The sequence below is a fragment of the Doryrhamphus excisus genome, linkage group LG1, assembly GCF_037039965.1.
Source record: "Doryrhamphus excisus strain RoL-2023G ecotype Guam linkage group LG1, RoL_Dexc_Guam_v1.1, whole genome shotgun sequence".
Taxonomy (NCBI): Eukaryota; Metazoa; Chordata; class Actinopteri; order Syngnathiformes; family Syngnathidae; genus Doryrhamphus; species Doryrhamphus excisus.
Genome location: NC_136357.1, coordinates 12,221,225 through 13,048,933, shown reverse-complemented (window position 1 = coordinate 13,048,933; position 827,709 = coordinate 12,221,225). Strand labels below are relative to the sequence as shown.

The 827,709-nt window shown below is 41.1% G+C and overlaps 33 protein-coding genes and 2 long non-coding RNA genes across 68 annotated transcripts; 21 read left to right on the top strand and 14 right to left on the bottom strand.

Moving 5' to 3' along the window:
* The first annotated feature begins 59,300 nt into the window (after positions 1–59,300).
* On the top strand, positions 59,301–103,660 carry LOC131131539 (transcription factor Maf-like). Of its 2 annotated transcripts, none has more exons than XM_058076320.2 (3): positions 59,301–60,698; positions 64,901–64,970; positions 66,442–66,705. In XM_058076320.2, exons 1-2 carry the CDS (start codon positions 59,689–59,691, stop codon positions 64,926–64,928), a joined length of 1,038 nt encoding a protein of 345 aa, XP_057932303.1. In that variant the 5' UTR covers positions 59,301–59,688; the 3' UTR covers positions 64,929–64,970; positions 66,442–66,705. The 2 variants fall into 2 exon arrangements, with proteins under 2 accessions (XP_057932303.1, XP_057932301.1); XM_058076318.2 differs by lacking the exon at positions 66,442–66,705 and adding an exon at positions 103,013–103,660 and having other exon boundaries at positions 59,304–60,698.
* A 302-nt stretch (positions 103,661–103,962) lies between these two features.
* Positions 103,963–294,526, bottom strand: wwox (WW domain containing oxidoreductase). Of its 3 annotated transcripts, none has more exons than XM_058076314.2 (9): positions 294,286–294,526; positions 294,022–294,086; positions 293,202–293,259; positions 292,114–292,283; positions 274,313–274,419; positions 232,862–232,950; positions 227,038–227,223; positions 222,900–223,164; positions 103,963–104,903 (listed from the first exon to the last, which is right to left on the bottom strand). In XM_058076314.2, exons 1-9 carry the CDS (start codon positions 294,390–294,392, stop codon positions 104,712–104,714), a joined length of 1,239 nt encoding a protein of 412 aa, XP_057932297.2. In that variant the 5' UTR covers positions 294,393–294,526; the 3' UTR covers positions 103,963–104,711. The 3 variants fall into 3 exon arrangements, with proteins under 3 accessions (XP_057932297.2, XP_078646530.1, XP_057932299.2); XM_078790404.1 differs by lacking the exon at positions 103,963–104,903 and adding an exon at positions 187,055–187,240; XM_058076316.2 differs by lacking the exon at positions 103,963–104,903 and adding an exon at positions 203,901–204,100.
* A 2,169-nt stretch (positions 294,527–296,695) lies between these two features.
* nfat5a (nuclear factor of activated T cells 5a) lies at positions 296,696–320,773 on the top strand. Of its 6 annotated transcripts, XM_078790322.1 has the most exons (13): positions 306,689–307,729; positions 308,252–308,380; positions 309,845–309,907; positions 310,462–311,098; positions 311,185–311,368; positions 311,689–311,879; positions 311,966–312,138; positions 312,510–312,644; positions 312,739–312,791; positions 312,861–312,993; positions 313,072–313,250; positions 313,327–315,382; positions 315,571–320,773. In XM_078790322.1, the coding sequence occupies exons 4-13, from the start codon at positions 310,506–310,508 to the stop codon at positions 315,969–315,971; spliced, it is 4,098 nt and encodes a 1,365-aa protein (XP_078646448.1). In that variant the 5' UTR covers positions 306,689–307,729; positions 308,252–308,380; positions 309,845–309,907; positions 310,462–310,505; the 3' UTR covers positions 315,972–320,773. The 6 variants fall into 6 exon arrangements, with proteins under 6 accessions (XP_078646446.1, XP_057930543.2, XP_078646436.1 ...); XM_058074560.2 differs by lacking the exons at positions 306,689–307,729; positions 309,845–309,907 and adding an exon at positions 296,697–297,035; XM_078790314.1 differs by lacking the exon at positions 309,845–309,907 and having other exon boundaries at positions 306,681–307,729.
* A 310-nt stretch (positions 320,774–321,083) lies between these two features.
* On the bottom strand, positions 321,084–322,510 carry nudt7 (nudix (nucleoside diphosphate linked moiety X)-type motif 7). The gene is made up of 3 exons (XM_058074566.2): positions 321,969–322,510; positions 321,746–321,904; positions 321,084–321,655 (listed from the first exon to the last, which is right to left on the bottom strand). Exons 1-3 carry the CDS (start codon positions 322,125–322,127, stop codon positions 321,308–321,310), a joined length of 666 nt encoding a protein of 221 aa, XP_057930549.2. The 5' UTR covers positions 322,128–322,510; the 3' UTR covers positions 321,084–321,307.
* A 143-nt stretch (positions 322,511–322,653) lies between these two features.
* On the bottom strand, positions 322,654–332,111 carry hprt1l (hypoxanthine phosphoribosyltransferase 1, like). 2 transcript variants are annotated; one of them, XM_058074567.2, is made up of 9 exons: positions 331,968–332,111; positions 331,141–331,247; positions 327,775–327,958; positions 327,100–327,165; positions 326,978–326,995; positions 326,818–326,900; positions 324,979–325,025; positions 324,544–324,620; positions 322,654–323,297 (listed from the first exon to the last, which is right to left on the bottom strand). In XM_058074567.2, exons 1-9 carry the CDS (start codon positions 331,983–331,985, stop codon positions 323,250–323,252), a joined length of 648 nt encoding a protein of 215 aa, XP_057930550.1. In that variant the 5' UTR covers positions 331,986–332,111; the 3' UTR covers positions 322,654–323,249. The 2 variants fall into 2 exon arrangements, with proteins under 2 accessions (XP_057930550.1, XP_057930551.1); XM_058074568.2 differs by lacking the exon at positions 324,544–324,620.
* An 868-nt stretch (positions 332,112–332,979) lies between these two features.
* On the bottom strand, positions 332,980–336,937 carry psmd7 (proteasome 26S subunit, non-ATPase 7). Its single transcript, XM_058074565.2, has 8 exons — positions 336,768–336,937; positions 336,294–336,385; positions 335,542–335,634; positions 335,367–335,464; positions 335,206–335,286; positions 334,905–334,996; positions 334,569–334,767; positions 332,980–333,531 (listed from the first exon to the last, which is right to left on the bottom strand). The coding sequence occupies exons 1-8, from the start codon at positions 336,839–336,841 to the stop codon at positions 333,271–333,273; spliced, it is 990 nt and encodes a 329-aa protein (XP_057930548.1). The 5' UTR covers positions 336,842–336,937; the 3' UTR covers positions 332,980–333,270.
* LOC131130717 (dynein light chain roadblock-type 2-like) lies at positions 336,774–338,417 on the top strand. 3 transcript variants are annotated; one of them, XR_009130073.2, is made up of 5 exons: positions 336,774–336,972; positions 337,053–337,128; positions 337,459–337,626; positions 337,783–337,940; positions 338,048–338,417. XR_009130073.2 is itself a non-coding variant. In XM_078790301.1 (5 exons), the coding sequence occupies exons 1-5, from the start codon at positions 336,970–336,972 to the stop codon at positions 338,124–338,126; spliced, it is 357 nt and encodes a 118-aa protein (XP_078646427.1). In that variant the 5' UTR covers positions 336,774–336,969; the 3' UTR covers positions 338,127–338,417. The 3 variants fall into 3 exon arrangements, 2 of the variants coding, with proteins under 2 accessions (XP_078646427.1, XP_057930552.2); XM_078790301.1 differs by having other exon boundaries at positions 337,783–337,813; XM_058074569.2 differs by having other exon boundaries at positions 337,783–338,417.
* Positions 338,418–338,663: 246 nt separating this feature from the next.
* LOC131131257 (dynein light chain roadblock-type 2-like) lies at positions 338,664–339,557 on the top strand. Its single transcript, XM_058075785.2, has 4 exons — positions 338,664–338,871; positions 338,941–339,016; positions 339,089–339,256; positions 339,410–339,557. Exons 1-4 carry the CDS (start codon positions 338,869–338,871, stop codon positions 339,463–339,465), a joined length of 303 nt encoding a protein of 100 aa, XP_057931768.2. The 5' UTR covers positions 338,664–338,868; the 3' UTR covers positions 339,466–339,557.
* A 256-nt stretch (positions 339,558–339,813) lies between these two features.
* Positions 339,814–406,005, bottom strand: LOC131131266 (genetic suppressor element 1-like). 3 transcript variants are annotated; one of them, XM_078790347.1, is made up of 18 exons: positions 405,830–406,005; positions 404,907–405,014; positions 402,063–402,200; positions 392,571–393,023; positions 357,264–357,443; positions 355,633–355,835; positions 351,179–351,351; positions 349,878–350,090; positions 349,619–349,774; positions 348,813–349,090; positions 347,136–347,412; positions 346,431–347,067; positions 344,552–344,810; positions 344,347–344,469; positions 343,859–344,212; positions 342,831–343,127; positions 341,464–341,567; positions 339,814–341,391 (listed from the first exon to the last, which is right to left on the bottom strand). In XM_078790347.1, the coding sequence occupies exons 4-18, from the start codon at positions 392,605–392,607 to the stop codon at positions 341,254–341,256; spliced, it is 3,429 nt and encodes a 1,142-aa protein (XP_078646473.1). In that variant the 5' UTR covers positions 392,608–393,023; positions 402,063–402,200; positions 404,907–405,014; positions 405,830–406,005; the 3' UTR covers positions 339,814–341,253. The 3 variants fall into 3 exon arrangements, with proteins under 3 accessions (XP_078646473.1, XP_078646476.1, XP_078646479.1); XM_078790350.1 differs by lacking the exons at positions 392,571–393,023; positions 402,063–402,200; positions 404,907–405,014; positions 405,830–406,005 and adding an exon at positions 368,979–369,088; XM_078790353.1 differs by lacking the exons at positions 392,571–393,023; positions 402,063–402,200; positions 404,907–405,014; positions 405,830–406,005 and adding an exon at positions 361,676–361,780.
* A 406-nt stretch (positions 406,006–406,411) lies between these two features.
* LOC131131267 (F-box/LRR-repeat protein 14-like) lies at positions 406,412–408,780 on the top strand. The gene has a single exon (XM_058075823.2). It carries the CDS (start codon positions 406,980–406,982, stop codon positions 408,189–408,191), a length of 1,212 nt encoding a protein of 403 aa, XP_057931806.1. The 5' UTR covers positions 406,412–406,979; the 3' UTR covers positions 408,192–408,780.
* A 1,832-nt stretch (positions 408,781–410,612) lies between these two features.
* LOC131131379 (ELKS/Rab6-interacting/CAST family member 1-like) lies at positions 410,613–434,727 on the bottom strand. 6 transcript variants are annotated; one of them, XM_058076051.2, is made up of 22 exons: positions 434,410–434,727; positions 431,916–432,707; positions 430,286–430,474; positions 426,400–426,691; positions 425,984–426,111; positions 425,051–425,125; positions 424,815–424,970; positions 424,556–424,723; positions 423,455–423,622; positions 423,239–423,376; positions 422,298–422,438; positions 422,016–422,156; positions 421,713–421,906; positions 421,045–421,056; positions 420,415–420,550; positions 420,212–420,343; positions 419,982–420,038; positions 418,080–418,240; positions 417,802–417,949; positions 417,384–417,479; positions 416,606–416,791; positions 410,613–414,937 (listed from the first exon to the last, which is right to left on the bottom strand). In XM_058076051.2, exons 2-22 carry the CDS (start codon positions 432,468–432,470, stop codon positions 414,800–414,802), a joined length of 3,411 nt encoding a protein of 1,136 aa, XP_057932034.2. In that variant the 5' UTR covers positions 432,471–432,707; positions 434,410–434,727; the 3' UTR covers positions 410,613–414,799. The 6 variants fall into 6 exon arrangements, 4 of the variants coding, with proteins under 4 accessions (XP_057932034.2, XP_057932036.2, XP_057932035.2 ...); XM_058076053.2 differs by lacking the exon at positions 419,982–420,038; XM_058076052.2 differs by lacking the exon at positions 421,045–421,056.
* Positions 434,728–437,840: 3,113 nt separating this feature from the next.
* LOC131109102 (uncharacterized) lies at positions 437,841–443,774 on the bottom strand. The gene is made up of 3 exons (XR_013629092.1): positions 443,411–443,774; positions 438,721–438,830; positions 437,841–438,376 (listed from the first exon to the last, which is right to left on the bottom strand). It is a non-coding gene; the product is annotated as an uncharacterized LOC131109102 (long non-coding RNA).
* Positions 443,775–445,232: 1,458 nt separating this feature from the next.
* Positions 445,233–477,656, top strand: LOC131131043 (serine/threonine-protein kinase WNK1-like). 6 transcript variants are annotated; one of them, XM_058075336.2, is made up of 29 exons: positions 445,233–445,479; positions 448,002–449,176; positions 459,079–459,251; positions 459,390–459,610; positions 461,123–461,280; positions 462,215–462,303; positions 462,404–462,623; positions 462,706–462,807; positions 463,385–463,766; positions 463,853–464,007; positions 464,230–464,313; positions 464,702–464,737; positions 465,045–465,191; positions 465,346–465,444; positions 465,626–465,705; positions 465,775–465,937; positions 466,022–466,138; positions 466,224–466,337; positions 466,408–466,456; positions 470,764–470,907; positions 471,047–471,960; positions 472,062–472,136; positions 472,325–472,444; positions 472,542–472,851; positions 473,282–473,450; positions 473,541–473,734; positions 473,859–474,017; positions 474,092–474,321; positions 474,748–477,656. In XM_058075336.2, exons 2-29 carry the CDS (start codon positions 448,400–448,402, stop codon positions 475,138–475,140), a joined length of 5,874 nt encoding a protein of 1,957 aa, XP_057931319.2. In that variant the 5' UTR covers positions 445,233–445,479; positions 448,002–448,399; the 3' UTR covers positions 475,141–477,656. The 6 variants fall into 6 exon arrangements, with proteins under 6 accessions (XP_057931319.2, XP_057931318.2, XP_057931323.2 ...); XM_058075335.2 differs by having other exon boundaries at positions 445,233–445,487; XM_058075337.2 differs by lacking the exon at positions 445,233–445,479 and adding an exon at positions 445,664–445,820.
* A 107-nt stretch (positions 477,657–477,763) lies between these two features.
* rad52 (RAD52 homolog, DNA repair protein) lies at positions 477,764–482,038 on the bottom strand. Its single transcript, XM_058076144.2, has 11 exons — positions 481,897–482,038; positions 481,665–481,766; positions 481,029–481,122; positions 480,865–480,932; positions 480,673–480,791; positions 480,530–480,605; positions 480,224–480,447; positions 479,972–480,159; positions 478,290–478,355; positions 477,974–478,216; positions 477,764–477,903 (listed from the first exon to the last, which is right to left on the bottom strand). The coding sequence occupies exons 1-11, from the start codon at positions 481,939–481,941 to the stop codon at positions 477,842–477,844; spliced, it is 1,287 nt and encodes a 428-aa protein (XP_057932127.2). The 5' UTR covers positions 481,942–482,038; the 3' UTR covers positions 477,764–477,841.
* Positions 482,039–485,090: 3,052 nt separating this feature from the next.
* On the top strand, positions 485,091–501,040 carry prr5a (proline rich 5a (renal)). 2 transcript variants are annotated; one of them, XM_058076143.2, is made up of 11 exons: positions 485,091–485,351; positions 490,116–490,246; positions 494,372–494,497; positions 495,928–496,008; positions 496,326–496,374; positions 496,454–496,511; positions 496,586–496,677; positions 496,757–496,897; positions 497,725–497,860; positions 497,927–498,205; positions 499,969–501,040. In XM_058076143.2, exons 2-11 carry the CDS (start codon positions 490,116–490,118, stop codon positions 500,247–500,249), a joined length of 1,374 nt encoding a protein of 457 aa, XP_057932126.2. In that variant the 5' UTR covers positions 485,091–485,351; the 3' UTR covers positions 500,250–501,040. The 2 variants fall into 2 exon arrangements, with proteins under 2 accessions (XP_057932126.2, XP_057932125.2); XM_058076142.2 differs by having other exon boundaries at positions 485,093–485,351; positions 499,954–501,040.
* A 2,231-nt stretch (positions 501,041–503,271) lies between these two features.
* Positions 503,272–505,489, top strand: LOC131131420 (transmembrane protein 60-like). 2 transcript variants are annotated; one of them, XM_078790269.1, is made up of 2 exons: positions 503,272–503,416; positions 503,716–505,489. In XM_078790269.1, exon 2 carries the CDS (start codon positions 503,732–503,734, stop codon positions 504,071–504,073), a length of 342 nt encoding a protein of 113 aa, XP_078646395.1. In that variant the 5' UTR covers positions 503,272–503,416; positions 503,716–503,731; the 3' UTR covers positions 504,074–505,489. The 2 variants fall into 2 exon arrangements, with proteins under 2 accessions (XP_078646395.1, XP_057932108.2); XM_058076125.2 differs by having other exon boundaries at positions 503,655–505,489.
* A 1,354-nt stretch (positions 505,490–506,843) lies between these two features.
* On the bottom strand, positions 506,844–523,274 carry LOC131131412 (lysine-specific demethylase RSBN1L-like). Its single transcript, XM_058076106.2, has 8 exons — positions 522,735–523,274; positions 522,344–522,454; positions 520,626–521,275; positions 509,576–509,713; positions 509,352–509,494; positions 509,100–509,267; positions 508,379–508,490; positions 506,844–508,279 (listed from the first exon to the last, which is right to left on the bottom strand). Exons 1-8 carry the CDS (start codon positions 523,225–523,227, stop codon positions 506,876–506,878), a joined length of 3,219 nt encoding a protein of 1,072 aa, XP_057932089.2. The 5' UTR covers positions 523,228–523,274; the 3' UTR covers positions 506,844–506,875.
* Positions 523,275–529,487: 6,213 nt separating this feature from the next.
* Positions 529,488–535,553, top strand: LOC131131413 (uncharacterized). The gene is made up of 2 exons (XM_058076112.2): positions 529,488–532,185; positions 534,175–535,553. The coding sequence occupies exons 1-2, from the start codon at positions 529,722–529,724 to the stop codon at positions 534,900–534,902; spliced, it is 3,192 nt and encodes a 1,063-aa protein (XP_057932095.2). The 5' UTR covers positions 529,488–529,721; the 3' UTR covers positions 534,903–535,553.
* Positions 535,554–535,701: 148 nt separating this feature from the next.
* On the top strand, positions 535,702–542,649 carry fam185a (family with sequence similarity 185 member A). Its single transcript, XM_058076122.2, has 8 exons — positions 535,702–536,358; positions 536,427–536,536; positions 537,684–537,773; positions 537,855–537,993; positions 539,641–539,682; positions 539,771–539,866; positions 539,924–540,058; positions 541,080–542,649. The coding sequence occupies exons 1-8, from the start codon at positions 535,938–535,940 to the stop codon at positions 541,190–541,192; spliced, it is 1,146 nt and encodes a 381-aa protein (XP_057932105.2). The 5' UTR covers positions 535,702–535,937; the 3' UTR covers positions 541,193–542,649.
* fbxl13 (F-box and leucine-rich repeat protein 13) lies at positions 541,358–568,001 on the bottom strand. 2 transcript variants are annotated; one of them, XM_058076113.2, is made up of 21 exons: positions 567,729–568,001; positions 567,538–567,644; positions 567,082–567,172; positions 566,933–567,000; positions 563,202–563,356; positions 562,939–563,048; positions 562,766–562,861; positions 560,759–560,854; positions 560,326–560,461; positions 548,272–548,324; positions 547,991–548,091; positions 546,872–547,001; positions 546,422–546,520; positions 545,423–545,543; positions 545,184–545,346; positions 544,990–545,109; positions 544,055–544,178; positions 543,117–543,197; positions 542,899–543,033; positions 542,660–542,820; positions 541,358–541,913 (listed from the first exon to the last, which is right to left on the bottom strand). In XM_058076113.2, exons 1-21 carry the CDS (start codon positions 567,795–567,797, stop codon positions 541,835–541,837), a joined length of 2,295 nt encoding a protein of 764 aa, XP_057932096.1. In that variant the 5' UTR covers positions 567,798–568,001; the 3' UTR covers positions 541,358–541,834. The 2 variants fall into 2 exon arrangements, with proteins under 2 accessions (XP_057932096.1, XP_057932097.1); XM_058076114.2 differs by having other exon boundaries at positions 567,538–567,616.
* On the top strand, positions 546,615–560,182 carry LOC131131416 (leucine-rich repeat-containing protein 17-like). The gene is made up of 8 exons (XM_078790389.1): positions 546,615–546,685; positions 546,780–546,931; positions 549,817–549,953; positions 554,996–555,466; positions 556,640–556,854; positions 557,415–557,570; positions 559,200–559,341; positions 559,408–560,182. The coding sequence occupies exons 3-8, from the start codon at positions 549,835–549,837 to the stop codon at positions 559,688–559,690; spliced, it is 1,386 nt and encodes a 461-aa protein (XP_078646515.1). The 5' UTR covers positions 546,615–546,685; positions 546,780–546,931; positions 549,817–549,834; the 3' UTR covers positions 559,691–560,182.
* On the top strand, positions 564,426–565,807 carry LOC131131415 (uncharacterized). Its single transcript, XM_078790664.1, has 4 exons — positions 564,426–564,624; positions 564,708–564,757; positions 564,827–565,728; positions 565,790–565,807. Exons 1-4 carry the CDS (start codon positions 564,608–564,610, stop codon positions 565,805–565,807), a joined length of 987 nt encoding a protein of 328 aa, XP_078646790.1. The 5' UTR covers positions 564,426–564,607.
* LOC144898380 (uncharacterized) lies at positions 565,813–567,217 on the top strand. Its single transcript, XR_013627322.1, has 3 exons — positions 565,813–566,417; positions 566,739–566,781; positions 567,127–567,217. It is a non-coding gene; the product is annotated as an uncharacterized LOC144898380 (long non-coding RNA).
* Positions 568,002–568,424: 423 nt separating the features above from the next.
* armc10 (armadillo repeat containing 10) lies at positions 568,425–573,431 on the top strand. Its single transcript, XM_058076123.2, has 6 exons — positions 568,425–569,245; positions 569,401–569,546; positions 569,617–569,751; positions 569,826–570,002; positions 570,093–570,164; positions 572,588–573,431. Exons 1-6 carry the CDS (start codon positions 568,981–568,983, stop codon positions 572,837–572,839), a joined length of 1,047 nt encoding a protein of 348 aa, XP_057932106.2. The 5' UTR covers positions 568,425–568,980; the 3' UTR covers positions 572,840–573,431.
* A 2,592-nt stretch (positions 573,432–576,023) lies between these two features.
* On the top strand, positions 576,024–600,188 carry LOC131131411 (DENN domain-containing protein 5B-like). The gene is made up of 21 exons (XM_058076105.2): positions 576,024–576,346; positions 581,987–582,096; positions 583,174–583,906; positions 584,142–584,329; positions 587,211–587,696; positions 588,231–588,462; positions 590,275–590,425; positions 591,049–591,130; positions 591,207–591,326; positions 592,167–592,313; positions 592,433–592,511; positions 592,744–592,810; positions 593,934–594,062; positions 594,151–594,272; positions 594,357–594,502; positions 594,588–594,706; positions 595,852–596,042; positions 596,231–596,313; positions 597,096–597,222; positions 597,322–597,496; positions 597,968–600,188. The coding sequence occupies exons 1-21, from the start codon at positions 576,238–576,240 to the stop codon at positions 598,149–598,151; spliced, it is 3,780 nt and encodes a 1,259-aa protein (XP_057932088.2). The 5' UTR covers positions 576,024–576,237; the 3' UTR covers positions 598,152–600,188.
* A 1,599-nt stretch (positions 600,189–601,787) lies between these two features.
* sinhcaf (SIN3-HDAC complex associated factor) lies at positions 601,788–611,078 on the top strand. Its single transcript, XM_058076124.2, has 6 exons — positions 601,788–601,969; positions 605,557–605,684; positions 605,761–605,860; positions 605,948–606,071; positions 607,198–607,348; positions 608,082–611,078. Exons 2-6 carry the CDS (start codon positions 605,557–605,559, stop codon positions 608,377–608,379), a joined length of 801 nt encoding a protein of 266 aa, XP_057932107.2. The 5' UTR covers positions 601,788–601,969; the 3' UTR covers positions 608,380–611,078.
* A 328-nt stretch (positions 611,079–611,406) lies between these two features.
* Positions 611,407–614,503, top strand: kxd1 (KxDL motif containing 1). Its single transcript, XM_058075709.2, has 5 exons — positions 611,407–611,553; positions 611,846–611,974; positions 612,046–612,198; positions 612,287–612,333; positions 612,464–614,503. Exons 2-5 carry the CDS (start codon positions 611,877–611,879, stop codon positions 612,718–612,720), a joined length of 555 nt encoding a protein of 184 aa, XP_057931692.2. The 5' UTR covers positions 611,407–611,553; positions 611,846–611,876; the 3' UTR covers positions 612,721–614,503.
* A 556-nt stretch (positions 614,504–615,059) lies between these two features.
* ergic2 (ERGIC and golgi 2) lies at positions 615,060–622,598 on the top strand. Its single transcript, XM_058076588.2, has 13 exons — positions 615,060–615,495; positions 615,566–615,674; positions 615,754–615,800; positions 616,358–616,425; positions 616,798–616,838; positions 617,217–617,318; positions 617,640–617,732; positions 618,735–618,790; positions 618,867–618,965; positions 619,039–619,136; positions 619,225–619,387; positions 619,601–619,680; positions 621,012–622,598. Exons 1-13 carry the CDS (start codon positions 615,390–615,392, stop codon positions 621,105–621,107), a joined length of 1,158 nt encoding a protein of 385 aa, XP_057932571.1. The 5' UTR covers positions 615,060–615,389; the 3' UTR covers positions 621,108–622,598.
* magi2b (membrane associated guanylate kinase, WW and PDZ domain containing 2b) lies at positions 621,205–729,321 on the bottom strand. Of its 6 annotated transcripts, none has more exons than XM_058076586.2 (23): positions 728,701–729,320; positions 705,902–706,018; positions 680,621–680,740; positions 678,057–678,281; positions 675,711–675,939; positions 671,334–671,413; positions 659,822–659,879; positions 658,333–658,454; positions 654,213–654,395; positions 647,897–648,423; positions 646,790–646,958; positions 637,234–637,265; positions 634,942–635,134; positions 634,705–634,820; positions 633,120–633,312; positions 632,804–633,037; positions 632,524–632,709; positions 630,966–631,281; positions 627,758–627,977; positions 626,319–626,462; positions 625,556–625,694; positions 625,279–625,367; positions 624,079–624,277 (listed from the first exon to the last, which is right to left on the bottom strand). In XM_058076586.2, the coding sequence occupies exons 1-23, from the start codon at positions 728,996–728,998 to the stop codon at positions 624,221–624,223; spliced, it is 4,047 nt and encodes a 1,348-aa protein (XP_057932569.2). In that variant the 5' UTR covers positions 728,999–729,320; the 3' UTR covers positions 624,079–624,220. The 6 variants fall into 6 exon arrangements, with proteins under 6 accessions (XP_057932567.2, XP_057932565.2, XP_057932566.2 ...); XM_058076587.2 differs by having other exon boundaries at positions 634,729–634,820; positions 728,701–729,319; XM_058076584.2 differs by lacking the exon at positions 625,279–625,367 and having other exon boundaries at positions 621,205–624,277; positions 627,758–627,911; positions 728,701–729,321.
* Positions 729,322–740,761: 11,440 nt separating this feature from the next.
* Positions 740,762–752,100, bottom strand: LOC131130809 (guanine nucleotide-binding protein G(i) subunit alpha-1). The gene is made up of 9 exons (XM_058074826.2): positions 751,612–752,100; positions 746,174–746,216; positions 745,893–746,034; positions 745,389–745,546; positions 745,149–745,277; positions 743,547–743,676; positions 743,304–743,457; positions 742,960–743,152; positions 740,762–741,800 (listed from the first exon to the last, which is right to left on the bottom strand). Exons 1-8 carry the CDS (start codon positions 751,727–751,729, stop codon positions 742,962–742,964), a joined length of 1,065 nt encoding a protein of 354 aa, XP_057930809.1. The 5' UTR covers positions 751,730–752,100; the 3' UTR covers positions 740,762–741,800; positions 742,960–742,961.
* Positions 752,101–761,610: 9,510 nt separating this feature from the next.
* Positions 761,611–772,923, top strand: LOC131130807 (muscarinic acetylcholine receptor M2-like). Its single transcript, XM_058074823.2, has 4 exons — positions 761,611–761,742; positions 767,372–767,573; positions 769,114–769,986; positions 772,198–772,923. Exons 2-4 carry the CDS (start codon positions 767,421–767,423, stop codon positions 772,507–772,509), a joined length of 1,338 nt encoding a protein of 445 aa, XP_057930806.2. The 5' UTR covers positions 761,611–761,742; positions 767,372–767,420; the 3' UTR covers positions 772,510–772,923.
* A 4,666-nt stretch (positions 772,924–777,589) lies between these two features.
* On the top strand, positions 777,590–791,812 carry LOC131130806 (S-adenosylhomocysteine hydrolase-like protein 1). 2 transcript variants are annotated; one of them, XM_058074821.2, is made up of 17 exons: positions 777,592–778,071; positions 780,799–780,910; positions 782,346–782,483; positions 782,579–782,679; positions 782,763–782,865; positions 782,943–783,037; positions 785,647–785,753; positions 785,829–785,945; positions 786,030–786,093; positions 787,166–787,254; positions 787,969–788,039; positions 788,098–788,192; positions 788,257–788,355; positions 788,429–788,497; positions 788,983–789,061; positions 789,141–789,261; positions 790,942–791,812. In XM_058074821.2, exons 1-17 carry the CDS (start codon positions 777,835–777,837, stop codon positions 790,946–790,948), a joined length of 1,704 nt encoding a protein of 567 aa, XP_057930804.2. In that variant the 5' UTR covers positions 777,592–777,834; the 3' UTR covers positions 790,949–791,812. The 2 variants fall into 2 exon arrangements, with proteins under 2 accessions (XP_057930805.2, XP_057930804.2); XM_058074822.2 differs by lacking the exon at positions 790,942–791,812 and having other exon boundaries at positions 777,590–778,071; positions 789,141–789,265.
* Positions 791,813–797,987: 6,175 nt separating this feature from the next.
* Positions 797,988–806,739, bottom strand: LOC131131585 (ubiquitin-conjugating enzyme E2 H-like). The gene is made up of 7 exons (XM_058076414.2): positions 806,442–806,739; positions 803,421–803,497; positions 802,763–802,837; positions 802,627–802,666; positions 801,566–801,618; positions 800,459–800,587; positions 797,988–800,008 (listed from the first exon to the last, which is right to left on the bottom strand). The coding sequence occupies exons 1-7, from the start codon at positions 806,492–806,494 to the stop codon at positions 799,884–799,886; spliced, it is 552 nt and encodes a 183-aa protein (XP_057932397.1). The 5' UTR covers positions 806,495–806,739; the 3' UTR covers positions 797,988–799,883.
* Positions 806,740–809,009: 2,270 nt separating this feature from the next.
* LOC131131729 (kelch domain-containing protein 10-like) lies at positions 809,010–814,583 on the top strand. The gene is made up of 10 exons (XM_058076693.2): positions 809,010–809,249; positions 810,152–810,244; positions 810,321–810,542; positions 811,324–811,478; positions 811,556–811,704; positions 811,766–811,850; positions 812,879–812,945; positions 813,027–813,074; positions 813,149–813,288; positions 813,361–814,583. Exons 1-10 carry the CDS (start codon positions 809,159–809,161, stop codon positions 813,568–813,570), a joined length of 1,260 nt encoding a protein of 419 aa, XP_057932676.2. The 5' UTR covers positions 809,010–809,158; the 3' UTR covers positions 813,571–814,583.
* Positions 812,234–827,091, bottom strand: cax2 (cation/H+ exchanger protein 2). 2 transcript variants are annotated; one of them, XM_078790201.1, is made up of 20 exons: positions 826,957–827,091; positions 823,264–823,425; positions 823,088–823,194; positions 822,902–823,016; positions 822,059–822,175; positions 821,668–821,729; positions 821,342–821,491; positions 821,057–821,248; positions 820,863–820,962; positions 820,260–820,401; positions 819,993–820,176; positions 819,822–819,921; positions 819,614–819,738; positions 819,493–819,524; positions 816,575–816,687; positions 816,372–816,517; positions 816,209–816,266; positions 816,065–816,143; positions 815,862–815,970; positions 812,234–815,200 (listed from the first exon to the last, which is right to left on the bottom strand). In XM_078790201.1, the coding sequence occupies exons 1-19, from the start codon at positions 827,024–827,026 to the stop codon at positions 815,910–815,912; spliced, it is 2,115 nt and encodes a 704-aa protein (XP_078646327.1). In that variant the 5' UTR covers positions 827,027–827,091; the 3' UTR covers positions 812,234–815,200; positions 815,862–815,909. The 2 variants fall into 2 exon arrangements, with proteins under 2 accessions (XP_078646327.1, XP_057932672.2); XM_058076689.2 differs by having other exon boundaries at positions 812,238–815,200; positions 816,209–816,303.
* Positions 827,092–827,709: the final 618 nt, after the last annotated feature.

Sequence of the window (827,709 nt, the reverse complement as noted above, 5' to 3'; positions counted from 1 at the left end):
GAGTGATGACACAATGTGGACACAATGATAATATTTAGCTTTTCTTCATATCTTAGTGGGCTTTTTGATAGGTTTCATTGTTCAAAGTCATGCAACTGGACTCTAACTTTAACACTAAGCCCCACCCAAACATTCTCCATTTATCAATATATACTTCCCTTGTTCTGAAAAGGAGTTTTAGGTCTACCCTGAAGAGAAAACAGTATAAAGTCACAACAATAACGTATCGAGACAACATCAACAAATCATATTAAATCATGTTAGAATATAGAAAACATGTCATGTAAGAAAAGCTGTGGTTCTAACTTGTAACATTAGAACCTTTCCTGGTAATATTGCAACTTCCAATATCATTTTTGATAAAATTACAATAATTGATGAGTGTTTAGCACAGGGGTCTCAAACTCAATTTACCTGGGGGCCACTGGAGATAGCGACCTAAACGCAAACGAGAGAGCTAGCGACCTAAACGGTAGCCTCCAAGTTATTTCCTTTAAACTTAAAAAGCCAAAAACTTACCACTTCCACACGGATAGGGAGGATAACTATTAACAGTTATTTAACCTTTAACATGAACATTAAAATGTAATATTTTTTTCTGGGTACATGATACCATACAGCATCCATATCAAACTTGCACGGGCCGCACTAACATTAAACTTTCATATCAAGGCGGGGGCCTCAAACTAGTGTCCTGCGGGCCACATTTGGCCCATGGGCTGCGTGTTTGAGACCCCTGGTTTAGCATGTAGGCCACACAGTCAAGAGACCTGGGTTCGATTCCTTGCTTGGGCATCTCTGTGTGTACTTTGCATGTTCTCCCCATGCATGCGTGGGTTTTCTCTGGGTACTCCGGTTTCCTCCCACATTCCAAAAACATGCTAGGTTAATTGGTGACTCCAAATTGTCCATAGGTATGAATGTGAGTGTGAATGGTTGTTTGTCTATATGTGCCCTGTGATTGGCTGGCGACACCACCTCTCGCCCGAGCGCGACCATAGTGAGGATAAGCGGCGTAGAAAATGAATGAATGAATTAGGAGGACTTTTACTTCACAAGTTCTACCTTTTCTTGTGTCATAGTTGTAAACAATGCAACTTTATTGCTGTAAAATGATTTTTTTTTTGGTAACATAACAGTCCAAATCGTCTCTCGAGGTTAAACACAGAAGCCGCCACCTCCTCTTTCACCCTGGATCTCCTTTTCCTCCTCACCCAAGTGTGTGTGTGCTTTTGTGTGCATGTATGTGTGTGTATGGGGGGGGGGACTGCACGCTGTGTGTCAGTGGTAGCCTGGGGGCCAGGTTGCTGTTGACAGGAACGAGGGTCTCTGATTTGAGGAGAGCCGTCACACCAGCGACTGCAGCTGCCTCCTCGAGTGACACCTCCCAGTTAGTGGGGGAGACGTGTGTGTGTGCGTGTGGGTGTGTGTGTGTTGCCAGGACAAACTTTTCGCCTGATGAGGTGGCAGACCTTCATGTTGCACACCTAAGTGGACTCCTGCTGGTGTTTGGACAAAGTGAGCACACAAGTCAAGCAGGTCAGCGCTTACAAAAAGGAGGTGGCAAACAACCTCATGTCAGTCCTACACACACACACACACACACATGCACACACACATGCATGTATGCGCAGTGTGTGTGTCTCCAGAGATTCTCCAGTGGCGGATCGCCATTCCACCTTATCTAATTTCATTAATGTGATCCCCTGTCCATCCAGTGACGGCTTAATAGCCATTATTTGTGGCTGCCTTCAAATAAAGGCCCAGCAGTAAATTGCAGTCTGTGGAAATCGAGATATAAACGCCACCCTGCATTACTGTATAATATCTTTCCCTTTAATTAACTGAAAGCCATGCTGACATTTATTGGATTGCAAGTTACTTGTTAATGGCTATAAATTGCGAAACAAAAAAAAAAAGCAAAAGAATCATTGCTTATTTTACATCAATAATTTGTGGACCTTTCGCTAATGATTATTCATTACTTGCCTACGGCGACTGTCGTGTTTGGTGAGCTAAAGTGAATGAAGAATGTAAAGATTTAAGTGGGCAGCATCTACTTAGTGTTATGGCTTTTGGTGCCATGCATTAACTAAGTCGCCCTGTTGCCGGCCCGCCAGCATCTGGCTTCCTCCCTTGAAAAATGTGTCGTGAAGGAATTTATTGCATGGATTTCATTCCATCAGCACCAACTACTTTCATGCAGAAAGTTTTTTTTTTTTTTAAGACTGCATTCTGACAGAGGAAATAAATTCTCAAAGAAAAAGTCGAATAAAAAAATGAAAAAATGTGCTCGTGGAGAGATAAATTGTTCTGGTCGACTTGATAAGGCATCATTGCTTAAACGTGTACGGAAAAGAGCAATATAAGAGTTATATACAAAAAAATAATCCATGTTAGTTGAAATTTGACATTTGAGGTTGTGAGTGCGAATGGTTGTTTGTCTATATGTGCCCTGTGATTGGCTGGAGAACAGTCCAGGGTGTACCCCGCCTCTCGCCTGAAGACAGCTGGGATAGGCTCCAGCACCCCCGTGACCCTCGTGAGGAAAATGAATGAATGAATGAAATAATGTCAATCCAAATAATCTGTTCTGGACACCAATAACATTTAAAAAGCAATGCAAAATATTAACAAATGATGACTGAAATTGACAAATATTACTTTTTTCATATTTTTTTCCTTTGTTAATAACTCTTTTTTAGCAAACACTTGTGAGGATAAGCGGTAGAAAATAAATGAATGAATGAATACTGAGGCAGATAAAGATCACAGCACATCTTACCACTTATACTCAATCCATACAAATCTAAATAAATTCACCCAACACAAGACAAAACTACCAGGAAATACGTATATCACCCCTCTAAAACCCTCTCTGTGATAAAAAATTGTATTTTTTAACAATATGACTTCCAGTCAGATGTCTGTCTGTGGAAACCACTATTATAGAGCAACAAAGTGACTTTCAGGCTTTGCGACTTCCTGTTTGTAGTTTATGATCAGTCAACAAAAATACAGTTTGGCTGCAAAGGAGCCACCATCCTGCTCAAGTGCCACTGTGAGTGTCCGTCACTCAGATGCTACCAGCTTGCTCCTCGGAAGAACATATTCCCCGTTGTGGCGGGCACCCGTCAAAAGGGGTGGGTGGTTCTCATCACACGCCGCCACTTGCTCGGCGCTGGCATTGATCTCTTGTGGAGGAAAGAGAGATCTGACAGCCCTGCCACAAAAATCAGACCCCTTGCTAGCTGGCGACAAAGGCACACACTGGCCCGTTTGTCTCTTGGACACACACACACACACACACACACACACACACACACACAAACATCCCCAAAGTCAAAAAGAGCAGTCAGTCAGTCAGCGTGTGTACAGTACGTGCACGCAGCTCGGGCCTGTCAGTCCGCATTGGCTGGACGAGGCCCAACGTGCACAGAGTGAGTGGCGAGGAAGAGAATGGCAAGTGAAGTGAAAGGAGGGGAGCGGGGGGGTTAAAAAAAAGTGCACGTTAAATGATGGGACATGAGAGCCCACTCACTCTCGGCTTCAACCCCCGCTGACCTCTTGCCCTCAGTGCACGCTCGATCTACTGCAATCTCTTCCCACGTTTTCCCCGCTGCCCTCGGGTGTTCGGCACAGGCCGACCGCTCCTTCCTTGCGACGTAGGTTCGTCGTCCCTCACAAGCTTGTCTCAAACGCCTCATCCCTTCTGATGCAACCTGCGAATGAGCAGCTCTGACAGGGACGGCGGGGTTGGGGGGGGAGATGAGATGAGATGGATGGAGGGGCTGGCCATGTTACTCCGATAGACGTTACAGATGTTTATTTTTGCAAGGCGGACAGAAAAAGTCACCAAAATGCTGAGTGGAAACGCCTGAACGTCGTGACTGACATGGATTGTGACTTTTTAAGGGGGAAACAACGGGCTTTGGTCAACTTGGAGTGACTTTGGGTGTACAGTGGAGCCTTCACCTCATATTGTGCACAACAGCACTTTTACAGTCTCACAACAACCGCTTTCGAATATTCCTTCATTCACTTGACATCTGTCGCCATTCATAAAGATAAGATAAGATAAGATATGCTTTTATTCGTCCCTCAGTGGGGAAATTTGCATTGCACAGCAGCAAGAATACAGAATCAGTTAAGCAGTACAAAATACACAATATAGAACAACAGACAATATAAACAACCCAAGTATTAACAAAATCAACAGTTTTACCCAGAGTTACAGTGAAGAAAATAAGTATTTGAACACCCTGCTATTTTGCTATTTCTCCCACTTAGAAATCATGGAGGGGTCTGAAATTTTCATCGTAGGTGCATGTCCACTGTGAGAGAGATAAACTAAAAAGAAAAATCCAGAAATCACAATGCATGATTTTTTAACAATTTATTTGTGTGATACAGCTGCAAATAAGTATTTGAACACCTGTGTATCATCTAGAATTCTGACCCTGAAAGACCTGTTAGTCTGCCCATTAGAAGTCCACCTGCACTCCATGTATCATCCTGAATCAGATGCACCTGTTTGAGGTCGTTAGCTGCATAAAGACACCTGTCCACCCCATACAATCAGTAAGACTTTAACTTGTAACATGGCGAAGACCAAAGAGCTGTCCAAAGACACCAGAGACAAAATTGTACACCTCCACAAGGCTGGAAAGGGCTACGGAGCAATTACCAAGCAGCTTGGTGAAAAAAGGTCCACTGTTGGAGCTATCATTAGAAAATGGAAGAAGCTAAACATGACGGTCAATCTCAATCGGAGTGGAGCCCCATGCAAGATATCACCTCGTGGGGTCTCAATGATTCTAAGAAAGGTGAGGAATCAGCCCAGAACTACACGACAGGACTTGGTCAATGACCTGAAAAGAGCTGGGACCACCGTTTCCAAGGTTACTGTAGGTAATACACTAAGACGTCATGATGTGAAATCATGCATGGCACGAAAGGTTCCCCTGCTTAAACCAGCACATGTCAAGGCCCGTCTTAAGTTTGCATATGACCATTTGGATGATACAGAGGAGTCATGGGAGAAAGTTTTATGGTCAGATGAGACCAAAATAGAACTTTTTGGTCATAATTCCAATAAGCGTGTTTGGAGGAAGAAGAATGAAGAGTACAATCCGAAGAACACCATCCCTACTGTGAAGCATGGGGGTGGTAGCATCATGCTTTGGGGGTGTTTTTCTGCACATGGGACAGGACGAGTGCACTGCATTAAAGAGAGGATGACTGGGGCCGTGTATTGTGAGATTTTGGGGAACAACCTCCTTCCCTCTGTCAGAGCATTGAAGATGGGTCGTGGCTGGGTCTTCCAACACGACAACGACCCGAAGCACACAGCCAGGAAAACCAAGGAGTGGCTCCGTAAGAAGCATATCAAGGTTCTAGCATGGCCCAGCCAGTCTCCAGACCTGAACCCAATCGAAAATCTTTGGAGGGAGCTCAAACTCTGTGTTTCTCAGCGACAGCCCAGAAACCTGACTGATCTAGAGAAGATCTGTGTGGAGGAGTGGGCCAAGATCCCTCCTGCAGTGTGTGCAAACCTGGTGAAAAACTACAGGAAACGTTTGACCTCTGTAATAGCAAACAAAGGCTACTGTACCAAATATTAACATTCATTTTCTCAGGTGTTCAAATACTTATTAGCAGCTGTATCACACAAATAAATTGTTAAAAAATCATGCATTGTGATTTCTGGATTTTTCTTTTTAGTTTATCTCTCTCACAGTGGACATGCACCTACGATGAAAATTTCAGACCCCTCCATGATTTCTAAGTGGGAGAAATAGCAAAATAGCAGGGTGTTCAAATACTTATTTTCTTCACTGTATATACGAATACAGTATGTAGATAATATGGAATGAGATGAAATATATGACCAGTCTATACACGGAGATCTTGCTAGTGAGTTAATATGAGGCCAACAAATAAATGTCCAACATTTAGAGACACAAATGCACAAAAATTACTGGTGGATAATAAATATTAGTTTCTATATTATTATTATTGTTAATGGATTATTTATGTATGTATACATGTATGTATTATATGACCAATATCTACTCTCCACAAGGGTGTTTTCCTTTTCTGTGTGTATGTGTGTGTTTGTGTGATGCTACCACAGGAAGGCACCAATAATGGACGAGACAAAAAGTGTTATCGACAACCACAGAACTGGAAATGGAACGTCTTATTGTAAAGTAAAGAACATGGTACAAATGTCTGTGTTTGTCCTGGCTGCCCAGTACAATATGGCCAATCACAAAATGCTGGAAAGTGAAAGGAATAAAGTCTTGTTCCTAACGTTGTGTGGGTGAGTACACATTATATACATAATTTTGATGTTTTGCAATACGGGCTGCACTGGTGGTTAGCGTGTAGGCCACACAGCTAGGAGACCCATGTTCGATTACCTGCTCTGGCATCTCTGTGTGGAGTTTGCATGTTCTCTCCGTGCATGCGTGGGTTTTCTCCGGGTACTCCGGTTTCCTCCCACATTCCAAAAACATGCTAGGTTAATTGGCGACTCCAAATTGTCCATAGGTATGAATGTGAGTGTGAATGGTTGTTTGACTTATATGTGCCCTGTGTGTATATATGGATATAGGATGAACTTAACCTAAAGAACTGGTATATTTACTTATTTTTACACTTGTATGATGAGGGGGGTTATGTTATAAATTAAATGACGATAAAAAAACAAAAAGGAAACAAAGAACTAAATAACAACCTTGTGGCTCGATGCAACACAATATTCTGGAAGCAGTGTAACATACAGAATTAATACGTTTCCCTATATGACCCTTCTCAAATATGCAAATGTGGATTAGACAGGCAAGTTTAAATCAGACAAACTACTCAATCATGGTTAGCGCGCAGACCTCACAGCTAGGAGGACCAGGGTTCGATTCCACCCTCGGCCATCTCTGTGTGGAGTTTGCATGTTCTCCCCGTGCATGCGTGGGTTTTCTCCGGGTACTCCGGTTTCCTCCCACATTCCAAAAACATGCTAGGTTAATTGGCGACTCCAAATTGTCCATAGGTATGAATGTGAGTGTGAATGGTTGTTTGTCTATATGTGCCCTGTGATTGGCTGGCAACCAGTCCAGGGTGTACCCCGCCTCTCGTCCGAAGACAGCTGGGATAGGCTCCAGCAGCCCCGTGACCCTTGTGAGGAAAAAGCGGTAGAAAATTAATAAATGAATGAATGAATGAAACTACTTAATCACATTGTTTGGGTTAAATGAATGCAGTCAGCCATATTTATGTGTTATTTCACCTGAGTTAGAGTCATGTTAAAAAAAAAAAACAACAACCCAAAGGTGGACGTTGCCACTTGTTTTCTTTATCTTTGTTACCCGCTGTGACTGTGTTTGTGTGTAAGAGAAACTCCTGTGAAATGTCATTATTAACAAAGACTGAACCAGGTGCTAAACTTCCCTACTTCCCATTCATTATTGCTCTTTAATTTTCACAGCCACACACACACATAAACACACACACACACACAGTTGTGTAGCTATAAAGCTCTTTCTGCCACCAGCTGATGCATGGCAGCCTGTTGACACACACTAACAGTGATATATAAGAGTGGATGAATCTCTAATTAAGCTTTGGCAGGGTCTGCTATACACTTACTTAGTGGCACACTTCATTATCAGACCAAAGCAAACTGCCGGGCTGCGTATACATCCCTGATTTAAACTAACGCTGAAAATCCCCTCATACTACATAAATTGCATTGCATGTTTGCTCTCTTCTGCTGTTCCTCTATCAGCAGCTCGAGTGGAACTTGGTTCAAATTAAAGATGCAATCTGGGCTTTATTTAACACACGTATGCACTGTGTAAAGAATGATGCATGGATGATAACCTGGCTTTAAAAAGAAACACTTCCTTATAGATTCTTTTTTCACACCTAGATTTATTTTTTTCCCTCACATGTTATATTTTATGTTTTTCATATTAAGCCATTTTATACAAGAAAATACAATTGTTTTTTTTTTTTTACAGTCAACAATCAACAGTCTGCCCCTCACTAACTTCACAAGAGTCATCAATAAAGGTAATTGTGGTGTTTATTTATCAGTTTCATTTATCCATTTCATTCGCATTTATTCTGCATGTAAAACTATATTTATTGTCTTTATATCTCATCTGATGCACTGAGATGTCAGGTGGGGGGGGAGGGGGCAAGGAAACTCAACCAGGAAATTGTTATAGTTGTTGCTGGTGTATCTCAGCACATATTATTCATTTATTTCTAATGCTGGTGCCGGCAAATTGCACAGTGGTTTGTACAAATAAATAAATAAATAAATAAATAAATAAATAAATAGATAATATGAGGTTCTTGCTAGTGTTTCAATGCAGGCAAGCCCTAAAAAATTATGACAGAAAAGAATTGACAATCACATGGTAAATGTAACAAAGTAAATAATAAAAATGTCACCTTAATTAAAAACAATAGGTATTAGTAAAGATAATACCAATATTAATAGTAATAAAAATAGTAAAATAATTTAACATTTGTACATACTTTTTTACATATTGTAATTGTATTAATGTATTATGTATTATTATTTTATTCACATATACAATGTAGTTCATTTGAAATGCATTTTCTTTCCCATTTCCTGTACATGTAGTTATTTATATGTCTAGCTACTACATTAGAGTCTCTATCAGTATATACTATGTATCAGTCTCACTTACTCCAATATGTTTATAATTGACACAGCATTGACTGTATATATGGTCTATAACATGCAGTATATAATAGTTTATACGGCTTCCTATTTAAGGAACAAAACGGTTCCTCATGCGATCATTGAGCAGCATATTCTCTTATGGCTGCATGCACCCCGACAAGTGGGGGGAGGAGGGTTAGGGGGAGGTCAAGAGTCCCGACCTGTGATGATGGTCTTGGTGACAGATGTCATGTCAAGTTTGTAATGGCGATGTTTTAATGAGCCACTGAGTCAGTGGGTGCTCACTGTAGAACACACACTGGATCACTGTCACTCTCTTTGACTTTCTACCTCTCTGACGCAACACATCTCACAGCCGCCTGTCACTCAACACACACACACACACACACACACACAAGAGACACGACTATACTGACTATGTTGACGTTCTACACTAGATCTTCATGAGAAACTCGTAATATGACATTATGTATAGCAATGTAGCCATACATAGATTGTGATACTTGCTCTGTTGGGGGGGATAATGATCTCATTATATACACCATATAACTGAAGAGGTTTGTTGAAACCTTTAAGCATAAACAATGAACGTAGACTAGACACCATGGAATAACATATATGACAATATTGATATTTGGTTTCAACCAATCATTCCATCTATGTTTAGGTACAGTTAATGCAGAATTTTTGGCATTCAAAAGCATTTGGACATTCAAAAAGGTTCATCATTTTGAATATAATAATCATTTTGAGTTACAAGTAAACATCAGTTATCAAACAACCCAGTTTTTGATAAAGGTCAAACTTTTGTTTTGGTATTTGCAGTCTCCATTTTTGTACAATTTTGCATAACATACTAATCCATTTGCCCTGACTGTATCATTCTGCAGAATCAAGTGCCCAAGCAGCATGACTGTCGAGTGCGACTGACAAATAACCCACCATGGGGCCAAAGAAAGTTGTGAGAGCCAACAATCTGTTAAAGAAGGTGAGAAACACGATTTAAATCACATAACTCATCGCAAAGTACGAAGATTGATTGCCTCCTCCCTCTCGGCTCTGTGCCTTCTTTGCTAAAAAAGAGTTATTAACAAAGGAAAAAAATATGAAAAAAGTAATATTTGTCAATTTCAGTTATCATTTGTTAATATTTTGCATTGCTTTTTAAATGTTATTGGTGTCCAGAACATATTATTTGGATTGACATTATTTCATTCATTCATTCATTCATTTTCTACCGCTTTTTCCTCACGAGGGTCGCGAGGGGAGCTGGAGCCTATCCCAGCTGTCTTTGGGCGATTCGCCAGCCAATCACAGGGCACATATAGACAAACAACCATTCACACTCACATTCATACCTATGGACAATTTGGAGTCACCAATTAACCTAGCATGTTTTTGGAATGTGGGAAGAAACCGGAGTACCCGGAGAAAACCCACGCATGCACGGGGAGAACATGCAAAGTCCACACACAGATGGTGGAGGGTGGAATTGAACCCTAGTCTCCTAGCTGTGAGGTCTGTGCGCTAACTACTAGACTGCTGTGCTGCCCATTGACTTACTTACATTTTGGTTGTCGTCAGACCTTTTTGGAACAATCGAACAAAATAAAAACAAGGTACTACTGAAGGTACTACTCAAATAAATTGTGAGTTTCCTGCTTGAATGTACTTAGTTTGACAGGCCTTCACTGCAGCCACCTTCACCTGGTGCTGCTTTGAGGGTCTTGCTGCCTTCACTTTATGTCATGACTGTCAAAAACAAGCATATTGGCTTGAGATCATGTGACTTACTTGAAAACAGAGGAAAAGTAAATGTCTGTGCCTTTAAAAAGGCCTGATTTTTTTTCATATCATTTTTTTTCATATCATATCATTATCTCTTTACTTACCCAGATCAAAAAAAGTTGCCAGATATGCAATTTATCCTGCTTTAAAATGTCATTGTTCAAGTCCTCCATTTATTTCCTTTAACACCGATCCATGCTAATGCACTCAATTCTCTCCTGTTCTCTTTTTTTTTGGGGGGGGGGGGGGGGGGGTCTCCAGGCTCTATTCTCCCTCAACCATGGTGTATTTTACATCATTGTTTGACCACCCATACTGTATCAACAACATACAAGTGAGTCGCAGGGTCGAATGGGGGCTGGGGGGGTGAAATTCTTTAAGAAGTATTAAATGCTGAGTCGTCTTAAATTCAAACCAAACAAAGAAAGAAAGCAAGAGACTCTCCAAAGAATTAGAGCTTAATTAGGTCTTAATTAGCATAATTATGCGTGCTAACAGTGTCTCGACAGAATTAGCGGTTGTCAGGAGGGTTGAGCCATCTGTAAGGGCAGAGGATTAATACATCATCTTTTTACACGCTATCACAAAGTGCTCTTCATTAATCAATGTTGCCTTTTGTACAGAGGAAAGTTGGCATTTTGCGTTAAACGCCATTAGAACGCATGCTTTGAAGATGTAATTGGGCCTCGTGTGAGACTTGACGGGAACATGAACACACACACATACACACACATACACACACATACACAATTACAGCAGCGGCAGCGTTACGTTGACCACAATTAACATGGGTGACATGAACAGGAGGAAAAGGGGCGGGGATTGGTAATCAATGAAAAGTCTTGAACTTAGGGGAACCTCTTCATGTTTTGTAATCAGCTACGTGGAGATGACAACCTAAAGGAGAAAGGAGGAGTCTGCTGAAAGAGGACAAAAGGTTCTCCTCGACCATTCCTTTGAACTTTGGAAAAGCAGAATGAATTACTGCTGTGGCATCATGGAAGAAGGGTAATATTTTGCGGGTGCTTTAGTGGGGTAGTGTTAAGGGGCGGTCTTAGTGAAGGAGTCTGAGTGTCCCAATGATCCTAGGAGCTAAGTTGAGCAAGGGGCTTTTTATTCCTTTTTGTCCCTGGTGTGGTCAAAGTAAACAGGGGAGTGACCAGTCAAAAAGTAGCTTAAAAGACCCTAATGATATGAGACACCTTTGGACTTAGTTTTCCCTCATCTGGATGTGAGTCTCCGGAGGTCCCCTCAAGAGCCAGTTTCAGGTGGCCGGGCCCACATTCATGGGACCAGCAGGCCAAGTGGTATATCACCCATGGAAAACTGCTTTGAAGAGAGTCAGATTTGTTTCCAGTGAGGGTTGGACTCTGGGGCTTTGTCATGGATTCTGTCAATTACCTTCATGGACAGAGTTTGTTGGTGCAGCCAGGTCATTAAGAGGATCCGGCTTGGTGGCTTTAGGATTAAGTCTGCTTTTTTTGGGTGATGTGGTTCTGCGGCTGGGATCAGCACCTCAGAGTCATTGGTTGTCGCTCGAAAAAATGCGGAGTGCCATCTCCGGTTGGAGGACGAGATCCTGCCCCAAGTGGAGGTGTTCAAGTACCTTGGGATCTTGTTTACGAGTGAGGAAACAATGGCGGCACGGTGGTTTAGTGGTTAGTGCGCAGACCTCACAGCTAGGAGACCAGGGTTCAATTCCACCCTCGGCCATATGTGTGTGGAGTTTGCATGTTCTCCCTGTGCATGAGTTGGCTTTCTCGGGGTACTCCGGTTTCCTCCCACATTCCAAAAACATGCTAGGTTAATTGGCAACTCCAAATTGTCCATAGGTATGAATGTGAGTGTGAATGGTTGTTTGTCTATATGTGCCCTGTGATTGGCTGGCGACCAGTCCAGGGTGTATCCCGCCTCACGCCCAAGACAGCTGGGATAGGCTCCAGCACTCCCGCGACCCTTGTGAGCAAAAGCGGTAGAAAATGAATGAATGAATGAAACGATGGCGTGTGAGATCGATAGGATGATTGGTGCAAAACTGATGATACCGACTCTTATGTTAAAGAGGAGGCTGAGCTGAAAGGCAAATTTCTCAATTCACCAGTCAACCTACGTTCCTTCCCTCACCGATGGTCATAAATTTTGGCTAATGACCGATAGGACAAGATCATGTGTGTGTACAAGCGGCCAAAATGAATTTCATCTATAGGAGGGGTCTCAAACTCGCGGCCCACGGGCCAAATGCGGCCCGCGAGATGCTAGTTTGAGGCCCCCACCTTGATACCAAAGTTTAATGTTGGAATGACAGCTTAAAGCTGTGTGCACACCGGACACAATTAACATGATTTTGCCCCGCCCATACTGTTACCCTACCCTGTTACCCCGCCCTGTTTTGCTTTGGATTAGCAATGAAGCTAAAGGCTTATGACGCTGGGTACAAATAAATGCAGGAAATGATTTGGAATAAAACAGAAAATACACGTCAAGATAAAGCATCTCATCAAACATGTTGTTAAAGTTACGACGCTGCTCCCAGATGGAACTGAGTACGATGCTAACTTGCTAATTGGGTAAAATTATTAAGTTTCATTAATGTTCATGTTAATGGTTAAATAACTGTTAATACTGTACATTTGAATCTGAAAACAATAATTTCTCTACCAACTGTATGTGGTTTCTTACATTTTTCTTATTTGCTGTTTTATTATTATTTTACTTATTTATTACTGATTGATTAATTTATTGTCTTTATTCTTAATTTGTTTATTTATTTATTTTTATCTTATTTTGTGTAACGAAAAATAAAAATTAAGATATTTGAGAACAGTGGAATGTTTTATCAGATATTTTGGTGTGGAAAACCGGAACCAAAGTACTGAAAAAGTGTAGGGTATAGCTGAAGCAAAAGCATTGAAGATAGTTTTTTTTATTGTTTTTTTTTTCCAGTTTTTAATAAATGCGTTTTGGTTTTTTTTTTGAAAACCTGATGCGGCCTGGCTTCACCCAGAACCTAGCTCCGGTGGCCCCCAGGTAAATTGAGTTTGAGACCCCTGATCTATAGGGTGGCTAGGCTCTCACTTAGAGATAGAGTGAAAAACTCTGTCTTCTGGAAGGATCTTGGAATAAAGCCACTGCTCCTCCACAATGATAGGAGGTCACTCAGGCATCTGGTCAGGCTTCCTCCAAGACACCTTGCTGGGCAGTTGTTCCAGCCATGTCTAACTGGTAGGAGGCCTCTGGGAAGACGCAGGACATTTTGGAGACGATACATTTGTTAGCTGATCTGGGAACACTGGATGAAGTAACTTGGGAGAAAAAAGTCAGTGTTTCTCTGCTAATATGCCTTCCCTGCAACCGGATCCCATATAACTGAGGCGTTTAGTTATATTGTTGACCCCGCCACTTTTTGACAGTTAAAGTTGTTGTGTATCCATACCGCATGAATCTGAATCTTTAAATGTCCTTGAATTAACTTTTTAATGTGTTAAGTTTTCAGGTTGTAACAGGAAAACTTAAAAATTTCCAAGATGTATGATTAATACTACGGGCCATCAACACTGCAATACTTTGTATTACATATGACAGAAAGAAACAATGAAGGTTTAATTGTCACTTCCTCTCTTTGTACCTTCATTTCATGTGAACAATCGATGTCTTGACGGATAACAAGCATGGCACATCTCACCTTCCTCTTTAGGAAAGGCTGACACAATCGTTTGCGGTGCTGCCATTTCCAGCAACACACACACACATATTGGTACACACACACACACACACACACTGAGGTGTCGTTGGGGCACATACACACCGTTTCTACAATCTATAAGAGCCCTGAGCCTTCAGGCGACCTTGAGACACGCCACTCTGGCCTTGCCAATAGCTTGTTGTCGTGTGTGTGTGTGTGTGAGTGTGTGTCTGTGTGTGTTTGTACACCGCTTTCATTTAAATCATGTTAATTGCAAAAGTCCTCTAAAGATACATCATCCTAAAACTACATATATTTTTTGGAAGTAGAGCACTTGAACATGCACATACACACACACACACTTACTTACTTTCAGGCCTACGGGGGCATTAGCATTATCGATGAGCTCACCCCGTCACCCCAGACACAAGCTCTTAAAAGAGAATAATTTCATGTAAATGAGATATTGATGAGTTAATGATTAATTGGCTGGCCCGCTGTGTTAATATGCAATAGCTGTCGTGTAATATGCATTTCTAATGACTTGTCTCGCTGTGTTCAAACAAATGGGCCACTTTGATCATCTGTGGTACTTGGAGGCTTTTCAGTGCTTCGGGATGAGGCCTCAGCCTGGGGGGGCTATCGTGGGGGTGCATGCATTTTCTCTTATGATGTGCATATGTGCCTATTAGCTGTGTGTTGAATGATAAAACACTATTTGTACAGTTACAGTGTTGCACATGCATTGGGCTCATGCTGGAAGGTGTTAGGTTGTTGTACATTTTAAAGTAACAATAACTGAATTAACGCTGTGCGTATGTTTATCTGAATATGTTTGTCTGCGTATGTGCGTGTGTGCGTGTGTTTGGAGTTATGGATGTAAATAATCAGGCCCTTAGGGGTAGTTTGTGTCATTTAGAAGTAGGTTTTAATGTGTAAGGTCTCCATAAGCAGGATGGGACGGGACAGGACTGGACAGGCAGACCTGTGAGTGGACCTGTCAAGCAGAGTTGGCCCACGCTGACACCTGTGTGGATGACGGTTGATGCCTGACACTTGGGTGACGAATGTGTTGTGTTGTGGCTGAGTGACGGAGGACACGGTGTTGTTCTTGACCTCACCTCATTTAATCAGGGTGTTTAACAGCGTTGTTATTTGTAAACACCTTTTCAACAAAATGTCTATGATAAATGTGGCTTAGAAATGTCATTATATCTAAAGATGTCTTTGCAGTGTGACAAAAAAAATTGTGGTAAACGACTCCTAACCTAAACCCTAACCCCCAACACGCAACCCTATCCTTCTGGCCGGGATTACCTGAGTTGGCATGCATTCTTCCACTGCTCTGTTGCTTGTATTTCCCTTTAGGCCCAGCCTTTTTGCTCAGGCTTACCAATGCATCTCAGTTGCCTTCTGGCATGCCCCCCTGATTTGAAATAGTATGGAGAATATTATTGATCCTTAATATTTAGTTATCTGTCAAACAGATCCGTTTGACACATTTGTCAACACATTACCCCTGTCCTCCAAAACCTCCACTGGCTTCCCGTTCCCCAACGCATTCACTTCAAAGTTCTTCTCATAACCTACAAAGCCCTTCACAATCTGACCCCCCCATATCTCACAGACCTGCTCCATCCACACAATCCCCCGCATCCCCTTCCCTCCTCAGACTCCAACCTCCTGGCACTCCGCTGGGGAACCTGGGGAGACAAAGCCTTCTCCATCGCTGCCCCCACCCTCTGGAACTCTTTGCCCCATTCACTCCGTGCTTGCCCTGACCTTCCCACCTTCAAAAAACAACTAAAAACCCACCTCTTTAAATCTGTTTTTAATGTCTAACTTTTTATATCTGACTGCTGTGCCCCGCCCCGCTTCTACTCGTGTTTTAACTGTGTATTAACCAATGAATGTTGTATTTTAATGTATCTTTTACTCTGTTTACTTGCTTTTATTCAACTCCATTCTTCTGTAAAGCGTCTTTGAGTATTTTAAAAAGCGCTATACAAATAAAATGTATTATTATTATTATTTATCTGTACAAACCACTCTATCAGTTTCTGGCAATAGCAATCGTTCAAGCATGAATAATAAAGATATGCCAACCTTGACGAACCTTCCTCTCATGCCCCCTAACATCCCCAGGCACTGATATAGCCACTTAACCTCACTTTGGCTGGGGGAGGGACAACTGGGCACTCCTGCTGATGATTGGCTGTTTGGCTACTTAAAAGCAATTGTTTGTAGGGAGACCTGGGCGCAGTTTCTTTCTTCCATTCACAGAAGCTTCTGCTTTTTGGACATTAAATTGTTGTTGCTTGTCTTAATATTATGCCCAGTAGTTCCCCTGCCATCCAGCCTCTCTGCTTTTCTTTGTTTTAAAACAGGAGGTTTTGTAGGCCTGCTCTCTCCTTTGTTAGGTTTGGGGCATCAACTGTTGTCATGCCTTTGCATCTGGGATAGACAGCATGTAACACCTTTTTCCACTTTTCTGACCTATAAATGCAGTTAAAGTGTTGTATTCTAGTGTTAAACGATGCCAAAGTTTCAGATAATGTGGTTAGTGCATTTGGAAGTGAGCCCTGAAAGAAGTTTGGGATGGCTCGATTTGCTTGATTGCAAAAGGCGGAGTAAAACTGCTCCTTTGTGATGTCACAGAAGAGCGGACTTCTATATATGGGCATGGCTGTAAGCCAGATAAGCTCTGCTCCTTTGTTTATGTTGCTAGGAACGGCTCGTACGGGAAAGCCACATATGTTTACAATTCCTAAAGACGACACCATCAGGCACAAGTGGTTCCTGTTCCTGATTTCCTGATTCTTGGGTTCCTGATTCCCTATCAGCAAAAGAAAGGTATTTTAATCTGTCAACTGTTCACATTTGACTGTTTTGTGAACATGGTATATAGTATGCAGCTGGACTAGCCGACAAACTTGCTGAAGCCTGACACCTTAGACCAAGTTACTTGGTCATGGAGCAAAAGCGAAGTCCTTCCAAGCACTCACGAGTGTGACCACAGTGGAGTAGGCATTGCCTGGATGTGGGCCGTGGGTGGAATACATTAAAACAGACGTTTTTGTAGAAAGCCAAATAAATACAGCTGGATAGGTGCAGATTTTGGAAGAACTTGAAAGCTTTCTGCGCTGATTATTGTGTGTAAGTGCTCTATAGGAGTCCACAACTCAATACAAAGGGCTGAAAAATGAGCAATAAAAGGTCCCCTTTAAGTAAATTAACAGACAATGGGGATAATACCAATATAAGACGACTTTTTACATATTTGACAGAGAATCAGTGTGTGTGTGTGTGTGTGTGTGTGTGTGTGTAGGTGTGTGTGTGCTCACTAAGATTTGTTGAAGTGGAGATTTTTTGCCATCAGAGTCCATAGGACAAAGCATTTCAATATGTTGCAAAGCTGTGGTAAATGCTCGGCTTACAAAACACACCTTTTCCTTATACAGGCTTTTTTAAACGTATTTCAGTGTATTCTTAGATGTACTCTTGGCAGGCTTTTAGTCTGCAGGCTCTTTCTTGCTATTGTTATTTGGTTCAGCTACAAGACAGGCAGATGTATATTGAGAAATATGGGAGACAGAATAGCACTGTTAAATTCTCAAAATGTATGTGGAAACAATCTCGAAAAGCATTTCAAACACTTCTACGGGGGGTGCAGAAAACCCAACATTAATGGAAAGTGGAGACCATTTTCAGTGGTAACTAGAAAATGATGTGATGGATGGAAAGCTAGACTAAAAGAAACAGACGTAAAAGGACAGTTGTAGTGCACTCCTTCAACAAAAGTGCCTATTGGACAGTCAAACAACTTTGCTTTGTTGTCTTCTGTGATACATCCTTTTGCAAGGAATTAGGGCTAATTTTATGACATTGTATGAAAAGCACCGTCAACCTATCGGCTTAGCATGCATAATACAGCGGACGCAATTGTCTGTACAAATACACTTAAATAAAATATTCAATAAGATTGTGATATGTAACAAGGACATCATTCTTTCCTGAGCTCGCTTAAGTGCAGCGTTTGTGTGCTGGTCAGGTTTGATCAAGCTAAAGATCCATTAGGTTAGTATGCAAATGTATGTATGCAAGGACCATTGATTGGGGTGAACGGGCTGTTTTTAAGGCACACTGATGCTGATGAGCAGGGAAGGGTTGGCGTGACCTGTCTGGGTCTAAGTCAATATAGTGTCACATTACAGCACAACTCAATCACTTACAATCTGGAGTGGAGCAGGTAATAATGTCATTTCCTGTTGGGAGCAGAGAGAATCACAAGACGAATGTGACCTCTACAGGCCAATGGTAAAGTAGCGGTGATGTCACAGCTTAGATTTAGTTGGATTTTGCACAAAAAGTCATGTGGTTTGAAAAAACTTCTGCATTTGTTATGAAAAACAATATACCCTTTCAGCAAATGTTGAAGTAATGCAGATACATTGCTAACCTAGGCTAACTTGTGTGCTAACTTCACTTGCTTAGGTAAACGCATCTGCTAACTTCGCTAGTCAGTGTGCTTACTGCGCTAACCTGGACAAATTAATGTACTAACTTTACTAGTGTGTGAGCTAACTCTGCTAGCCTTGGTAAGCTCATGAGCTAAATCACTAGCCCATGTGTGAACTGTGCTAGACTGGGTACAATCATGCGCTATACTTCACTAGCTTGTGTGTTTACTGTGCTAGCATGGGTAAACTCATATGCTAACTTCGCTAGTCAGTGTGCTTACTGTGCTAACCTGGACAAATTAATGTACTAACTTTGCTAGTGTGTGAGCGAACTCTGCTAGCCTTGTAAGCTCATGAGCTAAATCACTAGCCAATGTGTGAACTGTGCTAGACTGGGTATAATCATGCGCTATTCTTCACTAGCTTGTGTGCTTACTGTGCTAGCATGGGTAAACTCATATGCTAACTTCGCTAGTCAGTGTGCTTACTGTGCTAACATGGACAAATTAATGTACTAACTTTGCTAGTTTGTGTGCTAAATTTCCTAGCCTGGGTAATCTCATGTGCTAAATCTACTAGCTGTGATAGCCTGTGCAATCTCACGTGCTAATTTAGCCTCTTTTAAACTCACAAGATAAATCACCAACCTGTGTGCTATTTTTGCTAGTTTTATAAACTCATGAGCCATATTGTTATCTTATCAGAAATTTGACTATACAGTAGCACTAAACGTATCTGTTTTCATACTCTCTGAGGAAAAGAAAAACATATAAGAGCCATATAGTAAGTACAGTATGCATATTGTGTCAGAGTGCATTATGGGTAAAGGGTCTTTATGTATGTGAATTTAAAGGATCTTCTTTGACAGGACCTGACAGCTCCCACACCCCCCAGTGCAGCGTGTGTATGTCTATGTGGTTTCATTCACGGTGACAGTGTAGATTAAGCGTGTAATCTGAGCGAGCGACATGGGTTCTACTGGTAGTACACTCTACTCTGAATTCACACACACACACACTAGCGCTGTCACACTGGGGATTTACTAAAACATTCAAAGAGATTATATTTTTAATTGGCTGATTGTAGTGACAATGTGCCAACAGAGAGCACTGGGGGACACATGTAAACACCCAAATGAGGCCTGAGTCGCATTTGTAACAATCTGGATTGTACTGTCCACACTGACATTAAAAAAAATCAGATACACATCGGAGTTCACCTGCAGTTTTGAACATAGCCCTAGACCAGGGGTGGGCAAACTACGGCCCGGGGGCCACATCCGGCCCGCCAAGTGTTTGAATACGGCCCGCCCAATCTTTCCAAAGTATTTAATTTAAACTCAACATACAACCTGGCATCATGGCCTGAGCCAACCTTTTGATGGTTTTATCAATTTCGTTTTTTTAACATGGTCTGTTGTTTACAAAGTGCTCCTGAAAAAAGGGACACAAGCACATAATAATAATAATAATAATTATTATTAGATTATTATTCGATTATTAGATTATTATGATTATTATTAGAACTATTATGATTATTATAATTATTATATTAATGCTAATATTATATTAATTATATATAATATTATTGTTATAGTTGCATATTTTACATAATAATAATATAATAATTATTATTTTAATTTTATTGTAATTATTATAATATGTTATTATTTTTAAAATATTTAAATATAAATATAAAATAATAAATAATAATAGCAGATTGCATGACAATTTTACAGATACAATAATACCAGGTGGACTGTTACGTGTAAAATATGTGGTCTGCCCCCCCCCCCCCCCCCCCCCCGTAAATTTTGTCATATCAATGCGGCCCGCAAGTCAAAAAGTTTGCCCACCCCTGCCCTAGACCCATACCCAGGCTTGATTGTGTGTGTGAGTGTGTGTCAAAAATAACAATATTTTTGGTGTTTGGCCACCCCACGGCTTGGGGCCGAGGCACACCCGCTCCAGGGATTTGCTGCCCGACGGGTGTCAGCTTGCTTGCTCGTGTGCCGGCTTTGCCCTTTGCCTGCTCTTTTGTCTGCCTCACGGTTCTCGTCCTGCTGTTGGGGTGGGGGTGGGGAGCCTGGGGTTTTCTTGTTCCCTGTTCTCTCTGCAGCTCAGGGTCTGGGTTGTGGTTCTGCCACCTTGTGCTCGAGCGCTCTGCTTGGGGTGTTGTGGGGTCCGGCCTTGTTTTTGCTCGGCCCCGTGGGGCTTTCCGGTGGTGGGGGCATGACCTGGATGTGTAGGGTGGGGCTTGCTGAGTGGTAGGAGATACCACTCGCTCTCCTTTCATACATTCTCAGTGCATGACAATTACACATTCACGCACAGGCTGACATTTATACACGTAAAACATGCACACACACACAACTACCTACCTGTAACTGCCTACCTGTATATGCATACATATACACATTCCCAGTGCATAAGTACTTCCCCACATAATTCATTGACTTATACACGGTGTTATTATACTGTTGTTTTTATTACAGTGATGGTGATGTCAGAAATAAGATTATAGTTATTACAATTGTGGGCATTACAGTTACTCATTCTGTTCACTCTCATGGTTAATATTTTCATCACTGCTATTAAAACTAATATTGCATGTTTCATGTTTCATTTCAGTAATATCGCTGTGGCTGTTGATAATACTTTGTCCTCTCCATTGTGATCCTTCATAACCATTCTTTATAACCATAACCATACATCTGCTGATGTAGTCCTGTCTGTTTTTGTTGTTTTGTGATTATTGTTGCAATTGTGGTTGTTGCTGTTATTCTTGTCTCTCTTTGTATTGTCCCCCTCTTGTTGCCGCACTCTCACCCTCTGTTTACTTTTTTCTCCTTTTCTATCCCCTCCTGTTCCGGTCCGGCCACTACAAATTTGCATAACAGCAAAACATCAAATAAAGTAAAATAAAAATCTATAAAACAGGGAAATTGTAGCTTTTCCCTGGTATAGCAAATCAGTTGATGCCCCGATGGCTGGACAGCACAAAATAATAAAATATAATACAAAATATATTTTAAGGGTGCCTCAATTACTTTTGGTTTTTATCATTAGCGGGTGGTCTCAGATTGTAACCTCTGCTAATCGTGCAGATTTACTGTATTCCCCTGCTACAACATCCGATGAAAACAGAAGGATCAAAGTAATAATAAGCGCACATGGAGAAAATACTCCATGTTTTCCTACAGTGTCAACATTAATTATGTCTATATGGTCATTTACAATATAATATGCTGGAATCATCTTAAAGCCATTGAGATGTGTGAATGGCTGGAGAGAAGGATATGGTTGTATACGATTTATGGAAGTGTGTATTTTATTGATTGCATATTTTTTTATTTTAGTGCTATTGACTGTATTTTATTATTTTAACTTACCTGCTCGAGGACTGTAGATGGAAAGTAGCTTTAGTTAAATATTGTGTAATCTCTTCTTTTCATAAAAATTTATGTGTTTGCACATTGACCCTGTTTAATAAATAATAAACTAAACTAAACTATGTCCTTCAAGTCAAAAGTAAATTATATATATAATTTGTTTATTAATTTGTTAGTTATGTAATTAGTAAGCTAAAAAAGGTTGCGGGTCAAGATCCTTTTATGTAAGAAATAAGTGAAGGAAAAAAAAAAGAGTCATTTTTGTCCAAGTATCGCGAGTCGTGTATATTTTAAGTACCACTGATATTTATTTAGATAGTGTAGATACTATAGATGATATTTTCTTAGCAATGAAGTGTTTTTGTTCCCTAAGTAACAACAGATATTGACACCAGTGATATTTTGTGTGTGTGAGTTTTAAGGTTTTAAGCCATCTGATGAATTGGTTAACAATATGTACTCAAAGAAAGTTAACTGTATTTGCATTTGTGTTTTTTTTGTTTTACACCAACAGAAATATCTGAGGTGGCAGAAAAATAATAGCAGTGTTTTGAGTTTTCCCGGATGTGTCGAGGAAAAACACTTAGAGGTAGGCTTTGATCTGGCTTTTAATTAGCTCTCATTCCCCTCTAGTATTCCTCTTTTCTGTATTTGCAAGAAAGCGTACGAACAATGCACAGAGTGAGGCCTCTTCTGCCGATATCAGCGATTTACTTAACTTTCCCTCACAAGTTGCTTTTTTTCTTTTAAATGTTACTCCTTTAGTGTCGCATAACTTTCCTCGGTCTCCTTTTCGCCGTTGTGATAAACTCATCATTGTTTGACAATCACTATTAATTTCACAGCTTTTCCCGGTGCATATCAATGCTCCTTTGCATGCGGAGCTTCACGTCTCTGCCAGCCAATGTGATGAGAGGTGACGGCAACATCTACGGTTGTGCCAGCGGGGAGGCTCGCTTGCTCATTAGCTCGCCTCACTTGGAACCTCTCACTTTGGCACCACAGCCCCCTTGTCTATTGCTCAGTGAGGAACTGATTCTAAAGGGTGGTTTGGAGAATATTCAGTAAAATATCTCACTGATCATTATGGCACCATTGGACAGAGCTTTGGTGTCACTTTTTATTTGTGAGTATTGAGCATTGCTAAGCTTATTGGCATTGTTTTACTGCTATTACTACTACTATTGTACTAACAAGACCTTAACTAAACCTTTTCAACATGTGGAATCATCATATTCGTCTTTTTATTATTTTATTCGCCACCCGGCAATTTGTTTATGTTGCCTTTTTATGCCTAAATTCCTGGGGTTAGACTCTTATTTTGTAATTTCCTGCCATGCCCTGTTTTACATTTAGTCACTTCCCTCTGTGATTCAGGTGTGTTGTCATTTGTTTGTGGAAGCATTTTGTTTGTTTGCTCGTTGTGTTGGTGTCCACTGCTGCGTGGCAGCATTTAATAAAAGAAAATAGACTTTTAGCTGCAGTTGGTGCTGCTCTCTGTTGGTTGAGCCACAATGTGAAAGCCAACACATGACCATTTTAACTTATTGCCCATTATAGGAATTTTTAAAAATGCATTATTTGTTAGGGGTGTCACTGGACACTCAACTCATGAGAAGATAGGGTCCGCAAGAATGAGACGAGATTTTAACATTACAATGAAAGAAAAAATAGGACTGGACAAACAAACTTTATTCAAAAAGTCACAAAACAACGCAGGCATGTTTAGAAAACGGTAAATGATATTGTCACCATTTTTTGTGAACAAATAAACCACTAATATAATGATGACATATAATAAAAAAATACATCCATCCATTTTCTACACCGCTTATCCTCATTAGGGTCGCGGGGGTATGCTGGACCCTATACCAGCACAGGTCACATATAGACAAACAACCATTCACACTCACATTCATACCTATGGACAATTTGGAGTCGACAATTTACCCTTACATGTTTTTGGAATGTGGGAGGAAACCCACGCATGCACCGGGAGAACATGCAAACTCCACACAGAGATGCCTGATCTCCTGACTGTGTGGCCTACATGCTAACCACCCCTATAATACAAAATAATAATCACATACATACAATATATGTATATATATATATATACAATAATGCAATGTTTCCTTTAATCTCATCTTTCACTCTAAAGTTAGAATTGTAGCATGTATTTTCTTACAGGTAATTGGCACTGTCTGTCAAACATTTTGCAGCATTTCTTGAAATGCTGGCTTGTCAACTACATTAAAGAGCAATGGCGTTGACAATGACTTTACAATGACACATAATTTTTGTACTATTCCCTTTCACTTTGCCGACCAAATGTGTCTATCATTATGTTGACATGCAGTCAATATTCCAGATAACGTCAATATTCCGGTTTCTGAAACATTCAGAATAACTCCTATACATGTCTGAGCAATATATGGCAATTGGAAACAATTGTGACATCCCGATCAAAACAGCGACACACAGACGTCATGACGCTTCTTCTTCCTGTATACAAAAACAACACCAGCTGGGCGTATCATGAACAACCCAGGACATTTCACCACATTAATGAGATGGTTAGTTTCCTTCTTTATCCAAAAATGTGCAGTTTTGCACACTACCATGTTTTTTAAATTTAATACTTCCTGTCAAAGCAGGAACATAGTTGTTGTTGTGGTGAAGAAGTCACTAAGAAAAAAGGCAAAACTCTCAATTTTCCGGTTGATCTATGTTCCTATACCCTCACCTATGGTCATGAACTTTGGGTAGTGAGGAGATCACTGGTAAAAGCAGCTGAAATGAGTTATCTCCATTGGGTTGGTGGGCTGCTCCTTAGAGATAAGGAGATACGAGACAAATACTGCTTCTTCCTACTCTTTTTCAAACATATTGACTTGTGCGACTGTAACCATGTGATGTTTCTAATTATAACTTTTTCAGCATGTTTTGAATTATACGATACCAAATAGAATACAAATGAAATAAAATAAATGTTTGAAGTAGACATTTTGACTGAATTGGAATTTCTGGATACCGATTAAGCGATAACTTATTGGCTTCTGATTTATGAATGAAATGTATGTTCACCAAACACAAGCAGCAGATACATGCAAACCTTGTGAAGAGTCTCATAGTGTGTCTGTTGGTATTTCTGTGCAGAGAGAAGAGAAAGTAGAGCATGCAGGCCAATTTGTGGGACAGACAGTTTTACAAAAAAGCAGTAAGAGAGCACGAGGAGGCAGACAGGTGCAGAAAAAGTACACTAAAAAGTGCAAAAACGAGTTAAGTGGGACAGAGCTGCAGAAGTTTGGACTCTCCAACTCCAGCCTAGTTTTTGTCCCCTTGGGGCGCCATTCTTCACCCCCCAGAGGGCTTGTTGTTTGGGGTCTGCCACCTCTGCCTTGGTGAGTATCAATCCGTCAATAAATTAAGAGTTATTGTTGCTGTGACAACAAGGCGCGGCAGTCGCCATGGGAGAACACCGTGGAGAGCGCTGACAGAACTCCAGAATTCTCCTAATCATCGGCGGCTGTCAGGAAGTACCTGGCCCTGACACCTCTGCTTAAAACTTGTCTCCCAGGCATAAGATAATTACAAGTGCCAGTAGAGGAGAAGAGCTATGGCGAGGAGAAGAGAGGAAATTCTCTGTGTGAGAGGAGTATTTTTTTTTTTTTTGGACAAGTTTCCATTGAAGAGAGGAGAGTGTTCAAGGGCAGGAATGGAGTGCAAGGAGATGTCTGGGGTGTCCCCCCTTTTTCTCCCCACTGAAAGGGGCCAAGGAAGGAGAGAGGAAAAGGGGTAGAGACTGAGGGGGGTGGTGGTCCCCAGATAGCGCTGCGGGGGACAGGTGAGGGACTGAGCTGTCACTGGGCCCACATCCACACAAACCCACAATATACACACTGTTTGACTGCTCCATGCAGTGCAAATGCTTCATGGAATACATTACATGTTAGGGTGGGGGGTAATGTTTTCATTTATTTGCTGTTGTTGTTTGAATAGTTATGGTAAGTTTTTAGGACTGGTTTGCTGAGTAGAATGGACATTTGATGCATATACTGATTAATATATTTGATATATGGACAGACTGACTGTTATAGTGTTATAGTAGTGATTGCTATAGCGAGAGATAGATTTAAAATGCTTAAATCTGCAGAACACCCATTCTCAGAAAATGTCTGACTATGGTGATCACTAACATGATCATCTGGCAGGCAGTGGCTAAAGCCGCAGTCCCAACTCGCTGTATTTGTACATGTGACATACAGTAATAATGATAAATCCGAATGAAGTCATAATTACAAGAATATTTACAAAAAAGACAGTGGTGTGAAAAAATGGTTTGCGCCCTTCCTGATTCAAACTAATGTAAATATTAGTAAAATGACATCACAACAATAAGTTTTGAAATGAAACTGTATTATTAAGAGAAAAAAAATCCAAACCTGCATGGATTTGTGTGAAAAAGTGATGCCCCCTAAACCCAATAACTATTTAGGCCACACTTTGAGCAACAACTGCAGTCTGAGTCTCTTACAGTGCAGTGAAGGAAATTTGTCCCACTCAACTTTGCAGAATTGTTGTAATTCAGCCACATTGGAGGGTTGTCCAGCACGAAACGCCCTTTTAAGGTCATGGAACCGCATCTCAAAGGGATTCAGGTCAGGACTTTGACGAGTTCACTCCAAAGTCATCAAAGTCATTTTGTTTTTCTTCAGCCATTCAGAGGTGGACTTGCTGGTGTGTTTTGGATCATTATCCTGCCGAAGAACCCAAGTTAGTTTCAGCTTGAGGTCACAAACACAGGGCTGGACATTCTCTTTCAGGATTTTTTGGCGGACAGCAGGATTCATGGTTCCATTTATCACAACAAGTCTTCAGGGTCTTGAAGCAGCAATACCGCCCCAGACCATCAAACTACTACCACTATATTTTACTGCTGGTATGATGATCTCTCAGCTAGGAGACCAGGGTTCAATTCCACCCTCGGCCATCTCTGTGTGGAGTTTGCATGTTCTCCCTGTGCATGCGTGGGTTTTCTCCCACATTGCAAAAATATGCTAGGTTAATTGGCGACTCCAAATTGTCCATAGGTATGAATGTGAGTGTGAATGGTTGTTTGTCTATATGTGCCCTGTGATTGGCTGGCGACCAGTCCAGGGTGTACCCCGCCTCTCGCCCAAAGATAGCTTGGACAGGCTCCAGCAGCCCCTGCGACCCTCGTGAGGAAAAAGCGGTAGAAAATGAATGAATGAATGAATGATGATCTCTTTTTTAAATTAGGTGAACTTTTATGCCAGATGTAACAAACCTTTCAAAAAGTTCTGCTTTTGTCTTGTCAGACCATAGATTATTTTGCCAAAGGTCTTTTGGTATCATGAAGTTTTCTATCATGGGGTATCATGTTTTCTGTTCTATTTGTTCAACAGTGGTTTTAGTCTTGGAAGTTTGGGCAAGGAAGTGCGAAAAAAGTATCTATCTACCTATCTATAGGGGAGCTAAAGCGCAAACATGTCTTCCTTACTGTCACGTAAAAGACGCACAGCTTGTGTTATGTTAACTTACCTGTATATCAGTGTACACCCCAGTGAATACTTAACAAAGCAATGAACTAAGCCGTTGGACACAGACTAACACGTAACGACGCACATGCTTACGTTCCATTACAGCTTCTCATTTCCCAAGCAGTGGGCCTTCTTTCAGACTAACACTCCTGTCACAGCAACCATGGGGGGCTAAATTATTCAAATAGTCTTAATTCTCCGCTCTTCCTTTGCCGCTTTGCAGCTCCTCTGCCACTCATAATTTGTCTTTTCATTGTTGCCAATTTAGAGGCAATCCCTGCCGTTAATGATGCCAACTGCTCTAAACAGAAATGAGTGAGCAGGGGTTTTGGGGGTGTTGTCATGGAGGAGGGACAATGCTGTGTATTTTACAAGCTTCTGTTGTGGATATAAATGCCTGATTTACCGACTTTCAGCCGCACGCTCTGATTGTTAAACAGGCTTTGTTTTATGAACTTTATAAATGTACATATGTGGCTTTATTTGCCTGTCACAAGTAAGCATATTTGGGGAGAAGGTGTGAGGGAGGAGGTGGGTTATGAAATATATCTACATCTGCTTCCTGTGCAGGGGTCTGCTCGGATGCATAAAAGCCTGAAATTTACTTTACTATCGACCAATTATATCATTTCTTTTATGCTTTCCAGTCACCTAAAACAAACACTTATTTTTTGGTAAGAAAAGAACTATAAAGATTGTCAAGATGGTGATGACACAGCAGAATAGAACTTGCGCTTTTATGTATGCAGTGCATTCATGTACATTTTGAAAGTTGAAATCGATTAATTTTCATGCATCAGTTGCCGTAACAAACACAGGAAACTTGTATTGAGTTGTAGATTCCTGTAGAGCAGCTACACACAGTAACCAGTACAAAAAGCTTTCTCGATATTAGAGAATCTGCACCTATTCCAGCTGTATTTCTTTGGATTTCGTCCTTCCCACAAAAATGGTCTGTTTTAATTCATGCAACTAATGGCCTGCCTCCAGGCACCCCCACGCCGCTGTGGTTGGTCACACTCCCGAGTGCTTAGCCGCTAGCTGCATACCCAACTTTGATAATAAATGGCGATTTATTTATTTTTTAATATTTTTTTGGCTTTTAACATATGTGGAGACTGGAAGTTTCTTAAGAAACTGGCACTCACAACTTTCTTTGGCCCCGTGGCAGATTATTCAGCAGTCGGACTCACTAAAACAATGCACGGTCAATGAGTCAGTAACGCATAGGGTGCTTTGTTCGGACACTTAATTTCACGGATCCATACAGGACAGGGCAAATGGACTAGTTTGTTACATAAAATACAGTATAAGGAAACATTTTTGTAAAAATTGAAATCGATCAATTTTTATGCATCAGTTGCCGTAACAAACACAGGAAACTTGTATTGAGTTGTGGACTCCTGTAGAGAAGCTACATACAATAACCAGCACAGAAAGCTTTCTAGATAATTAGAGAATCTGCACCTATTCCAGCTGTATTTCTTTAGATTCCGTCCTTGCTTGGCCGCTAGCTGCATACCCAACTTTGATAATAAATGGCGATTTATGTTTTTTGGCTTTTAACATACAGCCATATGTGTTGGAACCCGAATCCGATCCTGGAAGCGGAGACTGGAAGTTTCTCAAGAAACTTCAAGATGTCTTTGTCAAATTCCTGGCACTCACAACTTTCTTTGGCCCCGTGGCAGGTTATTCAGCAGTCGCACTCACTAAAACAATGCACGGCCAATGAGTCAGTAACGCACAGGGTGCTTTGTTAGGACACTTAATTTCACGGATCCATACAGGACAGGGCAAATGGACTAGTTTGTTACATGTAATACAGTATAAGGAAACATTTTTGTTAACACGGAATCGAACTGGGGTGTATGAAAACCAGGGTTTGACTGTATAAAAAATGTAGGCCGTCTTACCCATTTATATTCTGCTTCACTATAATACTGTACATTTGCATTACAAATACCCCTATTTCAGACCTTATTGATCAGCGATGCAGGTACAATATGTGGAAACAATAGCACAAGTGAGAGAGAGACAATTATTGATCAATATAAGCGAGAAAGAGAGGGAGAGTGAGTGCAAGAGTCTTAGTGGAGCTGAGTGATGGAACTGTGGCACTATCTTAAATGAGGAATCCCATATGAAGGTCTGGATTAACCATATTTAATCCCTCATCAAACAGACAATAACAGAGCAGCCTAATCCCCGCCTTCCTTTCCCCCACCCACCAACCCCTCGTCTCAGATTAGCTCCTTCTTTCTAGCGTCTTGGCTGAGCAGCGTGGTGCCTGTGGCGGCCCACTGGGTTCTCCTCCACAATGACCTCTGCTTGAGTTTACAAGCTGCTCCATCGCATCAACAAAGTTGGAGGAGATGAACTATTATTGGAAGGGGACACTATTGCATTGATTCCCAACACTGGACAACTTTTAATATCTTTTTACGCTACAGAAGTTGCTCATTTCATGTGGTGAAGAGGTCTTTCACTTTAATAACGAACTGTGACAAAATGACAAAATCAATGCATGCATAAATAAACTTGCAATCATAGCGCTGTGCTATATTTGGATTCCAGCAGACCTTCCCTGTCCTTTCTCTGTTCTGTATCTCAGATGGGTTTGTATTCTTGTGTTGTGTTATTATGTTCCATTTTTAGAATTTTTTTTTCACTTTGAGTTAACCGTTTGGCCTTAGAGGTCTACACTCAACTAAGGTGAGTGCGCACTTGTCATGTTTGGTTGGTTTAAAACAACCTATAATGCATTTGCTCTGCTTTTACGGCCTGTTTAGATAGAAAGGTCGTGTAATCAGTGGTTGTCAACTGTTTTGGCTCCCCTCAATGACAAGCTGCAATCCACACCACAGAATTTTGCATGTGGCTGCCTGGTAGGGTTGGATATTGTTTGAATTCGAACAATTCCAGTTCAGATTCCTTGCTTTGATTCCGGTTTATGATGATTTCATTTCGTTTTTAAAAGGCACGGTAATTAAAGTTTGCATGGTGTATTTGAAGGCGCTAACCAAAATTCCTTTTGAATGAAATGTCTGAGTTTCTCAATAGATTGTTTCATGATATGAACTTTAAATCATTCATTAATTCATTTTCTACTGTTTTTTCCTCACGAGAGTCGTGGGGGTGCTGGAGCCTATCCCAGTTGTCTTGGGGCGAGAGGCGGGGTACACCCTGGACTGGTCGCCAGCCATTCACAGGGCACATATAGACAAACAACCATTCACACTCACATTCATACCTATGGACAATTTGGAGTCGCCAATTAACCTAGCATGTTTTTGGAATGTGGGAGGAAACCGGAGTACCCGGAGAAAACCCATGCATGCATGGGGAGAACATGCAAACTTCACACAGAGATGACCGAGGGTGGAATTGAACCCTGATCTCCTAGCTTTGAGGTCTGCGCTCGACCGCCGTGCCGCCAACTTTTAATCAACTTTAATATAAGTTTCTTACAGGGCTATTTTACCCAGTATATCAATATCAAACCATTCAATTTTATTTTTACAGGAGTACACTTTCACTAAAGATGTTTTCCTTTGAAAAGTAGTATACTTTGTTGTCTGCTATTTTTTCTGACACCCATAGTTTGTTAACAGGATGTAGCCCATAGTGCTCTTATTTTGAAGGCCGGAAGTGTGTTGCTAACAGAGACAAACGGTGTAGCCATTTACACCAAACTTCCACATCGGCGAGAATGTTGAAATCCTGAGTTACATTGGCTACATTACATGTATTCACTTCCCTGATCTTGATTGCTTAAAGGAAGTCCAACATAACTAATCAATGCTATTTTTACACCATGTCTGTGTACCCTTATTCGAATGATATACGTAATTGTCGACTGCTGGTTTTTAATGAAGTTAAGCCAAACATTTTAGTCGCATCTTCTTCCTTAGTGCTTGATGAATCGAAAGAACAACATTTGCTCCTGGGAGAATTGCAATGTTAGTCCCAGTTCCCATCAACGTTCGAGACTTGATGCCTAGCTCTACTGTCTAGAGGGCAGTAACTTTTGAATATGTTGCAAACATTTTTATCCTGCACTTTACTGTACTGAGCTTGTAACCTCAGTCAATGACAACACAACTGAACACAAAATGTTGGTCATACCACAGTATCTCAATAGGATTCAGATCAGAACTTTGACTAGGTCATTGTTTTTCTGTAATTATGAGGTAAAGTTGCTTCTGGTGGGTTGTGGATTATTGTCCTGCTGCAGAGCTTAAGTTTGTTTCAGCTTGAGGCCATGAACAAATGGCAACAAATTTTCTTTCAGGATTTTTTGGTACACAGCAGAATTCACAGAAAATCTTTCAGGTTGTGAAGTGGAAAAACAGCAATAAGTCTGCTTTATGTGTTTGTATTCAACAAACAAATAAACACATAAATTCAGAAATTCAGTCGGAATCGGTCAAACCCTGATGTGGACCAAATAAGTGGACCAAGACCGCTTGAGATGTGGGTCTAAGCTTCAGAGATTCCTCCAGCTTTTCTGCTATCAAATGTCCCCTAAAAGTACCTGAAAGTACCGGGTGCATTGATTTTGCAAAGCAACACAGAAATGATTACCTACAACTACTATTATCTTTTCCAAACTCAAAAACAGAAACATGTAGTGTTACCTTTCTTTTAGTGGTAACATTCTCACCTACTGTGAGCGACGGTGTGGTGAAGCTCGTCGTAACGAGCCGGTGTGGTGCGGCAAGGTGTCACTACGCCAGTAACATAGTTCTTCGGCCTAAGAATGTCAACAACAATAATAATAACAACAACGTCACTGTCGTTTGGTTAATATCCATGTTGTATTCCATCCATCCATTTTCTATTTTGCTTATCCTCACAAGGGTTGCGTGGTATGCTGGAGCCTATCCCAGCTGTCTTTGAGTGAGAGGAGGGGTACACCCTGGACTGGTCGGCAGGGCGCATATAGACATCTTTGTGTGGAGTTTCCGTGGTTGCATGGGTTTTTTTTTTCGGGTACTCCGGGTACCTTGTACTCCCACATTATAGGTTAACAGTTATTAATAATAATAATCACCACTGCCTGGGGACTTTCACCTGAACGATAAGAACTGGATTGAAAGACTTGGGTTGTAACATTTGAGGCACTTGAGCACTTTGAGTAAGTCAACCTCACAGTGAACGTCAAAATGAAAGACTGTCATATTGAAACAAAGAAACACTTGACTTTGAGGCCCTGGTTTGTACTACAAACCCGTTAATTAGTGTGTGAGATAGGGCGATGTAATTACTGCTAAGTGTGAGCACCCGGGACTAAACAAATATGTTCATCCAGCAAATAAGGGATTACCGTGTATGTGCTCACTTTGCTCCTTAACCTGTCTGATTCACCTGGGGAACCAGCCGCACCACATGAGGCGAGCGAGACCAAGAGAAACAGAACTTTAAAAAAATGCTCGAGTGAGGCTAGCTAGATAGAGTGAGTCGAGCCAGTATTGCTGACACCCACTTTTTCATGTATGTGAGTTCTCTTCTCAGATAAAACATGAATAGGCAAACCCAACATGGGAATAGCAGTGAAATATTTAGTATTTTTGTGTTTACTTTGGTAAACAAGCAGGTCTAAATTCTGAGAACATTGAAATTTAATTTTGTGTACAATGACATTTAACTCGGTAAACAAGCAGGTCTAAATTCTGAGAACATTAAAATTTAATTTTGTGTACAAGGACATTTAACTCGGTAAACAAGCAGGTCTAAATTCTGAGAACATTAAAATTTAATTTTGTGTACAATGACATTTAACTCGGTAAACAAGCAGGTCTAAATTCTGAGAACATTGAAATTTAATTTTGTGTACAATGACATCGGCACAGCGGTCTAGTGGCTAGCGCGCAGACCTCACAGCTAGGAGACCAGGATTCAATTCCACCCTCGGCCATCTCTGTGTGGAGTTTGCATGTTCTCCCCGTGCATGCGTGGGTTTTCCACGGGTACTCTGGTTTCCTCCCACATTCCAAAAACATGCTAGGTTGGTTGGCGACTCGAAATTGTCCGTGGGTGTGAATGTGAGTGGTTGTCTATATGTGCCCTGTGATTGGCTGGTGACCAGTCCAGGGTGTACCCCACCTCACGCCCGAAGACAGCTGGGATAGGCTCCAGCCCCCCCACGACCCTTGTGAGGGAAATCGGTAGAAAATGAATGAATGAATGACATTTAACTCATTCTGTCCCAACATTTTTCAAAAGGCAACCCCTTCAGTATATGATTTTTGATGGATTTTTCTGTACACACAGAAGTGTGGTGTGGTGGCAGTGGTGCTGGAGCCTATCCCAGCTGTTTTCGAGCGAGAGGTTGGGTACACCCTGGACTGGTCGCCAGCCAATCACAGGGCACAAATAGACAAACAACCATTCACACTCACATTCATACCTATGGACAATTTGGAGTCGTCAGTTAACCTTGCAACTTGAAAACACATCAACATTTTAAACAAAAGTCTAAAGTCTGTGTCCTGTGATTGGCTGGCAACCAGTCCAGGTTGTACCCCGCCTCTTGCCGGAAGACAGCTGGGATAGGCTCCAGCACCCCTGCGACACTTGTGAGGATAAATGGCAGAAAATGAATGAATGAAGTCTAAAGTCTAGTTAGTTGCAAATGTAGGATATTACCCTTGAGGCCACTAAAGCAGTGTCTTGGGAAAACAACTTTGATTTTGCTGATGAAGTGACGCACTTTAAATTTGGGCCATCCAGCTTTTATTTTGATCCAAACCTCGGCTGACGATCCCCACCATTGTTTGTTGCTTGTACGTGTGAATGCTGAGCTCTAATTTCTCTCCTAATTAAGGCAAATGTGATTGAAGACTGACCTGTTTTAGCACAGCCTTGGGGCACAGAAAGGTTTTGTAGTTTTTTTTCTGCAGCGCCAGGATAAGAGTTTAGCTGGGTGATCAAACCTGTGACCCTCAGGCCACTAGCCGACAGTCTGCTGACCTTTGGGGAAAAAAGAAAGTTGAAGAGTAGATATGCAGAGACAGTGATGTCATACCTGACCATATGCGATATGACAGTCACCTCAATGTCAGTTTTTTTTAAAATAATACGCAACCTGAATATGTTTTATTTTTTTAACACAGGGTGGACAGTATTTAATGCGTCAGCCTGGTGATGTCATAATATGCATATTAGGTGAATGAATTTACTCCCATCACAAACTTGGGGTCATACTGATATTTTTTTGTCGTTTCCAGTATGCCTTCATCACTAACTGTGATTGGCTGGCGACCAGTCCAGGGTGTACCCCGCCTCTCGCCCGAAGACAGCTGGGATAGGCTCCAGCAAGCTCGCAACCCTTGTGGGGATAAGCTGCAGAAAATGAATGAATATCAAAACAATATTTTCTTGAAAAAAAAACCTCTAGTGCCTATAAGGTTAAATCAGATGTACAATTTGCTACATTTAAGTATGCTGGAAATTGTACAGAAAAAAATTAATTTCCCTTAAATGAAGTGATGTCTAACACAATCCCTCATTGCTCATAATTACACGATTTAAAGTGTGATTCAAAAGTTCTACGCTATTGAAGGGACTACTAAACTTGTGTGGTCTATTTTAGCTTGATCGACATATTCAGTTCATTTGGAGCTCTTAATACATATATATAATACGTATATATCATCATTTATGTATCTTTCTTTTCATTAAATACAGTAAAAATGGGCATATTTCAGACATAGTTGCTAATGGGGATTTAATCATTTGACAGCCCTAGATAAAATAGTATTAATAATAGTATTTCTTTTGTATTTTTTTGTATTAATAATAATAATAGTATTATAGTATAATATATATTTTTTGTCATCACATGTCTATAGAGTTGTTTTTTCAAGATGCAGCATTTTGTAATCTTCCAATAAAGTAAAGTAGTAATTTAAAAAGCCAAATAATACACCACGGTTAAGATAAGGAGTATTGAGAATGTTGTCAAGGAAGACTTTACTATGAATTTATAATTTTTTTTCCGTGTGGCCCACTGCACTTCTTCCTACAATGCAACTGTAAATTAACATATGATGAGTAATTCAGTATGTTACCCCACGTGACCACTCCAATCTTTTCTTGTGACTTGCCGTATGCCTCAGAACAAAACCATCTATATTTAATTTCATTCTCTTGTATAATGCGGCGCAAAACTTCTAGCGTAAAGACCGTTTTTCTTCAATATATCAATGTAATATTATGCCACATCTGATTATTTTGGTCTTTTGTAAGTTGTTTAAATGTTCTTCTTTAGTATCTATTTTTGAGCTTGTGGCTATTGTAGGTGTGTGCGTGTGCCATAGTTATGGTTCTGGAGCAAACTAATGTTGTACTACTGCCAAAAACAGTAAAGCAGCCCCCGCTGATATCAGTTATTAATATTTAACAGTGCACTATTAAAGTTTAAGGAGGTTGAGATGGAGCTGGGGGGGAGAAGAGGCTACTTCATGATCACTGGCCATGCAGCACTCTAAAACATGTGCACTAAAGCCCCCCTGACAGTATTACAGTGTGGATTTAGGGTGCGGGAGGCAATAGTGCATGAGACTGCACTTGCTGTGTGTGTGTGTGTGTGTAGTAAGGACAATGTAGCTTCTAAATGGCCAACCTGCATGCATGCACGATTCCGGTATTGACCATTGACAAGCTGCTGATTGTCACATTTAGAGTTTGGGAGCCATCAGGGTCCAGTGAAAAGTCTTGTGTCATTTACTTTGTCGTCAAACTGCTGCACATTCATTTTTAGTTGCCGCTGTAAAAGTGCAATGCAAAACATATAAAAACACCATATGCTTTGCTGTATTTTACATTCAATACAAAGCTATAAATGCACACAGTGATATGGGAGTACATGTAAAAATATAGTCCTCACCGTGTAGGCTGTAAATATTGTATTTCATCATATAGTGAGTGGGAATTTTTACTTAACTTTTTTACTCAACAAGTTTACTGCATTGCTGCCAGTTAGTGCCATTGATTGGGGATAAATCTATGGATGTGTCTCATAGTTAAACTTGCAATTCAGAATAAAGTCAGTGTACAGAAAGTTCAATATTGATATGTTTAGCCAATTTTATTCACAATTATTCTCAATTATTCACTACTAATGAGAAATCTGCATGATTAAGCAAATTTTACACATGCGTTTGCCTAAATTAAAAATTTTCAAGTATAAAAATGGCTAAATGATTTAAAATACTAATGTAAGGCATTCACAACACATTGAAAGACATATAGTCATATGTTGTGTTCTATACTGGTCACTAGGTGACAGTAATGTTCCATTATGTTACACTGATGTGACAATGGCCACTGCTGACAATGCTAACATGCTAACAACTTATTTCTATAAGTCGTATTTTCTATATTGGATAATATGAGTGTAAGGGTGGTGTTATTTCATGTCTAAAGAGCTTTAAAAAATGTATTTAGAAAGTCTCAAATAGTTTTTTTTTCGTTAACTATGAAAATATTAAGTTCATAAATAAGGAATCCTACTCTGTGGAAATTCACTTATCATGGTGGCGGTCTGGAACCAATTCACCGGGATAAATAAAAGGGGTGACTGCATCAGGAGTGTCCAAACGTTTCCAGTAAGGGACTTATATGTAAAAAAAAACAAACAAAAAAAAATCGGGGGCGTTTTGGTACATTCTATTGTTGCTGTTGTTGTTATTTCTTTAATTTAGTTTCTAAAATGTGCCAATAAAAAAATAGCAGTGTGCCGCAAATGGGCCCCGGACTGTAGTTTGGACTCTCAGTAAATTGTAAAATGACATTAATCTAGTTTGTTCCAATTCTACACATTACTCCAGTCTGTAATGTTAGCAATAACACAACACACAAGGTGTCCTGGCTGGTCCACTAGTATTATAGCCCACCAAAATAGGTCATCTAGGGTCACCATGGCAACAACAGAAATGTTATTGTCATTTTTACAAGCAAGTGCACCATCCAAATTGTTTTTTAATCAGTTATTTTAAGGTACATTTATCGCATAGCCCTCCATTCATCCATTTTCTGGGTCGCAGGTATGCTGGAGCCTATCCCAGCCGTCTTTGGGCTAGAGGTATTGAATAGCATTGCTCAAGCTTGCCATTAAAAACACACACATTTGGCAGATTGGGGTTTTAAGCCCAGTTTACACTGCTGAGCAATGTGAAAACAATGTTGTAAAGCTCGTAGCTCCTGTCAGAACGTGTGTGTGTGTTTTGTACACGCTGACATTTTGGGGTAAACAAGTCAAAGCAAGGTTAAGAGAGAAAGAAACACAGCGTGAGAATGTTTTACTTCAAGTCATGCCACCAGAAAAGAATAAAAAGAATCGGCGGGCCGGCTGAAAGTGAGCATGAAAAATACTCCACCTCCCCTGTTGACCCATATCATCCATTATGTGTGGTGATTATAAGAATAGATCTGCCTTATGGCTAGCCACGGGAAAAGGAAACAATAGCTCACTGTCAAGACATGTTTTAACTGTAGGCTGACCGGCTTTATTACGCTATTTTTATTTGATTATTGAAGCCTGGCTCACCTGCCACCCGTACTCTGGCTGCTTCACTGAACTGCTGTATTAGTCAATGACCTGCATCCATTTTTTTAGTCAGATAAATGAACCAACAATTGTGCATTGCCAAAGAGGTCACGACTCCGGCTGACAAGCTTTGTAATAGATGTGGCCCCGGTGCATGATACAGGATCATGCACGCACTCTTTTCTCTGCCATATAAATAAAAAAAAGGGTGTGTCTTTTCTGTAACTGCTTCATGTCACAGTGCTTCTCATGCATAATGCATTCATGCAAATCACAATACCCTGCCTTCAGTAATACAGGAGAACCCAAATCTTTTACCAAAATGAGTCTTTTAATGAAATTTCCCCCCCGAATGCAAAAACGGGGCGGCGTATGAATGTAATTCTGTCGAGGAATTAAAGTAAGTTGAACTGCTTTATCTTAATAGCTGATCTCGGGCCAGTGGGGCTGCTATTAAGTCTATCAGTCGCAGCGAGGTGCTTCAACGCAATTGCGGCTTTGCTTCCTCGAGTGACCAGTAGGGAATTAACACATGCACACACACACTCACACATTGCAATGTGATGTTTCGCCATTGATATTTCAAATGTAATTAGACTTATTAGGGATGATGTTTCTTTTGAATCTCAAATTTTCATATCCAAATACACGAACTGATTTATATGAAATTGATTACACAGCTGTTTTACACTTTGTGCACTTATTTTAAGTGTGTGTGTGTGTGTGTGCATTTTCTTATCGCTGCATTTGAATAACAGATAGACATGTAAATGCTTCACTAATGAAGGAATCATTATATCCATATGTATCCTGACTAGTCCGCCCCCTACACTCGCCCTCCCCTCCAACCAGGGTCCTCAGATGAGAGTTGAGCAGCGCCTGAGCTGCCTTTAACGCAGATAGTATCCGTTACATGTGTGTGTACATTTTTAACTACACAGTGCAGGACAGTAGCCTAGCAGTGTCCCAGGTTTTTGCACCAAGGCCCGTTACAGAAAAAATTGACATTTTTTACATTTAAAAGTAATACAAATATAAAATAGATTTGAAAACATGTGTGGTATCTTTGGTACGTATTTGTATACACAATATAACAATATATATATATATATATATATATATATATATATATATATATATATATATATATATATATATATATATATATATATAACAATATGGACATTTCCAGCTGCCACCTGCTGAGTGCAAGGTTTTCCTACGTGCATGCAGAAAATAATTTATCTTTGGGTTTGAAAATGCAGGCCGTCCATGTGCATCTTTTGTGATTTTCCCCATTTTTGCACCTATGCGCTATGTATATCGGGATGTAACTCACCATTAGAGTGTGCTGACAAAGTTAAACGTGAATTTATGGTCTTGCTCAAAGTGACTCATATCAAATACATTCATATTAATTGCTGTACAAAATGAATGAATTGTTTATTGAACTGTGAGTGTGAATGGTTGTTTGTCTATATGTGCCCTGTGATTGGCTGGCGACCAGTCCAGGGTGTACCCTGCCTCTCGCCCGAAGACAGCTGGGATAGGCTCCAGCACCTTCCGCATCCCTAGTGAGGAAAAAGTGGTAGAAAATGAATGAATGAATGAATGAATGAACTTATTTGATACCACTAAACAAAATGTCTTTGTAATAATATTTACTCGCCAGGGCTGTACAGAGTGGTTAGCGCGCAGACCTCACAGCTAGGAGACCAGGGTTCAAGTCCACCCTTGGCTATCTCTGTGTGGAGTTTGCATGTTCTCCCTGTGCATGCGTGGGTTTTCTCCCACATTCCAAAAAATTGGCGACTTAAAATTTTCCATAGGTATGAATGTGAGTGTGAATGGTTGTTTGTCTATATGTGCCCTGTGATTGGCTAGCGACCAGTCCAGGGTGTACCTCGCCTCTCGCCCGAAGACAGCTGGGATAGTCTCCATCCCCTCCCACGACTCTCGTGAGGAAAAGCGGTAGAAAATGAATGAATGAATTTACTCACCTGCCAAGAATGCACCACCTGGATCTCCATCAGATACATTTGTTCTTTTATTCATTCATTTTCTACCGCTTATCCTCACTAGGGTCGTGGGGGTGCTGGAGCCTATCCCAGCTGTCTTCGGGTGAGAGACGGGATACACCCTCGACTGGTCACCAGCCAATCACAGAGCACATATAGACAAACAACCATTCACACTCACATTCATACCTATGGACAATTTGGAGTTGCCAATTAACCTAGCATGTTTTTGGAATGTGAGAGAAAACCGGAGTCCCTGGAGAAAACCCACGCATGCACGGGGAGAACATGCAACCTCCATGAAAAGGGTAGAAAAATATTTGCAATTACAATAAAATGTATGGAATAAAACCACGTATTTTGTGTATCCTTGCACTCTTTAACATCATTGGAAAATGGGTGGGTGGTGACTAGTCCAGGGTGCAGCCCGTCTCTCGTCCGAAGTCAGCTGAAGTCAGTGAGGATAAGTGTCGTAGAATATGACAGTGTTATTAGTAAAAGTGTGAAATTTTATGTTGTGAAATCTTGTGTATCTTCAAAATATGCTGCATTGGAACTGCGCTGAATTACACTGTGAGCTGTTACAAAAATATCAGTACAAGCATAATAATAAAAACACTGTCACATGTGACAGATATCTTGGATGATATCATATATGGCAGGTTGCATTAGATACAGGTGTGCCTAATGTTGTGGACAGTGGGAAACCACTGGTCCTTTCATTTCATTCCAGCTCCAAGTGACTGGAGGTAACCGCCAGTGATAACTAGTAATTACATCCATTTAAAATGTGCATTATTTTACCTCTGCATTAAATAAACTAGTGAGGCAGAAAATTGTCCAGTTTTATCCTCTCCTTTATAAACACACATTTCCTCCAGAAGGAGATCCACTTATTATTTTTTTTTTATCCTTCAGTGCGGCTAAACATTCCCAAAGAGTTTTCCATGTTAATCGTGACGGCGGCGGACGGACAGAAGAAAAAAAGACAAACTGGACGGAAGTCAGAGTGCGGTACTCCCGTGTAGAATTAATCTCCCCTCTTCATTGCAGCGGACCCTGAGCCATTTATGGAGGATTCATCTTTTGAACTTAAAAAATATTATTTTCACCGTTCCACAAAAAGGACATGATTTGCCCGTTGAAAATATATTTGAATGGACATCTGGTGTCTATTCACCAAGGGAACTTTCGCCTAATACGAGTCGGGGCCCTGTCCCTGTACCCTAGGTGTGCTCTCATTGTATGCATGTGACACAAAGGGTGATAGGAGTCTTTAGAAAAGAGCAAAGCTCTCCACAGATTAGACTCCATTAGCATTTAAGGTACTGTCATAAATGCCTCCCCAAAGTGGAGGGGCGAGGCAGGACAAATGAAGTAGGATTAATAGGGGCCCCCGAGTCGAACTGATAGAGGGGATTGGGAAGCAGGGTCACCTTGGGGGGAGACTGGTGCTAAAGAAGGGTTAAGAAAAAGGTAAGATGGACTCAGACACGCAAAGACAGACATATGAAAATATCCCTGGAGTTGGAATTTGATCGACGTAGTAACACGTGTCAAAGTTAAAAGGTGAGTGAAGCTTACAGGAAGACAGTGGGTTAGGTCCTCGAAAAGGTTCCTCAAAGCTGACCTCCAGCCAGGCAATGGGGTCAGGAGACGAGTAGATCCTATGTGGGGCGATGTGGCAAACTTGTAGCACAATGGAAAATTAACAGGATGTGTTGTATGGTAGTATCAAGTCAATCTGACACACAGCCTGTACAGTAAGAGGATGCTTCGCACTGGGCTTATGTGTCTCAAAGGTCCTTCAAGATGAGTACAAAGCTGGTGGTACCATAGGTACAATGATGCTGAAACAGTGATAGAACGATACTAGCTTGATGAGACAAATAGTTTTTCAGTTGTCTTTTGTGTTTATTCTCACAAATCCATCCATCTATTTTCTATGCCGCTTATCCTCACTAGGGTCATAGGGGAATGCTGGAGCCTATCCCATCTCCCGTATCTCTTTGGGCGAGAGGTGGGGTACACCCTGGACTGGTCGCCAGCCAATCACAGGGCACATATAGGCAAACAACCATTCACACTCACATTCATACCTATGGATAATTTGGAGTGGCCAATTAACCTAGCATGTTTTTGGAATGTGGGAGGAAACCGGAGTACCTGGAGAAACCAGAGCACACAGAGATATCTGTGAATCAAACCCTTCCCGAGCTCCTGACTGTGTGACTTACATGCAACATGCTAACCACTCTCCACCGTGCAGATGATATTGTTATATTATTTGCAAACAAACACTTGTCTCATGGAAGAACACAGGAGGGTTTTGGGAGCAAAAAGGCAAAGGATTTAAATGAGAGCCAATACTAGTTATTGCTTTTATGTTTTAATTGTGCAATTGTAAAATAAAAACAGTATCCTGTTGCCATCCAGCATCCTGTGACTTTAAAAAGGGTGCCAAATTGTCATATGTAATATGTAATCGGCTTCAATATGTCATATATAAACTGGAAAAACAGACACAGACGTTTTTTAAACCAACCCAAGATGAGAAGTCACGTTAAAGTAACTGACTCAACTGCATGTTTGCATGCCAAAATATTTACTTACCAAAGGACTATACCAGAGGTAGGGAACCTATGGCTCGGGAGCCAGGTAGGGCTCTTTTGATGACTGTATCTGGCTCTCAAGCATTTCTTACCACAATAAAAATGTATTTTTGCTAACATTTTAAAGTAAACATCACAGAAATGACTGTTAAAAATAATATTCAAAATCAACAACTTTCTTATGCATTTTAATTCGTCCATCTATATTCTGCTGCAATACGGCCGACCATATCTATCTTTCCTGATGATATTTTCCAGGTCAAACACCAAAACTTGATTATTACTGGGTAATGCTGTAGTCTACCTCGGTCATTGAGATGTCAAAAAAACATGTAAATGTAAACTTTCTTCCTTTAGTCAAATAGCTAAAGCTGCAGAACCAAGCCTTCTGACGAAGATGGCCAAAAGAATGAAATACGTCTACGGAGTACGGTGCAAAACTATGCAGCAGCAGAAGTTGTATTAATGGCAACAAGTATTTGATTTATTATTAGACACTGCGCTGCTCACGAAAGTGTGCTGGCCACACCCCATTGGCGTGGGGTAGTGTGCCTGGTCTACGTAATTAGAGCCCATTATCTAAAACTGTTGGTCTTACATAAAAATGCACACATTTTATTGCATTCAATGTTTAAAAAAATGTATATGGCTCTCACAGATACACATTTTAAAATATCTGGCCTTCATGGCTCTCTTCGCCAAAAAGGTTCCCGACCCCTAGACTATACTAACTGGACGAGTAACTGACATTAAAGTGTACTTTTCCGTGTGAATTAATCAGTCGTCAATACTATGGGTTGTATTTATTTACAACATTATTCACCGTCTGTGTGTTTATGGCATTTATCAGGCACAAAATTAGACACAGATGAACAATTGCATCCTCTGAAAATCAGTAATGGAGAAGTAATGCTGAATATGTAATGATATAGTATGGTGATAGCGTTCCAGTGTGTGTATTAGTTCAACTGTGAATTCACTTTCACATGTGCATTAGAGAAGTCAAGTTCTCGTTAAATCTCGATTGTGCAGGAGTACCTCAGGGTCAAACTTGTGAAGTATTTCCATGATGCCTCATATTAACTCACTTTAAACTCACTTTAACTCAAAATCTCAGTGTATAGGTCATATATATCATCTTGTTTCATATTATCTGCATACTGTATTTGTATATAACTCTGGGAAAAACTGTTGATTTTGTTAATACTTGGGTTGTTTATATTTTTCTATATTGTGTATTTTGTACTGCTTAACTGATTCTGTACTCTTGCTGCTGTGCAATACAAATTTCCCCACTGAGGGACAAATAAAGGCATATCTTATCTTATCTTATCTTAACTGCAGCCATCACTAAACCCAACATTAACTGTCCAGGCCATTTTTGAAGCTACATTTTAACATTGCCAACTGTTTACAAGTGTAAAAGTGCAGTTGATGGCCTGAATCATTAACCTGCAGCAGCTCCGTAACATGGTTGATCCCACTCCCCCACAATTCCAAATACTGATCTAAGGTCTACTGTGATGTTCAGCCAAGCGAGGAGGTCTGGGTGAATGTCTGCCTTCTTGAAGCTTAACTCCCATCCCTTACTGTTGTAGCGACAAGGTGACTTACAAGTAATCTATAGGAATAAGGAGCCATACATTCCACCTGACCTTCCATTAGGTCTCCAATACTCCGTGCTCCTGACTTGAGTTTTGCCCAGTTTGTGGTCATCTGGAGAAGGTCTACATTGCAAATGAGTCCAGACAGCCATGATGAAAACCACTGAAAATCCACCTGTCTGCAAAGCATAGAGGATGTTAGAGGCTCCTTGTATTGCACTGTGTAGAGAATTGGAGTAAAGGGATCCATCTGTCAGAGCTTAAGGAGTTTTCTAACACTACATTGACCTTGAGTGCTCACCATTGATTTCCAGTAGTGCCTCCCAAACAGCGTCGCAAACCCCATCGAGCACCGTGGGACCCCTGATTGTGGACGCATTTCCCAAATTCCGATAGCGTGCCACCTGCCTGGGATGATGGATAGTCCCTCCTGTAGCCCATCAATCCTCACCTGCCGCCAAGGAGGTGACACCTGGGCCAGATTTATCATCATATACAACATCAGGTTGGGTGGGCCAATTAGAAAGCGGCATACTAAACTCACGCCCCTCCCCCTCTGGAGTGTTCCAACATATTTGGAGGGAAGTGTATGTGCGCGATGGAGGCAAAGCATGTAAGGGGGTGGGATGGTTAGATGCTTAAACTGAAAGATGCTTGTGAGATCAACACAGACAGCAAGATAAACTGTTTTTGCTTCCCCTTCATTGTACAGTTTGGAAAGTTTACAATATTCACAAATGTATATTTAGTTACAGGACGAGCACTCCCACTTAATTTTATTTTTTTATTAGCACCAGAGCACAATATAAGTTGATTCATCCATTTTCTATGCCGCTTATCCTCACTATGATTTGCTGGAGCCTATCTCAACTGTCTTTTGGCAAAAGGCGGGGTACACCCTGGACTGGTTGCCAGCCAATCACAGGGCACATATAGACAAACAACCATTCACACTCACATTCATACCTATGGACAATTTGGAGTCGCCAATTAACCTAGCATGTTTTTGGAATGTGGGAGGAAACCCAGAAGAACACGCTAACTCCACACATAGATACCCAAGCCGAGAATCAACCCAGGTATTCCCGATATCCTGACTGTGTGTCCTATGTGCTAACCACTTGACCACGGTGCGGCCCACAATATAAGCCATTTAAGGCTAACTCTTCTATTGAACAGGTCTAAACCTTTGTGCTTAATTCAACCAGCTAAATAAATCACATTTACATGACAGCCTGTTATTTCTGTCGCTACATGGTCACACGTTCACAATTTTCCTTGACTGTGTGGATTATTTTGAAGTATTGATTTGTTTCTTGACCTCATCTAGGAGATCAGGGTTCAATTCCACCCTCAGCCATCTCTGTGTGGAGTTTGCATGTTCTCCCCGTGCATGCGTGTGTTTTCTCCGGGTACTCCGGTTTCCTCCCACATTCCACAAACATGCTAGGTTAATTGGCCACTCCAAATTGTGAGTGTGAATGGTTGTTTGTCTATATGTGCCCTGTGATTGGCTGGCGACCAGTCTAGGGTCTACCCCGCCTCTCGCCCGAAGACAGCTGGGATAGGCTTCAGCACCCCCCGCGACCCTCGTGAGGAAAAGCGATAGAAAATGAATGAATGAATGAATGAATGATTTGTTTCTTAAAAAGTGACGTTATCATGTGTAACTGGTGGGGAGTGATCACATTACCGTTAACATCCTCTCTCCCCTACTTCAGCACTCAAAGCTGTAAACCACTGCCGATGATAAACGGAACCAATTTTATCCCGCAAAATCCGAATCAGAGTAATCAGAAGAGCATGAATACACCAATCTAATTAATATCAGTCTGTTCCTGCTAGTGATTTTATGACCAGCTGAAAACCTTCTGTTACTTTTATGGTTATTTGAAGCCGAGTATGCGGCATTTTGCACATGTCTATTACTGCTTATTACCATTGGTTAGCCACCCTAAAAATTAAAAGTGTAGGGTTCATCAGTCCAGAAGGCTAGCAAGTTGTGGGTCATGCAACACAGAGACAGCATGTATAGTACATAGCCATCACTTGCTACAAAATTCCAAGCATTTCAATGAGTCCTTTCATTGCCCTTTTCCACTCTGCAAACCCTCCTCCCTTTTTTTTAAATATTTTCTAGCCTTTCACTTGGCGTAGCGACAGCGGTTTCTCCAAGGCTCACCAGGCACAGTACTTTAGCCCTGTGTAATCCAGCCAACCCTATTTCATTAGCCACGCGGACTAAAGAGCTTAACGACACAGCCCCATCGCAGTAGAGGGAGTAAAGGCACAACACAAATTCTTCAGAATACACGACCGCTCATCCAGCATTTATGATTCCTCCCTCTTCCCCCCAAGCCTTGCCTCTCCATCTTTGCAAAGTAGCCCAGAATGGATTAGAGATGGCATCAATGGGATGAGACGTATTACCAATCGATTTAGACGGAGCGAAGCATTGGTCTTCTGAGTGGAAAACTTTGGATCTGGCACCAAATGCAGCTGATTTGGAGATGAAGTTGTGAGGAGGACTGAGTCCCATTCTCCCTCGCTCTCTTTTTCTCCCGTGCCTCATTTCATCCAAGACTACTCCTCGTGTTTAATCACTAAAGTCATTGAGGCCTGTTTCACAGTCTGTCTGTATTGTCTTGGATAAACATGTCGGATTTAAGAGGCTGTGAGGTAGCTTTGTTGTGATCTGGGTGAAAGGAGGATAAACAGGCAGATTGAGAGAAACCTGATCAGTCTTAATGGTGATGGTTTCAGCTTTTGTCTTTCACTGACAGCCGAAAACACCATTCTACTGATTAGACAGTGCTCCAGAAACACAAACCAGGCCCGGACCATTCCAGTCCTCCTTTACTGGCTACGGTGAAGAAGTCACCTTATCTCTGCTGTCAAATCATGCATAAACCAAATAGGAAAAACCACAACCTTCGAGCAGGAGGTTGATTGTACTGGGATGAGGGTCTGAACCTGAGGTTTTGTAGAAATGAGGTGCTCTAACAGAAGCTGAGAAGGTCTAAAGGTGTCGCGGCGTCTTGTACGCAAAGAGCACAGAGTGCATGGAACGTGCCGCCATATTTCTTCATGAGGGCCGACAGTGACAGAGGAGAGACAAAATGAATGACCTGTCAGAAGAAATGAGAACGAATAGTTCCTGTGTAGCGGGGAACATGCAGAACCTTCAAGCATCAAGAGACAGTTTTGTTTGGAGACAGAGACCAGGATCGGGACGAGCTCTAGCAGACCCTGGTGGTGGATAAGGGAATACTTCATCAAAATCTCTATTGTGAGAGATAAATATTGTTTCTAGTATGAGTCTCATTGGTACGTGTGTATTGCTCAACTCAGTTTGCCCACAGGATATTGCCATTGTTAGGATTCAGGAAGTAGCTATTGCCATTGGAACGAGTCATTTTGCTGGACAATAATTGTCTTGCCGATAAACAATATTATTGTCATTGTTATTTTGTTTCCATTTTTTCTTTAACTTAATGATAAATGTCATAAAAAGGCGAGTACACCATATCAAAAGCAATAAACCTAAATTTCTCAAGATTATTTAACATAGTAATTGCAATGTCAAGAGCTTTAAATACAAAAAAAACTTAAAAAAATAAAATAAAATGATCAAATATTGCACTTAAATAAAAATCACAATACTTCTGATTTTGAATCAGTATCACTTCTAATTATCTGAATACTGCCAAAACAAATGGACAAATAACCGGAAATAGTCAGAAGTTAATATTGTATGTCAATGCAGATGTCAGCTCATTTGCATATTCACTTCCTTGAGTCACTTTTAATAACATTGTGTATGGAATACACAATATGTATGTAGTCTATGCATACAGTGCATCCGGAAAGTATTCACAGCGCTTCACTTTTTCTACATTTTGTCATGTTACAGCCTCATTCCAAACTGTATTAAATTAATCTCTTACCTCAAAATTCTACACAAAATACTCCATTATGACAATGTGAAAAAAGGTTTTTTTTGACATGTTTTGAATTGATTAAAAATAGAAAACAAAAAAATCACATTTACATAAGTATTCACAGCCTTTGCCATGAAGCTCAAAATTGAGCTCAGGTGCATCTTTTTTCCACTGATCATCCTTGAGATCTTTCTACAGCTTAATTGGAGTCCACCTGCAGTAAATTCAGTTGATTGGACATGATTTGGAAATATAATAACTGTCTATATAAGGTCCCACAGTTGACTGTGCATGTCAGAGCACAAACACCAAGCATGAAGTCAAAAGAACTGTCTGTAGACCTGCGAGACAGGATTGTCTTGAGGCACAAATCTGGGGAAGGATACAGAAAAAATTATGCTGCTTTGAAGGTCCCAATGAGCACAGTGGCCTCCATTATTTGACTAGTCAGGATAGAAGGAAAAATGAATGCAGCAATATTTTCATCCAGGATATCTCTATATATTGCTGCATTCATTTTTCCTTCTATCCTGACTAGTCTACCAGTTCCTGCTGCTGAAAAACATCCCCACAGCATGATGCTGCCACCACCATGCTTCACTGTAGGGATGGTATTGGCCTGGTGATGAGCAGTGCCTGGTTTCCTCCAAACATGGCGCCTGGCATTCACACCAAAGAGTTCAATCTTTGTCTCATCAGACCAGAGAATTTTGTTTCTCATGGTCTGAGAGTCATTCAGGTGCTTTTTGGCCAATTCCAGACGGGCTGCCATGTTCCTTTTACTAAGGAGTGGCTTTCGTCTGGCCACTCTACCATACAGGCCTGATTGGTGGATTGCTGCAGAGATGGTTGTCCTTCTGGAAGGCTCTCCTCTCTCCACAGAGGAACGCTGGACCTCTGACAGAGTGACCATCGGGGCCTTGGTCACCTCCCTGACTAAGGCCCTTCTTCCCCGATCGCTCAGTTTAGAAGGCCGGCCAGCTCTAGGAAGAGTCCTGGTGGTTCCAAACGTCTTCCATTTACGAATAATGGAGGCCACTGTGCTCATTGGGACCTTCAAAGCAGCAGAAATTTTTCTGTATCCTTCCCTAGATTTGTGCCTCAAGACAATCCTGTCTCGCAGGTCTACAGACAGTTCTTTTGACTTCATGCTTGGTGTTTGTGCTCTGACATGCACAGTCAACTGTGGGACCTTATATAGACAGTTATTATATTTCCAAATCATGTCCAATCAACTGAATTTACTGCAGGTGGACTCCAATTAAGCTGTAGAAAGATCTCAAGGATGATCAGAGGAAAAAAGATGCACCTGAGCTCAATTTTGAGCTTCATGGCAAAGGCTGTGAATACTTATGTAAATGTGATTTTTTTGTTTTCTATTTTTAATAAATTCAAAACATGTCAAAAAAAACCTTTTTCACATTGTCATAATGGAGTATTTTGTGTAGAATTTTGAGGTAAGAGATTAATTTAATACAGTTTGGAATGAGGCTGTAACATGACAAAATGTAGAAAAAGTGAAGCGCTGTGAATACTTTCCGGATGCACTGTGCAGGAGTCTGTGCGTGCTAGCGCCTGGCCTCCTCCCCCACTGGGACAAAGAGGCTGAATGACTGACTCTCTGTTTATTCTGATATAGAACCAACACGCCCAGGTGTTGAGACAGATGCACAAAGTGGATTGTCTTGCATCCTGGTGCAAAAATAAGAAAACAATCACGTACGGCCAAGTCACAATATCGAAGCTGGCGAAATTATCATGTTGGTTTTTATTTATCGTGCGGTTAGTTGTATTATTGATTATTGTGATAAGATCAATGTGTCAGTCCTGTCTCTTGTAGAGTCGTAGAAAATGTATGTCAGGCTTATTACACATCATCTGTTTAACTGAGTTGTTCGATATCACCATGTAAATAGCTAGAGCTGATCGCTTGCACGATTGTGGGATTCCCAATGTAAATTTGCATTGAGCTTCCGCATTTGTATTAATGCATTTTGTTTATGTTGAATATCACAGAGAAATGATTTGCATTTATTTAGGTCATAATTGGCATGCTTTATTTCTGTGTGTTTTTATAACACTTCAAAATAAAAGCTCTGAAATAGAACTGAACTGAAGTCTTTATTGGGAACCTGTTATCTCTCTGCTGAGCTAGCAAGTAGAGGGAGTAGAACATTATTGGGAGCAGAGCAACACTGGTTAAAGTCCCCCCCCGTCTCCCCCCGCCCCTAACACCTTGCCCCACACCCCTGTGGGTGCACACCCCATTTAAGAAGCACTGCTGTCAGCATTTTATCATTTAGAATTTGACCTCTTTCAAAGTTCAAAAGCTGAGGAAAGAAAGGCCTGTTTGTCAGGAATGACTTGAAGACTCAAGTCATGGGTGAAATCACATTTTTATTACTAATACTTTTCCACTCAGACCAATCGCTTTTCAGAAATTGTCTTAATACTGTTGATTTTTAAATCATCTATGACTCAGAATGATAGATTGGGTTAGAACAGTGCTTCTCAAATAGTGGGGCGGGCCCCCTTGGGGGTATGGGAACTGTCTGGGGGTACACAAAAGGCTTTTATTTCAATGCAAACCTACCAGTATGTACGAATTGAAATTTAATATTGAGTACTATCCATTTTCCTGGATTCAGTTTCAAGTTCAGTCTGTACAGTACAGATAAATGAATAAATATGATCAGTTTTATTTAGGATTTCAAATTGTGTGTTTGGGGGGCGGGGGGGGGATTTCTGTCCCTTAGGGGGGGCCTGACAGAAAATAATCGAGAAGCACTGGGTTCGAATGACATATGGAGACAGATCTTTTTCAATTTTATTCACATACCCCTATGGAACTGGATGTACCCCTTGGGGTACGCGTCCCCCACTTTGGGAACCACTGCGATACATTATAAGAATGATGATGAAGTGGTCAATCAAAATCACTTTATTGAACAAAACCAGTAACTCTTGGTCGCAACCACGGCAAAAGACTATCAGCAAATGATATATTAAAGCACAGAATCATGGCTCATTGTTGCCATTAAAATATGCTGGTATCGATACCCGATAACAATAATGGATCAACCGCATCCCTAGCTCTGATTGGTACTTTGATAACCCCGATGTAGGACTAAATATTATTCTAGCTACAATTATATACTCTATAGTCTGGAGCATTCAGAGTCAGATTCTGCCATTTCTTCTAATAAATCATCAATGCATATTTCATCAAGGAATTGAATCAACTGCCCATCTCTTGCCATCATCCTGGAACTGCAGTCATTCTGCCCCTCCCCACACACTTTCCTCTAACTTGTTCTATCCACTTGTTCTTTCTCTTCCTCATCATTAGCGGCCGTCCCGTGTTGAGAAGAGAGTAATCTGAACTATGTGTCCCAGGGGCCCATTCTTTTACTCCCTCCTGTAGAAATAAGCGGCCTATTGATTAGTTATCAGGCCGTAATTGGGCTGCGATCTCCCTCGCCCTTAGATATCCCCCAGATATATGACACTCCTGACAGCCCGAGAGGCGGGGGTTTGAGCGGTGGCATCAGACCGCCTGCCAACACTTTACTCAACAAAATGTCTTGAATGCAGCCTGTGCCCACATTTCTCTCCCTGGGAAGGGATTTCCAACGTTATGCCAGGGAGAGATTAATCAATCTTTCAAATTAAAGAGCCAACAAGAGGTCTGAAGGGACTTTAGGCTGTGTGTAAAGTTTGAGTGGCCACGTTTTCCTCATTGCAATAAACTCTGAAATTGTAATTAGAGTTTTAAGATGGAAACGGTACGGCTTACTGAGAAAGAAACTTATATAAGCTGAGAGTAAGTACACCATTTGCGTGTGGATAATTGCCTGTGAGGGATTTCAATACAAATTGAGGCTCAGGAAGCGGATAAGCAACAGGAAGGGTGTCTCTGCTCCTTGTGTAAGCATCCAAAGCTACTGTGAGTGTGCAAAGAAGCATGACTAACTCTTACTAAGTCTGTTTGTGCATTTTTTTTTTTTTTTCGGAAAAAGCTGCAAGATCCTTTGCTCTACTGTGCATCTATCCAGCATTTGGTTTACCCCCTTCAGGACGCATCTTTCCATGGTAAGTAACTGTGGAAATATTCACCACTGAGGTGTTTTATTTGTATGCCGACTCCATCAAATGGGGATGTCCCGCTGGGTTCTCCAGTCAGACCCAACATGTCAAACCCTCCATTTAACAGCCGGATTAGCACTTATCCCTGGCGTCCTCCTGCCAACCCCTTGCTCGCCCACCAAACCACATTTGATAAACATCTAATTTCCGAGCTCAATATTGCTGTAATCAAATGCAAACCCGTCGGCCACCATCCCTGTAGTGGCACTTGTCTGCGTGTGTTAATCTAGAAGAGAAGGAGGCTGTTCTGCCTCTGTGACAAAGTGTAAAATAACCCAGAGAGATGTGGCTTTAGTTGTCCCGCTCTGCTCACAAAACAGCGACAAATGACTCCGAGTAACAGATTGAGGGTATTATCACAAGGAGGAAGAATTTATTATTTAATGTCTGCAGATGAAGGTTTTTTTTTTGTTTCCTATTTTCGTCATTCCTCTTTTCTAATACAGCGGGTTTTCCAAATTCCCGCATATTTCAGGTTACGCCTCCTGCCAAGTGGACCCTGTATCATCTCTTCTGCATTGATAGTGTTGGCATGCTGTGTTGATGCATGTTGGGGATGGTTAATGGGGCCAATAATGAAGCCAGACAAAGATTAGCTCAGCTTCCTCTCGCTTAATTGATCTTTTCTTGTGCTTGTTTGTATTCATAAACCTGTGATTTCTTGCTCACAGAAAGTATGCTGCATTAAATTAAATATTTTCAGGCATGAAAAATATTAATGAGCCACATCACATTACCAATTTTGCAATTTCAACCAATTTCCTGTATATACGTTGAGGTTGATAATGTTTTTTTTGTCTTATAATGTAAAGGATGACTCAGTTGAGATGTTTGAGAAGGCCACCTGCTGCGTGAGGGAATAAGCAGATGTGGAGAGGAAAGGTTGACACATTCAAGTCTGCTCATTGTGGCCAATTATCAGGTTGAAGCCTACTTTGTGGCAGGCACACAGCCAGACTTTGTGTTTGTGTCACAGCATGGATTTTCTATCAATTTTTATCACGTACTGTACATTATCTAAGTGTATATCAGGGATCCTCAATAGGCGGACCATGGGCTACATCCAGCCTGCAAAAGACTTTCAATTGGCCAGCCAAAATATCACCGAAGTCATGTAAAATGATGAACAGATGTTTCAAAAGCTGTGTCAGTGTCTGAGAAAGTTTGCCTTACGGAACTACGGTGTGTTCAAAACTGCAGCCTATAAGGGCCGATTGTCCCAAATAAATACATATTCATAAATTATTATTGACGTGTGGTGAATAAGATGTGTTTTTTGTGGGAAAATTGTTTCGTTTCAGAGAAAAAAGCTAAAATAAACATTAACTGACATAAAGCCACGAGGATCCAGTATTCAGTATATAATTTGTTTTAACGATACTAGCCCTCACAGTATCCCTAAGAAAAATTCTGTTCTCCAACAAATATGACTATTTGTATATACATCCCTGCATTTGATGTTTAATAATATTTAGTAAGGCTTCCATCAGAAAGCCTCCATTAACTGTGTAAGACATGTCTTAACTGTAATATACTGTAAGTGTATATATAAGAGTAAAAAGCACTAAATGGCGTACTTAAAAACCAAGCGCACAAAGTGAGAAAGTGCATGATTATTATTTAACACTTTCAAGTTCCACAGTGGACGAGTGGTTAGCGTGCAGGCCTCAGAGCTACGAGACCCGAGTTCAATTCCACCCTCGGACATCTCTGTGTAGAGTTTGCATGTTCTCCCCGTGCATGCGTGGGTTTTCTCCGGGTACTCCGGTTTCCTCCCACATTCCAAAAACATGTTAGGTTAATTGCCGACTCCAAATTGTCCATAGGTATGAATGTGAGTGTGAATGGTTGTTTGTCTATATGTGCCCTGTGATTGGCTGGCGACCAGTGTACCCTGCCTCTCGCCCGAAGACATGAATGAAGTTCCAGGACTCTGTAAGGTGGCCACGTGGTTAGCATGTTGGCCACATAATGGGTTCTAATGTCCGCTGGGCATCTCTGTGTGGAGTTTGCATGTTCTCCCCGTGCATGCGTGGGTTTTCTCCAGGTACTCCGGTTTCCTCCCACATTCCAAAAACATGCTAGGTTAATTGGTGACTCCAAATTGTCCATAGGTATGAATGTGAGTGTGAATGGTTGTTTGTCTATATGTGCCCTGTGATTGGCTGACGGCCAGTCACAGCTGGGATAGGCTCCAGCATACCCCCATGATAGTGAGGATAAGTGCCATAGAAAATGGATGTATGGATGTTCCAGGACACAGCACACATGTCACCCACCTAATTCTTGTGAGCAATTTCAAAATCACGGAAATCAAAATCATCACCATTGCAAAATGTTTATGTTGCCAGTCAGTTTGAATAGAACTGGAAAAGTGTAAAAATAAGTTAACAGTTATTGTTGTAACACATGACAACAATAACAGACTCTAAATTATTGGTGAGTTAGCTGTTGTGTACTGAGCAGGCTGATGTGAGACGTGAGTAGCAATGAACTGTAACCGCATTATCTTAGCATGTTGTTCTCTTAAACCCCCCCCTGTAAAACAGCAGTGTTCTTCATACTTGTAATTCTAACAACCTCCTGCATACGTCCTCATTCTATTACAAAAAGACACAGTCAGTTAAGACCCTCGCTCATTTTGTGCGCTGCTAATTAAATGTGTCTCAGATGAGCCTGCTGAGCCCACTTGTCTGCTTGTCCCCCTTCCCCTCCACATTTGGAGTGCCACCAGAGTTTAATATACAGCATTAAGCGGGGGATTGAGAATTAATATGGAGCCAACCTCCCAGTCGTAGCGCAATGAACGATTAGAAGACTTAATCTACGTAGTGCAGAAATCCTTTAGTTTAGTATGTGTCACATTAAAAGTGTATTTTTAATTGTGCAGGAGGACGGGGAGGAGTTGTAAAAAATGCACACCGTGCGAAAAAGTCCGGCCTAAACCAACACTTTATTTTCACAAAACGTTCAATATTTCATACAACATTACGTGTTTACATTGACACATTTTTCTTTAATGAATACATTTTTTTCATTTTAACAGAGTGATAAACTCTCACAAACAACATGGACGTCCGAGGTAAGTGTGCACCTTCAGGGGGAGCCCACAAGCAAACAGAAAATGAGCAAACTCACAATAAAAGTGAGGACTACAGCAATGTGGCACTTACAAGCAGGGGAGGCTTTTAATGGATGTAACAATTAGGGATGTCACTGCACCACTAAATCACAAGGAGGTCCAGGAGCCTGGGTCATCATTATCAGTGTTCTCCTAGAAGGTCACACATAGTCTCATTAACACACATACACTCTTCAGCGGGGTCAAAGTCCTACAACAGAATAGTTTTAAAACTATATCCAATGTCAGTGACATACTTGCTATTCCATCTGGTCAATAGCTTATAGCAATAGACTTTTATTCAGATTCAATGCATCCACAGCAATAATAAATCAACCGGGACATTTTATGGTACTTCTAATGTTATGATACTTCATCTTTTAATGTGTTGACAGTCCACTGGCGCCAAATATCGATCAGGCGTTGTCAAAGTCTTGACAACAATTCAGTGAATAAACACATCTTGTGCTTTTTTTTCTGTGTTAGGAGTCATAAATATTGGAACACATCCTTTCTAGAATATGTTGAAATGCATTATTGCGCAATTATTATACAATGGGTAAAGCATTATAATGGTGAAGTCGTGTGAGTTAGTGTAAACGGTCCATCCAGTGTACAATCACCAGTCACTTCAGAAAAGGCCGTCAATTCATTCATTCATTCATTCATTCATTTTCTACTGCTTATCCTCACGAGGGTCGCGGGGGTGCTGGAGCGAGAGGCGGGGTACTCCCTAGACTGGTCGCCAGCCAATTACAGGGCACATATAGACAAACAACCATTCACACTCACATTCATACCTATGGACAATTTGGAGTCACCAATTAACCTAGCATGTTTTTGGAATGTGGGAGGAAACCGGAGTACCCGGAGAAAACCCACGCATGCACGGGGAGAACATGCAAACTCCACACAGAGATGGCCGAGGGTGGAATTGAACCCTGGTCTCCTAGCTGTGAGGTCTGCACGCTAACAACTCACCCAAAAGGCCGTCCAATGAGATCTAATTCAAGAGTCTGCCTTTAATACTAGTTGCCACTCATGAAGGGGACAGTTTGTTATTGTGATTGTCATTTATTGTGGTGTACAAATTTTTTTTCTCTCAAGTTTTTCTCAAGTTAAGGCTGCCAATAGCTAATGCCGATCGACATCCCATTTTTAGGGATTTAGACACAGATTCTCCCCTTAGGAAATAATATGTTGTGGACTGGTTGCCAGTCAGTTTTGGGGCATTGAGCATTGCTTGAATTTTGAGTAACATCTAACATTCCTCAGAGTCATACAAGTGCAAAAATAGGTTAGCCAAGGTTAATAGTAAAAGATGAAAACAATAACAAAGTCCATCTTTTAATGGACAAAAGCACGATGCAAAGTTGACTCGTGTTACAGATGTGCATCTCACACATGAGGACAACGTTTAACAGTTAATTGTAATAAGTAAAAAACAACTAAACGTGGATACATGTATGATGATGCTGAGTCTTTTGTTGTCAATAACATTGGTGTATAGTCTTCCTTTCATTACTTCATTACTCAATTCTACATTCACAACATAAATCTTGGTCTGTTGTCTCATAAGAAAGTACACAGCAGATGCATGAATTCAAAGCTGGTCCTGACCCCAATTTCCCCAGGTCACTTCATCAGACCTGTACAAATCCGCAACTAAACCTTCTTGTCTATTCCATTGGTAATGTAAACATTTCAAAAACAATCACTGTGTAGGTAAACCTGCTTCAGAGAGCTGAAAAGAATTACATACAAGGATCACTCACCTTTATGGCACATTAATAAACGCTAGAGCAGGACATCACGTTGTGCCATTAGGATCTAGTGACTAAATATCAACACATATAAATACAGTCTCGTATTTATTACCAATCTCAATTTACAGTGCAACATCAAGCGGGGGGGACACCTTATCTGTTAAATATTTATTCCAAAGAGTCCAAGGGCCCTCTGTCGTATGCTCTAATGAATAAAACACAATGTTTATCCACCCTGTTTAATGTTAAATCCTCATGAACAGTCGCAGGGACCAAGAGAATATTTACTTGTGCGGGGACACCGGGGAGTTGGATTATCTGCAGGCGGCTTTGTAGTTTTCTGATGCTCTCCCCCACACTTCCCCGTGTGACATGTTCCACAGAGAGTGTTCTTATTTACTCTCCGCTCCTCTGTGTATAGTCCTCCTTATTGTTTACTCTCATGTGCCGCCACTACCGAGGAATGTACTGCTTTGGGAGACGGATCACTGCACGGCTTTTAAAGCACAAGGGGAAGACTTGTTGTCGTAGTGCATGTTTACATTAAACAATAGGGACACAAGTGGACTTAGCGACATCTAATATGTCATCTAATTTGAATCTTTTAAACGGTAGATGACATTTTTGGCACTTTCAAACTTATGTTCTTCAGATATGGATGCAGTTGATGAGTTATCAATATTTGCATAGCATTTTTTTCTTAGAATTTAGAACAAATGAACATGAGCACTCCCTAACTACAACATTAGATACCCCAACACAAATTATTCCAGTTCAAATTGTTGATTGATTTAACAGTATTTATCCTATGTACAATGTACAGTGAAATTCATCTCTGCATTTGACTCATCCTTTCGGGGACCGGTCCAGGTCGTAGGTCAGCATCTTGTTTAGTGAAGCATCCCTGTGTGGATGAAATGAAATGTCTTGCCCAAGGACAACAGGGATTCAAATGGAAGAAGCAAGATTTGAACCAACCTCTAAGTGTTAACTGACACGTTTAATGTCATGGTTGTAGTTTGCAGTGTGCACTTTTCGAATAGTTTTTTGTGCTATATATCTACATGAAAATATTAAAAATATCTCACTTTGATGCCATGCACCAGTTCATATGTCGATAATCCTTGTATTGTTAAATGAAACCTACAAGTGTGCATTATGATCTTTGCAAATGCATTAAATGCATTTTATTTTCAACATGACATCATGAGTTATAGTGCAGGTGTACCTAATCAAGTGTCTGTGGATTTGTTTGACTTTTTCCACACGCACTCATAAGTTAATGTGACTAAAAGGTGAATTAAATCTTCCACTAGGCTCTTTGACTCCTTCAAGCGCCTTCATGAGTTACTGCTTTTCACCGAAAGGGGGCAACATTGGGTTTCTACAAGCAGCCATACAATCACGCTTCATGTTCACCTCGGTGCCTTTTGTTTGGCAATCTGTCTTTATTACTATATTAACATTATTTACATGCATGACAATACACAGGGGCATTAACGCAATGCTTTATGAACATGTTTGTAATGAGCGAGTGTAATGTTGACAGATTCATTGGACTTTTAACTGTTGTCAGTTTATGTGACGGAATAACAAATGACAATAAACACAGCATGTTATCGTCACTTAAACCATAACATCATTTAGTGTCATTTCATGATTTTAACCAACATTCCTTATCAAAACGTGTTTAAAAGTGTTTTAACCTTCCGTTGATGTACTGTTTTTTTTTATAAAAGTTTACCTTCAATTATGGTAATTCGGTCCTGCGTCGCCCTGCTCATTGGCGGTCAATTTGATAGTTCAGCTTTATGACGTCACGGCAACGATGAAATAAGCAATGCTTTTTAACTCATGAGAAAAAAAAATCTATCAATCCTTGGGTGGAGTTTTTTTTTCTCCAGCCTTCCACCCTCTTTCTCCTCCTACTCCTCCACCAGGCAACTATTTGCCCGGGACACATACGTGAGCCTCCTCAAATTGGCGCACTAATCCTAAAAGGAGCCATGAAGTGTTAAATGGCAGAAAGCGGGAGAGCGGCGCTCAGACTCAAGCACACCGGGAGAGAGGCAGGGAACACCGCTGCTCCACTGCGTCACACTGAAGGGGAAAAATAAAAAAAGAAAAACTTATCGACTTCTCCTCCCGAAGCGAACCTGCGCTGCGCAATTAGTGCGAGGAGCCCACTACTTTTTTTTATTTCCTCCGCTTGTGAAGCAAAAATAAATAAAGAAATCAAGCTGGCTCAGTGCGTGTCTCAACAGCCCACTTTGACAGGTGCTCCTCACCCCCTTTGGAGGACTGTCAACAGCAAGAGGATGGCATCAGAGCTGGCAATGAGCAACTCCGACCTGCCCACCAGTCCCCTGGCCATGGAATATGTTAATGACTTCGATCTGATGAAGTTTGAAGTGAAAAAGGAGCCGCTGGAGCCCGATCGCAGCATCAGCCAGTGCAGCCGCCTGGTCGCCGGGGGATCCCTGTCTTCCACCCCGATGAGCACGCCCTGCAGCTCGGTTCCCCCCTCTCCAAGCTTCTCGGCGCCCAGTCCGGGATCAGGAAGCGAGCAGAAGGCGCACTTGGAGGATTTCTACTGGATGACCGGCTACCAACAGCAGCTCAACCCCGAGGCTCTGGGCTTCAGCCCGGAGGACGCCGTAGAGGCGCTGATCAGCAGCAGCCACCCGCTCCAGAGCTTCGACGGCTATGCCAGGGGGCAACAGTTCGCAGGGGGGGCGGCACCGGCGGGCGCCATGGCCGGGGAGGAGATGGGCTCTGCGGCCGCGGTGGTGTCCGCTGTCATCGCTGCAGCCGCGGCTCAAACCGGAGCTCCCCACCATCACCACCACCACCACCACCACGCAGGGGCACATCACCCGTCTTCCGGGTCCCAGTCAGGCGGCGGCGGAGGCGGCGGCGGAGGAGGCGGCGCGGGGGGTAACCACCATCACCACCACCACCCGCACATGCGCCTGGATGAGCGCTTCTCTGACGAGCAGCTGGTGACCATGTCGGTGCGGGAGCTCAACCGGCAACTCCGCGGGGTCAGCAAGGAAGAAGTGATCCGTCTCAAGCAGAAGAGGAGGACGCTAAAGAACCGCGGCTATGCCCAGTCGTGCCGCTACAAGCGGGTCCAGCAGAGGCACGTCCTGGAGGGCGAGAAGACGCAGCTCATCCAGCAGGTGGACCATCTCAAGCAGGAGATCTCCCGGCTGGCCAGGGAGAGGGACGCCTACAAGGAGAAGTACGAGAAGCTCATCACCACCGGCTTCAGAGAAAACGGGGGCTCCGGCAGCGACAACAACCCTTCGTCTCCGGAGTTTTTCATGTGAGTCTCGGCGTAAAACAAAACCAAAAAAGTTTTAAGTCGCACCACAAACTCTTCATTTTACGCGCAGCTTTAAGTTGTTTGTGCGTAAAAAGCGTGCAAGTTGGGGATTGATTTAGTTTGATCACTCAGAGGAGACTTTGTTTTAGTAACTTATCATCTCAGTCACTCGTCATTTATTTGTCATCAGCTGTTATTTGCAGACACAGCAGTTTTTTTTTAATTTTTATGCTTTGTTTTGTCATGTGTTCAATTTCATTTGGTCACACATTCCCTCCGTGAAAAAAACATCCAAAGTTCAAAAGTTTGGATAATTTATATAAAAAAAAAGACTGTAATCCATGCATGCTGGTCATGTTTCCCCCTGTTTATTTTTATGCTTTTGGACTGACCTTTTTATGGGATTTGGACACGCAACACTTGGACCCTGACACACTTTAGAAGCTTCTTTTTGGAGCCCATTTGGGGTCGAGGTGACACTGAAATTAACCAGCTATTGTATTCCTCATTGACAATGATTATTTTAGTTTTTATTCACTTATTCCACTAAATTGATCAACGCATCAACAAGTGGGCTTGGAGCTAAATTGTTGCAAAAATGATCAATTTAGACACTGAACTGTTTAGAAAATCCTAATGTCAAGCATCATGCAGCAGTGATGTCCTCATGCGCTCTTTTAAAATGGACTTTAATAAATATACCATTCATCAATAAACATGAATGGGAAAAACAACATATTTTTTTGCCTGATTTTTTTTCCCGTTTGTTTGTTTTTTCGCACAGTGCTTTGGTGCCCGTCTGCCTTGAATGTGTTGACACCACAAACTTGTGTTTTGTGTTGTTTGCCTCTGCTAAAAATAAAACAAAAACACAAGTTAGACGCATTGGAAGAAGTGTTAAACTGTGAAAAATATCTGCTTTCATAAATGGTAGAGCGATGCGCACTTTACGCACGAAATTAACATAGCAATCAGGAATGCCGTCATTGTTCATTTTCTTTCCATTTATCTTGTAATTATGGTTGATTTACTCCGGAATTAATGTATTTAAAAACAAATAAAATGTGTGTTTTTTATATTTTAAAAAAAGTGGCCTTCACCTGTTGCGTGGCTTTCCAGAATTCAGAAATACTTCCGGAATATGAAAGAAAAATGACTCTCCATTGCATGTAATAACTATCGAATGGTCAGCTTTGTAGCTTCTGCCAAGGCCTCGGGTGTAGATGAGTACAACATATTCGGTCAATGATTGATTTGCGTGTAAACTTGCACTTTTTTTTACTTGACATGCATCCACTTGTTGGATTCGCTGTGCATGTACAAAGTTTGAAAACATGGAAAACAACAATAAAAATACTATTAAAATGTATGGTAACATTTAATAAGGTCCAGTACAAAATTAATATTTTTGATAAAGGTAATCTTTTTAAAAATGACCAATAATTTGGACAAATGCACTGCGTCTTATAGAATGTGTTTTCCAAATACAGCATTTGGATTAAAATCAGACATCACCCAAACCAAAACGGACTTAACAGAAAAGCAACACACATGAGGTGTTCAAAGTCACTCGGACCTGCGCTGACTGACTGTCTTCCTGCAGCCTAACATGGCTCTAAAGAACAAAGCTGCTGTGCAAGGTCACCAAGCATGCATCCCATCACATGCTGTGTGTGTGTGTGTGTTGCTTATGGAATGTTGGATGCACATCTGCTGCTGTTCTTATTCAGTACTTGCCGTCAGACATAACAGTGACCTGCCACCTGGTCTGCTGTGCTCCCCTGTGAGCTGAGGTGATGCTCTTGTATAACCTGGATGATGATGATGATGATGATTATTTTCTGCGAGAGAGACCTAGATATAGCATAGTGCCTCCCTGCAGCTCCCTTCCACATGATAAACGAGGAGATATGTGTCCTGGCTTGAAAGAGGGGGTGCCTTTTTACTGACTGTGTGTCCACTAATTTATGGCCCTTCTATATCTGATTAGGTCAATATAGCATGCTGATTAATTACATTTGTGGTGTAGTTTATACCGGAGATTTCTGTACTTGTGTCTCTCAGGATGACCTGGCTCATGCATCTTCCTGATCATTGTGCAGGTGTGTGCTCACTTCCTGAAACATTTTGCTACCTGCTCTCCTATTTCTCTGAATGATGTGTGTGCACAGACACACACACGCCGCGTTATTAATTTTATCAATACAAACTGTAATTCTATTCTCGGTCTTGGTTTGTATTGACTCGTGTACCGTTTGTTCACTCGCAGTCCACCCTGTGATTAAGTTATTAAAGATAATGTAGTTGTCCCCTGTCACAATATTGGACTTGCACGCTTTTCGGGTCAACTATGGGAAATCACTTTGAAATGTATCAGTATTGACATTTGAATCATCATCATGTAGCTTGCTTTAATGCCTCAGAATTAGCAGCACTGAAGGATGGCATGCTCCCTTAGTGTCTATTTGCTGGAGTGCTCGCTGACCACCACCACCGCCGCCGTCTTTTATTTGACCTTCCGTGTGCATTAAGTGCATTAAATCTGTGGGAATAAGTCATTTTATCATGACATTGTGATCGCTTGCGTTGTACTTTGCTTCGATCAACCACAAAGAAACTCTTAATAAATGTCTGTATTTGGTATAAAATGTTTTGCATTACAAAATCATATTCCGTAAATCGCTCGCTTCTCATTCTGCCGCCCAACATTTTTCTCCATGTTCTTGTCTCCTCTGCACGAACAGAGGCATGCATTCACATTCCAATCTCCTCCACCTGATCTGCATCTGCATCACTCAGCACAATAAACATTTACATTTAAAGCGATTTAAATCAGTGGCGTTCATGTTGCGGTGCGTCCATCACCTGCACCTGCACTGGCAGAGTGTCATGGCCTCGCCGTGTTCCTGAGTTATGTGCCATTTATTTTAGACACTAATAATTCAACTTGTCCTGTCGTGCACTAAGAAATATGTGTGTGTGGCGAAGGGGAGGCATTGTGATGGTCTGAATCCAATCCAGTGATCACTATAGGGAGGGCGGGTACAACATTAGCTATCCCTGCACTATTGAATGAGATCCAATACAATATAAACTGAAACTGCAATAATATAAAAAGTGAGGCCAAAATCTTTGATGCACGATACATTTCCACTATTGGGCCTTGAGTCTAAGTCAGGTTGTGGACGGGTGGTGTTTTTGTTGCTTAGTGTACATGAAAGCTAATTAGTATTTAATGATGCATGATCACAATATTCCAACTGGGCTGTGTGCTGACTTCCAGGCCGCAGAACTACTCTGTGTGTTAATGCACATGCAGTGAACAGAAAGGTAGTGTGAAGTGGTGTGTGGGGGTGCAACATGCAAATGCGTATATGTGCGTCTTGCGGGTGCTGGAGGCGAGCCCTCGTCTTGTAGCTGCATCTCAATGAAGCCAAAAGAAGTGATTCATCCGCTTTGTGTGTGTGTGTTTCTGCCACTCAAACAGACATTGATCTCAAAGCGAGGCAAGGTGACCCGCAACTGTTGTGTATTCCAAACTCTCACTCTCCAACTCGCTTTCTGTTGCACCTGGGAAAGGCCTTGACCCGACAAACTGCTGCCATGTAGCAGCCCGCTGACACGTGGGCCTAGCGCCACACATACCGTATCAATCTGTGTGTGTGTGTGTTTGCAGCAAACGCACACAGAGTGGATGCACGTGTCTGGAAGTCTGTGTGAGTAACAGTGCACATGTTTCTGTGTACTACTTTGCAGTCCTGGTGTGATAGATGGACACATTATCAATGTTCAGTTATTAAACATCACAGTAACTGTGTTGCAAACCCACGCAGAAATGCGCTCCAAAGATTTTACAAAATCAAACAAAAACATATAAGTGTGTCTTGCCACAACATATTGATGTACTGTAAATCACCTGTGGTTTGGCCTTGTTGCTAAGTCCGCAAGCTTCTCTTCCTGGGCCCTCCAGTGCAGCTGAATGGGTCAGAGTCCATTTGGCTCGCTGTTGAGTCGGATTACAGGAATATGAACGGTTCTCATTGTTTGTTGTAGTCTCATTTCTCACCCACACACACACACACACATTTTTATTTGTATTTACTGACGCTTGTCTTTTAATGCTTGTATCAAAACCCACATTCTAATGTGTACTTTCTAACATCATTGAATGCATGTAATTGTTTGTCTTTTCTACTTTTTAGGACGTCAAGAAAATTCCTGCATCTGTGATAGCAAGCTTGGTCTTCTATGTCCCTTCATCCTCAGACAGAGGTAAACGCCTCCTTTATCACAAGTATTCCTGCACCAGGAGCCTTGAAGTGACAATTCATACCACATATCACTATAGTGTATATAATTTTAATCATCTTATACAATCAAAAGGACAAAAGGTAAGCTTGAGTACACACCTCGCAAGGTTAGAAATCATCCAATTCTAGTTTAGTGTAAAAAATTAGATTTGAAAGCAAATGCTGAAACCAATTTATTGGTACTAACATTTGACATGAGCCGACACAAGAGGAGCTTCACATTTATCTCCATCGCGACCACACCTCTTTCTCTCTCAACTTGCTATGTTTGGGGAGTCTAAACAAGAACAGTTTGATGGACAGGAAAGGGGGTGCTGACATTCAGTGTGCTCATGGGAGATGGGGCCAAAAACCTTTTCACTTCATGCGCTGACCCTGTGAACCTCCTTCACCCACTGTGCTCCCTTTGAGGAGCCAGACACTGTAAATATTTATTTTTTTTACTTTATTTATAGTTTATTTCTGTCTGACACGCAGATGGATGGCTGCGAACATGGATGGGGATAAGAGGGACGGCAACACAATGCGAAGCAAGTTTTGCTCTGTTCGCAGCCGTATAAAGAGACGTTAACTACTGTATAGCAAAACTAAATCAAATTGTAATACCTATTAGGGTGCCTGACAAACAAATTTAGCTTATTTTGTACTGAGCAGTCTCATCTTTTTCTATGTTGCAGTATTTTTTTTTCATCATCACACTTTGCTCACTTGGCCATCACTGCCAACCTCCCGAAGCATAACAAGACAACCCCACAAACCCCCCCCCCCAAAACACCTATTAGGATGCCTGACAAATTTTGCTTATGTTGTACTGAGCAGTCTCATTTTTTTCCATGTTGCAGTAATTTTTTTTACATTTTTTAAAAATCCTATGATCATCATCACACTTTGCTCATTTGGCCATTACTGCCAACCTCCTGAAGCACAACAAGACAACCCCACAAAAGCCCCAAAAAATACCTATTAGGATGCCTGACAAACTTTGCTTATGTTGTACTGAGCAGTCTCATTTTTTTCTATGTTGCAGTAATTTTTTTTACATTTTTTAAAAATCCCATGATCGTCATCACACTTTGCTCATTTGGCCATCACTGCCAACCTCCCGAAGCATAACAAGACAAGCCCACAAAAGCCCCCCCAAAAAAGCAAAAACAGACATTTTTTACAAGTCTCACAAGATTCGCTGACATCAAAGACTACGATGGTCTGTGTTTTGTTCTGTGACATTTTTGTGTCAAGGGAGGTTTCTTGCAGTTGCAAAAAAAGCATCATTGATTTCCACAAAAACTTGTAGAAGTGTGATGCATGAGGCAGGGAAACAGCCATTACATCGGGGTACAGATGGGGGATTTTATTGTCACTATTTGTCAGTGACCCACCACATTCAGTAACTGGAGCTGTGGTGGATAAAAAAAGTGTGTTGTGTGTTGCAGTTGGCACCCACTTTGCATTACAGCCAGGAGGACAGGAGGCTGGAGTCCAGGGGCTTTATGCAGGCGGCTGGCCGTGCATGCAGACAGACAGGCAGGGTAACCAGAAGCAGGTGTTGACCTGTGCCGCTGGAAGATCGAAGGCTTTATTTAAAGGCCTGGTCAATGCTGGTGTGCTGCTGAGGTAGTGTATCAGCCTTGCAACTGGCCGACTCATCAGCAGCACTGTAATACAACTCTGACTCTAACCCCCAATATGCACACACACACACAGCGGACACATCAGGTTTTACAGTGCAGCTGAGAGGCTGGACAGAAGAATCGACAAGATCAGCATCAGCTAAGTTTACTGTGCTGCGGGAAAGGATACTTTCCCTACAGATAAATATACTAATAATGCCGTCATTTTAGAATAGGTTTTATATTGTATATTATACTGGCGTTAACATCTGTGGTTGTATAGGAGACCTCCTGATGGACTGTTTTTATTCATGTAATGTGCTTATACCATTGTTTTGAAAACCCACAGTACATGTTTTCCACTGTTGCACTGGTGATAAATGTGCATTTGCACAGTTAAGTTATGCTTTTAAGGCACTGGCTATAAATTCCTGGAGATGATTTATGTCTTGTATATTCACCTGATGCACTATGGCCTTCAAGTGCTGTTGTCGTCAGATACCCAGAGGTATCTGAAACATAAAAAAAGACTAAAATATACATGATATAGTTTCCTATGTATGGAAACGTCTGACCCACTCTGTAGTCTTTTATTAACTCCTCCTTTTCTATGTACACAATACATTTTTCTCAAATATTGTTCAGCAATTTGTCAAATGTGTGTAAGCAATCCCTTCTCTTTTGCTGAGATAATCCATCCAACTCACAGGTATGGCATATCAAGATGTTAATAATACAGAATGGTTATGGCACAGGTGTGGTTGGCCACAATAAAGGGCCACTCCAAACTCTGCAGTTTATCACACAGCACAATGCCACAGATGTTGCAATGCTGACTGCAGGAATGTCCACCAGAGATGTCCACCCTGTGAATTGAATGTTCATTTCACGACCATAAGCTGTCTCCAAAGGCTTCTCAGAGAATTGGTCAGTTCATCCAACCAGCCTCTTAACCACAGACCACATGTAACCTAACCAGCCAAGGACCTTAATTCACATCCAGTATCTCCAAGATTATCTAAGCTAGCCAGCTAGAAAGCTGCTGCAACAGTTGGTTTGCATGAACAAATATTTTCTGCAAGTAGTCTTTCAGGGAATTTCATCTGCATGTTGTTCAGCTCTTGCATGGCAAGTATACTCACACGTGTGAGGTGGATGGATTATATCAGCAAGAATGCAATAATTAGACAGCTTTGAGAGCAATATTTGCGAGAAACAAGCCTTTTGTGGATATAAAAATGTTTCCGCTCTTAAAAGACGGGAGCAAAATCTACAGTGTTGTGTTTGTATTTTGTTAAGTGTTGGTGGCCGTACTCAGCTGTTGGTGTGAAACCCATACTTGTCATACTGTTGTTTACAATCCACTAATTTTCTCCTTGCCGCTATTCCAACATTGGTTCTGTTGCTATTGTGTTGTGCAATACTTCATAAATGAGCACGTGGCCAAAGAGAGCTATGTTTTTCTTATCATTATTATTATAATTATTAATCATTATTTTTGCCATATTCCAATTAATACCCTGTCCTCTTTGTGGTTTAGGTAAATAAATACCACTGCTATAATTAGAGCGTTTACAGTATTCATTGTTTCCGTATTGCATGGGGAATGTGTCATGTGACAGCACGGTCAAGACACGGACAATGAAGCAGCAAGGGACTGAATGCAGGATACTGAGTGTGTGTGTGTGTGTGTGTGTGTGGACACCTGCCTGCTTCAGCACTTTCCTGCTGACAGGGGCTGTGAGGTCACAGACAGGGCACATTAGAGGAGGATTCGCAGCAACACCACACCTACTACAAGAGCTCTATCCCTCGCTCTCTCTCGCTCACCAGGCCTGCTTCCCCTTTTTACCCCCCCCCCCCCACCTCTGTCTCCCCCATCATGGTGACGAGGTGAGTCAGCCACTTGGATGCAGGGTGGGAAGGACAGGGAGGCATCTGTGGTTGACAATGGGTGGGACAGACTGTTGTAGAGGCATACATATTTCAACATAATGGAAGATTAAGACAAAGGTGGAATAGGTGGAAAACTGTATAGAAATGTAGCCAAACAAGCGTGGATTTATGTTCAAAAAGTACAATTCTAATGGGCTATCCACAGGTAAATGGTGTCAGGTCAAAATCTAAAAGTATTTAAAATAAATATTGACCTTGACTCGCAGAAGTACTTCCACTTCATAATAAGTCTAGATGATCCTTGATAAGGACTTATGTGCATGTATTCTTTATTGTTTATAGTCTTGTGGTTCTGTCTGTGTGTTGACAGCGCCACATGTCGATGTGCCCGGTGTATTACATAGTTTTCACTCCGTGATCTGTTGTTGTATGGATACAACTATTTAATAATTTGGCATAGTGTGGATGCAAGTATGTTTTTAAAGGAGACCTATTATGCTCATTTTTCCACCCTTTGTATTGAGTTGTGGTCTCCTATAGAGCAGTTACACACAATAACCCGCACAGACTTTTTTTTTTAGATTTTGCAGAATCTGCACCTATTGCAGCTGTATTTCCTTGGATTTGTGCTTCCTGCCAAAACCGTTTTAATTTATTCCACCCACGGCCCGAATCTGGGCATGCCCATTCTACTGTGATTGGTCACATGCCCAAAGTGCTTCCACTTGACAGTTATCCTCACAAGGGTCACAAGTATGCTGGAGCCTATCACTGACTTCGAGCGTATACTCTGGACTGGTCGCCAGCCAATCACAGGGCACATATAGACAAACAACCATTCACACTCACATTCATACCTATGGACAATTTGGAGTCACCAATTAACCTAGCATGTTTTTGGAATGTGGGAGGAAACCGGAGTACCTGTAGAAAACCCACACATGCACGGGGAGAACATGCAAACTCCACACAGAGATGTCTAAGTGGAGAATCAAACCTAGGTCTTCTCGATTTCCTGGTTTTGTAGCCAACCGTACTAACTCACATTTACAATAAGTAATGTAATATGATTCCACTTTGCACAATTCAATTCAATGCCCCAAAAGAAGTATGAAGTAGTACAATCACAATGATAAATGTATTGGTAAATCAACTTCCCTGGTAGTGTCAGTCAAAACTGCACACTACATAAAGTATACCTCATGAAGTATAGGCCTCCAGCAATTGTTAATGAATGGGCTTCTTCTGCGTTGGGTGCTTGTTCGTGTTCAACATTAAAAAGGAAATTTATTTTATCATCAGCAGTTTTAAAGATACACACGCCGAAACACAGAACAACTGTGTGTATTATGTATAGAATCATTTTTTTAAAAGTGTGTTATGTATTTTTTTGCTTTCTGCTAAATCTCAAAGTAGCATAAACCCCGGAGTCATACCTCCAAACATCAGCTCCTCTTTTCAACTTATATTAATATACAATCATATCTCTGAGGCTTTTCACTTGTTTGCCTGGATTGTGTTGTTTTATTCAAATATAATTAGTTGTAAAGATGTTACCACCCTGTATGTGTGTGTGTGTGCGTGTGTGTGTGTGTGTGTGCGCGCACCTCTAAGCCACCGTTGTCCTCAGGGTGCAAGTTGGTGTTCACAGCATAACTGAGAGAGGAACTAGTATGATCTCATGTTTTCTTCACATATGGCCCACAGCTTCAAGCCTGGAGCCTTCCTGCCGCCTGCAGTGCACTCCTACAAACACACACACCTCTCTTGCTTGCTCCCCTTGCGTCACCGCGCCATCTACCCTGCAGTCGCTCGTCAGGGTTGGCCTCCGTGTGTTGCACCTCGCGTCTAATTGAATTCCAACACTGTGATGTTAACACGGGACAATGCTAACAGTCCTCGGGACATGTTCCAGCAGATCGGTCCCAAAGAGAAAATGAGTGCCAAGCTCGTTGTGGCAACGTGATTTATTCAAGGCACCAAACTGTGTCTTGTGTAGCCCCTAAAGGATCCTATTTTTATAGCCGTCAGCACCACCTCTCATAGACACACACACACACACACACACACACACACACACACACATGCAGATTATGTATCAAAGCGGCACCTTCAGTGGACACAATGCATTTCCTCTCACATCTTAGCCGTCTCTATTGCTGTCCGTCCCCTTTCCCTGACACCCCCCACTTGGAAACGAGCTTTAATGGCACATATTTCTAGTCCCGGGCTGAAACGGGATGCATCTCCTCCTTGTTAGCTTGATAAATAACGGGGCTGCTGGGAAAGTGCTGAATTTTAGCTTTCTGCCTCTATTTTCTGCTGGATGACATTAATTTTAAGTGGCGGGAAGGAGCGAGCTAATACAGACAAATAAATAAAGAGAAGGGGAGCAGAGGTGCTGGATAACTGTGCGATGACCTGCTTGTACAGACTCGCGCTATACAGAAGCTTCATACGATTATTAGTCCTGTATAGACCGAATTAGCTAAAAGATTACACTTTTCTAATTAGCACCCCCAGCATACACCCGCAACCCTAGTGAGGATAAGCGGTATAGAAAATGGATGGATGGATGTCTTTATGCTTTTTCATCAAGTGTTGAGATGTCACACTCGGCCAAGCATGAATGTACCAGAGCTATGTCCTGTGAGATGCAAATTTGAATGAAGCACTTCGACCTTTTTTTTAAAAAAAATGGAATTACAATAGACATGCAGTGTGGACCATGTAGACATGACTGGGAGGAATGTCCTTTTGAGCCTGATAGCCTCTAGCACTAGCCTGACAACCAGGCTTGAGGCTTGACTGTGCCTTTGATTCCATCTGTCCATTGATCAGCTTACATTATCATTCATTCATGTTGAGTACCTACGTATATACATACATATACCTTCATATTTTAAAATGCACGTAATGAGTGTGTGTGGCATATTTAGCGCTTAAACCTGGATTGTGTCACAAGTGAACAATAGCAATTGAAGTAGAATTAGAGGGTTCTGGGATTGCAGTAGTCACTCTTATTGCAAATGTTGATCCAAAATCAGAGTAAAACACAACTTAGCAGGAGGGTTCATACTGTAAACCTTTCAAAGGGTGTAAATGAGATGCTATATTATCTTTGATCTATATTATTATTGTTTTGTTTTAGATATCCTATAGACATAGGCAAAGACACATGTTGCAAAGGGCTGCTCATACATGATTTTTATCCTGTATATGCGATAGTATCAAAAAAGGTACGCACACTGCAGAAACTGTTGGAGCTTCAGAGGCTGATAAATAGCCAAATAGCCAAAATGTGATTATTCTAACCAATGTTTTACCCTTTACCTAATTTTGATTAAAAAAAACATCACTGGCTTTAGCTTTTGATTCTATGAAACCAAATTCTATTGTCCTCACTATCCCAACACACTCATGTGACGCTAGCAATGCGTCTTTGCAGGCTTTAATTTTCCGCCCGTATTTATCACAAGCTGTCATTTGGCGGTCACATGACCACGTGAACTACTTGCCTAGTGGCAATTAAGGCTGATAAATCACTCATTTACAGCAAGAGGATGAGGAGGAGCAGAAACGAGAGAGGAGTGTGATACCAAGGAAGGAGAAGATTAATGAACAGCTTGTAGTCCTTCACAGATATTTTATTTGCTCGTTTACTTGAAACCACAGTGTTATGTTGTGTGTGGCGGGCGTAGAGGCAGATGCACAAAGAGAAGGATGCAGGTAGTGGCTGTGTTTTACTGCTACACTCTGATTGGGACTGCTTGTGCATATATGTGCCTGCAAAGGTATTAAAAATACAGCGAGACACTTCTCTGATGGATTTCCTCTGACTATAAACAGGAGAGTAAACACACTGATGGCTCAGCATGCAGCCATTCCACGTAGAGGAATTTAATTGCACTATCCTTTATTTTTGTCAGCATATAGGCAGACATGCTGCTCAATCCATTTTTATTCCAGGTGACTGTTGACCTCCCCCAGACGCGCAGTGCAGCGATGGTATAAGTTACATCCAAAACTGTGTTTCAGCAGTCCTGCAGGTCACTGCCCACTCACTGGAAAAAAGGCTGATTAAACATTCATGACAAAGGGGAGCAAAACAAAAATCAGGACCAAGAAAGACGGCAGGTAGTAGTGAGGAGCGAGACAAGTGGGTTTAGTTTCACCTGCTCACAGAAAACCACTGAGAATGCTTCCTATAGCCCAATATCATGGGTGGGATCATAATGTTATGTTAAAGGACAACTTATTGTATTTTCTCGGGATGTAACGTTATGGCAACATGCCTTTTGGGTACATACTTCAGTTTAAAGGACATAATTCGGTTTGTTTTTGGTCCAGTGTGGCAGCAAAATTTTAAAAAGCTTTACTTTAAACAGTGTTAACAAGGAAGTAATTTTTCAATAAATTACCTATTTCTTTTTCTTTTTAGGAAAGAACAGTTTGAACCGTCTGAATGATTATTTTTATTCTTATTTTAGTCAAGCAAAACTCCAGCATTAATATTTCTTAATTTCCCATCACTAATGAACAATAGAGACCAACTGCTGTCATCTTATTCATTCATTCATTCATTCATTTTTTACCGCTTTTTTCTCAAGAGGCACATATAGACAAACAACCATTCACACTCACATTCATACCTATGGACAATTTGGAGTCACCAATTAACCTAGCATGTTTTTGGAATGTGGGAGGAAACCGGAGTACCCGGAGAAAACCCACGCATGCACGGGAAGAGCATGCAAACTCCACACAGAGATGGCCGAGGGTGGAATCGAACCCTGGTCCCTCATCTTATCCAATTGTCTTTTATTTGTCATTTATTGTAGTTCACCCAAAGACAAAATGACAACAAAATAGTGTTTTCAGGGCTGTATACAGCTCAATTGAATCATTCATTCATTTTCTACCGCTTATCCTCACGAGGGTTGAGGGCATGCTGGAGCCTATCCCAGCTGTCTTCGAGCGAGAGGCAGGGTACACCCTGGACTGGTGGCCAGCCAATCACAGGGCACATATAGACAAACACCAAACCCATGCATGCAAACTCCACACAGAGATAGCTGAGGGTGGAATCGAACTCCAGTGTCTTAGCTCTGCGGCCTGCGTGCAGCCTGAATTGAATTATTGAATTGAATTGAATTATGTAGACATAATTATTCAACCTTTCAAAATCAATCCAATGGAAGTGAAGGATGTCCTAAGCGGTTAAATATGTTGAAAGAAAAAAAAAAACTGTCCAAATGTCAGTTTTGTGTGTGAGTGAAATAATAAGTGAAATGGAAACAAATAATATGAGTTCAATATCTGGTAGAATTCAATGTTTCAACTTTTTTAGGTGCAACATGCAGCAGCTCCTTCTTTTCCCGCTTCTCTCAAGGTTGACAGGAGTGGGGTCTAATAGTGGGAGGAGGAGATGCAATAAGGGGGGGGGAGCAAAATAGAGGCGAGTGTTTACATCATGTCCTGTTCACATCAACTTAGCTTTCAAGGCGGCAAATTACTTACTTTAGTCATTTATTTTAACTAGTAGTCAACTTATTTGAATTGAATTCAGCAGAAATTTCCACGGGAAGCCTGAGCACCTTCTGTTTTTTGTTTTTTTTAGAATGGAATTGAATTTGCAGCACGGCGGTCGAGTGGTTAGCGCGCAGACCTCACAGCTAGGAGACCAGGGTTCAATTCCACCCTCGGCCATCTCTGTGTGGTGTTTGCATGTTCTCCCCGTGCATGCGTGGGTTTTCTCCGGGTACTCCGGTTTCCTCCCACATTCCAAAAACATGCTAGGTTAATTGGTGACTCCAAATTGTCCATAGGTATGAATGTGAGTGTGAATGGTTGTTTGTCTATATATGCCCTGTGATTGGCTGGCGACCAGTCCAGGGTGTACCCCACCCGAAGACAGCTGGGATAGGCTCCAGGACCCCCGCGACCCTTGTGAGGAAAAGTGGTAGAAAATGAATGAATGAATGGAATTGAATTTCTCCCTCCAGAAAACATTCCAAACACGCACATCCAGCACATTATAAAGCACATTTGTGCCGTACATTAGACTCTTATTGCATAAAGTCAGCAGTAATTTCACCAATTTACTGCATTTGAATCATGAGATTAACGAGCATGAACTGAAATTAAAATAAATGAGTTATGCAGTAGTTTTTAAAATATTACAAGAGAAATATGCTTCACTGTCTTCTAATGGAAAATTATCTGGAGGGAATGAAAGTCCCCTGCAAAAGTGGGAATGTTAAGAGAATTTGATCACCTGGGGTGAACATCTGCAACCTCATGCTGTAGCTAGACTGTACACACACACACACACACACACACACACGTCCTTATTGACATATGCACGGCTCCTGCAGGAGTGGGGCAAAGTGCTTATTAAAGATGCACAGTCCATAGGTCAAGTATAGGTTCCGCTCCTCTAGTCAGCCTGAGGTCAAAGGTCAGCAGGTCAGAGTTAGAGGTCAGTGTGATCACTTCTGATCGTTTTATCACAGCACAGGTCACTGGCAAAACTACCAGCGCTTCAGAAATCAAAGATCATTTACATATGGTCACATGACATGCCCGCTGCGTTCCACCACGCGGCCTTTTTTTTTTTTTTTTTTTTACATTTGTTTACTCCTCTACTGCAATAACGACTCTCCTTTGAATAATTACATGATCTTTTCATGTTCTATTAGGACTCTTTTTCCTTATGTCTCTGCTCCAGCGTTATTTTTTTTCATCTTCAAAGTGAAAGCTAAAATAGGGCGATCATTGCAATTTAATTACTACATATTCCTTTGTGAATTTGTGTTTGTTTGCATGCATAGATTTGCTGGCCTCTGCATTTTTCCTCTTCCTCTTTTTTTTTTATTTGTGTGTCTGCGGCTCTTGTTGTGTCCTTGCGTCGTACCCCAGTATTTTTAGTGAGGTGCGATAGAGTTTATTTAAATAGATGAGAATTGCAATTCCCAAATTAGGGGAACCTCCTGTCGCATCTTCAGTCTCTTCATAATAACCCCCAGCATTGCACCGCAGCCCCTTGACACACACACAAACACACACACACAATATTGCAGACGCGGCATTTTTCACTCTCAGGGGTAAAAGGCTTTCATAAATGAAAATAAATACTTTTCTTCACATGGAGAAGAGAGAAAAGGTGGATATAGTGGAAGAATTGACTGTTTGATGCAAGTAAATATGACTAAGAGACAGCTTTACTTGTGTGTGTGTGTAGTTTAATTTAGTGCTAACACACAGGTGCAGAAAAAAGGATGATCCTTTAATAGGAAACTTATTTTACTCTTATAAATACATATATATCATCACTGCATCATCTACATTCTCATTTATCTTATCTCTGCTAGAAAATGGTAACATTTAAACACAAATTAAAACAATCATTAAATAAGCTGTGCTTCTTTCAACTCCTTTTCGGACATGTGCAAGTGTAAACATGATGTTTCTCGACTTGTTGAAACAAAACATGGCAAGCAGACATGGCTCTTTTATATATGTGATATATATTAAAGCAGTGAATATACAGCCTGCAGTCTTTTGTTAAATGTATTTTATTTCCTCCAACTTCCTGCCTAATCTTTGTATTTTTTGACTAGAACGTTTTGTCTAAGTCGTTCCCTCATTCTCGCTGCACTGCTTTGTTTCCCCCCCGACAACATTTCATTCAACATCCCCAAAGCTCAGACAGATCCATAACTATAACTCTCTCCTCTTCCTCCTCCTCTTCTCTTGGTCTGCCACTAAACGACTCTGTCAGAAATAAAGAGCACTTATCTTATCTGCCGCCTCCACTCGCAGCCTCTCAACTGATGTACACACACACGTCCTTTGGTGTGCTTTTGTGCAGTGAACACAAACACACACATGGATGTCCAATTAGCTTCTTAACCAAAACATTCATTTGCCCTGTCTGTGTTTTAGAGTGGACAATTCAGATCTAATGTAACAAAAGTCTCTTTTAGGCTGTTTACATTGCTGGTTTGGACCCAAAAAGGCTGCATACTTGGTGTGGTTTGCTTAAAGTCCACATTGAGATTTTTGTCCTAGGACCAAAGGCTATGCAGTAAAGAACACATGAATGCATCAAGTCAGGACTTGATTGGGTAGCTGTTGTGACATATGTGATGCAACTGTACCAACAACAAAATAATCCAAACAAAGCACTTTATTTTTTAAAAAGTTTTTTATATACATATTTGCTAGTTCAGATTTGCTGAAAACTTTTGTCACACGCAAAGGAAAGAGACTTCCAATGCATTTCCTCTTACATATTTGATATTTCTGCATGCCTTTTGCTGTCATTTTGACCCAACACATTGTTGTAGCAAAGCAATATTGGCAATTGTTTTCATCAGAGTTCCAGGTGTTAAACTTCAAAGTCCTGTACCGGAATTGCAGAATTCTTTTCCACACAGTCGCCACCCTGCCTCTGATATTACCTCAGAAGGTGGAAAATTGCCAGGACGTGCATTTGCGCTCGTTCAAAAATGCTCCTTTGTGTAGAAGAGAGAAGAAAAGCGCATAGCTCCGAGTAGAGAGGATGCGTGCAAACATGGATGAGATGTAGACGCAGACATGAAAAGAGTGATAATTCTCCTGCCACCCTAAGGCCTCTCACAGCCTGCAGGCCCCCTACAGGTCCCCTGGCACATGCCTGAGCAGAAATCCAGGGCCTGCTAATTGGCCCCTGTGATAACACCAACAGAGAAAACTAAGGGGGTAAAAGCGTGAATGTTTGTGTTTCGGAATTGCAGCATCGTCGGAAAGCTTTTATTTCATATTTTCCAACAGTAATAATTTATAGGTTTGTAATTCTCCTTTGAAGGGTGTTTGACTTGCAAGTGGTGATGAGGTTTCTTACGATCTGTTCGTTCATTGAAGTCAGAAGCCACTGAAAAGACAATTAAAGCGTGCATGCACGCTAGTTCAAAGCGCTGCTTCAGTCTGTAAACAGCTTGTTTCTCTCTAATTGTTTCATTATCTCAGTGTGCTTATTAAATGTAGCGTAATTGTTAATTACCTCATGAGCTTTTGTAAAGGATTTGTCTTGAGTATCAAAACAAATTAATTAAACCAAATGTGTGTGAAACAACAGCCATGATAACAGCAGGTGAACTGCGAGTGTGCGTGTGTTTCTCAAACTTGCGGGTTTCCAGCGATGAGCCTGATTTTTTTTAAATCATTTAAATTAAATCAGATCCATAGAATCTATTGCAGCACAGGTAATATGAAGATAGTTTTAATCATGATGCCATAGCACCAACACTGACTGCCATCATTAATGTGCATTGAAAGAAGAGCAGCAATAGTATTTTAAAGGGGACCATGTCATTATGCTTTTTCCACTTTTCTGACCTATAAATGTCGTTAGAATGTTGTATCCTCCTGTTAAACGATACCAAAGTTTCAGATAATGAGGTTTGCACATTTGGAAGCGAGCCCTGAAAGAAGTTTGGGATGGCTTGAAACGCTGCTAGAGGCACAAACCGTAAGTCCTTTTAAACATTTGCGAGTGTGACCAACCACAGGGGAGTAGGCGTGCCTGGAGGAGGGCCGTGGGTGGAGTACATAAAAACAGATCATTTTCACAGGAACCACGAAATCCAAAGAAATACAGTTGAATAGGTGCAGATTCTGAAAGAACTAGAAAGCTTTCTGTGCAGGTTATTGTGTGTAGCTGCTCTATAGGAGTCCACAACTTGATACAAAGGGCTGTTGAGCATAATAGGTCCCCTTTAAAGCGTTATTCTATTCCATTCCATTTTCTTCGGCTTATCCGGGTCCCGGTAATGGGGGTAACAGTCTCAATAGGGATGTCCAGACATCCCAGCCAACTCTTCCAGTTCCACTGGTATGACCCCAAGGTGTTTCCAGGCCAGGTGTGAAACATAATCCCTCCAGCGTGTCCTAGGTCTGCCCTGGGGTCTTCTCCTGGCTGGTCATTCAAGGACACCTCACTAGGGAGGTGTTGCTGGAGGCATGCGAACGAGATGCCTGAGCTCGATTCTGAGCTCCTCCTGAATGACCAAGCTCCTCACTCTATCTCCTAGGGTGAACCCAGCCACCGTACGGAGGAAACTCATTTTAGCCGCTTTCGGTCACGACCCAAACCTTGTGGCCATAGGTGAGGGTGGGAACATAGATAAACATAGCCCGGTAAATTGAGAGCTATTTAAAGCTAAACATCTACTCTCAGTACAGGTGACCTCCACCAAGGCCAGTCTGGATATCATATGCACCTCCTGCATATTCAAATTTTTTATAAAGCTCGTACCACAGTTTTGTAGCTTGTGGTGACACATGCAAGAATGCAAACACCAGAAGGCTGCTTGCAAAACCTTTTTATCTTAATTACTTGAAACCATAATGAACACAATTATACAATAAAGTAAATAAAGTAAACATTCTGCGCTATTACTTTAAAGAATGACGGCAAACACAAGGATATAGTATGTGCTGTACTATTGATAGATGATGCAAGTGGAACACTTCATTTCAATTAGCCCACAGGAAGCAGGAAATAACCTGCAAATCAATTGTCATTTCTATACGGCGGCCTCTCTTAGACTGGAGGTCGGGATCCACTTTGTCCACCCATAAAGGATGATGGCGCTGAGACTAAGATGAAGGAGGAAGTCACACATACTCACGCACACCTTGAGTGTATGTCTATAGTGTGAGATGGCTTGTGATGGAATGCGCCATTTTCATGGTTCCGCACTGGTGGTGAGGATCTTTGACAAACACCACAATACGCAGTTTCTGCAACTCTAGCTTGCTTGATTTAAAGGTACCACAGGTACCACAGGTTGGCGCACTACTATTATTATTATTATTATAGGCCACTAAAACAAGCAACCCGTATCTGCTATGACAGTAGGATAAATTCGATTTTACACGTCAGATATCCGTGAATGGTTGTTTGTCTATATGTGCCCTGTGATTGGCCGGCGACCAGTCCAGGGTGTACCCCGCCTCTCGCCCGAAGACAGCTGGGATAGGCTCCAGCACCCCCGCTACCCTCGTGAGGAAAAGCAGTAGAAAATGAATGAATGAATGAATGTCAGATATCCGACCGGTCCAGGGTGTACCCCGCCTCTCGCCCGAAGACAGCTGGGATAGGCTCCAGCACCCCCGCTACCCTTGTGAGGAAAAGCAGTAGAAAATGAATGAATGAATGAATGTCAGATATCCGACCGGTCCAGGGTGTACCCCGCCTCTCGCCCGAAGACAGCTGGGATAGGCTCCAGCATGCCTGCGACCCTCGTGAGGATAAGTGGTACAAAAAATGGATGGCTGTATAGATGTTTGATATAATCACACAAACCATGACTTTAAGTTTAATTACATATTTTTATTTTTAAGTGCTTATTTTCACATTTGTAGGGGATAATACAAATAAAACAGTGTCAGACACATGCAAATTTTGTATTTGTATTTTTTTTCTTTGATAAGAAACACAAGTGTATCAGGCACCAGTATCCAGAACGCAATAATTTTATTGATATTGTCGCTGCTATAAGCCAGTGTAGCTGAATAATACTTCCAAGGAACATCATAGTTGCTTTAAAATCCCCAAAATTTGTATACTGTCGTCGTGATTCACGGGTGACATTTTAAAGTAATAAAGACAGTGATGAAAACACAGGGGTAAGCTTTAGGCAAGGGGAATAAAAAGGCAAGGTGAGTGCAGCCGAGCAGGACACACAAGGTAACGCGGTATGTATGATGATATCAGAAAAACAGAAGCGTGTGTGTGCGTGTGCACTCTCGCTTCGCACTACATCACACACGCACGCACCTTAAAATGCGTTGCTGTGATTTGTTTGTGATGTTGGTGCAGCGGACCGAGCCTCAAGAGGTAGTAACAGTTTGATGGTGGGCTTTATGGAGACACTATATAACACCTGTGACAGTCTATTCAGTGCATGTCAGGTTTGGGTTTAGTGATGGTGTGGAGGAGAGGGAAGCGGGGGGGGGTTGAGCCTTGTGCTTGTGTGAGAAGGAAAGATGAGGACAGGTCTTGAGGAAGTCTATGTTGTCAGTGCCAAATCTCACAAGATTGTTAGATTTTTTTTCAACATAAGATAAATTCAACCTTACCTCCTTGAGATCCATTTACTGACTTCTCATTGGTTCCCCTCCTGGCAGAGTTCTATTTGCACTGTGATTGGGTATTGAATTAGCCTGCTGATTGGATATTGAAATTTGGAAGACTGATGAGAAGATTTGGGGAAGCTTTCTTCTCCAAACCTCATTACTCACACTTAAAGACAAACACACACACACACACAGACATGTCTGTACATGCACACACACTTTTATTCTGTATATATGGGGTCACTTAAAACGTCTCTCCTTTTTCCACTTTTCTGACCTATAAATGTTGTTACAATGCTGTGTTCTTGTGTCAGATAATGTGGTTTGCAAATTAGGAAGTGATCCCTGATATTTTGTATGGATCTACAAAAAACCTCAAAAAACTACAAAAAACTCAACACGCTGAGTTGAGTTTTTTTTCCAACATCTAGTTCTAGTTCTACTGACATCAATGCTATCCGGACTTGCTTATATGGCCTGCAGATTGCCTGAACTCTGCAAAAGCGGCCATACACCCGGAAATCCTTGGGAGCGCTTGGGAATGTGGCCAATCACAGTGTAGTGGCCATACCTAGAGGAGGGCTGAGGGTGGACTAAATTAAATAGACTGTTTGGGTCGGAAACAGGAAGTCCATGGAAACACTGCAGAAAGAGGTGCAGAGTCTGGAAGATCTAGAAAGCTTTCTGTGAGAGTTATTGTATGCCACAACTCAAGACAAAGGAATGTAAATTTGCATAATTGATCCCCTTTATCAAATGCTTAATAGAAAATATTACATTTGAGTTGCCCAAACTTTTCCCATGTCATTATTCAACTTATAAATTGGTCAGAATAAATTATGAGACATATGCCATGGAACTGTGCAAATAAATTGATGCCAATTTAAGGCAATAAACATGATTAAAATATGTGAACTGCTTACATTATGAATATTATAAACTCAGCAGTGAGAGTTTCGAAGTTTCCAGAAACTGTGGACACACAGGATGAGCTGATTGTCCCAGTAAAAATCTTTTTGGTTGATCATCAAACAGTAATGCATTTTCATTAGACTTTTTGTTCATGTTAGTGGTAGTATTGTGTTCTTTACCGAGTGTCATAGATGCACATAGGAGAGAGAGAGAGAACGAGAGAGAGAATAAACACCTGGTGCCGTAGGAGCATGTAGTGGCGTACCGCAGAGGAAGCGTTGTCGGCCCAGGAGAGTGCCGCATGCAATTTTGAAGCGGATGTGAAAAGCTTTGGCGCTGATTTATGCCGTGTTTCATCCCCACAATAAAGATTATGGATGATGTTATTGATTTAGCCGGGGCAGTGGCCATGACTTGACCGGTTGGGAGAAAAGACAATTTGGCTCATTACCATTCACAGACCCAGGGAGGAAGCCTCTCATCTGTTGTGTGTTTGTGTATCGAAATGTGTGTCTTTGTGTGACTGTGCCAGCGACTTAGATCATCGTCTGTATTAGCGGCACAACTCTTCCCCTCCTTTTGAGTTTGTGGAGGTGTTGAAGTCCCTTTTCCACATTTGACATAAGCAGTTGGTTTTACGGGAGGGAGGGATGAAAATATTGATGACTGCTTTGATTTCACTTACAAAGATGTTGTTCTAGAATTGACTATACACTCACTGGACAGTTAATTAGGTACACTTGCACAGCCTGGTGAGATGATAATGAGTTGTGTTGTTATTATTATGAACAATATGTTTAATATTGGTGTTCTACTGAGAGACATTTTTAATATCTGGGTTACCTTATTTAGAGGATCAAAATATTTTTCATAGACATTTAGTCACATTTGGTAATGGCTGTCATGTGGAATTAAGGATATTACCCCTATCCCTTTTCCTGCTTTCCCCCCTAAAAAGTGTGTGTAAAAAATATATGATCATCTGTGTATGTTATATTTTATTGTTGTTGATATGAAATGTTGTTTGTGACTAAAAAAGTAATAGTATACGTAGATAAGACGTAGATACAGTGTGTGTAGATACAGTTCTGTCACTAGTAATAATAATAATTTAATTTATTATCTATAAAAATAAAACACTTTTTACAAATTAATGAAATATTTTTGAAGCGGCATTTAAAAATATATATTTAATATATATATATATTTAATATATATATATATATATATATATATATATATATATATATATATATTCACAGTTTTGATATTGCAGGAAAATAGTCTAGTTTGAACATATTTTAGTACTTAATTTTTTTTAGATTCTTGCTATATATATATATATATATATATATATATATATATGCTATATATTTTTTGAAGGGGCATTTAAAAATATATATTTAATTATATATATATATATTCGCAGTTTTGATATTGCAGGAAAATAGTCTCGTTTGAACATATTTTAGTACTTAATTTCTTTTAGATTCTTGCTATATTTGCTATATATATGCTATATATTTTTTGAAGGGGCATTTAAATATATATATTTAATTATATATATATATATATATATATATATATTCGCAGTTTTGATTTTGCAGGAAAATAGTCTAGTTTGAACATATTTTAGTACTTAATTTCTTTTAGATTCTTGCTATATTTGCTATATATATGCTATATATTTTTTGAAGGGGCATTTAAAAATATATATTTAATTATATATATATATATATATTTGATATCGCAGGAAAATAGTCTCGGTTGAACACATTTTAGTACTTAATTTCTTTTAGATTCTTGTTTCTGGTAACATTACTGAAAGCAGTGACAATGATTATGATACAATTTAAACAAAGTGAATAACAAATAATGAGGCTAATGTTTGCCGCCAGACTTTTCCACCATAAACACTAAACAAGTAACTTTAATGTGTATGCTAAAGTCTAGATGATCACTTGTCAGTTGTCCATTATTTCCCCAACACTGATCCTTATATTGTAATCATTGGTTCATTAACACAGATGCAGCTAAAGGCAATCACCGCACAGTAGTAAGTAAACACATTTAATTACTGACATTAACATTTTTCTGTTGATCTTCCAAAATGCATCCACACAATGCTTGGCTAATACTTTTCTCAATTTTAGAGTATGGCAGACTAAAACAACAGCTATTATTAGTCATAATATCACTGAATGCTGTTTTGCTGACTGCTAATAGTGTTGTTGGAAGGGGACAATGAAGCCAAAGTGCACTTGTCTTTAATTAATTAGCTTGCATTTGTTTCTGGAGGCCATACACAACATCATCAACACGCACACACACACACACACACACACACAGATAATCATATACTTTTTACACACAAGAGTTTTTAGGGGGTAAAGCAGGAAGTGCGGGGGAAAGGGAAAGGGGGTAATATCAGCAGGCTATCTATCCTCTATTCCACTGGTGCATCCCAATCCTCTTTGGAAATAACAAATGCATAAAGGAGCCACAACACAAATATATCTGCCTGGCTCAGATAGATAGGGCTATGCTGGAGTTTAATACCCTTATGTAAACCAGTAACAATCAAGCCCTAACACACACCCCCACATCACCACTAAGGGGACAATAAGGAACACGCTCTATTCTCTCTCTCCAGATATGAACAGTAATGACTGATTGTGTGTGTGTGTGTGTGTGTGTGGAAGAGACTGAGCATTTTTCTTCAGATACTGAACAATGTACTAGCTCTGACTGTTGAGCTCCCTGGCGCTTGTTGTGCTTGTTTGTTGCGTTTAGGAGTCGTACGCAGGCTGACTTCCGAGAGCGTAGTCCAAGTATCCAGGGGACTCTAGTGTGCTCGCTCCTGACCCTCATTTGATACCTCACTCAACTATATTGGTTGTTGCAATTTGCGTGTGTAGAGGTTGCCTCGTATCTCACTAAAGTGAGTACACCCCTCACATTTACCATTTACCATTTATACCTGTGCCATAATCATGTTGTCTAACCAGCATCATGACATGTCACACCTGTGATGGTAGTGGTTTTATTTCATTTGAACATGCATCAGATTACAATTGAGTGCATCCCATAATAAGTTCACAGTTCCACATGTCCAAAAGGAGTCGGAAGAAGCAAAGCTTATTAAATCCTACCCCTCCATCTGGAACTTTTACAATCACTAACTGTTACATTTGTTCACTTCCTGCTTTCCATAATACAGTTTAAGGTTTTTTGTTGTTGTTTTTTTTAATAATGCACCTCGTACCAAAGTACGAGGTGATATGACCATACAATGACATAATGGTTACCATAGTAACTGTCAATGTAGTGATATATATAGCACATCATGACTGGTTCAAGACTCTTCAACCATCGTATTTAGCAAACATCTTGGCAAAAGAGAAGTGCTCACACTAACAAAACAAACTCATTAAACCGTTAATTGTAGTAGTACAAATAGGATATAATATGACTTTCTAAATATATTTTTTTACCATTATTAGCCATGCAGACATGAAATAACACCCTCGTAGTCACCTTTACACAACTATACCCTCTGGTTGATTTATATTAAATATAAGAAAGTGTGTCAAACAGAGTGGGGAAGTCAAAAACATACTCATTTCCACATGGACTGGGAGGAGAATCTTTATGTTTACCTAACATGCAGTGTTAAGCTAATGTAATCTAATGTCATGTTTTATCAATGTTGTGGGTCTGTACTGAGGCCTAGTGACCAGAATACTAATCAATAGAAACTTTGAGGTAGAAATGTATGCATATTTTTACTTGTAGGAGGATTGGAATTATACCTTTTAGATTTATTGTTGACTTAGTGCTTGGGTAGTTGAGTTGTCATGTTGTTGGTTCATTGCACATGGGTTGGTCTTTGTGCAAAAGTGGAACATATACACACTGTGCAATACTGAATTATTTGAGGATTGGTAATGGAGGCCAGCATTGTTAGTCCAGTGAACGGCATCATGTTTTATTTTATTTTATTTTATTTTATTTTATTTTATTTTATTTTATTTTATTTTATTTTATTTTATTTTATTTTATTTTATTTTATTTTATTTTATTTTATTTTTTTATTGATTGACTGCATTTGATTTGTACTAGTAGAAAAAAAAATGCTGGCTTTCCTCTGTGGAAGGATGTCAGTGGCAAGCACCTTCCAGCTCAACCCCCCCATTTAGGTTGTAGTGGTACGGCAAGGGCCTCCTGTATAACATTTTAATGTATTTTACTGTCTGATAAGCAAGAATAATGATGTCAGATACACATAATCAGGAAATCAGATTTTTTTTTTTACTTAATTAAAAAAATGTTTGATTATTATTTGTTTTTGTACTTCCCTCACCTGCCTCCATGGACCGCACGCCACTGTGCACTTTGTTCAATTTATTGACCTTCTTCTGATTGCAAACCTGAGGATGTTATTGTTGCCCCAAAAATCTCACGTAAAAAGCCGATGCAGTACTTAATTTCCTATATAAACCTAGTAGCCCACATTGGCAGAATGTTAAGGTCTGTTGTCAAATGTATTCAAATAAAACACCTTCCCAGTGTAGTAGTACATTGTCTCCTTTTTTACAGTTTATTACAAAAGCCGCATGAGATGTACATATCGGCTACAAAACTAGAATGAAAATACAAATTACCACGTTCCTTTAAAAGATGTCTAAATGTCCTGGTCTAACTCCAAAACAAAATTGTGGCCCTGGAAGCCATCCAGGTTAGTCACCGGATGGCACCCATCCAGGATATGATACAGTATATAGATACAGTTCTGTCACTAAGCAGCAGTCAGATGAGGTTATGTCCTCCCGTGGTTGCGACTGTATCTGGCTATGATAGCATGCGTGGCTTCCTTGTGTTGTCAACATTATCTCCTCCCCTCAAGCGCTCCCATTTATCTCCCTGTGTGGGTTTTCGTTGCCTTATTCTGCCGTCGCATCTGCCAGTCTCTTACTGCTGTGGGACGGCTGAGGCTGTGAGTTTTATCCTCCCAACATTCCAGTAAATACTCAAACAAAACGCAGCGCGCTCCGAACAGCCCCGGGCCGGAGCAATCAATCAGGGAGAAAACAACACCCGCAGCCGGCTGTTTCTGCTCCATAAAACAGCCTTCAGAACAACAGCAGCCATTCAAGTGTCTGCCATGTAGAATTAACACTTACTCTCTGTACTTTCCCGCCATCCTTCCCTTTCAATCGGCATATCAAAAACTGTCACAAATCCCCAGGCGAGATCTGTAAATAGTATTTGCGATGGCATGTCTTGCTTTACGATCGTATCATTTACCCAGCGGGCTCTCCGCACAACCAGTTGAGTGTTCCTCAAGAAACATGGTGGATAAAAGACAATAAATCTGTAACAAGGCAACAAACCGGGCCCTGGACTTGATGTGGGTAATGCAATAGAAAGTCGGTGAGAATGTTTTCTTTACTTACAGGCTATAGGATGGTGGATAATGTTGTATAAATATTTGATGGTTTCCAAGCAGGGTTTCATAGGACTGAGCGAGTGCAGCATTAAGCTTGATGATCAAGTTGAACTTGGAGGCAGCCTTTGTGCACATACAGTGACACACATGGATCATCACACACATATAGTACATACACATACACACACACACATACACATGCAGCAAACAATGCTCTGTTTGTCTTCTGCTTTGGATTTGTGTTTTCTTGATCATGTCTGACTTCACAACCCTGCAGAAAAATACAGGAAAACTCACAATTTGGACCACAAAGTACAGAAGAATGCCAACCTTCACTCTTCACACACAAACACACACACAGAAAAATACATTTTTCCAACCAAGTGTAAAATATGAAGCAGTGTGTTGTCCTCCAAAATAGGGAGACATACAGTACAGTATCTTACAAAACTCAAATTTCAGCAACCAGTTTTCTACCCTGAAAAGGAGTTGACAGACATTACTGTCAAAATACTGTAGCTGGCAACACAAGTGAGTAAAAACATAATTGTGTCTTGCCTACTGTCAAGCATGGTGAAGGAAGTGTTGCGACACTGTGAAGCAGTTTCCCTTGGGAAACTCAGCCGTATGGTAGATTTCCAATATAATAAGGAGCCCAAACACACATCCAAGATGAGAAGTGCTTTGCTGAAGAAGATGAAGGTGAAACCAATAGAGTGGTCATAAATGAGAGTGTGCTCTTGCGCACCTGAATCAAGCACTTGTGGGGTATCCTCGATCGGAAGGCGGTGAAGGAGCACAAGGTGTCTAACATTCACCAGCTCCAACAGAGGTGCCATAGTGCTCACACTAAAAGTTCTCATCAAATTTGGACATGTCCACTGTAAGTAACATGTGTCAAACTCACACGCTGCAATTTCATCCACAGAACTGTTTGGAAAATAACATTGAGTTGGCCCACCTCATGTACCTTATCAATATGTCTTAGTTCTATTAGTTTTGCTGTTTTGGCTACTGGAGAAGCATTAGGAATGTACACGCTCGTGTGCTGTTCTCTGATCGGTTGTTTCCCGGGCCTGATACCAGAGCACCGCGCTCTGATTGGACAGCTAGGGGGGCTGATACTGGACATGGTTAAACTCTATATTTTATCAGTATCACTGCCCTGGGCTTTGACACAGTATCATTTTGGCCTTTTCCCGTATCATTCATGGGCGCTTTCTAGGGTACAGGGACAATTAATACTGTAGTATGTGATAATTATCTTTATCATAATCTCGGCCCAATATCAACATAAAATGCAATATCGGTTGATATAGGTATCAGATTTTTTTCCTGATCATGAAAACCGATATTAAACGAACAAATGTGTTCGTTCCACTACAGGAAATATGTCACATTACACATATCGGTATCGGCTGTGAGACCAGCGATGTTTGGTCTAGAGACAGAGCCACTGAGGAAAAGACAGGAAGCAGAACTGGAGGTGGCAGAGATAAGGATGCTGAGGTTCTCATTGGGAGTGACCAGGATGGATAGGATCCGGGATGAGTACATCAGTCAGTCAGAGAGGCCAGACTGAGATGGTTGGGACATGTCCAGAGGAGAGATAGCGAATATATTGGTAGAAGGATGCTGCCAGGTAGGAGGCGTAGAAGAAGAGGAGGTTTATGGATGTAGTGAAGGAGGACATGAGGGTAGTTGGTGTGAGAGAGACAGATGCAGAAGACAGGGTTGGATGGAGGAGATTGATTTGCTGTGGTGACCCCTGAAGGGACAAGCCCAAAGAGAAAGAAGAAGACATATGTATATCGGTGTCGGCTGAAATCTTTGTCGGAAAATGAGAGTTGGACAATATCAGCATGTCGGTTTTCGGCAAAAAATATCATACATCCCTAGTATAGTTAGTAGTATATATATACTATACTAATTTTTATGCTCTGCTGAATGAATGAATGAATTTGACTGCCAAGATGAAGGATAGACTTTCATTAGTCAAAAAATGAAATGAAATAAAAGGCATACAGTATATGCTAGGTGGCTTGTTGGTATGATGTGATACTAGTGTGTTGCCAGGGCTATTGTCTAAGAATTTTATGTAGGTGGTCAGCAGTGTACTTTACAGGAGATTCAGTAGCCAGAACCAGGAGCAAAAACAGTCTAATGTACAAGCAATCGCTTTATCTGTTGCTTACATATTCCATAGACAAATGCATTGTCGTCTGACGCAGCATTTTTCACTGGTCTGAGTACCATGACTGTTGGCCCACTTTTGTTTCCATCAGTCAGCCCCAGTGAGGCACAACACAGTCTGACCAGAGCTTCCTGGCTGCTGACGGAGACTGACGCACAGTAGTGCTAAAGTAGAGAGGGCATGACCTTCAGTATGTCTCTTTTTGCGCCATTTCACCTCTCATTCCCCATGTCAATTTATCCTTTCTTTGAAGTGTGTCATTATGATTGACACACATTTATGATGTTGTTTCTAATAATTTATTAATCCTCTTTTTGCCTATATATTAATATAATCTCAGGATGATGCAGTTTTTCTACAACACTGCAAACTAAACTCAACTTGTTATGAGCAAGAGTGTTTCCATTGTGTTTTTCTTATGTTTGATGTGCTGTGGGAGGTCACATGATTGCATAATCCTTGTACTGAGAGATGATTAGCACGCAAGAAACAATTGGTGTGTTTACCGATTGTGGGCCCATAAATAGAGCTACTATTTATGAAAAAGGAAAAATATATATAGACACGGAATATTTACACACTCAAATTTATCTTCAGTGGAGCCAACATGCACACCACCTGCATCAACATCTTGAGTGTCCCAGTATCTTATTATGGGGTGGTCTTTAGAGTGGGGGGGGGAGAAAACTACACTGCAAAGAGATTTACTTCTCTTTTTGCAGCACACACAGATTAAAAGAAGCTCAGTATATGATTAAGAGAAACTAACACCACTAAGCTTCCATTTTTTTTTTACGAAATGTGAAAATTAAGATTGTGTATGTTTCTTGGGGATATTACAGCAAACACTCACACATACAGGCAGTTGTGTACGGCCATGTTGCTGTGGGTGTTTCTATTTGATGAATGCCAAATTTCTTTCAGCTCATTTTTCCCCCGTCTGCCCTCTGTCTGCTCCTTTTTCTCCTCCATCCTTAAACTGTCAGCAGCCTTGCAGTGTGTGCATCGTTGTGTGTGTGCGTGTCCACTTTTTCTTTGTCAAATTTATTTCTGTGTCCTATAATAGCTAATAAAGGTCATGGCATCTCACAGCGGGTGGGTGGGTGTTGGGGGCATGCAAATTAAATCAAAGTTCACATGGCTCAGTGACAGCTTCACCCTGCACAAATATGGACATGAGGACGTCATAATCCATTCATCCATCCATTTTTTATGCTGCTTATCCTTATTAGGGTCTTTTTTTTGACAGGGCGATGCCTGCTAGTGCGTAGTAGATAAGCAAGGCAAGGAGCAGATGCTTAGATATGGTGTGCACGGTGCCGTTACAGAGTCTTTTCAGCGCTCTTCAGGTCCATCACCTTTCGCAGCAGAGCTTGTCTCAGTGTCCTTTAGCCTTAAATCAGCTGCCTGTCTCCATGTGTGAAAGCTCTCTCCTTCTCCCTCGTTCTATAACTCATCCAGTCCGTCTCGCTTCTCTCACTTTCTGCTGGCTTTGCCATAACTCTTTGGGTGTCCCTCCATCTCCTAACTTTCTTTTCAACGCTCCTTATACAGTAGGTGACCATTTATGGTCATTTACTTCTTCATTTCCTTATCTGTCTCTTTTTTTATTTCTCTGAGCCCATTTCAAATCCATTTTGAGGCTCCGAGTCATAAAAACACACCCACATCTTGCTGTACTTTGCTTTTAAATTCCACCATTCATGTTTTTCTCTGGTGGGAGGAGGTTGAACTGTGATGGGTACCAGTCGTCATATTCCATTAAGGTCACAACCCATCCAGTCAGAAGCCATACTCTATTTTCACACTGCATGGTATGATGCACAGTTTGTGTTTTGTTCAAATCGGATCTTTTATGGCGTCAAAAAACCCCTGCAACCTGTAAATCTTCATAGGTTAAATATCGGCAACCCAAATGTTCAGAACAGTGCATCCGATACATATAGGATTTATATCAACATACGAAATCTGATAGTATGAGTAAGAATCATGTCACAAATGAGCAAAAATAATTGGAACTGACCCGCAGTGTGAACGTAGCCCTTTTAGCTAACTTGTTTCCCCCTCCATCTTGCTTTTTGTATTGTGTAAATTTATAGAACACCATTGTTGTAACTATTGATGTGCAAGTGAAAAGCAAAAGAACAACAATTAAATATGTATGCCAGGCTGGTTGGTCTAAAACTTAAATTTCAAATATTAGTGTTGTTATGCTCCAAATAAAAACAATATCATGCATGAATATCCTAAATGAAATCATCTGTATCATGTTTTGTGTGGGCTGCATGGTGGATGAGTGGCCACACAGCTAGGGTTCAAAAAACATCCAAAAACATGTTAATTGGCGACTCCAAATTGTCCATAGGTATGAATGTGAGTGTGAATGGTTGTTTGTCTGTATGTGCCCTGTGATTGGCTGGCCTTCAGTCCATTGTGTACCCCGCCTCTCTCCTGAAAATTCTCACTAGGCTTGCGGGGGTATGCTGGAGCCTATCCCAGCTAACTTCAGGCGAGAGGCGGGGTACACCCTGGACTCCACCACTCCTCCACCGTACGGCTGTTTTTTGCAAATGTTGTAGTTTTTTTTGTTTTAGGAACTTGCGTGTCCCTGATGGACTTACTCACTAATTCTGCCTAGCAACAAGTAACAGTGATGCCAAAAAATTCTGCAGTGTGATTCTACAAACTCTGATTTTGAAGACTATTTTGATTTTGAGACTATTTTTGTGATGATGGTTATGTTGCTGTTGAAAGAGAAACCACACGTTTTAAAAACAAGACAAGACAGCGAGATCTCTAAGTGTTTACATTTGCACCCCATTGCAAAACAGACCTGATTGTATAACAGTGCCGTGGAAAAATAAAAAAAAAAAAATAAAAAAGTTGCACACAGGAGGATGATAGACAAAATAGCGCTGGAGCGGAAAAGGAACGATAAACCCTCACTCTGGGGAGCATCTTCACTCTTTGAGCTCATTATGTTCACCAGCGAAGATAAACACGGTTGCATATCAGCGTGGGCGGAAAGTCTAATAACGGAGATGTGAATTAATGCCAAACTTTCTTCTTCTGCGCTGTACGGGGGGAAGGAGGAGGGGGTGAGCAAATAAAAAGATGTGAGTTAAGAACACCTTCTATCTGTTTGGCCTGCAGTGTTAGAAAAAACATGCCCCGTGCTTACAGCCTGCTATCTTCATCACAGCAGACTTCATAGGAGATGATTGAAGGAGTAAGACTTGCTTTGTTTGGATCCTTTTCATTCTCCATCTTTTTTTCGTCTCCAAAGTATTTACCCACAATCCATCTCTTGTTTGAAAACACACATTTATTCTCCAATCGTCAGAAGTATTTTATGGCTTAGCAACACCATTTGACTTTGCCTCACTATATTTGTCGTATACTTGTCTGAGATATTTCACCACATATTATTCTTTTCATTTATCTTAACTTGTGCTTCTTTTTCTTACACTGGTGACCCCCACTGACTAAATCCAAGCGTCAGTCCTCAGTCCTTCCCCATAGCTCTCTCTGACTTTGGCTCTTTCTGAATGCAAACATGATGCCCGTCTTTTAAGCATTTTTGCGTGTCCTCGAGACTGGAATAGCTCAAAAAGATTGAATCCATAATCACCGCAAGAAGAGCTCCAGACATCTTCAGAATTACAATATTATGCATTTGAATAACGTAGATCAATATCTGCTGTACATCGGTGCCAGGTGTATTCTTTAGCTTCACTGTATGCAGGTTATCAAATCAAATAAACTTTATTTGTATAGCACTTTTCCTGCAAAGACATGCAACACAAAGTGCTTTAAAAACAATTACTACAATTAACTACAATTACTACAATTAAAAGGAAAACAAATACTAAGAAAGCCCCTCCCTCCCAACCTCCATATAAGACACACCCACCCACACACACAGTCACACAAAATCCCACACAGTAGGGAGACATGGCATGGCACTGAGGATCAGGGAAACGCCACCTTTGGGGCCGTCCACACTGGGAGGAGCCGCAGGCCGTGCACCCGGGCCCCCCGACTCCGACAGACGGGCGGACCCCCACATTAATGGGAGGAACCCCCAGCTGGCCGGGTCGAAGGGACCCAAGGATGGCACTCCCTCAGCAGACCCGACACAGCCCCCAGTGTGGAGGACCCCCCCTGAGGAAACACTGGAGTTAAAAGCTAAAGACTAAAAGCATAAAAATAGGACTAAAAAGATAAAAACATAAGAAAAGTTTAAAAATATGAGTTAAAAGCCTGATTAAAAAGGTGTGTCTTTAATCTTTTTTTTTTTTTTTAAATATCAACAGTCTCGGCAGTCCTGAGGCTCTCCGGCAGGCTGTTCCACAGGTGGGGGCCGTAGTGGCTAAATGCTGCCTTACCGTGGGTTTTCGTTCCGGGGTTTGGTATTGTTAAAAAGGCCAGTGCCGGAGGACCGCAGGGTCCGTGGGGGTTGATATGGTAAAAGGAGATCAGATAAATAAGAAGGTGCAAGGCCGTTAAGACATTTAAAAACCAGTAAGAGAATCTTATGGTCTAATGGTCTAATCTAATGGTTAAAGCAACAATATGTGATAAAGACGCTCTGATATATAACAGAATTAGAATACTTGTTCTGATGGTAACACTTTACAATAAGGTACACAAAATTAAAAAAGTAATAATAATGAGGAACAAAGCTATCTAACTTTAACCAAGACAGTGTACAAAAACTGAGGCATGAAAACTAAGGTATCGCTGTATGTGAGACTTTTTTTGCAGGTCAGTGGAATACACCCCATCAGTCCAAATAAAAGACAATCAAATTGAATCTGAATGAATGAGTTAATGATCTTATTATGGCGGCATGGCGGTCGAGTGGTTAGCGCGCAGACCTCACAGCTAGGAGACCAGGGTTCAATTCCACCCTTGGCCAGCTCTGTGTGGAGTTTGCATGTTCTCCCCATGTATGCGTGGGTTTTCTCCGGGTACTCCGGTTTCCTCCCACATTCCAAAAACATGCTAGGTTAATTGGCGACTCCAAATTGTCCATAGGTATGAATGTGAGTGTGAATGGTTGTTTGTCTATATGTGCCCTGTGATTGGCTGGCGACCAGTCCAGGGTGTACCCCGCCTCTCGCCCCAAGACAGCTGGGATAGGCTCCAGCACCCCCGCGACCCTCGTGAGGAAAAAGCCGTAGAAAATGAATGAATGAATGATCTTATTATTGGAAGCTGACTGTTTCGCGGAGCAGCTTTTAATGTACATACACAGCATCATGTACGATGGCGCCATCAAGGTTTTTTTTTTTTTACACATTCATAATAGCATATAGTTAGCCCGCTCACACTCGAGCATGATGATGAACATGAAAGCAAAAGGTTTTACGTCTTTGGCCCCATTCGCTCGTGTCCACTTGTGTCAGCGCGCCTTGCATCTGAGAACATTACATACATTAGCAGTGTTTCCATTTCTTGATAGAGCTTATACAATGAACGCTCCCTCGCATGCTAACGATGGCTTTTACAATAATGGGCCATAAATTAATACAGTGCTCAGCAGTAAATGCTATTATGCTGCTACTGTTTACAGTGCGCTCATGTATAAATGGCAGAATTGGCGTTTGATTACGCCAGGACTACAGCTATTTACTGTCTCATTTGTCAATCAAGGGGACTTAGTGCGTGTTGATTGTGAATATCAGAGGTCCCACAACTTTGATTGAGTCCCACAAAGAATCAATAAACGTGTTGGGTGCTATCCCAGCATGAAACGACACCAGTACTGTGTCTCTTTGGCATGAGAAGAAAGGAGGTGTGTGGAGCTTATTAAGGTATAATTCACCTCTCCGTCTGTGTCATTTGGACCTTGTGTTATCTCTGGATCATTCCCACACACCAGAGAGCGAGGTGGGTGGTAGGTGTGGGGGGGGGCGTACAGGTGGGGGCTCGGTCCCATATGAAATGTACACCAGGGTGAATTTCAGTGGTGTTAATGGCTTTTTAAATGTCAGGGAGAGACAGGGAATGATAAAAGAGAGATGTGTTATCCACTGTCTTCATGATCACCGCCGAGCACGCTGCCGCTTTCACCTCGTCTGTGGATGCATGAGGCCGTGTGTGTGTGTGTGTTTGCGTGTGTGTATGTGTGGAGGAGTGGGACAACTCGCACCCGTGCTGATGTCAGTGTGATTTATGCACCAATCAGATGAGCGGTGAGGGAGGGAAAAGGAGTGTGGGGAGGGGCAGCATGCCAGTACTCGTTGCTTATTGTTGTGATGTGTTCAAAAAAAAAAGCGTTCTATCTATCTGGCCTAAAATACACAAAAAGCCATGTTTAAGTTGTGGAAGTTTGATAGAAGCCTCTGTGTCAAGTTCAAGGGGATAGACGCTCACCACTGTGCTAAAGTCCAAACAATTAATGGCGTAAAAAGGAAGTGTGTGTGTTTGCCATAACAGAGCTGTAACAGAGGGGTTGAGCGATGTCACAGCAGAGTGCATTTTAATAGAGAGGGGAGCAATTAGAGAGGGTACAGGGTGAGAGGTGGAGAAATGGAGGGGCACAGTCTCATTACTATGGACGAGTTAATTAATTGCTCAGTGATTCACGGTGCTCGTAATTAATCTCATAGGTATGTGAGTGTGTTTTTGAAGAGTGACTCCTCTCTCCCCTTCATTTAGAACACACAAACGGAATAACACACACAATGCACGATCACAGTATTTGCAGTAGTTACATCACAGTCAATCAGCCCTGGGCCCACCACTGTTGTTGTTATTGCTAGGTGAAAATAAACAATATTAATAATAATAGATTTTATTCATAGTCTTTTTGGATGATTCCAGTGCCAGTTATTTTAGTTGAATGTACTATGTATCAGTAAAACACAGTCAAATAATCTGTTCCAGGGTTAAACTGTTGCTGTCATGAAAACATTTTAAAATTTTTAAAGTTGCGCTAAAATTATTCAACCCTCATTGTAAATACTGCTTATTTAAGATATACAGATTTGCAGTAGATTGCAGTAAAGCCACACAACACACAATATTCATGTTTAATAATTCAAATTCGGGAATTGATCATCTAATGAGCACTTGCATATTTTGAGTTTGTGTAAAAAATACATTTTTAATGCGCAAAATAATAAAAATAATCTTAATTTCATGTGTAACAAAGGCATGAGAGTGACTAATGAAGCAGAAAGGCGTCACACACACATAAATTTATTAAAGGACCGTTTACAACTGGGTCAAGATTACATTGTTTTCCAACTAAAACTCATTAGGAACCCCCATGGCTAGCATATGTTACCAATATTGGTTTAAAAGAATGGATTATACAAAAATATCTACATTCGTCATTTGTCAAATTACAGATTAAAATAGATCAAATGTCCTCAATCCAGGCAGGGATTGTTATTGGAGTCATGGCCTGAACTCCAAAATGTAGTTTTAGTGTGAGCAAAAGATGAGAATTTATTGATACTCAGAAAGAGTAAAGGGTGGAGGGAGGCTGGGCAGCAAACGGAGCAGCAAGGTCAGGAAGGGAACAAGGTTGAATCACACTGCAAAAAGTGCGCAAAAATCTGTGGCCTAAAACACACTAAGAAACAATCTTACGTGAACATTTTAAGAGAGCCATCATGTTTCACATGATGTGACGATCATTCCAGATCAAGGCCTTCCAGGGAGATATACATCAGGGTGCCGCAATACAGAAAAAGAAGGTAGTGGATTCTGGAGGGATCCTGACTGGCATTCATAGCTGTCACTCACAGGCGTCACGGCATGTCCATCAAGCATGCATGTGCACAAAAGCCGTCTCAGAGAAGCCATCAACAATATGCAGTCATTCCCTTTTTAGACTTAGCTCTACATTCAATGGTATCGTATGTTAGTAGCTAAACTTTGCCAAATTGCTATTAGCTGACAACAAACACAACTAGTATATGCTTGTGTGTGTGTGTGTGTGTGTGTGTGTGGGCGTGGCTTACATGCTTGCAGCAGAAAGACAGCGGAATGTAATGCTTGAAGCACGTTTGACACCTAGCGTCCTCAAGGCAGCCCGTGAAACGGTTGAAAACAGTTGTGTGTTGCCAAAAATCCTTAAAGTTAAAGGTCATCCCAAAATTTAAAAACACGGATAAAGTGAGGAAATAGCATGCATTTTTTTTGCATTAAATTCATATATATTTCATAGATGAAAGTGAATAAATTTTCAAGTTATGTGGAAAAAACAGTAGCCCCCGCATCAATTTTTGTGACGTCATGCACTGAAAGCCAATATTTTTTTTTTTTCCACTCAAAATGTTAGATTCCAAATGGTTTGACCACTTTAGACTCTAGAGATTGTACAATATAAATATTCTTTATATGGCCAAATTCTTATTTTTGAATGCCTTCTCACTAATGCTTTACATGGGCGGAGACATGCAGCCACATTTACAGATTGAACAGCTAAAAGAAGAAAAAAAAAAAGTTGAATGAGCGCTGAGGTTGCAGTATAAATCTCCACCTGTTAGCGTCCCACCACCACATTCTGCTGACACATCCTGAGATATGGCTGTGATTTTTCCGTGTTTGCATATATGAGCTTAATTTATTTCCATCCAACGCCATCGGCCTTATTTACAAGCCAGCTCTGGTCTGTCGCCAGCCAGCCCATTTAGTGCATTGTTGGAGAGAGGGAGGCTGTGTGATCAAATACACAATTGTGTAATGGCCAGCTGAGAGCGGCCAGAGGGTTTCTCAATGAGGCGATTATCTGCGTGCAGGTTATTGTGCTGTTTGGGAACGACTCCTAAATCAGCCGGGGACTGTCAGTCATAATGTCTGCAGCCAGTCAAGTCATGTGACCAACAACAAGCGAGACAAGTTGAGATGATTAAGATGATGATGATTATTTTTTAATCCCTGTTATCATAATAGGAGGTAGAACAAGTCAAGTAATTAGTCAAGCAATTTAAGCAAATGTAACCCGAACAACGGTCCACCAAATGAGAGTTGAGAGCGCCTGGCATCGAACTAAAAGAACGAGCTGTCAATTTGATGTCCCGCTTTTAGGGAGGGACGTTTGCCGTACCAGCTGGCAACCATTACCCTCATCCCCCCAAATCTAGTCATAACATTAAGTACCCGCCCACTCTGATGCAATCTAATACAAGACAGAACATTCATTCATTTTTCTACCGTTTATCCTCACGAGGGTCGTGGTGGTTGCTGGAGCCTATCCCAGCAGTACACCCTGGACTGGTCGCCAGCCAATCACAGGGCACATATAGACAAACAACCATTCACACTCACATTCATACCTATGGACAATTTGGAGTCGCCAATTAACCTAGCATGTTTTTGGAATGTGGGAAGAAACCGGAGTACCCGGAGAAAACCCACGCATGCATGTGGAGAACATGCAAACTCCACACAGAGATGGAATTTAACTCAGGTCTTCTAGCTGTGAAGCATGCACGCTAACCACTCGACTGCCGTGCAGCCAAGACAAAACACATGTTTCTAAAACAATACAAACATATTTAACACCAGCTTTTAATCTGTATTATAAATATATTGTACTCACACACATTTGGAAATGTCTGCTTTGTGGAAGTCGTTACTCTTTCTCTCCAACACACACACACACACACACACATAGTGCATATCTCCTTCCAGCCGGCGGCGGCATCCCTAACCAGACGTGTTATATCCCCGTCGATCTATTATCTGCGCGTGACAGATGTATTTACGTAACGCTTTTGAAAGCTATTGATTGGTGCGGCCTGAGTCTCTTAAGAAAGAGAGAAAAATGAGATTCCAAAATCAACATGGCTGTGGGCGGCCGTGTTTGTTATTGTTGGTTGAAAGAGGATGCTGAGGACAATAAGGTATGTGTGGTTGGTCACCTTTTGGAGGGACTGCACACACACACACACACACACACACATACATATATGTACATACACATTTCAGGCACAACAAGCTGATTGAAAAAGTGTGTGTGTGTGTGTGTGTGTGACCTTGGCTTGGCCCGGTGGTAAAGTGGGACATCAAGCGAGTCGGTGTGTGAGCAGCCAAGCGTTGGCGCCCCTCAGATTAGCAGACTTTATTACTGCCACCAAGCACTGGCCTGACAAATCCTCTTATTTCATTGGAGCCTCTTTTACCTCCGCCTCACTCTTTCTCATTTCCTCACTTCTACACTCACCTTTTATTTAGTCCACCCCCCCCCAAAAAAAAAATCCTCCTTGTGTTTCTCCTGACTCTTTACATGTGGCGCCTTGTTTTTTTTTTTTTTATCATGTTCCTCACCTTCTCATTGTTTCCCTCCTCCACTCCAACCTTTGCCTCTCTCCCCACCCACTTCCTCCCACTCTGTGGTGTGATGAATCTGCGGACAGGGGCTAATAATTGTACTTCAGCCCAAGTGCTCATTTTTCTTAGCGTTTGAAAGCCGTGACAGGCAGGAGCTCTTTCTCTTCATCCCATCACCACCCCCCACCTTGTCCCCTCCTCGTCCCTTCACGCTTTTCTTCTAGGTCCCGTACTATTGTCAGGGTAAAATAACTCAGGGTTTACAAGGTCATGCTGTCTAGCGGCGAGGACATGCCGCGGGACTTGAGGATTTCCTCAACAATGCTGTGCTCTTGTGACTCCCATAAATAAACAAATACTCGTAAATATAACAAAAACACAGGAAGTTATAGATGGTATGAGAAGATCAGCACAGAGGGAATAAGTGCACTTGATAGGGAGAAGATTCATTATCAGCAGCTTTAAAAAGCTGCTTTAAAATACTGATTGCAGGCGGGGGGAAACCTTGTGTGTAGCATCAATGGGTATTAGATCAAATACTATGGAAATAAAGTCATTATTATTGTAACATTAGGAGTCATTCATTTTTTTGCTTAATATGTGTGTGGTCATTCATAATCACTGGCTAGACAGTAAACTGTAACATATAAAATACATGCAGTCATAGAGTGCCATAGTATTATTATAGTGGTGTATAAAAAAGTGTGGTGGAATTTTCGCTCACTCATCTTTGCAGAATTGTTGTAATTCAGCCACATTGGAGGGTTTTCCAGCATGGAGTCCCTTTTTAAGGTCATGCCACAGCATCTCAATAGGATTCAGGTCAGGACTGCTGCCATTCAGAGGTGGACATGCTGGTGTGTTTGGATCTTTGTCCTTCTCCAGAACAGAAGTTGATGGCCGGACATTCTCCTTAAGGACTTTTTGGTAGAACACATAATTAATGTTTCAATTTATCACAGCAAGTCTTCCAGGTTCTGAATCAGCAAAAACAGTCCTAGACCATCACACCACTACCACCACCATATTTTACTCTTGGTGTGATGTTGTTTGTCTGAAGTGCGCCATTACTTTTACGCCACGTGTAATGGGACACACACCTTCCAAAAAGTCATTACACCACAGAGTATTTTTGCCCAGAGATCTTGGGGATCATCAAATTTTTTTTGTGATGAGCCTTATTGCAGTAGCAGTGTTTATATACAATATATAGATACACAATATATACAGTATATATATATACACAATATATATACAGTATATATAAATATATATATATAAGCTATGAAAATAAACATTATAAAAATGAGTAGCTCTTGGCCATTTTCATTTAGTAAAAGTATCTCTCACAAGAAAAAACCTTGGTGACCCCTAATATAGTCAATACTACATATAAACATTTACACTGCATGTATGTGATTGGTATCGGGATCGGTATCAGCAACATAAAATCTAGTTGGGAACATCCCTGGTTTAGTTCAGAAAAAGGTTGCAGTACAAGAACGGAGCCATTGAGAAAGCCCAATTCATGCTCTTTCTGCCAGTGAAAGTGCAGACAATGAGAGGCAATAATAATGTGATGAGTGGAGAGCATCTCTTAATGAAAATGTATCAGCAGTTTTAATCACACTGTGGTCCTCACTGGAGATGAGATGGAAAGAGAGCACGGTGGGAGGATGAGAGAGGAGAGCGGCACCGACTTTTATTGCCGGCTGTAGTTAGATGGTAAATTTCCTCCTGGCAGATATTTATTGAGTTAGTTGAGTCTGGAGAGAGCTTTAACATTGATTGTGATCATTAAATATATCCGCTCCAAATGGCGGAATGGCATTCCTTCAGTCAATGGAGCCGACGGGGGCAGAACAAAGGCGTAATCAAATCAATCCTCTCATAATTATTCTTTGAGAGGTGAAATTAATCACCAGTAGAAATAAAAACAATAATGGAAAATGAAATGGTTGCTCGTAAACAATTACTGCCCAAATTGAAATGAACTCAGTGAAGGGAAGAGGAGAAAAGCCGACAAATTAAAACAACATCCACTGTTGGTTTTCTACTGGTACAGGTCTAAGTGTGTGTGTGTGTGTGTGTGTGTGTGTGTAGGGCCAAGAAAGGGAAGGGGGTGGGGTGGAGTGGGGTCAAAGAATCAAGGTCCTCTTCTTTCCTCCACCCCGCTGAGAGGAAGTGTAGCATATTGATCAGCTATCAGATGATTCCGATAGAAGCTGATCGATGACACTCGCTATGGAAGCCAGGCAGGCTCCTCCCACTTCACTCACATTTCTGCTCGTTTGATGTGCGCCTGAAGGTGTCTTCGATCGCACGCTTCCTTGAACGCCTCACAGACTGTTATTGGAATACTACGGCAAAAGCTAGGCTGAGCTGCGCATGGGAGAGACACTCATTGGCAAAGTGGCAAAGTATTGGGAGGAAAGACTGCCACAAACTACCCAGCATGTCTTGCGGCAGAATATATGTGTTTTTTTGGTCATGGTTATTCTGCATAGATATTTGTCTACCCACATGGTACAGTAGGTAGGTAGGTTACTTTGTGCGCCATGTGAGTTTGGATGGCTTTTCTCTACAAACTACAGATTGCATCTGACTTTTATGGTGACTTGGAGTCGCCAATTAATCTAACATGCATGTTTTTGGAATGTGGGAGTACACGGAGAAAACCCATGCACGCACGGGGAGAACATGCAAACTCCACACAGAGATGCCCGAGCGGGGAATCGAACCTGGGTCTCCTAGCTCACACAAAGAGATTTACATACCTAGGTCTTAGTTGGATGTTTGATGTGGATCAGTTCTACAACTGTCAATAGACAAATTTCATGAATACAATCAGCACCATGGACAGTGGATAGAGGAAGCCTTTGTTTTGCTCCAGTCTCTTCCACTGTGATGTATTTAACTTCCTGGTCATAGGATCCTAATATGTTAACATGTTTTTTTAAATTCACATTTCCAGCAGGGTTATTAATATGAGACAATTATTGCTTTGAGGTTCCTGCACAGTATATGTGTTGTAGATCATTTCCAGGAATGTGCTGTGAAAGAACAGCGATAAGACATCTGCACTCTACCGCTATCACCTTCTGTGTATACAAACACTACATGTGTCCAAACATGTGCTATTTTTTTCAATTTTTGATTAATACTAATCATAAAAAAGGAAATTCTGCAGAGAAGGATAGTGCAGGACATCTGTGAGCTCAGCTGTGTCATCTGTTTTTTTAATAAATAGCACAGCCCATCTGCAAGCACTGTCTTGAATAAAGAATGTTAGAATTTAAAAAGTAAAATATGCCTTTAGAGATGCTGTGTGTGTTAATGCTGCATAAGAGTACAGTCCAGCCACTAAGAAATAGTCGTGAACATATTCAGTGTTTCTGCCTACACAAATACCTCCCCCTAATGGCCAGTAGTGTTTCCAAAAACAAAGCATGTCCAAGTTACAATAAACCCATTTACTTTTTATTTGTGGCTCTGTCTAAGTTGAGTTTTGTTTTTCTCCACAGATGTCCTTCCTTCCACTGACTGGAATGCTGACACTCCAAGATCGACTTACAGCTCCTGGACTGCCATAAAGCACAACGTCTCAAAAGCTTCCCGCCCAATGGCGACGTCATGGAAAACGACCCACAGCAGCATCAGTGTAAAATATACAAAGCAAAATTCTTCAAAAAAAAAAACAACAAAAAAGAAAAACAAGAGACGGAAATCTACCACATTTCTGACCAGGGAAAAAGAAAAAGAAATCCAGGACTCTTCATCGAAACAAAACATATTTGCTATTCCAAAACCAATACCTCTAGTGTAGTTTTTAAATATATACACAGATGGATTCATTACACACCCACTTCATTACACAAGTCAGGATATTGTAAATATTGTACAGGCAACAAATGGGGACGTTATTTAAAAAGAGAAAAAAAAATTTAATTAATTATTGCAGATTTCTGTAGAACCATACCTCTGATGTGATGATACGTCCATGAGTGAATGATCATTATTTCCTTAGCCCCACCCCTAAAGGTACGCAAACATTTACAGTACATTAAACTAGACAAGAAAACCAAAAACATGACGAGGGAAGTAATAGAGCCACACTGAAACACAGAGAGGGGGAAAAAGTTGATGATTAATGATTTTTGATGAATGATTTTGTTTTTTTTAAGTGAATATTAAAATGACTTCCAAGTTTTTGGAATGTTTTTTTAATTGTGAAATTCAACCTTTTTAATTCTTCATATGACTATATACTTTGACAATGACTTCTTTGATCATGTGTTGTGTTGACTTTTTAAAATTATAGTCATGACAACACAACTTAAATCAACCACTTCATTCATAATATTAAGCATTTTTTTCATGTGATATTAATATAATTTTTGTTAACCCTCCTGGGGATAAGCGGTAAAAAATGAATGAATGAATTATGTATTATTCTATTACTCTATCTATTACTCAAATAGACACATTATATTTCTTGTGATATTCAAACTTCTAAAACAAGAGGTATTTAGAGGTAAGGGTATCTTATTAATGTACAGTAATATTACAACTTTATTTTTCTGAAAAATAATGGAAATAACTGAAAAATGAACATCTCCATACTTGACTTTAATCACCCCAAAAAATGACATTTAACAAAGTACACGTTTTTTCCTTGTCACCTTGTGACTATTTTCTATGACATAATAACTTTTTTTATTTTACTTTATTCCTTCAAAATTATTTTAATCCCCATGAAATGATGACTTTTTTTCCTTATAATTTTTTTTTCTAGCAATATTCTAATTGACATTTTTGTTCATATAATTCCATCTGGATAAATGACTACTTAAGTCTTCGAATCACAGCTTTTTTCTTGTATTTTGTTTCTGTTCAGTGTGGCTCTAATAGTCTAATAGTGTTGTATATCTGCAAAATAGTGCTACACTATTGCTGGAATCAGATGCATAAACCACAGAGAGGAGGATATCTATCAGGAAACCGACATTTACTTTGAATTAGGCTTTTTTTAAAAAGAATATATGGAAACAGAAGAAGGAAAAAGAAAGTGTATATAGGACTTTCATCCTCCTTGGTGCGGTGACATGTCCATACAGACATACACTCCTGGCAGCTCAGTTGTATGTACTACAGTCAATCAGGCTTACTCTTCATTTGCCGACACCCAACCGGACAACAAAATACCGGCATCCCCTCTTCAGCTCACAGGGCCTGGACCCCAGTCGAGCTCTGCGACACCAGGCGCTCGCTCAACTCCCACAGGGCGACGGCAGCAGCAGGGTCCTGTGCCTGGACAGAGGGAACGGAGCGGAAGCAGTTGTTGAAGTACATGCCGCCCACGCCCTCCAGCTCTGGAGCCACGGCACAGTACACCGTGGTGGCGGCACCTTGTTGCTGTGGACACACAAAAGATGGAGGAGAACATTATAAGACTTCCTTTCCCCTGTACATATATTTATATACATATATTTATTTATTTATGTCTCTACTGGGTGTCTATGGGACCATGTGAAGAAGAACTGGGAGTGACGACCCCCACTACCACGCTTTTTATGTATATAGGCTATAAATATGTATAGTTTTCACATGATGGAATTAGTGTGGCTTTTAGGAGTTGTGGGAAATGGTGCACACACACACACACACACACACACCCACATGGACACACAAACACACAATATGGCTCGGTGTCAGTAAGTCTTCCAAGCAAAAGTGTAAAGCCTCACAAGCATCAAAACATAACTTTCCCTAATGCAACCCCCAAAGCCATCAGTCAGTAATTAGCGGGAATATTCACGCCACCGCTGGACGGGAGATTTCAGTGACATTTAGAAAACGGAAGTGGAATAAAAGACGTCAGGCGGAATTACACACATTAGCCCGCATGCTCAAAAGGCTTTTCATGTGAAGCTAAAAAAGAAAACGACGGATCTGCTCATGACAGGGAGAGTTTAGAAGTGGAAGCCATGTGACGACTGAGGGCGACAAACACACACAAACACACACAAACACACACAAACACACACAAACACACACAAACACACACAAACACACACAAACACACACAAACACACACACACACGCCAACTGTTTGAACAAGCAGCTGTGCAGAAAAACCAACAAATGTGCAAAAAATGCTAATCCAGAACTCCAAGAAATCTTTGTCATCAAGGAAGCTGGAAGTAAAGTTGCTGCAGCGTTTTGATGAAAGCAGAAAGAGCTTGTCTGTCTAACCTGCCAGCCAGGCGATAACACGGCCCCCCTCGCCGTCACATGTCTCCCTATCAAAGACGGGACAAATGCCAAGCAGTGTCTCCGAGCTGGAAGGTTCACACGACTGCGCCGTCATCTGATGTGGCTCGCCTCCGCCGCTTAGACGCCTTTCAAACGCTCGCCGGCTCACACCGCCTTTAACGCGACTGACTTTGAGTCCAAACAGAGACCATGCTAATAAAAGTTTCAGCTAGGAAAACTTTTACTTTCTTGCTAATGCCTTCTCTCAATCAATCAGAATGACTTCACTTGCGACTTATTACATCACAACAGTTTCACAACATGACAGAAAAGGTCCTTTTCTTGTCTCCCAAGTGCACAGTTGGAATGAGTTTGGTGAGGGAAAAAAACAAATTAGCCTCATCCCATTTCAAGTCCGCAACTGAAGGCCACGTGCAGACCATCCTAATTGAAACACTGACTTCAAATGCGACCTTCTTTTCATGTTTAACATAGCATTTGTCGCCTCTACCCTTCAAGAAAAAAATATGTTCCGACTTGCACTATAATATATAATATATATACAGTAGCCAGGGGCGGCACGGCGGTCTAGTGGTTAGCGCGCAGACCTCACAGCTAGGAGACCAGGGTTCAATTCCACCCTCGGCCATCTCTGTGTGGAGTTTGCATGTTCTCCCCGTGCATGCGTGGGTTTTCTCCGGGTACTCCGGTTTCCTCCCACATTCCAAAAACATGCTAGGTTAATTGGCGACTCCAAATTGTCCATAGGTATGAATGTGAGTGTGAATGGTTGTTTGCCCTGTGATTGGCTGGCGACCAGTCCAGAGTGTACCCCGCCTCCACGACCCTTGTGAAGAAAAAGCGGTAGAAAATGAATGAATTAATATACAGTAGCCATGTAGCCACTTAGCATCGTGATAAACATTGAGCATGTGACACTAACAGGAAGTTGAGTCCCATCACACTGCTTATAAAAGCTGGCCACAGTCTCTGTGGAAGACTATTCATCAAAAATCACAAACGGGGACAACAAAGTGAACAAGGAAATATGTCCACATGTAGAGTACTAACAGAGGCCGGACACCGCCTTTGTGTATCAGTGTTCGGTAAAATCAAAGTCTTCCGAAAAGCTACGTAACAAGAGTCGAAGTTCAAACTGCTGACACAGAATTTACACCTTGAGAGGTAGTAACAGAGGCGGGAAATAGCCTGTGTGTAAACGTTTTTGGCAAAATCGCAACAGTCACTAGTGTCTCTCATTCTATTGTGTTGAAAGTAATTGTCGCTGTCCAACAAGGACTTCTACTGCTGTTATACAGTTATGTCCCACCTATGTCCCACCACAGTTATGCTGAGTTCTGTGTGAAAAACAAAGCTGGATAAATGTTGGATCTTCTGTTATGACTTCGGTGTGATGTAGCTTATATACAATACAGAGTCACATATATACATAAATACATACATACATGTTTGGACAAGAGTGAAGGAATCAAGAGGACAATCTACATGAGCGTTATCTACTTTGGTGTACATTTAAAGCTGTAAATGTATTTCTATCTCCTACAAGTACCTGTATTCCATGATGATCACATCTCAAGTAGCTTTCAGGGCATCTGCGGTGTTTCAAGTTTGCTGTCTTAACCACCCTCAAACAATTGAAGACATATTTATATTACATTGGCTTAATGTGCTGTGAAGCCTTACTACCAGAAAAAAAAAAACTTAATGTGAAATTAATGATAATGTGAGGCCTACTTTATAATGCTATTTGGGGTTATATGCATTTTTGAACTTAATTAAGTGGATTCAACAAATGTGCAAGTGGTATTCAATTGTATAAATAAAGCTGCCTAGATTTACTAAAACTAACACTACAGTCTTAATTCCTACTTGGGCAGATAAATGAAAAAAAATGGAACTTGTGGAAAAATATGAATTGCAATAATTGTTTTTTATTTTTTATAATTGAATGTTTTAATATGATTTATTATTACAAATAAAAGCTAAAGCAAGTTAACAGTGGAACCTTGGTTAGTGAAGCTTCCTTCCTGGCCGTATGGATTTCACATTTCACATTAACTTGTGTTAACTTTTGCAAAATGAAAAACCAAAACATCATGCTCCTATATGTAGCATTACCTTTCGGTTGTCACTGTGCCAGCAATGTAGTTCTTCAGTGTAAGAATGTCAACGATAACAACAGTGTGGCTATAGCTTGGTTGCTATGTTGTTCACATGATGCAAACAACGTTCCACTGTACTTAAATAAATGAAAATAATAATAATTAGTTACTTAGTAATGTGGAAACAGGAAATACATGAATCAAACCTGAAACATCTAAAACTTTTTTTAACTATACAGTATATTATTATACATTATTATTATATTTTAGCATTACATATATCATTTGGGTGAGAGAGCGTCTATATAGTGGTGTATTAACATAACAAAAATCTGAAAATCATTACAAATATTGTTAATTTAGGGCATCTTACATTCTGCTGGTCTGATATATTTGTTAAGCACTGCCAATTAAAATAAATGTACAAAAAATGTTTCAAAATGTTTAAGTGGACAACAACATAACAGCATCACAATACGTAAAAGCCACCATGGACTCTCAAAGCACCCTGGGATGTGATCAAAGTCTTCCAATCTCACCAGTTGAGATCCCAAACACCCAAGGACTCAATGAAAGTGAGATCCTCATTCTGTATCATTGTGCAAAACTCTTTAACAAGCGTATTCAAAAGCAAGTAGTGTGTGTGTGTACGTGTGTGTGTGTGTGCGTGCGTGCGTGCGTGAGGGGGATATGTGACGTAGCAGTAATGTTATTTTTTATGCAGTGTTCTCTTCTGTGTCAGCCCCCTTTTGACCTTTTTGCATGTGACCCCAACACTCCTTCCACCTTCCATCTGTAGCTATATGACATTGACCTCTCCCTGACGCGGTGGTGTTGTAAATAAAGCCAGTACTGTAGAGCAGTCTGTTTTTGGGCCTTGTACATACAAACACGTGTACATAATACAACGGCTATGCATGATAAATCCACTAGCAAAGTCTTTCAGGTACTTTTATAAATTATCCTAAAATTCTCATATGGCATGTCCTGAGGAAAAAAATGTAAAAAAACAACAAAAACAAAAAAAAATGTTCAAAAAGAAAATGTTTAAATAAATAAATAAATATGGATAATATTGTGCGGCAATATTCTCTCTAGAACAGGGGTGGGGAACGCTACGGGCCTTAAATGGTCCACAACAGCCTATCATGAAATTCTAAATGTTTAAAAAAAAAAACACACAATAGCTTTGACGTTGCATTATATATATATTTTTGAATAAATGTAGTATGGCCCCCATCCCTGCTCTAGAACCACATGTGTACAAGTCCTGTTTTCTTCCTCCTGTGGGCGCTTCTGTGTTCCTCGCTAGCGTAGCGAGGGTTGAGGCAGAGCACACGGACGGCCAAAGACCTGAGCGGTGATGTTGAAAGTGGAGGGGGGCGGGGCTTAGGGAGGAGCTGACCTCTATCGTGACACTATGGAGAGGTAGCATGGCACATAATTGGAGCATATGTCCATTCATGATCATGTAACAGCCCGCTGCATGCGTAGTCGGGCCTGAAAAGAGGACCCCAAACAGTCATTGTTTCCTGTCGGGGAAATGAATGGAGGACGTGTGCTCTTTATGCCTCAGCCCTCTGCTCGACTTCATGGACTATAGCTTTCATTCAAGGTGGATAGTGCTTCAATTTCTAAAATGCTTTTATTGGTTTGGTTTTGTTGTTTCTTTCCCCAACATGTGATGTTTCAAATAGATGGAGATGTCTGATTTTTATTGTGTGTTAAAGATATTTTACATTTAATAAATAACCATTGAAATCAGTGCAAACGTGTTCATTCATTCATTCATTCATTTTCTACCGCTTTTCCTCACAAGGGTCGCGGGGGTGCTGGAGCCTATCCTAGCTGTCTTCAGGCGTGAGGCGGGGTACACTCTGGACTGGTCACCAGCCAATCACAGGGCTGCAAACGTGTTGTGTTTTTGAAATAAAGTGGATGAATTCCGCAGAGACTAAAGTTGCACTTTGGCGTGACATGAGGACACATCGCACTTTAACTGACAAGGTTTGTGTGCTCTGCTTTTTCTTTGGCTTACTTTAAAAGAAGCAGCAGTCTCAACAAGGCTTTGGATGTTACACACAGGAAGTAAAGTAACATTCAAAGCATCATTACTTTTTTTCAAAGTGGTTAGCACGCAGGCCACACAGCTAGGAGACCCAAGTTCGATTCCACTCTCGGGTATCTCTATGTGGAGTTTGCATGTTCTCCCCGTGCATGCGTGGGTTTTCTCCGGGTACTCCGGTTTCCTCCCACATTCCAAAAACATGCTAGGTTAATTGGTGACTACAAATTGTCCATAGGTATGAATGTGAGTGTGAATGGTTGTTTGTCTATATGTGCCCTGTGATTGGCTGGCGATCAGTCCGGGGTGTACCCCGCCTCTTGCCTGAAGACAGCTGGGATAGGCTCCAGCATACACCCGCAATCCTTGTCAGGATAAGCAGCACAGAAAATGGATGGATGGGTTTTGTTAAGTTCATGTATTGTAGTTAATTTTATTTTACTATATTTTATTAATTATTATTCATTATGTTGGTTGATTTTATTAAATTTAAAATGATTTTTATTTTCTTTCTTTACTTTTATTTTCAGATTTATTTTCAATTAAAAAATATATTGATATTGTACATCACTAACAAATGTCCGCCACATAAGAAAGCCTGTTTTAGGTTGAAACGTTTTTTGTAACCTTTTCAAGCCGACAGCCGAGCGTACCTGCCTGGTCCAGCTGGGGAGGTGACGTGGCGGCACCCCCATCAAATAAACAAGCTGTCCCTTCATTCAGCTTGTCCAGTGGAGCGTGAGCACAGCACATTAGCACACTTAAAACACTCCCAACACTCTCCACTGACCTTTGTCACCCTGGCAGAGGTACTCCAGGGGTCACTGTGTATGAGCTAGTCAAGGTGTAGCGCCTTTGCTAAATAAAAGGTCAACTCTTAATAGAAACTGAACAAATCACCGACTTGTATCAGAGAGCAGCGAAGGTGGCCTGGACAACCTTTACAGGAATAGGTAGCATACCCGCTCCTCACACAAATTGACCATCATGGCTCTCCATGGTGCTAAACTCTTAATTCATACCCTCCATTAGCCCGCAGGCTGTGGCTAATACTCACCTACTGGCAACATGCTCCCCTGGGGGGCATTAGGGACAGGATGGAGACTGCCCCTTCCCCCCAACACTAATTTCTCTTTCTATTCCTTCATCATCATGCCTCCTCAACCTCAGCCAAAGACACTCATATTATCAGGAAGCCTGGTAGAAGTGTTGCCAGTTTGTTTCCGTTCACTTTGTTCTCGTAATGTTAATGATCTAATTTTAGCTGCAACTGCAAAGAGGATGAGGTGTTGGAAGCAGCTGATAATTGGGGTGAATATAAAAACAAATTCAACTTAAGTAACTGCTGCAGATATCGCCATCCCGTAAAGCAATTATTTATGACTCATGTATCCAAACCAGGCTGCACAGCGGTCGAGTGGTTAGCGCGCAGACCTCACAGCTAGGAGTTCAATTCTACCCTCGGCCATCTCTGTGTGGAGTTTGCATGTTCTCCCCGTGCATGCGTGGGTTTTCTCCGGGTACTCTGGTTTCCTTTCACATTCCAAAAACATGCTAGGTTAATTGGAGACTCCAAATTGTCCATAGGTATGAATGTGAGTGTGAATGGTTGTTTGTCTATATGTGCCCTGTGATTGGCTGGCGACCAGTCCAAGATGTACCCTGCCTCTTGCCCAAAGACAGCTGGGATAGGCTCCAGCACCCCCATGCTACCGAAAAGCGGTAGAAAATGAATAAATGAATGAATCTTCAATCAACCTTAGTCACCTATATTCGCTGAGTTTTTATCAACTCTTCAAGTTGGCAGTAGCTGCATTTTAAGTATTGTGAGCGTTAGTAGGGATGTCACAAGATATCGCAAGATTAAAATAATAATAATGAAATCAAAATGAACTTGATAATTATGCCAGCATCAATGTATTGTCTTGTGCATGCTTGTTTTCCTCGTCTCCCGCCTCCAAACAGACAGGAAGACAGTTCACTCTGTGCGTTGGTTTCAGCACCTTCATGCGTTTGTTCCATAGACCACTGGCGTGACCGGAGTGAGACCTTTTGGGAGTCAGGGCTGCAAGTATACACACAGTGCAGTAGAGTGACGCCTTTATCTACTTCTGCATGCGCTTTAAAATGTTGGTTGCATTACTGTGATTGGTGGTATTAATAACGGCTGAGCAGTTTTCTTCCTACTGCTATTATAACATTGGTTCTGTTGCTGGGGAAGAATATGCTATGTATGGCTCACATGTAGCTAAACTACTCTCAACACGGAACTGTTACGACCACCATTAGATAATAATCAGATTGTAAAGGTTCTGTTGGCTGAAAAATCACCAAAACATCAGCAAATGTAACTGTCCTCTCGGCACACAGCCACATATGTATTCAGGTCATGTGGAGACAAAAGCCTGTTCACACTACAGTACAAAAATACTCTGAAAGTGACAGTCATAACTACATAGTGTAGTGGTCTCATTATTGAGCTGGAAAGGTTGCTAGTGCTTTGGCTTTTATTTTCGTATTACTATTTCATTCAATTCTTGTATTTAATGTTTTATTGCTGTATTTTATGTCTCTTGTGTGTGTGTGTGTGTGTGTGTGTGTATGTGTGTGTGAGTAACGCCTCTTTGTCTTCACAGTTTAAAGGCCCAGCTATAATTACAGCATTTTCGGTCTGTACTGGATATAACTATAATTCCTGGGGAGGTGTTCAGGGCACGTCTGACCAGCAGAAGGCTTCGAGGAAAAAACAGGACAAGTTGGAGAAACTATGTCTCTCAACTGACCTGGGAACACCTGGACAAAGTAGCCGGAGCAAAGGAAGTATGGGCTTCCCTGTTTAGGTTCCCGCCCTCACGACTTGATCTCCGATAAGCAGAATAAGATGGATGGATGGACTGTACTCCAGGAGATAAAATATTCCATTTATTTACTTTATGGAAGACAAAAGTTTAGAATGAGTGTGAGGAGATGAACTATGAAGGAGTGACAGATGCAACGGTTTTACCCACTATGTCTCCCCTTGCTCTATAGGCTGCTTAGTTTCCGTCCAAGATAAGATCAAGCGAGTGTCAGTCATCAACAGTGTGCCATTGTTCATCTTTTGCTTACCTCTGAAACCGTGCATGCTTGAGGCAACAACAAAAGGAGGAGAGCAAGAAGGCGCAAAGGACAAAGGAGGCACGGAGGAGACGACTGGGCTTTAGGACACAGTGTGAAGCATCCAAGAGGAAAATGACAGCGAGTCAGAAGGACTTGCCCAGCGACTTGTGAAACTATCTCATTTTTATCCGGCGACAGGACTTCCGACGTGATGCGCACGAGCTAATTATTTTGCCCTAATAAAAGCAACATATGCTAAGACAATAAAAGGCCTTATTGGACAGCTATTCATTAAAGGAGGAGGAGCAGTAAAAAAGGTGGATGACACAAAGCACGGGGATTACCTTTTGGAAATAGTCTTATTTTTAAGCACAGCCATATGGGAGCACGGCCCACCATAAAACATAGGAATTATACATGAACCCGCCTGTCTGCTTTATGGCCTATAATGACACTCACCTGACACTCTCACTGATACTTTTGACTTAGATTGTCCAACATATCTTCAGCCATGCACCTCTGGATGCAGCTGGTTGTCTTTCTTTTTAATATGTAATTATGCATAATTGTCTTCTTTGTGGGGCGGCACGGCGGTCTAGTGGTTAGCGCGCAGACCTCACAGCCAGGAGACCAGGGTTCAATTCCACCCTTGGACATTTCTGTGTGGAGTTTGCATGTTCTCCCCGTGCAAGCGTGGGTTTTCTCTGGGTACTCCGGTTTCCTCCCACATTCCCACAAAAACATGCTAGGTTAATTGGTGACTCCAAATTGTCCATAGGTATGAATGTGAGTGTGAATGGTTGTTTGTCTATATGTGTCCAGGGTGTACCCCGCCTTTCGCCCGAAGACAGCTGGGATAGGCTCCAGCACCCCCGTGACCCTAGTGAGGAAAAGCGGTAGAAAATAAATGAATGTCTTCTTTGGCATTACTACATATTCTTAAATGAATAGCTTATAATGAATGAATACAATGTGTGGGTTTTTGGATGTTGCAGGATTGTTGCAGGATGAAGGCTGTTTTTCAAGTCTAAGAAAGTCTATTCCAGAGTGCTGGAAAGAAGGGTATGACCCTACGATCATCGCCCCTGGGTTACAAAAAGTGTAATATGGTTTTCATCCTGGTCTTGGAACACTGAACCAGCTCTACACCCTCGCAAGGGTACTGGAGGATTCATGGGAGTCTGTCCAAACTTTCCACATGCTTGGAAAAGGCTTTTGGCCGTGCCCTTTGTGGTGTCCTGTAGGGGGGTGCTAAGGGAGTACGAGGTGCCATTTGGCTTTTGTACAACCAAAGCAGGAGCCTTGTTGGTCTTGCCAGCTGTAAGTTGAGCCTGTTCAATGTAAACGTTGGCCTTGCCCAAGCCTGCCCTTTTATAGACAGAATTACATGGTGCAGCAAAAGTGGCCTTAGAACATCATCTGTGCGATTTGCAGATGGAATCCTGAAGACCTCATCAGGTTGTGGCCCTCACCATAACTGTGGCGGTTGGCAGCAGAGTGTGAAGCTTCCGGGATGAGTGATTGATTGGAGTGATTGGAAATGAGGTGTTTCCCCAGGTGTGGAGTTCAAGTATCTTTGCGTTTTGTTCACGAGTGAGGGAAGGCTGTACCGCAAGACTGACAATTGGCTCTACGCAGTCGCTACAGTAATGCGGTTATGTACCAGACCGTCCTGGTAAAGAGAGATCTGAGTTGGAAGACAAAGTTCTCAATTTACCAGTTGATCTACATTCCCACCCTCACTTATGGTCACAAGTTTGTGGTTGTGACCAGAACAGCAACAACGCAGACAGAAACAGACAAAATGAGTTTCCTTCATAGGGTGACTGGGCTCATCCTAAGAGATAGGGTGGGGGTCACGGTCATGCGAGAGGAACTTCTGCTGCTCCTTCACATCGACAGGAGCTAGTTGACCTGGAAATGCCTCAGTGCACCCCCAGTAGAACTCGACAAGGTGGCAACAGCCCAGGAAGTCTGGGCTTCCCTACTAAGATGGATAAGCAGAATAAGATGGATGAATTGATGGCTATATCGTTTTTTGTATATTAAAGGTTTGCTATATGCAAAATTTAATTTTTAATAATTTTCTTACAGTATTATACTATTTGTCCCTCACCTGCTTGCTCCACTTATGAGAAAAAAGATACTCAAACGGTTGCTTTTGAAGTTGCATGTTGGCTTCTCTACACATCTTAAAGTACAGCCTGAAGATACATTCATTCATTCATTTTCTACCGCTTATCCTAACGAGGGTACACCCTCTGGACTGGTCGCCAGCCAATCACAGGGCACATATAGACAAACAACCATTCACACTCACATTCATACCTATGGACAATTTGGAGTCACCAATTAACCTAGCATGTTTTTGGAATGTGGGAGAAAACCGGAGTACCCGGGGAAAGCCACGCATGCACGGGGAGAACATGCAAACTCCACACAGAGATGCCCGAGGGAGGAATCAAACCCAGGCCTCCTGTGTGTGGCCTGGTCTGCTACTTAAATAGCTGTAGCATTAAAGCTACAGACACATACGACACCGTGTTTCCGTAAGTGTTGACTAAAATATATTATTATATATATTATAAATAATATAATATTAATAATATTATATATACGTATATATATATATATATATAACTGTATTCTATCATCAAGGTTAGATTTTGGCCAAAGCACCCATCCACTGTTGTGGCATCTTATTTAAATTGAGTAAAAATACTATAATGAAGGTATAATTAGATATTAAACTTATCACAAATAGTGATGTATTAATTAGTCAATTCATTTCTTCATTCTTCCAGTGTGTTCTGTTCATTTGGTAATCCCTGGTTACCCACCCTCCATTCGCCCTCCTTCAGTGGAGGTCAGCAGAGGGATGTTCTGTTTTAAATAAGGAGGCAGCACTGGCCCATTAAACTCTGATAGTAATGATATTAATTTGGCAGGAACGTGTCATTTTCACAGGAGAGCGACGAGCTGAAGAACTGTCATTACGTGACACCCACCCACACAGAGTATGTCACAGCAGAGCAGGTAGCAGTAACATTATGAGAGAGTCAGAGGGATGTGCTAATGGGACAGATTAGCGTGCCCTTGGTCACAACGGCCACAGTGTAGTGACTGGAGCTGTGACTTATAACCATGTGGACCCTTTTTATTCCCCTCCTCCACCTCAGAGACCATCTCATCCTCCATTCATGACAATCACACCTTTTAGTCAGAATGTACTTATTAATTAATAGGCCAATTAAACATATGTATCCTCATATTCATCAAACTGATTAAATTATTATATTATTTTGTTCCACCAGTCCAGGGTGTACCTTGCCTCTCACCTGAAGTGAGCTGGGATAGGCTCCAGCATACCTCCGTGAACCTAGTGAGGATAAGCGGTATAGAAAATGAATGGATAGTATTTTATTATTGTAGTATTTATCATATGAATGTTGCCCGCAAGGCAGCATGTTGTATTTATCATACTGTATATATTATTAAAATTTATTAGTTAGTATTTTTACAACTATTATCTTTTCTATGGGTTCACCAAAAACATTACACTTTAACCCTTTAATGTTGCAATATATTTATTAAATCTAAAGAAATTTAAGCTTTTTCAAGTAAACCACATTTTTTATATTTTATATTATTCATTCTTTCATTCATTTTCTACCACTTTTTCCTCAAGAGGGTCGCGGGGGTGCTGGAGCCTATCGCAGCTGATTTTATATTAAAAAGATACATAAATAAAAGATACTTTTATTTTAAAGGGGACCTGTTATGCTCCTTTTTGGACCCTATGGATTGAGTTGTGGACCCCTATAGAGCAGCTACACACAATAACCAGCACAGAAAGCGTGCTAGATCTTCCAGAATCTACACCTATTCAGCTGCATTTCTTTGGATTTTGTGGTTCCTGCAAAAACAGTTTAAATGTGTTCCACCCACGGCCCGCCTCCAAGCACTGCCGAGTGCATAGAAAGAGTTCCGGTTTGTGCCACTAACTTTATGTGAGTTGATTAACCGTATAGGTGTTGATAATAAAAATTAAATGAATGAAAAAGAGGTAAATATAGACTTCTTGTGCTGTCTGTTTCTTAATTACACTCTGACAAGTCAAGTAAAAACAGCAGGTGTGCCAGTGTGTTGTGTAGATAAAAGTCTGTGTGTGTGTGTTTCCCACCACTGTGGTGTGCGCTCACACCGCTACTGTCTGTGTGTCCATGTTGACCCCGTCTCGGTGCTCCTGACCGGAAGAATGGGTGCTGCATAAATTAACGGTGATACGCTGCGATGTAATTATGCTGCTGTCAGGACAGCCTCTCTGCTCAAATTCATTTTAATAAACCTGGTCGCCAAGGTTACCGACCGCTGGGGGGGGGGGGTGTTATTCGAGGGGGGTCACCTTTGGTGTCAACACACAGAAAACAGTGAAAGTGTGTCTTCGGCAACACACACACACACACATTACAGTAAAGGAAATAAAGGAGGGTAAAGAAAAGGTAGAAATGACACCAGAAGAAGGGTAGCGGGGCAAGGAGAGGGCGAGGTGCGGGGGGGTCTCTCATGGGCAGATGGTGGAGTGTATTCTCATTTGTCCTGCCAATGTGTGTGTGTACTAACACTCACCTCCAGGGCAGGGCTGCGGCACACAACACACACCAACACACGCTCGTCATTAGCTGACAACAGTGAAATGTACATGCAGCTGCTACACCTGCTAAACACTAAATACTTTACATATTTATATTCTTCAAATTTAGATTTGAAATTCAACATAAATGACACTAAAATATACCTAAAAGTTTCATAGTTAGATAGTTAAGAATTTCTAAATATAGTTTTTAACGTCATTAGAGCTCTGTAGACGCCTATCGTCACACTTGCATTCTGGTTATTCATTGTTTACAACACATTAGAACTGCAAGGACTCGAGATGGCAAGCTACCGAGCTAACCAGTTGACCTCAAATTTAAACTTAAGAAGCCAAAAGCTTACCACTTCCACACTGAATTGGGGGAGAACCTTTTTTCCACTCCATTATGTTGGACATGCAATGGCCGACTTCATAATGTCCACCAAGTTTAACACTTTTGCTGGCATCGTTGGGGAGTTTTCTGGTATTTGAGAACTTAAAAGTGAACGCATGTATTGTTCAGAATTTTGTGTTCTCACTGAGCAGAACTGGGTGCTTTTGACAGGTCTGCCCTGCCCAAAGGCAGTCACAAGCCAGCAGTGTACAGTCAGCTACCACGGCATACTGACAGCATGATGTGAAGCTCTATGCATTGAAAGTGCATGGAAGTACAAGTGAATCACACATGTGCAAGCCGTGATGCCACAGAGATGGAGACACATACATATACGTACACAGCAACTTTTCAGCATTGTGCTTGACAGGGTACAAGATGACCGACAGCTTAAATGTGAATTTCAGAAAGTAAAAGTAATAATGTTCTTGGGACATGCGAAACTCAGTGAATTGTTTTAAATTGAAATATTTCGATAGTTGGGCGGCACGGTGGTCGAGTGGTTAGCACACAGACCTATAAGGAGACCAGGGTTCAATTCCACCCTCGGTCATCTCTGTGTGGAGTTTGCATGTTCTCCCCGTGCATGCATGGGTTTTCTCCGGGTACTCCGGTTTCCTCCCACATCCCAAAAACATGCTAGGTTAATTGGTGACTCCAAATTGTCCATAGGTATGAATGTGAGTGTGAATGGTTGTTTGTCTATATGTGCCCTGTGATTGGCTGGCGACCAGTCCAGGGTGTACCCCGCCTCTCGCCCAAAGACAGCTGGGATAGGCTCCAGCACCCCCGCGACCCTCGTGAGGAAAAAGCGGTAGAAAATGAATGAATGAATATTTCCATAGTTGTCGTTCGAAACAAAAGATGGCAAATTATGTTTTAGGAAATGCAAAATAGAAAATGCAATTTAATACACTAAACTACAAGTCAGGCCAATGAACAGCAAATACAACAAAAAGCTAAAAGAACTGATTAAAGTGAACAGGAAATAAATAGAAGCTGGAATAGGCTCCAGCATGCTAAGCTGATGTTTCTAGAAAAAAACATCTTAGTTCAAGTCACAAATCACACTTTTAGTTGTATAGGATACAATTATTATCATTATTGTATACAAGAAAAATTCTTGGTATAACAATGTCTGGGGTCCACCCCCGTTCAGGGTGTACTTTACAGTACGTAAGACTGGTGTGCGCTCACCGCATGGGCTGAGGTGACTTTGACTGCCCGTGTGATAGTTACAACAGCATGCTTTGTTAGCCGCAAGTAATTTATGGTTGAACCGGCCTGATAGTCTGATACGATCGACTGCTCCGACTGCCTTTACCACCTGGCCCCAAAGACACAAGGAACACTTCATCCCAAGAGGGAGCGACAAGAAGAAAGAGGCACTGGAATACGGCATCCTTGACAATAAGCTACGGCAGGCTAAAGCCAATTCTGACGACAAGACGCAGAAAAATAACTTGCATGACGGAGAAAGCTACTGCAGAATGAGTGATGCGGGTGGAAGTACGGAGCGTTTAAGTTCCCGACATCTCTCTTGAGGTGTGCTGAGAATTCCGTCAGACAGTCCATTCATCTGAAGCGCAGCAAGAAGAAGGAACATTTACTTAATTGAATGATTAATAAATTCAGCTCAGTCACACTATTTCACTCTGACGCCGGCTTTGGATAAAAATGTCTGTCAGACGCTAGACATCATATATCACATGTTGGTGATTTGTGCCTTAAAGCATCAGGAAAATATATTAGAGAGTATTTGCTCAGGGGCTCCCTCTATAGTTGTGAAGTGGAATTTACTTTTAACACAAATACAGTATGTTGACCAGTTGACTGGCGGCTATTGAAATAAAATGAACAAAATACATGATGAAATAAAACATCTTAAAATGCATTGAGAAGAAAAAATCTGAAATTTAATAAAATCAACCAAAATAATGAAAAAATAATTAATAAAATATATAAAAATAAAATTAACTACAATACATTCACTTAACAAAACCCATTCATCCATTTTCTATCCTGACTAGGGTCGCGGGTGTATGCTGGAGCCTATCCCAGCTGTCTTCAAGCGAGAGGCTTCACAGAGCCAATCACAGGGCACATATAGACAAACAACCATTCACACTCACATTCATACCTATGGATAATTTGGAGTCGCCAATTAACCTAGCATGTTTTTGGAATGTAGGAGGAAACCGGAGTAACCGGAGAAAACCCACTAATGCACGGCAAGAACATGCAAGCTCCACACAGAGAATCGAACCCAGTTCGTCCCAATCTCCTGGTCTGATTCGGGATCTGTACGACCACGACAGAAAGATTATTATCCCAATTCAAATCCAGTGTTTATGTCAGTCAGAATATTTTGGTGCAGATCCAGATAAAGGTGCATGCATCATGGGATTAACTTTTTTTGCTGTCCACTTCAACTGGAACAGATGCAACAGAAAGAGGTGAAATTACAAATAACAGTAGACTGGAGTGGAACAGTCTTGCCTGACAAGTCATGATTTCTTTATCATGTTTAGTATTATTCAGCCTTGCTGGAGTTCTGGTCTCCACCATTTGTGTTTTTGGTGTTTTTTTGCAATTACAAGTCCTTCAAATGATGCTAAAGTACTGAAATAGACCAGAGTGCTCACATGCACCTTGCTACACGTCTCCCCCTTTAATAAAGACAAGCACTGACAGAACAAGTTGCTCTACATATACCTTTCCTCCCCCTCATTGCCCCCTCCTTTACCAAATCCAGTTAGGCAGGAACATCCTTGCCTTTCCTAGCCCTCTACCCTCCTCCTCCTCCTCTGCCGCCGCCAACATCAGCGAGTCTAATCGGGAGTGTCAGGCCGAGCGGGTCCCTGATGCCTGTCTGCCTTTCATCTGGCACCTTCAAACAGCATGAACACACTTTCATAACACAGGCTGAGTGACGGGTGGGTGCTGCATTTAGAGAGGGGGGTAAGGCATGATTCAGGCCTGCTTAAATATACTAATAGAGGATAAGAAGCTTCCAATGGGACAGGACAGAAATCCTGATCTCAACTTTTTTTTTTTTTTTTTTAAATGGTCCAAATGTCTTATTTAACAAGAGGCAGCCAAAGTAAGTGAGCAGTGCATGCGGCCACAACTACCATGTTTCTCCTATTCAATCTCAGAGTGGCATTAACGCACATAATCAGCACACACACACACTGGCCTTTTGGATAGATGGCACCTGCATACAGGAGTGTGTGTGTGTGTGTGTGTGTCCATAAATAGGATTGTGTAGAAAGCAGAGCCAGCTAAATAGGATTGTAATGTAGCAGTAAGGCTGTAGAAATAGGATATGAGAGTAAGAGCTGTGTTCTCACTATGGTTCTATGTCAACTAAACCCCCAAAGAACAGAAATTCTTTAGAACTAGCCTGCAGCATAGAAGTGTGTGTGTTGGGGCGGGTGCATGCATGTGTGTGTGTGTGTGTGTGTGTGTGTGTGTGTGTCCATTAGGTCCATTAACGTGGAGTCTAATCTTGAGGCAGCAGTCTCCCCAGGCAGAGAGTGACCTCCCTCCGCCAGGTTCACCCACGTTTGTTCACCCTCGTCTCACCTTCTCCTCCTCCTCCTCATTTCTTCTTAATTCACTTTTCATTCTAACATTGAGATTTTGTTGTTACCGCCACTGAGGAGTGGGTTTGTTTGTTTTGTGTGCATGTTGTTAGTAGTCCCTCGTTTATTGTGGTTAATTGGTTCCAGACCAGACCACAATAAGTGAATTTCTATGAAGTACTATTCAATATTAACAAATGGAATATTTTCAATATTTTAATTAACACATAACAAAATAATATGTTATAATAATATGAGCTAGCTAACAATGTCCGTCATGGGAAATACCTATTTTGACGCTAAAGCCCTTACAAAAAAACAAAACAAAAAAAAGTGTGGGCTCCATTTACACAACTGACTAACCAGGGTACAGCGATGTTCCTTGCTCTCCATTTTGCTACAAAGACTCAACAAAACTCGTTTGCTGTTATCATTTTTTACTTGAGGAATGGAGCACACGTCTTGTGCTGGAAGAGCCATTCCAACGAGAGCAGACATCGTAAGTGTTGTCACTGTATCTATGCTGCTGTTGTTGACATAACTAGCATAAGTATGTGTATCAATGCGCCCTAGGAAAAAATAAAGTTTGGGTAGTATTTTAAATCATCAAAATACAGCAAGATACTGCAACTATTACATGTTATCATCAATGTTAATGCATGATCACAGCATGTACATCAAACGATGCTACGTTGCTAGAGGGCTTCATAGTTGAAATAGGTGTGTCCCAATGGCGTGCATTGTTAGCTAGCTCATATTAACATGTATATACACGTGTTCTTGTCATATAATGCACATAAAAGGGAAATAAATGTGTGTGTCCATGTTTTTCCATATGAATTGTGAATGATTTTAAAAAAAAGTGCAGTTCTCCTTGATGTGGAAAATCGTAAAGGTGAGTTGTATTATTTTCATTACTTAATTACATGGTTGGCAGGATTACACAAAAAAAATGATTTTCACAAACATAACTGATGCAAATCAACATGAAAATTTGGCTAGTGGAATTGATTTTATGAATTTTCTCTTTCTGCTATTAGGATTATAAGTCATTCCGGCCTCCCCAAAATCTAAATGGTTGTCCTAAAGTCCCATGAAGCAGTAAATAGGAACCCAAAATTGTACGGTCCCATCATCTTACGTCATGCTTTGTCTAAAAGTGACCTGCTAACAAACAAAATACACTTTTGTTAAACTTGACGAAGGCGCCATTGTAGTTATCATTTATTTTGTTTACAGTCTTACTGAACAGGTAAACTGTCACCCCACCCCAATACAAGTGATGTAGACAGCCTCTGGGCGCTCTCTGTCTCTGTCGCTGTTTTCTTTGGCTCTGTGTTTTTAGGGTCAGTGGTCTTTGGGCGCTGTCAGCTCAGTGCTGCTTTCTGCCATCTGACAGGCGAAGGTCCAAGGTCAGTGGTCAGGAGTTAAGAGGGCAGGACGTGACCCAAAAGATAAACAGCAGCGGGGAAGAGGGTCAGATAAGCCCCTCCCCTTCTTGAAAGAGTCTGTCATTCCCCACACAGGGGGGGTAATGTACAGTGCTTGCATACATTGTGCATGTTGATGCTCTTCAGCACTTGCACCTGACCTCATCTTGAAGCATGTGATGTGTGAGATGTGTCATGTTAGCATGGCATGCATCTATTAGCCTGCTTGTGGTTGCTTGTGAGAGTCGCCCATGATTACGTTACATGGCGCTTGACGCCGCCAAGGTCACAATGAACGCATCATCTTGTCTATAAAGCATGGCAACAATACACACACACACACAAGGGACAAAGACAGTTAGTCACGGGTATTGAGCAATGCATACATACTGTACCTTCAGTGTGTTTGCCTCCTCAGATAGGTAATGGATGGTAGACTTAAAGAGACTGAAGGGAATTAAGATAAACATGCTCTGATAAAACCAACCTGCCTGGCCCTAACCGCTGTCGGTTTAGTCCGAATTAAAACATATCACATGTGCAACACGCATATACATAACATACACTCTGAGGATTCCATGACAGATTTATATTCAAATGCATACTTAAACACTGGGATAAATGCTTGGACTGTGGTGCTTCCCTCTGAGTAATTGATCAATGAATCACACAAGAGATCTTGTAAATTATGAAGACAAATAAAGGTGTCGTATATCAGAGGGCCCTATTACAAAATGTTCAACATATTTAAAGGGATAAAAATGACAAGGAGTGGTTGCTTTGTTGCTGCTGGGAGGATGGTGTTCTTGCATGCAGATTATGCAGACCAACACAACAACAATCAAAAGCCACTTTTCCACAGTCACCAGGGATGATGAACACTGGTTTTTACAGTGTCTATCTATAGATAGATATATATTCATTCATTCATTTTCTACCGCTTTTCCTCACAAAGGTTGTGGGGGGTGCTGGAGCCTACCCCAGCTGTCTTCGGGCAAGAGGCAAGGTACACCCTGGACTGGTAGCCAGCCAATCACAGGGCACATATAGACAAACAACCATTCACACTCACATTCATACCTATGGACAATTTGGAGTCGCCAAATTAACCTAGCATGTTTTTGGAATGTGGGAGGAAACCGGAGTACCCGGAGAAAACCCACGCATGCACGGGGAGAACATGCAAACTCCACACAGGCCGAGGGTGGAATTGAACCCTGGTTGAGCTAAAAGCCCAGACAGACATCCAGTGCGGCCCTTAAGGTGTCGGGGAGGGACCAACAAACAATCTAAGTACAAGTAGAGCAGGTTGTACAGAAACCGTAATATTGGCGGGTCAATCTTAGCTCCCTACACCCAGTCAATGCTGTGTCCCTGTGCGAGACACTTCATCCACCCTGCTTCCATTGCTGCCCACGCTGGTGTATCAATGTGAATGAATATTTGCTGGTGGTCGGAGAGGCCCTAGGTGCAAATTGACAGCCGCGTTTCCGTCAGCCTACCCCAGGGTAACTGTGACTACAGATGTAGATAACCATCACCAGTGTGTGACTGAAGAGTGAATGAATAATGAGTTCACTTCACAGTGAAGCACTTTGGGTACCTTGAAAAGCGCATTATAAAATCTAATCCATTATTATTAGTAGTAGTATGAGTGCAGGCCAATGGGGCATAAGGAAAGGAGGGCTAAAGGTTAGTTTACACTGCTGAGTCGAGGATGCTCACAGTCTCACAGTGTGGGAAGGGACGCCATATTAAGTGCACAGAAGCATAAACCAAGCCTTAACTGTGGTTCAGCACAATATGAGACAAATGTATGAAGAATTTTATACTACTTAAAGTGTTTGAGCTACTTGCAGTTGGTTGTGGCACAAAATAGAATAATTTATTGACATATTTATTTGAATTGTGTATTCCTGGATTATTTTGATGACATGTACACTTTGTAAATGTGAATGTGCAATACTAATCATTAGTATTTAGTACTGTAGTTTACCAGTTGGATTGTAGATCTGCTATATGTTTTATAGTAAGAGATAGATCATATGGATTGTATGCACCCTTGATATACATATATGATGTACATAAATACTCATATTTATAAATATACTAAATATAGATATTCTCTATGTTTATGGTAGGAGGTAGATCTTTGGAACATGGTCATATTAAAAGTAGCCCACAGACTGAAAAAGTGTAAGCAAACCTGCGTTATGTTGATACATACTATTGATCCTATTATTTACATATTCACCACAATTAAGTTACAAAAAATATATATCTCAATATAATCTAATCTGCTTTTATTTTGAAAAGCGTGCACCAGAATAACCTGTCTGCCCTTTTTGCAATCGACAGATATTACCAACAGTAAATATATGAATGAAATCCTAAAAATGGGTTCAAAACATAAAAATGCAAGTCGGTGAAACCCCCAATAGTATTGTAGCTAGAAGTGATTTGGGGCCTACAGTAAATTTGGGGGTAGCCACGTGCTCTCAGTTGCAAACAGACTCGTCTTTCCAAGTTCATGCACCACTGATCTAAGTACATAATGAAGTGTGACATATCAAACCGAGGCACTAATGGGCTGTGAAGTCATTACTGAACTCTCCACTCTCACTCACACACACATACACACACACACACACACACAAAGCTTGTAAATGGATAACAAAGCTACTCTCTACTACAATGGTTTCACTGTATGGATTGACGTAAAGTCAAGAGTCAAGTGCAGGTTACACACCCATTTGACAGCTTACTCCTCTACTAATATCACAGTATTAATGTATCACAGCTCTGAGGATAAAATCAGATGGGAGGATGAGATAAGTTGCAAATATCTTAAAACTGCAAGCAAGTTTAAACCTGACAGAGTTGATATGACACTGCCTGACATGTGTTCAGTTTAAGGGCAAACAGATTTGGACATTATCACAAAAATAGTGAAAGGAACCTTGGGGTAGTATTGAAAATATAACCCAAGAGAAGCTGATATCAAGAGAATATGATGGGACCTATAATAGGGCTCTGTGGGATGCTATAGCCCAGCAGAGCATGCAAAACTTCATTGAGAAATGTATGTTTTAATGCATTTCAGGGAGCATGTGTGTACCTAATGTTTTGTCCAGTAAGTGCATGAGAGAGTGAGCTTGAGAGCGATTAGAAAGGAAAAAGAGTGGAAACAAGAGACACACTAAAAGCTTGTCAGTCCCTCTTAATTATTCTAATTGCTGAGCTCAAGCTTCATGCCAAGGCTTGAGCATTCCCCTGGCAAAACAACACAAGCCCCTTAGCCAACACACACACACACACACACACTTAACCACTGCATCGCCTTGAAACCTCTCATCCTCCCTTGTTTTGGTCTTCGTCTCTAACACAACTTCTCCCACCACGTCTATCAGCATCCCTCCACCCTCGGCTTGGCCTCTCATCCCTCTTCTCTTCCTCCCATCACACAGTCACTCCTCTCCTCCACCCCGCCGCCCCTTCCAACTGGATTAAAAGTACTTTTCATTACCCGTGTGGGAGATATGGCACTTAAAAATCACCCCCATTATCATTTTTCACCCGGCAAACAGCGCACACTCTCCCAGAGACATAATTACCACACCCTGTCATAGCAGCAAGATGGAGGCTGCTGATTCCCGGTCTGGCCTGTGTGTGTATGTGTGTGTTTATAAGAACCCGCTGCCGCCACCCGCCCACCTTTTTCCTTATTGATATTAAAAATGCTGCATAAACGAGCGTTTAAAACGACTGTCAGAAGAGGGGAGAGAGAAGATCCACTCCAATCACAAAGTGCAGCACACATCAACTGGATCCCTTTCCCAGCTTCTAAAGGCCTGGAATAACACAATACCGTCAGATGATTCCCATTTCTGTCCCAAATTCTTCCAGGCGGCAAAGATGATGAGGGATACGACTCGCGTTAACCAGTCAACACAAAATGAAGCGGAAGTCATGTGATGTATTTGATTTATAGCCATATAGTCTGTTGGTAATGGCTGAGGTGCAAAAACCCATTGCCTGTATCCTTCATGACCTGCTCACCCCGATAGTCGCCATAAGGGCAAGCTTACACCGCAATGACGTCATGAAAACTGGAACGTATTGTCTTTGCCATTTTTAAAAAGCGGCTTTCATTACTTATTTTGTGGTGAGGAATGTTGGAAGAGTTTGATCAAGTGACATTCAAACAGAGAACAATAATCAGCAACAGTAGCTATGAGTAAAACAGACCTATTTACGTCTTTATGCATCTGGGGTATAGTTTTATATGGCGGCTAGGCATAATATGGTGATGTTCGAGGTGCTCAATTAAACGTTTCAACCTGACTTTACTCACCACCAAGAGGGGCTTGCCATCTCATCTGTTACAGCTAATGACCTCTTCGTCCCGTGGGAGTTTTGCATATAACACTGCTTCAAATGTGCAATGTTTTTGGTCGTATTAAACTTCCCCAGTTCTGTGCCGCCAAGGGAACATGGAGCAGAAGTGTTGCACTCAACTGCAACATCTTTTTCAGACTTAACAAAAAATACACACGGCTGACATCACTCTTACTCCTTGCTATTATATTATACACACTTTTGTTGTGATCAGGTGGGCACTAATTGGCCACTGCTGGATGGATGTGCTGAGGCGGAGTCTGGGATCGTCTGCTTGGATCTGGATGGCCATTATTCAGACATTTTAGATGTAGGCCCAAATAATCAGATTTAGCTTATTTACCTTTCAATCTCATTGCCGTTTTACTTTTCTGGCATCTTTGTTTACACACCACTGGTGGCAGATAACTATCTTGCTAGTTTTCCACCACGCCTCTGGTCTTCAGACTCCACATGAGACATTGTTACTGCAGTGGCATTTGGTCTTTAAAATATAACACACATAACACAAAATACACAATCGTTTGGAACTTGTTTGTGTCCCTCTGGGAAGTTATCACATTCATGGGGTGCATACAAACTTACTTTTTGTAAGTGACACTTAACCTTGCTCTCTTGTTATCATTATAATAATTATGTCATCAGAACAGAACTATGTCTAGCTTTAAGATAGTGATGCTATCACAGTGGTCTCCAACAAGTGGTCGCCGGGTGATCTCAAGCAGCTCACCAATGAATATTTGCTTCAACTTTTAGCATTTTTAAAACAGTTCAATTCACACATTCATCAATTTGCTATGCTGCTTATCATCATTAGGGTCGCAGGGGTATGCTGGAGCCTATCCCAGCTGACTTTCGGCGAGAGGCGGGGTACACCCTGGACTGGTCGCCAGCCAATCACAGGGCACATATAGACAAACAACCATTCACACTCACATTCATACCTATGGACAATTTGGAGTCGCCAATTAACCTAGCATGTTTTTGGAATGTGGGAGGATGAATCTGAACACTGAATTCATATGTGTCCTTTTTAAGCAGGACACATCTTTTTTTAATCATTGCTTCTGAAAATTCTCCATAGCCCAGTTCTGCCCCGCACATGGACCGGTACCAGTGATTAGGGACTCCTGTTTTAAATCAAGCTATGTTTGCAGTCAACATATGATGATGATAAGGATTACGCTGTTAGGTGTGATGACAAGATTATGGTTTCTGGTCTACATAAAATATTGAAGGAGTAATAACATGTCGTGTTATGACTTTTGAAATCACATGATGTGCTTTCATTTGAAGGTGTATATGATGCCATCAAATAGGCCTTTCACAAGCTAGGGACAGAAACAATCAGTGTTACTGTGAAAATGAGAGGAAATGTAAATATTGACTTTGCAAGTTGATTTTGGTATATGCTCCTAAATGTTGTTATTGCACTCCTAAAATTTTCAGTCCTAAAAAAAGCTAGTCTTGAACCCTGTTAATGAAAAGTGTTTCTTTTATCTTGACTGAGTTCGGAGTTGGGTGGCACGGCGATCAAGTGGTTAGCGCGTAGACCTCACAGCTAAGAGACCAGGGTTCAATTCCACCCTCTGCCATCTCTGTGTGGAGTTTGTATGTTCTCCCCGTGCATGCGTGGGTTTTCTCCGGGTACTCCGGTTTCCTCCCACATTCCAAAAACATGCTAGGTTAATTGGCGACTCCTAATTGTCCTTAGGTATGAATGTGAGTGTGAATGGTTGTTTGTCTATATGAAGAGTTTGCAACCAAAAGGCGCTAAATCCAATTTTCACTAAGTTGCATGTTTTTCATGAGTTTAATAGACCTCTGTCATGTGTATCCAAATCACATATTTTGGTCTTGAAATCATTTTTAAAAATATGAAAAAAAGTGATATGAAATTTATGCTTTCAACCAATAGGCGCTATTTCCATTTCAGATTTCAACCAAAAGGAGCTAAATCCCTTTCTTTGTTCTTTATTCTGATTGGCCCAAGTTTCCCATCTATTGATAATCTGACCAATCAGAGAGAAGAATACAATTGGCACTGCACATACAGAAAGCCAGTATCAGTGCGCATCCTGTTTTGTTTGTGTACATTAAGTACACGTATGATAGTTACAGTATGTTATGCAATTCAGGAGAACACAAATTGTGTTTTTACAGTATTCTGTAACATGGAAGTTTTTTTTACGCCATAAAAGGCATGTCTCTACCTTGACACCTCCAACTTTCATGAGAAACTTTATTTTACTTGTACAAAAAAACATACAATGTAAAGAGTTTGTAATGAGATGATTTTTGTCACTGTCACCTTCATGGTGCAGTCAAATATGAGCACTGCTTTTAATAACATTTTTATTATTGTCTGCAAATTGTTATTTTTCATGTAGGTATGATTGGGTATGTTGAGTTGTGTTAAAGCTGATCATCATGGAATGTGGATGATGTTAATGTGTGCTATAATATCTTAACAAAATTTTATCAGTAACAGTGTACTAGTGGTAGGTTATAACATTTAGTTTCTGTAATGTGTGAAGGTCAACGAGTGCATGTGTGTGTGTGTGGGGGGGTGTATTGTATGTTGAGAATGGCTTCTGTGTTGTAATTATTCTATTAGTATAGCACATTAAAGCACCTTACATTCTTTTACAACAATGCCATTGAAGAAGTTAAAGGTGACTTCAAATTCCAAAAGGCGCTAAATCCGAAAAAAAATTAATTAAAAAAATTATATAAAATACATGGTGTGTGCAGGATTTTTATAGCATGCATTTTTATGGCCTATATTGATAGCTCTTTCATTTGCAATATAGACTTGATGACCAAATAGATTGATATGTGCGGAATTAAAAATCATTGATTTTCTTGAAATCAGTCAAAATGGATTTAGCGCATTTTGGTTGCAAGCTCTTCATATGTGCCCTGTGATTGGCTGGCGACCAGTCCAGGGTGTACCCTGCCTCTCGCCCAGAGATAGCTGGGATAGGCTCCAGCACCCCCGCGACCCTCGTGAGGAAAATCAGTAGAAAATGAATGAATGAATGAATGAGTTCGGAGTCCAAATAACGATTTTAAAGACGCAATAGAACATGTTTTCATTGGCAGTGTTGACAGTACATGTATCATGTTATCTTTAAAAAGTGGACATACATGGTTTTTACACATGGTACTTACCCACACTGCCATAGCATTCATCAAAGTGACAACAGCGGCCCCAAATTCTCTCCGCAGGGGGGGCCTGCTGTTGGTCTGTCATGGCTAGGACAGGCTGTGTATGATTATGGGTGCAGATAACGTAGTGCCAAATATGGGACCTGCATGATTAACTGGCCGGCCCTTTTGATCACATTTGACTAATTTGTGGCATAAATCTTCAGGCAGGCACCATTAGCGTCAACACTGAAACTCCTGACACACACAAGCACATAGTATCTATGCTGCTTTTTCCTCTGGTTGCATTGCAACGTCATCATTCATGGTAAGAAGAAGAATTTTATCCAAGAGGAGACTGAGGCTCACAAACGATTAGGCCCTTACTGCAATGTGGTGAACGTATAACCACCAAATGGTGGACCTCGGCCCTGTATGGACCAACTGAAGTAAATGGGAAATACATATAATAAGATATAATCATGCTAGCGTACCAATCGCAGAGGCAGTCCGAGGGCGTAATTATTTCAGTTATTACAGTTAACGTGACAGCAAACACAATGATGTCACTCAAAACGAGCCAATGAAATTCTTAATTCTATCTTGACTTGCCGAGAACCAATCAGCCATCCATATTCTATGGCGCCTAATCTTGGAATGAGAACCATGGCTTGCTCATGAGCAACAACAGTTGATTGAGAAAGGATAGACCATATGTTCATTCTTCCAGAATCCAGTGCCAAACCGCTGCGTCTCATATGCTCTGGAACCGTAGAGCCCACAATGAAAAATCTACAAGTCATAGCATCATTTACAGCACAGCAACGTGCAAATGAGTCTTCATTAAGGACTGTATGGATATTGGAGCAAAACAAAACATCTTTTGCTGACGGTAGAGTTGTAGAGTGCTCCTCCTGCATTGTTTAGGATAGAAATATTATTTTTGCATCTCCCCGATTTCTATTGACAAACTGATAATACTGTATGTACTGTATTTATTTATCTGTATTGTACAAACTGAACTTGAAACTGAAAATCCAACAAAGTACGACAAATCCATACATGTTGGTAGGTCTGCCCTAATATTGATATTCCTCCATGCCGCACATTCTGGGTGATTCTTTTTTGTCATTTCGAGCCATGTGTCCTCCAAAGTTGAGAATGACATCAATGTGGATAGCAGTTAATTTTTCAATAATATCATCAACTGCTTTTAATATATAGAGGAACAATGCAAAAGCAACATTCAAATCTGATCCATCCATCCATCTGTGCCACTTATACTCACTAGGGCAGGGGTCTCAAACACGCGGCCCGTGGGCCAAATGTTAGTGCGGCCCGCGTAAGTTTGATATGGATGCTGTATGGTATCATGTACCCAGAAAAAATTATTACGTTTGATTAATGTTCATGTTTAAGGTTAAATAACTGTTAATAGTTATCCTCCCTATCCGTGTGGAAGTGGTAAGTTTTTGGCTATTTAAGTTTAAAGGAAATAACTTGAAGGCTACCGTTTAGGTCGCTAGCTCTCTAGTTTGCAAGTTAGCATGTGTCTCAAGACCCTGCAGTTGAGCAATATGTTGTAAATAAAAAGAGAATAAATGTGACTTTAGTCGTGTTTTGTCATGTCTACAGGGCTCTAATAATGCTTTGTTAATTTTAATCTGAAAAAAATAATTTGTCTACCCACCAACTATATGTGGTTTCTTAAGTTTTTATTATTTGGTGTTTTATTATTATTATTATTATATTTATTTATTACTGATTGATTGATTTTCTTTATTCTTGATTTGTTTATTTATTTTTCATCTTATTTTGTGTAGAAAAATAAGATATTTGAGAACAGTGGAATGTTTTATCAGAGCTTTTCTTGTAGAAAATCGGAACAAAAGCAAAGTTTATTCATTTTTCTGTTTTTAATAAATGCGGTTTTTTTTTTGTTTGTTTTTTTTAGGAAAACCTGATGCGGACCAGCCTCGCCCAGACCGTAGCTCCAGTGGCTCCCAAGTAAATTGAGTTTGGGACCCCTGCACTTGGGTGTGCTGGAGCCTATCCCAGCTGAATTTGGCAGAGAGGGAGGATACACCCTGGACTGGTCGCCAGCTAATCACAGGGCACATATAGACAAACAATCTTCTTCAGTACTTCTTCTTCCTCCTACTCTTTTTGGGACATGTTGAAATGTGTAATAGTAAAAAATATAATCATGAGATGTTGCTTAATTTAAGCATGTTTGAACCAAATTACATTACAGTAATGCTGGAATGATATATGATGTTACCCCATAGTACCTATTTTTGCCATTAAAAGCTGCCAATAGTAGGTTGAACCATGCAGGAGACAAAGTATACGCTTGCTCAGTAGTTGATGGTAAATTCAGTAGGGTTTTATGGGGGGGTGTAAGTGAGCAGACACTTTCTCGCAGCAAAAACGCAGGTGGACTAGATTATAATATTAAGCAAACATGAGCGCCGAGGTCTAATTATGACACAGGGGAGGTGTGCGGCGCTCGCAGGAGAGCTAGATTGACTACTTTGTGGTGCCGGAGCGCATGCTGAAGCCAGCAAGAAGCAGCCGGGTCATTTGTAAACAGGTAACGATGCAGGCCAGGTGTATGAGCATATGTACCAATGAGCAGAGGGACGAGAGGGAGGAAGTCATAGGAGAGGAGTGTGGGAGGAGTAGAGGGAGGATCTAATTAGGAGGGAATTTACTGTGCCCTGTGCCAAACTGCTAAAATGGCCAACTGGGCACTGAGATTTATGGCTGGGTTAAATTAGGTTGTCTGCGAGGGTGGCTAACTCCGCCTCTGTGCGCTAATTGTCACAATGATGATTATAACTACTGAGGTGGACAGCGGTGTGGAAGGTAACATCACTTGTAAGGGTAACAGTGCATTGTTACGAATACAGGCTCCAGTTTTGTGCTTTAGGAAAATAACAATGGCTAATATTGGCTATGAAACAATTACACAGGCAGGTGCACCAATTCAGACAACCAACTAGACACAATAATATACACTTTTGAATATAGAATACACACTTTCTATGAAAATAATAAATCAATCAGTGTCTTAAAATGTGTTGCTTTTAGCAAATATACTGTATATTAAATACAGACTGAACTCAAAACTGAAATCAGCTGTACAACTGAATTGTTTCATGAAGTTATTTGATATCACTAACAAAATGTATTTGTAATATTTGTAATATTGCAGAATGCACCACATAGATCTCCGTCAGATACATTTGTTATCATGTTGCTATCACGGTGCTTTTTTGGTCTCTTTTTTTCATTTTCATTCATTCATTCATTTTCTACCACTTATTCTCACGAGGGTCGCCGGGGTGCTGGAGCCTATCCCAGAGGCCAGAGGCGGGGTACACCCTGGACTGGTCGCCAGCCAATCACAGGGCACATATAGACAAACAACCATTCACACTCACATTCATACCTATGGACAATTTGGAGTCACCAATTAACCTAGCATGTTTTTGGAATGTGGGAGGAAACCGGAGTACCCAGAGAAAACCCACGGATTAGAACATGCAAACTCCACACAGAGATGGCTGAGGGTGGAATCGAACTAGGGTCTCCTAGCTATGTGGCCATGTGCATTTCAATAAAATTCTAATTAAAAAAGGCAAGGATTTTTTTTTGTATGGAAAAAAGTATAGAACCATGACATACGTATCAAACGGAACAATTAATTTTGTGTATCATTGCACCCTAAATGGCCCCCGGCAGTTCACTGCACTGCCCCAAGGGGGCCTGTCCCACTATTTGATAAGTCCTAAATTAACCTAACATGCATAGTTTTGGAATGTGGGATGAAGAAAACCCATGCATACACAAGAAGACCACTGTTCCATATATCTATTCATCCATTTTATCATCATTAGGGGTATGCTGGTATGCTGGAGCCTATCCCAGCTGACTTCAGGCAAGAGGTGTGGTACATCCTTATTAATGAATCATTTATTGATGATCTGTATTGGTGGATGATACTGGAGACCATTTAGTATAAATCAATGAACTTGTGGACAGAAGGCTTCCAGAGGAAGGAGCCTTTGCCTCCATTTGCATCTGTATCCTTGATCAAATCTGCAAGGTAAACAGCTTTAAAACCAGATGGGGGATATTAAACTTGCAGATTGAGCCTGAACCCCTCCTCCTCAATTGCTCCCGCCGCAGGCTTGTCTGGAGCTCAGGACCCTTGTCTGTTAGGAACAAGGACGGGGCAACGGCGCGCCAGCCCAGAGCGCCACACTTTCATGGTCGGTTTCCATTTAAATATCTGACTGACAGGGAACATGGCGCCATTAAGGCGTCCCGAGAGCCCTGGATAGGAGGAGGAAATGGACAGATAAAACCCCACAGGGGAGGGAGAAAGGTGGGGGGTGGGATTCCAGATTCCAGATGCCTCGGAAAGCCTTTAGCAGAGAGACCTGCTGTTAGAACTGAACAAGAACCAGTCCAGTCAGAACCACATTACAACGAACCAAACCCAAACAACCTTATGTGCATTTATCGTTACCAGGTTACATGTTTACATTTCAATGTCCAAGATCCCACTGTTTCTCATTGTCTCAGCAATTACTTGATCAAATCGCTTCCACATCCTTTTTCTCATAGGGAGAGAAAGAATAGAGAATGTGTAAAAATAGATGGACAATATTGTGTGAAGACCCATTGGAGAAGGAGGAAAAAAACAGGATAGTCAAACACCTCCATGCACAATTTGGCTTTTTCCAAGGCTGTATTACACTCCTCCGCCCTCGCTCTGTGCCACCAACCACACTGCCAGGCCCAATAAGGGTCAACCCCCCCCCCCCCCCCCCAGCCTTCCTCTTAAGGACCTCATTTGCATCCCGCCGGCAAACAGCCAGTCACAGCTTGTTCCGAGGACCTGCTAATCCAATCAGATTGCACATCCTGTAAGAAGCCTTATCGCCTGAGACACCAGCATCTGCGGGAACCACATCACAGGACATCGTGGGGCCTGCTGGTGGTGATTGGTTGCGACAGAAAGTCAGAAGAAAGTAGGCTTCACCGGGCTTCAGACAGACTCGGTTATAGCCTGGGTTGACATTCCGGAGCAGGGTTGGCTAAAGCTGCACTTCTCCTGTTATGACTTCTGCCCCGGGAAGGCCATGAGTACATATTGGTGAGGGAACACAAATTAGACTGTTGGAATTTCATCTTTATCTATGGTACTGAGGTGGACCATTTCAGACGTTAAACTACAGTGCAACATATCTGCATCGAGAAAACAGACGTTTGTGAAATTAAGTAAGTAAAGTGTCAAATCAGGGGCGTCCAAATTTTTTACAGGCCCAGACTAATGGCTAATAATGACACCCTGCAAACTTTTGTTATTTCCATTTTTTCCATATTAAATAAATATTTAAAAATATCCATCCAGGGCGGTACGGCGGACGAGTGGTGAGCGCGCAGACCTCACAGCAAGGAGGCCCGGGTTCAATTCCACCCTCGGCCATCTCTGTGTGGAGTTTGCATGTTCTCCTCGTGCATGCGTGGGTTTTCTCCGGGTACTGCTGTTTCCTCCCACATTCCAAAAACATGCTAGGTTAATTCTCAAAAAACTCGAAATTTTCCAGAGGTATGAATGTGAGTGTGAATGGTTGTTTGTCTATATGTGCCCTGTGATTGGCTGGCGACCAGTCCAGGGTGTACCCCGCCTCTCGCCCAAAGACAGCTGGGATAGGCTCCAGCACCCCCGCGACCCTTGTGAGGAAAAAGCGCTAGAAAATGAATTAATGAAATATCCATCCATCCATTTTCTGTACCACTTATCCTCACGAGGGTTGCGGGCGTCCTGGAGCCTTTCCCATCTGTCTTTGGGTACACCCTGGACTGGTCACCAGTCAATCACAGGGCACATATAGACAAACAACCATTCACACTCACATTCATACCTATGGACAATTTGGAGTCACCAATTAACCTAGCATGTTTTTGGAATGTGGGAAGAAACCGGAGTATCCGGAGAAAACCCACGCATGCATGGGGAGAACATGCAAACGCCACACAGAGAAGCCCGAGGGGGGAATTGACCCCGGACCTCCTTGCTGTGTAGCCTGCATGATAACCACTCCCCACCGTGCAGATTTAAAAATATCAAAGTACTAAAATGTTTGGCCACCCCTGCCATAAATCTATTTTTTGAGGGAATACATAATGTCATCAGATAAATTAATCCCAGAATGCAACTTAATATAAATGGTTGTTCACCAATACAGCTTTCCCCTTACTTGGTACTAGTCTTGTGGTTATGCTGTGTAAAAATCTGCTTATTTGTTTTTTTTTTTAACTCCACACTGTACTTTGGAGTTTACTTTGGAAATCTTTTTTTCCCTCCTGTTGTTCCCCTTTCCAATCATTCTGTCCTGTTACCCGTTGACGTATTGTATATATGTTGTAGTATATGTGTGGATGGATGATTGCACAATCCCTCCTGTACTCCTGTATAAGCGGCGAGTAAAGGCCGGTTGTGATGTGTATTACATGATGCATACACGCATAGAAAAATTAAAACACAGCTGGTTCACTCAGGTTTCCAGATGATCCATTGAATGCATCCAGGGATGTGGTCATTAAGGGAAGTGGTGTAGGACATGAAGCCACATGGGAAGAAAAGTGGTGGTGGAGGTTAGACATAGTGTAAAGATACAAGGGGATGTTGAGACCAGGCTGGTTGTCCTTGTACAGGCACCAATCCCTGAGAGACCAGGTTTTCATCCCCCTATCCTTCTTCCATTATCATCTTCTTGTTCTTCTTCTCAAACCCTCATCTGTCCTTCAAACTATCCCCTGCTTCATCTCCTGCTACGTTTGTGTTGACAGCATTGTTGACACCGTGAGGAGTATTACTAGACGACACCCGACTGCATTAAAAATCCCCTTCAGAAAAAAAGCTTTTTTTTTTTTACAGAGGTAAAAACCCAGTTGAGTATCAGTAGCTTTAAGCGTGAACTTCTTCTATTTGTTCTCCTATGAGGGCCAAAAATGATGCAATATGACCTGCTCTCTGTCCCAGCCTTGGCCCACTATTAAGACCTGGAGTGAGGGGGTCAGATGGGTGAGAGGAACCTAGTTGAATCCATAACAGAAAACTCCATCCAGGAGAGGTGGTCATGGCTCTCACCTCTCTTTGCTGTGTTAGTGTGTACATGTGTGTGATAAGCCTGTTGTGGTCCTGTGAGGGACCTAAGGCCCCCGTTCTCCTGATTAGTCATTTATCAGTGCTGGCAGTTCAGACCTACCATAATCACTCTTCTTTTAGCCCTCCTCCCTCTGCTGCTCCGATCCCTGTATCCACCTTACCAATGATGCTCAGCACCCCCCCCCCCCCCCCCACCGCTCCAACCCACCCTTTCAAACCACAGGCTAGTCTGACCTCCACTTGCACAAGTCCAATATGCCCCTGACCCACTCTTGGCTTAGCACAGGTTCTTATGTATAACAGCGGATAGTTCAAATCCCCAAAGAATGTACAATTTATGAAAAATATGTGCCTAATGTTGCATAAAACCTAATACTCAGCACAAGTAGTGCTTTTTCTTTGGCTTTATGTGGAGGTTACAGAAGTAACCAGACTCTCATTCAATACTGTCCAATGTCCAATGGATGGATTTTCATGAAATTAAGCTATTTAGCAAAGGGAGCAGGATGATGTGAGGAGGACGAGAAGGAGAGAAAGTGTACTCCAAAGAGACAAGATGGACCTCCCTATCAAACACACACATGTACACACACATACACACACGTGCACACACATACACACAAAGAGAGTTCCCGCATGTCCTTGCATGTCAACAGGAAGGGATTAAAAGTACCAGACATATTGAGGCATTTCATTAGCCCAAAAAGGAGCTAATGAGGCTAACTGGCGGCTTGCTTGGTGGCAAACTGACTTTGACATCCATAATCCTGATGATGCAGAACGCAGGATACAAACACATTAAAGGCCTGTCTTGTCTTCCTTGCCTCTTTTCTCTTTCCTTCACTTGCCATCATTCCTACTTTATACACTCCATCCCTATTACACCCAGACATTGCTTTCTGAAAGCATTAAGGCGTAAAAAAAAGTGGAGTGTTGTTGTGTGTGTTTTTGACCTATAATATTACCCCTAATACAGTGCTTCTTTTTACACTTAATAATTCTGTCATGATGCACCGCATTAGGCCATCATCATTTCAGATAAATCAGTACATTGTTTTGGTTTACTTCCTAATATTTATTATAAAAGTGGGTGACTTATTTCAGTCTAAAGTTTATAGACACGCTCATGTTATCTAATGAGAACGTGCATCTAAACATTTGTTACAATAAAGAAAGTTCAAAGTTAAGTACGAAGACCCCTCCTTTTATATATTCTATTTCTGTTTAAGACCATTTAATTTTGTTAAATACTTGCTATGGTCTCGACCGGAATGATTATCGGTCCGTTTCATGAATAAATCTCTGTAGAATGGTGACATACTGTTAAAGGGGAGGGTAGAGGTGCCATGTCTGGGGCGTACTATTACTGAGCAGCCTACTGTCTCTTTAAAGATCATTCTGCGTAATAGGAGCTCTCTCGTAAAACACAACGTTGTGTCTCTCTCTCTCTCTCTCTCTCTCTCTCTCACACACACACACACACACACACACACACACACACAGATATAAATATTTCTCACCTCAGCACCACCTTAAATAATCCAAAGATGTATGAGGCCATACTGGGCTGCACTTAAATACAGAGCCTTTATAATTCGGGCTGCATGCCACATTACCAGGCTCTTGGACACACAGCTCTGTAAGGCCAAATGTTAGATGGGGTAAAGACTTGAAATAAAGTCCTGTTTACACATCAAACTATGTTAAGAATAAATATACTTGACCTGAATATAAGACTCTTTTTTAATACTGTTTTTTTGGAAAATATTTTCAAGAGAAAAAAAAGACTTAAAAAAAAAGTTCAATATCAGTGAAATTAAAACAAGGATGATATATTTCTGAGCTGCTCGACAGTTGTAAAAACTTAAAAGACATAACAGACACTTTTTTTTTCTGTTAGGCCCTTTTTTAGCCCTCTCTTGTAGCTGCACCTGTCCAGGTGTATGTGAGTGACAGGAAAAAAACCTCTGACTCCCTGAGTCAAAAGTTGTTTGGTGCCACCTACTGGTCTGAATGTAGAAATGTACGGCAATCTGTCTTTTCCAGACTATTCTTCTAAATCTTGCCTTTTATATTTGTTTCCCTGGGAATATACTGGAAATTACAGGAGTCAATGTAAATAAAATGGATATCTTTTAGATATATGTACACCTGATCAAAATTTCAAGACATTTTACTAACAATTTCCACTGTTGGATCTAAAGGATGTTCGCATCCATCCATCCATGTTCTACAACACTTACCCTAACAAGGGTCGCGGGCATGCTGGAGCTTATCCCAACTGTCTTCGGACAAGATGCAGGGTACACCCTGGACTGGTTGCCAGCCAATCACAGGGCACATATAGACAAACAACCATTCACACTCACATTCATACCTATGGACAATTTGGAGTCGCCAATTAACCTAGCATGTTTTTGGAATGTGGGAGGAAACCGGAGTACCCGGAGAAAACCCACACATGCACGAGGATGCAAACATGCAAACTCCACACAGAGATACCCGAGCGGGGAATCGAACCCGGGTCTCCTTGCTGTGTGGCCTGCGCGACATTCAATGGTGGAAGAAAGTGTTATTCTCTGAGGAGAAAAATATGTAACCATGATGGCCTCCAACATTACTGGCATGACATCCCAAACGAGACAGTGGAATAGGCGCCATCATGATCTTGGGGTGCTTTGTCCTTCAATGGAATCGGTTGTGCAGGGGCGTCAAATGGTAGCTGGCTCTGTGGATTGCGCGGTAAATAAAGACTGTTTTTTTTCAACAGGACATCATGCCCACCTGACAAAAGAATAACCTCTCTTTTGGACGGACCTGCATGTTCCCCTGATCTAAATCCAGTTGAGAACATTTGGGGATGGATGGCAAAGCAAGTTCACAAAAATGGGCATCGGCCTGGAAACGCTGGCATCAAGCATGCGAGTTAGTTACTTTCTTTTTGCATTTTGGAGCTCTACTTAGAACTTATTTAAAATCCAATAATGCAAAATGTAAGTTATTGTCATTTTTACATTGGTGGCAGAATGTTAATCATTAAACTGCGGTAAGCCAGGAAGTAGATATCTACCCCTATATGGTTCTAAAATGCACCACAATGGTCTTTTTTGTTAGACTGTGTCTCTGCATGTATCTCCTCCAGGTTCTTTAAGAGTGTAGAAGAATCATTTCTTGCCCTCTCCTCCTCTCACCATCACAATGCATTCTGGTAAATTGTCTCTCCCGACACTGTCATTCCTCGTATACCGGCCTTGTCTGTGAGCACTAATTGTCCCATTCGGAGCCCTTATGGATGCTCGATGACCACTCAATGTGTTCAAAAAAATAAAAAAGGAGGGTGAAACAAGTGTGTTACTGACAAATGACATCCTTGGCCTTTCCTATAGTGGGCGCAGACACTTAATAAGCTCTCTGTGTGTTCAGGTGAACAGTTCACTGTAGAGGCTGCTCGTGTGTGTGTTCAGTTTGTACTCTCAGCGCAGTCGACCCAGGGTTCTTGGTGGTGACCGGAGCAGCGCTCACTTACAGAACAACTCACCTGAGGAAAAACTCCTCTCTCAGTTCGCTGCCCTCCCTCGTTATTCTTTTTTTTTTCATTCTAATTCATCCTTCTCTTCTTTCTCTGACCCAGACACTCATCCCCTTCAGCTACTTCTGCTTTTTTGGCTCCTCTTGCCTGATCTGTCTCTTTTTGTACACCGTTCTCTGTAGAGATAGCCTTGGGGGGGGGGGGGGGGGGGGGGACTGACAGGCTCATACACACACACACTCTATACATGCATATGCATCACCTGCAACCTTAGCTACATTTGGTAGAAATACAACTTTCAAGCACAACTTTACCTACATTTTCTTTTACTATACACAAATCTCCCAATTTTACACCTTGACTACTTTTATTTAAGCAACTTAAATTATAAAAAAAATATTTCTTTGATGAAAAGTCATTTATTTCCAACAGTCAATTATTTGGATTAGTAGAGTGTTTTTTGGCAGCTTCCAGTCGTGTATGTATAGACCCGGGGTGCCCATTACATCGATTGTAATCACAAAGGTTTATGGGTAGATTGCACGGCATTGAAAAACAAGTTTTTTTCAGATTTCAGCTTCTATATGTAGCCATGTCAACGTAATCTGGCCCGGGTTCTTCAGAATCAGGAGTACTGGCCAATGTCACTTAAACACTATTATTAATGGGGCTTCTTTCTTTAAGCAATCAAATTTCAGATTTCCCTAACATGGCAAGCTAGCAGGCATCCACGGATGTCAGCATTTTTCCATTCTCTGATTGGTTGTTGTTTGAAAACCTATGTTGGCCACTCAAAAATGTTCATGCCTCTTGAACACATCATCACATGAACAGTGCAGTGTATATTATAAGTGTATTATGACTGAATATGAATATAATATACTGTACAAGTGTATTATAAACAAATACCCTGGCTTACACAAACATAGGTACTTGCGGTCAGGAATACTCTACTACTCTTTGCCTCTCACAGGTAAGAGCACTAGAAGAGCCAGCAAATGCTCTATTTTCTTCCAGCGTGGTGATTGATGAAAGGCACTGTTTCCAATGCTTCCTTTCATAAATCTAGCCTCTGTCTCGGCATTCCACTTTTCTCCCAAGTGCAGGCTTCCCTCAGCCTCTGTTGACACATTCACTACACTGCATCCGTGTGTATGTGTACAGGTCACGGGGAGGGGGAAGGGGAAGGGGGGCTTAAGTGGGCTTGGTCCACAGTGAGGGTAATGATGCAGGAACAAGCCACTCAAGCCCCTGCAAAATCTCAATCTCCTGAGGTACATTTCACTCGCTTTCTGGCTCACACTGCCTTCACTCTCTCAACACACACATATACACAAGCACACACATAACCACACACAAATGTACATCTGTGTTGTGTGGCAAAAACTGAAAATGGTAATGGTTTAATTAATTAATTGCCATTATTCAGTGGTTCGTCACACAACACAAATTGTGTGTGAAAAATGGCTGATACTATTAACTGTATATGCATGTGTATACAGTGCATCCGGAAAGTATTCACAGCGCTTCACTTTTTCTACATTTTGTCATGTTACAGCCTCATTCCAAACTGAATTAAATTAATCTCTTACCTCAAAATTCTACACAAAATACTCCATTATGACAATGTGAAAAAAGGTTTTTTTTTTACATGTTTTGAATTTATTAAAAATAGAAAACAAAAAAATCACATTTACATAAGTATTCACAGCCTTTGAATGAAGCTCAAAATTGAGCTCAGGTGCATCTTTTTTCCACTGATCATCCTTGAGATCTTTCTACAGCTTAATTGGAGTCCACCTGCAGTAAATTCAGTTGATTGGACATGATTTGGAAATATAATAACTGTCTATATAAGGTCCCACAGTTGACTGTGCATGTCAGAGCACAAACACCAAGCATGAAGTCAAAAGAACTGTCTGTAGACCTGCGAGACAGGATTGTCTTGAGGCACAAATCTGGGGAAGGATACAGAAACATTTCTGCTGCTTTGAAGGTCCCAATGAGCACAGTGGCCTCCATTATTCGTAAATGGAAGACGTTTGGAACCACCAGGACTCTTCCTAGAGCTGGCCGGCCTTCTAAACTGAGCGATCGGGGAAGAAGGGCCTTAGTCAGGGAGGTGACCAAGGCCCCGATGGTCACTCTGTCAGAGCTCCAGCGTTCCTCTGTGGAGAGAGCCTTCGAGAAGGACAACCATCTCTGCAGCAATCCACCAATCAGGCCTGTATGGTAGAGTGGCCAGACGAAAGCCACTCCTTAGTAAAAGGAACATGGCAGCCCGTCTGGAATTTGCCAAAAAGCACCTGAATGACTCTCAGACCATGAGAAACAAAATTCTCTGGTCTGATGGCTTTCAGACCAGGCCGTGAGGCGGCACGGCGGTCCAGTGGTTAGCGCACAGACCTCACAGCTAGGAGACCAGGGTTCAATTCCCACCCTCGGCCATCTCTGTGTGGGTTTTCTCCGGGTACTCCGGTTTCCTCCCACATTCCAAAAACATGCTAGGTTAATTGGCGACTCCAAATTGTCCATAGGTATGAATGTGAGTGTGAATGGTTGTTTGTCTATATGTGCCCTGTGATTGGCTGGCGACTAGTCCAGGGTGTACCCCGCCTCTCGCCCGAAGACAGCTGGGATAGGCTCCAGCACCCCCGCGACCCTCGTGAGGAAAAAGCGGTAGAAAATGAATGAATGAATGATTCAATGAATTAATGACAAAATTAAAATGGCCAAGATCTACTGTTTGGTAACATTTATTTTCATAGCTTATTTCAATATATAAGCTATATAAGAATATGAACAAAATGCTGGTATCCACAACTCATTTTGTATTGCACCAAAGACAGCTGGGATAGGCTCCAGCACCTCCGCGGCCCTCATGAGGAAAAGCGGTAGAAAATGAATGAATGAATGAACAATGCATTTATTTTTTTGTCTTCACACATTGTTAACTTTTTTTTAAACTATTTGGACCTAATTTAACACCCAATTCTTGTTATTTTATATGTAAATCATAAATAATGTAAAAATGTGCCACAAAAGTTATATAAATAAACTAACAAAATGATATATGATATAAATATATGTCTTCTTTCTCTTTGGGCTTTTCCCTTCAGGGGTCGCCACAGCAAATCAATCTCCTCCATCCAACCCTGTCTTCTGCATCTGTCTCTCTCACACCAACTACCCTCATGTCCTCCTTCACTACATCCATAAACCTCCTCTTTGGTCTTCCTCTACGCCTCCTACCTGGCAGCTCTAAACGCAGCATCATGTCCGAACCATCTCAGTCTGGCCTCTCTGACTTCATCTTCATCAAGGCCTATAACGTGTAATGTCCATCTGATGTACTCACTCCTGATCCTATCCATCCTGGTCACTCCCAATGAGAACCTCAGCATCCTCATCTCTGCTACCTCCAGTTGTGCTTTTCCTGTCTTTTCCTCAGTGGCTCTGTCTCTAGACCAAACAACATAACTGTTCTCACCACAGTTTTGTATACAATGGAAATGTCTGAAATGTATAACATTTAAAAATAACAAACTGAAGCAGCTTGAGAAAAATAAATAAATGTATGTTTTTTTTAAACCTTCAACCGGCAAAGCTAATTTCAGTTAATGTTTAAGGGCAAAACAGAACTTTGGTTGCTGCAGTGCAAGAGGAAACAGAGTCGTAGGTGCAGAAAACCCCGGAAAGTATATTTATGTCAAGACGGACCCAACTGTATTTTGTTCTCTGAAGGGAGGCTCACTCTGCCAAATTTGAAAAAAAGGTTAGATGAGATTGGGTAGAAAAAGTTTGAGTGATGCACTTCTACGACCACATAATATAACCACACATTATTGCTCAAACCTAAGCTTTGAGAAGGCTGAGAAGGCTATTGTCCCGAGCCTCGTTAGAAAATCCAGGTGTACCTAATGGAATGACCCGTGCATGCTTTTTGCAACGGACTTACTTTACACATACAGCCACCTACATGTTTGAATCACGTATTCATAAGCCTATTTCAGTTCTCAAGCTTGATGAAACCTTCTTAAATACACAATCCCGCATGTGCAGCAGTGTTTGTACGTGTGTGCGCATGTGTGAGAGAGGTACAAAGATAGGGGATAAGGCTTCCTTGTTCCTTATTTATGTCTTATTATAGCTACAGCAGGACCCGGGCCATAGACACAGTCACTGGGGACACCATGATGAACTACTCGACCAGACAGCCTGCTCACTCCTGGGAAGACACATACCCGCCACTTCCACCCACTGCTTTACTTCCACACTTTACCCTCTCCCTCCACTAGCCATTACTTGTTGTTATTAAATTGCTACGCTACACTTCCACTCCAAAAGGTGACTCAGTGAAAAGATCCACCTCTCTTCCTCTGCACTGTCAAAAGCTGTAATCACACTAAAATAACTGCTCCATACCATTTTTTGGCACCCTGCGCAGGGGTAGCAACAACATATCACCATCCCGCCTACACAACTAATAGTGGAAACATGCCTTCATGTGTGTGGTGCTCTGACCTGAAGAGGTGCAAGTGCCTGAGCTCATTAGGCACTTTAATGAGAAGACAGCACCACTGAGACAATGCATACAGACGGGCTAACATCTACCAAGACAAGCACACAGACCTGATTGGACCACAGAGAGAGTAGAAATAACAAGCAGATAGAAGAATCGGGTTTGTTCATGTTTGGACTTGCAGCTTAGTTGTTGTTGTTTTAGGGAATTACCCTTGTAGTAACATCCTCTTCCTGTGAGTAAACCTTTTTTTTTTTTTTTTTTGCCTGGTTCAGGAAAATTAATGTCTATAAGCGCAACACAATCCATCATCGCCTGAAAGCAGAGGTCATTCAGGAAATGATAGCAGGAAAGATATAGGTTTCTCCTCCATGTACCAGCACACACACACACACAATATAGAAAGAAAGGGGTGATCACATCACTAAAAACTTTCTCACTATTTCCTCTTTGACATTGCAAAAGAAGAAAGTTTACAATTGATCAGGGAGATGACTTATGTTAATTAATTATTTTAAAAATTAATAAATGTTTGTTCTTTTGTCATGTTCAGTGAATTAGCAGCTTTAGGTGACTACTCTAATGTTGATATATATTAGGAGTATATTAAGAATACACAGTGACTGTCCTTTTAGGTTTTATCTGAAAAAATAACAACATTAATACTGTATAATATAATGTAACATAATTAGGGCTGTCAAATGATTAAAAATATTAATTAAAATAATTCATTTTCAAATTAATTAATAATCATCAATCGCCATTAGCCACTGTGTGGGTTACTTCTATGACCGTTTCTGCTGCATTTTATGAACAGAAAGATAATGACAGAACACAATTATATACATTTGTATGTATTACTAGCTCCTAATGAAATAAACATTTTAATCAAGCTAAAATATACCACATATGACTGAAGATGTATTTGGCTAACGCTAGTGTCTTTAACAGTAGCAGAACATTTGAATCTGTGTTATGGTGAGGTATGAAGAGTTGCGTTCAAAAACATCAAGCAACTCATTCTCAAATGTATGAGAAAATCACATGTTAGGTCTGCACTAACATTGGAAGTCTTCATGCATATTTTTGGAATGTGTAAGGAAAATGAGAGCGAAAATGTATGCAACATGCATGATCCATTGAAAATGGATGGATAATATCATACAGTAAATATTACATTACTATATAATTTATGTCATCACCTAATTCCTTATATATGATACTGTATATCAGAAAAACACTGTATTTTAACAGAGCTTTATCCAATAATACATAGAGTTACTGTATATAGACACACACATGCATACATAAACATACACAGTGCCCTTCTCATGGTTGTTGACAGATTAATCACACACACATTAATTATTGACAGTAACTTCAATGGAAAACGTAAACATCCGTCACCGTGTTTTAAATCATTTCAATCTTCCTTTAGGCATAGTCATACGGCCATGGATTTCCAAATGGCACAAGGGCGTATTGATAACGCACACATCAACTTTGTATTCAAGATGAGTTTAACGGAAGCATGGACCATAAGGACTGCGTTGAAAAATCCTATTGTCCTCCAGCAGACACGGAGATAAAGACAAACAAAGACAGTAAAGCGGTGACCTAAAAGTGGACGAATGACAGAGAGCGAGAGAGAGAGAGGGTTTTATCTGTGTGACAGAGTGAAGGATGTGTGGCCACGTTCCACACTGATGCTCCTGTCCTTTTAGTAAATCAGCCCTCACTGTTGTCACCTGCTCGACCCATGGTCACACATCACCGGTGTCACTCTTACATGATGTCAACCAACACACACACACACATACATACACACACAGCTTGACTGTGTAGTTTTCCGCACTTAAGGCGATGACATGAAGACAAACGAACCACTGAGAGTGAATGGAAGGTAAAAAAAAAATGAATGGAGGTATGCTACGCAGGCATAGTGTCCATTCAATAAGGTGAAAACAACGTGAAATCTTTGCAAAATACAAAAATCTACAATCCAACTTATTCTTATCTTATTCCTACCCCATGAAAACTGGAGTTCACACTTATCATGTGTAATTCAGTTAAAAAGAACTGTGGTGTGTTTGTCTATTTGTTCTGCTAGTGCAGGGGTCAGCAATCCATGGCTCCAGAGCCGCATGAGGCCTCTTTGTTGTGGCTCCCTTTGCAATTCTATATTTTTTAACACCCGAGTGGAAAAAATTCACCTTTGAATTTTTGTAATGAGTTAAAAAAATTCAACTTTGTGTGAGGCCATGAATGCATCCTGGCTGTCCTGACCAGTGATTGGATGAGCATGAGCGTGAGCAGACAGGATGCTATTCTCACACGGGTAAATATGAAGGAAAAAAAGTAACACTGGGGCGGCACGGCGGTCGAGTGGTTAGCGCACAGACCTCACAGCTAGGAGACCAGGGTCAATTCCACCCTCAGCCATCTCTGTGTGGAGTTTGCATGTTCTCCTTGTGCATGCATGGGTTTTCTCCGGGTACTCCGGTTTCCTCCCACATTCCAAAAACAATGGCGACTCCAAATTGTCCATAGGTATGAATGTGAGTGTGAATGGTTGTTTGTCTATATGTGCCCTGTGATTGGCTGGCGACCAGTCCAGGGTGTACCCCGCCTCTCGCCCGAAGACAGCTGGGATAGGCTCCAGCACCCCTGCGACCCTCGTGAGGAAAAAGCGGTAGAAAATGAATGAATGAATGAATGATTCAATGAATTAATGACAAAATTAAAATGGCCAAGATCTACTGTTTGGTAACATTTATTTTCATAGCTTATTTCAATATATAAGCTATATACACAGAGATGGCCGATGGTGGAATCGAAATGGGGTCTCCTAGCTGTGAGGCCTGCGCGCTAACCGTGCAGCCAGCCTTACTACAGTGACTTTTTATTTGGTGAATGTATAGTACTGAAATGAAATATTCTATTATCTCTGTAAGTGCCCATCAGACATTAATAATCTATCCTTGCTGCAGATAATCACAAAGACAGGAGAAGGTAAAGAGATCAATACCTCGCTCCTGTAAAAAGACGAATGGCTTTGCGAATGATTTTCCACGGCGATCAGCCTCTCTCGGACCTGACACACTTCCTGTACTAAAGGCGGAGGAGGGCGAAAGGATGAAGATGTTTCCTTGTGGTTGCTCTCCATCACCAGCTGTCATGACATCACCACTATAGCTCTCTCTCTGCCCCCGCAACTCTTAACAGGAGATGTCACATTTGGCTCCACATACACTTTTATAGGCGTGCTGGAACAGTTATCATTATGTAATGGCTCTGGATGTTGAGTCATTGGATGATTTGGTTTAAATTGGTTTGGATTTAGTGCCTCTTAGCTGAGGAAAACTTGCTTTTATTGGGCTTTAATGTCGTGACTGTGAAAATTCCAGTTTTACTTATCCTCCCAGTGTGGAACAAAAGCGACTAAACCATATTTAAACATGTTTTTGACATTCATGACAAATGCAGTCTAGCTAACGGAGCCAAATATTACTAAATGTTACTAAAAGTAATGCACTATACAGCAGCCACAACGTTTCTGGGCGTTAATCTAGTGTACTTTTTCTGAATATAAGTACTTATTGTTCTTCTCATAACCGTTTTCACCACAGCTCGGTTCGCCTGGATCTGGTGGGTCACTGCCCCACTACAAGCAAACTATCATGGCCACTAAAGCCTTGTCCACGCCTAGCAGGATATTCCTCCATTCATTCATTTTCTACCGCTTTTCCTCACGAGGGTTGCGGGGGGTGCTGGAGTCTATCCCAGCTGTCTTCGGGCGAGAGGCGGGGTACACCCTGGACTGGTCGCCAGCCAATCGCAGGGCACATATAGACAAACAACCATTCACACTCACATTCATACCTACGGACAATTTGCAGTTGCTAATTAACCTAGCATGCATATTTTGGGTATGTGGCACGAAAACAAAGTACCCAGAGGAAGCCCACACACGGGGAGAACATGCAAACTGCTAACCATGCACATGCTAACCAATCGAACAGTGTGCAGCCTGCCAATAATATAATGTTACAGAAACATTTATGATACACATACATATAATTCTTGCTAAAATACATGAAAAATGTCATACAGGAGGCACTTTCAGTACCAAGCAGTCAAGCATTCATGAGCTGGAAGGTGCTTGTAGAGGAAAAGTGAGCTTTTTAGTTGTGTACTTTATTGAAATATACAAAAAGCAGGACCGCCTAGACCTACATTTACAAACAACTTCAATACAAGACACTGTATTTTTATGCTCTGCTGAATGAATGCATGAATTTGACTGCCAATATCAAGTTTTGGATGAAAATGACAAATGTTATTATCCATTGTCTCGGTTTTTGTATGACCATACAGTGTGCCTAAAAATCGGTAGATTCTGGCCAGGTAGATTCCTAATGCTGTGTGTGAGTGGTTGATTAGTTCATAGTACGCACGCAGCACAAGGAATAACTCTACCTCCTTTCAACCTTCAATAACCTGCTGTAAACTCTTCATTTATCAATTTAATGTCATTTATTAGTTCATAGTACGCACGCAGCACAAGGAATAACTCTACCTCCTTCCAACCTTCAATAACCTGCTGTAAACTCTTCATTTATCAATTTAATGTCATTTATAATGTAGTTTGCTTTGTTTTCTGCATGTAAAACGCTAATAATTCCCTATAAAGTGTGTTTTGTGTTCATATTTTTGGTCGTCTAGAGTATTTTTGTCATCAAGTTAGCCATAAAAAAATGAATGGAACCATTGAAGAGGGCCTTGTAAATAGTTATGCAGCAGTTACATACCCACTCTTTACTGTGGTGTATCATATAAGAAACAAAATCAGACCCCCCCCCGACCACCACCACCAAGTATCTCCCTCATCGCACCCCCTCCCCCTCGGCTCTTCACTGTGATTGAAATGAAAGGTAATGGTCCTGAAAGAGGAAGAGGGGAGACTTTTCCACTAGTATCTCTTAACCCTCTCTTACACACACACACACACACACACCCACACAGTCAATGAGATTCTTATGTATGCACACACATGTGCAGCACGATGGTAGAAATAACATTGGTTTAATTGTGAAACACTTCAAAAGAAGAAGAAGAAGAAAGAAAAATGAGGCATCCGAGCGCCTACACTGGTGGTAATGGTGCTGCGTTTGTCTCTTTGCGAGAAAACACACAGAAATGTCATGTTAAACAGATACAAAGTAATTTAATAGGAAGCTTAAAATAGTCATAAATATTGAATTAATCATTTATAATAGATCTTAAAGTAAGTGCGGTCCTTGAAGTATTACATATAAGGGCAGGGGGTGGGGGGGGGGGATGATAAGAGACTGGAAAAATTAACCCTCTAGACATTTTTTGCCTGAGCTGCATGAATGAATATTCATGCTTGATACCACACTAGTGCTCAACAAGGAGATGGAGAAAAACCATTAAAACACATATCTCACGTCTGATGTCCACTTATTTATCTTTCAAAGAAGCGATCCTTTTTTTCATTGATGTTTTTATTAGGACTGTCAAACTTAACGCCTTTCCGGCAGTTTTCCCTACACGGCGTTATTTTTTGGACGCACCAGTAACGTACGCACGTTCCTGTTTGACTCTCAACAAAGTTAGAGGAAGCACGGCGGGGGATGTGGAGCCACAAGCAGGAACAAATATTGACACTACTGAAATGGACACTACTGCTCAGTTTCCTAATAATAGACAATAATAAATGCTCTTTGCACAAGTAATAGCATGACCAAACCTTGGTTTTCGTACAATACTGCATGTAACAACCTATGTCTGTCTTGTACTGTATCATTCCGCAAAATCAAGTAGCCAAAACCTTGCTGACTCACTGTCCATGTATTTGTCTGACTGCTAAATAACCCATCATGAGGCCAAAAACATTGAATTGAATTAGATCTCAATAGGATGTATCAGTAATAAGCTCCATCCTGTCGTAATAATAATTTCTTTAACATTTTTTTATGCATGTAAAACTAGTTTTCGGCAGTTTTCGGGGGCTCTGGAACAGATTGTTTGGATTTACATGATTTCCTTTGGGAAAAAATGCCTGATTTTTAGATGTTTCTTTTGTCTCTAACCTTTTGGAACAAATTAATGACGAAAAAAAGGTTCTGTTGTCTGTATTTATGTGTACAATAGGATGTATCAATAATAAGCTCCATCCTGTCGTAATAATAATTTCTTTAACATTGTTTTATGCATGTAAAACTAGTTTTGGGGGAGCTCTGGAACAGATTGTTTGGATTTACATGATTTCCTTTGGGAAAAATTGCCTGATTTTTAGATGTTTCTTTATTCTCTAACCTTTTGGAATGAATTAATGACAAAAAACAATGTTCCGTTGTCTGTATTTATGTTTAAAAAGCTTATATTCATGTGTAAATACATGAGCTCTTGTCACATATTGCTTATTAAACAAGCCAAAACCAAGATCCTGTCATAACATATACATAAAAGCCACAGTTTTGAAAATATTCACTGCTTTTCCAATAGGTCAATTTTTAAGGACAAAAACCAAAGCTTGCATGTGTACGAAAAGGCCAAAAATGCAAATATATTTGATCAATTTCATCATGATATACACTGAAATGCACTCCCAGAAAAAAAACCCTAATGTGATGTGTTTTTTTCTATTTTTGAGACATAATATGAAACCTATCATTATTATCTGTGTAAAAATAATTTTGATTGAGCTGTCATTACAGAGCGTGCATGCAGGTGTGCCGAACTAGTGAGTGCATGTGCATGCGTGTGTGCATTTGTGTGTGCATGTGCATGCTTGAGGGTCAGGCGGTGGTGAAGTTAAGGACACAGAGGGCTTTTTACTGATCTCATTGCTGCTCCTGCTGACACAGCATCCTGCTACTGGAAGCAAGCTGGTGACCCAAAACTATTCACTTACTTCCCTGGGAAGCCCCTTGTGCATGTGTGTGTGTGTGTGTGTGTGTGTGTGTGCATGAGCGTGATAAAGAGAGGATAAAGGCTGAGTTGGCACCTTTAGCGATAGTACAGTAGTATGGATGTGTCTAATAGAGTGCAGTCTTCAATCTGCACTGTCACTAGGGCAACCACTACTTTTAGAAACAAGACTGATACACAAGCCAACAGGACACTGAGGTCTGTTATGGTAAAAAAAATATGAATATTAAAGAGGACCTATTATTCTTTTTCCACTTTTCTGACCTATAAATGTTGTATTATCGTGTTAAACGATGCAAAAGTTTCAGATCGTGAAGTTTGCGCATTTGGAAGCGAGCCCTGAAAAAGGTTTGGGATAGCTCTGAACGCTCTGTTTCAGAGTGTTTTTTTTCTAACACCAGCTCACTGTGACACTCATATTATTAAACTTGCATAACAACTATGAAAAAGCTGATACAAGATAATTTGCGATGAAAATCACGTTCACATTACACCTCTGTTATTGAACAGTAACTTGTGTGTAAGTTTAAACAAATTTCTATCCTATAATAGGTTTTATGATGGCAGTTTGACTATTTTTTATTTGTATTTTCAGGGTTTTCTCGATCTCTAGCCAGAAAAAGTGCTTCTTGTTTGGGGATTAATTCAAAATAAGCAGCAGAAAATGGCAATGAATTCAACTTGTTGCACTCAAGGGTGGGAAAGCCTTATGTGACGTTACTTTGAATAGACAGAATCAGGGACAGGGTGGCTGTGGAAGTGACTTGCCAGGTAAGGCGAGGTATATGTTGGGCTCATCTATGAAAGGTGAGGGCAGTGGGGGTTAATAAGACAGTGGAAGTAATTTGAGTAGCAAAAGGGTGTCACCGTCTTCCAGTACGATGCACACATACAGCACAGCACACACAGCAGGGGAGAAGGACACCGACTGCTCAGTATGCAGCCCTGACATTGTCCACATCTGATACGGGACATTAGCCCCTAACTCCCTCCATACACGGCTGCCCTTCACTTTATATTACTTTATGTTAATGGAAAAATATTACATACAACATCATTTGTCTTTGTTAGCACGGCACCCCGCAACTGATTTAAATGCATGTGTTTACCTCTTACAGACAGGTGAAGACAGGGGGCAGGGTGGGTGACTGACTCCATCACTGTGTATGTGTGTGTGCTTGTATTATGGGATGCGCGCATCTCATTCAGATTTATTGATCCTGTCCACCTCTCAGCGAGACCCAACAAGAACACACACATACACACATAGAGCGTGTGTGGCACCTCACTAGAACTCAACACATATGTTTATTTTATTATTATTTCTATTATTATAATACATACTATTTATTCATTCATTATAAAATATATAAAGAAGTTTTCAAATTAGATCTAAACAGAAAAAAGAGCATAACAGATGTTTTTTTTTCTTTATACCTTAACTCAATTGAAGTTGTAGCTATTCACTACGGGTGTTTTCGAATAGTTAGATAGATTTCAATAGATTCTATTCACTATAAATCTTGAATCATATCAAAATATCATGTGATAAAGATTGTACCCTTCTGACTCCAACGGGGCAGCCATGGCTGCTGGTAAGCATACATGTTTACAAAGAATCTTTTTGTTTTTGTCCCCTCTTAACCCTCCTCTTGTGTTAGGGTCGGCACCGACCCGTTTTACATTTTAATGCATAAAAAGAATCGCATAACATTTGTTTATTGCATCAAGGCTTTTTGACTTTGTCATGAAACTCTATTTCAACAAAATAAAAACTTTAACTTTAAATTTTTTTACAAAATTTTAAAATGGTCTGGTTGAAATTATGACCACTGTATTGTTAGGGTCGGTTATAATAATATGACTATAAAGCAATATTTTGAGCCACAACTGAAATCATAAGTGTTCAATCAGCCAACACAATGACAACCAGCTCCTCTTCTCATCATGTAAGCTTCAGGGGATTCTCATTTTGACCGCTTTTCAAGTATACCGACAGAAAAACAAGGTCCAGACACGTGAGGGGAATTCACTCATTTGATTGGCTGATTTCACATTTACAATTTGGATCATGGAAAGAATGGCAAGAAGTACAGTGAACCAAGATCTGGACCTGTTCTGCTTTTTGATTTCAGTTTATACTAAAGTTCTGCTGCTGAAAACAACAACTTTTTCGACCTTTTTTTTTTTTTTTACATTAATATATATGGGTCAAAATTGACCCGAACACCATAGATGTTTCTTTGGTGATTAATACTAAAATGAGAAAATTCATTCAATTGACCATTTTTGGAAATTGAAATCGAAGGGTATAGTGACAAAGAAAGGCCTACATGCCCACACCAAAAGTATTAAAAGGCCTCGGACTGGATGTTACTGCAGAGAGTGGTGAGATCAGCGGAGACCCCGCTCCCCCCCATTAAGGACATAGTAAACACCCGCTGCGTATCAAGAGCCCGTCGGATCTACTCTGACCCCACACACCCCCAGCATGGACTGTTTTCTCGCCTGGCATCAGAGAGAAGGCTCTGCAACATCCGCTGTAGAAAAACCAGGTTTAGAGACAGCTACTTCCCCCTGGCCATCAGACTGCTCAATGCCAAATAAGCAAAACTTTAAATTATTGTTATTTATATCTAAATTATTTAAATTATTTGTACAAATTACTGTTTACGCTGTACATTGTTGTTCATATTTGATGTAATCTATTTATTCTCCACATTATTATTTATTATTACACAGGAGCCAGGCAACAACATTTCGTTGGCAATTTCACTGCTGTGTTATTGTGCAATGACAATAAAGAAAGTCTATGTCTATGATACCAGAACGCTAACACAAAAGGAAGGTTAAACGGCCATCTGTCCAATAGCAACAGAAAGCTGGATGAGACACCACCTCAGACATCTTGTCTGTCTGGATGGTCCCGCCTTAGAAGCTTAGAGGTCATCTAACCCTGCCTGTCTGTATGGTGTGTGCGTTTGTTTGAACTGTTTGGTATTCGCACATTCTCTAAGGGCTATCATCAGTCCTGCCATTAATCCATAAGTCAATGGATCAATTCTGGGCTGCGACGAAGCCTGAAAGCTCTCAGCCATATCGACCTGTCATTTAAAACCGCAATGATCACTGGACTTTTAATGCAAAAACTCCACCTCTACATCCGTCAAGGTATCAAGTCACATAGCAGTACTGTGAACTAACCTCAAAGGTATATTCTTTTGAGCAATGTCGGGGCGGTTGTTGGGTTGTGGGTGGGGCGCAGATGAATCATCTGAGAGGTTACAAGAGTGGCATGGTGTGAAGCTATTGATCCGTCAAGTGAATAAATGTGGGCCACATTGTTATATATGTAAACAGTCTGGCATTACTGTGAACACTTTTTCATGTGTGGGATGTCAAAGCTCATACATTACACTGTTAAAACACCCTCATCACTCCAGCATGCATGCTAATGCTACAGTTCACCAATATGCCCTCCAATGTGCACTGTGCATGTACTGTACATTGCACACGTGCATGTGTGTGTGTGTGTTAGACTGCTTTATATATATTGCTCAATCCACTTAAGGGCTGATTATGAGGGTGTAGATTGATAGTAGGCCTTGACACACTCTTTAATCATATTGGCATTGCCGCCGCAAAGAGAAATGGCAGTTATTATGAACTAGCATGGTGACATCATGCAGTGGTTTTTGTTCACACCCTGAGACGGGTAATAGTCAAAGTGACGTTTGGATAAGAAAAGTTATACAGGGCCGATGTGATTAGGACCTAGGTTCCCAAAGCGGGGGACACCTCCCCGCTAGGGATAAGTCAACTGTCATGTGAATAAAAATGAAAATCAATAGCGCCCAAACTTTTCATCATACTTCAAATGCATTCAGAATGCAATCAGAATTTTTTTGAATGCACCATGAATATTGAAAGATATTATAAATGATTATATAAATGAAGACTTTCAGCGTGACTAGAGTATTAAGCAAGCTGAAGTACCTGTGACCATTGCTTGTCAGCCACAATATTGTATTATTTAGTTTTGATCACATACTGTATGGCCTACAATAGCTCAGGCTTGTGATAACTCCAACTAATAACTAAACCTGAACTCACTGTGTTGTGTACTTTTTTTTCCAAAATGTGCATCTCTCCAGGTCACTGGCATGTGTGTGTGACAGGAAAACAAGCTCTGTGGAGATGGTATTTGGTACCACTTGCTGATTTTTGCATGTACACATTTGTATACCACAAATACGTAAGACATTATCTTTCGTACTTCCTTTTGGTGCCCTGTGATTGGCTGGCCACCAGTCCAGGGTGTACCCCGCCTCTTGCCCGAAAACAGCTGGGATAGGCTCCAGAACTCTCCGCGACCCTCGTGAGGAAAAGCGGTAGAAAATGAATGAATGAATGAATGACTTCCTTTTGGTTTTGTGTAAAAATGTTCCAATGTTTGCTCAGGCCATTCCCTCCAGATTGATTCACAAAAGTGGCAATATGTTAATCATCTAGCATTAGCGCCTCTGCTAGGATAGCATTCACATCCTGACAAATACAAACTCTCACAAGCTGTTGTGCATAAAACAAAGCAAACATGCAGACAACAGAGCACAGCTCATTACAGTCAATTAGGGTCAAGTTGGGAGCTGGTAAAAGGGGACTTGGGGGGTTGGGTAACATACGCTACAGTAGAGGAAGTGGCTATGATGGTAAATGCAAAAGGATTGCAATTTGGAGATCACACGAGGGGAAATATGAATGATTTAAACACCAACATGGCAGCATGAAGCATGTGTGGTCTAATCATTTGAAGTCCAAAAGGATAAACAACAATGGCCAGTAGCTGTGTAACGCTATGCCAGAATAACCGTTATATATAATAACTTATGTAGCTCAGTTTAAGGTCACGGTTCGTTTTATTTTTAGTAGCGTAATGGAACAAAATGCAAAACATAAAACTGTTTAGCTTGTGTTTGCCTTTAATGATTTTTTTTAAATGACAAATAAAAAACTGCAGACTGCTGGTAGGTAATTTCGGTAAAGTAATAATTATATTAATTTGAACAGGGTGTATTATTATTATTATTTTATATTTAATAAATGAAAGGTGAAGTGCAGCATGAATAGTTTTTAGACCCCTACTGAACAATACCAGCACACCGCTTTTACTGGGAATATACTGGGAAGTCCAAGTGTTCCCAAATAGGATACTTTGACAGTGGAAGAAGTGTTTTTTGAAGTGTGTTTTCTCCCTGGAGCCACAGCTAGTCTTCACTTGTAGCTGCATTAGTTAACAGTTAACAAAGACAAACCTTTTGACAATTAAATAAATATTAATTTCTCAGTTTTTGTATTTGTGAATCGTATATACTCCAGAATGTTATGAAAAATGATAAATGGAAAACCCTTTTAGTCATGCAAATGAACATAATCCCAAATACATAATTTCCACTGCGTTTCTTCCCTCCCCAAAATGACAATCTGGCATCATGTTAGTGATTCTCTGGTTAACACGGGTCAGAGTGTTGACAAGGACAAAGACTGAAGATGATTATGTCATACTGACTGAGTTAAAATCAGAGGTTTTAAAGGAGGGATGTGCTTGAAATAGTTTTTCCTGTGTTATCAATGGTTACATGTGTGGAAATAGGAACAGTAAAATCATTTATCAAACAAATCTTACATATTCTAGTACAATTATGGATGATTGTGCTTGAATGTGAACCGATAGCATGCCATGGTAGATTGAAAACTCCAACTATTCTATCTATATTCGTGTTTAAAGAAAATGCTCATCACACACAGCGACCGCCTCCCTAGAGGGTGACACCTCAGCCGTGTCGCATTCATGTTGCGTTGGTCATACTGTCTCCACTTTATAGGTTTTATTCAGCTCGCCTCTATTTCAGTTTGTATCAAAAGTTACTTGGTAAACTTGTCTCATGAAATACGCAGGCTTGTCTGCAGGCTTGTGTTGCGTCAGTCACATATGAATCAGGGGTAGCATGAGTGCTATTTTCCTTGAAATGTATTTTTGTCTTATTCCATGAAGTCATCATAAAACTGGCATATGAATTTTGTTAAGTATCAGTTGGTAGTACACTGTCAGTGGTAACAGTAACTGATTGACTGGCCACAATATTAAATACACCTGCACAGTAGCAGTATCAAACACTCAAATATTTATATATTTAAATATAAATATATTATATATATGGAAAAACTTTGCTTCAAGTACTGAACACATTTTTATAAAAATGCAGGGAATAAGGCTGATTATTTTACTATTGTAAGTTTGCATGACTCATCAACTTCACACAGATAAAAAAAAATTAAATAAGTCTTACACACATACACAATACACATATAGTGTAGCAGGATAATAATACATATAGCAACTTCTCAGGACCTGTGATTATTATAGGTTATCACATGGTTTGTCTGTTAATCAAAAGACCAATTTGTTTCCAGAAAATGTTCAGTTTATTACATGTATTATATCTAAACAGTGTAAACACACTAATTGCAAAAATATATCAACAATAATATTTTATCAACAGTCTTATCTTATCAATGTCTGACAATTAAAATTCCATTAATCAAGTTGGGGTTTTTTGGTGACTGGAGAAACACTAGGAATATTTATAGTTACAGTGACATTTCCTGTCACATGCGAGTTTAGAAAGTTAAGCCCAGGAGCCCACTTCATGACCTGGGCTCGTGCGCTCTTCTCTGATTGGTTGTTTCACGGGCACGATACCAGAGCAGCGCGCTCTGAGTGGACAGCTACGGGGGCTGATACTGGACATGGTTAAACTCTATATTTTATCAGTATCACTGCCCTGGGCTTTGACACAGTATCATTTCGGCCTTTTCCCGTATCATTCATGGGCGCTTTCTAGGGTACAGGGCCAATTAATACTGTAGTATGTGATAATCATGGGTATCGTTAATGCACTATTGAGCAAGATCTACGAGCTGACAAGAACGTCAAGACCTTCAAATCTGTGCTTTAACGAATAGTTACGAGTTAGCAAGAAACCGTGGAAAGCACAAGCCCACCTCCTTGGACTTTATGTGAACAAACTGTGGCGTCAACATTACAATGTCCATCTGTACAGATCTTTTTTAAATCGGTTTTATCAGGAAAAAATCTGATACCGATATAATGTTGCTATCCAGCCGATAATTATCAGTACCGGCATCGGCCTTGAATATGATCCTTTCTTTGCAGGTATACACACTGTCCAAAAGCAATACAAATATCCCATCAGTTTCCACTGAACATAAAAATACATAAATAGTAATTGAAGAGAATATATGACATGTTCAAAAACAAAAGATTGATAGGCACACTCATTCATGCTCCATTATGCTGGGTTTAAATTAAATTAATCGCAGATTAATGTAGATTTTTTTCAATTAATATAAGGCCGATTAGGATCGGATCTTCTTTTTGGAATTAAGGACTCAGGACTCACATGAGCTTGACTGTAAAACACCCTCAAATCTCCTTTTCTCTTTTCTTATACTCCCACAGAGAGAGAGAGAGAGAGAGAGAGAGCAGTCCTCATCTAAGTAAGATAATCCAGTTTTGCGGATGAATTGGCCTCTATGTCTCCCCCAGGGCAGAGATTAAGATAAAGATATTAAACAAACAAGAACTCTCCCCTGCCCTGCCCCTGTATTTACTCAATACATTTACCTACTGCACACAAGGCACACACATGGAGCACCATCTTTTTTTACAGTTTTGATTTGATCAATGTGGAAATTTTTGTGTTTATGGGTTGTTTTAAATGCCACACACCCTCTTTGTCCAATAGAAAACATGTGTATCCACTTTTTTGGATTTTTTTATCCAGGACAAAATATAATATGCTGATGGTATTATTATTTTTTTTACTTATATAAAGAAGTCTGAGTCTTGAGTTTTATATATTCTAACCTACTGGTGGTGCCAAACAAGTCAGAGCTTTTCTTCCTGTCACTCAGTGGCACACCAGTGAGAAAAGAGCGCCTCAAAGGTTGTCCTGACATCCTGTTGAGCAGCTAAGAATACAATTCTATTTTATTTTAGATGAAAAAAAAAATCATTTGTCTTCTTATTCATCATTCTTGGAGGTTCGTGGAGGTTGATTTAGTCTGAAATAAATATTTATCCAAAAACATGTCTTGAAAAAAAAAAGTTTTGTTTTATATTAGTCAATAGGGTACTCGGTGAGTTTTTTTTTTAATCATACAAAAAGTTAAAAAGGTGTTTAAACTTGTCTGAGCTGCTTGCTTTTGTAAAACTGTTATATGTTGAAAAATGCTCTCCCTCTCTTTGCAGGAAGACATCTAACAAACACCACACATACACACACCTTTTCTTTACCCACACATAACACCTCCTTAACACACACACACAAAGTCCCATTCCTCATTACGCAGAGAGAGAGCAGAGCGTTGCGAGATCGTAGTGAGAGAGTGGGAGCAGTACTTTAGTGTAATGGGAGGAAATGTTGCTGTTTCATGTTGAATTGATGAAGTCTTGTTGCAGCGCCAGTTCTCCCCGGAGCGGCCCGCTGTGCGCTGGCTGTGGAAATGAAAGGAGCCGCTAAGACTGGACCGGAGCAGTGGAGAAGCAGTCGATAAGAGCTGCATGGGGAGTCTCACCCTTCTGCTTACAAAGTCACAGGAGAGGGGCGCTTCCCGAGTGGAACAAATATTCCGGTCGCATCCCCAATTAGCACCCTTGATGCTGTTTGTTCAAATTATGACATTTGTGGACACGGCATTGAGATCCGATACAGGAGTTGTAATTAAAATTCTACCTTAATTTCATTAAATATATGTGGTTTAGTATACTAGTGGCTCAGGACTACACTGCATTATTTTTCATTTATTCATTTTCTACCGCTTATCCTCACGAGAGTCACAAGGGGTGCTGGAGCCTATCCCAGCTGTCTTCGGGCGAGAGGCAGGGTACACCCCAGACTGGTCGCCAGCCAATCACAGTGCACTGCATCATACTGAAATTAATTTATGTATTTGCTAATTTGGTTGGTTAATGTCTTTGTTTTCATTTATTCATTCAATTTCTACCACTTATTCTCACGAGGGTCGCAGGTATGCTGGAGCCTATCCCAGCTGTCTTCAAGCGAGAGGCGGGGTACACCCTGGACTGGTCGCCAGCCAACCACAGGGCACATACAGACAAACAACCATTCACACTCACATTCATACCTATGGACAATTTGGAGTCACCAATTAACCTAGCATGTTTTTGGAATGTGGGAGGAAACCGGAGTACCCGGAGAAAACCCACGCATGCACGGGGAGAACATGCAAACTCCACACAGAGATGCCTGAGGGGGGAATCGAACTCCGGTCTCCTAGCTTTGTTGCCTGCGCGATAACCACTTGTCTGCAGTGCAGCCTATGTATTTGTTTAATTATTATTATTAATTATTATTAGAAAAAAATATTCAAGAGTAGTATCACAAGAAAAAATTAAGTGTATATAAAAGATGACTTATTATTATGATAAAAAAAAAGCTATACAGAACAAGGTGATTTCTGGAAAAAGGGATTAATTACTAGATATCAATTTTTTTTTCCAAATTACATTTTTACTTTGTATAAAATACACAAATAAAATTGAAAGTAAATATAATAGAAATAGCTCTAAGTATGATTCTGTTCAGTTTATTTCCACATCATACAATATATATTGCTTATTGATGCCTAATTAATAAACATATGGTATATTAGATCTCATTCAATAGCGCAGGTGGCCTAATTACATGGCCAATGAACATACGTCTAAGATTTTGTTACTGAAAGTGAGGTTTATGGCGTTAGAATAATCTGGTTTTAGCCGTGGTGACAATGAGTGGGAAAGTAGAAACAAATCAAATATGACAATGACAACGACTGTATTACAATTGTGTGTTTATCTTCCGTATTATGACAGTGTCTCAGGTTGAAAAGCAGATCTTTCACTCGGAGTGTGTATTCAGTTCTGTGTGGCGTCACTTGTTCAAAGGAAACATCGAGTCGTGATAAACTTCACCCTCTCAAGTAGGCAAGCACGTATGGCGGATGATGTAAGAGGTCTTAGATCTAATAAAGTCAGTGTTGAGGCTGATGTTAACGCTTGTTCTAATAAAACGGCTGCTAGTTGGGGAGTGCGAGGAAGCAGATTTAAGTGCTTGTTATAATCAGGCTCAATGTGGTGCATTTGCGCTCTCTAGTCGAAGAGTGTTTCGTCGGTTCGAGAAGCCGCAACATGAAAGCGGGAGATAGGGGTCACCTCTACAGACGGATCCTAATGTAGAATATTAAATACAGACATAGACACTCATTGGGTTATTCCGTAGAAATAACTGTTGAAACAAAAAAAGCGTGTTTTTTTATAAAGTGTGTTTTTAAATCTTTATCAATTTATCCTTAACCTATATTCATTATCATATTGACTAATTCACTGCCTTATAATATGGATGGACCAGCCAGAAAACCTCTAATGTTGTCACTGTTTAGAGTTGTGAATTAATTAACCAACAAGGCAAAGAATAAGAGTATGCAGCGTTAAAGTCATTATACGTAGTACTGTAGATCCCTACTTTTTGTGGGGGTTACATTCCAAGCTCACCAGAATATCCAATATATGAATATTGAATATATATGAATATATAATATATATATTAAATAGTGATATCCAATTGGCGACTCCAAATTGTCCATAGGTATGAATAAGTGTGGTTGTTTGTCTATACGTATGTGGCCTGTGATTGGTTGGTGACCAGTCCAGGGTGTACCCCGCCTCTCGCCCGAAGACAGCTGGGATAGGCTCCAGCATGCCCACAACCCTCGTGAGAATAAGCGGCAGAAAATGAATGGATGGAATTAATATTCACACAACAATGTTTTGACACATGGCTCACTCCTACCGCTCCAAACTCTCCCGCTAGCTCGACATTGATGTTCTACTCTGATGTTAGATCAACATTTGCAATAAAAGTCATTGTTGTAATTATTAGATTAGATTCAGCTCCAGAATTCTGACTCTTCAATTAGCATTGATCGCTAGCGACACACATTAACAAGGTAAATGCCAAGTGCAGAACCCAGGTTTTAGCACTAAATATGCCACAAACACTTTTTTACGTATAAAATATATAGGTACACTATGCTAACAATTGCTAATGATGATGAATAAAGCAGATGAATCGGCGTCATGGTCATCATGCAAGACGGACAACATATTATTATATAACGCTTCATAAACGTGTTAAAATGTAAGTTCGTGAAGCACTGTTGAGTACTAGCTTCAGGAATGGATCGGTAACCTTAGCAAACTTCCATTCCCTCCAAAAGTGGCAAGCGAACACATTCGCTGGCGAGCTGTGTAGGAACCAAACTATGTTGTTGAAGTTACAAGAGACATGCACTATGTGTTATAGTTATGAGGACAACGTCAGTTATCTCGTCAATTTGCCATTTTATGTGATATAAAGTTAAAGAATCTCGTGAATTAATACGAGCGTGCTGATGAACCGGTGTTTTTTTAAGCTAGACTGCTGCATGCTAGCGGGCTTCCGTTAGCCACCGATAGTCCACTGTATACTTAGCAGTTTGAACTAGTTTGGGCGCGAATTCGACGACACTTTTGTAAGTCGCATATAAATGTCGAGAATACGTTTGGACTACTGAATCTTATTTCATTTCATGGTATGTTTGTTCTTATGGACCCTCATTGTGATGTTTCAGTTCGCTGAAAAGTATCTATGGATGAGTTTGTCAGTTCCAAATTGACTGAGTGGCAGCTACCGGGGCTGATTGAAAGGTAAGTCATCTTCATGCCTTCATTTTATGGGTATTGTTTTACAGTAGCTACTGTGCCTGCTATAGTATGTTATAGACATAAGAAATGGCGGTGGGTCAGTCACTGTTGCTTGTACCAATACCCAAAGTTTTAACAGGGTGAGCCATCTTGTGATTCCAATATATATTGCTGTTATATCAGCCTGCCAGTCAAAAAGTCAAAAAGTTTGCTCACCACTGCTCTAGACAATGATGACACACCCTCTATGGTACACATTACGATCCCAATTGGTAAAAAAAATGTTTGGGGTGTGTCTTTGTGTTTTTGACATTTTCTCAATATTATTTTAGGGTTGATTGCAATACGACAACACTGCACAGTAGTGGAACATATTGAAAACAAGACAGTTTTATCTAAAATTGTAATATATTATAATATTTAAAACTCATGTTCTCAACAATCTGGTAATGACACCCATAATTGTCCTACGGATGCCAGGGGAGAAGTTGCCCTGACGCTGCTGCCCATCCTGCTCCCTCCACCTGTGTTTAAAAAGGGCAGGAAATTGGCCCGGGCGAGTATTCAGGAGGTGAAGAGAGCCTTCATCGATGTTAAGCTGGTAAGTAATTTACCTTTCAACAGAAATTAAAATGTAAATGAATTGTGACATGACTCCAGTTGTTCTTTTACACAGTTTTAAAGCAGGACTCTTTTTATGAGGAGCGACTTGAAAAGATTGTATTTCGTGGAATGTGTGACAGCATAACATTTGGCTGTTTCTCATTTCATGAAGCACTATTCTTACAAGTTGTAACTTGGTGTAAGTTGTTACTCCATAGTGATGTGTGACCAAACACATCACACAAACCACAGACCAAACATAAGACTGGCCAAACCCCCTGAATAAATTGTTGAACACGCCATTGACTTTACAGGTGTCGTACTTCTCCCTGTAGAATATATATTGAAATAGCTTCAGTAGAGAGCTGATGACAATTGCTCTGCACTGCTAGAAATACTTACAAAATACTTACCTTTTTTTCTTTTCTCATCATAGGTCGGAGCTAACATGGTGGAATACTTGCAGCAGGCAGAATCGCCTACCCATTTGTGCTGCTGCTCACAGAGCCTCTTGTTCTATGTATATATCACTCTCTCATAGCTGTCCCCCTCACCCGTTCTTAAAATGTTATTTTTTTGGACATAATTTGTTCATATTTGTTCATTTTTAAGAGTGTATGACACATGAGTTTCACATAGGTAGCTGAGCAGTGCAACCAACATTTTAAAGCATGTGTAGAGGTAGATACAGCTGGTCTGGATCCTCATGACACTCATAAAGCTAATACTTCAAAATGTACCCTGCTAAACTGACATTTTCTGATGCTAAAACACAAACGAGCAAAGGTCTGACGAGCTGAAGCATTGCTAATGAAGCATGTGATGTGTGTAATCACTGTGGAAGGCGTGCCTCCTCACTGGAAAACCAGCAGGATGTCAGACCCACAAACACACACTGTCAAATGCAGTGAAAGGACCAGCCAAAATGTCTGCTGTTAGGGGGTCTCTCAGAGTTAATTGACACATACAAAGTGGAAAATGGGGGTAAAAGCCACACTTATACAACACACACCAGGCCATCTCAGTGTGACACACACACGCACACACAGAGGAGATTAATTAAGATTTTTATGCAAATGATGGGTTTGTGTCTAATTATTTCTGTTATTCCAGCAGCAGCAGCAGTCTTTGATGTGCCAGCAGTGGATTTAAATAGAGAAAGATTTCCATCGCGTCACAGGAGATTACACACATATGCATGCAAGTATTACATATGCATACAGGCCATTGTTCCACCACGGTTGGGGGAAACACCTGTCCTATTGGGTTGTGGATATGTTCAATAACTTAATGTCAAGTGTTGGAGATGTGGAGCTGTTAATCACCACGTTGTTTATCAGTGTAGCATCTAGGAGAGCCTCCATGGCCTGTTTTGGTGTTAGTTTATGGGCTGATATTAAAAGTACATAACAACCTTTACAGCCTGGACTTAAGAGACAGAAACACAGACGTAGTCATAAAGGGCCAAGCAGACTCCTGCACGCCACTCTGGACAGTCTGCGTAGACTCCGATACTGTATATGACAGATATGTCCAGGGTCATAATTCTATCAGTCTGGGACCTCTGTCTGAAAAGTAGTAGAAAGAAACTGAGCTTATGTAATCCTACCCCTTTTCCGTGTAGCAATTTATCATTTGTTCAATTCCTGTGTTTAATTGTTACCATTTTGAAACAATAATTACATATAAATGGCTCTTAAACATACCAAGAGAGGAGGAATAGCTGTTAACTGTCTGAAAAGTAGTAGGAAGAAGCTGAGCTTATGTAATCCTACCCCTTTTCTGTGTAGGAATTTATCATTTGTTCAATTCCTGTGTTTAAGTGTTACCATTTTGAAACAATATTTACATAGAAATGGCTCTTAAACCTACCAGAAGAAGATGAATAGCTGTTTACTGTCTGAAAAGTAGTAGGAAGAAGCTGAGCTTATGTAATCCTACCCCTTTTCCGTGTAGCAATTTATCATTTCTTCAATTCCTGTGTTCAAGCGTTACCATTTTGAAACAATAATTACATAGAAATGGCTCTTAAACATACCAGGAGAGGATGAATAGCTGTTAACTGTCTGGAAAAATGATTAAAAACAAGAAAAAAAAAAAAGGGAGTCACTTTGAGGGAAGAATTTGGTACCTGAGAGATGATTAAGTGTTATTCCTGAAGGGACTTTTGTGTGTGATCCTTTTGTTTGCTACAATAACACACCGCCTTGAAACAAATCACTAAAAAAATACTGTAATACACTTTAACAGCATCTCTTGTCACTCTAAACCTCAAGAGCCCAAATGAAGGTATCCTTCATAAGTCCTGACACTTGATGAAAAAAAGTTTGTTCTCACCAGACTTCTTAAATCACTGTCAACATTTCAACACACACTTCAACACCTACACACACATACACACAGTCATTACACTACACACTCCCTGCAAGCAAACGGTGGCTAAGTTATATCCTACCCCAACGCAGAGACTGATAAGCGTCTAGCTTCAATTACACAAAGTGAATGTATAGCTGCGCTCTCATCTGCATGCAGGCCTATGGATAACTAGGTTTCCTTTCTGACCATTCGCCCCCACATTGTCACCGTGCTCTATGAGCCGTCATGTACAGCTGATAGGGATCACTGAACGCGTTATAAACGCTCTCACAGTGCTGGCTTGCACGCTTATACGTGCAAACCCTCCAAACGAGGTCCGATTATACAATGCGAAAGCCTGCAGCTCTGAGCCTAGTGGGATATGTTGCTACAAACTATAAAGCAGTAGTGGGCAAATTACGGCCCGGGGGCCATATCCAGCCCACCAAGCATTTGAATCTGGTCCGCCAGTTGCTTCCAAAAGTATTTAATTTAAACTTTTAACATGGTGCCAAACAAACAAGTCAACAAATATATGACACACAACTTAGTAGTAAGTAAAAAAAGGAGGGACATTCACATACTACTAGTTAAAGTTTTATCATACATATTGTATATCACACAGCCTTTATTCATGTACATTATGGGTGTCTTATTCAGTTTTAAAAAATGGCAAAATTAAATTTCATTATTTTATGTGGTCTGATGTTTAAAGTGCTCCTGAAAAAAGGGACGCAATAGCACATTGTATGACAATTTTACAGATAAAATACCATAAGAGAGATGATTCCAGGTGGACTGTCAGAGTTATAAGCTTAAACTACTGTGCATGTATCAAATATATAGTTCATATATAAATAGTTTATTAACTTAATGCAGCCAGCAAGTTAAAAAGTTGTACACCCCTGCCATAAACCCTAAAAATAATCACAAGTCTAACCCCTAAATTAACACTAAACATAAACTAACCGTCTAACTAACAGCAGTAACAGTAGATCATGACACTAACCTCTCACACAAAAGTCAAAACTAACCAACACTAAACCCAAAACCCAAGGTCATGTAATGTTGGATCACTGTTATTTTAAGAAGGTTCTAAAACAAGTTTTAAAATGCAAAAAGAAGAAATGGGAGTGATACAAAAAACTTAAGTAATTAATTGTTACATGCATTAAAGTGAGACAGGCTGTTCATCAGCTGATCAAAAGTTGTGGACAACAATCTTCAAAATCTTAACAAAAATGTGTTTGCAAAGTAATTTTCTGTCAGGTATTGACACTGTAATGATGCCTTGAAGACAAAGGCAAAAAAGCTTTTTCTCTTTGAAAGCAGTCGTATTGTTGAACTGTATATAAGCAAGGCCTCTCGCAGTGTGTAATTGCTGCTTACGTTGGACAGAGTAAGATTGGTCATCTTTAACTTGAGGGTTATGGACCAAAAGAAGTTAAGCAATAGACACAAAAAAATGTCGCCAGCCCTGAGTTGGACAATCATGTTGGCTGTCTGTCAAGACACGAGATGATTGAAGGTTGTTACTAGTGCCGAGTGCAGTCCAATAACCATCAGACGGCATTGGCCAGAGACAGATTTAAAAAAACAAAAACATCTTCAAACATCATCTTGTCTCCTTCAAGGCCACAAAATCGCCCGTCCCAAACATGGGACTTTAAAAGAAAATGTAACCTTAATTGGTCCAAAAGTAACTGGCATGACAAGGAGATCCCATCTGACATGTTTTCCACATGGCACGGTGAAGGGGTTGCCATCTTGTTCTGAGATGCTTTTTCCTTCAATGGAAAAATAGAGCTTCAGGTTGTCTAGGGGCGTCAAACGGCAACTGGCTATGTGACAATGTTGCAGGGGGCATCTATGTGGTAATGACTAGGTTTTGGGATTGTGGATCCTGCAACCAATCCAGCTAGGAACCACTGCTCCTTAACCATCAGCCATTGCAATTGACCCCTAATACTAACCCTAAATCTGAACTGTCGACCATAATCAATCCTTAAACTATAACCTACTACTAAACCCTAAACCCCCATCCGTAGCACCAACCTCTAACATTAAACCTAACCCGAGTCTGGGAACACTAACCAAAGATCCCAACACAAAACTCAAACAGAACAATATACTACTTTAAATTTCAAAAGTATTTTTCCTCAAAATGACCAAAATAATCTGTCCAAGTGATATGCCAACAATATGTTAAACCCTCATATACAACTGTAAAAATGCTAACAGCTGGAACAACAAATTTATTTCATTAATTACGTTAAAAAAAATTGCATGATTAATGCATACACATCATGGCAAACCACGTCTCTTGATTATGATGACAGACGGGCGCACATAGAGTCTGAGATACATTCACCAACACAACATCACGTCTTTATATATGTGTGTCTAAAAAATCCTGAAAATAAAAAAAACAATTTCAACATCCATTCAGAACTTTTTTAAAACACAAACAAACGCTGCTAAAAACATAACCTCCGCACTTGACAGTGGTAACCGTCACCAGTTGGGTTTTAGGGGTGCTTGGATGAAACTTAGGGTTGGCTGTGAGCTGGTCTATGAAGTTTTCCTCAATGGTGTCAAGTCACAGAGGTTACCCCCCCAACCCCCCAAACCCCCAGTCTAGAAAAGCATTGATCCAAAGACAAGCTGCTTTGACTGATGGCTGTGAGAAAATGCTGGCATTCAGGGCAACTTTGTACAGTATGTGTGTGTGTTTGGGGTGTTTGTTGCATGTGTGTGTGTGCACGTGTGGAAAAAAGGGGGGCAAGGCGGTTATTAGTCTGATGAAGCCATACAGGAAATCAATGGTGTATTGAAAGGAGAAAAATGCCCAGCCCACGGGTGGTTGCACAAGGCGCCTGCACACAAGCACACTTAAGAAGGAGACAAATAGTGATGTGCTAGGGGTGAGGGGGGACAAAAGGAAAACAAAAGATTGCAAAAATGATTTGGTGATACGTCAAGTTCAAGCGCGGGGGCCAATTAGGGAGAGGGGGCGGAAGCAGGAGGTGAGGATTTTCAAGAGTCTCTTACAGTTTTGTTTGTTATATATAATGCATGTTTATTCCGCACTATAGCTTTCCATAGCGTATTCCTTACTTTAAAAGGAGCAGTGCACAGAGCGAATAAATAATATATGGGGGTCCCCCCACAGATAAGGCTGGACTGACTGAATAGTCAAGCAACGTACATACACACTTCATCTTGTTCAATTCTAACACACACACACACACATACACACACCAGCAGTCCATCTCTTGATCTACACTCGGACCACATTAATTGTTAATAGAGCCAAGGACCCAGCTGATTACTAAAGATTATTCCACTGTTTATTCTGATCAATAGAGCGTTGCTATCCCCTCAGGGCCCTCGTGGAGATGTTTGAAAGAGCGATTGAGCAAGGAAGCAAAAAGGGTGGGGAGTGTGGGGGTAAAAGACGGCATAAGGATGCCGACAGGGCGGGGGCTCAATAAGAGCTCGGAGGACAACTTAGGTGCGTTCACACTTGTCATGCTTTGGTTTGGTTAAATCAAACTACAGTGCGTCTGCTCTGTGAGTATGGTTTTGTGTGTGAACACGATCATGAACCCTGGTGTGCACCAAACAAGCTGAAGGGAGTGAACTCTGGTGCAAGACATGGAGCGGTGTTAAAATGAATGCAAAAATCATGCAAATATGACAAATATGTAAAAGAGAATGCGTTGGAAGAGCTGTTTTTCTGCTCTGCTCTCTCCCTCCTGCTGTGCTCTTTAAAAGCATATTTTAGAAGGTTTTCATGAAACCTAAGTTGGTAAATATAGTGCAATATAAAAATAACATACCTATTCAAGCCAGCAGATGACATTATGGCTTGGAATATTTGAATTCATTCATTCATTTTCTACCGCTTTTTCCTCACGAGGGTCGCGGGGGTGCTGGAGCCTATCCCAGCTGTCTTCGGGCAAGAGGCGGGACCTATGGACAATTTGGAGTCACCAATTAACCTAGCATGTTTTTGGAATGTGGGAGGAAACCGGAGTACCCGGAGAAAACCCACGCATGCACGGGGAGAACATGCAAACTCCACACAGAGATGGCCGAGTTTGGAATTGAACCCTGGTCTCCTAGCTGTGAGGTCTGTGCGCTAACCACTCGCGGGGTCACGGGGGTGCTGGAGCCTATCCCAGCTGTCTTCGGGCAAGAGGCGGGGTACACCCTGGACTGGTCGCCAGCCAATCACAGGGCACATATAGACAAACAACCATTCACACTCACATTCATACCTATGGGCAATTTGGAGACAATTAACCTAGCATGTTTTTGGAATGTGGGAGGAAACCGGAGTACCCGGATGCACAGAGAGAACATGCAAACTCCACACAGAGATGGCCGAGTTTGGAATTGAACCCTGGTGTAATAGCTGTGAGGTCTGTGCGCTAACCACTCGACCACCATGCAGCCGGAATATTTGAATTATGTCACATAATTTGTTGAAAAAGTCCATACTTTGTTATGTTCTTTGGTCCCAGAACCTCACCAAAGTGCACATACCAAATGGCAACAAGTCACATCTCGGCCTTTGGCTGGAGTGGCCATTTCTTGCAGTGAGTGTAGGCTTGGAGCCAGGCTTAGACTGGAGTGGATATTAATTTCACTGACCAACTGGCAGACAGAGGTGCTCCATAAGACCATCAGTCACCAGCCCTAAGCTACTCAACAGCTATTACTATGGTAATCTATACCCCAGGCCTCTCTGCGAGGGTGCGCCTGTGTGTGTGTGTGTGTGTGTGTGTGCAAGGACTAAGAAAGACAACATAGAGCCAGCAAACCACTGTAAGCCTGTAACGCTCATTAACAGAGACACACAATTATGTAGTCCCCACACTTATGTTTCTGTTCAACCAGCATATGATGTTCACAAAGTAATTAATCATAAACGGTGGAGAAGGGAGGGGAGGTGATGAGGGAAGGGAGGGGAGTTGAACAACATGATGAGTCTGGGTAATTGTCTAATTTTCCTTCAGAGAGCAACAAGGAACAAGGAATTGGAAAAAATATATTTCTCACCATTCCCTTCACAAAACTCCTAAAGACACACTCATTTAAAAGCCAATCTATTCTATTCCCCAGCTGATTGCTGTTTGTCACTAGCTGCCCGTGCTTACATTGATTGGACACTGTCAGGTCCAGAAATATTTGGACAAATAAACCGTTGTTACATTTGTCACTGTCCAAATATCATGGGCCAAAGCTGCTCAATACCCGTCCAATTTCAGCAAGCATTTTTATGGCAGTATTTCCCCTAAAGGCACAATACTACATATACAGTATACTGCTTGCTTGGGTGTGAGAGCTATAGTCCATTGAGGGGAAACTGTGAAAAACTGTGAAACTGAGCCTCACCCCGGGCTCACACTGGATCCGTGGCGGCAGCGGTCCTGATCCTGATCCTAATCCGTTTTGCCGCAAAGTGCCACTCACACTGGCTCCAGTAGGCGCTGCTGCGAGCATCCGCTTGCGTTTGGGGTTCTGTATTGCTTCATCACATGTGCTTGAACAACACTGAGTAACTCTACGGCAGCTGAGAAGGGACATTAAAGACTTCATCACTTCTGGCACACAGTAGGAATTCTTATTGGTGTTTGGGTTTAACACAGATGTCTAAAATGTGGACTGACTTTCTGTGAATAGTTGCCAGCCAATCACAGGGCACATATAGACAAACAACCATTCACACTCACATTCATACCTATGGGCAATTTGGAGTCGCCAATTAAGCTAGCATGTTTTTGGAATGTGGGAAAAAACGGAGTACCTGGAGAAAACCCATGCATGCACAGGGGAGAACATGCAAACTCCACACAGAGATACCCGAGCGGGGAATCGAACCTGGGTGTCCTACCTGCATGCTAACCACTCATCCACCATGCAGCCTAGTTGTACAACGACTACTAAAAAAGTTGATCCAGGTTTTAAATTTCTAGAAGTGTACCTTGAGAAGATACTGTTGTTGAAATGCAATACGATATTGCGGGTTTAGTACATGCAGGTTTATTGTTAAATAAAAAGGATGCATGATAATAGGAGTACACTTCCTGGAAGGAACCCAAGTAGGACACACACACATACACACACACAGATCAGATGTAAATGTGTCAACAACTGCATATACAGCAAATTGTGTCTGTTTAAGAGAACAGGAAAAGAAACAATCAGCATGGATCAGAGGTATTACCACTAAATCCACTAATGCTGCAGGACAGATGAGACGGAAGCAGATGGGCCTTAAAAGTGACAAACCAGACAGGCAACTTGTTAGCCCGCCGCTCACCCATGAAGACTTCTGCTAACGGTAGCACTTTACTTTAAATCTATCAGCAGGATGAAATAACAGGGTAAAAGTGTGAAAACAACTTCCCAGTCACCTGCACGACTTGAGCGGGAGACATTTCTTGCCCTCCCTGACTAAAATTAATTGCGTCCTACTGGAGGACATTGAGTGCACATGACAGTGAAAGTCAAAGAGGTAGGAAAAGCATGGCCTCAGTCCTCTTTTGTTCGGTAAATGACTAAATATTTAATGTTCGGGCCCTCTTAAGATTAAAGGTAACATGTTGTCAGTAATAGTGGAGCTACTTCAAAGGATGTAAATTATGCATTTCTTCCTTTAGCAGAGAAATCAAAGCAGGTAATGAAGATTAAAGTTTGCGGAGACGCATTCGCCCCCCCCCCCCCCCCCCCCACACCCTCCCCTGCCCTCTCCGCTTGACGGAAGACGAAGAACGAGTGGAGGGGGACCCGCGTCGGGAAGGTTAATCTATTCGGAGCGTGGGTTATCTGATTAAAGAATCATTGTGTTCATTTAATCGGTTCCAGTGAAGCACGCTAGATGTACAGTATGTGGCACCGGGACATAAGAGGCTATGTAAAGAGCTGCTGAATTCCACCAAAGTGGCAATCTAACAACTGTATGGCTTTGGGCTCCTTTTGCAAAACTATGAAACACTTACACGCTTCTACGGTGGAAAAGTGACCTTTTGAAGAGTATAGAGAAGAGTAAAATAGGCCATTGGTAGCGTATTGAGTCACATAGTTGACTTTGGTGCAGCTCGACCCTCGCCTGGATAAGTGATACAAAAAACTGAAGGATAGGTTCTTTGTTTCTGGTAAAAACTGTTTGAAAAGGGCCCATTAAAAGTTAAAAACACTATCATATTTTTTGCTGTTGCTTTCCTTTAAGACCTGCTTCAACACCCATGTGAATCTCTTTGGAGCCACCATTGAAAGCAACTTTTGACAAATCAAAACCACGCCATCTGTTTGAATTTTGTGATTTCTGACAAAAAACGTAGGGGGGGGGGTATGTCGTCTTTTTCAGTTTTTTTCAACTTGCTTCTAATGCACTTTTCTGGTCAAAAACACAGTGGAAACCTCACACACACTCAACAGGGGGCACAGGAGCACCCAAAAATGACATAAAATGACGGAGTTTGAATTTTGTGATTTTTGACAAAAATGTTTTTTTTTTCAGTTTTTTTCAAATTGCTTCTAATGCACTTTTCTGGTCAAAAACACAGTGGAAACCTCACATACACTCAACAGGGGCCCCAGAAGCACCCAAAAATGGCATAAAATGCCAGAGTTTGAATTTTGTGATTTCTGACGAAAAACGTAAGGTATCGTTTTTTTCAGTTTTTTTCAACTTTCTTCTAATGCAATTTTCTGGTCAAAAACACAGTGGAAACCTCACACACACTCAACAGGGGCCCCCAAAGCACCCGAAAATGGCATAAAATGCCAGAGTTTGAATTTTGTGATTTTTGACAAAAAACGTAAGGGGGGGGGATAATATCGTTTTTTTCAACTTGCTTCTAATGCACTTTTCTGGTCAAAAACACAGTGGAAACCTCACACACACTCTACAGGGGCCCCAGAAGCACCAAAAAATGGCATAAAATGCCAGAGTTTGAATTTTGTGATTTTGGACAAAAAACGTAAGGGGGGGTATATCGTCTTTTTCAGTTTTTTAATGCACTTTTCTGGTCAAAAACACAGTGGAAACCTTACACACATTCAATGGGGGTCACAGAAGCACTCAAAAATGGCATAAAATGCCAGAATTTGAATTTTGTGATTTTTGACAAAAAACGTAAGGGGGAGATATATCGTTTTTTTCAACTTGCTTCTAATGCACTTTTCTGAACAGACTCTTTTTTTGTTTCAAAGTCTCCAATTTGACGTTGCAACACTTGAAAAACTTTCCTGTCGGCCAATATATGTATTGTGCATTTCCTCCCACTACGGACAGACCACCCCCACCCCCCAACCGACCTCCAGTGCTATATGTTAGCCCCATCTGCACAATTGCACAATCCCTCCGGCAACCAGAAGGAGTTGGCATTTTGTAAGAGAGGAATGGGGGTTGGTGGGGGGCGTCAAGAGCAGACGAGAGGTGCTTAGCCTCGTTTTCACACCCATCCTCTAAGCGCCAGCTATCATTTAAGCCGTCCCACAATGCACCTCCGACGGAGCCCCCGACAGAGGAGTCAGACCCATTAGCCTAGCAAAGAGTGCTAATGGTCACATTCCATTACATCCAATGGTGGTTCTAATGCCCATTTGAAAGAAGTCAAACAAGGGCCGACGCTGCGTCACCACGGCAAACGGGACCACAAAGCAAAGAAGCGACTGCCAGGTCACAGAGGCTGGGCTAGATGAATCTCAAAAATGATTATTTCACTTTACAGGCCATTTACTGTATTCCCAAGAGGATCAATAGCAGCATTTCCTCTTACATCCTTCGTGGATGCAAACTAGAAGCACTACAACTTAGTACTATAAGCTTGGTAAGCCCAGATGCAAAGTGAACAAAGACCAATGTAATTCTATTGGAATCAGATTCCTCTTTAACTGAGCATAGACGTATTGATCAGCGCAAGAACTACACAAGCTTCCAAAACAAGGGAGCTTGAAAGGAGGAGGGAGGAGGAAGTAAATAACATCTCCGGGCTGTAGTCAGTAAGACGTCGTTAATCCAGTGAGGAGGCTCAGCGCTTGTGTTGCTCTTGCTTTATTTTACACCAGCGCTGTACTTTTTAAATACTGACACGCAACTTCGTGTCCCAAACAAGAAGGATATGTCTGTCTGCTGTATTGCACCCCCGCCCACACACACACAAAATTTAAAGAACTGATGCCACTCACAGGCTGCCTGTCGTGGAAGAGTTACTCACCTCATTTGATTTCTATGCAAATAAAGCACGCATATAGTTTCAAACAACAGCGACAGCTGAATTCAATCTAAAACACATTTGGTCAAAAATCAATTCCCCCGTGGTTGTCCGCTCATCCCTACACAAGGCCCACACTACACTCCCTCTCTCCCACAGCACATAACCCTGGACTGCTGATAAATATTCATTTTAGTTCTATTTATTTTAAGGAGGGGGGGGAAAAAGCTGTGATGGGCAAAATAGGAGAACAGACACCCACAAAGGAGGAGACGTTACACATACTGTATGCTTAGAGTAGTAACATGACACGTTAAGAAGACTGGACTCTGTGATACTATGTTACATATAAATGTATGTTAAATGGAAATGTCCGGCAATTGAACGTCATATATGGTATGGATGTTTGACTGCAGGGAGTGTAGATAGCATGGCATCACTGCAGCGCAATACAGTGTAGCAAACCAATACATTTTAAGGATAGTTCGGATTTTTTTTTAACTAAGTTGTGTGTTGTCTCCACACTTTGTGTCCTGAACAGAGTTCTGGTCGGAATTTGGTGCTGAGGAAAATAGTTCCAGCTAGTTGCTGAGGACATTTAAGTAAAGAGTTTGGCTTCTCAAAACAATATGCGTTCAAAAGCGTAATACCAAAATACATCCGAGAAAAAATTCAGACCTCACAAATCGCTCGCTGTTATTTTTGGGAGCCAGAACAACCACTATTCTCCAAACGACACTTTCACAATGTTAATTACCTGACAAATTGTTGCCCTTTTTAAACATGTTAAAGAATATGTATATTTTTTCTGCTCTCAGACAAGTGGCCAACAAACGGGGAGTGGGTGAGATATTTAATGTTGCTTAAGTATGCAGTGTGATTCCACCGCTGATTAAATCAGAGCAAATGAGATCTTCTGTTGGCACATCCAGAGGTGTTTAAAAATGCATCAGACATGCTGTGGAATTAGCGCTCTGTCTGCGTCTTTCACTGGCGTCTTGAAGGAGAGCGAAGGCAAGGCCGGGTCATGCACGTATGGAATGATCAAGTCGTCAAACTAACATGATAATGGAGAAATCCACTGAAAGAAACAAAAGCACAATGACTTATTTTGAATGAAGTGGCTGAATGAAGTGACGAGCGTATTGGAGTGTATTCATTAGCATAGTTATCCACAAGTCCGCTGGGTCCTGTGCTAGGCACTTTTTTTTTTTGCCCTCTCCCTCCACTTCCTTCTGAGCGTTCACGCTCTCCAGAGCGAAGACCTGCATATGTTTTAATTTTGGCGCTCGTAATTGGCCTCAACCACGGTGAACCCTCACCTACTGGGACAAGTCTGTAAACACTGAGTTTACACCTCTGTTGCTCTGTGTTGTTTCTTTCTTTATATGCGCACGGTTGCCGACCCAAAGGACAGAGAAATAAAGCAAAAGGGGGCTCTGACCCTCCATTTCCAGGGATGAACATAGGTATGTACACTACCGCTCTGAGCACTGCCCCCCCCCCACCCTCGCCTCACTCAATGACAGTCTAAATAAATGAATAATTGAGGAGCTTTGGAAAAAAAAAGTGTTTGAAGAGTCCGAGGCTTTCCGAGCTCACCACATTGCATCAGGGGGGCCGTGGAGAGATGGGGTAATGAAGGCGGGCGAGGAAGTTTTTCATAAGAAAATCTGACCGTGTAAGCACTTGTGTAGAGATGTTTAATTTGGAGTTCTTCTTCTTCTTGCAAAGAGGAAAGTTTTCCAAGTCCGGCTGCAAATATGACACAATAACGTCACACTTCAGTGAGCAAACAGGTCGGGCCTCTTTTGTGCCTGGTCTCACAGCAAGCAGAGGGTTAACAGACTGAATACGCTCGGTAAAAAGTAGTCCAAATGTGTAGTGCTTACTCCTGTCATTTGTAACAAAATGATGTCGGCCCGTAGCTTTACATGAGAAAATCCAATTATTGGGATAGTTAAACTGGATGTTGTGGTTAGAAATGGATTTATTGCAGAAAGTAAACAACGAATCAGACCATGTATGCATAAAATTTTGACCTGTGAAGAAGGCTAGTATAGTTTACGAGGGCCCTTTAAGTAGAGATGCTCGACTTTCGTACAGCTATCTGATATATTTTATCCAGCATGGTTACCGATTCAACTGATCCCAATATAAGCAGCAGCTCTTCAACCTACCCCTAATGCCAGGTCACATCTCATGACATGAACGCTTATTTTACTGCAATACAAACACAAAATATTTTGTCAACAAAATAGTCATGAAGAACAACAATGAATCAAGAGTCAAATATACAAGTTCTCCTATTATAAACTAGTTATACAAATAAAAAGACAATTTAAAAATCACTGGCAATTATACAATTTTGGAAGCTGCACATTTCTGTGTGGCACAAACATCCATATAAAAACAAAGTAAAGTGCAGAATATGAAACTATGGCATAATACAATCAGTGAAATTTTAACCTGGGCTCATTCAACACCTTACTCTTGAACATGCAAATTGCATATTGAAGAGGTAAAACCTGGAAATAATTCCAGACAGAATCCTTTAAATCCTTCCCCAGTATTTAATCGCTTCTTTCATATCCCATTTCCTGAAATCCCCATCCAAGTAGTTTCAGAACGCTTCAAGTTATTTTGAATCCAAACAGACAAACAGGAACAGAAACCTAGGCTGACCAGGTACGAGAAATAGGATTGATTTTGCCAATGGAAAAGCATCAATTGAAAGCAGGGCCATGTCAAGTCCAGGAGATGTGTAGTAGAAAAGGGAATAACATAATGGAATGGGTTATGTGGAAAATGTTAACAGGAACAGTGCAAGTACAGTCTATGTTTTGAACTTGGACAATCAAACAACATAAAATATGGACTAAAATATGTAGGAAAATATGCTACAAAGGTCAAATAAAACAGCCATCCACTTTTTACGCAGGTCCAGGTCACAGTAGGAAAAATGAGAAAAATGGTAATGACAACAAAAGCAATGAAAGAAACGGAGGGAAGTACTCCGACTATCAAATGTAGGACCTACGAAACATTTTATTATTGCTAAAGGTCTCCTATTATGCAAAATTGACTTTTTAATGATGTCATAACAGTAATATGTGTCCCTCGAGCCTGTTTATGAGTACCAAACATGTGAACCAACATCATCTCTCTCACTTGTTTGGACAACTTTTGAAAGACTTTTTTCATGACATCTTGAAGGAAAAACTTCTTTCCTCGGACAACCCCCCCCCCTCCCAATCTATATAGTTCCACCACGTGTACATGCACAAAACTTAAGAAAATGTTTTAACAGCAACATGTCTTAAAACAAATAAATGCAGAATGCGTGATATACGCCTTTAATGATTCATGATAGCATAGCTACCGAGAGTGCAGCGCTAGCTAGCTAATTCTGTATGCTAGCTGGTGCACACATAGGCCAGCATAGGCCAGCATAGGCCAGCATAGGCCAGCATAGGCCAGCATAGGCCAGCATAGGCCAGCATAGGCCAGCATAGGCCAGCATAGGCCAGCATAGGCTGTGTTTTTGTGGTAGCTGGTCTATACCAGCACAAAAACACAATTTTTTCCAGTATGGATAGAGCTAGCCGCCGCAAATGCATTTTTTTTTTGGTCTTCTTCAATGCCGTTGAAATCACAATCGCAACATAAAACATTCACTCAATATTTACTTGTTCTGCTCACAATTTCATGGACAATCTTTTGTAACCACTCCAAAATGTAGGAGACAGGTCTTTTCAAGAATGAGGAAGAGTTGGCAGCTCTGTTGGAGATGCGTGTAAACGTACTCCATGAGTCCTGTCGCCTGCTCGTCAAGGTGTGCCGGCATGCATGTGTGCAGACAAGTTCCGAGGTAAATTGACAGCTTTGACAGCTATACCGACCAATGGCCAGATTGTGGCGATAACCCTTGTATGACACCACAAAGCCGTCAGAAAGGCTGCAATTCCCCCCCAGACAAGTCAGTGAGGGTGGGGGTTAGTAATGGTGGCGAGACAACTTCCAGCCATTCTCCACCGTACGCTCTCCTCATTCCACCTCACTAACACATGAATGGGGATCCAATTGATTCTTTTTCACCTCGCTCCATTTTCCCATCCAGCCTGACACAGAGAGAGGATTTTGTGCTCATCTGCCCTTCCTTGTGTACTTCATATCAGGGAGAAGACTTATAGAAAGGGAAGGCAAAAAAAAAAAAGGAAGGGGCGGGGGATCTTTATCAGAAAGCGAATTAACGCTCAAAGTGCTCCATTTGGAAGGTATATCAGGCCAATCCATTAAAAGAGCCTTCAGAAAAGAGCCGGCATGGAGGACACCTTGAGAATGAACAGAAGACCTTGCTGAAACAGCACTCTTGACACACGAGGAGAATGCGTGTGTGCATGTGTATGTGTGTGTGTAGCTCCGTAATCACCTGATAAATAAGCTTGGTTGCCTCAAGAAGACAGATATCAGATAAATAAACTGCCTGTAATTAGTAGTAGGAAAAATACATCCAATAAGGCTAATGAGTAATGTGCAATATAATTGTATAGAACAAGAACTTAATTATGTTTGTCCGAGAGCCAGAAAGTTAGGGGCAGTTGGAAAAAAGAAATTTAAAAAAAGAAAAAAAATATATATATAAAACAAACAACATAAATTAATCCAGAACTGGACCATAACAAACGAGAAAGAAATGGAGTGGAGCAAAACTTCCAAGCAGGACCGTCTGGTGTTGACGTCACTTGATCCTCCCGCCTCCAGAAGTACAGTATTCCTTTCAATGTCATTTTTTATGGCGGACATAACAAGACTAACGTGTGTTTTGGTGTCATTTAGGTTTCACCGTATGCGCCCCACACTAACTAATGTATGGTGATGTCAAGGACTGTCAAAGTGCAAAATATCAATGCTTGACAAAAAGCAACATCAGTGACACAAAAATTGTTTTTGCTGTATTTTTGTTGTACATTTTACCTGTATTATCAAGTATCTCGATAATAAATGCTGATTTCAGGTAAATAAGAACAGCTGATTTATTTATTTACTTTCACTATATCCGTTACATTAACACCCAGTTTTGGACTCTTAGGAAAAACAATCGGACTGCACTTCCGGAATAACAAACAAAAAACAGACTGTGTACATATATTTATACTGTTTATTCTGTATATTTTGTATTTTTCATTCTTTTTTAATAGATGTGTCTGCACCTACTTCACCAAAACAAATTCCTATGTGTATATACATATATATGTATGTATATATATATATATACATACTATATGTATGTGTTTGATCATACCTGGCAATAAACCCTTTTCTGATTCTGATGAAGAAAGGATCTAGTAAATAATTGTTTTTTTTTAATTGGCCAAGAATCCTCAATGGCGGATGTGTACATATCCGCTATATATATACAGTATGTACTGTATAACTGTACTGTACTGTATATATATTGTAAAAGATTTGACACGCAGTTACTTTGTCTTGAAATTTCACTTCAAATTCTTCAGAAAACTCCAAAGGGTAAGTAGGCTTTCTGTATTTTCTATTTTGTTTTATTCTACACTGGTTAGGAATGTTAATAATGTTATTTCAAACACTGAACGACAGTAGTTTTCTGAAGGCTACAGTTTGAGTCCGGAGGAAATTAATTCCCTTTATATTATTTCGTAAGGGATGAAATCAGAATAACTTAGAAGTCAACCAGCATGACGGAAAAGACTGGGTTCGACTTTAGAGAAGGTTCATTAGGTCTGAGAGCAAGCACACACACACACCTGCCTTTGTTCCATTAATCTTGTCCCATGCTCTGTCCTCTGCAGCCTGACACAGGTGAGGGGGGGGGGGGGGGGGGGGGGGGGCTGAGGTCAAAGGCAACAGGAGTGACGCTTTCAAACAGGGTGGGGGGGGGGGGGTGTTCCACAGCAGAGGGACCACCCCCGACTAACCTTATGGCATCAGAAAAAGAAAGGAGGAGTCGTCAATGGAGGGCAGGTGGACTTTAACTGTATGTGCCAACTATTTGTTTTGAAAAGTTAAGACGGAGAAATAAGTCTGCAATCTGTTGTTCGGGCTTTAATGTGGCCAGATGTGTCTTCCTTCCTAGTATACATGCCTAATTCAACTTTATTGGCCCCTTTCCTTAAATCATTTCATTAGTATTCACTGATAAAAACAACAACCATGTAATCATTTCTATTTTCCTACAAAATTATGGCTGCACATTTAGTTTATATGAGAAACTGTGCTCTTTTATCGAAGTGGGTATTTTCGCAAGTGAGCATCCAGTATTTGCAAAATGGAGGTATAGTGTTCCCATCTTTATTTGTGACGATGTCCCATATGTGTTTAACAGCTGGAGTACCACGTGAGTACAGATTTATGTGGATTTTCACTATGCAGACATCAACATATGTGCTCGGAATACAGTATGTATGGAAATCTCTGTTGCGCTACCTTCATTCAGAATAACCTCAACTGTCTACTTTTATATGCTACATTAAAGTGCATTTACAAAGCACTACAGTGTGCAGCATCTTTGCCTCCTCTGACCTCATCTCAACCTGTCGATGGAAGAACAGAGGAGAAGCCCCCAAGGGATGTCCCGTCCTTTGTGCCTGCCTTCCACCTTTTTTCCCCGGGAGAAGAGACCCCGAACAAGCAGCCTCTCTGTCTGGCGCTCCTCCAAAGAACAGAGGCCAAAGTCTTCACCTGGCGCCATTGTGAAGGCCATTTTCATAGATTTCAGAGACTCTTATCAAAAAGGCAAGCAGATGAATACAGAGAACCCTGTGAGAATATCTGCATGATCTGTATTAACCCTTAGATGCATAAGTGGGTCAAAAATGACCCGGTCAGGTTGTTTTCTTGAAAAATCGTTATCATTTTTTATTCCAGGTATTCCTCAAAATACATGTTTTTGATATGCCATTTACACATTTTAAGAAATTTTTGTTTTTGTGTTACTACCCCAACCTTCCATAAGTGGGTCAAAAATGACCTGCATGCATTTTCTATGGAATCCAATAGGAACCATTGATTCTTATCAACTTTGGCTGTCAGGAATAAATTAACTGTAGACCACTCAAACTATATCAGAAGTGTCGCCCCTCAGGAACATTATTTTACACATCTTCATATGATATTGTGTGTGTGTCCTTCATGATAGTATTAGTTAGTTAGTATTAGTTATCAACAAATTAGCCTACTTTATAACTAGCGGACACTAGCTGGCCAACATTGCTAAATGGCAAAAAACACATTGATTCGAATGTGGGTCATTTTTGACCCACTTATGGAAGATTGTAGGGTCTAGTCACTCATGCATGCGCCTACCCCTCCGGGTGGCAACACTACCTATCGATAGTTCCGGGGTGAATTATTTCCCAGTAACCTATCACTACAGCGTAAGTTTATTTTTATTTACTGTAGTACAAAATTTATTGTAGTACAAAAGCATGCTAGATACGCAATCCATGAACTCAAGGAGAAAATTACATGCCATATGAAAGATCCGCCCACTTTTAATGCAGTTCGGCGCAGGATCGGATATATGGATAGTCCGGTTATATCGGTATTTTTTCCGACTCCCGAGAATATCGATATAACGAGACTTTACTGTATATGTTGCCATCTAATATGAAATTGCTGTAAGACCAGTTGAGCCCATCCCTAACTATATACTCTAAGTCAGGGGTCTCAAACTCAATTTACTTGGGGGCCACTGGAGCTAGGGTCTGGGCGAGGCTGGGCCGCATCAGGTTTTCCAAAAAAAAAAAAAACGTATTTATTAAAACCAGAAAAATTAATAAACTTTGCTTTTGTTCCGATTTTCTACAAGAAAAGCTCTGATAAAACATTTGACTGTTCTCAAATATCTTAATTTTTATTTTTCTACACAAAATAAGATGAAAAATAAATAAACAAATCAAGAATAAAGAAAATCAATCAATCAGTAATAAATAAATATAATAATAATAAAACACCAAATAATAAAAACTTAAGAAACCACATGTAGTTGGTGGGTAGACAAATTATTTTTTTCAGATTAAAATTAACAAAGCATTATTAAAGCCCTGTAGACGTGACAAAACACGACTATATTTATTCCCTTTTTATTTACAACATATTGCGCAACTGCAGGGTCTTGAGACACATGCTAACTCGCAAACTAGAGAGCTAGCGACCTAAACGGTAGCCTTCAAGTTATTTCCTTTAAACTTAAATTGCCAAAAACTTACCACTTCCACACGGATAGGGAGGATAACTATTAACAGTTATTTAACCTTTAACATGAACATTAATCAAACGCAATATTTTTTTCTGGGTACATGATACCATACAGCATCCATATCAAACTTGGCGGGCCGCACTAACATTAAACTTTCATATCAAGGCGGGGGCCTCAAACTAGTGTCCTGTGGGCCACATTTGGCCCGCGGGCCGCGTGTTTCAGACCCCTGCTCTAAGTCATTAAGGTCAAATCCTTAATATATGTTCACTTCATAAAAACAAACTAACATATAAAAAGCTAAAAATCATCTCTGACCCCGTCCCACCTTTTGCAAAGAAACACACACCCGTTTTAAAGTGTGTGATATGCGAGGCGTGTTGATCCTGTTTATAACAAAGTTTCCCGGTGTAAGCTGTTGGTCTCCCCTGGCGTTGGTCTCAGCCCTTCATCTCTAATGCATGAGCCAACCAGGGAGACCACAGCGAGGGCTAGAGCGGATGTACGGAGAGGCTAACTCCGGCATGGCAGTACAACACTTTCATATTCTAATAAGGCCAACATGAAAATTGCATTTTGAAAACTGTCTCTATCAAAGCACATATACACGCACACATACACACACATAAACACTGTATTTTGGCTTTCTCCAAAAACTTGGGTCTACACACACGGAAAGCTCAGAGGGATTACAGTCTGCTGACAACAGCAGTTGATTACGTACACAGACGGACATGAAACACCAAAAACATCTTTAAGGATCTTCTGTTGGAGGAACTTCTAACTTGCACTGACATGTGAGGAAAACTCTCTACTGGACACTGGACAACTGGGACAGGAAGTGTGCATGTTAATGGACACAGTTATGGTTATACTGTGTGTGTATGTGAATGGACAGCCTCATGTTTACATGACTATATATTTGTTTAGGTGAATGGCCAGGTTGATATGTATACCATGTGTGGATGTGAATGAAGACACAGACGGTTATACACTGGGTATATGAATACACAGGCTCATGTGTATGAGCTTCAGGTTGTGCAGGGCCTATTTTTTGAGATGATAACAAAAACACAACACTTTCTACTACTGAGTCCTCTTTTTAATTTTTTTTTTGGTCATTTGTGGAGGTTTAAGGTTTTTCTGAGCTATGGTCTTAAACTTTTGTGGAACTGATGAACAACCAATTTTACTTGAATGCTTTTTTTAATTGCTTACGCAAACTGTTTTTGTCTAAGTCACATTTCTTCTTGGGCTGCACGGTGACCAAGTGGTCATAAAATGATAAAATATGGGTGGATCTGGCAGGACACCTCATATGTTACAGTGGCTGCACAAAAAAATGAATTAGCGTTTAGCAAACCTCAAAAATGTCAATATAATAATAATATAGTAAATTAAAACATATGTTCAATCATTCATTCATTTTCCATGTTGCTTTATTTTGAAATAAATGCATACAATTGAAGATTCATTGGCAACATGGCGGTCGAGTGGTTAGCACGCAGGCCCCACAGCTAGAAGACCTGAGTTCAATTTCACTCTCGGCCATCTCTGTGTGGAGTTTGCATGTTCTCCCCGTGCATGCGTGGGTTTTCTCCGGGTACTCCGGTTTCCTCCCACATTCCAAAAACATGCTAGGTTAATTGGCCACTCCAAATTGTCCATAGGTATGAATGTGAGTGTGAATGGTTGTTTGTCTATATGTGCCCTGTGATTGGCTGGCGACCAGTCCAGTGTGTACCCCGCCTTTGAATTATACTATACTTCTTATTTCTCTTTGGTCTTTTCCCTTCAGGGGTCGCCACAGCAAATCAATCTCCTCCATCCAACCCTGTCTTCTGCATCTGTCTCTCTCACACCAACTACCCTCATGTCCTCCTTCATTACATCCATAAACCTCCTCTTTGGTCTTCCTCTATGCCTCCTACCTAGCAGTCCCAAAACGCTGCATCCTTCTACCGATATATTCACTATCTCTCCTCTGGACATGTCTCAACCATCTCAGTCTGGCCTCTCAGACTTTATCTCCAAGGCCTCTAACATGTAATGGCCCTCTGATGTACTCGTTCCTGATCCTATCCATCCTGGTCACTCCCAACGAGAACCTCAGCATCCTCATCTCTGCAACCTCCAGTTCTGCTTCCTGTCTTTTCCTCAGTGGCACTGCCTCTAGACCAAACAACATCGCTGGTCTCATCACAGTTTTGTATACCTTTCCTTTCATTTTGGCTGAAACTCACACATCACGCCTGACACTTTTCTGCACTTCCATCCTGCCTGCACATGCAGTATACTATACTATTATACTATACTTGAATGGACAGCCTGATGTCTACGTTATGTGTTTAAGTGAAAAGACTGGCTGATGTTTATTTTTATGTGTATGTGAATGGTCAGGGTGACGTTTCTTTTTCCTCGCGGTACCGCCTTCCATTAACGAAGAACGTGAGGCATATTAGTGTCAAGTATTGGTGGTGCGTCAGTACCAAAGCGCAAACATAGGCAACGACTACCGGTCCCACACTGGGGACTCATCTATAAAGCTTGCATACACACAAAATGGGGTGGCAAAGTTGTGTATGCCGTTTTCCAAGCCAAGTATGGTACCTATAACAACACAACTTGACATGAGAATGTGTGCAGCACTAAGTCATCTTTGTAGTTACGCAACATTTTACGTGTTAATGCATGTAAACAGGTTATTCCAAATAGAATATAGAGTGTGGTTGAGAGTAGACAGACCTGGTTGTTGTATGTATACAAACAAACACATATTTCCATTTATTGTGTACGTCATTGAACAAAAGGTTAAGTACATTATGTGAATGTAAAGAAATGAATATACATACACACTGTATATGTATGTGAATGGATGGACTGATTCTCACATTATGTGCAATTGTGAATGGCCGAACTCATGAATGAAAGTGTGAGAAAGCAGAGGTCTAAGAGCGGAAAAGCAAATGTAGTCTCGTATCATTTCTAAGTTCTTGACTAGCCAATTAATTTAAGTACGCCGTTACCTTTGTGTCCTTTCTCAAGTGTTAACATCCCGTTCCTCCTTCTCTGTCTGCTTGCATGTGATGGTGTCTCAGTGACGGCTAGTAATGCTGGCCTGTATGCATTGATTATATGACATCCTCCATTCAGGTGTGCCATTAAAGCTCCCCCCCATTCTTCCTTTCTGCCCTGCCAGAGGAATAATGTCCAATAATAAGAGGAGCCGATGACTGCAGCCCAGCAGGATGAGATGAAGAGGTGCTCAGCACAGGAACAAGGAGGAAAAATAGGTAATTGCATTTAAATGACATGAAGGACGCCTTGACTACCTTCTTGTTTGGTGGACACTCCTCTTTGCAAATCTGCACCCGGGCAGAATCAACCCATCCAACCTTGAGCAGCTCCCTCACTAGTCATCAAGCGTACTTGTTCCTTCTACATCTCATAGATGATTTAACACCCAGCAGGACAATATGGCCAGGATTAGTAATGAGAGTGTCTTTGTATGGCAAAACATGTAGCAAAAAAAAAAATGCAGAAAGCCAGTGTAGCCACCAAAATCAGGTCATGTGATAACAGCTCCATCATCTTTAAGCCTCTCACCCACCGTGTGCCTGCTGCCATCTACCATCACCATCTTTGCCTTCTCTTTCTATCATTCTGGTGGGCTCAGGAAACATAATAGAGCTCAGAGCGCCTTTGTTTACATAAACCACAATACCTTCTCAGCCTGGAGTGGTGGAGGGGGGGGGGGGGAAGACACAAGCATCGTGTTTTTGTTTGCATTTGATTCCAAAAACATCAAATTGAATCAATCTTTTAATACGCCGCCTTGTATAAACACGGCGAAGGAACTGCTTGAATAAATATCAAGAATAAAAATGGATTTCTCGTCGTCAACTATTATCTGTGAGGTTTATTTATGAATACCCGGCTGATGCGAAAACAGGCAAGACACAAATAAATAAAAAAAATAGCAATAATGTGTTTAGCCTTTTTTTCCATTTTCTTCATTTTAAGTGAAAGAATAAATATTTGGATTTACATCACATTTACATTTTTATCAAAATCAACTCAGAGCACCGCTAAACCCGCATAGTTCCGTCAGCGGTTGCCAAGGTGATGGTTGGAAATAACATCTTTAACATGAAAGTCATTAAACATAACATGAGGGCTATCAGATGATGCTGTCTTGTGATTCGCTCAGTGTGTGATTGATAAACACGACCACTTTAATGCAAATGGACTGTTTTAACATACCGTTGACAATAATAATAAGAACAACAATAATATGGATGATTATAATGACGCACCTGACTGATGTTTGTTTGATGTGTACGTATGTAACTGCTAGATGTGAATGGAAAAATTACAACATGAATCGGGGAAAAAAAATGCGCGTATGTGAATTGACAGGCAAGTATTAGTTGTGTGTGAACGTGTCTCAATCAGTGTGTTCTTGATAAACACAGCACCTTACTGACTTACTGATTCCACTATAATGCAAACAGCTTGGATTTGTACAGAGGTGCACTGAGAACCTGAGAAGATCCAACATGACTTTCTACAGTCAGTGCACGCTCCTCTATGTGTGTGTGTGTGTGTGTGTGTGCGTGTGTGTTTGTGACAGGTTTATAGGAGTCATTTATCCTGTTCAGCGGGCTAGTGTAGTGCCGAATGGTGGCCTGAGTACCAGGCGTAGCTTATTGTTGTGTAGCCTTTATGGGCTACATTAAGTACAGCTGAGTGAGGGGAGGAGGAAACATACAGTACAATACCCTCAGCTCACACATGTCATACACACTGAGATTAACTACTGGCCCTTACTCTGTACATGTACTCAGAGCAAGACCCCAGCACACAGCAAGACAATAGTCCATGTACCACTATGTGGGAATGTATCACCATTTTTTAAGCAAAAGTACAGTATGTGGTGAATGTACCTTAATGTCATATATTAATGAGAACAGCAGCTAGACTTAGCCACGACAATCCTGAAGCACCTGCTTTGGTGATAAAATATGGGTGGATCTGGCAGGACACCTCATATGTTACAGTGGCTGCACAAAAAAGGCATACCAGATGAAATAGCGTTTAGCGAAGCTCAAAAATGTCTAAATAATAATTCATTCATTCATTCATTTTCTACCGCTTACCCTCACACGGGGGGTGCTGGAGCCTATCCCAGCTGTCTTCGGACAAGAGGCGGGGTACACCCTGGACTGGTCGCCAGCCAATCACAGGGCACATATACTACGTAGACAGAAAAAACCCATGCATGCACGGGGAGCAATATAATAATAATATAGTAAATTAAAAAAATGTATGTTCAATCATTCATTAATTTTCCATGTTGCTTTATTTTGAAATAAATGCATACAATTGAAGATTCATTGGCGACACGGTGGTCTAGTGGTTAGCGCGCACACCTCACAGCTAGGAGACCAGGGTTCAATTCCACCCTCGATCATCTCTGTGTGGAGTTTGCATGTTCTCCCCGTGTATGCATGGGTTTTCTCCGGGTACTCCGGTTTCCTCCCACATTCCAAAAACATGCTAGGTTAATTGGTGACTCCAAATTGTCCATAGGTATGAATGTGAGTGTGAATGGTTGTTTGTCTATATGTGCCCTGTGATTGGCTGGCGACCAGTCTAGGGTGTACCCCGCCTCTCGCCCAAAGACAGCTGGGATAGCCTCCAGCACCCCCGCGACCCTCGTGAGGAAAAAGCTGTAGAAAATGAATGAATGAAGATTCATTTAATAATAACAATACTATTATAACAATAATAATATTGTATAATAACAATTGTAATTATATTATATTTATTTACACTGATTGAACAATTGTGATCATTATTATGAAAAGGGTTTAGATTGACTTTCTATTAATATAGCAATTACTATTATTAGTAATTAGGTACGCAAGCTAAAATATCATGCTAATAAATATATAAAATAATCAGAACAATATAAATTCCCACAATAATAATAATACATTATAGCACTATACATCCAAAAATACCCAATTTTTTAAAATAATTATTGCACAAATTAATTTTTTTTTTAAATGACCATATCAGCACCCTTATCCAGATATATACAAATGAGTTGATCCAAAATGCATGCATTACCCGTGGAGTCAAATTAAGTGTTACAAATCCTCCAAACTAACAGTTAAACTGCAATGAACACATCATCTCTGTGTGACAGCTAGTGTAATTGCACTTTATATGTGTTGGGAGGAATTACACACCGTTATTACCAACAGCGGCTTTAATTACAGTTGACAAGTTCAGTTGAAAATAAGGCCCAGAGGTAAAACACGCTGGCGCAAACAGGTCCAACAGTCAGGCTGTTTGAGAGTTTTATTCTCCCACTTACCCACTTGTAACCCCCTCTCTTCCTTCCACAACACACACACACACGCAAGTCTTTCTTTTTTGAAAGCTTCACAAGCGTCGCCTCTTCAAGTGTGTTTCCATGGTGTAAAAATAGAGGCCATTATATTGCCTAATGCCTACCTGCCACCCCCTCCAAGCTCCCCCCTGTACACAAAGGCTTTTACATGATGAGGTGGCTGACATGTTCCGCACACACCATCCATTACCATATGTACACTGGATGAGGCTCAGCCCCACGTAACTTATACTAATGCATGTTTTGGTATGCCCTATGGGGGCGGCAGACTGGCGTGCACACGCACACACACACACACACACACATGCAAACTGTCTCCCATACAAACATAATGGTAAGATGCCACTTGTAATAACAGCATGATGCTTTTAAAGTAAATAAAAACCTTATAGGTGTGGCTGGTTCGGTGTGTGCGCACTTGTGTGTGTATGTGAGACCAAAGAATTGTGAAGTGGGAGGGGGGGGGGGGCAATCCTCCTCACAGCACATGGGGCAGTGGTTCCTCTCTAATTGCCCCTCTAGGTGCCTGCAAGCTGGCGAGCCGAAGTGAGGGTAAACACACATCTAGAGATGATTAATAGCTGGGGGTCAGGGTGCTGCACAAACAGCCACAGAGGCTGAGACCTCACTCCAGCACACCTTGGCCATCCAAATCAACAAATACACAATGTGCACACACACACGATCAGGGAAATCCATAATCTGACGGAATGTCGCATGGAACGACTCCTTCCACAGATCTCTCCATCTATTGCTTAAAAGGTGGCGAGAACCAAAGCAGCAGCAGAGCGGTCAAGGGTGAAAGGTAAAGTTGAAGGGTGAGGGTCAGTGCGTCGCATCAGGGTCACAAGGAGTCCTTAACAAGCCATGATCAATACGTGAATATGTGAAGAAAAAAAAAACACATCTTCTCTTTCCTCATTCAGATCTTTGGTGGTCTGGCAATGCTTTAATAGACGGTGAGGAGATGCACATTCTCCTACCTGCCTACTTTGTCTTCCCTGCTCCCTTGACAAAATGACACCTCCTTACAGTGGCTATCTCTGGCTCCAATCTGCACACATACAAGCACAGATACACCCCCAGCTGAAAGGAATCAGGCTGGGCGGCCCTTCATTTTTCATGCAAACGGTAATTTAGTGAGACTGCCTATTGATTGAGCGCCGCTTGTCTCCCAAACAATGCCACTTCAATCAGCGACCGTGGGGGGTGGGGTGGGGGGGTGGGGGGTTGTACAGGGAGTGCGGTGAGGAGGTATAGGAGGTAAGGAGGAAGAGCTGCCGATAGCTGCAGTGACTGATTTAAGAGATGGATAAAAAGCAGATACATCCCCCCCGCCCCTCTACTGATTAATGACAGTGGCCAGAGCAGCCCTGGACTATGCATCATGATTTAACCACCAGACCCTCATCTAAAGATTAGTGCAGACACACACACACACACACACATATACAGTGCATTGCACCAATCAGACGCCAGACAGGTGTGAAGGAGGAGCATCTGTGTGAGTGAGTATTTTAGTTAACTTTTTTAACGCCTTCACCCAGAAATAGTTTTATGTGGACAGAAGAGAAGCATGGGAATTTAAGAACAGACAAAATGTGTGGAGTCTTTTGGTTTGGTTAATTACACAATGTTTTGAAAGCGGCAAATTGCACACAAAGCTACACTTTTCTGTCAAGGCACCAGCAGCGTCATGGTGCCAGCATCATGACGCCGCCGTAAGCAACACAGACTGGCTCTTCCTTCAATCCTGATCAGGGTGAATTCAAAAACCATACAGCAAAAATGTACTTTTTACACTAGTTATCAAGATGAACATATATGCCTGTGTAATACTTGCTTTTATAGTCAGTATAGTTACTCCAGACCCCATTCACTGTGCAATATCTGATCAACCTCCATGTGCAATATTAAGGGCTTTAAATGCAATATACTAAGTTCTATGTGAAGTATTTCCATAATGCCTCATATAAACGAGCTAGCAAGATCTCAGTGGAAAGACTGGTCATATATCTCATCTCGTTTCATATTATCTACATATTGTATTGTATATAACTCTGGGAAAAACTGTTGATTTTGTCAATACTTGGGTTGTTTATATTGTTTATTTTTCTACATTGTGTATTTTGTACTGCTTAACTGATTCTGTACTCTTGCTGCTGTGCAATACAAATGTCCCCACTGAGGGACGAATAAAGGCATATCTTAATCTTAATCTTATGTCATGTTCCGGGCGCTCTTAATTTGGTGTGCTGCACTTCCTGCTGAGGGGACGTTGTGTCCGCTTTACCCCAAGTGTAATTGTGCACGGCTGGTGGCAATTACAATTAGTGGGGTTTAAAAGCCCAGCATCGCCGCAGGGATGGCGCTGGTTCATTACGACTGACTGATGTGTCCTCACCTGTGCTGTCACCTGAACTAAGTTTCATGCCTGCTGCCTCTGCCTGATTGTCTTGTTGTCACAGAGCTTTGTTGCTTCTGCCCGTACTTAATAAAATAACTTTTACGTGCACCCTGCCGTCTGTGTATCTGCATACTAATCGACAGCTTCTCAGCTCATGACATTTTGTTTAATTAAGATGTCTACAATGGAAAATACTCATTTGTTTTAGTGTCGGTTTCCTATGAAAACTCAAATGAATGAATGACACACAGATTTTGTAGTTATACTTGAATGAGAGTGAATAATGCTACTGGAGGCTAATTAGGTCTCATGATGGCCACAGTTTGACTCCGAAACAAATTAATTCATTTTACATTCCGGTTGCACTGTACAGAAGAGTCTGGAGAAAGAGTAGTAAAAAAACATGATTTGGGATGTATTCCAATATCAATTTGTTTGCTCTTTTAAGACACCTTAACAAAAAGTTTTGTGAATAGTTTTAATTCAATATTTTTCTGTTTTGACATGCCCTCTTTTTTTCCCGCACAAGCCAAACACAAAAAAGGGGGGGTCTAAAGGCGGACAAGACGCTCCGGTTGGGTGCAGGAGGCCAACAAATACACACTCCCAGGTCCATTAGCTGTGCTGGAAGCTGCAGAGGAGGATCACAGCCCCTCCCCGCGGCTGCTAAAATATTCATCAGACTCCCTGAGAGCATGTCTGCTAATAGTTATACATGGGGCAGGAGAAAGGAGGGAGCAAGGCAAAGGGGAGGAGAAATTGGGAAGATGAGCGATGCTCCCTGTGTGCATGTCAGCTAATAGTCAAACATGAAGCGCTCCAGGAGGGAAGGGTCGAAGAGTGGGGATGGGTATCAAAACTCCGTCCCAAAATGGCACCGGTGCCAACAAAAACAATAGTCACATCCAAAAATCGCTACTCTCTGTAACATTAATAGTTATTAAATTAAAGGTCATAGGAAGTGAAATAAATTTCAAGATAATAAACTGCCTTGGTTTTCGGATGTTTTGGTTTTCATTGAGCCTTTTGGAGAGAAAAAAAAGGAGTTACCGCTGATGTCATATTACTATGCTTTTCACCTTAAATGTTACAAAGCTAAAATAATGCATAAGGCTAAAAACAACCAATTACCTAAAAATGTCATCCAATACTTCTCCACAAGAGAGGAGAAATATGATCTCAGGGAAGAACTACATTTGAAACACTTCTATGCTAGGACTACGTTAAAAAGCCATAGCATTTCAGTATGTGGAATCAAACTATGGAATGGATTGAGTAAGGACCTCAAACAATGCACAACGATGAGCCAATTCAAGAAACAATAAAAGCAGTTGATGTTTGCTAAATACAAGGATGAAGAGTCTTGAACCAGTCATGATGTGCTATATATATCACTATATTGACAGTTACTATGGTAACCATTATGTCATTGTATGGTCATATCACCTCGTACTTCGGTACGAGGTGCATTGTTAAAAAAAAAAACCTTAATTAAACTGTATTATGGAAAGCAGGAAGTGAACAAATGTAACAGTTACTGATTGTAAAAGATTGTAAAAGTTCCAGATGGAGGGGTAGGGTTTAATAAGATTTGCTTCTTCCTACTCCTTTTTGACATGTGGAACTGTGAACTGATTATGGGATGCACTCAATTGTAATCTGATGCATGTTCAAATGAAATAAAATCATTACCATTACAAAATTAAGTTAAAAAAAACATTTTGGGGGGACAAAATTTGTATATTAAGCACCGGGTCACCGTTTCAAATGTACAGATTGGCACCAGTATCAGACAAAATGTAAATGATACTCAACCCTAGCAAAGAGAGAAAGTGGAATTGTTGAGGATGGAAAGACACGGAGGGAGAGACAAGAGGGATAAAGATAGAGAGGCAGTGATACCTCGTTTTTTAACTCACCCCGTCTCAGCTTGCATTCAGATTGATTAAAAGCCACTCTTGTAATTGTCATATCTTGTGCGGACCATCTGTGTGTGTGTGTGTGTGTGTGTGTGTGTGTGTGTGTGTATGCATGTGTTTGTGTTGTCACTTCAATGGCCACAAGACATGACTACATCAATCATGGAAATATCATTAATGTACTTTTGTATTTGTGCAAAACACAAGCTCAGGTATAGCACCAATCTATCTTTGCATCTTACTGAGATGGAAGGAGACAAAAAAAAAACACACACACACACACTCGCACGCAAACAGATATTCTTTTCTCCAGTCATTAAAATGAGGAACGGCCGCTGGTATAGGAGCTGTTGAAATACCATTAAGAAATGGAGACAAATGTAGTGGTTCCCAGTCTGCTATTGCAACCTGACTCCACTAAATCAGACACTGACGAATATTACCGGGATAAAGCCGTGTGAACATACACGCATGGATACACACACAAACAATCCAACCACCATGGTGAGGTACCTTTCCACATGCAGAAAGGGGGGGGCCCTTTGGTGGATTAATGAGTAATTATCCTAATTAAATGTTTCCTGTTCACGCAGCCTGATATATGGCTGATTATTACCTTCAAGAGATGATTAAATGATATCGGTAACAGTGCAGGCTAATATCATCTCAAACAATTAATGAGAGTTTGTACGGAGGAGTCAAGTGAAAATGAGGCACCAATTTAAGATTGAATTAGCTTTGATTTAATCAGTTCTGGGCTAATTGCAAGCACCGGTCAAAAAGTTCCTAGTATGCACATATATACAAGAAAAAAAGATTCATTCATTCATTTTCTACCGCTTATCCTCACGAGGGCCACAGGGGGTGCTGGAGCCTATCCCAGCTGTTTTCGGGCAAGAGGCGTGGAAGAAAAAAAAGATAATAGAGATAATCAGCATGGCACTACATAACATAAATGGATGAGTTCTCCCAGCCAATCGATACAAAAAAGTTATGCTAATAATAAAACACTAATCTACTGATCTATAATTACTATAAATATATTGATAAGGATTAAACATTTTGTAAAAAGTTCTTAACTTAAGAAAGGCTTTTAATTAAATTTCCCTTAAAGGGATTATTGATTCATCCATCCATTTTCTACCGCTTATCCTCACAAGGGTCGCAGGCATGCTGGAGCCTATCCCAGCTGGGCAAGAGGGAGGGGTACAGCCTGGACTGGTCGCCAGCCAATCACAGGGCACATATAGACAAACAACCATTCACACTCACATTCATACCTATGGACAATTTGGAGTGGCCAATTAACCTAGCATGTTTTTGGAATGTGGGAGGAAACCGGAGTACCCGGAAAAAAACCCACGCATGCACAGGGAGAACATGCAAACTCCACACAGAGATGCCAGAATGGGGGAATCGAGCTTGCGTCTCTTACCTTTGTGGCCTGCGCGCTAACTACTCGTACACCGTGCAGCCATTTAAAGAGATTATAATTAGTAAAATGAATAAATAAATACCATGTAATTGTAAATTATAATAGACAAAATGTTTTTTGAGTAATCCAAAAAGTATGACAGTATTGTACTAATTAGTGTGCATCATATTTTATTTGAAATTAGACTATATTCATGCATGGCGCCCGCTCAGTTTCAGGCAGTTGATTTTCCACTTAGAAACGGTGTAGCAAATACCATGCGGCATTGAACGCATCCGTCAGTATGAGCCAACCTCATGAACAACAGCGACATAGACAAATTTTATCCAGGGGGAGACTGAGGGCACTGAAGTGCAATACGACATAAAACATCCTGACCATGTTTTTTTTTGTCTTTACTGGAAATGATGAATATGAGCATCTGGAAATGGTTTCTATCGACAAGGTATTTTTGGAACCCGGATGAGCAGGTAGCGGAAGCAGTGCCCAATAGTATCTGCTTTTCCCAGTGGAAATAGCAAGTATCAAACTTAATAGAGCTGGTAGTTAATCCAAAATAAGCAATTAACTGACCACCAAATGCCTAAAATGATATGATGCTGCGTTCAACAGCCCCCGTCAAGACAGTTGGCTCTTTACTATTGATTGATTTCAACAGTACTCAGTAGCACCTGCTTTTGCAGGTACCAAAGTAAGAAAAGTGTTTAATGCAAAAGAAGCACATTAACCCACCACTTGATGCCTAAAAACGACATGAGTAACTACATGAAACAGTTCTCATGAAGACAGGTCTACTCTTTACGACTGGTTGATTGCATTACTTAGCCTAATGTAAACCAATCAACGAGGCTAACCTTCTAAGCAGAGTCGATGCGCATTTAAAAGTGCATTGATTAACAGTTGTGATTATTGATCATGCCATGCAGGCCGCAGACACAACCGACAGATTTGATGGGGCACGGTCCCGGTCCACAGCAAGATAAATCTGAAATACTCTCCATATACATTTTCACCACTCAATCAGGCGCTAAACTTGAAAAGATTATTTAGAGGATCAACTTATTATCAGCATATTCCCTTAGCGTCTTTTAATATTTGGCCTTAAAGCCAATCCCCCACTTCCAGCACTCGGGTTGGCCGTGCATGTGAAGGAGATAGTAAGCAGTAATATTCAATTATTGTATGCATGCCGTTCCCATCCCGCCCTAAATTGATTTCTTTCAGAACGGGAGGCATCGCTCAGCACTGACACACAGCCATGTTTCCCCCATCTAGCACATCCCACGCAAATTACTCCCCCATCTGCTCTCCCTCATTGCGCGTCCCCCACCACCACCGCCCCTCCCGCCACAGTTATCGGTGGCCGCCGTTGGCCCGGCTCCCGTGCACCGACGTTTAATCTGTCTTTAATCTCTTTACATTGTAATGGGAAATGGTTTCGTGTTTTACTATTAGATTGGAGCCAGCGGCCCGCCCCTCACCACCGCTGGAATTTGGTGTTTAGGAGTGGAAGGTGTTTTTTTTTTTTTTTTAATGCCCTTTGCTGGAATTATCTTACAAGGGACTCCTATCAACACTTTAAGCAGACTGTCTGAACTGGGAGTGGCCTCATAGGAACTCAGGGAGGATTTGTTAGGGAGTCAAATGCAGAAAAAAAAAAGATAAAGAAAGAATGGAACTTCTACAGTTGAACGTCTGGCGGCAAACACAGTTGGGGATTTGACCACTTTTGGGCAACAATGCAGCTCCAAAGTCACACAAAAAGTCAGCGCTCCAACCTTTGTCATGCATAACATCAGCTGTTCAGAACGCATCATGATGAACTTGTGCATTGTTTTTTATAACGTCTATTACTTAACTGATTTACTTTTGCATTACATATTTTGGCTCTAATTTTGTTGCACAGTGCAAGGTAGCACGGGGGGGTTGAGCGTGGCAGAGCCGATGCAGTAGTAATTTGGTCCAGCGCACCACCGTGCACAGCTAATTTGGTAATTTAGTGAATAGACTGCGCCGAGATGGGTGTGGTGGCGCACCAAAGGTGCACTGAAAAGCTTAAAGCTCGCCAATACGGATCTGGTCTGTTCTTGGTGCAGGCGAAGCGCACCCTGCGCAGTGGTAAATTGGATGACAGGCGCACAGGGTATACACGTCACCAAAACCTCACAGGTAGGTTTTTCAGAGTGTCGGCAACATTTCAATGCAACCAGCAACCACTATTCTCTTTTCCACTTGCACAGGTAGGAGGGACGAAAGCGTTGGTGCGCGCCACTGCGCCGCTCACAAAAATTGCAAAGTGCACTGGCCCCAGCCCGTTGGTGTACAAAATTAGAGCCCAATATGTCAACGTACGATGCTTTACTATTGTTTGTTCATTTCGTCTTTTTTTTCTGATTATGGCATCGCCACAGTGGATCTTTTTAATCCGCATCGTGATTTGGCTTGAGCCCTTTATATTCCGAATGTCCTTCCTGACAAATACTGATGATGCATAGACTTAGCTTATTTAAATCTTGTACAATCATCAATGAATGTTGCTTTCAACTTAAAAAAAACACTTTTCAAATGTTGACGTAGTGATTTGATGGTCATATATTTTAATAAACAGTGACCCACTTCTTTTTACACTTGCAGGTCATCACCTCGTTACACAATCACCATTACCGTTGAGGCATTTTTACTGTTTTCCTGTTATACAATTTACTGCAATTAACTTATTTTTTACACTTTTATGATAATTAAAGCGGTTCAATATGTATTTCACTTTGTGAGGCAGTGTTTTATTGATTTAACATTTTAATATCTATCTAAAAATAAATTCCTCAGCTGTAATATGTTGATATAAATGCTATTTTTATATTTTAAATTGACTAACTTTATTGACTTCAGAACATTTGCAACCCTTCATCCTTATCTCGGATATTTTTTGTTAAGTTTTTTTGAGGTTTGCTTTCTGTTTCACCACTAACAAGGGCCAACTTATTTTTACACTTTCATCCATTAAGGTTGTTAAAATGTTACTTTAATGTGTTGAGCTTGAGTTTGTTTTTTTACATGAACAGATCTTAACCTCTTTCCACGTATAACAGCTAAAATGCCCGTATCATGACATCTTTGTCTTATATTTACCTATTTTAAGTATTTTGTAACTTACTGTTGCAGTAAGGATAATGACAGTGACAGTTCGACCCTGGAACAGATTATGTCCAATGCCTCAGTATGTGCATACAATAAATATGGCTGTCAGGTTACACCATCTTCATAAAAACCCTTAAAGTTGTCAGAGTAATAAAGCTGCACAGAGAGCGAGCAGGACGCAATCAATACCTCATATCGCAGGGATTATTGTTTGTTCGGACCAACTGTGTAGATTTCAAACATCTTGCCTCTATAGTGATGTAAAGCAAGAATTGATCTTCCTATAAAAGCGCTGCTTTTTCATGTTTATGATTTTTTTTTCCTACCCCTGCATCCTATTACACATTGAATGGAGTTACAATTGTTGATGCTTGAAAGCAACAGTGGTGTTTGGAAACATGGCACAGACACACATAAGCATGCATGGACACACACAAGCACAAGCTCCCCCTCTCTCCTATTCTAATTAAAGGGACCTCTCTGCCCTGGGCGTGCGTGTGATATTGACACTTAGCTCCGTATAATAAACTTTATTGGCAAGCCCTGCCTGATTACAGCCCTAAAGTAGAATAACAAGGAATATGAGAGGAGGGGATGTGGATTATGTACTAAACACACATTAGACAAAATATCTAGTTTATTTGTGACATAATGGCATCTAGACAAAGCAATGAGAAAATAAAAAATGATGACACCAGTGAAATACAGTGAAGGTGGAAAACTAGAGCGGGAGATATATACGTATATACTGTATGTGTGTGTGTGTATGTATAAATATATATATATATATATATATATATATATATATATATATATATGGAGGAAGGGAAAGAGGGATAGATTTCCCGTCATTAATGATCTATGGAAAATCTTCTGTCTATTTTCAGATATACTGTTAATGGCGGCTCCCTGCATTTAAAATCGTTGCTGTCCTGAACTCTGCTATCGGCTTCTGCTTCATCTAATATTCATCTGCTTTGTGAGGTCAGTGGCAAGAGGTGCAATGCAAGTGTCATGTAGAGCAAAAGGGAGCAAAAAAAAAAGAGCTGAGGTACTCTTAAAAGTCACTAGGCTGTGTTCGGTAAAATATTTTAAAAAGATATTTAGTGTGATTCACTTTCTGTTCACACTAATTTTGGCATGGGACCGAAGGCTGCACAGTAAAGAACATTACAGTTGGTCCTTGGTTTTGCCGTTTTATGCCATTAATTATTAATACTGTCCAAAAACAAAAAGAGAACTTGATATCTACAAGTGTAAAGGTGACTATAGGGGTGTTATTTCATGTCTACAGGACTCTTTCATGATCATAACAGTATTTTAAAAGGTTTTCTATGCACTTGCTACAAATACATTAACAGCAATAAAACCCAATTAACAGCAATAAACAAGAGACAACCGTAAATAACCACAATGTATCTCACTGGACAATTGTGATGGATGCTGCATGTGTACTATCCATTTTCTGTACCGCTTATCCTCACGAGGGTCACGTATGCTGGAGCATCTCAGCTGTCTTCGGGCGAGAGGCAGGGTACGCCCTGGACTGGTCGCCAGCCAATCACAGTTGCTCAACAAAACAATCAGGATACAGTATTAAGGTTGATTGCGTAATGATCCTCTTGTGTTGGTTTTGCTGCCACTTTTTTTTTCTCAGTGTTGTAGTGGCCTTTTTTTGGAAGAGCTACCTGCTTCCCACCGCTTGCCAATTGCTCATCAGGCCTTTATCAGCCTGCTGTATGCCACAATCAGATGCCTAACTGTGTTCCGTTATGTGCCACTCCATGTCGCTCTGTGACAGATTTTTATTTAAACACACACTGAGCCACAATATCGGGTACATTTGCACTAATCTAATGAGATCCAATGTGAGCGTCAAATATCCACCTTTACAAAGATAATAATGATTAGAATTAACTGTCAATATAAAAGACATATTGTCATATAATGTGGTCTGTCTTTATTTAATTTATTATCATTTACTCAATGTCATTACTTTAACTTGGTTATGATTTTATTTTTTATTAAAAATGTATTCATAGTTTTTCTTTATTTTTTTATCTTATGCTTTATTTTACAAATGTTTCTTCTTTTCCTTTAACACTGCACAAGCTACGTATATGTTTTCATTTTTAGAATCCTATTTGCTCATTGATCTTTTATTTTTTTTCAACACCTTACATCCATTTCACACAGGAATGTGTCCTGCAGGGTCAAAAGCCAAGGAGAAAAAGTGTGCTTTTAGATTCTAAAAGTACTTAATTAAGGGGTTAGAAGTGGACTGTTTGTAATATTGTGGTTACCTTGCATGAGAGGGGCAAATATGACACACCTCTTTCAGAATCATACACACCGCTGCTAATTACAACCACAAAAACAAACATTGTTAAATGAATAACATAAAAGCACAATACAAATGACGATGTATTGAAATGGCCCCATACTGTACGTGTTATGAAAAACCCTCTTCAAGTTGAACTACAATGACCCCTACTGGCCAGAGGTGGTACACATGCAGAGACGAAGCATTCTGACTCATCATCAGCAACACACAATAAAAACAAGCAGGCAGTCAAGGTAAATTGAGATGTGGTGTATATTCTCCTCCAAACTGTTTTTGTTGTGTCTCCATTTTCTTCCCTACAACCTACAACATATACCTTCCTTCACATCTAGTTTTCCGTGTCCCATGAGGCCTTGCTTGGCAGGATGTGAGCTATACTGAGTGAGTTGGCTGATTCACCCACAGAGTGCCCTTTGCTGCTACAAGGACACAGAGGAACACTGAGGGGATGAGAAGTTTGTTTTCAGAGTGCAACTATTTAAAAGCCTCTTTAGAATAAGTTAGTTAGGTAGCAGAGAGAGCTCATCTGCAGGAGGAAACATGCTTTCGGGCTCACCTTGAAGAACCACTGACCCCCTGCATGTACCTTTATTGCACCTCCAATTAGAGGAGGGGTATAGAGGGAGGGTGGGTTACAGATAAGGGGGGAGAAGAGAGAGAAAAGCGGGGGTGAGGTGTATTTCATAAGTGTAGTTCCATAAAGTGCACTGACCCAAATGGCATTCAGTAATTCTTCCCAGAGCCATAGGAGGAAGCATAATCAGAAACTTCATCAACACACACTTTGCTTCCATTCTTCCCGACGTCTGAAGGAACTCCCACCACCCGTAACCGTCTGCTGGAGCCTTTTCAACAAAAATTGTGCATAGGAAGTAGAGGTGCAATGATACGCAAAATTCAATGTTTGGTTCAATACGTTGGTTAAGGTTAATACTTTTTCAATATATTGAGGAAAGGAAAGGAAATTCCTTTCCTTTTTATTATAAGACCCCCAATAAACAATTTGGAAGTGCACTTTAAGGAGGAGTTGAATTCCGAAAATCGCACATAGGAGTTTTCAAACACGCAGACAGCATGCAAAGCCCATATAGGAAGTAAATTGAGATGCAATGATTTTCTGCGTGCATGCAGCCAGGTCGCACGGGCAAGGCAGGGGAGGAGTGTGTGTGTCATTGCGTACACTGGCCGGCCATGGCTGTGCCTCCTCCAGCTGTACACTGTGGTTCTCCCCACCTCCGTGGACGCACGACAGCATAGCATACCAAAAATAATAAGTCTTCTCCGACCATAGCTGTACACTCTGGTTCTCCCGGTCACCAAATAGCTGTATGTGTTATAGGACGCCAGCCACGGTGATGAGCAGCAGCTGCAGCAAAGAATGAGGAATGACACAATCAACCAGCCGCCGAGGTGGAAACCGGAAGTGTGCCACTTGTGCTCCATATTGTTCAATACACATGCATTACTGAGTTAGTCATTACTGAGTCCTACTGAGATGTTTTTTGTTCTGGTTTGGAGAGTTTTTTGTAATTTTTGTTTTTTTTATTTTTGATGGTTTTAAAGTCTTGATAAGCTGATAAACAGCCTATTTCACTTTGTCATTTTCAATTAATTACTTTTTCAAAGTGTTTTTGTCACACTCCCCCTTCTTGCTTTTGCGTATTGTAGCTCTACTTAAAACTTCATTAAGATCCAAATGTGCAAAAGGTAAATTCTAGGTATTTTTCATAAGATTTTGATCAGGTTTATATCTACATACAGTATATCTATATATATAATTTAACGTGTTGCCTGGTTGTTGTTTTTTTTTTTGGTGACACCTCGTACTGATTTTTGTATGGAATACTTTCTAAATGGGTCGGCTTTGTTCTATTATCCTTGCGGATTATTCTGTGTCTTTCTATTTATTTACTGTATATTAAGGAGGTGGCTATCATAAAGAACTGGCACAGAGCGATTGCATTGAAGACATTCTATAGGTGTGTGTGCAGAATTAATATTTGTGGTCTCCTAAGTTACACTGACGTTTTTCCTTACATAATTCATTCATTCATTTTCTACCGGTTTTTCCTCATGTGGGTTGCGGGGGTGCTGGAGCCTATCCCAGCTGTCTTCGGGCAAGAGGCGGGGTACACCCTGGACTGGTCGCCAGCAATTCACAGGGCACATATAGACAAACAACCATTCACACTCACATTCATACCTATGGACAATTTGGAGTCGGCAATTAGCCTAGCATGTTTTTGGAATGTGGGAGGAAACCGGAGTACCCGAAGAAAACCCACGCATGCACGGGGAGAACATGCAAACTCCACACAGAGATGGCCGAGGGTGGAATTGAACCCTGGTCTCCTAGCTGTGAGGTCTGCACGCTAACCACTCGACCGCCGTCCTCATTTCATGCAAACATCAAAGAAGTGTACTTTTTCGGCAAAATGTTTTGAGGTTCCAACGTATAGTATACCACACACCCACTGCATGCACCCCAACAACATCCATTTAATCAAACTAGTCTCTCTCATCTTTCATGTTGTTTGATCAGTCTTCATTCTACCAGCAGAGACAAAACTTCATCTGCACTCCTGCAAGAGTTGTGTTTCATTTCCCAACACTTTGCAGCAGCATTCACAGACTCAACAGCAGCACACACAAATAAAAACAACAAAAGAACATCTTTTTTTTTGTCACAACTGCAAGCCAGCAACTCCAGCTGAGTTAACCGATACTAGTCAAAGAGCCTCTAGTTGGATTGATCCCACTCTGTCTTCATGATCATGTCAGCAATATGTCAGATCTATCACAGCAGTGTCTGGATGGATACGAGCGGACAGGAATCGGAAAGAAAATAACACGACATGCGTGTGGAGCACTGAGCAGCCATTGATCTGCTCGCTCTCTTTTTCCAATACGCTATGGACTTAACATGGACTTATGCCTTCTTAAGCACAAGTGGGAGCGCTCCTCCTACTCCCTCCCCTGCAGGGCGTAACACTTGCACAATGCTTCAAAAGAACATTTTGTTTATATGCTCAATACTGCAAACATCAATAAAATTATCCCATCATTAATATCCTATCCGGTGCACATTTAATGCAGAGCCACGGAGCGGCCAGCTCATATCCAATAAGGACATCTATGCCCGATCACTCAGCTCCGCACTGCGCATCACAAACGTCAATGGAGCTGGGCCTATAACAGCCATTCTTTACACACACACACACACACACTCAATACTGTGAAGAGGGAATAGGAGAATTTATTATCTTAGGAACTGCCCTGACATCGTTTACTTGATGTACTTTAAATCCTTTAAAGTACATCTAGTAATGTAGCGGTGCAGCCAGAACAAAAATAGAGCTCTTTGGCATCAACCCGAACGGTGGTCTTTCATGGCAGAGAAATTATACATTTGAACCCAACAACACACCATCCCTTCTGTCAAACATGGTGGTGGAAATATTCTGATTTGGGGTTCTTTCTCTGCTAAGGTTACAGAGACGATCTCTCCACATAGTACAAGAACCACTCCTGGCTACAGCCAAAACTTTGTAGATGGGTTGTGGTTTGGTCTTCCACACAAAACATATTGCCAAAGCAGCAGACGAGTGTCTGAAAAAGAAGTACATTAAGATGTGGGAATGGCTGCTCCGGTCAGAATGCTCCAAACATGCATCACAATAAAAATTATATAAATTAAAATACAAGCTATATAACAGGAGAAGAGTACCTTACACATTTTCCTAGTAGAGCAAATCTGTTAAGCATGTAAGACCAACAATACTATTTTCCCTATTGGATGGACAGGACAAAAAAAGATCAAATTCAATAGTATTTACATAGCACCTTCTTTATCAGATTACTGGCACTGGCAGTTATTTACCATCTCTGAATGATACAGTACAGGGCAAACTAACTAGTTTGTTACGTGCAATATTGTACGAAACCAGTGACCATGTACAAAAACGGAGGGAACAACATTCATTCATAAATTTTTTACCGCTTTTCCTTACGATGGTCGCGAGAGTGCTGGAGCCTATCCCAGCTGTCTTTGGGTGAGAAGCGGGGTACACCTTGGACTGGTCGCCAGCCAATCACAGGGCACATAGTATAGACAAAGCAATTAACCAATAGAGTCACCAATTAACCTAGCATGTTGTTGGAATTTGGGATGAAACCGGAGTACCTGGAAAAAAACCCACGCATGCACAGGGAGAACATGCAAACTTCACACAGAAATGGCCGAGGGTGGAATTGAACTCGGGTCTCCTAGCTGTGAGGTCTGTGTGCTAACCGCTCGTCCGCTGTGCAAGGAGAAATCAACTCATTCATTCATTCATTTTCTACCGCTTTTTCCTCACGAGGGTCGCGGGGGGTGCTGGAGCCTATCCCAGCTGTCTTTGGGCGAGAGGCGGGGTACACCCTGGACTGGTCACAAGCCAATCACAGGGCACATATAGACAAACAACCATTCACACTCACATTCATACCTATGGACAATTTGGAGTCACCAATTAACCTAGCATGTTTTTGGAATGTAGGAGGAAACCGGAGTACCCGGAGAAAACCCACGCATGCACGAGGAGAACATGCAAACTCCACACAGAAATGGCCGAGGGTGGAATTGACCTCGGGTCTCCTAGCTGTGAGGCCTGTGTGCTAACCACTCGTCCGGAGAAATCAAAAAAAAGGAGAAATCAACTCAATGTTATCAAAATGTTGTCAAAACAAAAACTTTCCAGTCACGTTGGAAAACTGCCATGCAGCCCAGTTTCCCAAGAAAGGGGATCCTGCTAGACTTTAGTTTAACTGTACAAGCTGGAATTCATATTTCCCTTCAATAAACCGCAACTCCCCAGCGCCGGCAGCTCCCATACAGCCCCGGACAATGATACTACCTGGCACAAAAAGGCACAAAAACACTAAAAAAAACAGGCTAAACAAACCTGTTTTGAACCAAGGAACATTGGCGATCAACATTACGACATCAAAACTACGACTGAAGCCTGTCCATTTCTCACATTTGCAATCAAATCAAAAAGCTTGTTACATGGACTTTTGGGATCAATGTCAATGCTGTGAGCTTCATAACACAAATCTATAGCTCCGTGTTGCATGTGATAAGGAAATGCATGCGAATGCTGTTGACTATCATAATCAGAATGGGGACACTAGTGAATATATCACACAGGTGGAGCGCTCAAGCCTAAATCCAACGACAGCCCGATGTCACGTTGTTTGTTAAACATGTGCGATGACTCCAGGGCTGGCTGGTTCAAAGGTCAAGTAGAGTCAAAACAGGTAGGCGATTGCCTGATCTGGTCTAAGTGTAATGACTAATCAATGGTGGAATGCATTAGCCTAATCTAATGGGCCAGGTGGGAGAGAGGACAACGTTAAGACGCATGAAACACATGATTGAGCACAACATGCAACAGCAATGCAATCAATAACACATAGAGTGGTCTAACCCCCAGGAGGGGTCCCCGCTTCTGGAGCAGCCCCCCTGCACCACATTCATTTCAGTGGCGCTCTGCATATGTGTGTGTGTGTGTGTAAATATGTATGCTTTGGGTTGGTTAGGGAGGACAGGAAAGGAACCAGCGTGTTTTAGTCTGATTGATTGGATTATGAAATGAAATGAGGAAAATCAAAGAAGGCTTTTTTTTTTTGGACCCTCTAACACTTCAATGAACAGCCATTGTTTCACCGCTCCTATGAGACACATATGGATGAAAAGAAAGCGATGGCTGTATTATGGGATGCAAACACTGGGAATTAGGGTTGTAGTCGTGTAACCATGATCACGGTTCGGTAGGTACTTGGGTGTTAAGGTCTTGTTTTGGTTCATTTTTGATACAATAAGAGAAGAAAATGCATAAAACTTCTTAGTTTTTGTTTAGACAGGTGTCTTGATTTTTATCATGAAAAACTGCAAACTATGAGTATATAAGTAGTTGTAACCCTAACATTGCTTTTGTGTTATTCACTTGTTTCTATCCATTTGCATATTTCAGCAGGAGAGCCAAGTGTTTCCACACTGGAGTCTATCACAAAGGAAAAGGGTGCTCAAGTTCTGGCTTCTCCTTGGCACTCCCGCTAGCTAAACGCTGGACTGCACAGTATTGGTTCACCGAGTAGACAATATATACTGTCACTATATAGCAAGGCTGTTAAACTTGCAGTTAATGTGTATCCTGTGGGAAATTGATACTGTATAGAGGCATACCAAAAAACTACATTAGGAATACATACGTACGATCTTGCACCCAGACAAAAACAAACAACAGATTCTTATGTCCTGCCACATGCAGTACATGTGTCTCTTTCAATCTTTGTTGTGGCATTCCACCTTTATCCTGTGGACATTTTGTGAACAAATATCAGAATGTGTGTGCGTGCACGTGGGAGAAGAGAAATGACAAGTAAGGGACAAGAGCCAGTCAGAGTAGAGGACAGGCCTGGGTCAATACTCAGGAGCGCATACTGCTGACACTGCACTGCTCAACACACAAACACACAGAGACACACACTCTGAAAGTAATGTACACAAAAGACAGAGTGACATCTAACAATCAGTTCAGAAAATGAAACATAGAAGTATACCGGAGACGATGTGTGGCATCAATCATAATACTCAGAATAATAGTATCTAATCACATTTTTGTGTTATTGTAGAAATATAAGCTATCACAAAAATCATTCACTTTTTGGTGTGGAGTTTTTGAATAATGAATGTTGAACACTGTTATCTTAACACAGTGCTTCAAAAATAGTGGGCAGGACCAGTGAAGTGTTAGCAAGAGGCTTTCAGTGTTAGTGCAGACCAGCATGCCAACATGTACACATTTATAGTACTCAACATGCAATTTGACTCTTGAATACGCTTGGACGTTCTCCATTTTGTTGCTTTTCGGACTATAAGTGGCGCCAGGGTAAGTTGCACCAGCCAAAAGTGCTCAATGAGGTCTGAATCTGTACCCTTAAATTCACACCAAGCACATACCGCATGTGTCAAGTCCACATAGCGTGGATTTAAAAAGCTCAATTCACATTAGAGGCGTCAATGCAGCGTTGCGTATCCCCCAGCTCTGTCACTCCTGGCGACCAGACCAGGGTGTACCACACCTCTCCACCCGAAGACAGCTGGGATAGGCTCCAGCATACTCCCGCAACCCTAATGAATATAAGCGGTATAAAAAATGGAAGGATTGAAGTTACATTGCAGTACATCCTGTTTACACGTGTCAGCGGTTACTGATAGTAAAGGCCTTGTGTACCAGGTAAGTATTTTCATTCATTCATTCATTCATTCATTCGTTTTCTACCGCTTTTTCCTCACGAGGGTCGCGGGTGTGCTGGAGCCTATCCCAGCTGTCTTTGGGCGAGAGGCGGGATACACCCTGGACTGGTGGCCAGCCAATCACAGGGCACATATAGACAAACAACCATTCACACTCACATTCATACCTATGGACAATTTGGAGTCGCCAATTAACCTAGCATGTTTTTGGAATGTGGGAGGAAACCGGAGTACCTGGAGAAAACCCACACGGGGAGAACATGCAAAGGCCACACAGAGATGGCCGAGGGTGGAATTGAACCCTGGTCTCCTAGCTGTGAGGTCTGCGCGCTAACCACTCGACCGCCGTAAGTATTTTCAAATAGAGAAAAAAAAGAATTACAGTTTGAAGATTATTCAGTAATAAAAGAATAAATAAAGGCGTTAACAATGACATAGAGACACTTTTTATTTTCTACTGTGAATGTCTACTCGAGGTGCAAAGACGGCAGGGCCCTTCCATCTTTGGAAAGAATCAGCGCCCCGTGCCTTATTGAGTGAGGTGCAGTGTTTAAGTGAAACTGATGAGAGATGTGTGAGCGGCGAGGACTGGCCTATAAGTATGTGGTGAGGGTCATAGGTTAATCCCTATCGATTCCTTCCAGCGTGTGCATATAGCCACATAGGAAGAAGATGAAGGAGAGGCCTGCTTCACCGCAACGCAGCATGAAAACCACCACTCACACACACGCACACACACACGTTATGTTGCCTGATGCTAAGTAGGGTAAGGACAAGAAAATGAAGTATAATTTAATCTCTAAATAGCTTGTTAAACACCCTCGTCTCAAACAGATTGCACACCGCAACCTTTTGGGAAGCTTAATGAGATATGATCATTGGCTTCACTTCCACTTTGGCACAGAGAAGGAGGTCTTTTCAGAGATATCACTTCAACCGTTACGTGAGATTTTGGTCATGGTAATGGCTTTTGCTTGTTTTTGTTACATGGAAGCGCATCATGTTAATATTTGCATAATTCAACATGCAGTTACTGATGGTCTGTTCATGTCCTGTGTTTAAAACTCACCATTTTATAAGAACAAATTAAAGTAATTGAGAAGTAGCAGTTGATAGCTTATGCGGCGGCATATCTGATAAGTCACTGCCCCTCTTGGCACCGATGCAAGTTGACTGTACCAGCCACAAGTGAAACAACTTGCTTTGCAACGCACGTTTCTGTTACAATTAGGACAGAATATATATATTATATTATATTTTGAGACCATTATAACAAAGTTAAGGTGTTTTAAGTATAATTTATGAGCATATCTACAACTAAAAACCCACCTCTTTAAATCTGTTTTTAATGTCTAACTTTTTATATCTGACTGCTGTGCCCCGCCCCGCTTTTACTCATGTTTTAACTGTGTATTAACCAATGAATGTTGTATTTTGGTGTGTCTTCTACTCTGTTTACTTGCTTTTATTCAACTCCATTCTTCTGTAAAGTGTTTTTGAGTATTTTGAAAAGCGCTATACAAATAAAATTTGACTTAATTATTATTATTATTATATCTACGTTGTATTAGTTATAGTGTTTTTAGAAACTCTATTTTTTTCCAGTTTGGACACATCTGGACAAAGCAATAACTTGCTACGCTGCCCTCTGTCTGTGAGAGCCAGCCATGCAGCGTGCTTGATGAGGTTCCCAAATAATACCTCCATGCGGCTCCATTTGTAAACGAGCCCTTCACTGTCGCATCCCAGCGGAGGAAAGGTGAAATATCACACTAATATGAACAACTATTAATAATGAGCCCCCCCCCCCCTCCTCATTTCCTCACCCAATCGCTACTTCTCTCTGCATCTCTATCTACCCCCTTCTCTTGCTCTCTCTGCCTCTAATCCTGTCATGCGGGCAATAAGTGTATGCACCATGAGCACATTTAATTTCTGCGGTTGGTTTTCAGCGAGCCCAGAGGTGAGCCTTAATAAGGATCAATGGCACTTTATCTGGGACAGCACCCACTTCACAGCATGCAAATTACACAAGCAAGCCTTTAAAAAAAATGAAAAAAAGAAATGGATTTAATTAAAAAATGTAGAACCACGGGCTCTGGAAATTCAATTAAAGGATTTATGCAAAGGTTGGCTAGCTTTTTGTGTTGCAGTTCCTGCTTATATAATGAGCTTTTCATATTAAAAATCAATAGGTAATCTGGGCTAGGGGATCGGCTGCTTATGTACATTTTTTTAAATCAATTTGAAAAATAGTCCATCAGCTTGGTGTCACAACAAAGCAAGGAGGCGGGTGGAAGGGAATGCCAAGAGTGGAGGTGAGGGGTTAAATCCTTCTCCTCTCTGAGGGTCATAGCGGAGAGATGGCGAGAAAGCTCTAAAAGAATAGAGAGGCGATGAAGAAGCAAAAGAAGAGTGGGGGAGAACAGGTCAGTTTGTGTCTCCCTCTGGCCTCCTCTGATCCCTTCTATTAGAGATGGAGTCCCTTGGCAAGGAGAGCAGAGCTGCCTCTGACCTGTGGCTCCTGGGTAATTTAGCCCAGCCCTGAAACCAACTCAACCCAGAGTGGGGCATCCTCAGCTGGGGGAGATGTCATAATGGCCTCCCTGAGGTGTCTGGAGGGGCTGATTGTATGTGTTGGAGGAGACCTTAACAAAGATATTGATAAACACATTTAAAAAAGCATCTCATCAGGACATAAAAGTAGGTATAAATGTCTACTTTGTATTAGAAGTGACTCTGTGTTTTGCTTTTTATTTGGCTTTTTGGCATAATGTGTGAGGGCACATTTGCAATATCTTAATTTTTCATCAAGGTTTAACAAAATAATAAGTTCAGTGCTAACTTGAGTCCCAAGTTGTTTAATGGCAGAGGGTCTTTAATTGGGCTAGCAATAGCCTACACCAAGGGTCACTCTTGTGAGTGATGAGTAGCTATTTCCATTTGTAAAAGTAGCTCTCACAAGAAAAACCATTGGAGACCACTGGCCTACACTGAACTCGCGGTGAGCTTGTCGCAAAGTGAAATGAACAGGGGGCACAATAATACGATAATACATTCACTTTTTACAGAACATAAGAGAAGTCTCTGGTAGCAAGAAGTCTGCAATAGAAGCCTATGTTCTTATGTTGTGAAATGCTATTAATAAAGTTTGAGGAGACTGAATGGGTTATACTTTTCTCTTGAATACTTAAAACCCATTTTTTGAGTAAGGACCTCAAACAATGCACAATGATGAGCGAATTCAAGAAACAATACAAGCAGTTGATGTTTGCTAAATACAAGGATGAAGAGTCTTGAACCAGTCATGATGTGCTATATATATCACTATATTGACACTTACTATGGTACACATTATGTCATTGTATGGTCATATCACCTCGTACTTCGGTACATTATTAAAAAAAAAAAAAATATGAAAGTATTATGAAAAGCAGGAAGTGAACAAATGCAACAGTTACTGATTGTAAAAGTACCAGATGGAGGGGTAGGATTTAATAAGCTTTGCTTCTTCCTACTTCTTTTGGACATGTGGAACTGTGAACTGATTATGTGATGCACTCAATTGTAATCTGATGCATGTTCAAATGAAATAAAACCATTACCATTTTTTGTGAAATACTTGATGCAGACCAGTCTCACCCAGACTCTACCTCCAGCGGCCCCCTCTGGTAAATTGAGTTCAGGAGCCCTGCTTTAAAAAGTGTTGAACTGTTTTAATGTACTGTATTAACTAATGTATTAACTCAATATCAGTCAGGATTTTGACTGATCTTTCAAAGCACGTAAAATATTGTGTTGTAGGGCTATATATGTAAACATGGAACCTATCAAAAGAAATATTATGCTCTCGTCTTCCATCCATCCATTTGCTATACCGCTTATACCGCTTAACAACCATTCACACTCACATTCATACCTATGGACAATTTGTAGTCCGAAAAAAAGTTTGTTTCTACCTTTTTCTGTTCGTTAGTAATCAGCAGTAAAACATAAGTACATAAGTACGTTTCAACAAAAAAGGAGGGAAAACAGTTTTTTGTAAAAAAATACATTTTAAGCGTAACTTTGTCTTTGACACAAAATTAGTTATACATATTTGGGCAAAATATCTAAACAACCATGCCACAACATAAACAACATAAAATTGGTTGTTTTACATCAAAATGACAATTTATTTACACATAACACCGTGAACTATTTACAGTTTCCACATTTGGCACTGAACTTTGTGTGTGCATGTGTGTGTACGCGTGTGCATGTGTTAAAATTTCCCTTTAATGCGTAACCTTCTGCACGCTACAGTCCTCCATGCTTTTCCAATACCTCCTTGCTCTGGACCGGTTTAATACTTGGAGAGCTGAGCTAAGATCTTATTTATTGCACTATTGCCACAGTGTGGTCGTTTTTACAGCCTATTACTGATTTCTTCGTTACTTGCGTCATCACTGCTTTTTTCTACTCGCGCAAAAAATATAAAAACATTTGGGTTGAAAAAAATGTATAAATATAATAGTAGCGAATGAGTTAATATTTAGATTGCCTGGTTTATTTTTACACTGCTTGTTACAAATGTTAAAAGTTGACTTAAAACACAGCCCATACGGTTATTAAGGTTTTTGATTTTCATTTTGATTTCTGACAGATTAATGCCAGGATCATGAATGTACCCCCTTTTTTTTTTACAGGTTGCTCTTCTATGTAAAAGGGACCAACATGGAATATTCAATTTTCTATTGTCCCGAGTTAAACTGCAGTAAGGAGTAGTGTTCGGTTATATAACGTTAAAATGTCAATTAAAATATTGCCTTTGAAGTTCATCAAAGTTTTATGATGGCAGCAGTTTGACCCTGGAACAGATTAATTCTATTAGTTTTGAAACTCTCCTTGACCAACATACACATTTTCGCCTTTTTAAAAGGTGTACAAATGACACCGCTCCCATTCAAGTGGGACATTGTTCACATCTCCTTCACACTCATGTTGTGTAACCATGCAAGAGGGGGTGAATGACTGACTGCATACAGTACAGTAGCAGACTGTCAGCGTTTGATTGGTTCTTTATTGATCCAGACACGCTCTCCATCACATCAACTCATCCACATAAACCATTTACACCATTTCCCTGTGCAATGGAGCACACAACCAGGCCTCGGGCCATCTCTGTTCACCCACTGTGGCTCTAAAGTACGTGTGTGTTTCAGTGTGTTTTTCTTTAATGAAATGGTATCTCCTTGGACAATAATCCCTGTAACAGGATTGGGCAGGAGCACACATGTCAATAAAGCCAAATGGGATTGTATGCTTTTATCCGTCCCCACACAATTTTTCCCCTTCCCGTACAGGGAGAAGCAGCATAGCAGGGAATGTCTGGCAGTAATATCCCATTCAAAAAAAAATCTAAAAGTAAAATCATCACAAAGGCTCAATTGTAGTGTGTGAACCACTTTGACATAATGTCTAATGTTCTGTCTGCTTTCAGTTGAGGATGGAGCTAACCCCCTCCTGTGTAGCTCCTAATCATCCAAGAGGACTCTATTACAAGGGCCTGGCAGCTCATCTAACCCCACAGAGGAGGGGGGGGTGGAGAACGAGACCTCTGCTCCTCCAGTCTTTCCACATGGTTGAACACCACAAGCACATACACCAGTCAGTGTTACTTTGCAAAAGGTAAAGAACAATGTGCATGTGACGATGAGGCCCCGTCTGCAGGTAGCAGGTGAGAGCTGCAAAAGGCTGAGCAGAGGAGCGCCTCCATTACTCCTGACTGAACAACCATCTCTCTCATGCAGCAAGTGACTGCTGCCTGGTCAAAAGTTCAGCTTGTGCATATGTAAAAAGGTGGCCTGGTGCCCGAGGCAGGATCCTGGGTAAAATAATCATGCTAAAACGCGAAGAAGCAAGGGACTAGGCGAGAGCGCTGATGAACTGGCCCTGCTGGGGTTATATAGAAGTGTCCGATTGGACCACAACAACACCTCCATCCTCTATTACCAGCACCAGACCTCATTGCCTGCTGATCTCCATTAACGTCAGCGCTTTCTCTGCCTTATAGTTAAGACTATAGAGCTGATGAGTATATGCTGGACCCAGCTGCTAAGAGCCTGAGGGTACACTGATCTTCAGGGGGCAATCAGTCAGTCAACAAAATGTCACAGGGTCAGTGTTACAGCATGGCTGAGAGACGGCGACTTCAGAAAGGTTACACAGTCCCATTAATAAAAGCAGAGACAATTTATAATCACATTTTAAAATGTGCACCTTGTCTGCCTTGTCTGTTTTCACCTAACTCCTAACTTTAAAAATGCCACCCGCAGGCCGACATCATTAAAGGACTGACCAATAAATCATCTCCCTAAAAGTTGCTTTAAAAACTATACTTTCATGTATTATTTATTTATTGTAATTATTGTGTCCAATACACTGAATAATGTTATATTAAACACATAAACAATTTAAAAACGAGTTTAGTAATGTAATCAAATATACTTATTTAATCAAGTTATATAATCTTAATATTTATTATATTTAGTATGCATATATTTATTTACACTATTTGATATAATACAGCATATAAAAGATTGCTTATGACAGAAAATCAGTCTTGTCGGATTAAAACTACATTATAGACAAATAGCTGAATTTTGAGAGATTACATACAAATAAGAAATACACTCCTCATCATAATTTTAAGATCAGTCAAAAATTGCAGGAGCCAACTCTTGAGGCGTAAACACGCAGCCCGCGGGCCAAATGTGGCCCGCAGGACACTAGTTTGAGGCCCCGCCTTGATATGAAAGTTTAATGTTAGTGCGGCCCGCGCAAGTTTGATATGGATGCTGTATGGTATCATGTACCCAGAAAAAATTATTAAGTTTGATTAATGTTCCTGTTAAAAGTTAAATAACTGTTAATAGTTATCCTCCCTATACGTGTGGAAGTGGTAAGTTTTTGGCTATTTAAGTTTAAAGGAAATAACTTGAAGGCTACCGTTTAGGTCGCTAGCTCTCTAGTTTGCGAGTTAGCATGTGTCTCAAGACCCTGCAGTTGCGCAATATGTTGTAAATAAAAAAGTATAAATGGGACTATAGTCGTGTTTTGTCATGTCTACAGGGCTCTAATAATGCTTTGTTAATTTTAATCTGAAGAAAATAATTTGTCTACTCACCAACTATATGTGGTTTCTTAAGTTTTTATTATTTGCTGTTTTATTATTATGATTATGATTATTAGATTTATTTATTACTGATTGATTGATTTTCTTTATTCTTGATTTGTTTATTTTTCATCTTATTTTGTGCAGAAAAATAAAAATTAAGATATTTGAGAGCAGTGGAATGTTTTATCAGAGCTTTTATTGTAGAAAATCGGAACCAAAGCACTGAAAAATTTTGTATATTTTTCTGTTTTTAATAAATGCGTTTTTTTGGGGGGGAAACCTGATGCGGCCCAGCCTTGCCCAGACCCTAGCTCCAGTGGCCCCCAGGTATATTGAGTTTGAGACCCCTGGATTAGGCTGTTAGGCTTAGGGTGTTAGATTAATTGGCAACTCCAAATTGTCCATAGGTATGAATGTGAGTGTGAATGGTCGTTTGTCTATATGTGCCTGGTGATGACCAGTCAAGGTTCCGTGCCTCTCCCCCAAATTCAGCTGGGATAGGCTCCAGCATACTCCAGCGGCCCCATGCGGCATAGAAAATGACTAAGGTTCTAAGTATAGCTTCCAAGTGCAAAAAGAAGAAAACAAAACCAAAACAATGTCACCGGTCCTGAGACAGATGGTCTGATTGGCTGTCCATCAAGGCATGGGACAAGGTGCTTTTTCCTTCAATGGAACAATGGAGCTTCAGGTTGTGCAGGGGCGGCACTGTGGCCAATGTGGGTGCGTCGCCAAAAAAAATAATGCTGATGTTTTCATCAGATAGCCTATTAAATTCTCAATAGATTTCACTACAGAAAAAAATCAATAAAGATCACACACACACTTCCACTATCACAGATCAAATACTGTAAATCTAAATCTGCCAATCAAAACTTGAGCATTAATCACAGCAACTAAATCACAGACCACAGATAACAGCTGTTTCCTCTCATTCTTCCATCCTTCATCTCTCTCACACACACAAAGCCCATGCAAAGCACTGCAGGCCAGATCATTTAATACTGATAATCACAGCAAAGGATACAGGGAAAACTCCCACTCTAAACACGCTGAATTAAAGAAACAGGGGTTTACAGGGCCCCGGCCGCGCCATCTCTGATAAGTAGATGAAGGCACGGGGAGGGGAACATGATGTTAGCACGAGATAGTTTGGCTGATTAAAATGTCACGGCACTTTATAGATGCCTTTCTCAACTCAGCAAAATAGAATCAGCTTTGTGCATCAGTGGCAGAGTGGGCTGTGCTCTCTGTGCTAATAGACAAGTTTCTTTATAACACAAAAAGTTGAGGCAATCCCTGTATGTTTTTGGCCTTCAGGGCCATTAAAAAAATAATTATGGATCACTATTACTAAGTAGGGTATCTAACCAATCTAACCTCTTGGAAAACTCTAGTAAAATAGTTGTTTGTGTTGTCATTTAGGCTATTTTCGTCAAAAAATATTTTACAAGTCAATCAAAGTTCACATATTTGTTTAAAATAAAAGCAACATGGACTCAGTCGTTTGTGTCTTGTTTGTGCTAAACCACAGCTTTTTCACTTATTAAGGATCCAGCCTGTGGAAATTATGTCATTCAGCCCCCCCCACCTGGGTCCAAATCTAGAATAAATGTGTTGATCATTGGTGTTTCATTGGTGCTGGCTTGCGCAGACCTCACAGCTAGGAGGACCAGGGTTCGATTACACCCTCGGGCATCTCTGTGTGGAGTTTACATGTTCTCCCCGTGCATGCGTGGGTTTTCTCCGGGTACTCCGGTTTCCTCCCACATTCCAAAAACATGCTAGGTTAATTGGCGACTCCAAATTGTCCATAGGTATGAATGGGAGTGTGAATGGTTGTTTGTCTATATGTGCCCTGTGATTGGCTGGCCACCAGACATCATACAGCTACCATTATTATTTTTAAACGCTTGTTTTCTTTTTTAACTGCTAGTAGAGAATCTGACCTGTGTGAAGTTGCACCCCACAATATACAGAAAACTGATACATCGATTGTGCTGGATTGTGCTGTTAATTATGTAGTTAGTGTTACTTTACTTTTTTACTTTATTCTCTGGCAATTATGTTATTTAGTCTTCCCAATTTGGTCAAAGTTAAGCAAAAATGGTGGGGTAAAGTATTTGGTCCTGATTTGAAGAGTTTCACAATGTTTCAAGAAATAGCCTCCGGTGTTGACACCATCGAGAACCCGTGACTGTTGCCAAGATAGTTGGCCGTCTACTTTGTATTTAGGGGTGCACGGCAAAGTGTGGTTAGCACACAGACCACACAGCTGGGAGACCCGAGTTCAATTCCACCCTCTGCCATCTCTGTGTGGAGTTTGCATGTTCTCCCCGTGCATGCGTGGGTTTTCTCCGGGTACTCCGGTTTCCTCCCACATTCCAAAAACATGCTAGGTTAATTGGTGACTCCAAATTGTCCATAGGTATGAATGTGAGTGTGAATGGTTGTTTGTCTATATGTGCCCTGTGATTGGCTGGCGACCAGTCCAGGGTGTACCCTGCCTATCGCCCAAAGACAGCTGGGATAGGCTCCAGCAGCCCTGTAACCCTCGTGAGGATAAGCGGTAGAAAATGAATGAATGAATGTTTCTGTCGGTGCTGGTTTATGTGTGCAAGTGTATATCACTCCGCCTGTGTTCCCATAAATCAAAGCTGTGGTTTAAATGAGAGGCAGGTTATTTGCGCAATCACACACACAGGGGGGCTCTGTGATTGTTTTTTTTTTGGACTCGACATTCTGCTTATGTTTGCATCCCCGAACAATCTCCGCGGATCCCGAAAGTGTACGCAAGCAATTAAAGCGATAGCATCTTCATAGCCCCGCAACCAATAACTAGAAATAATATCACTGTTTTATTAAGCCCTTAATGTGGAGGGGGGGGGGGGGGCAGAAGGAGTGAGGAGTGGGGTCTTAAAGAGGATACACTTCCAGGGGTCTTATCATGGCCAGATTTAAATAAAAGCAAACGCGCGGCTTAAGGGTGTGCCGGGGCGTCTGTGTGCGTGTGTTTGTCTTTGTGTGTGTGTGTGTGTGGTCTTTATCAGAAACAAGTTTTAGCTAATGGCTGTGTCAGCGCTGCCAAATTTTAATTAGCAACCCTACCTTTGCCCTTTAATATTTACTAACATCTACACTACATTTAATTAAGCATGTGTAGAAGAGTCATCGCCCCTTTCTGGATCCACTCCGATAATTGCATGTACGTGCTTGCATTCAGCCTCCCCTCAAAAAAAAAAAAACAAAAAAAAACCCAAAAAGTACGCAGCTTTGATATCCACCAGGCTGCACTTAAATTTGAAAAATTGTCAACACAAACCTACAGGATAATGTGTTTTGGGGGCATACATACATGTAATACAGATATTATATTACCAGTTTTATACACACAAATGGTCAAAGATATATGGTTATCTTACACAAGTACAATGCAACCTCTGTTTTTGTACAGCCTGATTTTCATAGCATTTGGTTTTCAACATAACTTAACAAACACAAGACAGGAATCGAGCTAGGTCAGAGTGTCTAATGATGATTGTGCCTATTGCACAAGTATACAATCAAGTTAAAAAAAAACAACTACACAGCTTACACACTTACAACGTTATAACAGACTAGAATGAAACGGTATCTGTGTGGATCTTCTGTTCAAACCCCTCCACCTTACCCCAAAACAAAGTTCCGATAATGAAACTCTTAGCTGCCCCATCCTTACAGTTTCCTCTCAATAGCCACGTTTACATGAGGAGATTTTCCTCTTTCCGAATGGAATGACGTACCAGAAAACAGTGTATACATGGAAAGGAATATTCCAATCTCCAGTCTACATGCACCGCTATAATCAAACGGAATAGTCAATGGTGCATGCGCCGTAAAATGTAAACAACATCACGTGATTCATCGAAAATAGCGGACAAGAGCGTGATTGTTGGGACAGTTGCTACGCTTTTTTTAAAACAGCAACTTGAACGTTCGGTTCTTTTAAAGTATGTATCAAAAACGAACTGCTCGCCGCCATTTTCAAAACCTGAGAGACGTCTGCGTGTTACGTCACAGCTGAGCATGCGCTGAAAGAACGCACCCTGACAACTTTCCGATTGAGCGGGTACAAGATACCTCAATCGGATTGGGCAAAGTAATATTCCACCCCTGTGAATCCGATTACATATTCATTGGAATTGGCACTTTTCTTTCAGAATGAGGTGTAATTAACCCGAATGGAATTTGAATATTTGGGTCCATGTAAACGTGGCTATTGATAACTATAATGTGTTTACTGTGGTCTCTCAAACAAAGTTGATATTACAAAAATAACACATTTGAAAATCTTATAATCTTATATAAAAATCTTAGAATCTTATAATAATATTGTCTCCTGGTGCGGTCAGAGTATATACTGTATAACATCGAGCTCATTGTGTTAGTACCCACGACAGAGTACATGTTTGTGCTGTGAATTTACTGTAACCTAATAGCTGTAGTACACAGCATCCTGAACCCTAACCCCCACTGTGAGGGGGCAGAGTCGATCAGATTTGTATAAACAGTGACAAGGCAGGAGGAGGGAAACAAAATACAAAATATCTTCATGACCAAAAAACCTTCTTTCTTTTTTTCTATTTCTATTCTTTCGTTTTCCTCTATTCCATCCCGCGAACAAGACAAATAAAAAGCTGACTCTGGTATTAACAGTAAGTGAGTCACAATGAGACAAAAACAAATACTACAACACAGGGACTAGGCACACTGGAATGGGTCTGTAATGCTGTAGCAGTTGCTCTCAAGCAGTGACTGCAATCTATAGCCAAATGTACAAATCTATAAATCCACAAATCTGTATGTGTGTTCCATGAGGAATAGAATTTGGCTTAGCTCAGTATCTTATATTTCAGGTGTTTCCACTGTCAATGGGGGTACTGAAGTAACTTACCTTCACCTCTCAAGTGGGTATTGGTGGTAGGGTGGCGATATCGGAGGCACACTCTAGTATACTGATTGGTCAATCAACATGTACTATTTGTCTGGATATGGTTTGAAATGCGTTATTTTTGTACATATTTTGGTGGGGTTTTTTAATTTATTGTTTTGTTAATTTTATGTTGAAGTTCAAAATTCAAAAGTCACCCATTTTCCGGACTATAAGTTGCATCAGTCAAAAAATGTAGCATGAAAAAAATTAATATGTACAGAACTTTAAGTTGCATTTACCGTAATTTAGGTAAGGTGATAAGGTATAGGAGGAAATCAAACTCTTTGTCCTTGGGCCCTATCACTTTTATCATCTACTACCTTCCAAGTTCAATATAAATTTTCATTGCCATTGACACCAAAATCAATGCTGTTTTTGTGTTGATTTACAAAACACACTTGTGTGAAAGATGCTAACACAACAATTAAGTTTTTGCCTATTTGTTTTTAGTGTATTTGACAAAGAACAGGAAAATCCACGAGGCCTCCGTCCATCTATGTTTTCCTTATTAGTGGCATTTTCCATAAATTCAATATAATATTTGATTTCTATGTGGATGAACCCAAACTTTGCCAATTAAATTATGGGTTACTTAAGAGAAATTGTCCTTATCGACACTAAGTCCACTTAGTCAAATCAGGTTTTTACCCTTCCATTGTGTAGCATGGCAAAACAAACCACATTGAAGTAGGCAATTAAGTCATAAAAGTAAAAGATAGAACATTTGTACTTACCCAAGACTTGGTGAAAGGTCTAACCAGGGTGAAGAGGAAGGTCATCAGCCACCAGCTCCTGTGTATGGATGTGTACACCATATTCCCAGGATGCACTGCATTTGATGTGACCCCGTGAGGAGAGAGGCGCCGGTGAAGTTCGTTGCTGAAGAGAATGTTGCAGAGTTTGGCTCGATTGTAGGCCAGCATGGACCAGTAGTCCTTGCGAGCTGGAGACAACACAGCCAGGTCTACCTTACCACACGAGTCTAACAAGTCTGTGAACCTGGAAGATAAATCAGAGTGGGTATAATTAGAGTAAGAGGGAACTATCTCTGATTATGTGTGGGCAGATTTGTGGTACAGGCCGCACACATATCAAAACCATGATGTTCTTTAATTGCCCTGTGATAGAGCTGTTAAAATCCAGATGTTTGTCAGGGCCCTTTAAAAGTAACACTACTCGCCATGTTGTGTGTCGTCGCGCGTAGTCACATGGAAATTAAAAAAAACTACCCACCCTGTGTTGTATATGTGTATGTTGGAAACATGGAACACATCCTATACATACTATATTCATCAAGTCATTAGAAAACAACCAATCAAAATGTCAGCTGCTTCCTTGCCATTTTTTTACAAGCTGGTTGCCTTGTTTACTGTCGCCTTCCGCAACATCCTTGCTTGGCTAAATTACAACATCTGCAGGCGTTTCATTTCATGTGCAGCAACTTCATAACGACTGGAGCAGGCTGAGTTTGATAAATCTGACTTGAGTCACTAACATTTTTACTTGTGCAGTGCAACCTTTAATTAATTCGCTTTAGAAGGTCCAACTCTAACCGAAACGGACTTTAACCAAATCAAATTTTCCCATAAGAAATCATTAATTCATTAATTTTCTACTGCTTATCCTCACTAGGGTCGCGTGGGGTGCTGGAGCCTATCCCAGCTGTCTTCAGGCAAGAGGCGGGGTACACCCTGGACTGGTTGCCAGCCAATCACAGGGCACATATAGACAAACAACCATTCACACTCACATTCATACCTATGGACATACAATTTCATTCATTCATTCATTTTCTACCGCTTTTCCTCACGAGGGTCACAGGGGGTGCTGGAGTTTATCCCAGCTGTCTTCAGGCAAGATGCGGGGTACACCCTGGACTGGTCGCCAGCCAATCACAGGGCACATATAGACAAACAACCATTCACACTCACATTCATACCTATGCACATACAATTTGGAGTCACCAATTAACCTAGCATGTTTTTGGAATGTGGGAGGAAACCGGTGTACCCAGAGAAAACCCACGCATGCACGGGGAGAACATGCAAACTTCACACAGAAATGCGTGAGGGTGGAATCGAACCTGGGTATCCTAGCTGTGTGGCCTGCGCGCTATACACCGGCAACAGAAATCGTCGATAGGAAATCATGGAAATCCAATTACTGTATTGTCCGCATGATAAGCACTACTTAGGTGCACCGTATTATAAGGTGCATGCTAAAAAAAGTCAACGGAAGCAAAACAGTCCTTCAAGATAGAAGAGCATTTATGTTACATAGAGGATATTTGACTAGCTTTCTAAACATGTGGACTGCAGAACAATTGCTTTGAGGACTACACTCATTAAAAATGTTCTAATTCCTAATTGTACAAACTCAGAAGTATTTGACTCTGGGGGTTCCACCGTCTTCCGTTCATAAAAGCATGGAGCCATAGCTGAGGCTGCATCTGTCAGAGGTTATTTCATGAAGGATATCATCTCCCCTTGTATGAGCAGATCTGATGTGCAGTTGGGGGACAAAGTCAACCTGTACTGGGTCCAATTCCCCAGTAAGCTCCTGTGTGGCAAACTGATAAAGTGTCCAGGCATTACCCGTGAGTTCATCTCTCCAACGCTTGTTCCCTTATAGGTCAGTGCTTTAGCAGCAGACAAGGGGCTTAAGGGAATACAATATGCTGGCAGGTCAGGGGTCATACATTGCATGTGAAGGGAGGCTAAGTGAATCAACGGGAAAATCGGCGGACACTGAAAATAACACAAACAAAGAAGGGGGGAAGGTGTGACATCAGTGGGTGTAATATCGGTCGGGAATGAGGTGGACAGACTGGAAGATATCATGGAAGATATTGTCTATTTCCACTCTTTTTAACCCCCTGTCCATCTCATATGTCCCAGTGTGACTCTCTGCTGTGGCTTAAACCTCCTTTTGAAGAAGCCACATATAGGTGATATATAGTCTATATTGTGGGTGGAGTAAAAAGAATATAATATATCAATATAACGTACACCTATGTGAAGTATTTCCATAATGCCTCATATTAACAAGATCTCAGTGTATAGACTGGTCATATGTATATCTCATCTCGTTTCATATTATCTACATACTGTATTGTATATAACTCTGGGAAAAACTGTTGATTTTGTTAATACTTGGGTTGTTTATATTGTTTATTTTTCTATATTGTGTATTTTGTACTGCTTAACTGATTCTGTACTCTTGCTGCTGTGCAATGCAAATTTCCCCACAGAGGGACGAATAAAGGCATATCTTAATCTTAATCTTAACCTGTACAGTCAATGCACGCATTATTGTGTATTATCCTAGAAGGCTTTGGTAGTATTTTGGTGTTGTTTTATTATAGTTTTTATCAACACATTTAGGCTTCAGCCGCACAGTGGATGAGTGGTTAGCACGTTGGCCACACAATCAGGAGATCAGATGTTTGGGTTATCTCTGTGTGGAGTTTGAATGCTCTCCTCGTGCATCCGTGGGTTTTCTCCAGGTACTCTGGTTTCCTCCCACATGTGTAAAAACATGCATGTTAGACATGTTAGAATGTGTGAATGCCTGTTTGTCTATATGTGCCCTAGGATTGACTGGCAACCAGTCAATCCTGGCAACCCGCCTCTCGCCAAACTCAGCTGGGGTAGGCTCCAACCTACCTCTGTGACCCTAGTAAGGATAAGCAGCATAGAAAACAGATATGTGGAATTTAGCTTAATATCAAGGCTTGTCTTATACATTCTGATCGTCAACAAAATCCCTGTCCACTCGCTTTCTTTTCTTTGTAGGCAAGTTTAGCATCAATCAAACACTGTCAGGACTTTCTCCCTGGCATTTCCAGTCAGCTTCATCCTTTACTTCGCCAAAAGAATGTAATAATAGTGTGACCTTAAGTGAATATGAGTGTCAAAGCATCCCCCCTTTTGCTGTTCCACTCCTCTCATGCATGGCGTTCTGCAAAGCATAACTCATAACAGTGCCACCATTTGATCTGCTAGAACAAGTGTGCACATGTTCTTCTGGTCCCAGGTCACTCTGTCGAGCTCCAATCAATCACTCGGGCCGAACCTTCTGACTGACTGAAAGCTGGATCGATGTTACGCACCCCCGTTCACTGCCTGCACTACACACAAACCGGGGCTCGGCGTCACACAATAGTGCGAGACATCATGCTTGTCTGCTGTATGACTGCAAAAAAAACCATGACACTCGTGAAGTTACTGTGAGAAAAAGGACAGGGAATTGGGGAAGGAGGGAAAATGAGGCAGAAAGGGGCTGAGTCAGGGGGGGCTCCCATTGAACGCAAAGTACATTTTAGCTGATAAGTCCATCCATCATGTTGATGATACGTTTAATTTATAGTGACAGCGTGTGGTGGAAATGAGTTTTCCAGTGACTGAGGCTGTCATGTTTGACAATACACATTAAGTCTGATCTATCAGTTTGGGGCCAAAAGTAGCGAGCAAAGTCGTGAGCACTTCCTGCATGAATGGTCTTGGAGGCTTAACGCTTAAACTCTATTGTTCTGAACAGTTCTTTCTGAGCCAATAAAGGTCAGATGATGAGAGTACAACTTAATACAAAAACAACGTAATACAGCAGCGTGTTCTCACTAAAGAAATCTTGAAACTGTAATGTTTAGTCTTGGATCCAAGACTACATTCTTCTCCTTCTTGATTCTCTTAAACCTTGGTTGGCCTACCTTTTTTTAAAAAAAGCAAAGAACATGGCAGAATTCAACCTTCAGGGCTTGAAATCTGGTGTGGTGTGTGCAGGGTAATCATTTTCATGTCCACCACAGTTCTTTTATTGAACAACATGGAGTATGACAGTAATCAGACACATGGCAAAAAAAATAAATCTTACCTGTGGGACTCCGATGACACCACCACAACACGAGCAGGAACAGAGCGACGCAGCACGTCCTGGAGGCTCTGGACCAACAGGAAGTGACCCAAATGGCAGGTCTGAAAGGTGGACTCCAAGCCGTCCTCCGTCAGACTCCATGGCTGAGTGCACACCGCTGCGTTGCACACTAAAATATGCAAAGGCCTGCGGAAGAAGATGTGTATTGATAAAAACAAAAGAATGTCACTGGGGTCAGTTTCAGACAAGCTTAATATGCTTAAGTTAAGGCACAATTCAACACGCAAAACTTTAAATTATTATTATTTATTCAAAATTATTTAAATTATTTGTGCACTTTACTGTTTACGCTGTACATTGTTGGTCATATTTGATGTCATCTATTTATTATCCACATTATTATTATTATTATTATTATTATTATTATTATTATTATTATTATTATTATTATTATTATTATTATTATTATTATTATTATTATTATTATTATTATTATTATTATTATTATTATTATTATTATTTATTATTATTATACGTAATTGGTAATTTCACTGCTATGTTATTGTGCAATGACAATAAAGGAAGTCCATCCATCCATCCTATGTATCCTTACCTATCTATCCTTACTAGGATTTTTTATTAATTACATACGCTAACATCAATTGACCATTTAATGGATTTGAAATACTTGAAAAATGACCAAATCTACCAATCACGGTATAATGCAAGAAATTAACATATTTTAAAACCCCCCACCAGAGATCGAGAAATGGCCATTAAAAGCGTCTGATTGACAGAAAATGTGGTGCACCAGTTCATCATGAATGCAATCGGCCATTTTGGTTTGCAGCCCTCCAGACCAATAAAAACAATCTATGGGCTACAAAGGATCCTAGCTCCACACATCCCTGGCCTATGCCATGATGACAAAAATGAAAAAAAAACATAATCCTTTTTTTAATCAAATAAATGAAGAGAAAATAAAATCACGTAATTTTAGTACACAACATTGCTGGAGGTAATGGACAGAAAAGGCACAACTTGTGGAGTGTGGCCCGGGTCCTAATGCACTGGCCTAGTTAAACAACATATGCACACATAACCACAATGCATCTCCATACTTGTGTGCCAATGAAAGCAGAGAGCTAGATTGGTCCGGGCAGTAAGTAAGAGATCCTTGTCGGTGACAGCATCGCTCCAGCGAGCTCGAAGCCACTGTAACACAGACGAACAATCCAAACACACCCCACCAATTTTTAATTTCTTCCATTAGAATTAATTATGAGGCCGGAGGCAATTTGTGTACCCTGTGTTTAAGACTGCCTACTGGATTAATTAAAAACTGGATGCTGGAAAATTAATGCGCGGATTGTTATGCCCCGCTATAATGAGCCATCCCATGCTATTACATAGGAGTGTACAGTAGCGATCACCTTCAGGCCTCCCGAACACACAAGGTTCATTAAAGAGCACAAACCTAGTCAACTCCAAGAACGCCCACCTCAGCATATCTGCAGCGGGACGCACTTTGGAGCAAGTGTTAAAAATATAATAAGGTGAGGAGACACTGTATAAGCAACGTCGTCATGGTACAAGAGAGCACAGACCTCTACCAAGGTTTCAACATTTGTTACTAACCAATCAACATCCAAAATTTAACATAGGGTATAGAAATCTAAATTCAGAGAAAGAGCACAATGTAATCCTTCATAAGTGCAGTACAGGAGTAGATGACCACAATGTTGACCATCAGATATCCATATCTTGCTGTAGTGTATGTATATGTAGAATTAATGTTGTTTCTACAGAGATATAAGTGTCTTAACTTGTTAAATGTGATATTCCATCAAATTTGGCGTTGTTTGTGATGCTCTAATAAATACAGATAGTTTTTGGATTTTAATTTCCCACTTTTACAATGTCTTCTGTATTAAAATATATATACAGTCATGGGGAAAATGTTCTTTATTGCCTAGTACAACTAAAGGTACATTTGTGTTTACAAATTTAACTAATAAAAGTGTAATTTAAGAGTCTATATCTATCCATTTACATGTTTTTCTTGATAATAACCAAGAAATAGCTATGGCATTGTACTGCAAAAAAACAATGCTTTTAGGCATCCATGTTGTCATATTCATTGTATTCTTCAGGTAACATACTGGTTTAATTAACTATTTCTATGACTATTGGCAACACATTTTTATGAAAATATGCTTAAACAATAAACCTTGTCCAATACAAAAAGAGGTTGGTAGTAAATTCATTCATTCATTTTCTACCGCTTATCCTCACGAGGGTCGCGGGCGTGCTGGAGTCTATCCCAGCTTTCTTCGGGCAAAAGGAGGGGTACACCCTGGACTGGTCGCCAGCCAATCACAGGGCACATATAGACAAACAACCATTCACACTCATATTCATACCTATGGACAATTTGGAGTCACCAATTAACCTAGCATGTTTTTGGAATGTGGGAGGAAACCGGAGTACCCGGAGAAAATCCACGCACAGAGAAGGAGAACATGCAAACTCCACACAGAGATGCCCAAAGAGGGAATCGAATTCGGGTCACCTAGCTGTGTGGCCTGTGCGCTAAACACTCGATCACCATGCAGCAGTTTATGTAAATTCGATTTTGATATTTTTTTCTCTCATTATTTTTAATGGTGTATTTCCTATGTGGACAGGAAAAAATAATTGAATGAGACCATCCTTTAACAAATTAAAAAATAAAGAACATTCACACTAAAAATGTAAAAAAAATAAAAAAAACACACATACAGTGTAGATACATAAATGTATTTATTTGTGGAAAAAAAAATCCTGTTAGTCGCACAAATTTTGCATCAAAATCACCAAATAATCAACTTTTCTACCTTTGGTGAAGGCTGAGTGTGCTTTTAGTGTAAAAGGCCTGTTAATTCAACTGCCCACCCGTTAGTCCCTCTCTCATAAGCACAGTTCTAATGAATGTCTTTAATAGGCCTGTTGCCACCCAGCACGGTCCCGCTCTCCACATTAAGGCCTTTCACACAATACAGTGTGCACTGTGCAATCTCAGCGCTGGTCAAACGAGGGTGTTAACTACCAAACAGGGAGACATGGGTTTATATATTTACTTTAAATAATGCCCCTGGGTGCGACCCCTGACCTCCATGATAATGTGAAGCGGCAAGGAGGAGATTGCATGTGTGTTCAAAAGAGAGCTGGGCCCAGACTGTTGGCTGTTATCACTGCATTTTATTGTTGATAAAAAAAACAAGCAATACATGTTACACTAGAGTAGAGACTTACATATACAATACGTGTACATTGTGTGTGATGACTACTGTGTATCCTCAAAGAGTGGCCTCCAATATGGCTCAGATTATTTTGTCTTGGGCCCAGCCAAAGCTGTCAACGGCCCTCGGCGTCTATATTGGAATTTTTACTGTAACAATAGTTACACATTTCAGAAGTTACGGCCTCCCTTCAATTATGTTCTGTTTCCAATTACCGGGTTACCTAAATAAACGCTCCCGGCTATAGAATAGAATAAATCTTTATTGTTACTGTCACAGAGTAAAATTAAAGTCTTTCTGGTTTTCTCTCCATTATAGCATTAACTACTAATTGTAAATATAAGGTGGAGTCTAAAATTTAAAATACTGACTATCTCTCGCCTGAAGTCAGCTGGGATAGGTTCCAGCATATCCCCGCAACCCTAGTGGAGATAAGCGGCATAGAAAATGAATAGCTGGATGAATATAAATATGTAAACTACAGTATGACATTTCAGTGATTTTAAAAAAGAGTGTGGAGGTATTAAACAACGTGTGAGAAGAGAAAGTGTAAAGTTGCATTACACATTAGGTGATATTGTACAGGTATTGTAATTATTCATTCATTCATTTTCTACTGCTTTTTCCTCACAAAGGTCACAGGGGTGCTGGAGCCTATCCCAGCTGTCTTTGGGCGAGAGGCGGGGTACACCCTGGACTGGTCGCCAGCCAATCACAGGGCACATATAGACAATCAACCATTCACACTCACATTCATACCTATGGACAATTTGGAGTCGCCAATTAACCTACAATGTTTTTGGAATGTAGGAGGAACCCGAAGGAAACCCATGCATTCACGGGGAGAACATGCAAAACCCACACAGAGGGTGGAATTGAACCCTGGTCTCCTCGCTGTGAGGTCTGTGCGCTAACCACCAATGGATAATCAGAGCATTTATGGTAAGTATATGGTACCAATTCCTTGTTTACCAATCAACAGACATAAGCATGGCAAACTCCCATCTTACATTCCTCGCAGTTGAGTAAATAAACCCTACTGTTACCTTTCAAGGAAATGCAGTATTTATGCAGCATCCATTGCATGTACACTAATGTTTTTAAAATGACAACAGGATAATCGCTCCGAGGAAGAAATACCCTGTGTTAATTACGCAACAGTCAGTTGAAATCGTAGAAGGGCCGCTCTGTCAGCGCCGCTCTCCATCAATTACATTGAGATGAAATTGCTCTACATTGAACAATATCAATATCCAGGTAATTTCATTTCAAAGGACAGGCAATTAAAGCGGAATCAGGGTCAATGGAACACAAAGCAGCGTGAAAGCCACTGACTAAAGCACTTAAAAGCAAGGGAGTGAGAAACGAGAGAGGAAAAAAGGAAAGGCAAAAACGCTCCAATTACATTTCACCTGTCAATGACACGCTATAGGAGCATTATCGTGCTCGTACGCACGCTTCAGTGTTCACTTGCGTGCACACAACTTCATGTGTGTGTGTGTGTGCCCATGTTTGCGTATTATGCCCGAAGACATACGTGCAGTAATAGAGTGGTGGCAGACTAAGACAGCTGCCCAGTGCCATTCACAGCTCAGAGCTCCCAGCCTCCACTCTGCTCCGCTCGCTTTCTGATGAGAATTAATGTACTCTGACGTCCCCTGGGACTCCCCTCCCCCTACTCAATAGTAGCGCTAATGAAGAAATACAACCTTGCCAAAATAGTAAGGCTGCGTGCGAGAGACTGAAAGGTGACATAAGAAAAAGAAAGAAAGGAGCCACTTAGCATATAAACAAATGGCAGCAACAACAAATAAACAAGAATTATGCGCATAGGTGGAGTCAAAGGGAGGGCAAAGCTTCAATATGGGGGATAAGAGGACACACACTGTGGGGACACACACTGTGGGGACACCACCATGAGGTTTGGCTGTGGCCCAGGTCTGTGTCCAGGATGGCCATACCCTGCCCGCCTCAGGGATGCTGCAGGCCATGGCTGCTGTGCTTCTCCCTGTGAGACCCCACTGACACTAATGCCAACACATACACATAAACACACACTGAACTACCAAGAGACCTGTAGGTGCTTGAGCAGTATTGATGACAAAACAAGTGACCCTCGAAATAGCGACCAACAACAAGACACATGCTGACCAACACGAAATAAGAAGATGTCGGCAAGGCCAATGTCAAGTAAATAGACACAAATATGCACGCTGACCCCTCAGTCCTTGTCCATATGGTCTCCATCAGGGACAGTCTGGATGTCCTTTAAACATTTTTACATGATGATAAATGATAGTGACTATTTTTGTTTTGCTTGTACAGTCAACCCCAGAATGACCCGAGAGCTTCCAACACGCTTGACAATTTACATTAAGGAACATCATGATTACAGCTAGAGTTTTACCTATTCCTTCTCCGTGTCCCAATAATTACTAATAGTTTGCTCATTTTATGTGCAGAAATGTTACCATTTTGGAAGAAAAAATAATATAATGTGTAATAATTACAGATGCTGAAAATGGATGGAGGGATGTACTCACAGCTTCTTGGCTTTGAAGGAGTCGGCAAAGTCTCTGACACTGCGGAGAGAGGCCAGGTCACACATCATGGCTTCCACACGGGCTTTGTGCTGTGAAGATGACACATGCAGCAGCTATTAACAACACAACTTGGTCACCGTCTCATACGATAAAACGCTTTCCACGTGATAGACATCACACTCACACATTCAATAAGATCAACTGTACCCCACAAAAGAAAAATGGGGCAAGGAAAAACTCCCATTTGGCTGAAATCAAATCAATCCAAACAAAAATATTAGTAGGAGATTCATAATGACATGCAATAGTAATGGTGATCAATTAATCACCACAAAAAGTATACTTCTCTTCTATCTGTCAGGGATCATGACAAAATATTTATTTATTTCTATATTTTAAATAATAACCATACTGAAACAAGGGTGTAAGACCTCCGATTTTCCGATTCATTTCAGAGCTATGTAAAAGTGATGGGAGTGGCTCCGTCATCAGCTCCGTGCACACATATCTGCTCTTCCCCCGTAATAGTCAACAATCACAACAATCAAAGCCAGCGTGCATCAAGGATGACACTCTATGTTTCTGCCCTGGTTTGAACATTGACATTTCCATCCATCCATTTTCTATGCCAGGGTCGGGGGGGTATGCTGGAGCCTATCCCAGGTGCCTTCGGGAGAGAGGCGGGGTACACCCTGAACTGCTCGCCAGCCAATCACAGGGCACATATAGACAAACAACCATTCACACTCACATTCATACCTATGGACAATTTGGAGTCACCAATTAACCTTAGCATGTTTTTGGAATGTGGGAGGAAACCGGAACGTTGAGATTTAGCTTGATATATTTTGTACATTTTTGCAAATTGTGATTGCAGCAGAAGAATTATTAGCAATTATTTTGTTAATTGATGAGTTTTGGGTTTTTTTCCTCATAAATGTTCAGTTCATTCATTCATTTGTCATTATTTTTTGGCATTAATTATGCATGTAAAACTGTAATTATTGTGTTTTGTGTTAACATTTTGGGTGTTTGGAAAAGAATAATTGGATTTACATTATGTTCTGTAAGAAAATTTGGTTTTGACCTTGAGTCCGACCTTCTGGAACAGAACATTTACCAAGGCACTACTGTACATTTAATAAATCTAAACATCTTCAAGAAAGTAGAAATGACAGACACCAAAACTTGATTATTACTGGATAAATTGTTAGCCTATCCAGGTCATTGAGAGGTCATGAAGTAAACGTCCCTTTTTTATCAAATAGTCAGCTAGCTAATTCTACAAAGCAACATTTTTGATGTAGAAAACCCTGCAGCACCAGAAGTCCCATTGATGTTAAGTATTTTATTTATTATTGGCTAGCTCAGTATAACAACATTATTAAAAAGAATACATTCAGAGACTTTTTGTATTCTAAAATTGTTGGTCTTCCTTAAAAATGCACGCCTGTAAATGCAATGTTAAAAAATATGATATGGATCTCATGGAAATATATTTTAAAATATGTGGCTTTCATGGCTCTCTCAGCCAAAAAGGTTCCCAACCCCTGCTACCAACTCATCCCAAGTGAGAGACACACTCAGAACTCGCAGCTGGTCTTTGGGTTTGGTAACCAGAAATTCTGACTGCTCTCTTCCTCCCCTCCATCATCGTTCCCATCCATCAGGACAGCTGTCAGCTTACATTACACCCCGCAGGAACGTTCCACGGAGGTCTGATTTGCACGTCCAGCATGCGTCTTTTGGGAATGTCTTCCTTGGCTCAGCAAAGTGTACATGACACTCGCAGCAAGGACGCTCTGTGGAGCGGTGAATACACAGTGCGGTGAAGGGTTAAGCGAGTCTTATGATGGAAATGTGTTTCTTCAGGCATTTTACAGGCAACTTAACTGCCCTGGGGTGTATTTATACATGCAAACATACACACACACACACACACACACACATACAACAAACTCAATGTTGTGACTCAAGGGTAAAAACGCGCAATCACACCATCATCTACGCCTGAATTATCCTCTTGCTGCTACACTTTACCATTTCATGGATGATATTACAAAGCATTAAAGTGCTGATTGTGGCCATTATAGATGTGATTATAAGGCTACCTGCTTACATGATGTGCACACAGCAGTAATCACAGGTGAGGGGAGACAACTGTTTCACACTTCGAGACACTTTCACACACTTTAGAGTGTGGAGAAGAAATAGTCCACTAAGTGTGCTTAGAGTTTGAGAAGCAGCGCTTCAATTGTGCATGAGAGAGAGATTGGAGCTGGAAGAAATGAGGAGAAAGACGTTCAAGCAAGGTCAGAGGCAGCAGCGGTGGGATCATTAAGAGTTCAGCGTGAGGAAAGGTGACCAGCAGAGAAGATGAGTGCAGATGTCAGCTTGACAAACTCATATCCCCCACACTCTCAGGAGACGCAACCATGGCGTGATGGGAGACCAGAGCGAAGATAAGAGGAGGGGTGGGGGGGGGGGGTTCCACTGGAGCAAATCCAGCAGTGAGAAGGTGAGCACCCTTCCCCCTGTAGATTGAAGTCTTGCGAAGAAAATAAAGTTTATTGCCTGGAAAGAGGAGGGGGGGGGGCATGTAAAAAAGCATTAAAGCCATGGAGGTGAACAATTAGACAGATGGCCAGGTTTTGGAAAGAGGAGAGAAAAGGATAGAAACGGAAGTACAGAAGGCGTGGACGCAATCGTTTTTTATGAGGTCCCTGACAACTTGTAGGGTCTTCAAGGGTGAAGGGAAAGTGAGAAGAAGTAATGCCTCGCTGCTTCACTGCGGTGTAATCGCTGAGTGTGCAGCGCCAAGAGCTTACTGACCCCAGCTCCACGTTCTTACTGAACATGTGAAAGGCTCACCATTATTACAGACGTCTGATTGCTCGCTATAGCAAAGATGGAATGTCACTACACCCACTAAGGTCCAACACACCACTATTAAACATCAACTGCAACTAGTAATGTAGTTGGTCACATAAGCCAGTGATTTTCAACCACTGTGCCGCGGCACACTAGTGTACCTTGAGAAACCGTCAGGTGTGCCGTGAGGAATTATCCAATATCACTTTTTATAATTAACATTTATTAATCATCATTTGCAAATATTATGTCAATAGTATACATGGACCCAAATATTCCAATTGCATTTGGTTTATTTGCTCAAACGGAAAGAATTGAACAGGGATGGAATATTCCTTTAACCAATCCGATTGAGGTATCTTGTACCCGCTCAAACGGAAAGTTGCCAGGGTGCCTTCTTCTTCGTGGTGTTTTTCTTCTTCTGTTGTTTATTGGCGGTTGACAAGCAGCTTTGGTGTGCATTACCGCCATCTGTGGAACAGAATCTAAACCCTTCTATACTTTATTCACAAGTGCAGTTTTATTAAAAAAGAAAATATATATCTATATAAAACATGTCCTGAGTTTAATTATAAAATAATAGCAAGATTGAATGTGATCTTTTCCTGTTTAAATTGATCCCGGGTGTGTTCTTTCAGCGCATGCTCAGATATGACGAAACACGCAGATCCAGACCTTCTTCAGTTTTAAAAATGGAGGCCAGCAATCGGCATTGGACTAAGCAAAGTTTGTCAAAGTTTCAAACTAAATTTCAAGACTGGACGGACAAAAAACTGGCAATACGGAGTTATTCCAACAAGTGAAAGAATAACTCGGGGAAGCCGGTATCACGTGATGTTGATGTTTATGTTTTACTGGGCATGCCCTATTGACTATTCTGGTTGATTTTCACGGCGCATGTAGCCAAGAGATTGGAATATTCCTTTCCATGGATACCATTGTTTCCCAAAAGGTCATTCGGAAAGAGAAAAACTCGTCATGTAAAAACGTGGTCGAGTGTCTGTGGTGTAAAGACTGGCAGAGCAATGTAATATTGGTCCGTGTGGCAACACCTACCTTGTTCCTCCGATAGACTTATTGATGCACGTGTGAGGTCGTGGTGACATTTTGTAACATTTTTGGTTAGTGGTGTGCCACAAAATTTTTCCAATGTAAAAAACGTGCCGTGGCTCAAAAAAGGTTGAAAAACACATAATCTCCTTTCAAATACAAAGGCAGGACTGAAAAAGACACAACCATGAATACAGTCGTGCCTCACCACATCAAAATCCAAAACACAAACAAACCAGGAAGTTGCACATATACAAAGTGAAAAAAGCCATGGTCATGCAAACATGACCTCTAAAAAAATTCAGTAAGCACTTTGCTACTATGGGAACGTGAGACAGGAATATTGCAGAGGGGGGGGTTTCTCCTGCGTGTATCACATGTGAGTGACACTGTGGTCACTGCTGAGTAGATAGATGGCGTAAGATCAGGGAGGGGCTGAAAGCTTGAGGGGGGGGTTAAACTCTAATACAATTATAACTGGGGCCATCCAATCCAATAAAATGAAGAGGTATTAGAGCTGGGGGAGACCTGTCCTGTTCAATACCACACTGGACCACTCTACTAACTCTCAAAAAAAGTCACACACACACACTACACTTAGCTGACCTCTTTAATAGCACAGCAGCCAACCCCTAATGGACGCAAGCAAGTGGAACCGCCAAATAATACACTGTCTTAATGCACTAGGCTCAACCTCATCCCCTAATCCTTGTGGGCCACTCCCACTCACAGTTTAACCCCCCTTTTCCATCTTCTGTCACCTCCTGCTGCCCCCTTTGGTTACCTTTATAGATCACCTAGGAGGGGCAACACTTAAGAAATCAAAAGTGATCCATTCAAAAGTCCATAAATATAGTACTTGATAGGTGTTGTTCTTTGTTGCTCAGTTGGAGAAAAGTGGTCTCATGACTCGGAACTGAACTACTGCATCGCCACTATGTATGTATATATAAATGTTAGATGTAAAGCAAGGCATTACTGTAAAAAGCACCAGTGTCACTTATAGTCTTTATAGGTAAGAGTTTCCCCTTTCAGATCTCGCCTGCCATCTTTCGTGTTGTACTGTGAATGTCATTGAATGTAGACACATGGGTTCCTAATTTCAGTACTTGCAACTTGGTAGTGAGTCAGATGTCAAATATTATTGAATGTCATCTTCCAACTGCATTGTTCTTTATTGAAGGTTTTATCCTTCATGTTTCTTGTTGCCATGGTGATTTTTAATATTTACCTAGACCCTTGATATCTTTGACAACAAGAATACTTGCCTTTTCTGGCCCTCCATTTCACTTGAGTATAGTTTGTGTTGGTGCTGCAAGTACCTTGAATTTTTCCCTGCTTACTGTTTAAGCCAGGGGTCTCAAACTCAATTTACTTGGGGGCCACTGGAGCTAGGGTCTGGGTGAGACTGGGCCACATCAGGTTTTCCAAAAAAAAAACAAAAAACGCATTTATTAAAAACAGAAAAATATACAAACTTTTTCAGTGCTTTGGTTCTGATTTTCTACAATAAAAGCTCTGATAAAACTTCCACTGTTCTCAAATATCTTAATTTTTATATTTCTGCACAAGATGAAAAATAAACAAATCAAGAATAAAAAAAATAATCAATCAGTAATAAATAAATATAATAATAATAATAATAATAATAAAACAGCAAATAATAAAAACTTAAGAAACCACATATAGTTGGTGGGTAGACAAATAATTTTTTTAGATTCAAATTAACAAAGCATTATTAGAGCCCTGTAGACATGATAAAACACAACTATAGTCACATTTATACTCTTTTTTATTTACAACATATTGCGCACCTGCAGGGTCTTGAGACACATGCTAGCGACCTAAACGGTAGCCTTCAAGTTATTCCCTTTAAATTTAAATAGCCAAAAACTTACCACTTCCACACGGATAGGGAGGATAACTATTAACAGTTATTTAACCTTTAACATGAACATTAATCAAACATAATAATTTTTTCTGAGTACATGATACCATACAGCATCCATATGAAACTTGCGCGGGCCGCACTAACATTAAACTTTCATATCAAGGCCGGGGCTTCAAACTAGTGTCCTGTGGGCCACATTTGGCCTGCGGGCCGCATGTTTGAGACCCCTGGTTTAAGCCATACATTGGGATAAAAGTATCGATGGTGCCAACATCCACCTACCCATTTTGCTGGGCACCATCTTTAAAAGCTCCAGCGATCGCTGGTTTCGCTTCATAACACTGCTCATACACAGTACAGACAATTGTGTTGACAATTTAGTAACACGCTCGCTATATTTAGCAAAAAGGGGCACACATTAAAAGTGAAAAGTCAGGAAGTGTTTCTTGATTAAAGTATCACAGAACCTCCAATTGTACATAAATACCGCTGTGCAAGGCCGGTTTCATGGCAATCTACAAGCAGCATCAACCCCTCCATGATGCAGCTTGACAGACACAACAACGCAGAGTTTGGACATATAAATCAGTGGCCTGGCAAACACTCGATTTCCTGGTAGAAAGCAAGGCAGTCTGGCTCACGGCTTGTCGAACATCCATGGGTGTCCAAAGTGTGGCCCAGGAGCAATCTGCTAAAAGTGGCTCCAATAAAGGGGCATTATGTAACTAGAAAAAGCCAAAACGCCGATGCCAATAACTAATAAAAAGTTTAACAGATGAAATGTCTTTGAGAAAATGTTACAAACGCCAATTCGTGCAAAGAACCCCACACGTTAGATCACTGGATATGTCTCAACGTGGGGATATTTTCGGAACAATATATTGTAGTTTCGGTATATTGTTTAAGGATATTAAAATCTTATTAAAAATATTTCCTGTCCAGTTAATAAATGTTATCTAATGATCCCCACAAATATAATTGACAATCATGTAACTGTACCAATCACCTAAAGTGGAGACCTCTGTCCACACCCCAAATTGGTACAAGACTCCAAACTCTGTCCCAAACCTCATGAAAAGGTTTAATATGGATACGTGACATCAAGAAAAACTGACAGCTAAATTATTTATTTTTTTCCTTTCTCCAAGCAGGTGCGCTGCTAAGGTGTTCTAATGGCAGTGAAAGTGAATGAGCAGGGGGAAGACAGCGTGTGAAAAGGGCACCTTATAAAAGCAATTAGAGGAACGACTTTGAGCCCCTCTTCTTGCTCCGCAGATTAGAACAGGCCTCGGAGGGAGGAAAAGCAACACCCCCACCACCAGATCTCTAGTGACCTTGTCCGCAACGCGCCACGCTAAATTGGTCATCAGCGTTTAAGACTGTATTTTATCATGAATGTGTATTTTTAGCGGGAAGACGAATGGGGGGAAAGCCATATATCATCTTGTCAAAATGATGACATTTGTTCATAAATACCAAGCAATCTCTTCTCCATTCGTCTATTCACCCTATATACACGTATTAGGAGTATATCCATACACCATAATCACGGTTCAGTGCGTACCATGGTTTCAAGGGCAAGGTTTGGTTCATTTTTAGGGAAGAAAACACAATTATGAGTGAATTCTGTGTATTATGAAGTCACTTAGTCAAAAAATCTGATTGTGAATACATGTACCATTACATCGCTAACACATGCTGACAAAAAAAGATATCCGGCTGGATGCCGTTACAGAGTTTTGAAAACTAGCCTCCAACATCCAACACAGATGGATGCACACAAACAAACACATCACACATTCTCTCTCATGGACATGCGCATACACTGCAATTCATAAGGAGGCAGGTCTCTGGTGAGGAAAGGAAAAGTGCCTGATCAGCACATACCAGCAGAATATGCAATTTCCTTCAGTTAAGTCTGTATTAAATTGATTTCTTCTTTCTTTCTGACACCAGAACCTCTAACTCCTGCCTTAATGAAAGCTGGATAATCTACAGGTTTTACCCTCCTGAAAATCAACTTACAAATCAAGGCAGTTTCAGTTTGACCAGATATGACAAAGGTGAAGGAAGGACACAGGATTATTTTTCCCCAAGCGTGGACATGCTGCTGTGCTTGAAGCGGACACCGAGGGTGGCAACCCCTTACACACACACACATACACACACAAACATTCACGCAGAGGGAATAAAGGCCAATGTACTTGCTGACATTTACACTACAGCCGTGCACAAAGGCTACCATGGTGCCATGTGCTTCATTACGGTAATTAATTAAAGCACATTAATTAGTAAGCGCTTCAATCAGCTAATCACTCGCTCAAACTCGGCAAGGAGCCGTGTGGAGGCTGGCTGAACATGCATATAAAAACAAACACAGACAAAAATAAATAACCAATAACATAAATATTAAAAACAAACAATTAAATAAATGTACCGTGTGTTTCACGGTATCAATCAAAATGCATTGCAGGAAATTATGCTGTAAAGAAAAGTATTATTGCAATACACTTATAACTAGGTGGCGTGGAGGAATTCATTTAAGTATTTTATATCCTGCTGCAACATTTAATTTAGTGTACAACAATGGATTATAGTTTTATCTACTCATTCTCTCGCTCTAATTACTTTTTTTTAAGAAGGCCACAGATAAGTGGTCATTTTTTTATAATAGTCATCTCACTTCAGTGTTTTTAGTCACACTAATTTCAAATTATATATTTACTTATATATAATTTGAAGTCAAAAATTAAAAAAACTACTACATAAATAAATAAAATTAATAATTAACAACTTAAATGAATATTAATATAAAGTCAAAACAGGAATTTAATAAATAGATAAATAATAGAGAGTAAAGAAAATATATAATTCCCTGGATTTTGCTTTTAAAGGATTTTATAAAAGTGCAAACGGGTTAGAGTAATACAAAAAAACAAAATACTAATATTAATTTAGCATTGAGTTAAAATATATATAAAGCCACCTCTGTGTGGAGCATGTTCGCAAGTTTGGCATGGTTCTGAACACTCTGTTTCAAGGGTTTTTTTGTGACGTCACAGTGAGACTTCCTTATATGGGCATGCCTAGTAACAAGCTGTACGCCTGTACTCCTCCTTGGTCTGCTGCACTGTTTTGTTTTGGGAGTGTGACCGAACAAAGCAGAGCAGGCGTGCCCGGAAGCGGGAAGTGGGTGGAATAAATTAAAAATCAAATTAATTCCAAGGAAACTCCAAGGTGCAGATTCTGGAAAATCTAGAAAGCTTTTTGTGCAGATTATCGTGAGTAGCTGCTCTTTCACTCGATGCAAAGGCAATTAGCATAATAGGTCCCCTTTAAAGTGATAGTAGGCTGTAAAAAAACTGTTACATGCATTGGCCAAAAAAATGAAGAATAAAGCATACAATCTCAATGAGTCATCAAGCTTATGTTTCAAAGGGAAGACAGACAGGTCAGAGACAGAGTGCAGGAGAGACAGGTGAAGAAGAAGACGGAGACAACACGATGAGAAATGAAAAGGACAGGGCGGTCATCATAAATGCAGCGTTGGCTTTTTGGATGCAGGCAGACCAGAGCCAAGAGGCCTGGGGCAAACAGTTCCACATATGCACCCTTACAGGACATTTCATAACGTAATATCCAGTACAATCGCTGTGCCAAAATACTGCCTTGGAAAAGATAATCATCTTTACTTTTGAGAAAGAGAGAGAGATTTATTTAACAATTATTATTTATTTATTTTACTGGCATTTTCAACAATATTTATCATCAAGTTCCAAGCTTGAGCACATACCATACTACTACAGTATACTTAGTAGCCTTTGGATCTACATTCAAAAGGGATGGAAATTTAAATAATAACCTATCTCCCCCCCTGGACATACCCTCTCTGTCTCTACTAGATTTGCAGACAGTGCACATTTTCCAGCAAGTCCTCCCTGTAACTGATACGCCTAACAAGTGAGAGTTTAATGCAATACGTATATGAATAATACTTGAGAGTGCAGAATGAGCACTGACAATTATATATAGACACATATTAGGGATGCTTCTATCGATCGCCCACAGATCGGTATCGGATGATATCAGTGAAAAAGGACGGCATCAACATCGGCCGATACTTGATTTAAAATGCAGATCCCCTCCGCCAATCCCCTCTGTCAATCATCTCTGCCTCCGCTGCAGCATTCAGAACAAGCATGTCTGCCATGTGTGAGACTTCCTGTCTTTGTGAGAAGTTTTGCACCCTGCAAAATCCCGGTAGACGTGGATAAACGATGTGAGAAGACTAGAAATAAATGCATTGTGAAATACAAAAGATGAGTTGTGGATATCAGCATTTTGTTCATGTTCTGGTAAAACAAATATATTGGCTTTGTTTGGCTATAAATGTTTTGTAAAATACCACAAAATTTAGTACCTCTTGGACATTTTCATTTCGTAAAAGTAGCTCTCATGAGAAAAATAAATATAAAAAATACATAGCCAGTAGTATATTTAAACATTTACACTGCATGTATGTGATCGGTATTGTTATCACATACTACAGTATTAATTGTCCCTGTACCCTAGAAACCGCCCATGAATGATACGGGAAAAGGCCGAAATGATACTGTGTCAAAGCCCAGGGCAGTGATACTGATAAAATATAGAGTTTAACCATGTCCAGTATCAGCCCCCGTAGCTGTCCACTCAGAGCGCGCTGCTCTGGTATCGTGCCCGTGAAACAACCAATCAGAGAACAGCACACGAGTGCTTCGTGGCTCGTGCTTCTCCAGTCACCAAAAAACCCAAACTTGATTAATGGAACTTTAATTGTCAGACATTGATAAGATAAGACTGTTGATAAAATATTATTGTTGAAATATTTTTGCAATTGTTGTGTTTACACTGTTTAGATATAATACATGTAATAAACTGAACATTTTCTGGAAACAAAATGGTTTTTTGATTAAATAGTACGTGATAATAAGCTCATGATTAAATAGTATGTGATAATAAGATCATCACATGGTTTGTCTGGTATCAGGCCCAGTATCATGCCCCCGCGACACTTGGGGGCATGATACCTATAAGTATCATCCCATTTCACTCATAGATCATCGGTATCGGCAGCATAATTAAATAAAATAAAATAAATAATTTATATGCATATACACACACGTCTTATTTTCCATTTTTTTCCTGAGCAACACTCACAGATCTAGATCTAAGTAAACTAAGATCTAAGAAGTAAGATCTGAGTAAAACTCCTTGACCATGCACACCTCCACCACGGTGCATCAACAACTTTCTTTTTAGGACTGTCAGCAATAAAACTCTCAAGTGAAAAAAAATAATCTCTTCCTTTTAAGTGTAAGGGCAATAATGTAATTGCTTCATCTAAACCTGCTAGTTTTGTGCAGGTCGTCTCAGTGACTGGAGGGCTGCTGAATTACAGAACACAGACAAACGCATGCATTTACATATGTGTACACTCCTGAGCTGAACACGCACACACACAGGGATGATAGTCCACTGATTCCCTTTCCTTTTTTTGTTTTAGAATTTATGAAAACATAAGCATAACTTAATTGAGTAAGAAAAGATTTTTGGGCAATTAAGAAAGACGCAGGCCTTTGATGTTTGTAAGTGTATAAAGAGCCTTTTGATGAGGAAATGCTCGAGCATCCGCAGGCGCTCACTGCTGTGCGTTTTGATTAAAAGCTCTTTTGTTTGGCAATATTATAAACTGCTTACCATTTTTCCAACATCCCAATAGTTCTGGTCTTTTTATCTTTTCTCTCAGCTTAAGTATTGCATTCTCGCTGAAAGAAAATCGCTAAGTTTTGATGTGAAGATGGAACAAGAAAGTGCTAAGCTAACTAGTATAAAATTTTTACATGTTAGTATGAACAGTATGAACAGTACAACCAGTACCGATTTTTCAAATGCAACTCACGCCTCATTTACATGTGTTGATATAAATCCGAAATGTATCTGATCTACTGCAGTCTGAACCGTTTGAATGGTTTGCAGTGCGAGGTTTGGAGAAGGGTACTATTAAGGTTAAGGGTCCTTCTTATAATCTGAAAAGAGTCCGGAGTTATTGGTGTCAAAAATGTATCAGCAAAAATGAAGGGAAAGATTTACAGGACCGTAGTGAGACCAGTCCTGGTCCATGATCGAATTTGCATTAGAAGTAATGAGGATGGACAGGATTACAAACTAGCAGATCAGAGAAACATCTGGAAGACAAGGTTCAAGAGGCCAGACTGAAAAGACTGAAAGATTGTGATTATATTGCTGGAGCAATGTTGGAGATGAAGGTGTCAATGACGAGAAGAAGGGGAAGACCAAAGAGGAGATTTCTACTGTACATGTGGGTTAGAGAGTACATGCAGACAAGAGAACTGACAAAGGAAAATGCAAAGAACATGAAAAGATGTGATCTGCTGTGGCCGCCCCTAATGGGACACCTCCGAAGATGAAGAAGATACAGGATGTTTTTTTGGCAAATGTAATACATTCCTAAATAAAGGACAACTAATTGAAACCATTAGATTGCATTGGATCATTCCTGTATTACATTTAGTTAGACATTTGTAAAAAAAAAAAAAAAACTGTTTTGTGAAGTCTTACAAGCCAAAGAGTCACCCCAGACATGATCAGTTTTGGTGGGTGCTCAATTTCAAAAGATGAACGGGCGTCATGCCACAACCGCCAACTGAGATTTGTTTCTGACTCACTTCCGGGATCCCCACAATAACTATGGTGGAACTTTAGAGTCAGGACCCATGGAGCGCTTCGAGGTTCAAGGGGATGACAACCAAATCCAAACACTGCTCACCAAAATTTAATGGCAGCGTCCATGGAAGAAGTTCCCAATGAAAACCTCCTTGATGGATATTACATTGTTCAAGATTGGCATAACACACTAGTGGTGGGCAAAATCATTCGGATCATTCCGGTTCATTCAGTAAAAAGATCCGGTCATTTTGGTCAATTGGTCTTTAGCCTGTGATCTCCCCCAGTGCATAGACCCGGTCAGCTGTGTCGAGTAAGTCCGTTCATTCATGTTCACGTTCGTTCATTTGATGACTACTGGTGTGTCGGTCATGAAGGAACCGGACAAAAGAACTAATTCTTTTTTATGAATGGAATGAACGAGGTCACTGATGGTGTCGGTCAATTTCTCGGTCTCGGTCTTTCAATCAGCTAACCCCACCCACCCACAGAGCAACGAGCAATGATAGGATAAGACAGGCAAGCACACAGATAGCCCCGCCCTGCAAAAGGAACGGTGAACTGACTCTCCAGCCAATAAAAAAAAAAAGCATTTGCAACTGAACGAACTGAACGGGTGTTCTCGGGGTGGTGACCTTTTTCATTCCATTCACAAAAAAGAACTAGTTCTTTTGACCCGATCCTTCATGACCAACACAACTATAACACACCAGTGTAGCTAAGGTGGTGTGTTTCTACCATCATTTCTACCCACATTGAAAAAATTGTATTCTGATCATGTCAGCCAACCCCCTTATTACTTCATAATTGACAAACTCTCTGTGAAGAATATAATAAATGCAGCGAGTGACCTCAACAAAGGTCAGGGGTCATCGAGCCGTAGCTTGTCAACGGCGCACCGGCCTGAGAATAAATGGTGGCTTGTAAACAAATTGAGTTATTGCTTTAATTCATGCGGTTTGATTTGATTTTCCCAGCGTCCAGGAGTCCTTCACGGGGGAATGAGGATGGCATGGACGCGCACCTTTGTAAAAGGTAACCACATTAAAAATCACCTCACAAGGCTGGGTACTGTCTATGGGCTAAATGTAATCACGTTGTGTTCAGTTGGGCTTAATCCTTGTTGTAGCTGGGATTCAGTGACATCGTGTGGATGAGATTGACCTCATTGCGTAAATTAAGACTACTGATGACAGGAAAAGTGAAAATGTTCACAGTGAGGCCTCAGCTGAGGATGGAGGGTGATTGAATCTCAGGAAATCTTGAAAAAAATATGATTGGTCTACTTCTAAATGGAAATGCCAATTTCTTATGGAGCATCCTCGATCCCTGGAAAATTCCTGAAGGAAACCTCAGTGTTTTCATTTGCTCTACAAGCCAAAGCCGCATTAGGTCTCTCCTCCCTTAATTCCTTCAGGGTAATCCCACATTATTACCTCCTAACAGTACCCTAAACGGAGAGTAAAAAGTTTGCTCCCCTCTATCAGCGTATTACCAGGAAACAACAGGCCCTCTCCTCATTAAGTTATAGATATAAATGCTCCAAAGCATGAAATTACCCCCGAGCCTCCCTCTCCAAATAACCTGGTTTGCAAACAAATGATCCGAGCACAAGCAGTAAAAGGCAGATTATTAAAATAATAGCGGGGATTTAAATTTGCATCCGTAGAACAATTCAGCAAAGGACTGTGCAATTACTCCTCCCCCTCCTCCACTTCTCGTGTTCATTCCCCCCCTACTAATGACGGGTCCAGTACCTCACATGTTATTTGGTCTGTTTGTTTATGCTAAGAAACAGAGGCCATGTCGGGTCATTTTTGTGACCAATCAGAATTGATCATAAATTCATCCATTTTATATTCCAGTTATCCTGTTCAGGATCCTGTCAGGGGCTGGAACCTATCCCAAGTAAAGTTACTTTATTTGTCAATTTAAGGCATCGCACAAATTTTCAACATTTTTATCACAGGCAATCATCACATGGAACAATACTATACCAATGAAACTTTACAGCAACTGGTGTACACTTTTTCTAACAGTATCTATTCACTAAAAATGAGCCAAAACACAGCCATTGCTGTCCAAACGGTGGGCAAAACAAGCGAGTAGCAAGATAATTTAAACGTTTCTCGCCTATAGAAAGGTATAGCAGTGGTAGTGTCATGGTCTGGGGTTGCATGACCAATTCCAACACTGTGGTTTATACAGAAGAAACTTAGCCGTATGTCAGTTTTCCAATATGATAAGGAGCTCAAACATACCTCCAAGATGACAAGTACCTTGTTGAGAAAGCTGAAGGTGATAGAGTGGCCCAGTATGTGTCATCCACACCTGGACCCAATTGAGCATCTGTGTGGTCATCCTCAGTTGGAGGAGTATAATGTGTCTAATGAAAACCGGTGCAGCTTTGGTGAATTCCATGTCAAAGAGGATTAAGGCAGGTCAAGATAACAATGGTGCGTTTCACCCCTGTGGACACAAGTTGACGTTCACTGTTGCCAGCTATTTCAACAATAACGGCTGTGTGTTGACACATTTTCAAACAAAATTAAATCTATACTGCTATACAATATGAACACTGACTACTCTAAAGTATATCCCAGTTTAATTTCTATAGTATTTTCTCTTGAGAAGATCTGAAATATCTTGATAACTTTTGTCCTCTTCTGTATGGAAATGGGAAGCAATGAGCGAGGTGTGCAGCAAAGGATGCCGCCTCTCTTGCATTATCTCTGAGTTATGGCCCCCATTTGCATCTCAATCAGTTGATTTGGAGAGCCAACCACCTTGGCAATCCCACCACAGCCAACCCCGGGTAATCAGGGAGATTTAATGGGGCCAACAGCTCACTGCGGGCACCCCCTGGATGGCAAACCACTGCTCATTCCCAGCCCACGGTCTCGCTAGGGGCCCTTAGGGCCACATCTTAGCATGGGAGAATGACAGCACTTAACAAGACCAAGCAGGACCAAAACAGACGAGCAGCAGGGCCAGAACCATAAAAAGGAGGGAAAACAGAGCACCTGAGTGATTGTAATAGATGTGGCTGAATAGGTGTCTGCGTGGTGTGAGGTAACGCTGCCTCATTAAAGCCCGAGGAACAGAAACAAACTTGAACTCGTGACCTCAGGGGAGAACATTTTATCTCAAGCAGGTTGATGATGGCACTGACACGAATCCCACTGTTCTACCACAGACATCCCCTCTAATGTGAACCATACACACGGCCACATGGTGTGATTTACAGATGCTAAATGTTCCACTCGAGATTTGCCTCTAGTTAGCACTGTCTCACAGTTGAACCCTTGCAAGGTATTATTATCTACACTCAGTCCTATTAATATTGTGATTCCTGCATCAGTTCACTTCCTTGTTACTGCCTGGCAAACAAGTGGTCGTCGTGCTCAGACAAAGACAAGAGGCTAATAGAGAAGATGTGGACACACCAGAGGACTAATCAACTGCAGAGGCCACATTGCTGCAAATGTTGTACTACGCATGCTCTACTATAAGGGAGTCTAACAGTACGGCATGGTTTGGGATGTATACAATTCAAAATCAAAATGAACAAAAATATATGTATATATGGTAATCCCTTACCATGTCATGATTCAATTTTGCGTCTTAACTTTATCACGGTTTTTCAAGAATCTATAAATGAATAAATAAGAGTGTCAGGGGTGTGAACATGCAAACTCCACACGGTGTTCCAACTGATATTCAAACCCACACATTCACACTGAGGCAGACGTGAAGTAAACATGAAAGTAAACATGAAAAGAAACTAAACAACTCAAGTTTACACTCGCCAAAGCAAGCTTAAAAACCCGCCTCATGATCACAGTGATCCCCCCCAACCTCGGCGCTTTCTAATACCGCCGTTGCGATCTCCACAGGAGATACCTGGAGTCCACCTCATTCATCACTGTGGTTTGATTCTCCTGCTTCAAAGAGAAGTGTGTAAAGGAGGAAGAGTAAAGAGTCATAACAGGCTCTCCTCTGTTCTTCCTTTCAAACTCCTTCCTTCAAGTGTGTGAGCGGGAGATGAATACAGCCAGTGGAATTAATTGCACCCCGTTACAGAGGATCAGCAAGTTTGCACCGTTGGCGTGCTGATCTACCATATGGCTGCCCAGTAGGTGAACACTTTGATTAATGTAGCACCGCTTTCCACTTTTTTTTTTCCCCCTACCAATATTTGATTCTGATAACTGAAAGTCGGCTTTGGAGTTTCTGAGTGTCTCCATTGTCCTCCTGTTTCTCCTTTGTTTTTTAAGTTTCATCTGCTCACCTGAGTCCTCTCTGCTTGCCGGCAAAATTTGGCTCTAAGTCTTCAACTCTTTTTGCTTAAAAAGCTCTACTTGTGATATAGTGTAGGGGTGTAACGGTAAATGCACTCATAATCAGATTGTACCAAGTTCTCACACAGAACACATTGACTGAGGGACAGGCAGTATAACTGCCTTGCGTTTTGGTCACACGTCTACTGTGTAAACAAATACAGTGCAGGCCATCCCTTGGAGAGCGGAAGTAACTGCCAGCTATAGTGCCAATGAGAACCAGACCTTATACCCTCTTCCTCCTGTTGCGGAACACTTGGCCTTCCTGGTGAAATATGTGAAAGTGCCAACATTGTTCAGTAGAGATTAGTACTGCACTTCAGCCAATGAGGAACCCAAAAATGTTAATTCATCATTTAGACCAGGGGTCTCAATCTCAAAAATGTGGCCGGCAGGACACTAGTTTGAGGCCCCCGATTTGATATGAAAGTTTAATGTTAGTGCGGCCCGTGCAAGTTTGATATGGATGCTGTATGGTATCATGTACTCAGAAAAAGTTATTACGTTTGATTAATGTTCATGTTAAAGGTTAAATAACTGTTAATAGTTATCCTCCCTATCCGTGTGGAAGTGGTACGTTTTTGGCTTTTTAAGTTTAAAGGAAATAACTTGGAGGCTACCGTTTAGGTTGCTAGCTCTCTAGTTTGCGAGTTAGCGAGTTAGCATGTGTCTCAAGGCAGTTGTGCAATATGTTGTAAATAAAAAAAAGAGTATCAATGTGACTATAGTCGTGTTTTGTCATGTCTACAGGGCTCTAATAATGTTTTGTTAATTTTAATCTGAAAAAAATAATTTGTCTACCCACCAACTATATGTGGTTTCTTAATTTTTAATTATTTGCCGTTTTATTATTATTATATTTGTTTATTTATTACTGATTGGTTGATTTTCTTTATTCTTGATCTTATTTTGTGTAGAAAAATAAAAATGAAGATATCTGAGAACAGTGGAATGTTTTATCAGAGCTTTTCTTGTAGAAAATCGCAACCGAAGCAAAGTTTATTTATTTTTCTGTTTTTAATAAATGCGTATATATAGTTACCTTTACTATCTTACTATCCAATATAGGTAGTAGACATATGAGGAAACTCACATATCTTACCATTGGGGGAGTTCATTGTTGTTCTTCTTTTTTCTTTCTCTTCTATAGATTATATTTTCTGCAGTGGCTAGCCATCAACCATTTTCACTTATCCGGGTCGGGTCACACGGGCAGCAGTCTCAGTAGGGAAGTCCATACTTCCCGGTCTCAGGCCACTTCTTTCATTTCCACCGGGAGGACACCTTCCCATGCCAGCAGTGAAATATGACCCCTCCAGCATGTCCTCGGTGTGCCACGGGGCATTCTGCCGGCTGGACACCCCCTGGATGCCTCCCTGGTGAGGCATCCAGGAGGCATCTTGATTAGATGCCCAAACCACCTCCACTGGCTCCTGTCAATATGAAGGAGCAGCAGCTCTACTCTGAGTTCCTTCCGGATGACTGAGCTCTTCACCCTATCTCTTAGGGTGATTCCTTTCTGTCAAAGCTGAGGTGAATGTGGGAACATAGATCAATCAGTAAACTGAAAGCTTTGCCATTTGAATTAAGTCTTTCTTCACCATGACGGTTTTGTACAGTGACTGCATTACTGTAGACTCTGTGCAGATCCACCTGTCAAGCTAACTCTCCGACCTTCCTTCACTAGTGAACAAGACCTTGAGATACTTCAACTTCTCCAGCTGAGGAAACACCTCACTCCCTACCCAAAGGGTGCAATCCACCCTTTTTCCAATGAGAACAATGGCCTCAGATTTGGAGGCCTGAGTCTCATCCCAGAAGCTTAACACTCACTGCAAATGTGCCAGTAATGCTGAAGTACTCTTGATTTCTTTTCTTTTCATTTCTTCACTTCATTTCACTTTGCTAGCTAACTATTTGATTAAAGGAGGGAAGTTGACTTCTTGACCTTTCAATGACCCGTGTAGGCCACTACATTATCCAGTAATAACCACATTTTTGGTGTATAACCTGCTAAGTACAGAAAAGACAGCTAGCATTGGCTCTGGCGACCGGCTTTGTGGTAGAAAATGGATGTTATGTACTTTAAATGTTAGTTTTAACACTGTTATTTCATTCATGTTTTACTTTGAAAGGTCAGTGGAAAAAAGGAAATATATAATAATATATCATAGACCTTAGAGGGGTGGCACAGAGCTACACAATGGGGTCTATTATCGTAGATCAGGCGCAGGCGCCAATGCCGCACCAACGGGGTGTGGCCAGTGCACTTAGCAATTTTCATGAGCAGCGCAGTCCAGCGCACCCGCGCCCCCGTCTCTTCCACCAGTGCAAGTGGCAAAGAGGGAGGAAGGCCTCTCATTGCCTTTAAATGTGCAGGGTCCACTGGACTGCACATCAGCAGCACACCACAATGCACATCATGCACCACGTACTCCACCTCATGGGCACGTCATCTGTTCCTGACCATTACATTACATTACATACACAGCGGCAGGCTAATCCAGGCATCTTGCTTGTGATCCACCAGCATTCCTGCTTTACATCACCATCGGCATTATTATAATTCAATTGCATACACATTAGATAGAAGAGAAGTAATATTGAAGAATACATAATGGTGACTGACATTATTGCCAATAAATTCTTTTACAGTCAGAAAAGAGTAAGCATATTTTGTAAGCATGCTAGGACGCAATGTTGTAGCGGACAACTTGACCACAAACAAATTGGTTTCATGTATAATTTGCGTCTCCCCAGGCTCCTAACACAAGCTCATCTCTATTAACCGCAACAGTAAAACTGACGGCAAATGAGTTGTGGATGTCCATCTCAGCCACACAAACATTGTGCATTTGCCATCTCATATTACACACATATAAACTCACACATTGTCCCACAGGCCTTGTCACTATACCACCCCTACCAATATCATAAATGACTGGGAAACCTTCATTAGGGCAGCAAAGCCTCTCCACCCCTCTAATCAGGGGCATTTTGCTGGTTCTCATTGGGATGGTTACTTTATAGCCCAAAAGGGGGTTACGTTAATGAGGAAATGTGTGTCTCCCCATTTCCTGTCTCGCCAGGTCTGCAGTTCCTGTATAGTTGGCCCTATTATAATCATGAGGCTTCTTAATGAGCTATATTCATCTTGGTCATGCATCAAACACCATGGACACACACTACAATAACAAAACAGACAAAAGAAACATAATTAATTATACAAAAGCAGCACGCTAATATTGGGATGTGGTTCAACATGTTCTCATGAGAATTTAGGAAAATATAATATGAGACACATTAACAAGGTCAACTATTTTACAGCAACATGGATATGTTAAAATGTATTTCTGCAGAACATATTCTAGGTTTTGGCATACTTTCCAAAAATTAGGTAGTGAGGATGTATATAATATTCTACAACTAATAAAATCACGAGGTGACTATATGTATTTGTCTTAGCTGTCTCTTTTACATCTAAATGCCGCACACAAAAGGCTGAACACATGTCAGAAAAATGCACCGTACTGTGTATTTTCTGACAAATACACCCCAAACCTTGACCCCCGATAAGTCAGATTGACTTGACATTTCTCACAGAGTTTTACATAACACCCACTGTTACAACATTTTGGTACATACCGATTAGCACGTCTTCATTGGAACAAGGTTGGTATGGAAAAAAAACTAGCAAAAGGTTTTTGCAGGAGCACAAATGGGGACTTCACAGTGAATTAGCAAAAGTCATAAGCCGTATCTCAAATCTAATACACTTAATTATGATTAATTAATACACAACAATGGCAATTGAAAGAGGGTTTGGGAGCTGAATTCAGCCTAATCGGAACAGTACATTTTATTGCAAATGTTGATCAGAAAATGGAGAATAACATCAACATCAAGATTAAAATAGCTATTTTTATGGGCTTATACAGTGAAGAAAATAAGTATTTGAACACCCTGCTATTTTGTTATTTCTCCCACTTAGAAATCATGGAGGGGTCTGAAATTTTCATCGTAGGTGCATGTCCACTGTGAGAGAGATAAACTAAAAAGAAAAATCCAGAAATCACAATGCATGATTTTTTAACAATTTATTTGTGTGATACAGCTGCAAATAAGTATTTGAACACCTGTGTATCATCTAGAATTCTGACCCTGAAAGACCTGTTAGTCTGCCCTTTAGAAGTCCACCTGCACTCCATGTATCATCCTGAATCAGATGCACCTGTTTGAGGTCGTTAGCTGCATAAAGACACCTGTCCACCCCATACAATCAGTAAGACTTTAACTTGTAACATGGCGAAGACCAAAGAGCTGTCCAAAGACACCAGAGACAAAATTGTACACCTCCACAAGGCTGGAAAGGGCTACGGAGCAATTACCAAGCAGCTTGGTGAAAAAAGGTCCACTGTTGGAGCTATCATTAGAAAATGGAAGAAGCTAAACATGACGGTCAATCTCAATCGGAGTGGAGCCCCATGCAAGATATCACCTCGTGGGGTCTCAATGATTCTAAGAAAGGTGAGGAATCAGCCCAGAACTACACGACAGGACTTGGTCAATGACCTGAAAAGAGCTGGGACCACCGTTTCCAAGGTTACTGTAGGTAATACACTAAGACGTCATGATGTGAAATCATGCATGGCACGAAAGGTTCCCCTGCTTAAACCAGCACATGTCAAGGCCCGTCTTAAGTTTGCATATGACCATTTGGATGATACAGAGGAGTCATGGGAGAAAGTTTTATGGTCAGATGAGACCAAAATAGAACTTTTTGGTCATAATTCCAATAAGCGTGTTTGGAGGAAGAAGAATGAAGAGTACAATCCGAAGAACACCATCCCTACTGTGAAGCATGGGGGTGGTAGCATCATGCTTTGGGGGTGTTTTTCTGCACATGGGACAGGACGAGTGCACTGCATTAAAGAGAGGATGACTGGGGCCGTGTATTGTGAGATTTTGGGGAACAACCTCCTTCCCTCTGTCAGAGCATTGAAGATGGGTCGTGGCTGGGTCTTCCAACACGACAACGACCCGAAGCACACAGCCAGGAAAACAAAGGAGTGGCTCCGTAAGAAGCATATCAAGGTTCTAGCATGGCCCAGCCAGTCTCCAGACCTGAACCCAATCGAAAATCTTTGGAGGGAGCTCAAACTCCGTGTTTCTCAGCGACAGCCCAGAAACCTGACTGATCTAGAGAAGATCTGTGTGGAGGAGTGGGCCAAGATCCCTCCTGCAGTGTGTGCAAACCTGGTGAAAAACTACAGGAAACGTTTGACCTCTGTAATAGCAAACAAAGGCTACTGTACCAAATATTAACATTCATTTTCTCAGGTGTTCAAATACTTATTAGCAGCTGTATCACACAAATAAATTGTTAAAAAATCATGCATTGTGATTTCTGGATTTTTCTTTTTAGTTTATCTCTCTCACAGTGGACATGCACCTACGATGAAAATTTCAGACCCCTCCATGATTTCTAAGTGGGAGAAATAGCAAAATAGCAGGGTGTTCAAATACTTATTTTCTTCACTGTAAATTAATCATGGATTTTCATCATTCTCAGGTATGAGTGGAACATGAAGAAACAAAAAAAGAAATCTACTGTAGAATCTAGAACACATCCCATTCAAATGAATGTAGCTCTATTTATCTCATAGACCTTGACAGAAATGTCTATAAGTGTCTGTGTAAATGTCTTCACATTCTGCCCTCTTCCTCCTCTCATTTTTGATCCCGGTGCCCCATCTTTCCTTCTCTCCATCATCCTCTCCTTCACTCCCAGGCCTGGCTGACATTAACCTGGAGCACTAACGTACCCCCGTGGTTCTCCATGTTGCTCTCTGCACGTCAGGGCAGGAAGCTTTATGGTGCACATCCATCAGTGTCACACGTCAGGATTTATGGGAGATGGAGTCCAAACCTGATCATTCAGAATCAGTCTTCCTTAAGACGACCCTTGGGCGGCCGTGGGGGTGTAATGGATGCCCCCACACCACTCCCACCACCACCTCCCTTCACAATTATCTCAGTCTGCTCTCCTTTCGGCCCTCTCCCCCGTCATTACCTTGCTTGGCTCTTCATGGTCATCCATTCAACATGAGAGATTTGGTTACCCAAATTAATGTAGCAAACTCACTGAAGATGGCATCCAAATGTTCATGTAACCATATAGTTTTGCACAGACACTGACATGTGCAGTGTTTCACTTGAGCTAATCCATCACTACACTATGTTAACAGGCAGTGGCGCCCTGTAGATGAACTACTATTACTGTTACTAACAAGAGCAAACCTATGTTTAAATCTCTTTAAAGGTCTCTCATATTGCTGTGTACAGTGAATATCAGAACATTTGTTAGCATATATTACCATATTCCTCAAATACAAGCCTCTACTCTAATAGACACGACATCCCAAATAATTGAATAAGTGCATTTTCTACTCAGAGAAAAAATAGCTGGCTTTAAAAAGCATTTCTATGACATGTATATGATATAATATACCACAACATGACATCTGTAGTACACATGGCATTCATTCATTCATTCATTTTCTACCGCATTTCTTCATGAGGGTCGCGGGGGTGCTGGAGCCTATCCCAGCTGTCCTCGGGCAAGAGACGGGGTACACACTGGACTGGCCGCCAGCCAATCACAGGGCACATATAGACAAACAACCATACACACTCATATTCATACCTATGGACAATTTGGAGTCGCCAATTAACCTAGCATGTTTTTGGAATTTGGGGGGAAACCGGAGTACCCGGAGAAAACCCACGCATGCACAGGGAGAACATGCAAACTCCACACAGAGATGGCTGAGGGTGGAATTGAACCCTGGTCTCCTAGCTGTGAGGTCTGCGTGCTAACCACTCGAGCGCCATGCAGCCCTAGTACACATTGCAAAAAAAAAAAAGCTGTTTTTAGACTTTACATGAAGAGAATCAGAAAAAAGCATTCTGAATAGTTGAGTTATGTCATGTAATATGTCAGAAAAGCTGCTCAATTTATACATATGTTCTTTAGTGTGCAGCGCATGGTCCCATGACAAAAAAAATACTAGTGTGAACGCTAAGCGAACCGCACCAATGTGCGTACCAAATTTTGTGTTTTTACTTTTTTATTTTTGGTTGAGACCAGAATACTGAATCCCAATTTTGAATACAGCCTTTGTTTATTTCCTGCTGATCTATCCTCTTATTTCATTCATACTGAACACATCTCCCTTTCAGAGCAGGTAATCATTAAGCTGTATTGTAAATACAGCACACGCAGACACACACACACACGCCTGTTCATTTCTCAGCTGAAACATATTAGATAATATTACCCCACTGGCCTCCAAAGAGGTCCAGACCCTAATAAAGCCGTTAAGCTATAAAGGAAAAACAATGAGGTGGCTCCTGCACCTTTGCGCCTCCCAAAACACACACAAATACCCGCAGAAAACACTCACAGAGACCGAGTCTGGTCACAGGTCAGGAGGGCCTGCAGCGCTCTGCGATTCAGGGGAGCAAAACCGCTTGAACCCGTAATATGCTCCACTCTCCCCTGGCGCTACTTGTTGGTGTTTGAGTGCGGGCAAAATTACACCTGTACTGCAGCTTGAGAGCAGCAGTGTCACACACATATAGAAGAAATGGACCTCTAAAACTGGACGGTTGCAGCTGATGGAGCAGGATACACAACCCAACTAGATCACCGTGTAAGTCAAGTGAGATCTGCATGACAGCTGATCTGTCGGCCTTATCATTTGCCTGCCAATGTATGGGATGACATGGTGATTAGACGCAGTTTGAGATGTAAAACTAAAATGAACTCGACACTGCTTCTACTCTGCAAGTCAAATGTGAGCGGAGAGGTTATCATTGATACGAGGCAGGAGAGAATGAAACTAATAAAAAGGCAGTGTATCAACGTATCAAACTTAAGCGATAGTCACGTGAGGGCAACTACACCACAACTCTGCTGTTCTCTAAATGAATCCCCCTTCGCCCCGTGCTTGATTTATGGACCTGTAAAAAAAACTTGTTTTTAATCTACTGCTGCCTGAATCTGCCTCTCTAATGAAATGTGGATCTCTGTGTGTGTGTGTGTGTGTGTATTTGATAATGATATATGGGGCTGAGGTCGGATTCTTTGAGCATGAATTTCCTCTGTGATGAATATGCATTCAGTCGCACTGTGTGATTAAGATATAAACCAATGTTAAGTCTGTGTCAAAGCACATATAAACATACACATGTACGCATGTTCATGTTTGCATATACACATGTATACGTCTGTGTAATGTCTCTGGAGGTGCACTCATGTCAAATCTATGTAAAACAGCTAAGGCAGGCCCATAAAGGCAAAACACATATGCCAAATTGGGAAAAATTAATATACTTCTGCAACAAAAACACCATGTTTAAAATACTGAACACAATGTACAATAATAAAAACCATCAAAATGCATTAGAATTATTAATTATTATTATTAACTAGCATTAAATTTGAACGCTTTGTCCTACATGGCAGTGTAATGTTTGTCGACATGCAAGAAGTGCAATCATATGCAAAATCAGATGTTAACAACATATAGTCCATTCTCTCAGGGGTCGGCAACCTTTACTATCAAAACAGCCGTTTTACCCTCACTAAAGGAAAACACAAAACATAATTTAATAACAATATTTATGAACTTTCAAAAGTTCAAACCTTTCTTAATTTTACCAGTTTTAATAGCAGAATACAACAAACATGTGTAGCATAAATGTAAGCCAAAGAAGAAAAGGGCATCTGTCCATGCATAATAATATATAATATATACTGTATATAATTCAAATATAATATAATAAAATATACTAAAATATAATATAATAAACTCCAATGCACCCCCACCCTTTTTTGGGGGGGGGGGTATTCATGGTTAGTTTACCACGTTGGGGTAAACCAACCAAACCAAATACCCGCTTCCGCTCCATTCCTAGAGCTCATCCAATCACTAGTCAGAACTCAGCCAGGATTCTTCATTCAGGGTCTCACAGAAAGTCAGATAAAAAAAAAAACTCATTACAAAGATGCATATTTTCCACATTGGGGTGTTCAAAAAATGCTTGAACACTGCGAATGGCGCCATAACAAAGAGACTGGGGACCTACATTTGGCTCGGGAGCGGTGGGTTGCTGACCCCTGCTCTAAGATCACAGCATGTATATCAAACGATGCAAAGTTGTTAGAGGTTTCTTTTACAGGGCTTCATCGTCGAAATAGGTGTATCCCCATTGCAGCATTGTAAGCTAGCTGATGTGAACTTGTTTTCTTGTGTTTCATGCACTATGAAATATCGAGAAAAAAAGAGAAAGAAATATGTGTCCATGTTTCCTATAAGAATTGTGAATGCTTCCAAAAAAATAAAAAAGTGCAGTTCCCCTTTAAGATTAATAATTGAAACATAACACTTGTTATTTTCTCCATCAAGAAACAGTCAAATGCCCAAGAAGATGTAGTAGACCAAACTGGTACGTCGCATCTATGAATGGCAGACGTCCACTGACACATTTTCATGAGTGGACATCCGATCTGTGGTTCAGAGCAAAAATGCTAAGTGACAACAGGCTACAAGTATATGCAGTCCTCCCCCCACCCCCGCGCTCACTCCAGTGAAATACACGAACATGCAGAGACACATAACATCATTAGGGTCCTCTCTCGTCTATGAGAGACGACATGGCGAGAGATGGCATCACACAATTAATACGTCAAAGGCTTATCAAATGCTAAATTACATCTAATTAGCATTAGATGTGGGCGCAGGAGCTAATTTGAGACTAAAAAAAAGGGGAGATCATAGTGGATAAATATTATAGCCATTTGCCAGATGGTTTGTGCAGTCAACGTGATTGTCAGTTTGGCAGGCAGCAACCAACTTGGCTACAGCTTTTTACAACTGGCTCATCTTCTGAATTAAAACCTGATGGTCTCACTCTGTGGTCAGCACTTCTGGGGCTTCAATAAAGAAAAAACATTCTCCTTTGGCAGTGGGAGCAGGAGGCGCTGCTGATTTAGTCCCAACTAGTTTGTTGTCAAAAAGAGAACAGGAGGGTGTCATCAATGGGAAGTTGAATGACAGCATTTGACAAGAGTAGATCCCTCTCATTGTGGAAACCTTCAGGTCTATCAACCTGAAGGTTGCAGTAACCTCTGTACTAACGTGATCATGTCAAAGTATTCTTGGGCAAGATAGTGAATGTGGATTTTGTGGGGTGACATTAGATTAAGCTTGACATGAGTACAGATAAAAACATAAGTAAATAGGGATGAACTGTTATGGAAAATGTATTTTTGAGTATGAAAGGAGTAAATTTTGTCATAATTTGTATTTGTGTTTCAGGAAAATGCTCATTATGTATTCACTCTTCATGCTCTGTGATTGGCCAGTCACACACAGCGACCACCTCTCCCGAGGCTGTGCCTCATTCATGTACATGGTGCAATTGGGAAGTTTAAAACAGCTTGGCCTCCACTTTATTAGGTTTTCATCAGCTGCCCTCTATTTTGGTTTATATTTAAAGTAACATGAGCAACCACAACTCAATTGGTGACCCTTGAAATGTGTTTTTGTCTTATTCCATAAAGTCATCATAAAACAGATGTACTACCTACAATATAAGAATTTAAAATATTGCATTTTCTTTTCATACCAAATTGAAGGGGAAAGTTTAACAATTATGTATTTGTTTAACATTGATGTCTCTTATACAGTAAGTAGAACAATTGTCTTACTGTTATAAGCAACAAGTAGTTGGTTTTGTAAATATCACGTGATTTGGGCTGCATGTGCATGTGTGTTTGCTATGATTTCTAAATGTCAGTGAATGCAGCGGCAACTCGTGCCTCAGAAGTTACATGATGCATCTGAATGCACCATTCTTACAAAAAAAAAACTAGCTCAGCAACTTGCTGTTTTTGATCCTGCTTATTGAGGATGCCCATTATCTGACTGGAATCTTTCCATGGTGTCCCAACTCTAAAATAACCACTATCCCCTTCTTAATAGTATCTGAAATACAAAAATGTACAAAGATTTTTCATGTTTATTGATGTACCCCTGGGTGTACGCGTACCCCACTTTGGGAACCTAGGAGATGGTAAATTAGAGCATAGTATACAGTGGAAAGTTTGTATATTTTTTGCAGCATAACAGCATTTATTTAATTTAGCATAAGAGCATAAATTTTGCCTCAGTTTGTGTACATTTCCCAGTTAGTGATATTATTAAAACTCTGCAGAGTTTGAAGCTGTGGTGGCGCGCTGCATGGGAGGGCAGACTGCTGCCGCTGTCTCGTGCAACTGCTGCATCTGCATTTTTTAAATGACAAATAGCAATTCTTTATGTGCATGCTTATCAAAATAAAGCGTTGTGAAACATTTTAAATAATCCTTCAAATTAATTATGGTCAATATGTGTGTAAATAATAAGCAATTTGTGTCTATAGAGCATATATAACAATTCTTACAATATATTACTAAAATTAATTTAATGTTTTTTATAATAATTTTTAAGGTGTTACTCAACTATATTGGGAAATACAAGTGTAAAGGTGAGTATAGGGTTGTTAGTTCATGTCTAGAGCGCTCCAATAATGTCTTAAACAGGGTTTCTATGCTATTCTATGAAAATAGTTCATAAATAAGGAATCCTACATGAGGAAATAGAACCAATTAACCAGGATGAATAAGGGATTAATGTACTGCTTTCCAAGCTGTAACCTGACTACACTGAATGAATGGCAGCACTCATGCAGGCCCAAACCATGACCCTCCCACCAACCATGCCTGGCTGAAGGCATGACAATTATCTTGAATTAAAACGCGGTGGTCTCTCTGTGTGTGCTCAGCACTTCTGAGACTTCAAAAAAGAAACATCCTCCTTTGGCAGCAGGAGAAAAGAGAGAAAAGAGATCCAAGCCACCTCTCACCTCCTATAAGAAGCCTGCCTCGTCCTAAGGGCTATGAGCCCACCTTCAGAAGGTGAGCAATGAGAGCCTGTCAGGTTCAAACAACAAAAGAGGTGCTTGCCTTACACATCCTTCTCCAACCTGTTCCCTTCAGTGGCAGTGACATCATTTAAATCCTCCCAAACGTAACCTATGGCAAGTGACCCGTCATTCCATGTTCCTCACCTAAGAGGCAGCTTCTTCAACTGCTTATGTAGCGCAAAATACAGCTCCGGCTAAAGCTGCTATTTATTCAAAATTATTCCTCTTTCACATAGTGCATAGTTCACTGTAGTGCAGGCAATTAGGGGCAAGCCACACTTCTTCAGGAGACAGAGCACCTGGTTAGAGCAGACAGACATGATGAGGAAGGAGAAGAGAAAGAGAGGTAAACGGCACAGAGCTTTTCCTATGCAGGGCAGGAAGGGAGGGAGGAATGCAAGGCAGGCATTTTAGGATTCATTTTCATTCATTTTTTCTCCCTGGTCACTTTATTAGCAGCCTGGGAAGAGTGATGCATGTCCCAAAGCTATGCAAAATTGTATAATCAAGCATTTAAATACAAAAGAATGGGTGGAAGGTGTGCATGCTGTGGCATGCATGCACATATACATACATACACAGATATGCAGGCATACATACATACTGTATATACTAGGCAATATTTTTTATATACCGGTATAGATTATTCAATTGATACAAAAATGACTTATACCTGTATAAATTATAAAACGGAGTTGATGGCTGCACGCCACACTGGATAAATAAGATGAATCAAATGCTGTCATTGTGAGAAGCAACATTCATGTGGGGAAGTATTTACTCGGCGGACCTCCCACCCTAAACAGGTTGAAAATCGTGATAAACGGGGCTGAAAGCTGGCTAAATCTCCTCAGTTAGAGGGTGTATACGTAGAAGCTAGCAGGGGTTAGCTTAATTCAGGACGCCAAGTAGTTTTGTCTGTGGATGAAGTTTATAGGATTTACAGAGAGTGAAATAATTATTTCAACATAAGTAGACAGGTGCCGGGTGGTACGGCAGACGAGTGGTTAGCGCGCAGACCCCACAGCTAGGAGACCAGGGTTCAAATCCACCCTCGGCCATCTCTGTGTAGAGTTTGCATGTTCTCCCCGTGCATGCGTGGGTTTTCTCCGGGTACTCCGGTTTCCTCCCACATTCCAAAAACATGCTAGGTTAATTGGCGACTCCAAATTGTCCATAGGTATGAATGTGAGTGTGAATGGTTGTTTGTCTATATGTGCCCTGTGATTGACTGGGGTGTACCCCGCCTCTCGCCCGAAAACAGCTGGGATAGGCTCCAGCACCCCCCGCAACCCTCGTGAGGAAAAGCGGTAGAAAATGAATGAATGAATGAATGAAGTAGACATGTGCATAAATTATGGATTTGAATACCGTCAGTACTAATTACTGGAACACAACATTTATTTGGTAAGCTCACCGAACCCTTGGCCTACATACACAAGTAGAGTCAATCATGGAAAAGGTTATTTAAGGTGGCCTGGTCTTTGAAGAGTAGAACAATGGTAGCCTCAAAACAATTGTCAAATGACCTCAGAGCAAAATTGTTCAACATCATGGTCTATGGGAAGGATACAAAAGCTAGGTCAGAGATTTCAGCTCGTACAGTCCTAGTTAAGGGCAAAAATCTAACCCTAACCCTAACCCACAGACCACCTCCAATGGCCTAGAACTGATCTCGCTGCAGATGGTGTCACTGTGCATCGTTCAAGAATTCAGCTATTCAAGAAAGAGTCACGCGGAAGAAGCCTTTTCTGCACACATGCCACAACCAGAGTCTTTTGTGCTAAAACACATTTGAACAAGCCAGCTTCATTTTGGAATAAGGTGCTGATGATGGACAGATGAAACTAAAATGGAGTTATTTGGACATAACATGGAGCGGATGAAAATTACAGCATTCCAAGACAAACACTTGCTACCCACAGTAACATGTGGTGGTGGTTCCACCATGGTGTGGGGCTGTGTGGCCAGTGCAACACGAGCCGTTTTTACCTTGCCAATTGCACGTGCGTACGTGAATGAGGTACCACTCAGCCCTCTGTGGTAGGGAGAGATGGTTGCTGTGTGAGTGACTGGCTTGTCACAGAGCGGGAAGAGCATAATGAGCATTTTCTTTAAACACAAATACGGATAATGACAAGATGTCCTTGTTTCATACTTACGTATATCCAACAAAAATGCATTATCCGTAACAAATAGTTGTTTATAAAGAGCATCTGGCACATCCCTACTATTAATGCTACACTTCAGATAGTATGGATGTAGATTTTTTTTTAGACAAAAGCTAAGCAGTTTTGCAGTTTGTTTCCTTACTGTACCAAAACGTAAACTTAAAACTGAGGTACGTACCAAACCATGAACTATGATGGCGTACCGTTATACCCCTACTAACAATGTATGAAATTCTTAATATTCCCAAAAGCTGTGTTGTAACCATCACCTCAGTGATATATTACATTAAATCCTATTGTTCTTTGCACAAGGCTCTCATTGGAGGATGAGGTGAAAGGTTTTCAAATTCCAATTTACATCATGCAATTCCATATATCCCCTATCTTTGCCATGTCAAGGTGATACAGATTGTATAGATTGGGGAAATGCAGTAGCTTTTTATTCTCAGTTGACAAGACACAGAAATGCAAACAAATAAATAACACAGGTGAAGACGGATGAAAAGATCTCCACGGAGAAGCTGACGCGTGCAACTTTAAATGAGTTTGCGCGATGCCTCATCCTGGAAATGAAGAGAGCTGTCGTCTCATTCAACAATTCCACGCATGCAACTGGGATTGGAGGATAATATTGGGACAGCGTAGAGGGCTAGAATGGCATAGATTTGGGGGACGATCCAAGAAAGGGGGTCTTTGCTTAAGTAGGAGATAAAGATGGATTTAGTTGAGCTAGTGCATTGAAGGCATCAGCAAAAGCTCATGTAAACATACACTGTTATAATGCGTCATTCATCCTATATCGCCATATACAAGTTTGCTTACTTTAGAATGCTACAACGGTTTTAAACATGGTTGCAGAAGCTAACCCTTGCACTCCGGAAGCACTCCCTTTGACGTCATGCTATTACCTGAGTGAAGTTGTACGTATGTCTTCCAAAGCATTTTGAGAACAACCCACTGGCGGTGCCACAAAGGTAATTTACACAATGTCATTACAGTCATGACTGTACATACAAACTAGCCAAAGGATCCTTTAATTATTTGGTAAAATGGAGAAAAGTACAGGTGAAGTGAGCCTTTTCCGATTTAAACAAACCGCATCAAAAGGAGCAGTGGAGCTATGTTGTGACTAAAAGCTCAGCATCCTAAGGCCCTGGAGGGAGCTGCGAGCAAGCATCCAGGTCAGCATTTCGTATGTGTCACTTCCTGTCGGCCTCAGCGGGAGGAGCATGGCGTGGCACTGTGGCTAGCGGGGGCACCCGGCCTGTCAGACTGCCATGGGAGGTTATACACAAGGTAAACAGACAAACACAGGCAAAAGCATGCGCACACATACAGTACATCAACAACCACGACAACTCCCACCCGACCCACTACACACATACACTAAAGGGTTCAGATTAAAAGGATAGTGAGGGTGACATCAAAGTGTACAGTGAAGAAAATAAGTATTTGAACACCCTGCTATTTTGCTATTTCTCCCACTTAGAAATCATGGAGGGGTCTGAAATTTTCATCGTAGGTGCATGTCCACTGTGAGAGAGATAAACTAAAAAGAAAAATCCAGAAATCACAATGCATGATTTTTTAACAATTTATTTGTGTGATACAGCTGCTAATAAGTATTTGAACACCTGAGAAAATGAATGTTAATATTTGGTACAGTAGCCTTTGTTTGCTATTACAGAGGTCAAACGTTTCCTGTAGTTTTTCACCAGGTTTGCACACACTGCAGGAGGGATCTTGGCCCACTCCTCCACACAGATCTTCTCTAGATCAGTCAGGTTTCTGGGCTGTCGCTGAGAAACACGGAGTTTGAGCTCCCTCCAAAGATTTTCGATTGGGTTCAGGTCTGGAGACTGGCTGGGCCATGCTAGAACCTTGATATGCTTCTTACGGAGCCACTCCTTGGTTTTCCTGGCTGTGTGCTTCGGGTCGTTGTCGTGTTGGAAGACCCAGCCACGACCCATCTTCAATGCTCTGACAGAGGGAAGGAGGTTGTTCCCCAAAATCTCACAATACACGGCCCCAGTCATCCTCTCTTTAATGCAGTGCACTCGTCCTGTCCCATGTGCAGAAAAACACCCCCAAAGCATGATGCTACCACCCCCATGCTTCACAGTAGGGATGGTGTTCTTCGGATTGTACTCTTCATTCTTCTTCCTCCAAACACGCTTATTGGAATTATGACCAAAAAGTTCTATTTTGGTCTCATCTGACCATAAAACTTTCTCCCATGACTCCTCTGTATCATCCAAATGGTCATATGCAAACTTAAGACGGGCCTTGACATGTGCTGGTTTAAGCAGGGGAACCTTTCGTGCCATGCATGATTTCACATCATGACGTCTTAGTGTATTACCTACAGTAACCTTGGAAACGGTGGTCCCAGCTCTTTTCAGGTCATTGACCAAGTCCTGTCGTGTAGTTCTGGGCTGATTCCTCACCTTTCTTAGAATCATTGAGACCCCACGAGGTGATATCTTGCATGGGGCTCCACTCCGATTGAGATTGACCGTCATGTTTAGCTTCTTCCATTTTCTAATGATAGCTCCAACAGTGGACCTTTTTTCACCAAGCTGCTTGGTAATTGCTCCGTAGCCCTTTCCAGCCTTGTGGAGGTGTACAATTTTGTCTCTGGTGTCTTTGGACAGCTCTTTGGTCTTCGCCATGTTACAAGTTAAAGTCTTACTGATTGTATGGGGTGGACAGGTGTCTTTATGCAGCTAACGACCTCAAACAGGTGCATCTGATTCAGGATGATACATGGAGTGCAGGTGGACTTCTAATGGGCAGACTAACAGGTCTTTCAGGGTCAGAATTCTAGATGATACACAGGTGTTCAAATACTTATTTGCAGCTGTATCACACAAATAAATTGTTAAAAAATCATGCATTGTGATTTCTGGATTTTTCTTTTTAGTTTATCTCTCTCACAGTGGACATGCACCTACGATGAAAATTTCAGACCCCTCCATGATTTCTAAGTGGGAGAAATAGCAAAATAGCAGGGTGTTCAAATACTTATTTTCTTCACTGTATGTATGTTTTAACCAGCACAGTCATGCAACAAAGTAGTTTTCTACAACAATCGTGGGACTCATCATGTCACACTGCAGGCCCTGCAGTTCCCCACATATGGGCACTGCATATGGCTTCTATACACGGAAATATAATTTATTGTATTATTTATTGGCATAGATCCCCATGATGGGAATTTTAAATTGGAAAGTTGAATAAAAATTAGGTACAAAGGATGAGAAAAGAAAGGTTGAGCGTTTTTGTTTTTTTTTGCAAACTAAAAGGTCTGCAACGACTGTAAATGAAAGGTACACAACAATGTTTCTTGTTTTTAAATTATCTATTAACAGTTAATAGTTTGGAGGTAAAATGAACGGTCCTACAATGACTGGAAACTTTTTTTGTTGGCAAAAGATGCTATGAATATAAATGTTTTAAATATTTACCCCGATAAAGATTGAAGTAATAAATAAATAAATAAAATGCTAATAATTTTGAATTATATTACAGCTTTTCGGATAGCTACTCATTTTTGTAACATTTATTTTCATAGCCAAACAAAGCCAATATGCTTGTTTTACCACAACATGAACACGTTTTGTATTTCACATTTATTTTGTTTTCTCACATTATTAATTGAAAACCTGAATGAAAAGCAGGTTTATCCACCTCCATCGCAGGGGAGATACAATATCAATTGTATTGTTATATTGTTACATATTATATATTATATATAGATCTCAGTGTATAGACTGGTCATATATCTCATCTCGTTTCATATTATCTACATACCGTATTGTATATAACTGGGAAAAACTGTGCATTTTGTTAATACTTGGGTTGTTTATATTGTTTATTTTTCTATATTGTGTATTTTGTACTGCTTAACTGACTCTGTACTCTTGCTGCTGTGCAATACAAATTTCCCCACTGAGGGACGAATAAAGGCATATCTTAATCTTAATTATCAATATCGCTGTACACGTCACCCGCTTGTAAAAAGTTTTGGATAAGTTTGCCTTTTCAATTTGTAGAAATCTGCCGTTTTGGGTGTAAAATAAACCCACCAACAATTAACTTATCACATCAGACATTTTGAGTTTAGTATTTCTTCAAAAAAAAAAAAAATGACGGGCAAGTGTAAGTGTGTGTCGGGACACATGTGGATGTACACCGCTCATCGTCTTTCAGAGCACTTGTCGTGCTCAGCCTCTCTCTGGCCCGTGTTAATGTTGCTGCTTGACATTGCAAGCACCAGACCTTCCTCCCAGCAGCCTCAGTGGACATCCAGTTTTAGCCTAATTGGTTCCAGAGCAGACTCTGACAGTACTCGCCACGACCATATTAATACGCCATCACAGACACACATATGCACAGGGAGACACATACACTGGGCAAAAACAAGCACAGCAATCAGTGACTGACTTGCTAATTAACGCCTTTACAAAGAATCTCATTAGCATGTCTTGTAGAATGGAGTAGTGGAGGAAGGGAGGGGTAAGCATTTTGGAATTAATAAAAAAAAAAGAAGGAAATGACTAAATAAGTGTGTGCATGTGTGTGTTTTGCATGCAACTCAGAGGGCAAAGGGCCTTGCATGCAGTGATGTGCACCCCAGGGGAGTCTATTACAGCTCTCTGAGGAAGACGCTGAAGTCAAAGATAAGCAGAATTTTAAAGGCAATCAGGAAAAGTAAATCTCAGACACTAAAGGCAACATGTTGGTTGTTAACTGGAAACTTAACCCGGCTGTACTGTGAGTGGAATAGATGAGGAGCAGTTGGGAGGAACACGTATTAAAAGTGGATAGGGCAAGAGGCCAGGAGATGCTGAACAATGGGAGTTTTTTTTCTCTAAAGCTAAGTAATGGTGTCAGATAGGTCATCGCACACCCCGTTAATGAGACATGGAGGGGCTACCAATGTAATTAATGATGTTTAGAAGACACTCAGTTATTACAATGTATTTTAATGGTATAATGAACACACTGGAGTTGGGATAAATGAAAAATATATAGGGCTGCATGGCGGATGAGTGGTTAGCATGCAGGCCTCACAGCTAGGACACCCGAGTTTGATTCCACCCTCAGCCAGTTTGCATGTTCTCCTTGTGCATGCGTGGGTTGTCTCCAGGGAATCCAGTTTCCTCCCACATTCCAAAAACATGCTAGGTTAATAGGCAACTCCAAATTGTCCATAGGTATGAATGTGAGTGTGAATGGTTGTTTGTCTATATGTGCCCTGTGATTGGCTGGCGACCAGTCCAGGGAGTAACCCGCCTCTCGCTTAAACACAGCTGGGATAGGCTCCAGCACCCTGGCGACCATCGTGAGGATAAGCGGTAGAAAATGAATGAATGAATGAACAATTTAATCATACACGACAGGGGTGTTTCTAATATTTTGGCCCTATCATGAAGTTTAAATATTCAAAATAAAGCCTTTCCACAACTGCAGACAGTATGAGGAATTTATTAGCTTGCTAAGTTGTTGGGATTTTTTTTTTATTGTACTGAGTCAAAATTAGGGATGAGACTAGTATCCCTTATGGATAACGCATTTCTGTCAAGTAGGAGCATGAAACGAATGCAGCTCGTCATTATCCGTAAACATAATGACGGAAAATCTTCATTATGTATTCACTCAGACACACACACCGCCACCCCTTCCCAGACAGACTTGATAGTTGCTTGTCTGTATTGTGTCTGTGTGTCATGGCTGCACAGGGAGCATTTGTGCAAGTACGTTCTTCAACCCTTTCATTCACATTTTGCTCCTGCAATAAGTTCATTCAATTTGAATCACAATAATGTAAAACATTCAGAGCCATGTCAAAACATTTGAATATTGTGTAAAAGTTCAATTTCTTCCGTCATATCATTCCAATTTTGAAAACCTTCATATTTTTGGTTCATTGTGCAGTGAACTATTGAAAAACCTTAAAACAAAAAAGCATAAAATAACTACGAAAAACTGAAAAGTTGTAGAAGAATTGATAATTAAAACTAATAAGGATTACAGATCACTTACACGCAGTACACAGTACATATATGGGTGAACAATAAACAATACTTCAACAACTTCTCATCAGTCCATGTCAATTTCAGACTTTAAATAATGTATTGATTTCAGCTGTACCGATTTCCGGGGAAACCACACCCACTTCTGGTTTATGCTCTGCCCATTCCAAGTATGGAATCAGATACAGGTAATTTAGTTGGGTGAGTGGTGTACCTGCTTATCCGTAGTCAAGATTGTCAACTTGAGAGGCACATTTTTCCCCCCAGTGTCCAATCACGGCCACATCATAAAAACAACAATGTTTCGTTCATGGAAATAGTGGAAAATTAAACCTTGCACACACAAACCATTTATGTCAATGATAACAGTCATGATAATTAGACACCATATGTTTTTACACATCAAACCATAATAAACGTACACGTATTCATGTGAAGTACGTGGGTCCCATAACTATAGCCAAACAGAAGGCGTTCAAGGTGCATCCCATGCTAACGCGTGTGATGGCGAACGACACAAAAGGTTGAGAATTCCAAAGCTCCTGTACATCATTAATATTGTTTGTGTAGCGGAAAGTGTGCATATTTTTGCAAACATCACATCAATAGCGACTTTCACTACAAATCATTTTACAGGATGCAATTACATTTAAAACTCAATAACGTCCCCGCTATAATTAGAGCATTTACAATAGTTGCTGCCCAATGACCAACATGTAAATGAAAGTGTTTTTTCTAGTACAGTAAATACAAAAATATATAAAAATGTACATCTTGTGTTTCAGATTAATGTAAAATGCGGAGATATTCGCTTTTACAGGAAAACAACAGCATGAGGAACATTTTACCCAGTAGGATGCAGAAGATTAATACAAAAAAGGCACATATTATTCAAATATGTTGACATATGAGAATAACTTCTTCTCCTAACCATGTGCACCAGATGCTTCAAATCTAACTGGTCTGTCACTTAGTGATGCATATCTTTTGTTGCAACGCTTCAATCGCTGCACCCCCCCAGTCTTCAACCTGCCTTCATTCTCAGCTCAGCGCCTTCACAGTTTTACAGTGGCCTCATGTGAGCCTGTAAAAAAAAAATCCCCCTTTGAACCTCATAAAGGCAACCAGTATCTGGCTTACTGTAAAACCCAATCATAAGGTAAATGTTTATCCCCTGGCTTCCACTCTAAACACTCCTAATGAGCCTGCTGGAGGGCTTTCACACACACACATTGTGCTCAGATTGGCGAGGGAGAGCTTTTCGAGGAACAAATCAAGCTCGATGGTGTCACGCATGAATATGAACATATGCACTGTAAAAAGCGCTCCAAATGGATTTTTCTGCCCCTTAGGAGCGCTCTGTTAAATGTGTGGTTGTATGTGTTTTTTTTTTGTTTGTTTTTTTTTTACAGTGCCTGGCAGAGTGCAATATATGCGTCTGGGAAGGATAAGTCCTCTGACCTGCTCTTCCTAACAGCCACTAGCTGTTCTGACCTGCCCATTATCCTGCTGTGACCCCCTCTATTATTCCCACTGTCGGTACACGGCGCTACACTGAACCGCAACGCCCTGCTCTGTGCATGAGCCATCACTCTCAGTGTTCAACAGCGGCATTAGTCCCACACAGTAAGAGGTAAGAGCTGAGCAAAGAGAGAGTTCAGAGTAATGGTTTAAGCAGGTAGTTAGAGGTCAGAGGTCCCCGTGCAATCGGGACACCACTTCCACCCCTGGCAGCCAGAGCGGAACTCAGAGAGAGACCTGGAAGTAGATACGATGACCTTTTGTACGGAGGACCCCAAAATATACCCTCTTATCAAAATGACCTTAGCGTAGGAGCATGGGAAGGCGAGCGACGTCCATCCATCATCTTAAAGATTAATCCTCCTCTCTATGCCTCTCCTGAATCTATTAATAATGTCAGCAGAGGAGCAAAGATGTATTCTGATATTGTGACTTTTATTCATTAGCGTTAGCTCAGGAAGGAAATACTGAAAGAAGTGATAATGGCCGGCTTTAAGTGTGTTTAGAGTGCACGCTCCAAAATGGAATAGTCATATAATTTGGATTTCAAACTAAATTGGGGATAAAAGTCGCAGAAAAGTTCAAAGCTCAACCAACATCATACATTATTGTTTTATTATTTAGTTGATTATCATTATTATTGGAGACTAGGGTTCAATTCCACCCTCGGCCATCTCTGTGTGGAGTTTGCATGTTCTCCCCGTGCATGCGTGGGTTTTCTCCGGGTACTCCGGTTTCCTCCTACATTCCAAAAACGTGCTAGGTTAATTGGTGACTCCAAATTGTCCATAGGTATGAATGTGAGTGTGAATGGTTGTTTGTCTATATGTGCCCTGTGACTGGCTGGCGATCAGTCCAGAGTGTACCCCGCCTCTCGCCCGAAGACAGCTGGGATAGGCTCCAGCACCCCCCGCGACCCTCGTGAGGATAAGCGGTAGAAAATGAATGAATGAATGATTATTATTATTACTTTCTATTATGTCCTATGGAAAAATCAGAAGAAATCAAGCACAGCACCAAAAACGTATTTTGTTCAATTGTAAAGGTCCCACTGTGCACACACTTCCACAATATTTGAAGCAGATGTGGAGCTTAAAAAAAGATATTCTGCTTTTCCAAACTGTTTTTGACAAAGCAGCTCCATTCTTAGATGCACACTGCGCTGACGTCCCCATGGGCATCCTTCAATTAGAGGCTGTGTTGAGTTTAAACACTGCAGATTTACTCTCTCCCTCAAAGGCGTTTGCCTCGCTCTCCTTTTCTCTATTTTCTCTTCTCTGCGTATCAGTTCTGAGCACTCACTCTCCATCCTTTTCAGGTTCCGCTGTCTGTAATCAAGCCAGCGCTAATGGCTTATTCTTTCTGCTCCAGCAGCCACATTTCACTTGTTTATTTTCCCACACACTCGGAAAATCTGCAGAAGACGAGTCACAAGTGCAGTGATATTAGAGGAATAATCTTAGGTAATTATCAGATGCTCTCTCTCACTCCCATCCGCTAAACCACCCTTAAACCCTGTCTTGACTTTTTGTAGAGAGTTTATTTCATTTACTCACTTTGGAGTGCACACAAGACTTAAAGTCGTTAATGCAGCGGTTGCAGTTTTAATATGAAAAGAAACTGTACAAAAATATTGTTGAAGTTCTTGTGAGACGTAATTGGAGCATATTACCAGGGTGTGTATTTTTTGGGATATATATATTACAATATGACTATAACAATTTATAAAAAATTTTATTTGTTATGCCTTGCATAAAAGCAACAAACCTGAATCCATATATTGAATTACTTTTCTAATGGGATGTCAGCCTCTGCACACATTGCTACATCGGCAACAAACTGTAATGCCTGTCTTTGTCATTAAGGAAGATGTAGTCACCCATGCAGCCCCAACTGTACACGGAAGATATTTTCATGGCACTCTTGTTCTGTTCTGTTCGCAGACATTATGAAAAATCGGGCCACACAGTCAGGAGATTGGAAAGACCTGGGTTCAAATCTCTGCTTGGAGCAAACTACTAACGAGTTGATTGATACTGGAATATCAATACCAGCTGCATCATGCTGTAAAGTCAATTCTGAAATCAAAATATTGATACTTTTGATATGTCAGCTATATGATTGTGTCCTTTGTTTTTTCATAGCTTGGTAATACTGTAAATCACCCCACTATCTCAATATACTTAAAGGTTTAAAATACATCAATAAATGACTATGTTGTCTTGTATTATTTATGCTATGATTTGAAATACTGTGCACTACTTAAAAATTTACCAAACACATTAGGTGAATTGGATTGGTATCGCCGATACCAGCCTAAATATTTACCCAGTATCGGCTCGGAAATTAAATCAATGGTATCACTTTGCGTTCATATTAACATATCGCATTTTGGGGGGAATGTGAATGACCACATGAGAAAATCATATTTAAACAAAAATTCAGAATTCTGCATCATACCCTGCAGTGTGAACATAGCCATGGTTTTACTGCCTTATGGTGAGTCCATTATTACTGAAGTTTTTGCTACTAAACATGGTTCAATAACCCATAAAAGCTGCTGGTGCTTCATTTTAAAAAACGGTGGCAAATAAAAATAGATTTTTTCTTTCACTTTTATGTAATTTTCATTTTTGTGATCAATGTGAATTAATCATTCAATGTTTTCATAGGTGCCAATGCAGGTAGCTGGCATAGGCAAAACAAAGTCTAACTATAATTTCCATGACTTAATTTTTCATGGAAAATACTCAACTCCCGTCAACCTTTCACATTTAAACCAAAACTGTAAGGGTGTGATTGCCACTTACCCACTCCTGCTGTATGCTACTGATGGCTTTGCTGGCTCGGGACAGGTTTCTGCACGCCAGGATGACGTGGGCGCCGTGAAGAGCGAAAGACCTGGCTGTCTCAAAGCCTGGAAGACGAAAACAGAGACGATCATTTTATTTAAATGAGATGCTTCAAAGGGGAAGATAACCGTGATCGTGGTTGGGGAGGAGGAAGTGCAAGTAACTATCAAGTTTTCATATAATTTATTTCATTGAGCAAGCCAGTGGTCTTGGCGCAGAGAGTTAATCATTTCTCTCAGAAGTGATGACACTGATTGAATTATTGTGGTTCTAGTCTATTTCTTCCCCTCACCAGAAGATAAAGTTGAGGATGTGACCGTTGGCTTTTTGAGAAGGTATTTACCCGCCCGCTCGTTAGAGAACGAGGAAGGAGGGTTGTCGGATATTAATTATGTTGCTAATGACACATTGATGGTGGTAATTATGACAAACACGGCTAATAATAGAGGGAGTGCAATGAACAATCAAACACACAATTTTGGTGTGATACTTCACAGCATCAAAAGGCTGCTGATAAGGACACCATTCCGGAATGGAAAGAGACCTTTCAGATAGGCACTAAATTTATCAGTCCAAGACTAACCTAATCGCAGAGTTGCGATAAAACTGACTAAGATAGACGGGAGAGAAGTTCATTTCTAAATTACAAGTCTAAATAGGTCATTGCAAGCCCTAGGTTGAATTCTTTTTTTTTTTTTTTACTGTTTTTTCTTAGGACGTACTCATACTAGGCTACTACTAGTCCAATCCTAAACCAACGATTGCATCTGTGCTTGTGGTTGAAGACGATGTAGTTGTAGGATGCAATTTAATTCAATCGTTTTAGAGCGGTATGGAAAAGTTTGGGCACCCCTGATCATTTTCAAGAATTTTCTTTGTAAATCATTGGTTGTTGGGATCAGCTATTTCAGCTAAAAATATCATATAGCAGACAAACACAGTGATAGATGAGAAGTGAAATGAAGTTCATAGGATTTACAGCAAGTGTGCAATAATTATTGAAACAAAAGTAAGCCGGTGCCTAAATTAGGGCATCCTTGTTGTTTTATTGATTTGAATACCTTTAGCACAAAGCTCACTGACCCTTGGCCTACATACACAAGTGAAGCCAATCATGAGAAAGGGTATTTAAGGTGGCCAATTTCAAGTTGTTCTCCTCTTTGCTTCTTCTCTGAAGAGTAGTACCATGGTAGCTTCAAAACAACTGTCAAATAACCTTGGAGCAAAGATTGTTCAACATCATGGTCTAGGGGAAGGATACAAAAGCGAGGTCAGATGTTCACATCAAACAGTTAACCCGGACTTTTAACCCGGATTTTTCCATCTTAAGAACATATCCCGACTCAGTCCATCACTTACATTCTCTGCCGCTGAATCCCTGATCCATGCTTTCATCACAACCAGAATTGACTACTGCAACAGTATTCTCTACGGTACACCTTCCAAAACCCTCAACAAACTACAATATATTCAGATCTCCGCTGCCCGCCTCCTCACCTCCACCCGTTCCCGTCAACACATTACCCCTGTCCTCCAAAACCTCCACTGGCTTCCCGTCCCCCAATGCATTCACTTCAAAGTTCTTCTCATAACCTACAAAGCCCTCCACGATCTGACCCCCCCATATCTCACAGACCTCCTCCATCCACACAACCCCCCACGTCACCTTCGCTCCACAGACTCCAACCTCCTGGCACTCCCGTGTAAGACCAAGCTCCGAACCTTGGGTGACAGAGCCTTCTCCATCGCTGCCCCCACCCTCTGGAACTCTTTGCCCTGACCTTCCCACCTTCAAAAAACAACTAAAAACCCACCTCTTTAAATCTGTTTTTAATGTCTAACTTTTTATACCTGATTGCTGTGCCCCGCTTTTACTCTTGTTTTAAACGAATGAATGTTGTATTTTAATGTATCTTTTAGGTATGAATGTGAGTGTGAATGGTTGTTTGTCTATATGTGCCCTGTGATTGGCTGGTGATCAGTGTAGGGCAGGGGTGGGCAAACTTTTTGACTCGCGGGCCGCATTGATATGACAAAATTTACGGGGGGGGGCAGACTATATATTTTACACGTAACAGTCCACCTGGTATTATTGTATCTGTAAAATTGTCATGCAATCTGCTATTATTATTTATTATTTTATATTTATATTTGAATATTTTAAAAATAATAAAATATTATAATTACAATAAAATTTAAATAATAATTATTATATTATTATTATGTAAAATATGCAAATATAACAATTATATTATATATAATTAATATAATAATTAGCATTAATATAATAATTATAATAATCATAATGGTTCTAATAATAATTATAATAATCTAATAATAATAATAATTATTATTATTATTATTATTATTATGTGCTTGTGTCCCTTTTTTCAGGAGCACTTTGTAAACAACAGACCATGTCAAAAAACGAAATTGATAAAACCATCAAAAGGTTGGCTCAGGCCATGATGCCAGGTTGTATGTTGAGTTTAAATGAAATACTTTGGAAAGATTGGGCGGGCCGTATTCAAACACTTGGCCGGCCCGATGTGGCCCCCGGGCCGTAGTTTGCCCACCCCTTGTCTAGGGTGTACCCCGCCTCTCGCCCGAAGACAGCTGGGATAGGCCCCAGCACCCCCCGCGACCCTTGTGAGGAAAAAAGCGGTAGAAAATGAATGAATGAATGAATCTTTTACTCTGTTTACTTGCTTTTATTCAACTCCATTTTTCTGTAAAGTGTCTTTGAGTATTTTGGAAAGCTCTATACAAATAAAATGTATTATTATCATTACATTTGATCATTGACACCAAGTAATTTTTACATAACTAATGTATTGATTTTACAACCTGATACCAGATAGTAAAAGGAACTCGGGCAATAACAGTGAACCTGGCCACCTTGTGGGCATTCTGCACATGCATCAGAGGATCTCCTTGAGCTGGCAAAAAGCACTGTGAAAATATACTGTTAAAAAGCAAAGAAAAGCGGAGGGAGAAAAGCAGAGGGCCAGGCTGAATGCCAGGTAAACAACTGAGCACCCTACTACAAGACGCCATAACTAGTAAATGTCCAAAAAGTAGGAAGAAAGAACCAGTGTCTCCCAGCTACAAACAATCAGTTTTAATCCAGTCTGCAACCGGGGCGCCCAGTTGTCACGCCTGCAACCGGAACGGGGGCCTCTGAAAACAGAGACAGCACAAATAGGCGGAGGAGGCAGGCTAAGTACAGAACAGGAGGGCAAACAGTAGTGGGCTCAAACACAGTATAATTGGCCTAGTATGAGTACATTTACTGCAAGTCTTAGGGGAGCTACTGCATTTCTTAGTCCCGCCATCATACTGATGCAAATACACCGAGGAGTGAGTGTCTTGACTGACAAACTGCTACAATAACCGAAGGTGGCAGAGAAGGTCTGTGAGGGGGCACGTCGGGCAGGACTAGTATCAAGAGGGGCGGATTAATATGAACTGTAATTAGATTATAGGTCCTAATCAGATTTTCATTAACAGCAAAACTGGGAGGCCTAATTGTGAGGAGTGTGTTAAGGACCAATATCTATTAAAAACCAAAATTGGAGCAGGATTGGAAGCCCCGGTTCTGACAAGTGAAGCATGGAATTAAATTATATGACTTCTTAATAGGTGTAATGGAGGGGGCTGCGGTCGAGTGGGGGGAGCATTTGTTGCACTCGCAGGAAATGGGAAATAAAAACAACATGACAGGGAAAAATGAGCTGAGTGACTCAGAGACGGAAGACATGATGTGAATAGGCAGACCGGGTAGATGGATACAGCAAATGTCAATAGAAAATCTGTAAAAGGGGTCGATTTTTTACTCCTATTTTCAGTTTGTTTTGCTTTGGGAGTATCATATATTCAACAATACAATAAAATAAATATAAGCTGTGGTCAACCAACCTGCACACAAAGAAAGTGAACCCCAACCCATCATGAAATATATGAATGCAGTGTAAAAATACAATTTAAAAAATCTTTCATCCATTCCAAAGTGGACATGTGCACCGGCGTCTGGTAAACAACAACGCCCCCCTCCCCCCCTCACTCACTTGTTGTGTGTAACCACCATGAAAGTGAAATTAAGCGGCCCCAGTGTTTTCCATAATGGAGAACAAATTAGAATATGGCAGCAACAACAGCGGCGTCACCCGAGCAGTGTATTTGCGGTGACAAATAACAAGGGCTCGACATTAATTGTGAAATAACGAGAGCAGCACTCGCTGTAACAGAGACCAACATCCGCCCCTTCCTTGTGTGTTTGTTGGCGGAGTGGGCCGCAATGAAATGAATTCCTGGTCAGGTGTACAACAACAAGAGCCAGTGTTGGAATTGTACTCTGATGATGGAACATGACGAGAGGTCAGACACTTGAGTTTTGCTCCGTTGGATCGACAAACACCATGAGCTGTTTTACAATGCACGCTATTACCAGCTTGTAAGACTGTACGACTGTAATATTCATCATTACCTCACTCAAAAATGTTTCCATGTGTATGTGTATGTGTTTATATTTGTTTGTGTGCAATAGGAATGGACACAAAATGTCCATAATTGTTTGAGCTTGGAGAGAAATACAAATATAGATTTTATTCTGTGGTGTTTTTATATAATGCATATACAAAGACAACTGTCCCATGCACCAATGAAAAAAATGTGAATGACAGCCCACTAAAACATGCATTCATAGCACCAATCTGTTAAATACCGTATTGACTCGAATCTTCAATATTAGGTGAACTGTATTTTCCCAAGACAGCTTTTGGTGAAAAAAATGTGTTTTTAAGACAAAAAAACTTTTTTTGATCAAATTAGGAATTTTGCTGAAATAATCAGGCCGCACGGTGGCCGACTGGTTAGCACTTAGGCCAAGGAGATCGGGAACGTTTCCAATTTCATTCAAATAATGACAGAATGATTCTCTCAAATACTGTAATCATTAGACCATGATTGATTTTAAAATGTTTGATGTTGGAAAATTTTAACATGCTTGACCAGTTATCATCTATCCATCCATTTTCTATACCGCTTATCCTCATCAGGGTCGGGGGCATGCTGGAGCCTATCCCAGCTGTCTTCGGGCGAGACACAGGATACACCCTGGACTGGTCGCCAGCCAATCACAGGGCACATATAGACAAACAACCATTCACACTCACATTCATACCTATGGACAATTTGGAGTCACCAATTAACCTAGCATGTTTTTGGAATGTGGGAGGAAACCGGAGTACCCGGAGAAAACCCACGCATGCACGAGGAGAACATGCAAACTCCACACAGAGATGGCTGAGGGTGGAATTGAACCCTGGTCTCCTAGCTGTGAGGTCTGCGTGCTAACCACTCGACCGCCGTGCAGCCCTAGTACACATTGCATCTGTAAAAAAAAAAAAATCTGTTTTTAGACTTTACATGAAGAGAATCAGAAAAAAGCGAACAAGAGAACATGCAAACTATACACACAGAGATGCCCGAGGGGGGAATCGAACCCAGGCCCCAGTTATCATGTCATGTTTTTGGCCACACATATGGACTCCACCTCCCGAGTTGTTTCCGCAAAGCACTTTGCGCAGATTAAATTTTATATTAAAGGGAGAGATTTTTTTTTTTTTTATGAAGTTATCCTCAGTGCAATCCTTCAACAGGGACTCACCCCCCATTTGGTCTCCTAAGTCCAGTAACATAGTTCCAGGTAGTTGCTGGGCTTTCACAAGTAAGGAGTTTGGCTTCTCAAAACAATATGCATTCAGAAGAGTAATACAATTACACTACAAAAATGCCTCCTCAAAAAAAATAAGACCCCATAATTTTCTCAGTGTTATATTTGTCTCTCTCTGTATCCCTGTACGATGACGGGGCGCCATGGCAATAACAGTGAGGGGTGAATCGCTGTTAAACTGCTGGTGGGGATGTTATACAACTTCATGTCCAAATGTTAACACAATGTAAATAATGTAAACAAAAAAACATATGTTTAAAATGTTATTATTACCATATTTTTGCAATAAATAAAGAAGAAACATCGCCCATGGCAATCACTTACCATGCACTGCTTTAGTAATGATTACTAATTTGGGGTTACAGTGTGGTGTGTGTGAGTGACAGGAAGAAAAGCTCTGATTCATATTGGGAGAGGGAAAAAATACAGCTTTACATCCATCCGGCTCAAATAAGACCAACGGAGCAGACTGCTGGATCTGGTGAGGTTCTTCCCCTTATGTCGCCGTTTCAACTGTGATTACAATATAGTCATTCAATAGGATACAAAACAATTGTTAAAACTACCATTATTGCTAGTATTTTTTTATGATGATGCATAAAAGATATTAAAAAATGGTGTAAAATGTCCATTAAGCAACAAATGCTCTTCATGGTACATTAGTATCCTGGTCCTTCAGCTATACCCCCACCTCTCCCCCACTAATAATGGGTGTGATTTAGTGATTTCACGCTTTGTTTGTCCTCGCTGTCCAGCCACCCTTTTCTCTGAACACCCCCCCCCCCCACCGGTACACAGGTGTATTGGCTCAATGTAATGAGATCATTACCAGCCCTCGTCAGTGAGCGGCTTTATTTGGCAAACGCCATCGCCTCTCCAGCTCGCTCTTGATCTGCATCCAAAGAGGCATTTAACTAAAATAAGCTCTGTAGTACAATTGGACAAACAGAAGTCAATTGAGATCATTACAGGACCTGTGGGTAAACATGTCAAGTTCCCACAGTCCCCTCTCATCACAGGGCAATTTGGGCATTCGACTGCAGACTGCATGAAGTACATCATAAAGCATCACTTCTAACATGAATTACTGAATTTTTTTTTGTTATAATGCAAAGCATAAAACTATGTGAGATGCTTCTGAAGCAGTGAATGAACATTATGGATATGTGACTGTTTATTACTTGGTTTAATTCTCTTTTACCACAATGACGGGATTTAATTAATGCATTAAAATTCTTAGAGCTTCACATTGGCATAGGTTTTATTAGACATTTTTGGGCTCATCAAGAGTGATCAAGCAACCTGCAATCTCTCCCTAGCTAGTTCACAAACTTATCCCAAACTAATGACACAAATGACCAACGCTTCCAGACACATACAAAAAAAATACGCATTTTCCGACACCATGAAGCAATCCAATGATACATACCTGATAAAAATCAAGAAAATAGCTATTATAGCTAGAATTTACCTTTTGCATATTCATTCATTCATTTTCTACCGCTTTTCCTCACGACGGTCTCACATTTTCAATATATCTGGAAAAAGAAGTAGGAAGAAGCAGAGATTGTTCTTATAAAACTAAACCACAGCAATAAGGCGGCAAAAAAGGCTGTCGGTCAAAACTGAGCATCATTTGATTCAGTCCCGTTTCTGTCAATTCTGGCCTCTGGTATCAACTCTGAAGTTGAATAACTTGACTAACCAACCAGAACTGCTCCTCATTACATCACTAATAAACACATTTATGAGAAAGGATGGAAAATGCTCATTGGGAAGAAAAAAAAGGTTGACTTGCTCACTGGAACACACACATAATGCTCCCAGACTAGTGGATATGAACACAGATAAACTGTGGATGTCATCTAAGCCACAGGCAGCCACTCCGAGATGCTTCAGGACACACCGAATAAGACGCAGATATGCCGCTCTTTCCAGGAACATCTTTTTATCCATCTACTTCCTCCCCGCTATGAATAATGCATTCCCCTCCTGACCCGGGTTCTGCTTCAACGCATGGGTTCGCGGGTCTTCTTTAAGGAGAGCGTGGGGGTCCTTATTCATAAACAGCAGTGCAGTAAATACCTTAGCTTTGCAGCCAATTTAATAGCAGTTATGCTTAACAAATCTGCCTCAATCTAATGATCAGCCACAAAGCTCGGCTACGGTTTTAATGTGCACACAGAGGCTCCCCACAGTTCCACTGAATATGCTTAGAGATCTCTCCATCCAGAGAGGACCAAACCACCAGCCTGACACATAATCCCCTACAACATAACACTAGGATCAACACAAACAATGTTAGTCTTTCATGAATAACATCCCTAAAAGTAAAGTGACAAGAACATTATGAAGCTCTCACTGTACTAAATCCTACATACTTCCTGTATCTAATATGCTTCCAATTGTTCTGCACTGACAAGACATGTACACAACAAGACCACGTGGTGGTTAGTCCATGCATTTAGATCAGGGGTCTCAAACTTGCGGCCCGTTTGAGACGCTAGTTTGAGGCCCCCACCTTGATACCAAAGTTTGATGTTGAAATGACAGCTTAAAGCTGTGTGCACACCGGACACAATTAACATGATTTTGCCCCGCCCATACTGTTACCCTACCCTGTTACCCCGCCCTGTTTTGCTTTGGATTAGCAATGAAGCTAAAGGCTTATGGCACTGGGTACAAATAAATGCAGGAAATGATTTGGAATAAAACGGAAAATACACGTCAAGGTAAAGCATCTCATCAAACATGTTGTTAAAGTTACAATGCTGCTCTCAGATGGAACTGAGTACGATGCTAACTTGCTAATTGGGTAAAATTATTAGGTTTCATTAATGTTCATGTTAAAGGTTAAATAACTGTTAATACTGTACATTCATTCATTCATTCATTTTCTACCGCTTTTTCCTCACAAGGGTCGCGGGGGGGTGCTGGAGCCTATCCCAGCTGTCTTCGGGCGAGAGGCGGGGTACACCCTGGACTGGTCGCCAGCCAATCACAGGGCACATATAGACAAACAACCATTCACACTCACATTCATACCTATGGACAATTTGGAGTCACCAATTAACCCAGCATGTTTTTGGAATGTGGGAGGAAGCCGGAGTACCCGGAGAAAACCCACGCATGCACAGGGAGAACATGCAAACTCCACACAGAGATGCCCGAGGGTGGAATTGAACCCTGGTCTCCTAGCTGTGAGGTCTGCGCACTATCCACTAGACCACCGTGCCGCCCTTACTGTACATTTGAATCTGAAAAAAATAATTTCTCTATCAACTGTATGTTGTTTCTTACGTTTTTCTTATTTGCTGTTTTATTATTATTTTACTTATTTATTACTGATTGATTGATTTATTGTCTTTATTCTTAATTTGTTTATTTATTTTGTGTATAGAAAAATAAAAATTAAGATATTTGAGAACAGTGGAATGTTTTATCAGATATTTTGGTGTGGAAAACCGGAACCAAAGTACTGAAAAAGTGTAGGGCAGGGGTGCTCACACTTTTTCAGCATGCAAGCTACTTTTAAAATGGCCGAGTCAAAATGATCTACCCACTACAAAAATGCAAAACATCTGTTTATTTTCAAATGTATTGAGGATTATTTGTACGTACAATGTATGTTGATGTACCTTACATAACCAAATGAGCCAATATTGCAAAACACACATAATTAACTATTAACATTTTTTGTAATTACCTGAGTTTACTTTGATGACTTGCACTGAATTGAATCAGCCAGGGATGCATAGTCCGGACAGTAGCTGCTGATAGCCAGGTTAGCCAGGCAAACGCACTTCGAAAAAGACATTGTGAAAAAAAAGTCCACCTCCCATTCCATATGGAAGTGATATGTTTTTGCCTTTTTACTTGGTCCAGCTCCTTCATTCATTTTAGTGACCATAAACTTTAACGAGGGCTTAAAATCTGACGCAATTCGCCGACTAGCTTAGCACTTTGCATCGTTGTTTACACATGAGCGGTGACCTAAAGGTCAAAATTCAGTTGTCATCTGATTGGTTGTCCTGTATGTCAATCAAGTAACGGGGATGGATGATAGGCTGACATGGTAAGTTCTGCTGCACTTAGAGACGTTGTTTGATTTGATTGGTCACCCGAAGGGCAACATTCAGTTGTCATCTGAATGGCTGCCCTGTATATCAATCAAGTGACGGCATTGATGCTAGGATGATATTTTTTTAATGTCACGCCGCGATCGACCAGTACCACCTCTCCGCGATCGACCGGTAGATCGCGATCGACTTAATGAGCACCCCTGGTGTAGGGTATAGCAGAAGCAAAAGCATTGAAGATAGTTTTTTTATTGATTTTTTTTCCAGTTTTTAATAAATGCATTTTGGGTTTTTTTTGAAAACCTGATGCAGCCCGGCTTCACCCAGAACCTAGCTCCGGTGGCCCACAGGTAAATTGAGTTTGAGACCCCTGATTTAGACTAAAGATTCCTTAGGAAGGTCCTGCTTTGGAGGGTTCAATAAATTTGGATACGGTATATGGCAAAAGGTATTTTGAATTCAGTTGTCTTGAAGTAGTTTGTTACTCCGACTTCCTCCCACATTGCAAACATATGCATGCTATGTTAATTGGAAACTCTAAATCACGTGTCAAACTCAGGCCTGGGGGCCAAATACAGCCCGCAATGCAATTTCATCCGGCCCGAGTTGGCCGGCCTCAAGGACCTTATCAAACAAAGTGCTTGGAGTGATATGAGTAAGTACTACTCTGGCATTTTGATTTGAAATACATATTGTATATGTATTGTGTATATAAATTCACAACCATTCTTCATAAGGGACCCAGATTCAGAAAAAGAGTCAAAATAATTTAACTGTACGTGACTGAAAACAGACGACATGGTGGACGAATGGTTAGGCCACATAGCTCGGAGACTGGGGTTCGGTTCACCCCCTTGGAATCTCTGTGTGGAGTTTGCATCTCCTCCCCGTGCATGCGTGGGTTTTCTCCAGGTACTCCGTTTTCCTCCCACATTCCAAAAACATGCTAAGTTAATTGGCGACTCCAAATTGTCCATAGGTATGAATGTGAGTGTGAATGGTTGTTTGTCTATATGTGCCCTGTGATTGGCTGGCGACCAGTCCAGGGTGTACCCCGCCTTTCGCCCGAAGACAGCTGGGATAGGTTCTAGCACGCCCGCGACCCTCATGAGGATAAGCGGTAAAAAATGAATGAATGAATGAAAACAATAACACTTTATCTATTGCAGAAAATAACACCTTAAAAAACTAAGACTATCAAAAGTGGTCATTTTGACTCCAGCATAGCATGCTGTGAAATTCATCATCTTCCCCATTCCACAGGTGAAAATTCTTCTGGATCACACATCTCACAGATTGTGATGTTTGGATGAAATTTAAAAAATACGATTAATCAAATTAAAGAATAAATTGATTAATTGGATAATGGATTAATCAGTGATGCAGCTCTACTGATGAAACAATTACAAAGGATCCTCTATTCTTCCTTCCGTTTGTACACACGTCAAGTTTTATAGTGTCGTACAAGTTCAAGTACAAAACATGACTACTAATACTACATGACTACTCTCAAATTTAGTTTTGCGTGTTTTTCAGGACATCTTTCTGCAAGGTTTCCAGACGATGGCCCTTTAAGGACAAGTGTCCCATGGACCCCTGGCCAGCAAATAACCTGCAAGTTAGTTGATAGGAGGGGAATTAGAGCTGGAGCAGGAGTGTGTAATGGGGATGGATAGGAGGCTCGGGCCTGGGTCAAAGCCACTTAGGAATCATTGAGGAGGTACAAGCACAGGTCTATAAGAGTAAGAAAACCTTTAAAGGCAAGAGAGGACTCCAGAGGAGATGAGAGAAACTGGGCAAAAACAAAGAGAGTTCATTCATTTCCATTATCACGATTAAAAACACCATTCAGGTTGGTAGTGCTTTTTAATTTGCATGGGAAAGCAGAGGGAGGAAGACTAATGCAATGGAAACCTGGCGTCGTGATCACCTCGGCAAGAAATTAGTGTCCCTACATCCTCTCAGCACAATGGTGCTTCAAGGCCAGCCACAAAATCTGACATTTCGTGTATAAATAAACTCCTATACGTCCCTTTTTCATGTGCGTGTGCATTAAGAACTAAATTAAAGACATGAATGTAAATTTGCTAATTAAATAATATCCTTCCATTACTAATAAAAATGTCACATCCCCCATGGAGAAATACGAACTCAAGAAAATGGAAATAGCCTTGACACTTGGATTAAAACACTATTGATGCCATTAAAATGCTAAGTGGGTCCAGCCAATTGGCATAACCACATTTCACTGGTGGAATGTCAAAGGAACACACAAGTAGAACCAATTACTATAAGAGTATTGTTAATTATGAGGTGCTGCATATTTAATATGTGCTGGAGTAAAACAAAGGTTATGTTAATATGTGTATAAGAAGTATTTAAAATATAAAGAGTCTTGCGCCAACAATGTTTGAGAATTCTCTTGAGAAGAAGCAGTTTCTTGATTCCATTCAGAACAGATTAGAAACCGCACTTAATTCATCACAAAAAATGTTAAAGACAGATTCAGCTTCTCATTACGTTTTAAAAAAGCAAAACTCCAGCATTTGTGGAGCAATTTATCTGCGCTTACGGCTTAGCAGCAGCAGTTATGGATGGACCTCTTCTGCCCTCTTGTGGTGATAACATGTTACATTATATCCAACACCTTGGGGGGGGGGGCTTTATTCTACTTTTTATTAACATTGTATTGGAAAATAATGTCACGTTTTGGGGGTCACTTGGGAGGTTTTCTTTCTTTTCATACTAATAATGGTTTAATAATTAATTTCTGATGTAACTCCATCATGTTAGGCTAATTGTGAGTGTGAATGGTTGTTTGTCTATATGTGCCCTGTGATTGGCTGGTGACCAGTCCAGGGTGTACCCCGTCTCTTGTCCAAAGACAGCTGGGATAGGCTCCAGCATGCCGGCGACCCTAGTGAGGATATGCGGTAAAAAATGAATGAATGAATGAAAGGTTGTTATAGAGAATAATTTTACAAAATACAAAAATTACTTAATAATTAAGGTCACTTGTGAGGTTTTCGTCTTTTTTTTAGATTACTCAGTCTTTTATAAATATTTCAGTGGACATTTCAATAATTTCAACAACTTAATTAAGCTAATAATATAACACCAAAATAATACAAATTTCAGGGGCTGTGTGCCATTTTTTATATTTTTTAATATAATATATTATAATATATAATATATATATAATATATTATATATATATATTATATAATCTAATATATTTTAAGTGGTTAGATATTTAGTTTCTGATTTTTTTTCACTTTTTTTCTTCTCTTTATTCACAAAATTTATTTCAGTAGATGTTAATATTAATAATAATAATAATAATAATAATAATCCCACCCTCGGCCATCTCTGTGTGGAGTTTGCATGTTCTACCCGTGCATGCGTGGGTTTTCTCCGGGTACTCCGGTTTCCTCCCACATTCCAAAAACATGCTAGGTTAATTGGCGACTCCAAATTGTCCATAGGTATGAATGAGAGTGTGAATGGTTGTTTGTCTATATGTGCCCTGTGATTGGCTGGCGACCAGTACCCCGCCTCTCGTCCGAAGACAGCTGGGATAGGTTCCAGCACCCCCCGCAACCCTCGTGAGGATACGCTGTAAAAAAATGAATGAATGAATGAATGAAAATAATAATAATAAGACTTTGAAAACTATACTGCTATTATAGTGGAAATAGTTTTTTTTCCATGAGATTTCTTATCATAACAGAATGAGTTTCTTCATAAGAGTCTGGGTATAGATACAGTGCATCCGGAAAGTATTCACAGCGCTTCACTTTTTCAACATTTTGTCATGTTACAGCCTCATTCCAAATTGTATTAAATTAATCTCTTACCTCAAAATTCTACACAAAATACTCCATTATGACAATGTGAAAACGTTTTTTTTTTTACTTTTTTTGAATTGATTAAAAATAGAAAACATAAAAATCACATTTACATAAGTATTCACAGCCTTTGCCATGAAGCTCAAAATTGAGCTCAGGTGCATCTTTTTTCCACTGATCATCCTTGAGATCTTTCTACAGCTTAATTGGAGTCCACCTGCAGTAAATTCAGTTGATTGGACATGATTTGGAAATATAATAACTGTCTATATAAGGTCCCACAGTTGACTGTGCATGTCAGAGCACAAACACCAAGCATGAAGTCAAAAGAACTGTCTGTAGACCTGCGAGACAGGATTGTCTTGAGGCACAAATCTGGGGAAGGATACAGAAAAATTTCTGCTGCTTTGAAGGTCCCAATGAGCACAGTGGCCTCCATTATTCGTAAATGGAAGACGTTTGGAACCACCAGGACTCTTCCTAGAGCTGGCCGGCCTTCTAAACTGAGCGATCGGGGAAGAAGGGCCTTAGTCAGGGAGGTGACCAAGGCCCCGATGGTCACTCTGTCAGAGCTCCAGCGTTCCTCTGTGGAGAGAGGAGAGCCTTCCAGAAGGACAACCATCTCTGCAGCAATCCACCAATCAGGCCTGTATGGTAGAGTGGCCAGACGAAAGCCATCAGACCAGAGAATTTTGTTTCTCATGGTCTGAGAGTCATTCAGGTGCTTTTTGGCAAATTCCAGATGGGCTGCCATGTTCCTTTTACTAAGGAGTGGCTTTCGTCTGGCCACTCTACCATACAGGCCTGATTGGTTGTCCTTCTTGAAGGCTCTCCTCTCTCCACAGAGGAGCGCTGTGAATACTTTCCGGATGCACTGTATATGGAGAAACATCAAGGCTTCATTGTTCTGTCAAGGTCCCAAGGCGGCTGTAAATCAACTATACTGCTCCATCTCATAACGTACATATGACAATTAGAGCCCTGCAACATTGCTTTTGTACCAAGCATTTGAATATAAAGACAATTAAGCAGTTTATGTTTATTTGATTTCCCGCGAGCTGTCATTACATGTCTTAAACAAAGCACAACGTCTAAGCAGATGGCTGACACCTACCTCAGCTCTGTTAGCGGAAACACCAGGAAAGTAGGGAGAAATAGGTGACTTTTTATGGTGAGTTATACTTCAGCTGGGTGTACGACGAGGACACCATTCATTACTGTTAACAATGACATCCAATTCCACCCAGCTAATGAACTTCAATACAATCATGTTCAGTATTAAGGGGTGATTTGTTGAGTCTGTGTCTTACATTCAGAAGGCTAATGCTGATGAATGCCAGGCTATTTGAACACAGTGTAATACCACACTGCCACCTAGCGTTGTGTTCTTGAAATCACATCCTAGTCCCAGCATACGCTAACTAGTATATGGACAAGCACGCTGGTTATTAATGAATCAGGTTTGAGTACATCCACTTAATTTCTCAACCTTAACAGATCATGTGGGATAATGTATGTGGAATATGTGAGATAAATGTATGCTTCCAACTTTGTAGGAACAGTTTGGAGAAGGCTATAGGCAATATTCCATTCAATACCTATACTATATGACACACCGTAAGTACAACTGTAAGTAGGGATTTAACGCCATTTCTTTTATTGACTGTAACAGGGATCAGTAAACTTTACCATTAAAAGAACCAGAAAAAAAAATAAATAGTTGGGAGCCCGCAAACTTTACACTGCTTAAAAACTTGTAAATGTTGTAAACTTTTTAAATTGTCACCGGTCACGACCACAAAATTCAACAAACAGAAGTGTGCCTATCCAAGTATGCCTACTCTCAAATTCAGTTACTGCTTTAGACCTGATTGCTGCCGTCAACACAGTAGCCCATACTAGTATTTTATCTCCTTTGGAAAACTGTCTGGGTGTCAGAGAGACTGCCTTCGAGTAGTTTCGGTCTTACCTATTAGGGACTTGCCACAGGGCTCAATCCTTGGGCCCATCCTGTTTGCTCTGTACCGGATTCCATTTCCGCAATGTTTAGAACGCATGGTATCTCTTATTACGTGCATGCAGATGACTACCAAGTATCCATACCACGCACAAAAAATTACCATGCCTCTTTCTCGAACACTTAAGTTTAAGTTCAAGGGGTCTAGTCAAGGTCAAGGTCTGGTTGGCTCATAAGTTCTTAAAGCTCAATAAGAGGAAAGACAGAGGTTATCCTCCAGAATCTCACTGGCACACTTTTGGAATTGGGACCCCTCAAAAACTATGCACGTCCAACAGCCACTAGCTTTGGCGTCAAAATTGACAATGATTTTAAACTTAATAAACAAATCAACAAATTCAGTTTTTATCATCTTTGACTTGTATCTAAAATTATATCACTTTTGTCTTTGCAGCCGTTTGAGCAAGTCCTGCACGCTTTTATATCGTCACAGCTGGACTACTGTAATGCCCTGCACATTCAAATAAGCCACTAGCTTACAATTAGTCTGCTGCATGGCTTTTAACAGGAACCAAAAAATGGAGCACATCGTCCCAATTCTCGCCTCCCTGCATTGGCTGCCTGTTTGTTTTTAAAGGGGAACTTCCCTTTTTTCGAATTTTGTCCATTATTCACAAATGTGAAAAATGAACAAATATTTCCCTTTTCTGTCCCTTCTAGCACATGAAAACAAGTTCAAATGAGCGAGCTAACAATGGACATGATTGGAAAAATGTATTTTGACACAAAAAAATAAAAAAACGCTAACAATTTTCCGTTTACATAACTGACATGTATATTAACCAAGCTGTGATATTGTGATTGTAGCAGCTAACACCAAAAACTATATTTATTAAAGATGTCCCATAATATCAGCCCACCAATAATTATCGGCCTAATATCAGCCTAAAATTCTGATATTGGGTGATATCGGTATTGGGATATTCCCTTAATGAGAACCAATGTAGAGCACGTAGCACAAACATTGCATTTGCGGAGATTGGAGCAAAATGCAATCAGTATTGTGTCTCCCAAACGTTCTCTGTGAAACACCATTCTGACTCACAGTGTCTAAAAGAAAGTGCTAAAACATCGAACAGCAATGTAATATGTACAGTAGACAACAACAGGCAAGAAATTACTAACAAATAATGCATAGTAACCAACAACTATGTGAGCTTTAAACATATAATTTATTTGCCATTTACAACAACACAGGAGACAGGAGACCGCAGTGAGTGCTGAGTGTACTACGATAACGTCGCCGGCAATTATGCTGCCTGTTTTCATTAAATAGGACCTATTACGCTCATTTTTCGGCTCTTTGTATGTGTGTTGAGTTGTGGACTCCTATAAAGCAGCTACACACAATAACCAGCGCACAAAGCTTTCTAGATCTTCCAGAATCTGCACCTATTCAGCTGTATTTCCTTGGATTTCATGGTTCCCGTGAAATCGGTCTGTTTTAATGTATTCGACCCATGGAACCTTTCAATAAATAACATAAACCAAGCCACAAGAAACGCAAATGTATTCTTATATAAAATATATAACATATGAATTATTGAAAATTAAGAGTTGGACAATATGGGTTATTGGCAAAAAAGCCAATATCGGACATCCCTAATATTTATCTGTTCTTTTGTGTGTGTCTTTTATTCTTCTTTTAGTTTTGACTTATGTTTTTATTGTTGTTTTGAATGTTCTTGTATTTATTGCCTTTTACTGTATTCATTTGTACTTTTACTCATTTATTGCTTCACTACTTTGTGCAGCACTTTGGAAACTATGTTTATAAAATGTGTTTATTAATAAAGTTAATTAAATTGGATTGAAATAATTACATCTAACACTTTACTCTGGAAGTCTTACTGATTGGGGGTTCCCACATTCATGTAAAATTAGAACAAATACCAAATTCAAGATAAAGTAGCTGAGCCAGTAGCTAGTAGCTGACATTATGTTCCTCTTCTTTCTCTTTCGTTCCACTACTGTGGTTGAAACAAAATCAATAGCGACTCTACTGTTTACTGTGCTCAGTTTAGCCTCTAAATCAGCAATCAAGTCATTCCTAAATATAATATTAAATAATCTGAGCTCACCAATGCCAGAGTTACCCCCGGTAATCAGGACCACTTTGTCAGACAGGTCACGCCCTTGCAGGATCTCCAAAGCCGCTGTGTTTCCATCATAGCGCTTGGGCTTCACCATCACATCCTCCACAGTGAACACTTGGCGGGGGTCGAAATATGTGGTCCGCTTATTGATGTGGCTGGAAATAAGAAAAATATATTAAAAAAAAGGTCCCTATTATAGCCAAAATTACTTGTTAATTACATTCCAAAACTAATATATGTCACTAGAACCTGTTATCAGCACCAAAAGTGAGAAAAACATCATCTCTGTCACTTTTTTGCTCCACTCTTGAGAGAAAAGGCGCTTAAAAGTTTGCTTTTGAAGTTGTGGCTCCTCATGACATCATGAAGAAAAAAAACCTCCTTCCTGATGGACAAGATGCACAAGATGAACTCTGATCTGCCCCGAGCTATTGTACCCCCACTTGTGTATATAAAAGGCTTCACTACACATCTTAAAATAAAGCCTGGATATAAAAATAAAATAAAATAAAATAAAATAAAATAAAATAAAATAAAATAAAATAAAATAAAATAAAATAAAATAAAATAAAATAAAATAAAATAAAATAAAATAAAATAAAATAAAATAAAATAAAATAAAATAAAATAAAATAAAATAAAATAAAATGAAGCCTCTGTCATCTATCTGTCAGTCAGTCAGTTACAGATGTGGGCATGTTGCTAGCATGTTGGTGAGATGATGTTTTAATTGTTCAAATAATCATTGCAGCCCTATAACTGTGGACAATTTAGAATCACCAATCAACCTAACATATACGTTTTTGGAATGTAGAGAGTACCCAAAGAACACCCACACACGCACAAGAAGAACAAGCAAACTCCACAGAGATGCCCAACAGAGATTCGCACCCAGATCTTCCAGATCACCTGACTCTGTGTCCACCCTTATTGCGTGACATATCAGACTTATTTAAAATTGTTGAAAAATGTATGGTCTCTTTACATGAGGATTATCTGCTTATACATTTAATTGGACAAATTTATTTATGCAGAGGTATGTTGTGTAAAGATTCCAAGATCAATATACTTACTCAACATAAACAATTTGACCCTTTTCATTGGTTTCTTGCTCCCATCCATATGGCAGATCTGTTTAAAAAAAAAAAGAGAGAAATGTAAATTTGCATATTACTAAGTAATACTATCATATTGCCGTTATCTGAACATAATTCCTCAGAACGAGTAAAGCCACTACATTAGAAGTGCAAATTGCCATTATTATAATTATAATTATAATAAGACTTTTCTGTATGATGCAGTGTCATGTCATGGGAAAACCTCCTCCTTGCGCCAGCCTGGAATTGTACCCAGCTTTGACGTGTAATCCCATTTTCACTTAGTTATTGTCACTTTAACTGTATATGTCTTGTATTCTTCTGTATTATGGTACATGGTTCTTCTGTTTTATCGTGCACTATTGTAAAGTGCCTTTTTAATAATATAATAATAATAATACATTTTATTTGTATAGCGCTTTTCAAGATACTCAAAGACACTTTACAAAAGAATGAAGTTGAATAAAACAAGTAAACAGAATAAAAGACACACCAAAATACAGCATTCATTGGTTAATACATGAGTAAAAACATGAGTATAGTTAAAACATGAGTAAAAGCGGGGCGGGGCACAGCAGTCAGATATAAAAGGTTAGACATTAAAAACAGATTTAAAGAGGTGGGTCTTGAGTTGTTTTTTAAAGGTAGGAAGGTCAGGGCAAGCACGGAGTGAATGGGGCAAAGAGTTCCAGAGGGTGGGGGCAGCGATGGAGAAGGCTCTGTCTCCCCAGGTTCGGAGCTTGAAAAGCACTTTTCAATAAATTGTATTATTATTGTAAAACAAAAATGAGCAAACCTCCAGCACAGCGTTTCTTCTTTCCAGTCTTGGGGTGTTCCCACTGTGTCCTCATCTCATCGTGGCTTTTGGGACACAAAATACAATGGACATGAGCATGTACCATTTTGTTGCTTCTAATACAAAATATACGTATTACGGTAAAAATGGAAGTTGTGCACCTGCTCAAGTTAAAAGTCATTACAAAGCACTTCTGGAGTTGTATATTATCGCATATTTATTAATACACATGAATATAATTCACATCTGACGACGTCAACGTACTTTGCATAGTAGACCCATCCGTCTTTGGTCGATCTTTCCTCCCATCCAGGAGGCAACTCGTCGTCGCTGTCAGTATCGTCCATACCTGCGTACGTCATAGCTGCCATAAAAAAAACTACTTGGCAGGAAAATATGGCGCAAAAGCGTAAGACGAGCAGTCAATACACGCTGTGCACACAATCACCACAACAGTCAAATGAGCGAAATAGCTCAGCTACACGGTACTTCTTAGCGCTTCCGCAATAACATGGTGGCGTCAGCCGCATTGCCCTATGGGATATTGAGTCTACAGCATGGTTATACTGTTTGGCTGTCGATGTCGTTTTCAGTTGCAAGCTGTGTACACATTGCTCAGAAGCCATTTACAGTCATTAAGATTTGGAATAAAATTCGTCCAAAGGACAATCTAATGCTTGGATTAAAAAAAAAACACAATTGAATGAATGAATGAATGAATGAATGAATGAATGAATGAATGAATGAATGAATGAATGAATGAATGAATGAATGAATGAATGAATGAATGAATGAATGAATGATAATTGAGGATTTCTGTTGAAAAAAAATACATGCACACAAAAACATTGATGGCCGCTGATGGATGTCATGTCCATGTCTTTTTAATCTCACCTACAAATGGTGGGGATGTGTGGTTGTTAGTTTGTGCAGGGCTGGACTGCACAGATTACCACTGTTACATGTATGTATGTATGTATGCAGGTATACATCAATTTTCTACCGCTTATCCTCACGAGGGTTGCGGGGGCATGCTGAAGCTTATCCCAGCTGTCTTCGGGCGAGAGGGGGGGTGCACCCCGGGCAAGTCGCCAGCCAATCACAGGGAACGTACAGACAAACAACCATTCACACTCACATTCATACCTATGGACAATCTAGAGTCGCCAATTAACCGAGCATGTTTTTGGAATGTGGGAGGAAACCGGAGTACCCGGAGAAAACCCACACATGCACAGGGAGAACTTGCAAACTCCACACAGATATGTCCAAGCAGATTCAAACCCAGATCTTCCAGATCTCCTGACTGTATGGCCAACATGTTAATCACTTGGGCTGAATTGTCTTTCTTTTTTAACCAAATAAAAAAAATCATAATTTTTTTTTAATTTGCTTAAAACACTAAGACAACAAAAGTTCAATAATTTTTATGACTGATGTGTCCCATGACTGACAGCATGACCTAATCACAGTCCCCATGAGCAAATTGCTTATAATGATTCTTGCCCTTTTGTTATAAAATAGTACATTTCTGCATAAGTGCAAAAAAGTGATAATTTTAAGTACAGCAAAGTATGCTGGGAAATGCGCAATCCGCCCATTCGAGCAGCAGCAAACTCTTCTAAGGTACACATCTCACACATTGTGATGTTTTTGTGTTGATATAAAATACTGTAAAGCTTTTGCATTTAAAGAATGACAAAAAAGCCCCACCAAAGCTGCATGGAGCTGGAGGATAGCATAAAGAAAGGGAAGCGTTATTATATTTTATATAATAACAAAAAAGGTCATAAACAATCATTCGGATTTAGACTGATTCAGATTGATGATGCATCCACCTTAATTTCTTTTTTTTATCGGTATCGGAGCTGCTGGCCCTGTATTTACCATGGTATCAGATTGATACCAAATCTAGCGGTATCGCACACCACTAGTGTCCCGTCAGGGGTCATCATAGCAAGTCAGTTACTTTGTCTGGCTTAGTTTATAGTTTATTCCTTTCTTTCCCAACACTTTCACTTGACTTCTCTTATAACTGTATGTTTGGGCCCTGGCATTTAAATACACACACAAAAAAATACAATAATCAGTTTAATTGGCCATGTATGCCAGCAGAAACAAAGAATTTGACTCCAATTAAATGAGCACCCACTGCCCATATAGACACTTAATAAATAATTAAAAAGTAAGATTAAGATGTGCAAAAGCAATAATAACATAATGACAGTTCAATTAATGTCAGTGGGTGTGTGACTAATAGACTGAGTAATAAAAATAAGTAATAATGCTAGGAAATGTAATTTGTTACTTTTTATGCATGATGCAGGTAAAAAGACATTGCAGCTACGATTGCTTCCTTTTGAGGTCCCCTTAATCGAGGCTCTGAAGTCAACTTTTGTTTAGATTTCCCGTTGAGGGTGTACATATAATCAATATAATAAATTGAAATATAAGCATATTTGTATATGTCTATGTTTTTTTACATTTCCTTACAGTGATATACGGCGGGAAGTATACTATTTACAGCTACTGCTGTTATAAAACCAGAAGCCAAGTACTACATGCATAAATCGTGCATTACTGTATAATAAAATTGCTCTCCAGTGTGATTTGTCGACCTTGCACTTGAGTACGCATGCGCAGCACAGAGGGGCGGGGCCACCCATGTGTGTGTGTGTGTGCGCGCGCGCGCTGGTCTCAACGTAGCACGTCGTGTTTCCCTTCCTCAGTCTCAGCGTGATGAGACGTGCTAGTTAACGGATTTTTTATTTTTTCGTATGAAAAGTTTTGCATTTACCCTGCTTTAAAACCTTCTTTTAATGTCGTTTTGTAAGACATTCCGCTCTTGGGACGTAGCACAATCTGTTGACCAAGACGAAAAAAGACGACTTCGTTTCTACTGAAGAGTGTCCGCTTCCCCTCCCCTCCATGAAGCGCTGCGATGCCCTCTGATTTTGTATCGCTCCTTAGCTCGGACCTCGACCTCAATTCCCCCAAATCTTTATACGCTAAAGGTAAGACATTTTGTTAAATGAAAGTCTATGTTGGTGACTCTTGGCTCTTTTTGTTTCGGCTTGGATGCCCAGACGGATAGCTCCCGTTAAGCTGCTAGCTAGCAGGAGGTTAGCTGTTTAGCTGGTAGCCACTAAGCTAGCTTACTTAGTTAGCTGCAATTGGCTTCTTTGCTACAGGCGACTACCTGCGTGCTTGAGCTGCCCTTGTCACATGCCTGGCGGAAGACGGATGGCTTCGGTCGCTTGTCTTTGTTATAACACCACTATTACCGATAGCGGTTATCTACCCGGTACACAGTAGTTGCTTTGCTGTAGATTATATTTACACAGATAGCTAGCCATCCGTCTAATCACTAGCACATCCAAACTACGCGTGGTGGCTCGTCGCATGTTTTTTTTGTGCGCGGTTTAGTCTGCACAAGTGTGTGTTGGGAGAGATAGCGTGGTTGTTTTGTTGCCTTTGACAGCCTCTTGTTTTTTTGGGTCCGGCTTGACTTGAATGTGAAGTATCCAAGTCACATGGTCTGATTTCACAAAGGTGGTGCCCAATTGATGTGGCTGGCTGGCTGGCACTGAAAATGGGGGAGTGTTGCTATGGTGCAACCAAATGCCACCATTAATTCCAACTGAAAATTAATTCCACCTTAAATACTGTTGAAAAGAGTCTGCCAGCTGCTGTGTTTAATTTTAGGGAGAAGTGCTTTTTATCACCACTAAAGAACTACTGTCGAATCCAGTCAAAAGCCTTTTTTGTGGCTTTGTACTGGATTTTCATCTGTGAATGCCAAACTGTGTTTATTTATGTTTCTGCATAGTCACCACATTGCCCCTTGTGATGCCATTGTAAACCTTTCAAAGTTCGAGTTGTGTCATTAAATTCTCTGACAAAACACTAGGGGCGGCGTTGTCCAGAAATCAACTGACTTAGCAGCCAAGACACTTGACAAGCAACCTTGCTTGCTTCCATCATAGCTAGTGAATAGGGGTGACTGAAGAGATGCTAATTGGCGTGTTTGTCGACTTCTCCAACCCGATCAACAGTGCATCAAGTGCACCTCCGAAAGATTGCAATGTCACATCGCAGAGACGTAAAGGCTGTGTTTAGGCTGCGTTGTGATCCTTTGGAAGTCCTGCGTCGTGGTTGAGCACATTCCATACGGTTATTCGCTGAAAAGCTTGGAAAGGTGCTTTCCATATATCAATGTGTGGAGTAAAATTATGGAACAGACTAGGGCCGGGAATATCTGGGTACCCCATGATACGATTTGCAATACGTGTCACACGACAGTGATAATATCTTGATAGAGTCAAACACAAGCGAACGTCGTGGCTTTACATGTTTGTCATTCCACCCTTTTGTCCGGAGCAGAATGCTGAGAACTGTTGTTAGTTATTATATATTTTGTGTTTATTCATTCGTCATATATAATTTTGTATTTCAGTATTTACTCATGTATGTATTCTTTCATTATTTAACGTCACCCTATTAAAATTGTGGACTCATCCATAATTCTGGAGATGGTAGTACATAGCGAAGCATACAGTCAGACTTGAGGCATCAAACTTTTATTTTCAAAAGTCGTACAAGTGTAACAAGAAGTTAACCTACAAAATTACTTAAGTACTCACCCATCACTGTGGGGCTGGTGGAAGGTGAGCCTCGTCATATTTAGACTAAACACAAATGAATTGACTGTGATCAATCTATTTCTCTATTATTAATGTCGTCGAAATACTACCCACTTTTCCATATAGTATTGTACTGAGCAACCAGCACAGAGAGGCATGTACCACATGCTTATATCACAATAACGTCTATTAATTGTTGATCATAATCACTTGTTTCCTTTTTGCCATTACTTTGTGGTGTTTACAGGTATATTTTTGTACATCTTAAAGAGGACTACCATTTTGATGTTCACTGTAGTTCATAAGTATAATGGCACCACTTCAACACCTATTGTGCTGCTTGCTTATTCATGAGCAAGGGGTGTGTTACATTAGTCGTAACCAAAATACAGACTTATTCATGTTGTCAAGGTACTGGTGTAGCGCAGCTTATTATCCCCACTGGTTGTTCACATTGTGATTGCATGTCACTTAAAATAATTGCAGCAATAACCTTTACCTGCCTGCCGTCCCTTTGTGTGACCGATGGGTGCCATTTCAGTTTGATTGCAATGCGAGGAGGGCGATTTCATGAACTAACAGTAAACAAATGTTCTGTGTCCCTGAAGTAGCTCACTTCAGCCTGGCAGAGCCTTTTCTATTATTATATATAAATATATTGTTTTTTATTTTGCATATTTGCATGAAATGTCTGTATGTGCTTGTATTGGGGTCAGGTCAGCGCAGTCTAATCAGAGATTTAGTTAGAGACATGGTGCCTATCGTGCAGTGGGGAGAAGGAGCAGCTGGGTCAAGTTGAATTTTGGAACACTTCTAACAGCAGTTTTGCTCATGCGAATTTGAATGGTGACACTGCAAACTGGCCATAGGTCACCCACAAGAGGCAAAGAATGATGAACATTTATTTAATATTTTCCTAAATTGCAACATTAATAATAAATTGGAACGCGGCCCTCAATGAACAATGAAATCTCGGCCACAGTGCAGCTACTAGAATACTCGATCACTAAAATATTCGATAGCTGCAGCCGTAATTCTCATTTATCCAGGTCGTTGTATACTCGGGGCATTGAATTGATCACAGCTGGACTGCTTGGGTTGTTTTCGGAGATGTTTCGCCTCACATCAGCAGTTCATGCTCGAAGACTAGACAGTAGAGTTGCACTGTCCAGGTCAATAGATTGAGTGCGCTTATGCATTCTCCTTCTTAGGCATTCCCCTTTTGAATATCACAATCTTTTGTACGGGTCATTATTGCCTGTGACTTGCAAATGTAATTTACTTTATTTCACTATTGGGAAATTAGGAAACATGTTTTTTAATTGTCAATTGATCATTTTGTGCATCTTTCGCTTTGAAGCTAGTTACCTGCGCTTATCCACACCTGTCTGCTAACATTTGTCCCACAAGGTTTGCCAATCAGACAAGGGGAATGGTATCTTTAGGAAATGTGAACAAGTTTATTCTGTGTCCTCAAACGTTGCAGCAAAGGCCTTCAGCAGAACGAAGGAGCATAATAAAAAATATGTCTGACAAACAACAACAATTCATCCAGAGCTGGGCCGTAACTGTTGAGAAAACATGTGAAAACACTGTGAATGTGAAGATCTGGCTAGGACCGTCTGGTGTCGGCGTCACATGCTCCACATTCTCCAGATGCGGAACACATCCAACACACAAAAAATGACGTTTTGGTTTCATGAGCACTTTGATGTAACTTATTACAACAAATGAATCACACCAAACAAAATGGTGGGCATATACTGTACATGGAGTGGGTTCGTCTAGCTAGGGAGTCAGAGGCTGTGTCATCATATTCATGAGGAAGAAAGTTTTCCTTCACGATGCCATGAAAACTTCAAAAGCAATCGTGTCAGGCCAAATTCTATCTTAAGTGTAGAAAACAAGTGAGGGAAATAATGGATTTTTCTCACGTTTGGTCCTCATACACAGGCTCTAGGGACACATTGCTGTTGGAGCATCATTAAAAAGTCGTCATAGGACAGGACCCATTAAGCACAATACCAATGCCGAAACACAAATAGACAAAAAGCCTCTTTTACACCAAGATTGCACAATATCCTGTAGAATTGGGCCTCCCGTCATGCTTGCCTTTTCTTGTTTACACAGAACATGTAAATGTAGTCAAAGCGTCGCCCAGTCGTGTGAATTTATATAGGCTTCCAGCATTCAGTAACAGAGGTATGTCAACACCAGTGGCTGCTCTTGCTTGTCCCATTTACACAGTAATAGATACGGCAATGGTTTGTACCACCGCCGCCTGATTGTTTATGTCTTGTGCAGTTAACACAGAGCGACATGGCAACATACCGGTGTCACATTACAGGCGTGAAACTGTACAAAAGGGGCTAAAGTAAACTGCAGAGGCTTAATATGATGGACAGGCTGAGATTTTGACAAGTATTAATGTACTGTATTATGTATTGTATTGTATGCTGCAGCTAATTGACAATCATTCCTCCAGAGTGGATTGTTTACGTGGTTGCACTTTGCATCAGCTAAGATGTTGAGTAAGATGTTTTCTTGTTGGTTGGAGAAAGAAGCTTAGAAGATTATGCGGGTGTTGTTCAGCATTTGTGTCTTGTGCAGTGATCACACTAGCCTTTTTATTGTGCAAGCTAATATGGTCATGGATTTTAGTTCAGGTTTAGTTCTCGTCAGTCAAGCGAGCTTAGGGTTTTTCACTCGATTATATGATACAGAACATACAGTATCTCCACCAATCATATAACAGGAACATTAATGAAAACATCACAATCCGCATGCATGCCAGGCCATTAGTTGACGATTGCACTTAATTAAATGGGACCTGTTATATGTGGTGAGTTTGAGGCTCGCGATGTGATCATCCGTCATGTAGTAACTATGAATACCCGGTCCTAAACTGATGTACTTGTAAGCATGGGCAAAATTTGGGGATTAGTGCCTTCCCACTATGGATTTGGAGCATGCAGACACCATATAGAACTTTTAGTGCAGGAGGAACTTTCATTGTGTGTAGTTGCAAAAAATGTGTACTGACCACATTAACCCTACCAATGTTGTGCCAAGATCGCCTGCACAGTAAACGCCCTCACGTCCGGCCTCTGAGCACCATGGCACCGGCGGTGCCGCTGACAAAGTATGTCAGACAATGAGTGCTTATACTCGGGCAGGCGAGGTGGACACAGCGCCCCAGCGTCCTGGTTCTCCGGAGCGCCACCACACCAGCATTGCTTCTGACAAAGTGTGTTCGACAATAAGCGCTCCCCCTCAGGCAGGTAAGGTAGAGGCAATGCCAACGTTAGCACTTTTTGAGTTTATACACGGTGAGTCAGGTGTTTCCAAAAAGACTTCAAAACATCTTTCACCAACTGATCAAGAAAGGGAACTGGTATGCTGTGCTCTCTATGGTGAAAACAAAGCTCAGGTAATGTCAGGCTCTAGGGCAATGAAAATAACTGAACCTCAACTAACCTAATGGAGTCAATGATTAAAGTCGGTCATGCAGCCACTTCGTGTCTAAGTGTTGAAGTGGATCCGTTTTTTGCAGCTTTTGAGTTTCAGCTGGTTAATGGAAAAGGGTAAGAACAGTTTAAATGAAGATGTGACAGTGATGCGACAATTAGCTATGCTAACTCCTCATCACAGCCAAAAATAAGTCTTTTCAGAAAAAAAGGGCTGTAAACTCTTAAGTGCACAGGAAGCCAATTATCTGCAGGTCAGCCGGGCTTTGCCTCTGAATTTCACTTTTAATTTGTTCTCTCGCTTCTAATTGCATTTCACAGTTCACACATCTATTTTTAGCGGCAAATGTGAGTGAAACACTCATGCGGTAGAGACACGTTAATGAGTGGAAACACAGAGGGGCTTTGACACAACAGAAATAAAACAGCTCTTGCTTGAGGTCCAGCCTGATTTTCCATTGTCCACCATTTGCAGTTGTCAATGGAGCTGTACACTAGTGGCACTTACTAACTTTAAGTTAGTTGAAGGAAACATAATTAAATAAAAAAATTAGGAGATTAAAGACAAAGTTAAATGAAGCTCTGAAAAAGAAAGCAGCACATTTTTTGAGCTTACCGTGTTCTGGGTCACAGGAAGGTACATCCAAGAAGATTTACAATGTATGTTGCATGGAGCACGGGTGGTCAAAACACTGTCATGGTGGGGGAAAGGGTTGTTAGCGGGGATGTTAAAAAAACACGGAAGTAGCCACAGCCGTGGGACAACGCACTGCGTTAATAACATGTTAACGTAAGTTTCCTTTAATGGCAGTAAATTTTGACACACGATGAACTAACCAGTGTTTTTTTACTGGCTGTTGTGTTTTTTAAGACGTTTGCTCCAGTCCTCAGGTAAAAAATCTTTGTGGTGAATTTTGAGAGTGAGGGATCCACTCTTCCGTCTGTAAATGACTCTGAGACTAGCGATTAGCGACGCGCTAGTCCAGCAGATAAAAATAGTTTTTCATGTTTTCATGCTTTGTTAATGTACAAGTCAGTTATGTAAATGGAGCACTGTTGCCGTTTTTTTAGTTTTGGGCAAGTGATTCCAAAAAAATGGGAAGTTCCTTTTTAAAGGAGAACTGCACACATATTTTTCTCCCTTTTCTGTGCATTCTAACAGGAGAAAACATGTTAGTAAGAGCTAGCTAACAATGCACATCATTGGACCTACCTAACATTTATTGTTTCATATACATGCGATGGTCATGCATTAACAAGTACATTGACAATATGTAGTACTTACGGTATATTTCCGTATTTTGATTATTTAAAACATTAACTGATATTAAACGGAACTTGTTTCCTGGGCACATTGATTTCAGAGCCCATATAGCTTATGTAACTTCCGTCAACTGCAGCAGCATACAGTATGCTGACAGCAAACAGCATCTTGTTGAGTCTTCGTAGCGAAATTGAGAGCCCAGTATCCACTCTTCTGCCCACTGAGACTAGTGGCTTGTGAGGCCACAATTTCAAAATTTTTGCGAACTCAGGTTACAATATATACGTATAGTGGACGTGAGAAATGTAGACTAGATGAAAATTTGCTTTTTTTAAACCCTTAAGAGTCAGCCCTTGGTGTGAAGGGCATGAGTAGCTCTTTTGTCTGTTGTTCTGTGGCTGCAGTGTTACTGTTATCTGTTCAAGAACGCAATTTAAAAGCCAGCACTTAGATTTAAAGATAATTCCTGCGCTGCATATTTCTCAAGTACACCAAAAACATAGTCATTGCGGCATCTTAATTCATTCAGCATCCCTCCCCATCCTAACCTAACCACAAAGCCAGCTGTAAAGAATAAAAATGGACCAGTGACCTTGGTGTTTGACAAAAGCCTTTTCGGTATGTGTAATGTCAGCTGTGCATGCCTCTGACGCGAGGCAATTTAATTATGTCCAGTTAGTCCACCTGTGTTTGCTTACTCAAACCCACCTTGACCTAAACTTGTCCAGATGTCTTCTGACAAGCTATAAAAAACTAATGTAAATTATAATGGGTTAGGGATTCAATCTCATATTGTACTTACGCACTACAAATATAGCAATTATAATATTGGTTTCGTTGTTTCCTTCATCTTTAACATGTGTTAATAAAACGGTGTTTTTTTTTACTCCAGAGTTTTATCATTTTCATTGAACCTTCTGTCAATATAGAGAGAACCTTACCACAAGTGCCACTATTACCACTATTTCGGCGAGCATGCCTCGGTTGAGTTTTTCTATTGGCTTTCTATACTGTTAGTGACTTACAGTGAATAAAATATGTATTCAAACACCCTGCAGTTTTGCGAGTGCTCCCACTTTGAAATCATGGATTCACGGAATCACAAGAGACAAAATTGTAGACCTCCACAAGGCTGTAAAGGGCTACGGTGCAATTGCCAAGCTGCTTGGTGAGAAAAGATCAACTGAAGAAGCTAAACATGGCTGTCAATCTCCCTCGGACTAGGGCTCCAAGCAAGCTCTCACCTCGTGGCATATCAATTATCCTAAGAAAGGTGAAGAATCAGTCCAGAACTACATGGGAGAGGAGCTGGTCAGTGACCTGAAGAGAGCTGGCACCTGTTTCCAAGGTTACTGTGGGAAATACACTAAGACGTCAAGGTTCCCCTGCTTAAATCGGCATACGTCCAAGCCTGTCTTAAGTTTGTCCTTACCATTTGGATGATCCAGAGGAGTCATGGGTGGAAGTTATGTGGTCAGATAAGACCAAATACCATTCAAAAAACACCATGCTTACAGTGAAACATGGGGTGGAAGCATCATGCTTTGGAGGTGGACAGGACGACTGCACTGTATTAAGGAGAGGATGACCAGGGCCATGTATTGCGAGACCTTGGAGAACAACTTCCTTGCCTCAGTTAGACGATTGAAGATAGATTATGTCTCTCAAGGTGGACATGCACCTAAGATGACAATATCAAAGCAGGAGAACTCGCGAAATTGCAGGGTGTTCAAATACTTATTTTCCCCACTGTAACTATAAAAGAAATCAATATTAACTATTGACTTCTTTTTTAACATGACAGTTGTCATATACAGTCAATCTAAACGTAGCCATTACAATAAAGTCGGCCATTCTTTTCAAAATAAATATAGAAAATGGTCAAATATAATCCTTTTTTCTAATACCAAACCTTTAGTTATGCTCCAATCCTCCGCCAATAACAAAAGAAGTAAATATGAAGGAGTGCCTGGTTTAAGAGGACATTAGCAGCTGTCTGTCTGACCTCTTGGTACATTTGTGGTAGTGCTTGTGCTAAATAATTGACTTTAAAACTTTGCTGGACATTGCGAGTCAATCGTTTTCAGCGCGACAGACATCGCACACATTCCTCATATTGGAGTTTGTGCCAAATTCTAAGGTGGTGAAAATTATTTTTTTAATGGTCTGGATTCGAAGTACCTCCATATTACTGAGTTACTGCTTATTCCTTGCTGACTTCTTTCACTGCAGAAACGCTAGTCTGTTAGCTTCAACTAAGCAGCTGGGCTTCTTCTCCGCCTTGCGTATACAGGCATGAGGGAGATACAGCGCAAATCCAGTCTATCGATATTAACGATATGGTTGATTTTGATATCATGCTAAAAGTAAATATCAATATTTTTAAAATATCTATACATCACCCAGCCTTAGCGTATCCCGATGACAGCATTGTAATCTAGGTCATATTAACTTGTTTTCTTGTGTTATAATGCAAAGAAAAGGCAAATAAATATGTGTTCATGTTTCACATAACGAATGATGGGCAATTTTGTTTTTTAAGTACAGCCAATAGCAATCATCGTAAATAAATTAAACTGCTGCATTGACACGCTGGGGCACAGTCTGGAATCAACTACTTGTATTGGACCAGGACACTCCTATAAATAAGAAGGAATTATTAACTGCAATCCAATGGGAAATAGTGACAATAAAAATCATTCCAACTTTAAATAAGAAAAATATATAAATGAAATAAAATCCAGACTTATGTTAATTTCCAATAACCCATGGTAAATTTCTACAGACAAATTTGAATAACCTTTTATTCTCTTGGCCCATGCTGCTGCGCATTCAAGTGCCTCGCACTCCATTCAAACCAGTGCAATGACATGGATTAATCCAGTGTTGACACATCATATTGCATGTCAACCGCACTGGTACCGTGACCCGCCTCATAATATAGGTCAGACACAGCAGCCCAAATTTGTCAAACACCCATTTCTGATGTCCCAATTGCATCATGTGAAGCGAAAGTGTATCATAATCCTGCTGTTTCAGATGCACACTCTTGACTTGGCACACATTAATACGGGCTTAAGGCAGTCTAAATGTGCAACCACAGACGTGCAACCATTCACACTCAAGGCTGTGGGGTTGTTTTAAAGACTAATTTAGATTTAGGAGGACTTCACCCATGTACAAAAACATACTTTTCTTTATACTACGAACAAAGGTCACTTGTTAGCATTTCAGTATTACTTTGGAGAGAGTTTGTTGTTGGGAACAAAGTTGTTTTTGTGATTTCTGTTTTCTTCATATTTTAAGAGTCCTGATCAATTTGTCATGTTTTTACCACTTGAATCCCCATGAACCCGATGCTATTCAGTTTTGCGGAACTGCAATTTCCTGCTGGTAATAACGCCAAACCCTGCGGACAACAACTTGTACATCCGAGACGACTATCTTCTTAAGACAGATTAGCCTGTGACGAACAATAAGCAGGAGACTGTGTCTTGTCTGTCACCCCACCCCCACCATGCCATGTGAGGCTTTCATGTGAGCAGCAATAACTTCACCTTGTCTCTCCGTCAACGGCGTTGCTGATGTCATTGACAAGATCATGTTTCTTGTCACTTTCAACATTCTGCTGGTGCTCAGTCATTGCTGAGTATCAGATTACTACTACATATGCCTGGCGCCGCTGATGCACAGCTGAAATAGCCATGTTGATACACTCCTTTCTCCTAGCAACTAGACTACCTAATCGCCTATGTATGCCATCAAGTGAGGTTTATTCCAGGGGCACCACGCTGCTTGGTAATGGGCTTCTAGGAATCATGTTGCTATGGCATGTCTCTCTGGGTTGCAGCTCACTAAACAGCTCCCACTGGCAGATATTTGTATTCACCCTGTCATGCCATTTTATGTCAATTTCACTAGCAGAATGTGTTTGGAGATCTAGGAAATGTTTTGATCATGATACCAGGTCTTTCATTAATTCATTCATTTTCTACTGCTTATCCTCACAAGGGTCACAGGGGTGCTGGAGCCTATCCCAGCTGTCTTCGAGGTGGACTGGTCGCCAGCCAATCAAAGGGCACATATAGACAAACAACCATTCACACTCACATTCATACCTATCGGACAATTTAGAGTCGCCAATTAACCTAACATGTTTTTGGTATGTGGGAGGAAGCCGGAGTACCCGGAGAAAACCCACGCATGCACGGGGAGAACATGCAAACTCCACAGAGAGATGCCCGAGTGGAGCTTCTTGGCCAAGGGTGGAATTGACCTGGTGTCTCCTCACTGTGTGGCCTGCGCGCTAACCGCCGCCGTGCAGCCAATACCAGGTCTTCTTTTAAGCTATTCCAGGATTTATTTTGAAAGTAATATTGAAAGTGACATTATATCTGTGAGACTACCTAGCTGGTTGTGCTATCATCCTTGATGAGCTTTTGTTATACAGTGTAAATATTTTACTTCTGACTTGAAGTTTCTCACACAGCTATGTACACTGCCCAAAATACTCACTGTAACTTTTGGGTGTTTATCTGAATCTTGATGAAATTTGGTACGCCCCTTTAACGGGGAACTGCACTTTCTTCACATTACTATAACATTTAAATAAGATTGGCTGAAAACATGGCCGGCATGGATCTTGCATGTTACAACGGCTCTTTGGGAAATGAGAGCATTCCAAGCAATCCTATAAGAATGGGAGCTCTTGTAGCTGCAAAGAAAAGATTTTCAGTTCCTGTAGGTGTGACAGTCACGTTTCCCTTATGTTTGCAGTGTTAGTCTGTCATTTTCTGTCCCCAACACTTTTGAGAGAACTTAAATCATAACCCCCTCCCCATTGTCTCGTATTTCAGAGTCTGTATATGACCTCCTCCCCAAAGAGCTTCAGCTTCAGCAGTCGACCACCCAGACCGACTCAGCCACCATGAGCCAGAAGAGCGGGGGAGAGGCGGGGCCTCCTCCATCGGCAGCCTTGGCTTCAGGTGAGCCACCGAATCAACAGATGAAAGCCATGATCTGGGATCAGTCTACTCGCAAATTGTTCCCCCAATACCATGTGGGGCACAAACATGCGGTGATAGAGGGCAACTTCACCCTTTCACCGGTTACTAAAGATAAAAAACTTTTAAAACTTTGCAAAGACTTTGCAATCATAACAGCAGGGGCATGCTGACTGTTAGCCTTTGTGTTCAGGATACCATGTTCATCAACACTGCAACTGCAGTGTGCGCATGCGTCTCTCATCTTAACCTAATTCAACTCTTGGAAAGGGATGGACTAAACCCCAAGACAGAACGGTGTCATCTCCTTAATGGTTAATAATGGTTAATAAATAACCATCTTTTTAAAACATGAATAAGATAAAGTAAATATAATTTTAATGGAAACATCCAGGGGTTCTCCATCCCTGCTTGTGGCTGTTCTCTGCTTTTGTCCTCTCTCTGGCTGGCCAAGTGAGGTGTGGCCTTCTCACTTGTGACACAAAATCAACGGAGTGACATATGTTTCAGATTTAGGGGACACTCAAATGGTGAAGCTATTCTTTGGTTGACTTTGGAGGTGGGCCTCAGGGCCACTCCAAAAACAATTGATATTTTATTTACTTCCTGTTCATCATTTGAACTCTTAAACCAAAGTGAAATGATGTTCTAGTTGTGTTTTTGCACTTACAGGATCCTAACACACGACATTCTTTTGACATTTCACTCAATTTTTGCTGCACGTCTCCTGTGATGCTTGTGCTTGATGTTTTTTGTCACTTGGCTTTTTTGGGCAGTTGAACATAAATATTTGGGTCATCCACTCCTGTGAAAGATCAATTGAGCATCACCTGGCACTGCAGATCAGGACTGCTTACGGACTTGAATAGCAATTCATTCAGGCATTTGGTTTTTTTTGGGGTTATGAGTAGTTTGTGCCAATTTGCTATTATTTCAGTCACCACGTCACTTTAGAAAGCGTGTGGTAAAGTCTTTGTTGAAAAGGAGTTCCTACACTTTAGAGAAGTTGCCAAATTCACGACATATAAAGGATTTATTTTTAATGAAAAAGTGAAGTTGCCCCTTGAAATGATTGGACTGAACAAATTCATGTGGTCTGATCTTGGATCATGGTTCAGGAGAGCCGATATGATTTATATATGGGAACAATTTAAGTCTAGAAATACGTCTTAAAGAGCAAACTGGTCAAATAAGTTTTTGAGAGAGCTCCACTTTTAATGCATCTTTTTTTCTATCCTGACCCTAAGCAGTGCAGATCGGAAGCATGAATGCTGTAAAGTCCCTCTGAGGATGAGGAGCCTCATGAATGCTTCAAAATGTAGAGTCGACATCACAAAACAGGGCTCCCTTCACAATTTTAAGTTATCCAATTTACTGATTGACAGAAGTTGAGTCTTGAATGATCAGCTCTCTTGTTGCTCATTGGCTGTCTCATTTTTATTGCAGGAAGTTCCCTCTGAGGCAGGGAGTGTCTGCATATAAAATGGTCTGCAGTTCACTGCTCCATAGGTCAGAGGCTTGTTTATTCTGTCTCTATGGCTACGCTCAGTCCCAACAAAATCTTCCAATTGGCATGCGCAAAATACGTTTTTACTACTGAATGCACATTGCACAAAGTGTAATATAACCCTGGCAACCCTGGCAAATTTAATTTGACGCCGCATTACCAGCTTGCAAATTGGCCTGTACATGAAAGTTTTGACCAGATTTTGTTATGTTTCTTTCTGGCAATGTGTATGTTACGAATTTTGTAGCTTGCTTTTGTTTTTGTAAACAAAGCATGTCAGTTTTGTCACATTCATTTATTCGAGAAAGGGATTTTTAGGAATCAAAACTTTGTGGGACCAAAAGTACCCTTCTCAACTTTAACTTCAGAATTTTGATCAATGCTTGACCGCTCTCGCATGCACAGTGAGGGCATAGGACCCATAACATTCTTGAAATTACAGTTGGGAAGAGGGGAAATCAGTTCAAATCATGTACAAATTCAGCTGCTTGAGTGGGACTGCTAGCCTTCTCCGTGTAACATCCCTACTGACTTATCTGTCTGTATACTCATGCAGATGCAACATCTTCCACCTCCAGCCCCTCTGCCTCCTCCTTGGCGATGGGAGCCCCACCATGCTCTGGCATATCCACTGGCCCCGCCTCTTTGTCTTCAGACCATCACAAGGCCCCCCAGAATCTTCACTCCTCTGGAGGGGATGGCGCTGGCGCTATAGCTTCAGAAGTGCAAGTCATGGAGGGAGCTGCATCTGCTCCCAGCAAGAGCAACAGTGGCGCAAATGCTGCAGCAGGCGATACTGGGTCAGGGCTCGGAGTTCAGCAGCCTCAGAACACCCCATCAAAGCGGAGGCCTGTATTGAGCATATCTCCACCACCTGAGGACCTGTTTGATGACAGTCAGATGTCCTGCCTAGAGGAGCCCCCTGTAGCTGGAGCACCAGGTCCAGACTCAGAGCAAAGCAGCAGCATGTGGGCTGACGACTCCGTCTCCAACTTCAGCTTAGCCAGTTCCTTTTCCTACAACGACAACACTGAGGTGCCACGCAAATCAAGAAAACGAACCCCTCGTCAGCGACCTGGCCCAAAGCCTGCTCCTCCAGAGGACAGCATGGACGTGTTTGATGCCGACAGTGCCAAGGCACCTCACTTTGTCCTTTCCCAACTTGGCCCAGACAAGACCAGTCCTATAACCAGGTGGGTATCCCAGTCCTCAAGGCGCATACAGTAATGTAACAATAATTTGTCCTATTAACGTCATCTTGTGGTTTATGATTACTTAGCTCTCTGGATTCAGGTACTGCGGTGAAGGGTGGCTCACTATCTGCCCAGTTCCCCCCGAAAAGCAGTGGGAAAGAATTAAAGATCCTGGTGCAACCTGAAACTCAGCACAGAGCTCGCTATCTGACCGAGGGCAGCCGAGGCTCTGTCAAAGACCGTACACAGCAGGGATTCCCCACGATTAAGGTTTGACAAAGGAGGCCACCGGCTTCTTCTTGGCATGGAAACAATGCAAACACTGATTAAACTAAGACCAAGGTGCCAGTTGAGACATATTGAAACAGCCACACAGGTTCCTTGGGTAGATTAGTGATGACACAACCGGAGAACCCAATTCAAAAATTAGGTCAGTTCTAACCTTGCAGTAATAAATCCAAACTGGCTCAACACAGACACACAGAAAATTATTTGAACTTGTGATCTTTGATGCTCTATCTCGGCTTACTGTGTGTTTGTCCATTTATTTGTCACATTGTTTTTAATGACCTAATTTTTTTTCCCGCCAGTTGGAGGGTGTTAGTGAGCCAGTTGTGCTGCAGGTATTCGTAGCAAACGATGCAGGCAGAGTGAAGCCACATGGTTTCTATCAGGCCTGCAGGGTAACTGGCCGCAACACAACCGCCTGCAAGGAAGTGGACATTGAGGGCACCACTGTTATAGAGATCCCTCTTGAGCCCAGCAATGACATGACACTTGCGTAAGGGCTATTTCATGTTGATTGAGAATGATTTCTTAGTGCACATTGTTAATATATTACTGTTCAATTGTGCTACACTTGTTTAGGGTGGACTGTGTGGGAATTTTAAAGCTACGCAATGCCGATGTGGAGGCACGCATTGGTGTGGCAGGATCCAAAAAGAAGAGCACGCGCGCTCGGCTGGCCTTTAGAGTCAGCATCCCCCAGACGGATGGCTCCATGCTCACTCTACAAGTCCCCTCGTCGCCCATTCTGTGCAGTGAGTAGGAAAACCAGTCGAACAAAAAAAAAATCAAAATGGTATTGCAACTTTTATTGCCATGCTCCTTTAGGCAGAAACAGTTAAAATATAAAGTATTCACTGTGAGGTGCAGTGTCGGGGGGGCTTGAGAGGCAGGGGAGACTACTGATAAAATTTATTCAAGGTTGACTGGTCTTTTAGTCTATTTATTAATGCTTTAATAATGCTGGTGGCAGCAACTTATATAGTGTTTTTTGTACAGGTAAAAACATTAATATTACAGGTCGTCAATAGTATTTCACATTGGGGGTGGGGTTGAAAACAATAACATTCTTTCCAGGATGTGACATGAAATAATTGAGAACCACTACCCCTCTGCAATTCTCCAGCCCAGCCAGCAGGAGTACCAGAGATCCTGAAGAAGAGTCTTCACTGCTGCTCAGTGAGAGGAGGAGAGGAAGTTTTTATCATCGGAAAGAACTTCCTCAAAGGAACCAAAGTAATTTTTCAGGAGAACATTGCAGGTGTGTAAATTGGTTTTGTTGGTATCCAAATTTTGTGGATACAAACCTGTGACTGAAGAGCAAACCAATAAATACTATCATCTACATTTTGTAGATGATAGTTCCTGGCAAGCTGAGGCCAAGATAGACATGGACCTTTTCCATCAGGTAACTGCAATTGACTGTAATGTTGCTTTAAATTTGAATACATTTCTACATTTGTTTTTTTTCCCCTAGAATCATCTGATTGTGACAGCTCCTCCATTCCACAACCAATCCATAACTTCCCCTGTTTCTGTGGGAATTTTTGTGATGACCAATGCTGGTAAATCACATGAAGCCCAATCGTTCACCTATACACCAGACTCAGGTAAAGTGTTTCCGTCTATCTGGTACAGTCTAAGCTCTCAAGTGTCATCAAGCTATCATGTTTGCTTCTCATCCTCAGCTGATGACACAGACACCCAGACAGTAAAAACAGAGGCAACTTCCTTCAAGACATGTGTATACGATAGTCAAATCAAATCAGTGTCTGACCAAGCTGAATCTTCGGGTCAGCCTACCAAACGAGAAGAGGACACACCAATGGAAGTGTCTAGCAATCCACCGCCCTCAAATGTCTTCAAGGTAGGATTCAATCTGCAAAACAGAAATGATCAGTCAAAGCTCATTTGCTGACATGATTTTTCTGTTCATTTTAAAGCAATCCCCGAACCCAATTGTCGCAGTGCAGCAAACACTGGAGCTCAGCTCCAGCCCTCATTCAAGTGGGGAACCATTTCAGAGCGCAATGTCCCTTCAACCGGACGATGTGGAGCTTCCCCAGGTGCCCCCAGTCTTCCCCAGCCTCGAGTCCCTCAACTCCATACAAAAGCAAGACATTGCCCCAACCACATCCTTCCCAATGTCAGGAGATCCAACAATTCCTCCTGTGACACCGGAGGTTCCCCAGCAGTTCCTGAGAGACCCTCAGGAAAGCCTGCCTCCTGAACGCTCAAACAACAGTGGTGGGGTGGTGGTTGTAGCTATGCCCCAAATAACAGCACCCTCTCAGCCACAGCAGTCGCAGGTTCCTTTGTTTGCCCAGGAAGGAGTCACCCAGCTGGAGAGAGCTGTAAGAGAGCTCCAGGCTGGAAGTAACACAGCCCTTCAGCAGGTTTTAGAAGCAGCTGTAGTCCAGCAGCAGATAAACTCTGTGCTTTATAGCACTACACCCACTGCAGAATCCCTTCAACAGCATGTCCAAGAGAACATGAACAGCCTTCGATTGGGAGCTGCAGATAATTCGCTGTCGCAACAGCAACAACTGCAGATGCAGCAACAGCAGCAGCAACAACAACTGCAACAGCAGCAGCAGCAAATACAACAGTTTCAGCAACACCAACAACACATACAACAACAGCAAATCCTTGATAATCTTCAACAGCAGCAAGTCATCGGAAACATGCAGATCCAACAACAACTTATACTACAGCCACAAGACCAACAGCAGCTACAGCAGCAACATATGCTGGAGAACATTCAACAACAACAATTGCAACAGAATCAGCAGCAAGTCATGAATAACATCCAACTCCAGGATCAGCAGCAAAGTCAAATTCTGAGTACTTTACAACAACATCAACTCCAACAGCAACAAAGCCAAGCATTGAGTAACCTACAGCAGCAGCAGATGCAGGAACAGCAAGCTTTGGAAAATCTACAACAGCAGCTGCAGGCGGAGTTGCTCCAGCCTCAGATCCATTCCTCCCCCCAAGTACAGCAGCCGGTCTCCCTATTGCAGCAAGCAGGTGAGATGCTCACCATCCAAACCAGCTTCCCAACACAGCCCCCATCCCATACGTCCCCCCCACAGCAGCTCTTTCAGTCCCCGGGGCCCATTGCGGATACACAGGGCTCCCAACAGCAGGTTCAAGCTGCTCTGCTCCAGAATACGCTTACGGTTCTGACAAGCGGCAGCCTCACCACAGAGCAGCAGTATCTTTCCTCTAACACTCAGTCCCAGCAACAGCAGCAGTTGACATTCATTTCCACCATGGACACGTCTTCCAGCCAGCCTCAGTCTGTTGCCATGTTTCAGAACCAGCCTCAAGCTCAGCTGTCTCAAATGCAGCAACAGAGCACCCCCATGGAACAACAACAATCCCCACAACAGAGTCAACAGTCACCGCAAATTCCAATTGGGCAACAGGGATCCTTGTTCCAGACCATACCAAACCATTCACAGCCTAACCCCATTCCCCAGAGCCAGCTGTCCCAAACTCCGCAGGCAGGTCTGCTCCTCTGCACAACTGATCTAGACCCCCAGGCCATTCCCCAAACTATTCTCTTCAGCGCCCAGACCCAAGGTCCTTCCTCGATGGGTGGCATCACTGTTGGAATTCCGCAGCAGGAGCCAGTAGAACCCATGTCCTTCCAGGATCAGACATCAACATCCGCACAGAATCAACAGCGGAGCCTGTTCCAGGAACAGCAGCTAATGCAAGTAGGCTCAAGTTCTTCTAGCGTCCCCAACAGTCAACCCGTGGAGCTTTTCCTACCCCAGACATCCCTGTCCAGCCTCCAGAGTACTCTTGGTTCACAGGATCTGAACAATCAGGCAGCGCCCCCCGGCACAACAATTTTTGTGGTCCAAGGGACTGTGGGTGTGGTGGACAACCCTGGCCAGCAGCCCCCAGAGCAGCTTTTCCAGACAAATGTGGGTGATAATGTAGCCCAACGAGGACCACCAAACCTGTTTGTGTTTGGCATACAGAATGGTAAGCTACTCTCTATACTGCTCATCCTGTTTGGTCATGAACTGGAACTTGGTCCCTTGACTAAGCTATGTAAACCACTATTACTACCAAAGACTCGATTAAAAGCTCCTGTTTTGTTTCTTTTTTCAAGGCCTTGACCATTCTACTACTACTTCAAATTGACCATCTCCATTTTCTCCTCCTGCCAGACACTCCCCAGCTCCTCAACTCCCCTGGATCAACCCTTCCAGTTCCGAGCCAAGCCCCGAACTCGGGTCACATGCAGCCCCTCATGGAACAGCCCATCTCCCAAGCTGCAACCTCGATGCCGCCCACCATGCACAGCAGCTTACAGGGCACTCTTCAGGCACAAATGCAGTCCAGCTTGGAGAGCGCCATGCAGAGTAGCCTGCAGAACGCCATGCAGACAAACGCCCAGGTGACCCTGCAGCCTGGTCTGCAGACCACCATAGACACAAGCCTGCCGACTCCGATGCAGACCAATCTTGAAATACAAAGCAGCTTACAGAGTACACTGCAGGGGTCGATATCGCCGTCGTCCAACATGGGCAAAATAGAGGACCTACTGGAAAGCCTACAGAAGCAGTGAGGATGTCCGCGGGACCACGTGGAGAGAAGGTGACGTGTAGCCATGCACTCTCAAAATCAACAAGACTAGCGGCGCATGGTGTTTTGGGCCAATGCCACAAAACTTTAAAAATAAAAAAAAAAGTATATTTAAGAGTTAAATGCCCCATTTTACCTAAAACCCCCAAATGATGAGTTAATGTAACTCATTTTTATTAACTATTTATCATAAATTATAGCCTTTGTATATCCATTTCCTTGAATTGATGATCTGCCTTTTGTTATTACCCCTCTTGCAGGATCAGAGGGGCCTGTAATAACTGCTTTATCCGTAAGTCTGGGGGGGGGGGGGGAGATGCAGTGTTTTGTTCTCAAGAGTGTTTTAATAATGTTGGGCCTATGAGCGGGGCAAACCAACCAGGTTGTTTTTCATGGAAAAACTGGAAGGAAAGAAAAGGAATGTCACTGACTGAAGCAAACTTGACAAAAGCGCGATGAGCAGGCGGTAAAACAGTTAGCCATGGATTCGACATCCAATTGCAGAAAAACGTCGGGCTGAATCTCATTTTTGGAGTGTGGAAACTCTTTTTTTTGCCCCGAGCGGTGACGACTGTAGGCAGGCTTTGTGGAGCAGCTAATATGTATTTTGAATAACTGAAATCTGATAACAATTAAGGCTCTTACATTATGCACATTTGACAGGAGGGCACTTTCAAGATCATTCAAAACTATGAATACACATTTGTCAAAAGTGGTTTGAATATATTTATTGTTGGTGTACTTTCAAGTTTAACACTCCTGAATGAGATTTAACCTGGTTAAATACTGTGACTTCTCTCTGTGTTTCCATGCGTGCAGGCCTCCAAATAACTATGAAGTTTGTTGTATCTTTTTGTCTTTGAAGGTAAACCTTTACCGAGTCATTGTGGATAGAAACTTTACACTTGTGAGTGTTGTGTGGTTTTATAGACATTTTATCTCAAGCACTTTATAACCTCTTCTGTATAACCAGCTAATCCTTTCATCCATCCACGCATGCATTTGTACACAGCAACATTAAGACTTAAAAAGCAGAGGAAATGAACACAAAAAAAAAACTAATTGTCTTTGTGCGGGATAAAAACATCACAAACAACAATTTTTCATCTTAATGTCTCCGTAGTTTTAATGTCCAAGGCAATTATGTAATGAAATTATGCTCACAGCTCAATCGCAATTTTTATTGTACCAAAGACTGTTGGGGCCACACTGGAAAGAAAAATATTTTAAAAATTAAGTTGCCATCATGAGAATGAAATTGGAATTTTTATGTGGAGGAAAAATTGTAAAGTAAAATGACCATTTATATATAATCATTTTGTAGTAAGAGAATAATTACAGATCTTGAATAAAGTCATAATATTACAAGAAAATGTTGTAATATTAGAATTTTGAGAAAGAAGCTGCACATTTGATGAGAATAAGATTTATTTTTTTTGTCCTAACAATCTTATTGAAAATGTTACTAAACGAGTATAACTAAAATAGAATATATGAAATATATAAATTGCTGCTGTTTCACTGGATTGAATTCGTAATATTAGCAGAATCAAGTTGTAGTTTTTCAAGAAAAAAGTTTTAATAGAGTATTGTTATAATAGAAACTGTAATTTTAACAAAAATGCAATTATAATGAGAAAATATTTTGAAGTCACAGTTATAATGAGAAGCTCTAAAAATTGTAAAGGTTGCACTTTTACGGGAGTAACTTCAGAATGACAATAAAAAGGGGGAACATAAAAACAATAGTCCACGTCACATCAGCATCATCATCCATACAAACAATTGAATATAATTTTCCTGTAATAGCATTATAAACTATAAAGGTTGTTCCGGTAATGAGACTGTATTCACGTTCCTTTTTGCATAATTTAAGAATTCCTTTCAGTGTGACCTTAATGCTCCTTGGTAGAATTGTGGTCCAATCCCTATTTAATCAGTGTTTGAATTTTCTATTGGCTTTTTCCATAAGGCTTTATTGAATATTTTGTTCTTTTTTGCCGACTCCTCTCCGTTCAGACTGCTGTTTTTTTGTGACTTTCACTTGTTGGGTGTGAAACAGTTGGAAGGCACCGTGTGAAGTTGGCATCTTCCTGACTGTGACAATGGAGGCTGCTATTTTGATTCCACGGTGCTATGTTACAGCAGGGATGGGATTCTTTCTTTGAAATATCAGCTACGCAGGCATTGCAAGTTGAGTGGACTGGACCACAAACCAAAGCTCCCGTCATCAAATGGTCTCGCGTCGGTCCTTCAGAAATCCTGTTTACTCATTTCTATTGCAGCTCTTGTATGTACAATGGAGAGGAGCATATTGTATTGTAAAGGTACTTTTAGTTACATTTCCACCAACTTTATAACTTGGCATATCTACACCAACATGGCGTCAAGCAAAAAAAAAAAAAGTCCCATTTTGACTGACATCGCTCATTAAAAAAAAAGCATTTGTTTACATCTACCCGTGTCCCGTCGCTGTTAGTGATCCATTTTAAAAGTAAATTATCTTTTTTAGAATTTTGTATCTGTGTATCAAATGTAGACTATTTTTGTAATTTAAAAAAATAAACAAGTGCAGAATATCAGTGCTGGTATGTTGCCTGAAAGCAAGCGTAGGTGTGGTGAAAAGAAGTCAAACTGAATTTTCTTTGAAGTTCCTACAATGGAAGTCCTGATGTGGGTTTAGGTCACTGGTGGTCTTTTTTTTTTCTTTTTAACCCCAACCCTCCTTGGTCATGCATCTCAAATGGCACTTTTGACTCACACAGTAACTGTAGGGCAGACTCTAGGGCACTAGTTTCCAAGCATTCCATTCCCATTTGTGTAGGGGAGCTAAAGAGCACATGATGGTGATAGGTGACATGGAGTATGCCTCTTAAAGCCATGCTAACACAAAAGAAGAAGAAACTGCTCATACTAACACAAAAAGGAGGAGACGGCTTCAGTTTTATGAATGTAATTTTTTACCTCATTGTATGTGGACATCAGACCAATTAGATATTGAAGGGCGCACTCACACTGCTCTGCTCCGTTATACCACATCATACAAGGACACTTCATTTGAACTCCTTTTGTGTCCGTCTATTTATTTCCAATAGTGACAGGTGGTAATTACCATTAACAGGCACCGTATGTGGGGGACTTAGGACAATTCAAACAAAAAAATAACGGTTTCCTCAGATTTCCAGGCAATTTTCCCTGTATGCACACTCTATAGTGCTACACAGACCATGACTAATAAGAATGAAGTTATGACACTGATAAACTGTTACTTGCTGCTTGCTCTTCTGACTCTTCCACACAACCAAGTAATGTTGGAAAGACGTTGGGCTTCAACAATTTTGTTGGCTAGTCCAGCTGCTTACTGGACCATATTCACAAAACAGTCAAGTGTGAAATGCCGTATTTCTTTTGCTGGTCGGGAATCGAACTCCAACCAATTTGTGCCTGGTGGTCTCCTCGTTAAGAATTGCAGACAAATGTGGGAGACATTGCTAACACAGTAAACAGAAGCAGCGCTTGGGGGGAGGGCTTAGAGTCTATCTGGCCTACAGCGCACGCCCATATAAAGAAAGCCCAGCAATCTGTGACATCACAAACGACCAGTGTTACAACGCGCTCTGAAACCCAAGCGTTTTGAGCCATCACAAACTTCTTTCAGGGATCACTTCCAAATGTGCAAACCTCATTATCTGACACGATAATACAACATTCTAACGACATTTATAGGTCAGAAAAGTGGACAAAGCATAATAGGTCCCCTTTATTAAGAATCAGGAGGAGCAAATAGTCAGGATGATGGATCATAATGAAATGGCATATGTTCTCATTCGTGAGCTAAGTGTGAGTGCGCCCTAACTAAGAAGTGGCACCGACTGGTATTTATGTTGTTTTTCATTAAATTGACTTTTCCGCTGGAAGAGAACCACAGGATGGCGGTGAACGACAAGAGCACACCAAACTTTTACACACACACACACACACACACACACACACACACACACACAAAGACAAAAACGGCTTTTGTCCTTCATGGGTGTAAATGAATATCCGTGTGTATTTAAATGTGAAAATATACTGCAGGGGTCATTTCAATTGTGATGCTTTCTAAAGAACTTTGTGTGCCTTGATAACAAAAAAAAGAAGAAAAAAAAAAGATGTTTTCTCTGCTCTGTTTACTGGTGTTTCCTCTGTGTCCTTGCTACTTTGGATCCTCCTACGTTTGTTTCAACTACAGCCCACACTGGTTTGTTTTACTGCTAATGTAGTTTTCTTACTGATACAGTCATATCAGTTCATGTGTTTGCCACCAGTCTTTTTCTTTTGGATGCCTCATGAGATTTGTACACGTGAGGTGAAAGGGAAGAAATTGAGATTGTTTCTGCGAGTGTTTTGGGGTCTTTGCATTTACTATTGATTAAAATGCTTTGATTTGTTTAATAATAATAAAAAAAACAGCCATGAAGTTACTGTTAATTGCCAATAGCGTGAGCTGTCTGTCGTCATGTACTGAACTGTTTGCTCATCCATGTTGCTTTTTGTCCCACACTCCAACTCTGTGTGTGTGTGTGTGTGTGTGTGTGTGCGTGTGTGTGTGTTGCGTGAGCTTTAGTATATTTAGCCTTATAACCCCCACTGTAGGGATAATGGTCAACCCCCCAGTGTGTTATCATTCATCTGAATTATATTAACATGTATTTTGCCTTGGTCTGGACATTTGTATACTCTTCAGTTTATATCTGTAATCCTGCTGCTACATTAAATTAATAAAAACTAAAAATGAAAACTTTAATTCTTTGCATCCTTCATCATCCCACATTTAGTTGTATTTTTTTATGTTTTTAAGTTATAGCACTTCTACATGTGCATATTTGGGTAAATGGACCCCCTTGCCCCAATAAAATTAGATCTCTAAGTTTTTTTTGTAGTTTTTAAAAGATGTGCTTTTAATGACTCCATTAAAAAAAATATTAAAATATTTATATTTTTTTTTTTTTAATTTTATATTAACTTATATATATATATATCAACTTATAAATATTTCACCTAAATATGTCACATTTTAACTTTTAATAAAAAAACCAAAATATTTGCACTCCTAACTTGAAAAAAAAGGGTTTGTCAGAAAATATTACTTATGGAAATACTTTTTTACAATAAATATTTGCATTGCAAACATTTCCAAAGTATTTTATTCCTCAAATAAGTTTTCTCTAATATAACTTCCATAATTTGACATCACTTTAATATAACTGCTTTTCCATAATTTCCCATTTTGCAACATCTTACCTTCTTTAAGATGTCAGAAAATAAAAGGACAATTCACAGTTTACTCAGTCTTTGGTGAAGGTGTCGTGTGAGCATGACTTGTAGTTCTTCCACATTAATATCAAAATCGGGTTTGGTCTTTTGGGCAATGGCGGCGACAATAAAGGCGATAATGGCGGTCAGACCCCAAATGTGATACTTGGCTCCTGTGTCAGGGTCCACATAGTCAACGGCGAAGGTTGGCATTGCGGCGTGTACAGCAGCAAGGTCATCAAAGTGGTCTTTGTTAAAAGCGAAGACGTCCAAGGGGACAGTGAACACAGCACTGACCTCTGCAGGGTTTGGACTGGGCCTGAAGGACTCCTCGATGAAGCCAACCACTGGGGTCACCAACAGGTTGTTCTGTTCATAGATGAGAGAACACACAAGTCAAAATGATGGTACCTTATTGATAAAGTGCAGTATGACGATGACGTAGACATGACCAAGCACCTTACTCATGATGGGGTGCAATGCGCATATGACGCGGACATCACCAGGAAGTACACCAATCTCCTCCTGAGCTTCTCTCAGGGCCGTTTCCACTTCATCTTTGTCACTGGGGTCTTTTTTACCACCAGGAAAACATACCTCGCCTCCACTGGTCCTTAGCTAACATACACATATATATAAATATCTTACCAACGAATAATTATAACGCATTTGTATTTCTTACCTGCTTGGAACGTAGAGTCATCAACGTATGCAGCTTCCCATTTCGTACAAATAGAGGGACCAACACCGAGGCTTTATTCAGCTCAGGTATCGGCATTAATTCCACTTTTCTGACGTCAAACTGTTCAAAAACAGCAATGGTTTCCATTTTGATTGCCATGTTAGCAAACCGGTGCGAAGTCACGACCAGCTAGCATAAACCGCCATGCAGGAGTGGCGTTAGTAACGCTTAAAACAAGAAACACTGGTATATATATTAATATCATTAATAACTTTAGTTGGGTTTTTATAGGAAAATAAAATATTTACTTAACACAACGATAAACATGAAACGAGTACCAAATGTTGGGAACAGCCAGCAATCCCCCCCACAGCGCCACCAAGCGTATTGGATGACCGTAGTGGCCAAACATTTTCCAACGTCCTCTAGCCGGCGTATTGAATGGAATGATGCTTTTTCTTACGTTTCCATACTCGTGTCCCAGTTAGCGTCACTGTATAGTTAAAAACGTCCTGTAATGACTTAATACATACTACCTCTTTACATATACATTAGTTATGTTATCCATTTCCATGATGTGGAATGCTAGGGAGTAGTGCCATGAAAAATTAGGACAAATTTATATTCAAGTGACAATTTATGGGATCAATTTGATTTAACATAATAAAAACTAGGTATTTGCAAATGAATTCACCAAAAAACTTTATATATTATCTATAGTGTTCATTATAAATAATATAGCCAATATAGTCTCTTCAGTTCTTATTGCTCCCTCTGCTGGCCAACCTGAATATGTGCAGTAAGAAGTAGTATTCTTTGTTTCAACTGCAGATCCATGATGAAAATTTATGAAATAAAACAATAACAGTATGTAGGTTCTCAATCAGCCTTCAGTCACTTGGCATAAAGTGAATATGATACAGTACATGGACATTAAATATGTGCAAACTAAAGGAGATGACTTACTCACTGAACATACAGTACAGCCTGAGTCATGAGCCGCAACAAATGACTTACATTCTTCATATTAAAAGATAAATCTAATGTACAGGTAAAACCTTTAAACAACAAATAAATACATCAGACAACCAAAAATAATACCCAATAATTAACAAATCAACCACTTGCTTTTCAGTCAGGAGGACTGGGGAATTCATATTCTTATGGTAATTCTAAATTTACAAGCACATTTTTGGGGCTCTTCCGTGTAGAAAAATAAAGAATTAAGGAAGATCATCACAGTGGTCCCAGTCGTGAGTGGTTGACAGCTTCTTCATCGCTTCACACTTTATACTTCTCCTTGGCCTCGTCATTCAGTATGCAGATGTGCTGTTCAAACATACAAGTTATGGTTATCTGGGAATGTGTACTGGACACATACGTAGTACATTTGGATGAATTTTTAAAAAAAATGTGATCTAGCTACATGCATACTGGGAAACTCAAAACTCATACATTGCCATTCTTTTCCATCACACTGCTGCTTAAAGTGCTCATGACACCACAAATATTGTGAAAAAAATAATGCCTTAAACATTTTCATCATACTGCGGTCATAACTACGAAAAAGTCACATTTGAAACAGGGACCGCAAGGCACGTCTTCAAGACACGTCTCCAAGACATGGCATGCCATCAAACACGACCCTTTGAATTTACTGTTGCACCCTACAACACATTGCACATTCCACATTAGCCACCTAGCAGGCACATCACAACAAGCTGGATAGGAATAGCACAGCGTTAGCCTCCGTCAGCACTAGGCATATGAGCATGAGAAATGTCGATTTTTCACGATAGTATATCTTTTGGGTTTTTTACTTTTTATATTTCCATCTTCCTAATCAGTTCACATTTCCACATGTCCAAAAGGAGTAGGAAGAAGCAAAGCTTATTAAATCCTACCCCTCCATCTGGTACTTTTACAATCAGTAACTGTTACATTTGTTCACTTCCTGCTTTCCTAATATAGTTTTTATTTTTGTTTTTCTTTTTTCACGTACTGAAGTACGAGGTGATATGACCATACAATGACATAATGGTTACCATAGTAACTATCAATATAGTGATATATATAGCACATCATGGCTGGTTCAAGACTCTTCATCCTTGTATTTAGCAATTAACAAGTGTTTTGGTGTCATGAGTACTTTTAAATAGTTTCCCATAAATTTCCTTCCTTTTTTATCTTTCTTAAATGGAAAATTGACATGAAATGGCATTCAGCATGCTAACACGCATCTGCATCTGTCCAACCTCATCAATGGTCAAAAAGTTGTATCAATACAATGGTTAACTTCTTTTTACACTTGTATGATAGTTAAACACGCTCCAAAGCGCTACACATTAAATCGCTGTCAGCATGCCAACACGCCTATGTCTTTGCCACATGTCGTCAAAAGGTTTAATAGTTTAATTTAGTTGTAGAATACAGCGGTTTACTTATTTTGACATTTATATGTCAGGTAAGGTGACTTCAAAGATTGCCGGTACAGTGTAATAGGTTCTACCGTAGAACAGATTAATTCTATTTTCATTATTTCCTTTTTTGGGTGGTACAAGCTCTGCAGACTTACACTGAGGTCTCTGAAGTACTCGTTGTAGTCCAAAGCATAGCCCACCAGGAAGGCGTCAGGCACCTCAAAGCCGATGTCTGCAGTAAACATATGTTAAAACTGGCTAAGTTACTGCATCAAAAACAACTATTCTAGGAGGGTGGAATATTTGTATTGAATGATACGCGATTAATTAGAGTGGCAGTAAGTGAAAGCAGTGCTAGCAACTGTTCTTAAGGGACAATCTTGATCAGGTGATCACAACCTAAAAGCATTATGTAACAGCAGAGAGCCACACGGCGTGGTGATCAAGCAGTTTCCTGAAATTAATGTTAATCCTGATGAGGAGAAGAGGAATAAAACTGCTTGCTAAAAGCCTTTTCAAAAGGATTCAAATAGGATTAATACACAGCATTTACATTACTACATGAGGAAAATATGCCAGTAGGTACTCACAATCTGGTCTGTACCCTGAACTCCTGGGGGTCCTCTTCACCAGGAGACTGCAAACAGCAAGTAAAACAGGAACTAATGACATCTTTTTTCTTTTTTTTTTTATTTTTATAGATAGACTTTCTTTGTCATTGCACAATATCACAGCAGTGAAATTTCCAACGAAATGTCGTTGCCTGGCTCCCACATAATAATAAATAATAACAATAATGTGGAGAATAAATAGATGACATCAAATATGCACAATGTACAGTGTAAACAGTAATTTGAACAAATAATTTAAATAATTTTGAATAAATAATAATAATTTAAGTAAGTATAAGTTTAAGTAATAAGTAATAATTTTAAGTTTTGCGTGTGGGCAGGTAGAGGGGCTTATTTGGCATTGAGCAGTCTGATGGCCAAGGGGAATTAATTTATAATAATTTTGATGTTCCTTTTCTTCGTCTCACTGTACGGCACAGGCTGGATGAGAAGAGGGTTCACTCTGCATGTGTTTGTGCGCATTGGTTCTATCTATGAGTGAACCCTCTTATGAAGTGTGGGGCTACTTAGTGAGTGGATACACACAGTACTAGCAGTTAGCAATTTAGCAAAGCGATTTTTCAGTTTCTAAGCTGAAGGCCACAATTCCAGTGTGGAGGTTCAGTCGACTATTACTGATGCGTTTAGTTTGATGTGCGCTCACAGACAGTGTCGCTAGCTACACTGCAAAAGAAATGTAACCTTTCAATACGGTTTAAAGGCTAACATTTGGAGAACTGTTGGAATGTTTGACTGACAGTACAACTTGCCCGGGAGAACGTACATGTATGTCACAAACGGAAATTCACAAACTGTGTGACCGAGTAGAAAAAGACGTGTTGAAGATCAATCAGCAACATTTGACTGTAGACACGAGGCCCAGCTCAAATATGACCTCCGTCATTAGTTTAATAATACACCACTTAACTGTGTGTGTGTACTTTTTATTGGAGTGTTGTTGTTTTTCAGCTTAACAGAGACAAGGTGAGTCTATACAGGCACAGGTCAAATATACTTGAGTACCATCTTGTGGTTGAAATATGAATTACACCTCTCGTGACAATAATAGGTCTCAAAAAATGTTCATTCATTCATTTTCTACCGCTTTTTCCAATATCAAATTCAAGTCAAAATTATTGACCAGCAAAATGTGTTACAACCACCACTATAAACTATTTTTAAATACATTTTATTAAAATGTTTCAAAAATATTTTAGTTTTTTCTTGTATAGTAAGGTGTCATCAAATAGGCGATGTTATTTAAAGGCGGATATAAATAAAGCATTGAATGATAATATACTATTATTAGGAATCTGCACTGCTATGTGGATTGCAACCAGGGTTCTTTTAGTGCTTAAAGTACTTTTTTTTTTTTAAGTAAGATTGTCATTTCCATTGCAGGACATTTGAATCAGTTCTAAAATTAGCGCCGTGGCTCCCTTGTTTTGGGGTCAAAGGGTATCAAGCAAATTAACCAAAGAAAAAGCTTGATTTTTTTTTCATTCTTCCCGTTTGAAATCAAGAGTCTTAGTCTAGCTATTTGTTTTTGTCTGCTGTGTTCGTGAAAGATGCCCTGTCTGTGTATAAAAGCATTAGGTGTATATCCAGGAAGACAATGCTATTTTTACACCCATCAGAGGAAAGCTACAAAGCTTCCACACATTTCCCGCTCACAGAGAAATGGCCTCTCTTCGTTCTCTTAGTAGAGATTAACTCTTAAGCCGCTACACGCCGACTGAAAGTAACTGTGTCCATTAGCTAAGAGCAGCGGGCAGCACTCACATGCACGCTCTCTGGATGCACTCGTGCTCCACCTACCTCACCACTTTCACCATCTTGGGTCTGCTTTCATTTAGCAGGGACAGCAACGTCTGCATTGTCCTGCCCGTCTCCACAATGTCCTTTTGGTGAAGAGAGAATGTTTATTTATCAAGTATTTACTAAGTAAGTAAGTCACTTCAAAACATGAACATCTTACCTCAACTATCAAAACATGCTGCAGTGACAAAAGAAATCGTTACTGGAGACCACATTTACACTGAATTCATTGATTAATCATTGATTAATCTGACATTGGTAGTAACAAAGGGAAGGACAAACCTTGCCGGAAAGACTGGACAGCTCGTCGCCTCCTATGACTTTGACACTGTTGGTTGATTTGTCATTCTAAGGGTGACACGGAGGTCTTACTGTTAAAAGAGTGCGCCTGTTTGGAATTGAGTCAGCCACATTTTGTACCTCAGGGGTCCTAATAGATTTTTTTTTTTTTAGATTTTTTTGTTTCACAGACTACAATCACGGTGCAAACACAGAAATGACAGCAGAACATGGAACAGTTAAGTAAACAGACAAAAGGCTACTACTAGTACTATGGAGAATAGCAAATAACAGCTATGTTAACTGTAAACATGTATGTAACTTTCACTACTTTTTACAAAACAAGTGCCGCAAGGCATGCTGGGAAGACAGAAGCCCTGAAGAACCTGTTCATGAGAACTATATATCAGTTCACTTTATTGTTCTGTAATACTTGAAACCCCTTTTACTGTGAAATACTTGATGCGACCAAGTCTCACTCAGACTCGACCTTCAGCAGCCCCCATCTAAGTAGCGTTTGAGGAAAAGTGTGCCGTGGACGAAAGACACTACACACCTTTGGGATGAGCTAGAACAGCCCTCTCCTCAAGCACTTTTCATTGCTGTGCTGGCACGTCTCATTCGCTCCTCACATTTTCAAGTACATCCCATAAATCTCTCACCTCACAATGAACTTACACAGTAGCTCTTCACTCTGATGAAATCCACCGTCAGCGGCACAGATTTATCGCTGTTTTGGTTCAGCGTTTTAATGTAGTCCAGCAGGTCGGCAAAGAATTTGTAGCCGCCCTTCAGCACGCATAGAGCAACAATGTGGTGGCCCCCCATGTCACGGACGATGTCGCGGGCCAAACGCTCAGTCCTGACACACAAAACAGATTGCAAAGTCTCAGACGATTGGCAAAAATCCAATAACTTTATCTTTCTGTACAAGCATTTTAAAATGTTTGTTACACTAGCCAGAAATATTTCAATATTGAACAAAGCAAAATTTGTTCTCAATCAGAAATCACTCCACACTCTTTATTGCTCTCTGGTTCTACCATATCTTACTTATTGTGTGGAAATATGGGCTAATAACTATAAAAGCAATCTTCACTCGCTAAATGTACTGCAAAAAAGGTCAGTTAGGATAATTCATAATGCCGCCTACATACTAACTCCTTAAAATCACAATTTCCAATTTCTAATAATCAATTTCTAAAATCACAAATATTTAAACTTGCTGATATAGTTAATCTTCAAACAGCTAAAATAATGCATAAGGCTAAAAACAACCAATTACCTAAAAATGTCATCCAATACTTCTCTACAAGAGAGGAGAAATGTGATCTCAGGGAAGAACTACATTTGAAACACTTATATGCTAGGACTACGTTAAAAAGCCATAGCATTTCAGTATGTGGAATCAAACTATGGAATGGATTGAGTAAGGACCTCAAACAATGCACAACGATGAGACAATTCAAGAAACAATACAAGCAGTTGATGTTTGCTAAATACCAGGATTCTTGAAGAGTCTTGAACCAGTCATGATGTGCTATATATATCACTATATTGACAGTTACTATGGTAACCATTATGTCATTGTATGATCATATCACCTCGTACTTCGGTAAGTGACAAAAATAAAATAAAACAATAATAAATTAAAAAATATATATATGTATATTAGGAAAGCAGGAAGTGAACAAATGTAACAGTTACTGATTGTAAAAGTACCAGATGGAGGGGTAGGATTTAATAAGCTTTGCTTCTTCCTACTCCTTTTGGACATGTGGAACTGTGAACTGATTATGGGATGCACTCAATTGTAATCTGATGCATGTTCAAATGAAATAAAACCATTACTTCATTACCATTACCATTAGTCAGTTGTTGGTGTCATATGTTTGACACTTCCTACACTGTGTTCTTTACAATGAACTCACCTGCCGTACTAATGCTGCCTGAGCAGGTTGCTTCATACCGCTACTACAACAGTGGTTCTCTTGCTCCTGTGTGGTGCAACACATTTGTTCCTAAATGGCCATGTGGTCAAAGAGAGCTGAGTTTTCCTTTCCCGTTTCTCATGTACGACAATTTCATGATTAAAGATGTAGCTGTTTTTTTTTAATAAATGAGTTTTCCGACTTCAGAAATCACACAGCCTCTCTCCAGTTATCGGCTGCTTCCAATTAACTCCCCAAATCAACGGCCCAGCTATAATTATAATTACAGCATTTATGGCACTAAGGACAACTTAAGGTCAACAATGCCCAGTTTCCTATTACCTATTAAAGATGCTTCCCTGGCCAACTTTCCCCAAGAGTGTGTCTTCATTGACAAAAACTACGAGGACTGGTTTAGTTGAACACAAGTGGACTTCTTTGTTAACTAAAATCCCAATTTACCCAGCAGCTGCTCTCTTTTCCCATCCAAACTCATTCAAATCCATGATGTGTAAATGACCCGCGATTTCAAAGGCAAATTCAAAGCAGGTGGACTACACAAATTTGAATATCTAGTTCCATTTATTTTGCACCTGAAAGCCATATTTTTTGTGGTAATTATGGCTTACAGATAAACACACCCAAAATTCAGTTTCAGAAAATCAGAATGTTACATAAGATCAATTAAAAAAATATATTTTAAACTAGGGCGGCACGGTGGTCTAGTGGTTAGCGCGCAGACCTCACAGCTAGGAGACCAGGGTTCAATTCCACCCTCGGGTGTTTGCATGTTCTCCCCGTGAATGCGTGGGTTTTCTCCGGGTACTCCGGTTTCCTCCCACATGCTAGGTAAATTGTCCATAGGTATGAATGTGAGTGTGAATGGTTGTTTGTCTATATGTGCCCTGTGATTGGCTGGCGACCAGTCCAGGGTGTACCCCGCCTCTCGCCCAAAGACAGCTGGGATAGGCTCCAGCACCCCCCACGACCCTCGTGAGGAAAAGCAGTAGAAAATGAATGAATGAATATCAGGTTTCTGAAATGTACTTTCTTTTCTGTGCACTCAATACTTGGTTTCTATGGACTTCGGAGTTTGGGAGTCCATGAAGCGGCATTTGGTACCTTTGGCGGTGTGGGCAGGCGCCAAGTCCTGCTGGAAAGTGAACTCCATATCTTCATAAAGATTGCCAGTAGAAGGAAACATGGAGTGCTTTAAAATTTTCTGCTGGATGGCTGCATTGACTAGTCTTCATAAAATGTGGACCAACACCAGCACCAGCACCAGCACCATCTTCACTCTATTATGGTTTTTGAAGATATACTGTTTGAATGAATCACTGTTTTTTGGCCTGGTATCAGTCAAAAAGTATGATCATTTTCAAGCATAAAAGGGCCAAATGAACTAAAATACAAATATCAAAGTTATGTTGTGACGAGCTGTAGTATTCTACACTGGTCACTAGGTGTCAGTAATGTTACATTGATGAGACATTAGCAAGGAAAAAAGTACTATATTGGGTAATACAAGTGTAAAGATGACTATAGGGTTGCTATACAACCCATTGGTGAAAGAATGCATAGCGCTATGCACTCTTTTCCACATATTATTGTTCTTTAAATACCAACGTTTTTGGAGGAAGATGCATACGCACATTTCACTTCCGCTAACATTTTTGTGTGCGGCAATCTTTATGAATGGATGACCCAGTTATTTCGCCACATAGTCCAGGTAGGACGCTTCATGAGGAATGTAACATAGGTAGCCCCTGTTTACAATTCATCTGTGCTTGGTGGCTTTATACGCTGACTCCAGCCTCAGTCCACACTTAACAAATTTTGCTTGACAATCCTCTCAAAGCCTGCCAATGATCAAGTCAGCATTCTTGCACATGATTGTGTAGACTACTGTCCCACAGGTGTTTTGAGTTTATGATCTGATTATGCATTTGGGGGTTTCGTGTACCTGTAAACCATAATCATCAAACTAGCAAGAAATAAAGGATTGAAATATGTCACAGAGTGTAATCAATCAAGATAGTAAATGGGTTTCACTTTATAAAATGACACCTACTTGTTCATGATATGCACATTTTCTTGCCAGACAACAGCTCACCTGTCCATGATGAGTCCATGAGGAATGATCACCTTGTCCAGATCTTGTTCGTAATGTCTGGGCATACAGAAAAGGTCCAAGTCGAAGCCCTTTTCGTCATCTGCGATCTTAATGGAGAGAAATAAAGACAACTTGAACCACATTAAAATATTCAGCCGTCCTGTTTTGGAGATGAAATTATCACTCATTGGGTCTGGAGTCAATTGACAAACAAGGGATGACTATTCGATTTGAGACATGCGGCCATAGTGGTTTTATGGTTTTATATTATTATGGGAGAAATTCTAGTAAACTCTTGCGTGTACTGGGCGTGGCTATCAGATACCAATTGTTTTCATTGTTTTTTTTAATACATTTCAATTGTGCCCTGTGAAGCTTCAAATACAATTTCAAACAATTAGACTCATAATGAATGGTGTATTAGTTTCATATAATGATTAGGGGAGACCATTTGGAAATTGAAAAACTGAATCAAATCAGGCAGTAAGAGAGACTACTACTGTAGTTTAGTAGCTTAACACGTAGCCTAGCTAGGTTCACGTCATTCTTTAAAATAAAAACACAATTTAATGAGGATTGAATCTAAAAAAGGTACACTGCATCGGCAACATGGCAACACCCCAGCCTCTCAACCACCTGTTTACCCCTCAACACTAACGCACAGACTTTAGAAGAGAACTCATTTATAAAAACATTAGTGTCATAGCTGAAAAGCTGATTCTAACGGCGTAAGCACACGCCGCTGGTCCAAACGGGGACATAAGGTTCTCTACCACACCCTCGCAACTAGTTCATTAGGGACGTGGTCGTAGCGAACGCGTCCTCACCTCCAGGTACGACGCCATGTCGGTGTTCGGTCCGTCTCAGAAATTGAGCCGAGGACTCATGCTCTGTTGTCGGTGGGGACGCCTCCGTCGTTGTCAGGATGGAACACACAGAAAGAGGGAGCGATGGTGGTGGTGGTGGTGGTGGTGGTGGTGGTGGTGGAGGTGTCGCTCCTCCGGCGGGATTTATAAGCCGGTTACGTCAGGATCCACTTTTCCTGTCTAATAATAATCTGATTTGTACGACACAAGCCGAGGTTCGACTAAGGTGTCTGGACACAAGAGAGGACTCGGTCGGTAGTTTCTGTGCTGCCAAGTGTTTTAAAGGAGAGGCTGTAGATGACGCAGTAAAAAAAAAAAACGGTCAAATGCTCTGTAGTGGCCTTTATATCGTCGTCATTCTTTTATCGTGTCTGTTTTGGTCATTTGTAAACACCATTTATTTACCGTATAACATTTTATTGATTATATCAAATCATCCTATGACTTGAATAATGGGTTCTTTCTTTATGCTCCAAAAGTCTTAGTGACAGTAGCTTGCATTGACTCTGATTTGAAAAGAAATCAGTCCATAACATTAGGAACCCTCCACAATCCATCCAATGTTTATATAGATGGCACTCATTTTGGTCATGGCTATCCCAACCTATCCCAGCTGATTGTTTGGGTGAGGTACAACACAACCTGGACTGGGCGCCAATCACAGGACACATAACCATTCACGTTAACGTGCACCTCTGGACAATCTAGTCTTATATGAGGATGCCCAAGTACTTCAGAGAATTTGTAAACACAAGTGATTGAAGATGTGCCAATCACCAGACCAGTACAATAACATGCATCAAACTGGGAGGATTCTAATATTTAGCTGGATGAAAAAGGTAACAACAATAAGAAACAAATGGGACAATGGAAAGTTAAGGGGTTTGATTTATAAAGTTCACACTCTGCATCCATTTACTTGTTTACCAGTACTGAAGAAAGTGTGCCAACTAAAAAATAATAATTCAGCAACTGTTAATATGGTTCAAATTTAATAAATGACAAAGAAAGCATCTTACAAAACAGCAATATCGGCTGCAGCACAGCATGAAAAGTATGGGAACTATGAAAACACATGTTCTCAGATGTCAGAACATGAAAGAAGCCAACAACAGTCTTTATACAGAGTGCTGCTTGTATGTGTCTCAGTTGACACCGTTCCCCTTATAGAATCCTACTTATAGCCTGAGACCCACATACAGAGGCTGCAGCACGATCCACTTGAAGACAAAGTGAGGTGATGTTTGGCCTACGATAAAGAAAATCATTTTTTCTTTTTCTCGTCTTTCTTGGCACCGGCGTCCGTTTTGTCCTTCTCCTTGTCTTTCTCATCTTTCTTCTCCTTTTCGTCTTTCTTTTCCTTCTTGCCTTCCTCCTTCTCCTGGCCTTCTTTCTTCTCTGCGTCCCGGTTTGATATCTTGTTGTTGATCAGATTGTGCAGAGCCACCACAGAGCGTATGAGTGACGCCAGATAGACCACCAGCATCTGGTCATTGGTCTTAAGGTAGAACGCTTTGGTGAACTCCTGTAAGGACAATTCCACAATTATCACATGCATGTCTTCTTGAAGAACGACAAAGATTAGAGAGGGTCTGAGGTGAAAGCTTGGATTTACCGACAAACGCCTCTGTCCACTTTTACTTAGGTAGACTTTTGAGGAAAAATTGCAGTGTCATTGTTTCATAGACTTCTACATACAGAAACATTGCCTCCTGCTGGTCAGTAGAAAGAGGATATCCAGGTTGAGGATACCCTTGCATGATGATGCTGTGAAAGGGGAACTGTACTTTTTGGGGAATTTTCACAATCCTTATGTGAAACATGAACACATATTTCTTTCCCTTTTCTATGCATTTTAACAAGAGAAAATGACTTAGTGTGAGCTAGCTAACAACGCATGTCATTGGGACGCACCTATTTCAACTACAAAGCCCTCTTTTTATCATTTGATATACATTTGATTATGCATTAACACATAGATTGATGATATGTGTAATAATTACAGTATCTTGCCGTATTTTGATGACTTAAAGGGGACTTATTATGCTCATTTTTGTCAGAATACGTACGTACGTCAAAATACGTACCTTCCCATTACGTCCACACAAGAATGCACAGAAAAGGAAAATAAATACGTGTTTGACATAAGGATGGTAAATGATGGGCAAAATAAATACAAAAGTGCAGTTCTCCTTTAAAATGTGTGTGTCATGTTAACATTATAGCTTGCATAACTGTGCTAGTGTAGCTAACATTTGTGTCATCGTGGTCCACTCCCACATTAATGAGTTGCTGTATGTCCATTACATTGGACAAGTGCAGAGTTATAGTGTATGTGTAAAAAGTGGATAAGCACACAATAGCACTTTTAGCCCAAAGAGACAAGTGTAGACAAACACAGCTCATTGGCATTAAAGCTACAGACCCAGTATGGCTTACTAAAAATACTTTCTTTCCTTACTCAGTGTGCATCCAGGTGACTGCAAGGTTAAACTACATTTAAAGGTCAAGGCTAACATTATATTATAAATGATTAAATAATGATAAAGAGGAAGTGTGTACCAGGAGATTGACATCTGGCAGCAAGTTGAAGACATCCTGCAGCTGGTAGATGATCTGATGGTTGATGGGAAGCTTCCCCGCTGCCACCCTCTCCAGGTACGAGCGGATGTCCAACAGCTTGGAGTTGAGCCCCTTCAAACCGTGAACCTGGTTTGTGATACGCTGCGACAGTGTGCCCACTGTGGTGTCCTTGATATCTCTGGAAACATGAGAGCATTTAGCAATTAGTTTGGACTGAAGCAATGACACATTTACCGGTTGCATCCATGTAGTGCAGTTAATTGCTTTAAGATGCAATTAATCGACAACTTAATTAAATGTGACAAGTCCACTTACCTGAGAAGGTGCTCTACTCCCACTTCTTCTGCTTCCTCAGCTCCAATCTCACTGGTGACATGTTCAAAGGTCTTCGATGTTGGTGTTCCATCCTAAGAATATCCAATTGCTGCAATTAATGTGCAATCTCAACTGGTTTGTATCAAATAAAATAAATATCTAATATATATCTAATATCTAAAAATAAATAAATGTCTAAATATATTTATTTTCCATTCTTCAAATCAAAAAGTGATTTTATTTGTACATTTATGCTTCCCTGCCACAGCAACAAGACAACAGTCAATGAATTATCACTTACATCATGTATTTCTTCTACAGAGATATATGCTTCTGTAGGAAGACCGAGGTCCTTGGGTTTTACATCAATAATGACTAACACCTAGGAGGGAAAGAATAAAAACAGATTAATTAAACAGTGTAAGGAAGAATTAAAAAAAAAAAACATCAATAGCGACATACTGAATTGGTACAGTACTGCTTGATGAGCTCATTGATGGCGATGTCGTTCTTATGCAACTTTGGCCCTGTGTGGTACCATCCCACGATTCTTTCTCTGGCTAAAAAATGTTATGTGAGCGCATGTTTAGTGCTCAACAAAAAAAGTCAAATGTAATAAACAAAAAAAACAACTTACCATTGACTTTCTTGAACATGCCATACATGTTCTCCAAGTAGTCGTGGTCCAGGAACCACACAGAGTCATCCCTGTCATCCTCATCAAAAGGTACTGCAAAGAAATATTAGTACTGTAGTAGTGGTATCACAAGATTTCTTTTTGAAACAAAAAAACTTGAAATAAATTAATTAATCACACAATCAATGGAAATGAACTGGATCGTTTTGCAGGCCTCCATATATTGCCATATGCATGTTTCGGCACCTAAACACTCCATTGAACAATCAGTCAGAGAGTAATATACAATAATAATGTGAGTGTGTATGGTTGTTTGTCTATTTGTGCCGTGTGATTGGCTGGCGACCAATCCAGAGTGTATCCCGCTTCTCACCCAAAGACAGCTGGGATAGGCTCCATACCCGGCACCGTAGTGAGGATAAGCGGTATAGAAAATCGATGGATAGATAGATATTATCATAACTTAGTGGTGTATTTGTTCTCCAAAATGTTGTTTACAGTCAATTTGTGGGACAATAAACATTTCAAAATACATCTGCATTGTTTTGAGACAACACTAAATTTAAAAGTTTGCTTGTCCAGTCATTTTTTTGTACTTTTCTCAAAATTAATGTTAAAATCTCGTCTAATAAATAGTAATAATATAGTCAATGGTTTTTTGTCATGTGTTAACATTTTGGGAGGCAATCCTTATACTACAACCAACAGTGTATGTGACATAATGAATTAGGTTTGCCTGTCAACACACTCACCTGCGAAGCTATTTGACACATCAAGAACTTTCTTCTGCCACGACCCCAACAGGACTCCAACCACTCTTTTCTGGTTGCCAACCTTCCCTATTCTGTACAACAGAAACACAAAATGAACACAATGATTTGCCATAATGTTCTTGGTATCATTCGTCGTTATGTCAGACCAGTGCTACATGCTAAGCTAACGATTTTTGTATTATTAAACCACCGTTTACGAAGATTCGACTTGTCAGTCGTTCTCTCTGTCTCAATATAGAATTAATAGCACCAATGTGACAAACGGATTACCCCTTTATAAACCCTACAGTTGTTCCCGAAAGTGTATTTGTGCCGACACAAGTAAGCTAACTAGGCTAGCCTTTCCTCCATTCATTCTGAATGGGACTCTGACTCAGCACGTTAACGTTAGCTTAGCCAATGCGCTGTCGCCGTACATTGGTTCAGTTGATACACACACACACAAGTACTCACCTGTTAAAATGGTCGACCACACTGAGTAAAACCAATGGGTGAACAACCACGTTTTCAACCGCTAACTCCGGCATTTTCGCTGCTGAGACGGACCACACACAATCCAACTCTAAACACGACTGCTGGCGCGACACTTCCGCATTGGTCTGACGTCACTTCCGTTTCCATTGGTAACTCAAGGACGCAAAGAGCGGAGTGTTGAATGGTCTGTGCTCAACGTTTATGTCCTTTGAAAGTTATGTATATGCTATTGAATTTTGAATTAAATAAATGTTTGTATTTCAGGCGGAAGTTGAGGAAATTCTCGAGAGGATTGAAGCCCATGGGAGTGTCAGTGGAATAATAGTCGCCAATGCAGAAGGTAATTCAATATAATGACACTCAACACTGACATTGAATAATAATATCCAAAATAAGACCTGATTATTGGCTCCAGCGATCCAGCCACAGCGACCCGAGTGGACACTAGCGGTATAAAAATGGATGGATGGACCTGATCATATAAAAAAATACCCAATTCCTAATTTTAATACGGACCGCCCATAATGCAGCAATTGGTTTTTTTTGTCTTGTGATAATTTATGTTATTTGTGTTACTTTGGTTACTTATTACGTCTACACAACCCAAAAACAATAACAGTAAGACTACTAATAAAGAGTAAATTATAATCTAAAGCATTATGTTTGACAGGTATTCCAGTTCGAACAACATTTGAGAATTCCAAAGCCGCTAAGTATGCAGGACTCCTTCGCCACCTGACCATGATGGCCAGAAACACAGTGCGAGACATTGACCCTCAGAATGATCTCACTGTCCTCCGCATTGGCACCAAAAACCAAGAGATCATGATTGCACCAGGTGAGCCAGTTCATCAGGGATGTACAAACTTTGTCCAACCATTTTCCACATTCAAAAAAATTGAAGGATGTGTGGGATGGGCGCTTTCATACATTCTTCTGTACATTAAAAGTGTAACCTCTTAACATTACCCCATTATATTCTGTGTGTCCTTAGAGAGCGACTCTCTTGTCATCGTCCTCCAGAGGTGCGAGACATGAGAAACGGCCTGGTGGTTAATCCAAGCAAAATCCATTTTATCACTATGTTTAATTGCTGCCTGAAATGTTTGTTTGTTGCAACATCGCTGTGTAGAGTCTGCATATTCTCACTAGGTACCCCGGCCTCCCATGTTTCAAAAATATGCATGTAATGTTATTTGGTGAGTCTAAATATTCCATATGTGTGAATGCAAATGTTTGTTTGTCTATATGTGGCTCAGGGTGTATCCTACGCCTCCCCTGAAGACAGCTGGGATAGGCTCCACTGAGGACAAGCGGTATGGAAAATGGATGGATTGATGAATGGATATTACATGAGATTATACTGCATACTCCACACATTAGTCAGTGCTTCAAAAGCCAGTATTTGAAGTAGTAGTTATATTCCAACCACTTCTGTTGACAGTAGTATGATATTACTCATGCATATATGATTGCTAATGTGAAGAGAATGTGGTCTATAGTTGCAGTAGTGATATTTCTGCAAGTTGTGTTAACAATGAATGTGCATTCCTACAGCATACATGATTTAATGTAACTTTACACTGTGTAAACAATGTGATCCAGAATATGCTTCAAATTAAAAGTATGCTGAGATAAGCTTTGCTGTAATTTGCTGCTATATGAATAAACACAATATAAGCATAAATTACTGGCACTTCTATTCAACTGTATTTTGTAAACAAAGCTAAGAAGACTACGCAGGACAATTTTTGTTTTTTAATAATGGTCCGGACAGCTTTTCAAATTTATCGACGTCATTTTTATTATGTATTTTGAAAAATATCCATCCCGGAAGTCAGAAAATTAGAAGCAGCTTTTCCAGAGACGAAACAGCACAAGCTAATTATATACCACACATATTTTGATATAACGTCAGAAAAGGATATTTTTCTCACGAAACATGACAATATACGTAACTCGTATAAAATGCTTAAAAGAGGGTTAACGTTGTGGTGGACGTCATTAAGAGCGTTTATCGCCTAACGTGATTGCGAGCTACTATTTAATTCAGGTAATTGGAAATAAAGCGTCGAACAAAATGGTAAATATAATAATTCTGACCTGAAAACGCATTTTCTTACGTATGAAAAATTATTGTTTTATCTTGCAGGGTGAAGTTGAGGAAACTCTCCAGAGAATTGAAGCCCAAGGAAGTGTGCTAGGAACAATAGTAGTTAATGCAGACGGTAACTCGACCCAGCAGAGAACATTCTTTTGACAAGTAAATTCTCAAGTAAATATACTTTTATTAAATACAGGCATTCCCATCCGATCAACATTTGACATCTCAAAAGCTGGAAAGTATGTGGAACTTCTTCGCCACCTCACCGCACTGGCCAAAGGTACAGTGCGGGACATTGACCCAGAGAATGAACTCGTAGTTCTCCGCATCAGCACTAAGAATCAAGAGATCATGGTTGGACCAGGTAAATATATACATCTAGTAAATTTAAAGAGTCTTATTAACAGCCAGTGAAGTTAGAGAATGACTAAATGTTGTAAGCGTTTGAGTAAACCTGTATTTGAACTTTGACCCCACGTGTTATTTATTTGTAAGCTGTTCTTGTATGTCTCCATAGAGAATGGCTATCTTCTGATACTCATCCAGAGATATGAGAGATACTCGAGAGCATGAGAGGCAGATATTGTCCTTGGAAGTGTGTAAAGTTAATAAGCTTAATATGAAAGTTAAAATAAAAGAATAAAAATATAAGTGTAGATCCTTCTTTAACATTAAACTAACCAACGAAAAGACTTGGATTCCAATTTTCATTATTAGACTTTGTGTTCAGTCAGGTGTAAAACATAACATGCGGCTGCATAGTTATTAGCACAAAAACACACTTATCTGAAAATTTGTATGCAAACTCCACTTGGCAATATACAAAATATGTTTACATATTTAACCACAGACATTGTGATCATTTAACAGTAACAATCATCAGCAGACTCAAAAATAATCACCAACACATTGTAATCCACAACATTTTAATGCAAATTTCTATTTGAATGTACAGCAATCTGTTAATAAATAATGCACTGCAATTGTACAGTTTCTCCAAAATAAAATAATACACGATTAAAACAAATACGCAGGATTTCACACTCTTGTTGAGAAGGAATGGTAATTTTTTTGTTGTTTAAAAACATTTTTTTTCAACATGTTGACATGATCCATTTATAACATTTCTCCTCTGGCACCAAAGATGGGCTTGTTTGAAAAAGTCTGTTCATTATATTAAATGTTTAAAACAAGCTCCTGATCTGAATTATAGTTATTAATTCACAGCAAATCCTCTTCAATTGGCTAAAATCATTGAAGAGATGGAGACAATGTCTGAGCTCTAACAAGAGTATAGACGTTTCTTCAAGTTCTATCCACATATATAGGCTTATGTCAAGGTAGTGTGTGTCATACAGTGGAGCCTCCAAAGTGGGACTCCCTGAAAGTGGCCATTTTCTGTAAAAATATGCTTCACAAGTCAACACAAAACTTGGGAGTTGTTCATCAAATTAACCACACAAGTTGCTTTTTCTTAGACATTTAGTCTTGTGTGACGCCACCACACCTCTGTACCTGTTCCCTCTCCATTGACTGTCAGGCATCTTCAAGGGGTGAACAGTAAGTGTGGCTAAATGTTCCTTGAAACATCCTTTAAAACAACAATGTTCTGTAATGACAGTTTACATGATTTCCTATGGTAATATTTTTGAAATTAGAACTTCAAAGTCAACCAGTGGCATGGAAGGGATTAAATTCAACTTCGGAGGTTCCACTGTACATAAAAAGCCATCCAACAAGTGTCATGTCGACGCATGTCCACCTCCAAATAGTTTAAATAACAATTCCAATACATTATGCTTATATAACATCCTTCATTTTCTTAGTTTTCTTGTATTTTCTGTAAATTCTGACCAGCAGCAGTTCCAAAAGCAGCGTATGGCTTTTTGCAAAATAAACAAACATAGAAAATTCTTCCATCTATTACAATTACCAATGTAAAACTATTATTAAAATGCCCAAAAACATTTGGCATAGATAATTGACACTTTTAGTTTGCTGTTTGTGGCTCCAATGACAGATCCAGTAGACGCTATGAGGGGGGAAAATGTTCCATGTTTAAGTGCATCCTATCATGTTTAAGGCCTGAGGTGTGCTTGGATGTCTAACATGACTATACAGCCTGCTTATGTGTGTATGTTTTATATATAATTGAATGATGGGTTATTGTGCTGTTTCACATTAACAGCTTTATGATCCTAAAGTAGATTTCATCTAAAAAAAAAAAAGAGAATATGGGTATTGAATATGGTTACCATGGCAACACGAGAGTCCAATTTGGGACCTGGACCCTAAGTGACTTCCTTCAGGTTCTGTAAGTGCAAAGCGGTCCTGCAGTTCAGTGTGAATTGTGTCTTGAGGTCACCTGGGGGCGTGCCCGTTGATCTGCCCCCTGCCCCAGTGCATGCTGGGTAGCGTTAGACACCTCCTGAAGTGCTCCAGCTGGGCCTGAAGCCTGTCCCGCTCCTCCCTCACCCGTTGCCTCTGACTCACCAGCTCCTAAACACATTTCTTTTGAGTGAAGGCTTCAATTAAGCAAAAGGAGAAGTAAAAAAGACTCAACGTGCTTACCGCCATGGTGATAGAAAGCTGTTCAGCAGTTCTGGTCAGGTTGAAGTTCTGTGCTTCAAGTCTTTTACACTGACTGTGAAGAACCTGCCTCTCTACGCTGCGCTCTGTAAGGCAGAAAAACAGAAACCTGAATTCTAATAATTACTTCATTAGCTCTTATGTTGTGGGTTAAAAAGATGAGAAATTTAGTTATCTATATCTTTATAAACAATACAGAATACCTCAGCCCAAACAATCACATGAGGTAGTCCCTTTCTGACCCCAAATTGTTGAGGAAAGAAATTGTTATTTATCCATTTGGTGCGCTGTCATGCCCTACATATGGGATCATATCAAATTGCTGTGGGTAAAAAAATCTCGAATGTATCAATATGATGAGCTGCCATGTTTCTTCTTGCAAGGAAGTACAAACAGACTGAGTACCTCAGCATTGAGAATACTACAAAATAAAACAACTTGTTGTGGGAAAACAACTAATACTGTTTTGTGGTGAGAAACTGTATCAGGAAAGACAAAAGTTTTAAATCAAAGTACAGTTCTTACTGTACCTACTTCCTACAATGACTGGCACTCATGATCAGTGTTGGGTATCGAGCATCGATGGGAACCGGGACTCACATTCCAAGTATCCCAGAATCGTTTATTTTTTTTTTTAGCCCTACATTTGTTGATCAACCAACCCGTCGACTGGAAAAGATGGTGAAGAAGAACAGGCACACACCAACAAAGTAAAAGCATCAGGAAGCATTTGGTTTATCCATTTCAACCTTGAACAGTGTGCAATGACGTTTGCAAGCTGAGATTTGCCAAAAAATTAACAGTCTGCACTGTGCAACATTTCCTAAGCCATTGGCTAATGCAAAGGAGGGTGCACCGCTAGTATGATTAAATATCTGTGGATTCATAGTGAACAGAGATCCCTGTTTTTGACGCGCCACACTGGACCTCTTCCAATATGGTGAACTGCCATGTTCATTCTTGCGAGAAAGTGCCTTTGCGTTGAGGATAATACAAAAGATCCCACTTCTGACACCAAATTTTGGGGGAAAACAACTAATACTGATTCATTTACTATTCCTACATGAATGTATAAACAGCCTAGAGTGCCTAAGCAGAGACAATCACACAAGGGATCCCAATTCTGATATCAAATGGTAAGAAAACAACTAAATTGTTGAATTTATTCTGTTGGCTTGTATTTATTCTTACAAGAAGTTACGAACAGGGCTTGCACGGTGGACGAGTGGTTAGCATGTAGGCCACCCAGTCAGGAGTTTGGCTTGGGCAACTAAAATGAATGCAGGGTATCCCACATTTGACACCAAAGATCTATTAATAAGAAACAAAAAATGTTCCATTACACTCACCATCCACATAATCCTGATAAGCCTCAAAAATGGCTTCAATGCCGTTCCATTTTCTTGCCGGTTCCTCCACCTCATCATCCTCCTGCCCGGATGAATTGTCTTCCTCTACCTCATCTTCATCATCAGTTACATGTTCCAGAGGAGCCACAACATCCCGGTTGGTTCGAGGCAAATGGAGGTGATGGCCGTTGACGTGCACGTGTGGAGGAGTATGGTTAACATGTGGCGCTTTGAGCGGAGGGACGTTAGCCTTCACACCCGCCTCCACACTTGCCTCAGGGAGCCAGTTTGGGATTCCTTACAAGGAGAGTGAGACATAAATGGTACTCATCAGTGACAGAAAGCTCCACAAAAGCTTAATTATGAACCTTTTATCCTATATAAGTACAGCTAATTACAAACTAATATGAGTATGGTTTCAAACTGGATTTGATCCACATTAAATTATACACATTACATTCATAGATCATACTGTTTATAATTTATATTATATAATTTATATAATTTATATAATCTGCAATAGCCATACTCTAGTCACGTCATTGCAATACTGTACATATTACTGTTATTATATATTGTCACATCCATACTGTTTATAATTCTGTATAATCTACAATAGTCATATTATAGTCATTTATATCCCTGTACATATCCTCACTGTATTATAGTCATAGCCTGTTATAGTTTTTTACATATATCTGTCCATTTTTTTCAACATTTACTTCCTATTAAGGTACTTATAAAATTGCACTTCTGGTTGGATGCTAACTGCATTTTGTTGCCCTGTACCAGTGACATGAGCAATAACAATAAAGTTGAATCGAATCGAATCAAATCAAATCAAATCAAATCAAATCAAATCAAATCAAATCAAATCAAATCAAATCAAATCAAATCAAATCAAATCAAATCAAATCAAATCAAATCATGTCATTGTACTGCCATTGCATGTTCAAACCACCAGATGGCAGAACACATTTATTTATTATCATTTATTGTATAGAAGACATTGTGGTGGAGTGTCTTACCTTTGTGTTGTGTGTTGTGTGTGGACTGCAGCACAGCCTGGTGGAAATGCTGAGCAAAAGCCTCGGGTGTGAACCTCTCCCAGGGCCTGATCCGACCGTTCTGCCCAGGAACGGGCTCTTTCTTCAGAGGAGCTACTGCCGCATGACCATTGTGAACCAACTGGGGTATCTTGTTGGTTTCTGTGAATGCTCCCTTTTGATGTTGAGAGGCCAGTGGTGGAGGTACTGATGCTGTTGGCTGCTTGTGCGGCGTATGCTTATGTTTGTGTAAATATGGAGGGGACGGACTGGGTGAGTTTAGATGAAGATGTCCATTTGATTGACAGGAGGGAGGTGGGACTGATGAGGACTCCCCTGCAAAGACATGAAGACTTTTGAGCATCACGTAGCATCACATATAGCAAACCTTTTTTGATACAGCTGTCGTATTGAATCTCATTTGATGCAGGTGTCCCTAATAAAGTGTACATATGTATCATAGGTCTCACCAGTTGACGAGGCGGCAGCGGCAAGAGGGCTGCTACATGGAGATGTAGAGTTATATCTGAGTGTGTCCAAAGTCACGATATTCTTCTGAATTGCCTTCAGCAGCTCTTCAGTCTTCTCTTTGTCTATTATGAAAAAGAAATAGGCATCAACTGATGGAGCAATTATGGTAAACTAGGACAAAGCTGTGTGTTGAATCAGGGTTACCTCTCCTCTGCTGGGGGCTGACATGGGAGAGCTTGAACATGCGGAGGAAGTCCTTTTTCTCCGGCAGCTCCGGGGCGCCGTCCATCTGCTCGGCTGTGTACGGCGTGGTCAATGGGGAGGCCTTCTTCTTTCCCTGCACAACCGGCGGGGAGGGGCTTCGCTCCCTCAGCATCCTTCTCCTCTTCCTTTTCTTACGCTGCAAGATCTCATCGCGGCGGGCCAGTGGGACAAGGCCGCACATGTGCAGGAAATCCACTTTCTTCAGAGAGAGCACGAGAGAGCAAGAGAGAGAGAGAGAGCGTAATGAGTGATGCGGGCTTGATACTGAAATATCCAAACTTCCAATACCAGCTCTTCATGCGCTTTGATTCTCAAATCAAAATTGATACTTTTCATATTTAAGTCACGTTTGTCTGAAACGTTTGTCAATTGAAAACAAAGCAATATGTGAATTGTGAACAAAAATGTCATTCTTTTTGATTAATGGTTACTTATTTTATTTTTTATTGTTTAAAATACAATTTTCACATATTTTAAGAGTTTGTCTTGTTTTTTTATGTTTATATTTATATTTTATATATTTTAGATGTTTATATGTCCACCCTCGGCCATCTCTGTGTGGAGTTTGCATGTTCTCCCCGTGCATGCGTGGGTTTTCTCCGGGTACTCCGGTTTCCTCCCACATTCCAAAAACATGCTAGGTTAATTGGCGACTCCAAATTGTCCATAGGTATGAATGTGAGTGTGAATGGTTGTTTGTCTATATGTGCCCTGTGATTGGCTGGCAACCAGTCCAGGGTGTACCCCGCCTCTCGCCCAAAGACAGTTGGGATAGGCTCCAGAACCCCCGCGACCCTCGTGAGGATAAGCGGTAGAAAATGAATGAATGAATGAATGTTTATATGTGTATATATTAGCTTAGCTGTATTGTAAATCACCTCGCAACTTCAATATAAATAAAATAAATAAATAGCAAATTCATTCATTCACGACCCTCATGAGGGTCGCGGGGGTTGCTGGAGCCTATCCCAGCTGTCTTCGGGCTAGAGGCAGGGTACACCCTGGACTGGTGGCCAACCAATCACAGGGCACATATAGACAAACAACCATTCACACTCACATTCATACCTATGGACAATTTGGAGTCACCAATTAACCTAGCATGTTTTTGGAATGTGGGAGGAAACCGGAGTACCCGGAGAAAACCCACGCATGCACGGGGAGAACATGCAAACTCCACACAGAGATGGCCGAGGGTGGAATTGAACTCTGGTCTCCTAGCTGTGAGGTCTGCGCGCTAACCACTCGACCGCCGTGCCGCCTAAATTGCAAATTAATTATTGAAATGTGAATTTGTTTACATTTATTTTTTATTTAATAAATTAATTAAATGTTTTGTATTCTTTATGCTATAATATGAAATACACAACTGTTTAAAATCTACCACACACATTAGATGACTTTGCACAAAGTATTGGTATCGGATCGGTATCAGTATTGGATCGGAAACAAAATGAGTGGTATCTCTGCGAGCCACTTTTGGGTCCCAACTCACCCGTTGAGAATAACCGCTGGAAATGACAGCAGGGCTCTGCTTTTTTTTTTTTTTTTGCAAAAATGCGAGTGGAAGATTCTCTCTGTATGACGGTGACGCTTGCTGTTTTTAGTGCTTGTATTGAACTTTAAGAATTTACAGCAAACACACAAATGATAACTCTCGCTAGTCAAAGATCCTCTAATTGACAGGAGCGCGCTGTGCTCCTGCTGTTTTGAGGAATCTGCTGGAAAATGTTTTTGAACTTAACTAGTGGGCCGGCATGATGTTATTCACATTCCACCAGTTGAAGATCCATGCTGCAGCAGTTTAAAATGGATGTACCTCAGAGGAAGTGTCCAGTTTCAGTGGAGGTTGTTCTGTCACTCTCCTCAGATGGGCCTTCACTTCTTCCTCATCACTCTCATCATACGACTCGTTCAAGTCGTAGTAATAGCCTCCTTCCCGGGCCTCCTTCCTCCTCTTCTCCTCCATGTCCAGCTTGCTGAGGAGTCTGCGGTGTTGCTGGAGGACTTCATCATACACCAGCAAGCTGTCTCTGTGATTCGTGGAGGTCATGTGTTGTGACGCTGGGTCAGATAGAGGCGTGCAGAGTTTCAGATGGAGGTTATTCATGTGATGTCGCTGGAGGAGTTCCTTCTCGGTCTTGGTCAAGAAGTTCGCCTCTTGTAAACTACCTCCTCTCGCTGAGGGACATCTCTCTGGGGTTTCAGTCCTCCTCCTCAATCCATCATTCATTTTCTCCCCCCAGCTCAGGTGGGGCCGGTCGGTCCTGGTCAAACCCGGGGGAGGTCGAATTGGTGGGTTGAGTTTTCGACGAGAATCGGTGGAGGAGTCCACAAGGGAGGCTGGGTTCCACAGTGTGGTTGGAGGAGGCGGAGGAGGAGCTTTAGGTGAAATGAGAGGAGGTGGAGCACCAAGGGCAGGAGGTCCATCTTTGCAAACATGGTGATGGGCTGTTCTGTTGAGGCACATGAAACTAGTTACAACTTTCACAGCGACAACACAACCCTCTCTTATTCTCCTCACCTATGGCTGTCTTTCCTAGGCTCCTTCCCCTCTGTCGGCCCCTCCCTGTCATGTCCTCGCTGCCGTGTGAGCCAAGCCTCTTCGTTGGCCCTCTGAGTCATCATGGCTGATGCCAGAGCTCCATGGATTCCACCCCCAGGTGCTGTGTGGTGCTTACCCAGGTGAGAAGGCACCAAGCTGGGAACCGGGGGCGGGACGGAGCCCCTGGAGGAGTGGAGGTTTAAGGGGAAGGGTTTATGTGCTGGGAAACCTTGGGGCTCGGACTCCTTGGGTTTATCTGGAAAGATAAATTTGAATCAAAGACAATGCAATGCAGTTGGGCATTTAGCATTGACGGGAAACGGGAATCATACTGCGATTCCCTCAGAATCAATCATTTTTTAACATTTCAATATGTATGTTCAGTGATCGACCAGCCCGCTGGACATATAACACCAGCGAAGAAGAAGCGGCAGGAAGCATTCGTGTTCATCCATTTCAACTATGGACAATGCAATGATGCTCGAAAGTTTGACTCTGCAACAAAACTTCGGCGGCACCTTACTTGTTTGATATTCTGCATGCAGGTCAATAGTAGTAGTTAATAGTAAAACAATTTTTATGGTATTTATATACTAGTTAAAAATACTCCTGTGAGAAATTCATAGTAAAGTAATTCACAAAAAGGTCATATAATAAAAAAAAAAAAATTGAAACATTTATATATTTCATCCAAGAGCTTAGTTAGATTAGTACCCTCATTTAACACATACAAACATTTAAGACCCTACCTTTCAAAAGAATCTGAATCTATAATAGTTAAGAACCGGAATCGAAACAATCGGGATTGTGATCGCTCAAATTCCAACGATGCACAACCCTACTTGTGACGTTCAAAATTTGATTAAGTTAAACAAATTAATCAAATAAAAATACATTTAAAAATTGAATCGAATTAAAGGTAACATAAAAATGCAATAAATAACATAAAACATTAACATTGTACAAGGTGGTATGGGGTGTCCAAATTTTTTTGCCTGACCGTATTTATTTGTTTATGTAAGCTAACTCTACTCCTTAACCATTGTACACAAAAGGGTGTAAATTTGTACATCTACTGTGTGCCTTGCGCTATTTTTTGGACATATAAACTAAATCGTGGCACTTTTTTGTAACCTCTATGTTTGGCCCCCATTATGAATTTGGTACACACCTCTCAAAGGGATAGTTTAAATTTTTTCGACATTTTTATAACATCCCCATCAGCATTGTAGTACATCAATGGTGACCCCGCACTTGGTCAGCTTGGAGTTTGGTGATGAGAAATGTAGTTCCGTTTAGATATTGGGGTTACTTAAGTAAAGAGTTCGGCTTCCCAAAACAATATGCGTTCAAAAGAGTACTACATTTATTGCATGACAAGAATGCTGATGCTCGATATGAGCTGATTTTTTGAGGTCTGATTGTGAGGTCTGATTTAGCATTTTTGTCATGCAGATATATAGCTTTCAAACGTATATTGTTTTGAGAACTTAAGTAACCCCAATAGCAAAGTAGACTACAGTACTTATCTCACCACCGAAATCCAACCAGAAGTGGACTCACAGAGCAAAACCAGCATTTTGAGCACAACCCATAGGGGGCGCCACAAACACCCAAGTTTATATTAAGCTTTATATTAGCTGCTTTGGTGGGTACCGAGTCTGTTTGGAGTCAGCCTCTCGCCTGTCCTGGCCCTGTCCTCCAGTGGTGCCCTGTGAGGCTGCACCTCAGCCAGGTAGCCGTGGCTCTCCGATGCTCGGACCATCTGCTGCTGTCGCTCTCTCTGCCTCTCCTTCTGTCTGTCCAGCAGCTCTCTCTCCCTCTCCTCTTCCCTTTCCCTCTCTCGCTCCAGCCCGGCCTCTCGCTCCCGTTCTTTTTCCCGTTCACGCTCGTGCTCCCTCTCTCGCTGGCGAAGCTCGTTCTCCATCTGTAGCCTATGGGGACGGGGGAAGGTTGACAAGTATGAAGGCACATACACACACACACACACACACATAAACACAGGGGTGTGGGGGAGGTGGTGGAGAGAAGGCGAGAGATGCAACACCCAGCATGAGGCAGATATTAACCACACACTGGTGAAGCTCACACAAACATTCATACACGCGCATAAATATGCACTACTCCACTTACCATGAGGGAAATAATCCATACACAGCATGACTGAGCAGGAACAGATGAACACTTAATGGGAAACCACAGGGAAAGCACACACATTCATGCAGGAGCCATTACGGAAGCAGATGATAAATACCACACCAACATCTCCCTAGTGTATTGTGCAGCAGAAAGTGAGCACAGGATAGCTCTTTTTTATGTATGCACACGTTTGCATATGGGCTTTCGTGTGAAGGGCAGCATGCGTTTGTGTAAGGTATAGGAGACACAGTGGGGGGAGTGTGCTAAATATACTTGCAGAGACTCATTACACAGCAGAGTGTAAGGAAGGAAGGGTACAGTACCGCTCTGCTAGTACACTGTGGTTTAGCTCTCCAGGGTAGCGACCTCCAGGCAGGTGTAAGTGCAGGCCAGAGTGATGCAGAGGAGGGAAGGCTCCCCCTGCAGGCACAGAGTAAAACTGCGACCGCAATGCTGACATACACAAGGATTCCTCCATCCTGCAGCAGAGAGACACACAAATGCAATCCACTATGTGTCATTGTGACTGCACCTGAATGCATCACCACAATGTATCATTGTGCTGCTGTGTAGGTACAGTACCTGGGTAAAGACAGAGGATGGTGCATGAAGGCCGGGTGATAATAAGCAGCAGCGGCGGCGGCGGCAGCAGCGTGAGCAGCAATGGCGGGGTCCAAAGTCAGTGGCACAGACGTCATCCTGAGGTCATCCGTCGTGGCAAAGGGACGCAGCGCTCTCAGGTATTCCTCCGGGACGGCGCCCGAGGGAACGGCAGGGTGCATCTGCCCAGGTAGACTGCACAACACACAAGCAGGATTTATTGAGATGTAACATTAAATAAATGAATGAATTAGTAATAATAATAATAATAAATTTTATTTATATTGCACTTTACATTACGTAAATCTCAAAGTGCTACAAAGAAAGCATAAAACCTACAGTGAAGCGATAAATACCCATACTCATACCACCCAGCGCACAGACTGTTTGCCCTCCTACCCTCAGGGAGGCGCTATAGGAGTTTACGGACAAGAACCACCAGGTTCAGGAACAGCTTTTTCCCAACAGCTGTCTCCTTGTTGAACTCTGCCCCCTATTGCCCACCCCTTCCACTACTTACATCCCCCCACTGATCTATGCCCCCCCCAAATCACTTCATTGCACTACTTCATTGTACTATTGTACAGATTGCACTATTGTACATATTACTGTAATATCTTGTTGCATTCATAGATCATACTGTTTATAATTTCTATAATCTGCAATAACCGTACTCTCGTCACTTCATTGCAATACTGTACATACTACTGTTATTATATATTGTCACATCCATACTGTTTATAATCTGTATAATCTGCAATAGCCATATTATAGTCATTTATATCCCTGTACATATCCTCACTGTATTATAGTCATTGCCTGTTATAGTTTCTTACATAGATCTGTCATTTTTTTTTCTACATTTACTTACTACTAAGGTACTTATAAAATTGCACTTCTGGTTGGATGCTAACTGCATTTTGTTGCCCTGTACCAGTGACATGAGCAATAACAATAAAGTTGAATCTAATCTAATCTAATCTAAAACAACACAACAAAAGGTATATATATATTTATCAAAAAAAAGGCTAAGAAAAGGCCTTTGTAAAAAGGTAAGTCTTTAGGCTCCGTTTAAAGGAGTCCACAGTCCACAGAATTGATTATAAAGCCACACTGGTCACAACATTAGGGCTACTTGCACATTCTAATAAGAGCTACAGCAAGAGCTGTTTACATCACATAATAATAATAATAACAGTTAGTTTGTGCTAAATGTCCTGTTTCCCTGTATATGCAATGTCCTGCATCTAAGCTATTTGTACACATTGTGTCTGTGTCCTTGCCTGAGGCTCTGCATTCGTGGGTCTTGCATGACCGAGCTGGGGGTGAGTCCAAACGGGTGAGCCAGTGAATGAGGTGGGGCTATGGGCGGGGTCCCCTTGTCCTGCGGTGGATGGGCGCTCTCTGTGGAGGCGACCGCTCGCTCCCTGCCAAGCCTCTGGACAGTTGGCTCTGCCTGAGAGAAGACAACGTGAGAGGAGTTAGCTAAAGAGCGAGTGGGAAGAAAGTTCAGAGAAAGTGGTTTAAAGCTCTGTGCTGCACCCTGAGGCTCAGCCGAGTGGAAAAATGGGTTCCGATATGTCATAGCAGGTCAAGATCAAAGTGAGGAGCTGATCCTAATATCTTGCCTGATGCTGGCTTCTTCATCTCAAACATCTTCTCTCTAGAAGAGCTTTGGTCACCAGAGTGTTCCATTTAATCTTTCATTGCTGTGGCTGGAAGGCAGCCAACCAAAAGTCAGAAATGAAGGTATGTTGCTCTTCCAGGGAACCTTTTATCTACTAACAGATACTGACGCATTTTTATATAAAATTAAAATGTCAGGGTCCTGATATCTGTGATACTATTGCTTTGCTATTTTTTTAAAGGCAGTGTACTAAAAACGCATATGTGCAGAATTTGTTAAAACAGTGGTTCCCAAACTTTTTACAGTGGCCTATCCCTTGAGATATTTGACTGGAAGCCATGCACTCCTCCTCCTATACCTATTATGCTCATTTATCAACCCTTTGTATTGAGTTGTGGTCTCCTATAGAGCAGCTACACACAATAACCTGCACAGAAAACCTTTTAGATTTTCCAGAATCAGCACCTATTCCTGCTACATTTCCTTTGATTTGTGCTTCCTGCCAAAACGGTCTGTTTTAATTTATTCCACCCACGGCCCGCCTTCGGGCAATGCCACTCTGCTGTGATTGGTCCCACACTCAAAGTGCTTTCCTAACTACATATATAAGGACGTAAGAAAGAAACGGTTTTGCCACGCCTTTTGAAACCCAGTGTTTTGAGCATATATTAGCCACACCGGACGATAAGTTGCACATGTCCACATCATAATAAGACATGTATTGGCACGCATGAGTCCGTGTGGACCTGGCAACTCTTTATTTGACAGGAGCTAATCATGATAAATAAGTTATGATAAATAACTATGAGAAACGTTTAGCATATATATATATATATTTAGCCCATAGCTGGGCCCAGTAGCCATTGGCCAATAAATTGCCATGCTAGGAAGAAATTCAAGATAGGATATTATTGTATATTTCTTAGCTACCTTTTGCGTTTTAAGTTGCTGTGTGATGATTTTGGCCTTCTATTGGAGATGACACAGTGAGTCAAACTGCTATATTGAATATATAAATTATCTGCATTGCTGTTTAAGATGCAGGGTTCAAAGTTTAAGAATACAGTAGTGGCTTATACACCAGAACTTACGGTAATCTTACTACATATTCCTGTTTAAATGACGTGAATTTTGTTTTGTTCTCTAACAATGGCTATGGTTTAAGTCTTAATACACATTTAATACCAAACTGAAGGGGAAAGTTTAACAATGACGATAAAGCAGTATCACATCTCACACCTCATTTTCGGGGGAATCCTTCGACTTTGCCGTGTAAGGTTCTTAGTGGATGAAGCACGGACACCCTTTGACTATTGTGTCAAATCTTGTTGTCAACAGACAACCACAGTCAAAAGCCACAAAAACACATAGCAACACAAGAGTGTGCCTGCAGTAAAATATGTGCACTTTGAATGCAGTTTGACTGTATTTGAATGCACCGCTCATGGAAAGCTCATTGAAACATCCAATCATGTCCTATGTTAAGGAAATGCACTGTATGAAATCTCTACATAGGCTTATAAACCGTAATGAGCCCATTTCATCTAACAGGTTGTAATCTCTCATGTAGCATCTTAATGACAAAGTGCACATTACACACAACCTTTCCAGACCATTCACTTACTCTCCTGGCCTTTCTTCTTCCTTTCCATCACTTCCCTCCTTTACAAACTCCATTCTCCCTTCTGTTTTCTCCCTCAATGGTCTGAATGGCAGCTCCCCCCTCTTGCCCCTCGGCAGGCAGAGCCACAGAGTGGTCTTTGTGAAGAGGGGGAGAAAGGCAGCTCTGATCCACGGGGAAGGGGGGGGGCTGCCCCTTCGTATTGTCTCGGGGACGCCCGGTGCCTCGCCCCACTTTAAATTCACTTGCGTTTTGCACCGAGTAAACATCTACAGATGCACACAAGACCCTCTTCATGTCCTTAAGCCTTGTGTGATGGAGGGTCAAACACACACACACACACACACTGTGCACACACTACAGGCGGATGAACACAATAGGTACAAGTATATACAGCTGCACAGGTTTTTTTTTCAAATGTCTTACAAAGAGGGATACCACCTTTCCACCAAGTAGCGCACTTTGGCTCAGTTTGGTACACATTTGTTTGTGTTTACATTCTCACTCAAGTATATTTCTTTTTGGCCGATCTGTGCGCATTCTCATTCATGCAAGTCATCGTATTCTCAGGGCACTGTACTGTGCAGGTGGACTTTTTGAGAGCCTGCTGCGGAGGTACCAAACTCTGTTTTACAGCACCTCAAGGGTGACGCTAAACCGTCTGATGAATGATTGATAGATGTTCATAGAAATGTCACTCCCTACAAGAAGGCAAATCCTTAAAAAATTAAATTGAATATCAGTAGCATACATCAAGGTTGTTATTGGGTTATGAGCATAAAATGAATAGGAAATCCTGACAAAAATCAACCAAGTTTCTTGTATTTTATTTCCCACCTATTTGTTGCCAGGTACAGTTAATTAGGGCTCAAATGTAATTGTCCTGTAGACCACCGAAAACTAATGCTACTGCAAAAAAACTCCAGTCAAAGACCCTTTAGTCCCTCGTTTATTGTGGTTAATTGGTTCCGGACCCAACTGTGATAAGTGAATTTCCACAAAGTTGTATTGCTCTTTATAAATTCAACATTTTCATACTTGTAGAAAACCTGTTTACTACCTCCTAAATATGTTTTTTAAATCATAATTAGAATGCTCTAGACATGAACTAATAAGCCATTTAAGACATAAATAGTATTGCCGTGGGTTACGGCCTCAAGAGTAGCCCGTGTTTTTATTTGGGATTATAGTTCCTACTGTGTGATAAATCAAACCGGCAATCAAGTCTGGTGTGTGCGTGCCTCACTGAACATTACAGTAACATTACTGTCTTTGACCGTGTCTTCTCAATGCCTTATTTGTGTTTTTTATGCTTGAACAGGCTTTATTTAGGCAAAAAAGGAACATTTGCTTGAAATTCTTTTTTGTAGTGATAATAGGCCATATTAAACTACAAAGCAGCATGATTTACTTAATATATTCTTGAAAAACTGCGACAGAGTGAAGTCGCAAAATGCCAACCACAAAGTGATGAGGGAAGACTGTATTTGACAGTCGTGCCTACTTAAGAACGTACTGTAAAAACACGCTAGTCAAAGATCCTCTATATGACAATATAGAGCAGGGGTCTCAAACACGTGGCCCGCGGGCCAAATGTGGACCGCAGGACACTAGTTTGAGGCCCCCGCCTTGATATGAAAGTTTAATGTTAGTGCGGCCCGCGCAAGTTTGATATGGATGCTGTATGGTATCATGTACCCAGAAAAAATTATTACGTCTGATTAATGTTCATGTTAAAGGTTAAATAACTGTTAATAGTTATCCTCCCTATCCGTGTGGAAGTGGTAAGTTTTTGGCTATTTAAGTTTAAAGGAAATAACTTGAAGGCTACCGTTTAGGTCGCTAGCTCTCTAGTTTGCAAGTTAGCATGTGTCTCAAGACCCTGCAGTTGTGCAATATGTTGTAAATAAAAACAGTATAAATGTGACTATAGTCGTGTTTTGTCATGTCTACAGGGCTCTAATAATGCTTTGTTCATTTTAATCTGAAGAAAATAATTTGTCTACCCACCAACTATATGTGGTTTCTTAAGTTTTTATTATTTGCCGTTTTATTATTATTATTATATTTATTTATTTATTACTGATTGATTGATTTTCTTTATTCTTTATTTATTTATTTATTTTTCATCTTATTTTGTGCAGAAAAAAAGTAAGATATTTGAGAACAGTGGAATGTTTTATCAGAGCTTTTATTGTAGAAAATTGGAACCAAAGCAAAGTTTTAAAATTTTTTTTGTTTTTAATAAATACGTTGTTTTTTTTTGGAAATCCTGATGCGGCCCAGTCTCACCCAGACCCGAGGCTCCAGTGGCCCCCAAGTAAATTGAGTTTGAGACCCCTGATATAGAGAGTCATTCAAAATGTTTTTGAACTGAATTTGTGGACCTGATGTCATAGTTGAATTACTGTACTGCTTTGTATTAAAAGGGTTCGAACCACCTCATGACACAACAAAAGGATGTAGTCTCAGTTGACTCTTGGCCTTACCTGTCGTCCGTCAGCTCTCCACAGGCCGTTGCTGATCTTGGTGGGAGCAATGGTGACCACAGGGGGGGCACTCGGGACAGCAGCGGGGCCCCTGGACTGGGCTAGGAGGGGCCCAAGAGACGCCCGCTTAGGGGTGGTGACCGGCGAGCTGTGGCTGGTGGCTGGCGAAGACACGGGGGACGACTCGCCGCTGTGGGCGGAACCTAAGGTGGAAAGAAAGAGTGGGCAATGACTACAGACGACAAAGCATACACTGGCGCTTGAATTCCATATGTGAGAAAGTGTAACATGTTTACAAGAGTCACGAAAACAGAAACAGATGTCACGTATGCAGGTGTTAAAAAAGTAGAGGAAGGTGATAAATGCAACAAAGACAACATGCCCGCTGTTACTCTGTTAATGTAACACTCCCTAATCAGCCGAGACACACACCAAAACACATCGGTGCACAAAAGGAAGGAAAATAATGAGGCAGAGGGAAAGGGTGCAACTATAGCGTACATCCTCAAGAAGAGAAAGAGCCAGAGGAAGAGAGCTTGTTATAATTGGCTGTAATTAGATTCTTATTATAAAGAGATGAATGGAAAGGGAGGAAGGGAATGGCAGAGCAAAAGAGCGGTCAGGATGGGTCAGCTCTTATCCAACATGCACACGTACGTACACGTATGTATGTGTGTAACAATGCATGTATTTCTTTCATAAGGCTATTTTTGTTTTCCGGGGTAGTACAAAAGTGATGAACCAATCATACTCAGTGAGTCCAGCCTCCACCCCACAAAATCAATGAGTGCAGGGCTACATTTAGGATTTTAACAGCAAAAATAATGAAATAGAGGGGAAAATCCTATATAATGACAACAACCTATAGATGAGATTGAATTGAAACATATGAAAGTAACCTTTTATAGGGTGAAAAGGTCAACACAAAGTTTAATTATATATTATTAGATATTTAATTTACATTTTTAATGGTATTATTTTTTATTTCAAAAATGAACATGAACTAACACCTTTTACACTTGTATTACCCAATTGTAATACATAATATATAATAATACAAAATAATATAATATAATTAGGCGGCACGACGGTCGGCCATCTCTGTGTGGAGTTTGCATGTTCTCCCCGTGCATGCGTGGGTTTTCTCCGGGTACTCCGGTTTCCTCCCACATTCCAAAAACATGCTAGGTTAATTGGCGACTACAAATTGTCCATAGGTATGAATGTGAGTGTGAATGGTTGTTTGTCTATATGTGCCCTGTGATTGGCTGGCGACCAGTCCAGGGTGTACCCCGCCTCTCGCCCAAAGACAGCTGGGATAGACTCCAGCACCCCCGCGACCCTCTTGAGGATAAGGGGTAGAAAATTAATGAATGAATGAATAATATAATTAATAAAATAATATAATACATAATTTCTGTGGGTCTGTAATTTAATAAAAATTTAATTTTAATAATTTAATAATTCAAATTTAATGTAAAGTAAAATACATTGATTTTCACTGTATTTTATTTCTTTTTGTCATTTTTTTCTTATAGACGGAGACATTGCTGCCGAAGAAATTTTCATTGATGATGAATAAAATTGTAAAATAAAATAAATATATGAAGAACAACCAAATAGCCAGTCACCTCTGGGATCTTCTGCCTGTTTGGCCAGTTTGCGCAGGGCAGCAGCGAATCCAGAGTTTGCAGACTGGGCGATCGCGCTCCCATTGGTCAGTGGGCTGAGGGGACTGACAGTGGCCGTGGTGCGCGTCGCCGTGGAGATCATTCCTAATGATGGAGACTTGGTGGACTCATGGCTCATGCCTGCATGAGGAAATACGAAGCAGAGATTGATTAATTTGTAGTATTTTTCTAAGTTTGCATATTTTTGAACTATATCTTTCCATTTAATTGTGTTTTCAAGCCAACAGATGCATTAAAATTAATTAACTTTATTGTTATAAATGCATTTTTTTGATAATAAGCCCCAACTCCAGGCCCTTTAAACGTGTTTGGTGGAGAATTATTGCAATTTGAGTTTCACCAATAACCTACAAAACATGTACTTAGACAAAAAACAATACACTATATAGTTAGTAGTAAACTGACATTTAGAAAAAGAGCTTCCCTTTTTAGTACTTTATGATAATATACCTTAACTCTCACCCCTCTAACTATGCCTGCAAGCTAATTATAGCACTCCGAGATTCACTGACACATGTAATAAAAGAACCTGCTCATGTAAGACTTCAGTAGGATTTTGCACCAAAACTAACGCATGGTTTTTAGTAGTAAAGTCACATGCAGCATTTGTGGAATTGTAGTCTTTTTATGTACTGCTGAATTTTAAAACTGTATATACTTGTGTTGAACCCCTTTAATTGTATTTTTAAGGCAACTGACACCCGAAACAAAAGATTTTTTTTGCAGTTTGCAAGAATTTAGTAGTAATATAGTAATTAAGTTTTGTATTACATCCATCAAGACATATTTGGGAGGCTAGATTGTTTTTTGTAGTAATTAGCTTGATCATGTAACAATGTTTTTGAGGTATTCAAAAATTAAAAAAAAGAGTCTTCCCCAAATTTTAGGATAATTTTCTATGAAAAGCAATTAGTCATTTTACAGATTTTGCGATTGTATTGTATTAATAATTTTTATACTAGTATGTCCCCACTCTAACAGTGTGTCAGCCATGTTTGTCCATGCACCCCAGTGACTTTTCCAAATAGCCAATTCAAAATTAAATGTCCTTTTTTCATGCAATTTGACCCAAAATCCTTGTCATTCTCTTTGTAAAAAAGTGTCAGAAAACTGTCACGTCATTCTTTTTGTAACAATGCTTGTTCATTTCTGACTTTTCCTTCTCATTTTCCTTTGAATGAGTGGAATTGTCAAGACCTGTGTTCCAAAGAGAATGGACTCTTGCACCTTTTGTGTCTCTGTGCTGCGATGAGTGAGTGTGTCCAGGCGGGTCAGGAGTAGAGCTGTGTCAAATAGAGCGCTGACCCTAATAGCAAATCACACACATGAGCGCACACACGTCCATTTCCTCAAGGGAGTCGGCCAACACATCTTTAAGACCTCGGGAGTGTCTGCATGCGAGCGTCACTGCAGCTTTACAAGCTCACACGCCACGCTACTATTGCACACACACACACACACACACACACACACACACACACACTGCTACAGTGCAGTCACAGGCTTTCATCAAGAAGTTAACGGGTAACAAAGTTAATTTGGATTTTTGTGTGCATAATAACCCCATAAGTGTCTCTACTTGTGATGTTATTGACTATGTGGTGCATTCAGGTACACACAGCTATGAATGTATTCAATGATGTATTTATTCGCCTGCTACACAAAATCAGGGAATACAACGAGAAGACGAGAGTGTGTATGCTCTTATGTCAGTTAATGCAATATAACTGCGTGTGTTTCTCATGTGACGTCCACAGCAAATTTCCCTTGGGGCAATTATGCTGAGCTTGAATCTATAATCTATTGATTAGTAGGCACACTTACGAACAAACACAGGCTAAAACAACCTTTGTCGTGCCCTCCCCACCCCCTTTCAGCCTCTCACTGACCCACTAATGTTAATTATATCTGGAATTAGCCAGCAGCCCCCCCCCCATAACAGCACCATCCTGCCCCCCAGCTTGCTAGCTATAAACATGACCTCATTACCACCACACACACCTACACTGCAGGAGGAATACAACAAACAGCTAAAGTGGTAAATACTACTAAAAAATTCATACCGACAAATCTGGATAACAATGCAGTATTTTGTTCATCACTTTAACAAAGTGAAAGTAGAGACTCGGCACATGGTAAGAAATTACTTATAGCTGCTTTATTGTTGTTAATGCTAGATGTGAATAAAGATATTAGTAAATCATGTTAAGCCTCTCGGCACGGCGGTCTCGTGGTTAGCGCGCACACCTCACAGGTAGGAGACCAGGGTTCAATTCCACCCTCGGTCATCTCTGTGTGAAGTTTGCATGTTCTCCCCGTGCATGCGTGGGTTTTCTCCGGGTACTCCGGTTTCCTCCCACATTCCAAAAACATGCTAGGTTAATTGGCCACTCCAAATTGTCCATAGGTATGAATGTGAGTGTGAATGGTTGTTTGTCTATATGTGCCCTGTGATTGGCTGGCGACCAGTCCAGGGTGTACCCCGCCTCTCGCCCGAAGACAGCTGGGATAGGCTCCAGCACCCCCGCGACCCTTGTGAGGAAAAAGCGGTAGAAAATGAATGAATGAATGTTAAGCCTCTTTCATGCAGAGATTCCTGATATTTTTCCATCTGTTACCTAAAAAACTTCTAAAAACTAGCCTCTTTCCCAACATTTTTCAGTTTGTGCCTTTTACACAAGCTCCCTGTGAAAACTGCCCTCTTTCACACAGCGATTCCACAAAAACTCCAACATTTTTCCGTTTGTGCGTTTTACACAAGCAAAAACAGTAAAAACCGGCCTCTTTCACACAGAGAACCTCTAAATTGCAGACTCTTTTTCACCTTTGGAGCTGTTATAACGGTGCCGTGCTGCTTGTGTCTAACGATTTCACGCAATGCCAACACAATCTGTGTATAAAGTTTAACAGTCGTGTTGAAAGCATTTGTTCTATTCAATTGAATAGGACACACTGATGTCATCGCTCGTCTCGTTGCTGTGTCAATGTGTGCACATACAAGTTACTACGGTATATCCCCATTTGTTCAGTGTCTGTACAAAAGGCACCCGTGCACACATGCCCGATCTAGAATTAGAGCTCTGACATCGATTTTGCAGGATCTCTATGAAAGTGGCTACAGAACCTTGAGTCTGTAATATTACCTCTAAAGGCAGAAAATCGACTTTGCCCCCACTCGGTGCAATTTATATAGAACAGTAACATGGAAAAATGGGTGAAAAATGCCGAAAAGACCATTTAAAACGTGCTTGGTTAGCAGTGTAAGAAATGTGTGCGTTGCTGAAGAAGCACAAATGCTGCATCATCAACAAAACACGTTGAACTCAATGCTAGCATTTGAGTCACCGCGCTAAACTATATTATTGGTAAGTAAACAGTGAAAAATGCTACCGTATATACCGTAGTATAATATCGCTGTGGTCTGCAATATGATACATTAACCTTGCAGAGACTGTGCAGATGACATATTCACATAAATGACCAATCAGAATCCTAGGAGGAGATAAAGGGTGGAGCTAGGGGGCGTGGATTAGATGTGTAAGAGAGTCACATAGAGGCCGCTGCCGGCTTGTAAACAATGGCGGCCCCCCGAAAGAGATTAGCATGGTTGTTGCCATGGCAGCAGTTTTATCAGAAGACCAGTAAAATAATGCATCCTCATCAGTTTAGTAAGCCTTTCCTTTGTCACGTTATCTTTAAGGGTTGTGACAAACTCCCAAGTTGTCAGCATTCAATTCTAATGTATGTTTGCAAAAACTTCCACTTTGAGACCCATTTCAGAATAATCCAAAAAAAAAAAAATGTCAAAAACAATATTGTTTTTATGCATTGTCAGTTGAAAATTCATACTTGACCCTTGCACTGTAGTATGCACACACATCCAAGCCAAGAGATGATGAACTGAAGTTAATGCAAAATGATAGCACCGCAGTGCTAATGACCTGTCATGTCCACACATGCAAATACATTATTGGCCAGGACAACTCCATTGTCCTAAGAGCGCAAAAAAAAGTGATGTCCGATGAGGCTCCGCTGAGGCGCTCGATGGAGGTTGAGATGATAAGACAGTTTCTATTGACGCCCTCCCTCCTTCATCCCCCCCATCTCCACTCCCCCCTCCTCCTTCCCTCCAGTCTCTTCCTTGACTCTCATCTATCTGGGCATGCTGGGAGCTTATTTCACAAAAGCCAGCAACAACAACAACACACATGGTTGCTTCCTGCTCACCCACAATCTTGCCATATTCCCTTGATGGCCCACCACCACACACACACACACACACACACACACACACACACACACAGAGTAGAAACATGTGCATGTGTGCATAATTCAAACATGCAAACACTCACCCTCCTGCTCACTGTTCCGCCTGCTTGCCGCCTATCTCCTCCTCTGTGACTCTCCCTCTCTCTCCCCTCAACCTTGCAGCTGCCGTACGGTCACGTGACCTCCTTTCTATCCACTCCCCTCCTCCTTTTCTTTCCCCCCCTCTCCATCCACTACCTCCTCCTCCTCCTTCCCTTCCCACTCCATCTATCACCCTCCTCCTCCTCCTCTTCCCTGTCACTCGTTATAGCCTTCCAGTTTCTCTCCTGAGCTGTCTCAAAGTGTGCTCTCTTCTCTCGTCATTCTTCCTTCCTTTTGGCTCCCAGGAGTTTGGTGTTGAGTGTGTGTTTGCTTGTGTGTGTTAAACCCATCCATCACTTTGTCTCTTGTCCTGTGTGTGTGTTAAGACATGGATGGAAAGCTTGGGTGAGGGTGAGGGTGAGGGGGAGGTTGGGTTAGCTCCTGACACTGACCTTTCACCCCTCACCCCTGACCTGTGCTCCCACAGCAGGAGGTGAGGTGGACAAAAACACAACCCTGTACACAAAGTCAGATATTTAGCTGCCTTTACGAATGTTGTGTTTTGGGTGAGGCCAGGCTAGCAATGCTACAGGAAACAAAACCTCTAGAGGGTGCAAAATTACTTTCAAATTCAATTAATGAAAGATTTTTTTAACCCTAATTTAGAAGCATACGGTTAACAAAATTAACAGCAAATGTGTTCACCTCAAGATAGCATATGAATGAAAAAATAAGAAGAAATAACTAAATAAGATGCAAATACAAAAATGATAGCTTTGCTGTAAAAATCAGTACTTATATAGCACAAAATGGGTAGCGCAATAAAAAAAACCCAGAGGAAGTGGCGCTATGGGCGTGGCTTAAGGTTGCGAACAATGGCAGCAATAGAGGCAGTTTTATCAGAACAGCACAACTATATTCAATATCCATTCAAAAATCTATCAATCTATATAGCTACAGTATCTGTCTGTCTCTCTTAACTGAACAATATTCAGCCTTGGGAGCTGGTAGCTGAATCTAAAAATAAACCACCACCAGCAACTACACAAACTAATAAGACTTCCTGCCTCTTAGCTATAATTGTGAGCTAATTCCATGCACACACACATACAAACACACACACACACCTCCAGTAAATGAATAATAGTATAGCTCAGCATGATGTCATAATATACCGTAGGACATGTCCAGGCCTGCTGTCCATCCTCCCTCCTTCTCAAACACACCTGACTCCCCCTGTATGAAAACAGAAGGGACAGTGCACAACCTACTGTGTCAGCTCATTAAGAACAGCCTCTGTGTGTGTGTGTGTGTGTGTGTGCGCGCACAGAGGTAGGTCATTAGAGCTTGTGAGGCATCACCACTTCGGCAGTCTGGGAGTGACTGTGCGTGCGCCTGTGCTCCCAAACAACACGTCGGCTTTAACTACACTCCTCACGTTTATTACCTCCGCCAAGCAGGAATTCACAAGAGTGAGTGGTTGCCATTTGTTGGATAGTTGGCAGGAGTGCAAAAAGTCCAAAACCTGGCCAGGCAAATCCCATGACACTTTGTGGAGGAGAAAGAACTCACAACATTTTGTTGCAAGTCTGGATAAAAAGGATTTAAACCTAAAATCATTGCACCATTTAAGTGCAGATCCATTATTCATTCATTCATTTTATACCGCTTATCCTCACAAGGGTCGCAGGGGGTGCTGGAGCCTATCCCAGGTGTCTTCGGGCAAGAGGCAGGGTACACCCTGGACTGGTCGCCAGCCAATCACAGGGCACATTTCGTCAAACAACCATTCACACTCACATTCATACCTATGGACAATTTGGAGTCGTCAATTAAACTAGCATGTTTTTGGAATTCGGAGAAAACCCAAACGCATGCACGGGGAGAACATGTAAACTCCACACAGAGATGGCCGAGGGTGGGCTTGAACTCGGGTCTCCTAGCTGTGAGGTCTGCGCGCTAACCGTTTGACCATGCAGCCCAAACCCAATATGTTATGTACAAACTAACACAAGTTCCCTTCATAATAAAATGTAATTAGTACAATCCTGTCCATCTATTTCTAATTTCCTCCATCATCCTCAATGAAGCAAAAAAAAGTACTACATTTTTTTCTCTTGTCCTGCACAAATAAATAATTTACCCCAACCAAGAATCTAAAATCTACCTAGAATCTAACATCATTTTTCATTAACTAGGAAATAGCTAGGAACTACCATAAGGATAAACAATCCAAAAAATAGTCCGCCTCTCTTTCAGGTCTCGGAGGGAACACATTTATAGTTAACAGACACAATGACACGTCTTATTTATACCTTAAATGGCTGATTTACTCTTATTTTGTCTACTGTATGGGTACTATGATTGTAAAGATGACTGTAGGGTAGTGACATACGGTCAGGGAAGCAGGTAAGACATAAAATATTAATATTTGTCCATTGAACTGTACTATAAATGTATGATTCCAATCGTTTTTATTTTTTTCTAAGTAAAAATAGCTGAATTTGCAGATTTCCCGATCAAATACATGACAGAATCCTAAAGTGAGCATGGCTTCTCGGTTTAGTGCGTAAGTCCTCCCTAGCGTCTTGAATGCACACCGAGTTGGCTAATGGTATCTGGCAGTTTATGTTTGTCAGCATGTCGCCAATAATGTAATGTTGTTGAAACATTTATTATACACCATGACTTGCCAGTCTAATGTCTTTGATGTCAGCATTACATCATTGTTTTTGTTAGAAATGTCATATGGGAGGCATGAGCAAGATCATGTGGTAGGTCTTCGGAGGTGGGCTGTGGATTTGACTCTTCTCACCATCCTTCGCCTCTGCTTATCTGAAATTTTTCTTGTCCTGCCCATACGGGGGCACTCACTATCCTCACTATGCTCCTCATTGTGGAGCCCGAAATCTCTGACCTAGCTTTTGTATCCTTCCCCTAGACCATGATGTTGAACAATTTTGCTCTCAGGTCATTTGACATTTGTTGTGAGGCTCCCATGGTGCTACTCTTCACAGAGAAGCAAAGAGAAAGCAACCTTTCTCATGATTGGCTTCACTTGTGTATGTAGGTTAAGGGTCAGTGAGCTGACCAAACAAATTTTGTCTTTGTGCTAAAGGTATTCAAATCAATAAAACAACCAGGGTGCCCTAATTTAGGCAACTGCCTACTTTTGTTTCAATAATTACTGTACACTTTTTGTAAATCCTATAAACATCATTTCACTATCACTTTATTTTTCTGCTATATGATATATTTAACTGAAATAGCTGATCCCAACAACCAATGATTTATAAAGGAAAATCTTGAAAATTATCAGGGGTGCCCAAAGTTTTTCATACCGCTGTAATTTTAATGCTCTGCTGAATGAATGAATAAACTTGACTGTCAAGTTAGAACCCAAACTCCAGGAGGTGATAAGACTAGTATTAGAACTTTTCCTGGAGAAGGAAAGACTGTATGACACTAATCCTTTTCAGTTTATTAAAAAAAATGATCTAAGATTAAATGTTCTTAACCAAAGTGAATTATTCTCTTTTATTGGTTGTCCTCTTTTTGTCTGGAGGGCTCCAATAATGTTAAAAAGCATATTTAGGATGTCATAAACAGCTTTTTTCACTTATGTTAGATGAACTCATTTTCTCTTTTCTTGTCATGGGTCACATTGAAACTCTTTACCCCCTCACAGATTCCAAAATGGTACAGACCCATTATCTCACATCACTATTCATGAACCAGGAAGCAAAAGAGTCAAAAGAGAAAAAGAGTCAAAATTTTGAACCGTGCCTCAAAAAAATAGGTACATGTACTTGCTTTTTGACTTACAGTACGTTGTATTTTAATAACAAGGTATTGTGTCGACTCCATTATTATCATCTACTGCCTCATTCTGATTGCAAAATGTATGGTCCCAACAGTTACATCACAATACACTACAATACTCTGAGTGTTATGATAACAATAATGAGCATGTAGACAAATCCATGTGCTCTTGTCTCAAAACACTGAAGACATCTGGGTGTCTGACAGCTGATGCTAACAGCAGTTACAATAGCTGGCAGACATCCACACAGTCCTCACACACTCACTCATTCACACTGAGTGAGAATGAGTGGGAAACGTAGCCAAATGTTTTACAGCCTCTTAAAGTTGTCTGTAATAGCAGTCAGAGTGGCGTCAGCACAGCATTCTCCAGGGTTTCTCCAGGGGCTGCTAAATGGCTTTACTAGCTTCACTGGCACAGCAGCACTTAACACTTCCTTACCATCCATAAACAACACACACATACACACAGTCTCTTCTCTAATGCCAAACACACACAAACAAGCCAAGTAAGTGCACATAAATGACACAAGCAGGACATCGTTTCCATCGTTCCTTTCCAATGCACACACACACACAAATCAGCTGACTCAGTTTATTGTGCTCTACAAAATATATGCATGTGACCCTGAGGGACCAAACAGCCTGCACGCATTCATGCTGCTGTGGATAAATGGAGCAGAAAAACCACAAAGTGTAAGAAGCAACACCTCCAGCAGCAGTACGGGCAAAGACACTGAACTGATAATTAGGAATCAAAATGCCATGATTGTGTTTGATTCTGATTCTGAACAGTGTCCTCCCTACAGCAGAGTACGTGCAGTCACAGAGGAGATGATGGAACAGAGCTTCACTTCCACATCTGGAATCATCTTGGATCTGCTTAAGTCTAATTAAGTCTACAGAAACTTGCAGTTAATACACCACTGCCCATCACAACAATGCACCAGACGCCCCCTAGTGGTTGTGAGCAGTATAAGGCTGACATGCAAATTATACAAATTACTTATGACATCATTGCAACATCATCAGTTTTAGGGTCGTTCACATTTGAGGTTATGACATGATAATGAACAATACATGTGTGTGCTATTTCCCACAAGAAAGTACTAAACCACACAGTCAAAAACCGTGTAATTCATTACAAAACAATGCAGTTAAATTTACATTTTTGCTATCACAAATGATGCAGTAAAATGTAGACTATAAACGTAAATTGTTCAGATTCTTCTTCCTGGTCATGTGTGACATTATCATTGTCACTTGTTGCTAGGTAGAATTCATAGAATTCGGTGTCTTAAAACCAACTTTTATTCTCTGGCTAACTCGGAGTGAGTCATATGGTCCTGTGTCTTTTAGTTCTTAGTTTTTATTGTAATTGGTTTTATTTTTTATACTTTTATTGCTTTGTTTCTTGTTTTTAATATTTTAATATCTATTTTACTATTTTATTTCTTAAATGATCTTTTAGTTTTGGATTATTACTTTATAAAATGTGCTATATAAATAAAGTGGATTGGATTGGATTCGTAGGGACAGGATATTTGTGAAAGGAAAAGGAAAGTTGGCAGACAAAAACATGCAAACACCAATGAAAAAAAACCTAGTACTAGTTTACTAGATTACTAGGACAGAATATTTAAATTATAACACTAATTTAGCACATTTTACCCAAGCCTCGTCTACCTAATCTGGTGGGGCACTGCTTCACTTGCCTCTAAACACAAATATGTACTGATAATAAATATTTTATTTAGATTTTCTGTTTTATTTCTCAAAAATGATACAAAAAAGTATGGGAATTTAGGTCCTTATGTCCTCGTCATTTCTTTGTTTTCAGTGTTTTTGTTAAAAGGCCGGTGTCGCACATCCACAGTTCCTCCCTCCTCTAGCCCCAGGCTGCTTCACACACCAGGTGTCGACAGCTCGGCAGCTTGACCTCGTCCATTTGAACAAACACGAGGGCGTCGGAAGACACAAAAAATAGCAGATGCACCCAGGCAGGTGCTGTGTGTAGCGTTGGCGAAAAAGGTGTGTGCTGTTGAAGCACAACACACAAACTGTTAGTGTAGTGAACAAGGAGATGGTGCGTTTACCCGATAAAAGCGATGCCATCATTTTGGCGTTTTGTTTACATAATTGGAGACTAAAAAAAAAAAAAAATCTTGTTGATACATAGCGCAGATGCAGTTAAGGCCTGTTTGGCACCATCAAAAACAAACTGAACAAAACAACACATGTCCCACGATGTGCATTATTAGCTACCTCATGCTAGTTTTCCCTTAAAGGTGCAGTACTCTAGTTATTGTACTATTATACTGAGCCCTGTGAATTCTGCCCAGCAACTAGTGGTGATTATTATTATCTACAGTATGCTAAAAACCGGTTGGTTCCCCGCCATGTTTGTTTCTACAAAAACACCACCAAATGATTCAGAAATAAGCATAAATAACCATAAATAAATGGGGGGTGTGTGGAGAAGTACTAGTCTAGTTTATCAACATGAGAGGATGATAATTAAAGAGACTGGAGTTTGAGTCAGTAACCCCTGCAGAGCAGCTGGTCCACGGCAGGTCAGATGGCGCATGGGGTGGCGTGTGTGTGTGTGTGTGGAACTCCACCTGCAGGCTGTGTACACACATACACACAAAAAGCGAAGTGATCCGCTTGACTGCTGCTAATGCACCCAGCGGCGTCTATCTATCTGAGGCCAACAATACAGTCACTGTTAAAGGTCTCCTCTGACTCCCATGGGTGCAGCGGCATGACATCCAGCGTCACAGTGAAGTGGAGGGGTTGTGGCAGGGAGGTTGTGTTGGGGGGACTGGTTGACAGCCCATCTTCATGTCCGTTAAGTTTGTCTTGTCACAAACACCAACGTTGTTTGATCAGCAACAGGTTGGACAGGAAGGAGAAAAACAAAGCGAAGGCTGCTTTGCAAAACACCTGACCACAAGCTGTGTCAAAACACCGCTATAAACACCGTCAGCAAGGAAGTGGTGGATTCTCTCTTCACAATAAGACCACCTAATATGGCCGTCATTTAGTGGTAAAATCGTCTTGTTGATGTTTAAACACATGCCCAATAAACCAATCTACTTGTCTTCTTTCGATTGTTTTTGTTCCCACCGTAAACTAACGTCACATGGGGCCAACAGAATAAAAAATGAAAGGAACTTCCTGTTCCTGTCCTTACACCATGATTGAATTGATTACATTTTTACTAGCTAGAGTGTCAACTAATGAAATCACATGCACACTTTCAGGAGCCAGAGAAAATAAAATATAAGCAATAGAGAATGGGGAGAGAGTTAGCGTCCAAAACAGTACAAAATATTGATGATAAAGAGAGAAGTAAACCCTTGATAAACTCTAAGTCAAGTCATGCAACCTCAAGGCATCATTAAGAGGAAGAACCCTTGTTTCCCCCTTTCACAAACAATCAGCATTTCTATTAAAAACACATAAAACAAGACAACTCACCGACTTAAAGGGCAAAACAAAAGAAGTCTTCAGCTTTAGCCCATCTTCATGTTCACAGCAGCAGTGACAAAAAGAACACTGCTGCTGTGTGGATGTGGGAAGGACAAGAGAGAGATAGAGCAGCGGGAGGGGGGGGGGGGGGGGTTGGATGGAGCTAGGCTTGGGAGAGGAGGGAGGGGGTACGAGACGGGTGGGTTGGATGGGGCGGCTAGCACCTGCTCCACTGATGCTCCCTTGGGGGGGAACGAGGGATGTGGAGAGGAGGGAAGATGTGACCACCAACCCCCCCACCCCCAACCCGACCTCCCAAACACACACCACATACAAACTGCTCTCACTGCAACCTATAGGACACTGGAGATTCACATGTCATCATGTCAACACATCTGCTCATTTAACTCAACATACACAAGTGCTGCTCACTATAACATGTAGTACACATCATCACCAGTATAGATAGAAGGATTTGTTTGTTAGCTTTAATGCTAATGAGCTGTGTTTGTCCACGCCTATCTCCAAAAAGTGATACTATTCACTTTATCCACTTTTGACATAGAATTATTATAACTATTACAGGAAAAATATATACCATATATCAAATATAACAACGTAACATTAAGGAGTGGGGTGGGAGGACACACACGTTAGCAACACAAACATAGCTATGTGAGGTACAGTGCTAACATTACACAAATTATAACAGCAACATCATGCTAGGTTAGCCTAGCATTGCTGAAGAAAAACAAAATGATCAAATGTACAATTTCCATTTCTGCAGTTAACTCAGGGATCGTTGGTTATGGTTTAATTTATTTTAAACATAAACTGCTATGGCGTGGAGAAGGGGTAGTATTTAATAAGCTTTGCTTCTTCCTGCTCCTTTTCAGACATGTGTAGTAATGAGGTGTTATGTGTGTGCATGTATGCATATGTATGCATGTATGTATGTATGTATGTATATATATATATATATATATATTGTAAGTGTATTGTATTGTACGTGTATATGTGAGAAAGAATAATGTAACATAGTATGCATGTCTGAAATAAATTAAGAAGAAGAAAAAAAAACATAAATACAGTTTACATTGAATTCTTCATGTTACAATTCCCAATTCTATATCAATCAATAAATATAATAATAATAATAATAATAAAACGGCAAATAATAAAAAATTAAGAAACCACATATAGTTGGTGGGTAGACAAATTATTTTTTTCAGATTAAAATTAACAAAGCATTATTAGAGCCCTGTAGACATGACAAAACACGACTATAGTCACATTTATATTCTATTTATTTACAACATATTGCGCAACTGCAGGGTCTTGAGACACATGCTAACTCGCAAACTAGAGAGCTAGCGACCTAAACGGTAGCCTTCAAGTTATTTCCTTTAAACTTAAATAGCCAAAAACTTACCACTTCCACACGGATAGGGAGGATAACTATTAACAGTTATTTAACCTTTAACATGAACATTAATCAAACGTAATAATTTTTTCTGGGTACATGATACCATACAGCATCCATATCAAACTTGCGCGGGCTGCACTAACATTAAACTTTCATATCAAGGCGGGGGCCTCAAACCCGTGTCCTGCGGGCCACATTTGGCCCGCGTGTTTGAGACCCCTGTTGTACATCAATTCTTTAATGCAGCTTAACAAATGGGGTAGACTGTAGACTAAACTTAAAATAAAACAAGCTTCATCAACATGGGGTTAAAAAAAAGCTTGGGGAGGTTAGTAGTGCAACAATGGCCTTCATCCCTCAGGACCTTCATGTAATTGCTCACAATGCTTTTTACCATTGAAAAGTCACCTACAAATAGCATGTTTACTAATGGACATGAAACAAGTACCACTAAGAACAGAAAGCTCCTCTTCCTGGCTCACCAAACCGACTACACATTTGCATCATTTTGTATACCTCAAGTGGAGATTTCTACCTTGTAAAAGCATCAATCAGTCTTGATGTTTTCCCTCAATTAATACACCAAGTAGCATGCACAAGTAGCACACAAACTGGCCCACCTCCAGGCTAAAAAAAAGTGAGGCAGCCCTCATAATCCTGAAATCTGTATGCTCACACCAGAATTGTGTGTGTGTGAATGTGCATATGTGTGTATGCACCTGTACTGAATTTATGTGTGGGCATACGCACTATTAACATACAGGTATATACTATCATTTAACATTTAAAATTATAACAGTCAACTTGCCTTATTTTGGCTGTAAAAGGGTTATGCAAGCTGCTGTGCATGCATGCCCCCTCCCTTTTTTTAAAGTAATTTAAACATTTTGACATACTGCCTGGTTTTCTCCGGGTACTCCGGTTTCCTCCCACATTTCAAAAACATGCTAGGTTAATTGGTGACTCCAAATTGTCCATCGGTATGAATGTGAGTGTGAATGGTTGTTTGTCTATATGTGCCCTGTGATTGGCTGGTGACCAGTCCAGGGTGTACTTGCCCGAAGTCAGCTGGGATAGGCTCCAGCACCCCTGCAACCCTAGTGAGGGTAAGCTGCATAGAAAATGGATGGATGGATATGTATATAGATGGACATACTGCCTGCATGCTAGAGATGACCACTTCAAAACCCGAATTGAATTTGACAGGTTTTTACTGAATAAAACACCCAGAATGTACACCAAAAAATTAATTGAATTACAAGAGTATGTGAACGTCCCTTCTTATTTACTTCCTTCGACCTCCGCCTCATGTTTTGCAATCGACACAACAAAACAGGTACAAAAAAAATTAAGTATGAACAATCACTTTAATGTAGAATTTTGTTGTTTGCTTCTCTGACCTGCTCCATCAAACGGGCCGGAGCTACTCTGTACACAGATCCTATCCACTTGTTTTCTCGGCCTACAGCAGGGGTCTCAAACACGCGGCCCGCGGGCCAAATGTGGCCCGCAGGACACTAGTTTGAGGCCCCCGCCTTGATATGAAAGTTTAATGTTCCCGCGCAAGTTTGATATGGATGCTGTATGGTATCATGTACCCAGAAAAAATTATTACGTTTGATTAATGTTCATGTTAAAGGTTAAATAACTGTTAATAGTTATCCGCCCCTATCCGAAGTGGTAAGTTTTGGGCTTTTTAAGTTTAAAGGAAATAACGGCTACCGTTTAGGTCGCTAGCTCTCTAGTTTGCGAGTTAGCATGTGTCTCAAGACCCTGCAGTTGCGCAATATGTTGTAAATAAAAAGAGAATAAATTGGACTTTAGTCGTGTTTTGTCATGTCTACAGGGCTCTAATAATGCTTTGTTAATTTTTATCTGAAAAAAATAATTTGTCTGTGGTTTCTTAATTTTTAATTATTTGCCGTTTTATTATTATTATATTTATTCATTACTGATTGATTGATTTTCTTTATTCTTGATTTGTTTATTTATTTTTCAGCTTATTTTGTGTAGAAAAATAAAAAGTAAGATATTTGAGAACAGTGGAATGTTTTATCAGAGCTTTTATTGTAGAAAATTGGAACCAAAAAAAGTTTGTATATTTTTCTGTTTTTAATAAATGCATTTTTTTTTTTTAAAACCTGATGCGACCCAGTCTCACCCAGACCCTAGCTCCAGTGGCCCCCAAGTAAATTGAGTTTGAGACCCCTGGCCTACAGTAATGTATAGTCCCCTATGATTACTGTAATGGCCCAGAAATCTCAAGTCTCTTACTTCAGAAACCCTTGGAATAATTTCAGTACTTCAAGACTTATGGTCATTTAAAAATACCATTGCAAATCCAGCAGTTTCAATGTTCTAAAAATCATTTAGAAATGTCCGGCGGGCCAGATTAATAAAGCTTAACGGGCCGTACATGGCCCGCAGGCTGTCGTTTGCTTGGTCTGGTCTATAGGGACAAGTGTAGACTGACATGATTTATGGTGTGGCTGCACACAGGCAGACATTCTCTGAGGTGGGTGGTTGTCTCACCTCCATCCTCCGTGACCTATACAGATAGACTGCTGTGCGTGTGTGCGTGCATGTGTGTTTGTGAGTGGCCAGAATTAGAGTGATAGATTGGAAACGTACACAAGAGCATGCACAAATGGAGGGGGGGGGCACGATACAGTGCACGTTTTTTTTTCTGAGAGTAAGGGCTCAAAGGGTGACTGGAAGATTTCATGCACACACACACACACACACACACACGGACCCACACCCTCCTCCCCATTAGGGTGGCATGTAAAAGAGGCCAAGCACAGAGGCTATTATGAAGTGTGGCAGTAATAGCTGCAGGATTCTTTACTGCCTCTGGAGACCTGGTCATTAGCCTATTCCTCTCTCATAAAGCCCTCTATCCATCACACACGCAAGCATGCACACATTTGTATGCAACAACAAAAAACACCTTAAGCAACACACACACAGAGTTGCATATTACAACCGTAAACCATGATTATTTTAATGTATTCCTCCCCTCCCCAACCAAGGAAAGTGAGACACTCAGGTCAGGTAAGAGACAAACATGGCCGTGTCACATACGGGGGAGGACCTGCATCTTTAAACCCACACAGCTCCCACCTCCCCTCCTTTAAATTTTAATGTGCAGAACCCTGCAATGGAATTTCTAACACAGTTCCGTCCACGGGTTCTAGCTGATGTTTGATTTTTATGTTTGTTTTTTTTGCCATAAGAATTAAAAGATAAATAAATAAATAAATAAATAAATAAATAAATAAATAAATAAATAAATAAATAAATAAATAAATAAATAAATAAATAAATAAATAAATAAATAAAAGCCCAGGGTCAAAGTTTCACCATAATAAAACCTCTATTATCTGAGTTTGAAGTAACAAATTGGTATTTTAGACTCTCATAAGCTATATATTAGGTGTGTAAGAAAATATCGTTTCAGCAATTTATCGCAATTCTTCGTTCCACGAAACTGTATCGATATTAAAAAGTATGATATCGATATTTTTAGGCATTTATCACAGACTGTATATGGTATTTATTCAAGTGCAGACACGGCAATGGTTTATTTCTGATTTTAATTTAAACCTCTGATCATGAGGTGGCAGCACTTACGTAGTCAATTAGGCAAGGAGGCAGAATGCCAGCCCATAACAGCGGCCCCTGCGGTGTACAAAGCTGAAGTGTGTACACATTTTGGATTTCTACACAAAGTAGGGTGTGCAGAAATTGACAAAACCCATGCCGTTTGTAAAATGTGTCGTGCCCGAATAAAGTATTAGGGAAACACGACAAATCTGCGAGTCCACTTAGCGAGACACCATGAGGACCTGCCGCTAGCAAGCAATGCAAAGGTCCTTTTGTATACTACAAAAGTAGTGCTGTGATATTGCAGGTATTTTCAAATTGATATCACTATTTTGTTAAATAATGGTTATTTCAAGCATTCTAAAAGGACTTTTTACTGATGTTAGTTACTTTGTTCCACAAAAATACTGTTCTGATGGCAGATAAGTCAGGGACTGTATACTCTGCATTTTTTCACAGCTAATAGAATGTGAACATTTGAACAGGATCTTGAGACATCATTTAATTTATTTGTTTTTTATGGACTCTGGTTTCCTCCCACATTCCAAAAACATGCTAGGTTCATTGGCGACTCCAAATTGTCCAAAATGTCCACACGCTTTACCCCCCCCCCCCCCCCCCCCGCGACCCTTGTGAGGAAAAAGCGGTAGAAAATGAATGAATGAATGAATGAATGTTTTTTATGGGTTTTTTGTAAATTTAAAGCTGGATTTTAAAGCTTTATTTATCTAAATACTACACTTTAAGTTTTTACAGAGGAAAGTTTGTGATACAGCATAACATACTGTTCTAATCGAATAAAAATATGTTTAGTAAGTGCATATTATAGTATAGTATATATATTCTTGCCAATACACACCCCTAGTATACATACATTCATTAATTAATTTTCTATCTTTTTTTCCACACGAGGGTCGCGGGGGTGCTGGAGCCTATCCCAGCTGTCTTTTGGGCGAGAGGCGGGGTGCACCCTGGACTGGTTGCCAGCCAATCACAGGGCACATATAGACAAACAACCATTCACACTCACATTCATACCTATGGACAATTTGGAGTCGCCAATTAACCTAGCATGTTTTTGGAATGTGGGAGGAAACCGGAGTACCTGGAGAAAACCTACCCATGCACGGGAAGAACATGCAAACTCAACACAGAGATGGCAGAGGGTTGGAATTGAACCCTGGTCTTAGTATACATACAGTAATATAAAATACTTTTCCTTTGGTGATGGGCGAGCACAACTGGAGGGTGGTTACCACGTGTGCTTGGAAGGTGAGTCTTTTCAGATTAGAGAAAACACAGCGAACTTTGCATCACACAATAACTACACACTTGAGTATTTTTTACTTGTCCTGCCATATCGTACTGAACAGCCAGGACACAGCCGTGACCCAGCAAAACTACTGCTAGGGTTGTCATCATAAACCCTTTTTCTAACACACAAAAAATGACAGTTTCCCGTTTAACGTGTTTAATGTGTTGCCATCATTTTGACACACACATCATCACAACATGCATGGGACACACATTTGTATCGCGGCCACCGTACTATAAAGATAAGCACTAATCCTGTTTATTACCTCCCTCCTTCTCTGCACTTTCCTTTTTGCATCTTATCTCCCTCTCTTCCCCCCGCCATGTCTCCTCCTCAAGCCTATTAGATTGTACACACACACATACACACACACACACACAAGCACACAAGCACAAAGGCGCATGCACACGTTGTCAGTTTACTCCTGCGATGTTTGTTGGCCCCAGGCTGAGTTGGGTAGGAAGCAAGAAAAGGGAGGGAGGAAAGGAAGTGTGGATGTGTGTTGCTCTTTTCCCGCCTCAGCTCCCAGCACGTCATGCCGAGAGAATTACCTTCCCTTTGTCTGTGTGAAAAGGCCGCTGCCTTTACCATCTGTGCAGCATGCAGGCATGTGTGTGTGTGCGTGTGCATGTGTGTCTACAGTCTCATGCTTCTAGACATCTCCAATATGCAGGAATTTGGGGAATAAAGATTGGAATTAATTAAAATTTCAGGTCAAAATGCTTGGAGGTGCGGCACGGCGGTCGAGTGGTTAGCGCGCAGACCTCACAGCTAGGAGACCAGGGTTCAATTCCACCCTCGGTCATCTCTGTGTGGAGTTTGCATGTTCTCCCTGTGCATGTGTGGGTTTTCTCCGGGTACTCCGGTTTCCTCCCACATTCCAAAAACATGCTAGGTTAATTGGCGACTCCAAATTGTCCATAGGTATGAATGTGAGTGTGAATGGTTGTTTGTCTATATGTGCCCTGTGATTGGCTGGCAACCAGTCCAGGGTGTACCCCGCCTTTCGCCCGAAGACAGCTGGGGTAGGCTCCAGCAACCCCTGCGACCCTCGTGAGGAAAAGCGGTAGAAAATGAATGAATGCTTGGAGGTCATCTATACAGTTAGATTTGTAATTTGTGTACTGTGTTATGTCAAAATCACATTATATGAATATCAATATTTGATGTACTATATCTCGGTTTGGAGAAAAGTCAAATCCAAATATTCCTTAAAAGTTTTTTTGAAATACAAACAATCTTACAGAACAATAGCCGCTGAAATAAAATAGTATGTTATCTTTAAATAAATATACAAAAAGTTCAATAAAATGGTCAATCTTCAGTGCCGCACTCATGGTAGTTTCTCTGTAGTCGGCCGGGTTAGCGCCGTTAGCTCTTCTATCTCGCGTTCCCCATGACGACAGACGGTAAACATGGTTGATACCGTCTTTATACAGCAACCTTTATACAGTTTTCTTTGCTGCTCACTCCCGCGCTTTGCAGCCTCTCCTTCTCAGAATCTCCACGGGGATCTTGGCGTAGCGAAGGGATGCTCAAAGCTAACAGCTGCTCCCGAGTGTAAACAATGGAGCAAGAGGCAAGCTACAAACGTAACAAGATGAACATCCATAGCTACACACTTGCTTAAGAGGGGTAGTATGGCAACAGAAACAATAAAGTATTAAAATAAAGCACTATTAAACACTAAAATCGGCACAAAATATAAAAATAAAATATAAAATATGGAGATGCCTTAACTAGCTTCCACTCGGGTGGCACCATCTTGAAACATGAGACCTCAGCATCAAATCCAGTCTAAATCGATATGAACGATATGCTTGTTTTTGATATGGTGCTTAAAAGAAACATTGATATTTTAAAAATATCGATATATCGTCCAGCCCGACTTTGCATACACGCTGAATACTTCCTAGTGCAGTAACGCTTTTGTTAAGTTGTGAAATATTATATTAATAAGACAATAACTATCCATTGACACTATCCTTGCTGCAAATGGGGTTGAATTTTTGTGGGTTTGTTTTTACATTCATTCATTCATTCATTTTCTACCGCTTTTTCCTCACAAGGGTCGCGGAGGTGCTGGAGCCTATCCCAGCTGTCTTTGGGTGAGAGGCGGGGTACACCCTGGACTGGTCACCAGCCAATCACAGGGCACATATAGACAAACAACCATTCACACTCACATTCATACCTATGGACAATTTGGAGTCGCCAATTAACCTAGCATGTTTTTGGAATGTGGGAGGAAACCGGAGTACCCGGAGAAAACCCACGCATGCACGGGGAGAACATGCAAACTCCACACAGAGATGGCCGAGGGTGGAATTGAGGGTGGAATTGAACTATGGTCTCCTAGCTGTGCGCTAACCACTGGACCGCCGTGCCGCCCTTTGTTTTTACAATAAATCAAAATCATTCACATGACTTTTATTGCTTACTGTTGCTTTAATTTTTATATTAGGAATCTTTATGGGGACATTTTTATACATATATAAGATACTCACCAGTGGAATTGTGATATGCTTATGAAATGTGGTATTATTAAAGCCACAATGTATAAAATTTTATGTACTTGTACGAGTGTGTTGTTTTTTGGGGGAGTAAAATTGGCATGAAGACGACGTCAAGCGTGACATTTTAGCGTAACTGCATGTGGATTTTCCCAAAATTCTTTCTTACTTCTTAAATTTTTCAGAATGTTTCTACTAGGATGTAATATTGTTGTTTAGTACACACTCCTGCAGTGTTAGCAATATTAGCATCGCAAATAATGTGACACTGATGTTGGGGGTTTTTTGCAAATCTTTTACAAACTTTGTTGCACATGTCAATACTTAGGTTCGCTACTAAGCTAATTATTAATGAATGAAACATTAAATTAATACAAAACTAAATTATGTTTTGCTGTGGCTGTCATGATAATTGATTTAATTTCCCTTGCTATGATAATATATGTGGACAAAAAAATCTATATTTTATCGTGCCCCTGCTTTGAATTGATACGCTAGTGTTTGTTGTACATAGATAGATAAAAGAATGTTAAACAACACTTATAGATAAGCAAGAACTCCCCAACAGATGAGGCTTACTTTCCTCCATTTTTCTTTTGGGTTTTCCTCGTTCTCCTCTGCATTGAGCGCTTCTCTACCTGCCCTCTTCTATCTGTTATCTAGACCTCCTTATATCTCTCTCTCTGTTTCCAGATGGGTGGCAGAGAGGAGCAGCTTGCTGTGGTCAGGCCAATTATTTACATAATTATGATCTCCCACTTAACCACATGATCCCTTACCTGGGCGGAGGCAATTAAAGCTCAGCATCATTATGCAGATTATGCAAATGCAGGCAGAAGCGGAACGAAGCAGCGCTGACACACATACACACACACACACAAGCAAACACGTGCCCTGTAGCATGTAAATGTGGCCCCCTCGGCACATCATCGTGCGTATGCAACAGAAGGTGGTGACGTTTTCCGTATTATAGTTATGTTTATGTTCTGTAAATGTAGCCTGGGTATAATATCAACTACTGTATGATACAAGAGTGACAGATGGGATAGGCTCCAGCATACCCATGACCCTAATGAGGATAAGTGGCATAGAAAATGGATGGATGGAGAGTTGTATAAAATGCGTCACATTTTGTAGCTCCAGATGAAAGGTTGCCAACCCCTGTTTAAATCTTTCGGCTTTCATTGCACTGATGGTGCACAATCAGATATGGTGAACCTGCACGGTGGATACTTCAGCTTTGTTGACCGCTTGTAGAGTGAAGCATGATGCAAGAAACACTTCCTGTCTTTAACTTTTCATAACCCTGCCGCTAAATTGTTAATACATACATATCTCCTCTATATATGAAAAGTGTTATGAAGCGGAGTTATGGTTTGCCCTCAAGTCAGACACATACTCCAAGCAGCCCTGGAGGTAAGAAGAACCAGCGTATATAGCAGCTGGACGGTGCACTGCAGTCGAACACCTCGTCCGAGGAGACCCAGAGCTGCCATTTTTAATGTTGATAGTGATAAATGGTAATGCTGATTAAAGGTGCAGACAAGTCTTAACGTGCATGTGTTTTGATCTGATAAATCTTAAGTCATTTTGATCAAATGTAGAAGACGCCGCATCAGTTCAACTCTGAAACTCAAGAAACATCCACACGTCACTCAATAATGCTGGGAAGACCAAGGTAGGTTGGATTGCAAGGTTTAAACTGTGCAAAAAAAGCACTTAATATGCGCTTCCATTAATGCCTTGCACACTGACACGTCCATTCATAGCAGCAATGCCATAGTTGCTCTATTCTCGCGAGACAAACAAGAAATCTCGTCACATTTTAATCTTGTGAGATCTTGTGACACCCCAATTGAACACCCATTCAAGGAACTAAATATAGTTCCTTGACCTATGAGGAGCACTTACTCGTAAATAGTACTACTACTGATCCTAATCTGTTCTTCTATATCAGGGGTCTCAAACTCAATTTACTTGGGGGCCACTGGAGCTCGGGTCTGGATGAGACTGGGCCGCATCAGGTTTTCCACAATAATAAAACGTCAAATAATAAAAACTTAAGAAACCACATATAGTTGTTGGGTAGACAAATTATTTTTTTTCAGATTAAAATTAACAAAGCATTATTAGAGCCATGTAGACATGACAAAACACGACTATAGTCACATTTATACTCTTTTTATTTACAACATATTGCTCAACTGCAGGGTCTTGAGACACATGCTAACTCGCAACCTAGAGAGCTAGCAACCTAAGCGGTAGCCTTCAAGTTATATCCTTTAAACTTAAATAGCCAAAAACTTACCACTTCCACACGGATAGGGAGGATAACTATTACCAGTTATTTAACCTTTAACATGAACATTAATCAAACGTAATGATTTTTTCTGGGTACATTATACCATACAGCATCCATATCAAACTTGCGTGGGCTGCACTAACATTAAACTTTCATATCAAGGCGGGGGCCTCAAACTAGTGTCCTGCGGGCCACATTTGGCCCACGGGCCGCGTGTTTGAGACCCCTGTCCGATATAGTAAAATCACGGAAGACTCCAAAATTTGAACATATTGGGCACTACAAATGGTGATTTAATCTAATTTATGAATAAGTTAAGCACTAACCAATATGTTATAATATGCACAGATAAGAGGAGGAGGGTTTCAGGGTGTGTGCTAGCTAACATGGTGTGAGTCCAGGTGACAAACTGTGTAATGTGAGTAATCAACAAGTACCTCAGCGTAGTGATGTCACTGGCTCTCTCTGTGTGTACAGTTGAAGACATCCAAGAAAAGTGTTGTTTTGCTGTTAATGTGCACAGACACATAGTGACACATCCAATCAATTAGATTTGGACATGCTTCCTGAACATGCAGATGGTGCAGCAGCACGAGGGCTAGACCACTTCAGTTTCTCACTCCTCTGTTTAACTCATTTCAGCGTGTGTGTGTGCATGTTGAGTCAATCTTCCTGAAGCAAATATATGCAATTTTCACTGTTTTTATACTACCCTATGCGTGTAGGTCAGTGGTGACAAAAGTCGGACCTGGGGGACATTTGTGGCCTGTTTTTTTTTTTTAATAACATAAAACATGGCTGCATCGTGACATTACAAAGGATGCTTAGGGCAACACTGGAAAAAAAAACAATTTAAAAAAAGCAAAAGAAAAAACCTGCTTGCTATATAAAAAGAAAAGTAATGGCCTCAATTTGAACATTCAATAATCATTGAAATAACTGCAAAATAAACATAAAAAGTAGAATTACCTTTAATTGCCTTTAACTGACAATAAAATATTCAACTAGGATTACTAGCATTAGCCACTATATTATATATTTTTACTGTATATATACACAATTATAAAATCAGTAAATATAATTAATGACAATTTTAGACCAATTTTTAGAATAAAATAAAATGAACATTTTTAGAGAAGAATATGCTTCCCTACGGAGACTGCTGCCCCCACGACCCGGACCTGAATAAGCGGAGGAAAATGGATGGATGGATGGATGCATGAGAAAAATATAGTGTATATATATACATATATATATATATATATATACGTATATACAGTGAAGAAAATAAGTATTTGAACACCCTGCTATTTTGCTATTTCTCCCACTTAGAAATCATGGAGGGGTCTGAAATTTTCATCGTAGGTGCATGTCCACTGTGAGAGAGATAAACTAAAAAGAAAAATCCAGAAATCACAATGCATGATTTTTTAACAATTTATTTGTGTGATACAGCTGCTAATAAGTATTTGAACACCTGAGAAAATGAATGTTAATATTTGGTACAGTAGCCTTTGTTTGCTATTACAGAGGTCAAACGTTTCCTGTAGTTTTTCACCAGGTTTGCACACACTGCAGGAGGGATCTTGGCCCACTCCTCCACACAGATCTTCTCTAGATCAGTCAGGTTTCTGGGCTGTCGCTGAGAAACACGGAGTTTGAGCTCCCTCCAAAGATTTTCGATTGGGTTCAGGTCTGGAGACTGGCTGGGCCATGCTAGAACCTTGATATGCTTCTTACGGAGCCACTCCTTGGTTTTCCTGGCTGTGTGCTTCGGGTCGTTGTCGTGTTGGAAGACCCAGCCACGACCCATCTTCAATGCTCTGACAGAGGGAAGGAGGTTGTTCCCCAAAATCTCACAATACACGGCCCCAGTCATCCTCTCTTTAATGCAGTGCACTCGTCCTGTCCCATGTGCAGAAAAACACCCCCAAAGCATGATGCTACCACCCCCATGCTTCACAGTAGGGATGGTGTTCTTCGGATTGTACTCTTCATTCTTCTTCCTCCAAACACGCTTATTGGAATTATGACCAAAAAGTTCTATTTTGGTCTCATCTGACCATAAAACTTTCTCCCATGACTCCTCTGTATCATCCAAATGGTCATATGCAAACTTAAGACGGGCCTTGACATGTGCTGGTTTAAGCAGGGGAACCTTTCGTGCCATGCATGATTTCACATCATGACGTCTTAGTGTATTACCTACAGTAACCTTGGAAACGGTGGTCCCAGCTCTTTTCAGGTCATTGACCAAGTCCTGTCGTGTAGTTCTGGGCTGATTCCTCACCTTTCTTAGAATCATTGAGACCCCACGAGGTGATATCTTGCATGGGGCTCCACTCCGATTGAGATTGACCGTCATGTTTAGCTTCTTCCATTTTCTAATGATAGCTCCAACAGTGGACCTTTTTTCACCAAGCTGCTTGGTAATTGCTCCGTAGCCCTTTCCAGCCTTGTGGAGGTGTACAATTTTGTCTCTGGTGTCTTTGGACAGCTCTTTGGTCTTCGCCATGTTACAAGTTAAAGTCTTACTGATTGTATGGGGTGGACAGGTGTCTTTATGCAGCTAACGACCTCAAACAGGTGCATCTGATTCAGGATGATACATGGAGTGCAGGTGGACTTCTAATGGGCAGACTAACAGGTCTTTCAGGGTCAGAATTCTAGATGATACACATGTGTTCAAATACTTATTTGCAGCTGTATCACACAAATAAATTGTTAAAAAATCATGCATTGTGATTTCTGGATTTTTCTTTTTAGTTTATCTCTCTCACAGTGGACATGCACCTACGATGAAAATTTCAGACCCCTCCATGATTTCTAAGTGGGAGAAATAGCAAAATAGCAGGGTGTTCAAATACTTATTTTCTTCACTGTAAATTATCCAGTTTGCATGTTCTCCCTGTGCATGTGTGGGTTTTCTCCGGGTACTCCGGTTTCCTCCCACATTCCAAAAACATGCTAGGTTAATTGGCGACTCCAAATTGTCCATAGGTATGAATGTGAGTGTGAATGGTTGTTTGTCTATATGTGCCCTGTGATTGGCTGGCGACCAGTCCAGGGTGTACCCCGCCTCTCACCCGAACACAGCTGGGATAGGCTCCAGCATGACTGCGACTCTCGTGAGGATAAGCGGTACAGAAAATGGATGGATGGACTACATTTTGCTTTAGTCACGCTATTTGCTGCACAAAGAAGATCAAAGTAAAACCTGCAAACTTTCATTTTGTTTTATGCGACCCTTAGTGGAAAAAGTTTGGGCACCCATACGGTACGGAAGTCTTGCCACCCCGGCAAACATATTATGCACGTGTGTCTGCGTGTGTGATCTACTCGGAATTGTCGTTATCGCCTCAGGTCAAAATCTGCTGGCATTTATCCTAATCTCCACAGCTCACTGAACATGCGTGTGTGTGTGTGTGTGTGTGTGAGTGTGTCGTGTGTGCTGTGAGATCTTGCATCTAAGCCACTGTGTGTTCTTAATGGATGTAAACAATGCAGCAGGAGTTAGTAAGTGAATGCTGTTAATGAAGAGCTCATTAGTGACACCAGCTCTTTGACCAATTAGAGAAGCTTGCTCTTTTTTTTGCAAAAATGTTCCCTTCATTTTGCATCTCAAGAGGATAAAAACAATAAGAAAATCATTTTTTTTCTCTATGAGTCTTGGCAAGCTTTATCTTTTTGACAAGCTGTTGTCATGGAGTTTTATTTATCTCATTAATAACAGTGCCCTCGAGGTGGAGTACCCTGTGACCCTGTTTTCATCAGCACAAACACAAACACACACACACACACACACACACAAAAGTGCAGACGCAAACACACAATTAACACCACCAGAGAGCCCGACAGCAGCATCCTTTGAGGCATCTCAGCCACCCACCCTCAGCATGAATACACAAAGGCTCCCAGCATACACGTACACAAACACTAAAAATAGGCCAACACTTAAAAACACTTGTTTAAATTGATAAATTAAAGCAACAATAAAGGATATCTGGGAGTTCATCCACTACTAAAATGAAACTTAAAAAACATGCAGCACTGAATGCATCAATTGAAACAAGACACGCTAACAAAACGACAACAATGAAGGTGAATGAGGGTCTTGTGCTTACTTTTCAGCAAGAATGAAGAAAAATGGTATCCGGGAGAACACAAGAGGGCACAAAGAAAATGGACCGGTGTCTTCTCATGTTGTTAATACACTGTGTCAGTCCAACTGTCTTATTATTATACAGGGTGTTCCAAAATATTTAGCATTTAGCAACAGATCCATCCATCCAATTTCTATGCTGCTTATCTTCACTAGGGTCATGGGTGTGCTGGAGCCTATCCCAGCTGTCTTTGGACAAGAGGTGGTGTACACAAAAACAGGGCACATATAGACAAACAACCATTCACACTCACATTTATACCTATGGACAATTTGGAGTCACCAATTAACCTAGCATGTTTTTGGAATGTGGGAGGAAACCAGAGTACCTGGAGAAAACCCATGCATGGGGAGAACATGCAAACTCCACACAGAGATGGCCGAGGGTGGAATTGAACTTGGGTCTCCTCGCTGTGAGGCCTGCGCACTAACCAAAAACACAACAATAATAGCAATAATAATAAATGCGTCTGACAGTTTTTCTCTAGTCTACTTGTCTTTGCCTATTTATGTCAGGGCTGTCCACCTTTGATAGTTACAAAGTTATAAATAATTAGTTATAAAAACGCAACACGCGCAGACCTCACAGCTAGGAGACCAGGGTTCAATTCCACCCTCGGCCAGCTCTGTGTGGAGTTTGCATGTTCTCCCCGTGCATGTGTGGGTTTTCTCCGGGTACTCCGGTTTCCTCCCACATTCCAAAAACATGCTAGGTTAATTGGTGACTCCAAATTATCCATAGGTATGAATGTGAGTGTGAATGGTTGTTTGTCTATATGTGCCCTGTGATTGGCCGGCGACCAGTCCAGGGTGTACCCCGCCTCTCGCCTGAAGACAGCTGGGATAGGCTCCAGCACCCCCGCGACCATCGTGAGGAAAAGCGGTAGAATATGAATGAATGAATGAATGAATAAAAACGCAACAATTTATAGTTAAAAAAAATGTTAGTGGGAGGGAACCGGAGTACCGGAGTACCAAAGTACCTGAGTACGGGGAGAAAACCCCTTGCACACATGGAGAGATTTTTGTTCTGCCGTTGACCTGCATGGGTCAAAAACAGTTATGCAGTTTTAAAAAATGAAAAACAGACAGCAAAGACACAGCACAAAAGAAACACTGATCTTGGTCGGAGGCTAAAAAAGGTAAGGCATGCTAACATGCTAACATGCTAGCACTGAAGTGACGCAACATTGAGGAGTCCAGGTTGGCCCACCAATATTAAAGTACATAAGGTGATTCAGGGTCAACATGCCAACCACAGATATAGTTATATTTTGGTCAAACTATTACATATTGTTGTTTTCCTTTCCTAAATCCAGCTAGTGCATTAACCAGGTTAAAAATAAGAAACAGACTGCTACGAAGCAGCAAAAAAACACCACAGTAGGACGCGACAGGGTCACTGATCAACCACAGCGGCATCCTCAATCAATCATGAAAGACTTGTTTTAGTCTCCCTGCACCACAAAAACTGCTCAATGCCAGAATATCTAATAGACGCTTTAACCTCAACTTTGTTTCACATGCATGCTCTGCTGTTTTCAGTCAAGTTCGCTTGTTAAATAAGACTTCGGCAGCTCCAAACCACAACACAAAATATACTTTTCCCAAACTAAGAAATTACTATTTGTTTGAGTCTGGCTGACAACAGTCAAGCTGGAGGATTATTTCATGTGGGTGTGTTTGAAAGCCTGAGGCAAACTGGCTTGGATGTAATGTGTGTGTGTGTGTGTGTGTGTGTGCGCGTGCGTGCATGTACCTTCACGTGACATATGCCATAAATCACATGCAGCGGTGTCCTTGTAGCGCGAACACATATCATAGAAATCAATGCAGAGGTCAAGTTGAACGGTGCGAGTCAAAGGCTGAAAACAGCACAGTGACCAATAAAGATGACCCGCTAACACTCACGTCGACAACAACCCAGCTTTGTAGCCCAATAATAACAACACACACACACACACATACACACGCACTGAAACACCAGAATAAGGCAATACCTAAATTGAATAATTGAATTTAAAAGCAGCTGTTGTATTGCATTAGGCAATTTGAGTTTAAGTATAGTAAGAATTGCTGATGAGGCCTATGCCTGACTCATTAGATACATTTACAAAATATCTATTTTTAACTGGTTTGGAATATTTGGTTACATCTTAGGGGAAACGTATGCAGGGGTTTAGAGGTCTCAAATTGGTACAGCACGAACAGACATGCCAGTGTCATATATGTATTATTTGCAAGCTGTTATTATATTATTATTTATTTTATTTATTTAACAAACTTTTAAACTTTTGAATTGTGTTTTTTTTTTAATAATTCATTAATTTAATATAATATACAGTATATATATATATTCTAATAATTATATAATTAATATAATATAATTTCTTTTGGACAGGGTTCATTCATTTTCTACCGCTTTTTCCTCCCGAGGGTCGCGGGGGTGCTGGAGCCTATCCCAGCTGTCTTCGGGCGAGAGACGGGGTACAGCCCAGACTGGTCGCCAGCCAATCACAGGGCACATATAGACAAACAACCATTCACACTCACATTCATACCTATGGACAATTTGGAGTGGCCAATTAACCTAGCATGTTTTTGGAATGCGGGAGGAAACCGGAGTACCCGGAGAAAACCCACGCATGCACGGGAAGAACATGCAAACTCCACACAGAGATGGCCGAGGGTGGAATCGAACCCTGGTCCTCCTAGCTGTGAGGTCTGCACGCTAACAACTCGACCACCGTGACGCCCTTTTTGTAGCATATCTTAGGAAATTCTCTCTCTGTGTCTCTCTATTTGGAAAATACACCTAATGCTGGGAATGCTGGGTTTTATGAAAAGATTTTCTTGCATGCAACGAGTATGATTGCACCTGATTTTCTATTGTTGCCTCTAATCTGCATCCCTTTTCTCTTTCATTCTTACACTGCTGTGCTCCTTCTTACCCTGACTAATCACACTGTAGCTGCTCCACATTGGACACACGCACACACACGCACACACCCTTTGCCCCTCACCCCCTATGTTGTCAAATGATCATTGAGGATGGAGTGAGTGGCTGACACGGTCACCACAGCAACGCTGCTTGGGGCCAGGAGGGGGGCTAGGGCATCTTCTAGTGTGTGTGACTGATGGGGTAACACACACACACACGCAAGAAGGTGCCAGGCATGACACATGCACATGAGCAGACATGCATAAAAATAACACACCATGCAGTAATATCAACCAATAATAGGTGATGGCTTGGAAACTGAAAAAAGATGATGAAAGCAAGAATGTGTGTGGAAGAAAGGGAGTGGGGAGGGGGGGGGGTGAATGTTGTTTCATACAGTGATATTTCACCCGTGCAAGAAGCACATACACACACACTACAAAAATATGCAAACAATGACAAAGCTCGACATAGTCACTGTGATTCAATCATTTATGACAGCAGATGTATAATTCAAAAAGCAGCATGAAAGATTCACAAGGCGAGATGCATTGTTTAATCTGCACCCTCCCCTACACACACACACTCACACACACACACACACTTCAGCCCTTCTCTCCCACCCACATCTCACCTGCATGGTGCAACAGCAGGGGGTTTAATCATCACACACAGTCTGCCCCGCACGACTTAAAAAGGTCAGAGGTTGGTCAGAGGTGAGGAGGGGGGTGGCGGAGAAACATGTCGTAAAGCTCCGCCTCAGTTTGATGTTATCGCTCCTATTTTACACACTTCCTTCTCATCATGTCATGTGGATTTTTTTTTTCTCAGCCTCTTCTCACAGCTGTTCATGGGGCCATCAGATATCATCACACCTGTCTGCACTGATGATGGACACGCCACCTTGTGTAACACGCAAAAGGTCTCAAAACACAGTCCCGTTTTTGTGGTAGGTTCTTTCAATGTGAAATGGCAGAAGATCTTCAAAAAAAAAAATTGAATCATTATAGTGACGCACACAATGTTGTATCACTACATAATGCTGTATTAATGCAGCTTTTCTGACTTCATGGCTTAATTTGAGTTGCTCTGTTAATTTCTATTGTAAAATGTGGCAGTTATCATTAACAATGGGAGAAGTGTTAAGAATAAAACTGGGAACATGCATGCTGAGACCAGGGTTGCATCTGAAATCAAAGTCAAACGTTATTGTTTCATTTCTACCATGAAAATGTGACAACATTGTAGTAAATCCGTATCACAAGAACAGGGCAGCCATATGCCAATCAAAGTACGGCATCGCTGCTGTGAAAGATAATACAGTAATATGGAAGAGGCAGCGTGCAAGGCCTTATTGGAAGCAAACATTAAGTGCTTTAGGCACACCTACAACCCAACCTGCTTTGGTGTTCACAGCCATACTGTACATTTTTACATCTGATTTGATCTGCTTGTTGATCTCCGAGCAGAAGCTGTGGGAATTCTACATTAGATCAATTTTACTTAAGATTTTTCAGATCAACCCAAAATTGTCTGCATCCTTAATCACCAAGAGGTTCTATTGATGTTCACTGCATTTGGCTGCACCAGAGATCACCAGTTTTCCTTGGAACATATCCGAGTTGACAATTTTGCGACATGGTTGCTAAATTTAGCATATAAGGGTGCACATTAAAGTGTTTCATGAATTTATATGGCCATTAAATACAAGTAATCAACAAAAGCAGGCGAGCAGGAGTGCGTTCCAACTGCTTAACGCTGCGCATTGCACATCTGAAAGCTGTAAAAACTCATCCACAATGCAACCCAGGCCAAGTGGTGTGGTGTGGTGAAACACAGATTGGTGTCCAAAATGTGGCGCAGGGGCTATCTGTGGAACGTGGCTCACTGCGGGAATAAAAAAATAAAAAAAACAGCCAAAGTGGAAAAACAGAGCAAAAGATTAAGATTAAGATTAAGATATGCCTTTATTCGTCCCTCAGTGGGGAAATTTGTCCAAAAGAGGATAATGTAACTAGAAAAAGATAAAATACTGATGCTGATGATTAATGAAAACACATTTATCTTCAAATATATGTAAAGTGTTGTTTTTTTTAAACTATAAATTGTTTAGTTTTTATAACTAATTATTTATATAACTATCAAAGGTGGACAGCCCTGACGTAAATAGGCAAAGACAAGTAGACTAAAGAAAAACTGTCAATTTATTATTATTATCATCACTATTATTGTTGTGTTTTTGGTTAGCCTGCAGGTCTCACAGCGAGGAGACCCGAGTTCAATTCCACCCTAGGTCATCTCTGTGTGGAGTTTGCATGTTCTCCCCGTGCATGCGTGGGTTTTCTCCGGGTACTCCGGTTTCCTCCCACATTCCAAAAACATGCTAGGTTAATTGGCGACTCCAAATTGTCCATAGGTATGAATGTGAGTGTGAATGGTTGTTTGTCTATATGTGCCCTGTGATTGGCTGGCAACCAGTCCAGGGTGTTCCCCCCGCCTCTCGTCCAAAGACAGCTGGGATAGGCTCCAGCATCCCTGTGACCGTCTTGAGGATAAGCGGTAGAAAATGAATGAATGAATGCATGTTGTGTTTTTATTGTACATTATCATAAAAGTGGTACTTTGCAGTTGGTTTAACAGTTTTTCTCTCATCTCATATTTGATCTCAAATGCATAAAGGTTTTGATATATAAAGTTTTGATGACCTTGAGTGCTAATGTGCATAATTGTTGAGGCACAATCTTTTGAAAAACAAACTCCAGGCCTGTACTGGTGGATGGTGTATTCACTCTGTGCTTTTAATTTGATGTTTACTGATGTTATTACTTGTTACTTAGATTTACACAATACATAACAAAACCCATTAGGTCGCTATAATGTTGTAGGAATATGAGTGAGTCCATAGGTCAAAAACACGCTCTGCTGTTCTTAAGGGCCAACTGCAAAGAATGCAAGTCAAAAAGCCTCTATATGACGTTGTTTTTATAAAGGATGTACTGCAAAACCTCTAATCAAATATACCCTATTTCCTAGGTTCCCAAAGTGGGGTACATCAATTGTCATGGGGGTACATCAAAAAACAATTAGCACTTAACACAATTACGAGTCCGCCAGGATACCGGAGCAGGAAGGAGACAGAGCGTCAAGTTATTCATCGCTATGTGTGCATCATATCAACCAATAACTAAGTTTGATTGATTATTTTGTGCATTAATTTCATGTATATTGATGTTCTAATTAACCCCCACATGGCGCAGCAGTGAAAACCTGTCACTTTGACTGAAGTTGGAACACCATAGAAAGATTCCAGTAAAATAATGAACACTTCATACTCAGAAAGCAGGCTCAAAACTATCAAACTGCTATCAGTTGTTGCTCTTAACAGGAAGACTATGTCACAAAATGTTGTACATTATGACAGACATCAATGTTCAACAAACAGAATTTGGACAGATACTGCTTTATCATGATTGTTAAACTTTCCCCTTTAATTTGGTATGAAATTCACATGCAGACATTGTGAGTGGATGAAAAAGTGAAGCTTAAATTCTAACAATTCAAAGCGAAGGATGCCAACATCAGAGTGAGATAAAAGATTCATTCATTCATTAATTTTCTACCGCTTATCCTCAAAAAGGACGCAGGGGTAGCTGGAGCCTATCCCAGCTGTCTTTGGGCGAGAGGCGATCTCAGCCAATCACAGGGCACATATAGACAAACAACCATTCACACTCACATTCATACCTATGGACAATTTGGAGTCGCCAATTAACCTAGCATGTTTTTGGAATGTGGGAGTACCCGGAGAAAACCCACGCATGCACGGGGACAACATGCAAACTCCACACAGAGATGGCTGAGGGTGGAATTGAACCCTGGTCTCCTAGCTGTAAGGTCTGCGTGCTAACCACTCGACCGCCATGCCGCCTGGATAAAAGATATGTAGTATATTTACTGTTTATCAGTGATCATGTCAAACTGCCTTTTAATGTCCTTTCCATCCATTTTGTGTACCACTTATCCTCATGAGCATGCTCGAGCCTATCCCAGAAAGGCAGGGTACACCCTGGACTGGTCGCCAGACAATCACAGGGCACATATAGACAAACAACCATTCACACTCACATTCATACCTATGGACAATTTGGAGTCGCCAATTAACCTAGCATGTTAATTGGAATGTGGAATGTGGAATACGTGGAATGTGGGAGGAAACCGGAATACCCGGAGAAAAGCCACGCATGCACGGGGAGAACATGTAAACTCCACACAGAGATGGCCGAGGGTGGAATTGAACCCTGGTCTCCTAGCTGTGAGGTCTGCGCGCTAACCACTCGACTCATACCTATGGACAATTTGGAGTCACCAATTGGAATGCATGGGGAGAACATGTAAACTCCACACAGAAATGCCCGAACAGGGAATCGAACATGGGTCTACTACCTCTGTGGCCTGCACGCTAAACACTCGACTATGTGCAACCTCGTCTTAATGTCACCATGCAAAATACACATTTTTCACTTAGAATTACTAGAATATGAATGAACCAATGAATTATGTTTAATATTTTAAAGTGAATTAATATAAAAAATGTTTTTTAAGTGTGCAGGAGTAGGGGGGTGTGGCTTCAGGTTAAAAGTCTGATACATGACTGTAAAAAGTTTTGGAACCACTGATCTGTATGTCAGGAGTGCTTTGTTGTTTTTAATGGCCAAGTCAAAGATCCTCTATATAACAAGAGTGCTACGGTATTTTTAGGAATGTGCTGCAAAAACGTGAATCACTCCTAAGTTTTGAACTGAACTCAGTGGTCTATGTGACATCATTCATGGGTCGGATTTGCCCCGCGGGCTTCCGGTATCATAGCCCTACCCTTAATCGTCAAAAGGTGTGATGGAAGACACTGAAGAAATGTTATACAGTGCCTGACTTAATGACGCTCTTCAATTCTGGTGTGAATGTTTGTTAACAGTGATCAGCAAGATTTTTGTAGCGTCTTAATTTGTCAGTGACAAAGGCGTTTATTTGAATGACAAAATGTAGACATATGGAGGAGGTGCTCCGTTGTGTGCCAACCGACTAAAGTTAAAAAAATGATTCATTTGAATTGGGCATTAAATCCATGCCTATTACATGGCACTAACTTCCCTTACACATGCTGAAAGAAAGCAAATCAATGTGACACGGCTGGGGCTATTAATTACGCCTGGAGAGGGTGATTGAGTGAAAGGGAAATTCACTCTGTGTGTGTGTGTGTGTGTGTGTGTGTGACCTACTACTGTAACAGGACTACACTTTCACACACATAGCAAGTAGCAGAAAAAAAATAGACCTACCTTGGAGGTAGAAGTGTGGCGCCTTTAATCCGTACATGCTTGGAGGAGGTGTTGTGGGTTAAAGTAGCAGGGTGTAAGTCGTCAGTCTTGGGGGACCTTGTGGGTGGGTCAGCAAGGAGGTCACAGGAGGTGGGAGGTCAGTCTCTGTCTACTCGCTCCTGTCTTTGCCCTCTGGATTGAACCTGCGTAGAGCCAAAGAAGGTGGAGAAAAGCTAAGAGCTGGTGGGTGTCTTGTCATTCCTCCTTTGACTGATAGAGGAGGAATGGAGCCGGAGAGAAGAAAGTAAAAAGGCTTCTGCCGTCCGTCAGTCCTTCCTCTCCTCCTTTCAGTCTTTGTAATCCCTTCCTTGTTATTCATTCAGCGCCTTCTTGCTCATCATGATCAGCTTTCTTTTTTTTCTCCCCTTCTGTTCTCTTTTCTTGCTTCCTTTGCCTCCTCAGTCCCACTACTGACTGCTCAGCTCAGCAGGCACCCAAGAGAAGAAGGAGGGGGATGTTGAGGGGGGAGAAAAAAAAAAAGAGGAGGAGAATCACAAGACAGACCAGTGAGGGAGTGATGAATGTGGAAAGAGGAGAGGAGGAATGAAGTCGTCTAGTGAAGGGGAGGAAGAAGAAGAGAAAGAGAGGGTGTTGATGCACTTCTCATTATCAGTAGATTGGACTGGTGCCTGCCTGAGTGACAGCTGATTCATCATGAGAGAAGGCTATGTGGCCGCTGTGTGTGCATGTGTGTGCATGTGTGTGCATGTGTGTGCCCTTGTCTTTCTACCTTAGTGTGGCACAACTCGACATCACACCTCTATTCTGGGGACAATTCTGTAAGATTCAATGATGAGCTTCAGATACACCAGGGGTGTCCAAACCTTTAAACATAAAAAGGCTAAAACCAGTCCAATATAGTATATATGCTAGGAACTTATATACAGTGGAACCCATTTATGTCAGCACCCTAAGCGTTGTCAACTGAGATCACAACCAAAAATAGCCATTGCTTGCACATTAAAATGTGACTTTGTCCAGAGAAATGAAAAGAATGGGATAATAATAAAGGATTTTTGAATCTACAGCAGCTTCTTCACGTCATTTCCCCTTAATTGTGCTTATTTTTATTGAGTCATATTTCATACACTTATCTAACAGAGCTGCTGCGGTAGTGTGGTTGTCTTTCTTGACAACAGTAAAGCTTCCGTACATGCGTAGATGTTTCTTCACGTGGCTAAGAATGTTTTAATAAAATGGTGGTAGACAGTAGTAGCTGTGGTAGATTGCAGGTTAACATTGTCAAGCTTACTTTGCACTGAACAGGAAGTCACTGTTTTAATGCTGTGTAACTAGTCGCTGTGGCTGTTTAACGCTGCTTAGTGATAACATAAATAAAAATAAACAAGTCCCCTTAAACCCATTTTTCATTTTAAAATATTACCTCCTTAGGTAATTTTTATATAATAATAATTATTAATAATTATTATTAAATATAAAAATATACAATAATTAAAAAATACTCTATATAAATATTCTATGTATATATAAATATTCTATGTATATATAGAATATATAATATTTATATATATATAATATAATAATATAATATTATATATATATATTATATATATATATATTATATATATATAATATTTATATATAATATATATAAATATATATATATATAAAATATATATATTAATATAATATTATATAATAATTATTATATACTATTATTATTATATATTATTATTAGTATTATTATATTATATATATTATAAATACAAAATATTAATAATTATTTTATTATTATATTTACTATTATACATAGAGTTGGGCATCATTTGAATTTGAACAACTATGAGTTACTTCCTTTCTATTTTCAACCAGTATATAAAAAAACAAACCGTTCCACTTGAATATAAATATTAGGTTTCTTTTTACGAAAGTACACTTTCACAAAAGATGTTTACTTTTGAAAAGTAGTGTACTTTGTAATTCACTTAAATAAAATTTGATGTAGTTATTGAAAAGTGTATTTCTTTTTGTCAAATGACCTGGTATCTCGTTGTTGTTCACGACTATTTCTTCTGTCAGCAAAGTAGACATCAAAATTAGGAATCAAAATAAAAACACTGGAACAATCCTGGTAGAATCGGATTGTTAGCCCAGGTTTCCATCAATACTTGAGACTCAATCCCAAACATTTAAGCTTTTTCTCATTAATTATTAACTTGCTTATAGTTTTATAATGTGCCACAAGGCTTTGAGCCCTAGGCCACACTTTGGACACCCCTGTTTCATACTCTCAGACTGTGTGTGTGTGTTCATTTTCTCTTCTCCCTCAACCTCCATCTTTGGATCGCATACACGCGTGCACACACACACACACGCACATCATGTCAAAAAAACAGTCACATGTTCCCATTGATTAGACAGGCCTCATATTGTATGACATACCCACTTAGTCTGGCTTTCCATCAATTACACTCAATTTGGAAGTAAAAAAAAAAATCCTAAGACTGTCAATGAGACTTTTATTCTCTAACACAGCATAACAAAGCAGTGCCACACCACCATAAACCCTCGTTTGAAGTTTCGGTCACTTTTAGCATGCGTTTCCTTGGCAGCCTGGCCAAACATTGTCATTCTATCACTGTCTTATTAAAGTGTTAGACTCCCATCTTACTCCTTGCCTTCATATGTGCTACATTCAAAAAGCCACCGCACACCAACAATGTTAAATATTTGGAAGCACAAGTGCGTATATCTCACACTGAAAGTGACCAAGGTGTCACTATTTTGTGTGAGCAACATTACCAGTACATGTTGAAATTCATGTTTTCATCAATAAACCGCAGTTCCCCTATTTCCAGCAGCACTCGTGCAGCCCGAGACAGAGATACTACCACCGCCATCTTGCTATTTATTCACATTTCCAGCTACAAAGACAATAATTGCTGTGTGTGGACTCATTTTCAGTGGAGACTACCTCTATACTGCAATACAAGCTGTACACTGACTACTCTAAAGTATATCTAAAGTGAAATTAAATGAAAGGGGTTTCGCGCCAAAAAAATACTGACAGTGCAACCTCTTACATCTGTAATTTTGTCTGAGATTCTGGTTTCCTCCCACATTCCAAAAAACATGCTGGGCGATGCATGCGCCTCCAAATTGTCCTTAGGTATGAATGTGAGTGTGAATAGAAACACTTTCTGCAACTTCTTCTTCGTTGGTGTTATGTTACCATTTTTCCTGTCGGCGGGCTGGTTGGAAACAAAATTTAGAAAAATGAACAATCCCGGGAGAATCTGAATGTTTAGTCCTGGTACCCATGGATGTTTGATGCCCAACCCTTGTCTTCACAGTCATAAAATGCATTCATTTAAAAAATATTTTGGGGGGTATTATTATACATGTCGCCCTTATTACATTATTTATCATTATCATATAATTATTATATGGTTATATTACATAATCATAACCCTGTCCAATTCAATTCCACCCTCGGCCATCTCTGTGCGGAGTTTGCATGTTCTCCCCGTGCATGCGTGGGTTTTCTCCGGGTACTCCGGTTTCCTCCCACATTCCAAAACCATGCTAGGTTAATTGGTGACTCCAAATTGTCCATAGGTATGAATGTGAGTGTGAATGGTTGTTTGTCTATATGTGCCCTGTGATTGGCTGGCGACCAGTCCAGGATGTACCCCGCCTCACACCCGAAGACAGCTGGGATAGGCTCCAGCACCCCCCGCGACCCTCGTGAGGACAAGCGGTAGAAAATGAAATGAATGAATTTGGACAATAAGCTTGAAACATCCCTTGAATTTAGTTTGTTTCCTCATAATAGAAAATTAATTGATGTGTTTCCAATGTCAGGCCTCCTCTAAAAATGTCTCCATTTTGGTTTTAAAATTTAGTTATATGTTATTTTTTCTCAAGCTGCTCCACACAATCCTATGCTTCCAACTTGAAAGTCTGGTGTTGTACTTTTTTCTTTGGCTTCTGTGCCTTAATCTAAGGACACTCAGCAAGATATGTTAAGCGAAAAAGAAGACCGTTATACTGTATAACTACATTTGTCGTCACTGGACAAGGTAAAATCAGTATTGTTTTCCAGGGGTTAACTTATTTTTACACTTATGCGACAACCGGAAGTTAAAACACACGGATTACGCTTGATTGCTTTTGACTTTCCCATTTATCCAGGCTTCAGACCGGCAGTGGAGAGCTCCAATAGATGGGTGTTGAGACACTGTGGGTAGATAATGACACTGCCAGTGTCATATTACACTTTAAAAAAGTTACAAACATTGCCTGTGTACCTCCTAAAGGTTTCATGTTGGCAACAGTTTCACCCTGTAACTGATTAACTATTTACATTCATTCTTATGAGGAAAAATGTAAAAGGTTAGTTCATTCATTTATTCATTCATTTTCTACCACTTTTCCTCACGAGAGGCGGGGTACACCCTGGACTGGTCGCCAGCCAATCACAGGGCACATATAGACAAACAACCATTCACACTCACATTCATACCTATGGACAATTTGGAGTCACCAATTAACCTAGCATGTTTTTGGAATGTGGGAGGAAAATGGAGTACCCGGAGAAAACCCATGCATGCACGGGGAGAACATGCAAACTCCACACAGAGATGGCCAAGGGTTAAAAGGTTAGTTATTTTCTTCAATTTTGTTTCCTTTTTGGCTGTACGAATACTTGTGTCCATGCAGCATACAGGACTGAACAGCGCTTGCAACACATTGCTGACCACAAACTGTCATTGGGGTAGACTGGGGAGGAGAGATAACGCAAAAGGAGGAAACAGTAAAGAGGATGAAGCAGTTGTTGTGGTGAGGACAGAGTGTATATATGTACTATATATGTGTGTGTGTGTGTGTGTGTGTGTGTCTGTGTGTGTGTGTGTGTGTGAACCTCATAAAACTAACAAAGACGATGCTATTTGCTGCATAATCAGCCTGAACTACACACACACACACACACACGCACACACTTTATAAACACCCCTGACCTCCAGTTGGAGACAGTCGGGGCCCTCTTTCCAGTGTGTATGTGTGGGGCGGGGGGCGTCACACTATGCTGCACTGAGCAGGGTCGGTGAGGTCAAGAGAGGGGGAGGAGGAAGGTAGTAGAGGGGGTGACAAACCCACAGCGAGATGTGCGATGATTACAGACAACAGCCAATAACGAGCGGCCACCTCTGACCTCATCGCCGTGGAAACACCAGGGAACGCCTGTCACCCGGGGAGCTGTATAACTCAATCTATCCTGGGGGGTGTGGGGGGGGTTGAAAAGAAAGAGAGTCTCATGATGAGGTCAATAAAACAGCACCCGCGCCTTGGCTTTAAATCATTTTTTTTTCCGTTCGATCTTGCCGTCTTCAAAACACACAGACTGATGTGAAGGAACCCCCCCCCCTTTCTTCCATACCCCCCACCCCCGCCGTCCTACTCACTTCCTTGGCTCTCTATCACTTGCCTGTCAGATGCACGCCGCTGTAGAATAAAAGACGACACCCTCGGTCCCAGCAGTAACCAGGGGCTGCCATCAGCACTTAAACATGCCCCCCCCCGTTTTCTACCTCCCCCCTTCCTCTTCTCTCGCCAACCGTTGACAGCCGACCACAGAGAGAAGATGACAAGCAAGAAGAGAGAAAAGCCTTCCACCATCTTGCTACTCCCCATTTTTTGTGTACTCCCCCCCCACCATCTAAGACCCCGATGAGGTCAATGACCCACCAAGCGAGCAAGCCTCATTACTTAGCCAGTCACTCCTGTATCATCGGTGTATGTGTGTGTGTGTGTGCGTAAATATATTTGTCATTCCTCAAGTCACAAACATTAAAGGAGGCGGTGCATAGAAAGGAAAAGGGAGAAGATTAAAAGATGGAGGAGGATGTCTGAGGAGCGTGTTGGGGAGGGGTGGGGGGGGAGCACAGCATTAGATCAAAAATAATTGTCAGTAGAGGTCATTTATGCATATATTTTATATAGAAATATTTCTCATCATCTCATCCGTCTCTTCCATACAGCTAGAAATGCAATTAGACATTGATGTGTTCATAAAGAACAGGAAGCAAACACTTGATTCATGATAGTGCAGCAATATTCTCTCAGCCTCAGGCATGCAGTAATAACATCCCGAAAAGCGTGTACCTATTGAGGTTTGAATCCCTCTGTTTATACCGGCCCCTAAACGTAAGGCCCCAAAGCAGTGGTTTTCAATTATCACTTCAATTAATATAATATAGTTAAAAATCATATTGTGTGACTTTTTCCACTCACCCCATACTCTCTTTGCTTTATCACTGTTTATTTTGTATTTAAGCATGACAAAAGTTAGCATAGCTGTTTTGAAAAAGTTTTTTCCAAAGCTGCTATGCCTCCCCTGAAAGCCTCAGAGGCCTCACACTTTGATAACTGTCAGCCTACATGACACAGTTGACTTCATATAATTATATTGCGGTCTCGTACTTTGTAGTGGTTCCAAAATCGCCCCCTCACTCTATCGTGTTTTTTTTTTTTTAATTTACGCTGTACTGAGTGTGAATGATAACCCACAAGTCAAATAGTAGTGTATATTTTCCTTTCAGAGCTAATTTGCTTCCACTACTGCCTATAGACTATCCATCTACCTATAGCAGGGGTCTCAAACTCATTTTACCTGGGGGCCACCGGAGCTAGGTTCTGGGTGAAGCCGGGCCGCATCAGGTTTTCAAAAAAAAAAAAAAAAACGCATTTATTAAAAAAGTGAAAAAAAATCAATTAAAAAAAATATGTTCAATGCTTTTGCTTCTGCTATACCCTACACTTTTTCAGTACTTTGGTTCCGGTTTTCCACACCAAAATATCTGATAAAACATTCCACTGTTCTCAAATATCCTAATTTTTATTTTTCTACACACAAAATAAATAAACAAATTAAGAATAAAGACAATAAATCAATCAATCAGTAATAAATAAGTAAAATAATAATAAAACAGCAAATAAGAAAAACGTAAGAAACCACATACAGTTGGTAGAGAAATTATTTTTTTCAGATTCAAATGTACAGTATTAACAGTTATTTAACCTTTATCATGAACATTAATGAAACCTAATAATTTTACCCAATTAGCAAGTTAGCATCGTACTCTGTTCCATCTGGGAGCAGCGTCGTAACTTTAACAACATGTTTGATGAGATGCTTTATCTTGACGTGTATTTTCCGTTTTATTCCAAATCATTTCCTGCATTTATTTGTACCCAGCGTCATAAGCCTTTAGCTTCATTGCTAATCCAAAGCAAAACAGGGCAGGGTAACAGGGTAGGGTAACGGTATGGGCGGGGCAAAATCATGTTAATTGTGTCCGGTGTGCACACAGCTTTAAGCTTTGGTATCAAGGTGGGGGCCTCAAACTAGCATCTCGTGGGCTGCATTTGGCCCGCGGGCTGCGAATTTGAGACCCCTGACCTATAGCATCGTTGTATGTATTGATTTTCCCCACCTCCTCCCCCAAATTGGCGTAATCATCATGGTAACAGAGCTGCCCAGGAGAATTTGGAACTTCTCTTGCAGCACATTTCCGCCTGCCCTGGCCTAAACACCACAGGGGCTAACCTTTGAACTCTGACCTGACTCTGTGTGACCTTTAAACATGTGCCTGTCCCACTGGATGATTTCTGACCTCAGCAGATCATAAATCACAGAGACAGAAAGTGTTTCTCGTTCACTAAATATTCCAGTGGTTGTAAAAATGCGTAAAAATGCTAAATGAAAGATTCAAACTATAGAGATGTGATGTTTCCCTTTGCTTTTTAAAGAAAATATCACAATCAGATCAAGTCTTGTGTGCCAGCTAACCAGATCGACACACACAGATATTACCTGGGGGGTCTCAGCTTCCCCTCCATACAGGCCTTCACCCCACATGCTCATCTCAATTAATCAGCCAACAAAACAGATGTCAGGAACAAAGGAACCTTCTCCAAGCCTGTGGCGTAAAGAGAGGGGGAGAGGAAGGAACAGAGGGAGGAGAGATAGAAGGAGGCGGGATGACAGAGGATGAGGAGGATGGATAGAAGGATAAGAAGGGTTACCAAACGGATGGAGGACAGGAAACTAGGGAAACTAGGAAGGGAAGAATGTCAGAGAGATTGTGAGGAGTTTTTTTCCAATAAAGGAGGAAGTAAAGATGGCTTGAAGGAGGAGCAAGGGCAGATGAGGCAGGAGTATAGAAGGAAAAAGGACAGAGGAAGGAAGGGTAGATGGTAGTGAGAACAGACAGGAGAGGGAAGAACGTCAGGAGCAAACTAGGGTGGAGAACAAAGGACGGAGGACTGATTGTCATAGGACACTTGGATGAAAAGCAAGATGGGAGGAGGAAAATTGGAAGGAGGGATAAGGACACAGGATGCAAGGTATTGGGGGGTCAAAGAAAGATGACAAATGTCAGGAAAAGAGTATGAAAGAGGAGTGAGAAAGAGCGACAGGAGGAATGATGAAGGAAGACCAGAGGAGGCGGGAGAATCAAGAAAAGGATGTACGACACGTGGAGAAGGGCGGACCGGAGGAGAAGAGCTGGGATGAGGATAGGAAGAAGTACAGCTGATGTAGGAAAGAAGAAGGGAGGGCAGAGGTGGGGGGACAATAAAGGAAGGAAGAAGGGACAGATGGCAGGAGGAGGAAGGAAGGATGCTTGGAAGGATGATGGACACTGATGGTGGAAAGCAAGATGGTCTGCGAGTGCCTTGGAAGGAGAAGCAGGACAGAGATGGGTGGAGAAGATGAAAGGAGTAGGCTGGAAGTAGAAGGGATGGTAGAGGGAAAAAAAGACAGAAGGAAGGATGACAGGAGGAAATTAGGGAGGACAAGGAGGTAGGAGTGATGGAAGTAAAAAAAGATAGAGAGAGGAGGAATCATAGCCCAATAAAGGAGAAAGGAAAAGGAGGCAGTGGTGTAGGAGATGTGGGCTTTAAAACCAGTTGTAGTGTTTTCTTTGGCCGTGTTGTGCACAGCATGTGATAGAAACTTACATGCAAGAAGAGAGCGCATCATCCAGTAACAAGGCGACAACAAAAGCCCTGTGAGATGAAAGAGCATCTACAAAACAATGGCTACGGCAAACAACACCACAAATAGGAGCAAAGATTGAAAACCTGCCAAGATAAAGACAAAGGCCCGCGTTTGAAGTGTCACTTTTCCGCGATACTGTCACAAAAACAAATGGCAGTCTTGACAGCTTCCAGCCAGCTTTGAACGCCTCGCAGTCATCTTTTATTCACAAATGCATATTGTATGGCTTTTTACAGCCCAGATCGTAACCTGTTGTTAAGCGCACTGTTCTTCAATCTTATCTTGAATTAATGACATCTACATAACGTACAGATGGAAGGGTGAAAAGGGGGGAGGAGAGGGAACAGGAAGAAGAATAACCTGCGTTTTACTATATCATAATATGCCTTTACTTTTATGAGGACAAGCTGTGAATCTCCATATCTCACCCGTTCTTCCTGCACAGGCATCCATCTCTCTCTCTCTTCCAAGAGCGCCAAGAGTGAGTTACAGCTGGCGTTCGCGCCAAGCAGACAGCCTCCCCGGTCCTCAGTCTCGCCTTAAATCTCATCGGCTCCGGAGGGAAGCTGGATGAGAGGTGGAAAAAGAGGGTGGTGAAGAAAAAAAGCTTAGCACAACATCAACAGTACAGCCTCCTTGGTAAAAGACACAAATGGAGAGGAGCATCACTGGAGGGTGAAATGACAAGAAGTCAGCAAATGATGCAGCATGAAAAGGCCTGCTGTTGTCGACTGAGAGTTCATACACACTGATGGAGAGGAGAGGGAGTGGGACCTTCCGGGCTTGTGTCCACCATATTTTTTAATTAGAGCCCCTTTTTTCCACTGCATGGTACCTACTCAGCCAAGCAAGTAGAGACAAACCAAGTTGACCCTCACCATGGACTGGACACGACGTGAAGCAATAGTGTTTACACTGAGCTGTTTCACTTTTTGGAACCTTTGTGTTGGTCTTTCAACCGCAGTGGGGTGGTACTTAAACTGTGGAGCCGCAGTAACATCAGTAGAACAATACTCACAATGGAATTAGATATTTTTTGTGTTTCCATTGTCAAATTCAGTTTTGAGGATCCATGGCTGTTGAATAAGAAGTTAAGCGCTTGTTGGACAGCCTTCCGTTGGCTTGTACGGTACTTTGGGGGTGAAGCTAGAATGACGAGAAGTCATCCTTGAGTTCCATTCCCAGACTGCAAATCGGGTTTTGCTATAAGTTGGATCTGAATTAACTCCTAAGTCACTCACACTGTCTACACAACACATGAATGGCATATAATACAGTAATAAAGACAAATACAAAAATGAAATTAAACTAGCACTAATAAGCATTGCATCTCAATAATATCGTTATTAATGTCACTTTCATAGAAGCAGATTTGACAACATGCTCTAAGAATATCTTTGAATGTGACATATGTCCTGACTGTGTGTGTGTGTGTGTGTGTGTGTGGTGGTGGTGCGGGGGTTGGGTGATGTTGTTTTGGCATGGTTAAATCAATAGTAGCCTGTTTTGTTCTTGCAATTAAGAGATTGTCGATCAACAACTTCTTCAACCGTACAACATTGTAATATGAGCCGTATCCTTAAAGGGGACCTATTATGCTCATTTTTGACCATTTGTATTGAGCTGTGGACTCCTATAGAGCAGCTACACACAATAACCCACACAGAAAAACGTCTAGACTGTTATATAGATCTTCCAGAATCCGCACCTATTCCAGCTGTATTTCCTTGGATTTGTGCTTCCACCAAAACGGTCTATTTGATTTATTCCACCCACCTCTGGGTACGCCCTCTCCACTGTTATTGGTCACACACCCCAAGTGCTTCCTAACTATGAATGAACCCCACTTTCTAATACAGTGGGTATAGGAGTTGATAATAAATAGTCTTTGGGGAGCTAATTGAAAAGTGTTTATGAACTACTGGCAGATCATGATCTACTGGCTAAGAATGTAAAAGACGTATAAATACGTCTTTGGGATTGGGTGCTCGGGTTCATAAAAATGAATAAATATTTATTTGGTATTGAATGAGTTAATGATGGTCAACAATCCAGTCTTGACAGTAGTGTGGGTGTATGCGAGCCACACATAGTAAATTCGTCCACTGTAACTAGTTCTCGGGTGAGTTTACAGGCCAAAATGAAGTTTTCTGTTAATTTATGGGAGTTAATTTATGTTATCATCATTTTGTGTTTCCTCTGCGAATAAGATAACTGAGCATGGCTGTTGCTGTTAAATGTGAGTGTAATATTAGCACTTTAGTTAAGTATGCTAGTGTTTGTCCCATTCCTTAATGTTACGCTGTTGTATATATGGCATCACTTATGTCAGACAAGTACAGTTACAGTCTATACGTATATAAAAAGTGCATTAACTGCATAATAGTGCAAAACCACTTGGACGTGGACCAACACAGCCCATGAGCATTAAAGCTAAAGACACACAAAATGGTGTATTCCCAATAGGGTTTACAATGAGCACTGGCCAACACACTTACAATGCACTATTATGGGATGTCTGATACTTATTTAAAATGACTGAAAAATACTATAATATGGCACCTTCACAAGGTTGTGGATTAGTAAAAATCTCACCCCACTGTCCTTTTCTGTAATCAGCAATGGTACTTCTGTCATTGTGTTGTTAAAACTGGAGGACACGTTGCTCATGAGCGATTGTGCGTGCCCTCGCTTTTGCAGCTTTGTCCTTGAAAATTTTGTGTACATGCTGTCTGATGATCTTCTTAGTCATAATTGTCGGCCCTTGTGTAATATTAAAGCACTCAATGTCGGCTGGAAATTCTGAGCTGTCATGGTTGAATCCCAAGTACGAAACTAGTTCATAATTACCTTCATTTTTCACTTGCTTAACTCTTGTAGTCAAGCTCATTCATCATCTGCTCTCGCTTGCTGCTCGTCTCTTGTGAGTCAACTTGTTTTGTCACCTCAGTGTCACAACACACACACACACAAGAGAATGGCCCAAGCCTGCTTTTACTCCCTCTGAGCACTGATTCCAGGTCAGCTGGGGCCACTACTCCATTTGTACCCTCTGCATAGACGGGGAGGTCACATGACCTTCATATAGACAGCTGTGGTCCATCATGCCCTCACGCTTTCAAGTACGGATAAAGTGATTGGATGGGATTACGACCACAAGCACGCCCAAGCACGCACGCACACACACACACACACACCCTACTGTAGACTCCTTATAGCTACAAAGGCTTATGGACTGACAATATTGTGTGCAGGATCATGTAGTGGCTGACCTTCTGAACTGTGCCCTGTGTTGGCTGTGCCCTCACAGATGAGGTCAAAGGTCCCTGAGATCATCCCACTCCTTAACCCAGATGGATCTCATGGAGCAAAGGAAACACCTGTTGAGTACAAACCCATACACACACAAATGTTAGCAACAATAGCATAGATAAAGTACATGTAAGCTACAATGGTAACATTATGTGTGCTATGATAGCCCAATTTGCTGAAGAAATCTCCCACATAGCCTGACTCACATGTTGTTTTGTTTTTAGATGTGTAGCAAAGCCTCTTGTGTTTACAAAGATTATTGAATTTTAGCACGTTGAGCGCTCATCAACAGACCCAAGGGACACATTACTGTTAGAACAGTGTTAGTCACTTTTGCATAATAGGGGACCTTTAATTGAATATCACAATACCTTCTTAATACCAGCAATACCTATAAAGGCCACCAGGTGACAAACACCTTCCTGTTGTAGCTCCATAACTGGCAGCTTCAAAAAGTGAGTCATTTTAATTCATTTTAGTCCACATCCACCGGAACCCATTCGGTAGTGCAGGTGATACACACAATGATTAAAAAACATACACTGTGTTTGCATTGCACCACATTAAAATTCGATGTACGTCCATATATTGTATTTTCCTTTTTGGAACTGTAGGTGAAATATCAAGTGGAACATTATATTTTTGTCAAATACGTCCTATTTTTAGGCCAGTCAAGCTAAATGTCCAAAGGGTTTTGGAATTAGATTTAATGTGTGTGAGAGTGTGTGTGTGTGTGTGTGTGTGTTGAGCTGTCAGAGGAGATTTGGTGAGAGTGCTCTAATTGGAGTTAATTCACCATCTGTCTGAGTTTCTGCAGCAGACAGGGTCATTAGCAGACACAAGTCCAGCCACAGGGGAGGCCCAAAGGGGAATCATCACTCACATCATCTCCATCATCGTCATCTTCCTTCTTCTTCTTTGTCTATATAAAACATTCGGTTGTCTACCGAACTAATCAAAACCACCGCACTAATCATTTGATTTGTAGTTTGCATCGTAGAAGTAATAAAACTATTTCCTGGTTTGGTTTCAAGTTTGACGTGGGGAGCTTCTTCTTCGAACAAGGTGGGGAGGTTTTGGTTGGGATTGTCATTGTTTGTCTGACCTGTAGTGCCCTCTAACGGTCAATTTTGAATACTGCAATAACCGAGCCAATTCCAGAGAAAGTGCAGCAGTTTGAAAGTAGAATAGCAATATTGCCCTGACAAGACTGCTTCATTCCACGGGAATAGTGGGCAATAACGAGTTGTTTTGCCACCAGGAAGGCAAACGACCTATTACAGGATTATCGCTCACAGTCCCAGGGGACACACCCACCATGGATATAAATGAGGAAACGCCATACCTAAAATGTTAGAACTGAAGAAACGTATTTAACAAACAACAAGAATCCATTCACCTCATCACCCTTTGCTCTGACAGCGGTTCATGTGCATGCAGTACTCGTTACCTCCACTAGCTGTCGCTGGTTAGCAGCTAGCCTCCCTCGCTAGTCGCTTAAGCTAAACAGTGGTAGTCAATAGAGGTCCTGGATGCTACAACGCTACTGGAAATGCCTTTGGGAGTAAAGCAGCCCGGCGAGCAGACGAAGGACTTGTTTTATTGATGAACATTTATCAATTTCGACAGGTTGGGTGATGAGCTGCTGGATTTCGGAATAATATTTTATTTCGGGGCGGCTTGAGCAAGGAAGCTCACAACGCAAAGGACTACAAACGTTTAGCTAGCTGGCGTTAGCCTAGCCGGCTAGGCAAACATTACGTCCTGCTTTTTATCCGTAATATAAGTCATACTACTAATAATAATCTATTTTTATTTGGCCTGTAAGAAGATTTCGACATGGACTGGTTTATATTGTGCTTCGCACGCGTGTTAGCGTTAGCTCATTAGCAATGGCTAATAGCGTGCTAGCTGAACTCGACTAACGCGAGCGAGGCAAGTTGGCAGCAGAGTTTGGGCGAGCTAACAACGGCTGCATTGTCTCCCACCAGCGACGCCCCCCGCCTCACTCGGCTGTGCTCCACTTTGCCGTCATGTTTGAAATGGAGACACACGTATCGTGCCTTTTCCCCGAGATCCTTGCTATCATTTTCAGCTACCTGGACGTGAAAGACAAAGGCAGGGTGGCCCAAGTATGCGCGGCCTGGAGGGACGCGTCCTACCACAAGTCTGTGTGGAGGGGGGTGGAAGCCAAGCTCCATCTGCGCCGGGCCAACCCCTCGCTCTTCCCCAGCCTGCAGACGCGCGGGATTAAGAAGGTGCAGATCCTCAGTTTGAGGCGCAGCTTGAGCTACGTGATCCAGGGCATGCCTCACATCGAGAGCCTGAACCTGTGCGGGTGCTTCAGCTTGACAGACAACGGACTGGGTCATGCTTTCGTGCAGGACATCCCATCCCTGCGGGTGCTCAACTTGAGCCTCTGCAAGCAGATCAGTGACTGCAGCTTGAGCCGCATCGCCGAGTACCTGAAGAACCTGGAGGTGCTGGAACTGGGGGGCTGCAGCAACATCACCAACACAGGGCTGCTGTTCATCGCCTGGGGCTTGCACAGACTCAAGAGCTTGAACCTGCGCAGCTGCCGCCACGTGTCTGACGTGGGAATCGGGCACCTGTCGGGCATGACGCGCCACACCGCAGAAGGCTGCCTCACCTTGGAGAAGCTCACATTGCAGGACTGCCAGAAGCTCACCGACCTCTCGCTCAAGCACGTCTCCAAGGGGCTCAATCGACTCAAAGTGCTCAATTTGAGCTTCTGCGGCGGGATATCGGATGCCGGCATGATCCATCTGTCGCACATGACGCACCTGTGTAGTTTGAACTTGCGCTCCTGCGACAACATTAGCGACACAGGCATCATGCACCTGGCCATGGGCTCCCTGCGCCTCTCGGGCCTGGACGTCTCCTTCTGTGATAAGATCGGTGACCAGAGCCTGGCCTACATTGCTCAGGGCCTCTACCAGCTCAAGTCGCTGTCGCTGTGCTCGTGCCACATCAGCGACGATGGCATCAACAGGATGGTACGACAGATGCACGAGCTGAGGACGCTAAACATCGGGCAGTGCGTGCGCATCACGGACAAAGGCCTGGAACTCATTGCCGACCACCTGACCCAGCTGACGGGCATCGACCTGTACGGCTGCACTAAGATTACCAAGAGGGGCCTGGAGAGGATCACCCAGCTGCCCTGCCTTAAAGTGTTGAACTTGGGCTTGTGGCAGATGACCGACAGCGAGCGTGTGAGGTGAATGACCTCCTCGGTTGCCACGGATACCAAACATTTCATTTCACTTTTTTTGGGTGTCCCAGTCTTTAGCTACCTCGCCCGTGCAACACAGCAGTGCCTACAGCTCCAATAATGCATATTTTTATGACTCTTTTCTACAAAACCCTACAGATTAATAATAATAATAATAGGTATGCATTTTAATTCCTAAACAAAAAGGCTGGGATTAACATTTGTACATTCTTTTGGCTGATGTATTTTTTTAACAATATCTTTTTCAATGGAATAATTTTGTACTTCAAATTGAAGTGGGATGCATCACTTCATGTGTGCGTGTTTACTTGTTCAATAAGGTGGCTGTCACATTCCAAAGGATGACAACCCATTTAGGGAAAAAAAAACACTGAAGTACATACATCACTGTGCGACTAACAGTACAGTATAGGCCTTGTGATTGGTTGACAGATTATGCAAAACACTTAAAAAAAGGTTCACCAATGGATGGTGGTGCTCCAATTAGTCTGAAGAGAATTTGTTAAAAACAAACGGTAATTTAAGATTGTTTTATATTCATACTGTAGTGATATTTATGAATAAAGATGGCAAATATGTTTCACTTGCTTCATCTTGCTTATTTGTGTACACATTTTCAACATAATTATCAAAATCAATGTTTATTATATAGATATTAGAATAATGTGGTGCTGTTGTAGACCGTTGCAGACTACAACAATGAACAAATACCCTTTTGACAGGCATTCAGAATTGAGCATTACAGTATTGTTATGAAGGCACAATTGTTGATCCAACTCTCAATATTTACAAATAATTATATAGGGTGGGCCATAGGTTTCAACATAATATGACCAACATGCTTTTTCAGTGGTATGGAAATGTATGGCCCACACTGTATGTAATATGAGAGTGGGATGAGAAACTACAGTAAAATTAGTTATACAAATTAATATACAGTTAAGGTCAATGTTATTCATAGCCAAATTTTGGAAGTGAAGTTTTATTTGAACTAAAATTACCCAAGAATGTGGCACAACAGAGTAAGAAGTGTTAGTTTCTTATTTAAAATATTTTATATATAATATATATGTGGCAAATGCGGTGGACGTTTATACTTGAAGATCGCTGATTCGCTCGTTTCACTGTCAATCAAAAATGGATTCCACCTCAGACAGATCTTCCAATCATCATGCAGAAGCGGAGCGTCCGGGTCAGCCCACTTGTCCCATAGACTTCCAGAGCCACTGAGCGAGCACCATTTCCAAACCTCCTTGACGACGTATTTTCTCAAAAGCGACGAGCGACAAATCAAGCAACTTTTCTTGGGGAGTTTTATAATATGGTGAAAGCACGTATTGTTCTGCATTTTGTGTTTTAAGTGCAAATTATATTGCATATATTCAGCAGAAGATTGTGCAATTGACGAAATACATCTGTCATGTTAATAAGATAAAAGATAAAATATTAGTTATTTAATTTTGGTGAAATGATGGACAATTTTAAATTAATAAACCGAAAATCGAGTTTATTTGTAGTTCTTAATGAAAATAAGGTGTTTTTACTCACTTTTTGGTCTATGCTTCTTTTCCTACAGCATTTTACAACGGCAATGTTTGATGACGTCGTCTAGCGACTTCTCCGGACAGCCAATAGCTAATTTTCTTACTGAAGAACAACCACGCTTCCCCATCGAATCTCCCAACGCCGTGGCGCTGCGGGCATGAATGAGAAGGAAGTCGTGTCAGTTACCTGTGATAAGTAACTGATTGTGAACAAAAGATGAAGGAACTTTAGCGCATATTTAGCAGTACATATTTCACCATTTATTTTTTATTTTGGGGGGGGGGGGGGGGGGGGCATTTCAGGGGAAGATGAGCTTCCCTTGCAGTCTTCGAGCAGTCGCCACTAGTATAAACATATCCAGTGTTGGAAATGCCATAAACGAGTCACCAGGCTGTTCTGTGTCGTCATAAACAACTAGTCACATAGTAATTAAAGGTAGTTATTTAAAACATAAAATCGTATACATTATCTTTGAAATGTGGCGTGTTTGTACACATTTACATTGACTTCATTTTTTTTTTGGCCACTTTCTGCGTATATACTTTAAGTTGATTAAATACGAATTTACTTTACCAAGGTAAGTTTGCCACTTTGACTTAGTTTCTAGTCTCAACATCCAGTATTTTACAAAAATGACTCTGATGCTTCCAAAGCAGTATATGTTGGAATTTCCCTCAATTAACCTCAGCTCACCCAGTGGCGGAAGCACTCATGCAACCACTGACAATTGTACCCCACTATGTTGCCAGCTCTTTAGACAAAAATGGCTGTTGAGTTATTTTCAGTATAGCAAACTATACAACTAAAGTATGTAATTTCTATAACATCGTCCTTAATAAATATATCTAGACAAAAGGCCAAGAAACAAGGCTTATAATTTATTTATTTACATACATACAAAAACCCAAACAACTCACAAACACGGCCTGTTTGTTTTCTTGCAACATAAACAGATTGAAAGTAGCACATTTTTGTTTTTGAAAATGCGAAAAAGTGAATGAATTAAAAACCAAACCAAAAAAAAATGGTCACATGAATTCATCAACGAGAAAAGACAATGAGACATTTAAGGCAAATGCAGGAACACACAGATAAAAAGGAATGCCTTCCAATTTATAAAGCGTACATAAATGAGTACGACAATAACTGACTGGAGGCTAAAGAAATATACCACCGCACAATAATCTCGGTTACGTGGAAAATAAATGACAATTTGCACTAAATGTTTGAACAAAATTGTAAAAACACTTCCATCAGACAATCAATTTTTAGTTGACATTTAATCTTAATGACCTTGTTCCAGTGAGTATCTCACTGGTCCCAAAAGGGTCTGTGCAAACATTCAATGTATAGCCATACAGTTAACATTTATACATATCTATGCATTTATATTTGTATAGTTTACTATAGAGGATTTTCCATAAGTAGTCAGCAGTACTCACACGCACATATTTTGTCTCCATGACAAACAGCACTGCTTTTGACTTTTTTTTTTAAATTTCCAAAGAACACAACATCGCCCATTTAAGTCAGTCACTGTTAAATATTTACAAACAAAATGTTTGAAAATGAATTAAAAGAGCCCTGAAGAGATCACAAAAAAATAATCAAAAGGAGCCTTACATTTGTGCAGTGGGTCAACTATTATTTTGGGGCTTGAAGTTTTAACAGTTTTTGGATGAAAACCCAACATACCACAAGGACAATACATCATTGTTATTTCATCATGCCTTATTAGCACCAGTAGTACAGAGGAACACACATCCCTGCTTTAGGTCCGGTACCCATCTGTGCATGCTCCAAGGCCACTATTAGAACGTTCTCAAAAGAAACATTTGCATACCTCATCACAAGTAGACACTGTGTGTGTGCAAAACCATTGACAAATTAACATGTCACAAATATTTTACTTCCTCCTTTCTCTCGTCCCTGTATTAAAACCATAGTGTGGGACATCAAAGATCCCCTCTGCAGAATCCTGTAGCAGAAACAAGAGCTACGGTATCTCACAGAAATGTGGGGCAAAAACATTGTTATTACACACCTTGTCAAGGGGCAGTACTATAGAAATGACATTTTACAGTAACCAGTCTACATCTTGCATAGTAGTGTAGATTTACTATCCACCCAAAACGAAGCAACACAGCCATTAATGCCTGAATAAAGTGTTTTTGAACTTTGAACTTGAACTAGCTAATTAGCGACTCCAAATTGTCCATAGGTATGAATGTGAGTGTGAATGGTTGTTTGTCTATATGTGCCCTGTGATTGGTTGGCGACCAGTCCAGGGTGTACCCCGCCTCTCGCCCGAAGACAGCTGGGATAGGCTCCAGCACCCCCGCGACCCTCGTGAGGAAAAAGCAGTAGAAAATGAATGAATTAATTAACTTGAACTAGCTGGCAACACAAGGGAGTTCATGAATGAGTGCATGAGTGCTCCCAGCACTGGGGGAACTGTGCTTCATTCACTGAGGGCAGACAATCTGGGATGGATGACTAGTGCTTTGTTGAGGAAGGTTAAGGTAATGGGAGTGGCCAAGTATGTCTCCTCTACACCAGAACCAAACTAAGCAACAGGTCCACCAGTTAATGTCATCATGGAGGATTCCAGTCCATGCAAGAGGATTAAGGCAGGGTTAGATGACAATGGTATTCACTTTAGACAGCATGGTATTGGAATTCATGTTCCATCTCCAAGGAAGTGCAGTTCCCCCATTTCCAGCAGCACTCATGCCACCCAAGATCATGTTGCTACCTACATCATCTCGCTACTTGCATTTTTTACCAGCTACTTAAGATATTAATGGCTGTGTGTTGACTCATTTTCAGTAGATAGTAGGGGTGTCGCGAGATGAAACAATACGATACACAAGATTGGGTCTGCGAGATCTTAACATTAATTTTAAGAATTATACAATGAAAATGAACATATTTAACCGAGTCACAACACGGTGTAGTTGTGTTTTGAAATGCGTGTCCCACAAACTGACGCTAAACAATATTTGTCAACATTTTTTGAGAGCAAATAAACCTAATAATAATTTATAATAATAATACATAATCATAATGTCACTTTTCTAGTGTTGTCCCTTGACAAAATTGAATAAAATGGTGTTGGAATGTGCTGCATGTGCTCGTTTTTGGGAGATACTGTAAACCAGAGGACCCGCAAGCTCCAACATCAAAATCCAAGGGTCCTCATCCGCCCCGCTCTCAATCTGCACTCACCCTAAGTGTTTTCCTGCCCTTTGTGTTAATATGAAATTTTCTCAAAAGGTATTGACCAAACATTTGCTTTTAACTGTGCTTGATGGTACTGTGAATTGAAGCCATCCACACAGAGTAAACTTGCAGATTTTGTGCTCAGGTTTCCTATTATTAGCCCCCCCTTCTTGAACCCAATACAGTGGAACCTTTAAACTACAACACCCACTGAGGTTGTACAATTCAGACTTGGACTAAATCTTGCATTTAAAATACAATCACAAAACTTTGAAGTGAACATGTTCAGTACAACAGGCATAAACAATCTTGCTTTGTCTTTGGCTTTTTTGCAACACCTATTCCAAAAAGAAGTAGCAGAAGTTACGTGAGGTACTATCAAGGTTGAAGGGCAGCACTTTGTTTTACTGTGTAACTTCTCTTTAATCTTGCAAGACATGCAAGGTGCATCTGCGACATGACTTGTGGCTCATCTTTGACGTTGAGCGATAATAGGGATGATCCCATTAGGCCTTTATGCTGCCGATACTGATCCCGATAATCTGTGAGTGAAAACGGCCAATACCAATACCAATACCGATCACATACATGCAGTGTAAATGTTTAAATGTACTACTGGCTGTATTATGGATCACCAAGATTCTTGTGAGAGCTACTTTTACTAAATGAAAATGGCCAAGAGCTACTCATTTTTATAATATCTATTTTCAGAGCTTCTTTCAAGCCAATATGCTGGTTTTACCAGAACATTAACAATTAAAATGCTGGTATCCACAATTGACGTTTTCTATTTTACACTGGAAAAACCTGAATGAAAAGCAGGATTGCCGTCCTCTGTTGGGCCCCTCCAGCCGCATCCACTGCCTTCTGAACTGCACTATGTTTGGTACCACTGCTGAAATCTGTGAGCACAAAACAGATTTCACGTGCGGCGCAAACGCTCAATCTTCACAGTCTACACAAGCTGTGTGCACTCATTGGACAGCCAAACTGGGGGAGTGCCAAGTGGTTGCAGAGGGCACCCGCAACACATGTCATCCATAGTCTGAAACAGCCCCGCACACAACGAAAGTTCCTCCTGCACTAAAAGTGCTACATGGTGTCTGCATGCTCCCAAATCCATACTGAGGCCGTACTCATTCCCAAATTTTGTCCACACTTGCAAGTACAGTGGGATGGGATGAGGGCTTTGTAGCCTCTGCCTGACAGATGATCACATCGCAAGCCTCAAACTCACCACACCCTGCTACATGCTCGCCCCCAAATGCTGGACCAATTTAAAGCTTTTCAAACTGACATTTTTTGAGGAACGTTTTGCAGGGTACAAAACAGGGCAGACATGTTTGTTCTGAATGCTGCACCATGGATGGAGCTGATCGGTGGAGGGGATCGGCGTTTTAAAGCAAGATGCCATGCTTTTATCACTGATACCAGCCGATACCGATCGGTCTGAGCACCCCTGAGCTGTAGTGTTCTATTGTTTGTGCCACATTACAAACATGGGTTGAATTTACACATGTATGAACGTTATTAAATGTTTTACAATGGCAAGAGTTTGACACTGTAACAGACTTTTACATTATTTCCTATGGAAAAAATTGTCACATGTCTATTTTAGAGGTTCCACTGTATTATTTCCCAGTGCACATGGGTGCAAGTGTGCAATAATGTTGTTTTCACTGACCTATATTGTGCTGTCTTATTGGTTTGGTATTGTTTAAGTGTAACAACGGCAGCCCAGGACAGGAAAGCACTTACAAGACCTCCAAGGGTGGAAAGATGACGGCACAGAAGGAAATTTAAAGACCAAACTGGATGTCTCCTGTGAGGTCAGCAAGACTCCTCCAAAGCATTGACGACCTGCTCCAAAATGTCAGGACAGTAGTCGGCGATCTGCTGCAGGACACAGTTGGCGTACTCCTGCAGCTCGCCGCTCTCCTTCTCGCACAGCTCCAGCTCCTTCTCCAGCTGAAAAACATAAGACAGGCAAAGGTCAGTCTCAAAAGAGTTCTCGAAGAGAAAATAAAAACAACCAAAATCCATGGCAGCATGGTTTAGACCAGTGGTTTTCAACCGGTATACATGCGGGAAGCACTATCACCACTCAATGACAAGCAGTGACCAAGATTGCAGACGTTTTTAAACTCAAGCTCCTCAATGATCTTATATTGAATGGGAATGTTTGCAACACAGTGAAAGTTACAGTGGTGAGATATTGTCTCTTTGTATTAAGTGCTCTTTTCCAGCAGATATCTGCAGCAAAGACTTCAAGTCCCCACTTAAGTTGCCCATAAACATGGCACAAACATGACTACATGAGATGACTACAATGTGGCCCACTGGGAATCCTTACATTTTGTTACAATAAAATATAAGAATATTGACCATTAGAGTTGTTCAATTTAAGCCAGGGGCCTCAAACATGCGGCCTGCGGCCCACAGGACAGTTTGAGGCCCCCGCCTTGATATGAAAGTTTAATGTTAGTGCGGCCCGCGCAAGTTTGATATGGATGCTGTATGGTATCATGTACCCAGAAAAAATTAAGTTAAGTTAATAGTTATCCTCCCTATCCGTGTGGAAGTGGTAAGTTTTTTGCTATTTAAGTTTAAAGGAAATAACTTGAAGGCTACCGTTTAGGTCATTAGCTCTCTAGTTTGCGAGTTAGCATATGTCTCAAGACCCTGCAGTTGCGCAATATGTTGTAAATAAAAAGAGTATAAATGTGCCTATAGTAAAAAAAAATAATAGAAACTTGGAACCAAAGCAAAGTTTTATTTTGATTTTTTTGTTTTTAATAAATGCATTTCATTTTTGGTTTTTTTTTTGAAAACCTGACCCAGTCTCACCCACACCCGAGCTCCAGTGGCCCCCAAGTAAATTGAGTTTGAGACCCCTGATTTAAGCAGTCAGGTTCCAATAATAAAGTCAGTGTAAATTAAAATTGTGAATTTTTTTCAATGACATTAAATCAATGAAAAAACTATAAAAAAAGTAAATGATATTTACATAATAATTATTAACGTCAGATAAGAAAAGCATTGAAGTTGGTATCCATCCATCTAACACTGTCTAAAAATAGGCACCCAGATGTTGACGCAGTCTTCTTCTTTTGCGTTGTGCACATAAGCAGTGACAACACAGTACTCATAATCTTCAACAGATCTTCCAGAGTGGAGCAGAAAAAAAAAGAGAGAACACCGAAAGAGATGGAGAGACAGACGACATGGGTGATGAAGGGTTTATGATGCTGTTCAATTATGACATAAAAAAAGAAAACTTTCATAGTTTTCGTTCCAAAGAGGACGCCGATTAATGAATTTTCTGGTAGGTTACATGCCCTATTCTGCACTGTTAAACTAGACATGTACTGTTCTGCACTGTTTAAATTGCCATGTTGCATCACTGTTTGGTATGTACTGTGTAGAAAACAGCATTTATAATATTAAAAATATTTCTATGTAACGTATTTATGTGCAATAAATATCCCATTTTATGACGTGGACAACTGCGACCTATACACCGGGGCAGCTTATAGTATACATTATGTACAAATCTCTTTTTTCCTCAAAGTGGGTGTGGCCTATACACCAGTGCAGCTTACAGACCGAAATTTATGGTAGTTTACTAGTCTCTACCTGTTCCGCCGTCATCTTGTGGAGGCTTTCCTCCCAGTGGTCTGGGTCGCTGTGGTTATAGTGAGCAGGTGGCGTTAGCTGGCTGAGGATGCTGGGGTCGCGGTCGTGGCAGAGGTCGGTCAGGTGTGCAATGTAGAGCTTGAGTTTGCTGCGGTTCTGGCACAGGGCTACAAGAGGGGATATCATCTGTAGTGCGGAAACAAAAATGCAGAACGGTTACACACTTTCACTAATAATGCTTTTGACGGTCTACCTCTCAGCGTGGAGCATCGTCAGCAGACATGCAAAGCCATGATGATACATTTGGAGGGGATGGATCTTAAGCCTCTCTTTCTGTTCTGCTTGTGCACGCACACTCACACACGCACGCACACACACACCAAACACCATAAAAGCAATGATCAAGCATGCTAACATCTGCAAAAAGATTGCAGGAAAATTATGCAACAGAATCAAATACAAGATGATAAATGACAAAAGCATGCCGTGGTGCATTGATGACAGAAGTAAAGTCTTCTTCTTTTTTTTTTCAGACAAGCTCACCCTTCAGAACAAAACGGCAGAGAGCGAGAGAGAGGAGGGGGGTGGGCACACTGTTGGCTATGCCCAAATACCCTCCTCATCGTCCTGTTGGGCCATAATGGAAGCCAGGCGCAGCATTAGAGAGGAACATTGGGTTAGTGTGATGAGTATAAACACACATCGTGTTCTTGTTTCATAGACTAAGGCAGTTAACAGGATGGAAAACAGAGGACTCAGGGAGGGGTCAGTAGGCTACCTGGTCTGGGGAGGGCTTGTGGTTGGTCTGGTCGGGGGCTGTCTTCAGGTGCTCGTCCTCATAGTTGTCTGCCATCAGCTTCATGCGGTTCTGAGTCTGTTCATGAAAGACAGAAAAATTCTAAAATCAACCGTACTGTAACTATAATAGCATCATTTTATAGTATGTAATTGTAATATATATATATACACACACACAACATGCATTTACTGTGTGATTGATTTATTACTTTACAATCATTCCAGGTCTAGTGCCCACTAGACATTTTTCTTCTGAAGGAAAAATCTTGTCACATTTTAATCTTGAAATCTTCAGTCGTTAAAAAAAAAATTCAATCAAAAGTTTTCTGAAAAAAATGATCTTCCTGCTGCTGCCAAACACGTACGTGCACAAGCAACATACCATCTTCCCATCCTACCTGCTGCTTGAGCTGTTGCACCAGTCGGTCCTTCTCTCGTTTGAGCAGAGACACTTCATCCTGGGTCTTCTTCTTCTTGGAGGAGGACAACTCCAGCAGAGCAATGTTAGCATCCTTCTCACTAATGGCGGCCAGCAGCGCCTCCTGTCTGTTGATTTGGACATAAATAAATGAGCTTGATAAACTGCCTACATTATTCATGGCGCCAGCTGGCAACAACGGATATTTTCTTCTGAGCCTGGAGGTAGTAATCAATAATCAATTGATTAAATCCTTACTTCATCTCCAGCACTTCCTCCAGGTGCTTCCTGCGCTCGGCTCGCAGGGTGGTAAGATGTGCCTCTTTCTCACACAGGGACTGCTGTGTAGATGACAGCTTGGCCCTCATGGACTCCAGCTCTTGCTTCACTTTCTCCATGGCACACAGCAACTCCTCCATCTTGGAACACACACATACAATTTACAAATAAGCTCTCTCAAAATTTCCCACTTATAAAAGGACTGTTGTGGAAATGAAGAAGGTGCGAGTACAGTTGCTTTTAACCATGGTTCATGTTGTAGTTACCTGTTATTTGCTGCTTCTATACAGTCACCAACCACTTTATTAGGTAGGCCAGAAGAATTCAATACAGTTCTCAGTTTTAATGTACTAATTTAACAAGGTTTAGCAACTAAATATTACAAACGGAATTTTTGCTATTGCTCTTTTAGTGGACCATATTACACTCTCCAAGAGTACCTAATATTGTGGCAAATGAATATATGAGTTTGAGAAATTTGACATAACCAAACATATAAATATTTTATTACTATTGTTTGCAACTCCAGGTGACTGATATTTGTTTATACAAGCAAGCAGTAGGTAAACAAAGACTTGACAACTACACGGGCCGGCACTAACAGCAACAAGTCCACCACAATGCAATGCAACAACAGTAAACCCTCTAAAGCAGGGGTGTTCAAACTAATTAGTAGAATCAGGGTTCACACTCTTTCCTTGAAAATATCTTCCAGGATGTTTACAGGGCATTTCCAGGACATGGTAATTGAACTCCTACACATGGGGCAAGATGGAGCATTCCACCCTTTTCCGACAGAGCAATGGACTCGGAATTGGACGTACAGTGTCTCATTCCGGAAGCTTCACACTCAGGTGCACAGCTCCCCAGTAAACGCTAAAGGTCACAGCCTGATGAGGACCAACAGGACCACATCGTCGATGTGACGAGATGAGAGATCCTAGGGCCCCCAAACTGGAAATCTTAATGCGGTGGCTGTGTCTAGAAATTATGTCCATATAAATAATAAACAGAATCGGTGACAAATGGCAGCCCTGGCGGAGGCTTCGCCACTGGAGAGTGTTTTGACTACCCCACATATGGACCTCAACTACGGTTATGGAACTGTCCATGTTCGTGTCCTCAGACTCTTTCCCTTTTTGAGGCGTCGGAACCCCTCCGACCAAAAATCATGCTCCATGGCCTAACCAAACTCTTCCCACACCCGAGTTTTTGCCTCGACCACTGCCAGAGCCACATGCCAATTGGCCTTCGGTACCTGTCAGCTACTTCAGGAGCCCCACAAGCCATCCATGCACAATATGGCTAAAGATACAATAAATCAAGTGAGCACCGTTCTTTCTTTGTGGAGAGACGCACCTCCCAAGCACAAGCCTATCCATAACTTGGAAGGTCAAAAGCTGCAGATGGATACACAAGTCATAGTTTCTCCTTTGTGGTTGGCATTTGTGACTTGTTGTGCATTGTGTAACTTCTTTTTACCCTTGGAGGGATGTCAGAATTGACCACGCGTACGTCACCAGTCATCCAAGGGTGCGTAATAATACAGTGGTTATAGTTCTATTACACTAGTGGTGACGAAATTAAACACAATCAGCATAAATACATGGAGAATTAGTAAAGTACGTTTTATGATGGCAAAGTTTTAACCCTGGAACGGATTAATTAAGATTTGCACAAATCCTGTTTCTAAACTAGGGTCCCTTGTGTTCAAACTTATATTGCAAATCCCACTCTTACCTCAAAGTGCTTCAAACCTCTTGAGTTTTTTTTTAGCCAGCAATGTGTGCAGAGATGTTGCTGTCTCCTGTGATCAGTCCCTTCTGAGTGTCACACACACACACTCTCACACACACGCACACGGACGCACACGGCTCATACCTTAGACCACTTTAAGTGGGCGAGGTTGGACTCATGCATTGCTTTGTGTGAGTACTTCTGACAGGCGGTGAGTAGCAGAAAAAGAGAAGAAGAAGGGAGAAGAAAAAAATGACGAAGAAGAACTGAGAGTGAGGAGGGGGTGACCAGCAAAAAGGAGGGACTGACAAAAAAAAAAAAAAGTATGATGACCAAGACGCCTGGGACGGTGGCATGGTGCTTCATGCGTGTACCTGTTTCTCCTGCAGGGACCTGGCAGCCTCCTCCTGAGCGAGCACCATCTCTCGCTCAGCCGTGATCTGAACGCTCTCTCTCAGGGCCTCCTCCAGCTCCTCTATACGCTCGGACTTCTGACGCAAAGAGTCCTTCAAAACAGTAATTTACTCAAATGAAACAAAGCATGTTTCAGGGTGTCGGTAAATACATGACTTCTTACCTTCACATGCAGCGAGCTTTCTGACATGTTGTCCTCACGTTTTTTGGCTTCCTCCATCAGCCGCGCATTCTTGCTTTTCTCCACCTGTTCCTTATGCTTCAGAGACGCCACCTTTTTCGTCTGGTCCTTCATCTGCCTGTAGGGGCCACCAGAGAGACATAGGACACAGTCAAACCCATATATACATAACAGGAGCATCGCTGACTGTGGTGCACAAAGACATATTGCTGATGGTCCTCAGGTTACTACATACTATAGTTAAGAACGTGCGCCACTAAATTAATTAAAAACATAATTCCATATTTGATTAATAGTCTTTTGTTTGTGTATAGACCATTTCTGTCAGATCTGCAAAGGTCCCCTTTAATTAAAGTCAATATGTGTAGTAACAAACATGTACAATACAAGATTGATGTCATTTAATAATTATCTTAATTGGTTAAACTGTAGCCACAATAACTGTTAAATATATTTATACACAGACAGCAAATTAAGTGTAGACACAAAGAGCTAAAGTGAAAAGAATGAGTGAAAAAAAATATTTCATTTGGAAAATTAGGGTAAAAAAATGAAGAAAATTAAGCAAAAAGGAGACAAAAAGCGAAAAAGAGTGAAAAAGTGAATACTAACCTGGAGGCCAGACTGTCAGAGTCAAAGATTTCCATTGAAAACAAGCAAGCAAGCATGAAGAGAGAATGAATATACATTAAGAGGAAAGAAAGAACGTTTGCATGCTTAACTTCACTAATTTGTGGTTACAAATCCATAACTGTTCGGTTAAATTTGTCTTATTTGACAATATATTGTTAAAAATAAGCATCACTGAACATGTACAAAGAGCACAGCAATTCTTATGGCAAAATTATGATGATTAAAAATGATATCTCTGATATGAATATGATGCAAGTTTGACATACCTATGACATGCATTACATGACATAGGCGGTTACATTTAGACACTACTACTGAAATGACTGTAACAAGAGAAGAGCAGGGAAAACACTGCTTATCAACCTAATCTGATAAGCTTAAATATGGAAAATCGAATGAAGTAGAATTGATAAAGCATCCTCACAGCCTTTTCAAGTGCAGGATGGCTTAAGTCTAAAAGAACTTGATAGTTAAATATGGAACCTTCTCAACGCCTAAGACACATTTACAAGGGTAAGCCTCCTCAAAGAAGATATACAGTACAGGATGTAACATTAATACGTCTATTGTACGTCAATAGAGTAACCAAAATATTACTGCTCTCAGTGTGATATCACACAGTTCTACCCCACTGTGTTTCCACCCACCTCTCCAGCTCGTTGATCTTCTTGTCTTTGTCGTTTTTTTCATTTTCCATCTCCCGGAGGATCTCCAGCAAACGATCCACCTCGGCTTGCGCTTTCCCAGAATCCTCTTTGTGGCGGGCCACTTCCTGTTCAAGGCTCTTAATGCGCTCTGCCAGCTCAGTGTTGGCTTGAGCTTCCAGAGCTGCATTCTGAGCCTGGAAGAAAAATGGGGAATGTTTGTGTTTTCATTGTGGGTTGGCTATGTTATAATTATGTGAAACAGTATCATCCAACAAACATTTTTCCATTTCGTGTACATCTTACTCTCTTAAGTTGGTTCTCCAATTTGAGACATTCCTCCCTCTTCTGCTCCAGGGCAATCTCCAGACTTTTCAGCTTAGAGTCTTTCTTCAGGCCGGAGGAGGCCAGGGATGATGCATGCTCCTTCAGGTCCAGCAGAGACGTCTGTGCACACAAAGACACAAAGCAAATCCACTTTATTAAACTTCATGAGTCATGACTCATCACAAAAGAAACATTTAATTCATTTTTATTACACCAAAAAAATTTCCCTCCCCTCCTTTGTTTTTTGTGCTTGTTTCTCACCTCCCTGTCTGACAGGTCTCCCTGCAGTAAGCTCAGTCTCTCCTTCAGCTCTTTCAGCTCCTTTTTGGTACAATCGAGCTCCTCCGTCTTCTCTCGGTCGTCTCGGTCTCGTTGTTCTTTCAGTCGCTCAATGATGCGCTCCTACCAGGATGGTAGAGGGGAAGAAAAAAAACAAGAGCGCCGATACCCATGTATGAAAATCAGTCACACAGGGCTGTCTAATGTCAAGGTGATACATTTGTAATTGTTTAATATTAGACCACATATATACCAGAGTTTCCCATTTTAGACTTTTATTTATTCAATTGCAGGAGATACATGAACCGGGCATGTATCAGAGCTTATGTGTTTATTTTATTCATGCACAATTCTAGTAACACTAATACATTTTTAATATTAAACAATATTATGTACAATATATTTGATATATATATTCGCATCACTAAATAATAAAACGTAATTATTATTATCATTTATTATTGTCACTCATTTCTTTATCTTTGTTCTGCATACTACAGAGAATACATTCATTCCTAAAGCTTTCTGTCCTACTCCTCAAAAACACTTTTCTCCCTCCTTCAGCGAGACAGGATCTCTTGTTAGCAGACTACATCTCGTTATTTTTCTTTGTTTTTTGTATTGCTAAGTGTTTTTTGTTTTTAACATTTTGCTGCGGAATGCCTTAAAACTCCAGTCTAAACATCGGCTTTACAGATACCATGTCTGCTGTATAGTGTTGTGGTACAAGTATCAGTCATCGTAAAAGTAATTAAACCACTACTATCGTTTCTGAAGGAAAAAGAGGAGGCGTCTATTTAAGGTGCGGAGCTAAAATAAATCAAATAGACGACACTGTGTCAAGAGTAGAGGCCATTATTTGAGGAAGGACAGTTGCTGTCAAAATGAAAGCTGGCTCCTGTTTAATGGGGATATGAGCTTACTTTTTCCGCAAGAGACTCCTCCAGTGTGGTGAGGGCAGTGTCTGTGTTGGAGGTATCAGCCTGCAAGGACTTGACCCTCTCCTTCAGGCTGCTCATCTGCTTCTCCTTATCCCTCAGCTGCTCCTGTAGATTCTCAATCTGCAGAGCAAACCATCAGCTACTGGACTAGCAGTTTTTACAAGTGTGCACAAAGAAAGACTCTCAGCCCCAAATCACCTTCTTCTGCAGGACATTGACTTTGCGCTCCTTCACCTCCAGCATGTCTTTGAGATCATGGATTTCTCCACTGAGTGTTCCCTTCTCCTCTGAGACTTCTTGGATCTGCTTGCTCTTCTTATTCAGAGTGGCTTCTTTCTCTTCCAGGCGCAGACGCAAGGCATCCACCTGACCAGGAAGAATACATAACTTATACAGCCTATAACTGTAATGTTCACACAATGGTGTTAACTATATACTGTATGACCAAAGGATGCTTGTATTATAGTACCATACTGACCCCAATATAAGCTGATCACTCTTTTTGTAAATATTTTGCTCTGCTGGTTGAGAAGAGCAATATGTTAAGTGTCCAATAGCACTGGAAAGTCTCTTGATTCCTCACTAGCCATTTTTTCCAAAAAGGCAATCTAGAGGGGTCTGAATACTTGCTAAATATATTGACAGTCGCTAAGCTGGCAACACTGATCCCCCTGCTATGTCTTCTTTGGTAGACCTGGTGTGTATGAGATTTATTAGAAGCTGAGTTACGATGCTTTTTACTGCAGAGAGTTGGAACAACAAGCCATACAGTCAATTATAATTTATATTTTTAAAAAGCTCCAAACCTATTCATAGCTGTCCAAATTGATTTGTGGTGGGCTGCCACAAATAAAAGAATGTATGGGAAACATTGATTTATCATATTTCTTAATGCTGAACAGTTCTTTGATGACTGATTCAGTGATCACCATCATCTTATCTTAAAATTAACTCCTCCTCTGTGGTTTGCTAATTTGCTAACCATATTTGATCCACCTTGAATGTTAATGTTTAATGCCGGTGTGGCACATTCTAAAAATACAGTTAATTAATAAAACCACAACTGCGACCGATCCAGGGTGTACCCTGCCTCTCGCCTTAAGTCAGCTGGGACAGGTTCCAGCATACATATGCTATGTAGTCCTCAGTAGAAAAAAAGTCTGGACATCCCTGTTTTAATGGATGCCAAACAAGATTCATCCTCTTGCCATATTTTCAACCAGTTCATAGCTTTTAAGACGGCTAACCACAAGTGATAGCAATGACAACTGTACAGCCGCTAACATGTTTCTGCTCTACCTCTGTCTGTAAAATGGCAGCTCTCTGCTCCTTGGCAGTGAGTGACTCCTTGAGGACTTCAATATGCTGTTTGCTGTCTGAAAACTGATTGGTCAGCGTCTCCAGCTTGGTCTGCAAGCCAAGCAGCTCTGTGTCCTTCCTGGAGAGGTCCTGCTTCACCTGCTCCATCTGAAATAAAAGAAGAGTGGTGGAAAATGCGCATGGAACTCAATTGAACTCACACTGAATGTATCTATTCAAGTCTCTGCATTTGTTCGACCTTGTTTTTCATGAACTTCGTGTGGCTGCGGTAGACCTCCATCTGCTTCATCTCCTCCTGGCGTTCCTCACAGCTCAGAAGCCCGTTGGACTTCATCACGAGAAGTTCCTCCTCCATGTCCCTCAAGCTACGCTCCATAGAGTTGATCTTGGCATCCTGGAGGGTGTTGATGAACTTTGAATTAACAACATTAATAATAATACACATACATGCAAGGTTTCAATTAGGGGCTTCACCTTCATATCAATGACTGTCTGCAAAGCCTTAGTTTTGGTGGACTCTGGTGTTCCCTCATATCTGCGGTGTAGCTCCTGTTGACGGAGAGATACACTTCAAAATGTAAATACACTATAAAAATATACATATAGTCCAGTATGTACCTCAGGTACAAAAATGCATACAGTAATGTTTAAATAGTATCGGTAGAATAAATGTCCATAATAATACTGTGAATGGAAAAATAACAGAATGCAGTAGAGTTAGTATGGTGCATGTTTCCAATAATATATAGCATATTTAGTCATATAGCAGGGCTGTGCGCTTAGCTTTTTCACTAGCAGCACAGGTGCTCAATGTGAAATGTCTTCAATTTTATTATTAAACTCCTCCTACATGCCTCAGTTTTTTCTTGTTACTTGCTTTTTTGTTTACATTTTTCCACTTTTATTTTAAATGTTCTTCCTACAATGTGCCGTTTATGGGCTCATTAAAAAATGTGGTCTATAATGGCCTCTGCTCTAATAGATGCTATGCCTCAATTAATGCAGAGTACAAATTACCACTTCACATCCAAGATGCTTGCTCCGACAAAGTATTTTTTTTAACACTGACTCAAGTGAAGCATATCTATTCATCTAAATATTTATGAATGTATATAATGTATATATATATTGTCAGATAGTTCAAATATTAATATTTAGAATTGAAAAATATTTATTAAAATGTGTTTCTGGAAAAACTAAAATTAAAAAATATATATTTAAAATAATCATATAAAATATATAAATATAAACCCTACACCCAACAAACACTCCACCCCTAATAGCTTCCTGGTACTCCTTGCAGTTGAGTTATACATAACTCAATATATATCATATACATATATATATCATATATATATCTGAGTCCCTTAATGTTGAATTTCCACACAGTCAAAATGAAACCATCACCTCTCTCAATGCAGTGATCTCCCTGTCTCGCTGATCCAATAGGCTTTCCAGATGATGCCTATGCATCTCTGCATCGGCCAGCCTCCTGGTGCGTTCCTGGTCCTCCTCTGACGCCTTAGCAGATGGACCTGAGATGATAAACAGTATAATGTTACATAATTACTAATCTAAGTTCCAAGGTACTAGTCTAAAACCTACATGCACTAATAAGTAGTTGGGGGGAAATATTCTCAGGAGTCATGGAAGAGCAAATATGACGTTTGCTGTTTTGACAGCTAGCAATGGAATTTCTCGACAAGAAGCTGAATGACTAGACAAGTGCTTCCCTTTGCCAGTCGTCCATAAATATCTTCAATACGCTTGCCAGCAAACAAATCTTAGCTGCATCAAGAAGGTTCTAACGCTCTGCCACTCACCTTTGCTCTGCAGCATCTCCAGGAGCTTCTTAATGGATTCGTCTCGGGCGCCCAGGGTTTGCTTCTGTGTGTCAATCCTCAGCTCCATCTCCTCCAAGGTTTTCCTGAGCAAAAAGAGCTCTTTGGCCTGTCTGTCATGCTCGCACTGGAGGCGCCTGAAGTTCTCCTCAGTAGGTTCGGACGAAAGGGCCAGGTCCCGGCCTTGACTGGCAGGGTCTTGCTGGAGCAGTTGGTTCAGGTCTCGTTGGATCCTCAGCTCATCCTGAAGAGCCTGTACTGTCATCTGGAGATGCTGGGAGTGGAAAAAATAAGCAAACGTGCATCTCTGTGTGAATTTTCATGTTTTCTCTGGGTACCGTGGTTTCCTACCACATTCCAAAAACAGGTTATGTTAATTGGCGAGTCTAAATTGTCCACAGGTATGAATGTGACTGTGAATGATTGTCTGTATGTGCCCTGCAAATGAGCAATATAGAATAGGCTGAGATAAACTCCAACCCAGCAACCCGAGTGAGGATATGCGGCATAAAAGATGGGATGGATGGATGGGTTCTTCTGACGCAAGGTCCAAAGCCACGTTCACACCAATACAAACATACTTTCAACCCCCCCCTTCATCTGTATCCACACAAAAACGTAATGGGTTCCATGGCTCTTGTGCCACCCCTACAATGTTTCAAGTTGAATATAACTTGTTCAAGGAGGCTTGGAGAATTTTGATTTGTTTGTATTTTAAAAACATGGCCACAAGTCCTTTGAGGTTCTTGTGTGATTAAGGGCTATATAATGGTAATGGTTTTATTTCATTTGAACATGCATCAGATTACAATTGAGTGCATCACATAATCAGTTCACAGTTCCACATGTCCAAAAGGAGTAGGAAGAAGCAAAGCTTATTAAATCCTACCCCTCCATCTGGTACTTTTACAATCAAACAGTAACTGTTACATTTGTTCACTTCCTGCTTTCCATAATACAATTTAAGTTTTTTTTGTTTTGTTTTTTTAATAATGCACCTCGTACCGAAGCACAAGGTGATATGACCATACAATGACATAATGGGTACCATAGTAACTGTCAATATAGTGATATATAGCACATCATGACTGGTTCAAGACCCTTCATCCTTGTATTTAGCAAACATCAACTGCTTGTATATAAATAAACTTGACTTGATGTAGTTTCACATTTTACAAATAATGTTACATTGAATGTATCTGTTCCAACATCAAACTATCACCATTAACCAGTATAGCCTTTATTCAAATGTACAGGCAATGTTTGACGTATGTCTTTGACATTTTTAACTGTCACGCACGGTGGTCGAGTGGTTAGCACGCAGACCTCACAGCTAGGAGACCAGGGTTCAATTCCACCCTTGGCCATCTCTGTGTGGAGTTTGCATGTTCTCCCCGTGCATGCGTGGGTTTTCTCCGGGTACTCCGGTTTCCTCCCACATTCCAAAAAACATGCTAGGTTAATTTGTCCATAGGTATGAATGTGAGTGTGAATGGTTGTTTGTCTATATGTGCCCTGTGATTGGCTGGCGACCAGTCCAGGGTGTACCCCGCCTCTCGCCTGAAGACAGCTGGGATAGGCTCCAGCACCCCCGCGACCCTCGTGAGGAAAATTGTAATATTATTTGTTTTTATTATTATTATTTATTTATTTTATTATTATTTGTAAATTGTAATATTACTTGTTGTAACCCCAAGTATTTGTCAGAAATAATAGCACAGACAACATAGCACAGGTCATGTTTTAACAAATGTTCACCCTTTTGTGTGCAGGACGTTTAGCTTACACAAATACAGTAGTGAAAATGAGGACGTTTTCTGCACCAGCATGCATGACATTTTGTACCATATTAGAGGTGTACTTTCAGAAAAATTACATTTTTTGTAAGTATTCAACTGCGACTGAGCTTTATAGATCCAACTAGCTTATGTAAACTGGTTATGTAGTTTTAACATAGACCTGTTAAGTGCCTAACTAGCCAACAAATGGCTTGGTGGGGTAATATTAAGGGGCATAGCAACCCCCTCCCAGTGACAGCATTTGTGAGCAGTGTTACATTGCACACCGAGAGCAATACAAGTACTGAAATACAATCGGGCCAGTGTAGCGTTGCATTGTTTGTGGTATTTGACGCCAGGCAGAGCTTTGCTGCGAGGGCCATAAAGCGAGGCAGCTCTGAAGCGACTGTGAGCATTTTCACAAGGCAGAACAAAGAGATAAGTCTGCCTTCTTTTCTCCCCTTCGCACTACTCCCCTCATCCCTTCCTACATTCTCATCCTCGCAGCCTCCTTATCTCCTGTCTCCAATACTTTCGCCTCTCTTCACGCTAACCCTCCTTTTCAATCACCTTCCTTCTTCTCTTCCCTGTGACTATGGCTGACTCACTGCTGTGACGGCGCCTATCCCCGCCCGCCCACCAAGCAACAAACACACTCATGTACCAGCATATGCACACAAGTAGGAGCACACAACCACGTTCTCACTCATTTGTCTGCACTCACATTGTCACTAACTTTCTCCTAGTCAACGAGTGTTGGTTTTAGGGAAAACCTAAACTAAGTCTAAGTCCAAATCTGCAGCCCAGGTTTGTAAAAAATATGTACTCTTTGCGTATATGTATAAAACAATATATTTTATATAATACATATATTTGCTTAACATGGGCATTGGACTACATTTCACTGATCAATGATGGGGAAAACGGACACCTCATTCAATGATTAATCAAATGTATGTCTTTTTTTAAACAGATAGAATCCCTCTCTGAATGTTCTGAACTCCTGTTTCAATTACAGTATTTACAGCCTCTGTTGGCTGCAGTGACATAATACACCCAAAATAGTCAATTAATCAACAATCATGTCCACACAATAGACAGAATAACTGACATAATTCTAATATTGATGATCACAAAATAGCAGTTTCGTTAGACTGGCATTATTGTTGGGAAAATATTGCAGTCTTGTCAGTTTTGGGGAGAGATTGCTATGAAAAAAGGGACCTACTATGCTCATTTTTCAACCCTTTGTATTGAGTTGTGGTCTCCCATAGAGCAGCTACACACAATAACTTTTTAGATTTTGCAGAATCTGCATGTATTCCAGCTGCCAAAACAGCCTTTTTTTAATGTATTGCACCCACGGCCATGCCATTGGTGATTGGTCACACGCTCAAAGTGCTTCCTGACTATCAACCATATTTTGCCCCTCTGTGACATCACAAAGGGGCAGTTTTGCCACACCTTTTGAAACAGAGCATTTTGAGCCATCCCAAACTTCTTTCAGGGCTCACTTCCAAATGCGCAAACTCATTATCTGAAACGTTGGCATCATTTAACACGAGAATACAACATTCTAACTACATTTATAGGTCAAAAAAGTGGAAAAGCCTCATAGGTGCCCTTTAAGAACATACAAAAGATATTGACAATGAGAAATGGGTTGAAAAGAAAACAGAATGGAAAACTTAAGTGTAATCAAATGCTGCTGTTCAATGGAAGCATAACAGGGCATAATTAGTGGAGTGCTAGTTTACATGTGAAAGCACATATCTTTAAATTACAGCACCCAATCATTACCCCGCCACAAGTCGGGCATTACTGGAATTAGTCCACATCGATTCTGTGACTCAGCGGGGGAAAATTACAGAGATATGCCCTTTCATTAAGCATCTCATTAGAACAAAGATTGCTGCCTCACTTAAATTTAACCTCATAGAAGAGATAGAACTGATAGATTTCTACAACTGGACTGCAAGGTTTAAATAAGGGATCTTTAACTACGACAAATCATTGTGAAATATGCAAAATATACCCTCACCGGCCACTAAATTAGTAACATGAAATTAACACAATCCAATTTCACTCACCTGAGCCTCATCTTGAATCACACGGTATTGCTCCTTCCACACGGAAATCTTTGACACTTCATCTTTGCGGAGCGCTCGCTCCTTTTTCAACTCCGGGCTCCAAAACGTCTTGATGGAATTCATGGAAGAGCTCAGCTTGCTCTCTTTGACTTCTACTTCCCGCCGCAACAACTCGTTTTCTCTTAGCACCTAACACATGGAGATAAAACTTGTATGAGCACAACTTCTTTATCAAAAGGTTCTATCAATGTTCCTGTTGAACCATTTTTTGCTGTGTACTAGATGATCGTTGGTGTTATACCACTGCATCGTTGTGCGGTTCACCCCCGTTTTGTACTACCCGTACACTGTATCACCAAAAAGTGACGTTAAGCGGCATAGAAAATTGATGGATAGCTAGAAATCAAGGGCAAAATCACCAAACTGCCCCATAAAAAATACTGTTAAACATGGAATTACACAGATATTGACATATTGTGAATGAAATGCTGGAATCGTGAGAAGAAGAATGTTTGTGTGGGGAAACATTTTCCCAGAGAACTGCTCTTTATTACGGCATGTCCTCACAAACACTAACCAGGCCTCTCCTGAAATAAGTCCGCAAAAACACTCTTCACCGAGCGTGACCTCATATACAGCAAAGGCCTGTGTAAACTGGCTGGGTTAGCCTAGTTTAGCTTACATTGATAAAACAATTGCGAGCACAAATGAGATAATTTGTTGGGGATTCTGCAGCAATTAAGTTAGAAAAATACTTGGCAAAATTGTCCAATGATGTATTGCATCAATAAATGTAAGGATTTTTGCATTTATTCACTGACACACAATCTATAGCAGGGGTCTCAAACACGCGGCCCGCGGGCCAAATGTGGCCCGCAGGACACTAGTTTGAGGCCCCCGCCTTGATATGAAAGTTTAGTTAGTGCGGCCCGTGCAAGTTTGATATGGATGCTGTATGGTATCATGTACCCAGAAAAAATTATTACGTTTGATTAATGTTCATGTTAAAGGTTAAATAACTGTTAATAGTTATCCTCCCTATCCGTGTGGAAGTGGTAAGTTTTTGGCTATTTAAGTTTAAAGGAAATAACTTCCGTTCAGGTCGCTAGCTGTCTAGTTTGCGAGTTAGCATGTGTCTCAAGACCCTGCAGTTGCAAAATATGTTGTAAATAAAAAGAGTATAAATGTGACTATAGTCGTGTTTTGTCATGTCTACAGGGCTCTAATAATGCTTTGTTAATTTTAATCAGAAAAAAATAATTTGTCTACCCAAGTTCTTAAGTTTTTATTATTTGCCGTTTTATTATTATTATTATTATTATTATTATTATTATATTTATTTATTTATTACTGATTGATTTTCTTTATACTTGATTTGTTTATTTATTTTTCATCTTATTTTGTGTAGACAAAAAGTAAGATATTTGAGAACAATTTTTTTGTTTTTAATAAATGCAGGGTTTTTTTTTTTTGAAAACCTGATGCGGCCCAGTCTCACCCAGACCCGAGCTCCAGTGCCCCCCAAGTAAATTGAGTTTGAGATCCCTGAACTGAATTTTTAAAAAATTACTTTGAACCAGAAAATATGGAATTTAGGTTAGTCAGATATCACAAAGATTTAAAAAATTACCTCTTTAAGTTGTGCCTGAAGGTCAAGTATGGTGTTGTCCCTGGCCTGTCTTAAAGAATGAGGTACAGTTGACGCCATGTGGTGGTCCCCAAAAGCCAATGCATCCCCCGCCATCAGGCCTGCGGGTAGCACAGCGCTTGAAGGCACCGAGGTGGAGATGTTAGGAGTGCTTGCCGCCACCACTCCGCTACTGCTGCTCCTCGATCCATAGGTTACCCTCTGCCTCCCCATGGTGGTCATGGCCGTGCCTACATTTTTGGGAAGGTGCTCGCTCCCACCACCCATGGCCACCTCATTGTCACTCAGGTACATGGGTCCTGAAGTGGCGTATGCTGCATTGAGGGACTGGATGTTCTCCATGGAGAGCGTCTTACCTCCTGCGCCTCCAGTACCACCTCCACTTCCTCCGGTGCTGTTTGTGCGGCGGTGGCCCATACGGGGGGAGCGCGGGAGCCGAGGGGAGCGACCTGACCCCTGATTACCGCGACCGCCTGCATCCCTGCCACCACTGTGGTTGGCATCCCCTCTGCCAACAGAGCGGGCGCTACCATACATGTTGAATAGAGGGCTCTTAGGGCTGGCAGCAAAGGAGGTGTAGATAGCCGGGGGGGCTGTGTTAATAATCTTGCTGATTTGTGCTTGTGATTGTGGCAAGCCTGCTCAGCTGGAGACGCAAAGCACAATGTTCATGATCAAATAAGTCTCTCCACGTTCACAGCGACAGGCGGCATCCACAGATGTCCCTTTTCCAACGGAGCCCATGCAGCTGCTGTCTCTAAATATGATGCCAATCTGTAGAGAATAAACAAAGCTTTCCTGTAAATAGTGTGCAAATACACACTCGCCAACCACAACGGTTTTAGATATAGAAAGGGGTAAAAATTCCACAATACAGTCGCTGTTTTATACAGAACTGTAATACATGATATGTGTGCGTGCATGTGTGTCTAATATTTTGGATATCCCAGAATGCCTCACCGTTAGTATAAAGCCGTCCTGTTTTGAACAGCTGTGGCTGTAGGCAACCTCTGGATGTAAGTTTTATATATTATTTAGTCCACACACAGTAACTGCATGATGGTCAGCATCCAGCAGCTTTATCTACCTCTGCGTGTGCTTTAAAATATTTGTGTGAAACTCATGCACTTTGCATATGTCATACTGTTCACAATGAACTCATCTGCGGTATAAATGATGGATGAGCATTAGTTATCACTGTTACAACTGTTTGCATGTATACAAAAGAAATAGCGGCCATTTTATTGTACGCTCATGCACTCCGTTGAGTTAACGTGTTAATTACATCGATCACATAAACATTACTTTGTGATGTCATATGACATGAGTCAGCTGACATTAAGGTACCCTCCTGATTTGCTCTTGCTCACCCAGTAGCTAAGATTCAGTACTGAACAGACGTCTTAAGCCACACACAAAGATCTAACTTTCATCTTCATTATTTCTATTAGGGATAAACTAACTCCGCAGTAAGATTCCTAAGATCTGTTCACTTGTTGAGGCTAATTACGTAGATAAAAAGTCAACTGTTTGATGGCTTTACTGTGCGTCCTCTCCACTACAGAAATGTGTTTTCTTCCATTTGTGACGATGAGTGTCAACCTTGTCAATCAAAAGTCAATCATTAGTATGTTAGTGAAGGCAGATTTTGTTCAACAGTCATGCATTTAAGCAAACATATAAAACTCTTGTTGTGTCTTAGCCTGGAATTATGTCAGCCTATGTACACCGTGCAATACTTTTTAATTGTCTTTACCACTGTTAACACATAAAAAGAATGTGAACATAGGCAGAAAAATATTAGGAAAGCAACTTTAGAATTTATTCTTCATCTATTATACTGTTTCTACCGTCATATCCATTGGATGGGAGACGATATAGAATTAGTGTTTCATGTTGTAGTAGTATAATAGTATATTTTGTTGAGTACATCCCCACAATGTACAGTAAACCACTCTGCGTGGCCTTTGCTAGCGGCTAACGTTACGTCAACCTACTGGCTAACGGTGAATGCTAACCATTCTACCTTGAAATATGCAACATTTGTTCCCATTAAAGAGCTAACCATTAGCGGCTTGTCATTTTTCTTTCAAATAAGAGAGACAAATGTGGCGTCTAATGGTAATAATAACACTGTTGTCTTGTTTGCTGTGCTGACGTTTACGTGTAAAAACTAGCAAATGAAGGGAGGGAAAGGGGGATTGTCCACAGTGGACGAGGGGAGAAAAAAAACTCCCTCTTTGAACAAATGGATAAAAAACAGCGAAACACTAGCCTGTCACTTAGTTAGGTAACATTATTTGACCAATTTCAACATACAGTTCAAAATTTAATTTAAAGAATCAGAAAAATGCCAAAGACACAGTGCAAGGGTCCGCCGTGTTGGAGACACCCAGAATCGAATTTTCTTCCTCCTTTACGGAACACTATTAGAGCTATAACTACACTTTTTTTAATCATTGAGGGGTTCACATACCTGTCATCCCAGTAAACAGGCGTTCAATGTGATATATGGCGGCTGGTCTCTTGCATCGGTGGTGAAACCAGCAGAACCTCCTTTTTTCCCTCCTCGCTTTGGCTACTAACACAATAGTGGTGAGAACCTCTGCAATAACCTAGCATTCTTGTCGTCTGGTTTTGTTCTAATCAGTATCGCTACCCAATAAGCCACCTTATGGCCAATAAATGCCACAAAATGTGTGATTTTTTAGTGCTAGTAAATCGATGGGTGTCTGTTTGATTTTCCCATCTTTTTTTGCCCAGCAGGAGCAGCTAGGGCGCCTCAGTGACGTCATCAAACCTACTCTGCGCGTTCACGGTACTCTTCCTCGCCACGCTGATGTTTCAACTTGCGCGGTCACGAGCAGCAGAAGGACACAACATTAGGTACACCTGCACTGGTTAGCCCAATGGACACCCTCATTTTACAATATACCCATTAAATATGCGTATAGTATTGGTCCTTTTTCAACGAAAACAGTCTTTTTCCAGCTGAAAACTGCTAAAATGTACAGCATATCTATCGTACTGCTTTAAAAGACAACTTTTATGTCTTCACTGATGCTTCACTGATAACGTTTTTTCGTCAAACTGAGATTTTGCACTTTGTTTGGCCTTCCTTGAACATGTCATTGCTGGTGCGCATGAAATGACACTTATCTATACTTCCACACTGTGACGCCAATTCCCTCTGTTCATTGATCATCTTATATTAAGCTATCATTCATTACTGGTGAGTACATAAACATTTCATCATGTAAAATGTAGGCATATTGAAGAGAGATGGGGGAGGGTTCTGGAGCTGATGCTAATAAATAAATAAATAAATAAATAAATAAATAAATAAATAAATAAATAAATAAATAAATAAATAAATAAATAAATAAATAAATAAATACATAAATAATTATAACAGTTACGCTTATTGCAAATGTGGATCCAAAATCACTCTACTCAATCAATCTACTGTACTAGTAATGCTGGAGGTACATGACATTTTTAAACAAATTCAGTGTAAAAAAATAAGTAGTTAAAGTAGTTTAAAATTATTAAAAGTACTGCTGATTTCGTCAATCCCCCCCTCTACTAGGAGTGGATGTTGAGAATGTATTTGAGACACCGAAAGGGTACACCTGACTATTTCCTCCTGGCTGCGCACCTCTTCCACCGCCAGCTCTAAGCGTTAAGTTTCCTTAGCCTTCTGCCTTGCGGGTGTTGTTACTCCCAAGTCAAGACCCCGTCTACACTGAAAATTTGGAGTGCCATTTACTTGAGAAAAGCTAGGTAACAAATTGCACGCACAATTCCTAAGTAACTTTTACTTGGGAAATATTGAAGTAAAATTTACTTCTCAGCAAGGATTATTTTTTAAATTAAAAATACACTTTAACATTACTTGAGATTTACTGTCACAGACACAAAAGGGACTCTGTTTGCTAGTAAATTTTACTCAAAACTACCTTTGAATCTACTTAAAAATCCATATAAATATACTCACCTTTCAGGATTGTTTAACTAGTTTTCCCGTACTTAATTTGGAGCAATTTATAAGTAATATTTACATGAGATTTAAGCTACCACCTACACCACTTTTCTAATATGATTGTGTTGTATTTTTTTAAGATGGCCTTCTTTGAATTAAATGAAATTATCTTAACACATCTGCAAAACATTCTTTCAAACAAGAACACCTTTACTACATTTACTGCTGTATTTACTTCCAGCAGTTCAAGTTCAAGTTCAAGTTCAAAAACACTTTATTTATCCCCGAGGGGCAATTTAAAGGACACAGAGAGCAGCATATGGAATAAAAAATGTAGAAAGCAGACAAGGTCAAGTAAAAGAGAAGACACTACTGAACACACATGTACCTAAGAGAATAAATAGTAATTAAATAATTTAAAAAGTATAACAAGCTAAAGGGAGGTTGTGCGAAATCTGGATAGGGAGGGGTCCAAGTTCAGAAGCCGGACTGCTGTAGAGACAAAGGTAGCCCTCCTCCTTTGTGTTCTACATCGTGGGCATCTTAGTCTGCGACCCGATGGAAGCCACTCAAACACGGGGTGTAGCGCGTGGGAAGGGTCCTGTAGAATCCTGTATGCAGTCCAGGTTATTTGTTGATCGCAGTGTGTAGAAAGAGGTCTCACAGGATGGCCAATGATTTTGGAACAAACATTTGAAATACTGGTTAAACGAGTCCGATCCTGTAGATGCAGTGAATAAAACCATGAAATGAATGAAAAGGCCAAAATGTTCTCAATAAAAGCATAATAGAAGGTCAGCAAAATTTTTTTGTTCACTCCAAAGGAACTCAGCTTCCTCAACATGTACAGTCTCTGATTGCACTTCTTGAGGATCTCCTCTGTATTAGATGAAAATCTCAGAAGGCCATCAAATATAGTGCCTAGGTACCTATACTCCTCAACCACCTCCACCGGTTCCCCCCCAATGGTGGTAGTGATGGCCTCTGCAAGTTGTCTCTGCTTGCTGCTGTATGTCACAATCACCTCTTTGGTCTTGGTTGGGTTGAGTTGCAGGCAAACATCATCACACCAGGTGACAAAGTCCTGAAGAACAGAGCTATGGTGTAGATTAGGTGCAGAAAGCAGAGAAAGTAGAACTGTGTCGTCAGCAAACTTCACGAGGTGGCAATGCGGCTGGCTAGACCTGCAGTCGTCCGTATAGAGGATGAAGAGGAGTGGTGATAAAACACAGCCCTGGGGGGAGCCGGTGGAGGTATGGAGGGTGTCAGAGTATAAACCGTTAACAAGCACCCTTTGTGAACGGTCAGTTAAAAAATCCATAATCCACAAAGTGAGCTGATGATCCAGTTTAAAGCGGGTAACTAACTTTTGAGCAAGGAGGTGTGGCTGCATGGTATTGAATGCTGATGAGAAGTCCGCGAACAGGAGCCGAGCAATGGAATTAGGGGTCTCCAGATGAGCATGGATGGCCTCCATTATGAACAGTTTGGCATCGTCCACTCCCCTGCTGGCCCTGTATGCAAACTGCAGTGGGTCCATAAGACTGGCAACAGACTTGGTGATGGAGTTTTTAATGATTCTCTCCATAGCTTTCATCACCAGGGACGTCAGGGCTACAGGCCTCAAGTCGTTCAGCACCTTAACGGAACCCTTCTTGGGAATGGGGATGATTGTTGAGTGTTTCCACCTCTGGGGCACAGTGCAGCAGTGATGAGTGCGGTTAGAAATACCATAGAAAACATTATAAATCATTGGAGATTTGTTTTACATTCACAGTTATGCAAGTAATTACAATTAAAAGACACAAAATGTGCTGAACTGTAACTTAACTTACAATAACAGTGAAATTGTTCAACACGTGTCATGTACTGCTTCCACACATCAGACAATCAGTTATACTTGCCAGCCACATTGAATGAAAACATTTGGCAGAGGGGCCGTTTATATATGTGGTCATCAAAAGGAAGGACATACTTGATCACGGTGCACAAAAATACAACACATCCACAGGTTGAGGTACCTGTGAAATAAATTAAACTTTTCATAACTAAACCAAAGACCTGGGTTAGATTCTCCGTTGCATCTCTGTGGAGTTTGCATGTTCTCCCCGTCCATGCGTGGGTTTTCTCCAGGTACTCCGGTTTCCTCCCACATTCCAAAAACATGCTAGGTTAATTGGCCACTCCAAATTGTCCATAGGTATGAATGTGAGTGTGAATGGTTGTTTGTCTATATGCGCCCTCTGATTGGCTGGCCACCAGTCCAGGGTGTACACCGCCTCTCGCCCGAAGTCAGCTGGGATAGGCTCCAGCATACCCCCACCCAAGTGAGGATAAGCGACATGGAAAATGAATGAATGAATAACGAAACCATGTTGGTGTCATTCAACAGCTGTACTGTGATCTTACCTTGTCTAAGCTTTTGAGACCAAATTCATGAGCGTCAACGTCCTTCAATAGTCTGTGAAATAGATCGAGAAATTATTTCAATTATGGCAACAATACAAAATCTAAAATCATTACAATGGTTTCAGATTGCGTCCACATTAGTCTAAACTACAAAGCTGCTTGACAATATTTGTTGATTTTTTAAAACAAAACACTCAAAATCAACTTAGTTTTTAGTACAAATATTTATTCATCTGTGTCTTGAAACCTAATCTAAACAAAACTATCTTTTTCCTCACAAAGGGATACTGTTGAGGAACTCCATTATCGAACTCTTTTAAATCAATAAAACTTAACAAAAGGCTAAACTGCCATTTACAGATTCAAATAACCATATACGTAATATTGTAATGTTACCTTCTCAGTCAGGCGTCTTAGTTGGTGCAAGCTGCTGTTTTACACACAGAGAGGACGCTTCTTAGACGCTGTTGACAAGTGGAATAAACCCGAACACCCAGAAGGGAATCCTAGGGAGAAGGTGAAAACCTAACAGGGGGCCTCACCAGCCTGCCACCACGGCTGCGATAACCATCAGCCAGAGGAAGGGGCAAAACCTGCAAAGGGGAAGAAGGACAGTCCTCTCTGATCCGCGCAGGGTTGGTCGGGGACCTCGGGGGGCAACCACGACGAGGGACCTGCGCCGGCAACATCCCTTCCCCCGCTACCATGTGCGCAGGTTTAAGCCTGTCCACCGTAACAAGCTTGTTGCGGCCGCCAAAATCTAGCACAAAACCTTTACGCCCACGCTCGAGCACCCTAAAAGGACCATCGTAGGGGGGCTCAAGGGGCGACCGGTGGGCGTCATGGCGTACAAAAACAAAACGAGCTGAACTGAGGTCCAGTGGCACGAACGAACGTGGAAAACAGTGGTGAATGGGCCCAGGGGCCCCAGGGCCCTTGGACACGAAGGGGCGCGGTTGGGAAGTAGAGCTCTCGGGTAAAAACTCGCCTGGAATGCGAAGCGGTTGTCCGAGTACCAATTCAGCAGGCGCGGCCTCCAGGTCCTCCTTGGGAGCCGACCGCAACCCCAGCATGACCCAAGGCAAACGGTCGACCCAGTTGTCATCCGTGAGCGCGGCCCGCAACGCAGCCTTGAGAGACCGGTGAAAACACTCACACAAACCGCCTGAGGGTGGTAGGCTGTAGTGCGGTGCACTTGCACACCCAAGGATGCAGCCAAGGCTGACCAGAGCTCCGATACAAACTGGGGCCCCCTATCTGTGGTGATATCGGACAGCGTGCCAAAATGTGCAACCCAGGCCGATAGAAATGCGCGGGCTACGTCAGCAGAGGCAGTGGCAAACAACGGAACCGCCTCGGCCCATCTGGTGGTACGATCCACCATAGTGAGCAGGTGCGTATACCCCTGCGAGGAAGGTAGAGGGCCCACCAGGTCCACATGCACATGGTCAAACCGCCTGTCTGGAATCGGGAATGGCTCTAGGGGGGCCTTCGTATGCCGGTGGACTTTGGCACGTGGACATGCAGCTGCCCACTCCCTGACATCCCGCCAAAGGCCAGGCCAGACAAACTTTGCACCAACCAGCTTGACAGACGCTCGAACCCCTGGGTGCGAGAGGGAATGCATCGCATCAAAAATCCGGCGCCGCCAACCCACCGGAACCACGGGCCGGGGGCGGCCAGTAGAAACATCACAGAGAAGTGTGGGACCACCATCCTGTACCACCACGTCCTCAAGCCGCAGGGCAGTGCTCCCGGACACAAGGGATCGGATATCGGGATCGCCGGGTTGATCCGCGGCCATCTCAGAAAAATCCGTCCCGAGGAGCACGGGTGACACAAGTGCCCGAGACAGACAATCAGCAACTGGGTTAGCCTTGCCCGCCACGTGCTGAATGTCCGTCATGAATTCCGAAATGGCCGCCAAGTGGCGCTGCTGGCGGGCTGACCATGGCTCAGTCACTTTGGACATAGCAAAGGTGAGCGGCTTATGGTCGACATAAGCTGTGAATTGGCGGCCCTCCAACAAGAAACGAAAATGGCGGCATGCCAGGTAAAGTGCCAATAACTCCCGGTCAAAAACGCTATACTTTTGCTCGTTGTCATGCAGCTTGCGGCTGAAAAATGCAAGTGGCTGCCACACACCCTCTACTCGCTGCTCGACTACCGCACCGACGGCAATGTCAGACGCGTCTGTTGTCAAGGCCACCGGCGCTGCAGCAACAGGGTGAGCAAGAAGCGCAGTGTCGGCGAGGGCGGACTTAGCCTGCTGGAAAGCCTGGACCCGCTCAGAGGTCCAGTCAAGGGGGTCGTTAGCCTTTTTCTGCCGCAAGGCTGCGTACAGGTTGCAGGAGGTGGGCAGCGCGAGGAAGGAAACGGTTATAAAAATTAACCATGCCCAAAAATTCCTGCAGCGCTTTGACTGTAGCTGGGCGGGGAAAGTCAGCCACTGCCTGTACCTTGGCCGGTAAGGGAATAGCACCCTGTGATGAAATGCGGTGGCCCAATAAATCTATCACCGGCAGCCCAAACTGGCATTTGGCCGGGTTAACAATGAGGCCGTGCTCATCGAGGCGACGGAAAACTTGCGTAAGGTGCAACAGGTGCTCCTCAGCCGAAGGACTGACCACCAATATGTCGTCAAGGTAGACGAACACAAAAGTGAGGTCACACAACACTGAGTCCATCAGCCTCTGAAAGGTCTGCGCTTGAGGCCCTTGAGGCCAAAAGGCATGCGCAAAAACTCGAAAAGGCCGCAAAAACTGCAGTCTTGGGCATGTCCTCGGCACGCACAGGGACCTGGTGATAACCGCGGACCAGGTCGACCTTGGAAAAAACTGTTGCCCCAGCCAGGCGGGCGGAAAAATCCTGAATGTGCGGAATGGGGTAGCGATCGTGCACGGTGATATTGTTGAGGCGGCAGAAATCGCCACATGGCCGCCATGACCCGTCCGCCTTGGGCACCATGTGTAGAGGTGAGGCCCACGGGCTCTTAGACCGCCTCACGATGCCCAAGCGCTCCATCATGGCGAACTCCTCTTTGGCCGTGGCCAATTTAGCAGCGTCAAGGCGACGAGCGCGCGCAAAAACCGGCGGTCCCCTTGTGGGGATGAAATGCTCAACACCATGTAAGGTATCCGCGGTAGAAAAAGATGGTGTGATCAAGGCCGGAAATTCCGCCAACAGACGCTGGAAAACGTCACCCGACGTCACAAAGTTAGCCTGTGTTAAGGGCCCAAATCCCCCGTCTTGCACGGAAATGTGGCAAATGACACAGCATCAATCAAACGGCGATTGGCAACATCCACAAGTAATCCATTAGCACACAAAAAGTCAGCGCCGATAATAGGGACAGTTATAGAGGCAATGACAAAGTCCCACTCGAACTCACGCCCGTGGAAACAAACAGTCACCGATCTTGTGCCAAATGTGTCGATGGATGAGCCATTCGCGGCGCTTAATAGAGGCCCGCCGCCCCGGGCCGCCTTGTCCGTGCGTCCCGGGGGAAGCAAACTGACTTGCGAGCCGGAGTCCACCAAGAAACGCCTTCCCGACAGCGAGTCGTTAACGAAGAGCAGCTCACTCCGTTCACCGGCGCCCACAGCTGCTACTGGACGCCGGCGCTGGCGTTTCCCGGAGCCCCAAAAGCGCAGGGGGGAGAACAACGCCGAGCCTTTGCGCCGAACCGCTGGTGAAAGAAGCACAGGTCCTTCCCGCGCCGCTTCTGAGACACACCAGCCACCACTGCCGAGTCCGCGTCCTCCGTCACCGTCTGCTGAGGGTCCGCCGCCACACCGTGCACCGCGAACCGTCTCGTAGCAAGGAGGACTCGATTGGCGTCCTCAGTCAACCCCCGGTAGTCGCCCGCGGCCAAACAGGGAGAGTTAGCCAACTCCGCTCGTACCGGAGGGGGAAGTTGGCGCAGGAAAATGTGCGGGAAAAGGAACCCGCCGTCATCCGAGCCCAACAGCGACAGCATATTGTCCATCAAGTCCGCGGCCGTGCCATCGCCCAAGCCGGGCAGCGAAAGCAGTCTGTCAGCTCTCTCCGCGGGCGACAGACAGTACCTCCTAAGCAGAAGTTGCTTGAGCGCGTCGAACTTCCCAATACGCGGAGGTGCGCGCAACAGCTGCATGACACGGCGAGTGGTCGTCTGATCAAGAGCAGCAACGACCATGTAGTACATGAAGTCGTCTGTCACTATTCCCCTCAAGTGGAACAGCGCCTCGATGTGCTGAAACCACGAAGCCGGGTCCCTCTGCCAGAACTCCGGGAGCTTCGCCGCAGCTCCGACCAATGGGGCTGGGAGTTGGGGCGACATGGCCGAGTAGGAATCACACTGATCCGCCTCTTGAAACATGTTCAACGGGGTCACCAATGTGGCTGTTGCAGGAAAGACTCACTTGTTTGTCTTATGCAGAGCTTTATTTCTTGACTGCTCAGAAACCACACCCAATCACAAAGATGGAACATCTCATATAGCGCTAACATTTATGCGCCAAAAAAGAGGGATCAAACCACGCCCCCAACCCGCCTACCGACTGGGTGAGAGACCTGCCCCCTAGTGTCCACCACAATACTTGGATCATTGGTAGAACACGGATGACAAAAGTTCCCGTACAATATTTTTGACATTAAAATGACCACAGATGCGGTGAACTAACCTTGCTCCAAAATTTCTAATCCTTCCAGGCTGGTTTCAGTCATTATTGATATATTTTCAGGGTCTGAACAAACTCTGCTGCTGTACAAAAACTCCCGCTCCCCGACAGCATCCCCAAGACTCAGGTCGCTAGCATACTTCAACAAATGTTTAAGCTACACACGATTCCCATGGCTTTGAGGACACTGCTGCTGACAAAATAATCAAATAACATATATAAGGAATGAATCATTACAGATTTAATAAACATAAAAATCTCCTGTTCTGCAACCGAAAATGCCTCCACAAAGCTCGCAGTTGATAGCTAGCTAGCTGGCAGGCTAAAGGTACGCTAATGCTAACGTCAAGTATTTCATATTATAACACTGACATAAACAGATGAGGAAATGTGACAGAAAAAAGTCAGATAAGCATATGACCTACCCATATAGCTCCACATCGATGCATTTCCTTGTTAAACGACCGTCCATGTCGTCTTCCACCGTCTTCCCGTGAAAACATGGCGCCCTCGAACTTTGCCTTGGGAAGTCCGAGGGCTAACGATCCTTTGACGCATGCGCAGAATGGCCACAAGGGGGCCAGGTTTACTGCTATTACCCAAGTACATTTTACTATCTGGTATCGGGTTGTAAAATCAATACATTAGTTATGTAAATATTACTTGGTGTCAGTGATCAAATTTACATATAAATGTGAGGATACAAAGTTACACACAATCATCAAGTAAGGCATTAAATAAAGAGTGAGATTTTAGAGTAAAAGAAGTTAAATAATAAATCCTTGTAAAATTTAAATTAAGATTTGAGGTAATAATTACAGGGCCAAAAGATCCTTTTTTTCAGTGTAATGTGTTGGACTTGCCCAACGTTTGCCCAATCCCAATGTTTAAGGGCAGACTTTGCTTGTGGCACAGCTTTATCTGGTCTCCCATTTCATCTGTTGCTCGGGTGAGAGCTGGGATCTAATGAGAGTCATTTCGAGCCTTGCATTAGTACATTTGAAAGCATTTTCGAGGCTTGGAATTTGTAGTGAGAGGCATTGATACCTATGCTATTGAAGCATTTGGGTAGTCCAAGCCTCCTCCTCACTCATGCATTTACCACTTACCATTTATCACTCCAGCCGATTTGGGATAAGGTGACCTACATGGAGAAGGGCCACATGAGTCCAGGCTTAGAAGAATATCATATGGTCAGATGAGAGCAAAATTGTGCTCTTTGATATTAACTTGAGGCAGAGAAATTCTGAATATGACCCCAACAATACCATCTGTCAAACATGGAGGTAGAAACAGTAACTTGCAGCTTTTGAGCTGCTAAATGTATACAGGGAGACTTTACCACATTGAGAGGCTGATAAACATGGCCATGTACCATTTAATGTTGGATGAATACCTTCTGGTCTCAGCCAGAACACTAAAGTGGATGGTCTTCCAAAACGACAATGACCCCAAGACAACAAAGGAGTGGCTCAAAAAAGCACATTAAGATCCTGGAAATTAATTTAAAACATGTTTTTTCCTGGGTTTTTGGTTGACATTCTGCCTCACACTGTTAAAATAAAGTTTAAAATGTATTATGTATTCATGTCTTTGCAAAAGGGTTAACTTAAAATATCACCAAGGTTTTACTGAACTTAACAAGTACACCACCTCATACTGGGAGATTGCAAATTAAAGTACAGCAAACATATAAAATTATTGTTTTTATGATTTAATTTAAATCTTGCTGTTGTATTTACATATGTTTGCTTGCACTTTCAATTATTTAAATGGTAAAACACAAACTGTAATGTACACATTTCCAACATAGTATTTTAAATGGATATTTCTCTTTAATGTTGACCTTTGTCTGATTCATGAACAGTTATGCGGTCATAAAGAGTATGACGTAGCATGTTTTGTTCATCATAACCACCGGGGGGCAGTGTCCACAAACAAAAACGACAAGACTATTTTGAACAAAATACCGGAGGTCGTTTTTATTTAATTCATTTCGCCTGCCATTGTTTTGTCTCCTGGTATTTTGTTTCTGGTGCGAGTCTAATATGCAATTAACACTCAATAAGACCACTTAAAAATAATGTAAATTAGTATAGTACTTGCTGTAGTATTTTAGAAAAGTAATTAATAGCACTAATGGTTTTACATTTTTGCTCAGAAAATTTTTCGTAAGTTACCAGCAATGCTACTAATATCCCCTCAGATTCGAATGTGTGCACGCGCGCTGGTTGTGAGTTCATTGGGCAGCCGCGCATGCGCGGTAGGAAAGCCCCGTTTCTTCGTCAATCCCGAAGGAACTGCGTTGCTGTTATTTGTTGTATTTGAACGCGGGACGACGCAACAGCGTAATTTGTCGGTTATTTGATGGAAACTGGCGCCGCATTGTTTAGCCATCTACCACCATGTAATCATTTTTACACGAGCGAAGAGGACTTCCGCTGCGAAGGACAATTTCAACGCCGGTGGATGTCAGTTATGCTGTGGATGTGAGGTGAGGAGGTAGGTCGTCGTCTCCCGGGATAGTAAAGCTGAATTTACGATGACATATCAGCAACTATTTGTTAAAATAACAGTACTTTTAGGCTCCAATAGGTGTATTTAAAAAGAAAATCTCAAAATATAGGTACGCTGAGACGTTCGGGGGCCGAGAGGGGGGCGGGTCTAGCTGTTGGGGCCATCTGCAAGACCCGCCTAGCTAAGGTTAGCATGCTGGCTAACGTAAAGTGACGGTAGTTGTCACTGTTCCCGGTAGCTATCCAACCGGCGTCACACCGGGCGAATGTACCGGCGTTTATGGTGTTCATCCAGGGATGGAAGCTGGACGCGGACATGGTAAAGCCATTGATTAATTACACACATGGCTACATTTGCAGTCGTCATATAATATCAATGCTACATGCTAACAACGGGGGGCATCCTGTTTTAAAATACGCGACGTGACGTTTTGCTGGTTAGGCCGGACTGGATTAGCTTGTACAAGCTAACTAGCCTCTATGCTAGGAAGCTAACAAAGAGACCGATGCGCCGTGCTTTTATGTCTTTGAAATGTTTGTTTATTTTCGTCACATAAAGAACGACGACGTGTGGTGCATAACGATGACTGCTCTGTTGGTAGCATGACAGATTTGGAAGAACACTGCTGCTCTTTATTATTAGTATTGTACGTTTCACCATTACCGGTTATAGTCTGCTGAAGACAAGGTAAGCAACACTCATGGGCAACTAATTGTTGAACAATTAGCAAACCTTTTGCCAATGAGTCTGTATATAAATACGCGGCACACTATTGGGCAAACGCTCCTAAATGTCTGCACTGCCAGAAACAATATTTTATTCCCCTTGCGCAGCATTATGGTTAAGTGCTATTAGGGCGATTAATTCATTGCGATAATCTTAATTACACCTTCCCTCATTTGAGATCTTAACCGACGACTTGAAAGCAGCTGGTAACTAGTTAAACATGCCTCGACCTAATCTAATAATCGTGGCAATCTGGTGCTTTGGACGTTTGCTGTTCTGCACAAAATAAGTTACACGCATGCAGACTGAGGCTAATATTCAGGTGTTAAGACAGTCAATGTCATTACACATTTGGATAGCCATGGCAAGCTTGCAAAGTGTACGTTATTGTATTATTTTTTCTTGCAGTTGTTGCCAAAATGCACTGTAAAGCTGATGTATTTGTTTAATTGTTTAGACACACCTCCCATTTGAGATCTTCACCAACAAGCAGCTGTCAACAAGTTTAATGCGCCTCTACAAAAGCTGTGCTCCAATCTGGTGCATTGGATGTTTTTTTTAAACCTAAATAAAACAAAATAAGGTGTTTACATATGGAATGAGGTTAAAATTCAAATATCAGTTAGGATTAACATTACTGTTTTAAATTGGTAGTAAGGTCAAGTTTCCAAATGTTTATTGTTGCTGGGGTTGTGTGCAGTGGTTGTCAGAATGCACTGGATCATATTGCGAGCTGTTTATAGTATTTTGTCAATTTATATTCTTGCATTAGACATGGCTGTAAATGACATTTGTTGCACCCCATGGGTACCCAGATACTCTAAAGGTTTATTATTGTTGGACAAATGGTCAATGGCTTATGGCAGTGCTTCTGCCTGTGGCAGTACTTCTCAAATAGTAGGGCAGGCCCCCCTGGGGGAAGCGGTGAACTGTTGGCAGGGCGTGAGAGGCAAGGGAGCTTACAGTGTTATTGTAGACCTGCCAACATATGATTTTTTTTTTGTACTCAGCATGCATTTGACCCTGAATACATTTGTATTTTTTATTTGGATTTGTATTAGTTACCGTGTTAATGGAAAATAAATAATAATATACACACATATATATATATATATATATATATATATATATATATATATATATATATATATATATATATATATATTCCATGTGCGATTAGGCCGATCGTGATAAAACATTACCAACATGAAATTAACGGCGTCTGAGACTAATTTCTAATGTCAACATAAAACTGATTTAACCAATGTGCAGAGTGAACACTCTTGCCAGCCAATGGTGGGGCACATATACCATCATTCACATAACATCATTCACAATCACATACAGACCTATGGACAATTGGCAGTCTGCAATTAACCTAGTATGCATGTTTTGGGAATGTGGGAGGAAACCAGAGTACCCGGAGAAAACCCATCAACGCACAGAGAACATGCAAACTCTGCACAGAGATACACATGGTTCAAGCTCACATAGGAGTTGGTTAATATTCAGCATTACAAGGTTGTAGTGTATTGTCCGTCTTTTCCTCCTATTGTGTTGCTGTGTGTGTGTATGTGTGTACTTTTATCCGGTTCCATTTGCATTAAAAAGCAATAGCATAGGAAACACAGTAAGGAGTAGAGAAGTTGGTTTATCCAAACAAATGCCTACTGTCATGTCACAAAAAAATAACAAGCACTGTTCTGATATTTGTTTCACATATTGTTGACATGTTTTTTTAATCTTACTGTTATGTTTTGTGTTCTCTTGCAGTGAATTTGGACAGCAGAAAATTAGGATTGTTTTACCAGTTGCTCTTAGCGCGAAGGATTGGCATCTGTAAGAAGGCTGATTGTTCCCTTCAGCAAATCCTTATGATTGAGAGACACTGCAACCTGTGTGTTACAGAATGGATGTCGTGGACTTAAAGATTTGCATACCAACATCAGTACTCTGTGTTCTGCTGTGGTGTGTACAAAAGAACACCTCCCATCCACCTCCAATTTCTGCACCATGTGTATAAAGACCAACTTTCAACTACAAGGGAAGGACATTTGAGACACGTTCTTTTTTAGATCCCAGATACTGCTTATATAAGCCTATAGCCGACATGGAAGTCTTTTTATTCTAATTTTCAGATCTAGTCTCCCTGTACTTTTTTTTTGTGTGGGATGTCGGAAAAGCCTGATGACAAAATGGTGAAGTTCCTGGCTCCCCCTGCGAAGAGTGGAAACGGTCCCAGTTCTGGGTCAGACTCCATGGTCAATGAATCCCGCCAGACAGAAGTGAGACGGCGGCATCACACCATGGAGCGTGACCGCTGTAACCCAGAGCACCGCTTCTTCCGTCGCAGCGTCATCAGTGACTCCAATGCCACAGCACTGGCCCTCCCTTTACCCAGCAGGATCCCCATACCTGCTGCTCAGCGCATCCAACCACGTGAAGCGGCTGCGCAGCGGCAGCAGGCCATCACCGTCCGCCCTCCACAGATTGAACCAAGTTTGTCTCGTAAGGACGAGTCCTCCGAGTCTCTGGAAGGGGGAGAGCGGAAAGACCCCGAAATTGCCAAGGTGAACGTAGTGCCTCTTGAACAGGTGTCTGCCATCGCACACGATGTCTGTGAGGCCGAGGTGGTGGTGGAAACCCACTCCACACCACACTTGAGTCAAACTGAACCAGACCACTCCGTCGAGGCAAAGGTACCACACGAAGGAGAGGGTGAGGAAGAGGACAAGGACGCCGCCAAAGCTCGTGCTGAAGCGGAGCAGAGGGAAGCAGAGAAAAAAGTGCAGGAGGACATTGAGGAAGCCGAGACGAAAGCTGTGGGGACCTCGCCAGATGGACGTTTCCTGAAGTTTGACATTGAAATCGGACGTGGATCTTTTAAGACGGTCTACAAGGGCCTGGATACGGAAACCACAGTGGAGGTGGCTTGGTGTGAGTTGCAGGTAAGTCTTGAGTCTTAAATCTTTATCACAGGCACATTATCACTGATGGAGGACGTGTTAATCATCTTTTAATTTTTCTTGATTTTATATCGTACGCCTAACCTACAAAGTTAGCCACAAACGTTTTTGTGATGCTTACCAGTGATGGCGAAAATATATGGGATGCTGATCATTGAACCTGAAATTAAACCTATTTCAGTTGGATGTCCAACAACATCACAACACAAACAAAAAACATAGAAATTCGGGATGGCTACTTGACTCAATTTCTGTAATTGGAATTTGATTGTGCGATTAAATATGGATTTAATAGATTTTAATGCCCATTCCTGATGGAAATATCAGAAGAGTTTAATAATACATCACCTGATGGTCTCGCAAAACATCGTCTGATGTTTTGTTGTTTTTTGTTTTTTTTTGCAGCTTTCCAGTTGTTTGTTCTTCCAAGTTGTACAACATAGTAAGCAGTGAACATATATAGTAAACTGTGTACTGGTAACTAAGGCTGCAACTAATTATGAATAATTGATTCATTGATTATCCAATTTACAGCTATCTTGGTATTTGTTTAATCCTTTGATTTAAACATGGAAATATCCTCTGGTTTCAGCCTCTCAAATGTGAATATTGAAAAATTTCTTCAGTCATCAATGAAAGCAGACCTTTCACTACATGATCACACACATCAGCTTTGTCTTCGGAAAACAACTATGTGATATGTGTCTTTTCTGATATGTTGCAGACCAAACCACTAACTGTCTTTGGTTTATATTGATTTGGTCCGTCTGAGGCCTAACTTGATTAGTGGTAATAACCATCTTCAGATTATTCGACTAAGAAAATAATTTAGTTGCAGCCCTATGTATAACCATGTCATAGGAACTTTCCGAATTTAAAAAAAAATCCCCAAAAAGATATGTGATATTACAATGCAGTTTGTATGCACATGATTATTCATCACTATATTTCTATACGTAACTATACTAGTGCTCCTGCCCATATTTTACACACACATTTAAAACGTTCCATCATGATGATGGTGATATTTAACTGCTGTCAGCTACAGTAATGTTCTGTCTATTGATTAATTGATTGCTTCTCTTGAGTAAACAGCATCTTGGAATCAGCGAGTGTGGATGTTATTTTTATTTTAAATGTATGAATGAGGCAGACATGCTGTTTTTTTAACGTAAACAAGCAGAGTTGCGCGCAGCGGCGGCCTTTGATACATAAGATGAATGAAATGCTGAAGAGAAATGTTCTATTTGTGTGGCGGACCGTTCTCACTCAAAACATGAACCCGTCTTGCACCGAAGTAAACGGGTTGAACTGGCGATAAACGGCGAAGGTTGCTGGCACCTCTGAGTGGGAGTGGAAATTACCAGGGTTAGCTTCATTTAGCATGCTAGTGTGGTTGCTTACGTGACTTGGGCTCGATGAGCATATCTTCACAGCTTTAATGTAAGGGGTGTGGGATGACAGCGTGCAGGTTCTGAGTGAAGGCGTGAAGCACCCAACTTGTCATACAGACATTGTCAATATACAGAGGACATACTACCGGTCTGTGCGGTGTAGCATATACAGGAAGTGTTTCTTCGGGTGAGAGAGAAAATAATATTTTTTTTAACAATTCCTAATGAGGCAAACATGGGCCAGTATTCAGCTGGACGAGCTGACAAACTGAATCTCTACGCCATTTCAAGATTACTTGGCTGTGAGTCAGAAGAGCAAGCAGTCAGTAACAATTTATTGGTGTCCGAGCTGGTGTTTATTTTGCATGTAAGGGAACAAAAGTGGTTGTCTGTGTCGCATTATAAAGTGTGCATACAGGGAGTGGGGTGGGTTGTATGTGAAAAGCACATTTAAAAAAAGATAAATTTCCATTTATCATCAACTCCTAAACCATTGTGGAATAAGTGTAGATTCTGGAAGATCTGGAAAGCTTTCTGTGCTGGTTATTGTGTGTAGCTGCTCTATAGGAGTCCACAACTCAATACAAAGGACTGAAAAATTAGCATGATAGGTCCCTTCAACAATTTTAAAAAGTGTGCTCTACTTCAATAAAAGTACTTCACAAATGGTTGCAGTTTTTCTTACGCCCCGAAAAACTGATTTTCTGGAGCATCCTTTGTAGTGTTTTATGCTGACCCCAGACTTGTTTATTCTCTCACTCGGAATTAAACTGCAGTTCATTTTGCATTCAAACACAAGGTTTGGAATTTTGTGTTTCTCAAACCACTGTACCTCTCTGTCGTCTTCTGATGCCTCACACTTTAAAAATGCTGCCCCAGACAATCCAGTTCTATTTAAAACAAAAAAAAACTAAAATAAATCAAGTAGCCCAATAGTAATTTGCTATAATGGCATGGAGCCAAGACTATTTCCTTTGACAGTTACCTGAGCAACAGCCTCTGTCACATCCCCCTCTGACTTGCATTTCCTTTTTTCATTGTTTCACATGGTGTGCAGCAAAAGAACACCTGACACTTCCCTTGTGTTGGTCTCAGAATCCTGGGAAATTGGTCAAAACGGGATATTATCCAACAGATTGTGCACTGAATGCTTCGATGACTAAAAGTCATGTGGAATCACTGGACTGCAGCCAAGGTTCGACTTGTTGCCCTGATAATTGCTCATGATTGTCATTTCCCATACTGATTTACTAACACAGACAAACTCCATGTTGAAATATGTTAATTAATAATAATTTATGTTGATTTGGCTATAGGTGTTACAACTGTTTTATAAAAATATTCTGGCCCCCAGTAACTTATAATAAGCCTTTTAATGTAATTGCTCTCTTTTTAAGTGAACTGGCTTTTTGAAATAGATTCAGACCAAATTAACAGAAGCAAAATGTGGTGGGTATGTTTTTAAAAAGTAGCTTTCTGCTCCGTGTCCAGCTGAGGCAGCTATATAGCCCTTAGCAAGGTTTGACCTCACTCACCACATGATTGTTTGCTTTTCCTGTCACGCTCTCAGCGTCATCATGAGAGAGAGCAACAGCAGCAGTAGATATACAAGCACAGCTTCACATGCGCACTTCAGAACAATGTGAAGATTACAGGCACGTGCCCCCCCCCCCCCCCCCCCCCCCCCCCCCCCACACACACACACACACAGCAGCGACAGCGCGCATGCCCAGTGCATTCATTCTCTGGATGCTTGTGTGAATGTAAAATGGGTCACATTCCTGACAGAAGAATCTCCTGTGTAAAGCACAGCAGGCTGGCTTGCCAAGGCCTGTTTCTGTGCTATCACACCCCCTCTTGCGCTTGTTTTTTCTTTAGCACGAATGCCTTCTAGGTTACAGTTCCTACATTATGATTTGTATACATGACTGCATTGGGGCTGCAACGATTTGGATAATTTGAATACCTCGATTACAAAACTAGTCAAGATCTTTTTTTATGTTTTGAAGAATCTCTATATGAACGGCCCTATCATGTTAACATTAATGGAATCGCAAAATTCACTGATTAACTGAATCTACTGTTTTTAGATCTTGAAGAAATTGACCTAATGTGAAATGAATGCTGTCATTGTGAGGAGAAGGAACGTTGATTTGGGGAAATATTTCCCAGGCAGACCTGCTGAATAGTGGTGGAATCCCATCACAAACACTAACCCACACCCGCCTGAACTAAACATGTCAATACGGCAACCTGAAAACTGGCGAAAGTTGGCAAAAAACGTTCTTGGAGCATGAATGAAGCTAGCCCGGTTAGTTTTAGCAGAGCGTAGTTGTGTGCGCGACTCCGGCTGTATGAGTATCTTTAACATTTTTGTTTGATCACTTTAATGTAATTTTAATGTAAAATCTGTTACGATGCCCACTGTCTAGAGCCGCAACAATTAATCTGTGATTTTTGTAATCAATTATTTAAAAAATGTACCCTAAATATCCAGATTTTAGCCAAGTGACTTCTTTTTGGAAAATTTTCAGTCATCCATGACAACAGACCTATTTTGTGTTTCAGGCTAAAGATAGTCACACACATCAGCTTGCAATCAACATTTTTGTCTCTTTCTGATACCTTACAAAGCAAACCTGCAGAAATGTGTGGGTAGGGTGTGCATACATTCCCCCGCAAACATTTATGCGCAACTTTTATCATGCGTATATACAAAATCTAGTGGTAAAACTCACCCTTGTAAAACTATCCTTGTGAGGATAAGCGGTACAGAAGATGCATGGATGGAAGAGTGCCTCACGTTCTTAAAGAATTGCTACCAAGAGGCGGATATTAGAATTTTTATTTATTTTTTTAAATCTGATCGGTTAATGAAATAATCCACAGATCGGTTATTAATATAATCGTTGGTTGTGGCCCTACCATTGACGTCATGCAAGTACTGAGTAAAGTAAGGATGATCTTTTACCAAGATTGTTTCTAGCATTGAGGCAAGTAGGCTCTTTGTTGGTTAAATGAGTGTAAAAGGTAAAAAACTGAATTCTAAAAAAAATGTAAATGGAAAAAAATTAATTGCGGGGGAAATGGTCTCAATGGGCCCTTTTTAGGCAGCAGGACCTCCAAATCTATCCCATTTTTTCATGTATTTATTATTTTTATGATGACTAATTGTACTGTAGTGTTGCTCTGCATTTACCTTTAATCATAATCAGGTTTGTGTCATGTGCTTGATGTGTACTGAAACATGGACATGGAAACATGACACTCTAAATGCCTGGTGTTCAACTAGTTTTCATCGCTGGAGGCTTTCCAGCTATACGAGAAGCTAAAATCCCCTCACATGGTGGTTAAAGCTGTCCCATGATTACCCCAAGTCATTTTTCATTTCCTAAGACATGCGTACATCCTGATGCGATATTTATGCAGATATCTCAACACACTTCTAAGCATACAATCAACTTCCAAGTTTGTTGTTGTTGTTTTTAAGATTTCAAGCAATAACTTAGCATTAATTCAAACATTGCATTAACTGGATAAACTTATTTCATAGTTGTCTTACATCTTATAGTTAATTGAATCCTTTTTTATGCTGTAATTGGTGATGCAGAAATCAATCAGCTTGATATATTCGCTGCCCTGGTGCCATCAGGAAGCTGCAGCCGAGTGCTCATATGCTAATGTAACAAGTCTAACAGGTTTTTGATCTGAGAGCCTTTGGAATTGTCTTTTAAAAGAAAACGGTCAAGGGGCAACACAGGCAGGCGTGTCAGGTGTTTAATGCTCATTACACACAACAGTTGGTGACAGTTATGCTATGCTTTGCCTGGAGTAGTGACATGACTGAGTATGTTAAACCCAAAGTACAGGCCAATTAATGTTCTTATGTCCAAAGGCACCCAGATATCTAAGAGAGACGTAAGATCCAGAAAATAAGTACATTTTAGAGGAGGTGGGAGGCAGCAGCTTGAGAAAATATGCCAAAGGCTAAATTATTTTCTTGTTCCAATGGTCTGGGGTGAGCAGAAGACGCCACAAAATTTGCTCCAGAAGATCAATCTTGTGTGGAGTGGAGGCCCTCCAATGTGTTATGTTCTCTGCAGGGAGGATCACTCTGCCACTTTGAAAAACCCATTTCATAGGCCGAAAGGAATGTTGCAGTAGCTATTTGGTAGTTTCCATACTCATGTATTCTTTCTCAAACAGCTAATAACTTAGTTTTTCCAAAAATTGCACAACTCCATCCTTCTTAACCCAGTGAGTTGTGTTGGATTTGCACAGTAAGTAGGTCAACCAAGTCAGGAGGTGTACAAGTTAGGGGATTCCCTTCTCTTCCCCTCATCCCCACCTCCCTCTCATCCGTCTTGACTCATGTCTTTTTCTACTCTGTAGTTGCCAGGAAGAAGAAAACCCCAGGCATCCCCTGGAGATGTCTATAGCTGGTTGCTTGCATCCGTCCATACATGTTATATGACCCAGTGGCTTCTCTCATTTATACCCCTCCATTTGCCTGTTAAATGTGACATGTTATAGGAGACAGAAGTACAGACCTCTTTAAGTCAAACACACCTGTCAGTAAAGTGTCAACATAAGCTAATGACAGTTAACATTAAGATATATAAAACAAGGAATCATGGTGCCTCACAATAAGCTCCAACACCATTTTGCTGTCTTTTCCCACATTTTAGCAGCAGGCAGTGCGACAAATGAAGACTTGCTTCGCACTGCATTACCTACGAATTTCGAACCCACTTGCAATCCAGCAATTCTTGAAGGGAACCCACTGTGCTGATTTTTGGCGCTTTGTATTGAGTTGTGGACTCCTACCGAGCAGCTACACAGGATAACCCACACAGAAAGCTTTCTAGATCGTCCATGTTCTGCACCTCTTTTGCTGTATTTCAATTTATTTCCTGCGGTCTGTTCAATTTACTCCACCCCTAGCCCTTCTCTGGGTATGGTCACTTGGCTGTGATCACACTCTCAAGCGCTCCTGAAAACTTCCAGATGCGTAGCTCCGGGGTTTACGAACATTATAATTTGTTGTGGCATTTGTTTGCAGGGTGTGAAGTGTCACTTCACACTCTGTAAACGTGTGGCACTTTAAACTCACAGCGGGAAGTACTAACATTTTCTGTTCTAGTCCACCCACCCCATCGCTTTGATAACTGTAAAAACAAGTTTATCTTTAATATTGGACAATAAAACAATCTTTGCTGACTGAGGTTTTAATGAAAAGCACTTTATATTATGCCTCACGCATTGTTTTTTAAATAAATATTAATATGGCTCACACTTGTAAAAATAAGCTAAACACTGCCTGACATTAAAACGAGTGGTTTCATGGGATGCCAATGCAATTTGAATGCTAACGTTTTGAATCATGAGACCATCATTTTCCCTGTGATATCTAACTGCCAATCCACATTACAACACGTTTGGTTGCGTTGACACTAAAGGTGTGCCGTGATTAGTTTCCATCACTGCCCCTGATAAGCACATGTAATAATAATGTCACAGTGCCAGTTGTGAAATGACCTTGATTCGTCATGTTGTCGACAGTTTGACAGACGGTTGCACTAATCTTTGACCTCATTGCCATGTGCCACCCATGACGTACATTATACACATGCAATAACCCAGTAATATTTTAGGATTAAACCCTCCAACATGGTGTCTTAGCCACATGTCTGCTAATGTTGCCCTCAGGGCTGTACCCAATCTCGCCCTCAGTGTCAGTTTGAGAGCAGGAACCTGACAGAGCCATCCCTCAATGTGATAGTTTTTTCCACTTATCTATTTTTAGCGTTGTTGGGTTATTTATGATGGCTTTTGCCTAGAAGCATTTTTCTCTTCTGCTATACAGCTCGACCGTTCTCCTAAGCGGGCATTCACAGGAGTTATAAGTAGCACAAATATCTTAATAGTAGGATAGCTTGTTTTCAAATAATCACAGCATTTGTATAAGTGGTCCACTTTAAGGCTACACTGATAAACAATTCGGATTTTGTGACAAAATCATTTGATAAATAAAATTTTACTGCAGTGTGCTGATAGACAAAACACCGTCATTAATTGGGCAGCTTGGGCTTATTTTGCAACCCTAATCCTGTGTGTGCTGTGGGTGTTTGACATGGCTTGTCATCGCATGGTGTGCAGAACAAGAAAGAGGAACCGCTTTTCCCCAAGATAAACACTGTGAAAAGTAGGTCAGTGGGTCAAAGTACACATTAGTCAGCGTCAACTCTGACCTGCAGATTTTTTACAAATATCTAATTATTTTTTGCTTTTATTTATTTATTTTTGCTTTGAAGTACCAAAGGCAGAAGCGAAGAGATGAATCACAGTTGAAAGTTTTCTGTTTCACACGCATAGGTCAAAGCTCATTCGCCACTCACTCGTGGTTTGAATTTCCTGGACAGCCTGGCCATTTGCCAGGTCTCTTGGGATATTCGGGGGAGGTCCTTGGCTGTGGGTACTCAGTGGGCCTGTCTTGCTGGTCTATGTTTCTTCCTCTAAAGTTCTGCTATGTTGTAAATGTAGGTCACGCCAGGAATTAGTCGAGAAATTTGAGAAGGGCGGTTATACACATTCCAGATTTTTTGGTGCACTGCCGACCCTCAACATCCCAAAGCCAGAAGTATTGTTAGCTTCTATTTATGTGGTGAGAAATTTATGAAGGCTAGATCCTACAAAAGCTATTAAGCTTGTATTCATATTATCAAATGCTATCAGATTGCTTGTTTGTCCAACTCTTGTATTGGTGTGATTGTAGGCCTTGGTGAGTTTTTTTCCTTCGTAGCTTTGCCATACAATTAATTTTCATGCCTTACCATTATTGTTACTATGGAGAATAACTTGCATTCCAGTGCTGTAAATAACATACAAAATCAATGTAGGCCATACACTGATTTGGCCCGCTCATAGTGGTGGTGATGCTTTTTTTTTTTTTAACTTACTACATACAGTAAGGTTTGTGGTTTGTGCCAGAGTATTTTTAAGAAGATGTAAATTGAAAATTGGTTGATTCATTCTTTTACGCCTCTTGTTTTGTCGCAATCCTGTGGTACAGCTCTCATTTTGGTTAGTGTGGAATCCAAGACAAAACCCAACACATTCCTTTTGGTTCACAGTGTCTTTTAGCCACATTCTTCTTTCACTACTGGCTTATTATATTACACCAAACTAATGTAGGCGTTGTTACATTTTAGTTTAGCTTTGTGATCCCATTGTGAAGCCATCACTGGATTAAAAGCGCGTTAAATGGCAAATTAAACATTTCTTTCTGGATTGTACATTTGTGTGAAAATAGGACACATGTACCTTTTCTACAAAAAATGTAAGGGGGAGCTTCATCCCGCAGACAGCATGCAAAGCCCTAGGAAGAAAACTGGAATGCAAATTATTGTGTGCACGCCGAAAAACCAGCTTGCAAGGGTAACACAGGGGAGGAGTTGAGAGCATCTGGAGTTTAAAAGTACATTGGCCGCCACAGCAGCGGCTCCTCCCACGGCCAAACTCCGTGGACGTACGGCGAGATGGCATGAATGCCTCTGACCCGGCCATTGCGAGCGGCTTCTCATGCTGTAAAATCTGTACACATTTGCAGAGCCTGTGTGTGTAGTAACACGGACATCGGGATGTAACTCTCCACAGACACACTAACACACTGAATTTAGACAAAAGTCATAGCCAAATATGTGTGCAAGGTTTTATGAAAATGTAAATGATCTTATTGTAAAAATAGCTGCTGACATAAAATGGTATATTCTGTTTTTTAAATAAACATGGAAAAAAAATCAATATAATGTGCAATCATGCTACACTCATGGTAGTCTTTGTAGTCGGGTTGGTGCTATCTCACGTTCCCCATGACAGTAAACATAGTGGATACCATCTTTATACAGCAACTTTTTTGCTGTCCTGCTATGCAGTCTCTCCTCCTCCCTCTCTCCGCAGGGATATCCGATCGCTCGGCATAGCGAAGGGATGCTCAAAGCTAACAGCTGCGCCCTAGTGTAAACACTGGAGCTAGCAGCAAGCTACAAACGTAACAAGATGAACATCCATAGCTGCACACTTGCTTAAGGGGTCCGTATGGCACAAAAAAAACAATAAGGAAGTAATAAATAAAGCACTTTTTAACAATAAAAAAAGCTGCAGTTACTAGCTAGCATACGGGCGCCGCCATCTTCAAACATGAGACCTCTGTATCAAATCCTGTCTATCGATTAAGATATGCCTTTATTCGTCCCTCAGTGGGGAAATTTGTAATGAACGATATGATATGAACGATATGCTTGTTTTTGATACCGTGCTTAAAAGATATTGTGCTTATCGATATTTTAAAAATATGGATATATCACCCAGCCTTAAGCCAGCCCTACCAAAATGCATTAATTAATGACTAAGCTGTGGCTGGTAGAACAGCTCCTCCCTAATTGTCTTCTGTCAAGTCTCAAGTGTTTCCTCTGCTATGACTCCCTCCAGGACCGAAAACTGTCAAAGACGGAGCGGCAGCGCTTTAAAGAGGAAGCGGGTATGTTAAAAGGATTGCAACATCCCAACATTGTCCGCTTTTACGACTCCTGGGAGGGACCCTCCAAGGGAAAGAAGTGCATTGTTCTGGTCACTGAGCTGATGACGTCTGGCACACTCAAAACGTATGTGCTCATGAAACTTTTGAGTTAATTCAATATGATTTGATGATGAAAAGACTTGTTTTAAATTTGGTTGAATGAATGCACTAGCTTTTATAACAGATTTTAAGAATATATATATATATTGTTTTTTCAATACAGATATCTAAAGAGGTTCAAGGTGATGAAAATTAAAGTGCTGCGGAGCTGGTGTAGACAGATTCTCAAGGGACTTCACTTTCTTCATACTCGTGCACCTCCCATCATCCACCGGGACCTTAAGTGCGACAACATTTTCATCACGGGCCCAACGGGATCCGTAAAAATTGGGGACCTTGGACTGGCCACACTGAAGCGTGCATCCTTTGCAAAGAGTGTCATAGGTACGACTCACTAGTCATTTCTACCTCCTTGTGCTTCTCTTGCTGCGGGGCAGTGCTGTTTCTGGCATCATGATATGTTTTACACTGAAAATGACTGTGTCTAAACGAGGGTATTTCGGACTTATGTTTATTGACGATGTGGTTCAAAAACAGACCACAGCGTTTCAAGCTGTCTCTCAAACCACAGCTCAAATGGAGGCCAATTACTGTGGTAATCTTAGGTAGATTACCACAGGGATTTCACTCACGATGAAGTCTACACAATACTTGTTTTTTCCAGGCATCTACTGAATGTAAGTTGCGCCTAATTTTCCTCCTTCTGTTAAACAATAATATTACTAGTTGTTATGCCTTCTTGCAGGCTAACCTGGCCATGGCTAAAGGTATGGCCGTTGCTTCTGTCTCAGACTGACTGGTTTTGTTCTGTGGTTTGGAAATATGTGGTCTGTTTGCCGGTTAGACACATCATGTTTAACACATCTGTTCTATGGGTTTGCCTCAACAGGTCCCCTCCCCAACCCCCAACCCCGCTAGTGTTTGTCTCTTGCTGTCTTTTAAAAAGATTCCAGGACTGCAGATTGTTTTTCTGTCGTTCGTACCCAGGGAACTCTCTGCCCTTTCTCTCTTGTTAGCCTTTTTTGCTTAAAATGTAGGCTCTAGCTACAGCTGTGCCCCATTCTGCTGTTTGGAATAAATAGGGTACTGCTGGTCAGTGAAGAAAAGTATGAACTGTTTTGGGCCTGGTAAGTCTTGAGTGTGCTGGAACACACATCAATTTGAACCCAAACCAAAAATTACATTCAAATTAACGTTTTTCTGTGTAAGACCTCAAATTGAATGTGAATTGATACGTTATTAACTTGTAGCTGATGTTCAGGGACACACTGTTGGAAACGGTAACTAGCTACGGGAGATGCTTCTCTCAGCCTTGACCGTGAATAACATTTTAAATCTGCAGGCCAAGTAGAGCTGGTAAGTCAGACGCTTAAAGGTAAGTGTTAATAGACAACGCAAATGTGGTTTGAAGGCAAGGTCTTGACAGAAGTTATTTCCATAGCTGGTCGTGTTTCTCAAACTTTGACAATACTTTTGAATGAATTGTAATTTTGCATGTTAGCTGCTGTCAAATTGAAAAGCAATAACTGCCATTTGGGCATTAAGGTGTGGCGTTTTGCACATCAGTTACCTCAGATCAATGTTCCTCTTCCAAAATTGAAGGTCCTACACAGACAAACATGTGCCCTCTTCTCTACAGTCTTAACTGAGTTTGGTTTCTCCCTCCTTTTTTGTTTTGCCTTCCTTCCCCCTTTTCTCTCTTCTCTCTCTTCCAACTTCCAACCTCGCAGGTCCTACCCCAGGAGACATCGGTGGCCGGTCACCCTTCCTGTCCTCCTTCCTCATTCCTCAACCCTTTTTCATGGGTTTGGAGGAGCAGAGAAGGGGCAGTGGGTTGTGAGAAGCCCACTCTGTCAGTAAGGAAGAGAGAGTTCTGAATAGTTGTTTTGATTTAAGGTACTCCTGAGTTCATGGCGCCTGAGATGTATGAGGAGAAGTACGACGAGTCAGTGGATGTGTATGCCTTTGGAATGTGCATGCTGGAGATGGCCACCTCAGAGTACCCTTACTCAGAGTGCCAGAATGCTGCACAGATCTACCGCAGAGTGACCAGTGTAAGTCTTCTTGTTAGACCTCCATGTCCACCCTCCCTGTGCCAAGAAGTCTAGTCCCAGTCTGGAATCAATGTCTTTTCCCAAATTGGCTCTGTTTTAGTGCCACCTATATATATATATATATATATATATTATTTTTTTTTACATTTTTGAGTGACTAGTTCAATTCCGCATTTCATAACCTGTAAAACGTCTTAGCATAAATGACCAACAAGCTCCTTATGTCTTTTTTGTGTGCTTGCCTCTTAATTGCAGTGTGTGTATGTGGACTCCTGGCATGGTTAGCTGATAAGAGGGGCTGAACAAGCATGGCTTTATTTTCCCAAGCGACTAATCTTTCTCTTACGGCGATTGCCGAAGAGCAGTAACCGCCAAAGGATTTCAAATGTCATATTTCTATCAGTTGTCATTCTTCCATGTGTGACCTGGAGAGGCAAACTAAACGTGACTGTGGTTTCACACCCGTGTTGTTTGTTTAGAAGAAAAGCACATTTTAAAACTTGCATTCGTCTTTACCAAATGCTGAGCTTTAAAGCCGCCCTGATCAACTGTAGGCAAGCAGAAACGGCTTACTCCAAAACAACGTGCTATTGTGTTGGTGCGTTCACATTTAGGTGGTGTCGCGTGTTCTAGTGTTACATTTGTCTTCCCCGAGGAGATGGGGCTCATTGTTCCTGTTATTGTCTCATTTGGCACTTGAGATTTGAACTGGTACTCAGCTGGTCCGTTTTTATTTAGATTTTATCAGCTCAATCCCAAACTCATTGTTGTACAGTTATTTGAATCATATACACATAGACCGCTGTAAATAAATACATTCTCCTTTCACAACCATACCTGGCCTTTATTTTGGTGTGGGTTAGCCACCTCAAGATTAGAACATGATTATTGAGCAGAAGAACTATTGTCATTCAGTGTTCTGTGTTTCCTGTAGGGGGTGAAACCAGGCAGCTTCGACAAAGTGGCCATTCCTGAGGTGAAGGAGATTATTGAGGGGTGCATTCGCCAGAACAAGGATGAGAGGTCTCACTTTTAAGAGGATGATTCAAGCCCTTTAGAAAGTACTATTTTTTATCAACTCATTATTATATTTTTATTATTATCACTTGTGTCATAAATTTAGGTACTCAATCAAGGACCTCCTCAACCACGCCTTTTTCCAAGAGGACACAGGCGTGCGTGTGGAGTTGGCTGAGGAAGATGACGGAGAGATGGAAGCTATTAAGTTATGGCTGAGAATCGAGGACATCAAGAAGCTAAAGGGAAAGTACAAAGACAATGAAGCCATCGAGTTCTCCTTTGACCTTAACAAGGATGTCCCGGACGATGTCGCACAGGAAATGGTGAACATTGCTGTTAATTAGGCTTTAAAGGACGTAAACACAAATGATTGTTGCTGAATTTGATGCCTCGTGTCTATTTTAGGTTGAATCTGGCTATGTATGTGAAGGTGACCACAAGACGATTGCAAAGGCCATCAAGGACAGAGTGTCTCTTATCAGTCGCAAGAGAGCTCAGCGGCAGCAGGTATGCTCTTAATCACAATTTCTATAACTGCGAATGCTCCAATTACCGTAACTCCCATTTAATTAACCGAAGCGTCTCTCATAGTTGCAAAGGTCTTTATTTGGTGCCTTGTCAAAAAACATTTGCATTAAAATCTCTGGCTGTAGAGAACTGCCTTGTGGATTTTTGTTTTTGTTAGCGCCACAAGAAGGCAGTAGTTGCATTTGAAGTATCATGAGTTGTCCATGTCCAGCTATATATAGGCAGCATGCGGTTTTAAAAAAAAAAGTTGGTTGAGCAGTTTCCTCCTTACCGTTATTATGACATTGGTTGTTGCTGCTGTGTTAATCAATATACTTATTAAATGACCATGTGGTCCAATGAGCTATGTTTTCCTTTCCGCTTTGTCATGCGTTTGTCATTATTCAAGTTAAAAAATAGCTTTTATATACAGTGTGAGGGTTCACATTTAGGAAATAAAAGTGCCTGTCCTCTTTGTGGTTTTGACAAATAAGCTCTGCTATAATCGTAACATTTATAATCTATTCTCAAGTGCTTTTCTGTTCTATTTAGTCATTGTAATGCTTTGCCTCTAAAGGTCAGAGAAGACCAGGAGAAGAGAAGAATTGAAGAAGAACAACAAGGTCCGTTACAAACAGTACAGCAGCCAAGCCACCAGCCCAGCAAAGAGGTGCCTCTGTCCCAGTCAGTGCCACCACCCGCCTCCTTTGTTCCTCCTCCACAAGCCAACCAACACAGTACACCGATGTCAGCCCAGCCTGCATCTCAGCAGAGCCTCCCAAGCGCTACCTACAACACTTCTCAGTCAACCCAACTCACTGGCTTGACACAAGGGGTCTCCTATGTTCCCCAGTCGGCCGGACAAGTCCAAGTTCAGAGTCAGAGTTTGGCTCCAAGTCAGCCAGAGTCAGAGGAGCCTGACACTGACCAACACCAGCAGCCACAACACACTGGCGGAGGCATGTATCGACAATGATTTGTGCTCCGAAAAACATGCCACGCCCCATCGCGTGATCAAGAGTAACGTATTTTCCATTTCTGACAGCCTCTCACTTGGGAGACAGACCATCTGGTTCGTCTGTCCTCACTGAAGCTCAGCCTGGAATGTCCTACAGCACCCCTCCCAGTCAGCAGCTTCAGGCCCAAGTGTCATGCCCTCAGACACAAAATGACCAATTGCCACTGCAGCATGTGTCAGTGGTGAGTCATTGTCTAAACTGGTTTGGTTCCATCGATGGTGAATCAGAAGCACAGATCCATATCTGTTCATATATTTCAGTTCAGTTGTTGTCGCTGCTAAATCAGTGTTCAGCACCTGTTCAAGCAGCTGCAGTTGACCATGTGGTGGCATGAATCTCCCAGTATCCAACTCCCAGCTTATTTTTAACACATGCTGATGTTTCCTCCCTTTTGGTGTTTAAGGTTCAACCCCAGATGTCGGGTGTCCAGACTGAACTTGTGCCCACTCTTCCTAGCAGTCAGTCTCTTCCAATGGCACCACAGCAGGTATATATATAGGCTGTGTGTTTCATATTTTCATTTTTTAAACTTGGCTGTTAACTAGCCTTTTTTTAACACTGCTATGCTTGCTCAAGTTTAAATTATACCTGCACTATGTCATACTGAGAGGCAATTGTTAATATTTTCCTCTCAACTTATTACAAGCAATTCTGCCACTATTCAGTACAGGTGCACATCTCCAGGGAAAAAAAATATTGTAATGTTTGGTGTTAAATATACAAGCCACTAAATTACAAATTTCCCCACTGAGGGACGAATAAAGGCATATCTTAAAGTCAAACAACAAAAGGTTCCAAATCTCATCTCCCACCCCACCCCCCTTCATTTTAAACTTTCCCAGTCTTACCCTGTCTTTATGTTTTGTTTCTTATAGTATGGAGTATACTACCAAGCATCACTTCCCCCTAAGGTAGATAAAATGTCCCATTTTCCTTCCTTGGTTTTTGTGGGTAAACACATATTTGTTCCCCTTTTTTAGCTTTAATTTACAGCTTTGAAATAAAGGTGCCACAGACGGGTAACTGTGGATGTGTAACTGGATTTATGATTCTTAAAACATATGTCTAATTTGTGTGCTTATGTTAACCAACAGGTAAGTACAGTAAATGTGGCTTTAGGGTATGGAGAATAAACTAAAAAGAAACCACAGTAGCGTTGACTGAGTGCTGGTTTTTGGCTTTTTTCTGGTGCATCTTTAAGATTTTTGGTTCCCACAGATTCCCGCCCAACAGGGGATGATTATTCCTTCATCCTCTCAGGCATCCCCCCCTCCTCCCCCATCGCAGCAACAGCAGCCAGAGAACAACATTGGCCTTCAGAGCTCCTCTGTGCCACAGGCCCAACCTGGAACCCAACCTTTGCAGGTGAGATTCTTGTACACACGCTCATTCATTCCACTAACCATTCAGCTACATGAATTTCTCACACTTCATTCTTATTTCCATTGCTGTCCTCTTCATCTTTTCTTTTTCTTACCTTTTTTTTGCATGCTTCTCACTTCCTGCATGACTATGATAGTCTTGGGCCAGTAGTCCAAATTCTTTCATCCTCTCTCCTCCACCCAACGCAGAGCATCTATTCTTCCTTTATCAGGCTTCTTGCCTCTCTGCACTGCAGGTACACAATATATAGTATATCACATAAGCAATCAATGAACATAAGCAATGTAATGACTCAAAACAATGACAACAATCACAGGCTCATACCGAACATCAAAGTTTAATGAATTAATATCGGTGAACAGAGCTGAAGCAATAAAATAATATGCAAATAAAAAGGCATTTGTATTCTGTTCCAGGCCTCTCCAAGTCTTCCTCAGTCAACACCAGCTGAGCAGCTAGGTGTGTCCTCTTCCCTCGTGCCTCCACCTGTGGAGAGGTGAGCAGCAGCTTAGTTTAAAATCAAGTCTCATTAAAGGAAGCAACCTGTGGAATGTTTGTCTTTCAGCTGCCTGTCAGATGCAGCCTCGGGTATGAGCGACGGCAACGAGGGCAGCTCTACAGCAGGAGGCCGACATGAGGGCCGCTCCCTGAAGCGGCACCAGCGCCGGTCCGTCCGTAGCCGCTCTCGTCATGACAAGTGTGCTAAAGCCAAATTGAACGTTCTCAGTGTAGGGATCAACACTTGGCCTTTTCATTTGTTAAAACTTGTTTTAACAAAAAACATCAGATCTAGAGCTTTTTTTCCCCTTCAGATCTCTAATGCTGGAGACCGAGTAGCAGAATGCCAGCTGGAAACACACAACAGAAAGATGGTGACTTTCCGATTTGACCTGGATGGTGACAATCCAAAGGAGATTGCACAAATAATGGTGATTGTTTTCATCTAATAGAGGTTACTTAATGAAGTGGCCTTGCTTATCAGTATTTGCAATCTTCTGGAATTTACTGCTTTAGGTTGAGAGCGAGTTCATCCTCGAGAGTGAGCGTGAATCCTTCATCGAGCAGGTCCGTGAAGTCATCGAAATGGCTGATGAGAAAGGGGAGGGCATGAAGGAAGCCTTTCCTCAGGTATATTTGAGAGCCCTAAAAGCCCAAAGTTTTAAGATTATCTTTGAGCTAAATGTCGATCACTTAACAGATGAGCGAGCTTCAGCAACAGCCAGAGCTGACTATCCCCATACTGCCAGGTAATGACAATAGTGACCCACGTCTCGCCTATTGAATTGTACTTAGAGGGATACTTCTGATTTTTGGACATTAAGTTGTATAAGCAGTGAAGTCTGCCAACACAAATTCACTCTACTTCCTGTTCTGAGACGAGCTCTGGTCGTATTTCGGTGCTGAGGAAGGTAGTTCCAGCTTGTTGCTGTGTACAGTTAAGTAAAAAGTTTGGCTTCTCAATACAATCCATCCATCCATCCATTTTCCTCCGCTTATCCGGGTCGCGGGGGCAGCAGTCTTAGAAGGGAAGCCCAGACTTCCCGGTCCCCGGCCACCTCCTCCAGCTCCACCGGGAGGACACCAAGGCGTTCCCAGGCCAGCTGTGAGACATAGTCCCTCCAGCGTGTCCTAGGTCTGCCCCGGGGCCTTTTCCCGGCTGGGCATGCCCGGAACACCTCACCAGGGAGGTGTCCGAGAGGCATCCGGACTAGATGCCCGAGCCACCTCAACTGACTCCTCTCGATGTGAAGGAGAAGCGGCTCTACTCTGAGCCCCTCCCGGATGGCTGAGCTCCTCTTAGGGTGAGTCCAGCTACCCTACGGAGGAAACTCATTTCAGCCGCCTGTATCCGCGATCTCATTCTTTCGGTCATGACCATAGGTGAGGGTGGGAACATAGATCGACCGGTAAATTGAGAGCTTTGCCCTCCGGCTCAGCTCTCTATTCACCACGACGGTCCGGTACAGCGACCGCATTACTGCCGAGGCTGCACCGATCTGTCTGTCGACCTCACGCTCCCACTTTCCCTCACTCGTGAACAAGACCCCGAGATACTTAAACTCCTCCACCTGGGGCAGGACCTCATTCCCAACCCAGAGGGAGCACTCCACCCTTTTCCGACTGAGAACCATGGCCTCTGATTTGGAGGTACTGAGTCTCATCCCAGAAGCTTCACACTCAGATGCAAACCGTCCCAGTAAACGCTGAAGGTCGCTGCCCGAAGAAGCCATAAGAACCACATCATCTGCAAATAGCAGAGATGAAATTCTAAGGCCCCCGAACTGGACTCCCTCAACACCTTGCTGCGCCTAGAAATTCTGTCCATGAAAATTGTGAACAGAATCAGTGACAAAGGGCAGTCTTGGCGGAGGCCAACGTTTACCGGAAACAGGCTCGACTTACTGCTGGCAATGCGAACCAGACTCCTGCCCCGTTTGTACAAGGACCGGATAGCACGTAGTAACGCGCCACCAATCCCGTACTCCCGGAGCACCCCCCAAAGGACGCCACGAGGGACACGGTCGAATGCCTTTTCCAGGTCCACAAAGCACATGTAGACTGGTTGGGCAAACTCCCATGCACCCTCATGAGGGTGTAGAGCTGGTCCAGTGTTCCACGACCAGGACGAAAACCGCATTGGACCTCCTGTATCAGAGGTTCGGCCAACGGTCGTACCCATCTCTCCAGCACCCTGGAATAGACATTCCCAGGGAGGCTGAGGAGTGTGATCCCCCTGTAGTTGGAACACACCCTCCGGTCACCCTTCTTGAAAAGGGGGACCACCACCCCGGTCTGCCAATCCAAAGGTACTGTTCCCGACTTCCATGCAATGTTGAAGAGACGTGTCAGCCAAGACAGTCCCTCAACATCCAGAGCCTTGAGGAATTCTGTGCGGAACTCGTCCACCTCCGGAGCTTTGCCACTGAGGAGCGTCTTAACGACCCCAGATACCTCAGCCACAGTGATGGCACTGTCCACGTATGTGTCTTCAGACTCTGCTTCCTCTATGGAAGGTATGTCAGTGGGATTGAGAAGGGCCTCAAAGTATTCCTTCCACCGTCCGACTACATCCCCAGTCGAGGTCAGCAGGCCCCCGTCTCCACTGTAAACAGTGTGGACTGGGCACTGCTTCCCTTTTCTGAGGCGCCGGATGATTTGCCAGAACCTCTTTGAGGCCGACCGAAAGTCGTGCTCCATGGCCTCACCGAATTCCTCCCACACCCGAGTTTTTGCCTCGACAACCGCCGAAGCCGCAAACCGTTTGGCCTGACGGTACCTGTCAGCTCCTTCTTCAGCTTGACAGCAGCCCTGACCTCTGGTGTCCACCATCGGGTTCGGGGCCTGCCGCCGCGACTGGCACCGACCGCCTTGCGGCCGCAGCTCCAGTCAGCTGCCTCAGCAATGGAGGCACGGAATATGGCCCATTCGGACTCAATATCCCGGTCCTCCCCCAGGATGCAGGTGAAGCTCTGCCGGAGGTGAGAGTTGAAGACTCGACGAACGGGAGACTCTGCCAGTCGTTCCCAGCACACCCTCACTACTCGTTTGGGTCTACCAGGTCTGTCCAGCATCCTCCCCCGCCATCTAATCCAACTCACCACCAGGTGGTGATCAGTTGACAGCTCAGCCCCTCTCTTCACCCGTGTGTCCAGAACATGCGGATGCAGGTCTGATGATACGACTACAAAGTCGATCATAGACCTGCGACCTAGGGTGTTCTGGTGCCAAGTGCACTTATGGACATCCCTATGTTCGAACATGGTGTTAGTTATGGACAAACTGTGGTTCGCACAGAAGTCCAATAACATCACACCGCACGGGTTCAGATCAGGGAGGCCGTTCCTCCCAATCACGCCCCTCCAGGTCACACTGTCATTGCCCACATGGGCGTTGAAGTCTCCTCGTAGAACGACGGAGTCACCAGCTGGGGTGCTCTCCAGCACCCCTCTGATGGACTCCAAGAAGGCCGGGTACTCCGAACTGCCATTTGGTGCGTATGCACAAATGACAGTCAGGACCCTTTCCCCAGCCCGAAGGCGTAGGGAAATGACCCTCTCGTTCACCGGGGCTGACTCCAACACAGAGGCACCAAGCCGGGGGGCTATTAATAAGCCCACACCAGCTTGCCGCCTCTCCCCTGCAGCAACTCCAGAGTAGAACAAGGTCCAGTCCCTCTCGAGGAGTTTGGTTCCGGAACCCAAACTGTGGGTCGAGGTGAGTCCGACTATGTCTAGTCGGAATGTCTCAACCTCTCGCACAAGTTCAGGTTCCATGTCCCAAGAACCAGATTTGGCCGCCGAAGACTAGGTCGCCTACGCACCCGCCCTTGACCGCCACCCAGCACACATTGCACCGGACCCTTATGCTTGCCCCCGTAGGTGGTGGGTCTACAAGGGGGAGATCCCGTGTGGCTTCTTCGGGCTGGGCCCGGCCGGGCTCCACGGGTGAAGGCCCGACCACCAGGCGCTCGCCTGCGAGCCCCTCCCCCGGGCCTGGCTCCAGGGTGAGGCCCCGGTATCCCACATCCGGGCGAGGTACTTTGTCTCCTCTCGTTCTTGCTCATATGGGTCTTCTGAATCACTCTTGGTCTGTCCCGTCACCTCGGACCTGTTTGCCTTGGGAGACCCTACCAGGGGCATATAGCCCCAGACATCATAGCTCCTCGGATCACTCGGGCACTCAAACCCCTCCACCACGATAAGGTGGTGATTCATGGAGAGGTCTCAATACAATATGAATTCAAAAGCATCATATATTTGCATCAGAAAAATGCCTACTAGAAAAAATCTGACCTCACAAATCTCTGCGTTATTTCCTCTGTCATTGTGTCACTTCCCGCTCCCACCTATCCACTGTTACGAACATTTGCTTCACTGATTTCACAGTGTTTACTACTGGGATGGTGAAAGCAAACATGTCTGACTACAAACAAGTGATGACGATATTATTTTAGCACAAAGCCAAATGGGTATCTTTATGAACTGGAATATATGGATGCCGAACTACGCAGCAACTTCAGATGGAGTTCAGTGACAACAACAAGGTGCTAATGGGTGGCACAAATTAGTTCTTACCTGTGGTCCTGGAACAGCAGAACTCTTCAAAACACGTCTCATCCTCTGTTCTGGGCCTGTAGGAACGCAATCCTCCTCTCAAAAAGGAGGATTACTATGGTTCCCACATTTAGCCAATGGCAAACAGCCAAAGTTGTCTAATAGCAATGTCTGACAGGAAAACTATGGAATTTATAGGGTGACACTTGTTGTCACAGGCCAGATAATTACAAAACTTTTTTTTCCTAGTAAGCATTTTTGTGATGCAAATCAATTATGCTTTTGAATGCATATTGTTTTGAGAAGCCAAACTCTTAACTGTTCTCAGCAACTCGCTGGGACTACTTTCCTCAGCACTGAACTCTGCTAAGAACACAAAGTGAGGAGTGAGTCGCTGTTAACGGACTTAACTACTTATAGGGGGTGTCATACAACTTCATGTCAAAAAATCCAAACTATTCCTTTAATTCTTACTTACTAACCTGTTTACATTGCCACAGGGATCTCGCCCAGTACTACAGCCCAGGTGGTACATTCAGCAGGACGCAGGTTCATTGTCAGTCCAGTGCCGGAGTTTCGTTTGAGGGAGCAGTTTTTTGGTGCACCCTCTGCTAATACCTCGATTGGTGATGAGCCTGCCTCAGGTGAAACAACATTTTAGTTTTTTCAATGTATGACAGTCAATTTCCTGTTATTATCATCCTTGCCACTGTTGCCAGATTTCGATGTCATTGCTCATCCAAATCGCTATCTCACATTTTAACAAAGTCATTCTCATTTCAGGAGCCTCAGTGACATCAGGTCTTTCTCTCTCTGCTCCATCTGGGATTCTGCAGCAAGCTTTTAGCAAAATTAGGGCAGATCACACAGAGAGAGGTGATCCAACGAGCGCCGATCAGGACTCAGCCACACTCGCGTCCACTGAGGCTGGACATGTCCCAAACGTGACGAGTGCTCCCGAAACTGTGTCTACCACCACTACCTCTAATTTCCTAGCTGTCTCACATGTATCTACTGCACCTCAGCCACCTCCCACAAATGGGAGGGTTTCTCCTCCACCAACTGCAACATCTCAACCCCAAACTCAAGCTCCTGTCAGCAGTGATCCTGTTCCACCCCGACATTCTTCCCATGAAACCAACTCCTCACAGATCGCGTCAACTGCTGGTGTCCCAGCTTCCACTTCCTCCACCTCCATCCCCATAGCCCCCGCACCACAGCTGAGCGGGACTCCAGGCCCCATTCCTGTTTCCGAGCCACAACCTTTCAGCAACGCTGCTGCATCTTCCCAATCTATGACTTCATCCACCCATGCATCTCAGCACACCACACCCCAGAGTCAGCCTGTGACCAGTCAGAACCAACCCCAGCCAGTCGAGGCAGAAGGAGCAGAGGTTCAGACCAAAGCTGCAGGCAGAGATGATATCCAAGCCCTTGACAAGAAGCTTCGATCCCTCTTTAAAGATCAGAGCGCAGCTTCCTCAACTGCATCAGTGGATCCCAGCCAGAACACTGGGACCTCTTCACCTCCCACTGGGACTTCCTCCCCTCCACCCGGGCTTGCTCTAGTACCTCCCTCGAACCTTCCCCTCACGTCTGCGACACAGGGTGTCACTCCACTGTCTACAACCACGCCAGGACAGGGCTTAACCCCTGCAGGACACGCTCAGACCCCTCCATCGAAGCCAAGGGCTCAGGTTGGTGAAAAAAGTCATAAAAAGTAACACAATGATGTTACTATTTAAGAGATCAATGTCAATGAAACACTATATTAATAGATTTTTCCTGTATATATTAGACCTTACCTACTGGTTTTGACCAAGCTGCTACTGTGCCCTCTGACACATTACCCCCATTCCCAGGACCAAATCAGGTGAGATCTTTCTATCCACTGTAATACAATATCCTTCTTTTCCCTTTTACATTACATAAAAGTTATGATTTCAAATGGTTCATTTTATCCACCTTGCAGTAAGATCTATCAACATACCTCCTCTTCCTTTTACATCTGATGAGGATATAGGTTAAAATGGCTCATGTTGTCCATGTTTGACTCGACAGTCTCAGCAACCTCTAGGCAGTTTGAATGCGCAGTTGAGGAGAGCCCTGAGCCCAGAGACTGTTCAGGGTAGCAACAATGTCCAGCCTCCAGCAGCAGGTTTCACTCTTGGCCGTTTCCAAGTAGGTTTGGTGTTACGACTCTAATGCGGTTAATTCAGGATGAAATGATTAAACCCCATAAAAGGCTCATTAGAATTCCACTGTCTCTCCGCCACAGGTGTCTGTTGCTACCGACGCGGCATCCAGCAATGTTCCAGATCCTTCCAACATTGTGTCCTCTTCCTCCATCACGCCCTCCTCCACTTCATCCTCCTCTCCATCAAGCCCCGAAAACACCATCCACCGCTCAACCACTTTGCCCACAGAAGTATGTGAAACAGATACCATCAACGTATCCTCGTCTCTCTCGGCTGGTTCTGCCGATCAGACGCCCACCGTAGCGATAGGGCGCTTCCAGGTTTCCACCAGCACCAATGCCATGCCAAAAGAAACGACAGCTTCAAAAGTGGGACGCTTTTCAGTCACAGGTGTGTAGTAATAAGTTCACTGCAACTGGTGTTATGATTTATTTCATTTTTGTGTAGAATATGAATGTGTATATAAAAAGGATGCAGGTGGTACACACTGTTAGTAAGTTAGAACTGTCTTTATAGTGACAGACTTTTCAATAATAATTTCAATAATCAGTCCAGTCTGTCTTTGTGCAAAAACCTAGCGAACTAGTGCTAAGTTATTAGTGCATTCTAACATTGTTGACAGCTGCCAAACAGATGAAGTAAAGCTATACATGAGTAATACAATCATTAATTAAAAAAATGTTAAATGATGAAAATCGGTGCATATTGTCTCCTATGCGACACCCACAAAGTGAATAGAACATGGACTTGCCTATTTTAATGAGTCATATGAATAAGTTAATTTGTCAACCTCATCGAGTAATATTTACATTTTTCTCAGTTACGTCAACTGCAGGGTCCAGCCCCTCACACGATTCTGGTGTCCAAAACGGGCCATTGACCACTGACCCTCACAACGTACACACCCACTACAGCAGCGACAATGACGATGATGACTCGGGAACAGAGGATGAAGCTTTGCAGAAAGAAGTGGGTCGTCTCAGAGAAAGGTACAAGATCTGCGCCTTTCCAAATTGTTGGTATTCGTATGTGCCGCTCAATGTCACGCAACTATGATGTTAAACCCTACCCCCACCCAGGCATATGCTGGAAGTTCAGGCCCTGCAGTCCCGACAAAAGGAGGAAATAGAGGCACTCTTCACCCGGATGGGGAAAAAAGCTCCTCCTTCTATCCTTTCTCCTGCTGTGGCTATGGCTGGAGGTCGACGCAGGCTTAAGAGCAAAAGCCACAAGTCCCCACGCAGTAGTGGACAGCCCAGCCCCATATACGCTGGTAAGAACACACTCCTGGAAAGTTTTTTTTCCCCACTAACACATAGACTTTCATATGAACTTCACATCATTGCGGATGTAAGTTTTCAGTCAGTCACAAATATATGGTGTTCTCATATGTTCAGGATGTCCCTCTGAAGCTCACAGTTCTCCTGGTTCTGAGCCCCCTCTAAAACAAAGTACACCTCTGACAGCTGAGGCTCTCCAAGCGGGAGTGGGATCATCTTTACAACAGCTCAGAGCCTCTCCATCCTTGCCCAGTCTCAGCAGCAGTTGTTCTACAGGTATGATCAATGTGTAAACCAGCAGTCACTCTCTGAGCATCACAAAAATGTAATCTGTCTTTTTGTATTCCAAGGAGCAAAGGGCACCACGTCCACAAATGGTTCCGGACCCTACCAGAACCACTCTGTTTCCCTGACTCAAGCCAGCGGACTCGCTCCCGCCGCCTCTCAAACACAGAAGTCAAAGGGCACCTTCACTGACGACCTGCACCAGCTGGTGGACAACTGGGCCAAAGACGCCATCAGCCTATCACAGTGCAAGAAGGGTCCCAAAACCGGGGCACAAGCTGCACTGGGACATGATGTAAGCACTGTTACTTGTCTTTGGAACTCTATGAAAATATTTGTGTACATTGGAAGCTCTCAGGGCAACACTGTCAGAATGCCACTTAGGAAGTAAAACATACATTTTTGCTCAAGCCTGAGCTAAAATGTTAGGACATCCTCAAGGTTTCCAAAGATCTCTTACGAGGGAATGTGGGACGACTGTTCTTACTTTTGAAATTCAAATTTGGAATGGAGAGGTTCCACTGTGCATGCAATTACCATATCATTAGCATTCATTCAAAACATACATACTTCAAAAAACATTTTTTTTAAAGTTGATAATATTTAAGTGACTCATATAATATATAGCTCTTGTATCGTATCTCATTAGATTTGTGTATTTCTATCACTAATGATCCTCATTATACAGCAGTCATCATGTCTGTCCTGTTTCTCATTACAGGTGATCCCCCCTGCCAACATGGGCCGCAAATTCTCCGCTCCAGGTTACCTCTGTCCGACACTTCCCACACCTTCTAGCACCACCACAACCACCACAGTGCACCTCCCTACCCCTGCCAACAACCCCTCCTCCGTCCCTCTGGGCCCCCGCAAAGGTTCTCTGGGCCCGGTACCTCAGGGGTTCGGCTACGCCTCGGCCCCATACAGCGCTCCTCAGTGGGCAGGACCCACAGGCAACTGCCAGGTCAGCATGCGCAACCCTGCGCAGCCACTCGCGCAGTACCAGCCACCCATGACCGCCCCAGTGTCCCTGCATCAAGGGTACCACATGGGCACCACGCAGCCCACCCAGAAGTCAGTCAGCCCGGGAGGATCAAACTTGAGGCCCACGTAGTCCAGACACACGGGGGGCATAAAGCACACACACACACAAGATCTGTGCTTTTTTTTAAAATTATTATTACAACTACTTCTACGTGTTGTCCTGTGTGCTTCAGGTCCTCTCAGGCTGATTTGAAGTCTGCCGGGGGCCGTCAGTGGGAGCGTGCAATACACATCCGCAGCATATACGCATCACACTTAGCCCACCATTAGCTGTGAAATGGAGCTGTGATGAGGAGCTGGTTGGTTGCATGGGGTCATGGAACCGACAACCACCAGCAGCCAAAGATGTCTTTATATTGTCGTGGAGGGCAAGGGCGTATGTTGTCATTCCAAGCCAAACTGGGACAGTACTGTTGATCACTGGTTCAGTCACCACAATAGAAACACACAGTAAATACTGACCTGCTTGTGGGATAGGTTATGTTGTCAGAGAGAGGAAAGTGAAAGTGAAGGTTTAAGAGGAGAAGGAAGACTTGGTAAGTTTAGCAGAGTGTGATAGGTTGCAATATTAAAAGAAAACACCCCAGTGGCTACCTGGTTAAGTCAATGCAATAATTCAGATAGAAGCAACTGCCCCTTTTTTTGGATCTGTGGCCTTATTCTCTAAAGACATTTACACGTTGTGCATAGATATTTGGCATATTATTTATGTCCATGTGACACGTCTGTTTTGGGTTTTTTTTTTTTTTTAAACACCCATTGAATATTCAACTCCCACTACTTCTGATGTTCAGACATTTTTAAAAAGCATCCTGGTGTTGAGCACCACAAAGAGGCGGAGGAGGTGATGCTGCTGTAGATCAGTCTGGCTTGGTGGGGATGGGGGTGGGCATTTTTATTCTATTTGTTGGGTTACACTTGAATGGAAACTTGCAAATGATCCCATGTTAGTTCCACATGAAGCCCCATTGTAGGATCAACTGAAGTGAAAGTAGTTCTGGTTATTAGTAGGTATTGTGTTGTCACACACTAGACCCCGCCTACAAGATGGTTAGCTTGCATCAGGGGTGTCCACAATACAGCAGGGGGGCTATTATTAAGAAAAAATAAACGCCACAATTTATCACATTAATGCAATGGCAGGCCGCACGGTTAGCACGTGAGGCTTGCAGGTTTGAATCCCTGATGGAAACATTTCTATGTGGAGTTGGCTCAGTGGTTGTGTGCGTTTTCTGCGTGTACTATTCCAAACATGACATCCCCATGTATAGAAAATAATTGCTTGCATCTAGGCAGATTTTCCAAATGTTTCTACATTGAATTGGTTTTATCCTGTTCAAGAAACAAGAACATTAAAGTGCCCTTCAAGTTTTCTGTATGTGCCCCCCCTGAATTGGACCCAAATTTGGACACCCCTGGCTTACACGTTTTCCTCTCATTGCCGTCACATTAGTAGGTTTCCTTACTTTGTTCTGTGGTCTTTTTTTTTGTATGCGTCTATTTAATAAACAAAATGTTCTTTATGGACCTGTATTCAGCCATCAGATTTTGATGTTGTCTCACTGTAATTATTATTAAAAGGTTGTTAAACAACATGTAGTTAAAGGAATATAAAAAGTGCAATTGCAGGGTGGTTGTTCTCTCTATTATATACTCTCCAACACAGGAGTAATCCTGCTGTAAATGAAGCTCTATCTATGACTGCCCTGCCCAACCTTCTTTCCATACCCTTAACCAACCCAACCCACCCAGCTTGTCTTTTTTTCTACTTTTATTGTACATAGTTTAATGTGAGCTACCTGCTTTTGGACTAGAGAACGCTTGTGGCACATGCACTCTTAACCTGTAAAACATGAGGAACACTTTTAGTGCCTTGCATCCTCACTAATGACAAGTCCCATGACCCACATCTCCTCCCAAACAGTGCAGAGAACCCATCCTCACCCCCATCCCAGTGCACAATGTGAATGAACAATTTGTAAATGTCAGAAGGCTGCAGCACGTTGTTCTGGTTGTGCAACCACCCTTCTATTTGGCTCACTTTTTGGCTGGCTTTTTTTTTGTGGTATTATCATTAACCCATTTCAGAGGCGTAGTTTGAATGACCAGTTAAAACTTCTCTAGAGAAAAAAATACGTTCCTGCAATGCAGAATATGCAAAGTTTTATAAGGATGGAGGGTTGATGGAGTCATTTGCATGCTGATGAGGGTTACTGACTTCAGTGTTTTTTGATATGGGAATACTATTAGAATTGTTTGCCTTTCAGGGTCATCACCACGTTTTTTTTTTTTTTCATTTCTGCCAATGTCATGCGCACAAGTTGAAATAGCAGCAGCATATATTTTCTGCATGCCAGCTTCACTGGTGTTCAAATCTTGATGGCCACTGTACAGCACAAGCTTAAAAAAAAAAAATCAGTGAACGACCTCTCTATAAACAAAAACACGTGAGGCTACTGACAATTCTACTTGGCTCTTTACCATCTTACTTATTGACTTTCTGTGATTCAATGTCTGGTTTTTGTGTATGTTTTTCACATTGTACAAAATGTAAAAACAAATAAAAAAAATATCAATTAAACTGCCTATATGCCCGAATGGTGTTTTTTTTTTTATTATAATGTAAAAACAAATATTAAATTGCTAGACCAATAGTGTTCTGTTGAAATTATAGTGTCCAGAAGTTATTGACCTTTTGTCTAATAAAACAAGTATTTTTTTTATTAAGAAAACTTTATAACAGAAATTAAATGACCAGCATAAAAATCAAGTTAAGTATCCAGTCTGCGTTTCTTCATGGATTGTCCTGGTCGGTAAGGACTTACTGCTTGACCTGTAAGATGAATAAATCAAATCAATTTACAATGACCCAATACATTAATCAATACCTCATGACCTCTGACCTGGTCTTGATTGATGGTGGTTGGAATGGTGTTGATTCCTGTACTGAACCTCGCTTTGTCCCATGCTGTACGACACCTCTGGACGTCTATCAGGGTTCATTTGCGGCGTCCTGCTCCGCGTCCGCATCTTGTGGCTGCTAGGCGTACTGGGCCTGAGACCCCTGGCGGGCGGCACTCCACTACCTGTGGGGACGTCCAGCTCCTCGATTCCATCCAGGGTGAAGTTCCAGAAATCTGGATCATCTGGAGACCCAACACGAGGAGGTGGACATGAGGCGTGGTGTGTGTGATGAAGTACAGCATGATGGTGGACTACCTGCTACAAGCTGCTCTCTGCGTCCTGCTGCTGAGTCAACACGGAATTCAGTCATCGTATCCTCACCTAAGAATGGACACATGAAACATGACAAGATATTCTGGAGAGATCTGACTAGTGTTTGATCCTCAAACAGCAGTGCTCCTTTCATATAGAAAACTAGCATTTTTGCAGCACATACATAAAACGTGTCGTGCACTCCTGTCCCATAGAGAAGATTCATTCAGAGGATTCATTTTTTAAAAAGTGGTCGGCTCAACAGTTGCAACACATTGACATCATGCAAAGCGGGTCCTCGATGGTACCACTATGTACATCTGTGTAATACTTGCTTTTATAGTCAGTATAGTTACTCCAGGCTCCATTCACTGTGCAATATCTGATCAACCTCCATGTGCAATATTAAGGGCTCTAAATGCAATATACTAAGTTCTATGTGAAGTATTTCCATAATGCCTCATATTAACTAGCTAGCAAGATCTCAGTGTATAGACTGGTCATATATCTCATCTCATTTCATATTATCTACATACTGTATTGTATATAACTCTGGGAAAAACTGTTTTTGTTAAAACTTGGGTTGTTTATTTTTCTACATTGTGTATTTTGTACTGCTTAACTGACTCTGTACTCTTGCTGCTGTGCAATACAAATTTACCCACTGAGGGACGAATAAAGGCATATCTTAATCTTAATCTTAACAAAATAAGGGTGTCATTAAAAAAATAGCTTACACCAACATTGAGGCAGAAACGTATTCTAGTGCTAATATATGAGTGCACACAACTCGAAAGCTCAAACAAACGTTTGATATTTTGCACCCAGGTTAGTGCATGGATGCCTGCAGCATCACACACAAACGATAAATATGGAAATGTTTTGTCATGACCTTTTTTTTTAAAAAAGTAAACATTCTTCAATTTTGTGAAATGCAGTGAAAATAGATCTGATAAATTCATATTGAAGTTGATAACATGTTAATATTATTAAAACATTCATGGAGAACACTGAGTAGACGTAAATTCTATTCTTCTCAGGGGAAAAAAAGAGTCACAATATATCACTTGGATATCACATCCTGTTTTTGATTATCTGGAGCACACACACACACACACACAGCCTAGTCGAAGGACAAATGTCCTACTTCGACTTCTTTTTATCTTTTTATCTTGATCACATAGTGTACACACATTGCCTAGTTGAAGGACATGTTTCCAGTCTTGTGAGAAGCAGTGGTTGCTAACTTTGCTTGAGGCGGGGGCCGACACATGACACCCAATGGGGAGGGGAGTAGAAGTTAGAATAGAAAGAAAATATGCAAAAAACATCACAACTTTCTTGTTACATAAAGCATCTTTGCCCAGTGTCTTTTTGCTGTCTGTCCTGAAACACAACACAACGCTCCTTTCATATAGATCAGGGGTCTCAAACTCAATTTACTTGGGGGCCACTGGAGCTAGGGTCTGGGTGAGCCTGGGCCGCATCAGGTTTTCCAAAAAAAAACGAATTAATTAAAAATAGAAAAATGAATAAACTTTGCTTTGGTTTCGATTTTCTACAAGAAATGCTCTGATAAAACATTCCACTGTTCTCAAATATATAACCACTTGACTGCCGTGCCGCCGCTTGAATGGACTTGATATACAAAATAAAAATAATATCAAAGTGAGAAGCTAACTGACCTCCGCTGGTTGCATGCCTAATGTGGACCTCAGCAGTGGTTTCAGCTTTGGTGGAATGATTTGGGTCCTGCTGCAGCCTCTTGGCCTCCATCTCTCTCCTGAACTTCTGCTGTAGCTGCTGTTGTCGGATCTTGCGCAACTGTTTGGGGTCCGTGTGCGCTTCGGAGACCACCACGTCCACCGTGTCCCTAAGGAGACGGTAGGGAGATGAAGCAAAATAGAAATGGGAAAACAAAGAGGTTGTTTTCATACCTGGGGTCCTCGCTTTTTATTTCTCCACTAGGTCCAGCATTAGGATTGGGGGTTTCTGCCAAGGTCCCTCTCTGGTTGAAGACTCTTGGCTCCAGTGGGGTGACAGTGGGGCCTGCGGTGGATACCAGCTTGGTCTCCTGTACCAGGCTGCAGAAGCGAGCCTTCTCCAGTGACGGCTCGCTTTCAGAGCGCTTGGTGTGGGCCAGGTCTAGAGCGGGAAGCGGCTATGTGTGCAATACCAGAGTCCAGATCATAATGTATTCTAATAATTTCCAGAATACACAAGATCAGCCATCTTTATCTAACCTGTTTGGGGATCTTGTTGATCGCCTGCAGGTATGCTTTGTCAAGGATGCAGTTTCCAAGAGCGTTTCCGAAACACCTAAGCAAAACAAAGAACAGTGACTCAAACCATGACACAATCAACATTAATATCATCTTTCCAGTACTTCATCGCTCTCTTCATGCCATCAGTGACGGCTTCCTTTCTAGCTTTCTCCAGTGACAAAGCTTTAGACTTAAGCCCCTCACTGACTCCATAGCCTACATCTTCATGGAATGAGCCATCCTGGTTAAAATCAACACACATTAATGTCAGAGAATCACATCAAAATTAAGGATGAAGCTTTTTTTTTTTTTACCTTCAGCTGCACTTTGACAAAGGCGCTGACGCCAACGTAAAACCTCCCGTTGACGAGGTCGACAAAGTCTGGAAGGGAAGGCAAACACAAAGCTGTGTTGGTCCTGATGGTGGTTGTCACGGAAACAAGTTACTATGGCGACAGACTGACTGGGAGAGGCATACCGACGTTCTGCTGTGAGATGGAGTGGGACCATCCGTTAAAGCCAAACATCTCATTGGCCAGGCTGATGACACGATGGCCTTCGATGTAGCACACCTGGATGAAATGAGGGCAGCATTAAATCATATAATTCATTCATTCATTTTCTACCGCTTTTTCCTCACGAGGGTCGCGGGGGGTGCTGGAGCCTATCCCAGCTGTCTTTGGGCGAGAGGCCGGTACACCCTGGACTGGTCGCCAGCCAATCACAGGGCACATATAGACAAACAACCATTCACACTCACATTCATGGACAATTTGGAGTCACCAATTAACCTAGCATGTTTTTGGAATATGGGAGGAAACCGGAGTACCCGGAGAAAACCCACGCATGCACGGGGAGAACATGCAAACTCCACACAGAGATGGCCGAGGGTGGAATCGAACCCTGGTCTCCTAGCTGTGAGGTCTGCAAGCTAACCACTAGACCGCCGTGCCGCCTTAAATCATATAATGTCATATCAAATAGCACAAATATCCATTGCCAGTCAATGAGCATGTAGTTATCTTATCTTATGTATACAATCTGTGAGCATCAGTCAAATCAAACCTCCTGTGTTACTGTGCATATTCGCTATTTTTTTAATCTACAAACTTGCCTTTTGTCCTCCTCCAGCCACCCTGGTACTGATAAACTCAGGCCCCAGCTTTTGTCGCAGTGCATTATGCACAGCCTGCTGTTCCTCGGCTGTGTAAGCACACTGACAGTACAAGGAATACAACGTTAGCAAAGAAAGTAAACAAACACAGACATGGCTTGTGTGCACTTCCTGTAACTGTCGTTGTGATTCGAGTTATAAAACAAAGTTGGTTCGTCACATTTTTTCCTACCTGACCAAAGCGCTTCAGTGGAGTCGCTTCTATATTGTTCGACATTATAAAAGTTTTTTTAAAAAATGGAACAAAGCATACAGCTCCAAGTAAAAATAGCACATTTCAATTGTGAGCGCGTCGTTTTCTTCTTCTTCTTCTTCTTCTTCAGTGCTTGCGGCTGCCCCCTATGGTAAGAAATTGAAATGCACCAACATTAGTGTTGCCAACTCGATGACTTTGTCGTTAAATCTCTAGGCCAGGGGTCGGGAACCTTTTTGGCGAAGAGAGCCATGAAAGCCAGATATTTTAAAATGTGTATCTGTGAGAGCCATATACATTTTTTTAAACATTGAATGCAATAAAATGTGTGCATTTTTATGTAAGACCAATAGTTTTAGATATAATGGGCTCTAATTACGTAGACCAGACACACTACCCCACACCAATGGGGTGTGGCCAGCACACTTTCGTGAGCAGCGCAGTGTCTAATAATAAATCAAATACTTGTTGCCATTAACACAACTTCTGCTGCTGCATAGTTTTGCACCGTACTCCGTAGACGTATTTCATTCTTTTGGCCATCTTCGTCAGAAGGCTTGGTTCTGTAGCTTTAGCTAGGTGACTATTTGACTAAAGGAGAAAAGTTTATATTTACATGTTGACATCTCAATGACCGAGGTAGACTACAGCATTACCCAGTAATAATCGAGTTTTGGTGTTTGACCTGGAAAATATCATCAGGAAAGATAGATATGGTTGGCCGTATTGCAGCAGAATATAGATGGACAAATTAAAATGCATAAGAAAGTTGTTGATTTTGAATATTATTTTTAACAGTCATTTCTGTGATGTTTACTTTAAAATGTTAGCAAAAATACATTTTTATTGAGGTAAGAAATGCTTGAGAGCCAGATACAGTCATCAAAAGAGCCCTACCTGGCTCCCGAGCCAAAGGTTCCCTACCTCTGCTCTAGGCGATATAATCTGATTTACTTTAATTTTGTTATATTATATTTTATATATTATGATGTGGAATAAATGATTAATTTTGGGGGGTGATCCGTATCACCATCTGGATCCAGGAATGTTTCTTTTATTATTTTTTTAACAATTGTGAGATATTGGGCCGTTTTCACCATTTGTGCATATAATGCCACAAAAAAATGGTCAAAGTACTTGGAAAAAATACAGGGCAGGTTTTACAAAGTATCAAAAACTGATAGAATAAATAATAATAATTTAAAGTGTATTTGGTATTTAGTGTATTATTTCACAATATGTTGGGAACTATGGCACTGGGTGGAGGTCTGTGCTCGCCAAGTAGTTTTAATATTTTAGCTCAGCCACCACTTCTCAAAGTCTAGACGTCGTATAATTACATTTATATTTACATTTTGTATTTAATTTATCATACATTATTTTCTCATCACACATTTTGCCACAGTGACATGTAAAACGTCAGTATCAGAATGAGGCTTGAGTGTTAAGAGTAATCATTTAATGAGGATAAAGACCATTGTTAGAATTCCTGTTCTACAAAACAGGCCGAGATGCACCTAGGTGGAACCACGCCTCATGCATGCATGATTCATGGATCTGCTCGGTGAGAACAGAAACTGTGGAACAATACGTGCCTTCACTTTTAAGTCCCCAAATACCAGAAAATTATCCAACGACGACCGAAAAAGTAGCTAGATTTGCCACTAGTCACCAATTTGGCAGAGAGGGTTTGAAATGTCACCAGATTTAACAACAAAGTCGCCAAGTTGGCAAAGCGGCGGGTGCTTCTGAGAGGTTGGCCTCACCCCAAAGTAGTCACAAGTGGTCACACAAAGAGCAGAGTGGAGCATGTACAAACCCATAAATCACTCATGTGGAAGGCACAATGCCACCAGGGTGGATCTCGCACTGGACTTAAACTGTGAATGTAAAGGAATTGTAAAAGTTGATAACCACTCTCGAAGTACCGTTCCATTCTGTTTGGGGAATTTAGGTTTTGTTGAGTTGCAGCTTGAGCACAAAGCCTGGGTTGGTTGAGACACTTTGGCAGAATACCCCTGAGACCACATACTTGAGATAAATACATGTTTTATGGGGATGCGGGTATGCTGGAGCCTATCCTAGCTGTCTTTGGGCAAGAGGCGGGGTACACCCTGGACTGGTCGCCAGCCAATCACAGGGCACATATAGACAAACAACCATTCATACCTACAGACAATTAACATGTTTTTGGAATGTGGGAGGAAACTGGAGTAATTTGTGCAAAAATAGGAATGATTCTGATCAGAAAGTTGTTTTGCTTTGTTTGACGTGTGAGTAATTGAGCTGTAAAGTATGTTAATGTGTTCCTCTCTGATCCAATAAGAGGAGATTAGATGTCACAACACGCAAACATGTCTGCACAATGAGTGTACAAACTACACAGGCAATTGCAATTTAATCATATATGATGAAAACATCCAGTTTGTTTTTGCTAAATTAAGTCCCGCAAGCAACTCAATTACTGACATTGAACTGATTATTTTGAGAGAATGGACATATGGTGGCGAGAAATGCTGTATGGTAGATTGAGGTCAGTATGTGTGAGTGCGTGTGAGCCCTCTTGTTTTGTTTTAAGGCGTGTGTGTGTGTGTGTGTGTGTGGCATTCAGGAGCCTCTGATAAACCACACCGCTGTTACTTTAATGCATAATAACTATAGAGGTGGGCAACAATGCATGTTTTGGTATCAATCCAAAGTCAACAAAATACAGAGCCTGTATTGTGGATTAATTGAAAGTTTTCAAGGTCATTTCATTCAAGGTTGATTTCAGTTAGACTTAAACACAGATTATGTATTTAAGGCAAACAATATATATCAAATGTAAGTATGTTATCAAATGTATTTGTGTAAATACAATAACAATTTCCTTAGTCCATTTTGATTACACAGTGCAAAATAACGAAACAAAAGCAACAACTTCTATTGGCTTTCATTCAAATTCTTTGCCTTTTTCCACCCATAGCTAATATGGATTTTTGTTTGTAAACAATATAATATCATAGAACAGAAGAGAACTGAACATGTCGATTTTTATCTCGCTACTATCGATCCGATGTTGATACTACCCTTGATATCGATACAACCGATGCTTGTATCGATCCGCCCAACCAGAGCAGCTACAGTAATAAAAATCAGTTGCGCGTGCACGTGACAACAGCAGAAGCAGCCGCGATGGTGATCGTCGCGTGCATCTCGGTCAAAACAAAGCGGGGGCGCGCACGGGAGCGAGCAGAGGCGCATGCTTCATGAATGAGTACACCACCACCACCACCATCACCACCACCATCCCCGGACCCTTCATCCGCCTGATGCCCGACTGGGAACTCACACAGTCGGCACATCAATGCAGAGGTGTCCCCCAATGAGCCCGGACGGAACCGATCTTGAATCGGTGCTACAGCAGCAAGAACCAAGCGACAGGACACGAAACGGTGAGTAATGGAAACTTTAAGTCCACTATTTTTATTTTTTTTTGTACACTCTCATGTGTCGTGTTAGTTGGAGTCACAGGTATGAATAAACATACCCCCCTCCCTGTTGGATCAACGTGGACTCTTGGGTGTGTGTGTTCAAGGCTGATTGGCCATTTTGTGTCGAACAATAACACGGCTGCAGCTAGGTTACACTAGGCCGGAAAACCAATGCTGCTAAGATGGTCGTAAAAGTGGCATCGATCTGACTGTTGGAGAAAAGAGAAGGAGGGAGGTGGGGCGGTGGACAAAAGCAAAAAAAAAAAGAAGCCCCAGACTGGCGTGGTATGCTAGGGAGTAAGGAGCGTCTTTTTCTGCTGGTGTCCCCTGACCTTTGACTCATGACCCCTGCATGGTAACCCCACATGAAAATAAACCAATGTTATTAATGGTGGCAATAAAATACGACACGTGGTTGTCTTTGTCTCAGCATTGACAGCCCAGACTGCTGTTCCTCTCGCTGACCAGAAGGGGTCGCTTCACCGTTTACAGCCTGTTTCTATGGGAGAGACACATAACAGTAATGTCACTCTACTGGCTGCCATGCCTTGCTTTTACTGCAATACCTTACACTGTCTGCAACATGCACCGACATGCATTTACTCTTCTTTTATGTGGTGTGTGTGTTTGCATGCTGAGGAAGGAGTGTATGTTGAGCAAATATTACACAACACTCTTCATGTTGTGTTGAAATAACAGTCATAATAGCACACTGGCGGTGCGGAGTGGTTAGCGCGCAGACCTCACAGCTAGGAGACCAGGGTTCAATTCCACCCTCGACCATCTCTGTGTGGAGTTTGCATGCATGGGTTTTCTCCGGGTACTCCGGTTTCCTCCCACATTCCAAAAACATGCTAGGTTAATTGGTGACTCCAAATTGTCCATAGGTATGAATGTGAGTGTGAATGGTTGTTTGTCTGTATGTGCCCTGTGATTGGCTGGCGACCAGTCCCTGGTGTACCCCGCCTCTCGCCCGAAGACAGCTGGGACCCCCGCGACCCTGGTGAGGAAAAAGCGGTAGAAAATGAATGAATGAATGAATAACACACTGGAACTGCAAAGTCACAAATGTGTTTTTTCCCCTTTACCGCACCTTTATGATTATTTTGACGTTGTCGTTGTAAGATACGACTTTACTCATATCTCTTCGGGGAAATGTACGAGAATAATTCTAGATGAATAAAATTAGAGATTTATACAGGCAAACCAACAGACGAAGTAAATTGAATTGCAGTTAAAGCAATAAGTTCTAATAGAATAGATCAGTAGAAAAGTGTTGCTTTGTGGTCGCATCGACAACATGGTTTTTGTTATTGTACCTGTCTAAACACAAAAATACGCTACTTTGCTATAAAAGGAAGCCAGATGCATGTGCAAATGTGTTACATTCTCAATTATCCTCCAAAATGTCCTCAGTCTAATCCCCAAATTACCTCAACATAATAATAACAACGGTATATAGCAACAAAGGCTGTTTTGGATCAATATTATTCAGGCTCAATATGCTAATTACAGTGTCCTCACATGTGGCCGAGTGTGAATGGAGATACTTTTTAAAAACACTGTTGTCATGCTTGTGTAAACAGACCCTGTAATTCCCGTTCTTACTACATCATTCTTGTGTAAACATAGTGGTTCCTACAGGGCTGCATTCTAAATGTGCCCGGTGCGTAGGTTTAGATCAGTGGTTCAAAATTGTTTTCTGTCATCTCCCCACTGGGGGACCAAAATGTCTCCCCCAATTACAAATAATATTGAGAAATTCGTTCATTCATTCATTTTCTACCACTTTTTCCTCACGAGGTTGAGGTTCGCGGGGGTGCTGGAGCCTATCCCAGCTGTCTTCGGGCGAGAGGCGGGGTACACCCTGGACTGGTCGCCAGCCAATCACAGAGCACATATAGACAAACAACCATTCACACTCACATTAACCTAGCATGCTTTTTTGAATGTGGGAGGAAACCTGGAGTACCCGGAGAAAACCCACGTATGCACGGGGAGAACATGCAAACTCCACACAGAGATGGCCGAGGGTGGAATTGAACCCTGGTCTCCTAGCTGTGAGGTCTGCGCGCTAACCACTCGACCGCTGTGCCGCCCCTGATATTATCTATTAATTTAATTGTACTATCTAAACTGAAACCAGCAAAATGCAACAAAATGGAGGGCAGTGAAGCATGCAGGTGTATTTAAGAGTTAAATTGCACGCAGAGTGCACCAAATTCATACAGTGCATCCGGAAAGTATTCACAGCGCTTCACTTTTTCAACATTTTGTCATGTTACAGCCTCATTCCAAACTGTATTAAATTAATCTCTTACCTCAAAATTCTACACAAAATACTCCATTATGACAATGTGAAAAAAGGTTTTTTTTGACATGTTTTTAATTTATTAAAAATAGAAAACAAAAAAATCACATTTACATAAGTATTCACAGCTTTTGCCATGAAGCTCAAAATTGAGCTCAGGTGCATCTTTTTTCCACTGATCATCCTTGAGATCTTTCTACAGCTTAATTGGAGTCCACCTGCAGTAAATTCAGTTGATTGGACATGATTTGGAAATATAATAACTGTCTATATAAGGTCCCACAGTTGACTGTGCATGTCAGAGCACAAACACCAAGCATGAAGTCAAAAGAACTGTCTGTAGACCTGCGAGACAGGATTGTCTTGAGGCACAAATCTGGGGAAGGATACAGAAAAAATTCTGTCAGGGAGGTGACCAAGGCCCCGATGGTCACTCTGTCAGAGCTCCAGCGTTCCTCTGTGGAGAGAGGAGAGCCTTCCAGAAGGACAACCATCTCTGCAGCAATCCACCAATCAGGCCTGTATGGTAGAGTGGCCAGACGAAAGCCACTCCTTAGTAAAAGGAACATGGCAGCCCCTCTGGAATTGGCCAAAAAGCACCTGAATGACTCTCAGACCATGAGAAACAAAATTCTCTGGTCTGATGAGACAAAGATTGAACTCTTTGGTGTGAATGCCAGGCGCCATGTTTGGAGGAAACCAGGCACTGCTCATCACCAGGCCAATACCATCCCTACAGTGAAGCATGGTGGTGGCAGCATCATGCTGTGGGGATGTTTTTCAGCAGCAGGAACTGGCAGACTAGTCAGGATAGAAGGAAAATGAATGCAGCAATATATAGAGATATCCTGGATGAAAACCTGCTCCAGAGCGCTCTTGTCCTGCTGAAAAATGAACCTTCGCCCCAGCCTGAGGTCAACGACCCGAAGCACACAGCCAAGATCTCAAAAGATTGGCTTCAGAACCACTCCGTGAATGTCCTGGAGTGGCCCAGCCAGAGTCCAGACTTGAATCCGATCGAACATCTCTGGAGAGATCTGAAAATGGCTGTGCACAGACGTCTCCCATCCAACCTGATGGAGCTTGAGACTTATTGCAAAGAAGAATTGGCAAAACTGCCTAAAGTTAGGTGTGCTAAACTTGTGGGATCATATTCAAAATGACTTGAGGCTGTAATTGCTGCCAAAGGTGGATCAACAAAGTATTAAGCAAAGGCTGTGAATACTTATGTAAATGTGATTTTTTTGTTTTCTATTTTTAATAAATTCAAAACATGTCAAAAAAACCTTTTTTCACATTGTCATAATGGAGTATTTTGTGTAGAATTTTGAGGTAAGAGATTAATTTAATACAGTTTGGAATGAGGCTGTAACATGACAAAATGTTGAAAAAGTGAAGCGCTGTGAATACTTTCCGGATGCACTGTACATGTTGGCAGGTCTGCACGAATACTGAAAGTCGTCCTTGACTCTCACAATCCACCGTAGACCCCCAGGAGGCACGCCCCACTATTTGAAATGCACTGGTTTCGATGATGTTGTCTAATTTGCATCATTATCACGCATGTGCACGTCATTTTGATGAATTCCTCTCTCCTCCCCACAGACAGGTCCCACAATATGTTGCGTTATAAGGAGGGCTAACATCAGCATGGGCAGGTTAGCCATAATTAGCCGTAAAACTGACGTCTGCACCGATAAAGAGCACATAAAGCAAGTGAATAGCATGAGAAATTGCAACACACACACAAATCGGAAGCCGAACTTTCAACATAAAAGTTTTCAAAATCACAGTCTCTGCATAAACATGGAATATTCTTAATAGGTAGATGCAAATTGGTCTGTGTCAGTCACAAAACCTGTATGACTCCAGGGTGTACCAGTATTTTTGTAGTTTTTTATTATTTTTTTTATTATTATTTGGCAGTTTTTTATTTTATAGTGGTTAACAAACGGGTTGTTTTGTTTTTACATCCTCATAGCTCCTCAAGTTTTTATTACTTTTGCATGACAGTAGAATTAAACATATCTTCTACATGGAAGAAATGATTTTCATGTCCTTATTTCCGACGGGGAATAGGTTATAGACCCGGAACAGATTATTCTTGACCTTTTAGTTTCCACTGTATAGACACCCTTGGAGCATATACTCTGTTTAATGTTATTTCTCGCTGTTTTGTATTGAGATTTATCATTGCACTAAAATTAATATATCTGCAATATGTCTGCTCCTGCATATGCTCCTGTGCAATACTACGTATGTGTATATTTTGGATATCTTGTATATATCTTTTTTACTCTACTTTTATATACTTTTTTTTTAACTTGACTACTGCACTGAAGGAGAAGCTCTCCAATCTCGTTGTACATCTTGTATAATGACAATAAAGGCCATTCCATTCCATTCCATTCCAGATGCTGGATGGACTCAGGCGGAGGCACGCCTCCCGGTCTTCCCCGCGGCCCCTCTCCCTCAACTTCAGCACCTTCTCGGCTCCTCCCCCAAGCCCGGACTTGGACAGCAGCAATGAGCATCCAATCAGGAGGTGAGCATCGCCGGTCAAGATTAACAGTCATTATTAAAGTGAAGCATTCTGGGTAATCTACTTATCTGCATCCACATTCTGTAAATCCCACTACCCCCTCTCATTGGGTCCCATCACCATGAGCCGAAGATGAAAATCTCCAAGCAGGCTTATGAAGTGACTCTTACATCTCCATGAAGTGTTTCTAAGCGTGAGTGGTGATCCCCATACATGTGTGTTGTTGACCTAGTAACACATTTGCATCATTCTAACAATGCAACCGTCCAAAATTCCACTGGCCAACAACAAACAAACCATGTTTTGTATTATTGTTGGCTTCCTGTAAGAATGTCATACCGTGATCACACCTGAGGGGAATGATCATCAGACTAGCTTCTTTTCCAAGAAAAATCATTCAAGGGGAAATTCAAATTTACCCTCAGTTGTCATGTCATGTTAACCCATTGCAGTAAACACACAGCCACGCCCATTAACTGGGAAGTAAGCTTCCTTGTTCAAAGGCGCCACGTGAATACATTGGAGGAAATTAAACCTGGGGCACTTTCTGAATGTTAGTTATAGTTTCTTCTTTTAACAACAGAAGGATTGTTTGTCAATGTTAACAATGTCCATTTCACCCATTGGTCCTGAATATAATCATATAATAATATAATAATATATATAATTACATACAGTTTTTGCAAGCGATATATATATATATATATATATATATATATATATATATATATATATATATATATATATATATTCATTCATTTGCTTTTTCCTCACGAGGGTCGCGGGGGTGCTGGAGCCTATCCCAGCTGTCTTCGGGCGAGAGGCGGGGTACACCCTGGACTGGTCGCCAGCCAATCACAGGGCACATATAGACAAACAACCATTCACACTCACATTCATACCTATGGACAATTTGGAGTCACCAATTAACCTAGCATGTTTTTGGAATGTGGGAGGAAACCGGAGTACCCGGAGAAAACCCACGCATGCACGGGGAGAACATGCAAACTCCACACAGAGATAGCCGAGGGTGGAATTGAACCCTGGTCTCCTAGCTGTGAGGTCTGTGCGCTAACCACTCGCCGCCGTGCCGCCCTATATATATGATATATATGATATATATGTGATATATATATTATATTTGTCCCCATTTTCAACCAGACTGCTCGCTTCCAAATACTGTATGTATTTATACGTCTTTTACATTTTTTTGCACGAGAAGCACAAAGAGGTGATGATGCAACTCTGCAATGGAAGAGTGCAGTTAAGGCCAAAAACAGCCACAATCTGACCGAAGTACATTTTATAAGAGCACAACCTGCATCTTTCCCATTCAAATACATGCTCCGCAGCAACCAGGAAGTGAAAAGGCATTATCCATTACTGCATTATCCAGTAATAATCAAGTTTTCATGTCTGACCTGGAAAACATCCCAAGGACAGCTGGCATTGGCTCTGGCCACCCACGCTGTGTTAGAACATGGATGGATGGATTAAAATGCACAAGAAAGTTTTAGATTTTGAATGTCATTTCCAGCACAATGATTCATGTAATGTTTTACTTAAAAATATTTTTATCATGTTAAGAAATGTCTGAGAACTACATCTGACTCCTGTTGTTTACAATAAACTCATCAGTGGCAGTACTACAGTAGTAGTAGTAGGTGGTAATGGTAGTATGGTAGTGGTAATGCCAGCTGTGTTATGCCTTGTTTGACGACTGCATGTAGAGATGAAGCAATGGTGAAGATTATGATGATTTATTTGAACAACCAAAAATTTAAAAGGCAAAATAAGGTCAAAGGCCAGCAGGGGGGAAAAAAAACTACAATACCAAGGCTGCCGTGGTACTGTGCGAAGCCACAAGACGATAAGAAAAAACCCAAAGAGTATTAGCAAAAGTCTATCTTACACCAGAAAAACCTATGAGAGTGCAAAATTAAAGATGCAACGCAATGTTGAGAAACAATCTGGCAACTGCAAACAAAAATTGCTGAGCCTACCAGCAGTTGTGAATAATTGAGCGACTGCAGGTGTGTCTCGTGGCGCCGCCCAGGCGCGGGAACTTAGGTGTCTGGAACAAAAGAGAACAGAAGTGGTCAGCAAAAAAGAGCAACAGACCAAAGAGTGTAGAACATGACAGACCATTTTCCTTGTCATTTTCTCATGTAGGCTGCATGTTGTACGAGTGGTTAGTGTGCAGGCCTCACAGCTAGGAGACTCGAGTTCAATTCCACCCTCCGCCATCTCTGTGTGGAGTTTGCATGTTCTCCCCGTGCATGCGTGGGTTTCCAAAACATTCCAAAAACATGCTAGGTTAATTGGTGACTCCAAATTGTCCATAGGTATGAATGTGAGTGTGAATGGTTGTTTGTCTATATGTGCCCTGTGATTGGCCCAAGTGAGGATAAGCGGTATAGAAAATTAATTAATGATTACGGGACAAATACGTTGTCCTTGGGACTGTTGACAACTCGACTTACAGCTCCCACATTTCTGCGGGAAGGATAGGCTTTAGTATGTAGTAGTCAGCTTGGGGCTGCACGGCGGTCGAGTGGTTAGCATGCAGACCTCACAGCTAGGAAACCAGGGTTCAATTCCACCCTCGGCCATCTAAGTGTGGAGTTTGCATGTTCTCCCCGTGTATGCGTGGGTTTTCTCCGGGTACTCCGGTTTCCTCCCACATTCCAAAAACATGCTAGGTTAATTGGTGACTCCAAATTGTCCATAGGTATGAATGTGAGTGTGAATGGTTGTTTGTCTATATGTGCCCTGTGATTGGCTGGCGACCAGTCCAGAGTGTACCCCGTGTCTTGCCTCTTATCCTCCTCTTTGTGAGGATAAGCAGTAGAAAATGAATGAATTAATTAATTTTCTCATGTACTCCAAATTATTATGAAAGTTGAAAAATGAAGTTTTTCTATATAATGGCTGTTTACAGCATTCATTCATTCATTCATTTTCTACCGCTTTTTCCTCACGAGGGTCGCAGGGGGTGCTGGAGCCTATCCCAGCTGTCTTCGAGCGAGAGGCGGAGTACACCCTGGACTGGTTGCCAGCCAATCACAGGGCACATATAGACAAACAACCATTCACATCACATTCATACCTATGGACAATTTGGAGTCACCAATTAACCTAGCATGCTTTTGGAATGTGGGAGGAAACCGGAGTACCCGGAGAAAACCCACGCATACACGGGGAGAACATGCAAACTCCACACAGAGATGGCCGAGGGTGGAATCGAACCCTGGTCTCCTAGCTGTGAGGTCTGCGAGCTCTGCGAGCCTTACAGCATTTATAGTCTACTTTTTTGTTTTTTGATTAAAACCGGCTCAACCAGGGTTATGATAACTGTGATTAACATGATTTTTTTTGTAACAAACATGGAGGGAAAAGCCTTTGCTTAGAAAAACCAGGATTAAAGTTCAGTGCTGAAGACAGCATCTTTGTGATTAACACGTGTTCCATAGATGCAAAAGCTTGTTAATAGGTTTGTTTATTAAGACTCCAGGAAGTTGCAGTCAGTTCAAGTCCAGTACTTGTTGACTTGTTAACTAAGCAGGTTACTGTTTCACCACTAAGAGTCTTTTTAAATGGCATCTTCCGTTCTACTCATCTCCATGACAGAGCAGGAAGGCGTCCTTTATTGTCCACTTCCTACTGCTATTGTTATTGTTGTTGTCACTGAGCCGTGTGAGCTCCTCCTCAGCAACACTGGCATCTGTGTGCTGCATAAATATTTGTTGGCATCAAAGATGGTATTGTTTCAGAAGCCTATCGACGCCACTGTTCTCTCCTCTTCTGAGACCTCGGGGGCAGTGGGGCCCACCTTCCAGCTCGGCCCCGCCCATGCTCTTTTCTTTTTTAAAACAAGCTCTCTCTCTCTCTCGTCATGCATCACTCTGTCCTACTTTATTCTCGTCCTGTGTCAGCCGGCCTTTCTTTTGCGTCCTCTATCCATTCCCTACTCATGTTCTCGCCTTCCCGTCGGCGCTCTGCTTCCTGTTTCCTCCTCCCTCTTCGTCTCCATCTCTCGTCAGCTGGTAGCCTGACCTTCCTTCTTTCCTGTCCACGCCACTTAGCGCGTATGCTCTCGTCTTTCTCCTCCTCCATGGTTCCCATGAGGACTCTGCACCGGCTCAAGCTGATGAGCTCGCCCAGCCTTAGTGACCTGGGCAAGAGCGAGAAGGGTTCACCAGAAGACAGAGGGGAGAAGCAGAAGAGGGCCGGTGCCAACGCCACCTGGAACAGGTACTTCAATTTGCTAGTATCATACAGTAGTATTTTAACCCTTTTGTCCTAATCAGGATCTGTTCCAATTCTGTTTCCATTAGGCTCAGAGTCGTAACGGTCCATCACACATTTACACAATACTACACATTGTACAATACCTTTTGAACAGCAACAATTGCATACCACACAACAGATGCTTACACACAGGCGGCTTCCCGCCTCTGTTGCAGCTCTAGATCCTTTCACATTCCCTCTAAAACAGGGGTCTCAAACTCAATTTACTTGGGGGCCACTGGAGCTAGGGTCTGGGTGAGACTGGGCCGCATCAGGTTTTCCAAAAAAAAAAACGCATTTATTAAAAACAGAAAAATGAATAAACTTTGCTTTGGTTCCGATTTTCTACAAGAAAAGCTCTGATAAAACATTCCACTGTTACTTTTTATTTTTCTACACAAAATAAGATGAAAAATAAATAAACAAATCAAGAATAATGAAAATCAATTAATCAGTAATAAATAAATAAATATAATAATAATAATAAAACGGCAAATAATAAAAACTTAAGAAACCACATATAGTTGGTGGGTAATCAATTTTTTTTCTGATTAAAATTAACAAAGCATTATTAGAGCCCTGTAGACATGACAAAACACGACTATAGTCACATTTATACTTTTTTTATTTACAACATATTGCGCAACTGCAGGGTCTTGAGACACATGCTAACTCGCAAACTAGAGAGCTAGCGACCTAAACGGTAGCCTTCAAGTTATTTCCTTTAAACTTAAATAGCCAAAAACTTACCACTTCCACACGGATAGGGAGGATAACTATTAACAGTTATTTAACCTTTAACATGAACATTAATCAAACGTAATAATTTTTTCTGGGTACATGATACCATACAGCATCCATATCCAACTTGCACGGGCCGCACTAACATTAAACTTTCATATCAAGCCGGGGGCCTCAAACTAGTTTCCTGCGGGCCACGTGTTTGAGACCCCTGCTCTAAAATGATCGTTTTTCCTGGTTTGTATAAACAGCACAAACACAGGGAATGGAAGGACAAAGTCATCTCACCAGTTTTCAGTCTTCTGATAACCTTGACAGAGGTGGAATGGTGCCTGTGCGTTAAGGGGATGCCCTAATGCCAGGACTGAAGTTTAGCATTAAACCTAACTTTTACGGCTTTGTTGTGTTATGCAATTGTCACTGCCCGACATGCATCTAATCATCTAATTGTGGGATGGTGTGTGTCCGTGAAGAAGAGCGCTTATAGTCCACTTTGCTGGATTCTGTACAAAAAACAGGGCTCTGATGCAGATATTTTGCCAGATTTCTGTGTGAAAGCTCCACAGGTGGAAAGTTAGTTGAGACAGAAAACTGACAGAAAAATGTTATTATGCAGTTTAACAAATTTGGTGAAAAGGTTTTTTTTGTTGCAGTATCCACGACGCCGTCATCGCAGTCTTCCAGAAGAAAGGTTTGGCTGATAACGAACTTTACGCTCTCAACGAAGGCGTCAGGTATGGATGTGACGTTTAGTTTATGGTACTGTTGTACAGAAAGCGACTAATCAGGTGGCTTCTCCCAGACATGACCACACTCCAGCCTGCTGGAGTGGCTGACTGAGCATGTTTTGTCAACTTAAGTTTGTTCATGTGCTTTTGGAGCAGTGCGGTCGTGTCATGTTATCTCTTTATTTTTAAAGCCAGACTTACACCGTCCTATCACATCAGCGCTCGCTGTGGGACAGTAAATACACGTGCAGGCATGAGCAGGTTGACAAATTCACACGGATAAAGACACACAATGTAAAATAAATAGAATGTTTATCCACCAGGCACCTGTTGAAAACCGAACTGGGTTCCTTTTTCACAGAATACCTTCAGGTAATCACAGTAGGACAAGAAAGAACTTCATAAGCTAGTGTTGGACTTTCTTATGTATTTATTTTCATCCATGTGACAGAACCAGCTGCTGACAAAGGGCATGGTCATCCTGAGGGACAAAATAAGGTTCTACGAAGGTATGACTCCATTATGTATACATTCATGTCATGTGGAGCAGGCCTTTAGTGTTGTTTTGGTGTGCCGAGTACAGGTCAGAAGTTACTGGACTCTCTGGCAGAGACATGGGACTTCTTCTTCTGTGATGTGCTCTCCATGCTGCAGGCCATCTTCCACCCAGTCCAGGTAGACCGTCCGTCATCTCCAAGGAATAACTAACTAATAAGCTCAGGTGTAGTTGCTGATTAGTGTCGTCTCCATGCAGGGTAAGGAGCCTTCCGTCCGACAACTGGCTTTGCTTCACTTCAGGAGCACCATCGTCCTGAGCGTTAAGTTAGAGGACGCCTTGTCTCGCCCTCGAGCCCGAGTGCCACCCTCTGTGACGCAGATGCTGCTCATCCTACAGGTAAGGTGGTTGTTTGCTTGTTTACATGTCGTATAGCAGTGGTTCCCAATCTTTTTTTTTTGGACCTTCGGACCAGCTCGTGTTGTCTGGGTGGTCGAACATTATAGCAATCAAACCTTATTTATTATGTAATGTAGTTATGTAATGTAGTAATTAACTTGTGCACTGAACACATTTGCACATTAGCACTCAATAACGTCATCAAACCTTGCCTTGTATCAGCACTCAGGACCAAATATCAGGTGAAAGAAAAACAGTATAGTAGTAGTTTTAAACTATTATATATGAGCAATATTTTATATTTTATATTTTATATTTTATATTTTATATTTTATATTTTATATTTTAGATTTTATATTTTATATTTTATATTTTATATTTTATATTTTATATTTTATATTTTATATTTTATATTTTATATTTTATATTTTATATTTTATATTTTGCACTGTGATTGGCTGGTGACCAGACCAGTCCAGGGTGTACCCCGCCTCTCGCCCAAAGACAGCTGGGATAGGTTCCAGCACCCCCGTGACCCTTGTAAGGACAAGCGGTAGAAAATGAATGAATTAATGAATATTTTATATTGATATATTTATCAATATTTTTATGATCATGTGTCAAGTATAATATTACTTATATATTATATAAATGATGTATCATTGCTGTTCTATGTGCTACAGATGTCATAAGGCCAATTTTTGATAACCACTATATTATTAAAATAATACGTTGTATGAATAGTATGAAAATATCTTCTAAAGTCTGTATTTCTTTGCACAAAATGAATATGGCTGATAAGATCACATTGTGTGGTATAATTGCAGGGAGTCCATGAGTCACGTGGTGTGAATGAGGACTACCTGAGGCTGGAGTCTTTGGTCCAGAAAGTGGTCTCGCCCTACTTGGGCACACATGGACTTTACTCCGGAGACGACACCGAGGACCACTGCTGTGTTCTGGGTATACAAAATGATGTTTAATAATGATATGTGTGTCATGAGTAACACCCCCTTCTACTTCCTGTAGAGAAGCGTTTACAATGGGGCTGGTCCAAGTCTGCTGACCAGCTGTCTAAAAACCCTGTGGTACGATCCAAAAGCTACAACATTCCTTTACTGCTGACCCCGGTGGCTGAGTACGACCCGGATAGCAGCTCCGTTGGCAGCGGAGGAATCAGGCGTCACTCGGCCTGTGAGATGATATCATGCCTGGAGGAACAAAGTTTGACCTACGCCGACCTGACGTCCAGCGCCGAGCTCTCTGGCTCCGCCTCTAACAGGCTTTGCGTGGGCTCCCAGTATAAAGGTACATGCAAGACCCTCACCGCGTTTGTTGATTTTGATGTAGAGCAGGGGTCTCGAACTCAATTTACCTGGGGGCCACTGGAGCTAAGGTCTGGGTGAGGCTGGGCCGCATCAGGTTTAAAAAAAAAATATATATATATATATATATATTAAAAACAGACAAAATAAATAAATAAATAGCTGTCTTTAATGCTTCTGCTATACCCTCCGCTTTTTCAGTGCTTTTTCAGTGCTTTTTCAGTGCTTTTTCAGTGCTTTTTCAGTGTTTTATATTTTATATTTTATATTTTATATTTTATATTTTATATTTTATATTTTATATTTTATATTTTATATTTTATATTTTATATTTTATATTTTATATTTTATATTTTATATTTTGCCCTGTGATTGGCTGGCGACCAGTCCAGGGTGTACCCCGCCTCTCGCCCAAAGACAGCTGGGATTATTAAATTATTAAATAAATGTTTAATGTTCATTTTTATTTTTCGACACAAAATAAAATGGAAAAATAAATAAGCAAATAAAAACAAATTAAACAAGCGAAACAAATTAATTTTTATTAATTATTAAATAAATGTTTAATGTTAATTTTTATTTTTCGACACAAAATAAGATGGAAAAATAAATAAGCAAATCAAAAAACAAATGAAACAAGTGAAACAAATTAACAAATTAATTTTTATTTATTATTAAATTATGAAATAAATGTTTAATGTTAATTTTTATTTTTCGACACAAAATAAGATGGAAAAATAAATAAGCAAATCAAAAAACAAATGAAACAAGTGAAACAAATTAACAAATTAATTTTTATTTATTATTAAATAATTAAATAAATGTTTAATATCAATTTGTATTTTTCGACACAAAATAAGATGGAAAAATAAATAAGCAAATTAAAAAAACAAATGAAACAAGTGAAACAAATTAACAAATTATTTTTTATTTATTATTAAATTATTAAATAAATGTTTAATCTTCATTTTTATTTTTCGACACAAAATTAGATGGAAAAATAAATAAGCAAATCAAAAAACAAATGAAACAAATTAACAAATTAATTTATATATATATATATATATTTTTTTTTTTAGAATAACTATGGGACCTGGTGTTGCCATCAGAGAATTGATGAAAAGCGGTCCACTAAGCTAAAGTTAATTTCCCTTTAAGGACCGAAATAATACTAATTATTTTAAGTCAAAATAGCAACTAAATGCTGATTAATATTTTTCTTGAATATATCCATATTTGGTAAGGTGGGAAAGGTGTGAGCTGGCAGCGAGTTCCATAGACGGCATGCCCTTGGTACGTAAGAGGATTGGTGAAGATGTGTGCGAGACCTGGGGATAGTTACACAGTATGGATGTGCAGTAGAGGAGGATTTATTATTAAATTATTAAATAAATGTTTAATGTTATTTTTTATTTTTCGACACAAAATAAAATGGAAAAATAAATAAGCAAATCAAAAAACAAATGAAACAAGTGAAACAAATTAAATTAATTTCTATTATTATTAAATTATGAAATAAATGTTTAATGTTAATTTTTATTTTTCGACACAAAATAAGATGGAAAAATAAATAAGCAAATCAAAAAACAAATTAAAGAAATTAAAGAAATTAAACTTTCATATCAAGGCGGGGGCCTCAAACTAGCGGGCTGCATTTGGCCTGCGGGCCAAGAGTTTGAGATCCCTGATGTAGAGCCACAGTATTATTGTGATGGCACTGTAACTGTACAGGTATGATGCAAGCAGGAGCCGCCTCCATGGACCTCCCTCTGTCCTCACCTTCCCTCCTCCCGCTCCCGCTCCATTCATCCGGAGCGCTGCACGGCACCGAAGCCACAACCACCATGACCGACCTCAGCAAAGCGGCATCTTGCACGCCGCCCAGCGAGTCGTCCAGCCCCGAAACCATCATCGGACAAGTGCTCGAGTCTGCAGACTCAGACTCAGATGGGATATTTATTGATTTCCCACCTCATTCCTCAGAAGCTCTGGGCTACAGTCGGGAAAGCCGGCAGAGTACAGTGTAGCTGAGCACCACACACACACATTCATTCACCAATATCATCGTGAGTACATTTCATTGGTCTTCCTTTGTTTTCCGTCCATTTACGCTGCTTTATGCTGGTTATAGAAGTGAAATAGTTAGCTAACCAAAAACATGAAATTAATTTAGATACGAGAATTCTCAGAAAGCACACACCTCCAGTGATGATGTATTTTAATGCAAAAACTAAACCTGTGGACTTGCCAAAGAAGAAACAATTTACTTTTGGTGAGGATCTGTATAAAGGTACAGATTGTGACAGTCCAGTAAAAAAATCAATTTTTTTTTCCCTTTCACATTTGAAACAAATCAGCTTTTCTTTTTAGAGCAAAAGAAAAAAATGCTCAATTTGGAGATACATGCTTATTAACAAAAAATTGAGATATAGTACATTCTGTATGCTTAAAAAATTCAGTGATGCATGCTTTTATAAATAAAAAAAGCAATTTGAACAGGCATTCTGTGTAAAAAGTAAAAAAAAAATCGGTGATGCATTTTTTTATAAAAGTAACATTTAAAAAAAATGGAGACTTTTGTAAGAAGGCAAAAGAAAATTGATTAAATATGAAGATCTTTACATAGTAAAAAGGCACAACCACTACATTTGAAGATACATTATTTTACAAAATCACTGTAGAAAAATTCCATTCCATTATTTGGAGATGCATACTTTTTAAACCTATAATTTATCAAATTTGGAGATACGTGGGGCGAGCGGTTAGCGCGCAGACCTTACAGCTAGGAGACCAGGGTTCAATTCCACCCTCGGCCTCATGTGTGGGTTTTCTCCGGGTACTCCGGTTTCCTCCCACATTCCAAAAACATGCTAGGTTAATTGGCGACTCCAAATTGTCCATAGGTATGAATGTGAGTGTGAATGGTTGTTTGTCTATATGTGCCCTGTGATTGGCTGGCCACCAGTCCAGGGTGTACCCCGCCTCTCGCCCAAAGACAGCTGGGATAGGCTCCAGCACCCCCGCGGTAGAAAATGAATGGAGATACGTGTTGTTGTTTCCAAAAAAACAATCTATTACATTTGGAAATACAACATTTGTTAAATTGGAAAAACATGCTTTTTTTAACAGTTTGAGCCCTGGTGGGTGTCCTGATTAGAGAGAACAAAGACGTCACATCCAAACCCCCCCCCCCCCCACACACACACAGAGAACCACAGAGCTACAGCCATTGTGACTGCTTTGATGTGTTGGTTTTTGCAACCAGTGACATTCCACATCACAGACTGTAACCTGTGTAATGAATCATATACCTATATGTTTATGTTTGGCATTGAGTCAATTGACATAGAGCTAGTGAGAGACAATAGTGTTATGGGGATTTATTTATTACTTAAAAGAAATGGTAAGCAGCTTCATTCCATTGAGGATCATTTTGATCCTTCAACTGAATGTAAAATGACATGAAAAATAACCACAATTTCATATTTTTTTTTACATTGCAGCACCATCTCATTCACCATCTTATTTCTCCATTTCCAGTAAACACGCGATGATAATGTGGGCTAATGAACTGTTTTGTGTTTGTATGTATTTCAATGCTTGTAGCGGTCGAATGCTTTTTACATGGTGTGTTTTTTCCTGCTTTGTACAGACAAACTTCTTTTTATTGTTTACATTTCAAAGACAAATGTACTGAATGTTGTCTCACACACTGTCCTTTGCATCTTGTCGATATACAAGTGCATTGTTAGTTTTCTCAGACAGCTTGTGGTTATGAAATGAATTCATGTTTTTCTTAAAAAGGGCTTTTTAAAAGAATCTTTAAAAAAAAAAGAAAAAAATGCTTTACCTCAAGCTTTTTGTACTTCCCTTTTTTTGGACAATCTATACGGAGTTGTACTTTGTATTCATTTGTTATACTAGCCCAGTGAAAATAGATTTGAATAAAATGTCAAATGTGGTTTACAACCTTTTTTGTCTCGCTATACTTCGACGAAAAGATTTGTAACTACGCTCTGCTTCAATTCAGCTGCATCAAACTTTGCACAGCTGATGTTGATTCAAGGTCTTATTGAGTTATTTGTTTACTCAAGCATATTTTATAACGGGCTAAAAAAATGCAAAATAAATTTGGGCGAGGAAGACTTGCTTACACAACTCATAACATCTCACAAGTGTTGTTTATTTTGATCCCTAGATCACTTACCACAGATGTTGTAATGGCTGATTTATACTCAATTTATTTTTGAGAAGGGACTCCAGAAAGATCCCTGGGGAACACCTATAATACAGATTAAAGTTAAGACTGTATAGTATACTGTTTAGAATCTAAACAGTGTATTGTACATCTAGTTTGCCGTTCACTGGACTAACAATACTGGCCTTTTTGGGGCCTTTATATAGACCTCTAAAAACCAATCGTCAAATGATGCAGATACCCACTGAGTATTGTGCAATGGGTGTTTTCCACTTTTGTACAGAGACCAACCCATGTGCAATAGAAACATGACAACTCATCATTATTTCAACTACCTGAGCACTAAGTCAACAATAAGACCGCAAGGTATAATTACAATCCTCCTACTAGTAGAAATATGCTTAAATTTCTACCTCAAAGTTTCTATTGACTGTAAGTTTAAGTTATAAGTACTTGTACTTACAAAACAGGGAGTTTACTTTTCACCCTAAATAGCTATTCACACTTGTGGACAATTTAGTCTCCAATTAGACTAACGTGCATGTTTTTGAATGTACGCGTGCATACGTGGGAAGAACATGATGGGATATTCCAATGGAGATTCAAACCCTGATCTTGTGACTGTGACCAGACATGCTACGACAAATCCACCGTGCTGCCTTGTAATACAGTTACTCTCATTTAAATTCAACAACCACATTAAATGACGACATTATAACTGAGCGTTTTCTTTAAGTCGGAAAATATTTTTCTATTTACTTTATTGCCGTTGAGTGTCTTGAAGGTCAATGCAGCAAACCCCGCTTTTATTGTGAAAGGATTCACTTGTACTTCCTACTCCGTTAGCGGAAGTCTCAACAGAAGTGGCATTAAGCTAACCACCTTTCGCTGCGTGACACAACTTTCCGCTTATATTTTTTTTATTTGTGTCGGACAAACTATTCGTCAAAGGTCGACGCTGAGGTAAAAGTGGCTGTGAATCTTCTGGTGTGCTCGGTAAGACAGTTTAAATGATGTTTTCTCCACTTGTAAAGTTATGCTAGCATTCTAGATAGTTGACGCAAGTGACAGCAGAACCTGCACGGCAAAAGTCGCCATTTTTGTTATTCGTTCTATATAAGGCGAGTTTTCTGTATTGGGGCCACAAAGGAGCATTGTATCCTCACACCCAGTGTTGGGTTAATTCTTCCGCCAACTTTTTCTCGGTGTGTATATGGTCGTGGCTCGCCGCCAGTGGTCGGTCCATCCATGAAGATGTCATTGGTTCAACGCGTGTTCCTCTCATGGATCTTCAGCCTCATCTTCCTCATCATGCTGGTCCTCAAACTGGACTCCAAGATCCACTGGAACTGGTTCCTCATATTTCTCCCCGTCTGGACCTTCGACACCATCCTCATCCTCATGCTGCTGGTCAAGCTGGCCGGCCGCTGTAAACCAGACTTCGAGCCGAGGGAGGGCGAGCAGAGCCTTGCCAGGAAGCTGTGGTACATGGCGGCCTTGCTGCTCAAGTTGGCCTTTTGTATCAGTCTCTGCTCCCGCCTGGAGAGGCTCACTGACGTGTGGATAAGTGTGGTGTGTGTTCCCCTTTGGGTGCTGCTGGGTGGGGCGCTGGTTGAGCTGGGACACAGCATCTTCCATCACAGGAGGGACTGAACCTTTGGATGCTGCCGGTGGAGATTTTTAACTATATATTTTTGGAAGATACCATTGTGGAGCTCATCTGTGGACCTTCGTCTGAACTGATAAACAGGAGGACCCATTCACTCGACAAACACTCGTGGTCGTTATGGTTATTTGATTCACCTTTCTCTTTGCATCTTTTCTATTGTGTATACTGTATCACTATCACTATCACAGTGGGTGTGGGGAAACACTGAGCACTTTGTATTGGACTGACCATTGATGTCCTCCCCTCACAAAATACACACTTTCTTTGGTATTAGAATAGTATTAAAGCCACACTGAAAACAAAAACTACAAGTCTAAAGTCTAGGAGTCAGAAGAATTAAATAGTACTTACCCAAATAATCAACATATTACACAAATGTAGTTTACGCTACAATTGCCGCAATGTTAGCTGACTATCGTTATATCACAATGACAGATTTGTCATTTTACAAAAGTCGTAATGCTAAAAATCTCAATGTAATTCTACTATTCTACAACATTGGTTCTTTTATCCACAAAAAGTAACCCACTACTAATATATAATATTGTGATTTTTAATACTGTATATCAGAAAGAATATTGTGAGAATAAAGATAATATAATCAGATTTTTTCAGAAAATATATGAATTAATATTTAATGTGTATTCCTTGTTCTTGTATTATCATGACTTTATTGTCCTACCATTATAAATGTAATCTCAAAATATGAAACTGAAAATTAATTAATTTTATGACTTTATTCCCATATATTTTGGGTCAAATTGTGATACTGTTTATGTATCATAACATGATTTTTAAACTATTTTATAGACTTTATTTTCATAATATTCACACTTTATTTTCCCTGGCATTAAAACCTAAAATATATCATTATGAGAATGTGGTGGTAATGTTTTAAACATATTTGTATATGTATTCAGTTATTCTTGGTTATTCTCATGAATTCTTACTTTCAATAATGAATTATGAGAATGACTTTGTGAGGATTAAGTGACATAGAAAATTAATCCCATACTATTTATTCTTATAACATTACAGTATTTTTTTGTAACGTTACACATTTTCTCTAAAATTGACTTTCTAATTTTGTTACTTTTGCAACTGTCATTGAGATTTTTTTTTTTTTGCAATGCTTCAACTTTATTCTCATAACGTTACGTTTTCTTTTGACATTTCAACTTTTACTTGAATTTTTTCATACCTGCCTTTTCTTGACATTAAAGTGTGTCCTATGTCAAAATGGTGGAAAGACACAGGTGGTTGCTGGACCTCATGTAGCTTGTTCACTTTAATCACGACACTTGAATGCAACACACCACTTGCCAACACGTTCGCTGTGCCCTACAGAGGATCTAAATAAGAATTTATTTATTTTTACATTAAAGCCTGCTTACACAGTTGTTTCGTCTGCACGGTGAGCATGTCAACTTATTTTAGCATAGCAACCATTAATTTACCAAAATAATAAACCGATTGTTTTATTTAAATGTATAAATATCCTCTTATGTGAATATTTTTACATTTTCCTAGTCATCCATGAAAGCAGACCAATCTTTGTGTTCACCAAAACAAGATATTTACACATATCAGCTTTTGACTTTGGAAAACGGTGCTGGGCATTTTTGCCTCTTCTGACGTGTTACTGACCCAACCACTAACTGTAGGTGTTTGCTACATATTAATCTGTGGCCCATTAACAAACATATTTCATATTAATCGCCTAAAAAAAGATCACGATTGTAATATGTAAATTAGTTTTGCCAAAGTTATTTGACAACCATTTACATTTTTTGATCAACATTAAATAAATATTCAAGCGTCAATCTTGTTTTCACTTTTTTGCTCTGTCAGTTAAAATCTACTATTTCTGAATAGACTAATTTTAAAAACATTTGAATATGTTCTTGTTCCACTTGTGGGCATTTAGTATGTTGTTGCTGTATAATCCAATGCAATAATACTGCATCATACTAATCTTGTCATAGTTTGTTATAAGTAGGTATAAGTAGTTATAAGTAGTATAAGTAGGCAATATATTAGGATCAGATTTTGGTATGATGCAGAGCAGTTGTACATGACAGTAAATTACAATAAGATAGTATTAAGGATAAATTAAATATTGACAGCAAAAAAAAAGTAACATACATTTTTGAACCATTTATTGAGGTTCCGATCAAGAGTATAAATCACACTACCAAGTCTTAGCTTAGGAAATAAAATGTATTTACAACAAAATGTATCCACATATGTCGTCAGCCTCAAATAAAAACAAGACAGTAAATGATATAAATAAGTTCTATGGAAAATAAAACTTGTCTTACAAAAAAATATATGCAATTTCTGTATACATTTCCTCACATTGGTGCTAATAACATCTCTTTATGCTGTACAGTTTTGGTACATACAGTATCATTTACAGCTTTGTCTGAAAACAATGTGTTTTTGGAGTGTTTGCAACATCAAAAATGATTTTAGTAGAAGAATGGTGATGTGTTGTATTGTGTACAAGGAAGAAGTGTGTGTGTTTCCAGAGTGGCTCGTACCGTCAGTAGGCGCTTTCGGAGTTAAGCTAAGTAGTGCCCAGGCACTGACACGCGGGTCACATGACATCTTGATATGGCGCCTGCGTACATTCGCTAAACAAACGTGAGATGGAGCTACTTAGCCTACATTCTCGGCCTACGTTGGAATACTCGGGAGAGTTTTCCTGTTTGGAAAAAAGAAAAAAAAAGGAATGCTCGTCGTTAGCGTAGCAAAGCTTGGGCAAAAAGAAAAAAAGACGACATTCATATTAGGAAGTCTTTGTGTGTCTTTAAGGATGTCTTGAGTGAGTGCTGTTGTGTCTGGGGATCTTGAAGGGGCGGAGCAGCCTTTACTTTGGCTCCTTTAAAGGGAATCAGTGTCCGGCTGTCGGCGGCCTTCACCGAGGCCGCACCCCCGTGGTGGTGGTGATGATGGTGATGGTGGTGGTGATGCGTCTTGAAGGAGAGTGCCACAGTCTGGTGGGCCTCCATGGGCTTAAATAGGTCAAAGGTGATAAGTGTCCGTGGGGCCGGCTTGTGCTCGGCAGGGGCAGGGTTGGGCCGCTTCCTCTGCTCGTCCTTGCTGTCTTTTTTCCCGTCTTTCTTGACCTGAGCGTTGGCAGCGGGCTTGGGCGGTCCTGACTTGGCGTCCTCCCTGCTGATGCACTTCAGTGGCGCCCCCACCGCGCCACCGCCGTCCACCCTGTGGCCGCTCTTCTCTTTCTTGCAAAGCGATGACTTGTGTTTGTCACGCATCTCATTGCGGTCCGGCCTGGAATTGGATGTTGCCGCTCCTGCCCCCACCACCACAACCCCGGCCCCGTGCTCCTTCTCCCTCTTGGAGTGGGACTTTTCATCCCTTAGGATTTTTCCGCCCTCATCTTTCCTCGCCGCCATTCCACCATCCATCTTTGATTTCTCTTTCTCCCTGTCCCGCTCCTTCCCTTTGTGCTTCCTGTCCCGCTCCTTGTCTTTACTCCTGTCCTTCCTCTCCTCCTTCTCCCACCTTCCTTTGTCCTTCTTGATGTTGCCACTGACGTCACCGTCTTTGGGACTTTTCTGTGTCATCTTTTGCTGCCTCTCTTCCTCATTGTTGTAGTTCTCCTTGATTGACAGAGGTGGCAATTTTAAGAAAGCACTTTCCCCTGCAGAGTTCTCACTGCCTTTCTGTTGGCCTTCACTTTCCTCATTCCTTTCCTCTTCCTCCTCCCGAGGCTTGGGCACCACCATTAGTGTTTCAGTATCTTCATCCTTCTCCTTCTTGATGGCCTTCATCTCTGCTGCTAACTCTTCTTCTTTACAGGGCAGTGATGGAGATTGTGAGGGAAGCTCTTCTCTCCTCTCAGCCTCTTCCTCCAGGTGCTTCATCACCGTCTGTAAGGTGTGGTCACATTCTTTCTCGTCCTTCTCCTCCTGCTCCTCTTTGATATGGAGCGCGACATCACTCGGCGCACGCTTCTCCTTTTCTTCATCCTGTTGGTCATGTTGGTGGTACTGTTTGAGTCGTATATGCCAGGCCAGACTGCAGACGGCCGACACCGTCTTGAACTGGTGGACCACTCCTCTGGGGATGAAGTAGATGTCATCGTGGTAGAGCTGGATGCGAGCGTATCGGATGCCTTCCCTCCTCAGCTGGTTCAGTTTGGCGTCATCGATCCACTGGACGCACTGGACATGGCAAAAAAAAAAAATCCATACATTAAAGAAGTAACAACCACAATGACCAGGGAGGGCCAAAGTGTCAAACTTTGTGGGAGTGGAACCCACCTGAGACAGCGGAGGCTCGTGGAGGTCCAGCTGCAGCCTCATGACCACTTCTGGGAAATCTCCGGCGTGAAAGCACACAACGTCTTTGGTGATGCGTGCAGGTGTGTCGCTGCTGTAACACAAAGTCCCACTCAGTGTCTTTTACGTGACGACAGAATAAACAACTAGGCAGCTATGTTTTGTAGCACAGCACTACAAACGCCAGAGAGCAAAGGAAGGCATTTATAAAAGATAGATCTTTATTTGTTCTATTGCATTTTTCTTTGTTTCCCACCCAAAACAATTATTAAAATGCTATATTGTAATATATTAAAAGCTTATAAATAAGCAAGTATATTTTCCACAATGGTATTTACTATTACAATACCAATAAAAGTATATAAAATGTATAAATTTTCCACAAAAATTATGTAGATATTAAGTTAGCAATAAAAGCATAAATTTAATTTTCCACAAAGAAATTTAAATACAAAAAATTCATCAAAATATTCTAATATTTATATAAGAAATGTAACTACTATAATACAATATCAAAAGTAAAAGGTATATTTTAAAATACAGTGGAACCTCAGTTTTCGTTGTTATATTTGGTTAGACGAAATCAGAATGAAAACCACAGCAATTTTTCCAGACCAGGACACTATTTGATGAAACGGTATTAAATAGACAACACTGTATGCAAGAAATACATTATTAGCAAAAAAAAAAAAGCTGTGCTCACTCTTCTCCACAGCGTACGGCCTTCAGCACACCAACTGCCGCGGTTGTCTGTCTCTCAAAGCCCTGACCAATGTGATCGGCGTGAGCTCTCGTTCGATCCTCAAACAGCATCTCCCTCGGCTCGCTGGCTCTGGGCAGGTACTGCAGGTTCTTGATCTCGTTTGTGGACCTGCCGTGGTAGAATTCTGATCTCTGAGCTCTTGTATGGAATTTCGTCAATGAGTGTAATTGCATGCTCAGAAAGCGAACACACCTTTTCCTCTTGAAGGGGGATTTAGGCATGTCTGCCATGGGGATCATCTGCTCACCAGGTCGAACCCACATGATGGGGCCGTCGTCGCTATCTGTGGGGCTCTGAAGTCTCAGACTGGAGAAGGTTCCCCAGGGTAAAGTCCGCTGCAGAAACGACACGTGAGGAATTAACTCATTAATTATTGGTATATATAGTGGTTCATGTTCATGGATGGATGTTAGTACCTCCAGAAATGGAGATTCCTCCAACATGTTGATGAACTCAGGGAAGTAGTCGCCAACCTCTTCATCCACTGCTCCAACTAGACTGACTTGCCGCATGGCCCCAGCCCGGTATGTTCCCTGGGAGTATGTCCGCTTCACCTGCAGCAGAGGACATACCACACATGTAAGCAGGCAGGCAGTTATGGAAATACAATACATACACATTGTGTATTTCTTATTTTTCTGGTATTTCTGTCCCACTCAAATGTTTCAGATCAAACAAATGTAGATATTGGTCAATAACACAACTGAACACAAAATGCAGTTTTTAAGTGAAACATTTTATTATTAAGGTAGTGTGAAAAGTGATTGTCCCCCGTACAGTGAGAGTAAACAGTATTTGATCCCTTGCTGATTTTGCTATTAAAAGACATGATCATATATAGAGTGGCTGGCCTCACCCTAAGAGACAGGGTAAGGTCAGAGCACAGCCGCTGCGCCTTCAGAGTAGAGCCAGTTGAGGTGGCTTGGGCATCTAGTCCCCGGTGAGGTGTTGCATGCCCACCTAGGAGGAGGCTTGTGGCAGACCTAGGACACGCTGGAGGGATTATGTCTCACAGCTGGCCTGGGAACGCCTTGCTGTCTTCCCGGTGGAAATGTAAGGGGTGGCCGGGGACCAGGAAGTGTGGACTTCCCTAGTGAGTCTGCTCCCCCCCGTCACCCGGACAAGCGGAAGAAAATCAGTGTGTGAAAGACCAAAAAACCCCAAAACTTCTCAATTTATGTGTAAACAGCAAATGTGGGGAAAAAAACTTTTTAGTACAAAAAATATACAAGTAAATGTATTTTATTTTTTTAAAGGCATCTGACACTCATTTGGAAAACAATGTCATATCTATCAAGTAGATTCTACAAATTAATTAAGTAGAAACATAAACATTTCGTATTACTTTAATGTCATTCTTATCTTCAATAATTAGGGAGGAATAATACATAATTTTAGTAGCCATCATTTCACTCATCGTAAGATGAACACCCTGTTGTTGTCCAGGAAGATGACTTTAACCTTCAGTTGCAGAGCAGGTTATATATAGCTTTTGATGCACTTGAGGTCTCTGGACTTCAGACCAGACTTTGGCAGGTTAAACCAGTTTTGTAAGCCTCAGAGCATATAGTATTTGGTGTTGCAACTAATTCCATCTGTCGGAATGCCTTTGTACTTCTGTAGAGCCGTTTTGGATGCTGTGTCCATCACTTATTTTTGTTTGCCGTTGGATTATGCCTAGGGAAACCAGGCATTTGCTGAAGGTGATTTTGTACTATATGCCTCTGCTTCCATCTTTGTAGTAGAACACAGTCTATCCTGTTTTCACATTCGGCTAACAGGTCTTGACTTTTTCCTGGTATGTGTTGGCTAGGTTTTCCTCAGATGGGACAGTCAGCTCAACTACAAGTTTCTTAGTTGACTTTGAGTAGATATCAGGCCTATCGAGCATTGATTGACCGGTTCTGACATTCAGATTCTCCCTGAACCAGGAGAATTTTTAACTTCCGGTGCCTACGTTCGTTTGTGTTCATCCATTTCAACCAACGACAGTGTGCAGCAGCACTTCGCTAGTTTAAATTGTGCAAAAAAAATGAGGACTTTGTCTAAGTTTGACACGCTACGCCTGACTTTTCACCCCGTTTTTTTCCTTTCAATCAATCAAGTAAGCAAACCAATAAATGATGTGGCTCTTATGCCAGAATTGAAGCAGCAAACAAATGATACTTTATACCAGGGGTCTCAAACTCGTGGCCCGTGGGCCAAATGCGGCCCGCAGGATGCTAGTTTGAGGCCCCCGCCTTAATATGAAAGTTTAATGTTAGTGCGGCCCACAAGAGTTTGATATGGATGCTGTATGGTTTCATGTACCCAGAAATAACAGCTTAAAGCTGCGTGCACACTGGACACAATTGACACGATTTTGCCCCACTAGCGAGCCCGCTTGTTTTGCATTTTCTCTCATCATCCATGACTGAGATCAAAGCACTGAAAAGTGTAGGGTAAAGCAGAAGCAAAATCATTGAAGACAGTTTCTTTATTATTATTTTTTCTGGTTTATAACAAATGACTTTTTTTTTTTTTTTTTGAAAACCTGATGCGGCCCAACCTCACCCAGTTCCAGTGGCCCCAGCCTCGCCCAGACCCTAGCTCCAGTGGCTCCCCGGTAAATTGAGTTTGAGACCCCTGCTTTATACTGTGAATACGGTGGCAACTTCAACTATCCAGCGAACTAATGCTGTGTACTTTATCTGACGTTAATGCTAGCTATAGCCAGGAAGTTGACCAGACCGTTGGTTACGGTAGTCACTTTACTTGTTTATCATGGTGAAGTTAGTTGTTGGATGTTGGATATTCATCTCCGTCGCTGTTAATTTCTAGTTGGCAGTTGGATATATGGCTCCCTAGCAACAGTGATAGCGCTGTTGTTGTGTAGATCCCACTCATATTCGAGACAGTCAATAAAATACTATTGAATTGAAGAGTTTTTTTTCAGCGATAGTCTAAATCAAACCATTGACTTCCTCCATGCAGTTGAGTAGGAACCAACATGGTTACGTACATATGGCTGTGGTAGTACTAGGTTCCAGTACATTGTGCTGTCTACTTGTGTTCTGTGGCCAATAGGTACAAAAGTTCAGGATGTACAGCAGAGTGCCATTTTGGTGGATGCACAGTTGGCACAGGCCTACATTGGTCTTGCCACATAGTATTAGGTTTGAAGGTGATGGAAGCTGATCATGGATGGCATTGTTCTGGAATGACAACAGTTTGGTTGTCCACACAGAGAAGCCATGATGTGTCAGATTACCTGACAGACTCCTCCCATCTTAGTCATAGTCCTTGTTTTCGCACAGTCAAAGGTAGACTAGCATGTCTTCTTCATTCACTTCATTGTCAAGATTGGTGAGAGATTTCCTGCGCTCTGACTTAGGTAAATGATCGGTTTCTGTTTTTTTCCTAAATCCAAGGCCTGCTTGGTCAGTCTGACTGCCACATTTCTTTCTTTCAACAAACATGCAAGTCATCTTATATTACGATGGTAATGAGGCCATTCAAGGTTTCTGGTGTCAGCTGTTTTCAGTAGGTTGGCCATCCATCTGATGCAGTCATCTTTCAATTCTTTCCAAGGAGTCTGATTGGCTGACTATGGATACATGCAATCTGTTGTCCATTCATTTTTAGATGATGATTTCTTTAAGAGCTGTATACTGTCTCTGTGACCTTGACACCACTTTCTTCATTGCTTGGGATTAGCATTTTGCTGGTTTTGCCTTCATACAAAACCTCTGGGCTACAGTTCCATATTCATTCTGAAAGTCTCGCCGAGTGGTTACACTTGGCTTGCCATTCTAGTATTTCCGAAAGGGCATCTGTGTGTTCAACACATCCTGGTGTAACAATCACACATTGTCCTAGCTACAACGCACTGTAAGCAGGCCGCGGGAGGACCAAATATCAGCTGGGAGAAAAATACACAAACATGATAATCCCTCCCAGACGGACGTATTAACCCTCCACCACCCACCAACAACAAGCGAAATGTAACAAAACTGCTCAAACCATGCAGGGCCAAAAGAGCCAGTTTGAAGTGAAAGCCGAAGTTCTGCTCACAAACATAAGCATCCACTTGGTGCTGGGTAATGGAAAATATATATTTAAGGTTCTAATTCATAAGTTTTCACTGTAGAACGGGTGGGCAAACTACGGCCCGGCTTTCTTTCCACAGTATTTCATTTAAACTTAACATACAACCTGGCATCATGGCTTCAGCCAACCTTCTGATGGTTTAAGTAGCCGTTTTATCAATTTTGTTATTTGATGTAGTCTGCTGTTTACAAAGTGCTCCTGGAAAAAAAGGGACACAAGCAGATGTAGCAGATTGCATGACACTTGTTACTGTTACGCGTAAAATATATAGTCTGGCCCCCCGTCAATTTTGTTAAATCAATACGGTCAAAAAGTTTGCCCACCCCTGCTGTAGAATAAACACCAACAGCCATGTATCCCAGGTTGGGGTTATAACGTCACTCCTTTCTCGGCCAAAGTGTGCAGCACCTCCCAAGCTATCACCCCGGGGGTTCAAAATGATCATGAAAACAGTGACCAAAAATCGCAGAACCACACGGTGGGACTCATTGAATGACCCACAGAGAGCTGGGAATAAAGTAACAAAGGCTACCATCAGTAACTTAGCCACCATGTACTCAAATCCTACAGTGCCAGATGTGTCCCCCTGCTTAAGCCAGTACATGTCCAGGCTCGTCTGATGTCCTGGAGTGGCCTAGCCAGTCTCCAGATCTCAACCCCATAGAAACTCTTAGGAGGGAGTTGAAAGTGTTGCCCAGCGATAGCGCCAAAACATCACTGCTCTAGAGGAGATCTGCATAGAGGAATGGGGAAAAAATGTGTGTAAAAGTGTGTAAAAAAAGTGTGAAGACTTGCATAAAACCTTTGACTTCTGTCATTATAAAGTATTGAGATGAAGTTTTCTTATTGACCAAATACTTATTTTCCACAATAATTTGCAAATACATTTCTTTACAAATCAGATAGTGATTTTCTGGATATTTTTCCCCAAATTTTGTCTCCCATAGTGGAGGTACACCTATGATGAAAGTGGGGACCGCTGTCATCTATTAAGTGGGAGAACTTGCACAATTGGTGGCTGACTAAATACTTTTGCACCACTGTAAATACTGAAATAAATACAGAGAGATGATGATATACTGTATGATATAAACAACCTGCAAAAGTTATTACACATGACAAAACAGTTTTCTTCTAGCTGAGTATCAGATATGTGCTTATACATCACTGCTCAATTATGGAACTATATGGCTCAGTTATTTTTATATGCTGCAACTTAAATGATGAATGAGAAATGATATCAGCTCCAATTCATTACTTATATATGGTGGAGATAGTGACTTCCTAAAAAGAGAAGACACAACCTCTCTCTCTCTCTTCAGCCACACATGCACACATTTCCAGCCGAAAATTTTTATAGCCTAAGCTTGCATTCAAACTGCAGTGAGTGTTTGAGGACCAAGCAGGAGGAGGTTGGGAAAACTGCTGACACATGTTGAGGCGAGGGGGCGGGGGGTGAAGAAACAACATTTCAGAATGGCTGCTAAAGCTGGAACTGATGATGAGAATGATGCGAGAATGAAGTAACCTGCAGTATTTAACTGAGGAAGAAAATGCAACAATGCTATGAGGCAGGATAAACACTAATCAGACACTTCATTAAGTGTACTAGAGAGATTAAACGGGACAAGACAACTTCTCGCTCCGAATAAACCTGTCTCACAATAATAAAATGAATCACTTGATAAATGATTTCGTTTTACCAGCTTCCGTACACTGCCTTGGACACGAGTCTGTTTTCAATGTCTCTCGCCTTGAACACACTGGTAGTCCCGCAAAGCACATTACACATTATTGATGCTAAAATGCTAAAGCGACTTACCATTGAGAGACGTCTTGAAGTAACCTTGTCTTGAGACACTTCGGGCTGTACACATCGGATTTGGGATCCAACATGGCTGTATGTTAAATGCAGACATTTTAAAAAGATAAATCGCCGTTTATCAACTCCTCCAAAGTTAACGTCGCAAACCGTGCAATATTAAGGGTTCTAAATGCAATATACTAAGTTCTATGTGAAGTATTTCCATGATGCCTCATATTAACTCACTTTAAAATCCATATTATCTGCATACTGTATTTGTATATAACTCTGGGAAAAACTGTTGATTTTTGTTAATACTTTGGTTGTTTATATTTCTATATTGTGTATTTTGTACTGCTTAACTGATTCTGTACTCTTGCTGCTGTGCAATGCAAATTTCCCCACTGAGGGACGAATAAAGGCATATCTTATCTTATACTGGAACTCTTTCTATGCACTCGGCAGCGTGACCAACCATAGCAGAGTGGGCATGCCTGGAGGCGGGGTGGAAAGGTTTGGGTGGAATACATTAAAACAAACAGTTTTTGCGGGAACCACAAAATCCAAAGAAATAGAGCTGAATAGGTGCAGATTCTGGAATAACTCGAAGGCTTTCTGTGCTGTTTATCGTGTGTAGCTGCTCTATAGGAGTCCACAACTCAATACAAAGGGCAATACGAAAATGAGCAAGGTGATGGTTAAGGTGGTTACAGTGATAATGCACATTACATTACACTATGACACACACATAGAAGACTTTTTCACACCAGTAAGTGGACTATAAAACATATCTAGCGCCTCACCACAACATGGAAACTGCTTCCCCTCTGCAAAGTTTTGTAGTGACAGATTTAGTATGCTTTAATACAACCCTCTGTCTGTCTCTCTCTATACCTGTCAATTTTGCGCAATCCAACTAATGAACTACCCAACAGCCACCACAACATAAAGCTCTCACATTGCTCGCCTAATAACGCTTGCACCATCAATTGTTATTATTGTGCCTGTAGTTACTATACAACACATGAAAGCACTTAAACAGCACAAAAACAAATGTTTGTATCCATTAGTTCCTTCAGACCAGCATATGTTGTCCAAGTGTAGCCGCTGTTCTCAACTCCTCAGGAAGGCAGCCAAGAATGTTATCACTCAGAGCTACTTTGCCAAAAATCGATCAACATTAATCTCTAAGTAAGAATATATGCTAATAATCATCAAATCTGGAAGCTACCGTGTGCCTCTTGCTGGTACACAGACAAGTAATGTGACTAGAAAGCACTCCATGAGGGAAACGTTGGAATATGTTCTTCCCTGCAAGGGGTCCCTGGATGGAATAATTTTAGGTTAGCGTGACCTAAATGGATCCCTCTCGCAGCTCGCCACTGTATGGGAGGCACATTTTATGACTGCTGCTGCTGCTGCTAGACGGGAATATAATTTTAAGTGCAGTCGCATCAAGCCCTGCACAGTGAAGTCCAGTGTGCGTATAATTAGACAGTTCTTAATATATCAAGAAAGTGCTGGTGTGTAATTTACATTCTTGCTACTTGGATGCTTTTGCACGTCGTAAAAGCAGACGTCTGCAGAACCAACACACAAAATCCAAAATGAGCGGCACTGATTTGTTTAACAGCTCTAACTTTCTCGAAGTTAACAAAATAACCAAAACTAGGGATGTTCTGCTCAATCGGCCACCAATTGGTATCGGCTGATCTCTGTGAAAAATTGGTATATGGTGATAAATGCTTTCAATGGTGCTCCCAAAAACCTGTGGCTCGTATTATTGTAGCCTGTAGCAATCCCTGCGTGTAGTGTAGTGTCCTAACATCTTTGGTGACATCCTCCTCCCACTTTCCTTCACGCACAGGCGTGCCACAACAAAAAACAAAAACAAATGTCTTCCATGTGGCACTTACATGCCAACACATGCCACGAAAACTATCTTGCGGTGGTTGCATGTTAAAAAGCTTTAAATACTTATAAATGTTGTTAGAATGCTGTATTATTGTGTTCAACATTGCCAAAGATAATGAAGTTTGCACATTTGGATGTGCAATTGGAATAGATGCAGATTCTGGAAGATCTACAAAGCTTTCTGTGCGGGTTGTGTGTATATAGCTCCTCTATGGGAGTCCACAACTCAATACAAATGGCCAAAAAATGAGCATAATAGGTCCCAATTCATACAACATTTGAAAAACTAAAACTTGATGGGAGGATGGTGAGTTTAAGGTCAAACGGCAGCTAACACAGCCAAAACACTGGACAACACTCGCCTGTATGTGCATACCAGTCAGAAACTCAAAGTAATTAAATTCATCAGACGAGATGATCAGCCTGTGTGTAAACAATGTGGTATATAGCACCAAATTTACAATCATTCATAGTAAGGGTGCCAGATTCAGACCAAAAGTCAACTAAAAACAGCAGCACTTTAACTATTATAGCCTGTCTGTACTAAATAGTCAAATGATCGTTTTAACTACAGCAAAGCATGCTGGGAAATGCATAATCTGCCCATTCCACAGCTGTAAACTAAAAATACTGTAGCTTTTGCCTGGAAATTGCAAGAATGAAGAAGAGGTGGTCGATCAACGATCACTTTATTGAAACAAACAACCACGCAAAACAACCATAGCTGTATAACGGAAGGTAGAAATTTCAAGCAGGAATGAATGGACACAAACAAATGCACAGGGTAGGGTTGGGAGTTATGTTTTATGTACCAGCATAGATTCTTCCAATGATAAGAAAATTACTCATACCGGTAGAAATGTTAAAACGTAAACACGCTGAGTTGAAGACATTGCGCCGCGGCGAATATACGAGATGAATGAAATGTCATCGCGAGGAGAAGGAACGTTCGCGTGTGGTAGTATTTACTCAGATCACTTAATCGTGGTACAAAATCATTACAAACACTGAACATACCCCTCCCGACCTACACAGGTTGAATTGGCGATAAACGCCAGCAAAAGTTGGCTGAATCTCCTCTTCCAGGATGTGAATTGAGCTAACTGGGTTAGCTTGTGTGCGCAACTCGTGCTCTGAGTACATTTTCACCAGGTTGTATTTTACGGCTTTAATGTAAGGAAGGTTTCACAGTGCCAGGTGACGAAGTGGAATAAAATACGAGAAGCACGTTCATTTTTTAACATTGCTCGTCTTAGCCGTAAATAACCATTCACACAAATACACATTCTCCATGCATACTTTCTTCACCGTCTTTCAAAATAAGAGCGCAGTTTTGCGCGTAAAAACTGCGTAAACAAAACAAGAGTGTCATAAAAAAGGCATTACAGTTGGATGAAGGCTAAATAGCATGGTGTACAGAGGCTACCCATTATTCCCATTAGAAAAGTTAGCCACTTTCTTACCAATAAATAAATGTGCTTGACAATTTGAGACAAGTTTATTTCATTATATGCCTTAAGGTTTGTAGTTTTTTTTTTTATATACAAGACTCTGCTGAATTTAAATTGTATATCATTTTTACCATTGTATCGTAATACATCCCAAAAATATTTTGATATATGCTAAGGTCCATAATCGCCCAACCCTACTCAAGCGTCGTCTCTATTTTCTGTGCATTCTCTAGATATAAAAACAGCTATAGAGAGGCAGCTAAGAATGCACATGCTGGGAACTATTCCACCTACAGAGCTTTTTTTAAAAACAACCAATAACGCTCCATTCATATCATGTGACCTGCATATTAACCAAACTACAGTGACATTATTATTATGATTGTTAAACATGTGTTGCGCTGAGGAACTACATGACACCTTGTCACACCACAGCAGCTAGTGGCAGCTACACCACACACACTCACTCGCAAACTTTAGGCCACTATCGAAAGGCAACATTACAATTTGGAGTTGCCACCACTGCTGCTGTGTTTTTAAGTTTGGAAAAGTTAGCGCTAGGTGTAGTGTTCGTTCATATCTTGCTTTGAGAAATCAATGTGCCCAGGAAGGAAGTTCCAGTAATGCATAAAATGACCAAAATATGACGAAATACAGTATTACATTGTGGGTGAAGTGCAGTTTCAAACCCGTCTTGGGTCTTACTCACCAGAGACAGGCCTCGCACGTTTGTGTTATAGCTAATGACGTTTGTCCCGTGAGAGTTTCCTTTCTAACATTGCTTCAAATGCCCAATGAAGTTGGTCGAATTGAAGTTCCCCAATTCAGAGCAGTTTTACCTTTCAAATAGATGACGTGACTCCTGATCCTTTCTTATTTATTAGCGTGCTTGCACACACTGTTGGTGTGATCACATGGACTCTATGCAGTCACTGAGTCTCTTCTCAGGAAATGAGTTGTGGTAGAAGGTGTGTACCCCACTTGGCATTCTCAAATTGTTTAGGACAGGGTTTTTCAAAATGTTTCCCAGTGGGTCTCCCCTCAGAGGATATAGTGCAATATTGCTGGAGGTATGGCTCACCTACTCCCCGAAAAATGTTTTCCCGGAGCCTAATTTGTGGGGTTTTCTTCTTACGCCACAGTTTACTCTCACTGTATGAACTTTGTTGTTTTTCTTTGTTTTCTTCAAGCTGCCTTTCTTCTTACGCCACCTTTTGAAGTCCTCTGGCACCTTCCATGGGAGGCGGCCAGAGTCATACTTTAAAAAAACTGCTTTAGGAGGCTGCGCAAGAAATCTCAAAATATGTCTATTACAAAATGTGCCTGTTATTATACTCCCGACTCCATAATACCATACTTTTTCCCGACTCTAAATAGATGTGTATCGTTGAAGCAGCAACAATTATTTGAATTGAAGATTAAGCGATTATCCAATTATCAACTATTTTAGTATTCCATTAATCGTGTTTTGATTTAAAAATGTAAATGTCCTATGCTTTTGACTTGAATTTTGATCACAGATTATTTTTTTAATTTCCTTAGTCGTCTGTTAATGCAGACCTATTATGTTTTCAGCAAAACACAACTCAGCACAAATCAGCTTTGACTTTGGAAAACAGACATATTTTTTACCTGTAGGGCCGAACCAAATACTCATTCAGAGATAAGACGATATGATGCAGATTAATAGTTGCAGCCTGAGTATTGCATAACTAAATGATAATTAATATAAATAATAGTTTGTTTTCATTATTCTAAATATGTATGCCATTATGTCAAAATGTAATTTCCCGGTCATTATAGCGAGGTAATGTTGCTCATACAAAGGGTTGGTAAGAGCTGGCCATTCAACTACTGTATAGTTTACTATTTGTTTTTATGTTGCTCTTTGTTTTTCCTGTATTTTTCATCCCTTTCCTCTTGTATTTCGCCTTTTTGGAATGCAGAAGATTAATTGGATTTATATTGTTTTCTATGGGAATTTTTTCCCCGTTTTTCAAGTGTTTCGGTTTTGGGTGGACCCTTTGGAACGGATTAATACCATAAACTGAGGTATAACTATGTATAGTTTTCTGTACCAAACTGAAGTGTAGTCATCAGAAAAGAGTGGGACACCTATCATCAAAGCACAAAGTCACTCGTCCATGTTGTGCTTTATGATACAGTGTATATTCCATATTGGAACAAAGCAACGGTTCATGTCCTCACCTGAGAGTGGAAGTTAGCCATGGTTGTCGTCTCTATGTCCTTCTTCCCGAGCACCTCCATCTTCACCGGAGCGTTGGGGAACTTGTAGGAGAAGTAGTCTAGGAAGTCTGGGAGGTAGGACGCCGCTCCATGGATTATGCCCATGACAAAGGATGCCGCCTGGGCCTCGTCCTCGCTGAACGACAGTGTGACAAACTCCTGGGCAAAACGGTGCATCTCCGCTGCAGACAGGCCCGAGAGCTGTTCATTGTAGGCGTGTGCCACTGATGCACCTCCGTTGGCCTGCATCTCGATGTGGATTAGGTGGCCAAACTCCAGACCAGGAAGACCAGGCGCAGGGGTGCAATGCAGCGGGGAACTGTAGCCCATTCGGTCTCTAACGATAGAAGCAGGGTCCTGGTAGTGTGTGGTGTTATGCAGACCCATGCTGCCGATTCCGCTGCCGCTGTTCCCGTTAATTCTACTGAGGAACTCCGACAGACCCAGAGACACTCCCGAATAAACAGTCTGGGATGAGCGGTGGTACATTTTGGCGCGGACGTGTCTCTCTTTAGCTCGTTCACCATCTTTGTGCTTCTTTTTCTTCTTCTTTTTGAGCTTCTTCAGTAGGAGGTCTTCTTGGGTGGTGGCTTTGGGCTTCTCCTTACACTCTGCCATGGAGGAAAAGATGAAAACATTAAACATTAGACAACATCCATCACTAATAAATTGGAGCCTCAACAAATAGTTTTGTGCTACCTAAACTTTTAACATAGAAGCTAGCAACATGACTCGCGAGAAGTCGGAGTCAATCTGAGACAAAGTTTTGATGGTTTAAGTTTTGACATGCAGCGATCCAGACAGCTAGTTTACCAATGCTGGAAAACAAACACAAGTCAACGAATTTATGACACACAACTTAACCTACCCATTGCACTGATAAATAAAAAAGGAGGGATGTTCACATACTCTGTCAATATTTTGCCTTTCATATTGTATTATCAGACATCCTTTTGGCATGTACATTCAGGTGTGTCTGATTCAGTAAAAAAGAGGAACATTTCAGCACATATATTAGACTATATGATGCTTTTACAGATATAATTTGTTAGAATTAAGATTAAACAAGTGTGCATGTATCAAATATATATAGTCTGGCCATCCTGGCCAAAAAGGTTGCCTACACCTGCTCTACCTGTTAGGTGATGGTATGCATTATAACTCCGAATTCTCACACGGTACACATTTAAAGTGAAAGACAGAGTTTGTTTGCTCAGTCATGCATTTATTCCGTAATCAATTGCAAGCGGCCACTAAAAGTCAAGTATTCCATGCAGGATCGAACATCCAGACATGTAGGGAACCTCAACAAGCCTGGGGAGTTTTCATTTACCACAGATAGATATAGCCACAAACAAAGAACGCCACATTCAATGTGTGTGTACATCCTGGAATAATGTCACTTTTACAGGACGTTCCTGAAGGTAAGATCTATGCTCTGACACAACCATTAAAAATATATATTTTTACATGATTACATTCATAAGACCTCCCCATCAGTTGTTTACTTGTTGACATGAGCTGGTATTTATTACTATTTTATTTTTATCATGTAGGCATCTAAATTTGAACTATTACACACTGTTAAACTGAGTTACTTTATATGATACATTAAAGGTGACAGCACAATTCAACATAACGTTGGTGTCTTTGATGTCACGTGAGCCTGGGTTCCTTACCTTTCAGTGGTGGGAACACTTCTCCATTCTCCTTGGAAATGTCATGTTCTGGTGGCAACTTGTGGTTTTTCCACTCTTTGCTCCTCTCCTTCTTGTCGTTGTTGCTGTGATCTAGATGAGTGGGAGAGACACAAAAAAAAGGCTTAAAAGCAAGCCTTCAACATGCATGCTGTGAAGTGATGGACAAACATTTCCACGTGTAAGACACACACACACACGTCCACGCTATACAAGCATTCAGGCCTGACACACACTGTGGCCTGCAGCACAGTACATTATGTAATATTTCAACAGATGTTCTAACCATAACAATTGAGTTTATAACGTAGAATACAATTGGCTCGGATTAGGTGTTAAAGGCTCCACTGAGCCACGAGGCCGACTTGCTTACCTCTCTGTGCCGTTTTCAAGTCGCCGTTCTCGGTCTTTGTATGGCAGCTAACGGGGCTCACTTTCTCCACAGCCGTGGCCACCGAACTGCGCTGCGCTTCGCTAGTTTTCTCCCTGTGTCGCTTCTCCTTCGGTCGCTTCTCTTTGTGCGGCGAGGCGAGGAAGTTGCTTATTTTGAAGATTTTCCGAGCAGGAGTCGCTGGGACGACAGAAGAGGAGGAGGCGGAATGGCTCGCCCTGCCCGGGCCAAAACTCGATTTCGCTGGGCTGCCACAACTCGGCTTCCCGTTGTGTTTTTCCCCTGCGCACACCTCTCCGTTCAGTTTCCGGTGCTTGGGCCGCTTCTCCTCCACACGGACCTTCTTTGGGGGCGGTGAGTAAATGTCGTTGGAAGACTGCGGTCGACTCTCCGGTGGCCGTTTAGCTAACATCTCTTTGGGGGAATTTGTTTGGCTGTTCGCTGCGAAATGCATGGAGTCCACGGACTCGGCCATCTTGGAAGTTTCTATTTTTTACGGCCAGACGTAACTGGTGCGTCAGAGCCAGTCGGAGGCGGGGCTTAATGGGCAGTTACGTAGCACGCACAGGAGGCGGGGCTTAGTGGGTAGAGGGTGGGTATGTAGTAGTGGTGTGCGATCCCGCTCGATTTGGTATCGCTCCATTGCAATTAAATGCAGGGCTGATATCGCCGATATCGATACCGATACTTTTTAAAAATAAAGTTGGACGAATCATCAATCCAAATCTGAATGAACAAAAAAAAAAAAACAACTAACTCAAGTATCGGTCTTTTTACATTGCTATAAATCAATATTGATACCAAGGTTGGAATCGATATTATTGATATTTGGCTCGATCTACACACCACTAGTACGTAGCACGTATAGGAGCATACCGGAAGTTCACAGAAATTAGAATGTTTAAAAACAACGCGTGACTTACACTTTAGGAATTTAACGTCATCCTTTTGATCTGAGTCATCCTTTCCCCCTGCACTTCCTGATGGTAAGTTACACACAAATAAACTGACAAACATGTAATTAAAAACAATCTCGTACTCTGAACTATTTGAACTAGTCAATTCTACATAACTACACTTCACAGGAATGCAAAACACATTTATTTGTTGCTTTAAAACGTCAATTCTGATCGTTTGTGTTACATTTCTTGCTTTTCCATGAGATGCCTTCACCAAACCTACTGCAGATTCCCCAAAGTTTCACTAGGGGGCAGTGTAGCGATACGAAATGCATTGAAGTCTGGTTCGGATTACAGTTTACTGCTTTTTTCGCTATTCTTAGTCAAGGGAAAATATCTACATTTACACGTTTGTCCGTGTTTCACATAGCTGTAAAGCATAAATATAAATTACTTTAAATCGATTTTTAAAAGTGTATTTCACCCCCTTTTATACATTGTTATATGTCTTGTTTTTGCCCGTAAATTCATGGATGACTTTTCCCAACAAATTGTGATGTCTCAAAACCTCACTAGAGGACAGTGTCGTTGTATTGTCTTCTCCTGGCTTCTCCTGTGCACTTAAATGCTTTTTAAAAGAAAACATCAACTACAACAGGTCGTGTAATCCAAAACATACATGCAAAGTAATCCCAAATCTTTCACCATGTCTTATTAATTGTGGAATATTCATGTCTTCAGGGAGTCCAGGTATTTAGGTTAGTGACTGACTGACTGACCTGGCTTTATCTGGTGCTGGAAAAGCTACAAGAAATCCATCCCAGATGTGAGGGACAAATCTTTCCAAGTGACCGGTAAAAAGTCATCGTGACACATAGTGAAAGAATGTCCATCTTACAGGGAATCAAGTGAGTGTAATTGACACAGAAACCAAAGATGTGTTCTGGTGTGCTTTGTGATCCACAGGAGAAAGGATTTTCATTCTTAAGATGGTGAGGGCAGGTGAGTTAGGATATTGTTTCTTCATTCCCTGGCCTCCTAAATGGATAAAGATGGAGTGTCCTGCCTGCAGGCTGAACTGATGGTCAGATGTTTGTTCTATCTGCATGGAAAATAAAGCCCACAGTGTTTACATGATCCAGGACAGAGAATGGGCTAAGGCGGCTCACTGAGGCAATTGTGTTTACCAGGAGGGCCTCTGTCCTTAAATGGGTAAGGCCAAGAGTGAAGGTATGACGGAGAATTAGCCTTGGTTATACGCTGCAACTGGTCCACAAAGGATTATTTTATTCATTTATTTACTGTGCAAACATTTGACATTCCATGAAACTGTACACACATATTAACCTCTAACAAATGGTCGAGATATGGCTTCATGGTTCATTCATTCATTCATTCATTTTCTACCGCTTTTCCTCACGAGGGTCACGGGGGTGCTGTCTTTGGGCGAGAGGCGGGGTACACCCTGGACTGGTGGCCAGCCAATCACAGGGCACATATAGACAAACAACCATTCACACTCACATTCATACCTATGGACAATTTGGAGTCACCAATTAACCTAGCATGTTTTTGGAATGTGGGAGGAAACCGTAGTACCCAAAGAAAACCCACACATGCACGGGGAGAACATGCAAACTCCACACAGAGATGGGTGAGCGTGGAATTGAACCCTGGTTTCCTAGCTGTGAGGTCTGCTTGGAGGTAGATAAATTAGTTTATTTGATGGTAAATAATGATTTTTAATTACACTGACTTAATTTTACTCCACACGCTATAAAGTGACAAATCAACCATTTGGTTGAGCATGTTTTACTGTTTTTCTGGTACGAAGTAACATTTTCCAGTCTATCAAGACCTTTATCAATAATACCATGTTAAAAAAAACTCCATGCCTTTCAAATTTTCATTAAAAAAGGTCAAAATGTCTTGATTTTCACCTTGTGACATCCTAGTTAGTGGAGGGTGAAAAGTGACCAACAGTGCCATCTGGTGGATTTCTTTAGCTTTGCATACCTCTACCAAGTGGTAGAGATGGCTAAAGCAGTAGGGCTCAGTTGGACACTTCTTTCAATGGAATATAGTGACTCAAAATGTGCTAAACCATTTGGTTGACCAGGCAGTTAAAGGGTTAAAATATAAAATGTATACTTACTCACCATTAATGGATGATAACGTAAGATGATTGATGAACAGATGCAGTCGCAATCATGGTGTAGACATTATATGTAACTTTATATATAACTTTTACCTTTGCATTTAACAGCTATGGACACAACAACTATGGTGCATTCAAGGACAAAACATAATCAGTGAAGCAGGACATTAGCTTGCTGTGGGCTTTTTGTAACAGTGATACATATACCTGTATGCTAAATTATTACCAATTTGTGTTGAACTGCCTAACTGGTTAGCTGCAGTCTTGTTGTATACTAGTCTGTGTTCCTAAAGGTCCAGCACTGATAAATCTCTTAAACAAACATCTCTCAGTAACATAAACATTTCTCTCACACTATTAAGTAAGTGCTGACGCATGTGTGAAAGGTGACAGCCTTCCTGGCTTTTACCTACCAACAGTTGTCAAACAAGGACATAAGTGTATATAGGAGAAGCCGGGGAGTACAGCACAATTAAAGACAATATGGGCAGAGTGACAGTTTATAATGGATGTCTTGTATCCAATTTGACATTATCTTACTTTCCATCTAAGAGCGTGCTTCCCACAGTCGGAGCCAAACAGCTTTCTTTGTCATTATTAAAACGACAGCTGAGAAATTTCTCCAGCCTCGTGTCGTCATAACAAGCAGCAAGCATGGAAGGCAGAGCACGACTATTCAAAAAGGTCATCCCGGCACTCCTCCTTCATGAGGCTAAACAAGCGTACATCTCCATAGAAACCCTCTTTGGCATATTTTGTGTATAAGATCATGTATTTTTCAATTACTAGCTCATCAAAAAAGTCCCTATTTCGCAATTTTAACAAAAGTGGAAAAACACATTCCTGGATCTGCACCATTAGCCGGATCCACACCAGAATTTTATGGGTTCCTCTTGGATTCCACTTGGACGCCACTCCTCCTCTTACAGTCTAATAGCAATAGCTTACGTAGTATTTGTGTAATCCCTCCCCTCCAAACAAACACATAAATACACGGTGATAAAAAGCACAACATGCCTGGTGAGGTGATGAGGTCATAAGAATGGTTTCATAAACAATACACAATGAGCTTAGCAACCCATAACAGACTGTTTCAAGTGTATTTCAATGAATATAATTTTAACTACAACCACAAAGCTGACATTAAACTGACTGAGAATTGGAACCGACATCTGACATTCACACGTCTTTGCACACAATTGTCCAGCAAGTGTCCTCATTTCCTGATGACAGCATAAAGTCAGAATGTTTCATGAGTGGTCTTCATTAGACCAGCAACGATGCAAGGAGAAAGATGATTCTAGTGCTGTGGAAAAAAATCATTCCCAATTTTAGAAAGGCCTTAATGCTAATTAGCTGTGTTTATACACACCTCTGTCCAACTATTGTGCATTTCATCCACTTTTTACGCTTTAACGAAGGCAATTAACTCTAGCTAGTTAGCTAATAGTTAGGGTGACAGCCAGGTAAAATGTGTATAGTGTGCCAGAAATGTCGAGTGTTGAGTGATTGGACACTCCAAGATCTAAGATTATAGGGTCTGTATATGCTGGCATCAATGGTTGACTGATTTTTTTTAAAATAAAACATAAACAAACTTATCCTCACTAGGGTAGGAGATTCAAATCCAGGTCATCGGATCTCCCGACTGTGTGGCCAACATGCTACCCACTTATCCACTGTAAACCTGTTTTATGATTATTCTTAATAGTATCTTTTGATTTGGATAACGTCCGTTTCGGTTAGAGTTGGACCTTGTACTCTAACCAAGGTTCCACTATTGCTTTTTGTCATTGTGCTTTTTGCTGTATGGTGAATTCCCACTATATAAATGTTTTCTATAGGGACTAAATGCAATCTCATCACGACCAGCATTAATGATTACTTCCTTCTATGCTGCTTAATCCTCACTTGAGTTACGGGGTGTATGCTGGAGCCTATCCCAACTGACTTTGGGTGAGAGGCGGGGTTCACCCAAGACTGGTCGCCAGTCAATCGCAGAGCATTGTTATACAGTCACATAGATAGGATAACTAACAATTAGTTAATGCCTGCTATTAAGATTAATTGGATTTCTACTTTTAATTTACTTACTAACTCATTAGAGTGATTAAAACTAGAAATGCGGTTCATGATGATAGACAGCCACAATGTATCCCACCAGACCTTGCAGACATTGACTTGCATACATTCCAATGCACTAAGCATAAAGGTGAAGTTAGAGAAATATGTGACATAATGCCTAATGATAATGACAATTTTTCTCAAATTGTGTTTTCATTTACATATATATTTTTAAAGAATAATAAAAACAAACAAACATATTTTTCAAGAGTTAAAGAAACTAGAAAAACATATTTGTAAACAACTGTAGTGTATCCCGACAGATGTGAGCTGGCACTTTGGGTACTGAACTCAGGGATGGGTGCATGCCTGGATAGCGGTGAGATGTACTGGTGTGTTCAGTGGTCAAAATGTGTGATTGTTGGTCACTTTCCGGGAGGGGAAGGCACTGTTGTGGCAAAGGAAATGATTTTTCTTAATATTTTTGTGATTCTGGCAGAGCGCACAGACTTATTTAAGCAATTAGCTGGAGAATCTCGTCCACACAGCCAGAGCCAGACGCAATGGAACTTGGCTTTATTATGCATTTAAGATTTTATCATCAATATAGGCAGACATAAAAATATATGTGTACTTCAGCAGTTGCCCGGATGACTTGAATGTGCCATTGTTCTTAAAAAGAACGTTTAGCTGCCTTCCAAGCTGCCTGCTTAAATATAAATGTACAATTAGTTAGAATGGCGGCACAGCTAGGCCTCACAGCTAGGAGACCAGGGTTCAATTCCACCCTCGGCCATCTCTGTGTGGAGTTTGCATGTTCTCCCCGTGCATGCGTGGGTTTTCTCCGGGTACTCCGGTTTCCTCCCACATTCCAAAAACATGCTAGGTTAATTGGCGACTCCAAATTGTCCATAGGTATGAATGTGAGTGTGAATGGTTGTTTGTCTATATGTGCCCTGTGATTGGCTGGCCACCAGTCCACGGCTTACCCCGCCTTTCGCCCGAAGTCAGCTGGGATAGGCTCCAGCATACCCCCACAACCCAAGTGAGGCTAAGCGGTATAGAAAATTAATTAATGATTACGGGACAAATATGTTGTCCTCGGGACTGTTGACAACTCGACTTATAGCTCCCACATTTCTGCATGACGGATAGGCTTTAGTATGTAGTAGTCAGCTAGGGGCTGCATGGTGGTCGAGTGGTTAGCATGCAGACCTCACAGCTAGGAAACCAGGGTTCAATTCCACCCTTGGCCATCTCTGTGTGGAGTTTGCATGTTCTCCCCGTGCATGCGTGGGTTTTCTCCGGGTACTCCGGTTTCCTCCCACATTCCAAAAACATGCTAGGTTAATTGGCGACTCCAAATTGTCCATAGGTATGAATGTGAGTGTGAATGGTTGTTTGTCTATATGTGCCCTGTGATTGGCTGGCGACCAGTTCAGGGTGTACCCCGCCTCTCGCCCGAAGTCAGCTGGGATAGGCTCCAGCATGCCCACGACCCTCGTGAGGAAAAGCGGTAGAAAATGAATGAATGAATGAATAGTAGTCAGCTTGTGTGCCATCACTTGAGTGTACATACACATTAATCACATGACACATCTATGTGCAACATAACGTGATGATCCATTCTCTCCTTTTCTTACATTGTTTTCACTTCATACATGTTGCCCCTCCTCAAACTATTTGCTCGCCAATTCTCTCCCATTTCACTCATGCGCTCCATCACCCCCTCCCTCATCTTCCCCCGCCCACCTTACCGCCTACTCACTGTATCATCATGCCCCTGTGACTGAGGTGGGTCTATTTCTCTCTCTGCTTCCTCCTCTTCTCTCACTACTGCATCTTAAGATGAAGATAACAGCACTGTGCATAGGCGGGACCCTGCTGGCCTTCTCCAGCCTCTCATGGATGTCTTTCGGAGACGCACTGGGGACCGAGGGATTCAATCCATGCGCCGCCACCCTGACGGCTGGATGGCCGTGCAGCTCGGGGCAGGCTACTTGCCCTTACGTCCTGAACCTGCCGCAGTTGACTGTGCACTTGCCAGAGAAGCTGCAAGAGCTGGCGAAGCTTGAGAAGGAGTTGCAGATGCTGAAAGACGATGTGGACCAGTTGAGGAAGATGTGCTTAGACTGTGGCGAGAGTGAAAGAGGGTGTGTGGGAGTCAGAGAGGGCAAATATGATAAGGGGGGACCCGCTGAGATACTTCAGGGCACAGACAGAGATTTAGGATGGATAGATAAAGCAGACGTGTATTTGGAAGGAGACAAGGAAGAAAATCGTAGGAGCGGGAATGGCGAAATCGTCAAAGAAGGAGTACTTGCTGGGGAAGTACTACACGGTGGAAAAGAGATTACAACTAAAACTAATGAAACAAAGACGGGAAAGACACAAACTGAAGGAGGAGACCGCCGTGAAGGGATCAAGGACCACGGGAGGCATACAAGCAAGGATCAAGGACAGATCTGGGATGAAAGGAGAAAGGAAATGGAAAGAGGGGTAAAAGTGGAGGGAGGTAATAAGAAACCAAAACAGCCTGAGAACATTGACCTCAAGTCCATAAAAGAAGGTGAGGACGCTCAAGGAAAGAGAATCCAGAATGTCCAGAGAGACAGTGGTGGACAATCCAGCACAGCCACTGAAAGGACAGACTTGGTTGGAATCAGCCCGAGTCCTGCGTCAACTTCTACTTTACATGACGTCCCATTTGTTGATCCAGGAGTGACCCAATCAGCTCCTGTTGCACCAAACCTCGTTGGGACGGTGAGTATGACTGACTCTAAAACAACAAGTAATCTTTTGGATAGTCCAAAGACAGACATAAGCATGACTACTCAAGGTGCAGCAACTTCAAGTTCTATCATTTCTCATCACAACCTCCACACAACTATTTCCCCTGAAGCCACGGAGCACAGCAGGTGGCCAGCCCAGCCTGCTATAAAGCATCTCCCAGGCCTAAAACCCAAGCCCGGGGCAAAACATAAACTTGGCAACGACAAGACAAAGGAATCTAAGCATGAACGTAAACCGGACATTAAAACAAAACAAGAGCAAAAGCAGAAATTTCACCAGAAACATAAAACTGGCAATTACACTGGAAGGATCCAAATCCAAAGACATGGTCAAAGAGCAGATAACTGGACGAATGATCAGAACCTAAAAAGCCTAAAGCCCAAACATATTCAAAACAGGACGACTCAACTACACCAGGTACCAACTGTTGTAGATCAAAGACCTGCCACTGGCAAAGAACCAGATCCACCCATATGGAATAAAAACTCTAAACCTCACAAAAGACCCATTCAGAAGCCAAAACCTGACAAAAGAACCAAAAGTGATGCAAAAGATAAATTAAACCAGTTTTTGTCACCTGATCAGGAGCCAAATTTGGAACTAAGTAAGTTAATCAGCAATATCTCTGAAGGGGGTCAAAACTTGATGGAATCGCTTCATCCAGAGTCTCCTCCCGAGCCAAAAGACCCACCAGGACACGTATTTAGAGTTAATCCTTATCAAAGACTGAAATCCAGCCAGAAAAGCTTTCATATTAACACAACACAGGTGCCCAAACTTAACCAAAAACTGGTTAAGCCAAAAGCCAGCCAAGCATTTCAAACCAATCAAGGGCTTAAAGAGCCTCGGTCAGATGTCACACTTAAGCTTGACCACCAATCTGTGACTGATCAAAGTCCTGCTTCAGAATCCAAGGGGGACAGACCACCCATTAGACCTACGTCGGAGCCAGAAACAGCAACACCAAAGCAGAACAACACCAAACATGTTAGTCGGACTATTGACCTGCATCCTACTTCTGGTCCAGAGCAACTGATTGCTGATGTGACTCATTCCCCAGAGTTAAAACAGACTTCAAATAGCTTTTCGGTTCCCCCGGTGAGCCCAAACAGCAGGATGATGTCTGATCTGATTCCACAAACAACCACTCAATCACCATCGATACCAACGTCAACAAGCCCAGTCACACTCCACCGTGTTATTCCTAACAACAATCCAGAATCCTCCAAGCCAAAGGCTACATTACCTCACAGAGCAGACGCGAAAGCACCCCTCCTAAAGACCTCAACAACAGCCGCCGCCAGCACCACCTCTGACCCGGAACCCCCAGGTGCCGAGTCGTCATCATCAAGTGCCCGTGAGCTGCGTGTGAAAATCAACCAGGTGGTTGCTGCGTTCTTTAACAGCAGCCTAGGTCCTAATAGAAGATCACCAGATAGGCCTCCTAAAAAGCTGCCTGAGGACAAGGAGGGAGGAAGCAGGACTGCCAGCGGGTCACCACTGCTGATACCATCTCAGGGTAAGACACAGAACACTAATTCAATGACTTATGAAAAATGACAACACAGTAGAGGTTCATATTTTAACACATCTCATCGAGTAGAAGTTAGCTTACACTAACAAATACTTAAGTTAGTTAACCCTTAAAGGGGACCTATTATGCTAATTTTTCGGCCCTTAGTATTGAGTTGTGGACTCCTTTAAGGTTTGGCTGAAATTTGGAAAAAATGTGTCGGAACGGTCGGCGGTGTGCAACAGTTGCAACGCCATCATATCATGCAAAGGACGTTGCACAACTGACAGTATTAAACACCTCCAGATTCACAGTGTACAGAGTGCTCTGTTTTAGATGTGCTACTTCGGACTTCTTCAACTAGTCAGATAAATAAAACATTAAATTACATTGATCTTATGCCAACAATTATACTTTATCATCCAAATACAGTAGCCAACTCAAATATCCTGCTGAGTACTTTTTCATAGACAAACCTAGACAGTTAACGCTAGTGAGTAAGTTCAGAAACTGCAGGCAGTTTAGTAACTCAGAACTCAGTAACATCGTTAAGTTACTTTGTTCTAGTCTGCATCATAAGACGTAAACAACAGGATATGTTTGATTGGTTTTCATGAGGTTTTCAAAACTAAAAATTATATTTGTGAACATGTACTCCTATGTACAGGGACTTCCAAACATTTATGTTCAAGTTTAATGGTTTGGTACTGGTTGAAAATAGCCAGTACCAAACCAAAATAGTGAGAAATTCACAGCAAAGTAATTCATAAAATGTTTATATAATTAAAAGAATATCATGGAGACATTCAGATATTTCATCCAATAGCTTTGGTTAGCACCTTCATTTAAACCATGCAAACTTTTATGACCCTATACCGCTGAATAATAATAATAATAATAATACATTTTATTTGTATAGCGCTTTTCAAAATACTCAAAGACACTTTACAGAAGAATGGGGTTGAATAAAGCAAGTAAACAGAGTAGAAGACACACCAAAATACAACATTCATTAGTTAATACACAGTTAAAACATAAGTAAAAGCGGGGCGGGGCACAGCAGTCAGATATAAAAAGTTAGACATTAAAAACAGATTTAAAGAGGTGGGTTTTTAGTTGTTTTTTGAAGGTGGGAAGGTCAGGGCAAGCACAGAGTGAATGAAGAGAATCAGAATCGAGAATCGTTTGGAACTGGAATCAAAATGAGGAATCTGAACCAGAATTGCTTAAATTAAAACGATGCCCAACCCTAATTTAAACTTTTTAAAGACACACATACACATTACGTTGCATGCTTTGAATGGCAAAAATAGCATGATATGGTGGACAAACTGAAAAAAACAACCAATCCAGAGTGTACCCAGCATATTGCCCCAAGCATACCCCCGCGGCCCTAATGACAGCATAATCGGCATAAAAAAATGGATGAATGGAAATTGAAAGAAAGTAGAAATCTTAACATGAAAAAGGATTGCATTTGTTTATGAGATCAAAAATATATGTTTTTTAAATGTGCGACTTTTTTGTAGCGTGGCTATTATAGATTAGTTGAATAGAGATGTCAATTACTAATACGTTTTAAAAATGAATACATATTTTCTTGGACAATTTCAACTGTATTAATTGAACAAAGCAAAAAAATAGCAGAAAAAAAAGTTTTTAAATGACACAAAATGTCCACATAGGATCTCATAACGGCAAACCTAACATGATTGCCTAACAAGGACATACCTGCACTTGTTCAGTAATTAAGACTCAATACTAAATAAGCCACAAATTACATTGTTTACATTCTGTAAGATTAAATTACTCACTCTAAATTAATCAAGCATGGAGGTCCAATCTGTTTTATGGTGGAAAAGTATTTCTACACTGACCTCTGTTGTACATATTACCTCATGCCTACAACCCAGCTGCACCAGCACCACCACCCACATTTTATAGCTAGATCATGTCCAACAAATGTCGTTTAAGGCCTGATCAAATGCTCTTTAGGTGAACTTTCTATGAAGAGAGACTGCTCGGACCACCTGCTCACAGAGGGGGCAAGGAAGAGTGGAGTCTACCATGTGACCCCTGATGTCCTCCATGGCAGCAGCATCAGCTTCCCAGTCTTCTGTGACATGGAGCTTCATGGTGGAGGATGGACCCTCTTGCAGCTCCGGCAGGATGGTAGTGTCAGTTTCAATCGTACCTGGGCAGAGTACCGATCTGGCTTTGGTGATCTTCTCAATGGAGGGGAGTTCTGGCTTGGAAACCAACACATTCATCTGTTGACCCGCGACAGGGACATGATGCTACGGGTGGATCTTCAGGACTTCTCCGGGGTGGTGGGATATGCAGAGTACGATCACTTCAAGGTGGCGAGTGAAAGGATGCGCTACAGGCTGACAGTGGGGGGTTACTCCGGCACTGCAGGAGATGCTCTTGTATTCAGCTCCAGTTACGACCACAACAACCGGGCCTTCACCACCCCGGACAGGGACAATGACCGCTACCCTTCGGGGAACTGTGGGGCTTACTACAGCTCTGGCTGGTGGTTTGATGCATGCATGGCTGCAAACCTGAACGGGAGGTACTATGTTGGCAAGTACAAGGGGGTCCGGGATGGGATCTACTGGGGGACCTGGCACAATATCTCCACAGAGCTGTATCCTACAAATGAAAGACTGTCTTTTAAAACAGTCAGGATGATGATTAGACCAAAGGACTTTACGCCATGAAGAGTTAATATTAGTAATTTAAGACATGAACTTTGTATACATACTTCAACAGTAACACCATAATACCGTACGACCCTCCTACTTTAACGCAATGGTACCCCCTAGTGGTAATTATGCAAGACACACCGTTTGTTGATATAATATTGAGCATTGAGAATGTATATAGTGTTTATAACTTCATGGGACCTTTTTAATAGTGTTAATTAGTATTTCAATAGTTAACATGTATTAGTAATATATGGTTAATGATCAGATGATGGTTGAATAAAAGTGTTTGGAAAATTGATAAGATTTGTATTAAGTTGGAATACTTTTCATTCTAGATCAACATTGTCTTCAAATGAAAGCATCAGCTAACGACTGAACAAAGTGACTGACCTCCTACCCTCCTTTTTTTCAGACTTTAAACAATAAAACCAATTTAAAAATAAATGTCAGACCACCATTGCTTTGGAAAACAGAAAAAATATATTTTTTTGGAAAAATTTTTGGTAATGTAGATTTTATAAAATAAACCAAAAAACAAGAGACACAGTGGGAGAAATAACAATACCTTTGCCAAAAACAAAAATACTAGAAATGGGACGGAACCAAAAAATGACGCAGTTCTTACAAAATGAAACATTTTACAGTGGAAAAACTATTAATCAATTGGATACCTACATGTTTGATTTTGTTTTGAGTAATTAAAATGTAGGCGATTGTAACTGAGTGACATTGGTTGCGGGGAGGGGCTTCGCTTACACAAGTTTCCATATCCGGTCAGTCGAACGTAAATGTTGCACAAATAAATGTTTTTGTTTTAAAGTTGAGATAGTCTGTAAGATATGTAAAACGAGTACTTTCCTCTATTAAGACTTGTTAGCTACACGAAACGTAGCTATCTATGGGGAAAATCATTAGCCAAAAGTTCGATTCTGCGCATTAAATACAACCGGAAGTTACTAAGTTAGCAATCACTCGCCGGTGCTCAATTACTACACGCACCTGTTATAACATTAGCTTGTTTTGGGGGTCATCTAGAAGGTTACTGCCATGTTCTGGAGCTCGGCAGCTCAGCGAGGGGGCATTGGACTCGTCCCCTACTTGTGTCGAACTGCTAGCCTAATTCGGCGCTGTCCTCAACGACGACAGTCTCTCTTCACCTCTCCTAAATTAGCCAAAGAAGATGGCGAATTGAGCCGGACACAGAGGGAGTGGACCCTGGTAGTGAGCCCCTTCAGTACGGTACGAGCACGACTCGGCAGCAGTATCTCTGTCCGGCCTCTGGACCCACACGCCTTTCCCGAAGCTGACCGAGTCTTCGTCACTGTCCACAGTGGAGCTTCTACAAGTTGGGAGAAGGATGTTGATGACTTTCACGTCCAGTATGATGAACACAGCAAGGAGCTGCTCATCACGGCTGACAGGGATGACGGCAGCTATTCGGTTTCCATATCTGCACCTATCAAGAGCAGTGAGTACACAATATACTGTCTCATTATTGTCAGCACACCGATCCACTGTGTGCGTCTGCGTCTCTAGATGTCGTCATTAGCACCCACGGAGAAGGTAACGTGGAAGTGAAGAATATGGAGTGTGATATCTGCACGGTGCACACAGAGCGAGGCAACTGTATACTGCACTCAATCAAGGTGAGTATTAAAAAAACTGCCACTTCATTAAGTCCAACTGCACAATCCATGCAGCCATCCAATTTTAAAACATTGGAAACATTTTGGGAACAAATTTCTATTTCATTGGACAAACTCCAACAAATCACACATCACTGAAGAGCCAAGTATGGCCTCTTCACAGCACAACAGCTTTTAGCATGTTTTTTTCATTTGAAATGTGAATGCTTGTCCTTAGCAAAAGATAGAAATGCATCAGTGGGTCTCAGGAGTATTTATCCATACATTTAGACCAGGACTTTCAAACACGCGGCCCGCGGGCCAAATGTGGCCTGCAGGACACTAGTTTGAGGCCCCCGCCTTGATATGAAAGTGTAATGTTAATGCGGCCCGCACAAGTTTGATATGGATGCTTTATGGTATCATGTACCCAGAAAAAATTATTACGTTTGATTAATGTTCATGTTAAAGGTTAAATAACTGTTAAGTTATCCTCCCTATCCGTGTGGAAGTGGTAAGTTTTGGGCTATTTAAGTTTAAAGGAAATAACTTGAAGGCTACAGTTTAGGTCGCTAGCTCTCTAGTTTGCGAGTTAGCATGTGTCTCAAGACCCTGCAGTTGCGCAATATGTTGTAAATAAAAAGAGTATAAATGTGACTATAGTCATGTTTTGTCATGTCTACAGGGCTCTAATAATGCTTTGTTAATTTTAATCTGAAAAAAATTTGTCTACCCACCAACTATATGTGGTTTCTTAAGTTTTTATTATTTGCCGTTTTATTATTATATTTATTTATTACTGATTGATTGATTTTCTTTATTCTTGATTTGTTTATTTTTCATCTTATTTTGTGTAGAAAAATAAAAAGTAAGATATTTGAGAACAGTGGAATGTTTTATCAGAGCTTTTCTTGTAGAAAATTGGAACCAAAGCGAAGTTTTTAAAAATTTTTTGTTTTTAATAAATGCGTTTTTTTTTGTTTTTTTTGGGGAAAACCTGATGCGGCCCAGTCTCACCCAGACCCGAGCTCCAGTGGCCCCCAAGTAAATTGAGTTTGAGACCCCTGATTTAGACAGTTTGGTTTATCTCTGCATTGAGCACAAAAGTTGTCAAAGTTAACATAAACTAAGTAGAAAAGCTATTGTTTCAAGTCTGTTGTTCCTCCAGGGTCATCAAGTGGAGGTGCACTCAGGCGGAGATGTCACAGGCTTGGGCACCATTCATGGCAACGTGGAAATCAGGGCTTCAGGAGGCAGTGTTAAGTGTTGTTTGTTGGTTAAACATCAGGGGGCAGCAGTGGCCTTGCTTCCATACATGACTGGTTGGTGAATTGTGCAGGCTATACGTGTCAAGAAGCTGCAGGGCACCACAATGAAGCTCTCCACAGAACGGGGCGATCTGAAGGTAAAGGCCATCTATGCAGAGTCCAGCTGCATCTCCTCCTGCGCAGGGAAAATGGAGCTGGGACATTTACATGGTGAGCAAACAGGCGTTTGACTTTAGGGTTCGAAACAGTTGCATAAAAAAAAGATGCTTGGTGTGCACTTTGGTGTCGTTGGTATTTTTGTCACAGGACCAAAGGCTGCGCAGTAAAGAATATAGGCATAAGATAAACACTTGATTGGGCAGCTTTTGTGACATATTCCATCCATTATCCATGCGCTTATCCTCACTACGGTCATCGGTATGTTGGAGCCTATCCCACCCGTCTTTTGAGTGAGAGGCGGGGTACACCCTACACACTCACATTCATACCTTGAATGTGACAATTTGGAGTCGCCAATTAACCTAACATGCATGTTTCTGGCAAACCCATGTAGAACATGCAAACTCCACAGAGAGATGCGCAAAAGGAGATGCGAAACCAGGTCTTCCCGATCTCCTGACTGTGTGGCCTACACCACTCTTGCTATCGTTTTAACACTGTTCAGTGTCTCAGGTCTGTGTTTCACATTTGAGCTCAGGTGAACCAAACTGCACTAGAGTTCGACTGCAAGCAGATCAAGACCCAAGTCCAGTCTTTTTGACACCCTGCATTCACATTTGAACAAATGAACCATACTCGCAAGGGCAAACACCCCAGAGTTCATTTTAACCAAACCAATACACGACAAGTGTGAACGCACTTATGGCAGAAACACTGTAGTAATCTTATATCTTATGCAACACTGACAATGCTCAGTTTTGATTGACAGTGCTTATAACTGGCGTTTTAGTTACCTCGGCGCATTGGCTACACTACAAATTATTGATTGCTGGTTTTTGGTTGACTATGGCCTTAGTTAAAAAGATGCATATTTAAGCAAATGTTACTTATTCTTAGCTTAAATGAATCAGTTTCAAAGATAAAAATGTTGTAAAATACAAATCCAGTTGAAGGGCAATACAAGACTAGACTTTTATTATTTTATCATTATTTATCTCACAACAGGCACAGTAATAATAGATGGTCATCATAATAATAACACAAGCTACTCATATGGCCGTACTGGAGTTAAAACTCAACTCTGAATTCCCACTGTCACTTCCTGCCCACATGTCTGTAGACATTTATTGAAACACATACAAGTGAGTATTATTAATTTCTTAAATGACTTATTTATTTTGATTATATCTACTATATTGATTAAGATGCATATAAAGGTGACTATAGGGGTGTTATCTCATGTCTAGAAGGCTCTAATAATGGTCAATCATATTTAGAAAGTATTAAACAGGTTTTCTATGTTTTTTTTAATGCTCTAAATATGAAAATATTCTGTTTATTAATCTTGAATTCACTTATTGCAGTCGAGTCTGCAATCAATTAACCACACTAAACGAGGGATTACTGAACTGGCCCTTTTTACAAAGCAAACTGAGTTAAGGGAGAGCCGTCATTTCGGCAGAATTCAGCAATGTGGTCACAATTTTAACACATCTTACTTGTTTGTTTTGGAGTCCACAAACCCACAGAAGAAAAATAATGAGTCACCCATACAGAATGTAAATCTTTTCATGAGGCACATGTCATCTTACATGGAAACAATTATCTTGTTTACTGGAATGGCTAAAGACAGAGAAAAGCTTGTTCTTTCCCCCTTGAGATCTTTCTTTGACTTGATGTGCTCCATTTTCTGCAAAGGTGATGCCACCGTGAAGAACACAACAGGCGATACACACATTGGTAAACAACCTGTCATAGCATAATCATGCTAGGTATTTGTGTAAAAGAGTCAAATGGGATTGTGTGTGTGTGTTTGTGTGTGTTGCAGATGGGTCAAATGGCTTCTTGAAGGTTTCCTCTCAAAGTGGAGGCATTGATGTGTACGTGGGAGATGGAGGAAGCGCTGAGGTGCTCAGCCAAGAAGGTAAGCACGCAATAATATATCCTGATCTCCTTTTACTGACTCTTTACTCTTATGTAGGAGCGGTGTGTATACGTGTCCCATCCTCACTGAGAGCAGATGTGGAGCTCTGTGGAGCATCGGTGGACATCAGCCATGATGTAACGCTGCACCAGTTGCAGAAGAACACGACTGCGAGCCAAACCAGAGTTACTGGTAAGACATAAGAAATAACAATACTATTTTTTTTAAAAGGTGCAATCATCCCAAATTAATGTTTAGACTAAATAAGGAGCACCCCTGCTGGTTGATCCAATCCACTTTATTTATATAGCACATTTTATAAACAGAGTTTCCAAAGTGCTGCACAGACTAGTAAAATTAAAAAGTAATAATCCAAAACTAAAAGATCATTTAAGAAATAAAATAGTGAAATAGATATTAAAATATTAAAAACAAGAAATCACGCCTTTCCATGACGTACACATGATGGATATACAGGATCTACATATGAAGAAAGTTGAAAAAGTCTGAATGATACTGTTCACACTGACAAGAAAAAAAATAAGATACTTGTCACATTTGAGAAAAAAAAACAACACACCTACCAGCCTGCTTCCGGACTCGGCACACCTCCCCCCTGCTTGAGCAATCACTTGGTGGAAGGGGAGTAATGTCAACCAAAGATTCAGCCGCAAGGAAACATATGCAAGCTTGCAATCTTGCATCCCTTCCGCCATTTCTGGTTAACCTGATCAGTTTTATTCTGTCTCTTTCTTTCTGGTAACATTGCCTCGTTCAAGACCGTCGCTCCACCTCGTGTTTGAAGTAAGAAGTATAAAACCGTTAAGTACATGTTGTGCATAGGCCATAGTCAATTATATTTTTATACTTCGGGGCAATTCAAAATAGATGGAGGGCCGCAGTTTGTACATCCCTGATTTACATACAATAAAGGGAGTCTAGTCTAGTTACATGTATGTGTCAATGTTATGGCATGACATTATGTCAAACGCTTATTAAACGTCCAGTCAGATTGCCAGGATGCCATACTGATCACGAGGAGGCGTATTTGTGTGGTGTCTTCAAAGTGACATGAGATGCTGGGATGTATTATGATATTCAGCAACATGAGAGGTGCCAACATCTCTGGATGCCGTTGCCACTTACAATCACAGTAATAGACATATTCTTCAATAAGTACCTTTTTGAAAGTAATCATCTTTCACTTTCTCAGGCTACATGAACACTGATTGTCCGGTGGAGCAGCGACTTAAAGTGACAACAGAAAGAGGCTCAATCAACCTGAGGACGCAAAGCTGGTTTGAGTCCCTAAATCTGGGAGGCTAAAAAGTAAGCTCACACAGAGACTGTTTGTTTCCTGCACCTCAAGCATTGTATGGAACCTTGGCCCATAATCTCTATTATCTATGTTATTTAACACACACTCGGTATCAATGAATGGCTGAATAGCTAAAAGCAATAAATGACCAATAATTAGATCTGTGTGTTATTTACATTTAATGGAATCATACTGTTTATAGTTTTCAGGCATTAATTACAATAACGAGAGATTATTTTTGACAAACGAAAAAAATATGTTGCATAGTCACCGTTGCACATTTGCCACATAAACAATGGGATTGACTTGAAAAAAAAAAATCCACATTTCAGGTGGAAAAATATGCTTTCAGTCAGCACAAAAAGTAATGAATTCTGATCCAGATGCTGGCATTAAAAAGAAAAAAAAAATCACTCCCTTCAACCATAACCTTTTAAAAATAAACAAATACTTACATTTGTGTTTCATTGACCAGTGATACTTAATATTAATATTGCATTTATTTCCTAAAAAATGCATGTTTTAATCAAAATCAAGCAAGATCATAGTGGCCATCTCTGAAAGTATTAATCCATGATTAGGATTGTGTGATTGTCAGGCACTGTTATCACTGCCTAAAATTATTTTACATCTTGTTCTTCTGCACCTTTTCATCGAAGCCATAGGTTGGTCTCGTTATTGCTGTACTCCCAATGCTGCACATATGGCTGCAACCTCATGGCGGCTGCCCTGACAAGACACGCACACACACAACCATTATCAATGTAGGATGATGCACAATGCAGTATTCCTTAATTACCGAGTGGTTAACTGGTTCTAGACCTTACCCTGGTAAGATAATTTCCGCAAAGTAAGACTATGAGTTAAGGCTGCAACAATATCCAGTGTTACCATTATGACCAATGTAGAATACTACATTTACAATTTCAATGTGTCTTCTTAATAGCTTATATTTATCCATTCATTCATTCATTTTCTACCGCTTTTTCCTCACAAGGGTTGCGGGGGGTGCTGGAGCCTATCCCAGCTGTCTTCGGGCGAGAGGCGGGGTACACCCTGGACTGGTCGCCAGCCAATCACAGGGCACATATAGACAAACAACCATTCACACTCACATTCATACCTATGGACAATTTGGAGTGGCCAATTAACCTAGCATGTTTTCGGAATGTGGGAGGAAACCGGAGTACCCGGAGAAACCCACGCATGCACGGGGAGAACATGCAAACTCCACACAGAGATGGCCGAGGGTGGAATTGAACCCTGGTCTCCAAGCTGTGAGGTCTGCGCGCTAACCACTCGACCGCCAGCTTAGATTTATATTTCAGTTAATTTATCAATTTCTAAGTTTAAAAATGCTTCAAATGCATTTTTTTCAACAAATAATTGGCCATATTCATTAATTCAGGTTTGAAAGACATGTGATAGAAATTCCAACTATGATGTGAGGAGAGATGACAGTATTTAAGATTTACTCTGAGATGCCATTGCAGTCGTTCATGATGATCGACGACAGAGGTGGGCAGAGCCTCTCTATGTATTTGATGGCACGATCAGTGAAGACACAGCCGCTCACGTCGAGCGATCGCAGGTACTGGGTACCGCTTGAAAGGCACTGAACTGCCATGTCGGTCATCTGAGGGTAGAAGGAAACGGAAACAACTCTTCTTGTAGTGGAACTAATTCATTAGTGTACCGGTGAGAGTGAGTCTACCTTTGGACAGCCTCCCATCCTGAGTGTGAATAGACCCCTGCAGTAAAATGAGAAGGCTCTGATGGCCTGGTCAGACAGATCCAAACAGCCAGACACGTCGACATATTCCAGCTCTGTCACATACTTGCATAAATTCTGCTCAAATTCAACGAAATGCTACATGAATGGATGAATGATGGAGAGAGAGAGAGAAAGAGAGACAGGCTGCAGCTTCGTACCTCAATACCAACATCTGTGATGTTGATGCATTCGGCGATTATCAACTTTTTCAAGGGAACCTCCTCAAGAGCAGCCAAACCCTGAAGATTGAATAAGAAAAATAGTTTGAGGCAAATTCTTATTTTTTTTTCGCGCAGATTGAAACAATTATTAGGTGTCTTAATAACATGCCTGTTTCATGCACACTTAAAACCCTCTATGAAGAGTCCTGTTCAAAACACACACTTTTATGTGATTCATTAATTTTCTACCGCTTATCCTCACAAGAGTCGGGGGTGGAGCCTATGCCAGTCGGTTCGGGTGAGTGGCGGGGTACACCCTGGACTGGTCGCCAGCCAATCACAGTCACAGGGCACATATAGACAAACAACCATTCACACTCGCATTCATACCTATGGACAATTTGTCGCCAATTAACCTAGCATGTTTTTGAAATGTCCACATGCACGGGGAGAACGTGCAAACTCCACATAGAGATGGCTAAGGGTGGGATTGAACTCGGGTTTCCTAGCTGTGAGGTCTGCGCGATAACCACTTGTCCACCGTGCAGCCCACTTTTATGTCAATTAAAAATAATAATTTTTGACTAGGCATGGCCGGATTACCGGTGTCAAGGATAACATGGTATGAAAAAATCACGGTCTAAATACAATTTAAAACTGTTGGTCATACTTTCCTGCAGTATGAGAGAAAGTGGAGAAGATAGTGAAGATATTTCAAAGTAACACACAGAGGAGTAATTATAATACTGTGAAACTGATATTTTTATCATACTGTCAGAATCCCATATCGGCCCATGGCTGTAGGCCACTAACAACATGGCTGTGTAATTTCAAACAGAAACCCAAATATGTGTAAAAGTCACTTTTCCACCCCGTTTTTTAAATAAACAAAACATTTTTCATCACTTATTGGAATGCGCTATAGCGAGCTGCACCTCATCTTGAATGTTGCAGCCGCTGATGTCCAGGGAGCTGATGTAGCTGCAACTCAGAGACTCCAGAGCGGCGTCAGTCAGCTGCTCGCAGTAGCTCAAATTGAGATGGCACAGCTTAGAAAATCTAGAACACAAGTAATCTCGGCCTCATTTAAAAGTGTTGGTACATTAAAGGGAGAGCGTAATAAATAAATTTTTAATTATTGTACAATCGAGAAGCAGGAGAAAAAAATCTAGTACATATTTGATGGTGCAATCCAAATGTTGGCGACAATGCTTCGTCACTGTCGGCTCCCCTCCTGATTCGCTGTGGTGCCTCAATGTCAAGGTAAGGGCTAAACAGACATCTGAAGTGAAATGCAACTTTCATTATTATTCCCATTATGAATGCACTAGTGGTAAGATGACTATCTGTAACAAGTTATCCGTTTGCTTGTAGCCGCTAGTTGTTTGATGGCTCTGGTTGGCTTCCTGAACTCCACCACACTTTTATTTGTGAAACTGTTATTTCATGATTAATTGGAAAATGTGCGTATTGCTGAAACCCTCTTAATATGTTGCCTTGACTTCTGCTGCATTGTTTTCTGCATATTAATTTCTTGTATATCTGTAATGTTTGTTAAATGGACATAGTACGTGTGTATAGTGAAAACTATGTACACAACTATTTAGGAATTATGTGTTATCTTTATTGCATCTAGAATGGATTTGTCCAATGATAAGAAAATGGCAATGTGTGCAGAGGCTGACACCCCATTAGAAAAGTTAGCCAGTTAGTCTCTGCTGAATTAAAAAAATGTGTTGTTTTATATTGTTATGTCATGATAAATCACAAAATAAGGTGATATATCGCAGTCCATGTAGTAGTTCCAAAGCACCCGTGGTGTAAACGGTATACTTATTGGAGTGTACTCACGCAAGTGTGCAAATTCTACCTGTATCCAATCATGTTGACCGCTGAATCTGTGATAAGACAACACTGGCTGAGACTCAGATCTCGCAATTTGGATGCTGAGGAGCTGTCGGCCAGGTGACAAATCCCTCTATCGGTCACTCTGAAATGACACAAACATGCCAACCTAAGCTTGCGTAATTTACTCACCAGCCCAAGTGTGTCATTGATACAGACTTGGTACAGAGTGAGATGTCCAGGGACTGCAGGTTTCGGAGAGAGGCCACACACTTGAGGCCCACGTCCGTCATCTTGTGGCAGTCGACCACGTGAAGGCTTCGGAGGCCTCGCGAGCTAGAGCACAACGCCTTCCAGCTCACGTGGCTCGCATGCTTGTTCCCTAAAGATTAGACATAACATTTGCCTGATGGTAATTACTCATGTCACATTTCTAGAAACAAGAGAATGAGTCTCACCTTCAATGATGAATGACTTCAGTTTGGCTACTTCAGCGATGGTTTTGATGCCAGTGTCGGTAAGGTTATACGCTTCCAGCAGAGAGACAGAGGACAGACTGTGGCATTTGGACACCAGGGCCTGGATGTGTGACACATTAATATTTTATGGTCATATCAGAACAGCATGTGGACAATGGATTATGGATCTTTGCTTTGTGCAGGGGTACACAAAAGGGCCTTCTCCAAACTCTACAAACACGGTTAAATAACCCCAAATGTCTTGGAAAGATGAAAATTAAGATTCAAGGTCAACGAATTCATTCATTTTATATGCCTCTTGTCATGGAAGTATGCTGGAGCCTATCCCAGGTGACTTTTGGGCGAGAGGCAGGGTAGCCTTGGACTGGTCGCCAGCCAATCAAAAGGCACATATAGACAACTATTCACACTCACATTCTTACATATGGTTAATTACGGTTGGCAATTAAAGGGGACCTGTTATGCTTTTTTCCACTTTTACGACTTATAAATGTTAATATTTAATATATGTTAATACTTAAACTATGCCAAAATATCAGAGGTTTTGTGCATTTGGAAGTGAGCCCTGAAAAATGTTTGTGAAGGCTCTGAACACTCGGTTTCAGATATTTTTTATTTTTTTATAACACCAGGTCACCTACTAAAGAGGCAATTGTCAAGCAGAAGTGGTTGGAGTTGCAGAGTCCAGGTGAAGAGAAAAATACGGAACTGTTTTGTGAACATGGGCAAAGCTGCGGCAAAATTGTTGCCTGATGCCTTTCCAGTGATACTCGGTCATGTTGAAGTGTCAGAACAGCAAGCTGGAAGTAACATAGTATAGCATAATACCACGGTCAATTTAACCAGTTTGTTTTTATTTCTTGCCGTGGTTTACGTCAACCATAAGATATCTGCTACGCACAATTGGCACCCCAGCTTAGTCGGTAGAAAAGGGCCATTTGAGTAGTAGTGTTATGGTGACCCCTGAATGAAACGTACCGAGATGCAGTTATCTGACAGCGAGTGCAAGTCGTTCATCACAATCTCTTTGAGGAAGGGGCATGCGTCTGAAATGTAGTTGAAGCCTGTCACTGTCACCTACGGTAAAGAGAAGAAGAAGAAGGAGGAGGAGGAGATGTCGACATTGGAATGTGACTCATCCCTTTTGGATTCTTGTTCCTCACACTTTCAGGGCCCCATAAAATGAAAATGTACATCTGGAAGCAAGCTAATGCACATTAACCCCCACCTCTCTGTTCTTTGGTGAGTGCGTTGTCGTGAGCACATGGTGGGTTCGGCCTGGGGGGGCTTACTCAACAGACCCTCCCTCTTTCCCTCCCTTCTCCCTCCTTTTCAGATCATAGCTCATTTTGAGTGCAAACAGAAACAAGAGGGGACACGTGGAAACGGAGCTTCTGGATTTTCCACTGAGGAGGACTTAAAACTGACCTGGGTGCAGCCAGACAGGTCCAAGTGGATAAGACTGTGACAACCGTTTCCTTCGCTCAGGTACTGGAAACCTTCATCTGTCAGCTTGTGGCAGTAGGCCACACTCAGATACTGAAGGTTGATGCAGTTTCTGTTTGAGAAGAATAATTAGTGCAGTAGAATGAGAGACGGTGGTTGTAGGGTGATGGTTCAGGGCTACATGAGTGCTGCAGGCACTGTGCAGCTGCGGTTTATTGAGGGGAAAAATGAATTCCAACATGTACTGTGACAGTGAAGGAGTATAGCAATCTACACTGCTATACAAGCTGTGCACTGACTACTCTTATATCCAAATGTGAGTTCTATCTGTCCCTTAAGAAGATGTAGTAGTAAAATGCTTTCTGAAATGTAATTACAAGATACAGGTTATAGTTATGGTAATACTAAAAGTTCTTTGTTACAAATACAAAATGAGTCAATTAGGGGTTGGGTAACAATCATCCCTTTTAGATTCATTCATTCATTCATTTTCTACCGCTTATCCTCACGAGGGTCGCGGGGGCGCTGGAGCCTATCCCAGCTGTCTTCGGGCGAGAGGCGGGGTACACCTGGACTGGTTGCCAGCCAATCACAGGACACATATAGACAAACAACCATTCACACTCACATTCATACCTATGGACAATTTGGAGTCACCAATTAACCTAGCATGTTTTTGGAATGTGGGAGGAAACCGGAGTACCCAGAGAAAACCCACGCATGCACGGGGAGAACATGCAAACTCCACACAGAGATGGCCGAGGGTGAAGGGTGGAATTGAACCCCTTTTAGACTGAATGTCTAAAATGTCATTCAACATTGTGGGAACATTTTTGAGAATGGCCTTTTCTTGACAGCTAGAATATTAGCTCAAATCTATCAACAGTGCAATGAGGCCGGCTTTTTGCGTTCATGCTTTTAGGAGCGCCACATCTGTTCCTCTAAATCTTCACATTGGCAGCGACTCCAGCTGTTCTTACACGTGGAACGCCAGAGCTGGGCTCCACGTTTGGAAAAAAAACATCAAGAGGGTCCTTTTGGGAAGTGAAAGGCAAGGCTCCAGCGACAATAAAAAAAAAAAAAAAGGTTTATATTGTTTACCTGGAGAGTTCCTTGAGGCTGAGGTCTGTCACAAGAGTGCTGGAAATGTTCAAGTACAGCAGGTAGTTGCAGCCCTCCACTATTGACTGAATCATGTCATCCTGTCAAAGAACACACAATTGATAGAACATTTTATACACGTGTGTCTGAAAGACTGCTGTGATTATTACATGTGAATCACTAGATCAAAACAACACTTGTTGTTCCAAATGTTATTGCATCATTGCCTTGAGAGCTTAATATCGTAATAACTCTGCAAAGATAAACAATATTTGACTTACAGTGATATTAAAACACTCTGACACGTTGAGCTCTTGAAGATTTCTGCATTCGCCTGCAATAAAAAGGCAATGCTAATTAGTAAAGAACTACCCTGGTTGTTTTTTGGACTGCGGCACAGTTTCAAGACACAATTGACACAATTTGTCTAAGCCAGGGGTCTCAAACTTGCGGCCCGCGGGCCCACCTTGATACCAAAGTTTAAGCTTAAAGCTGTGTGCACACCGGACAAATTAACATGATTTTTCCCCACCCATACTGTTACCCTACCCTGTTACCCCGCCCTGTTTTGCTTTGGATTAGCAATGAAGCTAAAGGCTTATGACGCTGGGTACATATAAATGCAGGAAATGATTCGGAATAAAACGGAAAATACACGTCAACATAAAGCATCTCATCAAACATGTTGCTAAAGTTACGACGCTGCTCCCAACTGAGTATGATGCTAACTTGCTAATTGGGTAAAATTATTAAGTTTCATTAATGTTCATGTTAAAGGTTAAATAACTGTTAATACTGTACATTTGAATCTGAAAAAAATAATTTCTCTACCAACTGTATGTGGTTTCTTACGTTTTTCTTATTTGCTGTTTTATTATTTTACTTATTTATTACTGATTGATTTATTGTCTTTATTCTTAATTTGTTTTTTTTTTTATCTTATTTTGTGTATAGAAAAATAAAAATTAAGATATTTGAGAACAGTGGAATGTTTTATCAGATATTTTGGTGTGGAAAACCAGAACCAAAGTACTGAAAAAGTGTAGGGTATAGCAGAAGCAAAAGCATTGAAGATAGTTTTTTTTTCTAAAAACCTGATGCGGCCAGGCTTCACCCAGAACCAGAACCTAGCTCCGGTGGCCCCCAGGTAAATTGAGTTTGAGACCCCTGGTCTAAGCCAACACTTTTCCCCAAAGAATATTTGGTTGGATTTTTTAATGTCCTACACTTTATGAATGGTCCATAAAGGCTCGGCTTTGAGTTTAGTGTGGAAGAACCTGACCCCAAGCTCATCAAACATTTGGCATGGCAGTTCTTTATAGATGTACTCCAAAAAGCATTTTATTCTATCCTCTCAAGTGACAATAATATAGAACTGAAGCTCTGATGCACTTCGGAGTAGTCAGTGTACAGCACTAGTATTGAGCCGTTAAAATTTCAACAACTTTTTGTGGGAACAGTTTGTGCGGAAAGGCCCTTTTTTCTTCCAGCATGAATGATTTACACAAGTGTGTAAATCCATCGACTTAAAAATAGAATCGTCCCAGAAGAGTGGAAGATTGTATAGTTTTTTTTTTCTGTGGCAACATTTAGAGTTACATGTCACTGTACGTGTAAAAATACCCTGCATTGTTAATAATAAAAGTCTAGAAATACATATCTGGATGGCTCCTGTCTCTTATGTAACACACTGGATCACACGTCTTCCTGGGAAGGCAGCTGTAGTCCATCAATGATTACTAACAGTCGCCCTTTGACTCATTTTGCTTCTATTTCAAAACCTACTCTCGTAATAATTCTATCCAAAACTCTTGTTGACTCCACAGGCCCTCAGAGACTTCAGCATGCGTGTGAGCTACGCCTCCTTGCTCCTGCTACTGCTGCTGCTCCCATCCGTGGAGATGAGAAGAGCAGGAAAGGGACGCGGACTCAGAGGAGCAAGACACAAGCTGGCAAGGGACAGGTGGGCATCCATTTGAAGAGAAATGTTCATGTACAGTACCTCACAATAGCTAGCTAGTCCAAACATGACATTTAAGCAAGCATGGTCATCACAGTATATCTTCTCATGGGACAATGCTATAGAAAATAACCATGGATACACTTTAACAATTCTGAAACTACTAGAATAGCAGTCATTATGACTGTTATGGTCATTCATTCATTCATTCATTTTCTACCGCTTTTTCCTCACAAGGGTCGCGGGGGGTGCTGGAGCCTATCCCAGCTGTCTTCGGGCGAGAGGCGGGGTACACCCCGGACTGGTCGCCAGCCAATCACAGGGCACATATAGACAAACAACCATTCACACTCACATTCATACCTATGGACAATTTGGAGTCGCCCATTAACCTAGCCATGTTTTTGGAATGTGGGAGGAAACCGGAGTACCGGGAGAAAACCCACGCATGCACAGGGAGAACATGCAAACTCCACACAGAGATGGCCGAGGGTGGGAATTGAACCCTGGTCTCCTAGCTGTGAGGTCTGCGCGCTAACCACTTGTTCGCCGTGCCGCCCTGTTATGGTCATTATTTGTATAGAATTTGGATTATCATTATTGGTGGAAAATGTAAAAAAACAAAACAAATCAGGACACTAAATGAAAACTATAATGATTTGAGTGTTTTATTTATTATTATTATTTATTATTAGTATATCTTCTCATGGGACAATGCTATAGAAAGTAACCATGGATATACTTTAACAATTCTGAAACTACTAGAATAGCAGTCATTATGACTGTTATGGTCATTATTTGTATATAATTTGGATTATCATTATTGGTGGAAAATGTAAAAAAAAAAAAAATCAGGACACTAAATGAAAACTCTAATGATTTGAGTGTTTTATTTATTATTATTATTATTATTATTTATTTATTTTCCGCCCTCTCCTCTCCATCTGCTGCTGCTCCTACCGGGGTCCTTGCATCATCATTTGTCTGGCATTTACTTTTATGAGAAGCCAAGTTCATTTTTGAGTCGCATTATGAGGTTCCTCCGTGACATCATCTCATTGGTGCATGTTCTACTGTGAAGCCTGCAGCTTCTGTAAAGACATTGTAACGCTACGGCGCTGACTGTCCGCACTGTCTCCATCTTTTGCTGTTTCATGCCTCTTTGCTGAAGGTTGCGGGGCAGCCTCTTTATCCAATGGCAGGCCGAGTGCTCTAGTGATTAGGATTGAGGTTGATTGAGGGATGCCATCAAGGATAATGCAACACTGATTCCACGTTAAAGCCATCAAAAATGTATACCACAGTGTGCTACCATAAAGGAATGAATGGTAGGGGAGGAAGGAAAGGAGGTATCTAGGACATTTGAGAAAATAATTGGATGAGATATTGATATGAATAAAAGTACATGCATTGTGTTTGTTTATAATGTTGATGTGTTAAGTGATATAATATATATATATGTATATATATGTGTATATATATATATATATATATATATATATATATATATATATGTGTGTATATACGTATATATGTATATGTGTATATGTGTGTGTATATACGTATATATATGTATATACGTATGTGTATATATATGTATATATATGTGTATATATGTGTGTATATATGTATATATATGTGTATATATATGTGTATATATATGTATATATGTATATATGTATATATATGTATATATGTATATATATGTGTGTATATGTATGTATATGTGTATATACAGTGAAGAAAATAAGTATTTGAACACCCTGCTATTTTGCTATTTCTCCCACTTAGAAATCATGGAGGGGTCTGAAATTTTCATCGTAGGTGCATGTCCACTGTGAGAGAGATAAACTAAAAAGAAAAATCCAGAAATCACAATGCATGATTTTTTAACAATTTATTTGTGTGATACAGCTGCAAATAAGTATTTGAACACCTGTGTATCATCTAGAATTCTGACCCTGAAAGACCTGTTAGTCTGCCCATTAGAAGTCCACCTGCACTCCATGTATCATCCTGAATCAGATGCACCTGTTTGAGGTCGTTAGCTGCATAAAGACACCTGTCCACCCCATACAATCAGTAAGACTTTAACTTGTAACATGGCGAAGACCAAAGAGCTGTCCAAAGACACCAGAGACAAAATTGTACACCTCCACAAGGCTGGAAAGGGCTACGGAGCAATTACCAAGCAGCTTGGTGAAAAAAGGTCCACTGTTGGAGCTATCATTAGAAAATGGAAGAAGCTAAACATGACGGTCAATCTCAATCGGAGTGGAGCCCCATGCAAGATATCACCTCGTGGGGTCTCAATGATTCTAAGAAAGGTGAGGAATCAGCCCAGAACTACACGACAGGACTTGGTCAATGACCTGAAAAGAGCTGGGACCACCGTTTCCAAGGTTACTGTAGGTAATACACTAAGACGTCATGATGTGAAATCATGCATGGCACGAAAGGTTCCCCTGCTTAAACCAGCACATGTCAAGGCCCGTCTTAAGTTTGCATATGACCATTTGGATGATACAGAGGAGTCATGGGAGAAAGTTTTATGGTCAGATGAGACCAAAATAGAACTTTTTGGTCATAATTCCAATAAGCGTGTTTGGAGGAAGAAGAATGAAGAGTACAATCCGAAGAACACCATCCCTACTGTGAAGCATGGGGGTGGTAGCATCATGCTTTGGGGGTGTTTTTCTGCACATGGGACAGGACGAGTGCACTGCATTAAAGAGAGGATGACTGGGGCCGTGTATTGTGAGATTTTGGGGAACAACCTCCTTCCCTCTGTCAGAGCATTGAAGATGGGTCGTGGCTGGGTCTTCCAACACGACAACGACCCGAAGCACACAGCCAGGAAAACCAAGGAGTGGCTCCGTAAGAAGCATATCAAGGTTCTAGCATGGCCCAGCCAGTCTCCAGACCTGAACCCAATCGAAAATCTTTGGAGGGAGCTCAAACTCCGTGTTTCTCAGCGACAGCCCAGAAACCTGACTGATCTAGAGAAGATCTGTGTGGAGGAGTGGGCCAAGATCCCTCCTGCAGTGTGTGCAAACCTGGTGAAAAACTACAGGAAACGTTTGACCTCTGTAATAGCAAACAAAGGCTACTGTACCAAATATTAACATTCATTTTCTCAGGTGTTCAAATACTTATTTGCAGCTGTATCACACAAATAAATTGTTAAAAAATCATGCATTGTGATTTCTGGATTTTTCTTTTTAGTTTATCTCTCTCACAGTGGACATGCACCTACGATGAAAATTTCAGACCCCTCCATGATTTCTAAGTGGGAGAAATAGCAAAATAGCAGGGTGTTCAAATACTTATTTTCTTCACTGTATATGTATATGTGTATATATGTGTATATATATGTATATGTGTGTATGTATATGTGTATATATATATATGTGTATATATACGTATATATATGTATATACGTATATATGTATATGTGTATATGTGTGTGTATATACGTATATATATGTATATACGTATGTGTATATATATGTATATATATGTGTATATATGTGTGTATATATGTATATATATGTGTATATATATGTGTATATATGTATATATGTATATATATGTATATATGTATATATATGTATATATGTATATATATGTGTGTATATATATGTATATGTGTATATATGTGTATATATATGTATATGTGTGTATGTATATGTGTATATATATATATGTGTATATATATGTATATGTGTGTATGTATATGTGTATATATATATGTGTATATATATGTATATGTGTGTGTATATATATATATGTGTGTGTATATATGTGTGTGTATATATATGTATATGTATATATATGTATATATATGTATATATGTGTATATATGTATATGTATATATGTATATATATATATGTATATATATATATATATATATATATGTTAAGTGATTATCTTGCAACCATTGATGTAAGTGCTGAAGATCTGTATGGTTGGTTGTCTCTATTTTCGTACAGCATCATCAGCGTATAATAAGGGACATTAAGTTAGCGAAAGAGTGCACGGAGAAGGTCGTTAATGTACAATAGGAACAGTAAAGGTCCTAAAATACTCCCATAAAAAAGTGTGAAATTGTAGTGCCAATTTTCACAACCTGGGATTTGTCTGTTTAGATATAATGAAAACATATCTGTTGAAAAAGAGGACAGATACTACTACTAAAATACTATGACTAATTGTATCAAGGGTTTTCGTAAGTGTGACTATGACTATACCTCCAGTGATATGTAGAATTACTACAGCTTCTGCTTTGACATCAACAAGTAGCAAGCAGCTACATGTCACTCGCTGACGTGGATGCTGGGAACACAAAGTTAGGTTGGATTGCAAGGTGTGCCTTAATGCGCACTTCCAATAATGCCTTCCGTAGTACTGTATTATCATTTATAGTCGTCAAGCCATAGTGCACAGTCTGATTGGCTTCTGGCTGCTCTGTTCTGATAGTACAAGTTTTCTCCAAACGAGAAATCTTGTCACTTTTTAATCTTTTGAGATCTCACACCACTTGTATTGAGTGTAATCAACTTTGTTATCTAACACATGAGGTGGTTATCAGGTTGGAAAACTGCCATGTGGGCTTGTGTCTCAAGGGACGAGATGGCACTCTGTTGGAATTCATGTTTTCCTCATTGAACCGCAGCTCCCCAGAGTTGTCACTCAAATGTGTTGCCAGCTATGTCGACAATAATGTTGGTATTTGTTGTCTCAAAGTAGACGTTTTTTTTTGTTTGGATAAAGTGTATGCAAGTTGGTTTGGGCATGTCAAAGTAGGTCACAAGAAAAACAACAATAGCATACCTCAACGCCTCCAGCTAAGTGTATACTTACTGCACTTAAACTTACTGTGCCCCACATTACTCAAATTCTCAAGTGGCATAAAGAACCAGGAAGACATGCAGGTGGTGCATCGTGTCTGCTATCACCCTCTATTGGTCTGGTAGGCATATTAGAGCGTTTTCAGTTCTTTTATTTCATGTTTTTTTTTAAATCTTGTGTTCAAAACCCTCAGGGTGAGAGGTGCTGGCCGTCACAGCAGATCTGATCCCCCTAGACCAGCCAACTGCTCAGAATCATCAGGGTCCGGAGGTGTCCTGTTGGATTGCCAGGACCGACGCCTCACCTCCATCCCCACCCCGCAGACCTGGTCCAAAGCACCAAAGTTCCTCCTCCTAGCCCGTAACAGAATCAAAGTCCTTCGCAATGAGGCCTTTTCTGGCTACGAGAGTCTGACCAGTCTGGACTTGCAACAGAATCACATCTCATTGGTGGAGGAGGAGGCCTTCCAGGGTCTAACTGGACTTACAACACTACTGCTGCAACACAACCGCCTGACTTCACTGAGCGAGGAAGCTTTCATCCCCATGCCAAACCTACGCTACCTGCGCTTGTACGATAACCCGTGGAATTGTCGATGTCCGTTGGACAGTCTCATACAGGTCCTTCAGGTCCCAAGCAACCGACATCTCGGGAATCATGCCAGGTGAGTCTTCCTGTTTAATAATAATCAGTTTTACAAGACGGAATTTTTCTGTGCCATGTGAATGGCTAAAACATAATTGGACACACCCATAAACAGCCCTACAAATGCCCATATTTGGTACTTTAAACCATGGGTCTTCAATAGGGGTGCTCCAATCGATTGACCACCGATAGGCATCGCCCGATATCAATGAAAAAGCACGGTATTGATATCAGACGATACTTGCTTTATAACACCAATCTCTCCACTCCCACTGCAGCATCCAGAACAACCAAAACTGCTATGTGTCGACTTCCTGTTTACGTAAGAGTAACAAATTTTGCACCCTGCAAAACATGCCACAAAAAATGTCTCACTTGGGTGGCACTGAAAAGCTTTAGATCGGTGCGGCATTTGGGGGGGTGAGCACTTTTTTCACTTCTAAATGTTTGTTTTTCTCAATTAACTTATTACTTTTGAGCAAGCCATGGTTCTATTCCAAGATTGGTGGCGTAGGAAATGGATGGATGGATCGTTCCGGGCAAGTAAACGAATAATTTCATTTACTTTGACTTTAATTGGTCAGATCTGGACCGAGGTCCGCCATTTGGTGATGCCTGCACAAATGACTCTCAGAGATTCATTCATTCATTTTCTACCGCTTATCTTCACTAGAGTCGCGGGCATGCTGGAGCCTATCCCAGCTGTCTTCGGGCGAGAGGCGGGGTACACCCTGGACTGGTCGCCAGCCAATCACAGGGCACATATAGACAAACAACCATTCACACTCACATTCATACCTATGGACAATTTGGAGTCACCAATTAACCTAGCATGTTTTTGGAATGTGGGAGGAAACTGGAGTACCCGGAGAAAACCCTGTGAGGTCTGCGCGCTAACCACTCGACCGCCGTGCCGCCCCTAAAGGGGACCTATTATGCTAATTTTTTTACCTTTTGTATTGAGTTGTGGTCTCCTATAGAACAGCTACACATGATAACCCGCACAGAGAACTTTTTAGATCTTCCGTAATCTGCACCTATTCCATCTTATTTCCTTTGATTTGTGCTTCCTGCCAAAATGGTCTGTTTTTAATTTATTCCACCCACCCACCCACTCGGGTCTCCTATCTGTGTAGCCTGTGTTAACCAGAAAAAAAAATAACAAGCTTCTAATGTATAACTTTCTTTAAAGGTGCGCAGAGCCCATTTGGCTTAAAGGGAAGAAACTGAAGCGGGTTGACCCCGAGTTGCTGTGCAAGGAATCAGATCCAACCGGCAGGCCGCAGGGTGACCAGACGGATCCCGCAAACCCCGGCGAGCCCAGTCCATTTCAAAGCAAACCAGACGCCACCACATCCTGCCACACTTACTACTTCCCTCAAGTACGCATGGACTGCAGCAACAGAGGCAAGTCTGTTATCAGCTTTCTTTTCCATCAGTCATTGTGATGAATGGGCACCTCACTAGGCTCGAAAAAATGCAGCACAGATGTTTCTTACGCAATGAAAAGGGGGCAAAGCGCCGTCAGAGAAGTGTTGTATGATTGGATCCTACTGACGCATGACTGGAGGTATTGAACTTGTTGTCCTCAAAGGATATTGAGCGACTGCTTTGGAATGTGTGTTGAATGAAAACAGTGGAAACTTTCAAATTCAATATCACTGCTCCTCGGCGAGACTTCAACTGTGCTGCTTGGCTAAATATAAGGTTATATCTTGACAATAAAAATAATAATGGAAACATTATCTTTAGTCTTAATAGGAATATAATACGTTAATGTGGTTCACTTCCAGATTAGACAGTATTTCCATTATTTCCCATGTGAAAAGGTGTTCCTCAATTCAAACATGTCAGAAATTAACCAGCTTGCTAGAATGGATTGTGTTGGACCTCAAATGTTTAATTTTATATGGCAAAAATATGTACTCCTAACCTGATGACTAAAGCAAAGCCCTCCTCATTTCTAGGTCTAACGGAAGTGCCTGCTGGTATTCCCGAGGATGTAGTGCACATCGACCTGTCCCACAACTCCATCCGTCACCTCAAAGCCAAAAATTTCCAAGGAGCAAAGAGCCTTAAAACCTTGAACATCAGTCATAACAACATGGAGCACATTGAAACAGGTATTTACACTTTATTTACCCCATAGGATTACTTTTCAACAATTAAAAAAAGTTTCGGATGTCCCACAATAGTGTAATGGCCATGTCTTGGGGTCTGTAGCTTTAATGTTAATGAGCTGTGTGCCTGTCTCTGACAGATTGTGTGTCTCCAAGATACAGTATTGTGCACTTTATCGATTTTTTAGCATTTTAGATGCTAAAATTTGGGTACGAGTTGCTAGTTAATAGCAGGCATAATCAAGGACAGCTATGTTGGGACTTATGTCAATGATGGTACCATAGCTGAAGAGCTGCGACAAGCTAGTCACCGGGAAAGATAATCAGTCAAACATACATAGTACATTATATTACATTGCTATAGTACATTATAGCAATGTAATTTATCTTATTTATTATGTATTGTGGCTATATGTGCCCTGTGATTGGCTGGCGACCAGTCCAGGTTGTACCCCGCCTCTCGTCCCAAGACAGCTGGGATAGGCTCCAGCACCCCCCGTGACCCTCGTGAGGAAAAGCGGTACAAAATGAATTATGTATTGTGTAAAAATAATACTTCAAACTTCAAAATAATACTTCAAACTTCAAATTGAAAGCACAAAATCAACACAGACCTACTATTCACCAGCATGAGCCTGGACTTTCAATATTATTGTTTTTCAGGAAGGTTGTGGACCCAACAATGATGCACGTTAGCACTCAGGAAGGTCATTAAATAGTACCTTTATACATTCCTACATAGTATCATAGTATCACCATTTGGGACCAAATATGAGGTGAAAGAATAAGGCTAAAAATGCAGTAGTCCAGTTAGTCTGTTCAACATGGGACAATGTTGCATGATGCGTTCAAGCGTTTATAAAACATGCAAATACTCTGGATTTCTAAATGTATATTATTTTTCAAAATAAAATAATGCCCCCATCTCCAAAATTGATAAAAATTCTATGTAGTTATCATATTTGTGTATCATGACACAGTTTGTTTTCAGCAAAACCGGCGACCCACTGAAAACATTTCTGTGACAACCCATCAGTTGAGAACTCAGTGCCTGGTTTTCTTATTTGTATTTTTTATAAGGCTGTTTTCTTTGAAACGGTGGGCTTATACATGGGGCGGAGTCATCTTGCTAGGAGCATGTCATACATGGTATTACGTCCATGACGAAGAAAGCTTGTCCTTCAAAGGCGAGCATTTGAGTGCCTGTTGTGGTGCAATCAAGTGACGTATATGATGAACATTTCATGTTTGGAGCTCATAAACAGGCCCTAGTGACACACATTAATGTTGCAACGTCATTAAAAAGTTCCTTTTGCCTAATAGGGGACATTTCGGCGTGTTGCTATAGCAACAGAGTCAATATTGCATTGACTGCTTTATGCAGAATGACAGAAAAATGTTATTGTGTTTTTCTTTGGCTGGTAGACAAAAGGAGCAGCCAAAAGTTATGTTTTGGGGGAGGGGGCGGGTGCTTTACATCTGCTAGAACTTCTGTTTCTCATTTTCCAGTTTTAGAGCTTGCATGTTACTTGATTGTCTCTCTTTTTAAATATGAGGGCGCTGAGAGGATTAGTCACTCTGCTTATATAGTAACTGGAAGGAGCTGCTTAAATATGCTGTGCACTTCTCCAGCGTCCCTGTTCGGGCTCTTACATCTTCAAGAGTTGGACCTGTCTGGAAACAGCCTCCATTTCATCCAGTACGGGGTTCTGGAAGACCTCTACTTCCTGTCCAAACTGAAGCTAGGGGGAAACCCTTGGGTGTGTGACTACAGGTGGGCTGCTCATTTGTCATATGTACTCTTCTAAGTCCACCATCACTCATCAAGCGCACTTTGCAGCATCCACTACATGGTGTATTGGCTGCGTCTGCACCCGGGGGTGAAGCACACGGGTCTGCTGTGCCGTTCCCCTCTCGAACACACCGGCGAGAGCGTGGAGCAATACGTGCGCTCCTACAACAGAGAATGTCCCAGAAACAAGCAGGAGAGTCAGCGGGACGAAACCCAAGCGGACGCTCTGCTCTGGAGCACATCCCTGGAAGCGCAGGGAGAGTTGGAGGAGGAAGTAGAGCCCAGCCACTTGAGGCGGCCCCAGAAGTATCAGATTATTAGACTGTCTTGAGTCCAAAAGACGTCATCTCTGGTTTTGAATAGGTTTTGTTTACAACGTTCCACACTTCTGTTTCCTTTCCATATTGTCAAATAGTCTGTATCAGATGAACAATCTACCTTTGTGTGCAGTGTATTCTTATGTAGAATCCAAAAATATGGGAATTACCTCTACTCTTTTCACCTTTTTCTATTGGGGAGAATTAAAAAAATATATTTAAAATATTACAAAAGACTGTTGCTTCATACAACTCACTGTATGAGAGAAGAATTTTACATTGTATGTATCTTTATACAACATTAGCGTAATATTTTTGTGTTAAACTAAACAAATTTTAATTATGAGGAAAATATTAAAGTCACTGTTTCACTTTTTATGCACACGCAAATAGAATGTAATTAATCATTAATATTTTTGGTTATGTATTTAGCTGTGTAAGAGGGGGTCAAATATTAAACAGCTCTCTACTACCCACGATAATAAACATATTGTTACATTAAACACCTTCAAATCTAATTATTAAGTTGATACAGTTCTTGTATTGGACCTCATTAGATTATAGGGGTGTACCTAAAGTTATGGCCGCTAAGGCAAGGGGTTACATTACACTTGGCGAGTAAACAGGCAATGATTTGAAATCTACTTACTGATATTTCGCAAACTGGACCATTCTAAGGAGTTGCAGCCACGCAGGTTGAGATGGATCACAAATGGACGGAAATTCTGCATGACCTCACTCATGATGCTGTCCGTTATCCAGTCTTTGAACATTGACAAGTTGACCTAACAAAGGAATATATTAGAGTACGTCATCCAGTGTGCCACAAAAGTGACATCCATCCCTCATTTATCAGCAACCATCGTATGACTGTGTATCTTCTTCTTCTTCTACCGCAACTCCCCAGTGCTAGTGGCACTCATACAGTACAGCCCCAGGCAATGACCCTATCACCACCATGCTTGACTGGAGGAAAGACAACGTACGTATATCTTCAACAATATTGTGGTGAAATAGCCACTGAAATGTGAGGGATGTACTTCCTTTTGTGATATACTGTATCTAAATGTGCAGAAACACACCTTACTCCAAAGACAGCTTGAGTAGATAAGACCCCTCCAACTGCAGCATACTTCAGCACAGCTCAGCAAGTCTCTTACTTCCAGATACTGGAAGATCTGGGGGAACAAAAACAAGTATTCCTCTAATATATTATTGCTAGAGATGACAGATATACTAACATGGTAACCAAAATAACAAATGTAGCGCCCACTATGATACAGTGCAGTTTTACAACATGGCAAACTACAATCAATGAGTTAACATATTGTTGAATGAATAACTCTCAAAACTCTGTATTATTATTGTATACAGTACCGCAAACATGCTCTGGACCTAAATGGGCATTACTACTTACTACAAAGCTGAGAGTGTTTGCCTTCCACACATACAACACTTACAAATCCCAAACAGAACAAAACTTACGTTGCAAAAAAGTAAACCAAAGTCAAAATCACTGCATGCTCCCCTTTGCCAAAAAATGTGAAACCAAAACAAACAAGGGTTTCATTGTTACAGTTAGCTAGCTAAATAAGTACAAAAATAACACGCTCATAAATAAACCTATAAACCAAAAGCCCCTGATACTCATAAGCTCACTGTGTGTGTGGTGTGTGTGGGTTTGCAAACCACAACTAAATAACTGACACCATGCCCAGGTTGAAGAATTATACATATTGCAACATTTTTCACATTAAATCATTCTTATGAGACATCAGTCTCTATTTTCTATGCATTTAAAACATATAAAAACAGATAAAAAGACAGCGCCAAGAATGCACATAATGGGAAACATATTAATATAAAGAAAACTCTAATGAATGTTACATACTTTATTGCTCTCCTGAAAAGACAATGCCAAAACCTACTTAAGTATTACAAATAATGCATTTATTAATAAAATTATGTTCTTTATATGTATTATTTATATGTATTATTTATAAAATTACTATATATTGTATTAATAATATGTAATCTAATAGATTTAACGTTTGTTTTTCTTTTTCAACTTTTTCAACTTTTTCAACAATTAATAAAAAACAAAATATGAAATAAAAAAAAATAGGGTGTACCCCACCTCGCGCCCAGAGACAGCTGGGATAGGCTCCAGCACCCCCGTGACCCTCGTGAGGAAAAAGCAGTAAAAAATGAATGAATGAATATTTAAAGAACAGGCCTACACCTCAGGTTTGTGTTCTAGCTGACAAAGCATACGTACTAATGAGAGGCCTTGTTTAGTTTAGTTTTTAAAATGTGCCACCGGACAATAAAAATGAGTTGTATGCTGCAATTGGTCCCCGGACTATGGACACACCTTCTCTAGTGGGTGTAGTGCAGGGGTCAGCAACCCATGCCTCTTTGTTGTGGCTTCCTTTGCAATGCTCAAGTATTTTGAGCAAGTATGCACCCTGGACTGGTTTTGAATGAGTGCCTCGGTTGCCTGCAGTTCCAGTAGCCACCAGCAGAGGCAACAAAGAAGGATTCATTCATTCATTCATTTTCTACTGCCTTTTCCTCACGAGGGTCGCGGGGGTGCTGGAGCCTATCCCAGCTATCTTTTGGGCGAGAGGCGGGGTACACCCTGGGCGAGAGGCGGGGTACCCTGGACTGGTCGCCAGCCAATCACAGGGCACATATAGACAAACAACCATTCACACTCACATTCATACCTATGGACAATTTGGAGTCACCAATTAACCTAGCATGTTTTTGGAATGTGGGAGGAAACCGGAGTACCCGGAGAAAACCCACGCTTGCACGGGGAGAACATGCAAACTCCACACAGAGATGCCCGAGGGTGGAATTGAACCCTGGTCTCCTAGCTGTGAGGTCTGCGCGCTAACCACTAGACCGCCGCGCCGCCCTTCTTTAAATATATTTAACCATTTAAAATATTTTCACCTCAATTAGCATTAGTATTTTTAGCATGTATTTGAGGTAAAGAAAAAGCAAAGAATATCATATAAAGTTGCCCCAGAGTCCTTGGACTCTGGAGTTGTGTAAATGTATTTTGCTGTGAGAGCGTCAACCTTGAGTGAGATGCTTGTGGGCAGTGCAGAGAGCCAATCACATCCTTCTCCAATGATGCTTTGATGGCGTCCCAGTTCTGAATCTGTCTGCAGTTTCTGTAACACAACACACACATATAGCTGACTCTACACACACCTTTACATTCACTTCCATTTTCCACATACATTCATACCTTAAAGTAATCTTTGGTCCTCCTTGAGTCCCTTACGATACTTCTCCATGCGCCCACGATACGTTTAAGTATGCATGCTTCAAAAACACGTGTCAGCTTTTTGACTGCAACTGAAGACATCAAGAGAGGGTTGGAATAAAGAGCAACTTTGATGTGTAGAGGACAGAATGAGTCACAAAATAGGGAAGGGTGTCAGCAAAGGCTTTCAGATTTGGACACACTTCTTAGTTTTTTTTCTCTCTCGGAGAAATCCAGTGTCTTACCAGCCCGTGTCTCCTCCTTGAACTTGACCCAGTGTATCCACCCGGAGAAAACCGCCACCTCTTTTGATCTGTCGTAGTGTCTCGCTGCAACGTCCATCTTGTGAGCTAACTCGGACGCATCTGTCATGCTGACCATGGTGTAATTCTTCCAGCTCCTGTGCACCCCCCACGGCCCATGCCAACAAACACAGCACATCAATAATTCATGCAAAACAGGGAACTTTCTTTTGGGTGGATCAACTTTCTGTTTTGAATTACAGCCCAGACAGCGCATTAATATTTTAAGTAGACATTTATTCTTATGAGAAATAAAACATCCATCCTCACTATGGTCGTGGGTATGCTGGAGCCTATTCCAGCTGTTTTTGGGTGGACGAGAGGCGGGGTACAACCTGGACTGGTCGCCGGCCAAAAATAAAACATATAAAACAAAAAGAATTGTCATGATTCATGATATTATTTTTCAACCTATGTTTTTTTAAAATTAAGATTTAGTTATAGATATTTTTTCTATGATATTAATGTATTTCAATCATGACTTTTTAATATTTCTAAATTTACAATTTTATTTTTATTATTTTATACTATTAATCTGATTATAAATATTTATCTTAAGTCAGAAATTTAATAATTGTATATCAATTTGAATATAAATATAAATATAAATTATTATACTACAATTATTTAATTTATTTCGATAAATACCTTTTTCTATATCTATATATTTAAAATATCATTATATTACACATCCATTGTAATTATTAGAATTACATATAACATTAATGTTATATGAATTAATATCAGAAGCATTATGTTTGCTATACTTTTACTTTATATATTAATACATACAGTATTTTTGTTTGTATTCAAATTTCTAATTTGTCATGTGTTAATAACCATTCATCTTCATAAATTGCAAATAAAATTGGGATTATTATTGTTTATTTTAACAATTCAATACAAAATATAATAAAATATGTATAATCCATACATAAAAATCAAGAAAATACAAAAATATGGCTAAATACATCACATGAAACATGATATTTTTCCACAAGCCAAACATTTTAGAGCACTGAAAAGAACATTTAGTGAGACTGCAGCCAGGATGGACACTTTCCAGAGCTATTTTCAGCGGTTTTGTGCCATGGGTGACATTGAAGGAGGCATGACAATGCAGCATGGAGCGCTCTCTTTATGTCAACACTCCATCTTCTCTTTGGCCAACTAATGAGGCTTGACGTCCATACAGCACCAGCTGCCTACAATCAACTAATTGCAGACGCTGGAAAAGGCTCAATGGGAATTTGGGAATTTTTTTTTTTGCTTGTGTTTGTTTTGAGGGAAGTCAAGGAAGAAGCTCTGCAGGTTTTAAACACTTTGCTGCTGCAGGAGGACTTATTGTGATGGATGTTCTGTTTGGGTAAATTAATGCACATTTTAGCTATGCTTAACAATTACTACTGTTTTGTTATTAATACGAATGAATATTGTTTTGACTTTTAGGGTTCTTTGCTTTATGGTGTCGACCTGCCTTTGTTTTTCTCCTCAAAGCGGTAAGAACCCTTTTGTGTTTTACCTTTTGTGTTGCTCCTTTGTGTTACTCTAAATGTGTGTGTTGTTAGGTTACAATGAAGCACTTGGCCATTCTTTCAAGGATGATGACTCAAATAATAGCTATAGGAGACGACCTGATCCACAAACCTTCAGCCAGTTTGATTCTGGAGCATCTTTGGACGCAAACCAAGACTTTGCTGCTGCAAGACATGGAGTACAAGATAAGTGGCACCGGACAGAAGCAGTCAACGATAAGCAGGAGGACAATCAGTACGGTGATTCTGGCTTACAGCATCCATTAGACCTTCTAATGAAGGAGAACACCAAGGACACATCAGTAGAGGGCATCAGTTTTCCAGATATGAGCGATTTCAAGCGACTTATAGAAACAATGAAGAACTCCTTCTTGACTCCTGGACAAAACTTGGAGCATTTCCACACAGCGAGGGGCCTTATTCTAAATGAACTTGTTTCTGCCTCTACTGAACATTCAAAAGAAGAGTCTGTCCATGATGATGATGATGATGATGATGATGATGATGATAAGGAGGAGGAGAATGATATCTGGAGTGGACCACAGAATGGACAAATCCAAAAGGGTGTCAGCTTTCATGTGCCAAGTCAAGTACCTGATCCTGCTCTCTCCACAAGCGGAATCTCTCCCAGGATGAACAAAAATAGCGACCATAGTAGACGTTACCCTGGGCAAAAACCTTACCCGTCTTGGTCGAAAAACTCATTAAGCAGCACTGCAACATACCCTCCAGTCAAGCAAGTCAACCCTACATTAAGTAAATCAGCCAATGGAAGTTCTATCAAGTTCCATAACAATCCATCTCAACAAAAGACTCCATCTTACAGCAAAAGTCTTAACGTCAAACCCCCAAGAGGTTCTATAGCATCATGGGTCTACATGCCGGATGGAGAGTCCAAGCATAGAATGACAGCAGCAGCGCCGGTGACTGCCAAAGTGAAAGAATCTGGGGGCATAGAAGTCAACCCTGGGGTACGCCAACCTGTTGATTTCTCAGCAGAAAGACACACAGTGAAGATCCATGCAGAGGACCCTCATAATGGACGGTTTAAAAGTGAGAAGACACATGGTGTGTTTAAACCTTCCATTTATGGTTCAAGCAATCATAAAGGTCTTGTCAGAGGTTATCAACCGCTTCTTGATGTGCAGAAACCAGATCCCAAAAAGCATGTTTTGTATACTCTTACTCAAGAAACACAAAAACAGCAAAATAATATTCCAAATCCTATTTCTCAGGGGTTCTATTCAGTCCAGCAGGTCAGTAATGGCTATGAAACTTCTCCAACAGTTGGATTGAAAAAATTGTCCAGGAATTTTGACAAGCACAACACAACCCCTGCGTACGGTGTACGCAAACCAACTGGGTGGTATGCTGCACCGCAAAGACGAGGATCTACCAGAAATGGTGCTCAAGCAACCAAACGACATAAACTGAAACATCGTAACAGGATCTACCGACTGCCTATTCAACCAATGCCAACCGCATGGTTCCAAAAAAGACTTCCCGTTTACAGAGACCCAAAGAAGGCCTTAGCATTTAGGACGAAATATGTCCTCCAGTCCAGAAGCAGCTACGTCAGGAGTAAACTATCTCAAACCAAAAGCCACTACACACCACACCAAAAGTGAGTTGTTTACAAAAGGTATGCAATTGTTGACATAAATATTCATGTTTGGCTTGTGTGCATGTTTTATAGTTTTATTTATGGGTACATTTATGGCAAAGGAGGAAACAATTATGAGTTTGCTAACAAAATGGCAATTGGAGGTCAGCCACACAGACCGTTAAGCCTTCCATGGGATCCAATAATGCCTCGAAAAATGTAAAAAAAAGAAAATGTTACATTAAAAATACTAAACTTAATTTGTCAGTGTAACTGTCTACACTTTCTGACAAATTATTATAATACTATTCACACAAATTGTGGTTTATTTTGTTTCTCTAGGTTTATGTTTTGATGGCAAGTCCCTGCTCTTCTCCCATGCTGGGTAAGATTACTATAAAAATAGTGGAAAATATTTTGTTGAGAGAAAAAGAACTGTCTGGTTTCTTTTATATTTCTATGCAAAAAGTGCGAAGAGGCTAATTCATACCTGCTGTGTAAATATTGATAAAAACCACAGTATGCTGGACCCTTACCTGAAAGCAGCACTTGTTAATTTCCTCCTGTAGTAGGAGTAGGCCTTCTCGTACCTATAAAACAAAGCCTAATAACAAGGGGGGTAAAAATATTAATCATGTTGAGTTGAGAAATCCTGCATTGAGGTCTGAGGATAGGTGGAAATTACCATGAGGTCTTGGGAATCCATATAATCTGTTTCATCCAATTGCAGACCGGCCAACACAGACTGGTTCTCGTCATCGCTGAGAAACTTGTCCCTCAAAACACAATAATAAAGCTGACTTTAATGGAGAGAAAATATATGTGCGTGTGTATAATCATTTTTATTAACTGTTCGATTGACCAATATTCAATTATAGGACAATCTCTTAATCTGATTATGTACATATTACATACTTTTTGCCAGTAATATTAAATCTGGTAACTACAATGTTAAAAATGCTTCAATCTTTAATGCAGCTCCACATCACTGCAATCTATAACAGCCATATAGTACCTATATAATACCTACTATGCAGATGTACCTAATGAAGTGGCCAGTGAGTTGTTGAATTGTTCAGCCAGAAAGAGCGAAAGAGGGCCACCAAGTGATGGTTCTGGGTAAAATCACAGTATCACTTACCAGTCCACATTCTGCAAGTTGTCATGTCCCTGAAAGGCGACCAGTGTGTTTTTCAGGAACTGTATAGGGTCCCTGGGATCTAACCGGCATGAAGCAATCAACAAGGCCTGTTGTTAAGGAACGTCAAAACAGTCAACTGAATGACTTAGCATTGAAACTAATTATAACTTTTGTCCACTTTAGTTATTTACCTTATATAGCTGCTGAAGCTCATACTCGGTCAAATTCCTCACTTCGAGTTGCGTTTGTTTTGCATTCATTTTTTTTGGAGAATCATTATATAAAAATGCAATTACATTAACATTAACTTAAAATAACACTGAGAGGCTTTTTTTCCTTCAGGTTTTGTTGCGCTTCTCTTACTTTTTCACCACCTGTCGTTGTTTGCGTCATCTCCACTCTTTGAAATAGTTATTGTGTTAAGTTAAGTCTTCACCAATGAATTGCGTCAACTAATACGTCATCAGTAGTTGTCATTTTGTTGTGACGTCTTCGAATGCGACGCGGCTGATGCTCGTGTTCATTTGTCAGGAAGATCTTAAGCTGACGTTTGCATCAAATACGGGAAAATGTATTTTCAGTGTTCTGTCTGACATGTATTTTACCACTCATAAGTGTGCGTTATTTGTAGTCTTTGAAACGATTATATTGGGAAGAGTGTAACGTCTCAAGACGGGTGTTTTTTAATTTGGCCAACAGCTTTCATCCAAATTTCCTGACCACTCAGCTCAATTATTTATGACCTTTTATTATCACATTTTGTGTTTTTTTTATTATTTTTTTACAGGTTTGGCTTTTGGTTCCTGCCCCTAAAATACTTAAATTGTTTGCTGTGAAATACGATGCAAAATATGACAACGAACAGCAAAAATGTTAATATTTACATTGAAACAACACTAACCCCCGATGAATGAGTTGAATTTGTTATTAATGTATTAAAAAACGTTAATTTATTCATTCGTCTCGCCATTCAACAGCGCTGGGAACCGCCATGCATTATGGGAGCAAAACACCATGAAGTGTCTCATAAAAAGCCCTCCGATGGAAACACGTCTTTGCACTGCATTTTCTTTTTTACGATTGGAGATACGGCAACACTTCTGTGTGAAATTTAAACTACAAAACTAGATTTGTATCGATATTAAAGCAGTAATTGTCCGTCGTCACTAACATTTGGTCGGCCAACTATTTTAACTATTTTCTGCTGCCCGGTGGGTAATCAGTGCAGCACTCGAACGACAACTTGTTTCATCATAACTTGTTAGAACATGATGGCCCTTTTCAAGCTAGTTTTGTGTGGATTTTGCTTTGTGGTCACGTTAACAAGCCGCGTTGGTTAGCTAAAAGATCCACCTATTAATAACCGAGACATCCGGTGAATGAAGCTTAGCTAGCCAACTAGACGAGATTAGCCAAGTACAGTAAACAGACAGCAGCAGCAGGATGGGCGACGGCAGTATTACGACTAAAATTGGCAGCATGAAGGCTTTAATCGGAATAGCTGCTGGAGCTGGGGCTTCTTATGGAATATACAAACTTCTAAGTGGGGGAGGTTTCAAGAGATACAAGAAAAGTATTATATGGGAAGGTGGTGCTTTGAAGGGCAGTCAGCCCACTGAAGAGAGGCCTCGACCGGGCAGCCTTTTGGCCAAAGTATCTGGACTGGATGTCGTCTGTCCCAGAAGTGAAAGAACGGATGCTGCTTCGGGCAAGTGTGTTTTAGAACTTGAAACGGTTGCCATAGAAACACCAAACAATGTGGAGATTTACACTACAACACATCTCATCGTAACACTAATCATGATAGTCTTGTGCAAGCGGTTTTTCATCGTAGTACTTGAAACCAAACATTATTTTGCACAGGTGACGTCATCCATCAGCCCTCTGGTAACCTGCAACCAGAACACCTGAAAATGCTACTGACATGTCTACAAAAAAATACAAGTCCATCAGACAGGTGTCACCTCTTAGTCACGTTAGGAAACGCTGCTGCCTTTACTGTGAATCAGGTACTGAGCCTAAAAAAACTTAATGTTACAGACATTATCATGAATCATGTTTACCCTATATCCCCTGTAGAACATCATACGCGAATTTGGAGGGATTCCAGTGATAGGTGGCTTCCTCTCAGACCCTGCATCTGAAGTTAAAGTGCACGCTCTGAATGCATTAAATAACCTGTGCATGAACATCCAAAACCAGGAACAACTGAAGGTACACACCTATCTTCGACTGCACTAGTTTTTTGTCTGTTATTGAACATGACAAACCACTCTCTGTCTTTGTAGGTTTATGTGCCACAAGTGCTGGAGTTGATTGAGATGTCTCCAGTGAACTCTGACCTCCAGCTTGGGGCTCTCAGGCTGCTAACAAACCTCTCGGTTACAGACAAACATCAATACTTACTCAAGGAGTCGGTGACCCTTTTACTCTCCCTACTTGTGGTGTGCAGTGAAACGTTACAGGTGAGCGCCTCCTTCTCTTGGTAAATGTTGTCATATGTTTTTTTTTTTAAGCAATAAATGATTGAACAGTAAACATGGGTTTTGTTTCAGGTTCAGACATTAAAAGTACTGGTGAATTTGTCATCTAATCCAGACATGATGGATGATATAGTTCAGGCTCAGGTAAGATGGTTTGGGGCATACTCCTAACTCCACACCATAAACTTGACTGTTTGGCTGGCTACAGATGTGCCAGTTGTTTTCACAGATGCTTCCCCACCACATTTTTATTTTTCTTATTTCTATTTATATTCTAATGGTATCTCCTGTTTACTTTTTATCTTTATCCCATTTTGTTGTGTTTATTTTAAATCTTAATGCCATTTTTATTCTTATTTTTACTGTTTATTTTTTAATTTTATGAATTGTACCCAGGGGCCGCATGGTGTAGAAGTGGTTAGCATATTGGCCACATAGTCAGGAGGTCGGGAACACCGGGGTTTGATTCTCCACTTGGGCATCTCTGTGTGGAGTTTGCATGTTCTCCCTTTGCACGTGTAGGTTTTCTCCGGATACTCCGGTTTCCTCCCACATTCCAAAAACATGCTAGGTTAATTGGTGACTGACAATTGTCCATAGGTATGAATGTGAGTGTGAATGGTTGTTTGTCTAGATCAGGGGTCAGCAACCTGCGGCTCCAGAGCCGCATGTGGCTCTTCAGACTCTTTATTGTGGCTCCCTTTGCGATGCTTGAATATTTTTAACACCCGAGTGGGGAAAATGCACGTCTTTTGTAATGAGTTTTAAAAAATCCAACTTTGTCTGAGACCATGAATGCATCCTGAGTGAGTTCTGACTGCTATCCAGTTCAGTACATGAAGAAAAACAAGTAATACTTACCTACAAATCTAAAAAATAAATTTGAGATAATTTAAAAACAGCGGCATGGGAACTTGTTTTTACGTTTACAGTAGTTTACACATACATTTATGTAAGTTTATCTCCAAAACTAGCAAGAGTACTCCAACTCGTCTTTTCTTATCTGAACTACTTTGATACCCCCAAATTCCCTCCAATGTTGTTTTAAACATACTATATGTTTTGCGGCTCCAGGCTATTTTTCTTCAGTGGGCATTGGGTAAAATGGCTCTTTTCATAGTAAAGGTTGCCGACCCCTGGTCTAGATGAAATAAAATTGAAATAAATTTACCCAAATGGTCAAAAACTGAAACCCACAGCAGATTGCTCACCTGCTATTACATTAATTTGCGTAATAAATGCTTCTAATTTAATTCACAGTTGCAACTTTGTCCAAACGACTAAAAAAACAAACAAAATTTGAAGTAATCCACTAAGTCATAAAAATTGCAATAATACAGCACAAGAGAATGTGTCGTGTAATTAACACAATCGCCCCTCTTACAAGTCAGTTTTGACAGTGGTAATTTTGTGCAAAATAAATAATCAGAATGACCCAAAGAAACTGTAAATATTCCACAAAGTCAGATATATTGCAGTAAGGCATGAAAAGAGAAGTGATGGGACAAGTAAACGGGGCATGACATGAATGTTGAGTGTTCAGGCAGGCCTGTGAGGGGGAAGTACACCAAAGTCCAACATTGCCTCGTTTGAGCACAATCTTAAATAAACAACAAGTTGTTAAACAGCGACCTCAGTTTGTGATTACCTTACACTTATGTATCATTTTGAGAAGCAAAAATGTTGAGAAAATGAGGCCAGTGTATTTTAGAATAGCTCCCACTAGGGGGCAGGAGAGTCAAAGAGCTGTCATACTCCATGCAGAAAATCATACTACCTTCTTAAAAAATACTGCAATATGCCTTCTCCAGTGTTCATTATTCCTCTCACGTAAATTATAACTATTTAAATAATCACAACTACCCAGACCAACCTTTACACATTTGCTTTTTGTGGATGTAACATGTAACCTTTTAAACACTCATATTCTGTACTGTAAGATAATCTATATGTTTAAAGGGGACCTATTAGTCTTTTTCCACTTTTTTGAGCTATACATTTAGTTAGAATGTGGTTTTCACATGTTAAATGATGCCAAGTGTCAGATAATGAGGTTTGTACATTTGGAAGTGGCCAAAAAATAATTTTGGCCTGGCCCTGAATGCTTAGTTTCAGAGATTTTTTTCTAACACTGGCTTGCTGTGATGTCACAAAGAACCGGGCTCCCTTATATGAGCATGCCCTGTAAGCCAGATACACTCTAGGACTGCCCTCCAAACAGCTCTGCTTCGCTCTGATTATGGTTCTTAGCTGTGGCTTCCAGGAAATATTTATACGAGGCAAGCTCAGGCAGAAGTGGTTGGAGTTGGAGTTGGCGTGTTTGGAGGCGGGCTGTGGATGGAATTAATTAAAACAGACCGTTTTGGAAATCCAAGGAAATACAGCTGGAATAGGTGCAGATTCTGGAATATCTAGAAAGTTTTCTGTGCAGGTTATCACGCGCAGCTGCTCTATAGGAGTCCATAACTCAATACAAAGGGCTGAAAAATGAGAATAAATAGTCCCCTTTATTAAGTGCGTCCTCCTCCTCCTTACTTTGTTTTCATTGCTTTGTACTTTGTCCATAGGCACCGGCTTCTGTCATGCTGCTGTTTGACGTGCAAACAGCCTCAGAGGTGCTTCTGCGGCTGTTGACGTTCACTGGGAACTTAAAGGCCTGGAGGCCGTCTTCGCAGGTGGCTGAAGAGCTGAGGCGGAAGCAGGACTGCCTCTTTCGAGTCATGTTGGATGAGACGTCGCAGCTCCACGGCCGACTGGTTCAGCTGCTGTCACACCCCGACAGAGAGGTTCAAGCACAGGTGGCCCGTATATTGACATAGAACCTTCCTAGTAATGTTTTTTTTTTTTTACTATGCGTTGCCAAAGTCATCAACTGAACATCTTTGCAATGAAATGAGAAGAAGCGTTATATTACAAACTTTACAGTATAAACCAGCAGTCCCCTGCCAATTGTTCTTGGTTTACACTTTCCACTATTAATTTGTCAGAAAATATTCAACCCTTTTCACAGCATAACTTCATGGAAGGATGAGGCAGGACCCCTCATATTGTTGTGGACAAAGGAGTACTATATTAGGGCCATATTGGAAGAGAAATAGTACAATTCAGAGGGAAAAAGACATAATATGAGAAATATGAGAATTAAATCATGTTAAAAGTAGCTGTAATAATACAACAATAAAGTTGTCACTTTCATTTGTCTGGTTTGGAGACCAGACAAATATTTTTAATTAGGGATGCTCGATATCAGCATAAAAATGCCCTATCGGTTGATATCGATATTTAAAAAATGCTGTATACAACACATACGTGTTCATTCCACCACAGGAGATATGTCATGTTACACATATCGGGATCAGTATCAGCTGATATTAGATTCGGAAATTGACAGTTGGACAATATCGGCATATTGTTTTTTGGCAAAAAAAAAAGCCAATATATATTCTTAATACTAACATTGAATATTACTCTATACATTACTATATATTGATATAATAAGAACACTTTATTTTACATTATGATGTTGTGTGTGTGTAACACTGATAAGATCCTTAATAATTCTCATCTTAAAGCAGTCATACATTTATAATTAAAATATTATGACTTACCGTAAAATAATATTTTTCCCACAAGATTTTTCTTGCCCTTTATTTTATCTTTATTTGTATAATATTGCAAGCTTTTTTTCTATTATCATTTCAAGTCATGAAATAGATATTTAATATATAATGAGATGTTTTTTCTTAAAATTTTATCGCTTTAATCTGCAAACATTTATTTTTATGTATTACAAGTTATATATATAATATACTGTATAGTAATTGAATCAAGTAAAATTTGATGTTGCTTTAATTATTATGCCGTTATTGTGGTATTGAAAATTACAAGCTTTTTTTCATGTTATTACAACTCAAGTAAGGATTGTAAGTAAAACTTTAATATAGTTTGTAATATTACAACTTGATGAGATTTTTTTACACATAGCTGTGTTCTTATGTAATATTACAATCATAATTGGAACTCCATACTAATACTAATTTATTCTTGTCATATTTTGACTTTTTTCTTTTCAATATGGCCCCAATGATGTTCCAAAAGCAAGTTTTTATACTTTTTATGCAACAAGCCTCAAGTCCACCAAGAAAGTGATGCGTTGTAGTAGTTCCATGCGTAGTTCCATTATTCCTACTACCTGCCTGTCTGGCACCAAGAAAAGACAGCTGAGATAGTTTGGGATTTGTGTAAGCACACCAGCACCACTTGGAAGGTCATTTAAAGGTGATGCTCGTCAATCAAGACCAACAGATTCTCCTGGGAGGACACAAAGAACATGTTGGGACTGTGAGAGGCATACAGCGTGAATCACGTGCAGTGGTAAACATGGTCCTACGTTTTGAACCAATATGTTTTAGACAGGATTCCAGGAACATTTGGTGGATTACAATAATGACTGAATGTTAACTACAAGTCTCATTATGTACTTACTTTAACGCGCCAGATTGTAACGCGACAGATCCACACACTTGAGAGCGGTGGACCCATCTGCTGGCCTGGGATAGAGTAATAAGACGTGCACCTTTATTATTTAAAATATCTCAGGCAATAATGTTTACCAGAGTATCTGGAGGTTGATTCTCACAATTATTTCATCTTATTTATTTATGTATGCAGAAGCTTTGTTTTATTTTTATTTTTTGCTTAAATATTTATATATAGGGCCAGTATGTTTTGCATATTTAATTCAATGAATGCACAACATTGACAAGTTTTATGTTTAAATTAGGATTTTTTTTTCTGTAAAATAGTCCAATAAATGCATTACAGGTCACTTATCTTTGTTCATTCACTATATGTTCGAAACCAATCACACCAAACAATCTCTATTGTTCATAAGTATTAATTTATGGATGCATTTTGCAAGGATTGCCATGATATTGCACCATAATGGTTCATGCATATTTACCAGTACATTTGGGAAAACTAGGAATTTAATGAGCTCCAATACAAGAGTTGTTAATAAAATCGGACCAGCTGTATATATATGTTGTACAGTACTTTATTTGTCTTATATGGGAATCTTTTTTTAATTATTATTTATAAGACTCATGTCTTTTGTCTTTAGCCTCCCACTCCTGCAAGGGGGCGACATGCTGCCTCCTTACCAAACCCCACTACAGGCAGTACTATACTGCAAATTTTGGTATCGATTCGATACTGAAGGCAATACTGATTGATACACTATACAAAAAAATCTTTGACATGTATTAATATAACAATAAAAATGCAAACAACACAAAACCCCACACACAGATACGGTAAATACTGTATTAAAAACTACAAATAAACATAGAAGAAAAATAACGAGCTCATGGTATCCCCAAACCCAACCCCACTACAGACAGTACTATACTGCAAATGTTGGTAGCGATCCGATACTGAAGGCCATACTGATTGATACACTATACAAAAAATCTGATCTTTGACATATACTAATATAACATTAAAAATGCAAACGACGCAACCCCCTCCCCACAAAGATACGGTAAATACTTTATTAAATACTACAAATAAACATAGAAGATAAAAATGACGAGTTCATGGTATCGATTTAGTCGATATATGAAACGATCCGACCCCATTTTGCCCAAACCAGGGGTGGGTGATACTGAACAATTTGGTATCGGTCCGATATAACATTTTTCAAGATACTGGAATAATTTGGTGATCATTTGTAATCAGAATAAAACGCCTTGTTCCCAGAACAAAGATAAAGACCAAAAAACAAACCTATTTGGGAACAATTTGGCAATATTTAAAACCATATAAAATACCAACACATTATTATCTTAATTTTGTTTTATTACATACAATATATCAGTATCAAAATCTTATTATATTATTAAATCTTATATAATTATTTGTTTTGTCTCCAAATAAAATCTTACCACGTATGCCGATTCAAATACTACTATTGGTATCGATAAGACCGATATTTGGATCGATCCGCCCACCCCTACTCACCAAACGACAGTCTCCTCGCGGTACCATCCTGTGCTGCCTTACTAGCAGCCGGACCTCAAGTGAACAACACCCAAGCCGAGGACTGGGAGAAAGCAGGGGTTCTTCTAAAGGCTGTCGACCCGCAATGGTCAACCACCACCACCACGACGTGTAGATTTATTTCCCACGCAGCTTTTCTCTCCGTTGTGATCCGACCATGAGCCACACTGCGTCGGCCACCGGCTCGGCTTCTTGCCGCTTCGCCCACTATTTTGTCGTGTGTGGACTCGACCCGGAGACTGGCCTGGAGCCGGACGATGGAGCAGGTACTGTTATATATTTGCCCGACATTTTAACAACCATTTTTGACTGTGATCTTGGTGACATTGTGGTTAAAATGTCTGTCTAAATGGCGTTGTTTACGTGTGACATATGACGTATACACTGCGTATCATCACCCTTTTTAGCATCCATCCAACATTTTGATATGTTTTAAAATCACCAGGCATGTCCAATCGTCTAGTAGGCCTTTTGTTTTTCATATATTCCAGCATAATAAGAAAATCATAAGAAAACATTCATATTCGTCAAAATGCAGCCATAGTTTTATTTCTTCATTGTTTTTCAAAGAAAATTTAATTTATGAATATATTCACATCCAAATGCTGAATAAATGTTGTCATGTTGTCTTTTATAACAGGGGATGTATTAATGCCAGATGACAATGATTCACTGTCATAAAAAGCAGCCATTATCTCCCCAATAATTGCCTCATTCCCCCCATCAACTCCCTCTTTCCAAATGGCCTCTGTCCCTTTTATCTTTAAACAATTCCTCCCCAATTTGTCCCCCCAAGAAAGAGCAAGGTGTGTGATTCAGGTGGTGGGGTTGCCATGGCAATAACAGTCCAAGCAGTGATGCCATGCCACTCTCCCGTTGAGGGTTGCTCTTATTTATAAGCGAAGAAAAGAACCGGAGATGTCAAACACTGGTTGTTTTTGTTGCCGTCATTACATTTTTTTATTTCTTTACCAAAGTGGAGACATTGTCCTAGAAAAAATTGACATCTGGAACATTGCACGTCACTTCCATGTTTGAATTGTAAAACAATAGCTTTGTGATAGTATTTGAAAAGACACTCAAGAGCTCTAAAAGAGAAATACTCCTATGGAGGAAATAATGTCTGCTGTGTTTAACACTGCAGATTATTTCGGCTTCCAACTAACATCCATGGTATTTAATAGCTAGCATGCTGCTTTTGGATGACAACGCTGCCCGACGGTATTGGTGAACACTGACAATCTGCTTATGTAAGAGCAGGCCATATCATAGTGCAACACTGCAGCAGGATCTGCTCCTTTCAAGGGATTTCCTGCCTGGATGGGAATGCTCTTCCATAAGCCTCTGCAGTGGCTACAGTGCGTTTGCATCCAGTTTGCTTACACTAAATGGAACTCTTTAGTGTTTGATAATGACAAAGGAAAATTGTAATTGATTTTCTATACTGTTAAGGGCGTCAGGGAAGCTCGAGCCTATCCCAGCTGACTTACAGTGTAAGGTGGGGTGCTCACGCTGGACTTGATCGTCTGTCAGACACAGAAAAAGTGTGCATTTACTGCGCAACCATCATACTATAAATGCTCTCAAGGTTTAGAGGCATTAATAGGAAGAAGGAGACCATTGTAACAATGCTGTCATTTCCAAAATCTGAATAACAGTGCCACCCTCGGCCATCTCTGTGTGGAGTTTGCATGTTCTCCCCGTGCATGCGTGGGTTTTCTTCTGGTACTCTGGTTTCCTTTCACATTCCAAAAACATGCTAGGTTAATTGGTGACTCCAAATTGTCCATAGGTATGAATGTGAGTGTGAATGGTTGTTTGTCTATATGTGCCCTGTGATTGGCTGGCGACCAGTCCAGGGTGTACCCCGCCTCTCGCCCAAAGACAGCTGGGATAGGCTCCAGCACCCCCGCGACCCTCGTGAGGAAAAAGCGGCGGTAGAAAATGAATGAATAACAGTGTAATTAAAAAGAAAATATATAATAAGGATGCGGAGTGCATGAGAAAGTGAAAACACAAACACAGCTCTCGTTGACAACACGGTCATTTATTAACAAGTACATTGCACAACACAGCTCCTAATGGGCTTGATTTTTGACCTGACACTAATTCGAGATCCCGGCAGTTATTTATTTTTTCAAACCATACATCCGACGAAGGTAGAAGACTCTGCGTTTACTTGCGTTAATTAATTTGTGTTAATGATATTGTATGGGCAGGATATCTCACATGTACTGTACGCAAGTATTCAAACACCTTGCTCCATGTATCAGGTCCTCCTATCTCTCTCATGATCTTCTTGGATCAGCCCATAAAGACCTGCAAAAGCAGCAGCTGCAATTTGCATGCCAGGCCAGTAGTCGGCGATGTCAGTGTGTGCATGCTCACTGAATGCGATGTCTGATGGATATAATCAACTTAAATATAAACAACAATTAGAGTGTCTAAATACTGTGAGGTTTTTACAGCGATTGCCCTTGTTCATTAGTAGATTCCCAAGCAGGCCCGGAACAATGTGCTGTTGTTGGCTCCTCAATGCAGTCCAGTGTGTCCTGCAGACTAATCAAATTTCACATGACACTGCCTGTTGGAATGTCAGCTGGGCCGAGGCTTCAGCGCCAGATGACGGTCGCAGGGGTGGTGACATCAGCAGAGAGCAAGGACTCCCTGACATTTGTGCTTTGTGCCGCTAAAGTTATAAATACACTAAGAACTAGTACAGTTTGCAATTTTGCAAATGCCGAGTCATTTTCACCTTCAGTGAGAAGGCACATTTGTGATGCAACGATGTGAAGTATCCCAGCCCAGGGTGGAATAACTAGCAATAAGTTAGAAGCGGCTGTCATTTTAATCTAATGTCTGTCCTCATCTGCTCAAGTGGTGATGAATGGGAGTCTGTGTAGGGCATTTGCTGTTCAATCATCTCTGGTGTAGGAAGGACTATATCTCTATCTATGTGATGGATGACTTGAAACAATGTTGATTTTTTTTAGTTTATATTATATTCAACATTCATTCATTTTCTACCGCTTTTTCCTCACGAGGGTCGCGGGGGTGCTGGAGCCTATCCCAGCTGTCTTTTGGGCGAGAGGCGGGGTACACCCTGGACTGGTCGCCAGCCAATCAGAGGGCACATATGTATAGACAAACAACCATTCACACTCACATTCATACCTATGGACCTAGCATGTTTTTGGAATGTGGGAGGAAACCGGAGTACCCGGAGAAAACCCACACATGCACGGGGAGAATAGGCAAACCCCACACGGAGATGGCCGAGGGTGGAATTGAACCCTGGTCTCCTAGCTGTGAGGTCTGCGCACTAACCACTAGACCGTTGTGCCGCACATTATATTCAACATATTATTATAAAACATATGTACGTTTACGTACGTTTAGTAGACGCCTTGGGTTTGAATCTCCACTAGTAAGCCCCAATGGTATTCGTCAGGAAGGGCATTCGGAATATAAAGGGCTCAAGACAAAAATCAATATGCAGATCAAAAAGATCCACTGTGGCATCCCGTAATCAGTTAAAAAGCCAAAAAAAAACCCCAAGCAAAACATTTAGATTTATGATTATTACTTAAGGACGATTGTCTGGTGACCAGTCCAGGTTATACCCCGCCTCTGGCCCGAAGTCAGCTGGGATAGGCTCCCGCATACCCGTGACTCTAGTGAGGATAAGCGGTATAGAAGATGGATGGATATTTTTTTTGGTTTTTTCCTGAAGGGACAATTATAAGTTGTTGTCAATGTGTATAATGAAAGTGTGTCTATAGAATATTCCAATAGATCCACAATATTGACATATAGGATAATTATGGCACAGCACTAAGAGACATGGACTGTAATTCTGTATGGCTCATTTTCAGCTGTTAATGTGTTCAAAAGAGGAAAATGCTAATTAGGCCTATACCCTAACAGGCATTAATTAAGCTTTCATGTCAATGCACAAGCAGACCTCCTCCTGGTCCAGTGTGTACTCGATGTGCATTCCATCTTGCTGAGCGTGCTTGTGTCAGGTGGATGCTGGGATGTAATTGGGTCAGTTCCTAAAAATTTCTCAGGCAAGTAACAGCTGATGGGCTTGATGGCCGCCCTTGAGGCCGCAGTGGAAATGGCTGCTATGGCAACTCACTGCCCTGGGTTTGGGCCACTTTGTCTCACTCACTGAGCAGCCACCGACCTTTTAGTCTGATTCTTGACATGGTAGCGTGTAGCTTGTAAACTCCCTCAGGGAAAACTAGCCATTTGTTAGGCTCTGATTTGAAGAAATGTGAACTGAAGATGACAGATTAGCTAATTGAAAACTAGCAAAAGGAAGAAGCCGGGATCTTAAAGGGGACCTATTATGCTCATTTAACGACCCTTTGTATTGAGTTGTGGTCTCCTATAGAGCAGCTACATACAATAACCCACACGGAAAAATTTTAGATCTTCCAGAATCTGCACCTATTCCAGCCGTCTTTCCTTTGATTTGTGCGCCCTGCCAAAACGGTCTGTTTTAATTCATTCCACGCATGGCCCGACTCCGGGCATGCCCACTACGCTGTGATTGGTCACACACCCAAAGTGCTTCCTAACTATGAACCATATAAGGAAGTCGACCCCTCTGTGACATCACAAAGAGGCAGTTTTACCATGCCTTTTGAAACCGAGCGTTTTCAGCCATTCCAAACTTCTTTCAGGGCTCATTTCCAAATGCGCAAACCTCATTTTCTGAAACTTTGGCATCGTTTAACATGAGAATACAACATTCTAACTATATTTATAGGTCAGAAAAGTGGAAAAAGCATAATAGGTGCCCTTTAAAGTCGCAGAGAATTATGAGAATTTTGTAGGAAACTCCCCAAAAACGTATTTATTATTAGCTTTATATTTTGCCAGAAGGATGCTCAAAAGTGCCGAAGAGATTTGCATTTCCATAAAATGCATTAATAGAGATTTTTAAAGTTAGTCAAATATGTATACTAACACATTAGGTTTTTCATAAAATTTTAGATTTTTTTGATATTGTATTTTAAATACTATAAAACAGAAATGTAATTAAAAATATATGTTAATTTTATATATTATTTAGTATATTATGTATTATTTTTGTTTGTGCAATAGATAAAAAAATATATCTGCACATAATAATATTGTGAAAGATGATTTGTACTGCAGGCCTTAAATGGTGTATAGCCAAATGTATATAGCGCTTTTCCACCTCCAAAGCACTCAAAGCACTATGGCACTTAGCACATTTACCTACTGATGATGCAGCATCAGGAGCAACTGGGGCTTTGACATCTTGCCTAACATGATGTCAAAGCCCCATGACATGATCAGGGGAGGACGGAGGATTGAACCCACAACCTTCAGATTGGGAGATGACCACTCCACCGCCTAAGCCATGCTGCCTTATTCCTCATAGAAATGCACTCAAATAGTCTTGCTGTTAAGATAGATAGCGTTAAAGTGATGGTAGATTGATTTCCCGACCAATATATCAATTATCGCTGTATTGCCATTTCATGAGATAATAGTTATCTTGAGCCTTGCATCGCTTATCATATCATATCATATTATATCATATCATATCATGAGGTACGCAGAGGTTCCCATCCCCATTCTGAAATAACAACTATGACAGTGCTGGAAGGTTTTGTGCTATATCCCTTGTTGTTTTCCGTGTTATGTAATTTCCTATTTGTATGGAAACATTCAAGGGCATTGTCTGCTGAATGAACCTTCCTGTTTTTGTTAAAGCTGTTTCTTAAAGGTCAGACGGTGTGTGTATCATCATAAATCAAATTGATGTTCTCAATTTGTAGTATCCTCCCTCTTGTTCTTTCCGTCTTACCTTGAAGGTTGAAGTTCATTCCTTTTTTCACATAATCTTTTTTCTGTGTCGCTTTCAGGAGAGAGCTTTGAGCAGAGCCCGATTCAACGCTCCTTCAAGTCCAACGTTCTGGTGCACTACCCTGAAAGCACGGACAGAAACCCCTTCAATAAAGATGCAGTCAATATGGTGAGGATCTTTGACTCCATGTTTTTGCAGTCGCTGCTTAAAAACAGCAGCGTCAGGATCTTTGATTAGCATTTATGTTGAAGTTGCTTATAAATAGCATAGCGCTGCTAATATTGAAGATTTGTAAATGGTGTTTTTGAAGCAGCTACTCAGAACAGCAAAGCACTATCATGTAGAGGATCTCTGACGATTTTATTTTTGCTTAAAAGCAGCACAGCACTCCTGTTACACAGAGGATGTTTGACTGGCATTTTTGCAGGAGATCCTTATGCTAAGAGTCCACTGGGCCAGCACCAGTTGGTGCCAGTTTGCACCAGTTCGCGCCAATACAATTTGCTTTGGCGCCTAGTGTCACCATTAAGGTGCCTAGTGGCGTGCAGTGGCTTAAACTGCCTCCCAATTAGCTTGTGGTGGCCCGTAACGGCTTTTGAAATAAAATTTCAAAATGTTGAAAATCTTCGTGGAAGTGTCCACCAAGTGGAACCAAATGTCGCAAACAATCTGCCTATTGGAATCCACTGGAATGTAATGGCACAAACAATCTGCCTATTGGAATCCACTGGAATGTAATGGCACGAGCCAAGTTGCGCCAATGATACCAATTCGCACCAAAGATTATGTGATTGGCGCATAGTGGCTCGCTGTGGCGCCAAATTATGTTCGCTCCGCGTGTTGCCGTTATTCGGCGCCACAGTGAGCCACTACGCGCCAATCACATAAACTTTGGCGCGAACTGGCACCAACTGGCGCCACCCCAGTGGACTCTTAGCATTAAAAACAACACAGCTCAACTGTCTTAGAGGATCTTCATCAAGCGTTTTTGCAGTAGGTCCTTTAAACCAGCAGAGTGTTCCTGCCATGGCTAAGATCCATCCATCCGTCTTCTATGCCGCTTATCCTCACTAGGGTCCCAGCTGTCTTCGAGTCGCCAGCCAATCACAGGGCACATATAGACAAACAACCATTCACACTCACATTCATACCTGTGGACAATTTGGAGTCGCTAATTAACCTTGCATGTTTTTGGAGTCGCCAATTAACCTAATTAACCTGATTTTATTTCTTCTTTGTGCTCAGCTGTGCATGCCGAGGGGTCTCTCCTTCCGCACTAAGGCAGACCGGCTGGAATCTCACTTCCACTCTTTCACCATCGGCTTTGATGACGGTTCTCGCTCCTATGGCTTTGTCCACACGTTCTATGAGGAGGTGACCAGTGCACAGGTCATCACTGCCATGCAGACTCTCCACCAGATGTACCATGTAGAACACCACTCCTCCTCGTCCTCTTCTTCTTCTTCTTCATCCTCATCTGCCTCCTCACCCTCCACCTCCAGTATGGACTCTCTTGTGAGCAGCCTGGATGAGTCAGACGGGGATTCTCTGGTTGGGAACAACACAGCCCCCACCGCCCCCTCCACTTGCTTGGGCTGCGTCAACTCCTTTGACCCATCACATGACACCCTATATGTGTCCAAAGCCCTCTGTCTGCTGACACCACTCCCCTTCCTTCAAGCTTCCCGTCAGTTCCTCTCTCAGCTGCACCGGGCCGTCATTTCCCAAACTCCACCACCACTCCCTCTGGAAAGTTACATCCACAACATACTCTACGAGGTTCCCTTGCCACCCCCCGGACGCTCGCTGAGGTTTCATGGCGTGCAGGGGCCCATCTTGTGTCAGCGACCTGGCCCGGGTGAGCTGCCACTGGGGGAGTATCCTCTTGGTGAAGCCTTCTCTCTACTCGGGGTGGACAACATGGTGCAGCTTCTTACCTGCTCGCTACTGGAGACACAGATACTGCTCTACTCCCAAGGTAGGGAAGCATCACCCAATCTTCTCAGACTTAGCTGGCCTATTCAGTCTTCAATATGAACTGCTGATATGAGGGAGCACTATCAGTGTAATCCAGTGCTGTTTAATTTAATGATAACCCTCATGAAAGTCGGCTTTCTGTTGTTTTCTGTTGCCTTATTATCATAAACATCTCAACATTTCGTAAGCCGAACAAGAGAATTAATCAATACATAATTAAATTCACTCTTCTTCAGACTACCAGCGTTTGATGATGGTGGCAGAGGGCATCACCACGCTGCTCTTCCCATTCCAGTGGCAGCACATTTACCTGCCCATCATCTCCGCACGTCTACACCACCTCTTGGATGCTCCTGTTCCCTTCCTGATGGGCATTCAGCGCCGGGACGGCGCTCCGCGATCCTCGCTGCACCTACCACAAGAGGTAAGAAGCTCGCTTGTTAACATCAGGAATTGTAGGACGCAGGCTTTATAAATATAAACCCTTAATAAGGTTTTGTTGAATGGTGGCTTCATTTTCGTGTATGATTTTCCTTTGGAGTGTCCTAGTCTCGGTCATGTGTTTCCCTGCCCCGTCCCGCTCACTAATCCAATCATACATCCAAGATCATTTTGTGCTGCATGAATATCTCGCTTAACACTCTTTAAAGTTGGTCTGCCCTAGAAAGAAGGCTGCTGAATTGCTTGGGGGGGATGGAAGCAGGAGCACAGATCAACAGAGATTCTGAATAAATCCATAACTAACGGAATAATTCATGTGAATTAAAGATCACAGTCTTTTTTTAAGGTGCGGTTTGATGATATAAGGTGGGACAATTTCAGATTTTTCATTTTTTTTATGGTGTGCTTGTATGGTGGTATAGATTTACTATCCACTGAAAATGTCATTACACAGTGATTATTGTCCAAATAACTGTCAACGTCCTGCCTGGGGCTGTAAGAGTGCTGCCAGTACTCGAGAGCTGCGGTTCATTGAGGTTAAACATTAATCCCCGCATGTACTGGGCCATATAGCAGTTTTCCAACAGGATAAGGAGCCCAAACACACCTCCAAGATAACAAGTATCTTGCTGAGGAAGCTTGTAGAGGAAGGTGATGGAGTAGCCAAGTATGTTTCCTCCACACCCAATTGAGTACATGCGGGGCATCTCCAAGTGGAAGAACGGAAGGTGGAGAAGTGTAAACTGTCTAACATCTACTAGCTCTACCGGTCTGTCATCATGGAGGTAACAACCTGTGCAACTCTGGTCAATTCCATACCCAAGAGGATTAAGGTAGTGCTAGATAACAACTAAATATTCACACTTTGGGCAGTATTTGGACATTGGGGCGGTGTATTCATTTGTGTTGCCAGCCATTTAGACTTCTTCTTCTTTCTCTTTGGGTTTTTCCCTTCAGGGGTCAATCAGTCAATCAATCAATCAATCGTCTCTCTCACACCAACTACCCTCATGTACTCCTTCACTACATCCATAAACCTCCTCTTTGGTCTTCCTCTATGGCAGCTCTAAATGCAGCATCCTTCTACCAATATATTCACTATCTCTCCTCTGGACATGTCCCAACCATCTCAGTCTGGCCTCTCTGACTTTATCTCCAAGGCCTCTAACATGTAATGTCCCTCTGATGTACTCGTTCCTGATCCTATCCATCCTGGTCACAGTGAGAACCTCAGCATCCTCATCTCTGCTACCTCCAGTTTTGCTTTTCCTCAGTGGTACTGTCTCTAGACCAAACAACATGGCTAGTCTAGAGTCTAGAGTGGCCAGCCATTTAGACAATAATGAATAAATGTGTATTGAGTCATTTTCAGTGCATACATTTATACTGCCATAGCAGAGCATAGCATCTCCAACTTTACGTTCTATAGTATTGTTCTTGACAACATGTAATGAAATACTTTTGTGAGATACTCTATATGTTTACAAACATTGACCAGGCTGTGAGAGAGTAAGAGGATGAAGCTGAGTAAGAAGCTAATCTGTGCCTTCCAACTTCCCTTGAGGATATAAACTCACTGAAGTCGCTGCTGAAGGTCGCGTGACTGCTGACTGAGCTGTGCTTCGCTGCTATTTAAAGTCAGTGGCCAGGTCATTAGGTAGACGCATGTGAAATTCTTTAGAATGATAATAACGCTCAATTTAACACTTTGTTTTATATGAGTCCATTAGATTGTGCATGTTGTGTAATATTGCTGTGTATTTTTGTGCTGTTACCAATTGTTCTACCAATTTCTCCTCTTGCTGTAATCACTCAGATCATCCTCCACACATTCATATCCTCTCAGGGCTTATCATGGCAAAATAACAAGAATCTGTTAAGCGAATGGAATCGTTATCTGGCATCTTAATTGGATGTTTCTGCTCCTTTTGCAGTCTATTCTGATATGAAAGAATGACTAGTTTGCAACCAATTATTATTATGATTCTCATTCCAATTATTAAAGCCTGACCGATATGGGATTTCTGGGGAGATACCAATATTCGGGACAGAGAAAAACTGATCGCCGATATATGAAATAAAACAATGTCAATGTAAGGACTGTGTGAAACACACTGATACGTTCCACACTAATGAATAAGAGAATGCAAACTATAAACACAATGTCTGCATTGGGTTGAAAGTGATCATTCAGAGGCTAACATTAGGTTTTAAAAGACTTATTCATGAATATTTACGAATATCAATGAGTCATATCTACTACTGAAAACTTCCATCTGCAGCCACTGAGTATTTACAAACAGCTCAAAAACAAATGCTGCAGCAAACGGGGGAAATGTTGACTACAAACTAAAGAAGAAATAATCAAAACATGCGTTACATTACTAGACTTAATACATGATTATTTCAAAGAAATGCAACTTGCACAACGTTAAAACATGGTAATAAGTCTTAGATAATGGTGTGCATGTGAATTAATAGTTGCATTTATCTTTGTTTACTTCAAAGACATGCAACTTACGCAGCGTTAAAATGCCGTAATACTCTCTCTTAAGTGTCACGTTATATTGTTTAACAATGTCACATCTTATCATGGTGTAAAAAATGAAGTTTGTTTCGCTGCTCCTCAGTGTGTCAACTATTGTGGAGAGAGCGAGAGCTGCTTGTGTCTGTGAGAGGGAGGGGCCAGATGCCCAGAGGAGCAGCTCAGGAAGAGATCCAGGGAGCAACAGACTCCACTGATATTGACTAATTTGTGATGTGATAATCGGCCTCCCGATATATCGGTCGGGCTCTACCAATTATACATTGTGATTATTCTGATGAAAAGTGTCAATCATTGCTTGTTTGTTATTCCTGCACAGGCCAACCTTTGCTTTGTGGACATCGACAACCACTCTGTGGACCCTCCAGAGGGCATCCCTGCCTTTCCCAATCAAACCGAGCTTGTCAAGGACCTAAGTGAGGTCCTGCAGCATTTCGGCTTTGCCCCGCAGGGAGGTACTGTCGGAAAATCTTCCACAGCATCACCACCTCTGAGCAGCCTGGAGGACCTAATGGAAGACAGACGGAATGGGAACCTCGGCGGTGATGAACTGGAGGTGTTAGAGAGGCTGCAGGCTCTGGCTTGTGGAAGAGACAAGATGGTGGGAGAAGGCAAAACACTGGGTCGCGTGTGGGAGGAAGAAGAAGAAGCTCTGAGTGCAGCAAAGATGAACATTCAGCTGAGGGAGGTGTTGGCTGGACGCTTTGCTGCCATGTTTGGTCGCTATGAAGAGTTTGTCATCCATGGGGCGTTTGATTTGGATTCTTGGCTGAGCAACCGAGAGGGGACTTTCAGCTTTGACAAGGTACTTGGAATGATTTGGTCCCGGGGGAATGGGGAAAACCACAAACTACATTTGTTGTCACAGAAAGCCAGGAATAAAACACACATGATGCTCTTTGTTCCTCTTCCTGGTCCAGATTAAAGTTAAACTCAGTAACTGAGTGAACCTGCCACACGGTGACCACAGAGCTTTGGATTACTGTCAAAAATAAACCTTTACAAGGTTTGGCAGCTCTTCTTTTTGTCCTCCTAATTGGACTAATAGGGTGTAGAAAGGGGTGTCAAGAGTACATCTCAGTTTTAAGACCAAGGTTTCATTTTTTGGTACTATTTTTTGGTACTTTTTTGGTATTAAAGCAGCTTTAATGCAATCGGTATAGATCTGTACCGCACTGAATGTTCCATACTGAATCAGATTATAGATACACAGATATCACTGCAGGTCATTAGGGGCAGCAAGACAGTACATGAATACACAATAACGCAGTACATTCCCCTGCAGGGCAAGTAACATCACACAACACTTATTGAACTATTTCTTTCCATGTATCTATAGGGGTCCTTCCTCTCAGTTCAGCCTGTGGCCCACTTGCACTTCCTGTCCCGCTTTCTGGAGACGTCCATGTTTTCGTCCTTTGTGGACGGCAAGGTGATATCTCGCTGGGCTGACCGAGAGCCGCTGCAGCATCTCTTTGACAGCCGCCTGGAGAGGGAGCGGATGTATGACACAGAAGAGGTGGAATCCCGCAAGAGTCGCTTCAGGACATGCTCTGCGCTTTTTGAGTCAGGTATACTCCAAAGCTGTACTACTGTATACCGGTCAATTACTGTCATGCAACATACTTTTACGTTAATACTTTGACTTTTTTGTTGCCAATATTCTAAAGACAGTGTGGTGCATACACTATAGTCAAGCCTCCCTGTGAATCAAGCTGAATAATAACAATGATTCCAACCGAGGCTTTGTCACCATCTGCCCATCTGTTTGGGTTCATGTGCCCAAAGGGAGGGATTGTCCACTAGAACATTAAAATGAATAAAAAAAATTGAAATAGAAGTCAATTAACATAAAAGGCATTTGGTTTTGGAAGAGATTTTGGATGGAGGGGGGTGGGGTAGCAATATAAGGGGTATTAGACAGGGTTGTCCTAAAGAATGTGGAGGGGGGATGAGTGGGGTTTTTGTGTTTTTTCACTGGAGGGAGAGAGAGTGCAGCTTTGGCGTCTCGCCGTTCTGGATCACAAATGTGTCTCATTTAGCCTCTTAAGTATCAACGTCATTACATCCAACTGCGCTGGGAAATTACGACTCATGTAAAACGGAAGGATTTGTTATGCACACTCTAAAATCATGACTTTGTTGAAGCATGTTTTTGTTTGACAACATACAGCCATTGTTTTTTGCAGAAATGCTCCAAATATGTTCGATTAGGAAGCCATCACATGAGATCAGTCCCCTTCCTCACATTTTAAATTGCATATAAGTCTGGGCTCTATTTATTTCCTCCTTTTTTGTAGTAATGCTTCAGTACTGTAGTGGACATTTGAAGGTTTTAAGCTGAAATTACTGATATGTTCAAAAGTTCCTCCAACTTGGTTTTAATCGTTTTGGGCATGCTTAATAAGTTACATTGAGTAATATCACAATTTGTGTTGTCAATGACTACTATTGACATTTGTTTGATGATCTGAAACATGTGTTTTTCACACCACTGTATACAGCAGGGGTCTCAAACTCAATTTACCTGGGGGCCACTGGAGCTAGGGTCTGGGCAAGGCTGGGCCGCATCAGGTTTTAAAAAAAAAACGCATTTATTATAAACAGAAAAATATACAAACTTTTTCAGTGCTTTGGTTCCGATTTTCTACAATAAAAGCTCTGATAAAACATTCCACTGTTCTCAAATATCTTAATTTTTATTTTTCTGCACAAAATAAGATGAAAAATAAATAAACAAATCAAGAATAAAGAAAATCAATCAGTAATAAATAAATATAATAATAATAATAAAACGGCAAATAAAAACTTAAGAAACCACATATAGTTGGTAGGTAGACAAATTATTTTTTTCAGATTAAAATTAACAAAGCATTATTAGAGCCCTGTAGACATGACAAAACACGACTATAGTCACATTTATACTCTTTTTATTTACAACATATTGCGCAACTGCAGGGTCTTGAGACACATGCTAACTCGCAAACTAGAGAGCTAGCGACCTAAACGGTAGCCTTCAAGTTATTTCCTTTAAACTTAAATAGCCAATAACTTACCACTTCCACACAGATAGGGAGGATAACTATTAACAGTTATTTAACCTTTAACATGAACATTAATCTAACGTAATAATTTTTTCTGGGTACATGATACCATACAGCATCCATATCAAACTTGCGCGGGCCGCACTAACATTAAACTTTCATATCAAGGCGGGGGCCTCAAACTCGTGTCCTGCGGGCCACATTTGGCCCGCGGGCTGCGTGTTTGAGACCCCTGGTACACAGTATGTACTGTATTTTACACCTGTTAAATGCAACATGCATGATCCATTCTTCCTGACACGCTCATAATGGTAAATGTGTTTGGGTGTGCATGTGCAGCTCAGGCCATTGAGCGCCGTCTGCTGAAGGCCGACCACACGGCCATACACCCCCACCTCTTGGACATGAAGATCGGCCAGGGTCGCCACCAACCGGGCTACTTTCCAAAGCTGCAGGCCGACGTGCTCATTCAGGCACAAAGCACCTACAAGTGAGATTATTTATGTTCGATTTGCTGTGTAGTGATTTATATAGGAACTGTCCTGATACCTTAGGCGAGGATGCTCCAAGAGGCACTAAGGGGCAAATGTGGAGAGAGAAAAAAATTTACGACATACTTGAGTCGACAAGGGAGGCAGTTGTCCAAATAGGGAGTACAAATCAGCGTGATGTTCTTTTTGTTGATGTAAATGGGCTGTACTCACGGCTGTTTTTCCCAACATTACACCATTCATTCACACTGATTAATGATGACGGTGGAAAGAACATAAACAACATTCACATACATTAAGGGCAACTTCGAGTTCAGTGTCTTTCTATTCAAGGGTATTGGAGCCGGGATCCAACTTAAAGCCAAGCCATGTTGCTTGGGTAACATGTGACTTTTCAAATTAAAGACAACTATGTAATTTACGTTTGTGTAAATCACAATTGGAAAGGGTGGCATATAAAATCTGGTCTATTAGGTAGGACCATCATGTAACGCCACCCTGCCAATACCAATAGTAGAGTGTAAATAAATAAAAACTTAGCATTCTCATCATTATGAAGGTATAATTTCTGATACACCTCTTCTGTTGGATGGAATTGTAAGTGCCATTTTTATCTGAACAGGCGATCCAGTCGAGTCACAGCATCACGCAGAACCGATACCTGGAGGACACCAGCAGCCACAGAAGACAGCGAGCAAAGACAGGTGTTATGTTGTGTTCAAAAACACACACACACGTGTAAACCCACTAGTCTGATATCATATTGTTGTTTACTCACAGAAGCACTCGTTGGCAAGGAAGCACCTCAATCAGCTCAAATTTATGAACCTGTCACCTCAAGTGGTCGCTCAGACTCACAGGGAGTTTGTTCAAGGGCTGTTGAGCGAGTGTCGGCTGAAGGTGAGAGCACGAAAGTTACCTTCCCCCTACCTTGATGTTATTTGTTTGTGATCAACTTCCTGTCCACAGTTTTTGACAGCAATAACAACCTGGACTTTTTTATGGGAAGGCCTCGATATGACTTTTATTTATTTTTATTATACTTATTAGAGCTGGGGCATAAATTGATATTTGAAAAAATATTTCTGGTAAGCGCAATATAAAAAAGAAGGATGTCATTCTTATCGATATAGACCGGATTTGATGCAGAGGTCTCATGTTTCAAGATGGCGCTACCCGAGTGCAAGCTAGTTAATGCATCTCTGTATCTTCTGCTGCCTTATTAATGTTTAATAATGCTTTATTTATTACTTATTGTTTTTTGTGGGTTGCACGGTGTCCAACGGGATAGCGCGCAGGCCTGACAACTAGGAGACCCGAGTTCAATTCCACACTCGACCATCTCTGTGTGGAGTTTCCAAAAACATGTTAGGTTAATTGGCCACTCCAAATTGTCCATAGGTATGAATGTTTTCTACCGCTTATCCCCTCACAAGGGTTGCGGGGTGCTGGAACCTATCCCAGCTGTCTTTGGGCGAGAGGCAGGGTACACACTGGACTGGTCGCCAGCCAATCACAGGGCACATATAGACAAACAACCATTCACACTCACATTCATACCTATGGACAATTTGGAGTCGCCAATTAACCTAGCATGGTTTTGGAATGTGGGAGAAGATGGATGGATGGAAACCTTATAGTATATCCAGAAGTTTTGAATGCAGCATAATATCTTTTATGATAAGATGTGAAGATCTATGCTTGTTTCCAATATTGCTTTTCTGTGTTGTTTTTCTGTAGACTAAACGCATGTTAATGGAGAGAATGGGGAAAGAAACTATAGAGGTGGGAGAAGCCAGCATCACTGGCCTGCAGGAGAACACGCTGATCCACGGACTGTGTGACCTACTAGAGAGAACCTGGGGCCACGGTCTGCAGATGAAACAGGTCAGTCGTCATCAAGTCACGCAACATGCTCACATGAATCTCAAGTGTTGTCAGGACAGTCACGAAGCACACTGCAGACACACCCAATGCTCAGTAGTGTGTTTATTTGTTGTGAACAGGGGAAGTCAGCCCTTTGGTCCCACCTGCTTCATTACCAAGCGGCCCTACAGAAAGCAGAGGTGCCATCTGAATCTCCAGGTCTGAGCAGCATACCAATGAGTTGTATTGTCGTAGCATTCATACCTATTGTATTGTTCAGATTGCCAGACACCCACGAGATGTGATGTCATCTCTGATACTGTTCACATTTTCAAGCTATCCCGCGATTACTATGATGTGCTCTGTATTAACCAGTTGGTCACAGCATTTAGGATGTAATGTCTATATGTACAGTATGTGGCAATGTCTTATTTTTGTTTCATATCTTCAGGGCCCGAGCAGAGAGCATTTGATGTTTCCACTCTACTCCTGAGAGGATCTTTGGTACAAGATATGAGGTACAACATTTTGTGTGCTCCTTTTGAGGTATTATCTGTGCTTTAAAACCACAGCTGTTGTTGTGAAAGTCATTCATTCATTCCTTTTGTACCGCTTTTCCTCACGAGGGTCGCGGGGGTGCTGGAGCCTATCCCAGCTGTCTTCAGGCGAGAGGCAGGGTACACCCTGGACTGGTCACCAGCCAATCACAGGGCACATATAGACAAACAACCATTCACACTCACATTCATACCTATTGACAATTTTGAGTCGCCAATTAACCTAGCATGTTTTTGGAATGTGGGAGAAAACTACACATGAAAAACTCCACACAGATATGGCCGAGGGTGGAATTGAACCCTGGTCTCCTAGCTGTGAGGTCTGCGTACGAACCACTCAACCACCATGCAGCCCTGTTAAAATTGCCATACTGTTGTTTACAATTAACTCATCAGCAGGACTGATGCTGGCCAAGCAGTTTGATCCTTACTGATGTTACCACATTGGTTCTGTTGCCGCTGCGTTGTGCAATATACTTGTTAATACATGACCATGTGGTCAAAGAAAGTGACATTCACCTTCCACTTTTCACTCCAAATCATGATTAAAGTTAAATAAATAAATGATCATTGATCATCATAAATGGCATTTTTGCAATCTGAAAGCAAAACTTGGAAATAATTCTGCATCGTATCCAGGCCAAGCTCGCAATATCTGATATGATATCATTATTGGCAGAAAAAAAACAATACTGATATGATCTGATCTCTAATTTTTATGCCAATGATATCGGTTGGCCAATATAATCATAATTTTCTTCAGTTTTGGAATTGACACAGTCTCACAGTATATCTCTTTTTTTCGTTGTCGAACTGTCACTTTGGTTTTAAGGCAGATTAGCCCTTGGGCTTGTTTGACCTCGTCATCACGTCCAACTTTTCAAAACCCATTGATGATAGTGGATTTTTTGACACTGCTCTATGTTGTCAAGATCCACTGTATCATATACATGTTTTTAATGTTTTATGAAGCACAAAATGACTGTTCTGAGACATATATGATGTCGTGTGATGAGACTATAAATTAGCCACATACCACTAAAAAACTAGCATCAATTACGATAATCAGTTATTTTTCTTTTAGGTTTATCCAGACTATGAGTGAGGGTCTTTCTGAGGTGGGTCAGGCCAGAGCATGGCTCAGTTTGACACTGGAGAAGAAGATGCTTTCACAGCACCTTAAAGAGCTGCTCACTAACCAGGAGTTGCTCAGGTAAATAATAATTCTATGTATTCTATGTATAATTCATGTTGATAGAATTGATATCATCATTGAGTGTTTGCTGTGTTTGGGTACACAGGCAGTTGTACAAACCTCACGCATTCCTTCTCTGTGAGGAAGAACGAGAGCAGTTTCTGTTCCATCTCCTGTCTCTCAACACTGTGGACTACCTCTGCTTCACGCGGGCCTTCAGCTCCATCAGTGAGTTCATCTCTTCTTTTAACTTCATTTACTGTATATTGAAAAACATTTCATACACATAACATAACCCATTTCTTTCTCTAGATATTCCATATCGGGTGGCAATCATCCCTATGAAGAAGCTCAGCATTGCCATGGCAACTGTCAACCCGTGGGTGTGTGTGTCTGGAGAGATGGGAGATTCAGGAGTTAGACAGATCCCCAAGAATACGCAGGAGATATTTTTTCAGGTTTGTAGCCACTATTATTACAAAAGAACCACAAAAGCAACACTGAATTTTTGTAGAGACACAGTGTCTTAATTTTTGTGACCAGTGTAAGAACCTGGGCCGGCTGAGCACTTTGCAGCTTGGACAGGAGAACTCGGGCCTGCTGGCCAAGTGTCTCATCGACTGTGTGATGGTCTACAATGAGATCACGGGTCACACTTACAAGTAAGATGAACACACACTTGTATCCTTGAGTTTAAAATAGATGAGGAAGTATAAATAACTTACATCATCATCATATTTTGGTACCAAATAAGCTGAGTTGTTACTGGGATAAAACCAGCATGGATCATTAGTATGTAAAAACACACTCCAAAGCAAGGAGGAAGTGAGAGAGCATGAAGTCTATTGGGCACACATCCACACAGACAGTTGCGAAAACTGTGAATAGTTCATGTTGATATATTGTAAATAAATTGTTATTTTTATGTAGAACAAAATTATTTTTGTATTGTTTATTTGTAGTTTTTATTGTTTTTAATCAGTGTGCCTTGAAAAATCAGTCGAAATCATCTAAAATGTACAGTACTGAAGGGATTGTCTTTTTAAAAATGTCTGGGAGTTAAGATTTGATACAAGGGCTGTACAAAACAAACAATTTGGATTGAATAGGCACCAACTTAACCATTGTTATTGTGTTTTTTTATGTGGTTGTCATTGGATCCACTGCATTATTCAAGAACATTCATTCATTCATTCATTTTCTACCGCTTTTTCCTCACGAGGGTCGCGGGGGTGCTGGAGCCTATCCCAGCTGTCTTCGGGCGAGAGGCGGGGTACACCCCGGACTGGTCGCCAGCCAATCACAGGGCACATATAGACAAACAACCATTCACACTCACATTCATACCTATGGACAATTTGGAGTCACCAATTAACCTAGCATGTTTTTGGAATGTGGGAGGAAACCGGAGTACCTGGAGAAAACCCACGCGTGCACGGGGAGAACATGCAAACTCCACACAGAGATGGCCGAGGGTGTATTCAAGAACATACTCAGAAAAAAATCTAAAAAGGAAAGAAACATATTATGATATTCTGAGGACAAATACATAAACATTTTTCAAAATAAAATATTTTGTTGTTCACATAACACTACAAATGTATTATTGCGCATTCCGTATTTTTCTTAATCGGATTAGTTTTTACTTTTCAACCCTGATTGTCCTTCATAATAAAAAACATTGTTTATATTACATATTGAGTGTTTTGGGGGATATTTGACTGTGCAGGTGTACCTAATGAGCTGTCTGGGGAATGGTTTGCACCATTTCCTCTTCCAGTATGTTCTAATCTTATATTTCTGTCAGGTTCCCATGCGGTCGCTGGCTAGGTAAAGGCGTAGGTGACGGCAGCCTGGAGCGAGTCCTTATCGGTCAACTGTTGTCACCTGGCGGAGAGGAGGATTCCGGAAGGTGGACAGGGACGCCTCCTCCACCGGAGTTGTCCTCGCCTTCCCAGAGCGTACGTGCAGTGCTGGGATCTCTTGGCAACCGAGCAAGTGCGTACTGACAATACTTTCTTTTCTTTCCCCCCCACACACAAAGGTTGACCCACTTGTTGGAAGGCTTTATGGCACTAGCAGACTGCATGACACTGTGCATGTACATGTCCCTTACCATTTGCTCTACTTCTCTTTGTCATGTTTCTGTTTGCGTTGAACTGGACCTTCTGTTTGTCTTTCAACAGGAGTGCTGTCTGTTGAAGTTCATGAGGACATGAGGGAGGCGGCAAACAACCTGGTCAAGCATTTCCACAAACCTGAACAAGAGGTGTGTATATGTACATTTTCCACTGCAAACTAGTTGAGGCTAAATCAAAATGTGATTACATAAATGCCTCTGCTCAGTTGACTGCCATGTCTCTTGTATTTTCCGGGCTTGTGGTCTTCAACAGCAACTATTACACTCATCCCTTAACCATATACACTTATCCAGATTTGCGCCAAAGTCATCATTCATTCATTCATTTTCTACCGCTTATCCTCACATCCTGGAGCCTATCCCAGCTGTCTTCGGGCGAGAGGCGGGGTACACCCTGGACTGGTCGCCAGCCAATCACAGGGCACATATAGACAAACAACCATTCACACTCACATTCATACCTATGGACAATTTGGAATGGCCAAGAATCTTTTTGGAATGTGGGAGGAAACCGGAGTCCCCAGAGAAAACCCACGCATGCACGGGAAGAACATGCAAACTCCATACAGAGATAGCTGAGGGTGGGATTGAACCCGGGTCTCCTGGCTGTGAGGTCTGCGCACTAACGACTCGACCACCGTGCAGCCCAAAGTCGTCATGTCTAAGGATATTTAAAAGATGGACGGTTGGCAATTTCGTTAAGTTTAACTTATTTTTATAATGTTATTGTTTTGTTGAACTTGTATAGGACGTACAAGATCTGGAGTCATAAAAAAGTTAATTATGCCCATTGGGATACACAACCATTCTGCCACCAATTCAGACAGGACTTGAATAGTATCTGTATTTAGTTCTCCAACTTCTTTTATATACACAGCCTTTTTCATTTTTTGCCTGTTTTGTCTTCCCAGAGAGGAAATGTGACAGTTTTATTATGTGGTGAGGGAGGTCTGGTTGCTTCCTTGGAGAAGTTTCTCCTCCATGGCTTCAAGTCCAGCCGTCTTTTCCAGAGAAACGTCTTTGTTTGGGACTTTGTGGGTGAGTTGTGTCTCCACCCAATGGCCATTAATCTAAACTACATGCCGGCCAACTCAAATAATCGATAAAACATTGATTTTGACTTTTTCCCCTTTATAGAGAAGGCAGTGGTTTCCTTGGAAATGGCTGATCAGAATGGTGACGTGCAGGGCTCGATGCTGAGGAAGGAACCGCCCTGTGACTTGCTGTGTCATTATGTTAACTGCATCAACGCTTCTCCCCGGAATATCGGGAAAGAGGGGAAGTTCCAGTTGTTGGTCTGCTTGGGAGTCAGGTGAGTGGAGCAACTGTTACAATTCTTAGTGCTTTGCTGTATATAAGAGATAGTTTAGTGGATTTAAATGCTATTCTTAAAAAAATGTTGGTCTGGAAGATCTCTGTGTGGAGTTTGCATGTTCTCCCCGTGTGTGTGTGTGTGAGTTTTCTCCGGGTACTACGGTTTCCTCCCACATTCCAAAAACATGCAATTGTCCATAAGTATGAATGTGAGTGTGAATGGTTGTTTGTCTATATGTGCCCTGTGATTGGCTGGCCACCAGTCCAGGGTGTACCCTTCCTCTCACCCGAAGTCAGCTGGGATAGGCTCCAGCATACTCCTGGGACCCTCGTGACAATAAGCAGTATAGAAAATGAATGGATGGATGGATCCCGTTTCCTTCCCGAGTCCCTGAATAATGAATGTCATTAAATACCATATGGCAGTGGAAGGATATTGTCTGACGGCTTGTTGATGTCTTTTTCTTAGGGATCGACTTCTCTCCCAGTGGCTCCCTCTGTTGGCCGAGTGCCCCCTAACGGCACGGACCTATGAAGACAGCGCTTTGATGCGGGACCACTCCTCCGTGCACTCGCTCTCCCGTATCCTACAAACACTCAACGAGTTCACCATCACTCTGGAAACTTCTCTGGTCAAAGGGGTCGCCCTCTGACCCCCAAACAGACATCCGTGGAACTCTTTATTTGCTGTAAAATAGTGCCAGCGGCCCGGAGTGAAGTCCAGAATGGACTGGAGCTCCCAACCTTTTGCCTTGTTCACTGATGTAAATGTCTTTACACACTGTATTTGCTTCAGGAAGTAGTCGGGTCCTCCTTTGTGTGATTACACTGTGATAAAAAAATATATATATCTGACTGTCACAACTCACATTGACAGAATTTGTTTTCTCAATTCATGTACACTCGGAAAAAGTACATCAAGTACATCTCTATTACCCTAGCCTTTTACTGCTTAGGGACATAAATAACCGATTATGCCGCTTTTCCACTGCACAGTTCCAAGTTCCCCTCCACTAAAATAGTACTACAGGAAAATGCACATTTCAACAATGGAGGAGAAATTCTGTATCATGTGAAATAAAACAAATAAGTACAAATTTTATCGGAGAAGAGTGCAGCAAGAAAGCGGGCAGCTGCAGGTAAATGGAGACTGTGGAGTATAAATACTCATCCAGAGGGTACACTGACATATTTTGGGTTCATTTTTAATTTCCTTGCCCTGTATCTTCAAATGTTACAATAACAATGGTTTACATCACCCATGTGGTACAAGGTGGTATAAAAATACTACCTAAAAGTACCTACTTTTGCTAGTGGCCAAATAGCTAAATAAGATCTGTGTCAAGCCTGGTAGGCCCTCCAAAGTACTGCATAGTACTTAGGTAGGTTTTCCTCATCAAATTAGTACTTGAGGAATCCGCGAAATCCAAGTTGCATGAATAAAAAATACTAACACTGGAACACAGCCAAGAGGAGACTGAAGGCAGCAAGAAAACATGCCACTCCCAAATTTTTAATTTGTAGCTGTATATCCTTAAAATAGGGTGAAAAGTCTGCTTCGCCACCCATACAGTACCACAACGTACTTGATCTTACACATTTATGTATGTATTTTTGGTTATTTCTATCTCTATATGCTTAAAATTAAATTTCTCATGTGCTACTGAGAAGGTACCATGCAGTGGAAAAGCAGCATTACTTTAGGACTCAAAGGCACCCAGCCAATAAGAACAAAGTAGAACTGCTTTTCCACTGCATGCTGATTAAACTAATAATGTAGGAAACATCAAATTCCACCCTGCTTTGAACGTATCAGGCAGAACGAGACAACAATGAAGAGAATGAGGGACAGGAGAACACTGAGGGCAGCAAGAAAATTGGTTTCTGCAGCAAAGTGGAGACTGTAAAGTAATAAGTGTGAATAGCTAGACTAGAACCATGTCAGGCCTAGTGGTACCAGCAGTGGAAAGGGAGCCTTACTGTATCTCCTCAAGGACTCAAAGGCACAAGAACCAGGGTTAGAAAGTTACATGTATGTTTCTCAGTCGTAAAAGTGAATTATCAAGTGTACAAAAGCAGTATTTAGTACAGTACCTACCTTTAACATTATTAACGCGCCTCCCGTTGTATTTCTTGCACTCTCTTTAACTTTAAAATGAAACACTTGCATGGCCAAATCTGTTTTTTTGTCTCCTTCAATGTGCTGTGCTCCCACATATCAAGTACTTGGGCCTTACTTGCTTATATTATTTCACTGGATGGACAATGACGTCCCCTGTACTGTGGTACCTTCTGATGCTCTTGTTCTGCTGATATCTGCTATGTTGTTTTGTGTTGATCTGACGTTGAAAACTGTGTCATCTCTGCTAGTCCTTGTAAATATTTCTCATGTAATGTCTCTATTGTGGCATATTTTTTGGGTTGAAAAGGTTGTCATTGTTTGTGTTTGTCTCCTGTGGTGTTGGATAGAGCCCACAAGCTCTTAAAAACGACAAAGTATTAAGTTGATGTTGCGTTTTATTTAACTGTTAGAAAAAGCAGTCTTTCTCCTGCACTGTCCTGCAAGCACTATACGTAACCTAGCCTCTTGTTATTATCATTTAAATAGAGATTAGTGACAGCAATAATAATAATAATAATACATAATTATTTATTATTACAAACATGACATCACACATTAAAGTTAATAATGAAACAAGTATGTGTCAGTGTTTGTTGTTTCTGTACTCACTTGTCATGAATGCCAAAATGGAGGATGATGTACCCAAGCTTACCAGGAGCTGATTGGACTTTGATAAAGTATCAGTGGAGGAATATGGCTAGAGGTCCGGAATGGGGTTGTCCAAGAGATCGGCAGAGTGGATCTCTCAAATATCTGCTTGGGCATCTCTGTGTGGAGTTTGCATGTTCTCCCTGAGCGTGTGTGGGTTTTCTCCAGGTACTCCGGTTTCCTCCCACATTCCAAAAACAGGCTAGGTTAATTGGTGACTCCAAATTGTCCATAGGTATGAATGTGAGTGTGAATGGTTGTTTGTCTATATGTGCCCTGTGATTGGCTGGCGACCAGTCCAGGGTGTACCCCGCCTCTCGCCCAAAGTCAACTTGGATAGGCTCCAGCATTCCACTGTGACCCTAATTAGGATAAGCAGTATAGAAAATTGATGGGTGCATTATTACTACATTTGTGTTATTTCTATTTAATCTACTTTTATTTATTTTACTGATGTGTATTACTGGCGGCATGGCGGTTGAGTGGTTAGCGCACAGACCTCACAGCTAGGAGACCAGAGTTCGATTCCACCCTCGGCCATCTCTGTGTGAAGTTTGCATGTTCTTCCCGTGCATGTGTGTGTTTTCTCCGAGTACTCCGGTTTCCAACCACAGGAGGAATTAAAAAAAAAAAATTTTGTTTAATTGGCGACTCCAAATTGTCCATAGGAATGAATGTGAGTGTGAATGGTTGTTTGTCTATATGTGTCCTGTGATTGGCTGGCGACCAGTCCAGGGTGTACCCCGCCTCTTGCCTGAAGACAGCTGGGATAGGCTCCAGCACCCCCGTGACCCTTGTGGGTTGTTGTAGGTGCTTTCTCAAAAAAGGTTGGATGAATTGGACAGTTGCAAACTTAAATGCCTTACTTTTTACACTTGTATGGCAGTTAAAAATGTTTACATTACACTTTAAAATTACCAAAAAGTTGCAGCTTACTCTGCATATTATTTCCATATCCATGATTAGTTTCTAGAGGAAAAACATTTCAGAAATATGAGAAAAATTGAGTTTGTGTACTGATTCTTCAAGCTTCGGGGCTTCATAATGTCAAACCAGATATGGTGAGGCGTTGTTTTGAACCAGTCAAAAGTAGCACTAAAAGACCAAAGAAAAGGAAAAGCGTCTCTTACGTGATTTGCAGTGAAACCCGTACAGTTGTGCGTGACGACATGGACGCTATCATTAAGTCACTTCTCATTATCTTAAAAAAAAACCACCACTAATCGGGTTCCCCGTCCAGCTCCCCCCCAAAATCGGTCACGCAACTGAAGCAACAACAGAGCACATCTCGCTTCCTAGACGAGCCATCTGGCGGTCTGTAGTAAAAGATCAGGCTCCGCCCCTTTGCTTACATTCTCCAATGTGCCATAGCAACCGGGGCCGAGCCCCCTGTTCCCGCGCAACGTTCCCATCCTTATATGGCCAGTAGAATGCAGACGCACGACAACGTCACACGTTTATGTAAATGTCGCGATTGAAGAAAACACGCGCACACGCACACACACAGGCCTTCCCACTGCACTCCGAAATGGAGGCGTGTATGTTCTGCGCATGCGTACTGTCGTCTACAACTCTCGAGTCGGGCAGACATCAACAAGAGAGCGGGTTTACGGATGCGGGCTCCATGTTCACCATATAGTCCCATTTTAACCAAACCCATTTACGGACTTTTTGGAATAACTTTACGCAACTTGCAACAAGGTAAGGACCGCGTTCTTTTTTTATTCAAATTTAGGGTGGGTTTAGACGCATAATTTAGCTCAAACTCCCGAGTTGCGTGCATGCCCTTTCAAGTGACTGTTGTGTCAAAGTTGCTGGGTAAAGTCGCAGTAAAACCGTTTCCGAACCGAAAAGGACTCGGGGGGTTTTGTGAGAATTAGTTCCATAAAATGTCTTATTAAAGAAGGTTGGCGTTGTGGTTGTTGTTAGCGCCTTTTAGCTTAAACAAGTTGTGAGGCTCTCACGCCCACCCGCCTGAACACGCGGTAGCCTTGTCAACAAAACAAGCTAGCATACTAGCTCGCTTGCTAGCCAACTAGTTCATTTAAAACACTTATTCACAAATAACAAAAATAAACAAACTAAAATGTTGTATACATATTTTTGCAACACTAAACCGTTCACTTTCACAGTGTCGACGCTTTGAAAAAAAATCGAGGTGAGGACTAAAAAAAGCGTTAATATCAAATCACACAATTATTTGAAGAAACTTTATTGTTAGGAGTGGGGAAATATTTGCGTTAGATTTGTGTACTTGTGTACCTCATGTGGGTGATAAGTCTAGCCGAGCGTCGTCGAGCAAAGCGGACATTTTTAAAATGGGTGCGCATGAAGCAGGTCGTGTGCCGTGCCATGCTGCCTCGCGCAAAGTGGGCGGCGAAAACTGACGACTTGCACTTTTTCTCTCTGGGAGGAAACAAGTACATTTCCCGCCGCCACTTGTCCTTACAGTGACACGGTTGGTGGAGAAGATGAGCCCTTCATCGCTGTGGACATGATTTGTGGTGTTTTAGACGGGATTGAAACAAATATTTAGCGCCGAGTCGCATCACGCCTCCTTCGCCACACTGCCTCCGCCTTTGAAGTGTGTTGCCATGTTGAGTTACGTCACACACGCTAGTCTGCTGCAGAGATCGTATGTGCAAAAGGATGTCGAACTCGAGCTAGGATCTTTGGTTGACCTTGTGTTCACGATGATTTGATTTATTTGAACATTTCTTTTCACTGCAGTATACATTAAGTATCGCAATTAATATTTCACATGTTTAAAAGGAGTAGTACGAATAAGAGCTTTGTTTTGATAGGAACACACTCTGGTTTATATGCATTCATTTTGTGCCCACTTCGTTTATTTGGGCCATTTTAGGTGTGTTAGTACATACCAAATGCCTTTTAACTTTTAAGCAACATAAGTGAATAGTGGTTTGGCTGTCTCCTCGGCACACAGGAAATTTGTTCAAAACTGTATTAAAACATCTCTGTGTGGAGGTTGCATGTTCATTCATTCATTTTCTACCGCTTTTCTCTCACGAGGGTCGCAGGGGTGCTGGAGCCTATCCCAGCTGTCTTCGGGCGAGAGGTGGGGACTGGTCGCCAGCCAATCACAGGGCACAGTTACACAAACAACCATTCACACTCACATTCATACCTATGGACAATTTGGAGTCGCCAATTAACCTAGCATGTTTTTGGAATGTGGGAGAAAACCCACGCATGCACGGGGAGAACATGCAAACTCCACACAGAGATGGCTGAGGGTGGAATTGAACCCTGGTCTCCTAGTTGTGAGGTCTGCGCGCTAACCACTCGACCGCCGTGCCGCCCAGGTTGCATGTTCTGCTTGCAAAATGCAACAAAATGGAAAGCAGTGAAGCACACAAGTGTATACAAGAGTAAAATTGCATGCTGAGTACGATAAATTCATACAAATAGGCAGATCTGCATTAATATTGAAAGTCCTCCCTGCCTCTCGCACCGTAGTAGTATTTTGTAGTATTGTAGTATTTTAGTAAAGATTTTAATGTTTTCTACCACCCTCTAATATTTATGTTTGGGTATAAAAAGCTAATACTGTCATTTTATTTTGATAATGAATGTGGTATTTATATTTGTACATCGTTCAGAAATGTATTGCCACTCGCTTCACAGTATAATGTGTAGCAAAGGTCACCGACAAATGTTTTACTGCCTTTATACTTGACCTTTACTTTATTGCAGTGGTTGCAGCATTATTCACAAACTTTTTGCCGTGGTGAAATCAGCCTCCATCTTAGAGTTTACAAATAAAAATGATCCAGGCATGTGACTATGTGTGTGTAACATTGCAGGCATCGGCCACTTGAGTAAATAAACACCGCACCTTAATTAGATGCCTTTTTTTCCCCTTCAGGTAAAAGAATAACAGGCGGTGCCTCTGGGTAGCTTTGTTTACCTTTCACTTATGTCCTAGACATCATTGCTATATGCACATTGCCTGCTGGGCAAAGCTGTAAAGCTGTTCTGGTGGAGTTAAAAAAGAAATGCCAGGAGAGATAAAAAAAAATACTAAACATTTTATGGAGGGTTGGAATAGAATATATGTGCAGTAAAATACTGATACATTGTTATCACAATACAGTAATGTTGAAATTCTGATACATTGTTATCACAATACAATAATGTCATATATTCTAATTTTATTTTTCTAATTTTGCACAATTTAAAAACATATGCAAAATGTATAGTATTTAATTTAAATAAAAAAAATGCAGCTCCACAAACAAGGGCTTTTCCCCCCAGTAGATGCCACATACTTTCTCCACTGTATAAAGAAATGCTGGATTTCTGTTTAAATGGAGTGTTAATGGAACAATTTTGAATTGCAGTAGTATTTGTTTTTCCTTTTAATTCCTGGTAATTGTTTTTAACTCGGTAAAGCACTTTGTGTTGCATGTTTTTGCAGGAAAAGTGCTATACAAATAAAGTTGATTTGATTTGATTTGAAACTTAAGAGTACAAAAAAGCCAGCATACATATTAGGATATATTTAGGATCAAATAAAATGTGTAATGTGATCTAATTTCTGATATTTTATGGGGATAAAATGAAATCCCTTCATGTTATTTATTTGTATTAATCCAAATATTATTTCCAACCGTTTCCACTCCACATTTGCCAAACCTTTTCAATGGTATTCAATGTTCCATCAGCGTGTGCCCTCTGTGCATTGTGGAATCTCTGTGTGCTCCCTGTAGCTTCACACTGTCAGAAGACCCCAAGGTTTGATGGCAAAAAAAAACCTCAATCTTGGGGGGCGCGGCTTTGCAGATTTGCCGCAGTTGGTCTCACCATGTGCTGAGGAGTTTGCCTAGCAACATAACGGGATTCCTCTACAGTGGGTGTGCTCGTTGCATTTAAGTGAATTCCCACTCCTGTATTTTTTGCATTTCCTGCCCATAATCTGACTCCATGTCAATGCAGACTGTGCGTGCTGTATAATATTTAGGTTTACCAAAATGAAGCGTGCATCCCTTGAGCGCAGCATGGTGACATGATCTGTCTGACACGCTGTCTGACTGTTGACCTACTTCCCCCCACATCCACCAGCACCACCCCATGTGGGTCAGAGTGAGCGATGCTCTGACAAAAATTGTTTTTACTGGATGTTTTAAGGGCTGTGTTTTTGACAAACATCTCATTTTGCAATCAATGTATAAATGTTTAAATTAAATTAAAGCAGAATGTGAACACGAATATGGAGCTGTCTTCCAGTGGAGTTAATATCTTTTTAATTATTGTTTCCTTCACAGATGTTTGGCTTTCACAAGCCAAAAATGTACAGGAGTCTGGATGGCTGCTGCATCTGCCGTGCAAAGTCATCCAGCTCTCGCTTCACAGACAGCAAGCGCTATGAGAAAGACTTCAGGAGCTGTTTTGGGTAAGTGTGGATCGAGGGAGTGGCGTGAAACCAACATCAAGTGGTTTGGAACTTTTCTAATGGGATGTTTTTGCAGACTGAGTGAAACAAGATCTGGAGAAATCTGCAATGCTTGTGTGCTCCTGGTGAAGAGATGGAAAAAGCTACCTGTGGGAACCAAAAAGAATTGGAACCACGTGAGTCTGTAATGATAGTCTTCCACCAGTGCTTCAAAATTAGAAAAACATAACACAACCCAAATAACTGGTCTTCTTTCTATGCAGGTGGTTGATGCCAGAGGAGGTCCTAGCCTAAAGTTAACCTCCAGGCCCAAGAAGATCAAGTCTATCACCAAGAAAGCCCGTCCGAGCCAGATCAGCCGGCTGCAAAAAGAGCTTAAAAGAAACAGTTAGTACTTAAAACTCATATTTTTCCAAAATAGCCTTTGAAAAGACGTCCATCAATTTTCTATGCCGCTTATCCTCACTTGGGTAGCGTGTATGCTGGAGCCTATCCCAGCTGTCTTTGGGCAAGAGGCAGGGTACACCCTTGACTGGTCGCCAGCCAATCACAGGGCACATATAGACAAATAACCATTCACACTTACATTCATACCTATGGACAATTTGTAGTCTCCAATTAACCTAAAACGCATTCATGCACGGGGAGAACATGCAAACTCCACACAGAGATGCCCAAGTGGAGATTCAAACCCAGGTCTTCCTGATCTCCTGACAAACTTGCACATTTGACAAATTTTTCTCCATTAAGTACGAACTGATTAATAACACAAATCTATAAAAGTGACTGATGACTAAGAAAACTTTGCAAAATGAATGCGAACACAGAATCAGACACGTCAAATATGTACATATATCACTGTATTATTCCCAAACTGAGGAAGAACATGGCAGTAAAATGTATAAAAGTCAATCAAATGCGCATGAATAGCAAGACTGTGCAAAATAAGTATGCCGAGCAAATTAGACATTTCACTCACATCTCTACATTGACCACAAACTGAGAAGGAATTATGACAACCACTTTAAATCATTACAATAAGATTAAATCAAGAATTGACAAATGAATTGGGTCATTTAGTACAAACTGAGAAGGAATGTGACTAAATTACTGACAAGACTCAATAAATACACGTCAGTATCAAGACTGCATAAAGCCATAAAATTAGGCCTTTCATTTTCATCAGTGCATCAAGTAGAAACTGAGTGACTATGACACATATAAAAGGCAATACATACAACTGATAAATTACTTTTTAAACATTTCATTTCAATCTCTCTAAATTAAGAGAGTCCCACACTTCATTGCATATCACACCTTCTGTCCCTGTGTGTTATTGATATATGCAAATTTGAAATATTTACTGCAAGCCACTCCTATCCTGGTATACATGCCCCCCAATGCAGTTTTATCTATATGACTTTATTGTTGTCATCTAAGTTAACTATTTTTCCATACCTGGTCCCCATCCAAGAAAGCTTGGCCAACACACTGCATTACCGCTGTGTTTCAGACTCTGACGCCCACAGCACCACCTCCAGCACCTCTCCGGCCCAGTCACCCAGCTACAGCAACTTGTCTGATGACGGCTCAGACACAGAGCTTAGCCGGGGATCCGTACGCTCGCCTGTCTTCTCCTTTCTGGACCTAACCTACTGGAAAAGGTACTATTTTAAGGTTAAATATGGTTTTATTTTGAAGCTTGCTTTCTGTTGGAACAGGAAGTCTCTGTGTGCACATTGTAATACTATGCTACAGTTGTGTTAATGTTATAATGAGCCATAATGAGGAAGTTAATATTACAACACACATCCACATGAACCTATCCATTTTTCATGGAAGTGACCCTTTTGGATCTCCATTTTTGTTATTCCTTAACAAAAGCGGTCTACCACACGATGTCGACTTAAGTGGCTGCTTTTTGAAGAACACTCTGGGCAGAACACTGTGGGCAGAGTACTTGATGAGTTGGTTGACCGGTTGTCCAGATAAATGGGTTTGCTATAAGTGGGTTCGACAGTAGTGTAAGATTCTTGCGTTTTAATTTCAAGACCATACATAACCTCTGAATGACCAACCTCCACTTCGCCGCTCTAGTTCTCTCCCTCAGATCCACCTCTTCCACCCACCTCACTGTGCACTCTGCCCGCCTCAGCACCGTGGGGAGAAGAGCTTTCAGTCGTTTTGTGTCATTACCAGTCATTACCATCTGACATCTCAAAAATCACCTGTTCAAGACGGCATACTTCCTATGACTGCTTCTATACTGTCCTACATTTGCTACTTCATGATGATTTTATCATTTGTCATCTCTCGTGAAGGCAGTGTACTTGAGTTTTTAGAAAGGCACTTCCAAGTTAAATTTATTATTATTCTTTACTGTTTTGTCTTGTGCAGACAAAAGGTATGTTGTGGAATCATCTACAAGGGTCGCTTTGGGGAGGTGCTCATCGACCCCCACCTGTTCAAACCCTGCTGCCGCAAGAAGCAGCAGCAACAGCAGCAGCAGCAACAACAACAGCAGCAGCAGCGACACGAAGTGGACGACGATGATGACGAAGAAGAAGAGGAAGAGGCCGAGGCCGACGAGGGCCAGGTGGCTGTCCGTCGGATGACGCCCCCACCCGAGGAGCAAACAAAGGAGGCGCCGACATGCGGGCAAAATGCAGTGATGATGTCGGAAGAAGGCTGGTAAAGTCACAAAGCTCACACATCTCTGGAAAAAAAAAGGTCTTTTTTGTCCTTCTCAACAAGCACTTATAAGAAGGAGTCTACTCACGCCGCCTTCGACAAAGCAGCTGAAAATCTTTGGTCTTCTCCATTACAACAATGCTGGAGGTTTGTTTGTTGTATTTAGATGGTTAATGTATGAACTTTTGTGTTTTTATTTTATTTAAAATAGTCTCACCTTCCTGACAAATGGACCATTGTCTGTATTTTTTTTTCTGTCGTTAGATACATGCTGGAGTTTTAGTTTGCTGGTACGTTTGAATTTCACAATGCAATAGATTTCTTCCTGAAGATGGTGCTGCTTTTAAGTTTGTCACCCAACAGTTAGTTAAAAATGACCTCATCCTCAAAAAAATCAGCATGCATAGTGTATATAGAATGTGAACACAACGCTGTAAAAAAATGAGACTGTAATGACTTTTTTTCAAAACTTTTTCCCCCACCAAAAAAGTATGTGGCCTTTGACAAATAGAAAAATATTGTCTGCTACTATTGCATACTTTAAAATGAATACCGTATGTCTGTTTAATGCCATGTCTACTTTAACAGCTCTGATACAGCAGGATTTCTGTGTGAATGAGACAAAAAGTTACCACATTCTTCATATTTTCTTGACACATTTTTTTTTTCATTGTCAATGGAATTGTGTAGGTTATCTTTAAACGCTGACTTATTTTAACAGTGCTGTGTTCACTTTCTACACCCGCTGTAATAATCCAGGGTGACTAACAGTTTCACTCACATCTGTTCAGAGAACTTTTTCATCCCGTTCCTAGTAAATGTTATTCATTAATGGCGGCCTCTTCCCGCTCACTGAGTACCGGTACACACTGCATGTGCACAGTAGCGTTAATGTGATCCACTCCCAAGTTAAAAGAGTTTGTTTGTCAACAGGATTAGTGTCTGTGTGTTGAAATACTCCCATGGGAAAATAAGGCCTATTCACAGCTCCAACAGCAAATACACCAGCCTTACTCTTCATGTCACAGCTTATAGATGGGGGGTGTCCAGAGAGCTGTTCAGGGGTCATTTTCGCCCCACAGCTCTTTTTTAAAATCGGCATATTCTACAAATAGAAAAAACATTATTTGTGAGACACATTAGATAGCATACTCATTTGCGTGGTCACCTATAACACATACTGTAGCGAAGATGTGGGATTTCTTTCTTAGTCAATATTGACCTACATTGTTGATTGTTTTTAGCATCTTTAAGCTACAATATGTATCAAAGTGGCCACTCGTCCTTCAGTTTTTCTATATGTGGCCCGCAATGGCAAAAGTTTGGACACCCCTGGTTTATAGTATTTATTCCAGATTGGTTTTGAGGAACAACAAAACAAGGGACAGTAGCTATATTTAATATTGTGGCCTCAGCAACACGTAGTGCATTTTTTTTCACCCGATGACCTGCAAGCCCACTCTCATCTGAAAGATCCGATTATCTCATGCATGAGTCTACTAAATTGCATGGCCTTATATAAACTTGTAAATCTTACTTTTTATTTTTTGGGATCAATTTCTCTTGAGCTTATTTTTGTATGTAAACAAAAAAAGAAAACTGAAAAACAAACGTGTCTTTGCATAACAATAACACACAATATGACAGCGAAAACACCTTATCAATCTATAGTCACTCAGCAATACAAATCAGTCATTTGTCACTCCTGGGTCAGTATACGATAACTTTATACAAGCTGAAACTTTATGCCATTGTCTCATATATACCACAAATGTGTTGTGATACTCACTTGTCTGTTTATTAGACAACCACATATCTTTTTTATCAAATATGTGTTAAATTGTTGTATAAGTTACTCCTAACATTCAACTTACCTGAATTTGTGTTGGCACTATTTGGATGCCTCATAGAGCTTCAAAATTACAGCTAAAATAGAAATGTGTTGTGTACTCAATAAATGCACAAGTGAGTATAATATAATTTTATTCATCAAGAGAAAGCCAAAGCACATTAGATTCACCCAATGTAAAAAAAAAAAAACAATGCAGGTTTTCTATGGACACTGTCCGAGGTCATTTGTATGTATGTGTATGTTATTCCTTAAAAAAAAGAACACTAATATGAAATTTCACACGTGATGTTGTAGTTGGGATACAGCAGTGGTGTTCTGTATATAGTGGGCTAGGTTGGCCTTATGCGGCCCTGACGGGGGTTTCTTTATTTATTTATTTCTTATTTATTTCTATCGTTGCATCCCTGCTTCTCAAGTATATACTTTGAATTCTTTCCCCACTTATGCTTAATATACATTTTAATGGAAAAAAAGCGATTGTAATTCTTTTGCCAGGTTTGTTTCACATGGCATCAAAAGACTGGTTGTCCATACTTGTGAAGTGTTAAATATTTATTTTGCTCATCATTTGAGTTGTGTGCAACCTAACTTATTATCTGCCGTCATCACATTAGGTGTGTGTCATGTAGCCTCAGCAGCTGGTAGACTGCAACCAAACTTGTACTTTCCCCCCCTCTTCTAGCTTGTAGCTTAGAAACGCCGCCCATTAGTAGGATCCATACAGAGCTTAGACTGCATGTACTGTTGCTATGCATTATTTCGCTTACAAGTTAGATGAAGCAGTTTTGTATTTTTTTATACATCATGTACTTTTTTTACTTGTCCCTTAATAAAAGTAATTTTGTGAGTATTACGGACATGTATTGTGTGTGAATTTGTCTCAACAACATGGCAAAAAACACCAAATGACACAATACTATGCAATATGTTATTGCTATTTCAGCATAATTCACATTGCATCAATTTAATTGCAGTTAATGCTTATAATTTCCACCTGTGGTCATAAGCGTTGCTATGGGTTAATTCCAGTTACATTTTAACATAACATTTCTAAATATTTGCTTTTTATATGATGTAACTATACAGCAGTGATTCTTACGTAATGGTCTACCTTTGTACCTTACCGTATTTTAAATAAAGAACGGAGCAAAAAAAAAGCCACAGCGGAAATGACAAATCCCGTGACCGGAAGTCACTATAACACGGAAGTACTTTGTTTTGATTTCGCAGTCAGCTGTCAATATATTTGTTTTATGTCGCCGATGCTGCCTTATTCTTCAATTGGACGAAAATACGTCGACAACTACACATTCTGTGGAACGTGAAGTATGCAATCGACATTTGTGTTATTTGGTTGTTATTGTAGATGCATTTTATCACGTCAGGCAAGGTTCAGTTTATCATCGCTGCACAATTAATGCAAAAGTCAAATACATCGGCAGATACGGTTGGATATTTAAACATAGTATGTGACTCTAACTGGTCAGCGTTTTGTCCCTAAACCAACTGGGAATTCTTCCGGACTCTTATAGTATCATTGTTTAACTGTCAAGACACTCGATGGCGTCGTTAGACACTTTATGTCAGTGACCTTTTGTGTGTGTAATTCTGTTCCTAGATCTGTTTGCAGCTTATCTTCGTCTTTCATCATGGAGGAACCCAAAGCCTCCGACGTGTTCTGCAACAGGATGCTGAGCATGGTGAACTCTGAGGACGTCAACGCCATCATCCAGGCTCAGAGACACATGTAAGTAACATTAAAGGCATGACCAAAGATTCAGTTTCATTGGTCATTATTTTACATGTTTCCTGGAACAGGCTTGACCGCTTTGAGAAAACCAACGAAATGCTGATCAATTTTAATGGGCTGTCAAATGTGCGGCTGCAGCAAATGAATGAACGCTTTCTGAACCACACACGTACACTTGTGGAGATGAAGAAAGATCTAGACAGTATTTTCCGAAGGATCAGGTATAGGACTTTGTAAATCTGTAAAGTGCAGAAACACACTTGCAAACATAGCAAACCTCAGATTATTGCTCTTTTTTTGCCTCTTTAGGACCCTGAAAGGGAAAATTGGCAAGCAATATCCTGAAGCTTTCAGTAGTAAGTCAACATTTTTAACTTCATACTATGCTTAATGGGGGAATCAGTCTCAGGTCAAATGAATTACAATGAGGTCTGACGTCAGTTTTAAAGCCTCCAAAACAAACCCCAGCTATTTTTCTCTTTACAGACATCCAAGAGTCGCCCATCTTGGAGGATGATGACGACGACTTTGACCCGGCTCCACCTAGTGGGGCCACGACGATCACAACAGCCACCTCAGGCCAGAGCACAGACTCCTGCGACACCAGCCCGGACGTCGTCTCACCCACCGTGAGTAGATGTTCCGAAGAGCTTTCTCAAGAACCACCGGACATGCCCACCTCTGACGCTCATCACACGGCCGGCCTCCAGGACGAGGGTCCAGACTCTGTGCCAGCCGAGTAGTGTTAAGCGTGTGGATGGACTTGAGTTATGACAACTGAGCTTGAACATTGTTGTGTTTTTTATACTGTTTCTTTAGTAATTGCAGTGTTTGACAGCATGTTTACTTTGTCTGCTTATCTGGTATGTTATTTTAATTCATTTTATATTTAGAAATCACCCTGAAGGAATGTGTGATGCGACTTCCCATGTAAAGGTACTGTTCACTCTAAAATGTTAAAGTAATGGAGGATGATGTTATAATGCAAACTTTGGTGTCACAATCATGGAATATAGTATACTCAGCCACTTCACTGTCCTTTCATAAAGCCTCTGGTATGTCCAAAATAAATAGCCACATGCACAGCCTGTTTAAGTTTAAAAGAAAATATACATATTTTTCTAGCCACATGCTTCATGGCACAGTCTATACACTTTTTTCAAGCTTCTGATGGGATTATAATGCAAACGTCCTCCCATTAGATTTTTTTTAGTAATGTTATGATGACTAGTCGCCCTGTGATTGGCTGGTGACCAGTCCAGGGTGTACCCCGCCTCTTGCCCGAAGACAGCTGGGATAGGCTCCAGCACCCCCGCGACCCTTGTGAGGAAACGCGGTAGAAAATGAATGAATGAATGATGACTAGTCACGTTACAATAAAACCATAAAAAAGAGCAAAAAGTAAACATTTAAATGAGAACAACATCAACAAAACAAAACACATCAAAATACTTTATTTCTTTTTGTACATAAATATAAAATCATAATTTGGGAATTGAATAATTTACAACAATCTACAACTAATTGTTAAATAGTCTCTATCACCATAGGGTGCAAAGTCAAAAAGAAAAGTGGCACGGGGCACCATAAATAGGGGGGGGGGGGGGAAGTGGGGTACCAGCAAATAGGAGTGACAAAAGAAAAGAAAAAAAGTGCATGAAGCATTTTTGTAGCCTACAGTATAGCCAGTCTGTGTTGTGGAAGTTAACCAATTACCTTAATGCCCACAATGACATAAGATACCAAAGTGTTGGCATGTTGTGTTCGCCTACATGTCACTCTTTTTTAGCCAACATTTAATCAGTGCAGGTAAATGTTTACCGTTTAATACAAACAAAAATGTGTTTAGCATTGTTGCTAGGCAACTGTTTTTATTCGCTGTTAGCTTGGCTTGCTAGCAGTTGTCAGCACTTGTAACTTCTTTGCAAAGCCGGCCCCATGGCATAGGTGAACTCAGCACCTGCTGAGGGCCCCGTGACCTGCAGGGGCCCCCCAAGAGCAATTACCTTAAAGAAAAAAGTAATTATTTGTTCCATGCGTGTGAGCCCCAAAATCAAATTTTGCTTAGGGCCCCACGGAGTCTTGCGCTGCTCGTTTATTTCAAACAATCTGTACTTCCCAGTTCAGAGTGTCAACAAGCTGTTCTGATCTTGTGTTCCCGAAGTGTAGTCAGGAAAGCACCAAAATAGTTCAAAACCCGAGCATCGACAACAGCCCTCTTTCCAATTATGTTCTTTACCAGTCAACAACAACGACAAAAGGTTTTGTTTATGAATCCAAAACTGTTTTTGAAAAGTAAGGCAGTTCCACGCAAAATTTCCTCCGCACACCTTATAATTTGAACTCCTGGAGCATGCCTCATCATTATAGGATGCTATTCCGATGTTGCCCAAGTATTGATGAGCTGTGGTGCTCCCACATCTATGTCCTATAGACACAGATGCTGCATCGAGTGGGTTTGTCACTCCCTGCTTTACTCAACTTCGCTGCCATATTGGATGTGTCAGGCTGTGCTGTAAATGAATACTACAGTAATAATCTACTTACTTTCATAAATCGCAAATAAATTTAACTGCGCTGTATATGAAGTCATGTCAATGTACTTACTTTCATAAATCGCCTTTCTACAAAGAAATTTAGATAAATTATGAAATAGTTAGGCACCAAAAACAATCACATTGTAGAAAAACAAAAACAATCATATTGTTTTTGGAGCCTGTTTCCCAAGTATATTAGTGCGTGTGTAAATGTACAAATTAACCTACATTTCTTTGTAGCAATGCGCTTTGTGAAAGTAAGTAAATGTAATTATATCTATTTACGACGCAGCCTTGGCACATCCAATATGGCGGCGACATTGACCTACAGCTCAGCAGACATGCGGCGTCTACCTCTGTCTATGGGTTTTCTCACCTCAACGTTAAAATAGTGGAAAAATACTCTGAACTGTTAAAACTAGGGGGAACTGGGAAGGAACGGTGGGCAAAATGAAATAGTCTCCCAGTGAAAACGGGAGGGTTGAACTTGATAGTATGACTTGTGCACCAGTCCGCGTTGTTTGCTGGCATCTACCGCCAGAGGGCGCAAAGTCAAAATGTGTGTGGTTTTCTTCCTGAAACAAAAGCTGTTCCGTAGCTTTCCTCTTTTCGATTTCCTCATTGCTTCCCCCCATAATTCATTAAAGCAAATTCGATCGTTGGTTTTCCCGGCAACCTTAAAATTACTAACTAATCCCGACCGCTCACTCGTTGTCACGTTCTACTAAGCTTGCTAGCTAGCCTCGCTCCCGGCTTGCTAGCAAGTAGCTGTTATGGTGTTGTACGGCAGTACGTCAAGTTGACTCGCCGAAAAAGACAGAGTCGTCAAACAACATTCATTTTTTGACGAGGGCGATGTCTGAACGTTCACTACGATGAGGAGACTGAACAAAAAGAAAGCTTTAACGCTGGTTAAAGAGCTTGACGCCTTTCCCAAAGTCCCCGAGAGCTACGTGGAGTCATCAGCCAGCGGGGGTACAGGTAAGACGACCACAATCAGCAGTCTGCACCCTATAAACGTATTATTTTCAAACCCCTTCCCTTTCTTTAGTGTCTCTGATTGCATTCAGTGCCATGGCTATTTTAGCCTTCTTGGAATTTTTCGTGTACAGAGACACATGGATGAAATATGAGTACGAGGTAGACAAAGACTTCAGTAGGTGAGAGCTGAAATACAGCCATGTTCACAGACAGCCATGTTATTTCTTCTGAAATGTATTTTGCTCTGTTCTGCTGCAGCAAACTGAGGATAAACATTGACATCACAGTAGCCATGAGGTGCCAGTGTAAGTAATTCCATTTGAAGTAGTATTCGATACACACACGGACACTTCATTAGCAACAGTATATGAGATTAGGCTATATAGCTATATCAGTATGATACAGTACACTTCTCCAACTATGATGACATATTGTTAATTCATTCATTTTGCTGGAGCCTATCCCAGCTGTCTCTGGGCGAGAGGTGGGGTACACCCTTGACTGGTCGCCAGCCAATCACAGGGCACATATAGACAAACAACCATTCACACTCACATTCATACCTATGGACAATTTGGAGTCACCAATTAACCTAGCATGTTTTTGGAATGTGGGAGGAAACCCACGCATGCACGGGGAGAACATGCAAACTCCACACAGAAATGGCAGAGGGTGGAACTGAATTCAGGTCTCCTAGCTGTGAGGCCTGCGCACTAACCACTACCGCCGTGCAGCCCATATTGTTAATTAATACCTTAAAATGAACACAAATATTTTTTAAAGGAGAATGTGATTGTGCAAGCGTAGCTGATGTCGCCAGTGTGTGTACTACATGTTGAATTTTTGTGTTTTTGATTTGCAGATATTGGTGCAGATGTTCTGGACCTGGCTGAGACCATGGTGGCTTCTGATGGTCTTAAATATGAACAAGTGAGTAGTTAAATGTTTCTATGGGCCTTCACAAGTGTTTCATTTAATGCTGTTAAAAAAAAAAGGCTATGTTTTTCCTGTTTCCTCTTTCACTCGATCGATAAAACTATGTGCTGTACATACGATATAGTATTTCTTCTTGCTCTACTTTAATGATTGTTAATTGTCAAACACTCTCATTCAATAGCACGAGCAAATGTGTTAAAACTTTTGATTTGTGTATGGTATTTAGTACAGCTGTAAATTGTATATCATTTAAGAAACCCAAAAGAACGACAAATGCGTGTGGTTGAATGTTCTTTCACACCTTTCATTCTTTAATTAATGTTTTTTCATTCATTCATTCATTCATTTTCTACCCCTACATTTTAGGTAAATTTTGAGTTGTCGCCACAGCAAAGACTATGGCACATGTAAGTTGACATGGCGTCTTTCACCATCGAATAAGTAGCCTAAAACATGAAATAAAATGTTTTGCCAGTGATGCAGTGCATTTTTAAGCATGTATTTACTGTTAATAATATATGCTGATAAAACAGACTTCCATGATTTTTATTGGATATTGAGTGAAACAGGTCTAACAGGTCATTGTTTACAATGTTGACTCTTTTTCCGAGTGACTGCATTTTTGGGATACTTTAGAAGTGTAACACGGAAGCACTGTGAATTATTAACATAAGAACAGAAGTAGCAAAGTTAGTGAAACACAAAGTTTTGAGTTACTGCCAAACACCCAAGCACAGTGCAGAACTGATAATTCACCCATCTGTATGCTTTCGAAACTTCTGTAGGACACTTCTTCACGTACAGGAACGTCTAAGAGTTGAGCACTCCCTACAGGATTTGATCTTCAAGACTGCGGTAAAAGGAGCTCCAGCTGCTCAGTCTAGCAGGTGCTAATCTCTCTGATGAAAACAGAATTTTATTGTATTTTACACCATGAAATGATTTACTACTGCAGCAGAATGGAGTGCTGTCTGTGGCTGTAACCAACAGAGGTGCTGTTCGTTTAGTCTAAACATGTTTGCAAGTTTAGGAAATAACTCCCAAAGCAGCACTATAAATAATGCCAGACATGTTTTTATGCGTGCACAATTAAATCACAGCTGTGATAAAGTATTTATTAGGAATGTAGTAAAACAGCACCAATTTGGAGTCACCAATACAGTTTAATACTTTGTATTAAACCAGTGTTGTTGTTATTGTTTTTATAGTGTGGATGGCAGCACATCTTTGACTGCCTGCAGGATTCATGGACATCTGTATGTCAACAAGGTGGCCGGAAACTTTCACATCACTGTTGGCAAGTATGTATACACACACACGCACACTCATTGATCATGTTGTGTATGCCACTGTGGAATACATTGCATTTGCTTTTATGGTCCATATATAGTATCATATAAAAGGCAAGAATGCCTTGTATGATACATTGTGGTCATCTACAACTATAAACCTCAGAGATTCCAAGGTAGTGCATTGGAAGTGTGTTGTCCTAAATCAAGCTTTCATGATGCTGAATGAAATTTAAGCATTTTTTATATGTGCTTTTACTAATCCATACTGGGAACAAATTTATCTGTAACTTTAATGCTAATGAGCTGGCCTGTCTTGGACAGTGCAAGTACCTGCAATATCACAGTACTACTTTTGTAGTATACAAAAGGACCTTTGCATTGCTTGCTAGCGGCAGGTCCTCATGGTGTCTCGCTAAGTGGACTCGCAGATTTGTCGTGTTTCCCTAATACTTTATTCGGCACGACACATTTTACAAACGGCATGGGTTTTGTCAATTTCTGCACACCCTACTTTGTGTAGAAATCCAAAATGTGTCCACATTTGAGCCTTGTACGCCGCAGGGGCCGCTGTTATGGGCTCGCATTCTGCCATGTTGAACTGTGTTTATGTGTGAGGATGTTTCACTCGTGAATCTCGTTCAATGTCCTTGCCTAATTGCTGCCACCTCACAATCGGAGGTTTAAATTAAAATCAGAAATGAACCATTGCCGTGTCTGCACTTGAATAAATACCATATACAGTCTATGATAAATGCCTTTAAAAATATCCATGTCATACTTTTTAATATCGATACAGTATCGTTGAACAAAGTATCGCAATATATCACCCAAACAATATTTTCTTATACCCCTAGTAAATAAAAACATTGTGAAAGCGCTTTGAGTGCCTTGCAGGTTGAAAAGTGCTATACAAGTAGCAGACATGCATTTTTCATACTAGGCTGACCTTTAATAATATGTTTGTGCTATCACTGTGTACTGTACTATCACATTATTTTTTTTTCTGCACAGGTCCATTCCGCATCCCCGAGGGCACGCCCATCTAGCAGCTCTCGTCAGCCATGACAGTCAGCTTGCCTACTTCGTTTACTTAGTTTGTTGTCAAAGTCACTCTGGCTCGACTTGTTTGTGTCTTCATTGTAGGTTTTAACTTCTCTCACCGCATCGACCACTTGTCTTTCGGAGAAGATGTCCCAGGCGTCATCAGCCCCCTCGACGGCACCGAGAAAGTCACCACAGACTGTAGGATGTTTTTCTCTTAGCACATCTTAGCAGTCTTTTTCTTGTCTCTGAGGTAACGTTTTGTTTTGTTCAGCTAACCACATGTTTCAGTACTTCATCACCATTGTTCCCACCAAACTGAACACCTACAAGGTCTCGGCCGACATGCACCAGTACTCAGTCACAGAGAGGGTAGCTCCTTATTTGTAAAAACATCATTGCTCACAACAGCGTGAAAGTGGCTTTTTTTTCATGGAGAGGATGTGCTTGTCCCCTGCAGGAACGAGCCATAAACCACGCTGCAGGCAGCCATGGCATCTCAGGGATCTTCATGAAGTACGACATCAGCTCTCTGATGGTGAAAGTCAGCGAGCAGCACATGCCGCTCTGGAAGTTTCTCGTCAGGCTTTGTGGTATCGTCGGAGGCATCTTCACCACTACAGGTACATGGTTGTATTTCTAAATGTTGTTTAAAATGCTTGTAATCTAATTGTTTTAAACCAAAAAATTATAATTTCACATAAAAACAAAACTCATTTTTTGAGTTAATTTAGTTTCTTTGTAATGTAATACTGCCAGCCCTTTTGTGTCACAAAGTAAAATTGTAATTTAAATTGAGGATATATGTATATATGTAAGAGTATTCTTTGTTGCAGGCATGCTCCACGGCATGGTGGGCTTCTTGGTGGACGTGGTCTGCTGTCGTTTCCAAATGGGAATCTACAAACCTCTCAAGGTACTTCCATTTATGGATTGAGTAGAGATATACGGTAATGGTACAAGTTCCCATATGGTACACATTAAGTAAGGGACAGGAAGTGTACCTGCCTCGTGATATAGCCACACCTCTTCTCTGTAAATAAATGTAGTGCAGTCCAGTGTGTTGCTTGCGGGAGTCATGGCCAAGGACAAGTGGGACAACTATTAATGCTACACTGCAACCTATAAGGCACTTTTATTTTCTATCATTCTTTCTATCATTTCCTGACTATGCGGCCAACATGCTAACCACTTGTCCAACATGCGGCACTTAAATTTCCTAAAAAACATTAATAATTCACACTGTTCACCGTTGCTTACCGTTGTACTTTCATAAAAAGAAAATCAAATGTTTTAGAATTATTTTTATTGGAGCAGCAGTTTGTAGCTTTGTTTCATTTGAAAGATCACTAAAACTAAGCAGTTTTTTTGTCTTGTGCTGTACTAAAAATAAACTGAACAGAGCCCTTAAAACCGAGGTATATACGGAACCGTAATTGTGGCAAATTGTTATACTAGAATTTATGAATGGATCCTGAAGGGGACTTATGCTTTTTCCACTTTTCTGACCTATAAATGTAGTTAGAATGTTGTATTATCGTGTTAAACGATGCCAAAGTTTCAGATAATGAGGTTTGCGCATTTGGAAGTGATCCCTGAAAGACGTTTGGGATGGCTCAAAATGCTCAGTTGCAAAAGGCGTGGTAAAACAGTTTCTTTGTGACGTCACAGAGGTGTGTGTTATTTTATGCAAGTCATGGAGTAAAAGTGCTTGCATACAGGGAGCGGGGTTGCTAATGGTTTTCCACCACAATTAGCGGGCACATTCGGTTACCGATGTTGTAGAAAAACGAAACGCTAAAATACTAAAGCTATTTACCATTGACGTCTTCGGAAAGTTCAGACTGTGCAGTCTCCCTTTCCGGATCGGGTTCGGAATCCAACACATATGACTGTTTGTTAAAGGCCGACATTTTAAAAGGATAAATCACCATTTAATATTAACTCCTATACTGTTAGCTAGCGGTACTAACCAGAACTCCTTTTAAGTACTCGCTAGTGTGACCAACCACAGCGTAGTGGGCCGTGAGTGGAATACATTAAAACAGACTATTTTCGCAGGAACCACAGAATCCAAAGAAATACAGCTGAATAGGTGCAGATTCTGGAAGAACTATAAAGCTTTGTTTAGCTGCTCTATAGGAGGCCACAACTCAATACAAATTGCCGAAAAATGAGCATAACAGGTTCCTTTTAATTAACTAAAACCTGTTCTCTTACATATGTTCTTTTGTTGCATTATATCAGGAGGAGGATCCCGTGAATATGCAGCAAGCAAACCATCAAGCTCCGCCTCCTGCAGATTCAAACTCAGTCGTGAGTCACCTGACATCGCCGTCATGAATGTGCCCTTTGGGGAAAAAAAACTAACAAAAAAAACAAACAAAACAATTCACAAGCAAAGCAAACTGACAATGTTCAAAGGTGGAATACAAACAAATACCACACACACAAAAGGTGCCTATGTGTAAATGTTTATTAAATCAAATCTTCATTCTTTGTTCGATATCGTCTGTATCATCATGACAAGTAAACAATCTCTCGTCCACCATGTCAAGACTTTATTTGACAGTATTTCAGAATATCTTTCGGTAAACAAGTTTTTTTTTGTGGTTTGTTTTTTTAAACATTTTTTTCATAGCAAAATGTAATATATCAGTACTGTCGCATTTCATAAAAATAGTTAATGTCTTTGAAACTACAGTATCAATGATACAGTAAACCATATTTGTAGGAATACAGCTGTACAAGGTGAAGCAACACCAACACATGGATGCTTGATCTCAATGCAGGTTGGGAATGGACCGGTGCCATTGCTCTTCACAGGTTTTTTCTTTTTTCCTTTACAGTTTATAAAATGACTCACAACAGGCAGGGAGGCCGGGCAAAGGTGTGTGTGTGTGTGTGGAGATGGAGGACATTTTCTCACATTTGACCTTTTGTCCATACCTTTGCAAACAGCCTAATAACGTCTTAATGCGTGTCACAAACCAGCTTTGTCCAACTGAGACATGACATGGGTGAAGATCAGTCTAGTGAACACAGTTGTGCAAAAGTCTTGGGCCATCAAGTTTTTAAGGTAACCTCCACTTTGACACTACATTTTTGTGAATTTGTTTATTCCATAGTCCATGGTTGTTGAGCATGCACTGAAATCGTTAACTAACAATAAGGCTGACACTTAAAAATTAAGCAGAAATTACTTCAATTGAAAATAATCATCAAAACACTGATATTGGCCAAAGACTTTTTACACTTTTTATCTCAGACAAACATGCTGCGTTCAGGCACATCCACAATCTCAACAAACAAAACACTTTGACTGCAATTTAATTAGTGTTTTGATAAATGTGATTAAAACAACAAGCACAACCTCTAAGGGGGAACACAAACTTTCACTTTGAAGCAAGGAAAAGTTAAGTTTTTCTCATTTTTTACCTTTGTAACTATCATAAATGTGTAAAATAAGTTAAGTACTGTAGTAAAAATTAAAGCTAAAAAAAAAAAGCTTAACCTTGTTGATGTAGTACTGCTTGTTTTGTTTTTAAGCTTTAGTTTGGATTTAAAATGCTCCCATTAGAAATAATGGAAAAAGATCCGTTCCTGGGTCAAACTGTCACCATCATAACACCGCTATTAACTGTAGACGCAACCAACAGACGTAGACGTAACAAACATCTAACATGTTAACATTCTTAACTCACTCATGTAATGAAAAGGCGAGTCGTCCCATGCATTTTTTTTAACTTAGAGGGTTAGAAGTGTAAAAAGAAGTTAACTAAATTTAAAAAGTTTTTCAGACCTTGTTGAGGCCCCTTTTGGAATAACCGCCACTCACTTCTTAAGCTTTTCTATGAAGAACCTAATTTTGCTGTATTTTTACACTTGTACAATGAAGAATTAAGATAGTGGAGCAAATCATGGTCCCAACAGCAGTATGGGTGCTGATACTTGAAGTCCAACATGGTGTCATGTCCTATTGTCGCCATGTTACATTTATTATTAACAGTCCACCTAGGAAGTGAAATTGTCAAACAAAAAAGCACCAAGAATGTTAATCATGAATATTATAAGAATGAAAGGTAATGCTACAACAACACTGACATAAGACGCTGTACACTAGCTTTAGTGACGTCGTACTGCACTGTAGAGGCGTTGCTGATATGTGTCGCTGTCAAAAACTCCCAAATTAGTTTTGAGTAAGGCACTCCGCCCTCCCCTGTCCATCTTTCCTCACACTTACTGATGCCCCTCTCCCACAGTGGTGTGGTACACATAGCACAGTTAAAAAGGCATAGAAATGGGGAATATAGACCTGGACGATGCTTTCTGTTGTTGGAGCTTTAAATGAATACAAGACAGGTTTATAATAATAATAATAATAGTGCACAATGACTGCATGGTTATGATTGAGTTGTGTACATAACTCAGAGGTGTGTGTTCTTACCGACTTCAGTTTCATAGGAAAAAAACCCAGAAGTGGTCCGCTTGTTTTCGGATGTCATGCACAAAACCTCCTGTAGGGGGTCGCCATCTTGGTGACATGTCTGATATGTTGCGGAGGCCCAGGTAGGAGAATTGGATCCTACGTAATGGTGTTTCCCCCCTTCTTCTTCTTCTTCTTCTTTTTCTTTGAATAAAACACCACATGTACATATTGTTGACATCTTTACAGTATATACTTGGAGGCGTGTCCACCAAAAGTCTTATCTGGTCTCCATCAGGGTCCACGCTCTATGTTACAACAACTGTGAGAGTTCTGCTCTTTAAGGTGGTGGGTGTAATAATCATCTCATAAATGAATGAACTATGAAGAGTGGATGGAGAGGAAATAGGTAAGCTTTGTCCACAGGATCCTTTCTATCTGCTGACAGTGGAGGTCCAGGACCTCAGGGTGCCAGGCAGCTTATCTGGCCCAGGCATGTTCCAAGTACCCGCACTCCTTGCAGGTGGTTCTTCTCCGCTTGTAGAGGGGCAGCAGAACCCGACGTGGCCACCGGGCCGCTCCTCCTCTCTGTGGTAAACGCCTCTGGACAGCAGCCTCTCCTGGAGGCTCACATCTCCAGCAGCCAGAGGGGCTCCGTTGGAAGTGACGTTCACATAAGGGTCCCAAGGCCAGAGAGTGCCCACCACCTGGGTGTTCATACCCTTTCTGTCACAGCAGGGGGAGCAAGCGTCCCTCTGTCGCTCTCTTTTGTCAGCAGGCCTCCCCAGGACAGCTTTAGGAGGCAAAACCCGAGGCTGCCTGTCCGGCGGCTCTGCAGACCCCCTGATGGTGGACTTCTGCTGGGTGGACCTGCCACCTGCGGCCCCTCGAGTTGAGGAGCTGTGATCTGTCACTTGCAGAGCTGTGTCCACCGTCATGCACGCTGTGGCCTCTAGAGGGAGCTGATGAGGGGAATCCAGGGATGCGGCCGGATGGGATGAAGGCAATGGACTCTGGTGGGCTTCCAGGGTCACTTCCTGCAGGGTAGAGTGGATTGTAGAAAGGGCATCCCAGGGGCTGACACAGTCTGTTGGAAACCAGAGACAGGAAGTGTGAAGGAAGGAAAGAAAGAATCACTACATTTGCATGCAAAGTATTGGGACACCTGGACGTTCCAACTAAAAACACCTTAAATGTTCAATATGGGAAGCAAACTCAAAATGTTGGGGAAATGTGTTTGTGTGTGTGTGTGTGTGTGTGTGTATAGTCACACAAACATCATGCATGACACCCGGTCCACTACATTTCCTATCTTGTACATAATTTCAGTGCAAGGCTTTTTTAAATTATTTTGACCTCACCAAATTCATTCATTAATTCATTCATTTTCTACCGCTTATCCTCACGAGGGTCGCGGGGGGTGCTGGAGCCTATCCCAGCTGTCTTCAGGCAAGAGGCTAAGTACACCCTGGACTGGTCGCCAGCCAATCACAGGGCACATATAGACAAACAACCATTCACACTCACATTCATACCTATGGACAATTTGGAGTCACTAATTAACCTAGCATGTTTTTGGAATGTGGGAGGAAACCGGAGTACCCGGAGAAAACCCACGCATGCATGAGGAGAACATGCAAACTCCACACAGAGATGGCCGATGTTTGGAATTGAACTCTGCTCTCCTAGCTGTGAGGTCTGCGTGCTAACCACATGACCGCCGTGCATCCGACCTTACCAAATGTATAACAAAAATGAAAAAGTCAGTTAAAAGAGAAGCAATATGTTTACGGTAATCAAAGATCCTCTATATGACAGGAGCTTTTAAAGACTTACTCCAAAAGGGCCGGTCAATGATCAGTGATATGGCAGTGCTCATCTGATTGTCAAAGATCCTCTATATGCTCTACTGTTTCCTATGTAGCGCTTAGCATAGATTGCATTCCTAGTTGTGTGTATGGAGTAGAAACAACATATATTTTCAAACAGCAATATAAACACAGTATTGTCCATGCATGAATCCAAAATCATGCAAACGACACGACTCAGCATGGCGAGAAGAAAGAAGACATGCAGCTTGGCACAAACCGTGTCTTTAGAGTGGCCCATTAGGAAGAAATAGGGGGAGCTTAGTGTGTCACCTTTCATGCACATGGACAGGTTGGAAGGTACCATTCCTGAGGGAAGGTAAGTAAAAGCCGACAGTAGATGCCAGTCATTCCACTCAAAAAATATTTGCAATTATTGACAGTAGAAGACCATGAAGACAAATATTAATAATAGAAAGCAATGCTTGTTAATCTACGGAGGAAAGACAGGTGTTAATCGGTTATGTGAACGCGAGGAAGAGTGAACCAACACCCACCATATTCAGGCACCTGTCCCGTGCCTCTTTTTAGCAGCAGTCTGACCCGCCTGCCCCCGGCCTTGATGAGCTCAATGGCTCGGGCGTGAGTCATGTCCCGGGTGCTGTCCCCATTAATCTCTATGATCTGATCCCCCACCTGAAGAAAACACACTCACTTAACAGCTCTTCTGTACCCGAAACCACTGAATACTTAACATCTCTATCCAGTCAAAAAAATACTGTTACTGTTTAACATTTGCAGCATTTCTTGAAATGAAATGTCTGTATTAAAGAGCAGCAACCATTTTGTATTTACGTTGTGGAGTAAACGTCTCAGTGTTAGGGTGAAGGCGCTGTATCTCAATGTGTAGTCACCCCCCCACCCCCCCCAGATTGGAAAAGTGGGTTGTTTAAGGTGGGCAAGTTTGTTTTGTTGCCTCTTTTGTTGCTGCTTTCGATTCAATTTGTTGTGTTGATAGGCTCACCTTGCTCATTATTAAGATGATTATGATTATGATTCCTATAACTAATATGTTATCTTGCATTGTTCCTCACAAAGCGCGACTCTTTTCCTATGGATTTATGCTAGCAGCCCCTTATAACAGTATAAAGTCACCAATGAATTGTCGGCCATCATAACAAAGAGGTAGAACTTGTTGCGTATGCGTTAATTCCGCTAAAAATATATATTCTTTGTAGACATTTCACATTTCAAAATAAACGCCTCGGCTATATTTTGGATTATTTAAGGTACATCATCATCTTATGAATGCGTGCTCACCCTCATCCTCCCGTTACGTATGGCGGGGCCGTCCTCTGCAAGGCGTAACACAAACAGATCCATCTTGTACTCTCTGCCCCCACGGATACTGAAACCGAAACCTTTGGAACTTTTCTCCAGCTCCACTGTGAAGTAATCAAAGTCCTGCAGAGCAGCAACAACAACATCTTCAACACCTTCTCCTCATGTTAGTCCAGTTGGAATATTGAGGTTTATCAACAGAAAAAATAAGACTGCACTGATGGAACAAGGGAACTAATATCCATTTCAATGACCACGTAACATAAACAAATGCTGAAATTGCTACTTAAAATGCATGGGTTAGCAAATGTATAGTATTCATTCAATTAAAGGCTTCGCCTGAGTAGACCAAGGAGATCATCATCAAAGACACAAAGGAGCTGGAAAATGGAAAGGTTAAAAAAAACAACAAAAAAACAAAACCCTATGGTATCTAATCACAAATCCAAATATTCATCCATTTAAATCAGAATACAAAGAAATGGTCAGAGTACATGAATGAGGGAAGAGGTATTTGAATGTTACTTGGCGTTTGGGGTACTACTGGTTATAATTACAATAGAAGGGTTCGTCATTATTAACTATGTACAGTCAGAGACAACATATTGTATATTTGTGTCATTATAGGATGTACTGTATGTTAATAATGCATACATATTATCTTCTCCTATTTGGAAGCATCATTTTCTTGATTGCTTGTGACCATTACCATCATTATTATTATTATTATTATTATTATTGTTATTATAACCATATATAACAACCTAACTCCAAATTTCAGGATCATAGACTAAATTGACTTTAAACAGGGGGAAAAATAATGATGATAATAATTTAATTGAATGTTTTTATTTTTTGGCAGACAAGTGGAGGCTGGGTTGCAGGCGATCATCCACCTTCGGCAGCAGACCTCCATATTTTGTCCCTTTTAATGCACAGCATAGCTTAGCATAGCATAGCTTAGCATAGCATAACATAGGACACTTGGCCAGAAGAGCAGCCCCTGTCAATGCCTCTTTCAATGCACGGCACGCTTGATCCACGCTAATTATTATTACCATCAACACTAACCAACATATTTGCCACATATAATTCTAATGAATAAATAAAACTGACTTATAACTATGTTGACATATGATGATGGTATAATAATGAGTAATGAAAATTTGGTATGGATAAGATGTAGAGTGCATAATGGAATAATATATACAATATATATTGCATACATACATGCATGTCTTTTTATATTGGTTCTGTATTATAGTGTGTAACACATTGTGTCCCTACAGAGTGACAAATTTGATTATGATGTGTTATATGTAATTTTGCTCAACCCATTGTGGGTAACATTGTATACATCAATGTCCAACATATATTTATTTGGTATGGCTCAAAATAAGCCAAGCATGGTTGCGTACCTGTGGTCTAAAGTCTGCAGTGATGCTCAGGGGGAACTGTGCGGCCGCAGGGTGCTGTCGGAAGTCCAGCAGGCCAGGTGGGTGCCGGTAGTCCAGCGTCGGGGGCTGACGGTAGTCGGTCACCGGTGGGTGACGGTAGTCTACTGGAGGTTGCCTGTAATCAGTGAACGGAGGATGGCGGAAGTCAGGTTTGACATCCTGTCTGGCTTTAACCTCTGACCTGTGAGGAGGGGGGGAAAGCAACACAATCTGAGAGAGTCTTGTTTGAACAAAAGGGATGACGCGAGTACAGCGCTCCTGGTGGGTACATGTTTATTGGCATGGGATGTTACACACCGCGGCTTAGCTGACTATTGCAACTGTTACATTGGGGATATGTGTGCAGCATGTGTGTGTGTTTGTGTAGGAGTTGGGGGGGGGCTAGACTGATATATTTACAAAGGCATTGGCCCGGCCTTGGATATTTACATTCATGGCTTTACAATTTAAACACGTTTCAAAAAATCATAACAGTCATTGTTACACCCGCAAACGTAATAACTGCCCACAAACGTAATACAAATCTGCAGCTTTGAATGTAATAATCCCGCAAATGTAATAAATTTCCCACAAACCTAATAAAATTTGCCTACTGCAAACGTAATACTGAATTTCGATACTGAAATTATTACATATGTGGGAAAGTGAAAATCTGTAAATGTAATAACTTCCCACAAATGTAATATGAGACAAAATAATGATCTTTGTGGTTGTTGTTTGTTCTTTCTTCTTTTAATGAATGATTTTTAACAAGATAATTCTTTTTTTCTTTTTTTTTGTGGAAAAAATATTATTCAAAAAGTATCATTTGAATACATTAAAGGAATCTTTGATTATTAAATCACAATTTCTTTTAAATTAAAAAAAATAACAATTGTGATAACTGCAATTGTTTTAATAAAATCATTATTACTATTAACATTATTATATTTTATTATTTCTTTTGATTATTTCTTTCCCATATACACACAAAATCACACATACAATAATATACTGTAAATATAACGCACATGTACGCCCACAAACAGAGCAAGTTTTAACAATACAATCTGATTCTGAATTGATTCTTGGTGCTTTGTAAATATTTTTGTGATATTTACACCAATTAAGCAAATTTGAATCAATTCAAATTAAAATTCAGTTTTACGTTTGTGGGAAATTTATTACATTTGCGGGATTATTACATTCAAAGCTGCAGATTTATATTACGTTTGCAGGTGCAACAGTCATTGACAATTATGATTACAATAATTGTTTTCAAAAATTATTTGAAAAAAAATGATTGACCTATATAAGATTAAAAAAATGTATTTTGTACGTAGTCAACTACATTTAACTGCTTAGCTTGACCTACATTGGATTGGTTTTAGTGTCTTTTATCAACACAAATGTAAAGAATATGAAAGCGTACTTTCATTTTTTTAATGCAGCCCAGAGGGTTGGTCTCCTTAAAAAAAAAAAAAATCTTGCTTTTTAAACTTTCATCAAGTAAAATGGGCAGAAAGCCACGGCTGGGGTAGAGTGCTACTCTCAAGTGTATTCTTCTCCATCACACACACACACACACACACACGTCTGCCAGTGATTGCAGGACTGGTGCATTATACAAGAGATACCTTGGAGGTGCATTATTCACTGTCAGTGACTGTAAAAGCTTAGTGGTGTTACTCGGGAAAGTAAGTTGGCTTTCCTTGCCCCGACTCTACAGCGAGAAAGAAGATGTTGGCACACTGTCCTCTATTGATTTTCTTTGGCATCTGTCACATTTAAAAGCCCTCCCATGTCTTCCATCCATCACTATAGGACATGTGCCCTTCCAGTGTGAGTCCTTATATTGTTTATTTTTAGCAGGCTACATTTTGAGTTAGCGGGATCATACAATTATACAAAAAAAAGACATAATCTAGTCCATAAATGTCCTTTGTAGCACATGTGCTAAGGGGAAAACCTGTTAAATGTTGGTGTAAATCTGGATAAAGGTGCAGGGCAATGACTAGGGCATCCAACACAATCAAAGCATCTGTTGCAAATCCGTAATTACGTCGTTACAGTCCATTTGCTTTGGGTCCAAATGGGGACAATGGCAAATGGAGCTGTGTTGAAAAAACCATTAAATGTACATTAAATATGTACATTATTACAATGGAACATTGTTATTCAGCAGTCGGGATGCCCCAAAAGTCAGCTGGGATAGGCTCCAGCATACCCATGTAGCCCTAATGAGGATTAAGCAGCATAGAAAGTGTATGGTTGTCCTCGGTACAGTCTGTGCTCCATGTGAGCCAATTTTCCAGCACCAATTAAGGGACTTAAATGCCAGTCAGGGGAAGTGAACTTGAGGCCTGACAGTTCAACTGACATTTGGGGGAAAAAATAAGCCACAAAAGTCAAACAAAGAATCGAAGGGATGAACTCCACAATTTTTTTTTCATAATAACACCACCAGTGTGGAGGAAATGTGTGATGACAACCATGGAACCAGAAATAGAACGTACCACAACATAGGATGGAGCCTGTTTGGTCAGTAAAATATATTCATTCATTTTCTACCGCCGGTTACACCCTGGACTGGTCGCCAGCCAATCACAGGGCACATATAGACAAACAACCATTCACACTCACATTCATACCTATGGACAATTTGGAGTCGCCAATTAACCTAGCATGTTTTTGGAATGTGGGAGGAAACCGGAGTACCCGGAGAAAACCCACGCATGCACAGGGAGAACATGCAAACTCCACACAGAGATGGCCGAGGGTGGGATTGAACTCGGGTCTCCTAGCTGTGAGGTCTGTGCGCTAACCACTTGACTGCCGTGCAGCCCCAGTACAGTATATTAATTTATTCATTTTCTACTTATCCTCATGAAGATTGCGGGGGTGCTGGAGCCTATCCCAGGTGTCTCCAGGCGAGAGGCGGGGTACACCCTGGACTGGTTGCCAGCCAATCACAGGGCACATATAGACAAACAACCATTCACACTCACATTCATACCTATGGACAATTTGGAGTCCCAGTACAGCCCCAGTACAATATATGACCAACATAAAAATACACTAGACATTTTTAACTACCAGCAGTACCTATAAAAGGCTACTAGGGTGTCTTCTGTGGTAAACCTCATTTAGACAGTTAAGCGTATAAAATAGTTAAAAGTGGTCAGCATACCTGCCATCGTGGAGATAGAGCTGAGGCGGAGGTCCAGAGGGATGTGTGACGGGGCTCTGCTGGGTTCCAGCAGGTGTCGAGTGCGATGCCGCCGACGCAGGAGGACAAATGAGGATTTGGCTTGTCTGCACTGGTGTCTGAGCAGCCTGGGTGGATGCCTGCTGGCCCGTCTGAAGCGTCAATTGACCCGGCTGAGAGGCCACCTGGCCAGGGTGCGGGGCTACTCCTGAACCGGTCAGGGCTACGGGGCTGGGCTGGGCACCATGTTTCTGGGTCATGGGGCTCTGCTTCTCTGAACCGGGCCCAGACTGGGACCCTATGGGGGTGGAGATTGGGGTTGCACAAGGTCACATGACTGATGACACACTCTAAGGCAGTGTTTTTCAACCTTTTTTGAGCCACGGCATGTTTTTCACGTTGGAAAAATTTTGCGGCACACCAATAACCAACATTATTTGCTTCTTTCAGCTTTTTCCTGATTACGGACTCGCCACAGCAGATCCAATTTAACCAACAATGTTACAAAATGTCACCACTACCTCTCATGTGCATCACTAAGTCTATTAGAGGAACGAGGCAATCAGCTACGTGTTGCCACACGGACAAATATTACATTGCTCTGCTAGTCTTTACACCAATGACACGCGACAATTACATAATATTTGCAGAAAATTATTAATGCATTCATTCATTCATTACCGCTTTTTCCACACTAGGGTCGCAGGGGTGCTGGAGCCTATCCCAGCTGTCTTCGGGCGAGAGGCGGGGTACACCCTGGACTGGTTGCCAGCCAATCACAGGGCACATATAGACAAACAACCATTCACACTCACATTCATACCTAAACATGCACAGGGAGAACATGCAAACTCCACACAGAGATGGCCGAGGGTGGAATTGAACCCTGGTCTCCTAGCTTTGAGGTCTGCGCGCTAACCACTAGACCGCCGTGCCGCCCATTATTATACAAGTTAATTAAAAAAGTGATATTTATAGGTTATCACATGGTTTGTCTGGTATAAGGCCAGGTATCATGCCCCCAAGTGTCAGTATCAGGATACTTTTGTTTCCAGAAAATGTTCAGTTTATTACATGTATTATATCTAAACAGTGTAAACACAATAATTGCTAAAATATTTCAACAATAATATTTCATCAACGGTCTTATCTTATCAATGTCTGACAATTAAAGTTCCATTAATCAAGTTTGGGCAGCAAAACAAACGCTGTGTGTTCACGCTCGTGCGCTGTTCTCTGATTGGTTGTTTCACGGGCATGATACCAGAGCAGCGCGCTCTGAGTGGACAGCTACGGGGGCTGATACTGGACATGGTTAAACTCTATATTTTATCAGTATCACTGCCCTGGGCTTTGACACAGTATCATTTCGGCCTTTTCCCGTATCATTCATGGGCGCTTTCTAGGGTACAGGGACAATTAATACTGTAGTATGTGATAATGAATAATTCCTCACGGCACACCTGACGATTTCTCACGGCGGCACAGTTGTTGAAAATCACTGCTCTAAGGTGATGAGTTGAACGTTACTGTCACTCGCCTTCCTCTGGGATGATGTGCAGTGTGACTGTGAGGCCAGCGTCTTTGATGAGCTTGACAATGTCAGCGTGAGGCATGCTGATGATGGATTGTCCGTTCACGGCCAGGATGCGGTCGCCCACTTTCAACTTGCCACATCTGTCTGCCGGGCTGCCCTCGATTATACGGCCTATTTTATGGGGCACAGCTGGAAACAAGCAGGAAGAAAGAAGCCAGTCCAACATGGCCTACGTGACAGGAGGAGCTATTATATAATAATATAGACGCAATTATGCACTCACTGATGACAGCGGCGTTCTCAGGCCTGTTCAGAGAGCTGATGATGACAAAGCCAAAGCCCTCATTTTCTTTGCGATGAATGACCACGTCGCTGGTTTGCAGGGCTGAGCCTTCCTGGTGAGAGCCGGCCAACGCCACGGAGACCACAGGTGGGCCCGAAGGTGCATCGCTTCGCGGCGAGCTGTGCTGAGTAGACACCAAGCTGGGGCTGCGGCCGTTCACGGGGCACGCCTCGCCTGTAGGTTTAAAAAAAAAAAAATCAGGCTACGTTACAGTGACAGCATCATCACCATCATTAACAATCTTTGTGCTCCTCACCGAGCATTTGCACCCTCCTCCTCACAGTCAAGCTGACTTGGCCATTACGAGCAGCGGCGTGCATCAGGTCAATGACATACTTGTGCGGTTTCCCGGCAACCACGTTTTTATCCACGGAGATGAGCTCGTCACCGGGCCGGAGTCGCCCGTCACGCTCGGCGGGGGTGTTTTCGATGATGGCACCGATAACAATCTGCTCAAAAACAGCAGAAAAAAAAGGTAGATATTAGCAGCAGAGATTAGCATTAGCACGGCACCTAACACTGCTATAGCACAATAGCAAGGCCTTTACTCAGTATGGGAGGCACTGAGCAGCTCTGTGTGTGGCTTATTTGTGTGAGATAGACAAACACAAGAAAATGAGAATATTCATGAAAATATTAAATATAATTATATCATGTTTAGCCATGACAACTTTATCCATGTTTCAATGAGCTAACCTGCATGTACTTTCTCTCAGAAGCATGGTATTAATGTAGGAGGCGGAGCTCAGGGCCTCTGTGATTTACAATGCAGCCAAAGCCAGAGTAGTCGATAGCAGATACACTGAGCTTTCTGCACAGAGCGCCATCAAAAGTTAAATATAAATAAATATAAAAGTGCGTATTATTCAATACAAGTGTCATGGTTCGCTAAGCATGTGTACTGAACGGTTCGCAACAGGTATACGTATTGTTGCACTCCTTGAGATAAAGTAGTAGTATAGTATAGTATAAGCTACTGCTGATCACATCCATTTAATTCATATCAATGGTAGGACTGATATTGTAGTATTATGTTTATATGTATGTATATATGTAGTAGTATTGTGTTTTTTGGCATATATTTTGTATTATTGTATTATATGTGATTTCTGTGTGCACACAAATTCATATATGGACACATGAATTTGCAGATTCATAAAGTATCTATATGATATGTAATATTATAATCTGGTCATTTTAAGAGAAAATAAAAAGAACAGCGTATTACTAATTATATATTATACTAATTTATGAAATTAATGTTGTAATATTAATAGAATGAAAATCTAAATTTTATGAGAAAAAAAATAGGGAAAAAAACCTCAAAATTTTTATTCTTAAGAAATCATCTAACTTTAAAGGGGACCTATTAACGCATAAAAATAAATAAATAAAAAAATATATATAGTTAGAATGTTGTATTGTCGTGTTAAACGATGCCTGCTTCCTTATATTTCTGTGGGGGTTATTGTGTGTAGCTGCTCTATAGGAGTCCAAAACTCAATACAACTTTAACTTTAGGAGATTTTTCTTTTTGGGGGATAATATATTGACTTATAATTATTGATAGCAATATGATATTAGTAGCAAAAAAGTCAATAATCCAAAGTGTGTGCGTGTGTGTGTCTGTTACATGAATGTAAACACACTGACCAGTCACTTCATTAGGCACACCCAGCACCACATACTGTGCCTTTGCTAAGCTAATACTTGTGTTGCAGCTGTGCAGGTGTTTCTAATTAAGTGTCAGATGAGTGTGTATGAAAGTTAGGCGGCGTTAAGATGATGCTTTAAAGCGTGAGCGTTAAATAAGCGTGAGGTCCAGCCCGTCCCATACGAGCCTTGTCACGGGCGTCCGGACTCACAGCCTGCACGGCCTCGTCTCCACCCAGGATGCGGAAGCCAAAGCCGGTCTTTTCCCTCAGAAGGTGCACCTCCACCTCTTCGTATTCAGGACCTGACACACACACACACAAACATACACACACACACACAAACACACGTCAGATGGTGTTATAGCTTTGCTCTTTCCTTGGCAGTAAATCAAACAATCGTGATGAGTTGACACAACGACTCACGTCGGCTCTCGTAGATAGCCCTGGACTTCTCATAAAGGTCGTAAGGGTCGGGCTTGTTAAGGTCGAAGCCTTCAGTGGAGTCGGGAACGGACGTGCGGTGCTGGGGCTGATTCGGGAAGGGCGTGCCTGGGGGCAGGACTGGGCCTGACAGGTTGGCTTGGGGGCTTCCGTGTGGGTCCCACTGGTCTGGTAACTACACCCAAAATAAGCATAGATTATTTGTATGCATCAAACTCATAATGTACACTGGCATTACGCAACACTTGCATTTCATGATATTCTTAGAATAGGCGAAAACTACAACCATAGTAATAGACTGTAATAGCTGTTGTTAATGGGCATAATCAATTCATTGGTAGCAAGAATTGATTGCTGATTAATTGAGGCACCGATTACACTACTGTAATTAGCAAAGGTGCTGTCGATGCCGCCTCATTTTAGGGAAAAAAACAATCTCAGAATTGTTAAAGTCTATTTAAATCATTTTTACTATAAGATTAGATTACCAGGGGAAAAATATACGTATAATTGTGAAAACAAATGTAATGTTTCTGCAGGTCTCACTATCACTGCCACCATGAGTGTTGAAGTCCCAAAGCAGAACTAGCAAATCCGCCGAGGGAGCACTCTCCAGTACTTTAGGGACTCCAAAAAGTGCAGGTATTCTGAACTGCTGTTTTGTACATAAACGTAAACTACAGTCAGAACCCGTCCTCCCACCCGACGGCGGAGCGAAAACACCCTCCTGTTGCTCATCTTGAGAGGCCTGGTTCTGGTACGACTATATCTAGCCAGAAGTTCTTCCCAACCAAAAAGTCATAATATTATTACAAAATATGATAATTGTATTGAAATGAATTGGGGTGGCACGGCGGTCTAGTGGTTAGCGCGCAGACCTCACAGCTAGGAGACCAGGGTTCAATTCCACCATCGGCCATCTCTGTATGAAGTTTGCATGTTCTCCCCGTGCATGCGTGGGTTTTCTCCAGGTACTCCGGTTTCCTCCCACATTCCAAAAACATGCTAGGTTAATTGGCGACTCCAAATTGTCCATAGGTATGAATGTGAGTGTGAATGGTTGTTTGTCTATATGGGCCCTGTGATTGGCTGGCCACCAGTGCAGGGGTGTACCCCGCCTCTCACCCGAAGACAGCTGGGATAGGCTCCAGCACCCCCCGCGACTCTCGTGAGGAAAAAGCGGTAGAAAATGAATGAATGAATAAATTGTAATATTGTCACCATCAAGTTGTTATTCTGTATTATGGCAAAAAAGAACAAAATAAAGAATGAAATATATCATAAATGATTAAAAAATTATGAAGACAACAACAAAAAAAAACACTTTAAATAAAGCTGTCTATGCGGAACACACACTTAAGGATTCTGACATCTAAAATAGTTGATTAATTACTGTTAATTTTATCCCCAAATTGATCAAGACAATCATATGTTCATTCCTGATTACATTGTTGGATCTCTGTGTCTTAAAGGAAAACTGCACACATGAAAGATGTTTCCACATCTCACATAAGGATTGTGGATGATGGGCAAAAGTTCTGTTTTCCTTACAAGATGATGTTATCTTTAATAATAGTTTCCTCTTTGCTGGTTATTGATCAAACAATCAGTGCAGATCCATGCACCATTACACGCGCCATGATCATCTCAATGATTTATCGATGTATTTGTCATCTGATGCTGGCTGCTGGCACCACATGACAAAGATGTTGGCCACTCCATTAGGTACCCCCGCACATTCTAATAACAGATTTATATATTGAAAAAAACTATTATATAAGTATCCGTACATGTTGTGACTGAGGTACATAAATATTGTATGACCTTAAATGCAGCACCGAGACAATGGATGATAAATTGTACGCCAAAGAAGCTAGGAATGTGTCAAAACAGCAAAGAATGATGTCAAGATAGCTCTCCGGAATGATGGATGACTGCCACAAAAAGAATAATGTTAATCTTTGAGTGTGTGTTACATATTTAGCAAACTCACTCAATTATGCAGCAAAGACAAACAACCAGCTTGGCCAGCAGCAGATACTCAATGATGATGAATGGAATCAATAGACACTAAAAGAAGACATTCATCATGGTGGAATACTCTTTTTGGGCCATGAATGAGCAGTGATTGCAGAGGCACCAAAGGGAAGGGCTTTAAATAGGAAATATTCCACCCTATAATAGATGGGCTGGCAAACCAAAACTAAAAATACTTCTTTTGTTTATTGCAATACGCCAATATGATAACCACATAAGTACAGAGAAATACCTTACCTGTTTGGAGGCCTTCCATGGAGAGATGTGGCCTAAACAGGGAAGACACAGAAAAAATATATTAAAACACACACAATTAAGACATACAGTAAGTACTTTATGATTGTAAGGAGGACTACACACTGTCATATTTTGGTTATTTTAAGCATTCTTGGAACTTCCTTCCTGGCCGCATTGATTTCATATAGCAACATAGAAATAAAAGCCTACACCTTGCATGAACTTTTCACAAAATCAAAAACAAAAACATGGCAGCAGTAGTGGCAGCTCCAATACTATGCAGTTTTACTTTTTGGTACTGGTCTGCGAGCATTATTATTATTATGACTGTTATGTAATTTGAGGATAAGCGGCATAGAAAATGTTACATAATTTATTTACAATAAGACAAAAACCATGACTCTTATTTTTCCACATGGTATATTATGTAATCATTTCCTTATGTATTTTAAACTAGTATAGAGAACAATAGAAACACAGGATATGAATAAATATACTGCAATTACAATTACAAATTAATGTAATGTATGTGGAATGGATGGGGGTAGAATTAAATTCGGACATGTAAAACTGTGAATTTGTACTATGTGACGTATTCCAATGTAACGTATTCATTCATTCATTCATTTTCTACCGCTTATCCTCACGAGGGTCGCGGGGGTGCTGGAGCCTATCCCAGCTGTCTTTGGGTGAGAGGCGGGGTACACCCTGGACTGGTCGCCAGCCAATCATAGGGCACATATAGACAAACAACCATTCACACTCACATTCATACCTATGGACAATTTGGAGTCACCAATTAAGTACCCGGAGAAAACCCACGCATGCACGGGGAGAACATGCAAAATCCACACAAAGATGGCCGAGGGTGGAAATGAACCCTGGTCTCCTCCTTGTATTCATGTTCAAAATAATGAAACCATTACTATTATCACATGATGATTGTGGATGGTGGGCAAAAAAAATAAAAATGCAGTTTTTCCTTGAAGTACTGTTAGAAAAAGCCAAAGCAAGATGATTTCTGTAGATGTGCCTTTGTGGAACAGGATAATGTGTGACAAAGTCTGATTTGACATTCTTCTATTCCGACTTTGTGAAAGTTTGCCTTAACGTGCCCTGTTGTTGCATTAGTTCTCAACATAATTACATCATTAGCTGCAGGCCAAGGCAAAGACACACACAAACACACTTATCTGTGTGAGGTTTTTTTTTTTTTTTTTTTTTAAATCTCCACTAAGGAAGTGAGGGTAACTCCATTTCTCATCAGCACTGCTCACTCCCCTGTGACGCCACACAACAAAGGAGGCGAGCAAGCAGTAGGTTTAGACCTAAATACATACATTTACATGTGCAACACACAATGGACATTTAAAAGAAAACACGTTTGCATGTATGTAAATATCAACACACTAAGCAACCAAGCCTTGGATGCTAATGTGAGCATGTGACAGAAATGTGGACAAGAATTTATTAGCATTTTCTGATAAGTAATGCACACGACAAGAGCATAGACAATTGATGGGTGAATGAATGAGGTCAGTACTGTATGTACTGTATGTACAGTAAGTGACAGTAGATCCCTGATGTTGGAAAAACACGAGTAATTGATAAACCACAAAAAGCTTGTTTTTGGCACACTGCTTGCCTGTAATATCCCATATTTATAAGTTATTACCAACCTATAGTGAATGATATACAAATTTGCGATAATCTACGGTATTTCTTGATTTTATATATACAATCCCAATCTCACTTTTTTGTTAATTCGTTGATAGCTTTGAGAATCTACAATGTAAATAGTAATGAAAATAAAGTTTAAAAAAGCATTGAATAAGGAGGTAGGTCCAAGATTTGAGCCTGTACTGTATTTAACATTTTAATACAATTTGTTGTCATTCAATCTTGAAAAAATTTATGAAAAATATTACTTTAAAAATATTTCTAATTGACTCATTTTCACTTAAAAAACTATTGCTATTTTAACATATAATGACTTAAAGACATTGCGTTGATATTAAATCGTTTAAGTGTCCACTTAAAAAATACACTATAATTTGATATGAGACAATTAAAAAAATGTTTAACTTAAAAAAATGTTATTATCTTCTTTCACTGTAAAAAGCCTGGTTTTACATCTTTAACAACGTCAATTTCAATTTTATTATATTATTTGATATAAAAATATTTCAGAAAATGTTTCATGTTAAAAAGTATGAAAAGTATGGTTTGAAACAAAAACATTTTAGAAATATTTAGAATTTTTTCCACTTAAAAAGATATAGTTTTTTCTTTGAAAATGAGTTTCCACTTTGTTATAAAAACGTAAAGTTTTTCGAATTTTATGTCATTTTAAATTAATGACAAAATAATGAAGTATATCCTTTGATGCTTGGTTGTGTAGCTTAATTTTTTTGTATTTAATTAAAATGTGGTTTCATTTTTTTTAAAAAACATTTTAGAATATTTTCCACTTAAAAAAATTATGAGTGGGGACCACTGCTTTATATAATGTGGTATGAGCTGTCCATGGTCCTGAAAAGTCCCAGCATACTGTTGGTTTCTATGCTGGTAAGAAGTTCATCCTTCAGGGAACAGAAGCGTTACAGGAAGCCTCGGAGGAATTCTAATACCTCATTCACTGGAAACTTTTCCTTAATGTGACAGGGAAGGAAATTAGCGTGATCTCCGCTGCAATTGTCCACTTGTATTAGAACAGAGCGTCATCCTCATAGCAGGCATTTAAAGCTTCATTTAAATGCTAATGGGATTCATCAGCATATGTGGCGGATGTGTGGCACTTTCACAGGCGTGCGTGATGAATTACAAATGACTGACTGGTGGAGAGGCTTCACGCGGTCAAGAGCTGCTTGGGTCGGGTCGGTTCTGGCGCGGCGAGCATGTCAGACGAGCCCGCTGAGTTCTGGACGGTGCTCAGTTCCGAGCGATTGGCCTTCGCCGTGATCCTCATTGGTGCCCGGGAGTGTCTCTTAGCCTAAGTTTGGCTCACTTTCAAGGCTGGAACGTCAGCGGACTGAGGCCCGAGAATACGGCCAGAGCTCAGCAGAACTCTTGGAAGTGTTCCCGCCATGGAGGTGAAACACATGAGGACACATGCAGGGAAGGTCTGACACATCGTCTGTGTGTATTACACGCTAATGACCACATACAATATTCCACCGATGCACTGCAGCACAGCAATTCTGGCAACAAACACACGCTGTGACATTTTCCTCATCTGAGTCACTTTAAAAGACCTTGTCCCCCTTTTTCACCCGCCACAGAGGACAGAGACATAACAGGAATTCACAACACTTCCTGGTGTGTCAGGATGATCGTCCCTGTGGGCTTTCTACTCTTCACTTTTTCATACACCAAAACACTGCTAAGGCTACGGGAGGAAATAACATCCTTTGGGGAAGCTTCTGTGTGTGTGTGTGTGTGTGTGAGAGATACAAATCTGAGGTAGAATGTCAGTCAATAACATGCCTAAAGTATGATGCATGCATTATTCACGAATAGAAATGAAAGTGAAACATTTTGTCAATCTGTTCTGTACGAGATGCATGGTATTGATTTATTTTATTTCTCACTACCAACTATACTGCTTATACTGCTTATACTGGTCACGGGTCAGCTGTAGCCTACCCCACCTGACTTGAGGTGAGGTACACCCCGAAAATTGTGAAATTATGGTTTTATGTTACATACACACTCAAAAGTTCTTTTGGTTTTCTATGTATAAATTTTGGGGAGAAATATGGTTTTAAGTTAAGAATTAGGATTTCATAATAATTTTATCTTAATAGTTTTCCACACATAAAAGTCTTTAATTTTTTTTATTTTTATTTATCACTTAAGTAAATTTCACCCCAAAACATCTTATACTAGTTATTATTTAGAAAAGCAGGTTTAACATTAAACATTATGGCAAAAATTCATAATTAATTCATTCATTTTCAACCGCTTTTCCTCACGAGGGTTGCGGGGGGTGCTGGAGCCTATCCCAGCTGTCTTTGGGCGAGAGGCGGGGTACACCCTGGACTGGTCGGCAGCCAATCACAGGGCACATATAGACAAACAACCATTCACACTCACATTCATACCTATGGACAATTTGGAGTCACCAATTAACCTAACATGTTTTTGGAATGTGGGAGGAAACCGGAGTACCCGGAGAAAACCCACGCATGCACGGGGAGAACATGCAAACTCCACACAGAGATAGCCGAGGGTGGAATTGAACCCTGGTCTCCTAGCTGTGAGGTCTGCGCACTAACCACTCGACCGCCGTGCCGCCCCGATGGCAAAAATGACATTAATAATTTCCTTGAGTTTATATTAGTAGATCTAAGGGAGCCGCACGATGCACAAGTGATGAGCATGTAGACCACACAGTCAGGAGATTGGGAAGACCAGGGTTCGATTCTCCGTGTAGAGTTTTCATGTTCCCCCCGTGCGTGCGTGGGTTTTCTCCGGATACTCCGGTTTCCTCCCACATTCCAAAAACATGCTAGGTTAATTGGTGACTCCAAATTGTCTATAGGTATGAATGTGAGTGTGAATGGTTGTTTGTCTATATGTGCCCTGTGATTGGCTGCCGACCAGTCCAGGGTGTACCCTGCCTCTTCCCCGAAGACAGCTGGGATAGGCTCCAGCATGCTTGTGACCCTTGTGAGGATAAGCGGTAGAAAATGGATGGATGTATAGATCTATAAGGGAATAAAATCCATGCAGAATTTTGGCAATTAAAATAAATATTTTAACAGAATTTTTCATGGAAAAAAATATGACTATGATTTATTTTCCCTCACATAAATATTTATTTGGCTACATATTAATAAGCCTTGGGGGCAGGGGCATAATGAAGCATTATTTGGTTTTATACAAATACATTTAAAAAAAAAGACAGTTTCCATGCTTTATAAAATATGCTTTTCTTGGTAAATTTAATTACTTTGAAAGGCTTGCTAAATATTGTGTTTGCAGCATAATAGTACTAACTAGTTAACTGTGTGTTAATCTGGAGTTCAATAGTAGGTATATTATACCTTTATATTTTAGTATGCTTTATGTTTTCATTTACATCTGACCTTTTTGTGGTACATATACAGTATCCGATATAACAGGAGCTGCAGGGTGCCTGGTGGGATACGCTGGGGTCATCTACTACCATGAGATTAGGGTTTTCTGTTAGTTCTGCATTTTGAAAACAATAAAAAAAGAGAAGAGGCTGTAGTGCATGTCTTTGCAATGCTTCACCACCAGGTGGCATACTCATGCACGTTCATGAGATGCTTGGCTGCTCAACAAGACAACATTTTAGCTAATAAGTGCAACAAAAAGTAGACTGGGTGTTGTGTTGCACAGTGTCAGACTATCATCCATCAAATAACATTAACACAATAAGCTCATCTGGCAACGGTTTGGTGACAAAAGTCCAATATGTGTCCATAATGCTATGCACGCTCCAAGCTGACTGCTTATTACTTATGCACAGATTTGCTTTTAATTTCTGCAATTATCATTTTTTTTACACTTCATTTCATTTCAATGTGCACGGCCTTCACCTCTAATTAAATACAGAGGAGTGTCGGATCTTTTTTATTGTTCCAGAATCATCTCAGAAACAATTAATGCTAATCGAATGGCGTTTTGTCACGGGAAAAACAAACAAACAACAGCTTCAAGTGCGGCAACACAATAGACTTGTAAATTTCCATTCATGAGATGTGACATGAATGGCTGCTTTATGGCTAATTATGCTGTGTTTTATGTGTGTGTATGAGGGCGGCTGGCAGCTCGGGGGAACTCGAACTTCAACCTTGTGACCTGAGCATTTTGGGAGAAAATCAGTGTCAAACTCTTACTCCAAGTCATACCCTAATATCAAAGTCTCTTATTCTATTTGAGGGACACAATTAGGACGTACTCCTACCAAATGATGGCACATCTTTGAATTCATAGATATGGTAAAGTACTGAACATATGCAGAAATATAAAAGGCAGCGAAGAGCGGCTCATTATAAGTCAAGTGACAGGTGTCGGGGAATGATACTTGGCTGCTACAAAGAAAGAAAAAAACTTGAAATGTCAAATGGGAGCAGGTGGAAACAGCATGAGGGAGCATTCTGCAAAAAGTATTCTTAACTTATTTCCACTATTCTGATTTTATTTAAATATGCTCACATTTAGGCTGCAGCTATCGAATATTTTGGTAATTGAATATTCTACTTGGGCGGCACGGCGGTGGAGTGGTTAGCCCGCAGACCTCACAGCTAGGAGACCAAGGTTCAATTCCACCCTCGGCCATCTCTGTGTTGAGTTTGCATGTTCTCCCCGTGCATGCGTGGGTTTTCTCCGGGTACTCCGGTTTCCTCCCACATTCCAAAAACATGCTAGGTTAATTGGTGACTCCAAATTGTCCATAGGTATGAATGTGAGTGTGAATGGTTGTTTGTCTATATGTGCCCTGTGATTGGCTGGCGACCAGTCCAGGGTGTACCCCGCCTCTCGCCCGAAGACAGCTGGGATAGGCTCCAGCACCCCCGCGACCCTCGTGAGGAAAAGTGGCAGAAAATGAATGCATGAATGAATAATTAATATAATATAATAAAATAATTATATAATTAGAATTATTTCTAAAATAAATAATAACCTTAATATAGTATTTGGTTTGTAAAATCGAAATAATAAATGCATACACACACACACACACACACACACACACACACACACATATATATATATATATATATATATGCTAACTTTTAAATTTATATATGTATATTTAAACTTATATTATTTATTATACATGTATACATTTATTAATATAATTATTAATTAATATAATATTAATATTATAGTAATTAATAATAATTATTTAACAATATTAATATTGTATTAATATACAGTGAAGAAAATAAGTATTTGAACACCCTGCTATTTTGCTATTTCTCCCACTTAGAAATCATGGAGGGGTCTGAAATTTTCATCGTAGGTGCATGTCCACTGTGAGAGAGATAAACTAAAAAGAAAAATCCAGAAATCACAATGCATGATTTTTTAACAATTTATTTGTGTGATACAGCTGCAAATAAGTATTTGAACACCTGAGAAAATGAATGTTAATATTTGGTACAGTAGCCTTTGTTTGCTATTACAGAGGTCAAACGTTTCCTGTAGTTTTTCACCAGGTTTGCACACACTGCAGGAGGGATCTTGGCCCACTCCTCCACACAGATCTTCTCTAGATCAGTCAGGTTTCTGGGCTGTCGCTGAGAAACACGGAGTTTGAGCTCCCTCCAAAGATTTTCGATTGGGTTCAGGTCTGGAGACTGGCTGGGCCATGCTAGAACCTTGATATGCTTCTTACGGAGCCACTCCTTGGTTTTCCTGGCTGTGTGCTTCGGGTCGTTGTCGTGTTGGAAGACCCAGCCACGACCCATCTTCAATGCTCTGACAGAGGGAAGGAGGTTGTTCCCCAAAATCTCACAATACACGGCCCCAGTCATCCTCTCTTTAATGCAGTGCACTCGTCCTGTCCCATGTGCAGAAAAACACCCCCAAAGCATGATGCTACCACCCCCATGCTTCACAGTAGGGATGGTGTTCTTCGGATTGTACTCTTCATTCTTCTTCCTCCAAACACGCTTATTGGAATTATGACCAAAAAGTTCTATTTTGGTCTCATCTGACCATAAAACTTTCTCCCATGACTCCTCTGTATCATCCAAATGGTCATATGCAAACTTAAGACGGGCCTTGACATGTGCTGGTTTAAGCAGGGGAACCTTTCGTGCCATGCATGATTTCACATCATGACGTCTTAGTGTATTACCTACAGTAACCTTGGAAACGGTGGTCCCAGCTCTTTTCAGGTCATTGACCAAGTCCTGTCGTGTAGTTCTGGGCTGATTCCTCACCTTTCTTAGAATCATTGAGACCCCACGAGGTGATATCTTGCATGGGGCTCCACTCCGATTGAGATTGACCGTCATGTTTAGCTTCTTCCATTTTCTAATGATAGCTCCAACAGTGGACCTTTTTTCACCAAGCTGCTTGGTAATTGCTCCGTAGCCCTTTCCAGCCTTGTGGAGGTGTACAATTTTGTCTCTGGTGTCTTTGGACAGCTCTTTGGTCTTCGCCATGTTACAAGTTAAAGTCTTACTGATTGTATGGGGTGGACAGGTGTCTTTATGCAGCTAACGACCTCAAACAGGTGCATCTGATTCAGGATGATACATGGAGTGCAGGTGGACTTCTAATGGGCAGACTAACAGGTCTTTCAGGGTCAGAATTCTAGATGATACACAGGTGTTCAAATACTTATTTGCAGCTGTATCACACAAATAAATTGTTAAAAAATCATGCATTGTGATTTCTGGATTTTTCTTTTTAGTTTATCTCTCTCACAGTGGACATGCACCTACGATGAAAATTTCAGACCCCTCCATGATTTCTAAGTGGGAGAAATAGCAAAATAGCAGGGTGTTCAAATACTTATTTTCTTCACTGTAAATAGTATAAACAACAATACAAAATAACCAAAAAAAATACAAATAAAACATTTTCTCAAGACACGTCGAAAAACACAAAGATAAAATCATAGATTCAATATCAATATCAGTGAACTAACAACTGGGAGATTACAAAAATAAAAAAGGATATCATATTTTCTCATTGTTGGAGAGTTGTTTGATGACTCTCCCTCATTGATCATTATTATCTTCAAATTAGCATCATAACTCCTCTGTTTGTGAATTTGCTTACTTCCTTTGGGGGAATAAGTTGTTTGGCGCCACCTGTTGGTTTGCATGTATGCACCTGTAGTTCCCCATTCCAGGTGAGAATGCAATCCCATCCCTAATCACAATGGTGATGACACGCAACCACTGTGCTGAGCGACACCTCCATGTTGCACCACAACTCCCTGTGGTACGCACTTTGCACACTCTTAAAACACCACAACGTCACACTTCATCCTGTGTGGCGCTGCTCTTGGTTCAGTGGGAGAAATCCATGCTACATACACACTGCTTTTTTAGAACAAAAGCAGTGACAACACACACATACACACACACACACACACCCACAACAGGTACTTAGTGTAACACCTCCTAACACTCTTCAATGATGACTCAGCATACGTATGTGTAATGCATTCAACATATTTCTGCAAGACCTAAATAGTTTAACTGGTTTTTATATTATATATGTCTCCTAGTGTGTGGCGTGCTAACCACTTGGTCACCGTGCAGCCTTGATCGTGTCAGTCTTATTGTTTTTCTACAATGCATCCTTCAGCAGTAGTGTGTAAAATAGATTTGAAAGACTTCTTGTGGCCTCACTGGCTACAACATCTTTGACCTTTTAATACCATCATGGTGGACAAGTCCACCTGAAAGTGTCCAAAGGGCTAAAAACTGAAGAACAGTCCAGACCCTAAAGTACTGTGCTGACCTTTCTCTCCCAGGACCGTCCTTTCACATTCACTGGACTGACTTTTCCAAATCCTAAAGGTCAGTAGTAGCGACCATAATGAAAGCATGAATCTGACCTGTTGCTGCTCTCTGAATGAGCAAAGTGGCTTCAGCTCCAACTGGACACTCTTTCAGCATCTCCACCACTCGTCCATGTCCTGCCGCCGCCACCGGCTGTTGGTTCACCTCCAGGATCAGGTCTCCCTCGACCAGACCCGACGCCCCCTGTGAGCCCGGGTCCAGCACCTGCAACAACACACCTTCATGTTAGCTTGGGGCTCTGCCTCTTCTGGTCACCTGACTTGAGAGACGAAGATGAACTCTTAGTGAATAAATGATACATTCAGGTGGAGGTCCATATTAATGTGTGGATCCAGCAGTTTTTAATTTTCAATTTAGAGACAGGGATTTTTTTAATTTTATTTTTTATAAATTAAATATTTCTCAGTGAATAACAAAAAACCCCAAATAATTATGACAAATTATGACACTGATATTATTTTTAGAAAAATTCTATTTATTTGTTTTTATTAAATTGGTTTTGAGGTTAAATATATAACATGAATTATGATTGGGGTTCTCATAAAATATTATTAAATATATAAATAAATATATATAATAAATATTATTAAATATATGTGATCAATATTATAAAATATAAAATATTTTTCCAAAACAAATACAACCTTCAACATATTAACTTTTCTTAAAACATTTTTATGGCAAATACCAGATACTAGATTTGTTTTTTTGTTTTTTTAAGTAGAAACAACAGTATTCATTACGTTCAGTCAAATTTAAGATGATTTGTGAAATGTAGGTACTATTAATATTTATTTACTAAAAAAAAAACAAAACTTTTTTGCAGTATACTATGCATGTTACTATAAAGCTACTACAACAAAAATATTTCCTGCCACGTGATATACTGTAAATATATGACCGTTAGAATGTGCACAAATGTGCAGATTTGAGTATAATATTTGCAATGCTATTTGCTATTAACAGGTCAAGCTCACTTCAGAGAATCTTTGGAGATGCTCTTTTAACAACTGCCTTAGGTTTAACGTGAAACGTTACTGGTAAAATAATAAAATAAAATAAAATAAGAAAATAAGAAAAGCACACACACACCATAATTCATTGTTTCCAATAGAATCCATAGTAATACTACGATACTTGACCTGTTTGACTCGCTGACCAGTGGGACTGTCTGCAATGGTGAACCCAAAGCCCTCCACTCCTTTCACCATGGTAACCGTCAGGAGCTCAGCTGTTTGTGCTGTTGCCCCGGCAATGCCTGCAGCCCCCGACGAGGCCATGGATACGTTGTCGTCATGAGGCGTGAGTGCCGACGACGAGCCAGGGGTGGTGGGCGGCAGGGAGGAGCCATCCAGGTGCGTGTCCCCAGGGTGGGAGACAACGGCCTGGGCCAGAGCTTGAGCAGGAAGCTGCGAGCTGAGAGACAAATACTCCAGGTAAGGATCGTAGCTGCTACGGCCATTCACCACAAGGGGGCGGTGCTCCATCCCGATGGGAGTCATGGAGGTGCTTGCAGCATTGGGGTCCTCGGGGTCGAAGGGCAGAGGGTAGCCTCGACAAAGTACAAGGGTGACGCTCTGACCGATCGGTACCGACTGGAAGAGCTTGACCACATCAGCGTGAGTGGTTCCCAGCACGCAGATGTCGTTCACATACACGATAACGTCACCTGGAGAGGAAACATGGATGCAAATGTCACTCAGATGCATGTGAGACTTTAAGAATACAGTGTTGGAACATCAGACTGTGAAACTCTGTTGGGACGCTACATTACTACATCAACAACGGATATCGGATATTGATAAGAAAGCCAATATCGAGCATAGCATCTCTAGTCTTTACCCAGGACTCCAGAAAAATGAGTTATTTAGGCAGGATTAGCTTGTGGCATTAAGACTAAATCATCCATTCATCCATTTTCTATACCACTTATCCTCACTAGGGTCACGGGGGTATGCTGGAGCCTATCCCAATCTCTGTTGGGCATCTCTGTGTGGAGTTTGCATGTTCTCCTCGTGCATGCATGGGTACTCCGGTTTCCTCCCACATTCCAAAAACATGCTAGGTTAATTGGTGACTCCAAATTGTCCATCGGTATGAATGTGAGTGTGAATGGTTGTTTGTCTATATGTGCCCTGTGATTGGCTGGCAACCAGTCCAGGATGTACCTCACCCCTCACCCGAAGACAGCTGGGATAGGCTCCAGCACGCCCGCAACACTCGTGAGGATAAGTGGTAGAAAATGAATGAATGAAGTTCAACACCGTGACGTGTATCCGTTGTGTTCGTGTGTTTGCTGTGCTGCAACAATGAAATCCCAGCAAACTTAAATAAAAGCTGTTGTTTTCTGTTTATTTCTGTTCATCACTACCGCTCATAAGTTTGGGATCACTTGGGAATGTTTTTGGCCAGTCAGAGATATGGCTTTTTTTAAGTCCTGAAGTCACAACTTCACTGTTGATACTGACACTGGTGTTTGACTGGTACTATTTAGTGCAGCTATCAGGTGACGCTGTGAGGCGTCTTTGTCTTAAACTACACACTCTAAGATATTTGTCCTCTTGCACAGTTGTGCATCAGGTCCTCCCACTACTTTTTCTGTCCTTGTTAGACCCAGTTTGTGCTGCTCTCTGAAGGGAGTACTTAACAGCATTCATTCATTCATTTTCTACTGCTTTTCCTCACAAGGGTCTTTGGGCGAGAGGCGGGGTACACCCTGGGTACATCACAGGGCCAGCCAAACCCACGCATGCACGGGGAGAACATGGAACTCCACACAGAGATGGCCGAGGGTAGAATTGAACCCTGGTCTCCTAGCTGTGAGGTCTGCGCGCTAACCACTCGACCGCCGTGCCGCCTACTTAACAACATGGTAGGAGATTTTTTTAGATGGGTTTTCTAATAATCTATTAGTATATAAAATGATTAACTTGGATTAGCAGCCATACCAGAAGATTGATGCAGAGAACTGACAGTTGTTGATAGTGGGCCTCCATGCAAAAATGTAGATCATTCTTTGAAAATCATGATTAATTTTAATTGTTTGTGAAATTTATAAAAATGTTTGTGAAATGGAAAAAAATGTGAAATGCATGAAAATGTTTTTCTTTGGAAAACAAAGAAATTTGCAAGTGATCCCAAACTTTTGAGCAGTAGTATATGTGCCCTGTGATTGGCCTGGCGACCAGTGGTCAGCGGAGAAACTTCCCGATCTCCTGACTGTGTGACACAACACAAAGTTTTGTCTTTAAATACATATGAAATGTCTTTTTTTTCCCCCAGCCTTTTCTCCACCAGCGATCAGTGGAGAAACTTCCCAATCTCCTAACTGTGTGACACAACACAAAGTTTTGTCTTTAAATACATAGGAAATGTCTTTTTTCCAGCCTTTTTACAAAATAAACAGTATCAAAATGGCCCTGGTATCTTTTGAGTTTTTCATATGCGGCCTTCAGTGGTAAAAGTTTGATCACGCTTGTTCTAATGCATTTCATCTTTTTATGTATTTTATAGCTCGCTATGTTAAAAGTACACCGGGCCTCAAAACACACACAATTGGAGAGATTGATCTGGTCGTTTTACAAAAAAAAAAAAAAAAACTCCAACTGTAAAAGTCGATATAATAGCCTCAGAAAATACAAGTTTTTGTCATTCTTTCTGCAGAAAATGTGTTTGGGGAGCGCTCTGCTGCAATGACTGCTGTGGACAGGCTGCAGCAACACGCCATCCCACTTAGGTATCTCATGAAAAAGACAATATCAGTTCATCGGGCCTGCAGGGAGGCAAAATGTACGCGAGGCTCACACCGAGGCGAGGGAGAAGGTTAATGCATCTTTGCGAATATACAAAGTGAGTCAAAGAGAAAGCCAGAGCCTCTGTGGAAATGTCAGAATTGACACAATGACAGTCATGTGTTGTATCAACTGTTCGAGTCTCATCAGAATGCATCATCTGATTGCATGAATCTGTATCTGTCCATCATTAATGCCTGAATAACCCTTGTGCTCTTCACATGTCTTGCTTTTATTATGATTTATTGAAGTGATTTTGATATATTTTAAGTGAGAGGTTTCATGGCATCATAGCAGAAAAGACACAAAGGCATGACATTGCTGTAACAGAGTGCATTTTCTCACTGCAACAAAGCTAATCAGATATTCAGGTGTCTGCCTGATGATGTCATTTTAGTGCAAATCTTGATAAATATGGACTATATTATAACATATACTAACTATTGCCGCCTACAGGACTGTGTTGGCAGACATATAGGATCTATCTCATTAGATTGTGGAAGTTAGGGGTGTACATTCAGCACAATACAGAGGCACTCCAAGTTCCCAAAAATGTGGGGCAGGAAGTGCGACTGTCTTGGATAAAGTCCTGGATACAGTCACATTTCCACTGTTGCACTGATCTGCACTGTTCTACTTTCCGAATAAAAAACTTCATCCAGGTAAACCTTGGTTTTTGTATGATCCGGCCGCCATTTTTGTACAATGTCTTGGTTTTTGTTCCATAGTGCATGTAAAAAAATTAGTCAGCACGCTTTCCCCCACCCGAAGGCATAGGGAAGTGACACTCTGGTTCATTTGGGTTGACTCCAATATAGAGCCCACAACACCAACTTCTCGCAACTCCAGAGTAGTACATGGTCCAGCCCCTCTCAATGAGATTGGTTTCAGGCCCAAACAGTCTGTCGAGGTGAGTCTGGCAACCTCCTTCCCCACCAGAGACGTTCCATGTCCAAAAAAGTACATTTGGCTGCTGAGGACCAGGTCACCAAGGTGCCTGCCCTCAATGGCCACCCAATATACCTTGGGCCCAGCTGGCCGAAGTGAGGCCCCTCATTTCGGTGCTTCTCATAGGGTCATTTGACTCACTCTGTGTCTGGCCTACAACTTTGTTTTTATTTATTTTTCGGAATTCGCTGCCAGCTACTGGCAGTTTTCATGTTTTATTTGATAAGTCATTAAAGTGAAGCAGTTGTATGTTTTGCATTTTGTTCCCTTACTGTACTGAAAATGAACCGAACCATGACCTTAAAACTGAGGTACCCACCCATCTGCGATTGTGGTGTACTGTCAAACCTCTAGTTCGAGTGTACTGTATCTCATTCAGCTCAAATAGGCCAGAGCACGAAATAATTTACCTTTTTATGAACCGTGTTTTACCCAGACTGTGTTTTCTTTTTAATGAGATATCAACTCTAGTGCACTTGCTTCATGTTGCCCTGCATCAGCATTCGTTTAGCACGTAGCAAAGCTCCAATGATGGCAATGATGTTAGTAAAAGTCAGAGTGCTGGTAGCTGTTTGCGCTCTGCACTCCTGTGAACCTGCGAGCTGGCCTCACGCCCAGTTGCTCGCTGCCTAAACTGCTCATTTAGAACTCACTTGGGATGCCTCCTTTCCTCCCTTCCTTACTTCCTTCTTTCCTTCCTCTCTCTCTCTCGCTGCTTTCATGTTGCTCCCTCTGCCTATCACTCTCCCTCTTATCTGGCCTCCATCTCTTTCTGTTTAATCTCAACTTTGTTCCTTTTTGTCTGCCTGACTTACATTTTATTATGACTCGCTATCTTTGCATGTCATCTGATACATATCCTCTGTTTTTTTTTTCTTCATCCTTCCTCTTTTCACTTCTTGACTTTTGACCATCTTCATCCCCCAATAGTGGTTTGTCAACCCCCCCCCCCCCCCCGGTTCTCTCTGGCTCTCTGTTCCGATTTCTTTCGCCACAACTTGCTGCTATCCCCTCGGTGACATTGCCAGAGCTGCACACACACACAGGCTGAGATTAGCTGGCCTATTTGAGCTGAGCGACATTGCTCTTAGGGATTGTGCATGATGATGCATGTGACATGTATGTGTATGTGTACGTGTCCTTGTGTGTGTGTGTGTGTGTGCAACGAGGGCCTGCAGTGGTGTGAAGTAGAGGATTTAAGGCGGCCGCATTCGTCATGGGACTGCGACTTTTTAAGCTGAAACCCATAAATGTCCACACATTCAAACTACCGCAGAGACCATCCGGTGTTGCAATCCTGCAAAAGGCTTTCAGTCCTTCCACCATTTTTTTTTTAAACTCCGGAGGGATGAGCTCAACTGAGTTGGAGACACAAGAAATTCTTTATGTGATGGTTACATCATGTAGCAGATGCTTTTAGCCACTCATTATAACCAGTCTTGCTAATATTTTATGTTGCAATGCTGAAATACACCCACATTATTTATGCTTCTACAGTCTTATGACATCCCAAAATATCTGTTCATATCTCTCTGACAGTGTCAATCAAAAGCCATGGTGGCTTTATTGTACAATTGTTTATTGTAACAATAGTACAGCAAAGTGTAATTCACAAAACAATGTTTTAAAGTGCATGCAGAGATAGATAGTTGTTGTTGGATGCTGACCACTCGTGATGCTAAAAAAAAAGGTCGACAAGGGCATGCAGGTTGCTTACAGCCACAGCGGCAATGATTTTGACCTGCTGCGAATTAGAAGTCATGGCTATTTGCTTTGGGGGACTTGGCGATTAATTGAATGGAAGCATAAAGTGGAGTATCTACGGTAATATTGTTAAACATTTTATGATTATATCTTTGTACAGCCAGACTATTTGATACAGCTATTGTGTTTAATCTCTCTATATACTGTGCAGCTTATGGTCAAAATGCAACCCGATTAGCTTGTAAACGTAATAGCTACATACATTATAAAATGTTTTTTATGTTCCCGGCCAGTTCAATTCCACCCTCGGCCAGTTCAATTCCACCCTCGGCCATCTCTGTGTAGAGTTTGCATGTTCTCCCCGTGCATGCGTGGGTTTTCTCCGGGTACTCCGGTTTCCTCCCACATTCCAAAAACATGCTAGGTTAATTGGCCACTCCAAATTGTCCATAGGTATGAATGTGAGTGTGAATGGTTGTTTGTCTATATGTGCCCTGTGATTGGCTGGCGACCAGTCCAGGGTGTACCCCGCCTCTCGCCCAAAGACAGCTGGGATAGGTCCAGCACCCCCCACGACCCTCGGGAGGAAAAAGCGGTAGAAAATGAATGAATGAATGTTCCCGGCCAGTGTTGGCTAGTTTTCATATCTGACAGTTTTGACTGCTCACTTATAGTCTTATTCAGAGTGGTGACGTGATGTGGATAATAACATAATTAATACACATTTATACTTCAGGACTGGATCAATAAAAGGCATTCAGTATGTAGGGCAGAGATGCTCACACTTTTTCAGCATGTGAGCTAAACATGGAGAATATATATATATATATATTCAGTATATTTATGGATTGAAGCATTTATGTACGTAGATCGTACTTGTATATCAGGGGTGCACACACTTTCTCAGCATGTAAGTTCGAAGGCAAAATAATACACTATGATCGGCAGATAACACCAATGTATCTAAATGTACATAATGTTATTCTACAGACACATAACTAGGACCAGCACTTACCTGTGTCCATCTTTCCATCCTGAGCCGCAGGTCCCTCTGGTATGACGCTCTTCACTTGCAGGAACTCGTCAGGCTCATCGCCTCCGATTATGGTGAAGCCGAAGCCCATGTTGCTCTTCTGCAGGCCCGTGGACAGAAAGGTACCCTTCAGCTGGGTTGGGTCCCTGGTGAATAGCGGCTTTTCTGCAGGCGTGACAAAGGAACTGTGAGTTGTGCATGTATGCAACTCACTCCTAATGTTTAAGAACCAAATAAGTGGCTAGTAACCACCCAATCCAATCCACTTTATTTATATAGTACATTTTATAAACACTGTTTCCAAAGTGCTACACAAACTAATAACACAATAAATAAATAAGAAAAAAATGAATACAGTAAAACTAATAAAACAAATAAAGACAAAAATACATTAAAAACAACAATAAAAACAATGCATAAAATCCAGCATTCAACTATGGGGGCTATTTTTACATGTGAGTGGGGGAGAGAGATTACCAAAAAGTATCCCCTGGTCTTGAAGCTAGTCTTAGGCACCGCTAGTTGGAGCTGGCCTTCGGACCTCAATGAGCACGCAGGAGTGTAAATTTAGAGTTTTTTTAAATTTTATTTTTTTATCTGAAAAAGGCCTCACAGCTAGGAGACCAGGGTTCAATTCCACCCTCGGCCATCTCTGTGTGGAGTTTGCATGTTCTCCCCATGCAAGCGTGGGTTTTCTCCGGGTACTCCGGTTTCCTCCCACATTCCAAAAACATGCTAGGTTAATTGGAGACTCCAAATTGTCCATAGGTATGAATGTGAGTGTGAATGGTTGTTTGTCTATATGTGCCCTGTGATTGGCTGGCGACCAGTCCAGGGTGTACCCCGCCTCTCGCCCGAAGACAGCTGGGATAGGCTCCAGCACCCCCCGCGACCCTCGTGAGGAAAAAGCGGTAGAAAATGAATGAATGAATGAATCTTAAAAAGGAACAATAAAATCTTAACATTAATTCTAAAACGAACAGTGTGCCAGTGCAGGGAGGTTAGAATTGGGGTGATGTGCTCCCATTTTTTGGGGGGTTCCTTTTAAAAGCCGTGCCACAGAGTTCTGGACTAACTTTAAGCGAAAGAGTGCATTGTGGTTTATATCAGAGTAGAGTTCCATTAAGTTGAAGATCACAATGAAGATCACATCAGTGAGAAGTGTGTTCTTTGAATGTCCTATTACAGTGGAAGGTTATTGTTAGTGTGCCCCTGTCCTGTCCTTTTGTTAATTAATCCTCTTGAAATGATGGGAAGCTCTGAATTAATTTGTTTCACTTGGTTTTTCAAAGTAGCAGAGAGATAGGCACAATGTTTTTGCAGAATACCGGTGATATACAAATGGTCTGACAGTCAATCAAGCAAAGCACTTTAAAAAGTCGTACAACCATTTTTACAGATTTTTGAGTGCAGAAAATACGGTAGGAATATTCCCACTCATCCAGGTATTCTCACGGAATTCAAACGATTGCAACTAGACAGTTCAGGCTGTCTGGGCAGGCTTCATCAGTTTATGCTCAAAGGCTAGATGGGACACATACCAGTCAGACTAGATAGGACAGCTCTATTTTGAGAGCTTGGTGCAAGATCCAGTCTATTTATCCTCTGGTTGGCTCTTTAGTGGCGTCAAATGACAATCTTTAGGATTGTTAGCATTCTCCACCGCTTTTCCTCACGAGGGTCGCGGGGGTGCTGGAGCCTATCCCAGCTGTCTTTGAGCGAGAGGCGTGGTACACTCTGGACTGGTCGCCAGCCAATCACAGGGCACATATAGACAAACAACCATTCACACTCACATTCATACCTATGGACAATTTGGAGTGGCCAATTAACCTAGCATGTTTTTGGAATGTGGGAGGAAACCAGAGTACCCAGAGAAAACCCACGCATGCACGGGGAGAACATGCAAACTCCACACAGAGATGCCCGAGGGTTGAATTGAACCCTGGTCTCCTAGTTGTGAGGTCTGCGTGCTAACCACTCGACCGCCGTGTCGCCTCTGCCCCCCCAATGACGCTTATTTTTAGGTGGTATAGCCTTAGTTAGTATCCAATTCAGATGTAATCTGAAACTAAAGGTGTATTTGTTAGAGACTAAATCAAAATCAAATCAACTTTATTTGTATAGCACTTTTCCTGCAAAGACATGCAACACAAAGTGCTGTACAGAATTAAAAACAATTACCACAATTAAAAGGAAAAACAATTACAAAGAAAGCCCCTCCCTCCCACCCTCCATACTAGACACACACACACACACAATCACACACAGTAGGGAGACATGGCATGGCACTGAGGATCAAGGAAACGCCACCTTTGGGGCCGTCCACACTGGGACTGAATGACTGAATCTTTTAGGAAGGACTGGATTGTACAGTTTCAGACATGGTTTCTCAACCTTAACATAGAGAGCTCCCCTCACTCCTCTTTCAAACCATCCTTCTCTTCTCTTTCTGTTGGAGGTGCAGATAGACCGCAGAGTCTTGACCTGAATAATTAGCCCGTCTGTGTTGTAACATGCGCCTGTTCACTGACTGCTTGCTTCCTCTAATGTAAAAAATGGTGCATTCCTTACTGCACTGGACAGCATACAGATTGTTCTTCTGGGTATAGGGTGTCCTGTTTTTGGGGTGTACCAACCTCTGTCTCAAAGTGTTAACTGGTATGTTGTGTTGTTTGTTAGCAATCCTTCTGCGTTTCTCTGATAGGCCTGAGACATGCGGGATGACAAGGTTATTGCATCTGCAACTCTCTTCTTCCTCATCTGATGTTTTTGTTCTTTCTGGAATGAGATGCACTTTTCACAAACAACCAGCTGGGGTAACCACAGGTTTTGAGGGCATCCCTCAGGTGCTTATGCTCTTTTCTCTTTGGCCTGAGGGTTGGTGGGAACGTTATCAGCTCTGTGTTGCAGGGTTCTAATAATGCCCACGTTGACTTTCTGCAACGAGTCGGTCGCCCTCGACATCACATTTTATTTTAGCAGAATTCCAATGAAGGATTATATTGTGAGGCTGACTGCTGTTCAAAAGCTTCCACTTCATTTTGAATGGAAAGTAATTACTTTCTTTGTGTTATTAAAAAAAAGCTAGTGAATAAAAGGAGTTTAAAAAGTTAATTTAAAAAAACTTATTATTCATTAATGAATTTATTGATAATTCTATGGTCAACCTTCCTAACTACCTAAACATTTCCAATAATTCATTCATTCATTCATTCATTTTCTACCGCTTTTTCCTCACGAGGGTCGCAGGGGTGCTGGAGCCTATCCCAGCTGTTTTCGGGCGAGAGGCGGGGTACATCCTGGACTGGTCGCCAGCCAATCACAGGGCACATATAGACAAACAACCATTCACACTCACATTCATACCTATGGACAATTTGGAGTCGCCAATTAACCTAGCATGTTTTTGGAATGTGGGAGGAAACCGGAGTACCCGGAGAAATCCCACGCATGCAAGGGGAGAACATGCAAACTTCACACGGAGAGATGGCCGAGGTTGGAATTGAACCCTGGTCTCCTAGCTGTGAGGTCTGCGCGCTAACCACTAGACCACCGTGCCGCCCATTTCCAATAATTGAAAACTGAATAATTTTCATCAGTAAAATATATAATTGTGGGTGTCTGTGGTGTGTACAATGGAATGGAAGTGTTACAATGGAATGCATCACATAAATCAATTTTATGTGAAGCTAAAAAAAAAAGCAATTTTATCACAATAAAGATGTTCTATTTTTGTATAATTCCCAACCAAATGTGGATGAGTACAGTACAATTAGGTCATTTGGTATGAAACACGTGCTAGATAATTTCTTTGCTGCATAATGTAAATGTAGTGACTCATTAGGAGTTATTTTGCACTGGGCTAGCACATCCTTATCTTCGTGCCTGGCTCAGTCCGCTAAAGGCCTCAGGGCGCTCATGTTCTCAGTCGCCTCATCCCTCCGCTTTCTCTCCACTCGACCTTCTTCATTGTGACATTGTGCATCTGCCCTGTCTTAATACTGAGCCTCACCAAGGCTGAGTATACTTGGGATCAGACAAATGTTTATGAGTTATGTTTGTGCAAGTGTTACACGTGCTATATGATTGTGCAGTGTACCTCTGTATATGGTGGGCAGCGGGAGGGCAGAGAGGCCTTGACTCTGCATCTGTCTTTGCTGCTCCAGGCGCCTCTTAGCTTCAAGGACTGGATTCTCAAACTGAGTCCTGCGATTGATGTGACTGTAAATACAATGAACTATTACTACAAAATAATGTTGATACAATTAAATGGAAAAATATAGTACAAGTAAATGTTTGCAGACATCCTCTCGTTCAATAACAAGAAAGAATGTTGCCTTAGTTTTGACTGATACTATATTTATACATGATAACTGGTATGTTTGCCTTCGTCCACTTAGTATGTACACTTTGAGCTTTAAATTAAGATGTTTCACAAAAATATGTAATTTAACAATCAGGAACTACAGTATACAGTATATAGATGTGTTCTGCTACTACAAAACCTAAGTGGGGGGGTCAAACAGGAAGTGAAGTAGTGGGGTCACAGCTGAGTTTTATTTTGCTTTGGGTTCCGGCTTGTGTAAGAATTATTGTGCTTGTTGTGAGATCCTGAGAAGCCTGCTGTTTCAGCGATCAAGTCTGGTGCTTGTGTGTCTCACCAAAAATTACAGTAACATTACTTACCTAGTGACCAGTGTAGAATACCATATAAAATATGAGCACAATGTCTTTGAATGTAATTTCTTATTAGTATTTTAATTGATTTAACCATTGTTTTTACTTGAAAATTTGTATTTCAGGCAAAAAAAATGTAATGTTTGCTTATATATGCATATTATTTGACTAGTAATACACCATATGCAACCGCAAAACTGCATGATTTATTAATTCATATATTTTGAGGAAAAAAGCATAGCCACAAATTTGGAAGCATGAAGTGGCGAGCGATTACTGTACAGCCAATGAATGCAGATTACCGCAGTTAAAAATTGTTTTTACATTTTCCAAAGACTTCTGGACTTATACTCACACTGGGGGTAATAAACCACATAGCAGCACTCACAACAAACATTCATGAGCCAGAAACACTTAATTGTAGCGTATAAAACCTACTATGTAGTATTTTCAACACTCGTGCCCTGTAAAGTGAGTTGCTGGTGTAGTAATTTAAATCAGCTCTCTTCTCATTTCATTGATTTATCTAAAAGTTTTGCACATACCCACAAACTAGTCTCACAGTTTGTGTTGTTGTTGTTGCTAGATGCATCAATATTGCCAGCTTCTAAAAATTATACCACATTTTCTGCAAAACTGTGAAGTTCTCTAGGCAATTTGTCACTACAGCCAAGGGTGCTTTTTTTGAAGGAGAAAAAAAAAATCCATTCTATAAATATTGCAGCACTTAGTGAGGTGGCACTAAATAAACTTTCACATTATGCTAAGCCCTGCTGATTAGAATTCTCCTGTAAGAGTTTTGACAAACGAGCGTTAAGACATCAAAGACAAGAACAAAGTAATTCATTATTCATGAGGATGTAAACAATATAAATGTATTTGCTTCTTGTGCAAACACATGGAAAACTTACTCCACATAGTAGCTGCCATAGATGGGGTCATCGATCTTCTCCCAGCCGTAGGGCAGCTCTGAGGTGCAGGCAGGCAAGAACACAAGGGAAATGAAGTCAGTTTATGGTGTGAGAGTACAACACTACATGGGAACTACTGAGGGGAGAAAACATGCATCTCAGGTCACACACTGACACTCCAGGAAGTGACAGGAAACACTTCAATCTGTAGCTATGGCGTCTGTGGGAAGGTCAAAATCTGTTATTCTGCTATAGGGATGAGCTTTACTGCTTAGCTTCCCAACCTTTTTTTTAATTTTTTTTTTAATTCATTTGGGCAAATACACGAAACACTACAGTGCATCTCCCACAGCAATCAAAATACAACTCTCCATTATTTACATCTGTGTTCAGCTATCTGATCACAAGCCCAAAAGGAGTAGGCTGAAGCAAAAGCTTATACAGTGCATCCGGAAAGTATTCACAGTGCTTCACTTTTTCTACATTTTGTCATGTTACAGCCTCATTCCAAACTGAATTAAATTAATCCCTTACCTCAAAATTCTACACAAAATACTCCATTATGACAATGTAAAAAAAGGTTTTTTTGACATGTTTTGAATTTATTAAAAATAGAAAACAAAAAAATCACATTTACATACGTAAGTATTCACAGCCTTTGCCATGAAGCTGAAAATTGAGCTCAGGTGCATCTTTTTTCCACTGATCATCCTTGAGATCTTTCTACAGCTTAATTGGAGTCCACCTGCAGTAAATTCAGTTGATTGGACATGATTTGGAAATATAATAACTGTCTATATAAGGTCCCACAGTTGACTGTGCATGTCAGAGCACAAACACCAAGCATGAAGTCAAAAGAACTGTCTGTAGACCTGCGAGACAGGATTGTCTTGAGGCACAAATCTGGGGAAGGATACAGAAAAATTTCTGCTGCTTTGAAGGTCCCAATGAGCACAGTGGCCTCCATTATTCGTAAATGGAAGACGTTTGGAACCACCAGGACTCTTCCTAGAGCTGGCCGGCCTTCTAAACTGAGCGATCGGGGAAGAAGGGCCTTAGTCAGGGAGGTGACCAAGGCCCCGATGGTCACTCTGTCAGAGCTCCAGCGTTACTCTGTGGAGAGAGGAGAGCCTTCCAGAAGGACAACCATCTCTGCAGCAATCCACCAATCAGGCCTGTATGGTAGAGTGGCCAGACGAAAGCCATCAGACCAGAGAATTTTGTTTCTCATGGTCTGAGAGTCATTCAGGTGCTTTTTGGCAAATTCCAGACGGGCTGCTATGTTCCTTTTACTAAGGAGTGGCTTTCGTCTGGCTCTCCTCTCTCCACAGAGGAACGCTGGAGCTCTGACAGAGTGACCATCGGGGCCTTGGTCACCTCCCTGACTAAGGCCCTTCTTCCCCGATCGCTCAGTTTAGAAGGCCGGCCAGCTCTAGGAAGAGTCCTGGTGGTTCCAAACGTCTTCCATTTACGAATAATGGAGGCCACTGTGCTCATTGGGACCTTCAAAGCAGCAGAAATTTTTCTGTATCCTTCCCCAGATTTGTGCCTCAAGACAATCCTGTCTCGCAGGTCTACAGACAGTTCTTTTGACTTCATGCTTGGTGTTTGTGCTCTGACATGCACAGTCAACTGTGGGACCTTATATAGACAGTTATTATATTTCCAAATCATGTCCAATCAACTGAATTTACTGCAGGTGGACTCCAATTAAGCTGTAGAAAGATCTCAAGGATGATCAGTGGAAAAAAGATGCACCTGAGCTCAATTTTGAGCTTCATGGCAAAGGCTGTGAATACTTATGTAAATGTGATTTTTTTGTTTTCTATTTTTAAAAAATATTTCAAAAAAAAAACTTTTTCACATTGTCATAATGGAGTATTTTGTGTAGAATTTTGAGGTAAGAGATTAATTTAATTCAGTTTGGAATGAGGCTGTAACATGACAAAATGTAGAAAAAGTGAAGCGCTGTGAATACTTTCCGGATGCACTGTAAATGCCTACCCCTTTTTGCAAGATATAATCATGTTCAGCTCTCTAGTTTGCGAGTTAGCATGTGTCTCAAGACCCTGCAGTTGCGCAATATGTTGTCAATAAAAAGAGTATAAATGTGACTATAGTCGTGTTTTGTCATGTCTACAGGGCTCTAATAATGCTTTGTTAATTTTAATCTGAAAAAAAATAATTTGTCTACCCACCAACTATATGTGGTTTCTTAGGTTTTTATTATTTGCCCTTTTATTATTATTTTAGATTTATTTATTTATTACTGATTGTTTGATTTTCTTTATTCTTGATTTGTTTATTTATTTTTCGTCTTATTTTGTGTAGAAAAATAAAATGTAAGATATTTGAGAACAGTGGAATGTTTTATCAGAGCTTTTATTGTAGAAAATCGGAACCAAAGCAAAGTTTATTCATTTTTCTGTTTTTAATAAATGCTTTTTTTTTTGGGGGGGGGAAACCTGATGCGGCCCAGCCTCGTCCAGACTCTAGCTCCAGTGGCCCCCAGGTAAATTGAATTTGAGACCCCTGATTTAGACCTTAATGGCTGTGTGCTGACTCAACTTCAGTGGATAGAAAATCTATACCGCTATAACAAAGCTCTATCTACATTGACTGCTGACTACTAGCTATGTTTAGTGTCTATTGTATTATCATGCCTTGAGAAGATACTAGAAGGGTGAAGGGTGTACTCATTTTTGGGAGATGTTTATATTTTAAAATAAACCACAAAAGAGTTTAAAAAAAACAGTTTAGTCAATTAAGTGGCTGTGATGAACTGTATTCAGCAGCACAAATTGTTCTCAATAAATCCAGCAATGTGCCTTTATATTTGTCTCTTCTTGTCTCACAGCCGCCCACTCCCTTTCGCCTTGCAGCCTCTTTTACTGCTAATTGTCTCCTCTTCACGCCCATCCATCCTTACTCCTATTTGTCTTCCCTCGCTACCTCGGATAAAGGAAGTGGGTCAATGCGCTGCTAAAACACTCGGTGTCTCGTCCTGCGTTTCACCTCTTAACTTTGCACCAAATAAAGACAACATGGAGTCGGAATGTATAAGCAGGCAACATTTAGGGCAGGTTTTGGTTGATGGCTTTTGGGCTCGGTGGGGGAAAGAGCATGACAAGGGTATTTGACCTTGCACGTTTACGTGCAAGTAAACGTACCAAAAAATGCACATACAAACCCACAATCCATCTGCTCAAGCTGCTGCGCTCCCACACAAACATATTCAGCACTTATTCATACACATCCATCCTCTTTTTGCCTCATAGTACTCATTAAAGGCCAACGCACCTTGCATGGAAAATATGCAACTAATTTGGCCTGCATGCCCTAAGCATTCAGTTTAGAGAGCAACTCAGACATGTTTTGCTTTTTGGGGGGGCATTTTTGGCATCAATTTGGGACTTGACTGCGACTGAGCTTGCACAAATACAATTTTTTGAGATAATATATCTCAAAACTCACTCTGTATTATACAAGATTTCAATGTACTATTAAAAAAATATCAACATTTTATTATTATTTATATACTTATTGATAAATTATTTTTAAACTGTGGTTGGCTTATTTTTACACTTTTATGCCAATCTAGAGTGTTAAATTCCCTCGGCAATCTCTGTGTGGAGTTTGCATGTTCTCCCCGTGCATGCGTGGGTTTTCTCCGGGTATTCCGGGATCCTCCCACATTCCAAAAACATGCTAGGTTTATTGGCAACTCCAAATTGTCCATAGGTATGAATGTGAGTGTGAATGGTTGTTTGTCTATATGTGCCCTGTGATTGGCTGGCAACCAGTCCAGGGTGAACCCCGCCTCTCGCCCAAAGACAGCTGGGATAGGCTCCAGCACCCCTGCGACCCTCGTGACATATTATTTTATTGATTTCAAATACACAGCAACACCTGGAATGGCTTCAAGTTCCACTTCATTTAATATATTGTCTACTCTGCTGTGATGTATGATTACCTTAAAATTACTATCTGTTCAGGAAATATGTCACAGAAAAATGAAATAGAAACATAAACCAATACAAGCTTGGTCTTCTCTCGCTCTCTCTCTCTCTCTCTCTCTCCCTCTCACACACACACACACACACACACACACACACAGGCCCCCACAATTCCCAAATGCTATTATTTTTACAATTACTGTGGCTTCATGCCCTGACACTGTAATGTAATTATGGACAGATTTTTCATTGTGATATCAGTAATGTGTATGCGTGTGTATGTATGTATGTGTATATGTGTGCTGGCCCAAGGTGAAAGTGTGTGCATGCGGCCGTGATCAGTGTGGTCTCCATCAGGGTTACCTCACACGACCCTCCTCCATCCTGCAGGCGGAAAACTTCTGACACGTTCCTACACCAACCCGCCTTAAATCCCCTCCACCCTGTCCGTGAGCCACCTTAAATGTCGGCCTAACTCGCCTGCGAGTTGCTTGCCCTCCCCCCAAAGTGAAAGGGAGACAGTTTCCATGGAAACCCAGAGTCTTGAAGCTGTGGGCTCAGTCTTGTCTCTATTTCCTGCTGCTGCCGTGTGTGTGTGTGTGTTTTTGCATTCATACGAGTCTGTGTTTGCATGGACAGGAAATCAAACAAGTCGTCGTATGTTTGTGTATTGTAACAGCGCAACAGTACGTTTGGTAATGGTGTGTGCTTGTGTCTCTTGCATGAAAAGGAAGTGTAATTGTAATTCCTGTGCATTAGATGACTCATCGTCACGTTCACACGACCTCTCCTCGACTAACAAGCAGACGGAATATGTTCAATGACTCCACATGACTCACTCAACATAAAAACGCTAAATATTAACTGTCTAATATCTACAGTGTCTAGCTACCTGAACTGATACAATAAACCAGGGGTCTCAAACACGTGGCCCGCGGGCCAAATGTGGCCCGCAGGACACTTGTTTGAGGCCCCCGCCTTGATATGAAAGTTTAATGTTAGTGCGGCCCGCGCAAGTTTGATATGGATGCTGTATGGTATCATGTACCCAGAAAAAATTATTACGTTTCATTAATGTTCATGTTAAAGGTTAAATAATTGTTAATAGTTATCCTCCCTATCCGTGTGGAAGTGGTAAGTTTTTGGATATTTAAGTTTAAAGGAAATAACTTGAAGGCTACCGTTTAGGTCGCTAGCTCTGTAGTTTGCGAGTAAGCATGTGTCTCAAGACCCTGCAGTTGCGCAATATGTTGTAAATAAAAAGAGTATAAATGTGACTATAGTCGTGTTTTGTCATGTCTACAGGGCTCTAATAATGCTTTGTTAATTTTAATCTGAAAAAAATAATTTGTCTACCCACCAACTATATGTGGTTTCTTAAGTTTTTATTATTTGCCGTTTTATTATTATTATTATTATATTTATTTATTATTGATTGATTGATTTTCTTTATTCTTGATTTGATTTGTTTATTTATTTTTCATCTTATTTTTTGCAGAAAAATAAAAATTAAGATATCTGAGAACAGTGGAATGTTTTATCAGAGCTTTTATTGTAGAAAGTCAGAACCAAAGCACTGAAAAAGTTTGTATATTTTTCTGTTTTTAATAAATGGGTTTTTTTGTTTTTTTTTTTAAACCTGATGCGGCCCAGCCTCGCCCAGACCCTAGCTCCAGTGGCCCCCAGGTAAATTGAGTTTGAGACCCCTGCAATAAACTGAACAGTTCATGTTGCTAAGTCCGTCAAGGAGTGACACATTTCCCGTAAAACTGTCTCTCTTTGCTTTAATTAAAAGGTTGCTAGTCTCCTATACAGCAGCTACACACAATAAACCACACAGAAAGCTTTTTAGATCTTCCAGAATCTGCCCCTATTCCAGCTGCATTTCCTTTGATCTAAATACCACATGACTTGGTATGGCTGTGTGGTTTTAAGTAAAAACAGCACAAATGGAAACAATTGCAGCATTCTTCCCTCTCCTTTAGTGTTTAGCTTATCAATTCACTATTTTTGTCCTTTCCTCCTCCTGACTCGGTCAGAGAGAGGGTGCTGATGCGATGGTCCCAACAAAGCTCCACAACGCAAATCCGGGATGTGAGGTTACATTGACTGAGGCGTACGCACGTTGGGGGGGGGAGGGGATTGAGTGTTTATCAAAGGCAGAATTCACAGCAACAAGTGTGTTGTCATTTGAAACCCGGAGAGGAAATATGAGCTGGTGTTGACTATCAAACGAAGCCGCCTGACAAGCCTTTGAACTCAGCCAGTCTGCCACATCATATACACTGTGTATGCATAAATATATATGAGTGCATGGCAGGCAGGCACACGTTAGCTACACTAAATGCGTCGACACAAACAGTCTCCTCGCATCACCGTGAAGGCAGCTTAAGAAAGCAGAAAAAAGGGAATTGTGAATGAGGATACATACAGTCAGACATGAAGGGAGCAGCAACAGAAGAGACAAAAAACATCATTTCCAAGAGTGCGTCTGAATTTTGGGCTGCCTCCAGCCGTGAGGGCCTTCAAGGCGAACGGTTAGTTAGGAAAAAAAAGCACCTCATCAAGCTGCTCCCATGCAAAACATGCCTTGTGTTTTTCCACTCACAGTGCATGCATTCATATTTCATCAGCACAAACTTAATGTGAGTGAAAAAACAAGCAGAGAATTGACTTGAAATTGTCACTTAGTGCACACAAGGGATGTTGCGTGGTTTTGGAATGTCGCATACCAACACCAGTTATGAATTCATTATTCAACATGTTGAACTCTGGAATAAAAAGGAGTGAAATTCACCTGCCAGTTGGTCACATTTGACCATTCACAAGGATGATATTTGTCAAGCAGAATGTGTCAAATTAACCACTTCCACATTAGAATCTAGGATTTTCATTGGTCCAGAACTTAATAGGTTCTTGTTTTGCATAACCGCCACCTTTTTTGCAAAGCTAATGCAAAGCTGTTTTGAATTAATTTGAAATGCAATTAATTACATTTAAATGCAATTGCCTTTTTTCAGTGACATACAGTTCATGAGAAAAAAAAATTATAACCTAATCACATATGAAGAAAAAAAAATCCATGCTTTTGTGTTGATCTTGTGTATTTTTACAAAACACACATACATTGAATGTGATCACAACCACAATAATACATTTATTGTTGAATTATTATTACCTGTATAAGGGAAATATATTTTTTATTTTACCATAATATTTCCTGGGATAGTGCATATTAATAAACATTTCTGTCAATATGCCAGAATTAGCCAAATGTCTATTTTTCCATCCTAATCTCATTTAGAATAAATGTATATAATCGGAACACAATGCACCAACAACCAAACAACATCATACCAAGACACAAACTAATCTAATGACAGGATACCAACAATGTGAGTATCAGTATCAATCCCTAGTTAGTGTTAGCAGTTGTGATTGGAAATAAGTCATTTCTTTAGTCAGGGAAGAAATAAATTTATGCTAGGACTACGTTAAAAAGCCATAGCTTTTCAGTATGTGGAATCAAACTATGGAATGGATTGAGTAAGGACCTCAAACGATGCACAACGATGAGCCAATTCAAGAAACAATACAAGCAGTTGATGTTTGATAAATACAAGGATGAAGAGTCTTGAACCAGTCATGATGTGCTATAAATATCACTATATTGACACTTACTATGGTACACTTTTGTACACTTATGTCATTGTATTGTCATATCACCTCGTACTCCGGTACGAGGTGCATTATTTAAAAAAAAAACAAACTTGAACTGTATTATGGAAAGCAGGAAGTGAACAAATGTAACAGTTACTGATTGTAAAAGTACCAAATGGAGGGGTAGGATTTAATAAGCTGTGCTTCTTCCTACTCCTTTTGGACATGTGGAACTGTGAACTGATTATGTGTTGCATTCAATTGTAATCTGATCAAATGAAATAAAACCATTACCATTACCATTTAACTGGATCTTGAATTTATTATGTGTGTTTTGATTTCTAAAGACTATGTACATTTGTGCTGCCAGTGTGGATGACACCCTTGTGTCAATTATTGCTGCATATTTGTATTCTGACAAGATCTGTGGTCTTTTCCCTGAAACCAAAATATCTGGCTTGGCACTGAGGGTATACTGAGGCTACTGTTTTAAATGCGTTTAATTGCAGGCAACACCAACAGACAGAAGGAAGAAGGACACTCATGGCAAGAGCTCCAATTTTGCAATCAGAGTTTTTGGTAAAAATTCCCGACCATAACGTGTGTCACAACTCTAGAAAAGTGTGCTGACATCTCTGCCTTAGTGAGACGACTGTACTCGCCATAACAAACGAACAGTAGGAAGCTGACAGCTGTTACAAGGCTAGCTATCTTGGGCTGTGACAAGGACTGGTGAGAGACAAAACTCACTGGAACAATGAATATTAAACACAAAGACATTTGCTAAGCCAGTGGTTCCAACGGATACAGAGCTAACATTTCAACGTTTCAATCGAGGGTTATCGATTTGAAGAAGTGGACTCTGACATGTCCGGACAACTCACTGAGGTATGATTCAATCCTCTTAAGTGTATCTGGTGAAAAATGAAAACAACATTGTTTTGTGATTGACAGTGTTAAATGCCTCTTGAGATCCAGGAACCTGGTGTCGACAACCACACCTCGGTGTAACACGGATCTGATGTTTTCAGTGAACTAACAAGAAGCATCCATTTTCTATGAGGGTCACAGGGAGCCTATCCCAGCTGACTTCGGGCAAGAGGTGGCGTAGATACACACTCAATTGGTCGCCAGGGTGACTCGGTGGAGTAAAAAGGTGTGGTGTTTAAATGATCATTTGTTTTGCTACGTTCAATTCCACCCTCGGCCATCTCTGTGTGGAGTTTGCATGTTCTCCCTGTGCATGCGTGGGTTTTCTCCGGGTACTCCGGTTTCCTCCCACATTCCAAAAACATGCTAGGTTAATTGGTGACTCCAAATTGTCCATAGGTATGAATGTGAGTGTGAATGGTTGTTTGTCTATATGTGCCCTGTGATTGGCTGGCGACCAGTCCAGGGTGTACCCCGCCTCTCGCCCGAAGACAGCTGGGATAGGCTCCAGCACCCCCGCGACCCTCGTGAGGAAAAGCGGTAGAAAATGAATGAATGAATGTTTTGCTACCAGTTTCTCCGCAATCTTGGACACTGGGGCTATAGTTACACTCTCTCTCTCTCTCTCTCTCTCTCTCTATATATATATATATATATATATATATATACTATATATATATATATATGTAGCCAAACTTGCATTGTATATGTTATTTTGTCTTTTAGAGGGCCATAAAAGTTGAATTCTGTGTTAAAATTTGTCTCATCCACATAAAATTCAATAAAAATAACACATTGTAGAGTTGAGAAAGTCTTTAATCATTCTAGCGTTTATGCATCTTTCATGAATATCTGCATCGCTGCCCACTGCATGTGCTGCTGAATAGCATTTTAGTTTGAAATGCCCTGTTGCACAAACTAAAAACAGAGCGATGACGGAATGGAAACAATAAAAGGATGAGCATGAGCAGGATGCTGGATTATTGCTGTTGTGTATGCCTCTTTTGTCCAAGCGGCTGTTTTTACTGATAAAATAATGGTTCCTGGCTCTGACTGCTGGAAGCCATCCGCTCCAGAGGATGTGCTCTCTCATCCAGGAGCTTCATAAATGTTTGTTTGCTTTTTTTGGCACTTACTTGTTGCAACATTAGCATCCTTTCAGCGCCACAGCATCCCCAGATACGAAACAGAGCCAGGCAACAGGAGCTGACTTTAAATGGGAGGCGAGGCATTGATAGATTGATAGTAATCTGTCTTCTACAGGGTCGAGTGTCACCATTGATTTCTCTGAACGGATGAGGCAGACATCATTTGGAAATAGAGTGGTTAAGCCTCTAAACATAGTCTCATTTAACTCATTTATGTTAAATTACACACTGTAAACCCCCTAGGAAACGTCCACTGACTGACAGACGCTAATGGAACAGCGGCGGGCGACACGGTGATGTCAAGTTAAAGGAAAGTAGAGCATTATTTTAAAATCTATTAACACAAAGACGTGATCACAGGCTGAGCCAGGAAAGAGAAAAAGAAGCGATCACAATTTATTCTGGCAAGTGGAAACTAATCTTTGCCCAGCCGGGCTGGGCGCACTGTCAGACGTGTTTGGCAACCGACAACGGTAGTACACGCTTATATATGCATGTGTGTATGTGTGTGTGTGTGTGTATTGAAAAAGCAAGAGTGTGTTTGTGCAGAGCTGAGTGTCACACTTTGAATTCCGGGCACACTTTGGTTCTTTACAGGGCAGGGACGAGGGAATGACGGAAAATGAACAAGCCAGGAGGAGGAGAAGGAGAATAAATGGCGTGTGGGGGTTGTAGTGTGGGTCTGTGTGTGTGGAAGGGGGAGGCTGATTGAGACATGGAGAAGGTATTAATGAAGTCTCTGGTGATTCACATCACAACCATGACAGCTGTTGTACTGCTACTATTGTTGGAGAACAGTAGATTGTGTTTATGCTTCTTTGTCTGTCTGAAGTTGAACACCCATGAGGTGGTGCGATTCAAATATGAACAAAATTATCGCAGTCAAAATGCCTCTGAAGTCACACAAAACTACCAGATGTCAACGTGTCACCCAAAACCTCAGTTTGGCACACACCAGAGGATTAGGTGTTTTGCTTTATCTTTGGCTTTTTTTACAACACCCACTGAAAGAAATGTACCGCCGCCATGCGTGGGTTTTCTCCGGGTACTCCGGTTTCCTCCCACATTCCAAAAACATGCTAGGTTAATTGGTGACTCCAAATTGTCCATAGGTATGAATGTGAGTGTGAATGGTTGTTTGTCTATATGTGCCCTGTGATTGGCTGGCGACCAGTCCAGGGTGTACCCCGCCTCTCGCCCGAAGACAGCTGGGTTAGGCTCCAGCACCCCCTGCGACCCTCGTGAGGAAAAGCTGTAGAAAATGAATGACTGAACATCCTAATACCTGAACATTTACAGTTTCTCTGTCTAAATATGAGCAGTGGTTGACTACTGGTATGACAGTTAATGTTAAAAAGCTAACATGTGACAGTACAGTGACCATGGAACAGATCATTCCTATTTCTCTCACAGAATTTTGGAATGGAGCCTGTCCGTCACAGGACTGACACAAACCTCACTTTGACTTAACTGGCACTCACAGCTATGAATATTTTTTGGACTGCAAGAGGACCCCGCAAAGCATAAGAACACACAAACTCAAATGTTGAGCCTTCTTGCTGTGAGACACCAGTTCAAATCTTCAAATCCTCCAAAATAAAACAAAAACAAGCTTGAAACATCAGGAGGCTCACACCTCTAAGAACACATCATTCTTGTGTACTGTGGAACTAAAACATGACGGAACGGTGCAAAACACACACACACACACACACAAACACGACAAGCAGGTAGACAAACAGCAGGAAGCGTTGAGATGAAAGGCTCCTGCAAGCTCAACTCTACGATAAACACAAAGGTGGGAAAAGAGAAGCTCACCGTCTTCTCTGCATTCTTCTGGAGGTTTTGCTTTCTTTGCCAGCCGAGGATCCAGCCAGGAGGTGGTCTTGGTGTTGTGACTGCAGACGAAGGAGGGGGTCAGAGATGATGAGAAAGAGATCATTAGATCACGCTAACGACTTGGACCCAAGTGAGCGGGTCTGATTAGCAAACATTAAGTTGCATCAATTATTCAATACGGAGGCCAGCACACAACAAGCCACACATACAGCAGAATCTACAGACGCTGCATAATCCCATTAGATATAACAAATGACTTTCCAAAGATAATGGTGTTTTTTCCATTTAAAGGGGACCTATTATGGTCATTTTTCTACCCTTTCTATTGAGTTATGGACTTCTATAGAGCAGCTACACACAACAGAAAACTTTCTAGATCTTTCAGAATCTGCACCTATTCCAGCTGTATTTCCTTGGATTTGTGCTTCCCACAAAAATGCTCTGTTTTAATGTATTCCACCCACGACTCGCCTCCGGGCACGCCCACTCCACTGTAATTGGTCACCCTATTTTCTAATTTTGTGGGTATAGGAGTTGATAATAAATAAATAAAGCCTTTGGAGAGCTAACTGAAAAGTGGTTAGATACTGCGTATGAACTCAAAGAGCGGTAACTTGGGCGGCATTGGTGCCGTAGAGCTCAGAGGCCGCCCATGTTTACTAAACGCAGACAATCTTGGCACAACATCGGTAGCGGAAATGTGGTCATTAGACGTTTGAACACTGTGGTTCTCCCCACATCTCCGTGGACGCACAGCGTGTCTGACATTAATGGACCTTTCCCGGCAAGAACGCGCTGCTTCTGGCTTCAGCAAAAGTTTGGCGGATATTTTGCATTAATGTTCGCAAAAAACAGTCCTGTGTGAAATGGCGTTGACAGATGAATTTGAATCACCGACTCCAATAACGTCTGCCTGAGCTTGCCTTGTCAAGGGAGAAGCAGAGCTAGGGGGAGGGCAGAGAGCGTATCTCGCCTACAGTTCACGCCCATATACGGAAGCCCGCCCATCTATGACATCACAGACCAACACCCACTGAATGAGCGTTTTGATCCATCCAAAAACTCTTTAAGGGCTCACGTTCATTACATTAAACTTTGGCATTGTTTAACACGAGAAAACTAAATTCTAACTACATTTATAGGTCAGAAAATTGAAAAAAGCATAACAGGTCACCTTTAACTTTATTTATGATGTTGGACCAGCAGTTAACTGGACGTTGGCAGGACAAAAACATTATCTTTCATCTTCTGCCTCCTTCAGGTCAGAGCGCATTCATTGTAGAAACTGCTGCTCATACTAACACAAATATGGCACTTTTATGTGTTGTTAACTATTGTCTCTTTATGGTAATAGCCAATGCAGCTTATTGTAGAAACTGCCTTGGATTTTTTTTGGCAGGGTTTGCGGTTCCATTTATTTATGCCAAATACTTGGCTGTGTAAGTTGTGTTATTATATGAAAAATGCTCATAAATATGTTTATTAATGTGGTTGTATTTTGCAGTGGTGTACAACCATCTGTTCCTTATATAACTCTTGTACAGTGGAACCTATTTCATTCAACCCCACACGGACCAGCCGACTCACGTCGACATAAGTAGTTGCATGTTGATAGGATGTCCGATCACGTGGTGAGAAATCGGGTTCAATCACGTGGTTTCCGACTCGATCGGAATCGCCTGATATATATGTACATATTTAGCCCGAATGCTAATGTTAGCATAAATGAACATAAGAGTTACACTGAACAAAAGTGTACAATTTAACTTAACTTAACTTACTAATAATGGAATTAAATCCTCACCTTTATGCATTCATATACAGCATTAACTTGGGAAAAGAAGGATGAGGTGCAAGGAAGGACATTTATACAGTGTTGGAGAAATGGTAAACAGCACACTACTGTGGTGCGTTCACTGACCGCTAAACACAGTTTGACAAAACAACGGCCAAAGCCAAACAAATGACACAAAACATGTTAAATTATGGGCTTTCTAACAAATAAGGTGAATAACTAGCCATTGCTTGCACATTTATTTGTGACTTTAGCCAAATACATAAGCAGACTTGGTGATAATAAAGGATTTTTGAACCTGTTAACATTTTTCTTCATTTCTGTGTATTTTTATTTTTACTTTTATGTTTTCATGACATTTTATGATCTTATCTAACAAAGCTGGCATAGTAATTTCATTGTATGTCTTAACAATGACAATATTGCTTTAGTATGTGCACAAATCCAGGAAACAAACAATAAAATTAAAGCTTTTTGTTAGTTGCTATGGTAGAATTCAGTTAAAGCTAACTGGGGAGTCACTGTGTGCACATTTTAGTCCTGTGTAACGGCACAGTAGTTATGTAGGTAATGAGGAAGTTGACAATACTATTAACGCATAGACATCAACTGACTCCCCTGCAAAAGTTATGACGACAAAGTAGTCGACCATGTATCGCTACATCAACTTAAGGAGGCACTTTTTAGTAATCAGAACACGGCGGACCAGGACTTAATGAGTTGGTTGACACAGATGGGTTGTTGACATAAATGGGCTCCACTCTATTGCATCGCATTCGATTCTGTAGGTCATTTAGTGAGCACATCTCACATTGTAAACCCATCCATAGTGGTGATATATTCTTCTCACACACCCGTATAATATGCTCCACTGTTTTTCCTCCACTCTAACTGACATCTTTATCCCATATCTTCAAGTTAAACGATCATCCAAAGAAGCTACTCTTTAACATCTCTATCTACTTCTTTCAAACCTCCATGACAACTGTGATGATGGAGGTTATGATTGAGGAGATCTTCGCATTCAGCTTCACCTTGTGTGTGTCTCACACGGAATTCAAGCTTTGTTGTTTTTCTTCTTCTTCATCAATTTCCTCCCTCTCCTCCCCAACTCTCTAAAGCTCCTCGGACATGATGCTTCAACACTGCTACTGTACCTCCGGCTTGTTTTCACCCCCTTCTCACTGACTGTAGTTACTTGGTGTGAAACTTAATCCCAACTGGGAAATCACCCACTTTTACTTGCCAGCCTGTCTGTGGTTTTTCTGTGGTTGATTTTGACAAGGTTTTACCATTTCCACCCCAGGAAGTTTGAGGAGAAACACTAAAAAAAAAACAACTCTCTTCCACAAAATGATTTTATACAGCGCCTGCCAAAATATGGACAGTATGCATCTTGCGGTCACATCATTAGGTACATAAACGCATCATGCCGCTTCTTCTTGGCCATTTTTGTGTAATCACCGAACATAGGCACCGGAAGATGAATGATTCCGAGAGAATCGAAATGTCAGAACCGGTTCCCACGGATGCTCGATAATCGATACCCAACCCAATCCCCAACCACCGGGCCTCAGTCTGGTACCAGCCCATGTGCGGGGCGAAACTGGGCTGTGGAAAAACTTTCATGAGCAACGATAAGAAAAAGACAAGTTTTATATGGTGAAGATTCTATTAGCAGGGGGCAAAAAAGCCATACCGAGGAAATGGGGAAAGAAGGATGCCCTACACAGAATCAGTGGACTGAGAAAGTGGCGGTAATCTACATAATGAAAAGGTTGATGCTTCGCCTACGACTACAGGAGGCCCAATTCAAGGACAAAGCCGGGAGAAGACACCGAGGCAGACCTTGGACACACTGGAAGGATTATGTCTCACAGGTGGGCAGGCCTTGGTGTCCTCCCAGTGGAGCTGGAGGAGGTGGCCAGAGACCGCGGAAGTCTGGGCTTCCTTACTGAAGCTGCTGCCCCTGCGACCTGGACCCGGATAAGCGGAGGAGAATAAAATGGAATAATATACTATTATATTAGAAAGCCCATAGTTTTTGCACGTTTATGTTGTTTTGTTTCGCGGCATGTTTATTCCCAGCTGTCTAAGTAGTTATCTGCTCCGAGACCCAGTGGAAGTTTCTCCAATGCTGCCATAAATAGACTTTTGTATTTTTCCCCATTCTTCTTTCCCCACATTGTTGTTCCCAAATGTTGGTTCTGGATGAGAATCCATGAAAGTGAGCTTTGATGACATTATTATTAGTGCATGCTCGTTTTTTCCATTTCATGCTAGCACACTGGCTGTTACCAACACATCAGAAAACGATGTGATCCAATTTGGAAAACAAACTCAAGGCTCGTACTAAAGGTCAGTCTGTGTTCATTTTGTGTTTTTAATTTGATTTTGTTCGAAGCAACTGGAACCTGAACCAGTCTGTGGATTAAAAAAGGTTAGAGACCACTGTTCCCTTTAAAAGCACTATATAGTTATGATTATTATGATGATTATTATCATTATCCTGGGAACATATTGTACTTGAATTGAATTTGAAAGATAGATTCTGCTCTTACTCAATGAAGTAGACTTCCCCCTTCTCCGTGTACGCCATCTCCCAGTTGTCGGGCAATGGACCCAGCTCTTCCTCGTCCACATCAGGGATTTTGCTGGGGGACTTGGAGGGTGATTTGGGGCCCTCCTCTACATCGGTGGGGGCCTCACTGGTGACTGCGGCCTGGCTACAAGTTTCCACAGCAACCTCCCCTGACGCATCGGTGCTCTTGTCCTCATGTTCACTGGACTCTGGAATGAATACACATACATAGTTTAATGCTGTATTGTTTTGTTACTAAATTAAATTCAATTAACTTTCAATAAGATTTCAACCTCGGAGTTTGTAGTTCCAGTTATTTCTTGTAAATACTCGGAAAAAAGCCAGTCTGACTAATTTGGGCTGAAAACGTGCACGCACACATGCACACGTGCAGACCTAGACTCTGGGCACTATGCACGCCATGCATGATGAGTCAGTGCTGCCGAGCTGTGAACCCCCAGGAGGGAGAGAGGTAGATAGAGGGTCTGAGGACAGCGAACATGAGGACTACACAACATGTCAAAAAGACTGAAACCGGCATAGACAGAGACTTTCAGGGTCAGTGAGTGACTCATATACACAAGAAAAGGGCTTAAGAGAGTGACAACAAAAAAAGGGGGCTGGTGGCTTCTAAGTCACACAAGACATGGGGGTGGGGGGGGACATCACCAGACCAGTGCAATATTTATGCTTATTTCAACATAAGTGCTGGAGCAAAGAGACGCTGTATCATACGTCTTATTATTGTGGATGCAAGTCTTTCAGCATCACTGTCAACTCAAAGTGCCTTACGGCTCTGTGAATGGGAGAAAAAAAAAAGCATGCACGAGATTCACTGAAGGTTCTTTCTGTCAAAGGCCAGATGTAGAAGCAAAAGTAGCATGACACATGCCAGTGAGAGAAACAGAGTGCAGGCTAACTAAACATTACGGCATACTGCAGCGAGCCAGATGAAAGCAAGAGAAGCGGAGGATAGAGATGCAGGAGAGGTCAGAAGAAAGAGAAGAGGGGGAGAGATGGAGTATTATTATTAGAAACAAGCATCAAGGCCAGTGGTGGGAGAGGTGTGGAGGCAAAATGACACTATAGAACAATGATAATAGAGAAGCCATCAAGGTGCCTTTGAGGCCTGCGTTATATAAGTTTATGGAGCCATGCAGCAAAGCTCAGTGTGTTCGTGTCTGCAACCGAGTGGTCAGGGTGCAGTCAGAGTACAGATTTATTTTATATAAGTACCAGTTACCCGCTCGTTTGTATTAACTTCTACCTGTGAGATGGCCACAAAACAACCCACAGGACAGTTTGTGACTTCAGCTTCAATTGATCAGCGGCAATGGGAACTCCATGTTTGAGATTTAAAAGTCATGTCAATCGAGAAGTGGGATCACATTAACAACACCTGTAATAACCAATCCAAATCCTGCCTTAGAAATTCCACGTTTTACCTTCAAAACTTATTGTAATTAGTACATCACTGGACAAATCACCAGACCTACCTAGTAACTTCATTTCAATTATTATTATTATTATATATACTAGCACAGTATATGTTTTTTCTTTGTATTGCATTTATTTCCAAATTTTACTTAATTAATAATTAACCCCTTAATTAATTATGTTTTATTTAGTTTCATTTTAAATTGTTTTTTTAATTAATGCTATACTTCTACAGCATATTTCTCTTAATGTATTTAATGTAATGTTAATGTATGTAAAAGTCAAATTTTAAGTCATTTTACCCCCCAAAATGTTTGTGCCTAGTAACTTTATATTATTTTAATCGACAATGCCATCGTCAATCGTCATTACCAAAAAAGGTTACCCATATGTTTATTATCGTGGTTGTATTTCGCAGTGTGTTTAGAATTGTACTGTACTGTACCGTAAGTCATTCATTTTCTACCGCTCATCCTCACGAGGGTCGCGGGTGTGCTGGAGTCTATCCCAGCTGACTTCGGGCGAGAGGCGGGGTACACCCTGGACTGGTCGCCAGCCAATCACAGGGCACATATAGACAAACAACCATTCACACTCACATTCATACCTATGGATATGCAGGCCACACTATTCTACCTCTGCGTCACTAAAATATCAATTCTTTTGGTTGAGTGGTTATCATACATTTTTTTTCCTGCCATCAACACTACCTTTCTGTGGTGGCAGCACAAAAAAATTAAAAAAGGAAAAGAAAAAGCAACATTTGTAAATGTTCAATGTTTTGGTGTCACTTTTGTATTTTTTCAACATTGGTGTTTCCACTATACTACATGGTGTGGAACCGGTGCATTTGGCAGTACAGGTATCCTGAATCAAGTGCCCGTCCTACCTGGCGTAATGGCCACTCCGTTGCCATTGACGACGGGGCTCTCCTCTTCCTCCTCCTCTGGGGGCTCCAAGCTGGCACGCTGCTCCATGTTGCTTACTGACTGGTTCCTCTTCCTCTTGCCCTGGGCACTGGGCCGGGCTCCGGGCAGCAGGGCCTCACTCACATTAAGGGGAGGGGCTGCTGGGGACGGTTCTGCTGGAGGCTTGGGTGTCCCGTAGAAGTTATCTGAAGGGGCAGAGAGACACACAGTATGACTTACTGTTTAATTTCATTTCAACAAGCATCAGATTACAATTGAGTGCATCACATAATCAGTTCACAGTTCCACATGTCCAAAAGGAGTAGGAAGAAGCAAAGCTTATTAAATCCTACCCCTCCATCTGGTACTTTTACAATCAGTAACTGTTACATTTGTTCCCTTCCTGACTTTCTGATATTATAATTTGTTTTTTAAATTATTATTATTATTATAATTTTTGTCACATACCGAAGTACAAGGTGATATGAATATCCAATGACATCATGGGTACCGTAGATCATAGACTTTTCAAAAAAAGTATTCTTCCTTGGCCCATGCACCACATTTTTGCATGCTTTATGTAACTTTACTCACTTTTTCTGTCCTACTGTTAACAATTACTGTTGAATTCTTGAACTATTACATCTATACATTATATATACAGTGGTGTTAAAAAGTATTTGCCCACTTCCTGATTTCTTATTTTTTTATGTTTGTGACACTTAGTAAAATTAAATTAGGGCTGACAATTGATCAATGTATTTATTTGCAATTTTACAAGTTTTTCCAACCTGAAAACGTATATATACCACTTTTACGCTTTCATGCACAAGGCAAAAATAGGTCTAAAGAGGTCAAAAGAGGTCTAAAAATGGCCTAAAGATTGGGGGGCCTGACAGGGGGAACCTCTCTGGCCACTTACTCATGCATCCAAAGACACACATACGCATTGCACTCACACCCCCTCCTCATCCAACGCCTTCGCCACTATACAATTTGAGTCACCTACTAGTAGAACAGCACAACTTTAATTTGGCTTTACAGAAATGTGACACTTGCACGACCGCTAAATTAAAGAAGTCACAAGTCATAATAGAGGCATATGTCTTCCTCTAAAAGAGGGTGTAAAAAAGGCATCATTGTTTATTATTTATGCTGTAAAGTTGACATGGCATGAGAAGTGAAATGAAATATTACCACAAACCAGCAGCTCCAAACCACACAGCGATGAACATCAGTGGCCTCAAGCCTTTGTACCACATCAGGAACAGCTGCTCCAACCCAACTCCGAAACACACACACACACACACACATCACACACTTCGGATGGACTTGTCCTGTTCTACCACACCTGCTTTGTGACTGAACTGTCCCTCGGGTCACAGCACAGCAGTTTTAGCGGAGCAGGAACCTGCTGTTACGTTCTTAGGCAATAAGAAAACATCTGCAAATTATCTGGAGGAAGATGAAAAACATGCATATTGTATCCACATCTGACTGCCTGCTGTTAAGTCTTTATAATCAAGCATGGCAATGCTGCAAAGTAGTTGATCAGACAACCAGTGTGTCACAGTACATCACAGTACACAGTTGGAAATCTTTTAGGAATTTCATTTTTGTTCCCACAGTGTCGGCAGCACTCGTGTACCCTCAAGACCATGACACTACCACCATGCTTGACTGTAGGCAAGACATAATTATCTTGCTACTCACTTGTCTTGCCAGCTATTTAGCTTTGACCATGTTTATTTGTTAAGTATTTTTAAGTTTCTTTGAGGTGAAAAAGTCACAATTAAAATCTGTTTGTCGGGATCACCGTTAGCTCAAGAAAGCAGCAGCAGCAGTCGACTATTAGTCAACTGTGGACAAAATCTAACTAATCAGATTACTGATGAGACTGTGAAAATAGTTAGTCACAGACAGTCCTAATAATAATAATAATTTAAAAAATAATTGGAGAAAGGAGAACATGAGGATGACTCCAATCAATTTCATTTAAATTTTACCGTCACTAAATTTTTCATTCATTCATTCATTTTCTACCGCTTTTTCCTCACGAGGGTCACGGGGGGTGCTGGAGCCTATCCCAGCTGTTTTCGGGCAAGAGGACTGGTCGCCAGCCAATCACAGGGCAAATATAGACAAACAACCATTCACACTCACATTCATACCTATGGACAATTTGGAGTTGCCAATTAACCTAGCAAGTTTTTGGAATGTGGGAGGAAACCGGAGTACCCGGACAAAACCCACGCATGCACGGGAGAACAAGCAAACTCTACACAGAGATGGCCGAGGGTGGAATTGAACCCTGGTCTCCTAGCTGTGAGGTCTGCGTGCTAACCACTCGTCCGCCGTGCCACTAAATTTTTAACCTCACTAAATTAATAAAACACAAAAATATGAAATTGAACTAAAGAATGAATTAGACAGGAAAATAAATGCAGATAACGTCACAGACAAAAAGCCGGTTTCATTCCGCAAAGAATACAATTGAGTACTGAGACTGTAACAAAACAAAACTGTGAAATTTCCTATCGCTCACCTTCATAGGTTCCACTCTCTAGCAAGGCTCCGCTTTGCTCCAATTCCATAAAACGTTCCACAGTCACAAAGTTGTAGTCCACCCCAGGCACCTCCCCCTCCTTGGGCTGCCTGGTGGTACCTGGAAAAAGAAGATGGAGAAGGTCAGAAGAGCCTCTTGAGAAGAAATTGGAAAAAAAGGAGAGGAAACTACACAAGTGGCTGAGTCAGCAACGTTTTCATGTGACGCGACAGTCAAATCCATTCATACACTTGAGTGAGTGACAGTAAGAGACGCCGCCATCTTTTACTTCCAGAGACTCCATCAATAGTTTTTTTTGCATATATCAAAGCTCCTTCCGCAGCACACATTGTAGAGGCAACACATTTAGCACAGAGCAATTAAGAACCTGCTCTGGAGATCTCCATCAGCGGGGCTCTGTGATGGGGCCTAATGAGGTGCTCGTGTTTGCGCTTCGGCCAAGTCATCTTTGGATTCCGTCTCAGTGAAGTCCACATAAAACAGGTGACTGGCCCGGTATGTGTGCACACGGATTTTGTCAGAACCCGGGCCCATGCTGTTCAAGCAAAGTTGATACGAGTGTGAGACATTTAGCCCACAATGACTAAATGTGGAGGAAAAGTTAGTGTGTCCTGGCACACTATCTCACAAAAAGTAAATACAGCCATTCATATTTCAAAAAGAATGTTTAGACTAGTTCTCACGGGACAATATCTTTAGAGTAGTCAGTGTACAGCTTGTATAGCAGTATAGATTTACTATACAAGACAATACTCAGTAATGGTGGTCATGGACTGGGGCTGCACGAGTGCTGGCAACACTATGGAGCAGCGGGTCATCGAGGAGATACGTCAATTCCAACATGTCGGTGACATTCTGAAGCAGAGCATTATTTGGTGGTGTGATACAATGCTAATAATATATAAAAAAATATATATATGCTAAGGGTTGCATAGATGAAAGTTGTGTGAGTGATATCATTTAGAGGGCAATCATATCAAGCAGACGTAGAAAACGGGAGTAGCCTTGTCATTGCACAGTTCTGATAAAACTGCCTGCTCGGTTAAATATCTTAGACCAGGGGTCTCAAACTAGCGGCCCGCGGGCCAAATGCGGCCCGCAGGATGCTTGTTTGAGGCCCCCGTCTAGTTTGATATGGATGCCATATGGTTTCATGAACCCAGACATGACAGCTCAAAGCTGCGTGCACACCGCACACACAATTTACGCGATTTTGCCCTGCCCGTACGCAAGCGAACCTGTTTTGCTTTTTCTCTCATCATCCATGACTGAGATCAAAACACTGAAAAAGTGTTTTTTTTTTTTTTTTGAAAACCTGATGCGGCCCAGCCTCACCCAGACCCTAGCTCCAGTAGCCCCCAAGTAAATTGACTTTGAGATCCCTGTCTTAGATGCTATATATGTTACATACAGTAATGATCATGTTTTCATATTTTCCGTGGCAACTTACAGTTTTTTGGTTAAAAAAACTACAGTTTGTGTAATTGCTCAGTTGCCTCACTCCATATTTCCCCTTCGCCAGACACCAAATAGCCGCAGTATTTTATTGAATGACACCGTAATATAATATAAATCCAACCCAGCTCTTATATACAAAGACCCCTGTAATATTAGTGCAGTGGAACCAAGTACATTAAACTTTAGTGTGTTACAAGAGAAAATAAAAATGTATCTTGTGTGCCCCCCCCCCCCCCCTTCCTGCCCGCATTGGGTAAACACAGAGCTATTGATCTGGAGGATCACAATCAAATTATTCTGCTGCCCACACTCGAGTAGGCCAGAATACTGATGACCCGCTCATGGCCTCCTCTCCCACTGCTTCCCTGTTCAGACACTCCAAGAAGGAGAGAGACGGATTGACAGTTTAGGCCTTGAGAATGCCAAAGGAGGTTTTATATTACTGCTTTTTTTTCCTTTGTTACACATTTTTGGTACAAAGAAATACAAATCCATAACCAGCGGGTATTTGCTCCTGTAGACCTTGCAACCGGTGACTATGGCAATCTTGGAGGTTAACTGAATAGAGGTGATTTTGGCATTTACAGTAGTTTTAGTTGAGGAAAAAGTTGTACTACATTACAAAGAAACCACACCGAAAAGAATAAATAATAATACTATGACAATAAAATAGGCATAAAGTAACTGGACAGGGTGAATTCAGGATTGCATTTGTTCTGCAAAACATTCTAAAAATATAATTTAACTAAATAAAAATACAGCAAAAAAGGAATAATTTTACAAAAATAAAAATATTAAAATAAAAAAATTAACAAAAAAAAAATAACGTCATCTCAGTCACATAAAGATGGAAGACATTTTTACAAAGACCGAATATGAGACACAAATAAAACGATGAAATTACCATTCAGTTGCAGATAAATATTCTAATGTTATGAGAATAAAGTCAAGATATGGGATTAAAGTCCTAATTATGAGAATAACATTGACAAGAACACTTTGGAATTAATTGGTAGAAAAAAAACAAGAGCAGCACAAATGCAAAAAGCCGGTGTAATTTTACAAGAATAAAGTCAAAATATACACACAAAAAAATGTCTATTTCTGACACATAGCTGAATTAACTATTTGACCAAACATCTGCTGTGTTGTGAATGCTGAATCGTGTGCTGGGATTCACTGTAATCGCAATTCATAATTGATGGAGCATTGAGACAGAGTGTTAAAATGTTCACTTTGTGTTTTGTTCTTTTTTTCTTTTTAATCACGCAAACCTCACCAGTTTCTATGCAGAGAACTTCAATAAACAAGCCGGACTTGTACAAATGTAAAAAAAAAAAAAAAAATGTTGTGAAACTGCACAGAGGAGCCAAAAGAACCGCTGGCTATTGATTGGATGTCATGCTCTTGCTAATAAAGGCTAAAGTCGGCTGCATGCCAAGAAATGTTCTCTGCTGTACCAGCCAAAAATCTCCGAGGTGACACTGTGAGAGGGTGCAGGCTTAAATGTATAATAATGTGGAAAAGCTTCAGGAGGAGGAAGGAGGGCATTCAAACTAAAACTAGTGGGTGTGTGTGAGTAAGATGCAACACAGGAACGGAACAAGGAAAGTCCATTTGGAAGTGAAGCCAAAATAGCCAACGCACTGAAATAGCTCAGCTGGGCGTCAGACGGCAGCAGGACAAAAGACCTTTTGCTAAATAATAGAAAGAAGAAGCTTCACCTTGCAGTGCCTCCTCTGCAGCATAACGTTCACGCATGAGAAATATTTGTATAATCAGACAGGAAGCCAGAACGCGCAGGAAGCAGTGAGGGGATGCAAAGCTAAAAATAGACTATCGATGGACTGATTATCATAATAAAAAGTGTGTGTGTGTGTGTGTTTTGCTGGTCAGAAGATTCATAGTCGACACACACACACACATGCACAGTGCTTGGATATTTCCTCCCTCATGACTGTTGAGGTAGCAGAGGATGACAGGGGGATACAATGTTGACACGGTCGAGTAAAACTGGTTACACACGCTTTCAGCTTCATATGACATATTAGGAGTGTTTTGTTCCACTCATGTACTATATTTCAGTGCACAGGGAGCTCTGGATCTATAAAAATGAATGAGGGAATGAGGCGGATGCAGGATTTGAGGATTTGTTAAGCATAACCGTCCTCTGGGATTAATGCACCAAGCATGATATATGTGTCTTGTATCCCAATGCAGGCAGTTGTTTGTTGTGCTTTTAGTATTTCAGGCTACCCAACTGAACTGAAAGGGGGATCTAAAGACCCACAGTAAATCATGACTAGGCTTGTGTCGCCTTTGCAGACATTACTTATTTTCCATGATGAAAGCCCAGAAGCAACAATTCTCGAGCGCATAATCAATTGAATTTGTCTAGTACCACCACCCCCAATAAAAGCCCCCCAGTGTTTTTTGATACCCCGGCGGTCATTTGCTTTTGTAGTCAACAGGCAATTGGGTGGTTAAAAATAAAAATGCATGCTGATCCTCATATTGTTCAATAATAATAATAAAAAGTGACCATAAAGATCTTATATGTATATTATGTTATATACATTATGTAACTGAAAAGTGGCGTTAATTGGAGCACATACCATATATTTAGGTGACCCATGTCAAAAGGAGAGATAAAGTGTTGTGGATCAAAAAAGCAGGAAAACCCATTACAATACACTCATATGTGACTTTACTCATCTGTATACACCAGTCATTATTTGCACTATGACCCATTTATCATTGCACTAAAATAAATATATCTGCTCCTGCATATGCTCCTGTGCAATACGATGTGTATATTTTGGATATATCTTGTATATTCATTCATTCATTTTCTACTGCTTTTTCCTCACGAGGGTCGCGGGGGGTGCTGGAGCCTATCCCAGCTGTCTTCGGGCGAGAGGCGGGGTACACTCTGGACTGGTCGCCAGCCAATCACAGGGCACATATAGACAAACAACCATTCACACTCACATTCATACCTATGGACAATTTGGAGTCATCAATTAACCTAGCATGTTTTTGGAATGTGGGAGGAAACCGGAGTACCCGGAGAAAACCCACGCATGCACGGGGAGAACATGCAAACTCCACACAGAGATGCCCGAGGGTGGAATTGAACCCTGGTCTCCTAGCTGTGAGGTCTAACCACTAGACCGCCGTGCCGCCCTATCTTGTATATATCTTGTTAAATTATCTTTTTACTATACTTTTATATACTTTTTTTCTTTTTAAACTTGACTACTGCACTGAAAAGAGAAGCTCTCCAATCTCGTACATCTTGTATAATGACAATAAAGGCCATTCTATTCCATTCCAAAAAGTAACAGTGGTAACAACTTACTGGACTCCAAAGCCAATGACACAGGCCCTAGTACTGAACCTTGTGGGACACCAGGAGAGAAGGCCATCTGTGAAAATGGCAATGAGCTTCCATTGTGGTTTTGGTAGAAGAGTATGTGTATACCTCATCAATCTGTGTACTCCAATGATACCTGGCTTGCAATGACAGGATATAGTCAGATGGGTATATCTGTCCACTTACTCTGCAGATATCCTATTCCTGTGTGATTGTTATCAAATTTGACCAAGACTCGCATGAGGACAACTGATTCCACGTCCTGTCTGCTTGCATTGTCCTCTTAAAAAAAAAAAAAAACTCGCACAAGCAACTCTGCCAGCCTCTTTTCTTCCTCCTTGGCCAGCAGATATTAAAAGTGTGAGAGCAGGTCTGCAGCAAAGGGAAAGCTCAAACATACGAGCACACGCGCTTCCTCATTTGCACTCCAAAGTGCAGCGGCGCAGCATGACGACACTGACAGGAGCGTCTGCTGTCATGACAACTCGCCACAGCTTGGCAACGCACTCATGCTGTGGCAACGAGATTGAGAGATTGGAGCAAACATTTTGGTGGGTTATGAAAATCTGACATTTTTCACAGTCACATAATTTCTGTGATGGTGTTTACAACCATTTTTGGTGGAAATTGTGTTGAAAATGTACACGTCTGTGCATGACCAGACTGAGCACACACATGCAGTATAGACCCAAGCGGTCTATACTATACTTTAAAAACCTTTGAAACACCTACCTCAAATATGTATTACCATAGAAATACACTAAACAGCAGTTTATTTTAAAGGAAAACTGCACTTTTTTTGGAAATTTTCCCATCATTCACAATCCATGTATATGGAGCATATAAAGCATGTACGTACGTATATCAAACGATAAAACCTTTGTAGTCAAAATAAGTAACCCCCAATGATGTGCATTGTTAGCTAGCTCATACTAACTAATTTTCTCTCGTTAGAATGCACAGAAAAGGGAAATAAATGTTTCACATAAGGATTGTGGATGATGGGCAAAATTTTCAAGTGCAGTTTTCCTTTAAGACTATAAATTCACAATGGCTTCTGGAGTCCCGCATGGCTCAATGCTCTAACCCATGTCATTATCAATCTGTGTATTATTTGTTTATTCTTATTTCTTAAAATAAAACCAAAACTAAAAGAATGAAATACATTTTTTTCATAATTTTTTTTCCAGACCTCAAACAAAAAAAGAACGTTTTCCAGATTTTTTGTGCACAGTTGAAAAATTGACAAAAAACATAACGGGCGATTGCCCATTTGTTCAACGTTGATATGATCCAAGGCTTATGACCCGGAAGTGAACTTTGATTTGTTGCAAGCCATGGAAGCCAGAAGTCAAGTTGGATCTTATTCAGAGACAAGAGATAACTGCAGCGCCAGCAGCAATAACAATGAACACATTTGTGCAGTTTAGGGAAGAGCAAATAACCCGGTACACCCCCCTCCCCCACTTCTACTGGGGGAAAATCCAGTTTTCATCACTGATGCTGATGCTGGTGCCTTGACACTAAGGTATAATTAAATTATATATTTTTGCATGAATTGTGACACTTTCAAAACAATGTGTAATTATGTCAGCAAATCCTCCAAACCTCCATTGTGTGTATTCTTAATTCTCCCATGGGGCTCCGAAGCAGGATTTCTCCTTATTCTGGATACGTTTGAGGATTTACTGTTAAATATTGTCTTTTAATTGTTGTGTACTATGCTCTTATGCTGCACTGAACATCAATCAATTATAACAACACCTTTAGCAGAACTCATGGAACTCCTTGTGTAATGAACGCCAGCTGGTGCAGCTGTGCTGACAAACGTTGATTAACCTCTCAACTGTAATTCTGCAAACCCTGGTTCGAGCCTCGACGGAACAAAGGGCTGCTCGGACCAATCAGATTACACCTTGTTAGCTCGGAGTCAGCATGTAGGCCACACAGTCAGGAGATTGGGAAGACCTGGATTCGATTAATCTGTGTGTGGAGATTAATGGATATCGGATATTGATAAGAAAGCTAATATCGAGCATAGCAGGACTCCAGGAAAATGTGTTATTTAGGCAGGATTAGCTTGTGGCATTAAGACTAAATCATCCATTCATCCATTTTCTATACCACTTATCCTCACTAGCGTCACAGGGGTATGCTGGAGCCTATCCCAATCTCTGTTGGGCATCTCTGTGTGGAGTTTGCATGTTCTCCTTGTGCATGCGTGGGTACTCCGGTTTCCTCCCACATTCCAAAAACATGCATGTTAAGCTAATTGGCGACTCAAATTGTCCATAGGTATGAATGTGAGTGTGAATGGTTGTTTGTCTATATGTGCCCTGTGATTGGCTGGCGACCAGTCCAGGGTGTACCCCACCTCTCACCCGAAGACAGCTGGGATAGGCTCCAGCATACCCGCGACTGTAGTGAGGATAAGCGGCATAGAAGATAGATGGATGGATGTATAGGGGTCATTCCTATTGTCATGTTTGACCACGTTTGGACTAAAATTGGTAACACCATTGTCCTCAAAAGCGTCCACTTTAAAACATGTTTGTGTTAGATTAGTTTGAGCCTATCCATCCACAATGCCTCATTGTGTCCACAGTGTTACTTCTGGTCCACAAGCGGCTGCACCCTCCATCAATCAATTACTACAACACCTTCAGAAGGGAGAGTTCACGCATGGTTAGTGTGGAGCAATCGCCATCATCATGTTTCAGTAGGCAGCTTCCACTCAGATGGCGAGGGCTAGTCCAAAGGAGGATCTTGGCCAGTTGGGTGTCACCTCTGCAGTATAAATGACTGGAGCGTTGGGGGATGGTCGGCCACCGTGGATACTGTCGTGCTGTCATCAGCAATGCGAGTGTGATGTGGGGATGGAAGGTTGGTCAATACTGAGCTTGAGAGCTAATAGCATATCACTGTCCTCAAGATGGAGCGCCAGTGAAGCAGATGAAGACCTTTGTAAAAAAAAAAAGAGTGACTTGCTTTATGAGCTCGTGGTGGAAAATGACTTGAGTCGGGTTTATGAACATATTTGCAGAGGACAGGGAGTTGTTAAAGGCTTTATGGAGATGTTGTGGTATCCACTAAAACACAAGTGTGTTTTAGTAGCGATATATACAGTATGTCCTTGTTGCTGTTGATGAGCTTGAATATAAAGCTGTCACTCTTTGGGAGGTGTGTGCTCACTGTTATGTTTGTCTTTCTTCCTGACACCACAACTTAAAAACTGCTTGGGTATAACACAGTGGTTCCCAAACTTTTCACAGTCGCATAAGCCGTCAGACATGTACCCCTACTCCTTCTTTGATATACGTATTATTAAATATATTATATTATGACAGGGCTCGACAATAACGATGTACCGATGGCCCGGGGCAAGTTAAAACAAAATTTGGCCAAGTAAATCTAATCAGTGATATTCCCGTCAGGCAAGTGCACTTTAGCATGCCGTACTGCCAAGAGTTTTTTTTTTTTTAAAGCGGTTCTTGTTTAAATTACGGACTGCGTAATTTCGGTGGTAATTTGCAAACCAATCCTTGCAAATCTTGAAATGGACCAATCAGAATCGTTTATTTAAACCGCAGTCCGCATTTTACCCACACCCGTTCTTGTTCACGATCAACCAATCAGCGATCGTTTGACTAGGAAAACATCCACCATGGCGTCACTGCCAACATCGTCTAATTCTTCAACAACTTCTGAAGAAAAACAGCAAAAAGTGATGAACCAGTGCCTCCTAAACAAGTATTTTATTAGCGGCAGCCAATCAAATGATGGCACAGGTGAGTGAATCACATTGCTGTGACAATTTGAAGTGGTCACAATGAAACACCACCGATTAGATCCAATACCAAGTGCTGATTTTGCACAAGCTACAAAATCTAGCACTTCCATTTCTCTGTGTATTTTTCTCACCTTTGCTTCACAAATTATTGTTTGACCATTGAGCATTTTTTTCTGGATTAAAAACACTTTACTAGTACACAAATGTGTCTATTCAATAATGTTTCATTGTGGTGCACAACTTATAAATATCACTGCTTACTACGACTACCATGTGTAAGGTAGTATGGCATGCCATGTTAACATACATCTCTACATTTTTTCAGACATTCCTCCAAATACAATGCATCAGTACTATTATCTGATGAATTATCAGTATATATTGATATATGATAGCATTATGGCAGTCTTCTTATTTTACATGGGGCAAGTTCGGGCAAGTAGTTCTCACCTTAAGGATTCCCCATGGGCAAGTCATTTTTGTTTTAATGTAGAGCCCTGTATGACATTATATAAAAACAATATGTGTCTTACTGCACACACTAATTTAAAACTGAGAAGGCTTCAGAAGGGTAAGATGTCTCTTGGCAGGTTTGTCTACTGTATAGTGAATATATTTATTTAACAAGAGGTGATGTAACGTGTGCACATGTGCATATTAGCAGCCTAGTTTAAAATTGCCTCTATGTTTCAGGGTGACATTGATCACTCCTCCACTGAGGTGTTTCCTGTGGTGATGGAAATCAGGCCTGATAAGCTGAAAAGCGCTGTTATTAGTCTGCAGTGCTGAGTGACGCAGGATGACATTGAGCGTTATAATCAATCCACATACACACAAAGACGGTGTGGTGCATGTATGTTTGTGTAAACTAACTGTACTACACTTGAACCGCTGCACGCAAAAGGGTGAACATTTGTCAAAACATATAAAGACACTATTTTGCCTGCTATTATTTTTCTGACAATTTCACCATACCTTATTAAAGTATAGTTTGACTCAAAGCTTCTCACACACCTCAAAACAAAAAAAATATCCACTATAACTTGAGGGTATTTTGCCGAATCGCCACCAAATTAGGTACACAACTATAGGAGACTGATAAGAAAAGGTCTTTAAAATTTGGGCAAGATTGGTTCTTACTAGAGCTGCATCGATTATTCGTATGAAAATTTGAATACAAAAGGTAGTCGTGGATATTTTTCATGTTTCGTCACAAATGTGCCTATGTCACCCACGCAGAGGACAAAGAAGAAAGCGGCCGTTTGAAGATGCGGTGAGAAGAAAAGGCAAGACAACGGAAGATGAGGAAAAGTGTAATTATAAAGAACAGACAGAAAATGTGGTTGCACAGCAATTGGGAAACACCGTGATGTGTATCAGTTTCAACGCCGCGCTCTACCGCCGCACCAACAATAAAATCTCAGTAGTTGCTGGTGTGGCTGATGGATAAAACAACTATGCGGTCAGATGCACACACCTTTCGCCAGTGCCACTCATCGTATTTGAAGCCATGAACGCCATTGCGATATATGTATTTTTCTCATTGACTTGTTTTGTTTATTTATTATTGCGTGACTGAGTGACTAGTGGTGTCATTTTGTTGACTTACCTTCATTTGGCCTGTTTTTTTTATTGTTTGTGTTTATTGTATCTTTAATGGTTGCTAAGCCTGAACTAATGAATGATCTTTTACCAACAAGACTTGGGTAACTCTCAACCTCCATCTAAGTATTGTTTGGTTTTCTTTAAAAAATAAAAAAGAGATACATAATACTAAAATAAATAAAAAATATATAAATAGATACAAAAATATAACTATAAAAAATATAAAAATATATATAGATACTTAAATAAAAGTTGCGATTTTCTGTAATAACAGCAGAAAATAATAATTCAAAAAACTAGTCCTTCATTACTTGAAAGTGAAATGTTTTATTTTTTGTGTGAATTTATTCTTTCTCATTAAACAAGCAAACCTATGTTTTCCTGATTACTCGATTCATCAAAAATGTTCGGTACAAAACTATATTTCTAAAATATTCAATAGCTGCAGCCCTAGTTCTAACACATACACATTCTAAAACCCCAAAATACGACAACCGCTGTGTAAGCTAACCGAGGTTCCACTGTAGTTTATCAAAAGCTAATTACCAATTGTCAACTGCAGGGGGAACCCGATGGAAACTGCTGCTCTTACACAAACAGCCCTTGACCAAAACTTTGTCATGATCAATCATGTTAAATATTCCGTCATAAATTTCAGTTGCAGTTTCTTTCCTATGAGGAGCGACAACAATGATCCGAAGTGCCAATCACTCTGCAGGGAGCGCACAAGCACATCAAAGCATGCGAGCCATCTTTAACAAGACAACGCCAGCAGGCAAATCACCCTTTCAAGCAGCCACTCCCTCAGGAATGATCGACATTCCTTTACTCACACAGAAAGAGAAGAACAAGCAGTACCTAGACACACTAGTGTGTCGTAGCATTATACATTCATCAGCTCAGCCGATTAAAAGTCAACACACAGAATCATCAGTGTGACACTGTAGGGAAAAAAATACATATTAGGCAGTCACAGTTTGTTGTCAGGCGGTCGAGTGGTTAGCGCGCAGACCTCACAGCTAGGAGACCAGGGTTCAATTCCACCCTCGGCAATCTCTGTGTGGAGTTTGAATGTTCTCCCTGTGCATGCGTGGGTTTTCTCCGGGTACTCCGGTTTCCTCCCACATTCCAAAAACATGCTAGGTTAATTGGTGATTGTCCATAGGTATGAATGTGAGTGTGAATGGTTGTTTGTCTATATGTGCCCTGTGATTGGCTGGCAACCAGTCCAGGGTGTACCCCGCCTCTCGCCCGAAGACAGCTGTGATAGGCTCCAGCACCCCCCGCGACCCTCGTGAGGAAAAAGCGGTAGAAAATTAATGAATGAATGAGTTTGTTTTCAGCATTTACACAGATACACAATCATCACACAAAATTAGGCTTATCCTCTCAGCATTGCAATTCAACAATCGCATGAACAACCGTTGGCTGAGACTTACTCACATTAAAAAAAAAAATTTAAGATGCCACCAGGAATAATTCTAAAAGGCAACAATGACACAAAGGCAAGGAATCAAAGGCAGATGGGAAGTGGGAGAAGTTGGTAGCTCCACTAGGAAGTCATCCATCAGACATGAATGTTGTGTTCCTTTTGGAGGCACTGTTCTTGGCCCCGTGTTGAGACGGTCGGTGTCTGTCTGCTTGCACAAACATCACTCTCACTAAAAAATAAGCTGTGACTCTTCAGCAGCACATTGGAAAACATATTGGTGGTGGTACCATCACAATAAAAACTGAATGATGCGGACAAAACTGTGCATGGTTGTACATGACCACAATGTACATACTTTAAAGCACGTGGGCCAGTTGTTTATGACATTGCTATGCACCATAAAAGTTAATAAAAGACAAAACAATCAAGCTTCTAATAATAAAGTCAGCCCGAATTACATTGTTGATTGCATTTTAAATGACAAAAGAGGTCATAACTTAATTAACTGTAGCCTGTGTTTGATGCACTGATGCACTGATGATCGCCTTACTGTGATGTGGTCCTTTTCTTCTTCTTTCTCTTTTTTGGCTTTTCCCTTCAGGTTCTATCCAACCCTGTCTTAACCCTGGAGGTGAACAGCACCGATGGCGGTCGTTGTTAACCCTGGCCTCGACCGATCCGATATGGAAGTCGTGTGTATGAATATAAATGACATTTGTGTCCACCCCCTACGGGTTGTGCTTTGAAGGACATGCGAGCATACATGTAATACAAATACCTTCAGAGTATTATAATCATTATACAAATGGTCAATGTACTTGCCAAGTCCAGGCCCGCCCCTACAATGATGGATTTCAACTAATATTGCTCAATTTCAAATTTTGTGCTTGTCAGTCCCCTACCAGTTTGTGGGAGTTTAAACTTCCAACATTGGACTCTGCCAGACCTTCCCAGTAGACCCTCACAATGCGTTTGGGCCTGCCAAGTCTGACTGGCAGGTGGTTATAAGTTGACCGCTCCGCCCCTCTCTTCACCTGGGTATCTAAAAGGTATGGCTGCAAGTTCAATGACACGACCATAAAGAGAATGTGGACACCCTTGTGCTTGAACCTGGTGTTCTTTATGGACAACTAAGCGCCACTTGGGTTCAGATCAGGGGGGCCGTTCCTCCCATTGACGCCTCTCCAGGTCTCACTGTCTCTGCGTTGAAGACCCCAACGGGCCAAATGTGGCCCGCAGTACACTAGTTTGAGGCCCCCGCCTTGATAGGAAAGTTTAATGTTAGTGTGACCCGCGCAAGTTTGATATGGATGCTGTATGGCAGGGGTGCTCACTGGTCGATCGCTGGTCGATCGCGGCGTGACATTAAAAAAATATCATCCTAGCATCAATGCTTGATTGATTGATATACAGGGCAGCCATTCAGATGACAACTGAATGTTGCCCTTCGGTTGACCAATCAAATCAAACAACGTCTCTAAGTGCAGCAGAACTTACCATGTCAGCCTATCATCCAACCCCGTTACTTGATGACATACAGGACAACCAGTCAGATGACAACTGAATTTTGACCTTTAGGTCACCGCTCATGTGTAAACAACGATGCAAAGTGCTAAGCTAGTCGGCGAATTGCGTCAGATTTTAAGCCCTCGTTAAAGTTTATGGTCACTAAAATGAATGAAGGAGCTGGACCAAGTAAAAAGGCAAAAACATATCACTTCCATACGGAATGGGAGGTGGACTTTTTTTTTCACAATGTCTTTTTCGAAGTGCGTTTGCCTGGCTAACCTGGCTATCAGCAGCTACTGTCCGGACTATGCATCCCTGGCTGATTCAATTCAGTGCAAGTCATCAAAGTAAACTCAGGTAATTACAAAAAATGTTAATAGTTAATTATGTGTGTTTTGCAATATTGGCTCATTTGGTTATGTAAGGTACATCAACATACATTGTACGTACAAATAATCCTCAATACATTTGAAAATAAATAGATGTTGTGCATTTTTGTAGTGGGTAGATCATTTTGACTCGGTCATTTTAAAAGTAGCTCGCATGCTGAAAAAGTGTGAGCACCCCTGGTATCATGTACCTAGAAAAAATTATTACGTTTTATTAATGTTCATGTTAAAGGTTAAATAACTGTTAATAGTTATCCTCCCTATGCGTGTGGAAGTGGTAAGTTTTTGGCTATTTAAGTTTAAAGGAAATAACTTGAAGGCTACCGTTTAGGTCGCTAGCTCTCTAGTTTGCGAGTTAGCATGTGTCTCAAGACCCTGCAGTTGCGCAATATGTTATAAAAAAGTATAAATGTGACTATCGTCGTGTTTTGTCATGTCTACAGGGCTCTAATAATGCTTTGTTAATTTTAAATCTGAAAAAATAATTTGTCTACCCACCAACTATATGTGGTTTCTCAAGTTTTTATTATTTGCCGTTTTATTATTATTATTATTATTATTATATTTATTTATTACTGATTGGTTGATTTTCTTTATTCTTGATTTGTTTATTTATTTTTCATCTTATTTTGTGCAGAAAAATAAAAATTAAGATATTTGAGAACAGTGGAATGTTTTATCAGAGCTTTTATTGTAGAAAATCGGAACCAAAGTGAAACAAACTGAAAAAGTTTGTATATTTTTCTGTTTTTAATAAATGCGTTGTTTTTTTTTGGGAAAACCTGATGCGGCCCAGCCTTGCCCAGACCCTAGCTCCAGTGGCCCCCAGGTAAATTGAGTTTGAGACCCCTGCTCTAGGGATTTCAAAAAGGGGCCAGAAGTGACAATCAGTTTCTGCAGCCGAAGATCGGACCGCCAAGAAAGGAGGGGCTTTCTTGCTTTGAGTGAGCTCATTGGAGCGGGGGACCAATGTTGTCTTATCTTATCAGGCTGTGCCTATCCGAGGCCCATGGGTGGAGACCCGGCCACCAGATGCGTGCCATGGGGCTCCACCTCCAGGCCTGGTTCCAGATGGGTGCCCTGTTGACCCACGTCCGGGCAAGGGAAAAGGTCAAGGTCTGTTGATCCACTCTAGGGGTACATGTTCTCACACATTTTCACCCTTTTGTGTCATGAAGTACTTTACATACATAAACAAGAAAAAGACAGTAAAAAGGTTCAAATAAGTTATTGGTTAACAACTAGCTGTATATGCCTGCGGTGATGCACTGAATTATCACCTTCTGCATCTCCTATTAACACCACATTTTATTAGAACAAGCATTTGGAAACCTCAGTAAAACTATGTGATTCCTCTCAGTTTTATAGACAACAGTAATACTGCCTGGACTGGTTGACTAGACTTTAACCTTGTAGCAGACTCGGACAAAGTCATCCCCATCCCAAACAAAACAGCTATGATGTTATAAAAGCAAAAACGTCTGTGCTGCATATTCTTCATTTTTCCTTCCACAATACTGTTGTTTAAAACTCCTAAAGCTCCTAAATCGTACTCTGCCCTTCCCATCAACAGACAGAGATAGCAGCAGCTCGGAGATTCATCATGGAGGATTTAGCCACTAAAGCGCTAGATATTTCCCAATAGAACATTGGACTTACACATACCGTTTTTACGGTATTATTTAATCAACAGAAAGATCAATGACAGGACAGGATTATATATATTTGTATGAATTAACAGCAAATTAACTGAATGTCAATCAAACTTAAATATACCGCAAAACTCTAAAAATCTATTTGTCTAACATTAGACTCTTGAATAGTAGCAGAACGTTTGAATGACACTTTAAATTGTGTTGTTGTGAGCAATGAGGGCATCGCATAATTTAAGGTTAATTTGTGAAATGTAGCAAATTATACAGTACATCATAATTTTAATAATAATTTTTTTTCTATGCTAATAGATGAATTAAAAATTACTATATAGTACATATACACACACTCAACAAAAACATCAACGCAACACTATTGTTTTTGCTCCCATTTTTCATGTAAAAAAAAAAACAATATTACGGGCGGCACGGCGGTCGAGTGATTAGTGCGCAGACCTCACAGCTAGGACACAAGGGTTCAATTTCACCCTCAGCCATCTCTGTGTGAAGTTTGCATGTTCTCCCCGTGCATGCGTGGGTTTTCTCCCACATTCCAAAAACATGCTAGGTTAATTGGTGACTCCAAATTGTCCATAGGTATGAATGTGAGTGTGAATGGTTGTTTGTCTATATGTGCCCTGTGATTGGCTGGCGACCAGTCCAAGGTGTACCCCGCCTCTCGCCCTAAGACAACTGGGATAGGCTCCAGCACCCCCCACGACTCTTGTGAGGAAAAGCGGTAGAAAATGAATGAATAAACAATATTACCATTTTTTTCAAATGTTGTACACAAATCTGTCTAAATGTTTGATAGTGAGCACTTCTGCTTTGCTGAGATAATCCATCCCACGTCACAGGTGTGCCACATCAAGATCTGAAATCATGACGACTACACAGGTGTACCTTAGACTGCCCACAATAAAAGGCCACTCTGAAATGTGCACTTTTGTCTCATAGCAAAATGCCACAGATGTCGCAAAGCATTGAGGGAACGTGCAATTGGCATGCTGACAGAGTGTCAACCAGATCTGTTGCTCGTGCATTGAATGTTCATTTCTCCACCATAAGCCGATGGACAAAGAACAGAACAGCTGCATTTTATTGCTGACATTTTGACTGCACAGAGATACGGTGATGAGATTCCTGAGGCCCATTGTTGTGCCATACATCCATGAACATCACCTCATGTTTCAGCAAGATAATGCACGGCCCCATGTTGCAAGAATCTGTACACAATTCTCTGAAGCTGAAAATGCCCCAGTTCTTGCATGGCCAGCATACTCACCGGACATGTCACCCATAGCGCATGTTTGGGATGTGCTTGACCGGCATATACGACAGTGTGTACCAGTTCTCAAACTTAATAGTGACAAAACAGATATTATCATCATCGGTCCCAAAAACATCACAACACCCACCCATAACTTCTATCTTCAATTTGACAGCGCCACCCTCACTCCATCCCTGCTCATCCGCAACCTTGGTATCCTCCTGGACCCCACCCTTCCATTTGGACCCCACATCAAACAGTTAACCCGGACTGCATTTTTCCATCTTAAGAACATAGCCAGACTCCGTCCATCACTTACATTCTCTGCCGCTGAATCCCTGATCCATGCTTTCATCACAACCAGAATTGACTACTGCAACAGTATTCTCTACGGTACACCGTCCAAAACCCTCAACAAAATACAATATATTCAGATCTCCGCTGCCCACCTCCTCGCCTCCTCACCTCCACCCGTTCCCGTGAACACATTACCCCTGTCCTCCAAAACATCCACTGGCTTCCCATTCCCCAACGCATTCACTTCAAAGTTCTTCTCATAACCTACAAAACCCTCCACGATCTGACCCCCCCCCCCATATCTCACAGACCTCCTCCATCCACACAACCCCCCGCGTCCCATTCGCTCCTCAGACTCCAACCTCCTGGCACTCCCGTGTAAGACCAAGCTCCGAACCTTGGGTGACAGAGCCTTCTCCATCGCTGCCCCCACCCTCTGGAACTCTTTGCCCCATTCACTCCGTGCTTGCCCTGACCTTCCCACCTTCAAAAAACAACTAAAAACCCACCTCTTTAAATCTGTGTTTAATGTCTAACTTTTTATATCTGACTGCTGTGCCCCGCCCCGCTTTTACTCATGTTTTAACTGTGAATGCTATATTTTGGTGTGTCTTCTATCCTGTTTACTTGCTTTATTCAACGCCATTCTTCTGTAAAGTGTATTTGAGTATTTTGAAATATTATTATTATATCCAGCAACTTCGCACAAGCATTGCAAGAGGAGTGGACAAACATTCCACAGGTCACAATTGACAATCTGATAAACTCTATGCGAAGAAGACGTGTTGCACTGCATGAGGCAAATGGTGGTCACACCAGAAACTGACTGGTTCTGAGTCCCCTGACCCCAATAATTAAAAACAAATGCACATTAGATTATATTTTTGTTGAGTATATGTATATATAGTCGATTATAATTCATCTCTTGGCATAGAACATTTTATCATTTCCTGTTTAGTGCATGAACACCACACTTCTTTGCAGAGAGCTTTTAGAAGATCTAGGCTACTTTAAGTACTGTATTGCACCTCTTGCAAAATAAGATAACCACACTTCTCACCAAGCAATAAACAAAAAAAAATTGGCTCATTCCGAACATGCAGTATATTTGTGAACACCGTTATTCATCTTACCGACTGTATTCTAGTCACTGGGCATTCAGTCATGGAAACAAATCAATCCCAACATTCTGATACATGCCGTTTATCCCGAGCTTGAGCTGCTTAGTGACTGCATGCGGATGAAAAGAGCTGTTTAATGCCACTTTGTAAACATGAATTTAAAAGTGCTCTTCAGCATTTGCACCTTTTATGAGGACTACCGACTCTGCATGGAAAATATCCCACAAGGTGTCATTTCCCTCATTTTGCTGTCACTACTGCAATCATCTGTTTTACATGACACCACTGTACCGCCCATCTTAAGCATCCGGACCATGTTACCCGGCAACATCTTCTCCTCCTTCTCCTCTCAGAGGATTCCCTGTCAATGGCTACGAAGCTGTGGACCAGCGTGCGTCCAGAGGCAGCAGATGTGATGTGACCGAAGCTGCATGTATTTATAGGCTATATGAGGAGGGAAACGTGCTGCTCACCGTTGGGAGCTATTTATAGACCTTTTACTGATTCTTCCAAGCACAGAGACTCTCCTCATGGGAATGACTTCACAAGGCTCCTCTATATTATTCCCTGCAACACATGGGTACTCTTCTTATCTCCTCCATCTTGCCTCCACTCTGCCCTCACAGTCCTCCCCTGATGATGTCCTCATCGCCATTACTGCACCTTGCTTCTTCGTTTAAGCATCCGTCTTTACTGGGGTGTCCTGATCTGATATTGATATTGGGCCAATATCAGCAGAAAACAAGTATTGAATTATATCAGCTTGCATTTAAAATCTCTGATATTAGCCCTCCGATACAAGCAGTTGATTCCAGACTCTGCCCCAACAAGTCTTTCCAGCAGCCGCTGCATAGACTCCATGTAATCACAACAGTGTGTGCTAACATATAATGTCATAATATAATTAATAATGTCATTTTAAACGATATGATATGAACTTTTTATTAACTTTACTATGGATTTCTCACAGAGCTATATTGAACCAGTGTATAAACAATTTAACTTGAATATAAATGTTATGAAGTTTATTTCAGTGCCATGCCATGTCTCCCTACTATGTGTGATTGTGTGTGTGTGTGTGGATGTGTGTCTAGTATGGAGGGTGGGAGGGAAGGGCTTTCTTGTTTTTAATTGGGGTAATTCTTTTTAATTCTGTAAAGCACTTTGTGTTGCATGTCTTTGCAGGAAAAGTGCTATACAAATAAAGTTGATTTGATTTCCTCAGGAGTATACCGACACAAAAGATGTTTACACTTGAACAGCTCATGGAAGAAAACATTTGCATGTTTGCTGTTGTTTATGTGTTAGTGATTTGTGATGCACTAACTTGGGTGCAAAATATCACACAACTTGTAAAAGGGTATGTATGAAAAGTACACCGCTAATGTTAGCTCAATATTTGAGTTGAGTATTTGACGTTGTCTGCTGCTTCAATGCGTCTGTAAGGGCTGCACGGGGAACAAGTGGTTAGCATGTAGGCCAAAATGGGGGCGATCTGGAAGACCTGGGTTCGATTCTCCACTTGGGTGTGGAGTTTGCATGTTGTAACCATGCGTGCGTGGGTTTTCTCCCGGTATTCCGGTTTCCTCCGACATTCCAAAAACATGTTAGGTTAATTGGCGACTCCAAATAGGTATGAATGTGAGTGTGAATGATTGTCTAAACCTTGGCTGATGTACCTGTGCCTATCGCCCGAAGTCAGCTGGGATAGGCTCCAGCTCCAGCCCTAGTGAGGATAAGCGGCATGGATGTATGTGGCTGTAAGCTACTGTTAATAAGACTTATTTGTTAGCAATTATTTTTACCTCAATATCAACATGCATTTGTTGATATTGAGCTATTCGCTCTCTACGAGTGGTAAAAAAAAGCAAATATCCTGCAGCTCTAGATACATCTGCATGCACTTAAATTTTTTGATTCTCAGTTGTTTGTGGGAAACTCATGCGTGTTACAATTACCATACTGCTGTTCACAATGAATCATCAGCGGGGTTAACACCACTGATGCTGTGCAGTTTGTTCCTTACTCCTTACTACATTACAGCATTGGTTCTGTTGCTGCTGTTTGCGTCTGACAAAAGTCATAAAAAGAAATCAGGATCATTTAAAGGACGATGCGTCATTTCCCCCTCACATAACCAATACTTTCATTGTGATTTTTTTTAGACCCATATTATGTTAGATGCCATCTTGCTCTATAAGTGTGCTGATTTGTCTGTGTGTACATCTGCGCACTGTGTGTTATTGAAGTGCAAGTGCTGTAAGTATTACTTCTGACCACTTGAGAAAAACACACAAAACAAACACAAAGAGACGGTACAATGAATGCTCACAAACAAGAACATGCAAAAATCTCTAGTTGTGTGTGATGTAACAGGAAGCACTTGATCTCAGCATGCAAGCCTTCTAGCTAGTTTAAGTACACAAACAGACAGACACAACTCCTCCCACGTCCTTCAGCGTGACAGCATGTTGTGATGCAGAATGGCGTCTGCTCGTCAGGCTGACAGACTCACACTGACAGGGCGGTCAGTCAGAGCGGTGCGGACGTGGAGAGGAAAAGGAGAGTTTTTTTTTTAATTTTACAACCCTCTCGACCACAAACTACAAACGGCACTTTGGCCTGAAGCAGTGTTGTCACGTGACTTTTGGCAAAATGCCTGATCCACTTGTGATGCCCTTCCTCTTCCATCATGCAAACACTGGCCATCATCATCATCTGCAGCCGGATATTTAACACTACTACTGCTTTCTACACTATGAGAAGTGTATTTCCTCCAGCTCATTCCCACGCAGCGGTGGCAATTTCTGATTTTTTTACACAACAGAAAATAATTCCATCTCCAAAAGGGGGCGCTGCACAAAAAACAGACAGTGTATGCTCAGACACTTGGAAATTCGGCGGGAATATTGCTGCACACTCACCATATGGGGCGGGTTGAGTCTCACATCCGGGTACTCACAGTGCACAAGATTTTACCATACTTATCAGTACGAATGCACTTATGCACTCAAAATTGCAAAATGTATGTCTGGAAGTGCGCAAATTGAAACACAGCCTGTGAAAGTTGAGCAGCACCTGCCAGGAAGTCATGCATCGATGTCCCATGCTTGAAAACCCAATTATAATATTCAGCATAAAAATCAAACTGAAGAGCAGGACATATTTTCCTAATCTCCCATTACACGGTATGAGCTTTGTTAGAATGATAGGCATTTAATTATGGTGGGTGTCATTACTCTGCTCAGACATAACGCTGAGGGGACAGCCAGAAGCAGTTTTTTTTTTATTGAAAAAGTTGCAACAAAGCCTCAGTTCCTCCAACCCAGTTGACCCAATCACATCATTATCTGACCTGTGTTGAACTTATAACACGCCAACGAAAGGAAAGGATTATAACTGGAAGGAACAACCACAGGACATGAACATGGCAGTAATGGTGTGACGTTACATATGTGAGTGTGTTATACGTAATTGACTACTTTCTATTCTAGGTTCCTTTACAATCAAAGACATACGTATATGTTCATTCATTCATTTTCTACCGCTTATGCTCACGAGGGTCACGGGGGTGCCTGGCGACCAGAGGCAGGTTACACCCTGCACTGGTCGCCAGCCAATCACAGGGCACATATAGACAAACAACCATTCACACTCACATTCATACCTATGGACAATTTGGAGTCGCTAATTAACCTAGCATGTTTTTGGAATGTGGGAGGAAAACCGGAGTACCCGGAGAAAACCCACGCATGCACGGGGAGAACATGCAAACTCCACACAGAGATGACCGAGGGTGGAATTGAACCCTGGTCTCCTAGCTGTGAGGTCTGCGCGCTAACCACTCAACCACCGGGCAGCCCAGACATATATTTAATTATCATAAAATGACTGTAATACCTACATATGATATGTTACATATGATAACCATCACCTTTCTGAATAAAAATTTATACATCAAATTTATTACATTTACATTACATTACATTTAATCTACTAACACATGGCTTCACACAGGTCATAAAGAGGCCTTTGCTAAACAATAAATGCCCTACAAATTATTCCCGATAAAAGATATTATTGTCAACATTATTTTGACACCATTTTCCCATGAATGTAATGATAGTATATAAACAATATTGTATAAACAGCTACCAACCTTAAGCCATATAATGACATACACTTGTCTTAAAGTGTAAAACACATCTCAAATTGTAAAGCACGTGTATTTATTGGTGACAAATGGGATGTCAGCCTCTGCATGCATTACTAATAAATCTTCAACAAACTGTAATGCCTGTGCTTGTGATGAAAGAAGAGGTAGTCACCCATGCAATTCCAACTGCATATGGAAGATATTTTTAAAACTCATATTTTGTTTCCACAGTAACAGCGCTTTTATTTTGAAGTCCGGTAGTGCGTCCTCTGAGTTTGAAGGATGTCTGCATGACGGGTTGGGTACAATAATAAACGTGTTTCCCATATTTTTCCCACTCTGAACTGGATGACGAGAAAGTCATCCAGCCCGAGTCGCGAATGCAACCACACTAGCGTGCTAAACTTAGCTAACTCGCTAGCTTCCATTCACTCTCAGAGGTTCAAACCTTTTCAACTTGTTTAGTTCAGGAGGAGGCGGTTTAGTGTTTAGAATTTTGTGCTACAATTTAGCGGTCTGCCAAGTACTTTGCCACACGAACATTCCTTATCCTCAAGATGACAGCATTTTATGCATCTTATGAGTCATCTTATGTATCATCACCTCAGCTTATTTACGTTTATCATTTATACCTTATAAGTAGAGATGTCTGATAATTAATGGTACCAATAATTATCAGCCCAATGCCCAATATCAGTATGAAAATGTGATATTGGTGTGTAATTTTTGTGCATCAATTCTATCAAAGTCCAATCAAAGTCCAATCAAAGTCCACCATGTTGCGCAACTCAGCATGTTTACGTTCATCATTTATACTGGTATAAGTCATTTTCTTTTTAATTTATTTTCATTTTCTTCATCATCTGGCCCTATTTCCCATGTGAAAAGTTGCCTTGGTTTTCATATGCTTAGGTGTCCTCACACCTTTTGAAACTAATTCCACCATAAAACAAACCATACCCAAGTGTATTGGAATGAATGCACATTGGGTTACATTGTGGCTGTCCAACCGTTGATGATTTGTTAGTTATTCTGTATTCGATTGTGCAGGTGTACCTAATATAGTGTCTGGCGAGTGCTGTATTTGCAGAATTAACCAGTCGGAAACAAGACGCTGTTTATAGTTCTTTGCTCTTTAAACAGATGGCCGCGTTGTAACTCAAATTATCTTCCTGCATAAATTTTACAGGAGACTACACACATAATAATGTGCTAAGGTGGCCAGTTGTACGCTATTTTTACAAGCTGACCTTTCATTTTTGGTTACTGCTTGTTGATGGAGCGGCTTAATATTTCATAATAGAGTTTAAAACCATATGTTTAGAATATCTCTTCACCTGCTGAGCTTATTCCCAAGATTGTTCACCAGAGCGCTCACTTGACAGCCTGGTGATAACCCACTGCAATTTAACAACCCTGAGTCAGTGCAGCTTATCTTTTTGCAACATATATATGAACACATTTCTCATTGAATAATTGACAACCTCCAAGGCTCCAGCAGAACCCACATTGCATTAAGGCTGCGTTCACACTTGTATTTCCATACTCTGGTCTAATGATCAACCCCTTTTTTTGAAAAACACCAGGTATCTTTAACTGTGCTGTATTTAAGCTTCTGGGCTTACATTGAAATCTTATTTTTACCGCAATTTCACCCAGCTCTATGTTGGGTTTTGCTAAGCATCGGTTGGTGATGTCATCTCCTGTGTTTTGGTCAGCTGGTGCGGTCTCAGATGAAACAGTATGATAACCTTGGCAAAAATAACACGGCTTGGCAGTTTCAAGATCTTATTTTGACATATCTTTACAGAAAACAGAAAAAAGTCAAGTTAAAACAGTCATTACTAAACCATATATACAAGTAACAAAATTAAAGTTTAATATACAGTATGCATTTTAAATTAAAAAAAATAATTCAGAATTCTTTCCAAATAAATACATTCATTCATTCATTCATTTTCTACCGCTTTTTCCTCACGAGGGTCGCGAGGGTGCTGGAACCTATCCCGTGGGAATGTGGGAGGAAACCGGAGTACCCGGAGAAAACCCACTCATGCACGGGGAGAACATGCAAACTCCACACAGAGATGGCCGAGGGTGGAATTGAACCCTGGTCTCCTAGCTGTGAGGTCTGCGCGCTAACCACTAGAACGCCGTGCCGCCACCAGACTGCATTCACACTTGACAAACATACAACAGAACAACCACAGTCTGTTTCAGCTCCATCTAAAACATACTTTTAAAGTGTGCCATTTTCACACAAACACACAGTGAGAGAGCACAGCAGAGATTTCCATTTCTGCCTGATTTTGCTGTCTATTTAACACTAGTTTGTGTAGCATTCCCATTTGAGCTCAAGGGAACCGATCCGGACCAGGGTTTGGATGATTGTGTTCATAACTTCACACTTGACCAAACAAACTATGAGCAGCTGTAAGAAAGTACGTTGGTAAACCTCACTCCCTGATGACTTAAAAGTCGCACTGAATATTGAGTTGACAGCTCTGGCTTTTTTAGCTCGATGGCTAGCGCCGTCGACTGTCATTCTGCAGACCATGCTTTGAGCCCAGGCGGACCAGTCAGATTACACTAACTGTATGTATGTATGTATGTAGCATGCTTAGTAGTCTGCAGAATCAGGCATGAGAGCAGCCTCAGTCTCTAAAGCTGGTTCACAAGCTGCTGAGAGCGCCGAGAGCATTCAGCTGCAATGCCACCGGGTTCCAAAAGGTGGCGCTAACACCAAATATTTTTTTTTATTGCACATCCACAACGTATGTGGCACATCCTTTATGTGTCTCAAAGTAAAAAGGATTATGGATCCTGCTGAGTGACATTTTCTTATCTTTCTCTTGCTGTGTGTGTGTTTGTTGAAGGAGGGGGTTGGGGCGTCACTGCAACACAAGCCTCGAGACAAGAGGGTGGTTGCCGTGGAAACCTCGGGCTGAAAAACTCAGCAGCCGGACGATGTGGAAGGAAGGCGGCAAGAGAAAGAGCCTGTGTGTAATGGAAAAAAATAGGAGGGCAACATCCTGAGGGCGGGAAGGAAAAGTAAAACATAGAAAAGGAAAACCAGAAGGCGATTGGGGGGGGGGGGGGGGGGGGGGGGGGTCCTATCTAAGTTAGAGATAATGTGGGGCATAAAAGAGACATTTGCACAGATGACGTGACAAGGTGTGATGCTGAGAAGAGCTGGAAGACTCACAAGGAATGGTGCGCAGGTATAGGTTGTCTCGGATGATCTGCTGGTGGTCGTGATCCACAGAGCCTTTGGAGAAACGCAGGTTGAGGTAGTGCCGCAGGTCCTTGTCAACAACTCCGCCTAAACACAGGGTGGTTGGAGGGTTAAAGGTTTCATAATGCCGTCATAACGTAGTGGACACAGCTAAAATGTACACACCGTGGCGACAAGCGACAAGCGGAATCAAACCTGCATATCTTCAATCACAAGCCACATACTTAACCGCTCAATCACCCCCAATGCAATAGAAGCACAGATTAACCAGTTTGGGGGAGCTAACAGCTCTGCTTAATTACATATTATCCATGTAACTCGTGTAATTATCCTCACGAGGGTCGCAGGGGTGCTGGAGCCTATCCCAGCTGTCTTCAGGCGAGAGGCGGGGTACACCCTGGACTGGTGGCCAGCCAATCACAGGGCACATATAGACAAACAACCATTCACACTCACATTCATACCTACGGACAATTTGGAATCACCAATTAACCTCGCATGTTTTTGGAATGTGGGAGGAAAACTCCACATAGAGATGGCCGAGGGTGGAATTGAACTCAGGGCTCCTAGCTCTGAGGTCTGTGCGCTAACCACTCGACCGCCGTGCAGGCCTACAGTAGAGATAATAAAAGTCAATAAACCATTTCAGGCATAAATAAGACTTCTGTTTGTGTTGCAATAAATGTGTTCCCTCGGGGAGATGAATGGGTGGCGGACAGGAAGTGACGTCGGGAGTTGAGTTTCTGTTTTCAGTGGCAGCAACAGTAACAGCCGCAACAGTAGCCCATGTTTTTGTAAGTTTTGTTAGGGATTATTGTGACAGTTGTGATATGTATTTCTACATTTCAATCATCAAACTCCATTTTTACAGTCCAACATTTCAAATTCCCAAATTCCAACATTGTGTATTTCTCTTTCTCTATAAATGACATAAAAGAATGACTTTCTTATAACCGATACTTTATTTTCCACAGTATAGTCTTAAGTGTCATGGCCCTTTTTAGCAAGTCACAGGTTATCTGTAAATATGGAGTTGTTTTCAGTATTTTCAATGCAGCTCTTGTATTGGACCCCGTTAAGTCTTCCTGTGTACTTCTCTTGGCGTCATCATCGCATTCAATGACAATACACTGCAAGATGATGCATAATATCTTCCTTTCTAAAGTCAACAATTTTGTGACACCATGGTAACCGTTTGTGGAGCAGCACTCAATTATTAGACTTAGCTCAGGTGCATGCTTAGGTTTTTGTAGTTGGTTGTGAAGTGGAGGGGGTTGGTTTCATCAACCTAAAAGGAAAAGCAACAAAGGCATATGCGCACACACACACACACACACACACAGCAGAAACCATGGCAATTGTGTAAACCAGTGATCCCCTTTGGTATTAAAGTGCAATGTCAGCAGGTAGACTGACAAAGTCCTACAGAGGACAGACGACCAACACCGCATCTCAGATTGCTGTAAAAGATATCGCCTTTCTATTGATTCTGTGCATGGACAAAAGCCCTAGGACACTCATCAGTCAATTAACACATCAATAAGGGGTAATATTATATTATTATAGTACCGTAATATTATAAATACGTTTAGGAGAAAAAAAACAATAATGTTACAAGAATACATTCAAGTTGATAGGAGAAAAAAAAGAAAAAAATCCAAACTGTTATTTTTCCCTTTAGAAAATGCTATCTAAATCTAAAAATACTATAATTCTAAAATATTATTGTGACTGTATAATATTTTTTAATTGTTCTTGTAAAATATATATTTTTCTAGTCATGAAGACTTAAAATTTTGTGTTTAAAATCTATTATTTCATTCAAAAATAATAAATAATAATAATAATAATAATAATTATGTAATTATAAGAATAAGAAAAATAATATAATATAATAATATGAGAAAAATAAGAAATTTGCAATAGCATGAGAAAAGTGTCAAAGTGAAGCTAAAATATGACTTTTTTTGCGTATAAAATTTAGATTTTTGTTGTAAAATACGGAAAGTTTCTCATTTAAAAAACTTTATTTTCAGAAATATATCTGTTTTTCTATTTGTCAATCTGAAAGTTACAAGAATAAATTTGCAACGGTATGAAAAAAAATCTATAATTTCTTGCCAAAATGAATAAAACTTATACTATATATTATATATATAACTTATATGAAAAAAAAATTTCAATTCTTTAAAAATACAAGTTTGTTTTCGCAAAGTTGTTACTTCAGGTATCAATTGGAAACCATTTTCCACTTCAAACAATTCTGTGCTTCCAACTTATAACAACTTATAACAAAACTTATAACAACTTTAACAAATACTGCACAATGCACAAACTCAATGAAGTCATACTTAGATGAGTTTGATGTAGAAGAACCCCATCGAATACTGTTTTGGGGTGAACTACAAGAGACTCCAAAATGTTGTCACAAGCTGCAAGATGCAACTCCAATACATGAGTCCACCAAACATGATCACATCCATATTTACCTCGTGCCTTCAGGCCATCGGGTACCAGGAGTCATCATGGAGGAGAACCCTACCTCATCTCAGGAGCACAATGTCATCCAACAAGCAGAAGGGATGATGAGGTTACGTGCTTTTACCAAATGACAAACATGTCTTCGTCACTCATGCGTACCCCATCGCCAGATTGTCTTGACAGGGCTACAGGGCTAGCGGCAGAGATTAATGCTGCGATTAGCCCTCTCGCCGACAACACGCCGTTAACATGGATGGTCATGGTAACATGAGGAAGTGCTGTTGTCACTGTTTAACTGAAGCTTCCTCTGTTTGTCATCCAACATAAAACCAACAGAGGTCATTACAAGCAGGGAAAACAAAGGCATACACAGAAAATGACCTTACCGCTGGTAAAAAAAAAAAAAAACACACATATGAGCACAAGCACACACGCACATATTTTGAGAGACAACAGTAGTGCATGACAAGCACCTCATTTGCATCCAGCCCGGATCTTGATCTATACAAAAATAATCCAGGTATACATCCACAGACACCCCGAGCGTCTTCCCAGACGTCCTCTATCCTCGCCAGCACCTCCTCCTCTTTTCTTCTTCTTCACCGAGTCCTCCTTGTGCTCCTCAGCTGCAGCTCAAGCAGCTGGCTGCAACCAAATTTAATCCCAGAGAGGAGCACGGTGATGGCGCCGAGGAGGGGGAGTGTGCACAGGGGGTCGTTTCTAGAGGAGGAAAGGGGGGGGGTGGGGAAGGGAGATGCTGAGAGAGAGAGAGACGTATGCGGAGAGAGACGACGGCCATCGGGAAGAGAGGAGACAAGGAGAGGGAGACATGCCAGCGGGAAGTCGGGGAGCAGCACAAGGCCGGAGAGATGGCGTGGTGTGGCAGCACCACCCGTCTGCTAAAGACGGTACTGCGCCGCTTTATTTGAAGTGCGGATGCAGCTACATGTGGTAGATGACCACAATGCATCCCGCAGGCTAGGAGGCAAAACCGCAGCTGTGTCTCACTTCGTTCGCTTCCATACTTACAGTCAGTATGCAGGATGTAGCACTCAACACAACCCAGATGGTGAGTGGACCCGTAACCACCCTCAACCATCACCATCTTGGCAACATCACAGAAGGGGAAGTACTAACTCAAATCGTTGCAATTCATGAGCGCTCACCTCTATGCATTTATGCACAGCATTATCAAGGTGAAACAAAGAATAGAAAATAAACGTCTGTCTGTGCAGTATCGGCGAAAGTCATTCACATTAGTGTCCATCTGCGTCACACAACAGGCAAATACGGTGCGTTTCAGGACTGCTGAACAAATTGAGGGCTTTCGAACATGAATCCAAGAAACAAATGACAGGCACAGTTTTAATTTAGCACACCATAAAAAATAAAATCTTCAAGTTTAAACACTTTTAATGCAAACATAACCATTAAACCTACTTATTTCTAAAATCACAAATACTTAAACTTGCTGATATAGTTCATCCAATACTTCTCTACAAGAGAGGAGAAATATGTTCTCAGGGAAGAATTACATTTGAAACACTTATATGCTAGGACTACGTTAAAAAGCCATAGCATTTCAGTATGTGGAATCAAACTATGGAATGGATTGAGTAAGGGCCTCAAACAATGCACAACGATGAGCCAATTCAAGAAACAATACAAGCAGTTAATAATGCTAAATACAAGGATGAAGAGTCTTGAACCAGTCATGATGTGCTATACATATCACGATATTGACAGTTACTATGGTAACCATTATGTCATTGTATGGTCATATCACCTCGTACTTTGGTACGAGGTGCATTATTAAAAAAACAAACAAAAAAAAAACATTAAACTAACTGTATTATGGAAAGCAGGAAGTGAACAAATGTAACAGTTACTGATTGTAAAAGTACCAGATGGAGGGGTAGGATTTAATAAGCTTTGCTTCTTCCTACTCCTTTTGGACATGTGGAACTGTGAACTGATTATGTGATGCACTCAATTGTAATCTGATGCATGTTCAAATGAAATAAAACCATTACTTATTTGTTCATAAAAGGTACACAGAACAATGACCAACTACATGCTCTGTCTGCTTTCTTTAGTTGAATCGTTCAAGTGCATTCTGTAACGCTCAGTGTTAAGCATGAAAGTACTCCCATTGTTTTGCCCCATACAACACTTTGGGAACGTAGGTATTAGAGTGTAGTTGGGAAACTACAGTTTCAGCCCACATAAAGGGTTTCAATGGGAAATTGTGGGGCGGCAAAACGAGATCGGGAAGACCTGGCATCGATTCTCCACTTTGTATCTCTGTGTGGAGTTTGCATGTTGTCCTGGGTTTCCTCCCACATTCCAAAAACATGCTAGGTTAATTGGTGACTCCAAATTGTCCATAGGTACGAATGTGAGTGTGAATGGTTGTTTGTCTATATGTGAGCTGTGATTGGCTGGCAACCAGTCCAGGGTGTACCCCGCCTCTCGCCCGAAGGTTCCAGCATAACCGATGTTGTGAACCAAGTGAAGATAAGCGGCATGGCATAAGATGGATGGATGTGAAAATGCTCCAAATAAAACGGAATCGTCTTTTGTGTGCTCTGATATAAATTGAGTGTATTCCAGTGAGACACCATACATGTGTGTATTAAAGCAAGTGTCTATTTTTGTGTGTGTTTATGTGATGCCAACCAGATGCTCCCCGACGTTCCTCAAATACTCAGCATCTAACCCACCAGATGCTCCCCGCTGTGTGACCTTGTGTATACGTCACTGAGAGCGAGGACAAAACCCACAGCTGCAGACGCCAGCGAGGACGCCTCCAGGACCAATTTTGTCCAAATACAAGACTAACATAAACAAACACCAGCAAAGGAGGAACAAACGATCATAATAATTTGATGTTAGTGCATTCTGTGGGTACTGACGTTTTTTTAGAGAGGCAAATAAAGCAACGCCGACGAGAAGCGGAAAAGATGACAGCCGTAATCCATCACAAAGTCATCAAGGCAGACGGCAATGAGCTCAAGCTTCAGCTCAGTAGAGCACTACATGAGTCCATGTAGATCAGGGGTCTCAAACTCAATTTACCTGGGGGCCACTGGAACTAGGGTCTGGGCAAGGCTGGGCCGCATCAGGTTTTCCCCCAAAAAAATATACAAACTTTATCAGTGCTTTGGTTCCAATTTTCTACAATAAAAGCTCTGATAAAACATTCCACTGTTCTCAGATATCTTAATTTTTATTTTTCTGCACAAAATAAGATGAAAAATAAATAAACAAATCAAGAATAAAGAAAATCAATCAATCAGTAATAAATAAATATAATACTAATAATAAAACAGCAAATAATAAAAACTTAAGAAACCACATATAGTTGGTGGGTAGACAAATTATTCTTTTCAGATTAAAATTAACAAAGCATTATTAGAGCCCTGTAGACATGACAAAACATGACTATAGTCACATTTATACTTTTTTATTTAGAACATATTGCGCAACTGCAGGGTCTTGATACACATGCTAACTTGCAAACTAGACAGCTAGCGACCTAAAAACGGTAGCCTTCAAGTTATTTCCTTTAAACTTAAACAGCCAAAAACTTACCACTTCCACACGGATAGGGAGGATAACGATTAACAGTTATTTAACCTTTAACATGAACATTAATCAAACGTAATAATTTTTTCTGGGTACATGATACCATACAGCATCCATATCAAACTTGCGCGGGCCGCACTAACATTAAACTTTCATATCAAGGCGGGGGCCTCAAACTAGTGTCCTGTGGGCCACGTGTTTGAGACCCCTGATGTAGATCACATAGCTTCTTGTTCATCAATTGATCCCGCCAAAAAAGAAAAAAAAAACATAGACACGCTCATGCCAATATTAGTTATTGCAGGCACACGGACACTGCTATCTCTCAATTTTCTATACCGTTTGTCCTCATTATACCTACAGCTGACTTTGGGCAAGAGGCGGGGGAACACCCTGGACTGGTTGCCAACCAATCGCAGGAGAACACTAATAATGTACAGACTCGATCACAATTTTAAGACTAGTTGCTAGAATTTACCTTGTGCACATTTGGATCTGAATGGGGTTTTAAGTAGAGCTACAATATACAAAAGTGGGAACAGGGAGTGTGACCAAAAGCACTTTGAAAAAGTCAAAACAACTGAAATAGGCTGTTTATCAGCTGATCAGAAGGTTTAAGACCATCACTCAAAAAATTACACAAAAAAACTCTCCTAACTTGAACACAAACATTTGTGCGAGTGTTTCCAGGAGGCTATTGGGAACATTGCTCCAAGTGGTGAAGATGGCTTCACAAAGGGCATCAACTGTCTGGGACTGATGGCTATTTTTATAAACTTCCCTTGCCATCCATCCCCAAATGTTCTCTATGGGACTTAATGGGATCAGGGGAACATGCGGGATGGTCCAAAAGAGTGATGCTAATTCTCCCTGAAGAGGTCCTTAGTCAGGCCAGCACTGTGAACTGCAGCGTTGTCCTGTTGAAAAACCCAGCTGTTACCACCCAGACGAGGGCCCTCAGCCATGACAGATGCCCGTTGCAACATCTGCACGTAACCAGCCACCATTTGACGACCCTGCACCACCTGAAACTCCAGTGTGAAATGGAATGAAAAGGCACCCCAGACCATGATGGACCCCCTTCCACTGTACTAAGTAAAAAACATCTCAGGTGGGATCTCTGCCAGTAACTTTGGAAGCCAACTGGACTGTCAAGGTTTTTCTCATCAGAGAATACAACTTTTTTCCACCTTTCGATGTCCCATGTTTGATCCTCCCTCGCAAAGTCTAAACTTTTTTGTACCGTAATGCTCAGTATCTTTAAAAAACTTAGAATGACCGTCTTACTGCGTCCATACTGCGTCCTTGCTTATGTAGCTTGACGATCCAACCACGTTCAAGAAGAGAAAGCTTCTTAGCTTTAGCCATCAGAAGGGTATGACCTTGTGAATGCCTGACAGAAAATTTGAATTTTTAGCAGATTTTGGCTTTTCTATAGCTTTTGATCATGTATAAAACAACATATTTCATTTTTTGGCTTTTTGTTCAACCATTCATTCATTTCCTACCGCTTTTCCTCACAAGGGTCGCGGGGTGCTGGAGCCTATCCCATGCGAGAGGCGGGGTACACCCTTGACTGGTCGCCAGCCAATCACAGGACACATATAGACAAACAACCATCCACACTCACATTCATACCTATGGACAATTTGGAGTCACCAATTAACCTAGCATGTTTTTGGAATGTGGGAGGAAACCGGAGTACCCAGAGAAAACCCACGCATGCACGGGGAGAACATGCAAACTCCACACAGAGATGGCCGAGGGTGGAATTGAACTCAGGTCTCCTAGCTGTGAGGTCTGCGCGCTAACCACTCGACTGCCTTGCAGAGAGCATTTAGATTAATGGACTTAAAAAACTGTTGATTTTGTTAATACTTGTGTTGTTTATTGATTCATTCATTCATTCATTTTCTACTGCTTATCCTCACTAGGGTAACGGGTATGCTGGAGCCTATCCCAGCTGCCTGTGGGCAAGATGCAGGGTACACCCTGGACTGGTCTCCAGCCAATCACAGGGCACATATAGACAAACAAGCATTCACACTCACATTCATACCTATGGACAATTTGGAGTCGTTGTTCAACCATCAGTTGTCCAATAGACTAAGAGCTTAAACAGCTGCCTGAGCAGCTTATACAATGCTGCTCAGATGCAAATAAGAAAATAGAAGAGTGCCATCATCAAAAAGACACACTGAAAGGATGCCTCATCATCATCAAGCAGGTAATATTTGAACTGCATACCTGACATGTGTTCTTGACTTCTGTTGCTAAGCAACACAAAAGACAGCAGCTTTGTTTACGCAGCACTTGATTTGCCTTCCACTGAGTAGCCATACTAATGAGTAACACACGCTCTGCTCTCACTCTGTGCACACTTTTTAAGGGTTTTTAAACAAAACTATGTGAGGTGGAAAACCATTTTTCATGAATTTTTATCAGAAACATTAGCATCACATAGCCGGTGTAGACACTGATCATGTTTATCATGGGCATGTAATATACATAGATGGATTTTTCGAATATAATTAAAACAAACAGCAGCAGGTTAACCTAACATGAACTCTGTCATTGTTACTTATGGCAAGCAGTCAGGCTGTTAAAAACCGTTCCTCCCCCTCCTTTGAGGATTTGCATATCCTCCTTCTCAATTAACATTTGTGTCATTACTGTTTTTTTCTCCAAACCTTTTTTCTTTACATGATTTGTTTATACATACATACATATATATATATACATATATACACACATATATATATATATATATATATATATATATATATATATATACATATATACACACATATATATATACACATATATATATACATATATATATATACACATATATATATACATATATATATATATATATATATATTAGATACATATATCTAAAAAAATCTATTTTTATGCATAACAAGCTACATTAAGGAACATCACATGGTTACAGTTGTACAATTCATGTCTGAAAAGGTGGCGGATGAAGCAGAGTTTATATTTAATTCTACCACTGCCCAAGTCTATTACTGATAACTCAGTCACACCATAACTTTTACATTCTGATATTTACAACATCTGACTTTCTGACTTTGTCACTTAAATTTTTTTCACTTCTCTATGAAAGGAAAGAATTGTTTTTTTAAAAAAAATCAAGAAGCAAATTGGGAATAAGCTGTACACATAGGAATAAATTTACATGAGCAGAGCATATAAATAAAACATTGAGGATCTTAACACATGTCAACACCCTTCTAAAATATCTTATATTTAAACAGCCAATTTGCAACATTACGCCTCTGCCGAGGGGTGCGATCTTTCTAATGTGTTGCAAGTGGGGCTGTTTAATGATTACACTTTTTAATTAATTTAATCACTGTTTTCAAATTAATTATTTGTGATTAATCACCATATATACATACATATACGTATACACATACATACATACATATATACACATACATACATATACATACATAAATACATATATACATACATATATACACATATATATAAACATATATATATATATATATATATAAACATATATATATACATACATACATATATACACGCATATAAACATATATATACATACATACATATATATATATATATATATATATTTTCATACACACACACACACACATATACATACATATAACATATATTTATTTATATGTTACATGATGAACTAAATAATCAGTATTTCGGCAGTATGGCTCTAGCCAAAACCAAAGACATGATTTGACTCATGGAACATGGATACCCTGCCTGGTCCAACAATATGAAAGAACACTAAATAAGGTGATACAGGGTTGTCATGGCAATGCCAGAGCTGCTGTTCTCCCCCATTACAAGGTAGTGTAGCATCACGGTTGTTTTAAATGACACATTGTTTCCTGTAGACCCTCACCCGGCCGAGCAATGAGCGTTGAGCATTTTGTCTGATTGGGGAAGGTGTAATTAGGTTCCGACACTTTCCCAGGCCGTCGAGGGAGAAGCGTGGTCGCGTCTCATCGAGTCTTGCAGCTTTTGCTAACATTAACTGCTAAAAAAAGTGTAACCAAGCTTGTGGTCACACTGCAGGAACACATGGATGCATGCAAAGCAGTTGCCAGTCATACTGTATATGCACACATGTACTGTCTCACACATGCATATTTGCAAATTAATTAAACTAAGGAAAATACACACAGCAAGCCAACAAGGACGCCACTTTTAGGTTGACGTGTGCTGCTGCTGCGGGTGTTTGGGGGGGATGGTTATTTACCAGAGTGGTTGTCATGGACAACAAAAAGTGTTTGTGATCGATAGCTTGCCACACTCCTACGAGGGGTCAACGGGGTCACAGAGTGGTATGAAAATGGGGGGCAGGAGTCACACTGACAGCAGTATGGTTGGCAAATATAATGAGAATATACTGTGCTTACTTGGATCTGCTCAGTCAAAGAACTGAGACAATAGAGTAGATCCCTCAAAGATGAACACTATTGCTATGAAGCACTAAATGCAAACTCAGGCCACTATTACTGTTCCTCCTCTGGTCTTGTACCCTCATCATTTTTCTTGTCCTATTTAGCTACACGAGAAAATATATTAGAAACAGCTCCCAGGATGATTATAGTACAAAATTATGCTTGTAATTTTTTTATACATTTCTTGTATTAAATGTACCTAATGAAGTGTTCAGTGAGTCTACACCATGTCTTTGCACCCAAGATTTGAATAAATCATGTCTCCAGATCAGGGATATGAGAATATTTGCTGTATAATGGTGAAAAGTAATTGTTTACTTTGAAACAAAGCAGAAAATGTGTGATACCTGACACTACCCTTTTTTGTAAGCATAAATATAATATGTTTGGGGAATATCATAGTTTTGTTCATTTTGATCAAAAATGTCTGAAGGCTGAGTAAAACTATACTGGTAAATCATTAGGCTAAATAAAACATCAGTTATGTGTTACATTTTTATATACAGTATATTTGTGAAAATATGTGAAAATCTGTTTTTAAAAAAAGCTATGCTGCCAAATTACTAGTTGTTTTTTTATTCTTAATGTAATTAAATTGTTTATTTTGTTTATTTTTTCCACATATGTCAGCAATATTGTTACATCAATTGCTTGTTTTGTCAGATAATACGAGTAAGATTCTCCTGAGAGAAAACACAAGCACCGTCTTCCTCTATGTCCAAAAGATTGCCCCAGGTTAGGAGAAGACTCCCAGTGAGGACCCTGAGGCAGCGGAGCAAACACAAAGTGTGGTCAAATAAAAAGGCGCTATCGAGAGGATCTCAGGTTCCACACTGTCAAGCAGACATGCCGGTCGACAGCTGCGATCGATGTGGTAAAGCGGTGCCATGGGAACGGTCGGGCGGATGGAGCATGAGAAGCAGAATGACTACTAAGAACGGAGAACTTTGATGGGATTTGGAAGTTTAAATCCGCAGAGGTCCATGTGGGAATAGAAGCAGATGGGAGTCTTTAATATTTTATAATATAAGACCATGATAATAAACATATTGCGACATGTCCACTACTATGGAATGGTGAGCTTTAATAGTAATAAGTGTCACCACAGCCTATTCACCAAATGTGTGAAAAATCATCTCTCTCACTTTTGAGAAAAGAGACTCTCAAACACTCACTTTGATGCTATGAAAATCCTCCTTCTCATGCCTCATGCCAAGATCTAAAGAAATCCAGGAACAAATGAGAAAGAAAGCAATTGAGATCTAACAGTCTCGAAAAGGTTATAAAGCTTTGGGACTCCAGCAAACCACTGTGAGAGCCATTATGACAAACAGTAAGGATGGCAAAAACATGGAATGGTGGACCTTCCCAGGAGTTTACCCGACCAAAGTTTACCCCAAGAGCGCAGCGTGGACTCATCCAAGAGGTCACAAGGTCACATCTCACATCCAGAGAACTGCAGGCCTCACTTGCCTCAATTAATGTTAGTGTTCACTGAACAGACACAAAAACGGCCTGCATCGTAGACTTACGAGACAAAAAGGCGTATGACAAAAGCACAAAACTATTTATAAAAAAATATTTTTGTTGATACCATAATTTCCAGTGCATGAGCCGCTACTTTTTTTCTTACACTTTGTAATGATCATGACATCGCCTTTATATCAAAACTATTACTAATTGGTAACTAACTAATTGGTAACTCTTTGGCAGTAGCCAGTCATGATCCATCAGTGTACTCACAACGAGCTTGTCAAGCCATTGGAAATCACAGAAGGTCAGTAAATACAACCGTATAACAACATAACAGACTTGAGTCACAGTCTCATCTTACAAAGAACACTAAATTCATCACACAGTAACTTAACACTCGAGCCTACCTCTGGGCTCTCGGCTCTCTGGTGGACAGAGGTAGCGCCACCCATCCATTTTCTATGTGCTTGTCCTCCTTTTAAATGTTTTCAGACAAAATGCATTATGGGAAAATGTTAAAGTAGTTAAGTTAAGGTGCTGTGTGATGACTTTAGCATTCTTTGTTGATGATGACACCGCAAGTCAAGGACCTCCTGCAATTTCCAATGGGTTGACAAGCTTATAGTGTGTGTTTTTTTCAGTTTCCAGAAGTAGTGAAGTGTCATGTTTTGAAGTCCTATGCAGATATCGTGTATTGATCTGAAAAAAATCGTAAGTACATTTGATTAAGTGTAGAAATTCTACAGATTCTGTTTGGGCCGCAGCAGATGTTGAACAACTCAATCTCAGGCTAATTTGCATCGAGATGAAAGTGACACCAATAATGACAACAAATGAGAGAAAGAGACTGACAAAGTGTGTGATGAAGGAATTTTGATTTATGATAGTAAATTCTGCCGCTGACGAAGACGACTTTAGTGGTTTTAGTTCATTTAAAAGCATCAAAACTTAAAAACAAACTCTCAGTTTTATGTGTACTAAATATCCCATGTTAATGATGTAAACACCTGTGGCTTATAGATAGCTGCGACCTAAATATGTACTAATCTTTCTTTCTTATATTGTCTGGAAATTTCGGTACTTTTATTTACATTTATTTATTCATCATTATATAATGAATATAATATTCAATGGTTTTCAATACATCCCACAGCTGTACGTAATGTTGTGACCTATAAGTGTATCTGGTGTTCAATATTAATTTGACCTCATCTACTTGTTCTTGTGTCCTAGTTCGACTTCATCACTTTGAGCTTTGTGACCTAGAAAGCCTCCATGGGTCCATAAAGTACGTAGGCGTGCATTATAATGTATGCGCACAGTTTGTCGGTGTATGTGAAAATGTTCCAGCAGTACTCCTAGTTGTATTACTACAGCAGACAGATGGGTCCATTATTAATCGTAAATGACATAGTCGCTCTTGCAAAAGGTCTTAATATTGATCCCCGCACCATCCCCAAGACCGATCCTAATGATGATGTTTGTCCCTGTCTTTCTCATCAGCACCGTAATCAAAACCAGGTACACATTTTACGACAGCCGAGCCATTATCAAGAGAAACAAGCTTGAAGTGCAAACTAGACTTTTGGATTAAAGGGGAAGGGGTGTTATTGGACGGCCAGCCTAATTTTCCAGACAGCAGCCAAATAAAAGTCTCCCTCTGCCACCTTAATATCTGCGCTGAGCTGATAAGTTGAGCAGGAAGGTGGCTATCTATGATGGTGGCGTCTGATAATTCAAGCAACATGCTTCTCAATGTAAGAGATGGCTTCAAGAAAATTGCTGTACTATACCGGCAAATTTTAAAATGTAAGTCCTGATAGATAGCCCACATGTCCTGAGTAAGCTGAACATATTGGAATGGTTTTAAGCAGTTGAGAAATACACTCGTGTACAAACAAAATGTCGGAATTTGAGAATTTGAAATGTTGGACTGTAAAAATGGAGATTGATGATTGAAATGTAGAAATACATATCACAACTGTCACAATAATCCCTAATAAAACTAACACAAATGTCACAAAAACATGGGCTACTGTTGCGGCTGTTACCCACTGAAAGCAGAAACTCAACTCCCGACGTCACTTCCTGTCCGCCACCCATTCATCTCCCCGAGGGAACACATTTATTGCAACACACAAACAGAAGTCTTATTTATGCCTGAAATTGTTTATGTACTTTTATTATCTCTACTGTAGGGCTGCACGGTGGTCGACCTCACAGCTAGGAGACCTGAGTTCAATTCCATCCTCTGCCATCTCTATGTGGAGTTTGCATGTTCTCCCATGTTTTCTCCGGGTACTCCGGTTTCCTCCCATATTCCAAAAACATGCTAGGTAAATTGGCGACTCCAAATTGTCCATAGGTATGAATGTGAGTGTGAATGGTTTGTCTATATGTGTCTGCGACCCTCGTAAGGATAAGCGGAAGAAAATTAATGAATGAATGTCTACTGTATTCAATAATATGAGTGAAAATGTGACAACAGATGTGTTAGTTCATGTCTAGAGTGATCTATCCATCCATTTTTTATGCTGCTTACACTCACTAGGGCCATGGGGGTATGCTGGAGCCTGAGGGATCTAATAAAGTTAAAAAATATATATTTACAAGGGCATAAAGAGGTTTTCTATGCTCTGACTACAAACAAAATATTTGCTTTATAAATAAGGAATCCTACTTCACAGAAACTCACTTATCATCTAACCATCTTTTTTCTATGCCGCTTATCCTCATTAGGCTCGCCGAGTATGCTGGAGCCAATCCCAGCTGACTTTGGGAGAGAGGTGGGGTACACCCTGGACTGGTCGCCGGCCAATCGCAGGGCACATATAAACATGGGATAACTGTAAGCTGAACACTAGGACTGGCGATGCAATGGGTTGGGAGACCTGAGCCATGTCACCCTGTACAATAAGTGGAGTGTTACATTAAAAGTCCTGGTGGATAACCAGTGTGTTCTGAATGACCTGTACATTTTGACATAGACGAGAAGAGTTTGCAGACAAAATGCATTATGGGAAAATGTTCAAGTAGTTAAGTTGCTGTGTGATGACTTTAGCATTCTTTGTTGATGATGACACCGCAAGTCAAGGACCTCCTGCAATTTCCTGGTGAATGACCAGTGTGTTCTGAATGACCTGTACATTTTGACATAGATGAGAAGAGTTTGCAGACAAAAACTGGGGTGGCAGAAAAAGGAGAAATACATGTAAAATGGTGCACAATGTTATATGGGTGAATGCTTCTCAGCATTTAAACAATAAAGATATTCTAAGATGTTCTATGTTCTATTTTGGGCGGCACGGTAGACTAGTGGTTAGCGCGCAGACCTTACAGCTAGGAGACCAGGGTTCAATTCCTCGGCCATCTCTGTGTGGAGTTTGCATGTTCTCCCCGTGTATGTGTGCACATTCCGAAAGCATGCTAGGTTAATTGGTGACTCCAAATTGTCCATAGTTATGGATGTGAGTGTGAATGGTTGTTTGTCTATATGTGATTGGCTGGCGACCAGTCCAGGGTGTACCCCGCCTCTCGCCCGAAGACAGCTGGGATAGGCTCCAGCACCCCTGTGACACTCGTGCGTAAAAAGCGGTAGAAAATGAATGAATGTTCTATTTTGTTGCTTTTCACCAAAATGTGCAAATCAGAACAGACCTACGCTGGCGAAAGAAAATGGCGCCAACTCTAAATGAAGCTCAGGATAGATAACAAAACAGTATTAAAGTTATTGGTTTAGCTTGACGGTGTTCTACATGGCGAGAGGTAAAAATCAGCAGGGGACAATTCAGGTGCAGTCAGGTTCAAAAAGTGAATAATTCCAGCTGTGCTTCTGAAGGAAGGCCGCCCTTACGGTGTCATAATGGTTCTACTCTTTGATGCTTCATTGGTCTTCTGTGGTCCTAATAGTCTAATAAAGGATGTCCAAAAAAATTAAGCACTCTACATGCCTTTGAATCCAAATGTAAATGACTTTAAATTCTGTTCCACTGTACTGACCTGCCAGCTCCTTTCTTTACTTTATGAATTACATGGGTGGCAATGTGACCCAATACTAAGTTCAGGGAAAAAAACTTTTTCGATGTGATAGTCACCATAATAGTAGTATACACTACAATGTCATGGAATGCCATGGACAATACGGAGGTGTTTTTGAAGACAGAGAGAGTAAACACTTCAGCACCACAGACAGCAGAAGGTAGATTAGAAATGTTCTGAAGACTGAATAACCTGCTACTGTCCTCTACTGGTGGCAAACATCAAACTCTATGTTAAGTCTGCAAAGACAATATGGAGTAGACAATAAAAAATAGTGGCCCTAGCTTCTGTTTTTTTAGAAGGACCAGATTTTCCCATAGTGTACTGTTTTTCAACATTTACTTTCTGAGTCACAGTTTGAGTGCCTCTTCTCTCAAAAGTGAAAAATTGAGGAAGATGACAGATTTTTTGATAGACATTTGGTGCTCATAAGCAGGCTGTAGAAACCCATATTGTTCCAACATAAAAAAATGACTTTTGCATAATAGGAGACCTTTAAATGCAGTCTTTATAATGACCAGCAGGGGGAGATGTGTGTTCTAGCCCAGTCATTCCCAAACTTTTTAGTCTCAAGCCAGTCAAATCTATTTTAAAAGGGCCACACACGTTCCAATCTCCGTCTAAGCAGCACATGGTGGTCATCCCAACAATTACGCTGGCCTAATTCTCTTGAGTGGACCAGTTAGGCGTTTGGTCACACGCTTGCTTAGATGTGAGCTTAATCCTCAGAGCCAAGCTGCAACCTCAATTCAATATATAAATAAAAGACGAAACCATGACCCGCCTCTGACAGAACTCATGGCTTGGTGAGTTATTAATACCAGCAGGATGTCATGCACTGATTCTCCGGGTTTGGCATCATGATGACTGATAAAGTGAGGAGAGGAAGGTCACCTCCCTTCAGTCCATCTGTCCTTCCATCATATCAAGAAGACTTTAGGCCCCTAAATCAACTCCATCACAGGTCAACATATTGCAAACAAGCATTATAAAACCTTTATTAACCTTACAGATCAGGGGTTCAGATCAGGGGATGTCGTCTATCTTCTATTAACCTACAAAGCCCTCCACGATCTGACCCCCCCCCCCCATATCTCACAGACCTGCTCCATCCACAAAATCCCCAGTCCTCAGACTCTAACCTCCTGGCACTCCCCTGTGAGACCAAGCTCCAAACCTGGGGAGACAGAGCCTGGGGAGACAAATAAAATGGATTATTATTATTATTGTCCACTAATGCCTGCTTGTTAAGCCCTTTGAGGCTCTTTTGTGGTGAAGGGCTATATAAATAGACTCTCGAGGCCATATTTGAAGCCTTAAAGGGGACCTATTATGCTTCTTCCAATCTTCTGACGTATAAAGGTAGTTAGAATGTTGTAATCTCATGTTAAACTATGATAAAGTTTCAGATAATGACATGGCCATGGCTACAAAGCGAGCTCTCACTTAGCAATGGTCAAAATACATCTTCAACACACACACACACCACACTTCCGACCTTCAAAGTAAGAGCAGTGCACATCCTGTGTAATAGCTATAATTAAAAAAAACAAACCTTACAGTAATAAAATGATTGCAATTGCATCTGCAACTACATCATCTTTAACGACAAGCTTGTTGAGGATTTTGAAGCAATGAAAAGTTTGAAAAATACTGCGCAGGGATGTATTATATAGTATATTATACGCCCTGATGTGCATCCCTTGTCGTGCTGCACTAACATACCACAATAGCGTCCCCTCTTGATTCGCCGTCGCCTCTGTGCTGCAACAATGAAGTCCCAGCGTGAAAGCAACCACTGGTTGCTGCTGTGGCTGACGGATAAATCAACTGCGGTGAGATGCACACACCTTTCACAATTGCCACCCATCATATTTTAAGCCACCATGTTGTGTAGGTTGTGTGGAAAAGTTACTTGTTTGATGGCGCCGATCGTGCCATGAATTACGTTACCACTCTATGAGTTCATACATGCTAAATCAGGGATCTCCAGCCAGTAGCTCCTAACCACTTTTCAAGTAGTTCTCCAAAAGTTTTATTAATTTATTATCAACTTCTATACCAACAAAATTAGAAAGTGGGGTCCGGCAGTAATCCGGAAGACCAATCACAGCGGAGTGGGCGTGGGTGAAATTAATTTTTATAGGCCATTTTGGAAAGCCAAGGAGATACAGCTAGAATAGGTGTGGATTCTGGAAGATCATGAACGCTTTTTTTGTTCCTTTGAGAACACGATTTGACTTACACAGTGTATTAACAACATGACTAGATGAGCGACATACGGAGGCAAAATTATGGGGCAATTTTTTTACATTAACCAACTGGGGCCTACACTAGCCGAGGTTCCAACGTATTGATGTTGGAAAATTATACAAATCCTCTGCTGATTCATGACAAGTAACAATGGTTGCAAACAAAAGGTCCAAGAATAATCACCAGAAAAATCTGAATATTATTTATATCAATTTTTTTACATTAACCAAAAAGCATGCCAACTGGGGCCTACACTAGCCGAGGTTCCATCATATTGATGTTGGAAAATTATATAGATCCTCTGCTGATTCATGACAAGGAACAATGGTTGCAAACAAAAGGTCCAAGAATAATCACCAGAAAATTTTGAATATTATTTTATATAAATTTTTTTACATTAACCAAAAAGCATCCCAACTGGGGCCTACACTAGCCGAGGTTCCAATGTATTGATGTTGGAAAATTATATAGATCCTCTGCTGATTCATGACAAGTAACAATGGTTGCAAACAAAAGGTCCAAGAATAATCACCAGAAAAATCTGAATATTATTTATATCATTGTGTTTGTTCTCTAGCTATTTGTGGCAAAAGAGAGAGGTGTTTTCAGTCCTTTCTCATAACAAAACACATTTCCACATTTTTCCCCCAGTAAAATATTGCTGATTAATCATATAATTATATAAATCAATAATAAGCAGCAGTAGGAATGACTTTTTGCACCGCATTGTCAACATAAAGCTAAGCGCTGTTAAAAATATCAGGCGAGGTGTGTATTCTAACAGCTCCACCATACAGTCATCTTAAAGCTCACACTCACGGTCTCATTCACACGTCTCCATCCATACCGTCTCCACACCTCTCTGCGTGCTTTTTACGTAATTGTGCTCCGCTGAGCTGAGCACGAGCGCTCTACTCCTCCTTGATTGCCTGCTGCACATGAAAAAGAGATGTGGATCACATCATGAATCGCTTTCAAGACACTGCAAAAAGAACTTAAAAGCCAAAAATATGAAAAGCCGCTATGGTAAAGCAGACAAGTGAGGGAAAATATGTTTACATATCAAATGTAAGTTATACAGCTTCTTTTTTTAAGTTCATACATACAGTATATACAGATTTCCTCTTGACAGTGTCGGCACCACTCATACAGCCCCGAATTGTGACACCACTGCCACCATGTTTCAGTGTAGTCATCTTTCCACTTGTCTTTTCCATCTACTTAGACAATAATGGCTGTGTGTTGATTCTTTTTCAGAGCACAGGGCTCTACATTAAAAACAAAAATGACTTGCCCATGGAGAATCCTTAAGGTGAGAACTACTTGCCCGAACTTGCCCCATGTAAAATGAAAAGACTGCCATAATGCTATCATATATCAATATATGCTGATAATTCATCAGATAATAGTACTGACGCATTGTATTTGGAGGAATGTCTGAAAAATTGTGGAGATGTATGTTAACATGGCATGCCATACTACCTTACACATGGTAGTCGTAGTAAGCAGTGATATTTATAAGTTGTGCACCACTCTGTGAAGTTTAACACCTGATATTCACTTCTCCTGACATTTTTGCACGGACTGTTTGATTAAAGAAGCTTGACCTTGAAGATTGTCCCACTTTGCTGGGGTCTGTATGAAAGATATGGGGAGGATGAATCCCAGATCTACTGTTTACTATCAGTCAACTTTGTGGTATCTCTGTACAAAAGAGGCAATAGGTGGTACTCCAACTCTCTGTTACTACATCCAAAGGTGGAAAATAGCCAGGTCGATTTCATCTTCCCATTCTGTGTATAAGAATAGCCATCCATGAAAACAATTTCTCTCACAAGACAGATCTTTGCAAAGTTCAAGTGTACCTATTGACATGTCCGGTGTCAGCCCATAGAATAAAAACAGCATGTCAAACATAATATAAAAATACAACAGGGCAGCAAGCTCATAGCAAGGACATAGCGAGAGAAGAGTTAAATAAACACATACATTTGACTCATGTTTATATGGAAGAAGAGGGAAAATAGACCTGTCTGAGATAGAGGCACATTAGCATTTAACCCCTTGTGTACGCGAGGCTACTCCCCTGTCAACAGCCCTAACTCAATAATCAATCATGCTGAGGCAAGCCGTGCAAACAGCAAAAACACCCACCACCACCACTACCACCACCAGCAGCAGCTCGCCAGGCAAATCCTCCTCTCGCTCGCTCACTCGCTCGCTCCAAAAATAACTGGCCTGAGTGTTTGATTTGTGCTTTTTCTCATGTCCCAGAAAACAAGACGCTGTCGGAATGCTCATTTCATGCCTGAGAAAACTGAACATCTTCAACACTGTCAACACTAAATGTGCAACTGCACGCCTTTTCGCTTTTATTTTGCACCCCCACTCCACACCACTGCTTGTTTTAATGTCAAGTATACAACTACAGGCCACAACATTAAGTACACATTAGGCATTCATGACATTGATTTCCATAGAACTTTTTTGATTTCACATTTTTTGTTTGACTTCTTTTTTCCACAACATTGCCAAGTTTCACACACTTGTTTGTTTTTCTATCATTTTTAAGTCCATTAATTTAAATGCCGGCTGCACGGCAGTTTAGTGGTTAGCGTGCAGACCTCACAGCTAGGAGACCCGAGTTCAATCCCACCTTCGACCATCTCTGTGTGGAGTTTGCATGTTCTCCCTGTTCTTCCTGTTTTCTCCCACATTCCAAAAACATGCTAGGTTAATTGGCGACTCCAAATTGTGAGTGTGAATGGTTGTTTGTCTATATGTGCCCTGTGATTGGCTGGTGACCAACACAGGGTGTACCCCGCCTCCCCAGCTGGGATAGGCTCCAGCACTCCCCGCGACCCTTGTGAGGAAAAGCGGTAGAAAATGAATGACTCTAAATGCCAAACATTAAGCAATATTGTGTATGATATATGCACGATATGTTTTTCTAAATGTATATTATTCTATCATATTCAGGGATGTGATATCAGTTGATATTTCCATGAAATGTAGCTACAGTAAGCCCTCGTTTACAGACCATACAGTGAGGATTATTCATAAATTTTTCGGTAGAACCTAGAAAAACACTTTAAAACCTAAATATGATGAACATTATCAGTTATTGTATTAGTAAATATCAGAGTATCTAGTCACCAAATTAAAAAAATATTCAGAAAATTAAAACGATGCCTTTCTGTGCAGTACCAATGGAATAGCAACAAATATCACCAATAGCATGAATTCAGAGTAAGCATATTCAATTGCCTGTGATGAGTAAAGTGATGTAAACAATATCGAGCAGACAGCACTGATATGCATGGCCCGTCTTCCCAAATGTTTTCCAGGATGCTCACACAAAGATCTTAGAAAAACAGATCAATCCATTTCTTTTTTAGTTATTCAGAATTTTGATCTGTTAGAAAACAGCACAGTTTCCACACTTTTTCAGACCTGAAATGTATGGAATCAAATACCATACTTTTCCATACATGCGTTGGAGCCCTGTATATTGTAGGTTTTAGTATTTGTCTTATTTTACACAAACAGCGTTTTCATTTTTAGTGATTAATTCAATGTTTATTGGTAAAATGCATCCGGGGGGGGGGCACGGCGGTCTAGTGGTTAGCGCGCAGACCTCACAGCTAGGAGACCAGGATTCAATTCCACCCTCGGCCATCTCTGTGTGGAGTTTGCATGTTCTCCCCGTGCATGCTAGGTTAATTGGTGACTCCAAATTGTCCATAGGTATGAATGTGAGTGTGAATGGTTGTTTGGCCCGAAGACAGCTGGGATAGGCTCCAGCACCCCCGCGACCCTCGTGAGGATAAGCGGTAGAAAATGAATGAATGAATGCATCCAGTGGCAACACAATAAAGGAAGGATAATGTGTTCATTACACACCATTAATTTGAGGTAAGAGCTGCTTCCTATATTGGTAATGAAAAGCTAGACAATATCAGCTATATGTAAGAAAGGCATTACCTTTAGTTATACTTATATTGCAAGGTATTTGTTTTGAAAAATGCATGTATTTCAATAACAGTCACACTGTTACATTCTGTCACTTCAAGACTGCAAATAAAGCATCAACAATCAATATGAGACAGCAGACTCCTTAATAATTACATAGTTTGATGTGTGTAATATCAATCCATTCCATCTATCCACATTGCTTTCCAAACCCAAAATGAGAACCGAGCAGCAGGCAAGCCGAAAAGGACACGCCCCCTCCGGACTGTGATAAACAAACGTTGCACATTACTACTATTGGTTCAGGTTCCTGAGCTCGACCCACAACAGGCCTAGCTTGCCTCTGTTTGTGAAGCCCCTTAAAATGCACTCAATTCAATTCTCTTTACACAGCAGATCTTCCAGCCGATAGCAAAAAAGTGAGCAAAAGACAACGCCGCCACACGTACATTGATTTCAACACACACATTTACCGTCGCTCACCTTGTTTGACACATTTGAAGCGTACCGGGTCCCTGCAGTGCTTGATGACGGCCAGCACGTCCCGGCTAGTGAGGCCGGCCACAGGCATGTCGTTGACCTCCAGCACCAGCTCATCCTCGGCCAGCTTGCCGCTCTGGACGAGCCCCTTCCCCGATTTCACCTCGCCCAAGTAGGGGAACTGGCCGAGCTCGGCGCCCCCCTTCAGCTCGAAACCTAGCTCGCCGTCCTTCCCGCGGCTTATCACGGCTTCGTGGACTTTGTTGGTCCAGTGGTTCTTCTTCTTGAGGCTCTTCGACATCGTTACGGGGACGTGAATCACCGCAGACTGGCCCGCACGGCTGGCTACCACCACCGCCTCATGCCCGCTTCACATGCGACCAGCCGCAGCTGGGCGACATCAGCGACTCGCGCCCGCAGCTGTGTCCACTCCGCGAGGCGCCAAGTCCGGCGAGAGGCTGCGAGGCGTCTCGGTAGGGTGAAATTATCTCCACTGTCAAGACACACAAGACGCAGAAGACAAACACTGGCGCATATAACCCGGATGTGAAAACCGAAGGAGGGGAGAGATGAATGGTTCTGGTTCGGCGTCGGAAGAGGAGGGGAGGGGACACAACACTCCCACTAGTCGGCCTCCCTGCCAGGGGCGCCTCTTCCTGTGGTCCAATGGGGAGGGACGAGGCAGTGAATGCACCACCACCCTTCTGTTGCTTCATGGCTTTTCCTGAAAGTGTACTCAATTTGTCTTATTTGTGACCCTGAGCAGAACCCCACGAATTGTTGGTGTGTATGCTATTAGACTATTAAAGTACTTACGTATTAAAATGACACGATCCCTGAAGGCAGCATCAGTGAGAAACTAGGTACAATTATATGCAAAAGTAAAGTTTTGTATGTATGCAACATGTGTCCATTTTAGATTTTACTGAGGACAGCTTTGTAAAAAAAAAAACAAGCTTTGTTACAAATCTTAAATTATAATTTTTTGTTGAATTCATATTTTTTCATTTGTGAAGGTACTAAAAGTTGCAAATCAGATTTTATAATATGTGTCTCGAGAGCAGGGGTCTCAAACACGCAGCACGCGGGCCAAATGTGGCCCGCAGGACACTAGTTTGAGGCCCCCGCCTTGATATGAAAGTTTAATGTTAGTGCGGCCCATGCAAGTTTGATATGGATGCTGTATGGTATCATGTACCCAGAAAAAATTATTACGTTTGATTAATTCATTCACATTCAAGCTGACATGTTTGCTACATTAAGGCATTATGCTGCAGCTTTATTACTGTGCAAAAACAGCTGAATTCAAGAGAGGCAGAGAAAGTCCTGAAGATGAGCCAAGGTCCAGACATCCTGCCACAGACACCAACCAACAGAATTCATATTGTATTCGTTCAATAGATGACAGACGTTTAAGTGATAATCACATAGCTAATGCTGTAGGCAAACATGCAGTCGAGAACATTCTGCACAACAAACTTGGCATATTGAAGGTTTTTGCTGGGTGGGAGCCACGTTTTTTGACGTCTGATCTAAAGCACGCCAGGCTGGTCATATCGTTTGCCACTTTTTGAAGCATATTCACATGTTTTTCTTGAACTTTTCCTCTCCCGAGATGAATGTTGGGTACACCACTTTGAGCCAGAGACCAAACAGCAGAACACGCAGAGGAAAAAACCCTGTCTTCTCCCACCAAAGAATGGCAAGGTGGTGTCATCACTAGGGATGATGATGACCTCCGGCAGCTGTGAGAGGCAATCAAGTCAAAACGGTCTGAACAACTGATCAGTGGGGTCCTATTTCACAAGGACAATGCTCCTGCACACAAGTCTGTGGTTGCAATGGCTGCTGTGCACGACTGTAGCTTTGAAATGCTTGATCTGACACCACCTGACTATTTTCTGTTTCCCAACATGAAAAAAACACATAGTTAGGAGGTATTATTGGACAATCCAATTTACATAATTATTACTTTTTTTTGAAGACTCTTGTTGGCAAAGATGGTGAGGAGCGGAGAAGGAGGCGATGAGGTGGACACTATCTTTGTTCTTCACAGATTCTTTCTAGTTTAATATGGTTTCTCACCTTTTTTGTCAAATTGCTGGCACTTTCATTTCACTTTTTATTCATTCATTTTCTACCGCTTTTCCTCACGAGGGTCATGGGGGATGCTGGAGCCCATCACAGCTGTCTTCGGGGAGGCGGGGTACACCCTGGACTGGTCGCCAGCCAATCACAGGGCAAACAACCATTCACACTCACATTCATACCTATGGACAATTTGGAGTCACCAATTAACCTAGCATGTTTTTGGAATGTGGGAGGAAACCGGAGTACCCGGAGAAAACCCACACATGCACGGGGAGAACATGCAAACTCCACACAGAGATGGCCGAGGGTGGAATTGAACCCTGGTCTCCTAGCTGTGAGGTCTGCGCGCTAACCACTAGTCCGCCGTGCCGTTCTTTGGACCCATGGCGGGTTATTTAGAAAAAGAGTGAGGAAAGTCCAGGCACCCGCCCACTTTTTTGGTTTCATCCACATCATACCGTGGACATTTGATCAGCGTTGGGGTTGCAAATATCATAAGTGTGGTGATCGCTGAGCATAAGTAAATAGATTTTTTTTTCCTTACACCTCTGCGGCGCCCCCTGGAGAATGCCGCCCTGGGCAATTGGCCCAGAGCTAGAACCGCCACTGCATTCAATCACTGAGGCAAAATTTCAGTGAAACATTTTGTCGGAAACTGAATAACTGAATAAGAGGAAAAACTGGTGCGTTTGGCTATATGTAAAAAAAAATAAACCACTTTTGGTGAAATCCTACCACTGCATCATGGTGAGCTTTTTAACTTGTATGTAGAAAGAACATAAAGAGCTTCTTCGAGGAACAAACTCAGGTTTGGACAAACACGACTCATTAGCATTAAAGCAACAGACACACAGACTGACATGTTGCTGCAAGGGCTTACTAAAAGCACGATCTAAATGTCTAAATTCCATTTCATCAGGGCTAGATTTTGGATAATGCATGTCCAATACAATATTGTGGAACCATTGAGAAAAAAAAGGAGAAACACATTTGAAATTCAACTTAATTAATCCTGAGCTCAACATGCTTGTTTTGGTAAACCCCATTCCCAATATCAATCATTCATAGGTGCACCCACTTCCACGGTCTAATGAGATCCAACCCAAGAACCTGACTTACCAACACAACAATAGTCATTCTATCGATGAGCTCCATTGCAACTAAGTACCACAATGGTGAAGATATGAGATATGATTCTACAACTATTGCAAACGGTCGAGTGGTTACCGCACAGACCTCACAGCTAGGAGGCCAGGGTTCAATTCCACCCTCGGCCATCTCTGTGTGGAGTTTGCATGTTCTCCCCGTGCATGTGTGGGTTTTCTCCGGGTACTCCGGTTTCCTCCCACATTCCAAAAACATGCTAGGTTAATTGGCGACTCCAAATTGTCCATAGGTATGAATGTGAGTGTGAATGGTTGTTTGTCTATATGTGCCCTGTGATTGGCTGGCGACCAGTCCAGGGTGTACCCCGCCTCTCGCCCAAAGACAGCTGGGATAGGCTCCACCACCCCCGCGACCCTCGTGAGGAAAAAGCCGTAGAAAATGAATGAATGAACTATTGCAAACTGCCACCACCATAATAAACACATTGTGGAAATGAAAGCTTCTACCTTTAAGCAGGGCTTTAACTAAACATCTATGTTGGTCATCATGACACAATTCCTATGTTGACCCAAGTCCAGCAGTGACTGGCAAATCCTTTTGTAGTCATGACTTTTTAATGCCAGGCTCTGTAAGTAAAAAAAAACAAGTTGCATGTAAGATTTATGACACAAATCATCGGCTCTATCATTTCTACTGAGTCCAATGCTCACTGCTGCCCCGTGTGTGTTTGTGTGTGTTGTTGTAACATGAGCGTCCTCCCTGCCAAGTGACATCACAGTGCAATCACCCCTGTGCACTTGCAGCCAGTAAATAATCCATAAAGCGGAGGTACGTTCACTTTGAATGTCACTTTACCAACTTGTGTGTTGGTGTCTTCCGAGGTTGAACCTCTGCAACAGCCTGAGCGGAATGATTGTTACCTCCGCAAGCGCAGTCACTATTTGTGCCCTGTGGCGAGGTACTGGACTGGTCGCCAGCCAATCACAGGGCACATATAGACAAACAACCATTCACACTCACATTCATACCTATGGACAATTTGGAGTCACCAATTAACCTAGCATGTTTTTGGAATGTGGGAGGAAACCGGAGTACTCGGAGAAAACCCACGCATGCACGGGGAGAACATGCAAACTCCACACAGAGATGGCCGAAAGTGGAATTGAACCCTGGTCTCCTAGCTGTGAGGTCTGTGTGCTAACCACTCGTCCGCCGTGCAGCCCCAGAAGCAACTTGTCACTACTAAAATGTTTTATTTGGCCAACCAAGGGGCATTAATGCCGAATATGCTATGCCGCCGTGCGTCCACCGAGGTGTATATTGTACAGCTGAAGGAGTACATCGCTGCCGCGGGAGGAGTTACTGCCGTGGCTTGCAATGTACACGATGTACTTTTAAACTTATGATGCACTCACTCCGCAACCCTGCCTTACCCTTGCGAGCTGGTTGCATGCTGGCTTTCCTGTGTGCACACAGAAAATAATTTGCATTCCAATTTGCTTCCTACGGGCTTTGCAGGCTTTCTGCGGGTTTGAAAATTCATACAGGATGAAACTCCCCCTTAAATGTCTTTGTAGAAAGGCGCTTAATGAAAGTAAGCACATTTACTTGTATTCACTGACAGAACAGCCTTGCTATATCCTATATGGCAGCAACATTGACGTACATACAGCTGAATAGGTGCGGATTCTGGAAGAACTATAATGCTTTCTGTGCTGCTCGTGTGTAGCTGCTCTATAGGAAAACACAACTCAATACAAAGGCCCGAAAAATGAACACAATAGTTCCCCTTTAAGACACTAAATTTATTTCCCACAGTACTAAATGCAGAACTGACAATCATAAAGTTGTAATAGTTGTTACTAGAAATATGTCATTCATTCATTTTCTATCGCTTTTTCTTCACAAGGGTTGCAGGGGTGCTGGAGCCTATCCCAGCTGTCTTTGGGCGAGAGGCGGGGTACACCCCGGACTGGTCACCAGCCAATCACATATAGACAAACAACCATTCACACTCACATTCATACCTATGGACAATTTGGAGTCGCCAATTAACCTAGCATGTTTTTGGAATGTGGGAGGAAACCGGAGTACCCGGAGAAAACCCACGCATGCACGGGGAGAACATGCAAACTCCACACAGAGTTTGCCGAGGGTGGAATTGAACCCTCCTCGCTGTGAGGTTTGCGCGCTAACCACTAGACTGCCGTGCTGCCCGAAATGTGTCATATAAGTGTAAAAAAAAGTTAAGCATGTACTCACTTTGATGACAAGTGATGGACATGGTGACCAACATGCAGGGTAGAGCTGCCAGCGCTATGGAGGTGAGTCTCTTCACATTAAGATGTCCTTTATTATTATGATTATTACTATTATTACATATGTTATAGCCATGTTGTAGTACATGTGTGAAGGACAATAATCATAATAGTTACATTTTAGGTTCAATGATTTTCATCCATCATTTTGTTTGCCATAGGCCACACGGTGGTCAAATGGCTAGTATGTTGGTCAGGAGATGGGGAAGACCTGGGTTTGAATATCCGTTGGGTGCGTGGGTTTTCTCCATGTTAAGTTTATTGGTGACTCCAAATTGTCCATAGGTATGAATGTGAGTGCGAATGGTTGTTTGTCTATATGTGCCCTGTGATTGGCTGGCGACCAGTCTAGGGTGTCTTGCCCGAAGACAGCTGGGATAGGCTCCAGCATACCCCTGCGACCATAGAAATGTATGGATGTAATCTTTTTGCCATCAGTGAGCCGAAGTCTCACAAGATTTGGTGAAGCCCTGCATGACGTCTCACACTGTGTATGCCAAAGCTTCTTTTTTTGCAAATATAAGAACAGAAGGAGACTTTTTTTTTTTAAACAATCATCTGTCAGTGCCCAGAGCTGCTGCGTCTAAATTTAAAGTCACTAGAAGCAAGTCAATGCATTTCTCTTGACAAGATTTTGAAGTGTCTGAGGTGGCCACTCACATGTCAGCCTTTCAGGTCTTGCATTTCCTGCAAAAAAAGACTACAAATGACACAACAATGTGCACGAAAATCCTCTTCCTGTGAGCTGAAAGAGCAAGTAGGGAATATTGCTTTGTGCCATCTTTAGAAAAGAGCATCCCAACAGCAGCAATAACACCAAGCCGTCTGCCAACACAGCAGGGGAATCTCTTTAGAGCTTATATGGATTTTTGCCTTCCTTTATGTCCGCCTGTGTGTGTGTGTTTGTTGCTATAGCCAGGAAACACACACATACTTAGTAACTTGCACCTAAGTTGTTTTGTAAGATGGTTTGGTAAAGATGAAGGGCACATGCTCACTCCATGTAGGCTAAACTTTAGCCTAAATGGGCGTGGCCGTATACATGTACATAATGATAAAAAGGGTGCATTAACAGTCTGATGTAAAATATAGTACTCACATGTAAAACGCAAGGCACACTAACACATGTAAAAGTTGATTAGACCTGATGGCTTCAGGCAAGCAGATCGTGTTCACCTTCAAGCTCACAATGACATGAATTATGTATTAAAACGTTTGATTGCCAAGTGCATCTGTCAAACTCGCTGCAGATTATCTTGTATCATATCGCAAAAATTATCTGCGTAGTTAGTTGGAGTTTTGAGTTTTTTCCACCAATGTTATACAAAAATAATGCAATATTTTAAGTCTCTATTTAGGTGACAAAATGTACAAAAAAAATATTTAAAGATTTTTTAAAATCTGATCTGTTTTTCTATAAAGTCATATTTTAGAACATTTTTCGTAATTGTACATGGATAAAAAGGCGTAATATTTTGAGGTAAACATCAATTTAAAAAAAGTCACATTGAAAAAAATTCTAATCGGAAAATTAAAATTAATTTTTTTATTGCTATATGACCAAAAAAGAAAAAATGTCTAATATTATAAAGGTCTACAGTCGTCCCTCGTTATACTACTATATTAGTATAGAAAACCTGTTTACTACCTTCTAAAAAACTGCTTTTAACATCATTAGAGCTGTATAGACATTAAATAACACCCCTATAATCACCTTTAAACTCATTTTACAATTACAACATAATTATGACAAAGAATGCAATACAATTTTTTTGTTCATTCATTCATTCATTTTCTACCGCTTTTCCTCACGAGGGTTGCGGGGGGTGCTGGAGCCTATCCCAGCTGTCTTCGGCCGAGAGGCGGGGTACACCCTGGACTGGTCGCCAGCCAATCACAGAGCACATGACAAACAACCATTCACACTCACATTCATACCTATGGACAATTTGGAGTCACCAATTAACCTAGCATGTTTTTGGAATGTGGGAGGAAACCGGAGTACCCGGAGAAACCTACATGCAAACTCCACACAGAGATGGCCGAGGGTGGAATTGAACACTTAAACACTTCTCCACCATGCAGCCCATATTACAACATAATTATGACAACGAATGCAATACAATTTTTTTGTAATATAAGAAAAATGTTAAGTTCAAGAAAATCTAACATGAGAAAGTACTATGAAAAAGTTGTATGGGTGAGAGAGGGCATTATCAGCAATGTGAATTTAGGTAAAGAGAAAAATGCTTCTGGACAAAAAAAAACAAATAAATGTTACAATACAAGAAAGGTTTGCTTTGTTATATTGCAAGAAAGAAAAGCCTCATTTTGAGAAAAAGTCAAATATAAGAAAATAACTTCCTTTCTTTCCTCCTGAAATACATGTGATACTATATTAAGTCCTATTTTTCCAGAAAAAAAAGTTATAATCTTTTGGGAATAGAAATCGTAATTCTGTTCCGTGAGTCTCTATATATACGCAATAATCATGTAACATCATGAAATGTTAGTTTCTGGTGATTTATGATAGACCAAAGCCAAGAAAGAGGTGATTTCAGTATGCGTAGTTCTTTGAGAGGTTGACTGTCTCGAAAAAAAAAAAAAAGCCATGGTTTAATCCCGGCTTATGTGAACACCTTGTTATCAGTCTCATCACAAGTCTTCTACTCTTTTAAAAAGATGGGGAGGGGGGGGATACTTTTCAGACGTAGATGAAATATGACTCCAGGGTCTGTATGTGCTTTAGGTGTTTGATTAGCATCATTAGCATCGTCCGTGGCCTTTTCCCTTTCATACCAATCTCCTTTTAAGTTCATACCTTAGCTCTGATGGGGGAGTGTCGCACTCGCCGAGTTTGATCTCCCTTGGAGGAATTAAAGGATTAGCATAATGATTGTGCAGTTAGCTTTGACATCACACAATGTTGTCCTAAAAATAGTCCGTCTATAATGCCTGATCATTGTGCTTAAACACAAACGGCTTAGCCTAAAGTGTTAAGAGATGAGTCAGCCTTGGCACAGTTGTCACCCACTTGTTTTCATTATTATTGCACGTGACAACGGAATACATAAATGCATGAAATCAGCAGTGTTCTACTGGCAAGGGTTCCTCTGTTCTGCCCTATGTAGGAGGGTGGCCTCATGGGAGACAACAAACCATGCTTAAAAGTGGTAGTGCGTCTTGCCGCTAGAGGGAGCCATTACAACTGGTCTCATGATGACATTGGTGGCCATTGGTGGGCCCCAGACTCTAGGTCTACTGGAAAGACTTAAAAAGACATTTTTATGGAAAACTGACTTTTTGATTGTTTGTATGCACATATTTGGGTGTCTGGAGTGCCTGCCTAACAGTGGTATGGCTATTGCGAGTCATTCATGGCAATATCATGGTTAGATTATTGCTCCCTCACAGACTCAGTAAATAGATGTGTATCATCAGAGCTGCTAATAAATCTGATTTCTTAATTATCCAATTAATCCACAATTGTTTTGGTACAGTAATCTCTCATTTATCACGGTTACATGGTTCCAGACCCCACCATAAATGATTCTAGTAGAATTACTTGGATTATTACTTGGAATATTGATTAGGATTACAATATTGTCATAGTCAGAGCATAGAAAACCTGTTTAGGACCTTGTAAATACAGTTTTGTAACATTATTTGAGTCCTCTACATTATGAAATAACTCGGGATGTCCAATATTAGCTTTTGTTATATGCAGATTTTGTTGATATAGACTCTGTTTCTGATACAGATATGTGTAACATGACATGACAGCATTTTTAAAAAATATTTTAAAAAATATTTTCATGATCAGGAAAAAAAATACCGTTGTCACATTTCTCATGCTGATAATTATGGGACATCCCTAGAAATAAGACCCTTACTCTTACATTCGTGTTAGCCAAATTAGTAGCCATAAGATAGATAGCCTTCCTTTATTGCACAATAACACAGCAGTGAAATTGCCAATGAAATGCCGTTGCCTGACTCCCGTATAATAATAAATAATAATGAGGAGAATAAATAGATTATATCAAATATGAACAACAATGTACAGCATAACAACAAATAATTTGTGGGTAGAGGGGCTTATTTGGCATTGAGCAGGCTGAAGTAGCTGTCTCTAAACCTGGTTGTTCTACAGCGGATGTTGCAGAGCCTTCTCCCAGACGCCAGGTGAGAAAAACAGTCCATGCTTGGGGTGTGTGGGGTCAGAGTAGATCCGATGGGCTCTTGATACGCAGTGGCTGTTTGCTATGTCCTTAATGGAAGGAAACGGGGTACCAATGATCTTCTCCGCTGTCCTCACCACTCTCTGCAGTAACATTCAGTCCGAGGCCTTGCAGCTCCCAGACCAGACGGAGATGCAGCTGGTCAGCAGGCTCTCGATGGTCCCTCTGTAGAAGGTGGTAAGGATAGGAGGGGAGAGGAAGGCTCTTCTCATCCGCCGCAGCAAGTGCAGTCGCTGCTGTGCCTTCTTTGCCAGAGAAGAGGCGTGGAGTGGCCAGCCGAGGTTGTCTGTGATATGCACCCCCAAGTACTTGGTTGTGGTCACAACTTCTACGGCTGTGTTGTTGATGCAGAGTGGAGTGTGGCTGGGTCTGGATCTCCTGAAGTCGACGATGATCTCTTTTGTTTTGTCAACATTCAGGACCAGGTTGTTCGTCTTGCACCAATCCACAAGGTGTTTCACTTCCTCCCTGTAGGCCAGTTCGTTGTTGTCCTGAATGAGGCCCACAACTGTTGTGTCGTCCGCGTACTTAACTGAAACACCATTTTTTTTATAACATTTTATAATATTTGTTGATTTGGTCCATGTAGGCCTAACGATTACTCGATTAATTAATCAGCATTGTTCATTGCAGCCCTATTTGGAATTAAGCTTTTGTTTTTATTATTAGGAATATGTATGGCATATCTCCAAATTCCCCACCCTCTGCCATCTCTATGTGGAGTTTGCATGTTCTCCCCGTGCATGCGTGGGTTTTCTCCGGGTACTCCGGTTTCCTCCCACATTCCAAAAACATGCTAGGTTAATTGGCGACTCCAAATTGTCCATAGGTATGAATGTGAGTGTGAATGGTTGTTTGTCTATATGTGCCCTGTGATTGGCTGGCGACCAGTCCAGGGTGTACCCTGCCTCTCACCCGAAGACAGCTGGGATAGGCTCCAGCACCCCCCGCGACACTCGTGAGGAAAAAGCGGTAGAAAATGAATGAATGAATGAATATCTCCAAATTCGACATTTTAGTAGCGACAAGTTGCTTCTGGGGCTGCACGGCGGGTCGAGTGGTTAGCACGAAGACCTCACAGCTAGGAGACCAGGGTTCAAATCCACCCTCGGCCATCTCTGTGTGGAGTCTGTATGTTCTCCGTGGGTTTTCTCCGGGTTCTCCGGTTTCCTCCCAGATTCCAAAAAATGCTAGGTTAATTGGCGATTCCAAATTGTCCATAAGTATGAATGTGAGTGTGAATGGTTGTTTGTCTATATGAGGAAAAGCGGTAGAAAATGAATGAATGAATATCTCATATTATTATATAATTTCTAGGAGACTGTAACTTGGTAATGTCGCTCATATAAAGGGTTGGAGGAAGATAAAAGCAGAAGGCTAGTTGCAATGTGTTGCCTACTGTGTCATTTACTTTTTGCTAATTTTAGAAAACATACAGTGTCTTGGAAATTTGAATATTCTCCCATACTTTTCCAGACCTGGAAATTTAATCAAATTCCATACTTGCGTAGGACACCTGTATCAAACTAGAGCAGGTCAGAAACGCCTCTTCTCTCAAAAGTGGAGCAAACAAGTGCTGTAGATAAGATTTTTCTCAGTTTGGTGTTCGCAAGCAACCTATCAGGACATACAGTTACTGTTCATTTACAATGCATTACCCATTAGTTTGACTTAAACCCACAATTCTTTAAAATCATTTAAGCTCTTTGTCTGAAAGGTTAAAATTTTTGGACTTAAGGTGCAATCCTTTGAAAATATAAAAAAAAAACTAAGCCTGTTTTTTACTAGTAATATCAGAATTATTAAAAACCACCATTACACAGGTATTACAGTAGTAAAACACTTCCTGTCATTTAGGATTTGAAGTGATCTGTTAAGTACTTATTCATTTGTAATCTATTGTCTCTCTTCTTTTTTTCTTTCACTTTCTTTATCTTGCTTGGATTTGCGTTTTAAGTTAATTATGACATTTTTGCACAGCTGCTGAAAATGTGGATTTCTCTTGAAGAGAAACAAGGTACTAACATTTTCACATTTTTTTTTACATTAACATTTTTGCTAAAACAGATTTACTGAAACCCATAGGTCAAAAAGATATCCACCAAAAGAAAAAATCTATATGCATGACTCATAGTTCTGACCTCTTCGCTTCAGAGTTCTGCCTAAGTTACCAAATATGGTTCCTTTCTTTATAAAACAAAAAGGCTTACAATACTAGTGCTTGCATTACGTATAACTTACCAAATTGGTGAATAAGTTTAATTATCCCTCAAAATGATAAATCAGCAACCAAATAAAAGGTAAGAGTTTGTTGCATAAGATGCCGTGGTTTCACCACAGCATTTCTTTTATTAGCAAAATGATGGAGATGAGACCACAATGTCCCCATCCAGTGGAAACAGAAGGCTGGGAGGGTGGTGTTGGACATTGTGGAGGAGGGCTATGTAACGTGAAACCATCACAGATCACAGCCGATAACGGTGTACAAGTGTACGCTGCACTCATCAACATACTCTCCTTACTTGTTGTGTGCTACAAAGCCGCCCGCCGTGGGCATCCTCCTTTCAAAGCTTCTCTTCTGGGATTCAAATCGGGAATGTTGCTTGTTTCTTTTTCTTTTTGGTCGCTTAGAAAAATACAACTTTGAAAGAGGATGACGCGTCGTAGAGGATTAAAGTCCCTTTGTTTTTATATTGTGCATACTCACGCATTCAAACACGCACATGCACACACACACACATTCACAGGCTTTTGGTCTCAACAGCTTGCACTCGTTGCACACATGCGAACGGCTGAAAAGGTTAAACGCAGCTCTCACAGTATGTCAGAGAGAATTTGGCCTGTAGAGCAACTTGGTCATACTTGCTTTGTACATGGAGGAGGAGAAGCAAAGAAAAAAAATCAGTAAAATAAAAATACAGAATGGACTGTGGGCTTGTCAGAAGAAGTTAGATGGTAACATCTAGCACGTAGACCTAACATCTAAGTCAACTTAGGAGAACACTGCAACTAAGGCGTGCAAGGCAGACACACCTAGGAAATAAAAGTCTTCATCCAGGGTGAAAAACAGAAAAAGCAGGAATCTCCTTTTCATACATATATATAAAAAAAAAATAAAATGATAGCACTTTTTTTGTTGTTTTTTTAAATTGGTGAAAAATCCCCAGCCATCAACAGTTGTACAAATATTTTACACAAAATGGTTCGTCTACTGTGCCGCCATTAAAACCTTTTAGAGATGAACATAAGTTATTAATAAGACGATAAAAGTGACATTGGTCGGCAGTGTCTACCAAGGTCAGACGCTCCTCGAATAAAGTCACTTGGCAGGTGAACCACTGGATGCCTGCAAACAACAACACCACCCAATTAGATCCACGGCTCTCAAACAATTCCCACCGATTTGAAAGTACCGGCCTTTTTGCTATCGGTGCAAACCATCAGATTTCAGGTTGTAAAGTAACCATTGCTTGCACATTTACTTGTGATTTGCTCAGAGGCGTAAGAAAATGGCTGATAATAAAATCACTTTTTCAACCTACAACCATTTGTTGACGTAATTTATTCAAATTAACCAGGTTAACACTGCCATGCTTCCATTTTGAAGCTTACACTGCACCTGAACAGGAAGTCATGGTGTGCGTGTTTTAATGCTGTGTAACTAGAAAGTAGTCATGCCACTTTTGTCGCTAAGTTACGTGTCTGGATCTCACAGAAATAACGAGAAGTCGGTAGAACACGACATGAGTTGGTTGATATAAACTGGACCAACTTAAGTAGGTTCCACATTTCTTCACATCCGATCCAATCCTGATAACTGAATTTGTTTGAATTCGGGCCGCCCGTTCTTTTCAAAGTTCATTTAAACTTAACATACAACCTGGCATCATGGCTTGAGCCAACCTTTTGTCGGTTTAAGTAGCTGTTTTATCAATTTTGTTATTTGATGTGGTCTGTTGTTTACAAAGTGCTCCTCAAAAAGGGACAAAAGCACATGTAGCAGATTGAATGACACTTAATTCCACACAATAATTCCAGATGGACTGTTACGTGTAAAATATATATAGTCTGGTCTTATAGTCCCCCCGTCAATTTTGTTAAATGAGTGCAGCCCGCAAGTCAAAAAGTTTGTCCACCCCTGGTCTATACCCATCCATTGCCAGAGACGGCCTACTTTGAGCTGTATTTGCTGATATTCTTCTAGCATAATATAAAAAAGCAGAGACATGGCTGAAGGGTTGAAAATCTCTGCAAGCGTTTTCAGTAATTTTTTAAATTATTTGAACCCAATGCTGGATAGTATTGGCCTCATCCCTAGTTCCACTGGACCAGGTGAGTTGGGTGAAATATTATTTCATCAAATATTCATTTAATGCATTTACATTTTATGTTTGTCAACAATCTAATTTGTATTTATTTAAAAATATGGTCTGTTTAAGAGTACCACTAGATGGAGCCCACAAGTGATACTCGCACCAAAATTTAGTTCTTTTTTTAGTGGTTACCTTCAGAAAAGGCCGCAGTCTTTCAGGTTGTTTTTGATGATGACATCGGTGACCGCATCGAACACGAACTGCACATTCTTGGTGTCGGTGGCGCAGGTGAAGTGGGTGTAGATTTCCTTGGTGTCCTTCCTCTTGTTCAGGTCTTCAAACTGACACTGGATATAGGCGGCCGCCTCCTCGTAGGTGTTGGAACCTGAGGGGCATTTAGAAGATAGGAAAATGTTATACTGAAGAGTTGTTTTTTTTTTAAAATAACACTCAAAATGGGTGTGTATTTCACATAAGTGTGGAACAGTGAGACATGTATAGTCACAGGCGTGCATATATGTGTATGATGTATTCACCTGCATATTCTGGGTAGCAGATAGTGAGCGGGCTCTTCTTGATCTTTTCCTCAAAAAGGTCCTTTTTGTTGAGGAAGAGGATGATGGAGGTGTCCGTGAACCACTTGTTGTTGCAGATGGAGTCAAACAGCTTCATGCTCTCGTGCATTCGGTTCTGACAAGCGAGCACACACGTCAACAGGAAAACCGGAGAAGACGCATACACTTGTGCTGGAGAGAATTAAACGAGGGCGGCCTTCTTACCATCTCTTCATCTTCCGCCAGCACAAGATCGTAGTCACTGAGAGCCACGCAAAAGATGATTGCAGTGACGCCCTCGAAGCAGTGGATCCACTTCTTCCTCTCGGATCTCTGGCCACCAACATCAAACATTCTGGAGAGATCCGGGGTTTCAATCACTCATGTCATTATGACTTTGACATATCAGCTTTGTTAGATGCTTGTTCATGTCTCACCTCTCTGCAGATATTGGATTACATTTTTTTCACACTAAAGAAACACATTTTTTTTTTTTTTACAATGTAACAAAGTAGTTAGTGTATAGCTTGGCTAAGTGTAAATCCGCATTAAGATGTTCTAGGCCAGTGGTTCCGAAACTTTTTACAGTCGCGTACTTTTCAGACATTAGACCTGAAGCCATACACACCCAACTCCTGCACACCTAAAAAAACCAAAATATTTTTATCTTAACTTACTTCAAATATTGACTATAATTAATTGGTGAATTCCTGTAAATTCTGGTGTATACGCTGCTACTTAAACTTTGAACCCTTATACAACAGTGCGGCAAATTCATGGCTAAATTCTAATCTTGTGAAATCTTGTTTACTTCAGAACTACTACTAAGAGATTAATTAGTGTACCGTTCACAAGTCAGTGAGGAAACGGGAGCTCTTTCTTTAGAAGTGCGCTCATAAGCTTGTCAACCCATTGGAAATTGCAGAGGTCATTAACTATAACAATATATTACAATGTAACAGTCTGACTATATCATCTTACAATGAAAAGTAAACATCACACAGCAATTTAACATTCAAAAGGTAGACCTGAGAATTATACAAACATGTACTAATATGACTTAAAGGGGACCTATTCTGTATCGAGTTGTGGACTCCTATAGAGCAGCTACACACAATAACCCTCACAGAAAACCGTTTAGATCTTCCAGAATCTGCACCTATTCCAGCTGTATTTCTTTGAATATGTCTGTTTTAATTTAGTCCAACCATGGCCCGCCTCCAAGCATGACCACTCTGCTGTGATAGGTCACACTGCCAAGTACCATACTTGTAGGCTACTGCCGAACCCTACGTTCTAATTTTGTGGGTATTGGAGTTGATAATAAATGAATAAAGCCTTTGGAGACTTAATTGGGGGAAAAAAAAACACACATACATGTTTGTTCATATGTCCACAGAGCAGTGAATAACTTTCTGCTCTTCTCACAAATGCACCGTGAGATGGTCAGGCACACTTCAGTTTTTCATTTTAATTCACGTACCCCCTTTTACACTTTGTGTACCCCACTTTGGGAACCTAGGTTCTAGGCCATGAGAGAATTGCTGCAGTACAGTGGCCAAGACCATAATGTATTATTATAACCAGACAGCTGCCACTCAGAACAGGCCTGGCCAGGGTCCACCAAAAACGTGAAAAAAATTTACACTTAATATCAAAGAAAATGCTCCAGTTTAGGTCAAGATGTGTCAGTCAACAAATGTGACAATGCTAAAAGTTATGGTATTAGTTTAAAGTGTGCATTCAAGATACCTGAGATGTGCTATGAGCCCGATACCACTCACAAACACTAGGGGGCATAACCACACGTAAACATGTTGCACTTACTTGAAATGCAGATCCTTGAAGGTGAAGTGTGTCTCCACAATGCCAGTCGTCTTCACTCTGGTCCTCAGGACGTCCTGTTGGGTGGGCACATAAGCGCCATGTGATATCCTGTCCAGGTCATTCAAATAGCTTTTTGGAAAGAGGAAAAAAAAAACAAGACAATAAATGGGTTTGCCAAATGGAGGGAAAGTTGAAAACTAGCCACACCCTCTCTCTCTGGAGTTTTGTGTCCTAACTCACTATGCTGCAGAGTCATTGAGTTGATACTCTCTGGAGCGGCTGAAGCATGCCTGGACTCCACCGTCCTTCCACAGCCGCTGGATGACCCCGGCGAGCTCGCCAGTCATGAAGCCCTCCTCAGCCGAGCCGGCTAACACAAACAGCTGCCGAGCGTCATCCTGTGAATGGACAGATTTCTCATTTCAGTTGTTGTAAATTAGGCCAGCGTAAGCATGACAACGTGTGTGTCGTACAAACAAACAACACATTCACTTATGGGGAAAACTGGGAAAAGTGCGAGTCATGACTAAGTAGTGTCATGAGTCAAAGGACCAAACACTCAAATCTGTGCACCAGAACTCAAAGTGTGCATGTCATTTCCCCTCTGGCATAACAAATGTTGAGTATTTAAGCTGTACAGTTATGGTCAGGAGTTTAGTAGTTCTCAATTACTTTCTGTCATGCTATTGTTGGCAATTTGAGCTTCCCATTCCTTATGTACTGTACATAATGCACACGGCTTACCGCTCTGGCTGGATCAGCAAAGTCAATCTTGAGGCGTCCCATGGCTCTGATGATGGCGATGATGGACTGGATGGTATTGCTATAGACAACCGCTTTGTACTGCTTGCACTCTTCCTCCGAATAGCCCGCTTCGTGGATGATCCTGGGAAACAAAACCGAAAGGATGTGCGCCGCACGTCTCATCACTATCACAATCATTATATAGTCACTTGGTTCATGCAGTCTGCCATTTTGTGTTCTCCCTGCACAAACATTTGCAAAGTCATGCATGATTCGCTTACTTCATCTGCTTAACAATGGTACTCTTCCCAGATTCCCCAGCACCTGGAAAGGAGAGAAACTTGAATTATATTTTTGCCAACACACAAACTCACATTATTATATAGCACTGCTGAGTTGACACAACAAAGATTTGTATGTGCCTATATATACTTTGCAGGGCAATAAAACCATCAGAGGCTTTTAATGATTACTACCATGGGACATTTTGAATAAACACTAAACTGGAAAAATGAGCCTAGAGCAATTCATATTTTCATTTTTCTATCCAGTTCTGCTATCACAGCCCACTATGATGATATACACTTGCAGCCTAATAGTAATACACACCAAATGAATCCTTTTCCGTGCTCCAATCTGCACTTTCAGTGGACCCGACGACACAACACTTAAAAGAAGCGACTCAATCCGCAGTTTAGCCGTGTCTCAGCTCTATTGGATTAATCAACTGGATCCTGACATCAATGGGATTACACACGGCTCAAATAACCCTGGGTTACGATTTCACGCAGGCTCGCCAGTTAAGATGCATCTAAAAATGAACACCATAACGCGCACACAGCCTCTTTTATATTCTTTGATCAACTTGAAGCTAAGGCTCCCGCACTAGCCTCTGCAGCTGCCTATGACATGCACGCATGTTTACAACTGAGAACACAACATTTTAATTAAGATTCCCTCTGCTGGGAACAGCAACTCCCAGGTGAGGAGAAATGTTAACCAATTCCAACTTCCCCCAAGTGATGAACAGACAACGAATACACACTAACACACAACTAATAAAGACTGCAAACATAGCGTTCATGTTCAAATGCTAACTGGCACCTCCCTCCTCAGTGACCTGCTGAAGCACAAACCATTTCTATCATATATCATATACTTGCCACACTGATTCAACCCAAATAGAGATATCAAAGAAACCATGCCCCCGTTTGCTCTGGTTGTATTTTCCTTTTTCTTTTCTTGCCAGAAAAAAAGGGTAAAAAATCCTCCAAAAACATTGTGGATATGTATCGCTCAGGCTAAGAAGTTTTGAGATTGACTAGTTGAAAAACATATTGATAAAATATATATTACCATGAGGTGTTTTTTTATAATCTGATACTTTTAATTAAATACTTGTTCCTATCAGCATGGCGTAGATAATCCATGAGTGAATTCGGACGATACCAATACCGATCGCATACATGCAGTGTAAATATTTAAATGTACTACTGCCTATATTAGGGGCGAGGTACGGCAGCACTGTATCTTCTGCTGCATTTTTAATGTTTAATAGTGCTTAATTTATTACTTTCTTATTGTTTTTGTGCCATAACAAACCCTTCAGCAAGTGTGCAACTATGGATGTTCATCTTGTTTGTAGCTTGCCACTCTCCATTGTTTATATTCAGGAGCAGATGCTAGCTTTGAGCACCCCTTCGCGACGCCGAGCGATCGGAGATCCCCACGGAGATACGGAGGAGGAGAGGCTGAAAAGCTAGACTGATCAGCAACAACTTACTTTTTTTTTTTTTTTTACACACTGTTATAACCGCTAAAGAATGAGGTCCATCTGTAATGCCATTAAAGTTGTGACATTTTGTTTTTAGATTATTTGACTTGAAAGGCACTTAATATCAAAGCGTGCCCGATCAAGGATTTATGATGGGGACAGTTTAAGACCGGGACATATTTTCATTATTTGGTGATGAGCTCTAAGACATCAAAATTATGGGCATTCCCCTTACAATATGGTCACATTCTGGATGATAAGAGGGTTCACTCTGTATCTGGCTGTGTGCCTTGGTTCTATAAGTAGAATGAACTGAGAGAGTGGAGTCTCATCTCATTCAACCTCTTTGAGGAGGCAGGGCCACTAGCTACGGTACTTACTACACTAACTGCAGTTAGCCAGCTCCGTGAGCTCATGGAGCCAGCATACGCTAACACAGAGCGGGAATATTCCGGTTTTAAACTAAATGAACATTGTGAGCACATTAACACAGATGACTGATATGGACAGTTTTCTCAAATGGGGAAAAAAAAAAATAACCAAGGAGGTGGTCGGGCAGCGGCCGCCTTGGTTCTGACAGTCAACACTTGCTGAGGCATTTGGTTGGCAACTATAAACAAAAGAGTGCAAAATGGTGCACGCCCAGTGTCGCTGGCTACACTGCAAAAAACACACATACCTGCAACTTCTGTCTTGAGCTAATGTCTCACACATATACACTAGTGGTGCGAATTTGACACATCTCATGACTTAAATATCTTAAAATATTGCCTACAAATGTTAAGATAATATTGAATATCAATGATATTTTGCAGCACGATTATTATTTTGATATCTTGTCACTTTTGTTAGCCCAGACATTAAGGCATCGCCATAAGGGATGCATCAAGTCACAAAAGGCAGATGCCTCACTGTGCAATATTCATCCATAATCTCCATCACATCACAACAGCAAAAAAACATCATACTACTACATCATACTACTCAAATAGTTCTGCCACACATACGAGCAAAGCCAGGGAAGGAAAAAAAACCACTCAAATGTGCTCAAGCAGCGATTAATTTCAACAAGCATGTTCTTCAACATCATCCTCATCTCGCGCATAGACCTCACAGCGACAGCAAGCAAACATACGGTCGGTTGCTTGCACTGGCTGTGTGTGTTGGGCGTACATAATTGCCGTACATTCACATGGCTGTCAGTCAGGCAGCACGGGTTGCTATGCAACCTCTTATACGTCTGACTGAGGCGGTCGGCAGTGGTCACCGGTTTCGAGCTAGGCAACAAATTTGGAACAACAAATACACAGTACCTCATGAGAATTGTGTCGATTGCCGTGGTTGTAGTGGTGTAGAAGTGAACAACCCCCTGACAAGCATTTCTATTTTTTTGGTTACTTAGCTACATCAAAGGTCTACTCTTGATGTTTTAGTATTGTTGAGGTAAGATTTTTATACCACACCTTTATTGGATCACATTAGATGTGCCCTTAAGTGTAACTCAGCATCCGTTTTGTTCATGTTATTTATATAAAACAAGCCAATTTTTGTTCCTGCTCTTAATTATCTACATAGAAGGTCAAATATTGTTATTACCATCCGTGTAAAAGCGTTCTTTTTATACCTCCCCTTCATTGGATCACATTAAATGTGCCCTTGAGAGTAATGCAGCTTCAGTTTCACTTGTTTAAAAAAACAAAAAGTCACTCTTTTACTCGAACAGAACATTTCCAGACAACAATACCCTATTCAGTGAATATGAGTGTTTAAAAAAGACATTTATGACTGACTCACAAGCTGTAACCCTGTAACACATGAGTCCTGATACTGATCACACGGTATACATCATCATAATATCAATTTGGGTTGCAACTGACAATTATTTTAATAACCAATTAATTGGTTGATTATTTTTTCGATTGATGAATGAAATTAGCAACAATCTCTAAGAATGCATAAATGAACTTTTCCCCTCTACAAAATCATAAAGAGGGCGAGGAAGAGGAATTCCTGGCACTAAAATTGAAGTCGAGAAGTATCAACTGACAAACATTGCAAACACTCTGCTGCAAATCAATGAGTCACTGGCGCAGACTGCTACATGCGCATCACCAATAAATAAAGTAAAAAAAACAAAAGAACTTTAGGGGCAGGCTTTGCGTTTGGCATCCACTCATCTTGGATCTTCTTGCGGGAGGGACGGTGCCTTGTTTGATGGTCAAGTTGTGAAGCACACAGCAAGATGATATGGCTTGCGCTGTACAGGCAAAGCCATAGCAATTTGTAGTTTCACTGTTCTACCACTAGGTAGTGTGTGTTCATCTCGATTACCAAAATAGCTGTTGATTAGTTGGATAATCGATTAATTGTTTCTACTCTAATATCAATCATAATAAAAAGGCATTTTCGTTTAATACTCTAGTTCAAATCCAATATAATTTCTCAGGAAGAATCACTCGTAACAACACAAAGCTAGCATACCTGTGGTAAAATAATCAGCGAGGAGATGCGTGTTGAATGAGCCCAGTCTATAATTTCACTGATTAGTCCTACTTCCTGCTTTGTTGTTCACTTTGCTCTTACACAGATTTTTGTGCCACATAGGAAATGTGAAGCTTTCAAAATAGTATAATTAACATCAATGTTGAAATTAAATGTAATTCCTATTTGTTGCAGCATGGGAACATGTTGTATTCCACTTGGTCATGACTTGCTTTAAATAAACATGTAGCTATTTCTTCTCCTTACATTGCATATAGCAGCATTTGTCTTATTTTGCACAAACGGTGTAATTGTGTAAGGCATCCAGTGGCATCATAGTAAAAGAAGCATAGTGTGTTCATTTCACAAGATGTGACATGCCGATTAGTTTGTGGGAAGCGCTGCTGCTAAAATTAGTAATGAAGTGCTGGACAATATCTTTTATTGTTTAAAAAAATACAATATCAAGCACCTCTAGTTTTAAGACTGCTGCTACCATGTTGGAACCAAACAACATGCAACAGCTGGAAATGTGTCATCGCTTTTCATATATTTATATACAAGATAGCATGACACTATTACTAAATATGGGTTGCAACTGACAATTATTGCAAATATGCATTAAAATATTATACTGTAAACTAAAAAAATAGATTCCGGATGTGTTGTGTTTTTATGTAGTAGTCTTTGATATAACTTTGCTAGAGCCATCTCCGGATCACGCCTTAGCCATTTTGTGCCGTTTATTCAGATTTTGTTCTGATTCCATCCGGAGAGCACTGAAATAATATGCGTAAACGCATGGAAATGTCATTTTTAAGTGGAAATATAGGCACCAAATTATCGATTTGTATAATCGAAAAATAAAGTCAAATGATATTTTAAAACACGACGACACCACAAGTGTGGCTAATCAGGAAGTCAGCTGATTAGCGTTTTACTGGAAACTGTAGCCAATGCACCGAAGCAGAAGAAAAACTCGTTTTGAACCTGCAGCATTCAAAATAATCGGGGATTTTTTTTCTTGTGTTTTGTGTTCCAACTAATCCAGGCTAGCGACGCTGGGTTAGCTAGCTTTAAGAAGCTAATTGCTAAATTAGCTTAGCGACTTTAATGCCAGCGTTGGGCGGCAGCGACTGGCTAAAGTAGCGTTAATCCTCCGAGATAAATACATTCAACTAGCATTAGAAGCATTATAACCGTGCTTTAAAAGACGAACAATAGAAAGATAATCCAACTTTTTAAAAACTAGCTCCACATATCACCGTGCCATCCAACATTAAACAAAATGTCTTCACTTGTTTCGATGTCATCAAAGTTAAATGAATACAATAATTTCATTTTGCAAGATTTAGTTATACAACATCTATTATCTGATGTGTACTTTTAAAGGAAATTGTTTCAGCAGCAGAGTAATGTGGGTAGGTCCAGCAAATAGACCCCGACCATCCATCTTTCTCTCACCAAGCAGCAACAGCTTCACCTCCCGGGCAGCTTTCTCGCCGTCGTCCCGGAGGTTCCTGTCGATCATCTTGCTCCGCTCCTGAGCCGCCTTGTCGTCCGTGCTCAGCGTACATCCCATCTTGCGGCAGAGTTATCTCCGAGGGAAAAATAAAACAATTGGGACGCAACAGAACTTTTTACTGTGGGGGGAGTGCTACGACATGCAACGGCTATCACCAAGCTAGCATCCAGAAATGGGGTGGAGGACTGTAGCAGGAGGGAGGAGGGGGCGAAGTGTGCCAACAGTTGGGATTGAAGCACGCCCTTCTCTCTAAAATTGACCACTTCGCAGCCAATACGCGTTAATTTTTTTTAATTTGGCCCTACTGAGTTAAAAACGAATGTTGTATAGTCGTTAAAGACGTCTTAAATGGCGAAAATCGAAGCGACAAGCCACATTTGCTTCGCAGGTTTGAGATCTCTTCCGGTACAGTTCGCGACGTAAATGAGCAGAGCGCATGCGCAGATTTCAAGAGGAAAAGTCACGCTGGCTGTTTAAACTGGTGTGATTTAACTGAAATCAGATTCTTCAATGCTGATCTCTTAAGTACTTTTTTCTTCACATTTATTTTTTTATTTAGTTTATATTGTAACATATCACTTATACCATACTACAAGGGACCATGTGGATATTTTATATATTTGAAAATCTTCTAAAAAGGCTAAAAAACAACTTGCATGACAAGGTTTTGGCCTATTATCTGGCCTAGATATCAGGCATTGACGTTTCTGATTTTTCTCTTAACATTGTGTCTTAGTTGTACTTTTGCTATTTTTGTGGTTTGATTTCATTAATTTATTTTTTATTGTATTGTGCTCTATTAATAATAAGTTTATAGTTTTTGTTTTAGAGGTGGGGTTCCAAACTTATTCCGCCCAGGGCTACAGAAAAAATAATAATGCACTTGGGACATCCTACCCCTGCTCCATGACCTAGCAATTACTGATAGTCTGTTCACTTCCTGTGTTTGATGGATGGATGATTTAAACATCACACAGAGATGTTCCAATTGATCACTATGCCATCATACTGCCAAAGTCCAGTATGATTTAATTGTTCATATTATAACATTAACAGTGTCTTCCATTTTTAAGATCACACTTGCAGCATTTTACTACCTAGATTTTGGTCAACAATCATCTGACAATTTAGGCAAATCAGCGGCAACATTGGGTGAAAACACTGGTTCTTGATTTGCATTGTCAGCCCTTGTCATGACCTGCACAAGCTTGCTAACATATTTGCATATGACACTTATGCAGGCAGACACTGTTTGTGGACAGGAGTTCTCAGGTGAACTTCATTCTCTGCAGTCCTCCATGTACAGTATATGACATATATGTACAGTAAACCTGTTTGAATTAGCTCATAATATAATTCGTTTCTCACAGATTGTGAACGCCTGCTGTCTTGGTGTTTTTCATATCCCGTCACAGGGATGGAAAGATGTGCTGATGCTCACAAATGAGGACTCCACCCTGTGGTTATGTTTCCTCTGTGACCACATCCAGGAATTCAAATGACTGTCAGATGAATGCAATGCAGCACGAGCAGCACTGCAGCCAGAGCACCTGAAATTAATGAAAACAATGGAAGTGATGCATGATAAATGAAATGTTTTTTTAAAGTACATTTTCATTTTTTGAAAAATTGCACAGTTCCGTGCTGTAAATGTGAAGAAATGCAGTATACACAGCGAATAGAAATTCAACGTGAGTAATTGAGATGCCCATAAAAATGCCTATGTTTGACAATCTGCATTATGCTTTGAACAACATTTGCAATAAAACTGAATGTAATTACATTACAATTACGTTACATTACAATGTAATACTTCAAGTCCTAAGAAATGAAAAAGTAGTAAGTGCAAGAGTCGAATATCAACTGCTTGTACTGTTTCTTGAAATGGCTCATTTTGGTATACAGTCAACAAAAACTTTGAGGGAGCAATGTATCCACATTTATCTATTTATCAGGTTATCTAGCCCTTGTGGATTTATTGTTGACTTAGTGCTTGGGTAGTTGAGATAATGATGACTTGTCATGTTGTCATGGTTCATTGCACATGGGTTGTTCTCTGCGCAAAAGTGGACCAAATACACATTGTGCAATACTCAGTGGGTGTTATTTGAGGATTGGTTTTGGAAGCCTATATAAAAGGCACAAAAAAGACCAGCATTGTTAGTTCAGTGAACGGCATCATGCCATGTCTGTCCGTTTGTCCGGCATCTCTGTGTGGACCTCACAAAGACTGGTATACACAAGCTATGGTGATACAGAGGGAAAAATGCATTAACATAAGATAATACTGAGTCAAATTATCTTAAAATATGGCATATATTATATAAATTTTCTATTATTATAAATAAACTTAAAATATAGGTATTGTAGCTAGGAGACCCCAGTTCAATTCCACTCTTGGGCATCTCTTTGTGGAGTTTGCATGTTCTCCGTCCGATTTCCTCCCACATTACTAAAACATGTTAGGTTAATTAATCCAAATTGTCCATAGGTATGAATGTCTATATGTGCGCTGTGATTGGCTGGTGACCAGTCTCGCCCGAAGACAGCTGGGATAGGCCCCAGCACCGCTGCTACCCTTGTGAGGATAAGCGGTAGAAAATGAATGAATGAATGAATTAGATTTTACATTACATTACATTAAATTCTTTGTATAGTATATTTGAATACCACAGGTATACAAAACTGTGGTGAAACAAGCCATGTTGTTTGGTCTAGAGACAGTGCCACTGAGGAAAAGACAGGAAGCAGAACTGGTAGGTAGCAGAGATGAGGATGCTGAGGTTCTCATTGGGAGTGACCAGGATGGATAGGATCAGGAACGAGTACATCAGAGGGACATTACATGTTAGAGGCCTTGGAGATAAAGTCAGAGAGGCCAGACTGAGATGGTTGGGACATGTCCAGAGGGGAGATAGTGAATATATTGGTAGAAGGATGCTGCATTTAGAGCTGCCATAGAGGAAGACCAAAGAGGAGGTTTATGGATGGAGGAAATGAGGGTAGTTGGTGTGAGAGAGACAGATGCAGAAGACAGGGTTGGATAGAGATTGATTTGCTGTGGCGACCCCTGAAGGGAAAAGCCCTCAAAGAAAGAAGAAGTACACTAGATTTGATTAGCCCAAAAGTGCCGCACAAGTGATTTTGACCAGAAGTGACCCAGCAGTATTCTTGGTAGTTGTATGTATAAATGGGATGGGAAAGGGTTGACATGTGGTCGGAATTCATCGTCCCACTTTGCATATCATTTCCATTGCAGGTGGCAATGCAATATTATGCAAAGTAAAACATTTCATAATTTCCCATGTACGTGCTGAACATGAGAAGAACAGGTTGAGCCAAGAGGGGAAAAGTGCATTTAAAGCCTCTCTTTAAAAGTCCTGTTTCCTAACCCTCATTGAAGAATGCATTCATATTTGTGAGCATGGTCAGCGGGGACATGGCGGTATTATTGTTGCTATGGCAAAACCGTGCTACAGCACAACAAGAAATGTTTTGAATCCTTCAAGAGACACAGCCTCACAATGCCCTGCGTCTGAATGGAGGACAGCGGCTCAGCACTTTGATGCTCATTATTGCTACAGGCCCCCAAGTGGGACCTATTAGCCACAGTGTGTGTGTGTGTTTGTGTGTGTGTGTTCATTATTCAAAACTCAGAAATGGCCTGAAGCTGTACACACTGCTGCCGAACATATTGCTCTTATTGACTCATTATGTTAATTAACTTATTATACGAGTTTAAAAGAACACCAAAAACATCAAACTCAAACGCAGCCCCAGCTGGAGTGAATAGTGGAAGTCAAAAATAAAATGATAACCTCAATTTCTAATTAGTTTTATAATATAAAGGAAAAGAAATAGATACAAGACAAGGACGGGGGACTGTGCTTGTTCAAAATTACATTCCAGTTTTAACATTCAGGTAGTGACAATGCGTGGCGGTTAGGGTGGGGGCAAATACAGTATTCAGAAAAGGCTTGTGGCGACTCAATTGTCCTCTAGATGGCAGCAGAGTAGTAAAGCCTACACCCGAGGGACGAGTCAGCACCATTTACATCAGGGGTCTCAAACTCAATTTACTTGGGGGCCACTGGAGCTCGGGTCTGGCTGAGAATAGGCCGCATCAGGTTTTCAAAAAAACAAACAAACAAAAAAACGCATTTATTAAAAACAGAAAAATGAATAAACTTTGCTTTGGTTCCGATTTTCTACAAGAAAAGCTCCACAAAACATTCCACTGTTCTCAAATATCTTACTTTTTATTTTTCTACACAAAATAAGATGAAAAATAAATAAACAAATCAAGAATAAAGATCATCAATCAGTAATAAATAAATATAATAATAATAATAATAAAATGGCAAATAATAAAAACTTAAGAAACCACATATAGTTGGTGGGTAGACAAATTATTTTTTTCAGATTAAAATTAACAAAGCATTATTAGAGCCCTGTAGACATGACAAAACACGACTATAGTCACATTTATACTCTTTTTATTTACAACATATTGCGCAACTGCAGGGACTTGAGACACATGCTAACTCGCAAACTAGAGAGCTAGCGACCTAAACGGTAGCCTTCAAGTTATTTCCTTTAAACTTAAATAGCAAAAACTTACCACTTCCACACGGATAGGGAGGATAACTATTAACAGTTATTTAACCTTTAACATGAACATTAATCAAACGTAATCATTTTTTCTGGGTACATGATACCATACAGCATCCATATCAAACTTGCGCGAGCCGCACTAACATTGAACTTTCATATCAAGACAGGGGCCTCAAACTAGTGTCCTGCGGGCCACATTTGTTTGAGACCCCTGATTTACATTGTTATATATATACATTGTTATATATATATATATATGTTATATACTATATTTAGTGTGACGTCATCCAGGGAAATTATCATCATAGTATATCATGTGTGTATGCGAATGGACACGTGTGTGCATAAATTGAAAAACGTACGGTAACAATATATGAATGGCCAGATGGACAAACGGCACAAAAACAAATAAGTTCACATCATGTTTACAGTGGATGATCAAACATATGTTTAAAAGTTATGCATATGTGATTAGACCAACATCTTTGTAGATAAAATTTAACTCTCTTTTTTTTTTCTTCTTCCTTTTTCTCATGGCAAGATCCTTGTAAAGATGTCTGCATGTTGGAAGAACGGGTCATGTATGCATAAAGAAAAATGCATTTTTCCCAATTTGAATGTACACTTTCTATACATTCCTTATATGTGTGAATATTTTGATCATGTAAAAATAATATAAAATTGAACTCTAACTGGAAATTAAATGAATCATATTTAATGTTTAGATATGGATGACGAGAGACATGTGTATTTAAACTGATAAACAGGTTAATATTGAACAAATAAAAGTTGCGACTCACTTTTGGTGAGCAGAGTTACCAGCGTTGGCGCAAACAAATACAATTTTCTCCATCCAGATGGAACGTTGAGCGTTTTAGGAAGGTGTGATTACTCAAAGTCCAGGGTTTTGTGGTACTCAGCTAATGTGTAATAAATCACAGCCGCATCAATGGATACAAGTGTGGGTCCGTGCCAGTAGAGTCCAGGTGGCCTAAATCCCAAGTAAGGCTGATCCATAGTAGATGATGACAAAGCCAAAAACAACCTACAAGTTATTATTGCTTCACTTTTTGGACTTTTGCATGCACCAGTAAACCTGTCGGGAAGAAGTGTTACATATGGAGCTGCTATTGTGTCGTCCATTCACAAAGCTGCTGTGGTTCAAACTAGATGACCTCATTTCCCTTAAAAAAGGAAGCCTGAGGCATGGATTGAAAGAGTGAAAAGCTAAGAGCTTCATTGTTACTTGTAGCTTTTTTATTCCTTTTTTATGAGTGGTATAGGGCAAATAAGGATGATGTTCTTCGTATAATTGTGTCGCTCTGAACTTGGGCTTACAGTTTAACAAATGTGTACATATGCATATTACATATACTGCTTATAACATATACAAGAAATAATGATAATGTATGTGACATTGTGTGAAGACGCATGATGTGCTTGTCTAAACTGGAGGTCATGGCTTTTATCACTCATGGTGCAAGCATATATACATCATATGCCCTGTAGCACTGCGTCCTTTATGCTTTCCATCAGGCCGTCTTTTCACACTTGCCTCTCATGTCAAGATACGTGCTGCTCGAAGGAGACCTTTTACCAGCCCATACTCACATGTGGATGCTAACTGGGAGCATGTTGTATAATGTTAACATGCAAAACAGCTAGCTGTGCCCAGCGGGCGTGGCATGAACAAATGAATTATATCTACATTACATGTTGTGTTGTAAACTGCAAAAGGAAGGAAGTGTGGTGAATGTCTAGTTTTAAAGGTCTTTATACACCCGTAAAATATGAATATGGTGAATCTCTAGTTTTAAATGTCTTTATTCATTCATTCATTTTCTACCACTTTTCTTCACAAGGGTCGCGGGGGGTGCTGGAGCCTATCCCAACTGTCTTTGGGCGAGAGGCGGGGTACACAGTGGACTGGTGACCAGCCAATCACAGGGCACATATAGACAAACAACCATTCACACTCACATTCATACCTATGGACAATTTGGAGTCGCCAATTAACCTAGCATGTTTTTGGAATGTGGGAGGAAACCAAAGTACCCGGAGAAAACCCACGCATGCACGGGGAGAACATGCAAACTCCGAGGGTGGAATTGACCCCTGGTCTCCTAGCTGTGAGGTCTGCGCGCTAACCACTCTACCGCCGTGCTGCCTTAAATGTCTTTATACACCATGCAATATGAATATGAGTAATGACAATATACAGTATATGCCGCACGATGTTCGAGTGGGTAGCATGTTGGCCACACAGTCAGGAGATCTTTTCTTCCCGTATGTGTGTGGGTTTTCTCCGGTTTCCTCCCACATTCTAAAAACATGCTAGGTTAATTGGCGACTCCAAATTGTCCATAGGTATGAATGTGAGTGTGAATGGTTGTTTGTCTATATGTGCCCTGTGATTGACTGGCGACCAGTCCAGGGTGTACAAGGCCTCTCAACCAAAGACAGCTGGGATAGACTCCAGCATACTCCCACGGCATAGAAAATGGATGGATATTTTTAAAATTTAGTATAACTATTTCATTCCACCCACAGGTTAATATTGTGCACAAGCACAACTGATACTACAAATCCCGGAGCCACACATAACTTGCAGTCATGATGCTCACCAAGGCAAATGTAATGTAGTTTGTTTTAATCTATTTTTGAATGCCTCTTAAAAAAATTCTATTATCATCCTTGTTTTCAGCCATTTGAAATAAATCTCACAGGTCCCACAACCGTGTATCGGGAGTGTGTTGCTCAAGTTTAAAAGTACTTTTAGTAAAGCCTACCAGCAACCAGTTTTGTGTCTGTCTTTGACACAAATGTTTTTCCCTTGATGACATTACAAAAACACAGAACTTCAGAAGCAAGCGTTTGAGAGCCTCTTTTCACAAGTGAGGAATAAGCCAAATAATTAGTAAACAATGCCAAAGTTTCAGATAATGAGGTTTGCTCATTTGGAAGTGAGTCTTGAAAGAAGGTTTTCTAAATTAGAAAGTGTTGTTTGCTGGAGTTGTAGTTTGGGAGTCTGACCAATCACAGCGGGGTCGGTGTGCCCGGAGGCGGGGCGTGGGTGCAATAAATTAAAACAGATCCTTTTGGGGAAGCACAAATCCAAATACAGCTGGAAGAGGTGCAGATTCTGGAAGATCGAGAAAGTTTTCTGTTTGGGTTATTGTGTGTAGCTGCTCTGTCGGAGTCCACAACTCAATACGAACATAAATGGACATAGTAGGTCACCTTTATCTTAAAGATAAATGCTTTTTAATATATCGTTCTGATTGATGGTTTTGTATTAGATCACATTATCATCGTAAATGCAGGTTTATACCGCAAATAATTTCTAAAAGCATATTTTACGGGACCTGCAGTGCCAGTTTAAACTAATTCATAATAATTGGAGTACAGGAACCCTACTAGATGGACTGAAACTAAGAGTGCTCCAATCGATTGGCCACCGATCGGGATCAGCTCCGCCCTAGCAGCGGCATCCAGAACAAGCATGTCTGCCGAGTGTGGGACTTCCTGTCTTTGTGAGAGTGATATAAGTTTTCCACTCCGCACAATGTGACACAAAAATATTATATATAATAAAATATCGATGTGATCATCCCAACCTGCAGTACTCGCAAGTGTGGGCAAAATTTGGGGACAAGTACTGCAGATGGAAGGACCCAGCAGAAGTAGATAAAACTGCTTTTTATTCAGGTTTTCAGTTAATAATGTGACAAGACTAGAGATAAAAGCAATGTGAAATAGAAAACCTGAGTTTTGGATACCAGCATAAAACAAGCAAATCTTCTGGTAAAACAAACCTATTGGCTTTGGTTGGCTTGAAAGAAGCTATGAAAATAAATGTTACCAAAATGAGTAGGTGTTAGCCATTGGTATCGGTATCGGTATCAGCCGATTTCACTCATGGATTATCGGTATCGGCACAAAATCTCATATTATTGACTCTAATGCTAAGAGTCCACTGGGCCCGCGCCAGTTGGTGCCGGTTCACGCCAATGCAATTTGCTGTGGCACCTAGCGTCGCCAATAAGGTGCCTAGTGGCGTGCAGTGGCTCAAACTGCCTCCCAACTGGCTCTAAAATTGAGTTTGGCGGCAAGAAAATTTCAAAATGTTTAAAATCTTCGTTGAGCCACTTGCATCAAGCAATCGGCGCGAAGTGTCCACCAAGTGGAACCAAATGTTGCAAACAATCCGCCTATTGGAATCCACTGGAATGTAATGGCATGAGCCAAGTTGCGCCAATGATGCCAGGAGTCCACTCAGCCGGTGCCAGTTGGTGCCGGTTCACGCCAATGCAATTTGCTGTGGCACCTAGTGTTGCCAATAAGATGCCTAGTGGCGTGCAGTGGCTCAAACTGCCTCCCAACTGGCTCGTGGTGGCCCGTAACAGCGGCAAAAATTGAGTTTGGCGGCAAGAAAATTTCTAAATGTTTAAAATCTTTGTTGAGCCACTTGCTTCAAGCAATCGGCGCCAAATGTCCACCAAATGGAACCAAATGTCGCAAACAATCCAACTATTGGAATCCACTAGAATGTAATGGTGCGGGCCAAGTTGATGCTAGGAGTCCATTCGGCCGGTGCCAGTTGGCGGCAAAGATTATGTGATTGGCATGTAGTGGCTTGCTGTGGCGCCGAATAACGGCAACATGGCAACATACAGAGCGAACATTAATTCTGCGCCACAGCAAGCCACTACATGCCAATGAAATAATCTTTGGCACCCAGTGGACTCCTAGTATTAGACAGCTATAACGGCAATTAAAATTAGTCATACCACCCCGTCAAGAAAGCAAATAAATATTTGATTGTAATTACGATTACATGAGAAGACCAAATCAATTAGCAGAGCGCCATGATAAGCTCAATTTTTGTCATTGCGGTGAGACATGGCGACCGTTATTCTTTGTGGTAACGCCATCAAAGTAAGGTCATCCACCAAGTGGGGCACACAGCGTCACAGGTTCACTTAAAAGGTCAAAACAACAGAGTTTTAAAGGTTAACACCCTGCCGGGCGGCAGCTCCTCTTTTGTTGCGTGCGTCCTGCCTTTAATTGCTGCAGAGCATTTGATTTGATTTCATAAATCACAAAAACACGCGCTGTGCATGACGGTGGCCTACAGCTCAGAGTGGAGGCCACAGCATAACAAAATCCCTCTCCTTCCGCCTGTCTCGTCTCTTGTTTATTCAAACTTTACACTCTTGCTCGAGGGTTACAACACAATAGTCACTAAAAAGCTCCTCTTTGTCCCCTCCCCTCCTTTGACTGTCTATCAGCTACACACACATACATGTGCAACACACACACACTGTCAGAGGAGGAGCAATAACATCAACATCCAGTGGCTTTGTGCTTCCCTTGTGTGTCCAGTGTGTCCACAGAGGTGACAGGAACATGGACCAAATGAAGACCACTCATTCACGTCATTCTGTGCACTCAAGGTAAGATTTCTCAATAAAAGTCATGCAGGTAAGGAGATATTCTTTGAGAATTTAATGTGATGATATATCAGCATCATTATAATAAAAAATATTTGCTTTGCTGATTTGCTCTAAGGGCATCACTGCATGGTACCAACCTTTAAAGTACCGGTAACCAAAAATGGTTCCCTAGCTGCTAATTAGTACTAATTTATGTGTTGTGTCATCAGGTGGTAATTGCTCTATTTTGGGATATTTATAAAAAATATGATTCAAAAGGGAACAAATAAACGGCAAAATGGGACATATTGACTGGATTTCAAGTAGAACTTTCATTCAAGACAAGTTCAGATGAGGTTTTTTATGAGGGATGAGCTGAATCCCAACTGTGGCTTCCTCAAGTCCGAGTGCATTTAAGGAATCCCCTCATGCCCTCAAAGATGCTGTGAATAAAGTTTGGGCTCTTAATCTGCAGTCAGAGGCGGGGGGGGGGGGGGGGGGGGTTGGGGGGGGGACTATATTCATAAAATGTCTTCAAGGCTGGCAGATCTGTTTTCTTCAGGTCTGTGTCTGTGTCATAGATGAATGATGCTGGTGCCAGCATCTCATACAGTGCTTTGTACAGATAAATACATATACTGTATATTACAAGTACTCAATACTATTTCAAAAGAGGGGCGTGTGAAAAGATTTGTCCATGAGGCGGGACATAACAAAAAATTATTTAGAACCACTGCCTTAATTAGATTGTGTTAAAATGTTTAAGGCTTGGATTAATAAATGTAGAATATGCCATTTGAGAACGCTTCTATTTCTAGATTTTGTTAGTCTTGGTGCAGCACCCAGTGACCTCTGACTTAGTCTTCCCTATGTAACACCTCCCCCTTCCTCTGTATGAGGCCCAAAACTCAGACAGATGTGAAATTTCCCACTTCTCAAAGCAGGACCACACTCTCCCAAATATAGCACAACACAAATATGTTCTAATTGATGAAATAAATGAAAGGAGGAATGTGCAGGATTATGCCAAAAATACAACCTATTTTTTTTAAAGATGGCAGTTGTGTCTAAAAATAGCCAAAATTACATTTTACAATAAACATCCAAACAGAATAATTAACTTGCCTAGAAAACTTAATGCTAGAGTTTTTATGTTGACTTGGGTTTTAATGTACAAAATTGACATTTCACCAGGTCTTACCTTGTTCTCATTATTGTCATAACGCAACCTGCTTAATTCAGAAACGGCTGCTTGCCACAATATTGTCAGGTTTTTCTGTTGCTTATTACCATCCGTTTATCTCATATGCTCATTTGCATGAACAGATAAGACACATCTACATATATACATGTGGTTATATTTATTTTTATAGTATGTGATTTAAAACCTGCTCCACTCTGATCTCTGCGCTCATTAAATCTGTGCCTTTGATGAAGCTGTGTAGTCTGTGTAATGTCCACAGTTACAGATGTGTTCCACCACATGCTCTGGTCCCTGCAAACATGCTTCTCATCTGCAGCTAACCACTGATCCCACACCTGAAATGTCACTATATCTTTAACGTTAATTATATATATATGTATATATATATATATATATATATATATATATATATATATATATATATATATATATATATATATATATATATATATATATATATATATATGTACGTATATATACTGTATATATACACATACACATGGTTGTTACTCGATGGGTGTTTGTCTATATGTGCCCTGCAATTGGCTAGCAACCAGTCCAGATTGTACCCCGCTTCTCGCCCAAATTCAGCTGTACAATTAAGCTACAGTACATTTTTCAGTACATCTTATGATCTAGTAAAAGGCCACTCCAAAATGTGCAGTTTAACTGCATAGGGGGACACCAGTCAGTATCTGGTGTGGCCACCATGTGCCACAAGAAAGCATCATTGCACAAGGGTACCTTAGATTGGCCACAATAAAAGGCCACTCCAAAATTTGGAGTTTAACTGCATGGGGGGACACCAGTCAGTATCTGGTGTGGCCACCATGTGCCACAAGAAAGCATCATTGCAAAAGGGTACCTTAGATTGGCCACAATAAAAGGCCACTCCAAAATGTGGAGTTTCACTGCATGGGGGGGACACCAGTCAGTATCTGGTGCGGCCACCATGTGCCACAAGAAAGCATCATTGCAAAAGGGTACCTTAGATTGGCCACAATAAAAGGCCACTCCAAAATTTGGAGTTTAACTACATGGGGGGACACCAGTCAGTATCTGGTGTGGCCACCATGTGCCACAACAAAGCGTAATTGCACAAGGGTACCTTAGATTGGCCACAATAAAAGGCCACTCCAAAATGTGCAGTTTAACTGCATGGGGGGACACCAGTCAGTATCTGGTACGGCCACCATGTGCCACAAGAAAGCATAATTGCACAAGGGTACCTTAGATTGGCCACAATAAAAGGCCACTCCAAAATGTGCAGTTTAACTGCATGGGGGGGACACCAGTCAGTATCTGGTGTGGTCACCATGTGCCACAAGAAAGCGTAATTGCACAAGGGTACCTTAGATTGGCCACAATAAAAGGCCACTCCAAAATGTGGAGTTTAACTGCATGGGGGGACACTAGTCAGTATCTGGTGTGGCCACCATGTGCCACAAGAAAACGTAATTGCACAAGGGTACCTTAGATTGGCCACAATAAAAGGCCACTCCAAAATGTGCAGTTTCACTGCATGGGGGGTGACACCAGTCAGTATCTGGTGTGGCCACCATGTGCCACAAAAAAGCGTAATTGCACAAGGGTACCTTAGATTGGCCACAATAAAAGGCCACTCCAAAATGTGCAGTTTAACTGCATGGGGGGTGACACCAGTCAGTATCTGGTGTGGCCACCATGTGCCACAAAAAAGCGTAATTGCACACGGGTACCTTAGATTGGCCACAATAAAAGGCCACTCCAAAATGTGCAGTTTCACTGCATGGGGGACACCAGTCAGTATCTGGTGTGGCCACCATGTGCCACAAAAAAGCGTAATTGCACAAGGGTACCTTAGATAGGCCACAATAAAAGGCCACTCCAAAATGTGCAGTTTAACTGCATGGGGTGGACACCAGTCAGTATCTGGTGTGGCCACCATGTGCCACAAGAAAGCGTAATTGCACAAGGGTACCTTAGATTTGCCACAATAAAAGGCCACTCCAAAATGTGCAGTTTAACTGCATGGAGGGACACCAGTCAGTATCTGGTATGGCCACCATGTGCCACAAGAGCAAAAACAAATGGAAAAAAAACAAAAGCGTTGCATTTCCTGTATAGTTTTGTTCAATATATACGCTTTAGTAGCATGCGTTAGGAGAATGTGATACAGTCTATAGTAAGCATACATATAAAAAAAATGTTTCCCTTGCTATAATTGAATTTAGTGAATAATGATCATGTGCATACATGTGCGTACATCTACAACCACCAGAAAGCATGTGATCGACCATACATGCAGGCCAGCCAGTATGTAAACACACACCAAATCTACATCACAGAAACGACTTGGAATCGTTCGGTGATGAGTAAGTGATGGAGTTAGCCATTCTGTAATGAAGTTTCAAGGGGCTGTAAGAGCAGGAAGGAAACATCTCTCAGGTCGACTATGATGTTATCGTGTGGCCTAATGGAGTCACTTACAAGCTTTAGAGCAGCATGCAATGGCCCTTCAATGTTTACATTGATTTTCTAATTAGAATACATAGCTTCATCACATTGTAATGTGTGGGCCTGTTTTTATACGCAATATATATGGCTTTTGCTTTGTTTTTGCCTTAATTATGCTGTTAAATTGCTACCATTTGAAATGTACAGTGCATTGGGGAGTGGATGCTTTTATCCAAAGCATCACACAGCAGCATCATCATGAGTGTTTCAATTTTTAGTGTGGGCGACACCATCGGAAACATCATAACTCACACTTCAGACAGTTCCAAGGTTCTCAGAGAGCAAAAAAACATTTTTTTGCTCAGGACAGAGTCCATAAAAGTGTAATTTAAAGGTGGCCCTCGTGTACATTTCCAACTTTTCAGGCTTATGTAGATGTTTAAAATGTTGCTGTAGCCCTATAATGAGGTGGGTATGTTTAGGTTATCCCTGATTTCAATGTTATGCCACTACTAACGCTCCCCGTTCATTTGATGCTGTATTCTCCAACATTCCATCCATCCATTTTCTGTACCGCTTATCCTCACAAGGGTCACAGGCATGCTGGAGCCTATCGGAGCTGTCTCGGGGCGAGAGGCGGGGTACACCCTGGACTGGTCGCCAGCCAATCACAGGGCACATATAGACAAACAACCATTCACACTCACATTCATACCTATGGACAATTTGGAGTCGCCAATTAACCTAACATGTTTTTGGAATGTGGGAGGAAAACCCACGCACAGGGAGAACATGCAAACTCCACACAGAGGTGCCCGAGCGGGGAATAGAACCCAAACACAATCTGAGCGGGGAAGAGTAGAATAATGCAGACTTACACTGTACATATCCAATATCATGTTTGAAACCCTTGGCCTAAGTCAGTCCTTCTCAGTTATTTTGCCCCTCAAAGGGACAGAACATTTTTCACACGAAAAATTAGAGAAACTGAGAATGTTTATCAATTTATATATTTTATGGTGTCCAGACTGAACTCGGAACTGAAACCAAGAAAAGGCGAAAAAAATGGAGCGCATACAAGCATATTCAAGTGTGAAATTGCACGTTGAGTACTATAAATGTATAACATGTGCTCCCCCTTGACAGTTCCATGTGTCCCCCAGGGCGGCCCGCCCTACTATTTGAGAAGCATTGACTTAAATGTAGGTACTTTAAACACGGTACCAGCAGTATTTTACTCTAAAATGTATTTATCTTACTGCATACCAGCTCTGGATTGGCGCTCACACGCATGTTAGATCCTCTCTAAGCGTGTTTTGTACTTCCAAGGCAGAATGGGGGGAATTTAAATGAACCCTCTACAGGTATAGGTGGCCCCATTACATGATCCTGTCCAATCTGTCAGGTCATATCCCATCACAGTTTACACTTCCAGGTCAGTTACGATGCTACTCCCGGAGAGAGAAGCTTCCCGGGGAAAAAGCCACATATATTTAATCTGAGTTCCTGTCACAAGACCAATTTGAGCAAACATTAGGACAATTTCAGACAGTTATTAAGTCCTTCTCTTGGTGTAATGGTAATTTAATATATTTAAAGAATGTAGTTATTTTGATTTTAAGAAGTAATCTGGTCATCAGATGGCTATGAGATGCTAAATTAAAGCAGACTGGCTTATAAGTGAGCCTGCAAGATGTCAAAAAATGTGACACGGAAGCAGATTAGGTTGTGAATTCAGCTTTTTAGAGAAGCACATATCCATAAGTGATGATGGCTCAAAGATATGGTCAGCAAAATAGCATTTCTTGTAAATTGCATTTGGTAAATCCAAAACGATACTAATGTGTTTCCCCGATATGAGGCCACTTCTATATTTTCCAACACAGCTGCCAAAGCCTTTATTTGCACACCTGGTCACTGTTCACACACTGTAAGCTGAAACACTGTCAAAACAAAACCTGCCACGTCTTGTGTCACACATCAAGTTGCAGATTTTCTCGCCCCTGACAGAATTTGCAGCCCCATGACTCCAGCTTGAAGGATCTGTGACCAAATCATAATGGAGACTGTGAACACCAGCAGTGGCGCTGAGGCCGGCCTCTTCTCGGGAAGTCCTTACACTGCAGTGGAGATTGTACTCATCATCCTGGTGGCGGGATCCCTGAGTCTTATCACGGTCATTGGAAACATACTGGTCATGCTTTCCATAAAGGTTAGCTCATGCACAAATTTCATTGTTTCACATTTATATAATCCACTCCAACACACATAAAGTTATTATAGTGTCGGTCCTTATGGTTTGCTGGTTTACCTCCTGCTTTAATCATCAGGGATGCAACGATCAGGGTTTTATGCTGGACTGAAATTGGCTGATACCAATTACATGCATGAAATATACATTTTCAATGTATTTATGTGAGCACTATTTGCCAGGGATGCCGTATTAAAAGGGGGTAATTCAGGACAATTGCAAGGAGGCCCAAAAACTTGAGTAATTCATAATAGAGGGGGGATGGCAATGTAATTCATTTTTCATGGGACCCAAAATTCCTGCTGCATCCCTGCTACTGGCTATATGATATGGGAAAAGGAACCATAAAATCACCTTCATTTTGACAAACACATTTTACTTAGTTTTTGAAGAGAACATATCACTCAAGGATGAGGATGAGTCACATTGGGAGTGACCAGGATGGATAGGATCAGGAACGAGTACATCAGAGGGCTTCGAGATAAAGTCAGAAAGGCCAGACTGAGACTCAAGGATGAGGATGAGTCACATTGGGAGTGACCAGGATGGATAGGATCAGGAACGAGTACATCAGAGGACTTCGAGATGAAGTCAGAAAGGCCAGACTGAGATGGTTGGGACATGTCCAGAGTACAGATAGTGAATATATTGGTAGAAGGATGCTGTATTTAGAGCTGCCAGGTAGGAGGCGTAGAGGAAGACCAAAGAGGAGGTTTATGGATGTAGTGAAGGAGGACATGAGGGTAGTTGATGTGAGAGGGACAGATGTAGAAGACAGGGTTGGATGGAGGAGATTGATTTGCTGTGGCGACCCCTGAAGGGAAAAGCCCAAAGAGAAAGAAGAAGAAGAAGAAATCACCGTCTTTTAGGAGACTTTGGATATGAGAGTACATTGATGGAGCTTTAGCTGGACTTCCAGGTAAGTCAGAGAGCACTCCAAGCATTCCAAGCTAACAAAGGCTGGTCATCTTGTCCGACAAAATCAATTCTTTGTCGTGTTATTAGCTTAGCCTTCTTATTTTCACACACATATAAGCAAGTGTCCACGTCGTTTGACCGATGATCACGCCGATCTATCGGCCGATCGGTGATGGATCTAACAGAGCATCCTTAATAATCAGCATGTAAAACCACCAAATTAGTGTATGGACTGATATTCCACAGCAGTGCAGTTAGATCATGCAGGAAGGAAGGACTTAACCTAGGACTTAACCTAGGAATACCAATAGGAATACCTATTGACTGAAGTAGTGACATTTTTGGATGATTAAAGCTTACAACTGTTACTTAAACCTTACATACTAACTGGCTTATAGATCATAACCTGAGGCTAATTTGAATATCCTTCTCTGCAGCCTTTTGTGAGGTATCCCATATTGGAGAAGTGATAGAAAGCGAATGTGCAGGGAGATAATCTAATAGAAGGTAGAAAACATACATCACACAAAAAAGATTAGCATCTGACAGCATGCCTGCCCGCCTCGTTGTGGTTTGTCCAAAGGTAAACAGGAACCTGCAGACCGTCAACAACTACTTCCTCTTCAGCCTGGCCTGTGCAGACCTCATTATCGGTGTCTGCTCCATGAACCTCTACACCGTCTATATTGTGATTGGCTACTGGCCGTTGGGAGCAGTGGTTTGCGACCTGTGGCTGGCGGTCGACTATGTGGTCAGCAATGCTTCAGTCATGAACCTTCTCATCATCAGTTTTGACCGATACTTCTGTGTGACAAAACCTCTGAGCTACCCGGCTCGGCGCAGCACCAAGATGGCCGGCCTGATGATCGCTGCTGCCTGGGTGCTGTCCTTCATCCTGTGGGCACCGGCCATTTTGTTCTGGCAGTTCATTGTAGGTGGTAGAACCGTGCCGCCAGGGGAGTGCTACATCCAGTTCTTCTCCAACCCAGCGGTCACGTTTGGGACAGCAATTGCGGCCTTCTACCTGCCGGTGGCCATCATGATCTACCTCTACTATCGCATCTCCAAGGCCAGCCGCAGCCGCATGCAGAGGGACAGCAGGAAGACATCTGGCACCAGTCTGGGAGAAGGTCACTCGCACAGTCAGGACGATGGAGGCGAGATCCAGAACAGCTACATCCAGAAGATAAGGGAGCAGCTCAGGGAGGCCAGACAAGGGAGGGAGAAGGAGGCGCTTCAGCAGCAGCAACACAACGGAAGCGGTCCTTGCAAGGAAGAAAAGCCTGATCAGGTGGAACCAGAGGGAGACAGCATTCTTCCCTCGACATCCACAGAAAACGAGGTTCCTGTTTCGGTGCTGAGGGGATTGTCCGGCATTAGGAAGATCAACCAAACAGATCCGTCTTCCAGGGCAACCTCGCTGACTGACTGCCAAGCTACAAGGACAATGCTTAAGGTAAAACTGCAACATTTTTAACACAATTAGCTATTAATTCATTCACTACCAAAGATGTACTGCATTTATATGTTTTATTTCAACCCGAGTAGCGCGCTCCCACAAACACATTTATACGTTTTTAGTAGAGTAGAGGCAAAAAGAGGTGGTGACGCAGCTCCACAATAAAAAAGAGCAAGCTTGGAATGGTCACAAGGTGGCAGAAGTTCCTTTTATAAGAACTCTTCCTGCAATTTTCCCATAGCAATATAAGCTGTACAGGAACCAGGAAGTGAAAAGTACACATTACACAATTTTTGTATTGTTTATGTTGAAAGTGGGCGGCACGGCGGTCTAGTGGTTAGCGCGCAGACCTCACAGCTAGGAGACTGGGGTTCGGTTCCCGCCCTCGGCCGTCTCTGTGTGGAGTTTGCATGTTCTCCCCGTGCATGCGTGGGTTTTCTCCGGGTACTCCGGTTTCCTCCCACATTCCAAAAAACATGCTAGGTTAATTGGCCACTCCAAATTGTCCATAGGTATGAATGTGAGTGTGAATGGTTGTTTGTCTATCATCAACAATGGCCGGTAATGAAAGGGACAGTTTTTGAAACATGGCTGGGAATGAATGAGTTAATAATGTATATGTAATCAAATTCCCTGCTACTACACAAACACAAAACTGGCCAATTAAATATTTCATCACTCCCAGTTTTACAAACCTTTAAAAATTCATTTTCTGAATGCATACCTGTGTTTTCTCCGGGTACTCCGGTTTCCTCCCACATTCCCAAAACATGGTTGTTTGTCTATATGTGCCCTGCGATTGGCTGGCGACCAGTCCAGGGTGTACCCCGCCTCTCGCCCGAGACTGCTGGGATAGCCTCCAGCATTCATGAAAATGAATGAATGAATTTACTGAATGGAGACACAGTATTAAGCAGCACAAAGCTGATAAAACTGCAGCTAAATAAGATTAAGATGGTCCGTGGAATCCCAAACAGAGCTTGAAGGACGGTGAATGCTGCCCTCTAATTAAAGATAAGACATCACAACAAAGCTTCATTGAAAACCATTACAGTTGTTACAGCGTCTGTCTTGATTAGGATACACATTTACTAGGGCTCTGAGATATATCAATATTTTTAAAATATTGATATATCATGTCAAAAACAAGCATATCATTCATATCAATATAGACTGGATTTTATGTGGCGGTCTCATGTTCCAAGATGGCACTGCCCAAGTGCAAGCTAGTTATAGCAGCTCTGTATTTTCCACTGCATTTTTAGTGTCTAATAGTGCTTTATTCATACTTTTTCATTGTTTTTAGTGCCATATCGACGACCCCTTAAGCAAATGGGCAGCTGTAGATGTTCATCTTGTTTAGGGCCCTATGATTTACGTTTTCAGGTAATGACGGATAGAATCACGGAATTGGACAATAAAAACAGAATTAAACACGGAATCTCACATTGTGAGGAGAGGAACGTTCCTGTGGGGTAGTAGTTCCCCGATGGATGGACAAACACTAAACAGTCCCCTCCCACCAAATCACAGAGCGTGAATAAGCAGGCAGGAACTAGCTTAGTTTATCATGCTATTGTGGTTGTGTGTGCGACTCAGGCTCAATGAGTATACCACGTTGTGTTTTATGGAACGTAATGAACGTAATGTAAGGAACGCTTTACAATGCCCGATGACAACGTGCAGGTTCTGAGTGAAAAAATATGAGAAGTACATTTATTTTCATATGCAATTGTAATCACAAGCAAAGGTGTTTCAGTTTGTTGAAGATTTTGTAGCAATGTGCGCAGAGGCTGACATCCCATTAAAAAGGTTTCCTCCATTTCTCAATTACTGGGCAAAATTTTCCATTGATTGTTGCATCCATAAATATAAGGCCCTATTATAATGTAAGGCATCCCTGTAGATCTGGGAACATGAGATGGAAGCTCTAACGGCGCAGAGAGACTAACGTGATCGCAGCATGATTGCACTAAAGATTGAACGTTATATCTTTCTATATTTATATAAAAAAGAGAATATACTATAATATTTCAGCTGCTGTTTTTCTATAAGATCGGATACATGACATTTATCAATATTCAACCTAAATATATAGAGATATGGGTTTTGGTCCATATCGCCCAACCCTAACATTCCATACTTTTTTGTTGGAATAACACGCTTGAGATCTCACACAATTTATATGATATATTCTTCTATCTACAGGTGACGAAGCAGAGCGCAGTGGCCAAGTGGCGAAAGAAAAGCACGTCCTCCCGGGAGAAGAAGGTGACTCGCACGATCATGGCCATCCTGGTGGCCTTTGTGGTCACATGGACACCATACAACGTGATGGTGCTCATCAACACCTTTTGTTCCGTCTGCATCCCCAACTCTCTGTGGACAATCGGCTACTGGCTATGTTACATCAACAGCACCATCAACCCGGCCTGCTACGCCCTGTGCAACACCACCTTCAAAAACACCTTCAAGCACCTGCTGCTATGCCAGTACAAGAACATACGAGCAGCACGGTAATGGCATGCATGGTAAAGTTTGTAAAAATGTGTACATGCGTATATTCTGATGTACGTCCACATTCAGTGGAAAAAGAATTAAGCTCATTGAAAAGTACGCTGGCGTCCATAACTTCTTTCTCTGCAGTATTTCCTTCTCGTGAGCTTCTGCAATGTGAATGTGTTGTGATTAAGCCAACCACAAAGTGTAACATTGTACTATGAATGAAGTGCTGTGGATTAGAATACATCATGTTGTGTGCATGAGTGTGTGCATGTTTCCTCTCTGTTGAGTATCACTCAGATTCTGAAAGTGTTGTGAAACTAGTCCAGGTGTAATATTTCATACTGTATCTGTATGCCCCTTCTGTATTGATGTTTACTTTAAAGCTGAATTAAAGAGATCATAACACCAAATGATGAGTTCATTTTTAGGATGATTTATGCATTGAAGAGGGCTGCCGCACAAAATTACTGCCTCTCATTTACGGCTGTGAGAAAAGTCCTATGGACGCCCGCTACTGACACAAAAACATATTTATTTATTGATAGTAAATTATATATTTATTGATAATAAATGCCAGTGTTTGGCACGCAAGCCACACCGCCAGGAGACCCAAGTTTGATTCTGCCCTTGGCCATCTCTGTGTGGGTACTCCAGCTTCCTCCCACATTCCAAAAACATGCTAGGTTAATTGGCGACTCTAAATTGTCCATGTTTGCGTATGTAGTGTGAGTGTGAATGGTTGTTTGTCTTTTTGTGCCCTGTGATTGGCTGGCGACCAGTCCAGGGTGTACCCCGCCTCTCGCCCAAAGACAGCTGGGATAGGCTCCAGCATAGCCACGACATGGATGGATTTTGTGTATCGAATGTTTTTATCCGATCCATAAATACTGTTTCTATGGTCTTGAGCCTTAGTTATTTCCTCAATAATTTTGATCAGCACCATGGAGGTTGAAATGTTAGCTCCATATCCGTATTGACCTTTTGAAAGTAATATGTTTAATTAATAATTCCAGCCATCTATCTGTACTATTTAACCTCACGAGGGTCGCGGGTAATTAATCATTCATTTAATTAAATAAAATCCTATTATTGAATAGTTTCTCAATAATTTTAGAAAATTGTGGTAATAAGGAAACAGGTATACTGATATTTGCTGTGTCACATATAATAAAATATAATAATAATAATTATTATTATTATTATAAAAGTAATAATAAAACAAAATTAAAACTGCAAGCAGTGATGAGCGGGCTCGAGCACCCCGACGCGCTCGGGGGTACGCGCGGGTTGGGGGTACGCGCGGGTCGGGGTCGCGCGCGCCGTACGGAAAACCGCGGCGAGCGGATAAGCGGTAAGGGAGTCACGGCACTTGCAATTTTCCGCCAGGAGGGGGCGACAGCGGCGGCGAGGCGGGTGCGCGGTCACGTCCCGTCCGACACCGCGAACCGCCATAAAAAAATTCACGACGATCGGACCACGCGGTAGGTCCTTGCGGCGGATATACGTTTCCGCCTGTGGGTGGCGCTATAGAGTGGTTGGCCCACACGGTAACGGACCGGAGGGTACCCCGAACCAACAGAAAAAATTAGGGGCCGATCCGACCGTGCGTAAGGAAGTTACGGCAGATATACATTTCCACCAGTTGGTGGCGCTATAGCGTATGTACACACACAGTCATAGACCAGAGGGTACCCCAGACCACCAGAAAAAATTTGGGCCTGATCCGACCATGTGGAAGGAAGTTACGGCTATATACATTTCCACCAGTTGGTGGCGCTATACAGTCGATGTACACACACAGTCATAGACCAGAGGGTACCCCAGACCACCAGAAAAAATTTGGGCCTGATCCGACCATGTGGAAGGAAGTTACGGCTATATACATTTCCACCAGTTGGTGGCGCTATACAGTCTATGTACACACACAGTCATAGACCAGAGGGTACCCCAAACCACCAGAAAAAATTTGGGCTTGATCCGACCATGTGGAAGGAAGTTACGGCTATATACATTTCCACCAGTTGGTGGCGCTATACAGTCTATGTACACACACAGTCATAGACCAGAGGGTACCCCAAACCACCAGAAAAAATTTGGGCTTGATCCGACCATGTGGAAGGAAGTTACGGCTATATACATTTCCACCAGTTGGTGGCGCTATAGAGTCTATGTACACACAGTATAACAGACCAGAGATTGACCCAACACACCAAAAAAAATTTCAAGACAATCTGACCATGAATCAGGAAGTTACGGCAGATATACATTTCCACCAGTTGGTGGCGCTGTGTTTTGAACATGGCTTCTGGAGCATTAGGTGCGTCCTGTCATGATAGACGTCTCCACCGAAAATCATAGTGATACGTGTAACGGGTGGCGAGGGATAATGAATTGAAACTTCTAGGTGGCGCTAGTGTGTCAATTTAGATTGGTGTCACATGGGAGCACCACCAGGGCGCTCAGGCCTGGATTAAGGCCTCACGTTTAAGATTTCAGCAGCCTGTGACCTTCTGCAGGCAAATGATGACCTTTTGATGGTCAATGGCGAAGGCTGACCATTCGCCGTGGCCACGCCCCCCACATGTGCTTTACACACATCATAGTCCATCAACTGACTTCATCAGTCTGTCAGTCAAACTGTGTATTGACTTTGATGTACATTGCTTCAAGGCAAGGCCAGACACCAGGCAGGGCCAGATATGAAATGGTCAAAGTTTGGTGGCGTGCCACGCCCACATCCTATGGAGCGGCCCAAAATCCTTCGCAATTTAACGTGGGCCATCCGTCTAGTGTCCGTTGATGCAACAACGGACTCATTCGGTCAAACCCCCTAGGAGGAGTTCGTCGAGATACGAGCCATACATCCGCCCCCAAATGGCCGCCGCCACCTAAAATGGCCGACTTCCTGTTGGTTTTAGAACATGGGTTATTGAGACTTTTTTGTGCGTCCTGTCACGAGTGATGTCTCCTCCGAAAATCATGCCGATACGTGCAACGGGAGGCGAGGGATAATTATTTTAAAACTTCTAGGTGGCGCTAGTGAGTCAATTTGGCTTGGTTTCATATTGGGGCCACACCAGGCCGCTCAGGCCTGGATTCTGACCCCCCCTATGAGTTTTCAAGCCCATGCGACCTTTTGCGGGCGAATGATGACCTTTTCTATGTAAATGGCGAGGCCTGAGCATTCGCCGCCAGGCCACGCCCACCACGTGCGCTTTTCCTGCATCATGGTCCATCAACAGGCTTCACCAGGCTGTCAGGCAGTGACCTTGTGACCCCGATGTTCATCTGATGAATCTCCTGGCAGAAAAGGCCTCATGTAGATGACACGCCTTTAGCCTGTCGCCAATAGGTGGCGCTGCGACGAAATCAGGAAGTGACCTACGGGGACCTTCGGGGCGGGGCCATGATCACATGTACCAAGTATGATGAAGATCTGACCACGTGGAGCCAAGTTATTCACGTCTACAGTTACGCTCAGCGTGCAAGGCCCGGACATATGAAAATGGGCAAAATTTGGGGGCGTGCCACGCCCACATCGTATGGAATATCCCAAAATCCTTCGCAATTTAACGTCGGCCATCCGTCTAGTGTCCGTTGATGCAACAACGGACTCATTTGGTCAAACCCCCTAGGAGGAGTTCGTCAAGATACAACCCCAACTTCTGGCACGAAAAAGGCCGCCGCCATCCAAAATGGCCGACTTCCTGTTCGTTTTCCAATATGGGTTCTTGAGACTTTTTGGTCCGTCCTGTCACGATAGACGTCTCCACCAAGTTTCGTGACGATAGGTGAAACTGGTGGCGGGGGCCAATTTTTTCAAAAATTAAAGGTGGCGCTAGAGAGTCAATTTTGGAACATTGTTTTCGGGACCCCCACCAGATCGAAATTTTCGGCAGACCTGACGCGCTTGCAAAATTTGGTGAGTTTTCGGGCATGTTAAGGCCCTCAAAATGGCCGTCCTTTCGGCAGAATAAAAAACGGAACGATTACAATAGGGCTTTCGCACTGGTCAGTGCTCGAGCCCTAATAATACCACCTGTAATAAATATGGCGTAGTTTTTATTTATTCAAGTACACATGACAATTAATTGAGGCGTGGTGTTTATTATTCATTCATTCATTTTCTACCGCTTATTCTCACGAGGGTCACGGGGGGTGCTGGAGTCTATCCCAGCTGTCTTTGGGCGAGAGGCGGGGTACACCCTGGACTGGTCGCCAGCCAATCACAGGGCACATATAGACAAACAACCGTTCACGCTCACATTTAGTCACCAATTAACCTAGCATGTTTTTGGAATGTGGCAGGTAACCGGAGTACCCGGAGAAAACCCACGCATGCACGGGGAGAACATGCAAACTCCACACAGAGATGGCCGAGGTTGGAATCAAACTCGGGACTCCTAGCTGTGAGGCCTGCGCACTAACCCCTCGGCGCCGTGCAGCCTACTACATAAACAAACATTGCTACTTGCATGCACTATGTTTCTCACAGCCACTTGGGGGCATATTTGCATGCTATCTAAGGATCCTCACTAGTTTCCCGGCTGTGGTGGAGTAATATGCCAGCTGACTTTGAATGAGAGACTAATCACATATAGACAAACAAACATTTCACACTCACATTCATATCTGCGGACAATTTAGAGTCACTAATTAGCCTAACATGCAAATTTATGGAAAGGTAGAACACTGAACTACCCAGAGAACATTCACGCATGGGATGAATATGCAAACTCCACACAAAGAGGTTCCAAAAGAGATACAAACTCTGATCTTTTGTTAGATTGTAAATGTAAAATGAATGGAATTGTTTTTAAAAAGACATGACATTGTCTAAATGCCAAATGCTTCTGCTGTTGCTACGTAAAAGAGAATTAGTGGAACCAATGCTGCTGGGGTTTAATGTAAACATGGCACCATGACTGTTTGTTTATAATGTAACCTTGCATATGATTGTGTTCTCATTAGGCTGTGCTGTTGTCAACACAAAAAAGAAAAAAATGTGTGTGTTGGGAGGGGGGGGGGGCTCTGCAAGTATAAATGCCTTTGAGTGCCGTTTGTCTTGGCATCATGGAATTTATGACAAAGGAGTTTTGGCATGTTTGCATCCCCATATGTGTCACTTGGCCGGATAAAAGTGGATTAAATTTAGATTTATTTCAACAAGAACCGTTTACCGTGTACACAATGAAACCTGCACTAATTATCTGCGACTTTGCTGTACATTTGGCCAAAGGGAACTAATGTTTAGAGTCAAAACACCCCTCGAGGGACATATGAGGGTGCTTGCTTTCTGTTCCAATTGAGACTTCACTCACTTCACTGCAAAGCGGAGTCATGGCAGAGGAAAAGCAGCTGAAAGGAGCCTCCGGGGAGGAGGCCATGCCTGGTGTTGGGCCTCAAGCACCAGCAAAGGATGACAGAGAAGATACATGTGAAAGCTCCAAAGAACAGGCAGCGAAGACCAGCCCTAACCTGCTAAAAATGCTGAAGGCGGCCGAGAGCAGGTGGAGCCCCCATCAGAGTCGGGACGGGACAAAGGAGGGGGTCACAGAGGCTCTCAAGACTGACATGGTAAGCAGAGGACATGATGAAGTAACATGGAATGTATGCACATAGACTTGTGAGTCTGCATTTAGTTGACCTGTAAATGTGTCAGCGTACACGACTCAATGTTTGACCACACAGCAGGAAAGAGCAACAAGGGGATTGAACAAGAGATGTATCATGAATTGTATTATTTGTTGCTCTCAGCATGGCAACATACTGCTTGTGCCTTTATAATATGCAGCTGTAGCTGCAGCCAGGAAATGTATTTGGACAATTTTCTTGCATTCCCAAGTTGATTGCTACAACATTTTATTAATTTATGCAGATGAAATATTAGAAAACATATTTTAAAAACAGATTTTTATAACAAAAACAGTAATCGATATTCAAAAAAATAATTGATAGTCCACCTCACAAAGAGTGGTATACATAAGCTATGGTGATATAGAGGGAAAAATGCATTAACTTAAATAAGATAATACTGAGTCAGATTATCTTGAAATATGGCATCTATTATATAAATGTTCTATCATTATAAATAAACTTAAAATATAGGTATTGTAGCTAGGAGACCCGAGTTCGATTCCACCCTTCTGTGTGGAGTTTGCATGTTCTCCCTTCGGTTTCCTCCCACATTCCAAAAACATTCATTCATTTTCTACCGCTTTTTCCTCACGAGGGTCGTGGGGGTGCTGGAGCCTATCCCAGCTGTCTTCGGGTGAGAGGCGGGGTACACCCTGGACTGGTCGCCAGCCAATCACAGGGCACATAGACAAACAACCATTCACACTCACATTCATACGTACCTATGGACCAATTAACCTAGCATGTTTTTGGAATGTGGGAGGAAACCGGAGTACCCGGAGAAAACCCACGCATGCACGAGGAGAACATGCAAACTCCACACAGAGATGGCCGAGGGTGGAATTGAACCCTGGTCTCCTAGCTGTGAGGTCTGCAAGCTAACCACTCGACCACCAAAACATGCTATGTTAATTGGTGACTCCAAATTGTCCATAGGTATGAATGTGAGTGTGAATGGTTGTTTGTCTATATGTGCCCTGTGATTGGCTGGCGACCAGTCCAGGGTGCCTGAAGACAGCTGGGATAGACTCCAGCACCCCCGCAAACCTCGTGAGGATAAGTATTGTACATGGCTTGTGTCAATAGAATTGCATGGTTACGTTACTTTTGCTACTTTAAACCATTATGACTGGTCTTGTGATACTCCGGACCGACTTATAGTCCGGAAAATACAGTAATTTGAAAAAAAAAAGAAGCTTTCAGCATGATCGCAAATAATGTTTGTTCACATTTAAATAGATATAGCATTTAAACTTATATAATTACTTTTGTAAAGACAGCATTTTTCTTGTATTGGAGCTCATTAGATTATGTCGTCCTATTGTGACCTCTGACGGACTACCTTACTCAAGCCTGAGAGCACCCTCATAAATCTATACCATCACTCCCTCCATTTAGCTTCCTGTACAAAGAGTCCTTTTAGTAGTCTGTCCCCTCCACCTGTGTGGTGAGGGTGAGGCGTGGCTGCAGGTGGCTTTTGTGCATCGGTGCCAGCCACTGTGCTGCACTTCAAAAAAGTAGCAACGGTGCAAACAGCAGCTCTGCAAGGTCACTGCGACATCATGAAGAAAGCCTACAATCTAGTCAACATGACTACTAAAACCAACAAGGACCAGACGGCAGTGCACTCCATCTGCATCAAGGTAGCGGTGTTGCCTTTCACATCTCCAAATCAAATTAATTCCACTTTTTTTTTTAAACTTCTATAGTGAAAATATAAATGTTCTGTTCTTGTGCTTTAATCCAAATCAGTGTAAGCGACTCAAAAAATCAACGATTGACCTGCTTCCTTAGAACTTTCACCTTTACATGTAGAATTCTCAGCCCTGTTAGAGATGTGATCATTAAGTTCACGTCCACCACTGGTGTTAAACATTAAGCGCACTCCCTGACTTAAGCACCACCAAATTCAGAAGCCGTACTCATGCAACTGCACAAGTAATCATTACCAAGGAAGAACATTTGTGTCTAACTGCACTTCATCTACACTGCTGGCTTGAAATCAAGTTGATATTGTGACAGTATTGGATAGCTGAGGTCATTTAGTTAAGTAGATGAATAGCAGGATAAACAAATCCAATACAGCAACATAAATTCTTTAAAATTATGAGGAGGGGCGGCATGGCGGTCGTGTGGTTAGCGCGCAGACCTCACTGCTAGGAGACCAGGGTTCAATTCCACCCTCGGCCATCTCTGTGTGGAGTTTGCATGTTCTCCCCGTGCATGCATGGGTTTTCTCCGGTTTCCTCCCACATTCCAAAAACATGCTAGGTTAATTGGTGACTCCAAATTGTCCATAGGTATAAATGTGAGTGTGAATGGTTGTTTGTCTATATGTGCCCTGTGATTGGCTGGCGACCAGTCCAGGGTGTACCCCCAGCTGGGATAGGCTCCAGCATCCCCGCGACCCTTGTGAGGAAAAAGCGGTAGAAAATGAATGAATGAATGATGGTGGATGTTTATGGGGAAAAGAGAAAGGACAGGGCCGGTCGGCAGAATTCAGAGAGACATACTCGGAAATCTCTGACAAAATGAGTGGACATGAAGGGATAGTACCAATTTCAGCTAACAGTGACTCAAGCTGGCAAAATAGTGTAAAAAAAGAAGTTGTGTATATGTACTTTTATCCAAATTCTCACCATAACCTTTCCTGTTTTGATTCCACAGCAAATACAACTGTCTGAGCAGAAGCAAGAATTCAACAAGCGACCCATAAAGGCTGTCCCGCGCACGCTGTCACGGTCCATCTCGCAGTCATCCACTGACAGCAACAGCTCAAGTGTGTAAATAAAAAAAAAACAATGTCATATGATGAGTTAATTGTAAACAGTACGCTAAATGTAACACATCTTCTTCTTAATTTATTTCAGACATGCATACTGTTACATTATTCTTTCTCACATATACACTTACAATACACTTACAATATCTATTTATATATATATATATCTATACATATACATACTTGCACACACACAACACCTCATTACTACACATGTCTGAAAAGGAGCAGGAAGAAGCAAAGAAAAGGAGCAGGAAGAAGCAAAGATAACACTTATGAGTTTCACACCAACGGCTGCCAATATTTTAAAGCGCACTCTGCGGTAGATAAAACAGCTGGATGCTAACCACACAGGATACTTTAGTGCAGTGCTTACCAAACTTTTCACAGTCACATTTGGCTGAAGTCACGTTCCCCCTTACTCCTGTACACTTAAAAAACATCAACTTTGTTATGCAAATTAACTAATTAATTAAATTAATTAATTCAAATATTAAACATAATTAATCTGTTCATTCATTTTATGGTAATTCCGGGTGAAAAATTTGTTTTTTGCATGGTGATATTAAGATAAAGTTTGACATGATCGCTTATAAATGATTCTACATATCTTTTATTCCATGTAATTAATTAATTAATTAATTAATTAATGATTCACTTTTTGTCCACTCATAATGGCCATGGTTTAAGTCTGCATATTCCTTTCATACCAAATTGATGAGTCTATAGCAATCATGATAAAAAGCAGCATCCGTCCAAAGATTTGTTTAACATTGATGTCTCTTAAAGGTAGAACATTTAGTAACATAGTCTTATTGTTGATTTATTCTTGACAAGTGATTGATTTTGTAAATATCACCTACTTTGGGAAGCAATGTGCATGTGTGGGTGTGTTTGCTGGGATTTACAAGTGTCTCTGAATGCAGCGGCAACTTGTGTCCCATAGTTACGTGATACACCTGAATGCACAATTTTAGAAAAATCTTGAGCAGCACTGACAGCAGTTGGATTGGAATAATACCACAATGTCCCAAATCTACAAGTACCACTACTACCTTCTATATAGTATTCAAAATACATACAACCATCAATAAAGCCTCATTTTCAAATCTCCACTCACAGTGACAGGGTAAATTGGAACACCAATATGAACGCAAAGATCAAACACTCTTAATCATCCAAAATTACTTACTTGTTGATATGATACACATAGAGCAAGGAACACCTTGCTGCTGCTGGTCTCCTTGCACTGCGAGGCATTCAGGTGCACTCGTAATTTTGAGTGTTCAGCGCTAATTTCATTTTTATTCACATACTCCCTATGGCAATTGACGTACCTTTGGGGGAACAGAGTACCCCAATTTGGGAACCACTGCTTTAGGAGAGTGAATGGAACAAAGGTGTTAATTGGAGCATTGCTTCTGTGCTGCAGTGGGCAGTGACTGCTCCGAGGATGGCTCCACTCCTAGGAACAAGGTCCAGAAGACATCCAAGGGCACCTCTGACTTTTGCATTAAAAACATCAAACAAGCTGATTTTGGACGCCGAGAGATTCACATTGCAGAGCAAGGTGCGCTGCACACACACACATTGAAACACACAACGCAGATATACGGTACTTATACAAGTCATGTGTACGTCAAACTCTCATGTGCTTGTTCTTAGAGATGCATGCAATGATGGTTTTGAGAAAGAGGGCAGGAGGCGAGAAACCTCTGGCTGGAGCCAACGTGGTCGGATGTACACACATTACTGCACAGACTGCAGTCAGTACAACACACATCATTAACATATAGCAACATATGGCAACATATGGCACATCATAAGGATCTGTGTGTGTGTGTTCTAGGTTCTTATTGAGACTCTGTCTGTGTTGGGAGCTCGGTGTCGCTGGGCAGCCTGCAACATCTTCTCCACTCAGAATGCTGTGGCTGCAGCTCTGGCTGAGGGAGGTACGAGACAACGTGAAGGCTCTTTTTAGTTAGCTTCCTCATTATCTAATTACGTATGTCCAATCCTCCTACTTCAGGTACCTGTGTGTTTGCATGGAAGGGGGAGACGGAGGACGACTTCTGGTGGTGCATCGACCGCTGCGTGGGAGCTGACATCTGGCAACCCAACATGGTACTACAAATTACGTGAGAAGGTGTCTTTTAGATATTTGACAGTTTTGCCTACTCCTGGCCTAGCATACAGTATATTACAATGACATGACAATGACATGGGCGGCACGGCGGTCGAGTGGTTAACGCGCACACAGCTAGGAGACCAGGGTTCAATTCCATCCTCGGCCATCTCTGTGTGGAGTTTGCATGTTCTCCCCGTGCATGCGTGGGTTTTCTCCGGGTACTCCGATTTCCTCCCACATTCCAAAAACATGCTAGGTTAATTGGCGACTCCAAATTGTCCATAGGTATGAATGTGAGTGTGAATGGTTGTTTGTCTATATGTGCCCTGTGATTGGCTGGCGACCAGTCCAGGGTGCACCCCGCCTCTCACCCAAAGACAGCTGGGATAGGCTCCAGCACCCCCGCGACCCTCATGAGGAAAAAGCGGTAGAAAATGAATGAATGAATGAATGACATTGACATTATTTTAATAGGAATGTTGTCAGTATCTATCACTTACATTGTAGCTGGCGACCAGTCCAGGGTTTACCGCTCTCAGCTTGAATAGGCTCCAGCATACACCCGCGACTCAAGATCTTTTTTTTTTTTACTCCTTTCAATAAATTAATTCATTTTCTACCGCTTATCCTCAATGAGGGTTGCGGGCGTGCTGGAGCCTATTCCAGCTGTCTTCGGGCGAGAGGCGGGGTACACCCTGGACTGGTTGCCAGCCAATCACAGGGCACATATAGACAAACAACCATTCACACTCACATTCATACCTATGGACAATTTGGAGTCACCAATTAACCTAACATGTACCCGGAGTACCCGGAGAAAACCCACGCATGCACAGGGAGAACATACAAACTCCACACAGGAGGGTGGAATCGAACTCGGGTCTCCTAGCTGTGCAGCCTGTGCGCTTATCACTCATCCATCGTGCAGCCCCCTTCCAATAAATTTAATAATACATTATTTTGTATAATATAGGTATATATTATACTCATTGCGTACCATCGAATTTCAAATGATTTCATTCTAAAATGTGTTTATTATTACCATTATTTTCTTATTTGTTTTAACATCAGAAACCTTGCTTATATTTTATTATATTGTATGTATATTCATTTCATACAATCAAATTTTATAATATGTCATTCAAATGTGTATTGTTTTTTTTTATTCATTATTCCATTTTGTTTTAAAGATATAGTTGAAGTTGTACGACATCCTCATTCCCAGTGTAGTGGACCAACCAAGTAAATTTCTCCCCACTTCGTCCGGTGGGCTGAGTTCTGGTCGCTTTTCAATGTTGAGGAAAGTAGTTCCGTCTGGTTGGTTTACTTGTCAGAAAACAATGGTGATGAGGTGGATCATTCTCCCCTCGCTACGAGATCCCCACAAACCCTTACCCTTACCCTGCCACATTTTTGCAATTTATATTTTTACATGTAAATAGTGTACACTGTCAAGGACTGTAGTGAGTTGTGTGTGTTGATTAAAAAATGGTCAACACTTGAAATTTTCTGTTATTTCCTGATCGGAGGGTAAGGTTTGCAATGCGCGGATGACGATATTGTCAAAATGTAATCTACAAAAATGATGCAGCCTTTTAATTAGCTGAGCTATAACAACAGAATGTATCTGAATCGTCCTATATATGTATGCCATCGTTTTCCCATCAGCAGCAAATCACCAAATGTCATATTACCAGTGTAGCCACTACTTAACATAACATTATATGATGACTGTTATTATTATTATTACAAGGTATTATTGTCAGCTATGTAGAAGTGTGGATCGTCTCCACGTTTCTCCGTGTATGCTTCCAGTCACAATATGTTAGCTGTATGTGAGTTTCTAAAAACAACTGACACAGATGTCTAAAATAAGATGGAAAAAAATGAATTTGCGGGTATCCCTTTGGCCTTTTGCTAAAATTATGTCATCATCACTTGTTTCATTTCAGACATGTTTACTTTTAAGTTTCCCAGCAGTAAACACTGTGAGTAAACAGGTGATGGCAATGTATGCAACAGTGGAAAGCTAGCTAGCAGCAGCGCAGGGTGATACGAACAGAGAGAAAATAACACAGAGCGATTGTGGGGTCAGACTTTTTTGTGGACTCTTTTGAATGCATATTGTTGAGAATTTTATTCTCATATTGAGAAGCACGTAAGTGACCCCAACACACTAACCGGAACTACTTTCTTCAACACTGACAACCAGAATGGGGTGAAGTGGGGGTAAATCACTGATGATGCACTTCACTGCTGATGGGAATGTCATGCAACTTCATATCAAAAAATCGGAACTATCCCTTTAACTTCAGTAAATGGCATTATTTCATGAATTTTATATTTATATTTTGTGCAATCTCAGTTTTATTCAATTCATTATTTTCTTCCTTCATTTCCAATCCCCTAATTTGTACCGCGTCCTAGTCGCCGTCCTATGTCACTAAACATTACCAAGCCAAGCAGGTCAGAAATGCTAGGTGTGAGTTAGAATCAGACTTTTAAATATTTTAGGGGTGATTTGGTTCCTTGTGTTCTACAAAATAAAAAAAATGTAAGATTTTAAAAATTGTATTAAAAGAAGTATGTTGTAATTTTGTGTCAGATTCTGGATGATGGTGGCGACCTGACCCATTGGATTTACAAAAAGTACCCGAGCCAGTTCAAGAAGATACGAGGCATTGTGGAGGAAAGCGTTACGGGGGTTTATCGGTTAGTTCTACTCAAAGCTTTTCCCACTAAAATTCAGCATTACTACCATTAAACACACCTCCATTTTTGTGGCAGTCTGTACCAGCTCTCTAAAGCCAGTAAGTTGTGTGTTCCGGCCATGAACGTCAATGACTCTGTGACCAAGCAGAAGTTTGACAGCTTGTACTGCTGTAAGGAGTCCATATTGGACGGGTGAGCGCATATTGACACACACACACACACACACACACACACACACACACCCGCAGATACACACGCTGACTGTGTTGCTTTCAGGTTGAAAAGAACCACAGACGTCATGTTTGGTGGCAAACAAGTGTTGGTGTGTGGCTACGGTGAGGTCAGTAAACAGGAGATTTGATCCCCACAGATACTACAATTTCATAACATGAATAAAATCACTAGGTTTCTTGTTCTGACACGAAGCAAAACTTCCTGGAAATTGAAAGCAGTAGGGAAGAGACATATGCTCTGAAATGAACTTCGACTTTATCAAAATGAATAAAAGCCAGGACACCGCGGCCATCTTGCACCAGATTGAAAATCAGTAGGATAGTTCTACAAAGAAGAATATAGAAAATAAGGTCTAAACTCTGACCTCAGCTCATGGTTCAGTAATGGTGAATGAATGAATGAATGAATGAAAGGTCCCCTATTATATAAAAAACATGACGACATACACACGCTCATGTAATGTCTCCCTAGAGCAGTGGTAGCGTTTCATCTTCATTTCCTACCGTATTCATGGTAACTCAAGGGGATACATTCTTTGTCGTCTTTCCTGGCCTTTTTTATTCCGGTTATCGTCACTTCCTTTCCTTGCATCTGACGTCGTTTTTCTTTTCATTCCTGTCAGAAACTTCTCTCTCCTCCTCCATCAGCTTTGTAAGGTGTTCATTGTACTTCTACTCGGTCAAATAGCCGGCCTTTTGAGCACTACTGCCATCTAGAGGGGAGATTGTGTATTGTACAAACATGAATAAAGACAGTGAACCCCCTGCCTCTTACAGCCCACCGACACTTCACTTTGAGAAGTACTGCCGTGAGAAATCGTCAGGTGTACCGTGAGGAATTATCCAATAAATAAATAATAATTTAACATTTATTTATAATTTTCTGTAAATATTATGTCATTGTCAAGTGTCCGTGGTGTAAAGACTGGCAGAGCAATGTAATATTCGTCCGTGTGGCAACACGTAGCTGATTGCCTCGTTCCTGCAATAATAAGACTTCGTGATGCACGTGAGAGTTCGTGGTGACATTTTGTCACATTTTTGGTTAGGTTGTGCCGCAAGATTTTTCCAATGTAAAAAACGCGGCTTAAAAAAAGTTTAAAAACGCTGCTATAGCTATAATACTAATATAATAAGTAACTGTTGAAGGTAAATGAAGTACCTTCTTTGGCATTACAGGTTGGTAAAGGCTGCTGTGCTGCACTCAAATCAATGGGAGCTGTTGTGTATGTTACAGAAGTGGATCCTATCTGTGCTCTGCAGGCCTGGTAAGAACACCAGAAAAAAAACACCATCAATTGTCTATCTGTCTTTCTATCTGTCTTTCTATCTGTCTTTCTATCTGTCTGTCTATCTATCTATCTATCTATCTATCTATCTATCTATCTATCTATCTATCTATCTATCTATCTATCTATCTATCTATCTATCTAGCTAGCTAGCTAGCTAGCTAGCTATCTATCTAGCTAGCTATCTAGCTAGCTATCTAGCTAGCTAGCTAGCTATCTATCTATCTAGCTAGCTATCTAGCTAGCTATCTAGCTAGCTATCTATCCATCCATCCAACTACCTACCTACCTACCTACCTACCTAGCTACCTACCTACCTATCCATCCAACCAACCAACCAACCACCCACCCACCCATCCACCCATCCATCCATCCATCCATCCATCCATCCCTCTCTCTCTCTCTCTCTCTCTCTATCTATCTATCTATCTATCTATCTAGCTAGCTAGCTATCTAGCTAGCTATCTATCCATCCATCCAACTACCTACCTACCTACCTACCTACCTAGCTACCTACCTACCTATCCATCCATCCATCCAACCAACCAACCAACCAACCCACCCACCCACCCACCCATCCCTCTCTCTCTCTCTCTCTCTCTCTCTCTCTCTCTCTCTATCTATCTATCTATCTATCTATCTATCTATCTATTATCTATATGATCATGGTCTCCGTCGCTGCCGTTTTTGCAGCATGGATGGCTTCAGAGTGATCCAACTGAGTGAGGTGGTCCGACATGTTGACATGGTCATCACCTGCACAGGTACGTGCATGCACACAACCACGATAACACCTATGCTACATATGCTTTTGTTCTTCAGGTAATAAAAATGTGGTGGTGAGGGAACATATGGACAGAATGAAGAACGGTTGCATCGTATGTAACATGGGACACTCCAACACCGAAATAGATTTGGTATTAATATTCATCTTTGTGTGTATTGTTTCTTTTGTGGAAATTATAAATTGTTGATTTTCAGGTGAGTCTTCGGACTGCCGAGCTGAGGTGGGAGCGGGTCAGGCCTCAGGTGGACCACATCATATGGCCAGATGGGAGAAGAATAGTGTTGCTGGCTGAGGTGACAATTAAAAAAGGCACCAAATTTTTATGGGAGACGCATTCTTCAGAAAGGACTTTCTTTTTCTTTTCAGGGTCGTTTGCTGAATTTGAGCTGCTCCACTGTTCCAACATTTGTCCTTTCTATCACTGCCGCGACTCAGGTAGAAACAACACACACGCATTGTTACACTACTATTAGCTGTGTCTCAATTGTACATATTACTGTTATATCTTGTTGCATTCACAGATCATACTGTTTATAATTTATATAATCTGCAATAGCCATACTCTAGTCACTCCATTGCAATACTGTACATACTACTGTTATTATATATTGTCACATCCATACTGTACATACTGTTTATAATCTGTATAATCTGCAATAGCCATATTACAGTCATTTATATCCCTGTACATATCCTCACTGTATTATAGTCATAGCCTGTTATAGTTTGTAGATCTGTCCATTTTTCTACATTTACTTACTACTAAGGTACTTATAAAATTGCACTTCTGGTTGGATGCTAACTGCATTTTGTTGCCCTGTACCAGTGACATGAGCAATAACAATAAAGTTGAATCTAATCTAATCGAATCTAATACTTTTATCCATTTAGTTATTCCACTGTCCCATTTATTTATCCAGGCCCTGGCCCTCATAGAGCTCTTCAACGCTCCAGAGGGACGTTACAAAAAAGACGTCTACCTGCTTCCAAAGAAAATGGGCAAGTTTCTGTCCCCTCATATGAAGAACTACGCTTCTTGCTTTTTTTCTGTATTTACGCCACACATATAATTTTTCAGATGAATACGTGGCCAGTCTTCACCTTCCTAGCTTTGACGCCCATCTCACAGAGCTGACCAGCGAGCAGGCCAAATATTTGGGCATCAGCAAGCATGGACCCTTCAAGCCTAACTATTATAGGTGACACTTTTACACACACATACAGTGAAGAAAATAAGTATTTGAACACCCTGCTATTTTGCTATTTCTCCCACTTAGAAATCATGGAGGGGTCTGAAATTTTCATCGTAGGTGCATGTCCACTGTGAGAGAGATAAACTAAAAAGAAAAATCCAGAAATCACAATGCATGATTTTTTAACAATTTATTTGTGTGATACAGCTGCAAATAAGTATTTGAACACCTGAGAAAATGAATGTTAATATTTGGTACAGTAGCCTTTGTTTGCTATTACAGAGGTCAAACGTTTCCTGTAGTTTTTCACCAGGTTTGCACACACTGCAGGAGGGATCTTGGCCCACTCCTCCACACAGATCTTCTCTAGATCAGTCAGGTTTCTGGGCTGTCGCTGAGAAACACGGAGTTTGAGCTCCCTCCAAAGATTTTCGATTGGGTTCAGGTCTGGAGACTGGCTGGGCCATGCTAGAACCTTGATATGCTTCTTACGGAGCCACTCCTTGGTTTTCCTGGCTGTGTGCTTCGGGTCGTTGTCGTGTTGGAAGACCCAGCCACGACCCATCTTCAATGCTCTGACAGAGGGAAGGAGGTTGTTCCCCAAAATCTCACAATACACGGCCCCAGTCATCCTCTCTTTAATGCAGTGCACTCGTCCTGTCCCATGTGCAGAAAAACACCCCCAAAGCATGATGCTACCACCCCCATGCTTCACAGTAGGGATGGTGTTCTTCGGATTGTACTCTTCATTCTTCTTCCTCCAAACACGCTTATTGGAATTATGACCAAAAAGTTCTATTTTGGTCTCATCTGACCATAAAACTTTCTCCCATGACTCCTCTGTATCATCCAAATGGTCATATGCAAACTTAAGACGGGCCTTGACATGTGCTGGTTTAAGCAGGGGAACCTTTCGTGCCATGCATGATTTCACATCATGACGTCTTAGTGTATTACCTACAGTAACCTTGGAAACGGTGGTCCCAGCTCTTTTCAGGTCATTGACCAAGTCCTGTCGTGTAGTTCTGGGCTGATTCCTCACCTTTCTTAGAATCATTGAGACCCCACGAGGTGATATCTTGCATGGGGCTCCACTCCGATTGAGATTGACCGTCATGTTTAGCTTCTTCCATTTTCTAATGATAGCTCCAACAGTGGACCTTTTTTCACCAAGCTGCTTGGTAATTGCTCCGTAGCCCTTTCCAGCCTTGTGGAGGTGTACAATTTTGTCTCTGGTGTCTTTGGACAGCTCTTTGGTCTTCGCCATGTTACAAGTTAAAGTCTTACTGATTGTATGGGGTGGACAGGTGTCTTTATGCAGCTAACGACCTCAAACAGGTGCATCTGATTCAGGATGATACATGGAGTGCAGGTGGACTTCTAATGGGCAGACTAACAGGTCTTTCAGGGTCAGAATTCTAGATGATACACAGGTGTTCAAATACTTATTTGCAGCTGTATCACACAAATAAATTGTTAAAAAATCATGCATTGTGATTTCTGGATTTTTCTTTTTAGTTTATCTCTCTCACAGTGGACATGCACCTACGATGAAAATTTCAGACCCCTCCATGATTTCTAAGTGGGAGAAATAGCAAAATAGCAGGGTGTTCAAATACTTATTTTCTTCACTGTAGTACATGAATTATACTACTTATATCTTACTAAAAAGTTATTTCGATGCAGGTACTGACTTACTGGACATCAAACTGAAGATCTTCAGATGTTCAAAACTGCCTGTTTTAATAGCGTAACCATTGACTGCTACCTAACTTTAACTGTAAGTCGGGTTTGTTTGTTTCCAGCAACAGTTTTGCTGTATTTTTTAATATGATGCCCTCATAGAGATGTAAGAGAGTTTTTTTTTTTTACTCATTAGATAGACACAACAATGTGACAAAATGAAGTACATTTTTCTACTTCTGAAAGGTGAAATTTAGTCAGAACAAGAAAAGTACCATATTGACATTTATAACAACTGGTAGACATGATGTCATAATGACAGGACGTCAACACAATGATGTCACCATTGTCCAATCCTGTGTGTGTGATAATGAATGCCTAAAAATACCACACTATTCCTGGATTACTGTAATCCACAGTGTGTGACTGTGTCTCTCTGTAACGGTTGTTTAGGTTATTTTTGAGTCACATGTGGTCAGAAGGTTTAATATGAAATACATAATATACATTAATACAGATGAAAAGGGTCATTACTGCTTTACCGTCTACAGCCACTCAACTTTGAGGACTTATTCTCTTGCTTGTGTGTGTGTGCGTGTGTCCACTTGGTAATCCACTGGTTAGTAAAGCACAAAGACAGATGGGCATTGGAGACTATATTCTCTTTTAGCAACCAGGCAGTATCAGGATTCAGCATGTGTGTGTGTGTCCTTGTCGTCTCGTCCCTATGGAGGGATTCTCCTTAAAGAGCTTTGATGATGCCCCTCCTCCCAGCATCACTACATGTCTAATCACCACTACCAGCTGTCAGCAGTCCGTCTCCTCCTCCATGTCCTCACTTGACCTCCCAACCCCTGCAAGTCAGCCATGTTGAATAGACCAAGGTCCGTGTAGTGCAGGGGTGTCAAACTTGGTACCATGGAGGCGGAGTCACTGCAGGTGTCACTAAAACAGGTGAATTTAATGATCAACAACTCATTCAATTTGAGGAAAGGATCATCAATCAAATCACCTGCCGGACTGATCGATTGGAGGGAAAACCTGGAATGTCTTGGCCCTCCATTGACACACGCTTTAATGACAATGCATGGACAATGAATGGATGCATGGATGGCCATACAAACTAAGACATGGACAGATGGAGGTATGAGTGGATGAATGGAACTTTGTGTAGATAAATGGAGGGATGTACAGATGGATGCAAGGACCTTGAAAGGAATGGATAGATGGACAAATGAATGGATGAATGTTCGATAAGTCAACAACCCATGACATAGTTGTGGGGTGGTGGACCAATGGACATAAAAAGAGAAGACATATGTATGGGTGAATGGATGCATGGACTGGTTGAGGACAGATAAATGGTCAAACAGAGGGAAGGGTAGATGGCCAAATGGAGGGACGAACAAATGGATGATTATATTGCTTGGACCAAAAGAGGACAAATCAATCATCATCAGTCTTTCCATTGACGAGTTGGTTGGGCGGTGGACAGACAGATACATGGATGGACAAATGGCTACATGTATGGTGGACAGATGGATGGATGGATTGAAAGAACAAGGAATGACAGTGGGAACAACAGACATAATCATTCGACTATCACTCTGGATGACTAGATGGGCATGGATGGATGGATGAATGGATGGACAGATACAGTAGATAGACAAATGAATGCATGTATCCATTCAGCCATGCATTTGTTTGTTTGTTGGGTTGATGAATGAATGAATAAATGGACAGACGTGGAGAAACTAATGGAGGAAAGACTGGACATAAAAGGACTGATAAACAGACAAATGGAGGGGTGGAAATGGATGGACATAGGGACAGATAAATGGATGAGTACATGATTGAAAATCTATCAAACCGATGGATGGATGTATGGAAAAATTGAGCAGACAGACGAAGACATGAATGATGATTATTACAGATATTATTGTTTGGTTGTTATTATTTGGTTGGTTTGTTTGAAGATGGATAGATGGATGGAGCGAAAAATGGGTGGACGATCAATCATGTGTTGTTTGGCGAACAGATAAATAGAAGGTCAATGGAAGGACAAAATCATAGAAGCCTGTAGTGCAGTAGTCGTCATGTTGCTTTGAGACTACAGGACACTCAGGAGGGGCGATTGGACACATGAAGCCCTCACTGATGTGCCTGTAGTCACTCACATGTCTACCCTGTCCAAGTCAAGGTTTTGTCCTTTATAAACGTCCCACTGCTTAAATCTCTCCGGCAGTTTTTGGCAAGTCTAGAACCACCGGATCCTGCCAAGCCACCAGAGTGAGTTCTACCATTGCCAAACACTGCAGGAGAGCAGCAAGGGATCATCCAGGCTAGGTGTCAGGTTACGTCCTCTCTGAGACATGGCGGTGTCCACGGCAACCTGCGATATCAATATAGCACGGTGTAGTTGATCAGCATCAACTAAGAAAAAAAACACACTGAAGACTGTCCATCTTGTCCCATATTGGCACCATACATGATTGCTCAAGATGAGACACACAAAGCAAAAATGTGCTAGTGCCAAAATGGGTCAAACGGTTTTACACACACGCTTATAGGTGGCTGTCTATGGAGGTCATGTCTCTACTCTGTTTATGGCCCTATGGTAATTCACTGATAGTGTGCTGAGACAGTGAATTCTACCAGTGCCATACACAGAATAGGAGGAGATACAAGTGGAGGCCACCATGGGACATCCATCCATCCATCCAACATGATTGCAATATGTCTACTGTGTACTCACCTCTGCGGTGACTTCATTTTATTTCCAGTTTAGGAACGTTCTTCTTTCATTTAACCCAAAGGTTCCCACAGGTGCGTAAAATAGTGGAAAATAGTAAATAGTTGAATAGTAGCAGGGCTGCACGGGGGTCGCGTGGTTAGCGTGCAGACCTCACAACTAGGAGACCAGGGTTCAATTCCACCCTCGGCTATCTCTGTGTGGAGTTTGCATGTTCTCCCCGTGCATGCGTTGGGTTTTCTCCGGGTATTCCGGTTTCCTCCCACATTCCAAAAACATGCTAGGTTAATTGGCGACTCCAAATTGTCCATAGGTATGAATGTGAGTGTGAATGGTTGTTTGTCTATATGTGCCCTGTGATTGGCTGGCGACCAGACCAGGGTGTACCCCCGCCTCTCCAGCACCCCCCACGACCCTCGTGAGGAAAAGCGGTTGAAAATGAATGAATAGTAGCGTAATAGGATCTTGTCTTTGATGGCATGCGTTTGTGTGGTAGTATGTAATATACCAGGCGCCATATGGTGCTGAGTGGTTAGCATGTTGGCCACACAGTCAGAAGATCGGGAAGATAAGGGTTCAAATCTCCACTTGGGCATCTTTGTGTGGAGTTTGCATGTTCTCCTCGTGCGTGCGTAGGTTTTTTTCTCCGGGTACTCCGGTTTCCTCCCACATTCCAAAAACATGTTAAGTTAATTATGGCTGTTATTATTATAAAATTTGATTCAGTTCCAGAACCCTCCCCATTGTTTGTTCAATTGCTATTATTCACTCGCGAAAAAAGGTAACTAACAAGCTAAATGTACAGAGGCACAATCCAGATTTAAGCCCTTAATATGCCTCACAGGCTTATTAAAAGCATTTAAACTGTAAAACGTATAGGCACTCATTACTAATGAATGATAATGAACAGATGGAATCTGTGTCATGGTTTAGCCTTTAGCCTGGTTGTCAGGCTAGCGTCAGGCTGCCATTGAGCTTCTACCTGTTGTGGCACCACGTGCATGTCTCTTTAAAGTGGCAAGCAATAGTACGTGGCTCCATTGCTCCACAGGCTGTTGGGTTGCAGAAGGCGTTTCCCCAAGCCATGTCTACATAATCCACACTGCTTGCTGTAGTAATTCCAGTAATGACGTACCTTCTTATATTAACTTGTTTTTGGACTTAAGAGTATTTTTTCAAAATAAACCCCCTTTTGGTTTAAATAAAATAATGTATCAATATCACTTACAATGAAGTCTGGAATAACCTCATCCCAAGTAATTCACTTTGTGCCCATTTTTGGGGAAATTACTGCATATTTGTGCCATTTTTGAATTGCAACTTAATTTTGTAGATGTGTCAAAAGTTCAAGCGAAATAAACATAAACAAATCTGCAGATATATTCCAATTCCTGTATACACAAAAGAGTGGAGGTCCTCTCGGTCGCATCTCCCTCTCAGATTGATTCTGGATGTGGGGAATGATGTGCTAAGTGATTTTTGAGATGCTCCAAATGGCTCCCCGAGCGGGTTTCATCTTCCCGTTTCCTGGTGAGATCAATACAGCAAAAAGCTTGAGAGAGCGAGAGATGACATCTTGGTTGCTGTTTGTGCTGAGTGATAATCACATTGTCTGCAAGGAATATGATAATGACCACGACGATGAGTGCTCATATTTTTGGAACTCTTCATCAAGAAGAGACTAAAAAATGTATTCAAGTCCTTCCAATCAAGGCTGGAGTGCATATAAAAAAAAAAAGTCCTTCTGTGTGTCATGACATGCTGAATAGATTTACATTTTGATATTAAAGTTGCAAAAACTAACATTATATAATAATAATCATTAGCTCAATGCCTTGTACAGGTTATTTTTAGGTTAAATATGCATTCATTCTTACCTTATAGGCATCCACAAAAAGATGAGACTCTCCCCAAATGTCATCTTGAAAAAAATATTACATTTTAAAGAAGAGTTGTGTGCACCTCTTAAGTGCCCTTGGTGCCCTGGGCAGTACAGGACAAGGGATTTTGTCGTAATTAGTTGCTAAGCATCTTACTCTGAAGTGGAAGTATAGTAATCTGCACGCTGCCCTCCTCCCTCTCCTTCTGTTGCCTCCACGCCACTTCCTGTGCGCCTTTTTAACAGCCACGAAAACACATCTTACTGCAAAATATGCAGTCGTATTCCATTATACATGAAAACATAGGCTATAATACAGTTTCAAGTCAAATAATTGTGTCAAATAAAATGACCCTACCAGCATCCATCCAGCGAGTGTGGCGTCCCACTGCAGCCCGGAAAAGAAGCGCCCTTCTCCGGCAAAGTTTCTCTGACCCTACGCCCCCCCTCCGGTTCTCGTTATATACCAGCTCCGGCTCAGCTCCTCCAGTCGGCTCATTCACCTGCTGTCGGTGATTATTAGACAGATTGTGCGTGGAAAAAAAAGGGGGGTGAATCCTTGTGTTGGTTTGGGTTACAAGAGCTCCAAAGTTGACAGTGAAATCCACCCGTGGATGCTTTTGTGTGCTGTGCTGCCCTGCATGCATTATGGAGGAGGTGCAGCCGGCCAGCACAAGCCTCCATCACTGCTGCTGCTGCTGCTGCTGCTTCTCACCTTACTCACCATCATTCCATTGTGAGCTTTGTCATCCCACCAATCAGCTCCTTCCTTAATTGGAGGGGTCATATTAATGGCATCACACACACACACACATAGATATAAACATGCTAACATCATTGTACAATATTAAAACAACAGAACAGCAGTTCTTGAGCCTTGCAAGTTATTTTTGTTCGACTTGAGACTTGACTTGGATATGCAAAAAAATAGACTGTCAACATATCAGCTGTAATAACATAACACAACATATCACAATAGCAGACAGAACATGTTACCATACAAAACAATCCTATAAAAATATCATACCATACAGCTCTGTCACATAATTCTAATATGCTATGCATAACCTAAATGAACAATGTTACTATACATATTCATTCATTCATTCATTTTCTACCGCTTTTTTTTCACGAGGGTCGCGGGGGTGCTGGAGCCTATCCCAGCTGTCTTTGGACAAGAGGCGGGGTACACCCTGGACTGGTCGCCAGCCAATCACAGGGCACATATAGACAAACAACCATTCACACTCACATTCATACCTATGGACAATTTGGAGTCACCAATTAACCTAGCATGTTTTTGGAATGTGGGAGGAAACCGGAGTACCCGGAGAAAACCCACGCATACATGGGGAGAACATGCAAACTCCACACAGTGATGGTCGAGGGTGGAATTAAACCCTGGTTTCCTAGCTGTGAGGTCTGCACGCTAACCACTAGACCGCCGTGCCGCCCTACTATACATATCATACCCTTAAATAAACAAACATACCATCCATAACATACTGTACCATACCACCATAAATTAACATATCTTGTAAAATATTGTACTATAGCATAATCTTGCCATTACATTTGATATTGTAACATCACCATGTCCATATGACCATTAAATACCAAGGCACAATACCACAGCATAAAATAAAAAAACCCATATTCATACATATTTACTCCATACATTTATAGTCAGTAATCCTAGGAAGTATCATCTCCATTCCTGAATGTAACTAGAAACCTGATTATAGTGAGGAAAAGACATCCAGCTGAATATTTCATAAGATTGTCAGCCTGTTGAGGGACGCCACTGCCTGCTGCATCATTGTCTAGAACAAGAACGCAGGACTATAAAGCACACACTTATTCGTTAGCTTTAATAGCACTGCATGACTTTGTTTGCAATAGATTTTTAGCCTCACAGGATGAGCAAAACATTAGAAACAAGAAGGAACTACACTGTATTCAATCGTAATTTGGCATGCAAGGTAGTGCACCCTCTAGTGGACACCAGAATTATACATGTGAATGACACTGAAAAGAGTGGCTTGTTAAAACTTTATTTTTTTTGCTTTTTATTTCTTTCTTCAAGTTACAAGGGAAGCACATTTATTGACTTTTTTGCAGTTAAAAAAAACAAAAGAAAAATCATCTGGAATATTTCGACTCGTATCGCTTAAAAGACCAAAATAAAAACATTGAAAGAAATGATATAGGTATCAAATATATGTGTGTCGTTATTGAAAAAAAATTCACACTACAGAGCCAGGCTGACCACATGTGGTTGTCAATGTGAATTTGGATATAAGTTAGAGCCATTCTACTGTGGCTGTACTATATATATACACATTTTAAAGCTGACCTGTGCAATTTCCACACAAAAAGGTAAATAACCAATACCAACAGCAATACCATTCATTCAAGTTTAGATATATATATTTTTTTATTCTCCAAAGATGAAGAAACAGTCCATTTTCATGGTAATAATGTGGCATCGGTCTGCACTAAAACACAAAGCCATACTTGGAGAGGCCAAACTATGACAAAGTTACTTTTTTAAAACATAACTTCGGGGTTGGGGGCACGCTACCTTTTACTTTTTAGATCCATTTGAATTTGGTCCCGCAACAAGCCATCAACATCATTTAAAAAAGGGTGTTGAGTGGCTGAATCAAAGAAGAGCACTTGAGTCTGCAATGGTCACGTTTGCATATAAGGATCTGATTCAATATGTTGTTACTTCTTATCATTTACAGGGAAAAATATGTTTTTGTATACAAAAAGTACATTAGGATGACTCACCACCTGCAAGAGCGAGAGAAAAAAACAATCTATCCCTACGCAAGTCAAACAACTATTATAGTTCAGTACAAGCAATAGGCAACAATTACACAGGGACCCAAGAAGCCCCGCCCCCACCTCTAAGGCCACACCCCCTTAAGAATTCAGTAGGATACTGTTTTGCACAAAAAGGATATAACACTCAGAAAACGGACTTTTGGATTAAAAAAAACACTCTTAAATAAAGGGTTAGTCTGCTACAGATGCCACAATAACATTCTTTTTGCATGTTTAGCGGGTTATGTTATCCATAAAATGCATAAACAAGTACAATATGGCCCAGTCAGTGGCCCTCTGCTTTGACCTAGCTTTTAACACGAACTTAATAAAATAAAATGCACTTAATTGTAAATGAAAGATATCGTTTTGAGTCGAGTATTTGTTTTATATAATTCTGCTATTCCAATGAGCTAACTAACCACCTGGCTGTCTTGATTTGTTTCCATTCTGACTTACTGGTGCGCTAACTAACTGGCAACGTAGCTAGCTAGCTTACTTATTTTCAAACAAACTAGCTTAAACAAGCTTTGCGACTAACTTGTGAGCAAACTAACAGCGTACATACTGTAGGTAACTAGCTTGCTTTATGCCAATCTAGCAAGCTCCCATACTTATTTTCAAAATAACTAGATAACAGGCAAGCTAACAAAGTAGCTAACGTGCTTATTTCCAAACTACCACGCTAGCTAACGTGTAATTTCCAATTAATTCGATTATTAACGAAGTAGTGAGCTCACTAAGAAAGTAACCACCTACCTTGATAGCTTTCAAACAAACTGGCTAAGCGAGCATCTTAACTAAGTAGCGAGTAAACATCAGTAACTGAATATTGTAAAAAAACAAAAAAACAGACAATTCCCAGCAGCTCAAAGTATACTGTAGTACCAGTCAAAGGTTTGGACACAGCTAATTGGCTAACATGACCAATACTGTTCTCTGTTAATTAGAGTGCCTTTTTTTCCCCAATACAAAATCCTACTAAATCCTTAGGAACCACTCCGACCAGTCAGGCTCTGGTGCCCCCCCACCCCACCCACCAACCCCCAAAAAACCTTCACAACTTGAAATCTGTGTCATGCCACAATACACACTCAAGACACTCAAGAGAATGACAAGAAACTTTCCTAAAACGGAGAGGAGGCGGAGCATAAAGGAAAGTGGTCTGAGGGATAAAGTGGAGCCTCTGACTCCTGCCAAGTGTCAGACGCTCAGGTCAATGTTGCAAAGTTCACCTGTAGTTCCAATGCAAAGCCAAAAAAATGTGCCTTTGCATGGTTGCAAAAGTTGCTCCCATAATGTCGTTGAGCAAAATGAGCATGAGGCTGCAGCGAGTCCAAATCCTCCAGCTTCCTGGATGCAAAATGCTCATGTAGCCATATAAATCTTGCTGTAAAAAATAGTTGTCATTTTAAATTTAAATATCAATGTACGTTTCAGTCCACTAAGCGACTGTCTTGAGGGTAGGGTGGGATGCTGTTACTACAACTCCATGTCCTGAGCTTCGTCCTCCGAAAAGTCTGACATGGAACTCTCAGAGGAGGAGTCTCCGCCTCCTTCCTCCTGCTCCTTTAGCGCCTCCTCTGTGGCGTACTTCTGGATGTACTCTAATAAAAGACAAAAACAAGAGTCAAGCTGGAAACAAGACCAACAATATCCTGTTGGAAAGAGAGTGGCAATTTAGGGTGACAACAGATTACACCGGGGGTCGGCAACCTGCAGCTTTTCAGCCTCTTTGTTGTGGCTCCCTTCGCAATACTCAAATATTCATACTCAAATACTCAAATATATAAATCGGGCAAGAGGCGGGGTACACCCTGGACTGGTCGCCAGCCAATCACAGGGCACATATAGACAAACAACCATTCACACTCACATTCATACCTATGGACAATTCACCAATTGTCCATAGAGTCACCAATTAACCCAACATGCATGTTTTTATTATATATATTAATATATCTATATAGAAAAGCCACCGGTTGTATGTTATAGTCAGCCTTTGTGTCATCAGTGAGAAAAATGTAAAAAGATAAAATAAAAGATACATGCTCTACCTTTGATCTTGTGTTTGTAATCCTCCGGCCGGTGAAGGTACATGGCGGCAGCGTCCCCGTTCAGAGGGTCTATGGGATTGGGGTAGGCAAGCAGCTGGGGGAGGAAGGACTCGAAAATGTTGGTGAGGTCTGGAATGGGGGAAAAGAGATGAGAAAGGGATGTATTTAAAGGGTACCTATGATACTTTTTCCACTTTTCAGACCCATAAATGAAGTTAGAATGTTGTATTCTCGTGTTAAACGATGTCAAAATTTCAGATAATGAAGTTTACGCATTTGGAAGTGAGCCCGAAAAGAACACTTGGACTGCCCCTTTGTGATGTCATAGAGAGGGGGACTTCCTTATATGGTTCATTGTTAGGAAGCGGAGTGGGCATGCCATGGGTTGAATAAATTAAAAACGGTTTTAAAACGGTTTTGGGAGGAAGCATAAATCAAAGGAAATACAGCTGGAATAGATGCAGATTCTGCAAAATCTATAACGTTTTCTGCGTGGGTTATTGTGTGCAGCTGCTCTATAGGAGACCACAACTCAATTCAAAGGGTTGAAAAAATGAGCACTAATCGAGAGGATTTGATCAAGGGTGTCAACACAATCTTGTCCACTAGAGGCCGCTGTTGTCAAGAATGACTGTGTAATGTTTATTAGCACAAGCCAATACAGTACAACCCGCATATTTCTAGTAAAAAACATGTTTTTTAAATCATTATTATTTGACTTCTATTTTTTTTCCCACACAAAACACATCTCATTCAGCCTTGGACAGTAATCATTGAAAAATACATGTACATCTCCTGTACATTTAATTTATTCATACTCATTTAACAATATTTAATCATGGTTTACTGCGGTGTGTTATTAATGCAAATGCATTTTTTCAAAAGTATTTTCTCTACTACTCACAGCAGTTTACATGAGCTGGTTTGACAGTGTTGTTTCTCGGCCTGTCAAACCAGAAGCTCAACTAGGCAATAGCAGAGTTACTGAAGCTGCTCGTTGCCTTCCACTTAGCCTGACACATCACTTCTTGTCACAGTTTGATCCACTTTCTAAAGGGTCGGTCAAATAGCTGAATGAGTGACAATGCTAATGTGTGAGCGTCCTACCGTAGAGAGCTGTCCACGTCTGGTTAATGACGTCCAAACACACGGTTCCTGACCTAAGAAAAGACACACACAAAATTGTAAGGAGTCAGTCAAAGTACAAGTACATGATGTTAATAAGGAAATAGTGAGTGGGGGAAAGCAAGAACAAAAACATTGGACTTTCCTGCAGATTCAGATGTTTTTATATTGTTTATTATTGTAGTAATTCATTGTTTTAAAGGGGACCCAATATACTCATTTTCTGCCCTTTGTATTGAGTTGTCAACTCCAATAGAGCAACTACACAGGATAGCCCGCACGGAAAGCTTTCTAGATCTTCTAAAATCTGCACCTATTCCAGCTGTAATTCCCTGGATTTCCAAAACGGTCTGATTTCATTTATCCACCTACGACCTTCCTCGGGGCACCCCCGTTCCACTGTGATTGGTCCCACTCACCTTGTACAGCTAACAGCTTATACAGCTTATACAGCTTGTTCATGAGCACGGCCATATAAGGAAGTGATTGGCTGGATGGAGCTGGTGACTTCTCACAGCGCTCACTGTGACGTCACAGTGAGCTGGTGCTAGAAAAAAAAACTCTCTGAAACCAAGCATTCAGAGCCATAGCAAACTTCTTTTCGGGCTCACTTCCGAATGTGCAAACCTCATTATCTGAAACTTTGGCATCAACTACTTTTATAGGTCAGAAAAGTGGCAAAAGTACAATGGGTTCCCTTTAATACACTGTATATATTTTTACTGCACATTTTCAGTGAATAACTAAGCAGATCATCAGTCCTTCCTCACATACAAGACTGGACTTATTATGTATTATTTTGCACTATGAATTGATCTGTGCTGTATTTATTTATTTATTTTTATGTTATCACTCCTATCTTGCTTTGTTTACATTTTTTGTGTTTAACTTTATTCTGACATTTTGTCAGAGCTGCTTGAAATGTGAATTTCTCTCGGAGATGAATAAAGCTATCTATTGATCTATCTATAGAGACACTGACACACTGTGAAAAAGTTCAACAAGTACAAAGACTCCTCATAGATGTAACCAGGCCTACTTACGCTTCGTCAATGTTGGGATGAAATATTTTATTCATGAACCCTGTGTCAAAAGAAAAGAAAAGGCAAAAGGAAGAGAGTTTAATGAGAGTAAAGATGAATAAATGATATAGATTCAACAGGCACGGATGATTCCCACCTATTGATGGAGACTTGAAGGGGTATTTGTCGGGTAGATCCACTCTGACCTTCCACACACCGCCTTCATATGGTGCTAAAAGGTGACACAATATCTTAACCATTTGGGTTTGGGTTAAGTCAGGTGTAATAAATAAATATTTTAATATATGTCACAAATGTGATTACAATCCTCATATTTCAGAAAGCATTCTCTTATATTATCTATCTCAAGGGACAATACTATAGAAATGAAATTTGAGAGTAGTCCATGTACAGCTTGTAAAGCAGTATATGTTTAAAATGAATACATTTACCTCAATAAACTGCAGCTCGCCAGTACTGGCAGCACAGGACCGGAATCCGTGTGTAATTCTATACTTTGTACAAGTTGTATACTGAGTATTGACTAGTGTAAAGTATGTATATCCTCATTCAGTGTATTTTCTCTTGTCCCTTGAGAAGATATACTGTGATTCAAACGCTTGATGAAATGGGTTGACAAACTTTAAATCATTGTGAACATGCACACAAGTTACATTGGAGTACAATTTCGCAGTTCCACATGTTAAAAAGGAGTAGGAAGAAGCAAAGCTTTAGCAAGACAATTACAGCATTTTAAACCTAAAAAACAGATAGAAATGTAGGTGATTTTATTTTATTTTTATCAAGGATCTTACTTCCTGGGGGTCCGTGGAACTTGACCACAAACTCATTGAGTCCACTGAGGATGGTGACTTCATGCTTGCTCTCGATGCTGATGTCTGGTTGAGGTAAAAAAACAAGGAGAGGGGGCAAAAACAGAACAGGATGCCAGAAATGTGTTACTTGTTATACATGCATCATCAATAACATTTCCATTTTGGCAGGGAATGGAAATCAATAATGCAGCTCACTCATTCTTTTTCCAGCCAAACCACTTTGAAGTGAGTCTAATGAGATAATAAGTTATCAAAGATTAATTCACTCATTCATTTTCTACCGCTTATCCTCAATGAGGGTCACAGGGGTGCTGGAGCCTATCCCAGCTGTCTTCAGGCGGGAGGCGGGGTACACTCTGGACTGGTCGCCAGCCAATCACAGGGCACATATAGACAAACAACCATTCACACTCACAGTCATACCTATGGACAATTTGGAGTCGCCAATTAACCTAGCATGTTTTTGGAATATGTGAAGAAACCAGAGGGAGAACATGCAAATTCCAAGCAGAGATGGCCGAGGGTGGAATTGAACTTGGGTCTTCGAGCTGTGTGGCCTTCCCGCTAACTACTCGTCCGCCATGTAAAAGGATTATAAAACAAATGCCTAGCAGTATCTTGTACTTTAGTGCCATTAGCACTTTTATGAATATAAACATGGAAAACGTAACGTGTTTGGAGTGTTGTCTGAAAGACTGGTTCCTCACATTACAGTCATGAATGATGGCATGTCATGTCTGTTATTATCCTTTATGAGTCACATTCCTCTTTGCCCAAACCTGTGTCAATGAATGAACATAAACATAATTCCTTTCAACAACAGGTACAGTGAAAGAAGCATGGGGGGAGAGGACATGTGTCATAATCACAGCATGCAAGAGTCATGAGTCAAGTGAGAGAGCAGCACACGGGACAAAATGACAGACTCTGCACTAATAAATCAGCCGCGGTTTGCACCAGTTCAGCAATCTAACAATAACACCATGTGAATGAATTTAAAACTCTCCTATTATGCAAACCTGACTTTTACTAATGTTCTAACAGTTATGTGTCCCTCAAGCCACTTTATGAGCACCAAACGTGAAAAAAAACATCCCTTGTTTATCGTGACTTGTCACTTATCACAGACCCGACTCTGATAAATGAATTCCCATGAAGTAGGATTCAATATGAATAAATGGAAGCGCATAGAAAACTTGTTCATGACTTTCTAAATACAACCCTTATTAGAGGCCTGTACACATAACACCATAGTAGGGCTGTACGATATATACATATTATTATTATCATTTGTCTAGTGTGGAAGCACTACCAATTTTTTCACCACCTGAAAACTTGACACAAACTTCATTACGAGTGTGTGACGCTGCAAACTGAAACAGCATTTGCATTCTTCATCAAAAGAATGAATGACTGATAATCAAACTACAATATTGCGAGGCACGACTGTATTTAAATGTAATATCTAGTATTATTATTATTTGTTTGCTCCATTTTTGAGGGGCGAGTCTCTCAATTGTAAATGCCCATCATTTGCCCATCAAAGCAGGCTTTGCTACACATTATCAGTCTTGATCCTTGTATGGCCTTTGGACTGGGCTGAGTATATCAGTATATTTACATGCACTAAAAAAAGAGAATTATAACATGAATTAGGTTGAAACCATCCTGAATTAGATCGTGTTTGACTGTGGGATGTGGTTAGCATTATGTGGTTGTGAACCAGTTCTCTCTTGCATGTATACACTCTGATTGAGCAAACATTGGAGTAAGCTTTCTATGCATGCACCAGTCTCCAATGGAGTGTTTTAACAATATTACATTTTCAAGAAAAGAAGACAAAGCCAAGGAAAGTCACAATTGAATTTAAATAGGCTGAAAACCACACATCTTGATTTCATTCTTTAAAAATAACTAATTCATTAAAACAGTAATTTGCTGTATACATTGTGGGGGAACCTAATGACCTCCCCTCCCCAATTCTTTGGGGGCCTGCCTCTTCCTGCATGTCTTTTCCTCTGATCAGCTGTGTGTGCGTGCGCGTCTGAGTATGAAGCACCGCCCTCTTCCATGTTCTGGATGGTAACAGTCTGACCAATCACAGCGCAGCATCTCGTTGCAGGACAAAAACAAAACAATTGAGCTCACGCTGTCCGACAACCTTTTCACATAACTTCACTCACATCGGCCAAAATGAGCAAAAATAAACTAATTGATACATATTTTAAGACGATTTTGTCAGGATTGACTCCATTACTCCACTGTCAACAAATAAAAACCTTGAAGAGACGTCACATATTTGAGAGTCATGCAAATGTCAACTCTAATTCAATGATTAATAGTATTGTGCCTCGTTTTGAACATTTAATGTTTCTTCCACTGTAACTGTGACTTATTTACATACTGATCAGTTTACCACCTGTATTCAGTTAAACTGAATAGTGCGGAAATGAACAGTTAAGAGAAGAGGTTTGAGGATTGCTACACCATTAATATATTTGTTATCAAACCTCATCTCCACTCTGCGACCTCATTTGTTCCCTTTCACTAGCGAGCCTTCAAGCCGTAACACAATACAAGAACTTACAAGACAAAAACGACCCCCAAACACAACAAATGGTAATTGTCAAGCCTCTAAATTTCCAAATTGTTTGTCCAGAACATGATTTACCGCACCTGAAGCTAAGACAGAGTTAGCTGCTAACGTTGTAGCCATGCTAATGCTCGAGAGTACCAATAAATAGCAACAATGTTAACACTAAGCTAAGTGACTTAAAACGACAGTATGTGTGTAGCATATAGGAACATATCACGACAAAATGGAACTGTGTGAGCAAATATTAACAACACTGTTACCATTGACACTTTTGACAACCATCCATTATTAGTGTCAAACGGGGTAAGCAGTACAATACCCCATCCAAACAACGGCAAGAAAATACTGCCAAATGGAAAACAAGTGGAGGCTTGTTAATAACATAGTAACAAAATAAAGGATACAGTTTCACCACATCGGTGTCCATCCGCCTCTTGCCAGGACTTGGAGACGACATGTTTTTGTTGTATTCCTTTCAGAAGTGAGCTAAAAATACTGCGGCGTTTTCACGCTGCTTATCTGCGTGGAAATAGCTACAAAAGCCCTACGAGTGAATATTCAGCCTTCCCACAGGCTACAGGAAAAAAATGCTAGCTGTGACATTGTCTACTTTGTCTTGCTTTTTTTTTTTAGTAATGTGGATGTCTTTCACCGAGTTGTGTCCTCCTCCTCCAGTCCCAGAGAATCGAGATGTAAAGTTCGCGAACGATTCGAGTTCTTTGAATGGTTATTTTAAGTGAATAACGAGAACCGAGTCTTAGTTGCATATAAGAACCGCTCGTTCGTACGTGCAAATTACCCATGCGGTCTTAACGTGTCACCACCTGTGTACTCGTTATTTGACCTGTATGAGTTGGCTTCACGTGAACGACTAATGACATCTCTGAGTTTTGAGTTGGTAACTCCTGATGTGTCGTTCGCGAACAATCCGGCATTTAGACAACGTAATTTGAATGGAACGACAGGAGCCGACTCTTTGAAGGTGGAGCTTCAGTTTTTTCTCGTCAGTTGTCTGTTAAAGACTCACGTGATTGGCCAAAATGTGTGGCGCCGACACTGAACGGGCGGGGAGGGTGGGATTACATACACTGCGAGGACAGGAGGGAGGGAAACATAATTTCAGACTATGATCTTAAAAGGTGAGCACAGTGAGCAACAGAAACAACAGCTGAGGCACATGTGTTTCTGACGCAAAAAACGATCTAAAATCTATTATATGTCTGCTGCTTTGTCTTGCAGTTTTGCACATTTTAATTTATATTTCGGTGATGACCAGCCATCTGGGTAGCCGAGCCAAAAGAACCAGCTCTCTGAAAACATTCAAAATTTCCATCATTACCAGAGACGTGAAACTACAAGGGAGCCTTGTGGGGAGGGGAGGCGTTGAGGTATAGAAATACAACATATAGAAACACCACCGCTTTAGAGCACTAAAGCTAATATCGCGAATTGTGTTATTCGTCGAAAAGTTGAACCTTCATTTTATACTATATTTCACATACACGTTATATTTGGTAGTTCTGTGATATGCTCACCAGGTAGTGCCCAATAATTATGGTGCATTCATTCTATTTATTCTGGTTCTATGTACGATAAAGGCCAAAACAGGTCAAAGTTGTTGCTGCAGTTTCTGTTCACTTTATTGCTTTAACACTGTATTGTAGTGTGTCATCGCATAGTATGAATAAACATGAGCTTTTTGGTTACATCATAAATAGAAGAGGATTTTCAGGCATCATTTGCATAAATGCCCTTTTGTAGAAAATACACATTAAAACTACATAATTAATAGCATATAAATATTGACATTAATATTAAAAGTAATAAATATTTAAAGCAAGACACACTCAGGATGCTGCCTACAAAGGCCGCTATTGAAACAAACAAGGTTTTATATACATGCTGTAACCATGTAGTAACGAGGAACATTCATGACATCATGTAATACAGTATTTTATACAGTATTATGGTCCTTTTAAGCATTTATGGAACTTCCTTCCTGGGCACACTGATTTCACATAGCAACATAGAAATGAACACCCACACCTAGCATTAACTTTTCCATACCCAAAAACAAAAACACAGGAGCAGTAGTGGCAGCTCCACTAGCGTTATCGCTACATAGTGCGGACATTGCGGACATTGTGCGAATGAGTGTGTGGGGTTGCCAGTTGCTATCAGCTAGTAGCTAGCCAGTGTGGTGTTGCAAGGTGTCAGTATGCCAATCACATAGTTTGATTAATCAATGTTAATAATAATAATAATAAGTCACTGTAGCTATTAATATTTACGTCACATTATAGTGTGTACATAAAGCATTGTGGCTGCCTTTTGGAGTTTATTTCATGAGGCTTTATTGGTGGAATAAGTGTGTATTTTATCTTAGTCTTTTTTAGCTGTTTTTATATCTTTAAAACACACAGAAAAGAGAAATAAATATGTGTTCATATCTGTGGATGATGGGCAAAATTCCAAAAATTAAATTTTCCTTTAAGCGACCCACATTTGTTACATGTTGTACCAGAAATAAAGCTTGAGGATATGCTCCTTGCACATTGCCTTTCTTGCTTAAACTTGTTATAAGTCCGGTTCTAGTTTCCAACTACAACATGGCCTTGCAGTTAAACATTAACTTTATGCAAGCTAATGTCAAGTGTTTTAAGTGTTTTGAAACAAAGACAAAAGAGTGGTCTTGATGCACAAGATCACTATTATGACAGAGACTTCAGTGTGTCCATTTGAGCTTCAAATTCCAATTTACTACATGTGAGCAAAGCAGACATCAATAATGTGCAGGAAAGGTGGACTGTGTATGTGCATGTTAGTGCAGTTTAAACGCACTAATGTTGTGAGATTTGTTTGCTGTTTCGTTGACAATGGCAGCTTTTTTTTAACAGTACACAACGACGTGCCACTCGTGAATGCGAGACCAAGTGACTCGCATCCTGATTGGTCAGGATATGTCAGCTGACCGTGGTGCGCCAGTGGCAGCAGCAACAACAGCAGCAGCAGGACGAGTCAGCTGTGTTGCTAGTTAAATTATGCCCTTTCTTCTAATGAGCCACGAAGTATAATTGAATCGGAATTGGACGTGAAGCCTCCCTGTACTGCCTCGTTCAAAATGTCTTCGACATTTACACTACACGACGAAACATCCAGTCAGCTTAATAAGTTTGAGAAACTATCATGGTGGCCCTCCAGTCGAGATTCAGGTCTGTAAACAAAACTGCTTGGACAGTAAGCGTTCAGAATCCGCATATGTTTAAATGTAACCTCTGTCAAGACCGTCTACATGCACAATATGTGCTTTTATTGCACATTAACGTGTCTGTTATGTAGGAGCAGCCATCGACACATGCATGCAAGTCGACGCTAGCTAATGTTGCTTGGAAAGCTAACAGCACTGTTGTTGCTACTATTTACACTGCTGTACTGGACACAGGGAATACATTCACTCTCAGTGCAACAACTCCATTTCAAAATGATTTTTTTAATATTTCAAACAAATTAGCTGAGTCAATCAAAAGTTGCTATTTGTGAGGGCATGTGTTGATCGTGGGGGTGGGTGGTATTGATCAAATAGATATAAAGGAAAAATATTTATATTATGTTTTTGATATAGTTACATTGTCTTATAATAGTTTAGTTTATTTTAAACTTGCATACAAGGTGTATATATAAGTATATTTCAGTTGGATCATTCAAAATGTCTGAAAATGAATAGAAAGAAGCATAGCTTATTTAATCCTACATCTCAATAATCAGTAAAAATTAAAAATTAAACTTCCTGTGTTCAATATGTACCATTTTTTATGATAATTTAATAATAGTGTGTATTGTTCATGTATTGTTATATTGTTCACAAATTATTGTGTTGATACAATTATTTTAAAATCTATTGTGTTTTATTCTGATAATCATGATCAACAAACTTAAAGGCAAAACTCCCCATATCAAAGAAATATCTTAAAAAATGGCCAAATAAAAATGAATGATATGGATACTGACTCCATATTATGGAAACGTTTCGCATTGATATACCATTGTTTTTAGATGGTTCAAGTGTATCTAATGTTTTGGTCAGTGAACGTACTTAACTGTGTCCATCTTGCAGGTTTCAAAAAGCGGGCACGCTGGCTCCAGGCGAGGCGCATCTTTTCTCAGGCATCCCCCAACCTGCGCATTCCTAACAGGTTTCTAAGAGAAGGTAAGTGGTTTTGCATGATGGGTGCATTAAAAAAAAACAAACAAACAAAGGAAATGACACATTTTCTCTCTCTCAGGGCCGTGTGTGCCCTCAGCTCGCAGTGGACACCGCTGTGTGGCGGACAGCACCAACCTTTACGTGTTTGGAGGCTACAACCCGGACTTTGAGGAGGCGGGTGGGGCGGAAAATGAAGACTACCCACTCTTCAGGGAACTTTGGAGGTTTCATTTTGCCACAGCAACCTGGCACCGCGTTCAGACGGAGGGTTACATTCCTACGGAACTCGCTTCCATGTCTGGTGGGCACCAATACAAGCGTTAAAAATAGTTTTTCTGAAAACGTAAAAAAATATATTCTTATAAATAATTTATATTATTTTATGAATAAAATAGGTATACAGCTATCATTAGTGGACAAAAACGGCATCTCAAATTCAAGCCATTCACACGAAAGGATGCCAAAGTCAAACTGGAATAAAAGATAACCAGGATGATTATCTATTCATCAGTGCTCATGTCAAACTTTATGCAAATGTGACCATGCAAAATAACATTTTTGACCCAGAATTACTATAAAATCAATTAAGCAATAAATTATGTTCAATATTTCAAGTTAATTAAGATGAAAAGCCTAATGTTTTTAAGAATGCAGAAGTCACAGGTACATGGCTTCAGGTCAAATGTCTAAAGGGGTACGCGACTGTAAAACTGATTTAGACAATCCAACCCATGATTAATAAACGAATGGAATACACAACATACAGTCTTATACGTATGCTGTACATGCATACTTTCACAGTTGTCAGCTTTAAGTGTAGTGTTCACTGCGGTGGAAAAACACTTACATGGAACAATTACTTCTGCTTTAAACTGCACTCGTATTGACAGGAACCAAAAATAAGTATAAGTGCAACATGGGACCAACGATTGTTTCGTGTCACGCTGTTTTTCTTCAAATAAATACCAGATACACTCTGCAGTTAAGTACACACTTGCCACTATTTGAGTTAATATTAAAATTGATGTCAGATATGAACTAGCTTTGTTTAATGATGCATAAATGACACCATTCCATCTCAGCTGTATTCCATGGCAACAACCTGCTTGTGTTTGGCGGCACCGGGATTCCTTTCGGTGAAAACAACGGCAACGACGTCCACGTTTGCAACGTTCAGTACAAACAATGGAACCTGCTCCCCTGCCGAGGGACGAAGCCCAACAAGATCTACGGCCAGGTAGCTAATCTGCTCTCTTATGTCTGTTTTTTTTTAAGTAGATGGCTACAAACTCACATACTCTTGTCCTACTGCAGGCAATGGTCATCCTAAATGGCTACCTGTATGTTTTTGGAGGGACAACAGGTTACCTTTACAGTACCGACCTGCACAGGCTGGACCTCACAACCAAAGAATGGATCCACCTTAAGCCCAACAATGCCCCCACAGATCTCCCTGAGGAGAGGTCGGGCTGAATAATTGTAAAAACAACACATAAAACTACTGAGAATGATGTCATCCCACAGGTACAGACATGAACTCGCTCATGATGGAAAGAGGATATACATTTTAGGAGGCGGGACTTCCTGGTCATCATATCGCTTGGACAAGGTAAGAGATCCAGTTGTGATGTAATGCATGTATCAAAATGTTGTAAAGATTGTAGACTCGATCTATACCAGGGGTCTCAAACTCAATTTACCTGGGGGCCACTGCAACTAGGGTCTGGGCAAGGCTGGGCCGCATCAGGTTCCCCCCCCCCCAAAAAAAACGCATTTATTAAAAACAGAAAAATATACAAACTTTTTCAGTGCTTTGGTTCCGATTTTCTACAAGAAAAGCTCTGATAAAACATTCCACTGTTCTCAAATATCTTAATTTTTATTTTTGTGCACAAAATAAGATGAAAATTAAATAAACAAATCAAGAATAAAGAAAATTAATCAGTAATAAATACATATAATAATAATAAAACGGCAAATAATAAAAACTTAAGAAACCACATATAGTTGGTGGGTAGACAAATTATTTTTTTCAGATTAAAATTAACAAAGCATTATTAGAGCCCTGTAGACATGACAAAACACGACTATAGTCACATTTATACTTTTTTTATTTACAACATATTGCGCAACTGCAGGGTCTTGAGACACATGCTAACTCGCAAACTAGAGAGCTAGCGACCTAAACGGTAGCCTTCAAGTTATTTCCTTTAAACTTAAATAGCCAAAAACTTACCACTTCCACACGGATAGGGTGGATAACTATTAACAGTTATTTAACCTTTAACATGAACATTAATCAAACGTAATAATTTTTTCTGGGTACATGATACCATACAGCATCCATATCAAACTTGCGCGGGCCGCACTAACATTAAACTTACATATCAAGGCGGGGGCCTCAAACTAGTGTCCTGCGGGCCACATTTGGCCCACGGGCCGCATGTTTGAGACCCCTGATCTACACTATACATTTTGGATGAGGTGCCTAAAATGTACTCAACTGCAGACAGTATTTGTATTTATATGTAAATTATATTCCAGTTGAAGTTTATTAGCTTTTGCTCCAGAAAGTTTTACTTCTCTTACTTGGATGGCATGACTACAGTGAGTGTTTCAGTGCTTTGTCTTTTTCAGATTCATGCATATAACTTGGAGACAAACTACTGGGAGGAAATAGTCACCAAACCCCATGAAAAACTAGGTTTTTGTTGGATGCTTTACTTTTATTTGTGACAGATTATTACTACTACTAATAGTGTTTTTTTTTTTATCATCATGACAGGATATCCTGCTGCCCGTCGCTGCCACAGCTGTGTGCAGGTCCAAAATGGTGAGTGCTCTTTGCAGCCAGTAGTGTGAAATGTTTGGAAGTTCATATTGCTGTTGTCGTCTCTTGCCTTCCAGAGGTGTTTATATGTGGCGGCTACGACGGTCAGCTGATCATGCCCGATTTATGGAAGCTCAACCTTCGCACTTTCCAGTGGACCAAGCTACCCACCATCATGCCAGAGCCTGCCTACTTCCACTGCGCCGCCGTGACGCCGGTTAGTAAATAAAATATGGTTTTACTGTGCACAGAAGACATGCCATCGGCCTCTCTGGCTCTTTCCTCTTAGGCGGGGTGCATGTATGTCCACGGTGGCGTGGTCAACATGTCTGGCAATCGAAGGACAGGCTCGTTGTACAAAGTGTGGCTGGTGGTGCCCAGTCTGCTGGAACTGGCCTGGGAAAGACTGCTAAAGATGCAGCCTCACTTGGCACAGCTCTCCACGCTGCAGCTGCTCAACATGGGACTACCACACACACTCATTGAGCGACTGAAGTAGGTGGAGCTCAAACCTCGGCCTGCTATGTGATTGGTCAGCCTTGCATGGATATTGGACTTGCAGATCGCCTTCAAGAATTAGTGTCATTTTGTGAATGTGTTTTCGTTCGACATCTGTGTAGTGTCTCACGCTGAGATGAGCCGTTTTTGGATTGTTTTTTTTTTTAATCTAAAAAAACAAAACAGGCTGAGTGTGCCCGTACAGCCTTGTATAATACCATTTTTATGGCCTCACGACCCGTTTGCATTGAACAAACTGACTTTGTGTTTAATGTTGCAGTAACAAAAAAACAAAACAAAAACATGAAGTCATGTAAGTGACGCAAGAAAAAACCCAAACCCTCAATTTCATTTTAATTTTTTGGTGTATTGCATGCCATCACTGTGACTTTTCCAGTGCCTTGTCTTATAGCTGTATTTTACACCATAAATTATAAAAGAATACAGTGTAGCTTCACACCAGTCCTTCATTTTTTTAATTGGTGCCTTTTTTAAATGCTGTAAATCCACCCTGAACTGTGTCCATTGTAAGATTTACTTGGTGCTGGAAGCCAGTCAGAAGGTTTTCTTGAGTTGTTTTAATCACTGTGCTGCTGCTGTTTTTACTTTGAATTGCCACTTTTTGAGTGTTTTTTTTTTTTTTTTTACCATACTTAATTTTCTTCTCACTTCCGTGTCTGAACGCCACAATGTGTACACAGGATTTTATTATTTATATTTTTTGTGGCATTGTACTTTTTTTAAGCAGCAAAATGTATTTTTTTGAAAAGCACACAGCATCTTGTGTAATTAAACAGAGTCCATTTTCACATTGACACTTTACAGCAACGTCTCCTTAAATGGGATGGTATGTTCCGACTAGGCCTTGCTTGAGATAGATGATTATATTTGTGAAATGATCTCTCCTGCATGTCGCTGCATTGTATGTGAATGTCTCCTCACACATTTGATGATGTACATTTTTTTTTAATTCCTGTCTGTGCAATAAAACTCAGCCAGACATTTTTTTCCATATGTTTGTATCAAGGTGTTGTATTTGTACACACACTATTTCCTCTTTAAATACCACATGCATTACCATTATGACACACTGGAGGTATAAATACGTTATTCTTACAACACATTTGCGCAGATTCTAAAATAATAATCTATTTCATTAAAATACTGAAATAATGTTAGGATCAAGGTTGAACAATGAGCACAAAAAAAAGCTGCATGTAAAGAATACTTTGGCTCCACGGCTCCTTGCTACAGTCGTGTGAGTGTTAGTTACTTTTAACGTGTGCTGAACACTAAAACAAGAAGTCTTAAACACTGCCTGATCACTTCAGTGTGGCAAACATTGTACACAAACGTAATATTACACAAAAGTAATATTAGCACAAATGCTAACACAATACAAGAGGTGTCCTGGCTGGCCCACTACAAAAGAAGGTGACCAGGAATGTCAATATTGGGATTAAAAAAAGATACTGTTTTCTTTCCCTTTCTAAGTAAGGTTGAATTATTACATGCCGTGGCTTTAAATGATTTTGGCTGAATAGTCCAGTCCCACAGTTAGCAGCCTGCCGGAGATGGAGCAAAGTAATAGAGAGCCAATAGGATCAGATAGACGACTACCAGAGCTGTGCCTGCATAGAAATAGACACAATGAGGCAATAAATGATAATATTTTGATATTTAAATGTGTAATTCACCATTTGCTACCCTGCAAAATTTGCTGATTTTTGGTCAAAATATAATTTTTTCAATTTTTCTCCTTTCCAATAGGGAGTTTTTGAATGCAGAACACACATCTCATACACACCAAGTTGGTAACTATATAATTATAAATATGTGTAATAAAGCATAAAGTGTTTTTTGTTTTACAGCGCACATACAGTGGAACAGTGTTGTGCTAAAGCAGCATTAGCATTCCAGTCAACCTTCACTTACTTCAATGGGATGAACAAGTTAATATATGATCTTCCAGTTGTTACTGGAATTACAACAAGCAAAAAGAAAAACGTCTTATTTAACAGCTCACCAGACCCTAGAACCTGGATTGCGCTTCTATACATTTAGCTTGTTAGGGAGTAAACAATGGCAATTGAAGAGAAACAGGGAGGGTTCTGGAGCTGGAATCTTATCTAATAATTGTAACAGTCACTCTTTTTCCAATATTCAAAGAATGTCAATTGGATGGGCAGGAATTTTGTGCCATTTGCGGGTGGTCTCAGAATGTAATCCCCACGAATATACGTGGATCTACTGTCTATTGATTAAATGTGTTTCTTGTTGCGATAAGCTTACCTTGAAAATAATCTGACTTGCCGTCCATGAAGATGTAGTTGACCAAAATCACGCTGAAGATACTGGTCCAAAGATGTAGATCACAGAACAAGAGCACAAAGCCCACATCCTAAGGAGAGTTGATTTACAATGAACTATTATGTAAAGCCATGGCATCGTGAATGAATGATCCAAATGACAAAAGAGAAGCACGGAGGTCTTACATAGAAGGCATTAAACAAGACCAGGATAGGAATCTGGAGCATGCAGACCTGCACAGCGATACAACTCCCCACCTCCAAGCTGAAAGAGAAACCAAAAGTACAATCTAAAAGGTACATTTGAAAGACTTGTATTCATGCCAAGACCTGAGGCTGATGTTGTTCTGAAGTGCAAACTGTATCCCGTTGACGATCTCAGGGATCTCTGGAACCATAGCGAGAAGTGTTACCCCGATAAAATACTAGAGAAGAAAACAGAAAAACAATACATGAGGCCAGGAGATGAAGCACCAGGAGCGAGCCCACCCACCAGGGAGATGTTGGGCTGGTTGAGAATGGGCTGCACGTGCTCTGTGGTGAGATCGGCGCAAGCAGACATGAGCACGGTGGCCATGATAAGGATGAGCAGGGACCTCCAGCGGGACCAGTGGACCACTGCACCATGGTGACCAGTCACTGGACAGCAGCACATCAGCATTGTGCTCTCCCTTATTCACAGAGTACAAATCCTACCTGGTCCCTGTCCAACATGGATGTCGTAAATGTGGGAGTGTGTCTTCAACGTGAATATCAGACCGATGATGTAGGCGACAGGCAGGAGGACAGAAATAGAGTACACGAGGGGCCTAAGAACAAGAATAAAAAGGTTTAGTGAATCATTCTTCAATGTGACAACATTTTTTGAAATCTTTTTCAAATTGGATTGATATTATGTATGTATATGAGTAAGCCCCTCACATTTCAGCAAACATTTTATATGTTCTCAAGTCAAGTATGAAAGTGTACAGCGTCAGTATACAGCTTGTATAACAGTATATAGTGATGTGAAAGTGTTTGCCCCCTTCCTGATTTCTTATTTTTTGCATGTTTGTTTATTGTTTATTTATTGTTTATTAATTAGACTATTATCAGTCCTCACTGAGTGGACTATTTTTCCTGGGGTCCAAAAAAATGACATTTCAAACTTTAAACATAATACAATAAAAACAGTCATTACAATTAAATATAACTAAATCTAAACAAAAATGATCTGAGATGTAATGGAATACAACCCTTAAAATTATTGAAGCCAACCACAACCAGAACAACAAAAAGGATTCCAATTTACACACTCAGAATTTCAGAATAAATCAACCAACTAGAAAGCGACTTCCCTGCTAAATACTGCTTCTCTTAATTTCTTTTTGAATCTTGCTTTGTTATTTATCATGGTTAAATGTAGTGGGGGCTGCACGGTGAGCGAGTGGTTAGCGCGCAGACCTCACAGCTAGGAGACCCGAGTTCAATCCCACCCACGGCCATCTCTGTGTGGAGTTTGCATGTTCTCCCTGTGCATGCGTGGGTTTTCGCCAGGTACTCCGGTTTCCTCCCACAGTCCAAAAACATGCTAGGTTAATTGGTGTCTAGAGGTATGAATATGTGTGTGAATGGTTGTTTGTCTATATGTATGTGCCCTGTGATTGGCTGGCCACCAGTCCAGGGTGTACCCAAAGACAGCTGGGACAGGCTCCAGCACCCCCGCGACCCTTGTGAGGATAAGCGGTAGAAAATGAATGAATGACAGCCATAAAACATCTGCTGTCCCTCCCTTGAAAACAGGTGATAGTCAAGTACTTAATGACGCGAGAGAGAAAGCAGAGCTCCTAAACAACATATTTGCTGCCAATGCTCATCTTGATGATAGAGGAAAGGCTCCACCAGATCTACAACCTAAAACCCCCAAGGTGATCTCTTCTCTGAAGTTCTGGCCCAAGATCATCATCAAGAAACTTCGCAACCTTGATACATCGAAAGCCAGTGGGGCTGATGGCATTTCAGCCACCGTTTTGAAGAACTGTGCTCCAGAGCTTTCTCCTGTCCTGTCTAAACTTTTCAACATCTCACTTTCAAGTAAGACTGTCCCCACAGAGTGGAAGAGGGCGCATGTAGTAGCCGCACCGAAAAAGGGCAGCAAACAAGATCCATCTAACTACAGACTCATTTCCCTCCTACCAATTATCTCGAAGGTCATGGAAGGCTGCATCAGTGACCATATCCGCAAATTTCTGGACAAGAACCAACTTCTCTGTGACTCTCAATATGGGTTCCAGGAGAAGAGGTCTACTGTTGACATGCTGGCATATATCACTCAGTGGTGGAATGACTGTCTAGATACTCAACAAGAAGTTCGGATTATTGCTCTCGATATCAAGAAGGCGTTTGATCGAGTATGGCACCATGGTCTACTAGCCAAACTCACATCTTTTGGTATCTGTGGTGACTTACACAGCTGGATATCTTCATTCTTAGCTAATCGTCAGCAGGCTGTGGTCCTGGATGGATTTATCTCCACTCCTAAAGCTCTATCTGCAGGCGTGCCACAGGGAAGTGTCCTTGGTCCCCTTCTTTTTCTGATGTTCATAGATGATCTGGCTTCACACCTTGACGATCTTCACCTATTTGCTGATGATTCAACTCTCCATGCAGCAATCAAGAATCCTGCAGATCGTGCCATGTGCACTGACAGTTTGCAAAAAGTACTACACGCAATTGAGAAGTGGGCACCTGACTGGTGCATTACTTTTAATGCTAGCAAGACAGAGGAGATGATTATCAGCAGGAAGCGTGACAAGACACACCCCCCTCTTCACTTCATGGGCAGTCAGCTGAAGCCTACCAAGAGCATCACCCTTCTTGGTGTTGTTATTACCAACACTCTTACTTGGACCCCGTATTTTACATATCTTGCTAAGAAGACTGCAAAGCGGCTCTACATTCCAAGTCGGTCAAGGGATCTTCTCCCCTTCAAGGCCAGAGTTACCATCTACAAGGCCTACATTCGACCCCTCATGGAGTATGCATCACCCATTTGGAGTGGAGCTGGCAATACTGCTCTCAGTATTCTATGCAGACTTCAGCGGAAGGCCTTGCGTCTTCTGAACATTGAAGACCCAATCAATGCTGGTATTTACCCCTTGGAGCTTAGAAGAGATGTTGCTACTCTCTGCACATTTTACAGACATTTCTTCTTCAAGCCATCGTTGGAAATTGGTTCGATCATCCCCCCGGCGTTTGCTAGTTTGAGGACAACAAGATCCTCCTCTACTGCACATCCATACTGTGTAACTATCCCCAGGTCTCGCACACATCTTCACCAATCCTCTTACGTACCAAGGGCATGCCGTCTATGGAACTCGCTGCCAGCTCACACCTTTCCCACCTTACCAAATATGGATATATTCAAGAAAAATATTAATCAGCATTTAGTTGCTATTTTGACTTAAAATAATTAGTATTATTTCGGTCCTTAAATGGAAATTAACTTTAGCTTAGTCCTCATTAATGCATTAGTTCTTGGCATGTCATGTGGAGTATTGATAGGTTTTAGATGTAATAACAAATTGTTAGGTTTCCCAATATGCCAGATACACATACACATTAAAATATCTTACTCAACATGGTTGTGGAACAGTGTGTCATTGTTCTGTTGAAAGAAACATAAAAGTATAATAAATACCAACACATAATGCCTTGTAAATGTGTTTCAACATTGTTCTTGCCAAGGGTTCTTACCACATCATAATGACAGCTGTGGCAAACGAACGGGCCGCTGCTGTTGCTCGTGATGTTCCCTGATGTGCACGCATCACACACTAATTTACCATAAGCCTTAGAGAACAGTGTGGGGGCGAACACGCCTGCAGTTGACACATGAGGTCACACACATGAGGTCACGTTTGTGATGTGGCGGCTCTTGGTAAACAAAGGTGATGTTCCACACCTCCTACAGAGATGAAGAGCAGTGCAGAGCTTACTCCTGTGCAGCGACTGTTAAATCTTTGCTCTCGATGTCTCAATCCTCCAATGATCATGCAGATGCCCTGGGAGGTGAGGTTAAAGCCTCATTTTGATCACACAATTACCACCGTATGCGTAAAATGCGGCGCCTTACAGGGATGAAGAGTATGCATCCAAGCAGCGTGCCCGTCAACGCTGCCTTCACCACCTCCTGCAGGCATGGATTGGCTGCCCTGTGACCTCTGAGGAGAGCCGTGATGTAAAAAGTCAACTCTGTGATAGAGCCGAAAGTGGCATTGACGACTGCGCCCACGGCAAAGTTACTCTGTGCTGAGATGCTGCAGGTTACCAAAAGTTGGAACATAAATTAATTGATAAGAATTGACACACATGGACGTTTCTTAAATTGCCAGGATCTCACCTGGCGATGCCCATGCCAATGTAATATGACAGTGGGATGATAGATCCTAATGCTGTGGCGAACTTGACATCGGAACTGGTGTAGCGGTTTTCTCTGTCAATGTAGCCGATTATCATGGCAATTATTACGAGAGGGAGGAGATCTGAGAGGAAGAGTTAGGTAAAAATAGATCATCTTTAGAGTGGCAAAAATGTGCAAATACCAAAATGTCAGGGCATACAAATAAGGCAGGCTGTTTTTAAAAAGAAAATATATAACTCTTAGCATCAGGGGTGCTCCGATCGATCGGACACTGATCGGTATCAGCTGATATCAGTGGAAAAAGTATGGTATATATATCCAGTAGTACATTTAAACATCTACACTACATGTACTACGTGATCGGTATTGATATCGATATCAGCCGACTTCACTCATGGATTATCAGGATCGGTATCGGCAGCATAAAAGCCTGATCGGAACGTCCCTGCTTAGCATACTAAAATGGTTTTAGCCATTTCTATAAATCCAGTAATAATAATGAATACAGTAATACCAAAATGCCCCCATTGTATGATTTTTCAGTATGCAGTCCTTCCACAAACACAATAAAAAAAAGGATACTGACAGCAAATACATTGATGCCATCAACAGTATATTTGTAGTAGTACCAGTTTGCTGCATGGTAGCAGCACAGCAGCGTCCTGCTCTCATAACATTGATGCTAAAGTCAAAACAAAGAGATAACAATTATAATAGTAATAAGCAGGAAAGCCTGTGTAGTCATGTAAAAAAAAATACTTCGCCAGCATCCTTGCCTTCCTCTGTGAGGTGATGGACACAGACACATCCTCCGGAGGCAAGAGTAGGATGATGCTCAGAGTGCGTGCATTCATCTTGGCCACAGGGATTGTGAAGACCAAGATCCAGGACAAGAGACAGACCAGCGAGTGGGTGACCACCAGAGGAGGGTACCCCAGCAGCAGCCACACATATGTGGAGAAACGACACTGGAAAAAGAAAAAATAGTTTCCTCTCTTGAAGTGTTCCTAATGAAGTGACAGGTGAGTATACAGTACATGGCATGGTTTAGGAAGTATTACCCAGTGGTGAGGGGGTGCTGGCCGATCTGATGGTTCTGGAACTGGACTCTCTGGCGGTGAAGGCAGCAGAACGGGAGAGTTGTCTTCCTCCCACTCCCCGGTGCATTCACAGTTAGGCATTTGCTCACATCTACAGAACTTATTTTCAATCTGCCAATGGAAATCTCAATGATTACAACAATAATGGGCAAATCAAACAGCAACCACGAAACACTGAAAAAGGTAGAGTTATTTTGAGTAAGAATATATCAATAAAAAGGGGACTTTAGAGGGAGCCTTGAGGGATGCTGATAAACGTAAAAAAGAATAAAAGATCTCGGCAGTACCTTGTGAACTGACTTGCCAAACGGCCAAAGAAAGTAACAGGACAACTTCCAACACAGCTTTCCTTAAGTGATGGAAAGAGGGAGAAATAAACAAGCGGGATATCTGACGATCAACCTTGATGAACAACTAGGGATGCTACAATCAGGGTTTTATGTTGCCTGTGACTTGGACACGAATAAAATCGGCCAATATCGCTTACATCGATGAAGTGTAAATTTAAGTGTAAATCTTCTATGCTGTTTTTCTGAGTGCTATTGGCCCGTGGTGCCATATAAGGGGGAAAAATTAGTACAATTCAAAGGTACCCTGACCAAGGGGCCAAAAAATAGGCAATTATTAAAAAAATAAAAATTGGGGGCATCGGAGTATCCCTAGTAACAACCCACCTACCATAGGGTACACCGATGACAGTCAGGAACATGAGTAAGCCCACCAGGAGGTACACCAGGGACGCCCACCAACCAAAAAGAACAACATACACTACATTTCCACATGTAATGAGATGACCTGCCAACACAAATAAAAAAACATTTCAGACCTATGTAAGATCAACATATTTTGACACCGTGTGAAAAAGCTATGTATTAATTGGTTCAACTTCCCGTGGACAGTAACAATCAACTGAGATTTGAGGTATTCTTTCAATAATGTTAAAAGTAAGGAAACTGCATATTGATGATGTTAAACAGAGAGAAAGTAAAAACACTAAAACGGAAAGAACAATACTCTCGAAAATGTTTACGGCTTCATCCCTGAACTACAGTGGATTGTTTAATAAAGAAGAATATCAAAGTAGCCTCGCATCCTTCATTCATTCATTCATTCATTTTCTACCGCTTTTCCTCACGAGGGTCGCGGGGGGTGCTGGAGCCTATCCCAGCTGTCTTCAGTCGAGAGGCGGGGTACACCCTGGACTGGTCGCCAGCCAATCACAAGGCTCATATAGACAAACAACCATTCACACTCACATTCATACCTATGGACAATTTGGAGTCACTAATTAACCTAGCATGTTTTTGGAATGTGGGAGGAAACCGGAGAAAACCCGGTACACGCAACAGGGAGAACATGCAAACTCTACACAGAGATGGCCGAGGGTGGAATTGAACCCTGGTCTCGTAGCTGTGAGGTCTGCGTCCGCATCCTTCAATTGATCTTAATTTATGTTGGACATCCATCTATGTTAGCAACGTTTATACAGAACAGCAACTTTACAAGGCTGTGTCAAACTACCTGGACCAATATGAGGCTTGATGACATTCAGCTCCGAGTAGAGCTCTTTCACAACTTCTGACCTGTCTTCAAAAGGACGCTCTGTTACATGGCTCTTCCATTTTCTGAAGCCAAACTGTAGACACAGAAAACACATAAGCAACGACAAAGTGCCCCCTCTGGATGCTCATCCACAGACAATCATACCCTGTAGTTGTTGACCAGCTTGTTGGCTTCCACTTCGTTTTCTGCTCTGATGGTTCTTATACTTTGGATCTCGTCCCAGCTATCTTCATAAATGTAATGGCTTGGACCTGAGTGAGTAATGTGCTGTTGACATGGTTTGCAAAGAGAACAAAAGTGGCTTGTGGCCCAGTACTTACATGTATGTGCTGACATGCATTTTGTGGTGTACAGAGCAGGACTCTGTGTGAACCCAGTGCAACACTCTGCTGTGTTAGGCTGTGGACATCTGCAAGAGCCTTCATGGAGGTGTCCATCACCGTCCACTGCCTGGTCATCATGTACTTCCTGAGGATGGTGATCTAAGGACAGATAGGACAATTGCATAAGTTGTGCTGGGGAAAAAAAAATTCTGAATTGTATTTCTTAGAGAATTACATGCTGGCAGTTTTTGAAGTTTAATTAAAAAAATAATTCCAACCCTTCACACAAAAGATAAGCAGTTTTAAGTTTTGATTTTTGTTCTCTGACCAGCAAACATTGGCCGTAAAAACGAGGTATGCACTGAAACATGATCATGACATACTGTTACACCCCTATTTAGAGCAGATCTCACCTTCCCCTTAGCTGCAGAAGCATGACTGTAATTAGGTAAAAGGCTACCAGCCGCCTCTGGCCATTTATCTAATAATCTAGTCATTCAATGTGGCTCTTGCTATGTGAAGAAAGCACGTTGCTTTCATGAGACAATCTTGCACATTCCTCGTGACTGCCTCACTCTTTTGCAACTAATAATTGGGTTGGTTCCCTCTCCTTCATTCTCATTGTGGCTTCCTGGTGTGCAAGTGTAAAATTAGCCACTTGAAGGTTTTGTGGTGTTTCACCACACTACTGCATTAAAAGAGACTCTTTCAGTCTTCTTTTGTTTTATAATATTTAGTCCAAGAGTCTCCAACAGGTTGGTACAGGATTTTAAGTGGCTCACAAAAGGGTAAAATATGTGCAAAAAGTCTTGTTTTTGTGCAACTTGGATATTTATCTGTTTTCAGGTCACATTACTACTCGGTAAAATTTAAAGACAAAGGCCACACTGCCTCATGTAGAGCCGCTTTTGTAAATTAAAGGGGACTTATTTATGCTCATTTTTTGTATTGAATTGTGGATTCCTATAGAGCAGGGGTCGGGAACCTTTTTGGCTAAGAGAGCCATGAAGGCCAGATATTTTAAAATGTGTATCTGTGAGAGCCATATACATTTTTTTGAACATTGAATGCAATAAAATGTGTGCATTTTTATGTAAGACCAACAGTTTTAGATATAATGGGCTCTAATTGTGTAGATCAGGCACACTACCGCACACCAATGGGGTGTGGCCAGCACACTTTCGTGAGCAGCGCAGTGTCTAATAATAAATCAAATACTTGTTGCCATTAATACAACTTCTGCTGCTGCATAATTTTGCACCATACTCAGTATATTTCATTCTTTTGGCCATCTTTGCCAGAAGGCTTGGTTCTGCAGCTTTAGCTAGGTGACTATTTGACTATAGGAGAAAAGTTTATATTTACATGTTGACATCTCAATGACCGAGGTAGACTACCGCATTACCCAGTAATAATCAAGTTTTGGTGTTTGACCTGGAAAATATCAGGAAAGATGGATATGGTCGGCCGTATTGCAGTAGAAAATAGATGGATGAATTAAAATGCATAAAAAAGTTGTTGATTTTTGTCATTTCTGTGATGTTTACTTTAAAATGTTAGCAAAAATACATTTTTATTGTGGTAAGAAATGCTTACCTCTATAGCAGAGGTTCCCTACCTCTGCTATAGAGCAACTACACACCATAACCTGCACAGAAAGTGTTGTAGTTCTTCCAGAATCTGCACCTATTCAGCTGTATTTCTTTGGATTTCATGATTCCCGCCAAAATGGTCCATTTTAATGTATTCTACCCACGGCCACTCTGCTGTTGGTTGGTCACACTCCCCAGTGCATAGAAAGAATTCCGGTTTGTGCCGCTAACTTTATAGGAGTTGATGAACGGTATAGGAGTTGATAACAAACAGTGATCTATTTTTCTAAAATCCACTTTTGTCCACTTTTAACATATGGCCATATGTGTTGGATCCAGAAGTAGAGACTGTACAGTCCCGAGTTTCTCAAGAAAAGAGGTTACTTCAAGACGTCTCGCAACGTTAAGTAGCTTTAGCATTTTAGCATTTCTACAGCATCTGTAACAACTAATGCAGGAGTGTCAAACTCAGGGGCCGCATGTTGGAAAATGTACTTCCAAGTGGGCTGAATTTTATATTATATTTTATAAAATAGGAATGGGCGATATGGACCTTTGCATATATCACAATGATGCCAATATAAAATTTAAATTTGGCAGAATCTTGTAAAAATATCTATAAAGCTTAAGCCATATGTATATTGACCAACACTTATTGGTAAGAAAGTGGCTACCTTTTCTAATGAGATGTCAACCTCTGCACACATTGTGACAACATTTTACTAACTAATGCCTGTGCTAGGGATTAAGGAAGATGTAGTCACCCATGCAATTCCAACTGCATATGGAAGATATTTATATGACACTGGTGTTTTGTTTACACATGGGGCAAATGGCTCTCTTATTTCAAAGGGCGGTCATGGAAGTGTGTTCATGTGTGTGGAGTATGTGTATTTACGGCAAACACGAGCTACGTTAAAAAATAAATGTGCTTCTCATACGTATATTTTTCACCAGAACTTCCACCTCGTCACCGGGCACAGCAAAATGTTCCTTACATTAAAGCCGTAAAATACAATGTATTTAAACATAAGGAATATATATATATTTATATATAAGGAAGTTTGCCCCTCTGTGATGTCACAAAGGGGCAGTTTTACCACACCTTTTGAAACTGAGTTTTTTGAGCCATCACAAACTTCTTTCAGGGTTCACTTCCAAATCGCAAACCTCATTATCTGAAACTTTGGCATCGTTTAACACGAGAATACTACATTCCTAACTACATTTATAGGTCAGAAAAGTCAAAAAAGCATTATAGGCCCAAGACTCATATATTGTTTACAAAACGCAGCTCACCTCTTCTTTAATTTTGTTAAAGGGGCACCTTAGAGTTAGTCTGTACGTATTACTACATGCATAAACACACATTGTTCTGAATAGACAGAATGTTTGTGGTAAATGCCCCGCCAGGTAAAAGATGACAGACAACTCAGTAAGAAGCAGAATACCAAATATATATGACAGGCATATAATAAACATATAAAGCATTGCTGATTAGTTATTCCGAGTTATTACTCTCCACAAGATGTGCGTTGTGTTGCGAGGACCACGTGCAGGTAAAAACTTAACTTTTAATTATGCCAATGCAAGTAGCAAAAGGGAATCATTAAATAATCATTAACCATTAAATAACCGGCATAAAGCACACATGCACGTCAAAAGCTCTATGCACCAACAAAGGAAGAAGCACCTGGCTGAACTAAATATAATATAACAATCAATAATTGCTACCAGGCGCGCGGCAGTCAGAGCAGCAGAAAACTGAACACATCAAAACAGGAAATCTTACAAAATAAGAGCACGAAACCAGGAACTAAGGCTTAAGAACACCAACGCAGATTGTTAGAAAGTGATTAGCAATTATTTCATGCTTTGACGTAAGTGTTTTCTCGAGGTAGCATTGAAAAAAAATGAATAATAGATTTATTTTGTATCGTGTCATGATTAAAATAACATTAGCATTAGACCAAGCCTTGGCCGAGGTCTACACATTCGTTGCGTATTACAGTGATGTACTGCTGAAAGTGCAGTATAATACTGTATATTACTACGATTTGTTGTGGCCACCCGCCAGTTAAGTTATTTTCTGGCTCACCCAGAGTTCGTTCAAATGGCCCCCTCCTCCGGCTGTTCGTGGGTATACTCGTCGTGGACCAGTGAGACATCTTGGACAGCAAGAAGGACCCACAGACCGACTAGATGCAGGACACTCAAGCCAGCGGATTTGACGCGGCACTTTGCCAATGGAATTGTGGGAAATGTAGTCGGCTCTTAAAGGGCTCAAGCGCTTCTGTACTGTAAAGCAGTATGTGCTTCAAACCAACAGAAGATATGATGGCTTAATGGTCTAATGTTATTTGGACATACATACGTTTTACTTTGGTATGTATTACATATTACAATTCGCAATTCCACACGCCCAAAAGGACTACATTGGACCATTTATTCACTTCCTATTAAACAGTGCCTCTCTCTGGTTGATAAACAACATAAGATGATATGTGTTCCAGTGAATTTGAAGTTTCTACATCAATATACTATAAATAAATTGTATGGCACTGCTTAGAAAAAGTATACTATTGGACTTTTCCCACTTTTCTGACCTATCAATGTTATTAGAATGTTGTATTATTGGGTTAAATGATGCCAAAGTTTCAGATAATGAGGTTTACGCATTTGGAAGTGAGCCCTGAAAAGAAGTTTGTAGATTTGTCATATAGAAGTATAATCGAAACCCTATATTACGTACTATATACAACGGAATGTTTCTGAAATCTAGTCTAATCTGTCCAGGTCCTTCATAATCAGTAGTGCAAGTGGTTGTCACTGAAACTTTATTAGCAATGAG

What these genes read in the sequence shown, in the direction of transcription:
- LOC131131539 (XM_058076318.2), top strand. Translation starts at nt 59,689, where the DNA reads ATGGCATCAGAGCTGGCAATGAGCAACTCCGACCTGCCCACCAGTCCC. An exon ending in TCGTCTCCGGAGTTTTTCAT is followed by an intron (nt 60,699 to 64,900) that starts GTGAGTCTCGGC and finishes TCTACTTTTTAG; the next exon opens with GACGTCAAGAAAATTCCTGC.
- wwox (XM_058076314.2), bottom strand. Translation starts at nt 294,392, where the DNA reads ATGGCAGCTATGACGTACGCAGGTATGGACGATACTGACAGCGACGAC. An exon ending in TCCTTCAAAGCCAAGAAGCT is followed by an intron (nt 227,224 to 232,861) that starts GTGAGTACATCC and finishes CTTCTTCCGCAG; the next exon opens with GCCTTTGCATATTTTAGTGT. An exon ending in GACCTTTCACCAAGTCTTGG is followed by an intron (nt 104,904 to 222,899) that starts GTAAGTACAAAT and finishes GTGTGTCCACAG; the next exon opens with CAACAAGGTGCCGCCACCAC.
- nfat5a (XM_078790310.1), top strand. Translation starts at nt 307,549, where the DNA reads ATGTTTTTGGTATGTGGGAGGAAGCCGGAGTACCCGGAGAAAACCCAC. An exon ending in AGCAATGACATGACACTTGC is followed by an intron (nt 311,880 to 311,965) that starts GTAAGGGCTATT and finishes ACACTTGTTTAG; the next exon opens with GGTGGACTGTGTGGGAATTT. An exon ending in ACATGGACCTTTTCCATCAG is followed by an intron (nt 312,792 to 312,860) that starts GTAACTGCAATT and finishes TTTTTCCCCTAG; the next exon opens with AATCATCTGATTGTGACAGC.
- nudt7 (XM_058074566.2), bottom strand. Translation starts at nt 322,127, where the DNA reads ATGGCAATCAAAATGGAAACCATTGCTGTTTTTGAACAGTTTGACGTC. An exon ending in TGACTCTACGTTCCAAGCAG is followed by an intron (nt 321,905 to 321,968) that starts GTAAGAAATACA and finishes TGTGTATGTTAG; the next exon opens with CTAAGGACCAGTGGAGGCGA. An exon ending in TGCACCCCATCATGAGTAAG is followed by an intron (nt 321,656 to 321,745) that starts GTGCTTGGTCAT and finishes ATCTATGAACAG; the next exon opens with AACAACCTGTTGGTGACCCC.
- hprt1l (XM_058074567.2), bottom strand. An exon ending in AAGATGGTGAAAGTGGTGAG is followed by an intron (nt 325,026 to 326,817) that starts GTAGGTGGAGCA and finishes TGCTGTTTGCAG; the next exon opens with TCTCCTGGTGAAGAGGACCC. An exon ending in TTCAGGGTACAGACCAGATT is followed by an intron (nt 324,621 to 324,978) that starts GTGAGTACCTAC and finishes TGTTTACTGCAG; the next exon opens with ACATCGGCTTTGAGGTGCCT.
- psmd7 (XM_058074565.2), bottom strand. Translation starts at nt 336,841, where the DNA reads ATGCCGGAGTTAGCGGTTGAAAACGTGGTTGTTCACCCATTGGTTTTA. An exon ending in GTGGTCGACCATTTTAACAG is followed by an intron (nt 336,386 to 336,767) that starts GTGAGTACTTGT and finishes TCTGTTGTACAG; the next exon opens with AATAGGGAAGGTTGGCAACC. An exon ending in GGAGTAGAGCACCTTCTCAG is followed by an intron (nt 334,768 to 334,904) that starts GTAAGTGGACTT and finishes TCATGTTTCCAG; the next exon opens with AGATATCAAGGACACCACAG.
- LOC131130717 (XM_078790301.1), top strand. An exon ending in AGAGATCATGATTGCACCAG is followed by an intron (nt 337,627 to 337,782) that starts GTGAGCCAGTTC and finishes GTGTGTCCTTAG; the next exon opens with AGAGCGACTCTCTTGTCATC. An exon ending in CTTGTCATCGTCCTCCAGAG is followed by an intron (nt 337,814 to 338,047) that starts GTGCGAGACATG and finishes TATGTGGCTCAG; the next exon opens with GGTGTATCCTACGCCTCCCC.
- LOC131131257 (XM_058075785.2), top strand. An exon ending in AATAGTAGTTAATGCAGACG is followed by an intron (nt 339,017 to 339,088) that starts GTAACTCGACCC and finishes TATTAAATACAG; the next exon opens with GCATTCCCATCCGATCAACA. An exon ending in AGAGATCATGGTTGGACCAG is followed by an intron (nt 339,257 to 339,409) that starts GTAAATATATAC and finishes ATGTCTCCATAG; the next exon opens with AGAATGGCTATCTTCTGATA.
- LOC131131266 (XM_078790347.1), bottom strand. Translation starts at nt 392,607, where the DNA reads ATGTACGGATTAAAGGCGCCACACTTCTACCTCCAAG. An exon ending in ACAGGCAGAAGATCCCAGAG is followed by an intron (nt 355,836 to 357,263) that starts GTGACTGGCTAT and finishes TTTCCACCTTAG; the next exon opens with GTTCCGCCCACAGCGGCGAG. An exon ending in ACACAACACACAACACAAAG is followed by an intron (nt 343,128 to 343,858) that starts GTAAGACACTCC and finishes TCTCCTTGTAAG; the next exon opens with GAATCCCAAACTGGCTCCCT.
- LOC131131267 (XM_058075823.2), top strand. Translation starts at nt 406,980, where the DNA reads ATGTTTGAAATGGAGACACACGTATCGTGCCTTTTCCCCGAGATCCTT.
- LOC131131379 (XM_058076051.2), bottom strand. Translation starts at nt 432,470, where the DNA reads ATGTATGGTAGCGCCCGCTCTGTTGGCAGAGGGGATGCCAACCACAGT. An exon ending in CTGCCATTTTACAGACAGAG is followed by an intron (nt 423,623 to 424,555) that starts GTAGAGCAGAAA and finishes CTTCCTGGTCAG; the next exon opens with GTGGATGCCTTGCGTCTGCG. An exon ending in ACAAGCCCTCCCCAGACCAG is followed by an intron (nt 416,792 to 417,383) that starts GTAGCCTACTGA and finishes TCCGCACTACAG; the next exon opens with ATGATATCCCCTCTTGTAGC.
- LOC131131043 (XM_058075336.2), top strand. Translation starts at nt 448,400, where the DNA reads ATGTCGGAAAAGCCTGATGACAAAATGGTGAAGTTCCTGGCTCCCCCT. An exon ending in TCTACCGCAGAGTGACCAGT is followed by an intron (nt 461,281 to 462,214) that starts GTAAGTCTTCTT and finishes TGTTTCCTGTAG; the next exon opens with GGGGTGAAACCAGGCAGCTT. An exon ending in GACTATCCCCATACTGCCAG is followed by an intron (nt 466,457 to 470,763) that starts GTAATGACAATA and finishes ACATTGCCACAG; the next exon opens with GGATCTCGCCCAGTACTACA.
- rad52 (XM_058076144.2), bottom strand. Translation starts at nt 481,941, where the DNA reads ATGTCGAACAATATAGAAGCGACTCCACTGAAGCGCTTTGGTCAG. An exon ending in TCAACAAGATCCCCAAACAG is followed by an intron (nt 480,448 to 480,529) that starts GTTAGATAAAGA and finishes TTGCACACATAG; the next exon opens with CCGCTTCCCGCTCTAGACCT. An exon ending in TAGGCATGCAACCAGCGGAG is followed by an intron (nt 478,356 to 479,971) that starts GTCAGTTAGCTT and finishes GTCCATTCTTAG; the next exon opens with GTGAGGATACGATGACTGAA.
- prr5a (XM_058076142.2), top strand. Translation starts at nt 490,116, where the DNA reads ATGCTGGATGGACTCAGGCGGAGGCACGCCTCCCGGTCTTCCCCGCGG. An exon ending in TTTTCACAGAATACCTTCAG is followed by an intron (nt 496,375 to 496,453) that starts GTAATCACAGTA and finishes TCCATGTGACAG; the next exon opens with AACCAGCTGCTGACAAAGGG. An exon ending in AGATGCTGCTCATCCTACAG is followed by an intron (nt 496,898 to 497,724) that starts GTAAGGTGGTTG and finishes GTATAATTGCAG; the next exon opens with GGAGTCCATGAGTCACGTGG.
- LOC131131420 (XM_058076125.2), top strand. Translation starts at nt 503,669, where the DNA reads ATGAAGATGTCATTGGTTCAACGCGTGTTCCTCTCATGGATCTTCAGC.
- LOC131131412 (XM_058076106.2), bottom strand. Translation starts at nt 523,227, where the DNA reads ATGGCCGAGTCCGTGGACTCCATGCATTTCGCAGCGAACAGCCAAACA. An exon ending in CTTGAAAACGGCACAGAGAG is followed by an intron (nt 522,455 to 522,734) that starts GTAAGCAAGTCG and finishes CCACTCATCTAG; the next exon opens with ATCACAGCAACAACGACAAG. An exon ending in AGGAATCTCCATTTCTGGAG is followed by an intron (nt 509,495 to 509,575) that starts GTACTAACATCC and finishes TCGTTTCTGCAG; the next exon opens with CGGACTTTACCCTGGGGAAC.
- LOC131131413 (XM_058076112.2), top strand. Translation starts at nt 529,722, where the DNA reads ATGAAGATAACAGCACTGTGCATAGGCGGGACCCTGCTGGCCTTCTCC. An exon ending in ACTGCTGATACCATCTCAGG is followed by an intron (nt 532,186 to 534,174) that starts GTAAGACACAGA and finishes AATGCTCTTTAG; the next exon opens with GTGAACTTTCTATGAAGAGA.
- fam185a (XM_058076122.2), top strand. Translation starts at nt 535,938, where the DNA reads ATGTTCTGGAGCTCGGCAGCTCAGCGAGGGGGCATTGGACTCGTCCCC. An exon ending in ATCTGCACCTATCAAGAGCA is followed by an intron (nt 536,359 to 536,426) that starts GTGAGTACACAA and finishes CTGCGTCTCTAG; the next exon opens with ATGTCGTCATTAGCACCCAC. An exon ending in TGAGGTGCTCAGCCAAGAAG is followed by an intron (nt 539,867 to 539,923) that starts GTAAGCACGCAA and finishes ACTCTTATGTAG; the next exon opens with GAGCGGTGTGTATACGTGTC.
- LOC131131416 (XM_078790389.1), top strand. Translation starts at nt 549,835, where the DNA reads ATGCGTGTGAGCTACGCCTCCTTGCTCCTGCTACTGCTGCTGCTCCCA. An exon ending in CATGGACTGCAGCAACAGAG is followed by an intron (nt 556,855 to 557,414) that starts GCAAGTCTGTTA and finishes CCTCATTTCTAG; the next exon opens with GTCTAACGGAAGTGCCTGCT. An exon ending in CCTTGGGTGTGTGACTACAG is followed by an intron (nt 559,342 to 559,407) that starts GTGGGCTGCTCA and finishes CGCACTTTGCAG; the next exon opens with CATCCACTACATGGTGTATT.
- LOC131131415 (XM_078790664.1), top strand. An exon ending in TTGTTTTTCTCCTCAAAGCG is followed by an intron (nt 564,758 to 564,826) that starts GTAAGAACCCTT and finishes GTGTGTTGTTAG; the next exon opens with GTTACAATGAAGCACTTGGC.
- fbxl13 (XM_058076113.2), bottom strand. Translation starts at nt 567,797, where the DNA reads ATGAATGCAAAACAAACGCAACTCGAAGTGAGGAATTTGACCGAGTAT. An exon ending in GGACCAAAGATTACTTTAAG is followed by an intron (nt 562,862 to 562,938) that starts GTATGAATGTAT and finishes GTTGTGTTACAG; the next exon opens with AAACTGCAGACAGATTCAGA. An exon ending in GTCCAGTTTGCGAAATATCA is followed by an intron (nt 548,325 to 560,325) that starts GTAAGTAGATTT and finishes TTTTTATTGCAG; the next exon opens with GCGAATGCAGAAATCTTCAA.
- armc10 (XM_058076123.2), top strand. Translation starts at nt 568,981, where the DNA reads ATGGGCGACGGCAGTATTACGACTAAAATTGGCAGCATGAAGGCTTTA. An exon ending in TGTGCAGTGAAACGTTACAG is followed by an intron (nt 570,003 to 570,092) that starts GTGAGCGCCTCC and finishes GTTTTGTTTCAG; the next exon opens with GTTCAGACATTAAAAGTACT. An exon ending in ATGATATAGTTCAGGCTCAG is followed by an intron (nt 570,165 to 572,587) that starts GTAAGATGGTTT and finishes CTTTGTCCATAG; the next exon opens with GCACCGGCTTCTGTCATGCT.
- LOC131131411 (XM_058076105.2), top strand. Translation starts at nt 576,238, where the DNA reads ATGAGCCACACTGCGTCGGCCACCGGCTCGGCTTCTTGCCGCTTCGCC. An exon ending in GGACTTTCAGCTTTGACAAG is followed by an intron (nt 587,697 to 588,230) that starts GTACTTGGAATG and finishes ATGTATCTATAG; the next exon opens with GGGTCCTTCCTCTCAGTTCA. An exon ending in ACTAACCAGGAGTTGCTCAG is followed by an intron (nt 594,063 to 594,150) that starts GTAAATAATAAT and finishes TTGGGTACACAG; the next exon opens with GCAGTTGTACAAACCTCACG.
- sinhcaf (XM_058076124.2), top strand. Translation starts at nt 605,557, where the DNA reads ATGTTTGGCTTTCACAAGCCAAAAATGTACAGGAGTCTGGATGGCTGC. An exon ending in GACTTCAGGAGCTGTTTTGG is followed by an intron (nt 605,685 to 605,760) that starts GTAAGTGTGGAT and finishes ATGTTTTTGCAG; the next exon opens with ACTGAGTGAAACAAGATCTG. An exon ending in GACCTAACCTACTGGAAAAG is followed by an intron (nt 607,349 to 608,081) that starts GTACTATTTTAA and finishes TGTCTTGTGCAG; the next exon opens with ACAAAAGGTATGTTGTGGAA.
- kxd1 (XM_058075709.2), top strand. Translation starts at nt 611,877, where the DNA reads ATGGAGGAACCCAAAGCCTCCGACGTGTTCTGCAACAGGATGCTGAGC. An exon ending in AGTATTTTCCGAAGGATCAG is followed by an intron (nt 612,199 to 612,286) that starts GTATAGGACTTT and finishes TTGCCTCTTTAG; the next exon opens with GACCCTGAAAGGGAAAATTG. An exon ending in ATATCCTGAAGCTTTCAGTA is followed by an intron (nt 612,334 to 612,463) that starts GTAAGTCAACAT and finishes TTCTCTTTACAG; the next exon opens with ACATCCAAGAGTCGCCCATC.
- ergic2 (XM_058076588.2), top strand. Translation starts at nt 615,390, where the DNA reads ATGAGGAGACTGAACAAAAAGAAAGCTTTAACGCTGGTTAAAGAGCTT. An exon ending in ATCAGCCAGCGGGGGTACAG is followed by an intron (nt 615,496 to 615,565) that starts GTAAGACGACCA and finishes CCCTTTCTTTAG; the next exon opens with TGTCTCTGATTGCATTCAGT. An exon ending in GAATCTACAAACCTCTCAAG is followed by an intron (nt 619,681 to 621,011) that starts GTACTTCCATTT and finishes GCATTATATCAG; the next exon opens with GAGGAGGATCCCGTGAATAT.
- magi2b (XM_058076582.2), bottom strand. Translation starts at nt 728,998, where the DNA reads ATGTCGAAGAGCCTCAAGAAGAAGAACCACTGGACCAACAAAGTCCAC. An exon ending in AGAAGAATGCAGAGAAGACG is followed by an intron (nt 659,880 to 671,333) that starts GTGAGCTTCTCT and finishes CCTGCACCTCAG; the next exon opens with AGCTGCCCTACGGCTGGGAG. An exon ending in GAGGAGGGTGCAAATGCTCG is followed by an intron (nt 633,038 to 633,119) that starts GTGAGGAGCACA and finishes TTAAACCTACAG; the next exon opens with GCGAGGCGTGCCCCGTGAAC.
- LOC131130809 (XM_058074826.2), bottom strand. Translation starts at nt 751,729, where the DNA reads ATGGGATGTACGCTGAGCACGGACGACAAGGCGGCTCAGGAGCGGAGC. An exon ending in GGTGAAGCTGTTGCTGCTTG is followed by an intron (nt 746,217 to 751,611) that starts GTGAGAGAAAGA and finishes TCTCCTTTCCAG; the next exon opens with GTGCTGGGGAATCTGGGAAG. An exon ending in CTGCTACCCAGAATATGCAG is followed by an intron (nt 743,153 to 743,303) that starts GTGAATACATCA and finishes AATGCCCCTCAG; the next exon opens with GTTCCAACACCTACGAGGAG.
- LOC131130807 (XM_058074823.2), top strand. Translation starts at nt 767,421, where the DNA reads ATGGAGACTGTGAACACCAGCAGTGGCGCTGAGGCCGGCCTCTTCTCG. An exon ending in TGGTCATGCTTTCCATAAAG is followed by an intron (nt 767,574 to 769,113) that starts GTTAGCTCATGC and finishes GTTTGTCCAAAG; the next exon opens with GTAAACAGGAACCTGCAGAC. An exon ending in CTACAAGGACAATGCTTAAG is followed by an intron (nt 769,987 to 772,197) that starts GTAAAACTGCAA and finishes TTCTATCTACAG; the next exon opens with GTGACGAAGCAGAGCGCAGT.
- LOC131130806 (XM_058074821.2), top strand. Translation starts at nt 777,835, where the DNA reads ATGGCAGAGGAAAAGCAGCTGAAAGGAGCCTCCGGGGAGGAGGCCATG. An exon ending in GAATAGTGTTGCTGGCTGAG is followed by an intron (nt 788,356 to 788,428) that starts GTGACAATTAAA and finishes TTTTCTTTTCAG; the next exon opens with GGTCGTTTGCTGAATTTGAG. An exon ending in CTATCACTGCCGCGACTCAG is followed by an intron (nt 788,498 to 788,982) that starts GTAGAAACAACA and finishes TTATTTATCCAG; the next exon opens with GCCCTGGCCCTCATAGAGCT.
- LOC131131585 (XM_058076414.2), bottom strand. Translation starts at nt 806,494, where the DNA reads ATGTCGTCTCCAAGTCCTGGCAAGAGGCGGATGGACACCGATGTGGTG. An exon ending in GTTCCACGGACCCCCAGGAA is followed by an intron (nt 802,838 to 803,420) that starts GTAAGATCCTTG and finishes GTCACCTTTTAG; the next exon opens with CACCATATGAAGGCGGTGTG. An exon ending in CTTCAAGTCTCCATCAATAG is followed by an intron (nt 802,667 to 802,762) that starts GTGGGAATCATC and finishes CTTTTGACACAG; the next exon opens with GGTTCATGAATAAAATATTT.
- LOC131131729 (XM_058076693.2), top strand. Translation starts at nt 809,159, where the DNA reads ATGTCTTCGACATTTACACTACACGACGAAACATCCAGTCAGCTTAAT. An exon ending in GCCCTCCAGTCGAGATTCAG is followed by an intron (nt 809,250 to 810,151) that starts GTCTGTAAACAA and finishes TCCATCTTGCAG; the next exon opens with GTTTCAAAAAGCGGGCACGC. An exon ending in TAACAGGTTTCTAAGAGAAG is followed by an intron (nt 810,245 to 810,320) that starts GTAAGTGGTTTT and finishes TCTCTCTCTCAG; the next exon opens with GGCCGTGTGTGCCCTCAGCT.
- cax2 (XM_058076689.2), bottom strand. Translation starts at nt 827,026, where the DNA reads ATGTCTCACTGGTCCACGACGAGTATACCCACGAACAGCCGGAGGAGG. An exon ending in TGTCATCGGTGTACCCTATG is followed by an intron (nt 821,730 to 822,058) that starts GTAGGTGGGTTG and finishes CCATCACTTAAG; the next exon opens with GAAAGCTGTGTTGGAAGTTG. An exon ending in CATCAATGTATTTGCTGTCA is followed by an intron (nt 820,402 to 820,862) that starts GTATCCTTTTTT and finishes TCTTCCTCTCAG; the next exon opens with ATCTCCTCCCTCTCGTAATA.